The 1,143,832-nt window shown below is 41.0% G+C and overlaps 80 protein-coding genes, 3 long non-coding RNA genes and 4 other non-coding genes across 202 annotated transcripts; 49 read left to right on the forward strand and 38 right to left on the reverse strand.

The window, feature by feature from the left end:
• Positions 1 to 33,363: 33,363 nt before the first annotated feature.
• Positions 33,364 to 36,041, reverse strand: Pngl (N-glycanase Pngl). The gene is made up of 7 exons (XM_002059298.4): positions 35,458 to 36,041; positions 35,288 to 35,403; positions 34,397 to 35,232; positions 34,234 to 34,318; positions 34,063 to 34,159; positions 33,887 to 34,006; positions 33,364 to 33,824 (listed from the first exon to the last, which is right to left on the reverse strand). The coding sequence occupies exons 1-7, from the start codon at positions 35,816 to 35,818 to the stop codon at positions 33,547 to 33,549; spliced, it is 1,893 nt and encodes a 630-aa protein (XP_002059334.1). The 5' UTR covers positions 35,819 to 36,041; the 3' UTR covers positions 33,364 to 33,546.
• Positions 36,042 to 36,133: 92 nt separating this feature from the next.
• Act42A (Actin 42A) lies at positions 36,134 to 38,239 on the forward strand. The gene is made up of 2 exons (XM_002059299.4): positions 36,134 to 36,292; positions 36,423 to 38,239. Exon 2 carries the CDS (start codon positions 36,449 to 36,451, stop codon positions 37,577 to 37,579), a length of 1,131 nt encoding a protein of 376 aa, XP_002059335.1. The 5' UTR covers positions 36,134 to 36,292; positions 36,423 to 36,448; the 3' UTR covers positions 37,580 to 38,239.
• A 7,610-nt stretch (positions 38,240 to 45,849) lies between these two features.
• Src42A (Tyrosine-protein kinase Src42A) lies at positions 45,850 to 93,628 on the reverse strand. Of its 5 annotated transcripts, none has more exons than XM_002059300.4 (10): positions 92,511 to 93,628; positions 86,062 to 86,156; positions 50,783 to 50,904; positions 50,580 to 50,664; positions 50,431 to 50,509; positions 48,995 to 49,163; positions 48,267 to 48,425; positions 47,960 to 48,137; positions 47,719 to 47,885; positions 45,850 to 47,651 (listed from the first exon to the last, which is right to left on the reverse strand). In XM_002059300.4, the coding sequence occupies exons 1-10, from the start codon at positions 92,817 to 92,819 to the stop codon at positions 47,443 to 47,445; spliced, it is 1,572 nt and encodes a 523-aa protein (XP_002059336.1). In that variant the 5' UTR covers positions 92,820 to 93,628; the 3' UTR covers positions 45,850 to 47,442. The 5 variants fall into 5 exon arrangements, with proteins under 5 accessions (XP_002059336.1, XP_070066454.1, XP_070066453.1 ...); XM_070210353.1 differs by lacking the exons at positions 86,062 to 86,156; positions 92,511 to 93,628 and adding exons at positions 64,203 to 68,394; positions 77,714 to 78,214 and having other exon boundaries at positions 47,960 to 48,128; XM_070210352.1 differs by lacking the exons at positions 86,062 to 86,156; positions 92,511 to 93,628 and adding exons at positions 64,203 to 68,394; positions 77,714 to 78,212.
• Positions 93,629 to 93,965: 337 nt separating this feature from the next.
• On the forward strand, positions 93,966 to 99,577 carry mle (dosage compensation regulator mle). Of its 2 annotated transcripts, XM_032436787.2 has the most exons (5): positions 93,966 to 94,175; positions 94,254 to 94,770; positions 95,864 to 96,182; positions 96,235 to 96,931; positions 96,998 to 99,577. In XM_032436787.2, exons 1-5 carry the CDS (start codon positions 94,100 to 94,102, stop codon positions 99,475 to 99,477), a joined length of 4,089 nt encoding a protein of 1,362 aa, XP_032292678.1. In that variant the 5' UTR covers positions 93,966 to 94,099; the 3' UTR covers positions 99,478 to 99,577. The 2 variants fall into 2 exon arrangements, with proteins under 2 accessions (XP_032292678.1, XP_032292679.1); XM_032436788.2 differs by lacking the exons at positions 93,966 to 94,175; positions 94,254 to 94,770 and adding an exon at positions 95,636 to 95,801.
• Positions 99,578 to 100,546: 969 nt separating this feature from the next.
• BubR1 (Bub1-related kinase) lies at positions 100,547 to 106,458 on the forward strand. The gene is made up of 5 exons (XM_002059303.4): positions 100,547 to 100,988; positions 101,043 to 101,432; positions 101,490 to 104,942; positions 104,999 to 105,246; positions 105,673 to 106,458. Exons 1-5 carry the CDS (start codon positions 100,668 to 100,670, stop codon positions 106,124 to 106,126), a joined length of 4,866 nt encoding a protein of 1,621 aa, XP_002059339.2. The 5' UTR covers positions 100,547 to 100,667; the 3' UTR covers positions 106,127 to 106,458.
• Positions 106,459 to 109,273: 2,815 nt separating this feature from the next.
• Positions 109,274 to 112,443, forward strand: LOC6635866 (putative inorganic phosphate cotransporter). Its single transcript, XM_002059304.4, has 4 exons — positions 109,274 to 109,482; positions 110,594 to 110,730; positions 110,795 to 111,868; positions 111,943 to 112,443. The coding sequence occupies exons 1-4, from the start codon at positions 109,458 to 109,460 to the stop codon at positions 112,150 to 112,152; spliced, it is 1,446 nt and encodes a 481-aa protein (XP_002059340.1). The 5' UTR covers positions 109,274 to 109,457; the 3' UTR covers positions 112,153 to 112,443.
• Positions 112,444 to 138,810: 26,367 nt separating this feature from the next.
• LOC6635867 (mucin-2) lies at positions 138,811 to 188,560 on the reverse strand. Of its 3 annotated transcripts, XM_070210015.1 has the most exons (4): positions 188,022 to 188,560; positions 176,820 to 176,872; positions 148,583 to 149,109; positions 138,811 to 145,586 (listed from the first exon to the last, which is right to left on the reverse strand). In XM_070210015.1, exons 3-4 carry the CDS (start codon positions 148,858 to 148,860, stop codon positions 139,121 to 139,123), a joined length of 6,744 nt encoding a protein of 2,247 aa, XP_070066116.1. In that variant the 5' UTR covers positions 148,861 to 149,109; positions 176,820 to 176,872; positions 188,022 to 188,560; the 3' UTR covers positions 138,811 to 139,120. The 3 variants fall into 3 exon arrangements, with proteins under 3 accessions (XP_070066116.1, XP_070066117.1, XP_032292352.1); XM_070210016.1 differs by lacking the exon at positions 176,820 to 176,872 and having other exon boundaries at positions 188,380 to 188,560; XM_032436461.2 differs by lacking the exon at positions 176,820 to 176,872.
• On the reverse strand, positions 164,691 to 165,867 carry eIF3f2 (eukaryotic translation initiation factor 3 subunit f2). Its single transcript, XM_002059307.4, has one exon. It carries the CDS (start codon positions 165,646 to 165,648, stop codon positions 164,776 to 164,778), a length of 873 nt encoding a protein of 290 aa, XP_002059343.1. The 5' UTR covers positions 165,649 to 165,867; the 3' UTR covers positions 164,691 to 164,775.
• Positions 188,561 to 197,619: 9,059 nt separating the features above from the next.
• Positions 197,620 to 198,661, reverse strand: LOC116650944 (uncharacterized). The gene is made up of 2 exons (XR_004303955.2): positions 198,503 to 198,661; positions 197,620 to 198,442 (listed from the first exon to the last, which is right to left on the reverse strand). It is a non-coding gene; the product is annotated as an uncharacterized lncRNA (long non-coding RNA).
• A 5,635-nt stretch (positions 198,662 to 204,296) lies between these two features.
• Positions 204,297 to 207,024, forward strand: LOC116650859 (ankyrin repeat and KH domain-containing protein mask). Its single transcript, XM_032435735.2, is given in 3 exon segments — positions 204,297 to 204,376; positions 204,378 to 204,417; positions 206,965 to 207,024. Coding segments are annotated over 3 exon segments (180 nt in total).
• Positions 207,025 to 211,169: 4,145 nt separating this feature from the next.
• LOC116650965 (uncharacterized) lies at positions 211,170 to 230,790 on the forward strand. Of its 2 annotated transcripts, none has more exons than XR_004303976.2 (3): positions 211,170 to 211,632; positions 229,999 to 230,151; positions 230,228 to 230,790. It is a non-coding gene; the product is annotated as an uncharacterized lncRNA (long non-coding RNA). The 2 variants fall into 2 exon arrangements; XR_004303975.2 differs by lacking the exon at positions 211,170 to 211,632 and adding an exon at positions 227,800 to 227,940.
• On the reverse strand, positions 225,505 to 318,218 carry dpr12 (defective proboscis extension response 12). Of its 4 annotated transcripts, none has more exons than XM_002059308.4 (10): positions 317,140 to 318,218; positions 259,826 to 259,863; positions 238,232 to 239,344; positions 231,609 to 231,733; positions 230,799 to 230,873; positions 229,343 to 229,510; positions 227,790 to 227,924; positions 226,904 to 227,117; positions 226,347 to 226,458; positions 225,505 to 226,241 (listed from the first exon to the last, which is right to left on the reverse strand). In XM_002059308.4, the coding sequence occupies exons 3-10, from the start codon at positions 238,347 to 238,349 to the stop codon at positions 226,223 to 226,225; spliced, it is 966 nt and encodes a 321-aa protein (XP_002059344.1). In that variant the 5' UTR covers positions 238,350 to 239,344; positions 259,826 to 259,863; positions 317,140 to 318,218; the 3' UTR covers positions 225,505 to 226,222. The 4 variants fall into 4 exon arrangements, with proteins under 4 accessions (XP_002059344.1, XP_015024240.1, XP_032292207.1 ...); XM_015168754.3 differs by having other exon boundaries at positions 230,784 to 230,873; positions 317,140 to 318,217; XM_032436316.2 differs by having other exon boundaries at positions 230,784 to 230,873; positions 317,116 to 318,217.
• Positions 318,219 to 326,330: 8,112 nt separating this feature from the next.
• Positions 326,331 to 327,726, forward strand: Or42b (Odorant receptor 42b). Its single transcript, XM_002059309.3, has 3 exons — positions 326,331 to 327,118; positions 327,177 to 327,537; positions 327,599 to 327,726. Exons 1-3 carry the CDS (start codon positions 326,352 to 326,354, stop codon positions 327,671 to 327,673), a joined length of 1,203 nt encoding a protein of 400 aa, XP_002059345.1. The 5' UTR covers positions 326,331 to 326,351; the 3' UTR covers positions 327,674 to 327,726.
• A 450-nt stretch (positions 327,727 to 328,176) lies between these two features.
• Positions 328,177 to 329,559, reverse strand: LOC6635873 (odorant receptor 42a). Its single transcript, XM_002059310.3, has 3 exons — positions 328,784 to 329,559; positions 328,356 to 328,713; positions 328,177 to 328,294 (listed from the first exon to the last, which is right to left on the reverse strand). Exons 1-3 carry the CDS (start codon positions 329,557 to 329,559, stop codon positions 328,190 to 328,192), a joined length of 1,239 nt encoding a protein of 412 aa, XP_002059346.1. The 3' UTR covers positions 328,177 to 328,189.
• Positions 329,560 to 332,928: 3,369 nt separating this feature from the next.
• Positions 332,929 to 334,003, forward strand: Tsp42A (Tetraspanin 42A). The gene has a single exon (XM_002059311.4). The coding sequence runs from the start codon at positions 333,228 to 333,230 to the stop codon at positions 333,975 to 333,977; it is 750 nt and encodes a 249-aa protein (XP_002059347.1). The 5' UTR covers positions 332,929 to 333,227; the 3' UTR covers positions 333,978 to 334,003.
• Positions 334,004 to 348,546: 14,543 nt separating this feature from the next.
• Positions 348,547 to 350,220, reverse strand: LOC6635875 (alpha-amylase B). The gene is made up of 2 exons (XM_002059312.4): positions 349,992 to 350,220; positions 348,547 to 349,932 (listed from the first exon to the last, which is right to left on the reverse strand). The coding sequence occupies exons 1-2, from the start codon at positions 350,166 to 350,168 to the stop codon at positions 348,625 to 348,627; spliced, it is 1,485 nt and encodes a 494-aa protein (XP_002059348.1). The 5' UTR covers positions 350,169 to 350,220; the 3' UTR covers positions 348,547 to 348,624.
• A 23,271-nt stretch (positions 350,221 to 373,491) lies between these two features.
• Positions 373,492 to 382,048, forward strand: ZnT41F (Zinc transporter 41F). 6 transcript variants are annotated; one of them, XM_070209819.1, is made up of 11 exons: positions 373,492 to 373,620; positions 376,363 to 376,966; positions 377,959 to 378,096; positions 378,200 to 378,362; positions 378,526 to 378,679; positions 379,612 to 379,851; positions 381,027 to 381,129; positions 381,202 to 381,371; positions 381,459 to 381,529; positions 381,597 to 381,702; positions 381,759 to 382,048. In XM_070209819.1, exons 2-11 carry the CDS (start codon positions 376,619 to 376,621, stop codon positions 381,796 to 381,798), a joined length of 1,533 nt encoding a protein of 510 aa, XP_070065920.1. In that variant the 5' UTR covers positions 373,492 to 373,620; positions 376,363 to 376,618; the 3' UTR covers positions 381,799 to 382,048. The 6 variants fall into 6 exon arrangements, with proteins under 6 accessions (XP_070065920.1, XP_015024294.1, XP_015024295.1 ...); XM_015168808.3 differs by having other exon boundaries at positions 373,494 to 374,119; XM_015168809.3 differs by having other exon boundaries at positions 373,494 to 373,999.
• A 3,437-nt stretch (positions 382,049 to 385,485) lies between these two features.
• On the reverse strand, positions 385,486 to 452,501 carry Gp210 (nucleoporin 210). 2 transcript variants are annotated; one of them, XM_002059314.4, is made up of 19 exons: positions 452,278 to 452,501; positions 451,122 to 452,196; positions 449,688 to 451,067; positions 448,874 to 449,624; positions 448,502 to 448,819; positions 447,889 to 448,020; positions 447,567 to 447,766; positions 447,156 to 447,419; positions 446,023 to 446,148; positions 445,567 to 445,672; positions 397,873 to 397,994; positions 397,716 to 397,814; positions 397,415 to 397,648; positions 397,186 to 397,332; positions 392,895 to 393,047; positions 389,837 to 389,969; positions 388,063 to 388,113; positions 386,322 to 386,402; positions 385,486 to 386,250 (listed from the first exon to the last, which is right to left on the reverse strand). In XM_002059314.4, exons 1-19 carry the CDS (start codon positions 452,430 to 452,432, stop codon positions 386,135 to 386,137), a joined length of 5,643 nt encoding a protein of 1,880 aa, XP_002059350.3. In that variant the 5' UTR covers positions 452,433 to 452,501; the 3' UTR covers positions 385,486 to 386,134. The 2 variants fall into 2 exon arrangements, with proteins under 2 accessions (XP_002059350.3, XP_032292195.1); XM_032436304.2 differs by having other exon boundaries at positions 445,567 to 445,675.
• A 163-nt stretch (positions 452,502 to 452,664) lies between these two features.
• LOC6635878 (hydroxysteroid dehydrogenase-like protein 2) lies at positions 452,665 to 454,296 on the reverse strand. The gene is made up of 5 exons (XM_002059315.4): positions 454,164 to 454,296; positions 453,786 to 453,882; positions 453,568 to 453,731; positions 453,265 to 453,478; positions 452,665 to 453,205 (listed from the first exon to the last, which is right to left on the reverse strand). The coding sequence occupies exons 2-5, from the start codon at positions 453,797 to 453,799 to the stop codon at positions 452,737 to 452,739; spliced, it is 861 nt and encodes a 286-aa protein (XP_002059351.2). The 5' UTR covers positions 453,800 to 453,882; positions 454,164 to 454,296; the 3' UTR covers positions 452,665 to 452,736.
• On the reverse strand, positions 453,897 to 457,776 carry LOC26530473 (hydroxysteroid dehydrogenase-like protein 2). Of its 2 annotated transcripts, XM_015168884.3 has the most exons (5): positions 457,668 to 457,776; positions 455,033 to 455,189; positions 454,816 to 454,979; positions 454,549 to 454,762; positions 453,901 to 454,492 (listed from the first exon to the last, which is right to left on the reverse strand). In XM_015168884.3, exons 2-5 carry the CDS (start codon positions 455,044 to 455,046, stop codon positions 454,024 to 454,026), a joined length of 861 nt encoding a protein of 286 aa, XP_015024370.1. In that variant the 5' UTR covers positions 455,047 to 455,189; positions 457,668 to 457,776; the 3' UTR covers positions 453,901 to 454,023. The 2 variants fall into 2 exon arrangements, with proteins under 2 accessions (XP_070065936.1, XP_015024370.1); XM_070209835.1 differs by lacking the exons at positions 455,033 to 455,189; positions 457,668 to 457,776 and having other exon boundaries at positions 453,897 to 454,492; positions 454,549 to 454,773; positions 454,816 to 454,916.
• On the forward strand, positions 455,257 to 456,773 carry rnh1 (ribonuclease H1). Its single transcript, XM_015168894.3, has 4 exons — positions 455,257 to 455,734; positions 455,791 to 456,059; positions 456,111 to 456,381; positions 456,447 to 456,773. The coding sequence occupies exons 1-4, from the start codon at positions 455,354 to 455,356 to the stop codon at positions 456,546 to 456,548; spliced, it is 1,023 nt and encodes a 340-aa protein (XP_015024380.1). The 5' UTR covers positions 455,257 to 455,353; the 3' UTR covers positions 456,549 to 456,773.
• On the forward strand, positions 456,901 to 458,652 carry PIG-X (Phosphatidylinositol glycan anchor biosynthesis class X). The gene is made up of 4 exons (XM_002059316.4): positions 456,901 to 457,114; positions 457,172 to 457,304; positions 457,707 to 457,855; positions 457,911 to 458,652. Exons 1-4 carry the CDS (start codon positions 456,984 to 456,986, stop codon positions 458,305 to 458,307), a joined length of 810 nt encoding a protein of 269 aa, XP_002059352.2. The 5' UTR covers positions 456,901 to 456,983; the 3' UTR covers positions 458,308 to 458,652.
• Positions 458,653 to 459,120: 468 nt separating this feature from the next.
• On the reverse strand, positions 459,121 to 462,455 carry MFS12 (Major Facilitator Superfamily Transporter 12). Of its 2 annotated transcripts, none has more exons than XM_002059317.4 (4): positions 462,304 to 462,455; positions 460,856 to 461,065; positions 460,163 to 460,617; positions 459,121 to 459,897 (listed from the first exon to the last, which is right to left on the reverse strand). In XM_002059317.4, the coding sequence occupies exons 1-4, from the start codon at positions 462,338 to 462,340 to the stop codon at positions 459,163 to 459,165; spliced, it is 1,437 nt and encodes a 478-aa protein (XP_002059353.1). In that variant the 5' UTR covers positions 462,341 to 462,455; the 3' UTR covers positions 459,121 to 459,162. The 2 variants fall into 2 exon arrangements, with proteins under 2 accessions (XP_002059353.1, XP_015024238.1); XM_015168752.3 differs by lacking the exon at positions 462,304 to 462,455 and adding an exon at positions 461,132 to 461,367.
• A 670-nt stretch (positions 462,456 to 463,125) lies between these two features.
• Kdm4A (Lysine demethylase 4A) lies at positions 463,126 to 465,513 on the forward strand. The gene is made up of 3 exons (XM_002059318.4): positions 463,126 to 463,506; positions 463,566 to 464,432; positions 464,499 to 465,513. The coding sequence occupies exons 1-3, from the start codon at positions 463,256 to 463,258 to the stop codon at positions 464,884 to 464,886; spliced, it is 1,506 nt and encodes a 501-aa protein (XP_002059354.1). The 5' UTR covers positions 463,126 to 463,255; the 3' UTR covers positions 464,887 to 465,513.
• Positions 465,514 to 465,541: 28 nt separating this feature from the next.
• Cul1 (cullin 1) lies at positions 465,542 to 470,046 on the reverse strand. Of its 2 annotated transcripts, none has more exons than XM_015168750.3 (4): positions 469,887 to 470,046; positions 467,790 to 468,919; positions 466,561 to 467,604; positions 465,542 to 466,488 (listed from the first exon to the last, which is right to left on the reverse strand). In XM_015168750.3, the coding sequence occupies exons 2-4, from the start codon at positions 468,663 to 468,665 to the stop codon at positions 466,087 to 466,089; spliced, it is 2,322 nt and encodes a 773-aa protein (XP_015024236.1). In that variant the 5' UTR covers positions 468,666 to 468,919; positions 469,887 to 470,046; the 3' UTR covers positions 465,542 to 466,086. The 2 variants fall into 2 exon arrangements, with proteins under 2 accessions (XP_015024236.1, XP_070065918.1); XM_070209817.1 differs by lacking the exon at positions 469,887 to 470,046 and adding an exon at positions 469,651 to 469,767.
• Positions 470,047 to 470,143: 97 nt separating this feature from the next.
• On the forward strand, positions 470,144 to 471,698 carry LOC6635883 (uncharacterized). Its single transcript, XM_032436317.2, has 3 exons — positions 470,144 to 470,237; positions 470,297 to 470,724; positions 471,057 to 471,698. The coding sequence occupies exons 2-3, from the start codon at positions 470,297 to 470,299 to the stop codon at positions 471,214 to 471,216; spliced, it is 588 nt and encodes a 195-aa protein (XP_032292208.1). The 5' UTR covers positions 470,144 to 470,237; the 3' UTR covers positions 471,217 to 471,698.
• A 397-nt stretch (positions 471,699 to 472,095) lies between these two features.
• Positions 472,096 to 566,868, reverse strand: LOC6635884 (uncharacterized). 2 transcript variants are annotated; one of them, XM_032436305.2, is made up of 5 exons: positions 566,540 to 566,868; positions 564,959 to 566,107; positions 488,015 to 488,528; positions 481,633 to 483,523; positions 472,096 to 472,393 (listed from the first exon to the last, which is right to left on the reverse strand). In XM_032436305.2, exons 3-5 carry the CDS (start codon positions 488,470 to 488,472, stop codon positions 472,190 to 472,192), a joined length of 2,553 nt encoding a protein of 850 aa, XP_032292196.1. In that variant the 5' UTR covers positions 488,473 to 488,528; positions 564,959 to 566,107; positions 566,540 to 566,868; the 3' UTR covers positions 472,096 to 472,189. The 2 variants fall into 2 exon arrangements, with proteins under 2 accessions (XP_032292196.1, XP_002059357.1); XM_002059321.4 differs by lacking the exons at positions 564,959 to 566,107; positions 566,540 to 566,868 and adding an exon at positions 501,781 to 501,935.
• Dgk (diacyl glycerol kinase 1) lies at positions 505,971 to 567,957 on the forward strand. Of its 3 annotated transcripts, none has more exons than XM_070209816.1 (21): positions 505,971 to 506,466; positions 511,317 to 511,418; positions 538,509 to 538,590; positions 540,519 to 540,601; positions 546,417 to 546,615; positions 546,810 to 546,989; positions 547,752 to 547,937; positions 551,984 to 552,109; positions 552,196 to 552,320; positions 554,620 to 554,728; positions 555,078 to 555,209; positions 555,398 to 555,609; positions 557,449 to 557,580; positions 557,799 to 557,994; positions 558,060 to 558,146; positions 558,214 to 558,386; positions 559,326 to 560,372; positions 566,866 to 567,021; positions 567,089 to 567,317; positions 567,381 to 567,562; positions 567,817 to 567,957. In XM_070209816.1, the coding sequence occupies exons 3-21, from the start codon at positions 538,515 to 538,517 to the stop codon at positions 567,904 to 567,906; spliced, it is 3,720 nt and encodes a 1,239-aa protein (XP_070065917.1). In that variant the 5' UTR covers positions 505,971 to 506,466; positions 511,317 to 511,418; positions 538,509 to 538,514; the 3' UTR covers positions 567,907 to 567,957. The 3 variants fall into 3 exon arrangements, with proteins under 3 accessions (XP_070065917.1, XP_002059359.3, XP_015024297.2); XM_002059323.4 differs by having other exon boundaries at positions 505,972 to 506,466; positions 558,214 to 558,428; XM_015168811.3 differs by having other exon boundaries at positions 505,972 to 506,466; positions 557,829 to 557,994; positions 558,214 to 558,428.
• Positions 567,958 to 570,495: 2,538 nt separating this feature from the next.
• On the reverse strand, positions 570,496 to 573,367 carry Atg10 (Autophagy-related 10). 3 transcript variants are annotated; one of them, XM_015168746.3, is made up of 4 exons: positions 573,229 to 573,367; positions 571,358 to 571,467; positions 571,162 to 571,306; positions 570,496 to 571,091 (listed from the first exon to the last, which is right to left on the reverse strand). In XM_015168746.3, exons 2-4 carry the CDS (start codon positions 571,454 to 571,456, stop codon positions 570,811 to 570,813), a joined length of 525 nt encoding a protein of 174 aa, XP_015024232.1. In that variant the 5' UTR covers positions 571,457 to 571,467; positions 573,229 to 573,367; the 3' UTR covers positions 570,496 to 570,810. The 3 variants fall into 3 exon arrangements, with proteins under 3 accessions (XP_015024232.1, XP_015024233.1, XP_032292209.1); XM_015168747.3 differs by lacking the exon at positions 573,229 to 573,367 and adding an exon at positions 572,843 to 572,984; XM_032436318.2 differs by lacking the exon at positions 573,229 to 573,367 and adding an exon at positions 572,832 to 572,972.
• LOC6635921 (tRNA (adenine(37)-N6)-methyltransferase) lies at positions 571,549 to 573,158 on the reverse strand. The gene is made up of 4 exons (XM_002059325.4): positions 573,065 to 573,158; positions 572,843 to 572,984; positions 572,303 to 572,777; positions 571,549 to 572,235 (listed from the first exon to the last, which is right to left on the reverse strand). The coding sequence occupies exons 1-4, from the start codon at positions 573,124 to 573,126 to the stop codon at positions 571,754 to 571,756; spliced, it is 1,161 nt and encodes a 386-aa protein (XP_002059361.2). The 5' UTR covers positions 573,127 to 573,158; the 3' UTR covers positions 571,549 to 571,753.
• Positions 573,331 to 574,514, forward strand: LOC6635922 (proteasome subunit alpha type-6). Its single transcript, XM_002059326.4, has 4 exons — positions 573,331 to 573,472; positions 573,539 to 573,638; positions 573,703 to 573,879; positions 573,941 to 574,514. Exons 2-4 carry the CDS (start codon positions 573,563 to 573,565, stop codon positions 574,420 to 574,422), a joined length of 735 nt encoding a protein of 244 aa, XP_002059362.1. The 5' UTR covers positions 573,331 to 573,472; positions 573,539 to 573,562; the 3' UTR covers positions 574,423 to 574,514.
• Positions 574,515 to 574,518: 4 nt separating this feature from the next.
• Positions 574,519 to 576,337, reverse strand: LOC6635923 (deoxyribodipyrimidine photo-lyase). Its single transcript, XM_032436306.2, has 2 exons — positions 576,211 to 576,337; positions 574,519 to 576,154 (listed from the first exon to the last, which is right to left on the reverse strand). The coding sequence occupies exons 1-2, from the start codon at positions 576,267 to 576,269 to the stop codon at positions 574,555 to 574,557; spliced, it is 1,659 nt and encodes a 552-aa protein (XP_032292197.1). The 5' UTR covers positions 576,270 to 576,337; the 3' UTR covers positions 574,519 to 574,554.
• A 127-nt stretch (positions 576,338 to 576,464) lies between these two features.
• Syx6 (Syntaxin 6) lies at positions 576,465 to 579,034 on the reverse strand. 2 transcript variants are annotated; one of them, XM_015168745.3, is made up of 4 exons: positions 578,886 to 579,034; positions 577,706 to 577,863; positions 576,950 to 577,615; positions 576,465 to 576,873 (listed from the first exon to the last, which is right to left on the reverse strand). In XM_015168745.3, exons 3-4 carry the CDS (start codon positions 577,515 to 577,517, stop codon positions 576,797 to 576,799), a joined length of 645 nt encoding a protein of 214 aa, XP_015024231.1. In that variant the 5' UTR covers positions 577,518 to 577,615; positions 577,706 to 577,863; positions 578,886 to 579,034; the 3' UTR covers positions 576,465 to 576,796. The 2 variants fall into 2 exon arrangements, with proteins under 2 accessions (XP_015024231.1, XP_002059364.1); XM_002059328.4 differs by lacking the exon at positions 578,886 to 579,034 and adding an exon at positions 577,973 to 578,783.
• Positions 579,035 to 579,163: 129 nt separating this feature from the next.
• On the forward strand, positions 579,164 to 581,479 carry LOC6635925 (phospholipid scramblase 3). Of its 6 annotated transcripts, XM_002059329.4 has the most exons (6): positions 579,164 to 579,296; positions 579,641 to 579,688; positions 579,746 to 579,874; positions 580,189 to 580,580; positions 580,640 to 580,783; positions 580,845 to 580,967. In XM_002059329.4, exons 1-6 carry the CDS (start codon positions 579,212 to 579,214, stop codon positions 580,872 to 580,874), a joined length of 828 nt encoding a protein of 275 aa, XP_002059365.1. In that variant the 5' UTR covers positions 579,164 to 579,211; the 3' UTR covers positions 580,875 to 580,967. The 6 variants fall into 6 exon arrangements, with proteins under 6 accessions (XP_002059365.1, XP_070065933.1, XP_070065931.1 ...); XM_070209832.1 differs by having other exon boundaries at positions 580,640 to 581,479; XM_070209830.1 differs by having other exon boundaries at positions 579,641 to 579,874; positions 580,640 to 581,479.
• An 885-nt stretch (positions 581,480 to 582,364) lies between these two features.
• Positions 582,365 to 631,127, reverse strand: shn (schnurri). Of its 8 annotated transcripts, none has more exons than XM_070209807.1 (8): positions 629,766 to 631,127; positions 609,325 to 609,381; positions 589,796 to 591,405; positions 588,730 to 589,536; positions 588,530 to 588,655; positions 585,201 to 588,460; positions 584,910 to 585,136; positions 582,365 to 584,615 (listed from the first exon to the last, which is right to left on the reverse strand). In XM_070209807.1, exons 1-8 carry the CDS (start codon positions 629,794 to 629,796, stop codon positions 582,499 to 582,501), a joined length of 8,235 nt encoding a protein of 2,744 aa, XP_070065908.1. In that variant the 5' UTR covers positions 629,797 to 631,127; the 3' UTR covers positions 582,365 to 582,498. The 8 variants fall into 8 exon arrangements, with proteins under 8 accessions (XP_070065908.1, XP_070065909.1, XP_070065911.1 ...); XM_070209808.1 differs by lacking the exons at positions 609,325 to 609,381; positions 629,766 to 631,127 and adding exons at positions 592,603 to 592,717; positions 592,797 to 592,972; XM_070209810.1 differs by lacking the exons at positions 609,325 to 609,381; positions 629,766 to 631,127 and adding exons at positions 592,530 to 592,717; positions 592,797 to 592,972.
• On the forward strand, positions 595,304 to 687,034 carry LOC6635932 (G-protein coupled receptor dmsr-1). 6 transcript variants are annotated; one of them, XM_015168817.3, is made up of 9 exons: positions 595,304 to 595,440; positions 634,471 to 634,804; positions 662,221 to 662,303; positions 682,212 to 682,510; positions 684,410 to 684,581; positions 684,647 to 684,773; positions 684,925 to 685,119; positions 685,190 to 685,372; positions 686,328 to 687,034. In XM_015168817.3, exons 4-9 carry the CDS (start codon positions 682,277 to 682,279, stop codon positions 686,647 to 686,649), a joined length of 1,233 nt encoding a protein of 410 aa, XP_015024303.1. In that variant the 5' UTR covers positions 595,304 to 595,440; positions 634,471 to 634,804; positions 662,221 to 662,303; positions 682,212 to 682,276; the 3' UTR covers positions 686,650 to 687,034. The 6 variants fall into 6 exon arrangements, with proteins under 6 accessions (XP_015024303.1, XP_070065924.1, XP_070065928.1 ...); XM_070209825.1 differs by lacking the exon at positions 595,304 to 595,440 and adding an exon at positions 632,777 to 632,818; XM_070209824.1 differs by lacking the exon at positions 595,304 to 595,440 and adding an exon at positions 632,926 to 632,982.
• LOC6635928 (uncharacterized) lies at positions 666,575 to 667,041 on the reverse strand. The gene is made up of 2 exons (XM_002059332.4): positions 666,875 to 667,041; positions 666,575 to 666,799 (listed from the first exon to the last, which is right to left on the reverse strand). The coding sequence occupies exons 1-2, from the start codon at positions 666,984 to 666,986 to the stop codon at positions 666,702 to 666,704; spliced, it is 210 nt and encodes a 69-aa protein (XP_002059368.1). The 5' UTR covers positions 666,987 to 667,041; the 3' UTR covers positions 666,575 to 666,701.
• Positions 672,985 to 675,081, forward strand: LOC6635930 (zinc finger protein 35). Its single transcript, XM_002059333.4, has 2 exons — positions 672,985 to 673,439; positions 673,513 to 675,081. The coding sequence occupies exons 1-2, from the start codon at positions 673,248 to 673,250 to the stop codon at positions 674,971 to 674,973; spliced, it is 1,653 nt and encodes a 550-aa protein (XP_002059369.1). The 5' UTR covers positions 672,985 to 673,247; the 3' UTR covers positions 674,974 to 675,081.
• On the reverse strand, positions 676,715 to 677,797 carry LOC6635931 (uncharacterized). Its single transcript, XM_002059334.4, has 2 exons — positions 677,694 to 677,797; positions 676,715 to 677,299 (listed from the first exon to the last, which is right to left on the reverse strand). The coding sequence occupies exons 1-2, from the start codon at positions 677,703 to 677,705 to the stop codon at positions 677,003 to 677,005; spliced, it is 309 nt and encodes a 102-aa protein (XP_002059370.3). The 5' UTR covers positions 677,706 to 677,797; the 3' UTR covers positions 676,715 to 677,002.
• Positions 687,035 to 687,080: 46 nt separating the features above from the next.
• BBS4 (Bardet-Biedl syndrome 4) lies at positions 687,081 to 691,377 on the reverse strand. Of its 4 annotated transcripts, none has more exons than XM_002059336.4 (10): positions 691,224 to 691,373; positions 691,021 to 691,160; positions 690,845 to 690,957; positions 690,489 to 690,779; positions 689,539 to 689,695; positions 689,344 to 689,466; positions 689,159 to 689,243; positions 688,414 to 688,500; positions 688,141 to 688,355; positions 687,097 to 687,757 (listed from the first exon to the last, which is right to left on the reverse strand). In XM_002059336.4, the coding sequence occupies exons 1-10, from the start codon at positions 691,300 to 691,302 to the stop codon at positions 687,599 to 687,601; spliced, it is 1,449 nt and encodes a 482-aa protein (XP_002059372.1). In that variant the 5' UTR covers positions 691,303 to 691,373; the 3' UTR covers positions 687,097 to 687,598. The 4 variants fall into 4 exon arrangements, 3 of the variants coding, with proteins under 3 accessions (XP_070065922.1, XP_002059372.1, XP_070065923.1); XR_004303973.2 differs by having other exon boundaries at positions 687,649 to 687,757; positions 687,838 to 688,355; positions 691,224 to 691,376; XM_070209821.1 differs by lacking the exons at positions 688,141 to 688,355; positions 688,414 to 688,500 and having other exon boundaries at positions 687,081 to 687,757; positions 691,224 to 691,377.
• Positions 691,378 to 698,040: 6,663 nt separating this feature from the next.
• Zasp52 (Z band alternatively spliced PDZ-motif protein 52) lies at positions 698,041 to 758,814 on the forward strand. 8 transcript variants are annotated; one of them, XM_015168823.3, is made up of 17 exons: positions 698,043 to 698,193; positions 698,454 to 698,866; positions 714,063 to 714,220; positions 736,067 to 736,218; positions 736,286 to 736,442; positions 737,685 to 737,821; positions 738,698 to 738,792; positions 740,356 to 740,767; positions 741,561 to 741,755; positions 742,646 to 742,748; positions 745,159 to 746,238; positions 746,422 to 746,587; positions 747,158 to 747,391; positions 756,030 to 756,156; positions 757,400 to 757,583; positions 757,646 to 757,885; positions 757,959 to 758,814. In XM_015168823.3, the coding sequence occupies exons 3-17, from the start codon at positions 714,110 to 714,112 to the stop codon at positions 758,034 to 758,036; spliced, it is 3,471 nt and encodes a 1,156-aa protein (XP_015024309.1). In that variant the 5' UTR covers positions 698,043 to 698,193; positions 698,454 to 698,866; positions 714,063 to 714,109; the 3' UTR covers positions 758,037 to 758,814. The 8 variants fall into 8 exon arrangements, with proteins under 8 accessions (XP_070065915.1, XP_070065916.1, XP_015024305.1 ...); XM_015168819.3 differs by lacking the exons at positions 747,158 to 747,391; positions 756,030 to 756,156 and adding an exon at positions 756,371 to 757,286 and having other exon boundaries at positions 698,042 to 698,193; XM_015168826.3 differs by lacking the exon at positions 747,158 to 747,391.
• Positions 758,815 to 776,523: 17,709 nt separating this feature from the next.
• LOC6635935 (probable serine/threonine-protein kinase DDB_G0282963) lies at positions 776,524 to 828,466 on the reverse strand. 3 transcript variants are annotated; one of them, XM_015168741.3, is made up of 7 exons: positions 828,010 to 828,461; positions 820,781 to 821,572; positions 815,992 to 818,078; positions 784,667 to 784,851; positions 781,989 to 782,214; positions 781,048 to 781,140; positions 776,524 to 778,005 (listed from the first exon to the last, which is right to left on the reverse strand). In XM_015168741.3, exons 2-7 carry the CDS (start codon positions 821,489 to 821,491, stop codon positions 777,513 to 777,515), a joined length of 3,795 nt encoding a protein of 1,264 aa, XP_015024227.1. In that variant the 5' UTR covers positions 821,492 to 821,572; positions 828,010 to 828,461; the 3' UTR covers positions 776,524 to 777,512. The 3 variants fall into 3 exon arrangements, with proteins under 3 accessions (XP_015024227.1, XP_002059374.2, XP_070065884.1); XM_002059338.4 differs by lacking the exon at positions 828,010 to 828,461 and adding an exon at positions 822,003 to 822,020; XM_070209783.1 differs by lacking the exons at positions 776,524 to 778,005; positions 781,048 to 781,140; positions 781,989 to 782,214; positions 784,667 to 784,851 and adding an exon at positions 801,154 to 801,399 and having other exon boundaries at positions 828,010 to 828,466.
• A 10,653-nt stretch (positions 828,467 to 839,119) lies between these two features.
• LOC26531875 (uncharacterized) lies at positions 839,120 to 840,265 on the forward strand. Its single transcript, XR_011417005.1, has 4 exons — positions 839,120 to 839,329; positions 839,385 to 839,491; positions 839,556 to 839,637; positions 839,706 to 840,265. It is a non-coding gene; the product is annotated as an uncharacterized protein (transcript).
• A 748-nt stretch (positions 840,266 to 841,013) lies between these two features.
• LOC26530758 (uncharacterized) lies at positions 841,014 to 843,376 on the forward strand. The gene is made up of 7 exons (XR_011417003.1): positions 841,014 to 841,028; positions 841,088 to 841,491; positions 841,551 to 841,651; positions 841,721 to 842,953; positions 843,017 to 843,117; positions 843,191 to 843,272; positions 843,339 to 843,376. It is a non-coding gene; the product is annotated as an uncharacterized protein (transcript).
• A 47,875-nt stretch (positions 843,377 to 891,251) lies between these two features.
• oys (lysophospholipid acyltransferase 6) lies at positions 891,252 to 904,455 on the reverse strand. 3 transcript variants are annotated; one of them, XM_015168740.3, is made up of 8 exons: positions 903,906 to 904,455; positions 894,130 to 894,353; positions 893,897 to 894,065; positions 893,654 to 893,824; positions 893,081 to 893,428; positions 892,663 to 892,995; positions 892,329 to 892,596; positions 891,984 to 892,233 (listed from the first exon to the last, which is right to left on the reverse strand). In XM_015168740.3, the coding sequence occupies exons 1-8, from the start codon at positions 903,999 to 904,001 to the stop codon at positions 892,133 to 892,135; spliced, it is 1,710 nt and encodes a 569-aa protein (XP_015024226.1). In that variant the 5' UTR covers positions 904,002 to 904,455; the 3' UTR covers positions 891,984 to 892,132. The 3 variants fall into 3 exon arrangements, with proteins under 3 accessions (XP_002059375.1, XP_015024226.1, XP_032291554.1); XM_032435663.2 differs by having other exon boundaries at positions 891,984 to 892,236; XM_002059339.4 differs by having other exon boundaries at positions 891,252 to 892,596.
• On the reverse strand, positions 896,913 to 899,687 carry LOC26530992 (uncharacterized). Its single transcript, XM_015168893.3, has 2 exons — positions 899,598 to 899,687; positions 896,913 to 899,528 (listed from the first exon to the last, which is right to left on the reverse strand). Exons 1-2 carry the CDS (start codon positions 899,605 to 899,607, stop codon positions 897,025 to 897,027), a joined length of 2,514 nt encoding a protein of 837 aa, XP_015024379.2. The 5' UTR covers positions 899,608 to 899,687; the 3' UTR covers positions 896,913 to 897,024.
• A 512-nt stretch (positions 904,456 to 904,967) lies between the features above and the next one.
• On the forward strand, positions 904,968 to 907,837 carry LOC6635937 (mesoderm induction early response protein 1). 3 transcript variants are annotated; one of them, XM_070209570.1, is made up of 4 exons: positions 904,970 to 905,193; positions 905,265 to 906,054; positions 906,138 to 906,739; positions 907,008 to 907,837. In XM_070209570.1, the coding sequence occupies exons 2-4, from the start codon at positions 905,373 to 905,375 to the stop codon at positions 907,482 to 907,484; spliced, it is 1,761 nt and encodes a 586-aa protein (XP_070065671.1). In that variant the 5' UTR covers positions 904,970 to 905,193; positions 905,265 to 905,372; the 3' UTR covers positions 907,485 to 907,837. The 3 variants fall into 3 exon arrangements, with proteins under 3 accessions (XP_015024320.2, XP_070065671.1, XP_070065672.1); XM_070209571.1 differs by having other exon boundaries at positions 905,289 to 906,054; XM_015168834.3 differs by having other exon boundaries at positions 904,968 to 906,054; positions 906,944 to 907,149.
• Positions 907,838 to 908,591: 754 nt separating this feature from the next.
• Coop (Corepressor of Pangolin) lies at positions 908,592 to 911,550 on the forward strand. Its single transcript, XM_002059341.4, has 2 exons — positions 908,592 to 909,723; positions 910,565 to 911,550. The coding sequence occupies exons 1-2, from the start codon at positions 909,501 to 909,503 to the stop codon at positions 911,383 to 911,385; spliced, it is 1,044 nt and encodes a 347-aa protein (XP_002059377.1). The 5' UTR covers positions 908,592 to 909,500; the 3' UTR covers positions 911,386 to 911,550.
• Positions 911,551 to 912,681: 1,131 nt separating this feature from the next.
• Positions 912,682 to 923,278, forward strand: wech (tripartite motif containing 71 protein wech). 2 transcript variants are annotated; one of them, XM_002059342.4, is made up of 5 exons: positions 912,682 to 912,883; positions 916,201 to 916,528; positions 916,591 to 918,487; positions 918,552 to 918,704; positions 918,777 to 923,278. In XM_002059342.4, exons 2-5 carry the CDS (start codon positions 916,281 to 916,283, stop codon positions 918,945 to 918,947), a joined length of 2,469 nt encoding a protein of 822 aa, XP_002059378.1. In that variant the 5' UTR covers positions 912,682 to 912,883; positions 916,201 to 916,280; the 3' UTR covers positions 918,948 to 923,278. The 2 variants fall into 2 exon arrangements, with proteins under 2 accessions (XP_002059378.1, XP_032291551.1); XM_032435660.2 differs by lacking the exon at positions 912,682 to 912,883 and adding an exon at positions 913,430 to 913,812.
• Positions 923,279 to 928,085: 4,807 nt separating this feature from the next.
• On the forward strand, positions 928,086 to 936,829 carry Aldh-III (Aldehyde dehydrogenase type III). 10 transcript variants are annotated; one of them, XR_004303906.2, is made up of 13 exons: positions 928,086 to 928,103; positions 929,253 to 929,329; positions 929,765 to 929,823; positions 932,609 to 932,789; positions 932,852 to 933,073; positions 933,135 to 933,298; positions 933,354 to 933,584; positions 933,652 to 933,849; positions 935,088 to 935,203; positions 935,737 to 935,872; positions 935,940 to 936,099; positions 936,273 to 936,386; positions 936,659 to 936,829. XR_004303906.2 is itself a non-coding variant. In XM_032436014.2 (12 exons), exons 2-12 carry the CDS (start codon positions 929,312 to 929,314, stop codon positions 936,674 to 936,676), a joined length of 1,494 nt encoding a protein of 497 aa, XP_032291905.1. In that variant the 5' UTR covers positions 928,086 to 928,103; positions 929,253 to 929,311; the 3' UTR covers positions 936,677 to 936,829. The 10 variants fall into 10 exon arrangements, 8 of the variants coding, with proteins under 8 accessions (XP_032291905.1, XP_032291901.1, XP_032291904.1 ...); XR_011416820.1 differs by having other exon boundaries at positions 935,940 to 936,090; XM_032436014.2 differs by lacking the exon at positions 936,273 to 936,386 and having other exon boundaries at positions 935,940 to 936,090.
• A 135-nt stretch (positions 936,830 to 936,964) lies between these two features.
• Positions 936,965 to 938,615, forward strand: p47 (NSFL1 cofactor p47). The gene is made up of 5 exons (XM_002059344.4): positions 936,965 to 937,180; positions 937,253 to 937,470; positions 937,527 to 937,955; positions 938,016 to 938,363; positions 938,421 to 938,615. The coding sequence occupies exons 1-5, from the start codon at positions 937,079 to 937,081 to the stop codon at positions 938,551 to 938,553; spliced, it is 1,230 nt and encodes a 409-aa protein (XP_002059380.1). The 5' UTR covers positions 936,965 to 937,078; the 3' UTR covers positions 938,554 to 938,615.
• A 78-nt stretch (positions 938,616 to 938,693) lies between these two features.
• LOC6635792 (uncharacterized) lies at positions 938,694 to 940,342 on the reverse strand. Its single transcript, XM_002059345.4, has 2 exons — positions 940,014 to 940,342; positions 938,694 to 939,958 (listed from the first exon to the last, which is right to left on the reverse strand). The coding sequence occupies exons 1-2, from the start codon at positions 940,277 to 940,279 to the stop codon at positions 938,860 to 938,862; spliced, it is 1,365 nt and encodes a 454-aa protein (XP_002059381.1). The 5' UTR covers positions 940,280 to 940,342; the 3' UTR covers positions 938,694 to 938,859.
• A 228-nt stretch (positions 940,343 to 940,570) lies between these two features.
• On the forward strand, positions 940,571 to 945,032 carry LOC6635793 (superkiller complex protein 3). Its single transcript, XM_002059346.4, has 12 exons — positions 940,571 to 940,748; positions 940,813 to 941,024; positions 941,084 to 941,276; positions 941,334 to 942,010; positions 942,068 to 942,482; positions 942,545 to 942,727; positions 942,788 to 942,972; positions 943,031 to 943,792; positions 943,855 to 944,286; positions 944,353 to 944,527; positions 944,593 to 944,780; positions 944,839 to 945,032. Exons 1-12 carry the CDS (start codon positions 940,647 to 940,649, stop codon positions 944,993 to 944,995), a joined length of 3,681 nt encoding a protein of 1,226 aa, XP_002059382.2. The 5' UTR covers positions 940,571 to 940,646; the 3' UTR covers positions 944,996 to 945,032.
• Positions 945,033 to 945,074: 42 nt separating this feature from the next.
• Positions 945,075 to 945,165, reverse strand: TRNAY-GUA (transfer RNA tyrosine (anticodon GUA)). Its single transcript is given in 2 exon segments — positions 945,075 to 945,110; positions 945,129 to 945,165. It is a non-coding gene; the product is annotated as a tRNA-Tyr (tRNA).
• Positions 945,163 to 948,887, forward strand: Vang (Strabismus domain-containing protein Vang). Its single transcript, XM_002059347.4, has 2 exons — positions 945,163 to 946,059; positions 946,194 to 948,887. The coding sequence occupies exons 1-2, from the start codon at positions 945,804 to 945,806 to the stop codon at positions 947,696 to 947,698; spliced, it is 1,761 nt and encodes a 586-aa protein (XP_002059383.3). The 5' UTR covers positions 945,163 to 945,803; the 3' UTR covers positions 947,699 to 948,887.
• A 591-nt stretch (positions 948,888 to 949,478) lies between these two features.
• Pgm2a (phosphoglucomutase 2) lies at positions 949,479 to 952,439 on the reverse strand. 2 transcript variants are annotated; one of them, XM_002059348.4, is made up of 5 exons: positions 952,343 to 952,439; positions 951,662 to 951,830; positions 951,504 to 951,605; positions 951,161 to 951,437; positions 949,479 to 951,102 (listed from the first exon to the last, which is right to left on the reverse strand). In XM_002059348.4, the coding sequence occupies exons 2-5, from the start codon at positions 951,808 to 951,810 to the stop codon at positions 949,759 to 949,761; spliced, it is 1,872 nt and encodes a 623-aa protein (XP_002059384.2). In that variant the 5' UTR covers positions 951,811 to 951,830; positions 952,343 to 952,439; the 3' UTR covers positions 949,479 to 949,758. The 2 variants fall into 2 exon arrangements, with proteins under 2 accessions (XP_002059384.2, XP_070065683.1); XM_070209582.1 differs by lacking the exon at positions 952,343 to 952,439 and adding an exon at positions 952,300 to 952,321.
• Positions 952,440 to 952,689: 250 nt separating this feature from the next.
• tsu (40S ribosomal protein S12 homolog tsunagi) lies at positions 952,690 to 953,481 on the forward strand. Its single transcript, XM_002059349.4, has 2 exons — positions 952,690 to 952,869; positions 952,956 to 953,481. The coding sequence occupies exons 1-2, from the start codon at positions 952,809 to 952,811 to the stop codon at positions 953,390 to 953,392; spliced, it is 498 nt and encodes a 165-aa protein (XP_002059385.1). The 5' UTR covers positions 952,690 to 952,808; the 3' UTR covers positions 953,393 to 953,481.
• Positions 953,441 to 955,840, reverse strand: Mys45A (SDA1 domain containing protein Mys45A). Its single transcript, XM_002059350.4, has 3 exons — positions 955,300 to 955,840; positions 955,074 to 955,235; positions 953,441 to 955,019 (listed from the first exon to the last, which is right to left on the reverse strand). The coding sequence occupies exons 1-3, from the start codon at positions 955,771 to 955,773 to the stop codon at positions 953,499 to 953,501; spliced, it is 2,157 nt and encodes a 718-aa protein (XP_002059386.1). The 5' UTR covers positions 955,774 to 955,840; the 3' UTR covers positions 953,441 to 953,498.
• Positions 955,841 to 956,202: 362 nt separating this feature from the next.
• Positions 956,203 to 958,115, forward strand: Phax (phosphorylated adaptor for RNA export). Its single transcript, XM_032436015.2, has 5 exons — positions 956,203 to 956,359; positions 956,420 to 957,203; positions 957,264 to 957,355; positions 957,416 to 957,692; positions 957,760 to 958,115. Exons 1-5 carry the CDS (start codon positions 956,213 to 956,215, stop codon positions 957,957 to 957,959), a joined length of 1,500 nt encoding a protein of 499 aa, XP_032291906.2. The 5' UTR covers positions 956,203 to 956,212; the 3' UTR covers positions 957,960 to 958,115.
• An 87-nt stretch (positions 958,116 to 958,202) lies between these two features.
• Positions 958,203 to 961,473, forward strand: Cyp6u1 (Cytochrome P450 6u1). 3 transcript variants are annotated; one of them, XM_002059353.4, is made up of 3 exons: positions 958,203 to 958,320; positions 959,526 to 960,772; positions 960,834 to 961,473. In XM_002059353.4, exons 2-3 carry the CDS (start codon positions 959,734 to 959,736, stop codon positions 961,253 to 961,255), a joined length of 1,461 nt encoding a protein of 486 aa, XP_002059389.3. In that variant the 5' UTR covers positions 958,203 to 958,320; positions 959,526 to 959,733; the 3' UTR covers positions 961,256 to 961,473. The 3 variants fall into 3 exon arrangements, with proteins under 3 accessions (XP_002059389.3, XP_070065686.1, XP_070065685.1); XM_070209585.1 differs by lacking the exon at positions 958,203 to 958,320 and adding an exon at positions 958,398 to 958,534; XM_070209584.1 differs by lacking the exon at positions 958,203 to 958,320 and adding an exon at positions 959,332 to 959,461.
• Ufsp1 (UFM1 specific peptidase 1) lies at positions 958,241 to 959,270 on the forward strand. The gene is made up of 3 exons (XM_032436016.2): positions 958,241 to 958,320; positions 958,398 to 958,986; positions 959,055 to 959,270. Exons 2-3 carry the CDS (start codon positions 958,399 to 958,401, stop codon positions 959,178 to 959,180), a joined length of 714 nt encoding a protein of 237 aa, XP_032291907.1. The 5' UTR covers positions 958,241 to 958,320; position 958,398; the 3' UTR covers positions 959,181 to 959,270.
• A 173-nt stretch (positions 961,474 to 961,646) lies between the features above and the next one.
• Positions 961,647 to 1,009,651, forward strand: mim (missing-in-metastasis). Of its 30 annotated transcripts, XM_032436702.2 has the most exons (20): positions 961,647 to 962,648; positions 973,216 to 973,595; positions 990,367 to 990,428; positions 991,762 to 991,835; positions 994,399 to 994,856; positions 994,916 to 995,173; positions 995,727 to 995,807; positions 995,915 to 996,262; positions 996,373 to 996,387; positions 996,564 to 996,678; positions 997,387 to 998,244; positions 998,922 to 1,000,607; positions 1,001,444 to 1,001,562; positions 1,001,776 to 1,002,048; positions 1,002,180 to 1,002,401; positions 1,002,718 to 1,003,039; positions 1,003,409 to 1,004,257; positions 1,005,327 to 1,005,478; positions 1,005,577 to 1,005,682; positions 1,005,927 to 1,006,047. In XM_032436702.2, the coding sequence occupies exons 2-19, from the start codon at positions 973,524 to 973,526 to the stop codon at positions 1,005,679 to 1,005,681; spliced, it is 6,069 nt and encodes a 2,022-aa protein (XP_032292593.1). In that variant the 5' UTR covers positions 961,647 to 962,648; positions 973,216 to 973,523; the 3' UTR covers position 1,005,682; positions 1,005,927 to 1,006,047. The 30 variants fall into 30 exon arrangements, with proteins under 30 accessions (XP_032292593.1, XP_032292592.1, XP_032292602.1 ...); XM_032436701.2 differs by lacking the exon at positions 1,005,577 to 1,005,682 and having other exon boundaries at positions 1,005,927 to 1,009,651; XM_032436711.2 differs by lacking the exon at positions 1,005,577 to 1,005,682 and having other exon boundaries at positions 998,922 to 999,809; positions 1,005,927 to 1,009,651.
• On the reverse strand, positions 977,681 to 979,654 carry ppk25 (pickpocket 25). The gene is made up of 6 exons (XM_002059354.4): positions 979,155 to 979,654; positions 978,803 to 979,099; positions 978,626 to 978,722; positions 978,380 to 978,571; positions 978,084 to 978,308; positions 977,681 to 978,025 (listed from the first exon to the last, which is right to left on the reverse strand). Exons 1-6 carry the CDS (start codon positions 979,496 to 979,498, stop codon positions 977,762 to 977,764), a joined length of 1,419 nt encoding a protein of 472 aa, XP_002059390.1. The 5' UTR covers positions 979,499 to 979,654; the 3' UTR covers positions 977,681 to 977,761.
• TRNAK-CUU (transfer RNA lysine (anticodon CUU)) lies at positions 980,140 to 980,212 on the forward strand. The gene has a single exon. It is a non-coding gene; the product is annotated as a tRNA-Lys (tRNA).
• CheB42b (Chemosensory protein B 42b) lies at positions 982,280 to 983,278 on the forward strand. Its single transcript, XM_002059355.4, has 3 exons — positions 982,280 to 982,566; positions 982,636 to 982,812; positions 982,867 to 983,278. Exons 1-3 carry the CDS (start codon positions 982,321 to 982,323, stop codon positions 983,041 to 983,043), a joined length of 600 nt encoding a protein of 199 aa, XP_002059391.1. The 5' UTR covers positions 982,280 to 982,320; the 3' UTR covers positions 983,044 to 983,278.
• Positions 1,007,791 to 1,009,699, reverse strand: LOC6635951 (deoxyribonuclease TATDN1). Its single transcript, XM_002059357.4, has 4 exons — positions 1,009,604 to 1,009,699; positions 1,009,369 to 1,009,548; positions 1,008,707 to 1,009,313; positions 1,007,791 to 1,007,988 (listed from the first exon to the last, which is right to left on the reverse strand). The coding sequence occupies exons 1-4, from the start codon at positions 1,009,644 to 1,009,646 to the stop codon at positions 1,007,883 to 1,007,885; spliced, it is 936 nt and encodes a 311-aa protein (XP_002059393.2). The 5' UTR covers positions 1,009,647 to 1,009,699; the 3' UTR covers positions 1,007,791 to 1,007,882.
• A 950-nt stretch (positions 1,009,700 to 1,010,649) lies between these two features.
• LOC6635952 (GTP-binding protein Di-Ras2) lies at positions 1,010,650 to 1,052,587 on the reverse strand. 2 transcript variants are annotated; one of them, XM_002059358.4, is made up of 7 exons: positions 1,052,268 to 1,052,587; positions 1,031,499 to 1,032,057; positions 1,026,842 to 1,027,009; positions 1,026,364 to 1,026,473; positions 1,021,037 to 1,021,227; positions 1,013,914 to 1,014,025; positions 1,010,650 to 1,013,021 (listed from the first exon to the last, which is right to left on the reverse strand). In XM_002059358.4, the coding sequence occupies exons 2-7, from the start codon at positions 1,031,661 to 1,031,663 to the stop codon at positions 1,012,946 to 1,012,948; spliced, it is 822 nt and encodes a 273-aa protein (XP_002059394.1). In that variant the 5' UTR covers positions 1,031,664 to 1,032,057; positions 1,052,268 to 1,052,587; the 3' UTR covers positions 1,010,650 to 1,012,945. The 2 variants fall into 2 exon arrangements, with proteins under 2 accessions (XP_002059394.1, XP_032292092.1); XM_032436201.2 differs by having other exon boundaries at positions 1,052,048 to 1,052,587.
• On the forward strand, positions 1,021,224 to 1,044,584 carry LOC116650941 (uncharacterized). Of its 2 annotated transcripts, none has more exons than XR_004303951.2 (6): positions 1,021,224 to 1,024,144; positions 1,037,391 to 1,037,554; positions 1,038,052 to 1,038,218; positions 1,042,446 to 1,043,016; positions 1,043,840 to 1,044,337; positions 1,044,414 to 1,044,584. It is a non-coding gene; the product is annotated as an uncharacterized lncRNA (long non-coding RNA). The 2 variants fall into 2 exon arrangements; XR_004303950.2 differs by having other exon boundaries at positions 1,023,938 to 1,024,144; positions 1,043,851 to 1,044,337.
• An 8,701-nt stretch (positions 1,052,588 to 1,061,288) lies between the features above and the next one.
• On the reverse strand, positions 1,061,289 to 1,063,487 carry LOC6635953 (serine protease inhibitor 42Dd). Its single transcript, XM_015168739.3, has 4 exons — positions 1,063,344 to 1,063,487; positions 1,061,933 to 1,062,827; positions 1,061,730 to 1,061,871; positions 1,061,289 to 1,061,664 (listed from the first exon to the last, which is right to left on the reverse strand). Exons 2-4 carry the CDS (start codon positions 1,062,803 to 1,062,805, stop codon positions 1,061,456 to 1,061,458), a joined length of 1,224 nt encoding a protein of 407 aa, XP_015024225.1. The 5' UTR covers positions 1,062,806 to 1,062,827; positions 1,063,344 to 1,063,487; the 3' UTR covers positions 1,061,289 to 1,061,455.
• A 416-nt stretch (positions 1,063,488 to 1,063,903) lies between these two features.
• On the forward strand, positions 1,063,904 to 1,068,214 carry LOC6635954 (alaserpin). Of its 8 annotated transcripts, none has more exons than XM_070210275.1 (5): positions 1,063,904 to 1,064,052; positions 1,064,648 to 1,065,627; positions 1,065,695 to 1,065,836; positions 1,065,974 to 1,066,178; positions 1,068,024 to 1,068,214. In XM_070210275.1, the coding sequence occupies exons 1-4, from the start codon at positions 1,064,028 to 1,064,030 to the stop codon at positions 1,066,147 to 1,066,149; spliced, it is 1,323 nt and encodes a 440-aa protein (XP_070066376.1). In that variant the 5' UTR covers positions 1,063,904 to 1,064,027; the 3' UTR covers positions 1,066,150 to 1,066,178; positions 1,068,024 to 1,068,214. The 8 variants fall into 8 exon arrangements, with proteins under 8 accessions (XP_070066376.1, XP_070066377.1, XP_015024344.1 ...); XM_070210276.1 differs by lacking the exon at positions 1,068,024 to 1,068,214 and adding an exon at positions 1,067,390 to 1,067,600; XM_015168858.3 differs by lacking the exons at positions 1,065,974 to 1,066,178; positions 1,068,024 to 1,068,214 and adding an exon at positions 1,067,390 to 1,067,600.
• A 230-nt stretch (positions 1,068,215 to 1,068,444) lies between these two features.
• On the forward strand, positions 1,068,445 to 1,072,416 carry LOC6635955 (nose resistant to fluoxetine protein 6). The gene is made up of 10 exons (XM_002059361.4): positions 1,068,445 to 1,069,192; positions 1,069,252 to 1,069,529; positions 1,069,591 to 1,069,756; positions 1,070,146 to 1,070,298; positions 1,070,354 to 1,070,895; positions 1,071,332 to 1,071,411; positions 1,071,468 to 1,071,581; positions 1,071,635 to 1,071,981; positions 1,072,036 to 1,072,178; positions 1,072,229 to 1,072,416. The coding sequence occupies exons 1-10, from the start codon at positions 1,069,108 to 1,069,110 to the stop codon at positions 1,072,409 to 1,072,411; spliced, it is 2,091 nt and encodes a 696-aa protein (XP_002059397.2). The 5' UTR covers positions 1,068,445 to 1,069,107; the 3' UTR covers positions 1,072,412 to 1,072,416.
• Positions 1,072,417 to 1,079,770: 7,354 nt separating this feature from the next.
• Positions 1,079,771 to 1,085,075, forward strand: coro (protein coronin). Of its 2 annotated transcripts, none has more exons than XM_032436344.2 (6): positions 1,079,771 to 1,079,968; positions 1,081,894 to 1,082,160; positions 1,082,215 to 1,082,628; positions 1,082,687 to 1,082,980; positions 1,083,715 to 1,083,912; positions 1,083,971 to 1,085,075. In XM_032436344.2, the coding sequence occupies exons 1-6, from the start codon at positions 1,079,771 to 1,079,773 to the stop codon at positions 1,084,241 to 1,084,243; spliced, it is 1,644 nt and encodes a 547-aa protein (XP_032292235.1). In that variant the 3' UTR covers positions 1,084,244 to 1,085,075. The 2 variants fall into 2 exon arrangements, with proteins under 2 accessions (XP_032292235.1, XP_032292236.1); XM_032436345.2 differs by having other exon boundaries at positions 1,083,736 to 1,083,912.
• Positions 1,085,076 to 1,085,366: 291 nt separating this feature from the next.
• LOC6635957 (zinc finger protein 239) lies at positions 1,085,367 to 1,086,365 on the forward strand. Its single transcript, XM_002059363.4, has 2 exons — positions 1,085,367 to 1,085,655; positions 1,085,709 to 1,086,365. Exons 1-2 carry the CDS (start codon positions 1,085,468 to 1,085,470, stop codon positions 1,086,187 to 1,086,189), a joined length of 669 nt encoding a protein of 222 aa, XP_002059399.1. The 5' UTR covers positions 1,085,367 to 1,085,467; the 3' UTR covers positions 1,086,190 to 1,086,365.
• Positions 1,086,366 to 1,086,543: 178 nt separating this feature from the next.
• Positions 1,086,544 to 1,093,180, forward strand: LOC6635971 (solute carrier family 25 member 32). Its single transcript, XM_002059364.4, has 5 exons — positions 1,086,544 to 1,087,471; positions 1,090,551 to 1,090,704; positions 1,090,781 to 1,091,135; positions 1,091,335 to 1,091,480; positions 1,092,504 to 1,093,180. The coding sequence occupies exons 1-5, from the start codon at positions 1,087,321 to 1,087,323 to the stop codon at positions 1,092,667 to 1,092,669; spliced, it is 972 nt and encodes a 323-aa protein (XP_002059400.2). The 5' UTR covers positions 1,086,544 to 1,087,320; the 3' UTR covers positions 1,092,670 to 1,093,180.
• A 201-nt stretch (positions 1,093,181 to 1,093,381) lies between these two features.
• On the forward strand, positions 1,093,382 to 1,103,188 carry Rab32 (RAS oncogene family member Rab32). Of its 2 annotated transcripts, none has more exons than XM_015168862.3 (4): positions 1,093,382 to 1,094,699; positions 1,101,725 to 1,102,120; positions 1,102,188 to 1,102,331; positions 1,102,398 to 1,103,188. In XM_015168862.3, exons 1-4 carry the CDS (start codon positions 1,094,166 to 1,094,168, stop codon positions 1,102,503 to 1,102,505), a joined length of 1,182 nt encoding a protein of 393 aa, XP_015024348.1. In that variant the 5' UTR covers positions 1,093,382 to 1,094,165; the 3' UTR covers positions 1,102,506 to 1,103,188. The 2 variants fall into 2 exon arrangements, with proteins under 2 accessions (XP_015024348.1, XP_002059401.2); XM_002059365.4 differs by lacking the exon at positions 1,093,382 to 1,094,699 and adding an exon at positions 1,099,898 to 1,101,484.
• Positions 1,103,189 to 1,103,645: 457 nt separating this feature from the next.
• On the forward strand, positions 1,103,646 to 1,113,308 carry Rme-8 (receptor mediated endocytosis 8). 3 transcript variants are annotated; one of them, XM_015168863.3, is made up of 20 exons: positions 1,103,646 to 1,103,785; positions 1,104,094 to 1,104,341; positions 1,104,408 to 1,104,548; positions 1,104,617 to 1,104,761; positions 1,105,150 to 1,105,351; positions 1,105,414 to 1,105,918; positions 1,105,979 to 1,106,157; positions 1,106,347 to 1,106,554; positions 1,106,616 to 1,107,026; positions 1,107,085 to 1,107,426; positions 1,107,507 to 1,107,715; positions 1,107,777 to 1,107,945; positions 1,108,004 to 1,108,771; positions 1,108,839 to 1,109,529; positions 1,109,595 to 1,110,801; positions 1,110,873 to 1,111,395; positions 1,111,458 to 1,112,327; positions 1,112,386 to 1,112,508; positions 1,112,571 to 1,112,829; positions 1,113,053 to 1,113,308. In XM_015168863.3, exons 2-20 carry the CDS (start codon positions 1,104,150 to 1,104,152, stop codon positions 1,113,166 to 1,113,168), a joined length of 7,260 nt encoding a protein of 2,419 aa, XP_015024349.1. In that variant the 5' UTR covers positions 1,103,646 to 1,103,785; positions 1,104,094 to 1,104,149; the 3' UTR covers positions 1,113,169 to 1,113,308. The 3 variants fall into 3 exon arrangements, with proteins under 3 accessions (XP_015024349.1, XP_002059402.2, XP_032292632.1); XM_002059366.4 differs by having other exon boundaries at positions 1,105,153 to 1,105,351; XM_032436741.2 differs by lacking the exon at positions 1,103,646 to 1,103,785 and having other exon boundaries at positions 1,104,079 to 1,104,341.
• A 7-nt stretch (positions 1,113,309 to 1,113,315) lies between these two features.
• Rad51D (Rad51 recombinase D) lies at positions 1,113,316 to 1,115,608 on the reverse strand. Of its 2 annotated transcripts, XM_002059368.4 has the most exons (4): positions 1,115,315 to 1,115,608; positions 1,114,722 to 1,115,257; positions 1,114,346 to 1,114,646; positions 1,113,316 to 1,113,820 (listed from the first exon to the last, which is right to left on the reverse strand). In XM_002059368.4, exons 1-3 carry the CDS (start codon positions 1,115,581 to 1,115,583, stop codon positions 1,114,393 to 1,114,395), a joined length of 1,059 nt encoding a protein of 352 aa, XP_002059404.1. In that variant the 5' UTR covers positions 1,115,584 to 1,115,608; the 3' UTR covers positions 1,113,316 to 1,113,820; positions 1,114,346 to 1,114,392. The 2 variants fall into 2 exon arrangements, with proteins under 2 accessions (XP_002059404.1, XP_070066661.1); XM_070210560.1 differs by lacking the exon at positions 1,113,316 to 1,113,820 and having other exon boundaries at positions 1,113,883 to 1,114,646.
• On the forward strand, positions 1,113,747 to 1,114,698 carry LOC6635974 (uncharacterized). Its single transcript, XM_002059367.4, has 2 exons — positions 1,113,747 to 1,113,878; positions 1,113,934 to 1,114,698. The coding sequence occupies exons 1-2, from the start codon at positions 1,113,784 to 1,113,786 to the stop codon at positions 1,114,388 to 1,114,390; spliced, it is 552 nt and encodes a 183-aa protein (XP_002059403.1). The 5' UTR covers positions 1,113,747 to 1,113,783; the 3' UTR covers positions 1,114,391 to 1,114,698.
• Positions 1,115,609 to 1,116,139: 531 nt separating the features above from the next.
• LOC6635976 (probable peptidoglycan muropeptide transporter SLC46) lies at positions 1,116,140 to 1,119,302 on the forward strand. Its single transcript, XM_002059369.4, has 8 exons — positions 1,116,140 to 1,116,462; positions 1,116,522 to 1,116,782; positions 1,116,918 to 1,117,107; positions 1,117,167 to 1,117,462; positions 1,117,643 to 1,117,788; positions 1,117,859 to 1,118,048; positions 1,118,466 to 1,118,622; positions 1,118,698 to 1,119,302. The coding sequence occupies exons 1-8, from the start codon at positions 1,116,201 to 1,116,203 to the stop codon at positions 1,118,753 to 1,118,755; spliced, it is 1,560 nt and encodes a 519-aa protein (XP_002059405.1). The 5' UTR covers positions 1,116,140 to 1,116,200; the 3' UTR covers positions 1,118,756 to 1,119,302.
• Positions 1,119,303 to 1,119,995: 693 nt separating this feature from the next.
• Positions 1,119,996 to 1,124,593, forward strand: LOC6635977 (probable peptidoglycan muropeptide transporter SLC46). Its single transcript, XM_032436742.2, has 10 exons — positions 1,119,996 to 1,120,683; positions 1,120,745 to 1,120,854; positions 1,121,261 to 1,121,411; positions 1,121,474 to 1,121,657; positions 1,121,841 to 1,122,430; positions 1,123,559 to 1,123,695; positions 1,123,755 to 1,123,944; positions 1,124,019 to 1,124,066; positions 1,124,127 to 1,124,235; positions 1,124,303 to 1,124,593. Exons 1-10 carry the CDS (start codon positions 1,120,557 to 1,120,559, stop codon positions 1,124,358 to 1,124,360), a joined length of 1,704 nt encoding a protein of 567 aa, XP_032292633.1. The 5' UTR covers positions 1,119,996 to 1,120,556; the 3' UTR covers positions 1,124,361 to 1,124,593.
• A 518-nt stretch (positions 1,124,594 to 1,125,111) lies between these two features.
• Positions 1,125,112 to 1,128,276, reverse strand: LOC116650891 (probable peptidoglycan muropeptide transporter SLC46). The gene is made up of 7 exons (XM_032435869.2): positions 1,127,710 to 1,128,276; positions 1,127,532 to 1,127,644; positions 1,126,667 to 1,126,817; positions 1,126,417 to 1,126,600; positions 1,125,712 to 1,126,361; positions 1,125,492 to 1,125,648; positions 1,125,112 to 1,125,428 (listed from the first exon to the last, which is right to left on the reverse strand). Exons 1-7 carry the CDS (start codon positions 1,127,909 to 1,127,911, stop codon positions 1,125,365 to 1,125,367), a joined length of 1,521 nt encoding a protein of 506 aa, XP_032291760.1. The 5' UTR covers positions 1,127,912 to 1,128,276; the 3' UTR covers positions 1,125,112 to 1,125,364.
• A 176-nt stretch (positions 1,128,277 to 1,128,452) lies between these two features.
• On the reverse strand, positions 1,128,453 to 1,129,686 carry Prp38 (pre-mRNA processing factor 38). Its single transcript, XM_032435870.2, has one exon. It carries the CDS (start codon positions 1,129,618 to 1,129,620, stop codon positions 1,128,526 to 1,128,528), a length of 1,095 nt encoding a protein of 364 aa, XP_032291761.1. The 5' UTR covers positions 1,129,621 to 1,129,686; the 3' UTR covers positions 1,128,453 to 1,128,525.
• Positions 1,129,687 to 1,129,784: 98 nt separating this feature from the next.
• On the forward strand, positions 1,129,785 to 1,131,483 carry shrb (charged multivesicular body protein shrub). Its single transcript, XM_002059373.4, has 4 exons — positions 1,129,785 to 1,130,089; positions 1,130,557 to 1,130,734; positions 1,130,804 to 1,131,093; positions 1,131,159 to 1,131,483. The coding sequence occupies exons 1-4, from the start codon at positions 1,129,912 to 1,129,914 to the stop codon at positions 1,131,197 to 1,131,199; spliced, it is 687 nt and encodes a 228-aa protein (XP_002059409.1). The 5' UTR covers positions 1,129,785 to 1,129,911; the 3' UTR covers positions 1,131,200 to 1,131,483.
• Positions 1,131,484 to 1,131,605: 122 nt separating this feature from the next.
• Positions 1,131,606 to 1,133,172, forward strand: LOC26531467 (uncharacterized). The gene is made up of 2 exons (XM_015168895.3): positions 1,131,606 to 1,132,549; positions 1,132,625 to 1,133,172. Exons 1-2 carry the CDS (start codon positions 1,132,514 to 1,132,516, stop codon positions 1,132,976 to 1,132,978), a joined length of 390 nt encoding a protein of 129 aa, XP_015024381.1. The 5' UTR covers positions 1,131,606 to 1,132,513; the 3' UTR covers positions 1,132,979 to 1,133,172.
• LOC6635886 (U6 snRNA-associated Sm-like protein LSm6) lies at positions 1,132,981 to 1,133,450 on the reverse strand. Its single transcript, XM_002059375.4, has 2 exons — positions 1,133,260 to 1,133,450; positions 1,132,981 to 1,133,190 (listed from the first exon to the last, which is right to left on the reverse strand). The coding sequence occupies exons 1-2, from the start codon at positions 1,133,348 to 1,133,350 to the stop codon at positions 1,133,042 to 1,133,044; spliced, it is 240 nt and encodes a 79-aa protein (XP_002059411.1). The 5' UTR covers positions 1,133,351 to 1,133,450; the 3' UTR covers positions 1,132,981 to 1,133,041.
• Positions 1,133,451 to 1,133,735: 285 nt separating this feature from the next.
• LOC116651023 (uncharacterized) lies at positions 1,133,736 to 1,134,939 on the reverse strand. Its single transcript, XM_032436596.2, has 3 exons — positions 1,134,779 to 1,134,939; positions 1,134,048 to 1,134,133; positions 1,133,736 to 1,133,987 (listed from the first exon to the last, which is right to left on the reverse strand). The coding sequence occupies exons 1-3, from the start codon at positions 1,134,806 to 1,134,808 to the stop codon at positions 1,133,870 to 1,133,872; spliced, it is 234 nt and encodes a 77-aa protein (XP_032292487.1). The 5' UTR covers positions 1,134,809 to 1,134,939; the 3' UTR covers positions 1,133,736 to 1,133,869.
• Positions 1,134,940 to 1,136,384: 1,445 nt separating this feature from the next.
• LOC6635885 (uncharacterized) lies at positions 1,136,385 to 1,137,771 on the forward strand. Its single transcript, XM_002059374.4, has 3 exons — positions 1,136,385 to 1,136,543; positions 1,137,064 to 1,137,228; positions 1,137,294 to 1,137,771. Exons 1-3 carry the CDS (start codon positions 1,136,505 to 1,136,507, stop codon positions 1,137,441 to 1,137,443), a joined length of 354 nt encoding a protein of 117 aa, XP_002059410.2. The 5' UTR covers positions 1,136,385 to 1,136,504; the 3' UTR covers positions 1,137,444 to 1,137,771.
• The last annotated feature ends 6,061 nt before the right edge of the window (positions 1,137,772 to 1,143,832 follow it).

Raw genomic sequence — 1,143,832 nt, forward strand, 5'->3', positions numbered from 1 at the left:
AAGGGAGGGCTACTCGGGGAGGTCCGTAGAATCCGCCAAGATCGACGGCGAAGTTATGTCGCTTTGAAACGTCATATCTCCATGAGTTTTTTAGATCGGCGGAGCTATGTCGCTTCAAAACGACATAACTCCGCCGCTGATCATGGCGAGATTATGACGTTCTGCATTTTTTTTTATGTGAACAGCTCGAAAGTAAGCAATGCTTTGCGTTACTTCTATGTCACACAACCACACGCATTTTTTGGAAAAACTTTAAATGGTCATATCTCGGCCAAATAAAGCCCGATTACGGTCAAAGAGGGATGGGCTACTCGGGCAGGTCCATAGAAACCGCCAAGATAAACGGCGAAGTTATGTCGTTTTGAAACGTCATATCTCCATGATTTTTTTAGGTCGGCGGAGCTATGTCGCTTCAAAACGACATAACTCCGCCGCTGATCATGGCGAGATTATGACGTTCTGCATTTTTTTTTATGTGAACAGCTCGAAAGTAAGCAATGCTTTGCGTTACTTCTATGTCACACAACCACACGCATTTTTTGGAAAAACTTTAAATGGTCATATCTCGGCCAAATAAAGCCCGATTACGGTCAAAGAGGGATGGGCTACTCGGGGAGGTCCATAGAAACGGCCAAGTTCAACGGCGACGTTATGTCGCTTTGAAACGTCATATCTCCATGATTTTTTTAGGTCGGCGGAGTTATGTCGCTTTAAAACGACAAACCTACCCCGAAAACTTTAAATGGCTATATCTCGGCCAAATAAAGCCCGATAGGGGTCAAAAAGGGACGGGCTACTCGGGGAAGTCCATAGAAACCGCCAAGATCGACGGCGAAGTTATGTCGCTTTGAAACGTCATATCTCCATGATTTTTTATAGATCGGCGGAGTTATATCGCTTCAAAACAACATAACTACCCCGAAAACTTTAAATCGCTATATCTCGGCCAAATAAAGCCCGATAGGGGCCAAAAAGGGAGGGGCTACTCGGGGAGGTCCGTAGAATCCGCCAAGATCGACGGCGAAGTTATGTCGCTTTGAAACGTCATATCTCCATGATTTTTTTAGATCGGCGGAACTATGTCGCTTCAAAACGACATAACTCCGCCGCTGATCATGGCGAGATTATGACGTTCTGCATTTTTTTTTATGTGAACAGCTCGAAAGTAAGCAATGCTTTGCGTTACTTCTATGTCACACAACCACACGCATTTTTTGGAAAAACTTTAAATGGTCATATCTCGGCCAAATAAAGCCCGATTACGGTCAAAAAGGGATGGGCTACTCGGGGAGGTCCATAGAAACCGCCAAGATCAACGGCGAAGTAATGTCGTTTTGAAACGTCATATCTCCATGATTTTTATAGATCGGCGGAGCTATGTCGCTTCAAAACGACATAACTCCGCCGCTGATCATGGCGAGTTTATGACGTTTTGCATTTTTTTTTATGTGAACAGCTCGAAAGTAAGCAATGCTTTGCGTTACTTCTATGTCACACAACCACACGCATTTTTTGGAAAAACTTTAAATGGTCATATCTCGGCCAAATAAAGCCCGATTACGGTCAAAGAGGGATGGGCTACTCGGGGAGGTCCATAGAAACGGCCAAGTTCAACGGCGACGTTATGTCGCTTTGAAATGTCATATCTCCATGATTTTTTTAGGTCGGCGGAGTTATGTCGCTTTAAAACGACAAACCTACCCCGAAAACTTTAAATGGCTATATCTCGGCCAAATAAAGCCCGATAGGGGTCAAAAAGGGACGGGCTACTCGGGGAAGTCCATAGAAACCGCCAAGATCGACGGCGAAGTTATGTCGCTTTGAAACGTCATATCTCCATGATTTTTTATAGATCGGCGGAGTTACATCGCTTCAAAACAACATAACTACCCCGAAAACTTTAAATCGCTATATCTCGGCCAAATAAAGCCCGATAGGGGCCAAAAAGGGAGGGGCTACTCGGGGAGGTCCGTAGAATCCGCCAAGATCGACGGCGAAGTTATGTCGCTTTGAAACGTCATATCTCCATGATTTTTTTAGATCGGCGGAGCTATGTCGCTTCAAAACGACATAACTCCGCCGCTGATCATGGCGAGATTATGACGTTCTGCATTTTTTTTTATGTGAACAGCTCGAAAGTAAGCAATGCTTTGCGTTACTTCTATGTCACACAACCACACGCATTTTTTGGAAAAACTTTAAATGGTCATATCTCGGCCAAATAAAGCCCGATTACGGTCAAAAAGGGATGGGCTACTCGGGGAGGTCCATAGAAACCGCCAAGATCAACGGCGAAGTTATGTCGCTTTGAAACGTCATATCTCCATGATTTTTTTAGATCGGCGGAGCTATGTCGCTTCAAAACGACATAACTACTCCGAAAACTTTAATTGGTTATATCTCGGCCAAATGAAGCTCGATAGTGGCCAAAAACGGAGGGGCTACTCGGGGAGGTCCGTAGAATCCGCCAAGATCGACGGCGAAGTTATGTCGCTTTGAAACGTCATATCTCCATGATTTTTTTAGATCGGCGGAGTTATGTCGCTTTAAAACGACATAACTACCCCGAAAACTTTAAATGGCTATATCTCGGCCAAATAAAGCCCGATAGGGGCCAAAAAGGGATGGGCTACTCGGGGAGTGGCTACTCGGGGAGGTCCGTAGAATCCGCCAAGATCGACGGCGAAGTTATGTCGCTTTGAAACGTCATATCTCCATGATTTTTTTAGATCGGCGGAGCTATGTCGCTTCAAAACGACATAACTCCGCCGCTGATCATGGCGAGATTATGACGTTCTGCATTTTTTTTTTTGTGAACAGCTCGAAAGTAAGCAATGCTGTACGTTACTTCTATGTCACACAACCACACGCATTTTTTGGAAAAACTTTAAATGGTCATATCTCGGCCAAATAAAGCCCGATTACGGTCAAAAAGGGATGGGCTACTCGGGGAGGTCCATAGAAACCGCCAAGATCAACGGCGAAGTTATGTCGCTTTGAAACGTCATATCTCCATGATTTTTTTAGATCGGCGAAGCTATGTCGCTTCAAAACGACATAACTACTCCGAAAACTTTAATTGGTTATATCTCGGCCAAATGAAGCTCGATAGTGGCCAAAAAGGGAGGGGCTACTCGGGGAGGTCCGTAGAATCCGCCAAGATCGACGGCGAAGTTATGTCGCTTTGAAACGTCATATCTCCATGATTTTTTTAGATCGGCGGAGCTATGTCGCTTCAAAACGACAAAACTCCGCCGCTGATCATGGCGAGATTATGTCGTTCTGCATTTTTATTTTATGTGACCAGCTCGAAAGTATGCAATGCTTTGCGTTACTTTTATGTCACACAACCACACGAATATTTTGGAAAAGCTTTAAATGGTCATATCTCGGCCAAATAAAGCCCGATTACGGTCAAAAAGGGATGGGCTACTCGGGGAGGTCCATAGAAACCGCCAAGATCAACGGCGAAGTTATGTCGTTTTGAAACGTCATATCTCCATGATTTTTTTAGATCGGCGGAGCTATGTCGCTTCAAAACGACATAACTACCCCGAAAACTTTAAATGGCTATATCTCGGCCAAATAAAACCCGATAGGGGCCAAAAACCGATGGGCTACTCGGGGAGGTCCGTAGTATCCGCCAAGATCGACGGCGAAGTTATGTCGCTTTGAAACGTCATATCTCCATGATTTTTTTAGATCGGCGGAGCTATGTCGCTTCAAAACGACATAACTACTCCGAAAACTTTAATTGGTTATATCTCGGCCAAATAAAGCCTGATAGGGGCCAAAAAGGGAGGGGCTACTCGGGTAGGTCCGTAGTATCCGCCAAGATCGACGGCGAAGTTATGTCGCTTTGAAACGTCATATCTCCATGATTTTTTTAGATCGGCGGAGTTATGTCGCTTTAAAACCACATAACAACCCCGAAAACTTTATATGGCTATATCTCGGCCAAATAAAACCCGATAGGGGCCAAAAACCGATGGGCTACTCGGGGAGGTCCGTAGTATCCGCCAAGATCGACGGCGAAGTTATGTCGCTTTGAAATGTCATATCTCCATGATTTTTTTAGATCGGCGGAGCTATGTCGCTTCAAAACGACATAACTCCGCCGCTGATCATGGCGAGATTATGTCCTTCTGCATTATTATTTTATGTGACCAGCTCGAAAGTATGCAATACTTTGCGTTACTTTTATGTCACACAACCACACGAATATTTTGGAAAAGCTTTAAATGGTCATATCTCGGCCAAATAAAGCCCGATTACGGTCAAAAAGGGATGGGCTACTCGGGGAGGTCCATAGAAACCGCCAAGATAAACGGCGAAGTTATGTCGTTTTGAAACGTCATATCTCCATGATTTTTTTAGGTCGGCGGAGCTATGTCGCTTCAAAACGACATAACTCCGCCGCTGATCATGGCGAGATTATGACGTTCTGCATTTTTTTTTATGTGAACAGCTCGAAAGTAAGCAATGCTTTGCGTTACTTCTATGTCACACAACCACACGAATTTTTTGGAAAAACTTTAAATGGTCATATCTCGGCCAAATAAAGCCCGATTACGGTCAAAAAGGGATGGGCTACTCGGGGAGGTCCATAGAAACCGCCAAGATCAACGGCGAAGTTATGTCGTTTTGAAACGTCATATCTCCATGATTTTTTTAGATCGGCGGAGCTATGTCGCTTCAAAACGACATAACTACCCCGAAAACTTTAAATGGCTATATCTCGGCCAAATAAAGCCTGATAGGGGCCAAAAAGGGAGGGGCTACTCGGGTAGGTCCATAGAATCCGCCAAGATCGACGGCGAAGTTATGTCGCTTTGAAACGTCATATCTCCATGATTTTTTTAGATCGGCGGAGCTATGTCGCTTCAAAACGACAAAACTCCGCCGCTGATCATGGCGAGATTATGTCGTTCTGCATTTTTATTTTATGTGACCAGCTCGAAAGTATGCAATGCTTTGCGTTACTTTTATGTCACACAACCACACGAATATTTTGGAAAAGCTTTAAATGGTCATATCTCGGCCAAATAAAGCCCGATTACGGTCAAAGAGGGATGGGCTACTCGGGGAGGTCCATAGAAACCGCCAAGATCAACGGCGAAGTTATGTCGTTTTGAAACGTCATATCTCCATGATTTTTTTAGATCGGCGGAGCTATGTCGCTTCAAAACGACATAACTCCGCCGCTGATCATGGCGAGATTATGACGTTCTGCATTTTTTTTTATGTGAACAGCTCGAAAGTAAGCAATGCTTTGCGTTACTATTATGTCACACAACCACACGAATTTTTTGGAAAAACTTTAACTGGTCATATCTCGGCCAAATAAAGCCCGATTACGGTCAAAAAGGGATGGGCTACTCGGGGAGGTCCATAGAAACGGCCAAGTTCAACGGCGACGTTATGTCGCTTTGAAACGTCATATCTCCATGATTTTTTTAGATCGGCGGAGCTATGTCGTTCATAACGACATAACTACCCCGAAAACTTTAAATGGCTATATCTCTGCCAAATAAAGCCCGATAGGGGTCAAAAAGGGATGGGCTACTCGGGGAGGTCCATAGAAACCGCCAAGATCGACGGCGAAGTTATGTCGCCTTGAAACGTCATATCTCCATGATTTTTTTAGGTCGGCGGAGTTATGTCGCTTTAAAACGACAAACCTACCCCGAAAACTTTAAATGGCTATATCTCGGCCAAATAAAGCCCGATAGGGGTCAAAAAGGGATGGGCTACTCGGGGAAGTCCATAGAAACCGCCAAGATCGACGGCGAAGTTATGTCGCTTTGAAACGTCATATCTCCATGATTTTTTATAGATCGGTGGAGTTATATCGCTTCAAAACAACATAACTACCCCGAAAACTTTAAATCGCTATATCTCGGCCAAATAAAGCCCGATAGGGGCCAAAAACGGAGGGGCTACTCGGGGAGGTCCGTAGAATCCGCCAAGATCGACGGCGAAGTTATGTCGCTTTGAAACGTCATATCTCCATGATTATTAGGTCGGCGGAGTTATGCCGCTTTAAAACGACACAACTACCCCAAAAACGTTAAATGGTTCTATCTCGGCCAAATAAAGCCCGATAGGGGCCAAAAAGGGAGGGGCTACTCGGGGAGGTCCGTAGAATCCACCAAGATCGACGGCGAAGTTATGTCGCTTTGAAACGTCATATCTCCATGATTTTTTTAGATCGGCGGAGTTATGTCGCTTCAAAACAACATAACTACCCCGAAAATTTTAAATCGCTATATCTCGGCCAAATAAAGCCCGATAGGGGCCAAAAACGGAGGGGCTACTCGGGGAGGTCCGTAGAATCCGCCAAGATCGACGGCGAAGTTATGTCGCTTTAAAACGTCATATCTCCATGATTTGTTTAGATCGGCGGAGTTATGTCGCTTTAAAACGACATAACTACCCCGAAAACTTTAAATGGCTATATCTCGGCCAAATAAAACCCGATAGGGGCCAAAAAGGGATGGGCTACTCGGGGAGGTCCATAGAAACCGCCCAGATCAACGGCGAAGTTATGTCGCTTTGAAACGTCATATCTCCATGATTTTTTTAGATCGGCGGAGCTATGTTGCTTCAAAACGACGTAACTAACCCGAAAACTTTAAATGGCTATATCTCGGCCAAATAAAGCCCGATAGGGGCCCAAAAAGTGTGGGGCTACTCGGGGAGCTCCGTAAAATCCGCCAAGATCGACGGCGAAGTTATGTCGCTTTGAAACGTCATATCTCCATGCTTTTTTTAAATCGGCGGAGCTATGTCGCTTCAAAACGACATAACTACCCCGAAAACTTTAAATGGCTATATCCCGGCCAAATAAAACCCGATAAGGGCCAAAAGGGGATGGGCTACTCGGGGAGGTCCGTAGAATCCGCCAAGATCGACGGCGAAGTTATGTCGCTTTGAAACGTCATATCTCCATGATTTGTTTGGATCGGCGGAGTTATGTCGCTTTAAAACGACATAACTACCCCGAAAACTTTAAATGGCTATATCTCGGCCAAATAAAGCCCGATAGGGGCCAAAAAGGGATGGGCTACTCGGGGAGGTCCATAGAATCCGCCGAGATCGACGCCGAAGTTATGTCGCTTTGAAACGTCATATCTCCATGATTTTTTAGATCGGCGGAGCTATGTCGCTTCAAAACGACATAACTATCCCGAAAACTTTAAATGGCTATATCTCGGCCAAATAAAACCCGATAGGGGCCAAAAAGGGAGGGGCTACTCGGGGAGGTCCGTAGAATCCGCCAAGATCGACGGCGAAGATATGTCGCTTTGAAACGTCATATCTCCATGATTATTTTAGATCGGCGGAGTTATGTCGCTTTAAAACGACATTACTACCCCGAAAACTTTAAATGGCTATATCTCGGCCAAATAAAGCCCGATAGGGTCCAAAAAGGGAGGGGCCAAAAAGGGAGGGGCTACTCGAGGAGGTCCGTAGAATCCGCCAAGATCGACGGCGAAGTTACGTCACTTTGAAACGTCATATCTCCATGATTTTTTTAGATCGGCGAGATTATGTCGTTCTGCATTTTTTTTTTTATGTGAACAGCTCGAAAGTAAGCAATGCTTTGCATTACTATTATGTCAGACAACCACAAGAATTTTTTGGAAAAACGTTAAATGGTCATATCTCGGCCAAATAAAGCCCGATTACGGTCAAAGAGGGCTGGGCTACTCGTGGAGGTCCATAGAAACCGCCAATATCAACGACGAAGTTATGTCGCTTTGAAACGTCATATCTCCATGATTTTTTTAGATCGGCGGAGCTATGTCGCTTCATAACGATATAACTACCCCGAAAACTTTAAATGGCTATATCTCGGCCAAATAAAACCCGATAGGGGTTAAAAAGAGATAGGCTACTCGGGGAGGTCCATAGAAACCGCCAAGATCGACGGCGATGTTATGTCGCTTTGAAACGTCATATCTCCATGATTTTTTTAGATCGGCGGAGCTATGTCGCTTCATAACGACATAACTACCCCGAAAACTTTAAATGGCTATATCTCGGCCAAATAAAGCCCGATAGGGTCCAAAAAGGGAGGGGCCAAAAAGGGAGAGTTATGTCGCTTTAAAACGACATAATTACCCCGAAAACTTTAAATGGCTATATCTCGGCCAAATAAAACCCGATAGGGGCCAAAAAGGGATGGGCTACTCGGGGAGGTCCGTAGAATCCGCCAAGATCGACGGCGAAGTTATGTCGCTTTGAAACGTCATACCTCCATGATTTTTTTAGATCGGCGGAGCTATGTCGCTTTAAAACGACATTACTACCCCGAAAACTTTAAATGGCTATATCTCGGCCAAATAAAGCCCGATAGGGGCCAAAAAGGGAGGGGCTACTCGGGGAGGTCCGTAGAATCCGCCAAGATCGACGGCGAAGTTATGTCGCTTTGAAACGTCATATCTCCATGATTTTTTTAGATCGGCGGAGCTATGTCGCTTCAAAACGACATAACTCCGCCGCTGATCATGGCGAGATTATGTCGTTCTGCATTTTTTTTTATGTGAACAGCTCGAAAGTAAGCAATGCTTTGCGTTACTTCTATGTCACACAACCACATGAATTTTTTGGCAAAACTTTAAATGGTCATATCTCGGCCAAATAAAGCCCGATTACGGTCAAAGAAGGATGGGCTACTCGTGGAGGTACATAGAAACCGCCAATATCAACGACGAAGTTATGTCGCTTTGAAACGTCATATCTCCATGATTTTTTTAGATCGGCGGAGCTATGTCGCTTCATAACGATATAACTACCCAGAAAACTTTAAATGGCTATATCTCGGCCAAATAAAGCCCGTAAGGGGTCAAAAATGGGTGGGCTACTCGGGGAGGTCCATAGAAACCGACAAGATCGACGGCGAAGTTATGTCGCTTTGAAACGTCATATCTCCATGATTTTTTTTTCGATCGGCGGAGTTATGTCGCTTTAAAACGACATAACTACCCCGAAAACTTTAAATGGCTATATCTCGGCCAAATAAAACCCGATAGGGGTTAAAAAGGGATAGGCTTCTCGGGGAGGTCCATAGAAACCGCCAAGATCGACGGCGATGTTATGCCGCTTTGAAACGTCATATCTCCATGATTTTTTTAGATCGGCGGAGCTATGTCGCTTCATAACGACATAACTACCCCGAAAACTTTAAATGGCTATATCTCGGTCAAATAAAGCCCGATAGGGTCCAAAAAGGGAGGGGCCAAAAAGGGAGGGGCTACTCGGGGAGGTCCATAGAAACCGCCAAGATCGACGGCGAAGTTATGTCGCTTTGAAACGTCATATCTCCATGATTTTTTTAGATCGGCGGAGCTATGTCGCTTCAAAACGACATAACTATCCCGAAAACTTCAAATGGCTATATCTCGGCTAAATAAAACCCGATAGGGGCCAAAAAGGGAGGGGCTACTCGGGGAGGTCCGTAGAATCCGCCAAGATCGACGGCGAAGTTATGTGGCTTTGAAACGTCATATCTCCATGATTTTTTTAGATCGGCGGAGCTTTGTCGCTTCAAAACGACATAACTCCGCCGCTGATCATGGCGAGATTATGTCGTTCTGCACTTTTTTTTATGTGAACAGCTCGAAAGTAAGCAATGCTTTGCGTTACTTCTATGTCACACAGCCACACGAATTTTTTGGCAAAACTTTAAATGGTCATATCTCGGCCAAATAAAGCCCGATTACGGTCAAAGAGGGATGGGCTACTCGTGGAGGTCCATAGAAACCGCCAATATCAACGACGAAGTTATGTCGCTTTGAAACGTCATATCTCCATGATTTTTTTAGATCGGCGGAGTTATGTCGCTATATCTCGTCCAAATAAAGCCCGATAGGGGCCAAAAAGGGAGGGGCTACTCGGGGAGGTCCGTAGAATCCGCCAAGATCGACGGCGAAGTTATGTCGCTTTGAAACGTCATATCTCCATGATTTTTTTTTTTCGATCGGCGGAGTTATGTCGCTTTAAAACGACATAACTACCCCGAAAACTTTAAATGGCTATATCTCGGTCAAATAAAACCCGATAGGGGTTAAAAAGGGATAGGCTACTCGGGGAGGTCCATAGAAACCGCCAAGATCGACGGCGATGTTATGTCGCTTTGAAACGTCATATCTCCATGACTTTTTTAGATCGGCGGAGTTATGTCGCTTTAAAACGACATAATTACCCCGAAAACTTTAAATGGATATATCTCGGCCAAATAAAACCCGATAGGGGCCAAAAAGGGATGGGCTACTCGGGGAGGTCCGTAGAATCCGCCAAGATCGACGGCGAAGTTATGTCGCTTTGAAACGTCATACCTCCATGATTTTTTTAGATCGGCGGAGCTATGTCGCTTTAAAACGACATTACTACCCCGAAAACTTTAAATGGCTATATCTCGGCCAAATAAAGCCCGTAAGGGGTCAAAAAGGGGTGGGCTACTCGGGGAGGTCCATAGAAACCGCCAAGATCGACGGCGAAGTTATGTCGCTTTGAAACGTCATAACTACCCCGAAAACTTTAAATGGCTATATCTCGGCCATATAAAGCCCGATAGGGTCCAAAAAGGGAGGGGCCAAAAAGGGAGGGGCTACTCGGGGAGGTCCATAGAAACCGCCAAGATCGACGGCGAAGTTATGTCGCTTTGAAACGTCATATCTCCATGATTTTTTTAGATCGGCGGAGTTATGTCGCTTTAAAACGACATAACTACCCCGAAAACATTAAATGGCTATATCTCGGCCCAATAAAACCCGATAGGGGCCAAAAAGGGAGGGGCTACTCGGGGAGGTCCGTAGAATCCGCCATGATCAGCGGCGGAGTTATGTCGTTTTGAAGCGAAATAGCTCCGCCGATCTAAAAAAATCATGGAGATATGACGTTTCAAAGCGACATAACTTCGCCGTCGATCTTGGCGGATTCTACGGACCTCGCCGAGTAGCCCCTCCCTTTTTGGCCCCTATCGGGCTTTATTTGGCCGAGATATAGCCATTTAAAGTTTTCGGGGTAGTTATGTCGTTTTAAAGCGACATAACTCTGCCGATCTAAAAAAATCATGGAGATATGACGTTTTAAAGCGACATAACTTCGCCGTCGATCTTGGCGGATTCTACGGACCTCCCCGAGTAGCCCCTCCCTTTTTGGCCCCTATCGGGCTTTATTTGGCCGAGATATAGCCATTTAAAGTTTTCGGGGTAGTTATGTTGTTTTAAAGCGACATAACTCCGCCGATCTAAAATAATCATGGAGATATGACGTTTCAAAGCGACATAACTTCGCCGTCGATCTTGGCGGATTCTACGTACCTCCCCGAGTAGCCCCTCCCTTTTTGGCCCCTATCGGGCTATATTTGGCCGAGATATAGCCATTTAAAGTTTTCGGGGTAGTTATGTCGTTTTGAAGCGACATAGCTCCGCCGATCTAAAAAAATCATGGAGATATGACGTTTCAAAGCGACATAACTTCGCCGTCGATCTTGGCGGTTTCTATGGACCTCCCCGAGTAGCCCATCCCTTTTTGTCCCCTATCGGGCTTTATTTGGCCGAGATATAGCCATTTAAAGTATCCGTGGTAGTTATGTCGTTTTGAAGCGACATAGCTCCGCCGACCAAAAAAAATCATGGAGATATGACATTTCAAAGCGACATAACTTCGCCGTTGATCTTGGCGATTTCTATGGACCTCCCCGAGTAGCCCATCCCTTTTTGACCGTAATCGGGCTTTATTTGGCCGAGATATGACCATTTAAAGTTTTTCCAAAAAATTCGTGTGGTTGTGTGACATAATAGTAACGTAAAGCATTGCTTACTTTCGAGATGTTCACATAAAAAAAATGCAGAACTACATAATCTCGCCATGATCAGCGGCGGAGTTATGTCGTTTTGAAGCGACATAGCTCCGCCGATCTAAAAAAATCATGGAGATGTGACGTTTCAAAGCGACATAGCTTCGCTGTCGATCTTGACGGATTCTACGGACCTCCCCGAGTAGCCCCTCCCTTTTTGGCCCCTATCGGGCTTTATTTGGCCGAGATATAGCCATTTAAAGTTTTCGGGGTAGTTATGTCGTTTTAAAGCGACATAACTCCGCCGATCTAAAAAAATCATGGAGATATGACGTTTCAAAGCGACATAACTTCGCCGTCGATCTTGGCGATTTCTATGGACCTCCCCGAGAAGCCCATCCCTTTTTGGCCCCTATCGGCCTTTATTTGGCCGAGATATAGCCATTTAAAGTTTTCGGGGTAGTTATGTCCTTTTGAAGCGACATAGCTCCGCCGATCTAAAAAAATCATGGAGATATGACGTTTCAAAGTGACATAACTTCGCCCTCGATCTTGGCGGATTCTACGGACCTCCCCGAGTAGCCCCTCCCTTTTTGGCCCCTATCGGGCTTTATTTGGCCGAGATATGACCATTTAAAGTTTTTCCAAAAAATTCGTGTGGTTGTGTGACATAAAAGTAACGCAAAGCATTGCTTACTTTCGAGCTGTTCACATAAAAAAAAATGCAGAACGACATAATCTCGCCATGATCAGCGGCGGAGTTATGTCGTTTTGAAGCGACATAGCTCCGCCGATCTAAAAAAATCATGGAGATATGACGTTTCAAAGCGACATAACTTCGCCGTCGATCTTGGCGGATTCTACGGACCTCCCCGAGTAGCCCCTCCCCGAGTAGCCCATCCCTTTTTGGCTCCTATCGGGCTTTATTTGGCCGAGATATAGCCATTTAAAGTTTCCGGGGTAGTTATGTCGTTTAAATTTAAACTATTCGGGGTAGCTATGTCGTTTTAAAGCGACATAACTCCGCCGATCTAAAAAAATCATGGAGATATGACGTTTCAAAGCGATATAACTTCGCCGTCGATCTTGGCGAATTCAACGGACCTCCCCGAGGAGCCCCTCCCTTTTTGGCCCCTATCGGGCTTTATTTGGCCGAGATATAGCCATTTAAAGTTTTCGGGGTAGTTATGTCGTTTTAAAGCGACATAACTCCGCCGATCTAAAAAAATCATGGAGATATGACGTTTTAAAGCGACATAACCTCGCCGTCGATCTTGGCGGATTCTACGGACCTCCCCGAGTAGCCCATCCCTTTTTGGCCCCAATCGGGCTTTATTTGGCCGAGATATGACCATTTAAAGTTTTTCCAAAAAATTCGTGTGGTTGTGTGACATAAAAGTAACGCAAAGCATTGCTTACTTTCGAGCTGTTCACATAAAAAAAAATGCAGAACGACATAATCTCGCCGTGATCAGCGGCGGAGTTATGTCGTTTTGAAGCGACATAGCTCCGCCGATCTAAAAAAATCATGGAGATATGACGTTTCAAAGCGACATAACTTCGCCGTCGATATTGGCGGATTCTACGGACCTCCCCGAGTAGCCCCTCCTTTTTTGGCCCCAATCCCTTTTTGTTGGCCGAGATATAGCCATTTAAAGTTTCCGTGGTAGTTATGTCGTTTTGAAGCGACATAGCTCGGCCGATCTAAAAAAATCATGGAGATATGACATTTCAAAGCGACATAACTTCGCCGTCGATCTTGGCGGTTTCTACGGACCTCTCCGGGTATGCCCCTCCCCGAGTAGCCCCTCCCTTTTTGGCCACTGTCGGGCTTTATTTGGCCGAGATATAGCCATTTAAAGTTTTCGGGGTAGTTATGTCGTTTTGAAGCGACATAGCTCCGCCGATCTAAAAAAATCATGGAGATATGACGTTTCAAAGCGACATAACTTCGCCGTCGATCTTGGCATTTTCTATGGACCTCCCCGAGTAGCCCATCCCTTTTTGGCTCCTATCGGGCTTTATTTGACCGAGATATAGCCATTTAAAGTTTCCGGGGTAGTTATGTCGTTTAAATTTAAACTTTTCGGGGTAGCTATGTCGTTTTAAAGCGACATAACTCCGCCGATCTAAAAAAATCATGGAGATATGACGTTTCAAAGCGATATAACTTCGCCGTCGATCTTGGCGGATTCAACGGACCTCCCCGAGCAGCCCATCCCTTTTTGGCCCCTATCGGGCTTTATTTGGCCGAGATATACCCATTTAAAGTTTTCGGGGTAGTTATGTCGTTTTAAAGCGACATAACTCCGCCGATCTAAAAAAATCATGGAGATATGACGTTTCAAAGCGACATAACGTCGCCGTTGATCTTGGCGGTTTCTATGGACCTCCCCGAGTAGCCCATCCCTTTTTGGCCCCTATCGGGCTTTATTTGGCCGAGATATAGCCATTTAAAGTTTTCGGGGTAGTTATGTCGTTTTGAAGCGACATAGCTCCGCCGATCTAAAAAAATCATAGAGATATGACGTTTTAAAGCGACATAACGTCGCCGTCGATCTTAGCGGTTTCTATGGACCTCCCCGAGTAGCCCATCCCTTTTTGTTCCCTATCGGGCTTTATTTGGCCGAGATATAGCCATTTAAAGTTTTCGGGGTAGTTATGTCGTTTTGAAGCGACATAGCTCCGCCGATCTAAAAAAATCATAGAAATATGACGTTTCAAAGCGACATAACTTCGCCGTCGATCTTGGCGGATTCTACGGACCTCCCCGAGTAGCCCCTCCCTTTTTGGCCCCTATCGGGCTTTATTTGGCCGAGATATAGCCATTTAAAGTTTTCGGGGTAGTTATGTCGTTTTGAAGCGACATAGCTCCGCCGATCTAAAAAAATCATAGAAATATGACGTTTCAAAGCGACATAACTTCGCCGTCGATCTTGGCGGATTCTACGGACCTCCCCGAGTAGCCCCTCCCTTTTTGGCCCCTATCGGGCTTTATTTGGCCGAGATATAGCCATTTAAAGTTTTCGGGGTAGTTATGTCGTTTTGAAGCGACATAGCTCCGCCGATCTACAAAAATCATGGAGATATGACATTTCAAAGCGACATAACTTCGCCGTTGATCTTGGCGGTTTCTATGGACCTCCCCGAGTAGCCCATCCCTTTTTGACCGTAATCGGGCTTTATTTGGCCGAGATATGACCATTTAAAGTTTTTCCAAAAAATTCGTGTGGTTGTGTGACATAAAAGTAACGCAAAGCATTGCTTACTTTCGAGCTGTTCACATAAAAAAAAATGCAGAACGACATAATCTCGCCATGATCAGCGGCGGAGTTATGTCGTTTTGAAGCGACATAGCTCCGCCGATCTAAAAAAATCATGGAGATATGACGTTTCAAAGCGACATAACTTCGCCGTCGATATTGGCGGATTCTACGGACCTCCCCGAGTAGCCCCTCCTTTTTTGGCCCCTATCGGGCTTTATTTGGCCGAGATATAGCCATTTAAAGTTTTCGGGGTAGTTATGTCGTTTTAAAGCGACATAACTCCGCCGATCTAAAAAAATCATGGAGATATGACGTTTTAAAGCGACATAGCTTCGCCGTCGATCTTGGCGGATTCTACGGACCTCCCCGGGTAGCCCCTCCCTTTTTGGCCCCTATCGGGCTTTATTTGGCCGAGATATAGCCATTTAAAGTTTTCGGGGTAGTTATGTCGTTTTAAAGCGACATAGTTCCGCCGATCTAAAAAAATCATGGAGATATGACGTTTCAAAGCGACATAACTTCGCCGTCGATCTTGGCGATTTCTATGGACCTCCCCGAGTAGCCCATCCCTTTTTGGCCCCTATCGGGCTTTATTTGGCCGAGATATAGCCATTTAAAGTTTTCGGGGTAGTTATGTCGTTTTAAAGCGACATAGCTCCGCCGATCTAAAATAATCATGGAGATATGACGTTTCAAAGCGACATAACTTCGCCGTCGATCGTGGCGGATTCTACGGACCTCCCCGAGTAGCCCCTCCCTTTTTGGCCCCTATCGGGCTTTATTTGGCCGAGATATAGCCATTTAAAGTTTTCGGGGTAGTTATGTCGTTTTGAAGCGTCATAGCTCCGCCGATCTAAAAAAATCATGGAGATATGACGTTTCAAAGCGACATAACTTCGCCGTCGATCTTGGCGGTTTCTATGGACCTCCCCGAGTAGCCCATCCCTTTTTGGCCCCTATCGGGCTTTATTTGGCCGAGATATAGCCATTTAAAGTTTCCGTGGTAGTTATGTCATTTTGAAGCGACATAACTCCGCCGATCTAAAAAAAATCATGGAGATATGACGTTTCAAAGCGACATAACGTCGCCGCGTATCTTGGCGGTTTCTATGGACCTCCCCGAGTAGCCCATCCCTTTTTGACCGTAATCGGGCTTTATTTAGCCGAGATATAGCCATTTAAAGTTTTCGTGGTAGTTATGTCGTTTTGAAGCGACAAAACTCCGCCGATCTAAAAAAATCATGGAGATATGACGTTTCAAAGCGACATAACGTCGCCGTTGATCTTGGCGGTTTCTATGGACCTCCCCGAGTAGCCCATCCCTTTTTGGCCCCTATCGGGCTTTATTTGGCCGAGATATAGCCATTTAAAGTTTTCGGGGTAGTTATGTCGTTTTAAAGCGACATAGCTCCGCCGATCTAAAATAATCATGGAGATATGACGTTTCAAGGCGACATAACTTCGCCGTCGATCGTGGCGGATTCTGCGGACCTCCCCGAGTAGCCCCTCCCTTTTTGGCCCCTATCGGGCTTTATTTGGCCGAGATATAGCCATTTAAAGTTTTCGGGGTAGTTATGTCGTTTTAAAGCGACATAGCTCCGCCGATCTAAAATAATCATGGAGATATGACGTTTCAAAGCGACATAACTTCGCCGTCGATCGGGCGGATTCTACGGACCTCACCGGGTAGCCCCTCCCTTTTTGGCCCCTATCGGGCTTTATTTGGCCGAGATATAGCCATTTAAAGTTTTCGGGGTAGTTATGTCGTTTTAAAGCGACATAGCTCCGCCGATCTAAAAAAATCATGGAGATATGACGTTTCAAAGCGACATAACTTCGCCGTCGATCTTGGCGATTTCTATGGACCTCCCCGAGTAGCCCATCCCTTTTTGGCCCCTATCGGGCTTTATTTGGCCGAGATATAGCCATTTAAAGTTTTCGGGGTAGTTATGTCGTTTTAAAGCGACATAGCTCCGCCGATCTAAAATAATCATGGAGATATGACGTTTCAAAGCGACATAACTTCGCCGTCGATCGTGGGGGATTCTACGGACCTCCCCGAGTAGCCCCTCCCTTTTTGGCCCCTATCGGGCTTTATTTGGCCGAGATATAGCCATTTAAAGTTTTCGGGGTAGTTATGTCGTTTTGAAGCGACATAGCTCCGCCGATCTAAAAAAATCATGGAGATATGACGTTTCAAAGCGACATAACGTCGCCGCGTATCTTGGCGGTTTCTATGGACCTCCCCGAGTAGCCCATCCCTTTTTGACCGTAATCGGGCTTTATTTAGCCGAGATATAGCCATTTAAAGTTTCCGTGGTAGTTATGTCATTTTGAAGCTACATAACTCCGCCGATCTAAAAAAAATCATGGAGATATGACGTTTCAAAGCGACATAACGTCGCCGCGTATCTTGGCGGTTTCTATGGACCTCCCCGAGTAGCCCATCCCTTTTTGACCGTAATCGGGCTTTATTTAGCCGAGATATAGCCATTTAAAGTTTTCGTGGTAGTTATGTCGTTTTGAAGCGACAAAACTCCGCCGATCTAAAAAAATCATGGAGATATGACGTTTCAAAGCGACATAACGTCGCCGTTGATCTTGGCGGTTTCTATGGACCTCCCCGAGTAGCCCATCCCTTTTTGGCCCCTATCGGGCTTTATTTGGCCGAGATATAGCCATTTAAAGTTTTCGGGGTAGTTATGTCGTTTTAAAGCGACATAGCTCCGCCGATCTAAAATAATCATGGAGATATGACGTTTCAAGGCGACATAACTTCGCCGTCGATCGTGGCGGATTCTGCGGACCTCCCCGAGTAGCCCCTCCCTTTTTGGCCCCTATCGGGCTTTATTTGGCCGAGATATAGCCATTTAAAGTTTTCGGGGTAGTTATGCCGTCTTAAAGCGACATAGCTCCGCCGATCTAAAATAATCATGGAGATATGACGTTTCAAAGCGACATAACTTCGCCGTCGATCGTGGCGGATTCTGCGGACCCCTCCGAGTAGCCCCTCCCTTTTTGGCCCCTATCGGGCTTTATTTGGCCGAGATATAGCCATTTAAAGTTTCCGTGGTAGTTATGTCGTTTTGAAGCGACTAAACTCCGCCGATCTAAAAAAATCATGGAGATATGACGTTTCAAAGCGACATAACGTCTCCGTTGATCTTAGCGGTTACTATGGACCTCCCCGAGTAGCCCATCCCTTTTTGACCATAATCGGGCTTTATTTGGCCGAGATATGACCATTTAAAGTTTTTCCAAAAAATTCGTGTGGTTGTGTGACATAATAGTAACGCAAAGCATTGCTTACTTTCGAGCTGTTCACATAAAAAAAAATGCAGAACGACATAATCTCGCCATGATCAGCGGCGGAGTTATGTCGTTTTGAAGCGACATAGCTCCGCCGATCTAAAAAAATCATGGAGATATGACGTTTCAAAGCGACATAACTTCGCCGTCGATCTTGGCGGATTCTACGGACCTCCCCGAGTAGCCCCTCCCTTTTTGGCCCCTATCGGGCTTTATTTGGCCGAGATATAGCCATTTAAAGTTTTCGGGGTAGTCATGTCGTTTTAAAGCGACATAGCTCCGCCGATCTAAAATAATCATGGAGATATGACGTTTCAAAGCGACATAACTTCGCCGTCGATCGTGGCGGATTCTGCGGACCTCCCCGAGTAGCCCATCCCTTTTTGGCTCCTATCGGGCTTTATTTGGCCGAGATATAGCCATTTAAAGTTTCCGTGGTAGTTATGTCGTTTTGAAGCGACAAAACTCCGCCGATCTAAAAAAATCATGGAGATATGACGTTTCAAAGCGACATAACGTCGCCGTTGATCTTGGCGGTTTCTATGTACCTCCCCGAGTAGCCCATCCCTTTTTGACCGTAATCGGGCTTTATTTGGCCGAGATATGACCATTTAAAGTTTTTCCAAAAAATTCGTGTGGTTGTGTGACATAATAGTAACGCAAAGCATTGCTTACTTTCGAGCTGTTCACATAAAAAAAATGCAGAACGACATAATCTCGCCATGATCAGCGGCGGAGTTATGTCGTTTTGAAGCGACATAGCTCCGCCGATCTAAAAAAATCATGGAGATATGATGTTTCAAAGCGACATAACTTCGCCGTCGATATTGGCGGTTTCTATGGACCTCCCCGAGTAGCCCATCCCTTTTTGGCCACTATCGGGCTTTATTTGGCCGAGATATAGCCATTTAAAGTTTTCGGGGTAGTTATGTCGTTTTGAAGCGACATAGCTCCGCCGATCTAAAAAAATCATGGAGATATGACGTTTCAAAGCGACATAACGTCGCCGTTGATCTTGGCGGTTTCTATGGACCTCCCCGAGTAGCCCATCCTTTTTTGACCGTAATCGGGCTTTATTTGGCCGAGATATGACAATTTAAAGTTTTTCCAAAAAATTCGAGTGGTTGTGTGACATAATAGTAACGCAAAGCATTGCTTACTTTCGAGCTGTTCACATAAAAAAAAATGCAGAACGACATAATCTCGCCATGATCAGCGGCGGAGTTATGTCGTTTTGAAGCGACATAGCTCCGCCGATCTAAAATAATCATGGAGATATGACGTTTCAAAGCGACATAACTTCGCCGTCGATCGTGGCGGATTCTACGGACCTCCCCGAGTAGCCCCTCCCTTTTCGGCCCCTATCGGGCTTTATTTGGCCGAGATATAGCCATTTAAAGTTTTCGGGGTAGCTATGTCGTTTTAAAGCGACATAGCTCCGCCGATCTAAAATAATCATGGAGATATGACGTTTCAAAGCGACATAACTTCGCCGTCGATCGTGGCGGATTCTGCGGACCTCCCCGAGTAGCCCATCCCTTTTTGGCTCCTATCGGGCTTTATTTGGCCGAGATATAGCCATTTAAAGTTTCCGTGGTAGTTATGTCGTTTTGAAGCGACAAAACTCCGCCGATCTAAAAAAATCATGGAGATATGACGTTTCAAAGCGACATATTGTCGCCGTTGATCTTGGCGGTTTCTATGGACCTCCCCGAGTAGCCCATCCCTTTTTGACCGTAATCGGGCTTTATTTGGCCGAGATATAGCCATTTAAAGTTTTCGGGGTAGTTATGTCGTTTTGAAGCGACATAGCTCCGCCGATCTAAAAAAATCATGGAGATATGACGTTTCAAAGCGACATAACGTCGCCGTTGATCTTGGCGGCCCTTTTTGGCCCCTATCGGGCTTTATTTGGCCGAGATATAGCCATTTAAAGTTTTCGGGGTAGTTATGTCGTTTTGAAGCGACATAGCTCCGCCGATCTAAAAAAATCATGGAGATATGACGTTTCAAAGCGACATAACGTCGCCGTTGATCTTGGCGGTTTCTATGGACCTCCCCGAGTAGCCCATCCCTTTTTGACTGTAATCGGGCTATATTTGGCCGAGATATGACCATTTAAAGTTTTTCTAAAAAATTCGTGTGGTTGTGTGACATAATAGTAACGCGAAGCATTGCTCACTTTCGAGCTGTTCACATAAAAAAAAATGCGGAACGACATAATCTCGCCATGATCAGCGGCGGAGTTATGTCGTTTTGAAACGACATAGCTTCGCCGATCTAAAAAAATCATGGAGATATGACGTTTCAAAGCGACATAACTTCGCCGTCGATCTTGGCGGATTCTACGGACCCCTCCGAGTAGCCACTCCCTTTTTGGCCCCTATCGGGCTTTATTTGGCCGAGATATGACCATTTAAAGTTTTTCCAAAAAATTCGTGTGGTTGTGTGACATAATAGTAACGCAAAGCATTGCTTACTTTCGAGCTGTTCACATAAAAAAAAATGCAGAACGACATAATCTCGCCATGATCAGCGGCGGAGTTATGTCGTTTTGAAGCGACATAGCTCCGCCGATCTAAAAAAATCATGGAGATATGATGTTTCAAAGCGACATAACTTCGCCGTCGATATTGGCGGTTTCTATGGACCTCCCCGAGTAGCCCATCCCTTTTTGGCCACTATCGGGCTTTATTTGGCCGAGATATAGCCATTTAAAGTTTTCGGGGTAGTTATGTCGTTTTGAAGCGACATAGCTCCGCCGATCTAAAAAAATCATGGAGATATGACGTTTCAAAGCGACATAACGTCGCCGTTGATCTTGGCGGTTTCTATGGACCTCCCCGAGTAGCCCATCCTTTTTTGACCGTAATCGGGCTTTATTTGGCCGAGATATGACAATTTAAAGTTTTTCCAAAAAATTCGTGTGGTTGTGTGACATAATAGTAACGCAAAGCATTGCTTACTTTCGAGCTGTTCACATAAAAAAAAATGCAGAACGACATAATCTCGCCATGATCAGCGGCGGAGTTATGTCGTTTTGAAGCGACATAGCTCCGCCGATCTAAAATAATCATGGAGATATGACGTTTCAAAGCGACATAACTTCGCCGTCGATCGTGGCGGATTCTACGGACCTCCCCGAGTAGCCCCTCCCTTTTTGGCCCCTATCGGGCTTTATTTGGCCGAGATATAGCCATTTAAAGTTTTCGGGGTAGCTATGTCGTTTTAAAGCGACATAGCTCCGCCGATCTAAAATAATCATGGAGATATGACGTTTCAAAGCGACATAACTTCGCCGTCGATCGTGGCGGATTCTGCGGACCTCCCCGAGTAGCCCATCCCTTTTTGGCTCCTATCGGGCTTTATTTGGCCGAGATATAGCCATTTAAAGTTTCCGTGGTAGTTATGTCGTTTTGAAGCGACAAAACTCCGCCGATCTAAAAAAATCATGGAGATATGACGTTTCAAAGCGACATAACGTCGCCGTTGATCTTGGCGGTTTCTATGGACCTCCCCGAGTAGCCCATCCCTTTTTGACCGTAATCGGGCTTTATTTGGCCGAGATATAGCCATTTAAAGTTTTCGGGGTAGTTATGTCGTTTTGAAGCGACATAGCTCCGCCGATCTAAAAAAATCATGGAGATATGACGTTTCAAAGCGACATAACGTCGCCGTTGATCTTGGCGGTTTCTATGGACCTCCCCGAGTAGCCCATCCTTTTTTGACCGTAATCGGGCTTTATTTGGCCGAGATATGACAATTTAAAGTTTTTCCAAAAAATTCGTGTGGTTGTGTGACATAATAGTAACGCAAAGCATTGCTTACTTTCGAGCTGTTCACATAAAAAAAATGCAGAACGACATAATCTCGCCATGATCAGCGGCGGAGTTATGTCGTTTTGAAACGACATAGCTTCGCCGATCTAAAAAAATCATGGAGATATGACGTTTCAAAGCGACATAACTTCGCCGTCGATCTTGGCGGATTCTACGGACCTCCCCGAGTAGCCCCTCCCTTTTTGGCCCCTATCGGGCTTTATTTGGCCGAGATATAGCCATTTAAAGTTTTCGGGGTAGTTATGTCGTTTTAAAGCGACATAGCTCCGCCGATCTAAAATAATCATGGAGATATGACGTTTCAAAGCGACATAACTTCGCCGTCGATCGTGGCGGATTCTACGGACCTCCCCGAGTAGCCCCTCCCTTTTTGGCCCCTATCGGGCTTTATTTGGCCGAGATATAGCCATTTAAAGTTTTCGGAGTAGTTATGTCGTTTTGGAGCGACATAGCTCCGCCGATCTAAAAAAATCATGGAGATATGACGTTTCAAAGCAACATAACGTCACTGTTGATCTTGGCGGTTTCTATGGACCTCCCCGAGTAGCCCCTCCCTTTTTGACGCCTATCGGGCTTTATTTGGCCGAGATATAGCCATTTTAAGTTTTCGGGGAAGTTATGTCGTTTTAAAGCGACACAACTCCGCCGATCTAAAAAAATCATGGAGTTATGACGTTTCAAAGCGACATAACTTCGCCGTCGATCTTGGCGGTTTCTACGGACCTCCCCGAGTAGCCCCTCCCTTTTTGGCCCCTATCGGGCTTTATTTGGCCGAGATAAAGCCATTTAAAGTTTTCGGGGTAGTTATATCGTTATGAAGCGACATTGCTCCGCCGATCTAAAAAAATTATGGAGATATGACGTTTCAAAGCGACATAACGTCGCCCTTGATCTTGGCGGTTTCTATGGACCTCCCCAAGTAGCCCCTCCCTTTTTGGCCCCTATCGGGCTTTATTTGGCCGAGATATAAGCTTTTAAAGTTTTCGGGGTAGTTATGTCGTTTTAAAGCGACATAGCTCCGCCGATCTAAAATAATCATGGAGATATGACGTTTCAAAGCGACATAACTTCGCCGTCGATCTTGGCGGATTCTACGCAACCCCCGAGTAGCCCCTCCCTTCTTGGCCCCTATCGGGCTTGATTTGGCCGAGATATAGCTATTTAAAGTTTCCGGGGTAGTTATGTCGTTTTGAAGCGACATAGCTCTGCCGATCTAAAAAAATCATGGAGATAAGACGTTTCAAAGCGACATAACGTCGCCGTTGATCTTGGCGGTTTCTATGGACCTCCCCGAGTAGCCCCTCCGTTTTTGGCCCCTATCGGGCTTTATTTGGCCGAGATATAGCGATTTAAAGTTTTCGGGGTAGTTATGTTGTTTTGAAGCGATATAACTCCACCGATCTATAAAAAATCATGGAGATATGACGTTTCAAAGCGACATAACTTCGCCGTCGATCTTGGCGGATTCTACGGACCTCCCCGAGTATCCCCTCCCTTTTTGGCCCCTATCGGGCTTTATTTGGCCGAGATATAGCCATTTAAAGTTTTCGGGGTAGTTATGTCGTTTTAAAGCGACATAGCTCCGCCGATCTAAAATAATCATGGAGATATGACGTTTCAAAGCGACATAACTTCGCCGTCGATCTTGGCGGATTCTACGGACCTCCCCGAGTATCCCCTCCCTTTTTGGCCCCTATCGGGCTTTATTTGGCCGAGATATAGCCATTTAAAGTTTTCGGGGTAGTTATGTCGTTTTAAAGCGACATAGCTCCGCCGATCTAAAATAATCATGGAGATATGACGTTTCAAAGCGACATAACTTCGCCGTCGATCTTGGCGGATTCTACGGACCTCCCCGAGTATCCCCTCCCTTTTTGGCCCCTATCGGGCTTTATTTGGCCGAGATATAGCCATTTAAAGTTTTCGGGGTAGTTATGTCGTTTTAAAGCGACATAGCTCCGCCGATCTAAAATAATCATGGAGATATGACGTTTCAAAGCGACATAACTTCGCCGTCGATCGTGGGGGATTCTACGGACCTCCCCGAGTAGCCCCTCCCTTTTTGGCTCCTATCGGGCTTTATTTGGCCGAGATATAGCCATTTAAAGTTTTCGGGGTAGTTATGTCGTTTTAAAGCGACATAGCTCCGCCGATCTAAAAAAATCATGGAGATATGACGTTTCAAAGCGACATAACTTCGCCGTCGATCTTGGCGATTTCTATGGACCTCCCCGAGTAGCCCATCCCTTTTTGGCCCCTATCGGGCTTTATTTGGCCGAGATATAGCCATTTAAAGTTTTCGGGGTAGTTATGTCGTTTTAAAGCGACATAGCTCCGCCGATCTAAAAAAATCATGGAGATATGACGTTTCAAAGCGACATAACGTCGCCGTTGATCTTGGCGGATTCTATGGACCTCCCCGAGTAGCCCCTCCCTTTTTGGCCCCTATCGGGCTTTATTTGGCCGAGATATAGCCATTTAAAGTTTTCGGGGTAGTTATGTCGTTTTAAAGCGACATAGCTCCGCCGATCTAAAAAAATCATGGAGATATGACGTTTCAAAGCGACATAACTTCGCCGTCGATCTTGGCGGATTCTACGGACCTCCCCGAGTATCCCCTCCCTTTTTGGCCCCTATCGGGCTTTATTTGGCCGAGATATAGCCATTTAAAGTTTTCGGGGTAGTTATGTCGTTTTAAAGCGACATAGCTCCGCCGATCTAAAATAATCATGGAGATATGACGTTTCAAAGCGACATAACTTCGCCGTCGATCTTGGCGGATTCTACGGACCTCCCCGAGTGGCCCCTCCCTTTTTGGCCCCTATCGGGCTTTATTTGGCCGAGATATAGCCATTTAAAGTTTTCGGGGTAGTTATGTCGTTTTAAAGCGACATAGCTCCGCCGATCTAAAAAAATCATGGAGATATGACGTTTCAAAGCGACATAACTTCGCCGTCGATCTTGGCGATTTCTATGGACCTCCCCGAGTAGCCCATCCCTTTTTGACCCCTATCGGGCTTTTTTTGGCCGAGATATAGTCATTTAAAGTTTCCGGGGTAGTTATGTCGTTTTGAAGCGACATAGCTCCGCCGATCTAAAAAAATCATGGAGATATGACGTTTCAAAGCGACATAACGTCGCCGTTGATCTTGGCGGATTCTATGGACCTCCCCGAGTAGCCCCTCCCTTTTTGGCCCCTATCGGGCTTTATTTGGCCGAGATATAACCATTTAAAGTTTTGGGGGTAGTTATGTCGTTTTAAAGCGACATAGCTCGACCGATCTAAAAAAATCATGGAGATAAGACGTTTCAAAGCGATATAACGTCGCCGTTGATCTTGGCGGTTTCTATGGACCTCCCCGAGTAGCCCATCCCTTTTTGACCGTAATCGGGCTTTATTTGGCCGAGATATGACCATTTAAAGTTTTTCCAAAAAATTCGTGTGGTTGTGTGACATAATAGTAACGCAAAGCATTGCTTACTTTCGAGCTGTTCACATAAAAATAAAATCCAGAACGACATAATCTCGCCATGATCAGCGGCGGAGTTATGTCGTTTTGAAGCGACATAGCTCCGCCGATCTAAAAAAATCATGGAGATATGACGTTTTAAAGCGACATAACTTCGCCGTCGATCTTGGCGGATTCTACGGACCTCCCCGAGTAGCCCCTCCCTTTTTGGCCCCTATCGGGCTTTATTTGTCCGAGATATAGCCATTTAAAGTTTTCGGGGTAGTTATATCGTTTTAAAGCGACATAACTCCGCCGATCTAAAAAAATCATGGAGATATGACATTTCAAAGCGACATAACTTCGCCGTCGATCTTGGCGGATTCTACGGACCTCCCCGAGAAGCCCCTCCCTTTTTGGCCACTGTCGGGCTTTATTTGGCCGAGATATAGCCATTTAAAGTTTTCGGGGTAGTTATGTCGTTTTGAAGCGACATAGCTCCGCCGATCTAAAAAAATCATGGAGATAAGACGTTTCAAAGCGACATAGATATAGCCATTTAAAGTTTTCGGGGTAGTTATGTCGTTTTAAAGCGACATAACGTCGCCGATCTAAAAAATTCATGGAGATATCACGTTTCAAAGCGACATAACTTCGCCGTCGATCTTGGCGGATTCTACGGACCTCCCCGAGTAGCCCCTCCCTTTTTGGCCCCTAACGGGCTGTATTTGGCCGAGATATAGCCATTTAAAGTTTTCGGGGTAGTTATGTCGTTTCAAAGCGACATCACTTCGCCGTCGATCTTGGCGGATTCTACGGAGCCCCCGAGTAGCCCCTCCCTTTTTGGCCCCTATCGGGCTTTATTTGGCCGAGATATAGCCATTTAAAGTTTTCGGGGTAGTTATGTCGTTTTGAAGCGATATAGCTCCGCCGATCTAAAAAAATCATGGTGATATGACGTTTCAAAGCGACATAACTTCGCCGTTGATCTTGGCGGATTCTACGGACCTCCCCGAGTAGCCCCTCCCTTTTTGGCCCCTATCGGGCTTTATTTGGCCGAGATATAGCCATTTAAAGTTTTCGGGGTAGTTATGTCGTTTTGAAGCGACATAGCTCCGCCGATCTATAAAAATCATGGAGATAAGACGTTTCAAAGCGACATAGATATAGCCATTTAAAGTTTTCGGGGTAGTTATGTCGTTTTAAAGCGACATAACTCCGCCGATCTAAAAAATTCATGGAGATATCACGTTTCAAAGCGACATAACTTCGCCGTCGATCTTGGCGGATTCTACGGACCTCCCCGAGTAGCCCCTCCCTTTTTGGCCCCTATCGGGCTTTATTTGGCCGAGATATAGCCATTTAAAGTTTTTGGGGTAGTTATGTCGTTTTAAAGCGACATAACTCCGCCGATCTAAAAAAATCATGGAGATATGACGTTTCAAAGCGACATAACTTCGCCGTCGATCTTGGCGGATTCTACGGACCTCCCCGAGTAGCCCCTCCCTTTTTGGCCACTGTCGGGCTTTATTTGGCCGAGATATAGCCATTTAAAGTTTTCGGGGTAGTTATGTCGTTTTAAAGCGACATAACTCCGCCGATCTAATAAAATCATGGAGATATGACGTTTCAAAGCGACATAACTTCGCCGTCGATCTTGGCGGATTCTACGGACCTCCCCGAGTAGCCCCTCCCTTTTTGGCCCTTATCGGGCATTTTTTGGCCAAAATATAGCCATTTAAAGTTTTCGGGGTAGTTATGTCGTTTTAAAGCGACATAACTCCGCCGATCTAAAAAAAATCATGGAGATATGACGTTTCAAAGCGACATAACTTCGCCGTCGATCTTGGCGGATTCTACGGACCTCCCCGAGTAGCCCCTCCCTTTTTGGCCACTGTCGGGCTTTATTTGGCCGAGATATAGCCATTTAAAGTTTTCGGGGTAGTTATGTCGTTTTGGAGCGACATAGCTCCGCCGATCTAAAAAAATCATGGAGATATGACGTTTCAAAGCAACATAACGTCACTGTTGATCTTGGCGGTTTCTATGGACCTCCCCGAGTAGCCCGTCCCTTTTTGACCCCTATCGGGCTTTATTTGGCCGAGATATAGCCATTTTAAGTTTTCGGGGAAGTTATGTCGTTTTAAAGCGACATAGCTCCGCCGATCTAAAATAATCATGGAGATATGACGTTTCAAAGCGACATAACTTCGCCGTCGATCTTGGCGGATTCTACGGAACCCCCGAGTAGCCCCTCCCTTCTTGGCGCCTATCGGGCTTGATTTGGCCGAGATATAGCCATTTAAAGTTTCCGGGGTAATTATGTCGTTTTGAAGCGACATAGCTCCGCCGATCTAAAAAAATCATGGAGATAAGACGTTTCAAAGCGACATAACGTCGCCGTTGATCTTGGCGGTTTCTATGGACCTCCCCGAGTAGCCCATCCCTTTTTGACCGTAATCGGGCTTTATTTGACCGAGATATGACCATTTAAAGTTTTTCCAAAAAATTCGGGTGGTTGTGTGAAATTATAGTAACGCAAAGCATTGCTTACTTTCGAGCTGTTCACATAAAAAAAAATGCAGAACGACATAATCTCGCCATGATCAGCGGCGGAGTTATGTCATTTTGAAGCGACATAGCTCCGCCGATCTAAAAAAATCATGGAGATATGACGTTTCAAAGCGACATAACTTCGCCGTCGATCTTGGCGGATTCTACGGACCTCCCCGAGTATCGCCTCCCTTTTTGGCCCCTATCGGGCTTTATTTGGCCGAGATATAGCCATTTAAAGTTTTCGGGGTAGTTATGTCGTTTTAAAGCGACATAGCTCCGCCGATCTAAAATAATCATGGAGATATGACGTTTCAAAGCGACATAACTTCGCCGTCGATCTTGGCGGATTCTACGGACCTCCCCGAGTGGCCCCTCCCTTTTTGGCCCCTATCGGGCTTTATTTGGCCGAGATATAGCCATTTAAAGTTTTCGGGGTAGTTATGTCGTTTTAAAGCGACATAGCTCCGCCGATCTAAAAAAATCATGGAGATATGACGTTTCAAAGCGACATAACTTCGCCGTCGATCTTGGCGATTTCTATGGACCTCCCCGAGTAGCCCATCCCTTTTTGACCCCTATCGGGCTTTATTTGGCCGAGATATAGTCATTTAAAGTTTCCGGGGTAGTTATGTCGTTTTGAAGCGACATAGCTCCGCCGATCTAAAAAAATTATGGAGATATGACGTTTCAAAGCGACATAACGTCGCCGTTGATCTTGGCGGTTTCTATGGACCTCCCCGAGTAGCCCCTCCCTTTTTGGCCCCTATCGGGCTTTATTTGGCCGAGATATAGCCATTTAAAGTTTCGGGGGTAGTTATGTCGTTTTGAAGCGACATAGCTCGGCCGATCTAAAAAAATCATGGAGATAAGACGTTTCAAAGCGATATAACGTCGCCGTTGATCTTGGCGGTTTCTATGGACCTCCCCGAGTAGCCCCTCCCTTTTTGACCGTAATCGGGCTTTATTTGGCCGAGATATGACCATTTAAAGATTTTCCAAAAAATTCGTGTGGTTGTGTGACATAATAGTAACGCAAAGCATTGCTTACTTTCGAGCTGTTCACATAAAAAAAAAAATGCAGAACGACATAATCTCGCCATGATCTGCTGCGGAGTTATGTCGTTTTGAAGCGACATAGCTTCTAAAAAAATCATGCAGATATGACGTTTCAAAGCGACATAACTTCGCCGTCGATCTTGGCGGATTCTACGGACCTCCCCGAGTAGCCCCTCCCTTTTTGGCCCCTATCGGGCTTTTTTTGTCCGAGATATAGCCATTTAAAGTTTTCGGGGTAGTTATGTCGTTTTAAAGCGACATAACTCCGCCGATCTAATAAAATCATAGAGATATGACGTTTCAAAGCGACATAACTTCGCCGTCGATCTTGGCGGATTCTACGGACCTCCCCGAGTAGCCCCTCCCTTTTTGGCCAATGTCGGACTTTATTTGGCCAAGATATAGCCATTTAAAGTTTTCGGGGTAGTTATGTCGTTTTAAAGCGACATAACTCCGCCGATCTAAAAAAATCATGGAGATATGACGTTTCAAAGCGACATAACTTCGCCGTCGATCTTGGCGGATTCTACGGACCTCCCCGAGTAGCCCCTCCCTTTTTGGCCCCTATAGGGCTTTTTTTGGCCAAAGTATAGCCATTTAAAGTTTTTAAAGTTTCAAAGCGACATAACTTCGCCGTCGATCTTGGCGGTTTCTATGGACCTCCCCGAGTAGCCCATCCCTTTTTGACCCCTATCGGGCTTTATTTGGCCGAGATATAGCCATTTAAAGTTTTCGGGGTAGTTATGTCGTTTTAAAGCGACATAACACCGCCGATCTAAAAAAATCATGGAGATATGACGTTTCAAAGCGACATAACTTCGCCGTCGATCTTGGCGGTTTCTATGGACCTCCCCGAGTAGTCCATCCCCTTTTGACCCCTATCGGGCTTTATTTGGCCGAGATATAGCCATTTAAAGTTTTCGGGGTAGTTAAGTCGTTTTGAAGCGACATAGCTCCGCCGATCTAAAAAAATCATGGAGATATGACGTTTCAAAGCGACATAACTTCGCCGTCGATCTTGGCGGATTCTACGGACCTGCCCGAGTAGCCCCTCCCTTTTTGGCCCCTATCGGGCTTTATTTGGCCGAGATATAGCATTTAAAGTTTCCGGGGTAGTTATGTCGTTTTGAAACGAAATAGCTCCGCCGATCTAAAAAAATCATGGATATATGACGTTTCAAAGCGACATAACGTCGCCGTTGATCTTGGCGGTTTCTATGGACCTCCCCGAGTAGCCCATCCCTTTTTGACAGTAATCGGGCTTTATTTGGCCGAGATATGACCATTTAAAGTTTTTCCAAAAAATTCGTGTGGTTGTGTGACATAATAGTAACGCAAAGCATTGCTTACTTTCGAGCTGTTCACATAAAAAACAAGTAAGAGGTTCTAGGGTATACCCTGAACCTTCTTCTTCCAACATCAAATGCATATATATATTCTATTTTAGAAGCTATATGTCAAGTTTGGTGACTAGCTATTATTTACCAAAATTGCCCAAAAAACAGGATATCGATATCGATGTTTATCGATTGCTTGGAAACGGAGTAAGTTATCGATTATCGGAAACAAACTCGATCTGCGCGGGAACTAGGAGCATTTAAATCTATAATTTTAAGTCTCTAGCTCTTATAGGTTCTGAGATCCTTGCGTTCATACATACGGACGGACGGACGGACGGACAGACAGACGGACATGGCTAGATTGACTTGGCTATTGATGCTGATCAAGAATATATATACTTTATGGGGTCGGAGATGCTTCCTTCTGCCTGTTACATACATTTGGATTTCGCACAAATACAATATACCCTTATACCCATTTTTAATGGGTTCAGGGTATAAAAATGCAGAACGACATAATCTCGCCATGATCAGCGGCGGAGTTATGTCGTTTTGAAGCGACATAGCTCCGCCGATCTAAAAAAATCATGGAGATATGACGTTTCAACGCGACATAACTTCGCCGTTGCTCTTGGCGTTTTCTGTGAACCTCCCCGAGTAGCCCATCGCTCTTTGACCGTAATCGGGCTTTATTTGGCCAAGATATGACCAGTCTCAGATCTCAGCTCGTTGCATTCGGACGTGCGCGCTTGACAAGTTAGTTTCGCAAGTGATCAACACAATCTCTTTACCTCTTATCTCTTTGTGCTCTTCTTGCACTATTTTTGGCCACTGCTTGCGGTGGCGGCAGCTTATTGCGGTACTTTACCTAAGATAAGCCAGACTTAAACGGTGCTTAGTTTGCCCCTCGCCCTGCGCGCTGCGCAAGCGAGAGGTTGGTTCCGTTAATTCTCATCTTTTGATCTGGAAAAGTGGACGACAATTGCATTATTTGACTCTAAATAATAACAATTGACGGTATGGACAATAACTCATGGAATCAGTCGCTACCTAGAGGAGATGAGAAAAGCAGCAAGGGTCAGCCCTGAAACTCTACGCTCTCAAATCCTCGGTAGCGTAGCATCCATGTCTGCAGAAAACAACAGCTTATTGTCAAATCGGGTGATAACTGGGCCGACAGTAACAACAAGCTTTGATACCAGCGTTACCTGCACTATCTCTATGTCGCAAGCAAGTTTGACATCTACATCTACGTATACTGTAGCGGCAACTGTGGGGCCTAACATTTCCTCGACTACGTCACTTGACAACACATTGGGTGAAATCTTGTCAGCAGCAACTCGTAAGACGAAGTGCTCGTTTCAAGACCGCGGCCTGCCTGCTAGTAAAAAACATAAAGGAATTATAAACACTTCTAAATCTATACAGAAAGCTAAGCCGAAGCCCGCTGAGCTGCACAAGGAAGTAGCCAAAGACACGGCATCCACCTCGACTGCAGCAGCACTGAGTAAAAACCGTTTTGCAGCTCTGGACGAAGAAGCGGACAACATGATGGAGCAAGGATTGTCAGAAAGCGATTCTGACGACGAAGATGAAGCTCGTGCTGTTGGCAACGGAAACAAACAATCCTCAAAAACGCTCTCAAAGCCTCCAGCAATATGTGTACCACAAGTCAACAATCCCTCAGGCATGGAACAAGCACTAGACTCGTGCGTGGGTGCCAACAACTATAGCATTCGCACCTTTAAGTTCGGCGTATCACGGATATACACCGCAAACTCTGACGCTTTCCGAGCAGCTGTAAGACATTTGACAAAACTTAACTGTCAATTCTGGCACGATCAACTTAGGGAGGAAAAGCCTTACAGGGTTGTCGTCAAGGGCGTTAATGCCAACGTCCCCAAACCACAAATTGCGCAAGCTTTTACTGACCAGGGTTACGAAACTCTCAATATATATTGCCCATGAAAGGCAGATTGGCGTAACGTTCAGGTCAACGAGACAGACGATGAAGCGACGATCAACTACAAGACTAGGCAAAATCAATTTTTTGTCAATCTAAAACAAGGACCCAATGTGTCTAATGCTTTGAAAATTACACAACTCGGCAGATACAGAGTCTCAGTGGAGCGTGCTCCTCGCAAAAAAGAAGTTCTACAATGCCTGAGATGCCACATCTTCGGTCATTCCAAAAATTATTGCCTTCGGGACCCAATCCGTGGCAAATGCGCTGGCTCTCATATGACTGGTTCTCTGCTTTGCACGAGTGAAAATTTCCTGTGCGTCAATTGCGGTGGTGATCACGCGTCGACCGACAAAGACTGCCCCGTCAGGATTAAGAAAAGCAAAAAAATGAAACCGATCCCAAGGCTCTCTGCTACTGGCAACACTGCCAGGCCAAAATATAACCAAGGCCCTTCACGTCAAATTTGCGTTGAAATCTACTCACCCAGCCGCTCCTCCGGGCGCCCCGTTTGGGTATGAAATTTTTGAAAGACAAAAATTTTAGTTCGTCTACTTGCTGGTCATTTCTGTTCGCCTGGACCCTTAGCCGAATTTTCGACAAAATCCGACGCCCCCGGTAGCCACAGCTGTTTACAGAGGTCTGTTAAGTAACAGCTGTCTAAAGGAAAAGCATACATACATATATTTATATTTTTCACCAGGACTATAAACCAAGGATATATGTGTTATCTAGGAGCCATCGGGGTTTTTTTTTGTAAAACTTTCATCAGTATATCTTGGGCAAATTAGGACTTATATTAGATGATTTCAAAAATACATAACATTCTTAAGTCGGACTTAATTTATTCTAATAACTTCCACATTTGTCTTTTAAAAATCCTTTTAATAACATCATCTACAATGGGAAAGCTTGAGGTAGGTCGGGTATATTTACAAATTAATTGGTAATTGTTCGCGTTAATGCAATACTAGTTGCAACTCAAACGGATATTCCCTTGAGTTAAGGCTCTGTCTGAAGAGTTGCGTATGCTGCCAATTCACGCCACTCAACTTGGCCACAATCTGGAATTCACTGGCGTTTTCGATGCAATTATTGCCATCACTGGTTTCCATGCTCACATTAATTTTGCCCTCGCCAAAGGTTTTCGTTTCGAATATGAGTTTATATGATTTAACTTTAAGATTTGATTTGCTCAAATTAAATTTCCAAATTATTTCAGCGCTGTCCGTGTCCTCTGTAAACATATATTTGTTTTAAGCTATACAATTGGGATAGCTTGTTATATCAAGAGCCTACCTAGGCGCGCCAAATAGGCCATTTTCCAATCCTGCTCTACTTTGCGAAATATGTTATTCGATGAGAATTGCGCACTTTGCCAGGTCTTGTAGGTTTCGAGTATGTCTAAACGGTCGCCATCTATAAAAAGAAAGCAATGGGTCATCAGTAGATTTGATAAGAAATTGCTAACAAACCTTTGATATATCGCTCGTACGTATCGCTTGCGCAACAGTAGCGTAGATTGAGCTGACGTCGCTCCAGCTCGCGTTCATTTGGCGTAAATACGAATATCTGCAATTAAATAATGACACAGATCGTGTGTTTAAATAGGCAAAGACAATTAACGACAACAGCTGCTGACTTACGTTGGTGAATGTGTGCTCGCCACGCGACTGTCGCCACGACAAGCTGCCCGAGCTTCTACCCTTCAGCTCGCTCTCAGTTGGCTTGCTGCGCAGTTTAAATAGAATACGTAAAGAGCAGATTTAACTACAACAACAAGGGCAATTATTGAATTTTAATGCATACCGTTCCACGGTCATTGCAAGGACCTCGCACATGTAGCGTTGGCTGAGGAATTTTTTGCGTTCGGCGCTAGAGTATTGTTGGCGCTTGGCCCTAATCACATTCAGCGTTTCGATTAGCTCCTTCTCGGAGCACAGCCTGCGCAGCTGCAATATTTGTCGATGATTGTTGGTATAGCGCCAGGTCACGTCCTGTGCATCGTCCCGCGAATAGGCAAATATATAATCAATTTTGCGCTTCCAGCCATGCTGATACATGAGCGGTGAGTTGACTACATTTTCCGATGGATCCACGTGCAGCCAGCGCATTTGCGTCTCCGAAAACACCTCGGTCCATACATGATCGAAATGGGAGTGCACTAGGCGTGCATCATAGTCCAGACACCGGCACAGGAATGTAAAGCAATTGGCAAACTCGCCGCAGCGCCCCTTTCGGGTTACCAATAGCTGCGTAATGTCATTGTAGCGATGGAATTTGGTCTCCTGGCCACAGCAAACGGTGACCTCGACGCGCACATCACCCTCGGTTTGTGTGCGACGCAGTTTACCGTCTTCACTACCGCACACTTGGCAAGGTATATTATTGACCCACTCGAAGAACTGCGTTTTGAACCAATCGACTAGCTCAACTAGCAGCAGATCGCGTATACAAGGCTCCTTCTCCTGGCACTGACCAGATGCAATCAGTTCCTGCATGGCAAGTAGCTTGCTGCTGGCGTTCATTGTTAGCTCATCGACGGGGATGAGACTGCGTCCGCTGGCCAGCAACGCCTCATCCTCATACTGCATGACCGCATCGCTGTAGAGCTCCAGGGATTGCAGAAATCGATTGGGCGTGCGCTTAAAATGCAAATTCTAATTACTGAATGCACTTATGTCAGCTTCGTAGACTAACCAGCATGCGTGGAAAGGCAATGCGTTGTCTGTAGGGCACTGAAGGCTGTATATATAGGGGCGTGGTACATGTGGTGGCCATTTCTGCTCGTGATGTTGCATGGGATTTAATTGGACCTAGACATGATAAGTTAAGCTTAATTTTGAAGTAACATAATTAATTTTACTCACTTTTTGGCAATGAGCCGTTTAGCCAGGCCTCGCGCCGCTCATTTAATACGTCTCTGTACTTTTGTATCTGCAGCAGCGGCACTTCGCTGGGCAGAGTGTACACATTGGAGCTTGGCGAGCGTTTAAACCCGATTGCATCGAGCAGTCGCTCGCTGCCCTTCAGCGAGAGCAGCTTTTCCTTGATCGCTTTGTTCTCCAGGTTTATGGTGCGAAACTTGAGGTTATTTGGCTGACTCAGCACATTCTCGAGCAGGACAAGCAGTATGCGCGCTGCCTCTAGATATTTCTGTTGCTGCTGCTCTGTGGTTGTTGTTGGCTGTGGCTCAATCAACTTTACGCACTCCAAGTTAATGTCGACCATGACTGATAAATGCGCGGCTATCAAATGAGTCGCAATGGCGCTATCGTCGGGTGGGTGGTCTTATGGTGGTTGGCTGGCTGGCTAGACTAGAGATGTGCGATGGTTATGTAAATATATCGTAAGCGCCTGCGTATTAACTTAATTTACTTTCTAAACAACCAAATTTATTGCACATTTGAACCAATGACAAACAAGAAACGCCAAGAACAAGCACTTAGCGGCTTGAGCAGCTGCTGTGTCTTATTGCTTATCGATATACACATCGTTATTTAGGCATTTTCTGATTTAGGTATTTTTTCAGTATTTTTAAAAAGAGTGGCAGCGCCGTGCGCTCGGCAAATTTCAACCACTTTTGAAAAAAGTAGGCGTCGTTTCAATTGTGAAGCGTCAGTCATTGTGCAAAGTTTGCGCAGCGGTAAATTCAGAGAATCTGAAACAAAAAAACTTCATTCGTCTCTTATATTTCCTTAAAAGGTAATAAATTCAGTCTTTCTTTGTGCGTGTCCGACTCGAGTCTCAGCTCAAGTCTGGGCTGCGACGGCAGTCGTAGGCCGTTTGCCGATACGAGTGTACATATTTGGTTCGTCTTTTTCTTCAATTGCAGAAGCCAAAACCAATCCAAATAGCAAAATGTGTGACGAAGAGGTTGCCGCTTTGGTTGTCGATAACGGTTCCGGCATGTGCAAAGCCGGCTTTGCCGGTGATGACGCACCACGCGCCGTTTTTCCATCAATTGTCGGCCGTCCGCGCCATCAGGGCGTGATGGTCGGCATGGGTCAGAAGGACTCGTATGTGGGTGATGAGGCGCAGTCCAAGCGTGGCATCTTGACTCTTAAATACCCCATTGAGCACGGCATCGTGACCAATTGGGATGACATGGAGAAGATCTGGCATCACACATTCTACAATGAGCTGCGCGTGGCTCCCGAGGAGCATCCCGTGCTGCTGACCGAGGCTCCACTAAATCCCAAGGCCAATCGCGAGAAGATGACTCAGATTATGTTCGAGACCTTCAATACTCCAGCCATGTATGTGGCCATTCAGGCTGTGTTGTCCTTGTACGCCTCCGGTCGTACCACTGGCATCGTTTTGGATTCTGGCGACGGTGTCACCCACACCGTGCCCATCTATGAGGGCTATGCCCTGCCACACGCCATTTTGCGTCTGGATTTGGCCGGTCGCGATTTGACCGACTATCTGATGAAGATCCTAACCGAGCGTGGCTACTCGTTCACCACCACCGCTGAGCGTGAAATTGTGCGCGACATCAAGGAGAAGCTGTGCTATGTCGCTCTAGACTTTGAGCAGGAGATGGCCACCGCCGCCTCTAGCTCATCGTTGGAGAAATCCTATGAGCTGCCTGACGGACAGGTCATCACCATTGGCAACGAGCGTTTCCGTTGTCCCGAGTCACTTTTCCAGCCCTCGTTCCTGGGCATGGAGGCATGCGGTATTCACGAGACTACCTACAATTCGATCATGAAGTGTGATGTTGATATCCGCAAGGATCTGTATGCCAACACTGTCTTGTCCGGTGGCACCACCATGTATCCAGGCATTGCCGATCGCATGCAGAAGGAGATTACGGCTCTGGCTCCGTCCACCATGAAGATTAAGATTGTGGCGCCACCAGAGCGTAAATATTCCGTCTGGATCGGTGGCTCTATTTTGGCCTCCCTATCTACATTCCAGCAGATGTGGATTTCCAAGCAGGAGTACGACGAGTCCGGCCCATCCATTGTTCACCGCAAATGCTTCTAAGCAGCATAAAGAACAACAACAACAGCAACATCAAAAACAAACACACTGTGGCTGACGTTGGGCGTGGTCCTGTCTGTGTACGCTGCGCCTCATACACACACAAAAAACATTGCATTTGATTTCCTCTTTCATATAAGGGATAGGTTAGAGAACAAAGGAGAGAATTGCCGGGCGGCAGACAGACGCACACAGACAGGACATATGCACCAGCACCAGAAACAGGAACAGCAAAAACAAAGAGAAACTACATTTTTTTATAACAATTTTATACGAACTCATACCATATAACCGCACACATACACACGTCCACCCACACCCACACACATACACACATAGTCACACACACATATTACACATAAGAAATTAGCATATTTTTGTGTTCTATCGAAATTCACGAGTTCATACGCACATTGGTATTATTATAAAAATATATATATGCATATATGTATGTATTATTCATATTCGGCATTAAACATTAAACATTCTCAAGCATCCCTACATATATTATTATGTATTACACATACTCAAAAATACCCAAAAAAAAAATAAATAAATAAAAATAAAAACAAACAAAAAGAAAATTAAACTAAAAAGCATTTGTAACCGCTGCGAAAATAAGAAACATCAATAAAAAGCGTTGAAGAACTGAATATGGCTAAACGACTTTTCATATTGTTTTGTGTATTATTACATATTAAGCGGGCATTTTGTATATGACTAAGACATAAGTTAATGCAAATGAGATTTGTCAGCGCGCGGGCGTCTGTCGATAAGGCGGCGGCTTACTAATGCCCCAAAGATGTTCGATTTCAACCCAAAAATAAACAAAAGCTCAGTTCGCAGGAAGTGTTTGGATTAACAAATGATATACTTAACTACACATATTATTGTTCTTATTCTTTGTAGCTGCTGTTGCTGCATATGCGGGGCATGATTCGCCGCGGCTTATCAGCGTGACGAACCGCCCAGCCGATCCCCCACCCACCCCTGATTGATTGGCAGCACAAAAAATAAAAACAAAAAATAAACAGCTGTGGTCGACACAGCCGTTTACCTTAAAAGGCAACAATTACAGTCTAGCTAAACATATATGTACCTGCACATGTCTGTCTGTACAATTGTAGAATCATGTGTTCCTCTTTTTTAGCAGCAAATGTGCCGAGTTTATGCCCGAATTAATCGACAAGACAAAAGTAAGCGATTGTCGGCGGCGTGCTGCTCGACTGACTCAGCGGCAAACATTGGAAAACGGAATCGTCATCAATTGGCAATTGTTTTGTGTGTGCCAGTTCTAGTGAGTGTATTTGTTTGCCTGCTTGACCACAATGTCAGGGTAGCGCGACGGAGCGGGGCGTGGTGCGGTGCGGTTTGCCAGACGACATTTTAGGCAGGGCTTTCAATGTGTTTTTTTGTTTTGTTTTGTTTTAGTTCAGAAACTCGCATTGACCAAAAATTCAATCAACTATTATTGACCAGTTCGGGACCTCACACACGCCCATATGTGGAAGATCAAAAGCGGTGGCCTTTAAAAAAAATTGTATATATATATAGTGACATATCCATAGTCGCACCCACCCTTTAACATATCTTAGCACATAAGCATAAGCACAATTATAAACATTTCTAATATTGTAAACAAAGAGCCTGGTGATAACATCGACATTGGTCAAGATCAAACTGTCCCCCTTTGGTAGACATAAACAATTCACCCTAAATATCACGCCACTGTCAATGTTCCCATCAGAGTACTATCCCACGCATAATTGCTGACGCAGCTCAAACTTCACTCAATTTTGACTCAAACTCTCTCAAAGCGAAGTTTGCTAAGCGACCGCAACAGTTAGATAAATCAGTTCATATTCGGGAAGCAAATCTGAATGTACTCAACAAAAGTAGCCGTTAAGTGAAAATAATAAATTGAAATATATTTTTTTATAGTAACCTAACGTGTAAAACTTAATTGGCGCAGCCGGTAGGATACGTCGGGAAAAATTAAAGATCGCTAAAGGATAATTAATTCCCAGATCTAACGCACAATCGCGACCGAAAGTGTTGTCGGAGTGTAATAAAAATTTTCTCGAATACGTATCCGCACAAGAACCTTCGGGTCATTAGTAGCTTAATAATATTGACCCTTTGGGCAATAAAGCTACTACAGTTAATAACGACTGGCTTTGCATATCGTTTGATCCCTGCAATACGTTATTACTGAGTCTTTTTAAGACACACACACAAAAAAAAAAAAAAACATTTACACAATAATCCATCACAAACTTTAACTTAAAATAAAAGTGCAAAATCAAAGAACAATAAAGTTCAAACCTACAAACTCAAAACTATTCAAAAAAAAGTGTATTACACCAAGATGACAATGGAATTATCAGAACAACACCTCAACCAGGCCCTTTCACAACTTAGACAGGTGCCAAGCTTTGACGGATCAACGGATCAACTAAACGCCTTCATTAAAAGGATAGATTACATCCTACACCTGTATCCAACCCGAGATGTTAGACAACATAGCATCTTATACGGAGCCATCGAATTGCAAGTCACAGGAGATGCTCAGAGAATATCACAAAGGACAGCAGCCAACACTTGGCAGGAGCTGAGAAACGCATTGATTGAAGAATACAAAGTGCAGACACCATTTGAAGAACTCCTTCGACGCTTATACAACACGAATTACCAAGGAAACGTCCGTAAGTTCATCGAGGAGCTCGAGAATAAATCTTTTGTTATTTTAAATAAGTTAGCACTAGAAAATATACCTAGCAATACAACCCTTTATACAAATGCTATGAATAACACAATCAAAGATGTTATTACAAAAAAATTACCAGATAGGCTTTTCATGATGTTAGCCAGACACGACATTACGTCGACACAAAAACTAAAGCAAGTAGCTCAAAGAGAGGGATTATATGAAAATAGCGTTACTGAAAAACCTAAAAATAATAATGTTCAGGGAAATCCAAATAACAATCGTAGGAACATGGGAAATTATCAGCAAAATGCTAACCCAACCACCATTTCAAGTGGCTATTCCAACACGAATCAGAGTTATCACGCACAAAATAAACAGCATAATAAGTCCGAAGACAATCAGAAAGCTCACCACGAGTTCCAACAGAAATTAAGTCAAGGTAGATACCAAAATCCCTTAAACTACCAAAATCAGTCCCATTCACGCTTGAATGCACCAAACCCTCCGACTAAACGTCAAAGAGATAGTAACAGTGGGCAGATGAAAATGGATACATCCGAAAATTTTCATCAGCAAGCCTCGGAACAAACAGAAGAAATCCATTCATAAAATTGATTATGAATGACGAAGTTCTAAAATGTGTCATCGACACAGGTTCAACCATAAATCTAATGAAAACAAACCGCTTAAATTTTCCAGTTTACAACGAAACATTAAAGGTTCACACCATAAATGGTGTTATTGAATTAAAACAAAGTATACGATTAGGAGCAAGCAAAATTTGTCCGAGCAAACAAAAATTCTATATTCACGACTTCTCAGAGCATTATGATGTTCTGATTGGGAGAGAATACCTTGAGGCATGTCAAGCAAAAATAGACTATGCACAAGGATCCGTAACCTTAGGAGAATTTAACTTTTGTTTTAGATATAATGACGAAGAGGTCGAAGAGGACATGACCGCACAAGAGTGCCTTGATCCACCCTCAACAGAGGACAGACCATTTAACTTCGCTATTAATAATGAATTAATAGAAAACAATGAGTTTAGGCTAGAGCACCTAAACTCAGAAGAAAAAGAAAAAATAAAAAAAGTTTTACATGAATTTCGTGATATCCAGTACCATGAAGGTGACAATTTGACTTTCACTAGTACAATTAAACACAAAATTCTAACGAAACATGAGGACCCAATTTACAAGCGTCCATACAAATATCCTCAAATATACGATGAGGAAGTAAATAAACAAATAAGCGATATGATAAAACAAAATATCATACGTAAATCCAAATCCCCTTACTGCTCACCAGTAATAATCGTTCCAAAGAAAAACGATGCATCTGGAAAGCAAAAATTCCGGTTAGTCATAGATTACCGCAATCTCAATGAACTAACTATTAATGATAAATACCCTATCCCGATCATGGATGAAATATTAGACAAACTTGGAAAATGTCAATATTTCACAACCATTGATCTAGCCAAAGGCTTCCACCAAATCCAAATGGATCCTGGTTCAATACCCAAGACCGCATTTTCGACTAAACATGGCCATTACGAGTACACTCGCATGCCATTTGGTCTTAAGAATGCACCTGCAACGTTCCAACGTTGTATGAACAATCTCTTAGAAGATTTAATTTTTAAAGATTGTCTGGTCTACTTAGACGACATTATTATTTTTTCCACTTCATTGGAGGAACACATTTTGTCGCTACAAAAGGTATTTAAGAAGCTTAGAGAAGCTAACTTAAAACTACAGTTGGATAAATGCGAGTTTATGAGAAAAGAAACTGAATTTCTCGGTCACATCATCACAACTGAGGGTATAAAACCAAATCCCAACAAGATACAAGCAATTGTCAAATTCCCAATTCCAAAAACCCCAAAAGAAATTAAATCATTTCTAGGATTATGTGGTTTCTATAGGAAATTTATACCAAATTTCGCTAATATAGTAAAACCATTAACACTTAAATTAAAAAAGGGAGCAAAAATCAATATAAAAGACAGAGACTACGAGCTAGCGTTTGAAAAGCTAAAAGTACTCATAACATCCGACCCAATTTTAATATACCCTAACTTCGAAAAACCATTTTCATTAACTACAGACGCGAGTAATATGGCAATAGGGGCCGTCCTTTCGCAAGAGCATAAGCCTATATGCTATGCAAGTAGAACTCTCAACGAGCATGAGTTAAATTATTCAACGATTGAAAAAGAATTATTAGCAATCGTTTGGGCCACTAAATACTTTAGGTCCTATCTCTTTGGTCGACAATTTCAAATCCTTAGTGATCACAGACCACTCGTCTGGTTAAATAATATGAAAGAACCTAACATGAAATTACAAAGGTGGAAGATCAAGCTAAATGAGTTTGATTTCCAAATTAAATACGTCCCAGGAAAAGAAAATTATGTGGCAGATGCTCTGTCCAGAATTCAATTAAACGAAAACTTCTTAGGCGAAGATACAATTAGCACAAGAGCAACAATACATAGTGCTCAAGAAGACAACAGTAACCATTTACAAATCACAGAAAGACCACTTAATTATTATAATCGACAAATAGAATTTGAAAAAGGAACCGAGAACGAAACAAAAGTTACGAATTACTTTCACAAAACCAACATAAAAATTACGTACAAAGACATGACTAATACGCATGCCAAAGAATTAATAAAAGAATACTTATGCACAAAGAAAAGTGTGCTATACTTCCACAACGAAGCAGATTTTCCAATTTTTCAAGAAGCCTACTTAGAAATAATAAGTCCGAATAATTCAACAAAGGCAATGAAAACTAGTACAAAATTAATAGACCTTCAAACATACGCAGAATTCAAAGAATTAATATTAAAAAAGCACAAAGAATTATTACATCCAGGAATTGAAAAAACTATCAATTGGTTCAAAGAAACCCACTATTTCCCAGATTATCAAAATCTAATTCAAAATCTAATAAATGAATGTGAGATTTGCAACATCGCAAAAACAGAACACAGAGATACAAAATTAACTTTCGAAATAACTCCGGAAATCGCTAATATCCGAGAAAAATATGTAATGGATTTTTACATAGTAGGAGATAAACAATTTTTATCTTGCATTGATATCTATTCAAAATTTGCATCATTAATAGAAATAAAAAGTAGAGACTGGCTAGAAACCAAACGAGCTATATTACAAGTGTTCAACCAAATGGGTAAACCCATCGAAATAAAGGCAGACAAAGACTCAGCTTTTATGTGCACAGCTTTACAATTATGGCTAAAATCAGAAGCAGTAAATATTAATATAACCACTAGTAAAAACGGTATATCCGACGTAGAACGATTTCATAAGACAGTTAACGAAAAACTAAGAATCATTAACAGCGACTCAGACGTCGAAAATAAACTTACAAAATTTGAAACTATACTCTACACGTACAATCATAAAACAAAGCACAAAACGACTAACAGAACACCAGCGGACATATTCATATATGCAGGTACACCAGAGTATGACACTCAAGCTAATAAAGAAAAACTAATAAATAACCTCAACAAAAACCGAAGAAACTTTTAACAATTTAATTGAACAAAGTAAAGAATTCAATAACCTTATACAAATCGAATACCTAGTAGAAAAATTAAACAGAGAAATAAACGGCTTAAAAATAGCCAAACGCAGCAAAAGAGGTTTAGTTAACATAGTAGGAACAGCATATAAATACTTATTTGGAACATTAGATCAAGAAGACAAAGCAGAAATTGAACAAAAAATAAGCAACTTAGCAGAAAACAGCGTTCAGGTTAACGAATTAAATTACATAATAGAAGCTATAAACAAAGGAATAGAAATCATGAACGAACTAGATCAAGAGAAACAAAAAGGAAAGAAATTAGATATCCTTATATTTAACTTACAACACTTTACAGAATATATAGAAGACATTGAGATGGGAATGCAGCTCACAAGATTAGGAATTTTTAACCCAAAATTACTAAAACATGACTATTTGTTGCATGTTAATTCTGAGAAATTGTTGAATACAAAAACTTCCACTTGGTTTAAATCAGATACAAACGAAATACTGATAATATCCCATATTCCTCGAGAAATAATAAAAAGCCCGGTATTCGAAATAATTCCATACCCGGATGAAAATAATAATATTTTGACAGAAATAGCTCATGAAAAATATTTTACCCAAGATAAAAAAGTTTATAGCAGAGAAACAAAAAAATTAATTAATAATGAATGTTTAACAGGAATTTTAAACCAAATAACATCAGAATGTAGTTATACTAAAATTTTGCAAAATTTTCAAATCAACTACATAGAACCAAATATAATTTTAACTTGGAATTTACCAAAAACTATATTAAACCATAATTGTATAAATAACGAAATAACAATAGAAGGAAACAATATAATAAAAATCTTTAATTGTTCATTGCAAATTAATGAAATTTCAATTTCAAACAATATGTTAGATTATACTCAAAGCATTTACGTAAGCAATGATGTTATAAAATTAGAACCACTTTCGTTTGTACAAACGAAACAAATTATAAATGCACATACAAAATTTAACAATGTATTCCAGATAATTACAATAACCATATTTGTAATCATATTAATAAGTTTAACACTGTATTTGACATATAAGTTCAAAAGCATACCTAAGAAATTAATTATAAAATATAAAAAACCCAAAGTAGAAGAAACACCTACAATAATAGGAGATATACCAATTGTAAAAGAAGAAAATGTTACACTATATCCAAACTTAAACACCTGAGGACAGGCACTTTTCTAATGGTTGGGGGAGTGACATATCCATAGTCGCACCCACCCTTTAACATATCTTAGCACATAAGCATAAGCACAATTATAAACATTTCTAATATTGTAAACAAAGAGCCTGGTGATAACATCGACATTGGTCAAGATCAAACTGTCCCCCTTTGGTAGACATAAACAATTCACCCTAAATATCACGCCACTGTCAATGTTCCCATCAGAGTACTATCCCACGCATAATTGCTGACGCAGCTCAAACTTCACTCAATTTTGACTCAAACTCTCTCAAAGCGAAGTTTGCTAAGCGACCGCAACAGTTAGATAAATCAGTTCATATTCGGGAAGCAAATCTGAATGTACTCAACAAAAGTAGCCGTTAAGTGAAAATAATAAATTGAAATATATTTTTTTATAGTAACCTAACGTGTAAAACTTAATTATATATATATATATATATATGCATATATATAGACAGCCATATATATATGCGTCTATGTTTATATATGCTCGCTTTATTATATCATCGAAATTGTCAATTTCTTGCGTATATATTTCACAATTTATAGTTCAAAAGTTGTTACATATACGCATATGATTTGATCAAACTTATTATATTGCAATCGTTATACATGTATATTGTTTAAACACATATATATTTTTTTAAAGACAGTTTTCTAGTTACAATTAAGTTGTGACAGTTCTGCATAAATTGTTTAAAAAAAAAAAAAATCGGTTTGTTGAATAATTCGATTTGAGTACAGTTTGAAAAAGTTTTCTACTTATTTGTTTTTTGATTACAGTTGCTTTTGTTAATGTTTATATACTTTGTGCATTGTAGGTAGAAGCAAAACGCATAGTGGCAAATCATTTGAATACATACTAGATAAGAAAACATAAGTACTAGGGTTAGCATTATAAAATCAGCCTTCAATTCATGCTTTCTTGTTTAAGATATATACGTAGTATAGGTATTTAACTTAGTTGGGCTCGAAATTTATTGTAAGTATAAGCAGGTTATTGCACTTCAGTCAAAAGACAAATAAAAACAAAAGTGTGTTATCAATAATCAAAATAATACTCACCAATATAAAAACATGAGCTACAAAAACTGAAAAATCAAAATTGAAACCTTAGCAATGACTATTTTGGTTGTTTTTTCTTGTTTATATAAATTAAGATAATAAATTTTTATTTTGATGTTTTTGTTCACTAAATGTACATGAATTCGTGTTTGAATGCGTTTAATTTAATGGTTAAAAATTACAATTAAAATGTATAACATTAATAATATGGAGTTTACTTTATTGCATTGCATTATTAATTACTTTTAATCGTTTTACATTTACTTTCTTTTTTCATTTTTGTTTTTTGTTTTGCTTTTTACGATTATACGATAAAGATAAAGCATATATGTCGTTGATTATGTTGAGTGTGTGTGCGTGTGTGTGTGTGTGTGTGTGTGTATGTGTGTGTATGTGTGTATATGTGTGTGTTTGTAAGGTAAGACACGTAATGTTTTTAACTAAAAGCATAAATATATAAGTATTTAAATATCGTTTATAATGGCTAAATAACTAAAAAGAACAAATATGCATATAAAGATCCTATAAAAAACTGTGACTTTATGCGTTTCGTATATATATATATATATATATATGTGAACTATATGTATATGTATGCGTGCGCCATATGATTAGTAATACATCTGTTATATAGATATATGCACTTTATATAAATCAGCGTTCTAGAATAGCGCTCGATTGAATAAATCATGACGATATATGTTACATACACAGCTATATAAATGTACATGCGTTTTATGAAACAAAAGAAGTGTTTTGAAATCAAAAATACAAATATTAATACACATACATATAATTTTTTATATATATATATATAAATATGTATATATATCTATTTATATATATATATACTTTCATTCTTAGCACACTGCAATCCGCCTGCCCTAAACACTAAAATCCTCCTGCCTTAAACGCTAATAACATGTAATTCCTATATATTTATATATGTTTGTATATATATATAGATATCTCAATATATATATATATATATTGATATCTAGACGTACACTCAGCTCTTGGTGGAGCGTGGGATTACATATTTGCCTTTCCTTTGTTTCTTTATGATGCCATAGAAAATGTGTGCAAAACTGAAATAAGTAATTAAATAAGAATTGTCCGTTTTGGGTTGCTGTTTTACGGCGCACGTTTGCTTTATGTTTCGTTCTTCTTCTTGTTGTTGTTGCTGTTGTTGGTCTGCTCCGCTTGGCTGGCTGCAGCGCCGGGCGCCACTCTGTTGCAGCCAGTTTGCCAATGTTTGGCAGCGGGCGCATAAAGCATTTATCAGTAGGCCTGCGCCTCCTTATAGTCACTCTGATCGGATGTATAGAAGTCCTCGAGCTTCCATTGCAAGGTTTCGAATGTGGGTCTGCGCATCGGATCCTTGTGCCAGCACTCCAGCATAATCTCGTACAGACGCTGTTCACAATTGGGCGGCATGGGCATACGATAGCCGTGCTCCACCTGGGTTAATACTTCGGCATTGGTCATGCCTAACAAAAGGGGAGGGAATAGACGAATTTAAGTATTGAAAATATAAATTGATTATATTTTATCCACCTGGATAGGGTATGCGTCCGTAGGTGACCAGTTCGGTGAGTAAAATGCCAAAGCTCCACACATCCGATTTAATTGAGAATTTACTATAATTGGCCGCCTCTGGCGCTGTCCATTTAATGGGGAAGCGTGCGCCCACGCGTGCCTCGTATTCATCCTCCTTGATTAGTCTTGATGATGGCAAATAAAATTTGATTAGATTCAAATTACAATTGAAATTTAATTTTGAATTCGTTGTAGTTACCGTGCCAAACCGAAATCGGCAATCTTTACGATATTCCCATCGCCAACGAGAACATTACGCGCCGCCAAATCTCTGTGTATATAGTTCTGCGATTCCAAATAGGCCATGCCAGCGGCTATTTGGGCAGCCATATCGATCAGCGTTTGCATTTTGATGCTACGACATTTGCCTGCAATTGCTAAAAGATATTAAAAACACATACATCAGAACTATTTAATGACACGATGGATTGATAAAGCGTTTGTCGAGAGGCGTTCATGAATCAAATGCTGTGTTAGTCAATTTTGTGACCCATATCCCGACATACCTTGCAGATATTCCAATAGGGAACCATGCTTCATGAGCTCTGTTATAATATAGATGGGCTCTTCGACGGTGCAGACCGCATATAGCTGTATGAGCTTGGTGTGGCGTAGTTTCTTCATTATTTGAGCCTCGGCCAAGAAGTCCTTGGGATCCATTGTGCCTGCAAGTCGGAATTTGAGAAATGTTATAAGCTAGATAAAATGTTCTTTAAAAGCAGTTTTCACATTAAGGTGCTAGCAGAAGGAAGCTAAGAACAAGTTCAAAAAAATGTTCTTTTATACACTGTATCCAATGGAAATGGTTTTTTGCAAATGTATGTAACAGGCAGAAGGAAGCATCTGCGACCCTATAAATGATATATATTCTTGATCAGCATTAATAACTAAGTCAACCTAGCCATGTCCCTCTGTCTGTCTATCTATCTGTCTATCGTAGATCCTTCTAGTTCCCGATAATCGATAATTTGCTCCATTTTCAAGAAATCGATAAAAAGCGATTTCCCATTTAAATTTTATAGCATATTTGGATCATATTTGGATCAAGACAAAATAAGATATATACATTTTTAATTAGAGAAGAAAAAAATTAGGTATTTAAGAAAATATGAAGATTTTGATTCAAATTCGAAGGTCACTATTTCAATATTTAATTCCGGTATGAAAATCGGATAGGAAAGTTTCCCATTTGAATTTTTGGGTATATTTCGATCAAGAATCTCATTTGACTTACCCGACTTGAGGGTTTTGATAGCCACGGGCGTTGTATTATTCCATAGTCCCTCCCAGACGTCTCCAAACTGTCCGGAGCCCAGTTTGCGTACGAATTTTAACGAAGTTCTGTCGATTTCCCATTGATCGCGTGTTCGATGCGATAGGCCCTCGGTGACAGGTTTTTCAATCTGCGATAGAGTACAAATTCATTAGTTTTACAAACATAAATAAATGCTATATATTTGTAGGAGCTAATTGTTTAGATATGGTGTGTGCTTTTGGGCTCGTTTCAATGAAGGTGCCAATTGAGAATCGGTTGTAAATGTGGCATATATTTAGGCATTATATACAAAATATGATTTTTAGTCGTATTGAAGAGCGAAGGAGTTGCTAAAAGAGCAATTTATGTTGTAATTTGGCTGCTGTTATTGTTATAATTGTGTGTTGGCCTTTAGCCAAAGTCAAAGTGCATTTAATCAAATGTTTGCATTGTTTAAGCCGAACACGCTGACTCACGGGGCGTTGTAAATTTGAAAGTGCATTACTTGAAATTGTTTGCATGCCCTTCGCAGAGTTTTGTGTTTTTTTTTTTTGCATTTTTGTTTTGTTTTCTGCATAAATTAGACACGCGATTTGGCAGTTGCACCAAATACAAAGCTCATATATGTACACTCGATGAAGCAAGATAATATACACAAAGTATATAAATTATACTAAAGTTAATTATATTTATAAGTAGAGTCTGGCGTAAGCTTGAAAATGCCTACAACAAATTAGACAAAGTTTTTAGGCAAGGATTGCGCAGCTGCAAGCGTAAGGGTGTTTATTTACAATTGCCAGCTTATAAGTCTCAACTGGTTTTAGTGCAGACTTTTATAACTGACTTAAAAATTGTTATATCCATATAAATATCTTAAATTGATTGAAATTATGATCCCAAAATTAACTGGCATTAATTTTGAATAATTTGTTTTGGGATTTTTTCTTTTGCATTTAATTGCACTTTGTACTTTGGCTATTCATGAATTAAATAAAATGAATGGGTTTTTTTTGGTATAAATTTTGGCGTGATGGTGTTTTTTTTTTTGGCTGTGGCAAAGAAACACACACGCATACGCACACACACATTAACGTTTATGTTTAAGTACAAAATCCTACCTCAAAAATACCCGTAAATGTATTTGTCTTTTATTTGTTAGTATTTTTTTCATAATATCGTTAGTATATTAATTAAAGGAAAAAATACAACAAAAAAAAATATTTTAAAATCGTTTCCGTTAAGTTTTTATGTAAATAATGAGAAATCATAATGAAAATGTTAAATGTAAAATGTCATGTTAATGTTAGCAAAACGTAATCTTAGATGAATGTTATGTGCATGTTAAAATGCATGTACGAATAAACAAAAGCTAATACCATGAATATACGGCATAATACGGAATACTTATGGCTTACCTGTACACACGGTTTGCAGAGATTGACGCACAGGCCATCCGAATCCTTGGAATAGTGCTCGACAAGCTCTTGTAGCGTTCTGTTTAAAGTTAAATATAGACGAGAGTAAATTAGCGGAGGGGGGATTAAAAGCGTATTTGTAAACTAACCTGAATGTTGTGCGTCTGGCAATGAAGAAGCCGCCCTCATCCAATTGTCTGATGCGGTAATGTTTAACTGTATCGCCATCGCGAACTGCAAATTAGACATACATATGTATGTATATATATATATATATATTTTTCGTTATAGTATATGCATTGTAATTCAAAGAGTAGAATGGCATTACGCATGCCATTTATAGCCCACCCACCTGATAGCGAGTAGTCATTGTGACGGCTCTCGGAATCGCGTATTAAAAATGCGCCGTGCTCGTTCTCCGGCAGTAGCAATTTTTTCTCAGCCTCAATGCGTTTGATTTTGCGGAAGTACCAACTGCAATCACAATTAAAATACAAAAGGAAATTGTCGTTAGCGAAATATATTTATATGTAAATGCACACATAAAATCAAGTTAAAAGCTAGTCGTAAAATTGTAGGTTTTATTAAGGAAACTGCTAAAGCGAGGCTATAACAACAAATTTCATATCAATGCAGTTCGGGCACAGAAGGAGGCACGTGCGTGGGTGTTGCCTCTCTCCCCGCCCCCTCACACACCTCTGCCACAACCCAGCTGCACCTGGATTGAGTAATTTACTGGGCTTTAGCTACTGTATCAGCTTTGTGGAACGTGTTTTATTCTATTTTTAATATTCAGATGTATTTCATAGCGTAATTTTTAACTGCGTTTTTGTTTTTTTCCGGCGTGTAATTAAATTATTATGCAATTAGTTTAATCTGAAACGTGCACAATTTATTTAAATTATCTTCCTTTTTTGTCAATTATTAACCACTTTTTTGTTGTTTTAAATTATTGCAAATGTTTTGTAATTTATGCAACAATTTTATACTATGCACCACTTGCTTTTTTTCACTCAGTTTTTTTTTTCTTTCTTAGCGACAAATTTATTTTATTTATGCATTTAGCGAGCATTTTAAATTCAACTTTAATTGCGCTTCCGAATCTAAAATTGCGGAAATTGCTTGAAGTTTTTTCTTATTTTATTTTTTTCTTTCAGTTTTTAATATTTATGTGAAGTGTTACCGCGATTTGTGTGTGCCATTATCTAGTTGGATTTATCTGAAAATTAAGCTGAATTGTTGAGAGTTCCATTTGCCTTAAAAAATATTGATTAATTTATGGCACTCGAATGAACTATAAAATTCTTAAGTTATATGAAATGATATTTTTAACTATCAACAGCACAAGTACTACAAGAAATTAAGCGGCTTTGCCTGGTTTAATTAATTAATGCTGATGATGCAAGTGGTAAAGAAATTGTTTGTATAATTCCAGCTCAGTTCAGAGTTATGCAAAGCTTTTAAAGCTCGCAACACACGTATATTTATGGCTAATTACTTCTGGATTTGAACCAGCGACCTGACACTTGCTAGTTCAACAGTCAGACCTCTAAGGCACACAATATTTCCACGTGACGCTTGACTGCTTTATTGTTGATTGTTTTTCCAAGAACTTCGTCCACCGTTTCCCAACTTTTTTTGCTGGAATTTTTTTAAAACTCCATCCTATAGAACTCTCTTCTCTCTTCTCAGATCTCAGATCGTTTTTTTAGGTGAAAATCCCCTTTAAACACTTAACAGTCTCATGATAAATACACCAAAGTGTCAAATAACATGATTGTATTTGTTAAAAGTAGCTGTCAAATGTATCTTGTCTGGCATTAACATTGACCTTAATAAACTAGCTGCTATTGTGATTGAGTTTATTTCTCTTCACCACTCTCTCTCTCTCTCTTTTTATCTCTATTTGCCTTTTATGCTGTTTCATCGGGCAACTGTAGATACAATTAAAAAAATGATTTTTGTTATATAATCGAACCGTAACGAAACCAATTCACATTTTTGAAGTTCGTGACAACAGAGTGTTAAAGAGATGACAAAATCTTGGATCAAAATGTGCCATATCATAAAAATGCATGTAAAATGTGTTGTAAAAATATAATACACACATATACTCATGCATATATGCACAAAAAATATGTATCTGACAGTTGCATTACAATAATTGACACACACATTTGCATATGTATAGGTATATATAACACATTGTAGATGAGTCAACTTTTATGTGGGTTATGTGTAGAAACGAAGCCATTTGCGATCTTTTGTCTAAACATTGAATTGCGGTTGTATTTTTTGTATGCGTCCCTCTCGGTTTCGCTGCCCAGCAGCAGATGTTGGCGTCAATGCGATAAAGAAAACTCATCAGCAGCAGCAGCAGCAGCAGAAAGCATTTTCCGGACGTACAAAACTTTTCATTTCAATGGATGCGACAGCCACAAACAACGACACAGACTTCGGCAACTGGTAAGGGGAGTGTTGAGTCTTAAAACGTGGCGAAAACAAAAAGTGAAAATAAAAATTTTGTGCACAAGGACATGCTCACATGTGCACACAAATACCAAGGCAACAGGCTCTTGTGCATGCACAGAAATAACCAAATAGCCTGGAATGCCCCAAGTAACACAAAAGCATTTGCATAAAAGAGAACTTCCAACTCCAGTCTCTGGCACCCGGGGAACGTGCGAAGTGCGATCAGGTGTGTGGGCAGCCTGGCCTAGCTTTAACTGCCAGGGAAGAAGTAGTGCACGGGTGTGATATACCAAAAGGATAGCCTATAAAATAGGTGGCAACACTTAATTAATAGTGATTGAGTCGCGAGTTTAATGAAGCTGAGAGTCAGTCAGTATATCAGAGTGATGTCTCGGCCAGATAAAGCTCGATCCTGGCCGATGAAAGGGGTATATTACACCGAAATTGGATTTAAAGGGTTGAGTAGAACTTTTCTTGGTTTTTAAGAACTTCTCGAGCTGTTGCTATAAAAAGAGCTTGGTAATTGAAACTGTAAGACTTTTGAGCTAGCCATATATACCCTTTGAGTAGGCACAGTTACGTGGTATAGAAACATGCACAGCAACTGGCAAGACAGAATGGGATGCGATTCTAGATGGGCTTCATGGAGCACAAGCACCGCTCGCAAATGGCATTTGTCAGTTCTATTGAATTTCACTTTGGCTTAGAATGCAAACAGCCTGGCGGAGTTGGAGGCAGAAGGCAGATAGAGTGCTGGGAACGAGTCGAGTGCGTGTTTTTATTCCATTTTTTGCTGTTGTTGTATTTTCTGCTATTGCCTGGAGCAATTTAGTTAGCTGGAATTCAACGGGCAAAACTGCAAGTAATCTGATTGCGCAAAAGCCATTTAAAGCTATCATTAAAAGAACTTGCGGACCTGAGCTCGCATTCGCATTCGGACTCGGACTCGATTTCAACTCGACGCAACTCTTAACTTGGCTGGCACTTTTAATTGGCTGTCTGCTGCGTTAGGGGAGTCTTATTATGCTCGTTCACAAAGTGAAGATTGGGTATACTGGTTGTTTGCCAGGTGCTCATTCGTGCGTTCGTATAAACTTGAGAATATATACGAATAAATGGCCATGTCCATTAGAAGAAAGGGTTCAATCTATATCTTACATAGCTTTAAAGCTGGAACTATCAAGTCTTAAATGCAGAAGGTCTCAAAGTTCGTACTGTAAAGATTCACAGCTGGAGATACTCCCCTTGAGATTAATTCAAACAACCAGGAGGAAGGATCAAATAAATCTATATATCTTAGCTATTTGGGCAGTTAGTCTGTTTAATTTATAATAGGTATTAGGCAGTCGGTTAGACCCGTTTGCAGAATTTATATGTGTTAACTTCTTCCCATTGCTGTTGCTGCTTTCTTGATTACACATGCTGCGGAGTTGTCATCGGGCAAACGGTTGTCTGCCATTGCCAACATCATCAACGAGCGCTTTTGCAACAAAGGCAATTTGCCCGTCAACGGGCAGCAGGATGACAGGCAGCAGCTCCTTGTGAATGAATGTTGACTCTCAAGTGCAAGCACTTTGATTGGTCAATCAATCAACTCATTATTAATGTGCATATGCCAGTTTGGAGCACGTGTCTATTATGCCAATGAGCATTTATTAGACGCCATTAAGGCGCATACATTTTGCTTTAGCACCATCCAGTTAACCTGGCCATAGCATTTAGCCTATTTATAGACCACATCGATAGCTGGCCATTTAAAATGAGTGTGTGTTTGTGTCAATTTGTGTGTGCCTGCATGACTTTCATAAATATGCAACACTTTAATTACACACTGTTTGGCTGGATGCACATACGCATCCTTTTGGCCCGTTGCAGCTGCCATGGTGCTTCTCTTTTTCTGGTTAGGCGGTTAATGTGAAACGAAACCACAAACCGTCGCAACACAGCACCACCGCTGGCTATAGACGACATAAAGCTAAGCTGCGGCATTGGAATTCGAGACTTTTGCAATTCAATAGACTCTAGACACGCAGAACTTGGTTATGGGAAACTATTGCAGGCAAAAAAAATATTGGTAACTTGGGAAAAATGTTTTGGAATTCAGGAAAAACTTCCGTTTTCATATAGTATAGCTTAGAAGTAGTTAACAGACTGCTAAAGGTGATTATATGTGAGTATACGAGAGTATTTATGAGTACAAACATATGAGAGTACTTCCAAGCATTTTCGAGTACATAAAGTATGCGCAAGTACTTCCGAGTACTTGCGAGTACTCATTTAAGAATAATTTCTGATAATTACGATTTCTTACTAAGCGTATTAACGAGTAATTGCGAGCATTTACGAGTACTCATCAGAACTAAAAGACCTTTACGAGTATAATCAAGCATTTAAGATTATGGTCAAAATTTATTTTAGTTTCATATGTTTCTTCTTATGCCTAGTACCAGGTACTCACAAGCAGCACAATTTTTTGCGAGTGTACGCAGACGATGCGTGCATATGAGAGTAGTTATAAGTACGTGAGAGTATTTATGAGTAAATAGACAACATATCTCGTGCCTTGTTATGTGCTCAACTGCCAATTGTAATAAGTTCTGCTCGACCAGACATATCAATATCAATATATTATGTTCATGTAGAAGCAACACCCTGATTACACGGCAAATAAACGCAGCGGCCTAACATGAAAAATTGTTCTAGAAAAAGCGTAGCGATATTTATAGATGTGGTTGGTCTCCCTGTCTGTCTATGGAGAGCTGCCTGGCTGCACAAAGCCAAAGCCAAAATCAAATGCGTTGCGACTGCGCAGCCTTTTACTACAACAACAACAACATACACACTTAGCTTGTGGCGACTGGGGCGCAACTATTTTTAAACAACGCAAGCGCAACGTAATGTCTAAAAATATACACACCAGTTGATGTTGCAGTTGCCGTTGTTGTTATTGTTGTTGTTGCGGCTGCAACAGCGAGCCAAAGATACTTGCTACATGTTTTGGCTTTTTGTTAACTTTATTATACTCTCGCAGAGGGTATTATAACTTTGTCACGAAGTCTGTAGCACACAGAAGGTGGCTTCATAAGTTTATATATATATCCATGATTAGTCTTTTTAGTTAATATATCACATTCGGCCGGATCAGACTGCTTTATCATTTAGCTCTATACACAGACAAGGGCTTTGCAAGGACCATTCAAATAATAAATCCCACATCTCTCTTCATATATCTACAAAGCTGTAAGCCATATTTCTCAAGTAAAGTGTATTTAAGCTTCATTCTTTCTTGTTGTTTATATTCCACACATATATTTTTTCTACAATTTTTCTACGTCAGCCATGGCTTAGTGGCGAGTTTTTGGCCATGGTTAGTGGAACGATGCGACTCTGTTGGCGGCTGTTGCTGCTTTTGCCACTTGCAACTTGCTTTGGGGCAACACGTTTGGCTTGTTTTGGCTGTTAACTTAATTGCAGGCGCTGCATTTTATGCACAAACAAGGCGCTTCGACATGCACATTTGAGTTAAAATTAGATTAGATGCAACAAGCTGGCCAAAATAGTTGCCAAGTGCTTGGCTAGTTGTTGCATAGTTGATGCTGTGTCCGGTCTGCACTTTGCACATGTGCAGTGTTTACAGCGGTGGCCAAAAAAATAGGAATAGTCAGGTTTGAATTGATATATAATATAATAATTAATTATATTACTATTATTATTTTGTTATTTAGGCACAATTTAATATAGCTGAGTAATATATCATTAATACATGTATATTCTTTTCACCTGTTCGAGTTCGTTTGTTTGCGATTGTAGCTTGATATATGGAGGCGGTTAGTGTAGAGGGGGGAGGGTCTCATATTTTTCTACTGGATCTGCTCCAATTTGCCTGGCCAACACTTGACGTGCTCACTGGAATCCCAGTGACTGACACAGGGGTGTGTGTGTGGGTATGTTGTTGATGTTGTTTTCACCGTGCCCAATTCTAGACAATTGAGGCACAAATTGTGCCACTAACTAACTCTGGCAGTAACAATAACAACAACAAGAAAAACAACAAACAACCAATCCAAGCAACGGGTTCCGACGTTCCACTGTCAATTGTTAAACGGCTGGCCCAATTGCCAATTGGCAGCGGTAGTCGCTTAATTGCATTGGGTTTTGGGTTGGATTTATTGAAGCAGGTCATGATGTTGCTGCTGCTGTTGTTGTTGTTGCATTGTTTGTGCAATTAGCCATGCATTATAAGCCATATACAGAAATATATATATATGTATATATATATATAAAGATATATGTATGCATATGCACATGTAATTTGCGTTTTCAGTTAGCGCTCGTCTGGCAAACAAGTTTTTTTTATGTTTTAATTTTTTTTTTTGCTTTGTTGTTGTTAAGAAACGTCACGCATGATTCAGAGGCTGTGAATTACCTCAGAAGAGTTTAACTCTGACACTACGTAAGTGACTGGGCTCAGCTGTTGTGTGTGTGTGTGTGTGTATGTGTGTGTGTGATTGGGCCGGACCAAGCGTACAAGCTGTTAATTTAGCTGAATTTTAACAGAAAAAACAAAACTTTTCCTCGAGCACGAGGCCAATTTGTTTATTATCTTTGAATTTGTCCATATATGTTCGATCAGCTTTAATTCCTGATTTGATTTTTCACTTGTTTCTGTGCATATTAATTGGAGTATGCGGCATGTAGTTTTTTTTTTCGCGGGCAACTGTCACTTTCTCTATAATTGTTGTCTTGGTCATGTTTTGATTTTATTTATATTTACTTGCTGTTGTTTTTGCTTGTTCCGATAGCCGACGCCTGTCCACATGCATGTTTTTATTTTAAAATATTTTTAATTAAAAACATTTATAAAACCCGAACGCACCGCGAAATAAACAACAAACAGTACGTGCAATATACTGTCAACAGGCCAATTAAGCGGCCTGTGCAACGCGGCGTATGCGTAATATCAGAATAAGGCTTTAAAACAATTAAAAATATAGTAAAAAAAATTTTAAAAAATATCTATCAATGTACCTAAATAAACTTAGCATATAATACTTAGCCAAATTTGATTTTGATTTTGTTTTTCACAGCGCTTATCAAGCTCAAACTTACCTGAAAAAAAATGGTAAAAAAAATGCAATTAGTTATCGTTAAAATGCATTAAAAATTGTTAATAATTATAAATATTTAAAATATCTACGACTGGCAGCACTTTTGACACGCTACATTTGTAGGTGAAACAATGCAAATAAGAAAGCGAAATGAATAATTTATTTATGCATCTATTGCGTTTATTGCGGCGCGCACTTGTCTTGGCCAAGACACTCACAATAAAATGTGCATATTGATATTTGTTTCAGCTGTGGAATAAATGAATGAACTTGCCACAGACTCAACTGGCCCGAACAGCTATGCAAATAGCCAGCAAAAGCAACTTCCAATTGGACTTGAAATTGCCCGTCATGCTGGGCAAATAGTGCAGTTAGTTGTAAAATGCATATTTAATTAGGGCAAATACGTGATGCAGTGGTCGGGGGGAAAGCTGAATATGGTTCATTAAGGTCGTATATATGTATATATATATATGCCCAAGCTATGTCTTTTTAATAATATTAACACATATATGTTAGATACCATATACTTGACTGTGTTCTTATGGCTGTTTTTTTTTTTTATAGAATAACTATGCCGAATTGTAAATACCCTTGATTAAAAAAGTTTCTTCATATAATATATGTACGTAGGACTAGCAGATTGATTGAAGAGTATCCCTGCTCTTTACGGGAGGTGTCAGTTTCTAACATGTTGACAGTTCCAATTTTATTTTTTAAAGTTTCTTCAACATATGACTCTACTTATGTAAGCGTTGTTTGGGCAGTTGCTGCTTAAATGAAAAAAAAAATAACTTGATTTTTTTATAAAACTATAATCGGAAAACTTGTATTCTTGAACATAGACCAAAAAAAGCGAGATACGAAATGCTGATAGAGCCACAATTGAAATTTCATTTCCTGGCTGCATTTAAACGTTAGCTGGCTGCCAATCACAAGAGCTGGAACTGGACACAGCACGCACCACAAATGACAGTTGTGGACCACAATGGGAGCAAAGTGTCTATTTATAAAACCAAACCAAACCAAATCACAAAGACACACACAACATAATTGTTGCTGGCGCCAATTGAGGAGCAGCCGAAGCTGGTTGAATAAGCCTTGCGGCTAAGTAAAAGAGGAAAAAAATGGAATAATAATAAGAAAACTGGCCAATGGCCAATGCTGTTTAGCTAGTTATTGTTAGCTGCAGAGCAGCACTTAACCAGTAGCAACAGCAGCAATTGCCAGCGGCAACAGTTGCCGGCGTTTATTTAATTGTTGTTTGCCAGCCAGAGTCTGTGTAGCCGGGCATCCTGTACTGTGGCTGTGGCTGCTGCCTAACACGACTGGCAAACGACATTTATTTATTTTAGTAGCACGTATAAGGCAATAGGCAGGGCGTGGCTACAGCCTATTGCAGTTCGTGCGAAACAAATTTGAAATCAATGCAGAGACGGATGGACGAACAACGCCCGGCTATACTTAATGGCAACAAAATTGCCAGCAGAGCCTGCTGGAACTCTGACTAAAAATAGCCAAGTTGCAGCCAACTATCCAACTAGCATTTACCAGTTGCCAGCCTCTGCCTGTTGCATGCCGCCTATATGTCCCGGGCCGGGCCACAATTTTATGCAGAAATAATTTGTTAATGCCAGGCTTTCGATTTTGCGGCAGTGCAGCTAATGCCTGCTAATGCGACGGACAAACATTTTTGTTGTTGGTTATTTTTTTTTTCGTTTTTGTTAAGAATCTGCTCAGCAATGTAGCCCGGCTAGCAGGTTGCACGTTGCCATTTTAGCAGTGAAAATGTGCAAATAGAAACGGCCACAGGCCATAAAATGCATTGTAAGTAAAAGGCCAGCGCCAGAGTCAAAGTCGGAGTCGGAGTCAGAGCCAGCGCCAAGAAAATTATCAAGTTCCGGCAACGGGCAGCGTTTGCTGACCATTTTCTCAGGCGTTCTGAAAAATGCGCTTTCCAGATAACATCACTTAGCAAAAAACACAAAAAAAAAAACCAAGCTATAAAATGGCCAGCTTCGGTATGCCGAGCGATTAATGCCGTTCTTGAATTGCATTCATATGAAAACTTTGTTGTATATATAGGAGATATATATAATGCAAAGTAGGCTTCTTTAATATGGTAAAGCGTAGGGTTTCGATTAAATCTTAAGAGCATGCTAAAAATCAAAAATCCAAGATTGGTCAAAATAACTTGGTCTGATAGTTATAGGGATACAGTGTCCTGATCTAGCATATAGCCTGTAATTTGTTTAAGCCTTTCTATGATAGCTATATAATATAATGGTTTCGATCCGGCCAATTCCGACACACTATGATTTCAATATGATATAGTCGTCTGCATTACACAGACGTATCGAGTCAAAGATTTGTAACATTTTTACAAAGAAGAGACGGACGGACATGGTTATATCAACTCGACTTTTAATACTAATCAAGAGTATATAACTTTGAGTAGTCGCAGATATCTCCTCCTATAATGCATGCACACATTTGTTGACAAAATTAAGATACCCTTTATTATAGGTTATACAAGTGCTGTCTGCTTATAGTACACGGGCGACACCACCACCCCCTCAAGAAATCTATATTACCTTTTTTCTACCAGCACGCAAATGTAATTTAACCTTGACAATTTGGCTAGCAAATTATGGCTAGCTAAAATATTTTTTTTTTTATTAAGCAATTTGTGTATCTATTTAAAATCAACTGCAGCCGGATTTTAAGCTATATACTGCTGAATTCAGAGCCAAGCTGCATGCAGTTCAATGTCAATTGCATTGTCTAAGCCTGTGTTTTGATAGAAAGGTAAAACAGAAATCATGAGTTTATTATTGTATCTATGCATAGTATATACATGGAGGGGGTCTGAGTTTATTGTTCACAATTGTATACAATGGGATTTTGGTTGCATTGAGGGTGTTTAATTGTCCAGATACCCTGTAAATGTGTTTAAGAGCATATATGTGTATTGAAAGTATATTCTAGAAGCTGAGAACTAAACAAATGTTTGAACTTTTCGACTACAGTCAGCCATATTCGTATATAACGGTATATGGGAAGCCGATTGTTTATAAAATTAATGTGTGATACAATACTAATTTATTTGTTCATTTGATTATTCAAATAAACTTATAATCTAGTTTACAACTTCCTTCTACTTTACAACTTGCTTGTAGAATGCTTGCTCGTCAATCGTTAGCTGGAGGTTAACAAAGTTTTTGCTTACTTCCAAATGTTAAGAACTTTATTTAAGATGTACTAATATCTTTGGATCAATTTCAGGAAAAATTAAAAAATATAAGGAAGTATCCGTGTTTCGTTTTTGGACCCGCTTTATATCTAATTATTTTTTCTTGAAGTTTAGCATTGGAATATAGATTTCTACCCAGTGTTTAACTCTCCTCGTGCATGTCCAGCTTGACTAACCCATATAATTTCCACGACAATTGTCGTGAAGATAAAAATCCCATCTCAAATTATAGTAATTATTAAATGTATCGCAGTTGCGAGTTCGATAGCTTATTCACAATTGGGCAGTGGGTCCGAAGTACGAATTTATCGTTATGGCAACGCTTGAGTGCAATTCGAAATGAATTGTCAAGTATTTCGAGTGTACACACGCCTTATAAATTGAATTAATCACGTGATGCATACGTTGCATTTGCTGCGCTCTTATATAATAATCCGATCAAAAGCAAAAGCAAACGTTGAAAGCTAATGATGAGCATTTGGCCCAGTGGGCGTTACAATTCCAATGCTTAGTTGGGCGGCTCGACTAAGCCACACACGTACACACAAACACACACACACACACATATACACACACAAGACCAACCACACCCATGCCATTTGCAGTCACTGCAAATTAACAGTTCGACATATAGAAGACACATGGAGAAATGTACAATATATATAGTCGGTTCCGGCAGGGTTTGATACGATATACGTATATATACTCAAGTTGTCACATCGTCTCGCACATCGTTGCCCAATGCACTCTTTTTAGCAACTTCTAATGTGCTTTTAATTTGCGACCACCAAGTAAATATCATTTTAGACTTGTCCATGTGGGTGGCAAAACTCATTTGGGCAATTGGGCAACCAAAATATGCGCTTGCAATGGCAAACAGTTTATGACGAACAAAATAAGAAGTTATTTTGAAGGTTGCCAAGGTTAAATGAACCAAATTTACGAGATTGCCCTACAATCATAAGCTATATTTAGTTGTTCATTCATAAATCGATATATATCGATTTAAGCCGTGACACTTGAAATAAATCTTGAGCTACAGACAAAAAATTTGATAATAATATTCTTGTAGAGTGCCTTTGGGTTAGCCGAAAATATGCAAAATTTTATTGTATAGAGCCACATTTGGCAGGCATCTCATGGCAATGAACAATATATAATATTTGGACCATAATAATAAAAATTGTTCGAGATTAAAGTTAACTACTTTTCGCGAAACTGGCCATTCCGTATATTATTATAAATATTTTAAATTATGATATTAAAATATCATAAAATTTTGCTCAAGCCATTATTGCAGATAGCTGCACAAACAAGCATAAATCTACTCGAGTCGTCAAGCAAATTAAATTCAAGTCAACTTCAAGGCCAAAATGCATTTCAAATTGGTTCAGTCCCGCAATTTGCATATCAATACGAAATTGTACAAACATTTTGTACTTGTTTCGGGCCACACGTGCTGAGCCACTCGAGCAAAAAGCCCGAAAGCTCCCCAAAATGAGACAAGCGCCAGACAAGCAGCGGCAAACAACTTCAAACCTGGTGATAAACTCAAAAAAAAAAAAAGAGACACAACAAAAAATAAAATAAATGAAAAATAAAAACCAAAAATCCAACAAAAAAAAAAAAAAACAAAGTTTGAAATGTGTCGAGCCATGTTTGTTTAGCGCTTAATTAAAGCATGTCTCGAAAACGGTCACGACTTTTTTTTTTTCTACTCCAAATCATTTCGGGGCATGGCAACAGTTAAAAACAAAACGGTACCACAAATACCCGAAGGTATAATGAGGAGTAGCTGCTCTGCGGGCCACGTACCTGACTGATTTTTGATAGTCAAATAATTGGCAGGTTAATAACATAAAGACGTGACATTGTCGGTGATTACAACATGGAAGCGAAAGATCGCTACAAAACAAAGAGAGAGAGAGAGAGAGAGAGAGAGAGAGAGAGAGAGAGAGAGAGAAAAAACCGTGTGGGAACAAGACACACTGGCATAGTTATTTGGCAGAAGCTGTTTTATTATAAAAAAATATTTACCAGGCACTTTACCACCAACTTGTAAACAAACACAATACACTAGAACGTCTCCGAACTTGGGTGTGTATTGCGTATGTGTGACGTTTTTATTTTTATTATTTTTTTTTTTTTTTGTATTTGTCATACATGAACAATTATTTTGAATTTCAATTATTGCTTGGTTTTTTTCTCCTTCTCTATTTTTCAATGGTCAAGTGCCTTGGTATTGCTAATAGCATTCTGATTAGTCACCCTTTGGTTTATTTTTTATTTATATTTTTTCAAGATTTTCTACAGAATGAAAGTCATGGCATGTACTGTAAATTTTTACATACGTTTTTGGCCTACACATTTGCGGTATGAAAACAGAAAATAATAATAAAAAAAATACCTGACAGCTGTGTCTGGATCTAACACAATTAGTATGGTGCCCCGAAATGGGTGTGACGCCTATTGTGCACCATAAATCCCACAAGTGCAAATGCACTAAGCATGACGTCATTTGGGAAGTTTTATGCGCTTGCAGAGTTTGAATTTCAGAAGAAAAAAATGCATTTAAGATTTTCTCAGAGTTGTCTAGAAAATTAGAGTAAATTTTGTGTATGGGAAAATTGTAGAAGAATTTAGTCTAAGATACATTAAGAGTTTTGCTTTGATTTGCCAGCAACTGGCGATACTCTTAATTCTTAAAATATATATCTCTCAATTTTTTATATACGTTTTTTTTTTTTTGCCAGCCGTTTGTACTTTCCAAGTGCCATAAAAAAGCAGCTGAATGAAATGGTAAATGGGAAGGCAAAGTCTATAAAGCCAAAAAAATAGTATAAAATGTTATTGTCAATAGTCTTATCATAAGTTAATGAATATAAACTGTGTGTGTGTGTGTGTGTGCGGGGCGGAGCGGGAAGGCTCTGGAAACTTACGATTTTTCATTTAAAAATTCACCACGCGTAAATTCCGAAAGTCGACGCGATTTGCCTTTCTTGACAGTCAACGTTGTTAGCTGTGTTGTTGTTGTCGTTGTTGTAGTTTTCGTGTTAGACTTGGCCGCCGCATCGGCACAGCCGGAGCTTAAATTTATGCACGTATGCGAGCAGGCGGCGGGAAGTGAGCGGCACTTCTCAATGACAGACAATCCATGAGACGACGGCGGCGGCGGCGGCGGTGGGGGCGGGCTGACTATTGTGGGCGTTGGGCAAGTGCAATGGCTATGGCTATGGCCGGGCCGATGGCTGAGCTCGTCGAGCATGTGGCATGTGCATTTGAGCAGCGTTTGATTCGACCAGCGACGTTGCGGCTGTTTGGGCGCCGCCAGACAATTGTCCAGCGAGTGCTTCTTCATCAGCGGCGGCAGCAACTGTTGCTGCTGCTGTTGTTGCTGCAGGCATTTGTGCTGCTTGAGACTGCGACGCGGGCGTGGCGGCGACGGCGTGGCTGGTGGCGAAATGGCCACGGACATGGATATGGCATCCAAGGAATTGGATTTCGTCAGCGCCATCTGACAGTCGGCATCGCTGCCCGAGCTATTGCTGCTGCCGCAGCTGGTGCTATTGCTACCCGCGCATCGCTGCTGCGCTATAATGCGCGTGTACAGCTCCTCGGAGTCCAGCGGCAGCAGCAGATTGCTAACGCCCACGCGACGCTTGGCCTGGCTGCGCTTAGCCAGCAGCTGTTGCTGTTGTTGCTGCTGCTGCTGTTCGCTGCTGTTGTCATTGCTGGCGGCATCCTGTGGCGTTTGGCTGCTGACTGATTTGTTGTAGCTTAGAATATTCGACAAGCGTCGCATTTTACTGCACTTCGTGTCGGCCGCAGCAACAACATTGCTGCTGTCGGCGGCATGTTGCTGCTGTTGCAGCTGCTGCTGTTCGTCCACATGGCTAACCACGAAACGCGTTGTAGCAGCAACTGGTTTCGGGTTGGCTGCCTCCTCGCTGGTTTCCAATTTCTCTCCTTGTAGGATGTCATAAATTGTGCCATATTTGTGCGTGACATGCGTGCCCAAATTTGTGGCAGCGTCTGTTGATGCATCCTGTTGCAGCAATTGCTGCTGTTGCTGCTGCTGCTGTTGTTTCAGCTTTTGCTCTTGACGTTCTTTTTCGCGCTTTTCCTGCTGCTTTTGTATTATATCATATATCACATCATTTGATTTATGCATTTGCAGCGCCGTTGTTGTTGTTGCTGCTGCTGTGCACGTTGCTGCCGTGTCGCGTTCTAGTATGGAGCTGAGACTCTTGCGCTGCCATTTGTCGGCGCTGCCTGTGGTCAGCGAGTTGCTGCCGTGCATGGGCGTTGCTTTGCGATGCAGTATCTCATAGATGGTGCCATAGGTCATGTATTTGTCGTACTTCTGATAAGTAAACTGATAGATATCGTTCTTGCGCTGTATTATGTCATAGATAGTGCCATAGATGAGCTTATCATAGATTTTAAAATTACGCTTATAGCTGGCACTGGAGCTGACGCTGGAGCTACAGCTGTCTTTCCTGCTCGCCATTTTGGCATACGATTGCAACTGTTGCTGCTGTTGATGTTGCTCTGGAGCTGCCAGCTCAATTTGCCCAGTCTTTGGCTCTTTGGCTGTCGAGTTGCGACGCGGCAGAAAGTAGGAGGCAAAACTTTTGCGCTGTCTCGAATTCTGACGTTTAAGCGGCGATGTTGCTGCTGCTGCTGATGTTATTGTTGCTGCTGTTGCTGTTGCTGTGGGTGTGTCCAGCTGACATTCCAGCGCTTGCTGCTCCATGTCGCTGTTGTTGGCATCGATTTCGCGCACAAGCCGCTTGAACTCCTCGTACGATGTGCGTCGCTTGTGCGCCTTGGCCCGCTGCTCCTTGGCCGCCAACTGTTGATCAAGTATTTGCGATAGAAAATCGGAATTCTTGCGCATTGCTTCTGTGGTGGCGGCGGCGGTGGCAACGGTTGCTGTTGCCGTTGCTGTTTTTGTTGTTAAATCGTCGCCGGTATCCATTTCATCCGCAAACTCGTTTGCGCAATCCGGTTTGCTGTTGTTGTTGTTGTTTGTGGTTTCTTGTTCTGATATTGAGGCGAGCATTGTCAACACGCTGTTATTGCTGTTTGTTATAGTTGTTGTAGTTGTTGTTGCTGTTGTTGCTGTTGTTGCTGATGTTGCTGTTGTTGCTGTTGTTGCTGCTGCTGCTGCTGGCGTTGCGTCATCTGCCGCCACGGGCATGGCCGCCGCCGCTGCCAGCTCAACACTTGCAACCACTTGTTGCTGCTGTTGCTCCTGCATGGCACCGAAGCGTCGCCTTGTGAGCCGCGCCAGCGCTTCCGGCTGCGTCACCTCAGCGAACATGGCTTTGAACTCTTCATAGGATTTGCGGCGATTGCGCGACTGCGTCAGGCATTCCTTGTAGTTGCGTCGCGCGATCTTCTCACCGCCGGCAGCAGCAACAGCCGCCGCGGCAGCCAACGCGTCCAATTTGTTCTGCATCTCCATAAAGCCCGAGTCCAGTGAGCTGACCGTGCAGGTGGAATCAAAGCTAGTCTTCCGACTGGAACTATTCGAACCCGGCGAGTTTGGCTTGGGCGGCGTCGGCGGCGGCGTCACCAGCAGCGTTGATAGCAGCCCGGCCACATCGTTGGGCGCACAGAGCAGATCCACTTGTTGTTGCTTATCACAGTTGTTGGTAGTTGTTGTTGTTGTTGCTGCAGTTGTTGCTGTTGCTGCTGCTGCAGTTGTTGCAGTTGCTGCCGCTGCATTGGCTAAGCTGGCAGTTTGTGGTTCAATGGGTTCATCATCCTCAAAACTGATTAGATCTTGAACCGTTGTGGGACTCGAATGGCTGGGCTCCTCTGGCACAGCAGCTAACATGATGTTGTTTGTGCCGTTGTTGCTGTTGTTGTTAGTATTGTTGCTGTTGTTGTTGTTCTTTTCATAGTTTTGAATGCTTGCGTCACGCTTTTTGCTCACAATCGCATAAACCGGCGTTCCGCTGCGCAGCTGCTGCGTTGTTGACAGCGCCGCTGTCACCGTTAAACTGGCGCTCGCGCTAGCTTCTGCTGCTGCCGTCGCCGGGCGACTATCACTGGGAGTCGCCGTCGTCGTTGTCGCCGTCGTCGTTGTTGTTGTTGCTGGCACGCCCACGCTCGTGGTAGTGTAACTGCTGCGATTATGAAAGATTTTCACACTGTGCATGGGTAATTTGCCATGATGACGACGCTCATTGGGCCGATTACGTGCAATGCCCATTGAGATGGTCGCCAGCTGTTTGTGACGCAGCTGTTGCTGACGTCGCGCATATTTGCTGGCAATGTTGCACACAGGATTCACATTCAATTCCGGCGCCAGTTCATTGAACTGCGGCGGCTCCGTGCTGCTGCCACTTCCATTATTGCAGTGCCGCAGGAAGCGCTGCAGTCGCCGGCTGCCACAGGTGCCGTTATGATCCGCACGCTGCTCGTTCATGCACTTGGCGCAGCACAGAAACTCGTACAGAATCTCTTGGCCCGGCTCCGAGCTTGGCGGTGAATTGGGCGGCGTTAATGTTGAATATTTTGGTTCCAACAGAAATTCCAATTGTGCCGCCGCGGCAGCAATGGCCGCCGGTGTGCACTGGCCATGGCCACTGCCCATCGTTGTTGTTTTTGTTGTGGAATTTGTTGCCGTTGCTGTTGTTGTTGTTGTTGTTGTGACATTGCCTGTGCTCTTATTATTGCTAACCGGCATCAGTATATATGTGTTCTTAGTATTCTTGGCGGGCTCCATGTGGCTTCTGTCCGCATCGGGCGTTTGCTTGCCAGCCAGTATGGAGCTCTCGATACTGAGGCCGCTGTCGAGCAGCATAAATGTGCCATCCGAGGGCAGTATAAGACGTCCCTCAGCCGCCGCATTGACCAGTTCCCGCAAAGCATTTACCTGCTTCTCGGTCACATTGCCCTGCAGCTGTATGCCGTGCAGGGCAAACGCAGTTGGTTTGTTGTTCACCGAATTTGGATCGGTGCACCACACCACCGGCATGGTGGTCATCCTGATGGGAATGGGAATGTGCACAACGCGTCTAATATTAACCACAACAATGAAAATGACAATAGTTCAATGTACGCTTTTGTCAATCTCCGCTGGGTGGAGAGTGTGTGAGCGAGCGAACAGGCAATAAACTGTTAGAAAGAGAAAAAATAAAGCACTTCAATATAAAAAAAACACTTGTTTTTTCGTGTTCAACTTTCTCGCTGCGCTTGAACTTTGCTGTTTTACCTTCAGCTGTTTCGTACTGTGGTTGGGCTTTTACTTATTTACACATTGTTTTCCGTTTTCAGTTTTCCATTTTTCTGCCTTTTTTCGAATTCTTCTAGAAGTTTTTATGCAAATATCCAACGCAAAGTAAGACATTATGCATATTCATAGGTAAAAGCTTAAATGCAACGCCTTAAGATATGTAACAGAAACCTAGAGTCGCAGAGGAGAATACCCTCCAAATAGACTAAGCCCATTAAATCGATATCAACTTCCCAACTCAATCAATTGTTCTACAAGAAGACTTTTTGGGTAGGGTTTGATTTGACATTCAAAAAAACTTTTCAAACTCTTTCAAAATGTATACAACATTGAATATACCTCACTGAGTGAAGGGTATGCAAATTGCTTGGCTAATATGCCAGTTTATTGCGCATTTTGTGGCTTGCAAAAACTGTTGATAAAATCAACTACAAAATAATATCGAACACACGCGCCAAAATCCGTTGGGCTTTTGTTCCGATTTAAAACGACGTCGATAGTTTTTTTTTTTTCGAAACATTTTCGTTTTAATACCCAAGTTTTGTAGTGCATACAACTCAATTCCTAGCGAGAGACAACCTTGAAAAACAAAAACAATTGCAGTGAATGCACGAGAGATAAACGAGTACATTTCATAGTTTATGACAAAAGTTTTGTATCTATTTTGTATTTTATTTGCTTGTTTTGTATTTTTTTTTTTTTTTTTTTTTTTTTTTTTTTTTTTTTTTATATTTTGTTTATTAAGAAATCTGGTATCCTGTTACTCTATGTTAGCAACTTTTATCAGAGTGACATAATTACTTAGCTTAGCGATGATTGTGGTTTTACAATTAGTTATACAATTAGGTTAACAGATTACAGAAACATATTTTGGTGTAATTAACGAAGCTTGTCACCTATACATAACGATCGATTAGGTCGGTTGGGTAGGTCCTCTTCAGTCGCCTTCTTCTTCGCCTCCTTAGCAGGCTCCTCGCCAGGATGTTTGGATGGTTGTGGAGCTTTGTTGAGTAGCTCGCTGCTTGCCTGTTGACTATGTCGCCCACCATTGGAACCTTGAGGTCCTTGGCGATGTCGCGTGTGCGAATATACCATTCGGCTCCAGTTATTTTGCGCAGGGTTTTGGCCTGAATGATGCGAATTTTGTTCAGGTGTGTTTTTGCAGCTATACCGTAAACTTGAAGCCCGTAACGCCACACTGGGGCAAGGATTACCTTGTAGATTAGGACCTTGTTTCGGAGCGAGAGTTTGTTTTTGGAGTTGAGGAGCCAGCTCATTCGCCTTATCTTAGATTTGATGTTGCTCGTTACTGCAGAGACGTGCTTACTAAATGTAAGTCGTCTGTCGAGAGTGACACCTAGGTACTTGTGTTGACGATATTGCTCTAGAAGCTCACCATGAAGAAAAAGTCCGGGGCATGAGTCCTTGCGTAGAGTGTGGGTAACCGTGGCGCACTTTCCAGGGTTCACTGCGATGTTCCATCTACAAGCCCAGTTTTCAAATCGCTTGAGGTATTCCTGCAAGAGGTCAGTTGCCACGTACACACATTTGTTTTTTGCAAGGATTGCCGTGTCGTCAGCAAACGTGGCCACCAGAAGGTCCTGCCGATCATTCCGTCTGCTTGCATTTGCTGTGGGCATGTCATGTGTAAACAGGCTATATAGCGTGGGACCCAAGACGCTGCCTTGTGGAACGCCCGCTTTTATGCGTTTGGTTTGAGAGGCTACTCCATCCTGCACCACTTGAAAGGTTCTCTCAGTTAGGAAGCTCGCAATGGTGCTAAATAGCTGCGGATTCAATTTGTCCTTTATCTTAGAGAGGAGTCCTGCGTGCCACACCCGGTCGAAGGCTTCTTGGATGTCAAGGTATGCTGCCACCACATACTCTTTCCTGTGAAAGCCGTCCAAAATATAATTTGTGACCCGATGTAGTTGCTCAGGGGTACCGTGTTTGAGTCGAAACCCAAACTGGAACTTCGGGATCAAGCGTTTTATTTCCGGGGTATCCAGGACCCTTCTGAGGATGCACCTTTCCAGAATCTTACCAAAGGCAGGCAGGAGGCTGATGGGGCGATAGGATCCCAGTTGATTAGGGGGCTTTCCGCTCTTGTGCAACATGATTATATGTGCCTTCTTCCAAGCCACTGGAAAGTAACCTAGCCGAAGAGCTGCATTAAAAATGGCGACGAGAAAAAGCACCGCCTTGTATGGCAGTAGCTTGATTGTCTGGTTGTCCAACCGATCTTCCCCAGGGGCTTTGCTGCTTTTTAATCTCTTCATCTCCTGTTTTGTATTTTGGTTTACGTTTTGTCGTTTTTGTTCGACCTGGCATAAATTAAAAACAAAAATTCAAATGTTTGTGTCGTGTGGATGCCATTCAAAAATGATGGCGCTCAGTCAATTTTGGATAATTTTATGGGATTTGCATGTGTTGGATGTGCTATGAAACGAGTAAGTTTTTAGTGAATGACCCAAAATTGACAATTTTCTCACTATTATAAATTTTAGTCATTCGAGTAGAATTTTCAAATACAAGAAATATTAAACAGAATCGAGTGTAGCGAACATTTTATGTTGTCTGTGATGGATAATTCAGTTTAAGATAACATAAAATATTGAGGAACATAAAAGTATTAGTGTAAAAGTATTACAAGATTTACTCTCGACTACATAATTAACAGAAAAGAGCTGCATTTGCTGAGTAAAGCATAGATATGTTACAGAAAGAAAACTACATATGTATTCTTACAGCTTAAGTTCCAGCTTATTTCACATGGTCGAACAGATTTTTGCCAAAAGGTAAAATAAGCTTCGTTTTGCCCAAGAATTTTTCCAGTCAGGAAAAAAAAATATGTTTTCAACCGAAATGCTTTTTATAAACATATAAATTTTCAAATTCCAGCTAATATATTGTAAATAACTTTTAGCACATGTTATGTTATGGCAATTAGTTAAAGATAAATAATATATAAAGAGAAAAATTGCCAGTTGAAAGATGTCGCAAAGACTGCGTTCTGGTGTTTGATTCCGCGAACGCGAAATATGCAAGCAGCTGAGCAAACAAGTTTTATATTTTTGGTTTATTGGTGTTCTTAAGAGCTGGCCATATTTAGCAGTAAGCAAATATAATACTGTGATTTATGTCTGAAGCTTTATGATTGATGTCAAGTGACAAATTAATGGAAAATTTCTAGTTTCGCAACGGGTGGGTGCAGCTTTGAGCTTGAAATAATTGGTAACAATTGTGTCAGAGACGCAAGTTAAGTCCAAGCCAATAACCACAACAGCAACAGCAAAAGATCTGAAGGTGGGCTTCATTAGCTGACCAATGAACTTTTTTGATTTTGCCATGCCGTGTAAGTGCACAAGAGTACGCACATGCGAGCGTGTATGTAAATAAGTGTGACTTCAAGGCTGCAGTGCCGCAAATGGAAATGGAAACAACTTGGACTTGGCAGCAGTCGCAGAGCAGTTCAAGTTTACGGTGAGTGACTGACTGACTGACTGACTGATAACTTGCCGACAAAGCAAACAAACTAGCAGCCAGGGGGGGAACACATTGGCCACATGGGCCGGCAACTTGGGCACTTGAGACGAAAACGATTTAGAGGGCAGCTCTCCAGGCATATGCAACGAAGTGAACATCCTGGGAGACAGACTGGAGACAAATGGCTTTGGTTACACATATCGCTAACCCTCCAAAGACAATAAACAGAGACTGCGGATCATAAAAACAGCAGCAACAGAAGCAACAGCATCAGCAAATGTCAATGTCAGGCCACAAAGAAACCGAAAACAGCAAACAATACAACAACAAAATAAATAAAACAAGACAATAAAAAAAAAAATTCAGCAAAAAACTGCATCAAGGCGTCACAATACTTTTTGTTTTTTTTTTTTCTTTAATATTTGCATTTAGCCATAAATTGAGAATCATTTTGCGTCCATTAACAGCATTTGATAGGCGCTTAACAGCTGAAAGTTTTGCTCTGATTTGTTTTGCATATAACAAAACACTACAAATTGTATTTTAGAATGCCGAAGATCTAAGTACACTAGCCCACATATTGCTATCTACATAGCTATCTACCTAAATTATATTTATACGCAATCAATCTTAATTCATTTTGAAAAATAATTCAATTATGTCTTATCTAACTTTATAATTTATTTCTGTTATAAGTTTCTACAGCTAAGATGACCGAATTTGATATTAGTTTTCTATACGTTTCATTAGTTAAGTTTCTGGCACATCTTGACTGTGATCATCCAAATGCCTAATAGAACTGATCCGCTCTCTAAGTTCTTAGATAATTTTTAGCATTCTAAAAAGCTGTAACTTTATGCTTAAGTAACAAACAGTTATGGCATATTTAACAAATTATACAAAGGCATTAATAGTCTTTAAATCATTAATTCTACTCTTCAGTTTCCTTCTACAAGTTGATATATGCTCTGATTTATATTCCTTACAGATTAATAAATATATTTTTGTATTGATTTTCCAATTGGGAAATTTAATGTTCAGTGTTTAACAACTTGACAATTCTATCAATTAAAATTGATCGATTTGTTCAATTATCGATAGAAGATAAATTCAATTTTTGAAGAAGTTAAGTTAATTTTATCTGTTAAGCGGGTTGTTTAGTTATCGGTAGAAGAAATCCATTTTTGAAATAACTGAAGTTGGTCGATTTATCGACTTAAATATATCGAGTAATCGTTTTGGTAACTTATCGATAGAAGAACTTAAGGTCCACCTCCAAATCAAGTTCACTGTTTAGGTATACCAAATAAATATATTATTCTACTTCACTTTCTCTTTAATGTTTAAACTTTTAAAAGTTATTGATTACTGCTGAAAGTGCAATAAAGAACTGGCTGCCCAGCGCATACTTTATTAAAATATTGTGATCACATGAGTACTGTTTCCCATAAACAGCTGTGCTTAAAAAAAAAAATAACAAGAAAAACAACAAGATATAACAATATTCTATATAATATTAATAAAGCACGCACAAACCTGTCGAACCAGACCCCCCAGACGAAAGTCTGTGTGTGCCGATAAGACAAGGTGTGCGAGTGTGTGTGCATGTGTATTAATTAGCTGGATATTGTCACAAGAACTAGTCAAGCTTTGTTTAAAAAAAAAAAAAAACAGCAAACTCACAGTTATGCACTTTGGGCTCAATTAGCGCAAAATATATGTATAAAAGAAACAAATATATATTGGAAGGCTAACATTCGCCGCGAGAGCTGTGAGTATGCAAAATGTCCGTTAATAGATGTTTAATAAGCGATTTGTTTCTAGGTTTTTGCTACCATTTGTCAATGGAATGCCATAGCTTTGCATTAGAGCCAGCAAGGTTAGCAGCGGAAGGCCTTAAGGGACATACACCCCCCACCCCCTAGGAAGGTCTTAAAGACTGACCTATGCTAACCGAATGCGAAATGTGTTACAAAATGTCCAAGTGTAGGCGGAGGCGGGTGTTGGACTGTGGGCCTTAAAGCGCGTGCCAAGAAAACTGAAACAAGACCAACATAATAGCCAGCCATAATGAGTGAAGTGTTTGGCTATCGTTGTTGTTGTTGCTGGAGCTGCTGCTCAAAGGTAACAATTGCACTCAAAAGTACTACGACCCAATTTGAACCGGTTTGTTTTTTACCATTTCAGCTCATTGTCTTTTGTCTCTCTGTGTGTGTCTGTGTGTGAGCCAAGTTAAGAGTCTAGCGTTTGCCGTTTGTTGGCAACTTTGTTGCCAAGCATTTGTTGCCAAGCAAATTATGAAACCCAACCTGAACACGCCCCAGACGAAATTATTGATAATCAACTAATTTAACTCACAAAGACAAACAGCAACCTATTCATACTGAAAAACCAAATACTTTCTCCACAGCAAAAAAAATAATATATAAACATTCGTTTTTAGTATCTTCCAGCTTCCAAATTCATGTGCAAATTGTTACTAAGTTTAAAATGGCAAAAAAAAAACTCAGGCAAAAAAAACACACAAACCAACACACAAATGAGTTTGGCTTTGATTTGGGTCATTGCACAATGGTAACGAGAGCGTCGACTAAATTTAGTGGCGCCAAATAACTTTGGCCACGCGCAGCGAGTTCACCAGCCCCCAAAGAGCACATCCCACAAAAAAGAAGGAGATACAAAACAAGTGAGTGCTTTAGTTAGGCGTGCCCGACTGGCAGATGCCCTATACCCAAGCCGAGCTGCTGCTTCAAGGTTGGAGATATTCAAGAAGTGAAAGATTCTTAAGCTGTGCTTATCATGCAAGAACCTTTATACAAAGTTTGGTGTATTTAGCTCTTATAATCTTCAATTAATGCTTAGAAAACCAAGACTCATAATCAATATTTAACGATATTTTGAAAATGAGTAAAAATTGTGAACTCGTTCCAGTTAAAAAGAATATAAATTAAAAATCTTTTGATTGAATGGATTCTAAAAGCGATACACTCACACTCACTCATATCTAGATGGACAGACAGAGCCTTTATTGGATGTACTGCCCATTATACCCTTAATAAAAACCTTCAATAGGTTCAGGGTATGGGTATAAAAAACCCACAAAATTTTGGCATCCTCGGATGTAATTACTGTAAATGGCCTGGAAGCCATTTTAGCTAGAGCTAAATGAAGAAAAAAAAAGCAACTACTTGAAAACAGAAGGAAAAAAATCGAAAGCTGAGCAAAGTTCAGGCTTTGTATTAAATAAAAGTGAAGCTCCTTCGACAACCAGTTTCGAGTTTGAGTTGTTTTCAAGCATAAAATACCCAAATGTATATTTATTGGTGTTGAATTCCAAGAAGTAAACGTCATTGTGGGAAATTTCCAGCGCTCAAAATTCGCACAAATTTTTCAAAAGAAGGCAATTAGCCCGCCTTTTAAGCTGATTATCTGCAAGTGAATGCATAGATGAATAGTTAAAAGAAGCCCAACATTAAGCTATTTAGTATATATTCCGTCATTTTTTAGTTCTCTTTAAAATCAACCATATACAAAATGTCAATTCCAAAATACTTCTTCTTGTTTATCTCGACCTCATTGTAATAATAACTTCTGGTCGAATTTATTGTGCTTGTCATGCCTTAAGCTGAAAACCTTATATACTACATAACATTTGTTGTTTCACAGATAAAAACAGAATGAAAAAAAAAAAAAACATTGCAAAATGTCAACAACAAAACAATTGAACTGCTTTTTTACTCGCCTTGTTTTGTTCTGTAAAACTCTTTTTTTCTTATTATTTTTATTTTCTGTTGTACCCTTTCTGCCCTTTTGTAAGCAATTTTCATGTATTTTCAAGTAAAATACATATGTATATATAGTATATGTACACGTATGTATCTGTATCTTTATCGGTTTCTGCTGACGACCGTCGGCTGACTGACGACCGCATGAGTCACGGACAGGAAATTTACGGCCCAAAGAGAAGAGACAACAGCAGCAGCTGAAGCAGCAGCAGCAACAGCCACACGCCAACTGTGACGCAAAGTGGCTGAGAAAACAGCCAAAGATAGTGTAAGGAGCGTGTGGGAACATGCAGCAGACACTGTAGAAAATCAAACAAATCAAAGGTGTGTGTGGCGTCAGATAGAAAACTCGACTCGGCTGTACCCTCAATGAAAGATTTAGTTGCGGAATTTAAGCCCAAGTTAAATATATTCATATTAAATAAATAATATGATCGAAAGTATATTTAAAAGACAAATTATTAGCCTTTCCTCTTCAACATAGCTAGGCACAGCGATTGGCAAAACAATTAAGGATATGGCAAAAAAGGAAATGGAAAGGATGAACTTCTTACGTGGACCAAGGACAAGGTAAAAAGAGAGTGAGAGAGATAGAAAGAAAGAAAAAAAGAGAGAGTAGACTATAGAGAGTAGGAGAAAGGAGTAACACAGGGAGTGTCTAAAGTGAATATATTAAATGAAAAAAGAAATATTAGAGTAGAACAAATAAAATTATTTATTTATTTTCCCATTCCAAGTAATCAATTTGGATAATCGAAGAGCAGCTATATACATTAACTATCCGTTTAACTCAAAAATCATATATATATGCATGCAGCTTTTTAAATCAAAAAAACTCTACAGAATTCAAGTTTCTAGCCTCGTAAAACCATAGTTTCCAAGTAAAAATATCTATTATAATATAAGGTGTACTTTTTTTTAATTTATAAAAACAAAACATTTGAATGCCATAAAGCGTTCGTCATGTCGCTTGAATGGCGATAAGAGAAACGCGCTTAAATGACGTCCAAGAATTATAAAAGACAACTATATATAATATATATAGAGAAAAACCAACAAGACATGGAAACAGAGTTGTGGAGCCCGCTGCAAGCTATACCAACATGCCATTATATATATATACATATATATACATCTGGGTATTTGCAAAATAGTGCAATTTGTTCAAGTCACGTAAGTTCAGAAATTGATATGGCGCAGGTTGCAGCGGCAGAAATACATACATATAAAAAAAACTACACCAATTCGAAAAGTCGAGCAAAGTATATGCAACAACAGGTAACTCTGACGCTGCCCCCTCCCCCCTACTAGGTGTTTTATTTATATCGCCAGTTAAGAGTTTTATATTTTTGTATATACCAATTTTTTGCAGGCAACCAACTGCTGCAAAAACAGTCGCAAAATATGCACATTTAAGCACATAGACCCAGATAAGGGGATTAGGGATGTTTTTGCAAAAAGTGCTATAGACCTATTGACAGAATTCTAGCATTACGTAAAGGTAAAAAAAAAAAAAACTAAACAGAAGACAGAAAAAATTAAAAAACTCAACAGGCAATTCAACGGTAAATGCGTGTGTTGTGTGACATGTAAAAATTCTTATGAAATTCATTCATTGAAATTCTAAAGGCTACAAAAAGATATATCGGTACATATAGGTGTGTATATGTATGCGTATTTGTATTTGCATCTTAAGATTATATAGCATTAAAAAAAAAAGCACAGCACGAAACAGCAAAGAAAATAGAAAGTTCTGCGCCAGCGCGCAACTTGACAAAGCGGCAAAACAGATAACAACAACAACAACAAGAATAACAACAACAGCAAACGAACAAACAACAATAAACATGCCGCCGAGTGTGTTGCTTGTTGCTGTTGTTGCTTTTGCCACTTTGTTAACTTTTTATGCGCTTCAATTCTCGATCTCTACCTTTCGTAGTTTGTTGTAGCAACATGTAGCTAAGCTATGAAATGTTGCCAAGACGCCAGCGCTGCTGCTCCATATCACAGTGTAAATGCACTTTAACACACACACACACGCGCGTACACACACCGAGAGAAAGAGACACGAATCTACGTACGTACGTTGTTTGGAGCCACTGTTGAACAAAGAAAAACAGTCGCTGCTAAATGTAAGCCAACATGCCGCGCGCGCCCTCTCGTGCAACAAGTATATATATTATCAATTGTGTTGCCAGCGATTTTCAAATGTCCAAATTGTGTCTACAAAATGTTGCAGAAAACATAAAACACGCGACTAAATACACAATAAGTAATTGAGGCTGGCGTTTGAAATTTAATTTCCTATATAAATATATAAATTTTATGCTTCATATATAATAAACACACGATATTTCTTATTATTATTTTATTATTTTTTTTTTTTGTTAATTTTTGCCACCTTCCGTGTTACGTCCGTTTTGTGCACCGCTTCGCAGACAACTGATACGTTTATGAAATTTTTATAGAAAGGTTTTAAAGCGCACGAAACGACGCTACGGCGGTAAGTCTTACACTCACACACACACACACACACACACACACGCAGCGGCGGCAGCAGCAGCATACGTGTGTATGTGTTTATGTGCGCTTCGAGCGCAATTGGAGCCCAGCTTTTGGCTTTGTATGCGTGAGCTTCGCGCTCTTTGGTGGCGTCTCTTATACGCTGCTTTGACAAGAAGTTGCCCGCAATGGTAAGATCTCACTCAGTGCACTCTAAAACAACAACAACAGCTGATATCCGATTTGCGTGCTCTTCTAATACAGAAGAGAGACAACAGCAGCTTACGAATAAGCTGTCTCTTTTTGTTTTTTTTTTTTTACTGTCCATTTTGAGGCTCTCTTAACAGGTGCTGACAAGATAAATGAGTTTACTTTATTTTACAATTACCTGTGTAATTAGTCATAAAGTGCGTTGATTGTAAAGATCAGTTTAATATAATTAAATTGCTGCTTATTGTTGTTTGACATTTTGTCAAGTAACTCGCAATTTTTCTTCTTTTTTTTAAATATATAAAAACATACAAAAATACGCAACACTGAAATTGAAATTATGCGCTTTAAATGCCAACTGTTGAGTTCTTGTGAACGCTATTGAACTCGTAATTGTTAAAGAATGCTAAAAACAAAAACATGATTGTGCTTAGGCCGTCTCAGGCATATTAATCGATACACGTTTTCAGGCGAAAATTTATGATAACACAAGTTCTGGCTGCAAGTGCATGCGACAACCGTAATAAATTGATATAATTAAATATAGTTAAATATAGAATAAATGCATATGTATCGGAAATGTAATGAGTCAGCGATGTTAGTTACCCGTTCAATTAAATACGTGTCGCCAAAAGTGATCCAGATTTTTAATTAATCGTGTTTTTAATGAATTTTACTTACCTAGAAAAGAAACAAAAAGAAGAATTATTAGTTAAGAGGATCCGATCAATAAACAATATAAATTAGTTCGTTTGAACTAAAATTATTAGTAAACTATCCAATATATATGATAGAAAATCGAATATGAATCGATTACTAATTGATCTCAAAACCTTTTGACATATATATTGTTTTTTAGTACTGTCGCTTGCTTTTTAATCGCAACAATAGATTATACACCAATCAAATTATCGGCACTCCGATTGCAAACATCGATTGTATATTGAAAGCTTTTGATAGTATCGACAATCGGGTGGATAAGTAATGATGATATGCCTTGATTTTACAGCAATTACTTTGCATTTTTTAAAATGTCCAAAATATCGATAATATCACGTCTATCGGGTGACAAAACTAGTAATTCAATATCGATAGGTTTTTACTTGTCTCGAAATAGAAGAGTGCTAAGATCATGTAAAATACTTAAAAATATCGATAGTATCGTGGTTGCAATTGACTGACGAAATTATTAATTCATAATAGTATCGATAATTTTCCCAGCTATCGATAAATGCAAAAATGAACTAGTTCACAAAAGTTAAATCAATGTCTTATTAGTTTTCTTAGATGTGTCTATAGAAATTTTAGTTTTCTTTTGGATTAGTTAGTCAATAACTAAATATCCCCCATAATAAACCGAGTAACAAGTGGGCATAAAACGTTAGCTACTAGATACTCGTAGTTTTATGACGCATATGCTATAAATTAATCGCTCGTATAACTACAGTTGGTTGACGCAGGTCTATTGCCCGCCATAATTATCGGAACGCGTGTAAAGGCCATCAGGAAAGCAATAAAAAGCGAATTAACTGCCAAAACTGAATGCAAATTCTGGACAAAAAAAAGTACAAAATTAAAGCCTTCAAATTGATTAACAAAGTGCATTCGTAACTGTAATACGAAACTCTTGACAAATTAAGACAGCTCAATTGCAATCAATTTGGCGACTGTCAGTCGAAAATCTTAGTTTATGCATTAAAAGCTTATAAAATTGTTAAGTTAATCTATTAATTAGCTCCGTTGGCGACATTTTATTTGGCAATTTCCTAACTTCCTGTGACATATTTCCACAAAAGTCGATTGGAAGCCCACTTAAAAGTTTGGCATTGCGAATCATTTAAATTGCTATGTTTGAGAAAATATTTATAAATATTATGCATAAAACATTATTTGTGACCTCCTCGGAGAGCATTGCCCGCGTATCTTCTGGCAAAATATTTAAACAATTGTTTGTTGTTTTTTTCCCCTCACAGTTTTTGCTGTTGTATTCTATTAAGTTGTTGTTAACATGCCACATATAATTGAACAGTTCGTCATCAACGTTTTCGAATACAAAACAGCCCAACATGAATCGAAAGAAACAAAATTGAATTAAAACGTATTTATTTATATACATAGTATAGCTTGTTGGTATATAAAAAATATGAAGAAAAAAAGGCAGACACGCAATCCATAATCAAGCCAAGCAACAACAAAAACAACAATCTCCCAACAGTTCGATGACATTTTGTTTCATGTTCAATAACAAAAACAATTGTAATAGACGCAAAATTGTAAACAAATCAATCGAACATCAAAAATCATTTATGTAACTATTTATTTATGATATTTAACGTAAATATTGGCCAATAAATAAAAGCAAACAGATTGCGTGTTAAGTCTAGATCTAGATAGCTGCCATAAAAAGATTTAAGACAGACTTAAGAATTTACATACTGGCTGCCATTTTCCCTTTTTATTTTAAAGAATTCGTTCATTTAAATTGCATCAACTATTTCTTAACACCAATATATTATGGTTTAGTCATCTCTATACTTTGTTATATTATTTATATTGTTATTTCCTTCGTAAGTATCCTTTGACTTGTATTCCGAATTTCCCTTTTATATATATCCTTTTGCCTATAAATGATACTATTTACCATATACATATATATATATACTATATATATACTATATACCATATATATATATTCACAATATTGTAACAATAAATCACGGCAATAATGAGTAATGTTTACAAAAATCGTATTGAGAGCATTTAGGCAGCTAATTAGCAGCTCTCCATGCGAGATGTGTGTACAAAAAATCGAGTAGGCTAAATGCTCTAGACCCAGTGAACGCGATTCGAACTGATATTTTTAAACTTAGCCCCTCAATTGTCACATGTAGCGCAAAAGGCAAAAGCGTATGTAGTTCGATCGGAACTAAATAATTAAATAAAGCCATTAATATGCACATGAGAGTTGAGTGCCACTGACATTGAAATTTGGCTAAAATAAAATGAATAAAACTAAAAACAAAATTTCGCTTCGACAATTTCAAAGCAACTAAAGCGAAAAAAAAATAATCAAAAAAAAAAATGAGTAAAAAAAAACAGAAGCCGCGTCTGGCGTCGCCTTCCGTGTCGGAAGATGAGGTTCGTTAACAAACATATTAAATGTATATATAGATATGTATATATACAAAATAAAAGTGCAAGCACGCATCAATTGGATCGTCTAAGGCAGCTATCAAGTGGATAGCAACAAAAAGAAAACAACAACAACAATAGCAGTTGTTAATTGTAGATTTGAATTTAAACTTGCACTTGCGTAAGTTTCGCATTTGAATTGAAACGTTTGCCGCCTATTAAAACGATAAAAATATCGAATTTTATCGATTGCTTGGAAACTGGATTATCGATAACTTATTGGAATTTCAGTACTAAGAGGACCTTTGACATACAGAAGGACAGACAGCTGGTCAGACAAACATTATACCCTGTTTACCCTTTGCAAATGGGTTCAGTGTATAACAGATACTCTATAGACAACTTTTCTATTGTTGAGATTTATGCGCCATAATAATTCTATATGTTTTTTTGGGTTTGTGGGTGGCGCTAATTTGCAAGCAGGTTCAATGTGCCATAGAACTTCCGATTTGATTTATTTTTTTGGTGTTTTCGGATGCGCCTTCTACGCATTGGGCTCATTAGCAGTCAGACGAGACGGCGTATTATTAGCGATTTATGTGGCTAGATAATGGACATTTGTGATTTTACGGCCCAAACGCTTAGCCAATTGCCAAATAGTTTGCAATTCGCGCAGTTTTTCCCATCAACGGAAGTCACCAAAAAAAAAATAAATAAATAAAAAACGACAAAAAAAACGAAAGCGCCGAACTACCAGGTATTTCCCCCAAAAAATATATATATGTATTTATAAATGACAAGAGGCAATGAAAATTCACGGGAATTTTAACATGTTTTAACCTCGTCTCCGCGCTGTCAACTCTTGAAATCGCTGACGTCATTTGCAGTTTAATGTGCCTCTTCCCTCCCGTCCCCCACCCTTTTTATGTAGTGCTCCCTCCAGCTGTGTGTGACCTACATAGGTTACACTTGTGTCGGGTCTGCAGCAGAGCCGGTTGAGGAGCTACTATCAGGTCATCTATCGTTATCGAATGCATACGAATTGCTGCCAATTGGCTGTTGACATGTGAACCTGCTTTGAGACCACACCCTCTACCCTTTAGTCGAGTGGTCGTTATGAATATAGTATGCGGCATGCAATAGCCTATCGAGATGAGGCTATAATGCGCTGAAACCATACTAAAAATATACCTTGCCGAATTCAAAATAAGACACCTTATCGAGTACTTTATGCTGTCTACTCCATATAGATTTATCTATTTCTTTCTCTGTCCAAACTTCTTAAATTGCCTCACTGTCATTGTCTTTATCTTTCTGTCTCTGTCTCACTCTTTGTCCTACTCTACCAATTTGTTTGCCAATTCTCTTTTGTCCCACATCCTTAAACGTTTCTTCAACTGTGCTGCTTTCAGCCTCTTATAGTCCCGTGTTCCTTTCATCAAATCTTTTCTGTGCCACATTCTTTAACATTTTGTACATACATCTTGTTCAATTTTTCAACTGTGCTTCATTCAGTTAGTTTTATAGTTTCATGTTATACTTATACTTCATACTAAAGCTTCTTGGCTTTATAATGGACAAATAAACACACATTTTAAAACAGAAAACACTATTATATTAAAACAAAAATCCCCAATGAAAATCATTTAAGTGTTTCTTGAGTTAAACGTTTCCAGAAAGAAATAAACACTTTCTTTTATGAGTTATAAATAATGAAATTTAAGCCCAAATTTATGCATTAATTAAAGCGCAGCTTAGCTTTTACCCAATTTCCTGGTGCTGCTTTTGCAATAGATTTTCAAATGCAGCCAATTAATATGCACAGACCCAGTTTTCTTAAAAAAAAGTCTCGTGACCAGGCGGAAGTACACATTTGCATAAAGATGACCCCCCTCGAAAAAGAAACTGATCAAAGAAATTCAAGTTAACGAGTGCTTAAAAGGAAGGTTTAAATTATGCAATGACAATGACCAACAAAATATGAGCAGAAATAAGAGGCACACTTCTCAGAAGCTGCAAGGCACTTAATGTAAATTTGCTAAAAAAAAAAAAAATTTACAAAAACTGGGTAAAGAAATGAAATTGTGCAGCCTGTTTAAGGAGAAGAAAGCTTTGGATGCTGCCGCTTACAGTTAAATGCAATTTATTGCACGGCAAATAAATACAAGAAATTGCCAGACTTAATGCTGAGTTATGCATACAATTAAATGGATAACAAGAGGCAGGCAATGGGCAACAAAACAGCCCAAAACGGGCCACAATTCGCCGCAATTAGGCCAAAATAATATGGCCAACAAACTTTGAGCTTAGCTGGCCTTGAAAAATGCTTTGGAAATGTCACATGAAATGCAAAAGTCGCAAAAATTTCCATTACAAATATAAACAATGGGCGTGGCATTAAGGGCATTGCCTGATTAAAAATAAAATACAAATGAAAATAAAAACAAAACATTGTTAAATACTTGTTGACCAAAATGCTGCTTGTCAATTCAACTGGCTCAGAGGGAGAGGGAGAGAGAAGGGGGGTGGAGTGGGGTCGGGGGTAGGTGTTTGCCTCTGGGCACCGATTTACCGTTATGCACAACAACGCGCTGAGATAAATTTAATTAATGACGATTTTTGTGGTTGTATTTTAGTTCGATTTACCGGTTTTTGAACTTTTCCCTACGCCCAGACGCAGACGGCCATTTATTAAAATATATATGTATATATATATCTCTCCCTCTCTATATATCTCGCTCTTTCTTTATATTATGTATAGCTCTCTCTTTCACTAAATTTATGCAGCTCTCTTTAATTTCATTTCGTTTTCGGTTTTTTCGTATTGCATTTCTCTGCCTTGCACTGGGCTGGGAAAAGGAATGTGTGTCAGAGAAGGAAAAAGGCTCTACCTTTAACCTTCACACACCCCCCCCCCCCCTTCATCCTTCATAAATAAAGAGCTAAAATCAGTTACAAATAACAAATTTGGGTCAAGTCTATGAGTTATTTTTTTTGTCTTACAGCCATTTACACTTGACACTGACACGCGTTCGGTTTTATTGTCAACGTGTTTAAATGGCAAACAGAACATTTACTTAAATCAATATGAGCGGGAGGAAGCATAAATAAAAGTACTAAAAATAATAAATATGTTAATAGTCGAACGGCTGTAATCGGAAACTCTGTTTACAATTTGGCTAAAAACAATTGATATGTAACTGGCTGCCTGTTCGTTCACAAAAAGGTTGCTCATCAATTCTTAATTGCTTTGCCGAAATGCTAATTATTGCGAGGGCTGCTCAATAGATATTGGAAACTAATTAAGTTATTCAAAACCACACAGATGGACACGAACAGATCGACTCGATATATACCTATGCTTTCTTTTTCCTGTTACACACATTAGCACAAAACAAATATTATCACTTCCACCCATTTGCAATGCCTTCAGGTTATAAACAAGTAAAAGGTTCTAGTCGGGAGCTCCCTGAACCCTCTTCTTCCAACATCAAATGCATATATATATTCCATTTTAGAAGTTATATGCCAAGTTTAGTGACTCTAGCTCTTATTATTTACCAAAATTGCCCAAAAAACAGGATATCGATATTGATTGTTATCGATTGCTTGGAAACGGAGTAAGTTATCGATTATCGGAAACAAACTAGATCTGCGCAGGCACTAGGAGCACCTACATTTAAAATTTCATCGAAAGATCATCGAAAGATCATCGAAAAAGCTTTGATTTTCGCACCGACCTCGATTTTGAAAAAAAAAAACGTGGTGTTACCCCTTGCCGTTTTGTCGATTTGGGTCAAAATTTTGGATTTCCTTTTTTTGATGCCAATCGATAGAACTGATCCTTACGAGTCAAAAATGGTATAAAATTTCAAAATCGGACATTATTTGGCGGAAATATTCCAAAAAATCATCAAAAATGTTGAATTTACGAACGAATCGGTTTTTTGTCAACAACATTTTTCAACCCATCGATGAATAATTTGTTTGAATGCCAATTGGTGATAGGGATCCGTACGCATTCAAAAAGGTATAACCTTTTAAAATCAAACATTATTTGCCCGAGATATTAAAAAAAAATCATCGAAAAAGTTTCGATTTTCTCACCGACCTCTATTTTGAAAAATAATGTAACCCCTTGCCATTTTGTCTTCCTTCTGCCTGTTACATACATTTGGATTTTGCACAAATACAATATCCCTTATACCCTGCTGCTCAGCGACGTGGGCAAAGAAATTGCTGCATACTTTTGGGCAGCGCGTGGATTTAGCAGAGACCCAAACCACATATAGATGGGAGCGTGCACAGGTTGATTTGGGATTAAATTAAATTTATGCAGATTTATTTGCATAAATATTTGCGTTACTTATGCCTTTAAATATTGTTTTAATACTTATTGTTTAATTAACAGTCTGTTTATTATTTGTTACTTACGGTTCTGCCTCGATAGACTTCAATTTGGCCACATAATTGGATGGTATGTATCCCTCTTGACGCGTCTTCTTGCTACGCGCCAGCCACCAGTCACCCTGTAAATGAGTAATAATACGTCAATAAAATTAAATAAGCTACAGATAAATACTTAAACCAAATTATAAATACCATATAATGTAGGGAGAAAAAAAGGCACAAGATAAGGCTACTCGTTGAGTAGCTGGTTATCAAGGGAATTGGCTTTAATACAAATGTGCCAAATGCGTCAAACATGCATTGTGCTTATACGTATAGTCGCCAGACATGGGAAATAAACTCAAGTGACTCACCAATTAAAATTAGTTAATAACTAAAACTGAGCTATGGACTGTAGTTTACTTTATGTAGATTTATTATTAATAAACCACAAAGATAAATAAGTTAAATATATTTGTTAGAGAAACAATACGAATTGTATATAGATTTATTATTTATAAGCCATAAAGTTTGATGTAGAGTTAAGTGAATTTAATATGCCAACGTTTAAGCAAAGTTTGACATAAATTTAAGAGAAATGTGCATTTGCCTCATTCGTAAATTTATTAAAAATAGAATTAGCTGGAGAATAACGATACATATAATTTAATATAATAAGTAATAATAATAATCCAACACATTTAAATATTGGTTAAATATATATTTATATTAAAATTGGGTCTTTGTTTAAGCTTAAGTCAGAAATACTATGCAAGTAAACGTATTTGATTTATTTTGCTAAAAAGCTTAACAATTTTGTGATTAATTAGGAAACAACTTTTCTAGCTGCCAGGTGGTTGTTTTGATTGGCGTTGTTGTTGTGATTGTTGCATTCGAACAACACAACATTTCACACAAAAGCTTAAACTATAATTAATTTAGCTGTCGTCAAGGAGTAAAATAAAAAAGCGAATGCGAATTTCGAATGAATTAAGATTCGTACAATTTCATTTCGCTGTCTGAAAACTCGCTAATACGAAACGTGTTTCGCAGTCTTTTATTGCTTGCCAGCCACTATGGAGAGCTATGCATATATATACCATATATGCCATATGATTTTGGAGGCAATACTCCGTCGGCATAGTCGCTGGCCATACGCAGTAGTTGGACACAGAGTTCATATTTGTCTGGGCGGGTAATAAAAGTTTTACTCGATTGTTGTTCGACTATCAATTTGCAGTGGGCGATGACGGGCCCAGCTGTTTGGGGCTACAGCAAAAATCGCGCACTCACGCAACCAGTCAGCAGCAAATAACAGCGTAAAACAACAACAACAACAACAACGGCGAGGAGGCAGACACGCCAAGCCACGGTTTTTTCTGTTTGCAATACCCTGTAAAGAGCGCGTGCAGCGAGCATATACCAATTGGCAGCCGAAATGCGGAAGTGTTACTTTTAAGCGTGCTAAGATTGAGATGAACTCCAATTTATGATGCCTGGCTTAGCATACTTTGTTTACAAATTAAAAATGAGCACATATGTTTTTTCTGTTTGCATGAGGAAACGAACTTCGCATACAACATGTCAAGAGTATTGCGCAAACCATTTCCTGTGCATTTTATTTCACAGCGAAATTGGCGTTAAATTGATTAAATTTCAACAAATATTCTCTATAAATTATATAATTATATTTTCAAATTTAATTTGTGTTCGTATTTATTTAAAAAATTTTCTCTATCTTTGTTTTTTAATTTCAATATCAATTGTTATTTTTTTTATTCAGAATTTATATTTAATTTTAACTTAAAATTTTGCTTTTCTCAGCTTTTCCAGCGTAACTTAGTTAACTTCATTCTTTAAACTTGGTTAACAGAAACTTGATATTTTAGCTCAACTTAATTTACAGGGTATCCTCTAGCCGTACCCAGTGCTTTGCTCACTTTTGTTTACTTGCTTTACTGTTTTTCAGTCTGCAATTTTTATTACATATTGTGCTTTATATTCGTGCAATTTACCATTCACGCATTGGATGCGCTTCGTTAAAAAAAATAAAACAAAAAATAACGAAAAAGTTGTTGAAAAAACGAAAATTAAATTAAAAACTTTATACAATCGGTTGTTGTTTGTTGTTTGTTGTTATTTATTATTTCTTTTGCTTGGTTTTGCTTACGCGCTTTCCATGTCTGGCTCGGGTCTTTTGTTAAAGACCAACAACATTAACAACTTTAACCGAAACTCGCTTTTGCCAAATTTGTGCATGGCTTTGGCTTAGATAAAAGAGGGCAAAACAGAAACAGTTAGCTATTCAGAGGGTTTTGGACAAAAACTAGTTTATTTTAGCAAAATTAAGAACAATAATTTGCAATTGATTTTGTGTATGCCAAGCGATATCTTCTCCTATCTGATAGACAATAACCATCGACTGCCATCCCCCGCCCCCACCCTTGGCTGTTCGACCCGTCGCCATGCTCCCAGCTCCCAGAGTCAAGTGCCTTTTGCTATCATTAGCCTGGTACACGATAAACTCTGTGGAAAGGTCAATGAACACAGCACACACATACACACATAGCGCACAGTTTTAAGGTTCATTGTTTATTTGTTGTTTACTTTGATTTTTTTTTACTCTCTCGCTCCCTCTCTTTGGCGCTTAGGTTTCTTTGCTTTACAAGTGCATTTCATAATCGGTTGCTGTTGCCTTTTGGTAGCTACTGTAAGCATATACAACACACATACATATATATATATATTTATATTTATATATATATATATATATATATTGTGAATATATATACACACAAATCTACCAATCTGTGTTTATGTACGCCTTGATTCCAATGAAAATTAAAGTGATTTTATTCTTAGATACGCTTTGAAAGTGAAATGCCCGTCAGTTTAGCTTTTGTTGTCACCTTATGAAAAAATTTCGGATTTTAGTTTTATATGAATGATTTCTGTTCTAGTTAGGTACAAGAATTTTAAAGCTTAGCATAGCTCGAAGATAAGAAATTGACCGAAATGCAGACATTCACTTGGTTATACAGTTGGTAGAAAATGCTCAAAATGATTTTAACTTCGTCCAATAACTTTTTTATCCTTCGAGATGTACCTTTTTTAGCCAGTTATCTAAAAAATACTCTAGTTTCATTCCAATCTGTCGAGATTAAAGTGTAGGTATAATTTGATTAAGGTTAGAACAAGTATCTAAGACCTCCAGCGGAACTATAAGATATATTTCTTAAGTTATCTAAGACCCTAACAATGTTGCATTGCCTTGGCTTGCGCTTGGCAATATTTTATCAGTTTTTATGTTCTCTAGCTCTAAAAGTTGACACATAATCTAGAACTTTTCTATAGAGCTAAAAGCCCATACATAAGCCCAGACTAAGAGACTGCAAAGGCAAACAAAAACAAGTTGTCAGCGTGTAATCTCTCTCTTTCTCGCTCACTCCCTCACTTTCACACTCTGCTCTTCTCACTCTCTCTCTCTCTCTCTCTCTCTCTCTCTCTCTCTCTCTCTCTCTCTCTCTCTCTCTCTCTCTCTCTCTCTCTCTCTTTCTATAGTTGACTATCCTTAAAGGGTTTCACTTAGCTTCCTGTCGAGCCCAAAAGCGATTTCTTTGCTGAACAATATGAAAGCGACTCATTTTTTTTTTTCTTTCAGTCTTTTCTTCTTGCACACGCAAAGAATGTGCAATATGCAAGCGACAAAACTGCACAAATGTGTGTGTGCGTGCTTGTGTGTGTGTGCGAATGAGTGTACGTTTCTGAGCGAGATGAGTGTGTGCTGTGTGCATGTTGTGCGTGTGTGTGTCTTCTGTGTTGGGTGTTTATGCGCTGCTTCTCTGCCAAATGACAATGCACTGAAGAAGAAAAAGAAGAGACGACGGCGGCGACAAAAAACGAGGCGGCGTCACACCCATAAAATATTTTAACATACTATTTTGATTTCTATGCATGACGTTGAGCTGCCCGAAGTTGTTGTTAAGTTAAAAAAGTTTACAAAAGGAAGCCGGGCAGCTTTTTGCACACCCTGCATTACAAATGGGCGCAAAAGGGGTTTAATGAAGTTATAAATATGTATACAATGGGCGGAAGTAAGCAGTTAATATACCAAACGCTAAACAAGTTCTTAATAATCGATTTTATAGTTAATAGATATTAAGAATGTTTCATTTTTGGCCACCTCCCCCCACCACCACTCCTCCCACTGTTAGCAATGCAGAATTCAATCAGATAGATGCTAACGACAGCCCGGCGCTGGTTACAGGGTATCTTCTAGTCGTCCCATTCCGACTGAGTTTGATTGTTGCTGTACTGCAAGCAATTGTTGCTGCTGTTGCAGTTGTACGTTAATTAAACGCAACCGGAAACAACAGCGAGAGCTGCTGGCTGATTACTCTACTTGTCAGGGGGAGACCGGAGACAGGAGTGAGCGAGCGAGCGAGTGAGCAAGAGTTGGCATCAGTAGAAATCTTGATGCGTTCAATTAGCAGGGCTACCAAAAAATTGCAGCACATTTTATCAGCCAACCCCGCTTGGCCCATCCATTGTAAGTGAGTGAGCGCAACTGTTGGCCGTCAGCCAAAGGTGGACGTCATGCCTTTAGGCGCCGCCACTTGTCTGAGCAGTCAGCGAGGCGACCAGGCGCGGTCGCAATTGGCCAACTGCCCTGCCCCGCCCCGGGCACCCGCCTCCTTAAGGTGGTCATGGCTGGGTGTGCTGACGTAAACGCTTTAAATATGCATGCCATAATATTTATCTGTGCAAGAGTTGAATGCGCCTCATGACACAATATAAAGGCATCTGAAATCCAAACGATAATGGACGGAAGGGTGGGTGGGTGGTGTCTAACCTCCACATGGCTAATCATAGAATATGCCACCAAAAATATGTCAACAGCAGCTAGCGACAGTCTGATCTCGTTTTTTGTATTTTACTCAAGTGGAGCTGCTGCAGTTGTTGCTTTTAATTATAAACCAATGGCAAAAACAAACAGAAATTAAACTTTAGAGCGGCTTGTCGATAATTGTATGCCCTTTCTGAGATACTTCTTTATAGTTTATGATATTGATTATATATGAAAAAACTGACTTGACTCGTGATCAACACATAAAAGAAAGTCTTAGGAGCTGAGAAGTTGAGAGAGAGAGTGGGAGAGCAATGAAGACAGAGAGAGGGAGAGTAAAATAGAAAAAGAGACAAGTCCGAGAAGGACCCAAAGAGGGATATCTTTCTCGGACCTTTCTCTCTCGCTCTTTATTTCTCACTTTCTCTCTCTCATAGAAAGCTATGCATCCTTCATCTCCACTGAGAATAACTTGCTCGTAGCTCTCTCTTTCTCTCTCTCTCCCATAAATAGCTCTGCAAAAAGTTGTAACTCAGTTCTCTTTCTTCAGCAAATGTTGCTGCACATTGAACTCATCATACCCTTCAGTAAGGGTATATGCATACTAAAAATAAAAACCAGCCAGCTACGAAAACTGCGAGGCGGGCGTGTGCATACAAAGTGCAGTCCGTATTTCGAGTTGGAGTTTGAGTTTTGTTGGCGGCTGGTTTTAAGAGTTGCTGTTTCAAGTGGCGAGTGGCAAGTGGCAAGTGGCGGCAGAGTTGGCCGCAATTACAGCGTCTGGTTTTGTGCCAGCTCTCGGAAAAAAAAAATACCAAAAGCAAATGACATTGAAACAAACAGCGTAGGAAAATGCAAAACAAAAGAAGAAGAAAAAACATAGTAAAAAGTTGCAAATTATAGCTGAAATCGTTTTTGGCTAACTGCCGCATGACGCATGGCTTAAAATTGTGGATAGTAGAGAAAATACAGTAATTTAAGAAGTGAAAATGAAACCACAAACTGTGCTAGGTAAATAAATAACAAAATAAGCTTGAGGAAGTTTCTTAAAGCTGGAAATGCAGCGCAGAAATATGATTATAGATTTATAGTAGAAACTGAATTTTGTAAACAATTAAAAAGTTTTTGATAATAGATAATTATCGGGAAATATAAAAAAGAAACATAAAACCCGTTTAAAATAAGGCAAAAAAATAAGGTCTGATAATAAAATGGCTTTGGCTACATAACATCCTAAAATATTCATTATTGTACAGGCGAATTATACACAACTGTTGATAACATATCAAATTATCGAACTAACAGGTTGAGAGTTATCGATTAGTCGTTACAACAACCATTTGTGACGTCAAAGCAAGTATATACAAAAAAAATCATGATTAAACATGAAATTGCATGCAACGCCGTCCGATTCAGCTTCAATGAATCGAATAATTAAGGCTTTCACGAATTTTTAAATGCATTTGTAATTTATGCATAGCTGCGAAAAAGGCTGAGCGCAACCAATTGGATGAATGTTATTAACGTTTTGTTTTTTTTTTTTTTTATTAATATTCGTTCGATAAGATATTTAACTGTTATCAGCAGGCGTGCTGTCTCTCTCTTTCGCTCTCGGTTAACATTGCTGGAACCGTTATGATTCACTTACCTGTGTGTCATTCAGTATCTCCAGGTGCTCACCCTTGCGGAAGCTCAAGTCCTCGTCTGTGCGCGCATCGTAGTCGTAGAGGGCGACAAATATTTTGGCATTCGCATTGGCTGCATCGCTTTCGGGTATCTGCGGCACCGGACGTATCTGCTCCGCCGGCTGTCCGGGCATGGGCATGGCAATTTGCGGCACGCCCACACCGACGCCGACCACACCAATGCTGGCGCCGGGATCATCCAGCGGATTGCGTACATCGCCAGCATGTGGTTTATCGTTGTCCGGTTTTTGTGTGCGTAGACAATTGCCCATTGTGTGATTTAGGTGGGGGGTAGAAGATTCGCTGAAGATGCGGCCAAATAACGGACGCTCAGTGCGTAAGTTCTGACGTATTAAATGCAATGAATGGAAGCCAAGTTGTTTTTACTGTTGCAGTTGTGGAGTAACTGTTACTTTCACTCACACACAGACGTGCACGCAGCTGAATGCACGCCAATTACAATTCAATTGCACTCGTTTGTTTATACTGAGGACGACAAGCACACACACACGCATGCAAACGCCAACACACACACACACAAGTTCACAATTCGTTGTTGTTGTTGCTTATTTGCTCACTCGCGATCAACATGGGGTGTTGGCACTTATCTCTCTCGCTCTTCTGCTGCCTATGTTTGTTGCGCGTTGAACCTAGCGCCGCGTCAGTTAGTTAATTTATTTATTTTGGCTTATTGTGGGTGTTGCAATTTATTGTTACACGCACTGCCACTATTTATGGCTATTATAATTTATTGCAGCACTCTCTAACTAAATTAAATGCTTACACACACACAAGCTCGGCGTATGTATTTTTCTGATTTTTTGCATGTATGTGTGTATATGTTGTATGTGTGATGCTGATGGTCAAACAACAAGACGAACGCGACCATTAAAAAAACAATTCAAAAACACTGATTAACTATTAAAACACATGCACACATTATTATTCTAATCTTTTTGATCACTTATTGCATTTCTTTTACATTTTTAAGTTATTTAATTTACGAGTTTCAGCTGCAGCGAAAATGGCTCCCCGAAAACCTGCGCGACAGACGATAGCGCTGCTAAAGCATCGATACGTGTGTGCCCGTCAGAGGCTTGCACAGCGACTAATATCGAAATGCATCAAAATTTGTATCGATGTCTTAAAATCGAATAATGTTAACCAACATTATGTTGAGTTACGATAGTTAAAAGCTGTAAGCAATATTAGCGTGCCTTTTCACAGATGCTCAAGCAATCGAACATATAATATTTTAAATATTGTTTTATAAAAAAAAAAGCATCAATAAAACTAACAATTTTATAATTTTATGAATATTAATGCCTTTGCAAAATGCAAACTCTTATGGGGGCTAACAGAAAATACTCGATGAACGAACGTGTTGTGTTCATTTAGTTCAGTGATTCATCTGAGCGAGCCGCTTACGAACCATTAAATAAAACACTATTTCCAGAAAATTTATTCTACTTTTGGTGAGCGTTCGATACGGAAGCGAAGCTCTCCAATTAATTTGGAAGTTTTTTTTCATTGAATCATATATTTGCACAAAATGGATATAAAATCGTTTTTATTTTCATATTGTGCCAAAAATCAAACCGAGCCCAAGTTCGAAGTGCGCCCAACGGGTAAGTGCAATGCACGGTCACAATAGCCGGTAGCATATTTTTCTGTTTTGATTTCGTTAAGGAATATCGATTTTTTAGGACCAAAGCACCGCCAGCGTTTTCTGTGCGAAGTGCGCGTGGATCAGTGTCCATATGTGGCCGTGGGCAACTCTACCAATAAAAAGGACGCCGAGAAGAATGCCTCGCGCGACTATGTCAACTATCTGGTGCGCGTCGGCAAACTAAACGCCAAAGATGTGCCAGCGGATACGACTGGATCAGCTTCGGCAGGTGGTGCTGAGGCAGGCGGTGGCGGCGGCGGACGTATCACAGGTGGCCAGCAGCGACGCTTCTTTGGCGATGCATCGCGGGGGCCACAGGATCTGGGCGAGGCCTATCGTCCGCTGAATCATGACGGTGGACGCGACCGCTTCAGCATTATCGATCATGTCCAGGAGCAAAAGGACATGAACGAGGCCGAATCGATTGACGTGAACGCGGCCATACACGGCAACTGGACCATAGAGAACGCCAAGGATCGCTTGAATATATATAAACAATCGAACAACATACGCGACGATTACAAATATACGCCCGTGGGCCCGGATCATGCTAGGTACGTAGCCGGCACGCCTGACAGCCAGCTTCTTGGCTGCGCTTCTCTATGATTTAGTTTTGGTTTCTTTTATTTTTTTTCTGTATGGCAAGCTGCGCACTGGATTTAGCGTTTGCTCTGGCCTAAATCTGGAGCGCAGCTCGTAAGTTATGAGTTATCGACTGCTGTGCGCAATTCGTGAACAAAACAAAACATGAAAGATATACCGCAAGTAAATGCACGGAAGCATAAAGAGACAGTAAACGCTCGATAAGGTGCACACAGTGAAAAGCATTAAAATCTTTCATATTAGGCAGCTTTTGTATTTTCAGTTAAAAGTAGTCTATAATCATTTTGTGGTTTAGTTTTAACGACAAAGACGAATTAGCTTCGGTTTGCCGAAGCTTAAATACCCTTTCAGATGTATATGTGCATATATTATATATATATATATATATATATTATATGGTATTCCGATGTTCATTATAAAACAATGCCATTCAAGAATTTGATTTTAAGATCCCTTTTACTGTGGCAGCTTTATGTTATAGTACTTCGATCCGATCGACTGCGTTATGTGCCTGTCCAAATTGTAACAAGCTTTAACAGAATATCTCTATGGGATAACTAGAGACTTTATTATGATCTCATCTGCAGGGGTATAACAAGTTTGTTGGCTTTCGCAGCGTTGAAATGATTTAACAACATTTGTCACTTTCTTTTTTCACTTGTTTTCTTATATATATATTTAGTGTAGTTTTTGTATTTTGAAAGAGTGTTGCGTCTATCGAGCGTGTCCTGTACATAAATACAAACGCGACATGCTGCTAGGCTTTCAGAGCGACTTGGCACAACAGATACAAAAGTAAAGACGGGGCGCGTTGCATATATATAAAGACATATGTATGTATATGTATTTATATTGATTTGAGATTGAGTTGTAATATACATGCGCATTGTGGCTCTGAAAGCTCCGGCAAACCGTTTGAAAGAGGGACAGTTCCAATCAATTGCGCACAGCATGTTGAGTTTTCGATGTCTTGACCGATATGGTAAGTGTGGAAAGGTTGTGCACGAAGCATTAACAATTAAATTGTCTATCGCACTCAACCAGGAGCTTCATGGCGGAGCTGTCCATATTTGTGCCGGCCCTGAAACGCAAGGTGACCGCACGTGAGACCGGCTCCAACAAGAAATCGGCCAGCAAGTCGTGCGCCCTGTCGCTGGTGCGTCAGCTATTCCATCTAAAGGTAATCGAAGCCTTTAGTGGCACACTCAAAAAGAAGAAGGACGAGCAACTGAAGCCGTATCCGGTTAAGCTAGATCCACAGCTCATTGATAGCGTGGACGAGGTAATCAAGGAGCTGGAGTTGCCCGTGGTTAATCCGCGCAACATCAAAGTGGAGCCCGATGCCGCGCCCATGTCGCTGATTGTAAGTGCTGCCGGCATTATTCACGCAGCTCTAATAATCTTTCTTATTGTAGGTTGCTACGAATCGCTTGGACACCAGCCAGGAGATCGAGACGCGCACACGCCAGGAGAATATTGCCGTGATACCCTGGACACCGCCGCAACCCAACTGGAATGCCTGGCATGCTTGCAACATCGATGAGGGCGAACTGGCCACCGCCGCAGTGGATGATCTGTCCATTGAATATGAGCGTCAGTTGTGTGAGCGTCGCCAGAATAATCCCGAGTACCGTCAGTTTCTGGAGTTTCGCGATAAGTTGCCCATTGCAGCCATGCGCTCGGAAATCATGACCGCCATCAACGAGAATCCGGTAGTCATTATACGCGGCAACACCGGCTGCGGCAAGACCACACAGATCGCCCAGTATATACTCGATGATTATATTACCTCGGGCCAGGGCGGCTATGCCAATATTTATGTGACCCAACCGCGTCGCATATCGGCCATTTCTGTCGCTGAGCGTGTCGCACGCGAACGTTGCGAGCAACTGGGCGATACTGTTGGCTATTCGGTGCGCTTTGAATCCGTCTTTCCACGTCCATATGGCGCCATACTCTTCTGCACGGTCGGCGTCTTGTTGCGAAAACTGGAGGCGGGTTTACGCGGCATATCGCACATTATTGTCGACGAGATACACGAGCGCGATGTGAACAGTGACTTTTTGTTGGTCATTCTACGCGACATGGTCGCCACCTATCCGGACTTGCACAGTATGCTAAAGATGGATTTCTTGTTCTTAATCCTTGTGCTCATTTTATATCGCAATTTTTTTCTAGTTATTTTGATGTCCGCTACGATTGATACAACTCTCTTTTCAAAATACTTTGGGGACTGTCCCGTGCTGGAGGTGCCTGGACGCGCCTTCCCGGTGCAGCAATTCTTTTTGGAGGACATCATACAAATGACTGGCTTTGTGCCCTCGGCGGAGTCGCGTCGCAAGCGCAAAGAGGCCGATGATGAGGAGCAACTGTTGCTCAGCGACAATCTGGAGGAGGGCGAGCAGAATCTAAATAAAGTGTGCGAGGATAAGTACTCGCTGCAGACACGCAATGCGATGGCCATGCTGTCCGAATCGGATGTCAGCTTTGAGCTGCTTGAATCGCTATTGCTGCATATCAAATCGAAAAACATTCCCGGCGCCATTCTGGTTTTTCTGCCCGGCTGGAATCTGATCTTTGCTTTGATGAAGTTCCTGCAAAGCTCAAACAATTTTGGTGACCCACAACAATATCGCATCTTACCTTGCCACTCGCAGATACCCCGCGATGATCAACGCAGGGTCTTCGAGCCGGTGCCGGATGGCATCACCAAGATCATATTGTCCACAAACATTGCCGAGACTTCGATAACTATTGATGATATTGTCTTTGTTGTGGACATATGCAAGGCGCGTATGAAACTCTTCACGTCCCACAACAATTTGACCAGCTATGCGACTGTCTGGGCCAGCAAAACCAATTTGGAGCAGCGCAAGGGTCGAGCCGGCCGTGTACGTCCCGGTTTTTGCTTTACGCTCTGCTCCCGCGCACGTTTCGCCCAGCTGGAGGAGAACTTGACGCCGGAAATGTTCCGCACACCGTTGCATGAGATTGCGCTAACCGTGAAGCTATTGCGCCTCGGCGCCATACATCATTTTCTGTCCAAGGCATTGGAGCCGCCGCCAGTGGATGCTGTCATCGAGGCGGAGGTGCTGTTGCGCGATATGCGCTGCCTGGATGCCAATGATGAGTTGACGCCATTGGGCCGCCTGCTGGCACGTTTGCCCGTCGAGCCGCGTCTGGGCAAGATGTTGGTGCTGGGCGCGGTGTTTGGTTGCGCTGATCTGGTGGCCAGCATGGCCTCCTATTCAAGCACCTTCTCGGAGGTGTTCGCCTTGGACATTGGACAGCGCCGTTTGGCCAATCATCAGAAGGCTCTGAGCGGTCGCAAATGCTCCGATCATGTGGCCATGATTGTCGCCTCACAGATGTGGCAGAGTGCCAAGAAGCGCGGCGAGCACGAGGAGGCACGTGTCTGCGACTGGAAGGGTCTGCAGATGTCCACAATGAATGTAATGTTTGATGCCAAGCTCCAGCTGCTCGATCTGCTGCAGCAGGCCGGCTTTCCGGAGGAGTGCATGTTGCCACACCACGTGAATGCCAATGCGGATGATCCCGAGCTGGATATATCCCTCGCTCTGCTCTGTTTGGGTCTCTATCCCAACATTTGCGTGCACAAGGAGAAGCGCAAGGTCCTGACTACCGAATCGAAGGCTGCCCTGCTGCACAAGACCTCGGTAAACTGCAGCAATCTGGCCGTGACCTTCCCCTATCCGTTCTTTGTCTTTGGCGAGAAGATACGCACACGCGCCGTCTCCTGCAAGCAATTGTCCATGGTGGCGCCGCTGCAGGTGATGATCTTTGGTTCGCGCAAAATCGATCTGGCGGCCAATGGCCTGGTGCGCGTGGATAACTGGCTCAACTTCGAAATGGATCCGGAGCATGCGGCCAAAATTGGTGCACTTAAACCGGCCCTGGAGGATCTGATTACCATTGCCTGTGACAATCCCAGCAATGTACTCCAGCTAGATGAACCCTACGCCAGGCTGGTGCGTGTGATCAGGGAACTTTGCGTCCAGAATGCCGGCGACTATGAGCTTCAGCGTGAATGCGGCGTGTTGCCCCACATGTCGCGCAACGTTGCCAGCGGCAGCAGCACCGGCGGCGGACCAGCTAAGCGTGGGCGCTACGACAGTGGTCCTGGTTACGGTGGCAGAAGCGGAGGCTATGGCGGTGGCGGTGGTGGTCGCCGTTATGGTGGCGGCGGAGGCTATGGCAACCGTGGAGGAGGCTTCAATAATGGTGGCGAAGGCGGTTTTAATAGTGGAGGAGGCGGCGTCGGTGGCTTTAATGATGGAAACGGTGGTGGCTTCAATAGAGGAGGAGGCGGCGGCGGCGGCGATGGCTACAATAATGGAGGAGGTGACGGCGGCTACAATGAAGGAGGCGATGGCTACACTAATGGAGGAGGCTTCGGCGGCTTTAACAATGGAGGCGGCGGCTTTAACAATGGAGGCGGCGGCTTTAACTCTGGAGGCGGCGGCTATAACTCTGGAGGCGGCGGCTATAACTCTGGAGGCGGCGGCTATAACTCTGGAGGCGGCGGCTTTAACTCTGGAGGCGGCGGCTTTAACTCTGGAGGAGCAGGCTTTGGCGGCGGCAACAACTTTCAAAGTGAGGGCGCCAACTGGGGCGCCTTTTCCAATCGTCGCTTTTAAATATTTTAATATTAAACCTAACCTATGCTATGCATTATATTTATGTCTGATTACAATTAAAATATAAATATCTACGATCCATAATCGTATTCGAATACAACGCACAGAGTTTGCTGTGATTAATATGATTGTTATAACACAATTATGTAGATTATAAATAATTTATAAAGTACTTTAACAATTAATTTTATATAAATTATGTATTATAGTACTCCAGCTGGCACTCGATGCTGCAGAAGTACTTGGCCAACGGTTGCTCCTCGCTGATGTGCGCCGCATTGAGGCATGTGTGGCACCAGCGTTTGCGCTTGATGCTGGCCAACAGCTCGTCCGGCGTTAGTGCATATTCATCCTTGGGGCTGTGGGTCTGGCCTTGCGCTTGGTGGACGCTCAGCTCCCAGTCCCAACGCTTGTCTAGCTTCCAAATGCGAGTTAGTTCGTCCAGAATCTGGGGACCATGTAGTTTTGCCGGTTGTTCGTGGAGTAATTTGCGCAGCTTCTTCGTTGCGCATTTAAAGCGTTCGTAGTTTTTGGTATATTTCTGTTCCATATCAATTAAATGTTTGACATGAAAGGTTTGTGTGGATTTTGTTGCTGTTTTTATGGCAGTGTTCTCGTTTTTTATTGTAGTTTTGTTTTTCAGGCGCTCCGCTGGAAAGTCGAAGGGTATAGTTTCATCAGAGTCTTCGTCTGAGCTAATATATACAATGCTGGACATTGCTAAAGATTTATAATAAATCACGAATTTGCCGTTATGTTTGAACAAGGGCTGCCCAATATATGACCAGGGCTGCAGCTAAATGCTTAGTCCAGGCGCATGAATCCTTTTCTATTTTTTTCCTTAAACTAATTCTTAATCGTTCATTTATTTATTGTTAACATTTTCAATTTGTTTTACTTATTTTGATTATCAGCTATTTTGAATTTTAAAATCCTTTAAATTTTGAAACCCAACAGCCAATTTAACAGCTTAGCAACTCTGTCGGGTTGAATAACTGTTGCAGCGTACCATGCTTATTATTTTGAACTAATTCTATCGATATGTTTTCGATTATTTGCGCCGCCATTCAATTAAAATAAGCGTCGTTTGCTTTTTTTGTGCGCGCGGTTTTCTGTTGCATTTTGGTTGTACTATCTGAATTGTTTTACATTGTCTACTGTATATTCTAGTTAAGTATTGTCGAAAAACGATGGATTTCGATAATGCTAAGGAGAACATACAGCCCCTGGCAAGTGGGCGCAATGTCAGCCTGCTGCAGGCATCGCTTTGCCAGGACGCCTCCCAGGAGCTGAACGCGCAGCGCAAGCAGCTGGAGCTGGACATCAAGAACTACACTGGCGACGATCCGCTGGAGCCATGGTATGCCTATATATGCTGGATTGAGCAAAGCTATCCGGCGGGCGGAAGCAATTCCGGCCTGCAAAAGGTCATGCACAAATGTCTGACCCGCTTCGAGCAGGACGAGCGCTACAAACAAGATCCACGCCTGATCAAGTTGTTTATCAAATTTGTAAGTCTGAGACTTGGGTTATTGATAAAATCTTATAGATTCTCTGTCTGACAGATGGGCAGCCAGGGCGATCAGATTGAGTGTTATCAGCAGATGTACAACAGCGGCATTGGCACCATGCTGGCTGATTTCTATATAGCCTGGGCCTACAGCTACGACCTGAGCGGCAATATGCGCAAAGCCAACGAGATCTTTCGCCTGGGCGTTGATTGTCGCGCCGAGCCGCTGGAGGAGCTCAAGGAGGCGCAACAGCATTTTGGCTACACGGTCGCTCAGCGCATGCTCTACAGCGAGGGCGAGGAGACAACTGCTGTCACACAGGAGCTCAATGATCGCCGCTTGGCGTTGCGTTCGCTACACGGCCAGAAACGTAAGAATACGCTCACCGTCGGCAGCGTGCGCACGGGCGCGGCTATCCGGAGTAACATGCCCGGCGTGGTACACGTGAGTTTCAGAAGAAAAACAAAAATAAAAAACAAACTAAACTCCTTTTCATTCCAGAACGTTGGAGCCAGCACCAGTCGGGCGGGTCGCAATGCCAACCGTCAGCTAGAGGTGTTCAACGATGAGAACGCGGATCTCAATGTGCCGCCACCGCCGCCGATCGCTGAGCCAGAGACGCCGGCAGACGCTAAATCCAGTCTGCGTTCCATAATCGATGCAGCACGCCAGCAGGAGAATCTCAAAGAACCCATAGCCTGGAGCAAGCCTCACAAGCATGGCAAAATCTTTGCCTCGACGGCCGCACATGATCCGGCCTTTCCCATACACGTGGACGAGAAGGCGCTGCCGCCGATTGTTGATCCCGATGGCAATATGCTAAAGCCCTTCAAATATCCACCCAACTTTAAGCCGAAAAATACATCACAGGAGCCTTGGGTAACTCCGGTAACCATTGAGGATGAGCCGGACACCAATACGCTGCCCTGCTACAACAAATGCATGCTCTATCCACGTCCCAATATGGAGTTCTCGCCCGAGGAGTATCGTGCTTATTGCTGGTTCAGGCGTCGCAACGAACAGCATCCGTATGTGCTGCGCAACGAGGCCTGGTGGGGTAATGGTGCTGCTTTTGGCGTGCGTCGTTATCCAAACTTTGCCAGCATATCGAAGCCGCAGGCACGGGACGAGCTGGATGCATATTACAAGCCGCCGGCGGTGCCGTCTCTAGCTACATTGCTGGACAAGGTCTACAATGATGAGGAGCAGCAGGAGTATCAGCTGGAGGAGCTGCTTGTAGCTAAATGGCGCCAGAAACTTATTACACAGCGCGGCGTCATGGACATGGAGGAGACGGTCTGCCTGCCGGGCGAGCAAATGCCGCGACGCAAGAGTTTCTTTCCCAATCTTCAGCCGGGCTCGAGCAGGAAGTCGATTATGCCGCGCATATCCTGTGTCATGGAGGAAGACGAGGATAGGGAGTCAGAGGAAGAGCAGTTGAAGCAGCAGCAGCAGGTTGAGAAGCCAAAGACACCTGAGCCTCTTGTCATGAAAATATGGGAAGATCCAGCCGCAGAAGTCTTGCCCCCAATTCCAACTGAAAGTGTGGTTCCAACTCCGATTCCCACCCCAATCCCAGCTATAGCTGTAACATCTCCCCCCGGGGATAAATTTGTGATGCCTGCCCCGCCCACACGCAAAATTGAAATATTCGAAGATGATGCGATGCCGCCGCCGCCGCCGGCTGCAGTGAAGCCAGCGCCCAGCGTTTTCTTTGATGCAGATGAGACGTGTTCCACGCAAATGTTCAACATATTCATTAAATCGCAGGCGGTGAGCACGCCCAAAGCGCCACAGAAACAGGCGCCGGCACGACAATTCGGCACCCTACTCAAGGAGATGCCACAGCCGCCGACAGCAGCAGCGCCAGCTGCCCCATTGCCGCCCGCGAGCGAGGAGCCAGCCGAGCCGGAAGCGGCGGTCGCAGCCGCTGGCCAGACAGTATCGCCCATGCTGCGCAAACAGCTGTCGACCATACTGGAGACATCGGAGCATGGTGTAGGCGCCACAAATGGCACCACCAAATCTACACTGACCAGCACCACATCGACCACATCCAATACGAACAGCACATCGCCCAGCTTGCAGGCGACAGCCTTTGTGCTGAGCAGCACGCCGGGACCGACTCGGCTGCAGCGACAAATGGTTAGCGAGCTGTCCGTAGTGGGCGAGGAGCCGACGGCGGCTGGTAATTTCCAGCGCTTGGAGCTCTGGGAGCCGAATGCGCCCAGTGTGCCGCTGCTGAAATCGCTGCGTTTTCAGGAGGACAAAACAGAAACGGTGCCCAAGCCATTGATGGCCTGTTACCAGGAGGACAAAACGGAAACGTTGCCCAAGCTGCCGCTTACGTTGCCGGACATGGCGAATGCATCGAAGCTGCTGCTGCAGCCGTCGGTGCCGCAGTTGCCGACGGAATACGACGATGACGATGACTTGTGCGGACTGTTTGCCAAGACGCCGCCGAAGACAAAGGCATTCGGCTCGCCGCTCTACGCGGAAAGCTCGAAGCGCATGTGCGAGCAGCGCACGCCCGAAATGTTCAGCAAATCCATGAAGCATGTGGAGCCCGCCAAGAGGAGCTCCTTTGAGGTCTTTAAGGAGGAGAGCTATGCGCTGTCGGGTCTTAAGCCTAGCAGCAAGGCGACGAGCAGCGTCAACAAACTGGCCGAATCCCTTATGGCGGATCTCTCCTTTGTGCCGGAGACGCAACAGCCAACGGCTTTGAGGGATGGAAAAAGTCAAGCGGCGGCACAAAAGAAATTTGAGATCTTTCTGGATGAGAGCATGCCGCCGCCGCCGGTGGTGCCGCCCATGATGAACTGCACCCTGGCCGAAACGCAATCGGAAACGATTGGCCCGGCGCATTTGACGGCTTCCTTTATGAAGGATCTGAGCAGCTGTCCCCTGCCGCTGCCTGTGCCCGTTAAGAGTCCAGCGACGGTAGCTCAACAGAATTTCGAAATCTTTTTGGATGAATCCTTACCAAACATGCCGCCGCCGCCGCCGCTGGCGCTTGACCCAATGGACTGCACATTGCCCGAAACGCAGCCACAAGGCGCTGCTGTGCTGGATCACTTGGAGACGATCGGACCGGCACATCTTACCGCTTCCTTTATGAAGGATTGCACAGAGTTGAGCAAGTGCCCCTCGCCACCAAGCACGTCCGGCAATCGCTCCACAACGAAAACAGCAACAAAGAGCACAACAAAGCTCAAGTTTCTGCAGGATTTGGAAAAATCCAGCACACAGACGGAGTCCAACAAAGCTGCCAATGATTACTTTGAGCTAAATGCCGCCACCGAAATGTTTGCCAGCAACATTAGCATGATCAAGAACTCGACGCTGCTGCCCGAGACGAGCAAGCGCAGTAAGTCGCCCCCAAAGCAGCCAGCTCCAGTTGCAGCAGCAGCTCCTGTGCCTTCTCCAACTCCAGTCGTTAGCCAGCCCGTACCGCTTATTGTTCTGGACGAGCCTGAAGACGATGAACGCAGCATTTATTACAAGGCCACGCCGCTGACACCCAAGCAATCGAACCATTCCTGGCGAGAGTTGAGTATTGGCACGACGTCCAAGGAGGAATTTCGGCATCGCAAGGCGAGCTTTGATGAATCCGTGCTGAATAGCACGCTGGCCAGCGGCAATGTGAATCCCTTCAGTGTGGACATCATCAATTCACTGCTAGACCATTTGGAGTTCTCGATGTACATCGAAAAGCTGCCCAATTGCCAGCTGATGGGTCATGTGAAGCGCGTCGCGCCGCAATCCACGCTGCAAGTGAACGGCGAGCAGTTCGAGGTGCACAAAATAATTGGCAAGGGCGCCTATGGTTCCGTATTTAGCGGCATTCACTGCAAATCGGGCAAAAAGGTTGCCTTCAAACAGGAGAAACCCACCAATTACTGGGAGTACTATATCTGTCTGGAGGTGCATTCTCGTCTGAAAAATGATAACATGGTATTTTCTACTAACAAGATATTTCCCATTTAGATTCTAACTAAAGTTCATTGTAGATTCCCGCCTATATGAACATTGATTATGCTCTGGTGGGCAACAACAGCAGCGTCTATATATCGGAGCTCTCGGATTATGGCTCGCTCATCACCGTCTGCAATAAGTACAAGAAACATACAAGCAAAAATATGGACGAGCATGTTGTGATGCATCTGTGCTGTCAACTGTTGGATATTGTTGATCATTTGCATGCACTGGAGATCATTCATGCGGACATCAAGGCGGATAATTTTCTGCTCATGCGACCGTAAGTACTGCCTGGTGTCTTTTACGCCCGATCTTTCATTTCTATTGATATATAATCAACACATTATCATCAAGGATTATGGAATCTGAAACCTATTCGTAAATCTATATCTGAGTTATTTAAGAGTGAATATTTTGAATTTAAGCACGAAGGGTCTCGTCGGGCACACTCGATTGGATCATCATCCTTCATGTGTACCTAATAAAAAGACGAGTCCAATCCAAACTCTAAATTGCTGCAGCTCTCAATATATATATATATATATATATATATATATATTTATAAATGTTACAAAGCTGTTCCCAAACATCTATAAATCCGCTTTACAGTAATATAATTTAATATAGTCGTAGCCACTAAAATTTGTGACAGAGAAAGAATTGAATTTACAAATTGCTTTTCCTATTTTCCGTCTTCTGTTTACAGCTTGAGCGTGCAGGCAAATGAGCTTAGTGTGCAGTTGATTGACTTTGGTGTGGCGATTGACACCAAACTTTTTCCGCCCAATCAGACGTTCGACTATGTGCACAATGAGGATGCCTTCAAATGCATCGAGATGCGCACACAGCGCCGCTGGACATATCAATTGGATTTGTTCGGTTTGGTTGGTGTGATGCATGTGCTGCTCTTTGGACGTTATATGGAGGTAGCACAACGACAGCCAAGCGGCATATGGATGCCAAAGACGGCATTTCCACGCTATTTCAGTCGCCAGACATGGGAGTCCATATTCCGTACGCTGCTCAATGTGCGCGACTGTCGCAGCATGCCCAATTTACAGCAGCTGCGTACGCTGCTAAAATCTGAGCTCGCTGAGAAGGAGAAATATGTGGAGGCGGCCATAACCAAGTTTAATATGATAATGCAAAGGAACCATTAGGGGAAGGCGAAGGCTGCCCGCGTTTCTTTTATATCTATAAGTATATATGTTTAAATTTTAGTTTAATTATTAAAAATGTAATTCAAATATGTTCGTATTTTTTTTTTCTCAACTTTTGGAACTGTCATGCAGGACATTGCCATATTATTTGCACACTAATATTTTTGGCATTTTTAAAAATGTTGGTATATATATTGTAAAAACTACTCAAAAATACCAACATGTACCACAAGAATTGTGTTAGTCCGTTAAGACTAGATTAGGGCAATTCAATTAGATGCGTCTGGTAAATTTGTTTTGTGTTTAATAAATATATTTATTTGCTAAGCGTATATCCTTTTACAATAATTGAAAGATCCTTTAAATAACCACAATTGAACGCTTTGTGCCGTTAGAGTCGCGGTTGTTTTACAATTTTGCGCATATAAACAAAATAATTTCAACCCAATTAAGTGGTTTTACATAAATTTTACAATGCGGCAGCGTACCGAGCATTAACTGAAGCGCAGCAATAACAGCCGAACCAATGTACCCGCCCCTGGTTGCCTTGTTCTCCCCTACCGACTGACCACCTACTCAATTCGAGTGCAATGCAATTTTTGGTTGAATCAAATAATTTGGGTTATAGCACTGGCATTTTGTGGATGTGGCGCCATTTGCATTTACAGGCATTCGTCGTTTCAGCCAGTTGGCAGAAGTATATATACGCATACATACATACGCACACATACATATACAGATATTTGGACACTAACCGCTGCTATATACGTTTCCGGCTATGTCGGAGCTGTTGTCGTCGTCGTTGCGTGCGCGTCGCAATTGGGCCTGTGGTTATGTGTTGTGTGCATATGCACAGCATATAAATCAAAGTCAAAACAGCTAGACATGATTCACAAATGATCAAAACAGACGAGCGACGGTCTGGCAATGCCGCCAGCCGTCCGCAATCCGCCACCGCCCCAACGCCCCGTCAACCGAACAACCAGCCAAGCCATATGAAAGTCTTATAAATCAACTCCTGGGTGTTGTGTTTGCACGGTGGCTGCTGTTAGCCATGGCCAGAACAATTGCATGCGGTTGACTTTTTGACTGCAACTGCTAAGTTAGCACAAAATTTTGCGTGCCGCGCGTTGGCACTGCGAGTAGTTTGTCAAAAATCTTGATTAGCCAAACCAAAATTCTGCGAGGCCGTTGCGTATACGTATGTTTGTATGTATGTAAGAAAACTACCTTATACATGTGTGTGTGTGTGTATGCACCAGGGTTGCCAGCCGGTTTCATACTGAGCCGGGATTTTTTTTGTAGACCTGCCGCCATTATATTAATATGCCTAGTATGCACGGAAAATTACCTGTTGTGTGTGTACGTATGGCTGCCAGCTGGTTTATACTGATCCAGTTGGAAGCTGGGTTTTTGTGGCTTGCAGCTCTGATTTTAGGATTAGGCTATAAAATATTATATATATGCATATTCATATAGGGGACATATATAGATTTTCTGGCAAATTTAAAGCAGCTGCTGCTCTAAGTCTGCCTTGGAGTTTTATTTACCAAGCAATTGTTGTGGTTTTATTTGCACACACACAGGCACACACTTATGCAGCCTGGGTCTCACATGGACATACATGATTTATGCAAATTGAAAATGACCTTAGACCCTGACACACACACACACACACACACATATATATATATATATAAACATATACAGATACGGCATGAACACTGTCCATTTACCATGTCATGCCTGTTGTACATGCATGAGCACATACATACACATGCATATACTCTATATGTGTGAGTTTTTCGGCTCCTGTTGACTTGATTGTGGCAACTGCTTGCCGCTCAGCTGCTGCTCGGACCACATCTCCATCCACATGCACATCCACATCCACAGCTTCCACAGCCATTTGCAGTTGCACAGCTTAGCAGCCGGGCCAGTAAACCCCTTAAGAATGGACGGTTGGGCAGGGAGGGTGGCTGTGTGTGTGTGTGTGTGTGTGTGTGGCTGGGGAGGGGTTCTATAGTCGCCATCATGCATTTTGCATCATCAAGCATTTTTGCGCCATTATTTCATGAAATTCACATTTATTTTGCAGCTGCTCTGGGCTAAAAGCGCGCCCCTTGCCCAACAACATGAAAAACTCAACATTGGCCATATGTATTTTTGCCTGTTCAATGTTTTGTGTTATATGGCTTTTAAGAAGAAAAATACGAGAGATTAGAGAAGCTGCTTTGTTGGCGAGACCAACATACATATAAGTACATATATTGCTTGCTTTGGCAGTCTCTCATAGTGCTTAGATTAAACGGAGTTTTTCTATGAAAAATACGAATTTAGAAAATAGAAATTAAATATAAAATATGGGCACTTTGTGGGTGCTGTCTATAAATAATAATTGCTGTAGCTCTAAAAATATAATCGTAGCTTTAGAAATATTCCCTTAATTAGCAACTGGCTTTAATTGTTTTGCCTTTTTGTTTATTATAATTTGAGATTTGTAACAATATATATTGTATATTGAATTGTAGAATAGACCAACGAAATTTACTCTGCTCCTATTATATTATCAAAATCAACATTGGGCGAGGGGAGAATCGGTTGCAAACAGATTTTTAGGGATATGTTGGGTATATCGGGTAGGGTATTAAAATTAAATATATTCTTAATATACTTAATCTTTGAGGATATTGAAGCTTCGGCATTGTTATAGGGAGAATAGAGTTTTGGGGTTATATAAGGCATATCTATTTGTGGATTCACTTTCGATAATTTGCAATTATTACCTAACAAGAGATGCTATCAAACTTGTTTGCCATACTGCCAGTCACTAAAAATAATCATATGCTAGCCTTAAATGCTATACTATATAATATCGTAAAGTAGTAAAATGCAATGGCTTGTAAAAAGTCGTCAGGCCTATAGCTTTGGCATTTGGCACTCGTATATGCAGGCAGGGCAATTAAATGCCGGTGCGGTTATCGTTCGGTTAATCAGAGGCATGATAAAACATATATTAAGGCACAACGGCTGTGAACCGAGTTAAAGCCAGTCAGTACGTCTAATTGCACTAATAAATGTCTAGCACTTGTAGTTTTTATGGAATTCCATGCAAACATATATTCGAGGCGGAGCATTCAAAAATGCGCCAGACGTATTTCAGTTATTGACACGCGTGGACGTTTCGTGTTTTGTCGACTGTCTCTGGCTGTAAACGGGAAGCCAGTTTTTTTTTTATATTTATATACATATGTGTGTTCATGTATAAAACAATAAAATATAATCGTTAAAATTAAGTTAGTGTCGCGTATCGTGTAATACATTTGTCTAAATGAGCGTGGCCATTGAAAATACAGGTGAATATCTTTGCGTGTGCCTAAAGGATTTGTTAGGTCAAGTGTAAAGAATCACAAAAGATTGTGCCCTTTAAAATGCAATTTGAAGTGCTCTACATGCCACATTAACAACGTATTTTATTATTTATATAACAAATAATACTCAAATGAAATAAATTTATATTTAATGTGTGTTAAAAGTGTGATGAAACCAAATATAAAATAATTGTATATCATTTAAAACAATGCATAAATTATGTATAATTCAAAATTGACTTGTTAAAGTGTTTCACGAATTAACAAGCTGGTTAATAACTAAATTTAATGGCTGTCTGGCTTATTGACTAATCTAAGCCAGTTAGAAAGAATATGTTATTAAGTGTCGTTATTCATCCAAGTGTAAGAAAACGCCCACAAATTGGCTTTATCGATTCTCAAACATTTGTTTATAATATTAATTAACAAGTATTTGAGTATTCAAAACTTGAATATTTTTTCTGCGCCTCTTAAATAAAAATAAACTAAATAAACATATGCTCAGCTTAACAAATGACATCAGCAAAGTATATTATATATACATTTTTTTTCTCACGATTATACATGGGAAGACAAGTTCTTAATTTACGCCAAATATTTTCTTAATATTGTTTCCATAAATGTTTATCATTAATTGCAGTGCTGTTGAACTTATTGCCGTTGATTTTTCTATTGATTTGTGACCCACTAAAAAGGCTAAGAATGTTAATGCCCCACAAACAAGTCGAGCTGGCCTCATTTAAACAAGCTCGATATCAGTATACAAATTTTTTTTGCATGTATTTCCAAATGCTGCATAATAAACAAGTTAAAGGTGTTTTAGTCAGGAGGTGTGCTCGACTAGGGAATGCCCTGTAACTCCCACTATTAACATCATTTGAATATTTGTTGAAATTTTTTTGATAGCCAATAGAAATATTTAGAATATATATAAAAGACATGTTTCTCAATAACTAAGAAAACAAAGCTGTGCTCATAATATTATATTTATACTATATAGCCCAACATAACCTACCCCAATCTTTCCGGTCTTGCGGCCCATATCTATTGCACATATTGCGTATTATTAATAAACTTGTCGATTCCCCTCTGTAAGGCCCATTTATTGGCATACGACATCTACAGGCAGCGCTGCTCTTCTTTGCGATTGTCGTCAATTACATAGCCCGGCTCAATGTCAGCGTGGCCGTTGTGGCCATGACGGATGCCGCGACCTCCAATCCAGACTTTCCGGTATTTAAAACATTGCTTTAATTAAAATTCTAGTGGAGTTGGCTAAACTCATGTCTGCTTGCAGGAATACAACTGGTCGGAGGCGCAGAGATCCTACATACTGTCGAGCTTTTATTGGGGCTACATAATTACCCAGTTTCCGGCTGGGTTTCTGGTGCGTCGCTTTGGCGCCAAGCTGGTGCTCTTTATACCCACATGCGCCACAGCCGTGCTGAGCGCACTGACGCCCTACTGCATCGGCTGGGGTGGCTGGGTGGCATTTAGTGTGCTGCGCATTGTGATGGGGCTGTTCCAGGGCCTAATTTTTCCGTGCATACACGAGCATCTGGCCAAATGGTCACCGCCCAAGGATCGGAATCGTTTAGGCGTCTTTGCCTACTCCGGCGCCGATTGTGGTTCCGTTCTGGCCATGGCTGTTAGTGGCCTGATTGCCAACAGCTCGCTGGGCTGGCCGGGCATATCGTATGTCTCGGCCGGACTGTGCGGTATCTGGTGTGTTATCTGGCTGCTGCTGGGCGCCAACAATGCGCCCAGCTCTCGTTTGGTGGGACTCGATGAGCGTTTGTATATCGAACGTTCCATGAAGCGCAATGATGGCTTCCATGACCAAAAGATACCCATACCGTGGCTTGCGATTTGGACCTCGGTGCCCTTCTATGCTCTGCTGATAGTACGCAGCGCCCAGGGCTGGGCGAACTCCACAATGCAGCTGCAGACGCCGGCCTATATGCATGGCGTACTCGAGATGGATATCAAGAGCAATGCCTTGTTCTCAGCGCTGCCGTTCCTGGCCATGTGGTGCATGTCCTATGTCTATCTGGTGTTTGCAGATATCGCCATGTCCCGCCAATGGATGTCGTTGACCACGTTGCGCAAGTCCATCAATACGATATCCTATTGGGGTCCGGCTGCGGCGCTGATTGGCATCGGTTTCCTCGACAAAAGCCAAACGGGCCTGGCCATTGCGCTGATGACAATTAATGCGGGCCTCAATGCCGGCTCCGGCATTGGCAGCATTCTAACCATCATCGACATGTCGCCCAATCATTCCGGCATGCTAATGGCCATTGTCAACGGCGTGGGCAACATTTTTCCGCTGCTAACGCCGCTGCTGGTGGGCGTCATTGTCACCGACCCCGTAAGTCGAACCAACACATGCCGCCAGACAACTATTGTTAATGCCTTTTGTTTTGGTTAAATCTCCTGTTGCAGGGTTCGCGCAGCCAGTGGCAAATCGTGTTCGCCTTGACGGCCATTGTCTTTTTCTTTGGCAACTTGGTGTACATCATTTGGGGCACCACCGACCAGCAGCCCTGGGATGCGGTCGATTTCCTTGGGCCGCGTGATGCCGAGCACCAGCCGCAGTCGCAGCTGTCACTGGAGCAGGCGAAAAGCAAGTTGAAAAGCGATAAGGATATCTAAGTTTATATTAACTTCGATATCAAGCAGATATACAAGCAGAAGATAAGCTGTGAACTTAAACTAAGTTAAGAATTAAGCAACAAATTAATATGCCGCGTGGCACGCGGCGTATGCGCAATACATACATTACGTATACGTAGATATATATAGAAGAAATATATATATATATATATTTGGCATGGACCAAAACTTGTCTTGGCCGCAAAATGTGGTTAAGCGTTGATTAAACCGAATTGTAGTCACTTTTGCGGACAACAGCGTTGATTTTTAATTAAAAATTCTTTAAACGTTTTTGCCAGCATTTTAATTTCTTGTTTGCGCGCATTTTTCTAGCGTCTTCCAATTCTGCTGCTACTGCTGCTGCCGTTTGGACTACCGCAAAATGTAATAGAAAATTCTTACTACTATTTCTGCTTTGAATGAATTCATTTTCTATTTTTGGTATTTTGAGCCACACGCATTTGCATGGCCAGCAGACTTTCACTCACTCAATGCCAAAAATAATACAAAAAAAAGGAGAAAAAATGAAAGAAATTCAAAAAAAAAAAAAGGAAAAGCCCGAAACTTTGCACACAAATCAGAAAAATGGACACTTGGCGGAATTTATGCACGAACGCGTGCGCACAGTACGTTTCTGCGTCCGGGAATTGTTTGCCAGCAGCCATTGGACATGGCCAAAAGCAGCAGCAGCAGCTCCAACAAGGCCAAGCCGCAGCGCCAGACCCCAGCGGCTTACAGCCAGCGTGCGGCAAGTGGCATGTGGCGGCTGTTTTCCCCTTTTTTTTTTTGCTTCCCGAGCTTAAAAACCATGCCGAAACCGAAACGAAACCAAAACGAACATGTTTTTCAATTAAAAACGTTGAGCGGCGCACAGAAATTCATTTGAATTGCCCACAGCGGACAGCCAAAGACAACTCATAAATGACCACTTCCATTCACGCACACAGGCACACACACTCACACATACACACACATTTACATGCACGTATTAACACTAGTCAGCCAGAAATACAAAAACAGCAAACGAATTTGTTCTGATCTAATGCAGGTGTCGCAGTTCAAACCCTTCATCTAAGCATGGGTTCCATATTCTATATTCTATGTTCTGTAACTCGTAAAAAATTTTAATTTACATCAATATTATAACTTAATATAGATTATATCTTTTATTCAATTAAGTACCAAGATAATCTAAATGTTGAAATACGAATCAAAGGCATATAAACAGTTTAAATCCACAAGAGTGTCGTGTGCAGAGTCAACAGATATTTAATACACATATTTCGGTAAATAGTTTTTGGCAAATAATTGCGAGCCGAATGCATTCAATGGATATTTTCGAAATGAGTTGCAATTCATATTAATGAGATGACCGCAAGAGCTGCAATTGGGACTTCGGTTGATTTGGGCCCAAAGAGGAAGGGTCAAAGTGACTGTGGCTAGCAAATTGTTAGTTGATTATCAACATAATTATTTGCATTTGCAAAGTCTATTTGCACATGTGCCAAAGTCAAGTTGCCACAAACTGAGGCAGCATTGCCAAATGGTGGTCCATATTGATGCTAGTAATTCGATATACTCGTCGCAATTATGAGTATTCGCACTCCCACTTGTAATCGCTCTGCCACTCGTATTTGAGTTACTATTATAAAGTGAGACGCATTTCAGCAGGGCGTAAATTTGCAAATTATAATTGAGGCAACATCAGCAGCTGCTGCAGCAACAACAATGGACGAAAACAGCACCGAAGATGGTTTCATTGTCTGTTTGCCAGGGGTAAGAGTCGGTTGCAGAGTCAGCTTCGAGATGATCCCGTGACATGACACGAACTTGAATGGAACTATATTTTTTTTACATTATTATTATTATTATAATTGTCATTATTTATATTGGTAATTTTGTAATTATTATTATAATTTAGATTATTGTTACTATTTTTATAATTATTATTATTATCATTTTTAATAAGGTTATAGTTATTAATGATATTTTCATTATTATTATAAATCTATTATCGTATAATATAATAATTATATTCAAATTATTTTTGATACTTAGTCGATAATTTTATATAGTGTCCCTTGTGTTCGTGACACGACACGCGCAGAGCTCAAAGTCAGCATCAGATCAGGGTCTCATCAGTGTTGAAACTGCCACAGGGACACACTCTTAAACACACACACTCTGACACACACACGCACACACATCACGTAAAGCAAGTGCCGTCAAGCACAGCAATTGCTGGAAATTTAATTTATGCCCGGCGCTTTCAATTGAAGTACGGCCCGTCGAGCAACAATAGCTGGAAATTAACAGGCACAAAAGCGACCGGGCGCTGCCCGGCCTGATCTCTTGTTGTGGCTCTTGTTGCGCTGCTGCATAGGTCGAGACATCTACACTCTGGTGCTGGTGCTGCTGTTGCAGCTCGGCTCCGGCTCCGGGCTCTAATCAATGGCATGCGTTGTCCAATGGCCGGCAAATAAGTATGCCGCTGTTTTCCTTTCTTTCACGTTTTGGGCGCTTAATTAATATTGCATAAGCGCAGGCGCTGGCTCTGGACAAGGACTTGCGGCAGCTGTTGTCCTTTGCCGCTTGCACTGTCCATAATTGTGAGTACGCGACACGCCGCACGTTTGTCTCTCTCTCTCTCTCCCCACCCACATGAACGAATTAATGCAGTGCGTTTCTCTTGTGTGTGTGTTCTTCAATATTTATGATGTACCCATGATTTAAGTCATTTTTTGCAATTCAGTGCAATCGGCATATATTAATGCAAATGCCAATGGTCGGCGGTAAATTGTGGTCTATTGTGCAAGTACGTTTCGCAGCGTCTTCTGCTTACAAGTACTTCAATGCGGCATCGTTATCGAGAATTAAAGACTCTCAATGTGCTTAAGCGACAGTTGCTAGTCTTTAGTTTGATGTAAAGATATTGGACTTTTTAAAAATGTATTAGTGAATAGCGAATGCATATAAAACTGGAGAAATGCGGCTGTATAAGGTTCGCGTAAGTGATATGAAGCTGCGCATACTCAAAAGTACTCATGATTTATGTACTTACATTCAATTGTATAGACTGTTATTAATATTACTCTTTTTACTTGCGAATACTTTCTTATGAAGCTTTCTTATGTTTAAGGCACTTTATCTTTTATATTTTTCTCCTATAAACATGAGTACTACTAGTACTCATACTCATTTTGCCAAACTATTCAAAAGTACACTTTTACGAAGTATATTATTGACATTATATAAACGTTTTAATCATTAATCCTCAAATTCGAATTATTTTCATATTAAGTACAAGTACTACTCATACTCATTCTGGCAAAGTACTCACACGTACTCTTTAGAAAACAAACTTATGAGTGGAAAAAAGCAAAGATGTTTCATTGACTCTAATATTTCTGTTGCTACTCATTGGCTTTTTGACAAACTACTCAAAAGTACGCTTTTAAGAAGCATACTTCTTTTCTGAGTTCTGCTCATACTCTTTGTAACAAAGTACTCAAAAGAACGCTTTAACTTGTGGACAAGCTTACTTTAAGTTACATACATATAATTTTGAATATTCATTTATTTTTTTTTTTCAAATATGATATATTTAAAGAATAAATGGCTGATATTTTCGTGATTATTTTGTACATTCGGTTTTGTTTTTTAATCAATGTAGGCCATGCCATATCTGCACCTTCATTTCTATTTGCATTTTCACCTGCCTTACACTTTAACAGCCTCTGTGTCTTGCCAGGCTTGACCTTCTTTCCGAAGCTGTGGCACCTGCCGCATACGTTTTAAATAAATGAAGTGCAGATCAGGACGATGCGAGCAACAGTAGCAGCAGCAGCAGCAACAATGGCAACAATGTGGCGCCGCATTATATTGTTAATGCGATGACTACACAATTCTGTCGACTTGTCCTTTGCCAAAGCAAAAAAAAAAACAAAAAAAAAAAAAAACGAATCGTTTCAAAGTGCAAGCCAACAAAATGCGATGCCAAATGGCGGCAGAGCGCTGTGCAAAAGAGTTTTTAGAATTCATTGAATTTTAAAACATAACAATAAAGCACTCAACATTTACCATGTGCCAAACGAAGCCAAAGGTAAAGAACAGGCACAGACACACACACACACACACACACACACGCAAACAGTTGGGCACACAGATACATATATGTATATAGTTGTGTGTGCATGTATATGGAGCGAAATGTATCTGAGCGTGTTTATTTTAGCTTTAGCCAAGTTTGCTCAACGAGCTTGAAAATAGTTCACTGCAAAATGCAGTAAAGTTTTTCGCGCTGCTAAAAAGGAAAATCACATTTCGTAATGAAACGCAGCTGTTGCAGCAACTGTGGCAGAGCGCGGCATCTGCGTGCAACTGATTTGCAATTCATTGCCATATGCCAGCTGGAGTTTGCCAGCTTTCAATTTGTACGCATTTAAAATCCACAGTTAAGGCATTAACAGCTGATCAAGCACTGCCATCTATATACAAAATAAAATACAAATACATACATATATATGTATATATATATATGCTCGATTGCAGCTCCCACCCACCCGACGAAAGTTTCTCACTCGACAAGCCCCACACACACGATTGCGGGCCCCAAAATACGTTTACAGCAATAAACGTGTTGATTTATTGATTTTGCACGTCGCATAATTTACTTTGCCTGGATGACAGCATGAAAAAACTTACAACAACAACAACACCTGCACTGGCAACACCAATGCCAACAAGCAAACCAAAAGAAATCCTGTGCTCCTGTTTATTTCTCAGCCATGCACGTACGGGCATTCATTGTATTCTTTACTTTTTATTCACATGTGGTAAGGGCATATTAGTTGTGTAATAGCGTATGTAACGCATTCAAGTAAACACTGTACTTTTCCTATAAAGTATATGTAATTAGCCAAAGAACGTATCATATAGTTCCAATAGAAACAATGTATTAAGAACGCTTTGGCAAAGAGCTTTTAAGCGGAGAGTGGACATTTTCTCTGATGCGCAATTTCTTTGTCGACTCTTGGCTCTTTTTACTCGTTGATGCTTTTGATCCCGTTGTAGCTGTTGCAGCCTGCATCCGAGAGCTAGCAAGCAAAGTAAAAGTTGTGAGAGGGAGAGGTTATTGAAATGTCCACTGCACTCACGCCATTGGTCGTTACGCTTTTGATCCCGTTACCTTAGCTCTGCATAAAGATTAAAGCGCTTTTGGGCATCGGAGCGTGGAAGCAATTTAGTTAGTGCGCGTCTGTCCTGTTGATCGGTTATCTGCGCTGCGCGTGTGCATTAAATAATTTTTTCGCCAAGTAAAATAAACAAGTTGTGTTAAATCAGTTTAGCTCGTGCTACATGTGTTCGTAAAATGCCGCGTGCGTAACTTGCATTCGTTTCCCTCTGTTTAAGAAATTGGTATAATACGCGCATTCAATTTTTGCTGTTCCGTTTTTTCACCTAACGCAAAAAGGCGCGCATTTGACAGAGAGCGAGAATGAGAGAGCGCAAAGAGAGCAGCATAAAGCTTAAGCTTAAGCGGGTAAGCGTGCTCATGCATTAATATATTATATGTGTGTAAGTGTACATATATATGCTTAAGTTAACTACAATACAGTTTGAAATTAATTCTCTCTCATTTTGTACACTTACAAAGGGTATAGTTATATTGTTACAAAATGTAGGACGTTAAGAAGAAGGTATGTTTCGCAAAGTGTATATGGATTATTGATCAGTATCAACAGTCGTGTCAATAAAGGCGTGTCCAGCTACCTTATTAGGCTCCCAATATTGTAATATACATGCATGTTACTATTTATATGTCAGTAAGCGTATTTAAGCTTCGGCCAGTCACATATAGCAATTGCTTACTATTCTTTTTCGCTTCTCGCCATTGCCGGCTCGTAGTGTCTGCCTGATTGTCATCTCGTTGCCTTGTTGTACGTTGCAGTTGCCACTTTTTTGCACCTATCTCTATCTGATGGCTGCAGCAGCAACCAGCAGCAGCAACAACAACAACAACAACAAGAACAACCCACAAGCAGTCAGCCAGGCAGCAGACGCCATGTCGTGCGCCATTTTTAAGTTGTTTCTTGAAACGGAAACGAAAGCGGTTTTCATATGCATGTGCGCGCACACTAATGCAAACACAAGTAACACACGTGCGAGTGTGTGTATGTGTATGTGTGTGTGTGTGCAGCTCCATGCCCTAGCATCGTTAAGCGGCTCTCTGTGTGTATGTGTGTGTGCACCTTGTAGGTGCCGACAATATGAAATAGGGCTGTAGTTGGAGCAGATTTCTTGCTGGCTTTGCCCCGAAACGTATGCCAAATACTTGCGACAGTGAGCTGGCTAAGTATGCGCCCAGCAAATGTGACAATGCCAGCTTGTTAAGCACTTTCTGGAGTTAACGTTTCAAACAGGTCTTAATTTTGAATGAAATTTATGTACCTTAAAATATTATTTTTTCCATTCACATTTTTAAATTTGAGGTTAGGTTTGGTATAGTGAATGCGTGTTTTTGATAACATGATCTATAAACTCTGTATATTATAACTAATTTTACTAAACAAAATAACACAATTATTTTTTTAAATATATTTTTTTTTTTTAAATAATAAGTGCAGAATTGCACATTTTGTTTCTTTAAGTCATATTTTTAATTCCCTTGCGCATTGTATTATATTTTCTTTGACACAAGTTACAGTGCGCATTGTGCTACGCTTGATTGTTTATTGTAGAGCCCCGTGCCGCTGCATATATTGCCACGCCCCTTGACCTTGCTTAATCTATGTTCCTCTCTCGCTCTCTGTGCGAGCATGTTAAATAAATTTGCATATTTTAGTTCATCGTTAGTTTGGCAAAAGCTCAATTTTCTATGCAAAAATTCAACACTGATGACAAAAACTGAACGAATTACAATGCAACAAAAAGGGAAAAGAAAAGCTGAAAATTGAGAAAAACGAGGAAAACAAGCAAAAGAAGCAGCAGCCAGCGAAAGGCAACAAAAGACAATTTCGCATTGTGACTGCGCAGTTTAAAACGTTTTGCATGTGTTGCTCTTGTTATTGCTGTTGTTGTTGTTGCATTCGGGAATGCGAGCTACAACTCCAGAACTAAGGGGGTGGGGGGGGGGGGGTTGCGGCAGGGTCTACGGGGTCCTAGGGCTGTGCACATGCTAATGAGGCATTTGTTATGCTGCATATTTGCACTGCGCTTGCGTTTTTTTGTCGCTACTCTAGTTTTTTTTTTCTATTCCCCTCTCAGATTTTCGCCCCTATGAATGATTTGCAGCAGAGACAGGCTGGCTGGCTAGTAGAAAAAAAAGTAGGGGCAAAAGAGGATGTAGAGAACTCACATGCTGTCAGCGTTTCGTTTGATTTATAAAGCCGCATTCTGACCATTTTTTTTTCTTTCGTAGTTTGTGTTTGTTTTAAATGGGATATTTCGGTGCTCAAATCTAAGCTTTGGCATTGCGCGCTTTGTTTGCCACCAAGTTGTCGTTGTTGTTGTTGTTGTTGTTGTTAATGTTGTTGCTGTTGTTGTTGCAGTTGTTACTTTAATGACACATTTAAGCGCAACCGCAGCCCGTAACAACAGCGAGGTATGGCCGGAATAACAGAGCGAGTGTAAGTGTGTGCGTGTGTTTGAGTGTGGGTAAGGCTTGCATGTGTGCATTTTATATAGTGCTGTGTGTGTTTGTGTGTGTGTGTGTGTGTGTGTGCGGCTTGTTCGCAGCGCCCGCCGCGAGTTGTTGCCGTTGCCGTTGCCGTTGCTGCTGTCGTTTGTTGTTGCTATGGCCCAAAACTGTTGGTTAAAATGCCGAGACACACGCTTGCGCGAAATTTTATGATAGTATTTTGGTGTAATGGCGTACCGCAGTGTAGCAGCAGCAGCAGCAACAGCAGCAGCAACAACAGCAGCTGCTGCTGTAGCTACAACCACGGCATTGCCTGTATGTGTAATCTAGTGTTGAAATATGGTTTTAAGGTAGATTCAAGGCAATTTACCATATTGGCCGCAATACAATTTCCGCTCAGCAGCAGCAGAGGCAGCAGAGGCAGCGGCAGCAACTGCAACAACAACTGCCGCATAAAGCCACATAAATAGCCAACAGCAACAACATTTACAATAACAACAACAGCAACAAGAACAACCACAGCAAAAGGCAGAACACGAGCAGCTGCAATACCAGCGACATGTGTATTTAAATTTGCTGCGGCTTATGTTATTTGTCGCCGTTGGATAAATGTTGTTATTATTTTGGATCAGCTGCTGCAATAACAACAACAGCAACAACAACAACAACAATCTCGCATGCTTCAGTTATATAACACTTAATACCATAAGTCCTGCGGCTAATTTAAGGTCGCATTTAAATGAAGTTAAGAACCCTCCTACAATAATAATAATATAAACAAAATACAAAAACATTTTAAATGCCTGCATCAGGCAGGCATATTTTAAATTAAATATATTCGTATTTCTAGCATCTGCATTATACATAGATAGTCATAATATTCTATAAGACTATGTATTTATATGATTATGATTATACAAATGCTTTATTTGCATGTCGTTGTAGAGTTTAGAATAATTCATGACAAATTAAAGTATATATATATTTGAGATCATCCTCAAATGACGAGTTTATATAGCTATGCCGCTTGTCCATCTGTCCGTTTTTCTAGTCCTCCAGCCTTAAGGCTATTTTCTTGAAACTTTGCAAAGCTTCGTCTTTCTGTTGCAGGCGGAACATATGCTAAAAACCGGCAGGATCGAGCTACTATATCATTTAGCTGTCATAGGAACAATCGGTCGAAAAGTCGATACTTGTGTGAGAAACTTATTTGCTTATCGAAATATTTTAATCAAACTTGGCAATTATTAGTTATCGGGAGCGGAGCTCTATATCATATAACTACAATAGGAATGGCCGCTCAAAAAGTAGGTGCGTGTAAAAGAAACTCTTTTGTTTATCAGGAGCCTTACTATGTTCCTTTAATAAATGCAAAATCTTATCAAAATCGGAGCACTATACTAGCTTCCACATCAGGATATCTTGACTAAAGTCCACATTTATTATTTTAACTACTTATATCGTTGTCATAGTAACGATCGGGCGGACATTGAAAATTCCCAAAACACAATCCCGGCTTGTCGTGAGGCATTATCAAACATAAACCTGCAGTAAACCATATTATTGATAAGGTCAATCATTTTATGCACTTGCGTGCCCTTTTAGCCCAGCCTTCTTAAAACTGGCACATGTCTGGTTAAATGCCTTCAAGTTTTTTGCCAATAACCTTACAGAACTGACGACAATGACGCTAAGCGCCACCAAAAAAAGAAAAAAGGCAGAAAAAAGCAGGAGAAATGCCTAAAAAAGGATGCAAAGGGTTTGTTTTGGGGGCAGAGCTGTGGAAAATCTTGACACTTACTGCGCCTTGACTGCCAATTCATTTGAGCGTGCTTTTGCATTATTGCCACACGCCGCAGTGCCCCGTGGCCCCCCTACTCCCCTGCAGCATAACGAGTGCGCAGAGGCAGCTGCAAGCCACAACTAGATTTTTTTCGGTTGCCGCCGCCGACTAGGCAATTTGTTTGTCATTGCAAGTGCATTGCAAGTGTATGTGTGTGTGTGTGTGTTTGTTGGGGTGTATATGTATATGCTCGAAATTTTCCTTTGGCTGCCACGTTCTGTCTGCCACAGCAGGGCCAGCCCGGGCTCCTGAGCCAATCGTCAGCGTGCTCCACACACTAGGCCCGGACAGTTGCCCTGGACGGACGGACTTTAGATTTATGCGCTTGCCAAGCTGCAAGCAAGCAAGCGGACAGCAATTAATTTGCATTCTGGTAATTAATTTTGCATTGCTCTAGTCGCTCGGGTTTTTTCCGTTTTCTTTTTCTTCATCTTTTTTTCTAGACACGCTTTTTCTGCTGTCTGCGCTCGCTTGTCATTTGACAAATTGCTGATTGCATTTTAAAGGGCAACGGCCTTAAAGCCAATCAACTGCGTTTAGTGATTGCCACCCATTCCACCCTTGGCAAATCCCCCTCCCACCCAAGGCACCTCTTAAGTGCTTACCTGTTGCTGTTGCTCAAATCAAAGCAGCAGGTGCCATTAATTATGCACTTATCCAACTTTTGGCCTGCTAACAACTAAGACAACTGGCTGTGGTAGTCACGCCAGACCCTCCCTCCCTCTCCACAGCCAAGCAGCACCCTTCTGGCTCCAGCGAATGTTTGCATTGTCATTTACAAGCTGCACACAGCAATTGAAATTGTCAGCGTTTAACGCAAATGGCGCGCCAAATACAATGCAATGCATACAATGCGAGTACATGGAGACCTTCCCCTCCCCTCTTACCGTCTCTTACTGTGTGGTTGGGGGCATGCCCCATTTCAAGTGCACTTTGCGTGCCCAGTTCCACTCGCGCCTTATTATGGCGGCTAAAAGACAATTGTTGCAGCGCATCTCTAGCTACCTCTCGCTGTCTCTTGCTGCCAGCTGTTGCCAGGCTGCGTGCTCGGCATCTTGTTTATGTGCTCTTGTTGCTGCCACAGGGGCATGTTCAGCTTGTGAAAATGCATGCTATGCTTTGAATAATTTGTGAGGAATTGCTTGCATATATTTCCCGGAATTTGTTGAGCTCTTCTCTACTTATTTACCTATTTAAAATTTTATTTTACCTTTTCTTTATTTGTGGTATTTATAAAACTTGATAATAAAATCGTAGAAAAATATCTTATCAATGTTGGATAAGCTATATTAAACAGTGTTAATAGAACTTGTGTAAATGCGAGATCAAATCTCGAAATATATGATTCTTAGTTCGATTAGGTTCGAACGCATTAACATGTGGACGGTTTTTTTATTTCCGATTTCTTTTTAAGGCTTTTGCAGTGTTTTCTCATGCTTACACAAGAATTTTTTAACACTGGTTGCCCTAATGTCGCATATACAATACTGCTTACGATATTTTCTGTGATTCTATTATCGATTTTATTTGCGATTTTTGTAAAAATAAAAAAAAAGACAACATAGAAAAAGTTCCCAAAATCTCTATTTCCGTAAATAACAAAGCGGTCCTAATACGCTTAAAGTTTCTTCTAAGTTGGATTTATTAAACAATGTTCAAAAATATCTACACGCACGACGAAATCCATGTAGTTCGACAGCTGCTGCTTAAGTATAATCACCAAAGAGGTATCTTCTAGTCGATCATATCTACTGCACTAAGGCTTCTTGCTGTTGTGGGCAGCACAGAAATGCACTTGCCGCATCGTCGTTTGCCGTCCGAGGCAACTTGGCAGCTGTCTTGGCTGGCAGTTCATAAAGCCTTTGTCAGCAGCTGCAAACATGAACTCATTTCGATAAAGTGCGGCTGTATGTGTGAGTGTGTGGTGGTGTGGTGGGTGTCGGTGGGTGGACGTGTGCGTGTCAATGCAGTTCATTATTTTGCTCATTTCCCCTTAATGACAATATCAATTGCCATTTTACGCCATTGTCTTGCAATTCTATTGTCTCAGTTGGTATACATTTTATTTGATTTTCAATTACGTTTAATTAATTAAGTGTAAAAGCTTTGACTTACACACACTCACACACATACACAGTTGAAGCAGGACTCTATGACAACATGGTCCCCTTGTCCGGCGAGGACGCAAATGGGGCGTGTATAAATTGTTAAATGTTTTGTAAGGATCAGCGAGGCTCATTTAAGTTGAACGAGCCACGTCGAGAGTACACGCATACATATGCACATAAATATTAAGTTAACGCATGTAATTAAAAATAATTAGAAGCGACCAGTCTGCCCAGATCAAAGACAAAAAATCAAAAGAGTTGTCTGTTTCATGCCACAAATTATGATTTGAGATGGAGTTAAAAAAATGTCATAGTATGTGGTCCACTTGAATAATTTATGCAGTTTAAATTGGCTTTTGGCTGTGCGGAAAAATTAGCATTGCGCCCGCAAACTGAAGATAAACCTAAAATCTACACTGGTGCAACCCATGAATGCCCTGTAAAGGCAATGAAGAGAGGGTTCTTATTAGTTATGCATAGAGCAAATCTCATGTATGTATATATTGTAAAACAATTTTTGTAGCATACTTTTTGACGTGAAATTTCATTAAAGCATTTACAATTATTTAAAAAATTGCTAAATGCTCACAAATAATGAAATAAATTGATTTTAAATAAAATGTGTAGGCGATAGATTTTACTATCGATAATATCAAAGTAACGATATCGTATAGTGCACAATCGATAACTTACTTAGTGAAAAAGACTTTAAATCGGTTGTTTTTAAATATACCCCTGTGCAATTGCAGAGTGAAAATCAAATTTGTTTTGCTCAGTGTAATGCATACCAAAAAAAAAAAAATAAAATAAGAGAACAAAATGGACTAAAAAAGGAATGACACTCAAAAAGTTGTGCGTCGTTGGTTACTTGACAAATTTCTGGGGAAATATCCTATCCAGGGCCTCTCCCATATATGTGTGTGCCCCATTGGCCCAAACGCTCCCCCGCCTGGCAACTACTTTATGCAAGTCGCGTCCTTCGGCAATGCATCGCAAGTTAATTTAAGTTTATTTTCAACAGTTTTTATACACTACCAATGGTATACTAAATTTGGCATGAGATGAGTGAAGCATAGCAGGATGTATCCCTGACCACGTATAGATAGATATACATGTATTCTTGATCAGAATTGCAAGGCAGCTGTAAATAGACGTATGTATGAAAGTTGGTAGCTTTTTGAGTTTTTATTCTGCTTAGGCATCGGATAATGATAGAATACGGTTTATAAATATCTAAAAGCCCGACCGGCAATAAAGTTTATAAATGAAAGGTCAGCCAGGTAATGAAATATGCCACACAACAACTAAGTGCAGGGTATTTAGGCATCGTTGTGGCATAGATAATTTTCGTTTTTTTACTTGTTTTAATTCTGATGCTGTTGTTGCTTTATGTATAACCCTTGCAGCATGGGCACAGTAATAAATTCATTACAAAATTGTCGCTCTATAAAAAGATAAACAAATGCTAAAGCACAACGCTCGCAAGTGGGAGGGGCAGAGGGCTGAGGCTGTGAACGGGTTGGGGAAGGGGATAAGGTGTGGTGGGGAAATGTTGACTGAAAAACATTTTTATGCGCTTGCAAACGGGAAGTCAAAACTTTGGCGCAACGGGAAAATGCACTCAAAAATAAAAAGGCAACAACAGCATCAACAACACGAGTAGCGAGAAGAAGACGAAAATTGCAAATTTTCGGAAAATTCGCACAAAATGAGTGTGCAGAAATAATTTTAAAAGTTATGCTATTTGTATTGCCTGGCTGAAGTCGCCGGCAACGTCAACGTACAATTTGCCATGGAGTTAATGTTATTTATGAATCATTTTCAGTTCATACACTTACATAAGTAATTTATGGTATTTATCTTAAAGCTGCCCAAGCTGCAGCACAAGCAAATGCCAGCGATTGTGCGTGGCTTTGGTCAGATGCTCAGGGATAAAGAAGGCCATGAATACCTTTATAACTGATCTGGGAAAAAGAAAATGTGTAGCAATAAATACTACCAGAAAAAGATGTTTGAAATGAAGGTAAATAAAAATGAACTTGGAAGTAATGATGGTGTACGGAAATTTCACCTACATGTGTGGAAAAATCGCTCATTTAAGATCTTTGCTCAAATTAATTTGCGGAGTGTTTTAATGAATACGTGTTTCGTCGATTTGGGAAATGTCACCCGCAACAGTTGTAAATTGGCGGAAAACGGTTGTATGAACGTTTTTTTGTTTACCGTCTAATCGGCTTTGAGCTCATTTTCAACAATCGTCGAGAGAATTTATGTTAGATGTGCCAAGGGCAAGGCATACCCGCAGGAATATTATGTTTTTTGTATATGATTTTAGATATTTATATTCTCTTCATTGAATTAATTTTTCCAATTCTTTATATATATTTTTCAGGTAATGCAAAAAGGAAGTGTGTGAAAGTGTGCTTTTATATATATATATTTTTTTTATTTTTTTTATAGCTGTTTAACTGTGTTTCCTATTTTGGGATAAAATATTTAATAATTTGTATGAAAGAAAAAGTACGAATGAACATGTGTTTGTGTGTTTTCTGTTTTGTGATAAATGCAAAAAAAGCTATTGAAAATTAACGATAAGTAGGTAAGTACATCAATTTATTAATTAATTAAATTGGAAAACTATACATTTATATAAAATTTAAAATTGCTGCTGAATTTGCAATAGAATAGTTGGTCTACTAAATCTAGCAACATTGTTCGTGAATTATTTTAAATGTTTAACATATTACAATTGAATATATAATATATGCATACACATTTATGTTGCGTATAGAAATTACTCTTCCATGCGCAAGTCGAATTGCGCATCGAAAGACGAATTTCAACGGAAAATTCAACATTTAATTTAAAAGAAGTGAACACTTGTTCAAGAGTGCAGTCCACAGTTGAACTTTACAGCGCTTTTGCGAAAGCAATGAGAAAAATTTGTCTTTGACTAAACCAGCATAAAACTCTACACGTATGGCTTAACATTTTAGACCGCCTTTTAAGCCACGTTCGTTTTAAGCTGCACAGAAAACGGAAATAAAAAACTCCCGCTCGGAAAATAAGAAAAAGCATAAATACGCTAGAAGAAGACAAAAGCAGCAAAAAAAAAAAAAAAAATGAATAAATAAAGAAAAAAGCTCGCATATGCTACGAATATAATCACATACATTAAGCTAGAAACACAGAAAAGGATTCGCAGCACTTTTTATTTATTTATTATACCCTGTACCCTTTGAAAATTGCAAAAAGGGAGTATTTATTTTGTGGAAATGTGTGAAACAGGTTGTTTTTGGTCTGCATCAATGGTCGAATCGATCTAGACATGTCCGTCTGTCTCTTTGTCTGTCTATCTATCTGTCCATCTGTCAATTGATCTATCTTATCTGTCCGTTCATCTATGTAAACTGCTGTCTGTACAGCTGCCTGACCATCTGTGTGTCCACATGTATGAACGCGTCAACCTCAGAGCCTATAAGCCCTGGAGAGGACTATTGAACGATAATCGATAACTACCTCGGTCCCAAGCAACAAATAAATATCAATATCGAAATACTGTTATTCGAGAAAATGTTTTAGCTATATAAAGGTCGATAATCTTTCCTTTTATATTTAAAGCCAGGTCCACCTCTAGCATTTGGTATTGGAAGCAGAAGGTTCAGGGCATCCCCTAGTCGAGCACACGAGCATAGCACTCTTAGTTAGTTATTTCTTGCATTTGTTATGAAGTGACTAAATGTTGTCCAAATGCTCGACTTGTGTAGGGCAACTCTGCTGCCTTGGATTGAAGTTGACGGCGCAGTTAAATATTAATTCGTTAAATACGTTTAACAACTCGAGAGCCCGGCAACTGGCGAATCAAAGAGTTGCTTTTGGAGTACACAGTTTCTCACAGCCAGTTGGGCAGCCAAACAATCGGCTGTCTTTTAATTATGCAACTTTATTTGAAATGCATACAGCCGCATCTAATGTGCACAGCCAGCCCCCAGACAGCGTGCCCTACCCCATTGTCCATAATTATTGTGTTTGTTTTTGTTGTTCTTGCACTCATTCTCTGTACAACTAGACGTATACTTAACGTGCTGCACGCTGCACAGCGCCACAATTCGTTTATAGAAAATATGCCAACGGCTCTATTATGACTTCTTCAAAAATTCACAGTCTGTTGCTTGACGCAAAATGGAAGAAGCGTTTTTATATTGCACACACACACACACACACACATGATACAACCACACACACATACACACATTAGACACACACACACGCGCATTTTTCACTCCGTTTTTTTCTCTCTCCAGTTTTGAGTTCGTTTTTTGTGTTTGTGGCAAACCGTAGCCAAGTTTGCACTGCAATTATGATTGCTGCAAGCCGCCTCGCTGCACGCCCCTCCCCATACCCCCCTCCCCCAAACACACTTGCCTTCTGGCCAGCCTAGCCCCTAGCCCCCCCTTGTGCTGTCTCCGCCTTTTTGCGGCCGTTTATATGCCTTCTTCGCTCATTTAATGTATTTCGCTAGTATTTTTTTTCTTTCGCCTTTTTGTCTTGCAGTTGCTGCTGTTTTTTTTTTTCGGCTTGGCCGCCGCCGACGCCATCGTCGCTGTTGCAGCGCTTTTGTTTTTTAGCCGGAAGTTGCTCAAGTGTTAATAATTTCATTATTTCCGCTACGCTGCACTCCATACACACACATCCGCACACACACGTGGGCACATATGTGTATGTTACAGCTGCGGCTTGCAGGCTTTGCTCTTTCGACTTCAGACATTGCCCGGCTCAGTTTCACATACCCTATTTTTAGACTCAGCACGATTTGGTATCTCATTTTTGTGTGTGTTCCAAGTGCATGTAAGTAAATTTAATTGAGTTCAATTCAAGTCGGATCTCGAACCATCGCAAAGCCAGCATTAAATTTAATATAAATTTTTTAGATTTTATTCCTAATTAAGAAATATATATGCAAGATATTAAACTAAATTTAACTTAAATTTAGTATTTATCATTATAAAAAATATTTATTATTATTTTTATTTAGATTAAGTTATGAAATATATCCATAAAATATTCAACAGATTTGAAATTCATTATTTATAAATTTTATTTTCGTGACAAGAGAGTTTTTAAAAATTTACTGCTGAAAATATTTTGTCTGCTTAAACCAACAAAGGTTTTTCCTTTTTAAAACATTTTAGAGCATCAAAACTTCGTAGTATTTTCGATATTTCAGCTTTTTTTCCCTGTTTTGTACATGGAAAGGCCAGAAAACTGCTGCATGTGTAATTTTTACGCTTTTTCGTGTATGTCCTAGGCGGCATCTAGTTTTTTGTAGCCTCCATTTATTTTCTTTTATTTTATTTTGGTTTTGTTTTTGATTTTCTTATGTGGAAAAAATGTAATTACATGCGCCAAAGTAGTTGCGCGGCTAGAGCTGGGGTTGGTCTAAGCACGGCAACAACAACAACAACAAAAGTTGTCGAAAGACAAGCGAAGCAAAGAAATGTATGCTTTACATCAAAGGATATAATTTAAGGGTCTTAAATAAATTAATACGCCGCTTCGTTTAAATTTCAAACTTTTTTAATCTGACTGCGCCGTCTGTTTTTAAGTGTGTGGAAGTGTGTGTGTCTGTGTGAGTGTGTGTGTGTGTGTGTGTGTGTGTGTGTGTGTGTGTGTGTGTGTGTGTGTGTGTGTGTGTGTGTTTGAAGGCAGATAACAGCCGACCGTTTTGGTTGGGCTTGAGGCTAAAGGACATAGTTAACGTATTTTTTGGGGCACATGTCAAAGGCGCCGGTTAAAAAGTTTTTCGACTAGTTACAAATTAGTTTTACTTGTTGGGCTTTATTTCTAGGCATTCCAACTATGATAAGCTTTTTGGCAGCGCAACTAACGAGAACTCTAAATGATAAGTCATCGGCAAAGCCAGCTAAAAATCCAAACCCAAAATCTAGTAAAAGGATAATTGCCTCAATTTGATAATTCGACAAGTCTCCGGCAAATACTTGTGATGTTTATTTAAGTGTGCATTTTTACGACTGCATTCTAGAGCTTTTCAGATGTCATAATCATGCTTAAATGGGATTAATTTAAGTGCATTCTATTTATATAGGAGTTCAATTTGTAGACTTTTGATTTTTAAACTTAAATGCAGAGTTAAGCTAATCAAAATGCATTTAAGCACCAACTTAGCTTAAAATATATTTACAAATATTTACAAAAAATGGGACTCTCAGTTAAGTTATAATGACAATTTAATCCAATTCGTGTCAGAATTGTTCGCTAAGAATTGAAAGGAAAAGCGCATAGAGCTTAAATCAGATGGGGAGAACATAATTTTCCATTTTGCTGCATGCTAAATTTATGTGCAACCAAAATGATTTTCACTTGCAGCCACGCTCCCACCCCCACACAGAACAATATGTCATGCAATGTTTTGAAATGCATGATTTTTATGTTTGGGGCCGCAGGACTGCTGCGATGCTTACTGTGCAGTTAAAACTACCATATGAACATGATGAATTCATAAATATAAATAAACCTTACATTCCGTATGCAATCATGCGTATTTGTTGTTGCTGCGGCCATTGTGAAAAATGGCATGTGGTTGACCCAGGGCCAGGCCAGGACCCGGACCAAGCTAGGCTAGGCCAGGCACAGGACTTAGCCCGCGATTACTCTCTGGTTGCGGTAGTAGCGGGTGGTTGGGGAGTCAGGGCCTGGGCCTGGGCCTGGACTTGGGCATCAAAAGCAAACGAAGCAATCAAAATAATGGCGGCAAATGCATACAATGAAAATAATTGCCGGTAATCCTTGGCAACTAATTTGTGCACGGCTCGTTGCTGTTGGCATTGCTGTGGTTGTTTTTCTTGTTATTGTTGTTGTTGTTGTTGTTGTTGTTGCTGCTGCTGCTGCTTATAACAAACGTGCGTTGTTTTAGCGCCAGTTTTCATTATTTATGAAAGCTTATTTGGCATGAAAACAACGCGAGTCGTTACAGCCCGAGCTGCCACAGCACACACACACACACCCACCCTTACACCCTCCCCACACAAGCCAAACACACACACACACATTAAACTTGCAGGTTAGTGTATATTTATTTATATGTGCTGTCCGTGTTTACATTGCCTATGTGTGTGTGTGTGTGAGTGCGTTTGATTAAATTCGTATTTATTTTATAGACCCACAATTTGGCGCAAATAAAGCTCAGGTTTTGCTTCATGCTACTCACAATATGCTGGCTAAAATTTATTAAATGCTCCACTTTCTTATTATTACTTATTTCAATTAGCCTATATTATGTTGACATAGTCTGGATTGTGTAAACACAAATTTTGTGCTGCATATTTTTAGGGGCTAACATGTTTGCATGAGGGATTTCTAGTGGAAGGTTCCCTTCTGGCTGAAGGGAGTTAAAGCTTGTTAAATTTATGTTAAAAATGTCAAGCAATAAAATATAATAATTATTAAACAAAATGATGATGAAATTTACGCTAAGCGTTAACGGGTTTAGGTTTTGGGAACTTCACAGATAATCATTTATCAGGCCATATTGGAATTTTTCAAAAGACTAAAATACAGTCGATTCACGCTAGATGTAAACAAAACACAACTCTAATTTCTTATATTAACCAAATAAAGATTGATATATATATATAATTAAATATTGCATAGTTTGTGGTATGTGTATGCATATTTATAATATAGAATACAATAATATATATTAATAATATATAATATATCTAATATACCTGATACTAACTTTGAATTCATGCACCTGCTACCAAAAACTATTTTTAACCATATTCCCTTTTGAAAGCATCTGATTTCGTGGCATAATTGGACATAATTTACACTACGAATAACTTTTGTAAATTGCATTTAAAGCTATTTCTGCCTCAACATTATGCAACTGGCCCCAGGCTTGAATAAAAACAGCTGCATTTAATTACTTTCATTAGTGGAAACTTTTACCAATTCGGGATTATACTTTAATAGGCATCTAATTAAATTTGTATGCTCATATGACTTTTAAATTGCCTGCATGCTGTTCCTGTTGCTGTAGCTGTCGTCGGGCATGTTAAATTTAATTACTAAATATGTGTCGCATAAAACAAGTTGCCAAAGAGTTGCAAATGAAAATCCTTTGGCAACAGTGACAACAACAACAGGAAGAACAACAACAATTTGACAACCGCAGCGACTACAAGCGACTAATTTTAAATGCAGGCGTTGAAACATCGGGCACACACACAAAAAGGAGCAGTTAACAGTTTGCCAAAAAAAAACAAAAAAATTAAATCAGAATTTGCGGTCCAGTGTAAAACATGCAAGGCACACCCACACTCAAAACACACACACTCCCTCAAAAACTCACACACATACATATATGAGGACAGCAGCAACATTGAAACTCATGTAAGAAAGCAACAGTTGCAGCTTACTCGAATCTAATATGCCCTGTATCCGATTTTATAAGTAGAAGTTATAAGAAATAGGGAACAGAGTAAAGAAAGCAGGAATAACGACTGACAATGTGACCTCAGAAGACGCTTGAACTTAAATATATACTTATATATTACATATGGAAAAGAAAATGAAGAAAATGTCCCCCTTTTCAATTTAAAAAGCATTTGGCAACTTAAATATAATGAAAGCACTATACTTTTCTATTTTGTGTCTTGTGTCGTATATGCCCTACAACAGTGTCTGTTCACGTGGCATAAACATTTATAAACACTCGATACAAAAACGAAGAGAACGCAGATAACAAAAACTTGTTTAGCAACCATATTGGGTGTGCGGCAGTGTTTGCTGCTTTCCCCGTTTGTTGTTGTTGTTTGTTGTTTGCTTTGTTTTTGCTGTTATTGTTGTTGCTGTTTGTTGTTTCGTTCGTTGTTTTATCGTTTGGCAACGCCGACGGCTGTCCACACACAGAAGCAGGCGGCAGCCTGCCGACAGTCGCATGGACTCTCTGGACTCGCACTGCCCCAGAAGGTCCTGGACTAGGACACATTGTCGGCGCCATGCCGAGCGGCTGACCAAAACTGTTTGTGTGTGTGTGTGAGTGTGCTAGAGTGTATGTGTGTGCTAGTGTGTGTGTGTGTTTGGCTCATGGGCTGCATTCATGCTGAGCCGTGTCTAGCGTTTTCTTGTGGCCAGCTTTTGTCGCCATTTTGGCCGCTGGCTAGTGGCAATATTTATGGCTTGCCAGCTGGACCGTCGTCCCCCCCATTCGCCCTTTAAATGATTTCAATTCTAGTTTAAAGTCGTGCCAGCTCTCGTTTTAGTCAGTTCCCAAAACCACAAAACCAAATACATAATTCTTGAAATATATAACATAAATTTTCCACAACTTGCCTGCTGCTGCTGCATCTGCTTGGGAAAACCTCGAGCTGTACTTTTACTTTTCGCGCTCAAATTAATCCTTGGAGTGTTGCTTGCTTTTGCGTTTTGCATTTCGCTTTTCGCCTCCTCAAATTATCGTTCCCCAGTTGTATAGACAATTGTGCCCAAGTCTCTTAACTACTTGGCGAGAAAATTGCATTGTTCCCAACATTCCCTCCCCTCCCTTCCCAGCCAGCAACTGAGATTTCAGCAGTTGCATGCACAATGTCAGCCATTAATTGATAAACCAGGCAAATCCTATCAATGCCTTATTTAGCTAAATGAAAATTATAAAATTATTGCAAATATTTTGCTGCCGGCAAATGGAATCGATTATTGTGGTTTGTAAATTATTTGGTAATATTTGCGCTTGATTGCGCAAGGCGGTTTGATTGACACATCCTGGCCGCAATCAAATTTCAGTCTATTGAAATGTTGGCTGGCCCAAGGCCATGTGTAGTTATTAAATGGATTTATGTAATTAAGAAAATGCCACATAAATGTCTCCAAGCCTCTCTCAGCGCTGATGCTTATGCTGTTCAAAATTCGAGCCGAAGTATATTTGTTTATACTCTTAAAATTTAAATATACATGCCTAAAAATATAAATATTTTAACACAAAACTATTTTCTCTCTCATTTGTGGCTCATATTTATTCTGTGTAACTGGGCATGGCTAATTTACAGGGCATCAGCATATCAATCACACTCACTTTATGTTTGGCAATTGACAGCAATAAAATTATGTTCTTTATATTGCTAATAAGGCCTGAAGAAGCCACAATTAATTGGTTTTCCAGTCAAATCAAGGGAATCGCAAATTTAACCTCAAGGCTTTTGCACAACAAATTTAATTAAAAGAAAAAATTGCAATTGCTTTCAGCTAGCGAAGATTATAGTCGAGGTATCACTTAAAAGTTAATTTATTTTATTTGCTTAGCGAATAATTGAAAGCTAAAAGCTTTTACTAGTAAATAATTATATGCAATTTATTTGCATTTTCTGACAGAGTTTTTAGTTTTGTTCATTTATAGTGTGTTTTTTTTATTACTTCACAACACTTATGCCTTTAGATATTTATTTCTCACAGATTCAAATCATATTTAAGACTGTTTTATACATTTACAACAAACACCACTTTTACAAAGCTATTTTTTTTTTTGCTTTAAAGCTCGCTATTCTTGGCAATTTATGCTTGAAAACACTGATTTTTCGTATTTTTATATTTTGTATTACTTTACAACACTGCTTTAGCTTAAGGTTTTATTTGTCTTAATTTAAAGTCATATTTATTTTTTGTCTTGGACCCAATATCTTTTAATACATTTAAATATATGTAAGCATCTATTAACATAATTGTAAATATTGTTCTTGCTGCTGCTGCTGCTGCTCGTGGCTAAGTAATTAAGCCAAGTTGACAAACGTGGCCCGCAAATGTGTCTCCAATGTGTGATTAGCACATAACTTTACCTAATACCTAAGCATATAGGACTATATAAAGTACATACCGAATATTTGCTTTCGCTGCTACTGCTGCGACTGCTGCTACTGCAGTGGAAATGCCAATAAAAGTCAATTACATGCTTGCAATTTGCTAATGTAAATTAATTAGCAGCTGTAACCCCAGAGTCGGTTGCTGCGGTGACTAGTTCATTAAGCGTCAAAGTTTTTTCTCTCATTTTGGGTTTATTTTTTGTTGCTACTGGTAAAAGTTGCAGCTGCTAAAAAAAGTTGTGTACGCGCATATTGAATTTAGTTTTGCAAAAATAATGAGGGTGAAAAAAAAAAGGAAATAACAACTCATTAGCGCTGGTCAAAGGTAAAAACACCAAAATTACATCAAGTATACAACACGTGGGTGCGCCAAATGAAATGCAAATAACATTAGCAACAGGGCAGCAACAAATCATTGTGTCCAAAAGGGTTGAAGATATAAACAACATTGTTGTTGTAGTTGTTGCTGCTATTGTTGTCGCTCGCTTTAAGTGACACTTGCGTAATTTCGACAGGTGCTAAGAAAGTAAAGACAACACTTTACACAAAGCGCTGAGGGAAAACAAAGGAAAAGCAGCAGCAGCAGCAGCAACAGCGGAAAAGCCGAAAACGTAAACCGAAACCCTGCCAACTACAAAGGCGACAGCAGCAAAAACGGAAAAAAGGAAAAGTTCGTGGAACAACAATTACAATGAAAGCTGGCTTGTGGGTTGAGTCTGGGCGGACATTGTGCAGCTGTCGCATTGTTCCAACACCGGCACCAAAAAAATACTTTTCTTATTACACAATACAATAGCAATAACAATAACAATAATAACAATAACAATAATAATAATAGTAGTAGTAACAAGCGTGTTGCACAATGACAGATTTGTCTTCCGTTTTTCTTCTCGTCCAGACGCAACACGTGCGGATATAAATTGTGACTTGGCTACAACGGAAATAGTTGCTGTAAGCAGCAGCAGCAGCAGCAGCTACCAACAACTGACAGCATTACAAATTTTGCAAATTAGTTGCACTTTAGTATTATTTAGTGCATAAAACGTCGTGGCTCGCAGCTGCATGACAAATTAGCAGCATAATAAAGTGCTTCACTGTGGTATTTATTATATGAAAAATACGCAACATTTCTGCGTTTTTGGTTAACATGAAAAACGCGCAAAACAACAAATTTTATGTGGAAGCATGTTTGAGGCTAGCAAATACCCTGTAGCTGGCTTTGAAGAAGTTTAACCAAGACTCCTGCTTATACATAATCTTATGCTTGAATTTATTGTTTTAGGCTTTTATAACAATTGCATGCAAGTTTTGTCGGGTTATAGGGTACAAAATTATACTACACAGATAAAGCTTAATCGTCAGGTATAAGCATTCGGAATTCGATCGAGTATGTAGGCAGATTGTGGGTTTACATTTGTAGCACTTCTTTTGGTGCATAACCAGTTACATTACCCTGTTTTATACCCACTTACTGCTTTTAATACCCCTTTTAAAACCCCTTTTCATAACCCTCTGTGTAATTATTTTTCAGAATGTATACATTCTTGCATTTCCCCTTGATAAGACTGTTAGAAACTTTGTTTTAAACCCATGAATTACTCTTAAAAACCTCTACATATACCACTTTTAGACACGTCTGCCCTATTCGATGCGCTTTTTACAACCCAATTGTGTCTCTTCATGGTCTCACAGATCTTGCCTTCTTTGTGATACATTCCATCTCACATTCCCTGTTCGACATCTTGTTGCTTTTATTGCTCTTTCAAACCTTTTTCGGACCCTTTCTGCATACGTTTGCCTTATTTCAAACATTTTCACAGCCCCTTATGTCCCCTTAGAGGCTTGGAGATGTAAGCTTTTACCTGATCTGTTGCATATCTAAGGTCATTCCTTTTGGAGCAGCCTCTGAGACTTTTGAAACCTCTTCCAACGATACATTTACCCTATTATATTATACCCCATTGCTCTGATTACAGGATATGAAAATACGAAACAGGCTTGTGTGCAGATTTGAAAAGTCAGCTTCATTTCTGTTCCTATTGCTGTGTTGCAAGGCAGACACAATTGCTGCGCATTGGCACTACACCGAGTGTGTGTGTGTGTGTGCTAGTGTGTGTTGCATACTATATACACATAGACATACACTCAGTTCGTGGCAATCCGCAGTCGTTAGCTGTGAGTCGTTTTGCTTTTTTCTAGTGAGTTGTTGTTGTTTTAGCTGTTGTTGTTGTTGTGTGTTTTCTGCGTTTTTTGCGTTAGCTACAGTTGGCTGCCTGGCAATTGTTTGGCCCAAAAGTATGCTACTTGTTTCAGTGATTTCGCGCACACACAGAATCACACACACACATACACACGTGGTAGCTGCAAAAACCGCATAAAGCTAAAAAAAAAGAGTAGAGACGACAACGACATGCAAGTGAACAACCGTCCGCAGTTGTCGACGTCGGAGTTGCCAACGCAACCGCAATACAACAACAACAACGGCAACAACAACTAGAACAACAACAACAACAACAACAACAGCTGCAACATTATTAATAACAACAACACCAACATCAGGAAACGTAGCAGCAAAGTCGTGTATACAAAAGTTTGACAAACTTTCAGGCAGTCAGTTCATGCCCACACGTCCACGCCCAAAACAAACGCCCACAGACACCACACAAACACAGACACACACTCTCGCAAAGCCGTTCAGATTTCATTATAAGCATCGTTTATATGTATTCTTGTTAAATATTAATTAAAATATCTTTATTTGTTGCCTTTTTTCTTGGTATTCGTGTTTTGCTTTTTGTGCCTGTTAATTTTCTGTCGCACTATTCTATACACTATCGGGGGTAGAAAAAACTTGAACCCACTTCAATCTTGTTATTGTTATTGGTATTATTTATAAATGTTTCTTGACTGTAGCTCTTGTGGTTAATGTAACCTATGCTGAGACATTTAATGGATACCCTAGCCTGGAATTTGTACTCTGAACGTGATTATTTGGCTTCCGTTTAGACTATGCAGTGTTACTGGACTTTAGATTGGTTAGGGTTTCACTTTTTAGTCGAATTTACAGCATTGCAAAACACGGGTAATTTTTTTTTTATGTGCTTTCTAGTTCCTCTTTAGAGCCAGTTGCGGTTATATAAGCCTACCTCGTAAGATGGGTTCGTTCCGAATCGCATAGTAGTGTTCAACACTGTTAGCGATGTTAGTATGAACTTAATCATCATTTCTCCTTTCTACTTGCATATTTGCTTTATTTTTTTATTTTTATACCATTTCAACTTCAGCCTACTGCTTACATTCTATATATATGCATTGGCCTACCTTATGCCTCTTTGGGCAGCGTTGCACAACACTGGTAACAGTTGTTTTGCAATATATGTATGTCCCCTTATCCCACTATATGTCGTTCTGGTGTACTTTTGGCTGCTAACATAAATTACTTAAAGAGTTTTAAAAAGCTTCGGCACACATCCTTGTTCAGCCTACCCCCACATTTATAAACCTTATTGCATTGCACTGCCCAACACTGGCGAATTGTCTCTTAGCAGTGAATTTACATTATCTGTTGCCGCTTTAAAGGACATGCAAACTTCGGCGTGCTGTGCCTCAATTTTTTGTCGTCTCCTTATATGCTGGCCTGCCTGTCATATGCTTTGTTTGACAGCATTGCACAGCACTGGCACAAAAAGTGCGACACGAACACTTCCGGTTTACGTTACAAGCTTTGGAATTAAACCGCAAGTAGCTGGGCAACAGCGTTGTCTGCTTTTGTGCTGAAATTGTGTTTGCGAATCAATTTGAAATATTTGTGAGGTTGTTTTTTATGTATTTGTTTTATATATTCATTTATGTATTTATTTTGATTTTTAAGCTTACATAATAGCATACATAACTTTTAGTTTTGCGTATTGTTTAAGTTTATTTTACTAAATTACATTTTGTGTTCGTTTTCGTGTTGTTGCTGTTGTTGTTGTTGTTGCCAAAACATGATTGCATTTGCATTCGCATTTTGCAGCCAATTCGCTTAACTTTATTTTGCTGTTTAAGGCATGTATAAAAATAATAATGCAAATGAAATAAATGCAAGCCCAAACAAGAAAAAATGGAAAACAATTGAAAATAATTTTACAGCAAACTGCAAACATTTGCTGGGAAAAAAATGTTTATATTATATTTGAATATGCTGCGTGCATAGAAAAAAATGCATGTTATTTCTGTATAGTATTTTTTGTGGTATTTTTTGTAGTATTTTCCTTATTTTTTTGCTGCACATCAATCTCGTATCGTGCGGGACGCGGGATTAAGGCACAGCAATTGGCATTAATCATAAAATTAACTTAATTGCAGGCATTTCAATTCACTATTTAATTGCTTTGACCGCATGGGCGTGTCCCTTTTTCGGGTGGGCGTGTCAAAGTGGGCATTAACAATTTTTTTTTATATATTATTTTTGTATGTATCTGTCGGTATTTTAGCTTACTAAGGGGCTGGGGCTTGGGTTTCATGGCAACAGGCGCGGATTGAAGCGGCCCATGAAGAGTATCATGCCCGTCGGATTGTGGCGCACAAAATAGAGGAAGGGCTTATCGAAGCGCAGCCGCGGAGCATCTGGCACACGCGCCTGACGGGGACGCAAGGGCAGCGGCAGCTCCAAGTACTTGGGATCGAGCAGATCATCGTAGAAGCCGCGACCCAGAGCGGACTCCTGCACCAGCGAACCGAAGTCCACAATTGCCTCGGACGAATCGTAGGCATCATCATCTGTGGCATCCACATCCTTGTTGCGTTTGCGCAATGGCGGCGCCGGATACATTTCGACATGATGATGATCGGAGATCTTCTCCTCGCCGCAAGTGCTGAACGTATTGATCTGTATCATGTCCGAGAGGAAAATGTCCCGATTGCCAGCGCCCGTCAGGCCGCGCAGATCGGCAAAGTCCGACTTGAACAGACCCTTCAAGCCCATCTTCTGCAGACCCAGCGAGGCATTGACAAACGAGCGATGTGAAAAACGCGGCAGCTGTACTTCCATGCCCTGCCGATCCATCAGAGAGGTCAACAAGTTGCTCCATGCATTGCCCTGGCCAAATGCCAGCTCGACCAGATTGCGCTCCAGACGATCCAGATTGTCGGTGGGCGATACCGAGCTCTGATGTCCAGGCATCACGTATATGGTGCTCACCGTGTCCTGAATGCGTCCAAAGGCCACCACCGTGGCATCCAGCTTGGGTTCATAGCCGGCAGTAAAGCCGGAGCGATAGAGGACCGCGGGTATGGGCACCAGGCGACGCTGACGCACCGTAGGATGCACCTGGAAGAACATCTCGCCATCGCGATCCGTTGTCGAGCCGCGCGAGCAATCGGTCTGGAAGAGATTCGCCGACACCGTGGCCAGCGGACCATTTACCCAAACGCTATTCGTGCGCAAATACTCGAGAACCTTGCCCATTGTGTGCCGCTTGACTAGCAAGTTGGTACGACGACGCACAATATCGTTGACCACATGGAAGTTGACCTCCTCCACATGGCCGCCATAAAGCTGTTGCGTCTTTTCCTTGAAGAAGGGCAATATTTTGCCATTAGCCCGATCGCTGAAGATTTCGCGCACAAAGGCGGCTGTGGCGATGTCGCTCTCCATGGACTGCTCCACGGAGTTGGTTATGTTTCGGAATATCAGATGCGGATTAAAGCTAACCATATCGTCTAGCTTGAGTATTTCGTTCATTTCGCCCGATGTGCTGCCGCGTGCGCCCAGGAACACCATGGACAGCATTGAGGTCAAAGCAAATGGTGAGATGACCAAGCTTCTGGCTGAGCTAATCTTCTCCGAGGTGATGGCCTTCCAGTAGCTAAACGCCAGCTCATTACACAGCCGGGCAAACGAGAGCACATCCTCGTCCAGTCGCGCCGTAGAAGCCTCCAAGCCCTGCGAACTCTGCGGACTTGGCTCCAGTTTGACGGGCGGACGTGTTGCCTGCGTGGAGGCGGCCATCAGATTGGTCAGCGAGGCGGGACGTTGCATCGGACGCTGGCCTAGGTTGTTAGTGTTGGCATTGTAGGGCAGCACCTTGGGCGGCTGTGGCTCCAGCTGATTGTAGCCACCGAGCAGTGAGGGCTGCACATAGTACGAAACGGGTTTCAGCGTGTGCAGGCGCTTGGTTGTGGTGCTGATGGTTGGGCTGCTGGTGGTGCTGGTAATAGTTGTGGGCTTGGGCGTGGTCGTGCTGCTGGTCGTTGTAGCCGCCTTTTCGGTTGTGCTGCTGCTGGGCAGAAGCATGGGCAGCTGATAATCGGTCTGATCCTCGTCATCCTCCTCGTCCGCTTGCTGATTGCCATAGCTGGCCAGGGGCAAAGTGAGATGGTAGTTCGTCTGTGGCTCCGGTTCTTGTTCCAGCGACTGTTCCTGTTCCACCTTGTAGATCTGCTGCCCCTGTTGCTGCTGCTGCTCCACGGATTGGTTAGGGGTGCTCTTATCCTCCGTACTGTCCAAATGCTGCGGCCTCACCACACTGGCCGTCGTCTCGCCCAGCTTCACATAAGGATCCTCATCGTCCAGCGTATATTGCTGTGCACTTGTGGTATCCTCCTCTGTTAGCGTGGCTGTCAACTCATCGGATATATCCTCCAGTGCCTCCTCATTTAGGTCCATGGTGCGCACTGTGCTCAGTTCGAGCTTTTCCGTGACCTGTTCGGAGCTGAGCGACATGTCCGATTCGGATGAGACGACGGACATATCACCGGGTATTTCCGTGGCCAGCTCGCCTCTGTTTGTTGTCGACTGCTCCTGCTGTTGCTGCTGCCCGCTCTTCTCCTTATCTTCCTCCTGCTCCTCTACTGCAGCAGGCTGTGTGCTGTACTGCGGCTGGAGTTGTGCAGCATTTGTGGCGCTATCCTCGACACTTTGCATCGGCTCCTCCTCCATCACCTCCTCTGTTTTTGCATCCTCTTCGCTTTTCTCTGTTTGCTGTTGTTCCTTCTCGCTGGATGTTTGCTCTTGTGTGTCCTGGTAAACATTTGTTGACCCAGCTGCTGTTGTTGTTGTTGTTGCTGCTGTTGCCAGCTCCTCGACTGCCGGCACCTGCTCGGTGGTGTCTGCCTCCAACTGTTCTGTTGTGGCTTCCGCTTGGATTTGCTCGTTGTAACCATTTGTCAACATTTCGGGCATTTGCTCCTCGCTATCGCGCTCCGGCGCGTCTGGCTTTTCGTCGTGCAGCTGCTCCACGCCTGACACCGTTGTCACCTCTTCAGGCAAGCTGGTCTCCTTGCTGCTCTCCTCCGCCTGCTGCACTTGCTCAGTCGTTGCTGCTGTTGCTGCTTCCGTGGTGTCTGTTATCGGCATTGTTGTTGCCTCCAGCTGCTGTTCCTTCTGCTGTTCTTCGAGCTGCTGCTGCTGCTTCTCCTCCTGCTGCTGATGTTCTTCTTCGTGCTTTTCTTCCTGATTCTCCGCCTGCTGCTGCGTGTCCGTTTGCTTCTGCTTCTCCGCCTGTTGCTGCTCTTTCGTATTATTCTCATCAATTACTTCCTGTTTGTCTGCTGCTTCGGCTGGTTTAAGGAGCTCTATTCTCTCCGAGTCGAACAGTTGCTGTTCATCATCATCCTCGTCCTGCTGTTGCTGCGCATAAATTTGCGATAGCGACAACACGGGCAACCGCCATGTGCTGCTCTCCATCAGAGCAGGCCCTGGTGCTGGCGTATTGATGTACTCAGCTTCCTGTTTGCTGTGCTCCTCTTGGCTGGGTCGCACAGTTGTGATTTCCTGCTCCGTCGCCAGCTTCGTCGGCTCCTCCGTTGTGCTTGGCCTTGGCGGCAACAGAAATGATGTATTCAGCTGGGCAAAGTTGGTCAAACGATGAGAGTCATCAGCCGGCTTGTATGTTTCATCATCTTGTGTGATTTGCTGTATAACATCGGACATGAGGAACTGCAGCTCATCCTTGGTCTCGTTCGAGTTCATATAGATGTCGGAGACAAGTGTATTGCTGCCATCCACCAGGGTGGAGGCAACCGTGGCTGCCTGAGTCTGGAAATTGCCCATGGAGATTTGATCGGTTGGCTTTAGCACCTCCAGATTGAGTTGCTGCACCAGATTGGCTATCATGGGCGTTACCTCAGTGCTATCCTCCTCATCGGCATTGGTGGTGCTGGTGGTGCGGTCCGTGACTGGCAAACGTGCCGCAGAAATTTCGGTGGTTGTCTCCTCGTTGGTCTCGGGCTGCTCGGTCAGCTCGGCGACCACAGCCTCGGGCACATCCGCATACAGGGGCTCGAATTTGACCACATGATTGGCTTCAGCTGCGGGCTTGTCTGTGGTTGCCGCCTCCATCTCACTCTCGTCGTATGCCGCCATGGGCGTGGTCAGCAAGAATTGCATATGACTGGGCAGCTCTGTTGTCTCCGGCTCCGGGTTGGCTGTGGACAGCAGCGGCTGCGCCGGTGCCTGGTTGGTTGTAAAGTATTGCGGTCTTGCGGTTATTAGCACAATCGGCGTTTGCTCCTCCTGCCCTGCTCCAACCTCCATGCTACTCAGCGTGGTTTGCTGCTCGTTGGACTCTTCCTTGTCTTCATTCGTACTCGTCCCCTCTTCATCCAGCATGGTGGCCAGCGTGCTGCCGCCATAGTGCGCGGTTAGCGGCTTCGGCGTAGTCGCAGCTGTTGTGCTTATTCTGGGCGCTGCGGTTGTTGTTGTTGTCGTGGTGGTGCTGGTGGTTGTTGTTGAGGTTGTGGTACTGCTACTGATGGACACTTTCTTGTTGTTGGCCAACGTTTCCATCTGCTCCTTGCTGTCCGCACTGTCGTATTTGACAGGAGCCGCATTGTCATTCTTTTTATCGCCAGCCAACAGATCCTGTGTCAGGCTCTGCACAATCTGATCCATGGAGAGCATTTGCACCGCCGACAATTGTGCTGCCTGGTGTGGTGGTGGTGCGCTTTGTTGCAGCTGTTGTTGCAACACGGCCAGCGATGGCAACGGCAGCGGCGTCTTCTTCAGCTGCGTCTTATCCGCCTCGATCGTCTCCTGCACAGCCACAATTGTGGGCAAATTCTCGGTGGCCTCCGCATCGTAGCTGGGCACGGGATACACGGGCGCATGTGTGGTGCTGGTGGTTGTTGTTGTGCTCTTAACTGGATTGGCATTGATGTGGCCATAGATGTCGGCCAGCTTGCTAGCCTCAGTGGTTGCTGCGCTGTGCACAGGCTTGCCGTGTATTTTCTGGTGATGCAGCGTTGTGGGTCGCTTGCTAGTGGTGCTGGCATGCGCGGGCTTGCCATGCAGCTTCTCATAATGCAGTGTGGGTGGCCGCCTGCTGCTGGTGCTGCTGCTTGGCGCAGCTGTCGTTGAGGTTGCAGCTGTCGTTGTGGTTGCAGCTGTCGTGGTGGTTCTGGGCGCCACTGTAGTTGTGGTTGTTGTCGTTGCAGCGGGCTTGTGATGCACGGGCTCGTGTTGCACGGGCTTGTGGTGCACGGGCTCCTGTTGCTCGGACTCGTGTGGTGCTGCACTTTCCGCTGATTCATGCTGTGGTGCAGTTGGCTCAGTTGCAACTGTTGTTGTTGAGCTGATGGAGGGCGGCAGGGTAGTTGTAGTCGTCGTTGTGCTAGTGCTCGTTGTGGGCTTGGGCTTCTTTTGCGGCCGATGCGGACGCGCTGGCTTCACTGTGCTAACCTCCTGCTGCTGTGGTGCAGTGGCTGCAGCTGCCTGTTCAGGGACTTGGTGGTGCTGATGTTGTTGTGGTTTAGGCTTGGTGGTTGGCTTGCGTTTTGGTTTGCTGGGCTTGCTGCTGCTGCCACCGTTGTTGCCCGTGTGCCCAGGTGTGCGAGTGGGCTTGCGCTTCTTCTTCTTGGGCGTGGTCGAGACAGGCGCTTGAGTGGTTGTCGTTGTCTCTGGTGCTGCTGTTGTGGTCTCAGCGGGTGCATTTGCTGGGGGTGCTGATGTGGTTGTGGTTGTGGTTGTGGTGGTGGAGGTGGTGCTGGTGGTGCTGGTTGTTGGCTTCTTCTTTACCTTTTGCTTGCCGCCAGTCGGTTGAGTGGTGCTGCTCGTGCTGCCGCTGGGTTTCTTCACGCGATGTGGTTGTGTGGGTTTGCGGTGCACATTGCCCGGCTTTTTGGCCAGCTGATGCTGCTGCTCAGTGGTGGTGTTCGAGGCACTGGGCGTGTGTACTATCTCCTGATTGTTGTAGAAGACGCGTCGAGTGGTTGTCTCTGGCCTGGCGGTGGTGCTGGGCAGTTTCTGGTAAATGGGCTCCATGTGTGCGATATCAAAGTCGTGCATATTGGCAGCTGCCTGCTGATACTGCTGTATGCCCGTGTAGACGGACTCCAATGGATCCAAATCCTCCTGCACCACTTGCGGTGTCATCTCGGTGGTGCTGGTGCTCGGCTTGCGTCGGTTGCCCGGTTTGCGCTTGGCAGGCTTTGGCTTCTTTGTCGCTCGCTGTGTGGTGGGCGCGGCTCGTGTTGAAGTGTCTAGCACCTCCGATTCGGGTGTCATCACAATTTGCTGGGGCTTCTGTTGGGGGAATATATCGCCGCCCGTATTGCCAAAGATGGCTGGCAATATCAGCGACCAGGAGGAGGAAACGTCAGGTGTGTCCAGCACGGGCAACAGCTCGCCAGAGCTGTTCTTCGAGGAGCTGCTGGCCACCTCCTTGTTGAGCACATTCTGCACACTATCCACAATATCCTGCACCTTCTTTTCCGGCTCGTGCTCCAGCAGCGGAGCTGTGTGTATTATCGAGGGTCCCTCGCCGTCGCCATTGGCCACAATGCTCTGGATTTCCTGCATGGTCATCAGACGCTTCACTAGCTCGCCATGCTCATCGAACGTATAGAACTCATAGCGATCGGGATTCAGCAGATCTATGGGACTGGCCACCTGCAGCGAGGGCTGCGGCTTGGGCACCTTCTGGCCCAGGGCATCCGTAAATTGCGGCTCATTTCCGTCGAGCACCACGGACACCGAGGAAACCAAGCTGCCGAGTAAGAAAAAAAAAAGCATATGTTATCGAGTGCCGGAGTGACAGTGATTAATGGCAAATAAATGTGATAAAGTTGGAAATCTCAAAGTCATACTGCATACTTTGCGGCGCCTTCGCTGGTATTTTAATGGAAATTGAATGCAGCCTGCAATCGCAGCACCAAAGTCACACAGTCACGCTCGAACCCAACCCAACCCAATCCCATCCAAATGCCTGCTGCATTTGCATTCGCATTCGCCTAGCTGGCAGTTAGTTAACATAGCTACACGTTGTTGTATACGGACAGATACCAGCCAGCAGCTGCATACTTTGTATAGATAGACTCTCGTATGGCACATCATTAACATTTAAGCACGTGAGTCGCGCGTGCTTCGTCATATGCAGCTGTTGCTGCATTTTTATATACATATGTCTATTTGTATGTCATATATCTGTCCAACTGTCTGGCTGCCAGTTCTGCTGTGATAAATATCTATGCAGCTAAAAATCACGTCGAGACTGGCATATAATTGATTACATGCAAAAGCTCACTAATTTTAAGCACGTGAGCTTAAATTTTATATGTTGTGCGGTGCTGAGAATATATATAGGATATATTAGGAACAGTTTGTGCATCACGGCCACGTCTTACAGTTTGATTTAACGTGCTGGTTCAAACCAAAAGCTTTACATTCCTAGCAGTTTGAAGTATTATTAATTAACTAATTTTCTGCTAGCGTGTGTATATATATTTCATTAATTCAACCACGAAGTTGCCCTATATCTATGCCTACCATTTTGTTCTACATATTGTATGCCTTTGCCTTCCCTTCAGGCAAAGTTATTAATGACAATGCAAATCCCTTTAAAAAAATATATATTTACATATATATTTATTTATAATTATATATATATACATAATTAATGTATATGCTTTTGACAGGCTGATTAAAATAAGCTAAAATTAAAACGGGCCTCTTCATGTGCTTAAAAAACAGGATGATTATGATTTAAATTGAATTTAATACATTTTTAGCTTCAATAAGCATATTAAAATAATGTCTCAATGGGATAAATATGCACATTTAAAAATTATATTTATGACATAAAAATAGTATTTATAAAATTAAGATGAAAACTTTTTTTCAAATGTGAAATTATAAAAAACAAAGGATTAAATAAATTTAAATGCGCATAATTATTGTATTTCAAATAAAAATGAAAGGAAAACTTAATTTTTTTAAAGACCATAATTAATGTAATTATTCAATAAAAAAATTCTCTGCCATTTAATAAAACTCCATACGCTCCTTTTAAATTAAAAGTTGTTTTTCAATGGTTATTTTTTTTTGTCATGGTTGAATTTCAATTTTTGTTAATGACAAACGGCAGGAAATTGCCAATGAAATGAAACACAAATGTTTCGCATTTTATTTATATATTGTGGAAACAAAACGATAAACCGCCGTGTCGATTGATGCATAACACAAGAGACGCTCGGATATCTGGCTGTATTATAAAGGGCGCCACCAACAGGCGTATTATCATTATTATTATTATAATGAAAGACCCGCAGCGGCAGCTGCTCGTTATCATTATCATGCCGAGCACTGTCGGCCATATGCCGAGAAGTCTGTGAATTTGTTTATGCGCCGGAATTAATATGAAACGACTCGAGAATCCCGCACTCAACAGAACAGGAGCAGAAGAAAATCGGCAACAAAAATATTAATTTTCATGAAAATTTCTACCCCGAACAGCTGTGCTTAAGGGTTGCGCGACTTAACCAAGCCCCAAACATTAACGAGTTTGAATAAGTGTGCTCTGGTCGGGTGTGCACGACTGGGAAAAGCCCTAAAGACAGCTTCTGTTACAAATAAATATTCCAGCTTTTCTCTCTACATACATACAACTGGGAAATGCCCTACGGACAGCGCCAAGCTGCCGTAACAAATAATATAGATTTTTTTCCTCTGCATATTGTCCTATACAATATATAAGAAAATACTCTTGAGTAACTTTGGTATTTATAGTCCGACCTATATGAACTTTTTATGTCTTAAATATGGCAAACCAAGATGTGTGTATACCAAAGTGCAAGGCTCTACACCAAAAAATACGGTATATTTTTTCAAATTTTAGGTAAATTGGGGAAGGTATCGGAAATGTGAATTATTTGCATGCTTTATATACTATACCATGGGATATATACCAAGTCAAGCTTTTATAACTTGCGAGCTAGGCTTCAAATACTGTGCTTCACAATCGATATTTATAGATATTTTTGTGAAAATTATTTATCGATTCATTCATTGATCGACATTTTGTATTTAGTATTTATCGATATTTCAATAGACATATATGGATATTTTAGTCGATAATTTGTTATAAATATTTAAAGATTTTTTGATCGATATTTTATAATCAATATTTTTTGATATTTTGTAACCGAACCAAGTTTGTGCTGCCTTTGGCATGAAGCATGACAAACAAAGCCCAAACGAACGAAGAGTGCGCCGGAAAAGCCAACTGATTAGCATTGATTTGAAGTTAATGAGCACTCAATTTGTGCCAAGCTTTTTGTTGTTTTGCTTTGTTTTTTTAATTTACATTTTTGATTTTGTTGTTTTTTTCTTCTTAAATGCTGCGCCGCTAGGTATGCCACGTGTTTTATTGTTGTGGGGTCGGCGCAGACCGCCCGTCAAGTGGCGCCTGTTGAGCAAATTAATTAAAATACTAAGGCATTTGCCAACTGACCACGCCCTCCAGCCCTAACAACAAAAGGGAAATTCTATTTCAATTAGTGGCAAAAATTGCAAAAAGCTGTGCAAACAAAGACTTTGCCTAACAACGACAACAACAACAACAAAAACAACAAACGCAAACAAAGGCAGCGCTGGCCTAAAGTGGAATAGGTTTGGGTGGCTTGGGTTGTTTGGGTGGTTTGCCTCTCTGCTGTGTAAAAAAAAAGCACGCACATCACCAAGTTCTGTGTGTCTGCGTGCACTCACCTGGAACCGATGACTTTCTTTGATGCCACCTCAGCTGTGGTTGAGGCCGCGCCGTTGCTGGCAGGATGCGTCTCCTGCTTTGGCACAGACGCCTCATACACAATGGCCGGCTGCATGGCACTGGGAGCTGGCTCATGGTTGTGGCTGGACGTGCTCGATGTAGTCAGATAGGTGTAGATTGGCTGCTTCGACTGTGTGTTGCTGTTGATGTTGGGATAGGCCGCAGCGACGGCGGCGCCCAGCGTCAGGCAGAGCAGCCCTAACAGCTGTAAACGCATTGTGTCCTAGTCCCTAGTCCCTGGTCCTTAGTCCCTAGTTCTTTTCGTCCACACTCAGCTTTTTCTCTTCCTCTCTTTCTCTCCCTCGCTCTCTCTCTCTCTCTCTCTCTCTCTCTATCTGTGTTGATTTTAACTGCGCGTTTGTTTTTGTTTGAGCTTCAGCTTAAGTAAAAAACTTGCTTCTGTGACCTTTCGCCGTTTAATGTTGAGCGCTGGGTGAATGTTGCGTAAACATGAAGCGTGGCAAAGCTGTAAAAATAAAATGAAAACAATGAAAAACTAATTAATGCAATGTACGTGAAAATGCCCCAGTTAGATGGACAGTAAGAAAAAATATATATATTGTATAAAAATCCGCGCTGAAAGTTTTTATTTGCCATAAAGCGAACTACAATTTACAAATAGATTCTTTGTATATTTGTAGCCTAAATATAAACAATTTCTTAAATTTTTAATAAACAAACACACTGTAATTTAATTAATTTAATTTAACAGATAATTTAATTCTTTTATTTATAAGTTTAAACTATGTCTTTAGTACTTGCTTCTGTTATTGAAATTCGTGTGCGGCTTTAATGTGGCATGGCAGGAGGCGCCTGTAGCAGGCTTTTAGACTGTCATAATCAGGTTGCACAGCCAATTGCCTAGCCACCTGAACCCCAAAGCCGCAGCACGCTAATGCGCCTGTAATTATGCTAATAATAACGAGCAGCCACAGGAGCGTGTACCTGTGTGTGTTGCATAGCTTAAAATGCCTTTGGAGATGCAGCTGCAGCCAACGCGACGTCTTTGCAGCTTAAGCATGTTTTCAACTCCCTTCAACTTCCTCGACACCACTCTCTTCAGCACCCCCCTCCTTCATTCCCTGGCTCTTCAGCTGAAGTGCACGGCAATTTGGGCATAAGTTGGCTAGCATATGCATATGCACACATCTATTTGCAACTTGATGCAGCAGCTGTTGCACTTTACAGGCCCTTATTACAGGGCACGCTTTAATCTTGTCTTTAATCATTCCAGCATTCAGGTGGGGCCGGCATTTGGCCATGTTATTATACGCATTAAGCTTAGTTCAGCTGTCAGACCTTATCATTTGCACAAATCTCCAGCTGACAGCAAACTTTTCACATGCCAAATATAAATACTTTGTTGGTAAAAGTATTTCTACACCCTACAAAAATTCCTAATTGGGCGAGCATATTATTTTCACATAGAGGCAACTTGCATACGAGCGTGTTATTGACTACAATCGATAGACATCGAACCATCATGCCCCAATGTGCATGTTAATTCGATACATATAGCTTGTTGCATAGATCGATAAATATTCAAATCGATCACAGACTTAAAAATCGTCTTAGAATAAAATGTTCTATTGCTTTTCGATAACAAATGCAGTCATACCCCTTGTGCACCGAAAACTTTTACAGGCTAACGGAGAGTTGTATATTTCGGGTATTGTTTTTGGGTACAAGTTTTTGGGTGTTGTTTTTAGGTTGTGTCGGAAAGCTTTCGTGTGTTGGTGATAGCAAAATGAATTGTCAATGGCGCGACAAGCGCAAAACAACAATATGTTAATAAGCGCCAATGCTAACAAGAACAACAACAATAACAACAACAACAGCAACAGCAACAACAACTCTAGCAACAACAATGACAATAGCAATAATATGGCTAAAGAACGCGCTGACAACTTAAAGCCTTTGCTGTCAAAATGTTAACATATAGCCAGGACACACATGTGTGTGTGTGTGCGTGTGTGTGTGTGTGTGCGTGTGTGTATGTGCAATGAACCCCAAAACTTTTGCTAAAGCACGTACACCCATATATGTGTGTTTATATATCCATATATAGCATACTATAAACAGGCTAAACCATTTTTGTCCAATGCGAAAAAAATCGCGCATAAATATCGAGGCGGGCCATAAAAATATGTTGTGCATGTGTGTGTATTGGTGTGTGTTTATGGCTAAACTGTGGGCAAATTAACATAAATTGTGCGTAAAATATTTCAACACATTTGTGAGAAATGCTTTAGGCAGCTACTGCTGCTGCTGCTTTTCCTCGGGCATTTCCACAGGACATCAACGCGCGGACAAAGAGGGCAGCCGAGGGTTGGGCTGTTGGGGCTGCTTGGCTATAACTTGACAATTGATTTGTAACGGTAAATTACGAAATGTCAGCATTCTGAAGTTTACAACTCGAAACGAACCTGACATTGAAAATGTAAATGAAATGCAAGAAACGAAAAATAGCTGCTGCCTCTGTATGTGAGAACCGAGGGCGGGGCAGTCCGAGTTCTGAGGGTTAGTTAGCTGTGGGCAGCAGCATTGAAGACCGACTCTGCTTGGCATTGTCTGCATGACAATGACGCTGAGTGACATGACAAGTGGACGACATACAGACGTCATACGGACACAGACACAGTCCCGAATGTAACAAAACCGGAGCAAACACTAGAAGAAAGTGCGGTCGTTCAGGGTTTGGTTTAAGGGCACAAACGAGAGCACAAGATTGAAGCTGACAGCTGTAGGGACAAGGGATACACACACACACACACACACACACCAGCACACTTTGTGCTCGTTTGTTTAAACAAATCAGCCAGACATTTACATACTTTATATATAGATATATGCACTTGCCCTACACGCACGCACACACACACAAGCCGCAAATACTTTTGGGCATACAATAAATCAAACCGAGAAAACGACAGAGGCACAATGCAAAAAGGTGTATTTAGACGAAATGACATTTTCGGCCATGTGTCTGACAGATTTTGTTAAGCACTTGAGGCTTTATTTTGATGCCGCGTGGGTAGTTCGAAGAGTTATCCAAACAATTTGCTAAGCGAATACGAAAATTGGCTCATGGAAGGGGATTTTCTTTTTGTGTTTAGAGTAAATGCTTCTTTCTCATATTTTTCTATTTTTGTTAAGCTCCAGAGTTTATACTAGAGAATTAGCCAGCCTTAGGCTGGCTGAAATTTTCTTAGCTTCTGGGTTGTTCTTTTGAGAAATTATGCCTTGAAACTAGGATAATATCAATGAATTGTAATATATAATAAGGCAAAGAGAAATATTGTTTACCCGTAGGAGACACAATAGATCAAGACCAAGCCCAGGCCAAGCCCAGGGCAAACCCAGGCCAAACGCAGGCCCTGTCAATAATAATATATAATAATATTTGAGCAGCATATTTATAGAACTTCTAGCCAGTTTCTATACTCTACAGAAATCAATTCCAAAACGCTGCTGATCCAAACATTTCAAGAAGTCCCAGCATATAATTATAATTAAGTTATCAAAGTTCGAATCCGAAATTCCTTTTCTTTTTCAAAAATTTATCCTCAAACTAACCTGCGTGCCCTAATCTTATGATTGTCAACTGATTGAGCTGTGTATTTCTCATAAAATGTTTCATACCAGCAAACCTATTCCGTTTCAGCTAAGAAAGACATATATATACTGAGACCAAAGCCCCAAAATAAAACTTGATAAATGAAAAGCCTATCTAATATGTGTTGTACAAATGCCAATTAAACGAACTATGTCTAAAATGAATACTCCAACAGGTGTGCTCATTGGCTGCTTAAGACATTTGGCCAAGAGTCCACTTGCGTCCACCTGAAAACAAAGAACAAACCAAACAATTTTCATGTTGCGTGTGCTCGCAATACAAAAGAAATTGCTTTTTGGGGCTAACCCAAAACTAAACAAAGGCAAAACAAGCAACAATCAATTGGGCCACTTACACACACCACACACACACACACACACCACACACGCACACTCACTTTAGAGAGTGTGTGTGTGTGTGCTCTGCAAAGTTTGAAACAGTTTTGCGATGCGTTGACTGGTTTTGACCAGCGAAAATGTGTCACGTTTCTTTTGTGGAAAATTAAGATTATTCTCGCTCCCCCCACATTAACTTATTTTGGGGCTTGTTTTTGGCTTGTTGGACATTGGTTTTCTTACGTGAGTTTATTGAATTTGTTTCTTGAACTTCGTGTTCTTGAATCAGTCCTTGTTTGCGGCTGCAAACTTAAAGCAAATTACATTAGATTTTTATTTCAGCCAAAAAAAAGTGATTCACAAATCGTTTGCCGCTCTGGTGCTCAGCTTTAAGGGTCTAAAATCACAGACGGTACAAAATACACTCGTAATTCACACATTGGCAGCCAGTCGACTCTGTAAGCGCTGTCCCCCTCCGCCCCCACCAATGCGCGCCGCACCCAATGCAATTGAGTCTCAGTAACATATAAGCAAGCTGTTGAGTATGTTTCTTGGCATTTTTTCTCAGCTTTTTGTATTACCCTGTGCTCAGGCAGTGTGCGAAGTGAGGCATGCTAAAGTTGAAGAAATTTGGAATACGTCCTTTTGAGTACTACTCATACTTATAATAATAATACTCAGTATCAGAATTACTTTTACACGCTGATAGCTGGTAGTACTAATTTCGGCTGAAGAGATTTGCAATGCATACTTTTGAGTACTACTTCTACATATACTCGCCGACAACTCAGAAGCGGAATCACTCTTTTCGGCGCTTTACCTATGCAAAGAGTACATTTGAGTACTAGTCATACTTTTGCACTTACACGCTAACTACAAAGTATCGGAATTTTTCTTTAGGGTCTTTATTTATGTAGAGCGACTTTTACCGGCTGACTAGCCAGTATCGAAAGTACTCATGTATTATCTTTACTTATGTTAAAAGATTTGCAATGAGTACACTTAAGTACTACTCACACTTATACACGTTCACGCTCACTACTTCGTATAGGCAATACTCATTTAGGCTCTTTACTTAGGTAGACAGATTTGCAATGAATACTATTGAGTACTATTCAGAATTCTACTCGCTGACTACACAATTGCAGAACATCTGCTAGTCGTGCACACGCACAACTTACTCGTTATTTTCTTTTGCTACAGTCAGGAAACGCAGCCAAGTGTTAGCCGACATTTACACGCTGCTGCTGCTGCTGTTACTGCTACTTCTGCTGCTGTTGTTGTTGTTGTTGTTACTGCTGTTGCTGCGCTGCTTCCGGTTGGAGCTGTTTTTTCTTTGCATGTGTCTAAGAAGGCGAAGCTAAAGGCAACAGAACTTGAAAACCAATGGCTTCTAGAACTGCTGCCACTGCTACTGCTGCTGCCATTTCTACTGCTACTGCTGCTACGGCTGCTGCCTGTGGGTCGCAGTGGTGCGCGCACTTTCGCACTTTTACGCTCTCGTGGGCCTCGAGTGTGGATTGGCGCTCGCTACACTAACAAAAGTTTATCGCTTTGTTTCCGTTTCCGTTACGCTGCCGTTGCGTTACGTATACGCCGTGTGCCTGGCGGGCTGCCGGGGTGCCTTTCTGGCTAGCTCCCTAAAGCGTAACCTCCAGACGCTCATAAGATGTAATTTCAGCGCTTTGTGCGGGACGGCTGCGGCTCCGACTCCGGCACTGGCTTCGGGTACTGTGCACAGTTTTACCTAAGTTAGCTCGACGAAGCCAAAGTTTTTCCACAGAACATTTGATTTTATTTATTTATTTCGATTTGTGTGCTTTTATTTTGGCCAACTTGTTGTTGTTGCTCTTGTAGCCGCTCCTGCTGCGTTTTGGCCTACGTAACAATTTCCTTCCTATCGCTGCCTACGCTCACGCCACAAGCAGGCGTCTGTGTGCCTTCCCTTGCCTTTGCCACATGCCCCGTGCCCCCTGCCCGGTTCCCAATACCACATGCCCTATGCCCTATGCCCCATGCCTTGTGCTAATGTGCATTTCATTTTCCGTTTTGCCACTGCCACACTCAATTCGTTGGCCATTTCTGGTCTTGTCTTGGCCCAGTCAACAGTTTTCTTCTGTGCTGTGTATGACATATATTGTTTTGCAAAGATTTCTTTCTATCGTTTTTCCTTTTGGGTTCCTTTGGTTTCCTTGGCGCCTCAGGAGCCACTTAATTTCCAACTTACATTCCAATCACGTGCATATCTATGCCAATCTTTATTTTGCTTCTGCAACTTTTAAGCTCGTTTCCCGTTTACACGCCCACAGCCCACAACCCACAGTCCACATTGCACAGAGTGCTTGTCTATTATTTCTATGTAGACGCACATGCTCTATACGATTTTTGTGGGTCTTTGCCCTTTGTTGCACATCATATTTAAGCGCTTAGAAGGGGTCCTTTAATTTGGTCATAAAATGTGTGACGTGAGGGTAAAGTTCCTTGAATCTATGGATTATGCGTCTAGTTGATATTGGCTTATTTCTCTGTTCTTTTGTCATAATGTTCTATTCGAACTGGGCTCCCTTGGGAGCTATACAGCTGAACCTTGGTAGTTTTAGCTTCAGGATGATATATTTAAGGGATCAAGTATAGTATAGGCTTATTATATCATTGTCACTGGAATATTTGGTCCCAAATTAGGTTTTAGTTGGAAAAACCTTATTATTTTTGCTATGTCTTGCCAAGAATAGTATTTGGATCAAAATATATATCAAATTTTCTTACTCACGTCCGAATAATTGATACGATAAAGCCCAATATATCGATACGTACTGCTTAATGTTCTATCGTAACTGAGCTCTGTTGGAAGTTATACAGATGGAACTTGGTATAGAATTTAGTTTTAGCTACAGCAAGATATAAATAAAAATCCAAAAATCCTTATTATATCGTATAGTTATCATAGGAAACAGTTGTATATTGTTACATTTTTGCTTGAAAACCCTTTGGATTCTAAAGATACTCAGCTATATGCAGCCTATCTCCATTTCCTATGTTAGTTCATAATTTAATAACTATATCGTTTAGAAAAAATAGTTCAAACTCTTTGAGACTGCATGTTATCTAAACTTATTTGAATTGATTCTTACTCACATTGTGAAACATTTCTTATTTATAAGCTAGAGTAGAGTAACTGCGGCTAGGCGGCGTTTAAAATTTCTCTGTATATGAGCTGCCATTTTTCATATTCCGCTTCCTTATTTTTTTCTCCTTTTTTTTTGCTGTCTGTGAAGCCATATTATTGTTTTGCGCGTCAACACGGCGCACGTGAAGCATGTCTATTATAATATCTATCACTTTTTCTGGCATTTATATGTTTCTCTTTTTGGCATTTGCGCGAATATCTTATATGTATATATGTTTTTGTGTGAGTCTGTGTGTGGAAATGTTGTAGGCGTCCTTGCCAATTGCTGAGCTGGCTTGGTAGCACGGCCAGCTCGGGCCAAGTTGGCAGGCCCTGATTCTCGTTTGGCTGCGGTCAGACTCATAATTTTGCATGAACTGCCGCTTGGCTTGCACTGACACCTGAAACTGTGGCCACAAAATGCGCCACACACGCATACACACATACATAAATTCTCACGGACTTTATGCTTAGTTTCTTCAAGTTTGTTTTGGCCCAAAGTGTGTTGAGAGTTGGTCGCATTGATCCAAACACGTTTTGAGCTGAGCCAGAAGGGGGAGCAGGCGTTGACAGAGGGGGGCGTGGCCCAAGTCCAACTGTTGAAAATTATGAGCACAGCGCGTGCTGGGGATTAAAACACGTGGCAAGAACTTTGCACACACATATATATATACTATATATATATATATATATATATATATATAACATCTTTTGACATTAATTAGCAAAATGTTGCGATGTCTTCGAGCGGCAGCGGCAGCGCCACTGTGCCGTATACGTGATCTGTGCGGCAAGTTGGGCACATTGCAACACGCATTAAGCTGCTGCATGCAGCTTTTTGATTGCCATCATTTGTCAAAATGGCGCGTGCGCTGCTCATTTGCATTTGCAAATGCAAACCCTTTTTGCCCTTTGGCGTTTCATGCTGCCTGTTGCCCTGCATTTTGATTTGGCACACATTCGCGCCGCATTCAATATTAACGCAGCTTTAATTAATTACAGCACCAGCTGCAATCGGGGTTGCAGAGCAAAAAAAAATAATAAATTAATAAATCGCTTCAAATTAAGTAAAAATGCAAACAGAGACCCGCCCGAGCTGCGACTGTTGCGTCATGTGGCATTCGCGCGCCTCGCATTGATAATGGCTTAAATATAACGACAAACAGCAAATGTCAACGGCAACTGCAAATGCAACATTGCCATGGGCATCGAGCAGCCGGAGGACGCGCACTTAATCCATTATGCAATCGCGGCCATTATCACTTCTGTAATATATTTATTGTACTCGTAAAAATATTAAAAAACAAAAAAAAAGGCCAACAGCAATTGCAGCGTTGACAACTACAATGCTGCTTTACGCTGAGAGAAAATAGAGATATACAAAGTAAAAATGGTTCCTTTAAATGTCCTATATCGACACAGGTCAAAATTTCCCACTGTCATAACTCTTTCAAAAATTAACCGATTTTCAAAGGGCGTGGCTTTTTGTTCATGGTTTGAGCTCTTTATAAATTTGGCATCAAAATCCGGGAACATTATTTTTACTCCAAATTCATGTAAAAATGGTAACCTCAAATATCCAATATAGACATAGGTCAAAATTTACTACACCTGTAACTCGGTCAAATTTCATCCGATTTTGTTAAAGTTTGTTTTTTTGTTCATATTTCGACTCCCAAATCAATTTGGCATCAAAATCTGGGAACATTAATTTCACTCCAAATTCATGTAAAAATGGGACCCTCAAATATCCAATATAGACATAGGTCAAAATTTCCCACACCTGTTACTCGGTGAAAAATTAACCGATTTTCAAAGGGCTTGGCTTTTTATTCATGGTTTGAGCTCCTTATAAATTTGGCATCAAAATCCGGAAACATTATTTTTACTCAAAATTCATGTAACATTGGTAACCTCAAATATCCAATATAGACATAGGTCAAAATTTACTACACCTGTAACTCGGTCAAATTTCATTCGATTTTGTTAAAGTTTGTTTTTTTGTTCATATTTCGACTCCCAAATCAATTTGGCATCAAAATATGGGAACATTAATTTCACTCCAAATTCATGTAAAAATGGGACCCTCAAATATCCAATATAGACATAGGTCAAAATTTCCCACACCTGTAACTCGGTCAAAAATTAACCGATTTTCAAAGGGCGTGGCTTTTTATTCATGGTTTGAGCTCCTTATAAATTTGGCATCAAAATCCGGGAACATTAGATTTACTCCAAATTCATGTAAAAATGGTACCTCAAATATCCAATATTGACATAGGTCAAAATATTCCCCACCTGTAACTCGGTCAAATTTCATCCGATTTTCTTAAAGTTTGGTTTTTTGTTCATATTTCGACTCCTTAATCAATTTGGCATCAAAATCTGGGAACCTTCAATTTACTCCAAATTCATGTAACATTGGTAACCTCAAATATCCATTATAGACATAGGTGTAAATTTCGCACACCTGTAACTCGGTCAAATTTCATCCGATTTTCTTAAAGTTTGTTTTTTTGTTCATATTTCGACTCCCAAATCAATTTGTCATCAAAATCCGGGAACATTAATTTTACTCCAAATTCATGTATAAATGGTACCCTCAAATAGCTAACATAGACATAGGTCAAAATTTCCTACACCTGTAACTCGGTCAAATTTTATCCGATTTTGTTAAAGTTTGTTTTTTTGTTCATATTTCGACTCCCCAATTAATTTGGCATCAAAATCCGGAAACATTATTTTTACTCCAAATTCATGTAAAAATGGTACCCTCAAACATCCAATATAGACATAAGTAAAATTTCCCACAGTCATAACTCGCTCAAAAATTAACCGATTTTTAAAGGGCGTGGCTTTTTATTCATGGTTTGAGCTCCTTATAAATTTGGCATCTAAATCCAGAAACATTAATTTTACTCAAAATTCATGTGAAAATGGTAACCTCAAATATCCAATATAGACATAGGTCAAAATTTCCTACGCCTGTAACTCGGTCAAATTTCATCCGATTTTGTTAAAGTTTGTTTTTTTGTTCATATTTCGACTCCCAAATTAATTTGCCATCAAAATCCGGAAACATTATTTTTACTCAAAATTCATGTAAAAATGGTAACCTCAAATATCCAATATAGACATAGGTGTAAATTTCGCACACCTGTAACTCGGTCAAATTTCATCCGATTTTCTTAAAGTTTGTTTTTTTGTTCATATTTCGACTCCCAAATCAATTTGGCATCAAAATCTGGGAACATTAATTTTACTCCAAATTCATGTAAAAATGGGACCCTTAAATATCCAATATAGACATAGGTCAAAATTTCCCACACCTGTAACTCGGTGAAAAATTAAACGATTTTCAAAGGGCGTGGCTTTTTATTCATGGTTTGAGCTCCTTATAAATTTGGCATCAAAATCCGGGAACATTAGATTTACTCCAAATTCATGTAAAAATGGTACCTCAAATATCCAATATTGACATAGGTCAAAATATTCCCCACCTGTAACTCGGTCAAATTTCATCCGATTTTCTTAAAGTTTGGTTTTTTGTTCATATTTCGACTCCCAAATCAATTTGGCATCAAAATCTGGGAACATTAATTTTACTCCAAATTCATGTAAAAATGGGACCCTCAAATATCCAATATAGACATAGGTCAAAATTTCCCACACCTGTAACTCGGTCAAAAATTAACCGATTTTCAAAGGGCGTGGCTTTTTATTCATGGTTTGAGCTCCTTATAAATTTGGCATCAAAATCCGGGAACATTAGATTTACTCCAAATTCATGTAAAAATGGTACCCTCAAATATCCAATACAGACATAAGTCAAAATTTCCCATACCTGTATCACGGTCAAAAATTAACCGATTTTCAAAGGGCGTAGCTTTTTATTCATGGTTTGAGCTCCTTATAAATTTGGCATCAAAATCCGGAAACATTATTTTTACTCAAAATTCATGTAACATTGGTAACCTCAAATATCCAATATAGACATAGGTCAAAATTTACTACACCTGTAACTCGGTCAAATTTCATCCGATTTTGTTAAAGTTTGTTTTTTTGTTCATATTTCGACTCCCAAATCAATTTGGCATTAAAATATGGGAACATTAATTTCACTCCAAATTCATGTAAAAATGGGACCCTCAAATATCCAATATAGACATAGGTCAAAATTTCCCACACCTGTAACTCGGTCAAAAATTAACCGATTTTCAAAGGGCGTGGCTTTTTATTCATGGTTTGAGCTCCTTATAAATTTGGCATCAAAATCCGGGAACATTAGATTTACTCCAAATTCATGTAAAAATGGTACCTCAAATATCCAATATTGACATAGGTCAAAATATTCCCCACCTGTAACTCGGTCAAATTTCATCCGATTTTCTTAAAGTTTGTTTTTTTGTTCATATTTCGACTCCCAAATCAATTTGTCATCAAAATCCGGGAACATTAATTTTACTCCAAATTCATGTAACATTGGTAACCTCAAATATCCAATATAGACATAGGTCAAAATTTACTACACCTGTAACTCGGTCAAATTTCATCCGATTTTGTTAAAGTTTGTTTTTTGTTCATATTTCGACTCCCAAATCAATTTGGCATCAAAATCTGGGAACATTAATTTTACTCCAAATTCATGTAAAAATGGGACCCTTAAATATCCAATATAGACATAGGTCAAAATTTCCCACACCTGTAACTCGGTCAAAAATTAACCGATTTTCAAGGGGCGTGGCTTTTTGTTCATGGTTTGAGCTCCTTATAAATTTGGCATCAAAATCCGGGAACATTATTTTTACTCAAAATTCATGTAACATTGGTAACCTCAAATATCCAATATAGACATAGGTCAAAATTTACTACACCTGTAACTCGGTCAAATTTCATCCGATTTTGTTAAAGTTTGTTTTTTTGTTCATATTTCGACTCCCAAATCAATTTGGCATCAAAATCTGGGAACATTAGATTTACTCCAAATTCATGTAAAAATGGTACCCTCAAATATCCAATACAGACATGTCAAAATTTCCCACACCTGTAACTCGGTCAAAAATTAACCGATTTTCAAAGGGCTTGGCTTTTTATTCATGGTTTGAGCTCCTTATAAATTTGGCATCAAAATCCGGGAACATTAGATTTACTCCAAGTTCATGTACAAATGGTACCCTCAAATATCCAATATAGACATAGGTCAAAATTTCCCACACCTGTAACTCGGTCAAAAATTAACCGATTTTCAAAGGGCGTGGCTTTTTATTCATGGTTTGAGCTCCTTATAAATTTGGCATCAAAATCCGGGAACATTAGATTTACTCCAAATTCATGTAAAAATGGTACCTCAAATATCCAATATTGACATAGGTCAAAATATTCCCCACCTGTAACTCGGTCAAATTTCATCCGATTTTCTTAAAGTTTGGTTTTTTGTTCATATTTCGACTCCCAAATCAATATGGCTTCAAAATCTGGGAACATTAATTTTACTCCAAATTCATGTAAAAATGGGACCCTCAAATATCCAATATAGACATAGGTCAAAATTTCCCACACCTGTAACTCGGTCAAAAATTAACCGATTTTCAAAGGGCGTGGCTTTTTATTCATGGTTTGAGCTCCTTATAAATTTGGCATCAAAATCCGGGAACATTAGATTTACTCCAAATTCATGTAAAAATGGTACCCTCAAATATCCAATACAGACATAAGTCAAAATTTCCCATACCTGTATCACGGTCAAAAATTAACCGATTTTCAAAGGGCGTAGCTTTTTATTCATGGTTTGAGCTCCTTATAAATTTGGCATCAAAATCCGTAAACATTATTTTTACTCAAAATTCATGTAAAAATGGTAACCTCAAATATCCAATATAGACATAGGTCAAAATTTCCTACACCTGTAACTCGGTCAATTTTCATCCGATTTTGTTAAAGTTTGTTTTTTTGTTCATATTTCGACTCCCAAATCAATTTGGCATCAAAATCTGGGAACATTAATTTTACTCCAAATTCATGTAAAAATGGGACCCTTAAATATCCAATATAGACATAGGTCAAAATTTCCCACACCTGTAACTCGGTGAAAAATTAACCGATTTTCAAAGGGCTTGGCTTTTTATTCATGGTTTGAGCTCCTTATAAATTTGGCATCAAAATCCGGAAACATTATTTTTACTCAAAATTCATGTAACATTGGTAACCTCAAATATCCAATATAGACATAGGTCAAAATTTACTACACCTGTAACTCGGTCAAATTTCATCCGATTTTGTTAAAGTTTGTTTTTTTGTTCATATTTCGACTCCCAAATCAATTTGGCATCAAAGTCCGGGAACATTAGATTTACTCCAAATTCATGTAAAAATGGGACCCTCAAATATCCAATATAGACATAGGTCAAAATTTCCCACACCTGTAACTCGGTCAAAAATTAACCGATTTTCAAAGGGCGTGGCTTTTTATTCATGGTTTGAGCTCCTTATAAATTTGGCATCAAAGTCCGGGAACATTAATTTTGCTCCAAATTCATGTAAAAATGGTACCCTCAAATAGCTAACATAGACATAGGTCAGAATTTCCTACACCTGTAACTCGGTCAAATTTCATCCGATTTTGTTAAAGTTTGTTTTTTTGTTCATAGTTCGACTCCCAAATCAATTTGGCATCAAAATCTGGGAACATTAATTTTACTCCAAATTCATGTTAAAATGGGACCCTCAAATATCCAATATAGACATAAGTAAAATTTCCCACACCTGTAACACGGTCAAAAATTTACCGATTTTCAAAGGACGTGGCTTTTTATTCATGGTTTTAGCTCCTTATAAATTTAGCATCAAAATCCGGGAACATTAGAATTACTCCAAATTCATGTAAAAATGGTACCCTCAAATATCCAATACAGACATAGGTCAAAATTTCCCACATCTGTAACACGGTCAAAAATTAACCGATTTTCAAAGGACGTGGCTTTTTATTCATGGTTTTAGCTCCTTATAAATTTGGCATCAAAATCCGGGAACATTAGATTTACTCCAAATTCATGTAAAAATGGTACCCTCAAATATCCAATACAGACATAAGTCAAAATTTTCCATACCTGTATCACGGTCAAAAATTAACCGATTTTCAAAGGGCGTAGCTTTTTATTCATGGTTTGAGCTCCTTATAAATTTGGCATCAAAATCCGTAAACATTATTTTTACTCAAAATTCATGTAAAAATGGTAACCTCAAATATCCAATATAGACATAGGTCAAAATTTCCTACACCTGTAACTCGGTCAATTTTCATCCGATTTTGTTAAAGTTTGTTTTTTTGTTCATATTTCGACTCCCAAATCAATTTGGCATCAAAATCTGGGAACATTAATTTTACTCCAAATTCATGTAAAAATGGGACCCTTAAATATCCAATATAGACATAGGTCAAAATTTCCCACACCTGTAACTCGGTGAAAAATTAACCGATTTTCAAAGGGCGTGGCTTTTTATTCATGGTTTGAGCTCCTTATAAATTTGGCATCAAAATCCGGGAACATTAGATTTACTCCAAGTTCATGTACAAATGGTACCCTCAAATATCCAATATAGACATAGGTCAAAATTTCCCACACCTGTAACTCGGTCAAAAATTAACCGATTTTCAAAGGGCGGGGCTTTTTATTCATGGTTTGAGCTCCTTATAAATTTGGCATCAAAATCCGGGAACATTAGATTTACTCCAAATTCATGTAAAAATGGTACCCTCAAATATCCATTATAGACATAGGTCAAAATTTCCCACACCTGTAACTCGGTCAAAAATTAACCGATTTTCTTAAAGTTTGTTTTTTTGTTCATTTTTCGACTCCCAAATCAATTTGGAATCAAAATCCGGGAACATTAATTTTACTCCAAATTCATGTAAAAATGGTACCCTCAAATAGCTAACATAGACATAGGCTAAAATTTCCTACACCTGTAACTCGGTCAAATTTCATCCGATTTTGTTAGTTTGTTTTTTTGTTCATATTTCGACTCCCAAATCAATTTGGCATCAAAATCTGGGAACATTAGATTTACTCCAAATTCATGTAAAAATGGTACCCTCAAATATCCAATACAGACATGTCAAAATTTCCCACACCTGTAACTCGGTGAAAAATTAACCGATTTTCAAAGGGCGTGGCTTTTTATTCATGGTTTGAGCTCCTTATAAATTTGGCATCAAAATCCGGGAACATTAGATTTACTCCAAGTTCATGTACAAATGGTACCCTCAAATATCCAATATAGACATAGGTCAAAATTTCCCACACCTGTAACTCGGTCAAAAATTAACCGATTTTCAAAGGGCGGGGCTTTTTATTCATGGTTTGAGCTCCTTATAAATTTGGCATCAAGATCCGGGAACATTAGATTTACTCCAAATTCATGTAAGAATGGCACCCTCAAATATCCAATATTGACATAGGTCAAAATTTCCCACACCTGTAACTCGGTGAAAAATGAACCGATTTTCAAAGGGCGTGGCTTTTTATTCATGGTTTGAGCTCTTTATAAATTTGGCATCAAAATCCGGGAACATTAGATATACTCCAAATTCATGTAAAAATGGTACCTCAAATATTCAATATATACATAGGTAAAAATTTCCCACACCTGTAACTCGGTCAAATTTCACCCGATTTTGTTAAAGTTTGGTTTTTTGTTCATATTTCGACTCCTTTATCAATTTGGCAATAAAATCTGGGAACATTATTTTTAATCAAAATTCATGTTATAATGGTACCCTCAAATATCCTATGTAGGCATAGGTCAAAAGTTCCCACACCCAAAACTCGTTCATTCATCAAAATATATACCCGATAGTATATATATACATATATACAGAATGCATACTAAAAGCGCCTCAAGAAAATCGATTTCTTTATGCGCTCCTGTGTGTTATTATTAGCCAACCCGTTGTCAATCGTTTATTGAGAATCGTATTTGTGGGATAATCAAGGGATAATCAGTATAGGATGTTTAGTGGTCGGGCAGATAGGACAGCTTTTCGCTGAGCTCCATCTGGGTCTTGATCATGGTGGACAGTGTAATGCTCATGAGCATGTTGCGGACATTCGCATTGAACATGAGACGAAAACTCTCCGCGTCGAGAAGCGGCACCGAGGTCAGAGCATCGTGCAGAGCACGTCCTATGCTGTTGTCCGGCCGACGCTTGCGGGCCAGGACATCGTTGATGTAGCGCATCACCAGCTCTAGCTTTTGCTCTAGTTCACGTGTCGCCTCCATCACGTGCACCAGCTCGGGCAGCATGCGGCCCAGCTGCTTGGTAGGATGCAGCGCCTGCTTCTGCATCAGCCGTAGCGCCACCGACTCATCCCCATCCGTGTTCAGCTTGAGCAGCGGCAGCAACGTGAACAGCAGCCCGCGCGTACCGCCCGGCACGCCCATCGTGACGCCGCAATAGAGCCGTGTGCTCAGATGTCCGCCGCGCAGCGTTGTGTCCACCAGCAGATGCAGCGGTTGCACATCTCCGCATTCGCGCGAATAGTAGGCATGCAATGCGGCCGCCGAGCGGGACAAGGATTTGCCTGTGCTATACCAGCCGATGATCTTCTCCTGCGGATAGGTGATCTGATTCAGTTCGAACATCTCGCTGGCGTACTGTGTGTCCAGCTTGAACTGCTCCATTTCGCCGATCTGCTGCTCCTTGTGCTGCACCGTATAGCTGTTGGTTATCTCGATGATGTCGTTGCATCTGTCGCGCCGTCCCAAAAGTGTGCCCACAGCCATTTTGGCCGTTTTGGGACGACGCTCATAGGCGGCAATAATCTGGAACAGCACCAACGGCTGCAGGCGCACCTTGGTCTGCAGCTTATAGTTCGAGATCGACATTTTTGGAACGTGTTTTGCCGTTTTAATTGTGTGAGAAATGCAAAAGTCAGAATTGAAAGTTCGAAACAGCTGCGTGAAGTTGGCTGCAATTAAAACAAGGCCAGTGCTGCGTATTGCGTGTGTGGGGCAGTGCTGTAAAAGCTGTGCTCAGTGCAGTTAATTAGTTAGAGTGGACAGGGATTAAGGTATGATATTTAGCTAAAATGTTTATGACAAAAATTTCTACCAGTGTAAGAGTCTATTCAAAGCCCAACCAACTTAAATTGCCTCTAAAGTCTCAACTTTGCTTAAGTTTATGAAATTTTCAAACAAAACGCCCATTTGCAGTGCTCAACATCGATAAAAATCGATTACCCAGATGCATGGCTATCTACGAACACCTAACAAAACGCTTGAAAGTGTCAAAAACATTTCTCCGCCCGTCTCCCTCCTCTCTCTCCCCCCCATTCACTCTTTCTTTCTGTGGCATTGTTGTAAATTTGGTTACTAACAAGCATATCCTTTATGTCTCATGCACGGCCCGTCGACCCGACCTCCACTTCCACTTCCACTTGAACGAACGGCCTTTTGCGCTTGACCGCCTCCGTCCGGGTTGCGACATATGGAAATGCCATAAAAAAGAAATACATATACATATATGTATACACATATATAGGCAAATGGTATGGGAAAAAAATTAGGAAATTCCTGGCAAACACTTTGATTTTGCCTTGACAAAAATGTGCACAACAGCAAAGTTTTCAATTTATAATCAAAACAAGTGAGACACAGGCACACGGACACATGGCGAATGTCCAGGACTAGCTGATTAGTACGCTGACCCTAACAAAAAGTTTTTTCCATTTTTTATGCGAGTTCGCCAAGTGATAATTCGGGCATATTTATTGTACTACTTATAGAAAATTGGACGGGTAAATAGATCAAATATGAACTCCTCTGTAAGTTGACTGAAAAATTATCTTGGCCACGCCTACTTGTTCGTACTCTATTGAAGCTAGGAATGGAAATTATGTGTATACTACATCAAAAATGAACTCTTCTAAAAGATGGCTTGAAAATAATTATGTGCAGGCCTCCTCTTGCCCCCTCAATTCGGGATAATATATACATTCTAAAGTTTCGAAGGCGAAGCTAACAAAATATGCACGAATATGTTAATATATGAACTCTATAAGTTGAATTTCGACTTTAGACGGTCCTGTTTGCAGCTGGAGTAACCAAATTCTGGGAGAAGATCATATCAGACCTTCTCTATAAGTTGATTCATAACTTATTCGACCACGCACTCACTTGCCTCCTCAAATTGGGCAGCGCTAGAGGCATCAAATGTGGGATAAGTTTCTCCAAAGATCGATCCAAGAATGTGTGTGCCACACCCGTCATGGCTTTTTTAAATCGATAATATCTAAATAATCTACAATTCTAAAGCTAATCTAATCAAATCTAGAATAAAGAACACAGTTGAGCTGCTCTTAAGCTCAAGCCTTATATCGATCTTAAAAATCGATAACACTTTGAAACACAATTTGAAACTTTAATCGAACTATGCAAGAGTATTGTGCAGTCGTAGCGACCCGTCCGTAAACGCTTTTTGCTTGATTCTTATTGTTGTTGTTTGCCCTGGGCCTTGGCCAAGGGCATGTGTTCATTCATTCAATCATCATGCATTCATGCATTCACTCCAGCTAGCCCAAGCTAGTAAAAAAAGTATATATAAAAAACTGTTAAAAAAAAGGGGATTTTGAAAGGTGCGCAAAATCCTTTTTACGTATTCAGCAAACAGCGGCGACGGCGACGGCGACGTCGTGTCCTTTTATGGTTAAATGCGTTTCTTTGGTAAGAGTTAGTGGCCAAATGTGTGCGTGTGTGTGTGAAAGGATTAGGTATTCCAGCATTTTTATGATTATACTCATCCTCTTAGCAGGGCTCTGCGCTGACGCCTCTGAATGATGGCCATAATGCGGACACGCGCGCGACCCAACAACATCCTTTGAGTTATGACTAGCACAATTTCTCTTCAGCTTTATCAGCTGGGTGTGTCGGAGTGTGTGTGCGGGTGTTTGTGTGTGTTATGTTCCTTGTGTTCTCTAAATTAGATTCCACTAAGCGTCCTCCTCTTAGCCCATAGGCACACAACGACATGTTCGCTGATTAGCCACTAGCTCATTATTTAGCGGTTAGTTTAGCCTTTTTTTTTGGCCGTGACTCAGCTAGTGCATTAGTCATGTTAATTAGGCGTATGGCCGGCGCTTATCATAATGTGTGTAATTAAGTACATTAGAGACGCACACAAGTTGTGCTCAAATCTACATTAAATTGCATTTTCAATTTTTTATTGTACATTTCTGCAACAACAACAACAACAACTACAACGACAACAACAACCTCAGCTCTGAGAGCATCATCATTTGGCCGTAAAAAAATATGCTACACTTGGCCCAGCGGCAGTTTTGTATGATTGTACAGTACACGCTGCCACAGAGCGAACGGCAGCAGCAGCAGCAGTTTCTGCAAGTGGCGTCTATTAAACATGAGAGCATACACACACACACACACACACACACTGGCACACACACACAATTGTAGATAAAGTGAAAGGCAGGTGCGGATGCGGGCACTGCTTCCTGTAAAATACTCCTCCTAAGGCCCTTTGAATTTTGTCATGGAATATGTAACGGCCTGTGAAAGAAGTCTCTGTCTATTTGTTCCTGCTTCTGCAATCTGATGTCTCAGTTATAAACCCAACGTCGTCAAACTATACGTAATTCCAACTGTCTATTGCAGAATATGTCGAAAAATGTACAAGCATTACGGATAAGACAACTATAACTTTTATGCTTATAAAAATTATAGTTTTTGCACCAAAAACTTGTTTTCTTTTTTTAATCTTGACCCAACTCGACAATTATTTATCGCAATGTGCGCCATATCTTATCTATATTGAATAGTTGTTCTAGGGAAGATCATTCGAAAGCTTTATATTCTCTATTAAAAAAAATTAAGCTACTATATAATATAGCATAGCATAACAGAGAATTGGTCACAAATTAAATTTCAAAGGCGTACATTTTCTCCTTATCAAAATATTATCACCTAATTCGGGAAATACAAAATTTTACATCTGCTAGCCCGTCTCAAAGCGAACTTCTTAAGAAACAGAGGTCGAAAAGAAGTTTTTAAGAACAGGGCATTCAGTGTTCGGCGTGCCGTTTAAAGCAGCTCCCTCAATGCTTTATTTTTGTTTTTCACTTACATGAAGGCAGCTGCTGGAGGGAGCTGTTCGCAGAGCGCTATCAAGACAGCAAACAAAACCAATGCAGAGGAGCATAACACAAGGCAGCCCAGGCAGCCGGGCAGCCAGGCAGAATCATCGCATTCTGGCCAAAACCCAGCTCCTGGCCCCGCCCCCACTTCTGCAGTACCGCAACCCCAGCTCTGTCCCAGCAAGCCAAAGCGAGCGTGTTAACAGTCAGCAGCTTTAGAGCCAAAGGCGAAAAAGGTATGTGCGAACATTTTTCATGTGAATCTGCAGCGAATATCATCGCCTGGGCTTAGCATTTTGGCCAGGTTGGCGCTCTGGCCAAGTGGTGGCCCGGCCATGTGGCCGTTAAACGCGTGCCGGCAGATAAGTTTCTATTTGCTGTCACAATTGTCGTTGGCCAACTACTGGTGACAAATACCCAGCGGGGATATTTGCCACACCCCCGCCTTTCACTACTGCGCATATCATTTGAGCCACAGAGATAAGCGCCAGAGAAACGCAGCCAAAATGTGCGAACATTTATGTAGATTTCAACCATGGCCTAATGATGGCTTTAAACGCAGCCTTAAATTGTAGAGGACAAAGATTAGCCTCGCCATTTTTTTTGTTCTGAAGCTCGATTCGGTCTAAGCAAAAGTTGCAGTGTACTTCTATAATAATATGTGCATGTGCGAGCGAGCTCTACTTGCAAGAATACAGAAGTATAAGAGAAAAAGTACCTTATATATGAGTACGAGCGAGCAAGAACTTGCTAAGCTTAGCCTGTAATATTTGATGTAAAGGAGAAATAAGGGCGAAAGTGATAATGCGCCCGCCGACATGTGTGGGACCGAGACGAGCTGCACTGCTTGCAGGAATCAAAGAGAAGGAAGAGTATTCAGTGTAGAGTGCTTGCGGTAAATGACCTTATGAATGTGTGTGTATGCACGCAAGTACGTTGGTAGTTGCATATGCATATGTGGGCATGTATGTCGGCATGTATGTATATGCGTACATAAGTATGTATGCATATATGTCTATATGTAAGTATATGCGCAATGAATCAAAAAATTCGAAGCCAACATATTGAAGTTTCCTTATCAGCATTAGAACTGTAATTGGTTTACTTTTAATGTTAGATGCTTCGCAGCGAAAAGGAGATAAAATAATTAGTAATTTACGAAACTAGTTAATAGCAGTGCTTAAATTATCTTTGAGATCAATGGTATTTGAGTCACTATTTTTTTTTTAAAGCAGTTTGTATGTATCTCTCTATGCATGTATGTATGTATCTATGTCTATATATGCATTTAATGGTCTTTAAATACTTAGTATAGCAATTGAGAAGCGCTGCAAGTCATGTGTTGTCTTTTAATTAGCTGTGAACAAAGTTTTCCATTTGGCGCTGTTTTTGATCGATTAACTCTGTCTTCACCGCAAGCGTTGCCAGATCATTAAAAGTTTTCATAGAAAATATGTATGAAGGGGTATAGAGGATTGGTACAAATGTATGTAACAGACAGCAGAAGTCCACGCAGAAACCATTTAATATATATAAATATATATAATCTTGATTAGAATCTGCAGCTGAATTGAATATATTTGCATAAGAGTGGGAGATTTGAGATTTTGAACATGGTGGCAGGGTATTTAAAAGTCGTACACTTTGGCTTGTTTTTTCAACTAGTTCGTGAACCGTTTTGGCAGCAGGAGCCGCAGTTGCTGCTGCTGACTCGCCCGTGCTGCTGCTGTGCTGCTGCTGCTGTTGACCCGCATTGACATTGCCGTTTAGTTGGCCAACTTGGCCACGCCCACACGGCCCACCCACTCATAATTTAGTGCTCGCTGTTGAGTTTCAGTTTCGTGAAAGCTGCTTTACCTATTTAGCATAATTTTTGTTATATTCAGTTGCTGTTGCTGACGGTTGCCTCTGCTGCTGTCGCTGCCGCTGCCGCTGCCTTTGCTGCTGCCGCTGCAACATTGGACGTCAGCAACAGCTGCCCGTGTCCTTTAGCCTGCGGCACAATTTTGGCCACTTTTGTGCAGCTCTTTGGACATTAGCCCGCTGTTTAACATTTTACGTGCAGGTGAAGCGCTTTTTTCTCTTCTTCTTAAACCTTTTTTTTTTTTGCATTTGCAGTTTTGCATGCCAAATTTGTGAATAGAAAATGGCAGTACACACGCACACACACACACACAGATGCACTTTGTGAGATGGCTGCTGTTGACACAGTTAAACTCTCGCCATTTATTATGCGAATTTATTGCGGCTGACAAGATGCAGTTTTGCATTTGAGCCAAAATGTCTTGATAACTTAATTAAGGCAGCTGTGCGTGTGTCTGTCTGGCTTTTTGTGTGTGTGTGTGTGTGTGTGTGTACAAGTTGATGAGGCTCACATGTACACACCCACACACACACACACACAGTTATATAGAAACACACGCGCTGTTAGGCACACACGCAACGCATTTTCGCACTCGCGTAAATTACCAAATAAGCGACGTGCGAATTCGCACTAGTGTGTGTACGTGTGTGTGTGTGAGTGTGTGAATGTGTGAGTGTGGTTGCACACACACTCACTTACACACACACATGGATACTCGTGTATGTGCGCCAGGCAAATGTCCGCCAGAGCTGCGTGCAAAGTTTACCTTTGGTTTTTGGTGCAAATTTGATTTGGTTGCGCCTCTGAGGAAACTTTAACTTGCATTTTCAGGCTGCTGCCTGCCAGATTTTTGGGCATGTGTGTGTGTGCACGCGCGTGTGTGTGTGTGTGTGCGCATACATATGTAGTTAATTTGCGCTACAATGCACCCTTGCTGCTGCTTGGGCGGTGCTGCTGCCTCTGCTGCTGTTGGTCTAAAAACTGACACACGCATACACAAACACATGTGTAATAGAGAGTGTAGATGTGTGTGTGTGTGTGTGTGTGTGTGTGGCAGTGTGTATGCGCCACTAAGTGTCGCAAAGAGCTGGTGTGCCACCGCTAACAGCTACTAAAAACTCAATTACCAGTCAACTCATTTTCCAGCACACACCCACACATACACACACACACACACACACATCCGCACACACAATTAACCACACACTCACATACACACACTGGAGCGTGTACCTGTGCACTGAGTGTAAATTGAATTCTTGCCTAACAAATCTAAAGTATTTAAGTACTATTAAGTACAGTTAGTTTCTCTGCTATTTACTCATTGTAGGCAATTGCAGTTGGAATATTAATACATATTTATTTTTTCATATATTTTTATTTTTTTAATTGATTGAATTGAATATATATACTTTATTGGGTTACAGATACTTCCTTCTGTCTGTTATATACATTGGCACGAAAACTTTATACCCTCCTTACCTATATTCAATGTTTACGTGGAATACAAATATTTAAAATTTAATTTATCTTAATTATTAACAAGCTTTAATGCATTCTTTTAACTCAAATTTATAGAATTGTATTGTATATGATGTTAACAAGATTTGAGTTCAAACATATTTTGCGTAAATTCTTAATTTTTGAATATATGAAAATGATAAAAGAGAAATATTTGTGTTAAACTACGCCCCACTCAGCTTCAGTCAGTGACTACTGTGGGCAGACTGAAAACTTTGCAGCCCGAACGCATAATGAATGTGCAGGACATGAGAGACAAGGGTGGACTGTGGCCGGGCAAGGGGTTGGGGGGTGTCAGGCAAAAGTAGCTGCAGCAGCACCAGCAGCAGCTGACACAATTTCACCTTTGGCTTGCGCTGCTTGTAACTAATTGGAAATTAGCGCCGCCCACTTTTTGGGCACAGCCACGCCCACCGCGCACTCACACACTGAAAAATTATGTGCATGTGGTATTAAAATATATGTTGGCTAAACTTTTCTAAAGTAATATGCGCCCAAGGCGAATGTGCGATTGCAATACGAAATTCATGCGGGCCAAAGTTTCTGGCTCGAAATTCAAAGAGAAGCGCTTTAAATCGCTATTAAAACGCGCACCGGACTCTCTCTGTGTGTGTGTGTGTGTGTGTGCGAGTGCGCCCTCTCGCCCAGTAGTCGATTGCAAATTGCTGCAAGCATATTTTGGCCAACATTTTGGGCGCACATTAATTTATGCAAATAGTTGAAAAATATTAATGGCCGCCCGGCAGCTGCTGGCGTGTGAGGCCCAGCCGGAAGGACCTCGACGAGGTCCTTGTGCAAAGTTCAAACTGTAAATTGAACACGGCAACAGCAGCAGCAACAGTTAACACTCCCTGCTCGAAATGTGGGCATGGTCTGTGCGGGGCGACATTTGAATTAAATATTTATATCTTTAAAAAAGTTAAACAATTTCCGTAACATTATGGCGCATAAAAGCCAATGAGCAAAAACTCAGCGCCAACTGTCGAACGCAAAACTAAATGTCAAGCACAACACACACACACACACACACATATATGTATATATATATACATATATAGGCAAACAAAATGGCCGCACAAGAAATAAACTTATGGCACACTTCCGCCAATAGTCAAACATTTTATTTCATTTCATTCCATTCGAATTCGCTTTACATACCCAGTGCAAATGGTCAAAAGCACTTTTCCGACTATGAAAATTAAAATGAAACACAACGGAAATGCTACAGAAATCAGCCAACTGCCATCAACTTTTCCAGCTAGCTACAAAAAGCAACAACAACAACAACAAGAGCAAAACATAAAAATAAATACAACTTTCGGCATTTGCTTCGACTCTTTGTATTGTTGTATTGTTGTTGCCAACGCGCCTGCTAAATCAAGTAAAAAATGCTCCTTTTTGTTGTTGCGGCGACTGCGGAAAATGGGCATTTCCCGTCAAATGGTTGCCCCCAGCACAGAGCAAGAAAAAAATATAGAATATATATACAGGCTGAGCGATGAATGGTCAATAACAAGGCCAACACTAATAGCTTCATTAGCCAAAAACACATACACTCACACGCGCACACGCATCAAGCAGGGTAAGTGTGTAGTTATGTGTTTTAATACCCTGTACATAAGGCTGCAAAAGGGTATTTCAGTTGTCTAAGTGTGTGTATAACAGGACTTATGCTCAGCTCAAGTTTATAATATTTATAATCACAGTCCTGAAACTCAGCTTAATAAAAAGCTTACTCACTACAGGGTATTTACTAGTACGAATACATAAAACAAATTAAGAGCAGCTTAAGAACTAATAAAGAAGATGCCTTATAGCGCCTACAGGGTATTTTCTAGTCCAGATCTAGCTAAGAACCCGAAAATCAATTAAAAAAGTTCGACAAGCTCGTATATATCGCGTACAGGGTATTATCTAGTCTAGTATTTAACTCTTAACTAAGAGGAAGCTCATTTAGGTTGTGTACAGGCTATTTTCTAGTCAAAAACTGGCTAAGAAACCAAAAATATATCAACAACAGCTTAGAAACTTAAAAGGACGTTTTTTTATATCGCCTACAGGGTATTTTCTAGTCAAGATCTAATTTACTTGCTACAGAAGCTCAAAAGGATATAAGAAACTCATTTATAGTTTCCAGTCCAGCAATTATTGCTGCTGTTTTATTTTTCGGCTTTTATAATTGCAAGTGTTTTTTTATTCCCAAAAACTGTTTTCTGCGCTTTTTTGCTATTGCCTGCTGTTGGCCTGCAGGGCATCTTTCAGTCGAGTGAGCCTGTTTCCATCTTTTTTTCTGCTTGCTTACTTGCACACTTTTATTTATTTTGTTTGTCCATCAACAAATGTAAATCTAACAGTTCGTTAGTAAAATTCCCATTTATGCGAACATCCCTTTATTTTTCTGTTTTGCCCATACTCGATTTTTGTACACAATGTCAATATGCCCGATTGCAACCGCAAATGCTAAAATATGCATACAAAATTCTACTGATTTGTTGAATTAACTGTTGCATGCAACAAACCCACGCCATATGAAACGAAATATTTTCGAGTATATGCAAAAATTTGATTAAAAATCGCAAAATATTTTATGAACTGCATGAGCTTTTCCCCATTAACCAATGAGTACTTATAGCATACATGAGTACCGTTATTACGAGTACTCAAATATGCCGTAATCATGTATCGGCATGTAAAATTTGGTGTTGATTATGGCTAATAAGAATCGAGCTATCTAATTGGGCCCACTCGAGCTGGCAAACGTATTTTCCAACACTGCAAATTGTTGCTGCACGCGTATCATTTACGCATTGTCTTTGTTGAGCTGCAAAAAGAAACAAAGTAACACATTTTGGTCCAGTGTGTTTTTACTCCTATATTAAAGAGCTCTGTTACCAATTTCCAATATCAAAATCACATCCATAAATTGACGAATGACAGACAACAATTTTGGTGTATTTATTTTTTGGCTCTTACTGCCTGGCTTCCACATCAAAGTAATGGGAACAAAAAACCCAACTAAGAACTTGGCTGACGAGAGTGAACGACTAAACAAATTCCCTCCAAAATTGACTTGAAACTTGGAACTTACTTTAAACCAAAGCAAAACTAGAAAGTTTCTTAAAATTCATGTTATCGCTTATCGACTTTAATGCTTATCGATAAATTCATCGAATGATGAATGCGTAGGGTATTTGAATAACTCCTTACCGAAAAGAGGGTATACACCGTTAATTTTCAACCAGATCGAAGAGTCTACTTAGTTAGAAGGTTGCGTTAGATAGCTTCTGACTGTCTCTTTTTTTTTTTTTACAGGGTATACGAAATGACATGTGCTCGCTGTCGCATTGAGTACTCAGCATTTAGTACTCAACATTTAGTACTCAGTATTCATAGTACTCGGTACAGTGTGTTCTCATCGGCTTAAGAGCTCAATGAGCGAATATTGTTTGATTTTGTTCAACATTTCGTTTGGCATTGTTCGTGTTGTTGTAATATAGAGTTTTTCTGTTCCGTGTATATATGTAGTTGTAGTTTTTTTCTCTTCATGTATTTGATATGCATTTGGTGCACGGGGCGTGGCACTCGTTTTTTGCTCACTGATATTTGCAAATAATTTTGCTGGCCAAAATTCTGCCCGTTGCTTTTCAATAAAAATGGGTTTTGGCAACATGCTGTCTACTGGAAATAGAATATTGGCAAAGCCGCAGGCTCCAAAAACTACACGGAGTACATATATCTGTATATATATATATATATACCGATATGTAGAGCCAATTATCTGAGAATCGGTTGCCCAAAAGCTTTGATGAAAAACCGAGTGTAACTAAAAACTATGAATTGAGTAGGTCGAGTTGCAGGAACACAAAAGCTGCAGAGCATTTAATATTCGTCATGGACAATAATTGTCTATTTAAATGCAATTTCGGCAAATATCTCACATTTGGCAAACATTTGAGCTTGACTAAAGCCAAAAATGCCAAAAATAATTACAACCAATGTGAGACTGGGCCAAATAATAATAATCAACCATGGTCAATAATTATAAACAAGTAACGTTTTTAGATCAGCCCAGCATAGATGTTTATTATATCGAAACATGCATAAAATGAGAGCTTGTTCTTGAAAATTCTGAATATATGTGTTTGTATTTTGTAAAATATTAATTAAGTTAATGGCTACAATAGAGTTTAAAAGTAATTAATTAATGTTTCTCAGAGAAGTCAATTTTAAGTGACGTCACTTTTAGCTCTTGCCCTCTCACACGCACAAATTTCCTTTGGAGAATGCTATGCATATCATTGGGTCACAATAGATTTCAATAGTAATCAAGGTCTCTCAGTGAACCTCTACTTTGACGTGCTTAAATGACGTAATTTCTTGCTTTCGCTTGGCTTGCTCATGCGAGTGTTATCGATAGCGCGGGATCAGTGTGACCGGCACGAACAAGGAATGGAATACCCACAAATTACACCCCCCCACCCCCTCCACCATTCAATTCTTAAAAGCATACAGTTTCTACATACCGTGTGTAGCTAATTAATTAGCAGAACAAACATTTCAATGTTAAATCGTGCATCTGCAAACAAAAAGAAAGAGAAATGTAATTTCCATAAGTACAAAACGTAAAGTGTGCAGTGTGAGTTATTAAAGTGTAGCGAATTTACGACAAGCAACATAAAATGAGTTGCAGCAGCAAGTGTCAAGCGGCTGACCGCGGCCCCTTCAATAAATTTAAAGGCAATTAACTGTGAATTGCGACACTTTCGCAATCAAAAATTTAATCAATAGAAAAGTGAAAAGTGTCTTGTGAAAATGCGAGTGTCGGCCCCGGCTAATTGAAGTTCAATCAAAAAAATGACCAAAGCTAATGATGACATTTCAACTGGCCAAAAAAGATGGACAACGGCAAATAAAAAATAAACCCTACAAAAAACGTAGCAGACGAAATGGGAAGGAAAAAACAACACAAGAGGTAGGCGTTTGCCGGCAGCAATTTAGCTAAAATGAAAGCGTCAAATGTATTATTTAAAATTCCGGCCGGGTGAGCGTGCAAAAAAAAGAAGCGAATTAAAAGCCAAAAAGTATAAGGAAAAAAAAAAACACGAAATATAAAAAAAGACACGGACTACAAGAATTGAAACGCGCAAATTGTGCGCGTAGCAGCGTGATTCGTCTGAAGAGTGTTGTGGGGGAGAAGAAGAGAGGGCAGTGTAGAGAGAGTAAGAGATTGATTTCATGTCAGAAAGCAGAGAAGAAAGAACAGTTAACTTTGGACACGCTGATGATTAAATACCCTTTCAAGGTTGAAAGCTTTTTATGCCAAGATTTTATTGGTAAGCACTCGTTTTAAATGACGTTCACAGCTAAGTCGACTCGCATGTCGTTACGGATCATGTATATATTTATGTATATATATGTGTAGACATATATCTCTCTGCTATGCGTTACATATATCGTGACAAAAATAAAAATACCCGCAGCAGGGGTATGCAAAAGAAGATTGCAGAGAGAAGAGCAACAAAAAATAACTGCCAGTTGGTAACAGTAACTGTTTTTGTTGTTGTTGCTGTTGCTGTTAAAGTTGTTGCTGTTGCTGTTAATGTTGTTGCTGTTGTTGTTTTAACCGAACATCGACAGATTTTTGGGGCTAAGAACATGGTCCGCACGGCAAACACTAAACACGCCAAACAAGCAGCTGCTGCTGCTGCTGCTGCTGCTGCTGCTGTTGAGCGAATGTGGGTCACCTGAATGCGTAGCTTTCAATTTTTATAACGTTAACGAAAAAACACGAGAAGAAAAAAAAAAAAACGTGAAGAACAGAATCAACAGCATTAAAGCTGTTGTTGTTCTTGTTGTTGTTGCTGCGCATTGTTGGCTCTCTTAATTTACACTTTAAGCTGATTTGGCTGAAGATCAGCTTTGTGCTTAAGAAATCGCTTCTATACAAAATTGATTGAGTGATAAAAGCTAATCAGCAGCAGCAGTCGCAGCGCCAGTAAAAGCCAGTTACTGCAACTGACTGGCTTGCATCATTGTGTATCGCGCCTAGTAATTGCCGCACTTCAGACACTCTCAAGCACGCACACACACACACACACACGCACAGTTCGAAGCGCGTCAAAATACACTAGACAACACAACAAGCACAAGCACACTTCAGCTGTCCGCGCGGGGCTGTGATGCGGTGCGAGTGCGAGTGCGAGTCAAGTGCGCAAAGCGGACTAAATAAAGTGCTATAAAAACAAACACACACACACACTGGCACAGACAAATATGCCAATAGACTATTGATACGCTTTTTTTTTTCTTGTCGAACTATCTATCAAGCATTTTTCTATTGATATTCTACGGCAGCAAAAATGAAAGTTGCTTGGCTGGAAATAAATAACAAGAAGGCGAAGTAGAAGAAGAAGAAGAGTTCAGTCTGAATACACTCATAAATTGTGTTGAAGAGATTTTCATGTATTGGTCACGCAGTAGCCGCAGACACTAGCCGGAGGCTGTTTCCACTCGGTCATCTTCAGGTGAAAAGAAGTTAATGCCAAAAAAAAAACCAAATAAAAAATAAAAAATTATAAAAAAAAATTTGCAATATCATGCGATTGTCGCAGGCGTTATTTGGCTAAAGTGAGAGCAAAATGATGGTCAGTCTGGAGACGTACATGTGTGCGTATGTGTGTGTGTGTGTGTGTGTGTGTGTGTGTGTGTGTGTGTGGTGCTAATGAAGGCAGCCGCTGACAACCCACTGACACTTTGACCGATTTTTAGCATACTAAATATAGTAATTTTGTCATTATGGTTGATTATGCGCCTTTCGCTGTCGAGTCATTCAATTTCACAGATACAGATACACAGCTGTAGATACAAGATACAGCTACATCTGGCATGTGAATAGATATAACTGGCCCGTTGCGTGCTCATTTCTTAGCTGCATTCCTCACACCTTTTGTCTGGCTTTAATTAGTTTGGTTCTTGTTGTTGTTTTTTTTTTTAATTTTCCCCCCGTTAAAAGCGTGTGAAATTCACAAAAATACTCAAACTACTCATAACCCTATTTTTATGAGTAGTGCAAAGTACGCGAAAAAAAAAGAAAAAAAATAGATTGAATGAAAAACCATCAATGGGAAAAGTTCTGTGACCCATTTAAGCGCAGCAATTTAGCGCCAAGTTCTTGCACCTATTCTGAAATTAAACTCATTTGACCCATTTAATGGGCGGGGCGAGTTAGCGCTACGTTCTTATACCTATTGTCAAATTGAACAGAACTGGTTTGCTTTTGACTTTTTGATTTTCAGTTTTCTTAATATATTTGTATTTTTTTTTTTGTACTTTCTGGTGCTAAGCATATGCTAATGGCTGGCTGTTGCTCTTTGGTATTGCGGTCAAAGTTATTAACTAAAGTGGCATTTGGCTCTGGCTCTGGCTCTGGCTCTGCTAGAACTGTAAATAAGCCAATGAGCATGTGTATGAGTGAATGAATGATTGAATGATTGACCAACTGACCGAATGAATGCTGCAGCTCTTGCTTGGGCCGCCTGCTAGCATGCATAACGCAATTGGGTTTGACCAACAACTTGGCCCAATTTGTTGCTCATTAGGCGGAAAACTTAATGCACAGCAATCATGGCCAAAAGTTAAAGAAGAAGCAGCAGCAACAGTGGCAGCCGCAGTGGCAGTAACGCAATACGCACATTACTCATGCGTATAATTGAGCCATCACCGTGCGACCTTTGTGGCTAATGCTACCAATTTTTTTTTTTTTTTTTGGCTCTGTCATAAATAGAGCATTAATTGGGCCATGTGCATCGAATATGGCGAACGGCGTCCACTTAATTTGAGAGCCAATGTGCCGCAACGCATTTACACAAAAGTTGGACTGGCCATAAATATGTTACAAGAGTTTTACATTTAGGATTTATACTCTTTCTTTTTATGAGCCAAAGTTTTCAATGCACTGTTCAGAAAGGTGAAGAGCGGCATATTTGTTGGCTGTGATTTCTATATCCATGCGAATTCTGAAATACTATTTAAATTTGAGACTTTAACTTGAATGCATATTCTTAGAGATTCTGATTGTGAGATTCACACTTTGCGTTCTTATTACAGTCTGAGAGTCGTTGTATTTACTAAACAGTTTTTAAAGCACAATATCAACTGCCTCTCTCTTATGCTCGAGCTCAGAATATATGCCCCGAAGTCACAGTTTTAAGGTAATTGCATTATTTTTACAGTCTGAGAGCCACTGCGCATTTGGCCTACAGTCCGAGAGTCATCAGATCTCTAAGCAAGTAGACTCTGCTCTTCTCTCTTGATTAAGTCCATAATTTAACCGCAAATAGAGCATTGTGCTGTGCATTACACTCGCCTGCAAGTTTCTTATTTGCTTTTTTTTGTTATTATTAATTTTTAGAGCTTTCATAGAAAAGGTTTGTTTGTGTGTTTTTGTGTGGTTTTTGTTGTACCAAGACTTTTGCTGCTGCTGCATACTTTGCAGCGCACACTTTGCGGCTTTCAGGGCACGCCCCCTACAACCGTTGCAGCCCCTTTTAAGCTGCAATAAATCATAATTTGCTACTTTTTCTAATGGATTATGGACAGCACTCGGCGTTTAGCTTGGCATATTGTTGCCGCCGGACATGTACGGAAAAGTGCTCTCAAGTGCCGATTGGGCCATGAATTTCATGATGCTCATCTTGAAGATGTTGACGACGTAGTTGATGATGAAGATGATGATGATGTTGATGCATGTTGCAAAGCATTTTGAATATGTTTACACACACACACACACACACACACACGCAGACCACGGTTAAATGCACATTTTGTGGCAGCTGCAAATTAATCAGACAGCATTTATGTTATCTGTGACTTGCAGCCTCTGAAATTGTTAATTAATGTGCAGAAAAATAATGATTATTACCACTTATTAAATGAGTATCTTTTTGGCGAGTCAATATATTTATCAACAACAATAGCAACAACAATGTGGCAAATCAATTACAATGATTAATTGTTATAAGCGCTGAAAATTCAATTTGTTTATTATGCTGCTGACCCTTTTGATGGATTGTGAAAGTGATTGCATAAAATTCCAGAAAAATATATTAAAAAACGAGTTTTTACTTATATATAAAATGTCTGGCGGCAGCATATTGTTAAAGTTGTTATTATTATTGTATTATTTGAAGCACCGCATTTTGCACATGTGCCACAAAATAAATATCCATATGTAATGCCAGCTACCAATACAATTGTTATCAATTAAAAATTAAAAATCAAATGTGGCGAACGGACAGAAAGAAGCAAATGCAAGCGCTCCATAATGCGCTTAAATGCGGCTTAATAACATTATTTAGTGTGCCATAATTGATGTTGTTTTTTTTTTCAATTGAAGGTCATAGGCCGAGCAATGTAAAGACAAGGTCCCGAAATGTTAAACAATAAAAGCAGCAGCTGCAGCTGGCTTATAACTTGTGTTGTGGTGAGCATGGGGCAAATGTTTTTCGCTCGGGCTTAGCATACAATTCCCCAATGACCTATTACCCCTTTTTCGGGCAACTCTGACAGCCAACTGGCAAATGTGTCAAGAGTTCAAAGTCACAACAAAAACGACAACTGACCCCTTGTCTCGGTGTGTTCATGTATTCTGCCACGCATTTGTTTGTTTCAAATAAGGGTGAAGTCTTAAGTATTTGATAGTAGCACTAGCATAATAATATGAATTATTAATGTACATATATGTATATAATAATATTTAAAAAATTCGCCTGACAACTGAGAACGTGGGCATTAAACACATTAACAATAACTTTGTGAAAGATATGAAACTATGTAGTTTGAGTTCAAATTTATAGAAAAATTGCTATTTTATGTGTCTAAAGTTTTAGTATTTGTATTTATAACATTCTAATTATTAATTCAATTTGCTGATATTATAAATGTATTATAATTTGAGCGTCCTTTTATGTGTCTAAAGTTTTACCATCTGCATTAAAATCATTCTAGTTTCTTGTATATATTTACATATATATGCTCAAAGCTCGTATACGTATTTTTATTGCGTATACGCCCTGTAGAGCAGTACACTTTTTGACTCTTCGTCTTTGGGCCAAAAGCATTGCTGGCCAGGCACGCGAATAGAAAATTTCAGCTAAAAGAACAGCGTCTCAGTTTCGTGTCTTGCGAGGCCAAATGCAATATATAAATTAAATTAAAAATTCCACAGAAGCAAACCGGCTGCAGCTGCATGCAAAAATTTTAGCTGGACGCATAAAAAAGGCAACAAACAGAAAAAATAGAAAAAAATAGAAAAAAATAGAAAAAATCAAAAATAAAACAAAGAAAAAATCTTTATTAATAAATGTGCAATGAACAAAGTAAAATATTTCACTCCCATGATTTCACAACGTATTTGTTTTTGTTTTTTTTTTTTTTCTGCATTTTGGTTGCAAACTATTTGAGCTTTTCGCGTCGTCTCAAAGTTCCCATGACATGTGGCACGTTGACTGACTTCTTCTGTGTCTGTGTATGTTGGTGTGTGTGTGTGTGTGTGTGTGTGTGGGTGTATGTGTGCTCGTGTGTCGTGCTTCCCAGCTGCCAGCCAACATGGCCACAAGTCAACGTCAGGCTGCAGTTGGTGAGCCGGCTTTGGCTTTGGTTGTTTTGAGTTTTCTGCTTGGCGTCTTCGCTTCCCTTTCCTCCCGCCACCCGCCGTCGAAAACTATGTACCCGAGCACATCAAAAACTTAGATGCTTTCAAATTAACCTGTGTGCCCCAAAAACTGTGCAACCAACATACTTTCATTGCTGCCACTGACGTGCAACACGGCAAAAATGTTGTGCTGCAATCTGCTCGCAGCAGCGGCTGCCCGTTTTTGATGGCCAACTAGATTTTTGATTAAATTATGCAAACCGAGAGTTTTTTACATTTAAAAAAGTTTGTATTTCAATCACTCTAGATGCAAAAAATAATAAAATTGATCGATTTTAGCCACTGATTGGGTTGATTCGAGCCAACAGCATGGTTCGAATTCAAGCCAAAAGTGAAACGTCCCTTTCTTAGACGCTTGATAATCTGTGGGTTACTGTTTGCTGGCTAGCTAGAGGATTTGAACCAGCTACTTTTTATCGGAGCTGCTATTTTTAAGAAAAATTGAAACTTTGTATTTTACTTGTAGACCCTCTGCTTGCATTGCCTTTGGTTATAGGCAGTAGTTAGGTGATTTGAACTAGCAACTTTTTTAAGCTGATGTTTTTCTTTTAAGGAAAATTGAAATAGTGTTTTACTTGTCAGTTTGTAAGGCTTTTGTCTAAGAGCATTCCTTGTGTGATTTGAACCGGCGCCCATTCTTTTGAGCTAGTTTTTATGTCCAAGCAAGCAAATTGAAATAGAATATTGTTTACGTTTTAGTTTTGTTCTTTCTTATCTCTTACTTGCGATATTGCATTTGTTTTAGCTGCAGACTTTCGAATCTCAGTGAGTCTCTGGGGCTGAGACGATGAGTTAAGACATTGTTCATTGCATAAGCAGCTGATAAACTGGCACATAACAAACTTATGGCAAATGTGCACGCTATGCAGCCGCTTGCCATTAAAAGCTGCTGCATTTTAATTAATCAAGTTAACAAACAGCAGCAGCAACTGCCATGTTCATCTGTCAACAACAATGCGCGCCACAAATTAATTACATGGCACTCAGCACGGGCAGCGGGTGGTAAACCCAAAAAGCCAACATCCAAAACCATAAAACCCCAAAACCCCCAGACCACGTACACCCCAAAAAGGCTGCCAGTGTGCATCAGCATTGTTCAATGCGAGTGGCTGAGCTTGGTTTGCATATGCGAGGCGTGCGATTGCAAAATTAGATTTTGCCTAATTATGGCATTGGAAATGCAACAATACTTGAAGAAATTGCTAGCGAGACGACAGCAAATAAACAGCCAAATAAACAGCTAAAGCGACAGCCATAACTCTGGCGGAGCAAAACTTTTGCAAGCTAAAAAACTAAAAACAAAAATAGAACTTGCCACAGTGGAGCCCAGTTAAAAGTTGCTCTAACACGCGGCAAAGACGCTTCAGCGTCTGAATTCTGCTTTGATTCGGAGCTGGGAGATGGGAGCTGGGAGCTGGGAGCTCGGAGATGGGAGCTGGGAAGCAGCTTGCACTTTATAATAATTAAATAATTTTCGCCAATTATATAGCCAGAGCTACATAGCTATCCAAATGGGCCGGGCTCTCGCGCTCTGCCACGGTCTTTATCTCAATCTGTAGCACTATTCAAGTGAGTGTGTGTGTGTGAGTGTGTATGTGTGTGTGTGTGTGTGTGCAACACTAATGAATAGAATTGCGTTTAATTAACAAAAAGAAAATTGTTGCCTGCCTGTCGAAGTTGTTGCAAAACTTGCTCCATTTGCCTGCACAGAGACAGCAGCAGACACAACAAGTAAGAGAGCTCTAGTTGGGCATGCCCTATGTGCTGATACCCCCTATGCAGCGTTATAAAAACATCTTCTATACATACACACATACTGTATGCAGCAGCTGTGCATGTTCTATAATAACTTCGGAATTTGTTGTCGGATCTTATGAAATTGCCAGAAAAAGCCCAAGGCATGATATTATTTTAGTTAAGAATTAGATTCAGAAAGGGAAACTATATTCAAAAGTGAAATATTTTGGATCTGTTCGAGTTCTATGAAAACCAACCTTCATTCAAAATTGGAGACATGCTCAAAAACCTAAACCTCTACAAAAACCAAGCTATCCTTCTACTTAGCCCACGTGCAGGGTATAGCAACAACTTGCTGCATGCTGCAGCACAATATTTAACTTGGCTCAGATAATGGCAGTTGGCAACACAAAGAAAACAGCAGAAAACGTTCATATTAAAACTGGGCCTAGCTCCATATCCACAGAGACTGTCATTCTCTCGTTTGCGGCAAAATGCAATCTATATTCATTTCATTTGTTTATAAATTATACGCAAAATTTCTGATTATTTTTGCGAAAACTACTTTTTGACAGTTGTGCTGAATGCATAAAAGACTACCAGAAAATGCGCTTGGCTGAAAGTTTTTATATCAGTATTTCATATGTGCTATTATTCTAGTTGATATATTTGAATGATATTGGCTTTGCTCAATAAAAGGCTCAGTTAGTATACCCTCCACGTATTTAAAGCGGGTATATGAAGAAGGGCAACTACAGTCAGGCCAAAGATTGATAGGCAGGACTGGCCTGAGTCTTTATAAAGCTGTGATCTAGCAACTCCAAGAAGTCGCAAATAAATAGTAAAACTTTCTGGAAATTTAATTTGTCTGCCGGCAAATAACTTTCACTATATCGACATATATCGATTTGTTGCGCAAGTTTGACGGTGGATATCGCTGGGTTAAAGGGACATCATGGCGACCTTTCGATTTAATAAATATTTTATAAAAGGCCTTGTACCATCTAAATAAATAAATATTTACTTTTTAAAAATTTTACTTTTCAAATCAATTCCAATACTTCACATCAAGTACAACAAATTTAATTCCAATCTTGATTCTTAAATGATAACTTTATGCGCCGAAAATTATAAAAATGTTGGAAGCTAATAACAGAAGTTATTGGTGAATGGAAATTGTAGAAAAAATGTGCTCATTACAGGGTATCTGTTGCTTCTAGTCTGGCATTCCACGGCCATGCACAATTGTGCTTCGGCCCCTCTGTATTTGCCTTGCTCTCACAGTTATTATGGCATAGTCTTTATATATTTGGCTCACATGGAATATTATCCAACAATTCTGTAAATTTCATAAGCTTCGAGTAGCTCAACAGCATATTTCCATAAATTAAAAGAAGAAAAAGAAAAGATATATATAAGCATCAGCATTGGCTGATTTGTGGCGATAGGACAACTGCATTCCCTGTAGAGTTGGCTCTAAACTTTGACCTATTCCCAACTGGTTATTATGTCATGCACCGCTGAGCACAAAGATTTTGCAGCGTGGTCAAATGGCATTTGACTGAGAAATTTATTTGCCTGGCCAAGCCTCGAAACAACAGCTGTGATAACTGGCACGTTTTGGCCATAATCAAACACAGCTTGAGGTGGGCAAAAAATATGTATAAAAAGATACTCGTGCGAGTGCTCAAATTACAGATGAGCCGCTATGTTGCGGTCTTTACGGGTGTGCGAGTGTGTGTGTGTGTGTGTGCGAGTGTTTGTGTGCTTGTCGTTTGACTTGATTAAGGCGCTGCAAATTGACTGACTATCTGTCTGGCAATTATTAACTGCAACAGCGGCCAAAAAGGAAGTGGGCTGGCAAGGCAAGCAGAACGCATCTATAATATCACAGCAGCAGCAACTGCAACATTTAAGCAGTAGCTGCTGGTGCAGTGGCAGTGGCTGTGGCAGAATTGCAATTTCTTCTTATTTGCTGAGCTGTGGCAAAACTATGAGCACGTCGTTGCCTTATTTATTTAACCGCAACAACAACCGCAATAAGAACAACGGCAACGCCAGCAACAACTGGCAACTGGCAACTGCAACTGGCAACTGCACTAATCTCGGTGGCAGGCAAAACGTAAAATGCTATTTAGAAAGTAACTCAAAGTCTGTAGATACATTTGCCAGCAGGCGCTGTCAGCTTAAGTTTGTTACTCCAGCTAAGCATAATACCCCAGCAGACAGACAGACAAACAGACAGAGGGACAATTGGACAGACGGACGGAGTAGAGGATTTGCCTGTTAATGCTTGCATAAATATTGCGCATTGTTTTCTGCTTTTATAATAACGTCTATTTTTTGGCCAAAAGAACAGCAGCAGCAACAACAACAACAACATAATGGAATATTATGGCCAAAGCGAAGCTAGTTTATGTTTGAGTGGCTGCCTGGGATTTGGGCTTTGGCTAGTTAGTTGGCCAAGTTCTTAGTAGGTTCATTAAAAATCATACAAAAGCCGTTTTAGGAACCTGCAACAGCTCTCAGCCCAAGTACACCGCACCGCACCTCACATCACCTCGCTCTGCCTATGCCCTAGCCCTTCCTCTCTCCTCTCTCTATCTACTCTACAGTTCTTGGCTCTGCTTGACTGTTTGCTTATGTTTGGCTCTGTAAACTTGACCAAATGTAGCTGAGGCATTTTAACTTGTTTTCATGTTACATGTCTTCCGCTCTATGTGTGCGTGTGTGTGCTGCGTGTGTGTGTGTGTGTGTTACTTGTTTCTGCTGCTGCTGCCGCACTTGTTTTTTTACGCTCGGTTGCTTGTTCTTTGTTTTGCTCCTTTTCTTTAATTAAAGACAAGTTTTCATTTCATTCTTTTCACCTGTGCGCCGCGCTCTGTTTTTGGGCCTTTAACTATTTCAGCATGAGGCCAGAAAGCTCCCACATTGTTGCCCAAAACAAAAATGTTGCGGCAACTGTTGCTGCAGTTTATTTGAAAATAAATATGCCATCAGCAACAGATGCATCAGCAGCATTAAAAAAGGATATTACATACACACACACACACACACACAACAATTGAAGGCTTGTAAATATTTGTTTAGTAATCCGCTTTGTTGACACACGGACTCGGACTCGAATTCGGAGTTGGACTCGGACCTGGGGCCAAGGCTTGACTTGCATTTATGTGCTCCGGACTCTGGCTCGGGACTTGTGGTCTAGATTTGGCCGCTCAGCTGACTTGTTGCCACAGTTTAAGCAAAGTTAATCCTGGCTAAATGCGAAGCTTACCTGTTGACGCGGCGCGCTTCGTGGCCAGCAGCAGTAGCTGCGGCAGTGGCAGTGGCGATGCCTGTGGCAGTTACAGCAACGTGTTAGAGCGGAAATTCATAAAATAAAAAAGCGAGCAAATCCATAAACAACAATAAAATTGAGCGACTACAACAACAAGTTGTTAAAGTGACTCGCGCGAGCTGCAATCAGCAACTTCTGTTTTTATTTATTTATACTATTTTTTTAAAAAATTTATTTTTCTTTTTTAGATGCGATTAAACAATTTGTTTTCCTTTTTTATTTATTATCTTTTTTATTCAATTTGCCGATTTGGGTTTTTTTTCTTAATTAAGAAAATCGTTTTATATTCACGCACATTTTGCTTGATGGGCAACAGTTGCATCCTTTTTTGCTTTTTTTCGCCCAAATATTGTTTACGTCTTGTTTTCGATTTGTTTATTTTTTATATCGTTTCTTGGGTTTGGGTTGCTTTAAAAAACAAAGTTCCGTTACAACGTACCAAACGCTTGCAGCGCACAAAGCGTACTGAATGCGGTCTTGGCGCTTCCAAAAGACTTTTAAGCATGCTGGCAAGAAAGTCCAAGAAGTTCAAGCCAAGAAAGAAAAGTTGGAAGCTCCACGAGTCAAAAGAGACGCAATACAACAACAACACACACACACACAGAAACTCGCGCGCGAGCACACACAAATGGTCAAGATGATCATCATGATGATGATCATGTCGATGATGATCATGACGACGTCGTGTAACCGGCAGACCTCGAAGAGCGTGAGACGGAGAGAGAGAGAGCGCGATACTCTTAAGAAATTGTTAGCCGGCTGCGCATGCGCAACAAGCTGCTCGACGCGCGCTCTTAGCTAAGAGCTCAGGTGTTGGAAGCCGCTTTGGCTAATTCTTTTGGGCCAGGCAGATGCGCTGTAGTGTTGCAAAGAATCAAACGAAAGAAGAGTTGACAGTTAAAAAAACCGCAGGTTGAATACCCTAACAAACGTTCAGCGAGTGTTTTATACAACATTCTGATCCAAGTCAAAGACTTTTCGTTGATCTTAACCTATTCAGGTAAACATATATTTTGGTTTTTACATAAGCCTCATTGGAAAATTTATATTTGCTGCAGATGTCTTAAGAACCACACGAGTTTGTTAGACAAGATCTTGAAGGAATATCTGCCATGAGCTCAGCATGGTCAAGAGTTGTATATATTTCTTGGCTCATAGCAAAGTTTGTACTTGCTGCAGATATTTCAAAAACCACACGAGTTTCCTAGACAAGAACTCGCTGACTTGACAGTAAACTAAGCATGCAGCCCAAGTTTAATCTCACAGAGAGGTGGTTCCTATTTTACCTATAAGCCCAAAGTAATTGTTACACGTTTCGTGACAATATCATAATACCCTGTATAAAAAGTGTACTGTGGTGAGTTGCCCAATTGCATTGTCAATGTTAACTAATGATGCTGATGCCACAGAATAAACAGCAACTAATGAACTAAACGCGAGTCGCAGTCTAAAAACAAATTAATTAGCAGCGGGCTATGAAGCATGTTGCAACTTGCAGCGCGACGAACTTTGACATACAACAAAAAAAGAAGAAGAAAGGCAAAAAAAAAAAAATAAATAAAAACTGTAGCTTAAATATCAACAGCATTAAGCACACATTGAGCAATTGGCAACTGGCGAGTCTGGCCAATTGAGAAATGAAAGCACACGCTGGTTACACACACATAATTGGGCCCGGGAGAAATCTAGAACCCGGCGGCAGCAATCGGTAAAGCAATTGAAACAGCGCTCCGTAGCACTTTCTTTGCCATTTTCAATTTAATGCATAGTTACAGGAAGAAAACACTTGCCAATGCACAGCCACACACACACTCCACACAGACGGACATTGTCGTGTAGCTTATAGATACATTTCATTTCATTGCATTGCAAATGATGCTTGTTCTTTGCGGCTTGTGTGTGTGTGTGTGCGTTCGTATATGTATGTGCTTTCAGTATTTGTTGTATTTGTATTTGCGTCGACAATCGAGCCCATGTGCTTGAGCTGCTGGCACGTTCCTGTCTCTGGCAATGGCAACAAGGATGTGCAGATACATATACAAATATCTGTGAGATACATTTAGAAAATACTACATGGCTTTGGCTTAAATTACTGCCAACTTAAGCGCATCTGCGGTAAATTCAATTAAACAATTTAGCATTGCTGTTGATTTTGTTACCCAGTTTCAGACAGCAGACGTCTCCGCCTTCCCCTCTCCCCCCTTCCTCTTCATCCAACGTTTACAGCTGATGTAAATAAGCAACATTTAGCAGATTGCTGCAACTTTTGCTGTGCGTCTATATGTCTGTGTGTGTGCCGGTGTGAGTGTGTGTGTGTTTTGTTTTGGCATTTGCTAAACATGAAGTGTTATGCAAATATTTGTGTATCACATTTATTTTTTATATCCTTGCTTTAATTTGACTTTGTTTAAATTGGGGATTTCCCGGGCTTGGATACTTTACACATCATTTTCACATAGATATATTAATATTTATCGTTTAGTTAATGCCATATCTTTTTATTTAGACAATTCCTGGGCCAACAGCTGCCCGCTATTTCCTTGCCAAAATAATTTTTGCACAGCTGCTCTTAATTAAATGGATAAACCTTTAAGGAAAAAACGGCTCAGGTAAATAGCAACTCATATACCTTTGTGTATAAGTAAATAAATATATAGATATGTATTCACATTGAATAAAAGACTCTGTTGAAATTCTGCACGTTTCGCTCTCGTCTTCTGCTCTTAAAGTCCACACATGACTGAAAAATGCATGCTCACTAATTACAGTTGACAAACGTGTTGCCACAAAGTGTGGCAGCAACAACAGCAACAGATTTAGATTGTATTTACATGCAACGTCCTTGTGACCCACTGTCAAAATAAGTCGCAAACAGATAAAACTTGGGAAAGCAAATTTATGGCAAATTTCTGTTGCCACCCAAACACCAAAATTAAATGAATTCCCAAAATGGAGCTGTGCACTCGAACAATGAATACTCTATAGAACACACTTGAAGAAGAAATGAAAAGAAGTCAAGAAATGAAAAAGAAGTCTGTGCATATGCACTATATATATATGAATGAAAATAAATAAAAAATAAACAAAATATAACTTATGAGGTTCTGTTCATACAAACTAGGAATATTGATGTTTTTCATTTTTCTGATCTGAAGCCAGCCAAATAAAGATTTAAATATAGTATGTTCGCTAAAAACAGCATTCAAATTATCACAAATAATTAAGTTAGTCTCTTTTTTTTTTGCTTAAAAATGTGATAGACAATTTATTTATTTTGGTTTTTTTCTGCTTAAAACGATACCCTCGTCAATTTTCTAGCTTCATTTAATTAACAAACGAGCAGTTTTTCATTCCAAAATATATCCATAAATCATATTAATGCAGTTAACAGAACTAACTGATTTGCATAGGGCATAAAAAACAAACTGTGCCATTTGGCAATATTACTCAATTAATTTATCATTTATCAAGTGGTTATTGCCAAAACGACAACAACAGCAACTCGAATGCAGCAGCAGCCACAACAACAACAACCACACACAATGCTGACAGTGGCAGGCGGCACAGTTGCCATTCAAATGCCGCGTCGAGTGTCCACAACGGTCAGCGACGACAGGCAATGCCAGCAACTGTTGCTGTTGTTGTTGCAACTGTTGCTGCAGTAACTGCTGCTGCGGCGCCTTTGCTGCTGGTCCGGTGTCAATTTGGTTGCCTGTTATTCTCGCGCAACTTTTGTAACATGCATTTTTAAGGCGAGCTTCTGGCTGCCGGGGGTGTTGCGGATGAGATGGGGTGTCTGGCATGTGGTAGGTGGGATAGACAGATGAACAGACCCATTACGCCCATATTGCTGGCCATTTGGGCAGCAATGTGCTGCTCGTTGTTGCCCATTACCTCGAGCAATTGTTGTTGCTGCCTACTGCTTGCTGCTGCTGTTGGCGCGCGAATTTTGACATTTTCAATTGTCATTTGGCTGTTTGCTGGTTTTGACTGTTGATTTTGCAGTTAATTTTTCATTTTGACATTTCCATTTGTCAATAATAACATGTTGACCCGCCGCTTGCCCAATATCTGCTGCTCATTCGTGTTGCATCCCGATGCGCTGCTGCCAATGTTGCCAATGTGGCCCGATAATTGGATTTTTGGCCAAAAGTGCTGTGGCACGTAATGGGATGTGCGTTTAATATGTGAACTGTTCACGTGTTGTTTGTTCTTGTTCTTGTTGTTCTTGTTGTTGCAACAACTGAGTTGGGTTTTAGATAATGTGTGGCATGCCCACGCCCACGCCCAAACCCAACGCCAGGCAGGCAGTGACATTTCAATTACGCACCGTTGCAGTCACCGTTATAGATAGACAATGCAACTGCTGACTGCAAATAGTTGGCTGTTCACTGTTGACTGTTGACTGCTCACTGCTCACTGTTGACTGCTGACGGTGCAGCTTTAGTTTATTATACAACGGCAACTTCTAAGAAAACGCAGAACAGCCTGGTCAGCATTATCAGTCGAGGCTGTGGCAGGTCACATCTGCCGGCCAGCATTATCGGGACACACAGCACCCACATGCTAATGAGACGCACATGCCGAGAGAGAGAGAGAGAGAGAGTAGGAGAGAAGGGGAGAGCGTAGTGCGGGGCACAAAAGGTTTAGGCCTGGTCAGTCAGTTATGCCTCATGCATGAATCGGCTCAAGTTAAATGCTGGTTAAACAGACAACAGCAGCAACATGATCGATGCTTGTTGAATGGATTTAATTTGCTGAAAGAATACGCGTTGAAGTAGAAGGTGAAATGCACTTGTATCAAACACCATAAAAGACGAGTGTGAGGGAGAGCAAGAGTGGGTAGAGGGGGGTTGCAAGTTGAAGTCTGGCAATCTGGTTAACAATCTCCGCCTAAGGCAGCTGCTCAAGCGGGCAACAGTTGCTGCTGTTGCTGCTGCTGCTGCTGTTGTTGTTGTTGTTGCACTTGCGCCGCTGTTGTTACAGTAAACTACTGAGACAACGACCGCCACTTGCCATTGACAGTTGAAAAATGAAATGATGCTGCGCCTGCGCAGCGGCAGACCGTTCTAAGTGGCTGCAGTTGCTGATGTTGTTGCTGCTGTTGTTGCTGTTGTTGTTGTCTGCACAAAGAAAGACAGTTACAGTTAAATAAGCAAAAGTTTCCAACTGTCCCGCTTCGTGTGCATGTGACTCGATTTCTTTGGGATGCCTGAAGACTACAGCAGCAGCAGCAGCACCAACAGTAACAACGAGAACAGACAACAGCAGCAACAACAACAACAACACTTGCAGCAACCAATTCCCAAAGACCCAAAGACTTCCAACACCCGACTTGGCCACATGCGAGCACGCATTTTACCGTTTGAGCAGCGCTCATGCAACTGTGCGTGTTTGGGCCGGGCCTTAAACATTCTCACATGGGCCTGTCTGCAGCCTGTTGTTCTTGCAACTGGCTCTTGTGGCTGTTGCTGTTGTTGCCGCATGCTTAACCGCAATCTGTGAGTGCAGCAGAACAGAAAGAAATATGCTAACGTATCATAAGCACAAATGCGCAACAATTGTCGGCTGCGTTCTTGTTGTTGTTGTTGTTGTTGTACAACACTCTCAGTGAGATGGCACGCAAAAGTGTGTCATGAGAAGGCAACATTTGCCAGCTCATGAGGCATTTAACACTTCTGATTAAGCTGATGCTCTCAGGCGCAAGAACTAATATTCTCTTGTTCAACTGTTGGGTATATATCACATGTCAAAGAACTTGAGTGTCAGATAAGTGAAGATTATTATTTAATATTACTTATCAACTATTATTGTGTACTAATTTGTCTGTTCTTTTGTGTTATTTCATTCATATTTTTTATATATCTATTAATTAAAATGCAGTTCTTCTCTATATTTCATTTCCTATATAATTATTTATGTGTTCAAATAGAATTTTTAACATTTCGAACTTCATGTAAAATCTTCTCTGCAGATTCCATCTGCATTCGCGAAGTTATATACCTACAAATCTATTTAACATTTTCACTAATCGCATATTAATCCGTGCAAAGCTAGGCCATTACTTAATCATTTCCAACAGAAACCATTCAAAATATATATTTATGTATTTAGAGTATTTGCATAGCAGTCGGTTCAACTCATCTCGACTATTGACTGGCACATATTTCTACATGCCATTGTGTGTGCAATAATTTGATTTATCACCCGGCATTGGCTTTGTAAACATTTTATGCATTTAGCGCTGAAAATTTATTGGCAGCAGCAGCGACAACAACAACAGCGACAACAACATCAATGACAGGCTGCAACCATGCAATTGTCAACGTTATGCCAATAATTGTATTGATCAACAACTGAAATAACAATAACAGCAGCAACATCTATAACAGCGAAATCTAAACAAATAATAGGGCTGAGTTATATGCGAAACATAATGGTCAATAACCTTTCGACCAATAAATCAAATGTTGGCGTTCGGTTTAACTATAAATTAAATACCAGAAAGTCAACGAGTGCTGCTTTAGGCCCTGTTTCTGTAGCCAGCTTTTCGAGATAATCATAGGCAATAACAACAACCACGACGACAACGACAGCGGCCATAAAAACCAACAACTAAAATAATCACTCGTAAATGCCTAGTGACAATAAAATTGATGATAAACCAAATCAACAGAACAGCAATTGGAACCCAATAGAAAAGCACAGCGCCCCGAAAAGAATCGAATCTCAGCCAAACCCAAACCAAAACGAAACGAAATAATGCAAAACGAATTTGCGTTTCGCCTCGTTTTTTTTATATTTTTAGTGCCTGTGTCGCCTCTTAGGCTGTAATTCTGGCTAATACCCTGTAATGAGGGCTTAAGCTTGGTATATTTAATATTTTTTAACAAAGGCATACTTCAGTAAATTAAAAATAACTAAAAAGTGAAAAAAGTTGCGAATTTTTAGCTCTTTTAGTGTCTTTTCTCTTCTTTTGTCTTTTGCTGTTTTAATAGGTTATGGGTAGTCTGGTTCAAGAAATGATTGTGCTTATCGATACTATTGGGTCGCTTACAGGTTGTTGGCATCGATAGCGATAGTTCCGTTTTTGAGTTCCTATCGATAGCGATTGTGAAGCTTTTAAATTCCTTAAATTCTTAAAGAAACTTTTGCGTATGTAAGAGTTGAAATCTTAACTAATTCAAAAAAAGAACGATTTTATCGATTATCTAATAATATTATAATAGAAAAAGATAATAAAATGATTATAAAATCGATAGACTAAACCGATAAAAGCATTTTAATTGCTTATCGTAATATTTGTAAGTATTATCGATTGCAGTTAAAGATTTTTTAAAATATTTATAATATTATATAAAGGTTAATATATAATTTTGTAGAATTGATTGTTAGAGCAGAAATAATAGAAACTAAATAAATTACAATCAAAAACATATTATCGATAGCTGTTAATTGCTTTTAAACTGCCGCTAGAGGGTACTTAAGACTCCGGCAACTTTTATATATTAGCTGCTATTGCCTTTTAACTTGGCTAGCATCCAAGTAACCAATTGTTGTCGTTGTTGTTGTTGTTGTTCTTGTTTTTGTGTATTATGCTACTTGAACGTTAAATGAAATTAAGCTGACGTTCAGCTTGATTGGTTCTCTAGAGGCCAAGCAATGTCGGTTCACAATTGACTTTGTCTTTTTCACTTAATCATTTATAGTACCAACTGAAAATCGAATACAAACATACACACTCACAAACACGCACACACATAGGCACGAGGCAGCCCCCTAATCAAGCTGCTTCTAATGACACTGCAAGTTCTATAAAAGCCGCAACGCCCTCCCCGCCTCTTTTCCCGGTACACAAACACACACAGATAAACACAGTGAGACTCAAATCAACTGCAATTATGCTGAAAACTCAAAACTGTACTTAATTTTCAATTTTCAATGGTAATCAATTTTGTAATTGAAGATTCGGTTAGAGGTCTGCCATAGCTTTTCCAGCTGCCGAGCTGGAGGCTGCACGTTTACGACAATTGTCCCTCGAGTGGCCGCATCAGAACTTCATTCAATGGCCAAATGGTAGACAGTACAGTGAATACACTAAATACTGAATACTGTGTACTGTATACTGTATTCTGTACACTGAATGCTCAGCACTGGACCAACGAACACACTGAGTGCTCAGCATATTTTGTTGTCGTCGACTTTATACTCTCAGGGAGGGTCTTATAATATATTGTTGTGAAATGTGTAATGCATGGAAGAAGACGGTTACGAAGGTATGAAGTATATATATTCTTGATCATTTTGAGCAGTCGGGCTAAAATAGTCATATCTATCCGACTGTTTTTCTCTGTATCTGAAAGTTATCCCCAATATAGATATGTCTATCTGACCGCGTCTCTGTCTGTTTGTCAGTCTTAAAGCTATCCCCAAAATATGGACATTTCTATCTGTCCGTCTGTCTTTGAGTGTAAGATTTATCTCCGATAAAGCTATGTCTATCTGTCCGTCTGACTGTCTGTCTCTTAGCTTCCTCATGAAACGTTGCATAGGTTCGAAGTTCGAAGTTCTTGATTGAAAAAGAAAAGACTCAACATTTATTAGTTTAAATATGTTAAGTAAATAGAAACAAAATCCCATTAAGATCGGTTCAGTATATTATATAGTTGACATTGGATACATCGGACTATATAAAGATCTTGATTGAAAGTTTTCTATGTACCAAAATAACTTGATCAAACACAACATTTATAAGTTTAGCTGTGCTTATTCTATAGAAGCAAAAATCCATTAAGATCGGTACACTATATCATATAGTTGCCATAGAAACAAATCTCCTCGAAATGAAGTTCTTGTAAAACCTTTGTTTATGTTTTTCCAGATACCTTGAGATAAATGTCTGGAAGGGTATTAAAAAGTCGGTGTGCCTACGCTAGTTCTGTTCATGTTGTTGCTGTGCTTGGGCTGTTCGCTTTCCCTGGCCCTCGTCTCGTCAACAGTTTTGTGCTTTTAATTCTTATTTAAAATTGCATGCTCATCTCTTAAGTGGGCATGCTGCATTTAATTTTATTTATTCATGTTTCTTTCTCTATACTATAGAGTATATATATAAATGTATTTTTTTGAGTTCTTAAAAGCCAAGCGGCTTTGCTGTCGCAGCCGTTCGCTTGGACATTTTCCGTTGCTGTTGCTGTTCTTGTTGCTGTTTGCCTTTTCCAAGAGGGAAAATATGCTTCTATTAGTTTTTCCTCTGTGCGCCGCGGCGACTGCAACGCTTGACTGCGCCCCAGGGCTATTATTTAATTATTTTGTCAATGTGTACTTTTTTTTTATTATTTTTTTGCGCTCTCTGTTTTTTTTTTTTTTCGACCTCAAAAAGAGAAGCAACTGCAGTCAGAGCTCTTGGGCTCTTGGCTTATACAGGCATGGCACTTATATTGTGCTGCTTTTTATTTTTACTACATTTTTTATGCATTTGTTTTTTTCTTCTCTTTTTATTCCTATTGATTTTATGCTCAACATTGTTGCGTTTCAATTCGATTTGCTCTGGTCTGTTTATTTCTGCCTTTTTTCTATTTTATTAATTTAGGATACTTTGGCTTTAATCGCCGCCAAATCTGCCACCTCTTGAATAGATATCGGGCTTTTATTTATCTTTTTTTAACAATTCTTTTCAATAGAAGACACACATATAAAGTTAATTATTGTTCAGGCACATATAATTCATTTCTTTGCCAGGCTTTTGGGCTCTTTTATGCTTGGTTTTCTTTATTTTCATGCCGTGTTTTTGTTTGTTTTTTTTTGTGCCACCGAAAAATAGTTTGACAAAGAAAGTGCGCGAAAAAAAAAACATAATAAATAATGTGCTAAGAAAAGACGCTAACAATAGCGCCTAGAAAAATGCCTTCCATGTGTCTGAGTGTGTGTGTTGGCTTGTGTGTGACTGTGTGTGTGTGTGTGCCTCCATTGGGACTGCCAGTTGCTGCTAGAGCCGTGTGCATAGAAAAAGCCAAGAGTGGAAAAAGTTTATTCTGGTCAAACTGCTTCCGTCTGCGGAATTGACCTAGAAAAGACAAAATTAATAAAAAATCGCACAAAACAACAAATAAACCAAATCCATGAGTAGCAGGCAACGTCGACGTCGACGGCGACGGCACCGGAGCTTAAAGTGTCAGCGAGCAATAACAAAGTAATCAGAATTAAAGCACAAAGCCAACCACGAAGAGCGAATGCTCTAAGAACTTTCAAATCCGGGTACTTAAAGGCAAGTCTGCAGGGCCAAATATACAATTTTAGCTTGCGGTTCAAACCAAAGTGATTCTCAGGGTTCGGTTCACGGTTCTATGCAATATCTAAGCCTATGAAGTCAGGTTTGGCTTTGAGCCCGAACTTTACATATGTCTTGCAATTTATCAAACCTTTTTAATTAAATGTTTTAAATATGGTTTGGTTCAGTTGTAGGCTTATTTATTAATCTTCTAAATATTCCGGCTTAAGCTGCGGCTAATGGTAAATTAGATATTGCATGTTCTTGTGCACAAATATATTTAAAATATTCAAAAATTTTACAAATTACTTTTTTGCTGACAAAAATCGCTTTGTTTACTCCAAAATGCGTATTTAAATTATTGTAAATCAAAAGATTGGTATACAAGTATTTAAGACTCATTCTTTAATACGCTTTGCTGCAGAGCCACACGGAAATTAAATAGCAATAAAGAAAAAAATGTTAAAGAAATGTTGAATATAGAAGTAGCTACAGAATGAGCGGCCCAAAAAAATAAAAAACAACAACAACGACAGAAACCGAAAACAACACAAAAGAATCTAAACCGCACGAAAGCTGGCAGCCAAGAGCGCAGGCTAGTTTGAATGCCCTGTTCCGCATGAACGGACAGGGTATATTGGTTAAATATTAAACGTACGCGAAAGCCAATTTGGTGGAATGACTTAAGAGTGCCACGCCCACTGCCACGCCTGCTAGAAAGACTGACTGTGTATTACAAATAATTGAATAGATTGAAATGCTAAAATAAATGAGTACAGTGGTGGTCGTATAAATGGGCACACGTTTTTATTAAATGGGTATCTTGTTATTATTATTAATAACGGTTTTTCAAGTAAAGGCTATAATTACAAACTATTCATATAAAATTTTTAAATAGCGCTGTCAGTAAGTAGAAACTTATTCTACAGGTCATGACAATGCTACAACCATAGACAAGCTTACGATTTGAACAAGCATCCTTTTTGTGCTGTTGCCTGAACTGCATAGCTTAGTTATCGAGAACTTTATTTCACTAGCAAGTTGATATGTTTAAGGTAAGAGACCAAGACTTTTCGCTGCCCAAATTAAATTGGGCAACGTTTAGTTCATCCCATAGCGATAGATTTGCCAATTTTCCATTTCTGGGCACATATTAATAGTCTTCATGTCTAGAAAGTTAAGACTCTTACCCATTTAAAGTGCGAGAAAAGGTTGTGATCGTTTAGGCTCTAAAGCCTGAGGGCATAGAGTATTTTGCAGTCGGGCGCTTAGCTGCTGGCGTTCTAGCCAAATATTGTCGCCGGCCTGCGAATTTTGTTACTGTTAAATAAATCTTCTTCAGTTAAGTTTTATGTCTTCATGCGGCTTTAATGAAGCCAGCGTCGTGCCGCGTCGCGTCGTGTCGTGTCGTGTGGTGTTGCTGCCGTTCTCCAAGTTGGCCAAGTTGGACAAACTGGACAAATCGGACAGGTGACTTTGCCGCAGGCTGTTGACATGGCGCGCGCGTTTTTTTTTTTTCATTAAATTTCGGCATTATGAAAATGTTGTTGCTGCCGCTACTGCGAGTGAATGTACGGCCATGTAATTATGTTTTCATTTGGGCAGCAAAACTCCAACTTAATAGGCTGGCATAGAACTACTTTCGTTTTGTTGAAGTTTGATTTTGATGGAGCAGCACTTATAAAGAACTTTTCGTAAACACACACACATACAGATGGGCAGGCAGGCAGGCAGGCATTTATTTTGCACGTTGCGTGTGGGCACACGACACCAAATAAAGATTCCAATTCAAGTTGGCAGCCTCATAAATTGTCAATATTGCCATTTGCCGTTTGCCATTTGCCCCTGTTGTTGTTGTTGTTGTAGTTCTTCTTTCGTTGTTGTTGCTCGTTCTTTGTTGCTGTTGCTTTCCACTTTGGCACTGATTTGATTTTTGTCTGACCATTGACTTTTTCCCAGCAACGCCTGCGCCTTCGGCTTGGCCGCCTCCTTTGCCTGCTTTTCTTTATGGCCAAACTGTATTTTTGGCCAAAATGTCACTTTTTTATTGTCTTTTTATGAGCGCAGCGTGTCGCTGGCCTGGCCTGGCCCTCACAGCCAGTTGTTAAACGTGCGCCGCAACTTTCGATTAACGAAAATTATTTCACTACATTAGTGTCTCAGTGTGTGTGTGTGTGTGTGTACTCATGTGTGTGTGTTTGCCTAGGGCCTGCAATAATTGGGATTTCCTTTTTATATTTGCTTATTTTCCTTTTTTATGACACGGCTCTTCCCGAATGGTGAGATTGTTTAGTTCTTTAATGCAGCTTGTGTATGCTTAACAAATGGGACTTGTTTTAGTCTTATTTTTTGCTAGTTCTTTAAGGTTAATAAACTTTTGACAGGGGAGCTTCAAACTATATTAGACGATATTCTCTAAATTTATATATGTATCTACAGGGTTTTCTGATCGATCTGAGAGTCTGTTCGCAATCAGATTTTCTCTCTACCCCTCTTGCTCGCTCTATTACCTCCTTGCTGTATCGCTCTCTCTTTCTCCTCTGTCACTCCCTCTCCCTCTGTCTCTGTCTATCTCTTACTCTCGTACTCTCTCACTCTTTCTCTCTCCCCCCGCAGAAAGCTGCGTCTCTTTTATTTCCTCTTTCTAGCTGTCCTTAAACGTTTTACTGGCTGTTTTTTAAAAGAGGTATGTGCACTTGCCTTTGAATAAATGACCAGCTTAATTCTCGTTAGTTCTTCTGACAATTTTAGCTGGGTTTCTCATAGTCAAGCGAAAAATTGGCCTGCAACTTATTTCGCTTTAGTATTGTATGCGGTTGTTTTCTAAGTCAAATGCGTTGGGCATTTCAATTGCAGCTTTTGATAAATGGCCAGCAACTGAACGTCTGCGCTTTCATCGCTTAAGCCACAGTACATTTGACGACCGTGGGTGAAAACCACCAAAAAATGGCATTCAGCTTTCGCCCATTTCAGTTAAAATCCACCGCACAAAAGCCAAATGTTGTGTCTGTGTGTGTGTGTGTGTGTGTGTGTTTGTGTGTGTGTATGTTGACTTGTAAAGAAGCGATGAGTCACAGTACCTTTGGGCTTTAAGCCACAAAACACTTTTCTAGCGCAAGGTCAGCTGCACACCAGTTGTTCTCGCACTCGCACACACACACACACGCACGCACACTCATAACTAACGTTCGCTTTTGGGAAGCTCAGTTCCGTTGTCTGTCTCTGTGTGTGTGTGTGGCAGTTGCTTTGCTTCAGCGACACAAATTACGTGCCCAGCGCGCTTGTCATGCCCGTTTCAACTTGCCGCATGCAAAAGCTGAAGTTGTAAGTCACTCGACGTTCATTATTCTGCCAAGTGCCACGCCCACCCAACCGCCCCCCTTTCGCACCGGTTGCCACAAATTTTCACGCCTCTGCCGCTGTTGCAGCTCATTTTACTTTTCGGCAACAGCAACAGCAGCAACAATTGGCCCAGTCCACAGATTTTCAGTGTCTAAAGACTCGGTCTACAATTGTTAGCATCAGACGCATGCGCATGCGTCTCACGTAGCCGCCGCAGTCGGTCCCACTCCCTCCCCCCCCCCCCCCTCGCCTTCCTTTCTCTGCCTGCTGCTGTAAACTTTCTGTGAAAGTTCTGTGGCTGTGACTGCATAAATCTTCCACATTTTTCTTGGCATTGTCTGGCGCGTAGATACAATCGAGTTGTACACATATTTTTGTTACTTTATTTGTATTTATTTATTTATTTTTTGACTAGTTAGCGACCGCTGTTGGCAATTTTCCCACAGCTCGCGCATTGTTCTAAAAATGCCTCGCATAATTATGATCATAATCAACGCAATGAAATACATTTTGATAATAATGAAAAGAGTTCTCGCAACGATTAACAACACTCAAAAGCTGTGACGCGTTTTGCACACTACTTTCACAGGCGCAAAATAACTTTATAAAAAAATATAATCTTTTATTGTTGTCGAGTCATAAAATTAATTATGAATTATTAAAATGCATTTATTTGTTTGCGGTCAGCATTCTTTTGGCCACTTACAAGCTGTCGAAAGTAAAATCGAAAAATATTTTTTTGCCAGCTTTAGCGCGTACACTCGTGTGTGTCTCTTGTCTATTTATTGCTGCCATACATCTTTATGGCTAATTTATTTGTTTTATAACAATTTTGGGCTTAGCTGGATGCTGGCTTCACGCATCTGCAACTGCTGCTGCTGCTGCTGCGACTCACATAATGTTAATGCCGCATTATGAACGCCTTTGTCGTCACATTAAAACAAGCATAACAACTACGTGACTAATTATGTTGATATCAAACATGTTTATACACACATTTATACACACACACACACACACATATTTTTTCTTTCTCTGCTTTTTCTCTCTCCCCCTCTGTGTGTGTATGTGCGTAAAAGAAAGTGAAATTAATGTTAAGTGCGCGTATAACATGTTCAGTTTTGTCAGGGCTTTGTCCATACATATACATAAATATTATATATATATTATATTTCTTTTGCCAACGTTTGTTGTTGGTTCTGCAAATGCTTTGGCAACGTGTTTTGCATTTTTATTCGAATATAAATTAACAGCCTGCTGTGAAAACTAGACTCTAGATAAAGCTAGCTAAACTTTCGGTTAAGCTACTTTAGAATTGGGGCAAGACTATCTAAATAATGAAAGTAATTTATATATTTTTATATATTTCACATATATATATCCAATATCTTAGACTCTTCTTATTGATTTGTTTTAATCTACCTAAAATCTTATTGATTTAATAGGTCACTGTAGCCTCATCAGCCTCTATCAGTATTTACAATGATGGGATATTTAGTTGTATGGGTCGCAAGGAGTGTAACGTTCAGGGGCGTCATTTTGTGATGCGGTCATCCCAAGATCTTAACGACCGCATTCGAATGCCGAAGCAGCTTGTCTGCACATATTTCAGAAAAATACTCTCTACTCTATATACAAGCTAACAGCTGGCTGTCTTAGCACCGCCTTTAGATAAACCCAACTGCATGCATTTGTGTATATGTAACCCCAAACCGTTGCAGTTCATTGACCCTCGGCTGCTGCTGCCGATGTGGTCAATTTCAAGCCTGCGAGCATGCCAAAGTCTGCAATTGCATAGAGCTTTCCTTTTCTATATGTCGCCCCAGTCAATTTATTGCCCAATTTTTGTTTTGGAACCCAGTCAAATGAAAGTGATAAATTTTGTGTGCTACGCAGTGAGAATTTTCACCATAAGCAAAAAAACCAAAACACAGTGAAACATAAATAAAAAAAAAGGAAAAACAAGCGAGCTGCACATTAAAAAATAGTTGCACGTAATTTAGTACGCGACAACAAAAGCAGCAAAAGCAACTGCTACCTGAAAGGCAAATGCGACCAGCTAATAAAAAGAAAAGTGGAAAAAAAAATTTTGTTTTAAATAATACTTAATGCAAATGCGCTGCTTTTTCTGTTGCTTCTTCTGCTGCGCCTTGATGAGAAAGAAACTGAAAGTGCATAATTAATTAATTGTAATTTTAGATAATTTCGCTCGACTCATAAAAAATGCGAAACATGCGCCCAACTCATTTTTTGCTTCACGTTTTTAAGCGTCATTTAAAATGTATTTAATATGAGAAAACACTTGGCCAAAGTGTGCTGGCCGGTCGGTCAGTCGTCAGTCGGGGCGTATGCGTGATTAATTATGCGTGTAAGTGTGTGTGAGTATTTTTGGCTAAAAATACGCTAGCACAAGTGTTAGATTGCATAAAAATCGTATATTTCAAGCTGTCAAAGGCAATTTAAGCTGAAAACCAAACAGACACGCACACATGCATAACGCTATTGCACAGCCCCTACCAGCCCCCCCCCCCCCCCACACACACACACACACTCACACACACCCACACACGCTTAATACAACAACAGCACAGCTATAACAACTGATGTGCGGTTTTGGTTTCATGGCTTACGGTTTTGATTGCTGCCATCGCTCAATTGATTTTCCACTAATGCCATCGATTGGTACAAACTGAAATAAAAGCGAAATGCAAAGTATTAAAAAAAGTCGCACACACACACTCGCACACTAAATCTTAAACATCAAAATAAACAATTTTTGATGCGGCATTATTTGACATGAAATTGAAACGCATCGTGAAAAAAGGATATCTACACTCATTTTATGCAGACCAAATTAAATGGGATTAATTGCGGCTCAGCTTCATTTGGCAGTGTATTAAATAGTCTGCAATGGGAGGTTTTATTTTATTATTTTTGATCTGTTCATCAAGGCGAAAAGTGAAAAGCAGCAAAGTCACCCGCAAGCAGATTAAATGAATACAAAAAGAACTGTTATAAAACAGAGCTGCTAAAAACTGTGTGCCCTGATTGACTGACTGATTGAGTGATTGACTGATTGAGGATCAACCCACAGACTATAGTTAGGCTTTGTGATCTAAGTGCTAGGCTTTTGGAAAAGCTGCAATCGAGTGTGTGGAGTAAAAGCGGGAAATAACTATAATTTTCCGCTTCAAAAGCATTTTCGGATATTTTGTAAGAATTCCATCTTTTATTTTATTTTGGCGAACGTTTTACGCTTTTCGAATAATCCATAAATATGAATGTACTCGAACAAACCCGGATAATACCCGTCGGTGGTTTATATATATGTATACCAAAAGATAACTATTGTAATTTAGAGAGCTGTCTAGATTGTTTTCCGTTTGTTTAAATTGATAAGCCACACTGAACATAAATCTTTTCAGCTGCCTCACCTTGAGGGCGCTTTTTGTTTGTTTGGCTTTTTTTTGTAGTTATGTGGCCTACGTCCAATTACACGAGACTGTGTATATGTGTGTGTGTGTGTGTGTGTGTGTGCATGTGTGTCAAGTCTGTGGCTGCCAACGCCCACATATTTGCCGACACTCGCTGGTCCATTTTGTGGGCGTGGCCAGCCCGTGCTGCCGCCTCCCAGCTCGCCGCTCAAAGCACATAAATGTCAAACGCAAAAACCATAATAATTCATTTGACTGCAAAATCCCGACTGCATTTGATATATGCAGTACACTGCGCATAGATACTTGATGCTCGGCCAACTAAAACACACACCCAAACTCTTTCGAGGTAAGCCTAGCCGCGTTGTGCGAGAGCCTGTTTAGGGGAAATAAGTATAATTTCCAAGAGGTAGGCTTCTTACTTGGAATCTATGGTGCATATTTAAACCCTGAACCAAAATGAGTTAAAATGGGTATGTGACATGGAGGCGGAAGCATCTTTGAAACCATGTGAATAGCCGAGTCGATCTTGATGTGCATCTCAATCTTTCTAAGCCTTTAACTGTCCATAATTCCGATAACGGATAAATTGTCCCGTTTTCAAGCAATCGATACAAATTGACATCGAAACCAGTTTTTTTCAGCAAATCTATAATTTCTCTAAAATATATGGAGTTCAAGTATGTTTTATTTTATAGCTACCTTCCGCTTGCCAACTGCCGACTAGAGCGCTCTTACTTGTTTTGAGCTGTATTAGCAGCATAATCCTCTCAGAACACTTATCAATCCTTGAAGCAGTTCAAGCTTAACATTTGTCTCATAATCTATCTTAGCTGCATTTTAGCTGGCCAACTCCTCTTGTCCACTTTCCCTGTTAGGGTATAATAACTTATTTATCTGTCCTAGGATATTTTATTTTGGCCATTTAACTGCATTTCACATCGTTATTAAATACCACATTTAAAAAGAAATTCATTTGCATAGATTGTTAAAGTTTTTAATATTTAATAACGTAAATTTCATTGTGCATTTGTGAATTTTATAACAGACGGAAGTGTCTAATGAATGTTGAATGTCTATTTGCCAATATAAATAAATATTTAATGTGAAATGAAAATGAAAATGTGTAAAATATATTTGGCAAAAAATTTGCCTGCAAAATGCAGTCAAATAAAATAAATAAATGCACTTGTTTATTTATAAATTTATTATAACCATTTATATATTTATTTTGCTGTGCGCTTAACCAGCATGTACTACCTTTGCCTGGCTAATTAGCCGTTAGTCAACACTGAAAAAACCGCACACAAACGTGCACGGTGTTGAAAAATGAACGCGATAAGAAAAGAACCGAAAGAAAGCAGAAAAATCTGCGCTAATTTGAAACTTGAAATCACAACTAATGAAGATTTAAGCAGCTGCAGCTGCGGCTAACGAATGTGTCTGCTGGGTTGAGGGGGAGCGAGAGGGGTGGGAAGGGGGTTGCTGCTGCGGCTCAGCTGCAAATCTCAAATGAAAACAAAACGCAACAGAAACAGCGTCCAAGGAGGCAGCTCACAAAGGCAAACAGCGCCCGTGGCAAATGCATTATTAATAAATGAAAACGCTGCGCGTGTAGATTGCACTTTATGCATGCATGTGTGTGTGCGAGTGTGTGTGTGCCCCACTGAACGTGCAGTTCATGGACAATGCCAGCTTGAATAAGATGTCCTTTGTTGTCTCTCTGTTTGTGTGTGTGTGTTTGTATGCGCGCGGACATCAGCTTGTGCGTCGTTGCTTTTCCGGTGTGAATTAGCGTCGAGTGCCACATGCAATTTCCTGTTGTTGTAAATTGCAGCAGCAGCAACAGCGGCAACAGCAGCAGCAGCAGCAGCAGCAGCAGCAACAGCAGCAGTAGCTGCGTTTCTTGTGCTGTCTTTAATTGCTGCACCATGGCGCTGTTTTATGGCGGGCCACGCTTTAAATTTGAACACACTTAGCACACACACTCAGCGGTCGCTGTTGTTTTTGTTGTTGTTGCTGTTGTATCAGCATTCAATTTGCTTGGTTTTTAGCAACGGCAACGGCAGCGGCAGCACAAAGCTCAACTAGCTGCGGAAATTTGCTCAGTTACTTTTGTGCAATCCCCAAATCCCAGTTCAATTTTATCTATGTATCTATCTGAAACTACTTGGCAAATAGCTTCAGCTAGTTGCGGTCCTGCCTCTGGCGCGTTGCACTGTTTGTATTTGTATCTGTAGCTGTTAGCTGTAGCTGTAGCTGTAGCTGTATCTGTAGCTGTTAGCTGTAACTGTAACTGTGTGCAGCTTCAATGAAATTGTTGACGTAAATGGACAACAAAGCCCGGCACTCAGCTGCATTTTTCTTTTCTATTTTTTTTTTTTTTATAACCTTATTACAGCGGGCATTCTTATTTTGACATGTGTTCTGTAACCTAAAAAGCTAGACATTAGCGATCGCATGAGGTGCATTTCTTGATCAGTTTGAGCTGCCGTGTCGGTAAAGATATGTCCTTCGGTGCAAGATAGACTCCAGTCTAAGAGACTGGTTCTTAGGTTCAGGCCAGTTAAAGGTTTTGCCAAGAAACTTTGAAGGCAATTACATATGTCAGAATCTTTCAAATCTGATCAATATATCATATGACTGCCATGAGAACTCTAACATATGTTAGATTTACTTGTGATTAATGAGCTTTCTTTTATATGAAAAAATGTTTTTTTTCCAGATTTAAAAGGAAAATCTGTTCAAGAATACGTTTTTTTTTATGTTAACTTTTCATCTTTAGCAAAAACATTCAGCTCATGCTTGCAAGAGTATTTAAGCGACGATGTGCCGCATTTAATCGCTCTATTTTTGTCTTCTGCTTCCCTGCTAGCATTGGACCTGCCCTACCCGCTTCCACCCATTGGCCAATCCGCCCACTCGGGCCGCCTGTTGTCGCCGCTGCACGAAAATGCATGGTTCGTTTAATAGCATCGGGCTGAAATTCATGTTTATTGCATTTTGCATGCTGGCAAATAAACGCCTGCCCACTTTGATCGCACAAGTGTATATATATATATATATGTATATATATATATATATTTGCTATATGTATGCTACATAAATATGTATATAGAGAAAAGGCAGCCAGTCGAAGCAATTCAAAAGCCAGCCGCTTGCTTAATTTTTGATTTGATTTTTTTTTGCGCTGCATTTTTTCTTTGATTTTCCTTTTATTTCTGGTGCCCCCTTTTCGCTCCCTTTTTGACCCTTTTTTGTATGCCTCCCCCAAAGAGTTTTGCTGACCACAAAGCCGCAGAGCTGCAGCTGCCTTGAAATGTACCTTTGCCTGGGCAAACATACTTGATTGGCTGCTGCTGGACGTGCGACCTCAACGCTATGGCAATGGCACGTAATTAGTGCATGCTATATGCCTTTCGCACACACACACACACAGACACACACACACTGATATGTGCACAGATTAATGCCAAGTTACTTGAGAGGCCTGCTGAGGGAACCCCTTTTTTTTATTTAGTTATGTGACCAGACCGCATGCAAATATCTTCAGCAGCAGAAGCAGTTAGGCAGGTATTAGGTGTACGCTGCGTATACGCAATATACAGCAGGCAATACACAGTCGACTGTCAATTAAGTCTGCCGGCAACTGGCAACTGGTAACTGTCTATTGCAGCTTTCAGTGGCAATCGATTTGTATCCTTGTTCTTTATCCTGCAACCAATTTGCTCAGTTACAAGCAAGCCATTTGCGTGTGCAACTACCTCCGTTTGCTCAATCTTGGCTCATCGTCATCATCATCATCATTCTTTGGATGTGCATCGAATGCACATTTCAAGCGCATCCCCAGGGACAAAATGATTCACAAAGCGAACATTTCTCGCACAGTTTCGCTTTATCCAACCACACACAGAGCAAGAGGGAGAGTTAGAGTGAGCTCTGGGCAAGATAATAAGATGCCTGCTTTTGTGCCTGTGCAGGCAGGCCAGTTCATTTTTATTTAACATTCGTTGCATTTCTCAGCAGTTCACTAGACTCGCAGTTCACAATCATATCTTTCATCTGTTCAGCCGATAGAATGCCAAAAGCAGCGAGCTTTGTGACATAAACGCTCTGCTCACTGATATGTGAAATGTAGCTGGGCATAAAATTCCGTGCTGGTTATTTAGCCACTTTTCAGCCAGTTTTGACCGATAAACTGGTCGTTAAGTCCAACTACCGATTCTAGGTTTAGGAAGCATCTTAACATTGTGTTTAATGCATTGCCCGAAGACCTTGGTCGTTCTAACTTCATTACAGTCTGATTTTGTTAGCATCACTTTCAGTTTTCTTGTTTGATTGAGTGCTCCAAGTGCATTGATGACTGCTCCATTTGAACAACAAAGTTGCGGCAGTTCTTAACTGAATATCATTTTAAAGACTGAGAAAGTTAAAGTCACAAAGATATTGGCCAAGGCAAGTTTACTTCACATTAGCCAGGTTCTTGATAGGATATTGCTTAGGAACTTTATACTCTCTTAATGGATATTTATTATATCTGTTTTTTTTTTTATATTTTGAATATTTCAATATTTTCAAGAAGTTTCTTATATTCTAAAGCAGATTTTTATATTTTCGTGAGATTTTAATTTTTTGCCTGAGAGAATTGAGTATTAGCTAGTTGCCATGAGACAGTTGCTGAACAACAAGCCTTCAAGCTTGAGTAAAAATTTGGCAACATAATTTTTGGTCAAAATTTAATGTGAATAAGGAACCCTTGAATATCCTATACAGACAAAGGTCAAAATATTCCACTCCCATAACTCGGTCAAAACTAAACCAATTTTTATAAGCTTTAGCTTTTTTTATGGTTTGGCCAATAAATCGAAATAAATTTGGCATCTAAATCTGGCAACCTTATTTTTAGTCAAATTTCATGTAAAAATAATAGCCCCAGGGCCCGGAGTATACCCACTAGTATATAATATAGAGAGATAGTGATAGAAATTAACTTGCTTCTTATTTAAATTATTTTCTAAATAAAAAGTGACAATTCTTCAATTTCCCCCTTTATTTGACTACATTAAAGTACTTTGAAGTGCTTTCAATGATTCATATGCAACCGTCTTTTATATTTGCTATTCACATTTATTTTCAAGTAAATGAGATTATTTGAAATAGATTTCAATGGGCCCCTCAATGATTCCATATAACGCATGTGCCTTATAAGCTAAGAGTTGCAGTTGGTGCAAATGTTATGCATTACTCTGGGCCGTATATGTCTCTGTTTGGCCTTAAATAGGCTTCAAACAGAGTGCTTGCAAGTAGATTCTGATCCCATTAAGTGGCCGGCAAGTATTGTATGTGATCAAAGGCTGCACAGGTCAGGTTGATGGATGTACATTATATGTACGCATGCACTTAATGTACAGCTGCACAGCGACGCGGCAAGGCGGGGAAATTGCCTGTCTGGGGTTTTACTTGCAGTAATTTAAACACGGCACATTGATGCCGCAATTACGCATTTTAATTTTCATTTACAACTGAGGAAAGGCAACTGTTTTCTTTGTGTCTTTGCCATGCACAATGTCGATAATACCAATACACACATATATGTATTTATATATATATATATATATATATATAGAAATATATATATATATCTCACATGTGCTCAAAGGATATGAAGCGCGTTTCATGTGGCAAGTGGGGACACACCTCAAAGCCTCGCAAGTCGTTGGCAGCTGGCAATTAAAAATGTTCTTTGCTGTATGTCAAGTCCAACTTATTTCAGATTGTTATCCAGCGACAACAACAGGATCGTAAAATATGGTTAACATGGGAATTTCAATGGATATAAAGCGGCACTTTTTTGATGACTCCGTATTTTATGTCTATTCTAATTTGGGAGTTTTATGACTTGGGGACTTGGGTATCAAAATGCGCTTAATCAAGGAAATGGCCAGCTAAAAAAGAGGAAAAAAAAAAACATAAAAGTCAAAGCATTAATCAAATTCTGAATTGATAAATGTGTAACAACTCATTTGAACAGAAACTTGGCAGCAAGAATAGTTGAAGTTATGCGAATAGTTGAAAGTTAAACTTTTATTTCTGTGCATAAACTGGCGCATTTGTCAGCTAATTTATAAAATCGAATTAAAAGAGAAAGCACAACGGAGAGGGATCGAGAGATAGAGAGGAGAGCTAGATGCAGCTGGCGTCGATAAATTCATTCTTTTGCCAAGAAATAACTCAATAAAAGGCATTGAATGACAAGAACTTGGCAAACTTTAAGATAAGTATAAATGCCCTTAGATTTCAAGACAATAAATTAATAGGGGCATTGCAAAAAGGGCCAGCAGAAAGAGACGAAAGATGAGCAGAGCAGAGTAAGTGTAGAGCAGCCGAAGCCTGGCAAAAGCGCAGCAAGGAATTTAATTTCGAGCGTTGTCATTAAAGGAAATGCACAAACGAAACGAAAAGGAGCAGCAATGCAGCAAATGCAGCGGAGTGTGGGGGAGACTGAGTGAGTAAAAGAGAAAGAGAGAGAGAGAGAGAGATAGAGAGAGAGAGCAGAGATGAGTACGCGTCGTGCTTTGCTTCGTGGCACGTTCTCTAAAGCTAGGCTTTAAATATTCTTTTTGGGCTTAACTTTTGACATAAATTCACTTCATAGTTTCCATTCTTCAACTAAGAATCATAAACATGACTTTTTCAATTTTTAAGACGAAGAAGAGTCGAAATGTATGAAAATAAGAATATTCGAGTGAAATAGTAATCAATTGAAAATGAGATCATCTTTTATATCTGTCGCAGGGCTAAGCACACAAAAATAGGCTTTGGTTGTTCTAGCTTTATATCCTTTTAATTGCTTAAAATTCTCAAGTAGTTATTGGGGCGGGTTGACGGCAAGGCCTCACAAATCTAGCTTCGGTAGCAAAGTTAGCTCATGATAGAACCTTGGAGGTTCTTAAAATTGCTAAACAGAAAACCTGCTCTGTGAGCTTTTATACCCTGTTTTTGTAGTTGTTGCTGTTGATTTTTTTCGAACTATTTAAAAAACCCAGATAATACCATTTATTTTATTTCTGAAAAACAATCGAGTCATATTCCACCCGTGCTTTGATATATTTCATATTTTCGTGCTCGTATTTTTTTTAGCCAGCCCGCGACTCGCTCTAGCTGAAAACTTGTATTATGCACTTAACAGCTAACAAAGATTTTGCACTCATATTCAATGGAGTTGAACAAGCAAATAAATTTCGTTGTTGCCAACGAAAAAGCATTCAATCAGCTTCGCTCGGCCAACAGTCGGGCCGAAATATGTATGTGGGTGGGTGTCAAGAGTGAGCAGTTAAAAGTCAAATGGCGCACACGAGCCATAACAATGAGCAGCTGCTGCCTCCAGCCCACCGCTTTTTCGCTCCTCCATGTCCTTTGGGGACATTACACACAAAATCGCTTGTAATCAATCAGCAGCAAATTAAATTTCCAAGCGCCCGGTCGAGTCAGATTAAGTATGAAATTGTCCGCCGCAGTGCACTCAACTGGGGCTGCAGCTAGCTCTCCGTCTGTGTGTGTCTTTCTGTGTGTATGTGTGTGTATATTTGTGTGTGTGTGTGTCATATACAATTGTTATCTAGCGCTCTATTTGTGCGTTGCGTACATCCAAATGCCATAGAGCAGCTCGCTTCATTTAGCGCATCTAAATTCAGCTTGGAAATTAATAACTTTAGCCAAACGTGCCTCACACCCTCTCTACCCCCCGCCCCTTCTCTTCACTCTCCTCGCTGTGGCAACACTGACAGCCATTTCTCAGAGCTTACATAGACGTCGCCATGGCGGCCATCATCATTCGGGTCTGCGGCGCTGAGGCGCGCTCAAGTGTGTGCGTGAGTTAAAAAATTTTTATTGCATACATTTGAGCAGTCAGCATAATTTCTCACTTTTGCGTGAAGTTTATTAGGCGTCGGCACGCACCAAACCCACCAGAACAAAAAAAAAAGGAAAGACAAGAAAAGCAAAATAATGTCCTTAGTCAACACTGGCAGCGTGTAACTCAATTTTGATAAATTTCATGCGACATGTGCCCATTGATGTGGCTATTTTTGTGTGCTAACTGGTATGTCATCTTAATATCAAAAATCTTACTAAAACAAACGGCCAAGTCTTTGGCGAAATTCCCATTTTGAGTCTGGGCATATTTGGGAAGAATTTCCATAAATAGATTTTAATTAAAAGTTGGCGTGGGCTCTTTAGATGCTTGACCACTTTGAACTTGCGGGCTTTCAATTTAATGTTAGGAAATATTTCGTATTATATCATAATTATAAGTTAAAGTGTAAGCTATAACTGTTATATTGTGTGGTATTATATTCTGTTACAATTTGAATTTTAGAGGGGTCCCATATACTGTTTTATACTGTCTTATATAGTGGTTGTATCCTGCTTATATAAAGTGCTATATTATCTTCGATAGTGTGAATATAGTGTATTAAATTGTGGTTTTTAGTGGAGTTCCGTTGAGTTACATACTAGTCTGATATTGAGATAATTGTAGTGCTGTTATGTATTATATGTATTATATTGTGATACTTGGTGTTGGTTTACTATGTCATTCTGGTGTCATATTGTGTTACACTATTTTATACATTGCTGTTTTATTGTATTCTATTGTGGGCTTATATATTGTTATATTGTGGCTTATAGTGAAGTTTCATTAGCTATATACTAAGTAGTTTTATATTTTGTCAAACCGTACAATCTGATGGTGCTAAAGTGTATTGTTTTGTGTGTTATACTATAGTAGTTTGCTATTGTGGTATACTATGTTATTGTAAGCTGTTATATTGTATTCTCAATTAGGGGTATATTGTGTTAGACTGTGGGATATAGTTTTATGCAAAGTATTTTGTTCTGTTGTGTAATACTGTGTGATATTGTGTTATAATGTGCTCTCATATTATCTTTTGAAAACGTTAAAAAAACATGTAGTTAAAATTAATGCTCTCTCAACACTTTGTTTTATCAGATAGAGCTAATTCCCCCAAATATATTAAAAAGTCAACGTCATTTCATTTTGCTTGCCAGAAACAGACTTTGGTTAACTAGATTTGAACATAATTTGTAAAGCATTCTCAGAGCTGTCTCTTGGCCAATTTGAACCACAAGCTCGGTCACAATTTTAGGGGGTTTTATGTGATTTGCTGTGTGTTGTCGGCTCCTAAGAGGCTGCTGCTGCTACTAAGCGCTTAATATTCTAGCATAAACAGTTTATTTTAATGCTTTCTGTGGACACGCCCACACGCACATTAATAAACTGGCGAACTGGGTTTGTGGACATTCAAAACCACCTTAGAGACAAGTCAGAGATGATGAATTGTGCTGATGATTCATTTGGGAGCATACTTTTTGGCTTTTCTTTTTGCAGTTGCCTTCATCTAGTTGCCTTTCTTTTAAATGCCTTTTTGTTTAGTATTTTATTTTGTTTTGCGTTTTTTTGTTTTTTGTTTTTAGCTGTCAGTCGGCGCCCAGTTCCGTTTATTGGGTAATTAGTCTAATTAACGCGAAGTCTTTCAAAGGCTACCAAAATGAACCTAAACTCATGTTACGCACTCCGCTAATTAAACTTTGTACAAGTGCTTTTATGTTTATTTTTTGGCATTAGTCAATGAAATCCGCAGCTGTATTTTAAAGTAAAAAAAAAACCTTCCCAGCCTCTAATTGTGTATAGATTTGTACTAAGCATTATGTGATTTTAAGGGAGTAACCTTTGACATTTGAAGTATTATCAACAGCGAGAACTGTTGCAAATTGCCCGCTGATCTTTATGAGGCATATAAAAGTCGGCACCTGATTTCTTTGGAAATACTTGGGCATTCGATCCAGAGCCTCAGTTGAAGTTGGGGTCTATATGGCAGCTGGAACAATGCAGAAAACTAATAAAACTTTGTTTGCAGTCACACATACACACACAGTGGGGCATAAAAGCAAGTACTTGCTTGCCTGGCTATAGGGTAGTTTTAAGTGCAACTTAAACTCCAACTCGACACTAAATCAAAAGTTAAAGAAAGCAGCTCAATGTCCAGGGCCAGTTGCCTCGTTCAGCAATTGCTGCAGTCGGTACGTGAGAAAGTGGTATCAAGGATTTATGCACTCGACGCATGCCAACGCACACAGACACAGACAGAGACATAGAAACAGAGAGAGAATGAGAAAAACACACAGGTAACAGCGGAAGTTCGTGGCCCATAATGCCTCAAATCTGAATTATGCGGCAAAATGCAAAGAAAACTGGCAAAGGCCAAAGGACATTGCGGCGGGGCACAGTCAGCAGTCGGCAGTTGGCAGTTGGCAGTCAGGAGTTAGTCGTTTGGTCGGGCAAGCAATGGAAATGACATGCGGACATCCGACATAGGTCAGAAATCAGCATGCTAAGCACTGTGGCGCCAGCTAGCGGCGTCCGTTAGGAACTATCTACCCAGTGCTAACCGTTTGGACAGTTTAAGCCTTGTCCACCCCACCGCGCACTCTGCCATCAACTTTATCAATTATGCAAATGGCAAATTTAACACCTCAACTACGTGCCACATACGAGCGAGTTGCTGCCACATGCAGGATTGACCCCCCTCCCGCCTCTTGGCGACCATAAATCTTCGACTCCAGCGACCGGCAAAAGCCGCTGCAATGAATTTCCAACTACTTTGGCGTTCGCGAATTTCTTTTCTTTTTTTTTTTTCATTTTGAGTGCTGCTGTTTAATTTTACGCCGCCCTGAAGTCCGGATATCACGGCAAAGTGGATTTTTCCGTCAAACATAAAAGCAAAGTTCACATTTGTAATTAAGGTGCTGGGTGGGGCGTGGGTCGTGAGGCGTGGCAAGTGCAGTATTTTATGCGCAAATGAAACACAAATGCCCAGCGGCCTATTAATTTAAATGCAAAAACGCAAAAATGCGCAAAAAAAATACATGGAGCAACAACAACTTTGGCAGCCGTGGCTCAAACGCAGAGCAACACACAAAATATTTGAATACCCTGTTTGCTAGCGACAGATGGTGCTTACCTGCAGTGTCTAAAAAGGGTATAATTATGTGCAACATTAATATATACGAACATTCATGTCGCAAATTTCGGTTTGTTCAGTAGCTAGTACTAGATTTGAAGAAATATTTCTGGGCCTTTCCAAAAGCGCCCACTTATTTCTAGTTAAGTTTACTTAACTTTTTTGCCTAGAAATGTCAATGATAAATTCAAATGTAGCATATGATTCTCTTGTTAAAATTTAATATAATTTGGTCATGATATGTGAAACGTATTGAAGGAAACATCTCCGACTCCATAAAGTACCAGCATCAACAGCCAAGCTGATATATAGACCAGTCTATCTGTCCGTCTGCCCGTTTGTGCGTCTGTCTGTTAACTTGCCTGCCAGTCAAGCTATCGTCTTAGGACTCTGCATATCGGAAATAGCCGGATCGGATGACTAGACCATATAGCTGCCATAGAAACGTTTGGTTAAAGTGAAGATTCTTGTTGTTTTCTATTTTTGTTTTGTTTTCTATAATTGTTTTTTAGTTAATATTGACGATCAATGCCTGAAACTTTCCCTGAGACCTTACTCAGATTTCTATGCGCACTTAGCTATGGCTCAAAAATATGCTGGCCACGTTCTTAAGAATGTATCCTAAATAAATGAGTAGTTGCCAACACTGGAAAGAGAGTATCTTACAGTCGGCTGCTTGTGACTGTCCTTGCTTAGTTTTTTATATGTTTCATAATTCTTTAATGTTTTGCTTGCACAAGCATAGTCCCCACCTATACATATGCGCGTCTATATGTATATATATATGAATGTATATGTTATATCACATATATATATGTATATATAAGAGCAAAACCTTATCTTGGCAAATGACAGACTCCGATTCCGACGCCGACTCTGACTCCGGCTCCGGCTCCGACTCGAAATTTGCCGTCAGCTGCTGCTGCGCTCAGCATAAAATGCCTTTGCTTATAATATTAAAATAGCCGGAAGCGGAAATACGAAACGCCAATGCATGTGTGTGCGAGCATGCCGGCGTGTGTATGTGTTTTTGCATATTTGATTTTGTGTGAGAGAGAGAGAGAGAGAGAGAGAGAGAGAGAGAGAGCAGGAGCTGAGCCCCTTGCATGTCACAAAGCATTTGATAAAAGTTGCATGCAATCGCCGTGGGCTGCTTGGACTGCATCCACCACTCAGCTGCCAAGCTAGCCACTTGCACACACACAACACATTTACATCACACAACGCACACACACACATAATCGGTGTTATTGTTGTTTATTTGCACGTACTGTAACAAATTATAAGTGCCGCATGTCGAAGCCTTCCTGTCGTGTGCGGGCAGCTGGCTCAAATGCTGGTAGCTTGTTTGCATAACAAACACGTGCACAGCCGGAAAACTCGACAGCAACAAAAAAGAAAAAAAAAAACTGAAAAATGCACTAAAAATAAGAAAAGCCTGTTTGTTTTTTATAATGAGCACAAGTTGGCACTCCGGGCACCCGTGTGCAGGTTCAATGACTGCAAATTGGTCAGCGCCAGACGGGAAGCTTGCGATTTAGCCCTTTTACGGCCAGCAGCCTTTATTGGCCGTTTTGAATGGAGCCTAAGCTGGGCTGGCTTTCAGGGCTCGGCAAGGTCATTACAAATGTCAAACTAAAGGCCAGAATGCTAAGCGCTGCTCTCTGACATTGATGTTGAGCGCGTCAATTATCTGCCACGACGACATGCAATCTGCAAATGTATATGTTGTGCACTCACACTTACACACACACACACACCCGTACACACACGCACACCCTGGAGACGCTCATTAGTTGGAGACATGTCATGGCGTGTGCTTGTGTGTGTGTGCGATTCGGTTTTCCGCCGCATATTCCCAATGTGATGTACCTACAATATCCTGTTCATTAAAATTAATGACTTCGATTTAACCTGCATGCATGCAAATATATCCAGCTATATACACATATATTTATATATGCATATGTCACACACACACACATTCAAGGCTGCTGCTCTGAACTTAACTCTAATGAGAATTGGATATTAGGTAACAGATATATGCATAAATGCATCCGTTGCACTCAAATAGATCGCATTACCGTCTAAAGGGAGCGCCTCGAAGTATGCAAAGCTATTTGAAATTGCCTGCAATTGCTTTTAGCTTAATTGTTTATACTAATAATGACTAATCGAGCCAAATATTTATGCATTCGAAATGTGTAAATAAAGGTTAAATTTTTGATTGAATAATTAGCAAAAGCTACAAAACCTTGGAGTGATTCGGTTCAAGGCTCCGAGCTTAAAGTTCATCGCAGCCTTGAGCCTCGATTTTAACTGGAACATTCATTCGTCGAATTTTAATATCAGTGTTCAAGAGTACGATTAATTTTGTTGGAGCCTTCAGCTGCGACCCGTGAACCGAACTACAAAACTACAACTAGAAAAAATTATGATGCGGTTCAGACAAGGGTTCAACTGTCCTCGTTATCCAATTAATCCGATTTATTCGTTGGCTCATGGCAAATAAATAATGGGAATTCCAAATTGAAATTAGTAGAATTCAAAACCTCGAAGTTGAGCCGAACTATTCCTGTTTGAAACACCTATCCTTTGGGTTCCTGAACCTGCGCCCGCCACATTCTCGGATTTCGGTTTGAGCCTAGGTCCGTAGCCTTTCAGAGCCTTTCCGTAGCCTTTCAGCTAAGGTTTCTTTGGATAACTGTTTCGGTTCAAATTTCATTCAATACTATCCGGCCTGCATCTTTGAGTCGGATGTCTAGAAAAGACATAGACACACAAATACCCTATTCCCCATCGCTCTCCCCTTCTCGCCTGCAGCCAAGCAAAACGCAAACATATTAAGCTCAGCTCGTAAAAATTAATTAAGTCCTTCAGCTCTGCCGAGGCAAAAATGATTAAATTTATAATATATTTTTTTATTTTTTCATTTGTTTTTCTGCTTAAAAGTTTTTTTTTATCGAATTAAAGAATACTCTTAGCTTTCACTTTTAGCAGCAGCGAAAGCGGCAGCACATATGGCCAACTTTTTTAATTATGCTTGGAAAATAAAAATTATACTTCTACTTTTGCACATTTTTTTCGACCTTCAGCGTGCCTTCAAGTGCTACTTGTTGTGTCCGACTGTGCGTGCGCGCGCGCTTGTATTTGGGTGTGTGTGTATGTATGAATGTGTGTGTGTGTTTGCTTGTGTTTTAGTTGCAGTGTGTGCGCATTTCGTTAGAGTGAATTACAGGGACGTGCTGATGCACTCGCTTTTCAGTTACCCACGAGCCATTGATGATAACTTTTTTCAGCACTTGCGCTCAATACACAAATGTGCTATAAAATATGTGCAAAAATATTTCTTCAGCGGTTCGCTCGGCGGGGGCAACCACGTAAATGGCTTTTGGCTTTATTTTATGGCGTGCAGCTGTAGTTATTGCTGTTGTTGTTGTTGGCCTTTCCCCTCGCTGTTATTGTTATTGTTTTGCCTTTTGCCAATGCCCTGCACGGTTGCATCATCAATTATGCTTATCAAAGCGCTGTGTGTTGGGGGGGCTAAAACTTTTGCCGCTGACCAACAAGGCTGCTCGACCCCACCTTGAACCGCAACAACCACACGCCTTCCGCCTGCCCAAGCGCCAATGGGCAGCGACTGGGGCAGCGAGTGCAACTGATTTGAGTGCACTCGACAGGTAATAAATATGAAGTGCTAAACACGAGATACGCGCATTTTTCTGCCGCAAAACTTTTGCCACACACATACACACACACACACTGCGCTCAACATTGTAGCATATTGCAGTAAAAATATATTAAAACACAACAACAAGAAGTATCACCTGTCTGCGGCACACCGAGTATAGAATACTCTTGTATATATTTGACTTTTGAAATTCTTGGAGGTTTAGTAAAGCTCGCAATTGCTGAGTTTAATTAAGAATGTCTTGAAAGACAACAAATTTTCCATACTGAAATTCCTTTAAATCCAGATTCTTTCAATAAAGCTATGTGATATGGTTCTCCGATGCTGAAAAGATTAGGCTTATATGTATGAAGCGAGTTTTGTCAAAATATCTTGTAAAGAAAAGTCACTTATCCACGAACTTTAGCTATATGATATCATGTTGGACCCCGACCGAATTCGACATATGTACATATGCACTGTAGTGCTTTAGAAAGTCGGATTAATCCAAGTTAATACGAAAATTGCCTGAAAGACTAGTTTGAATAGACGAATAGCAGAACATGTCTGCTTATATATTAATAATAATATATTAAAATATATATATATATATATAGTTTATAACATATCCTTTTTTACCTAACATATATTACAACGAAAGTAAAATACCCTCAGCAAGAGTATATACAAAAAAAAAACAAAGCTTTTAAACAATTGCCGCTGTCTCAGCAGTGGAAGGAGCAGGTGGTTGATGTTTTCCAATCAATTACCGCAAATGTGCAGCACGGCGTTCGGGCCACGCCCACGTGGCATAGATTTCCACAAATGCACAATAATTTCTGGCAGGCCAGAATACATGACAGCGACAGCGACAGCTTAATGCCATCTACAGCGCACTTGAGCGTATACTGTTGGCAGCCACTGTTTGTCTGTCCACGTAGCGTATGCGCAATGCGCGCTATTTGAATGATTGTTTTGCATACTGTTTGCTTTAACCTCGTAGCACCCGCCTCGCAGCCCCCTTGCCTTGCCCTCACATACATGCTGTGTGTTGATTACAGTTATTGCAAGTTATTTGCAATTTATTGTATGCACTTTTGGCATTTGAACTTTGATTGATGCGGCCCAAACAAAATGGCAATTGAATTCGAATGTTACGATTTGACAGACACATGCAAGAATAATGTAGGTTTTCACTTTGATTGCCATGCAGCTAAAATTGCAGCTGAAGCTGACTTGCAGGCAGTTGACAGTCAAAGTAAACCAAGCAGCTTGGCTTGGCCTGCTTGAAGCCAGCTGAAGGTCATTTTGCTATGGCCATATACTGCTCGAACAGTTTAGGGGCTTAAGAAGTAGCCTCGAGTTGGGATTCGCTTATTCCCAATTCAAAATGTCCACCAGCAGCCAATTAGCCAGGTTCTTATGAACTGAGTTCAGAAGTGCCCGCAGTTCTTGGCCTTTTACTCTAAGCGCACTTCTTAGACATTAGTTCGAATCTAATTAAATATAACCGACAGTAAATAAAATACGTAATTTGAAAGAAAATTGGTAAATAATCAAGAAGTATTTTATTTATTTATTCACATGTAGAATAGTTTAGTTAAAACTATAGCTAATTTAAGAAAACTATAGCACTGGCTGAGACCTTTGACTTTGTACAGTATTTAAGTGTAAATTTATCAATATTACAATATTACAATATCTAAAATTAGAGTGAACTTTGGTTAAAAGTATAGAGACAACTCTTAGACACAGTAGCACGGTGAGCACCCGCCTCTCATATGTTAGACTCCCTTCTGCATTATTATAATTTATTACGTTCCACGGCTTGAGCATCAAAATACCATATATTAAATATTTCAAACGTTCACCTAAAAGCATTTCTGTTAGTTGTCTGAAAATATTTGCATAATTTCTCATCTGATTAACGAATATTATCCAAAATTTACTAAAGTGTAAACATTTGCCAAAAACAATTTGTTTCTTCGCCCCAAATATTGAACAAAATTTTAGCACTGCTTTAGCTTATGTCAAAAATTCGAACATAAAATTATTTGTATTTTTTTTTCAATATAACAATCATTTTATAATGATTTTTGACGCTTGCTTTCTCTCGCTCCTTCCTCTATGTAATATCATTAAAGTTAATGCCGTAGAAAATTCGATTATTTACAATTTTAGCACTGCGCGTAAAATTGCAATCGAACGTTTCGGGCTTTCAACAACGTGGCTATTAAAAATGGTGCGCACCAGTGTTAGTTTATGTGAAATTATTTAGCTTAAGTATTGCCTAAAAATTAGTCATCACGTTTATTTGTCAGTTATTGGCGTGTGTTCACATGCTGAAGTTAACGTGCCCAAAAGTTTTTAATCAAAACAGCAAAACGAAAATAGAAAATGGAAAATCGAAAATAGAAAACGGGCCAAAGTTTTCAATCTCTCTCAAATGTCGAAGTATTTTTCGACACACTCAACTGGGGGCTGTCAACAGCCAATTTTGCACATTTCCAGTTGCGAGGGGGAGATGGAGAGTGAGGAGGGGAGAGAGTGAGTGAGGACGATTGTGAGTGGAATTATAGCTTTATAGGAATTGCCGATGGTCGCATACACTACCTTTGACTGTTATATTTACAAGCGTGGCTCGAGCTGATTCTTTAAACATATCAAGCGTCCTTCAAAATTGGACTTCTCTTCATAAATTTCTTACCATTAAATATTTCTATTTGTAGATTTATCCTATGGAAGCTATGTTAAGACAGATCCATTTTTTTGTATATTGCCTCACTAGCTTTCTGCAGCAACTGTATCAACTTTATGCATTATATATCCACGGAAACCCCAGTTCAGCTAGACTTCTCTATATCAAAAGAATCTACAAGTCTTCTCTTCAAAAGATCACAGACATCGTTTTGCAATTAAAACGCCATTTTGGTAGCGTATAAGTGGAAAGTTTTTCGCCCGTGCAGAGGCCGCTGTATGTCCAGGTTCCAGGCCCTAGTGTGTGTGTAGTTCCCGTTGAAATTTCTCCTTTACTTTTGCAGTTCAATGTTTTACTTTTATGCTGTTTGCAGCCCGCTGCTGCTGCTGCTGCTGCTGCTGCTGCTACTACTGGTGCCGCGCCCCACTTGCCACATGGAAAATTTACTCGGGGTTCATTTGATTTGCCCGAAAACTTTGGTGGCCACAAAAGTTTTAGCTCTCGGTTCTTGGCAGTGCCGGCGTTCAATGCATTTGATTTTGTGCGCACTGCCAAAGTTTTTGCCTTAAAGAATTGCGAATTGAATGTTTGTGAGTGTGTCTGTGTGTATGTTGGTCTTGTGTGCGTTGGTGTATGTGTGCTTGAGTGCAACATGTTTGCTGCCGAAATGAACGGCGGCGCGTTGAATAAAATGTTGACAGGAAGCAAACTGCAAAACTGCCAAGTGCCAAGGCTTACAAAGAACGTCCAAATATAATTGGTGCGCAGTTGAAAAATGCTCGCTATAAGTATGTGTGCGTGTGCGGGCTTGTGGGCGTGTGTGTGGTTGTGTTGTGCCAACAATGGCGTCCAATTATAGCGCGAGACGTGCCACAATGGCCAACGATTTGATGTTATTTGAGTGCTACAAGCGCCTTTGGCTGATTGATTGGCTTTGGCCAAAAGTTGTTGCCTACTTTAAGGCGACGCCCCAGCTAGCTGCCCCTCCTCCCGCTTCACCCTCAACTAAGCAAAACACTTGCATATTTGTAGTTATTATTTAAATTACATTTATTTTCTCATGATAATCACTTGTGTTTTGTTTTTGTTTTTATATTTATATTTTAGTTGAATGCATTTTGCTTATGGTTTATCAATGCAAACAATTGTATGGCTATTTTTCGTTTGTTTTATTCTTATGCTGGTCTTACAGTTGTTCTTGTGTGAGCCAGGGGCAAGTTTAAAGATTTAATCGTATTTTTTTTAGTTTTTATTTCATTAAATTCATATTCATCAAAGTTTGTTGTAAAGTTGAAATTTTACATTGAAACTTTTAAAATGATTTTCTTGCATGATTTCTATTTTTTCTCTTTTTTTTAGTTTTGTTTTTATTAATGTTTTTCTTTTTTTTTTTGTTACCGAATACAGTACACACTTATTATTAATTTCTGACTTTATGTTGTCTTGCTTGCGCTTGCCCATTATTTAGTCAATGGCTATTAGCGGCCATATGCTTTAATTAAAATATTTACAGTGGGGAATATGCATAACAATGGAAACCAAACGATATTATTTTTAATGCTCTTTTCTTTTTTTTCATTTATATTTTATATTTGCATTCATATCAACTAAAATCAAAGAGTGCTGGCTTTAAATGTGGGACTTTAGGCATACACAGACAAACACGCACACATCGAGCAAAATGACATTTGGTATTAAAATGGGATTTCCGTAATATGCCATGATTTCGGTTTATGTTCTTGCTTTGCTTTTATTGTTTTTTAAATATTATTATATTAATTTTTGCGCATTTTGCGCTCTTTTTTTTTGCACTAATGAATCTATTCAAAACTCATGAAATTTGTAAGATTTGTTTATTATGTTATTAGTATATTTGTTATGCTTTATGTGGCAATGAATGTGTTTGTGTTTCTTTTTTCCCGTTTAATGTAATGCTTCTGTATTTTATATTTTATTTATTTTAAATTTTTGCTTAAATTGTACAACACACAAATATGTTTTCATATATTTATTAAATGTGATTCGTTTTTTTCTAGTTTTCTTTTTGTATGCTGCGCAAAAAAACAGTCCGAGAGAATTGTACATATTTGATTACGTAGATGTTGGTTTTAATCTTCAGGTTTTTTCTTTTAATCTTTTTTTATGTAAATTTATTTTTAATGAGAAAGCGTAGAAAGTAATTATGAAATGTAGCATACTCTATACTAGCTGCTGGTGTGCTATGGCTTAACTATCAATTTTGTTGATTTTCTCATGTTACTAGGGATTTATTTTTTGTGTTTGTTTTTTTTTTTAAATGAATTTCCTATTCTTTTTATTTACTTTAGTTTTTAATACTATTTAGTTGAAGCAGCAACATCTAAAGTTAGCCTCTTCGTGCTTCTGATTGCTGTTCAATATGCTATATACTACATCCGAGCTATAGTTTGTTTGTCTGTTGTGCAAATCGTTTTGGTTTTGACATTTTCAATTGTTGCAATTCTTTTTGGCTGTGCAATTAATTACAATTTTGACTCTGACAGCTGTGCCAAGCTCTGTACCTGCCCCTACCGTCCCTCCCTCTTTCTGTCCCATTTGTTCACGTGCTGTTTTCAAGTTTACAACAATGCCGGATTTTATATTTTTGTTTGTTCAGTCATTTTGTGTGTTGTTCGTGTTGTTGTTGCTGTAATTTATGTATTTTCCACTTTTATTTACACTCGAAATAAAATAAATAATATATATTTGCGTTTGGTTTTCCTGTGTTGTTTTTTGTTTGTTGCCTTGCCATTAGCAATACAATTTATTTTATTTACAAACTTAATAATGCAATTAATTATTGTAGTTTTTCTTTTTATAATTTGTTTTTTTTTATTTTTAATTTTTATTCTTTATGTCTATGCCTTGGTTTTCAGTTAGTAATTAGTAACAGTAATAATAATAATAACGCTTGGTATGTTTGTGTATTTTGTATATATATATATATATATATATATATATATATATTTATTTATGGACTGAAATTGGCTACTTATGCAAAATGGTTTTCTTTTTTGTTTTAGTTTTTCTTAATGATATAAATATGTATGTCATTTGCATATGCATATAGCTATATATAGTTCTAAAGTGGGATTCATGCAGTTTTCAACTGCTGAAGACCAGTTAAATCAAAATCAAATTGCAATTTGCCGCTGATTGCTTTTGGCAAAACTAAAAAATAACCAAAAGATAACTGCAAACAATTAAATTCACATCTGAACTGAAATTGTATTTAATAAACTTTAACAATTACTTTAACTTACACATACATACACATATATAATTAATAAAAAACTTGTTAAACATACTGTACACAATTTTGTTAAATGATTATCCAACTTAACTTACGCATAGCTAAATTTGCTTGATGTTTTTCTTCTTCTTCTTCTTCTACTTGTGTGTGTTTGTTTTTCAAGATGATTTTTACACAGCAATGTATCCTTTTGTTTCTTCAATGGTACTTAGCTTATGATTTACGCTAGTTTTTTGGTTTTTTGTTTTTGTTTTTTTTTTGGTATATTTGTTATTGTTGTTGTTGTTAAGTTCTAACAATGAAATAGCTTAAATAGGATTTTCATACTTTACTATGTATATATTTATATTATTTATATTTGTATATTCCATTTTGTTTTTTTCGCGCTATATTTCTGTGTGGTATTGTAGGTGCTTAGGTCAAGAAAATGCGTCTGCAGCAGGAAATTAAGAAAAACAATATGCGCAATGAGTTTTACAATAAAAGATTACGCTGCGTTGCGTACAAGCGACTTTTGGGGGACGTGGCTAATACTCACCTAACAACGACCGTATTTAGCAGCAGACAGGGCGCCAGCATCGACCTAAATATGTGCGTGATGCGATCGGCCGAGGAAGTCTTACGCCTCGAGATGGCCGCCATGTTGTCGCCTGCAATAGACAGGATTTATATACATTTGTATGGGATATATCTGTATATACATATAAATGTACATATATATAAATAGAATTACTTGGCGACAGATACGCTGAATTTTCATTAACATTTTAATAAGCTGCAGGCGCTGCGCACAATTTGCATATTTTCATTTACACTTCTTATCGAGGATACGCTGCGCTTTCGCGATGGCTATTTAAATGCTAAAATCACAAGAAATTCAATTTGGCCGCGAGGCAGTCATGCAAATTGCATGCAACTGTTACGTGCAACAATCTGTGCATATTCCCCTTTCTTAGCCGTTTCTCTCTCTCTTGGCAATTTGCACGCTAACGCTTAGAGCTGAGCAGCTGCCTGGCCCGGAGCATCAGAAGTAGCAGCTGTTGTTAAATCTATGCTCAGGTTTCAGCTTAGCTGGCGCTCATCTGTGATTCTCACCTTTTGATACAAAGACATAAATGCTAGCTGGCTCGGTGTTGCTGGCGGAGCAGGTGTAGTTGCCGGAATCGGTGATTTGGGGCTCGCGTATGATAAGACGGCTCTGGGTGCGGGGACCCGGTGTCGTCTCAATGGATATGTCCCGCCTGGAGTCATAGTAGTTGATGAGACGATCGTTTTTCTGCCAGTACACGTACTGCGGTGGTGTTGGACTCTGTGCGCAAAGAGAAAATACATAGCAAATGCTTGAGAATATATGTAATATTAAGTATACGCACGCGTTACATGTGTACATATTACGCATACTTAATTTTTTGATTGACTAAAACTATTAAAAAGAGCAGAGAATAAGTATAAATAAATGACTAGTAAATTCTAAGTATACGCACGAGTGCATATATTTCGCATACACCACGTGTGCTGCGTAAACGAATGAGAAAAGACTTAATCGTTTAATATTGGCTAAGAGTAAGAGCATTGATAACTAATGACATTTTTAAAAACATACACATTTAATGAATCGTCACTAGATTTTGATTCCCACCTAAAATTTATCATACGTTTTACTATACTGTTACTTAAATCTCTCTAAATTGTATTAACAGTTATGTAATTTATTCATCATAGTTTACGATTGGTTTTTTTTTTTATTTTTAAATATATATATTTATATTGCATAAACTCAAAATTAATCGTTACTAGTTAGCGATACCAAAAACAAAGATCTGGATCGTTTTGCAGCACTTATCAAAAACTCTCAAAATAGTTTTGAGTCTGAATCGATTTATCGCATCATACAATTGCTATCGAATATTTAATTTCTTCTCATTTCTTTATGTAATTCCGATTTTTGTTTGTGTATTCTTTTGTGACTTTTCGTACTTACCTTCTCAATAATGCAAACCAAATTGATTGTTGAGCCCATATCGACATGCAGTTCACCGGAGCCAAGTATAAATGCCTCGGGCACAACCACTTGAAGATTCACAAAGTGCGAAATGATGCCAGTCGGTGTGGAGACCTATACGATGGAAAAAGTGAGCTACAAGTTTGAATTTGATTCGCATACGCTTAAGCATTCGATGTAATCAACTCGAATGTTAATGCATCAGTAGATACTGAGCCACGGCATCACTCAAGTAGTCAGTCATTCATCCACTCAGTCAAGCAGTCAATCAGTCAGTCAGTCACTCAGTCAGTCAGTGTGCGCATTAGGTTTGTATTACGACACAAGTTTCCTTAACCTCTTGCTGCTGTGCCCGAAACTGGCCCAGTGAAACGTTTTGAGTGCAAGAAATGTTGCACTCATTGAAATGCAAATCAAACAATTTCAATTTGGCACGCAAAATGAAACAAAAACGAGCATTTTCTATATAAGTGGAAAAGTGCTGGCGCTTTCCTGCAACACACGCTGCATACGAAAAATAACCGTTGGCTCGAGACGGGCAGCCGGGCGAACACCAATTGCACTGCAATGCAAAAGGAAAAATAATCATTCCGGCATATTTGCATGCAGCGCTCGTTGAGCGCCCCAAAACTGAACCGGCTGCCCCGTCTCTGACAGACTGCCAGACTGGAGGACTGTGGCATGTGGACTCTATCTCTGTGCCTGCCTCTCACACACACTCTAGCTCTCTTTTGCTCTCATATTGAACCTGCATGCAAACAATTTTTGAAATTGAAGCAACGTTTCAGGCATTTCCCGCTGCCCGTTGCCCGCTGTCTCCAAGCAGCAGCACTTGTGCGGCTGCTGCACAAACAGACTTACTGTCAAGTGTCCATTTCAGGCGTTTCCCCAAAACTTTGTTGCTTTTCGGTTAGTTGTCTCTCGACTCGACTCAACTCGACTCGACTCTCTTACAATGTTTTCCCTATCCTTTTTTTTTGGCTCTGACAAAACACGCCTCTTGCCATATCCGCATGACTTTCGGCTTTGTCTGCTGGCTTACTTTTGCATTACTTTGAATGCATACACACATTGGGTGTGTGCGTGAGTGCAAGTCACTGGCTAAATTTGTCAATGTCCAGTTTATCTGGCAGCCGCAGCGTCTGCGCTTGACAGCCACATGGTTTCGGCTGTGCCCGGCCAAAAGCCTGTCAACGTCATGTACATGCGAACACGTATGCGAATGCGAATGCGGATGCGCAGACGCCCAGCAGGTTGGCTTAAATCGAAGCTGTTAAAAAAAATGCTGCATTTGCATATTACAATTAAATCAGGCGCCGTATAAAAATCGACAGTGATGTGGAAATCAACGTAAACCAAAAAGGGCCAACAAGTAAAAATTGTATGTACCAAAAGCCCAAAAACCTCAATATTGCGTATACGACACCGCCTCCCCCCTGTAACCGAAGTGGAGCATATGCAAATGCACTTTAGTTCATTTCAACTGCATTGCATGCATAAAATATATGAAATTCCAGCATTTCCCCACTCACCTGGCACTCGTACATGCCGTGATCCCGGCGCTGCACAAACTTTATCTGCAGCGTCCACATGTTGGAGCCGGGCGTGTGGAGTATCGCGAAACGTTCATCATTTGTATAGAGCTGGGCGCCCGAGGATAATATGTGCCAGTCCCGGCGCCGTATCCAAGATATTTGATTCTGTTAACAAAGAAACAAAAAGTTTAATATAAAGCAAACCTATATACACATACACACATGCACATTATTGAATGCCACGTTAATTGGATAAGCGCTCGAAAGTAGGCAACCGAAAATTTAAAATTCCAACCACGCTACACTCGCATGCAATTACATATTGTCGCCATTTTATAACTGTGTTTATAAAAAACTCTATAAATAGCTCTGCCTGTGTGTTTGAGCCGCAGCTTTGGCCTATTTATAAAACGAATTTAATAGTAATAACTTGCAAGCAACAATAGGTTGTCTTTTGTGTTTTTTAATGGCATTTTGATACGACTTTAACGCAAACAGATCAAAATGTAAAGGAAATAAGTTAAAGCATATTTATAATTATTTACAACCACAACACATTAAATATATTTATATCTACATCATTTGCAAGAGGAAATGTTTAAAAAGTAACTGGCCAAATAAAAGTTTTAACAGTGGGTTTATTTTTATTTCAGATAAGCCAAAAGCCAAACGCATTTCAAATGCCATTTTTGTGTCGGCATCAGACAGCTCTCTCCGCTGTGTGTTAAAAATGTCGCTTGGCCAAAACAATTGTTGATCCCCTGGGCAAATACAGCTGACAGCCAATGCAGCCGACGACAGCTTAGGTAAGATCTACTCTGCTTAAAACTTATTGCTATTGTCTGAAATTGTATAATTTTAAGTTTATATTTATTTTCCTAGCTTAAATCGTTTTGCTCTGCATCAACTTCTTTGGCTCATTGCCCCGTGTCTTGGGCTTTGATTAATTGATATTTTAGCAATTGTGGGATCGTCTGTGGCATTGCGTTCCATTCTTTTGTGTTGCGTGTCACATTTGGCCATTTAATTGCTTGTTAGCAAACGTTGAATGGCAAACAAAGTGTACACAATGTCATGGCAAACGTTTTCTGGCTTTCAGCTGCAAATTAAACTCGTATTTGTATTTCGTGCTCAACTGCCAAACAAATTGGACATTTGCGTGCCCGATTTCACGACGACATAAAATACAAATAAGCAGGCAAAATAGAAAAAACCAAAAACAAAAAATAAAAAATAAAAAAAAAAAAAACTGAAAGCCATATAATTAAAAACTACAAAAATGCAGCGCAATTTGCAAGCGAAGCTTAAATTTAATTTTTGTTTTTGCTTTTGTTGGCGTGCGGCGTGGCATGCATAAAATGACTTTAGCTTTTGAGTACTAGGCTAGGCGTGCTAGGATTGGGTAAGCCGCGGCACAATTAGAAAGACAAAAACAAACCCAATTTACACCCACTCGATCCACGCCGGAGACCTTGCAGACGAGAAAGGCGGTGCCACCCAGCTGAACGGTCGTATTATGCGCCATCAGCTGTGGGAGAAAGAAATGCAGAGTGGGGAGAGGGAGAGAGAGAAAAAAATACAAGACAAAAAGTTAAAAGTTCATTTTTTATGTGTTGTCTGTAATATAAAAGGTAGATGGATAGCCAGACAGAGTGCGGCCCATTACAAAGAATGCCATGAAAAAAACGAACCACGTCGCAAAATTAGTCAGCAGAACAAAGCAGCATATACTACACATATATATACATATATAAGTATATGTGGTTATATATATAGGGATATGCTCGATCTGAGCGCTGTCTAATTATATAGGTTGAGTGGCGTGGCCTTTTTGGATAATTGGATAGACGTACCGCGGGTGCGCGAATGTAATATAAATAAGCACTAAAGATTAATTAGACTTGGCTTGGTCTTCATGTTGTATGGTAATTAGCATTATCCTGGCCAAACTATTTGCATGTCCTTCGTGCCTTGTCGTATTTCGTAGCCATCAAATTAACATATTGATCAACACTGGCCAGCTGGCAATTGTCCTTGCTCTACGTGGTCTCGACTTGCAGATGTACAAGTGCCACTTGCAGCACGAACTAGCTGCAGCTGTAGCCGCCGTTAGCTTTGAAGTCAATTCAATTTGAATTTAAAACACACTTCGTTGCACTTCATCGATGTCCGATGTCCTTGCAATTGGGCTAACTGTTTGAGCATTCGCTCTGTCCGTCTGTCTGTCTGTCCGTCTGTCCAGTTCATTCAATTTTCGACTTACCTCGCTGTCCTCGAACATGGGACTGTCGCTGGAGTCGAGATTATTATCCAATTTTGAGTCGGCATTTATACCATTGCGCGTCCATAGCTTCTTCCAATCGTTATCTGTGAGTATTGACTTTTGGTCTGAAATCAAAATGGGAAACAAAGCGTTGGACAAGAGACTAACAAATACGCCAAGTCAAAAGTGAAATCAAAAATAGCGTTTAAGGGCGTCTTCAAAACTTAACTTCAGTTTGGCAATCAGCAAAAATATATTTATATATAACTTTTTTATTGCGCACTGCAATTGCCAGCGAAAATCTACTCCTGTCCCCTTCACCATCTGCTCTTTCTGCGCGTCTTGAAAAATCAGTTACAACTGTTGAAATAATCAAGCATTTGATTGACATAGAAAAACTCAGCGTGTTATTTACGACTATTGCCTCGACATGGCATTTATTGATTGCCCTTAACGCTTCTCCCTGTTTTTGTCACACGCAAACACACACACACATGCTCACTTCATGAAGGGGGCACAAATCGCTTCCTATTGTCCTTGTTTAATTTGTGTTTATTTTCGTAGCACGCAATGCTGCTATATCTAAATGTAATTACATTAAGTTTGTGGCCAACTTGAAAAATTGATTATTAGCTGGAAGTTATTAAGTTTACAGACCAATTATCTTGTGTGCTGCTCAGTAGAAAAAAAGACTGCGGAGATTTGATTAATTCTTACTTGGCAACCAGAAAAATCTTTTACTACTGAATTGCAACTCGTGAGGCACTGCGCATTTTTAAAAGAGAAAGAGATAGTGAAGGAAATATATAATATATGTCTGATAAATACATTTCAATTGCGAAAACGAATATTAAAGGCCTCCTGCTATTATTTAAACTTTAGGGAAATCGCATAAAAAGGCTCATATTTGTTAAACATGGATATTTCTTAGATTAAACAGCTATATATTTCTCTATAAATGTCTTAAATGTATAATATCTCCCTTTTTTCGTGCAACTTGTTATTTTCAAGAATTTCCGCTGAATTTCTTTGCATATCACACGACGATGACCTGCAACTCTTTTTTTATTCTTCTTATTCATTTAATCAGTTAAATAGCTGCTTAATTTTGTCACAAGCCCTAATATTTGGCGCGTCATACTCCGCCACACTTTATGGTAAATAAAATCGATTAAAATGAAAGCAAATACCGATTAATCCAATTAGTCTGCACAAACAAAGTTACTTTAAACAATGAGGCAAAGTCTGGCCAGGGTCTTGACCTAAACTGCGGTAGTTAATAGATCAAATAGTCGTCACCAAAAACATAAGCCGAAATCTACGTAGAATTACTTTCCATAGTTGTTAATGCTTGTAAGTACTATATTGGGCTACTTGCAGCTAATAATAAGCTATTTATGTAAATAAGAAATTCTAGATTCGAAGAAATGCGTAGCAGAAAGAGTAGAAAATAACTTTGTCAACAGTTTGGTTGTATAGCTGACCTTTGGATGAGCCGCATAAGTGAGGGCAATATGACCCAAAGTTGTGGGCTTATACAACCGACTTGTTAAGCCCAGGAAGTTTCTTTGACCCTAATACGAATATAATTAGTTTATAAGTTATAGAGTTGTAGCAACCGATAGGAACAACGGACAATTTTACAGAATTTAAAATTTACAATTTTACAATGCTGCCTGGCAGACACAGACAATTATTAGAATGCAATTTATTAAGTATACGCCCCTGCTAATTTGAATCTGAGTAAGTGCAACTATAATTTTCATCAAGTTTGGTGTTTACTTTAATTAGGAAACTTTGATTGCCCTGGCAACCCGGACTGTGAGTGGCTGACCCGTGGCCAAATTAAATTTCCGCCACGCTGAACCACAGCCAAGTCGAGTCCCTTTGCTCCTTGATGTAGCATTTTTTAATGGGTTGCGTGCTCAAGCAGCTGGAATATGACTAACCAACGAGAGGTGAGCTGGGGGCTGGGGGTTGGGAGCTGCTTGTTGATAGGCGCGGCTTCAATATAAACTCAGCGCTGTAAAAGGGAATTTAATCAATCAATCAGCGGTGCGTAGTGCAGGAAAAACTTTTAAGCAGCCGGCGCACACGTGAACATTTAACCTTGGCCTGCTACACCCAACCATCTGCAATTGGTTGTGCGTGAAAAAGAGGCAATGCGCAGTGCCTCACTCCCCAATGCCGCGCCCCTCGCCCCCTATTTACCTACTGTCTGCCTCGCTGTAAGCTATAAAATACAGCGTAGCCAGCTCGCACTTTTATTGCCTCGTAAATTTTTATAGTTCATACTTTGGGCAAAACCAGCTACACATATCTATACACTTGTATTTCTCTGTATCTGTGTGTGTGTGTGTGTGTGTGTAAGTGCGTCTTATGCTTTGCACTTGTATTTGTTATTGAATTTGTATTCGTTTCGTTCTCGCATTTGTCGAGTACATGCGCATTGTCCATGCTGTAATTTATGCGCCCGTTTTGCTGCCAATGACGTCAAAGCTTCATTTAAGTCTCGCTGCTGCATTGAGTTTAAATTTTTCGTACATACCATATTTATTTGGCGTTGAGCACATTAAAACTCGACAGACAATAGCAATGCGCCATTAATAACAACAAACATGCCAGAGGGGGACGGCAACGACGAGGACGAGCGCTTTATGACAGGGTCAGGTCGATTTCTGTGGTCAACAGCAAAAACACTTCGCTCAAGTCAACATATATTCAGCTGAGGAGCCAAAGGAATATAAGTCTGAAAATTCTTTATCTTTGCATTTGTATGCATGACAGCACAAACACACGCACACGAACACACACACGACAGCCACACACATGCACACTGACAAGCCGAAATATATTGCGCATGTTAAGAGGAATGTAAATGCTCAGACACAAATACAAATACAAGCAGCAAAAGCCACCGCTAGCCCAGTCCCCAGCATCGTCTAAGGTCAAGTGCCAGTCGCACTACGAGTCTAGTGTGTGTGCGTGTGTGTGTGTACGCGCTATAATAGTAAAAAAACACGCACTGCTAATAAAATGGCTAAGAGTCGCGTATTTCAGCGCGTCGCTGCTTTCTTTAGCAGCTTTCTTTGCCTTTCTCCGACCGATACGTGCGCATGTCAGCCGCCTGCGGTTTAGGCGTGTGAATTATATAATGCCTGAAAATAGGCAACTGTAATATAACTTGGAGCAAAAAGCAAAATAGAAATGGCGAACGCCTTCGTCCAATGGCCACCCACAAACCGGATGTCCTGCAGAAATATAGCACAAGCTGCAGAAATACCCAGAAAAACTTTTGTGAATAGAGTCCAACTGAACGAAAGGCAAATGCCCTGTAGTTAGTTAAGTTGGTTAGTTAGTGCTCATACCTTAAACATAAATCTACCTTTTTATATAAATATAAATGATAATAAGCAAATATTTTCTTTTGCTTTTGCTATTTATATAAAATATGCTTTTTGATTAAATTTCATGGCACATACCGTTTGCTGTCTGTTATCTATCTATTTTATAAACCCTTGCTTGTTTTGCAGGGTATACAAATTATGTAATTTCTTTGCCTTTCTTACAATAATAAATAATATAACAATTTTTTGTATATTTTGTTGCAATTGTCTTTGGCATGCAGATCGAATTGATTTGTGCAATGTAAACCCTTTGCTGATTTGCTCAACTTTTGCAGGGTAAACCAAAGAATATGTAAAAGTCGCTTTTAGCTTTTTCATACCATTTCCTGTTAGCTTTTTTTTTTTGGGTGGGCAACTGAAAAGCGATAAATAATGAAGTCAGCAAGTGCGACTGGCGTGGCTTGCATGTTTATTATTAATAATAAATATTTCTTGTCAATCCTGCGAGCGTTTAAGTTCTATGGCACCAAAGCACGATACATGCCCCTTGTTGTTATTGTTGTGCGCACTTTTCATGTTTCTAAAATGATTATTTATCTGTCTTTTACTTGGCTCCAAAACACACACATACACACACACACACAGATATACATACCGAGCGAGGCAAGCAGCATGGCGTATGCGTAATATTTTAATGCGCTGTCAATATGTTGGCGCTGTCTGCCGCCAGTTAAGCCCGAAAGCTGCTTAACTCAACGCTCCTTGGCCAAAGTGCTTAGCAGTTTTTAAGCTGCCTGACAGCCTCCTGGCTGCCACCTGCCACTTGCTGCCTGCTGCTGCCAGCCACCTGCTGTGGCTGCCTAAACCTGAGCTCTGTAACCCCTCTAAGCCAAAGATCGCGCGTCTAGCGTTACAAATGCCTTCAGCTTAATATGAAAACCACTAAGAAAATTTGCAAAATAGCTGAAATTGTACAGCGCATTAGAAGAGCATCCAAAGGCAAAACTCATTTGCACTTGAAACATGAGCGCGAGTGTAAACAAATGGCAAAGGGCGGATGGAGCGAGAGCAAAAAAAAAAGGAAAACATTGCAAAAGTAAGCTGTGTAGGTGTGTGTGGAGTGTGAAGTGTGCGTGTGTGAAGCTGCCCTGTCGACCTTGACGCAGGCAAATTGCCGGAGCCAAGCAGACAGACAGAACGTGTAGGCGTGGGGCCTGAAGAGAAAGTGTGTTTGTAGAAGACAGAAGCTGACACGTGTATTTCTGCCGCTGCTTCTTCTTCTGCTGATGTTGCCTGCCTGTCAGCTAAAAGTGCTAAGCTGACTTTCCTGGGTTTGGCAGCAAGCGTATATAACTTATATATAGTATATATTTATTTATATATATTCAATGTGTGCAGTGCGAACTGTAGGGCTTCACAGAAAGCCGGCTTCAATATTTGCCGAGTAGTTGCTGAGAAGTTGTTTGGCTTTTCTTTTGAAATACGAAAAAAATAAATAAAATGTCTGACAGTTGTGAGGAGCATTTTCCGCTGTTCGGGCTTGTGAATTATTTGCATATTTTCCATTTTCATTTTCATTTGTTTTTGGGCCACTTTAAAACAAAACAAAAACAAACTCTCTTGTCATTTGCTTTGGCTGAGTTTGGGCTTTTTGTGCATAGATTTCAAAGCCACAAGGCGTGGCAATAAATTTTCAATTTTTGCGCTGTCACACAAGCTAGCCCCATCCCACGCCCGGAGGCGGCGTAATGAGCGCACCGCGAGCCGATAAGGTGTCGCCATTGCTTTGTTACGCTTCATAATTTATGCGTAACGCGTTTTGGCAAAAACCAAAACGAAAAAAGAAACAAAAAAAGAAGCGACTAAAAAAGCCTCTCAAGAAGGCCTTAAAAATGGGCAAACAAAGCGCAACGCGCATGCCGCATGGGGGCAGGCTTTTAGGTCAAAACCAAAGCCACAAGGGCAACAGTAACAGTTACAGTAACAGCAACAAAAAGTGAAAGCGGCAACAAGAACAAGAACAACAACAACAAAGGGCGAGTCGCCCTTAACGCTAATCTCTCCCCTGTGTATTTTTCATTATCGTTATTATTTGTGAATGTAACGTGTTGGCCATAACTTAGAGCGGCTAACGATGCGTATACGTGATGCCGCGCATACACACTTGAACTTAGACACACACACACATACACGCGCATAGATTGGGGCTGGGGTGCGGCATGCTTTTAGGCGGCCGCGTTCGTTTAAACCAAATTAGCAAAAGGTCAAAAAGTGCCGCGAGCTGCGCGTCGTGTCCTGCGTTCTGCGCTGAGCGCTGAGCTGTGAGCTTGATGAAAAATTAATAATTGTTTGCCAAGCAATTGCCGACGACGACGACTTTAAAATGTTTACCTGTGCACTCGCCGTGCGACCAGGGCCGAACATTTAGGCAAACTGTAAACTGAAACTGCGTCCCACTCGACCTGCTCTAGGCCACGCCTACGAAGGGCCAGCCAACATTTCACAACATTTACCAAATTGAATGACAAACATTCAACTCGTCGCATTCAAGCGCGTATTTTTGGAGCTTGGCTCATCGTCGCTTTTGGCCCATTAATGAAAATATTTGGGCAAAAAGTTTCTAGCCGCAGGTGCATACTTAGCGCTGGAATTTAATGCGCTCCACTCTCACGGCCTAATAAAATTTGCTAGCATAATAAATCCGTAAATTGGCAAAGTTTGCCTAGCCGTCTAGGATTAGGCGTTTAATTGCATGGGGCAAGGGGCGAGGCCCTAGAAAACAGTATATTTAGCTCTGTGCGCAGAGTGGGTTTTATGCAAATACTAAAATAAACTGCTGCATACTTTGAGATGCCGCGCGAAAATTTCATTTAAATTCAATTGTCAGGCCACTAAAACCCGACTCTGTTTTAACTGTTTGGCGCAAATTGCTATTGCATTAATTAAATAGCGAATTTAAATACTTTACGGCAAGTAAATTAAGAGTATATTGGTTTTGCGCTATATCGTATGTTTTTGTCCGTCTGCTAGTCTAAAGGCAGACTTTCCAGTCTTTCTGTTGGGAATATTTCCTCATGCATAACTAAAAAAAGCTATAGAACCCAGCAACAACTGAAAACCTTTTCCAAAGATCAGTTCGGTAAAGTTAAAAATGTAAATACATTTTAAGCTGCATTTAGCTGAACTGTTGAGTCGGTAACAACCGCCTGACTGCAATACTCTGTATTGTTGTTTTTTCTGATTTGTTTCGTTTTGTTTTATTTTGTGGCAACTTACCTGGCTCGAGCGTGGTGGCCAGCAGCAGCGTGGGCAGGCAGAGCAATAGTATGCGCAGTTCCATTAAATGCAGCGGCAAACGCAGCAGCCGCAAACTCAGCAGCCCTGGTGGCAACATTTGTGGCCAGACGAGACTTCTGCTCAACAAAACGCACGCGCTTCGCTTAACGTATTGTCGGCGTGTGGCAGCTACAGCACAGCTGCGGCAACTTGGCTGGCTGGCGTCTTTAACTGTGACTAAACCGCACAATGGCACATCGATGCCATGCGTAGCTGTTGTTGTTCTTCTTGTAGTTGTTGTTGTTGATGTTGCTCGCTTATTAGGGTTAATGGCTTTTTGAATGAACGCGCTGTTTCCTTTCAGCACTGGCAACACAACTTTACGCACATATGTCTGCTGCTTGCTGTTGTTCTTGTTGTTGTTGTGGCTCTTGTCTGAGCTGATGCGCTGATAAATGATGCTTCTGCTGCTTCTGTTGCTACTTCGATGCAGTCCTTTTGCCACTTCCTGCTTGTTTTTTTTCCACTATTTTCTATTTCCTTGCGCCGCTTTGTTGTCGCTTGTCAATGCGTTGCCTGTGTTGTCCTGTTGCCAGTTGTTGTTCGGATTCCACCCACAGTGACAACGCGCAACACCTAACCCTGCTATACTCTTTTTGCCTCGCTTGTTGTTTGTATGTATCAAATTTGCAGCTTGTTGTTTGGCTCCTTTCTTTACTATAAGTTGGCTAGTTTGCTGCTCCTTTGGTTGGGCTGCTTGGTTGGGGCAAAACTTGCATGTTCTCCATCATTTTTCATGTCACTGCGCATTAGCACATTAAGCCACGAGCATGTTATTCTTGTTGCTGCTATTGTGTTGCACAGAAAAAAATTAACACTCGCTTTTTATGAAATTACATTCAATTTGCTGTAGCTACTGTTGTTATTGTTGTTTTTCTTTTGCTCTTCCAAGAATAACAACAAAAATCACGCGTCAAGCTGATGATGAATCGCTTTTAATGTAATATCTTTTCCCACTAGCAACTTTTTCGTTCTTCCCCTGGGGGAATTGTCAGTTGCTGGCGCTGCTCTCTTAATAAGTTCTGCTTGAATCATGTAGTTAGTCGACGCATTCTGCAAATCAGAAATATAGAAAAAGAAGTTCAAACAAGCAGATCATAAATGCAGTCGTAGTAATATAGAAAACGAGACAACTTAAGTATTTAGACCTGGCCTAAGGCCTGGTCTAAATACATGTTACTGCTTTGTGGTTGGAAAAACATTAAAAAGAGGGAACATTTTTAAATATTATAGTTATACCCCATTTAGTCTCACTCTTGAGATTATTTCTTAAGTGTAATATAATTGGCTCTTTCGTTGTGCATAATAGCAAATTCATAAGGCAAATGTTGAGATTGATGTTGTATTTTATTTTTTATTAAAAAAATTATAGTACATAGATTGGTCAATGTAAAAGCAAAATAAATCAACAGAAACAATTGTCAATTAAAATCCAGTCGGCATCAAAATCGGTTTTATTTTTGTTTAACCAAGTTATAAAAGTTTGAATTCAGCTTGCATAAATCCCATTGTCGGAGCTAGTCAGTAAGGCTGCTGTAGCTATTGTTGTTGTTGTTTTTTTCCCCATCAGCTTAAAATCAATGTACATTTTTAAAATCGCATAATTTGGATTCAGTGTAAGCTGCCAATTAATCCAATTAGAATGTGACTACAGAAATGCGACTGCGGCACTTTCCAATTGATTGTTTGTTTTTTTTTTTTTGTGTTTTTGGTACTTATTGAAGCGGTTTTATTTCAGTTGCATTAAATTGGGATTGCCTGCTGTTCTATAGAGAGTATTTTGTATTGTAATTTGCCCGCTTCCGCTGTGCCTTACAATTGCCTTAATTGTGTGTATACAAAAAAGCAAAAACTCTAAGGTTCTACTGCGCCCACTGATTTGCATGCAGAATGAAATTTATTTATTGTGCCAGCAAATTTGCCACATTATTTATAGGTCAACAGGAGGCAACTCTACCCGCTACTTGCTACAGTTTATGCAAAACTGGCCACAGCCCCGAGTAATGAATGGCTACAAGATTGTCTGGGGCACCGCGAGCTGCTGCTTCTTGAGATGCTGGAAAAGATTCTTGATGTTGCCGCGACGCTAGTTCACTTTTTCCTTCCCTCCTCTCTCTCTCTCCCTCTGTTATAATTCATATGCCCTTACAGAGGGTATTTTTATTTAATAATGCGAAGTGTGTAACGCATAGAAGGTGGCTTCTTTGAATCAACAAAGTATATATATATATTCCTGATCAGTATTCGTCTGCTTTTTTCTATGAAAAACTAATCTCGCAGTCTTAAAGGTTCGTCTTTCTGTCGCAGGCTATATCGAATAAGCCAGATCATAACTCTTTAACCTATAGCTCCCATTGAAAGAGTGTTTGTGAAGATTTCTGAACGATACGTGCTTTATCATTCTCGTCACTTGACTGTAAAAAAGCCAACAATTTGTCTAGAAGAGTATTTAATCTGCGGCGATACTTTCAAGTTACTTTTTGTTTGTTTATTTGTTTGCACGTACGGCTGACTTTGGTATCTTTTTTTCTGTATTTGTATTTTTATGTTAAAAGGCATAAAAATAAAATTTGGCAATTTGGTCAGAAAGTTTTTGAAGCAACTCATAATTTTTACTGCTTTTTATGCTTTTTTTCTATATATATTTTTATCTAACACATATCCCAGAGCACAAATTGAAGTCCCCGAACGCTGTCATGTTTTCAAGTGTATATATACGAATATGTATGTATATATAGATATACATGTTTATGCGCATACAGGGCCGGACTAAGGCATATAAAGCTAATGAATTTGCAAGTCCGTAAATTAAAATTGAAATTTAGCCACAGAATCGCCAAAGCGGCCGCTACTCATTTTAATTACAATACAATGTAACTATGTGTGCGCATGTGTGTGTGTAAAAGTATGCTGGTATATTTAATTAAGCGCGTCCATGGCAACTTATTTGCAACAAACATTAGCAAATGTCATGTGGCATGAATTTATGACACACTCGTGTGCAATTCATTTAAATTGATAAGAGCAGCTGATGTTTGCCTGCCCTTCAAGTGTCTGTGTGTATGTGAGGGGAGGGGATGCTATTTATTGTTGTTTGTTTCTTTTGCTACTTTTGCTATTTTTTGTATTAAATGCAGCAGTTTAGAGTAATTCGCCAGCAAATGTCATGCAAGTGGAATGCTATTTTATGTGCCAATGTCTGCCACGCGCTCTCTTGCCCGCCCTCTCTCTCTCTCTCTTTCCCTCCCTCTATGCAACACCAATATGCACTTAAATGCAGTCACGTACACACACAGAGAGAGAGAGCGAGAGAGAGAGAGAGAGAGAGAGAGAGAGAGAGAGAGGAGAGAGAGAGAGAGGAGAGAGAGAGAGAGAGAGAGAGAGAGAGAGAGAGAGAGAGAGAGAGAGAGAGAGAGAGAGAGAGAGAGAGAGAGAGAGAGAGAGAGAGAAAGAGAGAGGGAGAGAGAGAGAGAGAGAGCAAACGTACATATTATTATCTTGACACAATGGTGCCATAAAACTTAAAGACCCCCACAGCAGTTGCTGCCGCCTGCCCGCATGCCTTGTTCTTTCGCTCACGCCAACAAGGGCAAATGCTCGCCCCGCTGACTGAAGTGTGGGCAGAGGGGAACTGGGCCCGGGCACAGCGCTGTGAAGGACATGCCATTTGCCGCCCACTAACCCCCCTGCCACAATCATCAGCCCAGTCTCCGTTTGTGTTCCTACTGCTGCTGCTGCTGCTTGTGCTTTCTTTTCATAGAACTCGCACTCGCATATGCACATTTGTTTGGATTTTGCTGGCAGGCGATAGGGGTGAAGTAGGGGTCTTGGTTCGTTCATGTCCTGCTGCAAGCGCCTCGGGGCGCGTTGGAGGTTATATGGAAATTGTAATAAGTTGAAAACCAAAAAGCTGATGTCATGAGGTTAGTTGCTGTGGCTCAAGTTTCAAGCGACAATCATGTGCTTTTCTTTTGTATACTTGTTATTGTTGTTTTTCGTTTAGTGCTGCTGCTGCTTCTTCTTCTTCTTGTTGCTGCTGTTGTTGTTGTTGCTGCTGTTGTATGTTGACCTCATACTTCATTTTGTAGCTTTTGTTTGTCATGGCATGCGTTTGTTGTTGTTCTTGTTATTATTATTGTTGTTGCATAATGCACTGAGTCTGGGCCCCGATGTCGTTGCCGCTGTCGGAAATGTAACGGCATGCCACATGACACACACAGACAGGCATACACCCCTGACACACTCGCTCGTACACACTAAGACAGTCATAAATATTTCATATGCAACTGCTGTGCCGTATTATTGTTGACAGTAATTGAGAGAGAGACCGTAGTAAATTATTTAAATGTTTATTTGGGGATTTGCAGCTAAAGCGCACATAAAGAAAACGTAATGCTGGCGACTGGCAACTGTAGCTAGACCACAGTGCCTATGATGGATGTCCGATTGCATTGGGGAGTCGTTAGCCAAACAAGCGATTTGTTTATATTTATTACACCAGCAAATGCCGCCGTTATCGACTGCAAATAATTGCGACACATTTGCAAAAAGCTTAACATTTGGTAAAACGTGTTTGAGTCTCTTTTTTTTATGTGATATTTTTTTTTTGTTTATCAGATTGAGACACCCGCAGGCGTTGGCTTTTTAATTAGTGCGCCTAATTTAAGCGATTTAATTTGCCGGTCAAAATATTAGATAACCATGGAGCATTATGCATATAGAGCAGGAGTTAGGGAGGGTGGAGCAAGGGATTCTGCCTGTCATTAGCCGTAAGTTGAATGCATTTCAATTGCAGGCAGAAAGCAAAATGCAGCGAAACAATTGGAAATAGCCCATAAATATGCACGGGCATATAACAATGTCCATTTTGTGGCCTTTATTGTGGATGCAACAAACAAGCCACCGCCCCCCCCCCCCCCCCTGCCTCCTCCCTCCTCCTTCCTACAAACCCGCCGCACTGCAGCTGTAAATGGAAATTGCGCGTAACGCATTTTGATTGCACTTGAGTGCCAGCATAAAAATGCGCATTATATAAATTCGCCCTTAAAGTGCTGACCAGTTGTTGTTGCTGTAGTTGTAGTTGTAATGGGCTTGTATCTACATACGTGTAAGCGCCAGTTTGTATATAAATATATATATGTGTGTATGTGTGTGTGTGTTTGTGTGTCCGCGGATTTGCCTCTCGCCTGCCTGCTTGCACGTACGTAATTGTTTTGCGCACATTTCCGTTTCCGCTGCATTTCACTTGAATGACTTTAATTTACGCTATTTTTATTTACAGTCTTGTGGCCTCTCGCCCCTTCAAGCTGCATAATTGAGCAATTGTGTTGTTGTCCAGCCCAACAAATTGCCATGCATTTTGCATTAAGCAAAGTAAGATATTAAATAGATTTTCCAATAAAAAAAGGCGGGTGATATTTGTATGTTTATTGTTAAAAATTGCTGAGGGCTTTTAAAAAAGTATGAGAAAAATTTCAAACAATTTATAAGATATTTCTTCCACAGTTTTTCTATCGAACCGGTTCAAACGCGTAATTTAAATTTATGTTTTACTAGGAAAGTAAACATTTCTTTTAAGATTCAATTTGTTTTGTTTTTGTCATCGCTGGAATCGTTCAGTACCTTGATTGTTTTTAAAAATTTTAATATAGCTGAAACAGTGTTTGAGCCGAAAAGAGCAAGAACAGACACCTATTAAAATTGAAACTTGCAGCTGCTTGCAGCTTTTTTCAGCTTTATTTCATTAGCAGTACACAATTTGTGGGCCTTTGAGCCGTGCTAAGTATACGCAGCGTATGCGGCCTAAGCTGCTTAAAACGGTCTGCTTACACGCACATCTAGTTTGCGTGTGTTTGTGTGTGCGTGACCTGTTTGCCTGTCTGGCTGGCGGGCTGCAATGAATCCTTGCCACGTTGTTAGCAACGCACAAAGAGCAGCAGTAGCAGCAGCAACAGCTGAAGAAAAAAGTGATTCAAGAAACTTGCAAGTTGCAAAAGTTTTTCAATTTAAGCCAGTGCCAGGCGCCCCGCAGACACAAGCTCGGCTCGTGTTGCATGCTGCCTGTGTGTATACGCGTGTGTGTGCGTCTCTTGTTAATTTACTACTAAAAAGCACAATGGCAATTTTTTGGTCTGGCATTTGAATTATTTCGTGTCATTGCCTGCCGGCGCGACGTTTACGTTACGTTGAACTTGGCGCAAGTCTTGAAGCATAAAAAAATTGTGGCGTGCTCGGTTTTAATTTCTGCTTCTAGATATGTGTAAGCACCTTGTAGTCAGGGCCTTGCTTGGTATGGTCCCAAGTGTCAACAGCTCATTTAGTTTGCACTTTTGGCCAAAACTATTTTGCCAAATATTTCAGACCTCATTTGGCACAGCTCAGCTACTGTTATTGCCAGTGTCTCCCTGTGTGTGTGTATGCGTGTGTATGTGTTAAGTGAAATGGTGGCAGTTATAATAAAAATAAAAAGCATTTTCGGTGTTTATTTAAGTTTCCAAATTGTACAAATTTTCGTAAATTGTTTTGTGCTGGGCCACGTTTGTTACAGCCACAATGAAAGTTTTACACACATTCAGGTATATCAATGTGTGGGTGTGCATGTATGCCTGTCTGTGTGTGTGTGTGTGCGCGCAATATTTACCCCCTGAGCTCCCGCTTCTCCTGGTTTTTTTTTTTTTTGTTTTTCGTGACTGCAGCAAAGTTTTAGTTTGGCAATTTTGCTTTTCCGTTCGTTTCGTTTGATATTTTTCTTTTTCCCAATTTTTCTTTTTCAGCTACTTGTTTTTTTGTATGTATTTTTTTTTTGTTTCTGCTCGTTTTGTGCTTTGTTAGTTCCGTTTCCGCCTCGCACCACCCGCCTGCACATAGCTGCGTACAACGCGCGCACGCTGCTCCATTTAGCTAGTTGGGTCGCTGGGTGGCGACTCGTTTTTATTTCATGTGGTGTTGTCAACTTATTTCAAGATTCGGTGATTTATTTTCTAAACAATTAAAGAAAAACAAAACAGCGGACAACAGTGTACGTTACCCACAAGCACGCAAGAGAGAGAGAGAGAGAGAGAGACAGAGTAAGAGAGGGGCGCGGGTGAGATACGTGAATGTGGCACATAGAAAGTGGTGTAGCTTTATGAATTTTTCAGTTGAATTATTTACAGGAAAACGCAGGATAACAGTTTGCCGTTGCGCCAGTTGTGCCACCGAAAATTCGCACAACCCAACAACAAATTTTTGTCCAAAACTTGCAACTGCAACATGAAAAATGTTTGCTAAATGGCAGCACATTTATGCGTAGCCACTGCAGTGCGGCGCAGTGCAAGGTTTACCAAAAATAAAACTAAAACTCTAAAAGTAGAAATATTATAAAAATATGTCACCTGGATTACAGGTAAACAAAACAATATTTGCAGCTGTTGATTTTTGTGCAACATTTGAGTAAAACAAAATAAAAACAAACGATATGAAAGCTGAGTTGCGCTTAAAACTTAAGCTAGCTTAAGGCGCATTTTAAAGGATATTCTGTTACACGTAAAAGCCTTAGCTTGTGGCTCTTAACTGAGTTAGCAAAGCTAGGATGACTAATATTGAGCGACGCCCGTTTTTTCATTGTTAAATTGTATCTCAAAAAATTTAATTGTTATTACTTATCTTCGTAACAAGGGAAAACGTATTATAAAAACGTATTATGGTATTATAAAACTTTTAATTCAACTTAAAATCCTTTGGCTCTAATCTAAATGAATATGGACAGCCTGACAAATATTGCGCGACGCCAGTGTCTGATTCTCTAAAGGATATTTTAAGAAAGCTATTTAGTTCCATTCTCTTGTCCAGCATGCCTAATATAATGCGACGGCACTGTTACTTATGGAAAATTAATTTCGCTTTTTGCCGCTCGCACATTTTTTGTCGCTTTACTCAACTAGCACATAAATCGTGGCAGGTATTTCATTAAACTAGCGTCAGGTGTTTTCGCTGCGCATCGCTGCTCATAAATAGACACACCCAAACACACACACACATGCGCACACATACGCAGGCACATACGCACACGCACAAGCACCTCACGTATATTCACCTATAAAGTCATGTAATCGTCTTCATAATTCCGCCAAGACAAACCATCCAGCTAGTATAATATTTAACACGACGCTGTGATCAATAAAACACAGCAGCGAGCGCATATTACACACACACACTAGCACACACCTATACAGACACAAATACGTAACACAATCGCGCGGTACACTTTTTGCTGCACTACTTCAAGAAAAACTACTGAAATTATGCGCATTTATCAAAGCAGCAGCATGCTGGGTGTGGCGGCTGAAAGGGTACTGGGTTTACGGGGGTGGGGGTGGTGGTTGTTGGTGTGTGTGTGTGTGTGTGCGGCAAGGAGGAACTGCGACAACAGAAACTGGTGCAAGTAAACGGCACACTCTGCACTACAAGCGCAATTACATGCACACATACACACAGGAAAGTGCATGTAATTTTGTGTCAGAAATTGCAAACTTCACACAGTTACATGCCTACATATGTGTGTATATGAGTGTACACATATATACATAAAGAGGAAGGCGCTGGAGCTGAAGTTACAACTGCCGAGTCCCGATCTGAGTAAGAAGAAGAAGAAGCCGCGTAATTCTCGCGTGGTAAATAAATCAGCCGCTGCACATTGCACAATTGTTGCGAGTCACCGACGCGTATACTTGATATTTCTGATTTCCCTTCTTTTTTTTTCTTAGCATTTGCACGAAATAATCTCTAGCTGTCAGAGTATGTGTGTGTGTGTAGCGGCATGGTTTATGGAAATTGTCGCCACGGCGTATATGCGTCTCATAAATGCATGAAATTAATTTCCATTTTCATTTCCTTTAGCCCGCCCCGCGGCGTCTGAGTCGTCCCGCCCGTGTGCATATTTTGATTGATTGTTTTCACTTTGCGGTAAAAGCTTTGGGCCAAGTTTTTGGGCGCTCGCACAGTAAGCTGAGTCACAGCTGCCAGAGAAATGCATTTGAATTTACAATGTGTCAGGCCTGGCAGCACCATTAATATGCCAACCAGTGTGTGTGCCAGTGTGCGTGCGTGCGTGTGTGCGTGTGCATGTGTGAAGCGCCTAAATTATGCTACGGTCTTTGGCCTTTCGGCCCTTGTATTTATGACAACTGAGGCCAAAAGTTTGCCAATGCATAAATATATTTTCACACGCCCAAGCTTCGAGATAATAATGCTCAGAATTTACGATAAAGGCCCGCCGGATTTCTTTCTTTCTCTCCTTTTTTTTATTTTTTGCCTGTTTTCAAGGACAATACGCAGGCGGCCAGCGCATAATGTGAACCGGTTGCCATTAAAAAGGGTCCAGCCAGGCGACCCCTGTTGGCCCGCAGCTGCCGCTAAAGTGGCCACAAAGGTTGATCCGGCGCGCAAATGTTTCTCTTTCGTTTTCGATTAAGCGCCGGAAGTCCGTGGCAGTTGACTGTGGCCGTGCCCGTGGCAGGAACGCCGCCGCTTCCGAACCAAAACGCTGTGCGTGGTGGACATCATTGCCACCATTAAGCCCTAATGACCGTAATAAATAATAATTTATTTCACCTGCAGGCCAGAGCCAAGAAACAGCCGCAGTCCCGCTTGCCAATTGCATGCATGTGGATTTGGAGTGCTCGTGCCTTTCCTCACCCACACCCCCGCCTATATGCCCTAAAAACAAAAGGTTATTGTTGCATACGGCATTATTAATTGTTTTTTGTTAGCCGCCGGACAGCGTCGTCGTTGTCTGGGTTTAAGTGGCATTTTTATAGCCGCAGAGCTGCCAAATACGTGCCGGGATTTGCCAAGAGGCTGCCCATAAACCCGGTCAAGAAGTAAGAGAAACAAAATCTTCGCCAAAAGCTCGCTCGTTTAGATAAACTTAACTTAAGGCGGCTTCCGACCGCGCTCTCCTTTTTAGGTAATTACCCAAAGAACAAAACAAAAAAAAAACAACAACTTTTGGGTCGAATGTTAGCTGCGGCTTTGGCATTGGTCTAATGCATGCTTATTAAAATTTTTGCTGTCATTAAAATGACCGGAAATTGGCCAAAAGCGGACTGAGGGCTGCGGGCAGTGGAGCCGCGTCGCGGGGCAGGGGCTGGCCACCTTGTTGCGTGCAGGTGTTGAGCCGTTTGGGACATTTAATTGCATGCCTCGGCCGTGCCCTAGCCTTTGGCAAATTAAATTTGATGGCTATTTGACATGAGCAAATCATTTAATAAGCCGCCGGCCATTTAACTCTGGTGCGAAATCAATAAATGGGTGAAATTAAAAAAGCCAACCACAACGATTCGCTTGCTTTAAGCTGTTTTCCCGCGTTTAAGCCAACTACCAAGTCTCCTATAAACCACAGTAATTGTCAATTTGAGCATAAAATTGAGTTTAAATGAACTGAAATGCACTGAAGGTACTGAAATCAGAAGATACGTGGTTTTATGCCCTGAGATAATTGAAAATGCATAAGCAAGTAACAGGCCGAGGGAGACATAAATAAAAATAAAAAGAATATATATATGATTCTTGATCTTGTCTGATTCTATGTCTATCCACCAGAGTCTACGCCTCGAAATTGACAAGCACAACCTATGGATGCATTAATTAAATAAAATTAAAATATCAAAGCTTATCATATTGCTCGATATACGTTTACAGCCAGAACTGTTAAAATATTAAAGTTGTATAGGGAGAAGTAGTTACCATAAAAATAATTTAGTTTTCCTTACCAAAGAGCAGAAAGTTAAAACTCGAGGAATTCTCACACACTCTGCCCCCCCCGCCCAGTAGCCAACACATCTCAAGCCAAATTCATAATACCCTATGCAAGTCCATAGGAAAAAATTGCAGCAGCAGCAGAACAAAATTATTTTGGTTTAAAAAAATTGGCCAGCTAGTCGTCTGGTTTGGCTTTAGTCTGGTTTGGTTTGGTTTTAGCTCGAGCTAACGAAAAAAAGTAAAATCAATAGAGGAGTCCGTTGCCAACAATGGGGCAACATATGCGACCGCTTGCAATAAACATGGGCGTGAAAACCACAAAATTTTATGCAAACTCATAAAATGATTTTTACAGCGCGCACTCTGAAATATGCCCCGAGGCTATTGTTATTGTTATTGTTGTTGCTCTTGATATTGTTGTTGTTGGTGGCAGCTTACACACAGACAAGCGCAATACAGGCCCATAGATGTGGCACATAAAACTCCAAACAAAAACTGCAGTAAAACATGGCCCAGAGACGAGTCCTCTTTAGGCTAGCTAGGTTTGAGGTTTTTTTTCGCTCTGGGTTTCTGTTTAAGTTTGGGGTTTTAGCGCCCCGTGGCATCAATATTTTCTCTAAGGCGATTTCCGTGCCGGCCAAACAACAAGCAAAACAACGACAACAACAACGGCAGCTAACGATTTTCATACATTTTTGTGTGCTGCGAATTCGCCAAAACCAAAAACCGTTTCGAGATGGCAGCCAAAATCAGTGGAAGACCAATAAAGTGGCCTCCATATGCAATGCGGCTGAACTGAACTGAAGCTGTAGCCTGACCTGCGCCACCCAAAATAATAGAAATCGAAGTGCCGTGTGTGGTGTGTGTGTGTTTTAGTTTATGCATATATATGTGTGTATGTGCGTGTCTATGTGTGTGCACATTTGTGCTGCTGCAAAAGTTTTGCCCAGCATTTTAGCTGACCTCAAAGGATTTGCGGAAGAGTCGACCGACCGACCGAGCCAGGCTAACAGGCGAACGTTGTATTGCGGTCTATTGAACTAATATTGGAGGACACATGTGTAGCTTGAGGATTCGATTTGGAGTCGGATTTAGCTTTGCCAATAGCCGGCGTATGTAAAGTGCTCCCCAAGCGACACAAATTTGTGCATTTTATGATGGGCTTTATCTATGCCTGGCCTTTCTCTCTCTCTCTCTATTTCTGTCTCTCCCTCAATGCGTGTGCGAGTGTGTGTGTGCTTTAGGCCTTCAGGGCGTGGCCGTAGCAAAGAACTTCGTATTGGAATGTGGAGCAGAATTAGGCCTCGAAGCTACACGTGGCCACAGCCTGTGTAAGGGCAGGCTAATTGTTGCCAGCAAAGCTGAGAGTCATTTGCAGAGATAGGAAAACGGCAGAATATAAAATAAATGTTAAAGCTATATCAAACGTTTATCGTCGGGTTGCCGTTGCGTAAATATCCTTACAGATTCTTAACAGATATGCGCTGTATATAATTAAAGTTTCACTCAATTTCTGTAGACAGAAGTGCTTCACTAGGAGATACTCAGTACCTAGCCAATAAACATCAAGTTTGAGCTCATTTCATCATTCGGATTTGGTATGACTAGATCGACTCAGATTATCATGAGAACTGGGTGATTCCCTCTATCTCTTTCATATAGGGTATTGTGAAACTAAAACATTTTCCGTTGATTTTTGCCATAGGTAACAACTACACCTGCTTAATCAAGTCTTACCACAGCACAGTTTTCGCCCCAGATTCAGCACAAATAAGTATTTCACTTTGAGAGCCTTTCAGTTCTATGCATTCCAAGGCAACGCAAGCCAAATTCAGGCCAACTCTAGCCAAAGCAATATGTAGCATTACATTTGGTTGCCTCTGAGAGATTAATCAGATTCAAGAGATTCATTTGCTAACATTTCGAATAGCTTTCAGTCGGAATAAACACACAAAGTTCTCGCTGGTGACCATCAAAGCAATTTGTGGCGCACACATCAAACACAGCTGTGTATGTGTGTGGCTGGCTGCTTGACTTGTCTATGTGGCTCTGCAACGCCTACCAGGGCACAGTTGTTGCCCCGACTGCCAGTTGAGTGTCTGTTTATTAGAGTTGTCATTGAATTTTGTGTGAAGTGTTTATGCAGAACTTTGAAGTTCAAATGCGGCAGCGGTGGCTGCTCTTCAGCGACACATGTGTGGCGAATGCGCGAAACAATGCGAAAACCAACTGACAAATATTTGCATTCGATTGATTGACTGTCAAGTGGCCGCACGGCCGCAGACATAGACGCAGCCATTTGCATGCGTAACAAGTTCAAGCCAAATGAAAACCAAAAGCTTCAAAAGGGTCTAAACAAAAAAAAGAGGAGGAAAATAAAACAAAAATCAAGTGAGTTGAAACGTTGCGTATACGACGCGTGTGACGCAATTCCCAAGCTGGCCATAAGCAAGTAGGCGGGCGTAAGAGTGGGCGGGGCAGCTGCTTGAAATGGGCTGTGGCGTTGCCTTGGCATGCTGCGATGTGGTGCTAAAATTAAGCAAATCCCAGCTAAGCAATTCTTACAAGCATGCAAGCATTTATGAGACAAGGGTAGGGTTGAGTGTGTGTGTGTGAGTAGGTGTGTGTGTGTGTGGAAAGGGGGGGGGGGGGTGTATGTGTGTGCTCGTCTGCATGGTGCATGCATGCCAAAGTTCATTAAACTGCTGCTGTTCACCCGCATAGCCTCGCATACATTTCAATTACCCTCACCTGCGCGCAATTCAGCTCAAGGAATTCAGAGCAGCAGAAGCAGCGCCAGCTTCTCAAGTGCCACACACACTCTCACACCGACAGACACACACGCGCTCAATGCAAACTTTCAAATTGCTTTTAGTCTGCATTGGAATGCGCGCGCTGTCAATGCGTCCTTTAAGGATTCGCATTTAACACAAATTTATAATTATTGTATGACAATAAAACAGCTTTCAACTATTTCGCAAATAGTTGGACCCAGTTTTGCCCTGGCAGCTGACATTAACAGCACATGCAATTGGCATATAAATGAGAACTTGAGCTAAGGGTAGAACAACTCCATTTTCCAATTTCAGTTGCCAGCTGCGGAAAAACTTAAACTCCATTTTCATTTTCATTTACATGCTTATTACAAATGCAACATGCTCATATTGGTTGTCTGCGAGGGGACTAGCTGGCAAGATTGTGGGGTAAGAGGGTCGGAAGGGGGCGGGCTAGAAAAAGGGGCAAAAATATTACGTTTCTGCTCGTCATTGCCGCAACATTATTTTCTTGAGTTAATTGCGACTGGGATCATCATGAGTACAATGGCAGACAAACACACAAGGCAGAGCGCGAGGCACAAAGCAAGAGTTTCATTTAAAAAATAATGAGTTTTCCGGCAAGGGCGCATGCAAAACAGCGCACGGCAGCAGCAGCATGGGGGGAAAGCGAGGTGGAGGGGCACAGGCGGGTCTCACTATGACACAGTCGAAAAAAATTAACTTTTGCTTTAATTATAAAGCTGACAAAACGCTCGGGAGCAGCGCATGCAAATTGTGAATGCGTTAAGCGGATGCGGCGCTGCTGATGAGAAAGAGCGAAAGGTGGGCAGGAAGATTAAGGGGCTGGCGGTTAACTATAGCAAAAGTCAGGCCAGGCACTCACTTAGAGCTTATACGTTGCCCCCCGCCCCCGCAAACATGCTTAGTAACTGACAGCCAGGGACGTAGTCGGAGTAGTGGGTGCCCCTCGGTCCGAAAGGGACAAAAGGCACCAAAAGCGAGCACTTGAGCCCGCCGAAAATCCGTAATGCCAGAGCCAAAGAGTCTACAAAAGTCATTTTCAAGCGGCGCACATCATGATAAACTCCAAGGGTCAGGCCTTAAAGTAGCCCCCGGGACCAGGAGGACCGTCAACAACAACAAAAAAGAAGACAAAAAGAAACAAGCCCAAGTTACGCATACGCCCCGCTGACCTTTGAATATTTTAATTAATTATGAGGCCGCAGTGCCAAGCTGCTGAGCCAACCCAGCCAAGAGTGTAAAATAAAAGTAAAAACCGAGTGTTATTATTCAAATGCAAGGCAAAAGTGAAATGCAAAAATATTAAATATATATACAATATGCAAAAAAAGGGATAAATATATACATATATATGTACTTAGTGCAAACAATCAGCTAAAAAACTGCTCGACCTGCCAGCTATAAAAAGCATGCAGGCTGCAGCTTTGCTGTGCGATATAAATTAATATAACAAATGACTTAGATGAATGTGCGAGTGAATGAATGAATGAATGAGTAAATGAATAAGTGTGTGAGTATATGAATTACATGAGTGTGCTAGTCAAACAAAAATATGCACACTACAAAAATTTGTTGCTTGTCATGAAAAAAACGAACAGCAGAAATTGGCACAAGCTGTGCTGTGCTGTATATTTGTGTGTGTATTGTATGTGTGTGTAAGTGTATTGTTTGTGTTTTGAGTATCCTTTTCAGCTCTCAGCTACGCAGCATGATGCAGCCAAAAATGCCAAAAATTGCGCAACTATCATAAACGGAAATAATCACAAGTCAGTTGTGTTTATACTGCGGAAATTAAATATGTTTTCTTTTTTATGTGCTCTTTTATTTGTGTGTGTGCTTGTTGTATTTAGTTTGATTTTTATTTTTGTTTTATTTTTATTGGCAAATGCGAGTGCTGATTTTGGGCAGCATTTAAATGGCAATTGCTTTCTGCTTGCTTTGGCATTTAAGCTGCGGCTTATTTGCCAATTCAAATGCTTCGCTCGTTTTATGAGCTTTTCAATGTAATTGTGTCACATTATGCACACACTCACACACACACAAACACATTTATGCAGATATAGTTATTTGCTTGCCATAAATACTGTGGAGGGCAATAAACGAATTGCCATTTCATTTGCAGTTCAACTTTGTTGCGCCCTTCTAATGCCCATTTAGCATATGTGTTACAGCTGCCTGCCTGCGTGAGTGTGTGTGTGTGTATTTGTAAATTTATCTTTTTGTGCATCGTAAATCTTGTTGCCTTTTCAGCATTTTGCACAAAATTTATTTCCTTATTAAAACTTTTTTATTTGATTTAATTCGGGCGCATGTTCAGTGCCTCCACCTTCTGTTACAGGTTCAGCTCTTTCCCGATTCCAATTGCGACGCTTTGCATATGTGCTAGGTAAATGCACACACAAACCCATACACTCGCACATACGCTCAAATTGTGATAAATGTAACGAGTCTTTGAGCTGGTATTTGTAAGGCGTCTACCCTTTGCTCAAAGTCAAATAGTTTTTCGAAAAAGCATTCAACTTTATCGTGCGTTTCCTGGGAAATTAACATGCCCGCCCATATGCGCAGCCCTCGCACTCAGCCCTTTGCAGTGTGTGTCTTTGCTTTGGTTCGTTTACCTCATCGTCAGCACACACACACACATACACGGACACTGCTATAAAAATATCGTTTCTGAACTTTACCCTCTCCATCTCTTTCTCTATCCCTTGCTCCACAAGCTCCCCATTATATTTGTGTGCGGGCGAACGCACTAAACTTTTATTTTAGATTAAGTCAATTTGCCCCAGCCCCAAAAAGTATTTTTCATTTGCCTGACTGGCCTTTTTATTAACAAGCTCGTTGGCTAGCCCGGAAAAGCTGCGCATCAAACTATCCACGTGGCACCTGCCTTTTTCGGCCATTATTACGTATACGTATACGCAATGTGATCTGGTCTCGACGGTGTAATCGACAAAGTTAAATTTCGCACTTTTGCAGCCAACTTTTTGCTATTTTTTTTTTTTTTTGTTACTCTGACTTTGATTTGGCCCAGCCGCATATTAACAGTGTCTGCTTTTGGCCTTTTCTCTCGCTCTGCGTGGTGTGTCTTCCGCCCGAGAGTCATTTTGTAGCAAGCGGCAAGTTTAAAGCACTTGCCATAAATTATGTTCGTTGCTGTCGGCACAGCCCTTTTCGAGCTGATTGCCTGATTTATCCGCTGTCTTTAGGCTAAAGACTTTATTGGAAAAGTTTGATTGGCCACCGCTGCTGCTGCTGCACCACGCCCCACAGCTTCACGCCCCTCACTGCGATAGCTTCATATTCCTGCATACAATTTAAAAAAATAACAACAACAAAAAAAACTCAAAATTGATTGACGTCGACGGCGGCTCGTTTGCCATAAATCAAAAATGCACATGCCAAAAAATACGCAATTTTTGAAGTGTTTAAAAATTAATGGAGTTGCTTCAAGTGAACTCAATCAATAACCGATATGCCCCATTGCAGCGCGTACCAAAAAAAAAAAACAGGTGACATTTAATATACACACAATAGAACATACACATAATATATGTGTGTGTGTTTTACTATGTCAAACTTGACAAAGTGCACTGCGTTTGCAGTTAGTAATTGCATTTTTAATGATAACTTTCTTTTATTATCTTTACCAATAAAATACCTTTAAGGCCTATCGATATTATAAACGGCGGTCATGAACAACAGGTCAAAATTGTCACAATTTGAACATAAAATACTTTAAAGAAACAAATAAATTTATAATTATTATGCGTGTTTTATCTTAGGTTCAAAGTTTGCCAATTAATTAAAAAAAAGCCAAATAAATTAATTGAGGCCCATTGGTTATGTGTTATCTACAAATAAAATAATGAAGGCAGCCCTGGCATATTTCAGCAAGGACATTAAGTCGTCGGTCCTTATCCGATGCTCATTATTTTGTTTTTCCTTCCGCACAAATTTAATCAGCGTAACAAATAAAAGGTGTGTAAGTGTTTGTGTATATAAATATATATGAGTGTGTGTGTGCAGAAGCGCAAGAAATTGGTTTATTAAAAATGCTTTTAAGCATCGTTATCGAAACGCTGATAAAATAAATACAACATAAAGTGCGAACATACCCCGGCACTCGTAAATAAAAATGGGAATAAAAAAATATAAATACAAGAACGAAATGATGAAGGCGCGCTGCAATGAGCAGGTTGGGCAGGTACCGGTGGCACTGGCATTGTTGAATTTATTATCTGTTGCATAAATCAACGTTTTAATTATGTGGCAACCAGGCAGGCAGGCAGGCAGTCAGGAAAAGTACATAAAAATGTTAATTACCTGCAGACAAGAGGTACGTGCGAGAGAGAGAGAGAGAGAGAGAGAGAAAAAGAGATAGAGTGGAGATCTTAAGTTTCAAGTTCTTGCACTTCTCAAAATGGGCGGTTAACAAACGCGACGCTCCTTTAATTAGATAAGAGACAAAAAAAAAAGAAATTAAATAAAAAACCAACTCGAATGTTGTCTGAGAAGCCAGCCCCAGCAGATTAAGCGGCAGCTTTGCTATTAAATCTTTTTAATTCTGGCACAATTATCAACACCGGCTGGCATATGGCAATTGAATGTCCGCCTCTCACTTTTGCTTCTTTTGGGGCGTGCCAACCGGCTGTACCGTGGCTGTTTTTCGGGTGCCTTATGGGCGCTTGCGGTTGCCAGGCAACCACACGGCAAGTAGGCTGTGTTTATTTGTGCTTTTGTTTGTTTATGCTCCTCTTGTTGCTAATGATTGCCGCCTCATGACCCCGCCTGCTATCCAAATCTTTGTATGTGTGCGTGTGTATGTGTGGCAGTTAGTATGTAGATTTTGTGCTATGCCGTGTGGCTTTTATATGAGATTTGCAAATTGCCTTTTATAATACTTAATACGCCATAACATCCTGCTGCCGCTCCTGCTGCTCCTGACCCTGCCCTGTTTGTACACTCTCACAGTTCCAGTGCTTTTATTTTATGCTTTTTACAGTGCTTTTATTGCTTAATACGGCTAAGCAAATACTCTGAGCACAAATTGTCGCCTTGGCCCAGGCGCAGCTGCAGCGAATGCCTTGCCCCGGGCCATTTTGTAATAGAGGAAACTGTTTAATGGCATTTTTGTGTGGCACTTTTCGCTTGTCGTCAGATAGTGTCCTGCCTAATGTGTCCTTAATATATTATAATACGCAATTAACGTGCGCTTTAATGACATGTTCGCTTGGCATATACATATATACCTATTTATTAGGTTCTCATAAATATAACATAAATCATACGCACCGTGTGCCGCACATAAATCAACATGAATGTCACAACTAATCTTAACCCCTGCCTCTGAATACCCTACACTTCACATCCTTTTCTGAGTCAAATATATGAGTTATCACATTAACACGGCTGAACGCCTGGCCATATGCGACTTCAAGTGCTCAAACACTGCCCTTTGCCTTTGGCTTGCACTTGATTGAAGTTCTGTGACCAGTGTATTTCAGGCCTGTGCGTTACTTGCCCTGTAGTTGACACATTAATACAAGCAAGACTTTTAGATTTATGGCACGCAACCCAAAGAACAAAATGAACAACAGCAAAAAGTTGCTGCCCAAACTAAACAAAGTCATATAAATAATAGGCCAGCGACAGCTGCCGCCTGCTGAGACCGCACACCCAATTGCTTTATCAGCCCTATCAATACCAAATTGCACTCACTTAAAATATATGCGGCCAGTTCGCACCGCCCAAACTTATTAAATTTGTTATTAGACCCGGGGACAAAAAGCAAAAAATAAGATATATATTTATAAAAGTCTAGAGACTGTTCGAGCTTGATTATCCCGACAAATTGAGGTTCTATGACCGCCTTTTGCTTAATGCCAAACTCAAGCTAATGTGCACTCATTAGAGCCAGGCGATACTGTCCCTTTTTACACTCTATATACCCTGTAGACATTAAAAAGTTTAAAAAGTGAGAGTATATTGGTGTGGCAACAGATTAGTGCGGCAGCTCAAGGCAAATATAACAAACATTTTAGAAATATCGATTAAACTAAAAAAGCTCGATAAAAATTGATCTGATTATTTAAAAGTATATCGATAAATATCGATCGAGTCAATTTTGGGATTTTTAGAAATAACATATTTGGAGACTCAGATCAAACATACTTTGATGCGGTGCATATATAAATCTGGTTCGATCAAAATCGATCAGCAAGACAATTTATTGATGATTTTGATGAGGTGTATTGGTATTTGGGATTTCATATATCATAAACAGTATATCAAGCAGTTGAGTTAAATTCTGTTTTCAACACGTTCCCGAAAATCAATAAATATCGATTGCAACATCAATTTTTCCCAGGATATCTGCATTTCGAGCCATGTCGAGGACTGACTTTGTTTTGTTTTGTTTTCTGCTGCATTCCCTCACGTTCTGCGTGGGGGGACATCAAGCACATAAAAATAAAAATAGAAATAAAAATAAATTTAAAAGCAGACAGCAAATTATGCAGCGATGCGTATAATTAATCTGTTGGCATTAATTGCTGGAAGGGCTGTAGAAAAACCGCAAAGCGTTCGGCGTCAAATGAAAAGAAAGCCTGAAATTATTTTAACGCGCCGAGCGGGAGACAAACTAACCCAGCCAAGCTTAGCCTCATCCAAAGCCCCAGAGCCACCCCTTTCGGCTAGCCCCTGGGGCTACACTCCACTGAAATGTCATTTGGGGGCCAGTGAAGCGTGGCAACCAAATATAAATCTGCGGCAAGGAGAACGCGGCTTATTGAGAGATCAGGCTACAGGCTGGAGGCGAGCGATTGGCCCAACTAAATTTGCGCCTTAAATGCGCTTTTAAAGCTGTTGGCCGCCAACTGATGAAGTGCCGGCCGACAGACTGACAGCCCGTCGGTCGTTGTGTGTGTAATTAATTGCTGACCAAGTTGAGCAGCGCAACACATTGGGCCAGGTGTCTGCGCTGGCAGGCAGGTGTGCAGGCGGGTCAGTCGTGGCACCGCCTGATACTGGGGCTGAGGCTTGGCAAGAAAAACGACTGCACAATTTATAAAAGTCAACACTTGAGCACGTTTTAGCAGTTGAGAATACAAACGCCAACGCCGCAACCGGCACGGCAGCAGCAGCAGCAGCACCTGGGCAGAGGCTCAGCTCACTTCATTTTATTATCAAGCATAGTTCTGCACGTAATTGTTTTGACGTCACTTTTGCAAATTGTCCTTTTTGTTATTGTTTCTTAGAGCCACGCCAGGGCCACGTCATGAACTGGTAAACGCGCGGTCGTTCTTGTTGTTCTTGCTTATGCTCGTTCACCAAGTGAAGGAAAAGATATATCGCTTTCTTTCAATGCTTGGATATGATTATTGTCGGCACTAACTAAGCTACAGACTTGAAATTTTAAATATATACACTGTGTCGACTGGGGCACGGCATGTTAGGAAACTGTACAAGAGTTTAAAACTAAATATCTTGAATACTTTTAGGGTACTTGAATGGCGAATGAACAGTAAGCTGTAGAACTGTTCTAAAGATCGTTAGAAAAATCGATCAGAAAATTCGACAACTCATAAAATATCTTTACATATAGCTGTTATTTACTCTGAGCGAGAATTTAGCAATCGATTGCTCCCGTTAGCAACACTCTTACCTGTTTTACGTTCAACTAGTTCATTAACCAGAGTTACTGCAATTAATTGTTAAATGCCAGAGCTAATGACAGACAAACACACGCAAATACACACACTCACACAAACACTTAGTTTTGGTGGCGCTGCAAATGAGCGCACAGCACGCGCAAGCGACCACCTGGCGTATGCGTAATGTGGCAAACAATTTGTCGCGAAACCGCCAACAGATTCAATTAAGAGCTATCTGGCATAGTCAATCATGATTTAGCGTCAGTTTCGATCCGAAACACCTTAAATTTCAGCTCGGCTTAGATGCCGCCAATTGCAAATAGTTCAGATATTTTACTCACCCCACGCGCGACTGTGGCTGCCTACGGGTGTAAAATGGCTGCAAATAAAAGAATTGTGAAGAACAAAATTAGTAATTTTTCAAAGCAAACTTGCAACTTCAGCGTGCAACAAAGTTCAAAACGGAGACTATGTTGACTTCTTGTACCAGTTGAAAGGATTAAATAAAGATACTTCGTAATTGTAGTAAAAGTAGCTATATAAGATAATGAGAATGGTATTGAGATATAGATATATAGAATATAGAATGCGTTCTTTCCGGGATTTTATATGCCTCTGAATCTGGGAAATAAAATTTAAGCGAGTTAGATTTTAAAATATTTAATAAAATTCTTTATTAAGAATGGGTGTGGCGAACCATTTATATTCATATTAATGCATTATCAAACTGATTTTCTCTCTCTTCTCCTTGCTGCCATATTGTTTTAGCCACACTATATTGCAGAGATAGGCACAGCATAAGCCTAAAATTCCTTTCTTCATATGCTTATAGGGCATATAAAAAAGCGCCGCTTGCTATTAATAGCTGTTTGCTGTTTGTTGTGTCTGCCGCCAGGCGCCTGTGCTGCGCCTTTGCATGCTAAACAAATAAGGGGAACGCACACACAGACACACACACCCGCAGACACCCACACACATAAACACACCACCACACACACACACCCACCATAACTTGTAGACACCCGCACACATGTAGACACGCATCAATTGACATTGAACTAAGCGTAGGACAAGACAGCAGCTCGCTGATTGCCGCCTGCTGACTCAGCAATAGCAACAATAAAAACAACAACAACAAATACAACAACGGCATCTACATCCGCATCAGCATCAGAACGCATGCTATTGACACTACAGACTAAAATCTGAATCTGAATCTAAAGCCGAATCTGAATCAGAATCTGTTTGGTACGCCCTTTGCGGCCCTTTGGGCTTAAGTGCAATCAATGCGGACAAAGTCAGCGTCTAAATCAGCGTCATGCCTTCACCGCCAAGTTAGCATCATCATTATTACCACTATCATCATGATGATGATGGAGGCATTTGAATGAAGTTTTCAGCATTGTCATCGAAATGTGGCCGGTTCTGCGACTAAAGCGTTAATCCCGAGCAAAATGCGCACCGCACGCGCCTTTAATTAAATATGAGCGCTTTTCAGCGAGTGTTTCAATTAATTATTGGCAAATGTTCTAGGCAAGAATAAAATGCAAAGCAAATAAATAGAAATATAAAGCAAAGTGTGTGAAAAACAAAATGGAAATAAATTAATTATGCTCGCCCGTCTGGGCACGCTCTGGGAAGTTGGAGCGACAAGCCTTTAGCAAATAATTAAAAAGGGACGAGCCAGCCAAATCTGAAAAAGTAATTATTTGGACCAGTCCCCCTCTGCCCTTCCAGCCGCCGTGCCCTGCAAAAGCCAAACTTTTGCAGCGAATTAAAATTAATGAAAATAAATTTTCCAAATTGTTTTAGCAACCCCTTCATGTTCTATTTTTTTTCCTGCCGTTGAGCCTCTACAGTTGACTCTTGAGAATGATTCAAGTGTAATAAAGCAAAGCGAAGGACGAAGGGTCCTACTGCTCGTCAGAACCAGAGCCACAGTCAGAGCACTGCCAATTGAGTCTGAGTGTGTTCGGTTGGGTTAGGTTGGGGTTCGCTTCGGGCTGGGGGCACCGACTTGGCACATGAAAACACTTAAGAAATTTAGTTCTTGTTCTCAATCTTGTATTTGAGGTCGTTTCTGGGCTCAGGCAGGCGTTGGGTTCAAATATTGTTGCCGCGGCTGCCTGACCTTTTACTTCATTGCCAATTTATGCTGTTTGTTTGTAATTTTTTGCTTAACTTGGTTTTTTTTTAGATTCTTCGGTCCTTTGTAAACTGTTTGCTGGCAATCTTCAAGCTCATTTGCAAACGTATTAAATTAATTAAATATTCGATTAGGCAGCACTTGAAAGCAATATAAAAATTCGCAAATCCATTAATAAAACGCGACGAATTTTGTTTGTCCATTTTTAATGCCTAAGAAAACAATATGCTGGAGTGGAAGCCTGCTCCTGACTCTGCTCCTGTGATATAATTAGCTGCTGCTGCGGATTAGCAAACCCCAGAACTGAGCACATATACATATGTGTGCAAGCTGTGTTGAGTGTGTGTGTTTAGTTGTTTCCTTTTTCATGAACTTTTAATGCTTCTTTGCCAAAAACTCGCTGCCATTTGTTTATTTAATTAAGCGCATTAAATGGGCAAAGCGTAGGGCGATTCGATTAACTACACGCTGTCTTGCTTGTCACTGTTTTGCTTTTGCGTGTGTGTGTGTGTGTGTCTGTGTGCCTGTGTCTGTCCATATGTTAACACACACATATGTGCATAATTAACGCCTCCCTCCCATTGCCTGTTGACGCTGTCTTCACCATATTGTTGGTGTTGTCCTTTATTTTTTTTTCGGGGTTCTACTGCAGCATATGTTCGGGTCCAAGATTTTTTGGCTGGGTTGTCATTTAAAACGCCTAATTAGCTGTAGTATCATTGTCATGAAATTATTGGAGCGTGCGAGCAGCACGGAGCCCCACCACCAGAGCACGAAGTGCTTATTATGCCCAGCTGCAGACAAATTTAATTTATTCAAAATAAGACACACACACGCAGACACTCTCGCATTGTCCTTGCCAAACTTTTGACCACACACACAGACCCAAAAAGGGTCTCTGTGTGTGTGTGTGTGTGTGTGTGTGTACTCGTGGCATACCATGGGGTTTCAGCTTCTACTTTTCTCGCATGAGCACACTTTTGAGTATATTGTTATTTAAAAAAGGAGCAACCCGTAACAGATCCTTGACCATTCGTATCAGCGGCATGCTCAATTTAATTTGAATTGCGACAAGCAGCACCCCGCAGCCCGAAGCCACGAACCGCCCCCTAGTCTGTTCTATGTGTGTATGTATGCGGTTATTTTATTTATGCCCAGCCACGCCCACGGCCACATCGTAGCCCATGTTAAATGTCAGCTAAGGATAACTCTGTGTGTGCTGTGAGGTTTTTGGCATTTTGGCCATAAATTAGTGCACTTCCTGCATGAATTTTGGACAGCAACGAATTATTATGGGCTAGTCCTACACTAAATGCCGCTTCTCCCGTTCTCGACCGTTCTCAAGTTTATTGAACTTTATGAGCTCGGATTACGGAGACAGACCCCAGACTGGATTTGTCTGTCTAATTTATGTGCCCGACGTGTGACTGACAAGTTTATGTTTTCATTTTTTGGCCTCATAAATATTAGCAATACTTTCAGATTTCTTAAAAATGAGCGCCACTGAACTGGGTTATAAATTGTACGTGACTGGACTTTAAGGCTTTCACTTGTCTCCCGCTCGCTCACGCTCTCTCTCTCTCTCCCTCTCTCTCTCTCTCTCTCTCTCTTTCTCTCTCTTTCTCTTGGCATACCTTTGCTAAATTATGAGCGGCTAAAACCTGGCTAGCTATTCAAATGCCAGGCAAAATTAAAAATTAGCGCGCACCGTTACACGCCCACTCACCGTCTATGTGTGTGTGTGTGTGTGTGCGTTATTTATAGTTATGTAATCAGCGTGAAGCTAAGTTCACATTTTATGCTTGTTTTTGTCTCGCTTTGAAAATTGTTTGTAATGGCATTATGAACACTTCGCTGCCCGTGGCCAGGGCCCGAGCTGAACCACACGGCGTATGTTCAACATCGATTCTCTACGAGTGTATGTTGTGTTTGTGTGTGTGTTTTGCTTAAATTTGTGTTTATTTTACAGCAATTTTTTGTGCGCCATATTTGCTTTACTTACAGCCATTAAATGAATTAATGTGTGGTGGTCTCATGCGCTCCTGCTTCTTTTTATTTTTCTGTTTCTATTTCACTTTATAGAGCCTGCATACCCCCCCTCTCATTCACCCTTCGCTCACAACTAGAGGCGGAACGAGGCGTTGGGTGCAATTGGAGCCGCTTCTCTGAGTTGTGTTTTATAAAGTTTTTTTGTCCAAACATTCAGACAACAGCGAAAAAAACAAAGCTAGAGTTAAGTAAAAAGCGTAAATGTGAACAAGAGTGTGCGATTGTGTGTGTGAGTGCGCGAGTGAGTTTGTGTTTCTGTTCTTTACTTCAATATACTTTATTTCACAGCATTCTGTTTGTAAAGTGCAAGGCTTTCAGCTCCAAGGTCTTAAAGCGAGGGTCGAGCGAATGCTTGGGGCAATTGAATTTGCCGGGGTTTTACTTTTGTCATACGCTATAGACATAAAAATGGCTGAAAAAACCAGTGTGTGTAATAAGTTTTGCTTTGTATTTATGCACCTAAACGACAGCAACTGTGAGTCTACCTGCCTATAAATTTAAAGTTATTTATTTTTGATTTAAATTCGTTATAAGTTATGGATGGATAGATAAGCAGAAATACGGATAGATATAAAGATAAATAAATAGATGGATGAATAAATAGACGGATCGATGCACATATATGTTGATATGTAGATAGATAAATATATAGATTGATGGATAGATATGTATAATAATATTGGCCACATCTCTTAGTTAGCTCCGTTTGCAGGATAACACGAAGTCGTTCATTTTGGCCCAGCACCATCGGGTTTTAGTTGTTTTTTGCTTTCTGGCCAAGCACTTTGGCAACATTTATCGTTGCCGGCTGCCAAGTTGCTTTGCTCATTGTGCCGGAATGACCAATTTTTGTGATTTTCAATTAAGTTAACTGGCCAAGCCAGAGAGTGAGAAGGGAGAGAGAGAAAGGGCAACCAAAGAGCTGGCTGCTGTCAGGCTCAGTGTATTTTTGTAACAGTTTAAACAGCTGCCGGCTACAGTTGCAGCATACCCGTAGCCAATCCCAATCATGCCGCAGCCAAAGCTGATGTCCGGTGGCAGCCACATTTCTTCTTCGCCTTTTTTTTGCGGCTAGCCGAGCGCTCGGCACCATTAGCTTGGAAATTTATCTACATGCACTTGACAGGTGGTCGGCAACGGCTTGATTTAGTTTGTGCTCTGAGATGGGGCAGCTGCCGGCGGCCGCCTGCCACATTAAATTGGAGCGCAACAAATGTCGGCGGCACTTGATGTGCGCCGTGGAGCCAGAGGCCGAGACAGGAGTGCAACTGCAGTATGTAGCATATCCATAGCTTACGGCCAATTTGGCCGCCACGCCCCCCGCTCTGTGATCAGCTAAGTGCCGTAGCCAAGCCAAGACGAGCCACGGCTAAATTGGCTTAAATTCAATAAGTTAATGTTGGCCACGTTCGTGTTCGAGAGCTGATTGACAGGGCTGCAGCTCTGACCGCCGACGTGTCCACTTGTCAGTTGCACTTAATTTCATTTTGCATGTGGCATGTGGCATTTGGCTTTCTACCTTTTGCTCGGCTTCTCTTCTTTCTTTTCGTGGACTGCCATCAGCTTTGATTACATTAAGCATTAAAATGTGGCTACAGTTAACTACATAGTTGCTTGCCGATAAAGTTGACTGGGTAATAATTTCTTGGTAGTCGACGCAATCGTAAAAAAGCCCAGGTTCCACTTCATTTGCCACAAGCGGCAACAAATAAAATCGACTTCAAATGCCATTTGTCCTTGTCAGCACACAATTTACGATTGACAAACGATGTGCGACATACCCCTCCTCTCCCCGGAGCTACCCTCACGGCAGCCTAGCGAAATGAAGCAATGTTCACAATTGTAATTCAATGCCAGTTGCTGGAACATAACAAATGAGCGCGGGCTCTGCAACAGCAGCGGGAGCAGCAACAGTCGTTGGCCATCAAAAATAATACAAATTATGCGAGTAGCGCTCAGCAACAGGAGACGCACTCAGTGCGTGGGCCGGGGTTGGGTGTAGGGGCGAGTTGGCGCCCTATGTTAAGGGCTGCATAATTCATGCCATCCAGACAGACAAACAGACACTTGTGCATCAATTCATCAGCAGCTATGCCACACGTAAATCGCTTTGACACACGTGAATATGGGTCGGGGAATCGGGGCGGGGGATTGAGGCAGGTTTTGGGCGCTGCGAGCAGGTTGTGAAGGGCGAATAGCAAAGAAACCCTTTTAAGCTGTCAAGTGGCGTTTTTGTTACCAGCCGCGTCTAATGAACGATGACACTGATTCACACTGGAGGAGTTGCATGCAGCAGCAGCCACACACTTGCGCGCACACACACACACACAGAGAAAAGTGTCGCCACATCTGTCTGGGGCGTCTCTGCTGTGCAGTCTTCTGCTTGTTTTCATACTCAATTAGCCTTGACAGTGATTAATATTGACTGTAATTTCATTAAATCGCCTTTTGATATGACCAGCACAGCAAGTTGTCGGCCTCTGGGTCTGGTCCAGCCACGCCCCGTGGCCGTCATGACATAATTTCGTTACAATTTTGGGCCCCTCTCTGATATTTTGTGAGGTCGTTAAATGCGCGCATGTGTGCCCGCCATGGAGATATATGGCAGTTACTTTGGTTAAAAACCACTTCGACTTTTGGCCTGTGGTCAACATTAATTCGGCTCAATTGAGCGCTCTTTTGTTGGTCTTTAAATCTTTATTAATGAGGCGGCTTAATTGCTGAAAAATGGGTGGGGCCCATGAAAGCCGAAACTTTTGTTTAAATTTGTGCAAAAAAGTAAATACCTAATATCTTAAATATTTTCTTTAAAAATGTATAGATATTGTACATAGAAATGGATATGGACTGATAGATTGACTGACTGATAGTCTGTTTGGTAGTAAACGCCAAGCCCTAAGGAAGTTTTGGCTGATTCTATTCACTGCAAATTTTTCAGGATATCTGTACACATTTATTAAAGACATATTCTACTCTTCTCCCTTAGAGCTCAAAAGTTAATTCGGCGTAAGGTTAAGTTCACCTGGATTTAACTTTTGCTAAAATACCCACTCAACGCCGGGTAATAACCGCTAGTATTCACTTATTTACATTTCATAGAAGTTACCTGTGCAAACATTAATTTATCGGGCTTTAATTCTGAGAATCGATGAAAAAAAAATTAAAATTAATTGGCTTGTTCCTTTGCTGAGATTCTCCAAACGGTTGCAAATTGTCTTGCCGCATCGCTGGTGCCGCACGAGGCATTCCACATGCCTAATGGGCGCGCTGAGTGCGATATTATAACTTCGACCTGGCGGCATATTTGTGCTTGTTAGCTGTCAAAATAATTGACATAAAGTGGCATGTGTCTTCGCAGTTGTTATTTACGAGCTTTTCCCAGCATAACAAACGAATGCCGCACACGCTCATACACACTCACAATGGCACGCCCACAACTATAAATAAATGACGAAGGTGCCGACGCGCCTCCTAGTGAAGGGACTGGCATTTTTTTGTGGCACCTTTTCGGCTTAAGCTTTATTTATCTACACACTCACATTCGCACACAAACGCACACACATAAGCGCGTACTCGCTTTTGTACAATTTATTTGGGGCTCATATTAATGTCCGTAAAGCAGCAATTGAAATATGTTGCATACTTGGGGGCGCATGCATAATAAAACAACACGCATAAAATATAGACTAATTTGCGAATACGAACAATTTGTGGCACGCCTAAATAATGCAGTCGGGCTAAACCCATCTTAAATCCACTAAATATATATCCCCATATATATACACAACATATTTGTGTCTTAACATGAATTATGAATTCACACTGGCCGAAATATTAATGAAATTGCTCGCAGCTGTTAAATATTTAGGCAGCCGTTGCGTAGCAGGTCAAAAATATGTGCTCCTAATTTTCATTATGCGCGAACGAATGAAGAAACTAAAGACAGGCGACAGCCGTCTGCTTGGCTGGCTTTTCTGAAATTCACACGGTTCAATGTCATCGGCAATTTTGAGCTCATCCAAAATTTAGCGTCAGAGGCAACGCCAAAAGATGCCAAAAATTTCGGGACGCAGAATTCAGTTAATGGGCATAAGTGTGGCAACAGGCGCTGGCAAACGACAACCGAATGAAGTTAAACGTGCGCACAGCATGCAAGAGGCTCTTACTACGCACGCACAGACACGTACGCACACACACACACACTTATTTAAGTACATGTGTTTGCTAGGGTCCTATTCGTGTTTGTGGAAACTTAGTGCACTTTGAGAAAAATATAAAAATCTGTCTTTAGCTCGATTCTGATTTGAATAATCGATTAACGTTTTTGTATATAAATTCCAAACAGCTGAAAGTTACATAACAATTAAATTAACCTTATAAATATATACATAATTAAATAATCTATACATGTACATTTTTAATGAAAAGCATATAAAATATATATTGCTAAAAAACAAATTGGGGAAACCAATAAAAATCCATATAAATCTCCTGTATCAGCTAGATATTTCCTTTCAAGGAACAGCCTAAATTCTGAAACAATTCTGACAAAAATTCATCCAGGCATGACATAGGAATCCTTTGCGCTGACGTAACGCCATTTAGCAAAGGCTTAGGATAGGATCTGGTGCCATGATAATAGGATAGAAAACAACACCTGTCATTGAAACTGTGCTGAAGGACCAAAACCCGCCCACCTTTTTTCTCTAAGTGTAGTAAGCCGACCAGCTGCCATGTGCTCGCACTTTGGCGGCTTCATTTTTTGGTGCTTACACATAGTGTGCCATACGCTTGTTCCTTTGAATGGTTTCTTTCGGGCAACTCGGGGGTATTATTAATAAGTACAACGTTGCGTATACGTGACATTTACGGAAATTTGATTGAAAAATATCGAACATACTTTTGCGCCACTTGCTCTCTGTTTTGCCGCACAACATTTTCATATGATACGTAAAAGAAAAACGCGCTACGATATGGCAAATCTCTCTCAAAGCAGACACGCCTGCCGCCTGGCAAAGCCAAAGGATGCCATCAGTCACGTATAGCCAGAGAGTAGAGAGGAGCTGCTGCTGCTGTCGTGTTATGTCATATTTCAGGACACACCTTCTGTCCTTGTATTAACAAATATCATTGATATGTGCGGGTGTGTGTGTGTGTGTGAAATTACGTGCGCCCAATGTATGCCCAAAATAAAGGGTTCGCTCTCAACTGGAACTCACAGTCGCAGGCACAGGCCTCATCACATCAATGTCAGCTGGCGGCGACAGTGGCTTTTGTTTGGCCAACAAGCGAAACGCGCGAGCTCGCTGCGTGCTGACAGTTCACAGATTTGCAGCAGTAGTTGACATTGATTCATCAAAAATTAATCGAATTCTCGAATGCCAGCAGCAGGGGCCAACCCTACCCGACCAACTGTCAACTGTCACGCATGACAGTTGCTATGCGTGCATGCGTGTGTGTGCGTGGATGTATGTGTGTGCGTGTGACACCTGAACCGAGGCAACGCTCTGCTAGAATTCATCCATTCCATAATCCGTTTAAACAACAATTCGTTGTGGAATTGACAGCGAATGCACGAACATTCCAGCAGCAACAGACCAGACACCGACTTAAACAGCTGCTGTGGCTGCTGCTCTATTATCGAGAGAGGGTGAGAGGGAGAAGTAGCGGTAGGGGGCAGGACACTTTGATTATTGTACGTATGCATTTAATTGCGCGTCATTTGTGCAACAATGTTGCAATGTTGCTTGCCGCTGCTGACAGCTGGCCTGTTGCCGGTGTCCGTTTGGCCCGACATTGTGACAGCTGCTTTTGCTCCAGTTTAAATTGTAGCTTTGTAATTTCACATTTAGAAAAATGAAAGAATTCATGACCCTGACAAGCCCCTGGGCCAAATCCGCACATGTTGCGAATTTATTGCGCTTGCGCTGCCAGCATGGCTTTCAATACCAATGCAACGGTTGCTTTTAAAGGCTTGAAATGAGCTCAAACTGTCAGCTGCAGACATTGATAACCGCAAAGTGTTGTATAAACAATAAGCAGCACATCATAAACCGGGCAACCAACCACTAAGCTCTCTCGCTCTATCTGGCCACAAATTAGCTGGCACAGACCGGGCGCGTAAGCTTCATGCTCTATTTATTGCCAAATTGCCAAAGTTTACAGCGCACACCTCTATTTATCTCACGGCTAAAGAAACGGAGAATGTGTCCGTGTGTGCGTGTGTGTGTGCGTTGATAAGGTGTGTCCTTGAGCTCGTAAATATTTGTCAAGCTCATTCTCGCATCGCCTAGGCGGCTCACATGGCGTATGAGTGTTGCACGTCGCCAGGCGCTCATAAATTTTTGTCATAAATCCTTCACACTTTTTGGCTGCCACTGAGCGCGGCTCAGCAGGTGAGAGAGGTGGGCCAGGTAAGCTAGCTAGGGGAGGAGTGGGGGTAGGGTTGGCAGCACCGCAAATGAGCTGTCAGGGCTAACAGTCGTTTTTGTGTCGGATTTATGCGCATGCAAAACTTTTGACAACCATTTTGACCAAAAGGGAAGCGAGACAGAGGCAAAAGTGTGTATCTGTGTATCTGTGTGTGTATTGTCCTTTGGCTAGAGACCCATCATCCTTTGCGTGTGTCAATAAATGAAGCGTGATTGATTACGTGGTAAAGTTTTCTGGTCAAATTCCAGGCAATGTTTATGACAGCAAAAGAGCTCCAAAGAGCTTTGGCCAGAATACAATTTTTAGGCAGACGCCAGGTGGGCAGCGTGTGACGGGTTTTTTTTTTCTTTTTGCTAACGTTTATTGTTTGAATTTCGTGTATCTCTTTTTTGCTTTTATTTTTTTTGTGCTTGCGCCGGCTATTGTGGCTGCGCCGCCCCCTTGCCCGTCCCCCGTAGTTCGCACCCTCAATCATTTGCTGCCGGCCGCGCCTGTCAAAATATTTTGTCAGCCATTTTTATGCAAATGAAATAAATTTTGCATAAAAAGTCAAACATCAACAGAGATTTATGACTTGTTGAAACTTTGGTATAATTTCATAAATATTTAAACCTTTTCCTGTGCCGCTTTTCAGCACACAGCACAATATACGTACATATATTACACAAAAAAAGGGGATCATTATGGTTATGATTACGTGCAAATATTTGCGCTTATTACACAGCCCGACAGCACAACAGAATTGTAATGACGTCTAGCCCAGCCAGTCGATCCTGCCCCCTCCCATATCTAATGTGGGTGCCCTAATTAATGGTCAACAAATCCACTAAAAGCGGCTTACAATTTCCGTCCGATCCGCTGAACCGTCATAACGTTATTAATTCACTCTAATTAAGAGAACTACATTCATGTGCTGCCTTTTAATTATTGAATCAGCTGCCGAATTGTATCAATTAATATATTGGTGGCCAAAATTACAAACTAACGGTAATCATCAGTATTGCATGTGACCTTTTGTTGCTCTGGTCTCACTTTAATAAGTATAGAGGCGTGCGTTAAGCAATTGCAACTGTCGAAATTGAAGACAATTGCAGTGCATAACTAGAGAACTTCAATAAGTGTACATGAGCTTACTTAAAGCTTATATTGTATTTTAAAATGGATTCTTAAGCCCATTTACCAGCTTTTTGGTCACACTGCTCTTTTTTTTTTTAACTTTTGCCAATGGCTGAATATTCCTTAAGCCAGTTATTAAATTGATCCCAGGAGCATAATAATCTGCCACGCATTACTATTAGAGACCCTTTTTACTTAGAACCCACATTTTTTAAAAGCTATTTTCTTTTATTTTTTTAATCGGCAAACATAATAAAGCACTTTTGTATTATTGATTCTCAATGCGAAACCAATTCTTGGAACTCTTTGGTATTGACAGCGCTTCAGTTTCTCGAGGCAACGAAACATTTGTGTAATTCGTAGCATTTTCCCAAGCAAAAACCCGATTAAGAACTGCAGATAAAATGTTAGCTTTAGCTTTGACTTATCCTAATGGCTTGGCAATGGTTTGCATACGGTCAAACTCGACTTATTAAATCAATTTTAAATCAGTTTGCTATAAATGCCATGTGTGCATTGAAGTTTTAAAAGCAAAGGGTATAATGTGCCTCTGCAAATGTATGTAATACGCATACGTCCATCCTTATATCTTTCGCGTCTATTTGAATGCATGGATCTCAGAGACTAGACACCAGCTGGAGACTTAATTTTATAACAGCCATACGAAAACGATAAAATTTTTTAGCGATATCTTGTTTTTAAACATATCTAAACGATTATAAGAGCTCGGACGCCTGTAGGCCTTCGTATTGTACGCACAGACCCAGAATAGAGGAGGAAGCCAAAGTAAATAAAAGCAGCTGGCTACAGGGTATATCCCAGTCGACCATTTTAATTACCTTCACAACGGTTTGTTCAAAGCCATTTAAGCCTTATTAAAGCCAATTGCCGTGCATACAGAGCGTGTGCGCGCATTGATTTAAATATTAAGTAGCTGGTAGTCACAGACACGTGTGTGTTGGTGTGTGTGCGTGTGTTTGTGTGTGTGTGTGTGTAACTACTCTGATAGTCACTTCAATTAATGAGCGCGTCGCTAATTGCAGACGGGCCAAAGGCATGCAATAACTCAATTGCAGGCTGGCCAACAGCGCGACTATTTGCCATGCTGCACAATTAGAACACGCCAAGGACATGCGACACACCAGCAATAACAACAAACACAGGAACAATACGAGTGGCAACTGCGACACGCATTTAAGCTGCCGCAGCTGTTGCCCCGATAAGCGGCACGTAAGTTGGCCACGAAGCGGCCGCGCTTATCGCTTGCAACATTTCAAGTTAATTTATTTTGCGACTTTGATCCTGCCCCCCCCCCCTCCCCTCCCCTCTCGCCATGCTCCTGTTCCTGTTCCGGCAGGCAAATAAGTTTTCATATAAATTGCGTTTGCTTGAGCGACAGGCAGCTAAAAGAAGAAGCAGAATAAGCAGCAGCCGCTCGAGATGTGACAAACAAAATTTATCAGTTCCAATAAATTGCGTAACTTGTGATTCCAAAATATTTGCAGAAAACTGTCAGCTTGGCCCCAAAAATCCGAAGCACTTGAGCAGAAAGGACGCGCACACACATGTGTGTCTGTGTGTGTGTGTGTGTGTGTTTATAGCAATAGCTGACGAGTGTTTACAAATAAGCAAAACTCGCTGAGCACTGAGTTCGTGGCGGAGACGTGGGGAAGGGGCGGCAGACAACGGCTGGTCAGAGCTTAGCTGGCTGACAAGTGATTACACGATTGCCGCTTAGCTTCTGGGGGTGGCCAGGACAACCGCAGGCAAAGTTACTCCACGAATGCCAAGAATACGGCTCCACAACAGTAGTTGTTGTCGTTGTTGTTGCTGTTGCTCTGGTGCCTCTTGCCTGACAGGAGACGTCAAGATAAGCGACAGAGCAACTAAGACAACAACATGTTGGATATATATTTTTGGATGGGCAACGGCTCTACGCCAAGTTATTTGAAATACACTTATTTATTAACTGTTGGAAAATGAATATAAATAAAATCAAATGGCACGCTGTGTGCTCCGTCTTTGTTGGCAATTATCAAACTGTTTACAGATTGGGCTGACAAACAAAACAAAGCCAACTTATAAACACGACAAACTACGAGAACAAATTTGAGAAATGTCACGGAATAAAGCCTGAAGGCTGAATAAAAGTTAGAATTAAAGTGAGTTTACGCGAAGAAGTTTTCATGTAATTTCAAAAGGGTTAACACTTAATTAATTCTCTTAAATGTTATTTAATATTATATGTATGCCCCGTACACAAACGGGAGAAGGGTATATTGGTTTCGGCTTATTAGTTAGTTTGACTATCCCTAAAAATATCATTTTGTTCCCATTTTGAGACTTATAATCGCGTATAATCGCAACAGAGCAGAGTCAAAATGTTTTAACCACGTCTTTTATGGAGCTTTTTTATCAGAATAATAGGTGGTTCCTTCGATCCTTCTATTTTATGTGGAGTGTGCTGGATTTAAAAATATTCTCTTCCACAAAAATATAAACTATAGGCAATTCAATTATTGTTATTATTGTTATCTTTTTTATTATAACTGTTATTTTTTTTTAATTTAATTTGAATAATGTTACTCTTATTATATACTTTTATTCTTATTATCTTATTATTAATAAGAATATCTATATAATGTTTATTATTATCATTTTCGTTTAGCTTATTATTCTTATTATAAATATTATTATTGTTTTAGGCTCTCATTTTAATTATATAAAATTGATTTAACAGCGCTTTCCTTTGCTTTTAGTAGCAAAACTAATTTCTAATTTAAAATCTTTTAAGCGCTGCTTTTAGAACTGTTTCCGTCCTACGCCATCAAATTGTTTGCACAGCTTAAATGCGTGTGTGCCATTGTGTGTGTGTTTGTGTGCGAGTATTTGTGCCATTTGCCATTGGCAGCCATTGCGCTCGCTGCTTATGCTACAAATACAAATAAGCAGAGAATGCAGCAAACGGCACGACAAGCAGATATCCTATGCCAGCAGCTGAGCTGCCGTAAGTCCAGTTCATTAAGGAGCTGGATATATGCTGACTGTCATAGCTGATCAAGAATATATACGTATGGAGAATTTAATATAGGCTCGCAAAAAGAGGGTTTCTAGCTATCTAAAACCATACTTGCTTTTTTATGCTGCTTTTATTGCTGCAGGGTATAATAAGCAGCACTTGCAGTAGTCCTTGCCAATGTCAAGTTGCCACACCCCCCCCCTGCCCCCCGCCCCCACTCCCTGGGCCCCTCTGAGCCAGCGCCCTGGGTTACTCACTTCATTCCTTTTGGCCCTGTGGCAGTGCGCTTTGTAGCTGTTGAGATTTTATAGCTTGCATTTGTTTCACGCTCACTCGACGTCAACGGCATTGACACACATACAAGCAAACAAACACAAATGCCAACATTTGTGTTACACTCAAACACAGACACACACACACACACACACACACTCTTGCGCTCATATGTGCATTCAATTTACGATGCGCTGCAAATGAAATTTTGTTTGTTCGTTTGTCGACATTTTGAACTTTCGCTTTGGCCCCGTTTCTGTTGTACAGTGTTGGTTTGTGCGCCGTGTGCTATGTTGTGCACTGTAGTGTAGTGTTGCACTGCAATTTGCGCTACATTTTGTTCGGTATTTGCAATCTTCTGCATTATTGTTATGATGGCTCAAACGGGCGCTAATGCAATTTTATGGCTCGCCAGCGAACCAGCAGCAGAACGTACAAACTTATGGCAAATTGTTTATGCCAGAGATTGCTTCATTAATTTGCACTTAGCTTAAATATGTGCGTGTGTATGCCACCAGAAGCGAATCGCAGTTAAAGCAAAGCGAGAACACAATTAGAGAAGCAGCAGACTGTGTTAATCCCATCTCTCTCTCTCTCTCTCTCTCTCTCTCTCTTTCTCTCTCTCTCTCTCTCTCTCTCTCTCTCTCTCTCTCTCTCTCTCGCTCGCTCTCGCTCATTCCCGCCTGAGTGAAAGCAAAGCTAACAGCAATTAGAGCAGCATTAGGCGGCAAGTGCTTGTAATCTATGTATGTCTGAAGGATTGCGAAGCGAGAAGAGACTGATAAGCGTGGCAAAGTTAAGTCAAATACAAGCACTGGCTCTTAGTTTAGCTCTCCGCTTGATTTCTAACTTAGTTGCTCCTCGCTGACTTCTCTCTTGACAGCTCAAATGGCACGCTTATTGGCGACTTCTTGCTAGGTTTCTTGCTTATCTTTTTTTACAGCTAATTTGCCTCTGCCTCTATCACATTTTGGTCAGCTTTTCGTCGAGTTTTTTATAATAAGCTCTTTTTCAATTTCTTTAAGTTTCTCTCCTACTTTCTCTTACAGTTTCTCTCTCAGCTTCTTCCTGAGCTTCTGTGAGCTTCAAGCCTGACTTTTCGCATAATTTTTAGATAGGTTTGTTTTCTCTGGTACTCTCTATAACATTTGATTTTCTCTTTAACTTAGCATCGTCGAGGGCTTACTCTCTAGCTTATCCTTTCACGAAGCTTATCGCTTTTTCTTCTCTACCATATTTATGCTCAGCTGTTTTACTTTGCTTGGCTTCTAGCTTGTCCTTTTACTCTGGATACTAAGTCCTCTCGGTTCAAGCTTAGCTGTGCTTCTTGCGGCAACCTTTGCTTTAATGCTCACGGATTTTGCCATAAAACAAAGTACAAGATGGAGCACTCAAGGCAAATGCCATATAATATTAACTGATCTGCTTGACCAAATGTAAGTGTAGAAAGTCATGAATAAATTTCAATAAGTAAATGCACGAAATGGTCGCTTGTATTTTAAGTATTTTATTTATCATATTTTATGCGCTGCGACTCTGGGTCTGTGACGCTTTATGCCAACTTTGTTTGCAGTTTAACGGCCGCAGCGCTTTAATTTATTGCAGCACGTCTTCACGTTGGCCCTGAGTGTCGTTCGCCATCATTTTGAGTGGCAACAAAATGCTCGACGTTGCCAGGCCAGCAGCGTGAAACGTGAAGGGAAAAGCAAGCCAGCGGGACGCGAACAGCGAACAGCATAATTGATGCCAATGTCAAACTCAAGCCTCCGAACCAAGGCTCACTACGCAGCTCAGTTGCTGTCTATTTTGCACTTGATGTATGCGTCCGGGCTACGTAATAGAGATGTGGATTCACCCCCCCCTCCCCTTGGTGTTTGTCTCCTGGCGCCGCTTGTCACTGGCAGCCGGATGTATCTTATTGCCATTTGCATGGCATTAATCGCATCATTTGTGGAAAGTATGTTTCCCACTGTTTAACCCGCTTCAACTGGCAAATGGCAAAACGCAAATTCAATTAAAGCTGCGGCACCAGCTGCTGTTTTTGTTGTTCTTCCTCTTGTGGTTGTTGTTGTTGTTGTTGTTGTTGCATGTCAGTGTCAACCGCAAAAGATGTTGATAAATTAAGTGCGCTGCAAGGCAGGCCATTAGTTAAGCCGAGGGCGTTAGCCGTAGGCTAAAAAGTTCGGCCCATGCCGCCGCAGTTGCCTTGTTGGCGACACCTGCTGTGTGTCCCTGCCCATGTGTGTGTGCTTTGGTTATTTATTTTTTTGGCTTTTCCCAAATGTAAGCTAGGCAACTAGAAGCAAAAATAATTGCCTGCCCCAAACAAATGAGTAGCAGCAGGAATTGGCGATTAAATAAGGGCATATGTGGGCATGACCTTGCTACCGGCCACATGCCCCATCATAACAATAAATATAATGACAACAATCATGTGAGAGGCGCCCCAGATAAATATTTGTTAGCATTTGACGAAACAAAACTTTGAATTTCTGCGCTCGCTAAACGCCCAATTTATTTATTTATGCCGCACAAAGAAAATGGAAACAAAAAGACAAAAAAAAAAGAAAAACGAAAAGTTTATCAAATATGCAAATGGCATTGGGCAGGGGGCTGGTGACAGAAATTAAGCATCATAAAAATAACACACAGCCAAAACCAGAAACGAACGAAAAAAAACTTGACATGCGACAAGCGGCAGCACGCGCACGCCATCTAGCGACGGCAAGATGCGTGTGCGAGCCAAAATTCCAGAAATATATATATGTATATATATATAAATATATATAAAGAAAATAAGTCGGCACCAGGCTGTGCCTGCGCAGGCATATCGACACCCGCCCACACACAATCGCCCTGTCTCGGGGTCGCACCGAAATTGATCAAAGGAATGCGTGTGGCATGCGGCACGGCTGCCTCCCGTCTTGCTACTTGCTGCTGCAGCAGCTATGTGGCATATTCTCAGCTATCCAATGGCTGTGCGCTGTGGCCGCCTGTGTATTAGACGGAAATAAAATTTAAAGCTGACTTTAAAACTCCACAGCCGCAGCCACTCACGTGCCACCTGTCCCAGGGCAGGTTCAATAAATGTACATATATATTATATATATATATAAATAAATATGGGTATACATGTATAGGTAGCAAAGCCTTGGGCTCTGGCACTCGCATAATCAATGCCACACAAATTATTTCCCAGCCAGTTCAGCAAAATTTTCAAATCAAAACAAACACGTAGCGCAAACTCAAAGAAAATGCTCGCTTCATGCGACCGCAAAGAGTTTTTTATACCCTACGCCCGTTGGGTCAAAAGGGTATAATACTTATGCGAAAATGCTGCGATCCCATAAATTATATATATTTTTGCTCCGGGCGACGAGACTTGTATATTTATTCTCGTTTTTCGATTACTCCTCCAGTTTCATAACGATGATAAATATAGATTTCAAGAAATGCTTTAAGCTTTACTCACAAATTTAAAGAAAATTTACACACGTCTTTGTATCTAAATATTCCTATTGGAGAATATTTCACATTTTCTCCTTACTTTCTTCCCCAAAATCTGAAAAATTCTGTGCTTAGCATAGAGGTCTGCGTTGTAGTATATACACACATAAATTTAAATCTAGCTATAATCTTCATGACGTTACATATAAAGAGAGTGGAGCTAAGAGAGGAAAAAGCACAGCTAATCTATGCATTAAAAAAAGCTGAAATATTTGTAAACAAAGCTGTGCTTAGGGTATCTCCTAGTCTGGCAACGCCCATCTTAAGCACTCTTGCGTGTTTCTTCTTCTGCTTTATGTGCGCCTGCGGCTATTTTTTATTTTATTGAAAAATTTTTAGACTTTATATAAAGAAGAAGCAGAACAAAGCAGCTGCTGCTGCCGCTTGGAATTCAATTTTAGCTGAAAATATTTTGCGAAATATTTGGGACGCTCCCCTTGGCACATTTTCAATATTTTAGCTGTCAAAGTCAAGCAAGCAAATAAGCAAATAGGTGCTAGAGAGCAGCATTAGGCATGAGGAAAATTAAATACGTGTGTAAAAGTAATTGAGAAGCTAATGTGTGGGTTGCGCACTGAGCCGAACATTACCTAAATCTGATTAAACTAAATCAGAAAATTAATGGAAGATAAACAGAAACTTTTCTACTATCTTAGTGCAAAATGATATCGACGAAATTACCTAGAAATTAAAGTAATCTTCAAATTAAAATTGATTGTTATTAGAGTCCGTTATACAAATATGTTTGCCATAATCTTGAAAAAATCCGAAACTAGCTTGGCTAATAGGCTAACCAACACAGATAAGACTCGTGATGACCAAGAAAATAAATATATATCACTATATTCCTTTTATTCCAAGCATTTTGTAATAAAAGTTAAGAATATTTCCTTGGCAAAGGAGATTTGTGTGTGTGTGTGTGTGTGCATGTGTGTGTGTGTGTGCGCTTGCATTAAGAATTAAAATCTGATTCAATATAATGGACGCACTCAAATGTAGGACAATTGCTATTAAATCAAAGGACATTATCTCATTTAATGCGCACAGAGCATAAAATCTCATTGCGGAATATCAATAAATGACACTTGATGTGCTGCTGGTCGGACTTCTTCTTTTATTACTGCAATGACAGCAACCTGTAACAGTATAAAAAAAATAAATTCGACGCAGCCAAATAATAATATAAAAAAACCACGCACAGCGTAAATTGCTTAATAAGCAACGCAGCTGTCAAACAAAAAATGTGAGCGACAAGCAAAATGGGCACCAAAATCGCGGCCATCAAAAGTAATGGTCCGACTCTCATGGAGCGCTATCAATTTCTAGTTGAGTGATCTAAGCAGCCGAAGTGCTCACCGAAAATGCCAAATGCCATCAACAATGAGAATGTACCAAATATATATGTACATAAACATATATATTTTTATACATAAAAATAAAGCGCAGCTGTGTGGCCAGCGGCAAACAGACGCAGCACCACTTAAAATGACCAAAAATCAAGGTGAAACGAATTTATTTCTGCTGCAGGCAGGCAGCAAATTAATTTTTGGTTGCTTCGCCTCCGGGTCCGGCGTCGGCTCCGGCTCCGACTCTAGCCAACGCTCCATGATCTTGATGGGCCGCCAGGACTTTTGTATTATCGCCAACGCAATTTGCGCCTCATGGAAATTGAATGGCAGCAGCTACGCAACGCACGACTCGCCTCCACCACCCTACACCAGCCACTCCCCACTCCTGTTTCGGCTCCTTTATGTGTCCGCAAATTGCAGCTGCTGCCTCGGGTTTTGACAATAATCAAAATACAAACGGCAAACAACAACAACTTTGACAGCCGAGCGTGTAGGCGGTATAGGGGGTGTAGCGGATGTGGGGAGGGGCTTCTAGGGGCTAGTCTAGCGTGGCAAAGTGAAAACTGTTGCCTTAAACTGGAAGCCCTGTCAGCTTGTTCTCGCCCACATAGAACGGCGTCTCATACTAATTGCTTTCAATTTAATGAAAATTTTAATAGAAAAGCGCTTTGGTTGCCAAAAATTTTCGTCCTAGCTGGTTATTGTTGCTGTTGTTGTACGCTCGTTTTGCCGCTTGCCACTTGGAATTGCACGCCTGCCGTAGCTGCCGGGCCTGCGAGGCTCGAGTACTAAGCTGTTGTCGTCGTCGTGGCGTGCATAAAATATATAAAAGACGCCAGTACACACACATGGAAACTTAGTATGTGAAAGAAAACGGTGAAGTGGGAAAGACAGGGAGGAAGCGAGCGTAATAGAGAGCTGAACGAATATCAACAACAATTGCACCAAAACAATTTGCACTTAATATTGTGCATGAAATTTATTTGGCACACACAAATATAGAGACATTAAAACACACACGCCGAAAAACTTGATAATCAAAAAGTTTACATTTTGTGGCATGTGCAACTGCATTTCATTTAAGTTTTGTATTTGCATTTTGTGCACAAAGTTTTTGGGCTCTGCCAAAATGCCTTAAAGCAGACAAAGGACGAACAACTAAGCAAAGGACTCCGGCTGCGGCGCTTACTTATGTCGCTCGATTGTCACCGAGCACACACACATCCAGACACACACACAAGCTCGCAACCTCCAGTTGCTGCGCTTTAGCGAGCTGGAAAAGCGTTTGCGAAAATGCTTGCGAATTGAATCAATCTATGCAGGCCTTGCCAGCTGAAATGTCAGCTGGAAGAGCGAAAAGTTTGTCCAGCTGCCAGAGAGTACGTGCAGCCTGGTATTACGTTGCAATGGGGCGGAGAAGGACTGTTCCGAAATTGTGCAAGCGAATGTAACAGGTGGAAGGAAACGGAAATGATCGAAAAGTAAGCACAAAAGTTATTCAAGAAACAAACTTTTGCACAGCGCATCAAAGGTAAATATTGTAGACATCTGGCATGTTACATCTGCCTACAGGGGATCTCCCAGTCGACAACACGCCCTTAAAGAATCGCTTCCTATTTAAATATCAAATTGCACTTCATTCTCTAAATGCTGACTACTTCTATGCTGCTCCCAAATGAAAAATAACTCACTTTAACAAAAAAAAAAAACACTTGACTACACTTACTACTCACAAAACAATGGCATACTCTTGCGTTGCACTTATTAATATTAATTTATTTTACTACATCCAGAATATCAGGGAACAACTGCATCGATAAAGCATAATGGAACAGGTAAGACACTTTTTACTGCGTGCTTTCTTCCCAGCACGTGACCAATTACGGCAAATCTACAAGCTTAAGTGGCCGTAGCGAAAACGATGAAACAGCATTACGTCGTTGTACACAACTATTTAAGGAAACCAAGTTTCTGCCCACAGAAGCACTTAAATAATTAAAATGTACCAGTGAATAGAGTCAAATATTTAGATAAACTAAATGTAAAATAATAATGAAATTAGGCTTTAAATGAATCTGTAGATTTGTAAGAATATGCTAAGTGAATAAAAATAAAATAAATAAATAAATTGATCATTAAAGTTTTTCAAAAAAGTTTGTGGACATACTTATTAGTAAAGAAAGTATTTCACACTTTCAAGCTGTCCGCATAGCTTAAGTCTATTAGAATAACAGTTCTTTTGGGGCGCGGATAAAATAAGCCCTTCACAATAAGCATGTGGCAGCAACTTTAATTAAATACTAAAATGGAAATATCGCCGCTAAATACAGTCTGATTTCGGAATGATATACTCGTACGGATCCCGACCATCGATTGCCACCCAAAAATCCGCATTCCAAGAGATGACCCAAAATGATCGAAAATACAGTGTTTCTGACGGTATTCTAGTTAAAACTGGACTTGTCCACGATTCAAACGCGACTAGTCTTTCCAAGATCAGACTTTATTTAGCCAAAATACGACCAATTAAAAAAAATCGAAAAAATGCCGTTATAAATTTAAAGTTTTTTCGTTTTTTGCCATAATTTGGCTAATTGTCCGATTTTCGAAAGATAGACCTTTTTGAACTGAGATATGACCATTTAAAGTTTTCCAAAAAAATTCGTGTGGTTGTGGACACGGTATTCACGACATAATCTCGCCATGATCAACCGCGAAGTTGAGTCGCTTTGAAACGTCATATCTCCGCCGATCTAAAAAAATCATGGAGATATGACGTTTCAAAGCGACATAACTTCGCCGTTGATCTTGCCGGTTTCTATGGACCTCCCCGAGTAGCCCTTCCCTCTTTGACCGTAATCGGGCTTTATTTGGCCGAGATATGACCATTTAAAGTTTTTCCAAAAAATTCGTGTGGTTGTGTGACATAAAAGTAACGCAAAGCATTGCATACTTTCGAGCTGTTCACATAAAATAAAAATGCAGAACGACATAATCTCGCTATGATCAGCGGCGGAGTTATGTCGTTTTGAAGCGACATAGCTCCGCCGATCTAAAAAAATCATAAAGATATGACGTTTCAAAGCGAAATAACTTCGCCGTCGATCTTGGCGGATTCTACGGACCTCCCCGAGTAGCCCCTCCCTCTTTGGCCCCTATCAGGCTTTATTTGGCCGAGATATAGCCATTTAAAGTTTTCGGCGTAGTTATGTCGTTTTGAAGCGACATAGCTCCGCCGATCTAAAAAAATCATGGAGATATGACGTTTCAAAGCGAAATAACTTCGCCGTCGATCTTGGCGGATTCTACGGACCTCCCCGAGTAGCCCCTCCCTCTTTGGCCCCTATCAAGCTTTATTTGGCCGAGATATAGCCATTTAAAGTTTTCGGCGTAGTTATGTCGTTTTGAAGCGACATAGCTCCGCCGATCTAAAAAAATCATGGAGATATGACGTTTCAAAGCGACATAACTTCGCCGTTGATCTTGGCGGATTCTACGGACCTCCCCGAGTAGCCCCTCCCTTTTTGGCCCCTATCGGGCTTTATTTGGCCGAGATATAGAGATTTAAAGTTTTTCCAAAATATTCGTGTGGTTGTGTGACATAGAAGTAACGCAAAGCATTGCTTACTTTCGAGCTGTTCACATAAAAAATAAATGCAGAACGTCATAATCTCGCCATGATCACCGGCGGAGTTATGTCGTTTTGAAGCGACATAGCTCCGCCGATCTAAACAAATCATGGAGATATGACGTTTCAAAGCGACATAACTTCACCTTCGATCTTGGCGAGTAGCCCCTCCCTTTTTGGCCCCTATCGGGCTTTATTTGGCCGAGATATAGCCATTTAAAGTTTTCGGGGTAGTTATGTCGATTTGAAGCGACATAGCTCCGCCGATCTATAAAAATCATGGAGATATGACGTTTCAAAGCGAAATAAATTCGCCGTTGATCTTGGCGGTTTCTATGCACCTCCCCGAGTAGCCCATCCCTCTTTGACCGTAATCGGGCTTTATTTGGCCGAGATATAGCCATTTAAAGTTTTTCCAAAATATTCGTGTGGTTGTGTGACATAGAAGTAACGCAAAGCATTGCATACTTTCGAGCTGTTCACATAAAATAAAAATGCAGAACGACATAATCTCGCCATGATCAGCGGCGGAGTTATGTCGTTTTGAAGCGACATAGCTCCGCCGATCTAAAAAAATCATGGACATATGACGTTTCAAAGCGACATAACTTCACCGTCGATCTTGGCGGATTCTACGGACCTCCCCGAGTAGCCCTTCCCTTTTTGGCCCCTATCAGGCGTTATTTGGCCGAAATATAGCCATTTAAAGTTTTCGGGGTAGTTATGTCGTTTTGAAGCGACATATCTCCGCCGATCTAAAAAAAATCATGGAGATATGACATTTCAAAGCGACATAACTTCGCCGTTGATCATGGCGGTTTCTATGGACCTCCCCGAGTAGCCCATCCCTCTTTGACCGTAATCGGGCTTTATTTGGCCGAGATATAGCCATTTAAAGTTTTTCCAAAATATTCGTGTGGTTGTGTGACATAGAAGTAACGCAAAGCATTGCTTACTTTCGAGCTGTTCACATAAAAAATAAATGCAGAACGTCATAATCTCGCCATGATCAGCGGCGTAGTTATGTCGTTTTGAAGCGACATAGCTCCGCCGATCTAAAAAAATCATGGACATATGACGTTTCAAAGCGACATAACTTCACCGTCGATCTTGGCGGATTCTACGGACCTCCCCGAGTAGCCCTTCCCTTTTTGGCCCCTATCAGGCGTTATTTGGCCGAAATATAGCCATTTAAAGTTTTCGGGGTAGTTATGTCGTTTTGAAGCGACATAGCTCCGCCGATCTAAAAAAATCATGGAGATATGACGTTTCAAAGCGACATAACTTCGCCGTCGATCTTGGCGGATTCTGCGGACCTCCCCGAGTAGCCCCTCCCTTTATGGCACCTATCGGGCTTTATTTGGCCGAGATATAGCCATTTAAAGTTTTCGGGGTAGTTATGTCGGTTTAAAGAGAAAAACTTCGCCGATCTAAAAAGTCATGGAGATATGACGTTTCAAAGCGACATAACTTCGCCGTCGATCTTGGCGGATTCTACGGACCTCCCCGAGTAGCCCCTCCCTTTTTGGACCCTATCGGGCTTTATTTGGCCGAGATATAGCCTTTTAAAGTTTTCGGGGTAGTTATGTCGTTTTGAAGCGACATAGCTCCGCCGATCTAAAAAAATCATGGATATATGACGTTTCAAAGCGACATAACTTCGCCGTCGATCTTGGCGGATTCTACGGACCTCCCCGAGTAGCCATTCCCTTTTTGGCCCCTATCGGGCGTTATTTGGCCGAGATATAGCCATTTAAAGTTTTCGGGGTAGTTATGTCGTTTTGAAGCGACATAGCTCCGCCGATCTATAAAAATCATGGATATATGACGTTTCAAAGCGAGATAACTTCGCCGTCGATCTTGGCAGATTCTTCGGACCTTCCCGCGTAGCCCCTCCCCTTTTGGCCCCTATCGAGCTTTATTTGGCCGAGGTATAGCAATTTAAAGTTGTCGGGATAGTTATGTCGTTTTAAAGCTACATAGCTCCGCCGATCTAAAAAAATCATGGAGATATGACGTTTCAAAGCGACATAACTTCGCCGTCGATCTTGGCGGATTCTACGGACCTCCCCGAGTAGCCCGTCCCTTTTTGGCCCCTATCGGGCTTAATTTGGCCGAGATATAGCCATTTAAAGTTTTCGGGGTAGTTATGTCGTTTTGAAGCGACATAGCTCCGCCGATCTAAAAAAATCATGGTGATATGACATTTCAAAGCGACATAACTTCGCCGTCGATCTTGGCAGATTCTACGGACCTCCCCGAGTAGCCCCTCCCTTTATCGCCCCTATCGGGCTTTATTTGGCCGAGATATAGCCATTTAAAGTTTTCGGGGTAGTTATGTCGGTTTAAAGCGAAAAACTTCGCCGATCTAAAAAGTCATGGAGATATGACGTTTCAAAGCGACATAACTTCGCCGTTGATCTTGGCGGATTCTACGGACCTCCCCGAGTAGCCCCTCCGATCTAAAAAGTCATGGAGATATGACGTTTCAAAGCGACATGACTTCGCCGTCGATCTTGGCGGATTCTACGGACCTCCCCGAGTAGCCCCTCCCTTTTTGGCCCCTATCGGGCTTAATTTGGCCGAGATATAGCCATTTAAAGTTTTCGGGGTAGTTATGTCGTTTTGAAGCGACATAGCTCCGCCGATCTAAAATATGGAGATATGACGTTTCAAAGCGACATAACTTCGCCGTCGATCTTGGCGAATTCTACGGACCTCCCCGAGTAGCCCCTCCCTTTTTGGCCCCTATCGGGCTTCATTTGGCCGAGATATAGCCATTTAAAGTTTTCGGTGTAGTTATGTCGGTTTAAAGCGAAAAAGTTCGCCGATCTAAAAAAGTCATGGAGATATGACGTTTCAAAGCGACATAACTTCGCCGTCGATCTTGGCGGATTCTACGGACCTCCCCGAGTAGCCCCTCCCCTTTTGGCCCCTATCGGGCTTTATTTGGCCGAGATATAGCCATTTAAAGTTGTCGGGATAGTTATGTCGCTTTAAAGCTACATAGCTCCGCCGATCTAAAAAAATCATGGAGATATGACGTTTCAAAGCGACATAACATCGCCGTCGATCTTGGCGGATTCTACGAACCTCCCCGAGTAGCCCCTCCCTTTTTGGCCCCTATCGGGCTTTATTTGGCCGAGATATAGCCATTTAAAGTTTTCGGGGTAGTTATGTCGTTTTGAAGCAACATAGCTCCGCCGATCTATGAAAATCATGGATTTATGACGTTTCAAAGCGAGATTACTTCGCCGTCGATCTTGGCGGATTCTACGGACCTCCCCGAGTAGCCCCTCCCCTTTTGGCCCCTATCGGGCTTTATTTGGCCGATATATAGCCATTTAAGGTTGTCGGGGTAGTTATGTCGTTTTAAAGCGACATAACTCCGCCGATCTAAATAAATCATGGACATATGACGTTTCAAAGCGACATAACTTCGCCGTCGATCTTGGCGGATTCTACGGACCTCCCCGAGTTGCCCCTCCCTTTTTGGCTCCTATCGGGCTTCATTTGGCCGAGATATGGCCATTTAAAGTTTTTTCAAAATATTCGTTTCGTTGTGTGACATAGAAGTAACGCAAAGCATTGCTAACTTTCGAGCCGTTCACATAAAAAATAAATGCAGAACGTCATAATCTCGCCATGATCAGCGGCGGAGTTATGTCGTTTTGAAGCGACATAGCTCCGCCGATTTAAAAAAATCATGGAGATATGACGTTTCAAAGCGACATAACTTCGCCGTTGATCTTGACGGATTCTACGGACCTCCCCGAGTAGCCCATCCCTTTTTGGCCCCTATCAGGCTCTATTTGGCCGATATATAGCCATTTAAAGTTTTCGGGGTAGTTATGTCGTTTTAAAGCGACATAACTCCGCCGATCTAAAAAAATCATGGAGATATGACGTTTCAAAGCGACATAACTTCGCCGTTGATCTTGACGGATTCTACGGACCTCCCCGAGTAGCCCATCCCTTTTTGGCCCCTATCAGGCTCTATTTGGCCGATATATAGCCATTTAAAGTTTTCGGGGTAGTTATGTCGTTTTGAAGCGACATAGCTCCGCCGAGGTAAAAAAATCATGGAGATATGACGTTTCAAAGCGACATAACTTCGCCGTCGATCATGGCGAGATTATGTCGTTCTGCATTTTTATTTCATGTGAACAGCTCGAAAGTATGCAATGCTTTGCGTAACTCTTATGTCACACAACCACACGAATTTTTTGTTCTGTCGTTTTAAAGCGACATAACTCCGCCGATCTAAAAAAATCATGGAGATATGACGTTTCAAAGCGACATAACTTAGCCGTCGATCCTGACGGATTCTACGGACCTCCCCGAGTAGCCCCTCCCTTTTTGGCCCCTATCAGGCTCTATTTGGCCGAGATATAGCCATTTAAAGTTTTCGGGGTAGTTATGTCGTTTTGAAGCGACATAGCTCCGCCGATCTAAAAAAATCATGGAGTTATGACGTTTCAAAGCGACATAACTTCGCCGTCGATCTTGGCGACCTCCCCGAGTAGCCCCTCCCTTTTTGGCCCCTATCGGGCTTCATTTGGCCGAGATATAGCCATTTAAAGTTTTCGGGGTAGTTATGTCGTTTTGAAGCGACATAGCTCCGCCGATCTAAAAAAATTATGGAGATATGACGTTTCAAAGCGAAATAACTTCGCCGTCGATCTTGGCGGATTCTACGGACCTCCCCGAGTAGCCCCTCCCTTTTTGGCCACTATCGGGCTTCATTTGGCCGAGATATAGCCATTTAAAGTTTTCGGGGTAGTTATGTCGTTTTAAAGCGACATAGCTCCGCCGATCTAAAAAAATCATGGAGATATGACGTTTCAAAGCGACATAACTTCGCCGTTGATTTTGGGGGTTTCTACGGACCTCCCCGAGTAGCCCCTCCCTTTTTGGCCCCTATCGGGCTTCATTTGGCCGAGATATACCCATTTAAAGTTTTGGGGTAGTTATGTCGTTTTGAAGCGACATAGCTCCGCCGATCTAAAAAAAATCATGGAGATATGACGTTTCAAAGCGACATAACTTCGCCGTCGATCTTGGCGATTTCTATGGACCTCCCCGAGTAGCCCATCCCTTTTTGACCCCTATCGGGCTTTAATTGGCCGAGATATAGCCATTTAAAGTTTTCGGGGTAGTTATGTCGTTACGAAGCGACATAGCTCCGCCGATCTAAAATATGGAGATATGACGTTTCAAAGCGACATAACTTCACCGTTGATCTTGGCGGTTTCTATGGACCTCCCCGAGTAGCCCATCCCTTTTTGACCGTAATCGGGTTTTATTTGGCCGAGATATGATCATTTAAAGTTTTTCCAAAAAATTCGTGTGGCTGCGTGACATAAAAGTAACGCAAAGCATTGCATACTTCCGAGCTGTTCACATAAAAAAAAAAAGGAGAACGACATAATCTCGCCATGATCAGCGGCGGAGTTATGTCGTTTTGAAGCGACATAGCTCCGCCGATCTAAAAAAATAATGGAGATATGACATTTCAAAGCGACATAACTTCGCCTCCGATCTTGGCGGTTTCTATGGACCTCCCCGAGTAGCCCATCCCTTTTTGACCGTAATCGGGCTTTATTTGGCCGAGATATGACCATTTAAAGTTTTTCCAAAAAATTCGTGTGGTTGTGTGACATAAAAGTAACGCAAAGCATTGCTTACTTTCGAGCTGTTCACATAAAATAAAAATGCAGAACGACATAATCGCGCAATGATCAGCGGCGGAGTTATGTCGTTTTAAAGCGACATATCTCCAACGCTCTACAAAAATCATGGAGATATGACGTTTTAAAGCGACATAACTTCGCCGTTGATCTTGGCGGTTTCTATGGACCTCCCCGAGTAGCCCCTCCCTTTTTGACCGTAATCGGCCTTTATTTGGCCGAGATTTGACCACTTAAAGTTTTTCCAAAAAATTCGTGTGGTTGTGTGACATCAAAGTAACGCAAAGCATTGCATACTTTCGAGCTGCTCAAATAAAAAAAAATGCAGAACGAAATAATCTCGCCATGATCATCGGCGGAGTTATGTCGTTTTGAAGCGACATAGCTCCGCCGATCTAAAAAAATCATGGAGATATGACATTTCAAAGCGACATAACTTCGCCGTTTATTTGGCGGTTTCTATGGACCTCCCCGAGTAGCCCATCCCTTTTTGACCGTAATCGGGCTTTATTTGGCCGAGATATAGCCATTTAAAGTTTTCGGGGTAGTTATGTCGTTTTGAAGCGACATATCTCCAACGCTCTACAAAAATCATGGAGATATGACGTTTTAAAGCGACATAACTTCGCCGTTGATCTTGGCGGTTTCTATGGACCTCCCCGAGTAGCCCCTCCCTTTTTGACCGTATCTGGCTTTATTTGGCCGCGATATGACCATTTAAAGTTTTTCCAAAAAATTCGTGTGGTTGTCTGACATAAAAGTAACGCAAAGCATTGCATACTTTCGAGCTGTTCAAATAAAAAAAAAATGCAGAACGACATAATCTCGCCATGATCATCGGCGGAGTTATGTCGTTTTAAAGCGACATAGCTCCGCCGATTTAAAAAAATCATGGAGATATGACGTTTCAAAGCGACATAACTTCGCCGTCGATCTTGGCGGATTCTACGGACCTCCCCGAGTAGCCCCTCCCTTTTTGGTACCTATCGGGCTTTATTTGGCCGAGATATAGCCATTTAAAGTTGTCGGGGTAGTTATGTCGATTTGAAGCGACATAACTCCGCCGATCTAAAAAAATCATGGAGATATGACGTTTCAAAGCGACATAACTTCGCCGTCGATCTTGGCGGATTCTACGGACCTCCCCGAGTAGCCCCTCCCTTTTTGGCCCCTATCGGGCTTTATTTGGCCGAGATATAGCCTTTTAAAGTTGTCGGGGTAGTTATGTCGTTTTAAAGCAACATAACTCCGCCGATCTTAAAAGATCCTGGAGATATGACGTTTCAAAGCGACATAACTTCGCCGTCGATCTTGGCGGATTCTACGGACCTCCCCGAGTAGCCCCTCCCTTTTTGGCCCCTATCAGGCTTTATTTGGCCGAGATATGACCATTTAAAGTTTTTCCAAAAAATTTGTGTGGTTGTGTGACATAAAAGTAACGCAAAGCATTGCTTACTTTCGAGCTGTTCACATAAAATAAAAATGCAGAACGACATAATCGCGCAATGATAATCGGCGGAGTTATGTCGTTTTAAAGCGTCATAGCTCCGCCGATCTAAAAAAAATCATGGAGATATGACGTTTCAAAGCGACATAACTTCGCCGTCGATCTTGGTGGAGTCTACGGACCTCCCCGAGTAGCCCCTCCCTTTTTGGCCCCTATTGGGCTTCATTTGGCCGAGATATAGGCATTTAAAGTTTTCGGGGTAGTTATGTCGTTTTGAAGCGACATAGCTCCGCCGATCTAAAAAAATAATGGAGATATGACATTTCAAAGCGACATAACTTCGCCTCCGATCTTGGCGGTTTCTATGGACCTCCCCGAGTAGCCCATCCCTTTTTGACCGTAATCGGGCTTTATTTGGCCGAGATATGACCATTTAAAGTTTTTCCAAAAAATTCGTGTGGTTGTGTGACATAAAAGTAACGCAAAGCATTGCTTACTTTCGAGCTGTTCACATAAAATAAAAATGCAGAACGACATAATCTCGCCATGATAATCGGCGGAGTTATGTCGTTTTAAAGCGACATAGCTCCGCCGATCTAAAAAAATCATGGATATGACGTTTCAAAGCGACATAACTTCGCCGTTGATTTTGGCGGTTTCTATGGACCTCCCCGAGTAGCCCCTCCCTTTTTGACCGTAATCGGGCTTTATTTGGCCGAGATTTGACCACTTAAAGTTTTTCCAAAAAATTCGTGTGGTTGTGTGACATCAAAGTAACGCAAAGCATTGCATACTTTCGAGCTGCTCAAATAAAAAAAAAATGCAGAACGACATAATCTCGCCATGATCATCGGCGGAGTTATGTCGTTTTGAAGCGACATAGCTCCGCCGATCTAAAAAAATCATGGAGATATGACATTTCAAAGCGACATAACTTCGCCTCCGATCTTGGCGGTTTCTATGGACCTCCCCGAGTAGCCCCTCCCTTTTTGACCGTAATCGGGCTTTTTTTGGCCGAGATATAGCCATTTAAAGTTTTCGGGGTAGTTATGTCGTTTTGAAGCGACATATCTCCAACGCTCTACAAAAATCATGGAGATATGACGTTTTAAAGCGACATAACTTCGCCGTTGATCTTGGCGGTTTCTATGGACCTCCCCGAGTAGCCCCTCCCTTTTTGACCGTATCTGGCTTTATTTGGCCGAGATATAGGCATTTAAAGTTTTCGGGGTAGTTATGTCGTTTTGAAGCGACATAGCTCCGCCGATCTAAAAAAATCATGTAGATATGACGTTTCAAAGCGACATAACTTCGCCGTTGATTTTGGCGGTTTTTACGGACCTCCCCGAGTAGCCCCTCCCTTTTTGGCCCCTATCGGGCTTCATTTGGCCGAGATATAGCCATTTAAAGTTTTCGGGGTAGTTAGTCGTTTTGAAGCGACATAGCTCCGCCGATCTAAAAAAATAATGGAGATATGACGTTTTAAAGCGACATAACTTCGCCGTTGATCTTGGCGAGTAGCCCCTCCCTTTTTGGCCCCTATCGGGCTTTATTTGGCCGAGATATAGCCATTTAAAGTTTTCGGGGTAGTTATGTCGATTTGAAGCGACATAGCTCCGCCGATCTATAAAAATCATGGAGATATGACGTTTCAAAGCGAAATAAATTCGCCGTTGATCTTGGCGGTTTCTATGCACCTCCCCGAGTAGCCCATCCCTCTTTGACCGTAATCGGGCTTTATTTGGCCGAGATATAGCCATTTAAAGTTTTTCCAAAATATTCGTGTGGTTGTGTAACATAAAAGTAACGCAAAGCATTGCTTACTTTCGAGCTGTTCACATAAAATAAAAATGCAGAACGACATAATCTCGCCATGATCATCGGCGGAGTTATGTCGTTTTGAAGCGACATAGCTCCGCCGATGTCGTTTTAAAGCGACATATCTCCAACGCTCTACAAAAATCATGGAGATATGACGTTTTAAAGCGACATAACTTCGCCGTTGATCTTGGCGGTTTCTATGGACCTCCCCGAGTAGCCCCTCCCTTTTTGACCGTAATCGGGCTTTATTTGGCCGAGATTTGACCACTTAAAGTTTTTCCAAAAAATTCGTGTGGTTGTGTGACATCAAAGTAACGCAAAGCATTGCATACTTTCGAGCTGCTCAAATAAAAAAAAATGCAGAACGAAATAATCTCGCCATGATCATCGGCGGAGTTATGTCGTTTTGAAGCGACATAGCTCCGCCGATGTCGTTTTAAAGCGACATATCTCCAACGCTCTACAAAAATCATGGAGATATGACGTTTTAAAGCGACATAACTTCGCCGTTGATCTTGGCGGTTTCTATGGACCTCCCCGAGTAGCCCCTCCCTTTTTGACCGTAATCGTGCTTTATTTGGCCGAGATTTGACCACTTAAAGTTTTTCCAAAAAATTCGTGTGGTTGTGTGACATCAAAGTAACGCAAAGCATTGCATACTTTCGAGCTGCTCAAATAAAAAAAAATGCAGAACGAAATAATCGCGCCATGATCATCGGCGGAGTTATGTCGTTTTGAAGCGACATAGCTCCGCCGATCTAAAAAATCATGGAGATATGACATTTCAAAGCGACATAACTTCGCCGTTGATTTTGGCGGTTTCTATGGACCTCCCCGAGTAGCCCCTCCCTTTTTGGCCCCTATCGGGCTTTATTTGGCCGAGATATAGGCATTTAAAGTAAAGACATAACTTCGCCGTTGATTTTGGCGGTTTTTACGGACCTCCCCGAGTAGCCCCTCCCTTTTTGGCCCCTATCGGGCTTCATTTGGCCGAGATATAGCCATTTAAAGTTTTCGGGGTAGTTAGTCGTTTTGAAGCGACATAGCTCCGCCGATCTAAAAAAATAATGGAGATATGACGTTTTAAAGCGACATAACTTCGCCGTTGATCTTGGCGGTTTCTATGGACCTCCCCGAGTAGCCCCTCCCTTTTTGACCGTATCTGGCTTTATTTGGCCGAGATATGACCATTTAAAGTTTTTCCAAAAAATTCGTGTGGTTGTGTGACATAAAAGTAACGCAAAGCATTGCATACTTTCGAGCTGTTCAAATAAAAAAAAATGCAGAACGACATAATCTCGCCATGATCATCGGCGGAGTTATGTCGTTTTAAAGCGACATAGCTCCGCCGATTTAAAAAAATCATGGAGATATGACGTTTCAAAGCGACATAACTTCGCCGTCGATCTTGGCGGATTCTACGGACCTCCCCGAGTAGCCCCTCCCTTTTTGGTACCTATCGGGCTTTATTTGGCCGAGATATAGCCATATAAAGTTGTCGGGGTAGTTATGTCGATTTGAAGCGACATAACTCCGCCGATCTAAAAAAATCATGGAGATATGACGTTTCAAAGCGACATAACTTCGCCGTCGATCTTGGCGGATTCTACGGACCTCCCCGAGTAGCCCCTCCCTTTTTGGCCCCTATCGGGCTTTATTTGGCCGAGATATAGCCTTTTAAAGTTGTCGGGGTAGTTATGTCGTTTTAAAGCGACATAACTCCGCCGATCTAAAAAAATCGTGGAGATATGACGTTTTAAAGCGACATAACTTCGCCGTCGATCTTGGCGGATTCTACGGACCTCCCCGAGTAGCCCCTCCCTTTTTGGCCCCTATCGGGCTTCATTTGGCCGAGATATAGCCATTTAAAGTTTTCGGGGTAGTTATGTCGTTTTGAAGCGACATAGCTCCGCCGATCTAAAAAAATTATGGAGATATGACGTTTCAAAGCGACATAACTTCGCCGTCGATCTTGGCGGATTCTACGGACCTCCCCGAGTAGCCCCTCCCTTTTTGGCCACTATCGGGCTTCATTTGGCCGAGATATAGCCATTTAAAGTTTTCGGGGTAGTTATGTCGTTTTAAAGCGACATAGCTCCGCCGATCTAAAAAAATCATGGAGATATGACGTTTCAAAGCGACATAACTTCGCCGTTGATTTTGGGGGTTTCTACGGACCTCCCCGAGTAGCCCCTCCCTTTTTGGCCCCTATCGGGCTTCATTTGGCCGAGATATAGCCATTTAAAGTTTTCGGGGTAGTTATGTCGTTTTGAAGCGACATAGCTCCGCCGATCTAAAAAAATTATGGAGATATGACGTTTCAAAGCGACATAACTTCGCCGTCGATCTTGGCGGATTCTACGGACCTCCCCGAGTAGCCCCTCCCTTTTTGGCCACTATCGGGCTTCATTTGGCCGAGATATAGCCATTTAAAGTTTTCGGGGTAGTTATGTCGTTTTAAAGCGACATAGCTCCGCCGATCTAAAAAAATCATGGAGATATGACGTTTCAAAGCGACATAACTTCGCTGTTGATCTTGGCGGTTTCTATGGACCTCCCCGAGTAGCCCCTCCCTTTTTGACCGTATCTGGCTTTATTTGGCCGAGATATGACCATTTAAAGTTTTTCCAAAAAATTCGTGTGGTTGTGTGACATAAAAGTAACGCAAAGCATTGCATACTTTCGAGCTGTTCAAATAAAAAAAAAATGCAGAACGACATAATCTCGCCATGATAATCGGCGGAGTTATGTCGTTTTAAAGGGACATAGCTCCGCCGATCTAAAAAAAATCATGGAGATATGACGTTTCAAAGCGACATAACTTCGCCGTCGATCTTGGTGGAGTCTACGGACCTCCCCGAGTAGCCCCTCCCTTTTTGGCCCATATCGGGCTTCATTTGGCCGAGATATAGGCATTTAAAGTTTTTCCAAAAAATTCGTGTGGTTGTGTGACATAAAAGTAACGCAAAGCATTGCTTACTTTCGAGCTGTTCACATAAAATAAAAATGCAGAACGACATAATCTCGCCATGATAATCGGCGGAGTTATGTCGTTTTAAAGCGACATAGCTCCGCCGATCTAAAAAAATCATGGATATGACGTTCCAAAGCGACATAACTTCGCCATTGATTTTGGCGGTTTCTATGGACCTCCCCGAGTAGCCCCTCCCTTTTTGACCGTAATCGGGCTTTATTTGGCCGAGATTTGACCACTTAAAGTTTTTCCAAAAAATTCGTGTGGTTGTGTGACATCAAAGTAACGCAAAGCATTGCATACTTTCGAGCTGCGCAAATAAAAAAAAAATGCAGAACGACATAATCTCGCCATGATAATCGGCGGAGTTATGTCGTTTTAAAGCGACATAGCTCCGCCGATCTAAAAAAAATCATGGAGATATGACGTTTCAAAGCGACATAACTTCGCCGTCGATCTTGGTGGAGTCTACGGACTTCCCCGAGTCGCCCCTCCCTTTTTGGCCCCTATCGGGCTTCATTTGGCCGTGATATAGGCATTTAAAGTTTTCGGGGTAGTTATGTCGTTTTGAAGCGACATAGCTCCGCCGATCTAAAAAAATAATGGAGATATGACATTTCAAAGCGACATAACTTCGCCTCCGATCTTGGCGGTTTCTATGGACCTCCCCGAGTAGCCCATCCCTTTTTGACCGTAATCGGGCTTTATTTGGCCGAGATATGACCATTTAAAGTTTTTCCAAAAAATTCGTGTGGTTGTGTGACATAAAAGTAACGCAAAGCATTGCATACTTTCGAGCTGTTCAAATAAAAAAAAATGCAGAACGACATAATCTCGCCATGATCATCGGCGGAGTTATGTCGTTTTAAAGCGACATAGCTCCGCCGATTTAAAAAAATCATGGAGATATGACGTTTCAAAGCGACATAACTTCGCCGTCGATCTTGGCGGATTCTACGGACCTCCCCGAGTAGCCCCTCCCTTTTTGGCCCCTATCGGGCTTTATTTGGCCGAGATATAGCCTTTTAAAGTTGTCGGGGTAGTTATGTCGTTTTAAAGCGACATAACTCCGCCGATCTAAAAAAATCCTGGAGATATGACGTTTCAAAGCGACATAACTTCGCTGTTGATCTTGGCGGTTTCTATGGACCTCCCCGAGTAGCCCCTCCCTTTTTGACCGTATCTGGCTTTATTTGGCCGAGATATGACCATTTAAAGTTTTTCCAAAAAATTCGTGTGGTTGTGTGACATAAAAGTAACGCAAAGCATTGCATACTTTCGAGCTGTTCAAATAAAAAAAAAATGCAGAACGACATAATCTCGCCATGATCATCGGCGGAGTTATGTCGTTTTAAAGCGACATAGCTCCGCCGATTTAAAAAAATCATGGATATGACGTTTCAAAGCGACATAACTTCGCCGTTGATCTTGGCGGTTTCTATGGACCTCCCCGAGTAGCCCCTCCCTTTTTGACCGTATCTGGCTTTATTTGGCCGAGATATGACCATTTAAAGTTTTTCCAAAAAATTCGTGTGGTTGTGTGACATAAAAGTAACGCAAAGCATTGCATACTTTCGAGCTGTTCAAATAAAAAAAAAATGCAGAACGACATAATCTCGCCATGATCATCGGCGGAGTTATGTCGTTTTAAAGCGACATAGCTCCGCCGATTTAAAAAAATCATGGATATATGACGTTTCAAAGCGACATAACTTCGCCGTCGATCTTGGCGGATTCTACGGACCTCCCCGAGTAGCCCCTCCCTTTTTGGTACCTATCAGGCTTTATTTGGCCGAGATATAGCCATTTAAAGTTTTCGGGGTAGTTATGTCGTTTTGAAGCGACATATCTCCAACGCTCTACAAAAATCATGGAGATATGACGTTTTAAGGAGACATAACTTCGCTGTTGATCTTGGCGATTTCTATGGACCTCCCCGAGTAGCCCCTCCCTTTTTGACCGTATCTGGCTTTATTTGGCCGAGATTTGACCATTTAAAGTTTTTCCAAAAAATTCGTGTGGTTGTGTGACATAAAAGTAACACAAAGCATTGCATACTTTCGAGCTGTTCAAATAAAAAAAAATGCAGAACGACATAATCTCGCCATGATAATCGGCGGAGTTATGTCGTTTTAAAGCGACATAGCTCCGCCGATCTAAAAAAAATCATGGAGATATGACGTTTCAAAGCGACATAACTTCGCCGTCGATCTTGGTGGAGTCTACGGACCTCCCCGAGTAGCCCCTCCCTTTTTGGCCCCTATCGGGCTTCATTTGGCCGAGATATAGGCATTTAAAGTTTTCGGGGTAGTTATGTCGTTTTGAAGCGACATAGCTCCGCCGATCTAAAAAAATCATGGAGATATGACATTTCAAAGCGACATTACTTCGCCTCCGATCTTGGCGGTTTCTATGGACCTCCCCGAGTAGCCCATCCCTTTTTGACCGTAATCGGGCTTTATTTGGCCGAGATATGACCATTTAAAGTTTTTCCAAAAAATTCGTGTGGTTGTGTGACATAAAAGTAACGCAAAGCATTGCTTACTTTCGAGCTGTTCACATAAAATAAAAATGCAGAACGACATAATCTCGCCATGATAATCGGCGGAGTTATGTCGTTTTAAAGCGACATAGCTCCGCCGATCTAAAAAAATCATGGATATGACGTTTCAAAGCGACATAACTTCGCCGTTGATTTTGGCGGTTTCTATGGACCTCCCCGAGTAGCCCCTCCCTTTTTGACCTTAATCGGGCTTTATTTGGCCGAGATTTGACCACTTAAAGTTTTTCCAAAAAATTCGTGTGGTTGTGTGACATCAAAGTAACGCAAAGCATTGCATACTTTCGAGCTGCTCAAATAAAAAAAAAATGCAGAACGACATAATCTCGCCATGATCATCGGCGGAGTTATGTCGTTTTGAAGCGACATAGCTCCGCCGATCTAAAAAAATCATGGAGATATGACGTTTCAAAGCGACATAACTTCGCCGTCGATCTTGGCGGATTCTACGGACCTCTCCGAGTAGCCCCTCCCTTTTTGGCCCCTATCGGGCTTTATTTGGCCGAGATATAGTCATTTAAAGTTTTCGGGGTAGTTATGTCGTTTTAAAGCGACATAGCTCCGCCGATCTAAAAAAAATCATGGAGATATGACGTTTCAAAGCGACATAACTTCGCCGTCTTGGTGGAGTCTACGGACCTCCCCGAGTAGCCCCTCCCTTTTTGGCCCCTATCGGGCTTCATTTGGCCGAGATATAGGCATTTAAAGTTTTCGGGGTAGTTATGTCGTTTTGAAGCGACATAGCTCCGCCGATCTAAAAAAATCATGGAGTTATGACGTTTCAAAGCGACATAACTTCGCCGTTGGTCTTGGCGGTTTCTATGGACCTCCTCGGGTATCCCATCCCTTTTTGGTCGTAATCTGGCTTTATTTGGCCGAGATATGACCATTTAAAGTTTTCCAAAAAAGTTCGAATGGTTTGTGGACATATTAGTAAAAGAAAATATTGCATACTTTCAAGCTGTTTTACAGGCCTAATTTCTATTGCATACTTTCATTGTCGCCGTTAACTACAGCTACCGTTAAATAGCTGCTGCAGGTCATTAAAGTGGAAGGGTCAGGCTGAAAGAAAAAGCATACATGTTCTTGACCATATCTTTTTGAACTTTAGGTTCACCAGGACTATATTCATGGTATGGTAAGACCAGGAATATATGGGTCAACTAGGAACCATTAAGAAAGGGCTGTAAAAAGAAGCATACATATTTCTGGAACACTGCTTTCTGAACTTTAGGTTCACCAGGACTATATTCATGATATGGTAAAGCCCAAGAATATATAAGTCGACTAGGAACCATAGAGGAGTTTTTGCATGCTGCAGGGATTTTTTTGCTCCTGCTCTCGTTTTTAATGTCAAACAAATTTAATGTTATTTCATTTATTAAATAAAATTTAAAAGCAAATAGATTATATTTTATGTTAACGGCTCTGCTATTCGTATCTCGTATCTTAGTATCAGAGGATATCTTGGTAGGGCTCTGGTATCCTTAATGACTCGTAACGGTTTGATCTGGCGCAATTCTGGAGCAGCTGTTGACTTTATCTAGTTGAGTTTGCCACGAGAGTCGACAGGATAACGCATTCAAATGTATAGCAGTTCAATTTCAGCTTTTTCCTTGGCTAACTAAATAAAAAATACATTAAATAAAAATATAACATTGAAATAACATAAAAGCGTGGGAACTTAAATCTAATAAAGCAATAAACAACATATTTAATTTAAAATTAATCTTGCTTTGTTACTAATTTATTTTCAAAACCCTCCAGATATTGCCTGCCAGGTGTGGCTAGAGCTCTGCAAAGTCGTCAAAAAATGGCCAAAAATCTCATTGCCCAATCTGCTAATGAAGACAAAGTAGCAACAACAACAACAATCGGGCACTGATACAACATTGTGATTTGTTATTGCATCGCGGCCATATAATTTATGATGAGACTGGGGGCTAGGGCAAATTGTCAACCATATTTCCTGGCCATGGCTCATTCGCGCTTCGATGAGGCCAATAAACAATGACGAATCACTTATAAATTGTTGCCATATTTCTGGCGCGAAATATTTACTATGCGTCTCCCCCCGCTACCCAGTGCCTTCCCCGCCTGCCCACGGCGTGGCAAGTGTGAAAATTGAAATTTATGTTGCTGCCGTTGTTGTTGCAACGGTTGTTGCTACTTGTGTTGCTTGTGACTTGTCGCTTAACGGGCTACGCCTCTATAACGGCCACGTCCACATTGGCACTGTGCCTTATTGTGGTTGTTTATTTACGAACATTAACAAAATAAATGACATGCAAATAACAAAGAATGAAAAACAAGAAATCAAAAATAAATGTGAAAGCCATAGTAAAGCCAAAGACAGTCAAAAAAAGCAAAAGAAGGATGAGCTCGTTTTGACTAGCCGCAGCATAGATACCCTTTAAAATAGCTGTCATAATAATTTGTTAAATATGATTAATCTGTTATATGGATACCCAACATGAATTAATTTTCAAAAGAAGGAATCTATTTCTAATATTTCCAAAGAACAACATAAAAGGCACAAGAAAATTAAAATGCCACAAAATTAAGTGTATATGAAAAAGAGAGTAAGTAAAAATAGACAAATTTGTTGCGCTGGCAGCCAGGAAGAATGCTTAGCGACCTGCCGGAGGAAGACAACTGGAAATGGTTGGGGTAAATTACTAATGGTATTGGCAACGCTTGGCGACGGCCGGGTAGGGTGGGTGGGGGGATTGGTTCTGGACAAATGCTAAACGCAATTCATTCTCAAGAATAGCAAGCAGAAAAATAAGAAGAAGTTGGAGAAATTGGCTGTCGAGATATTTTTAATTTTGCAGCCAAATGAGTCGCGATTCTTGTTTAATTTTGTGTTGATTGGTTTTTCCACTTTTCGCTTTGGCTCAGTCCGTCCGTCCGTCAGTCGGTCAACGATTTTGCTTCATTTCTTATTGACTTGGCCAAATATTGATGTTGGTCACGTAATTAAGAACAAGTTTATTAATCGCGGCGACCGTCGACCTGGCTAATTAAGTTCAAATTGGCCGCACAATTCGAATTGTGTTTAAATGGAATTTTTCATCTTCTTTTTATATTCTTTTCCTCAAGCAGCTTTCAATTACCAGCAATGACGTCACAAAAGCACGTGCAAATTAGGCAACTGCCAAAAATGAAAGAACCCTTGCCACAGCCTCAACACGCAAAGTGAGAGTGCGGCAACTGTTTGAGCGCGGGTGGCATGTTTTGCTGTGTAGGAGCCTCGGCCTGGGCCAGGGCTTGGGGCACGCTTGCTGCTCAATGTTGCCGTTTGGCATTTGGCTTTGTGGTAAACGTGTTGAAAGCCTCAGTCGCTGCTGTTGACAGCAGGCGGAGCGTCTGCGGGCAAAACATTTTCAAAATTTCATAATAATTATAATTTTGTGTGTATATTTGCATGTTTTGCCACGCCGAGACGCCTGACTGTCGCAGCAAACGAAAGGGTTTTTGGGCTAGATGTTGTGCCTAAAGGGGCGGGCAGCTGTGACTGTGGTAGCTGTGCATCGAGCAGGTCACAAAAAAAGTTGCGTTGGGTAAAAAGTTGAGAGCCTTTCATGAAATATTTGTGACAGCATGCGGTTCAGGTGGCCCCGCCCACATGCCCCGCACATAACCGAATTTAAGTCTAAGGCCAGATCATTTTCGCTTTGCTGCCGGCTGCTTTTCTACAACCTAAACATCATTAAGCTGCATGTACAACAATTTTAATAAAAATTAAAACAATTTAAGCTGGTGCGGTGCGCATTTTCTGCTCGACAAGCTCAATAATTGTATAAAACACACACGCACACACATACACCCACGCACATATTGCTTTACTTATGTTCAGATTTTTGGCATAATTAAAATTACAACAAAGCAGAAAAGCACACAAACGCAGTCTTAACTATGATATCCAGTTGCTCAAGGATATAAATTTAATATTCATGCGCGCTTAAGCAGCAAAAGCATCTGCTCAATTTAATTAGAGTCTTGCACAGCTCCATGAATGTATATATATATGTATATATATATATATACTTTATATATGCAAATTTAAATTTAAATTTAAATTTAAATTTAAGTAGCGTGCGTTTGACCAGGCAGCAAGGCATAAGCTGCAATTTATGCCAGCTGCTTTGTAAACAAAATAACCAACTGGACACATGCTTTGCCCGCCTGATATATGTTTTAATAACAACAAACTGCTTTAAAGTTACAAAAAAATAAAAACAATATCCAGCAGTATAATATGTTGAATAGCGTTCATTCTGGGTCTAAGATAACATTTAATCGCACTGTTGTGCGGGCCGCTTAAATATGCAACACTTTAAAGCTCTTAAGGGATATGCCCAGGACAGCTGCAAGCTTGTAAGTGTGAGTCAATGTGCCTGCACAATATTGTGATAATTTTTCAATGAAACTTGAGTCTATTATTTACAGCATAGGATGTATTATAACATATTGCTAGCTATGCTTGCTTAAGATACCAGCAGAGACTAAAATTAAACCGCTTTCATAGCTGAAAATTAAGATACCAGAGTTGGTTTCAAGCATAAGAAGCTTATGCTTGAGCTCCAATTACTTTTTTTTACTGTCTCTATCTAACTAATCCATTAAATATTTTGGCCGCCATTCAAGTCACATGCACTTTACTTGAGCGCACATTTCCGATGCATCTGCCCCCTCCAACGACAACAGCAGTCAGCAATAACATATCCAATTGTTTTCCTTGTTTACTGATTGCTGAACATTCTGGCATTATCAAACACTGGCTCAGCTGGCAGCTTCTCGGCCCCGCCCACGCGAATGCATTAAAGTTCGATCTGTTAAATCGCTTTTCTCCCAGGGCTCTTATGTATTCGACTGTGAGTGTGTGTGTGTGTGTGTGTGTGTGAGTGAGTGAGTGAGTGAGTGAGTGAGTGAGTGAGTGTGTGTGTGTATGTGTGTTGCAAGTGCAGCTTTTGATACTTTGCAACACTGCAATTGACATTTTGTCAAAGGGCAGTACAATGGGTTATTGCCGTCCAGCAATGCCGGAGCACATGTAAGTATGGAACTACCATTGTATCGCTCGCATCTCTATCTCTCTGCTGCGAGCAGTTATTTCTACTACTATTTTTTTCTCCTACCTGTTTTTTTTTAATGCTGCACAATAAATTGAAAAGAAAGCAAGCGTAAAACACAAAATACAACAATAACAGCAGAGGCAACATTGTAGGCAATGTCAAGGCGACTATCAGTTGTAGACAGTCGTAAAAGGGGAGAGCATACAATGCCTTTCGCTATAAAACAATAATACCATGCTAACACACACACACACACATATATATATATAGATATATGCAGCCATAGGAAATTTCGAGTCGCGCATTTGGCATTGCTTTATGTGGGCAGCTGCGATTGAAAAATTTCGCTCGCTTTGTTTCGTTTAGCGCACAGCTCATTTTTATACCCTATGCCCAATACAAATGTGTTGAGATGGCATACAAGCAGCAGTAATTTGCCTCACACGCTGTCTGTAACCCCTTATACGCTGACATCTACTATTGAAGAGTATGCTTCTTATGGAACATTATGCACTTCGATTTTCTAAAGCTCAGCTCTTTTAATACTTTCAATATTCCCACACACATTTCTTTTAAAGTAGAGGGCATCTGCCAGTCGTTCATTCCGTACGTTTGGATACTTTTGTGTGTGCGGACCCAAGCCCTGTCAATACTGGTATTCGCAGTACTTTTCATTCAATTTTCAAACATCTTTACGAATTGTTAGTTGCCAGTCAACCCAGCCCCAAGCCACGCCCTTTATTACCCGCACACACACAAACTCACACATGCACATGCTGGCCGTGTTTAATGTCACGTATTTGATCAGAAAATTAAGGATCAAAAAGGCATTTGTGTAAGCATCTGAAAATGTTGTGATTTATTGCGCCAAAGCGTTCTGCAAGTAAGTTCTCTGGTCGCCGAATATCCGACAGGACATGCACCAGTAGACGCTTACGTGTGTTTGAGTGTGTGTGCGTATGTGTATGTGTGTGTGTGAGTGTGTTTGTCAGCCTGCCTGTCCTTATGATGTACGACTCTAAGCAGCTGCCGTCTTGAGCTCTTTGCTTGCCGCCTGTTTAGTTTAAAAACTGGGACGTGTACAATTTAATTTAATCTTTGGATTTTCTTTTGTGCATGCCACCACTTGCTCAACTCCTCTATCTCCCCTCTCTTTCCCTTACCCAGCCTGTCTCTATTTCTCTTTCAATTTCGGGCAGCACATACATTTTTCACATGACTTGAACACAACAAAACGGAGTCCACACAAACTAAGCACAGCACTAAAAATATATTTTATCTTAACAAATCTTTTGATACCTTTTTATTGCTCTCATTTGATAGTCAATAAAATGATACACGCTATAAATTCAAAAAAGAGTTATAAATATATGAAATTTTTATAGTTTTACAGAGAATTTTTTAAGTGTCTCTTAAGCTGTGTCTCTTTTAAAAAAATTTAGATGTGTTCTTTCATTTATTACTATTTAGAAAATACTTGCTTTATTCAAACTTTTAGCTCGAATGTGTGTTTGAATATATTTCATAGTATAACATAACTTTCTGAACCCGTACGAATCGGAATAGTCGTATAGACATATCATTCTATACTCAGACTTAAAATGCCCGAGATGTAATCAGTTCATATTACAATATAAATTGACATTGGAATATCTACGGTAAGTACATGCAATTATAGAATTTTATACGTTCTTGGACTCGTTTGTATCTGAACAAACAAATTAAGTATATTTGTCGAAAACTTGGTAGGGGCTTACATAAAAATTTATTCGAATTCGAAATCTAATATATTGGATACCAATCTTTTAGAACATTCACGAATCTAAGAGAATATATCTTCAAAAATAAAAATTCATTTAGCTGATTTCAAGTTAAATTGTATAAATGATTTACTCATCTTTACCGTAGGAAATAATTAAATTCACCCGTTCGACCTTGAACTGCCATTTTCCCCATTCTTTCTAAATTGGGAAACATTTCTCAAAATAATTACTTACTCTTGCTCAAATACACACATATACACTAAGCCAGCTTTGGTCAACAATGTCAACTTACCTGTAAATATAAAAAGGATTTCAATTAGCTCAAAGATCGTTCATTAATGTAAAAGTCATTAGAGTTAGCACTTGTCAAAATAACAATTAGAAAATAAATTTGACAAAAAAGGACAAAGGCTGGCAACGATGAAAACTCAATTTAATTTGCTGAAAGCTATTGCTTTCCGGGCACGTGCAACAAATTCGAAATGAGACACGTTGATACAGTGAACAACAGCAGTAGCAATGGCAGCTGCTGATGGCTAAATTTAATAAATACAACACGTATTCGATATGAACCTGCATATATATATATATATATATATATATATATATATACATATGCCATATATATCGAGCACAAATATAGTTTATAGCTGAGCTTATTAAAAGCGTCTGTCATCGCGCATACGCCACGTACGCCTGTCAGCGCTCACAGCTACTGTCCATAATATTACAGATATATAAATTATTTTACTTTGCTATCTGAACTGTTGATGTATTTAGTGAAATGTAATTGCAACAGCCGCGCAATAATTGCTGTTCATGCTAATTGAAAATCAATATGAAAATTATTTGTTTTCCTCCCCAATTTTATTTCACCCTTCTTTTTTTTGTTTTATTTTATTTTCTGGCATGTTAATTGCTTGTTGCTGCGTTCCATTGATACAACTTTTAATTTCTACTAACCTTCTGCGGTTGGCAGCAATCTGGGATTACCTGCTGAGAGCCAAAAAAAAAGAAACTAGTTGAAATAGTTTAATTGTTATGTTGTGCAACTGGCGCTAATTGGGCTTAAACTAGCAGTCAAATTTAATTAAATCTATAGTTATTTACCTCACAAATAAATTGTACATGTATTTGCTTGGTTTTGAAATAGTTCAGCTGTCAATTATGTTACGGGAACTGCAGTCGGCGGCATTGTTTAGGGTATAGAATCAATTAAGGAAGTCAAAGCTTAGTCAACTAAGTTTAATGATAATAAAAATATACCCTGTTAAGAAACGATTTACTGAAGGTATACCGACTCATTTGAAGGGCGTGTTGTTTGAACCAGCGACTTTCCGTTTGTTGCTGCGATTCTCACAGCTATGCACGTTAAAAGTGACTCGATCTTATATGGCTGTGTTGTTACTTATATTTTTATTATATGTTCGACCAGCATATTTTTCCAATCCGAGATCAAAATCCCGCCTCATCTCTCAAATTCGAATCAATTTAAAACTTTCAGTCAATATTTCAGCTTCGCAGCAGTAACTTCTTTATATATTAAGAATAAATATATGTTATTGAGTCTTTTAATGATATATTTATTTACTAGCATTATGCCAGGGCAACGTTGATAGAACTAGTAACATTACAAAATTCAAATTGGTTTCGCTTTGCATTTGGTTCATGTTCTCGGATTTAGCTAACAATGTGCTACACATAATCGAGTTACGCACCAAAATGATGTTGTATTTTGTAATAATTTTAGCCTAGATTGCATATTATGCACATTATGATTTCTCTGACCACATTTTGTTGGGGGCGCACGAGCCGAATCGCGTTGACGCCATAATATCTATATACATAACACACAGATATGAGGCGTATACTTAATCTGCGCAACGGCCAAAGCTGGGCAAGCGCCACAAAAGCGCCAGCGGTTATTTTTGCTCTTTATGTCAAATGAAGCGTGCAAATGCGGCAAACGCCCCGTCCCTGCCCCCCTTCATCCATTTGACCCCGCCCAACGCGACCGAGACAGGGAAAACAGGGCGCACATTAAATGCGCAGCCGAAAAACATGCGCTGCAGGCACTTGCCAAGGACTAGGCCAGGGAAAGGACAGGGAAAGGACTGGGGCCAGGACAGCGCCAGGATATTCATGCATCGTGGAATAAGTTTGTGAGTGTGTGTGTGTGTGTACGTTTGTGTGTGTGTGTGTGTGTGTGTGTGTGAGCGTAACAAGTGACCACGCGGCAAAGGGCCTCCGCTGATAGTCATCAGAGCTGCGTGGCAAATCGATAAACGAAATAAAAGCGCCAAATAAAATATATATATTTGTATATCATAGCGCTTCGTAAATACGTCTAGATTCAGATACATATATACAAGGGAATAAAATGTAAACTGAATTCAGTTTGGGGTGGGGCGCCAGCTTTTGTGCTGTCAATTTCCGACTCATTTGCCAGCATCTAAATGTAAAATTAATTTACGTCCGCTTCGAGCAGCTGCCTGCCCGTCTCACCACTCGCTCTACAGACCCCCCACACACACACACACTACACCGCGCTGTGTGGTTAATTAATTAGACGCACGTGACGTCATTTGCAAGCGATATTGGGCTTTTCAATTTTGCATTTGATTTGCAATTGTCTGTTGTTTTTGTTGTGGCCGGCTAGCTAAAAATTGATGGTCCGCAAAAATATAATAAGATCATAAATCACAATTTTGCAGCGCAGTGTTTAATAAGCAAATAATGCGGCTGAGCTAGCTCGTGTGTATGTGTGTGTTTGTGTGTGCGTGTATATATATGTGTTCTATATTTTTATTTATGCAACATGAATTGCGCATAATAAATGCACAAGCATTGACAGGACACGTGTCCTGCTGTGTGCTCTGCTACTGCTGGTGTTGTTTATGCGCTGGTTTAGCATGCACTGCGGGCGTTCGGTCAGGGCGCCGTCAGCTCATAATCGAATTAGTTGCAATAAAGCACAAAATTAATTTCCGCACACTGAGCGTTGAAAAGCAGGCAACACACTCGAGTTCCGTAAATACGGCATGATTTATGTGGAATGCAAAATGTCGCTTCCAACCCACCCAACCGAACTGACCGTTGAATATTTAACTGAGATATTCTTTTTATTTTTACAGCACAGGCCTAGCCGCCCACACTGGGTCCACTCTAATGGCAATCAGTTGGGCTTGAAAGCGAAAGAGAGATAATAAAATGATGGCATAAAGAATGCAGCATAAAGGGATAACAGCATAAGCACATGATATACGTTTTTATCTTGAATGAAGTAATGCCCGGCAAATAAGACTACAAGGACGACCAGCACAATATAGGCAGCTGCCCAGGCAGACAGTCAGGCAGAGAGACAGAGAGTCAGAACGCCAGGCAAACAAACCGCTGCAAGATAAAACCGATTGCCAGGCGATACGAGCTGCAAATAAATACACACCCAAACACAAAGCTGTTGTCGTCTTGCGGTCTGCGCTAGACCAAAACAATGTTGGCCTGTACTGGGCCCAGCTTGTGGCATAGGATATAGCTGCAGCAGCAGAAACAGCTACACATACGTTTAAAGTTGGCGCAGGCGAAGACGAACGCAAACAAATTCAATTTCCTTGCCCCAGCACTGCAGCACGTCGATGCTTTTGTCTAAGTGGACGTGCGTGCGTATGGGTGTGTGTGTGTGTTTTAGCCAGACTCGCTCACTGTGCATTATGTGGCAAAGCGTATTTATGCCAAAAAGCCTTGGCATGCCTCGCTTCTACACTCAGCAGCAACTTAATGCCAAAGCTAACGGCTCGCCGGGCATATTTCCATAGCATACTTTCAGTCAGCAGTTGGCAACTGGGATATAGCAAATCCCCGGCAACAGGCAACAGCAGCTCCAATAGCTCGGTTTTTATTTCTTTGCTGGCAAACTATACGAAATTGCTTGAAATATGCCTTCAACTACAGTTCAATTCACAGCATAACGAACTGCAGCTGAATTGTGTTGATGTTTTTATAAGGCACACACACGCTCACACACACAAATACAACTAGTGCTGAGCCTTGTAGCCCTATCGTCAGCAGGCACACAAATGTATTGCCGACAGTAGCCATAATGTTTTCTATTGCCTCAGCTTAAGAGCCAAAGCCCAGCGGGCATATTTTTTAAGCCTTTTGTGTATTCCAGTGTATGCGTGTGTGTGCGTGTGTATCGATCAGCATGCTTCATCAGATACTAAGATACCCAAACACTTAGACAGTTAGTCATTCACTGCAGAGATAGAGTTGTAGTTTAAGAGACAGAGAGAGAGGGGGAGCGGGAGAGACGCCGCTGGCAATAACACACTTTAAAATCCACCAGGCGGTAGTTAAAAACTTTTTGGCCAAAGGGCTCGCCTTTTGAGAGCCAGCCATACAAATCCCACCAGCCCCAAAGTGCTATTACTGAAATTGAAGACATCTATAAGTTCTGCAACCAGCTTTCATTTCGCTTTTCTTTACTTTACCGCCAGCGTTTCGCCCATTTCTCGGGCTGTGCTCATATGTGCGCACTGTTTGTCAGTCGCTGTCAGTGGCCGCCACTTGCTCTCAGCGACGCTTTTATGGTAATGAGCTCACATTACAAGCGACAGCGGCAGAAATGGCGAAAAAGCAAAGAAACATTCTGACATGACGCCCTTTTGATAGACGCAAAAAGTGTCAAAGCGGGCTGTTTGACATGTTCACAGATAACTCGAGTAACTCCAAACTGAGCTAAGCTTTAAGCACCTAGCCTGGTAACCAGCGCGAGGTGCCCTTTACCTCGCTTTTTTCAATTTCCATATGCTTTTAATGTTTCTTGACTTGGCGCTCGCTTTAATACTTGCGCTTTTAGCACCAGGTAAAGCAACTTTACTTAAACACACTCTTCCTATCTGACTTTTAAACTGAATATCCTAAAAATAAACTAGCTTAATTTGAATATTTTCTGAACATGCTAAAAACATTCGCAAGTTTCTTCCAGCTTCGAATTCCTATTCCGAAAATGGAATATCCCCAAAATAACTCGTTCGTATTCTTTTTACCTTATTGAATATTTCACGGAATGTTCGCAGAAAGGGTGTGGAAATGTTTCCATAAACATATGCAAAACACATTTATCGACCTGTTTGGCCGAAATGTCTTGCAGCATTTCATTTAAGTGCCCTTCACATATTCAAGGCAATTAATAATTTATCGAATACACCTCGCATACGCAGGAATTTTCCGAAAAGTTTCTCATGCTTTCAGCTTTCAACTTTCTTGCTTTTTTTTCTCTTCACATTTTCCAGCCTTATCGCATAACAGAAAATGAAAGGCAGCATCCGGCGCATAAGGAGTCATCCGCTTTAAGGCGCTGCAGCGTTCAAATGTTTATTTCCGTAATTTAAGTTGAGCATCTTTTATTTTTCGTTACGCGTTGTTAAATTCCTGAATTGGGTAGGGTGTCAGTGTGTGTGTGTGTGTGTGTGTGTGTGTGTGTGTGTGAGACTGTGTGTTTGTGCAGATGTCGTGGCATGCACTTTCCTTTGAAATAACACAGCTGAGCGAGTCTGTCCCTCTCTCTCACTGTGTGTGTGTGCACCCTGAGTCTGTGTTGTCCTCGACTGGCTCATTCAAAGGCCAGCTTGACACGCCCACACACTGCCGCCCACGTGTACCTGGGCCAATTGTCAAGTGGCTGCTTTCTAGTTACGTTCCTCAACATTTCATTGCGTCTCCTACACAACCATTTCTGGCAATGTGTGTGTGTGTCTTTTGTGGTGACGCGTCGCATCGCGTCGGGCCTCGTTATATGCCACTCCCCTCCCCCTCTCCACTACCTCCTGCTCATCCTTTGTTATAAATGTAAAATCTTGATGTTGTGCTCATTTTGGCTGGGCATTGTTTTTATTATTGTTGGCACTTACACGTTTTATTTGTGCGCCTCGCAACAACTTGATCCTTGTGGCAAAGGACCTTGAACCCCGAGCCAGCAGCCCGCTAACGAGTTACAGCTAGGCCCATAAAAATGTGGGTGTGCCTGAGAGTATGTGTGTGTGTGTGTGAGTGTGCAAATATTTCATATTTATTTTACGTACTTTTTGCGAGTGCTCATAAAACTCGCGCAATGTGAATGTATGTGTGCGTTTGTAGGTGCGCGCGAGTGTGTGCCTAAAATTACGCATGATTTACTTTGTGAATCTTAATTGAATTTGGTCAAAAAAGAATTCAATAAAAACTTTAAATGCATTTGGTGCTTTGAAAAATGGCAGCTATTCAATAATTTAATTAAATGCGCGCGATAATTGTTGTCGAGTGTCACTTGGACATGTGCTCTAGCGTAAATATCAATTGAACATTCAAATTTAAATGCGTAAAATTCGCATTTGCTTGTTGTTGTTGTTGTCGTTGTATTTTATGCAAAACAGTGTTGAAAAAAAAACTAGCACACAAATCGCAAATACGCACGAGTAAGCAGCAAAAGCCATAAGCTATACTATAATGATCAGCTATATGTGTGTCTGTGAGAGAGAAAAGAGAGCGCTTTATGTGTGTGCGCATTGGAATAACAATATTACAAAAAACCAAAACAAAATCAGTGTCAATCAGAGCGCACATGGCATAGGCTTATATACATATACATATATATATATATATATATATATATATAAGATATATATACCATATTTATAGACAGCTTTATAAGCACATGCTTCAGTGAACTGGATGCTGCAAACAACAATTTAGCGGCGCATTTGTATGTAAAGCAATGGGAGACAACAATAGGAAAATACAATGTTGACCAAACAAAAAAAGAAAAGCAACGAAAAATAGATGGAAAAGCCAGCTAAGAGCAGCGAAAGGAGACAATTTGAGTTGTGTCTCTCGTTTGTTCTGCTTTGGTAAAAATGGTTTCAATAAAAATACAAAGTAAACCAAATGCAAAGGCAAGGAACACAAAAATAATAGAAACAACAAAACGAGGAAGTAGCAGTGTGTGTATGTGTGTGTGTGTTTATACATGGGGTAATTCTTAGTTAACGAGCAAGCAAAAACGTATTCACGCTTTGCTTAATCCCCAGGGAACACACGCGGCCCGCACAATATGTGTATGCATGTTTGTGTGTGTGTCCGTGTGTGTGCCTAGAACAATGCATTGCCGCTCTATGACCATACAATTTAAGTCCTAATTGTGGGCAATTACTTTTTGCTCGGCTAATAAAAACGTTAGAGATATTTGCGTATTTTAACTAATGATTTTCTGCTTAAACGCAAAGCGCGACACCAGCCGCAGGCCACGTAAATGCCGCCTAAATAAACAAAGCCTAGGGTTTTACTGTGCCTCTCTGTGTGTTGGCATGAGCGTCAGTGTGTGTGTGAATGTTTGTGTGTGACGTGTGTGTGTGTGTGTGTGTGTGTTAAAGGTAAGCACCAAAGTTGCCCTGTTGTTTCTATTTTCATGTCTGTCACAGCTTTTAATGACTTTGCTCACACACATACACGCACACATATTATGTATATTGCGTATTCGCCCCTTAATGGTTAAGTCCTTTGGCACACACTCACACACACGGCACACGCACACCTTGTTAGTCGGACCGCATTGACACACTTATTAATAATTCATTTTGTGCTAATAGAATGTTCGGATTTCAAGGTATAACAGACACAAACACATGTACAGAATGTATATGCACCATCCCGACACCCACCCCCCCAAAAACACCCTTTGCTACGTGTTCTAAGCCAAATAAATCAGTAGCCCTAGACAGAATACTCTCAGCTTTTGGTGCTCGTCGCTCAGCTCTTGGCACTTGGCTCTTAACATAATTAGTTGATAGTCAATAATTAAGCACAGTTCGAAAACAAAATATGTTTGTCAAACTGGCTTACATAACGTTAACAGAAGCCGCAACCCCTGGCGACCTTTGCGATCTGTGCCTCACCTGAGCTTCATTGATTACCTGATGCACATGAGCCGGATTGGGCGCGGGCGTAGGCAGATTTTATAATACTGTTAGCCAGTTAACAAGGCCATATCTACAAAATTTTAATGCTAGTACTGGATGTATATATATCTACAACTAAAATAGTAGCTATTGAGTTTTCACTCTTTTTGAGAGTCAAAGGTAGGTATAGGAAGGTCTGCGTCTGAATCTGCAGCTGCATTTGGATCTGTATCTGCATTTGTATCTTTCACAGAGTCTGTATCTGAATCTGTATCCGCATCTGTGTCTACACATGCATCTGCATCTGTATCTGCATTTGTATCTTTATCTGCTACATCATTATCAGCTACATTTTTATCTGTATGCAGCTCTGGATCTGTATCCTTATTTATTATCTTTATTTATTGCAGGCTTCATCTGCAAATTAATCTACATTCATAAAAACTATCTTTTTCCTTATTTGCAGCTACAACTGTAGCTTTTTATGTACATTAAGCTAGCTGAACCTTGGAGCAAAATGTATCTCCCTTTGATATCTGCGTATCTAGGTTTACGCTCATAAGTATCTTGCTTTTTGTGTGTCAGTTTCGCGTCTTCGTCTTTGATTATGCAAAGTCGTCATTAGACGCTTAATTTGTTAAGCGCACTCAAAACGCCTTGTAAATTTAATTAGCTCATTATTCTATAAATGTTTATGGCCCATAGTTGAAATTTATTTCGTTTCAGGCCAAAATACGGCACAGTCATTAAAATTACTACAAGCTCTTTCTCGTTCCCTCGCTTCCATTTGCAGACTGTGTAAATTTGCTTAACATTTTCTTACTCTGCTCGGCTAAATGGCAAGTGCGTTGCGCATTAAGTATACGCCCCCTATTACCAACGGGCAGCTACATTTATGCCCAGCATATAAAATCAAATGATTTACGCTGAGCAAACTTCACTTCAATATTATATGCTAACTTTCAAATTTTACGCTCGATAGCATTCAGAATAAGAAGAGCAACTGCACCGAATAGCATATACCCTAAAATATGCTAGATGTTAGCTATGAAATCGAATCAGTTCAGATGAGTATGTAAATATTTTAATATATTTTTTATTAAATTTCTTATTATATAATAATCTTTAAGACTCTCTAAGTTTTGTTTTCAAGGCTTAACAAAACTAAATTTTCAATTGATTTTTGATGTAGAAATCTAAGGGCATAGAGAAATGAAACGCACAGCAGCCAATCAAATGGAAAAGCATTCAAGAGGTTGCGATAAATATCTAACCTAAGAGCCTGCACAATGTGGCCAGCAGCCCACAGGCAGGACGGGTAAGACGGGCCAGAACAAAGCCAGGCTGCAGGCAATGCAGACAACGCAACAATAGCTGTGCCACTGTGGGGGCAAGTGCAGGGGTTCATTGGAGTGCAGAAGATAAGCCCGGGGCAACAGCTGGGCCGAAAGCCGGCCAAAATAAATGGAAATTAAAAGTTGGCAATCACAACAAAAAGCGACAATAGACGCCAAAAGCTATGCATATGAAATAGAAATGGGGGCCAGGCGCAGGGGCAAAATGGAGAAAATTTCCATGTCTGTGCAGACAGATCTCAAAGTCCGCACACATATGGTTAGTATAATAACTGGTTGTACGTGCAAACAGTGTATCGGGCCGAGGCAAGTTGAGAAGCGTTTGTTAACATGACATCATCGTGAAATAAGCGGGACACAGTCTAATGAATAAAAATGAATTTAAAAAAGGAAAACAAAAGCTGAGCGAGCGAAGAGAGAGATAGAGACAATAAAATATGCGGCGGTATAGGCAGACGGAACGCAGCAGGCTGCCAGCCAGTCTACGCAGCAGCTATGATATAGCTATATCCCAGAGTCCTGTCAGGCAGTCAGCCAAGTACGCGCGCATACCCACACACATACACTCTGACAGAGTCAAGTTTTCCATTTTCATGTTTTTCTTTTACTTGCCGGTGCAGGCCAACTTGGCTGTCCTGTCTTCATAATCCTTTATTTAAATATTGTTTGCTTTTTATTTGCCATTGTTATTATGCTTGTAGATATTTTGCATAAATAACTAGACAGGACCAACACACAAACACACACGTACACACACACACACCGACTCACACACACACATCCAATCAAATCAAGACAACATTCTCAATCTGAGGCTGTGGCAAAAAGTGCTGCTGTTTGCTTTTTACAGTACGCCCGCCTTTAAAAATTATATTCACCCAGCAGATGTTTAGCCAGCCAACCAGCCCAGCCAGTTGACATTTTGACTTTATGCGCAACGTGGCATATGCGTAATATATGTATAACGCATATTGCGCATACGCCCCATCGGGCGCCTTCACTCATTAGCAATTACATGTGCGCCTTGTGGAACACAGCGCTCGCTGCCAACTGAAATTTATGTCAACGTCCAGACAGGAACAACAACAAGCAGCAAACCGAAAACAACAACAACAACAGCGACAACAACTGACAACTTGGCCCAAAGGCGCCGCCTTATTTAGCATGTAAACGCATATTCTCCAGGTAGCTGAGTTGTCATTGACGTCGACGTCGTGCGTTTTCAATGAAAGGTTGCTGTTAAAATGGGCTCGCTAAATGCCTGACAGTCGAGCCAGCCGTTGACATAGCCAGGCATCTTGTCAAGTCAGCCGAGCCTCGCCCCGTTTTGTGTGTGCCCCTCGCTATGTTGTGCGTGTGCGTGCGCGCTTTTAAATATCAAATTCACATTAATTTTGACATCGAAGCGGAAATATATTTAATTGCTTTCAGCCGCAGTGCCACCTTGTCATTTTCAACTCTCAGGACACACATGTACACACATACTTGCTCGCCGATATTCTCACATACACACACATAGACAGAAGGCGACCGCTGATGTCTCACGTATTCTGCAGCGACATTCACCATTAGCGTCGTATCTCCAAAGGCCCTGCGCAAATATTTGGCTTTTCCTAGCAATTTTCCCGTGTTTTTATTTTGTCATTTCATTAAGAAGCCGCCGTCGTAGATATTTCTGGCATGCCATCACACACACAGACACACACTCGCCCCTTCGCTGCCACTGCCACGCCCCTAAATAGCGCTTAGTCGTGCGACTGTTTTTGCGTTAAGTTGCCAATAATCGGCATATCCTTGTTTATGGCACGTTCCACACAAAATAATCAGACGGCAAAGCAAATGTTGCCGATTTTGATTAACTTAAGGGAAACTTACTTCATTTTCAGAATTTTAAGCACCGGAAATTCGTTCAAACGAACCAATTTGTTGGGTACATTTATGAGCTCAAATCGTGCATAAATTATATTATTAAACGTATTTAGCCGTTTAAGCCCATCAAAATTAATGAGACACATTTTGTCAGCTAAGTTGCAATTAAATTGGCACACGACATATACCAAATCTTATATTTAAATGAGCTGGTTACCCAGACGACGAATGATAAAAACTCCTGGGGCTGAAACAAGTAGAGAGGCCCTTCAATTCGGAAGTCAGCACATTAATGCATACGAAGTGTGCCATAATTTTTAAATTGTTCTCACTTTCTTTCAGCTCTTGACTGTCTGCTGTATTAAGGCATAAGAATTGAGCCTTAACTGTTATTAATAATTTTAAATTAATTCTCGATGAATTTGACATAAAATTGAGGGAAAAAGAGGCTCATTAAATTCCTTCTCGCTTTTTTTTCAGCTTTTGACTGCCTGCTGTATTTAGACACAAAAACTAAGCCTTGATTGTTTTTGCAAAAAATATTTGAATCTAGCTTCAAATCAAGTGGAAGAAGAGCTAAAGCAGTTGACTTTATTGACTCTGCTATTGCCGCTGGCTGGGAACATAAACAATATAGAATTTCCGTTTGATTTTTTAGTGTATGAGTCAAACGAAAGGTAAATGAGTCTAATCCAGTTTAAGAATCTTGTATGCTATGCTATTAAATTTGTTCGCAAACACAAGAAAAATAGGAACATTTAACAATTTAAAACCGAATAACTATGTTGCGAATAAAAAATAAAGAGCCGTTGGCAATAACAATTCATAATGTGAACCAAACAAATTTGTACTTTCCTATTTCTTCTGGTAATATACATATACGTTTATAGATAAAATCTGACAATTATTTTGTCTTTAGGACAGTAAGTTGTTAAATATTTAAATTCTAATTCAAGACTTTTACAACTTTAACAACCTCTTAAGAGGCAACAATAAATTAAACACAAAATAATAAATCAAGTTACATAGCGACAAATACAGACAATTAATTAGAAGAAAATCTATTTTTTACCCAAAGGGATATTCGCGATACAAATATATAAAAGATATCAAATGAGGTGGAATAACTGTGTAGTGAGAATAAAACTCTGCATAACAACTTATATGATGAAGCTTGATCTAGATACAAATACGAATTAATTCTCTTTAGAAGAGACAACATTTTTTGTGCGATATAATCAGCTTCAGATGTAGCGCATATAATTTTCATCTGGCCATAAAAATAAATGATAATAAACGATATGCTAAGCTTTCCGCCAGCGCGTTTTCTGTCATATATAACTCACGTATTTATGCGACCGTAAATGTACAAATGCCGTAAAATGTGAAAAGTGCAAATGGGGAATATGGCACGATATGGATATTCGGGAGGGGAAAATATGTATGTTTGCAGCAGTGACAGGCCGCATAACACTGCGTTTGCCGCTGGCCATAAACTAACTAAATGTCAAACTTTCAAATCCGTGGATGAGCAGCTGAGCAAGTCCAACCAACGGGATGAGGCGAGGTAGGGCAGAGCAAAGAAGAGCAGTGAAAGCTAAGGTAAATGTAAAAGTCTTACATTTTACAGGTGTCAAAAACTCACATGCTAGAAGCCGTTGCTAACTGACTGCCAACTGCTGACTGCTGACTGCTGACTCCTGCGGCTGAAAATGTGGCAGCTGCTGCGGCAGTTGAAATGCACTCAAGCCTCCAGAACTTTGGGGATACACAGATGGAGGCACACACACGCGACAGATTTGTATTTATCTGCTTAGCATCCTTTAGACTTTTATGCTTGTGACACGTTTGTGTTGCGACTTCTTTTATTTTTCTGCTCTTTTTTTTTTTGTATGTTCGCCTGCTTAGCGCGACTTTTATCTGCTGTTCACGCGGCAACTTTGTCACACGGCATTGACACCTGCGCTTATCGGTCATGCATTTAACACACACTCACACTTACGCACACACACACTCGCGATTTGGGTCAAAGTGCTAACAGAAAGCAACAATGCAGCTGCAGCACATGGCAGTTACCGCTTTTGGTTCGTTCGTTTCCCCGGCTGCTGATGCTGCTGCTGCTTCCGTTTCCGGTGCCTGGCACTTTCACTTTTTTTTATACTATTCTTCTTCTTTTTTCTGTTGTTATATTCTGTTGCCGCTGCCAGCTTTTTAGTTGCGTTCACAGTTGCGCTGACAATTTGCTGTGCAACATTTTAAGCTGCTGCGTGTGACACACAGGGAGACGTACACACACACAGACGGCGTACTTAACGCCTTGATGCTGCCTTTCACTTGCACAGTAATTTTTCACGTTTTCAAGGATAAACAAGGATATGCGTCACACGTACACACAAACACGCGCGCCGCGTTTTGTAACTTTTATTTTTTTTTGTATTGAACTTTTGGCGGCTCTTTTGAAAATTTTGGTACGCCTGCCAAATATAAAATCTCATTCGTATATTTGCCGCCGGCAAAGGCTTTTATATATGCTCTTGCCGTTTGTTACTACAATTGTTGTTGTTGCAGCTGCTGTTGCTTGATATTTGATTGCTGTGCGTTTCCTTAGACTTTTGAGGCTGCGTGCGTGGCTGCCGTGACGTGTACAGCTAACGACGAGTATGCGAAGTGAACTGAAAAGGACACTCTGGCCACGGCTAACGAGGCAGGACATCGACTACGACGGTGCACGCCCGTGTTATTTGTGGCACAAGCCAAGCGGCAGCGGCAGCGTCTAGTCTTCGTGTCTGTCTGACAGCTGGAAAGTCGCTGAGCAGCCGGGCATGCGCATTGATAGAGCGAGAGACAACGAGAGAGAACGAGCGATTCTCTCTGGCTTTCCAGGACTTGCAGGTCAGTTATGCGTTTACGTTTTCATTTTCATTTGACAGCTGAAAGCGTGCCACACACAGATACAACTTCCAGTGCGCAGCGCAAGAGCGCGGCAGATTTAAGAGAAAGCGAATGCTCCTAGGGCGCTCTTAAGCTAGCCAAATACTTGGTTAAGTGTGTCAGAATTTTAAAATGCGTTTACTTAGCTAATGTCACGTGCTTATTGCATTACCAATTTAATTAAGCCAAGCAGCTAGACAGCCTGACTGCAACTGCAGCAGCGGCAGCAACAAGGAGCAGCAAGAACCTACGCACAATTAAAGAAGGACATTAATGACAACATTCGTAGCAGCCAAACCGCAGCGGTTGTTGGCTTGGCAACCCCTGGCCTGGGCCCTGCCTGGACAGACCCCTTGACGGCAAATCAGTGCTCAAAAGAAATTGATCCTGTAATGCGGCTATGGCAGGCAGGCTGGCTGGCTGGCTGGCAGCGGCACGCACCGGGTCGGGAACAGAGCCGCAACTAGCAGCTAAACTTTTGCGGTGACCGGGCCCAAACGTGAAGTTAACTTGCAACGCAGCAGAGCAACCCGCTCAACCCCGTCCCAGCCCCCTCAGCAAACGCCCACCACAACCCACAGAGCTGACAACGACAACGACAACTATCGCTCGGGCAACATCCGGCTAAGTGCGTGGCACGACGCCGGGTCGAAGGGGCTACGCAAAACTAAGGAGATTGCAACCGCAGAGAAAGTGTAGAGCCATGGTTGAGGTTGGGGGGCTGCAAAACGTTTGCCCACATGCCGCTTGTCGTTTTCCATTAGTGTGGCGACCAACCTCAATGATTTCTTACTTACAGCGCGCAATTTGTAAGTTTGAGTGTGCGCGCACATCACACACACACACACACACACACACACACACACACGCACACACAGAGACAGATACACAGAGCCGCATAATCGTAGTCGTATTGGTTTTCGAATACCGTCGGTTGTCGTGCAGGCAGCGTGCCACACAAGTTGGCCAATGCGTTTGCGACTGAGGTCGCGCGCGTGTGTGTGTACGTGTGCGTGTGTGTGTGTAGTTGGGCAAAAACTTCAGGAAATTGCTTTTGCATGAGCGCTTTGGCGGCTGGCAACCGCAGCGAAGTAGTCGGTAAAAAGGAAGCTGCGGCGATTGCAAAAGACGCACAAAAATGTATTAAAAAAAATGTGGAGGAAACTTGCAACACAAGCGGACATCATTAGGTGCATGACGTCGGGGGCGGGGGCGCTGCTGCTGATAATGTGCCTGCCAATTTGCCAGTCACTCAAAATGCATTTACATTTTACTGAATTTTTTTGAAATTTAATCAGCAACGGCTGCTCAATAAATAATGCAAACAGCCAATCAAACACAAACAAATGCTCAGATACTAATCACACACACACACACAAAGAGAGAGAGAGAGAGAGAGAGAGAGAGAGAGAGAGAGATGGGGAGGAACACACAGATGCAGCTACAGATACTGAGCTGGCACAGCTTTTGGTTTTTTCTACAGGTTTTTTGTTTTTTTTTTTTTTGTTGTTGCTGTGCGATTGTTGGCTTGCATGTTTGCCAGCCATTCAGTCAACGGTCAATATGCTCGAATCGCATTCATACACTTTGACCTCGTTTAACTTTTGTCGTCAGCCACGTTCGAAATGATTTCGTGTCTGCCTGTAGAAGCAGCCCTCAGTCCCGCCAGCCCTCTCCCCTGTCGAGCAGCCAGCAATGCCCACGCCGACGCCCACGCTGTAGACCCCATTCGACACTATCGGAGTGTAATGTTTTGTTGTAGCTGAAATGTAGTTTTTCTTTTCAATTGAAATATGTTGCCTACTTTTTTACAGCCAAGCAAAAGCAACAAAAAACTGCTGAAAGCAATTGTGTACAAACGTGTTAGTGGACAGGAAACAAACTGTCAGCCCTTAGGCGCGGGCCTGGTCCAACCCAGCCTGGTCATACTTTTATATATTTACCTTTTTTTTGCTATTGTTTTCATTACATTTCATGCAAAAAACTTGTGCATTAATTGAAATAAATTTATGGCAATGCAGGTAGCAGATCAAAGATTAGCTCAAGCTTAGAAATTTCAAAAAGACATTTGCTTATCCCTTTTTAAGTTAAAAGTTTTATGTGAATCCAAGAGCTTTAAGCAATGCTTAATTCGACTTATATGTGAAGTAGCAAAATTTGCTATATTTGTTAATTTACTGATAGGATAATTCATACAACAATTTATATAGCAGCATAAATATAATGCTGAAATAAATATGGAAAAGAGACCAATTAGCTTTAAAGTCGGTAAAGTCTCCACAAACTTGTGTCAAGTGAAATTTCTAACATATATTTACGTACAAATAAAACATGATATTTAACAAAACAAAAAAGTTGACCTCAAGATTTAAGTGCAGAATTAAGCAAGAGATTGAAACACAAATTGGTTGAGATTTAGTAAAGATATTGTCACCTTATGCCATAATTTGAACTATGACCCTTGGATATATAAGGAATTGGTACGTATCAAGCTAAAATTATCAGCTGCATGTGGAGAAAAACAAATAATAACTCTAACGCAGAACTTGAATAGAATCAAAAACATAAACGAAAAGCTAAATCGCAAAGAAATAGTTTAACTTTTGGGAAAGTTACGACAGAGACAAATTTTGACATTTGGCACAATATGAATGTTTGTATAAAATATGCACAGAAAACTCAGTTTCGAAACTTAAATGCAGCAATAATAAAGACGACAAACCGAACTCAAAAAGCCATACCACAAGGAAATCGGTTGGATTATTGCACACCCTGACTCAAGACCAAGAGGGATTCTCTTTAAAACTTGAAGCCAATATTTATGCAAGCATTTCGCCGACATGGGGCTTTGTAAGGGCTTAGCTGGAAAACAAACTACAGCTGACTAGAAAACAAAATGTCTGAAATGCGCAAACAGCGAAGGGAGCACAAAATAATATCTATAAATTAAAAATAAAGTTTTCAAATTAAAGCATATTGTCTTAATCTTTCAGTAGGCACATATTTATGCTTGATATATATTTATTTCGTCAATTTAATGACTTTTGTCTAATAAGAGAAGATGTATTTTAATATTGGAGTACGCACATAATTATGGCAGATGTACATATATTCATTTCGTCAATTCAAAGACATTTGTCTAATTAACGAACATGTATTCGAAGAAACGAACTTGTATTTGTACTACTATGGCTGCCTTTGTAAACATAATCACTCCCCATGTTTTGATAAACCGCACAAAATAAATCACACGTTCAGGTTACATGGTTAGCATCGTATTTGAATCAAAGACGTTTAAATGAAAACATTGTCAGCTGTTTTGAAGCAAAGATGAGTGCATAATAATAGATCAGTTATAATATTAGCAGACTTATGTGTTTTGTTTTGTGTACAAAACAGTCAATTAATACGATTAAACAATTATTTATGGCCACAAAGTGTGGCATTGTGTGCACCCCTCTGTGCAGTTCACCATGTGAACTTAAACAAGCTGAAATCTATTGACAGCTTAAAACAATGCATTTGAAATGCTTTTCATGTAGATATCACATGCTCGTATTTACAGGGCATATGCGACAGACAGAACTATAAACATGGACTTGGTTGTGTGTTGTTCGTTGCGCGCATAATGTGGGCCTATTAAATCAATTTTGGTTGTTGCTCTTTTGTGCCACTCCACTGACTGACTGCCCGATTGATTGAGTGACTGATTGACTGACAAACTGATTGACAGACTGACTGGCTGGTAACATTTATGAGTAGCCTCGGCGTCTCATACGGACTAAGCATGCAATATTTGCGCAGCGCCCAGGGGCCAAATCTGTGCCAGGCTGAGGTGTGCATACACATACATACACATTACAAACACACAAATGTACAGGTGTGTGTGTGTGTGTTTGTGTGCGCCTTTAATAACTTACAAAATTGTTATGAACTTCAAATAGGCGCGGCGGTTGTGCAAATATTGACACTGCGCAACAAATTATCTGATTACATTTGGGTCAAGTCATTTTTTGTTACACTAAATATGCATGTGTGTAACAAACACACACATACACGGGGAAAGACAAATACACGCATACGTGCACTTGTGGCGCACAGAGACAAAAATTAATTAAAACTTTGTGTGTTGTCTAGCATAATGTTGTGTGAGTGTGTGTCTTGTTTTGTTTTATTTTTTGATGCTTTTGTTTTTATACATATGTTTATGAGCGCGACCTTGTAGCCAAGTTAACAATTTGGGCCACTCGCTGTCGCAATGTTTACAAATGATAATGGCATTTATGACCCTGCGCTACACTCACAGCTGTAGCTACATGTGTATGTGTTTGAGTGTGTGTGTGTGTGTGTGTGTGTGTGTGTGTGTGTGTGTGCGTGTCTGCGTGCTTGTGTGTACTTCAGGGTTGCCAGCTGCTTTTGGGAATTTTGTTCATCACCATTTTATTTGCGGCACTCACACGCACACACACACACAGCTCAGGGCAGCAGCTCACCAAAGTGCATTTTGTATGATTTTTTTCCATTTTATTTTAATTTTTTTCCGTTTAGCAGAAAAAATACAAAAATTAATTTAATGGTTGGCTGGAAAATTATTCTAAGCATTTTATGCTACACACACACATACATAAATTTAGTATTATGTAACGTTTTATTTTAACCTAATGATTCGTTTTTTATCTTTTTTGCACGCTCATGATTTTGAATAATTCGCTGCAGCAGCAATTGGGCCCTGGCTGGCACTTCGAGCATGCCTTAAAAATAAAACAAAACTGTGCTTTCATTGAGTATATTTAGCGAGGGAATGAGCAGCACCTAGGACAGACACATTGCCTCAAGCATTATTTCAGTTGATGAAAATCGCACAGAAAGGTGGTTCAGATAAGAGAGAAAGTGAGACACAGACTGAGCGAGACAGTAAAGGGTAAAGTTAAGTGAAATTTCATTAAAATAAATTATTATTAAAAAACAGTTAAATTAACTGTGAATATTCTAGACTTTCTTAGAACCATGAAAATCGCATAGAAAGGCGGTTTATGAATATCGCATAGAAAGTCAGTTTAGATGAGAGATTCAGAGAGAAAGTAAATGAATAATTATTAAGAAATATGTAAAGCGGAACTCCCCATATTGTAGACTTACTTACTTCTTCTACTGACAATATTTGTACATATACCCAATTGTATTCAATGCAGGATATAAATAAAAAATATGTCCATTAGCTATTCGCGCGCTCGTATGGTAAACACGATTTATGAAAGTGCAGCTAACTAGTTACATGTTCGCAAACAACTGATAGTAGTAGTTAAAATTTTGGGTATTTTAAAAAAAATTGGCATTTTCATTTTGATAATTAAAAATAAATGCAACTTTTGGGTTGCTTACAAGCTCATGTTATGTATATATATAGTTTTATAAATTGAAAATTTATGAAGCAACGGCTGCAGAAAAGTTTCGCTCGAACTAAATTACATATTAAAATATAATAGATAGATATTAAAATATAATAAGATAAAATACTTGACTAAAGTAAGCTATTTGCTAACGATAAACAAAATGTGCAGTCAAATGAATTAAACAAATATATAATCAAGTTGTATGTAGATATATGCATGTGCCTTATAGCCCAGTCGAAGGCTGGCAGACCACGTTGTTAACTCCATTAATTTGCAGCATATCAAAAACAGATTGACACTACCTTCTGAGTGTGTGCCTGCGAGTGTGTGTGAGTGCGGCTGGGAACTCAACAGATACATTGAACGACATATACTCTCTGTGTGACAGTATTCGTGTCGTCAGAAGTTTCCAGGACCAGCAGCCATCTGAGTGTGGGGAAAGGGGGAAAGTGCGCATGTGTGTGTGTGTGTGTGTGTGTAAGCAACTGCAAACATGTTCACACAGCTGCGCACTGTGGCATTAATTTCCGTTAATTAAAATAAATACGTCAAGCGATAATAAATGACTCGCTGATGTTATTAAATGCACATACCACGAATCCTGGCAGCCAGTATAAAAGGCACAACTGACACGCGCCGACTGCAATTAGTTGAGCGAACCAGCGACATCTTTAAAGTGTTTCGAGCATAGCTTGAGGCTCGCTTTTCCCTGTAAGCTATGCCCCCCAAACGCGCCGTGGCGTGTGCGCTACATTAAATGGCTTAATTGATACGATTCTGAATGGAATTCCTGGTCGGGCATATTGGCTGACCAGCAGGCTTTATTATGTTGCATAAATTCTGGAAGATGTCGGCACGTAAGCCACGCTGTCAGCCAACATATGAGTGCGAAGCACACCTCTGGGTAGGGCAAATAAACAAATATGTTGTGGCCCAAAACAGGTGCCAGCTGCTGCTTACCTGCAGCTAAAAGTATCCAAGTGTGAGCTGTACAATGGCAAACAAAAGATTATCCTTGCCCTTACTTCACACGCTGCCTTTGGACATAACACACTTGCTTTTGTACACAACACAGCACGCACACACACACACACACACACACACACACACACACACACACACACACACACACACAAAGAGCACACATGCGTTTACTTGTAGCCAGGCAGCTGGCTTCTGTTGCTTCTATTGAAACGTTGAAGTAATGAAAAAAAATGTCAACTTGTGCAGAGCACAGACACAGCATCAGCAGCAGCAGAAAAAGGAGCAATAGCAGTAGCAGTAGCAGTTGCTGTAGCAGACAGTAGGAGACGCACAACAAAAGCGACAGCGACACCGACAACAAAACATGTGTCAAACGCCAGACATTCTGAGGAATATTAATAACACTCAGCGAACATATTTTTCATTAAAGCTCCCCTGTAATGTCAGGCAGCAGATATACAAAGATGCACACACACACACACACACACACACACGCGCAAAACAAATGCCACTCGGAGTGGCTTTAAAGCTGATTATGCAAAATATCTTGTCTTATTTGGCATCAAATTTAATAATTGCAATTGAACTTGAAGGCCGACCCCTGCGCCTTGAACTTGGCTGCGATTAGCGGACATTTAAGAACAAAAAAACATTCTTGGTTTTGTTGTTGTTGTTGTCGACAAGCAATTCCCCCTAGCACAGGCCAACTTGTGCATATTAGATCGACTGCTAACGCTAACAAAGAAGGCGGTGCGAAAAACACATACCAAGAACGTCAAGACTTTCACATACTCTATGCCCAGTTTGGGCAGCGCTCGTTTAAGCTTAAATTCATCAGCAAGCGCTTACAGTGATCACTCGAGAGAAAGACCTGCCAGCAAGAACTGCCAAAATTGCCCAGAAAATAAACTCGACAACTTTAAATAACAAATTCTGAGTCCATTTTTTTAGCTTAGCTCTTGCATGCAGACAGCCCGATAAAACGAACAATCATATCACCCGCAACCCATACACCCTACTGCTCCTTCCCAAATAGAGTATAAAAAGAACACAAGTTTATGGGCCGCACATGCAAATAACTTAAGGTGCGCGGCGCACCTGCCAAGCGACAGCTTAAATTGAAAACTTATTAGCCGCAATTTAGATGCATATCCAAAAAAAAAAAAAAAACAAGTAAAATAAAAACAAAAAACAAAACGACGGCACACGCTGCGTATGTGCACTTTCCTTGGTTGACTTTGTGTGCGGGGGGCCGCATCATTAATGCAGGCCGGAAAGTCAACATGTGGAAATATGCGAAAATTGCGAGGCGCTGTACTCAACGCTCACTCTGTTAATTAAACATAACGGAGCAGAGCGATAAATTCGCAAGTGAATAATTAAAAACAAAAGCGCGGAGCTGCTTGAAAACTTGTTGACAAACTTTGCCACTGAATTGAAAACTTGCCCAAAATGGCGACAGCCCATCGGCCCATCTGGTGCTATATAAACCGTCGGCCCCGGCTGCCCAGCACATTCGCCAGAAACACAATATCGCTGTCAACACAGGATGCTCTTCAAGCTGATCAAACCGGCGCCGCTTACGGAACAGGTGCGCTCACGGGATGGCTGCATCTACTTGTATCGCGCGATGAAGTTCATTGGCTGGCGACCGCCCAAGGCGGGGCCGCAGCGCTATTTGTATTTCTTCTGGACGCTGAATACATTCCTGTGGTCCACCATCTATTTGCCGCTGGGCTTTCTGGGCAGCTATATGACAATGATCAAGCTGTTCACGCCGGGCCAGTTTCTCACCTCGCTGCAGGTGTGCATCAATGCGTATGGCTCCTCGGTGAAGGTGGCCGTCACCTACACAAAGCTATCACGTCTGATCAAGGCCAAGGATTTGCTGGACAAGCTGGATTCGCGCTGCACTAAACTGGAGGAGCGCGAGAAAATCCATCTGGTTGTGTCGCGTGCCAATCTAGTATTTGCCATCTACACATTTGTCTACTGTGTCTATGCGGGTTCCACGTATCTGACCGCCGTGCTGAGTGGTCGTCCGCCCTGGCAGATATACAATCCCCTCATAGACTGGCACAAGAATACCCTCAATCTGTGGATTGTCTCGACTCTCGAGTATGTTATCATGTCGGGCGCCGTGCTGCAAGATCAGCTGTCAGATGCCTATCCAATCATATACGCGCTCCTCCTGCGCACTCACCTGGACATACTCAGGGAGCGCATACGCAAGCTGCGCACCGACAACACCATGACCGAGGATGAGCACTATGAGGCCTTGGTCAAGTGCGTCATAGATCACAAGATGATACTCGAGTAAGAAGCTGAGCTAGCAAACCTCTCTTTATTTTATTCACCTTCCACCCTTCGGAAGTTACTGCGCCCTCATACGTCCTGTGATCTCGGGCACGATTTTCACTCAGTTCCTGCTGATTGGCCTCGTTCTTGGGCTCACCCTGATTAATGTGTTCTTCTTCTCGGACTCTCTACCAACGGCCATTGCCTCGTTCATTTTTGTCATCACCACGTTGCTGCAGACGTTCCCCTTCTGCTACCTCTGCAATCTGATTATTGACGACTGCGAAGCCCTGGCGCACGCCTTATTTCAGAGTAATTGGATAGATTCCGGTTCAAGATACCAGTCGACCCTATTGTATTTTCTACACAATGTGCAGCAGCCCATCGTTTTCATAGCCGGCGGCATCTTGCCGATATCAATGAGCAGCAACATCAGCGTAAGTGATGTCAATGACAATGGCATATTTTCATTTATTTGTATAATTTTTTTTTTAATAGGTTGCTAAATTTGCCTTTTCGGTCATAACCATCACGAAGCAAATGAATATTGCAGATAAATTTAAAACTGAATAACTTTTCGTCTGCAGACAGGTGAAATATTAATTTATATAACTGTTATACGCAGCTTTAACAAATGTTATACGAACAATTTACTCTAGTGTTAGTTATTTTGTATTCACTAAGTAGTGTTGATTAATTAGTAGCAGTTTTGGTAAATACATTATTAAAAATCACACAATTATCAGAGTATTCAATAGTTAAAATAAGGACATATAGCCGGATAAATGTGTAGACAAATACAAATACATAGCTCAAAGCAGCTTTGATATTGTGAAGTGTGTAGCAGTGTTGGTTAACCCATTTCTTTAAAACTCTGTGTTGAAATAAATGAATGTTGCTATTACTACATAGAAGTGTTGGTTAAGTGGTATAATTTCTTGGTAGTGTTGATAAACGTCCACTTTTAACTACTATTACTTAGTAGTTTTGATTAACGCCCACATTTATGGAAATACTACATTACAAAAATAAAGCAAGCTGTCAAGATTCTTGATCAGATATCTTAATGGATCCATTTAGCAATCATTTTTATATTGGCGCTGCTTCATGTTCAAATTTCGTTGATTTTGACAATTTCTCAGCTATATTCATTTGTTTAACCAGCGTAAAAACAGAGAAGGAGAATTTCATGGCCTATGAAGAACTTAACAGGTAAAACATTCAAATCAGGCTACTTTTTTTAAAGTTTACTTACGGTCAGATTTGTGGCCACAGAAATGCTGAATATGTTGCCGGCCATGAAAACAATGGGCTTCTGTAGAGTCTGCAAAAACTGCAGAACTATTTTCTTATAAAACCTATCCTGTTCGATCCAATTGGATTCGAATAGAGCATCCGCCAGCTGGTAGCAGTCATCCGTTAGATAGTTACAGAGTATGCAGAAGGGCGTTGTCTCCAGCATAATACAGCACATAAAGGAAAAAGCCGCGATGCGTGAGCCGAAATTGGCGAACATCACAATATTGATAATCGTAAAGCCCAGCACCATGCCCACAACCAAAAACTGGACAAAAATGGTGCCGCCAACCAGGGGACGCAACACGTCACAATAGCTGCAAAGTGTGCAAAGAAGCACATGAGTGACAAAATGTCCCAAAAGAAAATTAAAGAACTTGGGCCCACCTCAGGATCACCTGGTGATGCTTAATGCAATCGATGAGTTTTTTGTAGCGCTGCTCTGGCTTCTCCTCTGGGTCCTTGCCCAGCCGACGAAGCCGTTCCCTGAAGATGGCCATGTGAGCGCGCAGTGGCAGCATATAATTGACGGGATAACAATCCACACAGACATCCTGAAAGCAGGCGCCCAACATGGCAAAGTATTCCAGACCGGACTGCAGCCAGAACTGCCAACGGCTGGCGCGCCAATCCAGCCAAGGATAATAGTTTTGAAAGGATGGCACACCCATGAGGGCAGCGACCACAGCTGTGCTTGTCGCATACACCACATAGACGGTCATGTACACAAAGAAGATGCGATTGCTGCGGGCAGTAGCACAATGTGATCGGGCACGTTCGCTGGACACCAGCAACCGTTTGTCCAGCTCATCGAGAATGGCGTTGGCCTGATCGAAACGCTTGACCAGCGACCAGACAATAAGCACCTTGGCCGAGCAGGACCAGGCATTAAACGCCACCTGCAACGAGGTGAGAAACTCACCCGGCGAGAACTCAGACAGATGACTGATGTAGCCGGTTAGAAAGCCAATGGGCTGGTAAAATGTGGAGCTTAGATTCAGCGCAAACGACCACAGGCAATAGATGGCAAAGAATCTTCGAGGCGGCGTCCGTATGCCCATTAGAAAAATGCAGCGCAGTAAATAGAGCGTTGCCTTGCGCGATTCAGCCGGCGCAGAGTCCGGCGCCATGTACATGCTGGGAAAGATGCGTTGCAGCAGCATGTTGGAGCAACTATAGCTAACTGTCGTCTGCCTGGCAGCTCTAGACTGGCTATTTATATGGCATTCGCTAGCCGCGCGAATCCTATGATTATAAACTCATCAATGGCCGGGCCGTGAAAAATTCATGGCCAACACTTTTAAATCAATTAGCGCATATCTTGGCATCAGCTGCAGGAACTGTCGCTGCGCTGCCAACCTTAGTAGCTGGCTGGCAGCTTTGGCTATGCCCAACCTGCTGCGCGTCACGTAACTCTTTGCAAAGTGTTAAAGCTCACAATATCCTATAAATAATTGATGAGTGTCGGGCCGCTGGGCCTGGGCCAAGCTGACTGCGGCCCACAAAATGCAATTTTTCTTTGCAATATTGTAATTAAATAACAGTTAAATACAACAGCAAGTAGAAACAACAACAAAAACAAATAAAAGAAGCGTTAAAACATGTTTTAAGCAACGTCAAACGCGACAAAGTTCAAATTTAAACAATGACATCCATTTAATTGCATTAAAAGCAATACACATTGAAATGCAACCAAAAAATAGCAATATATAAAAATACATATTTACATTCAAAGGGAAAAAAATGAATATGCTTAATTGTCAACTCAATTCACATGCCCTCACCCAGCGCCATTAACTATTGGATAATATGCTTGCATAATTATGAGAAAAAAATTAAATAAAAACAAACTTAAAAGCGGATCATGACACTCCAGGCTGGTATATATATTAAATTGTAACTTTTGAAAAATTGTTCACTATATTAAAAAAAATAATTAAATTTAAAAAAATTCGATGAAATTATAAACGTTATAAACCATGACCCATCTAGCTTTTAATTAATATAATTAAATTTCTTTAGTTACTATTGAAAAAATGAAACTAATGCTTTTAGTTTATTTTATTAGACTTAATAAACACTTTACGGAAGCGGAAGCACTTTATTCAATTTTATTACGTATCACTCCATAAAGCAATGTTTCGATTTAAGGTTTGAACCACCTACCTGTCCTTGAACTCCTGCTTAAACACTCAAAAAAGTATATTATAAGACAAGCTTTTGAATTGTGTGGTGCTTTAATAATAATTCCCAATTTAACAACTTTTTTTAGCTAACGCATACTCTTTATGGAAAGAGTATGAATACAAAAAAGTTTTGGTTAATATGCCACTGGCATTACATGCACGTAATAAAAGTATGCTTTTTATTTGTTTTAAATATTTAAACAACGCATCTTTAGATTAATTAACGCATTGCTTCGGGGCACACATTTCAGATTAATTGCATTTAAATTCAATTAATTAAAGCTGATATAGTTATGTGCAGTATTTTTAATGAATTGCTATAAAACATATATGTAGATATGTATATATATGTAGATAAAGATAGCAGTATTAATTACAGTATTTAAATACATAATAAATAATGAAAAAGAAAGAGGGCTCTAGTAAGGATCTAGTAAGGACTCGGAGATACCCTAAGCCGTCTAATACTAAAGATACTTGATCAATATATAATCTTCTAGAAGCAACATGTCAAATTTGGTGAGTCTAGCCCTCAATATCTAAAGGACTTGCTCAAAAAACACATTTTCCATATCGATTTTTATCGATTGCTTGGAAGCGGGGCAAGCTATCGATTATTGGAAAGAAACTTTTACTGTGCGGGAACTAGCCGGACATACGTTCAAGTCTCTAGCTTCTTTAGGCGGACGGACAGGCAGGCGAACCTGGCTAAATCGACTCAGCCATTGATGCCGATCAGGAATATATATACTTTATGGGATCTTATAATTGCATAAATACACTAAATCCCCTCTCAATGAGTTCAGGGTACAAAGACATTATACCCCTTTTTACCAATTTTTAGGGCTCAGGGCTCTTTAAAACGAAATCAGACACAAATCAAAACCATCGCTACAAGGCCCTTAAAGGCGCATTTTTTATGCACCCAAATGCTTTAAATGCAACAATTCCCTAAATGCAATGGTCCCCGCTATAAGGTTGATATCTGAATGGCATAATTCTCTTTCCTCGGTGACTTTTCGCTCCTTCCGCTGCTTCCGCACCTTCCGCAGCGACGTTCATTGTTTTCTCTGCTGACATTTTGGCAAGCGGAAGTGTTGGTGCGCCCCTTTTTGTGTTGCTTTCAGTTTGAAATGTTTTAAATTAGCCAACGACTGGCAGGCGACTGACTAGTCGGAATCAGATAGTGGAGCGTATGCGTGTATGGCCATTTTAACGTATTATTCTAACATCTTGTTGGCAACTTTAATTTTAGGTCTCGAATTTAAAGTGCTTAATTAAAAAGTTTGCCGTTCGGGTCTAACACCTTTTCGGTACTTGGTCAGAATATGCCACAGTTTCTTAATTAAATGTACAAAATGCAGCTGTGTCCGTTGCCAAGCCCAATAACAATACGTTTTTGGGCTTCATTTGCCATCGAAGACCTGTAGACCCAATCGAGGACTACACCTGTCACTGGCATGAATTGGGGTTTATTTTTGCTGAGCCATTTAAAGAGTCTAGCAAATGATTTTACGGTGAAGTTGCAGAAGTTAAGAGTTGAAAAATCTTTAAAATCTTCAAAATCGCAAAAATCATAATTAAAACTATAAGTATATAAGTATATCAAAATAATAATAATAATAGAGAATAAGTAGAACACAATAATAAAATTTAAAAATTATTAAAAATAATAGAATCTGAAATAATTAGAACATTAATAATAATAATAAGAACCATACCATTTATATTAATAGTAATTATAATCATAAAAATAACATTATGATAATAAAGAAATAATGGAAATTTTAAAAATAATTTTATAAAACTATAATAATAATATACGTCAAAAACTGTAATAACAAAAATAATAATCAGCATCTGTTGACAATTTTACCAGAGCATCTTTAAAGAGATGCCCCTTAGTGGATTTTGACATGCGACAATTGAGCGACAGCAAAATTAAACAAAATACAAAAAAAAATTAACAAGTATTTGCTACCAGTTTAAGCTGCGGCTTTAATTGAATTATTTACAGAACAAGAACTTGAATTTGAGTGCAGAAAGCCAGAAAATAATTGCGTAAAATGCGCGTGTTAAGTATGTCAACAAGGCACGCCTCTTGCAAACGAATACAGGGTATCATACTGGCAAATGCATTGCGAACTGCTCGACTTGTGTTATGCTGCTTGGTGTCAGGGAGGGGCGTGTGTAGCTGGGAGTGGTGAGGGGTGTAGGTGCGGTTCATGAGCAATCAACATCAAGTTGGCTGATGCGCAAATATTTAATTTCAGTTGGCTGTTATTCTAGCTGTGACTGCTTCTGGTTTCTCTTTTTATTTCAGCCTTGACAGGGCAGACAGGCGGACAGGACGGAACGGGGCGCAACAGGTGGAGCATTTTATTGCCCCAAAAAACAAACTCATTTGCACTTGAAACCTCAGGAACAAGTCTGAAGCGAGGCCCAAAGGAGAGACAGACACAGCGAAATGTTGATATTTGCCAGCCGCTTTGGAAGCTCAAATCAACAGTTGGCTTTGGGGTCAACTTCACAAAAAGCAACTCGTTTTCGACATCAAAGTAAATAAACACTGCATCACATTTCAGTCAGCCAGAGCCCAGCCACATAATAGAATATAATATATCATTTATAATAAAGCGGATGGCATGGCAAATCTGCTGGGCTGGGGCTGCTCCGTATCGCCGGGCCTTGTCATTGAGATCAACATTTTATTGCTGGCGGTGGGCGGCATCTTTCTGATCGATCTGTACAATCATGTACTGTGGCGCCAGCTGAAGCACGTGAACATGTCCATATGCCTGATGGGTCTATCACAGCGCGTCTCCCTGATACGCGGAGTCTCTCTGGCTGTATATTTGCTGACCGCCATCCTGGGCATACGCATGTCCAAGCGCCCGACAGTATTTAAGTTTGCCGGCTACTTAATTATGAGCTTTCTGAATCTGCTCTTTATGCTCACTATTGCGATCTCGCGATATCGGTATGGAAGCGATTTTCAATATTTTACGAATATGATGCTGTACGATCTGTGGAATAGGGATCTGATTGAGCCAATGGAGGCGCAATTCGATTGTTGCGGCATGCATGGCCAGATCGATTATCTTGTCGACAATCGGACCTGGTCGAAGGCCGCCTGCTGTGAGCTGCCCTTCTGCACGGGCTGTCAGAATATGTTCCACGATTATTTACAAAATATTGAAATGGAAATCGCACGCGATAATATTGCGCTATTTACATTTCAAATAATTGGCATGTTATTCATGATTATACATTATACGAGCGGCGTACTTGTCGACGATCTGTATGAGTCGGAGTCTTCCGAATACGATGAGGAAGAGGAGGTGCCCAATCGAATAAGCGTGGAACTAAGTAAATTGAAGACCAGATACGTATAATAAACTTCGGCATTTGCAATATGAAATTCAGCTGTTGAGTTCTGGGCCTGGCTATTAGTTGCTTTATTAACGACCTTTGGCCCTGCTTTGGCCAATTGAACTTTAATTCAATGTTCTTGCCACGACCTGGCTGCCACGCCCTCCGTCTCTCTCTCACTCTGCTCTGCGTGTTGCGCCTCATTAATCGTACTTGGGCCCCGCCAACCGCTTCTTCGCTCGTCGCGTATAATGGACGCACTTAATTAGCTTTCAAAATAAAATGCGCCCCTCGATATATATATATATTTTAATGGCTTCGACTTAAGCTGCGATTATTGACTGCGAGCCAAGTTGAACAAACGATTATGGTTACGTTTAGGGATTTAGTTAAGATTCATTTATTTTCAAGATCTTACGAATTGCGCGGCAAATATGTTGCACCACGGTGCGTATGATTAATGCCGGCCGCGGTAAACGCTTCATTTGGCACGCCCATTAGGAACTTTAATAGACTTGTTATGGCATAAAGACTCGAAACTTTTAAATGCCATCAGAACTGAGTGCACTGTCTACTGCTGCTGCAGCTGCTGCAGCTGACTCATCTACTGTTGGCTGTAAGTGCTATAAAAATACAAGTACGAGTATTTTCATAAAATGAAATTTTCATGAACTGCAGCTCGGCTCTACCAATCTATCTCTCTCTCTCTCGCTCGCTCGCTCGCTCGCTCGCTCTCTCTCTCTCTCTCTCTGTCTCTCTCTATTGCTCTATCTTTAAGGGAAATAGTTTCTGCAACTTGCTTTGTCATTTTACAGCAAGTGCAGACTCAGATTCATTCAGCCACCCGCCCGTTTGGGCTGGGTTCGGTGGCTCAGTTTTTCGTTCCGCTGCATCCGTAGCGGTTTGTCTAAAGGAAGCGCCGCCAAAAAATAAACAGCCAAAAAGGATGCGAAATGTAACGGAAGTGCGCGAAATTTTTGCACATTTTTGAGAAGTGTCTCCATCTACTTACTGCAGCAGCAACAGCAGTTGTTGTTGATGATGTTGTGGGCAAGTCTGTGCGGGTGGCTTAGCGGGGCCGGCCTGGCGCAACTTTATGACATTTTAATGATGTCGACATTTATGACAGTTGGCTTGAAGATTTCGCAATGCTTTGACAGTTGGCCTTTTGGTAACGGATCGCAGCAACAAAACGCACTCGTTAAACGCCGCTTGGCAGCAGCCCACCCAGGCCGCAAATTGAAAGCCAAGTATAAATCGAATTTCACATTTTGTGTTTGACAAGTGCAGCAGTTAAAAGTTGAATAACTAATTCCGATGAATGCGCCCTTTACTTTTTCTTATTTCTATTAAATCACAAATATATTGGTAAATGTGAACAGGCAGCTTAAAGTTATCAAAGTTATATAGGAAGTCTTTATAGTCACAGGAACTTAAGCCAAGTCTTGTCCAATAAAGAAGCATATTTTTAAGCGCATAATAAGCTAAGGTTTGTTGATATTACATATTCGTTATGGATTTGAATTGCAATAATACAATTTAATCACAATTCTCAGCCGATTAAACCTATGTGAGCTGGCTGTTATAGAAGCTGGCTGTTTGTCCTTCATATTGGATACAATTGAGCTTTAAATTGTCCTAAATATTAGATTCCGTGTTGATTTACATAGAGTTCACAGATTGAAAGTTTCAGCAAAACAAATTTTTATCCATACAAAAACTCGATTTCCCATTAATTATTCCTATATTCATCTTTATGATATAGGTGTACAATACTTATAATATTTTGCCTATTATGTATGGAGCTTAGGATAAAAAATCAATGCCATGTTTGGGCGACATTTCTTGAAAAACAAAAAAAATACTGTTTCGATCCGATCGACTCCAGTATTGTAGAAAAACTAGAATCTATAAAGGCACTTAGGTCTTGAGTATAACGTTCAGTTGGCTATACTGTCCACCTGATCCTATTAAACAGTACTTAATTGTTTGGCTCGAAAAAAAAAAACACTTTCAGTGCGCAGCGTATTTCATGTACATATATTACTACCCTTTGCTAGGATATACAAATAGGTTTAATATAACCATAGTCTGATATGTGGCTCTGGCGAGCTGTTGAAATTAATTTTGAACAGTTTGTAAATCACACACGCCCCCACCCAACAGACTGGCCCGCCCGCACACACACACACACATACACCTGTACACACAGAGAAACGACGAGGTTGATTTGTAGCCCGTCGTTGTGGTTGCTTACCTGTTTGTTTACCTGGCAAAAGGGTCAGACATTCTGTGCCCGGCGCTCAGATTGCGAATGGATTCGCCAGGCAAATATTGTGACATAAATCAATCAGCCAGCCAGGCAAACAGCATGCAAAACATGACATTTATTAAAATTCGTATAAATTCAGTACACGAAAAATGTTATGAATCGCTTGAGCGAACGGGCAATACCGATTCTATGAATTCCACACCAAATAGACAAAGTTAATGCGAAAAAAACTGGGGTTTTAATTAAATACAGCCACACGCTGACAGCTGTGAATGAGAAAAATATGTTTGTGCAGCGAAATATATTTGTATGTACATACAACAAAATATATAACTCTTTGAAATGCGCTAAAACTTTAAGTTTTTGCATGGGAAACAAACAACTTTCAAGGTCAACCAAAGGGTGTGGGTCGGGGGTCTAATGAGCTATATATGTACTCGATAAATGCGCCAAATGACAAATGCTTTTTTGTCCTGCGCTGTGCCTTTAATTAAGTTTTGTCACGCAAAATTGACACACCAGACGACAAAGTTTTCCTGACTTTGTGCATTTGCATACATTTTTTTTTTCATTCTATTCTATTTTCGTCTGCGTTGAATTATATATACAAGGAGGGCAATAATTATTGCAGTGCAACTACAGCAACAACAAGTTGAAATAATTTTTTTTTTTGCAGTAAAATACAACTTAATTGTGCAACTTTTCACATAAATAAAACAGCTAACAATGTGGTGTGATAAAGGTAAACAACCAAAACAACAACTGCAAAAAAGGTCATCAAAAGCCAACTTTTTACTCTTGGCTGACAACAAATAAAAAAAACATAAAGTTATCGCATCTTAAGTTGAGAGGCTTTTACCTCGAAGGCTGCAACAACGCATTCACGAGCTCATTTATTATGATTTTGAATGCTCTGCGAGCAATAACAAATTTTCTACAAAGAAAAAATATATGTATATATGTTTATTTTTGAAATGATTTACATGGCCCAATAAAAGAAAGCAGAGACAGCAAAGTAATATATAATAAAGAAAGTAATGCTCAGTAAAAGAAAGAAGCTCTAACACTCTACAAAAAATTCGAGAAAAAAATATATTTTGTTGTCAGCACGAGTTAAAATTCCCTTTTCGCCAATATCTGCTACTAATAACTATAAATATAATATAATTATATGCTTGATATGCCTTTTTAAATGCTTTAAATAATAATAGCTGAAAGCTACGTTAGGGCATCTAAGTAAATCCTCATGTAATACCAAGCACTTTGTCAGCTTTTTGTTGAGCGTAAAAGCAAAGTTCGGCATCGGAGCGAGGGTAAAAGTCGATTAGATGTTAAGATATGCATGTGCGTTTTGTCAAATGTATTATCAGCATACACACACATAGACATGCACAACAAATTATACAGCTGACTGGGCGTAGCAGGCAGCGAGCTGCTAATACATCGCGGCAGCAGCAGACGGGGATCTAGAGAAAATTAAATTAGGCAGATGTTCGATTGAAATGTGTAAGCAATTTTTGATTGCTTAGCTTCGTATCGATTATAAATATAATAATCGCAAGTATATAAATATATAATACGGGTATTGCCCGGCCTTGCCCGTGGCTTGTATAAAATAAATGTTCTCAAAAAGCTTTCAAAATTATTTAGAAACTGATCGGATGGTTAACAAACAACCTCCATAGAAACGTTTTTCGCGAATTTACCATTGTTGCGGGTGGAATTACCCAAATCGTTGAAACACGTATTCATTAAGCTCTTATGTAGAGCTCTGAAAATAAGTTTAAAACAATTCGGGCGACACTTAAAACTGCGCCCAAAAACTCTTTAAATCGCATTTCTACAAGAAGAATTTTGAATTCTATTCTACAAGATTGAATTTGAATTTTGCGAAAAATGTGAAACGTCTCAATGAATTTTCATATAGAAAATGAATTTAAGCGCGAAACGTCATCCATAAATCTTTGACCCCCATTTCCACAAAGGAAGAATACATTTTTAGAAAAGTGTGAAACAACCCTCAAATAAATTTGAACAAAGATTTTTGAAATTGAGTTCAAGGCCGATCGGATGGGAAACAAAAAAGTTTCATACAAACGTTTTTCGCGAATTTTCCATAGTTGCGGGTGGAAAAACCCCGTCTTAAGGTGTACCTTTATCATATAAGGTAACTATAGTGAAAGTTTCAGCTTCCTAGCTCTTACGGCTTGGGCTGTGGATTGATCACCAATCAGTCAGTCAGTCTTTCAGTCAGTTAATCAGGACAAACAGTTTTATATATAGGGATAAGAATATTAACTAAGCAAATTGGACTTGAACAAGCTTTAAATCGATAAATGAATCTTAGCCTATTATTGTTGCCCTGCTCTGCAGCTCAACGGCCTGTTTTTACAACTTGCTAATTCCATTTCGAGTTAAACAGTAAATATATAAAATGCAAACGCTAAAAACTTGAACATGTCGCAAACGTCAAATGATTGCCCTGCCTGCCTGTCACCTGGGGCGTCAAACGTGGCGTATGCGCAACATTTGCATAAACAAGCATTTAAGCGTTTGCGATGCTCTTTCGCAACGGACGAAGGTTTTGGCAACTTGCATGTGTGCATGTGTATGTGTGTATCTGTATTTGGCCGGGAATTTGTCAAGTTTTACTTGAGGTTTATTCGAACCGAGACCACATAAAGTTAAATTAAGTAGAGGAAGGCATTTTCTGGGCTCAAGATTCTTTTGTTTTTTTTTTTTTTGTATGTCGTTTTCAATTACACTTAAGCTTTAAGTGCTTGAAATTTGTTGTTGTAGCTGCAGCTCTTCATAATTTTATAAGGCAGCATTTTTAGCCGCCGCTGGGATACTTGCCACATGCTGCAAATATTTTGTCATGTGCGACTCTCCACAGAGTTTCTGTTTGGGCACCCTGCGGAGCGTATTCAAAGTATATAGACCCACTTTCACATCGTTCGAAACGTGGCTGGCATTTAAATGGCATAAAAACTCCTCCCCCTTTGCTGTCTTGTTGCAAAGTTCTGCATTTGTTGTGCCACTTTCTTTTTTTTTTTGGGTGGGATTGCGCCTTCAGTTCATCTAGCGCTTAATTTAGTTTCGAGTTCTTGTTGCCGACTGTCTGGCCGAGCAATTTATCAGCAGACGTGCTAGTTTAGCTTTTACTTTCATTCATTTTTGTTATTATATTTTGCTTTGGCTAACTACATTTTAAGCTGCGCAGCATTTGGCAAAGCCACTTAACTTGTCTGCCGTGCCGCAGCCATAAGCCATTAGGTGCAAATCAATTTCGACTTACACACAAACAAACACAAGCAAAGCTTGCGAATCTTGCGTTAATTTATGCCCCGTACTGGCCTTTAACCCGCCGTCCGTTGACCGTTTGTCAGCTGCGGCTTTGAACACAAATCTCGCACACAAATCACAAATTGAACACTTGATTAAACGTTAAGCATTGGACTTAAATGGCCTCAGCTTTCTATATAAACGAGTGCGGTTGGCATTAATTATCCACATGCCACTTTGCATTGGCTGATTGATTGACTGATTGATGGATTGGCGGCCAGCGCACATTCCACCAGGCATGCTTGTAAGCCAACAAAATCAAAAGAAAATGTTTTCAATTCCAAATTGTCTATTGCCAACAAAATGTGGGCAAAAAACGGAAAACTACAAAAATGCGCTTATTTATAATGCAGTGCATATATTATATTTCTGCACCGCCTAAACAAATATTTACATTGTCAGGCTGCAGGTGCGGATACGGACTAGGACCCAGACCCGGACCCGGACTCGGCCCATTCTCCACCCGCCGGCTGGTTGTGTTGACAACGCTGCCAAAAACGAGCGCAACGAGCGTAATAATAAAACAAAATACATATCCTCTGCACCGTGAAATGCAATAAACGAGCAATTCAGAATACACTCACCTACACACACCAGCACACATTCCTGCATAACAACCTGCAGCAGCATGTCTTCCACAACTGTCCAAAATATGAATGTCAACTGTCAGCAGCAAAAAAAGGAGAAACAAAAAAAGCGAAACAAATGAATAGAAATATTATTTTGTCGCCTGGGGCCAACTATGCCACAATTTAGAACAGGTATTTGGTATACCAAAGGCATTCAATATGAAATTAAAACTATTTTCTTTTTACACAGCTCGAACAGGTTGTGTGGGAGCGAAATGAATCTACATATATTTCGAAATAGTTCACTACTTTGACAACGCTTGCTCTGCAGCGCTTATGGGAAATCAAGATGTACATCGAAACCCCTTTATCGAAATTGTGATTATCAATTTAAACTTTGTTTTTTCATTGGATCGGACCACAAGTCCTAGCCCTTCATTTATTAGTTGAGATGTGCGCTTATATATAAACAAACTCCTTTCAATATCGCACTTATATAGTACATACCGCTATAGGAAGAATCGGTCAAAAAGTTGTTTCTTTTTTGTAGTGAATTAATAAAAACAACAGAAGCAGTAAACACTACATCAACAACTTATTTTATAAAATTGAGCTGCCCCAATTAGTTATTTTTATGTTGAGAGCAAAGGAATAATATTTAAATCCTTCGTCCGACAATTTAATTTTAGTGATTTCAAAGCAGTTAAAGCATATGTTATAACCATAACAATTAACTACAACTACACTTCTTTAGGAAAAAAAGAAACGCACACATAGCTGGGGTCTTAAACCTGTTGTCCTGTTGACAGGCAATTTGGCTATGAACAAACAGCAAACAAATCGACAAACAATTTCAAGTGTGCAAATGCTAAACACAAAATGCTTAACTTGACCAATAAAAAGTAAATGGCGAACACGCACACACAAGGACGAGCACACACACGCACACACTTACAAATACACAACACCACAAGCTGGCCGCAAGTTAAACACAAATACACACACACACAAGCACAAGCACACACACATAGTCTGAATGAATGGCAATGGCTTTTGCTGAAAGCGGGTCGACAAAAGAATAAAAGGACGAATCAGTCGGAAGCCAGCGGCAGCAGCAGCAGCGGTCCAGCCAAGCTATTTGCATAGCACTTAAAATAGAAAGTAACACTGCAAAAAAAAAAAAAAAATTAAAAGAAAAAAAGAAACTAAAGGAAAGGAAAAAATCGGTAAAGGTAAAACGGATGTGCAAATCTGCTGCAGTGGCAGATGCTGAGTGATAATTCGACATGAGGCTCGTGTGTACGGGCGCTGGTAATTGACATTGTTGGGCGACAGACAGCTGGCACAGAATGGGCCCAAATGGGCCTGCTTTATCGGGCAGCATCAACGGCAATGCAGCAGTCGAATCTCCGCCACAGGATGTGCCCTAATACACACACACACAAAAACTGTTCAAGATGTGACAATGACATTTGCAGCCAAAAGTGTTTGTCAATGGGAATGCAGCTAACACAGCCCAGTGCTCTGCCATGCCCCTCTCCCTCCCTCTTAAAGCAAACATCTCTCAATCGAGAACGAGCCGACCTCACAAATGGACTGCCGGCCAGAGACACGACTGACCTAATTGCCTGAAGGGCCATCACTGCAACACCTGGCGTATGCGTAATTTGTCAGCTACGCATTGCCTTCGGCCCGCACTCAGCCCCCGGCGCAGTTAAGTGTAATTTAACAGCTGCAGTAGTAACAGCAACAACAACTAATTAACTTTAACAACAGTCAACTAAAAGCGACAACAACGTAAATCAAGCAAAAAGTTTTACAACCTATTTTCAGTGTCAGCTTTGAAATGCATTTCACATTACGAATTTATCGGTTGCGCTGTCGGCACGAATGTGCTTTGAAATTGTACGCCCAGCTCGGGCAGAACTCAAAAACAGGCTCAGCAGCTGTCAGTCCAGAGTTTCCACAGCCGTTTAATTGGGCATTTGTATTATGCACTCACAACGGCAAATGATGCCGAGGAGTGTTGCCAGTGTAGCCAGTGTTGCCAGCTGCTGTCACCTTGAGGCGCGCCTCAGTAATTAGCGGTTTGATTTTGGCCAACAGCGACAAAAGCCCATTCACAAATGCAATCACAATCCACATGTCATTGGCCATGCATAGAGGCAATTACTCACACACACCCACTCACACTCGCTTACACACCCACACTTAAGCACTTCTAACTGAACGCTCACAAACAATGGCTTGCATTTTTAAGTGGCAGTTAAAATTCAGCTGTCAAAGTCAAAGATCTTTGTTGTGCCAGCAGACGACAATCATTAACCCTGACAATGCACTTGGGTGGGTTTGCGTTACTCGTAGATACCCTGTACATACAGCTAAAGTGCCTTGACACACATTGTAACTTATTTACACACTAGCAGATACCCACTCATGATTACCCACATACGATACGATATTCATTTACTTACTCATGCGTGGTCTTAACTGATCAACTGTTAGATACCCTATAAGTGCGACTTAAGTGCCTTAACACACATTCATACATATTAGTACACATGGTAGGCACACACACAGCCAGCAAAAAGGACCCAGATGAGATTGATGAATAAGTAGATACCCTATAGGCTGCTCTGAGGCGATCGAGCACCCAATCCCGCTAGACATTGCACATCAAATTTATAATTTATCAAGTTAGTATGTAGTCGCGCTTACCCAACTGTTAAGTACGCCGCACACACTGTTGAAGTGCCTTATTTATGCTCCCGCATGCAGACATCAAATAGTAGAGATTGATGGAGTATAAGATGTCCTGTAACCAGCTCTGAATTGCCCTAAAATACATTCCCTTTTTACAACGCACATAAAATGCAATCGAGCTTGAGATATAATATGGTGTTTTAATTTGTCGATAGTTGCACGAATTTTTTCTAAAAATCTGCGAAACGTAGCCTCTGAGATCATATAGACAGATGACTAGGCATACCTGGCCAGTCTTTATACTTTACAGGGTATATATACTTACATACACAAAGGAGCATCTTTCTGACAGTGAATTATATAATTTCACATATTTTAAAAATTTTCAATTGTTACAGGGTATAATTAGAAATATTTTAGTAAAATTGTGAAAACTGAATTGTAAATGTCAGACAGTTTTGTTAACAAATTCCCATATCTCTTTGTATGTGTGTGTGTGTGAATGTTTGTAAAATATTTCAGTTGCATTTTGCAGCCGTTGCGTTTGTGCTCGCTTTCTGTTGCATACTTTCGAGCGCACTTATTTATTTTCACGTAACGCATACGCCGTACGCCAGCTAGTATGTGAGTGTGAGTTAGAGCTGATGATTCTCGTTTTTGAAAAGAACGCATGCTGTGTCCACGCTGTATATTATTCCGTCTGGCACACACACACGCACACACACACACACGCACACACACACACACAATTGTTGTGGTTATTTTTTTGTTTTTTGTTTTTTTTTTCATTTTGCGTAAAATACGCGGCACGCCTTGATGTACGAGTATCGCTAGCTGCAGTTTTGGGCTTGCAGTTGCAGTTGGAATTGGAGTTGTTGCTGGGCAATATCTGCATTTTATACACGCTGTAGTTGCTGCTGCTTCTTCTTTTTGCTCTTTCGTCAGCTTCCGCTCGTCGGCGGCGGCATCCGCCATCATCATTGCTGCCATTTTGTGCGCACTGACCCGCTTTTTGCGCTTTTCCCATTACGTTTTGGTTTTGCTATTTCGCCTCTTTATACACTGTTTAACAAAGCGTAGCTGAGTATATGGCTATACGAAAGATTTGTCTGTTTTGCAGTCGCAATTTCTATATACTCCGTATATATTGCACCCACCTATCGTCTATCTTAGAGCTTATGATCAAGCAGAGACATTTCTTGTCATTTTGCTTAACTTCATAGTGCGCTGTGTACAGAGTATTGCACAGTCGCTTATATCCGGCTGCCACGTTTCCAACTTGTTTATTTTGTTTGTCTTCGTATTTGGTTTTATTTTTCGCCCTCTTGCTTACTTATTTATAGTATAACTGTTTCATTGTTGGCTCCCGGGCATGAACTATCTGTGTTTATATGTGTGTGTTGTGTCAGTGTATGGCCAGTGTTTGCACAGGGTGCACGAAATCAGTTGTGCCATGTAGTTTTCATGTTAAACGCGCTCAAAATTAATGGTCACACATAGACAGACACACACACAGACACTGCACACACCAAACACATTGCGCACACACACACACACGCTCTTTTGGTAGTTTAGAAATAGAAACGAACGTTATCGTTACAAATGTGCTTTCCGCTGCCTGTCAGCGTGGCTACAATTCGCGGCCGCGTCCTGACTGCCGAGAGTCGTCCGTCGCTTCTTCGCCTTGTTTCTCGTTGATTTTGATGTTGTCCTGCTGCACGCGGCGTGGACCATGCCTCAGCTATCCCAGCCCCGCTTCCTCTCTACTCTTGCTCGTATCTCTGCCTGTTCACATGCATTTAATATTTGCCTGCAGCTAAATCAAATTGTTTTTCTGCTTCATTTTTTTCTTCTTGCCGCTGCGCACAGTTTATTCGCGTATTTTTTTAATGTTATTTCTGTTATTTTTGTTGTGTTCTTTTTTTTTGTAGTTTTTTGGGTTCTGCTTTGCCCACAGTTGGCCGCATAAAAAATTGAAGATAAATGTCGGTAAATGTAATTTTTAAAAGCTCTAATATACTGCGTCCATTTACGCTACGCTCGCTATTTGTTCTGTCCGTGGACAGAATAAGAATTTTGATTGCATGCGGCAACAATTTGTGGCGCAAATTATCTATTTTTTAGCCATCAAGCAATTAAAAACCATAAATTTATCAATCTGTTAATAATGGGGGAGAGTAATATAATAGTAGAGCCAATATTTGAGAAGAACTTTTCAATTATTTTGTAAATTGTATTCTTCATTTAACATTTTTTATTTATATTTTGATAATTGGGCAGATGCCATAAAGTTGAATATCAATCTTCAAGACTAATAACTTTCATATATGATTCAATTTTGCAAAAAGTTGGGCCCCCCTTCTCGACCCTTTCACTCGTTTAATAAGAAATATACGAGTTTTGCCAGTGGCAGCGACCGCATTAGCAACGTCCAACGGGGCATTAATATTTAAAAGTCAGCTTTGAAACTTGTTTGACAGGCTGTCAGGACATGTTTACCAGTAAAGGGTAGCAATGTTATCCAACTGACGTCAAATTGAAAGCATGTGCGGAGCGAGCGCATATGTTCACACACACACACACACACACACACACACATACAAGCACACATGACAGACAGTTCTTGAGAATTTAGATTTAAAAAAAAAAAAAGAAATGGAAAACATAAAAATAAATAAACGTAGGGTGCTTGCAGTCAGAAGCAGCCGACTGCGCAGATACTGTAGTTGCCTGATTAGCAGGGCGTTCAGTGGGCGTGGCATATCTATTTTTGCTCTGCTATTTTAAGGCGATGCGCAGTTGTCCTTGGCAGACTGTTGTATTATGATTGAAATTTGCAAATTGTAGGTTGTCTTCACATATTGTTGATAAGCATGATTGCTTGTGGGCGTGGCAGGGGCATCTATGCATTAGCACTAATTTATATATATATATATACAACAGTTCGTGATACTTTGAATTCGACAGAGATGCGGACAGCACTAGTTGCACATACAACCTTTTAAGACGTATGCAAACAGAGTATAGAAAGTACTTGGAAATTGTGCACTAAGTCGTTGGGAATACTGTAAAGCGCTGAAAAGCGAATAGTAAATATTCAATATAAGCACGTTTCGGCTATTTTCGAGCACTCAGCCAGCCGCCAGCCGCCAACCAAGCCAAGTGAGGCGCGCATTTAAGGAAGGCGTAGCTAGGTTCGAACGCTGTCGGCCTTAAGGACACTTTGCACGTGTGCGCCGCCATTTGCAATGCCTGACAATGGCCGCCAAGCACATCAGCAGCCAAAACATCAACAACAACAACAACAACAAAGAGAACGATGAGAACAACGACAACCGCAACAAACAAGCATCTCGCATCATATTTTGATATTTTGCATAAATACAACCCAGGCGCTCCTTGCGCTCGCCTTTGTCAGCAATTTTAAATTAATTTTATTTTTTATATGCCTGACTGTATATATATATATATATGTACGTTTGTATATTTGTATAGTATGCCGACAAGTTTGGCCCTGGCCCCGTCATCAAGTCAGGAACGTCCCCCATAAGAAAGGAACCGCAATCTAGACATGCTACGACTTTTTATACACAATGTTTGATGCGACTTGTGCTTTTTCTGAATACACTGGCAGTGAGGAGTATTACAATTTGGTCATGAAATGTGTAGCAGATAAAGAGTATAGATATATTCCCGATTAATATTAAAAGCTGAGTCGATATAGCCGTGTCCGTCTGTCTTTCTGGAATAAAACTTAGTAATAGCAGTAATGGTCTCGGAATAAGCTATAGTGGTCGGACCACTATAGTAAGAATCTTTCGAGATAACCTTTATATTATTCAAAATAAAAATAAACCTAACTTCAGCCAAGATGAGCTTTACCAAACGTCTCGCATATCTCTTAAGACGTTTCCCACCTCCTTCCAGTATTTTATAGCTTTTATTGATAAGCCATAAATTTATCAGGGTATTTAATCTTCGGCATGCCGCAGCTAGACGTTCTTTCTGCTTTATTTTTTTTTGTGCTGTCGCCTTATGCAGATGGATTTGCTTTGGTACACACATGAAACACACACTCACACACACGTCAGACACACCCACTTGCTAAATCACAATCTTTGCCAGGCAGCATATGAAAATTGCGTCTTGTGTAATAAAAAGTCGAGTTTATCTGCGCTGCGTTCGCTCAGAAAAACTGATTTACTTTGCAATTTTATGACTTTATTAAGAATTATGCGCTGTTTTGTATATATATTTACAATACACAGAACACACACGCACAGGAAGTTAGAGCAGTAGCAGGAAACTCTCGCACACACACACAAAATGCAAGCCAAGTTGACTGTGTGCATACATTACCCAAAGTCCTGGCTGGTGTCCTGGCTATATGCTGCTACTGCTCCTGCTACGGCGGCTACTGTTGCTTGACTCACTTGACCTCTAGCAAATGACATGAAAATCCTTTGATAGAGCGTTGCACACACATTCATTCATATCAAGCCAAGCCATGGACACAACTTATGAGTGCATATATATATATATATATTCTGTTTTTTTTTTTAAGCAACAAAATTGCACAAGGACTCGCAGCACTCCTGTTGTATGCCAGATGCTGCTACCATTTGGTCTATAGATTTAAATGCAAGCTATGTGGCATGCACTTGGCATAACCCAAGCACAAAATTTGCAACAAATAACCTGCGTCTGCTCATTGTGAATGTCTAGTCAGAGGGAGAGAGAGTGAACGAGAAAAGGGGAGAGTGTAAGAGAGCAAGCGTATGGGTTGAGCTGACAAATGATAATGTTGTGCGATATGTTTGGCATGTAAGTTGCCGGATAATGGTACGTATTTATGTGCATGTTTTTATGGCCACTCATCGCGTAAATCAGCATTAGAAAACTGCCGCTGAGTGCTGACACTTCTCCTCTTTTTTTCTTATTTTTTATCCATGAATTGGCTTAATTCGTTGATTTTACACTTGGGAACAGCAATATCAGCAGCAATAGCTGTTGTCGCCTTTGACCTTTTCCGTGGCCTTCACTGACACCTGCGTTTGTCAGCTACCTAATAGTATTTTATCAATGTTGCCCCATCTAGCACTGTGTATTGTGCCATTTAATTAGTTTTGTCTACCCTTTAAATATAGCTAAAATAGGGTAAGGGGCTGAGTGAAAGGCACTAAGGGACATTTAAATATATTAATTTGATATCGAGAAGTTGAAATACTGCGTGTAGCAGTGTTGCAAAACGAACTGTAACGGAAACATTCAGCTTCGACTGTCGATAGATATAATAGTATGAGAAATTAGGGGCTTTAAGAAGAGTATAATAATATCATATTCAAAAAATTCCAAGATAATATCAATAATTGTACAAAATATAAGGGGCTTTGAGAAGGCATTTATCTAATGACTTCAAAAACATTTTTACGACAATAAATAAAAAAGCAGTAATTTTTATAAAATGTATTTAAAGGCCAAACTTACCGAGGCACAGGATATCTGTCAATCGAGAGCGTTGTTTAAATGCACTTGTTTTTTTTTTGTTTGTTTATTTAGAATCCAAATTTGGCACACTTGTAGTCACATAGATGCGGTATTATGCTTTTGTGATAAGAAACTTTGGCGAGGACACTTGGCCAAGGATTTTCCACTCGATGAAAATTGAGAGATTTGTGAGCGGTAAAATTGAAAGTCGGTTGCTTTTATGTTCGCCGAAATAAAATATATGTATACGTATATAATCTCATTGTGTTGAAAAGTGGTAAAGGAGATATTGGCCTACAATTTGGCATTGACATGGATGGCAACGACGCCATCCTCCTCGGAGCTGCCAATATAAATATTGGCGCGTCCATCAGAGCCAACGGTGATGGTTTTGCCGGTGCAGCCGGAACCGCTCTTTGTGCCGGAAATGACATCGCAATAGGTGCCGGCGGACAGGCCAGTCTGCAGCGAGCTATTCAGATCATAGTTGTCATTATTGAAGGCAACAAAGCCCTGGCTGCCGCGGCTGAACGAGATCTGATTGCTGCCATTATCCCACCAGTTCTGCAGCTGGGCATCGCCGACGGCATTCCTGAAGGCAACCATATTGTAGATCTGGCGCCAACGATGCTCGCACACCCAGCCGCCGCTGCAGGAGTTGTCGCTGTTGAATTGTGGCGAGGCAATGTTGTGGCCATCGGTGGTCGGTGGTCCCTGGTCGGTGTCATCGAAGGCAAAGGAGGACATGATGCGTGGCGTGCCAAAGGGATGGGCCAACATGAAGGCGGAGGCCATCTTGTACTGCTTGGGCACCTTGTAGGTGAGCACATCGGCACCGCCGGCACCATGACCGCGCTGGTTATCGTGATTATCGACAAAGACAAGGGAGCGATCGGAGGCGGCAAATCCCCAGGAGGTGCCCCAATTGGTCAGATAGCGCAGCTGATCCTTGCCGCGGAACACCTTGCCAATGGAATCGGAGTGACGGAATTCAGTGATGGCGCCCAGGCCGGTGTACTCGGACTTGGAGATGGCCTCGCCGCCCAAATCGATGACCTCCTGGAAGATATATGGCTTGGCGCCCGAGCTGAAGCCATGATTAGTATTCAAATTGTTCAGACGTCCATAGATGGCCTCCAAATCGCCGGGCCACATATGCTTGGCGGCATCCACACGGAATCCGGCAACGCCCAGATCCGTCAAATGGTTCAAGAAGTCGACAATCTTGTCACGCACCCAGGAATTGCCCTGGTTGAGATCGCGCAGACCAACCAGCTCACAGTTACGTACATTGGTGGGATCCGCATAGTTGGTAATGGCACAGGTGGGATTAAAGTCCAGCGAGGAGAAGGGCACGGCCGGGAAGCTTTTGGAGCTGGGATCGGCATTGCTGCCGCCAGTGCCAGTGGTGCCACCATTGGCGGCCATGTGATTGAACACCACATCCACATAGGTGCGTACGCCGACATTATTGCAACGCCTCACCATATTGGCGAACTGCTCCTCATTGCCGGAGCGAGTGTTCAGCTTGTAGGAGATGGGCTGATAACGCTCCCACCATGGCCGATTGCCAATTACAGCGTTCTCATTGACAGGCGAGACCTGAGCGGGGGGATTGGCATTGAAACTAATGTGCTGGCAATGGCTATAATTTGGCTCACCTGCAGACCGGCATAGCCGTAGGGGCCCAGGAAGTTCTCACACTCCGCCGCAATATCGTCCCATTTCCACTCGAACAGATGGACCATGCCGTTGCGTCCGCTCTGGTAGTTGGTGGCAAACTGGGCATGGGACAACGCCAGGAGGGCTAGACAAGCCAGGCCCTTGATCAGAAACATGTTGCTGCTGTTGCTTTGTACTCAAATGGAAACCCGTTCCACACTGAATCGAATGTAGACGCCGCAGGGCCTTTTATACGCAACACACCTGCAAGTGGGGGAAACACTCATCACAAGAACTTGGTAGCTCGTAATTGGTCAATAGGTTTTGCGTGGAATTGTTAAATGATTTGTGACGCAAATTCTTCGCTTATCACAATGTCAAATTTTGTTTAAGGGGGAGCAGAGACGCCGCACAGTGGGGTCTAGCGCGGCGTGCAGTGTGTTAGATTAGATATGCGACACGAGCGGGTTGCCAGTGTTGCCAGCTATCGCATAGCTCAAGCTTAATTTATGATACTAGCATTTTATTTTAACAAAAATGATTAGATAATTATAAATTTAATGCCTATAGGGGATCTTTAAAACAAAATGAATAAACAATATAGTATATCACTTATATCTTCCTGAACTTAAGTACCTAAGCCTCAGGCTTAACAATCAAGCATTGCCACTTCTTGGGAAAAGTGCTCTACCTTGCCTCTTTGTGGTAAGAAAAGTTCTCTACCTTGCCTCTTGGGAAAAGTTCTCTACCTTGCCTCTTTGTGGTAAGAAAAAAAACTTTATTTTTTTAAAGTTTTTTTTTTTTTTTAATTTTAGTGGTCATGAAGATCTTTATTTTCTTACAGTGTTGCCTTTTTTGTATTCCTGTTAATTTTGTGAGCTTGTAAATGCCGCAGACAAGGATTTATTTATCAACTTTTATAAAAAAAAACATTAATTCTTGAGCATGAAGCAGAACATTTATCGCCTTTTTTCTGTACAACACAAAAGGTGGCAACTCTATATATCAGTTGATACCGTAGTAAACGCATTTTATCCGCTAAATTTGATTAGTCCGTTTCCGCTAGAATTTCGAATGCCAATTCTATAGTTAGTTAGTTAAAACACTTTAATTGGTTTCTAAGGTCATTTTCACGCTGTCTTACAATGGGCCAGTGTTGGTAATCGAGTGTGTTGGCATATCGATAGCCAAACGATAGTCAGGCAAAAAAGCTGCAAAATACCTTAATTTAGCCACAAGGTTAGCTAATTTCATATATTAAATCACACCTTATAGTAGCTAATTTGGCAACACTGGTTGGCGTGTGCTTCACGTGAGCTTATCGGCTGCCGATTGGAATTGTCAGATTCGCATAACGCTTAGACACAAGATGGCCAATAAACTATTAGCTGGTAAACAGCGGATAACACAGATTCAAGGTAATTCGTCATTGGGAGAACCCGAAATGCAGACAGTATTTGCGTTGACAGGTTCTCCAGATAAAGATAGACAGCGAACGATTGAGGGGGGGCCTCACAAATTATATAGCATACAAATCGGCTGATTTACAGCCTGAGCTGGCACTGATTTCTGTTTATATATATTTAGACAGATATGACTATGTTTTTCTACGGTTCATCATAAATTTGTAGCTCTACTTAGCACACGGGTACAAAACATTTGCAGCTTATCAGCGCGCACTTTGTACGTTAACTACGCCAGCTACAGTACTTGCAAAAAAAATGCGTATTTGTTATATTTTTAAATTGTTTCCCGATAATCTAAACAAATTATTTTTAGCGATGTGCATTTGCATTGCGGGGGGGGAATCGCAATCACGCTCTTCCGGCGTGTTATGCTTGATCTTGAGATTAGAGTATTGAGATAGAAATCGTTGAAGATTAGAAGTGTGTTTTAAAAAGCACCATAAACTGCAATCAAAAAGCGCAATTAATTTGATTCTCAAGTGTTTCATAAATTGGCCACGTGCTATAAATGAATTTCATTATATATTGAGTCAAACTTTTGCAAGTTGCAATAAGTCATGTAGAATGTGTTTGTGTTTTCGAATTATGATCGCACAGCTGTTACGCCTTAGATAATATAAAATATAATATCCAAGAACAACCACATACCAAATTTTGTCGCTGTAGGCCATACAGTCTCTGAGGTTTACTATATGGACAAGACTGTTGAGGATTTAAATAATATGTACTTATATTAAATATGATATGATATATATATTTTAATATTGCAATGCAGCTCCCAGAATTAACTAAAAATTGTTCAGTTTCAGCTCACAGCCTATAATCATACCCCGTTCTCCTTCAATTCCAGGGTATGCAAATTGCAACAATTGGATTGCCACTTGAGCTGCAATTTGTGCGATTGTCGAGCATACGCAAGCAGCACTGTCTAAATTGTAACAAATACTTGAATTAATTATAATTTTTATCTCGAAAGCTCAAGCGAAATGCAATGTACGGCAATTGGAGTGGAAAATGTTTGATAAGTTTTCAATTAAATTAAAACAAAGCACTAAAAATTTAATTGTTTTTATTTACAAAAGTGAAACAGTTTCGAGTGCCATGGGACAGATAAGAAATACATGTTATGTGCGGCATATATGTATTGCATATGGTGTATGGATATTTGTGTGTAATCTATATGGGCGGCAGTTTCTTAGAACAATTTTTGCATTGTCAGTTGGCAAACAATGAAGTCAACTTGACGTATTTACGACTGAATAAATTTCTTGTTAGCCAATGTAAAAACCTAAAACAAGCTTTTTGCTAAGGCTATATCCGAGCATCAGCTGCATATAAGTGTGACTGTGTGTGTGAGAGAGAGAAAGTATATGTGTGTGTGTACACAATCAAATTATATAAGCCAGTGCAGCAACGGTGCAAAAAATGACACTTGTACTGGGGCATATTGATTTGGCAGAGGCTAAGCAAATTTACATATGCATAACGGGCCAGAAGAGGAGGGGCGAGGGGACAGACAAGCTGTCTAAAAGTCAAGTAACTGTATAAATATTTACTTTAAAGTAGGTATACGCAAAGGTGTACGTCGCCCCAGTACAGAATTGTGAGCATTTCCGCACATTACACCTGAAGTTGGTGAAACTTTGTAGCTGCCAAAAACTTTGCGGGCCAAAGAAATATGCCATCTTACAGTCTGGCCCAGTGTGTCGGTTTGTCTGCCTATCTGTCCAACTGTCTATCTGTCTAACTCTGGCAAGCCAATTTGAATTGTAAGCAAATCCCGGATATGGCAAAGTTCTGCAAAACGGAAACGTTTGCTGCAATTTCAATGCCAAAATGCCAGCAACCAAAACTGAATTGAGCCCAAAAAAATATATATATAGGTGCGCTCCCTTGACAAACCCAACTGCAATCTATAAGTGCAACCACAAGCGGCAGACTTTTGAAATATAGTTTAGATAAGTAAGCTTAAAACTTTACAATGCCAAGCCCAAACACCCCACACAGAGATTGAGACAAAAAATGAGAGAGAGAGGGCGAGAGAGTGAGAGGGAGGGAGAGAGAGCAGCAGCAGCATGTGCGAAAAATTAATTTCCATTTAAATTAAACTTATGAAATTGAACAAAAGTTGTTGATTTTTCACAGTAGCTGTGCGTGTGTCTGACAGTTGATGAAACAATGCAAACTTACTTATTATTATTGCGATTATTGCAATGAAATTGAAACATGCTTTCGACTACAGCATTAATGCCCTACGTTATATGGAAATTATGAGTATAAGCCGTGGCTGTATCAGTGAACTGAGACTCAGAGTGTGTTTGTATGAAACGCCACGAAAAGTGCCCATTCTCAGAAAGATGAGTTCAGCAAAAGGTTTCGCTGAAAACCGAAAAAAACTCCGAGAGTCGAACCAATAACTTCTCTTTGGGCTACATTTTTACATCTATTAACCCAAGCATGGAAATGGGCGTGGTTTTTCATATATTTTGTTTTCAATTTTATTTATTAATAAAACCCATGTTCAAGGTATTTTCGTAAGAGCGACGAAAATGCAACACACAAGATTACGCATAGTACTCATTAACGATAAGAAATACTCAAAAATAAAAGTACGCATTTCGAACGAATGATAAACGACTGTTTCTGCATAATTTTATTGTGCAAGCGAAAGAGTTTATTTTCGAGAGCGTGGTCTGCATGTAAGACACAGAACAGTTAATTCGCCCACTGCAGCAGTTGTTTTTTTTTGTTTTTATTTTTCTCATTACTTGCAGGTGCCAAATGAATTACTGACGAGTCAAGTGAATACAAAAAATGAAGAAGAAGCTGCAGTGGCAGCGGCAACGGCAGCAGTGGGAGTAGATGATATGTGTGGCAGACAACACGAAGTGTGTGTCATAAACCCGTTTACATGCAGCACTTAACTGCAAACCATCGACAGAGGGCAACATATGCTATGCGAGTGTGTGTGTGTGTGTGCGCGTTATTTGTCGCCTGTCAGCCACGTAATGCGTTTTACGTAACTAAGTTACATTTTCCATTTTGATTGCAATATGCTAAGCATTCTGTAACAACACACTCACACACTGACACACACACACACACACACACAGTGCCACATATACATACACACACAATGCGTGCTGCTAAGTGTGTTTACCGTTTAACACGTTGCGCAATTTTATGGCATACTTTCAGGGCGGCGCTGCGCTCAGCTCAGTCTTAACTGAATTTGTCATGGCAAAGCCAACGGCTTAAAGTCCTTTAATAACATAAATTTGCCAGCACAGCTAATAAAATATAATACACTGCCAGCCCCAGTCTGGCGTCCGAGGGACTACAACAAAGCAGCCGCTGCCGCAGCGAACGCTCTTCTTATACCCTGTAAACTATGAAAAGTGCAGTGGAGTGGATGCAAGTGGATGCACGCAGCAACAGTTGAATGTGTATAGAAATCATAAAGAGTAGACACAGGCTCTATAAGCACAAAAAAATATATAATAGTCTAGAAGCCATTTTTTTTTTGCATAGCTCAGCTCTTTCCAAATGCGTCCGGCTTGAAGATATATACATGCCCAATTACATTATGTGTCACAACATCCTTTTCAATGCGTTCCGCTGAAAGACATATATAACTCAAAATAAAACCTATTCACAGGGTATATGGCAGACACATCTATTCGTTTTAACTGACAGCATTGTTAGCACAAAAAAAGTGACCAAATGAAATGCAAGCAGCGGCTAATAAAAACCAACTTTGCCGCTGCAGCAACGACTTTGACTTTTCGCTTCCTTTTTAGTGTCACACGAAAATAAAACTGAGAATAACGAGCCAGTTGAAAGCGACTGGACAGAGTTGGAGGCCGTATACGGGCCATGCCCCCGTGGCCAAACGTGGGCAAACGCCAACGCCCGCGCACAGTTGCACAATGAAATGTAGTTGAAAATTATGAAAATTATCTGCCACGCCATTTTTATGCCAGAAACTTTGCATCTAAATGTCCATAAAAGCGGAAGCGTCGCATCGCGTCGCGTCGCGTCGCCAAATGGCAAAAAGAACGAGCGCAGTGAAATATAAAAAATAATATGGCAACGCCAGCGCCATATACATATATACGTCTACGTGTGAGCATTTGGTGGGCGTGGCTGCTGGACTAAGAGACTGTCGGTTGCCTTGCAGACGGCATGTCATCATTATAATAGAAATTAAGTGCAGACCCAGTTCCATTCGCAGTTGCAGCAGCAACAGCAGCAGCATCCACAAAGTACTTGAGAGTGCGCGGCTCCCATTGCAGCATTTGCTGCTCTTGTAATGGGTAATAGAATTAAAAATTACTTGGACGCATGCCACGGCGAAAGCCAAAGGCAACGACAACGACAACGGCGAAAGCCAAACAATAGTCGGACGAGTCATTAAAAACAAAGAGCCAAAGCCAGCGCCAAGTTCTGGTCGGTGTGTCTGGTCTTTAAGCCGATTGCATTTGCCATTCCATTCGCATTCGCATTCTTTAATTCAACCCAACAAATTTACGAGCATAGCAGACAAGAGAGCGGGGCGCGTGTGTGTATTATTTTTCATGCTTAAAAGCAGAGAAAAAATTCAATTTTGTGCAAAAACTCGAACCAAAAACATTTTTATATGGTATATCGATAATGTCTATTACTTTTTTATGATTGTGCAGACTATTAAATTACAGAGGGTACTATAATTTCGTCATGAAAGCAGACCTATTTGATACCCTAAAAATATACCAAACACTATTAATATTGAGCTACGAACCTCTCGATCACATGTTTGCAAAGCCACAGACCATAAATAAGGGTATTTAAACCTCGTTGAGCTAATTTAATTTAAATTCGTTCACCCTACTCTGGATTAAATGCCCATAATCTTGCACAAAGTAATAATAATATCATGTACAACAAAAAACAGTATGGAGTACGTAATATGAATAATAAATTAAAACACATCACATACAAAAAAATCTTAAATTAAATTCGTGTGGGCAATACCGATTTTTGCATTAATGTCCCATAACGTTTAACAATAACAATCCCTCACGGTCTCCTGCCTAATAAACGATTACATCTGCGCCTAAAAGTATGCAACACGCCATTTGAAAGGTTTTTCAGTGTTGCAATTTTTGTACGCACACACATTCATACTCCCTAGACACATACTCATACAAATGCGATTCCATTTGACAGATGATTTTCCACATTTCACATTCAGCTGCATTTTACACTTCTTTATTTTTCTTATTTTCATTTCATTTTCATTTAATTTTTTTTATAATTTTCTGTTCATCCATTTTGCACAAATTGTATATGGAATTTATTCAAAATAAATTTTAAAAGGCATTTTGTTTATATGGCATTAAAATGTGAAAAGGACCGCAAAGCAAATGCAAAAGTTCGCATAAAAAATGTACAATTATATTGTGCACAATTCTATAGCTGACAACACAATACACTACAATGCTTTGAGTATAAAATGGGCAGAACAAAAAAGAAATTACCTCACTCATGGCACCTTATTATGATATAGAATGCAGATTATACGACTGGAATATACCCTGTAGAGTCTCGGCAGTTGTAGACATAAAATATAGTGAATTGGATCAGAATTCGTAATTTGTTCTGTTATATGCAGATTTCACACTACTTTGAGCGAATTTCCTCCAATTTTGAGTGAATTTCCTCTTTTTCATTTTTCAATATCTTATGAATTTTCCTCTTAAGGAAATAGTGTTAGTTAACATAAGCCACAAGACTAAAAAGCCTTCTTCAATGTTGTTAGTCGCCAAATAACAGTGTTAATTATATTTTCCGCCACAAACTATGGCTGCAATTTCGTAATACTCTTAGTATTGAAAGTGCATTTAAGGAATTCAGAGCGAATAAAGAGTTGTCCGACCTGTGTGACCACAGCAATGAAAGGTGGTTAGCCACACACGCATACGAGTGCATATACAGGGGGATAGTGAGAGAGAGAGAGAGAGAGAGAGAGAGAGAGGGTAGTTGGGTAGCAGAGCGAGACGCACTCAGGCAGCGTCGTCGTCATCAGCGTTGATGACCATAAAACCTGGTCGAAAAGCCCAAAATGTGGGAAATAACTGCGAAAAATTGTATTTACGCACAGAAAACAGCAAATTGAAATTTGAGGTGAGCCCCGTTTGCTTACTACATTCGGCTCAGTGTTGGTAAGCGGCCAAATGTACAGCTGGCCAGATTTTGCCAGTTTTGAGTGAAGTGCGTGTAATTGAAAATATGGCTGTTGCACATTGCTGAAAACATTACGCCTTCATCCGAAAAGACAATGTGCCAATTGCACTGCTCCAGGGCCGCTGATTTAATAGTTGCTGGTCGGGGCGTAAGCCCCAACTTTAGCTGTGCGCTGTTTTTATATAGCCCGCATTTATGGGCAATAGTTGTGCAGCCGTAAGCATTCAATTTGTCTTAATATCTGAGCCAATTGCATGTCATAAGTTCAATTGTGCTGCCCGAAAAAATGAAACTGCAGCCGCTGGCTGACAAAGGCAATAAGCCAAAAGAAAAGCAGGACTAGTCAAAGCGTTTCACTCGAGTGGAACCGACTACATAATACTCCTGACTTATTAAGAAATCTATTTCGATTTGCCCTGCTGACCTAAGTACATGAAATATTGTTAACTCTAGCTCTCAAAGAGCGGGACATTTAGAGTTCCATCAATATTTACGTTTCCCGCGTATATATCCCAAAAGTTCCTAGTCTTTAGCTTCCTCAGATGAACAACCGAACCTTGCACGAAATATATGTATACTCTTTTTCAGCCTTTGAAGGAGTATATAAATGAAGAGGGATCGGAAAAAAGATGAAATTTTTAAAGATATAGTTAAGGATTTCCGCCAACATACACGCACATTCAGCGGGCCTAATTATACCAAATATCAATTCTCTAGCTTGCTCAGCACACAAAACCAATATACTCTTTTTCAGCTTGTGAAGGAGTACACAAATGAAGAGGGGGCAAAAAAAAAACAATAGCAGATCGGAAAATCGTGAAATTGAGCGTCTGACATTCCTCTTGCTCTCTCTCACTCTCCTTTTCTTTCTCTCGCTCTCTGCTTTTGTCGCAGCAGGACAATCAATTTTATGGCAAAGCGAAAAACAAGGACAGCAGCGCGTTATGAGCATCAAATAAACATAAAGCCACGCTCGTTGGCCGATTTAGGTTTATGGGTCACACAGTCACATCAGCTAGTTACGGGCTTTATCTATTGATAGACTCGTTGCGGGACACTCTTTTTACTTTTTTCCGGCTGCTCCCGCTGACACGTGGCCGCCATTTTCAATTTATGGCGCACTATTTCGGACACGGATTTACTTTAGGGTCCTGTCAAAGCGGCGACATGCATTACGATAAATAAATCAAATCAAATCAAATGAATTTTGATTTGTGTCCCTCTGTGTGTGTGTCGGTAAATTGTGACTAAAAATAAGAAACATAAATGTAATTTCCTGCAAGTGCTTTTAATGTAGGCCACAACAAAAAAGACTATGAGATTTATGTGAAGCAAGCTTTGTGGCGTCAATGAAATTACCTTGCATTTTATCAATTTTCGATTATGAATCATTTCCGGTTCTTGAACCGCTGTCAATTGGATTTGAATGAAGTTTGCATAAAACTAACTAAGCTTGGAAATATTTCGGCTCAACAGATAAATGTGTAAAGCAGAAAAAAGCGTGAGATAAATGCAAAGCATTCAACAGGGTGAGGAAAATAATAATGAATACAAAGCTGAAGCAAAGTTCCGAAGGGAAGCCAGTTTTAGCTAGCTACAAGCTTCAAAGATTTTTATAATTAATTATTCCAAAAGCTCAACTTGCCGTAAATCTATAAAAATTCGCGTAAGCTCCTCAGATCTTTAAGATAGACGACAACTCTTGATTTATTGCAATTATTATCATAATTTGTTAGTCAGAAAACTAATCTTGAACAAGCATAACTCAATACCACCCAAACAGAAAATCATTTAAATATTTGTATCTCTTGTTAAACTCTTGCACAATTCATTATTCAAGTGTAAACGTTTAAGGCTCCGTCGATAATAATCGAAAAATCCAAATGATTTTCATGCAGTCAGACAAAAACACAATAAAAAATTAAGAGCTTAAAAGAAAGAAAAGAATCTTTTTAGCTGCAGATTGGCAGTGAACCCCACAATGGAGCACAAGCACTGGGAAATGCACACTGAATGATAACTAAAAGCTAAAAACGAGAAACTGAAGCCGATTGTGCAGACAGCTGATGAGCATTTATCAGCATTTTTTAGTTACAGACTCGGCAAATGTTTGAGTCGAGGGGCAATTCGAATTAACACACACAGAGCTTTAGTGCCTTTATGAATGGCAGGCGGGGTGAAGTGGTAGATGGGTGATGGGGGAGGGGTAGTGCTATCAATGTCTGTGTAAAGTAAAATTACTTGATTTTAATGAAATGCATTTTGCAATGGCCAGAAAAACTTTGTTGCAATAAACTCCGATTAAGGACTGTCTGTATGCAAATCACCAAAAATTCTCCAAGCTGTGCAAAACGAATTATCAAGAGGGGAGTGGGCGGCAGGAGTGTGCGTGTGTGTGGAGTGGGTGTTTACTGAGACCATGAATGGGCAAGTGTTATGCACACTCATATGCCAACTGGCAATCACTAACCGCCGACTCATTATACCCTGTAATCAGAAAGTAACAACTGAGGGTTATATACCCTGAAGATAACTAAAAAGGGTATATTAAACACAATGAATATGACTAAAGAGGGAATGAAAAATACCCTGAATATGACTCAAAAGGATAGGAAAACAGCATTAAACCCATAATCTATATGCATAATATATATGTTGTTGATCAGACAGACAAGCTGGATCAGAGCTTTAAGCATATTCATTCATGTTCGACAAAATGAAAATTTAAATATATACCCGTAGCTCCTCTCATTTCTGCAATATCGAAAAATATCGATTTTGAAAAATGATATTTCAATCATAGCTCAAAGTATAAAAGAATTACATTCTCCAAAAATTGATTGTAGGTTCCTGTAGAATATATACACTTAAAGAATAGTTTGTTTTTCTTAAACATCATCCAATTCTTCTTCCTTTGTTCGCACATACCCGCTTTTACTTTGTTTTTAAGAGAATTGGTCAACACATACACAGGAGCTGAGGCAGCCAGACAGTGGGGCAGCTGCAGAATGTGGCACAGGCAGCCGCCGGGCAACGCTTTATGAATAAACCATGAGCGTCAACGCCAGTTAGCAAAAACAACATCAAGAACAGGCAGCGGTTGCAGGCAGCAAAAAGTGAGGCAGCTGCAGATGCAGCTGCAACACATGGCCAGAGAGAGAGCCTACCATGTGCATCAGCAGGAGCGCATCGGGCGCAGGTGCTTAGCATATTTTGCACCGTTGGCGACTGTGGCACGTAATGGGCTGTCTCTCTGTGTGTGTGTGTGTGTGTGTGTGCATATATGTGTGTGCGACTAAAAGTCTTAATTATTTCAAAAGGTAATGCGCATACGCCATGTGCAGCAGCATGGTCACTGCGAGCGAATGCCGAGCTTTAACAGTTGCCCCAAAAAGTTGAAGATGCATGTGGCAAGCGGAAAGCAATTGCACGCATGACTGCCACACACAGCACTCAGATTATGTGCGTGTTACATAAAAACTAATATAAAGCATATCGTCTAGGAGCGAGTGGCGAGTGGCGAGTGGCTGTGGCGGGTGTTGCATGCATTTTAAGCAGCTGCACTTGCAACAGTTGCAGCTTATCAGCCACTGGCACAAAGTAAACAGAGTGCACAAAAATGAATTTCGGCTGCTGCTTATCCGCTTGCCACATGCCACATGCGGCATGCAGTCAGTGGCCGCATGAATAGCATTCGACTTGAAATTTCTCTACGAAATTTGAACACAAATTAAAATTAAATGCTCAATCGACAGCGGCGGCAGCAGCCAGAGCTGCAATAACTGGCGTTTTGTTGATGCCTCAACTTTTGCCAAACAGTTTTGCCTGAACACTCATACGCCGTGTGGGCCGCACTTGTAACTGCCGCCAGCAAATACACAAATGCGGCCAATTTTCAAGTCTACGCGCCATTCAACTTGCCACGTGCTGCACAACAACAACAACAACAGAAGCAAAAAAAAAACTTGATCGTTAGCAGGAAATTTCTGCAAAAAACTTTGCTGCTGCCCGAACTTTGCGCAGTCTTTTTATGCGCCGTTATAGTTTATCGTTAAAAAGTTGAGCCAGCGCCTCTCTAAAAACAAACCAGAACAAAAGAAGGATGTCAAATTTTGTGTTCACGAATATCAAATGCTCTTTCGTGTTTCGTGTTAATTTGAACATATTTGTTTTACAAAATCCCAATATATTTCTAGTGATTCAAAAATGTTTTCTTATAAATTGATTTAACATTGCTCTTTTTAAATGTCTCTACTGACATTTTGTAGACTCAGAAATATCAACAATTTTTTTTAAATTTTGTTGCCATTTTTCTTTTACAAAGAGAACGTAGTCGAATTGTGATTTATTTATATATGCTCACAGTTTTTTCAATAAATTGAAAATGTCGGATTGTTGTCGGATTGTTCCGATCAAATACCAAATATATAGTGTATATATATATATATATATATATATATATAAAAGTGTATATAGTGTATGTATATAAATACATTTTTCTTGGGTTGCATTACTCTGCCTTAAAGCGTGTCATTATTCGCCACAAAACTAAAATAGCCTCCTTTGTATAGGGCAGAACCAGAAATATAAAAGTTGCATTGGGATTTATGCAATAGCCGCTTCAAGTCTCGCCCAATTCCCTCGCCACCGCAACTCTCTCGCCCATTCGACGTCGTCATGCTCCACTTTTTGTCTTGCCTGGAAGGTGAGTAGCCAATACTTGTACTTTTCAAAAGCTGTTGATGACGTGGTTGATCCACCTCCAAGCCCAAACCCAACTTACCCCCCCGCCCTAGCCAACCTCTTTAGCATATTTTGGTCTTGGTTTTGCCATTCAAAACTTGTATACAAAATTCTTCCAATGCGCCGTGCTGAAGTGTTAATAATGCACTTTTGCCAAGAGATGAAAGTTGTGGCAGCAGCTGAGTGGAAGGTGGGAGCAGGTAGGAGAAAGCAGGAGGAGGGGGGCAACACGCACAGTTTTAGTTTTATGAGCCTACTTTAGTGGGCACTGTCTGGCACAACGACCTGTAGTCGACCTTGGTAAGGAAACGTTGTCGTGCATTAATTTCGAATAGATTGAAGATTGAAGCACCTACTAACTGTTGTGCGTGTGCAATTTATAAGAACGTGCTTCACTCGCACCTTAAGACGCACATACACCAACATACACCCATACACCTGCTATCATTCATTCGAGCGTTTTCAGTGCTCTGTCTGAGCCAGCTTTTAGCTAGAGTCTACGTCTAGCGTCAGCTGCAGGCAACTAAAGATTTCTTACACTCACACACACACACACACACACCTGCACACACACACCTTGGCATTTATCTGTGCCAGGAAAACGTTTAATTAAGTCACTTGAATGCGCAGCCAGTTGCTGTGGCATTTATTCTCAATGATGTTGCTAATGTTGATGACGATGATGGCTGCCATCAAAATGTGGGCTGCGTTTGGGTTTTGGGGCCTGATGTCAACCGAAACCCCACCAAATGTGTGTCAACTGTGTGTGAGTGTGTGTGCGTGTGTGTGTGTGTGTGTGTGCCGTTTTGTTTGTTTGCACTGCCTGGTTACCTGGTGACCTTATCAAGCATGCCAACTTCTCACATTTCCACGCACAGATATTTCAAAGTGCGCATTGTGATTTTTATGTGTACTCATTTATGTAAGTACTAGTATCTGTGTGTATGTGTTTCTCTCTGTGTGTTTCTCTATTCATTTAGATGAAGCATGAAATCGGTTTAGTGGTAAATATAAACCAAGCTCAGATAGCTTCAAAGGCACAAAAACAATTTGATAGATGCTCCAATTAAAATGTATGGCCTTTGAAAATCAAATTACAGTTAAACCCCCCCCCCCCCCCCCTCGTAAAAAAATATAACAATAATAATCAATAAAATGTATGTATATAAATATCGAAATGTAAATCGATTGAATCAGTTTCCAAGAATTACCAAAAACTTCTGTTTTCCAGCTTTTGAAGCTTCTTACACTACGGCCAAAACCTAAAAACCAGAGAAATTTTGCCTGATTCAGATACTTAATTGATCCAGAAGTCAAACCATGAACAAATAGCCAAACCTTAAAAATATCGGCGAAGTGGGAAATTTCGACCGTCTATATGGGATATTTGAGGGTACAATTTTTAAATGAATTTTGAATAAATTAATTTTTAGTAAATAAGCCTCCTTTGTGGCAAGTATTAGGCAGACCTGTGTGAACGTTGTTTTTTCTGTTAGTTTAGTTTATAACTTTAAAAACTAAATAGTAATTTAAATAATATATATTTTATAATTACTTCAAACAATATAAACTAAATGTACGTTTTAAACAAACAGCTGGCTTTGTGAATTCTTTTCAAAATTATATTTTCAGCAAAAAGAAAGGTTCATTGTTTTCTGGAATTAACTAATTCAGTTCTGTTTTCAGTTTTCAATGGCACTGCAGTTGTTCCTTTATCTAATCAACACAAGCGTTATGTGTGTGTGTGTGCGGGTATATTTGTGTGAGTGTGTGTGTGTGTGTGCTTTTATAATGTTTACTAGCGTACATAAGTGTATTATATATTATTTAATGCCCATTGCTGTGACCTGTTTCGCAGTGGCAACCACAAAAAGACAAGGCAACCGCATGGAAGCACATAAGTAAAATGCTTTTTGTGGTCAACTATGCTCATGTGTGGTTGTTGTTGTTAAATTTGTTGTTGTTGTTGTTGTTGTTGTTGTTGTCGTCGTTGAAGTCATGGTTGTTGCTGAGGTTTAACATTATTTATGCTAGACACCGATAATTCCCATGATTAATGCGCAACTTGCAGTTTGCAATGTTTGTAATTAGTGCAGGCAAATGTTTAGATAAGCTACCCCTCTCTCCTCTCTCCCATCACTCAGTGTTTGTTTAGTTTATTTATTTTTTGCTATGCGCCATTTATTTGCAGCACCGGCTTGGTCTCAGCGTACACTCAAATATGCTTAAGCCAACAACAATGCGGTCCGTGCAAATAGAGCCGACCAGCACAAATACATGTTTAGATACTGTTACATAATTAAACAACAACTGACATTTGAGTAAATACAAACAAACACGTATTGTGCGGAGTTCACCCCACCAAATAAAAGGGAAGACAAACTATCTGGAAAGACAGATTTATTCAGCTAATCAAAGTTTGAATACCCTAAAAAGACATTTGGCTTGTAGTCAACAGCTTTTCTTTTGGACTCTTTCAGCCTAGACAAATATCTTTGGAGTGTGGTAAACTTTTTTTTTCCGGGTTTTTTCCGTTCTTGTACGAATCGACCGAATAGACCGAAACGACAGAATCAACGGAATTGAAAATGGAATCTTTAAAGCAAAACAGACATGTTTTTCCATAGTTCAATGCGCCGTGCTGAAGTGTTAATAATGCACTTTTGCCAAGAGATGAAAGTTGTGGCAGCAGCTGAGTGGAAGGTGGGAGCAGGTAGGAGAAAGCAGGAGGAGGGGGGCAACACGCACAGTTTTAGTTTTATGAGCCTACTTTAGTGGGCACTGTCTGGCACAACGACCTGTAGTCGACCTTGGTAAGGAAACGTTGTCGTGCATTAATTTCGAATAGATTGAAGATTGAAGCACCTACTAACTGTTGTGCGTGTGCAATTTATAAGAACGTGCTTCACTCGCACCTTAAGACGCACATACACCAACATACACCCATACACCTGCTATCATTCATTCGAGCGTTTTCAGTGCTCTGTCTGAGCCAGCTTTTAGCTAGAGTCTACGTCTAGCGTCAGCTGCAGGCAACTAAAGATTTCTTACACTCACACACACACACACACACCTGCACACACACACCTTGGCATTTATCTGTGCCAGGAAAACGTTTAATTAAGTCACTTGAATGCGCAGCCAGTTGCTGTGGCATTTATTCTCAATGATGTTGCTAATGTTGATGACGATGATGGCTGCCATCAAAATGTGGGCTGCGTTTGGGTTTTGGGGCCTGATGTCAACCGAAACCCCACCAAATGTGTGTCAACTGTGTGTGAGTGTGTGTGAGTGTGTGTGCGTGTGTGTGTGTGTGTGTGTGCCGTTTTGTTTGTTTGCACTGCCTGGTTACCTGGTGACCTTATCAAGCATGCCAACTTCTCACATTTCCACGCACAGATATTTCAAAGTGCGCATTGTGATTTTTATGTGTACTCATTTATGTAAGTACTAGTATCTGTGTGTATGTGTTTCTCTCTGTGTGTTTCTCTATTCATTTAGATGAAGCATGAAATCGGTTTAGTGGTAAATATAAACCAAGCTCAGATAGCTTCAAAGGCACAAAAACAATTTGATAGATGCTCCAATTAAAATGTATGGCCTTTGAAAATCAAATTACAGTTAAACCCCCCCCCCCCCCCCCCCCTCGTAAAAAAATATAACAATAATAATCAATAAAATGTATGTATATAAATATCGAAATGTAAATCGATTGAATCAGTTTCCAAGAATTACCAAAAACTTCTGTTTTCCAGCTTTTGAAGCTTCTTACACTACGGCCAAAACCTAAAAACCAGAGAAATTTTGCCTGATTCAGATACTTAATTGATCCAGAAGTCAAACCATGAACAAATAGCCAAACCTTAAAAATATCGGCGAAGTGGGAAATTTCGACCGTCTATATGGGATATTTGAGGGTACAATTTTTAAATGAATTTTGAATAAATTAATTTTTAGTAAATAAGCCTCCTTTGTGGCAAGTATTAGGCAGACCTGTGTGAACGTTGTTTTTTCTGTTAGTTTAGTTTATAACTTTAAAAACTAAATAGTAATTTAAATAATATATATTTTATAATTACTTCAAACAATATAAACTAAATGTACGTTTTAAACAAACAGCTGGCTTTGTGAATTCTTTTCAAAATTATATTTTCAGCAAAAAGAAAGGTTCATTGTTTTCTGGAATTAACTAATTCAGTTCTGTTTTCAGTTTTCAATGGCACTGCAGTTGTTCCTTTATCTAATCAACACAAGCGTTATGTGTGTGTGTGTGCGGGTATATTTGTGTGAGTGTGTGTGTGTGTGTGCTTTTATAATGTTTACTAGCGTACATAAGTGTATTATATATTATTTAATGCCCATTGCTGTGACCTGTTTCGCAGTGGCAACCACAAAAAGACAAGGCAACCGCATGGAAGCACATAAGTAAAATGCTTTTTGTGGTCAACTATGCTCATGTGTGGTTGTTGTTGTTAAATTTGTTGTTGTTGTTGTTGTTGTTGTTGTTGTCGTCGTTGAAGTCATGGTTGTTGCTGAGGTTTAACATTATTTATGCTAGACACCGATAATTCCCATGATTAATGCGCAACTTGCAGTTTGCAATGTTTGTAATTAGTGCAGGCAAATGTTTAGATAAGCTACCCCTCTCTCCTCTCTCCCATCACTCAGTGTTTGTTTAGTTTATTTATTTTTTGCTATGCGCCATTTATTTGCAGCACCGGCTTGGTCTCAGCGTACACTCAAATATGCTTAAGCCAACAACAATGCGGTCCGTGCAAATAGAGCCGACCAGCACAAATACATGTTTAGATACTGTTACATAATTAAACAACAACTGACATTTGAGTAAATACAAACAAACACGTATTGTGCGGAGTTCACCCCACCAAATAAAAGGGAAGACAAACTATCTGGAAAGACAGATTTATTCAGCTAATCAAAGTTTGAATACCCTAAAAAGACATTTGGCTTGTAGTCAACAGCTTTTCTTTTGGACTCTTTCAGCCTAGACAAATATCTTTGGAGTGTGGTAAACTTTTTTTTTCCGGGTTTTTTCCGTTCTTGTACGAATCGACCGAATAGACCGAAACGACAGAATCAACGGAATTGAAAATGGAATCTTTAAAGCAAAACAGACATGTTTTTCCATAGAACCATAAGATATGGAAATCCAATTTGGCTCAGATATCAGCAACATATAAAAACTAGTAAATGCACAGTTCGGTTGTGTTGAGAAAAAACAAGTCACACAATATCCAAGTCTGTAGCCGAAGAGACAATCAATTAATTGTTTAAGCTGATCCAGCTCGTGTATATAGATATATATGCATATGTATCTCTATGTACACTATTTTTCATGTCGGGGTTTCGGGAAATTCAAGCTAAATTTCAAAGATCTTTGCTTAAATTAATTTGGGCATGTTTCACACTTTTTTAAAAATCCATTTCTCTTTGGTGGAAGTGGGGGACAAAGACTTGGTGGCTGACGTTTCGTGCTCAAATTCATTTCCAAAGATCTATATGAAAAATCATTTGAGTCGTGTTTCACACTTTTCGCATGAACCAAACTTCATCGTTTGAAATGCGACTCAAAGATTTTTTATGCGATTTGTTCCGATCACTGTCTAAATCGTTCTCAATTGTCTTTGAGAACATTTATTTTATACTTGCCACAGACAAGCCCGGGCCCTCTGGCAGGGCATACAAATATGTGTAATGTTAGCCAACACCAACTACATGTGTCAACTGCTGTCAACACAGCGTCTCAAGTGGCTACGGACCGACCGCGTATGGGCGGGGCGGTGGCCAATGGTCAGCACTTAATGTATTTACTGCCCTTAGGGCTAGCATACATTAGTTGTTTGTTTTTATTGAATTTAATGTGCTGACCGCCTGCAATTATTCCAAAAAAAAAAAAAAAAAAAAAAAAAAATAGATAGCATTGTTCGGTTTTCAATTAAATAGAACTTTTAGTGTCGCAAAACCGCGGACATAATTTGTTGTTGCCGACATTCGGTTGCAGCAATTAGATTTGCATTTGCATACGCACACATATAAAAGGCAACTCCTCCCTCCTCACCAACCCCCTCTCTCTACAGAAACGAACTGTGTTTTAAAGTGTTTAATGAATTCACTTTGAACGGCGGGCCGAAAAAACCAAATAACACACGAAGCCAAAAATAGCAACGGGGGCGTGCCAGAGCCAACAAGTCAATTTGTCAATTTTAAAACAAACTACAACAAAAACAAAAAAACCAAATAAATAAAACAAACAAGATTGTATTGTCGGGCATGCCTGACTAGTGGGTACCCCTTAACCAGCGCCAGGTTGACCTCAGAAACATTCTTGGTTCCTCTTACACAAACATATATAAAAAGACACGCAACCGGAGCGGTATGTCAAGCCTGTGGATACCCTATACTCTCACTAGTTGAACTTATAGCTAGCTTCCTCTTAAGCACGCACTGCGTTTGCTGAGATTTCTCTTAAACGTTAAGCTGCGAAGGAAATACTTTTAACCTTTAAATAGAGGCTACCAGACAGCGAAAGGTTTTGAGCCCTAGATATTAATATTATTTGGTGTATGTAACTCTTATTACTTTTGAGTTATGCTTAATTAACCAATTCTTAAAGTCTACTTATATCCTTATGATATACGTGCCTGTGTACTTCACATTTTAGGGCTCTAACTTTCGTAGATTTCGAGATGGACAAACAGTTGCACATGGCTAGATCCACTCAGCTCAAGAATATATATATATACAGCATCCCTCTGCCTTGCACAAATTCAATATACCCCATTTAGCCATTTCCAATGGTCTTACAGTAAATAAAAAAGCAGCCATCGACAGCGACCCGCTGTGAGAGCTGTGCACAACAATAACAACAGCGCAAATATGTGAGGTGTAAAAAAAAAATGTATATATGAGGGTGTGTGTGTGTGGAAAATGCTCGCTGAGCTTATGAATCTGTGTGCGTATTGCTGTGTGTGTGTGGGCTCACAATGTGCAATATTCAGCGTGCCAAAAGCCGCTCTCACAAACAACAATCAGGCAGCAGGCGGCAGGCAACGCGACATTCAGTCAGCCGTGCGGCATAGTCCTCGCCGTCGTCTACGGAGTTGCGTTCGAGTGGCGCTTCCGTCGAAAACAAAATCAAAGTTAAGCACTCAATTTTCAATTAAGCTCACAAAATGCACACGAACGCACCACTCACCCATACACGGACACACACACTCGCCAAAAACAGCACAAAGCTAAGGTGTGACGTCCTCATACAACCAACGCTGAGCTTCGAAAAATGTAAAAAAAAAAAAAGGAGAGAATGTGAAAATAAAATGGTTTGGTGTCAATGAAACACTCACGTAGTACCAGCCACAGCACCACCCCCCCGCAACACCCCCGCCCCTACAGCTCCTTAGGCTTGCCCTATCGAACGCGGATATATCAAGTTTGTGATGTCATTAGAGAGCACTTGATGTGATAAAAGCAATGGAAAAAGAGGAAGAGTGCAACAAAGATGAAGATAGCCAACTAAAGCTCGACTAGCAAACACCCTGCAGAAAGGGTTTACATTTCTTTTTGAGATGCCTTTGAATTAATTGACAAAAATAATTATAAATAGCCTTGCAAGATTTAGATCAACTTAAGCTGCAACTAGAAACTATATACCTTATAGATATATTATTAATGAAAGGAATAAGAATTACTAGACAAAAATACCTACCATTACTGATTCGAGTATTTATATACTCTATAGAGTCTAAGCAATACATCTGGAAACACTAAGAAAATAATACTGGAAAATATATTGGGAATATTTCTGCACATTTTTTTCTATTTTAGAATTCAACATACTGATATTTTGTCTCATCAATTTTAATGATCGCAACGCAGCAAAGGACATTTTGGAACAATGTCTTGAGCAGCCGCTGAAGTAAGCCGATTTAAGTTATATATATGTTTATTCAGATAATTCGCCCTTATCTAATATATTATATTGTATTAAAGAGCATTCAGATTTCGTGCTCCTGACTATGCCTCGGGTTAGGGTATCCCTTATTTCCTGGAAGGCAGTAATCAGCAGACACACACACACACACACACAACACACGCAGACATTTAAGCACACACACATATACAAAGACACTTACACACACACACACTCGCTGACAAAGGCGCTGCCCGAGCGCAACGCAGTCATTGAAATGCTCAAGGCTCACTTTGTATTAAATTCACTTTGCCTGTCACCTGCCAGTGCAGACCCTGCCTACCACCCCACCGCCCCGTCCCCCTTTTGCCCACTGGTCATCACCCTCTAGTCTTTTTAGTCCTGCTATCTGGCTGCTCGTCTAGTGACGGCCGAGTTACCTTTAGTGTCTGGGCATGGCCAATGCATGACACACGCACACACGCAGGGAGGACACAGGCACCCCCCTTCCCCTAACGCCCTTTACGGATATCTTTTGCCAGCTTTCTTTTTTCACTTTCGCTACCTTTCTCACACTCTATGTGAAGTAGCTTCTTGATTTCGTTCGTTATGCGGCTCGATGATGGTTCCGTTTGCTTTGCTGTAATCGTTACCGTGTGTGTGCAAGTTTGTGTGTGCTCGTATGTGTGTGTATGTGTGACTTTCCCTACGCACTCTGCAGGATACAAGGCGCTGGCTACCTCGTTCTGGGTTAAGTGGCAAGTCAGGCCTTCAATGTTATTTGTTTGACTTTCTAATTACGCGTGTCTGTGTGCGTGTGTGTTCGCGCGTGTAAGCGATTAGATTCAGAAGTAAAATGTTTAATGTTTAATCTGTGCTGCATGTTTGTCAGTTAACGTTAACCTGCTGAGAGCACAAAAACACAAATTGTTGCTTAGCAATCAGTGGGAAACGCCCACGCACACACACACACACACACACACGCACAGTGGCAGCAAAAAGTCAGACACCAAAACAAACGCAATCAACAACATCATCATCAGCGGCAAATGCGGCGTCAATAGTTCGGAGGCAGATACAGCTCAGAGATGTCTGCGATTATTCAAAATGGGTGGCAACGCTGCCAAGCACACACACACACACACACCCTCACACAACACACACGCACACGCACATATTTAAGTTGCCTTCAGGCAGACAGACAGGCGTCGTACACGAGGGCGTATACGCAATGCGCTTGTTTACAGTATTGGGTGTGCCACAGAAATAAAAAGGAACTAAGCAAACATTCCAGGAAAATTTAATTTATACTTATTTTCTATTTATTTTTCTCAAAAAAAAAAAAAAAAGGAAAAGGAAATAAAAAATAAATTTCACTCGCGGTCCAAGGTGTAACGCAGAGCAACAAACGCGCAACTAAACAAGTAGCTGGCATACATGCGGCATGCGGCATGCGGCAAGTGGCATGCAGCCTGTGTAAGGGGAGAGCGGCGCAACTTCCGCTTGTACATTTCATGCTTGCTGGCAACAATTTCATCCTGGCAATAAGTAGCCATTTTCAAGTTCTGCAATTGGCTGCCTGTAACTTAATACGAATTTCCACTTTTTATATATATATATGTATATGTATATACACATATACACACGCACACATATCTGTATCTATGGCTGACATCGGTGTTTAAGCTGTGTGTGGAAACATGCCCTTAGATATCCCTTAGATATTAATTGAAATCTTATCGTTTTGGGGCATTTTAGACATGAAGCGTAAACGTTTGCCGTAAGTAGCATCATTTATGGCTTAGGGAAACCGTTTGAGAAACGCAATTCGTGGAATTTGCCAATGAAAATATCTATTTCAACTGCGCAAGACATGAAAATCGCTTAAAAGAAGATTTACGTGAATGGGCGGTAACGGTATAAGTGCTAGATGAATAAAAAAAAGCATCTACTTATATATGTCAATCTACATATAGACAGATTCATCCCAGAACTTGACTGCCCTAAACACACACATTTATTATTACAACTGTTAATAAAAAAGAACAGAATAATACCGAAAACAGAAATATCCGTAAGCCTTACTTGAACAGCACAAAGAGAAGTTGACTGGGAAATGGAGAGAGGACTGCAGGAGTGCTCACATGTTGAGTGAAAGAAAGAAAGAGAGAGAGACTCGAGGGTTAAAATTGCCGTTATGGGGGTTGTGGTACGCCTGGCTAAAAACCCATTACGATCATGTCACTCATTTTTCCCGTTATCTTACAGCCTTCGCTTTGTTATTCATTTTTCTATGAAGTTCATTTGAAAGTTTTTTTCTGTTTATAACGCATTAAAATACATTCAATTTGTATGTATGTATGTCAATGTGTAAGTATATGCAAATAATATTGATTCAGGCCTTGCAAGGCGTCCAAGGGCCCTTTAAATGCCCTATATCCAATTTATCACTCATTAGCTACAATTTATCGCAGCCAACCGTCATTCTATAAGAATTTATATGTACATCATATGTATGTATGTATATTTTATAGTTGCTTATGTATGTACTGGAAAAACGTAACACACATGAAATGTGGCAATGCGCAATGCAATACGTATATGTATGTGTGTGGTTAGCACTCTCTTGCCTTGTGTGATATTGAAGACTAAAACATTTGTTAATTAATAAAGAACTCAATTGCACACTTTGATAATGATTAATAGTTGAGCATATTTACCGATCTCTACTTATATATGCACAAACTAACAACAACAATGGTGCAAAAAAACAAACACTTTATTTACAAATGTCGAATGCAAACTGCGCGAGGCGACTGATCTTCATTAACAGCGGCGACCCTCAAATTGAGTGAGAGCTTAAAAGCACTCAATTGGAAGAAAACAACACTCACATGTGCTGAGCGTGATGAAGGCTCTGGGATGGGTAAATACATACGTAATCAGCGCCAGCTGCAAGATGACGTATTCACAAATATACATACTTACATTTTTACACACGTATTTGTGGCACCCGGCGCTCACGCTCACGCTCGCACTCACACTCTCTCTCGCTGCTCGCTGTTCGCCCTTTCTCTTTTACTCGTGCGCCTTGGCTGTCGTTCTGTGGCTTTGCCGCTGCCGCCGTCAGTTGAAGTTCATGCGTCGCTGGCGACGAGCGCGTCTGCAACGGTGACAACAAAAGCGCCGTACAAAAAAAAAAACCCACGCCTCGCTAATGATCGCGACAACACGCAAACGCGTAAATCTAATAATATTGCAAAAGTATTCAATAAAAGTATATCGCCAAAGGCGATAATAAGCGTCAAGGAAAACACGGAGAAAAATATAATAACAATAACAAATACATGAAAAGGAACACAATTAAATAACTTACCAAAATAAAATAAAAAAAAAATATACAGCGAATTCACGCCGTGACAAATTTTACACTATAAATGAAAAGCTATTAAAATCGCATTTCCTGATAAAAAAAAAACACATACACACAGAAATAAAAACAATCATAATAATGGTACATTAAAAAACACGTCATTAACGGTGTAAGCACGCGGCGAAACTATACGAAGTACAGAAACAAAAACACAACATAAACAAAAGCAATGTAAATAACTGTGTAAATTGAACCAAAATCACGTGAGAGGTGCGAACTGAGCGGCGCAAACAACTCAATTTACATATTGCTTTTTATCTCTACTACTCGTTGCTCCAGCTGATAACGGCTTAATCGCCCGCTCGTTCATTTGCTCAAGAGAGCTGCACTGTAAGCTCTCTGCTTATGTTAAGCGCATTCTCTCACTCATGCGTTCTCGTTCAACCGGCTTCACGTGCTGCATGCAGCAGCCGGCTAAAGCGCAGCTTCTAAACACAAATCATAACAACAGCAGCAACAGCAACAACAACAACAGCAGCAAACTAGTTCGAAAAATATCGATAGAGCGGCTCATCAACAACAACAAAAACAGAGGCAAAACAAAAACAAAACCTGTTGAGAAGGTCAATGTACAGGCATAACGGCGCAATTGCAATGCAAAGCTGTTGTTGTTGTTTTTGCTTTAGTAATAACCCGCATTAATTAATGATTCAGTAATTCGTAGAAGCATATAAAAAATTGATTGCACACTTCAAATTTAAATCGTTTTATTTTTTAAAAGTAAATAAAACGCGCACAATGCCTAAATTTAGCTGAGACTCTAAAACAAAAGACGTCAATGCAAGACGACGCAAGAATCCCCCTAATGCAATGCCATAAATAAACTGTTTTAAATGGAAAGCGAATGAAAAGCGATTGGAAATGAAATCACAACAAGAGCAACTTAGTCAATTGCCCCCCATCACACACATACACACACACACACACACACCCGACAAATCGAAGGCAACATTTCGCTGTCAACAATAAATTCTTTTCAAATCAGTTTCCTACAACCAGGGGGAGGGGCAGGGAGGACTACCCAAAGTGTGCCAAGCGCACGTACATTTTATCAATACTCAGCGGGCATTAGCTGCTCAAAAGTATCTATATATACATACATATATCTGTAGAGATACGCTTACGTTTAGTCTGTTATATTTTATTGCGCTGACAGCTCATTAAAGAGTTCGGCGACAGCAATTTTCAAGAGTGTTTAAGCTTTTCCGCGCCTTTTCTTTATGTTTAATACACCCGTCTTCGTTTCAATTACCTATAGATCTTACAGTTCGTCTTATCAGCCGTTTATCTAATCTCGAACTTTTCGTTTATCACACGTAAAATTTCCTCAAAAGTCGCCCACTGATTGAAACTGATCGAATCGAGTGCTAATTGTTGCTCAGTAGCTGCCAGAATACGTTCCGAATCAGTGCTCTAGTAAGTGGTTCTCTGCTGTTTGACAAGTTAATCATAGCTCGTCGTCGGCAAGAAGGCAGCTCCATGGGAATTGTAGCGCTTATCGCAACCGAGTTCGAGTTCCAAGTACCCCAAGCGACACACACACACAAACACAGACACACACACACGCGCGCGCGTAATAAATGCGATAAATATGTATAAACATATAAAGCGACATAACTATTATGGTTGATTACACGAGAGCCAGAGGCTCATTAATTCTCCATTGTTGGCAAATAATTTTGGAAAATTCAAAATTATGGTCTATTTGTGCTCTTCATATTTTTGTGATTTAACTTAATAATTCTCATTTGATTTTCTTTAATTTTAAAAATAATTATTGGCCTCTCACAGCTTATTAAAATATACAGACCAATTTCTGTTTTAGCTTATATATATTGTTTTTTTTTTTTCATTTAGAGATTATAAATGCGATCAAAAGCTCAACACGTTTGTTATGTCTTTTAAGATTATTTCCTTTAAAAAAAAAAATCTTTAAGATCATGGCTTTTTAGGCAAACGGATTAAATAAATTCCTAAGAGCACAAAGCGTATGTTTTTTATATGTATACACTGCCCCCAATAGCGAATAGAGCATATTAGCTGCATGTATGTCGACTCACTAGAAAATATAATGGAGAATATATAACAGAGTCTACACATAAACTATGTAAAAAGTCTATTTATAGAGTCTATATATGGACTATATATGTATGTTGCCTATATACATATATATGGAGTACTTTGCGAATCCTTCAAAAATTTTCAGCTAAAACAACTCGAGAACTATTTGCAGCAGCTTTAATTTTTTTGATCTCTTAATACTTTCAACATATAACTTAATTAAAAATTTATTTTGTGGGCCCTTGTAATAAACAAAACTCCTATACGAGATTAATAAGAGTTGTTTAAAAGCTGGCAACAGAATATCTAGCAGTCGTCTTTGACTGCAAACATTTTGGCACATTCTCGAATAGAACTGAGAAACGGAAAAGCATTCATAAACAAAGTAATCACACTCCACATAAACAAAGTAAACTCAAAACAAAAAAAAACAAAAAACAAACAAATACGCACACATATAATCAAATGCACATACATTTACAGAGAACAACGTATATTTGAACAATTTACAGATACGATATATATATAAACACGCAGCCAAACACGCGACTCGCTGAAGCAGCCTATGCCGTTCGCCGGAGTACCCCTAATGACAATAATGATGTGCAGGATGACAATGTACTATAGCTGGAGGATGACAAGCGCCCACTAATTATGATAAATGCCACGTAGATAAGCGATCCGAAAGCACAAAGAACCAAAAGCTCAAATCAAATACACATACACGCACACCATAAACTCGAAGAAAACAGAAAAAAAAAAAAGAAAATGTCAAAATATCAAAAACTCGACAACGCGCTGGCACCCACAATGCACGATGATGATTACGATGAGAGTTTCTCACTTTACGCCGATGATAATCAACAGCAACAGCAGCTGCAACAGCTGCAGCACAATACTGACAGCAACCATTTAAGACTGAACAGCACTCATATGCCAAATGGTAATCCCAAATACCACAACAACAACAACAACAACAACAATAACAACAACAGCAACAACAACAACATGGATTCATTGAGAAGAGCAAGAGCTGATGCTTCGGAGCTGGAGGAGCACACCTGGGAGGTTCCACTGTTGCGCAGCGGCAGCAGCAATAATAGTCGCACCAATTTGGCAAGTGTTCAAAATAAGCTAATATATCTATTAACTTTCGCTTGGCAGAGAATTTGTAACTTTCAAATTACAGCTTAAATCTATTAACTATCGCCTGGCAGAGACATTGGCGATACTGTAGACAGATTATTGCCTATAGCTATATCTCCTAGAAACATACACTCCGTTTAAGTAAAATATTTAATGGTAGTGTAAATTTACCAATCTATATCCCCCTTCGCAAGCGAGCTTGTGGGCATATCCCTACTATTTGCATGTAATAAACAGCAAAAAAAAAAAAAAAACAGTTGTCACATCATTTTTATATATTATTGTAAGAGTAATTTATTGCCTATCGCTTTTCTACCTTCCAAGCGAAACACTTGCCTAAGCCCTAGAACTGTAGCGAGGCACATATAAAGACTATTTTAAGTGCAACTGTAATAATCGATTGATTATCCTTCGCTTTATTAGCCATCCAGAAATATCTTTCCAGTTATCGCAAATGTAACTCACAAGCGATACGCTTTTTTAACTAACAGGCGAAATGATTTTACGTACTACTTCACCATAAAAAATGGTTAAGCAAGAGCAAATGTAGGCATCTTATTATATTTTAAATGCAATCCAATTTCTCTGCCCACAACTCAAAGCTCTACATAACCTCAAATTTCATATTTAAACGCAAAACTCAAAGTATTATTGTCGGGTAATATATATGCTATGCATATATATAAACAATATCAGCGCCGTTAAGCGACCGCAAACGAAGTCTTGGCATTTATATTTGCCGCAATAAGAAACGCTCTGGGCATAAATATCTATAAACTCCACATAACCTCAAATTGTTCAATTAAAGTACTTATTAAGGGCGCTCCGGCGTGTGCCATGAAAATTGCATGCGCCTTGCATGTGGCAGCCATTTATATGCACACACACATACACACACACACACATACACACACATACGGGTTGACATATTTATAAGGCAATTATTACCGTTATGTTTGCAGCACTTGGAACCGAGCGCCGACACTTTTGTCGCCTGCCACAGCGGGCAGCCGGGCTTTGGCGCGAACCTTAAAAGCAAATCGGCGCAGGAGGCGAAATTTAAAATTCTGCTTGCAATTTCGCTCTGTTGCATATTCATGGTAAGCACACACAAACACACACACACACACACACACACACATGCCAGATTTAATTATGATAAATTTCAACTATGTATATATATGTATTTCGGTCGACTGGCAGATCATTGAATTCCTTGGCGGTTATATAGCCGGCAGTCTGGCCATTATGGCCGATGCCGCGCATTTGGCATCTGATTGCATTAGTTTTGTCATCGGGCTGGTGGCCATCTGGCTGGGCGGACGGCCGCCGGACTCACGCATGTCCTTTGGCTACAAACGCTTCGGTAAGTAGCCAATTATGGCCCGACACTATGCTAATGAGTGTGCAACCACTTATAAGGGCCCACTCTTTGGCACAGTAATTGCAATTAAATCCGACTTTTTGTAGATGTTAGTTAGCGCCTAGTCTATTATTTAACCATGTCCCTGTTATTTTCGCTTTCGCAGAGGTCCTCGGTGCCTTGGCCTCCATTCTGGGCATTTGGCTGCTGACAGCGATGCTCGTTATTGTTGCCATCGATCGCATCTACTCACAGAACTTTGAACTCGATGTCAATGTCATGATGTGCATATCGGCCATTGGCATTGCCATTAATATCATGTAAGTAGTTCAATTTATATCAACCTTACTAAAATAAATAAACCAAAAATCAATTTGCACAAAAATTCGAAATTCATTTCGCATAGATATACCAAAGCTTTCATTCATATTTCGATTATATAAGTGGATTTAAAAATGAATGACCCAGATCCTTATAAACTAGTCGAAAGTCGAAATGCCAAAAAAAAAATTGAATACCAACGCTTTTTACGCATTTTCCCAAAGTTTAAGTGGATTTCAAAGCTTTTCAATGATACGTGTAAATTAGTTAAGAACTGACTGCCTAAAAAGATATAAACCACATCTTTTCACGCACTTTCCAAACATGTATGAGAATTTCACAGATGGATAAAGCACGTCTAGCTTTTCAATAAAGCCTCGTCCACATACCAAAACTTTGCCTTACAAAACTTACAGAAATATACATTGATTTTCAATATGAACCAACAAAAAAGTGTCATGAATCACACTTTCGCTAATTATTCTCACTTCTAAGTGAAATTACAAATAATAGAATATATCAGGTTTAAATATTTGCAAAGGCACAAATTAATTAATTTAATGTTAAACAACAACAAAATTATTCTAAGGAAAACTGCTAAAAAATTGCAATTAAAATATTTTCACCTGTATTTCACATGGGTGGATTTCCCAAAATCAGTAAGCCATGTGATAAATAAAGCAAATTGTACTTATTTGAAGAAAAAAAGTGTTCTAAGTGAACTCATGAAAATCAGTCAGCTGTAAGAGCTTTAAATATTTGCACATGCAAAAGTTAATTACTTTAGTGTTAAAGTAGTCGTATATTATGGAGCTAGTGAGGCCCAACCAGCGTAGCTGATCTCTGTAATATTGCAATTTGTCACAGTTGAAATGATTTTCATGCACTTTTAATTAAATATAAATATCAAATGTTTTTCGGTCCCCCGCAGCATGATGTTCGTATTGCATGGCACCTGGTTTATGGGCCCCAATGGCCATGGGCATGGCCACAGCCACAGCCACAGTCATAGCCATAGCCATAGCCATAGCCATAGTCACAGTCATGGACACAGTCATGGATATGGACATGAACATGGGCTGGGCCACGCCCAGCCAATAACAATCAGCGCCAGCGACGAGCCTCATAATGTAGTTATAACAAACGGCTTAAAGCCAATCCAACAAAACGGGTAGGTGTGTGTGTGTAGAAACATATGTATATACCATAATTTATATACTCAAATATATCTGAATCTGTATAGTATATATGTGTATATTATATGTGCATATATTTAGCTTCATATATTGATTCAAATGGCCTGTTGCAATTTTGTGGCCTGCGGTTGAAGCGCTCATGAATTTGTTGTCAAACAAGAGCAAAAATTAATTTTAAAAAAAAATCACGTGGTGGGTAAAAGCGACTAATAGATGCCCCGTAACAGATGCTCTCAAAGGATTTTTTTATATTTATCGTACTATAGAAAGTAGAAGTAGATGAACGTAGATATGAAGCTGAGCTGGTAAAGCAGCTTTTCTATAATTTCTCTTTAAATTAATTTAATTTATTTTTATTCAATTTGAGGTAATTCTGAATTCAATGCAATCATGTAGAGGGTATAAAGTAAATAATAAGATAGATCAGTAAAATTAAAGCAAAGCAATAGAGTACAGTAGAAAGGAAGTTTGTAGAGGATAGAAATCAGTATGGAGTAAGAGTAAAGAGTTGAGCGAAAAACTAATAGCTGAGAAAAAAGAGGAAGAGAGAACTTTAGAATGGGAGAAATTGGTGTAGAGTACAGAAAACACAGTGCGATTAAAACCAATTCCGTTCTAATTAATATTTACACATATTTTAACTGCAGAATTTGTTCTATAAATTCTCTTTAACTGTCTCCCACTCTCTCTCTTTCTCCCTTCCCCTCTGCGCAGCAAGAATTTGTCCTATTAAACATCTGTCCCCAACGAAGGTTATCAAAAGATTTCCCTACTGCATTAATATAGCCAGCACAGATATTGTTTTATGTTCGACTGCCTTTCTAGCCCTTGCTACCAAGTACAGGGTATACCAACAAGAACAACAACTCCATCAACAACAACAGGAAGCGCACAGCAGCTGCTGACTGCAGGCAATTGTTTGTTTGATTACATTTAATTGGAATTTAATTTAGTTGCATGTGCAGAAAGAGAGAGAGAGAGAGAGAGAGAGAGAGAGAGAGGGAGCAAGCGAAAGCTGCATTAGTTATGCCTGATTTGCTGTTATTAATTTGTGCCCCTCAAAATACCTAAAGTTAATATTTGGTTTATATTTACCCCCCATACACTCTTACCCTCCCCTTCCTCCCACTCCACCATCGTGTCCAACCAGCACGGAACGCAATCTGAATCTGCGCGCAGCGATGATTCATGTGATTGGGGATCTGGTGCAGAGCATTGGCGTCTTTCTGGCGGCTATTCTAATCAAATTCTATGTGAGTCGGCTGAGCCTAGTCTAGCAAGAGGTCAAGACCCAAGTCAATTAATCGACTAATTCAATTTTGCAGCCCAGCGCCAAGTACGTGGATCCATTGTGCACGTTGCTCTTCTCGGTAATTGTGATTATGACCACGGTGCAGCTGTTCCGGGAATCTGTCTCCATACTCTTAGATGCGGTGCCGCGCAGCGTCTGTCTGGCGACGCTGCAGCGCGACCTGGCCAGCATTGAGGGTGTCAAGTGAGTGTGGGTCAATGAACCCGACAGACCCAACTATTTAACTACGCTTTTAATTTATGCCCCCAATACTCCATGCCATTTAAACAGATCGGTGCATCATCTAAATGTCTGGCAGCATACGAGCGAACACAATGTGCTGATGGCTCATCTAGTTGTGGGTAAGACACGCACATGAATATCATTATATATATGTATATATGTATTTATTTATATCTTATCGGACAGACCTGCTGAGCGACTCGAATATGGTGCTGGAGCTGGCAACGCAATTGGCCTGCGGCAGCAAGTACAACATCAAACATGCGACCATACAAATCGAACGTTTGACTGAGTAATTCAATTATGAAATTAGCAAATAGCTTAATTAAGTTCTATTATTACCTCTAGACATAAGCGACTACAAAAACAACACCAATATATGTACTGAGCGACCAAAGTCTGTGTGCTGCAGCATTATCAAATGGCACCATTTTATGTGATTATATTTGTATTTGTTATAAGAGCCACGCCCGCGTCTTACCCTAAAATATTTCAAATTGATTTTATGATATTTAGATAAAACGTAATTTTTATGATTTTAAGTTTAATTACTTTATGCCCTAGGCCCAAGAGTTGAGCTAGTATACAAATTGTTTCAAATATTAAGTATACGTAATAAAAATATAACCTTTAAAAGAGCCACAAGTTTTTAAACTTTAGCAAATCTTCAAGGTCTTTAATTAACAACAATTTTTCACGCATTTTCCGAATGTGTAAGTGGATTCGCAAAAACGCTGAAGATTAATATATTAAAAAGAGATTGATTAAAGATACCAACAGTGTGCTTTAAAAAATTTTAATTTTGATTAATAACTAAAAAGTTTTAATGAATAAATTACTTAACATTTTTTCAAATGTTTTCTAGCTGTATATCACGCGTGTACGTGGGTTCTTTGAAAATGTGCAAAGCAAGCGTTTAAAAAATATTAAGTATACGTAATAAGAAATATGCGACATTTTTTGTTTCGATTTTGAGAAATTGCCAGCGCCTACCCAATTTTAATTGCTTATCAAACAAGCAAGAAGCCCTGCAAAGCGCCAACCCATCAAAAATAATTAGAATTTCAATTAGCTGAAGACAATGTAAACATTTTAGTTGTAAAAATCTGCAGGAAAGTCTAAATACATATATATATGCATGCATGTATGTGTGTACAAATTAATTAGAATTCGCAGCATCAGCAAGAGATTTCGCCAAATAAGCTGCGCCATCTTTCGTTAGCAAAAACGCCGTGCACAGTGGTAATTGATGTCTTTATCTTACGCTTCCCATTTTAATTAGAGAGTCACTTTAGAAGAAGCCCAGCCCTCCGCCACCGCACTCAGTAAAAGATGCATTGGGTAAGAAATAAAAAGCCATTTGCAAAATAAAAGGTGAACTGAATTTACATCAAAGCTGATTTGTTATCAGCGCGCGGTGCGTATACTTAATATTTAAGCTGGCCAGCGTATTGTACGTATTATTAAGCACAGTGAGTGGCAAAAGTATATGCAAAGTTGTATATACATGAGTCATGAGAAATGTGTTGAAAAAAGAGCTCAAGAAACGGAATTTTTAATGAAAATAAGAGAGCAATAATATAATAAATAAAAATGCAATATAGTAGACGAAATTACCCGGCGTCTCGCTGGTTACATGAATATATGTATATGGCAGCAGTTGTCACAGATTTTGTAATTATATGTATGCATACTTTTGGCTAGCAGAGTACATTTATACATATACCTAATAATAATATTTTGATGTGCTTAGGGCCCGATTTGCTCAATGAATATTTATTTAGAAGCGTGTTACAAACGAGCGCCTGCAATTGACTTGCATTTATGCATGGGTGTACTATATGCTGATTATACATAATTATTTTTATACTGCTAATTGTTGTTTTAATAATTCATTTCCCAGCTGAAGCACACACACACACAGACAGACACATTCACACGCAGCAGTTGTCGCATATTTGGCATAATTCATATTTTGGACAAACACACAAATCCGATTAGAATATCGCATCTCAATACATTCGGACACTCTCATGCCGCAGCCGGGATTCAATGAACCGGAAATGAGCAAATCAAGCATGGCTGCCACGTACACACACACTCACACACACACACCCACACAGGCATGCATAGTGCCATATAATGTTAACACATGAATGAAGTCGAAGTCTAAGCATCTTAATCAGTCCACACACACACACACACATTCGGCTGCCTAGTTTGAATGATGCCTGTGCATTTGTCAGCCCTTAAGCCGCTTCAAATTGAACAAAACTGCCCGATCCTTGAGCCCTTTTTGCTCCTTTGGGGGCTGCAAAAACACAGTTCAATACGCTCGGACACGATTAAGTTATTTATAATTTATGAAGCTGAGCGTAAAATAAATAAAATACATATATACATATATATATTTATATATTGTTGTATATATAACAAGCTATATTTAGCACGCCGAATTTTAAGTACTCTTGTAGGATTATGGCTTTCGGGTTTTCGGCATGTTAGTGAACGTAACTTGAAAAAGCCGAAAAGATTTCCTTTCAAAGACGCATTCTTTGACGAAATATTTTTATAAAGCTCGATGATATAATTGTTTAATGTACATAAGGCTTGGTTCTTATAAGCTTTTAAATGCATAGTTTGCAGAAGATATTTAGTATTATGTATAAGTTGTTCATACAATAACTCAATTTATATAGTGGTCTCATGTTAATGAAATTCGGCATATAAAAATTAGCATAGTAAAATATATTAATGCCGAGTTGAATCAAGAACTTGGCTATTGATACAGATCTATATATACATATTTTATTTTAACGTTTTTTGAATCATGTCAAAATGTATAATACCCTCTGTAATGAAGTTAAAAAGTCAAATCGAAATGGAAATTTCCATTTCACTGCCAAGGAAATTGCGTTAAAATGATGAAGCTGAAGTGTGTGGCAGGCAGAAAATGCTCAGCTACACACACACACACACGCACACACATATATATATATATACATACACATATATATTGTTAAGGCTTATCCGCACACATGTTAAATTACCGCCAACTGACCGGACCAGGCACGACCATATAAAGTTTAATAAATCAAACCATTCGGAATTGCGCATTAAATATGCAAAAATATCGAACAGGGGCTCAACTAATTTAATTGCTGACCCAATTGCCTGCTGCAGAAGCGCACTTTTGTGTGGCGAGCACAAAAAAGTGGAAAAACTAATTAATAACCGTAAGAACAACAAATGTAAGTTATCAATGGCAGGGGCTGGGTGAGCTGGGCGAACACACTTTCAAGTGCGCCAAGTGCCGAGTACTTGCCCATTTTTTCAAGTGGGCGTGGCGCTGGGGGTGGGGGGAATCACACTTGAAATGCGCAAATGTAAAATTAATGGCATACTTGACTTGATGCTTTTCTAATTAGAAATGCATATAACAAAAATCGTAGCATACATTTCAGCTGCAGCTCAGCTCTAAAAAGCGCTTAAAACTGAGCACTCGTCTACTCAGCTGCCACTTAACACTTCGCCCAAGCAGATACACACACACACACAGAAACACATACAAATACAGCAGTGAAGAATCAGCTAAAGTAATTGAAGTGGCTTTGCACGTGCGCTGCAGCCACTCGCTGAGGAGTTCAGCTAAAGCGAAATCCATCGCGCACAGCAAACTCAACAGAAATTATCTGATTGGGGCTGCTAGAGATGGACGCCAGCTAGAAATGAGCGCGTGACACGAAATGTACACGAAGATTATACTAAGGGCACGACCATATATTATCAGCAAGTATTTCTGATATTTACTTTTTTATCCTAATGTTAAATATAACTTTATATATATTCGGATTGCAAACTTGCATACACATTGTAAACCATGGGAAAAAGTATAAGGTAACGAGAATAAGCACATATATAAATATCATTAAGTATTTTTGGTACTATTTTTTTGTTTAGCATTTTTGGTATTTTAAAACGTCAAAAATGTGCATTGTAAAACTACTATTTTTTTGTTTAGCATTTTTGGTATTTTAAAACGTCAAAAATGTGCATTGCAAAAATATCATAGACATAAGTGTATACAAATCGACATTTAAGCCAATTTGCTCAAATTAGTATTTATTTGTTTATTTTATCCTTATTACAAAACAGTTTTACCTAGTATTTAATATTAAACATGTTGGCAATGATATTCAAAAGCTTTAGCAAAAGGTTTAATAAATAAGATTTTGAGCTGAATCAAATGCATTCAATCAGCAGCTCCTGAAAATTGAAAAATTCTCTCAATACTAACTTTTATTTAATAGCTAAAAAGCTTACAATCCGAGCATTTGTCTTAAATAAGTTATGTACATGTAAAAAACCAGAACAATTGCAAACCTTGCGTGTAACATATTAGTTTATTTTTAACTGCATTCTTTAAGGATTAAGGAAAAGCCGAACTCAAAATTGAAATATGTAATTAAGCGCAAGTAAATTTATCAAATTCAACTCAAAAAACTAATTTAAATGATTTCAATTTAGATTGTCAAAAACAAAAGTTTAAGTGTCCAGTTTTTAAGAGTCAAAGAAATTATCAACACACCCCCAACCTACACACTTTGGCAGTACACTAGATGATATAATTAACCTGAGTTTATCTCTTTCTTTTGTCGTAATTTAACTTAGCAGCTAGTCTAGGAAATCAGTTCGGCAGCACAGCCAAAAATGCAACTAATAACCTAATTGTAACGTCGCAAAATGTCTGATCTATTTGGCGTGTTCAGCTGCGGAACGCCATAGATATAAGACTCGTCCCTAGAGGGAGAACGACCCGCATGTCTTGAATACGAACCATCTGTAAAATATATGCAAATAAATTAGCGAATTAGCGAATGCTTGAGATAGTTAACAGACAAATAAACTGACCACCAATTGAATCATTCCTTGATACATTTTGGGCCGAGCTGTTAGGGGAATATGAAACGCCCTTTCTTTTTTGCTGAAATGCTGCGAAAAGATAAAGATGAAGAAAATTAGAGCACTTCACAAGCAAGTATGTCACACCTTGAAACAATATTAAAGTTAAATTCTGGACTATGTTTCGAGCAGGGCGTAAACGGGCCGCGTTGTGGGCGAGATTCAAACCAGCCCAGGAGACTTTAGTTAAGGTAATTAGTAAAGCGGTCTTGGAGCATGAAAAATGAGCATGAAGGCCAACAAAAACGGCAAACAGCAAACAATTTTGGTAACACAAAACACACACAACAAATAATTTAGCTATTAAAATTAGTGTAAAAATTACGTGCGGACGGCCGCGAAAGAAACGTGGCACGAGATGCGGAAAATTTTGCCTGGCCTGGACACCGTGGGCAACTTGCTGAGCTCGCCAATTGCTCATTAGACGGGCAGGAGCTGGGGCAGCAGCGGACACAAATCTTAAGTAATTAGACTAATTTTGTAATTAAGGTAATTTGACTGCTGGCAAGTTGTGGCCCAATGCTGATAAAATGCTAAAGAAACGCGGCACACGGGCTTATCGTAACAAATAACAACAACAAACCATGAACGAGCGCAAAAACGGACAATTTAAAAGCTACCTGCAACCTTTAAAGTGTATGCTAAACTTCATGTTTAGCTAAAGCTATTTCGGACAGCTACAAATGCAAGGAAAACGATTACAAAACATGAACGGGCGTCAAAACAGATAATTTAAAAGCTACCTGCAAGCTCTTAAGTGCATGTTAACGGTCATGTTAAGACATCATGCAATTTCGGACAGCTACAAATGGATTTTTTGGCAATATAAACAACTATGAAACAATAACGGGCGCAAATTGTGAAATTTACCATTTAAATGTAAGCTTTAAAGTGCATGTTAAGAATCATGTTAAGCCCTAATGTAATTCGGACACCTCATTTTACTACAACTCACATAACAAACTATGAATGAGAGCAAAATCGGAACATTTAGAAGCTACTTGAAAACTTTAAAGTGCATGCTTAAGTACATGACAAGGCTTTAATGTAATATATTGCAAACGGCGACATTTAGCAGTGTGATTTCTGCTTTGACTGAGTTGCTGCTGTGTTGCCAGGATTTTGATTGCGTTTTAAATCCAATTGATTTGCAAAAAGGCATGCGAGCTTGTTATTTATGCCCAGCCAATAGGCTGGATTAGCATGCAGGCTTTGGCAATGGGGTCAGCTGTACACTTGGCCTGCAGAGGAGCAGTAACAGCAAGAGCAGCAGCAGCGGAGTATCGTTAACGAGTATCGAGTATTTATAGCACTCTCAAGTGAATACAATTTGCAATCAGATCACGCCCAACGGAGCCGCCCTGCAGCAAAAAACTAAAGCCGATAGAGACAAACACAGACGGTATAGAAAAAGAAGAAAAATCATACTAAAAACAGGAATATAGTAAGAGCAGAAAAAGCAGCTGAAAAATCAAAGTTTAAGTCATAAATAAGAAATTTTTGTGCCCCCAACTGATGATGATGATAGTGCAAAGACTGCGGCCTGTTATCGCTACCCACAAAACTTTTTGGTATTCATGCACGAAATGACTAAAAACTTAAAACTAATAGAGAGAAGTGTAGCAAAAGTTGTGGCACAGCCTCGGGTGCTGCTGCTGATGCTGCACTCAAAATTATTAATTAAACTTACCCTCGGAGTTGACTTGCGTGACGCCCTGCGTCTGGAAGAAGGATATGTATACTGCAAAGATAGAGAGAGAGTGTGTGAGCGGAAAGAAATAAAATATCCTGCAGGCAATAGATATATATATATATATATATATATATGGAGTATATGTATGATGGTATATGTAGCTTGCAATTAATCAAGTTGCAAGCTACAAGCTGCACGTTGCACGTTGCAAGGCGCTGTTGTTGATGCTTTCTTTTTTTTTTATGCGTGTGTCTACGCAGAGCTTCAGGTGGAGGCCGCGCAGGAGGCCGGGGGCGTGGACCCTAATGCCAAACGAAAAGTTGCTGCTTATCAGTTTTGCGGTTGGCAAGCGAACAAGGTAAACCCTAGTTAAGTTTTGTTTAGCTACAGTTACCTTCACTTCTTCTTTCCTTCATTTTTTGTCTTTTTTTTCTTTATTGGGTGTAAAGTGTTTTCGTACCGATAAGAGGCATCGTGCCACGGCCAAACGCATAGACAACATTGAAAAATGGCAAACACGAGCGCCCAAAAAGCAAAACTTTTGCCACAGCCAGCGGACAGGACTACAGGACAACAGGACACGAGTTCATTCGGTCTGCAGCTGCGTGTAAAAATGCAAGAAACTGGCAAAAGTTTAACGAAGCGTTGTCCTAAAACGCAGCTCCCATGAAGCGTCACTAAAAAGGACTGCGTCAAAGGATAACGCCAAGGACTTAAGCTGCAGCACAGGTAAAAAATGAAAAGAGAAAATAAAACAAACACGAATAACTATTGCTGACACGTCGAAGATTGAATACCCTTTAAGGCAGATGGCTTGGCACAGTTTTTATAGAAGACCTTTATTCGCGCCTGATTTTTTATATAGAAGCTCTATTATATATATTATATTATATATAGGTACATAAGAGAAATGGTAAAGTTGTAGGTATCTTAAAAACTTAACGTTTTCCTTACAAAAATCGATTTCTCGACTAAGTCTTCCTACAGCAGCTATACATATATATGTATATACCTTTATGTATATATATACTGATTCTCTCTACGGCAGCTATATGACATGATATCATATATGATATATGATATATGATATATGATATATGATATATGATATATGATATATGATATATGATATATGATATATGATATATGATATATGATATATGATATATGATATATGATATATGATATATGATATATGATATATGATATATGATATATGATATATGATATATGATATATGATATCATATATCATATATGATATATGATATATGATATATGATATATGATATATGATATATAATCTGATGATATGATATGAATTGAAATTATATGATATATGATATGATATGACATGATATGAGGTGATACACTATGATATGAGGTGATATGATATAGTTTAAATTATGAAATCTGATATGATATGATATACGTTATGAAATCGGAGCTGACATTTCCTCTATGTTACAAATCTCGTAATCAAATTAATATTCCTCGTTTTAAGAGTATACAGTAAAGCAGCTTCTCTGCGCGCTGGGGTTTATTAAAGATTCATGGAATTTGCGATTAACTGCAAACAACAACAACAACGAGAACAACGACAAGAACAACTCGCTCAACACTGTCAGGGTCACAGGAGCAGCACTTATGATTTATGAGCCTTTCGACCGTTTTTTACCTGGCTGCATGATTTATGCACCAATTGAATATATTAATATATGAATTTACTTAGCTTAGACTTAGCATAGCATAGAGAACAAGGGGATACTTACTCCATATCGAGACGATGACAATGAATGTTGTTGTCAGTATAAAGCCCAGATTGTCCATTAGATGCTGGAAGAGCGGTCCGCCCGTTCGGCCCGTGCACTTCTCCACCATGCTGGTGTCAGCCACAATGGGCACCTGTAATGATAATAAGCAAACATAAGGGTTAACATAGCATAGGAGAGATAGAGAGAGCGAGAGAGCGAGAGAGAGAGAGAGAGAGAGAGAGAAAGGGAGAGATTTATGAAGAAACAGCAAATGCGAAAGAGTAGGATACGAGTCGCCAAAAAAAACAAACAATCGTAAAAATCAAAACGAACGCACCAAAATCAATTATAAGCAATGCCAAAAGTTTTGCCAATCGAGCAACTGCAACTGCAGCTGAAATGGCTTTCCTTACTGCAACTGCAACTGCAATTGGGCAATCAATTCACATTCATAGCTGGTACTTGTCATTTCGAATATTTTTCTTAAGCAACTTGCATCCTTAGGCCATGACCGCAAGAGGTTAGCAAGAAATTTAAATTCAGTTGAAAGTAGCTTTTAAGTACAAAGAGTGCCCTAGTTGGATGTGTACGGCTAGGAGATGCCCTGTGACCAAAGCCAAGCTACCCTAACAAAAAGTCTAGCAAGACGCACACAGTCATTTGCTTAACGAGTGGCTGTGCTTCTTCCTTCCTTTCCCCAACTCTATATATGATAGATGATGTCTTGGTTAACTCGGGTATGTATAGCGCGATCTTTTTGAAATTTTCATTGCTTAAATATGGCATAAAATAGTATGCGCATACCAAAGCACAAGAGTCTATCCTTAAGAGTGTGCTTCCAGTTCTAGGGGGAATGGGGGAAGCTATTAAAAAAGGGAAATATTACTAAACTGTATTACTAGGCAAGTGGGTGCATACCAAGTTGGATTTATCTAGCTCGTAGTATTCTCGAGTTATGCTTAAAAACATTCTTTAAATTTAACTTTCAACATTTTTATGACTATGGGAGAAGATGTCGGTGTAAAAAAAGATACGCTACTGTATATGATATTCTTGATCCATATATTGTATAAGAAAGTATAAACATTAAATCTCAAATCTCTAGCTTTTGTAGTCTCCGAGATCGACTTGCTCATATAGACGACTACTGACAAACTCATTTAAATAACTTTTCAATCAACTTTAGCTATTGCTAAAGTCTGAACTACAGTCTCAAAAGTTATTCCACTGCGCAATTAAAAGCGCATTTTATAAGATTTGCGCATTTCGTTTAGCAAATCCAACATTTCAAGCGTTTACAAAGCCGAGCCGCATTCGTGATGGCGGCTTTTGGGGCTAATAAATGAGGATGTGCAGCTTGTGGGACGGCGAACAAGCGATCGACTTATGGAACTGAATTTATTGACATGATGTGCGTGTGTGTCGTTGGATGAACACACCACAGATGACACAATAGCCATAAGACAGGAGAAGCTGGAGCTGAAGCTGGCTGGCACACACATACTTAACGACTTTTCCTTTGTTTATGTGCAGCTGTATGCGAGATAGCGTTTATAGATGAACCCATGGCCAATGGGGAATAAAGCTGCCCGTCTGCCAGCAGAAATTTATGCCATTCGACTGGGGTTGGGGGGGGTTTTTTGGGACCCGTGCTTGGACATGGAATGGAGCTGCCTGAGCAAGATATACGCCATTTTGCTGTTGCCGGACATCTGACCAATTCGGCTGTTGTATATAAACGAAACTTATTTATGCAATTCCGGTTTATATGTACCGCACAATTTGTTGTTGCTGCTGTTGTCGTTGTACTTTTATTTTTTGGCTACTTGCTGCCCTTTTGGCCGCCTTGAATGCAACAACTGCAGCAACTGTCGGCCACAACGTGCACAGGAAGTTAAATTGCGGGCGAGCAGGGGCACAGGAAATGGTGAAAACTTTAGCAACAAATTGATACGCGCCTCCACGTTGCAGCAGGCGCCAGCTCGGCAGCGGGAGGAATTGGGTTGCGTTCGCTATCAGTCTGTTTGCACTATCTAATGGCATCAGGTAACCAATGAAAAATGCCAATGGCAGCGTATTTACATTTGCGCTTACTGCTGCTGCCGCTGCTGCAACGCGCAAAATAAACAAAAATTTGAACGAAATTGAAAATGCAGCCGAATATGTACACAAAATGTTGCATTTGAAATGTTGATTTTTTTCCACCTGTGAAATATTACAGAATAACGTGCCGCAACTGAATAAAAACAACAACAATAACAAACTACAACAAAAATCCAAACAAAAATAAGGGAAGCATTTTTAGTAACTAGTTAGAGTGTTTTAGTCGACAAGCTGTACCCAGCTATTATACCCTGTACACACATGCGCGCCAATTTGTGGATGGACTTTCACTTTTTATTGGCCATAAAACGAATCTTAAGAGGCATTAGTTGGGTTTAAAAACAGCTGATTCCTGATCCGAACAGTGGCGGTGAGCGCATTTCTCAAATAAACAAATTAGTTCTACAATAACTTTCGCTCAATCCCTGGCAAGCTTTCAGGTCTTAAACCTGTGCTTATATGCCAAATTCAATCAAAAATAACAAAAAATATATCTTGGTTTCCTTTTTGTCATATTAAGTACTTAATTGGGTGGCTCTAAAACCATTCAGTCTCAATTATGAAAAAAAAAAGAAGAGGCAGATAATAGAAGAGACACCGAATTTTAATTGGCCAGAAGAAGAACCCAGTAGAGTCGATTTCAACCTTAATAAACTTATAAGTAAATATTACACCAAGCGTAATTCTGCGATTAAATAAAGTAAACGCTGAAATGCTTTTTAATACATGCTTACAGTCTGCACAAAAGAAAATCGCCTACCTTTGCTCAACTAGAGCACAGTCACTTTTACTTTTCAATACATTTACAGGGTATACAAAATTGAAGCCCAATTATGTATATTTTAGTACTCAAATTCTTGGAACATAAAAAATATGACAGTAAATTCAATTTAAAAGCTTGGCAACTAGTTGGCTGACAATTTTCAAGCTAGCCAGTTTTGAAGGCAAAAATAAAATGGGAAAGAAAACCTACCTCAACGCTCTGATTTGTTTCCGGCGAGTGCACCAGCACATAGAAGTGCTCATCCAGTGGAAAATCTTTAAAGAAGCGCACACGATATTTGCTCAAGCCATGCGCATGCTCAATCAATTCAATGGCAAAGTATTTCGAGTCCGAGGGCTTGACCTGCAAGTGATACGAGATAAGATATATGGAAAAAACAATTTAATTAAATTTTGTAACTGAAAATGTTTGTGCTGCTGTTATTATTCAGAAGCTACATAAATGATTTACGATATATGTATATACTTTTTGACAAAGCCAAAAATTGCAGCAAAAGCCGCACAGCACTTGCTGCAAAGGCTCATTAGCAGCAAGAAACAACTGCAATTGATAGCGGGAGTATAAAAGGTTGTAGGTGTGTGTGTTAATGGTTTTGTGTGTGTGTGTGTGTGTGTGTGTTATGTTGCAGCAACGGCAACTGCTTGCAACATTTGCAATTTCCTTGAAACACAAAGAACAATTTTCGAATTAAATGTTCATATTTGGATATGTGTGTGTGTGTGTGCGGCAAAGTCTCAACGTGTTGCAAATTCATTTAATTAAAACCGAAATGCATTTGTGTCACAATACAAGCACACACACACACCACGTCAAGCTGTGTGTTCGTGTGTATTTTTAAGTGTTTGTCAAATATGTTGTTGATTTTTATGCCAGTTGAGGAAAATGGTTGATTTGAAATTGCAATTTTCTCACATTGTCGCCTGACAATCTTCTGATGGCATTTTATTTGCCAAATAGGCAACTGCATACAACAATAGAATATATATATGTATGTATACATATATATATATATATATATACACATCTGCATACATTGAAGCTCAAATATTTTTAACAATATTTTATGGGCAATAATTTTGAAAGCTTGCTAATTGATTAGCTAGTTTGATGCGATTTGCAATTGGTTTTAGTTTCACTAATATTTGCAATTGCCAAAAAAAAGTTCATTAAAAAAAAATACAAATTCCAAATTCAATTGGCACAAATAATTGGCCAAAAATGTGAAACAATTGATGCAATTGGAAGAATGTGTGATTCGAATTAAAACACAGAAAAATCAATAAATAAACCACATAAATAAGCAACTAATTTGCGAAAAAGAGTATCGACTACTTGATGCTCATGAACAAAACATTTTATTAAAATTTGCTTGACAATTTCATAGAATATCATAGATTGAGCTTTTTATTTTAATTTATATTATTTATTAATTTTCCATACTTTCATTTGTTACACATGATAGTCGTACATGCCCTATTAGTCTAGTTGTTTATCATTTATGTTTGCAAAATTAATGCGTACAAATGAAAAACAAGTTATTATTGCAACGGAAGTGCACGGATGTATATTTATATATATATATATATATATATATTGATATATTGATATTTAAGAATCAAGAAGAATGGAAACATGTTGGCTCGACTGAAAGTGAGCCTGTTAGCATTGCAGATAAGTCTGACTTTTACTGCATATACTCTGTAAAACAAAAACTGAAATAATTTGCCAGAATTTAAAGCACATGAGTCATACACGTTTTTGATCCAGACTAAAATAAACTCTAGTTAGAGCCTTGCATTCCAATTTATTTAAATTGTTCTTCCCCGTAAACTCTTTGCCAAATTGTAATCATATTTAAGCTTTAAAGATCAAGAAAATCTTTCTGCTCAGCAGACAGATATACTTAAAGCATGTGAGTCATGCATGTGCCTGAACTAGTTTCAAAAAGCACTAGTTCGACCCTTGTATTTCCCATTTTTTCGTTATTTGTCATTAGTTAGTTAATGCCTGTATTAACATGACCCAAAAGCTGCTACCCTTCAGCTGCAGTCTCTGCTTACAGGGCATTAAAAAACAGATATATCTACAACAATATTAATGTGTAATAATAATACTTGAAAAGGAGAAAAAATATACAACATATACGGCAACATTGTTAATAAACGGAAACACAAGCATATCAACAGCAGCAACAGCAGCAAAAACAATTCATATTAGCCCATTGATAATACACGAAGTGTATTTAATAATTAATTGAAAATTATGCAGACCAATGCACTTTTTAACCAGCGCGACCAAAAAAGGTCGCACATGCAAATTATATACAGTTGTAAGCCTTATGCCCATTAATATGTAAATAAATGTGTATATATATAAATATATAGCACATTATATAAGTAAACGATATGCGGTGCGAGGGCTGTCTGTTGTTAAATGTGAATTTTAATAAAAAATTGCCAAGTGCACTGAAATTGACAGCCGCATAATTTGCCTTTTTGTTGGTCGTCTGCAGCAACTTTAAATGATTAATTGTTGATGAACAACAAGAGAAACAAAATAAATGTGTAATGCACAACGACTTTGGTTAATATACTAACATATTAAAAAAGAAAATATAGTTAGCTACTAAAAATAAGCACTTGGCTACAGAATCTTGGGTAAAATAATCTATTTACATAACACAATTAATGTCTGTAATAATTTATATATAGGAATAAAATACTCTGTATTTTTCAAGAGTTCATGTGTAATGAGTTAACGATAAAGAAGCAAGCAAAGCTGTTCATGCATGAACTTAATTTCTTGCATTCATATGCCATCTATATGCTATAGTATTTCGATTCTGCAGATTACAGCATATGTAATGCCTATTCCAAAATGATAGTAAGTATTAAAGCATATGGACTTATGAGGAACAAAGCTGTCGCCATTAAAGCCATCTATTGCAACGCATAACAAAATGTTAATAGCCGCTACGGTAGTGTATAAAAGTACTACAGGATAAGTTAAGCATTTAAGAGCTTGGCTTGAGTCCTACTTATAATGTTGTAAGCGGCACGAAATGGCAACAACAACAACAACAACAACAAAAACAATGACAATGACAATGACAATGGGGCTGTATCGCATGTTCACTTCACACACACTCGACATTTTGAAGTTCCATTGATGCGATTTGTGATGGCCACGAGTGTGCCCTGTACATGCGCAATTGAATTGAGCAATCGAGTGCTGCATGTCCTGTGCTTGGCTTAAAGTGCCGGCCACAGTTGGCCAGTTGCAATAATACATTGGCCAAGTTTGGTCAAACTGCAAATTTGCAGCTAATGTAAATTATGCGGCATATTTCAAATGCGCCACTTAACTATAATTAGAGCTGCAGCTAATATTTTAGAGTGGAAACGGGGCCAAAGGCACCAGGCAAATAATGCCAGCAGTCTGCAGCTAGCCGGAAACTGAAGTCAAGCAAAATGCTGTCATTTTGCATTTTTCAAAAAAAGTAATAGAAAAAGAAAGCAAATGGAGTAGCGAGACGAACAGCAGCCCTGCGGGTGGACATTGACATTGCGAGGCAGCTGCAACTGCAGCTGCTGTGCCACAAGAAGCCGCAACTACTTGCGGCAGCTCTTGCGGCAATACAACAGCAGCTGCAGCTGAAGCCGCCGCAGCATTGGTAACAATAGTCTGCCTTGGCTGGCTAACTGGCAAGGACAGTCCATAAGAACTTTCAAATTCATGGAATACTCTCAGTCTTTGGACAGAAGCTCGCTCGCACTCTCAACACTTGTCGTACATAATATTGTACTTTAAGAGCTGCCGCCAGTGGCTATGTCAGTGACTGGCAATAGGAGCGTACATTGTAAAGCAATTTCCTGTATTTTATTACCACATAAAATGTGCGTCCTTATGTTCTTGCCACTGCCGCCAGCTTCAGCTTATGATTGTTTCTAAGGCGACCGTATAAATAGGTACAAGTGCAGCTCAAAAGTTTCGACTTTAAGCAAAACGGAAATCCCGGCCAGCACACCGTAAATGAATTTATATATGCGCTTTTAACTCATTAAAATCATGCTTAAGCATATCCAGCTTACGTATGAAAATTGGGTGAGAAACGGACTTCAAAAGCATATTACTCAAACTAATTGCAGTTCTTTTAAAGTTCTAAATAAAGTATTAAAACATGTTATCTTTGTATAGGCAAATCCACAACCACGTGCGGAATATGGATGAAAAGGGTATTTTTCTTTAAAATTTAATATCCACTCCAAAGAGCGGAATTTACGTGAAAACGAACTTTCGTAATTATTCATATTGTAGACAGTATCCTTTAACATTGGCACATCCACAGCCACGTGTGGAAAATGGATGAAAAACAAACTTTGATTTAAAAGGAATATGCTAGGCATAGACAACCCGCACTCTTATAGTTATATTTCCCCCTTGCTGCCCATCAATTTGTACAACATTGAAGCCAACTCACCTGCAGCTTTTGCAGCGCCTTGTCCAGGCCACTTATGTGCAACTCCTGCGATTTCAGATCGTGCACCTGCAGCGATTCGAGCGACACTTTGATGCCCGGCACCATTTTCAGCGACATGGTATCCAGCACGCCATTTGGCATTGCCGCCTGCAATTAAACCCGAAAGCAAATTGTTTTAGCACAAATGGCATTAATTTGTTGTGTACACAGCACTCAACACACAGCTTACCTCCAGTTCGAGGTAGACATTGTTTGTCTTCAATGTGGACAGCAAATCCGTGAAACTGGACGTTAGCAGCAGCTTGCACGCATACTGACTGCTGTTTATGTCGAAAATGGCCTCGACCTGATACAGTTTCAACAACTTTTGACCGAGCTCATTCTTGGCTACCAGGCGACAGGTGAAGGCGTCCACAACGATTTTGTGCATTTGATTTATGCACTTGGATATATTGTGGGCAATCTAGCAATAATTGTGTGTGTAGACATTTAGAGTGAGTTGGCAATTTAACTGCATATCTTTAACTCACCAGATTGCTGAATTTGTCAGTTTGCATGTGATTGCGCAACACTAACTGCGCCGTGTACTCCGAGCCACTGAATATGTCCAGCGATTTGGCAAACACAATCTACAACAAAAAGAGATTTGAGTTATGAGCAACTGAATTGGGCTTCGAGGCCACGTACCGCATCCGATTCGCGCAATTCCAGATCGTATTTGAGGTAACCACCGCGACGCGATTTATCACCACATGTCACCACCACCTTCTCGCCCAGTTTGTGCTGATGGCTCAGCACGCGTGCAATGCCTGTAAACAAATACAAGAGTTGACATCAAAAAGCGTTCAAATAGTAGTTCAAATCAAAAACTAATTACTCAAATTCAATTACAAACTTTCGATTGAACTTTGTTAAAGCGGGTTTCTCAACAAGTTAGTTTCTAAATAAGATTTAACAAACTCTTTCGTGGTTTCAATTCAAATGTAAAAGCTTCGTTAGACAATTATATACAGCTATATCGACACCTCTGTTGCTATTGAACATGAATTAAAATAGACTCCTAGGAAAACCCTATTATTACTATTTATAAATAAAACATAAATAAGGTCTTCTAAAATTGTATTATTGTAAAAACTTATATATATAAATATATTTGAAGACCTTTTTATAAAGGTAAGTAAAAGATTCGTTAAGTTTGTTGAACTCATGAAACAGCCCGCTCGACGCTTCAGCCTTTCAAATTTGTTACACAAAAGCGCAATAATTTCGGCAAATATTGGTTGGAGAATTTTCGTAAAATACTTGAAACAAGAAGCAAGCCCAACCCCAAAAAATGTCTACGCAAAGGCCTAAAATATGCGAGCAATGTCGCTGAGACTGTGCGCCAAGAGAAGTTGCCAAACAAACAACGATATTAATATTTGATGGCATTAAATATGCTTCAATGATTTTTTCCACCTGCAAAGCCCGCCCAGCATGTCAATGCAAATGGTGCGCCGCATTGAATAGTAAATAACAACCCGCTCAGCGAAGCAGAAATACAGTTCAAATACTCTTAAAAAAGGGGAAGAGTAGCTGCCTGAGCATAAGATGTCGTCGGCGATTGCCACTAAATGGGTCAGATGACTACTCAAACGTAGCTAAAAACAAATTAAGCGAGCTCTAGTGGGGAAATATTTGATAAGCACATTCCCTAAACGAAGTGCCAACGTGCCATTAAAAACATTCTAGCTTGCTTCGGCTATGCTTCTACCTCCTATTGCCGCATACAACTTATATGAAGTGCATACTCGATTAACTATGGGTTTTAAAGTCTATATTTATCGATTTTAGAAAATTGAGAAAAAATATCGAAAATTCCAAAAATCAGTTGCTTAAGAAAAATATATAAATCAAATTTCCAGTCTCAATTGCAGTTTTATCGATATTTATCATTATTATATAAACATCATAAGAATAATAAACCCGTTTTGCGCGGGTTTTGAAGAATATATGATGCTAAATTCCTAAATCTAACTTACGCGGTTTTATTGAAATTTAACGATATTATAAAACTGGTAGAGGATATCGTATAAAAATTAACTCATTTCGCGTTGTCTTAGAGCATAAATAATAAAAATTTCCAGTCTGTATCTATTGTTTTTCCTGAGCACGAGAGTTTATTGCTGAGGTCCCACTGGGGCATACGTGAGGTATAAGAATATATTTTGTATTGAGTAAATCAGGCATCTCCACGGTATGGGGCGCACATTTCAATTCGTACCAAAACTGACAGCTTGAGCATTTCTATATACATATATATATAGTGTACATCAAAAGTTGTTACATTGTGCTTTTAACGCTATTGTGCGCTTTTAATTAATTTATGCGACAACATGACATGGCACTCTCCAAAGAGCAGACAGTTATCAGCTACAGTGAATGCATAAAACACGACTGCACATGTGTATGCGTATCCCTATAACTGTATGAACAGAAGTTGACTTTGTTCTTTTGTTAAATTACTGAATATGTTTAAATTAATTTTAAAGCACTGCAGGCTAAATCTGGCTAATTGTTATGGGACGTTTTTTTTTCTGCCTTTTGTTGAAAAGTGCCATGACACAAAACAGCTTTGATTTTCCACTTTTCCTTTTGCACTCAACAGCAGCAGCAGCAGCAGCAACAACAACTAAAACTAATCTGCAGCTGTGAGAAATATTGGCTGTATAAATTGCTTTGGGATTTCTTCTCGGTCGTCACACAATGAAGACAATGGCAATTGAAAATTAAATAACCCAATACAGTTGTATAAATATATGTATATACACTTATATCAATATTTTGACTTATATCAGATATATGCACAGACCTTGAAGAATTCATATATTTTGTAGATTCAAATGATTAACTTATTCTTTATTCTCTATTATTTTGTTAATGGTGAGAAACTATTATTATATAAAAATTATGTTTTATATTAAATTAATAATTATAACACATATTTGGTGGGTTTATTAATATATTCAGATTTAAAGGGCCTTTCTGAAAGATATACTTATTTCAATATCCACGCGATACAAGGTCACACCCTATATGCAGGCCAAGGAGCACAAGTCGAGTGTAAACAACTAACAGATACCCTAGCACGCCCGCATTCTAAACGTTTCCTATTTGCATATATACGCGGCACTAGGACAAACCCTCTATGCATTCCAATTAACTAGCAGATGCCCTAGCATGTTCTACATTATCTTCTAGGCAATAGGTGAAGTTATGTAAGGCTTTAAGCCCTGACTTCGTGTATAAATAATCGACTAAAAAGCATTCTGCATTTCCTGGAATGGTGAATATTCCCTGCATTTACCACTAACAAATCCAGTGGAGAGTAATTGAAAAGGAGAGAGGTTGTATTTATTTCTTTACAACCGCAATGTTGAGTATTTGGTTATGGAAGGGTATGAAGAGCATGCAAAAGGAAGAGACTCCAATATACCCTGTACACAATAAGTAGCTAATCGAAATTATGATTTAAGTGCTGCATTTACAACACAGGAATAACTTGTAAAGCTGTGTGTAGATTCTGAGTACATATATGTTGACTATTGCCTCCTTCACACAATGACACAGATATAATATACTAATATATTGCCTTTAAAAATTTAAGTGCAGGGAATGCAAAAAATTGTTTTTTATAAATATACCATTACTAACTAATATATCCTTTATTAGCACTATAAGTACAGGGTATGCAAAAATATTTTACTATCAGAAAATTAACAAGTGCACACACACACACACACACACGAACATTGCAGTTTCTTGGCTTAACAAACCCGTTTTGAATAGGATTTTGCAAATTTTGAATGCCTTTCGAAAATATGTGTGCAAATTTCTCAGTTTTAGCTGAAAATTGAAAAGCGGATGTTGAGGCCAGGCCAGGAGAAACCTTTTGCTGGCAATTGTTGAGATGCTTAACTTTCGATGCGAACCGGGCAAGGAGCTTATACAGAGTACTTCTCGGTAAGGGGGAGCTGCCTCTGTCAATCTCCATTTGAGCTGTGCCTCTTGCCATAATATTTTCATTTTCCATCAACAACGATAGGCCAAACTTTTGTGTGCCTCAAACCATAGCACAGAGAAAGAGAAGGAGAGCGAGAGCGAGAGAGAGACATGCATATTTTATACATATCTCAAGTCGTGTTTTAGTTCTTAAATTCCCAGTCGAGCCGAGAGACAGTTATGCTAAGTTTGTACTTATTTTTGGAAACACACACGCGCATCACATATTGATATTTGGCAAATACTAGATACTTTATCTTTATGCTCGGTTGCAGCTAGAAGCAGTTAACAACAACAAGCACACACACACACACACATACACACACTCACACACACAAGTTGTCCTGTCTTCTGTGTACTGCCTCTATTTGCCTTATCCTATTGCTAAAGCGCCGCGACGCGACGCGACGCCTCGTGACGTGCAAAGTGTGAAAAATTGTTTTTCTCATACACACTTTTCTTCGCTTCTCCTTTTTTTTTTTGAAGATTGAGTTTTGTGGCAGGCAGCAGGCGGACAGCACTTTATGAATAATGTATTACGCTTAGCTGCGTTGTGTTGTGAATTGCATTAGAAGTTTACTTTTGCAATTGCTCAACACTGGGCGCATGTTGGCTGGCAACAGCATATAAATGTTACTAGTTAGAATCAAAGTCGAGCAGATACTTAATACAATGGCCAAAAACTATGATTTCATTGTCCTTGGATTCCTTTGCTTGCTTATGTTTGATGTTTGTTTTAACTGTTAAGAAGAAGAGCTATCTATGCCAGCTAAAAACTGGAGGATTCCCCTAAATACACCCCCTTACTCGGTTAAGATTCAAACAATTTTAAAAGAGTAAGGCTTTTTGTTCATGGTTTTGCCTCTATAAAAATTTGGCATTCAAATCTGGCAACATCATTTTCGGTCAAAAGTCATGTAAAAGTCTAACCTTAAGAATCCTATATAGACGTACGTCCATATTTCCCACACCCATAAGTCGGTCAAAAATTAACCGATTTTCATGGGGCTTGGCTTTTTATTCATGGTTTTGCCTCTAGAAAAATTTGGCATTTAAATCTGGCAACATCATTTTCGGTCAAAATTTATGTAAAAATTCTAACCCCAAAAGTCCTATATGGACATGGGTCCATATTTCCCACACCCATAACTCGGTCAAAAATCAACCGATTTTCATGGGGCTTGGCTTTTTATTCATGGTTTCGCCTCTGGAAAAATTTGGCATTTAAATCTGGCTACATCATTTTCGGTCAAAATTCATGTAAAAATTCTGACCTTAAGAATCCTATATAGACGTACGTCCATATTTCCCATACCCATAAGTCGGTCAAAAATTAACCGATTTTCATGGGGCTTGGCTTTTTATTCATGGTTTTGCCTCTAGAAAAATTCAGCATTTAAATCTGGCTACATCATTTTCGGTCAAAATTCATGTAAAAATGCTGACCCCAATATCCTTAATGGACATGTGTCCATATTTCCCACACCCATAACTCGGTCAAAAATCTACCGATTTTCATGGGTCTTGGCTTTTTATTCATGGTTTTGCCTCTAGAAAAATTTGGCATTTAAATCTGGCTACATCATTTTCGGTCAAAATTCATGTAAAAATTCTGACCCCACAAATCCTATATGGACAGGGGTCCATATTTCCCACACCCATAACTCGGTCAAAAATCTACCGATTTTCATGGGGCTTGGCTTTTTATTCATGGTTTTGCCTCTAGAAAAATTTGGCATTTAAATCTGGCAACATCATTTTCGGTCAAAATTCATGTAAAAATTCTGACCCCAAAAATCCTTTATGGACATGGGTCCATATTTCCCACACCCATAACTCGGTCAAAAATCTACCGATTTTCATGGGTCTTGGCTTTTTATTCATGGTTTTGCCTCTAGAAAAATTTTGGCATTTAAATCTGGCTACATCATTTTCGGTCAAAATTCATGTACAAATTCTGACCCCAAAAATCCTATATGGACATCCTATATGGTCCATATTTCCCACACCCATAAGTCGGTCAAAAATCAACCGATTTTCATGGGGCTTGGCTTTTTAATTATGGTTTTGCCTCTAGAAAAATTTGGCATTTAAATCTGGCTACATCATTTTGGGTCAAAATTCATTTAAAAATTCTGACCCCAGAAATCCTATATGGACAGGGGTCCATATTTCCCACACCCATAACTCGGTCAAAAATCTACCGATTTTCATGGGGCTTAGCTTTTTATTCATGGTTTTGCCTCTAGAAAAATTTGGCATTTACATCTGGCAACATCATTTTCGGTCAAAATTCATGCAAAAGTCTAACCTCAAAAATCCTATATAGACGTGCGTCCATATTTCCCACACCCATAAGTCGGTCAAAAATCAACCGATTTTCATGGGACTTGGCTTTTTATTCATGGTTTTGCCTCTAGAAAAATTTGGCATTTAAATCTGGCAACATCATTTTCGGTCAAAATTCATGTAAAAATTGTGACCCCAAAAATGCTATATGGACATGGATCCATATTTCCCACACCCATAAGTCGGTCAAAAATCTACCGATTTTCATGGGACTTGGCTTTTTATTCATGGTTTTGCCTCTAGAAAAATTTGGCATTTAAATCTGGCAACATCATTTTCGGTCAAAATTCATGTAAAAATTATGACCCCAAAAATGCTATATGGACATGGATCCATATTTCCCACACCCATAAGTCGGTCAAAAATCAACCGATTTTCATGGGGCTTGGCTTTTTATTCATGGTTTTGCCTCTAGAAAAATTTGGCATTTAAATTTGGCTACATCATTTTCGGTCAAAATTCATGTAATAATTCTGACCCCACAAATCCTATATGGACAGGGGTCCATATTTCCCACACCCATAACTCGGTCAAAAATCTACCGATTTTCATGGGGCTTGGCTTTTTATTCATGGTTTTGCCTCTAGAAAAATTTGGCATTTAAATCTGGCAACATCATTTTCGGTCAAAATTCATGTAAAAATTCTGACCCCAAAAATCCTATATGGACATGGGTCCATATTTCCCACACCCATAACTCGGTCAAAAATCAACCGATTTTCATGGGGCATGGCTTTTTATTCATGGTTTTGCCTCTAGAAAAATTCGGCATTTAGATCTGGCTACATCATTTTCGGTCAAAATTCATGTAAAAATTCTGACCCCAAAAATCCTATATGGACATGGATCCATATTTCTCACACCCATAACTCGGTCAAAAATCAACCGATTTTCATGGGGCTTAGCTTTTTATTCATGGTTTTGCCTCTAGAAAAATTCGGCATTCAAATCTGGCTACATCATTTTCGGTCAAAATTCATGTAAAAATTCTGACCCCAAAAATCTTATATGGACAGGGGTCCATATTTCCCACACCCATAACTCGGTCAAAAATGTACCGATTTTCATGGGGCTTGGCTTTTTATTCATGGTTTTGCCTCTAGAAAAATTTGGCATTTAAATCTGGCAACATCATTTTCGGTCAAAGTTCATGCAAAAGTCTAACCTCAAAAATCCTATATAGACGTGCGTCCATATTTCCCACACCCATAAGTCGGTCAAAAATCAACCGATTTTCATGGGACTTGGCTTTTTATTCATGGTTTTGCCTCTAGAAAAATTTGGCATTTAAATCTGGCTACATCAATTTCGGTCAAAATTCATGTAAAAATTCTGACCCCAAAAATGCTATATGGACATGGATCCATATTTCCCACACCCATAAGTCGGTCAAAAATCAACCGATTTTCATGGGGCTTGGCTTTTTATTCATGGTTTTGCCTCTAGAAAAATTTGGCATTTAAATCTGGCAACATCATTTTCGGACAAAATTCATGTAAAAATTGTGACCCCACAAATCCTATATGGACAGGGGTCCATATTTCCCACACCCATAACTCGGTCAAAAATCTACCGATTTTCATGGGGCTTGGCTTTTTATTCATGGTTTTGCCTCTAGAAAAATTTGGCATTTAAATCTGGCAACATCATTTTCGGTCAAAATTCATGTAAAAATTCTGACCCCAAAAATCCTTTATGGACATGGGTCCATATTTCCCACACCCATAACTCGGTCAAAAATCAACCGATTTTCATGGGGCATGGCTTTTTATTCATGGTTTTGCCTCTAGAAAAATTCGGCATTCAAATCTGGCTACATCATTTTCGGTCAAAATTCATGTAAAAATTCTGACCCCAAAAATCCTATATGGACATCCTATATGGTCCATATTTCCCACACCCATAACTCGGTCAAAAATCTACCGATTTTTATGGGTCTTGGCTTTTTATTCATTGTTTTGCCTCTAGAAAAATTTGGCATTTAAATCTGGCAACATCATTTTCGGTCAAAATTCATGTAAAAATTCTGACCCCAAAAATCCTATATGGACATGGGTCCATATTTCCCACACCCATAAGTCGGTCAAAAATCAACCGATTTTCATGGGGCTTGGCTTTTTATTCATGGTTTTGCCTCTAGAAAAATTTGGCATTTAAATCTGGCTACATCATTTTCGGTCAAAATTCATTTAAAAATTCTGACCCCAAAAATCCTTTATGGACATGGGTCCATATTTCCCACACCCATAACTCGGTCAAAAATCAACCGATTTTCATGGGGCTTGGCTTTTTATTCAGGGTTTTGCCTCTAGAAAATTTTGGCATTTAAATCTGGCAACATCATTTTCGGTCAAAATTCATGTAAAAATTCTGACCCCAAAAATGCAATATGGACATGGGTCCATATTTCCCACACCCATAAGTCGGTCAAAAATCAACCGATTTTCATGGGGCTTGGCTTTTTATTCATGGTTTTGCCTCTAGAAAAATTTGGCATTTAAATCTGGCTACATCATTTTGGGTCAAAATTCATGTAAAAATTCTGACCCCAGAAATCCTATATGGACAGGGGTCCATATTTCCCACACCCATAACTCGGTCAAAAATCTACCGATTTTCATGGGGCTTGGCTTTTTATTCATGGTTTTGCCTCTAGAAAAATTTGGCATTTAAATCTGGCAACATCATTTTCGGTCAAAATTCATGCAAAAGTCTAACCTCAAAAATCCTATATAGACGTGCGTCCATATTTCCCACACCCATAAGTCGGTCAAAAATCAACCGATTTTCATGGGACTTGGCTTTTTATTCATGGCTTTGCCTCTAGAAAAATTTGGCATTTAAATCTGGCAACATCATTTTCGGTCAAAATTCATGTAAAAATTCTGACCCCAAAAATCCTTTATGGACATGGGTCCATATTTCCCACACCCATAACTCGGTCAAAAATCAACCGATTTTCATGGGACTTGGCTTTTTATTCATGGTTTTGCCTCTAGAAAAATTTGGCATTCAAATCTGGCTACATCATTTTCGGTCAAAATTCATGTAAAAATTCTGACCCCAAAAATCCTATATGGACATCCTATATGGTCCATATTTCCCACACCCATAACTCGGTCAAAAATCAACCGATTTTCATGGGGCATGGCTTTTTATTCATGGTTTTGCCTCTAGAAAAATTCGGCATTCAAATCTGGCTACATCATTTTCGGTCAAAATTCATGTACAAATTCTGACCCAAAAATCCTATATGGACATCCTATATGGTCCATATTTCCCACACCCATAACTCGGTCAAAAATCTACCGATTTTCATGGGTCTTGGCTTTTTATTCATTGTTATGCCTCTAGAAAAATTTGGCATTTAAATCTGGCAACATCATTTTCGGTCAATATTCATGTAAAAATTCTGACCCCAAAAATCCTATATGGACATGGGTCCATATTTCCCACACCCATAACTCGGTCAAAAATCAACCGATTTTCATGGGGCTTGGCTTTTTATTCAGGGTTTTGCCTCTAGAAAATTTTGGCATTTAAATCTGGCAACATCATTTTCGGTCAAAATTCATGTAAAAATTCTGACCCCAAAAATGCAATATGGACATGGGTCCATATTTCCCACACCCATAAGTCGGTCAAAAATCAACCGATTTTCATGGGGCTTGGCTTTTTATTCATGGTTTTGCCTCTAGAAAATTTTGGCATTTAAATCTGGCTACATCATTTTGGGTCAAAATTCATGTAAAAATTCTGACCCCAGAAATCCTATATGGACAGGGGTCCATATTTCCCACACCCATAACTCGGTCAACAATCTACCGATTTTCATGGGGCTTGGCTTTTTGTTCATGGTTTTGCCTCTAGAAAAATTTGGCATTTAAATCTGGCAACATCATTTTCGGTCAAAATTCATGCAAAAGTCTAACCTCAAAAATCCTATATAGACGTGCGTCCATATTTCCCACACCCATAAGTCGGTCAAAAATCAACCGATTTTCATGGGACTTGGCTTTTTATTCATGGTTTTGCCTCTAGAAAAATTTGGCATTTAAATCTGGCAACATCATTTTCGGTCAAAATTCATGTAAAAATTGTGACCCCAAAAATGCTATATGGACATGGATCCATATTTCCCACACCCATAAGTCGGTCAAAAATCAACCGATTTTCATGGGACTTGGCTTTTTATTCATGGTTTTGCCTCTAGAAAAATTTGGCATTTAAATCTGGCTACATCATTTTCGGTCAAAATTCAAGTAAAAATTGTGACCCCAAAAATCCTATATAGACGTGCGTCCATATTTCCCACACCCATAAGTCGGTCAAAAATCAACCGATTTTCATGGGACTTGGCTTTTTATTCATGGTTTTGCCTCTAGAAAAATTTGGCATTTAAATCTGGCAACATCATTTTCGGTCAAAATTCATGTAAAAATTGTGACCCCAAAAATGCTATATGGACATGGATCCATATTTCCCACACCCATAAGTCGGTCAAAAATCAACCGATTTTCATGGGACTTGGCTTTTTATTCATGGTTTTGCCTCTAGAAAAATTTGGCATTTAAATCTGGCTACATCATTTTCGGTCAAAATTCAAGTAAAAATTGTGACCCCAAAAATGCTATATGGACATGGATCCATATTTCCCACACCCATAAGTCGGTCAAAAATCAACCGATTTTCATGGGGCTTGGCTTTTTATTCATGGTTTTGCCTCTAGAAAAATTTGGCATTTAAATCTGGCAACATCATTTTCGGTCAAAATTCATGTAAAAATTCTGACCCCAAAAATCCTTTATGGACATGGGTCCATATTTCCCACACCCATAACTCGGTCAAAAATCAACCGATTTTCATGGGACTTGGCTTTTTATTCATGGTTTTGCCTCTAGAAAAATTTGGCATTCAAATCTGGCTACATCATTTTCGGTCAAAATTCATGTAAAAATTCTGACCCCAAAAATCCTATATGGACATCCTATATGGTCCATATTTCCCACACCCATAACTCGGTCAAAAATCAACCGATTTTCCTGGGGCATGGCTTTTTATTCATGGTTTTGCCTCTAGAAAAATTCGGCATTCAAATCTGGCTACATCATTTTCGGTCAAAATTCATGTACAAATTCTGACCCCAAAAATCCTATATGGACATCCTATATGGTCCATATTTCCCACACCCATAACTCGGTCAAAAATCTACCGATTTTCATGGGTCTTGGCTTTTTATTCATTGTTATGCCTCTAGAAAAATTTGGCATTTAAATCTGGCAACATCATTTTCGGTCAATATTCATGTAAAAATTCTGACCCCAAAAATCCTATATGGACATGGGTCCATATTTCCCACACCCATAACTCGGTCAAAAATCAACCGATTTTCATGGGGCTTGGCTTTTTATTCATGGTTTTGCCTCTAGAAAAATTTGGCATTTAAATCTGGCTACATCATTTTGGGTCAAAATTCATGTAAAAATTCTGACCCCAGAAATCCTATATGGACAGGGGTCCATATTTCCCACACCCATAACTCGGTCAACAATCTACCGATTTTCATGGGGCTTGGCTTTTTGTTCATGGTTTTGCCTCTAGAAAAATTTGGCATTTAAATCTGGCAACATCATTTTCGGTCAAAATTCATGCAAAAGTCTAACCTCAAAAATCCTATATAGACGTGCGTCCATATTTCCCACACCCATAAGTCGGTCAAAAATCAACCGATTTTCATGGGACTTGGCTTTTTATTCATGGTTTTGCCTCTAGAAAAATTTGGCATTTAAATCTGGCAACATCATTTTCGGTCAAAATTCATGTAAAAATTGTGACCCCAAAAATGCTATATGGACATGGATCCATATTTCCCACACCCATAAGTCGGTCAAAAATCAACCGATTTTCATGGGACTTGGCTTTTTATTCATGGTTTTGCCTCTAGAAAAATTTGGCATTTAAATCTGGCTACATCATTTTCGGTCAAAATTCAAGTAAAAATTGTGACCCCAAAAATCCTATATAGACGTGCGTCCATATTTCCCACACCCATAAGTCGGTCAAAAATCAACCGATTTTCATGGGACTTGGCTTTTTATTCATGGTTTTGCCTCTAGAAAAATTTGGCATTTAAATCTGGCAACATCATTTTCGGTCAAAATTCATGTAAAAATTGTGACCCCAAAAATGCTATATGGACATGGATCCATATTTCCCACACCCATAAGTCGGTCAAAAATCAACCGATTTTCATGGGACTTGGCTTTTTATTCATGGTTTTGCCTCTAGAAAAATTTGGCATTTAAATCTGGCTACATCATTTTCGGTCAAAATTCAAGTAAAAATTGTGACCCCAAAAATGCTATATGGACATGGATCCATATTTCCCACACCCATAAGTCGGTCAAAAATCAACCGATTTTCATGGGGCTTGGCTTTTTATTCATGGTTTTGCCTCTAGAAAAATTTGGCATTTAAATTTGGCTACATCATTTTCGGTCAAAATTCATGTAATAATTCTGACCCCACAAATCCTATATGGACAGGGGTCCATATTTCCCACACCCATAACTCGGTCAAAAATCTACCGATTTTCATGGGGCTTGGCTTTTTATTCATGGTTTTGCCTCTAGAAAAATTTGGCATTTAAATCTGGCAACATCATTTTCGGTCAAAATTCATGCAAAAGTCTAACCTCAAAAATCCTATATAGACGTGCGTCCATATTTCCCACACCCATAAGTCGGTCAAAAATCAACCGATTTTCATGGGACTTGGCTTTTTATTCATGGTTTTGCCTCTAGAAAAATTTGGCATTTAAATCTGGCAACATCATTTTCGGTCAAAATTCATGTAATAATTCTGACCCCACAAATCCTATATGGACAGGGGTCCATATTTCCCACACCCATAACTCGGTCAAAAATCTACCGATTTTCATGGGGCTTGGCTTTTTATTCATGGTTTTGCCTCTAGAAAAATTTGGCATTTAAATCTGGCAACATCATTTTCGGTCAAAATTCATGTAAAAATTCTGACCCCAAAAATCCTATATGGACATGGGTCCATATTTCCCACACCCATAACTCGGTCAAAAATCTACCGATTTTCATGGGGCATGGCTTTTTATTCATGGTTTTGCCTCTAGAAAAATTCGGCATTTAAATCTGGCTACATCATTTTCGGTCAAAATTCATGTAAAAATTCTGACCCCAAAAATCCTATATGGACATGGATCCATATTTCTCACACCCATAACTCGGTCAAAAATCAACCGATTTTCATGGGGCTTAGCTTTTTATTCATGGTTTTGCCTCTAGAAAAATTCGGCATTCAAATCTGGCTACATCATTTTCGGTCAAAATTCATGTAAAAATTCTGACCCCAAAAATCCTATATGAACAGGGGTCCATATTTCCCACACCCATAACTCGGTCAAAAATCTACCGATTTTCATGGGTCTTGGCTTTTTATTCATGGTTTTGCCTCTAGAAAAATTTGGCATTTAAATCTGGCTACATCATTTTCGGTCAAAATTCATGTAAAAATTGTGACCCCAAAAATGCTATATGGACATGGATCCATATTTCCCACACCCATAAGTCGGTCAAAAATCAACCGATTTTTATGGGGCTTGGCTTTTTATTCATGGTTTTGCCTCTAGAAAAATTTGGCATTTAAATTTGGCTACATCATTTTCGGTCAAAATTCATGTAATAATTCTGACCCCACAAATCCTATATGGACAGGGGTCCATATTTCCCACACCCATAACTCGGTCAAAAATCTACCGATTTTCATGGGGCTTGGCTTTTTATTCATGGTTTTGCCTCTAGAAAAATTTGGCATTTAAATCTGGCAACATCATTTTCGGTCAAAATTCATGTAAAAATTCTGACCCCAAAAATCCTATATGGACATGGGTCCATATTTCCCACACCCATAACTCGGTCAAAAATCAACCGATTTTCATGGGGCATGGCTTTTTATTCATGGTTTTGCCTCTAGAAAAATTCGGCATTTAAATCTGGCTACATCATTTTCGGTCAAAATTCATGTAAAAATTCTGACCCCAAAAATCCTATATGGACATGGATCCATATTTCTCACACCCATAACTCGGTCAAAAATCAACCGATTTCATGGGGCTTAGCTTTTTATTCATGGTTTTGCCTCTAGAAAAATTCGGCATTCAAATCTGGCTACATCATTTTCGGTCAAAATTCATGTAAAAATTCTGCCCCAAAAATCCTATATGAACAGGGGTCCATATTTCCCACACCCATAACTCGGTCAAAAATCTACCGATTTTCATGGGTCTTGGCTTTTTATTCATGGTTTTGCCTCTAGAAAAATTCGGCATTTAAATCTGGCTACATCATTTTCGGTCAAAATTCATGTAAAAATTCTGACCCCACAAATCCTATATGGACAGGGGTCCATATTTCCCACACCCATAACTCGGTCAAAAATCTACCGATTTTCATGGGGCTTGGCTTTTTATTCATGGTTTTGCCTCTAGAAAAATTTGGCATTTAAATCTGGCAACATCATTTTCGGTCAAAATTCATGCAAAAGTCTAACCTCAAAAATCCTATATAGACGTGCGTCCATATTTCCCACACCCATAAGTCGGTCAGAAATCAACCGATTTTCATGGGACTTGGCTTTTTATTCATGGTTTTGCCTCTAGAAAAATTTGGCATTTAAATCTGGCAACATCATTTTCGGTCAAAATTCATGTAAAAATTGTGACCCCAAAAATGCTATATGGACATGGATCCATATTTCCCACACCCATAAGTCGGTCAAAAATCAACCGATTTTCATGGGACTTGGCTTTTTATTCATGGTTTTGCCTCTAGAAAAATTTGGCATTTAAATCTGGCTACATCATTTTCGGTCAAAATTCAAGTAAAAATTGTGACCCCAAAAATCCTATATAGACGTGCGTCCATATTTCCCACACCCATAAGTCGGTCAAAAATCAACCGATTTTCATGGGACTTGGCTTTTTATTCATGGTTTTGCCTCTAGAAAAATTTGGCATTTAAATCTGGCAACATCATTTTCGGTCAAAATTCATGTAAAAATTGTGACCCCAAAAATGCTATATGGACATGGATCCATATTTCCCACACCCATAAGTCGGTCAAAAATCAACCGATTTTCATGGGACTTGGCTTTTTATTCATGGTTTTGCCTCTAGAAAAATTTGGCATTTAAATCTGGCTACATCATTTTCGGTCAAAATTCAAGTAAAAATTGTGACCCCAAAAATGCTATATGGACATGGATCCATATTTCCCACACCCATAAGTCGGTCAAAAATCAACCGATTTTCATGGGGCTTGGCTTTTTATTCATGGTTTTGCCTCTAGAAAAATTTGGCATTTAAATTTGGCTACATCATTTTCGGTCAAAATTCATGTAATAATTCTGACCCCACAAATCCTATATGGACAGGGGTCCATATTTCCCACACCCATAACTCGGTCAAAAATCTACCGATTTTCATGGGGCTTGGCTTTTTATTCATGGTTTTGCCTCTAGAAAAATTTGGCATTTAAATCTGGCAACATCATTTTCGGTCAAAATTCATGCAAAAGTCTAACCTCAAAAATCCTATATAGACGTGCGTCCATATTTCCCACACCCATAAGTCGGTCAAAAATCAACCGATTTTCATGGGACTTGGCTTTTTATTCATGGTTTTGCCTCTAGAAAAATTTGGCATTTAAATCTGGCTACATCATTTTCGGTCAAAATTCATGTAAAAATTGTGACCCCAAAAATGCTATATGGACATGGATCCATATTTCCCACACCCATAAGTCGGTCAAAAATCAACCGATTTTCATGGGACTTGGCTTTTTATTCATGGTTTTGCCTCTAGAAAAATTTGGCATTTAAATCTGGCTACATCATTTTCGGTCAAAATTCATGTAAAAATTGTGACCCCAAAAATGCTATTGGACATGGATCCATATTTCCCACACCCATAAGTCGGTCAAAAATCAACCGATTTTTATGGGGCTTGGCTTTTTATTCATGGTTTTGCCTCTAGAAAAATTTGGCATTTAAATTTGGCTACATCATTTTCGGTCAAAATTCATGTAATAATTCTGACCCCACAAATCCTATATGGACAGGGGTCCATATTTCCCACACCCATAACTCGGTCAAAAATCTACCGATTTTCATGGGGCTTGGCTTTTTATTCATGGTTTTGCCTCTAGAAAAATTTGGCATTTAAATCTGGCAACATCATTTTCGGTCAAAATTCATGTAAAAATTCTGACCCCAAAAATCCTATATGGACATGGGTCCATATTTCCCACACCCATAACTCGGTCAAAAATCTACCGATTTTCATGGGGCATGGCTTTTTATTCATGGTTTTGTCTCTAGAAAAATTCGGCATTTAAATCTGGCTACATCATTTTCGGTCAAAATTCATGTAAAAATTCTGACCCCAAAAATCCTATATGGACATGGATCCATATTTCTCACACCCATAACTCGGTCAAAAATCAACCGATTTTCATGGGGCTTAGCTTTTTATTCATGGTTTTGCCTCTAGAAAAATTCGGCATTCAAATCTGGCTACATCATTTTCGGTCAAAATTCATGTAAAAATTCTGACCCCAAAAATCCTATATGAACAGGGGTCCATATTTCCCACACCCATAACTCGGTCAAAAATCTACCGATTTTCATGGGTCTTGGCTTTTTATTCATGGTTTTGCCTCTAGAAAAATTTGGCATTTAAATCTGGCTACATCATTTTCGGTCAAAATTCATGTAAAAATTGTGACCCCAAAAATGCTATATGGACATGGATCCATATTTCCCACACCCATAAGTCGGTCAAAAATCAACCGATTTTTATGGGGCTTGGCTTTTTATTCATGGTTTTGCCTCTAGAAAAATTTGGCATTTAAATTTGGCTACATCATTTTCGGTCAAAATTCATGTAATAATTCTGACCCCACAAATCCTATATGGACAGGGGTCCATATTTCCCACACCCATAACTCGGTCAAAAATCTACCGATTTTCATGGGGCTTGGCTTTTTATTCATGGTTTTGCCTCTAGAAAAATTTGGCATTTAAATCTGGCAACATCATTTTCGGTCAAAATTCATGTAAAAATTCTGACCCCAAAAATCCTATATGGACATGGGTCCATATTTCCCACACCCATAACTCGGTCAAAAATCAACCGATTTTCATGGGGCATGGCTTTTTATTCATGGTTTTGCCTCTAGAAAAATTCGGCATTTAAATCTGGCTACATCATTTTCGGTCAAAATTCATGTAAAAATTCTGACCCCAAAAATCCTATATGGACATGGATCCATATTTCTCACACCCATAACTCGGTCAAAAATCAACCGATTTCATGGGGCTTAGCTTTTTATTCATGGTTTTGCCTCTAGAAAAATTCGGCATTCAAATCTGGCTACATCATTTTCGGTCAAAATTCATGTAAAAATTCTGCCCCAAAAATCCTATATGAACAGGGGTCCATATTTCCCACACCCATAACTCGGTCAAAAATCTACCGATTTTCATGGGTCTTGGCTTTTTATTCATGGTTTTGCCTCTAGAAAAATTCGGCATTTAAATCTGGCTACATCATTTTCGGTCAAAATTCATGTAAAAATTCTGACCCCACAAATCCTATATGGACAGGGGTCCATATTTCCCACACCCATAACTCGGTCAAAAATCTACCGATTTTCATGGGGCTTGGCTTTTTATTCATGGTTTTGCCTCTAGAAAAATTCGGCATTTAAATCTGGCAACATCATTTTCGGTCAAAATTCATGTAAAAATTCTGACCCCAAAAATCCTATATGGACATGGGTCCATATTTCCCACACCCATAACTCGGTCAAAAATCAACCGATTTTCATGGGGCATGGCTTTTTATTCATGGTTTTGCCTCTAGAAAAATTCGGCATTCAAATCTGGCTACATCATTTTCGGTCAAAATTCATGTAAAAATTCTGACCCCAAAAATCCTATATGGACAGGGGTCCATATTTCCCACACCCATAACTCGGTCAAAAATCTACCGATTTTCATGGGTCTTGGCTTTTTATTCATGGTTTTGCCTCTAGAAAAATTTGGCATTTAAATCTGGCTACATCATTTTCGGTCAAAATTCATGTAAAAATTCTGACCCCAGAAATCCTATATGGACAGGGGTCCATATTTCCCACACCCATAACTCGGTCAAAAATCTACCGATTTTCATGGGGCTTGGCTTTTTATTCATGGTTTTGCCTCTAGAAAAATTTGGCATTTAAATCTGGCTACATCATTTTCGCTCAAAATTCATGTAAAAATTTTGACCCCACAAATCCTATATGGACAGGGGTCCATATTTCCCACACCCATAACTCGGTCAAAAATCTACCGATTTTCATGGGGCTTGGCTTTTTATTCATGGTTTTGCCTCTAGAAAAATTTGGCATTTAAATCTGGCAACATCATTTTCGGTCAAAATTCATCTAAAAATTCTGACCCCAAAAATCCTATATGGACAGGGGTCCATATTTCCCACACCCATAACTCGGTCAAAAATCTACCGATTTTCATGGGGCTTGGCTTTTTATTCATGGTTTTGCCTCTAGAAAAATTTGGCATTTAAATCTGGCAACATCATTTTCGGTCAAAATTCATGTAAAAATTCTGACCCCAAAAATCCTATATGGACATGGGTCCATATTTCCCACACCCATAACTCGGTCAAAAATCAACCGATTTTCATGGGGCATGACTTTTTATTCATGGTTTTGCCTCTAGAAAAATTCGGCATTTAAATCTGGCTACATCATTTTCGGTCAAAATTCATGTAAAAATTCTGACCCCAAAAATCCTATATGGACATGGATCCATATTTCTCACACCCATAACTCGGTCAAAAATCAACCGATTTCATGGGGCTTAGCTTTTTATTCATGGTTTTGCCTCTAGAAAAATTCGGCATTCAAATCTGGCTACATCATTTTCGGTCAAAATTCATGTAAAAATTCTGCCCCAAAAATCCTATATGAACAGGGGTCCATATTTCCCACACCCATAACTCGGTCAAAAATCTACCGATTTTCATGGGTCTTGGCTTTTTATTCATGGTTTTGCCTCTAGAAAAATTCGGCATTTAAATCTGGCTACATCATTTTCGGTCAAAATTCATGTAAAAATTCTGACCCCACAAATCCTATATGGACAGGGGTCCATATTTCCCACACCCATAACTCGGTCAAAAATCTACCGATTTTCATGGGGCTTGGCTTTTTATTCATGGTTTTGCCTCTAGAAAAATTTGGCATTTAAATCTGGCTACATCATTTTCGCTCAAAATTCATGTAAAAATTTTGACCCCACAAATCCTATATGGACAGGGGTCCATATTTCCCACACCCATAACTCGGTCAAAAATCTACCGATTTTCATGGGGCTTGGCTTTTTATTCATGGTTTTGCCTCTAGAAAAATTTGGCATTTAAATCTGGCAACATCATTTTCGGTCAAAATTCATCTAAAAATTCTGACCCCAAAAATCCTATATGGACAGGGGTCCATATTTCCCACACCCATAACTCGGTCAAAAATCTACCGATTTTCATGGGGCTTGGCTTTTTATTCATGGTTTTGCCTCTAGAAAAATTTGGCATTTAAATCTGGCAACATCATTTTCGGTCAAAATTCATGTAAAAATTCTGACCCCAAAAATCCTATATGGACATGGGTCCATATTTCCCACACCCATAACTCGGTCAAAAATCAACCGATTTTCATGGGGCATGACTTTTTATTCATGGTTTTGCCTCTAGAAAAATTCGGCATTTAAATCTGGCTACATCATTTTCGGTCAAAATTCATGTAAAAATTCTGACACCAAAAATCCTATATGGACATGGATCCATATTTCTCACACCCATAACTCGGTCAAAAATCAACCGATTTCATGGGGCTTAGCTTTTTATTCATGGTTTTGCCTCTAGAAAAATTCGGCATTCAAATCTGGCTACATCATTTTCGGTCAAAATTCATGTAAAAATTCTGCCCCAAAAATCCTATATGAACAGGGGTCCATATTTCCCACACCCATAACTCGGTCAAAAATCTACCGATTTTCATGGGTCTTGGCTTTTTATTCATGGTTTTGCCTCTAGAAAAATTCGGCATTTAAATCTGGCTACATCATTTTCGGTCAAAATTCATGTAAAAATTCTGACCCCACAAATCCTATATGGACAGGGGTCCATATTTCCCACACCCATAACTCGGTCAAAAATCTACCGATTTTCATGGGGCTTGGCTTTTTATTCATGGTTTTGCCTCTAGAAAAATTCGGCATTCAAATCTGGCTACATCATTTTCGGTCAAAATTCATGTAAAAATTCTGCCCCAAAAATCCTATATGAACAGGGGTCCATATTTCCCACACCCATAACTCGGTCAAAAATCTACCGATTTTCATGGGTCTTGGCTTTTTATTCATGGTTTTGCCTCTAGAAAAATTCGGCATTCAAATCTGGCTACATCATTTTCGGTCAAAATTCATGTAAAAATTCTGACCCCAAAAATCCTATATGGACATGGGTCCATATTTCCCACACCCATAACTCGGTAAAAAATCAACCGATTTTCATGGGGCATGGCTTTTTATTCATGGTTTTGCCTCTAGAAAAATTCGGCATTTAAATCTGGCTACATCATTTTCGGTCAAAATTCATCTAAAAATTCTGACCCCAAAAATCCTATATGGACATGGGTCCATATTTCCCACACCCATAACTCGGTCAAAAATCAACCGATTTTCATGGGGCTTAGCTTTTTATTCATGGTTTTGCCTCTAGAAAAATTCGGCATTCAAATCTGGCTACATCATTTTCGGTCAAAATTCATGTAAAAATTCTGACCCCAAAAATCCTATATGGACAGGGGTCCATATTTCCCACACCCATAACTCGGTCAAAAATCTACCGATTTTCATGGGTCTTGGCTTTTTATTCATGCCTTTAGAAAAATTTGGCATTTAAATCTGGCTACATCATTTTCGGTCAAAATTCATGTAAAAATTCTGACCCCAGAAATCCTATATGGACAGGGGTCCATATTTCCCACACCCATAACTCGGTCAAAAATCTACCGATTTTCATGGGGCTTGGCTTTTTATTCATGGTTTTGCCTCTAGAAAAATTTGGCATTTAAATCTGGCTACATCATTTTCGCTCAAAATTCATGTAAAAATTTTGACCCCACAAATCCTATATGGACAGGGGTCCATATTTCCCACACCCATAACTCGGTCAAAAATCTACCGATTTTCATGGGGCTTGGCTTTTTATTCATGGTTTTGCCTCTAGAAAAATTTGGCATTTAAATCTGGCAACATCATTTTCGGTCAAAATTCATCTAAAAATTCTGACCCCAAAAATCCTATATGGACATGGGTCCATATTTCCCACACCCATAACTCGGTCAAAAATCAACCGATTTTCATGGGGCATGGCTTTTTATTCATGGTTTTGCCTCCAGAAAAATTCGGCATTTAAATCTGGCTACAGCATTTTCGGTCAAAATTCATGTACAAATTCTGACCCCAAAAATCCTATATGGAAAGGGGTCCATATTTCCCACACCCATAACTCGGTCAAAAATCTACCGATTTTCATGGGGCTTGGCTTTTTATTCATGGTTTTGCCTCTAGAAAAATTTGGCATTTAAATCTGGCAACATCATTTTCGGTCAAAATTCATGCAAAAGTCTAACCTCAAAAATCCTATATAGACGTGCGTCCATATTTCCCACACCCATAAGTCGGTCAAAAATCAACCGATTTTCATGGGGCATGGCTTTTTATTCATGGTTTTGCCTCTAGAAAAATTCGGCATTTAAATCTGGCTACATCATTTTCGGTCAAGATTCATCTAAAAATTCTGACCCCAAAAATTCTTTATGGACAGGGGTCCATATTTCCCACACCCATAACTCGGTCAAAAATCTACCGATTTTCATGGGTCTTGGCTTTTTATTCATGGTTTTGCCTCTAGAAAAATTTGGCATTTAAATCTGGCTACATCATTTTCGGTCAAAATTCATCTAAAAATTCTGACCCCAAAAATCCTATATGGACATCCTATATGGTCCATATTTCCCACACCCATAACTCGGTCAAAAATCAACCGATTTTCATGGGGCTTAGCTTTTTATTCATGGTTTTGCCTCTAGAAAAATTTGGCATTTAAATCTGGCAACATCATTTTTGGTCAAAATTCATGTAAAAATTCTGACCCCAAAAATCCTATATGGACAGGGGTCCATATTTCCCACACCCATAACTCGGTCAAAAATCTACCGATTTTCATGGGGCTTGGCTTTTTATTCATGATTTTGCCTCTAGAAAAATTTGGCATTTAAATCTGGCAACATCATTTTCGGTCAAAATTCATTTAAAAATTCTGACCCCAAAAATCCTATATGGACAGGGGTCCATATTTCCCACACCCATAACTCGGTCAAAAATCTACCGATTTTCATGGGGCTTGGCTTTTTATTCATGGTTTTGCCTCTAGAAAAATTTGGCATTTAAATCTGGCAACATCATTTTCGGTCAAAATTCATGTAAAAATTCTGACCCCAAAAATCCTATATGGACATGGGTCCATATTTCCCACACCCATAACTCGGTCAAAAATCAACCGATTTTCATGGGGCTTAGCTTTTTATTCATGGTTTTGCCTCTAGAAAAATTCGGCATTCAAATCTGGCTACATCATTTTCGGTCAAAATTCATGTAAAAATTCTGACCCCAAAAATCCTATATGGACAGGGGTCCATATTTCCCACACCCATAACTCGGTCAAAAATCTACCGATTTTCATGGGTCTTGGCTTTTTATTCATGGTTTTGCCTCTAGAAAAATTTGGCATTTAAATCTGGCTACATCATTTTCGGTCAAAATTCATGTAAAAATTCTGACCCCAGAAATCCTATATGGACAGGGGTCCATATTTCCCACACCCATAACTCGGTCAAAAATCTACCGATTTTCATGGGGCTTGGCTTTTTATTCATGGTTTTGCCTCTAGAAAAATTTGGCATTTAAATCTGGCTACATCATTTTCGCTCAAAATTCATGTAAAAATTTTGACCCCACAAATCCTATATGGACAGGGGTCCATATTTCCCACACCCATAACTCGGTCAAAAATCTACCGATTTTCATGGGGCTTGGCTTTTTATTCATGGTTTTGCCTCTAGAAAAATTTGGCATTTAAATCTGGCAACATCATTTTCGGTCAAAATTCATCTAAAAATTCTGACCCCAAAAATCCTATATGGACATGGGTCCATATTTCCCACACCCATAACTCGGTCAAAAATCAACCGATTTTCATGGGGCATGGCTTTTTATTCATGGTTTTGCCTCCAGAAAAATTCGGCATTTAAATCTGGCTACATCATTTTCGGTCAAAATTCATGTACAAATTCTGACCCCAAAAATCCTATATGGACAGGGGTCCATATTTCCCACACCCATAACTCGGTCAAAAATCTACCGATTTTCATGGGGCTTGGCTTTTTATTCATGGTTTTGCCTCTAGAAAAATTTGGCATTTAAATCTGGCTACATCATTTTCGGTCAAAATTCATGTAAAAATTCTGACCCCCGAAATCCTATATGGACAGGGGTCCATATTTCCCAGACCCATAACTCGGTCAAAAATCTACCGATTTTCATGGGGCTTGGCTTTTTATTCATGGTTTTGCCTCTAGAAAAATTTGGCATTTAAATCTGGCTACATCATTTTCGGTCAAAATTCATGTAAAAATTGTGACCCCAAAAATGCTATATGGACATGGATCCATATTTCCCACACCCATAAGTCGGTCAAAAATCAACCGATTTTCATGGGGCTTGGCTTTTTATTCATGGTTTTGCCTCTAGAAAAATTTGGCATTTAAATCTGGCAACATCATTTTCGGTCAAAATTCATGCAAAAGTCTAACCTCAAAAATCCTATATAGACGTGCGTCCATATTTCCCACACCCATAAGTCGGTCAAAAATCAACCGATTTTCATGGGACTTGGCTTTTTATTCATGGTTTTGCCTCTAGAAAAATTTGGCATTTAAATCTGGCTACATCATTTTCGGTCAAAATTCATGTAAAAATTGTGACCCCAAAAATGCTATATGGACATGGATCCATATTTCCCACACCCATAAGTCGGTCAAAAATCAACCGATTTTCATGGGGCTTGGCTTTTTATTCATGGCTTTGCCTCTAGAAAAATTTGGCATTTAAATCTGGCAACATCATTTTCGGTCAAAATTCATGTAAATATTCTGACCCCAAAAATCCTATATGGACATGGGTCCATATTTCCCACACCCATAACTCGGTCAAAAATCAACCGATTTTCATGGGGCTTGGCTTTTTATTCATGGTTTTGCCTCCAGAAAAATTCGGCATTTAAATCTGGCTACATCATTTTCGGTCAAAATTCATGTACAAATTCTGACCCCAAAAATCTTATATGGACAGGGGTCCATATTTCCCACACCCATAACTCGGTCAAAAATCTACCGATTTTCATGGGGCTTGGCTTTTTATTCATGGTTTTGCCTCTAGAAAAATTTGGCATTTAAATCTGGCTACATCATTTTCGGTCAAAATTCATGTAAAAATTCTGACCCCAGAAATCCTATATGGACAGGGGTCCATATTTCCCACACCCATAACTCGGTCAAAAATCTACCGATTTTCATGGGGCTTGGCTTTTTATTCATGGTTTTGCCTCTAGAAAAATTTGGCATTTAAATCTGGCAACATCATTTTCGGTCAAAATTCATGCAAAAGTCTAACCTCAAAAATCCTATATAGACGTGCGTCCATATTTCCCACACCCATAAGTCGGTCAAAAATCAACCGATTTTCATGGGACTTGGCTTTTTATTCATGGTTTTGCCTCTAGAAAAATTTGGCATTTAAATCTGGCTACATCAATTTCGGTCAAAATTCATGTAAAAATTCTGACCCCAAAAATCCTATATGGACATGGGTCCATATTTCCCACACCCATAACTCGGTCAAAAATCAACCGATTTTCATGGGGCATGGCTTTTTATTCATGGTTTTGCCTCTAGAAAAATTCGGCATTTAAATCTGGCTACATCATTTTCGCTCAAAATTCATGTAAAAATTTTGACCCCACAAATCCTATATGGACAGGGGTCCATATTTCCCACACCCATAACTCGGTCAAAAATCTACCGATTTTCATGGGGCTTGGCTTTTTATTCATGGTTTTGCCTCTAGAAAAATTTGGCATTTAAATCTGGCAACATCATTTTCGGTCAAAATTCATCTAAAAATTCTGACCCCAAAAATCCTATATGGACATGGGTCCATATTTCCCACACCCATAACTCGGTCAAAAATCAACCGATTTTCATGGGGCATGGCTTTTTATTCATGGTTTTGCCTCCAGAAAAATTCGGCATTTAAATCTGGCTACATCATTTTCGGTCAAAATTCATGTAAAAATTCTGACCCCAAAAATCCTATATGGACAGGGGTCCATATTTCCCACACCCATAACTCGGTCAAAAATCTACCGATTTTCATGGGGCTTGGCTTTTTATTCAGGGTTTTGCCTCTAGAAAATTTTGGCATTTAAATCTGGCAACATCATTTTCGGTCAAAATTCATGTAAAAATTCTGACCCCAAAAATGCAATATGGACATGGGTCCATATTTCCCACACCCATAAGTCGGTCAAAAATCAACCGATTTTCATGGGGCTTGGCTTTTTATTCATGGTTTTGCCTCTAGAAAAATTTGGCATTTAAATCTGGCTACATCATTTTGGGTCAAAATTCATGTAAAAATTCTGACCCCAGAAATCCTATATGGACAGGGGTCAATATTTCCCACACCCATAACTCGGTCAACAATCTACCGATTTTCATGGGGCTTGGCTTTTTGTTCATGGTTTTGCCTCTAGAAAAATTTGGCATTTAAATCTGGCAACATCATTTTCGGTCAAAATTCATGCAAAAGTCTAACCTCAAAAATCCTATATAGACGTGCGTCCATATTTCCCACACCCATAAGTCGGTCAAAAATCAACCGATTTTCATGGGACTTGGCTTTTTATTCATGGTTTTGCCTCTAGAAAAATTTGGCATTTAAATCTGGCAACATCATTTTCGGTCAAAATTCATGTAAAAATTGTGACCCCAAAAATCTTATATGGACGGGGGTCCATATTTCCCACACCCATAACTCGGTCAAAAATCTACCGATTTTCATGGGGCTTGGCTTTTTATTCATGGTTTTGCCTCTAGAAAAATTTGGCATTTAAATCTGGCTACATCATTTTCGGTCAAAATTCATGTAAAAATTCTGACCCCAGAAATCCTATATGGACAGGGGTCCATATTTCCCACACCCATAACTCGGTCAAAAATCTACCGATTTTCATGGGGCTTGGCTTTTTATTCATGGTTTTGCCTCTAGAAAAATTTGGCATTTAAATCTGGCAACATCATTTTCGGTCAAAATTCATGCAAAAGTCTAACCTCAAAAATCCTATATAGACGTGCGTCCATATTTCCCACACCCATAAGTCGGTCAAAAATCAACCGATTTTCATGGGACTTGGCTTTTTATTCATGGTTTTGCCTCTAGAAAAATTTGGCATTTAAATCTGGCTACATCAATTTCGGTCAAAATTCATGTAAAAATTCTGACCCCAAAAATCCTATATGGACATGGGTCCATATTTCCCACACCCATAACTCGGTCAAAAATCAACCGATTTTCATGGGGCATGGCTTTTTATTCATGGTTTTGCCTCTAGAAAAATTCGGCATTTAAATCTGGCTACATCATTTTCGCTCAAAATTCATGTAAAAATTTTGACCCCACAAATCCTATATGGACAGGGGTCCATATTTCCCACACCCATAACTCGGTCAAAAATCTACCGATTTTCATGGGGCTTGGCTTTTTATTCATGGTTTTGCCTCTAGAAAAATTTGGCATTAAAATCTGGCAACATCATTTTCGGTCAAAATTCATGTAAAAATTCTGACCCCAAAAATGCAATATGGACATGGGTCCATATTTCCCACACCCATAAGTCGGTCAAAAATCAACCGATTTTCATGGGGCTTGGCTTTTTATTCATGGTTTTGCCTCTAGAAAAATTTGGCATTTAAATCTGGCTACATCATTTTGGGTCAAAATTCATGTAAAAATTGTGACCCCAAAAATCTTATATGGACGGGGGTCCATATTTCCCACACCCATAACTCGGTCAAAAATCTACCGATTTTCATGGGGCTTGGCTTTTTATTCATGGTTTTGCCTCTAGAAAAATTTGGCATTTAAATCTGGCTACATCATTTTCGGTCAAAATTCATGTAAAAATTCTGACCCCAGAAATCCTATATGGACAGGGGTCCATATTTCCCACACCCATAACTCGGTCAAAAATCTACCGATTTTCATGGGGCTTGGCTTTTTATTCATGGTTTTGCCTCTAGAAAAATTTGGCATTTAAATCTGGCAACATCATTTTCGGTCAAAATTCATGCAAAAGTCTAACCTCAAAAATCCTATATAGACGTGCGTCCATATTTCCCACACCCATAAGTCGGTCAAAAATCAACCGATTTTCATGGGACTTGGCTTTTTATTCATGGTTTTGCCTCTAGAAAAATTTGGCATTTAAATCTGGCTACATCAATTTCGGTCAAAATTCATGTAAAAATTCTGACCCCAAAAATCCTATATGGACATGGGTCCATATTTCCCACACCCATAACTCGGTCAAAAATCAACCGATTTTCATGGGGCATGGCTTTTTATTCATGGTTTTGCCTCTAGAAAAATTCGGCATTTAAATCTGGCTACATCATTTTCGCTCAAAATTCATGTAAAAATTTTGACCCCACAAATCCTATATGGACAGGGGTCCATATTTCCCACACCCATAACTCGGTCAAAAATCTACCGATTTTCATGGGGCTTGGCTTTTTATTCATGGTTTTGCCTCTAGAAAAATTTGGCATTAAAATCTGGCAACATCATTTTCGGTCAAAATTCATCTAAAAATTCTGACCCCAAAAATCCTATATGGACATGGGTCCATATTTCCCACACCCATAACTCGGTCAAAAATCAACCGATTTTCATGGGGCATGGCTTTTTATTCATGGTTTTGCCTCCAGAAAAATTCGGCATTTAAATCTGGCTACATCATTTTCGGTCAAAATTCATGTACAAATTCTGACCCCAAAAATCCTATATGGACAGGGGTCCATATTTCCCACACCCATAACTCGGTCAAAAATCTACCGATTTTCATGGGGCTTGGCTTTTTATTCAGGGTTTTGCCTCTAGAAAATTTTGGCATTTAAATCTGGCAACATCATTTTCGGTCAAAATTCATGTAAAAATTCTGACCCCAAAAATGCAATATGGACATGGGTCCATATTTCCCACACCCATAAGTCGGTCAAAAATCAACCGATTTTCATGGGGCTTGGCTTTTTATTCATGGTTTTGCCTCTAGAAAAATTTGGCATTTAAATCTGGCTACATCATTTTGGGTCAAAATTCATGTAAAAATTCTGACCCCAGAAATCCTATATGGACAGGGGTCCATATTTCCCACACCCATAACTCGGTCAACAATCTACCGATTTTCATGGGGCTTGGCTTTTTGTTCATGGTTTTGCCTCTAGAAAAATTTGGCATTTAAATCTGGCAACATCATTTTCGGTCAAAATTCATGCAAAAGTCTAACCTCAAAAATCCTATATAGACGTGCGTCCATATTTCCCACACCCATAAGTCGGTCAAAAATCAACCGATTTTCATGGGACTTGGCTTTTTATTCATGGTTTTGCCTCTAGAAAAATTTGGCATTTAAATCTGGCAACATCATTTTCGGTCAAAATTCATGTAAAAATTGTGACCCCAAAAATGCTATATGGACATGGATCCATATTTCCCACACCCATAAGTCGGTCAAAAATCAACCGATTTTCATGGGACTTGGCTTTTTATTCATGGTTTTGCCTCTAGAAAAATTTGGCATTTAAATCTGGCTACATCATTTTCGGTCAAAATTCAAGTAAAAATTGTGACCCCAAAAATGCTATATGGACATGGATCCATATTTCCCACACCCATAAGTCGGTCAAAAATCAACCGATTTTCATGGGGCTTGGCTTTTTATTCATGGTTTTGCCTCTAGAAAAATTTGGCATTTAAATTTGGCTACATCATTTTCGGTCAAAATTCATGTAATAATTCTGACCCCACAAATCCTATATGGACAGGGGTCCATATTTCCCACACCCATAACTCGGTCAAAAATCTACCGATTTTCATGGGGCTTGGCCTTTTATTCATGGTTTTGCCTCTAGAAAAATTTGGCATTTAAATCTGGCAACATCATTTTCGGTCAAAATTCATGCAAAAGTCTAACCTCAAAAATCCTATATAGACGTGCGTCCATATTTCCCACACCCATAAGTCGGTCAAAAATCAACCGATTTTCATGGGACTTGGCTTTTTATTCATGGTTTTGCCTCTAGAAAAATTTGGCATTTAAATCTGGCAACATCATTTTCGGTCAAAATTCATGTAAAAATTGTGACCCCAAAAATGCTATATGGACATGGATCCATATTTCCCACACCCATAAGTCGGTCAAAAATCAACCGATTTTCATGTGACTTGGCTTTTTATTCATGGTTTTGCCTCTAGAAAAATTTGGCATTTAAATCTGGCTACATCATTTTCGGTCAAAATTCATGTAAAAATTGTGACCCCAAAAATGCTATTGGACATGGATCCATATTTCCCACACCCATAAGTCGGTCAAAAATCAACCGATTTTTATGGGGCTTGGCTTTTTATTCATGGTTTTGCCTCTAGAAAAATTTGGCATTTAAATTTGGCTACATCATTTTCGGTAAAAATTCATGTAATAATTCTGACCCCACAAATCCTATATGGACAGGGGTCCATATTTCCCACACCCATAACTCGGTCAAAAATCTACCGATTTTCATGGGGCTTGGCTTTTTATTCATGGTTTTGCCTCTAGAAAAATTTGGCATTTAAATCTGGCAACATCATTTTCGGTCAAAATTCATGTAAAAATTCTGACCCCAAAAATCCTATATGGACATGGGTCCATATTTCCCACACCCATAACTCGGTCAAAAATCAACCGATTTTCATGGGGCATGGCTTTTTATTCATGGTTTTGCCTCTAGAAAAATTCGGCATTTAAATCTGGCTACATCATTTTCGGTCAAAATTCATGTAAAAATTCTGACCCCAAAAATCCTATATGGACATGGATCCATATTTCTCACACCCATAACTCGGTCAAAAATCAACCGATTTTCATGGGGCTTAGCTTTTTATTCATGGTTTTGCCTCTAGAAAAATTCCGCATTCAAATCTGGCTACATCATTTTCGGTCAAAATTCATGTAAAAATTCTGACCCCAAAAATCCTATATGAACAGGGGTCCATATTTCCCACACCCATAACTCGGTCAAAAATCTACCGATTTTCATGGGTCTTGGCTTTTTATTCATGGTTTTGCCTCTAGAAAAATTTGGCATTTAAATCTGGCTACATCATTTTCGGTCAAAATTCATGTAAAAATTGTGACCCCAAAAATGCTATATGGACATGGATCCATATTTCCCACACCCATAAGTCGGTCAAAAATCAACCGATTTTTATGGGGCTTGGCTTTTTATTCATGGTTTTGCCTCTAGAAAAATTTGGCATTTAAATTTGGCTACATCATTTTCGGTCAAAATTCATGTAATAATTCTGACCCCACAAATCCTATATGGACAGGGGTCCATATTTCCCACACCCATAACTCGGTCAAAAATCTACCGATTTTCATGGGGCTTGGCTTTTTATTCATGGTTTTGCCTCTAGAAAAATTTGGCATTTAAATCTGGCAACATCATTTTCGGTCAAAATTCATGCAAAAGTCTAACCTCAAAAATCCTATATAGACGTGCGTCCATATTTCCCACACCCATAAGTCGGTCAAAAATCAACCGATTTTCATGGGACTTGGCTTTTTATTCATGGTTTTGCCTCTAGAAAAATTTGGCATTTAAATCTGGCAACATCATTTTCGGTCAAAATTCATGTAAAAATTGTGACCCCAAAAATGCTATATGGACATGGATCCATATTTCCCACACCCATAAGTCGGTCAAAAATCAACCGATTTTCATGTGACTTGGCTTTTTATTCATGGTTTTGCCTCTAGAAAAATTTGGCATTTAAATCTGGCTACATCATTTTCGGTCAAAATTCATGTAAAAATTGTGACCCCAAAAATGCTATTGGACATGGATCCATATTTCCCACACCCATAAGTCGGTCAAAAATCAACCGATTTTTATGGGGCTTGGCTTTTTATTCATGGTTTTGCCTCTAGAAAAATTTGGCATTTAAATTTGGCTACATCATTTTCGGTAAAAATTCATGTAATAATTCTGACCCCACAAATCCTATATGGACAGGGGTCCATATTTCCCACACCCATAACTCGGTCAAAAATCTACCGATTTTCATGGGGCTTGGCTTTTTATTCATGGTTTTGCCTCTAGAAAAATTTGGCATTTAAATCTGGCAACATCATTTTCGGTCAAAATTCATGTAAAAATTCTGACCCCAAAAATCCTATATGGACATGGGTCCATATTTCCCACACCCATAACTCGGTCAAAAATCAACCGATTTTCATGGGGCATGGCTTTTTATTCATGGTTTTGCCTCTAGAAAAATTCGGCATTTAAATCTGGCTACATCATTTTCGGTCAAAATTCATGTAAAAATTCTGACCCCAAAAATCCTATATGGACATGGATCCATATTTCTCACACCCATAACTCGGTCAAAAATCAACCGATTTTCATGGGGCTTAGCTTTTTATTCATGGTTTTGCCTCTAGAAAAATTCCGCATTCAAATCTGGCTACATCATTTTCGGTCAAAATTCATGTAAAAATTCTGACCCCAAAAATCCTATATGAACAGGGGTCCATATTTCCCACACCCATAACTCGGTCAAAAATCTACCGATTTTCATGGGTCTTGGCTTTTTATTCATGGTTTTGCCTCTAGAAAAATTTGGCATTTAAATCTGGCTACATCATTTTCGGTCAAAATTCATGTAAAAATTGTGACCCCAAAAATGCTATATGGACATGGATCCATATTTCCCACACCCATAAGTCGGTCAAAAATCAACCGATTTTTATGGGGCTTGGCTTTTTATTCATGGTTTTGCCTCTAGAAAAATTTGGCATTTAAATTTGGCTACATCATTTTCGGTCAAAATTCATGTAATAATTCTGACCCCACAAATCCTATATGGACAGGGGTCCATATTTCCCACACCCATAACTCGGTCAAAAATCTACCGATTTTCATGGGGCTTGGCTTTTTATTCATGGTTTTGCCTCTAGAAAAATTTGGCATTTAAATCTGGCAACATCATTTTCGGTCAAAATTCATGTAAAAATTCTGACCCCAAAAATCCTATATGGACATGGGTCCATATTTCCCACACCCATAACTCGGTCAAAAATCAACCGATTTTCATGGGGCATGGCTTTTTATTCATGGTCTTGACTCTAGAAAAATTCGGCATTTAAATCTGGCTACATCATTTTCGGTCAAAATTCATGTAAAAATTCTGACCCCAAAAATCCTATATGGACATGGATCCATATTTCTCACACCCATAACTCGGTCAAAAATCAACCGATTTCATGGGGCTTAGCTTTTTATTCATGGTTTTGCCTCTAGAAAAATTCGGCATTCAAATCTGGCTACATCATTTTCGGTCAAAATTCATGTAAAAATTCTGCCCCAAAAATCCTATATGAACAGGGGTCCATATTTCCCACACCCATAACTCGGTCAAAAATCTACCGATTTTCATGGGTCTTGGCTTTTTATTCATGGTTTTGCCTCTAGAAAAATTCGGCATTTAAATCTGGCTACATCATTTTCGGTCAAAATTCATGTAAAAATTCTGACCCCACAAATCCTATATGGACAGGGGTCCTTATTTCCCACACCCATAACTCGGTCAAAAATCTACCGATTTTCATGGGGCTTGGCTTTTTATTCATGGTTTTGCCTCTAGAAAAATTCGGCATTTAAATCTGGCAACATCATTTTCGGTCAAAATTCATGTAAAAATTCTGACCCCAAAAATCCTATATGGACATGGGTCCATATTTCCCACACCCATAACTCGGTCAAAAATCAACCGATTTTCATGGGGCATGGCTTTTTATTCATGGTTTTGCCTCTAGAAAAATTCGGCATTTAAATCTGGCTACATCATTTTCGGTCAAAATTCATCTAAAAATTCTGACCCCAAAAATCCTATATGGACATGGGTCCATATTTCCCACACCCATAACTCGGTCAAAAATCAACCGATTTTCATGGGGCTTAGCTTTTTATTCATGGTTTTGCCTCTAGAAAAATTCGGCATTCAAATCTGGCTACATCATTTTCGGTCAAAATTCATGTAAAAATTCGGACCCCAAAAATCCTATATGGACAGGGGTCCATATTTCCCACACCCATAACTCGGTCAAAAATCTACCGATTTTCATGGGTCTTGGCTTTTTATTCATGCCTTTAGAAAAATTTGGCATTTAAATCTGGCTACATCATTTTCGGTCAAAATTCATGTAAAAATTCTGACCCCAGAAATCCTATATGGACAGGGGTCCATATTTCCCACACCCATAACTCGGTCAAAAATCTACCGATTTTCATGGGGCTTGGCTTTTTATTCATGGTTTTGCCTCTAGAAAAATTTGGCATTTAAATCTGGCTACATCATTTTCGCTCAAAATTCATGTAAAAATTTTGACCCCACAAATCCTATATGGACAGGGGTCCATATTTCCCACACCCATAACTCGGTCAAAAATCTACCGATTTTCATGGGGCTTGGCTTTTTATTCATGGTTTTGCCTCTAGAAAAATTTGGCATTTAAATCTGGCAACATCATTTTCGGTCAAAATTCATCTAAAAATTCTGACCCCAAAAATCCTATATGGACATGGGTCCATATTTCCCACACCCATAACTCGGTCAAAAATCAACCGATTTTCATGGGGCTTGGCTTTTTATTCATGGTTTTGCCTCCAGAAAAATTTGGCATTTAAATCTGGCAACATCATTTTCGGTCAAAATTCATGCAAAAGTCTAACCTCAAAAATCCTATATAGACGTGCGTCCATATTTCCCACACCCATAAGTCGGTCAAAAATCAACCGATTTTCATGGGACTTGGCTTTTTATTCATGGTTTTGCCTCTAGAAAAATTTGGCATTTAAATCTGGCTACATCAATTTCGGTCAAAATTCATGTAAAAATTCTGACCCCAAAAATCCTATATGGACATGGGTCCATATTTCCCACACCCATAACTCGGTCAAAAATCAACCGATTTTCATGGAGCATGGCTTTTTATTCATGGTTTTGCCTCTAGAAAAATTCGGCATTTAAATCTGGCTACATCATTTTCGCTCAAAATTCATGTAAAAATTTTGACCCCACAAATCCTATATGGACAGGGGTCCATATTTCCCACACCCATAACTCGGTCAAAAATCTACCGATTTTCATGGGGCTTGGCTTTTTATTCATGGTTTTGCCTCTAGAAAAATTTGGCATTTAAATCTGGCAACATCGTTTTCGGTCAAAATTCATCTAAAAATTCTGACCCCAAAAATCCTATATGGACATGGGTCCATATTTCCCACACCCATAACTCGGTCAAAAATCAACCGATTTTCATGGGGCATGGCTTTTTATTCATGGTTTTGCCTCCAGAAAAATTCGGCATTTAAATCTGGCTACATCATTTTCGGTCAAAATTCATGTACAAATTCTGACCCCAAAAATCCTATATGGACAGGGGTCCATATTTCCCACACCCATAACTCGGTCAAAAATCTACCGATTTTCATGGGGCTTGGCTTTTTATTCAGGGTTTTGCCTCTAGAAAATTTTGGCATTTAAATCTGGCAACATCATTTTCGGTCAAAATTCATGTAAAAATTCTGACCCCAAAAATGCAATATGGACATGGGTCCATATTTCCCACACCCATAAGTCGGTCAAAAATCAACCGATTTTCATGGGGCTTGGCTTTTTATTCATGGTTTTGCCTCTAGAAAAATTTGGCATTTAAATCTGGCTACATCATTTTGGGTCAAAATTCATGTAAAAATTCTGACCCCAGAAATCCTATATGGACAGGGGTCCATATTTCCCACACCCATAACTCGGTCAACAATCTACCGATTTTCATGGGGCTTGGCTTTTTGTTCATGGTTTTGCCTCTAGAAAAATTTGGCATTTAAATCTGGCAACATCATTTTCGGTCAAAATTCATGCAAAAGTCTAACCTCAAAAATCCTATATAGACGTGCGTCCATATTTCCCACACCCATAAGTCGGTCAAAAATCAACCGATTTTCATGGGACTTGGCTTTTTATTCATGGTTTTGCCTCTAGAAAAATTTGGCATTTAAATCTGGCAACATCATTTTCGGTCAAAATTCATGTAAAAATTGTGACCCCAAAAATGCTATATGGACATGGATCCATATTTCCCACACCCATAAGTCGGTCAAAAATCAACCGATTTTCATGGGACTTGGCTTTTTATTCATGGTTTTGCCTCTAGAAAAATTTGGCATTTAAATCTGGCTACATCATTTTCGGTCAAAATTCAAGTAAAAATTGTGACCCCAAAAATGCTATATGGACATGGATCCATATTTCCCACACCCATAAGTCGGTCAAAAATCAACCGATTTTCATGGGGCTTGGCTTTTTATTCATGGTTTTGCCTCTAGAAAAATTTGGCATTTAAATTTGGCTACATCATTTTCGGTCAAAATTCATGTAATAATTCTGACCCCACAAATCCTATATGGACAGGGGTCCATATTTCCCACACCCATAACTCGGTCAAAAATCTACCGATTTTCATGGGGCTTGGCTTTTTATTCATGGTTTTGCCTCTAGAAAAATTTGGCATTTAAATCTGGCAACATCATTTTCGGTCAAAATTCATGCAAAAGTCTAACCTCAAAAATCCTATATAGACGTGCGTCCATATTTCCCACACCCATAAGTCGGTCAAAAATCAACCGATTTTCATGGGACTTGGCCTTTTATTCATGGTTTTGCCTCTAGAAAAATTTGGCATTTAAATCTGGCAACATCATTTTCGGTCAAAATTCATGTAAAAATTGTGACCCCAAAAATGCTATATGGACATGGATCCATATTTCCCACACCCATAAGTCGGTCAAAAATCAACCGATTTTCATGGGACTTGGCTTTTTATTCATGGTTTTGCCTCTAGAAAAATTTGGCATTTAAATCTGGCTACATCATTTTCGGTCAAAATTCATGTAAAAATTGTGACCCCAAAAATGCTATTGGACATGGATCCATATTTCCCACACCCATAAGTCGGTCAAAAATCAACCGATTTTTATGGGGCTTGGCTTTTTATTCATGGTTTTGCCTCTAGAAAAATTTGGCATTTAAATTTGGCTACATCATTTTCGGTCAAAATTCATGTAATAATTCTGACCCCACAAATCCTATATGGACAGGGGTCCATATTTCCCACACCCATAACTCGGTCAAAAATCTACCGATTTTCATGGGGCTTGGCTTTTTATTCATGGTTTTGCCTCTAGAAAAATTTGGCATTTAAATCTGGCAACATCATTTTCGGTCAAAATTCATGTAAAAATTCTGACCCCAAAAATCCTATATGGACATGGGTCCATATTTCCCACACCCATAACTCGGTCAAAAATCAACCGATTTTCATGGGGCATGGCTTTTTATTCATGGTTTTGCCTCTAGAAAAATTCGGCATTTAAATCTGGCTACATCATTTTCGGTCAAAATTCATGTAAAAATTCTGACCCCAAAAATCCTATATGGACATGGATCCATATTTCTCACACCCATAACTCGGTCAAAAATCAACCGATTTTCATGGGGGTTAGCTTTTTATTCATGGTTTTGCCTCTAGAAAAATTCGGCATTCAAATCTGGCTACATCATTTTCGGTCAAAATTCATGTAAAAATTCTGACCCCAAAAATCCTATATGAACAGGGGTCCATATTTCCCACACCCATAACTCGGTCAAAAATCTACCGATTTTCATGGGTCTTGGCTTTTTATTCATGGTTTTGCCTCTAGAAAAATTTGGCATTTAAATCTGGCTACATCATTTTCGGTCAAAATTCATGTAAAAATTGTGACCCCAAAAATGCTATATGGACATGGATCCATATTTCCCACACCCATAAGTCGGTCAAAAATCAACCGATTTTTATGGGGCTTGGCTTTTTATTCATGGTTTTGCCTCTAGAAAAATTTGGCATTTAAATTTGGCTACATCATTTTCGGTCAAAATTCATGTAATAATTCTGACCCCACAAATCCTATATGGACAGGGGTCCATATTTCCCACACCCATAACTCGGTCAAAAATCTACCGATTTTCATGGGGCTTGGCTTTTTATTCATGGTTTTGCCTCTAGAAAAATTTGGCATTTAAATCTGGCAACATCATTTTCGGTCAAAATTCATGTAAAAATTCTGACCCCAAAAATCCTATATGGACATGGGTCCATATTTCCCACACCCATAACTCGGTCAAAAATCAACCGATTTTCATGGGGCATGGCTTTTTATTCATGGTTTTGCCTCTAGAAAAATTCGGCATTTAAATCTGGCTACATCATTTTCGGTCAAAATTCATGTAAAAATTCTGACCCCACAAATCCTATATGGACAGGGGTCCATATTTCCCACACCCATAACTCGGTCAAAAATCTACCGATTTTCATGGGGCTTGGCTTTTTATTCATGGTTTTGCCTCTAGAAAAATTCGGCATTTAAATCTGGCAACATCATTTTCGGTCAAAATTCATGTAAAAATTCTGACCCCAAAAATCCTATATGGACATGGGTCCATATTTCCCACACCCATAACTCGGTCAAAAATCAACCGATTTTCATGGGGCATGGCTTTTTATTCATGGTTTTGCCTCTAGAAAAATTCGGCATTTAAATCTGGCTACATCATTTTCGGTCAAAATTCATCTAAAAATTCTGACCCCAAAAATCCTATATGGACATGGGTCCATATTTCCCACACCCATAACTCGGTCAAAAATCAACCGATTTTCATGGGGCTTGGCTTTTTATTCATGGTTTTGCCTCTAGAAAAATTTGGCATTTAAATCTGGCAACATCATTTTCGGTCAAAATTCATCTAAAAATTCTGACCCCAAAAATCCTATATGGACATGGGTCCATATTTCCCACACCCATAACTCGGTCAAAAATCAACCGATTTTCATGGGGCATGGCTTTTTATTCATGGTTTTGCCTCCAGAAAAATTCGGCATTTAAATCTGGCTACATCATTTTCGGTCAAAATTCATGTACAAATTCTGACCCCAAAAATCCTATATGGACAGGGGTCCATATTTCCCACACCCATAACTCGGTCAAAAATCTACCGATTTTCATGGGGCTTGGCTTTTTATTCATGGTTTTGCCTCTAGAAAAATTTGGCATTTAAATCTGGCAACATCATTTTCGGTCAAAATTCATGCAAAAGTCTAACCTCAAAAATCCTATATAGACGTGCGTCCATATTTCCCACACCCATAAGTCGGTCAAAAATCAACCGATTTTCATGGGGCATGGCTTTTTATTCATGGTTTTGCCTCTAGAAAAATTCGGCATTTAAATCTGGCTACATCATTTTCGGTCAAGATTCATCTAAAAATTCTGACCCCAAAAATCCTATATGGACATGGGTCCATATTTCCCACACCCATAACTCGGTCAAAAATCAACCGATTTTCATGGGGCTTAGCTTTTTATTCTTGGTTTTGCCTCTAGAAAAATTCGGCATTCAAATCTGGCTACATCATTTTCGGTCAAAATTCATGTAAAAATTCTGACCCCAAAAATCCTATATGGACAGGGGTCCATATTTCCCACACCCATAACTCGGTCAAAAATCTACCGATTTTCATGGGTCTTGGCTTTTTATTCATGGTTTTGCCTCTAGAAAAATTTGGCATTTAAATCTGGCTACATCATTTTCGGTCAAAATTCATCTAAAAATTCTGACCCCAAAAATCCTATATGGACATCCTATATGGTCCATATTTCCCACACCCATAACTCGGTCAAAAATCAACCGATTTTCATGGGGCTTAGCTTTTTATTCATGGTTTTGCCTCTAGAAAAATTTGGCATTTAAATCTGGCAACATCATTTTTGGTCAAAATTCATGTAAAAATTCTGACCCCAAAAATCCTATATGGACAGGGGTCCATATTTCCCACACCCATAACTCGGTCAAAAATCTACCGATTTTCATGGGGCTTGGCTTTTTATTCATGATTTTGCCTCTAGAAAAATTTGGTATTTAAATCTGGCAACATCATTTTCGGTCAAAATTCATGTAAAAATTCTGACCCCAAAAATCCTATATGGACAGGGGTCCATATTTCCCACACCCATAACTCGGTCAAAAATCAACCGATTTTCATGGGGCTTGGCTTTTTATTCATGGTTTTGCCTCTAGAAAAATTTGGCATTTAAATCTGGCAACATCATTTTCGGTCAAAATTCATGTAAAAATTCTGACCCCAAAAATCCTATATGGACATGGGTCCATATTTCCCACACCCATAACTCGGTCAAAAATCAACCGATTTTCATGGGGCTTAGCTTTTTATTCATGGTTTTGCCTCTAGAAAAATTCGGCATTCAAATCTGGCTACATCATTTTCGGTCAAAATTCATGTAAAAATTCTGACCCCAAAAATCCTATATGGACAGGGGTCCATATTTCCCACACCCATAACTCGGTCAAAAATCTACCGATTTTCATGGGGCTTGGCTTTTTATTCATGGTTTTGCCTCTAGAAAAATTTGGCATTTAAATCTGGCAACATCATTTTCGGTCAAAATTCATGCAAAAGTCTAACCTCAAAAATCCTATATAGACGTGCGTCCATATTTCCCACACCCATAAGTCGGTCAAAAATCAACCGATTTTCATGGGGCATGGCTTTTTATTCATGGTTTTGCCTCTAGAAAAATTCGGCATTTAAATCTGGCTACATTATTTTCGGTCAAGATTCATCTAAAAATTCTGACCCCAAAAATCCTATATGGACATGGGTCCATATTTCCCACACCCATAACTCGGTCAAAAATCAACCGATTTTCATGGGGCTTAGCTTTTTATTCATGGTTTTGCCTCTAGAAAAATTCGGCATTCAAATCTGGCTACATCATTTTCGGTCAAAATTCATGTAAAAATTCTGACCCCAAAAATCCTATATGGACAGGGGTCCATATTTCCCACACCCATAACTCGGTCAAAAATCTACCGATTTTCATGGGTCTTGGCTTTTTATTCATGGTTTTGCCTCTAGAAAAATTTGGCATTTAAATCTGGCTACATCATTTTCGGTCAAAATTCATCTAAAAATTCTGACCCCAAAAATCCTATATGGACATCCTATATGGTCCATATTTCCCACACCCATAACTCGGTCAAAAATCAACCGATTTTCATGGGGCTTAGCTTTTTATTCATGGTTTTGCCTCTAGAAAAATTTGGCATTTAAATCTGGCAACATCATTTTTGGTCAAAATTCATGTAAAAATTCTGACCCCAAAAATCCTATATGGACAGGGGTCCATATTTCCCACACCCATAACTCGGTCAAAAATCTACCGATTTTCATGGGGCTTGGCTTTTTATTCATGATTTTGCCTCTAGAAAAATTTGGCATTTAAATCTGGCAACATCATTTTCGGTCAAAATTCATGTAAAAATTCTGACCCCAAAAATCCTATATGGACAGGGGTCCATATTTCCCACACCCATAACTCGGTCAAAAATCTACCGATTTTCATGGGGCTTGGCTTTTTATTCATGGTTTTGCCTCTAGAAAAATTTGGCATTTAAATCTGGCAACATCATTTTCGGTCAAAATTCATGTAAAAATTCTGACCCCAAAAATCCTATATGGACATGGGTCCATATTTCCCACACCCATAACTCGGTCAAAAATCAACCGATTTTCATGGGGCTTAGCTTTTTATTCATGGTTTTGCCTCTAGAAAAATTCGGCATTCAAATCTGGCTACATCATTTTCGGTCAAAATTCATGTAAAAATTCTGACCCCAAAAATCCTATATGGACAGGGGTCCATATTTCCCACACCCATAACTCGGTCAAAAATCTACCGATTTTCATGGGTCTTCGCTTTTTATTCATGGTTTTGCCTCTAGAAAAATTTGGCATTTAAATCTGGCTACATCATTTTCGGTCAAAATTCATGTAAAAATTCTGACCCCAGAAATCCTATATGGACAGGGGTCCATATTTCCCACACCCATAACTCGGTCAAAAATCTACCGATTTTCATGGGGCTTGGCTTTTTATTCATGGTTTTGCCTCTAGAAAAATTTGGCATTTAAATCTGGCTACATCATTTTCGCTCAAAATTCATGTAAAAATTCTGACCCCAAAAATCCTATATGGACATGGGTCCATATTTCCCACACCCATAACTCGGTCAAAAATCAACCGATTTTCATGGGGCTTAGCTTTTTATTCATGGTTTTGCCTCTAGAAAAATTCGGCATTCAAATCTGGCTACATCATTTTCGGTCAAAATTCATGTAAAAATTCTGACCCCAAAAATCCTATATGGACAGGGGTCCATATTTCCCACACCCATAACTCGGTCAAAAATCTACCGATTTTCATGGGGCTTGGCTTTTTATTCATGGTTTTGCCTCTAGAAAAATTTGGCATTTAAATCTGGCAACCATTTTCGGTCAAAATTCATGCAAAAGTCTAACCTCAAAAATCCTATATAGACGTGCGTCCATATTTCCCACACCCATAAGTCGGTCAAAAATCAACCGATTTTCATGGGGCATGGCTTTTTATTCATGGTTTTGCCTCTAGAAAAATTCGGCATTTAAATCTGGCTACATCATTTTCGGTCAAGATTCATCTAAAAATTCTGACCCCAAAAATCCTATATGGACATGGGTCCATATTTCCCACACCCATAACTCGGTCAAAAATCAACCGATTTTCATGGGGCTTAGCTTTTTATTCATGGTTTTGCCTCTAGAAAAATTCGGCATTCAAATCTGGCTACATCATTTTCGGTCAAAATTCATGTAAAAATTCTGACCCCAAAAATCCTATATGGACAGGGGTCCATATTTCCCACACCCATAACTCGGTCAAAAATCTACCGATTTTCATGGGTCTTGGCTTTTTATTCATGGTTTTGCCTCTAGAAAAATTTGGCATTTAAATCTGGCTACATCATTTTCGGTCAAAATTCATCTAAAAATTCTGACCCCAAAAATCCTATATGGACATCCTATATGGTCCATATTTCCCACACCCATAACTCGGTCAAAAATCAACCGATTTTCATGGGGCTTAGCTTTTTATTCATGGTTTTGCCTCTAGAAAAATTTGGCATTTAAATCTGGCAACATCATTTTTGGTCAAAATTCATGTAAAAATTCTGACCCCAAAAATCCTATATGGACAGGGGTCCATATTTCCCACACCCATAACTCGGTCAAAAATCTACCGATTTTCATGGGGCTTGGCTTTTTATTCATGATTTTGCCTCTAGAAAAATTTGGCATTTAAATCTGGCAACATCATTTTCGGTCAAAATTCATGTAAAAATTCTGACCCCAAAAATCCTATATGGACAGGGGTCCATATTTCCCACACCCATAACTCGGTCAAAAATCTACCGATTTTCATGGGGCTTGGCTTTTTATTCATGGTTTTGCCTCTAGAAAAATTTGGCATTTAAATCTGGCAACATCATTTTCGGTCAAAATTCATGTAAAAATTCTGACCCCAAAAATCCTATATGGACATGGGTCCATATTTCCCACACCCATAACTCGGTCAAAAATCAACCGATTTTCATGGGGCTTAGCTTTTTATTCATGGTTTTGCCTCTAGAAAAATTCGGCATTCAAATCTGGCTACATCATTTTCGGTCAAAATTCATGTAAAAATTCTGACCCCAAAAATCCTATATGGACAGGGGTCCATATTTCCCACACCCATAACTCGGTCAAAAATCTACCGATTTTCATGGGTCTTGGCTTTTTATTCATGGTTTTGCCTCTAGAAAAATTTGGCATTTAAATCTGGCTACATCATTTTCGGTCAAAATTCATGTAAAAATTCTGACCCCAGAAATCCTATATGGACAGGGGTCCATATTTCCCACACCCATAACTCGGTCAAAAATCTACCGATTTTCATGGGGCTTGGCTTTTTATTCATGGTTTTGCCTCTAGAAAAATTTGGCATTTAAATCTGGCTACATCATTTTCGCTCAAAATTCATGTAAAAATTTTGACCCCACAAATCCTATATGGACAGGGGTCCATATTTCCCACACCCATAACTCGGTCAAAAATCTACCGATTTTCATGGGGCTTGGCTTTTTATTCATGGTTTTGCCTCTAGAAAAATTTGGCATTTAAATCTGGCAACATCATTTTCGGTCAAAATTCATCTAAAAATTCTGACCCCAAAAATCCTATATGGACATGGGTCCATATTTCCCACACCCATAACTCGGTCAAAAATCAACCGATTTTCATAGGGCATGGCTTTTTATTCATGGTTTTGCCTCCAGAAAAATTCGGCATTTAAATCTGGCTACATCATTTTCGGTCAAAATTCATGTACAAATTCTGACCCCAAAAATCCTATATGGACAGGGGTCCATATTTCCCACACCCATAACTCGGTCAAAAATCTACCGATTTTCATGGGGCTTGGCTTTTTATTCATGGTTTTGCCTCTAGAAAAATTTGGCATTTAAATCTGGCTACATCATTTTCGGTCAAAATTCATGTAAAAATTCTGACCCCCGAAATCCTATATGGACAGGGGTCCATATTTCCCACACCCATAACTCGGTCAAAAATCTACCGATTTTCATGGGGCTTGGCTTTTTATTCATGGTTTTGCCTCTAGAAAAATTTGGCATTTAAATCTGGCTACATCATTTTCGGTCAAAATTCATGTAAAAATTGTGACCCCAAAAATGCTATATGGACATGGATCCATATTTCCCACACCCATAAGTCGGTCAAAAATCAACCGATTTTCATGGGGCTTGGCTTTTTATTCATGGTTTTGCCTCTAGAAAAATTTGGCATTTAAATCTGGCAACATCATTTTCGGTCAAAATTCATGCAAAAGTCTAACCTCAAAAATCCTATATAGACGTGCGTCCATATTTCCCACACCCATAAGTCGGTCAAAAATCAACCGATTTTCATGGGACTTGGCTTTTTATTCATGGTTTTGCCTCTAGAAAAATTTGGCATTTAAATCTGGCTACATCATTTTCGGTCAAAATTCATGTAAAAATTGTGACCCCAAAAATGCTATATGGACATGGATCCATATTTCCCACACCCATAAGTCGGTCAAAAATCAACCGATTTTCATGGGGCTTGGCTTTTTATTCATGGTTTTGCCTCTAGAAAAATTTGGCATTTAAATCTGGCAACATCATTTTCGGTCAAAATTCATGTAAATATTCTGACCCCAAAAATCCTATATGGACATGGGTCCATATTTCCCACACCCATAACTCGGTCAAAAATCAACCGATTTTCATGGGGCTTGGCTTTTTATTCATGGTTTTGCCTCCAGAAAAATTCGGCATTTAAATCTGGCTACATCATTTTCGGTCAAAATTCATGTACAAATTCTGACCCCAAAAATCTTATATGGACAGGGGTCCATATTTCCCACACCCATAACTCGGTCAAAAATCTACCGATTTTCATGGGGCTTGGCTTTTTATTCATGGTTTTGCCTCCAGAAAAATTCGGCATTTAAATCTGGCTACATCATTTTCGGTCAAAATTCATGTACAAATTCTGACCCCAAAAATCTTATATGGACATGGGTCCATATTTCCCACACCCATAACTCGGTCAAAAATCAACCGATTTTCATGGGGCTTGGCTTTTTATTCATGGTTTTGCCTCTAGAAAAATTTGGCATTTAAATCTGGCTACATCATTTTCGGTCAAAATTCATGTAAAAATTCTGACCCCAGAAATCCTATATGGACAGGGGTCCATATTTCCCACACCCATAACTCGGTCAAAAATCTACCGATTTTCATGGGGCTTGGCTTTTTATTCATGGTTTTGCCTCTAGAAAAATTTGGCATTTAAATCTGGCAACATCATTTTGGTCAAAATTCATGCAAAAGTCTAACCTCAAAAATCCTATATAGACGTGCGTCCATATTTCCCACACCCATAAGTCGGTCAAAAATCAACCGATTTTCATGGGACTTGGCTTTTTATTCATGGTTTTGCCTCTAGAAAAATTTGGCATTTAAATCTGGCTACATCAATTTCGGTCAAAATTCATGTAAAAATTCTGACCCCAAAAATCCTATATGGACATGGGTCCATATTTCCCACACCCATAACTCGGTCAAAAATCAACCGATTTTCATGGGGCATGGCTTTTTATTCATGGTTTTGCCTCTAGAAAAATTTGGCATTTAAATCTGGCTACATCATTTTCGGTCAAAATTCATGTAATAATTCTGACCCCAAAAATCCTTTATGGACATGGGTCCATATTTCCCACACCCATAACTCGGTCAAAAATCAACCGATTTTCATTGGGCATGGCTTTTTATTCATGGTTTTGCCTCTAGAAAAATTCGGCATTTAAATCTGGCTACATCATTTTCGGTCAAAATTCATGTAAAATTCTGACCCCAAAAATCCTATATGGACATGGGTCCATATTTCCCACACCCATAACTCGGTCAAAACTCTACTGATTTTCATAAGGTTTGGCTCTTTGTTTTTGTTTTAACCACTGAATCAATTTGTCATCTAAATCTGAGTTCAATGGTTTATAAAAAAGAAAAAGGTATGTTTCCAATTTGAAGAAGAAGAGAAGAAGCTATCTGAGCAATCTACCAAATTCGATCTTTTACTATGTACGAGTCTTTTTCATGTATCAGCTTTGATTGAAGCTGCCTTTATTATGCTCCACTCCACTCCATTTAAAAAGTCTAAACGGCATGCACTGGCCTGTTTAAATAAAAGAATGACAAAGTTTTTGCAAAAATGTTCAACTTAACTAATATTTACTGTACTTGTACGCGTGACAATGTTTGTTTAACACTTTACGCTCCACTCAAAGGCTCAGGGGGCACACACACACACACACACACACATAAGTCCATACAACATTTGTAAATATTTTTGCTACTGCACTACAAATAAAACATAAGAAAAACCGTATAAAATAGGTAGGAAAAACGATGGAAAGCTTTTGCACTTGGAAAATCCGTTACAGCATGAAAATCTATTGAGCACTCAAAACTTTGGCAAAAGGTAATTAATTCAGAAATTATAGCCCCAATAGTTGAACCAGTTTCTGCTGTTGTTGTTGCTTGTCAATTATTGGATTGTTTACAAAGCAGCCAAAAAATAAGCCTAATTGGGTTATCAATAAATCGTACGGAAAATATAGGCCAATTTATTGGAAGCTTTGCTTCAACAAGCTATCTGCTTGTGTGTGTGTTTGTGTGAATTGAATGTTGTGTTGAATTTGTAAAATGCAACCCATAAATTAGCATCGAAATAAATGCAAGCTGTGAGTTGTTTGGACAGGGAATTAGCACCCAAACTATGCAGGATTTGCAAATTATAGTGAAAACAAATTAAAATAATCGATTTAATGATGAATACAAAAAAGATAATCAAGACTAGCTAGTAGCATATAATTAATAATTGAAGCTAGAAGATACGCTGTAACCAGGAGCTAAGTATATCTATAAATATAAAAGACTTTCTCCTAACTGAATGACTGGCGATTAACGCTGAGCTTAATTCAAAGAGCTAAGTTGTTATTGTTCTCGAAAAGAGCTATTAAATTGGAACTACAAGTATCAAAGTTTGTATGAAACAAACGTGACAATATTAGGCTGTGTGACTTACTTGTGACTTAGCGTCGAACCAGTAAGCGAGAGCTCGCTGGCTCAAATTCAGCATTAATTGTTAATTTACATATTTGCTTATTTAGCAAAATGATTATCAAAAGCAAAGACAAAAGCTGATAAAATTAAATACATTTAAAAAATGAAGGAAATGGAAAATTTATCCGAATAGGGGAAATTCCCTGGTCACAAATACATGCACAAAATATATTTAAGCTCTTTGAAATTGTGATTTTGGCAAAGCGAATTTAGATAGTTAATGATCCATGCCTTACTCCAGGTCTGTTAAATCTAAATCTAAATAAATGCATGAGAAATATTTGAAACATTTCCTTGAATTTATGATGTTTACGAAAAGGTTTTATATAGCTTACGATATCTCCTGTATTCTAGGAATATAATATATACGCTGTATATTAGTTAAAGCAAGAGTGACGCCGGGTGACTTGCTCTATTTATAATTACATAAGAAATATATAAACCATTTGCTTGAAATTATGATAATTCCTGATCTATTCCTTATGCTAGGTCTGTTAAAACCCAGGTAATGCCGGCTAATTATCTCTGCCGGACAATTACCTCAAAGAAATATGCATAAGAAATAGTTAAGTCATTTCTTTGAAATTCTGATTATCCAAAACGTTTTTAGATCGCTAATAAATTAAACCTTATGCTCGGTCTGTTGAAAAGTGCGCTGTAACCTTGATTGCAAGCGACTCACCTGTGTTTTTATTAATCGTTACCATCTGCTCATTGGAGCTGCTCCAAATCGATGACAGTGTTAGCGGTGAATCGAAGCAAATGATGTCACCCACAGAGAAAATTGTCTGCTGGCGTTGCGTTGAGTGGGTGGTGACGGGGCGGACATTTGTGGTTTCGTTTTATTTGCCGTATTTGGTGTGTTGACAAATCCCGTAAAATAGTGACGCAGTTTGCGAATGTTAAAATAGTTATTCGATGGACACATGCGAAAAAAATAGAGTGGGAAAGGAAAAGGCCAAAGCAAATTGATTTATGAGCAACGAGAAATCAAATCAAAAAACCGTAAAATATACCCTGTATATCAGGCATCAAATATCGCATACTTAACTAACTTTGCAGCTTGTTGCAAGCTGTCAGAGCAACAAGCCGACATGTATAGATATATATATATATAGTTACACATATATAAACTCACCCTGGTGGGGTATATAAGCTGCGACTCGGCCACAGACAGCTTGATGTAATCCTCAGCATGCTTAACTCCGGTTGAATCCTTTAAACTGATGGCAATCATGTTGCTTGTCTCGCGTTGCAAATTCAACTGTGAAAAGGAAAAAAAAAATAACATCCATTCAAAATATATCTAGCCAGCCGTCGGGTTAATTGGGTTAGGTGCATTTCTCTTTGCTGGTACATTTGGAGTTTAATGCATGTTTTTGTTGCAGCTTGAAGAGTTTTGTGCCTGTGGTCGACGGTCGCAATTTTTAAGAGCCAAAAGCTGCAGCATGTGCGACAACGCATCGTTGCATTTTTATGTGGTGACATCAACGTGCCACAGTCCAGTAAAATAAGGAACAAAAATAACAAACAAAAAAAGGGGAAGAGGGGGGGGGGGGGGGGGGGGATTGTCGAAGACGAATGTTAAATACCCTGGCAGAGACCTGTGAGGATATTTTTTATACAAAAGAAATTGCATAAAAAACCTTTAAAAAAAAATCCCTTAAGTGTTAATACAAAATCGGAATTTTCATATGATTATTCCTATATGATAACTTATCCAATCCGCCTGAGCTTGATATATATACAGACTGCACAAGTGTTAAGCAGCTGCAATAAGTTTCATTAAAAAATCCCAGCTGTATGCTGAGTTCAGTTAGACCCTGATTTCAAAGACCTAACTCACGCCAATTCTTCTCTTTTAATGTGCCGCAAAATTCGCGACAAACTTGAAATGCCCGTCTGGCTAGGGTATAATAAAACGAAAATAGTGTTGGCCAAGCCAGGCGACGTGCCGTGCGGCCGAACGCTGAGATTTTTTTCTGGTTCTATTTTTTTTTTACGGCAGAAGTGGGAGAGTTGAAATAGCGGAGCTCAGGTGGCAAGGCAGGTGCTTTGTGAGTGCATTAAAATGCAGAGGTTTTGTTGTTAGCAGGCGCACAAAACAGAAATTGAAATAACTTGCTCAAAGTTTAAGGTTCACATTTACATATAAACGAGTCGCAGATGTTAGAATTGAAGCATATATATATATATATATATATACGCTATATAAGAGTTCACGACTAAAATAGATGACAGTCAAAATGTTGCAAAGTGTTCGATGCTCACCGCAATTGTCAGATTATTGCCAATCTGTGCATCGACCACATCCTTGGTGGCCAAATCGTAGCGCAGACCGTTCACATCCTCAATATTGTGGGAGAACTCGTTGCCGAGATTGTCGTGCAGCGAGACTTTAAATATAAAATTCATGCCGCGTGGTATTTTATGCTCCAGCTGTTTCAATTTGATGTCCGGCTGCAAAGTCACCAAAATGTATTGCACATTCTTCACTTCAATGCCAATGGGCAGTGTTTGGTCGACGGTCTTAGCCTGGCAAAGGGAGAAAACAAAAAAAAAATAGTAAGTATATATATATATCACAATATGTATCAAATCAAATGCAATTGGCAGGAGGTAAGCCGATTTAAGGCACAATCCAAAACAAATCCAAGCACACACGGACACACTGGGACTCACAATTATCAGATCACGGCCGAGGGTATCCTTTGTGTGGACAACACCATCTGGCGTGACAGCAACAATTCCGCTGCTCTGGGCATCCAACTTATAGACCGCATCATCCATATTACATTTCAACTGAAGCGTACTGCGTGGCGCCGCCAAAATCCAGTCCATTGTTATCGGCTTTGGTGCGTGCAGCTCCAGTGTTTTGAAAACTGTGGCGATAACAATTTCAATTTGCGGTTCAGTTCGGTTCGTTTCGGTTCTCTTGATACGAGCAACACCCAACAACTAGTCCAAATGGGCTTGTGGTCTATTGGGCCACTTAAATACTTACCAATTAGCTCGACGCTCGACGCTGGCAGCTTGACGCCATCCGGCAAATGAACAGAGGCCGTAATGGTAACCTTGCCGGGATTGAGTGCGCGTATACGCACAGAAATTAAATCGCTACTTTGGTACTCTATGCCTGAAACGGGGGGAAGAAGACGTACGAATTAGTGAGAGCAACGAACAAATGGATTGTGTGTGAGGTGGAAAATGTTTATACATAAATTATATATACCAGCTACATTAACTTGGATATGCCCAAAATTAACTTATCTGAATTTATTCACCCTTTTTTAAGCCTTAATGTGGTCAAACAACCAACCTTTTTTTTTTTTGGTTCTAGGGATCAGCTAAGATTTTTATTATAGTTTCTAAACTTTGCAACATCACCAGGTTCTGCATAAATTTTAATACCATTATATGCCCAGTTGATTTAAGACGACTTGAACACATGTTTGTTCCGTATCTGTTCCTGCACTGGAACTCAACCATGCAAGCTCATCGGAGAACTGTTTGTTATGAGTGCACTTGGTGGGCATTGAGCTGAAATCTCTGCGCAACAATGCGGTATCTGTGCACGCTTTAATTACTACGTAAATACTCTAGAATATACAACTCACCCGCTGCTGTAAACACGTTAAAGATCTCAACAACATCCGCCTGATTAACTGTCCAGCTAATGCGCATATTCTCTAGAGTGCCAAGCACCATGGGCGACAGATCCGGTTGACCCCACAGCGTGGCAGGCATGACGGCACCGGCGCGTATGCGCACGAGGGGCGTGCGGAGTTGCACGGCAGTCAGGGCAACGACACGCACCTCCACTGTATCCTCCGAGACGATCTCATCCTTGCCATTAATGGGATTCTTGAGCAGGCAGCGGCCAGTTATCCGGGTAAAGCCCAGCTTATGTGCAGTGACAATAGCAGAGCTCATGGCTGTAAGAAGAAAGATTAATACGAATTCTTTAGAAGATATCGATGCCAACTTACTGGCCACATGCTGTTGCTGGACGCTGTAGACTATGTTTGTGTTGGGCTGCGGCCCGCCTTGGTAGAAGATTTGTATGCTGGAACCAACGACGAGCGTTGAATTGCGTGGATAAAGCCGGATGGGCGCAAAGACCTGCACATTGAGCGGCTCACTAGATACCTGACGCTCGCCCTTGCCCGACTGAAACACGATCTTTGTCTCGCCAATGTTGTTGCCCGTTATGCTGTAGCGTATTTCGCCCACACCCAAATTATGTTGCTCATCCAGCCTCACGCTCAGTACGGTGGTATCAAAGACCAGTTCGGACAGCTGATAGACGCTCAGCATATCGGAATCAATGTGCAACAGATTGTCATTCGTGTCGAACAGACGCACAATGGCCTCAATGGAATTGGTGCGCTCGACGCGATCCAAAGCGAGCACACTTATTGACCCGATGCCCACGACTGAGATGGACAAATGTGCGGGCTCGTTCATCAGGCAGCGATCCGTTAGCTCCAGTCGCACATGTCCCAAACGCAATGGGGTCAACACCAGCTGCTGCAGATTTTCATCATGGGTAACTTGCACAATGCCCTGCTCGGAGAGCTCCAGCTGAAAGAAGCCGCTTCCCTGGGCGATGGGTATGCGTTCGCTGTGCGAAGGCGCCAAATAAATGCTGACATGATCTGTTGGCAACAGCGTGCTATTCACCGTATGGAAGCGTATCTCATTCTCAATCACAGGCTTGGTTGCCTCACCCGTCTTCAGCTGTAAGGCCAATTGCATACATTAATTGTAATTATATTTATATGAATATATTTGTATACCCACATTCTTGACACCAAATGGAGGACGCTCTGCGTGTATGCCCTGCTGAGCGAGCAGCTTATCGTTGTAGTGGGCAACTGTGCCCTTGATGCGAAAGTTGGGCGCCACTTCGCTTAGGGTCAGAACAAGCACATCTCGGGCGGGCAGACGCACGCCATGATAGAGTTCCACTTCGGGCAGCTGCTGGTGGGGTATGCTGTCGGTTTGATAGCGTTCATCGCCCGCGGCAAACTCCCATTCGAGCCACAACGAGCTGATGTTCATAAGCTTGCGATTCTTGACATCCTGCACCTCGATTTCAATATTAAACTTGTTCTCCTCCTCTTTGAGATACAGCAGCGAGGAACGCAGCTCCACGGGACAAGATTGGCGCAGCTGCTGACGTGCATAGAGCTTGAGGAAGCGCGGACGAACGCAGTGCACTTTGGTGGTCACCTCGGCATGGTAGGCGGCAAAGCTGGGCGTGGCCAGCGTATTGTGAACACGATACGTAAACTCCGTCTTGCCCAGCTCACGGCACAGCACAGTGAAAGCCGTTAGAGCATTCTGCGTATCGAACTCTATTTCGGAGACTTTAATAATTTTGCCATCATATTTGGTTTCCTTGGTGAGTTCCGCCTCAAGCGTAAAGATGCGTTGCGGTCCATGCGCATAGATAACATTACGTGAAGCGCCAATGGGCAGGATTATCTCGTTCTCAAGCGGATTGAGCACAGACAGCGGTTCGTATACATGCAAATCGACAGAGTCCTGCAAGACCTTGTCCTGGAAGCTATAGGAAATGCGCAACAAGGTGCTACCCACGGCGGTGCTGCGTAGGCGCAACACATGGCATGCCTCCGGCGCGAGTTGTTCCTGTGTGTCGGCCACAGGCCCATTTTCCAGCTGTAATATCTGATGCGAAAAGTCCAGCTGGAAATGCAAATTGTCGCATTTCGTGTAAGGCACATAGCTGCCATTCACATGCGCATAGACGGCCACATGAAGGTGCACATAATCCCTGAGCGCTGTCTCGAAGTTGAATTGCTTAATCTCTAGGCGCTTTGGTGGCAAAAAGTAGATCTGTGCTTGGCGTGAAACCTTCTGGTTCTTGGTCAACGCGACACGCACTGTGGTATGCGCAGCTAGCTGAACGCCGGCATCAATTAGCTCCTGGGATACGCCGGGCATGCGCACATCACGTATTTCCGTTGTGGCCAGGCCCTGGCCATCGATTTGCAGCACCTGCGGATTGCCCGAGTACCACATATAGTTGTAATCGCCGCCAATTGCGTAAAATTGGAATTTTTGCGGCTTCACAGTGTTTGGATCGTAGGGCAGAATCACTTTGGTGGGCCGCAAAACGAGCTCCTCAAAGACTTGCATCTCTGCCTGCACCGAGAGCTGCAAGAAGTCTTCAATTAGTAGGCCATCATTAACATATAAACCTATACTTACGTCCTTGTAGGAGCCATAAACTTGTGTGGAACCCTGCCTGATCGCCTCGCCGTACAGCCGGCTGCCATTGCGCGTCTTCTTCAGAATCGTAAACAAGGATTCATCCAGCTCGGAGCCGATGTTGTAGCGTGTGCCCAGGGTTATCTTTTGCCCATCACTGGCAAACAGATCCAGGGCAACCTCGTGACGTTCGCCTTTTACCGTAATCCAGTTATTGTGCGGCAGCAGACTTATGCCCAGCTTCTGGGGCTCCGCCACGGTCAATAAAGCGCTGGGTCCTTTCGGCTTGTCGGACGCACTGTCGCCCTGCTGCGGCATATTGCGATCCCGCAGAAAGACTTGGGTGCGTCCCAAACGTGAACCTGTGACGCTGCTGCTCTTCAGGTAGGCAATATTCTCATCCTCGACCTCGAGAAAGTACTGACGATTTGCAGTTATATCATGCAATCTGTCCATTTTGAGCTGAAGAATGCGAAAGGTGATGGTATCGCCCGCCATGATGGTCACCTCAGATGGCTCAATAATGATGTTGGCCAACACACTGATGTACACCTCAATGGGCGGCACATGCCTGTACTCCGGCTGCGGCATGCTGACAGCCACCTTGGAGGTGCCCGTATTGATGCCCTCCAGCAAGATCATGTAGCCCTTAACTCCAGCCGCTTCGAATTTCTCCAGTGCCGGCGGCACCACATGAAACGGACTGTCCGAGAAGGTGAGAAAACGCAGAGCAGGCGGCATATTACTGCTCGAAGCGGATATATCCCAATTGAACTCAATGCCCTCCAGCGTAAAGAACTCATTGCCCTGGGAATCGAATGCGTGCAGCTCGAAAGTGGCTGGCGCCTCCTCCAGATACAGTTGCCGCGTGGCTGTGCGCACATTTAGGCGGTCAATCGTATCGACTATCACATCGCAGCGGAGCGTCGCGCCGGTGGCCACCTCCTCGGCGAATACAATTGCCGTATTGCGGCGTTTTTCACGTGTCTGTACGGTAACAATTGCCTGGCTGGCGCACTCGCTGAATCCACTGTAAACGGGAGTAACACTTATCAAATCCTGACGCGATGAAGTCCTGAAAATGTAGGCAAAAAATTCATCAACCAATTGCAATTTTAGGTTATAAAAACCGGCGCAGGTTTCCCGGCAGACGCACCATTTGTAGCAGTTGGGATCGACAACTTCCAGCGTGAAATTGATGGATTTGTCTTGAAATATGGGCAGCAGAACGCGCGGATGATTTAATTTCGCCGATTCAACCACATTTTTTGACACAAAAATCAGTAAAAACAAATAAAATTCGCTTCTCATTTTGGCACATGTAGGCGTCCCTCTATGTTCTTGCGTTGTTTGTTAGCGAACTTGTTCAACTGAACTGGTCAGCCACTAGTGGTTTCTGCCGTCAGCCAGGGCCGATTAATGTATCGATATTTATAGCGAATGTACGCAGAGCGCGAAAAATACTGACACAATTTCATCGGTATTTTCTGCTTATCGATATACCGATATCGGTATGCTGCCAACTTTTGGCGCCAAGCTAAAATTAAATGTTCACTGATTTTTTAATTATTAGGCATTTCGCTCAACATAACAGTATTACGGTAACCATTTACAATCACAACTTTGCAAATGGACCTTCATCGTCTAAAAAGACATCCAATTGCAATTTGTGCATGTTTTCGGGGTGGCACGCATACTTGCTAAAATCTTTAACACCCACATCCAATAAAACCTCATCGTCAATAAAGAAATTGCCCGTGTATTCCTTGGCGTCGCGACAAACTATGGCATATGCTGCATCTGCCATAACCTCCGGCTTGCGAGCATACAACGCACCCTCCGAGCCCTGCAACATTTCCACAGCCGCCGTATTAACAGTTGTCCGTGGCCACAGAGCGTTGACGGCCACGCCCCGATCCCGGAACTCCTCGGACATGCCCAGCACACACATAGACATGCCATATTTGGCAATGGTGTAGGCGGTGTGATTAGAGAACCAATGGGGCTTCATGTTCAGTGGGGGCGATAAATTCAGGATGTGCGGATTATCGCTTTTCAGCAGATAAGGTAAACAAGTTTTCGAACTGTGGAATTTAAGTAATCATTAATGGTTTTTTCTGGGCAAGTTAAAGGGTTCACTTACACGAGGAACGTGCCCCTTGTGTTTATGTTTTGCATCAGATCATAACGCTTCATGTCCGTCTCCAGCGTTGGAGTAATGGAAATGGCGCTCGCATTGTTTATCACAATATCTATGCCTCCGAATTTGGCAACAGCTGCTTCCACAGCCTGTTGGACCTGTTTCTCGTCGCGGACGTCAACAATACAGGGCAAAGCTTTGCCACCTGCCCTTTCGACTGCGAGTAAATATCAAGATAACAATCAGATTATGTTAGGCCATGTACTAGTACAAACTCCAACTGGGATACAAAGTGCATTTACGTACTTTCCTCTGCGGCCGTGTAGATAGTGCCAGGTAATTTTGGATGTGGCTCAGCTGTTTTGGCGGCAATAACAATATTTGCGCCATCGCGCGCTGCTTTCAAAGCAATCGCCTTGCCAATGCCACGAGATGCGCCCGTAATGAACAGCGTTTTACCCTGTAATTTTCTATTTACTTTTTATTTGCCATTTGTTTATTACTCTTTAATTTTACTGTCTTACCCAGTGTTTCTCATTGTTATTGCTGGCAAATTCTGCTAATCTAAAGAGCGCTGATGTCCAGCGTGACCAAATCTTGTTGGCAATAATATGCCCTTTTCTGTTATCAAATTGACCAAATACCATTTTGAATTATACCAAAACATTTAAAATTCAAAATATATGGTCGCATTTGAAAACTGATTTAAACTATAAAATTGATTTATTTAAATTACCCATCAAATGATTGGCAAACCGACCATTACAACTTTGCTAATGGACCTTCATCTTCCATGAACAAAGCTAATTTTAACTTGTGCATATTTTCTGGTTGACAGGCATATTGTCCAAAAACTTTAAGCCCCACGTCCAATAAAACCTCATCGTCAATAAAAAAGTTACCTGTATATGCCTTGGAGTCTCGACAAATTATTGCATATGCTGCATCTGCCATGATCTCTGCGTGGCGAGAATACAATTCACCCTCTGGACCATACAGCATATCAATCGCTGCAGTATGAATCTTCGTCCGTGGCCACAGAGCATTAACGGCCACGCCCCGATCCCGGAACTCCTCGGCCATGCCCAGCACACACATAGACATGCCATATTTGGCAATGGCGTAGGCGGTGTGATTGGAGAACCAGAGGGGCTTCATGTTCAGCGGAGGGCATAAGTTCAAGATGTGCGGATTATCGCTCTTCATCAGATAAGGTAAACACGCTTTGGAACTGTGGAAGTTAAATTGTTAAATGTAGACTTAGGCCCTGATAAATGATGCGCTTACACCAGAAACGTGCCCCTCGTGTTTATATTCTGCATCAGATCATAACGCTTCATATCCGTCTTCAGTGTCGAGCTTTTTGAAATGGCGCTTGCATTATTTATCACAATATCTATGCCTCCGAAATATGCAGCTGCTGCCTCAACCGCGCGTCGGACCTGTTGCTCATTGCGAACGTCCACAGTACAGGGTAGCGCTTGGCCACCCGCCCTAACCACTGTTAAAGTCCTGATATATTGTTGTATATTCTTTTAAATTGCATATACTTACCCTCCTCGGCGGCCGTGTAGATAGTGCCGGATAGTTTTGGATGTGGCTCAGCTGTTTTGGCGGCAATAACAATATTTGCGCCATCGCGGGCCGCTTTCAAAGCAATCGCCTTGCCAATGCCACGAGATGCGCTCGTAATGAAGAGCGTTTTACCCTGTAACTTTCTAATATACTTCTATATTTACTTAGCTTATTTTCTAAGTCTATGAATTCTTACCCAGTGTTTGCCATTGTTAACAGTCCTCGGCTGGAGTGCAGTGTGGCCAAGTTGGTGTATTTAACAGATGCATGACACTAACAGCGTTGGTGTAAAGTTTTACAGCCGATAGCAACTTGTTGCAGCTAAGAGATGATGAACAGTGTCACAGTGGCAACTAGGTCAGTCACAAGACAAAAAAGTATAGAAATCAAAAATTCATCAACTTTCAAATTCATCTGACAACTAATTTGAACCTACACTTGAAAATAGTAAAACAAACACGATAGTTTAACCATCTGGCAAGGCTTGTGCAACACTTTCCAACACTTAAGGCGCATAATGTTTGGGCTGCTGCGTTCGCAACTCCTGTATAATGTGAGCATATTAAAACGAAGAATGGCCTACTATGCAGTTGCAAAGGGACGACAGGTTGGCATTTATGATAACTGGGCGCAATGTCAGCAGCAGGTAAACGGCTTCAAGGGAGCCATTTACAAGAAGTTCAACACGCGCCAAGAGGCGGAGCAATTTATAAATCCAGCTGGCGCCACAGCCAATTACGCACCAGATGAAGTGGCTGTGGCTCTCGGACAAAGGCAGCCGCCGCCAGCCAGTTGGGCACCTCGTCAGGAGTATGAGCAGAAGCGGCATGAAGCAAAGCCCAAAGATTTTTGGCCGGAAGATGTTGTCGAATCACAAGAGGTCACGGACGAAGATCTGGTAAATAGGTGACGCAGCAGCTGAGTTCCTTTAATACTAATATCTATGCTCTTCAGGAAGGAGTCATGCATGAGGTGGAGGGATTTCCTACACAGTCGAGCAGTCGCAAACGCAAGGTACAAAGTAATAATTCTGGTACTTACAAAATTCCGAGGCACATGTCCAATGCGGACGAACCTGTTGCACTCAAACAGATCGGAGCATTTGAGTTTACATTGAATGCCGAAGGCTATGTGATTGTATATACGGACGGATCATGCCTCGGCAATGGACGAAAGGATGCATGCGCCGGCTTCGGCGTCTATTTTGGCGACAATCATCAATTGTAAGTGTAGAGCTAAGCGAGGCTTATTTTCCACTCAATGCTTCCTTTTAGAAACGCTGCGAAACCCGTGCTGGGTCGGGTGACCAACAATGTGGGCGAGATACAGGCTGCCATATATGCAATTAAAACAGCATTGGATTTGGGCATTAAAAAGCTCAGCATCAACACAGATTCGCAGTTTTTGATCAATTCAATAACGAAATGGGTGCCAGGCTGGAAGAAGCGCGGTTGGTGTTTACCCAATATGGAACCTGTTAAGAATGTGGTTGATTTCAAAGAATTGGATGAGCTGCTGCAAAGCAAGGAAATTAAAGTAAATTGGGTGCGTTCTATTAACTATTTTCACTATTTACCATACCTCAATTAATGCTGGTTTCTCTTTTAAAGAACTACGTCGAGGCGCATAAAGGCATTAAGGGCAATGAAATGGCCGATAAACTGGCACGACAGGGCTCGCAGTTATACAAAGAATTAAATTGCAAAAATTAAAAGACTATAAAGAATTGAATTAGATTTAAAATTAAGTTAATCTACTTATAGTTAACGCGCGGAATATTTCCCTTAAGTTGGCAACACATGCAAAACTTGACAATTCGCGCTTAAGAAAGTTGGCAACACTGGCTGCTATATGTTTGGATTACAGCAGCGAAATAATGAACAAGTTTTGCACTTATTTTAAGAAAACATAATAAAATGTTTAACAACAAAATGTAACACTTCATTTCATTACAATTAAATTACAGAAATGTATGGAATTTTCCGATTTGGGTTTTTTAATTTCAAATTGCGCGCCAATTTTTTATGCTAGGTTGCCGGCCAATTAAAATTGACATTTTGTGTTAAAGCAAGCTGGCAACTCTGCGTCCTATGCATTTGGCTGTGATAAATAAATTAAAAATTTTGCACTTTTTCTAATTTATAACCATGAAATGTTTCAAATATGCAACGTTTGTTGCATTTAATGTGATTGCCGCGTTGCTGTTAAGCGGAGTATGCTGTTTTTTACAGCAGCAACCCACGATTCGCATTGAAATGGACGAAGCCGGCATGCACAGGTTTATATATGACCTAAATGTTATTTAAAGTGTTTAATTAATATGATTTGCAAATAGAAAACTAAAGTACACCGTGCAGTTTGATAACACATTCGCGAACTCGAATTGTGTGTATATGCTGGCCCAACCTTTGCCTGCAGCCGTTTATGTCAGCACCGACGAGCTGGACGGCCTCCAACGCTTGAAAATGGTGAGCACCCGACTAGCAGATACCCTGTACCGGGCACACAGCTGACACTACAAAACATAAACCAACTACCATGCACTTTTCTCGTATGCCTACTCCATGGAATATGCATTCTCGACTAACCTCGAAGCTTATTGTCCGATCTTTAGGGGAACTTCCAGAGCTTAAATATAGTATTGAAATGTGTGTGGCTATACCAGAGGCAGTAGGCGAGTGCAACAAGAGAAGGAAAGCCTCTAAGGTAGATACGTTCTATAGGTCAACTTGGCTGGATGGACTAGGCTTTCGATGCTGATCAAGAATATATATACTTTATGGGGTCGGAGAAGTCTACTATTGCATGTTATATAGGCTTTATATAAATACCTTTAACAACAGACATAATTTCATCTTGTTGCTTCGCAGCTGGATGCAGTGTATCCGAAATTCGTGGATGTTGAAATCATCACCGAAAAGGCTGAACCGTTTTCGGTGCTGTTACGTGGAACGCCTAAGATTACGGATACCTTAACGTTGCCCATTCATTTCCGCTATCACGCCGCGAGCCGTAACTAGTAAGTCGTCTATATATGTATAAACATTGATATAATAATTCCATTCGCTGTGCAGCACCTCGGCCACGGTCGTATTAGGCGCACTCCAACTTTATCTGAGCTGTCCAATGGGCGATAAGGAACTCATTGACACTGAATTATTAGATGGACCCGATAAGTTCTACTGCCTTGGCGAGCATAAAACCGATTTTGAAGAGCAATCCAAACAGTTGACAGCCGATAATTGCAACTGGCGGCGAGTTAAGGCGGACTTCCAAACGGAGCGACCGCTGCACGCCGAGATACCTGTGGGCGATGCCAATGACTATATATTTGTTCTCTATGCCACAATTGCCCTTACCTGGACGGCGTCCATTTGGACCATACTGAGCACTCGGTCGGTAGCTCGTCGCATCAATGAAGAACTAACCGAGCAGCATTTGCAGATGCAGCTAGAGGACAAAGTTAATTAACAGCGATTCCATTATATTACAAAAGGATCCCGGCGTGAAATAATTCGTAAAATAAGATTCCAGCGATAAACACCTCGCCAGACTAGAGTTTATGCCATATTTGTATATAATTTGGGCTCGTGCCGTCGTAGAGATAAACCCGAGCGTAGTTCAACTGGAAGGCGGGTCCAATAAATGCCGGTAAATGCTGATTCCACAGACAAGGCCTTATGCTGCTTAAGCATTTTGTGATTTCCCATTGTATACGTTTATATGTGTATTCTGAGTACATTAAACTTTGGATGCTTTACACTAGGTTTATGAAATAAATGTTAAGCAGCGCATGCAAAAATGTTTTTAAACTTATCTGTCTATACTGCGCATCTAGAAGTTAATTTTCCTTCCGCTGAAGAACTGCCAGGTTATGGCATTGTTTTTCTGCAATTGCATTGTTTGTGTCAAGTTGTTATCTAGCCGAGGCTTCCTTTTAAATAGCTTTCAACTTAATTTGCTGGTAATCTGCTTTTATAATCAATTGTGCCAATGCCGAATCCCCTATTCTCTTAGAAATACTTATCAGATCGATTTTACGGTTGTTTTCTGGCCTTACACTCAATCAGCCTATGAGGACTTTCACTTTGTTATTGTTTTTAAAAAATTACCCGGCGTTGCCGGGTTGGAAGAACTAATATCTAAAATGCAACTGGTACCAAAATCGTATGCGAGATTTGCGCTTAATTCAGAATTTAAAAATGCCGATGCATTTGAACCGGCGACTTTTCAACTGTTAGTCCAACGGTCGGCGACCTATCACAAAATGAATTTATGCTAAACTTAACTTAAACTTATTTAATTACAACTTTCTATGGCTACAACTCAAAACCGATCCTCTTTGCTGTCTATCGGGGCTATGGTTCTGGAATCCACATGTAAGTTGTTGCGTAGGGTCGTTGTGCTGGACACGCTGGGCGGGTCGTTCCAGGGCTGCACCGTGGCCTTGCCCAGAAGCACGAAGAGCGCATTGCATAGCAGGTAGATGCCACCGGTGATAAAGAAAACTATCCGCCATTGGGTAGGATCCTCCTCATCCGTCAGAATGGCGCCCACTACCAAAGGCGCCACAATAGATGTCACTCCGGCCAAGCCATTTGTGACGCCCATCATGGGACCAGCAAAGTTTGGCGACAAGTCCATGTGATTGACGAGGTATCCGCAAAAGCAGGCGGCATTGATGCCCACGGCCAGGGTGAGCAGGACAATGGCACCGGTCTTCTCGTCGGCGGTCATGTAGCCCAGCCCAATTAGGCAGCCCATGGGCACCCACTGGCCAATTGAGTTGAACAGCTTACGTGCCGTGGTTACCGTAATGCTGCCACGATTGATAAGCAGATCGGAAATGGGACTGACCACAAAGCACAGCACACCCATGGCAAAGTAGGGCAAGGAGGAGAGCAGCGCATTGGACTTGACATTCAGTTTGAGTACCTTGCTCATATAGGTTGGCATCTCCGTGAGCAGCGTGTAGAAGCCCCAGGTGAAGCCGCAATGGGCGGCCAGCAGACCATAGAAGGCCGACGAACTGAAGATGGACATCCAAGGCACAGGCAAGGACTGCAGTATATTGATCGCAACAGTTACATACAATTATCATTAGCTAGGAACTGTCAGCCCTGCATCGAGTCAATCACATTTCGGATACACGAACAATTATGTCGTTTGAGCAAGTTCGAGTTGCAGTTGCATTGCCCGTTAGCTCGAACATGTTGCTGGCTCGACGAACTCGAACTTTGTTTGAACGTTGAGTGAATGTTTTTGTTCGATACTCGTCTGAATTAACCGATTCTAGGGCTCAACTAGGAACATGAATGGCACTCACCTGACCGCTGTTATTGCTGCCCGTCAGACTTTCGATGTACTCGCGTTCGATTTTGCTGATGTTGCGTGATGTGGCCGGCTCGTTGGCGCCCTGCCACAGAAAGAGCAGCGCCCAGGCCAGGCTCAGACCACCGGAAATGTAAAAGAGTCCCGGCCAGCCCATGCTGGACTCAAATATGTCACCGCTGCTAACTAGAATGACCGCCGTGCCAAACTGTGCGCCCGAATAGATGCCAGTCGTGAGAAAGCCACGCTCGGTGCGCGGCACCCATTTGGACAATAGCGTGTGCACACATGGATAAACACTGCCCTGGACCAGGCCGGTCAGCACGCGCAGCACACAGATATTGATCCAGCCACCCTCGGCGGCCAGGGGATGAAAGAAGCACAGGATGCCGCCCGCAGCTGTGGCCAAGCTAATCACATATTTGGCGCCAAAACGTTTCGCCAACAAGCCTGTAAATTCAGATCGAAGATGAGTGTGACTGAGCCCCATGCATCTATCAAATTGTCAAAGCTTTAACTAGTTGGGAATTACAAGAGAGTTGTGTAAACCTCACACGTCTATCATTAGCAGATTGTCAAAGCTTTAACTGGTTGGGAATCACAAGAGTCTAGTTGCGTGTGCCTCACCCGGGGATAACAACTCGCGTTCGCGTCTTATAACTAATTGTTGGCTAATTGATTTTCTCACCTGACGGCACCTGGGAGAGCACGTAGCCCCAAAAGAAGCTGCTCAGAATTAGGGACTTCTCGGCTAGATCCCAATCGTAATACGGAGCACCCGCCGTCAATTGAGTCATGGGCACAATCGCAGCGGAGATGTTTACACGCTGAAAGTAATTGATCATCATGCCCACGAACAGCAGAATCGCCTGGCCGTGACGTGCGCCCACTCTGCTGGCTGTAAAGATAACGAAAATACGATAAACAAAATCTATATACTATATATTTAGCCAAAGAGTTTAACCAGCTAAGTAGCTCAGCTGTGCGCCAATCAGGAGCGGAGTCCTTTCGCTAGCTCTGAGATAGACCATGTTGCGGCGACTCGATGCTTCGGTTTATGAATGCAAATATTTGCGTTATTTGTTCAATTATATTCTAGGATTATTTGCACATGCATTTAAACGCTGCCCAGATAGTAAACGAGACGCTTATTTACTTATTTTTTTTTTTGTCTTTTTAACAAGTATTGTGTCATTATCATTAACACATGCCAATGCGAAATGCAAAAGGCGAAACCCGTCTCAATGGAAAAGTTTAACGGCGCCAGTGGAGCGCACAAAGGGGGGCCTAAATTGCGGTACAGTTACATATTACAAATATAACCTCAAAATAAAAATGAAAATGAACTTAAGCAAATGTTTTAATACTGGGCAAACTGGGCGCTAATCAGAGAGTAAATATTTGGTTATGATACGTTTATCATCGCTATTCAAAAACGAATCACTTATCTTTGTGGCGATGTCAGATTTATGAGATTTATAGCATTTATTAAAACGTTACGCGCATTTACAAATACTCTGAAATACAGCCCAGATAATATCTAGACGCGTTGGGTATATTGTGCAGGTCTGGCCAGCCGAGACTCTTATAAAACTCTCAGCTATTGTCTCTCTATTTGTATATTTATAATCCAAAACTGATAGTCAATGCAATATGCGACAATTTGCCAGCAAATTTTCCGTGTTGTCGGGCCTCGAGTAGCCCGCACTCCAGCGTATCAATAACCTCTTCGAGCTGATTGCAAAAGCTCTTCGGAGGAGCAACTCCGCCGAGTGCTAGATTAACTAACTATCTATAAAATTAAATTTAGAGGGAACAAATTTTACTGATATCAATATGCATGTATAAGTCGTTTTCTAATCAATTAGAAGCTGTCTCAAGTAGTTCACAACTAAAAAACTTGAAATCAAGAGATATCAATTAGAAAGTGTCTTAAGAAAATTCTCTTGTTTAAAATAAACATATATAAATTTCAATTTATCGGCTTTCTAATCGATGCAAATGTTGCTTGAATAATTCACTTGCATAGTTTTCATTCAAAATAATTTTTTTTAAAGGGCAATGTCTCTTAAATACCTCACCTATTAAGTTTACATTCACAAATCAGAAACTGGAAATCAACAAAAGTCTACATACGTTTTATTGGCTTGTCCGCGTTGCTATCGAAACCCATGGCTGAGATTGATTTAAAAAGTTTTTGGAAATTTATAATCGTAATTGTATTTTGTTCTTTAACTCTTGTAGGAAGTTCTTCGGTTCGCTCGCGTTGTTGATCGGCGACTAAAACGTGAAGTGCCTTCAACTGTGGCTTTTATACCGGCTGCAAGAATCCATTTGCTCTGATTATCTGCGGTGCTGGCCGATTTTGAGATAGCCGCCAGTTGTTGGCCTTTAATGTTAGTCATTATCGTGTTTGGCGTCAGTCGTAAAAACAATAAAGCACTGACAAATAATTTGCCATTTATCTAATTAGTAATATAGTTTAAATATATTGCATTTGTTTTGTTACGCATGTGGGACAGACATAAACATAAATATATAATATACTGAATTTAATTGATGTATTATCCGCAAATTCTCTTATCAATTTTTTAGTATGCACACACAGTAAATTTGGTATTGTAACGTCTGGTCTTATCTTGAGAGTAACTCAGAAAGATTCCTGTAGTTATCTATATATTTCCGTAGAAGAGCGTCATTAAAGCGCGACAGATTTAATCAACTAGGGAAGTCGCAAATCTAAATCCCTAAATTCTAGGTAAACCAACAACAAAATGCATACGCATCATAAAAATGCATTCAAATGTTTGTAAAATGAATAATTTCGTTAAAATTATATTCAAATTAACTAAGCAAGCGTTGGCTTCATATTCATGTTTCTAGAGCGCAACGTTTTTTTAAATTTAAATATATATATATATATATATATAAATCTGCGCATTTGAATTCACAGCAAGAGCGGAACGTTTATTTTGGGTCGCTAACCAACACTCGAAGCGCATTGTTCAGCACTAGAGCTCGTCGTAAAAGTGCCAAACGCACTTTGCCAACACTTTTTTATTTGTTTTGTGTTAAATTTGTTTTAAATATGTCGTCTACTCGTTTATCATTTGGCGACGATGACCAACACAATATGCCCCGTATTATGACCTTTCGCCCCAGCTATGAGGAGTTCATCAACTTTGCCGGCTACATAGAGTACATGGAATCACGTGGAGCACATAAGGCTGGCTTGGTTAAAATCATTCCACCCAAGGAATGGATACCGCGGCGTTCAGGTTATGATATTGAGAATATAAACATGACAATACCGGCACCGATCTGTCAGGTCGTAACTGGGTAAGCGAAGTGCATATACAATTTGGGTTACTGTTGGCTGATCCCTCTTGGTTATCCAGCGCCCACGGCGTTTATCAGCAAATCAATATACAACAACGCCGCCAGATGACACTGCGCCAGTTCATGGAGAAGGCCAACTCGGAGCTGCATCAGACGCCGCGTCACTTTGACTATGACGATCTGGAGCGCAAATACTGGAAGAACATAACGTACATATCGCCGCTGTATGCGGCCGATGTTAAGGGCACGTTGAGCGACGAGGACCTGAACGTGTGGAATATCGGACGACTGGACACTATACTGAATCTGGTCAATACAGATTATGGCATCGAAATAGATGGCGTGAATACGGCGTACTTGTACTTCGGCATGTGGAAGAGCTCGTTTGCCTGGCACACCGAAGACATGGACTTGTATTCCATAAATTATCTGCATTTCGGTGCCCCAAAGACCTGGTATGCCATTCCGCCCATCTATGGCAGGCGCTTGGAAAAGCTGGCCAACGAGACCTTTGTGGAGAACTATCAGGAGTGCAATGCATATCTGCGACACAAGATGACCATGATTAGTCCGAAGGTGTTGCGTCAGCATAATATACCATTCAATAAGATCACACAGGAGGCGGGCGAGATAATGATCACATTTCCGTTTGGCTATCATGCCGGCTTTAATCATGGCTTCAACGGTGCCGAGTCCACAAACTTCGCCTCCAAACGCTGGATTGAGTATGGCAAGCGAGCGAGCATTTGCAAATGTCGCAGTGATATGGTTAAAATCTCCATGGAAACATTTGTGCGACACTTTCAGCCGGAGCGCTACGAGAACTGGCTGAAGGGCGAGGACTACGGTTGCCATCCCGAGGAGCCGGGCAAGATATGCGCAGCCGCACCGCCCACCATCAACGAATATCAAGTCACACAGGAAAGGTCGGTTAAATATGTCAATTGCTTATTCTTAAATTACCTTCTTTTTTGTTGAATACTCCAATCCAGCTCGCAAGCAGCCAAATCGAAATCGACGAATCCACAGAAACGTGGCTGCTCCTTGGCCGAGGTCAATAATGGCCATTCGGATGCAGACGATGACAAGATGAGCGTGAGCAGCCGCAGCAGCGCCAATCTAAAGCAAGCTGTAGTCAAGCTTCGCAAACTGCCAACAGTTGTGCCAACCGCCGAGTCGGCGCCAGTCGAAGCAGCCACCGAACCTGATACCAAAAAGAAATACGACTTCAATTCAATTGCGGTGGTGCGCGTTAAACGGATGTGGAATGCTCTGCCCTGCACGGAGCCAGGCACGAATTTACTCACCAACGGCGTCGTGAAGAACACAAAACGGATGCGCTTTCAGACAAAGGTTCTAACGCTCGAGGACGAGGATTAGCAGCTGCTGCTGACCGGGCAGCAACTCTTCTCCGTAAACGATTTGACGATCTCTGTTGTTGGTAGTTTTATAAGACCGCGCAATCAAAGAAATACATATACATATATATATATATTAATAATATTCACATAGATATACTATATATTATAAATAAGTACCTAACAAAGGGGCACAGCTAAATGTGCTCAGCTGCACTAGTTAAATTAACGTTTATATATAAGTAGCTTTGCAAAAACGACGAAAGCTGCCATCAAAATAGAGGCAAAGACAAAATGTACTTTCCGAATAATATGTTTACGAAGAGCAAAGTCTGCAAAAGCCCATGTAATTGGGATGGGCTTCTAAGTTTAATACTGTGTGGGGCCTGCTCTAGGCTAGTTTGATTTATATTTTGTATTTTATTTTTCCACTTTTAACACTGGCTTCCCTCAAAGTCAATAAATTTATATTGTTTGTCGAGTATTGAATATGTGTACACATTTAAGTAGGTTTTTGTTTAACTTGAAACACGCAGCCGTCGTCGAGTTTGCAAATTACCGATTTACATTTCACAAAAAAAAAAAAAACAGTAGGTGTCCCAACGTTTCGATATCACTGTGAAATTGTTGAATACAAAGGCTAAGGAAAGCCGGCTTAAACGTACCGTTTAATTAACTGCTTCAACTTATATATTTCGTTTCGTTTTTGTTACTTTTTTTTTTTGTTTTTGTTTTTTGAACTTAACATTTTTTGTCTTTTCCGTAATGTAATATATGAAAAAATTATAAAACAGCAATAAACTAAGTAAAACTCATTATTATAAATGATTCAAGAAGCTACATGAATTATTTTTTTTTTATCTGTGCTTGCACAATTCCATGTTGGAATTTTAATCCTTTACTCCTGTTGCCTTTGAGAGAGGACGATGATCATGACAATGGGGGGGGACTTGCAAAATGAATTAAATGTTGCTTTGATTGTTGGTTGTGAAATATGCGCGCATTCTAAATGCGTTAAGCATGTAGCTAATTCGACAATCATTAGATGAGGGGTATAGGCGGGGGGTACAGATCTTAATTGTTGATTACTTATACAGGGATGTGGGTGGGTGGAGGTGTGGAAATTGGCAGGCTCTAATTGATATCTGACTTGATATCTTCTTCTAGTGGCTGGCAAAATATATAATTTTGGAACGATATTTATATATATATAAACATGAACTTAGGCTAGATAGCTATAGGTGTCTTTGTGTCCCTCCATGCGCTCCAGATACTCCTTCTCAATCAATATATCGATGCACTTCTTAATGACCGGCACATTGGGCTTAAACCGTGTCGACAGCTGATTGAGCACCTCAGAGATGAGATTAGTGTGATTGAGACGCTTGCGCATCTTCATGATGCGTACGATCGCCGCCTGAATCAACAGCTTGCGATCCTCCTCAATGTGTTTGGTGACAGTCTCCTGCTCAACTTTAAGCTCAGTCTTCAACGGATGATTGATGTTAATGCGACGCTTCTTGCTCTTATAATCCAAAAACAATTCCACAGTTGAGTCGGATGTGAGGGCATTCTCGCTATCGCTGGACGTCAGCACTTTGGCCTTGAGCAGTATTTGCAATACCTAAAGAAAAAACGAGCACATAAAATGCATGTCATTAATAACATAGTTTCTGCTCCAATTTATGTTGCTCACCTGTATCAAATTCTCTAGCTGGGATTGCGTATTATCACGCAGTTGTTGCACTGTAAAGCTGAGCTGATCATTAAACTGCAACAGCACCGACATTTGGAACGTGCTCACTTGCAGTGTGTAGACGACATTGCTGCGATTCACGTTCATTATTAATTCGCCCTTGCATTTGTGATACAGCCAATTCAGTTTGCGGCCCGAATGTCGAGCTGAGTAGAAAATGGTAAACTGTTGAACGGATCGCTCCAGTTCCGAGGGTAGCAGAAAATTGTTGTTCTGCGTGAAGGGCCAGGCGTTTGTTGAGAGCACCTCGATGCCGAAGTCAATTTCGGATGTTATATTTTGGGTCTTCAGGTACTCCTTGAAATTTGAATTCAAGTCCTTGGACAGACCAATGTCCTGGAACATACGCTGCAGCTTAACAGTGTATTCATAACCGCAGGTCTGCTTCAGCTTGGAGATCATCATTGCCTCGGCATCATCAGACGCCGATGTATGACTGACTAAACGCTTTGCCAGCATATTTGAGTAGTACTTCTGGAAGACATCCTTATCCTCAATATATTTGAAGACGACCATCACCTGATTCAAATTATCCTCTAGCTCCTTGTCCTCCGGATTCTTTGATGATTTCTTGAGCAACAGATCGCAATATTTGGCCAACAATTCGGGCGATTTGCCGGCATTGTTTGGCCGCGTCACCACATTGGAATTTATAAATTTACCGCACGCCTTGTCCAACGAGGCCACAAATCCATTGTCATTATCGAATGCGGTCAAAACGAGCGCATTGTACTTTTTGTGTGTATCAAGTATGGTTTGTACATAGGTTTTTGGATCGTTTGCCGCATCGCTGGTACAGCATTTCTCGATGGCTTCTGTGCCCTGTTGCAGTATGTGATTCTCGAGTATTTTCTTCAATTGGTCCAGATTTTTGGGCGAGAGCGCAACCAATGAATACATGCGCTTCAGATCCTCATTTCTGTCGGCATTCAACAGGTTCTGGAACTCCGTATGGAATAATCTCAAATGCTTCTCAATCAGTACCTGAATGCGATGCGTACGAATAGAATTACAGAATTAAAAAAGTTTTTATGGAAGTAATTCCACTTGGAGCACTGTGAAAGCTTCATAGAAGGAAGAAACGATGCCTGTTGATTCATCGTCAGCTTCCTTTTCCACGAAACCTTTCACTACGTTAGCTCCCAATTCTTAATTGAATTGCTGCTTACCTGTTCGCAGGTCGATTTGAGGACATCCGCCGTTGTCTCGTGCAGATAAGACAGGGCATTTTTCGAGTTGCGTCCACGGACGCGCTGTTTCTCTTCCTCTAGACGGGTTTCGACATGCTTCAAGTACTCTGTCACCGTGTAGGCGGATAGGAACGCATCGGACTCCTTCTCGTAGAAATCGTAGGTGTCGGCTATGAATTTCACTTCAAAATTATCTTTATAGACCGATAGCTTTCGTTCGTTGACATCGGTGTCGTCCTCATTGAAACTCAACTCGACGTAGCACTCAATAACATCGCGGACTAGTGCACGATTTATTAGCTTGCCGTGGCGCTCCTCCTCAATGGACTTGAGTATCGCCTTGGTCACCGGCTCGTTGAGCACTTCGAACAGATGCCCCTTCCAGGCGACCAGGGCCAGACGATAGATCTTATAGATGCCCTTCTGGCCCTCCTCGCACTCACGTTTCACCCAATTGCGATTCAGGTAATTGCAAATGCCATCCAGGACAGTGCTGGAGAACTGATACGATTTCCACTGCTTCGTATAGCGCGAGAGCAGCACCTCCTCGCCCCTTATTGACTGGAACGTGGTCAGCAATTCATTCAGATAGTCCTCCAGGAATTCCTCGAGCCGATCGTACAGTTTCTTGCCCACCAGCTGAGCACCGCCTGCCTTGCCGCTGCTGCGTCCGCTCGGTGCTGCGCTGACACTCGTGCAATAGTCATAGACGTGCGTGTAGAACCTCATATACTGATTACGTGTTAGCGATTTTTCATGCCGGAATATTTGCAATATACCCTCCACCAGCTCCTTCCAGATGTCATCCAAATTGACCGGCCTCTGTGTGGCCTGCGAATTGCTCGAACGATTCATTTTGGCAGCCGGTGGCAAATCACGTTTGCCTTCCACCCGATCTGGTTGCTGTGGCCGGTGGTGTTGCTGCTGCTGCTGCTCCTGTTGTTGTTGCTGTGAAAGGACGACAACTTGCGCGGGCGACTGGGACGTGGGCTGGCTGTCCTGGTTGCGTCGTTTGGCTGCTAATCTTGTCTTGGGTGTTTTGGTCGGAATTTTGGCAAATCAAGTGTAACAATTTATGGGGAAGATATAAAATATGTATTTTTTTCAATCTGCAAATATACACAACATCAATTAGCTATAGTAGGCCGCGAAGATTAAATACAAAATAAATATTGCCGATTTACGATTTACGACCGACTATATTGAATCGAAGATTTCGAATCTCTATTGGCTTAACTCCAGAGTACTCCTTCACACTCGTATATAAATAAACGCATTCGCTATCCTGCTCTGACGCGCAATTACCAACACTTAAAAACAACAACATTTCACTTAATGAGAATCGCAAAGGAAAACAGTTAACTGAGACACCCACACCAAGGCACACATACGATTTATATGGTCGGAACAGCATACCAGTTTCACTTATTCTGGTTGGCATAGGGTATAACAACAAACACACACACAAACACATACATATGATTTCGTGTGTGTGTGTGTGCGAGTGCATCCATAACTAAAACTTCCTGCGCGAGGCGCATTGAATATGAATATGTAATTCGATATGCAAAGTTCGAAATTGCAATTGATTCGAAACTAGAAAAATATGTAGTAACAAGCAAAAAATAATCATAAATACCCTTGCAGCGCTATCACATACATACATACATGTGTGTTTTAGTATTCGACAAAACGCAGGCAATTTGTGTATGTGTGCATGGGCATATTATAACTTCCTGTTAAAATAAACACACACTTACACACACACACACACATACACGCGCATAGGCACACAAAACGTACGTAAATGGTCTAATAAAACATGTTTTATTGCACCAACCTTAGCAAATAGGTTTATTACAAGGCCGTTTTTATGTTTTCAAGCACAAAGGTTTTTTTTCTTTGTAAAAATAAAAACTGTCTAACATTTTCACTGGCTTTTTATTTGTGGCGTCGTGATTTCCCTTTTGGAGCACACGTACTTTTTTTCACCTTTTGTTCGCCATTTTCACAGCACTGGCACTGACATATAGCTTGCGAATCTTATCAGAGCGACGAGTTTTAACATCAATTTACCTGTTTCCAGATGTTGTTTAATGCTACGCGTGTATTTTAATGCAATTTTCAGTACTTTTTAACTGTAATTTAACTAATTTGACGATTTTTTTACCGTTTGTACAAATCACTCTTTCCAACTAAAAAGAAGCTCAGCGTTGCCAGATCGCGCTGTACATGACAGAGTGGATTTCATTAATATGGCAGCACCGCTCGACAAAAGTTGACAGCTCCACAAAATTATATCGATAATAAGACATTATTGCATCCCTTAACACATAAGAAAAGCCATCGATAACAAAATTGACTTTCTGGCAGCCCTAGTTAGTGTAAATAAATAAAAAATAGAACAGAGCAACAAAATTTGAATACGTCAGAAATAATAGCTTACTGTTTGTCGCTTCATTGTTTTAAATTACGAATATTTATAGATGGAGCATGTCTCACAGAATTGGCACTTATTGGCGCTGGTACTGTTACTGACGTTGTTTTTATCGCACCATGACCAAAGCGACGCAGCGGCACCGAACGCAACTAGCACAAATGCCAACACAGATCCGCGAAGGACCGTAAAAAAGGATCAGGCTCCACCACTGCCGCCGGCACAAGATACTGCCGTGCAACAGACATCGGCAGAGTCTTCAGTCCCAGAAAAGGTAGTCGTCATAAGTGAAAAATCCCAGCAGGCGGCGGCACAACATGAGCATCCAACAGGCGTGCTGCCCGAAGAGGATGTGCACATTGAGCATTCCAATATGAATGACAACACAGATTTTCCGGATACATACGCAGCTGTCTTCTATATACTGGTGGGCATTACAAGCTCGGCCATTTTGGTGCTGGTTGTACGTGTCTATCGGTAAGTCGAGTGTGGCGTTTGAACGTTCCTAATCAGCTGCTACGATCGGTTCGTTAAGCGCGGTTTGCAGATAACGGTCGAGCCAGTGTTGCCAATTCAGCTATTTGCTAGCTTTATTTGGCTATTTTTAGTATTCAGCCAGCCGTAGCAGATTTAGCTTGAGCCAGAGTTTATGCCCAGAAAGCTCATTCAGCTTCTTTTAGCTGTTTTTAACATCGGATCCAGCTATTTCTGAATTCTGCAGTTGGCAACACTGGTGCACAGCAATGTTCCGTTAATTTTACACAAACAAAGCCCGTGACTTTTTATACCATTTTCGCTTTTCATTACAGTCTGCGCTTATCGCGTGCTGAGCGCAAATACGGCGTGCAAGGGGATCGCGCCAATCAGGAGCTGACACCACTGCCCATGGCCATTGAGGATGTGAATAGCGACGAGGAGGAGGATCACACGCTGTTCGAGGTGAATCGGCAGAGCATACGCATATTATGAAATCCAAACAAGATCAGGCCAAAGGTCCATTTGGGATACAGCAGCACGATTCTCATTTAAGGAATTTGCCTTCTCGATTGCTTACTGTGTATCAATTGTAATTGTAATTTTTTCTAGTGTATCGTAGTTACTAACAATGCCTAACAGTTGAATTGCCTTATACGGTAACATAAGAATTTTGTGCATTTTCTCAAAAAACAAAACAAAAACAGTTGAAGTTCAAGTTTAACGAAAAAATAAAAAAACAAAAATAACATTTGTGATACCAAAAGATATGTACTATGTAAGAAGTTGCAATTAATGCATACGATAAATGCTTTGAACTTATTTTCTACACATTCATACCTAAAACATGCAAGCACTAACACATGTTGTGTGCGTGTGTGTGTGTGTGTGTATTGTCTATGATATATGTATATGTATATGTATAACGTGAATAACGGTTAAACAAATAAATGTGTGTGTATTTGAGAAACGTATAAGCCCGTTTTTTCGGTTCTTTTTTTTTTAGTATGCATATTTTCATTGATATTGCTTTATTTATCGACGCACACAAACACTTTTACACACTATAAGGTCATTGTACAGTACTCTCTTACGACTAATACAATCAGCATTTATGATGGACATGATTTATCATGATTTTTAGACAAACACAAAACTTCACTTTTCACTTAACAGCTAAGATCACAAAAATAATTTATTAACAATACTGCGGCTGCGGCTGCCGAAAACAGGCACAACAAGCATGTTGCCCCTCCGATTATAGTGTATACTAGTGACGAATAAACTAGATCTAATACTAGAAATTAGTTATTATCTTAATGCCCCTACGATTCGTTGCAGTTATTATGTAGCTGTTACTGTTGGATCTAAGAATTACTACGGCACTTTAATTTTGTTCTAGTTTTTGTTTTGTTTTTTTTTTGTTGTTCTTTTTTGCTTATATTCAGTTTTATATGGTACTCCTTGGCTAAATCATGCTGCCAAACATGCGTTTGCCGCGCGTTAAAACCAAACTGACAACCATCACGGTCAGTAGAAAGAATACCAGACTTAGAAATGTGGTGATGAGGCGACATCTTTGGCGGAACTTCTTCTCCTTTTCCATTTTGAGGCGCAGCTGCTCGGCGCGCGGCAAGTCGAGCGTAAAATCCGATTCGGGTCTGGATGATGGCTGTGCATGCAATTATAAAAACATTTAAGTATATATACATACAATAATATACAGAAATATGTATTTAGCTGAGCTGTGTTTACATTTATTTAAAATAACATACATATTTGTAAAAGTTGGCAACATTGGCCCATAACATAAGAGAGATCCACCGTTAGAATGAACGTGTGTGTTTGTGCATGCAAGCATATGCGAGTGTGACGTCACTATCTAACTACAGTGGGGAGGCAGTAAACCCACTATACTTCTTTTATGTACATATATAACACATTTTTTGTTAACTCATTAATATGTGGCGTTAGCTTGGCGCTCTTTATGTAAATCGATTATGCACATGTTAACCATATTGTTAGGTCAGGTAGCCAAGACGCAGTCGCAAACGACGATTGTGAAGATAAAGATAAACCATCATCAATCCAAGATGGCCCTCAGTGACCGCTGTAGCTGACGATTGCTTTGACATTGATGATGATGATGATGATGATTATCGTAGTCGCTGCATTGATCTGATTTAAATTGTATGGCAACTATTTTAAGCTAAGGCTTTATTTGTAGACTTAAATTATTTGTTAAGCTAGGCAACATCTTATTTGACATAAATCATATCATATGTTTTGCATATTATTCACGTAACTTTTTGCAATAGCTGCAAGGCGTGGCACACACCGAGCAGGCGAGGAGAGAGAGAGAGAAAGAGAGAGAGAGATAAAAAGGGCGCAACGCACAACAATTTGACCCACTAAGCGGCCGTTGTTGTTGTTTTCTTTTGCGCATCTTCTTATTTTTTGCTGTTGCCGGTTTTGAATTTTAGCGACACAACCTTGAAATCTGTTAAAAAATTTACACATGCGCCTGCATGTGAGTGTGTTTATGTACATTTGCAATCGTTTACTATGTAAATGTAACAGGTTTGTTGATTCTCACAAAACATGTAAAGTATTATGCAATCTTAAAATTTTAAAAATATATATATTTATAAATCTTGGTATTTAAATACCCACTATCACACCCACACGCATTTTTCAACCGGATGCTAAATTTGTGACCAAAAATTCTATAATAGCTCAATAATAATAATAATCACAGTTTTGGGATTTGCAAAAAGCCGCACATATCAAATTTCAATCATATTGGCAAGTGAAAGTTGCGCATATGCAATATAGTCATTAAAAGGGCATTCAATTTTGAGTGTTCACACACTCACGCATATTTATACATACATATGTATGTAGGAGTAACATTAGGGTGTGTGTAAGTGTGCCCATAAATGCCTGTTGAACAATTCGCATTTTTGCACTTCATTGTCAGGCCTTATTTATAATTTTTTTTTTTTGCGCGCATTGTCTGCGTTTTCGGTGATCAGTTATGTATGTGCCCGCACCCGTGCCCGATTATTACGTTCGTCAATGCTTGCTGCATTCAGACAAACAGACACTCATTTGTACATATGTATGTGTGTATGCACATACATACACAAGCATAACATTACATGTGAGATATGAAATGAGAAATTAAAATGAAAACAACTTTGCGGTATCTGCGTTTGCCTTCCGGCTTCTTTTTGCTGCTTCTTTGCGCATCCACCTTCAGCCACGCGCTGTTTGTGAGTTTGTGTTTTATTTCTTTTGTGCTTTTACATATGTATGCGTTTGCCGCCGCCTGAGGTCGCTGTTGCCTTTTGTTGTTGTCGTTGTTTTAGTTGTTATTGCCGCTGTTTATCAGTCAAAGTACTTTGAGAAGACGACGTAATCGAAGCGCCAATGTTGACGGGAAAATTACCGCATTCAATTTCTGTGCGTGTGTGTGTATTCGTTTATAACGGTTTTATTGGCCTGGCAAGTAAATCAAGGGAATATGCACTTACTGATGCATGCATGTATGCTATAAATTCATATATATGTTTATGATTGGAGGGCAATCGGAAGGCCTATGCATAGAATGTGTTTGCCACAGCCATACATACAGACATACATGCATACATTCATGTATGTATATGTGGATGGCGCAAAATTGAATAAATGGCGCGAAAACCTATGAATGTCCAAATAATGAGTTGCAGCAGAGAGAAAGAGGGGTAGAGAGACAACATCAGAACGCGCCTATTTTTATTTGAACATGCAGAATAGTAAAGTGCGTATTAACTCAAAACGAATGAGAGAAAGAGAGAGAGAGGGAGTGAAAGAGAGAGCGCTCTCACTGCAATACGAATATCGGTAATAGTAAATAGTGCAGTTACTCTTCAAGCAACCTTCGTGTGGGAAGCTATTCAAGACAGCTTATTGGACCCCGCCCTAGTGCCATGAATGTGACGTAGCTAATTTGCAAATGATGCCACACACACGCAAAGGCACAGGCACAGAGGCACATCGCAATAAATTATGAATATTGGACGAGAGTATAGTTAATATTGATTCGTTTAACATATGCAAGAGCTCTAAAAATATGCATGTACATAATCTTTCATCGTGTGTACACGCACACGCACACGCACACATACATGTACATACATATAAAAACTAAGGTATATATTGTGAACTGAAGCTGTAAATTCCCCAAAACTTAGCCTTGGAATAAATTGAACAGCGCCCATTTTATTTGCAAATGTTTTGCAATAGACATCAAGTTCAAAAGAAAATCCATACAGATATGAATTTAGTGGCTGGCATTTTAATTTGCAACACACGTTTTTCACTGACATTGAAACCACTAATAAATATATACATACATACTATTTTTCGACTGGAAGTTGGCCAAGTTTAAATGTCGCTATTACTGCATAAAGTTGAAAAATCGCTTGAAGTGAAAACTAATTTTAACACGTACGCGCGGCTAGTACTTAAATGCATATATTAATCAAGTATGTAGACACCATACACATATACATTCATATAATAATATGGTTTATATTACGGGCATCTCTGTGGGAAATCCATGTGCATAACTAGCCCAATATTTATACCCTAGCATAGGGTATTTTGATTTTGTTATGTAGGTCAGAGCGAATGGTTTTTCCTTATTCTTCTTGTTTTCCAAGATTTTTCACCAAATTCAGCAATTACAAGCTTCACAATCATCTCTGCATATCTGCCAACCCGTAAGGGTATTAAATCTACTTTCTCTCTTATTTTAATTTATTAACAGCCGCATTCACATTCGTTTTTATGTCAAACTTTAGTTAGTTTTAATTTAGTTGTTGGAAAATTTGAGATCGTTTTCGAGCCAACGTTCAGGGAAAATTGCGACACTTACAAAAGTGACATTACCCATTTTTGTATGGATAATCTGCACGGTTGGAAGCTTAAAAGTGAACTGACTTTTTGGACAGCAACTCTTAACCGAACTAAAGACAATGCAATAATAATTTGCACAGATAGAGAAATTAACGTTTTTGTGTAAATTAAACTCAAGTGTGGCAATAAGTCAGGTATGCGCAGAGATTTTCACAGGCATAGATATGTATCGTAAATATAATAGGGTGTGAATAGACCAAGTATATATATTAACTAATAAATATATATATATTCATACTAGATAATTAGGCAATTGTGCAACAGGTGCTCGAATTTTTCTACACATTTTCTGTGCTTTGGGTGAGGGGGCAGAGAGGGGGGTATTTTCATTCAATTTTTTTGCGGGCAGCATTGAAAACGCATTCAACGGTAACTAACTCGAGACAACAACGAAATGTTGCACACACAAGAAAAGCCGCAACATGAAAAGCAGCCGAGCGCCGGAAAAGCCAAAACAAGCAATTGAACATTGAGGTATCTGATGGAAGGTGCGAGGAGCGGGAGAGGGCGGCGGGCAGGTGTTGGTCAGGTGTCTGTTAAAACGGTAGCGACAGCCGCTCGAATGTTGTCAGTGTGTCAGTGAGTCAATCAACTGGCACGCAGGCGAACAGTTCACACAAGTAAAAGGAATACGCGTGGGCGTGGCACATTGCAAAACCATTGCCAAATGGCCGTTGGTCAGTTAATTAGTTGAGCATTCACAGCCCCATGTTGCACGTGGCGTATGAGTAATCAGCTGCAAACCGGAGCTGCCGAAAATAAATGTAAGTGTGGGTGGGGGTGTCAGTCACCTGGCAACAGCTTCCGTGGTGGTCAATGCGCTGCTGGCCATGATAGGCCCCTTGCGCTTATATAAGCCACAAAAGCTGCCCCGTGGCATATCTTCAACTCGGGGCAGTCCAAAGCGATGCGCAGCTCGAAACCTGAACGAATAATTGGCAAGAAGTAGTTGTTTCGAATGTGAAGAATAGCTAAAAGTAGCTAAATTAGCTTGCTGAGCATTTGAATCGAGTTTCAGGTTTCAGGTTTATGAACTGAACTTAAATACAGGGCGCCAGTTCGAATCTTAAGAGTAGCTAAATTGACTATGAAAGCATTTGAATTAATTTTTAGAACAACTAAATTAACTGTCTGAGCGTTTAAATCGATTTTGCTTTCAATTTTACGAACTGAACTTAAATGCGAGTCGCTGGTTCGAACTCGTAATTCATTCGGCTGGCAGTTGGGCATCTAAGCTGCAAATTTTTTGCTCGCCTTTAGCTGCTTAACTAGCCAAACGACCCTCGCATAGCCGCTGGCCGGGGAACTGTGTACTTCAACTTACTCGCCTTTGTGGCTCTGGCCTGACGACAATTCCCCACGTCCATTTGTGTCGTTTTGGCTTGCTCTTGGCCAAATGGAAATTGCCAAAAAAAAAAAAAAATAAGAAAAAAATAAACAAAAAACCAAGTTTCGGTTTCGATTTCTGTTTTTGATGGGTGGCTGCAGCGATTGCAACACTTTGTGGCAGCCACGGCTAAATAGTAAAAACTGCAGCGGCAGCTACTTTGTGTGTGAGCGAGTGTGCTAGTGTGTGTGTGTGTGTGTGACCAGATCTCGCCTCAAATTTTGCTTTTCGTTTGCGTTTTCGTTTTCATTTTGGCATTCATGACAGCAAACAAGTTATTCGCCGGCCAATTTGCCGTGGGACGAGTTTCGTCTGCGGGGCAGAGCCAACCGCGTGGCAAGTCGGCTCAAAGGGGTGAAGGAGGGGGGGGGGAAAGGGGTGCAGCTACACTCATTATGGCCAGCCTGTTTGCTCAGCATCCTTCTTGTGGAAACGTCCTTAAAGGTCATTCGAATTGTAGGGCAACAAAATGCGGGCTGCGGCACCGGTTTCTCGTTGCGCTCTCTGCCACTTGTTGCACTCTACCTTGTTGTGTTGTTGTTGTTGTTGTTGTTGCTTGCGCCTTTTTTATCTGGACCGCAATCAATGGCGGTCAGTTGGTCAGCCAGATAAGCAGCTAGCAGAGCTACCTGTTCGCCAAGATGCTGCAGGCCTTTGCTGCATGTCTTAACGGAATTTTAAGGTTAACCAGTACACTTTTTATGCCCTGTACCCGTTGAAAATGATTGTAAAAAAGAGTATTTTGGTTTTGTACAAATGTTTGTAAGAGAGAGAGAGGGAGGGAGGGAGACATCTCCGAGAAGTCATGTCCGTTTCGCTGTCCTTGTCGATCTGGATCTGTTTGGAATGTATTTTTCTTCTATTGCTTGTGGGATTAAAATTATTTCAAATCATTGATAGCTCTCTTTGTTTCTCTATAGATATTGACAGCCATCGAAGTTTAGATAGGGTTTCTTGACCATATCTCTGGGATTATAAAAGCTTAAGCCATCTTGTTTGGAATGTAGGCGCTCGTTAAGTATTTGGACCAAATGCATTATATTTATTAATTATTATATACGCCTAAAAGAAAGTACAGGGCATTTGCTAGTCGGGACCTCACAAATTAAACATTTGGTTGGCTTTTCCTTTTGCATTTACTGTTTGATTTGTATTAAAGTGCGGTTGCAAGTAACCCGCAGCAAAAAGCAAAACTTCAAGTTCAAATCCCAATCGTGAACGTGCATACTGACTAGTAAATAGGTACAATATATATATATATATGCGCATACATAGGTAAATGTATGTGTGTGTTTATATAGATGTGTATCTGCAGTTAAGAGTGTGCTTTCAGTTAAGGTGAATAAACCGAAGTCGTGCGCTTACCAATTTCTGTTGCCAAGCTGAGTCAACAGAAAATTAAAATAAAATGAAATGAAAAAAAATTGAAACTGTTTTGCATTGGCATTGAAAGTGAAAACTCATTTAGATTCTCTATGCATTGGCCGGCCCAGAGACCCAAACAAGGCCCACGAAATAAGCTCGATTAGTCCAGCGGATGTTGCTTAATTCACTATTTTGCTGTTGAGTGCAATATTTGTATACAGTATAAGGTTCTATTTGCCAAACACTCTACAAATGTGGTCGGTAATTAAATTATTTTTGTTTTTCTTTGTTTTTTTGGCCCACATGACACAAGAAACCGAATGGGATTTGTTAAGCGGGCGTCTCAAGTGCCCAGGTGCAAGAACTTAACTTAGTGTTAAAGTGGACATGCCCCACATTTAATGAGCTTGCGAAGGGTATTATGAATAGTAGAAGGTTTCCCATTAATTATATATGTGTATACTCTTAAGAAATATTTTAAATTTTGTATAATAAGCGCGTGGTACAGAGTATCTATTAGATGAGCAACCTCGATTGGAGAACACTTGCATAGAATAGGACACAAAGAGCCCATAAGGGGGGAGATTGAATTATGAGTGTGTTGTGAGGTGCAGTACAGAGTATCTACTAGTCGAGCAGTCTCGATTGGCGCGCACTTACAAAATGCGAGACACTGCGTACTCATAAAGTATATATATAGTATTGGGAGAGACTTCAAATGTTGCATAAAATGTGTGCGTGTATGTGGAGTGGTGTAGTACAGAGTATGTATTAGTCGAGCAGAGTCGATTGGAAAACACTAGTACAGAGTATCTACTAGGCGAGCAGCATGGATTCAAGTGTATATATATGCTTGGGCGAGACTTTAGCTATTGAATAAGTGTGTGTGTGTGTATGTATGTGTGTCTTACAGGGTATCCACTAGTCGAGCAGTTCGATTGGAGCGCACACCCATACAGAAGGATACCATAAAGTAAACACATATATACTCTTAGGCGACACTTCAAGTATTGAATTATAAATGTTACAGGGTAACCACTAGTCGATCACGTTTTTTTTTTGCTAATTTGTGTTTAAGATTAGGCCCTGCAACTGCATAATTTTCGTTAGTTTTGCTGACCTGAAGACTTGTGGCAACAACAATGCAACTGCTTGATGTAATTGCTAAGATTCTGATCTTAATGATATGCCGAGCACCTTGTGCGGCAGCTCTGAACAGTAGCATGAACGCCTCCGCCGCCTTCTCTTTCGTCTGTTCCCCCTTCTTATCGATTGTGGCACGCACATCATTAATCATAATGCCAATACACGAGTGCGCTACCAAATTGAACATTGGCCATGAATGCGATAATATCGCATATCGCCTGCCGCATAATAAACCCCCATCAGAAATTCAGCAAACGGTTGTGCATATGTGTGTGTCAGAGTGTGTGAGTGTATTTAACAATAATAATAGTGATGGCGTCAATGCTGGTGACGTCCGGTGGTGACTGGCGACGATGGCGCTGGCAACGCATCCGCTGCTGCTGCTGCTGCTGCTGCTGCAGCTGCCACACGGAGGCAGCTCACGAAGCTGCCGTTGCCGCTGCAGCTACTTGTTGGTCACATTGCGGCCAAGGATAAAATTAATAAAAGTTTGCACGAACATCTCGACGGCAATTGGCTTGAGCCGAAATCGATGCCATTTAAATTGGCAAATTAATGAGCTGCCGTTGATGCACTCGCTGCACACACGAAAAATTCCACTGAATTACGCCCTCGACCGTGCTGTCAATTTTTTGATAAGTTCATGTGACCCAAAAAAAAAAAACAAAAAAAAAAAATACAGTTGCCCAGACTTGACCCAGAGATTTGTGTTTAGTGGCATTTAGCCAAGAGCATTAATCATACGCCTAGTTGGCCAAAGCTAACGCCCAGTAGCCCGCACAAAGAAAACCAACTGCAAGTTAAGCTTCGAGTTTGACCCATATTAAGTAATTCAGTTAATGCTGTAATTAATTAATTAATTGCCAAATGGCTTAAATAATTTGATTTAAAAATGTCGTTCACTTTCGAGAGCTTAGTCCATAGTTTTACAACAATTGACAATTGATTTTACTGAACTTTTTGGTAGGTATAATAAAATGTTGGTTTTTTTTTTTAAATAAATATTGGATGTTTGATGACCTTGTCAATATTTAGTTGACGGCTAAGTCAACTCGAGGTCTAGGTTTCAACTTTAAACAAACAAGTTGTTCTTTTCTATTAGTGCTAATGGGCTAATGGAAAGGAACAACTTGTTTGCGTTAATGCAAAACCTAGACCTCGAGCACGCTTAACTATCAACTTTTATATAAACATAATGAGCAATAAACAAGAATATATAAAAATATTAAAAATTTGTCTGTCAATAATCAATAATCTCTCAGCTCTGTCATCAGCTGACTTTGCCTCTTTCTAAGCTTTAACTTGTTGAGAATTGCAAGCGTCAAGCAACTGAAAAAGTTACAGACTGCATTTTCTAAACATTACACAAATTAACACGTAAGAGGTTCTAGTCGGGAGCTCCCGACTAGGGGATACCCTGAACCCTCTTCTTCCAACATTAAATGCATATATATATATTTTATTTTAGAAGCTATATGTCAAGTTTGGTGACTCAAACTCTTATTATTTACCAGAATTGTCCAAAAACAGGATATCGATGTCGATTTTTATCGATTGCTTGGAAACGAAGTAAGTTATCGATTATCGGAAACAAACTCGATCTGCGCGGGAACTAGGAGCATCTACATCTAAAATTCAAGTCTCTAGCTCTAATAGGTTTTGAGATCCTTGCGTTCATACATACGGACGGACGGACGGACGGACGGACGGACAGACAGACGGACATGGCTAGATCGACTCGGCTATTGATGCTGATCAAGAATATATATAAGGGACTTGCCGTGCTCTTAGTTTGAGTTCTCTACCCTTTCAATCTTGAAGGTTCCCTGTTTCAACTATTTTCGCCTGAAGGATCGATTTGTTAACCTGGTTCCCTTCATTGGTTTGATTTAATAGCCCGGCTTTTAATTTTAGCTATATGGGAATTTCGGGTTTGAACCTTTTTTTTTGGCTTAAATACTTAAAACTCTGCCTTATTACCAACTGTTCCTGCACTATACCAATTGCATTAGGCATAATTGCAGAGTATCCCTTGCACCGCATATACTTACATAGGAGAGCGTCGGATGTGCGCTGCTGATGACCAGTTCGCCGCCGCTGTGGCGTTGCTTGCCCAGCAGCGATTGATGCAGTCGATTGGTGCCGTAGTACATCTCCCAGATGCTCGGCTTTTTGCGATGCCATTCGGCTGTGTTGTCGATCTTGTCGAGACCGTTGCCCAGCCGCGATCTGGTGTTCTCCACGCTGAGCACGGGCTTGTGGAAGGTTAGATTGCGTTGCATTTGGGTGACCATGGTTGTTGTTGTTGTCGTTGCCTTCAGTTCCAGCGGTGGTGTGGGCGTGGGCGTGATTGTCGGTGTGGGCGTCTCCATGGTTGTAGGCGTGGCACTGCGCGATAACGTCATGGTCTCAATATAGCACTCGGCGACGGGAAACACCTCGGTGATGGATTTGCGTTTCATCTTAAAGTTCGGATCGCTGGCACAGCGTATGCTCATGATCTGTTCGCGCACGTTTAGCGGCCGACCGCAGGCGGAGATTAGGACGCCGTCGCGCACCGACTCGTAGGCATTCAGTTGCAGCTCACCTGCAAAGCTGCGCCTGCGCTCAAGCGCATTCTGCAGCCGCACCACATGCTGCTGGCGGCCCAGACCGCTGCAGAGCTGGCGCAGCTCCAGCTCGCTGTGCTGGTTCATGCGCTGCAGATAGGACTCCAGCTCGTCCTTGAGCGTTTGTATCATGCCCTCCAGCTCCTGCGGTATGTCTGTTGTGGGCGTGGGCGCCAGCAGGCGTATCTTGTCGCGCACATCCTCCAGCAGCTCGCGTGTGCTCTGAAAGTGCAGCTGATCTTCATAGCGTTTCGCATGGGCATGGGCCGATGATTCGTTGTCCACACGATAGGCATCCTCCGGGCAGGAGTTTATGTATTTGGCACACTTGTAATTGTTCTCCTCGAGCTGCTCGTCGCTCAAAAAACTCGGATTATCAATGCCTGCCAGCAGCAGCTGTTGCCGCTGTCGGCGTGGCTGTTGTTGCTGCTGTTGCTGTTGTTGCTGCTGCTGCTGCTGCTTGGGTTGCAGCAGAAATGCATCCAAATCGATGTCGAGCAGTGAGTCATCCAGCTGCTCCAGTTGCCGCTGTTGCCGCTGTGTGGCATAGCCTTCCATAATTGTGGGCAGCTGGTTGTAGGCGCGCAGCTTCTCGCCAATATCCATTGTGGCGCATGCTGCGGCAGCTGGCGCTTGCTGCGCATAGAGGCTGGGCAAGGTTTTCAAATGACGATCCAGATTCTCAATGCTTGTCTCCAGGATGCGCAGCTTGTCGCTGTAGTGCGGCTGCTCCTGCTGCTGCTGCTGCTGCTGGCTGTTGCCCACGGCTATTTGCTCCGTTTTATCCGCCGCTTGGTCGGCTGCCAGGCCCGTAGACATAGCATCTTGCATGTCCAAATGCTGACTAATCGCCGTCGTCTCTTTCTCATGGCCCGTCACTTTCGTTGGCAGCTGCAGCTGTGGCCGTTTGCTCTTGCTCTTCTCTTTATCGCTGGCTTCTAGGATATCTATGACCGGTTCGCAGTAGATGTGCTCGTCCAGCGAGTATGTGGAGCACACATGAGAGCTATAGTAACCGGACGAGCCGCTTTTATCGGTCGAATAGTGTGAGCCGCTTGCAGCTACTGCCGCAGTTGGTGTTGCTACCACAGCTGCCCCTGCTACTAATGCTGTTTTTGTTGTTGCTGCTGTGTTGGTGCCCAGGCCGGAGTCCGTAGTATGTGTGCTGCTGGCATTGGATGCCGTGGAGCGTTTCTTGTTGGCCACCACACTTGGCTTGATATCGTTCGGTCTGGTCACAGATGCAACCGTTTGGCTCTCAAGAGCAGCCGAGCCATTCGCGTGGATCATTGAGAGCGACGTTGTCAATGGCATTGAAGTCGTCGCATTGCCGCTGGACAAGGAGAAACATGGAAGAGAGCACAGTGTGAGAAAAATCATTGAGAAAACTCCAAAACACATATAAAATAAACACAAAACTCTGCTGAAAGGGAAACCGCGCGCAATGAAAGTGGTTTTGTGGCAAGCATGTTGTATGTGGGTTAGTAGTTTTCTTTACGACATGTTATTGTTGTTGCAGCAGCAGCAGCAGCTGGTTTCGCTCTCGATTTGCCGCCGTTTTTTGTTAGTTTGTTTGTTTGTGGCAGTCGCAGCTGTCAAATCAATAAATCTTCCAGTTGGACGCAACTTATTTAATGCTTGTTTAATGTGCCTGGAATTCTTGAACGGGGGTGCTCGGTTCGAGCTAGACCAGAGCATAAATTGTTAACATTTTAACGCATTTTTAAGTGCTGCCTAACAGGCGCACACACACACGTACACACACGCACACACACATATATATATATGGAAAAAAAGCAAACATTTAAAATTCAACATCAAAATTCAATTCCGAATCAAAAGAAACTCGTTCTAAACAGGATTTCAGCTTGAGTAACTGTTGCAATTGGTTTTTATTATAATTTTTTTTTTTTTGGATTTTTTGGCATGAGTTTCTTTAATTTTGAGCAGTTAGGTAGATGAAGCGGCGGCTAGTTTGTTAAATTCTAGTTTAATGTTTGCTTACTGAGACCAGGCGAGAGGTTCGAGCCGGCAACCTTTTTCTGAAGCAGCCTAAGGAAGTGTCTCACTAGACAGCAAGCTACCAAGCTTAGGAGTTCCATATATATCTTAAATCGGGTTGTTATAGATATATATAGATATAGTGCATAAAACCTATGCTGATGCCCTTAAAGTTTCAGTGGTTAGAACCAGCATCTTTCTTGTGAAGGTACCTAATGCAGCTGGGGACTGTAAGGAGCTATCCATAGCTCGAATTATGCTTGATAATTCGGTTAATACTTATTTTGTAATTGTTCTGTAAATAATTAAAGTATATAAAACTCATGGTAATCCCGTTTTAATTTCGGGGATTCGAACCATCATCCTTCTGGTTGAAGTATGTAAGTAAGCCAGCTGGGGACTGTAAAAAGTTATATATGTCTTCAGAAACTATCAGGAACAAGCTATAGCTCGAATGTTAGTTGATATTGTTCAGTGAATATTCAAAGTATATAAAACTCATGTCACATAATGGCATGGTTCGAACCAGCATTCTTCCTGTTAGGCAGCTAGAAACTATAAGGAGTGCAAATATTTATAGTATATAAAACTCATGCTTAATGCCCTTTCAGTTTTGGTAACTGGCTCACTTTAGTGGCTAGGTTTACAAGTTGACATGCATTCGTTGGCCCAGAGGCGCTGTTGTTGTGTGTGTATTAATTTAAGAACCGTTTTGTGTGCCTAACTTTGGGCACTGGGTCAGCGGCAACCTGAAGCGGTGGAGCGCTGTGAAAAATCGCTGGAAAATTGCGTAATAACGGTCTTCGTGTCGCTGCTTGTCGCCGTTCTTATATAGCAACTGTGACACTAAAATTGATAAGTTGCGTTCGGATCGGATCGGTTTGGTTCGGGTACGGACTTGGACTTGGGCTTGGTTTTCATTTTTTGGGGGGAGGGGCGGAGCTGCTGGAGGCTATGCAACGGTTATTAAGACCAGCTTGTTTATCGATGCGTTTAGCTTGGTTTTTCTAGTATTTTATTTTAGTTTTATTTATTTATTTTTTTTTTTTATTTTTGGCTTGATATGTAATCGACAAGGTTAACGTTCCATCGCGGCTTAGAGCATGAAATATTTTGCAATATTTGCGTATTTATTTGTGAGCCGTGTTAATTAAAATGTTCAGCCTCGTTTGCATGTCGGAACACGGGGCCGTTAGCTCAGTAACTAGAAAAGGTGCGAGAGTGTATGTGTGTGTGTGTGTGTGTCCGCTAATTATTGTTGACTTGGCTGCCAAAACAAATTACACTTTGGTCCAACTGGCTCTTGGCTTAGTTTTCAGCTTACCCAACGTCCTTCTGTCGAACCAGCTAACTGTACCCAACCACATATATATATGTATATACTAACTACGTCTGGTTAATAAATCAATCAAACTAATCGCGTTTCTATTGCGGGCGATTATTTTTGAATATATTTCGCACATGCTTAGCTAGTAAAGATTGCCTAAATGAGGCATTGACCCTGGCATAGCTACGCCCCGTACAATACTGAATACAAATTAACGCATCGGGCGCAACTAATGCCAGCTATATAACAGTCAAATTGACCGTCGAACTAACTGCATAACATGTGTCCAATATTATGGGAAGGTTACAGTTTATGCAATCAAAATTTCGATAGGAAGAGCAGCTACTGAAAAAACCTTCTACTTTTCTTGCTTAATATGCACACAGAGCAGGGCAATGGGAAAGGCAACACAGACAAGGCATGAAATTCCCATAGAGCCATAAACAAGATATCAAGTTTATATGCTCTGTTTAACGTATGCATGGTATGTGCCTTAATTGCATTAACCTTGGCTGCCATTGAAAGGAAGGGTTTCTGAATGCGAAATCACATTTGAGCCATGAGCCATGGGCTCTGAGCTCTGAGCCTGTTGCATGCATTCAAAATAACTCAAAATTGATTTTGGCTACTTTGTTGTTTTAGTTATATACAGTTTTTTGAATATTATATTATTAGCTAGTTTGTAATGCACTTGCTAGATCAGCTTTAGTAGTCGATTTGACTTATATCTATGTAAGTCTGTTTGTTTCTATGAAAAGAAGTCTCTTAGCTTTGAATTGAGTATATTGTAAATTTGTCCTTAACTGAATCTGATCCCTACATCATACTACCTTCCCCCAATACTCTAAACTTAAAAAAATATAGCTCAGTTTGAAAGGTAGACCCTTGCTTTTTGGTATATGCACATTTCAGCATACCACATTCAAGCCCTAAAAAATGCTTAATGATCGGACAATAAGCACCGAAGTTATTTGAGACTGCTTTCCCATAGCATGGAGCTAAGAAGAACCCCAGCCGACTATGCATATGTGTATGTGTGTTGCTATATGTATGTATAAGAGAAGGCGAGCATGTGTGTAACGGCAGCTGGACAGAGTTCAGGGTATCTGCTAGTCGTGCACACCCGTTAGGTGAATAGAAAAACAAAAACTATTTACAATAAATTGCACGATTTGATGGCACACATGTAAATATTTATATGCTGCTTGCTTTTCGCTTGCACATGCATGCATGAATGTACATATGCACGTTTAGTTATGTATGTAGAAATAATTCAAACCAAAACTGGCTGTGACCTCCAGCAGAGGAGCAGCAGCAGCGGCAGCAGCGGCAGCAGCAGCGGCAGCAGCAGTAGGCTGCCTCATATGTGGCTTCTTTAATTTCAATAAATAAACGTAATTGTTGCAGCTGGCTGCAGTTGCATTCATTGTTGTTGTTGCTGTTGACCGACGCGACGTCAAGTGTTTGGCAAGTCAAGTGGCTTCTGCTGTCGCTGAAAAGAGGTGAAGGCTGACGACAGGCGCCAAAAACCGCATTGCAACGTGCCACATGCAACTTGAACTTCGCTTCATTTACATGGCTGCTGTTGCAAGCTTAAAACTAAGCTGTCAGCTGCAGTTGCAGATGCGGGCAGCATACCTGGCGTATGCGTAATATTTGTGTGGCCCTTTGAAATGGCTCTGTTTAAGTGTGTTAAATTTAAGCATTTGATTTCCACAATAGCCAGTTTTTAATCAGCTTAATGCCGCGCTAATTGCCCTGGCATAACATAATTAAATTGCGTTTCAGATTTGTCGAGAGCTTGGGCGCGTAATGACTGTGCTGCGACCACAGCAAAAAGGGCCACTCGACGGCTGTTGGCCGTGAGGCGAAGGTCAGCGCAGCTCTTGGCCAGCTGCTGCCCGTTGCTGCACATTTGATGCTGTTGCAAGCCAAAACAAAACAAAATAAAACAAAAAAAAAAAACAAAGCAAAACAAAAGAGTTTACGGCTTGCAACCACTTCCTGCAAACAAGCGTTGGTGTATGCCAAGGCGCAAGGGCTTAGCTTTAAAATGTTAAGTCCAAAAAGGGAAATATTTATAATTTTTGTGTGCTTACAAGTGCCTACAGAGCAGGATCTTATACATATAAGTTGACGACATACAATAATGAGCTTGTTCTGCGTATATTTAAAAAAATGTGCACTTTACGTGTCTACCATTTGTAGTTAATGAAGAGCTTGTCGTTCTGATTAAGAATTATTCGATGACTCGCAGAACTATTTTACGGTTCGGAGATAATTCCTTATGTATAAGAGCAAAAGACAGGATAACATTCTTTAACTTCTGCTCTATGCATTGTCAATGAGTTTAGTATTATTTAGTATTAGTATTAGTATTAAGAGATATGGTTCGATCTATCTATTTTGTTTTAAGTTGCAGTTCATTAAAAGAATAATAAATAAAAATTCTGTAATTGAACCGGCTTGGTTCTATAGCTTGCTGTCAAGACTTACCTCTGATATGGATACTTCAGCATGGCGCGTGGCAGCAAAAAGTTATCATTTGTTGGCCCAGCAGCGAGGGCAACGCCACCAAGCTCCTGAGTAGCTCCGGCTCCTCCAGTGTTATGGCCCGCCGTTGCACCTGCTCCATCCGCAGCTGATTTCTGGCCAAAGAAGGCGCCCAGCCTGTGCAGATAGGCGAACTTGGTGTGGCTGCCGCTGCTGTTGCTCTCGTTGGCCACCGAATAACGTCCGCTGCTGGCGCGACTGTGTCTGCCCCCGGGCAGACCGTCGTCCTCGTCCTCCTCGTCGTAGGGCAGCACCTCGATTGCATCGAAGTCGTACGAATTGAAATAGGCCTGTTCCCGTGTACGCTTCACCTGGGCCGCCTCCGTGACATGATCGGCTGATATGTCCGCGGCGGTTTTCTTGCTCGTTGCCGTTGCCGGCGAACTTTTGCAAATGGGCATGGTCAAAGCACACACAAACACATTCAGCTCCCAAACGGGCTACGGATCAGTCTTGACTGCAAAGATTTAGATTCGAAAATTAGAAAATTGTAATTATAAATATAAAATAAAATGGATGAACCAACAAATGTTTAAACTTTCAGTTTTTAAAGCTTTCTTAGCTAAAATTGCAACAAAATTTAAAAAGAATATTGTATTTTCCGAAAGATTTTCAAGTTTAAGAACAGTTAAAAGCAAAAAAATAGCTTTATTTTTGGCACACATTTGTGATTTGTTTACTGCGAGGTTCTATTAAAAATGGTTTTTGCTGGGCGACAGCTTATGGCAGGCACTGTGCCTGCTGCTGCTGTTGGCACATGGCGGTGCATTAATTAGCAGTTGCTGAGGCAACACGAACCGACCCCAAAAAAAAAAGGTCTGCCGCCCCCCACTTGCCGCCAATTGCATAATGCAGCCCACGTCCTAAGCATATTTATGGCCAAAATGTTGCGCGTCTGGCAAATTGTTCGGTTGATAACTGACTACACTGAAAATCTCTGACTGACCCACGATGAGCATGTATTTTCCGGCAATCGCAACTGCCATATTCCACAGTCATTTCGGCACATAATTCGAAAATTGAAAATTCACGAGCCAAGTGCTAGCGATTTATGTAAAAGCCAGCCCCAACTGCCCAACTACCCAACTACCCAACTACCCAACTGCACGGCTTCCCAGCTGTGTGGCTGTCTGTTGTCTGACTGATGGCTATATACTTATATGATAGACAGTTAGATTTGCAGATAAGTGCGCCGAGAGGCTAACACGTAATGCAGACACAGCGCGCTGACAGCTTCATCATTTCTCTAGAGGATCGAGCAAGGGAGCCCTGATGATTTGTGCGGTAATCGGAGGCGGCAGGTTCACATATTTTTCTCACATTCCCAGCCAAAGAGCTCGCAACAAGTTGCCAACTTTCTTTTGCTTGAGTTCGAGTTCTACAACTTTATTCGCTTTGTGCTTAGAATTAGTTGGGCCTCAAGTTCCTATGCAAACATCTTCGATAAAATTATGTATATATATTTGTGATCTAGTATAAACAAATTTGGAATTTACGACCTTCGACACATAAGTAAGCCATACCTTAGCATTATCGTGCTACCATATCTTATGTCTCTATGGGATAGATAAAATCGATCGAAATGAGTTTTTGTGTGCCCAACTTTTCTGTAATTCAAGATATCGTCCGTAAGCAAAGCAATAACTGTTAAGCGAAAGGGTATTTGGATTCGGCACGCTCAATGTGCTCGTTCTTTCTTGTTAAATGCCTCATTTGATTTCTTTCTGTGGCAGCTGTGTCCGCTGCAACCGCACACTTAATGATAGCAATAATTGCAAATTAATCATCGGTCGTGTTACCATATGACGACGATGCCACCGATGCCGATGCACATTTGTGCCATGGTCAACGCTCGTTGGAAACTCAAGTCAAGTTTTTTTTTTTTCTAGTTCTCTTTGGTGACAACTCAAAGTTACAGCAGTTGCCAGTTGGCAGGTGAAAAACCAAAAGAAACAACTAAAGCAAAAACAACCAAGGGAAACTAGAAAATGTACGTGAAAGATATGTGTGCAGGCGAAGTACCGACAAGTAAATACCCTAGTCTACAGCAAATAAATACCCGGTGAGTTTTGCATTAGTAAAACCAAATTCCAACTACTTTCTAGTCAGGTTCGTCTAAACGCCATTTGCTAGGGTATAAAAGTAGTTGCCAATGTTTTGTTGCCTTTGCAATGGGAGCAGCAAGTCAGTCGGCCTAATGTAATTTAGGTTTCGACCTGGACTTGGACCTGAAAGAGCGTCACATCCATCTTCATTTGAGGGCCCCTTATTGATGGGCAGTCTGTGAAGCATGCCGCAGTTCTTTAACCTCACGAGCCTGGCAAATGACAGACAACAGAAAATATGCAAATATTGCATAAATTTATTACTTAATATAAGCTATATATAAATTGTTGTGAACGTCGGGCAAACAAATGCCAAAAGTGTGCCGTCATGTGGCTTGCTGTATCTCTTCGAAAATTGATTTTTGTCTTATTCGCATCATGAACGAACAATTAAGAGGCTCAAGCTGCTCCGGCAGCTACTTGAAGCACACAGAACTATGTTTAGCCAGAGACGTGAGGATTTTTATTTATAGTACAATTTTCGGCGACAGCCCGCGGCAGCTTTTGATATTTCATTTGGATGATGAGTCAATTGCTGCGCAAACAGAGACATCATTCGATGGAGGCACACGTCAAACTCTGTGGCCCATAATAAGTAACAAGCGTGCAAACTACTCAATTTCCGAATGTGCCCTCTTCCTCCTCAACTTGACTTTTAGTTTTGATATGCATTGAATTTATCGAGCAGGCAGCAATAGCCGGCGGCGGCGGCCTAAAACAAAAGACTTGGGCGACAAACTTGTCGTCGATCAGCGAAACAAAGCGACTAACCAAACAAGACTCAATCTACATGCATACAAAAAAAAAACAAAAAAAAAAAACGGGCGGCAATCACAATAGATATACTATTTATCTATATCTACTTTACACTCGGCATTGCAAAACGATGTCGCAAACAAAACCACAAAAAAGCTAAAACAAAAACAGCAGCAACAGCAAAATAAATATAACGCCTTATCTTCAAACGCACATTGGGGCAAAGTGGCTCAAGTAATAGAAAAGAAATATTTGCTTTGATATATGATAGATGTGTGTTATATATTTAAATCTATTTGTACTAGAAATCGAACCTCAACCAAAGAAACTACCTCAAAAACAACCGAAGCAAAACACAAAATATCTTTTTCGAGAATTGTTCGGTTCCAAATAAAAAGCTTGTCCATTTAATCAAAAACGTCAACTTTAACGCCAGGAGGAAAACCTAAATTTAGCCATGTGGCAAAACAGGTTCACGAACCGCGAAAAGCTGGTTCGAACCACCGAAATTGCTTTTCGCAAAATTAAGTTTAAGTTGAAGACTGTGGAAAACAAATTACGAACGGAGTGTAAGGGTAGGAAGCTGGCTTAAACCGCGTATCAAACTCTACAGGAAGCGTTTATTATAAGTTTATGAAGAACTATTTAACGCACAGAAGGAGACATAATCAAAATCGCACCCCAGAATGATTGTGCGAAAAGTAGCTTCTTATATAGCAAGCTATATGTTTATAGATCACTTAATATCTGATCTGTGACACTATGCGTAGCGCACAGTTTTTGCTAATGTTAATGTTAGGCAAGGCAAAGCAGGCTGCAAATTGAAAGACAATAAGCTATCTTTGTAGCGTGTTGTTGTTATGGCATCTTGCCACTTGCTATTGTTGCAGGCATTTCAAACGCTGCAAGCCGCCTGAAGACGCAACATTGTCCCAACGCCTTGTTAAACAAAAAAAAAAACTTCAGCTCAACACTATTGCAGGCCCGCCCCTAGGCAGACGCCAAAGAAAAGGTCAAAGATGTTCACAAAACTAGGAAGAGGTGTGGGGTGGGTTAAAGGGGGGGGGGGGGCATTATGCAAGGGGTTTTGACTCATGAATGGGTTTTCAAATCTAAAAGAAATATTATCAAAGTGCAGATGTTAAATGGTCGAAACACGGCGCTCATGCTGATGATGTGGGAATTGGTGGCAACTTTACGGCCCGTTGCACCCACAATTTGACGGCACACTCGCCGCAGACGACGCCGTTGTCATTGAGGTGTTCCGAATGGCCGTTATTAGTGCGCACAAAACCTTTAATTAGTCGGGCAATGTAAGAGCCAAAGCGACATTTTGCAATGCCCGATTGCGACAAGAGACACAAGAGACCCAAGCGCGGCCACATTTTGCAATTAATGCGGCTGAACTCCGCTAATGCCATATTATTATGAGCAAGCAAGTGTGTGCGAGCGTGTGCCAGTGTGTGTGCCTGATAAAAACTCAGTGGGTTAATGTTAATTGCAGGCACACTATTCGCGCTTTTTGTACGCCTAATTGCATGGCTTTGGCGGCGATGTGGAAAGCGCGCGCCTTTTGCTTTTCCACGAATAATAAAACGGCAAACAAATATAAGTCGGCTTTTCAATCCAAAAATCGTTAGCGATTTAGTTCTTGGCAGCTCCATATTCAGCTTGCCCCAAATTGTGGCTGACAATATAGATGCTTGTTCCATTGTGGCCAAACACGACAAACACTACAAAATATGAGTAGCTAGGCCAAGTGCCACTTGTCAGCAGGCTCTGAGCATGTTGGAACAGCAAAAAATAACTAGAAAAATAAAACTAGACACAACCCCGCATTTATGTCCTCATGCACTTTAGTGGCACTTGGCCAGAGCAACAGCCAGAGCAAGTGCTGCAAATACGCACTAAATGCAACTGCAGGTCCTCTTTTTTCTCATCTTTTTAATCTTAACTCAAGCGCACTACAAAAAGCAGATGTAGCCGCATGTGTATCTGTATCTGTAACTGTATCTGTGTGAGCTAAGCTGCGAATGCTTTGCATTGCGGCTAAAAAAAATGTGCATGTTATGAATATGAGACATTTTTGCTTTTCACTAATTCCGTTTTTATATACACTAAACCCATTAAAAATGGGAACATAGGGCATTATGTAGCTATGCAAATTTCCTTAAAGGATACAACGGGACGACAAGCTAAGTCGATCAAGCCAAATCTATCTGCATGTCATATAACTTCGTAAAATAGTAGCAAGAGCATTGGCAAACCTTTAATATTTATTCTCTTGTATCACACACAGAACAAGATTATAATTTTTTGTTCAACATCTAGTCCCGTTTTTAATAATTGCGATAAATCTAGATTTATAAGACATGTTTAAAAGCATCACTCGAAAAATATATAAGCTGGATACACCAAACTTGTTAGACTAAGAATATTTTACTTTTTGGCTACATCCCCCTACTTCTTTTCATATTATATAAATCATTAAATTTTGAAGGTAAAGTCTCGGTATATGCACACTTTTGTGTGCCTTATTGTCCTGAAAATTTCATGCAGATCGGACAATAGACTCAGAAGTTACTCCAGAGTGCAGTTCCCGAAAATAGTATGCGACTGTAGAAGGCAGCCGAGGGTATCTTCTGGTCGGACACGCTCTAACATTTTTTTGATTATAAATCCGCGCGCAATTTCTGAATGGATTTTTTTATTCTAACTCTGTAATTTCCTTCGAAATTGTGCGCAGCTTTCGAAAAGAGACTTTATATAATATATAAGCTGTAGCTTTTCATGTGCGAGAGCCTTACATGAGTAGATTATCATAGCAGGCAAATCAAAAGGAAAAAAAATTAAAATAATGTGCGAAAGTTGTGAAAAGCAGTCTGGTCACACTGGATAAAGGCGTTTTGCTTGTCGTCGCCTGGTTATAAATCAACTGGATATGTGGTCCGCTCTTGAAATGCATGTCTAATTAGCTGGAGATAAAAATATACATATACATTCATATACATGTTTATAAAAGTGTGCACACCCAAGCACACACACACACACACACACACACACACCGTAGACAAATCCATTCCAATGTCTGGCCATTCTATTTTTGGGCGAGTGCTTCTGCTTTTTGGTGGAGTGTTATTGATGGCCAACAGCATCTGGCCACAAGGTTAGTTTCGGATTGGAACGCATCGTTCTTCAAACAAGACAATCTCTGGTTACAGCAAATACGAAACGAAGCATTATGAGAATTTGGCAGCATATTGTTGCTGATGTGGAAGTGAGGCTGGTCACACTTCAAAGTCAGGCAGCGACTCAAGGGCAAGGTTCCGTTTGGGCTTTGCATAATTTTTCAACTCCGTCTACATATTGTCCACAGTTCTAGTGAAGCCCCACTCATAACTGCACATGACACACACTCATAGACACGCACACACACACTCACACGTTTCCAATGCTGCCCCCGGGGCCATTTACATAATCTTCGACTTTGACGCTGGGCTCGTTTCTGAGCGTGGCTGCCTGTTGCGATTTATTGGCTGCCAGTTCGGGCCTTAGTTGATTGCCAGCCTCCGCTGGCTCTTGGCCATATTTATAACCTGCACTTAATAAAGCTCGTTTAATTTTATAACTTATTTACACGTATCTTTGGCTATTTTTATTTTTATGGCAACTCCAAACTAACTTAATAGCCAAGCGCTAAATAATTAAATAAATCATATATTAATAATCGCGCTAGTAAAGCGCATTATTTAAGGGCCTTCAGCTAATTAAAAGCACATATAAAATGGGAAAAATCCGCGTATTACGCAAATATGCTGTTACATCCATTAGATATGCGATTTATCTTTATGTAATTAGCATCAAACATACGCGTTCTTATGATGTCTATTTGTAAAAGGCAGAATTCTCGGGTATTTTCATTAGCGCTTGGAATAGTTTATATTTCTTTTATGGTCTATTAATGGTAAACACTTGTGCCCGCACGGCTCATCTATTTATACTCATAACAAAATGATAAAAAAATACATTAATGAATTCATAACAATATGTTGAAAGCAAGTTCAAGCTGAGAGTGACCAGGCTTAGAGATACCTAGTTGATAAAATTTAGAAATAACATTGGATATACTAAGCAAATCAAAGCATGCAGGCTTATGAGAATTGCAAAGAAAGGCGCCATTTGAAAAAAGGCGTAAAAATCCAGAAAGTTTTACTTAGGTTTATGAAAATCGCATAGAAGGGCGATATTTGGAAAAGGTAGGACGGAGAAAGTGTAAGAAAGCGGATGAATAGAGAAAGAGTTAAGGCAGCAGACGGGGCAGAGTGGGAAAGAAAGAATGGAAGTGAGAGAATGTGCGTGAGAGAGAGGGATGTAGAGATAATAGTCTGACATACCCACTTGTTATATGCAGAGGGTATACAAATTTGAACTTGAAACGTAGATAATAAAGGCGCCCTTTGAAATGAGCCAAACAAAAAAAATATACAAAATATATATCACTTGACGTTGTAAATGAGAAGAGAGTGGAACAACAGCAAAGAATTGTCGAGCGAGCATCCGCTGTAGGAAAACAAAACAAAAACACAAAAAACCATAAAATAGACTTATGATTAAGAAGACAATCCAACTGTCTCGGTTTTGAATATAGATTTCTCCATAGATCCGAGTGCTCTATATGCCTGAGTGTGCTCGTATAATCGTTTATTCGTATCGTTCAGAGCCAAGGTCAATATCAGTGGCGAAGTCAACGACGGCACTCGTCGCTCCAAATGCAAAAGTCTCTGGCAACAGCAGAAATCCACACGCACACATCGGCACATCACATTTGACATTTAATTTTCGGTTCATCTCATGACTCAATGGCCCAGCTGGAGCCAAAGACCTCAAATGAGACCCCCCTGTCTGAAAGGCCGCAAGATTAAAGAGCGCCGATTGCTGCAGCAGCAAGTGCTACGAGTATACGATATTCGGTAATCGTTATTCGGTAGCAACAGGTGTAATTTATTGTCTGGCTTTTGGGCATTGTTGGGCCTGAACTTGAAATTGTGTAATGCCCCACAGAGCAACAGCAATAGTTGGTCAACAAAAGGGCACAAAGCCGGCCGGAAATCCGCGTTTTTGGGTCAAGCAGCGGGCGCTACTTATTAATTGACACGAAAATCATCATCTCTATTTATAAGAAATTGTTTGTTTTGACTTTGTGATTTAGTTATTAATGATTACATGATGACGATTCATGCGTTGTGGGAAATTTCGACCGCAAGTGTGAAAAAGTACATACACCTTTCGGTAAAACCTGTGTGTCTAAGATTAGGCGAGCAAACTCTCGGTCTTTAAACTTGATTGCCAAAGAGCCTTATAGAAATATATGTGAGAAATTGTTTCGCTCGTTTCGCAAAATCCAGCCTTTTTAGGTGAAATCATATTTATATGCATATATTGATTTTTATTTTGTCTAAAGTTATATCTTTATATATAGAAATATCTGCACTTGCGCCATTTGAAACTAATCCCAATCAGATACAGTCCATCAAGTTCGGCTGCCAATTAGTGAAACTTTTGTTTTCGTTTTCAAATGAATTTGCTTTATGCATATCTTAGGCGGGAACCCCCTCTCCCTACACACACACAAACACACACACACGTGTCCAGCCCAACGTGTCTGAGTTAACAACAAACTGCAAAAGTAACTCTAGGCTCTGTTCATGCAGAGTTTATACCCTATATCAAACGGGTATATGGGCACATCTTGCTTTTCACATGTGTCTTAATTAAATTACATTTTTATAAGCTTGCGATTCCTTTGTTGTAGGGTTGTATGTGCTTTAAGGGTATATATAATAGTGGGAAAAGGGTATTCTGTTAGTCGAGTAAGTTTCTGTCGAATAATCGAACAGCAATAATCAACAAGAGTGCAACATTTGCATGCAGCGCGTGTTGCCTTTGTCCGTGGCTTGTCATTTTGTGGTCTATTGATGCTGCACACACACTCAGACACACTCACACACACACACGCACACACACACAACAGCACTCACACCAGATTGACAGTAGTTATATTTACATTGTGATCTTTTGTCTTTGGCTGTCGTCCACATGCTAATGTCATTGTAAAACTGGTTTAATGCCGCATTTAAATGTTTTCATCGTATTTATTGTAGCTTTTCATGCCAATTTGTGCGTCCGATTGGGCTTTTTATGATGAAAATTAGCTGCATACTCATGCATATTAGTGGGTTTCTGGTTCAAGTCTATGTCCCATTGAGGCATTGTCTCTGTGAACAATTAAAGCCCAATTTAAATCAATCGAAAGTTGATATATATCTATATCGATGTCACGGATGAACCCCCCTATCCCTCCCCTGCCCACCCGCCTGAACTTGAGCAATGGTAATTCAATTAAATATATGTTTATATTCGTCTGAACACGGGTGAGCTGGGAACTGACTACGGACTGCGAGAAGTTGTTAAAGCACTTCAATTCTGGTTTTAGCATAAAAGTTGGACAATTTCACAGTTAATTAGTCGACGCGAGTCTCAATTTATTGCGTCTGTTTTTTTTTTGGGCGCCTTCTTAGCTGGGGCTTATTTCATTCAACACCGAGACTATCGATCAGCTTGGCATACATTAAATAATTAAATGGCACAACATGCTATTTAAGAGCCCATTTGTCAACCAGTTGCTGAAAAATCGAAACTATTAAGAAAAACAAAATCTATATCAAATATCAACAGAACTTCAAATGCAAAAACTAGTTTATCTGTGTCGTGTCCAGCCCAATTCATTAGCCAAATATTATAATTTATATGCGCAGATGATAAAGTGTTTCAACTTTGGAGGCAACCCTCGTCTTAGAATTAACACTGTGATCACATTTTGCATTATTTATTCATATGTCTAAATACCATATAATACTTAGTTTTTGGTTAAGAAGAAACGTGTTTCGATTCTTTGTGCTTATCATCAGACTGAGTTGACTTTTTGTATATTTCTTAAATTTATTTCTGTTAAGGCGTCTCTTGATGTGTTTGTTTCGCTTTTTGTATATTTTTTTAAAGTATTTAAATGTTTTTTCATTGTTTTTTTTTTTTTTTTTTGTTTTTTGGTGTAGCCAATTCCGGTTCGACGACCCTTTCACTTATTAGAGCGGAGCGAATTCCACAAGTTCACAAATAATTGAATTAAGATCTGATTTGGCATATATATGCATATATATATATATGTAATTGATTCAGCTGGTATCAGCTGCAAACCAATTGCCATATTCGAAATTCAAGAGCCACGCATCGTTAAGCAAATAAATACAATTGATTAAATAAATAAAACATGCAACAAATACGAGCTACGAATATTGAACATCGGCACATTTCAAACAATGCAAATCTGGTCTTTTTTATGCCCTCTACTCATTGAAAATGGGCAAAAGGGTTTCGTTTTTTTGTGCCAATGCATTAAAAAGCCAGAATATCACTTCTCCGCCCCTTTTAGGTATCTATGCTAGCCATGTCCGAGGTCTGTCGGTATGAACGCCACGATATCACAATATACAAGAGCTAGAGGCTAGATAAATTAAACGAAGAGCCTCCTAGTGCTCACGCAGTAAAATTTTGTTTCAGTTAATCGATAACTTACCCCGCTTCCAAGCAATCGATAAAAATCGATATAAACAAAAAGGTACAGGGTATTCCCTAGTCGGGCACTCCGGATTAAAGCATATTTTTTGCATTTGGCATTGTACTTCGATTTGGGTTTCGGCTACTCCCGACTTTGCATGTTCAAGTAGCTGCATGCGAGGGTCAACTATTAACTAATAAATATATATTAATTGGCTGGCAGCGTTAACGAGTGACATCACACTCGATAATTGGCAAGGGTATCTAGGCATCGGCTTGCCAGATGTTAGGCCTACTTGCCTGTTAGCATAAATTCTTCTGTGGAATCATGAAAGTGGATATGGCCTTTCGACATACTTGATCTCCTTTTTAAGAATAGAAAATTCGCTTTTTAATTACATTACAAACTGCTTGCGTCATCTGGCTCATCGCTAGTCGTTGACTATAAATAGTCAGCGCTTAAATATATCTTGGAGCTCACAATAAATTTATAATCGACTAATTGTGGGTGTTGATGCGCGTTGAATGAGGCAACAAGCTGGCAATGACTGGCCACCAAACGTGTTAAGTTATTTAATTTTGTTTAAATATTTTACAAATATTAAAAAAAAAAAAACAACAACATATAAATATTCGCATTTAATTATGCGGTTTTAGCACTAATCGAATTATGTTAACAAATATGCAAATTGCAATATTGGCAAAGTGCAAACGTAACAGAAACCGCTGTAACCACAATTGCTAATTGCGGTTACTTTTTTTTTTTTGTTACCAAGATGCGGGTGTAAAAGTAACCAGGTCCTAAAAAGTGCCAGTGCATAAAACGGGGGTTGCTTCACGTGTTTTACATGCCCACTATTTTTCGGGTTTGAATTGTGAATCGAACCAGCGACTTCACTTATGTAAAACCCTGTTTATAAAAACAAGCCTAAAGGCAGGCAGTTTATTCTTACTGTTAACCGAACTAGCGACTTCTCTATTTACGGTTCGAATTGTGAAACGAACTAGTGACTCCTTGTTTTTTGTTCGATTTATAAATCAAGCCAGCGACTTCTCTTTTCTTTCTAGCTGCCACGAAATGTGGCAACAGCTGGCGCACTTGTATGCTTTTTGAGGCCAACGCCCACAACAGCTGCTCGCAACAGCAACAACAACAACAAACTATCCCAAGTATCTTGCGGAGCGGAGGAACACATGTGAAACATATGACAAAATATCTGTGAGAGATGAAAAGAAAGACAGCAAAACCTATCTAACTTGCACTTTTGCATATATCAAATGATTTTGGACTGTTTTTGTTTGTTTTTTTTTTCTGTTAGTTTTCAGCTTTGTTTACGCCCACGTTTTATGGCTTTTTGATTATGTTAAAATGTATAGAAAGAGCTTAAAAAAAGCACAAATTAGAGTTTATCTACATATGACTAAATTTATAATGCTCGTGTTCTGTCAATGTGTCGATAGACATCCAACTTTATGCGTATATGGGTTAGATAATAAATGGATTCAATTTGCATACATGATGCTAGAGAGGGGGGCGCCCCTCCCTCTCCAGGTCTTTCTCTCGATTTTGGTTATGTTTAGAATTGGGATTTCTGTTTCGATGTCGATTTATGTGCATAGTGCAATTAGCTAAATGCCCAGAAAAAATCAACATAATCAATCGTATATTATGTCATTTCAGATAGGTTTGTCTAATGAACTCTGGCAGATAATTTGACAATTTTCAGCAAACATTATCATTAATCAATTTGGTTAATTTGTTTGCAAATGCAAACATGGCTGTATGCGCGCGAAACGGGGCAGGGCGGGGCGGGGCGTTGCCTTTTACAACATTTTATGCCTGCTCATTAAATTCAGGATGGCATTATCCTGTTTTATGCGAGTGCTTTTTGTATTGTTTTTTTTTTATTCTAAATTTATTTTTTTGCGTAATTCCATGCCTTATCTAATTCATGCAAATTTCGTATCTGTTTAATGGCGCAATAAATGGCTAAAAAAAAAAAAAGCTCCATGCGGATTTGCGGCCAACTAATTTGGTTATTTCTGCCGTAATTAGTTTATGTTAATTGGCTTTTGTTGCTGGCAACCTTTTAAAATTAAATTAAATGCGCTGCTGTTAAATTCAGTTGCGGTTGCATAAAGTCTTGCAGTTGCAAACGTACAATTTGTTTCTTTCAATTTTTTAAAAAACAATTTTTTGTTTTTTTGCGCAAAGCAAACTTGTTCAAAAGTCAAATGGCCAAACAAGAAATTGTTTTATATTATTGTTAATACTTTTAAGCTGCATAATTGTTTGTTCTCTTGAAATTTTTATGTCCGTTTGTCTTAAATACGCTTGTAGAGATGGTATTTTAATTTTATGAGGAAATGTGTGACGCATAGAAGAAGACAACTCCGATGATCTGTATATACAAAGGCGTCTGCATAGCCAGATCTGTCTGTTTGTCCAAATAATATAGTTGACCTACATTTGCATTTGGGATATTTCAGAGGTATCTTATCAACAGAGGACTATATACTATACTATTTACTAGTCTTCTATATACTATGCTATATCCTACTATTATACTTCTAGATTCTACTACTACTATATCATATGGCTTAATAGGCAGAATCTCTCCAAAAAAGCTTTGCTTTTCCAGATTTTTATACTCAGATATTATAATCTACAAAGCACTCTCCACTACTCGCACTTAAAGGGTATTTCAACTTCGACCTGCCGAAGTTAACAGTTCTTTCAGGTTTTCTGTTTTTGCATATTTTCGGCTTATTTCAAAAACAAAACAAAAGCTCAAACATTGCACAGCCCGCGAAACAGAAACCTGGGCTGGTTGGGGAGGGAAGGGGTAGTGGGGGAAATGAAGATGCGCAAAGCGCACGCCAAAAAAAAAAAAAAGAAGCGAAAAAAAAAACCGAACTTATGCAATTTCTTTTCTGTTTGTTTTCAATTTCTGCTGCTGCGCTTTGGCTTTTGTTTCTTTTCTCTTCGTGTAAAACACACGCCAGCGAATTTAATGCACATTTTAATTTATTTTTTATCTTCTTCACATTTTCCATACATAATTTTCACAGTTTGGCACAGAGCTCACGAAATTGTGTCAGGCGGGCACTTTATTTATTTTTTTTTTCAAATTTTTTTTTAAATGCCTAAATAAATATTTGTTGCCTGATAACAGCGGCAGTCAATGTTGCTGTTGTTGTTGTTGTAACTGTTGTTGTTGTTATGGTATGCACCTTATTTACGTAGTGTTGGCTGGATGCTGCTGCAGCAGCACTTGATGCGGATGCTGATGCGTGTTTTTGGGCCCAAGCTTTGAATATCGTGTCTGCCTCTTCGCGCAGCAACCGATCGACCGACGCGAACGACTGGCAGAAAGAAACTGAAAACTAAAACTGAAGACAAGAGCAAGACAAGAGCCACCGGGCCCCACGCTATGCGCGCCGTTAGCTTGCTGCGCTGCCGCTGCTGCTGCTGCTGCGGCTGCTGTCAGTGTTGTCAGCTGCGTTTTTTTCCCGCAACAACTAGCTTTTTTCAAGCGACGCATCAGTTGTGCTGCCTACTTTTGGGCCCAAGTGTAATAGTAAGAAAAAATGTAAGTTTCTATTTTTGAGGATTTGACATACGCCTTTCGCAGCCTTAGCCAGTTTTATGTGTCTGACAATCGTAAAAAGCAGCACGAGCAACTAGTTTGAACTCTGCTGCCAGCTTTTGCAGCGGTAGTTGCTGCCACTTTTAAAGGGCGTCTAAAAGCATGCTTTAAAAATGATGACGGTGCGTCTCGCCATATAACGGCAGCGCACAGTCGCGGCCATAAAAAGCGGCTGCCATTAAATGTGCGCCAGCCATAGACAAAATAGAGGAGGACACAGCATCATATCAAAGTGTGTTTGCGGCGGCAGCATTGACGTCATTTAATTATGATTACGGTAAACGGGAAACGGAAGGGAGCATTAAATGCAACGGGTATCCTGCATAAAATGCACGTAATAGCGCGTAAAAATGAAACAAAAAAAAATAACGAGGGGTTATTTATAAATGGGCAACATTATAAGCGTTTGGCTAAGTGATTTTCCAGCTTTGCGCTGACCCCATAAAACGATTAAAAGCTTATGCAGCTGTGTGTCCTTTATGACATTCATGCAGAAAATTAAAAAAAAAAAATCTTTACACGCGCCGTAAATTCAATTAGTCGATTCGCCGACTGTCAGATGTCAGCGGCAATGTATTTGCATTGACCTTTGCGCTCGCTATTCAGGTGAGCAATAGGTCATACGCACAAACAAAAAACCGACTAAGCTTCACTCGATGCGCGTCTGCTTATGTCATCGTCATCATCGTTCTCAGCGTCAACTTGATCATGTTCATTATTATCATTGCGAGTATGTGTGTGTGTGTGTGTGTGTGTGTGTAAGAGTGTGGGTGTGTGTGTGCTGTATGGCTTCCTGAGCCTGCAACAGAAACGTTAAATATAAAATCCTATTTATTTGCCAATTTTACAATCGAGTGCACAGCCAACGACAGACGACAGTGACGTCAGCGCGCCAAGGCGCCAAGCCAGAAGCCAAAAACTATTCACACCAACGACAGCCCATGCCCTTTGTGACTCTCTCTGTGTGTGTGTGAGAAGCAAACGCATAATTTCATTACCAAAGCTCGACGTTTGTTTTCAATGATGTCATATGGTCGGTCCTTTAGCCGGAAGTGCCAAGTTTTTGTGGCCAAAATGACGCGCAAGCGCACACACAAAATGGCTGCCATTGAATGCAGTTTCCGCTCTTCGTTTGTGACGTCATGACTCTCTTAAAATGTGGCTTTGACTCGAGGCGCAGAACTTCAGAGTCACAACTCTTGCATTGCACGCTTTCGGTGCGATAACAAAGCGCAGCTGTTTTGATACCCTGTAATTAAGTGTAGCTAGGGGACATCATTATCTATTGTTTAAATCAACTTTAGTTAATTTAAATGTCTTCAATTTATTGAGAATGTTTTTGCTTGAACATAGCTGGCATATTTTTGCTGCTGGGTATCAAATCGTTCATCATTTGGCTGCTCGAGCTGCTACGCTTGTTATGATGGGCCTTTACTGCTTCATTTGGCACGGTTTTTGTGCTGTTGCCCGCTGGGCACATGGGTAAATAAATATTTATCTTAAAGTGTGCCGCTTGTTTCGCAGAATCCTCGAATGGCCCGCACTTGGGTAGGCTCTTCATTTGGCTTGGCTCTTGGCTATTGGCCTTTCCATTCTCGACTCTCGACTCTTGTTGATTTTGCTTTTATTGTCGCCTTGGAAGCTGTCGTAACTGTCTGACAGGACATTAACCCCGCGTACGAGTGCCCTGCTCTGATTGAAGTATTGAATTACATGGCCGACATAACAACAATAGCAACAAAACAAATTTTGCGACAAATTTGCCGTAATTTATTGTGTATTATCTTTGTATTTGTATTGCGGCAAGTGGTACGCCCAAAAAGGGTAGACAAATGCCACATTATGCAAACATTTTCTTTTTCATTCACCCATTTACCATTTGCCATTTCCACAGGACTGTGGCCATTAGTCGAAAGCCAAATAAACAAATCAAAGGACCTCACAGGCCTGTAACTCGATTGACATTGACGCAAATGTAAAATAAATCAAATACGAAACTTTTTTTTTGTCTCTTGAATATTTTGTTGTTTTTGGATTTTTGTGTTGGGGCCATTTGGAGAGCAGCCTGGCCCATCAGTGCGGCGGCTGCATAACAAATTTATCGCCGGAAGTGATTTTCGCTGAAATCCAATCAATAAAAAATTATGCTGCTGCTAAAAATAAAGCCAGAAACAGTAACAGCATTTTTGGCGGCACAACATGGCGACTGCCTAAAAGTAGGCAACGATAAAATTATAGCACCCTATGTGCGTCTGTGTGTGTGTGTGTGTGTGTGTGTGTGTATGTATGGAAGCACATCTGAAGTGAAGCAGGAATCTGTTGTTAAGCGCTAAAAAATACAAAAAGTGCCCGCAAATTTATGAGGCGAATCTCTCGCCCTTTCTCCCCCTCCTTATCTCTAGGGAATTTTGTGGGAGAAACGCCGTCTGTTGGCGTTGTTTTTATCTCAATACGTGCGACTGGCTTTAGATTCAACAATTTTCAAGTTCATATTGCTTAATTTATGTTTCATATGCTCGAATTCTATGTAATGCGCCGTTTATTAGCATAAAGCCTTAATAATACCCTATTATAGTCAAAAGCCTAACTATTACCGAATTATAAACGCAAATACGATTACGTGCGGCAAATGATTTTCGAGTCCAGGCAACTTTTCAACTGGGCTTAACTTTAACTGCTGCAGTTAAATGTAAATTAGTTTTGCTTTGGCTTTTGGTTTCCCCACCCCCAAGCCCAGCTTATGAAATTCAATTATTGCCACTTGGCCAAACAAATTGTTAAGTAAATGGATAAAATCACTATGGGAAAACACAATTCAAAGCTGTTTATATTAAGAGTTCGTACTGAGCTAGACTACAAGCTGTAAGAGGTGGGAAGCGCAAATAGGTAAAGGGCTGGAAAATTCGACCTTGAAGGGGGGGAAAATAGTGTTCAATGTAAGAACATAAAAGTGGAAATGGCTAAGGCGTCGAACAGGTGGCTGGTTCAAAGACACCATACAACGCCCGGTAATTTCTTGTAGCTGTCAATTAAATTGAAAAACAAAATGTCAGCTGATGAGCCTCTTCGTTAATTGGTGAAAAGTGCTTTCCATCAAAATATACAATAGTTTTATTTATTCCTAATTTAACTTTCAAGTGCAATAAATATAAATAGAATATTATATTTGATATGGCAACAGCTGAGAGCCGGAAGCCGAGGGCCAAGCGCTGGAATGCTAAAGTTCAAGTAATACGCCATTTTAGATAAATCAACAGCAAAAAGCACAATGTAAACGAGGCGAAGCGCAGACAAACAAAAGAACACAAGCAGTGGCAGCGGCAGCAACAGCAACAAGACAGAAGAAAGCGAGAATATGAAGAGCCACAACAATAAGAACAGCAATGGGGCTTGCGGCTAAGCGTGCTATGTAAAGTGAGTGAGAGCGAGCGAGACAGAGACTGCAAAATATGTAAATAAACAAGGCAGCACAAGTCAAAGCCAGAGGCGCAAAAGGTTGCCTGCTAATTTATGGCCACAACACACACACACATACTCCACACACACGCACAGCCACGCATACGCTTAAAAACGAAACGAAAAACTGTTCAGCACGTGCAATTTGGCAAATGAGCATTGGCCGTGACGTCACATCGCGCACCGCTGATAACAGTGCATGCGGCGAGCGGCGCTCTTAAATAAACGCGCTGCCAACATAAGAGAGCGCGAGCATGCAAGAGAGCAATGCCAGCGGCCATATAAAAAGGCGCGCACACTGCAGAAGCGCCTCAGTTCTTCAGTGGAATTGCCGGTGTTAGCAAGCGGCAAAAAAAAAAAAAAATAACAGAGCTTGCAAAGCTTTTCTACTACAACAACTAAACGCCATGCACAATATGTACCAAAAGTTAATAATATTGCTAATAGCATAAAAAGCCAAACGCATATATTTTTTTAATAATTATAAAAAAACAACAAACAACAATAACAGCCAATGTGCTTAAAGTGTGTGAAAATGTGAAAAACTAAAAAAAAAAAACATAGTTAACTTAATTTATTTAGTACATAAACATTACAAAATTTACACGCATTGCAACTATAAAAAAGCTGTGAGACAATTGCTAACAAACATATTGAACTGCGCAGCAAAATATGCTAAGAATCAAAGCATCAAAATTGACAACAATTTGCAAAAGAGCGGCGCCAAGCGCCCAGAAAAGCGACACAATTATAATTTAAATAACAACAATAGCAACAACAATAACAACAGCAACAACAACGACAACAACAACAGGTAAGAGACACAGGGAGTACAGGTTTTCCGGGAAATATGTTAATTTCAGATGTAAATAAAAAAGAGCATGCAATAAACAAACACACGCACACACACCTTTAAATATACTACATATTTCACACGCACTCTCACTAGCGCACACCTCAAAGCGTCTTTCGCAAGCGCAAAAAGATATAAGCAAAATAAACAAGAATCATTCAACATGAAGGCGGCAAAGAAAAGCCAATGTACGCTGTTCCAATGATGACATAAAAAATGAGCACAGCTCCATGAAGAGAACCGAAAACATCGGGTAAAAATAAAAATATATAAAACATTGAAATTGAAATGTAAATAAATATAAAAAAAAAAGGAATACAAGCTCGTTAATAGTACAACACGCTGCAGATGCGACAGACATTCAATTTGAATGTGGAATTTAAACGGGCTGCACTCCGCTTGATAGACACATAAAAAACCAATCTGTTTTGCTGATTTTAACCGCAACTGTATTTGTTTATTCATAAATAGGTCTCGAAATTATTTGCAAAGGTCTTAGCACAAATTCACAAATTCATTGTGAAGCTGCAAATGTGTTTATGAAAATTTCTTTAAGTTTAATTTCTTCTAGAATATGGCTTAATTGTTGGCCATCTCGAAAGAAAAATGGGCTAAAACATTTTAATCACATTTCTGTTCAAATATCCATGTCTCCACTTGTAGATTTAGTTTTTTTCCAAGGGCAGGAAATGCAATGCATCTAAGTCTTAGCTTAAGTTCGAAGCAATGTAAGTTGGCCCGCGTAAAGCCGGGCAATTCTCAACAGTCATGTTTTTATAGCTGTGATTATATGATGATTAGTGAATTGCCTGGCGACAAACACTCGAAATACATTTTGTGTATTTTTGGAACAATACGACAAACAACTAATTTGCCATTTTTCCCCTGTCTTTCGAGCAAAGTCAAAGATAAATAAAAATTTAATTGAAAAATACAAGCAGAACGCGTAGATCAAGCGGCTAAATGGCAATTATAGCGAGCGAGAGACAGAGAGAGAGAGAGAGGTAGCGAGAGTGAAAGACAGAGTGATAGCTAAACCAATTGATTGGAATTATTGCTGAACTAATAATCATGAATGTTTTATTACGCATGTTTAATTGTACACACAATAAAAATAACGCATCAAGCAATTATTTAATACTCATTTAAGTCTTTTATGATCTCTAGCGCAAATAGATGCATATAAATATATTTATATGTATATGTACATATGTATATATCTTTATACATCCGCGCATTACGTATACGCCCCGTGGCGTACGGGCGCTAGAAGAAAATGGAAAGCAATCAGTTAATAAGCCCCAATTATTGTTATTCCATTGAAATTTAGTTAAATCTTTTAAACAGCCAAATAAACACACAAAATGAATAGAAAGAAATTATTACAAAAATTGATTTCATTCGCAGAATTTTCCATTTCCATCGAGCTTGCACTTGAATTTGAGCAGCAACAAATGCCAGGCACGTTTATACGTGTACATATTGTTGCATTAAAGGTGTCATGTTTAATCAAGTTTTTCTTTCTGGCGCTGCTGTCAGCAGACTGACGACAGCGACTGTGATTCAATTATTTCGCTTCAGCTTGTGCCCAGACTCTTATCACATGTGCATAATTTGATTTTGTGCAAGCATTTTTGGGTTCGCCTCCCTTTTTCCCTCTCTCTTTTTTTAAGCAAGATTTGTTGTTGTTTTTTTTGCCGACTTTTCCGCACTTGAGCTGCTGTCATTTAAGGCACACACAAATTAGTTTCCGCTGGGTCTTTACAATCTTCATCTGTGCGTCTCTCAGAAAAAAAAACTCTCTGACGCTGTCGCTGTTGTTGTTATTGTTGTCATTGTTGCCATTGTTGTTGTTGTTGATTTTATCTGTGCCCGTTGTTGTTTTTGTTGTTGTTGTCTAATTTGCGATAAACTGACACAAGATTGCAGCTACTTTATTCAAATTATGTGATAAGCCGCAACGTCGCGCAACGCAGCGCAGCGCAGCCCCGCAAAGCAAACAAAAAATGTGAATACAACAACAACAACAAAAAACACACACAAACAAAAAAGAAGAAAAAAAAAACATGCTTTATAAAAATGTGACACGCAGCCGAAATGCCAACTAAACGCTGGGCGTGGCACTGATTGCGCCCACTCGCATATAAGCTACAAAGTTGCCCATTTTTTGGCCTTCTCAGCTGCGGCTGACTTTGGCTTGTATGCGACTTGGCCTCCAAAATTTTTTCACTCGAAATCTGTTTTTCCCCTTACTTTTTTTTTGTTTTGTTTGCGGCTTCGCTGATTAGAACCTGATAATTTGGCCAGCGATAGAGCGGGTGTGTGTGTGGGGCGAGAGCATAAAGCATATTCCCAAACACGTCCGAGTGACAACTAACGAGCATTTGATGCGGGCATCCCGTCTTATCTAACTGTCTGCACGCTTTACGCCCATCCGTGCCGGAGAATCATTTGATCAGCGTGAAAAACTGACTACGGAAGGACCAAAAAAGTAAGTGAGAGTCGACCTAGAGATACGCTGAACTCCGCGACAGAGCTGAAGAACTTTCTTTCTATATAAGAAAAGTATTCTCGTTAAGCTCCGGTATTCATAGTCCGATCTTTATTAAAATCTGTAACGCTTAAATAAAGCAAAAAAAAAAAAAAAACAAAGCGCAAAGCTCTTGCTTAGGGAGTGAGATTTTTACTTTTCTAATTTAGAGGGAATTGATGAAGGTAAAAAAAGTGATATATATATAGTCTGGATATTATATACAAGAATCTACAGACTGTGTCTAGCTTTTAAATTATTCGAGTTATGCTTAAAGAAAAACACGTCTCAAAATCGATCAAAATTAAACGATATATCGAAATTCTTTTGGCTCTTATCAATAATATAACTTTATAAAAAAGGAGGGAAGGCAGGATGGAATGACATAAGGAAGGAGTGACAGAAAAACAGACTTGGCTCAATCTATTTGGCTGTAAGTGCTGATCAAGAATTTATATATATTCGATATGGAAGCAGAGCAGCCTCCCTCTTGCCCACAACCAATATACCCCCTTTTACACATTTTTCGTGTCCTCGACATTAAGAAGCACGAAATCAATCCACGTCGTGTGTGCCCACTTTTATTTTGTTGTTGTTTTTGTTGGCCCCGCCCCAGAAGTGGGCGTGCGCGCATAGCACTGATAGGGCCACTTTAAAAAGGCAACATTACGTATACGCAGCGTTGTCTGGCATTTCATAAATATTCCAGTAAGTGCTCGGATGGGTTTTTCATATACTGGCGAGCAACTTGATTAAATTGCCATATATTTAAGTTGTTCGGCGGCGAACGCACTCCGGGGACGGCACAGGCAAAACAATTTTAAACTTTTAAAATTAAATAAATAAATGGATATTTGGGAGGTGCTGAAGCTTAGATACCCTAGCAGGCAGCATACAGAGTGCTAATAATAAAAACTAACTTATCATGCGATTCAGGAATTCAGGATTTGGGTGTCTTATGGGCTCGACATTGTCTACTGCAAGGCACTGCACATTGAGCCTCATTAAATATAATACGCCCGCCCTGTTGGCGCATAACAAAAGGCAAATTATTTTAAGAGTAAACTTTTCTAACACACACTCTCGCACACACACATGCGTGAAAATTGCACCTGGTTGGCCACTTTGCAGCTCCTGTTTGGACAGCTTTGCAGCATGACAAACACATGTTTCGAGTGCCTGAAACAAACTGAACTGGGAATGGGGAAAAGTTGATGCTGCCACAGCAGCTGTATCCAAATGCATGTTACATGTTGCACGTTGCACGTCGGGCGAAGCACAAAGCGTTTGACATTCTTTGCACTTGTACTTAACTTTCTTCGGGCTTGTTAGGGCCAAGCACTTTGTTGGCCCTGTCAAGTTGAACAACAAAGGCTCTGGCGATTGCTTTGGGAATTTAAATATTTATGTTTAATATTTAATGTAGTCAAACAATTTAAAGCGTTTCAACAATTAGGTAACATATAATTCAGGCAACGCACTTGAATCAATTAATTAACTATATAAAATATGAAAGAGTTTCTTCTTGCAGGAATGAAAAACTCGACCTGCTAGTGAGACAAAACAGGGCTCAAATCTGCCTGTTTTGGGTCTCTAATAAGCAGCAGGTGGCCGGTTCAAATTCAGTTGCAATATTCTGTTCACATATTCGTTTATTCACCTAGGCATTGAATAACATATAAAATATAATATAAAATGTAGCCACAATTCGCACTTGTCAATCGTTCGTAAGAACCGGGCAAAGCTGGGTAATTTGCTACAGCTTATTAATTATCCTTAATCGATTCATTATTGCACAAAATGCGCTTTAAGTGCGGCATTTCATTTTCAACCCACCAGATATTAACCATAGAAATTCTTTTGCTAATCTTCTTCTATTAAAGAATAGTCTTATCTGAGCATGCATTTCCCGTTGTTTGACTTAAAAATTAAATTTAGTACACACTATATGTGATAAGGCTATGTAAAATGGTCTTAAAGGCTTATAACTTTGACATGGCCCGTTTAACAGACAGACTTGCCGCAGCAAGTACATAACCTTTGAACTCCTTTGTTGTGGCTTAGATGGAGCTAAACTTTTTATGCGCACTGTCACGAAAAGTTTTCAACTGCTTTGCCACAAAACATAGCATTTATTTCTTCTATTATTTTTTGTGAATCTTCAAATGAGCCCGTCCCTTTGTTTATTGTTTTTATTTACCTCATAAACATTGAGCAAGTCGCCGGCTGAAAAGAATCTATATTTATATCTAAATATATTATATTTTATATTTTTTTGCAGAATGAAGAAGTAGAAGCCGAGCGAATACTTTTCTACGACTTCTGCCGCTTGGTAAATCTTTAAATTGCCCACCATAAAGAAAGGGGAACGAAAATTAAGCAGGTATGTAAACAGTTAGTACAAATACAGAATTCATCATGTTCATAAAACGTAAATAGCTGGCGGGTCAAAGGGCACTACGAGAATGTGTGACTGGCTGTTGAAATTTCGGTCGGGCCCAAACTTAACCCCGGGGCCAGCACGTACTAAGCCGCACACACACACATAAATACATATACTACAAATATAAATTAATATACATAAACATATATTTATATATATATATATATATATATATATATAGAAATATATATATTTATATATTTCGTAGCCAGGAGCCGAGCAACTCGTAAATTATTTGCGCGCGTGTTGAACAAAATGTTGAATAAATAAATGTGGCATGTTTGGGTTGTGGCCATAAAAAATGGGAACGCGAAATGTTGTATAAATGATTAAACTCCGTTTTGTTGCCACTTCTACAACTATTAGCATAATCATGTGTGCAAGTGTGTGCGTGTACTGTTTTACGACACATATAGCAATATCCGAGGGGGAAGGCAGGTATAAAAAAAAAACACCATTAAAGCTGGCCATAAAACAATTTATCAAAATTTGTGACATTAACTACCAGGGCCGCAGCGAGGCACACATCACTCAAGGCATCCAAACAGGATATAGACATTTGCGTGTGTGTGTGCGTGTGTGTGTATGCCACATGGACATGCTCATTAGGCGTTAATATGTCACGAACACACACGCACGCAGACACCGACAACACACGCAGAACTATTATGAATGAAAATGCAAATAGTTAAAGCAGATATTTTAGTGTCATAATTATCTGGGTATTACTAAGTCCTAGAACATAACGGCATAGAAAGCATAGAAAGATACCCTGTAAATAATGCAACAGGCCCAGCTTTAAGATTTCCAAGACAACCTCTTTTTGGTCCACAAAGTGTATGTAATCGGTATTATAATATTTGCATATGCCATATCGAATCACCATATCATATAACTGCCATTTGAACGATCGGTCAAAAATTAGGTTCTTGTATACCAAGATATTTACTTCTAAATATCTTCAAGGGTATTAAGTACTCTTTTTTTGTTATAATATTTAAATACATCGAAACATCCTTTCTATGCAATTGTTTCTTGTGTGAATATTGTAATGAAAATAGTACGCGACAAGCAACAAAAAGAAACAACAACAAAAGCTACAACAATATGAAAAACAAATAAAACGGTCTGTGCCATTTGTTGCAAATAGTTCCTTCTATTGGACAGCCATTGATGACGCCATCTGTGGCTGCCTTCTGTTGTCCAACATATAGAGTACAGTGTCTATTGTCCGCCGTCCATTGTCCGGTTTTACGAGTCCTGTGCGCCATGTTAATGAGATGCAAATAAGGTTCACCCACGCACCATTTACGATATGCATATATGGACATACCCTTGTGCCCCGGCCCTCGCGTACTGCCATTTCTACATACACTTTCGCATATTTGCGCTTTACGACAGTGTGTGTGCGTGTGTGTGCGCGATTATTTGGCCTGTCGTTCTGGATATGTGTGCCAAGGAGTTCAGCGCCTTTTGTCCCGCTTTGAAATGGCATTTGTTTTGGTATTTGCTCTTGCCATACCACAGCGACACACACGTGTGTCAAATCTGCCAGTCAAAGTCAAAGTTGCCTTTCTTTTTTTTCTACAAGTGTGCGTGCGTGTGTGTGTGCTGCACACTCCAATTAAGCGACAAAATGTTGCTCAGCTCCAACATTTTGTCATGTTTGGTTGATTTATTCGAATTTTTACGCCGTGCGGTGCCTGTAACTCGAGTGTACACGTCTGTCAGTAAAAACAAATACTGTGTGTACACACACTTACACACACTCACACATACTCGCATTCCTATCATCGCATTACGTATACGCAGTGGACACTTGAGCCGGGTTAGGCCTAAGCCTTTCGCGTGCGACGAACAAAAAAAACTAATTGCCTACTTTCGTGTGGCTGTGCGTTGAATATGGAAGAAATCTTTCATGGTATTGAGCCCGTAGCTTGACAAAAAAAAAATATGAGTGCACGACCCAATTTGAGCGCTCTACGTGGACTCTACTTCATGTCAATAAACACACATAGACACACACTCGCTTACCACGAATAAAAGCACTCGCAGCGAAAAAAAATAAAGACTGCGCTACTCTAGCGTAGCCGACTTACAGATACCCTGTGCTTACAACTGAAAAAGCCACAAAAGAGTGCGCTAGTCGAGCGTAAACTAACGACTAACAGATACCCTTTGTAGGCAGGTTTCAACCTTAGTCGAAAATAAGGAATATCCTGTCTATACTACAAATTCCTCCAAGATTTGTTGCCTTTGGCACAGTTAGTTTCCAAAAAAATTTACGTATTTACGTGATGTTGTTCTTGTTGAGCGTAAGGGACAAGAAGATACTTCGGGTATATTACACAACTTCCAATATATAAAATCTGGTGTTTGTAGCTCCTATAATCTCAAATATATGCTTAAAAGAACCTGCGCTTCAATATTTATATCTATATTTACCGATATCGGAAACAAAGAAAGCGGCACAAACAGACAATCGATCGATACATTTTGTCCAGGTTGGAAGCGACCTGTCCTCTACACAATTTTAATGGGTTCAGCTTATCACAACGCCCACAATAAATATTACCAAAATAATAACAAAAATAATCAGTGGCCAGAGACAAATCCGTTTGAACATCTCTCGCAGCATCTTGTGCTGACGTTGTTGTAACATTTCATTGGCCAATTTCGTTGCGGTTTTTCCAGCTGCTCAAAACAAGCTCTGACGTCAGAGACTGCTCTGGCGATGAGTGCTACATGCTGGCCACGATATGCCATATAGAAACTATAACTGTGTGTACATGTGCCTGCGTACATGTGTGCGTGTGTATTTGTGTGTGCGGGCTTGCTTGCTCGTGTGTATTTTGGGGGGCAGCCGAGTGCTTTTTCTATTTCAGTTTGTTATTGTTGTTGGACTGGAGCATCGCTGCAAGCCGAATCGATTTCGATTTGCCACACAACTTACTTAGTTTATCTACAGTTGCCGCCACCAACCTCCACGTCCTGTATGGCCCCGGGCTACCAATTGAATCGACGCCATTTCTCATGGCTAATGATCTTCATCGACCATTCTCAAGTGCACTCTGCACAGCATCCGGTAGGCGCCATGCATTCGAGATTTTCATGATTTCTCGCAAATCTTCCGTATACCACTTTTCCGGACCCAAGTAAATATCTGCAGCAAATGGCAAACAATTAACAATTTGCTGCACAGCACCAGATTTATGTTTAATTCAATGCACCAATTATAACTGAAAACTAATACCAATGTTTTGCAGTAATTGAACTAGCATGAAGGCTCGAATGCCAGGCTTTAGTATAAACACAGTTATGGACTTACCCCAAGGACAACGCTGAACCTGTTTATTATTATTAATGCCAAGCCTTTATACATTTTCAATTAATTAAGAGGAAAAGTAGCTGACTGGACAGGCCCCCGCCTGTCGAGTATTTCTACTCTATATTCTATTCTAATCTCAAATATTCTATATAGACATGGGTCAAAATTTCCCACATCCATAACTCGGTCAAAACTCAACCGATTTTCATGGGGCTTGGTTTTTTATTCATGGTTTTGCCTCTAGAAAAATTTTGCATTTAAATCTGGCATCATCAATTTCGGTCAAAATTCATGTAAAAATTCTGACCCCAAAAATCCTATATGGACATGGGTCCATATTTCCCACACCCATAACTCGGTCAAAAATCAACCGATTTTCATGGGGTTTGGTTCTTTATTCATGGTTTTGCCTCTAGAAAAATTTTGCATTTAAGTCTGGCATCATCATTTTCGGTCAAAATTCATGTACAAATTCTGACCCCAAAAATCCTATATGGACATGGGTCCATATTTCCCACACCCATAACACGGTCAAAAATCTACCAATTTTAATTGGGCTTGGCTTTTTATTCATGGTTTTCCCTCTAAAAAAATTTGGAATGTAAATCTGGCAACATCATTTTCGATCAAAATTCATGTAAAAATTCTAACCTCAAGAATCCTATATAGACGTGGGTCCATATTTCCCACACCCATAACTCGGTCAAAAACCAACCGATTTTAATTGGGCTTGGCTTTTTATTCATGGTTTTGCCTCTAGAAAAATTTGGCATGTAAATCTGGCAACATCATTTTCGATCAAAATTCATGTAAAAATTCTAACCTCAAGAATCCTATATAGACGTGGGTCCATATTTCCCACACCCATAACTCGGTCAAAAACCAACCGATTTTAATTGGGCTTGGCTTTTTATTCATGGTTTTGCCTCTAGAAAAATTTGGCATTTAAATCTGGCAACATCATTTTCGGTCAAAATTCATGTAAAAACTCTGAGCCCAAAAATCCTATATGGACATGGGTCCATATTTTCCACACCCATAACTCGGTCAAAAATCAACCGATTTTCATGGGGCTTGGCTTTTTATTCATGGTTTTGCCTCTAGAAAAATTTTGCATTTAAATCTGGCATCATCATTTTCGGTCAAAATTCATGTAAAAATTCTGACCTCAAGAATCCTATATGGACATGGGTCCATATTTCCCACACCCATAACTCGGTCAAAAATCAACCGATTTTCTTGGGGCTTGGCTTTTTATTCATGGTTTTGCCTCTAGAAAAATTTTGCATTTAAATCTGGCATCATCATTTTCGGTCAAAATTCATGTAAAAATGTTGACCCCAAAAATCCTATATGGACATGGGTCCATATTTCCCACACCCATAACTCGGTCAAAAATCAACCGATTTTCATGGGGCTTGGCTTTTTATTCATGGTTTTGCCTCTAGAAAAATTTTGCATTTAAATCTGGCATCATCATTTTCGGTCAAAATTCATGTAAAAATTCTGACCCCAAAAATCCTATATGGACATGGGTCCATATTTCCCACACCCATAACTCGGTCAAAAATCAACCGATTTTCTTGGGGCTTGGCTTTTTATTCATGGTTTTGCCTCTAGAAAAATTTTGCATTTAAATCTGGCATCATAATTTTCGGTCAAAATTCATGTAAAAATTCTGACCCCAAAAATCCTATATGGACATGGGTCCATATTTCCCACACCCATAACTCGGTCAGAAATCAACCGATTTTCTTGGGGCTTGGCTTTTTATTCATGGTTTTGCCTCTAGAAAAATTTGTCATGTAAATCTGACAACATCATATTCGGTCAAAATTCATGTAAAAACTCGGAGCCCAAAAATCCTATATGGACATGGGTCCATATTTCCCACACCCATAACTCGGTCAAAAATCAACCGATTTTCATGGGGCTTGGCTTTTTATTCATGGTTTTGCCTCTAGAAAAATTTTGCATTTAAATCTGGCATCATCATTTTCGGTCAAAATTCATGTAAAAATTCTGACCCCAAAAATCCTATATGGACATGGGTCCATATTTCCCACACCCATAACTCGGTCAAAAATCAACCGATTTTCTTGGGGCTTGGCTTTTTATTCATGGTTTTGCCTCTAGAAAAATTTTGCATTTAAATCTGGCATCATCATTTTCGGTCAAAATTCATGTAAAAATTTTGACCCAAAAATCCTATATGGACATGGGTCCATATTTCCCACACCCATAACTCGGTCAAAAATCTACCGATTTTAATTGGGCTTGGCTTATTATTCATGGTTTTCCCTCTAGAAAAATTTGGCATGTAAATCTGACAACATCATTTTCGGTCAAAATTCATGTAAAAACTCTGAGCCCAAAAATCCTATATGGACATGGGTCCATATTTCCCACACCCATAACTCGGTCAAAAATCAACCGATTTTCATGGGGCTTGGCTTTTTATTCATGGTTTTGCCTCTAGAAAAATTTTGCATTTAAATCTGGCATCATCATTTTCGGTCAAAATTCATGTAAAAATTCTGACCCCAAAAATCCTATATGGACATGGGTCCATATTTCCCACACCCATAACTCGGTCAAAAATCAACCGATTTTCTTGGGGCTTGGCTTTTTATTCATGGTTTTGCCTCTAGAAAAATTTTGCATTTAAATCTGGCATCATAATTTTCGGTCAAAATTCATGTAAAAATTTTGACCCGAAAAATCCTATATGGACATGGGTCCATATTTCCCACACCCATAACTCGGTCAAAAATCTACCGATTTTAATTGGGCTTGGCTTTTTATTCATGGTTTTCCCTCTAGAAAAATTTGGCATGTAAATCTGACAACATCATTTTCGGTCAAAATTTATGTAAAAATTCTGACCCCAAAATTCCTATATGGACATGGGTCCATATTTCCCACACCCATAACTCGGTCAAAAATCAACCGATTTTCATTGGGCTTGGCTTTTTATTCATGGTTTTGCCTCTAGAAAAATTTTGCACTTAAATCTGGCATCATCATTTTCGGTCAAAATTCATGTAAAAATTCTGACCCCAAAAATCCTATATGGACATGGGTCCATATTTCCCACACCCATAACTCGGTCAAAAATCAACCGATTTTCTTGGGGCTTGGCTTTTTATTCATGGTTTTGCCTCTAGAAAAATTTGTCATGTAAATCTGACAACATCATATTCGGTCAAAATTCATGTAAAAACTCTGAGCCCAAAAATCCTATATGGACATGGGTCCATATTTCCCACACCCATAACTCGGTCAAAAATCAACCGATTTTCATGGGGCTTGGCTTTTTATTCATGGTTTTGCCTCTAGAAAAATTTTGCATTTAAATCTGGCATCATCATTTTCGGTCAAAATTCATGTAAAAATTTTGACCCCAAAAATCCTATATGGACATGGGTCCATATTTCCCACACCCATAACTCGGTCAAAAATCTACCGATTTTAATTGGGCTTGGCTTTTTATTCATGGTTTTCCCTCTAAAAAAATTTTGCATTTAAATCTGGCATCATCATTTTCGGTCAAAATTCATGTAAAAATTCTGACCCCAAAAATCCTATATGGACATGGGTCCATATTTCCCACACCCATAACTCGGTCAAAAATCAACCGATTTTCTTGGGGCTTGGCTTTTTATTCATGGTTTTGCCTCTAGAAAAATTTGTCATGTAAATCTGACAACATCATATTCGGTCAAAATTCATGTAAAAACTCTGAGCCCAAAAATCCTATATGGACATGGGTCCATATTTCCCACACCCATAACTCGGTCAAAAATCAACCGATTTTCATGGGGCTTGGCTTTTTATTCATGGTTTTGCCTCTAGAAAAATTTTGCATTTAAATCTGGCATCATCATTTTCGGTCAAAATTCATGTAAAAATTTTGACCCCAAAAATCCTATATGGACATGGGTCCATATTTCCCACACCCATAACTCGGTCAAAAATCTACCGATTTTAATTGGGCTTGGCTTTTTATTCATGGTTTTCCCTCTAAAAAAATTTTGCATTTAAATCTGGCATCATCATTTTCGGTCAAAATTCATGTAAAAATTCTAACCTCAAGAATCCTATATGGACATGGGTCCATATTTCCCACACCCATAACTCGGTCAAAAATCAACCGATTTTCTTGGGGCTTGGCTTTTTATTCATGGTTTTGCCTCTAGAAAAATTTTGCATTTAAATCTGGCATCATCATTTTCGGTCAAAATTCATGTAAAAATGTTGACCCCAAAAATCCTATATGGACATGGGTCCATATTTCCCACACCCATAACTCGGTCAAAAATCAACCGATTTTCATGGGGCTTGGCTTTTTATTCATGGTTTTGCCTCTAGAAAAATTTGGCATTTAAATCTGGCATCATCATTTTCGGTCAAAATTCATGTAAAAATTCTGACCCCAAAAATCCTATATGGACATGGGTCCATATTTCCCACACCCATAACTCGGTCAAAAATCAACCGATTTTCTTGGGGCTTGGCTTTTTATTCATGGTTTTGCCTCTAGAAAAATTTTGCATTTAAATCTGGCATCATCATTTTCGGTCAAAATTCATGTAAAAATTCTGACCCCAAAAATCCTATATGGACATGGGTCCATATTTCCCACACCCATAACTCGGTCAAAAATCTACCGATTTTAATTGGGCTTGGCTTTTTATTCATGGTTTTCCCTCTAGAAAAATTTGGCATGTAAATCTGACAACATCATTTTCGGTCAAAATTCATGTAAAAACTCTGAGCCCAAAAATCCTATATGGACATGGGTCCATATTTCCCACACCCATAACTCGGTCAAAAATCAACCGATTTTCATGGGGCTTGGCTTTTTATTCATGGTTTTGCCTCTAGAAAAATGTTGCATTTAAATCTGGCATCATCATTTTCGGTCAAAATTCATGTAAAAATTCTGACCCCAAAAATCCTATATAGACGTGGGCCCATATTTCCCACACCCATAACTCGGTCAAAAATCAACCGATTTTCATGGGGCTTGGCTTTTTATTCATGGTTTTGCCTCTAGAAAAATTTTGCATTTAAATCTGGCATCATCATTTTCGGTCAAAATTCATGTAAAAATTTTGACCCCAAAAATCCTATATGGACATGGGTCCATATTTCCCACACCCATAACTCGGTCAAAAATCAACCGATTTTCATGGGGCTTGGCTTTTTATTCATGGTTTTGCCTCTAGAAAAATTTTGCATTTAAATCTGGCATCATCATTTTCGGTCAAAATTCATGTAAAAATTCAGACCCCAAAAATCCTATATGGACATGGGTCCATATTTCCCACACCCATAACTCGGTCAAAAATCAACCGATTTTCTTGGGGCTTGGCTTTTTATTCATGGTTTTGCCTCTAGAAAAATTTTGCATTTAAATCTGGCATCATCATTTTCGGTCAAAATTCATGTAAAAATTTTGACCCGAAAAATCCTATATGGACATGGGTCCATATTTCCCACACCCATAACTCGGTCAAAAATCTACCGATTTTAATTGGGCTTGGCTTTTTATTCATGGCTTTCCCTCTAGAAAAATTTGGCATGTAAATCTGACAACATCATTTTCGGTCAAAATTCATGTAAAAATTCTGACCCCAAAATTCCTATATGGACATGGGTCCATATTTCCCACACCCATAACTCGGTCAAAAATCAACCGATTTTCATTGGGCTTGGCTTTTTATTCATGGATTTGCCTCTAGAAATATTTTGCACTTAAATCTGGCATCATCATTTTCGGTCAAAATTCATGTAAAAATTCTGACCCCAAAAATCCTATATGGACATGGGTCCATATTTCCCACACCCATAACTCGGTCAAAAATCAACCGATTTTCTTGGGGCTTGGCTTTTTATTCATGGTTTTGCCTCTAGAAAAATTTGTCATGTAAATCTGACAACATCATATTCGGTCAAAATTCATGTAAAAACTCTGAGCCCAAAAATCTTATATGGACATGGGTCCATATTTCCCACACCCATAACTCGGTCAAAAATCAACCGATTTTCATGGGGCTTGGCTTTTTATTCATGGTTTTGCCTTTAGAAAAATTTTGCATTTAAATCTGGCATCATCATTTTCGGTCAAAATTCATGTAAAAATTCTGACCCCAAAAATCCTATATGGACATGGGTCCATATTTCCCACACCCATAACTCGGTCAAAAATCAACCGATTTTCTTGGGGCTTGGCTTTTTATTCATGGTTTTGCCTCTAGAAAAATTTTGCATTTAAATCTGGCATCATCATTTTCGGTCAAAATTCATGTAAAAATTTTGACCCCAAAAATCCTATATGGACATGGGTCCATATTTCCCACACCCATAACTCGGTCAAAAATCTACCGATTTTAATTGGGCTTGGCTTTTTATTCATGGTTTTCCCTCTAAAAAAATTTTGCATTTAAATCTGGCATCATCATTTTCGGTCAAAATTCATGTAAAAATTCTAACCTCAAGAATCCTATATGGACATGGGTCCATATTTCCCACACCCATAACTCGGTCAAAAATCAACCGATTTTCTTGGGGTTGGCTTTTTATTCATGGTTTTGCCTCTAGAAAAATTTTGCATTTAAATCTGGCATCATCATTTTCGGTCAAAATTCATGTAAAAATTCTGACCCCAAAAATCCTATATGGACATGGGTCCATATTTCCCACACCCATAACTCGGTCAAAAATCTACCGATTTTAATTGGGCTTGGCTTTTTATTCATGGTTTTCCCTCTAGAAAAATTTGGCATGTAAATCTGACAACATCATTTTCGGTCAAAATTCATGTAAAAACTCTGAGCCCAAAAATCCTATATGGACATGGGTCCATATTTCCCACACCCATAACTCGGTCAAAAATCAACCAATTTTCATGGGGCTTGGCTTTTTATTCATGGTTTTGCCTCTAGAAAAATTTTGCATTTAAATCTGGCATCATCATTTTCGGTCAAAATTCATGTAAAAATTCTGACCCCAAAAATCCTATATAGACGTGGGCCCATATTTCCCACACCCATAACTCGGTCAAAAATCAACCGATTTTCATGGGGCTTGGCTTTTTATTCATGGTTTTGCCTCTAGAAAAATTTTGCATTTAAATCTGGCATCTTCATTTTCGGTCAAAATTCATGTAAAAATTTTGACCCCAAAAATCCTATATGGACATGGGTCCATATTTCCCACACCCATAACTCGGTCAAAAATCTACCGATTTTAATTGGGCTTGGCTTTTTATTCATGGTTTTCCCTCTAGAAAAATTTTGCATTTAAATCTGGCATCATCATTTTCGGTCAAAATTCATGTAAAAATTCTAACCTCAAGAATCCTATATGGACATGGGTCCATATTTCCCACACCCATAACTCGGTCAAAAATCAACCGATTTTCTTGGGGCTTGGCTTTTTATTCATGGTTTTGCCTCTAGAAAAATTTTGCATTTAAATCTGGCATCATCATTTTCGGTCAAAATTCATGTAAAAATTCTGACCCCAAAAATCCTATATGGACATGGGTCCATATTTCCCACACCCATAACTCGGTCAAAAATCTACCGATTTTAATTGGACTTGGCTTTTTATTCATGGTTTTCCCTCTAGAAAAATTTGGCATTTAAATCTGGCATCATCATTTTCGGTCAAAATTCATGTAAAAATTCTGACCCCAAAAATCCTATATGGACATGGGTCCATATTTCCCACACCCATAACTCGGTCAAAAATCAACCGATTTTCTTGGGGCTTGGCTTTTTATTCATGGTTTTGCCTCTAGAAAAATTTGTCATGTAAATCTGACAACATCATATTCGGTCAAAATTCATGTAAAAATTCTGAGCCCAAAAATCCTATATGGACATGGGTCCATATTTCCCACACCCATAACTCGGTCAAAAGTCAACCGATTTTCATGGGGCTTGGCTTTTTATTCATGGTTTTGCCTCTAGAAAAAATTTGCATTTAAATCTGGCATCATCATTTTCGGTCAAAATTCATGTAAAAATTCTGACCCCAAAAATCCTATATGGACATGGGTCCTGTTTCCCACACCCATAACTCGGTCAAAAATCAACCGATTTTCTTGGGGCTTGGCTTTTTATTCATGGTTTTGCCTCTAGAAAAATTTTGCATTTAAATCTGGCATCATCATTTTCGGTCAAAATTCATGTAAAAATTTTGACCCCAAAAATCCTATATGGACATGGGTCCATATTTCCCACACCCATAACTCGGTCAAAAATCTACCGATTTTAATTGGGCTTGCCTTTTTATTCATGGTTTTCCCTCTAAAAAAATTTTGCATTTAAATCTGGCATCATCATTTTCGGTCAAAATTCATGTAAAAATTCTAACCTCAAGAATCCTATATGGACATGGGTCCATATTTCCTACACCCATAACTCGGTCAAAAATCAACCGATTTTCTTGGGGCTTGGCTTTTTATTCATGGTTTTGCCTCTAGAAAAATTTTGCATTTAAATCTGGCATCATCATTTTCGGTCAAAATTCATGTAAAAATTCTGACCCCAAAAATCCTATATGGACATGTGTTAAAATAGTGACAATAAGCTGTTAAGCTTCTTTATAATCTGGCAACATTGTATCAGCACAGTACTCATTCTGTAATTGAGTACTTGTTCAGATTTTTGTACTCATGCTTTCAAGTTTCCATTAAACATTTAACCGAACCACTACGTGTGTTTTCTTTATGTGCATCTTAGGCACACTAGAAATTTCCCAACATTGGTTATGGGCCCAGGTCTCGTTGTTTTCGGTTAAATAAGTACACAAAGTGTCTATGGTTTTGAAAGCTTCCTTTTGTTAAATTTTTAAAAAAGTTTATTTCGTGCGAAGAATAACGTGGTGAAATTGTCAAAATGAACATGTCGCATCAAATAGAAAAACTTGGTGAGGACAATTATGACGTATGGCATATGGCCATGAAAAGTGTCTTGGTGGTGGCGGACCTATGGAATGTTGTGTGTGGAAAATATGTTAAGCCAGAAGGAAATGGTGAGGATATCGAAAAATGGGTTAGTGTCGACCAAAAAGCGATGGCTTACATAATTTTAAATCTGAAGCCAACACAGTTGATGCATATCAAGTCATGCCCAACATCTGCAGCTGTATGGAAAAAACTAAAGGAAATTCATGTCTCAGTTGGACCGATTAGGAAGGTCCAATTATATCAAAAATTAATACGTTTCAATATGCAGCAGGGTGACGATGTAGTCGCATATGTCAATTCATTTGTTGAGACAATTGAAAAGTTGGCAGAATTAGACATCAAACTCAATGACGAGTTGCAGGTCATCATGTTTTTGAGCAGTCTACCAGACACATGGGAAAATTTTGTAATAGCGATTGAGACACGCGATGAGCTGCCCAAATTCGAAGTCGTCAAGGTTAAAATGTTAGAAGAGGCCACGCGAAAGCAAGAAAGAGCTAGCAGAGACGGCATAGGGACACCAGAAGCAGTGTATACACACAAACATAATGGACCGCGGGACAACAACAGTGTCGAAAGCAAAGGCAGAAAGAATAGCAGTAAGCAGCCATTCCGAGGCAAATGTTTTAATTGCGAAAAAGAAGGGCATCGAGCGAGCGATTGCCGAAATAAAAAGAAGGATGATAAAAAGAGCCAAAAGGACGAAAAGTCTCTATGCTTAATGCACACGTGTGTCAAGGAGAAGCAAAAGAGTTTTTGGTGCGTTGACAGTGGTGCAACATCGCACATGTGCTGCGACCGCAGCATGTTCCTTACGTATGCTGATAAAAAGACGTCGATAATGTTGGCCGCAAATAAGTTTATCGATTCACCCGGCAGTGGCAGTGTTGAGTTGCACTGCAATAGAATAAAATTAAAGCTGCAAAATGTTTTATATGTCCCTGACTTAAGCATGAATTTTTTATCAGTAAGTGCTGCAGCAAAGTTTGAGAATTCTACCATATTTGAAGGGAAAATTGCGCTGATAAAAGACAAAGAAGGCAACGAGATAATAAGGGCAAGACACGAAAATGGTTTGTATGTTTACAAACATAGTCTTGATCAGGTTCATATGCTAAATAGTTCTGATTCATCTTCCATAAAATGGCACAATAGATTTGGCCACCTGAATTTTAAGGATTTGAAATTGCTTAATGATAAGCAACTGGTGCGTGGTATGAAAGTTGAAAATGTACAATTAGAAATAAATTGCGATACATGTAATAAAGCAAAAATTTGTGCATTGCCATTCCCACAGAAAGCGAATCGTGTCTCAAAGCAAGTACTGGACTTAGTACATACAGACGTATGTGGTCCGATGAATGTTAAGTCGCTTGCAGGCAATCGATATTTCGTAACTTTTATTGATGACTACTCACGCAAGATATTTGTTTACCTTATGCACTCAAAAAGCCAAGTTTTTGAAAAGTTTAAAATGTTTAAAACTTTTGTAGAATGCCAAACAGGAAATAAAATAAAGGCTGTGCGCAGCGACAATGGAACAGAGTATGTGAATAAGCAATTCACTGAATTTTTGATCGAGTGCGGTATAAAGAGGCAATTAACAGTTCCTTACACTCCGCAGCAAAATGGTGTGGCCGAACGTGCTAATCGGACCATCGTTGAAATGGCAAAAAGTCTTCTAATTCATTCAAAGCTTGAAGAATTTTTGTGGGCAGAGGCTGTTGCAACAGCAGTTTATTTGCGCAACAGATGTCCCACAAAAGCATTAGATGGAAGCACACCATTTGAGGTATGGAAGGATCGCAAGCCATCAGTACAGCACTTGAGAGTATTTGGCTCGCGGGCATTTGCACTCGACAAAGTCAGAAAAAGCAAGTTCCAAGCAAAGGGCAAGGAGTACATTTTTGTTGGTTACTCCTTTACAGCAAAGGCATATCGCCTATATGATCGCGAGAAGCGAACAGTTATTGAAAGAAGGGATGTCAAATTCATTGAAGGTGAGTTTGACATAGCAACAACTGATGCATGCAGTATTTCAGACAGAAACACCTTCACGACGTACATTATCCCGTTTGAGTCAAATCATGAGGTTGCAAAAAACCACCCAGAGCAACCTGCCGAGGTGCAAGAGTACAACAGTGACTCAAATGAAGAAGAAGAGGAGGATTTTGTGAGCGCAAGCGATCCAGGAGAAGATGGCAACGATGACGACAATGACCAAGTAGCGCTGCCACAAGTTGAAGCTGTAGTAAAACATGGGCGTGGCAGGCCAAAAATTATACGTACAGGTCAGCCAGGCAGGCCCAGAAAGCAGTACCAATTGATCAATAGTCTTAATCAGATTGAAGACATTGAAACTCCGCAGTCAGTTGCAGAAGCATTACATGGCCAAAATGCGCAGGATTGGGAAAAGTCTATGCAAATAGAGTACGACGCTTTACAAGCAAATGAGACATGGTCAGTGTGTGAGCTACCTCCTGGACAAAAGGCCATTGGTTCAAAATGGGTTTACCGAATCAAGAGAGATAAAGATGGTAATATTGAAAAATTTAAGTCTCGACTAGTTGCACAAGGTTGTGGTCAACAATTTGGTGTCAATTACTGGGAAACGTTTTCTCCCGTAATTCGATATGAAACCATTCGCATGTTATTCGCAATAGCTGCCGAAAAAGAGCTGTATATGCATCAAGTCGACATTTCAAACGCATACTTAAATAGTAAGCTTAATGAAACTGTGTACATGAAACAGCCGCCGAATTTTATTGACAAGCAGCATCCAAATAAAGTCCTCAAACTAGAAAAGGCACTTTACGGGCTTAAACAATCCGGACGAGTTTGGAACAATACGCTCGATGAGGTATTGAGAGGCATGGATTTTAAAAGATGCAAAAATGAAGCATGCTTATACGTCAAGCAAAAGCAACAACAATTCAGCTACATCGCTGTCTACGTCGACGATTTAATCATAGTGTGTCCCAGCGAAGAAGACATAGCCGTGATTAAGAAGAAGATTGCATCAAATTTTAAAATGCACGATGGAGGCCCCATTAGCTATTTCCTAGGCATGGAAATCCAACGCGACGGCGATCGAGGTTCCGTTTCGCTGTGCCAGAAGACGCACATTCAAGGCCTATTGGACAAGTATGGCATGAGCAATTGCCGTCCAGTAAGCACACCTCTTGACCCAGGTTTTCAAGTGGACTGCAACGACGATACTTGTGTAAAGGTAAATATAACGCAATATCAGTCATTAATTGGTTCGCTTATATACTTAGCAGTTTTGAGCCGACCAGACATTTTGCATGCTGTAAACAAATTATCACAAAGAAATGCTAATCCTCATGGAGAACACCAGTCTGCAGCAAAGCACATTCTAAGATATCTTGCGGGTACAAAGAATATGAAATTAGTATACCGTAAAAATGGCAAACCACTAAAAGGCTATGCAGATGCAGATTGGGGCAACGATCGGCTGGACAGGAGATCCTATAGTGGCTACGCATTTTTCCTGGCAGGCAGTGCGTTCTCTTGGACTTCATCAAAGCAAAGCGTTGTCGCATTGAGCAGCACTGAAGCAGAATATATTTCTTTGTCCATGGCTGCCAAAGAAGCAGTTTATCTACGCAGGCTACTTAGTGAGATGGGATGGTCAAAGGATACAGAGCCGTTGACTATATGTGGCGACAACCTAAGCGCGCAACATATTGCGCAAAATCCAGTCCATCATAAGCGCACTAAGCACATAGACATAAGGTATCATTTTATACGTGAAAAGGTACAATGTAATGATATTGCATTAGAATACGTACCTACAAATAATAATGTTGCAGATATACTAACAAAATGTTTAAGTAAGCAAAAGCACGTAGGCTTTGTAAAAACACTTGGATTGAATTAAATTTGTTATTTTGCAACTGATTATAATTAGCTTAAGAAGAAGTGTTAAAATAGTGACAATAAGCTGTTAAGCTTCTTTATAATCTGGCAACATTGTATCAGCACAGTACTCATTCTGTAATTGAGTACTTGTTCAGATTTTTGTACTCATGCTTTCAAGTTTCCATTAAACATTTAACCGAACCACTACGTGTGTTTTCTTTATGTGCATCTTAGGCACACTAGAAATTTCCCAACAACATGGGTCCATATTTCCCACACCCATAACTCGGTCAAAAATCTACCGATTTTAATTGGGCTTGGCTTTTTATTCATGGTTTTCCCTCTAGAAAAATTTGGCATGTAAATCTGACAACATCATTTTCGGTCAAAATTCATGTAAAAACTCTGAGCCCAAAAATCCTATATGGACATGGGTCCATATTTCCCACACCCATAACTCGGTCAAAAATCAACCGATTTTCATGGGGCTTGGCTTTTTATTCATGGTTTTGCCTCTAGAAAAATTTTGCATTTAAATCTGGCATCATCATTTTCGGTCAAAATTCATGTAAAAATTCTGACCCCAAAAATCCTATATAGACGTGGGCCCATATTTCCCACACCCATAACTCGGTCAAAAATCAACCGATTTTCATGGGGCTTGGCTTTTTATTCATGGTTTTGCCTCTAGAAAAATTTTGCATTTAAATCTGGCATCATCATTTTCGGTCAAAATTCATGTAAAAATTTTGACCCCAAAAATCCTATATGGACATGGGTCCATATTTCCCACACCCATAACTCGGTCAAAAATCTACCGATTTTAATTGGGCTTGGCTTTTTATTCATGGTTTTCCCTCTAGAAAAATTTTGCATTTAAATCTGGCATCATCATTTTCGGTCAAAATTCATGTAAAAATTCTAACCTCAAGAATCCTATATGGACATGGGTCCATATTTCCCACACCCATAACTCGGTCAAAAATCAACCGATTTTCTTGGGGCTTGGCTTTTTATTCATGGTTTTGCCTCTAGAAAAATTTTGCATTTAAATCTGGCATCATCATTTTCGGTCAAAATTCATGTAAAAATTCTGACCCCAAAAATCCTATATGGACATGGGTCCATATTTCCCACACCCATAACTCGGTCAAAAATCTACCGATTTTAATTGGGCTTGGCTTTTTATTCATGGTTTTCCCTCTAGAAAAATTTGGCATGTAAATCTGACAACATCATTTTCGGTCAAAATTCATGTAAAAACTCTGAGCCCAAAAATCCTATATAGACGTGGGCCCATATTTCTCACACCCATAACTCGGTCAAAAATCAACCGATTTTCATGGGGCTTGGCTTTTTATTCATGGTTTTGCCTCTAGAAAAATTTTGCATTTAAATCTGGCATCATCATTTTCGGTCAAAATTCATGTAAAAATTCTGACCCCAAAAATCCTATATAGACGTGGGCCCATATTTCCCACACCCATAACTCGGTCAAAAATCAACCGATTTCATGGGGCTTGGCTTTTTATTCATGGTTTTGCCTCTAGAAAAATTTTGCATTTAAATCTGGCATCATCATTTTCGGTCAAATTTCATGTAAAAATGTTGACCCCAAAAATCCTATATGGACATGGGTCCATATTTCCCACACCCATAACTCGGTCAAAAATCAACCGATTTTCATGGGGCTTGGCTTTTTATTCATGGTTTTGCCTCTAGAAAAATTTTGCATTTAAATCTGGCATCATCATTTTCGGTCAAAATTCATGTAAAAATTCTGACCCCAAAAATCCTATAGAGACGTGGGCCCATATTTCCCAGACCCATAACTCGGCCAAAAATCAACCGATATTCATGGGGCTTGGCTTTTTATTCATGGTTTTGCCTCTAGAAAAATTTTGCATTTAAATCTGACAACTTCATTTTAGGTCAAAATTCATGTAAAAACTCTGAGCCCAAAAATCCTATATGGACATGGGTCCATATTTCCCACACCCATAACTCGGTCAAAAATCAACCGATTTTCATGGGGCTTGGTTTTTTATTCATGGTTTTGCCTCTAGAAAAATTTTGCATTTAAATCTGGCATCATCATTTTCGGTCAAAATTCATGTAAAAATTCTGACCCCAAAAATCCTATATGGACATGGGTCCATATTTCCCACACCCATAACTCGGTCAAAAATCTACCGCTTTTAATTGGGCTTGGCTTTTTATTCATGGTTTTGCCTCTAGAAAAATTTTGCATTTAAATCTGACAACATTATTTTCGGTCAAAATTCATGTAAAAACTCTGAGCCCAAAAATCCTATATGGACATGGGTCCATATTTCCCACACCCATAACTCGGTCAAAAATCAACCGATTTTCATGGAGCTAGGCTTTTTATTCATGGTTTTGCCTCTAGAAAAATTTTGCATTTAAATCTGGCATCATCATTTTCCGTCAAAATTCATGTAAAAATTCTGACCCCAAAAATCCTATATGGACATGGGTCCATATTTCCCACACCCATAACTCGGTCAAAAATCAACCGATTTTCATGGGGCTTGGCTTTTTATTCATGGTTTTGCCTCTAGAAAAATTTGGCATTTAAATTTGGCGACATCGTGTTCGGTCAAATTTCATGTAAAAATTCTGACCCCAAAAATCCTATATGGAAATGGGTATATATTTCCCACACCCATAACTCGGTCAAAAATCAACCGATTTTCATGGGGCTTGTCTTTTTATTCATAGTTTTGCCTCTAGAAAAATTTGGCATTTAAATCTGGCAACATCATTTTCGGTCAAATTTCATGTAAAATTTCTAACCTCAAAAATCCTATATAGACGTGGGTCCATGTTTCCCACACCCAGAACTCGGTCAAAAATCAACCGCTTTTAATTGGGCTTGGCTTTTTATTCATGGTTTTGCCTCTAGAAAAATTTTGCATTTAAATCTGACAACATCATTTTCGGTCAAAATTCATGTAAAAATTCTGACCCCAAAAATCCTATATGGACATGGGTCCATATTTCCCACACCCATAACTCGGTCAAAAATCTACCGCTTTTAATTGGGCTTGGCTTTTTATTCATGGTTTTGCCTCTAGAAAAATTTTGCATTTAAATCTGACAACATCATTTTCGGTCAAAATTCATGTAAAAACTCTGAGCCCAAAAATCCTATATGGACATGGGTCCATATTTCCCACACCCATAACTCGGTCAAAAATCAACCGATTTTCATGGGGCTAGGCTTTTTATTCATGGTTTTGCCTCTAGAAAAATTTTGCATTTAAATCTGGCATCATAATTTTCGGTCAAAATTCATGTAAAAATTTTGACCCCAAAAATCCTATATGGACATGGGTCCATATTTCCCACACCCATAACTCGGTCAAAAATCTACCGATTTTAATTGGGCTTGGCTTTTTATTCATGGTTTTGCCTCTAGAAAAATTTTGCATTTAAATCTGGCTTCATCATTTTCGGTCAAAATTCATGTAAAAATTCTGACCCCAAAAATCCTAATTGGACGTGGGTCCATATTTCCCACACCCATAACTAGGCCAACTCTAGGTCAATTTGACATAGCAACAATTTTCTTGTTCAAAACATTTCTTTCAAATTTGTAACTTGAATCCCAGATGGTTCATATTAGTTACATAAGAGTTACTTCACTATATTAATAACTATTCACTTGGTGAAGATCAGAAGGCACTAATCGATTCCAGCGCAAAAATTAAAAAAAAACATTTAAGGTGATTTATTGAACATTTCTACGTGTAAAGCTTGGCTGTGCCTGTGAAGGGTTACATGCGGGTGAATCGAATAGATTGTTGTTCTTTTTTTCTATCGATTGAAATTCGCGCCCTTCTCTCCACACTTGACAGCATTCGTTTAATGACTGTGACTGACACAGCTGCTGCCGCTGCTGCTGCTGCTGCTGCCTGTTGCTGGCAGGTGTTTTGGCAAATGCCTAAGGTTAGCCATAAGATCATTTTGTATTTTTATATGCGCCAACTGATGCGGCTGCCGCTCGATTTATTTCGCTGTCCAGTCAGTTCGACTGTCTGTCTGCCCATCTGTCTGTCCCGCTTTCTGAGTATGTGTGTGAGTGTGTGTGTGTATGTGTGTGTGTGTTTGTTTGTTTATCTATTTTTATAACGCGCACTCGGGCCATCGAAAAGTCTTCTTCCAGTTTAGATGCCCGCCACGCTTTCTGTTTATCGAAGACAAAACTGTTTTTATTGTTTAAAAGTTATTTTCAGTAGTACACGTATACGCGCATAAATAAACCAACACACGAACACACACACACACTCGCACGGCAAAGCTGCTGGCATCAATTTTCATTGGAAACTGTCCGCCGTCGATCAAAGTGAAAAGTGAAAAGTCAAAAGGCAACCGCAAAGGCTTCATGAAAATTTCACACCCAAGCGGAAATGTGTTTTAGCACATCGTCTGCTGCGTCGGCTCTTTTTTTTCGTTGGGTCCCATTTCCCTAGTTTCAGGCCGAGGCAATTCGCCGGTTTGTCCAGTTTACACAACGAATGCCAATTTTGCATTCGCTTCCGTTCTGAGTCGGAATTTGTTTTCAAACCGTTTGCTATTTTTGCCCAAGCATTCATTAGCTATTCAAGGCATGTACTTGAAGGTTGTTATTGTCCAAATACAATTAAAGACCCTGCCCCGCCCTGGCTGCCCAGTCAACGGGCCTGCAACTGTTCAGCTTAGACGCCTAATTAACAACAATTAACCGAGTCCATTCAAGAAGCGCGTCTCTTGAATGGCAACTTTAACATTGCCAAGTGCACTTCCTGCTGCCGTTAAAAATAGCACAAATTCCACTAATTTTTTCGCTCTTTTTTTATTTTATTCGAAAAAAAAAAAACAACAATAGAAGCCCCCACCAAAAGCAAACAAAGGCAAATTGAGCGAAGTTTTGCACATCTCAGTTGCCATTTTTTTTTTTTTGCTCCATTCATTGTTTGCCTTTTTATTTGTATTCAGCGCACAGAGCAGAACATGCAGATGGGTATATTGAAATTGTACTTGGACACTTTAAGACGAGGCTGTGAAATTGAACCCAATAACGTGGAAGACCTTTGGCATAAATCTAAATAGCAGCTCTTGCTGATTAATACAGCTTAAGGGTATTAAAAGCACGAGTAGATGCTACTAAAACAATATACGCTGTAAACAAAAGAGCGTCAGAAGGAAGGGCCATGTGAGAGCCTCTACCTAGCGAGTATTTACAATTTCGGAGAGAAGAGGTAAAGGTATGCAAAGAGTGAAATATTCCGAAACTATGTATGCCATACGAGGGATTCGCTAGCTTTTATAAGCTGCGAGTTATGCTTAGAACAGGATAAAGATTTTTATCGCTTTTAGGGGAATGGGTCAAGTTATCGATGATTTTGATTGATCGGAGCGGGAATATGAAGAGTTTGCAAGTCGTATAACCTCTAAAATTGATTAATTTCTACAGACGGACGGGCGGATGGACAGAAGGAAGGAAAGATAGACGGAAGTAAGGATAGGTGGAAGGAGAGACAGACGGACAGATATGTCTTAATATACTCGGCTGTTGATGGATGGACAAATGTAGGGAAGGCAGAAGGGACAGTCGGACGGATGGACTGATGCGCGGAGAGACAGAAGGAAGGCAAGACAGACAGGAGGGTGGGGCACTCGGACAGACGAACGGACAAACAGGCAGACTTGGATCAATCAACTCGGCTGTGGATGGACAGACAAATCGACGGATGGAAGGAGGCGTAGACGGATGGAGGAACAGACAGACAGAGACTTGGCTAACTCCACTCGGACGTTGATTCTGATCAGGAATATACATGCTTTATATAGCAAAATATGCTTCCTTCTGGCTGTAACATAAATTTCCACACAATTATCCTTACCATTCTCAATGAGTGCGGGGTGCAGAGTAGTATATTCTTGCTGTTCCATGTGGGATTCGATTTTTGTCAAAGTTTAAAGGTGATTGATTCCGAGTTTCAGAGAACTCACCCTGTGAATAGAGTATGGAGCTGTCGAATACGCCCGACTGCAACGTTTTACTGCTCATTCTCAGTCGTTGGTTTTTGTTTTTCTTTTGTCTTTTTTTCTAGTCTTTCTCTATTTTCCGTTCGCCAAACTGCTTTTGGCTGTTGACATTTTCATGGCTGAAGCGTCGATGTCCCGGCACTTAGGGAAAAATCTACGCGCAAATCCCATTTATATTTAATTTTTCATTTTGAAAAACTTGCTTGCGCCGTCATACTTGCTGCACTTGATCCTCGTAAAGACAGGACGTGACATTACATGCCAGCACCGACAATGGCGACAGGCGGCAGACGCCGAACGGACGGACAGACGGGCAGACGGTTTGGCGGAGCTGAAGAATGACGTTGGAGCAAAACTGCATGGACAACGGCATCGGATATGAACAATAAATTTGATTCAATTGCTCTTGAGCACTCGGTCGCTGGCTGCTGAGAGTGTCCCAGGCTCTTTGTCTGCCCGGGCGGCTCTGTCGTTTTGTCTGCCTCTCGAGCTTTGTCCTTCTATCTGCCCTGTGTCGCCATCTGATTGTGCATGACCAGCGTGTTCAATAAAGCAGCTAAGCTGAAGCGCAATAACAGTGACAATGCGCCTTTTGCGCCCGCTGCTTTGCCAGGGCTTCTTTCAGCTCCTGCTGCTAATCCCACGTCCTGCCAGCGCTTCGTCCTGTTGCCAGTACTGACAAGCGGAAGCGAGGCAGCACTAAAAGACACAAAGATATGCGCTGCTTTAAACACGTTTCCTGCGGTTATTCGCCATTTGCTAGAGAGCGCAACATAGACTCTCTCATAGACTCATAGACAACACAATTGCAACATTCTGCCATCTCCATAGCCAGTTTTAATTGCCGTAGACTGTTATTTCAGTTACTCATTTTTCTTGTCTTTTTTTTTTGGAGCAACTTGCGTCTTGTTTATTTAGTGCTCCGACATCCGCCAAACAAAAAGCGGCTGGCCCGCCCCCTGGCGCGTGTCATGGCCATTTGCTGAAGGCGTCAACCGCAGTGCGAGATCCAGATCCACAGCCAGGAACCACACCCAGAGCCAGCTTAACTGACAGTTTATGGCTGAGTTTAAGCCGTTTAACAGCGTGCTATACCACATGCAAAGCCCGAAAGTGCAGCAACAAAACATATGAGCAGCACATGAACATGCCAAAAGTTCTGTGTGCGTGTGTGTGTGTGTGAAAAATACGTGGCATAAATCCATGATATATTGTCATTTGCTTAACCATGCAGCCAGCCGGAAGATGATGCCCCTGCTCCCATGCCCCTTGCCCCTTGCCCCTTGCCCCCAAAGGGGCCAAACCCCAAATACACTTTGGCTCCTGTGCACTCAGCTAAAAGAAAATCAAATGTATGTGACGCTTATGCTTATACACATCTATTCATATATACACATATATATACACAAGCTGATAAACAATAATGTCAATTTCATAAATGCAAATACATGCTCGCATGTTAAGCAAATATTTCGCAATGTGGGAATGTAGAAAACGCAACAAACTCAAATGGGAAAAGCATGTGTACACTGAGCGAAAAAATCGGATATGAAAACGCATTCAGCAGAATGTACATAATCTTTTCTAATTGGTAGCCAAAATACCATGTTAAATATTTCAACAGAAGGCAGTCTGTTTAAGGGCTAAGGAAATATCCTATAATACATTCGAACAAAAGGCAGCAGATAGAAGATAGCCTGTTTAGACCTCATAGTAATCGGATAGATTTCACGATATACCCTGCTATATATTGAGAAGGCAGGTATGCCTATAATTAGATAATGGCACAGCATCACCTAGTCGAGCATTTTCTCACCTGCCTGCAGCTGGAATTCCTGTTGCTATTTTCTAGTTGGCGCTACTTAATAATTTATTGAGATGTTTTTTGCCGCTTGACAGCAATTGATTCGCAATGAATAATTCAATGTCGATTTGGAAATATTTTGCATTTCAGCACATGATCCACAGGAAAGGCAGCAACGAAAAAATTTAAATAATTCAATATTAAATACTATGCCAAATAACACATTTTTTATCCAAGACTCCAGAGTCAAAAGTTGATCGAATTGAACTAAATCAATTTATTCATGGCCAACAATTATGGCATACAAATTTAAAAGTGTTTGAATTAGAGTTGAAATACGTTTATATTTATGTTTAATATAAATAAATAAATTCATTGAATTCTGGGGCTAGTTAACAATGTCAATAGCATTTGATTGAATTCTGTTTTATTTTCGAGCTGTGTTTGCTTTTGATTTGCATTGAAATTGACAACTTTTAACTGCAGGCAGCTTGCGTGAAATAAAAAAAAAACCTATATGCCCATTTTTTGCAATATTTTGTAGCAGTTTTTAAGGGCACAATTTGACAAAATAAATTGTTATTGATGCGGCCAAATGGGCTCGCAGCTCAATCACAGACCGCAGAGCATGAAACGCAGCCGCAAAGTCCAAAAGTCATTAAATTCGCAATATGCTCGCGTTTTATTCTGTGCCATTTCATTGTTTTTATTGGGTCAAAAAGTATGGAAAAAGAGATGGCTTTTAATATTTGTCTTATTTTATATAAACATTTGCTGCATGAATATTTATTTCTTAGTTTCGAACATTTCAAAGGTTAGCTCACATTTAAGAGCTGAAAAAACATTTGAAATTTGAGGCATAAAATATGTTTGCTGTGTTGGACATTTATGTGTTTAGATTTAATGGCCATTTTCTTTGGGCTAGAACAATGAGAGCAGCAAGTTTTTTTATTTTATTTTATTTTTTTTTTTGTGCATGCAATACATTTTTATCAAACAAAAAGTCAAAACTGGGACTGGCGAGGGGCGGGGACTGGGGCGAGACGGACAGCTCGTAAAAAGGACAAACACAGTGAAAGCCATTTTCATTTCATTTTCCATGTTGCCGCTGCCGCTGTCTCTGATGCTTATTGTATGCGAATTACATGCTCAGAATGGCGAATACAACGCATAATCTAATAATATTTTATGGCCAATGGGCCTGTAATGGCCAGAGCATAGCAGCTCGCACCACTTGAAGGTCCGTTGAACTGTCACGACGATCAATAAACGAAAGTGAGTGTAGCTTTCTGAGCGTCAAGTTTGGGGTTCAAGCACCCGAGAGTCGAGTAGCAGGAAGAAGATGGCATACAAATTTTATTGAACATGGAAAATCTGTGCTATTTGTATGCTAGATTTTTCACACAATGCGTTTCATTTGCTGCGTCAGCCAATTGCTTTCCCCTCTCCCCTGCCCAGCCCAGCCACCCCCTGCTGAGTGCACTGAACATTAACGCCGCAATTAAGGCGCGTTATTGTTGCGCATACGCCACGTATGCCGCCTGGCAATGGTTTATTTATTGGTTTTAATGCAGCAGTTTTATTAGCATTTTCATTAGTTGGCAACGTTGTAAAAACTTTGAAATACGTCAGACAGAGGCAGCAGCAGCCGAGGCACTACTGACTCGCCCCCGCCCCCAAGCCCCCACTCTCCAGGGAAAGCCAAGTGAGCTGTGAATAATGACTATTGTCATTATTGAGTGCATGTGTGTGTGCCTGTGTGTCAGTGCAGCTTGCCGGGTCGCTATGCTAACGCATTTAAGTGCCTGTTAAACATTGTTTTCTCTTTGTTTTTTTTTTTTTTATTGTCTATTGAGTGTACGCATTAGAGCAGCGCGAAATGAGACGTGACAAAGACAAAAACCCCAAACCTGATGATAATTCAGTCAATCAGTTGATACAATTTATATTTTTGTTATGTTTTGTTTTTGGAATAGTGGCCTAAATATAAATGCGCCACAGTTGTTGTTTCGGACACAAAAGCTTTATAAAAATATTTGTGAAATGAATAAATGCCAGAAAGACCGAAGAGTACAAAAATAAACGCTGCGTCCAAAAATTGAGAGCAGACAAAATACAAATGCAAATAAATATACAAAATTAAATAAATAAAATGATATTTATATATATATATAAATATATATATTTATATTTGCCGTGGAAGTCCAGTTAACACCTGTCCAAGGGCTGTGTATGTGTGTGTGTGTGTGACACACAAATACAAATGCCGTAAGACAAATAACATCTGCCCAAGCTGAAAGGCAGCGGTGCATCATGACGCCACAGTCATGACGAGCGCCAGGCAAAATCCAGAGAAGAAGGGGTAGAGTCTAAAGTGGGGTAGGCAGGTCATTGATTAACGTGCGTCTATCAGAGCCAAGCATAATTATTATTAAGCTAATAATCATCAGCGGGATGATGACGTGTCAAACACACGCGGGCTACACTGCGAGAAAAAAGGGGCAGGGGAAGGTTGTACATTAACTGGGTTTTTAGCACCGAAGAGGTTTTGCTGTGCTAATGGGCCTTGTTTTCTAGTGTAGTGACGTCCATTGGGGATTGTCTAAAAATACAAACGAGTTGGCAAGTGCTTGTGTGTGTTTGTTGTGCTAACACTTTTCAGCAGTTAGCCGCGACACACACACAAATTTGATTGGCTAGCAAAAGGGGGCACGTCCCAAGCGAAACAGACACACTCACACTCACACACACACACACACACTAACACGCATACACTCTAACATATATATACTCTCACACATCGTCTGTGCGAGTAAATAATTTCGCATTTGCCCAGCGCAAAATTCAATAAATTATGCCACACATTCCGCATTATTGTAAGACTCGCTCTGTTGTTTGTTGTTGTTATTATTCTTTTTGTTGTTGTTTTTCGCCAGCAGCGTATTACAATTTGTCACTATTTTTATTGCATACTTTCAGGCAAACATGAATATTGGCATTGCACACAAATGGGATAAATTATCGCCACGCGAGTTTTTGCAGCTGCAGGAATTGGCGTCATGTAAGTGCAACCTCCACCTAACCACATATTAATACCAATGCAAATAATAATATATTCAGATAGATTTATATATTTAAAATATGCGCTTTTGCCAATTTGCGCACAAATTTTATTTGCGGAAATTGATTGGACGCAAATTAAGATCTTAAATTGAATGCAACTGCTATATCTCCATATACAAAACGGTTTGTCCTGATTGACTGATTGAGGAATCGACTAACTGACTGATTGAGTGACTGATTGAGTGACTGATTGCCTGTCTGGCTGACTGGCTGTCTGATTATTGATGAACGCACAGCCCCAGCCGTAAGAGTCAGAAAGCTTAAATTGCCCTCGCTGTCTTTTGGGTTGGGAGAGGGTAATAAACGGTCGGATTTCGGATGAGTGGGGAGGTTGAGCTGTATGGATACATATTAGACATGACGCTCAAATCTATTACAAATGTTTCATTTCTATGATTGCCTTTTTAATTTGTCATTATTTTGAATAAAAAATGAATTGATATTGTATTTAAAAGAAGAAGGGAACTGGTTTAACATTTGAATGTAAATTTCCCATTTGTTTGGTTTTTTTGCAGCTTTTCAATAGCTTTTTATCACACGTAGTTGAACTTCAACCGCAGCTTAATTAAAAGCTCTGCCAGCATATACATTTCCTTAATATTGAAGTCATATTTTAGCTTAATATATTGAGTTGGGCGTATCGTTAGCCGCTTGTTTATTTCCATTCTATACAAATAGCTGCAATTTAAATCGCATTGCCACAAGCTGCAACCTGCAACCGCAGGAGTCAGGTAATGCTCTGTGGCCTTGGAAAGCACAAATGCTGCTTCTGCTGATGATGCCTGGATGGAAATGCGTGTGTACTCAGCTTAAATGCTTGCCATCTTTCGGCTACAGCTTTTGAGATGCTTTGGTGTTGTGTCTGCTTGGGTAATCCAGCGCATTTTCCTCGCACAGGCTACATTTCGGATAAAGTAACTGGAATTTTGTGGCGAACAAAATGCTAAGGCTCTGCGCAAAGCCGCTTGACGTTCCACAAAGTAGTTACCTTTATTCTGGGTTTGCTGAGCAGCCTTTGAGCTGCATATTGCACTAGATAGAGAGTTGGCTTTCGGAGATAAACCGCTTACAGAACAACTTGTCAACATTTTGCTTCTGCTAATGTCAAGACAGTGGCTGCAATTGCTGCCAATTTCAGCTGCCAGTGAGTGTGATTAAAAGAATTTTCAGCAGCAATAACAATCGAGAGACTGTCAATTCCAGGCGAACTCTGGCTCTGCCTGCCACTTGCAACTTGCCACACACACAGAGTGCTCTTCTATGTGTGGCATCCGAAACGCAGTGTCAACGACAGCTGCGTTGCGTTGCATGTAGTATTCAAGTGCAGCTCGAGGAGCGGCAGGCACAGTGGCCCAGCTGTTGTTGAATCATTCATTAGGTTAATAAAAGAAAAACCTTACAGCTGCAGCAATTTGGGGCACCAGGCAGCCAGCTGTCATGTGTTGCAAGTGCTGAACATTTGCTTGTGGCTTGCCCACGCAGTAAAAGCGACTTTGTTTCCATTAGTTAATTATACCTGGGCGCTGGCTGCACAACTCAACTCGACTCAACTGCAGTCGGCAACTGTGTGTCTCACCTGCGCGTAACCTGTGCCACAAGCCACACTCCACTTGCCCTTTGGCCCACTTGAGGCGTCAATTAAACTGGCGCCACTGTGGCAATTGACGTAGCACCCAGCTGCAGCTGTAATGCCTGCAAAACCCACTCACAAACTAGCGAAAACTCAAAACACATAGTTTAGGAATCGAGCAACTTTTCAAATAAACTAATATATGCTTGCATGCTATTTACACGGCATTTACATGCTGAGCAGCTGTTTCGAGCCAATTTACAAGTTCTACATAATTTATATTTCTCTTTTCGCAGATTCCACCCGCAAGCTGCAGGATGTGCTCCAGGAGTTTTGTGCGCCCAGCTCAACGGCCACGCCCAAATGCATACCGGACGGGGTAAGCGGCTAACTAAATTTAATTTCTCTTTAATTGGAATATGCTCTCGTAAATTTAATGTGCCAGTTAGTAACAATTTTTCAATTAATTGAAACGGAGACCGAACTGCCGAGCAGCGTGTTCCGCGAACCGTGACCCGCGTCAAGGCAGTGCCAGTGTTGACAGCTGTCGCTACAAAAAGTTAGGCTAGTGTTTAAAAAAGCGAAAATAATAGCTGAATTAAATAAACACGGTGGTTATGGAACTAACTGCACAGTGTTGTAAAACAGCTAAATAAATTAAAAGCTAACAAGTTGAACACAAAAAGCCAAAATTGCAAGCAGCTGCCAATTTCAACAGTTGAAGTTAGCCATATTCAGCTATAAAACAGCTGAATGGGCAGCACTGCAACGCAGTGTTGGGCAACAAGACACGTCAAGGTCGCCACTGCGCTTGCAACGATTAGGGCTTAGGGTTGCCCAACCTGCTACACAACAAAGCAACATCTAGCTAAGCCTGAGACAGTGTCTAAGCCCACCGTTTGCCTGCGCATTTTCCAGGCAGCTTGGGGCTCCATTGTAAGCTGATGAAAGGCAAGTCAGAGCAAGCCAACTCGAATCACACTTAGGCACACACACACACACACACACGTGCGCACGCAGACATGCACACTCAACAAACTGACAAGGATGCGGGTCAGGCTGCTGTTGCTGCTGTGTCTATGGCAGCATAGTCTGCTTTATGTATCGCATTTTGTAGAGAGTGAAAGATTGAAAGTAAATCTTCTTATACATACAATAAATCACAGACATTTTTCAAGTTTACGCCTCAATGCCAAATTGAAATTGAGCAGCAGCAGCAAATCGGACGCCCCGACTCCATGAATTGCCGCCCGCCGCTTACCGCACAGGTTGCCCAGCAAACATGAGACGTGTGGACGTGGGCTTATAGTAAATTAAATTGAAAATACACGCAACTCCATCAGGAGACATACCGAGAAAGAGACAGAGAGCAAGCGAGTGACAGAGAGAAAGAGCGACAGTTTTGTTAGTGAACAGATTTGGTAGGAAACAGAATCCTGAGACATCACAAACATGCCAAACCCAAATTAATAATCAAGCTGGCAACAACTTAACGGGGGCAACATGTGACAAGAAATAGATGCACACACACACAAACACATGTGCAAGGACAATGTCAGTGGCTACGGAATGTTGATTTCCGTTTAAGCTTAGTACACGACTTAAGCTGTATTATGGAGTCTCAGTTCTATACGCCTCAAGGATCTCAACTGTCACACAGAGAAAAGAAAGCATATGATGCGCATATACAAGTTTATAGGGTATAGGGTATTCGAGTTTAATCATGTAAAATGTAACACGCATAAAATGAGACACAGTTAAGCCCTTCTATCTATATACATTAGTTTGTGACTAATTGATTAGTAAAAGTTCTACTGCAGCTTGTTTCTCCGTCAAACTAACAAGCGTTAAGTTGTCTAAGCCGAACTTATAAATAACTTATGAGAAAACTCGCATCAATGCTTTTAAAAGGCATAGTTAAACAGTTGTACAATATACAGGGTATTTCAGCTTTGAGCTTTTTCATCTCAATATCAAAAAAGGAAATACGGATCCGAGCAAGCGCGTAACGATTGTAAAGCGAAACAACTGTGGTTGCTGGCTTGTGGTCGGTTTGGTAAAAGATATAACAATTAATTCGTAAAAGTATTCTAGTGTAAGGCTCAATCGATCAACAGAAAACACACCCACACACGCATTGCAATCAATGTCAACAGGGTGTGTACTGTTTGAATTGAGTGCAAGTATTGGGATTGCAATTTGTTGTTAAATCTATTCAGCCATGCTCATTTAACCCCACTACAAATGCAAATACACACACACACACACAACTGTGATATAGTTGTTGCTGGTGTTTGTATCTCTTAGCAATGTAATGGAATGAAAAACAAGTAAAAGTCGTTCCCTTGTCGGGTGGGTCAGACCGTAGGGCAAGCTTTCATGAAAAACTTTGGTGCTTATACTCCGATCAGGGCTTTAATATAGCACTTCGGTTCTTATACTCCGATCAGGGCTTAAATATGGCAAATAACTGTGCCAAAAGTGTAAGGCTCTTCGCTTAAACATAAGACTATTTCATTAAATATCTGTATGTAATCTCCGAGAATCTACAGACCATGTTTGGTAGATAAATGGCTAAAAAAATCTTCGAGTTGGACTTAAAATATTAAATAAAATAAAAAAAATAAAATTCTACTTTTATCGTTAACAAGCAAATAGAAGAGGATATGGAAAATAACTGGAAAAAATCCCTTGCTGCTCACAAACATATTTAATGAGATCGAATGCCTTCAAAAATGTACCGAAGAAAGGAATATGGAAAAAATTGTGTACATATGTAGAAGAAAAGTAATTTATCTATACAAAAGATTGTACCCTTTTACAGGCCGTTAAACATGACATTTTTGATTATGCTTAAGGAAGGGACTTCGCTGTGGTGCAGCGCCCAATCCCACCCAGAGTCTATGGGAAACCTATTAAGCCGTACCTTATCTCTGCCTGTAACAAACGTTTGCACATAAGCATTATACCCTTTTTGCGCATTGGCAATGGGTTCAGGGTATAAAAAAGTATAATTAAGTTTACCATGTCCCACAAACACACCCACACACAGACACACATACACTCACAGACACTCGGAGCTGCTGCAAGCAATTTCATGGCAACCGAATATTTTTTGATGCTCTTAGTTAATTCACTTTGATATTGAACACGTTGACAGTGTACGCATTTACCATTTTGTACACTCTCCAACCAATGTTTGGTTTTTGACACACACATACATGTGTTTCTGGCTTTTTTTTTCAGCTTCGTCTGATAGTCGTTACTGTAAATATTTTAGTAAATGGAATGAATTGAAGTGACATGTTGTGTTTCGGCTTCCGTTTGTGCTGGTTACGTGCCAGCCGGTGCCAGCGAAAAATAGGAAAGTACTCTATATTTTATGCACCCTATCGGCAAGAGCAAGTCGAGTGTAGCCGGTTTATGGTGGTACTGCTGTATATATATATATGGGAAGCCTGGGTGGAAATAAAAGAGCATTTGGCTTAGAGATGGCTTACGCTTTAAATTGAAGCAGTCACTATAAAAAGTCACATATACGTATATATAACCCTCGAGACTGTCTCCACCAATACACATACATATATATAATTTATTTCCTATTAAAAGCTGCTTACTTGTCGCCTAGTCGCCACGCAATGGTGCGCTTGAGGTTCTGTTTTTAGCCCCAGCGCCTGTCTGCAACAACTTTCAGCTACGACACTTCAATTAAGTTAATTAAAAGCAGCTGCTGGAAACTGTTGAAGTGACTCGTCTTCAGCTCTCGCAGCGATTGGCTTTGCCGATTGAATTATGCTTGACAAAATGCTCTACATTTTACAATTAACCGACGGCCAACGCATTCTGGTTAAGAATCTGCGACGAACTTGAAACTTTGCCCTTGCCAATTCTCATAATTTATTGGCTCAGCATTGTTTTGTCTTAATTATACGATTTTGCTGCGCTGTGCTTAATTGTTAACCGAGCTGCTTGTGTGGAGACAAATTTACATGACTCTGTTTGTTGCCGGTTTGTTGGCTTAAGCCACGCGCATATCCCCTCAGCTGTTAAGCTGTTCTTAACTTGAACTAAGCGCAAGGCGACTTAACTATTGTTTATTATTTCGGTTGAGTAATTCTCTGTAGTCACATTGCGCACATATGCTAAGTTCCTGTCATGCTAAGGCCTGAATGTCAGCTGCATAAGCACGCATACACCTAAGCACGCATGCAGACACATGCGTTGCATGCACATGCACATGCGCTGCATGCACACACACATGTGCTGCATGCACAACATTGCAGTACACATACAGCAGTTGGGCCAATAGTTAATTATTTGGCCTTAAATGTGATTTGCTACGCTTTGGCCTTGGCAGCGGCAACGCTGCGTATGCATAATTTACGCATTGACTTTCAACCCGAAAAGTATGCAATACATGAGTGAATGCGTGGCGCAGATTATGTGCCCGTTGCCGTTGCCGGGCTGCTCAAGTGTGATAAACAGGGCTAAATGGTCCAAAAGTGCGACATGCTCGTGTGATTATCAGCGCCCAGGCATGTGATTGTGTCTGTGTGTGTGTGTGTTTGTTCGTGACTGTAATGGATATCACGCATACGCACTGTGCGCCGCCAATATGCATGAATATTTATTCATTAAACCGCGCGCTCACGCATAGCGACGCACACATGCACACACACACACATGCACACAACTGCTGACACCAACATTAAGCTAGGGGCTCGAGCGGAGTTTTAGGCTTTCAGCAAGCGTAGACTGAAGAGGCCGCTGCTGCTGCTGCTGCTGCTTTCGCACGCGTATCTCGTTGCTTGCTAAATAAATTTTGTTAACGCAATTCGCGTGCCGTTATTATAGTGCCAGCCAAGTGTATGTGTATGTGTGTACATTATGCCTTTACTCTGGCTGCTTGCTGCGTGCTTTGCTGGCCCACACTTTAAGCCATTTGGCCAGGCACTTTTGTTTTTGCTTTGGCCAGCGTATAAATTTCCATTTGCCTGTATTCTGTTTCATTAGGGCATGGGCCCCCCAGTGGTATGGACTGGCCAGGACATAGAGAGCCAAGTTAAACTCAAACCCCCGGCACATTCTTAATGTGGTCGGCTGTCATATATTTTGTTTTATGCTCGAAATTTAAAACCAACCACAGCAAGCGCCGCACTGGGCTGCAGTAGATTGTGTGTGCGGCTCATTAAAATGATGATAATAATAATAATGTTGCGTTTCTCTAAAGCGTTACATCGCATACACTATATGCTCATGGGGAATGGACGAGGATATTAGCTGTATAAACACTTAGAGCTATGAATATGTTAGAGCAAATAAACCGGCGTTGCACGGCTCGAATTACTGATCTCTGATCTCTAAGCTTCGTGCTCAGTATGCCAAAGTTATCCACATTTATTTTATGTTTCTCTTACATTTTATTCCAGTTATTGTCAATTTCTGTTGAATTTGAACCAGCAACCTCTCGCTTGCTGGTTCGACGCTCAGCCAGAGATCCGTAAATGTCTCAATTTTCAAATAAGTTCAGATTTGTATGGATATAGAGCATTCCCTCGCCGTCTACTAATTATCAAAGGCTTCACGCTTCATTCGCTCATTTTCCAATTAGTGGTTGCTGCCCGGGCACTGGACACGCGTTATGTCTTGTTGCATAATGTCTCGTCCTTGATTAAGTGGTAACCGTAACCGGTTGCTGGGCAGCGAGTAGGAGCGAGAGACCCACATTTATGTTTACACAATACTGTTCTCTGTGCATCTGGACAGAACGGTGTGTCTATCAATGTCATCATATCAATGCGTCCATCAATGTCGTTGCGTCATTGTATTGACAGTGCGTAGCTACACGTGCTGTTGGCATATAATTCGCCAAGGACTTATGGCTCCAATGTCGCACACTTCCCCACACAAGCGCCATTGTGGCATGTTTTGTGCATTCATAAAAAACTTTTCCAGATCCTCAGAGGCCATTTACAGTCACGTACAACGCGAGCCGCCCGAAATCACTGAGAATTATATAACAGTTTTCTGTGCGTGTGTAAATCAGATGAAATACATATGAAATAATTATAAATTCCGGCAGCAAACTCCGCAGAGCCCAATTTAAAGTCGGACTTTATTTATTTTCATTTTTTTTTTTTCCTTTGACTTTAACCGAAATTTAACGTTCTGGCCTTTTTGCTATTTTTGTGCAGGACATTGACTTTGATGGCTTTCGACGGTTTTTGGATGCGTTCCTCGACTGCGAAACGCCGCTGGATCTGGCAAAGCATTTGTTTGTGTCCTTCCTTAAGCCGAACGTCACCCAGGCTCAGCTGCATGGCAAGGCGCTCAATCAAATGGCAGCCATTAGCAGCACGGCCGCCTGTGCGCCTGTCACGTCCCATACGAAGGGTAAGCCCACCACCCCCTTCTCCCACACTCCACCATCTCTCCCCTACCGCATTGCTATAGCCATATCCATATCCATTGCCCGGCACATGGACATGGACTGTGGACATGGCGCACCAGACTCTGTTTAATAATTGCAACACATTTCTCACTGGCACTCGTGGCCTGCTCCACGGGCCGGTTTCCGTTGTAATTAGGCTCCATACCGAATATCAACAGCATTGCTGAACTGATGCCGCAATGCAGCATTGGCGTCGGCGGCGTCGGCGATGGCCCGGCCCAGGCACGCACCAGCTTTGTGGACAAAATCCATGGTATTACGGATAAGTTACAGCACTCACTTGGCGGCCATTTGACGCACGATCCCAGCAAGACCGGTAAGTTAGAGTGTGTTGTCTGAGCATTCCACAATAATTATTCACCACTATTTCGCTCTATAATTTGTGGTTTTTCTTTAATATATTTTAAAAATTTGCGTTTGATTCGCACTATGGAATGCATGTGTTTAGCTATCTAATTCCAAATATTTAATCACCCTAATTGCAAAAATTATTTTGTGGCTTTGCTTGATAAAATTTCATTGAAATCAAATGCAAAGTGCATGTATTTAACTGTCCAATTCCTGAAATCCTAATCACCGCAATTTCAGCATTTTTTCTGTAGGTTTTCTTAAAATTTCCTTGAATTTGCCTTGTGGAATGCATGTGTTTAGTTATTTAATTCCACAAACCATATTAACTCCAATTACGCCATTTATTTTGTGGCTGTGCAAAATGCATGTATTTAATTATTCAATTTCCGAAATCCTATTGCAGCATTTGATTAATTATTTTTCTTAATTGAATTGAAAGAACTGGAACAAAATTGAAATCCCATAGTTGAATGCATGTGCCAAACTACTCAATTCCAGAAATCATATTCACCAAAATTTCAACATTTATTTTTTGGTTTTTTCTTGAGTGAAAGTTCCTTGAGTTCGCCTTGTACAATCCGATTGTTAAATTATCTAATTCCGCAAATCGAATTCACCGTAATTCCGCCATTTGTTTTGTATTTTAAAGAAATGGATGACTAGAATTTATTTGAACTTTTTAATTGTGTGCTGCTTCTTCTTTACGTTTCTTGTGTGTGCTTTACAGGCAGCGTGCATCCCATGCTAACGGTTACGCCCAGCCCGCTGGCCAGTGGCCCGAGCATGTTCCAAGGCAGTAACGCGGCCCGCCGCTCCGTGGACTCCAGCCCCTCGCACTCGCAGACGAACCACTCGCAAATGTCGCGCAATTCGTCGAAGAAGAGCAACAATTCCGTTAATTGCAAAATTGATAGTGAGTATTAATTAGATTCCGAGTCGACTCGTTGAGAGAGCAGGGGGGGGGGGCTGCAGGGGAGGGGCGATATGAGGAAATTACAATGGGCCAATGGCCCAACCCCGTTTTGGGCTGCAGTTTGAGTTTGACTTTCAATTAGACGCCCATTGTGCAGCCCCGTCCAGAGGCAAGTCAACTGCAATTAGCCAACTTGCCACACGATGTGGGCGTAGCTGCTCAATAGAGCTAAGTATATATACACATATATATATATACAGACAAATATACATATTTACATAGATGTACATATGCCGTTTGCGCCTTGAGAATTTCAATTGCAGTTGTGCGAGCATTTGCAACTGTCAGCATTGCGCCTGTCGCTTGCCAACTGATTGCCTTGGCGACAGACAGACAGACAGACGGACGGACAGGCGGACAGACAGCAGACAGACTGACAGAGCGACATCACGACAACCAATTCAGATGCAAAATTGCCTGGAATTTGCCACACAGCACGCGCATAATAAATGAGTGGCTCGGGTGCAAAGGGCAAGTGCAACACGCGCTGCGGGGGGGGGGGGGGGCAGATACATAATGCCAGACACTGTGGATTGTCCAATTAGCAACTGCCCCTGCGCCCACCCAATTCCTCTACTTACTTGAACTCAACCCAAAACTTTGGGCGCACTCACTAATTAGCTGTAGGAGCTAAGCATAAATCCGCTAAGCTAATTCACAAGTGCAAAAGTTCATAAATTGTGTAAAAATGGCAAATACCGTAACTGAAAAGTGAAAAGGCACAACGACAACAAGGTCTAAAGGCAAAGGTCTAAAGGAAACGCAACCGGAAGCGGAAGTGCCGGGCATAGAAAAACAAGCGGAAATGCTCAAATGATGACTGCCTTATCACAAAATACCCTGTAAGAGCTATTCATTAAACGAAGTGCAGACCATTTGCCGATTTAGTATGGTTAGAGGTGCATACCACATGGGAAAATGCAAAATTACAGGGTATATTAGGTAAGCTGGCCGCTTTCTAGACACGTGATACGATCTAATAGCTATTCGTTACTTGAAATGTATTCATGTTTCCAATTGGTAATTGGTCTTGCAATTATTAATTGGTCCGCATGCCTAAACGAGATATTATAGGGTATGCAAGGAAATATGGTGTCGTTGTCACGAGACACCCTTTAAGAGCTATTCATTATAACAAATTCGTGCACACTTCCAAGTTAGTTTAGTTGGTTTTGCATGCCACATGCCCAAACGAGCATTTGACAGGGTATAAAAGGTAAGCAACAGCAGCTTAAGCAGAGGCAAACAAGGCCATTGTCTCAGATCAAGTCGTAAATCAACGCCCAATTAGAACATTTTTGCATTTTCCACGAAGTGCGCTGCGCCAATGCGTAAAATTAACATTCATTGCCGCGCGCGCACACTCACACACACACACTCATAAAGCAGCCTAAAAGTATGCTGCGAAAAGTTATTTGTCTGGCTTGGGTTGGTGCAGCTTCTGTGCTTTGCTGCCACTGCTTCTTCTTTTTCAGTGGCCATTCCCCATTCGCTATTCGCCATTTGCTTTCATTCATTTCGCTTCGTTTGAAATGTGCACGAATGATTAATGAACGTAAATTTCATTTCGTATTTTTTTCGTTTTTCCTTCCTTTTCTCACATATTTTTTTTGTATTTCATTTTTTTTTTTGTTTCCTTTGTTTCGCGCTGCCGTTTTGTTCGGGCCTGTCGTTTCACGCATTTTAGCAGCAATTGTGGGGCATTTTTTCTGGTCCTTTGTCCTGTTCGGCTAAAGGCAAATAACAAATAATGAGAGCACAGTACCAGGCTCTTCTTTATTTTTTTTTTTTTGTGTGGGACACATTGCTATTAGCATTATATATTAAGTAAGTAAAACATGGAATAGGCTTCCTGTGTGTGTGCGAGCGTGTGTGTATGGGTGCTGTAAGCGCTAATTGGATTAGTTTTGCTTTGGTTTTCCTTTTTAGATGCGGGGGCACTTTATATAGATATAGATATATTCTTGGATATTATTTCGCTGGGACCTTAGCAAATTGCATTAGTTGAACAAAATGCATTGCCATTGATCACGTATACATATACATATATTAATATATAGTATATGTGTATGTCCACTTCCCGCCTGTGGACATCTTACGTCTACCTGAACTTTTTTGAACTCTTTGAAGATGGGTCTTTAGGGCCGATCGAATGGTCAACAATAAAGTTTCATTCGCATTTTTTCCACACTTGTGGGTGGAAATTTCTAAACGTGATTTTGCAACAAACCAACAAACGAGAGGTGACCAGTTCTACTGCAATGCTCTCATATATATTCATTGCCGCTTGTTTCTTTGACCCGGATGGTTATTTTCTTCATCTATGCATATACATATATTTATTTATAGCAAATATATAAGTGGTGTTCATAATTTAGGCATTTATCAAGCTCAAACTGTTTGCCCTAGCTAAAGACAATAGCCGCTCGAGGGTGTGTGCGTGCGTCTCATTTAGTTATTGATATCCAAAATGTAAATATTATCCAATGTTTTAGCTGCAGTCGACGCACATATCTATATATATATATATATTAATTTATTGGCAACTAGTCGCTATATTCATAGAAATGTAAACATAATTAGCTGAAATGGCGGCACAATAAGAGGACCCCCTCACGACAGCGCCAGCATAATACAATTAAGTAGAATGTGAGCCAACACGCTTAGAAATGCCTTAAGCCAATTAACAGGACTCAAAGTATTCGTATTACTTATGAGTATCTCCTGCTAATGTATCAGCTGTTAAATTAGTTAAGTATTTAAAGCAAGCAGAAGAAAAAAATAACAAAAATTAGGAAAAAATTGTGAAAGCTGAGATGTTTCAAAGATGTCTTTGGGTTGCTGTGAAAATCGATATTAATGTCATTAGCAACATTCTCTAGAGGAGCACTCAAAAATAAATGAATACTAAACAAATTCTCTGGAATTGGGGGCAGCTATATGCGAGTGTGTGTGTGTGTGTGTATGTGCGAGTGTGTGGAGGTTTTCGTTATGATGAACAAAGTTTGGGTCATAGGATCACATTAATGAGAGTTGGATGAAAATTTTGATTGGGTTTGTTTCTGGCGAACTGGCGTTAAATTGCAAAATTGCCAAATGAAAAAAAATGTTATTCCAACCACGCGCACTGCCTGTCTCTGCCTTCTCCTACTCTCCCTCTCTCACTTTCTGGCTCGCTTTGTGTCGCAAGTTTATTAAAAGCAAAATGGCAAAGTTGAAAAGCTCTTGGGTCAAATTGTGGCAATCAACATTAAGCATAATGAGTGTCAAAGTGAAAAGCAAACAAGGACCAACTTTACGCAGGCAGCTGTCAATTGCAGCTGCAACGATACCATGATACCATGCAACAATAGCCAACGGCAGCAACAATAAACAGCCCGGCACTCAATCAATGACAACTGCAACAGCAGCAACAGCAACTGCAACAACAACAACAGCAACTGCAACAGCAACTGCTCATCACACTGTAAAATCGCAGTGAACATAGCTGAGAAAGCACATGAAAGCTTTCAGTGCGAATATTGCCGGCAACTTATTACGCTTATTACTACACTCAATCAGAGCGGCAATACACGAAAAAAATGATAGATGCTTCGGTTCGAACCAGCTTCCTGCCTTGAGAAGAAAGAAAGTTTAGGGTATCCCCTAGTCGGGAACTTTCACTTGTTTCCTGCGAAAAATTATTGCCGCCGATATTCTCATAGAGAAGTTGCAAACTAAAAGCAATAACCATCCAATATATATATATATATATAGTTGGGGTCCAAGGGGTCGAGTCTTCATTAATCTGTTTTTATGAGCGTTCTTTAAAGTAACATGGCACAGTTCGGATTTCGGTTGTTTTAAGGTTCACTTCACGAAAAAAAAACTTAAAGTGGAAATCCGGCCTGAAGCCGGAAACTTGAATTATTAATTATATCAGCTTGGGCTTTTCAGGAGTTCAAGAATGCACTTTAATCTTGAACACATTGCTCGCTTACTTGCAGCTGACATTAAGCTGCTGACACGAAAACTCTCGCACTTTGATCCTTTGACACTTAAGGTCCCGCTGAAGGATGTCGTTTGCTATTTATCACTGCTTGAGGCCGGCCGGCCGGAGGACAAGCTCGAATGTAAGTGAAATTGTGGCGCAGCATGCACTTACCCTCCTTTTGTTCCATTCATTCCGTTCACTCTCTCAATCATTTATTCACAACAGTCATGTTCCGGCTATACGATACGGACAGTAATGGCGTACTGGACACCGCCGAAATGGATGCCATTGTTAATCAGATGATGGCCGTTGCCGAATATCTCGGCTGGGATGTCAGTGAGCTGCGTCCGGTGAGTGTTCAAGTTGACATACACAATTTTTAAGTGCAGCTTAAACGCTTCAGCATTTAACAATCATTACTACAATCAATGCCTGAACAATTCGGCTTATTATACACACAAAAGTACAAGAGGTCAATCATCAATCGCAGTGATTGCTTCTCTCAATAACCGATAGTACTGTGGCTTTCCAATACTTTTCCAATTACTTACGAGCATTTTGGTGCCGGAAGGCGAACGAAAAGCACTCGAAATTAATTTCATTTTATTGTCTTACGATTTCGAGTACCTAGTCATTCGTTCATTCGTCTCAACCGCTAGCTGAACAGACTTAATAGTTTCCACAAAAACAAATGGAAAAAGTAAAAAACCATGGCAACAACAAGTTGGGTCATAATAGTCGAGGCGAGTCGAGTCGAGTCGAGTCAAGTCGAAACGGCCGACTATCATATGCCCGTGTGTCCTTGTGCACATTCCATTTATATCTAGTTGAGGGCGCATAAGACATGGTAAAAATGAAATAGCTTGAAGTAATCGCTCAACTTGTCGAAGAACTTAAAAAACGAGGACAAAGAAGAAAAAATGTTGGTAGCCATTTGGCGACCACAAATAAAGTCAAAGCGTCACAAAACTCAATTAACAAAATACCCCCGGGCCATGAAGGCGACGACCAGCACGGGTTGGGGAACAAGGGGAGCGGGCCACGCTACGGATAAGGCAGCATTTCCATTTCCATGATGAGTTTATGGATACAGCTAAACTGCGCGTGAGGGAGCTACATACTTTAAATTCTAAGCAGATACAGAAAATATTTTAATCAAAATTCTTTTGTCCCCCTCCCCGCACTCTTGGTGGGTGCGTTGGTTAACAAAAATGAAAAAGAGTTGGCCCAGACACAGCCACAACTGGAAACAGAAATAATCAAAACCCTTAATGAATTGCATAATTCTGAAATTTATTTCCGGTTAAAAACAGCAAACGAAAGTCCAAAAAATGTAAGGGATGCCTCATAAATTCTGTAGCCTTATGAATTTCAAAAAAGGCGAATGGTACAAAACAAGAAAAACTTGTACAAATACGAATTTAACTCTGCCAGCATTTTCCGTTGGAGCAACGAGACAAACAGGACATTAAAGTGATTGGCCGCATTACGAATGCTACCGGATATTGAACATTTCTCTCGGCGCAGTGAATTGATTCCTGGAAAAGCTCCCCTTTGATTTCGCATTGAGGGAAAAGCAAAGCCAAGCAAACCTAATATATACAGAAGCAATTGGCAATTCCCATTAAAAACTTACAGAACAAATACTTAAGGCGCTCGTTTGCCCTGCAGCAATGCCCGAATGGCTGGCCTAGCTTGCGTCCATTGAATCACATTGAAAAGCAGACCTCCTTGTTAATCAAGCATTTTTTGTTTTTTTTACAAGCCCTGAATTCTTTGATGAGCCCATATAGCTGCAGTTGCGCAATATTTCCCTTGCAATTTAACACCCTATTTGATTATCAAGCACAAAAGTATGCAATAAAATGTACGCATTTTACATCCTATTGCAAGTGTTGCTTTAATTCCTGAATTCCTAACCCGAAAGTATGCAGTGAAATTGGTATCTTTACTTGTTGCTACTATATATTTATGCGGGTGATTTACCGAAACAATACACGCAGCTCTGCCCAGTACTAATAAAAAAAAAACATCAACAAATATTTTCTTAATTTAACCAAGGTTATTTCGAGTAACATACATAAAAGTGTAAGCTCAACTTTATGTGCCACAATAAAAGAGTCAATTTGCAAATAGTCATGGCCAGTCAGAGACGGACAAAACCTAAATGCTATGGCACTGCAAGATGGCGACACTTTAATATCCGGTGATTTGTGTAGGGTCAACTCAAGTGTACTATTGATATCGCGCATACGCCGCATTGCACAATTATTGTCTGCAGTGCATTTTATCGTATTATGGTAGAGATATGATATATGTTCGCAGGCAACAGAAAAGCACTTACAGAATTCTAAGAAAAACCACAATATACGAACATACGCAAAATTCGTGGTCATACATTTTATGCGTACTTTTGAGCAGACAATCGTATTTGGGTAACGGGCTGCTGGCTTTCCACGAACACAGCCTGCAGCTGCAGCCAAAGTCAAAAGGCGAAAGTCAGAGGCGCTTCCAGGTAAAATCACCTGGGTTAAATTACCTCAGCACTCTCCGCTTTGGCGGCCACAGAACGTCAATCAGAAAGTCTTACAGGCGGTTCTACCCAAAGCCATTTTAAACACGCTCTACACAATCTTTTTTACCTTACAGATACTGCAAGATATGATGGTTGAAATTGACTATGACGCCGACGGCACGGTGTCCTTGGATGAGTGGCAACGTGGCGGCATGACAACCATACCGCTTCTCGTCCTACTCGGTGAGTGTGAACTACTACAGCCAAGTGGCTGTGAAGCTTTCAATGCATTTACCGCCTCACTGCCTCAATTCCTGTCTGTCTGTCTGTCAGTCTGTCGCCTTTCTGCCTGCATTGGCTGACTCAATAATCAAGTCATTTGCACCAGGTACACACAGTCAAAAAATAGAGAAAAAAAAATGGGTAGAAAGAAAAAAAGCTAGGGAAAATATAAGTAAGCGTGGGCATTTTTGCATGCTGCACGTATGCAAGAGTGCCAAGCTCTGTGTTTTATGCTAGCTCCAATGATATATCAACTCTATAACCCCCTTACTTGCTCGTCTCTTCCCCATTCTCTGTCTGTGCATTGCAGGCGTCGACAGCACCACACTCAAGGAGGATGGCATACACGTGTGGCGCCTGAAGCACTTTAGCAAGCCGGCGTACTGCAATCTCTGCCTAAATATGTTAGTCGGTCTTGGCAAGAAAGGACTCTGCTGTGTCCGTAAGTATCGAGCGTGTAAATAAATGGCTGCTCTTGATGCCATCAGCCGTATCGGAAATTACATTTATATGCTTATCTTTTAATATCAAAAGTCATCAGAAGCTAATAATATGGTTTCTCACTCTGTTGCATATATTCTTTTTTTAATTAAATATTATATTTCTATTTCAATTATCTGGTGTGTTTAGTTTGCAAGTACACCGTGCATGAGCGATGTGTGCAACATGCGCCTGCCTCTTGCATCACCACCTACGTGAAATCGAAGAAGCCGAAATGCGGCGCAGATCTGTTGCATCATTGGGTCGAGGGCAACTGCTACGGTCGCTGCTCCAAGTGCCGCAAACGCATTAAGGCATACCATGGCATCACAGGACTCACCTGTCGCTGGTGTCATATGATGGTAAGTCTCAAGCACATGAATATCATGCACAGATAAGCAATTACTTGCAAGTATTTGCTCATTATGTAAAAATATGTGAAACGTTGAAACGTTGAAAAATATGTGATATTAATCCCTAGCATTTTAACATACTTCACTTAACCAGGGTGTAGTTTCTTCTAGTTTTAGTTTGTAATACTTTGGACTGAAAGTGTATCGAGTCGAATCAAAGTTGCATTTCACATATTTAAAATAAGTGAAAAAAGTAAAGTAAAATTGTTGGCATTTTTATCGGATGGGACGACACCAAGTGTTGCTGCTGGCATTTTTATACTTCAAAGCATTTATTTAACAAGACAGTTACCGACTCGAGAGACTGCGACATTCCAGTGTGTGCACAAGCCCGGCATTTTTGTCTCCCAATACCGAGTATTTCAATTATTTTGATCAACACAAGCCACAGCGACTGCCACTCAGTGCCAGGTCTCTGTCGATAGCTGCTATTTGTTTTGACACAAGCAAGAACTTGTTAAGCGGATGTGATTTTAACCAGCACACACATTTGCAGCTGTAAATTTGGGTTGCACTCGGTTCAGTTTTTGGCATCGTTACGTCTGGCGAATTGTCACGTCTCAAAGAAATTATGCTGCTGCATGCCACAGCACCCGTGGCTGTGCCACACACACACACACACAGCAGCTTTATCGACGCCTCGTGTTCTGCCAGTGGCAGAAACAACTTTGTCTAGACTCGACTTTGACAAGTGCAGCCGTCGAGATAATTCTGAATTCGTTATCTCAGCAGCAGAAACAACAGCAATAGATGCTGCAAGCTCCAAGAAACTTTGCACTCAAATGCTGCAATTGTAAATATTTCGTAAGCTAAATGTTGCCAGCAGCGGCAACAGTCAATAATTGCCGAGCAGTGCCACAAACTTGCCACAAGAGCTTGCACCAGATTTCTCTCCCTCTCCATCTCTCTATCCTGCTTTCTCTGATAACATCAGGAATGCTTTTCGTATTTGCATTCGCATTTTGCCAGCATTTAGTGTGCAACGTGTGGCATCAAACTTCATACGTGCCACAAAAATTATGTTGCTCACTTTAATGACTATGGCACCAGAAAATGAGAAGTAGCTAGTCTTCGAAATATATGAGAAACCAAATTAAAAAAAAAAAGAAAAAAAAAAACAAGAAAGTAGAGATATCTTTGACACGCCGCAAATTTTATAACTTTGCAGATATTTGCCTGTTGTGGATATGTGAGAATAGTTAAGCTAATAAATACTGAATCGGATGAAAATATTTTGGAAAACAAAAATGTTATAATAGAAGAACCTACTTTTCGACCGACTGTTCCTATGGCAGGTATACGATATAGTGGTCCCAACCACTAGGATAGGATCTACTGCGTGCAACAGAAAGACGGCCCCATGCAAAGCTTCAAGAAGATAAGACTTAGAGACTAGACGGAAAGAATATTCCCTTCGATGCGCTACACATTTCAGTAATACCCTCTATAAAGGTATATCCAAATGAGCAGCACAAAAAAACGCGCTTTAATCTCATTTAACAGTTTTTTTTTGGGGGCAGGCGCTAACAAACTTTTAATCGGATTCAATTAAAGCGCTTAAGCGAGCGTACGTTGGGCTCGTCAAATAAATACGTATACGCCCGGCCTGCCCGGCCAGCTCAGGCCGCGAAGTATAAATTGAATTAAAGAGCGCCAAGTTTTTATGAGTCAGATTTTTAGGCTTTAGGTCTTTGGTTAATTTGATAGAAAAGCTCTTAAACTCTGCTCTTTCATATCTCCCTCTCTCTCTCTCTCTCTCTCTTTCTCTCACTGCCTCGCCTTCTGTAGCTGCATAATCGCTGCGCCTCGTCCGTGAAGAAGGAGTGCACACTGGGCGAATATGCGGAACTGATTGTGCCACCGACTGCCATCTGTCCCGCCGTCTTGGATCGCCAGCGTTCAGTTAATCAGGCGCACAAAGTGAGTTGGATATCTGTGTATAAATTGAATTGTGACGCAACTATCCATCCAATTAATTGGCAAAATTCTACTTATCCATTTCCAAATTCAAATACGCACGCCGCTTGCTGTAACTTGTATTTGCTTGTCCCTGCTACCAAACCATGAAAACAAACACACACCCTGCCCATCAAAATTGACCCAATTGCAACAAAAAAACGAAACAAAACCTTCTATAGAAATCACATATGCATCATCATCATCACCAGGCAACGCATTTTCAAATAACGCCGCCGGATGAGCTGAGCTGCCCGCTGCTGGTGTTTGTCAATCCGAAGAGCGGAGGTCGCCAAGGCGATCGTATATTGCGCAAGTTTCAATATATGCTCAATCCCAGGCAGGTGTACGATCTGTCCAAGGGTGGGCCCAAGGAAGGTGCGTTGAGCGTCTTATTTTTGCTCACGATTTCGCATTAAATGCAAATTCTTTATTTTTGGCAGGACTTACGCTCTTTAAGGACCTGCCCAACTTCAAAGTCATCTGCTGCGGCGGCGACGGCACCGTTGGCTGGGTGCTCGAGGCCATGGGTAAGCAATGCCATGCAGCAACAAAATCTAAATGCCAGTAAATTTTATAACCATGCCACATCCACAGATACCATCGAGCTGGCCACACAGCCCGCCATTGGGGTAATACCTTTAGGAACTGGCAACGATTTGGCCCGTTGCCTGCGCTGGGGCGGCGGCTATGAAGGCGAAAATATACCCAAACTAATGGACAAGATTAAACGCGCCTCCACCGTAATGCTGGATCGATGGAGCATCGAGGTAACCAACACGCCATTAACAGTTGAAGAGCTGCGCCCAAAGGTGAGCGATTCGCGTAGAAAATTAAGAACTAATTATAACTGCTGCAAGGTAGTTGTTTTTTGTATGAGACTTTAAGCTAGCTAAAGAAATTTTATGCTTCATACATATACGATTGATTAACTGACAACTAGTAGTGCAAACCCTAAAAAGAAGTCACTGGTTCAACTAACGGCTTGAACAAAGTTCATGCCGATTGAAAAATTTACAAGCAGGGCTTCATACCTGAAAACGTCGCTAACTGAATTCACGCTTTGAACTGATTCCGTGCCCAACTGACAGCTGGTTCAATTAACACTTCGAATCAACTTCCTTGCATGCAACTGACAAATTGACAACCAGGACTGCAAAATCAAAAAAGTGAGTCGCTAGTTCGACTCACGATTCGCCCAGACTCTTCGCCTTAAGAACCATTAATAAACCTAATAAAAGTCGCTGCTTCGAATCACAGTACGAACTGATTCCCTGCCTTTTGCACAACTGATAAACTGGTAACTAGGGCAATAAACCCGAAAAGAAATCCGTGGTTCAATTTAAAACCAGGGCTGAAAATCCCAAAGAAAAGTCGATAGTTCGATTCATGCAATAAACCTTCCAAAACATTCATTTAACAAAACAATTCAAGTGAAAACTAAACAGGGAATCCGTTTGCGAATGGGTTCGCCTCAGATACGTTTGGCAGCCCTATTGTGTAGTTAAAAGGAAAAGTTGCCAAGCAGACCGAGGCACAGCCAGAAAAATGCAATTATCGTGCAAAGTTTTCGTAGCCTGTAGTTTGAACCATCGTGTTTGCGGTTTGGGCCAGCCCAGTCGAGTTGAAACCGAAAACCGATTACGCACAAACCAATTTTAGCTGCAGCCTGACTAACTGTGTGTGCGTGTGTGTTCGACTATTCGCAGGTAACGCTGCACTCAAACATGCAGAAGGTGATTGAATTGTCGCAAAGCGTTGTGGTCGACAAATCGCTGATCGAACGTTTCGAGGAAATCCAGCGGCAAAACCTCATGAGCAGCAGTTGCAGTGCCGACAACATGTCAGCTGGCAAACAGGCGGCGCCAACTGCGGCTGCGTCTGCCACATCGATTATGATGGCCACAACGACAACAACGAGGACAGAATACTCGCAGGATATGACAAGGACTCTGGCAAAGGGACACGAACAAGGGAGTGCAGTTGCAGCTGGAGCTGAAACTGGCGAGCGCACCAGCACAACCACCAAGAGCATTTCAATGTCCACATTCGAAACGCGACGCATGCAGAAAACATTAACTGCCACAATGAGCGGCAGCAGCAGCAGCAGCGGGGCCAGCAACACGAGCAGCTCAAGTGGCAGCATCAACACCACCAACCAGCCAGAGCTGGCTGCCACAACGTGTCACAGCCAGCCGGAGGTGGCCAGCGTGCAACTGCCGCTAACCCGAACAGACGCAACTGAGAAGCAATCGCTCGAGACGCTGCTGCTGCAGCACAAGCAACAGCAGCTAAAGTTGGCAGCGGAAACAGCAGCAGCTGCTGCAGCAGTTGCGGAGGCGGCAACGGAAGCTGTCGCATTTGAGCACAATCAAAGCGATGAGCATAATAGTCAGAGCAATAAGCGGCAGTGCAACAACGTTAAGCAGCAAATTACATTGTCGTTGAATTTGTCCGACAGCAGCAGCAACAGCAACAGCAACAACAACAACAACAACAACGATGAGCAACAGCAACAGGACATGCAACGTCAAGTTCCCAGCACGCCACAAACACCCAACACACCCATTACACCCACAACACCCTCAGCAGCAACAGCAGCAACAGCAGCAACGGCAACAACACCCACAACAACTACAGCAATCGGCGCAATGCACAGCAGCAGCAACATGCCACAAAAGCCCATCAAAGTGCAATCGGACAAGGACTGCACCGTGCCCTATAACATTATCAACAATTATTTCTCCGTTGGCGTGGTGAGTACAATTTAGCCCGACACAAGCCCCGTTCAGGCTTCCTGTTTTGTGCGCTTGTAAATCAGTCAACAATTCTGTTAGAGCCGCATTTAGTGCGGCGGCTAATGTCCTGTCATGAACAGATCTCGTTGCAGTGTCAGAGAACAGCACGACAGCAAATACAACTGGGCATTGCCTGTTTATTGTATACCCTTGCTGAGAAAGTCGTACAGTATGAGTTCTCGAAGTTCTCGAACAAGATGTACAATCTGTCGATAGTGAATAGGTTTATAAGAAAGGACCTTTATCTGAATAAATATATAAAGATATAACTTTTTGGCAAAGGGTATTCAAACTGCGGCTATGCGCTCAAAACTGTACTTCATTGTTTTTCCAGCATTTTCATTGTTGAAGGGCAAATTGTCACTGAACAAGAACTTTGCATTTGACAGAGCGCATTTAGTTTTTTTTTTTCTTTTTGATTCTGCATTCAAGGGATTTTGAATGCTTTATTTGGGATTTCGCTTGTTTAAGCATAACCCAAAGACTTTCACATTATTAAAGCAGCTAAGATCCGCTCAATTATGCTGATTCAACAACTTTATATAATCCGCCGAAAAAATCACAAAGAGAATAAACAGAGAAACTCAGCTCTCAAATAAAGGCAATATAGTCTCCTCAATAATTCATATAGTTATTCATTTACTTAATCATTTATTCAGCATTTCTGAAGTGGCGCACATTTTCGCCCTCTGTGGTGTCGGGGCAAATGCAGCACACAAATGAAAGGTTGGAAAAGCGCAGCTCTTTCTAATGCAAATTTCCGCGCGAATCGCTTGGAGTAAAACTTAAAAGCCGCGCGGTTGAAATGAAACGAAACCCAACTCAAACAATGGCGCTGCAATAAAGCAAGCATAGAACTAGAGAAATTGTGTTAGTCTAACGCATACCCTATAGCTATTTTAGTAGCCCAATTCACCTAACGAAACATACGCCTCTTATGCGCCCTGTTTACAGGGTATAACAAATCGCGCCAGGCAACAAAAATTTCCATATTCTCAACCAGGCGGGTTAGACCCAATTGCAAAAGTGTTTCACAAACACATGCAAAGTGCCCAATTGCGAATGTGGCCAAAGTTGATTGCCAAACACACACACAGAGAGAGAGAGAGAGAGAGCAGAAACACCAAATAGCTGGCGAGTTAAGCACACAATCACAATCAGAGGCTCATTTGCATCATAAATGCATCGATGCATTTGGGACTCGCACAGCACAACAATCATTAGCACACGTACCAAACTCAAAGGACTCTAAATGCGAACACGTTAGCCACGAGCCCAAATATTGGGCTAAAGGTCTAATGCTGGTTAGGGTTGCAGTCCTCACTAAATGAGCTGACCAAGTGACTTAATCAATCAGCCAACTGCAAAGAAAAGCGCTGGTTCGAATCCTAGACTAGTGTATGTATTGTGTATTAGTGTGTCGCCAAAAGTTGATAGTTTCTAGCAATGTCTTATACTACAACTTCTAGGTAAGGTTTCTACATTATTCAGATAACTAACAAGAGAAAACGCTGATTCAAATCCCAGCCCAATGTAGTAGCATAGACAAAGGCCCACATATTTTTAAATAGGTTAGGTGGATAGCTTTTAGGCTTAATACATAGCTATCGCATTTTCTTGGTAAAATTTTTATGGCATTCAGTTAACTGACAAGAAAAAATGCTGGTTCGAATCCCAAACTAGTGCACAGAAGCGCAGCAATGAATAAGCCAACTGCCTTCGTAACCATACTTTATCAATATGTGCTATATTGCAATTTCTAGGTAAAGGTTTTTGTAGCATTTAGTAACAGGCAAGGGAAAATGCTGGTTCAAATCGCAGGCTAGTGTATGGATGTGTTGTATTATCTAATTCAAGAGCCAAGTAGCCAATTTTCTTAAACAAATTAAATTCTAGCTTAAGTTTCTGTGAAAACAACTGAAAAGGGAATATGCTGGTTCAAAAATCAGGCTAATGTTGGGGATACCTATATATATTTTCTAAGCCCATGGCCAAAGCTTCAAGGTTTTCTAACAAAGATTAGTTGAAATCCCAAGCGTAGTATTGTTTTACGCGAAGGAAGGTTCAATTATGAAAGTAAGGTGGATAGTTTACAGCTAAGAAGCAAGAACAGCTCACAACCCGGAGATCTAAATGAGACAGTTCAGATTGATTTGTAATTGTTAAGTATACGTAAAAGTCATAGCATGAGACTAGAAAATAGTTACAGAATAATTCTAAGATTATCTCATTTTTCTACTACTTTGCTGCAATACTGCAGAAATCCATTGTAGTAGAATAATAGTCTATAAACATACAAGGCCCAACGGAGCTCCATTTGGAGCCTAATGACTACAAACGGTAAATTCTAAGGGTCAGTTGTGACCATTAACAGATGCGCCAGCTATGCACTATTTAAATTAATGAGCGACAGTCCGAAGGCACTTGCTCTAATTACAATTGCCGACAACTGTTCCTTAAAGAGGGACAACAGGCAACATATTGCGCCCCAGGGACAATTTGACAGAGGCTGCCCCAAAAATAAAACACGCCCAACACAACACACACACGGCAAGGCAATAAATTCAAATGAGTGCGAGAATCTGTATCAGATGGCGAAAGGATGTAACTCGCCAACTTTTATTTTGGCTAAAGGCTTTTGAATAATTTAACACGAACCGGAGATGAAGATAGTCTGTGCCAGGTTCCGGGACCGAAAGTGGAAATCAAAGGCGCCATTTCTTTTTTTTTTTTTGGGAGGGCGAAATGTGTGCGACTAAGTAGCTGGCAAAGATTTAATGCGGTCATAAAGAAAGGTTAAGTGGCAAATTCGCAGGCAGCCGACCAGGACAGGACAGAACAGGTCCTGTGAAAAACCACGAAAAAAAAAGCCAAGCGAAATGGGAAAACGGGTGGGCGACAAAATACTATAGAAATGGCAACTACTAAAACGGATATGTTGTACAAATCAGCAAGGCGCAATGCGAATCGTGTCCTGCGTCTAATCAAAATGGAAACACGCCCACAAGGGAGCATGCCACTTGGCAGGGTTCACACCGAGCCGAGGTCCTGCGATAGTGTTTACTGATTTTATTTGTGTGTGTGTGTGTGTAGGGGGGGGGCGTGTGTGTATTTTGTAATGCTGCACCATTTGTCAAGTGCGGCTAAAGTTGAAATCCTTTTTGCGCAAACATTTCAGCACACTGCGCACCCCTCCCTTTGCCCACTAACCCCCTCCCTCTCCCAACCCCCCCACAGACGTAACTGAATATCAGCCTAATACACAATTGCAGGCCATGCGATTAAGATTCCCGAAAAAAAAACGTAGAAGAGAAAATCCTTGCCTAAATAAAAATACTACAAAAAGATGCCATCAAATGTTGTGTCTGCTGTTGTGCGTGTGTGTGTGGGTGTGTGTGTGTGGGTGTGTGTGTGTGGGTGTCTGTCGCTGTATGTGGCTTTTAGTTTATTTATGACCTGATGTGCGTATGTTTAAACTGTGGGTGTCTACAGCAAACTGTCGACGATTTTGTTGTTATGTTTATATATCCTTTGAAATAGATTCATGCGAGGGGCATGCATGGCAAGCGAAATTGGAAGAAATTGAGACATTCATAGACTAAGACTCGGCCCAGTTCTTACTAATTGACAGAATATATCGTTGAATATAATTAAAATTCAGTTACTGCTGCTAATCTCTTTTTATTTAATGTAATTTGCCCTAACCCCGTAGAGGAACTCTAATGAGTCCTTCATCTATTCAGGTCCATGTCTACAGGGTATTCTTATGTCTCTTGTTCCCCTTTACAGAACCTGCATGAGTGCATGTCAGATAGGTCTTTCGCCTAATTTCAAACTTTATGGGTTCGATAAGTCCTAAGAAGCGGCTGCTATCGAAATCGGCAAACCTTCTACCTTACTTTTCCCTACAATCTCGGTCTATGGTGTTTTCAGTTCCTGCTTTTCCGAAATCCTGACTAGCTACAAAGGCGGAGTACCTTGAAGTATATAAAACTGTTTATACTTTTTTACACGAAAAATAGTACCCTCAAATATCCTATATAGATATAGTTTAAAATTGCTTAACCCCATAACTCGTGTGTAAATTTTAAATTAATTGTGAAAATCAATTTGGCATCTAAATCTGGCAACATTATTTTCAAATCGGTCCCAAACCATAATATTATATTAAAAGTGTTTCACACTTTTCGGAAAATCCACTACTTCTTGTGGAAAATGGAGGTCAGAGATTTGCTGGTTGAACTTTCAGGTTTAGATACATTTCCCAAGGATCTTTATGAAAAATTATTTAAGTCGCGTTTAAACTTATTTGCAAAAATTTACGTAAAATATAAGTTAAGACGTTGATTTCAAGATAGTACGGGTGGATTGGTATTTAAAACGGGCGGGAAATGGGTGAAAAAGTCATATCAACAATTGGAAGCACAAAATATGCCACGAGTAGGGCCGAAAACTACCCACCAACTATATATAGATTAATAGCTTGAATGGACTCGTAAATACGTGCATTCTTAATTTTAAATAATAATTGGCTTGGCACTTACAGGGTATTCCGCTAGTCGTTTCCTTTACGTTCTATTGTATTGTTATTATTGTGCGTGTCGTTGCCGCTGGGATTTCGCTTGTCGGCTTCATTTTGCACTGCCTCCGCTTGGCCAATCCGTTTGGCACTCACGCGGCATGTCTCCGCCCTGGGCCTAGCATCTCAAGGAGTCTCAAACTTGTCATATGTGCGCATGTATGCCATATGATATGCTGGCTCAAGTGCCAAGCAGTTGGCCCGCTTTTCCAGCTTAAAGCTTGAGTGAACTGTGGGCGGCAGACGGGCGGGTGTGGGCCGCGGGTAATGCGGCATGAAAAAGTATTTCACACTGACGCTTTGGTTTAACGTCAACAATTGACGTTAAGCGCGAACTTGTGCGTTGTTGATGAAAATGCCAACGAGAAGCAACAGCAACAGCAGCATGGGGCAAGTTGAGTGTTTGTGCGGCGGGGTCGTCGAGGCAGTGGGGCGAGCGGGTCAAGGGGCGAAATTGTGTGCGTTGCGCTTTTAGCCCGAATACGGGAAGCTCAAAATTCCAGGCAACAGAAGCCTCCTCTTGTTATATACTCGCATTTTTATGGCATTAAATGTGCCTTTTATGCGTGCCCCGATAAAGCTGTCTCTGTCACTTTCCCTCCTCTCTCTTCGTATCACAGCATTGTGTCCTTAAGGTGCCATTTTATATGACAGGTACTTCTGGCCAACAAATTTCATAGCCCACATACGGCACACGTCCATTGTGAAGTTGTCAAGCCGTTTGTGTCGGGCTAACAGGCCAATAAGTCGTTGTCAGCTAATTATTTAGGGCCTTATGCATTGGCATTAGCAACTGCATTAGCATCAGCATTAGCATTAGCATCAATATCATTATCATTTTAAGGTAGTTGACACTTTGGGTCGTCTTTTAAATTAAAAGCTTTCCTCTGCCCATCTGCACCTCGCTCGCTGCTTGATAATTCAATTTGCGCCTGGGCTGTAATTAATCTTATTTACTTTGTGCGAGCGACAACCACAATTTAGACGAAAATGCCAAAGTGGGTAGCAGACCACATGCATGGTTTCCACTCCTCCGCCTCTCCGCTCCTGCTCCCTTGCTTGCTTCTCCTCCTAGGTTTACCTTTTGGCGTGCTGACGTGCATAATAAATGCGCCTACAAATGTGCAACGTGTCGTATGAGCAACCAAACTGGGACAGCCGCCCCTGTCACCTGCCACCTGCCACCTTCCCACATTGCTTACTAGAGAGGAGCGCGTGCTTAGTTTTGCGGCACGACAAACTTGTGCTTTTTTCGTGAGAGTCCAAGCCTCAACTGATAAGCACGATATATAAAGGCAAGATAAAGCACGAAAGGACATGATGATGCACGAGAGATAACGGATTATATCTGAATATACCAGATCACGTTTTATCGATATCACGAACTAACGATCTATAAATTGACCGAAATCCAATCAAATGGGTTGTTAAATCAAGTGTCTCGACAAAAAGCTTAAGAATCTGTGCGTGCTCGTGCCTTTTTTTTCGGTGCATGTTGCGTGCTCGTGCCTCGATAACTAAGCACGCGCCCATCTCTATTACTTACCTCTTGGCCAACTCCTGACGCCGCCATCAACAGCTCCAGCTATTTCACTTGCTAGCCGAATATGCATAAAAATTAAAATGCTGCCAGGAGCTTCGTGTCCTCCTATCTGTAGATGGGGCGTGATTCACATGGCTGATGACATCACGGTCGAGATAGGGCCAATTTGTCGCTATATACGTATATACATCGCACTCTATACATATTTGCCTCTGCATATCACATGTAGCTCTGTGCACAAAGTCAAGGTTTCGCTACGTGACCAAAAATGCAATTCGTTTAAAAATTTCTGCAAGCACTGATTGAGTTGATTATTTTGCCAACCGCAGGATGCCGCCATTTGTGTCAAGTTTCATTTGGAGCGCGAGAAAAATCCGCATAAATTCAACAGCCGCATGAAGAATAAACTTTGGTATTTCGAATATGCAACGTCCGAGACATTTGCCGCCTCCTGCAAGAACCTGCACGAGAATATCGAGATTGTGGTAAGTGTCCCATTGAATTAGGCAAACAAAATTATGCAAGAAACTTACCAATTTGCTTGCGTTGCAGTGCGATGGCGTTGCCTTGGACCTGGCCAATGGGCCGCACTTACAGGGCGTCGCCCTGCTCAATATACCCTATACACATGGCGGCTCCAACTTGTGGGGCGAGCACTTGTCCCAGAAGCGCATACGCAAGAGTGCGGGACCATTTGGCAAGAGTAAGAAGCTCAAGTCCAGCGATAAGGAGTTTTCAGCGACCAGCTTTAATTCGGTGGATCTATCCGTGGCCATACAGGGTATGTGAGGGTATTCCAAAGACTTGGCTACAGATAGAACAACAGAGTATTTCATCTCGACAGATTTTGGGGATCGTCTGATCGAGGTAATTGGCCTAGAGAATTGCCTGCACATGGGTCAAGTGCGAACGGGTCTGCGTGCTTCCGGTCGCCGATTGGCTCAGTGCAGCGAGGTCATCATCAAGACCAAGAAAACATTTCCCATGCAAATCGACGGCGAGCCCTGGATGCAAATGCCATGCACGGTGAGTAGATACATTCATTTGCATCAAACTTGAATATTGAGTATCCAGCTAAGCTGTGTTTGAACGAGTCACCAGTAACATCAGCAACATGTTCGAGCAAACATGTTGTGGCTAATGCAACTGCAACTCGAACGCCGCTTGAGTCTTGACTCGTTCGAACGACACATTTGTTTGGGTATTTGAAAAGCGTTTGGGTTCACTCGATGGGGGCCTAAAATATTCAATATTGATATATAATTTATATTTTTATATAGATAAAGGTTACGCACAAGAATCAAGTTCCTATGTTGATGGCGCCGCGTTCGGAGAAAGGACGTGGATTTTTCAATATGCTCTGCAGCTGATTCAGGCGCAGCGCATCGAGCGACTTCATTGGCCGGCGACAGGTCTTGGAGTCAGCCGATGAGCTGGAAGATGATTATCGTATTGTAACCAGAAGCACCACCGTCCATAATTTACCTTAGCAAGCATAAGTAGCTAAAAAGTGTTATCCCACAGGCTTATACAACCAGTTCGCTTAGTTTTAAATAGAATCTATAGTAGCCAGTTTTGTCAGTTCAGCTAAATTATAGCTAAATTTGGTTCTTTTAAGTTGTGAGCCAAAAACATTTGAAATTTTTAGCTGATATTAGCTGTTTTTTTTTTTTACTATTTTTGCAGAGCAAACAAATTCAGCTATGTTTTTGTTGCTATTTTTAACACTGGATTGAGCTACTTTTTGTCACTGACAACACTGGCAATTAACAAATATGTTAGTAATTGTGTATAAGACGAGTTCGAGTGAGTTATAGAGCTTTATAAATAATTTTTAATAGTCAAAATATACTACTACGTATGCCGAGTACTATAAAAGTCATAAAAATCATACATTCCAGGTTGTTCAGTTGCTATATATACATGTATATATTTGTATATATGTATACATATGCGCAGCTAGTTTGTATATAGCGTATATATATAGTTATATTTAAGTATAAAAAATCTCAGAGTTATGCATCAGTGTTAACCATGTGAAAGCTTTAGATGTACTATATAGGGTGGTACATGTATTTATTAGACACTGTAAGGACACACACACACATTTAGACACACCCACACACACAACTTGTCCAATAATGCAACTAAAATGAGACCAAACATTGTAGTGCGAATTTTAAAAATAGTGCACAATTCTACACACGAATAAATATATATATATATATATATATATATATATATATATGGATATATATATAAACATTTACATATACATATATTTACAATAAAATCCGTCGACATTTGAATGTAAATGCTGCGTGCTGTGTGTTAACAAATTAGAGTTTTTATTTATGTAAAAGGAGGAAAACGAATTTATTTCTTTTAAAAAAAAAGCACCCACACATATTGAAACATATCATTGGCTACATTTTTTAAATTTTTTGGAATGAGATTTAATTAGTATATTGGGCTAAAGTTTGGTTTAATTTGAACACACAGCACCCGCATTAGGCTAGCAAATATTTATATAACATATGTTATTTATTTATTATATATTGTAAATAGTAAAAATGTAACTTGATATACAAAATATCAATGAAATGGTGCAGCTTTAAATGAATTTTGATAAAGAACAAAACAAAAAATACAATACATAAAATGAGATACAACCAAGTACGAACAAATGCTAAATGTGTATATTTAATATAGTCCTATAATAATACGCAGGCATTTGCCAGACACAGATACTCAGACAAAACAACAAAAATACAGAACGAACTAGAATCGAATCAATATCTGAGCCGAATCTTTAAAACTTTAGTAAGTATACTCAATAGACCCTCATCGGATTATATACATATACAATATAGTTAAACATTAACTGGAAGCTCTGTAGTACGTGCAACATATATAAATATATATGCATGTAAGTTGCAACCTATCTAATATATCACATAGAGTTCTATATAAACTAGTATGTACTATTAAGATAGAATAGAATGAATATTGAATTGATATTAATGAAGCATTCCTTGCAGGCATATTATAAGCATGCTCTAAACGAGCCCTAAACTATTGAATATTTAAATATAAAAAATATTATGCTGATATATACACATAGTACCTATTTGTTTACTAACTATACAAGAGCATGAAAATACTCAGTTGTTGTATTAAGCCTATATATTCAAATTGAAATGTTGATGTCGAAGCTATATTCGGTGTCATCAGGTGTTGGCTTTATGTTAGACTAGTCTAGGGATCAGAATCGAAAATAATTAAAAAGTCAACTAAATAAAAAACTAATTGCGAATTTTCTGACGCTAAATAAACATGTATGTGCATCAATTGTAATGCATACTAAATAATCGTTTTGATTTCAATTACAAGCAAAGCAAATATATATATATATATACATATACAAAATGCATATAAATCCATTTAATTTTTTGCAAATAACATTTTCGATGCGAATCGTAGCGCCCACAAAACTGTGTATTCGTTTCCAAATGGAAACGAATAGCTTTCTTGTGTCTTGGCGTCGGGTTGCAAATGCCACACAGTAGCCAGTTAACATTAATTATAAATGAAATGAATATCTACTACTATTAGGTATAAATAAACGAAACAAACTAAATAAAATTCAAATTAAATACAGTCTAAACAATAAGATACATAACTATGTACTATATAGAACCACAGACTAAAGTGTATTTATTTACATAAAATAAGCTAAACTTAACAAAATAACACTCATCATATAATAAATATGAAAGTATATATGAAATAGAATTAGCCGGAATAGCAAATAAATAAACTTACTAACCAAAAAAGCCAAAAATGAATAAATAAACTTATTAAAAAGCATGCATGTTAGTTGTCTTAAAATTAGTTTAAAATAAGTACTTTTCAAAATTGCCCCCCTTTGATGTATATAAAAATACTTATTGTACTCGTATTGTTTATACTTTTATTGTAGTTTATTCATAAATGTGCCATTATGCAGCTTCAAGTGCTTAAACATTAAATAACTTAGGTATTTCGATTCGGTTGAAAACTTGCCTCCGCTTTTTCTGGCTTATTATAATAAACCCCAAATTGGTTTACAATTGTGCCAAGGCTCTTGAAATACATTTATATATATACATATATATATATATATATCTGATTAGAATAGAGAACTAAGAATCATAACCATCTATGTAAGCCACGCCTGTAATCAGTGTTTAAAACAAGCCAATAATAAATACAATCTATCTGTATAGATGTTATTAATCAATGCTTCTTTCGTTTTCTTCAATATATAAGCCGTAGGCATTAGCCAAACTTAACTTAACATACGGACCGTATATACTTATAAAGGTTAGTACAAGATTTCTACTCTGTTTGCCGAATTGGGCTAAAATCTCGCAGGTTCGGCAAGGATGCAGTGCCATGAATGGGCGAAACAGCACCGGATGCTCCATTTGCGTTAGCATTTCGTATAGATCGGTACGCGATGCGTCTGGCATAAATACACTCCAAGTGGCCTCTAAATCCAAGAGGCGACCGTCTACGAAATAACTTATAATAATTGCTTAAAACTGACGTAAAAGCCAAATGGCATATGAGCTATAAGTTACCTGATCTATGTGCTTGAAAGTAGAGCATTGGCACCTGATAGGAAACGCTGTATACGATGTGATATTCCACATTAATCAGCTCATCGTTCGCTTTGCATTTGATCTTTTGCGTGTATTTCAGAAAACTGTTGGGCTCTTCGTCATCCTAGAAGAAGAAAAATTAGTTAAGTGGAATTTGAGATTGAGCAGCACTCACTTTTTTATACAATTGCCAGCTATCGTTTAATTGCTGTGAGATGTCCAGAAATTGTTTGGCCTGGCTTAGAAACTCTGGCCAAGTGAGTGTAGCGTTCATGTTGTGTTGTGCTAGTAAAGAAAAAGAAAGAAAATATGAGTTAGGAATAGCACAATATACAATATACTTAGACTAGCTGAATATAAACACAGTTGTTATCTTTACATAATAAGCACATACATATATATATATTATAATAAGTAATCGACAAATCGAAACTGTTCACATTTTAAAGCTCCTCAACGTGGAACACTTAAGGTTAAACACATAATTAACTTCACTACAAAGCAGTTAAGCGCAACCAACAGAATGCAGTTTTTAAAACCTATGATAAGATGAGGAGAGGCATTCTCTCCATTAAGAATTGCGTGGCTCCGCCTCCAATGCGGCCACCTGAATATTCTCATTGCGTCGTACTTGGACAACAGTCACTGTGCCAGCTTTGTCGTCAAACTTGCAAGTGACCGTGACCTCGCTTAGCTGGAAGGTGAATATTTGTGAGCCGTATTTTGTGCGCAAATATACAGAGCGTGGATCCGCCTCCAATATGTCCACAATGCATTGCTTATGCACCTGCAGCTCCAACAGCTGAGCCTCGGCATGCTCGTTAAAGCAAACGGTCAGCCGGTGACCGGCCACCACCCAATTGGGCACACGCACTGCGCTGGGCAACGGTGGTGCTGACGGCGTTGGCTGTATGCCTAATCCATCCGCGTGTATAGTGCTGGCGGTATAGCCAGCGGCGCCATATAATTCGAGATCCGATTCTTCGCCGTCCGGCTCCTGTCGCGAATCATAAAAGTCGGCGCTATTTTCATTCGGCATAGCAGAAGTACGACCTTTTAGGATGGACACAAATGGAATCAATGCAAAGAGAATCCGTGTAAAAGCCATCCAAACACGCACCTGGGTCGACGCTTAGAGCTGGCGCATCATAATATGGTATATACGGTTTGATATCCAGTACAGGCGTGCCATCTACCATATCAGTGCCAAAGAAGCTTATGGTGGCGCCGTCAATCTTCTCAATTTCCACCAGCGATAGCCCAATGGGACAGGGCCGATGCGGGGAACGTGTAGAGAACACTCCGATTCGCTCCCCACCCAAACGTGGAGGGGCAACTTTTGCCTTCGGATGTGCGTTGTTGCGATGGAAGTGATAGATGAGCCACATGTGCGAGAAGTCGGTTAGGCCTTCCAGGGAGTGTTCCGGATTGGTAAAGACGCCATCGTTGAGCTGTATGAGGCTACGAAGTCGACTGCCCACGCTCGATTGGCGGGGCACGGCGCGCTTCTCTGGAAACGCGCTGCGTATGATGCCGATGGGCTTAAAATTGGTCACATCCTCACGACCGTTCACATTGATATCATTGCTGTCGTTCTGGATGGTTTCACTTACGGTTAATATTGTTTGCTTAGATCCCCACCCACTCACCTGGCACGCACCTGCAAAATGAGCGATTCCGGTTTGTCCTTGCCCTTGGCATTTATGTTGCTGGCGCAGCCTTCGCAGCGAAAATCCTGCAGCAGCCGGTTTATTGTTTCAATGTCCTTGCGCTGCACATGCTGCAAGTTGCGCACTTGCTGTCTGCACATGGAATCGAATTCAAGGTACATAAAAATAACTTTGAACTTGAACTTCAGCAATATGCAAAGATTTCATTGTACCTCAAATTATTAATCTCGTTCCGCGCAATAGTTAATTGATTTTTCAGATCATCCTCGTGCATGTTCGTAATGCGAAAACACCGAACCGAATATGCTTACACTTAATTTAACATTAAAACATGTGCTTAATATTAATTGTTTCATTTCTATTCGCACATATTTACCTGTTCCTTTTTAAGCTGCCATTCGCTTTACCGCAAATTTATAGCCAGTCAACTCTGCATGCCTATCGATTTATTTGGTTGCCATTCACACAAAACCAGAAACGATAACACATCAAGTATTGTGCGATAAATCGATATGTTTGATCCAGCCCTAGCCAACAATGACTTTATAAATTTCATCTGCGAGCAAAGCTGAAAACCAAGCACACTTCAAGTTGTAGGTTTGAAATTAAATAGAAAAAAGGTGAGTACGGCTACGAAAGTTAATTGAATAGTTTATCAAAAGCCTCTTTTTTGCACTTGTGCACAGTCAAATTATAAAAAATACAAGAAAATGTCTCGCGGAAGTTCAGCCGGTTTCGATAGACACATTACAATCTTTTCGCCCGAGGGACGCCTCTACCAAGTGGGTAAGTTATGCGGAAAATAGTGCATTAATTTAATATCCCCATTAAATAATACCCCATTATTTAGAGTATGCATTCAAGGCCATCGATCAGGAGAACATCACCACCGTGGCTTTGAAGAGCGGCGACTGTGCCGTTGTGGCCACCCAGAAGAAGGTGACCGAGAAGAATATTGTGCCCGAGACTGTGACACATTTATTTGGCATCACCAAGCAAATTGGTTGCGTTATGACCGGACGCATTGGTAAGGCCAACATTTGAATGCATTATCAGTGTGGAAAATGTTCAATAATTACCTTTTGCAGCGGACTCACGATCGCAGGTGCAAAAGGCACGCTATGAAGCAGCCAATTTCCGTTACAAATACGGCTACGAGATGCCCGTGGATGTGCTCTGCCGTCGCATCGCCGACATCAATCAGGTGTACACGCAAAATGCCGAGATGCGTCCGCTGGGCTGCAGCATGGTGCTGATCTCCTATGACGACGAACTGGGTCCGTGTGTCTACAAAACCGATCCGGCCGGCTACTATTGCGGTTTCCGTGCCTGTTCGGTGGGTGCCAAAATGATTGACGCCAACAGCTTTCTGGAAAAGAAATACAAGAATAATTTATCCGAGGAGAAGACCATTCAATTGGCAATCACTTGTCTCTCCACCGTGTTGGCAGTTGACTTTAGGCAGAACGGCATCGAAATCGGTGTTGTCAGCAAGTCGAATCCCCAGTTCCGCATACTCGACGAGAAGGAGATCGAGGATCATCTAAACAAAATTGCTGAAAAGGATTGAACGCGCAGCGTTTGACCCTCTAGATCTTATATCGAACTATTTTATACATTAAATGGAATGTGGAAAACATAAGAAAACAAAAACAACCAAAAGGCATTTTCTCATTTACCAACTGACGCATTGTAATTAGCTTTAATTCTCCTTCTTCTGGTGCACCTTTCCGCCATAGCGCATCACAAAGGCGTTAATATCAAACTTGCGCTTACAGCCCTGATAGTTCATGTAGCGTATCTTGCCAAAGATGTCGCGCTCCTTCCAGCCTTGGTCGTGAACACCGCCTATGGACCACATGCAGCCCACATAGCCATTGGGATCGCGTCCGTCCAGGCTGTACTTGTCGTTCAGCAGTATGCTGTATTCCAATGCCAGCTCTGGCGTTTCCGTCCACTCCAATATCTTTTTGGCCCAGTACATGCGCAGAAATCCATGCATTTTGCCCTCCTTCACCAGCTGCAGCTGTGCCGAGTTCCACAGGTCGTCGTAGGTGCGCGCTTGCTCCAATTCCTCGAGCGTATAGCACGGACTGCGCTTATCCTTGCGATGCGCCTGCAGCGTTTGATATGCCCAGTCGTGCAGACCCTTCAGGCTATCGTAGTGCTCGTTGTAGTAGCAAAAGTTGTCGGCCAGCTCGCGACGGACAATCGCCTCCTCGCAGAAGGCATCCGCCGATGCCTTGTGCATGGCACTGTAACGCTGCACCTCCAGAATGCAGCGCTGTGCCGATATCTGACCGAAGTGCAGCCAGGGCGAGAGTCCGGACAGTGCATCCGCCGTGGGATCATTGCGCTTCTCATTGAAATGTCGCAAACGGCGCGTACAAAACTCGTACAGCTGGCGGCAGCCAGCCGTATAGCCGGGCTTGGCCCAGTCCACCGCATCCACGGTCTTGTCGCAGGACAACAGCGCGTAGGCAGCTGTCCAATCAGTAGATTCTTTAGCCTGCCCCTTGCCATGCGGATGCCTGATGACGGGCGGAAACTCACTAAGAAATTCGCCCAATTTCGAGTTGATTTTGTTGCGTATGGTGCGCGCTGCATACTCCTGCTTCTCGGAGGTCACCCACAGCGGCACAATGTTGTGTGCATCCACTTGGGTGAGCGGCACATGGCCCGGCAAGGCCTTGACCACATCCGCGACCCATTGACGCGGCAGCCGCAAGGGCGCAAAGTCGCAGATCACGGCGCCAATGTCCTCGGCAGTCACGAATTCCGGCAAACGCTCCGCAGCCGGACCCAGCAGCAGCTGGAAGGAGATGTTCAGCTCATGACACTGCTGCTCCACTTCCTGCAGGCCGCCCAGCATAAACTTGTAGTGTCGCAAGGTGGCATTTAGAAACTTGGGCACCAGACAGAAGACCACCGTCAGCGGCAGCTCCAGCTTCAGCGCCAGACGCTGAGCAAACAGCAGCGCCCAATTGTCCTGCACGCGCGCATCGCGTGACATCCAATAGAGGACGCCGCCCTTGGACTGCTCCTTCACATCGCTAACTGTACTTAGGACGCGCACACGTTTCTTTTTAAAGGCGAAATCGTGTACATCTCTGGCGGCCGCAATGCGTTGCGCTTGCATGTGGCTGAGAAATTGCTCAAAGTTGTTGTAGCTTGGCTTGGTCTTTTTTTCCGTGGCTATTGTAACTGTTGTTTCCTCATCGCTGCCGCTGCTTTCGTTCTTTTTGGGCTTCTTCTTGGCGCCGCCTGCTGCGCTGCTGTTTTTGTTGCGCTTCATGTGTAGTCTAAATACAAAATACTAATTAAAATAAATGCAATTATTTATTATTTAGACACTTGCGTTTGAGCGAGAGCACGAAAGCCGCCAAGCGAAACAAATTTATATTTCACAATTTGCATTACGCCTTGTGTTTTCAGTATATTTGCTGCTTCGTGTATCTGGTCACACTTTTTGCCCCATAAGCCAAATTGCCGTTAACCGCACTAACAGAGTGTAACAGCAGCTTAACATTGCCAATACAACAGTTATAAATAACAAATATAACTGTCTTTGAATGATTTATATATATTTACTCAACTGCATACAGGTATTCATTTGTTTAAATAACTCTCTTGATATACAGATATATTCTTTCCCATACATATAAATTGTACCATTTAGCAAGTGTTACATCTAGCCTATGCCGGAAATTACGCATGATTCGGTTTGTCTTTGGAAATACGTTTACATTAGACTCGATTTGATGATGATTTTAGTTAATAAATGTTTAAACGTGTATATACAGCTAAGAAAATTGTTTGTTGTCTGGCTAATAAAATATATATAAAATATGGAATTTCACTTAAAATTTGAAATTTATACTTATTTCAAAGATAAACCTAATCAATTTACACTACACACAATCAAACGAAGCGCAACAAATAAATTACAAAATAATAAACAAAACTATCACAAACAATAACAGTACACAAAGTATAAGAATGGCGGCCCATTGACGCTTATCTGCAATAGAATTAAAAAAAAAAAACACACACACAGATAAGTATGAATTTTAGTTAGTTTAGATAGGTAATATTACCGTTATTCATGTGTAAAACTTTGGCAACTTTTTTCATTGTTGTGTCCAGCTTGGATTCGGTTGTGTCGAACTCATTCCCGAAATCATCCAACATGACCGCCTGCTCGTCCAATTCGACGCCAATCTGACGCGAAACAGTCTTAAGAGTGCCAATGGAATCACTTATCATATCCAGCTGCTCGTCCTGACCCTGTATCATGCGCTGCTGTATGGACACCGTCTCGCCCACATACCGATGCCCCGGACTGTCCAGACTGCCGCCATAATGGCTGGGACTATCGATGTCCAGAGCGTTCTCCAGCTTGGAGTATTTGGTGCCACTGTGCCGGGTCGCGGCTGCCGCTGCTGCTGCGGCAGACATGGTGCCAGCTATGGTATTGGCCACCGACTGCGGATTGGGGCAATCAACCAGATAGGCGCGATCGTTGTGCGATGTATGATATTCGTTGGCCTGGCTGTGATTCTGGCTGTGATTGAGACTGTGATTCCGTGTTTCGTTCTCGAGCAATGGCTGATGTGCGGTTATGTCTCTGTCCCTGTTCCGGTTCAGGCTCATCTTATCCTTCATCTGCTTGACCTCATCGCGTGTGTTGTCTATGAAATGTCGCCGGCTGGATAGTTCACGATTATCAATGCGAAACTTTGTGGGATTCTTTTCAACAATGCGTGCTATAAAGAATTGGAAAAAGTTAAGGATTGGCTGGCAATGGCAACAAATGTGTGTATCGAATTGTGTTTAGTTTTGCAAAAGGATATTGATGGCGTCCTCCAGATCCTCTAAGTCCCATTCAATGCTGCGCAGCGAATTACGCAGCTCCGTTGTGGTCCATTCAACCTCGGCGCCTCCGTTCTCGCCCAGCTCACGCCAACGCAAATAGAGTCCGCGTGTTTTGTTCAGCGCTTTGAAAACCTCGCTATAAAGACAAAAAGAGGGAGCAGGGAGCAGGGAGCAGGGGGTGGTTGGGTGGGTGTACAGGGTTGCATCAGAATATGTTGGCGCTGCAAGTGCAATAAAATGCATACTCCTTGACAACAAAAAACGGATCCTCCAGAGACATGACCCCACGCTCTGTCACGTATTTACTTTCGTTCAAATGGAATTATTTTTACTGTCTTCCGTAACGGTACTTGACTTCTTTTATACTCATAGGTTTGTTTTTTTTTTCTGTGCCCCACTCACACAGCGAGCCACAACCCCCGCGAATTTGTTTTTGGGTGGGGGGAAGGGTAAATAATGCAAGTTAGCAAAATATATGAGAGTTTGCGAATGCTGCTTCGTTTTTCTTTTTCTGCTTTTGTTGGTTTTCCAGACGTAAATATAAAGGATTGTGTGCTGGCACGAAATTCAGTAACAACTTTGAACTAATCTACAGCTACTTTTATTGGAAGTTTATTTTTCAAAAGCACGTTTATTGATTATTGCACATTGCCGTCTTATCTTGTTGTCAGCGGAGGGGGCGGGTGTATGCGACAGACCGCGTACGCGGCCAGGCTATTGCGATAGCCAGAAGTAAACTGACGTGACGCTGCCTCCGGAGCGTAAAAGGAGTCTAAAGGTGAAGGCATTTGTTTATGCCGCTCCAGCGTCTGCGCAGTGCTCAATCGCCCTCGGGCACGCAATTGCGATAACAGCCCCCACGCAGCAACAACAACTAAGGAAGCCGCAATCTTGCATATTGTTTATTAACTATTTGAGCTTTTCAAGCATAACAAATACCAATTATTCTGCTTCTTTGCTAGTTCAAATGAACTTAGATTTAACTGTAAGTTAAGTTTGCGCACTCTCTTGATGACGTTCGCGCTCTCTTTGTTTTTTGCTCTCTGCCAGTCAGGCTTGAAGAGCAGCAGCAGCAGCCCGTTTGTTGTTTGTGTTTGATTCATTTAACAACTGCTGCTTTAATTTCAACTTTTCACTTTAAGCGCCATATAAACTCACCTACTGCACGTTGCCACCTCATCAATTACGGTTTTAATGCACAAACAGTACGAGTTAAAAGCAAAGTTTGTCTTTTTATCCAAAAATTAACACCTTTTAGTTACAGCTGTGCTCGGATATTGTTGTGGCCACTCGTCTCTTTAATGCGTAATGTTAACGCAAAAATGAGCAACGCAGCCCAACTTGACGAGATGCAGATTCGTTCCTTTTGTTTGGGTATTTTAATGCGATTAAAATTTGGTCACACAGTTGTCCGTTGATCTGTTTTGTATTGCAAGCGTTTGAAAAAAAACTGCGTACCTGTTTTAACAAAAAAATTAACTAAAATGCTGCAAAATGATGCGGTGCGCACCTTACAATATGACAGTGAAATACGCGTGGCTCAAACTACCAATGAAGCCGAACCTCGAGGTAAACTCTAGCCCAATATATTGAAATTCCGACAAAAAACTCACATGAATCATGACAAACGGTTAATGTTTTTTTTAGTAACTGATAATTATTCCAGTGGTATAGGTGTTGCTGTAAACGACACAACTGGATTAATTGCCAGAGGGTGGTGTGGCGAGGTGTGTGTCATACGTCCATATCCATATCTTATCAGCAGCTGTTCTGCTGTTTTGGTTTTATGGCCGTCGTTTGTCGATTCGCCCTATCAAGTGCCTTTGTTAGCCATCCAATTGACCAAGTGATCGATTTTAAGAAAACATTGTACCGAAAACAGATTAGAAATTTTGCTTTTGTTCTGCTTGCAGTTTATGACGCCCAAATCAGCATAACTGCCCAGCCGCGACCAACATCAGGTAAGTTGCTCCAGATTATATTAAGACACCAATTGATAAGCGTTAATTCGTTCACAGAAGCTCCGCGCATTCCATTGCCCATTTCTACGGTCGCCGGCAGTCGCACCTTTATACCCCTGGCCGGCTATGATTGCCTTGCGGACTTGCCCTCTGTGCATATTGAGCAGACTTTCGAGCTGAATGATTGTGCGTACGAGATCCGGAGGTTTGGTCTAGAGCCCAGCATCGTGTCAACTGAAACGCGTCACGTATACTCGAGCTAATATTTCGGTCGAGCGAGTCAAGCCTCAAAACGTTTCGACTCGAGCTGTTCGAGTTGCAGTTGCATTCAAACACGTTGCTCGAACTTGTTGCTCAGCTCGCTATCCGTAAGCTCGAGTCTGTCTCTTTTCGGCTGAGTCAATTGAGTGTTCATCTTTGATTCTAGCCGATGACCCGACGCTGGACTCTGGCTTAAACTCATATACATTATTCATAAGCGTTAATTTAAAAATTTGCAGCACTCACGGCTGTTTCCTCGGAGAATCGTTATGTGGTTCGCTCGCCGCTGGGTGATGCCATCTTTGCCGCCTCCGAGAGCTCCACAGGCAGGAATCGCATGATTTGGGGCGCTGCTCGGCCATTTCAGATGCATCTGCTAGACAAAACGCATCAGGAAGCGCTGGTATTCCGCAAGAAGCTGGCAGTCGGGGCAATATGTTGCCAGCCCAAGAATCTGGAGATATGGATACCGCCGGGCAATGTGCTGGGTCGCGTGGTGCAATCGCCAACCTTCACACAGCCGGAGTTTTACATTGAGGACGGCAACACGCATCAGCCGGTCTTCTGTGTGGAAGGACCCGCCAATTCCGGCTTCTGCTGCTACTGCCTGCCCAAAGAGTGCTACTTTAAGGTGAGCTCGAACTACGCATTTATTTCGAGCTGCTAATCTTATAAATATGCCCACAACAGATTCACTCCGGCGGCGACCTACGCGCCTCCATAGACCACAAATGGTTGGCCAGCAAATCGCAGTACACGACAAACATTTACTTCAGCGATGCCCGGCTGACGGCCAAGGAGCGTGCCCTGATTCTGGGCTCCGCATTTCTGCTGGTGAGCTGCATCCAAGCTAATCACATAAACTCGAAAACTAAACTATGCCCCAATCTTTCAGGAATATATGTACTTTCAGAAGCGCTTTTAGGACTGGGCGTACAAATTAAAGAACAACTACGAAATTTAATTTTCACATTGATCTTTTTTTTTGTTTTTATTATTTTTTGTGTCATTTTCTTTTTTTGTGGTTTGTTTGTAAAGTTTTCATGCTCAGTTTTTTTTTTGTTTGTTTGTTGATATATTTTACAATAATGTAATAAATCACTTCATTTTTGTGTTTGTTAAACATACATATACATTCACACATATATATATATATATATACCATATAATATATATAAATATATATACTTTGCTATACTTGTAGCCATTTTGTACAATAATTTTCATTAATTTCTATAAACTTTATGTGCATGTGTGTGTGTTGGTGTGTTGGTGTGTGTGTTTAGCTAGCCTACAAAACTTAATGTTTATATGACAACATAATCTTTATCTATAGTTAGTTTTCTTTTTTTGTAATTTTATTTGATTTTCAATTTGCTTTCGCTAATTAAATATACATATACACACACACATATATATATATATATATATAATTAATTAATTAAAACAAACAATTGAAAAGAGTCTCGTGGTCTCGTTTTTTTTTTCTTTTTTTCTTTGTTGTTAATCTAAAAAAATTAAAACATAAACCTAATAATAGGGTGTACGCAAATCCAATGCAGAGAACAAACTTCAAAATTAGGAAGAACTACGTGATTTAATGGGAAAACGGGTTCGGCTTGGGTTCGGTCGGAGGGGAGGAGGAGTTTGGTCTGGTGGGCGTGGGCTAAGCCTTATAAATTATTAACTAATATTTACACACAAAAAAAAAATCATCTTTTTTTTTTTGTTGTTGTTTATAGATACGACTCACAGCACTTCAGGAGTTTTGTATTTGTTTTTGTTTGTTTCTGTTTTAAGCATTTCGAAAAAGAAATTATAGATCTTCATATATACGCATATATATATATATATATATATACATATATATACGTATATGTATTTGTTTTGTGTGTGTGCTTGTGTATATATATATATATATATATATATATTAACTAGGACTATATATACTAGAATATAAGTATATATAGATATATGTATAGACGAGTTTGAACAACTTTTCGTAGCTGAGAGTTGACAATAAACTAAACTAAATACTTAAGTTGCAAGCAACTGTTGCTTTATACGATTTATAGTATATGTATATTGTACATATGCTTGACTTGCCCACACACACACACACACACACACACACACACACACACCTGCACACCTGTTGTGAGTAGTTATAGCCCATAGATAAGTGTTTGCCAGTTATCAACATTATTTTGATTGACAGCTTTTCAAGCAGCTCGTTGGCTTTGCCACCTGCTACACCTGGGGTTAAGGTCAGTTGCTGCAAGTGTAGCCAGTCGAGTGTGTGTGCGTGCGTGTGTGTGTGTAGAGTTTACTTTGTTGTGTGCCCAAATGCGATATGCTTAGACATTTGATATGCGCTCGTTGATGTTTTGGTCATTGCCGCATCCACGGCTGCTGTTCGTAGCTTGTTGCTGTGGCTGGGCTTGGGTCCGGTTTGGATTTGGATTTGGATTTGGATTTGTTGGCCATAATTGGTAGGCCTGGTAGTGATGGGGCCACACTCAGGTGGGCTGCAGCATGTACATGTACTGTCAGTTGCTGGCCGTCGCCACCGGCAGCGACAATTCGTTTGTATTGCTTCGCGGTCGCTTCTCGATGCTGTTGCTGCCGCCGGTCGTCTCGAGGGGATTGTCGCTCTCGTCGCCGTTGCTGCTGAAGCTGCTGCCGGGCAGACGACGCTTGAGGCTGTGCCCGTGGCTGAGGCCGTTGGTGAGCGTCTCATCCTCGGACATGGAGCTGGCGCGCTTGGGCGTATTGCCCGCGCTGTCGTTGTCCAGTGAGGCGATGGCCGAGGCTGCGGCACTGTTTGCCGCACTGAAGCCATCCTCGCTGGCGCTGTCCTGGCCGGCGGCTGGCGTGTCCGTGGCCAGCTGCAGCATGCCCGAGGGCGTTGTATAGCCGCTGAGCTTATTCGGATCCTTTTCGAGCAGCTTCTGTGCAAGCAACTTGAGCGATATTAGCGAATTCTCGCAGTCGCTGGTATCGATCTCGGTCAGGCTGATGCCGGCGCGTTCGATCTCCGCATAGGTGCCAAACGGCAGCTTCTGCAGGCACTCCAGCTTCTGGACGTGCGTCTTGGAGCGCAAATGCTTTGCCAGATGGCCGTGTATGCGAAACGCGATCTTGCAATCGGTGCACTCGAACGGACGCGGGTTCGAGGTGGTCGGCACACCAAACGTGGACGTCATCATCACCTTGTTCTTGTGCGCCTCGGAGCGTTCGTGCTTCTGCAGATGACCCTGCGTGCGGAACGAGATGCTGCACGGCTCGCACTTGAACTTGCGCTCCATATAGTGTATGTTCATGTGCAGGGTAAGCTGATGCTGTCGCTGGAACGTCTTGCTGCATATGATGCACGTGGGCCGCGCATCGCTTGCAATCGGTGGCGGTGGCGGCGGCACCACACGGCCGGGATAGCTGCCAGGCGCGGGCGCGGGCGCGGGCGCGGCAGCAGCTGCAGCTGCAGCAGTACCGGGAGCACCTGCAGCAGGGATGGATTGCAGTTCGGCGGCGCTGCTCGTTGTTGGCGTCGCCTTAAATCCCTCCTCGCCGACAATGACAGTGCGCGCGGATGCTGTGCCTCCTGTCAGGCTACTGTTGCTGTTGCTTAGCACGCCGCTGAAATCTGTGGCATCCGGCTGCTGCACTGCAGCAGGCAGATTGGCGTTGTGCGGCGTTGGCGGCTGCGACATGGCCACTTCCGTGCTGGCTTTGGCGACGGGCGCAGCGGCAGGAAGTGCTATGGCTGGCTTCTCGCGCTCCAACTGTGCCTCGGATGGCTCGCTCTCCTCGGGCAGCTGCAGTGGAGCCACGGCTGACGGCTCGGGCTTCACCTGCACCTCCTGCACCTCGTGCACCTCAATGCTGGGCACATCCGTGATGCTGATGGCCGGCTTCGGCAGGCTGCCGCCGACGCTGCTGCTGACAATGGGCGTGCCGGCAGAGCTGCTGCTGCTGCTGGTGGTGCAGGTGCTGGTGCAGGTGCTGATGCTAGTCATTACCAGGTAACTGCGACTGAACTGGCTCTGCTTCATTTTAGCATGCTGTAGCGCCTGCTCCTTGATGTAGGTCTGCAGCAGCAGATCGTCGCCTTCACTGTCGCGCTTTGCCTGCTCCTCCATTTCGGCGGAGATGCGCACCTTGTCGGACACCGAAATGAGCGTCTTCATGAAGCCGCTTTCGTTGTTGCCGGCACCAAAGATCACATCGCGCATTTGCTGTGCCTGCGATTTGGGCAGCGTCTGCTCTGACGGCTGGGCGGGAGCGGAAGCAGCGGGAGCAGCAGGTAGCATGTGTTGCATGGAACGCGGCTTGGTCAGATCCATGGGCGCGCTGCTTTCGTCGTTGGGCACGTCACGTTTCGGCTTGGACTCCTCCGGATTGGAGTAATACTGTTCCTGCTTCTGGTAGTCGAACGGCGGCTTCGGCGAGGTAAACGAGCACACCTGACGCTTTGGCTGCGAACCGCCCGCGGCGCTGCCCGCCGATGAGCCAATGCTGTTCGCCGGACTGGCCGCCGGACCGGGCGCCTCCGGCAGCTGTGCGGGATAGGGCGATACGCTCTGCGGTATGGGCGGTGTCATGGACAGCGAGAGCAGGCCGCGCGCCGCCTCGTGCTCCTTCATGCGCGACTTCGACTCATCGGTGTCTGCAATACAATTAAAAGTGAGTCTCTCTGTGAGGAGGATATGGATGTATATATAAGAGCTCTGTCGATTTAAGCCTTGACTCAAGCTTTTGGATATTGAACTCAAATAAAATACTCATCGAACCCAAGTCAAGTTCAAGTTCGACTCAGCAACATGTTCGAGCTTGAATGCAACTACAACTCAAACAGCTCGAACCCAACTGTTGTGAGTCCTGAACGCTCGAACTAAGCAAAGGTTTGAGCGTTTCGTTTGACTCGACGTAGAGCTCTTGTATATAAATTGATGGAACTTACCGCTGCTCTCGGATTCGTTGTCGCTGTAATCATCGGAATCGGACTCGCCGGCCATGGATGAGGTGCGTCCGCCAGCGGATGTTGACGACTGCTGATCGAACTCCACATCGACATCGAGGAATTCACCATCGGCGGGCATGGGACCCGGATTGATGCCCAGTTCGATGCATTTCTTGAAATGCGTCTTCGACTGCATGTGCTTGGTCAGATTGCCCTTGGTCTTGAAGCTGTCGCATTAAGTATTTATATTAAAAACTGAGAGCTTCAATAGGATGTTGTAGGTGTGCTTACCTGAAATTGCAGTGGCTGCAGGTGAACGGACGCACGTCCGTGTGTGTGCGTATGTGCTTCTTGAGCATGGAGGGTTTCTTGCAGCGAATGCCGCACTCGGAGCACACATAACGACCGCGTCCACGTCCGCGTATGTATGTGTAATCCTCATGCGATTCATAGCCACCGACAAGCAGTTGACCCGACTCCAGCTTCTTGGCGGCGGCGGCGGCGGCCGCGGCATCCTCCTCGCTAGCCTTGGCCGCCACATTCGCCTCACTGAGCGCTCCGATCGAGGTTGGCGGCTGCTTTGGCTGATGCTGATAGAACTTGTTCTGGCTATTGATTGCCGTCGAGCAGCTGCTGATCGTCTGCTGTGAGCTGACCAGGGCGTAGTGCAGCTTGCCGGCGCCTGTGCCTGCCATCGACATGGTCGAGCCGTAGCCGAGCATTTTCTGTCTGGAATCGTAGAGGGCCATCACCTGTCTGGGCTTGAAGCCCAACGGATGCGGCTGATTCTCCTCGCACACCTGCCACACACTGTACATGGACAGCTTGTGCATGCCGGCGACATACGACGGCTGCGGACAGTTGACAGTACAGTAAAACATCTTCGTGCTGGACTTAAGACCCAGATACGTGTAGGCGTGCCCGTTCAAATAAAGCTGCACGCACGACTTCGAGGGACGCGGCGTTTCGGGCGAGATCAGGGGCAGGGTATTCGCTGTCGGCGTGATGCCATGATGACGCTTGGGCGTAAAGGTGCCCGGCTTGAGCGGCAGGCTGGTGGGTCGCAGGAATTTCGACTTGGCCGAGCTGGGCGTGCCAGCAGTTGCTGCTGCTGTTGCAGATGTTGCTGCAGATGTTGCTGCAGATGTTGCTGCCTCCTCGGGCGTGTCGACGTGCAGCGGCGCCAGCGCCTCCTGCGTCTTGTGCACATTATCGAAATTGAAGTGTCGCACCTCCTGGGCCAGCTGCTGCTCCTTTACGTTGTCGGCCATGCGCAGAAAATTGAAGGGCGCCTTCTTCACATCCACAGCAGCAACTGTTGCTGCCGTCTTGTTGATGTTGTTGATGTTGTTGCTGCTGCTGTTGCTGTTGTTGCTGTTGTTGTTGCTGCTCCATTGCAGTGCCTGACGCTGCGCGGGCGTCGGCGGCTGGCGACTGAACTCGCTGGGTAAATTCTGCACGCCGCCGAACGGCGACAGCGCCTTGAGCGGCGCGTCCAGCAGCAGAGGATTGGAATTGGGACTCGGCTGCTTGCGATTGGGACTGCGTCCGCGCGGTTGCAGGTGCAGCTGCTGCGGCGGCGGCGGCAGCAATGACAGGCTGCCCGGGCCCGGTATGCCGGGCACATACGGTATGGACTTGTGGGCATCAACAACATGGTTGCTGCTGCTGCTGCTGCTCATCGGCGGCAGCGTGAGAGGATTGAAGGCAGTTATCGAGCTGATGGGCGGAAACTGAAAATGTTGCGGCGTGTTGTTGTTGTAGTTGTTGTTGTTGCTGTTGCTGCTGCTGCTGCTGGCGAGCAGATAGCCATTGTTGGGCACGGGCAGCGGCAATTTACGCTCCTTGGTCTCGCTGAGGCGCGGCGACATCTCCTGGAAGCTGCCGCCCGACAGCAACGGGGTGCGTATCATTTTGGGACTCTTGTCCAGCTCGGGGCACTCGGAGATGGGTATCATGCTGCCGCCGGACGAGGTGAAGCGACGCAAACGCTCCTCCTTGCCACCGCCAAAGGCGCCTGCCAAAGGAAGCTCCTGATTGCCGCCCAGGAACAGCTGCACGCCCGCAGGCAATGCGAACGCCTTGCCGCTCAAACTGCTCGCGATGGCAATATCGCTCAGCTTGGGCCGCTTCGCTGGCGGCGATTCAATGATGATGTTCTCCAGCCGATCCTCGTGCATTTTGGTGATGACCACCTGGGCATCCGGTGCTTTGCGTGGTGCCGCATAGTCCACCAGCGGGGTCTTGCCCAGAAGCGGGCCGGGCGAGGGCAGCGGTGCGTCCACAAAGCGCAGCGAGACGCCGCCGCTGCCGCTGGCATCGATGCTGGGCGGGATTATGACAGCTGCTGCTGCAACTGTTGCTGGCGGGTTATTGCTGGTGCTGCTGACTGCAGCTGCAATTGTTGTTGCAGTAGCTGTCGAGGTGCGCGCTGGCGACTGTGCCGCACTAAGCCGACTGAGCACTACGGTGCTGGGCTTGATCTTGAGCTGCGACCAGGCGAGCTTGGCCAGACTGAGCGGATTCTTTGAGTTGGCCATGTCGCACATGAGCTCCGGCAGGCTAAGCGACTTTGAGTTGGAGCGAAAGTATTTCCGGCTGGGCGATGAGGCCGGACTGATTGTCGCACTGCTGTTCGCGTCCTGGCAATAGGTGCTATTGTGGTGCTTCAGCTCGTCCGCGCTGCGGAACTCATTGGCGCAGATGGGGCAGGAGTAGACGGCATCGTCGCCCTCGCCAATGGGCACGGCCAGGCCGCGCGCATTCAGCAACAGATTCTTGATAATTGAATTGTTTGGCGCCGGCGCAGCTGCTGTTGCTGTGCTCTTCGGCACGGCAGCAACAGTTGTTGCTGCTGCTGCTGTTGTTGCTGCTGCTGTTGTTGCTGCTGGTTTTGTGGGTATGGCTAGCTTCGTTTTGGCGGACAGATTAAGCGGCTGGGCGTGATTGAGCTGCTGCTGCTGCTGCTCCAGCTTGGGCACGGGCGTTGCCGGATCCTGACGATATTGCAACGTTTGCAGTGGCAACGGCGACGGCGGCGGCGGCAATTGTTGCAGCTTCACATTCGCCGTGGGCGTTGCTGGCAGCGTGGGAGTGGCTTTAATTCCTGGATAGGCGCTGCCGCTGCCGCTGCTGCTGCTGCTGCGCTTCAGCAGTCCATTGACACTCTCCAGCTGCAACAGTTGCTGCTGTTGCATGTACATTTGGTATTGTTGCTGCTGTTGCAGCTGTTGTTGCAGCTGCTGCTGCTGCTGTTGCTGTTGCTGCTGTTGCTGCTTGAGCACTATGGCCTGCGCCAGATTCACCTTCGTCTCGCCCAGCTGCTGACTGTTGTTGCCTGTCTGATTGCTGTTGCTGTTGGCCGCCTGATTGCTGCTGCTGTTGTTGTTGCTGGCGCTGCTGTTGTTGTTGTTGTTGCTCGCATTATTAAAGCTGCGCGAACGACTCAGCTGCTTGGGATACTTCTTCTGCAGCAGTATCTCCTTGTTTTCGACTATGGCCTCGTTCTGTGAGATCAGCTTCGAGATGTGCTCCTGCACCTTTTCCACATTCTAAAAAATAGGCCACAATAAAAGCAGATTAAGGCATTTTTTGGGCATATGCAATTTAGATTTACGCACCACTTGCATGCCGCCGCTGCCGCTGGCAAAGCTGCCCAGATTGGCTGTGGGCGTGGGCGTGGGCGTGGCTGGCGCTGCTGTTGTCGCTACAATGGCAGCCGCCTGCTGACTACTGGAGCGCACCAGCTGGATGAGAGAGAAGGGATGAGAGGGGCTTGTTAAACAGGTGAAACTCATGGAAAAACTCTTGATAAGCTCACCTGCTGCTGCTGCTGCGGAGGCGGCGGCGGCGTCTGCTGTGGCTGTTGCTGCTGCTGCTGGGGCGCCTTCAGCAGCGGCGAGTGTTGCTGCTGCTGGTGCTGCTGCTGTTGATGGTGTTGCTGCTGCTGCTGCTGGAACTGTTGATGTTGGTGCTGCTGCAGCTGAAAGTGCTGCTGGAACTGCAGGGCGAGCGTATGCTGATGTATTGCAGCTGCAGTCGGATTATAATACTGCGGCTGTCCCATATAATAGACGCCCGAGGGCAGCGGCGGCGGCGGCACCAGCGCGGGCAGCACAACGGGATTAGCAGGATTTGCGGCAGCCATCAGCAGCGATTGCTGCTGCTGTTGTTGATGTTGCTGCTGTTGCTGCTGTTGTTGCTGCTGCTGAAGCTGTCGCTGCAGCTGCACCTGATGCGAGTTGATGTGATTGTTGAGCTTCAGCTGAGTGCTCAGCGAGAGCGTGGGATGCACCAGCGTTGGCTGCGGCGCCGGCAGCTTCTGTTGTTGCTGCTGTTGTTGCTGCTGCTCTTTGCTGCTGCCGGGCGCATAGAGCGCTGCATTGTGAAACTTGGGCTTGTACGGCTTGTAGTCAATCGACTGGCGATGCTGCGCCGTCGCCGAGTGCAGCGTGTCGGCTGTGGCGGGCGGCAGTGTTCCAGCGGCGGGCGAGCCCAGCGGCAACTGTTGCATGTGCTGCGGCAGCGGCGGCTGTTGCAAGTACGCGCTCTTTGCGGCGGACAGCGTGGATGGCGAAGGCGTCGGCGAGGCCATGGGCTCATCATATGGCGAATCCGCGCGGCTCAGCTGCAAAGAGCAGATTATTATCAATTTATCTATGTTAAACAACTTATATAAAATAGAGCTCTGTTAAGCTAACAGCTTTCTAACTAACATGCTGTTAATTAATATATTAAACTTGGCTTTCATGCTGTTACTTAACATAGCAACCCAAATATGATTTTAACTTAGCTTTCAGCTCCTCATTTACCCAAGAAGAGCTCTCTAACTAACATACTGTTAATTAACATAGCATCCCAATTAACATTTCTATTAGAACACTTACGACTTCGACGCTCAGCAGCTCGGAGCTACTGTTACTCAGCTCCCCGTCGCCATCCTGATCGGAGAGTCCATCCGCCTCGTGGGCGGGCACATCGAAGCCGCGCATGCGCGCCGCATGGGAACGGGAACGGCAGTGCTTGTAGAGATTGCTCTTCGTTTTGAAGGCAATGCCGCAGGTCTCGCACGGATACGGCCGCTCATTGGTGTGGGCACGTATGTGCTTCTGCAGCACCGAGGGTTTTGCACAGTTCAGATTGCAATACGGGCAAACATAACGACCCATTTTCTCGGCCAGACCAGTTGCTGTTGCTGCTGTTGAAGGTGTGGCAGTTGCTGCTGTTGTGGCTGTTGTTGCTGTTGTTGTTGGTTGCGTCTGTTGTTGATGCTGTGCGAATGTTGCTGGCGACAGTGTCGCATTGCTGGCATAGTTGCTGTTGTTGCTGATGTTGCTGCTGTTGCTGAGCGGTGTCCGTGTTCTGGGCGCACCGGCAACAGCAATATTTTTACTGCTGCTGCTGTTGCTGTTGTTGTTGTTGTGGTTGTTGTTGCTCTCCTCATGGCTGTTGTTGTTGTTGTTGGCATTTACGAAATTGGCACTGAATTCATTGCTGGCCGGCAGCAAAGGCCCCGCCTGCTGCTGCTGCGACGACTGTTGCTGCTGCTGCTGCTGCTGCTGCTGCTGTGTCACATGTCCATTGTAGAGCGGCGGCGGCGGCGACAACGAGCTGTTGGATGAGAGCGATGTGGTGCGCACCGCATCGCCCGTTTCCGGTTCGGTGGTGCTGGCCAGACGCTTAAACTTTTTGTGCAAATAGCGCAAATTGTTTGAAGTTTTCCAGTCGCCAGCTGCTGCTGCTGCTGCTGCTGTTGCTGCTGTGGCCGCATCATCGCTGCTGCTGTTGTTGTTGTTGTTGTTGTTGCTGCTGCTGATGTTGCTGCTGCTGATGTTGCTGTTGTTGGTTGTTGTGGCCACGCTCGTTGCGCTGCTTGCCACATGCTGTAGCGTCATTTTGCTATCACTTACATTCGCTTTATCTCTAGCCTTAAACTCATAATTATTCTCACTAATACTATTATCACTGTGGTGGTTGTTGTTGTTGTTGTTGTTGCTGCTGTTGCTGCTGCTGCTGCTGTCGGCGAATTTAGCTGGCAACTCGCTTAGTTTATTATCTCGCGTGCTCTTGTTGTCAATTGCTGCTGCTGTTGCTGCTGCTGTTGCTGCTGCTGTTGCTGCTGTTGTTGTTGTTGTTGTTGTTGTTGCTGCTGTTGCTTTGCTGTTAAGTTTGTTGATGTTTGATTTGAGTGTTGCAGTTGTTGTTGTTGCTGCTGTGGCAGCAACTATGCTGCTGCTGCGATATGTTTGCTTCTTAGTTGTTGCCGCTGCTGCTGCTGCTGCGGCCGCTGCTGCTGCTGTTGCACGTCGCGTGCTGCTCACTTTGTTGTTGTTGCTATTGTTGTTGTTGTTGTTGTTGTTGTTTTTGTATTGTTTGCTCGCTGTCTTGTAATGTTTCGCTGTATTTGTTGCTGTTGCCGCTGTTGTTGTTGTTGTTGTTGCACTTTCCATAGTATCATCAAATTTGCTCGCCTGCGATGTGTTGGCCGCGGGCTCATCTGAAAGAAATACAAATCAAATTTAATTTCAAGTAAAGCTAAAATATAAAATTGCTAGTTTGTGCAGTTGTGTGATTGATTGATTGATTCATTAACTGATTGACTTATCGTACAGCTCAAATCGTTGCTGTACTGTTATTAACAGTATGTTAACTTTGGCTGCTGTTATATAAGCATTAACAGTAGAGTAACATTAACAGCAGAGCGAGATAACATTTTGACTTGATTGACTCCCAAAATGATTGATGATCAACACACAACCCAAACCATAAGAGCTAGGCTGCTGAATTTTTGACAGAGTTGTCTTTATGATGTATCGATTATCGATTTTTGAAGTGAGGTAAATTGACGGCACATTTAAATATATAAAGCACCTAGCAGGCAGCTACTTTCTGAAACCAAATGTCCTGGTCTTGACTACTCACTGTAAAATATTAATGTGCATGCATTGAAGCTGACCACACGCCGCACTAATACACATTAACAATTACTAATTGAACGCTAAATCTTATCAGAGCGCAGCCTGTGCTGATAAAAGCGTTTGGGCAAAGTTTGCGACTGGTTAAAATGCAAAAAATATGCTTAAATGTTTGAGAAATATGCTCGATATTTGTATAAAATATGATATTAACAAGTCTTAAGCGATAAATAAACATTTTATCAACTTTCTATTTCGCATGCCCCCTGCCTTAGTCAGCGCAAAACTCACCTGTTGCGGCAGCAAAGCAGAAAATGAAAACCACAACGAAAACCATCCCAAAATAAAAACAACAACAACAACAACATGAGCGAAAATAAGCGAAGTGAAGTGCGCTGATTGTTGTTGGGTGTCGCCCTATCAGTTCTATATATACCCTACACACGCACACACATACACACACACACACACACACACACATATATATATGTATACTCTATATGAATAATTAGTAAATCGAGTCGCGACTCGCGCGTTAATTGACTTTTAGCTATAGTCTCGACTCATAGTATATATGTATGTATATATATTTTAGTTCAACTTGTGTTTAGTTGTCTTTATCAACCAGTTTATAAATAAAAAAAATAAATAATAATACAAAAATTGCCCAAAAATTCCATTGATAATGCCCGGTTGTTCTTATCACCTCTTTTCCATTGTTGTTGTTGCTGTTGTTGTTGTCGCTTACGCTGTGGATTCACCTGCGTCGCATTACTCACACATTCAGACAAACTGCCCGATAGCTGGCACTTGTAAAATAAATATCTGGTCCTGCCGCCGCCGCCGCCCCCTTTAGCCAACACGTAGACGCAGAGTCGACGTCTTTGACGTCAGCTGTCGTAGGCAATTAAACCGTTTTTAATGTCATACGGAAGAGATTAGTGGTATCGTTTGAGATGTACTCGCTACTCACGCTGTGGCGCCGTTAAAGCATCGAGTAAACATCAATTACATAACCTCACAGAACAGCATTCACAATTGCCGGCCGTCAAACGGTCGCCCGCCCGCCTACTGTGACTGTCTGTAAATTTGTGTGGCGCCAAAAGGAAGTTTCCACAAGTGCGAGCATATATTAAAGGGAATTTCTGCATTGCAAACAATCTAAGCACATAAATATATACTCAAATACTTAATGTATGTATGTATGTGTGTGTGTGTGTGAATGGGAAGCTTGTTGTGCTTGATTATCATATTACAGTTATGCAATATGTGTAAATATATGAATAATTGACGATTAATAGCTCAAATAAAGTATTTTTCATAGAATTTCAATACACTTTAATAGTAAATACACAAACAAAGAGTTCAGCGATAAGCGTAATCAACGAAAAAAAAATAAAAAATACTTGAGAGCCTCACACAAGTTTTAGTTTTAGTTTCTATATTTACTTTAAAAGAAAACAGCAAAAATAAATAACAAATATTTAAATAACTTTACTATCACGACTTTGACTTTATTTACCGATTCGTAGTCGTTGTTGGTTTTTATTATTAGGAATTTAGCTTTAAAGTTTAGGTTGTCTAGATGGACGCACATACACAGCGCATATGGCGATTAAATATATATATTTAGATATATAATACGTATTTGCATGTGCAATTGCCTCTGCTGCTGTCGTATTTCCTTAAGCACTTCGTGTTCCAAAGTGCAATTCGTAAGTAAATAGCGGATTATCAAGTGGAAAGAATACGCCTGGTCACACTCTGATGATAGGCTGAACGACGCGAAACAAGGCGGCCGCACGTCATACGAGATCTCTTTTGCATGCACTCCCTGATTGACAACCTCTCACTCACGCGCGCCCCCTTAAAACGCACACACACACACACAAACACAAGAGCGCGCGCGGTGCCACCCACATGACATAGTGTGCAATAAGTACAAGGTACGCTCAATACGGCGCCACAGTCTGTCTGTCTGCTTAATAATTGCAGTAGTACGTCATTTGCAGCTGCAAACATCGTGTACGAAAATAAAAAAAAGTACAACCCGAGCTTGGCCATTTGCCACTTAACAGTGCTCAATAATTTATTAGCGGCCCACATGTGTACTCGCAGCAATGTACTCAGTACTCAATGTATGTAAATACTCGGCGCGAATCGTGGCGGTTAAAAGACGTAAAATTCGCGGAAATGATACGGAATTCCGATGAAGCCCGAATGTCTGATAAAAAAAGAAGGCGAAGAAAGGAAATGACAACTAAAGCACAGCAATGAGCACACACGCACGCACGCACAAACAAACACAAGTAACTTGCATTGAATATGAATAGTGCAATATCGCGAAACTCGTCGTACCTGTGACTCAGTCGCGCTCTCTTGCTCTTGCACTTTTTGCTCGCGCTCTAATTGGCAAAATCTCGATAGTCACAATTATCGATAAGTATGGCAACAATATCAGTTTAGGTGTCAAAGAATTGGGAATTAAAATCAAAAATATGACAACAAAAATGCGTTAAGGCGCTCGCGACAACGAACCAGCGACCAGCAAGCATGAAACAGTTAAAGACAACTAGACGAAGCAAGCTGAAAAATTCATTCAAAGAGCAGTGCCCAAGTGGCAAAAGCAACAGCGGCAGCTACAACAACGCCAACAACAACAAAAACCAGACAAATCACTGTGTGTGCGAGAGTGTGCAAAAGAAAACGAAGAAGCGACGCAACGCGACGCGACTAACTGGCGAAAGAGCAGCGAGAAAACAAAAGCACACACACACACACACACACACACAAACACACACATGCAAGACTCGAAAGCCCAAAGACAGGCAGCAGCGTGTAGAAATGAGTAAAAACCGTACAATAATCAAAAAATTGAGCGCGCCAGGAAAAGGCACAGCCAGCAAAGCAGAAGCAGAGAGGGGGAGAGCGACAGCAAAACGTCAACGTCGCCGCATACCGCAATATTCGCGCACTCGCCGCCGTCCGCCCCGCACACTGTTGCAATTGTCAATCAAAAGTAAGCACAGGGTCGCCTGACGCTGCCGCCGCCGCCGCCGTCGTTGCTGTTGAGAAAATGATCAAATCAAGCAAAAACGTAGCCCCCAACAACAACAACAAAAACAGGTGACGTGAAGTGGGGGAACACAACACGACGGCTGTCGCCAGCCTGTACCCGCGCTATTGTTGATTACGTACACACAAACACACACCCATGAAAACATGCATAAACACGCGCACGCACACACTCACAAACCCCCAGCAATAAATGTGTACATATGCGAATTTTTGCTGACTAAGGAAGGTCTGGGGAGCACCAGCAGCAGCAGCAGCAGCAGCAACGATAACAACAAAAGCATTTAAAACGTAGAAGCACAGCACAAAACGTAGCAGTGAAAAAAAAGTGATAATAAAATAATAATTGCTACACACGCATACATTTGTATGTACATGTGTATGTATGTATGTGCGATGTGATGCGATCGGCTGAGAGCGGGAGCGCCAAATGCCTAGAGTTGCCGCAGCTGTCTACACACGAACGAAAGAGGCTCTTCTCTTTGCACGCCAAGCCATTACACACGAGTGGAGCACGAGCAACCATGTGGCGACGTATGCATGTGAGTATTTAGCCTGTTTTCAATACTAGCCCCCCACAAATACAACTGCATGCAGTATTGTATGTGTGCGTGTGTGCACACAAGCAACATGACTAATCCAAACAACTTGACAACACTGTCGCCGACGCCGCGCCGCCGAAGCCGCTGGCGTCGCTGTGGCCGCGCGCTGACGCTGACGCTGCCTGTGCGCTTTGCTTTTGTGTATTATATTGAGTCAATTCACAAGAAACGAGGAAACCCGCCATCGTTGTCGTTGTTGTTGTTGCTGTTGTTGCTTGAATTTGTTTATATTTTTGTGCGAGAGTGTGTGGGCATGTGTGCGCTTCTGTGGTGTTTGTGCAAGTGTGCGTGTGTGTGTGTGTGTGTGTGTGTCTGTGTGTCAGTCAGGCTGTTGTGTGTAGCATGAATCAAGCTGAAAAATTTTAATAATTTTGCTCGTTTTGTTGTTGCCGGACTGCAAACGGGTTTAGCTTGTTGAATGTGCGCCTGTGTATATATATGTGTGTGTGTGTTTCTATGTTTGTGTGTGTTAGTGAGTGAGTTCATTGCTGGGCCTGGTCTGGCTGGGGCCTGCTACTTGTTTTCAGCGACACAGACGATAATATGATGACACCAATACAAATGCAAGTGGCCACTTGGAGCTTTCTAGAGCGCTTGATAAGCAATTTTCTGTTGTTGTTGCTGTTATTTTTTTTTTGCTCACTCTCTTCTGCTGCCTGCTGTTAGTCGCTGCGTCTCTGTCTCTGCCTGCCATTCGATGTGCTCTATGACGTACGCGCTGTTGTTGTTATTGTTGTTGTTGTTGCCGAGTCCCCCACCCGGCAACACTTGAGCGTTTGTCGGAAATCAAATTAATGCGATTAAGCAGCGCTAACGATCGTCGCTCTTCTTCATCGTTGCTTCCTCTTGCATTTACCACAAAAGGCAAAGGAATTACATGTGTATGCGTGTAGTTATGTACACACACACACACACACACACATGCCTAACAGAGTTGCCAGTTGCGCTTTTTTTCCGTCAAATCTGGCTATAAAAACCGGCGTTGTGCAGAATCTTTGGCTATTTTTTGAGTGTATTTTGTAAATAAATACTAAAAGTTTCTTTTTAGACTGACATACTTTTTTATGTGACCTTCATTCTAGCTCCTTTTTTTCCATAACTCGAGTATGCAACCCTTGCTGATTATTTGGTTGATTGGCTGCCAGTTTTTTCACTTCGCATTTTTGTTTACTTTGGCAGGGGTTTCCAGTAGCTGGCGCATAGAATAAACAAATCTCGTTGAAAATACACATGAAATTCGCACTAATTTGCTGATAAAAGTAATAAGAATCAGCAATACGTATAATTTTACCATGAGCTGGCGAATTTTTCCAGCTAACTGATAGTAAAAACGTTTCTTCGAACAGTTTTGTTTTTTATTTGTATTTTTTTTGGGCAACTTATCGAGTGTGTTCTTGGACAAGAGTTGAAAAGGTGAAGGTACGTTTCGAATTGATCGTTATTTAAGATAAGATACGGTCACACTGGCATGCATTTATCATGTGACTAGAGTTGCAGCCCTGTTAGCAACAAGATGCTTTCTTATCGGAAAGAACTTACGATATTTAAATTGATCTTTATAAATTGAAATGGAATTCAATTAATTAACAACTATGCTGGACGGCATGCTCGGATCGATTTCACATGACTAAGCGCACATATATACACACATACATACATATATATATATATAAATATATGTATATTTGGGTAACTAGAAATTGGCAAGAGTTTTGTTGAAATTCATTTTTCTAGCGCGGAAATTCCCAAATGCTTGACGTCAAGACAAATATTTGTAAAAATCTAGGCGAAATTTTCACCAAGAAAAAAAGCTGGCCAGTGCCAAGGTTTCAATTGAAACACAAATACATTTCGATATATGCACATACATACATATATGTATGTATTTAGATTTAATATGTTTATACTATAAAGTCGTCTGATTTTTGGCACTGCACTTTGAGTTTCTAGTATAGATCTTGTGTGTATACACATATGAAATGGCTGCAGTTCTTAAATTTTGCATGGAACATTTAACAAAAGATAGCCGTATAAATTTGAATGAAATCGGAAATAAAGCTAGAAATGCAAAATTTTTATATATATTATATATTTAAAGAAAATGTGTATAATTCATGAAAAGCCTTTAAAAAAAAAAAAACCATTTAATAGCGAAGTTCAAACGCCAAGAGATTATACGACGTATACGTGTAGTATTCAAAATAAACAGAGAATAAATAGAGAACCAGACGATAAAAATAGCATAATATATGCGAGATACTGTGCCAAAAAGTGTTAAATAATTGCCAGCCAACATATTGTTTACAGACAAAACAATTTGAGCAAAAAATAAAAAAAACCAAACACGCAAATATGTTCGATTCGATTACTAAAGATATATATGTATATATATATAGATAGATATATTTGCTGATCTATGAGCTTGTGTCTGTGTGTTCACATTTAGCTTTTGCTTTTCATTTGATTTCGGGTTTTCTCTGTTTTCATTTACACTCTCCGCATTTATTTTTAAATGCCCAACTACGTAAGACGACATTCAAGTGTTTTTATTTAGCCAGTACGCAATTTCGTATAGATCTATGATGGGTCCACAACTAGATAATTATAGATGTGTGTATTTGGCATTTTAGTTAGCACGTTTTGGCCTGGCATTTCGTGATTGTCTTATGACAGCCGCTTCTTATATATGCACATATATACAGTGATGACCATTAAATCGGACTAATTTATCTCCAAATTTATTCAGATGCAAATTTAAAGATTCGTTTTTATTGATCATAAGAGGAATACACGGGAATTCAGGCATTCATAACATTCTAGGACTACGTAATCGTTGTCCATTTTAGCGTGTTTTCACTGTACTTTGCCGCCGTAAGAACATTCATTTTTGTTATATGCCCAATTTTCGCATTAATGTCACAGGGTTAAAAACTTGGTATTAAATCATTTATAAATATTTTGGTCAAAGTCATTTTCGGTCAAATCAAAAGCAAATATAATTGCAAAAGCTGTAAATAATATATATAAAAATATATATATATATTTAAATTTTAACATTTCTCAAATCGTGCATTCAAGCGCAAAAATCTTCTGAGGACAGACATAAAAATAATAATAATATACGAAATTCTTCTTTTATTTATTTATTTTTGTTTCGTTTCTCTCAATTTTAATATATATTTTTTTTTGGCAACCGAAGGACGGAAATGCTTAAAATATTGTGTGTGTGTGTGTGTGTGTGTGTGTGTGTGTGGTTTTTGCATATTAGCAAAAATTAAAAAAAAAAAAACCAAAATGAGCAAAAAAAAAAAGAAAAACAAATAAACAAATCAAACGCGAAATGTGACACATGTAAAATACCCTTTTCTTAAGCTTAAACGGCAATTAATTTGAATATGATTAGAATTTAATGAGGGTATTCCCTTGAATTTAAATAACTTTTCACCCTGCTCTTAGCTCGATGTAAATCTCCAGAAATACCCTAGACAATTGTCCAACGCCTTGACAAAGTCGCCTGAGCTGCAGTTAGGGTATAATTATGATATTTGTTAAATTAAAAACGCTTACGTAGCGTGCACAAAATGCTTGCCAAACGGGTATTTTTTTTTTTTTGCTTTTCTTTTATTTTTGTCTTTTTCGCTAGCTGCTTCCCGCTTTTGGGGCAAAAAGGGGGGCGGCGACGACTAAAGCGTAAAACAAACAGAAATCTATAGTTAATGGATATGGCTATGTGATTTGTGGCTGTGTGTGTGTGCGTGTGTGTGTTTGTGGCTGGCGATGCGCACGCTTGAATAAACAGTTAAAATCGTTTGTCTCTGTGTATGTGTGTGTGTGTGTGTGCGTGTCTTTTTTAACGCAAATAATCAACGTCTGGCTGTTGGAATTTTGCGCCCACGCAGCGCTTCGAGCATCTGTAAATGTATCTGTATCTGTTGCCATTTATCATGGGCGCATCTCGCATCTGTGTGTTGTCAAGGTCAGGGGTTGCCTAAGCCCAGGCCCAAGCCCATAAAAACATGTGTCGTAACATTCGTAGCAGGGCATTCCTCACTAACACACACTCACACACACATACGCACGCACGCACACAGATAGACGGGCCATAACTGTTGCACACTTAATTGTTCCCACAACACTTGGGCATCCCTCGCTCTCTCCCTCTACCACGCTCTCTTTCACTCTGGCTTTGCTGGGATGAGTGTGCCCAGATAAAAACACCCCACAGCGCTGCCTTTTGTTGTGCTCTTAAGTGGATTTCCACCTTTCGTCTCATTGTTTAGCTGCTTTGTTCTATGCCGTTTGCCTGCCCTTTGCTGTGTCAATGACGTTGCAAGCCTTTTGTCTCGCTCGCGCTCGCTGACGTCGTCTGCGTTGTCGTCGTCGTCGTCGTCGCTGTCGCTGTTGTTGACGGCAGGTATCCTGGCGCCGGCTTAATTTACGTTTAGTTCGTCGTCGCCTCGCAAGCAGGTACAGAGCGAGAGCGAGAGCGAGAGAGCGTGTGTGAGTGAGAGAGGGAGAGCACGTTGAGAGAGCGCAGCGTATTTAGTTCAAGTCCAATGTGTTCCTTATTGCTGCAACGTGAAATTGAGCGCACAGCATGACACATGCTCATGCATTTACACGCATTGCCTCTCTCTCTCTCTGTCTCTCCCTCTTTCTAGCCTGGTGCTACTCACCCTGAGCACATTTGTCTTTATTGTTGTTGTTGTTGTTGCTTGAACTCAGCAGAAGAAGAAGAGGAGTAGGAGGAAGAAGAAGAGTAGTAAGATAAGCAGACCTCAAAATCACGACGACCAACGCCACAAAACAACTACAACTAATACAGCGGGGGTTGCCCTGTTTATTGTTGTTGTTGTAGTTGTTGTTATTATAGTTTTTGTTGTTGTTGCTGTTCTTTTTGTGGCGCGCTACAAAACGTCGCTGCCGCTGTCGCCGCCGTCTCTGCCGCGTTGCTTTGGCTTTGACTTTTGTTTATTTTGAATTTTCACTGAATTTCTTGGAATTCCTGCACTCACACTCAGTTATTACGATTTGTTTTTGTTTTTGCTTTTAATTTTCTAATTAAATAAATATTAATGCGCGCACACACACACACACACACATGTATGTACTATGCTACGCATACACACAGAGCCAGACGACTTTTGCACTTTGTATTTTGGTTATTCGATTTATTTAGCATATTTTATGATATTCATTTTCGTAGCTCAGCTTAAATACTCAACTACTCAAACTTTAACTCAATTGAATAACTCACTTTGCCATTGCTGCCGCTGCCGCTCTGATCTAATTTGATTAATTCAAAACTTGTTGGGTACGCACTGGCACTTGCACTCGCATTTGCAGTCGAACTCGTACTCTCGCCTACACGTTTGCCCGTTGCCGCAGCCGTTGTCGTTGTCGTTGTCGTGGTTTGTTTCTTATTATTGCTATTTGTTTATGTTTCACTATTCATGCCTGCGTCTATCGCGTTATTCGTTTTTATTTTATTTGATTTATTTTTTTTCTTTTCTTTTCGCTACGCTGCGCTGCGCTACGTTCTGTTCCGTTCCGTTCCGGGCAGGCCAACTTAACAGCACGACGTTCGATCTTCGAATGTTCGATCAACTGTTGCTACTGTTGTTGTTGCTGCTGCCGCTGCCTGTCGACGTCATCGTGTGTGCGAGCGGCTGCGGTTAGATTTACAGAGCGCCCAAACGCTCAGCTCTGCTTGTGCAGATAAATGCCTGAGGGTGTGTGTGTGAGTAATTTATGGGTATGCTCGCAAAGCGCACAATTGAAACCATTTAAATGCCTTTGCTAAATATGTGTTGCATTAGCTAATGCCATATTTTGGCCTGCACCAATGCTGAACCGGCCCTGTGTTCTGGTTCGTACAAACATATGTACTCTGCTCGCCGACAACAACAACGGCGACAGCAAGAACAACAACTAAAGCTAGTCAGCAAGTGCCAAGTCGTCGGCTGTTGCCCGTCGTGCCTGCTGTGTGTGTGTGCGTGTATATGCGTCTATGCTTGTGTGTGTGTGTGTGTGCATGCTCTGCTTGTTGCTCAGGGAAGCCCCAAAACACCCCGCGCGCAAATTTTTCTATTGTTGTTTTTAGCATGAGCAAAAGCGAATACAAGAACTCGCTGCTTGGGGCTGTTGCTTAAATGAGCGAGCGCCGTCGCCGCGTTCTTGGCTTATTAGATCAATTGACTTTGTTTTTGTTTTGTTTTATTTTTTTTGTATTTTTTTTTTTAGTGCGCCATTTTCTGCTGTGTCGTTGAAGGCGTCGAGGCCGCAGGCGTTGGTCAGGGGGGAGGGCGACTACATTTTTGCTGGTCTTGCGCCTGTACAGTTTTTGCGTTAATTTATATCAGATTTAAATATTTTTTTTTGGCGCTTGCCAATTTGTTTTTGTTGGATGAACATGCGATTTTGTTGTTGATTGATATTTTATTGGGTATGTACATATGTGTGTGAGGGTTGAGTATTGCGGCGAATAGCTGACTTTAGAAGAGGTTTCTCAAGTGCTGATTAAGATTTTATAATCGTTATCAACGTGGGTTATGTAGTTAAATATGTTATCGGGTTATCGATAAACGCAACATGCCCTTGGCTTGCCTTTGGGCAGCCATAATCGCAAATAGCTGCCGATTAGAGATGGTCTAATCGATTAATCGATTTCCGATAACATTTGTTAGAGTACTGCAATTCGCTTGACAACAACAAGTAGCAAGTCCCGTTCAGTCTAGAGGTCCAAATACCAACGCAAATCGAACGGAAGCGTATCGATAAGACGTCCTATCGGGAATGCACATCAGCAAGCGCACAAACAGAAATAGTTTTAATGTGCATACATATGTAAACATAGGTATGTATGTATGTACATGCATATATACACATATTTAGACAGTTGACGTACGATAAGGCTCTCGACAGCAACAACCGTTGATGATATCACAAAAAAGGTAAACAATCTAATCAATAAACACAAAGCCATGACGAGCCGCGTCTACGCACAGCACACATACACACATACATATGTACATACAGGCATACATGTATGCCTATCTGCTTGTAATGTGAGCAATCGCATAGTCGAATAGGCCGATCGCCCCTCGCTGCGCCCGCTCTCGTACGTACACGCGACGATTGATTACAGGCAATAAAACGTCTTTCGAACCGATTGACTTAAAAATAAACACAGACAAACACACACATGCCGAACAATTAACACAGCTGTGTGTGTGTGTGTGCGTGTGTGTGGGAGAGAGGGGAGAGAGAGCGCAGCAGCGACTGCCTTTGCAATAGGCACAAGTGGCCCCAAAACTGCACCGTTGACGACGTCTTATTCATTCACGCATTGAGTAATCGATATACACACACACACACACAGACGAGTAAGCGCCAAATGAAACCATTAAGCGCAACATAAAACAGCCGTCGAACGCGAGAGAGAGAGAGCGTGAGCGTGAGCGTGAGCGCAAAACGAGAGACGAAAGATGGAAGATGGGAGACATTGCAACCAGAAGCTACATACGGTTCGGCCAGTGCCGCCAAAGTGGCGGCTACAGCGCAGACGGACAAGCAAAGCACAAACAATCAGTGGAGCCAAAAGCAACAACAACAACAACAACAACAGCGACGTCGACGACGACGACGACGACGTGATCATGTCTGGACAGTTCAGCAATGCTGGCGACGTTGTCGGCTCCAACTTTGTTATTATTAACGCTCGTGCACATGCCCCTCAAACAACTGCCCACGATTTGAATGTTGTTGTTGTTGTTGTTGTTGTTGCTCGGACAGGTTTGAACTCGGTTTGTCGAAGTTGCCGCTTGCGTCGATATTAAACGTAATCAATAGAGTTAACTTCTTTAATTGAGCAGAAACGTCGTGAAACGCACGACGAAAGCGAGGCGACAATCAAAACTAATTGAAAGGCAAAAATGCACTAGGCGAGAGGGTGACAGAGCGGTAGAGAGAGAGAGAGAGAGAGAGAGAGAGAGAGAGAGAGACAGTGGGAGTGCAGGGCGTGCAGAGAGTGTCGCCACTTAAGTGTGACCAAAGTTTGCTGTAAACACACATACATCTATACGCATGTGTGTGTATGTGTGTGTGTACGCATGATGACCTGTTGAGCTCTGAGCATTGAGCATTTGTTCTCGCCCCTCGGCTCATCGGGTGTGACTGGCCAAAAGTTTGAGCGGATGTCAAAGAGCTTTTGACAGGCTAAAGTTGAGGCTGCGTTACGCCTAATCAAGCTCAAATACAACAAAGGCAAATGCATAATCATGTCTTGGCTCATTGGGCATTGCATAGTTTAGGGCGTTCTCGGTTGATTAAATAAGGGATATGCTTAAAAAACTACGGCATTTTTTGCTTGAGAAAGCTGCCTTAACCTTTATTTGTATACCCATTGCAAATGTGTAAGCAAGGGGTATGCAAGACTTGTGCAAAAGTATGTAACAGACAGCAGAATGGGCTTGGAATGGGGCATCTTTTATGACTCTGACCACGGCTATGCGTCAGCACCTAGAAAAGTTTGGACCTGAGTCAACATTGATCAACCTCTAGGCAAAAGTTTAGTCAAATGGACAAAGTACGCGCCCAAAAAATGTGGACATACGAGATAAAACTGGAGACACAAAGTCAAAGTCGACGCTCGTTTCGAACAGGCCACTAAAGTGGGCTATTATAATATGTTGATTGCTCATTTGTTGACACGCAACGTTTGCCGTGTGTCTATTTTAAGACACAATCACAAAAAAAAACGAAACAAAAACTGGAAAAAATGATTTACCGCAGCGCATACCAGCTAAAGATACCCTGTAGCGCACTATAAAATGCCTACTCTAGCTGCACAAGGAGATAAGCTGGCGTAAAACAGTCTTAAATTAAGTATGAGCTGCAGAGAAAAGCTTGAATTAAGTACAAAATACTTATTTTAAAGGAATTTACATGCTTGAAATAAGCGTAATACCTCAAGCACAGAATGGTATTTCATCATTTGAGCATCGATTTTTGAGGAATTAAGCAAAAAGTTCTTAAAATAAGTAATTTCGATCTTAGTTTAATACATTTTTAAACTTTGTAATTTAGGCAAATTTTGTTTTTAAAAAGATTATGGCGGAAAATTGTTGATTTTGAGAAAGTTTCTTTACTGTAAAAACACAGTTACTTTGGTCGTGTATACCCCTTGCGCTACAGGGTATAAGCCGTGTCAATTTCGGTTAATATTTGCACAATTCAACCAACCAAAAACAACAACAATTCTCAATATCTGCATGTATATGTGGAGATATATGTATTTCTCTCGTCTATGAATGACGATGGCTGCCCGACCATAAAACTAGTTAAAGCAACAACAACAACAGCAACAACAACAACAACAACAACAACGGCAATCGCTAAGTGCGCGCACGTCATGAGCATTTGCATATTTGTATTTTGTATTTCGCATATTGTAGATAGATACGTGAAATGTATCTACAGTCATGGCGATTGAACATTGGCAGCTGACTGCGACTGCGACCGGGGCTGGGGCTGGGACTGGGTCTGGTTCTGGTGCTGGTGCTGGTGCTGGGGCCGTGCTCGACTGCCAATAGCAACAAGATTTTTCGAACATACGCAGTCTGACAGACAAAGAGTCGAACTGACTGACACACACAGCATTTTGCGACTGCGTGAAAAACGTACTGAAAACCACATTATTTCTCAGTTGTTGGCAAATTTTTAAGTTAATGTATTCAAATTGTTCCAATTTTGCTGCACCTATAGTGGGAATATGTTAAAACCCCTCCTAAGTTTTCACTTTCAGCACAGAAGATAACTATTGTGAACAATGCATATTTCTAGCATTCACGGTTTCGTCTGTGCATAGCTCTTCAATCAGTCTGCCTATCAATCAACCAGATGGAGTTTGCCAAAGCCTCGTTTAACTGACTGACTGACTGACTAGCCCATTGATATCATATATGTCATATTAGGTGACTTACAGCTTTCTAGCACTTAAGGCTTGAGCTGTATGCTGTTCATCAATCATTTGAGCTCGTCAATCAGATTGAAAACGTGATTTATGTGCTGTATTCGCGAGCTTAACTCTTCATAATCATACAAAAGTTAAACACTTTGTAATATACAGCTCTCCAGCTCTTAAAGCTTGAGCTGTGCGTTCTTGTTCAATCAGTCAAGCTCGTCAATCAGATTGAAAACATGATGTAATGTGTTCGAAATGCATCGGGCTGTTAGAAAATGCGCAAAATTAAGAATCTAAAACACATTTACCATGTGCTGGCCTCCCTGAGCGTAAGTGTGTGTGTGTGTGTATCTCTCAAGTGTGTGTGTGTGTGTGTGTGTGTGTGTGTGTTTGCGTTTGCCCTGGCGTCGCACTGTGTTGTCTATTGCTCGATTATAATTCTCTGGCACTCTGTTGTTCGGTGTCTCTGTCAGATTGTTGTTGCGGCCAGGCATCAGCGCAGCGCATGAGTTCATTGTGTCATGCTGTTGTGTGTGTGTGAGTGTGTGTGTGAGTGTGTGTGTGAGTGTGTGTGTGTGTCTGTGTTTGTGGGGTTATGTGTGATGTGGACTCGCCTTGGCCGCTGCTGCTGTTGATTGGGAATCGCCAGTTGGGCGACTGTGAAAGAGCTTTGCGAGGCACGCAGATACTTTTATACAGACGCACACACAGACACACACACACACACACACATGCACATTCCTGCCACTTCTTGTTGTATGAATTTGGTTTTATATTAAGCAGTCGAGCAGCTCGACGATCGCAGACTTGCGACGCCAATGAAAATATGCTGTGAATGTTCAGCTGCCGCTGATTGTCTTCGCAAACGTATCTGTATCTGCATCTGCATCTGCATCTGTATCTGTATGTGCTCTGAATGTATCTGCAGCTTTGCGGCGAGCGTATTTGCATTGCGGCAGCTGTTGCGGCATGCTATCAGATAGTTTCGCATTGCCCCAGACAGCAGCGAGACAGCTTTAATGACTTGCCTCAATGGATTTACGCTGCGTTTTACCTGCAACGGCAACAATGCCAGCACCTCAGACTGGTTGGCATCATTAAACTGACAGATTTAGCGGGTAAAACCCATAAAATCATCAATAGAAACGCGCACGCAGGCAGCTAAGCGCCAACAGATACTTGACATTTGGGCGCAGGGAAAATGGGAAAAACGGCCAAAGGGAAAAGGGAAAACTAAAGCCACTTGACTGCATGCAAGGAACCGAGCCGAGCTGGCCATTAAACGTTGGCTTAGCGCAGTACCCGGACTGGCAGGTCCCGGACTGGCACGTCCCGGGCTGGCAGGTCCCGGGCTGGCACGTCCTGGTCTGGCAGGTAGCCTGCCGCGATCCTCAATTGCTTCTGCGGAAAATCCCGGCCGTGTCATTGGCCATGGCCATCTCGAGCTCGAGTGCGTGGGCTTAAGGCACAAATGTTATTGCAATCGAATATCCTTGCACCTTGGGCAACGCTCATCCTAATTAGATTTGAAGTGTTCTCGGAACAATAATTAAATCAATTTACGAAATGGCCAGAATAACGCAAAGCGGTGTCGGATGTGTACACAGCAACAAATCTAGTTTGTGCTTAAATAATGGGACAGTTTATCTAAATGCAATAAATTAAACAGAAAATTACGGAAGTTCTTAGGGGTGGAAATAATTGAGGTAGAAAAAAAAAAAACATTATTATTTGTTTGAATATAATAAAAAAAAACATTTAATTGACTTTGAATAATAAGCTCAATAAATGGAGCTTTCTTTTGTGGCGTCATATTTTAGAAATTTCAAATTGTTTTAATACGAAGATTTAAAACCCTTCCCGACCCTCCCGACCCTGCCCTCATCAATGAAAAAAGTTAATGCCGAATATAGTTAAGATATCTTGGAAAAACCCAAAAAATTGTTGCATACAGCAACTTAATTTTCCACCGATTGTTCCTATGCCTGCTATATGATATAGTTGTCCGATATTGATAGAATTTCTGCATTCCGAGTTTAATGATTATATATATATATATATATATATATAAGACCCAAATTGAGCGTTTTTTCAAATTTTTCTTATTTAAACATTTTTCTTACAGTGCAATACAATTAGTTTGCAAATGTTTCCCAGAAAATCCATGCTAAATTTGATTTTCCATTCGCACAAATTTTGCATTTTAATTATTGAACTTTATCGCAGGTGCGATTGTTGCCCTTTTGGGCCAATTTCAATTGAATTGCCCCGTGGCCCGTAATACCTATGTGTATGTGTGTATCTGTGTGTGTGTGTGTATAGGCTTATAAAATCGCTGAGCACCATATCATATCTACGTCACGTAGCCGGCTATCAGCTAATTTGATAATGAAAGTGAAATGGCAAACGCAGCTGGCAAAAAATATAAATAAATAACGCTCGGGCGAATAAAAAAAAGTTCGTAAGACTCTGCTAGCTGAATATATGTATATATGTATATATATATATATATATATGTATGTATGGCTGGCAACTTATAGAGTATGGCATGCTTATGCCATAATCTCTTGTTGAAACGTATTAAATTCTTTAGAAGTGTTGTGTATATGATTCTTTTTTTTTTCCCTTCCACAAGCAACGCATATTGTTATTACTTTATTTGTTGTGCGTGTGTGTGTGTGTGTGTGTGTGTGTGCGTGTGTGTGTACTTCTATCATGAATCACGCCATTCGGCTTTTTATCAACCAAAACGAAGACTTCTATTTTATGCTCACACACATGCACACATATTTATTTATACTTTTTTTTTTATCAATATTGCCGAGCATTGACATATATATAGTATATATATAGCGTATAAATGGGCGCTCGTCTATATGTGTAATTGCCTGGTGCTTGTCAGGCCCCATAATAACTGTATTAAACGGCATTACCCATTAAATAACTGGCACAGCGGAAGACCCCAGAGACGAGGGGGCACACAACATTTTTGGTTTGGGGGTGAATTTCAATTTCGTTGCGACTGATAACACGAACAAGACAACAAAACCCCAAAACAGACAGACAAATCGACAGAACCAACACGAAGGTCAACTTTATAAATACAACAGATAAATGTACACGAGTACATAGACAGATATATATATATATATATATATCTGTATATATGTCTATAGAGCTCTTTAGAGGTGTCGTGACACTATCCAAAGCTAAGTTAAGTGTGCTCGATGCGTGTTTCAATTTCTTTGTGCATTTCAAATGGGCTAACGAGCAAATATTGAGCGGCTTTGTCTGGCCAAAAACGCTTTTAAATGCAATTTGAAATCGATTTCTTTTCGTTTTCCTTTCGAAATAGTGTAGAGCTTTAGAAGTCTTTGTCTGTTTTTGTATCATCTGTTTTGCGAATTCCACCTGCAGGGGTGAAAATTCGAATCGAAACTTCTGTATGCTGTTTTCCGACGGCGTGGATTTGCCGAAAAGTGTGGAACACGTCTCTAATGAGTTTTCACCAAGATCCTTAGAATACAGATTGTGGCGAATGAGTTGGTAATAAAAAATAAACGAAGTTTAAAGCGCATTTTCACCCATTCAAGGGGATTTTCTCTTTAGTTTTCACTTGCATTACAAAGCGAAACATGCGTAAAGAGTTCAGCTTGCAGTTAAAGCTGTACACTGCTCATCAATCAGTCAATCAATCAATCAAACTGTCAGGAAAAACGTAAACTATATGGGTTTCAACTCGTTCCTGACATTATCTGCGATAGCGACAACTTGACAATGATATAAATCAATCACGCAACCGATGATAAGGCATATATAAATATAAAAAAAATATGAAATACGAAAATTCGCCAACTTACCCTTCAGTTTGTCGCGCGACGTTTCCAAATTACTTTTACGCGAATTCACCGTGGATTCTGCAAGAGAAAAACGGATGGATTTGAAATTAATAACAATTTATTTATGAAAATTCCTTTTAATTGAATTTGTGTTAATTTATTTTGATTTATTTGCGATCCATGCGAATGGTATTCAATACGTATTTCGTTTGCTTGAAGCCAAAAGAAATTCTGTTTAATCTATTATTTATTTTACTAAATGTCGAGGCCCCCACGCATTGACACTGACATTTCACTCAGTGACGTCAAGTGTGTGTGTGTGTGTGTGCTGGTGTGTGTTTGTGGCGGCTGCAAACACCCACACACATATTTACGCTCAATAGAGTAATAACAACATGGGGGAAAAAGGAAAATTGACTGGGAAAAGTGTTGCCATTTTTCCATGGCCATCAAAGCAATATACGAACAAATCTAGCTATAATATAACTATTTACACACACATATATAAATATATAAATATATCTATATATATATATATATCTATATCTATATTTATGCCAGTTTATTTATCTTCTTCTTTTTCTAAATTTTGTGAAATGTTTACAGGCGAATTTTTGCGCTGTTTGCTAATTTTAAACGTGTGCCTTGTGCCCCGCACAACACAGTCACAGTCAGCTGCATAAGTATGCGTACACTTCGCATTTGAATTTCTGCGAAACAAACTTTTTCTGTCTGCGGCAAACGCATAGACGAATGTTAAATGTTCTATAAATAAATACAAACGCGGCGCTCGCAATTTGTGGCGAAATTCCCAATGATGCCACCAAAAAAAAAAAACGCATTTTAACATTGTGTAGCCGACGATTAAATACCCTTCAAGTTGTAGTTTATTCGGTTTTTTTGATATTATTCTATTAATATTGGCAGCATTTTGCGCTTGTTTTGTAATATTTTATGGAGAACTTTTAGCTGTGCCAAGTTTGGTAAGATTTCCGACTGATTAAAACAAAATTATATAGTTGTTCGATCCAAATCTTATAGTCCATTTGTTGCATATTGAATGACAAAATGTGAATACCCGCTGCTGCTGGAATATCGAAAAACTAAAAATAAATCAACACAAACATATTATGATAAAGAGCTTGAATCGACTAGGCGAGCATTTTATAGAGTGTATAGGGTATTCATAATATTTTTATAAAGATGGAGAAGGAAGGGGCAGGGGTAGGGGAAGAAGGTGGCCCAGTCAATGCGAATGACGCACTCTTGAATGTTGTTCATCATCTTTTTTGGCACATTCCACTGTCTCATTCTCGAATCTTGGGCCGGGTCGCATCATTTCGCTTGATTGGCTCTGTGTTGCCTGCGCAGTTTGCCTTTTGCACAGTGTTTGTGATAAGCAATATGCGTGTGTGTGTGTGTGTGTGTGTGTGTGTGTGTGCGTAATTACAAAATACAGCGCGATTAATACGCCGCTTATCAGCGAACACAAACTGAATTATTGTCTCGCGCCGTTAGCTTTCAGTTGTAAAGCACTCATGAATGCCTGTACTAGTATTCACACACACACTCGCACTCACACACTCGCACACGCACTTTAATCGCATTGAGCTGCACTTTGAACGCCGTCGCTGATAAGCCGCAACTTTAAATAAAAAATAGCTGGCAACGCCTCAAAGTATGCCACGCTTCGGCAGCACGTGGAGCGAGTTTAAGCGAATTAAAGTTGCCCTGCAAATAAATGGCCATTAAGCATACATATTTACATTCGCTCAGTTAGTTTATCTAAATGTATTGAAGCGCACGCAATAATTGCTTTCATGACGTCACATACCTATATGCAGCGCAAAGCTGAGCTCATGCTCTCTCACACACACACACACAGACACACAAACGCATGCTAATTGTTTTTTTTTTTTTTAACATTTGCGGCGACAATTAGCAAAGGCCGAATATGTAGAAGAAGCAGCAGCGAAAAGAACGTAACAATAAGCGGCTTCCCCAGCACACGTTCACACTCGCGCACACACACTCACTCACTCACACACACACGAATTTAAACTGGTTGCGACGTAACCAGTTTGAAACTAAAGCAAAAGAAATGAGGCCCCAGAGCAAAGCGCATGAGCTGCTGCTGATGACGACGGCGACGGCGACGGCAACGGCGACGTCGACGGCTTTGCCAATATCCAGTCATGTTATAGTCGTCGCTCTTCTTCTGGTCATTTTTAAAGCCTCTCCCATGCTGCTGCTGCTTCTTCTTATGCCATGTAAGCTCATTTTGTGTGTGTGTGTGTGTGTGTGTGTATGTGTGCTTTGATGCGCATGTTTCCGCTTTCGTTGGGCTGTCCCAGTGTCCAGTTGCGGCGAGAGACGCCAACAAGTCGCCGGGTCATAAACAAGTGCGGCAGGTGGTAAGGCAGCCGCAGCAGCAGAGGCCAAAGCAGCGGCAGCGTGTGCGAGTGGCTCCTTGCTGCTTCCTCTTCTTATTCGACTTCTCATGCTCGTTGGATGATGCGTGCGCAAATCGCGGTCGCGTTTTATGCTACCTGCGTTAACAAGTTCTCGTTCTTCTCGTGTTCGCCTGCTTCCTTGCCTTTTGCTTCTGCATTGCGCTGTGGCCCGCAGCAGCAGCGCAGCAGCCAGCTGTCTTGCTCAGTCGCCTTGCCATAAATGCTGTGTGCCTGGTCGCTGCTTTAATTTGCATGCAGGCTCTTCTCGGCTTGTAGATATTTTTCGCTCTGCCTTGGGCATACCCTGTCATCGAGAGGTGCGCAAGTAAAGTAGACTATGTGTGTACACTTTATCTAAACAATGACTAATTAGATGAATATGTCTCATGCGTGACTCAATGCGCATGAAGATGCAGTCATAGATATTATTAACAGCTCTGTTAATTCCACTTAACATTCCTAATGTGAATTGCATGTCATACAGGTATATTATGTAAGTGTATTTACATAGTTGCAAATAAACGCTGCTGACACACTGCAGTCGCAGTCGCTGCTGCTGCCTGTCATGAGTCACGCATTGAAATGACCCGCCCCCTGTCCGCCCACAAAAGTTCAGCACTGAAAATCGCTTTAAATGCCATTTAACCAACTGACCGAGTGCGGGTGAAAATCCACTCGAGAGTCGCAGTTAAAACAAACATATTAAAAATCTGCTAAAACAATAACAAAGGGCGGCAGAGCAGAGGCGCAGTCGAAGAGGCAGCGTTTCAATAGTTGATTTCCATTTCATTTACATGCTGTTGCGGTCACTCTCTCTTTCTCCCGTTCGCCCCCCCTCGCTCTCTCACAGTGTCTCTCTGCTCGCTCAATTTAATCGGCTTGTTGCCTGTGACGTATGACAAGCGCAAAGCAGCCGCAGCAAATGATATATGCGAAACAGCACAAAAAACCAAATGAAATGAAACGTAAAGCGACAGCAATAACAACAACAACAACGACAACAACAACAAAAGAAAGAGACAACAACAATAATAACAAGCAATAACATTTTTGCATATGCGCCTGTTGATTGCGTAATTAAAGTGCTCGACTTTATGGCGATTGCTCCGGTTATTGTTGTTGTTGTTGTTCTTGTTATTTATATTTTCATTCTTTCTGTACATACATAAATAGCAAAATATTTACTTAATATTAAACGCAATATTCTCTGGTCTGCCGCTTGGAATTTGTAATAATGCCAAACACAATCAAATATCGCTGAGCAAAAGTATATAAAAAAATAAAAATAATAAAAATAGAAAAAATAAAAATGCATGAGCTACATTTTTATTTTTATTCTCCTTTTTTTTTAGCGGCTGCCAATTTCTGCAGCTGCTTGCACATTTAATTAAAATAAAAATAAAAAGCCAAACAAATGTATGCGCATGCAAACGGGCGGAACAGAACGGGGGCTGGGGCTGGGTGCGCGGGCTCGAAATCCAGTTACGTTTACAGCTGCTGCCGCAACAGACGGAATCGGAATTGCAGCCAAGACCCACGTGAGACTCCGCGAACAATGCGAGGAATGTGGCAAAGTGCGTGGGACTCGTAAAGCCCACAATTAAATTGCTGCACAACTGTTTAGTCAAATGTAGCACAAACGGGGGGCAAGTGGAACAGAAGAAAAACAATAACGCGTCGTTAAATCTATTTTCATAACCAAGCCACAAATAAGATTAGAAATGGCTGATATCAAAATTGCAAATTGTGAAATTCTAGGCGGTTCCACACACACACACACAGCCATATCTGCTATTGAACTTTATTAATCGTTTTAGTTCAACTAAGTTTACAGCTGATACTAAAAATTAATCATCAGCAGAAATTATTCCACTTCGAATCTGTTAATCCCGCTCGAAAAAACCATTAAGTTGTCATTTCTTCACAGTTAAATCTCAGTCTTAAAATAAGATTTCAATTTCAGCATTCCTAACCCTAAAATTCTCAAATTTCCCCACGGCTTCCGCTTGCCAAAAAAGTCCCACAATATGCGTGGGAATTTTATGAGTTGGTAATTTACAAGTCTTCGCGCTAAAAGTTAAAGCCGTTTAATTAGCATTAGGAATAGCAAGAAAATATGGAGAATAGTTCTGTACAATACAGAATCAAACCTAAATGATTAACCCATGTGACTACGTGCATACATACAAACATACATATTTATGTAAATGATGAGCAAATACAGTTAACGAGAATGAGATAAGCTTTCGCACACAAACACACACACACACACACACACTCAAAGCTTAACAGCGACTGAGCATTCGCATGCACACATATGTTAATATGCTTGTGTGTGAGTGCGCAATTGGCTGTCCAAATCTGGTTCTGCTTATTATTTGTTCACACGACAAATGCAAAGAATGAGCGCATGTAAAATGCCAAAACGGCTGACAACGCACAACGCAATTATGAAAAGTTATTCACTTTTATGCTTAATTTCCTTTGAATTATAAGTTGCTCACACTCGCGTGCTCTCTCTCTCGAATTCGCGCGCTCTCTCTCTCTCGCTTGCGGACGCTCTTAATTTGGCTTTCAATTTTGTTCTGACGTTCAATCGACAGTAACAGCAGCCGAGGCAGCAGCAGCAGCAGCAGCAGCAGCAGAGGGAATTCCCTGTCGCTCTCTTACACTCTCACAATTAGACACTTGCATACTCTCACACCCGCTGACACTCCCGCTCGCATGCCTTATCGCTCACTCAAGCTGTGAGTGTGACTCGTTCGGCATCTGTTTGTTTTTCAGCTTTGAAGCTTTATTACACGCACATTGTGTTTGTTGTTGTTGTTTTTATTGTATTTGTTTTGCGTTTCATTTGACGATTATCATTTGCTGTGACTTGCTTTGTGTGGTTTTCGTTATTGTTGTTGTTGTTCAGTTAATTGCTGTGCATTTGCTTCGACTACTTGCGCTGTGTATTTCGATTGTTTGCCTCGTTTAGATAAGATTTCACGCCTATTTCATATTTCACATCTACACACACACACACACATTCATACATTTAACTGTTATTTGCCTTGCCTATTAGCAAAAATAGTTCAAGTTCAAAATGTGTCTTTGCGAAACTCTAGTACTTGGAAAAACTGCAAACTAGATTGATGTCGCATTCAATTAATTGAACTTAAAGCTCACCGCGAACAGACTTAATGCGAAAGCTTTTTTGCAACAAGATCCTTTGAGCTTATTCTTGAAATTATAAGAAAATTTAAATTGAAAAGAAAAGGCTAATAAATTTCAAGTGCTTTAAGCTTCGAGTTACTTTATTGTTTTGGGAAAAATGAAAGTTCAACTTACATTAAAAAGCTCCACAAACGATAGGCCATACGTAAATTGTACTTGAATATGCAATTTAACTTAAAGCTCGACTTTAATCGAGCACAACTTAATATTAATTAGTAAACTCTACTAACGAAAAGCTCCTTGGATGTACATTTTCCTGAGACCTTACGAAAAGAAGTTAAGTCCCGAATAGCTCAAGTTCTTAGATTACCTTGGCGGTGCTTAACTCTATTTAGAAAAGCTTCAAATTCGATTCGTTGTATCGCACAAATGCAATTAATTTAACTTAAAGCTCGAAGTCGCCATCTGCCACACTCTCTGCAGCTTAAATGTTATTTCCCCCCGCACTTGTCAAGACATTGTGCTTTTCTTGGGGCTTATCACAAGCTGCCCATCGTCATTTTGGCCGTCTTTGCTTTCCACCTTGCCCAACGGCCAGTTTACACTGAAATTTATAGCATGCTACGTTCTGGTCAAGAGATTTATTTTTCGATCTGCGTTAACATAAATTACAGCACAGCAAACAAAAAAAAAAAAAAAAAAAATAAAAAATAGCAGAAAAATAAAAAAAAGAAAACGAAAAGGAAAAATAATCGCAGACCTTGCAGAGACTCCTGCGCGCTGCGTGCCTTTTTTGGCCAAGCACAACAATGTATCTGTATCTGTAACTGTGCGCGTATCCGTATCTGTGCGTGTGTGCATATGTGTATCTGTGCGAGCAGCCAATGGGACAGACAATTTCATTTCATTTATATTTTATGCGTTGCTTTTCTGTGTTCGTTTCCTTTCAGTGCGCAAAAGATACACACGCGTTGCTGTTGCTGCTCAAAATGGGCAAAAACGTATCTGTTGCTCCATCCTGTGGCAACAGCTGCTGCCAACTTTTGTGTTCTCAGCCAAAAGGCGCAAAATAAGAGCCGTCCGTCCGTTCGTCCGTCCGTCTGTCTGTCTGTCCCGAGCCCGACAACGACGACGACGACGACAATCCTCAATCAACTGCTCTGCGCAGCGTCTTGTATCTTGTATCTCACAGATACGCATAGCACTTGTGACTTGCGCTTGTGCTGGGACTTTGCTTTATTTGTGCTTCGCTTTTGCATTTCATTTGGCAATGCTCGGCGCTGCTCTTCGCTGTGCCGTGGCATTTGTATCTGTATCTCGTAGATGCGTTCACGACAAACGTTCTATAAACAGAAGTTTTTCGTAGACGTTGGCGCCTCGGACTCAGACGTGCTTTTGCGCTACAGCATGCTACGTGCCGCATTCACAACGTGACTTCCTTCAATCTATGGCCCACAAAAGTGGTCTAGCCAGCGGCGTGGGCCAGAGGGGGTGCGGTGGGCTTAACTGTTGCCTCTTTATATAGAAAACGTAGTTAAACCCAGCACAGTTAATGGTTAACTATTTTCAACTATTTCCGCAATTTGCAGCATTTTTGCTGTTAAAGTTAACAGCTGTTAGTGATTTAACAGGCAATGTTATTGCCTGTTGCTGTTAACTCTGTTAACTTGGTTTTTTGTTTAATTTAGCCATATTTTTAGAGCTATATGCTTGACATTCAAACCGAAATTGAGTCAAGTATCGCCCCCTCTCAATTGGTCTTTAGTTGAAGTTAAGTAGCCTGCGTAGCTCAGTGGCAAGCTGCATGCCTGACAAACGCAATGGAAGCCCCTAACATTTCTTTTTTTACTCTTTATATTGTTTTTTCTTTTTTAAATATCCTTCGGTAAACTAAATCAAATCAACTGCCTGGTTTGGCCTTATTAAACAGCCGCCGGCAATGTCATAAACTTGCCATTGGCAACAGCATTTGTATCGCTGCAACTGAGGAGAACAAGAAAAACGCTTCACTTTGAAAAGGCCGCCGACTGCAGACATCGAGACGACGACTTGCATCGACAGTTGGCCAAGTCCGAGGCGGAGCTAAGCTACGGGGTAGCTGCCTCAGCTGGGTCTTTAACCCGAGACGCGAGCTGCGCTTGGATCTGCCTTATCCTTGTTGCAACCATCGAGCCGGTTCAAACCTGTCCGCAGTGCCTACGCTTGAAGAAGTCATCTAGACATTTGTGCTAAAAATTCTTGTATTAAGTATTATGTACTTAATTCAAGACCTTTTCTTGGTCAAGCGGGCTTTATAATTTACTTAATTTGGAGAAGATGTCTAGAAATTCTTATTTTAAGTATGCCAGTTCTTGAACAAATAATTTTTTACTTAAATCAAGACATTTTTATGTGTGCCAATAAGTTTATTATGCCTAATTCCAGACCTGTTTTTGGTCAAGCGTGATTCACACTTAATGTTAGATGTAAAAGTAAGAAGCACAAAAAAAGAAGTAAAGAAATTGGGGGAAAAAAAAGAAGTTCTCTTCGAATTACGAAAGTCGTGTTTTCGCTCAGTGTACCTTTTGGTTCTGGGCCCTGTTTATTGTTTTGCGCTTTTAGGCGTCGAGTGTTTGGCCCTAGCTGCGCGCCAGTTCCATTGGCTAGGCTCAAACAGCCAGGCCAAGTGGACTACCTGACGCGTTAACCCTGTCTTTGTATCTGTATCTTATGTTATGTATTGCTTTGTGTCTGTATTTGTGCGTCTTGCTGTCTGTGTGCGCTGGCAACACTTGAGGCACACGAAGTGCCTCTGCAACATATTCATATTTATGATACCCTTGTGCACACACATACACACACATAAACACACACATGCACACCTGAATAGAAGTGAGGCTGAGCTCTCCTTTGCTTTGTTGAACCTGTTTTTGGCCCTTTTTATTTTCGTCTTGGTTTTTGTTTGTATGCTGGCTTTTGGGCCACTTAACTTTTTATCAGAAATCACTTTGCCCATTCCGCGAAATTGCTATAAATATGTATAAACATCTAAGTACATATATACTTTTATATATATATGTGTATAAACATATAGAATGCGGTGCAGGAAGCAGCTTCGAGTGTGGCTAAAGCCCACGATAAAGATGCGCCAACGTATGCTGAGCACTTTATGTACACAAATGTCTTTTACTTTGCTCCCGTGCTGCTTATTATGGCTTACGCAGAGCTTAAGGCCAACAGGTGTCTCACTCAAAACTGTCTGAGGGTATTAAATTTGGAATATTTCGTAGGTTTTGCTGCAGGTTTGCAGAAGATTTTGGTGAATCTTATGATTGTGCAAGAGAATTTAACATTTAGTCTGTTTACAGTGTGCTGTTAAGCTGGATCACTGCTAATAACAGCTGATGGGCATACTATGTAAATCACTGTTAATAAAATAACAGCTGTTAGGCAGGATAAGTAAATTAATGTTAATGAAATAACAGCTGTTAGGCAGTCAATGTAAATTATTGTTAATAACATTATAGCTGTTAGGCATAATATGTAAATTGTTGATGGGTCGCATCGTTTTATACTCCATCCTTTCATTTTCCTCGACTTTTCTCACATTTTTCCCAATGAAGCTGCATTTGACAAATGCAAAATCACAAAGTTTTCCATCAATCGTTTTCTCCTGTTTTCCATTATTGCAAGTGGAATTCACCCTCTTACACTCAAACGTTGATCTTCAACCAGTCAATCAGTCAATCAGTCAATCACGTTAAATAGTTTTATATACATCGAAGTTAACTAGTTTTTCACTAAACCTTTTTTCAATTTGGCAAATTCAATTATGTCGAAGATCTAATTGCATCGATTTCTTAATCGATTTAAGCGCTGTCTAGCTTTTAATTATTTTATCTGCCTGCTGTACATTTCAATACGAATCTGTAGTTAACCTGGGCACACACTCACACACACACACACACACACACACACACACTGTGAGTTGATTGATTGAAGTGAATGATAGCACAGCTTGAAATTCAATTAAATGCCAATTGAACAATTTCTTTTACGTTTAAAAAATACTCTAAACGTTTTGCGGGAGCGCGGGCTGGGGCTTACCTTCCCAAAAAATAGTATAGATATGTATATATATATATGCTGGGAGACGAGAAGTGTCGTCCATTTGCTCGTAATGCTCGGCACCGGGCCACGAATTCAATTGATATGAGCTGATAATTTATTGATTTCTTTTAATCAGAGACAGGCAAATGAAAATTCTTAGAAATTTGCGCGATAAATTCAAGTGGTTTCAGGCCAACTTTGTGTTAATGTGTGCCTGTGTGTGTGTGTGTGTGTGTGTGTGTGTGTGGACTGTTACTCACCCAGCTATAGAGCCAAAAGATGTTATAAAACTTGTTTGGGGAGGTGCAACTCGTACGATAGAAACGTATTTCACGGCAGGTGAATCATCGACAACAATGGAAACTCGACTCTCAGACAGCAAAGCGAACCGGAGACAACAGCTTTTATTTTTTGTTTTCTTTAATCATAGTTGGGGTAGGGAGAGCTACCAAGTGGGGGAGGGTGGGTGCGCGGTCAGCGCTGGGACTGTCATTCAAAATGATGTTGTGCCAATATTTGATTTGCCAACATTCACCAGGCTTGAGTCTCTGTGTGTGTGTGTGTGTGTGTGTGTGGGTGAGGCAGCTCTAAAATCATTTTTTTATGACAATTTTGACAGGCACAGAGGGGAATTAGTCGAAGTAGGGCCAGGGGAATCGGGCACGGGGGGTGCAGCACAAATGGAAACAGGTTAAACTGCCATTTGGCGCTAGAATTGTGCTAGGTATTTGTTAAACTTGGCCGAGAGCAAAGACGCGCTGGTCAAGCGTAATTTAGTGGAACATGGGTGTAGCCAAAGGGGAGAAGGGGGTGGGGGGGGGGGGTTGATAAATCAAATTTGATTAGCTATGTGGCCTGGATTTAAAATGCATGGCTCTGGGTAAATTGTATTGCACAGTTTTTTTATTTTAGGCTTATATTGAAGAATCAAACCTCAATTGAAGCGCAGGGGCGTAGTCAGAGGGGGTTAGGCAAAAAATTGAATGAATATTCGTTGAGAATTAGGTATTTTATTTCTTTTTCAAACTTTAGCATTTCAACATTCGAGCCACAAGTGTAGCGCAGGGGCGTAGCCAAGAGGGTTTCAGGCAGAGCTCTGCTATAAAATGGTTTTATCTTTACAACGTAGATAATTCAATCTTGTTCTATTGTTTGCCTTAACTTTTGTATATTTATATTTACTTTTCTAATGAGCCCTCCCCATTTACTAAGCACGACTACAGCCATGGCCATTCATTTGGAGCCCAGTTCACAGCGCGTGTTTGTCTCTCGATGTTTCAGTTTTTCTTCTTCTTCTTCTGTTGAGTTGGTTTTTCGGTTTTATTTTTATTTATTTATTCTTTCGTGAGCTTCCCCCATATTTTGGATTCAGCAACAGGCCTAAACGATGGCCAAAACCGGAATGACGTGATGCCAACGTTTTTATTTTATTTATTTTTTTTTTTTATTTGTGTTTGTATATGTATTTTATATTTGATATTTTGTGTTGTGCTCTGCTTTGGTTTGCTTTTGCACCGCTTGCTGTCGTCGTTGTCGCCGTTGTGCCTAGAAGTCGATTTTCTTTGTGGCTATGCATATCAGCTTATAGTGTTCGTATACCCTGCTTAAAGGGTATGTTCCTTATGTCATTCAATGTGCCATATTTCATATTCCATAAGCCATATACAAATATCTCTTCCAATTGTCATGATATTGATAAATATCGATTTGGTATGTACATATTTAAGATTCTCTTCCCCCGCTTAACCTAAATTTGGAAGAAACACCAGTTTTCAAGGCATCTTTAGTATACACAAAGTACACAAAGATCGGACTCTATACACCGACGTTAAGCAAAATTGGTTTTCTTTTAAACAGGCAGCTGCAGAGGGCAGAAGAAGCTGGCTTCAGGGTATCTACTGGTCATGTGTCCCCTAGTTCATGCTTGCTTCTTCTTTTTTTGTTGTTTTTTGATTGCTATTCAACACGTTTTCGATTTTCGTGAGCTGCTGCAAACAAACAAAGTCCAAGTACAAAACAAAAATGCTTAAGAAAATAAAACCGAAATGAATATCAATAAAAAACACACACATACCAAATTCTATTCGAGAGTTTTGGGTCCGCATAACACTTGAGACCAGCGAGTGACGCCACACCCACACACACACACACATATATATATACACCCACCAGCCCACATACATACACAGTGTAAACAACTCAACACCCGAGTGTTTGTTGTCGTTGTTGTGATTGTTTCCTTTGTTCATTTTGTTGTCGTTTTTGCCATTTTATTTAGAAATTGATACGAGAAATGGTTAATTTTTGCAGTTTGGGTCTATGAAATTGTGTTTATTTGCTCAGCTGTTTTGTATACGCAGCGAATTACACTTTTGGCAGACGGGCATTTGTTCAAAATTATAGAGTATGCAAGATATATGCATCCCTTGCTGCATAGGGTGTTTAATTATCGTCTGTTTCATATTCTCGATCAATAGGCATTAGAAATAATTTTTTTATAGAATTCACTTCGTGTGCTGTTTAAGTAACTGATTGATTGATTGATTGAATGACCGAATGTTAATAAAAGCACAGGGCCAATCGTAGGAACCAGAAAGTTGAATTGTTTATGCAGTCATGACCCATTTTTGAAGCAAGAAAGAGTTAGACCAATTTTTAGGCAAATGCTTCCTAGTTGATTGACTGACTGATTGATTGATTGAGCATTGAGGTTCTTCTGCGTTTAGCAGTTGCTAGCTCTTGTGATGCAATAATTAAACAGCTGTTGAGATTTAATTAAACTCCTCATGACTGATTGATTGATTGTCTGACTGATCGTAATCGCCAGAAATCTAAAATGTTTTACAGTAGCTACCTTTTGTGGCGCAATTGAAAACTGAGCTGAAAACTGGGCTTGAAACATTCGTTCCACTTCATACCCTGTTTTGAAGAGCTTTTAGTTAATTTATTAGACACGTGTTTCACACTTTTTGGCAAATCCAGCAACCCGAGCGTAAAACTTTGATTATAGCCAAAGTTTTCTACGATTGACTTAAAATAAACTTGCAAAGCTTTAAATAAAGCTGGTTAGAAAACCTCCTGGTATTTATTTGTACATATTTATAAAGATGTCAAAGCACAGACGTCAGCAGAATATCTGTCTTTGATGAATGTCTGCAGTTGTTTGCAACGCAAATCTCAAAGAGAGGTAGCGAGAGAGGGAGAGAGAGGGGGCGAGAGGGAGGCTGGGCGAATGGGATGCAGAGCTTGTTATCAGTTGAATAATTGAACTACGTAATTCCGAAATACGCACACACAAGCATATTGATTTGTATTTATGTTGAATGCGATTTGAAGTAGCTGGCGTTGAATTCGAAATGTATTTTGTGGGGCGCCGCTGACCGCATTCAGCATTGAACTATTCCGGTGAAAGGTTATCGATGACAGCACACACAAATAAATAGATTGAATTTCAACGTGCAGATACATTACGTAGCTCAGCATGGGAGGCAATTAATAAGAAATGAATTTCAAGCTGATTTTCAATTAGCCTGAAAGGCGCTGCACTTAATCACGATATAAGTATCTAGATATATATGTATATACATATATATATATAAATAATACCGCTTTTTGGTTTGTTTGTGGCCTGAACAACTAATCCGCGCCCAAAGCTGTGGCAAATGCTCCAAAACAAAGCCTAGTCAAGCTCTTAACGCCGCAAACTATGAGCTGGGGTGGGCTTTGCTTAAAATATGTTGGCAATTTTTTAAAAATTATGCGCCTCAATTACAAAAGAAATATTTTGCTAGCAGCAGCTGCTTCAACAACACAACACAACAACACCAACAAAAAGGCAAAAAAAAAAAAACCCCCCCCAAAGCCCGACCGTGTTCGGGCGCAAAAACACGTACAAAATGCTCCAAAATGCCACTTGCCCAGTTACAGATACGTAGATACGCAGATACGCAGATATGTAGATACTTAGATACGTAGATACGCAGATACTTAGCTACGCATACACTTAGATACGCAGCTATGACCCGCCGCACATTCAGATACACGAACGAATTCCGGCACGTCCTTAGGCAACAAAAAATGTTGTATTCGGTTATCCTTCTTGCCACACACTGCGGCACACACACGCACCCACACACACACACACACACAGGCAGAAGGCAAATGGCCTTTCACGGTCGTTGCCGTTGCCTCTGCTTTGGCTGTTGAACAACTTTTGCCCAGCAACAGGAGGGGCGTTTGGGCGGAGCGGGGCCTTTGACTGCGTAGAGGCTTCCCACCCCCTTCATATCCCCTTTACACGCCCTCTCCACTCCTCAACTGGTCCACTCATTTGGGTTAAACTTTCTATGCCCTGTGGCTAACACAGACTGTAACGGGATATGCTCAGCTTAAAAAGAGGCTACAAAGTAAAGATGCATTTTTGGAATTACTTTTTGTTGCGTGACACGAGCACGCACATAACTGGTTTGTCTGTTTGAAGAGTCGTGCGTGTTCGTGTCACGCACGAAAACAGGACACATGCCCAGCTCAGCGGAGCCGTGCCTGTTTGTGATACGCAAGAGGCCTATTTTCCTTGTTAGGAACCAATAATGAGAGAGCAGGAAAATTACATGATAGAAAATAGAAAACCGTAAATAAATATACAGGGTATCAGTTAGTTGGTCAGCTAGTTGTTGCACTTGTTTGTGGCTTTCATTGTTGCTGTGGGCTGTGGGTGTTGGTTAACTTGGTTTTCATGGCTCGAGCTTGCTGCGGTGACTGCCTGTCGAACAGCGTCATCGTCATTATCATTATTATCATCAACATCAACCCCAACACCACCATCATCATCATCATCATCATCATGATTGTGGGGCGTTGTTGTTGTTGTTGCATGCTTCGTGCTGACATCGTCAGAAAAGAAAAAAAAAAAAAAAACTCAACGTGCACCCGCAAAGGCAAATAAAACTTTATCATTTGGGGAAGCCCTGCGCTTTCATAGACTTGCCTCTGTGTGTGTGTGTGTGGGTGTGTGTGTGTGTGTAGAGAGAGGGTGAGTGTATGTACTTATATATAAACGCACACACACACACGCACACGCACACTCGTTTACACTTGTATTTTAACACGCTTTGTTGCTTGTTTTTCCGTTTTCGCATGCTGCCAACATTTTCCTTAATTTCTTTTCGGCTGCTTTTATTTTATTTTGTATTTTATTTTTGTTTATTTTGTTGTTGCTGTGTTTTATTTTGTTTTGCAGGTTGCTCTTCACTCAGGTATGGGGTTTTATTTTGGCTTATTGCCGGAGCTGATTTTGTTTTTTGTACATGTTTTTTTTTCCACTTTCGGCTTGACTGCCATGACCTTTTTTTCTTTCTGTTTGGACTGCTCTTGCCTGTACATTTTCTGGGCGTGGCTGCTTACAACAGTTGCTTAAAGACAGGAATTTGAGAGCATCAGCGGGTGTGTGTGCAGTAAGGGAGTGGGCGTAGGGGGGCCTGGGGTTGTTGGGCTTGTTTATGAGCAGGACATGCCACGGAACGAGTTTTAGTTAAGTTCTTCCGAGTAGCTTTTTATTGGGCTAATGCACTTTTTTTTGAGATTATTTAACGAGTTCGCTAACCTTTTTATTATCGAATGCTGCGCATTTGTCGAAAACTTATCGATTTTGTTTTAAGGAAGTAGTTGATAAAAACTAATCGACAGTTATCGATGAAATACCGAATGCTTGACTTATCGTCTAAAATGTTTGCTTATCATTTATGTATAGAATAATGCATATTTATTGATAACTTATCGATTGTTTTATCGATTAATGTTCTCTAAATTTTTTAATATAAAAGTATCCATATTTATCGAAAAAATATAGATCTTAATCTTTTGAAATATTGTGTATTCATTGAATCGAATCAACTTTCAAATGTAATTGAATTCTTAACGATCAAGTTTTGGCTATTTATCGATATATTTTGAAATTTTTAACTTATCGATTGTGTTTAAAATATTATTGTTTCTACTTTGTTGTACAGTTGCTTAAATTTGATCGATTTTGTATCGATAAGTTATCTAATTTTGGTTTTTAAAGGTTATCGATTGCTTTATTACGCTGTATCCTTTAGTTATTAATTAGTTATCGAGTATTTGAGAAACATTCTACTTATTATCAAATGATTGACCTCAACTTATTGTATTGTTTGTGCGTTGAGTGGTTTTAGCTGCACTGATTTGCAGCTGCATCGATTAGTTATCGAATAATTATCTATTTTGTGCTGCGCACTTGTACGTCTGCCCTATTAGATCATCCAATTGGATGTGTGGCAACCCTAAAAGTGAGCAGTTCGCACAGCTTGTGCCCCATCAGTCAACTGCCCATTGAGGCATACACATGACCACACCTAGACCCAGTTGCCAGCTGTCAGTTACCAGTTACGGTTACCAGTTACGGCTAACAGTTACAGTTATGCTTAAGGGGACTTTAAAGAAGACAAAAACCACCCCCGAATCAGTGTCTAGGGCGGCGGGGAGGGAGTTAGGGGCGTAAGCTGGATAAACTATGCATAAAGTGAATCACACGAAAAACTAAAAGCCCTTTTACTTGAAGCGGAATGCGAACCAAAAGTTGCCAAAGGAAACGCTAAACAAAGAGCCAGAAAATGTGCTAGAAAAGGTAACAACAACAACAACAACAACAACAACTCGAAGAAGAAGAAGAAATGTAATAAAAACAAAGAGCTGTACATAAGGCATTGCGAATGAGGCGAACAGACGCCCAAGAGTCGAGCAAGTTGTCCCCCCCTTTGCCCTGCCTTTCCACCCCCCCTCTTTTGACTGTTTGCCGAGCAAAACATAAATTATCAGCACAATGGGCAACAGTCAAGGCAAGGGCAGAGACACTGGCAGAGGCAACAGCGCAAAGGAATGCCAAATGACAATAACAAAAAGGGGCGTAGCAAGGAGGAGGGAGGGTACTTGGGTGTAAGCCACGTGAAGAGCGGGCAGTAGCAAGGGGGCGGGGCAGTAGCATGCCCGGACCAAAGTCTATTTTAATTTTGACGTAGTTAGTGACACAGAACGTAGGCCAAAACAAATGCGATAAATGGCAACAACGGCAGCAACATTTTGCACGACCCGAAGATACCCTGTAAGCAGTTGCTAGCTATAACAAAAATGCAAGGTAGAATAAATTTTGTATTAACCGCGCGATAAGCATTTAATTGATGGTACCTAAGCAGAAATCTAGGCTGACTGACCAGCAGATACCCTGTTCACAGAAGTGTCGCATAAATATTTTATTATTTAAGTAATTCATTTATGCATTATACCCCATTTTAAGCACACTTTCATTGAGTACAGGGCATAAAAAGCAAAGATTATAACAGAAACAGAATAAGCATAGCCACAGGCAGAGAGACAGAGGCACAGGCAGCTTAAGTGTCCACGTTCGCTTTGAACATGTTGCGCCTGCTGCTGCCGCTGCGTATCTAACAGATACAAGATACAAAAACACAGAGCTAGACGGAGCTGTGGCTGTGCTCAGACCCAATGACTCAGACTCAGATTCAAATACAGATTTCAGACTCTGGCAACAGTTGTGGCAAGAGTGGCGCGTGGGCATCGAGGAATAAGAATGCTGCCGCCGCCTCATGCCACAAGCGGCAGCCACAGCCCGACTGTGGGGGCCGCTATAAAGTATCTGAAATTGTTGCACGGCAACTTTGTTAGACTGCTTACCGGGTACATCAGCTACAGCTTGAAGCTGAATACACCTAGAATATGAAATGTAAAGTTTTATGGAATGTATCTATGTATCTTTCTTATTACATGTAGATACTTATATAGCTCAAATGTATCTGTGAATACTTTGTATGCCCGTTAATGTATCTGTAGATACTTTTTGACTCATGCATGTATTATGTACTTTAAAAGTATCTGTAGATACTTGTGAAGTCCAAGTGAATCTGCTATGAATGTATTTACAGATATCTACAGATCTATCTAAAGATACATTAATGGTCCAAATACATATATATATATGATTTTAAAAGTATCTACAGATATAACTACAGCCCAAATGTATCGCCATGTTTTATATACTCTAACTGTATCTGCAGATACTTTTAAAGCTCAAATGTATCTATATATGAGTTTTATTCCAAGTATATGTATCTGTAGATACTTTTGTAGCCCAAACGTATCTGTTGTCACTTCTAAGCTTCTTGGAAATATGATGGTAATAGGGCTTAATACACTTACAAAGTAGTGTATAGGCCATTCGGTTTGGCCCAAAATTCTAATTTCAATTCTTGTTAATAAGTTCAAACTGTGGCTAACAAGTATGAGTAACAAGTAACACGGCAACGGCCACATTCAGGCTTGAGTGTTGTCTGTCTAACAGACTGAGTTAGCCCCACACACACACACACACACACACACCACAGAGAGACACACATACACACACACACACACCGCAACAGTTTCTGTTGTTGCGCCCTCAAGTGACGCCAAAGTATCTGCGCGTTGTGGGCTGCGCGTTCGCTCAAGCGCTTGTGTTTGTATCTTTGTATCTATGCCTGTGTATGTGTGTGTTGGTGTTGGTGTTGGTGTGTGTGTGTGTGTTTGTGTGTGGGTGAGCGCCAAAAGTTCATGACGCTGTGGCAAGCTTGATTTTCAGGCCATTACATTGGGGCTCATCCTCGTGTCGAGCTGCTTTTCGTTTTAATTTTTTGTTTTGCTTTTTGTTTTTGCTTTTTGTCGTTTCTCTTTTTGAAAGCGCTTCGCAGCTGCAACACAGCGCTGACTGTGTGTGTGTGTGTGTGTGTGTGTTTGTTTGGCTTTTGTGTGCGCTTGGGGATTACGTAAGGGAATCCCCAACATTTGCAGCGCAGTCGACGCTAGCAACTAAAAAAAAAAAAGAGAAGGAAAAACAACATGATAAAACGTAGCGGAGCTGAACTGCGTCAGAGTCAGTTGCATGTTTTATGCATGAACTGTGTTTGCGCGCTCTCGCCCCACCCACCCTCAGCTGCCAGTGCCCCACCCGCCCTCGCTGCACTCTTTCTCGCCCCCCTCTAGGCCCCACTCACCTCTCTGCTTCTGCCTCTGCCTTGAAAAGCAGCGCACAGCATAGCGCAAAAAAGAAAACGCAAATAAAGTATCTTATAGATACTCGCATGGCGAGCGGGGGGCGCGGCTGGCGTTGGGGGCGTTGACTGCTGTGTAACAAGTGCGCGCTTGTTTGAGTTTCAAGTATAACCATTGCTGCAACCGCCCGCCCCGTCCCGCCCCGCAAACGCCCACTGCAAGCGACCCCCTGCAGTTTGTTACATTTTCCTTTTTCTTCTCTCTTATTTTTTTTTTAAATGTTTTTTATTTTTTTTTTGCACAGTTTGCAATCTGCAAAATATTTTACTTTGTCGTAGAACTTTTGCCTACTTCACAGGGGGGGCGGGGTAGGGTGGGTGCTGTGGGGTATTTCGTTTCGAGGGGGCGACTTGTACATATTGTTTGCGTGAGTTTAAAGCGCGGCCAAAAAGTAATCTTTTAGCTGTAATTGAAAATGACTGATTCGCATTCTCGCTCTCTCTCTCTCTCTCTCTCTCTCTCTCTCTCTCTCTCTCTCTCACCCTTATTCATCTATTTATCTAGCTATATCATTCTTTCCTTTACGCCTACAATGATGGCCTGTTGTCTGCTTTTCTTGTTGCGTTTGTCCTTGCGCTACCCTGTAAGAGCAGCCAGACACAGAGAGTTGTTTGCGACTCGAAAGGCAATAAGATCAGTGTTAACAGTGTTACCCGGCTTTACATGGACAGCGCACAATGGTTTATATCTCTCTCATTATCATAAAAATGTGTGTGCAAGTGAATTAAAGGTCAATTGACTTAAGAAACAATTTTCCAGGACAGTGTTTCAACAATTTACCAACTGTACGACAGAAATCGTTAACTAGTTTTCATTTTTATGCCCAAAAATTTAACAGACTAGATATTTAATAAGAGTGAGAAGTGCTGCGCACTTAAGAGGCAAATTGCTCGTTCGAACTGTTGTTCAGCAAACAGTGAATCAGTCAGTCAGTCAGTCGGTCAATCAATTTTAAGTATTATCCTAGAGCAAGAAGTACAGGGTATTTAATAATGGACTACTATAGCCCATCAATCAGCCGAGATATTGGTAATTCATTCAGTCAAGATATTTAGATCGAATGCTTATAAAGTGCGTAGTATCTTATGGTATACCCTCTCTCTCTCTCTCTCTCTCTCTCTGTGAAGTCATATGGTTTGTTCGAACTATTGATCATCAATCAGTCAGTCAATCAGTCAGTCGATTTACTTAGATATTTTGCAAAGTACGTGGTATTTCCTCAGTCAATCACTTAGTATCTTTTGGTTTAATCTTGATCTCATTTTAGGGCTTGTTAGTGGGAATTACAGGGTATTTAATAGACAACTTTTTTCCTCAACTACCCATTTACACAGCCAAGTACAAGCACACACACACACATACACTCACACACATGCACAGCTACAGCGTACAAAAGTGGCCTTGAGCCCAAGTATCAAGTTATGAAGTAAACGCCTGTCAACAGGCATATCTGAAAAAAAAAAGGATATTGTGTGGGAATGTGCGTGTGTGTGTGCACGTATCTTGTATTTTCAATTGTTGCAATATGCATATACTTATTGCGAAGACTGTATGTTTGTCGAGTTCAATTGAAATCAGGCTTTTGTGCATAATTCCTGGCCTGAACGGGAGCAATTGGGTTAACTGTAATTTTGTACTTACTGCCACGTCCGCTGCCCTTGCGTCGCGCCATCTTGTACGTGTGTGTCCTGGTTGAGTGTATCCTTTCGATGCTTTACTGCTGCCTCACTGTGGCTCTATGGCCAGCTACATGGGGGCCCAGTTGCTGCTCGGACTTGGGACTTGATTGATGGGCTATCGGGCTCTCGACGCGCCTGCCACGCCCACCGTTGGCTTGGGCTTGTTGTGCCAGTGTGTGTAAGGCAATGTAAATGTCCTTGCCACCGCGCCCTCAGTGTCCTTGTGCCCCAAATGGCCACGTCGCGCACTGTGCAACGTCTCAGGCGGGGCGACGCAACGGGAGTCGATACGACTTGCGACTCGTTTTGTGGCCTGGTTCCGTTCTCCTTCGTCTCGTATGGAGTGTGACTGTGTATATATATGTTTTTCCTATATTCATATATATATATATATATATAAGCAGCTATAGCCTAGACAAATAGACGGGCCATGTGTGTTTGTGTGTGTGTTGGGCTATGATGACGTGTCTGTTGCTTGCTTGGCTTTTGGCTGCCCGCAATTTGCATAAAATGGCAACATTTTCAACATTTATTTATTTGATTTCGATTTCATTTCTAGTGTATATATATATGCACATCTATATATATATATTTTTTTCCTATATATATGCGTGTAAAATACTCCAAAATTTCCCAAAAGTTTGTTTTACTTTTCTGGTTTTGTTGTTTTGTTTTGTTTTCTTTGTTTCTGTGGTCGTTTCTTTTGATATGATTTTTGCGCTTTTGTTGATTAAATTGTGGCCAAAATTAACCACAAGCCACGTGGGCTTTTTTTCTGCTTCTTCTTCAATAGCTGCTTCACCTTCTTCCTCTGCTTGTTTTTTTGTGTTTTTGTTTTTGTTTGTTTGTTTGTTGTCGTAGGCCGCGTTTTACCGTTAAGCCGCGCGCGTGCGACAGAGACAGAAGGCGTGCAGCATGACGAATTATCAAGCAGCAAATAGTTGTGTTTTGTTTTTGTCTACTATTTATTTATTTTTTTTCTTGGATTTGCTTCTGTTTTGAGTTTTCGTCGGCAACACGTTGCGTATACGCAACCACACGCACAATGTTTAATATTTTGTTTAACAATTGAACTTAATTCACAGATTTTACATGCAATTCAACTACTTTAATATATATGTATATATTTAATATATATATATATATGTATTTGTTATCAACTTTCATGTACGTGTGTGTGACACTTTCAATATGGCTTGCGTGTGTGTGTGTGTGTGTGTGTGTGTGTGTGTTTGATTTCTATTAATATAACTGAAATATATTCGCTGCTGCTCTACGAAATGTGTGCGAAGCGCGCGAAAACGAGAGGCGTGCGTCGACTTCGGCGTTCACGAACAAACAAGAGGCGATGTTAACACAAAATGAGCGCTGTTAACAGTTAAATGCTTCGTCTGCGGCACGAGCCGAACGAACGCGCACGCACGCACACACACACACATCCAAGCGCACGCGAGAGAGATAGAGAGGGAGCGCGCTCAGCAAATAACCTGCTTTGCGCTCTCTTACGCTCTCTTCGTTTGCTGCTTTCAATTGATTTTGCTTTCAATTTGAATGCGCTTGTTTTCAATCGTTTTGACTTTTTGTTTACCTTTTTTTTCGTTGCCATGTTTTTTGTTGTGCGCATGTTTTTTTTCTCTTTGAGTGTCTTTTGGTAAGAGCAAATTTAAGAGCACGCAATTCGCTGTGCACTCTTTGCTTTAGCCAGCGGCTTTAGTTTAGTGAGTTAATCTTAATTGTTGTTTATGTTTAAATTTGGTGCATTTAAAGCTAGTGTTTGGTTGCGTCTCTTTAGTTTTTATTTATTTCAATTGAATTAAATTCTTATATCGCTTTGCAGTTAGTTTTCAAGCAATTTTCAATTGCATACTTTTAGGCGCTACCAAATTTCAATCTTCAGATAATGCTAATTTGAGGGTCTGAAGCGTAAACAGCTCATGTTTAAACTTAATAAAAATATATGGAGGTATGTAAAATCTCGAAAACACCAAGTTTGGATAGTAGGATATCTTGGGGTATATATACATTGCGAATATTTCAAATATCGGATATCTGCTCTTCTCAAATTGTAAAGAAAATAGAGTTTTTAGAAGTACTGTCTAGAGGGTATCTGCTAGTCGGGCACTCCCAACTTAAGCAAGACAAATAATGTATATAATGAAATGGATTTATGAGTCGAGGACACTTTTGCGCCGTACACTGACTTTTGGGCATTCAATTTCCTTAAGCTACACCTAAGAAAATATTTATCATCAAGATAAAGCTCATGTTAGCGCAATGTCAAACGTGTGCGTGTTAAGCACGCCCCTGTCAGGCTCTAATGCGCACAATTGGAGCACTATTTTTTTTTTGCTCCGGCTAATCAAGTGTGGGCTATTCATAAGTATTTGCGTTGTGGGAGTACGCGAGTGTTGGCGGGACACACAAAAGGCGTGGCAAGCCCATTTTGGCATTTCATGTGTGGCAAAGATAGTAGCCACCCACACCCACTCTATCTGATCGATTGCAAATGGAGCTGATGGGTTTTTGAGCACTGGGGCTTTACGCACACAGTCCAATCCGAAAAGCCATCAATGAATGTGGCAGCAGCTGTTTTTTGTTTACGTGTGTGTGCGACAGACGCAGGCGCCATTTTGCCGGCTATTGGCGCGCTTCCAGTTTTCCAGTTTCGCAACTGGAAGTCCGAAGGGGAAAATTCGAACTGTGAAATTGGCGCCAAATGTTTCGCCAGCTTCGCAGTCGGCCAATAACAGCGCGCGCGAAAGGTGCGGCAAATTAAACGCGGATAGATTTTGAAATAATTTCCATTCAATTCAATAGAAAAAAAAAAAAACAGAGTGTCAAAGTGATAACACATAAAATTAGCTTGTCTTTTAATTTATGAATAAATATAAAAATATATAAACTTAATTTAAAGATTCTTAAAATTTTGCTATTTCTTAAAATTATAAAAAAATTTTAATTTATGCAAATATTTATGGATTCTATGCGCATAAAAATAAATTGCCATTTAGAAATGTAATTCTCTTTAATTTTTAAGTGCGTGGCTTCTTTTCAATTGTCATGTGTGTTAGTTAAATTTTAAATAATTGTTTGTCAAGTCATAAAACATTTTGCTTAAATGTAGAGCTTAGTTAAATTTATAAATTGATGCGCTGGCATTGTCTTATAATCCAGAAAAGGTTCGTTTTAGTTACATTTTCGGTTGGTGATTTGTGTTTTTCCGCATGTGTTAAATCGAGCCTAGACATATTTTGCAATTTTCTTTTGACATATTTCAGTTTGTTTTGTGTACAACAAAGATTGGTTTAAATTGAGAGAAGGCAGAACTGCAAATCCGCCCAAAAATATAGTTCACTGTTCAATTGTAAAGTTTGTACCGAGTTTTTGCCTTTGGTTTGTCATATTTTTGTAAATTCTTAACAAAACAATTTCACTTCCAATTGGAATTTGCCCGTTCATAAGGCAGGCCATAGTTGAGCTCTAGCCAAAATTGACAGCTGCAAAATAGGTTTAGATAAATCCAAATAGCTATGTCTCGAGGCTGAGTTCTTATCAAAATTTGTTCCGAATCAAAACCAATATTTTTCCGTTCGGGCAACTTATTTGCCTAAAGTTTCGATTCATATTAATAAAATTGGCCTAAAATTAGCATCTGCAAAATATGTTTAATTAAATTCAATTTGTGTTTGTTTATCTTCAAAAGTTAATTAATTTTATACAAAACATTTATGAACTAATGAAGTATTTTTGGGCAACCTATTTGTTTAGGGCTCGTTTCGTGTTAAAACGGGAAAGTGAGAATAATTGTTTGCAAGCCGAAGTTTTAATACCCTTGCACCCATTTACCCTATGCAGGTATGTGAGTATAGTGAAGCTCGAAAATGTTGAACAGAAAAAAAAATTTCGACCGATCGTTCCTATGGCAGTTGTATGATATAGGGTTTGATGGGAGAGTACGAGAAACTATTAGATGCCGAGTTTGAATAAGTTAGCTGGGATTTGGAATATATGTAAGGTGAATAGTGACTGTTATAAACTCAGATTTTGATCAAGATATCTTGATAAACCAAATAGTTTTTTATTCAAGAACCAGCAATCGTTCCTATGGCATTCCATTCCGATCTATGTACTGCCTACAATAGTCGGATATATCCAAAGTTTTTGATGCTAATCTAGAATATATATACTTTATGAGTTTAGGAGCTGTCTTCTGCTATGCGTTGCACATTTCATGACAAACTTTTAATATCCTCTGTAAGGGTATAAACAAGTAAATAAAAAGTACTTTCCAGCCTGGTTTTAAAAGCAACTAAATCGATTCGTCGTTGAAAAAAAGGGCTCGCACTTTATCTAATTGTTTCGTTGCCTATCAGAGAATAAATTAATATTATTTATTTAAATAATTGAATTATGTATTCTGTTTGAAGCTCGACTAATTGCATTTAATCCACCTTTGCTAACGCTCTTAATTGTTGTTGTACAATTTTGTAATTAGCATGATATTCTTTATGTTTAATGCATTCAATTTATGTCAATTGTGTATTTGTTTGAAATATATTTCTTTTTATTAATTAAAAATAGACAATTGAATGCTTTAATTGCTGTGTTGTAAATAAAGCATAATATAGCAGACAGAATGTAATTCGTTGGCCTCTTTTATATTGCAGCACTTAATGTTGTGCCTGATAAATGGAACTACAAAACCAGGCAACGGACAGACAACCCAATCCCTCGATTCTCAACTCTCTGCGCCAGGTGGGGCGAGGCGGGGGCCGCTCTTCGGGCTGTAAATTAAACGCCAAAGTCAATACTTAATTGCTCTGCTGGCCGTAAACATTATTGTTTATGTACGTGCGAGTGTGAGTGTAAACAAATATTGCGCAAAAATACTCGCAACAGAGCGAAGAAGAAGCAGCAACAATTTCGACTCTTTCAACGAATTCCAAACGCTGGCTAGAATAATATATCTATAAAAATACATATAAAAGTATCTAACCATAGGTGAGTACCATTTTAGCTAGGTTTATTAAGCAATACACACACACACACACACACGCGCACACTCTCGCACACACACACACACACACGTATTTATAGAGAACGGAAACAATAATATTGCGCATACGCAACATTGTACCCCGTCGGCGCACAGAAGTTAAGCCTCCCCATCGGCCATCTACTCTTGCTTCTTTTGTTTATGATATATTTATATTTTATTTCTCACTGCTTAATACCTGATTTGCTGGCCCAAATCGCAGCATAATATACTCGTCCCGGTCGTTGTCCGGCAGCAGTCACTGATTTATGAAAAGTGCTCGGATGAATTATGGGCTCTTTGCTGTGCAGGCAGGTGTACATAATGCGGGCGGCAGCGCCCGTAAAGGTCACCTGAGAGTTGGCATTAAGTACACATAAAACTCGTATGGAATGCAGGCATAACCCAAAAAGCAATTCAAGAGGTGTCCAGCAACCCAAACTTAAGACTTTAAGCTATCGATTTGGCTATTTGTTTAGCTGTGAAGAAAGTTTAACAAGACAAAAGAGGAAAGAAGGGGCTACTGACTATCAGATACCCTATGGACTTAACGATTTAGCAACTGCGAATGGGATATTTGTGATATATTAAGTACATTCAGTTTCGATTTGGAACGAAGCTAACATACAGTTGCCTCTTGCAATCCTGCCTGAGACAGCTATGAAATAGTAATCCAATGCAGTCGAGTCCGATTGAAATGCTAACAGGCATGTCATAAGCTTCTAAAACGAATCGGGAATATATATACTCATATATATATATATATATACCTAATAAAATCGCCGTGATTTTTTTGTATGCATTCTTCTATTCATCATACCCTCGCTACACTTGTTGGCCAATGCTTGACAAGAATTAAAGCAAACTTTGCCAATTGATAACTCAATGTCGTATTCTAATTGGAATGCACATATGTCCCATTGTTTTTGTCCAACTAGATGTGGTCCATTGCCTGCTGTTCATGGACCACAACTTGAGCTATATGAAAACTCATGTGTGTGCTAGTGTGTGTGCCGGATGCGTTAATCCTGGCTAAAGTAAATCCTGGCCGGGAAAACCACGAATGTGAAGCACTTGAAGCTCTTTAGCGTGGCCAGCTGCGGTTGTCTTGGCTAAGTCTTGAAGGGGGCTTTTCCTTGGAATTTCGACACACATATTTCAAGTGTGCGTGGGCTTGAGTGTGTGTGTGTGTGTGTGTGTGTGTGTGTGTGTGTGTGTGTGTGTGTGTGTGTGCGTGTGTGAGCGTGTATGTTTTGGGCAACAACTTGTCGAGCTAAAGTTTTATTTATGAAGCTGAAGCTGACGCTGACATCAAAGACATACACAAAAAAAAAAAAAAAAAACAAATCTAAATCTAAATGAAAAACAAAAAAAAAAATCGAAAAATAAATAAGTACCTCGCCAGGCCGAAGCCTCAATACTCTATTTAGACAAATGACTGACAGCCGTTGCGGATATGTTCAGATTCATGCCGACGCTTCTAATTGCTTGAGGTGCTGAGGATATTTTGATAGATAGCAGATTTTTGTAAACAAAAACTTATTTTACGACAGATATATATAAAGATATATGGCCAGATATATACGATATATTTGTATACCTAAGAGGCAGAGCGAAATGAACAATTTCCAGGTTTGATCCAGATTTCTGGGCATAACCAAAAAGTTGCACCCAAAATTCCAACCAATAATCTGCAGGGCAACTATACGATATAGTCCTCTCATGTCTGCGATGGATAGAGTATAACAACGGGAAAAAATGAAAAATTTACGAAACTGTGAGCAGATTCCTAGCGCAATCTGTAGATGTGTAAATATTTGCGACCCTAGGCGTAGGCCATGGAGACAATGGCGTCAGAGGCGCCAACTGACATGTGTCAAAGGTCGGAGGCTGGTGAGAGGGAGAGATGTGTGTGTGTGTGTGTGTGTGTGTGTGTTTGGCACACCCAGCTGGACACTTTTTAATATGGCAAACAAGAGCGCTGCGTGCGTCGTTTTATTAAAAAAAAAACTGAGCGAGCTGCCGCATAAAAAAATCAAATAAAATAGAATATAAAAAAAAAAAAGCATCGAGAGGGTCCAGCGTGGTCGACAGGTCCTGCAGGACCTGCAGTTCATTATGCCAAATTGCTATGGTAATCTATATTAAATATTTTTTAGCTAACAGCTGTTGGCTGCTTACACCACCCCACCCCACCCCCTACCGCCATCCCCTTTGGCAACACGCCCCTGCTCCAATTTGGACACGAGGCCTTATTTATGCGGCTTTATTATGCCCAATTTATGGGCTATGCATGTCAGCTAATTAGCTGTCGAAGACATTCCTGGCTGATTGGTAATACGCTTAACTTTCACACACATACACACACACACACTTATACACAATCTGGCAACAGGTTTGATCGTAGCCCATTTTCTGCATATTGACAAGTTCCTCGTTATCGCCGTTTGGCAGCTGTTGTTTGCATCTCTTGATAATTCAAATTAATGAATATACATCCAACTGCCAACTGCGAACTGTAATTAAGTGAGTAAAATTGCCTCCCCCAAAAGCCAGAACCATTTAAAATATATATTGCTTCCCACAGTAAACAGAATGTTTTGGCTTCTTTTTAATTAATTTTTAGTTGGATTTGGATGCAATCAACAAATTGCATTCACATGGTTTTACAAAGTCAATTTTGATTGCCCAAAAAATATATGTGAGCATTTACACCACAAGAATCTCATCGAACATAGGTTCAAATTTCCCACACCTAGAACTTGGTTAAAACTCAATCAAATTTTGCGACGCTTGACTTTTGGTGCATGAATTGGCATATTAATCTGGCAACATCATTTTTGGTCAAAATTTCATGTACAAATTCTATCTTCATATATCCTATATAGACATGGGTCCATATTTCCCACACCCATAACTCGGACAAAAATCTACCGATTTTAATGGGGCTTGGCTTTTTATTCATGTTTTTGCCTCTAGAGTTACATCCGTAACTCGGTCAAAATTCTTCCGATTCTCATGGGGCTTGGCTTTTTATTCATGTTTTTGCCTCTAGAAAAATTTGGCATTTAAATCTGGCAACATCATTTTTGGTCGAAATTCATGTCAATATTCTATCCTCAAAAATCCTATATAAACATGGGTCCAAATTTCCCACATCCGTAACTCGGTCAAAATTCTTCCGATTCTCATGGGGCTTGGCTTTTTATTCATGTTTTTGCCTCTAGAAAAATTTGGCATTTAAATCTGGCAACATCATTTTTGGTCCAAATTCATGTAAAAATTCTAACCTCTAAACTCCTATATAGACATGGGTCCAAATTTCCCACATCCGTAACTCCGTCAAAATTCTACCGATTTTCATGGGGTTTGGTTTTTTATTGATGGTTTTGCCTCTAGAAAAATTTGGCATTTAAATCTGGCAACATCAATTTTGGTCCAAATTCATGTAAAATTCTAACCTCATTATTCCTATATAGACATGGGTCCAAATTTCCCACATCCGTAACTCGGTCAAAATTCTACCGATTTTCATGGGGTTTGGTTTTTTATTGATGGTTTTGCCTCTAGAAAAATTTGGCATTTAAATCTGGCAACATCAGATTTGGTCCAAATTCATTAAAAAATTCTAACCTCTAAAATCCTATATAGACATGGGTCAAAATTTCCCACATCCGTAACTCGATCAAAATTCTACCGATTTTCATGGGGCTTGGTTTTTTAATCATGGTTTTGCCTCTAGAAAAATTTGGCATTTAAATCTGGCAACATCATTTTTGGTCAAAATTCATGTCAATATTCTATCCTCAAAAATCCTATATAGACATGGGTCCAAATTTCCCACATCCGTAACTCGGTCAAAATTCTTCCGATTCTCATGGGGCTTGGCTTTTTATTCATGTTTTTGCCTCTAGAAAAATTTGGCATTTAAATCTGGCAACATCATTTTTGGTCCAACTTCATGTAAAAATTCTAACCTCTAAAATCGTATATAGACATGGGTCCAAATTTCCCACATCCGTAACTCGGTCAAAATTCTTCCGATTCTCATGGGGCTTGGCTTTTTATTCATGTTTTTGCCTCTAGAAAAATTTGGCATTTAAATCTGGCAACATCATTTTTGGTCCAAATTCATGTAAAAATTCTAACCTCTAAAATCCTATATAGACATGGGTCCAAATTTCCCACATCCGTAACTCGGTCAAAATTCTACCGATTTTCATGGGGTTTGGTTTTTTATTGATGGTTTTGCCTCTAGAAAAATTTGGCATTTAAATCTGGCAACATCAATTTTGGTCCAAATTCATGTAAAAATTCTAACCTCATTATTCCTATATAGACATGGGTCCAAATTTCCCACATCCGTAACTCGCTCAAAATTCTTCCGATTTTGATGGGGTTTGGTTTTTTATTGATGGTTTTGCCTCTAGAAAAATTTGGCATTTAAATCTGGCAACATCATATTTGGTCCAAATTCATTAAAAAATTCTAACCTCTAAAATCCTATATAGACATGGGTCAAAATTTCCCACATCCGTAACTCGATCAAAATTCTACCGATTTTCATGGGACTTGGTTTTTTATTCATGGTTTTGCCTCTAAAAAAATTTGGCATTTAAATCTGGCAACATCATTTTTGGTCCAAATTCATGTCAATATTCTGTCCTCAAAAATCCTATATAGACATGGGTCCAAATTTCCCACATCCGTAACCAGGTCAAAACTCTACTGATTTTAATGGGGCTTGGTTTTTTATTCATGGTTTTGCCTCTAGAAAAATTTGGCATTTAAAACTGCCAACATCATTTTGGGTCAAAATTTCATGTAAAAATTCTAACCTCATTATTCCTATATAGACATGGGTCAAAATTTTCCACATCCGTTACTCGGTCAAAACTCTACCGATTTTCATGGGGCTTGGTTTTTTATTCATGGTTTTGCCTCTAGAAAAATTTGGCATTTAAATCTAGCAACATCATTTTTGGTCAAAATTTCATGTAAAAATTCTAACCTCATTATTCCTATATAGACATGGGTTAAACTTTTCCACATTCGTAACTCGGTCAAAACTCTACCCATTTTCATGGGGCTTGGTTTTTTATTCATGTTTTTGCCTCTAGAAAAATTTGGCATTTAAATCTAGCAACATCATTTTTGGTCAAAATTCATGTCAATATTCTATCCTCAAAAATCCTATATAGACATGGGTCCAAATTTCCCACATCCGTAACTCGGTCAAAATTCTTCCGATTCTCATGGGGCTTGGCTTTTTATTCATGTTTTTGCCTCTAGAAAAATTTGGCATTTAAATCTGGCAACATCATTTTTGGTCCAACTTCATGTAAAAATTCTAACCTCTAAAATCGTATATAGACATGGGTCCAAATTTCCCACATCCGTAACTCGGTCAATATTCTTCCGATTCTCATGGGGCTTGGCTTTTTATTCATGTTTTTACCTCTAGAAAAATTTGGCATTTAAATCTGGCAACATCATTTTTGGTCCAAATTCATGTAAAAATTCTAACCTCTAAAATCCTATATAGACATGGGTCCAAATTTCCCACATCCGTAACTCGGTCAAAATTCTACCGATTTTCATGGGGTTTGGTTTTTTATTGATGGTTTTGCCTCTAGAAAAATTTGGCATTTAAATCTGGCAACATCAATTTTGGTCCAAATTCATGTAAAAATTCTAACCTCTAAAATCCTATATAGACATGGGTCCAAATTTCCCACATCCGTAACTCGCTCAAAATTCTTCCGATTTTCATGGGGTTTGGTTTTTTATTGATGGTTTTGCCTCTAGAAAAATTTGGCATTTAAATCTGGCAACATCATATTTGGTCCAAATTCATTAAAAAATTCTAACCTCTAAAATCCTATATAGACATGGGTCCAAATTTCCCACATCCGTAACTCGGTCAAAATTCTTCCGATTCTCATGGGGCTTGGTTTTTTATTCATGTTTTTGCCTCTGGAAAAATTTGGCATTTAAATCTGGCAACATCATTTTTGGTCCAAATTCATGTCAATATTCTGTCCTCAAAAATCCTATATAGACATGGGTCCAAATTTCCCACATCCGTAACCAGGTCAAAACTCTACTGATTTTAATGGGGCTTGGTTTTTTATTCATGGTTTTGCCTCTAGAAAAATTTGGCATTTAAAACTGCCAACATCATTTTGGGTCAAAATTTCATGTAAAAATTCTAACCTCATTATTCCTATATAGACATGGGTCAAAATTTTCCACATCCGTTACTCGGTCAAAACTCTACCGATTTTCATGGGGCTTGGTTTTTTATTCATGGTTTTGCCTCTAGAAAAATTTGGCATTTAAATCTAGCAACATCATTTTCGGTCAAAATTTCATGTAAAAATTCTAACCTCATTATTCCTATATAGACATGGGTTAAACTTTTCCACATTCGTAACCCGGTCAAAACTCTACCGATTTTTATGGGGCTTGGTTTTTTATTCATGTTTTTGCCTCTAGAAAAATTTGGCATTTAAATCTAGCAACATCATTTTTGGTCAAAATTCATGTAAAAATTCTAACCTCATTATTCCTATATAGACATGGGTCAAAATTTTCCACATCCGTAAATCGGTCAAAATTCTACCGATTTTCATGGGGCTTGGTTTTTTATTCATGGTTTTGCCTCTAGAAAAACTTGGCATTTAAATCTGGCAACATCATTTTTGGTCCAACTTCATGTAAAAATTCTAACCTCTAAAATCCTATATAGACATGGGTCCAAATTTCCCACATCCGTAACTCGGTCAAAATTCTTCCGATTCTCATGGGGCTTGGCTTTTTATTCATGTTTTTGCCTCTAGAAAAATTTGGCATTTAAATCTGGCAACATCATTTTTGGTCCAAATTCATGTAAAAATTCTAACCTCTAAAATCCTATATAGACATGGGTCCAAATTTCCCACATCCGTAACTCGGTCAAAATTCTACCGATTTTCATGGGGTTTGGTTTTTTATTGATGGTTTTGCCTCTAGAAAAATTTGGCATTTAAATCTGGCAACATCAATTTTGGTCCAAATTCATGTAAAATTCTAACCTCATTATTCCTATATAGACATGGGTCCAAATTTCCCACATCCGTAACTCGGTCAAAATTCTTCCGATTTTCATGGGGTTTGGTTTTTTATTGATGGTTTTGCCTCTAGAAAAATTTGGCATTTAAATCTGGCAACATCATATTTGGTCCAAATTCATTAAAAAATTCTAACCTCTAAAATCCTATATAGACATGGGTCCAAATTTCCCACATCCGTAACTCGGTCAAAATTCTTCCGATTCTCATGGGGCTTGGCTTTTTATTCATGTTTTTGCCTCTAGAAAAATTTGGCATTTAAATCTGGCAACATCATTTTTGGTCAAAATTCATGTAAAAATTCTAACCTCTAAAATCCTATATAGACATGGGTCCAAATTTCCCACATCCGTAACTCGGTCAAAATTCTTCCGATTCTCATGGGGCTTGGCTTTTTATTCATGTTTTTGCCTCTAGAAAAATTTGGCATTTAAATCTGGCAACATCATTTTTGGTCCAAATTCATGTAAAAATTCTAACCTCTAAAATCCTATATAGACATGGGTCCAAATTTCCCACATCCGTAACTCGGTCAAAATTCTACCGATTTTCATGGGGTTTGGTTTTTTATTGATGGTTTTGCCTCTAGAAAAATTTGGCATTTAAATCTGGCAACATCAATTTTGGTCCAAATTCATGTAAAATTCTAACCTCATTATTCCTATATAGACATGGGTCCAAATTTCCCACATCCGTAACTCGGTCAAAATTCTTCCGATTTTCATGGGGTTTGGTTTTTTATTGATGGTTTTGCCTCTAGAAAAATTTGGCATTTAAATCTGGCAACATCATTTTTGGTCCAAATTCATGTAAAAATTCTAACCTCTAAAATCCTATATAGACATGGGTCCAAATTTCCCACATCCGTAACTCGATCAAAATTCTACCGATTTTCATGGGGCTTGGTTTTTTAATCATGGTTTTGCCTCTAGAAAAATTTGGCATTTAAATCTGGCAACATCATTTTTGGTCAAAATTCATGTCTATTCTATCCTCAAAAATCCTATATAGACATGGGTCCAAATTTCCCACATCCGTAACTCGGTCAAAATTCTTCCGATTCTCATGGGGCTTGGCTTTTTATTCATGTTTTTGCCTCTAGAAAAATTTGGCATTTAAATCTGGCAACATCATTTTTTGGTCAAAATTCATGTAAAAATTCTAACCTCAAAAATCCTATATAGACATGGGTGAAAATTTCCCACATCCGTAACTAGGTCAAAACTCTACTGATTTTAATGGGGCTTGGTTTTTTATTCATGGTTTTGCCTCTAGAAAAATTTGGCATTTAAATCTGGCAACATCATTTTTGGTCAAAATTCATGTAAAAATTCTAACCTCTAAAATCCTATATAGACATGGGTCCAAATTTCCCACATCCGTAACTCGGTCAAAATTCTACCGATTTTCATGGGGTTTGGTTTTTTATTGATGGTGTTGCCTCTAGAAAAATTTGGCATTTAAATCTGGCAACATAATTTTTGGTAAAAATTCATGTCAATTTTCTATCCTCAAAAATCCCATATAGACATGGGTCCAAATTTCCCACATCCCTAACTCGGTCAAAATTCTTCCGATTTTCATGGGGCTTGGTTTTTTATTCATGTTTTTGCCTCCAGAAAAATTTGGCATTTAAATCTGGCAACATCATTTTTGGTCAAAATTTATGTAAAAATTTTAACCTCTAAAATCCCATATAGACATGGGTCCAAATTTCCCACATCCGTAACTCGGTCAAAATGTTATCGATTTTCATGGGTCTTGGCTTTTTATTCATGGTTTTGCCCCTAGAAAAATTTTGGCATTTAAATGTGTCAGCATCATTTTCGGTTAAAATTTCTTGTAAACATTCTAACCTCATACATCCTATATATACATGGTTCAAAACTTCCCACATCCGTAACTCGGTAAAACTCTACCAAGTTTCGTGGGGCTTGGCTTTTTATTCTTGGTTGGTCTCTGGATTTGTAATTTAAGTCTGGCATCATAATTGTTAGATAAAATTCATGTGAATATGTTAACCGTAATAATCATATATGGACATATGTAGGTCTAAATTGCCCACACTCAAGACTCTGACAAAATTCAATCTGCAATTAAATAGTAGAATGAAAAAAATCCATAGAGTCGAGTCCAAATTTCCCACTTTTATTTATTGAAAAGCGCAACCTATTTTCTCAATGTCATATTCCTATTTCGTACAGAGTACGGCGTATTTGCTAGTTGTGTATACTCTTCGCACCTGTTTGTGTTAATCGGTAGCAGCATCTCAATAGTCACGTATTTATTTACGTCTAAATTTCCTTGGTCTCAAATATCCAATTTATTAGAATACTTCTTATCGGATTACGTCAATTCGTGCAGCGTAATTTTACGACACTTGAAAGCAGTTACCGAAGAGGGGCGTAGAATCGGGCAAGCGGGTAAGAGGGCGTGGTAGAAAGGGTAAAGGTTCCGCTGTTGTGGGCTAGGTTCGTTGTCCCGACACAGACAGATTCATTTGCTCTAATTAGCCAAATTCTGTTTGCTTGTTCTCTTTGTGTTATATTTTTTGTTTGCTGTCATTTTTTTTTCTGCCCCAATATCTTTATAGAAAACAAATAATGAATGTGAATAATGTTTTGCAAGCACCCGAAGACTGCATTGTGTTTCACGAGACACTCAACAATAAGCACGAAAAGCTGTTGCCGTCTTTTCCTTATGGAATATTGCATTATTAATTTTAATTAAAAAGCGCGTGGCTTTAATTCGTGCCGGAGAGCCGCTCCGAGCATATCTTATTTGGGTGCCGACGCGTGTTGATGCTTTGCAACAGGCCCGTAAATACACAAACAAATAATAAACAATATTGTAGAGGTCGCCAGCAGATGTCTTTCCATATCTGACTGTGCTCAACCCTACACTCAGAGAAAAAAAGAGTTGTTTAGTCACAGTTGAGTATAAAATTGTTTAAAGTCATAATTTCTGAAACTTAAAATGTGATTCTTTTGTCAAATGGTCGAAAAGCTCGATGGCTATATTAATATTTATCGATTTTATAGCGTATTTTCGAAGAATTCGAACATATCTTGCTTTTTATAATATTGTGGAACGAAATAGACTTCAAGTTTCGACTTCAAAAAGACGTTTATTTCTCAGTGTATTCTTCTTCTGACACACACGCACGCCCACACGCACGCCCTCACGCACGCCTACACACACCTACACACACACCTACACTCATTCTTTTGCCCCTTTTAACTTGTATTTGTGCTTCGGGCTGTCTGAGTTTATCGCCATGGACCACTTGGCCATGTTTCACTTAGTGGCAGCAAAGTTTGCTTTTTGCTCTTCAATAAATAACCGACAACCTATTTTGCGTGCCCCTGTTGGGAACGTGAGTTTATGTAAATGCTTGCCGATTTCCCGTTGTTTGCTTTTCAAGCATGAAAAACCTGGCGAAGAAAAAATTACCAAAAAAAAAAGCTGTGCAAAACAATGTACCGAAAAATTCAATTGCTGGTGTCCGGCTTTGAAGGCTGAAATTTCCTTTTTTATATGCTTTTCTTTCAGTTTATATATAATTTTTTATTTTAACTTTTGTAGCTTCATTACAAACTGCGAATTCGATTTCGGTTTATTTTCATTTTGTTGTACGTTGTCGGCCTTCGTTTTTGGTATTTTATTGCTGCGTGGTCGCATTCATTAGCAATAAGTGTCTGTAAATTGCGTTCGTTGATATATAGCCCCCAATAAATTTATCAATTAGCGCTGAAACATAATAATTTAACGAATTCCACTGATACTGTTACATTCTGGACTAGGATATCCTGTGTTAGGTACACATATATTTGCGAACGGTTTTGACAGAGTAATGCACTTAAATACATTAAATTTATATTTGAAAATTAGCTTAGGTTCGTATTGGCCAGGACTTTTTCGAAATTCCGTCCTCATTTTTACACACTTGGTATATTGAGCTAACTAGCGGAAAAAATCATGTGTCTAGCTGTAACGATTTGAGCTATGCGGCATTCAGTCAGACAGTCAAGCAGTCAATCACGACAAACAGCTTTTTTTAGTTTATGTATTTCATCTATGAGGAACATTTTTTCAAATGAGGCACTCAACTTTGTGTTGAACACCAGTCGGTCTATCAATCAGTTAGTCATTCAGTTAGTCGATCAGTTTAATATAAATTGATGTATATGAATATTGTTCCGAGTGAGGCAGTCAACTTTACGTTGATCAGTCTGTCATTCAGCACAAACAGTTCCATATAATCTTTCAGTTGGTCATTCAGCCATTCAGTCAATCAGTTTAATATAAATTGATGTATTTGAACATTATTCCGAGCGAGCCACTCAACTTAAAGACCATTCATTTATTTCAATCTGATGGCACTGCAAATTTCTGAAGTGCGCTCAAATGGGCATTAGAGGCTATCAAATGACTTGGCAAAACTGAATTTAAAGTCATGTCCAAGTGCTTGACCACAACGCAACGCAACGCAACGCAAGGACATTAATGTTTGTGTTAGTCATTAGTCAGCGCGAAGCGCTCTAAGAGAAATGGACTTGTGACACGAGCAGTCATTTGATTGAGCTCATGCTGGCGGACGGCTCGTCAGGGCGTAGGTCAAGGACATTTAAAAATTAATGCATCCGATGACAAAAAGCGTCTCAAATGTGCCCCAATGACAGAAGTTGATCGCCAAATTACGCATACGCCGCATGTGCCAGCTGCTTGACGATGATTCGCTCGCAACCCACATCAATTTGCGATTGTCAATGCTCATTAGCATAGGCTCCAAGGGGTCGAGAGGGGGCAGAGAGAGAGAGAGTGAGAGTTATTGACAAAGAGCACAGTCGCCTGCCGCAACCCTTGGGGCTATACTTTTTTTTTTATTAAGTGAGCAAAACATGTGTCTAGCAAACAGGCCCAACTAATTCGTAAGGACACTCGGTCGACAATTTTTATGCGCTAGTTTGAATATGTGTTTCATTTCACATAAATGCAGACGTGCCCAAAATTTCAAATGGCGCCTTAAAAGCAAGGCAAAATACAAAATATGAGAGTACTTTATTTCGAAGTGGCCGACTAATAGATACCCAGTACACAGCTACCTTTACAAAGATTCTAGTTTCCTTTTACACGTGCATGAACTAAATATGCATGCCGCTTGCTGCGACAGTATTTCTTCTTTAGGGAATATATATGACATATTTTTATGTGTAAGTACTCAAGCCCAAGGCTGTACCTCCAAAAATGGATTCTATCACAATTTTGGGTGGTGTAGGGAAAGATCTTAAAAACGTGAAATAATCTGTATTTGTGTATGCCATACTTGAGGATGCATTATAGCTCCTATAAGAACTGAGATATGCTCAAAAAACAGGATTGAGATAACAATTATTATCGCTATCATTAATCGATAATCGATGATTTTATTTAAGCTTGATCTGCACAGGCAATGGGAGTAGCTACGTTTCAAATTTTGTAACTCTTAAACACAGACAGAAGGGTAGAGGGACAGACTCAATCGACTCGGCTGTATGAGCTGATCAAGATAGTATATACCCTTTACCGGGTCGAAGGTGCCATCGATGTCTGTTAGATGCCATTGCAAGAAAGCCATTATACCCTCTTTAAACATATTCAATGTGTTTTCCGGGTACAAAAAAAAGGGACCAGCATGGAAACTGTCAGTTTGTGGCGAGCATTTTCATTTGGCAGGCATAGCAGCAATAAGTGGTTCCCTGACCAACAGGCTGCTCTTTTCAGCAGGCCAACGAAGCGAAAAGTGCCGCCTTCCCCCCTTCACCCGGCAGCCCCTTTTTCGGTCACAAGTTAAATGTGCTCGCTTTAAGGATCAGTGGAAAATCAATTTGATATATGGATGGATGGCACGTGCCAGAGCAGAAGGCTCCACTCGGGCATTCTAATTGCGGTGCGCGACCTGCGTGCCCTGCCTGGCCAAACTTAGTCCGCTGTTGTCGCCTTCGCAATGAAGACAAATTGTAGCAGGCGCATGTTGAAAAAAAAAAACCTAGAAAATATGCTTAAATATTGCTCAGAGCCAGAGGCAAGACAAATGAATACTTTCCGATTTACAATTGAATTTTGCGGCTTTCTACACAGACGAGAATTGTTTGCATTGAAACGTCGAGTGTAATTGATTTGACTGCGGCTCCAGCACGCACAAACGAAACCAAAATGCGTAGTTGGCTCTATGGATTTACGTGGAATTTAATTATGATGGAGCCGTTGTCATTGCTAAGCCCTCATATGCAGAGTGAAAATCCATTTGGCTTATTACAAACCCGACAGCAGCAGCACCAGCAGCAGCAGCAGCATTACGAATCAATCCGTGAGTTTTGCTTTGTAAGCAGCTTGGGGTAAAGCAGCGAGTCCCCCGAGGTTGCCCGAAGCTAAAGCCGGACTTTCGCTGGAAGAGTAAACTACAATAGTAAAAATGCTGACAACGGGACAGTAAGAGGCGTGTTTTGGCCCACCCAAGGAGCGAGGGCGGTTTTTGTACTTAGACGACTTGTGGGATGTTGAATATATATATTACCTTTTGGATATTTTGAAAAACTGAAACTTCTTAGAAGAAAAATAACAATCTAAACGTTAGCATTAAAGTTATTTAAAGGTGAACAACTTCAGAAGCTCAATCAAAGCAAATGGTTTCAACAATTGAATTGTGTTTAAAGGGTATCTTTTAGTCATCTCTAGCGTGCTGTTAAGTTGAATTTGTGTGTCTAAATCGCAACTAGTCAATTATACCCTCGGCTGTTAGCGTCTGACTGTTGCACGCTTGCTAAGGACAGCAACAATCAGGACAGGAACAGTGATATCGTCCTGGTAATCCAACGGCTTACGGCAACCATTAAAGCCAACCTTGTATCTGTCTATTCGCATACGGTAAAAGCAGCCGTAACCAATGCTGAACTGGACAACATTCTAACCGGTTGCGGTTGCCGCTCATCCTGTTGTTTCTGTTGTTCCTGTTTTTCGTCCTTTGGTGTAGTTCGAGTTGCGCTTTGGTCCGTCCCAAACACGCACCTGTTTCCCTTGTGGCACATTGTTGTTTATGCTCTTGCTGCGGCTATTATAATTATTTAGCGAAGGACACCATCTGTTTGAAGATATCGGAAAATGCAAAAGCTGGAGACTAGAAATTTAAAATATTTATTATTCCAAACCATTTGCATATATCGATAGAAGGAAGGAGCAGACCTCAAATATATATTGTACTAAGCCAATATCTCCTGCCATTTTCAAAATATCGATAAATATATATTTTGGACTTTGATTTTAAGGCATAACTTAAAGATTTTCAGAGGTAGATACAGCAAACTTGGAATATAGGCTCGCGTTTTGTGTATGTAGATTATAAATATTTAATTTCTTCAAAAACTCCTTCAATTTTGCTTTAATTGGAAAAACAACTTACTTTTAGAGGTATCTAAACACTTTTGTGAGGCATATTTAAGAACTGAAACTTTCACTAAGATCCGACTATAAACAGAGAAGTTTATCAGGAACGCATATTCCATATATAGAGTGGGAGGATGAAGCACAACTTGCGGCGTGTGTGTGTGAGTGTGAGCGTATTTGTGCGTGTATGTGCCTTTGTGATTGTATGTGTAGAAGGAAGCTAGAATGTTTGTCAGGACAGCATATCTTCCCTTCTGGCACTCCGACTTGTTTTTTTAATGACCATTGGCTGTATTTGGGTGTAGTGGATGGGTCAGGCTGTAGCTCTGCTATTTTTTCTGGTGCTTATTAAAGTGTATTTGACCGCTCAAAGTCAAATATGTGTTTAGTTTGCTTTCAAAAGAAAACAAATATTTGGCTTGCTTTTAATTATGTTGGGCTACAACATTTTTTTGCATGTCATTGCCAGTTGGAGATCTAATCTAGGGTAAATAAAACCAAAACTATGTACAAGTCCTGTTTACTCTATGCGTGTGTTTGTGTGGGGATGGGGCTAATGGTCTTATATAATGTGCCATTGTTATTGACAATTATTTCTGTGGTTTACTTGAGCCCGCGTTGCCCTCTGCTGCCCCATTGCCAATTGACAGCGATTAATATGCCGCACAGCTGTAGGCATATGCCCCCCAGTTGCTTGGCACCAAATCGAAACGAATGCCAAAGTAAAATTCAATTAATTTTACAGTGATCCCAATAAAGCGTGCCACACTGCCGCTGGGCTCTACCCTCTGCGTGTCTGAATTAATCAAAAATTGTTTTGCCCACAGCGACATCCGGTAGTTCTGTTAGCTTGTGTGAAATTTCGCACTTCAGATATGCTGTGCCTATCGCTGCGGCCCTTGATAAGGGTCAACGCGTACAGCTAGTTCAAGAGTTTCAATAGGGGTGGAAACTTTTTTAAATAACCTTTTCCTAAAGACTGCTTTAAGTTTGTGTAATAAGAATCCTTGCACATTTAATTCACTTGGGCTTTTATGAGCTTTCATAGTTTTTTCTTGCAAAGGCTTCTATACTGTTATTAGAGGGAAAGTAAAAGCAAATTAAACTTAACTTTAGGTGATATTATCTATTAATTTGAGCTTTCATAAGCTTTGTAAGGTGGAAGCGGATCAACTTTAAAGCAGCTCTATAGAATTTTCTGAATAAAGATATATAACAATCTATATAATACTTAGTATATATATTCTGAATATGTAATTAATAGTTCAATATTTCAATAATATTTATTTGATTTACATTTGTAGAGCTTTCATGATATTTTAAGTTTGTTTAATTATAATTTGAAGAGCTTTCAAGAGCTAGCAGAGATTAAATGAGAGAAGGGACATCTTTGAAAAAGCCCATGGAAAAGTTATAAAAAAGATATATATAAAAAACTTGTATGATATTGATTCCGATATGTTTTCATTAAATTAAATTTATTTCTCATTGAAACTTTTACAATTTGCAGAGCTTTCATGAGCTTTATAGATTTAAAGTGTGGGAATTTAGTGTGAAGTAGCCACAAAGCGCTTAAAGCTGACTGTCACAAGAGCTTGTTACAGCTGCAGATACCCCAACCTACACAAAATACACTGCGTTTTATGAAACGTCTGAGGCCAAAAGCCAAATGTCAACTTTGTCAATTTGTTAGCCAAGTTTAGGAACTTGAACTTGACTGCACATTTTGGCGCTTGTCCTTTTTCCATTTGCCAAGTTGCTGCGGGCAAACTCATTAGAACTTTAATAATTTGTATCTTTAGCTATTAATTAAGTAAATAAGAAAAAAGTTGTAACAGCATATTTAATGGACGCATGCTGCCTGCCACATGCCACATGCCAAATGCCACTTACCACTTAGTAGCTTTTGGTTATTTATTATTCGCTCAAAATGTAAAATCACCCAAAAGTTTTATACACGTGCCCCTTGGCAAGCGTCTGCCAAAATTAAAATTAATGCAAGAAGATACGCTTATATATTTCAAAAAGATTTTTCTTGCTGAATTTATAGAAAATGTTGTGGTTAATTCAGAAAATTGGAATTTTCTTGTTTAATTGCGCCGAATTCGAATATGTTTATGACGCCAACTGTGACAGCCAAATAAATAATAATAAATGTAAATATATGCGAATATACATCTTAATTGGAGGCACATCGGTGGGAGAGAAGGGAGAGCGAGAGAGAGAGAGAGAGAGCGTAAGAGAGCGAGAGAGAGAGGGAGAGCTAACAGAGAGAGCAATAAAAAATTATATTGGCTCAATGGACCGAGGAATTAATTTTTCATCAATTCACAATTTGATGCAACACAAGAATGTGAAAAATGTACAAAAAATTCTATTTGTAAACAGATCAATTTTTGTTTGAATATTCGCAATTTATATGCACACACACACTGATATATAAATATATATGTATACATATTTCTTAAAAATATGTACACACGTTCATTTTAATATGCGTATAAATAAACTTTGAATATTGTTCTACAAGTTTTAAACATTGTTGTGCTGTGGACTGTTACAACTTTTTAAGCTACACATATTTATTCAGAATGTTTTCCGGCATAAATGGATGACGGCAGTACGTGCTATCCATGTGCTACACTCAAAAAAAAAATAAGGGAAAATACATAAATGCAAATGTGAAAAAAAACTGAAGTGATGCCATAAATAAATATAGGGAAAAGCGAACTTTACTTTATCGCTTGCATTTATCACCTGTTTAAAGCTTTGAAGGGGCCTAAGGCATTTGCCATACTTAAGATTATAGCAAAGTTTGCGGAGGATAGAATCGGACGCTTTATGGAGGCGAAAATAGAAGAGTCAGTGATGAGAAGATACAGAGAAGAGACAGAGGAGAGACTGAGAAGAGACTGAAGCCCAGAAGAGTTGATTTCAAACATAATTAACTTATTAATAAATACTAGGTCCAGCATAGTTCTACGATTAATAGAAGAAGGAAGTTTAATCACCAGAAGTCTACAGGAATATGACGATAAATGCAATTTGAAATACAATAATTCTATATTTCTACATGCAACAGATTAATTCCGGAACTGCCAGCTTAATATACTTATTGATACGAAAACCATTTACCATACCTGAGTCTTATTGCCTTAAAGCATATTTTTTAGAAATTTGGACTGTATGAAAATATTTACTGTTATATATATTTTCCTAAAAAAGTCCATACTTTTAGGTTTGTTTTTTGCGTTCTATCAATAATGACTAAAAATATTTGGCTCGTTGAATTTATTTTCTGAATTTATTCGAGTGCACGTAAAATAGGCCATGGAGCGAGAAATGTGATTTACAACAAGCATCATAAATATTGTAATATAAATGTTTGGCACATGTTGCGGTTACTTTAAAAACTCGCATGTACATTCATTAAATCTCAGCTCAAACTTTTAGTCCTAATGCGATTTGAAAATGTGGAAATTCATTTCGTGAAACTATGTTAAGCTGGCCACTTGGCTTTTAGATTGTGCCTCAGCCATCCGACTTGATTCATTATGCATTCGGCTGCAGAAGGCAGACAGAAAGAAGCCTTGAAAAATCTCGCCCAACAACAATCTGGCCTGCTTATAATTTATACCCTAAACCCATTTAAGATGGGTAAAAAGGGGTATGATGTATTTGTGCAAATGAATGTAACAGGCAAAAGAAAGCATCTCCGACCCAATGAAGCCGTATCAAACTAGACATGCCCGTTAGTCTTTTCGTCCATACGTATGTATGAATGAAAGGATCTCAGACCTTAGTTCCTCCCAGTGCTCGCTAAGTTTGAGTTTGCTTTTGATAGTCGTTAGCTTGCTCCATTTCCAATCGATATAGAAATTCTGTTTTTTTCTTAACCGAATCTCTTATGCTTTAAGAGCTAGAGGCTTTTAGAATGGGATATAAAACAAGTACCATTTTATAGCTGTTGCACAGAAGAGTCTTCAGGGTATCCCCTAGTTGGTAACTCCATTCTAGAGCCTCTTTCTGCTTATTGCAGCAGCAGTCTGGGGAAGACAACACCTCAAATAAGCAAAAAAGGTAAAAGCGGCGCTAAGCCAGAAAAGCTCACAGCAGATGAATACTTGAAACTAAAGAAATGAAACAAAATTAAAAGGCTACAGCCCCGCTTGATGTTGATTACGTTCATGTTGAAGGTGGGTGTAGTCAAGTTTTTTTTTAACTTTTATTTTAGAAAAAATGCAAATTATAAGGGAAGCACACTTTTACATCAGATTATTCGCGCTCGTCAAAACAGTTTTCCGTATTCCCGGCCTGTCAGCAATTCCTCACGCACACACTCACACACACATGCCATTTGCATAATTTTCAATGAAAGCCAGCAAAGTAGGCGCCGTGGGCTGGGTTATCGCCGAAGCTCTTTTGTTTATTCATGCGGTTGTTCACTTACTTATTTACCAGAGAGAAATTTTTCAAAAGGAAACCCAGCAAAGCGCAGCAATTCCATTGCTTTAATTCTTATTATTGTTATGAGATAGCAAAAACAAAATGTTTGCCGTTTAGCTTAGATTAAACGGACGTGGAATGGAGTCTACGACAGCTGTTGTTAAATTGCATCCTGATTGGCGTGCCACTTGAAGTCCGTATTTTGCGACCTGAATTCCAAGAAAGGAAAACAATTTAGTTAATATTTTAATCTGGCGCCGACACATTAAATATTTTACCAGCGGGCATTGCGCAGCTTGGCCTCTGGCAAGTTTTTCACTTGGTCGGAAGTCCACTTGCCTACCGTGGCAATATTCAAATTTGCAGGTACTACCTTCAAGCCCCGAGGTGTGGATGGAGAAGATTTTCTAAAAAGTATGAAGCCAGACTTCCATGAACTTTAACAAACTAGTTGGAAACTAAAGCTGTAGTCAATCGATTAAATAATGAAAAAGTAACTTGTAAAAGTTCTCCACCCATTTGACACTTTTAATCTCCAACTACTCACTTAAATTATTAAAGGTAACTACTTAGCTTAAATGATGTCGTTGCCGAGCTGCTACCGCTTGCGTTGTGCGCTCAATCAATCGGTCTGTCAATGCGTTAGAAGTTTTTTCTAAAACCGCGCCTGGCTGTTCGATTATGCCATATATGCCAACTACTGTGAAAAATATAGCTTTCTATCTCTCACGGCGTACAAATAGATTTCCAAACCCCATTCAACTGATCAGTTACGTCATAAGAGCTAAAATACTGTGAGAAACGTAAAGTTTCGCTTACATCCGTCACTCGCTTGTGTTGATCGTCAAACAGTCAGTTAGTCAATCAATCAAGGTAGATACTTTATAAAGATGGCAACGACTCTTAAAGTGTATAATTTCCTGAGGCTTGCAGTCATTGGTGGATGGTGCTTAATTAAATTACTTACCTTTGACTTTGGCTGGCTTGTTATCAACGCCTCTCGCTGAGCCTCAGCTCGGTTTAATGCCCAGGTACACGAAGATAAAGTTGGTCATTCTTATTAATCCATTTAAATAAAAGTTGACAGACAAACACAATGTGCCCAGGCTCAAGCTGCTGACATTCGAGTCGAGTCAACGAACGGCAAATGCGAGGAACAAGAGTAATTAATTGAAGCTGGCATTGCTCAAAATGCGTTTGCTTAATTGAGTTTTGGTCTGCAGTTGGCCATTTCCCACTTTCCATTTGCCATTTGCATTTGAATGCTGCAATTAAAACAACGCACCTAATTAAACATAATCGTAGTAACTGAAGTGTAAGTTGTGCGATATGCATAAGCTCTGAGAAGCACATCAGCTCTGATGTACAGCACACAATAAAGCTGTCAGCTGTCAAAGCCATAAAAGTCTGCCCCAAGCTCGGCTACCTTTGCACTTATTATGCTTTACTTATCAAATTTTTGGACATAATTAACTGATAGGCGTTTTGTTGTAGCCCATCTTAAGAGTTTAGTCTGTCATTCTTATCTTAAATAATACTCTTGCGATGAGTTTGCTTCTTTTGTTGGAAATCTTCTAACGCATTGAGGGCGACAGCTACGGCAATTATATAAGGACTAAATATTCTTGAACAGTTTTAATAGCATCTCCGCGGTAACTGAGGAATATACATACATCTTGTTTAATATAAACAGTGTTGAGTAAGTTTCAAACATATTCCATAGAGAATATATATTCTTTTTAAGTATTAACAGTGTTCAGTAAGACATTTTTAGTGCAAGTTGTATATACATTGTCTTTTAACTATGATCGATTAACGATAACATATAGCTCTCAAGGCAATCATCGGTTGTAAATTCAGTTAAAAGACAGTTTTTGTTTTTGAAGATAGAACATATCCTTTCTATACGCTGCCTATATATACTATGAATCGGACTACTATATCATACAGCTCTCTAAGTAGAATTGATTCACAACTCATTTGTGTTTTATCTACTTAAACTTTAAATTCTTTAAGATATCTTTACTTCTTCAAACTCTTCTGCTCTTCCAGGTTCAAAAAGCATATAAAGTTCATGATATTATATAAGTAAAATCTGATTAGTTTTAAGTAACTTTGTTTTACATACATTCTATAAATAATATGTATCGAATATTTTTTAAAAACTTTAATTTATTAAGTGGTAATCAGGACTCAGAATGCTCTATAATGCGCTTAGTATCCTATGTTAAGTATCGCCAGGTGAATCAATTGTAATCGATCTAAAGGTATTCAGTTCCGTTCATTAAATGCTTACAGCCTAAAGCTATGCTAAGTTAATGGGGTTAGATGGCAGTTTCACCATCTGGCAGTGTAATAAGTTCATCTATCAGCTAGGCGAATATATTAAAATATTCAGATGATGACAGTGCCAAATGGCGTTCCGGTTAGATTGTTACTGCGTAACAGGATGTGTCAAATTATTGCTAACGGTAAAACCTGGTCGAACAACCTTCAATTTGCATAAATTAAAACGTTATAAATGAACGTTAAATGAATTGGCATTTGCCACACGCCACTCGCCGCATGCCACACGGTCATATTAGACAGAGAGAATGGGAAATTACGTCGCAGCCTGTGGCGCTCAAGCTGTCCGCGTTCCTCTGGCTTCGACGGATTGTAAACCCATTGAAATCCGGACCCGTGCTCGTCTACGTCGTTTTATTATTTATTGCGTAGTCGCATTGAATGCTTCGCCGCGAATCAGTTTTCATCGTCATCGGGCTTAAATTAAGCCCATTGTTTAAGGCAATTCGTGGTGTTGTATTCGTAACAATTGTGCAACCCATTATGATTTTGCCTACACTTAGCCAAATAATATGAAACTGGCATAAGAAATATGTCTTGGTCCTAATATTGGAACATTTGTTTAATTAATTTTAGAAAAGAAAAACCTTTTTTCTGAAAAAAAAGGCCTTATAAGAAAGATCTCTGAAGTACTAAAGTGATATATATAGCTGATTTCAGATGTTCAAAGCTCGAAATAGATACCTTTATTGTTTGAGTGTACATTGTTTTATTGCTGCAATTGGAAATTCAATGCCATAATTGAAATGCACTGAACTCATTTCGCGTCTCAATTATCAGATATAACGAGCTGAGCAATTAACTCTTCTGTTTGTAAGTCGAAAGGTTTAATTTTCATAATTGCACTCACAACATTGGCCTGCCCAAGGCAAACAGACCGACGCGAAGGACTACCCTTAAATGCGTTTGACATTAAATAAACAGGACAGCAGCAGTATGGACAGCAGCTGCTGGACATTGGGCATGTCCGAGCAAGTGTCCTGTGCATTGCTTGATGAATGAGCTCGACAAGACGCAATACCGAATCGAAAGCAAAAAAACAAAAAATTAAAGAAAAGCACAGAAAAAATACTCAAAAAATATGATATGTTGTGTTCGTTGGACAGGCTTAATGATACATGTCGAGCTGGTCGCCCGAGTGACGCCGGGACAACTGTCCGTGGCCGCAACTGGCCACACTGGAGCGTGACACCCTGTGATTTATGGGTCGGCGAAATTTTCGACTGTGGTTTCGATTGTCACCACGGGCAGTCAGCATGCCAAACCCCAAATTTTTGTTTGACACTGACAGCAAGTGAGTGGGCGTTGGGCGCGCCTATCCCAGCAGATACCCTGTAAAAGCCTTAAACCGTTTTCAATTTTAAAATTAGTTGAAGATTTTAAGAAATTGTCTTTTAGATGGTGCAGATGGCATTCAATGGTATATATATATCAAATTTTTAAGACTGTCTCTTAGAACTTCTTTAAGTTAAGCAAGTGGCTAAAGAAGGCGTCAAGATATATAACTTTCAGATGGTTAAGATCGCTTAAAACGCATTTCCTTTGTGAAAGTAGTTGATGAAGGTATAAAAAAAATGAATGTTTTGGCAATATGAGAGAAGTTGTCGAAAAGAAATCAATAAATTGCATCGCTGCTTTTTGGTCTTAAGTCTTCTAGCCTGTTTTACAGAGTATTACTCTCTCTATCTTTTTTTCTAGTACCATCAAATTTGTAAGCGGAATAAATATTGATATGATTAACACTTATAGGCAACATAGTCGACATTCCTTACACACGATGTTTACTACAAACAGAATATGCCCCTTTGCTAGCTGTGGGCATGGGGTTGGCAATGCAAACAAATCACCAATCACAAATAATATTGTTTTTATCCGAGTGTGTGTGTATATTCGTTTTCTTTTGCTCTGGTGTGATATTTAATATTGTCGCCCACACACAGACACACATGTTAACAAATTTGTTTACGACTAGCTTCTCATCAGTCTTCTTGTCGCATTCCTCTTAATAACCGCCCTAAGCTAACATATTGAATAACTTTCGAGGCAATCATTTTTTTTTTTTTTTTTGAGCATGTAAGCAACAAATTGGAAAAAGAACACACTGTTCCAACAAAAATCCCTTCTAGTTGAGGTATTTCATTTCATTTCAGATATAGTTCAAGCGTTCGTTTGAATTTGCTTTTTAAATTTTCTAAAATTTGCTGATGCAACAGGCGGCCAGCCAACTGTGCGTATACTTAATTTTGAGCAAGATCTTATCCCACAATTATGTGCAAATCGAGCGTATCATTGGACCAAAGTGCTTGCCTCTTTGTTGCGAACTGAAAGTTGACTCGGAATCTGGCCTGTTCGAGCATAGCTTGCGCATAAAATCGAATCATTAGTTCACAAAGCGCAGTTCATCAAAATGCAAACAAGCAGAAAAACATGTCAAAATGTTGAAGTCGGCTGCAACCGACTGTTTAATACACTTTAAACGCAAAAAGTACTGATAACATGGCCATTCTTAAGTCCAATTTAAGTAGTTTACATTAAAATTGTTGCTAATATGAGTAAATGCTCAAAGTTCATACGAATAGCTTGCTGAATATTGCCTGAAGCCCATATACTCTTTTCAGTTTTTGAATGCGTGTATAACAATCTAATTCTGATAGATACCCCTTTAAAAGTAAGAGAAGGGTTATACACATGCGTTGCATTTATTTAGCACTTTTCTAGCATAAAATTGAATACGAATCGAATTTTAAGTTTAGTTTTGTCATTGCCAAGAATCAAAGATAAATCGAAATCGCTTTGCTGTAGCTTTAGTTTCGTAATTGCCAAGAATGATGGATAAATCGTTGAACTTAACCTCTTTCTTTTCATACGACTCGAAAGCATGAAACTAAGTAAATGCTTTTGTAGGTTTAGTTTTGTTATTCCCAAGCATGAAGGCTTCAATGTTTTAGTTACCCTTAATTATTTTTTAAGGGATAACCCATAGTCGTTATCAATTCGCTCGTATTTGCATGCGCATACAGACCCGTTGGCACTCGAAACGTTTCGTGTCCTTGTTGCCAGCTGAATGAATATGAAATATGCACGCTGATCCCCGACCTTGGGGCGTCTCTCCCTCTCCCCCTCTCTTTATCTTTCCTTCTCTCTCTGGCTGCTGCTGTTGAATGAATATTATCTAGATGCGAATATGATGTGATTATGTTAATAAGATGCCGCCTTTACGCTCTTAATGACTTTGGCAATAATAATGTCTGGGCCATGGCTGTGCAGCAGTCAAGTACCAACTGCGCGCACCCATTATCCCAACTAAGAGCTACTTAAACCATGAGACAGATTCATACCAGCTCAGTTCAGTTCAGCTCAGTTCAGTTCACTTCAGTTCGACTCTGTTCTGTTTTGTGAGTGTCGCATTGTCGCCTCGGAGTGCGTATAATTGTTATGATTTTGCTATTTATTTGCTCACAAGTGCTCGTACACTCAGAATATTTTCATTTATCAAAATTTGCGAATCATTTAATGAGAAAATATGAAAAGAAAATATGGTCAAATGTGGTCTTAAAATCAGTGTTGCAAACACGACAAATGTTTGCGCTGGGTCAGTTCCTTGGCTTAAGTCTCCATTCGTGAACTTTGCTTAACGCATCTGTGAAGCTTAAGAATTTTTCGAAAATTTCCTAGTGCAACAAATTTGTGAGTTTGCGGAAAATATAATGTTGAAATTCCAGACTATAATGGGTTCAATTCAAAAGTAGTTCAAAGAAATGGGTATCGTTTAGTCTAGTCCAGGGCTTCAATGCTAGATTAGATAAAACTCACTCCATGTTAGGGCACCTAAAACCAATTATTCCTTCGGAACTATTTTATGGCCAAATATGATTCGTAAAAGGCAATTTATTTTTCTAGGTGTAGCACTTTGTTAAAGTGTGTCCGCTCGCTAAGGCTGTTGATGAGCTGGCCATCATAAAGCTGAATGTTGCTGACATTGTGCTGACGTTTAGGTTCTCGTTGGGAACTGGTCAGAGGATTTGGGTAACGCCACATTTGTCAAAGGTCGCCGAATGACCCCTGCCTTTTATGGAGCTCATCCATTTGATTTGCGCGCCTAAGTAGACAGCATTTTGTCTGCCATTCGAATCAAATACCGGAAAAAAACTCTTTCCGAAGATGCCATAAAATGTTGCTACGGCTGCCGGTTGCTGCCGGCTGCCGGTTGCTTGCTGGGTTTTGCCACAACAAGGCTTAAGTGAAATGAAAACCAATGTACCGTGGACGCGCGCGCACACACACACACATATATATATATACACAAACACTTACACCGCATCCTGCGGTATCCCTGAGAGCAATCTGCTTTTATGCTTACCTAGAATTTTCGATATTCGTTGCTTGCTTTAATGGGTGCCAACTTTTCCATTAGCAAAGTTAATGCAACACGCAACCGGTTATAACTTGAGCGACTTGAATCGCTAATCTCTTACACACAAGTACACACACGCACTCTAATCCACACGCAATAAAACACACACACACACACACACGCACGCATTGGCCAGTAAGTGTTCCCTTTTCTCAGCTTGCGCTGATTGACTTTTTGTAGCATACTTTTTTGGGCTGCTTTGCAAAAGTTAATTTAAGTCTTTTGCTCGCTCTTGAAATTCCTTGTATCACTGCATAATGAATAAATTATTGTAAATACCATCTCCGTCCTACAAGCTTTGGTTATTATATTTATTATTATTTTTTTTTTTGTTTGTTTTTTTTTTTTTTTTTAATTTGTCAACAAAGTAAACAAACATTTAATTTGGTGGCATCCTTATGACCGCCTAAAATTTTGTTTGGCTTCCAACTGATTTGATTAAGATCATAATTTATATTTAACCAACTTTAAGGGAGTCGGGGAAGCGGCTAGAAACTTGTCTACAAATAAACTGCAGGCAACATTCAAGGTTTCACTTGCTTCCTTCATATTTTATTCGATTTATTTGGTGGGCATGCTTAAAGTATGCTTAGAATAAAGTCGAATATCTATATTCTGGATAGGTTCATATCTGTACATTTGTATATGTATACGTAAACCATTTTTATTCCAATATTAACTACGCCTTAGAATATCGAAAAGTTTTAAAAAGTAAAAAAATGTTCTAAGGGTCAATGTTTTATAATCAAGCAAAATTTATATGGTGTTATCGGTTTGTGTTCATATCATATGAAAGAGAAACATGTATATTATATTATGGATTAATTTGTATATTGTATAATCGATAAAAATGGATATTAAATTAAATATAGTGTCGATATTTTACAATCGATTATACAGTTATCGATATTATAAAATCAATAAATATATATTTTGGATAGTCGACAAATATCGATATTCTTTAGATTATGTAAATTCGATTAAAATCATACATTTATATTCGATAAATATCGATAACTTATAATCGGTATTAATCGATATCCAGCCCCATTTCATTAGCTACGTCTTAACCTGTCGATAATTCTCAATGTATAAAATGGATATTCATATCGGCAATTACAAATATCGTTACGCTTACGATTTGTAACCCCTAAAAAGTCAATAAATTCTTGTTGTGCCAGGGTATATTCTAGCCGGGCACTATCGACTGGTAATAAGTTTGAATTTTAAATCATAAATAAATCTCATGGGCCCATAGCTTAATGCGAACTGTAATTAATTAAATGAATTAAACCGACTGTTTGTTAACATCAATATTTGCATCTGATATAAATAATAAAATGAAAAAAAAAAGCAGGCTGACAACCGGGCAATCGCAAATACAGCATTATTATTATAATTATTGAAGATATTACATATGCGTTAATGTAAACAGACGTCAGTAATGCTTATAGTATAAGTCTTAAAAATATGCGATTATACTTGATAGGCTTTTATGTATTTCTACAGGGTATCAACGCGTAATACACTTTTATTTCAGTGTGTGTGTGGATTGTTTTTCGATATGTTTGTAATTTGTCATTAGCTCTTTAAGGGTTCAATTTGATCATGTCGTTATTTTCTGTTTTGTTTATTTATTTAGATTTTTAGCACTTTTTGCTGGCGCCAGTTATTTGCATAATTAAAGCCGTCGTTCAGATAGTGAAATAAGATAACGAGCTACAGGTAAGTCAGTCTATTTATAATGGAGCGATTTGCCATTTGCATTGCAAATTAACATATATTTGATTTTTCGAGCTGTTAACAAATTTATACGCCTCGCACATGCGAGAAATGTGGCCGGGTTTTGGTTATATTTTTGAAATAAACATTCCATTGGGAATTTCTAAGCGATACAGGTTGTTTGGGACAGATTATTTCGAGCTGCCAACAAACAGATGACAACATGTGGGAGAGCAATAAAAACAGCGACGATAGTCGTAAAATTAACTATTTCTATGCACATAAAACAAACTAAGTAGCTACGACTAAAGTGCCAGAGCAAATTTAATGACACTCCCCGTTTGTATAGACTCGAGTATGTTGTAAACAAACTAATCAAACCTGATGCGAATGACTGCACATTAAGTACATTCAGTTCTATGAGCATTGCACTTGTCCTCTCTCGAGATCTTGTGAAATGTCGTCATGGTTTATACACATATATTGACTATTAAGACCCATTGATTGAGCCTACTCAATTTGTCTTTATTAGACTTACAAACTAGCCATCTAACTTTTATAGGGTTACACTCGAACGAAAATGACGTTTGCTTTCTGACATTTCAAGTACAGTTCGCTCTTGAATATTGCTAAAGTAAATGAAGGAGTGAAATAAGTAAATGGAATGAGCAGAAAGTACTTAAAGCAAGAATCTTCAGACAGTAAAATCGATTTCTGACATCAAGTAGTGTATTTAGGTCGGAATTCAGCTAAATTTCTTGCAAAGGGATTTCACTGTCAGCTAAAGACATTTATACTAGCTTTTATATCCGTTTTTATTCGATTTGGCCACAACATTTTTCGATTTTTCGCTGAGTGTAGCATCGCAATATGCTTATCCAGTTTCTGTTCAGCAGCCCTTGTCTAAACTCTTCCTATCATAGAGGATGAGATTTGTTCGCTATGCCCTTATTATACGCTGTACTCAATAAAGAGTAGCTGTCTTTGTACATTTGTATGGAACAGGCAAAAGGAGGCTTCTGCGAGTCCTTATGGTACATATATTTTTGATCAACATGACGAGCAGAGTAAATTGATTCTGTATCTACGCGTCGATAGCAGCAGGCTTAAAATTTGAAATATGTATTCTCCTAGTTATGACGTATTTTTTTACTATTTGTTGATATCTTTCGACATTTCACTAAGAGTGGACTATAAATATATAAATAGCGTGGGGAAGGAGAGGCACATTCGCTGCGTGCATTTGTGTGTAATGATTGTGCTTATACAGAATGAAGCTAGAATTTATGCAACGAGAGCTTGCCACGAATTATTACTTGTTTTATCTGGATAACCGTGTTGCGTGTAAATGACAAACCTCTTTGTTCGATAATTCTGTAGATACAATTGTCTGGTAAACCGAGAGTTGTGCAATAATTAAGATGCGTCGCCGAACACAGGACAATGCTGCGCTGGAAGTTACGTCAATTTATGTGCTTGTTTTAGACAGCGTTGCTGTTGGCTGTGGAACGTAGTTGTTGTTGCTGTTGCTGTTGCTGTTGTATCTGCAATGGCCATAAAGTGTATCAGCTCGGGTCTCATACGATATGCACACGTGCCATAGTGTGTGGCTCATGCAATTTGTGCCACTTGACTGGGCTGGAGGTCGTTTGGAGGGTTGGGGTGAGGATCCCTGCCGACAATTTCAATATGTGCAGCTCATGTCAAGCCGAAAATCTTTTTATTGCTGCAAGTCATAAATATGCATGTGGGTAGCGTTTGGGGGGCTTTCATATTGATGAGCATCTAGACAGCTTCAAGCGATAGCGAGCTATCAGCATGTTCTAAGTGCATTTCGGCCCCTGTCCTCTCGACTCACACGCCACACCGCCCCCTATAATAATTTGCCCCCTGGCAGTGAAGGTCAAATTGAGCTGTAGTTAGTTGGATTTACGTCAAGAGCTGCGCAAACACTCTCCGATAAAATGGCGAAACGGAATGCCGGGAAAAAGTTTAGCTCGACCAGCCAATCTGTCTATCAAAAAGCGCATTTGCCAGTCTCACATCAATGAATCTGGCGGATCTGCCTTACAAACTTTCAAATTGTCCACAAAAGTTCACCACTCAAATTGTGTGCATTCAAAAAATGACTTTCTACACATTCGGAAGGGTGTGAGTGTGTGTGTGTGTGGCAGTTGCATATGCTGCACAAGTACACTCAGAGAAATGAGGGAACTTAACTTACTTACGAATCGTTGTCCGAAATTAAAAACTAAATTCGTATTAGCTTAAAGTCAGCCATATAAAAACTAATTTTATTTCAAGAAGGGCTTTAACTCAGGTTTTCAAACAGACATATATTATCTAAGTACTGAAATAACTAGATTTTAATAATAAAATACGAAATGTTGTCAAAATTAGGCAATGATCAAAGTTTCTTAAATTAAAAACCAAGATGTTGCTTCGAGCAGTTATTGGATTTAAGTTTTTATTTGAATTAAAAAAATGGCAATATTCAATTGAGATCAAAATGACATAAATTAAATCAAATTCTTATTTAATGAAGTTTCTAATTTGAAAATCTAAATACTGAAATCAGTTAAACTAAGAATTGGTACGTAAATATTGTAAATATTAAGTTAAGATATGAAAAACCAAATTCTTGTTTCAAAACATAATTTAAGACACTTATCTAGTTATTTGAAGCAAGAACTTAAGAACATTTAAGAACTCAACATATTTGCAATTTAGACTAACAAAACGCTTCAAACTCGTTTCTTATTATATTAGACGTATATTTTTTTGCTGAGTGTATGTTCTTTCCGTTTATTATGTTCGACATATTTTTTATTTAGCCAAGCTCAAGAGCTACTCTCTTCGAGTTTTATAAAACTACGGCAAGTGGCAACAAACTTTAAATAATATTTTCATCCGCTTTCAAGCTAAGCAGCTGTAGCTGCAAAAGGATGTCTTTCCAGGATATGCGAAAATGCTAACTGGCACACAAACACACAAACTTGAGTATAGAAATATTGCTAAGAGGACGAAAATAACCATGACAGCAAATGTTTACACATGTATCTTGGCTTGCTCTATAACTTTAAAGCAGAAGTTAAATAGCATCTCGAAATGTAACAAACTCTTTCAAAGAAGCAAGAACCGGGAACTAAAGTCTGGTTGTTAAATATTTAAGTGCTATAGCTGAATAGCTTATGAATATATTCCCTGCAGGCTCAAGTAGAAAAGTGTAGCACAATTTGAGCTTATATTCTAAACAGACTTGAGTATTTACTATACGAAGAAGATGAATGGCATCAAGAAATGAAATTTCACTGTATAGTGAATAGTTTATGAATATATTCTGTACAGACTTGGATAAAAAGGTTAGCATGATTTGTGCCTATATGTTAATGCCTTAGGTAAATGCTTGTAACTATATTCATCGCTACATATATGAATGCTATATAAATAAATAGCTTATGAATATATTCTGTACAGATTTGCATTTTCCCACATATGGACAGAACACGTATATGTGCAAGGAATCAGGGAAGCCACTCAATTGCTGTCAAAGGTTTAAAATGTTTCCGTGATATGTGCTGCTTACAGTTCTCGGTTCCTTGAATCCTTTAGTGAATCGCTGCCGGAGGGTTGTTTGGTAGAGTTGCCATAGTTTCGCACATTTCGCATTTGCAGGACAGCAACTAATTGGCATTCACTTGAATGGACAATTATATTTGTGTTTTGAGTTGTAATAATAACCAATTGGATTGCTACACTGTGCAGCACAATTGTGAACACGGGCGGGAAAATATGTATTCTAGTTATTTATTTATTTTTTTTTTCGAAATTTGTTTATGAATTCATATCTAAACAAAACTAAAATGTTTTGAGTTAATGGATTCGGGTTATACCCATAATCAGCATATGGTATTTAATAAACATAAATTCCAGCACTCAAACAATGAACTTGTTTGGCCTCTCTCGCAGGAGGGAACAAGTTGTGCTGAAATACCCAAATGCCCGAAGAGAAGAAGAAGACACCCATCAAACAATTCTTGTTTAATTGTGTGTCGTAATTGGATAATTAAAAAATCCATAAATTCATATAGGCTTAATGGATTTTGATACTTTTTGTCGGTTCATTAATTTAAATACTATTTCATTTCATTTTTTTTTTAAGCTAATCGCATTATAAACGGGTGTGAAATGCTAAATGAAATATTGCACTTTGTTGTTTATCTTTGATCTTTGTATTTTTAATGCGACTATGAAATAGAAAGAACTTTTTTTTTCTTTTTTTTTTTTTTTTTTTTTTTTTAATATTTTTATTTTTGTATTCTTGTCGAACTAATAACTAAATGCAATAGGCATAAAACACAGCAAATGGTGGTCAACGGCTTGGCTTGCGCTCAGGTACTTTTAAAATTGGCGGGGCACAAAGGTGTTGGGATCGATGAGCGTGGCCACCTCCCAGGGATACACCTGCGAGGGTCCGGGAAAGCGACTGTTGTAGGCGTCTGCAAAGTGCAAAGGACATGATGGACAGGTTAGCTGAAGAGTACGACACTTAATAATTGTGACCCGAAACTTACCTATTATCTTGTTGATCGCCGTCTGTGCGTCCAGTAGTTGTGCTGGAGCTGCATTGGCCAGGATTAGGCAAACGGCTGCGAATACCAAAACAATTGCAAAAGGTTTCGACATTTTTGGGTATGCTTGTTGCTGTTGATGCTTCGTTGGGACTTGTGCCAAGTATAATTAGCCAAGTCGCCGCAGCCGCTATTTATATCAAGTTGAGGCCGAGAGAAAGATGCCGCCAAGCGTCGGCCATGAATGGGAAAGCCAAAAGCCGCAGCTCACAGCTGTTCGGAATTGATTTCTTGTTTCAAGACGCTACAATTCATTTCGATGGCGTCTACGCAAATATGCGGGATCTGCTCCGATATATAATCCTCCCGCCCGCCACGCTCAACAAAAAATAAGAAGATAAAAACAATAAAAAAAAAAAAAAAACAAGAAAACGAGTTTCGCTAAAGAACAAACGTGCTCTGGGAATATCCAATAGCATAGAAAGTAAACAAATCGTGCGACAGAGCATTATATTAAAATATTTCTACAAATATTTGTTTGTTTTTTTATAATATTAATTTATATGGATTTGTTGCTACATCTTTTCAATTATGTACACAACATATTTTTTCGGTTTATTTTTTTCTTGTCTTTGGGGCATATTGGAGCCTTTGCATAAGACTATTTTTCGGTTCATTGTACGAAATGCCGACGTTATTCGGTTATTCGGTTATTCTTTTTGTTTTGTTCTGGATTTTTGCGGTTTGGTTTTTCCCGCCGCCAGCTTTTTATTTGATGTCCGGCGCCGCGTCGAGATCAAAGACCAAAAATCGTTTGATATTGCGATTTTGTCGCCTTTTGTTGTGGATGCTGAATTCATAAATAAACCGGTTCGCTTAAAGAAAGTAAAAACTTTTGTCGCTGCGTTTCATCTATTAATAAAATATATTCTAATTCCTATTGGTTCGAACTAACAGAGAAAATGTCAAAGGTCGACCAAAGGGCTTAGCATGATATAAACACAATCTTTTTATATGATGTTGTTTATAATATTGCTTTTTTTTCATAACAAAAAGGTATTCTTCTTTATACCCAATATATTATATTTTATTTTTGTTTTTTAATAACATGATACTGTTTTTATGTCCCCCAGTGTATATACCCAGCGCATTGTATCAGTTTAAAGGAAACCAAACTCTCGGGCTGTTGGCTTTTAAAGGTCCTTCAGGCAGCTAAAAGTGGTAACAGCTGCAGGGCGACAAGCTGCCAACTACATATATATATATATATGTGTGTGTGTGTGTGTGAGTGTGTGTGTGTGTCTTTTGTGTGTGTTTTGGTTTTTGTGTGCAGATCCAACTGTTTGCGAAATCCATACGCTTTTAGGCATATTTGACACGCTCGCTTAAACATGCGCCGAAGTTTGATTGGAATTTGCGTTTTTAGCATATGCCTCCACCCAGCCCTCTCCTTCTGTTTGTGGGCTCCATCAAAGACATTGTCTTCAATATAATGTGCGTTATGCTAATACAGACACGTGCCGGCTTGACTAAATTGTCAGCATCCTAATTGATTGAGACAAATGCGAGACGAGCTCTGACGACAGCACAGATGAGCTCCCGTTCCCAGATTCCACTCCCTCTCATTTTCTTCTTCTTGTACTTGTTGCTGTGGATGTTGTTCATGGGAATCGTGTCTTGGTCTGACATATGGGCCCGTGGTTTATGAATTGTTCATCGAGTACGCGCGTCTAATGAGGCAGTCGTGCAGTGAAATAAAGCTGCTTATCGCACTGTTTATTAGCCGGCAGTTATACAATCTAACCCCGCTCGCAGCCCGCAATACGCGTATCCTTCCGCTTCTCGTGAAGCACCTAGCATACTTGACAGAGCCAATATTAATAATGAACATCAACGAATTCCCAGGCATTACTTGCACACACATATGTGTGTGTGCTGGATTAGATTAGGCGAAAGCAGCTTCAAAAGTTACGGAATCGATGTGAGATAAATGATGGCTACATTAAAGCTTAATCGAAATATAATTTATTCTTTAATTAATTAAAAATGCTTAACTCATAAAAACCATGAAATGTATTAAATGCGAACTGTATCCGGTTCTTGCATTTAAAACACTCAAAATTAATTGTGAATAATAAAAGATAAAATAAACAAGCACTAATATTGCAATTTTGCGGCGACTCAGATATCAAAAGCCTTTCGGCTTGTGATGTCACGTTTACAAAGCAGAGAACTGCCGAATTGATGGCCAAATCAAAGGAATGCTTTGGTATAAATTCTCAAGCTCTTACGTGTCTATCAGAAAAAACTCTTTTGTATGTATATAATTACAGTAGGAGCTGCCCTCGGGCTGTGTAGATAATTTGTGCTGTGTACAAATTTAGTAAAGCACAAAATATTTGTGCTTGGGGTCGTATAAAGAATACACACACTCTCACACATACACTCACACACACACACACATAAACAATAACAGCAACAATGAAAGCCTAACACAATAGGGACAAAGGCAGCAGCTGAGCATAAACATATTACCCCGAGGGTATTTTCAAATTATACGCTTATAAAAAATTGCCTGTTGATGGCGCTGCTCTTTATATTTTTTGTATTTTTTTTTTTTTTGTTATTTTTATTTACTTTTTTTATGTATGCATTTGTAACTGAGGAGCACGGGGCGTATGCGCAACGTGCGGGCGAACCCCCGCAAAGGATTATGTGTGGAGTCAAGTAATTTGTAGAATGAATATAAAGCTCTGCCTATTTACATACGATCATTATTGCGGTGCTCTAGACTTGATTGATGTGGCATTAATTAGCCTTAGCCACGCGCTAAGCACAACATTTTGTAAACTCTGTAAACTGTAATTAAAAGCGTGTGCGTACATAAGATTAATTATTATTCACCCTTCCAAATAAAAAAATGAAAGCAAATATATGTGGCATGTACATTTAAAATAACATAATGCTGTTGGGCACTTAATTATACGCATATTTCAAGAGATATCGATTCATTTGGGTGACAGCATATGAATTGCACGAATGAATGCTTGAATGAATTCAGTTCCAAAATGAGTTCGGCTTTTTCAATCGAATGAATAGCAAATGTTGCACACTTTGTGGCGTTCTCAATGCCTTTGTGCTATGCGTGTTGATTTGTGCTAGAGCTGACTAAAGCCTCACACTCGTGTCTAGTCACTTACACCCATTCACACACCCACCACATACACAACACACACCCATTCATACACCGCACACACAACACAACACACGTGTGTATTTTATTACCTGACACACACAAATTATTTTGTCAAGCTGCTTGAAGTCATCTTCGCAGATAGATTTCCGCCGCTATGTGAAAATTTGATTTATTATCTTTTCGTTTATATATTGTATTTCTCTAACCAACAAGAGTGTGTGGAGAATGGTCGACTAGAACATACCCTGGGCATTTAAAATGCAATACAGGAAAGATATTTGACATATTGAGCCTTTAATTATTGATGACAACTGCAGCATTTCGATATATATCGTTTTGCTAATAAAATAGGAACGTTATCGATCGTTTTGAGCATCTACGTTCTAGACGGATATCGATATATATCGTTTTGCTAAAATACAGGGTAGTTATCGATCATTTTGAGCATTTAATTTTTAGCCGAGCTTAGAATGATAATCAATTTATAGAATCATCTATGCGTAAGTCTGCCACCTTCCATCTGCCTCATACGCTTGCACTAAACCATTATACCTGCCCTGCTTTAATATTTACAGGGTATACACATTTTTCTACTTTTGTATTTAGCAGTTGCCAGTTGCTAAATGATGCTATGCAAAGGTTTTGTAGCCGTATGCTACAGCTACGTTTTCTCATCGAAACTTTCGTCTTTCAGCCGAGACACGTATTTCAGCTACAAAAATATTTATCTTTCAAGCACATTCGGCATCAGATAGACAAACGGGCGCAGATATAAATATATTGACAGCAGCAAAGCCGCCTAAATCGGTCAAGATAATGTCAAATTGGATACTTAAACGCTTGAGCTACCGCTCAAGTGTCGAGCACCTATTTTGAATGCGTAATGCGGGTTTAATTTTAGTTGGAGAAAGGGATCAAAATGAGTAAAACATAATCCCTTTGGCCTTTTGCGTGTTGCCGCACATCACGAATAACACTTTAAACTTTATGACTGTGAGCGAGTGTGCAAATTATCACGTCTTGTTTACATATTGTTTCAAATTATTGCAATAAAAAATAACAACGAACACGCATCTAAATGAGAATATGCTTAAGCAGTTGAAATTTATTTTGATATTTTGTAGAGTTTGACACAGTTTTATTGTTCTGTTTAGTACATTAGTACATTCATCAAATTCATGAACTTTTAACCAATCTTTTTTGGCGATATATATTTCATATTTGTCAACAAACAGTCAAATAATGTGTGTGCAAAGTTTCGTTTTCAAACTCCATTCATATCTTAAATGTATTGCTGTTTCTACTTATTTATAGTTTCCGATATGTCATCTACTATGAATTATTGTCTCAGTGTAATGCTGCAATTGCAACTAATAATTCTTGGGCGCTTGTTTGTCAAGCGCTATAAGTGCTGCAGTTGTTTTCGGACTGAAAAAGCCAATTAAATTCAATTATTTGCTGTCTTTTTGTGCTGCCAGGTTCGAGGTAAACAATAAATTACTTGATACACGATTAAATAGGGGCAGTTGTAGGAAGCGTGTGTGTGCTATACTATATGGAGGTACATTGTTATTTAAGCTAGTTTAAATCGCAAACTCAAAGCGCAATTTATGTTGCTGCAAAAAGTCCTTGGTATTTACACCTAAAGCAACAAGGATAGAGGATGAGGTATCGGTTTCATTGCTGCTCCAAAGAACTGACGCATAAGCCTCCGACATGGTAACATATGCTGGTGTTTGTCTTCTGGATGGCTTGCTGCCTCGCTGGTGGATGCGTGGTGTTGGGTGGTTGGGTGGTTGGGTGGCTGGATGAATGAGTGGGTTGATGGGGTGGCAGCTCATGCATAATTAATCATGTTGTGTCGCCGATGTCTTGTGCGTTCAGGGAATGCGCTTGTCAGTTGACATGGTCGCGCTTTTTTATCACTGCCAGAGGAAGCGTGCTACGCTATATTTATCTAGTTACGACCTGTTCCAATTCTTGTCCCAGTCCTTGTCTGCTGTCGCCGTTCCTTTCCCTGCTCCTGTGCCAATCCCAATCATCGTTTGCTATCTTCAGAAACAGAAATCTCACGACACGTTTCCCAGCGGGCCAACCCAGTTCGTCTTCATGTTAATGTCGAGTAGGCGCCGAGCACGTTTTCCTGCGATAATTGTTGACGTATATCACAAGAAAGAAAAAATACACATTTATATATAAAATATATATAGGAATGTAAAAAATCCGTATGTTTTGGGGACCTGTTAACGCAAATTGCCTTCAAATGGCTCCTGAATGTTGATGTGGCAACTTTAACATTATTTCGCCTGACAGTATAAACAATTTTCTTGTTTTTTTTATTCGTGGCAGCACTTTGGTCTTCGAGTTCGCATAATTGAAATAAATATGTCGCCCATGTTGTGTGGATCGCACTGGATTTTTATTTATTTATTTATTTTTTTTTTTGGTTTACGCACTTGACGACGAATGGGCTCATTTTATTGTTGTGGGGGTACTTCTTTCTAGCTATTATAATAGCTGCGTAAAAGCATTGTCATGGAATTTGATTTTCACTGAAAAACATTTTATAGATATACTTTTGGATGAATGCATGGATAGCTTTGTATATTCCAAGTTGGGGGCTAAGTGCTTTTAATTGGTTGAAATTCGAATTCAAAACAGAACGGAAATTCTTTTTAAAAAAGTGATGCAAATGGGCAAATGCCATATGCTGAGCACGTGTACTCGTTTTCGTTTAATGCTACCAAAATATCTGCCAAAATACACATTGAGTAATTCATTAAAATATTCGCTACGTTTTTCATTTCAAATTCGTACTCATTTTGGCGCGCTCGTGTCGCAACATGCGTCGCTATCGGCCTATCGATATTTAATTGACATGCGCACAGGCATCGATGCCAAAAACAGCTGTGCGCTGCGTGTATGTACTCATACAATATGGCGTTGTTTTGTAAAAACTAATAAATGTTTGGGCCTTTTTGCTTGAAACAGTGTTAAGTTGTGTAATTAGAGAGCGAGCTATAAACATTATAACGATTGCGTCAGACCCCAAAGGAGAAAGTGTATATAGAAAACTGTAAAGTGGACCGTGAAAATAAAGAAAACAAATTTGCTTGTCGAACTGTTTGTGGGGGCCGGCGTAAATATTGAGGCGCCAAAAAGCAGAAAACAAAATACGAAATGGAAGAGGAAATAACGCCTGCGGCGACCACAAATGGAGTGGCTGAGAATGGAGAGGACGTGGAGACGGAGCCCCAGCCGCAGCCGCAGCCGCAGCCGGAGGTGGTGTCTGCCACAAATGCGTGGGCGGCCAGCAGCGCCATTGTTGAGGAAGAGGAAGCAGAGGCGAACACTGTTGTGTACATGGCAGAGGTGCGCAGAAGGGGGAGGGGGGTGTGTGTGTAAGATAAATCACAAGAGTAAAAACATGCTTAACATTTTCTAGGGTAATGCGGCGGCGCATGTCGAACCACAGACATCGGTGGTAGCAGCAGAGGAGCACGAGGAAGAGGAGGAGGTGGATGGCGAGGAGGAAATGGGTGAAGTCGAATATCTAGAAGACGAAATGGCTGACGATGAGTGCGATGACGAGCGGGAGTTAACAGAAGTAGAAGAGGACGCATCAGCGGCGGTCAATAATAAAGAAGACGAACCAACAGCTGTTGCACCATCAGCTGCTGCAGAAAGTGCACCAAGTGAGACAGCTGAAGAGCCTGTAGAAGACTCGGTAGACGAAGCTATCGAAGAGTCTGTAGACGATTCTGTCGAAGAAGCTGTGGAAGAACTGGTTGAGGCAGAGGATGAGGGAGAAATCATAACAGGTGATGATGCTCAGCCAGATCCAACAGAAGAGGCGAATGCCAGCGCACGCTCTGGAGCACAAGCCCAGGTGGAGCCCGTGGATGAAACACAGTGCCGTGTCTGCACCACCAAGGACCAGCTGGTCAGTCTCTTCACCAAGACCAGCGAAGGCAGCACGCCCGCCGACATGTTGCTGCTCCTTTGTCCCAGTGTATCGATAGCGCCTAAGGACTTTATGCCGCAGTTTATATGCAACGGCTGCCTGGAGAGTCTCACAATTGCCATAAAGCTGCGACAGCAGCTAGAAACCACCGAGCGGGAACTGCGCAAGCGCTTGTCACGCAGCAAGAACAAAGTGCGTCGGCCGCGTGGCTATGTGGTCATAGATGCACCCGTCTCCGACTCGGCAAGCGAAGAGGACGAGGAGGAGCTTAACGATGATGTTGAGTTTAAGGTCTCCGATGTTGCGGGCTCCACAAGCGGCGACAGCGACTCTGCCGACACGGACATCAGTGAAAAACGCAAGCCGGGCAGACGACGTGGCCGCAAGAAGGGCACAAAACGCTCGGCGGGCGCCAACAGTCAAGAAGAGGAGAACCACAAAAGGCGCAGTCTCCAAACGTCACCCGCCGCCTCGCAGGGACCCTTCGAGTGCGACCAGTGTGACTTAAGCTTTCCACGCAAGCAATCCTATGTGATGCATCGCAAGATGCACGACTCTCGCCATGAATTCCATTGTCAGATATGCAACAAAAAATTCAAGGTGCGTGGCGCCTACAAGACGCACATGGAGCGTCACGCGGCGGAGCGCGCCCAGTTCCGTTGCGAGCTCTGCGCCCAGATATTCCGGCTGCGCGCCGAGCTCAAGCGGCACATGGCCCTCAGCCATGATGAGCATGGCATCATCTACGAGTGCAAGCGTTGTCAGCGCACGTTCCTCACACAGACGCGCCTACAGCGCCATCAGAGCACCAATTGCAATCGCCATTCGGAGACGAAAGTCAAGCGCCAAGCCATGGAAGGTCATCCCAGCCAGGGACGGGATCTGTTCAAGTCGGTGGCACCCCTGACGACAACCTACTGGAGCGACAGTTTCTCCGACTAAGCTTCGGCTCCGTTCTGAATCAAATTTTCAATAAGTCTACAGCTTAGTTCAGACACAAATGCAGTGCATGTAGAGTTAAATACAAATATAAATGTACCACACCTACTATTCAAGATATAATTCGCGCGTGTGTGTGTGTGTGTGTGATTTATACCCTATAATTTTGTCAGGACATGCGTATCGCTTCAAAGGACAAATCTTCAACCCTATAAAGTGTATGCTTGACCAGTTCCAGTTCGACTTTATCTGGCAGTCGTTCGCTTCGGATTATTGTATCATATGGCGGAAGGCAAAGGAAATGAATTATTTTTATGAAAAACTTGTTTTCGCAATCATATGTTGACATATGTTTATACTTATCGCTTCTATAGGAACGAGCAGTCAAAAAGTGAGTTTTCTTTACTTTAACTTTCTTTTTGAAACTTACGTTACTAACTCTAGTTTTTGTTTTAGTATTTAGTATATTGACCAATCTAACGAGCATCGAATAACTATATCCTATGGATCCCATTTGAACAGATACAATTATGACATTTTTATACCCTTGCAGAGGATATTTTTTATTTTGGTCTCGAAATTTGTAACGTATAGAAGGTGACATATCCGGACCTATAAACTATATATACATTCTTGAACAGTATCAACAGCCGATTCTGTCCTTGTCTGTCACTTTTAAAGCTATCGTCATGAAACTTTGCATAATTTCCACATATAACATAATCGCAAACGTTTTCCGTTGAATTTTTACATAAAAAATTTAAACTAAGCGCATCCAGTTGCAAGCGATTGGATAAGCTTTTTACTGCTTTATATGGATTTTTCCAACTAAGCCCTAATTACATTATATGTTCAGTTTATGTTGTTGTGGCAGATGTCTAAAACTGTATTGAATCAACTAGAATATATACGAGCTTATTTATTCTTATTGAACAGATTAAGTACATTTGATCAAGGGTAGAGAGTTGACTAGCTCGTAAATTGGCATTAAGCCCCGATTTGAAGCTGCAAAATGAAAAGTTAAACGCCAATGCACACGAAGCTCGTTAAACGCTGCATTGGGGCATAATAATAATAATAATAACAATAATGTTGTTGCATAATGTGCGTAATCATAATGTTAACTTAATGTTTGTCCTGCGCCATAAGGGCTTAACTGCCAGGATTATGTGCTCCAAGTTGTGACAATTGTGCGCCTGCAGCTGGCAAAAAAGAATTGTGGCAGTGGCAAAAGATGCTGTTGCGGTTCAAATTGGTTGCCAGGAAGAGGGCTGCGGCAAAGACTGCGCTTAACTGCTGCACTTACACGTACTTTCAACCCCAAACACTCAGAGAAAAACTAGGTACTAGGTACTACTAGTACAGGCGTTTGCACTTTTACCAAATATCAAAAACAAATGAAAATAAAATTGTAAAATGTGTTAGTTGTGGACAGAAAGACTCAAGGGCTGTACCTGGTTCTAGCCGTGAACCGAACCAGTTCAAAATACTTGCAACAAGAACTTTCACACGTGAAATAAGCGTGAAACATTTTCAGTGGAAGTATAATTTGCATAGTCTGTTGATTGATGAAGCAAAAATGTCTTCAAATATGACTTGCTCTCAGCTTAGGTATTTGAAAACCCACCAAATATGTATTTGGGTTTAGAAGGAAATGCATGCTGATTTCTCTGAGTGTAGTGGCAAGTTGGCGGCCCAGCTTACCCTTAAGTTGGCGCAAAGTTGTAACTGAAGATATCGTTTGTTTAAATGCAGAAGAAAACTTTTTGTACATTTTTATTTACAAGAGCAAATGATAAACGTTAAAAGCTGCGTGGGTGCTGTGAAGGGGGGCGGTAGTAGTACACAATTTTCTAGGAATTCATGTTGTAACCGGGTGGAAACGAATGGAAAAGTTTTCCCTTGGGTTTTTCTTTTTTCTGGAATTTTTTTGTTGTTTTACTTTTGCCGCTTTTGCACGTCTTGACTGTTTGTTGTTGACTCCAGCTGTTATTGCTGTTGCTGCTGCTGCTCCGGTTGCTCTGGCGACTGCTCAGAAATGATGGATGGAGTGGTAGGTGGGCAGGTGATAGGAGACCGACGACACAGGATGGTGCGCAATGAGTGGTGCGTGGGAAATGAGCGGTGCATGCGAAATCAATGGCGCATGATGAACGATGGTTGGTGCGGCAACGTAATGCGAATGGGTTAGAATGGGGGCGTGGTAGCCCAGACCCAGTGCCAAGCCACGCTTGGCCTTGACCGACGACTCAGAGTCCTGTTGCTGTTGCTGCTCCTCGGCAACGGGTGCGGCCAGGATGCAAGCAGCGCCAGCAATCAGCAATATTAACTGTACAATCCAATTTGCATTGTTTTATTTTATTTGGTTTTTCCATTTGCAGCAAACAGCAGAATAGCATGCAACAAAAAATTATAGAAATATTTAAATGAAAATAGATTTTTAGCTGTCAGTCAGCGCAGCAGCAAAGCTTATAAATGAGGCTGGCAAAAATTTGTTTTTGGGCTTTACAAATTACAAGCTGAAGGCTCATTTATTATATTTTTAATATGTTCTTATTTACAAAATATTTACCAACAATTTTGCCAGCTCTCTTAAATATAAATTTAACAAGTCAACATTTTAGTTTGCGTTCTATTTAAGCTTTTCACTCTATTTAAACTTTTTGCTTGACTTTAATATTTTCTCAACTTAAAGCTCTAAAGTTGCATCGGGTTCAACTTACAGTGAATTTCATAGTGATAAAGTATTTTCTTTATTTACTAGGCTTTACGCACTGCACTGCACTGTGTCTAAATTTGAACTAACGATATTTGCAGCCAGAATCTGTTTATTTATACAATTTTTGTTGGTCGGCTAGAGACTCACTCACAACTAAGTCAAACGCACTCATTAGGCAAAAAGTATTTAGGCAGCAGCAAAAATAGGAAAAATCATATAAGAATACGAGAGTGAGAGACACGCACATTGGCTGTAAGTAAGTAAATGCCCACATCAAGTCCAAATTGTATCAAACAAGTTGTGTGTGCGTGTGTATGTTGTGTGTGCCTGGTCATGTGCTCTGACAATCGACGGACATTCTGTCAGCTACATAAATTGTATACAGCTTGGTTTTTTTTTTTTCAATCGGAAAAACTATTCGGCTTACAGCACAAGTCACTCATGTTGAGTGTTGACTGGACTCGATACGCATAAAATTATTTGTAATGTATACGGATCATGTAGTTTTACTTATTAATTGGTTCACAGAAGTACACTAGCTCTTTTTTTATATGAAAATTAAATGAATAATTGATCAAATGTCAAAGATGAAAACACATTTTTTTGGAGTATGCGCTTTTAAAGCAATTGTAAGCTGGATTAAGCGTAACCAGTGAAGCTCTCTTAAAGCTGCAAGCTCCTGAATTTGTTTTTAGATTGTTTTATCTGAATTTATTGTGAGTTTTAATTGGACAAGTTTCATAACATAGGATCTGAATTTTGAGCTTCAATACTTATAAATGTTTCAGGCAGGAGATTTGGGATTTTATGTTTCACATTTAATCCAGCTTAAAGCTTAGGAATTTATTGAAAGCTTAGGTTAAAATTATATGAAATGCATGTGTATTGAATGCATATCGAAGTAATATATTGTAGATAGCTTTGATTTGTCTACCTACATTTATTTTATTAACTGCATTTAAAGCTTTAAGCTGGATTTATTGTAACGTATAAATAAATTAAAGCTCCCCTTAAAGCTCTGCTGAAATTGAATGTCTTTGTCGCTTGTGTCTAATCTTGACTTGTAATGCTTTTTTAAAATCTAAAAATTATCAAAACATAAAATCTGAATGTCTATGGCTTAAGCGGAATATATCATGCAGGCAGTGGCAAATTGCCATACAAACATTGTATTTATTTTGTCTTTTATGTAAAGCAGGCAGCATTGCAATTTGTTTGGCCTGTGGAACGGCAGTCAAACGTAGAAGCACTTGATAAATTTGGCCAATAAATTTTTATTCAATTCCATTTCTGGCTCTAATCTGTGCAATTTGCAAAGCCATTTGCCCCGGCCAGGCCAGGCAACAGGCAACAGGCAGCAACAAATGGTTTTTTACTCAGTTGGCGAACGCAAATTGAATTCCAAACTGCGTTTACCTAGTGGCAATTGTCTCAAGTAATACCCATGGACAACTACAAGAGATAGTATTCGTATATTTAGATGTTTAATAGAACATAAAGTCTGTTGTCTAAGTTCTCATTTTGAGCGAAATTACATTTTAATGGGCCGCGAGCGCGCTGAAGGATCGTTAAGGCAATTGGCGCTGCGGGAAACTGCTGCTGCTGGGCGGAGGGAAATGCGAGCTTCTGTTTGATAAGGCTGCGTGCCTGGGACACACACTCTGGTTATGGTTTATGCTGCAATAAAAAAACACACACAGTATGTCTCTCTGTGTGTGAGCTTGTGCGTAACGGAACATTAATTAACAGCACAACAGCTAATGGCAGCAAAAAATCCGTATGGCGTTTATCTAAAGCTGTCAGTTGGCGCCATTTGCTTGTGTGTGTGCGTGTGTGTGTGTCTCCCACTGTGCTCGTGTTGCGTTACGCCACCTGCTTTTCCATTTCCCGCAGGAATTTCCCGCGACCTGCTTAGCACAAAAACTTTGCACTCTGTTTTGGAGGACACAAAAAAGCAAATTGAATAAATTATTGTTTTTCTTGCAGAACTAGTCGCATAAATCTTCTAATGCGTAAAACATCTATAATTACTTGTCTATACAGCTGAAGCCCAACTCTAGTTTTCTTTACACTTAGAGAAAAACTTTCGAAGTATGGATAATTAAATGAAACAGAAAAGATACTATATCATTTAAATGAGAGAGAAGTAGTATAAGTTGATCACGAAGATGATTAAGTATATCTCTATATGTACTTTTTGTTCTGACAGACTGAAATTCGTACTGTAGTTACCTTATGTGATGGATATGCACGCCAGGACGTGGGTTTGGGAAAGTCCACCATTCATTTGAGGGCTAAAATATCCATTCCTTTTCGTATGCATGTATATATCTAGAGTCTAATAACACTTTGGCATAGATCCTTCCAATATTGCTAGTTTTCAATAGATAATCAAATTTGTATTTAAACTAACTTGTACAAAAAGCTTATTTCACTTTTAAAATAGCTTGAGTAAATGGAAATTACGAGCTATACAATATAGACATTAAATGCATAATAGTCCTGAATTGTTGTGTGATTAAACTATGCTTTAACCGCATGCAAGAAGATAAACTTCGACATTGCATTTATTTGATTTGTATACTTTTTTAAATGCTGAAATACTGTTATTTTAATGTGGCACAAAAGTTGTTTTACCATACATAAATAAATTCGCCTTGAATGTAGAAAAACTCAGCAGTTGGCTTTAATATGCGTTCTTGTTTTATATTTGTATTTTACGAACAGACAGATGCGTATTTTGGTCGTTGGGGCAAACAAGAATATTGCAAACATTGTTTCATAAATAATAATTGTTGCGCAAGACAATAAACGGCGCAATTTCTGAAATGTTCCTAACGCCAAAGCGGTTGTTGTTGCTGTTGTTATTGACGTCTGACATATCCATCAAAATCAAATAATTGACAACTGGCAAAGACTCTAAAGTTGGAGCAGGCCCAGTTTGTGCGGCTGTTTTGTGTGGTGTGTGTGGCAATCGGTGAACAGACGAGGGCAGTTACTCAAAAACAAAAAATTTGAATTGCAATTGCGAAACGGCGAACAGGATTTGATGTGAGGCTGAAGCCAATGCTGTAGCTGGAGCTGAAGCTGGACTCGGACTCGAACCCATTAGCCAAATGCAACACCTTCGTTGACATGTTGAACATTGGGGCGAGACTTTGATTTGCCAACTCACAAACTTGACTGATTTACGATGTCGCAAATATGTTTATCGGCCCCAAAAGAAACACAGATGCAAACATATACATACATAAATATACATATAGAAAAGTTGTATCTATATCGTTAGCCAATTAACTGCTACGCCCAGCTACTCGCAACTGCACTGTGACAGGTGTGCTCCGTTTAATTATACGCTAGCCGCGGGTCTCTTCAACTATGTCAGTCGGTGTGTAGACACATTTGCTGACAGACATTTCGCATCGGGCTGGACTCTCAGCCGTGAGAGCAATCTAATTTATTTGACTGCAAGCATATTTAAGCTTCGGTGTTTTCTCATGGTCTCTAATTTTCATTTGCCACATTAAATTTTCGATCAATTATCGTTTGAATTATGTTGGCCAGTTTGGCCAGACGGCTGCTGCTGTTGATGTTGCCTTCAATGTGGTTTGACATTTGTAAAATTGATATGGCCTGCTTTTAGAAATAAAGAGCAGAGTTTACAGACCGCTTGACAATTACACAATTTGCAAAAAAGGCATCTGCCTTGCTGGCAAAGAGGCAGCAACTGTCTCTTGCTAATGAAATGCAGGCTTTTTTCTTCTCCGGCTAAGCCCTTTATGTCACTCTGGGATTCCCGTTTCATTATGGGCTTTGCCTTTATAACTGTCATGTATTAGTTTTCCCGTTGCGAATGCAGATAGAGCGGCAGATATACAGAAACATTTACAGATACATATAAATATGCATATACAGATACAGATACAGATAAATATACAGATACAGATACAGATACAGATAAATATACAGACACAGATACATATACATATACAGTTACAGTTACACAGATGCACAGATGCACAGATACACAGATACAGATACTCGTATCCCTCTTTATACTAGATGCTTTTTATATACCCTGCACACAAACGATAAAAATGGGTATAATGGTTCTGTATAAATTTATGTAACATTCTGAAAAAGGCATCTTACACCTTATCAAGACTTGAAGATTTTAAGAAATTCGAAAAAATATAAAAAATCAATTTATTTATATACTTGTAGAAGTAAATGTGTTGGGAATAGGGTAGTACCTAGTCGTGCACACTTAACAGTTATTTGTTTTTTTTTTTTTTTGTGACAATGTGTTTGATTTGGGGCCCGAATACTCTACGCGATAATTGTGTCCCTTGTGGCCAGCTTTTTCCTTTGTTATGCTGTGATTTGTTGTTTATTTGGAATAATGTATCTGACAAATGCACACCTTATTAGCTTAATTAAGATACTATGGGGCTAAGCACGAATAGCGCTTCGAAAGTAAGCCAGTCAATTGATTTACTGAAGGTTTTTTCTTGTATTTCAGTGGTGGTCAGCATGATTTAAAGAGAGACAAATTTCAAGCACAGCAAAAGATTTTGAGTGGAAAACATGCAGGAGACAAACATGGCTCAGCGACAGAGGGAACCACATGTGGCGCTGAACGAGACGCTGCTCAAGGATCTGGAGATCACGAGCAGCGACATACAGGACTTTGTGAAGCTGCTCTTCGATTTCCAGAAGAAGAATCACTCGCAGCAGGACGAGTGCCAGGGCTATTGCCAAGGTGAAATCTACAACTGGCTGCGGGCGTACAATGGCATCCATGGCTATGTCTCGCTTTTGGTGAGTCCTGCAGGGATAACTGGGGTTGCCAGGGCACGCGCGCTCATTAGCAACGTTTTTTTTTTTTTTTTTTTTTTGTTTGTTTTGGCAACTGCGACAGCCCCGGTGCTAATTATCTTGATGTCGCCGTGTCGCCCGCCAAGACATTTTTCACATTCAGTGGAAATAAATGAAAGCCTTGTCACAATGTCAAGGAATGTAAACCCTTTAGATTGCGAAGCGGGAAAGCGAAAGTGAAAGGGCTTTTCTTTTGTCCGCTGATGAATTTGTCTGTGCGGGGGCTTCCCACAAGTCCCCTCCCCCTTCCCCACCCACGCAGAACGTTAAGTTTTGGAAATAACCTTTTTTGTGGCCAGCGCAAATAGATTAAATGAATTTGTGTGTTTACATAATTCATAAGATGTTGGCCAAAACAAGAGTCCCACAGCATTAACAGCATTAAATAAGCTGTAAAAGGTTTGACCAATTTGTTTCCTTTAAACCCTTCAAATGACATTAAATGCGGCAAAATATGAAACACAAAATTTAATTATTTATGCACAAAAGCATACGCAAATTTATATTAGAAAATGTTGTATTTTTCTGCTCTTTTCTGGTCAAGTCACAGAACAATATTAAATATCAAAGTTGTGCATTAAATTTTTAATTAGTTCCAACAAAGGCAAATTCCAAGCAATGTGCTGCAACAGTGGGTAAATAACGTACTTTTGTAACATTTTCGGTCGAGAATAAAGCAACACACAAACATTCATACATACGTGTATGTATGTATGTATGTATGTATGTATGTATATGTGTATGTATGACAAAAGGGCTTCTAGCTTTCGCGTCCATGCTAATAATGGGAGAGCAAAAAGTCTCATATGCGGTCGAATCGTGCGCATGAATAAAACATTGACCAAACTGACCTGATAGGGTTTTTGCTTGCAAGGGACTACGTGTGTGTGTGTGTGCGTGTGTGTGTGTGTTTTTGCATTTGTGTGGTGTGAGGCTTCCATCAGCTTAGCGCTTTCAGTCTGTTCAGCTCAGCTCAGCAGAGCTTTGTTTTGTTTTGGCATTTGTTTATTGTTATCTTTTGTTATATCCTGCGCTGCTTGAATTTTTGTAAAACGGTATATTACAGTTATGCACAAATATGTAACAACTAGAAAAAGTCATCTGCAACACCAAATAGCACATTCCTAATCAAGACACAGTGGAAAATCGACTTCAACGTTAAGAGCCAGAGATAGTACAGTTGTTTCTTAAGATGTTTATCTATTTTCTCGATAACTCCACCCAATTTTTGGCAAAATCGATTATTTTCTGTTTTTTTTTTTTTCGATTATTATCGATTTTAAGACTTAATTTCTTGAATTTATCTCCGGCATTATATTGGTATAGACTTATCTATCAGATTTATACTGATGTTTCTGACGTTAATCCTAGAAACTATAAGGGCTCGAACTAGAGACTGTGTCAAATGCAAAAGAATTTTATCTATTTTTCTACAAGTTCGATAATTAACGATTTTAAGTTCTGTATTCTATCAGCATGTAGAAAGATTTCGATCTTAGAAATATTATAATAATATATAAACCTACAATTATCGAGCTGTATTATCGTTTTCGGGGATTATGGGAGGTAGGCATACCAAACAAAAGTTCTCTTCTAGTGTATGCAGATGGGAAATAATTCATATTTTTTGATATCTAAACACATTTGCCTGTTACCTGCACCAAGAGTATTATAATATTCGAATAATTAACTTAGATGTTATTTATAAAAACATTATAATCGATTAATTGATTACTTAAGCGGAGCTAGGACCAGGGTATATTGTAGTCGAGCATTTTCAACTTGAGCATTTCACTTACTTATTTTCCATTTGTATTTTCGTTATCCCTTGGAACCTAACAGATTTGCATATTTGGCACAATTGCCAATATATTAAATATAATGGTGCTGACCAGAAGGGAAATGGCGAAGGCGCCCATTAACAACATATTGAAATGGCTGGCGGTGGCGGATATGTTTGTCATGCTGGAGTATATACCCTATACGACATATCAGTACATCTACATGAAGCCAGGTAAGAATTTGCTACAACTTTAACACGTATATACATAAATTTATAAATCCAAAATTGTCTTGCAGGCGAAAAGGACTTGAGCTACGCTTGGGCTGTCTATTTGCTGGTCCATATGCACTTTACTCAGATCCTGCACACAATCTCGATTGGTTTGACCGTGACGTTGGCTGTCTGGCGATATGTGGCAATCAGGTGAGTGCCACATGACGCTGACAACCTTGGACCCCCTGGACACTTATTGCTCTTGCTAACTGAATAACACGGCGGCAATGTGGCTTCATTTTCTCTCTCTTTCTCTGTTTTTGTTTTATAGCAAACTATTTCCATATTTCCATTTCCACAGACATCCGAACGGCAGCTGTGCCAATTTTCTGCTCGCACATTCCAGAGAGGCGATCCTCTTTCCCTTCATCATCTCGCCCATTGTCTGCCTGCCCACATACTTTGTGTTCAAGGTGCGCGAGACTCTCGAGGTGGATACCAGAGAGCATGAAGTTATGTACCACGTGTACTTTGACGTCGATTCTATGCTGTTCAGGTAAGCTGGCCAGGCTGATTGCCTTAGCTGATACCCTGTACAATTTTCTCTCTCTCTCTCTGCTCTCTAGATTCAACTTTTGGATACATTCCGTGATCATCAAGCTGCTGCCCTGTTGCATTCTGACTGTCATTAGCCTTGTGCTAATGCATGTCCTGTGCGAGGCCTCACGGCGTCGCCTCAAGCTCAAGGACTACGACAATCCCACCAAGTACGCTATTCAGCTAAATCTGAACGAGACCAAGTCCAGGCGGTGAGTGCAACTCTTAATTTTTCCAATTTTCATATATTATCATCATCATCATCATTTTAACGGCATTTCATTGGTTTTCTGAACTGTTTGTTTCATCTTTTGGGTTGAACTTTATTATTTTACCATCCCAAATTTTGTTATTTAAGTACATCATCTTCTATATGATTTCCATAGCAAGGGAATTTGGGAATTAACTTTTTATTTATAATTAGCATCATTTAAAAAAAGTTGCATCCTTTTGTGAACTTTTTTAGCCAGTTCTTGGTTCATATTTCAAGGTTGTTTCATCTTTTGGGATAAATGTCATATCATGTATTGTTTTACATAATCTTTCATCTTATTCATGGCCATCTTCTTGTTCATGATTTTGTTTATTTAATCTTTTGATATTAATTTCATTTCAAAATCTTTGTTAGGTCCTAATTCACCGTTTGAAATAAATTCAAATTGATTTTGTTTCATTCCATTGTTCCACTTCATTATTCTTTGCAAATTGTTTCTTCCGTTTCATTATCGGGGTTTTCTCATCATTTACACCAAATTTTCATCGTTTTCCATAGTTTCATTCTAGAGTTTTATTCCATTGTTGCATTCGCCTAATTTTCAATTGATTAATCCATTATTTCATATAATTGTTTTTCGCTTTCACTATTTCTTTCGTTTTCTATCGATTGTCGTTCATCTTTTGGAAAAAATTTCATTTAATTTCCATTAATACTCCTTTGTTCTGTTCCATCATCATCACTGTGAATAAATTTCAGTGGATTTCTGTCACTTAATCCATTGTTTCATTCCTTTGTTTCTTTTCACAAATTCTTCTGTTTCTTATCGTCTTTCGTTCATCTTTTGGAATAAATTTCATTTGATATTCATCAATGATTTCATTCCATTGTTCCATTCCATTGTTTCTTGCGTGATTTAACCTGATTTGCAAATATGCCTTCTGACCCTGCAGACCGCCCCGCTGTGATCGACGCAACGATCGCACCACTCTGCTGCTGGTGGCCGTTCTGATACTGTTCCTGGTCACGGAATTTCCGCAGGGTCTGCTCGGTTTGCTGTCGGGCGTGCTGGAGAAGTGCTTCTTTGCCCATTGCTATCCGCCATTCGGGGAGCTGATGGATCTGCTGGCGCTAATAAATGCGGCTGTGGGCTTTGTGCTTTATGGCCTCATGTCGAAACAGTTTCGCACCACCTTCAGATCTCTGTTCTTCAAAAGGCACTTCGGCAGCAGCGAGATGACACGCCTCACCCGGGTAACCACCACCTGTGTCTAGAAGCGAATGCCAAGGCGTCGAACACGTCCGACGACAACTCCGACGGAGGCCGAGACGTGCTTCGGGGCTGACTAGGAAGATGGGTGAAAGAAAAAGTTTAAAGTGGTGTGTGGGCAGCTCAAAGAGATGCCTCTTGAATTTCTAAAAAAAAAATAGTAAACTTTCAAAAAGTTGAACTGATGAAACTGTGTGTGCCGGATAAGGGTATACCAAACTGTGACCTCTATGCAGTTGAGCCGACATTTTTGTAGGGTATTAAGTGCCATTTCCATTTAGCAGACACATAAAACGAGAGATTTCAAATGAATTTTGCAGTGGTTTATGAATTAGAATTTACTTTGTAACTGTTCCTTAGGCTTACCGAACATATACTATATAAATATACGAATATATATATAAATAGATTATATATATAAAGTATATGAATTTATTTAAATGTAAACTGATCTATTTACGATTAATATGTCATCTGAGATATGCGAGGAACGCCAGCGTTTATTAACATTAATTAACTACTTAGGAGTTGAATACCAATTTTTATGCACACATGAAATTTATATTAAAAAAGGAAAACAAATTAAATTAAATTATAAAAAAAAAAAACATTTATTTAAAGTACGAAAAAGAATTTGCGTCAAGCGAAGTTTGAGTCAGTGAGCCCCTGATCTTGATTGTTCGCTTGTCCATTTGAACTTTTCTATTTAGTGTTAAGCAGTATAAATAATGATTTATTATTATTATTAATATAAAAGTATATATTTAAATGTAAGTAAATTATAGTATTTAAGGCACGCAGCTAATGCATATTCATTGGCTTCTTCAATTTGTTTTTACGCCGCGCGAGCCAAAACTGATTTTTAATTGAGTTTGAACAAGTTCCAATAAATGTTCGATGTGAGTTAATTAGCTTTTATAGCTATTGTTGTTTATTCTGCTCAGTTCTCGCATTTCAGTTCTCGCTGACCACGGCATTCACTTCCAGCGGCAGCTCCTCTTCCTTGCCAGACGCATCCTCCTCTCGCATCGAGTCCTCACCATCGCCCAGTATACCCTGGCCGTGCGTTGAGATGCGCAACAGGGACTTCAATTTGGTGGCCTGAAATTTGAACTGCCAAAGAGAAGAGAAACTAGTTCAGGTTGCTCGACTAAAATATACCCTATAATCCTAATTTCGACAAACACACTCACATGCACTCACACACTTATTTGCCTTGACTACCGAATTTGTATTCCAATTAAAAGTTCTCCATCGATATGCTGCATTTTCGGGCTTTCATTTGGTTAGATTTAATCAAATTTTGCCGAATTTCAATTTGCACTTTGAAAAGCTACAAAAATGCGGCAGTTGAGGGTAGTTTGATTGTTCAAATATTTGTGGCTTCCCTTCATTTTTTTCTTTTTTTTTTTTTTTTTTGTTATGCTGGCTGGCTTAGGCTAATCGGTTGACACGGCGAGGAGCCATTGAGCGCGCTGATAGACTACGCGACTTACTTCGGTGGGCAGCAGCAGATCCTGGGCGTGACTCATGAAACGGTTGTAGTGCTCGGCGGCCAGGGCCAGGCGTCCAGTTTCGTAGCAGAAGAGCGCAAAGTTGAGGAACACCAAAGGATGCCGCTGGCCACCCTGTTGTTGTCCACTGGCCAGACTGCAGGCACGCTCGAGAGCCACAAAAGCGTTCTCCAAGTCCTCCAGTTTGCGTAAGCACACTAGAGGGGATCAGGATATTCGAATTAGGCCACATGGCACACGCGGGGCAACACTTACGGCCCAGCAGCATGTAGCACTCGGCGTTGTCCTTGCGCAGGTTTATGGCAGCGGCCAGCGTATGAAAGGCGCTCGCATATTGCTCCGCTGTTTCACGGTCAGAAGGTCGGGTCGTTGGATAAACATTAAGTGGTAAATAGAAAACAATAACAACACATAATGCTTAGCAATAACAACAAAGAATTCTATAGACCTAGACGGCTCCGTGAATTCTTAAAACCTGCCCATTTTTTGTTTTTTTTTATTTTTTTTTTCTTTACGTATTTTTGTTTTCAACAATTTTATGAAAAGCCTGTCCCAGCGCCCATTCCCTTGATGATTCTTTTTTATTATGCACTCTTTCCGCCAGCTGTAGACATGGACTTTTATTATTGTTCGGTCGCGGGATAAGTGCTTTTTGGCGGCAGAGGTCCAGAGGTTGGCTTTAAAATTACACGTAATAAAGAGCAGAAAGGAAAGTCTTCTGAAGTGCACAACTGGCAGTAATCATTTACTTTATCAATTATATTAATTTTTTTTTACTTAAACCAGATAGTGGCTATTATAGTCTGCATCAAATTGGGTATTTCATTAGGATTCGAACCCGCTTCCCTCATTGTTGAATAGCCACAGAGATTGGCAACACAGAAAATTGGATGACTCTTATATTTACTTCTATATGCTATTTACTATGTGTGCAAGGCTGTATCTATGTATGTATGTATGTATGTATGTGTGTATGTATGCATGTACGGACTTTACTTACAGGCAATATAAATGAGACTCAGATTGTAGAGCGCATTGTAGTTGAGGGGCGATATCCAAACTGATTTCCTTAGCGATGAAACCGCCTGCAAGCGATTTTGAAAACAATTAACAGAATACTCAATACCGTGCTACCTCGCTAACAGCAACAGCAACAACAACAAGAATAAACAACAAGCTGCTCACCGCGATGAACTTTTGCTTCTTGAAAAAGCAAAGGCCAATATTGTTCCAGAGTTCGGCAATTTCCGGCTCAGTGTCTGCGATTTGGCTGTATTTGCTTAAGGCGGCATCCACATCGTTGCGGGACTGTCAATTCAAAAACCCAAAGCCCCAAATATTTTCACTCTGCCCCAACTCTAGCTACGGACGCCCACTTACCTGTAAAATGGCACCCAGGGCGAGCAGACCTTTCGGCGCACAGTTCCGCTCAATGTTGACGATTTCCGCCAAACGATCGAATGCCTTTTGAGTCTCGTTGATTTTCAAGTACAACACGCTGATTTCAGTCAGGACTTCGGCATTCTCGGGCGTTAGGCTGCAAGGGGTTAAGAGCGAGGCAAGTTTGGAAACTTTACAGATAACAAATTTGAGATAATTCAGCTTAAATCTACATTCCAGAGTCAACATTACCGGAGAAAAATCAAAAAATCATGAAAATTTCTTAAACTGAATTTTCTCCAACACAATACGTAGCTTAAGACAGTTCGTACTTAATAAAACGTTCTTAAAACCAGCTTGGATTAAAGTTTTTTTAAAACTTAATTCCAGTTTTCGAGCTTATAAGCTCAAATACAATACTCAAAGAAATTGTATGCCTAAATAGAAACCTTAGCGAAATCTTGCCTCTTAATTAAATTATTATAAATATACATTTTTTAAGGTTTTACACGAGTTTTCCATACTTGAATTAAGACATTTCTAATCTAAGCAAAACAGATTCAAAAGCCAGCTTTAGTCGAAGTTTTCCTATCTAAATCCTTATTTCAAGAAGAGTTAAAAGAGTTTTTTTTTTCTTAAATTAAATGAAACCTTTGGCAAAGCTAGCTTTAGTCGAAGTTCCTTATTGATGAAATTTATGTTTCAAAACCTTTTTTTAAGCTTCTGAATTCAAATACAATACTAATTATGTATCCGAAATGGAAACGTTGTCAACCTCTAAACTGGAATTCCATATCGCGAACTTTTTAAAGTTTCTTAACTCAAATACAATACTTAAATTAAGAAATTCCCTTGTTTTAGTTTTTCTGTTGTTAGGGGCACTTTTAAAATCAAGTTTCTTTTAGACTTAATTAAAGATAAGAAACAAGTTTTTATAGATTTATACTGACTGCAAGCAGGTCTCGAGCACATCGATGGCCTTCTGGTAGTCCTTGTCCTTGCGATAGAGCTCGGCCAGGCGGACATAGCTCTCCAGTTTCTTGCCCGCCTGCACGGCCAGCTCAAAGTAGCCCCTGGCCTCGTGCTGCTGCTGGCGGGCGATCTCCAGCTGGGGCTGTGTGGCCGCCGAGCGATAGAGCAGCTCGCCCAGATAGTGATAGATCTCGTGATCCTTGCGTGGACTCTGCTGCTCCGCCTCGCGGAACACGCTCAGCGCCTGTCCAAAACGGCCCATGCTGTAGCTGTCAGAGGGGTTTGGGAGACTTACTCTATGGACAGAAAAATCGATAACCACAATTGGACTTACAGTGTGCGTCCGATTTCCTTGTACGTCTCGATGTTGTGCGTGTTGAGCTCGGCGGCCTTTTGTAGGTTGCGCAACGCCTCAATGTTATTGCCATCTTCGCGCTCAATTAAACCCTGCGCAGGAAATCAGAGCTCAATCAATTAGAAATAATGCGCCGCACCGCGCCGCACACTCACCTGCACAAAGTACAGATATTCCGCATTCAAATGGCGATTCAGTTCACGTGCGATGAGCCGGCGACAATGCTCGAATTGGCGGCGTGTGAAATAGATGTGGAGCAGCCAGTCGATATTGGCATCTGCTGGCATTTTGGGTGCTAATTGTTGCAGCCAGAGCAGAAGTCAGAACTAAACTAAACTAAAACTCAACTCTAACCCACCTGGCTTTACCACCTCCAGCGAGGGCAGCTCGATGAGTGCTCCGTTGCAGTTGATCTGTTCGCTGCCTGCTTCGTACATGAAGTTGACCTTTCCCTGCTTTTCGGCTGCTGTGGGGGAGGAAAAAATTTACAAATAAAAAGCTCTTTCCTGGAACTTGGCACGAACTGGGTTTGTTGTGCCAGCCGGCGGTTGCCATGGCTAACCAATTGCTTGGGGTTGCCACATTACCAAATAACTCAGCCTTCGGGTGGATATTATACGTACGCAGAAACCAATCAACATGTTTTCAAAGGTTATCATGCTCGTCTGGTAAATGTCAGTAAGAGCCAGCATCCACTTATATTTGTCCATCTGTGATAGAATTTTATCTATATATATATATAACTGACAGATTGGTGATCAACCTGAAGCCCATTTCGTAAGAGCTAGAAAGCTGAAATTTTCATCGTAGTTATCTATTAATACGATGTAGCACGTGAGGGTTGGGTGGTTTCAGGGGTGGGTGGTTTCCACCCACATGTCAGGAAAATGGCGAAAAGCGCGTGAATGAAAGTTTTTGGTTTACCATCCGATCTGTTTCTGTATTCTATAACTCCATAACTCGGTTAAAACTAATCCGATTTGAAGAGGATTGGTTATTTGTTCATGGTTTGAACTTCAGATCAATTTGGCATCTAAATCTGGCAACATTATTTCTGGTTTCTGGTTTCTATTTTTTATAGAGATAGGTCAAAATTTTCCTTCCCCTGTTTGTGTGTGTGTGTATTTGTATGTGTGTATAGAAGAAATCTAGAATGCTTGCAACTGGACACAGTGTATCTCCCTAGTCGGTTACTCCCAACCAGAGCGCTCTTAAATGTCATATACGCATCGCTTACATTTGATACCATTTCTGACCCCAGTTGAAGCCCCTTTGGGTGAGTCGAATGAATTAACCTGACAAATTAATTAATGCACGTGTTTGCGTGTTACCAAAATCGTCTTTGGGCCGGGCTTAAAAGGCGTTTAAGCAAATGCCACGTTGCGAATTTTTAATTAGTGTCCAACTGAAATCCGAGACCAATTGAAATGCAATAAAAACAACCTATAAATGTTGCAGGCAAGGTAAAATAATTGACGATCAAATTGCAATTGACTAAACGGACAAATCAACAAATAACAACAAGAGTGTCGCGAGTCGAGTGTGCCCGACTGTCAGATGCCCTGTTGCCATAAAGAATAGTAAAACCGTGGACTGGCAATTGATAATTGTCGGCTCACACAAATTTGGATGAGTTATTGATCATTTGTAACAGATTTAATTTAAAGCTAATGCATATCATGCCATATTTCAAAAGCAAAGGCTACACATCGATATATATCGGTTGAGATGAAATTTGATTATTTAGCAATATTTTTAAGTCGGTTTTAATACGAAATTATGGTATATTTCGAGGAATATTCATCTCAAACTATTTCTGATAAAAGGACATCGATATTTATCGGTTAGGATGACATTCTATAAGTTATCGATCATTTAAAATAGATTAAGATACGAAACTTGACTATATTTCTCTTTCCAAAACATATTCTTTATGGACTCGACGATGTCTCGACTGATATATACCCTACTTTACCCATTTGTATTAGTTACAGGGTATCAAAAACAAAAGTCACAAGTGTAAACAAGTTTTAATGAAGCTTACCAAAAAAAAAAAAAAACGTCCCCGTTGCCCCGCCCAGCTAAAAGAGAGATGAGAGCGAGAGAGAGAGATACCTACACTTACTTCTTTTCCCTCTCGCTCTGGCTGTTCCTCTCCTCCTCATCCCTCTCCCGCTCTACTTCAACTCTTGATCAGGTGTAATCACTCAATTCAATTGACACCGCGTCAGGTGAGAAACAAGTCTTGTTTGCCGCTCCGTTTGCTCACCATTTGCGGCTCCACGCATGTGATCGTGAGCTACATTCATAATGTGCCTAACCAGCGTCCAAATCCGTAGCGAAAAACGCATTAATGCATTTCAAATATATCGCACAAGATCACAAGCTTTGGCTTTGGCTTCAGCGTTGACTTCGGCTTTAGCTTAATTGCGGCCCCTATCAAAGTGGCTTTTAGCTAAAAGCAAAAAATATGTTTAAATTTCCAAATCCATTTGTTGCCGCTTGTTGTCAGCTGTCCAAAACTGGCAAATCGCGGACGTGACTTGACTTCTGTTTAATGCGAGGAAATCAAAGTGCTAGCCAAATTTAATAGATATAACCGTTGTCAATGGGCTTTAGCCTTAAATGGCTTGAATTCATCCATCCGGGTTGACCCGAAAATCCACTTCTTACTTATCCTTACAGTGAAAGCACTGCAAAGCAAACAACTAGGCAACTCCCCTCCGATATGGAGTATAGTGAAACATATAATATTCAAGGTGCATAAAGGCGCATAAAAAAGCACGGATTTCCCTTCATGAACCCAGTTTTCGCTTAATGAACTTTGTTTATTTAAAATCCATGATATTCTTGACTTTTGTTATTTGCTCACACACATTTTTCTGAGCAACATACGTAAAAATAAACTGTGTTTGTTCGCCTAAAGCGAGTGTGTCCTGTGTTTACGAATATTTCCCAAAAATACAACAATTTGCAAGGCACTTCAAACTGTGGCCGATGTAACCGACGGCATAATTTTAGGATTATTGCACTGCTTGCTGCACTGCATGTAAGGTGTAAAGCTTGGCTAACTAGTAGAGCGGGTGTACAACACAGCTAAGCCAGCTAGATTTGCAGTGTCACTGCTAGCTGGCGCCATCTATGTTTTATTTATGCCGCAATTTGTTATCCAATTCGGCGCCAATTTTGAAAATGTGCTGGAAAACAATTATAAATAATTATGTGAAAAAAACTTAATATCTTAAGCTTAAGTTGATTCAATTCTTTTGTTTTGTCGCGCTTTGAAACACTTGTTAATTGCTTCCTGTTTGCCGTGTGTGCTTTTTCTTATGTTATTTAATTGTAAAACAAGGGCGAGCCGACAATTTTTGCAGTGCAGGGGGCGGGCTGTGCTGCTGGCAGGTTGCAATTACGCGCATGCCAACAACAAGAACAGCAGGGACGACGCATGCGTGACATTTTTGAGATATTTGTGGGTCGTTTTCCTTTTTAGCCACGCTCGGAACACAGGACGGACACAAAGCCAAACAAAATAGCTGCTAAATGATTTACAGGCCGTTAGCCCGTTTACCGCGTTGCCATTAGCTCGATTCCCGCGACTGGATCTGGGTCTGAGACGCGCCACTTTTTGTTTCTCAATGAAGTGAGGATCGCGGGAGGGTTGCCTGGAGGGGGGGGGGGGGGTTTGGTGTGGCAACTTTCAAGTGCTGGTCAACAGGCAGCAGCGAAAAAAAAGAAGGGGGGCAGCAAGTGGGTTGGGCAAAGGTTTAGGTTTAGGTACGGGCAGGGGCAGGGACTAGAGGCAGGGGCAGGTGAGGCAACAGGCAACCGGTTTATGCAACTGCGCAGTTTCTGTCTGAGTTTTGGCTGCAATGTTTGTAGCTGCTTCTTTTTCGCCTGCTTTTTTTCGCTTATTTTTGGGGCGCTAAAAAGGAAAATCAGCCCAAGTTCCAGCAAGAATCAGAGAGACGCCTGTTGCTGTCGCTGTCGCTGCTCTTGTTGTTGTCGTTATTGTTGTTGTAGCCGTCACCCAGATTATCAGGGAAACTGGAGTAACCAGTTTTTGCGTGCTGCCTCTGCTGCCGCTGTGTGGCATGCAACCTAAATATAGAATTATATGCCATGTACCACACAATATCTGGCGTTGCGGCAAGCAACAATTCCGAGATATATATGCATATACATGCCTATAATTTTTATTGTTTATGTGGAGCAGCAAAAACAAAAGCAACAAGAACAACAACAAATGCCAATGCAAGCGCAGCCCCCAAGTCTGGCCAAGTCGCAAAAACACAAACGAATAAACAAATAAAATAAACGAAAAAAAAAAGAAATGGCAAAAATAAACAAATATATAGGTATATTGAGCCAGAGACATGAAGACTTACACTTTTATTAAATGTAACAAAAATTTGTATATGAAAAAAAAAATTACGTGTTTAGAATTTGTGTTTGGCGCGTTTTGTGTTTGCATTTTTATCTTATCAGCCAACACACACACACACACATACACAGGCACAACATACATGCACACCTACTCTCTCTTTGCGCGTGCATTTTCACCTTTCGCTTACCTGTTGATTTGTGGCTCTCGCAAGAGCTGCTGCTGCCATGCTCTCTGCTATGTGTTTGTGTGTGTGTATTTCTCTGCCTGGCAGTGACTTTAACGCTGAGATCTGTTGCCTTCGCCTTCGCCTTTGCCATTCGTTTAAAAGCAACGATCGCGCGCGGTTGTCTTTTGAGTCGGCAGCGGCTTTTCAAATATTTCACGTACTTTAATTTCAGAACCTTTTCAAAAACAAAAAAAAACAAAACTGTGAGTGCAGCTCTGTGCATGTGTGCGTGTGTGTGTGTGTGTGCTACTTTTAAATTTTCATAAACATTTAGTAAAAAACACTTTAACAGGCTTTTGGATCGCAATGAAACCGGCTTCATTGGGAGCAAATGCGAGCCGCTGCGTGATTCATAAAGATCTCGCGCGGCCTCAGCTTAGGCCGCAGCCTGTTTTTGTTGACTCACACAGCTTGCAAATATCAAAAAACAAAAATGAAATAAAACTTAATAATAATTGATGTGTGCGATTTTGACGTAACTAAAGAAAACAGCGCAAAATGTGCACAAAAAAAGCAAAAGTGCAAAAGCGGCTACTAAAAAGCTGTTAAACTACAAGATAAAAAAAAAAGAGAAACAGAAATTATATTAAATTGTTTAACTGTTGTCATCTCTCGCCAAACCGTAAAACGAGGCAGTTTAATTAGCTGCTTATCTGAAAACATTTGGAACTTTTAATTATACACGGAAAGTTTAAAGATCTGCAGCCAAAAGACAAAAATAAAACCAAAAACAATTCCATTTCATATGATAGTATTATTGCTTTATCGCATGTAATATTCCGCTGCTTCTAGTACTTACTTTTTTTGGCACAAATATTTTTGTTATTTGATTGAATTACGCCGCGATTTGTTGTCTTTTTGTGCGTGTTTTCAATGAACACAAGGGGTATATTTGTTGTGTGCATATGCATGTGACAGGCAGCAGGATAACTTGATCAAACCATGTCGGTCTATGTGAAAGCTAGAGACTTGAGATATACTCTATTGTAACAAAAAAAAAAACTATTATTGATTTTGGGGTTTTAGTTATTTAAACTTAACTCGAGGATTTTAAGAATATATAAATTGACAATGTTTCATTTTTTGAAAACCTCTTCCAGTTTCTACCCAAAATTAAAAGAAACTCATGCTTGCGCTTTGGCACGTTTGAGTATCATCTTTAAGCGCTGAAAGCTTCATAAAGATTGGACTATAAACAGCTTTGTAAATCAGAAGAAGGTATTCTTTGTATATGGTGAGGGATGAACGGAAGAATGTGTGTGAGTTTCTATGTGTGTGTAGATAGTTAGAATGTTTGTAATGGCAGGGTATCTCCTTAGTCGAGCACACCCCACCTCACCTCTACTTGTTTTTTGGGTTATATTTTGTTTTTGACTTTTTAGTTATTGTTTTCACAGTGTGCAAAACATGATTTAATTAAAAAGCTGAAATTGTTTTTTCTGGCCCAACGCAGCTGAGTTTATTAAACTATTTGCCGTATTTGTTTATTTATTTATTTTCACTTTGCATTTGCATTTCGTTGTTGCTTAAATCGCTAGAGCTTTTTGTGCCGCAAATATAAAGCATAATATAAATATTTTTCATTTATGCATTTTTTGTGGCTTCTTCGGCAGCATGAAATGAATTATTTTTTAAGTTGCCTGGGCAACATTTGATATTGCGCCGGAATTATGATTGTTATTTTGTATTTAAATTGAATTACATACGAGAAATGCCTGCCAAATAAAGTGGCTCGAGTGCTTAAACTGATTTCAAATGTAGTTCCCCCCCACCCTCACAAAAGATGCGAGCTCTTCAGCTATTACCAAAGATTTAATTAAGGCAACTGCCTGATAGGGCTGGAAACAGAACTCTCTGACGATATGATGTCATATGTTTTTTGTTTTGCACATAACACAATATTTGCGCTTGTCTAAAAGATAATCTAAAAGAATTTTTCGCCTGGAATCTTATGATTTATATATATATATATATATATAGCTTATCATTTGTTCACATTTTGTAGATTTGCCGCATGCTGAAAAATTAAAATGCGAAAGCACCTGAAATCCATTCGAAACATCAAACAGACTTTTGCTGCTGCCCAATAATGAAAACAAAATACAAACAATTAGCAAAATAACAAAATACACAGACACATATATAATCAAAAATATAACTAGATGTATATATTGTACACAATACACTGAGAATAAAACTCAGACAGACATTGGCAGCCGCCGCCGAGTTTGTAGCTTTTCTGTGTCGTTCTCTCAGGTAGGGGGGGCAAGAGGCCGCTGTGGCGGCGCGAGGCGGGGCGGGGCTTGGCTGTAGCTGGCAACGTCTGCCACGCTATACGAGTATTACGTACATATATAGCGGCCATATAGTTGAGCAAAAAAATAACAAAAAAAAAAAAAAAAAGAAAAAGAAGAAAACTTGCGCGGCCCCAAAATGCAGGCAGCGGCGACGTGAACGCCAGCGTTGACGTCGACGCCGACGGCGGCAGCGACGCAGCTGCCACTTGCTTGAAAAGATTTTTAGTTCGAAAAACATTTCACACAGCAAAAAGTTTCGGTTTCGGTTTTGGTTTCGGTTTTTGCTTTAGTTGAGAGAAAATCGTCGCTTAGTTAACGTCGCCCCAAAAGAAAAGCACAAAAAAACGCACCTCGAACAGATCGCAAATAAATTAATAATAAAAAAAAAGTCAATCAATTAGCGAATTCATCAGCCAAAGTGTGTATATAGAAAACAGACATATACAATCAAAATATATTTATATATATACTAGCCATAAATATACTCCATAAGTGTAGAAAAATAAAACGCAGAGCACATAAAATGCGCAACTGACATCATCAGCAATAATACGATAATATTATCAATAACAATACAACAAATGCCTGTGTTATCAATAAACAAATAAATATCCTAATCAAACTCTACCCTCTCTTTCTGACATACATTCTCTCTCTCTCTCTCTCTTTCTTTTTTAGGGCCTAACTAGTGTTGTGTTTATAAAATTTTGTGTAAAATTTCTGTGCATGGTTTCTGAAGGTTAAACCGAAAAATCGAATATCCGACAGCAACAAAATTATATATATATATATATATACATATACATATATATACATAAATTTGTATATAAGCAAATCCCTTACGAAACAACAACAAAATCTAGTGTACAACAATTAACCAACAGTTTCGAATTGTTCAAGAAACAACAACATCTACATTTACAACAACAACAACAACAAAAGCAGCAACAAACATTTTCTGGACACGAACTAGAAAATTTAGTACGTCGCATCAGTTTTTGGCCAGCGCTCAGATACAGATACATCTGCGGCCAGCAGCAGCAGAAATCAGATAAAATATATTCAACAAAAATTTTTAGAAACTTTTCAAGGTGAGTTTATTTTTAGTATATTCGAAATGGCTGCGCGGATTTCTTTCCGAATTTTTCACTGTATGGGTTTTTCTAAATTTTTGCGCTCTGCACGGGTTCTCTAGCCAGATACAGATACAATATCTGGCAGATACATATCGCGCGCTGACAGCTTACGAAATGTCTCTGCCAAATGCATTCATTGTACACGTTCTCTCTTCTGGCCATAAATTCGTTGGCATTTTGCTTTTGTAATATGAATATTATCTAATATATACATTTATATATTAGCTAAATAGGCGCCAAGCGAGTTATTAATGTATCTCTAGGTCAGCCTGAAATGTATCTGTATCTTTTGTGCGGCTGCAGACGGTCTGATTTTTTTGAATATATATTCAAATGGATTCGTCTGCTTCTATTTGACTGTACTCTTTCTGTCGATTCGCTTGGCTGTGCGACGGCAATTGCGCTTTTCTTTGCTTTCGAGTTCTTTTTTTCTGCTTGATCTATTTTCAGCCCAGCAGTCAGTCGGACCGACCCCCTGCCTCCCCTTACCCTCCTCTTTGCCCACATTGCGTATACGCATTGCGCATTGTCGCTGCCTTAGCCACAATACGTAATACCCATTTTCCATTTTCAATTTCCATTTGCCATTTGCCATTTACCATTTACCATTTTCCATTTACCGTTTGCCAAAGACCCATCAGAAATGTGATGTAACGCTGACGCCCCCCGCAGTCCACCCTGCGTCTCCGTTTCCTCTCCGTTTCTGTCTTATACAATGTTTATATTTGCCATATTTAAAGAAAAATATATATCTTTCACCCACGTCAATATTTTTTGCCCTGGCATTTTTCCCAGTTTTTACCTCTACTAGTAGCTAGTTTTTTATGTGCCACAGTAAAGCTTCGGTTTAATGAACTCCGCTGATAACTAAGGTATATAGCATTAATCATTAATCACTTCTTGTTTATAGCTGTCCATCATGCTGATCCATTGAAATTTGATAAGAAACAGTCACAACTTTTAGTAGAACTTTGAGCGCTGTTGCAATGATTCAATGGGAAATCGAATTGTCGATAAGAATTTCATATATTTACGACGGCGTCATTCATTTTGCCACTTGAGTTATTCAAGAGTCATTCGCATAGCCCATGAACAAGTGTTGAGCTCTATTAAACCAGAAGCAATTAGTGTGCGCCACTCGGATACTGTTTCCTGCCACTATCTGGGAAGTTCAAAGGAGTGGAGGGAGGGAGGCAGGGATACTCAAACTGGGAATGGAAATTGAAATGGCAATGGGCATGTGAATGAGCTGCTTTGTATGGGCTTCACTTCGGGGCGTATGTATATTTTTATCAGTTGCCTGTAATTAATTAGGAAGACACAGACACAGACGCAGACGAAGACGACATCAGCTCTGGGCAGCACTTGAAATTGCAATAAAATCTACTCTGCAAATCAAGTCATAAATTAAACGGCAGGCGACTGTCACCGACACCGTGGCGGAAGGGTGACGGGGAGTGGGGTCTGGAGTTGCTTGCTTGGGGCTCCGCCTAATGAGTGCAGCATAAAGCGCCACGCAGCGCTCATTAGAATCGTATTTATGCAGGCGATGAATGACCAACTGATTTAGCCCCACTACCTGCACAGCCACGCCCCATACCAGACGCCCCACACCCCATAGAGCCACCATTCGACATGCAATGCAATCCTCGATCCGTGCAGCTTTCAGTTTGTGCGTGACAATATTTCATGGCTTGAAGTGTACAGAAAAATAAAATACAAAAATTAAATTAAATTCTAGAAAAATGTAACACGATCCAAATAATTATTGCGAATATGCATGAATACCTGAATGAGTGCTGAATGAATACTCGGCGGCTGGGGGCAAAAGAACGCAAACATTTTGCAAGAATTTAACCTTCATGAGCTGTCACGGTAGATTGCCTCTCAGTACTATGCTGATTGGCTCTCTCTCTCTCTCTCTCTCTCTCTCTCTCTCTTTCTCTCTCTTCTTGGCTCTTTATCCCACTCTCTCTTCTTGCCCAGCTAATGTGCTGATGAGTGCATATTTCATTTTGGTTGGCTGTGCACTCTTCAGGCCGTCTCGTGTGTCATTCAGAACAGCCAGAACAATGCAAACAACATCAAAAAGACCATAATTAAATAACACTTTAGTGCATGCAGAAGAGGTTGTCGTGTGCGGAGGTCGGAAAGGGGTGGTTTTGTTAACTATATACAGGGTATCAAGTTGCTTAAATAATAATATATATTTAACAATAATGCTACGCTTTAGAAGACAAATGCCTTTAGGCAAATGCTTCTAATTTTTACAAGTATTTTTTATTTAAATTAAGTACAAGTTGTCTTAAACCAGGAATGAACTGTTGTAAATAACTTTTTGTTAAAGGGCTCTGGGTCTCAAAATAAAGAAAATGGTTCCATAAAGAATGATTAGGCCTATTTCAAGCATGCACATTCTACTTAATTCAAGTGCTTTCTTTCTTCACTTTAAAAATGCAAGTGATTTATGCTGAAAATATACCATATGAATTCAATCGCTATTAATCTAGAATTTAGAAAGGTGTTTTCTTTCGTTGAATGCAGGATATATGCATATTAATTTATTTGTTTTACGGATCCGGTCCATCTCGAAAGCAATCAGACTCGAACTGGGTTATTCACTTTCTCATACGCAACTCCCATCAAATTGGGTTAAACTGGCGGCACACTTTCGCAAAGCTCGCAATCGAGAGTGGCGCCGGACTGGACTGATGGGCCAAGGGGAAATCGGACTGCGGGCTGCGGGCAGCGGGTAGACTGAGACGTGGGCTTACACAACTTGGAGCCCGCAATTTGACTAAGCACGTCGCACCGTCGCAATTATATAACAATCACAATGCGTTAAAAATAAACGCCCACAATAATCGCAAAAAAAAAAACAAAAAATCGTCGTTACGTTGAAGAAGTGCAGATAAAGTTGGGTACCACAGAAACACCGCACCGCAGCTCCACCGTACTACTGCACAGCGGGCTGCACCACAAACGTGACTGGCAGACAGTTTTTGTCTCAACCGCAAAAGTCTCGACGAGCTTGGGTTAAGTGTCAGTCGCGCTCAGTCTGGTCGGCTGATTGACTGATTGACGGACTGACGGTGGGTAAAACCCGCATAAGCAGCCCCGATTGCTGTTGAACAATTAACAATAGTAATAACAATTATAAAACAATAAAATATATTTTGTTTGCCTTGCAGCGTGTTCATAAATCAAAAAATGACCGAGATTGGATAAGGTGTCAGTTGCAGTATCTAATGATTGATTCTATTGCTATTGACTTATTTATGCTTTAAATGCTATTGATTTTTGATTAACTGATTGATTGACTAAGGGCAAGACCAACTGATTGACTGACTGAATGATTGCTTGATTGACAGGCTGATTGACTATCTTTCTTAATGCTTGGCCATATTGCTAAATAACTGACTGACTTATTAGTTGACTGAAGGAAAGACAGACTGATTGACTGACTGATTATCTGACTGATTATTAAATTATTAACTAATATATTCTCTGATTTTCACATTAACTGATTTGTTGATTTGTTATTTAATAAACTGACTAGTAGACTGTATGACTGACTGACTGATTGACCGACGGACTGTCTGTTTATTTGATTGACTGTCTGACGTACACGCCGTAACAAACTAAATGCATAAACAGCCCAGATTGCTGTCGAACAATTAACAAGCGCTATAAAAATGATAAAAGAATAAAATATTATTATGTTTGCTGTGCGGCATGTGCTCATTAATCAGAACGTGATTTTAATGCTACCAAAATCTATTTTCGACCGCACATCTTATCTGATTTTGTGGAATGGCCATTGATGCATGCCTTCCGTATAACCTATTAAAAGAAAATAATGATTATTTAGATATATGTATATGTATCGCTGGGCATATGAAATAACATAGCTGTTGGCGACCTTTGGTATTTCTTTTGTTTGCCGTTTCTTCACCGTGGCCTTCAGCGGGTTTTACTTATTGTTGAGCAATTTTTATTTTTTGTACAAGATTTCAATTTATTTTTACTCTTAACATCTATTTCAATAGACTATTCGCGCAGACGTCAATGCCAAAGTCACATATCAAATTTGATTGTCACATTTTTGTCGGTTCAGCTCGTGCTGACAGCCAGGCGAAAGTGAAAGAGAAAAATCTCAATGAAAAACTTACTGGCCGAGCAGAGGCTCTGCAATTTGTCCTTACCCTTGGCAGTGAACGGGAGGGGGAAGGAGGGGTCTTGAGGCACAGAAGGCCGCAGCGGAAATTAGGCGCAACGTTTGCAGACAGTCGGCGAGCTTGTGTTTAGCAAAGCTTTCTATATATACTCAATATTGTTGTATATATATATATCGCTCATAATTTATTATAAAATGTGCCAGGGAAAATATCTTTCAATGAAAAGTAAAATACTATATACACATCTCTGTAGTAGACTATGCTGGGCGCACAAAAATAAATTATAATTTGCACACGACTTGCCAAAAAAGCAAGACACGAAATAACTGGGAGCCAGAGCTAAGATCGCGTAGGCGTTGAACGGATAACAACGGCAGCTGCGAATTCCATATGAATAATTGGGATCGAATAAGTCCACTCGACAGATATCATAAATTTCGAAACGAAATTCTCTCGCAAGCCCATTGACTAGCTAGTTTGAAATGCATTTTGGCAGCTTGCAGCTCACAGCTCGCAGCTCGGATTACCTTGCCACAAATACTACAAATGAGAAAAGTGACACAGACAACAGCCGCCTTTGACACTTGAAATAGTTTTTGGCTGAAAAATATGTTTTTAAGCAGGCCGAACAGCACAGCGGAGACCAAACAAGCAGCAACAACATTGTTGCAGCAACAACAGCATTGCCACATGCTGGTTGGGGGTGGAGTAGGGGTTCAGCTGGCACATTTTGACACTTGTCGCCGTCCATTAAACAAACTGACAAATTGGAAGTGTTGCCAGCCTCGACCAGACATCAAGAACAATACACAATGTTTGCTGCAACAGCTAGACAAGTAGATAAACTGTGCGCGACTGCGTCCATACCCTGTACGGAGCTTTGAGTGGAATATAGTAAAAGGAAATATTTAAAGCTAAATATAAAATTATTCATAGCAAAAGCCAGACATTTTTATTTACGAATTTGCTAAAGCATTTTTACAAAGCTTGATTTACACTTAAAATTTTATGATAAATTTCTTATTTTAATCTATATCTCGAATTTTATTGTTCTTGTGTTAAACACACAATTTATCTCTCTTTAACTATTGTTCTGCAGCTATCTCCTCTTAAATTCCAATGCTCGAGGAGATTCGAAATATAGCAAAGAGAGATAAGTTGAAGAGATATATTGAATTGAAACAACAAAGCCAAGGCCTATAGCCGGATAATCAAAAATCGTATATAAAAGTTGACATCATTTTTAACTAGAAAAAGTCTTTTGAAACATTTTAAAATTCCGTTTCCAACCTAAGCGCATAAAGGTGTAGTTGAGGGAATTGGAATCCCGGCCTCAAACAGGTTCGCTTTCGACCCTGCCAATTCACGAGTAACTATAAATAAAACAAGCGAATGTTATTTGATATTTGATAAAGAGATTTCTAGCTGATTAATTTGTTGGCATCTGCAAGATACTTGTGAACTTACGAGACGCACAGATGTGCCCTGTGGCAGTCTGTGCTCTGTTTAGATGCGGGATGCGGCATGCGGCATGGTTAACAAATTCATTTAAGTGTTTTCACTGTTGCCATTACAAATTTGCCAGAGCCGCCGTTTTGCCGTTTTGCCGTGTGTAAAATCCAGCACTTTGTCAACTTAATTGCAGCACTTTGTAAACTGTCAGAGCACATCTACAACGAGCCGAGCTGCAGGCAGAGACGCAGAGGCTGAATGACTTGGCTAGGACACCCACGCGAAGGCATTGTCATTGCCTGTGGCCAGGCCAATTTTTGGGTGGCAACAAGTGTTACTTTGCCTGCAGCCTGTTGCGATAAATCGAATGGAGGTCAACTAGAAATTGTCCAATTTTGATTGAGAATTATGGCTGTGGCAAGTGGGCAGCATTCGCTAAGCAGGCCTTTGGCATGGGTTGGTTCACAATCTGGCGCCTGTCACCTCCCAGTCGAGCCCTGGACCTTAACTGCCAGCAGTAGCCAGTGGCAGTTGGACACAGCTTGCAGTTGAAATCAATTAGCTGCGGCACGGGCTGTCAACTGTCTTCGAGCAGACAGTTCGAGCCGGATTCGAGCCGCAGCCCATTTGCATACTATATGCAATTGCATTTCGGTTAATCGCATTTTGTGTGTTTGGCCATTAAAGCCACAAATTATGCACAAAAGGTAATTAAAAATAGTTTTAATTTAATTGCATTTTGTGTTTGTTTAATCAAATGGCAAAATGCATTCGCCTGAGCCCACGATTATCGCTGTCTGCTTAATCAGACCCAAACTCCAGGCAATTTTTTAGTTGGCGACTTCTGCTGTGGAGCATTAAATGTATTTAAGTGTTGCCCTCAATTAGGAATATGTTCTTTATTTTAAGAATAAAAAACTCTGAACTCTTTCCTTTTTTAACTAAACTATGTTTTTTTTCCATTTTTTATATTAAGAAGAATGACAAATAAACAAATACAAGTGTTTCCGCTGCCGTCTATGCCCTTGTAGAGAGTTAGTTTATATACAGAATATCCCATTCAAAAGGAAGCTTTTGTAAAAAGTTACTAACTTGTACGCTTTGCGCTGATTTCCAAACTGTCATTCAGTCCCGATAAAGTCTTTAATATGTATGTGTATATATATATATATTTATGTAGATTTAGTTCAACCGGATATAGAACAGTGTTGACAATGTTGCAATATTGTGTTGCAAATATAAACAAGAGTTTGATAAGCATATTAAATGCTAATTATACAAACATAAAAAGAGCTCAAATGTGTTTAAAAAAACTGTTTCAACAAAATGAAATAGTTGGCGCGCGGCTAATTAAATAAATGCGCTGATAATTACGCTTTATTAGCTCAAAGAACTAATATGGAATTAACTATTTCAGTGACAGATTCTATAAATGCATTAATTTTGTTTTCTTTTTTTCTTCATTTGACATTGTTTAATGCTGTGGTTTAAGCATTGACATCAAGTTTAATTTATGGGATTTGTATTTTGATTGTTTTATATTATATTTAATTACATTTTGCGAGCAGTCGCGCAGCGCTTTTTTTATTGAATTGTAAATAATGACAAAACACAACTCGCAATAGCGACTATATATATATGCACATATATAAAAAAATATATATAAAAATGTATATATATTTGTATGCAGATATAGTATATGATTCAGCTTAATGCATTAACTTATCGCCTGCGTAGGCAGTGACCGATTTGCAAACAAACAGCAACAAAAAATAATAAATAATTTAAAATTAAACAGTTGCTGAACAAAGAAAGAACAAACAGAACGTCATAAACAATTTCACGGTTCGCTTTATATTTAAGTTCCTTTTTTTTTCAATATTTTTCGATCGCTTGTTTTAGTTAATAAATGTATTGATGCTTGCATATTTAAAGAGTAATGCAGATTGTTTTTAAAATGCATTTTAGCAGCCAATCGAGAGAGCTCATAAACAATTTACTAACGCTGTTCGGCTTAAATTTGAAAATCATTTGCAATGCGTAGAAATTTTGCAATTCAATATTTTAATTTGAGCGTACAGAAAATGAATCAATTTTGAGTCCACTTTGCACTGACAGGTCTGGGATAAAAATGCGATTCCCATTTGATGCTATATATAATTATAATGCCTCGCTATGGTCGCATTAATTATATGCAATCAAAATACGCATAAACTTAATTCGAGTGTGCCTGCATGTGTGTGTGTGGATGTGTGGGTGTGTTTATCAATTTACATATTGCAGGCGTATGCAAAATTTCTGCAATTATAGATGGCAAATTGCAAACGCTATTTTTTGATCATTTTATTACAACAACAATTTTTATGCAAAATTATATTTATGATAAAAACTATATATGTATGTATATATATTTATATGTATTTCTGCACAACACAAAGACAAAGTTTTGGCCTTGGTTAAAGTTCAATCGTAGTTATTATCAGATAAACTGACCAAAGTTCTTGCAATTCTCTCGAGTGCATTAAAAACTGTTGAGTAAATTGTAATCATTGCAGTTTCAAAGGGCAGACATGGATTACATTGTGGTAATGAACTTATCACACGCCTGTCTGCCTCTGAGTGTGCTGACAGAGGCCAGGACTCAGCCAGCAAATAAGTAGTAGGTGTGCGGCAGGGAAGGGGAATGTGTCGCCCACCTGTGCAGCATTTGTTGGCGAGGATTGTGACAAGTCAAGGCGAAGTCAGCGCATGGCCATTGCCCAGACTGTCAAGGCATAGGGGCGTAGAGTGGGGCAGGGCAAATAACTTGCTGGATAAGTAGCTAAGCAAAACTTTGAATGATACACAAAGAGAGCTCCGGGAATGTCTGGCCAAAAGACGGATAGACGCTATGTCTGTCAAATTGGCGCATTCTCAATGTCACTTGCATTCTTTTGGCATCGCATTTGGACGTGTTTGCCCTGGCTGCGCAGTTGACAGAGCACTTGAAAGCGCCAAGAAGCAAAATATATTCACACACGCACGCACACTAAAACAACAGCAAGTGTCACTTTTGTCAGCTCTTAAATGTGTCTGTGTGCCAGGCAAAATATGAGCGCGCATCAAGAAAAAAAAAAAAGTAGAAAAATAAATGCCAAGCCAAACATTACGTATACGCCGCATGCAGCGCGCAGCTAAAAACTGAAAGCGAAAAAAAAGAAAACAACAACAACAACTTTTCGAATACTCAAGTGTTTTGATGCACTGACAGATGCAGAATGCAGGGTAGTGTGTGTGCGTGTGTGTTTGTGTGTGTGTGTTGTTATTGCTGCTGAGTGAAAAAGTTTTGCGTTTTTCGCAGCGCTTGATAAGCGCCGCACACAGCAAAAAGTCGTCGAGCCGTTGAGTTACGCCCATTTAGCACGCGCATTGCATTAGACAGACTGAAGAGCAACAGCCAGGCAGTCAGGCAGCCGCAGGAGAGGCAGGAGCAGCAGCTAGAGCCATGTCCTGGCCCGTGGATCACGCACACACACATGACGTCACGTTCATGTCACGTCACGTCGCATCAGCGAATGCCTTTGCAATGGACCAAAAAAACAAACAAAAAAAAGCACATTCTAAAGCAAACTAAAAATCACTCGACTCTCGGCACCAACTTCAGATTCACTCTAGCCAAAGTTTAGTTTGAGCGCGTCAGAGAAAAAAAAAACCAGCTGAAAAAAATAAACGGCTAAAAAAGTTGGCGGGCAAAAAACGCAGCCGCACAGTTTGAAGTGTACGTGAAATTTGCATAAATGCGAAATCAACGCGTTCTCGCTTCTTGGCGACTGACTGGCCCCCGGGACTAAAGAGAGCCCAATACGAGACACACACACACACACACACACACACACTCGCACACACATACATGCGTATGGTGTGTGCCATTTTGCATGGCTTGTTATTTCATGACAGCCTCGTTGGCTGCATTTTGTTCCTAATTTCCCCTCCTGGCAGTTCAGTGGGTGAATGTCGCCGCGTTGACGCGCCAGACGGCAGCCCCAGAGCCACACAACAAACTTCACTTTTGTTTGGCCCAAAAAGCCAACAAAACAACAGCAACAACAACAAGCTGCAGCAAGTAGCAGCAGCAGCAACAACAAATAAACTAAATAAACTCTCAAGTAGTTTCAGCTGCTTCTTGGGGCTCGGCCACTTGACGTGCCCGTTGCATGCAACTAACACATACCCCAAACTCATCCAGTTCCAGTTGCAGTTGCATTCGCCGCTGCCCCAGCCATTGCCGCTGGTTGCTCCCAGATCTCGTTTGGCTGCCACTCTCCAATGGTAGCTTCTGGCTCTGCCTTGCGTGTTGCCACAGGCTCGAGTGGCTTTTAATGAGCTGTTGCATATGCAGTTTATTAATGTGTTGAAAATCCCCCAACAACAACAAAATGCCCACTGTGTATTTGTTGTTGTTGTTATTATTGTTGTTGCTGTGGCATGCCAGCCAAAAGTTTGTCTAACTTTGAATTTGTTTGTGCCCATAAAAAATTCAAGAAAACCTCTTCCAGTTGCACCACTTGCAATTAGTAGCCTCATTAAAGACGAATAACGTGTAATGTGTTCACTTTCTATTTATTTTTTTTAGTCTTATTTTTATTTTTTTTTAATACTTTGCATAAATTTTTAATGCATTTATCACATTTTGCTTGATTTAAATAATTATTTGATTGATTGTTGAGCGCTGACTTGGTCAATCGCTGTTGTCGTTGGCTTTGCGCTGTTCGTAATAATACCTATAAATAAATACCAATACCTTAACAGCTGCTAGCCGATTGTAAGCTTAACTGTTTCAGTTCGGATTTCCAATATACTCTATGAACTAGATTCGAACCTTAAACCAAGTCAAAAATAATAGCGAAACTTAAATATGAATCAAAGCATCGCCAATTTTGCTATCAGCCCTGCAGACCTGTTAAATGCATCTACATATCTATCAGTTATGTGTATCTGTATATCCATCTATCTCTCTATCTATATATATATATATATTTATATATCTATCTATTATAAGTCTCGCTCTATCCATCTGCCTGTCCCTCTATCTATTTATTTATCTATCTACATACATGTATATAATATAATGTATTTATTTTTCCAATCCGTCTTGTCTATGCTGTCCTATTGTATCCATATATACATATACCCACTGATCCATATATGTGTAGGTATTTCTATATCTATATCTATGTTTATGATTGGCACTAAATCGCAACGGTATTTCGGCAAAAATAGCCTCCAACTTCAGAGTCCAAGTTATCTCTCACTGCCCAAATCTAATCATTGAATCGAACAGAAAAAAGAAAACGAATCAAAAAAACAAGCACAAAAAATGGAAAAAGAAACGAAAAGCCGCAGCTAAACATGTTTGAATTTTGGCCTTAGCAAGACATCGGGCTACCCTGTATTCAAATGGTTTCTTAATAATAAATGGTTTTGCTGCCAACAGGCAAAATCTATTAAAGTGTATGGAAATGTGTATGGCCCAGCTGGTCGGGCCGTTGTTTGGAGGGTATCACAAATTGTGCTTCATTATTTACAAAGATTTTGAGCAGCGTGCGAAATCCCCAAACCGAATTGCCGTATCCAGTTGCCAGTTGCCGGTTGCCGGCTGCCGGCTGCCAGTTTTCAGTTGTCCCCACCCGCTGACCCTACCGCATGACATCATCAGCGTTAAAAGAGGCAACGATCCGCGGTGGCCAGTGGATGCTTCAGTTGGTTTTTGGTTTTTGGTTTTCGGTTGAGTTTCTGAGGTTTCGGGCTGATTGCGTTGGCTTCTACACTTTGCTTGGCTTCTCATTGTTGTTGTTGTTGTTGTTGTGGCTGCTCGATTAGGGGCCGGTCGGTCATTTGCTTTATGCGGGTCAACAAAATGCGAGATGGAACGGACCATTGGACGATTGAACGATTGAACGATTGGATCATTGGAGTAGTTGGTCAAACCTAAGCCAAAAGTGCTAATGGCACAAAATGTGTGCGTCAGAAATCAATTCGATGCTTGTTTGGTTTTCGCTTTTATTTCGAGCTGTTGCCGTATTTTCATTCGATTTCCCCTACGGCGATTCGGCTTAAATGTTTGGCTTTCTGTTCTGTTTTTTTTTTGTTTTAAATATTTTTACATGCGGCGTAAAAGCCACGCCCAAAAATTATGTGCACACACAAACATGCCGTAATGCCATAAATCACCCAAACTACCGAATGCAAATTGATTTGTTGCTTTCCGTGAATCAAATGAAATGAATTGCAACGGCTGCTTGTGCCACAAGGGGGGCCTGGCCAGGCTGCAGGAGCGGACTTGGTAGAGCTTGCAAAGAGAAGATCAAATATAATCTTCAGATTAGTTCTGGCAACTCAGCTTGAATTGCTTTCCCTACTAATTGGGCATGTTTTGCTTTAGTTACATTCAGATTTGTTTGTTTGTTTTTTAACCTGGCAATTGGCAATCCGCTCCTGGTCAATATCAATACCAATACCCACGTTCCCAACGTCAACAGCAATAATAACACCAGCAACTGCGACACCCGGTCGCAATTGCCATGCAAAATTCAGCAGGCACAGCATGACGAATGGCAGACCCCCGCACTCCCTTAACCCCTCGCTCCGTCTTGCCACTCCCCTGGCTCTTGACTGCATATAAATAAATTTTAATTTGCCAATTGTGTGTAAAACTTATTAGCGATAAGTTTGTTGCAGCCACAAGCTGTCACATATCCACAGCAAAAGCTACAAATACAGCTACAGATACGGTTGTATCTACATATGGGCACAGAGCTTTCTGCTTGTTTATTTTGCAAAATGTCTGGTTTGTTTCGTTATGTGAGGAAATAAGATACGTGGTATCCGTGCCTGCTCGCCGCTCGTAAGCCGGCATTTGATTATTAGTCATAAAGCTGCAATGGATTGGGGTTAAGTTTATTAATGATATCTGTAAACGCTGCTAGGTTCGCCCAGTTGACAGGTTAAAGCCGACAGCAAGGAAGTCGACATATTTGTCGCCCAAGTGCGGATAAAGTTATCAATAATAATGTATTATTGCTTCTACAACTATAACGAGCTAAATAGGGAGAGTTATATGTAAATGTTGTGGTATACAAAAATACATTATGTCATTTATTCCAGTGTTCCGTTGCTCTATTGATTCACATTCCACTGTTCAATATTCGTTAGCTACTGACTTATATGTATTTAAGGGGAGTGTCTTGAAGAGTTGATTTTACATGTTTTGGTATAAAACATAACATTCCTCCACATATTCCTGTGTTACATTATTCCATTGGTGAATATTCCACTGTTCCATATTCCGTAGCTCCAAGCCTTAAATGGAGAATGTTAAAGAAAGAGTGCAGTTTGTAAATGTTTTCGTATGAATAATAATATTCTTTCACATGTCCCCATGTTCCATTTGTGTACTATTCAGTATTCCACTGTTTCATAGCTTAGCTCCTGGGCTAAATATACTTAAAGGGAGTAGCTCAAAGAGTATTGTTGATTAGTGTTCTGATATATACTTTGACATTCTTCCACATATTCCACTGCTCCATTTAGCCGCTGGCTAATTTTCCGAGTCCATTTTCCACTGTTCCATATTTCTGAAGCTCTTGGCTAATGCTCTAAACAGTTGTTGAGCTGGCTATTAGCATCCACATACATATTACAGACCTATGCATATGTTTGGGGCGAGACCATTAAACCTCAATTCTAATGCCAGTAATTAGCCAGCACACACATTTACACTCGCACACACACACACACACAGACAGACACAGGTGTGTACGCGTACTCGTAGCTGGTTGGAATCTCAGGATTCACTCAGGTGGCGTTTATGTTTGCACACTTTCCGTTTTGCGGCGCGTTTATTCAGTGCCAGTGTTTGGGGCACTTGGCGCAGCTCTTTTTGGCTTTTCACATTTATTTAATATTTTAATTAAATTATTTCATGTGCATGTGCATACGTTGCCGTGCCGCCTAATGGGGCAACTTCACATGGCGGCGGCATAACATTTACATGCAAATGCTGCCGTATTATGGGCCAACTCAAGGCCCCCCTCTCAGGGAGGGAGGGCTCCCTCTTTCCCTACCTGTCTCTGGTTCTCTATACATGCTGTGGACTTGAGGATCGAGCTGGTGCTATTACCACCCGCACTTAACGTTAATTAAACTGCTGTGTGTGCTAAAATGTGTCTCTGTTTCTCTCTATCTGTGTGTGTGTGTGTATGTGTCTGTGTGTGTTGGTTTGTGTGTGGCATATCCTGCAAGTGGCCGTAGACTCGTTGCCGTGTCCTTGTCCTTTGTAGCTGGCAGCTGCTGTCGTTTTAATAGCTTAATGTAGTTACTTCCACTTTGAGTGTCTTCCTTCCATGCTGCACTGAGCTGGGCATGGGTAACCATGGGGCTGGGCTGGCCTGGCCTCGGCTAGGTTGGTGGGCGTCTTTGCTAATAAAAAACACAACACTCAGCAAAATTGTTATGCAGCAAACTAAATCAACAGACACACTCCAACACTGGCACACACACATACGCTGTGCAAATTACAACGCAGCCATGACGACTATAACCAGGAAAAAAGCCATGTAAGCCACACTTACATACAACTGGGCCCCCGGATCCATGTGCACTCAATGCGTGCACTTTTTGCACACACTGTGTGTGTATGTGTGTGCACATAGTGGCATTCAGTGTGTGCACACGCTGAAGAAAAAAGGCGATATCTAACAAAGTTTAGCTCGTTTTATGTTTTATGCCCATGCTCAGCTAAAGGCTGTGGGGTATATTGGCTTGTACTTGAAAAGCATTTAAGCCATATATATATTAATTAAATTTTATTAATCTATTATATACGAAATGGAATACCGATATCTTTGTCAGTATGATATTATCTATAAATATCGATTGTTAGACATAATGCCTTAAGCATAATAATATTAGATAGTAGATTTGAATTGGAAAATTAAAAAAAAGGTTTATCCATAATCTGCCTATTTATTACAATAAAAAGGTAGAGTATTTGCTAGTGTACTATTCAAGTCCTGTTCTGTTGCTGCTGCCTAACATCAGCCGAAAGTATGTTGGCAGTTTGGCACTGGAGAAGCTTCTTCTTTTTTTATTTCGCATGCGAGAATGCGCTGGCAGCTGCAGCTGCCGCAGAGATCAAAACTGGCCAAATAGGAATAGGACTAGAGATAGAGAGTGTGCGAGAGCGAGAGAGAGAGAGAGCCAGGACTTGGGACAGGAATTGTGTGGCATGGCAGTCGGGATTAGCATGTTGTATGCATGCCTGAATAATGTCTTTATTAGTGTGTGGCACGTGGGAGCTGCCTGTGTTTCGGACTGTGTTTCTTACATATTTTGCGCTTTTGTTTTCAGCTATTTTGTTGATCTTTTTTTGCTTTTTGTATTTATATTAATTAGTCGGCTACGTGATATCAAGTATACGCCATTTGTTTCCGTTGTTGCATTGCATCTACTTATAACTGACTTTTGTCTTGCTCCATTTACAGCTCCCCCCGCATCCCCTCAGCAAATTCCGGCTTAGTGCAATAGGAAAATGGCCCAACCACAATTGCTGCAAATCAAATTGTCACGTTTCGATGCCCAGCCCTGGGGATTTCGCCTGCAGGGCGGTGTGGACTTTGCCCAGCCGCTGTTAGTGCAAAAGGTAAGTGCCACGCCCACACTGGGCTCGACAAGTGGGCAGATTCAATTATCAGTGCTCAGATTTGCTTTTAATTTTAACTGTGTTGCCAATCGGAATATTTTCGTGGGTCGAAATTGACCAGCGAAAAAAACAAAAGAGATATTGGGGGAAAAAACTATATATATTAGCTTGGCAGTTAATTTATTTATGCATTTAAATGCGGATTTCTTTTTTGTTGTTATTTGTTTTTTGTTATAAATAAATTTGTAGCGATTTGTTTTTTTTTTTTCGCGCGCGGGATTTTGCGCACGGTACGCGAAAACTTTTACCCACCATTTTCCAACAACATTTCCTTTGCTGCCATTTTGGATATTTTATGTGCACACACACACACACACACCCACACATACATATATATATATATATATATATATATATACAGATAGCGCGCGTGTATATGTCTTCTTGTGTACAAATTGTTCAACATTTATAAATTATTTCTAATAATTTTACATTTCTGGTGACACGCACTCAAATTCAACCAAATCATTTGGAATATGTATTTTTTAGTAGTTTAATGCTTCCAACGCGTATGTATGTGAGTGTGTGTGTGTGTGTGTATAAGTGTGTACACACTTGTATAGGATTAATAACTTTATCTATATTTATATATGCTACATATTGACATATGTATACACCCATAAGCTTTATGGCTTTATGGGGGGCTGTTAATGTTGTTTGCCTTGCAAAAAATGTATGCGAGATATGATTTTTTATTTGGAAAACTGTGAAATAGAGATATGAATATGAGTTATGTGCCAGAGAGATTATGTTTATGGCCTTTGCAACTAGGCCAGGCCACAGATGGAGCATTAAATTTGAATACCTTGTACAGCTTTAATTCAATTAATTTGCCAAACATTTGTGGCTGACAGTTATTTAACTTAAAGCAGTGCCAGTTTGATGAATTTTAAAAATAGTAGCAGGGAGAGATAGAGAGAGAGGGAAAGCTTTAAGTGGCATCACTTGTTGGCAGCCAATTCAATTTAGTTGGTTCAAAGCTCGGGAAAAGCTGCATTTCAGCTACTCGAAACTAATAAAGTATTTCAGTTTTTTGGAATTTGATTAGAGCCAATCTCACGCTCTTTTGACTTTGAAGTGAGTGCATTTGATGCCATGTTGTCAATCGAATGACTCGCATTCGGCACTCAGGCATGTCTGTCGAGTGGACACATGAATCATTGCCTCGCACTGACCCCTCGAACTGTGACAAACTGTTGCCGGTTACGCTGTGAATATGGTTTCGAGTGTATTCAGGGCTGGTTGTGAATCAGCGCAGCACAGATAAGAGTTCGACTCATGCACATATTTATAGATAGGCGTGTGTCAAGCGACTGTCAGCTCAATGTCAACATTTTTTATATTGATGGCATATTGTACAAATTGTTCTTCATAAATTGGATGGCTTTAATTAATGTTTAATGTTTCGATGCGACTAGAAAAATGTCTGAATTTAAGAATTTATTCTAGTTCAATATTATTGTTTATCTAGCAGCCGCAACAATAACAACAACAAGCTTTGGTAATTGTTTGAGCGTAACAGCATTTGCGAATGCGTGTAAATATTTTATTATGCCACACGGAATTTATTTCGTTGACATTTTCAAACGGCACCAAAAGCACCAAAAACAACAAATTTCTGTTTACTTTGGCATTACAAATTAGTTCAGCTGCTAATGGGCCGAAGAGTGGTCGTGGGTGTGCCAAAGGCGGCCGCTGGGGGCGTGGCAATACTATAGAAAAGCGCAATATCTATTTAAACAGCCGTTTCGTTGGGCTGATTTATGTCAATGCTATGCGACCGTCTCTCGGTCTATTTAAAACGCGATTCCAATTTCAAAAATGCTCAAGTGCGATATTTTTGCCAGTTTTTTGTAAAATATATAAATATATATTTTGAATGCCCGCCGATTTGTTGGACCGTGTCTGCTGCGTACTGTTTGCATATATATTAATTGCTCTTTAAATCAATTAATTGGTTGCAATGCATAAAATGTTGTCCCTGCGTCAATTAGTGCATAAAAATAATGACAATCCATGTTGACGTCAATTAGGAGCGCCATCAAACTGGCCAACAAACAATGTTTTCCGGCTAGCCAACACACATTACAACAACAACAACAACAACAACTACAACTACAACAACAAGGCGACCACAGAGTAAAAGCCATTAGCAGTTAGTAGCTTTTATTTGGCCAATTTAGCGGGCAGAGTGCAATGCGAAAAAAAATATCCAAAACTTAAACGTGAATTGTATTTATGTGATGGACCACGGGATATGCTAGAGTTGATTGCAGAAAAGTATAGGTTGGAGTAAGCATAACCACAGTAGGTGAAGCTATTTATAATGTTAGATGGATAGTTTAATTATTGTTAAAAATGTACTTAATTGTGCTAAAAAGGCTAGACAATAACAACGTAAGGGTTCATATAACTTGCAAGATAATAAAACGAAAAGTAGAAAGAAGAAAATATCAATAGAACTCAAATCAGGTATTAATATTTAATATAAGAACTATTAAAGTATTTATGTGCGACTCAGATTGTAGTTAAAAACCCAACTGTCGCCTAGTCGCATACAACCTCTGCGTTGTCTTTAGCCCAGGGTGTTCGCTTGCAAATTTGTTGTTATTTATGCCAAAATCACGCAACATAAATTCCACAACAACGCGAAATGTTTGTGTGCTGATATTAAACAAAAAAATAAAAAAGAAAAAAAGAAGAGAAACGAGTATTAATAATTTAACTAGGAAAACAAACTGCTTTTGATGCAGAGATTTGAGTGCAGTCCCCAAACTCCAAGCAGCGGTTCTGCCAGATTTCTCTAGAACCCCCTTCCTCTAATTTTTATTGAAAAGCTCTTTGCTTTATTTGTTTGTCTGCAAAAAAGGTGTCTGAGCCCGGGCTGAGCTGCCTGTTTGCTGTCTCTGGACCTCTCTAAGTCTCTGCCGAGTCGGGAATCTTGACTGCAGCCGTCAGCTGTATGGCTTGGCGCCTTTTGAACACTTCAAGCTCAATTGAACTTAGAATGGGCCCTACTTGAGGCAGCTGCAGCAACAGCAGCTGTTGCAAGTGCGTTAAAACTTTGCTGCCACGTCAAGGTGTGCCTGACGTGGCACGTAATGAGCCCGCGTTGCCAGGATACGCACGCTGATGAGTCTGGTGTGGATGTGGATGCGGCTGATGATTCCGCATCGAGTCGCAGCTGAGCAGAAAGTGAGCATTACCACTCGGGACCCAACATAATGTCAGCTAGACAACAAAATCTGAGCACCGTCAACTGGTGTGTGCGCGTATTTATATGTGTGTGCGTGGGGAGGACTCTTAAAAAAGGGCCAACAAAGTGACGGGCTGCTCATTAAGTAAAATCAACTGAAACTGACCGCTGATGGAGGAGCATAAAAATAAGCTACTCAGCTGCTTAAATCGGATTAATTTATGCTTTCGCGCTCTAGGTGTGTGTGTGTGTGTATGTTTAAGTGTGTAGCACGTCGAACGCCAAATGAAGTCCTTGTTGTTGCGGCTACTGAAGGACCTGCCAGGTTGCTTTTTTTTGTCGTATGCGTTTTTCGTTTTCTTTAGTTTTCATTGTTTTCTGGTTAAGCTTTATGCTGCCGGCTTTTCGCAACACACACACACACACCGACAAACACAGGCCACAGGCAGACTCTCTCACATATTGCCACGTTTATATTTCATTATCAAGTGCAGGGTCGGTTGGTCAGAAGAAAAAAAGAGAACGTCACACAAAAGGCCAAAGCCAACGGGCCAAAATAAAAGCGAAAGCCAAACCAAACCAAACCAGACCAGACCAAGCCTGGCCAAGGGTCCAGAGTCCACAGTCAAGAGCAGCTCAACGCGCTTTGGTTGACTTCATCTGTACAAATAATGGAGCCAAATAAGTAATACAAAGAGCGTAAATTCGGTTTAGTACAAATTTCCTGGCCAACGACTGCCCGCCAAAAAAAATATATGCAAAAAAAAAAAGCAAATGAAATAAAATTGGTAAAACCAAATTTCAACGAGCTTCAACTGAAAGGATGCAGCCTCGGCTATTAGCCAACTTAAAGTCTAGACATGCCCTGCTCTTGCCTGGCCTGGTCTGGCCTGGCCTGGCCTGGCCTGGCTACTAACAAGCTAGCGTCGGCATCCAAGGCAACCGACGAGCAGTTCCTATTCCTCCTTTACTCTACGCTGCGCCCTCCTGCCACATGTGCCATCGTGTCTCCCATTCCGAATTTATATTCATTCAACTCTGCGTTTGCTGCATGCAAATCTGTTTTGCGTGTTTTTGTTTGTTTTTCGCACAAGTCGCCGTGTTTGCCCCTTGCCCCGACGCCCCGGCCAGAGCCATTAATTATTTGACTCCTGTCTGGCTGCATTTTCGTCTGCTTCGGTGTTTGTCTTTGTCTCCAACTATGAAAATTCATAATTTTCAACCACGCTTTGTATGCCCTGCGTCAAGCGAACAAATAAAAGGAAGCTCAACAACTAAACAAAGTTTGATGCATGCCCTGACTTTAGTCTGATAACATAAAAATGTTAACAAGAACTATTTAAAGTGAGACAAAAATATTAAAGAGAATGTTGACTGCGCTTGCAGCACCTCAATAGGGGTTTTTTTCCCCCACGTAAACAATTGAAAGGTGATTAAATTGGTAAAGTTAAAGTTTGTAGTGAGCAATTTTCTGCAGGGTATTTAAGAGTCGTATGCTTTTGTTTTTAAACTTAGCTTGAGTTTGTTTTTCTGTTCACACCACGTCTATGTGACTGTGATTTATGAATAATTCTCCCCGCTTCGACTGCTTGAAATAATAAACAAAAAAACAGGGTATAATAATTATGCAATCCACCCAAAACAAAATTTTGGCTTTATGTAATTGAATCTGCGTTCAAAGCGCGGCGGTTGCTCTGGCAACAATACTGAATAAAATAGAGTTGATTTTGATTGAACTTGTGCATTTCTTCGGCTTTGTGTGTGTTTGTGTGTCTGAAAGTCAGCGACCACAAACGACCACGTGCCACCGCAATGCGCCACACGACGCAATGCGCAATGTCAAGACTTGCGGTTGCTCTCAATTTAGTTGGACATTTTATTAATTGCACAACAACAAATTATGTAATCGGCATAGAACCTGACACCCATTGTTCAATCAATTGTAAATCAGTTCTCACAAACCACACACACACACACACAACACACACAGACACACACACACAAGACTTTGCTTTTGGCTATAAAATTTGCTTAGTTGTTGCAAATTTGTGCTGTGGTTTTTTTGGTTTTTAGACAGCAGTCATGACAAATCCCAAATGGCAAGTTGCACGTGGCACATGGCACGATACTCTGTCCTCAAATCCGTAGACACAATATTAAGTGCTTGAAGCTGACCACAAAATTGTGCTTATGTTGGCCCCCAAGTGCAAAGTGGACTGAAAGTGTTTCTGGGCAATTGATAATTGGCCCGTCTCTGGTTCAAGTTCAGTTGCAGGCTCGTTTCGGATGCATTGAAGAGCTGGGCGCATCAATTCAATTGGCATTGAAGCGTTAATTGATTCAAGAGCAGGTGATGCTGATGGTGATGATGATTCGTACATTGCTGGACAGCCAATGGACGCAATGGCTTCCACTTCCCGTGATTCATCAGCCCAGCTGTCAGCGGCCACTTGCAAAGGTGTAATTGATAAAGTTAAGGCCGGGAGAGAAGAAGGATAACCCAACACCATGACCAGGAAGTGCCAGCGTATATAGATCCCAGCTGCAGACATTGATTAAGTGTCTCTGCGTGGCATTTGATTTTTTATCAATTTTTACCGGTTGCCGCTTTAAACTTGCTGCCTCTGCTGCCACTGCAATTGCATTTAAAACGTGTGGGAAATTGATTCAACAATTCCATCAGCTCCACTGCGAGCCATAAACGTTGCCTGGTTTCCGTTTCCGCCCACAGCCAGCGAGCAAGGCAGAGCGAGCCAACCGACGAGCGGACTACACGTCCGTTTTGTTTTCTGCCAGCAATGAGCATGGCGTTCTATGGAGATGAGCACAGGTCGTATCGTGACACGAGCTTGTAATACGACTCTGACGTTTCATTAGAGATGAGAACGGGAAGGATAACTCGTTCTCGTCACATCTGATTCCGATTCCCATCCGATCGTGAGTCGTGACATCAAAGAGTTTAAGCTGTTGATAAATACCTTGATATATTTTCATAAAAAGACTCTTGAAATAAGTTCAAAATATCAGGCGTTTGTGCCTTTAAAATAGTTTCCATTAAAAAAATTAGTATTTCCGATCTTTCTTGAAATTCCTCTGCTATTGGGAACTCCTATGGGATTCGCGACACGATCCCATCTCTAACTGAAGGCTTTCTTGAACTCATCTCTAACTCATCTCTCTCGCGAGCACAGAAAGGCAAGTCTATGGCCAAGTCGAAGTGGCACTCAGACTCACACGCGTACTCATACTTATACTCATACTTATACTCATACTTGTATTCGTATCGCTATCCAATTGCACTTCATTGCACAATTGCTGCGGGCTGCCAGACTTCAGTTCAGGATTCTCGAGCACGTCTTATTTAGATTTATCCCAGCTGCCACGCTTCACTTGAGTTGTCCATATCAACTCTCTGTCTCACTCTGACGCGCTTTATCTCCCTCTCTGTCTCTATCTCTGTTTAATACGTTATTGAATATTTTGTGGCCTGTGCCGGATATCGTACTAATATCTGTGGCATTTCTCTTTCCGCACTTCCCGGACTCCTCAGCTGTGGCCCACATGCAAAAGTCACATAAATTTTTGGGTGTATGTGTGTGTGTCCTCACCTAATCCTTGTGCTTCGCATATTTTTCTCAATTGTTAGCTTAGACTGGCTGCTACTGCACTTACACATAAGGAAATATCCAGTTGCTTCTACTGCTTGGGCTCCTTTTGGCTGTTCTGCTCCTTGAGCTGCTGCCTCAGCTTCGTCTTTTGCGCATTCTTCGCTATCTGCAGCCGTTTGTTGTCCTTGCTTTTAAGTTGCATGTCAGTGCACATAAATCCCTCGGTGGAAAATGCTTGCTTCAGTGCGCCCAAAATACACACACATGCACACACGCACACTCGCACAGCTGCACGCTTGAGTTACGAGCGCTGATAGCAGCAGCTACAGCAACATCCGAGGGGGGAGACTGGGTTCTGCGCGGCAGGATTGGCAAAATTATTGGCCAAGCTCAACTCAACCTTAACTCGCTGCATTATTATGTGTGTGTGTGTGAGTGTGCCATAAATATTTATAAGTTCTAAGCGTAAAATGCGCACACACCGAAAAACCAGCTAACTGCAAACGTTTTGTAAACGTTAAAGCGCTTAACTTGGCCGAGAGTCCCCCAACCAGAACTGGCCAGAGAGATGCACAGACAGACAGACAGACACTTTCCAGCGTCCAGCTGAGTTCTCCATTAGTCAGCTAATGGCAGCAGAGTTTGTTCTTCTTCTACCTGATAAATGATTCAGTTTCTGTTTCAATTCCCTCTACCTGGCGGTTAATCGTATATTGTCTTTTGTCTCTCGGCCCGTCAAAATTGATTCAAAGTTCGTGGTAACCATCGATGAGTCATGCCCCAAAAATGGGACATGAAATTGTGTAAAGTTGTTCAACGTTTTTGTTACATAAATCCAACATATGAGCTGCTAATTTGTGGTTAATTTTAAAGACAAGCCAAGCCAGGGCTGCAAAGCTAAACAAAAAAATGATCACTGATTCGGTTCACGGTTCATACGAACTTTGTGCTTTAGCTTCGTTTGAAGCCATGTTTTACATGCATTTTAATCGAACAAGGCGAGTTGGCGCACTGTATAACAATTAAGAATTTGTTTGGCTACAGATTTTCGCTTGTATCTTTTACAATAAATCGAAATTTCGAGCTGGAACCGGTTCGGTTCCTGCCTAGCTGGCAGGCTTGATTGAATCCAGTTTTTTAAGAGTACTCTTGATATCTGCTTTTATTTTCCAATTGATCTCATTGCATTTGTGCGCTGATTTAATTGTTGCTTAGTGAATTTTCGCAGTCTCGGAAACACAGCTAACAACGGTAACTAAGCGGAAACGGAAATTGTGCGCACGCTTATCGCAATGTGTGTGTGTGTGTGTGTGCGTGTGTGTGTTGTGGCCTGTGGCTGCGTGTGCTTAAAGGATATTTTCAGCGCAAATTGCGTGCAGCGGCGTAATCGAAATAAATTATGAGCCCAACTTACGATGCGGCCAATGCCGGAGCCGGAGCCAGGGCCGGAGCTGATAGCAACTCCTGTGGGGCATTATGTGGATATCCGGCTTTAAGCCAGTGCCCCGTGCGGACAGCACGGACAGCTTTTAGTGCCTTAGCGTGTGCTTGACCCTGAGCCCTGAGCCACAGCCGTGAGCGCAGAGAGTCCTTGTGGCCGGACAGGAAACTTTATGCGAACAGGAAACTTACAGCTGCTGTTTGTTTATTTGTTCTGTTTGTTGATGGCCTGCGGCATACGGTTTAGGTTTCCACTTTTACTTTGTCTCAGGCCCAGGCCAAAGGATTAAGCTGCCAAATTAGTCTGCCGGGCAATTAGCGGACAATTGGACCAGCAGCGATTAAGTATTCAATGTCATTTTTTAAACGATTACCAAATATAAGTATATAAAGCTTGCAGCTTTTGGCTTTCAAATGTGCGTAATGAATTTTACTTCGAGAATAAATCACGCTACAAGCTTTCATGTGTTTCAATAGCTTAATTTATTTCCCTTTAATTAATTTGACTAGCAATTATTTGACCCTCTTGACAGCAAAGCATAAGTATTCAACAATTTTTAAATTTAAATATTATTTTTCGGCTTCGTAAATAAATCTCGCGGAAGGCTTTCATATGCTTTCAAATGCTCTAATTAATCAGTTTACTTATATGTCGATATATACAAATAGTAACTATTTGGCTCGAGTCAATGATACAGTTATTATTGTGTATGTTTGGGCCAGCGTGTGGGACATGTATCTGTAATAAACATTATTATTCCCATTCATATTTTATTTCACAATTTTTTATGGCAGTTTGCCGGGCCAGCGGGCACGTATTAGTTATAACGATATGTCATTGATTCTCAGTTAGCGCAGACACCGACACAGACACAGACGCCAGGCAAAGTCGTTTTCCCCTTGACAGTCATTATGATGAGGCTCCCCTGTCCTGCAGCTCGTCCTTGTCCTGGTGCTGCTCCATGTCCTCGACGTCCTCGTTTTCGTTGTCGTTCTCGTTGTCGTTGTCGTCGTCAAGCGCCTTTGGGCCATGATATATTATGGCCTGTCGCCTGTCTTGTTTATTTGCGTTATTTAGCAAAACGTGGCAACAGCAGTTGCCGCTGGTGTTGTTCTTGTTGTTGGGGCTTGGCGCATTTTTTTTATTGTTATGACGCATATTTTGTAACGCCGGAAATTGAGATATTTTTTTTTTGTATTTTCCTTCATTCTTTTTTTTTGTGATTTATTGTATTGGCCTCAGTCGCATGCATTTCAAATTGATTGAATATTTAGCAAAATGTCTTTTGGCATTGCCTTCTAAATTGTTTACTGGCAGCGTGGATGTCTTTTTCCGAATTTTTACAGCTCCGTCGTCAATCGATTTTGGCAGTTACCAAAGCAAAAAAAAAAAGTCAATTTCGTTAATCAACACGAACGACTTAATCCAAATTGAATGAACTCGACGCCAAAGCGGATCAGCAGGGTTTATTTCTTTTTCTATTTTTTTTTTATTATTTCGGAAAAAAGAAAAACAGGAAAACGCTGCCAAAAAGAAAACATCAACGTAAATTTACACATTTTTCGCATTTTTGCGCCCCGAAACATTCGCCAATAGCTGGCGGAGAGATGACTACGCAGTCAAATCGGCTCAAGGCTCAGGTGAACTCCACTCCGCTACGGAGTGGAGGACCTAAAAGGCCCAAAAAGCGAAAATTGAAAAACGCAGCAGCAGCTGCCAGGGCCATAATAAAGCCTAAGCCCAGAGTCCAAAAAGAGGGAGAAAATAAAAAGAAGCAAAATCAAGCCAACCCGTGCGAGTGACTCAATCGAGACTATCGAAGGGCGAGTGTGTGTGTGCGTATGTGTGAATGTGTGTGTGTGTGTGCAGGGGCGTGTCAGTTGCCACGGCCAGAGCTCAGCCACGCTTGAGGTGATAATGTAATAAGCACTTTTTATGACCCGACAGGATTTAGACCTAAAAATTCCATCCACACATAACGGACCTCAACTTCCTCATGCCGCATGCCGCATGCCGCATGCCCCGCACTGTGTTCGGCCGCTGCAAAAGTTGGCAGCTTCATGTTCGAGGCAAGTCCATAGCAAATTCCAAATGTTTTCGGCTCTTTTTGTATTTTTTGTGCGTCGCAAGGATTTAGATTTAGCCCGGCAGTTGTTTCTGGCCTTCTGAGCATATTGTTTTGGTCAGCAGCCAGCTTGGGACAATGCCCACAGCTAATTGGTGGCATGCAACGTTGACAACATTCAACAGTGGGCAGGAAATCAACAAATATGGCTGCTAAAATGTGCTTAGAATATAATGTACTTGAAGTTTAATTCGGTATGCCGAAGATGAAATACCCTTACTGATACACATTTAATACCGACGAACTGTTTTTATAGCAATATGAAATGATTAGGCTGAAGAATACTAAATCTTTTAACTGAAAAAAAAATAAATTTGTAAGTGAATCCGATTCTAAAATGATAATGATAAAGTTAAAAAAACGGATATTATTAGGATTTTATTTGTATGTAGAAAACATGGTAAACTCAAATGCCAAGCTTAATCATTTTTTATTTTTCCTATGGCAACGATATGCTTGATACTGCCTGCAAAAAAAGAAAGGACTTTGCAAAGTCTCTTGACGGGAACCCCATCAGAGACATGTACTTAACTTTGATAAAAATCAAGCACACATCTATAATTAATTTTATCGGATGCATCTCTTTTTAAAAGTTACACATTTCGCCACAAAATTTTAATACAGTCGACAAGGTTATAAAAATGTTTTAAAATCATTTTATGCTCTGTTCCTGTTGTCAATAAAAAGGCTCTTAAATGATTAAGGTCTGTCGGGGCGAAGGGCCATTAATATAAAAAATTAAAAAAAAAAACATAGAGGAAAAAGTAAAATTACCCTGCCATGTTATTTGCCATTCAAAAAAAAACCTGACTGGGGGATGGGCAGGGAGCTGGAACAGCAGTCCACAGGGCAGCCTTGAGTGCGCGCATCAAATTGAAAAATGTCAATGATAGAGAATGGAAAATCACAGAACAAGGGTCAGGGCAGCGGCATTGCGATTGAAAATATTCAAGGGAATGGGACAAATGGGAAAGAGGACGTCAGGTAGCAGGCGGTGGGCATTAAGGTAAACCGTGCCTGGTCCTCGTCGTCGTCGTCGTCGTCGTCGTCGTCTTGGTCGTCGTAGTTCTCGTTGCATTGACAATCGACAAATGAGAAGAGATAATGCACAACATTAATCTTGCTACCAGCAATTTGTCAGCCAGCTGAAACTGGACTGGGCTGGAGGTTTGCTTTGAAGGATGCCAAATGCAGTTCGAATATTGTGGCCAGCAAATGGAGCAGCAGCAGCTGGAGCCAAAGCTGCACCAGAAACTGGAGCTGGTTCTGCACTTGAGCTGCGGCTCTCTGCTGTCCATGTCCATGTCTCTTCTAAACGTTGCTTTCATCAATTAATTTACAATTTGCCAGCCATTCGCATTTTCACATTTCCACAAGGACTACGCTAGCTCCTAGATTCATTGATGGTCAGCACATGGGCTTGGCATACTTTTTTTTCTTTTACCTTCTTTTCTTTTTACTGCCCCAGTAATGGGCTTGTCCTTGCCGCCTGCTTCCTGCCGCCCGCATCCTGCCCGCTGCATCCTTTGGCTGTGTCGTAAATTGCATTGGTTGCCAACTTGTTGAAAGGCTGAGTGTGTGCGAGTGTAGAAACTTAAATGCTTTTCTGTGTTTTGCCAGCGCCATTTTGCACTCGCCTACAAAACTGCGCTGCGCGTGGACACTGGCGAGCGGCGTCAACGTTTAATGCTCGCAATTTAGCTTTTAATTAGATCCGCAAATTTGTTTTCGATACTCATTTTGTGCGTTCGCTCGTGCGGCACACACAAATTCAAGTGTTGGTTTGCCTCTGAACCCTTAACGAGGGGCGGTGTCGGGGTCGGCACCTTTGCCTCTGGCGGAATTAGAGTGCTTACGGTTTTTCATTTTAATTGTATTTTTCTTTTGCTGCTGTTTCTTTTTCTTTTTCTTTTTTTTTTTTTTTTGTATTTTGCTCGAGTTGATTTATTTATTTCTATTTGGTGTATTTTATTTTTACCAAAAGCCGTGCAGAGAGCAATTGCGGTCGCCGCTGCCCCTCCTCGCTCCTCCGCCTCGCTCTAGACCAGCCCAGCCCAGTTTCTACCCCTACTAACACCCCTCGCTCTGCTGTCTGTGTGCGATGCTCTAGTTTTCTATTTTTGCTGTCCGCCGTAATGGGGACCTTAATCACGTAATGATTTTGAGTGAGTGAGCGGCGAGCGGGTGTCCGATTCTTGGCCAACATTGTTTTTACTCGTTTCATTGTTGTTGTTATTGTTCCTGCTGCTGTTGTTGTTCCTGTTGCTTCTGCTGTGCTTCTTCATTTTGTAGCAGCAATTTTACAATTGGCACAAATCTAGCGCTCAACGCTAATGGGTAAATTTGTTGTAGCGCTAATTGAAATTGCATTTCTTAAAGTTAAATATTTAATTGAGAGCCGAAATCATTAAGTGTTCCTCTCTCTGTATAAAAGACTCTAAAAGACACTTGATTTGAAGATGAGATACATTTGAACAACAGTTGAGCAAGGATTTGTCTGGCAAAGAGCACAAAACTTGAGCAAAATAAGAATAGGTTAAGGGAGCAGAAGAGTTTAAGTTGAGTTACGCGATCATTATTTCTTGCCAGAGCATTCACTAAGACTTCAGTTCAAAGAAGCTTACAAGCAAACCATTAATTACAAAAAAAAAAAAAAATAATAACAATGAGTAGGTCGCAGGGTGTTTCAACTACTTTAAGTAGCTTCAATTTCTCATTCATGAATATACCTTACCATCGACTCTAGGATTTCAAGCCTGCCTAAGCTCTAACTGGTTGAGAATTGCAAGCTTCAAGCAACAAAAAGAACTAAAAATAGTCCAAACCATTTTCATTCCTTCACACAAAGTATAGTTTAAGAAATCGATTTAGTTCTGTCAAAGAAATGAAAAATGAAATTTAAATGCGGCATAAAAAATAATTAAGATTTTGCGCTTCGCTTTAAGCTCACTTTTTTTGTCATGCCACATGCCCCGTCATCAGCTTGCATTTCTGTTTTCCAAGTGTTGCTGCCACATTTTGTTGCTTAGCCAAGCAAATTTTATTATGCCCTCCGCATTGTTGTTGATCGGTTTTTGGTATCGGCGAGCGGGCTCTTTGTCTTTCATGTGGAGTCCCAGGAGTGGCGCGTCGGGCGAAACAATTGCAGTTCCCTCTTCACATTGACAATGGCACAATGTGTCTGTCTGTCCCCAATGACGACAACGAGCCAAAGAGTCCAAGTCAAAATGCCGCCGCAGCTCGCCAATTCTGCTTAGAATGCGGCACACGAAGCGTCGTCAAATCCTAATTGCATTTGTCTGATTGCAGCTCCTGATGACTGCAATGGCCAGAGTGCAGCCGCATTTGTATCTATATAGCCGCATTTGTATCTGTATCTGTAGTTGTATCTGTATCTGCTGCTGATTCATTAAAGAGACAAATGAGTGTGGAATGTGAGTGGTGGTTGAGTGGAAGGAGGGTGAGGGGAACGGCCTATTGGCTTATGACAGCGAACATGTAAATGCCATTTACAGCTCTTGTTGCCGCTGGGGCATTGTCTTGTCAGCGGCTGATATCAGGCGTAGGAGGATTTGCTCGTCTTTGCCTCAATTGAAATTCCATTTAATGTAATTTGAGTGCCATCATTCATGTCGCTCTGTCTGTCTGTCTGTCCGTCACACTCAGATAACAGACGGGCAGCAGAACCCGCCTGGTTTTTGGCTCGCAGCGGAGTCTGTGAGAGTGCAGCTGAGATTGCGTTTACACGATTTCATGGCTGTCAGAATTTCGTTTACACGCGCTGCCCTGCCCGTTGATTGATGGATTCTTTAATGCTGCTGGTGGTGGTGGTGGTTTTTGGCCAGGTCCAGCTCTCCATCTAATATACATGCACATATGTATATCAACTAATGAAGCAGTAAAATAATTTTCACAGCAAATGAAAACATCAAACAGAAGAGAATTTGTGCGTATGGAGAACGGGTGGATAGGAAGTTGGAAGGGGTCTAGCGGCAGGCAACCGACATTTCCTGCTGCTTTTGACTAGGAGTTTATTTTAGCTAAAAGAACCGCGGGCCCGACCCAATTGCTGGCCCACTGACACAGTAAATCCATGACAAACAAAATAAACAAACAAACGAACGAACAATGCATGTGCCCAGACATAAGTTGCAGTTACAAATGCGTTGCAGTTGCAGGTTGCATGTTGCAGATACTTTGTTGTTTGCCGGGATTCACATTTCGACACGTACAAAACGACTGCAGCGTGCGGATGGATTTCTCTGTGTCTTTTCCAGACCTCTGGGCACGCAAATGTAAACAACCAGCCACATGTTGGACGAGTGTGTGTGTGTGTGTGTGAGTGGAAAAACTCGGCTGCGCCAGGTAGGCGGCGTTAGGTTTTCCAACTGTCCGACACGCACATGTTCCAGCACTAATTGCTTTAGTTTGCCAACTTTACTTGCGAGTATTTCCCACATCCTCTCACCTAATCACCTAATTCTGCGAATAGACCTGTTCACATGTGCCCAGCTAATAGCCCAAATGTATTCGAATTGTTATATTTTTTTTTCGAGTAAAGGGTGTAATCATTAAAAAACCTCTTACATACCATGCAACTGGATATCTCATCCCATTTTGCGCAGGATATTCTAGAATGTTTTTATGCCCTAGGGTACATGTATGTGGCAGGCAGACACAGGCCGACCAAATTTAATATACATACATTCTAGATCAGCCGAGTTCGAGTAGTATAAGAGCTATAGACTTTAAATTTAATATACATATGCTCTTATACCACACGCAAAATAAATTAAAATATTTGCTCAATATGTTGTGCATTATCGATATATCGATCAATATGTTCAGGCATAGCTCGAAGAATGGGATGTCTTTCTGCCATAAATTTAATATGCATGTAGTTCTCTATTCCATGCAGCTCAAGAATATTAAACATTGCGAATATCTACGTCCACACTCCACATTCTAGAACACTCTCACTCTTGTTTGGGCATCAAGTTGTATAATCTTGTGCTTGCTTGTTTCAGGCTTCATTAGAAGAGGCAAAATAATAATAATAATTTATGCATGCTTTTGACACAATACACAAAGGGTAAACTGGGCACTGGGGGCCGGCCCATGGCCCAGACCAGACCGCATGCGTTGTCAGCGAGAACGTCAGCGACGACGACACTAATTAAAAATTTTTGGCCAACCCTCTGAGGCGAGTTGACGAGTGAAATTGAAAAGCTGGCGGTGGGTGGCCCGCGGGCTGGCCCGTCAAAAATCCGTCTAATTCCCAAAATAAAGCTGCACACGCCTTTCAACCTCTCAGTTCAGACCGCGAACCGCGCGACATAGGAAGAGCTCGACCTTGTCCGCGAAGGGCGAAACATTCAAAAACACCACCCATTGATGATATTGTTAATGGAAAAAATCTCAACATCCTTTCAAAGCAGTCAGCACACACACACACACACACACACACACTCGCAAACACACACACAAACGCACGCACACACAAAACAATGGCGAGTAATTTGACGAAATTTACATTCCTTAATTAATCTTGTTTGCGTTGCGGCAGTTGCCTGTTGTTGACGCACTACGCATGCCACGCCCTCAGCTCCGGCCCGCCCCTGGTGAATTGTATAGGTATGCGAGTGTGTGTGTGTGTCTGTATTTTTGCAGTCAGCCTGGCGCTTTGGCAATATTTACCACCTGCGCAGCAGTACGGGCAACTAACACCCCTCCCGCAGAGGAAACTCTAATGACTTTCCATGCAGCAGATGCTGGGGGGCATCGGGGCATGGCATGACAGGGGCTTAGTCTAGGGCTTGGGCTGGCATCGTAGCATCCTGGCGTTTGTCACTTTAGCGCGTCTTGTGTCTTATTAACCCATATCCTGCTGGTATCCGGTGTCGGCAAGCATTCTGCCTAATGAACCCTTTCTGCCAGCAGCACATTACGTGTGCCTGGGTCTGTGTCAGATGCCAGGTGCCAGGAACGCGATTTCTTAACTCGACCCTCGACACGATTTGACTCGACTTGGTTTAATCAAGAAATTTAATGCGCTGCGACATGTGACAATTATTGAAATTTTAGTTGCAATTGTGAACACGAGGCAAACTAATCGCAACGTGAACGCCATTTGAGCCGAGCTTTAGTTAAATTAAAGCGACTCGGCAATTGCTGCTTCAAGCTGTGCAGGAGTCTGTACACTGAGCGAAAAATATGTTCATTTCTCTTATTTTTTGAAGAAAGCAAATAATAAATGAATGTCAATGAAATAACTTACATTTACTTAAATATTATCAGATGAAATCTAACCAAGCAAGCACTTGCTTGACTCAATTTAGTTGTAAATTTTGTTGCACTTCATTTCTCACAGTGCATTCGGTAATCCATTCCGTTTCCTCAGCCACATCTCACAATTATTTGTGATCAGCTTGCAGCCCGATCAGCCCGTAGCAGCTGTCATTTTTCAGCAGCTCTCGCGAATGAGTGTATTCATACGTATTCGAAGGTGTTGCCACACACATGCACAGCTGTCAGCTAACCATGGATTGCACACTGTGCCACCAAAAACCCGATGCCGGAGCTGTTGATAATGCCCCAAAGATAAATGAGCTGCCGTTGCAGTTGCTCTCTGGCCTCACTCTGGCAGGAGGAGCTGCCCACGCAGGGAATAGACATGAGACAGGCTGCCCGCTGGGCAGATCCAGTCACTGGCCAGTCACTGTCCGTCTCCCCCTCTTCCTGCCCTGCCTCTAGCTCTCATTCATTAGCTGCGCACAAATTTCCGCTCGCATTGGCCACAATAATTTCATTGTGCAAAGTTTTTCCATTACTAGTTATGAATATGCAACATTTATATAAATTGCCACGTTTGTTGTGCGCGCCCGTGTGTGTGTGTGTTTGTGTGTGTAACTGCGTCTGTCATTTCAGCCAAAAAAAAAAAAAATAGATATGAATAAAAAACAAAAATAAAAGCAACTGGCAACTTGTCCGCTCGCCCTGCGAGCGCTTTGTGGCACGTTGATTGCAATCATAATTTATAAATGTTGCTGACAGTTTGCGTGCTCCACAATGTTGTTGTTGTTCCTCTTGTTGTTGTTGTGGTTTTTGTAGCAGTTGCAGTTGCAGTTGTTGTTGTAGCTATGTCAAAGCAGCCAGAATTGAACTTTGGGCGCCTGTTCCGCTTAATGGTTGCTGCTACAACGATTGCTGTTGCTGCTGAGTGCTCCCCCTTTTTTTTGGCCAATAAATAAATAATTCCTGTGACGCTTGGAACTTTCGGGTCAGCTGTTGAGTCCTGCTCGGCCAGCGAAGAAAAAACGTGTCCAAAATGTTGGCAATTGGATGGCATGCAGCCAGGCCAAGGCGAAATGCGAGAGTACCGTCTGTGATTATTGAATATGAATACTCTTCGAGTGTTGCGCGTTAACAACGCCCCCCCCCCCCCTCCCCCAGCTCTCTCCTTCGTATCTGGAGACGCCTCTGAAATGAACTAGTTAAAAGAGCTGGTTAAGCTGCAGCTGATATGGAGCACGGCCCGAAGGAGTTGCCAACATTGTATTTACTTTGCCGCATTAACAGCTCGCTGAATTTGATTGTTTTGCTTGGTCAGCGCAATTTTATTATGGACCCTTGGGGTCGCAAAGGGCGTGGTCTACGGAGCGGATCGCGGCTGAGTCCTCTTCATTTGCCAAGTTTGCAAGTGCAATGATTTTTTTTGTATTTATTTTTCTTTTTTTTTGCTGCCAGATTGGTCAAGTGCTGCGGCCAACATTTGCTGTTGTGACGGAAAACCAACCGCAGCGGCTTTGGGTGATTTAGAGCTGGCAACAAGAGACTGAACGGGATGTGGGTAGTGGGAAGTGGGCAGGGAGAGAAAGGGGCGTATGAGTGATGGCCATGCATATTCATATACATTGAGATTCATTGTATTTGCGCTGCATTTCCGCAGTATTTCGTATCCCAAGCATTTTATCTCGGGCGCAGCTCTTCAGCGTAGCTCGTTCTACTTACGAGCATTCCGGGTTCTGTTTTTTATGGCACACAGACGGCAGAAGAGGGGTCGCAAAAGGCGGTAAATGGGGTAGGAGAGTAAAGATAAACAATGCAAGCGTTTGGCCAAAAACTATGCTCGCCTGGCAAATGGAGTTTGTGCATGTTCGTCGTGTTGCCTTTAAACTGATTTATTTTCAATTAAACAACTTCATAACTTGGCAAGTCTTGTGCCTTGCCTTTTGTTTGGCCTTAATTTACGCCACAAATTCAATTTATTTTAGATACACCTAATCCACAAAAGCAAACTTGATTTATCAACATAAATATTTTGCATGCTGCACACACACACACACACTGTGTATTTATGTGTGTGTGCGTGTGTGTGTGGTTTTCAGGCAGCAAAATGTGCTGCTTCTCGTCTTCCACCTTGTCAAGCAACTGAAGTGAGTGTTAAAGGATATGTTCGGCTTATGCAAGTGTATGTAATTGACAAAAGTGGGCGTGGCTTGGCAGCTAGTATGACCATTCGGTTGGATTGCTGCACAGCCGAGCAGAGCATCTGGCAGTCGTGCTAAATGAATCTCAATTTGAATGCACTTGAACGGATTAGTTGACTTGATTACGAGCATTTTGCTGTCCGGCCATTAAATTTAATTTGTTATTTGCATTTACAGGGCTGTCTATTGTCTTGAAGCACTTTAAATTCTAGAAATTTGCTGTGACAGCAGTAATGGAAATGCTCGGAGCCCCAGGACACGATCTGAGCTGAGCTGGGTTGGGCGCTGTGCATATTTATAATTCCAAGTGCTCTGCACAGCCAAATGCTAAATACATGCCACGACAAATGCTAAAATAATGCAGTTAAAATATTTTCACAGCATTTGCTGCTAAATGAAAATGAAAATGTCGGCCGAGTGTGTTTTATACTTATCAGCAGCTGAAGCGGAAGCAGGAGGTGCGGCTGGACAACGCCTGACAGCCTGGGGGTAGGTCCACGGGACCCGGTCTGCCTGGCTGCCGAGCTGCCTGTCCTGGCCCGTATAAATCATCATTTGCCCAAACGTGGCTACACATGTAATGCGCTCAGAGGGGCGCATAATGTGTCCTGGCTGGCCTCCAAATGGCAGCAGGTCGTCCAGGCCTGGGGACTGTGGGAACTGGAGCACAAGAGCTGGGACACAACTGATATTAATGCTCGACATGTTGGGGCCAAGTTTTATGGTAATTCACTTGGCCTGCCCTAACCTCGCCATCGCCGACCGCCAACACACTCATAAGTCATGGGAAAACAAATGCCTTGTCAATTGGCGGCTGGCCACAAATGCTATAAAGCTGACAAATGTCTAACAAGCGCACCACCAAACCACAAAACAGACACAGTAACCCAGCCAGAGAGAGCCATAGAAACAGCCGACCAGACAGCCGAGCAAACATTTTTGGGCGGGGCGCATGTTGATCGCAGGTACTCATAAAACTGTGCAAATGTCAATATTCCAAAGCCACACAAAACACACACACACACAGACACAGTCACACTCAATCCAAATCCAAGCGCACTTTTGTGACATGCAATTTGCTGGCGAACAGAAAAAAACTTCGGACACAGATAGAGCTTCCACGCACTTGTATACCCTATAAAACATTGATAATATTCTATAGACATAGAGATATACAACAAAAGATATAAATAAAAAAATAATTGAATTTTCCGAAGCCCCATCTACTTACGATTCGAAAAGAAGCGTCAACAACAGCTTTGACTTCCTAGCTTTTGCTTGGGCAGGCAGTCAATCAGTCACAGATAGAGTTTTTTTGTTGTTTTGATAGAGTTGTTTTGCACCAATAATATTTCAACGAAACTTTTCAATATATATAAATGATTTGAACCAACGCTTTTTCTTTTTAAGGTTTCATATTTGTGAAATGTTGGTTCAAGCAGTCCAGTATGCGCAGTACGCTCCATTTGAAAGGGGTAGAACTTGTGTCAAGCCAATAAAAACAAAATGCGAGGCAGCGCATACTTTGATTCCCCCTCCTACCCTCTCTACCTGTCTCTCTTTCTCTCTCTCTCTCTTTCCATCCATGTCTCGTTGTTGCTGTCTCTGTCTTATTTGTCGCTGACTGCAAAACACCTCAGCGTCCGACCAATTTTCAATTTTCGACAAGAAAATGAACATGTCAACAGCAAAAATTGAGAGCAACGCGCGATTTTGCTTGAATTTTTGGGGCCTGTCGTTTGCCCGCTCGGTTGGCTCTGGCTCTGGTTTTGGTTGAGGTTTTGGGTTGGAGTTTCGGTTGGGGCTTGAGGTTGGGTTCGGGTTGTGCTTCAGGTTTTGGCATTGGTTTGTTGGGGCGCCACATTTTTAGCAACTTTGTAAATATTACAAAATTTAGGTGTCTCGCTTGGCGAACATGCCAATGAAATATTTATGCAGTCAACCACACACGCGTGTGTGTGTGTCTATGTGGTTGTGTGTGCTGCTTTTTGTGTAAATATAAACCGGCCGCATTCGACAGTCGAGAGTTGAGAGCTGAGAGTCGACTGACTGGGCTGCCGGGGCTGGTAGTCGGATAAACAGACAATTTGCCAAAGTGGATACGTGCAGGGCGCGCATAATTTTCGGCCGTACACCTGAGCCTAGCCACGTGGCAGGCTCAGAGTGGGGTATAGTGCGGTATGTGGCATGCGGCATAAGACACGAGCGTAGACCTAAGCCAAGTGCAACAGGAGCCGCAATTTAGCCTGCGCCGCATGTTTGAGGTTTGTTTTAAGCTTGATTAAAGCGAAGCAGCTTTAATTAAGCCGAAGTAGTGGAATTTAAGGCGTGGCAGTTTTGTTTTGTTTGCTTAGTACAAGCCCTGCGCCTAGTTGCTGCGCCTGCCCCTCTCCCTGCCTCTCTGTCTATGCGCATACATGAGAAATGGCCACGAATTGCAGCGTCTGTTGTGTGGAACTTTTGCGATTTTAATCGTCGGTAAATTTATGGCTTTTGGTGCGCACAATTTCCCAGCAGACGCGGCGGCAAATAAATAAATGAAAACCAGGCGCAAAAACAACGCCTATAAACTAAACTTGTTGTTGCTGTTGTTGCTGGGGAAAATCTGAAAAGGGAAAATGGGAACACAGCTTGCGTGGCCACAACGGAACTGGCGTTTTCGGCCGGCGCTTCATAATTCCAGCGGGCAGTACAAAATAAATTCATTTACTTTTGGCTCCGGCTGCATTTCGTTAGACGTTTTTTATGGCTCGCCTTTGGATTGATTTATGCGCGAGGTAGCAATTGAATTGCACTCGAGCTGCTGATGACAACTTTTGATTTGAGACAACAACTGAGTGATTGATTGATTGATTGACTGACTGATTGATTGTTAGTGAGCAACTGTGACTTATTTTCTATTCATTTCTGCTCTTGCCCCTTTGCAGGTCAACTCGGGCAGCCTTTCGGAGCAGGCTGGCCTGCAGCCGGGCGACGCAGTCATCAAGATCAACGACGTTGATGTCTTCAATTTTCGTCACAAGGATGCCCAGGACATTGTGGTGCGCTCGGGCAACAATTTTGTCATCACAGTGCAGCGGTAAGTGTTCAGTGCCAGCAAAGTGTTGCCAATGTCAACTCTATTATCCCTCTAACCTGACATACAGCGGCGGCTCCACCTGGCGCCCACATGTGACGCCCACCGGCAACCTGCCCCAGGCCAATTCGCCCTATTTGCAGACAGTGACGAAAACTTCTCTGGCTCATCATCAACCGGACAGCCAGCACATTGGTTGTGGCTACAACAACTCGGCGCGTCCATTTGTAAGTCAACTAATTTGAAATCATACACGCACACACAGAGGGAGAAAGGAAGAGAGAGAGAGCTGGCAAAATGTGTAGCATACATTTGTGGGCAAAAGGCATCATTTATAAAATTTATAAACTCTCAACGTGTTGGCCAAAACTTAAAATGTTGCAGGTTTGTAGGTTGTAGCGGGTTGGGAATTAGACCTTTGACGCAGCTGTTAGAGATGGACGAGTTCGTGCTTTTGGCACGAAATAGCCACGAGGGGATTCAGGCCTCAGATAAAGTTAGAGCAAATCTTGGCCAATATTTGAACAAAGCAGCAACATTTCCATATACCTGTTAATAAAATTTCTACCAAGAGAGATGGAGTTGTTAAAAAAAATGTCTAGACAAGAAAGTCTAGAGTTTGTCTGTCGCAAAAATCTATATAAATGTAGTTTATAAAAAACTCCTAAAAAAAATTAACTTGAACTATTTTGCAAGTGCATGTTTTGTGCTCGTGTCGAGCTGTAGCTCGATAATAAGTCCCATGCTCAGTCCTTATATTTAGCGTTAGCTTAAATGCGCCCACACATACATACACACACACACACACACACACACACACACACAGACAATTACAAGTGACGTGCTGATGACCAATGATGTTGATAGTTAGTCTCCTGGGAAAGAGCTGCTGTCACAATCCCTGTGCGTGTGCTTGTGTGTGTGTGTATCTCATTGTTGTGCTCTGTGGGTTTTCATATTCATTCATTTTATTTTCGGGTGGAGTCGGAACTTGTCTGTTTTATATGGGTTGACAACATTTGCATTTATATGTCTGTCTCTCCGTCCCCCTGTCTGTCAGACTGTTTGTGCGTAGTTTTGAAAAGTGTCAGAATGAGTAATGAATATGAGTGCTAGGATTATTTGCTGGCAAGAATTAATGTGCAAAGGGCTCACATTCACACACCCACACACACACACCCACCCATACACCCACACACACATACATGTGCCATGCATAATAATATCAATGACTCTCATTCTGAGTGTGTGTGTGTGTGATATGCATACATTTGCGTACATTTTATTGTTATGAATTTGTATTATTATAATTTTGTGTGACAGCACAGTGAGCACCCGTAAATAGCAACAGCAACAGCAACCAAAACTGAAACAGAAACCGAAACAGAAATTGATTTTCCATTATTCATTCACACATTTTCATCTTTTATATTTATATTTGTGTTTGTGTTTACTTCAACTTGGAATAGGCCAACGGTGGCGGCGATGGCGGCGTGAAGAGCATCGTCAATAAACAATACAACACCCCGGTTGGCATTTACAGCGATGAATCTATTGCGGAAACACTCTCCGCCCAGGCGGAGGTTTTGGCTGGCGGTGTGCTCGGGTAAGTTATTCAACAGTGGGCCCTCCTTAAGTGAAAAAAAAGAAAACAACTAAATATATGAAAAAGAAAAGAGCAACAGCCAAAAAAAAAACATGAGTAGCTAGGAGGTGTGGCCAACTAGGCAATACTCTATTCAATTAATGATTAAACCAGACGAAAAGAGTCCCATTGGTGACTCGCAGACCGTAAGCAGCAATGACTGTAAAACTGTTCAATTGAAGTCAGTAGAAGAATTTAGACATAATTTCCACCGCATCAAGTAGGCTTGGGCCGCAAAGGCTTAACATAATCTTGCACTATATACTACATTTTTGTTTTTCTTAATTTTGTAAACAGAGTATAGGAACAACTGTCTGGAATGGTGGGCCGCAAGTGCCGTGACAGGCGAATGCCACAAAACTTTTACTTTAAAATTTGTTTTGCTTATTTTCGCGCTGGTCTTCTGGCTTCTTTTTATTGCTGCTGCGCCAGATACTGCGCCTAAGCGGCTAAAACTGTGTGCAATGCCGCCAAATGATAGCCCCAGTCCCGCCACGCCCCTTCCAGAGTCGGGCTGTTGGCCAAAAGTGTTTTCACTGTTTTGCCAGTTGTCGAGTTGGGGCTCTTTTTACAACAAATGTACGCGTGGGACTTGCAAGCTTTTTGCACTTAATTTCTTTAGGGGATCTTTTTTGTTTTGTTTTTTTCTTGGTATTTTTATTTTATTTTGAGCGGCCTTTGCGGTGGCCAACGCAGCGTATGCGCAACAATGTTGGCCGCACTCATTTATCACAGCATACTTTTGCGCGCCGCGCGCTTTGTGCGCTTGCAGCCGAAAGTATGCAATGGAAAAGTGTGTTAACTACTCTCTCATTCCCGCCCTCTCTTTTTTTTTAGTGTCAACTTTAAGAAGAACGAAAAGGAATACCAGGCCGATCGCTCGGAGGTGCTGAAGTTCCTGCGCGAGGAGGAAACAGGTGGATCAACTCCAGGTAATGCAGCCAACTATGAACTGGCTCGTTTGCTCCTGCTACTAAACGAGGGCGCCAATCCGTTTGTGAGCGACACTCTCGCCGATTAATTTGGGCGAACTTGTGTTAGGGTCTTTAAGTGTAATATTACGCATCCGCCATGTACTCAGTAGGGCAGGCTGCCAGCTGAGCACATTGTCTCTCTCTCTCTCCCTCTCTTGGTTTACAAATACACTTATAAGTAGGCAGCCAGATTACAGCAGCGTTTTCATTTTTTAAAACACACAGCAGAGACCTTGAACTGAGTTTATCTTAGAGAACTATCACTGTAGGGCATAGAAATATTTTATTAGTCAGCCGTGAGCGTTTTTGGTTGGTTTTATTTTGTATTTACTTGTATTTAATATTTATGCTTTGTTTTATTTTCTGTATTGTCTTTGTTTTATGTGCTTAGATAAAGAAATGGATTTTCGTTTTCTCTATGTCAAATCGAATTTCTAAAGCAGCCCACACAACATTTACCAAACAAATACATCTCTTTTCCACTCTCTTCCCCAACTTCTTCCATAATTATGCCATAAAGATTAAAAAACATATATTTAGTTTGTAGGTATAGTATTATAAATAGTTCTTCAGCAACTGCACATGGAACTGCAAAGTGGCTAACAATTTGGAAAAATCTCTTTAAATTGAATATTCAATTGTGTGTTAGGGCTTGCATACAATACCTTTTTCGGTCTATGTCTAACTCATGTTTGTATTTCGACTCTTTTTCATACACGCACACATACAACCAAAAACCAACAACCAATACAAAATGGCTGCTCATCAAACACTGTTAACAGCATTCAACAATAACAACAACAACTATGAGCATGATGCACCACAGCATCAGCAGCAACATCATCAACAACAGCAGCAGCAATACCAACAACAACAACAACATCAACACCAACACTATCCACAACAACAACAACAATCAAACGCCACCCGGCACGTTAACGCCCCCGTCAATTCACCAAAGCCCCCGAGCACCGGCGGACTGCCAACTGGGCAAAACATTTGCACCGAATGCGAACGTCTCATTACGTAAGTGGGCCACAAAACCAAACCAAAAACTAAAGTGCATTTGTGTAACAACAAGAACATTAACATTAACATTAACATTACACTCTCATTAACATTAGCGCTCTAATTAACATAAACATAGCCTGCAACTCTTTGTTGAATAACTTAATGTAATTTTAAGTGTTGCTGAGCTGAGTGCGTGTTCTTCTTTGTGTATGTCACTTTAGAAGCAACATTAACACAATAACATATCAAGACAGGTCTCTAATTAACATTGCCTGCAACTCATAGGTAACTAATTTCACGTTATTTAAAGTATAGCTGAGTTGAGTGCGAGCTTTTCTAGTTTAGGTTTTAACAGGTCTAGGGTGTCCTGGGGCAGTACTAGTGTTATCCTGAGGGCGTCCTACACGCACACACACACATATAAATATTACTTGCAACTAACTTGTCAAAGGCTTTGTGAACTGATTGAACTTTTGTGCTGTCAACCACATGGCGATAATTCCGCTACAGAGCCGCACAGCCCAGCCAACTTCTACTGGACGCAGAGCCACGCGATTGGCGGCAACGAGCGACGCACGCCGCTGCCCCACAGCCAAATGCAGGCGCAGTCGCAGTCGCAGGCAGGACGCCAGGATGAGCGCATCGGCACCAATTTACAGCAAAATACGCTGGCGCCGGCGGCCACGCACAGGCCCAGTCTGCCGGTTGCGAAGCCCCATCAGGCCGAAGAGGAGCAGCTGCAGCAGCAGGAGCAGGCCGATCCGCGCATCATTGTTATGCCCATATGCCCGGCGCTGCAGGGGCCCGACTACAAGGCGGATATGGATGCGGCTGCAGCGGCATTGGCCAGCGATGCTGGTGGTGTGCGTCCTTTGTCCGCCAGCGGACATCCGGCATGTCAATTGTGCGGCGTGGGCATTGTGTAAGGATTTGTGTTCCATGTTCAATGATAATTCATGCCTCTGTGTCTCTCAATGTGTGTGTGTGCGCGTGTGTGTGTGTGTCTCGTGTGTCTGCGCACGCATTTTAATTTGCTTTTATTTCGAAGTCAATTGTTGAAATTTATGCAGTACACATGATTATTATGCAGACGCCTCCAACACCTGCGACTGCGGCACTGAGCTCCAGCTCATGGGAATATCATCATCATTTGTATTAATTTGTATGCCAATTTAATTGGCTGCCATTGACGACTCATGAGCTTAATTCGATAATTCATTATGTAGATTTAACATATTTTATTTTACTTTATTACCATTTTAAATTTTTTTTACCTTACCTTTTGCTGACTAACAGTTGCGTGCTTTAAGCCATCTACTAATGTGAATACGCTAAATACGTTTCCATACGTTATCTTCATATTGAACATAGTCAAAGCGGACAATTGTTCAATTAATTTTCATTCATTGTGGACTAATATCTGGCATCCTCTTACAACATTTACAAATCGGTCAATCGCTTATCGAGTTTTCCATAAGCTTTAATATAAATATTTATTGCTTACCAAAAGACAGCATCCTCTAATTGGAATATGCAAACTACATTTTAATTTCTAACCAAGTTTCCATTTACTAACGGGATTATGCCACATTCATTTTGTCTAATTATCGATAACATACACAAAGCTCTGAAAATCGTTTATCGATTTCCGGATAGATTTTCAGGATGGATTTGTTAACTATAAGCTTACAATATATTTTCTCTGCCCCATTTAGCGGCGTGTTTGTGCGCATCAAGGACAAGAATCTGCACGTTGAGTGCTTCAAGTGCGCCACTTGTGGCACCTCTCTGAAGAACCAGGGCTACTACAACTTCAACAACAAGCTCTATTGCGACATCCATGCCAAGCTGGCTGCCCAGCAGCATCCACCAGCCGGCACCGAGGGCTATGTGCCAGTGCCCATTAAGCCGTAAGTACACGCTAAATACTTTCTCAAAATACCCTGTAAATGTAGAGCATCAAAGAACCCCGAATACCCAGTCAAAATACTCTGTAAATGCAGCTCAACCTGGGGTTAGCAAGAAATTAAGAATCAAAGTAACAAGTGTTAGACTTTTGGTCCGACTTTGTGTTCTTCTTTATTTATTTTTGTATTTACTCTTGTCTGCTGTACAATTGGTCGGGTCGATCAAATGAATATAAAAAAAAAAATATATGAATATAAATGTGAATGCGAATGTAAATATGAATATGAATTTATGCAATATAAATATATGCATATTTTTGCGTATGCCAAAACACGTTTGACATTTCGATGGGGCAGCCGAACGGATATCGCGGCATTGTTTGCTTGGAAACCCTGAATGCAGCAGTCCAACCCCTCCCCCCCCTAAGCCCCCAGCCCCCTTTGTCCATACAGTTGCCAATTGAATGGCACTTTTTGCATCTGCTGTGGACATGAAAACTTTGACAACTGATTTTCGCTGACGTTTTCAGCAGCAGCAAATTTTTATTAAATGCAATTGCAGCCAAACTGCTGGTGGCGTGTAGCGAAGGGAGGGGGAGAGGGGGTGGGAGCGTAGCTGTCAGAGGTGTGGGGCTAGTCAACGAAAAAAAACACAAATATATATATGTTATATTCGTTAGGCTGACAAACGTTCGTGCATGTCAATTGGGGGCTTGGGATTTATTTGAATTTTGGCCAAATGGCAAATCGCACTTAATTAAAGGACTCATGCGGGTCACTCTCCTGAGTGACGGGGGGAGGGGGGGTGTCAATTAGAGAGGGGTAGTGCAGCCAATTGGAGCGCATTGCATGACAATTATTTCGTGTTAATCATGTCATATTCTCTGCCGCAGGAACACCAAGCTGAGCGCCAATACCATCTCCTCGGCCTTGAGCTCCCACGGCTATGGCAGCAATGGCTACTCGAATGGCAATGCCACGCCTACACCGGCACCGGTAAGTAAAAGTCATGCTAAACTTGTTAACTGTTCTCTCCGTGTGTGTTGTGCCCCAGCGTGGTAAAAACAATCTTGTCAGACACTCACACACACACACACACCCACACACACACACTCGCACACACACAAATGCATAAAGTAAATGGCTTGAGCCAAGTAAAAAATGGGGCGACGGGAAAAAAAGTTTTGTGACCCCAAAGACGCACCTGAAGCTCGCTTGTTCTTATTTTTCTACTGCTGCTTGTTTTTTTTTTATCCATCGTCTGCTGGCTGCTCGGCTTCATCTTGTTTTTACAATCAATTTTATCATATTGCTGGCAAAATGTTTGCATAAATTTTCGCTTGCGGCAGACATCCATATGCTAAAATGTTAAAAATCATTTGGCCAGAAAGAAAAATGCAATGCAATGCAGAAAGTTTCAAGGCGAGCGTAAAGAAAAATCGAGCGAGAAGAAAATCGACTTTCAAGCATTTTCATGCAATTTTACCAAAGACGTTGGCCCCCTCCCGCGCCCCTCTTCAGCCCCCTCTTCTTCTTCTTCCACAACTACTTCTACTTCTAGCCTTTGTTTTTGTTTACTTTTCTTATTCTGGCAAAAGCGATAAAAACGACAAAATGGAAAAGTTTATGCATTTGTGTGTTATGCTTGAGTTTTCACTTGAGCAGAAGTGAGTCGGCCTGTGTCTGTGTGCGTGTGTGTGTGTGCGTGCGTGTGTGTAAGCCTGCTAATTCGTTTGTTTCTTGCCTGCATGCAATTATTATTATGTTTATTATGTTTACTCTTTCCCATCGAGAGCTCTTTTTAATTGTATGTTTCTAACCTGCTTTTGATTCAGTATGTAATTGGGCTGTGTGCGACGGATTAATCTTATGAAAGCTACCGTAGAGAAGCTTAAGCTTTAGCTAGGGTAAATTATATATAGGGTATATTCGACTACCAGCTGATGGACTAGCTTGCAATACATTCCAAGAAATAACTGTACGAATTCGGTATAAAGATCGAGATACTAGCAAAATTTTTTCACACTTAAAACATTATTTTTGTTTCAAGAACTGATTTAATACTGAAGTCAAATGCAAAAGTTTATTTCAGAAGTTTCTATTAACTATTTTACGCTCATTGTAAAGACTTTTTCTACTTCATTTATCATATTAGTTGATTATTTAGAATATGCAAATGAATTGACATTAATTTATGCTAGAATTTAATTGACAAATTTTTCGCCGAGTGTAGCAACAGGTACCACGCAATGTGGCACAAAAATTGTCAATTGAAATTAGGACTGCGATGCGATACGATGCGATGCGCATCGCCCGCAAGTCTCGACTTTTTTTTTATAAATAGAAAGTCAACTAGTTGCGATATTCAGTAATCTTGAGCAGGCGTGTGGATTCGGCTCAGATATTCGAGTATGCATCACAATTGGCTACAAACAACTGGCAAATGGCAACTGGCAATTGGAAGCGCAGCCAAAGTTCTCGCAGTTTTTTGGCTACGGCCAGCGCATTTCTGCGAAATGTGCAATGCCTGCTAAATGGCCAAATAGTCGAATTGTCGAATGGTCGAATGGCTAAGTGCTAAATTTATACCTTGTGCCGAGCGTTGCACATTTTTTTACTTATTTCAATTACAATTTTATTTTTGTGGCTTTTTGTGTTTATGCTAGGGCTATAAAAAACCCCACACAGCTGCACAGAACCGCAGCTGCGGCAGCCACAGCTCATCTTCTTGGCCGAATTTGCGTTCAGTTTGCCTCTTCGACTCGTGTCCGCGGCACGCAGGCAGCTCGCATGCTGCAGAGTGCAGTGTTCAAAATCGCCAAAACGAATATTTAAGTGCTTAAAAAATACATAAAATACAAAAAGGGAGCGAACGAAAACTCAACGCGTAGTATCTTTTTCCGAATAGTTCATCATTTAATTCGAGTGCAAAGTAAAGAGAGTTTTCTTTTTCCATTGGAAATTCGCAACAGAAGTAGTTGCTGCTTCTTGAGTGTTGCATAATGTGTGAAAACTATATTTTTTATTCTTTATTGGAATACGCTTTGGATTATTTAACACACACAATCTTGACACATTACAGGAGCTAGCTTTAGCCAGACAATTGACCTTGACCTATTAGTTATTTTTAGTGCACACATTGCTCATACGCCACGTTGACATGCAGCCAAACACACACACTTTTAAACACACACTATTTTAAACACAATCACTTTTACATACACACACACATAGTTTAAAGCCTCTCAGAAATTTCGCTCTGCATTTTAATTAACTGCCTTTATTAACTGTGCATCAATTTACATGCCTCCCACCCGCTAACCGCTGTTGCTCATGTGCGTGACGTCCGCCCGCCCGCCTGCCTGCCTGCCCCGCCCATTAACACGCGCTCGTATTAACACATTAGTCCGAGCCAATGCCAGAGCCTGACTGCAGCATCAGCAGCAGCAGCGAGCTGCCCCTGCCGCCGCCACCCTCTCCCACACAGCTGTTGCAATACGAAGCCGAGGAGCTGCTGCTGTTGCCCCAAAACCAACAACATCAGCACCCGACACAAGGCTCAGCCAACCCACTTGCCGCCCAGCCACACCCAAACCCAGATCCACAGCAGCAGCAGCAGCAGCAACAGGCCAGCAAACACACACGCAGCCTCTCATCAATTTCGAGCGGCTCCTCGCAAACATCCTCGTCGGGTGTGGGCGGCTGTGCTCAGTTGAGCCCCAGCCTGGTGGCATCCAGCGCCTCGACGCTGTCCCTGGACATGGAGCACTCGCCGCAGCATTCGCGCCAAGCCTCTGGCTCCTGCACGTCGCTGGATGTGGGCAGTGTTGTGCAGTGTCCCGTTGATAATTATACAATGTCAATGCCATCGCCACCGCCGCCGCCGCCACCAGCGCCCGCACTCACACCGCTGAGGTCCACACAGAATGAGAATGACATGAATACGCAGAATAAGAGCCATAATGCGTATAATCAGCTGCTGAAGCAGTATGCCAATAAGCTGCAGCAGCAACACCCAAACAGCAACAACACAAACACAACAGCAACAGCAACAGAAACAACAACAAACAGACACAACAACACGGCCAAGCCATTCGCAGGCACAACAACAACAGCAACAGCAACAACTGGGCAACTGCAGCCACATGTCGCCGCGCTGACGGCAACACTAGCTAATCAATTGAAATTTAATTCACATCAGGCAACAACAACTGCAGCAGCAGCAGCACCTACAGCTAACAGTAATCCAGCGCAGTCTGAAATAATGTCCGCCCACGTGGCGGATGAGCAATCGGCAGCCATTTACAGCAGCTACAACAACAACAACATTAACAACAACAACATGGGCGACTCCGCTGCGTGCACAGGTCCGTGCATGCAGACATCCGCGAACGGCTCGGATCAGCCGTTCGAGTATGTCACCTTGACCGGAAATGTGATACGCAGCGTGCAGCCGCCTGGTAAGGGCGCCGGCGCCAGTTATCGGGTAAGTAGGCGCCCGCGACCGCGCTCGCCCTTGCCCCAGCTCGCAGCTAGCCCCTAGCCAGCTCCTCTCTAATACAAACTGTTTAATGTTCTTTGTTAACAATGCCTGCACTCGAGTTAATACATATTAAATCCTCAAATCTCATCATTTCCCTGTCTCTCTCTCTCTCTCTCTCTCTGCCAGGTCAACCAGGGATATGCGCGCCCCTACGGCGCCTCTCAGCCGCCAGCGGCAGCGCCCAAGTCGCCGGTGCCGGTATCCTCGTACCCACCGCAGCAGCAGCAGCAATCGCCACGCCCCGCTGGCAATCCCTATGCCACCTTGCCGCGCTCCAATGTTGGTCAACAAGGTAAGACGATGACAGCTGACGATGAGTACGAGACACTGTCTCAGTCAGAAGGTGAATGGGTTTAGTCTTGTTACAGTTACAGTTACAGATACAGAAACAGATAGAAGAAGAAAAAACACTCATAAAACTATTAAGTGTGGGCGTGTGATATACAATCTATAAACTCTTTATATATAATATTTATTCTGCGAGTTTTAGCTGCTTGTTTTGTTTAGTTTTTCTTTTTGTTTTTGTTTAGAGCGGGGATCCACTGGCAGCTCTAGTATTAAATGTATAAATTGATCTGTTGTTAAGTTAAACACATGATATATCAAAAGTTTTTTAATGCAAATAAATTTAACTCGAAAACCAAATGAAGCGACCAACTAACATACAAACAAACAAACCTTCCCTCGCCTGCTTAAATAATCGAAACTAATCGAAATGCAAAGAAACAATTTGGCAAAAGTGCAAAAACGAAATCGACCCAAAAATGTTTTCTATTTAATTTTTACTTTTTTCGTCTACCCCAAAATCGTTGCAAGAGTCTTGAGTTTGTGTATATATTTATATGTATGTGTCTATGTATAGGTCGTACTGTGCAAAGGTACAATAGTGTCAACAGACAACAACAACAACAGCAACAACAACATCAATACCAACACCATCAACACCAGCAGCAACAGCAACAAAAGCAACAATATAGAAACTCATACCCAATTGGATCGAGCAATAAATATGCCACCCTGCCTAACTATAACACTCAGACCCAGTCCTACAACAACAACAACAACAAACACATCTATAACAATAATTACAATCGAGGTAAACAGCAATTGTTGCTCGTGCAACAACAGCAGCAACAGCCTGCAGCAGCAGCAGCAGCCTCTTGGCACTTGCAACGCGTAGTTTTTGTTCGTTAACCTATTTTTGTTGCTGTTGAGTTACTTGAGTTGTTTGACACATGCCATACACACACGAAAATTCACATGCAACTGGCTGTAGCTGATCGTAGAAAGCAATTTGAGAGAGTTAATCACACGTAGAAGAAAATAATACATGCAACATGCACGTTGACAGAACCAATTGCTGATAGGTAAAAGCATTTCAAGTAAATAAGTTATAATACGGCCAGACGGGAAATTAAAACGGACAACAATGACGCCTGCACGGGATGGGGTATGTTCCATGTGTGAGTGCGTGTGTGTGTGTGTTAACATTTTCAATGCCAATGCAATTGCAGTTGCAGTTGCTGTTGGCAGTGAATGTTGCCCGCTTCCGGCACATTTCATGGCACTGAAAGCCAAACCCAAACCGAAACCCAAACGTTCGTTACGTATACGTAATGCTGCAAAACGAAACAATTCCTGTACACACACACTCACACACACACACACACACACACACACACAGTAATATAAATGATATAAAATGTATTTCGGTTCGGCATTGCAACGTTGCAATATCTGCGGTCGCCCCCCGATTCTCTCCATCTCTGCACATACAAAACTTTAAATGCATGGCAAATATGTGCAGGGTATGCGCAGCATATCAAAAGACACTGACTGTAAGCAGTCAGCGCACAGTCGCCATTAATCAACTTCGAGTTTTCTTGATTAAAAAAAGCTTAGTTCAAATATTACTAAAAGTCATCTCTATTTACTTGATTCAAGAATTTGTTCACTTATTCAAAGCGCGTTTAGAGTTAAGCGGAATTTCAGCATGAATTAAATTTAATTCAAGAAGTTTAATGCTGTTTCTGAGATTAGCTAATCTAAAATTACACTTTTTTCAAGAACTCTTGGCTTGATGCGATCAATTTCTTCTCTTTGTATAAAGCGTGCCTGTAAAGTACGATTTATACTCTATTTAAAAATATTTAGCTGAAATTCGGTATAATTTCTATTTGCATAGGTTTTTCTAAAATCAATTACACTTTTTTCAAGAATTGTTAACTTAATTTAATGAGTTGACAATTGGTGTGTACCGCTAATTTTGGCGCTCACTGTGCCCGCGGTTCTGCTTCTTTTACGCCGTCGTTCGCGTTGGCTTCACACCAATTTTAACCATTTTTCTTTATATACATACATATGGAAGTGTGTTTGCATGCAAAGTCAATACATATATGTTGGTATATGTGCGTGTGTGTGTGTGTGTGTGTGTTTGTATATCAATTACGCGTCTGTATTGTTGTTGGCTGTCATAACGGAAATGAATTAACAGCAAATATGGCGCACAGCAGTTGCAACAACAACAATCGTAATGGTAACAATGCAATTTATGAGCCAATTTTTTCTTCGTCTTCATGCAATTAAAAATGCAATTATTACATGCCAAAAGAAGCAACCAGCTTCCCACGCCCCATTTCCCCCCGCCGCTCAGCACCGCCCGCATTAATCAAAGCAAGTGCTGAATTCCACCTTTGAGGCCAAAAGTTCGTGCGTCAGAAATCAAAATCAATCTCCCAATCATAGCGAGAATCACGCACAACCGCAGCCATTATTTGAGTTTGTTTTCTGCGGGAGCAGCGATGGTGGGAGGGGGCATACCCCCACAGGGCGGCTTTAAGGGCTTTGGTCTTTGGCTTGTTTTTGCTTGGTTTGGCGGCATGCCGCCAGCCGCAGCTGCCAAAAGCCGTCGAAACACACATAAAAACAAATCCAGTTAGCAAATGCCACAAATAGGAGATGGGCGGCAGGGCTGCAAAAAAAATGTGCTGGCAAACAAATGTTTGTGCTACACACATTTCGACACGCACGCACACCCACATACACACGACGCACAACAATGTAAACGAAGGCAGATAAATTACCAGTCATTATTATCCAAACAGGCTGACATCCTGTGTTGCCTGCTTTGTGCTCTATTGATGTCTGTCCACCTCTTCCGCTCTCTCTCTCTCTCTCTCCCTCTCCTGCTCTTTCTGTCTCTCTCTCTCGGCTGGCAGCGTGCCGGGCGTCCATGCATCAAATGCCTCAAATTCCTTCAAGTCGCAGTTGGAGTGGGCTTTGCTTCGTCTTGGGCTTTGTGATTTATTGTATGCATTTTGTCTAGTGGGAAACTATTGTTCTAAATTTATCTGAAAATGCTTTCGGGCTTGTATTAACAATAACAAAACAAAAAACAGCAAAAAAAAGACATTGTATTTTGATGAACATTTCTGGTTTTTCTTCTGGCTTCTTTTAGGTTACCAATATTCCTATTAGAAAAACTTAAACAATTACTAAAGGGCAAAGTTTTCGGCAAAGCTGGTGAATTTTTGGAAATTCTTTTTGGAAATTTTGTTTACAACAAAAAATCAACCAAATTCTTAACACAAAATTTTTTCTTAATCGTACTCTCTATTTATATACTTCATATTAACAGAAAACCTGAAACCTATACTCAATTTTAAACGAATTCTCAATAAATTGCGGCGTCATGCCCAGAAAAAAAATTGATGAGTATCTGTATATGCATATGTATTATACTTAGTATATGTATTATTTTCTACATAATTGATTTATGTACGCTAAACGCTTTGCGCCTAACCGCTCTCTTAAACAAATCGATAAATACATATCAACAAATACAGGAATATGTATCTATATAATATACTCTTTATTCTGTATTTTATACTCTCTACTAATAGAATGGGCTGCCCGAGAATTCGCCAAAATTTGCACAACTTTGCATGCTTTTTGCCTTCACATACATAAGTTGATGTATTTTAATATACCAAGAAACTTTCTTTGGGGCTGGCCTCTCATTATTATTATTGCGACTTTTCCGAAACTTTTCGCTTTCTGTTATTGTTTTTGTCCGTCTGCTGTGGACAGTTTATTTTCTTCTGATATGATAAAATATTTGCTATATACGCGACTTTCTCATCCTATGTCTCTTTTTTATTGTACATGTGTGTGTTCGTGTGTGTGTGTCTGCCATTTTCAATTTCTGCAAAATTACAGGCAATATGAAATTATGCATAATAAAAGCCAATGACTACCTGTCGTCGCCATTTTGGCTCTGCACAGACGTGGGCCCCATAAAAAATGGAAGTAAATACTTGTGCACACACACGCACGTATTGCTGTCTAGCACACACAGACACAAGATGCGTGCGTGTGCGTGTGTTTATTGTTGCGCCATGAAAATGGCCTGAAAATAAGAAATGAAAAATTTATTTGCCCGCGCACATGGCGCGTAAAACATACTGCAATATTGTCAACTCGTGCCGCGCCTGTCGCGCATTCTCATTTATATTATTATATTTTTTCTGCCCTCAAAATATTGCAAGCGATATTTTGTTTATGTTTTTACACGACAACAGATTGTTACACTATATATATTATTGTTTTCGCGTTTTTTTGATTGCATTAACTCAGTTATGAAAGATTTGTAGCTAGACAGAATTAACCGGCATCGCCGGGTCAAAAACAAACACTTAAATTTATTATAAATGTGTTATTCGTCAACAAATATAAAAATTTAAATTTGCACTTAATTTGAACTAGAGCCACACGCAGGCTCATGACGTCTCCTTACTGTTTTATTTATTTATTAAATCGTCGACAATTATTAATTATTCAATATATCAAAGTATCAAAATTAAGTGCTAAAAGCCTAAATAGAATGAATATACAATTTTGATATATGTTATTTTTATTATTACATTTTATTTATTGACACTCTGTCTTAAGACAATTAGTAAATTTAGTTAGCTATAATTAAAATTAACAGGAATAGAAAGTTTCCAGTGAAGCCTATTATTATATTTGATATATTTAGCGTAATATTATTTCTCGATCAAATTAGCTCAGTCTCAGCCAGTTCCATTTCATATACGCTTCTCGAAAGTCCAACACACACACACACACACCTTCAGTTTTTAAAATAACACTAATTGGAACACATTTAAACTGTTTTGGTATTATGTAAGGAGTTGCCGCTTAGCTGTTCAGCTGCTTGTTAAGCAGCTTGGCGAAATTGTCGTGACTGGTTGCAGGGTCTGGCACTTGTAGTTAGTTTAGCCCTCCGCCCGCTTAGTTTTGTTGTTTTGTTGTTTGCGCCGCCTTTTGACATCTCGTCTTTGCCACCGCCACCATCTCCACCTTTGACTTCCCTTCTGCCTCTGCCTCTGCCTGAGCTTCAGCCAACGCCAACGCCTTCACCTTCGGCTTTGCCTCTGCCGCCGCTTTGCACAGTGCCAACGACTAACAAGCGTATGAATTTTATTTCTTTCTGCTCTTATATTTGCCCATTGCCACCTGCCACCCGCCACCTGCCCCATGACCCGTGCCCCACATGCAAAACTAACCAACAATCTGCAAAACCGCACACAAACGCGTTACCCCAAACCCGACCACAACCGACCCTCGTTCAGAATTGGAGGAGGAAGGCTTGCAGCCGCAGTTTGAGGAGGAATGCTATGAGGTGGACGTTGAGGTCGCCTTGGCCGCCAGTCGACGCTCCCACGGCTCAAGCTTCTCCTGGCCACCGCCACAGGACGAGGGCCACGCGGCGCCAACAGCTGCGCCGCTTTACATAGCGCCGCCCGAGACGCAGCATGTGGTGGTGGCAAATCCTGTGCAGGAGGTGCCACCGCTGCCGCCGGGCAGTGCTACCTCGCGACTCGATCCGCAGCCGCAAGTGCAGCAGAAGTCTCAACAGGCGCAGCAGTTGCAGCCGGCGCAGGCTCCTCAGTGGCAGAGCTACTCGGCGCCACAGTTGACCAATCAACTGGTGCAGCAGGCCCAACTCGAACAGGAATCGAGCTCGGACAGCTACACCTCGACATCGACAACGACAACAAATACCTCGGAGGAGTATCAGCGCATGTATGCCGCCCAGCTGCAGGCCTATCAGATGCAGCAGGCCTTCGAGCATTCCGGCTCCGAGCTGGACTATCAGCTGTACTATGGCAGCGCACAGGATGTGCAGGAGTCTGCATCGGGCCGGCGAAGCGCACAGGAATGCGTAGACTCGCTCTCAGCACCGCTGAGCACCTACAAGCTGATCGATATGGTAAGGGAGGTGACGCCCAGTCCAGTTCCGGCGGCAGCGACAGCGCCCGCACCTGCTGGACGCCACGTAGCGTTCAACGATGAGCCCGAAATCAAGGAGCTGCCCCAGCTGCACACAGAGCTGGAGACGATACCTGAGTCGGCCACGGAGGCCGAGCAGGCAGCCGCTGTGACAGCCTGGGTAGACGACGACGGGCAGGCTGATGATCGGGAGGGCCTGATCATCGATCACCGCTGCCAGATCCTTGAGAGCGAGCGCATGTTTCAGCCAACGCCAGAGATTAACTTTGAAATAGCGCCCGTGCGCCAACGTCCGGCGCCCTCCAAGATACCCAATCCCATGCCCAAAGAGTGGATCAATCCCATGATTCGAGTGCTTACCACAGCACCGGAAGTGCCCTTCCATCTGGTCGAGTGTCCGTTCCCCAAGCCCTGCGATGATGATTTCGAGGCAGCTGCGGCTGCGGCTGCGGCTGCCGACGCAGCTGAACAGACAGCAGTCGTCGTCCCTCCTGCTCCATCTACTGTTGCCGCTAGCCTACCGACTGCTCCCTCGGACAGCTATGGCTCAGAGATTCTGCGCGAGTCTCCACCACGCGGCACTCGGTTCAGTCAAGCAATGGCAACGGCGCCCGAATTTCCGGTGCGCTTTGCCCCACCCGCCACGGAGGGTGTGCCGCTGCCCGAGGAGACCGTGCCATATATGCCACCGCCCATGGACATGAAACCCTATCTGCGCGAAGATTACCGTCCCAAAAGTCCGTTTGTGAGCGCCCTTACTACCGCACCCGAGCGTCCGTTCGAGGGACACTTCGATCGGGACGTGCCCATCCATTTGATAGACCTACCCACACCCAAGGAGCACCTGACAATGGGCGATGCGTTGTGCACGGCGCCCGATCGCGGCTACACCCCACTGAATCCCGAGAACGCGACGCAGCGCATTGACGAGGAGCAGAAGCAGCAGGAACTAAAAAAATATGAATTTCAGGTGCTCGACCATGAGGAGGAACTGGGGATCCAGCCGCAGCCGCCAGAGTCTGTCGAATACTACAGAACGGAGCCGCAGCAGCAGCGCAAATCGTCAGCATTTGCGGCAATGCAAGCATTCCAGCCGTCTCGCGAACCGCTTTCCTCCTCCAATCCCAACACAGTTACAAACACGCCGCGCGCCTCTATTGCCTCCCTGTCCAAAGAACAGACCGATCTTGAGTACCAAAAGTACTGCAAGGCGCAGCAGCGCAATCAAAAGCGACTCGACTACTACCACAAAAAAGAAGAGGAGCTCCAGAGCCAGCAACACTCTCACAACCAGACACAGATGATCCATCAACTGAAACAGCAACAACATCAACAACAGCAACAACACATTGAGACTAACTCGTCTAACTTGAACTCGAACTCGAACTCGAACTCGCTTGTTACCGCTTCCAATGCGACTGCTTCCTCTAACTCCTCTTCCACAGTCCAACAGTCCACCAACAGCACCAGCACCAGCACCAGCACCGCCAACTCCAACTCCAAATCAGCTTACGTCGCCAAAGTAGAGACCCATGCGCAGGTCCAGGCCAGCAGCCGATCCACCTTTTCAGCCACAACCGCCTCCAACCTGACAGCTGTAAATACCGCTTATAGTAAATTCGATGCCCACGAGCTAATCGAGGAAACCGCCGACGAGCTCGAGCACTCAGAGGTTTTATTCCCGCCACCGTCCCCGCTCAGCCATCTCAAGGGCAAAGCCGTACAGTCCGGCCTGCATAAGGCGGACACCATACCCAAATATCAGCGCAACTGGACAGTGCTGCCCACTCAGAGTCCCATACGCACACCGGAACCACAAGAGCTGCGCGACAATGTCCCGCTTGCTTTCGTAGATGCACCCAAGGCACAAGCGCCCAGCACCGAGACTGTACATAGACCCATTGCCAAGGTTTCAACGGGGGGTACGACTGGGCCGGCGCCAACAGCTGCCCGTGGCTCAATTGCTTCCCAGGGCAAGCCAATGGTGCAGCCGTCGGTGCCCATCATCATTGAGGATCGTTCGGGTCCAGTAACTATGGCTTTTCAATCACTAGATGAGTACGAGCGGCCCGACCAGTCGCTGACACCCACGCGGCCCTACACGCCCTCCTCGGTCTCGTCGATGATCAACAAGCCGGCACCGATAATACCCTTCTACCAGACGACCGAGAAGCTCTGCTTCGACGAGTGCCCAGCGACGCATGCGCGCGACTATGATCAGGGCGCTGCCTCACCTTTTCCGGATCGCGCACGCTCCCCGGCGCCCGGCCCGCCACCCAATCCACTCTCGGCCATACGGGCGCCACGCATGAAAGAGCCGGACTCAACGCTACTCCCAGTCGCCGCCGGGCCACGCCTGCAGGCGGGCTCCATAACGACCGGCCAGAGTTATCAGGGCCAGCTGCTGGCACACTCGGAGCTCAGCACGCAGTCAGGTAGCCAAAGCTACAGCCAGCAGCCGGAAACGCTCACCGAACGGAAGATTGGCAATCTCAGCGTACAGCAGCGGGAGCAATCGTCGCTGCTGCAGCAGCAGCAGCAGTCCCAGCTGCAGAGTCAGACCAAGACCCAAATAGGCAACACCCAGATCGAGCGCAGACGCAAAGTGACCGAGGAGTTCGAGCGCACCCAGAGCGCGAAGACCATCGAGATACGCACCGGCTCCCACTCGCAGTCCCAAGCGCCATCACAAGTTCAGCTGCAGTCACAGTCTCAAGTGCAGTCTCAGGCTCAATCGGAGTCGACGGAACGTCGTCAATCCTATGGTCGCACGGGCTATGTGGCCAATCAGGCGCGTCGCCTGTCTGGCCTGGAGCAGGAGATTAGCAGCCTGACCAGCCAGTCGCAGGCCATCAGCGCCAGGGCTTCCACACTGGGCGAGAGCACCTTTCCCCAGCTACGCTCGCCCACCTTTGAGGATAGGTTTCCCCTAAAACCGACGGCAGCTGAAGCCATGACGCCCAACTATGCGGCTGGACTGGTCGCAGCCAATAAGCTGCTGGGTCCACCGCCTGGATTCAAGCAGCAGCAACAGCAGCAGTCCGCCTTCAAGTCCACGTCCGCGTCGGTCTCCAATTCGCAGCAGCAGCTGCGCTCTCATGCCAACAGCTCATCGCTCGCCTCAGCCTCAGCAATTACATCCGCATCTACATCATCATCAGCATCAGCATCAAGGTCGGCGCAAGCCAGTCTAACCAAAGCTTCTGCTATTACTACCACGACTAATAATCAAGCCTGCGCCGCCTACAGGGGCGCAGCAGCAGCTGCAGCCACTGGCAGCAGCCTAAGCGCTGCGCTGGCCAAGCTGCCAAATAAAAATGCTTCTAATGCAGCTCAGACTGCGCCAAAGCCAACAATTGCCGCCGCCGCTGCTCCGCCCGCGCCAGCTAGTTTTCCGCCCAATATATGTGACTTGAACTCTAATGTTGATGGTTCCACAGGTGCTGGCGGCAAGAGCGGTGCCTTTGGTGCCACATCGGCACCGAAACGTGGACGCGGCATTCTCAACAAGGCCGCCGGACCGGGGGTGCGCATCCCGCTGTGCAACAGCTGCAATGTGCAGATCAGGTGAACAGTTCCCAACAATACGAAGTTTCTCCAGTTTATGTTGTTCGTTCTCGTTCTCGCAGCTCGCATGTTTGCCCCAATTATCTCCAGTTTAATTAAATCTAATTTAATCTAAGCTTATCTAATAACTTATTAATTCTGCGCATGTTTCAAGCTCTAACCCCCTAAAACTTGTTTGTTGTTTTTCGTTCTCGTTTTCGTTTCATTGTTGCAGCGATCCCTTCGCTAGCCTCCAAGCCCAATAACACGCATGCTTATCCAAATGCCACGCTGCCACGCCCACAGAGAGCAACTGACCAGGCGCCAACGACAGGAGATGCGACTGCGGATGCCGATGCCGATGCCGATGCCACGGCAATGTTGGCCGACTCCATTGGCAAGATCAACATGGGCGAGCAGACGCACGCCTTTATGCAGGAGGCCGGCAAAATCATATCTAACATGTTGGAGGCGCGCCTCGCCAGCAATAGCAGTGCCACGCCCTCGCACAGTGGCAGCACGCTGAGCCTACGCAGCAACAGCAGCTCCAATCTGACCAAGAGTCCCATGATTGTGCGCAAGCGCCTGGATCTGGACGACTTCAAGCACATTGATCCCACGCAGCCGGTGGCCCTCCAGTCCGTTGTGGCTGTGCTGCCCCAGCCGCCCCAACCGCCGCAGCCTTTACTAAAGCAGCTGCCGAGTGAGCCCGGCAAGCAGCAGGCGCAGCCGCAGGTGGCGCGTGTGGAGCAGACGCTGCAGGCCGAGCTGCCCGCACAGCATCCCATGAGTAAGATACTCGACATATGTGATAGTGGCAAGTCGACGACGTCAACAATGAGCCAGGCGCAGCAGGCGCCGGAGCCGGTGGCCTTTAGAAATAATCTAAGACGCACGGGCGCCACACATGCCGCCGATCGGCGCTCCTACATAGAGCCCAAGCAGAGTCTGCCTAATAACAATAACAACAACAACAATGAGAAGGATAACAGTTCGGCAAATGCGCCCAGTTTCAGCGTTTGTGTCCGGGCGCTGGGTCCACAGAGCGATGACCAGGCGCCCATGTCTGAGGAGAACGAGAAGGCCGTAAGTCAGTTGCTCAAGGATGGCAAGCGTCCAGTCTGCTGTCAGTGCAACAAGGAGATTACATCGTAAGTAGCCTTGCCTGCACCTGCTCCTGCACCTGCACCTGCCTACTCGTCGTCCGCCTTTGCGTTCTCATTTGATCCCTTTTACTGAATCATGCTGTTGTGTACTTTTTCAGGGGTCCCTTCATTACGGCTTTGGGCCGCATCTGGTGTCCGGATCACTTCATTTGCGTGAACGGCAACTGCCGTCGTCCGCTGCAGGACATTGGCTTCGTTGAGGAGAAAGGCGATCTCTACTGCGAGTACTGTTTCGAGAAGTATCTGGCGCCCACCTGCAGCAAGTGCGCTGGCAAGATCAAGGTAATTGCCAACTCCGCACTCAATTTGAAAAAAACGCACACACTTACAAATCCTTTTTTTAGGGCGATTGCTTAAATGCCATTGGCAAGCACTTCCATCCCGAGTGCTTTACGTGCGGCCAGTGCGGCAAGATCTTTGGCAACACGCCCTTCTTCCTGGAGGACGGCAATGCGTACTGCGAGGCCGATTGGAACGAACTGTTCACCACCAAGTGCTTCGCTTGCGGCTTCCCCGTCGAAGCCGGCGACAGATGGGTGGAGGCACTCAATCACAACTATCATAGCCAATGCTTCAACTGCACTGTGAGTATCTCTGTCCGCAGACTCAAAAACGGATCCATTTTGAAACCCAATTCTAATCGATATTCCTGAACAGTTCTGCAAACAAAACCTGGAGGGTCAGAGCTTCTACAACAAGGGCGGTCGTCCCTTCTGCAAGAATCATGCGCGCTAAGGTCGGAACAGATCTTTAACAGCTCGACTTTGGACTTCAGGGATCACGCACACTAACAACTACACCAACAACAAGGACAACAACAACAACAACAGCAACTCTATTTACTTGCAACAACAGTTCTTAAATAAGCCCCAAGCGTAACAGTGAGCTGTTCGCATAGCTTTTTATTGCAATTATCAAAGTAAATGATGCCCAACCATTATACTTAATTTCCTTTTAATTTGTTTTTTGAACTGTTAACCTAATTTTAAATGAACGGAAATGAAAACTGCAAACGACACGAAATCGAATTAGATATCACAGTAGCAGACTATATATCCCCATATATATATATATATATATATATCCGACACACACACAAACTATGTTTATATTATTTATTCATCATATCATAATCGAATTATATACGAGAACCACACCTATTATGCTTATTATATATATGTATGTATTTCACAAAAGTTATTTAATTCCGATGCTGTTGACAAACCAACTAACAAACCGCGCGAAAGGATTTCAAATCGATATAAGAAATATATATCCATCAACCGAATCCGCAGCTAATCGGAGCGTAGCCACCTCTACGCAGCTTGACAGCACTTAATTCGCGAAATACCATATCTAATTCGTTGCGACCATAAATTATTAAGCCACAAATTTAATTTAAATTATACCTTTTAAATGTATGTTGTAACCCGATTCGATAGTATCTGCAATTGTTTGTGATTTGTAGAAAATCAGTTAATTAATAAATTTCGAAATCTTTTTCGCGTTTCAATTCGCTGAGTTTTTTAACCTTCGGAAAACGAGTTGAAAGAGGTATATCATTCCGAAATCGGACGGAATTTAGCCGAGCTATTTCCATTTTAATATTTGATCAATGTTGCTGCAATGTGCTTGTGTATTGGGCTATTTTTATGGGCGGATCAAAAGTACTAGGCTACTAGGCTAAAGCGTATTTTGCGTGCAATGCTTTGTTTTACTAATATGTCCACAACCACACGAACTTCTTTGGAAAACTTTAAGTGACTATATCTCGGCCAAATAAAGCCCGATAGAGGGCAGATTGGGAGGGGATACTCACGGAGGTCCGTAGAATCCGCCAAGATCGACGGCGAAGTTATGTCGCTTTAAAACGTCATATCTCAATGATTTTTTTAGATAGTCGGAAATATGTCGCTTCAAAACGACATAACCACCTCGAAAACTTTAAATGGCTATATCTCGGCCAAATAAAGCCCGATAGGAGCCAAAAAGGGAGGGGTTAGTCGGGGAGGTCCGTAGAATCCGCCAAGATCGACGGCGAAGCTATGTCGCTTTGAAATGAATTTTTTAGATCGGCGGAGATATATCGCTTTAAAACGTCATATCTCCATGATTTTTTTAGATCGGCGAAGTTATGTCGCTTTGAAACGTCATATCTCCATGATTTTTTTAGATAAGCGGAGTTATGTCGCTTCAAAACGACATAACTCCGCCGCTGATCATGGCGAGATTATGTCGTTCTGCATTTTTTTTAATGTGAACAGCTCGAAAGTATGCAATGCTTTGCGTTACTTCTATGTCACACAACCACACGAATTTTTTGGAAAAACTTTAAATGGCTATATCTCGGCCAAATAAAGCCCGATTACGGTCAAAAAGGGATGGGATACTCGGGGAGGTCCGTAGAGTCCGCCAAGATCGACGGCGAAACTATGTCGCTTTGAAACGTCAAATCTCCATGATTTTTTTAGATCGGCGGAGTTATGTCGCTTCAAAACGACATAACTACCCCGAAAACTTTAAATGGCTATATCTCGGCCAAATAAAGCCCGATTACGGTCAAAAAGGGATGGGATACTCGGGGAGGTCCATAGAAACCGCCAAGATCTATGGCGAAGTTATGTCGCTTTGAAACGTCATATCTGCATGATTTTTTTTTTTCGGCGGAGTTATGTCGCTTCAAAACGACATAACTCCGCCGCTGATCATGGCGAGATTATGTCGTTCTGCATTTTTTTTTATGTGAACAGCTCGAAAGTATGCAATGCTTTGCGTTACTTCTATGTCACACAACCACACGAATTTTTTGGAAAAACTTTAAATGGTCATATCTCGGCCAAATAAAGCCAGATAAAGGCCAAAAAGGGAGGGTCTACTCGGGGAGGTCCGTAGAATCCGCCCAGATCGACGCCGAAGGTATATCGCTTTGAAATGAATTTTTTAGAACGGCGGAGATATGTCGCTTTAAAACGTCATATCTCCATGATTTTTTTAGATCGGCGAAGTTATGTCGCTTCAAACGTCATATCTCCATGATTTTTTTAGATCGGCGGAGTTATGTCGCTTCAGAACAACATAACTACCCCGAAAACTTTAAATGGTCATATCTCGGCCAAATAAAGCCCGATAGGGGTCAAAAAGGGAGGGGCTACTCGGGGAGGTCCGTAGAATCCGCCAAGATCGACGGCGAAGTTATGTCGGTTTGAAACGTCATATCTGCATGATTTTTTTTGGTTCGGCGGAGTTATGTCGCTTCAAAACGACATAACTCCGCCGCTGATCATGGCGAGATTATGTCGTTCTGCATTTTTTTTTATGTGAACAGCTCGAAAGTATGCAATGCTTTGCGTTACTTCTATGCCACACACCCACACGAATTTTATGGAAAAACTTTAAATGGTCATATCTCGGCCAAATAAAGCCCGGTAACGGTCAAAAAGGGATGGGCTACTTGGGGAGGTCCATAGAATCCGCCAAGATCGACGGCGAAGTTATGTCGCTTTGAAGCGTCATATCTCCATGATTTTTTTAGATCGGCGGAGTTATGTCGCTTCAAAACGACATAACTACCCCGAAAACTTTATATGGTCATATTTCGGCCAAATAAAGCCCGAAAGGGGCCAAAAAGGGAGGGGCTACTCGATGAGGTCCGTAGAATCCGCCAAGATCGACGGCGAAGCTATGTCGCTTTGAAAAGTCATATATCCATGATTTTTTTAGATCGGCGGAGTTATGTCGCTTTAAAACGACATAACAACCCCGAAAACTTTAAGTGGCTATATCTCGGCCAAATAAAGCCCGATATGGGCCAAAAAGGGAGGGGCTACTCGGGGAGGTCCGTAGAGTCCGCCAAGATCGCCGGCGAAGCTATGTCGCTTTGAAAAGTCATATATCCATGATTTTTTTTGGTTCGGCGGAGTTATGTCGCTTCAAAACGACATAACTCCGCCGCTGATCATGGCGAGATTATGTCGTTCCGCATTTTTTTTTATGTGAACAGCTCGAAAGTATGCAATGCTTTGCGTTACTTCTATGTCACACAACCACACGAATTTTTTGGAAAAACTTTAAATGGTCATATCTCCGCCAAATAAAGCCCGATAAGGGCCAAAAAGGGAGGGGCTACTCGGGGAGGTCCGTAGAATCCGCCAAGATCGACGGCGAAGGTATGTCGCTTTGAAATGAATTTTTTAGATCGGCGGAGATATGTCGCTTTAAAACGTCAGATCTCCATGATTTTTTTAGATCGGCGAAGTTATGTCGCTTTGAAACGTCATATCTCCATGATTTTTTTAGATCGGCGGAGTTATGTCGCTTCAGAACAACATAACTACCCCGAAAACTTAAAATGGTCATATCTCGGCCAAATAAAGCCCGATAGGGGCCAAAAAGGGAGGGGCTACTCGATGAGGTCCGTAGAATCCGCCAAGATCGACGGCGAAGTTATGTCGCTTTGAAACGTCATATCTCCATGATTTTTTTAGATCGGCGGAGTTATGTCGCTTCAAAATGACATAACTACCCCGAAAGCTTTAAACGGCTATATCTCGGCCAAATAAAGCCTGATAGAGGCCAAAAAGGGAGGGGCTACTCGGGGAGGTCCGTAGAATCCGCCAAGATCGACGGCGAAGTTATGTCGCTTTGAAACGTCATATCTCCATGATTAATTTAGATCGGCGGAGTTATGTCGTTTCAAAACGACATAACTACCCCGAAAACTTTAAATGCTCATATCTCGGCCAAATAAAGCCCGATTATTGTCAAAAAGGGAGGGGCTAGTCGGACAGGTCCGTAGAATCCGTCAAGATCGACGGCGAAGTTATGTCGTTTTGAAACGGCATATCTCCTTAATATTTTTAGATCGGCGGAGTTATGTCGCTTCAAAACGACATAACTACCCCGAAAACTTTAAATGGCTATATCTCGGCCAAATAAAGCCCGATAGGGGCAAAAAAGGGAGGGGCTACTCGGCGAGGTCCGTAGAATCCGCCAAGATCGACGGCGAAGTTATGTCGTTTTGAAACGGCATATCTCCTTAATATTTTTAGATCGGCGGAGTTATGTCGCTTCAAAACGACATAACTACCCCGAAAACTTTAAATGGCTATATCTCGGCCAAATAAAGCCCGATAGGGGCAAAAAAGGGAGGGGCTACTCGGCGAGGTCCGTAGAATCCGCCAAGATCGACGGTGAGGTTATGTCGCTTTGAAACGTCATATCTCCATGATTTTTTTAGATCGGCGGAGTTATGTCGCTTCAAAACGACATTACTACCCCGAAAACTTTAAATGGCTATATCTCGGCCAAATAAAGCCCGATAGGGGCCAAAAAGGGAGGGGCTACTCGGCGAAGTCCGTAGAATCCGCAAAGATTGACGGCGAAGTTATGTCGCTTTGAAACGTCATACCTCCATGATTTTTTTAGATCGGCGGAGTTATGTCGCTTCAAAACGACATAACTCCGCCGCTGATCATGGCGAAATTATGTCGTTCTGCATTTTTCTTTATGTGAACAGCTCGAAAGTATGCAAAGCTTTGCGTTACTTCTATGTCACACAACCACACGAATTTTTTGGAAAAACTTTAAATGTTCATATCTCGGCCAAATAAAGCCCGATTATGGTCAAAAAGGGATGGGATACTCGGGGAGGTTCATAGAAACCACCAAGATCTATGGCGAAGTTATGTCGCTTTGAAACGTCATATCTCCATGATTTTTTTAGATTGGCGGACTTATGTCGCTTCAAAACGACATAACTACCCCGTAAACTTTAAATGGCTATATCTCGGCCAAATAAAGCCCGATAGGGGCCAAAAAGGGAGGGGCTACTCGGCGAAGTCCGTAGAATCCGCAAAGATTGACGGCGAAGTTATGTCGCTTTAAAACGTCATACCTCCATGATTTTTTTAGATCGGCGGAGTTATGTCGCTTCAAAACGACATAACTCCGCCGCTGATCATGGCGAGATTATGTCGTTCTGCATTTTTCTTTATGTGAACAGCTCGAAAGTATGCAAAGCTTTGCGTTACTTCTATGTCACACAACCACACGAATTTTTTGGAAAAACTTTAAATGTTCATATCTCGGCCAAATAAAGCCCGATTATGGTCAAAAAGGGATGGGATACTCGGGGAGGTTCATAGAAACCACCAAGATCTATGGCGAAGTTATGTCGCTTTGAAACGTCATATCTCCATGATTTTTTTAGATTGGCGGACTTATGTCTCTTCAAAACGACATAGCTACCCCGAAAACTTTAAATGGTCATATCTCGGCCAAATAAAGCCCGATTATGGTCAAAAAGGGATGGGATACTCGGGGAGGTTCATAGAAACCACCAAGATCTATGGCGAAGTTATGTCGCTTTGAAACGTCATATCTCCATGATTTTTTTAGATCGGCGGAGTTATTTCGCTTCAAAACGATATAACTACCCCGTAAACTTTAAATGGTCATATCTCGGCCAAATAAAGCCCGATAGGGGCCAAAAAGGGAGGGGCCACTCGGGGAGGTCCGTAGATTCCGCCAAGATCGACGGCGAAGTTATGTCGCTTTGAAACGTCATATCTCCATGATTTTTTTAGATCAGCGGAGTTATGTCGCTTCAAAACGACATGACTACCCCGAAAACTTTAAATGGCTATATCTCAGCCAAATAAAGCCCGATAGGGGCCAAAAAGGGAGGGGCTACTCGGGGAGGTCCGTAGAATCCGCCAAGATCAACAGCGACGTTATGTCGCTTTGAAACGTCATATCTCCATGATTTTTTTAGATCGGCGGAGTTATGTCGCTTCAAAACGACATGACTACCCCGAAAACTTTAAGTGGCTATATCTCGGCCAAATAAAGCCCGATAGGGGCCAAAAAGGGAGGGGCTACTCGGGGGGGTCCGTAGAATCCGCCAAGATCGACATAACTACCCCGAAAACTTTAAGTGGCTATATCTCGGCCAAATAAAGCCCGATAGGGGCCAAAAAGGGAGGAGCTACTCGGGGAGGTCCGTAGAATCCGCCAAGATCGACGGCGAAGTTATGTCGCTTTGAAACGTCATATCTCCATGATTTTTTTAGTTTGGCGGAGTTATGTCGCTTCAAAACGACATAACTCCGCCGCTGATATGGCGAGATTATGTCGTTCTGCATTTTTCTTATGTGAACAGCTCGAAAGTATGCAATGCTTTGCGTTACTTCTATGTCACACAACCACACGAATTTTTTGGAAAAACTTTAAATGTTCATATCTCGGCCAAATAAAGCCCGGTAGGGGCCAAAAAGGGCGGGGCCCTAGGGGCGGAGTTATGTCGCTTCAGAACGACATAACTACCCCGAAAACTTTAAATGGCTATATCTCGGCCAAATAAAGCCCGATAGGGGCCAAAAAGGGAGGGGCTACTCGGGGAGGTCCGTAGAATCCGCCAAGATCGACGGCGAAGTTATGTCGCTTTGAAACGTCATATCTCCATGATTTTTTTAGATCGGCGGAGTTATGTCGCTTCAAAACGACATAACTACCCCGAAAACTTTAAGTGCTCATATCTCGGCCAAATAAAGGCCGATAGGGGCCAAAAAGGGAGGGGCTACTCGGGGAGGTCCGTAGAATCCGCCAAGATCGACGGCGAAGTTATGTCGCTTTGAAACGTCATATCTCCATGATTTTTTAGATCGGCGGAGTTATGTCGCTTCAAAATGACATAACTACCCCGAAAACTTTAAATGGCTATATCTCGGCCAAATAAAGCCCGATAGGGGCCAAAAAGGGAGGGGCTACTCGGGGAGGTCCGTAGAATCCGCCAAGATCGCCGGCGAAGTTATGTCGGTTTGAAACGTCATATCTCCATGATTTTTTTAGATCGGCGGATTTATGTCGCTTCAAAACGACATAACTACCCCGAAAACTTTAAATGGCTATATCTCGGCCAAATAAAGCCCGATAGGGGCCAAAAAGGGATGGCTACTCGGGGAGGTCCGTAGAATCCGCCAAGATCGACGGCGAAGTTATGTCGCTTTGAAACGTCATATCTCCCAAATTTTTTTAGATCGGCGGAGTTATGTCGCTTCATAACGACATAACTCCGCCGCTGATCATGGCGAGATTATGTCGTTCTGCATTTTTCTTATGTGAACAGCTCGAAAGTATGCAATGCTTTGCGTTACTTCTATGTCACACAACCACACGAATTTTTTGGAAAAACTTTAAATGTTCATATCTCGGCCAAATAAAGCCCGATTATGGTCAAAAAGGGATGGGATACTCGGGGAGGTCCATAGAAACCGCCAAGATCCATGGCGAAGTTATGTCGCTTTGAAACGTCATATCTCCATGATTTTTTTAGATCGGCGAAGTTATGTCGCTTCAAAACGACATAACTACCCCGAAAACTTTAAATGGCTATATCTCGGCCAAATAAAGCCCGATAGGGGCCAAAAAGGGAGGGGCTACTCGGGGAGGTCCGTAGAATCCGCCAAGATCGACGGCGAAGTTATGTCGCTTTGAAACGTCATATCTCCATGATTTTTTTAGATCGGCGGAGTTATGTCGCTTCAAAACGACAAAACTACCCCGAAAACTTGAAATGGCCATATCTCGGCCAAATAAAGCCCGATAGGGGCCAAAAAGGGAGGGGCTACTCGGGGAGGTCCGTAGAATCCGCCAAGATCAACAGCGACGTTATGTCGCTTTGAAACGTCATATCTCCATGATTTTTTTAGATCGGCGGAGTTATGTCGCTTCAAAACGACATGACTACCCCGAAAACTTTAAGTGGCTATATCTCGGCCAAATAAAGCCCGATAGGGGCCAAAAAGGGAGGGGCTACTCGGGGGGGTCCGTAGAATCCGCCAAGATCGACATAACTACCCCGAAAACTTTAAGTGGCTATATCTCGGCCAAATAAAGCCCGATAGGGGCCAAAAAGGGAGGAGCTACTCGGGGAGGTCCGTAGAATCCGCCAAGATCGACGGCGAAGTTATGTCGCTTTGAAACGTCATATCTCCATGATTTTTTTAGTTTGGCGGAGTTATGTCGCTTCAAAACGACATAACTACCCCGAAAACTTTAAGTGCTCATATCTCGGCCAAATAAAGGCCGATAGGGGCCAAAAAGGGAGGGGCTACTCGGGGAGGTCCGTAGAATCCGCCAAGATCGACGGCGAAGTTATGTCGCTTTGAAACGTCATATCTCCATGATTTTTTAGATCGGCGGAGTTATGTCGCTTCAAAATGACATAACTACCCCGAAAACTTTAAATGGCTATATCTCGGCCAAATAAAGCCCGATAGGGGCCAAAAAGGGAGGGGCTACTCGGGGAGGTCCGTAGAATCCGCCAAGATCGCCGGCGAAGTTATGTCGGTTTGAAACGTCATATCTCCATGATTTTTTTAGATCGGCGGATTTATGTCGCTTCAAAACGACATAACTACCCCGAAAACTTTAAATGGCTATATCTCGGCCAAATAAAGCCCGATAGGGGCCAAAAAGGGATGGCTACTCGGGGAGGTCCGTAGAATCCGCCAAGATCGACGGCGAAGTTATGTCGCTTTGAAACGTCATATCTCCCAAATTTTTTTAGATCGGCGGAGTTATGTCGCTTCATAACGACATAACTCCGCCGCTGATCATGGCGAGATTATGTCGTTCTGCATTTTTCTTATGTGAACAGCTCGAAAGTATGCAATGCTTTGCGTTACTTCTATGTCACACAACCACACGAATTTTTTGGAAAAACTTTAAATGTTCATATCTCGGCCAAATAAAGCCCGATTATGGTCAAAAAGGGATGGGATACTCGGGGAGGTCCATAGAAACCGCCAAGATCTATGGCGAAGTTATGTCGCTTTGAAACGTCATATCTCCATTATTTTTTTAGATCGGCGAAGTTATGTCGCTTCAAAACGACATAACTACCCCGAAAACTTTAAATGGCTATATCTCGGCCAAATAAAGCCCGATAGGGGCCAAAAAGGGAGGGGCTACTCGGGGAGGTCCGTAGAATCCGCCAAGATCGACGGCGAAGTTATGTCGCTTTGAAACGTCATATCTCCATGATTTTTTTAGATCGGCGGAGTTATGTCGCTTCAAAACGACAAAACTACCCCGAAAACTTGAAATGGCCATATCTCGGCCAAATAAAGCCCGATAGGGGCCAAAAAGGGAGGGGCTACTCGGGGAGGTCCGTAGAATCCGCCAAGATCGACGGCGAAGTTATGTCGCTTTGAAACGTCATATCTCCATGATTTTTTTAGATCGGTGGAGTAATGTCGCTTCAAAACGACATAACTACTCCGAAAACTTTAAATGGCTATATCTCGGCCAAATAAAGCCCGATAGGGGCCAAAAAGGGAGGGGCTACTCGGGGAGGTCCGTAGAATCCGCTAAGATCGACGGCGAAGTTATGTCGCTTTGAAACGTTATATCTCCATGATTTTTTTAGATCGGCGGAGTTATGTCGCTTCAAAACGACATAACTCCGCTGCTGATCATGGCGAGATTATGTCGTTCTGCATTTTTTTTAAGTGAACAGCTCGAAAGTATGCAATGCTTTGCGTTACTTCTATGTCACACAACCACACGAATTTTTTGGAAAAACTTTAAATGTTCATAACTCGGTCAAATAAAGCCCGAATATGGTCAAAAAGGGATGGGATACTCGGGGAGGTCCATAGAAACCGCCAAGATCCATGGCGAAGTTATGTCGCTTTGAAACGTCATATCTCCATGATTTTTTAGACGGCGGAGTTATGTCGCTTCAAAACGACATAACTACCCCGAAAACTTTAAATGGCTATATTTCGGCCAAATAAAGCCCGATAGGGGCCAAAAAGGGAGGGGCCACTTGGGGAGGTCCGTAGAATCCGCCAAGATCGACGGCGAAGTTATGTCGCTTTGAAACGTCCTATCTCCATGATTTTTTTAGATCGGCGGAGTTACGTCGCTTCAAAGCGACATTACTACCCCGAAAACTTTAAATGGCTATATCTCGGCCAAATAAAGCACGATAGGGGCCAAAAGGGAGGGGCTACTCGGGGAGGTCCGTAGAATCCGGCAAGAACGACGGCGAAGTTATGTCGCTTTGAAACGTCATATCTCCATGATTTTTTTAGATCGGCGGAGTTATGTCGCTTCAAAACGACATAACTACCCCGAAAACTTTAAATGGCTATATCTCGGCCAAATAAAGCCCGATAGGGGCCAAAAAGGGAGGGGATACTCGGGGAGGTCCGTAAAATCCGCCAAGATCGACGGCGAAGTTATGTCGCTTTGAAACGTTATATCTCCATGATTTTTTTAGATCGGCGGAGTTATGTCGCTTCAAAACGACATAACTACCCCGAAAACTTTAAATGGCTATATCTCGGCCAAATAAAGCCCGACAGGGGCCAAAAAGGGAGGGGCTAGTCGGGGAAGTCCGTAGAATCCGCCAAGATCGACGGCGAAGTTATGTCGCTTTGAAACGTCATATCTCAATGATTTTTTTAGATCGGCGGAGTTATGTCGCTTCAAAGCGACATAACTACCCCGAAAACTTTAAATGGCTATATCTCGGCCAAATAAAGCACGATAGGGGCCAAAAGGGAGGGGCTACTCGGGGAGGTCCGTAGAATCCGGCAAGATCGACGGCGAAGTTATGTCGCTTTGAAACGTCATATCTCCATGATTTTTTTAGATCGGCGGAGTTATGTCGCTTCAAAACGACATAACTACCCCGAAAACTTTAAATGGATATATCTCGGCCAAATAAAGCCCGACAGGGGCCAAAAAGGGAGGGTCTAGTCGGGGAGGTCCGTAGAATCCGCCAAGATCGACGGCGAAGTTATGTCGCTTTGAAACGTCATATCTCCATGAATTTTTTAGATCGGCGGAGTTATGTCGCTTCAAAACGACATAACTACCCCGAAAACTTTAAATGGCTATATCTCGGCCAAATAAAGCCCGATAGGGGTCAAAAAGGGATGGGATACTCGGGGAGGTCCATAGAAACCGCCAAGATCGACGGCGAAGTTATGTCGCTTTGAAACGTCATATCTCCATGATTTTTTAGATCGGCGGAGTTATGTCGCTTCAAAACGACATAACTACCCCGAAAACTTTAAATGGTAATATCTCGGCCAAACAAAGCCCGATAGGGGCCAAAAAGGGAGGGGCTACTCGGGGAGGGGCTACTCGGGGAGGTCCGTAGAATCCGGCAAGATCGACGGCGAAGTTATGTCGCTTTGAAACGTCATATCTCCATGATTTTTTTAGATCGGCAGAGTTATGTCGCTTCAAAACGACATAACTACCCCGGAAACTTTAAATGGCTATATCTCGGCCAAATAAAGCCCGATAGGGGCCAAAAAGGGAGGGGCTACTCGGGGAGGTCCGTAGAATCCGCCAAAATCGACTTCGAAGTTATGTCGCTTTGAAACGTCATATCTCCATGATTTTTTTAGATCGGCGGAGTTGTGTCGCTTCAAAACGACATAACTACCCCGAAAACTTTAAATGGCTATATCTCGGCCAAATAAAGCCCGATAGGGGCCAAAAAGGGAGGGGCTACTCGGGGAGGTCCGTAGAATCCGCCAGGATCGACGGCGAAGTTATGTCGCTTTGAAACGTCATATCTCCATGATTTTTTAGATCGGCGGAGTTATGTCGCTTCAAAACGACATAACTACCCCGAAAACTTTAAATGGTAATATCTCGGCCAAATAAAGCCCGATAGGGGCCAAAAAGGGAGGGGCTAGTCGGGGAGGTCCGTAGAATCCGCCAAGATCGACGGCGAAGTTATGTCGCTTTGAAATGTCATATCTCCATGATTTTTTTAGATCGGCGGAGTTATGTCGCTTCAAAACGACATAACTACCCCGAAAACTTTAAATGGCTATATCTCGGCCAAATAAAGCCCGATAGGGGCCAAAAAGGGAGGGGCTACTCGGGGAGGTCCGTAGAATCCGGCAAGATCGACGGCGAAGTTATGTCGCTTTGAAACGTCATATCTCCATGATTTTTTTAGATCGTCGGAGTTATGTCGCTTCAAAACGACATAACTACCCCGAAAACTTTAAATGGCTATATCTCGACCAAATAAAGCCCGATAGGGGCCAAAAAGGGAGGGGCTACTCGGGGAGGTCCGTAGAATCCGGCAAGATCGACGGCGAAGTTATGTCGCTTTGAAACGTCATATCTCCATGATTTTTTAGATCGGCGGAGTTATGTCGCTTCAAAACGACATAACTACCCCGAAAACTTTAAATGGTAATATCTCGGCCAAATAAAGCCCGATAGGGGCCAAAAAGGGAGGGGCTACTCGGGGAGGTCCGTAGAATCCGCCAAGATCGACGGCGAAGTTATATCTCGGCCAAATAAAGCCCGATAGGGGCCAAAAAGGGAGGGGCTACTCGGGGAGGTCCGTAGAATCCGCCAAGATCGACGGCGAAGTTATGTCGCTTTGAAACGTCATATCTCCATGATTTTTTTAGATCGGCGGAGTTATGTCGCTTCAAAACGACATAACTACCCCGAAAACTTTAAATGGCTATATCTCGGCCAAATAAAGCCCGATAGGGGCCAAAAAGGGAGGGGCTACTCGGGGAGGTCCGTAGAATCCGCCAAGATCGACGGCGAAGTTATGTCGCTTTGAAACGTCATATCTCCATGATTTTTTAGATCGGCGGAGTTATGTCGCTTCAAAACGACATAACTACCCCGAAAACTTTAAATGGTAATATCTCGGCCAAATAAAGCCCGATAGGGGCCAAAAAGGGATGGGCTACTCGGGGAGGGGTTACTCGGGGAGGTCCGTAGAATCCGGCAAGATCGACGGCGAAGTTATGTCGCTTTGAAACGTCATATCTCCATGATTTTTTTAGATCGGCAGAGTTATGTCGCTTCAAAACGACATAACTACCCCGGAAACTTTAAATGGCTATATCTCGGCCAAATAAAGCCCGATAGGGACCAAAAAGGGAGGGGTTACTCGGGGAGGTCCTTAGAATCCGGCAAGATCGACGGCGAAGTTATGTCGCTTTGAAACGTCATATCTCCATGATTTTTTTAGATTGGCGGAGTTATGTCGCTTCAAAACGACATAACTCCGCTGCTGATCATGGCGAGATTATGTCGTTCTGCATTTTTTTTATGTGAACAGCTCGAAAGTATGCAATGCTTTGCGTTACTTCTATGTCACACAACCACACGAATTTTTTGGAAAAACTTTAAATGTAAATATCTCGACCAAATAAAGCCCGATTATGGTCAAAAAGGGATGGGATACTCGGGGAGGTCCATAGAAACCGCCAAGATCGACGGCAAAGTTATGTCGCTTTGAAACGTCATATCTCCATGATTTTTTTAGATCGGCGGAGTTATGTCGCTTCAAAACGACATAACTACCCCGAAAACTTTAAATGGCTATATCTCGGCCAAATAAAACCCGATAGGGGCCAAAAAGGGAGGGGCTACTCGGGGAGGTCCGTAGAATCCGCCAAGATCGACGGCGAAGTTATGTCGCTTTGAAACGTCATATCTCCATGATTTTTTTAGATCGGCGGAGTTATGTCGCTTCAAAACGACATAACTACCCCGAAAACTTTAAATGGCTATATCTCGGCCAAATAAAGCCCGATAGGGGTCAAAAAGGGATGGGATACTCGGGGAGGTCCATAGAAACCGCCAAGATCGACGGCGAAGTTATGTCGCTTTGAAACGTCATATCTCCATGATTTTTTTAGATTGGCGGAGTTATGTCGCTTCAAAACGACATAACTCCGCCGCTGATCATGGCGAGATTATGTCGTTCTGCATTTTTTTTTATGTGAACAGCTCGAAAGTATGCAATGCTTTGCGTTACTTCTATGTCACACAACCACACGAATTTTTTGGAAAAACTTTAAATGTTCATATCTCGGCCAAATAAAGCCCGATTATGGTCAAAAAGGGATGGGATACTCGGGGAGGTCCATAGAAACCGCCAAGATCGACGGCGAAGTTATGTCGCTTTGAAACGTCATATCTCCATGATTTTTTTAGATCGGCGGAGTTATGTCGCTTCAAAACGACATAACTACCCCGAAAACTTTAAATGGCTATATCTCGGCCAAATAAAGCCCGATAGGGGCCAAAAAGGGAGGGGCTACTCGGGGAGGTCCGTAGAATCCGCCAAGATCGACGGCGAAGTTATATCTCGGCCAAATAAAGCCCGATAGGGGCCAAAAAGGGAGGGGCTACTCGGGGAGGTCCGTAGAATCCGCCAAGATCGACGGCGAAGTTATGTCGCTTTGAAACGTCATATCTCCATGATTTTTTTAGATCGGCGGAGTTATGTCGCTTCAAAACGACATAACTACCCCGAAAACTTTAAATGGCTATATCTCGGCCAAATAAATCCCGATAGGGGTCAAAAAGGGATGGAATACTCTGGGAGGTCCATAGAAACCGCCAAGATCGACGGCGAAGTTATGTCGCTTTGAAACGTCATATCTCCATGATTTTTTTAGATCGGCAGAGTTATGTCGCTTCAAAACGACATAACTACCCCGGAAACTTTAAATGGCTATATCTCGGCCAAATAAAGCCCGATAGGGGCCAAAAAGGGAGGGGCTACTCGGGGAGGTCCGTAGAATCCGCCAAAATCGACTTCGAAGTTATGTCGCTTTGAAACGTCATATCTCCATGATTTTTTAGATCGGCGGAGTTATGTCGCTTCAAAACGACATAACTACCCCGAAAACTTTAAATGGTAATATCTCGGCCAAATAAAGCCCGATAGGGGCCAAAAAGGGATGGGCTACTCGGGGAGGTCCGTAGAATCCGCCAAGATCGACGGCGAAGTTATGTCGCTTTGAAACGTCATATCTCCATGATTTTTTAGATCGGCGGAGTTATGTCGCTTCAAAACGACATAACTCCGCCGCTGATCATGGCGAGATTATGTCGTTCTGCATTATTTTTTATGTGAACAGCTCGAAAGTATGCAATGCTTTGCGTTACTTCTATGTCACACAACCACACGAATTTTTTGGAAAAACTTTAAATGTTCATATCTCGGCCAAATAAAGCCCGATTATGGTCAAAAAGGGATGGGATACTCGGGAGGTCCATAGAAATCGCCAAGATCGACGGCGAAGTTATGTCGCTTTGAAACGTCATATCTCCATGATTTTTTAGATCGGCGGAGTTATGTCGCTTCAAAACGACATAACTACCCCGAAAACTTTAAATGGTAATATCTCGGCCAAATAAAGCCCGATAGGGGCCAAAAAGGGAGGGGCTAGTCGGGGAGGTCCGTAGAATCCGCCAAGATCGACGGCGAAGTTATGTCGCTTTGAAATGTCATATCTCCATGATTTTTTTAGATCGGCGGAGTTATGTCGCTTCAAAACGACATAACTACCCCGAAAACTTTAAATGGCTATATCTCGGCCAAATAAAGCCCGATAGGGGCCAAAAAGGGAGGGGCTACTCGGGGAGGTCCGTAGAATCCGGTAAGATCGACGGCGAAGTTATGTCGCTTTGAAACGTCATATCTCCATGATTTTTTTAGATCGTCGGAGCTATGTCGCTTCAAAACGACATAACTACCCCGAAAACTTTAAATGGCTATATCTCGACCAAATAAAGCCCGATAGGGGCCAAAAAGGGAGGGGCTACTCGGGGAGGTCCGTAGAATCCGGCAAGATCGACGGCGAAGTTATGTCGCTTTGAAACGTCATATCTCCATGATTTTTTTAGATCGGCGGAGTTATGTTGCTTCAAAACGACATAACTACCCCGAAAACTTTAAATGGCTATATCTCGGCCAAATAAAGCCCGATAGGGGCCAAAAAGGGAGGGGCTACTCGGGGAGGTCCGTAGAATCCGCCAAGATCGACGGCGAAGTTATATCTCGGCCAAATAAAGCCCGATAGGGGCCAAAAAGGGAGGGGCTACTCGGGGAGGTCCGTAGAATCCGCCAAGATCGACGGCGAAGTTATATCTCGGCCAAATAAAGCCCGATAGGGGCCAAAAAGGGAGGGGCTACTCGGGGAGGTCCGTAGAATCCGGTAAGATCGACGGCGAAGTTATGTCGCTTTGAAACGTCATATCTCCATGATTTTTTTAGATCGTCGGAGCTATGTCGCTTCAAAACGACATAACTATCCCGAAAACTTTAAATGGCTATATCTCGGCCAAATAAATCCCGATAGGGGTCAAAAAGGGATGGAATACTCTGGGAGGTCCATAGAAACCGCCAAGATCGACGGCGAAGTTATGTCGCTTTGAAACGTCATATCTCCATGATTTTTTTAGATCGGCAGAGTTATGTCGCTTCAAAACGACATAACTACCCCGGAAACTTTAAATGGCTATATCTCGACCAAATAAAGCCCGATAGGGGCCAAAAAGGGAGGGGCTACTCGGGGAGGTCCGTAGAATCCGCCAAGATCGACGGCGAAGTTATGTCGCTTTGAAACGTCATATCTCCATGATTTTTTTAGATCGGCGGAGTTATGTCGCTTCAAAACGACATAACTCCGCCGCTGATCATGGCGAGATTATGTCGTTCTGCATTATTTTTTATGTGAACAGCTCGAAAGTATGCAATGCTTTGCGTAACTTCTATGTCACACAACCACACGAATTTTTTGGAAAAACTTTAAATGTTCATATCTCGGCCAAATAAAGCCCGATTATGGTCAAAAAGGGATGGGATACTCGGGAGGTCCATAGAAACCGCCAAGATCGACGGCGAAGTTATGTCGCTTTGAAACGTCATATCTCCATGATTTTTTTAGATCGGCGGAGTTATGTCGCTTCAAAACGACATAACTACCCCGAAAACTTTAAATGGTAATATCTCGGCCAAATAAAGCCCGATAGGGGCCAAAAAGGGAGGGGCTACTCGGGGAGGTCCGTAGAATCCGCCAAGATCGACGGCGAAGTTATATCTCGACCAAATAAAGCCCGATAGGGGCCAAAAAGGGAGGGGCTACTCGGGGAGGTCCGTAGAATCTGCCAAGATCGACGGCGAAGTTATGTCGCTTTGAAACGTCATATCTCCATGATTTTTTTAGATCGGTGGAGTAATGTCGCTTCAAAACGACATAACTACCCCGAAAACTTTAAATGGCTATATTTCGGTCAAATAAAGTCCGATAGGGGCCAAAAAGGGAGGGGCCACTTGGGGAGGTCCGTAGAATCCGCCAAGATCGACGGCGAAGTTATGTCGCTTTGAAACGTCATATCTCCATGATTTTTTTAGATCGGCGGAGTTATGTCGCTTCAAAACGACATAACTACCCCGAAAACTTTAAATAGCTATATCTCGGCCAAATGAAGCCCGATAGGGGCCAAAAAGGGAGGGGCCACTTGGGGAGGTCCGTAGAATCCGCCAAGATCGACGGCGAAGTTATGTCGCTTTGGAACGTCATATCTCCATGATTTTTGTAGATCGGCGGAGTTATGTCGCTTCAAAACGACATAACTACCCCGAAAACTTTAAATAGCTATATCTCGGCCAAATGAAGCCCGATAGACGGCAGATTGGGAGGGGATACTCACGGAGGTCCGTAGAATGGAATGCCATCAAGGTTTTTCGATTTCCGAAAAAAGCCATTTATCTGACTGATATGCCAATCGATAGCAGAGATCAGCACGAGTTCAAAAAGGTCTATCTTTCGGAAATCGGACCATTATTAGACAAATTATGGCAAAAAAACGAAAGAAACTTCAAAGTTGTAACGGCATATTTTCGACGTCAGCACGAAACTATGCAATATAATGCTTTACTACTAAAATTCTACTAAAATCAATTAGCTGAAAACGCCCGACCTGCGTGGTAGACTGGATACATGGAATAAGAAATACGTATGTTTTTTGAAAAACTCTAAATGGCTATATCTCGTCATTCACTCAATTTCATTCACGACAATCCTGTGTTATTTCGACAGCCAAGAACAATTTCATGCTCAACCAAGCTTAGTTGTTTTCATTTGGCATTTTCCGAGGCGATTTTCATGGCATTTTCCTCGCATATCGCTGGCCAATGGAATAAGGTGTCAATTTTTGTTCGCTCCGCATTTTTGCGTGCTGGGTGTTAATCGCTGGACCACTTACCGTGCCTATAAGGGCCGCAGGGCCAATACAAGTTTACGCTAGATTAAGCAGGATATATGGTTATGTGTGCGCGCGTGTGTGTGTGTGAGCGAGGGTGGGGGACACGCCTTTTTGTTGCTGAGCGCTGGCAGGCGGAAAGGAAAAACAGTTTGCGGCTTTTGTGGCATTTTTCAACATTACATTTTTGCAGATGTTTTGCTTTTTAGTTTATTTTAGCCTTGCACATAAAACAGAGGACCTTAAAGTTGGATTTAAATATTTCTATATATTTATATATATAGCATATATATATAGTATTTATTTGCTAACTGTATTGTACTTATGCACGATCTGTATCAGTATTTAATATTGATAACATACGCAACTGCAACTGCGCTACAATTTATTTGTAAGTAGTTTATCTTTAGGGTTTTCTTCTCTTTATTTAATTTTATATTATAATATATTTTATTTTTATTTGTTTGAAACGCATTCAGAAATCAGTTTCAGTTTCCGTTTGATTCGTTATTCGAAAATGCGCGCAAAATTTGTCACCGTAGCGTTCCGTTGCGAATTTACATCAGAGTTTTTCACATACATCCATATATATAGTATATTGGGTTGGGAGAGAATCTACATTTAATGCATGCTTGAAATGCACTCGAAGTTGTTATTTACAAAATTGTGTTAATTTTTTTAAAACTTTTTTTTGGGGATAGTTTCGTTTTTGGAATATTTTAATACTTTTACGATAGTTCGTAATAGATACGCAGCGCATTTCAGATGCTTACAAAAATAAATTCAACACATTCAAGTACAACAAACATATATATCTTACTGTCTAAATGCCGCATATCGGTATATATGGTATATATCAAAGATGCATGAACTATATTTAGGGTTTAGTTAATATATATTTATATCAATATATTCATTTAGGAGCAGAGTTTTTAGTTTTTCGTATCGTACAAATAAATACCTTTGGGTTAACGAGTGTGTTTAAGATTAACGAACAAACCAACATAAAAAAAAAAAAATATTAATAATGCGTAGACGAAAAGAAAAACTCAAGCACTGGAGAAAAGCTGTTGCGACTTTTCAAATGAAGCGCCTTCTTATCCGCTTGATTTCAGTTTCGGTTACAGTTTCGCTGGGGCAGGGCTACAAGTGGGCCAATATATCGATCTGGTCGATGGCTGACTGAGATGATGTTGGCACCTGGCCCTGTGCCTGAGCCCTTCCACCTGACTGCACGTTGAGGCCGCCGCCGCTGTTGGCCTGGGATATGGTCACAATGGTTACCAGGTCTTTGGCCTTGGTCGCCGTCGTCGTCGACGTCGGACTCTCCTGGCTTTGGCTGCGATTCCTGGACTCGATTTCGACAATGGCCGAGGTGAGCAATGTGTTGGACTGCAGCGCACTGTAGTCGGGCAATTGCTCCGGCGATAACTCTGGCAGATCCTCATTGGCTAGCAGCCGGCCCGAAGGCGCTGTCTCAATGGTCCGTTCGCAGCTGGCCAGCGTCAGCGAGGCGGGCGTCGCATTCCGGCTGCGATAACTCGGCGGCAGGCTGTACTCGGAGCCGCCCACGCTGCTGCTAATGGTGCCTCCACCACCACCGCCTATGCCCGAGCGTAGTGTGGTCAGCGGTGCCCTGCAATCGTAGGAAACAAAGTATATTAGTTGGGCTTTCAGTAAGTTATAGATTGAGACTAAAGCTGGAGTCAGACTTGGGCAACTTGGTCTGTCAGAACAGATTTTTAATTCTGATAAATAAAGTATAATTTAATTATATAGAGTCCGACTCTGAGTCTGCTCGATTCTATTGGCCAAATAATCTGTCTGTCAGACAGGCCATAACCTTAGATTGAGTTGTGAGTTGCAGGAAAACAAATGCATGCATTATTTGCGCAGCGGCTGACATGAGACAAAGTCAATGCACAAATTTGCATGTGGCAGTCGAAGTATCTAGATACATTTCTGTGTATCTAGCAGATGAATGAAAGACCGTTCGGTGTGCAGACGACTTGCTCAATTTAAATAACAAAAGGCGTTCGGCCAATTGTTGCCAGTCGCTGCATTGCTCGGACTACCCAAATTCAACAGAATTCACACTTCAGTCAACAGGAGAAGCCAAGCCGACAACAAAGACAACGAATTATAGACATGGAAAATTGGTCGGTCGGCTTTTAGCAAAAATTCAAATTTTCAAAATTGTATAAAGCAATTTGGAGTATGTAAAATTGCATTTAATTGTTGCCGACAAAGATTCAATGCGAAAGGAAATGCGAAATACTTGAATACTAAGTAAGCAGCAAGGACGAAAACTTTACTCTCTCTCTCTCTCTCTCTCTTTCTATCTATCTATCTCTATATTTCTGTGCTGGCATAACAGGCAATTTTCACAGGCAGTCGACTCCTCTTGGGCCTCGTCTTTGTTTGTTTAATTGACTTGGCTAACAGCTTCGCCAGGCAATTGTTTGCCTTCTCTATGCTGGCCCTAATCCTTGCCAGGCCCGGCTGCCTGTCGCAGATTGCCTTTTAACACACGCCTGCTTGTTATGCAACAGAGCATCACTTCAAGTATGTCCGTGTGTGTGCGCGCGTGTGTGTGCGCGTGTGTGTAAATATTTTGCAAAATTTCACAGATTTCTTTGTTAGTTCTTACATCATATTTGAATATGTCATCACGCACACGCGCACACACACACACACGCACACTCACTCACAGAAACCGGGCCTGTCCAAAAGTATGCTCTGATTCCCTGCCACACACATTTTGCATAAGTTTTTGCTTTTTGACATACTTCTTTGTCACTTTCTGCACCCTCTACGAGGCTCTATGCAGCGGGCATATTAACATAGCAGACATACGACTGGCGCTAGAAATCTGCTCTTTCTATTTCAGAATTTCACTTTTGTTAACTTTAGAATAAAATTCTTATTTCAAGAACCTTTGCACTAGATGTAAATGTCAAATGACAAGACTTAATACATAACGAAATAAAATGAATTGTGCTTTTATCGAGAACATTTTACGCCTATTTCAAGCATGTAAATTCTTTACAGCAAAGTTGTCTTTAAAGAATATTTTGCTTAATTTAAGAATATTAAGGTTTAAAATCAATTTAGAAACACGGCAAAGATTCTATTCCTTTCAAATATGAACATGCAAATGCTTGTAATAAATATTTTGAGCTCAAACCAAGTATACTTTTTTAAAGAAATATCATACTTAATTTAAGTATATTTTATGGAAGTAATATTCATACTTTATTAAAGTTTATTTGGTCGAATTGAGTTCAAAATGATAAGCACAGCACGACAAGAAAATTCTTCAAGTAAATACTTGAATTAAGAAAGACGTTTTACATGAACTTCAGTTTTATTCTTACTTTAAGTAATATATAGTTATAAAACGTCTTCAGCACATGATTTTTTAGCTACTTTTGGGACAATAAAAAGGAGTCAAGTAAAATGTGTCGTATCTGAAAGTCTTTCATAGCCCTTACATCTCGCATTCTCAATTGTTTTCCACTTCTTTTGCTTTTCCTGGCCAGCTAAGCTGCTTATGTGTATTACTCAGCCATCTTCTTCTTCTTGCTGTTGTTCTTATTGTTGTCCCTTCATTTCCATTATTGGACATAAATATTTAAGTGCATGTGGCCTTGTGCGTCATTAAAAGCAAATTAATTTGCCATAAATTTGCATTTGTCTGTTGAATACATCCATGAGTACTCACAAGTACTCAACACTCAGAACTCGCACTCGTTTTTTCGGGCAGTGTTTAGCAGCGCGTGAATTTACGGCTTTGGTCGCAACTCAATATTTTTGTGCGGCAATAAAAAGTAAACTTTTCTAATTAGCAGCCATTATGCGATCAAAGCGGCAATTATCCTGCCGAGTCAGAGTCCTATACTCTCTCTTTCTCGCTCTCTCTCTCTCTCTCTCTCTCTCTCTCTCAATCTCTGTCTCCCTGCCTCTCTTCTCGCTTCTCATTGCTTTGGCGCCCCATTTTGTTGTCGTTGTCGGCGTCATTTCAATTGTTTCAATTTGCTCCTTGCTTGCCCCCCCACCATCTCTTTCTTTCTAGTCTAGTCTGCCCTATTTCTCTTCTGCTGCTTGGAGTGCTCGGCAATTGGATTGTAGCGCATTTAAATTGTTTGCCATTTTGGGCACCCGTTTGAAGTAGTCGCTCGGCGCTCAATTCAATTAAGTTGCAAATTCCTCACTGACGCCCACTCGAAATCAAGCAAAAATCATTTGTGCCAACAACAACAACAGCAACAGCAGCAACAAATAAAACCATTGACAGGCTTCTAAAGTTTCTGGCTTAAAAAATGGCCAAAAGTTTTTGTGGGCCAACCCCAAGCAATGTGTCAAATGTTGTTGCTGCTGTTGCTTTTGGCGCCCACCGAAAACCGCACAAAGCCAAACCGCTGACGCTTCAGCTGATGCTGCAACACCAACCACCCGCTCCTATCCTCTGTTCCCGGCACCACACTCGGCCGCAAGCAACCCTCACGCGTTCCTATTCCGACCTCGAACTGTGCGTTGTAAACATTTTGTGGTTGCAGCGCCAAACTTTACAAATAACTCACGAGGGGTGTCGAACACGCGGCAAATTCCCAAATGAGCCGGGGGCGTAGCAAGGGCGGGGGTGTGGGTTAGTGGGGAAATGGAAGCGAACACTTACCTGAGCAAGCTGCCGGCATGAGATCGATAGGTGGGCGGCGGTGAATTGCCACGCACCACCCCGTTCTGGCGATCGCGGTCCAAAAGCAAAAGTCTGAAAAAAAAAAACATATAAAACATGGATTAAATTGAAATTAAATTAATAATAAAAAATAACAGAAGTAGAGGGGCAAGAAGTTAAACTGAACAGTTTGGCGCATGTTCTTCTTAAGCCCCTCACTAAAAAATACAGTTCCTGAATAACTTCGCTGTTTATTGTCCGATCTTAAAGAAATTTTCAGGGATTCAATATAATATACAAATGTGTATGAATACCAATGCCCAAGTCTAAGCCCCTCAAAGTGACCTTTCTTCTAGTTTTCTTTATTTTCTTCTTTTCAAAGGGAGATATTGTAAATGTGAAATATTGTGGGTCTCTCTTTATTTTGCTCTCTTTCATTTGCAACATCCTAAATTTGTTAGCTTTGACCTCGATATATGATAAATGTCATTAAAATGCAGACAGTTGTTGATTTACTACGAGTTTTTGCACAATAGAAAGAGCTACTTTAACAATTTCAAACCTTTAACTGTTATAGTCTCCGAGATCGATCATAGAGACAGCAAAACAGACAGGCAGACGGATAAACGGACAGATCTGGCCAGATCGATGTGGCTGGTTCAAGAATATGTGTATATGCTTTATGGCTTCAGATATGCTTTATGGCTTGACTGTTATACACACTCGCACGAGCCACTCACATTCTGTTTTGCACAATTTCAATGAGTTCAGGGTTCGGGTTGCAAAAATAAAACAAGAGACCAGGACATTTTCAGGCAGTGCATAATTACATAATGCAATTAATTGCGCAAGGACATGCAAACGGATGCGGTTAGCCGAGCATGTCTGCCGTTGTCCGCACACACACACACACACCCCACCCCCTATTCACCCATACTCACCTCAGACGATACTCCTGCATGCTGGCCTGGTAGGAGGGCGGCGGCGGGCGGTGCTGAAACTCCGGATAGAGCAGTCCGTGGGGCGCGCCGCCGCCACGGGTGCACGGACGTCGGCCACAGCGGGCCAAATCGACGGTGGTGCCCAGCCCAAGGCAACTTTGGCCGCCACCGGGCGCTGTCATCCGCCAAGCGGCGCCGCTGACAGTGACCAGCACAACACCGACTCCTGCAGAGAAACGCACACAGAGAGAAAAAGTTGAGTTAGTTGGCAAAGCAATGCAAAAAAAAAACATGACTCAAAATAAGCGTCCAATTAAGTGTACGCCAATTTAATTAGACGTCAAACGCGCTGCGTGGGCGTGGCGCGCAATTACCAGCCCACTTATAATAAAGTGAGGGGGTGGGAGGGGGAGTGGGCGGTGGTGGGTTGAGCTGCAGTGGTCAATCTTCAGCCAGTGGGGGCACAGCGTCCACTTTCACTTTTTTGCCAACCGCTGCAAATCGAGAGGCTTTTCCTTTTGACAAGCGACAGCTGCATGTGGCGCGGCCTGCGGCCACTGGAGCGTGACATGACCAAGTCACCCCACCCCCCCCTCACCGCTCTTCCATCCTCCTCCACAAAGTGCAAGACAAATCACGGTCTGAGCCTAAAGCTGCGACCGGTAGCTGATTAAGGCCCACAGATAAATAGAGGTAGGCATCTTTTTTATTAGACAAAATTGTTGTCGTTTTGCCGTTGTTGTTGTTGTTGTCGCACATTTTCATGAGCAATTTGCGCTTCAAAAAAGCTGAACGTAAAAATAAAAAAGCGACTGCAATTTGTGCGTTTGTTATGAGCGTGACAAGTCGTCTGTATGCCAGGGGCAGGGGCTGTCTCCATTGGAGGCGACATGTGTGTCTGTGTGTGTGTGTGTGTGCAGTTAGTTGTTGCCTCCGCCTTGATTGCCATTAAATTATGTAAAACTTTGCGTTACAAGTCAACAATTTTTGGTAATTGCCGACAGAAAATGGCGCAATGTCACGCTTCGAGTGGCCCCAACTAAAATGAGCGAACCGGCAATTGATTAGAGCCCCGCATACATAAGTAATGCCCACAGACCCAGACCCAGACCCAGACCCAGACCCCGAGCCAGATCGAGAGACGGCGCGTAGTTGGAACTTGGCCCCGCTTTCTTGTTACGTGAGCTGCGCGAAAAGCGAATGAGAACCCAATGAGTGACTCATGAGTGTGTGTGCCCAAAACTCGTATGATTCAATCACAAGTGCGTTGCAAACTACTCAGCCAAATGGCATTAAATTCTACACAATTTAAGTTGAGTTTGAAGAAAAACCATTCTAAGCTTTGAGAGCGAGCGAAAGCTGTAAAGTTGCATTCGATTCGATTCACATGCAAACAGGAGAACCTATTTATATGATGTATATATATACATATATATATATTTTAGGATTCCTTTAGCAAAATCAGCTTAATGGCTTGAAGGTCTAATCCCAAATCACTTCTGGACTTCCTCATTCGCTTTACACAGCTTGGATAGGTTTCACCTGGTTAATCGGATCTAAGAGGGTAAGTTTGTCATGAAATGTGTAACTCGTTGAAAATACATCTCCGATCACCTGAAGTATATATATTCCAGATCAGCATCAACAGCCGAGTTGACATAGCCATAACCTTCTCTCCATCCGTTCGTCTCTCTGTTTCTATGCAAACTAATATCTCAGGTTTAAATCTATTCTTCTGAAACTTTGCATAGGAAATTCCTTTCTATTGCCGGATCGCACCACTGTATCATATATGTATGTTAGCTGTCATTTCAGTAAACCTAAAGCAACCTCGACATTTATTACGCTTCCTTTATTAGTTTTCTCCTTATATATATGCACAATCCCATCAACATCGGAGTACTATATCGAGTAGCTGCCATAGGAAAACTTTACTTCAACGACATATCTGCAAGTGCATAAACAGAAACAATCAAAAAAAAAACCACAGCCACATTTATTTGCAATTAAAATACTTGACTCTTACGTATCTCTGGCATTTTGTTTGGCAGCTTGAAAATATATTATTTTCTACTCATTTTAAAATGCAATTGTGCTTAAGTTCTTAAGAGCAGTTTACTTTTACAATCTAGCCCACACTTCATGTTTAAACATAGATCTCGGCGTATTTACCACAGATCTGTCTGGAGGATAGGCCACCCACACAAACACACAATGCCAATATTTATTTACCAACTATCTGGGGCTGATAAAACTTGTAGCCGGAACTAAATGCTCTCTCTCTCTCTCTCTCTATCTATCTACCTCTCTCTGCCAATATTGACACATTTTGTGTCTTTACAAAATTTGTTTGTTCTTCGAACTGGGTCAGGCAGAGACGCGCCCATTACAAAAGGGCAACAGAAAAAACCCAAAGCCTGTTATAATTGTAGAAATTGCTGTGTGAGGCAACAGCAACAACAACGACAACAACAAATGCACAGACAAGAGACATTAACAATAACAGCAAAAGCAACAACAACAAATTGTGTAAACATCGCGAAAAGGCAACATTTTAATGCCATTTTTGTGTGACCCCATCGAACAATTGTTCGACTCGTGCTTATATGGACTATAAACGAGTGTGCACACACACTGCTTCACTGTGATGTAATCGACTTGAGATACTCTCTACTTACCAATCATTAGCAGCGCGGCGGTCAGATGCGAATTTGGCGGTCCAGCGAGACCCGTGGCGCCCAGCGCAGCGCCGCCGAGGGCGCAGGCCACGCCCCCGAGCGCAACAACAGCAATGAGAGCGCGCAGCGGCGGTCCAGCAAACCATTGGCCACAACAGCCCTTGCCGGAACGCTCCGAGGGGGATCTGCAAATAATCAAGAATTTCTTTTGTTAGTTTTTCAGCTGCAGCTGGTGGCACAAATTTTTGGTATAACAATTTTCCGGAGCGCATTTTAACCGAGTGTGCAGGTGGGCCAGCAGCAGATGAATGGACAGGGTCAGGAACAGAGACAGGGACAGGGTCAGAACCAACGCAACTGGCAGCTGTTTTGTTTCGTGGCGCGTGCAAATTGGTTGTGGCAAGGACAACGTCGGCGGAGGCAACAAAAGCGCAGCGCGAAGACACTGCGAGCTGCGAGACACAATTGTTGTAATGTTTTTGATTTATGAGCTGAAAGACCAAAATTTGCGCACCGAACACAATAAAACAGGCAAAGGAGACGACCAGACGATGACGACGACGACGACAATGAGGATGAGTATGACGTTCAGGATATGAATGAGCGGGAGGATGCGGATGCGGATGGCCAACAGCGTAGAATATTTTGCGCATTTGCCATTTGGCGAAACAGGGAGAAAAAAAGGCAGCAAGGACAATTTATGTGACGCAGACGCTGCAGGAACAGCACCAAAGACAACGCTGCACAGTGGGTTAGAAGCGCTTGAAAAATAATGAAAAATATCTATTGAATAAATAAAAGCCTTCGGCAAACAGATACCGCTGCACAGTGGCCTAGAAGTGGTGAAAATTTGTGTATATTTAATTATAAAAAAATATATATAACAATATAATTCGGCAATATACAATTTAAAGATACAAGAACGTAAGCTATGCCTGTTTACTTTATATAAATCAGCACTGCAAAGCGGACTAATGACGCTTAAAGCATGTTAAGAAAATATCTACTAATAAAAATAAAACCTTAGTAGAGAAGTTGCTGAAGCAATTTCTAGATGCTGCCTATTTATAAAATGTACTATTAATATACCCTTATTGCACTGGGGAAATGGTGGAAATTATAAAATGAAGATCATCAGATAGTTTTATATAAAGCGCTGCACAGTGGACTAGAACTGCTTCAAAATTTTCGAATTAAATATTCTACACATAAAACCTAGATAAAAAAGTCTTGAGGCATACAAATCAACTTGTTCACATATTATATTTAAATATTCGTCAAGGTTAGGCGCACTTTGTGACACTGTGCAACAAAAGGACGACAATGACGACGTGTGTGCGTAAATTCATTAGGACACAGATACAGACTTCGACTGCGACTCAGACACAAACGCAGACCCAGACATTGAAGTGGCAATGGCAGGAGGCAGAGATTCGTTTAAGGATACGTACCAAGGCAGCATTTTCTTTATGGCCACAGACGCTCGTTGACAACCCCTTTTTAAGGAGTTGGGCGAGATGTATGGGGGGGGGCAGCCTCTGAGCTCGGGGCTTGCCAAACAATTAGACGCCGAAATATTTATAGGCAAGCAGCTGCGACCCGTGACCCCCAACTCCCAAAGAAAGTCTCTTCTCACGCCCCTCCTCCCGCAAGCAGTGTCCAATGGGACGTTGCCCACTTTTGTGTCATCGAAGCAATTTAAGCAAACCGAATGATAAATTGTTGGAAAATTACGTGCATAAAAAGGCAACCGGCAATGGCCGGAAATTTATGTTTAATAATTTGATGTTGTCGCCCGAGGATTTCGAGGATTTTTTTATGATGCGCCATTAAATGTACACAATACCTCGTCCAAGTAAAAGGGGTTAAGTTCACCCGGAGGCCTCGCCCTGTCGCCAACTCGGCCTATCTGTGAGCCATGCGTTTGACTGTGGCGAGAACCGCGTTTCATCAGCTGCCGTCATGTCATGCCATGATAAATAAGATCTTCTTAGCGCATCCATCGCTCATCAGACGCCCAGGCGAGGAAATGAGTGCGCAAAATGTCAGAGCAAAAGGTAAAATCAGCCAAAAGCATATGAAAACAAGACCAAAATTCAGTCAGTTGTCAGTTCTCACGTCTTCAACAAAACCAGCTTTATCATTGCTATTGTTGAAGCATTAAATAGAATAAAACAATAATGATAAAAAAAAAGTCAAAGAACTTGTACTTTTTCTTTTGTTAAATGCGCATCAAACCAGCTTTTCCCAAGTCTAACTTTATCTTCTTATTTTTGTCGCGTACATTTTTAAAAATTTAGTTTTATACCCCGCAATTATAAAAAGCGGGATTGTAGCTCGATATGCAGCATATCGCACACAGAAATATTTTAGCTCCTTTTCGACAGCAGCCTCCAATTTTCGAAAATTTCGATAGTTATCGACTCTCAGATCCATTTTGAAGCCTTGTAAACATTCGAACTGGTAGCAGAACCAGATATGCAGCTTAATTTGATCAGAACTCAATTTTCAACATTAATACGTTACATTACCAAAAAATCAATAAATATCTATTCTTTGATTTGTTTTCATAACATGTATGAATGGAAAATAGGACTATAGCTAAAAATGCGTCTCTTGTAATTAGAAGTAATTTATTTTCTTTGAATTTTTTTTTAAATTAATATCGATTTTCGTGAGCATATCGCCTTAATAACAACTGCTGGGATTATAAATTTGTTTTTAGCCACTTATAAAGCACTCGACTTTGGCTATTTATGAAGACTTGAATTATTTCTTGCTGAAAAGTTTATAACAATTGGATAATAAACGCAAAAGTTATTGTAGAATGAAAATATGTCCTATTTATTTTAATTGTTTTTTTTTTCTCTTTGTAGGCAAAGCTGAAGCTCAAGTTGTATTTAGAAATCTATTAGTTAGCCATTTTATAGCCAAGCAATTTGAGTTTTAGCTTTTACCGCCAATTGAGTTTTCGCTAAAAACAAAATTGCGTTTTGGGGCCGCGCAATAAATAAAACCGAACTTGATGCAGGCTTTGCTGCCATTTAGTGCTTTGATTAGCGCATACGCTAAAAAATCTTTATGTTTATAATTGGCAGAAGGGTTTTTTTTTCGAATTTTGGCGGCCTTTACGAGCGCGCATATGCAAAATACATAAAAAGTGGCATTTGCAATGAATCGAATGAAATTTTTAATCAATCTCTTGCTTGGAAAAGTGCTTATCGAGACGAACTCTGGCGCTTGTTGGGAAAACTATAAAATTGCTTAATCAATTGAAAATTGCGCAGTCGCCTGTAAATGTCACGTTTGCTCGCCGGAAAAGCCGCCATTTCAACGAAAACAACAAAAGGACGGAAAAATAAAACAAAACAAAATGAAAGTTTTCATTTTATTTTATTTAACGGTGCAAAAACTGTGTCAATGCTGGCAAATTACAATTACAAATTGCAATTAATTAATTAAAAAAAAAAAAATTAAATTGAAATGCAGTTCGATGTAAATGTTAATGCAGATTGACTGGCGGACTGAACGACTGACTGCCCGACAGCTGCTCTTTGATATACTTGTTCGTAAAGCTCGCTTACAAATAAAGCTGACTGATTGACTGACTGAATGACTGACTGAATTACTGGCTGACTGACTCTCCGACTGTCCGACAGCTGCCTTTTGATATACTTGTTCGCTCTAAGCTGACCCTGAACTACTTTGCGGCTTATAAGTAGCAACCATATATATCGTATAAATACATATATATCTATCGTATATATATACGATATATTGAGCTGTGCTTTTATGGCCAACAACAAATGCGCAATAAGTCGATTGCACAACGTAAGTTTCACCCGCAATTAGCTACTGTTCGGTTGTCATTTTAATTGAATCTTCCAATTCTAAAGCTGCATTTAGTTCTAGCTCATTTACGGCTGTATCTGTATCTCAAAGTGCAGTATCTTTAAGTACCAAAACGTAGCTGTTGCCTGTTGTTCAGCTAATTTGATGTTAATCAATCATCAATGTTGCCTTTGTTGTTGCTTTTGTTGCGGCTTCTTTGAGTTGCGTGTTTGCATAGACTGGGGGGTCGTTGCCACCTCGACGTTGGGGCCTGTCTTTACAAATTCTCAACTGAGAAAATCATTCACAAATGTGCCTAGAACTTGGCGGCATGGCGGGCCAGGGGGCCATAGAATTATGCAAAAGCGAAACCGAAGCTGTGGGAAACGTGCAGTGTGCAGAGCAATCGACGAGACTTTGCCACGTCAAAGCAAATGATTTGACATGAGTTCCCATAAAGATATTCAAATACATTTCCGCTAGATCTGAGCAGAATGAAAATTGAATTTGGTTTCCTCTTCAATGACAATTGTCGAAACTCATGACCGCAGCACAGAAATCTTTAAGCCCAAATCAGCAACTGGCAACTGGCAACTAATTAACACGTCTGAAAGCAAAAGTGGCCTGGAAAACAAAAAATGGTGGAAAAACTGAGAAAACACAGTAATGAAAACTTTGCCAGACACACGAAATGGCAAGAGCCAGATGGGTGAGGGGGCCGGCTGGGGTGGGGTTGGGTGGTTCAGCAATGAGGTGCAAACAGAAACTAATTAAATAACGCCAAAAAAGGAATTCGCGCACAGAAAACGAAATGTTTTTTGTTTTAAGTAAATAAATTAGCATAAATATTTTATTTATTTGCTGTATGCTTTCATCTTCATTTCGTGCCTCTACCCCCTACCTTTCCCTCTCTCTTTCTCTCTGTCTGTCTATCCGTCTGTTACGAATGCACTTTTCTCTCTTGCGCAATGGTAATGGCATAAAATTAAAGAAATGCAGCAAATGTAATCGAATACTCTTACACTGAGAGAATAAAAAGCGGAATTCTATACTAAAGTCAAGCAAATATTTTATTCAAACATGATGACTTATTTTAAGATCCTTTTTCAAGATGGAAATTCCTAAGTACTTGACTCAAGAAGAGTATTCAATTTATGAATAGTTCATCCTGCATTTATAATAGAATTAAAATAAGTTCAAGATATCTTAAACTGAAATCATAATTTTTATTTCAGGAAAGTTTCAATTAAGTTGCAAGTAATTAATCTATTACTTTAATAAAGTGCTCAATTAAAGAAAAGTTATATTTGCTCCTAGAAACGGGTTTACTGAAGGACAAAACTTTTTTATTGATACACAATGAATCAACTTGAACTTGAAAACTTGAAAATAAAATGCATTAAAAACGTTTTGTGATTATATAAAGCAGATTATTTATGTACATAATACAAGTGCGATTCTTACCAAGAAAAATGCACTTTAAACTTAAACGGGAACTGAGAATAATCTTTTTCTCTGAGTGCACCACATGTACCCAGTTGCAGCGGCTGTAATTAGTAGAAATATTGCTTAAGCTAATAACATTGGCACATTTTCATAAACAACAATAACAATAAGTAGACGAATAGCGAGAACAAAGAGCATGGAGAATAGCAAATTAAATAATGATTTTTCACAAACCAAACTTCAGCCCACAGATGAATAGATGAATGGATGAATGGCTGGCACGGATAGACGGTTCGTTTGGTTTGCTTGGACTGTTTGGCTGGCTACAAATCAAGTTTTGGGCCGCTGACAAAGCGTTTTGGGGTTTTGTTTCGCTTTTGTTTGCCTGAACCCAGGCCAGCTCCAGAGTGGGAAACGAATTCGTTGCCAGAGCGTGCTGAGCCGAGCTGAGTTGGGTTTAGCATTAGATCGCTTCACTAAATGTAAGTGGGCGCTTATAGCGCGCCAAAAAAAAAAAACCGACAAAAAAAACAAAAAAAATAACCCCAAAAAGCCATTTTCAACTTTCAATCAAAGCTGCCCGCTGCCGCCCCCCGCAAAGCCCCCAAAAACCGATGCCATAATTACAGAGCGCTTTTCAACTTTACCGCAGAGTTCTGATTTGTAATGGAGTTTTTTTTTTTTGTTTGTTTGTGGACTTTTATAATTTGGCATGAAATTAAGGCACCTTGATTTCTATTTCTGTGTTATATTTGTAACTAAGTGAGCCAAGCGAATTTTCGGCTGCTTTTTTAGCTAATGGAGAAAAAAAAACACCGACACAGAATACTCGCAGTCAAAAAAGTTGGGCTTAAATTCGATGAGGTGTACATTTTAGAAGCTCTTTAAAAATTAGGTTCTTATATTTCTGATGTTGTATCATTACCAAAAAGTGTGGTCTTTAAATAAGAGCATAAAAGGCAGCAGGAAACCAGACAAGACATAAGGCACAGCTCAGGTGTTCTATTAAATTTCATGACACTGCGACAGCTTTGAAAACATCAAAGTGCTGCGAGAGACAGGGAGAGAGAAATGTGAGCGAAAGAGAGTGGGAGAGAGAGGGAGAGTGGGAGCGAGAGAGAATAATACCTGAATACCCATCTGTAAATGTTGGTAAGTATCTGTCCAGAGCTCTGCTGACTACTTATAAGTACTCTCTCCCTCTCTCCCTCTCTCTATCTCTCCCTCTCTCTCTCTCTCTTACTCTCTACTGGTTCTGGTGCTTTTGTGTCTTTGTCTGGGTTAACATAAAATGAAAACCAGTAGCAGTTTGGGGGGGGGGGGAGCCGCATTTGTGTCTCAGAACATGACATTCACCCAGCATTAAAATCGCACTCGCTGTCGCACTTGTTTTTGTTATTGTTCCTGTTGTTGCATATAAAAATGAAAGCAAGCCAGACGGCCATAAAATAAGAAGAAGAAGTAGAAGCAGTTGTATCGCAAGCAAAAGAGACAAAGTCACGTTGACTTTTGTGTATTTAAAGAGCGGGTTGAGATATTAGAGTAAAAGTAACAATTTCACACATAGCCCAGAACACAGAAACTTCTGACCTACTAACTGGAGACGCCAATCTTGCCGAGCGCGTCAACGTCAACATTAGAGGGGGCAGGTGGGGGCGGAGAGCCGAACTTGGCCAACGTTTATTTTCGCCAAGTAAACTGAAAACGCTTTGACGCTTGACTGACGCCAAAGCCGAGTGTCTAGAGTCGAGTTTCAGAGTTTAGTTTAGTTCAGTTGAGTTCGGTTCCAGTTCCAGTTAAAATTGCAGCTTGCGCCTGCCTCGGTGCCTTTACGCCTCACAGTTTAGATTAAAGTGCCGGTGGGCGTAACACACGAACACGACTCTGGCAGGCAGACAGACTGACAGGCAGGCGGAGATACAGTCGGACAGACAAGCAGAGGGTTAGAGGCACAGACAGCACAAAGTTGAGTTGTTAAGCTATTGTTGCCGCTGCGCTAAACGCTTTAAATCGAGTGACAGTTGCTTAACTTTGCACTTAAAGCTCAATTTAACTAAGTGTTCGCAAGCTTAAAGCTTCTTTTTAAATTTAATAGCAATCATAGTTTGAGTATGCAAAAAGTTTGGATAAGTTTAAATCTCAGCTTCGGCTTATTTTAGCTCAACAGTTGTGCGTAATGCTTAAGGCTTATATAAATTGACCTTAGGCACTCTAGTGAAGAAATTTAAACTTTATTTAAGAACGTTTTTCAGCTGTAACAGTTGCACTAAGTTCCTAAAGCTTCTTAAAGCATGCGAAAATTAAGTATGTGGACACTTAAAGCTCGTTAGCGTAGCTTTTCGCTGCTTTGTTTAAAATTCTTCTTTGATGTTCCAAATAAATTAACATAAGAATGCATCCAAGCAATGGGACTTTTATCAAGTCAAATCTCAACTTAAACAACTTTTACTTGAAAAGTTACGCTTTAAGATCAACTAGATTCAGTATGCGAACATTAAAAGCTCTTTAGTCAAGCTTAAATTAGTTACATTGTATTTAATGCAAATGCAAGCAAATAATACGAGTTTAGCGAGTTTAATCTCATCTAAGACTACTTTCAGCTGGTGTCATGCGACTTTAACCGTTGCCAGTTGGCAACGAAAGCTGCCGCAAAGTCTCGAATTCTCTATTCACACACAGGCCAACACATTGTCTAGCTATCTGCTGGCATTGTCGTGAACTGGCTCGTAAGTGAGCTTAATGCCCGCGTAAAAGATTATATGGCAAAGTTGGCGCTGTCCATCGCAGCCATCGATTCAATCGGGCTATAAATGCGGACAAAGTTTGCCGGCAGCGAACGCGTTTATTGCCAATTTTTGAATGCATAAAACGCAATCATTGCAACTGCCAACAAATGCCGCCCACACACACAGACAAACACACGCAGAAGGAACAAAGACTGGCAAAGTGGAATGCGGGAGGAACATGTTGGCGTATATAGGGCAGCATGCCAAGTGTAAAGTGTGGCACTGCAGACTTGGCGACTGCTGGCAGCCAGCTGGCGCGCCCCCTCGCATATATAAATATATACGCATATAGATGCATTATACTATATTTATGTGTACACTTAGAGAAAACTCAAATAAATTTGATAGTTTTCTGGGATTTAAGAAGAATAATTGCTAAGTAATTAATGTATAAATGGAGGTTGCTTTAAAAAAAGACTAATTTAGCTGGCTTTAAAAAGAATACTTTTTAAGAAATTAATGTATAAATGGAACTTGCTTTAAGTAGAAATTAGTTGTCATATACACAAATTGGTTTACTTATGCTTTCATCTGCCTGTTTTACATTAAATCCCTTTTACTCAGTTTAGAAGTGTTCAGGAGTCACATAAATTAAACAACAATTTCTATGAAAATTGTCCTGTTTTCCTCTGAGTGTTATTTCACATATCTATATATTTACATATATATATATTTATTTATTTTCGTATACATAAATGTCACCCACACACAATGCGACCGGGCACCCAAGTGCCCAACATTATGAGCAGCAATGGGACTGCAATTGGGCTTTCGACTGGCTGACAACATCAGCGGTAACAACAACAACAACAACAACAGCAACAAGAACAACTTGAGAGCTGCACTGCATTGGGCTTGAGGCATTTCTAATTTCAGATCCGTTTCTAATTTCTGGCTTTCATGTGGCACAGCCAGTGATGGCAGCGTTGGCTGCCAAGCATCCGGGTTGGCAATTACTTTAACATGTTGCCAATGCGACAGCAGCAGCAGCTACCACGGACTCACTCAGCATTCGAAAGAACCGCAGCCAATGTGGCGCGCACACACACACACACACACACACCGTAACACACACTCATACACCCAAGCATGAAACGCGCTTAAGTGGCTACGTCATTAGGCTCCACTGCTGGCCGCTGTCATGTTGCATGCGACACACAGTGGCTGCCAGCAGACATGTATCTGTATCTGCATCTGTAAATGTATCTGCAGCTAAGTGTGAGTAAGCGCGCGCGCGCATGTGTGTGCGTGTGTGTGTGTGTGTGTGTGTATGCACATAAATTAAATTCTTAAATTGCTCGTTAGCTCATCATGAGGTTGGGATATTCATTCATGCAGTTGTCGTCGTCGTTGTCGCTGTCGTTGTCGTTTCTCTCGCAGCTCGCTGTTTCTATGATGGGCAACAATAACAATAATCATGCCAACAACAACAGCAACAACAACAACAACAGCAGCAACAACAACAAGGCTCTTGGCCATTATGTAGGTCATTTCAATTTGTTGTTGCTGTCGCTGTTTGTCGCTTCAGCGGCTGCCTTTGTTTCGCTTTTCGCTGGATCGTTCCACAGCGCCATATAGACACCCAGTCACCCCCCCCTCCTCCCTCATAGATAGCCCCCTTGCTCCACAAGCTAGTCTGTTGCGTAGAGATTTCACTTGGATTCTATGCGCTTTTAATATCGCGCGTTGGCATCTTCAAGTGATTTAATTTAGCACCAAATGGATTTTCTGTGGCATTCTCTTTTGGGGCATGCTTAAAATACTTATTCACGCTTGTGGCACACACTCACACACACACAGTCAGGGCTATCATAATTTAGCAATATACAGCGTAATTTAGTATTATTTAAATACTTGATGCGAGCACTCAAGTCTTTCGTTTGAAGTAGCACAAAGAATAAATAAGATTACGACACGCTTTGTCATAAATAAGCGCTAAATAATAGTGTGATAAATATGATAAAAAAAAATATGTATATAGATGTACTTTATAGACATGCAGAAAGCGGTTAAAGTCAAGCGTAACGGCTGCGTCGAACCAGCCAGCGGGCGGTCGCCAGTTCAAATACAGCAGCAACTTTCGATTTTTATTAACATTTATTCATTTTCTCATTATTCAGAAAGTAAATATAATCTATATATAAATGGATTTATATAAATAAAGTTGCGTGTAACAATTTGGTGCTCAGATTCCAACTTCGTTTGTCCAGCAGCTGCCCTCACAGCTGTGGGATGTGGTTCCTTTGTTATATTTTGTTAATCATCGATGTCCCGATTGGACTTGATTTAAGTTCTTTATGACACAACAAAAGCTGTCGATTGTTACAAAAAAAAAATGGGTATAGCTCTGATATACCCAGATATGGCGCATTATACAAAGAAAACGGCAACTTCTCAGTTTGATTAATGTCCATGAGTAATGCCTGAGCTTTGAGTAAATAATGAACTGTCTTTGTCGCAATTTAAGCAGAATATTTGTGCTAGTTAACAAAGCTGTTAAAAATAAATAGCTACATCCTTTGATATTAATTATTTGTCCAACTAATTATAGCATATAAACAATTTTTTAAAAGTCCGTTTATTTTTATTTTGGCTGCAATTTTTGTAAAGAATTTTGTAATTTGTCGAGTATTTCATAAACCTTCGTGTTGTGTCTGGCCGGCGCTTAAGTAATTATTTAATTTGACTTTGTTGTTGTCGTTAAATATGTTTATGACACCTGCTGAACTGCGGCATGGGATTTCACAAAGTGTGAAACACACGCACAAATATGCCCCTCAAAGGGCAAGGCAGTTGTGAGTTGCGAGTTGGGAAAGAGGGAGGGTGAAAGTGTTGCCATATTTGCGGACACATTTATCAGATACAACACACAACAGCGAACGGCTTAATGACAGGAAAACACAAGCAACAGAGACAGCAGATGGTAAACAGCAGGACAGTCAGTGTAGAGGAGTTCGCATAAAGTCTTTAGTGTGTCGGGAAAATTAATTGCATGGCACGCAAAAAGAAAAGCCACAAGAGGAAAAACGTTCGTGTGCACAAGATTATTATATATATATATAAATTTTTTTTTTGTTGTTGTTTTGATATTTGTGCCATGTAATTGCAGCTAAATGCATTCGCTTTCAGCCTCAGACCCATTACAAGACCCAGTCCCAGTCCGAGTCAGCGTCCAAGTCCAAGTCGTGCCTATTAACCCCATTCGCTGCCTCGTCTTTCATTGTGGCAGGCACTTATAGACACACTTAGACTCCGGCAGCGGCATCTCCAATTAAAGCAAATAATTCAATTCAGAATCTACAAATTGAATTTGCAATAAGCCCAAGCGAGGCATAAAAAATACTATTAAAAAGTCCCAAGTTAACTGAGAGAAACTCAACACACAAAACCAATCTAACAGCGAACAATTCAAATTATGCAAAAAACTTGGTTGGCACAGCGCAATTTATTGCGGAATTTGCCCAGCAAAAAGAACGCGCAACAGGATCGACTCGACAACCAGATACTTAGTACACAATAACGAATCGTTTCTGAGAGAATAAATGAAGAGAGTGATCCGTCTCTCTCTCTCTCTCTCTCTCTCTCTAGAACTAATCAGTTAGTTGGGAGAGTGAGAGGCAGAGGGTGAGAATTTAAACAAGAATAACTGCATAAATTGTCTCAAACTCTCCTTTCCAACAGCAACTTTGCCTTTACTGCTCAATTACAGGGTATTACAACTATTTAGTTAGGCACAAAGAAGACGAGAGAATTTAAGCAAGAAAGTACTTTATCTCTTTCTTTTTCTCTCTGTCTTCTCCCCTGCCTTTCTTCAATTAGATACAAAGAACTTAAGCAGGAATAGTTGGTTAAATTCTTTATATCTTTCTCACTCTCCAGATGATGCCACCTAACAGCTAGATTACAGGGTATTTTAGGTGTTTATTCAGTGCATATAAAAGTAGTGCGAAACCATTTAAGCACGGATATTTCATAAAATTTGCTTAAAATCTTCTCACATTCGTAATAATTAACTTCAAGCCATCTATAGCTATTTTACAGGGTATTTTATAAATTCAGATTAATTTTTAAGCTTCTTTAGCTTTATTAATTACTTATGCTAAATACAATTATTCTTGCCTCATCTACTCTCTTGCTAATTGAACGCCTTCAAATGGCAAACAACCCTTCGCAGCTGCATTACAGGGTATTCAAAACTATTTAGACAGGCAGCCAGGTCTCAACTTGGCTATTTTTACTTCTTCTGCACGAAGGTCAACCCGAAATGGCCAATAAAATGAAATTCCAGCGCTTTGCCAATAAAAATGCAACCAATTTGAAATTGTTGACAAATCGATGGATGGGCGCGCGCGTGGGCGGGCAGGGGGGTTTGTGCTTGGGATGGGTCAAAGGGCAGCAAATAAAGTTTGCAGCCCGTCATTGTTCTAAAAGTGCTTTAGTAGTTCTGTGGGCGTGGCAGCGTGACTGCCACTAACTGCAAATGTTATGCGTAACGAAAAGAACGGAAATTGTTCGACTTGCGACGGATTTTTTTTTTAGCTTCTTTCTTTCGAGTGCCAATTGAGTTTATTCCCATTTTTTTGGTATGATTCCTCCTCCTCCTATTTTTATTTTCATTTTTTTGATGCGGCGGATTTGGCGTTTGTTTTTACGACACTCGAGCGTGGGAGTGGCAGCAGAAGAAGAAGAAGGAGATGGAGATGGAGAAGTTGAAGACGAAGGCGTCCTGCCATGTAAAGCGACATTTGCGCTGAGTTTCTTTTGGCGTTTCTCTCTGGCTTGAGCTACCCGTTCGCTAGGTGAACAAAAAAGGGTATATTGGTTTTGTCAAAGGTTTGTCTAGCAGTTCATTTGCTAGGATGTAAAATGAATAAATAAATTATTAAGTATATTTAAGAGTAGCATTAAGAAAATAAAAACAATGCCATAAGCTAGCTCAGGAATTGAAATTCGGAATATATATTAGTGCATATTTGCAATTGTGAAGCCACGCCCACTGTGGGCAGACACAAGGAATATCGATAGTTACCACAGTCTTACAGCTAAATTTATCAGATTTTTCCTGGTATACCCCAAAAGACCCCCGCTTAAGATAAGCCCACGCCCAGCTCAGCACCCTTAAAGCACCCCCACCTTAATCTTTCGCAGCTTTCGAGCTAGTTGAAATAAAATTGGACTGAGAACAACAACTGCATTTACTATATGCATTTTAAGCAAGACGAGTATTACGCAGTCGGTTCTGCCCGTTTGCAACTTTCTTACTCGTGGCTGTTGTTGGTTTTTTTTTTGCTTGCTGCCGGAAATTGCTGCCATCGATAGCTGGCCAGAGCCGGCTACGCCCACAGTCAATCCTCATGCCCCGCAGCCAGCCGCAGCGGCCAGTGCAGACGACACTTTGGCAATTTATTTCGATTGCGATTCCTTCGTCGTCTCGGAACTTGCTACGGTTTGTCCTTTTCGCTTGTCCCTACTGCTCCTGGCGCCTGCTGCGCGATTTGCATAAGCGCCAGTCAGTCAGCCATGAAAATGACACAGCCCAAAAAAAAAAATAAAAACAGAAAATACCTCGGGAGAGCCAGCGAAAAAATAGAATAAAAAAAAAAAAGAAAAGATTAAGACCAAATACAAATCAGTGCATAATTTTTCTATTAAACATTTTCCACTGGGCAGTTGGTTGGGCGGGGTGGGTGGGTGCTGGAGGTGATAGGTAGGTGTCCACCTGCGCCCATTTGGTAGCTAGGTCACGTCGCACTTGCCACGTGCTACGTGCCGCATCCTGTCGCAGGACACGTTTCATTTGCCGCTCAGTTTTCAATCTGTGCGCGTTTTATTTTCAATTTTTCGGCCTCCCCTCGACTTTTCGGCTCGACTTTAATTTAATAGCAATGCTTAGATGCGCCAGCTCTGTCCCAGCAAGTGTTGCCATAGCTGCAAGCTTGCCCTCAACACCCCCTACATCCAGCCACAGCAGGCAGCCCTGGCCCTGCGTCAGCCCTGGCTCCCTCCATATGCAAATTGGAATTTTTGGTGCGCGAAAGTCGCGCCAAATGAAAAGCAAAAGTCGATTGAAATGAAATACACGACAGAAATTAAATGGAATACGTGGGACAAAATGTGTGAGCGCATTGTTATTGTTGCTGTTGTTGTTGTTGTTGTTGTTGTTGTTGTTGCTGTGTCTGCCTTTTTTATATAGTAGTAGTATATCATACATATTCAATAGCAGCAAAATGCAAATTTGCAAATCTCTAAAATGGAAAGTGACAAGCGAAAACGTCAGACGAACCAAAAAAAATGTATATACATAGAAGTTGGGCCGGAGCGGGTGTGTCGGGCTGCGGGGCGACGGTGTTGGGTACAACTTTTGCTTTCGAGAATCATCAAAATGCGAATCGTACGAATGCATAAGTATAAACACATATATGCATAGATTTAACGCTGCGAAATTTGAGCTGACAACGGAAAACGCTTTGAATTGCGCGAATTTGATATTCGAAATGGCAACTGGAAAGCGCTTTAAGCCCAATTTAAACAAATAACATAAAATAAATAAATTATTTGCCAACATTTAATTCGATTGGGTGTGTCCAAAAAGGGAAAAGCCTTTGAGAAGCAGCACAATGTGCTTAGAAAGCTCCTAGAAGCTTGAAGTGTGATTCATTGTCTTAATTATAAATATTTACATAAATGTTTGAATATTTAGAAGAATTTCACACCAATTAAGCTACTGCTTTAACTGCCTTACAATCAGCTCCTGCAAGCTTCAAAATTGATTAATTGTATTAATGACAGGAATCGTTAAGAAGTCGTTTAATTTTATTTTATACTTTTCTTTCATGTATTCTGCAATAAACTATTCAAATATATTTGTGTGCTAGTTCAGAAAAGCTCCTGCTATAGATCTCAGGAAATAAAGTAACAGGAGAATCAGCTTACAAAGCTCCTAATTTATCAAATGTATTTACAAATATTTAAATATATTTGTGTGCTACTTTAGAAAAACTCAGAAAAAACGCAGCAGCAGCTCAATGAGCCTTCAAAGCTGCTGAAAGTTTTGAGTATGTTTAATTGTATGCAACACATATTAGAATTTAATTTAATTAAATTGAATACATAATTATAATAATTAGATATATTTGTATGCTGATTAAGAAATCAATTGAAGCTTAAAAGAAATCAATTTCCACAACAAAACCAACTGAATTCGAACCTCGAGCTGCACTGCGCTAAGTTTAACAGCAAAGCGTTGAAATGGTTTACCGTTTCAGCAATAAAATCCAAATTGAAAATCAAATAAATTCGACAAACATGCACTTTTCAGAGCACTTGATCAGCAATAAGCATGCATATTCATAAATTAGACACAAAAGAGTTGAATATAGAAGGCAAACAGTGGTGGGAAAGAGAAACAAACAAAATGGCCAGCTCAAATGTGGCCAAAATGGTTTGGGCCACGGCGTGTCGATGATATCGAGTATCAAGTGCTGGCCATAAACAACTTGACCTTGTGCACGTAGTTAGCCAATGGCAACCGGCAACTGCCAACTGGCAACTGGCTGCTTTTCCATTTGGGCCAGAGTCGGAGTCGCAGTCGAAGCCATGTCCAATGCTCATCGATTACCCGCTTCACGTTCACACGTTCACGTTTTTGGCTGGGTTCACGCTTGGAAATGGCTTTTGCGTCCGCCTCATATAAATGTGGCTAATTTTGCGCAATTCACAATGGATTGTTGTGACTCTGCGACTCTGGTGACCGGCAACCAGTGATATTTCGTGTAGCATTCACGTTGCCAAGCGACCGGCCTGATTGAAATGCCTCCGAGTCGATGCCTCTGACTCTCGGCTGACTTGGTTTTATTTCTGGCCGGGCCAAAAAGAGAAGTCAATTTGTGGCTAGCTCGTGAGTCAGCTAAAGTTGCAGCTCAAAGGTCTCTCTCTCTCTCTCCCTTTCGCTTGCGCTCTATCTCGCTCGACCCGGCCAAAAATCTGTAAGTGCTTTCAGCACGCAATTCAGCTATTGGCAATTGGCGCTCATATTTCTTGCTTTATCTTGTCGAATGTCTGGTGTGAAAATTGCAATTAGTATTGTTTCTTTTCGTATACCCTACGAGAGAGTATATGCCATAGAAAAAATATCAGCAGACGAGCTTGCATAGTCTGCCAGTCGGCGATGAAAATTGTCGTATAAGCCACAAGAGTATTTCATCTTCGGCGTTTCATCTTGTCGAGTTTTTGCCCAGAATTATTAGTTAGTTATTGGCCAAATTGGTTTTCAGTTCTTACAGCTACAGTTTTTACTTCATAATGTATATATATATCGATACATATCTATATATATATATATATATATGCTCATTATAAATGTGGGACAAGGTGCGCGGCGGTTGGGGGCCGCCCTCATCATTAAAGCAGAGCATACGCCCCTTTATTATGCTCGTTTAATATTATTATGCTTTTTTGTATGTATTTTTTACTTTTTATAATTTTGCTGTTGCTGTGTGCAGCTTTTAAAATGCGTTTGCCAACGCAAATGGCTTTCATCACACTCAACAGCATAAATACCTGAGATTGGCATATGCCAGAGATCATTAAATGTTCGCCGGTGCATTAATGTTAATGCTTCATTAAAGACTGAAACACACACACACACTCACAGACAGGAGCTGTACATACCTGAAATGAGAGCAAACACAAAAATAAAATGGTTTTAATAAAATTTCTATAATTATAATTCAGTTAATATAAAGTCATCATAAATTACCGAAGCATTTAAACTAATTGTAATTGAAATTTATTTTATAATCGCACATAAATATATGTGTTAATCTTTATATTTGAAACTGTTTGTCCTGACTGACTGATTGACTGATTGACTGACTGACGAGCTGATTAGTTATCAACGCATGCATGTATGAACACTTAGTTTCCTTTCCAATGAGCTACAAATTGAAATGAAAACACATTGCTTTACTATGCGATTCTCATAAATTCAAGTCAGCTTTTCATGCTTTGATTATATTAAGATCGTTATATGATATTAACTACATTATCACCTTATACTTCGCATCACGTCTTTTCGTTTTCTCTCTCTCTCTCTCTCTCTCTCATTCTCCATCTCTTCCCTTCTCCCTTCTTACTCTCTGTCCCCCTATATATATCTCTCCCTCTTCCCTTTTTATATCTCATATCTTTCTCTCTCTCTTTCTCTTATCTCTCTCTCCCTTCTCTTCCTCTCTATCCCTTTTCTCTTCCTCTCCCTCTTCTCTTTTTCCCTTCTCTTTGTCTCTTTTCTTTTTTTCACTCTCTCAATATATTACTCTTTCTCTCTCCTGCGCTCAACTTATTTCTTATGTTATCGTGCCTGGGCACTTCCTATAAAGAATAACTACGTTTTAAAAGCAAGGGCATACTAAAATTATGCGAAATATTTGCGGGTATTAAAAGCATTTATTCTTCAAAATGTATATATTAAAATACTATAAACATTTTTTAATTTAAATGCCGGCGGTTCAATAAACGACCTTTAGGGCATTTAAAAAATGTTAACTTCGGTAAATAAGTAACTCGCGAATTTAAAAAGTGGCAAAACTTTAATATAAAAATGTAGCAAGATGTTTGTTTACGTCTGACAGAGTTTTCCTATTAAATTGTTCAGTGTATTTATAACACATGGCAAGGCAATTACGAACGCCCCTTTTGCTAACTATTCAAAATTGGCAGCCTGATGATGTTGTTGTTGCTGTCGTTGTTGTTGTTGTTAATGTTGCTAATGTGCAAACGAACTCAATTACGCAGATAAAATACAGTCGCAACCACCACGAGCAACAAGACCAGTCATAAAGCGCAAAACTGATTGAGAGTTACAAAGAGATAGCTAAATCTCTATGTGTGTGTGTGTGTGTGTGTGTGTGCTAAGGGACATCACGCCAGAGCACATTAAAGGAAATTGACGCGGAAACGAAGCGAATAAAAACTACCCAAGCTAAACAAGAAGAAGACGCAGAAGTCGATGGAGGTCCAGTCAGCAATAGCAACAGCAACAAGCAATTTCTGCACACACACACACACACACACACGTACTGATAAGGACACATATACACATAGCTATTGCTCACTTCATTACGCATAATTTCCTGTGTTTCTTCTGCTTACAGCAGAGAAAGGGAGCGGGAGTAAGCGAGATAGAAACACAGACGCGCTGCCTCCCAATGCCAGTTCCAGTTCCAGTTCCAATTTCAGTTCTATTTTGGGGTTGGCCTCTGGTCATACGATTATTCTGTGCCTTATCGTTGCCATGGTTTTTAGCGCTAAACGAGAGCTGAGTGCGGGATATATATGCTTTATGGCATAGGGTATTTGGGTAGATGTGGGCATGGTCATGGTCACGAACCCGTCTCGAACCCGTCTCGAACCGAGGGTGTCTGTTGTCGGGCAGGGGTATCTGAAAATTATATGCCGATTGCAGTTGGCCGATAAGCGCGTTGCGAGAATTATGAGCCATGCGGGTGATATGCGTCCAGCAGTTGGTCTGACCAGGGTCCATAAGGCGTGCCGCATGTTGATGCCAGCAGAAATTGCGAAAAGCCAAGGTTGCCAGCTGCTGGCAATGAATTGCACTGCAATTGCGTGTGTGCGTATGTGAGTGAGTCGAAGCGCGGCAGGGGGGCTAAGCTGGGGTGGGGGGTCTGGGATCTGGGGTCCGAGTATGGGGTTAGTTTAGCTCTTGGCGGCATCGGCAACAACTAACCGCAGCTGCTACGCGAGATTTGCAAGCAGAAAAAAAAGAGAATCAACAACAAGAAAACGAAGAAGATGAAGATGTAGAACACTGCGATACAGTCAAGGCTGCTCGACTAGTAGATGACCTGTACTCAGCTATAAGCTAACGTAACATTAGACGTTTCGTACCAAGTGCCTTACCCGCAATATACATCATATATACACTATACGCCCTATATGCAGCAAATGCTACAGGGTATATGCAGCAACAAGAAATATAAAAAACAAATAACAAATAACCACAGGGTAGACACAAAATACAGACCTATAAAATAGAAACGCCTTCTTCTGCCTGCCACACACTTTGGCTTAGTCGTAGTATACCCTATATATCCCATTACACTATATGGCATGAACACAGGGTATATGCAAAATAAAAAACATAACACATTGTCCTAGTCGCACTGTAGCCTCTGTGCCTATATACCCTGTACAACCCACATACAATGCCTACAGGGTATATGCAAACTAAAAAATAAAAACTAAAAAACAGAAAACTGTTTACAGCGCTGTGGTTCGCCTTGAGTGGAAGCCCAAAGGCGGGTGCGAAAAACTCCACGCAAGTGTGCGTTTAATAGTCTTGCGGTTTGGCGGCTTCAGGGCGGATGGCGGGCTGATTTGGTTGGAGCGTGATAAGGGGTGGGGGCGGTGGTCTTTCTGGGAATAAGACTGCGACTATACAGCTCCTTAACTTGCAAAGTACACAAAACCCAACTGACACACACACGCACAACAAAGTGGAGCGACGCTGACAAAGATGACGACGTTTAGCTAGAGCAAGATCTGTGGAGTAGAAGGAGAAAGTTTCTATGTGGCTGAGCTGAGAGTTGAGAGTGTTGTGTGTTGTTGTGCGGTTAGTTGTTGTTGTTGTTGTTGCTGTTGTTGTTGCTGTTGCTGTTGCTGCTGTGTTTGCTTTGGCTTTTCTTTGTTTCACTTCCACTTGTCTATTACTTTTGCTGCTTCTTTTGTTTCGCAGCTGATTTTTCTACGCTCTTAGTTATTATAGCAAATTATTTGTTTTGACTTTAGTTTTTGCCGTCAACGTCAACTTTGTTGTTGCTGCTGCTTTTGCTGCTGCTGCTGAGCTGCTTCCCAGCTGCTTCAAATTACCGCCCTTTGTTTTCGTTTTTCCGTGCGGTTGCCGGGCGACGTATCTCATTTTTTACAATGCTTTGCGTCGTAACTTTTGTTTTTCGTATTTTGAATTTCGCATTTTGTATTTGGCATCTAGCTACAAATTAGCTAGCCCGCGATTTATGAAAGTGGTTTGGCTGGGGCGCTCTCTAATTATAAACCATTGTGCCCGAACCCTTAATCCATATTTATACTAGGAACATTTTGACAGCAATTATTGAGTGCGCGCGGCTGCTGTTTATGACAGGGCCAAAACGAGCCATGGGAAGGCCACAATATCCAGCCCAAAACATGGCATGGGCAACCAAAATGTGTCAAGACCATTAAAATTGGAAGAGGAAGAAAAGCTGCAGAGCCTGTACAGCTCTTAAATAATCCAAAAGTATTTCCTGCTTGAGTAAAAATTAAGCAGCAACAGCAGCAAGCGCAAAGGACTACGAGTCTAGCTTCTAGGGCATGCGAAATTACGCATACGCCACGTGGCAGGCAGCCAAAAGGTAATGTAACTGTTGCAGTAGGAGACTGCCCAGCTATTATATCATATAAAAATATTCCCTGCTCAAGTTAAAATCAAGCTGCAACAGATGCAAGCCCAAAGGAACCCGAGTCTAGCTCCCATTTTTAACAGGGCATGCGAAATTACGCATACGCCACGTGGCAGGCAGCCAAAAGACAAATGTAACTGGGTAACTGTTACTGTAACTGTTACAGTAAATTTGGCTGTAACTGAATAATTGTCTCTGTTTATGTTTCTGATTTCTCTCTCTCTCTGTGTGTGTGTGTGTGGGCGAAGCTGCGACATGTGTGTGTGTGTGTAGTCGCAATTATGAGCAATCTACACGTAAAATTTTATGAAAACACAAACAAGAGCTGTAGAAAGAAGAAGAAGCAGCAGCAGCAGCAGCAAAAGCTCAAAAAGTATAGCAATAAATTTTGCATTTTATTTGTGCGCCGGATTACACGAAATGCGACAAAGGATGCGAGGATGCGAGCACAGTAGATACGCCCACCCGTTGATACCTTGGAATCTCTTGGTTGTTGTTAATGTTTTAATTAATTTGCAAAATAAACGCGCTTTGGCATTTGTTTTGAGCGTATCTCCCGCACAGATTACCAAAGTTCCACAGCTGTAAAAACTCTAAAGCCAAACAATAACACGAGTGTTTCGCTTGTTCCGGCCAAAAGGCGGGGGCGGCTACGGCGGGACAATCTGGTGGCTGGGGGCGTGGCAGCTATTCAGCTGCGCGCAACTGAATATCTGCAGTCGTATCTGTGTGTGTGTGTGTGTGTGTGTGTGTGCAAAACAGATTTCGAGCAGACAGCGTACAAATAAGCTTTTGCAACAACTTTGATGCTGCCCGCAACAAAAACAACTGCGAACGAACAAGAGGGCCCGGCAGGTCACGACTATAAGATACCCTGCAGCTACAAACAAGGCAAGGCAAGCACAAGGCTGTTCCTAGCTAAATGTGTTTTATATCATATTGGGGGGAAACTTGGAGAGGTATCCAAAATGTGAAACATTCCTTATACATATAGACTAAACGTTAACCTAAATATAAGGTTGCAAGAGTCTAGCTCTTAGAACATTCTTAAGATCGATATTTATCGCTATTAAAAAATTAAGAGATATAGTTTTATCTAAATTTAGTGTACAAACAATCTACATGTACAAATAGTTCAAAGAATATTTGAAAAAGCATGTCTTGAAATCGATATTTATCGATTATAAGATGTAGTTTTATCCAATATTGGTTTGAATGAGACGATGTTTCTGCCTGCCTGTTCCAAACAATATACCCTTTCTGTAAGGGGTATCAAAAACTCATTTCACTTTAAATTGAAATCAGGCGAAGAGGTCACATACAGGCAACAAGCGATGCCTTACCACAACACCCCCCACCCACGCCCCCTCCATCCAGCACTTACGCTAGTTGATTTTTTGACTCGTCTTTTTTTTTTTGTTGCTCGCGCATTTTGCGGTTGACAGTTGACACAGTGCAGGGCAGTGCAGTAGAGCTGCCAACTCGGCAACTCCAGACTGAAACAGTTCCTCTTCCACAAATCTGCGCCTGCCCTGTCCCTGCTCCTGCCCCCCTCGCTGCCTACGACTGTGTCAGCAATTCTCTGGCAATTGGTTTTTGGTAAATTTTACAATGTTTAAGCTAAAATGTGGCCATTAAAATGCGCTTTTGGCGCGTCGCTTTTAGCTGCTGCTGCTGCGTTTTTTCGTGGCTTTCACAGGGCTTTTCCGGGCTTTTCACAGCGCTCATTACACTTGCGCATTTTATATGGCAAATTGGTATTGGTTTTTAAATATTTAAGTATTTCATTTGTTGTTTGGCGTTAATTGCAGTTAAGCCAGACTACAAAATTAGCTCAAACAAAATCTCTTACAGCAAGCAAATAAATTCAACTTTCAAACAAATGTGAACGAACTCAACTTTGAAATAAGCTTTAACTGCAGCGCGTACTTGAGTGTTAAATCATTTTAATGCCTAGTTGATTGCCTTGACATCAACTCGAATACAACTAAGCGAAAAAATTGTGTTTACCAAAATGTAGCCAAGTTATATCAATGTAAAGGATAAGACAATATACAAATGCGGGAAAATTACGCCTGAAAATGAATTGCACTTTTGCTGAGCTTATTGCTTATTAAGCTTGTTTAAATGTGAAATACGTGTGGAAATTGCATATGAAATCGAAACAAATGCAGCTCAAAGCGAAAAATAGCTATAAAATTAAAGATACATGATATGTATATACTATTCGAAGAGCTATATATCATATTTTGTGATTCTAGCTTTTAAAACCTTCTTGATTTGCTCAAAAAACAGAATTTCGAAAGTTAGAAAATGAAAGTACATTAAAAATGTAACCTTATCAAATAAAACTATACTTAAATGCATAAGCAATCAAACCTTTACTAAAAGACAAAAATCATAGCTAGACTCTTCTTTTCCATCTGTGGAAGACAAGCACCTTAGTTTCCAGTCTTAGTTGTAATATCTTCTCGCTGAAATTGCCTACTCCACCACGCTTAAAGCTTTCTAATGCCAGTTTTAGGTATTGTTTTCTTAAAGCATAGTTACACAATTCTTGAAGATTTCCACAGCATTCGTACGCCGTGCATTGTTTGACTTGTAAACAAAATCTATGCATAGGATGGATTTTAACTAATATTTCAAATGATTTAAGCAGCTGTTGCCGCAACGCATCAATTCAAATAATGCCCACCTACTCTCGGCACCGAAAGACGAAAGCCGTAAGTTACAAATCAATATACAAAATAACAGAAAAACTTTCACCCTAAAATGTGGCAGCCACAAAAGGAAACAGAGTCCGAAACTGGTTCGCCAATATTTCTCATATTACCTCATGCCATTCAAAACCTAACAGGGGCTCAAGCAGAGAGGGGAGGGGGGGGAGGGGAGGGTAGGGGGCAGTCTAAAGACTTCATTATGAACTGAAATTAAAAACCGTAATCAATGCTGGATGCATAATGAAAAAGTCCAAATTAAAAAAAAAAAAAAAACTGATTAATGTGCATTAAAAATGCAATCTACGAAAATGAAAACAATTTATTTGAAACAGCCAGAAAAAAAAAGTAAAAAATCAAAGCAAATGAGTTTTTAGTTCATCAAAAATAATTCCACTCATTTATTTTTTCTTTAATTTTTGCCAGCTTAATTTGGTGTTGAAGTGAAATGCGCGACGCCCACATCTGAAATCGAAAAGTGCCCAAAAATGCGGGTCAAGAGGTTTTCTACAAAGTATTCAAAGAAATAATTGACATTAATCAGCCAAAGATATGCCACAGATTATCGTAAACTTTATCAAAAATCTTTATAGAAATTGAAATATTTCTTGCGGCTGATATTTACAATTTTAATAACATCTAAAATCTTTATTTGATTAAGCATGGCTTTTGAAAATATTGATGTCGTTTAAAAAAATATATTTATTCAATTCTCTTGCAAGTCAACAAACTGGCTGCACGGCCATGCCCACAAACCAATGCCGCACGTCCAGTTTTTTGGGTTCAGTTCAATGCACAAATGCAAAAAGCCGCAACCAAAAAAATAAAAAAAATATGTGAGGGTATACAATAGCGGCCAGAAGAAAAAGAAGAAGCAGCAGCAGCAGCAGCAGGAGAATGGCAACAAACAGAGTCTCCGCTTGCTTAGCCCATAACATAAATTATGGACTTTTGTTCAAAAAACCGCAGCCCTCAAAAATCAATAAAAATAAAATGCAAAATAAAATCAAATGAAAAGAAAAATACACTGAGAAAAATAATGGGAGGGGAGGGAGGTATGTTTACATGCATATAAACATTTCATTTATTTGCATACACACATTTATTTATTTATATGTGCTTATTTACAAATTATGCTCATCGGCTGTGGAGCACAAGACAGAACCCAGCCATGGGGCTGGGTCCTATTGTATTTTATATAAAAAACAATAAACAAAAAAAACAACAATAATAATTCTCGTAATTCTCATTTGTTTGCGAGCGGCTTTTGTGCGAAATGTCTGATGCCAGAGACTTCACAATGAGACTTTGGGCTTTGTTCTCTCTCTCTCTCTCTCTCTCTCTGACCAAGTGGCATTGAACTGCGTTTGGCCCAAACCGAGTACGGTCTAAAAGAAGAAGAAGAGGAAGACGAAAAAAAAAGAGAAAGAGCCCGCAAACGTTGCCAAGTCTCGAATTTTCACAGCGCTCAAGGCCAGTGCCAAAGCAGTTAAGAAACTTATTAAAGCCAAATTCGAAAACGTCGCTAATTGCCCTGCCCCAAAGAAACAAGTTTCTAATTTCTTGAATTTAAGATTTGCGGCCAAATTGGGGTTTGGGTCTGTGTGTCAATCGGCGAGACACAAATCCCAAATACCAAATACCAAATCCCACATCCAAATCCAAATTCGAATTGCAATTGATTGAGGCGAATTCAATAAGCCAATGCAACAGTTTGTCAAAGAGTTGTCTGCCCTTTGGCATTGGCCCTCGACTAGGCACACGTTCAACTCTCTGTCTCCCTCTCTGTCGCTCCCTCTCTCTTTCTATGAGTCTCTCTTTGCTACCTTTTCTCTCTCTCTCTCTCTCTGTTGGCAACTTGTTTCCGAGTCGTGTTTCGCTGCGTTTTCTATTTGCTGCTGCTGCATTTTGCCGGCTCATTGCAGCTTGGCCCGAATGCATTTTCTATACAAACAAACTGCAAAGCAACAACAACTAAAACAACAACAACAACAACAACAGCAGCTAGCCGCAATTTGGTTTTCTGCTTAAGGCAGCCACTGTGCACAGTGGTACCTGCCTATGCAAGCCAGCTAACATTTCTGCATGAATGAGATGTATTTAAGGCAAAATAAATTAAAAATAAGCACAAGAGAAAAAAAAAAACAGAAATTGTTTGTCTACGCTATAAAATAAATAAATGGATATGAAATTGTTTATTAATATTTAACTCTCATTCATTTTCCACTTCTTTATTTATTTTCATTTGTAGACAAAACCAAATTAAGGAGAGATATTAAAATAGAAATTTGGTGCTAAAATTGAACCGGCGACTTCTCGCTTGTTGCGCCGACGCTTGAATACATACATAAGCCATGCATTCTTATGACGCCAAGCTTATGTACTTAAATGGTTTTGCTGAGTTTGAACCAGCGATTACTCGCTTTTTAGTTGGACACCTGAACAGCTAACACGTGACGTCACGTTTACAAATTTAACTAGTTCTTATTGATTTTTCTATGCAAACCTTGACCTCTGCTTTTGCCCATTTGCAGATCAAATTCAGCTAATATTTTTGTTAGATATTATTTATTTTAGTAGCTTTCAGCCCAGTGTGGCATATTTTTGGTGACGTTGTCGTCTGCATTGGTTCTGCACTTGGACAACGACAACAATTTTGCTTTATTGGCTTTATTGACTTTTGTTAAGTTCTCGTCTCGTCTCGCTTCGCTACGTATCTTTTTGGCTTTGGCAGCGAGTATCTGTGGGATGCGGTTGCCAGTCTCTAGTGCCAAAGCGGACAAGTTATTTAGCCGTTTTATTTCTACTGCTACAGCGACTGCTGCTGCTGCTGCTGCTGTTGTGGTTGTTGTGGCTGTTGTGGCTGTTGTGGCTGTGTTTGTTCTCTTATAAAAATAAATAAACCCAACACCGCCAAATCAGTGAAAGAGCGGGCGGTGGTGCACTCCAGACTGAGCCACGAGGCTGGCCAGGACTACAGACAACAAAAAAAAAAAAAAAACTGGAAAGTTGTTTGGGCAGTTGCTGGCCGAGTGCTTAGCGGCAGCTAGGCAAAGACCATGATTGGATTTGATAGATGCATATACATATATATGTATATATATATATAGATATATCTATATCCATAAAGAAAATCGCTCAATTGTGCAACTGGCTGCGTGGCAGGTAATACAAAGTTAGCTGTAAATGTGATCTAGCTAGACGAAAAACTGTGTCAACTGAGGCAGCAGCAGCAGCAGCAGCAGGAGATGCGTGCCACCATATGTTGCAAGCAAGCAAAACTGGATGCTAAAGTGCCAGATACAACCAAGCGACAGCTACAAGCAGCACACAGATACACACACACACACACACACACTCACACACACACAGACAACAGATCGAGGTTCTGCAACTCGAAACTTGGTTTTGGTTTTCCGTTTGTTGTTGTTGTCTCGGGGTGAAATCTGGTTTTCAGTTGACTTTTAGCTGGCAGCTTAAAGTTGTTTTATTTTATTTATTTTTTTCTCTCCTTAGCGCTTTTGCATTTGCATTTTGTGTTGAATCATCCATCGATGCCAGGCGCGTATCTTGCAGATACTTTTTATTTATTTTTCTGTTTTTTTTTTTTTTTTGGGTCTTTGGACTCGCAAATTTGACACTCACTTACGGCAACCGGTTTCGGTTTCGGTTTAGCAGTTCAGTGTCAGGCGCCATTGAAACGCAAACGCGAACGCAATTAGCCAAAAGTGCCATAATTAATATGAAAGACACGCATCTAATGATGATCCTAAATGAATTACGCATTTGATTTACGAGCCGGCTTTAAGCCAAAATTTATGATAACATGGCCAAAAAAGCACTTAAGTGTTCGAGCGCTACGTTTTTAACCTCAAGATACAAAATGCGAAAGTGAAAGTGGCCGAAAACTTGCACTCCAAACACACACACACACACACACACACACACACGCTCGAACAGCTGTCTGTCCTCAATTCAGGCAGCAGCTCAAACTCTGTCTAAGTACATATGTAACTGTATCTGTATCTGTATCTGTATCTTTAGCTGGCTTTGTCTTTGTATCTGCATCTGTATCTGTATCTGCATCTGCATTTGTATCTGTATCTGTGTCTGTTAAAGTGATTTTTATTGCTGGGCACACTGTGTTTTCTTTGCTCTTTTGTTTCGCATGCTTCAAAATCAAAATTAAATCCTATGAAAACAAGAGTGTGCCCCCGGATACCCGACTAAAAGATGCCCTGTATCGGAATGTAAAGAATTTATATTGATAAAAATCATATATGAACACACACAAGCGCTTCATCTCTTTTTCTCAATCCCTACACTCTTCGAAAAATCTTTTCTGAAATCAGAATGCACAAAATAAACATTCATAGAAACTTTCTTTCCTCTGTACAATCTTTGAAAAATCTATTCACAAAAAACTTCTGTGTTTATTCTGCAATTGTTATGAAATCTTTAGGACGGCAAGATTTATATTTAATTGTGAATATAAGTATATAAAAACTCTAAAGTCTAGATATTCAGATAGACGTACTAGGCTAAATATCAGCAGCTCCTTGTTTGTCGCCAATATATGTAAACTGTATGAGCTTGAAAAAACCTTCTTCCGCTTAGAAACAAGGGTATATTACCTTTTTAAGCATTCTCAGTAGCTACAGGGTATGCAAAACACAACAAGCCAACGTTTTATATGTAGCTGCTGCGGTGTTCGGGCAACGTGAGTTCAGCATCACGTTTCCTTTTTATTGCCTGCTGTTTTATTTTCTTATTTTATTTTTATTAAGTATCACAGTTGTTGTTTTCCAGTTTTCATTTGGGGCTGTTGTAATTTTTGTTGTTGTTATTTAATGATTTAAAGATTATGCACGCTCTGCCGGCCACACGGCCAAGCGGACAAACGGACAATCGGACCAATGTCTGCCCTTTTACAAAGCTCCACAAACTTCAGTTTTCAGCTCCTGACGGCCCCTGACACAACTTTCGCTTTTTTACACCTTTACTGGCCTTTTTTCTCGCTGCCACAGAAAAAAAAAGGTAAATCTGAGAGAGAGATATAAAAAAAAAAAATGGTGTAAGAGCATGTTAATTTGAAGCGAAGGTTGAAGGCGTTAAAATTGCAGATAAAAGTCGCGGTTTGCCGGCTTCAGATCCGTTTTGTTTGGCCAGAGATTTTCGTTTGGCTGTCGGAGGCTGAGAGTAGAGTATTTTAAGCTGTAACACTTAATGCGGCATAAGTGAAAAATGATTTAAGGTAAATAATTCATGAGCTGCTTTTCAAATTCAACGAGAGCCGATTTGGCGTTGCTTGTTTTCAGCAAAAACTTTGACAAAGAGTCGCAAACTAATTGGCAAGTATCCTGTAAAAACCAGCCAGGAGCAGGGAGTATCGATACTAGTTGTGAAATCATGTTCTCTACAGTCCGTATACTCCCATTCGCACTAGCTAAACAGGGCATCCGAATGCATCTCTTGGTCATACGAGCGCAAATTGTATTCACAAATCATCTCGAATGACGCACAACAACAATTCGCTCGTATAAACAATTTAACCTATTTTTAATGCACTTCAACTCATAAATATGTGCAATTATTAAGGCTCAGAGACACGCCTCAGAGTCTAAATGCGTTTGACGATCAATAAACAATTTGGCCCGACAAAGTATTGCAATTATACAATAGATAAAGCAAAATTATAAATTCAGCAACACGATTTGTTCTTGACTCAACTGGAAACTCGTCAAATGTCAAACGTGCAAATGGGTTTGCGATATCTCCATAATAAACTAAGTAATGGGAGACAACAAGTCTCAAGTCCGGCGCATCCAGCCAAATACAGAGATACAGATACAGCCGGAGAAAATACAGATACAGATACAGGTACAGGTACAGATACATTTACAGATACAGATGCAAAATTTGTGCAGTCGTGTGAAAAACTGGTTATGCGATTCTCGAGCAACGATAGATAAATGTTTATAGTAATAAATGCGTGGGAAAAATACTAAAAACCATATAAAGCAGCTTTATGGCATATATCTAAATCTAGCTCTCTTTCTCTATCTCTCTCTCTCTCTCTCTTTGTTTTTTCTCGGACTAACAAGTACAATAAAAATCGCCAGTCAGCGCATAGTGAGAACAAAAGCCGCACAACAAAGCACACACACACACACACACACACACACGAAAAGCACTTACACACACTTTTGGTACCTGGGCAAAACTGTGATTTAAGATCTGCAATTAGAGATAAACCAAAACTCATTATAATCAAAATGAGTTATAGAAAGGACGGCGAGACAGAGACAAAAAAACAGCGTACACTGCGATAAAATATTGCCAAACAATTTAAAACGATTTTTTTTTTATACAAAAAAAAAACCTAAAGTTGAGAAAAGTTAAGTTAAAACCAAAATTGAAAACTAAGAAAAAACAAAAATGAAAGGCAAGCTGCAGCGAACCTGGGTCTACTGTTTGTCAGTGAGGCGCCTGGTTACTGAGCCATTCAAGGGATGAAGAGAGGTTGAGAGAGATAGTGATAGAGAGAGAGAGATAGTGATAGAGAGAGAGAGAGAGTGCGATAGAGAGACCACATTAACAGGAAAGAAGAATTTTAGTTCTAAATGAAGCAATCTAGAGTTAATCTCAATCAATTGTAAATCTGAATTTCCGCCCAAAACTCAACTTTAATATTGAGCTAAACTTTTTCTTGCCGTGTAACAGGCATACAAAAAAAAAAACACAGAAAATAATAATTATGGCCACGTGAACTCTTGACAACAACTTGTAAATTGGAGCTCATGTTTTTGTTTTCTATTTCTTGGAAACGCTGTCAACTCTCCAAGATTAATTTAACACCAACGAAAAAATTTTTGATGACCTGGGTCGCTTCTAGGCCGGCGACTAGCCTGGGCCGCAGAGAGTCAAATCAAGCAAGAAATTTGTTACCGACATTAAAATTACCATCATTATAATGTCTGTTGTCCGATGTCTGTTGTCTGCCTGCCTGGTCCCAGTCTGTGGACGGCGTCTAACACGAAGCAGGAAGACGCATGGCCGGCAAAACGGTAAGCGGCAAGTGGCAGCAAATGCTGCACAAAAAGGCAAAAAGCGATGTGCGGTAATAGAAAATGTCGAAATAGACATGAGCAACAGCCACAGCAACAACAACAATAATAACAATGAGAGCTGCAAAAGCGGAGGCAAAACTAAAAGCAAACATGAAACATGATAGAGTATGCTATTAAACGGCAACACACATGCAATACCCTGTAATTTGATGACTAGTTACAAATATAAACTAAATATTGATAGCTCAACAATAACGAAATATATGCCACGTAAAGCAATACCCTGTAATTTGATGCTAAGCTAAATATCATTGATATGAACAATTGTTGAAAGCTCAAAGCAAATAATAAGCTGAACTATGGCTATAATTAAATATTATTTACGCTACATAACGTATTATAAGTCACGTAGCGTAACGTATCGCGCGACACATAACGTATCATTTTATGGATAATACGAATCATATATAGATTATCCGAACTACAAGTCAGTGAATAAATTATTGTAGATCAAATTAACATAACAAGCATCACGTCACAGACATCACGTAAAGTGCGTCGTTTAACGTTGATCACGTAACGTAACTTAACGATATTATAACATTTTTTAAGTGGCTTACTTAATTAAGCTTTGCTATAAATGAAAATAAATAGTTCGAGCAATTTTTGGAGGTTTTTGCCTGTCGCTAGATCTAACGTAAACAATCTTCATAAATTATTACGTAACGTTACGTAAAGTAAATAGTTACATAACGTATTAAATCAAATAACAGCCAAAGCTTATGCAAATTGTCGCTCTCAAACTGGCACATACAGCCCCATTCAGCAGTTTCTACAGGGTATATGGCTGAAACACGAGCGCTTGAATGGAAATGAAAATGGGCTTTACAGTGATCGATGATGCCAGAGGTGAGAGTTGACGGTGAAGCTGAAACTGACGGACAGCAAATAGACAAAGAGCTGGAACTGGAACTGGCACTGAAACTGGAATTGGAATATGTAGACGATATTGGAACTCACCTGCGCATGATGGGCAGCGGCAAGGTGAAGCGTCCATCACTCATCAGCGGTGCGGTGCCCGGCAGCGGCACCGTCGATATAACCGGTGTCATCAGTGGCAGGGGTAGCGGCACGGGCGCCTGCGGCGGCGGCGGCGGTGGCGGTGGCAGTGGCGGTCCGGCTGCCTGGGGCGGGGGCGGGGGCGGTCCGCCGGCGGGCAGGGCACTGTACGGCGGCGGGTAGTGGCTGTGGCTGTGCAGAATGTCCGGCAACAATGCCCGTGCCAGGCCCAAAGTAGCCGGATGCGGATGCGGATGATGCAAGTGGGGCGGTGGATGCAGCGGCGGCGCGTGTTGCCGACGTGCATGGTGAGGGGGCAACTGTTGCTGCTGCTGCAGCTGCAGCTGCTGCTGCTGTTGCTGGCGGCGTTCGCGACGTTCGCGTCGACGTTGCTCGCGTGTGCGCAACTGTTGCTGCTGCTGCTGCTGCTGCTGTGCCTGCAACTGTTGCTGCGAGCAGTTGCCGTTGCTTAGGTCATCCGTTTGGCATTCGGTAGAGGTGAAAGTGCGTGGGGGCGTTGCATTCACATTGATTACTTTGACACTGTTATCAACACTGGACACATTCACATGATTATTAATACAATTATTATTATTATTTATATTATTAATATTATTATTATTATTGTGGCTGATGCTGTTGCTCACACTGGCACTTGCAACATGTTGCACATCCACTTGCGTATTTTGATTATTATTTATATTATTATTTAACTTATTTTGTACACTTGCACTAAACACTTTGGTTGCTGGCACACAATTATTAATTGCAACAATGCTGCTCTTGTTGTTGTTGTTGTTGCTGTTGCTGCTGTTGTTGTTGTTGTTGTTGGGGGTGTTGCTGTTGCTGTAATTGCAATTTACAACACAAACGACATTGTTGTTGTCTTGCGTTGCAGTTGCACTTGCAGTTGTTGTTGTTGTTGTTGTTGTTACTGTGGCTGTGCTTGCGGGCGAGGCGACACAAACCTGCTGATTACCGTTATTAGTACCGTTATTGTTGCTGCTGCTGCTGCTGCTGCTGCTGCCGTTGTTCACTTGTATCGTCAGACTTGGCTGACGCTGACAGGACTTTGCTGCCGCGGGCAATATTGCAATGTTGCTGATGCTTTTGGCATTGTTGCTGCTGTCCCTGTCCGTCTTGTTGCTGCTGAGAAAAATGCTGCTGCTGCTGCTGCTGCCAACTGCTGTTGCAGTTTGTGTTGCTGCCGTTGCTGTTGGCGGCGGCGTCGGCTCTGCAGCCACATTCAGACGCATCGTATCGCTATCGTTATCGATATCGTTATCGTTTGGCGCCTGGCTCAGGCGATGCTCGAAGAGACTTTCACTCGCGCGAAATTCGGCATACAAGCGTTCGAGTTCTGCCAAACATTTGTTGGGCCGCAGCACGTCGCTGCTGCTGCTACTGCTGCTACACGAGTTGTTGTTGTTGTAGCGCCCCCGCGACAACCACGACGTCAATGTTTGAATGTTGTTGTTGTTGTTGTTGTTATTCGTATTGTAACTGCCGATTTTACGCACATCTGTTGTGTACGCGCCGAACGTACTGGAGAGACTGATCGCTGCCGAGCGAAACTTGCTTGAACCACCACTAAACGGTGACGCCGACGTCGCTGCTGCTGCTCTCTCAGCTGCTGACGCGTGCTCTCTTCGACTGCGACTGCGACTGAGAGTTAGATTGGGTGCTGCTGCTGCTGCTGCACAGGAAACAGGTTGATTGACCTGCACTCCAGCTGCGACTGCGACTTCGGCTTCGACTGCGACTGCGACTGCATTTGCGCCTGTTTCCTCGTTTGCTCTGGTTGTTGTTGTTGCTGCTGCTGCAGTTTTCGTTGTTGCCATTTCTTGCTCATCGTCAACGTCATTGCCTTTGTCGCTGTCTTCTTTGTCGCCGTTTTCATTGATAATGCAATTCGCTCTGCTGCTGTCGCTTTGATTTTCTGCACTTTGTTGTGATCTTGCATTCGTCTCTGTTGGCTTTTGCTTTTGACTTGTTACCGTTGTTGCCGTTTCTGTGTCGTTTATCGCTGGCGTGTATAATGCGCAGTTCTGCAAGAGCCACAAAGAGATAGAGAGAGCAAGGGAGCGAGAGAAAACGTCAGCTTTGCATTAGTCAAATGACAAGATTTAAGTTTCAAGCGCTAATTAATGTTAATTGCTGGGAGATTAGACAGTGGCCAAAAAAAAAAAAAGGTGACAGCGGCCACACAGGGCCAAGTAAGGACGTCGACTGGCAGGCAACCAGCAGGCGCATAAATGTGCGCCTAATTGAATTAATTAAGCCAACGCATAAACATAAAATCGTCACAAGTTGTTGTTGTTGCTGTTGCTGCTGCTGCTATTCCTGCCTGGCGTCTGCATGTTTGCTGATAAAGTTATTGCTGTTGTTGTTGAGGCTGCATGACTTACTCTCACTCTGACGCTCGCCCGCTCAATCCCTCTCTCATACTAATGTGCACACAGACATCAGGCTTAGCATTAGAGATGAGCGCCTGGCGTGCCTTTTGGCGTGACATATCGAGCTCGAAAATGCCTTCACTTTGGTTTACATATTAAAAGCTCTGCTCTGCTGCTTTTTATGGCAATATATATAAATATTATATATCAGTCGCTCATCTCTAATCAGTGCACAGTACCGACCCTCCCCTTTAGACCATATAACTGTTAGTGCCTGCCTGTGCGTGTGTGTGTGGGTTCTAATTATGTTACGCTGTGTTACTTGCATTAATTACGTCACAGAAATATAATGTGATTTACTGTTAGCTCTATTGCTGCTGCTGCTGCTGCTGCTGACTTATTGTTCTTGGTGTTGCTGCTGGCTGTGTCATTGTTGCTGTTGTTTTTGTTGTTGTTGTTGCTTTGCTGTTCATTCTTGTGCAATAGAGATTGCTGCTAGTTGCAATCAACACAGAGACCGCCCGCCCCAAAAATGACCCCAAACTCCAATCTAACGGTCTCTGACTGCAAGCCAACTTCATAATACATAAATGTTTTGTCATGTTTTCTTTTTTTTTTTTTGTCCACATGGGTAATTTTAGAGGTTATGTGGGGCATTATGTTATAATTATGTGGCACAGTCATCGTCATAGGCTAAAGCCCCAAGGGTTTAATTAATGTTTTCTGCTCTCAGAACCGGTCTTAAAGTAGTCAGTTCTTTTTTTAAGTGTTGCAAATCGCAAACAAAGCGAGTATAGAAATGGACTACCCCTTGGCTTCTGCATTGTCCGTCGATTACAACCCCTAAATAACTACCTCTAACTATCCTGTCAATTATGGCGGCAACCCTGCACTACACATCGAATATTGCAAGGGGGCATATGGCACACAATACACTCAGCGAAAAGGTTTAAACTAAGAATTTGCATACTCTCTCCTAATTACAGAATTTCAGATTTGAGAAATATATTTTTAATAAGATTTTTGCGTAGGGAATAAGTTTTTCTGATACAATTTATTATATATATATTTCGGTATGCTTTTCTCTGAGTGCATATAAGCTATATAATTTACTTAAATACGTTCACAGTTTTTCGCTTTGTTCTCTGTTCATTGCTTTGTGGTCAATTTTCCATTTCGCTGACGCAACAACGTAAACAACAACAACAAATTATGATAGGAGTCGAGAGATATAAATTTTAAATGCATATTTACGAGTCTATTGTAGACGCTCGTCCCACTGGCAACATAACGGAGCGACCCGCACGCAACGCACAGCCCGCACTCTACGCCCCCGCACCCCTCACTCCTCCCTACACCCTCTCTGCAACCGATATCGATACCAATTACGCTGGCAATGTCGATGCTGATGCTAGGCGACATCTGGAGCTCTCTTATCGAAGTCGCGGGGCGGCGGCACTCAAGGGCCTAAGTGAAACATTAGCTCTTATCGGAGCGCAGTAGCTGTCAATGGGGGGTCGATAATGGAGACCCCCCACCGCACCCCTCCACCATTCACTCACATCAGCCTTGACATCAAATTTGATGGCGCCACATTTGGAGTCCAAGTGCGTGGAGTGCGAGGGCTATTGCGCCACCAAGGTGACAATTTTATGAGGCGCCGCGCAGACACCAGCGCTGTGTACATATATATATGCTATGTACATAAATCGATAATACAGATAATACCCATTATTATAGGGTGTAGCGGAAAGAACAGTTAAATGACCCTGATTTGATTCAAATAACAACTGACAATGAGGATCCGGGTTCGAGGCCCTAATGCGTAAAAGAATAACATGAAAAAAGACCCTTAGAAATGTTTTTTTCTTATGTTTTTCTTATGTTTATCTTCCCATTGATTGACTAAAGATGCCTAATAATATAGATGATAAGGGGATAGGGGATATATAAGAACAATTTGGAGGCTTGTAATTGCAGATACCTTGAAAAATTGTACCCATAATTCAATCGATTCTTCTCTATGCCGTATGTAAAAATTCGTAAATGCCAGGGAGGCTCTTCGTAACAGAAGTTAATTCTTAGTCGAGCATCTATATGATATAGTGGTCCGATCTAACCGAAATAAATAATACAGAAAGCCTTGAAAACTGTTGCTTAGCAACAGACGGACAAGCACGGACATATATTCAAGATCAGCAATATATATCTGTATATACACTTCATGAGGTCGAAGTTGTCTCCTGCTTTGCTTGAATTTCTTGCGTAATTCCTTTTCATTATATAAGCTTCCCGTTTTTCTCTGCCCCTCCACAAACATTTATCGATATGTATCGAAAGCAACCTTTACTTACCTGCGATATATAATCGTCTGTGAAGGAGCGCACCAAACGCTCAGCGGGAACATTTGCCGTTAGTTTGGGTTGATCATCATCATTATCATCATTGTCATCATCATCATCGTCATCGTGTTTAGTTGTTGTTGCTGGGGATCGTTGCGATCTATCACATTGTAGATTGTTCGGCTGGACGGGAGCCAAGCTTGCCCTGGCCGCGCCCACGCCGGAGACGCTCGCCTCGTAGAGGGATTCGTACGAGGGCGGCTCCTTGATGGCCGTGGCCGCCGAGGAACACCATTGGGTGAGTGTGTGCGCCGGACTGCCATAGTAGCTTGGATATGAGTAGCGATTCCGGCTCCGGCTCGTCTTGCCCGCCTCAAAGGCGCAACTAAAACTGGGAAAAGGCACGGGAAGAGCAACGACTCCTGCTGCGGCTGCAGGTGGTGCTATCGGTGTCAGTGGGGTCAGTGGTGCTAAATGGCTCAGGGCAGACCTGCTGCAGCTCCCGCTCGTCTCGTAGCTGCTGTGTGATTTGCGTAGCTTGCGATTGAGCCGCTCATCGTCGTCCTCCTCATCCGAGGAGCTGGCCGTGGGCGTGCTGCGCTCATAGGGCGTCCAGAGCATTGAGGAGAGCGCCGCCTCAACGTCCGGCGGCCGCAGCTGGCGATGATGCGAGGGCGTCTCCGTTGCCCCATGGCTGGGCGTGTTCCGTTCCGACATGGACATGTCTGCTGTCTGGACATCGCTTACAGTTTAGGCTACTTGCGACGGGCGGTGTCTGTTGGCCGCATGCTGAGCCCGAAGCCCCTGCAAGTGATAAAATCAAACGGTATGAGAAAAGTCTAACTGTAAATTGCGAAAAACTTTAACCTAAGCGAATTTCTGACAAATTAAACGCTCAGCCCCAACTTTGTACGGCCGTGCCCTTTTATTTTCCAATTTGATAAATTGCGATTAAAGCATTTAAAAATGCCGAAAAAAAAACAGGAAAATGCATAAAAGAAAAATGAAAACTGTTAAGCAAAACGAAACGAAATACGCCAAAAGACACGAAACATGGAAAACAAGCTTCCGTTTTGTGGCCAAAATATATGCAGAAAAGTTTGCGACGCAAAACTTTTTGGCAGCCTCTCTAGGCCCGTGGGCGATGCCCCTAACCCCGCATCGTCCCCCGCTCCCTTTCCCAACAAAAAAAACTTTGCCACACACACACACACACACACACACACACACATACGTAAATAGTTGGTATATAGGCTGCGTCTCATTCGGTTATTCGCATTAGAGAGAGAAACTCTTTCAGCCAAGTTTAAAGTTGACTGCCAATTTCTGGATACTGAATTGGGTATTCTAGCCCAGGCTGGCTGCGTGCTGGATTCTTTGGTCCCGGTGGGAGGAGGAGGAGGTGGGCGAAAAACTGGCACAGAAAATGGCTTAACAGCCATCGGACTAAACGGGCAGACATTGAAACGGAAATGGTTGCCCATAGACGTCACTTGAAGCCATTGGGTGCCGTTCCAGCTGCTCTTCTAGCTCCGATTGTTGTCCTTGTTGTTGCCTGCCATTCATGCAGCAGCAGCAGCAGCGGCAGCAACAGCAGCAGCAACGGCAGTTACTGCAGCAACAGTAATAGCAGAGGCGGCAGCAACATTCACTGCACAACGTTTATGCGGCGCATTTCATGATCATTTTTGAAGCACAGCTCGAAAAACCCGACCTAGCTGGTTAGATTCATTTCAGCGATACGAATTTTTGAATAACACGAAAAATACATATAAAAATGTTAAATATTTTTCCGTCAAAAAGTGTTTAAGAGATGCTCAACAAATATTAAAAATAAATGAATAAAAAAAAGTTTGTAGATTTAAATTTAGGATGTGTCAATATTGTTCTTTCTGTCTCTCTCTCTCTTTATATTTTATGCTTCACTCTTCATCACAGTCTTTCTCTCTCTTTCTATTTCACTTTCCGTCTTTAAATCTCTCTCTCTCTCTCTCTATCTCTCTCTCTCTCTCTATCTCTCTCTCTCTCTCTCTCTCTCTATCTCTATCTCTATCTCTATCTATCTCTATCTCTATCTCTATCTCACTTCATTCTCTCTCTTGTTATCTATGTCCCTCACTCTCTCTCTCTCTCTCTCTCTCTCTCTCTCTCTCTCTCTCTCTTTCTCTCTCTTTCTCTCACTTTATGTCCCTCTCTCTATCTAGCTGTCACCCACTCTCTTTCATTCTATTTAACTGTATCTCTCTATCTTTCTCTCCCTCTTTTCACTCTCGCTAATTCCCTATTTTCCCTCTCGCGTTCTGTCTATCTATTTCGCTCTCTATCTCTTTATTTTCGTCTCTTTCTCTTTGTCTCTCAATTTCACTTTTACTTCATCTCTCTTTATTTGACTATCTTTGTATTCCTCTATTTCTTTCTCTCTCTCGGTCTCTAGCTCGCTAGTTTATTCTATCTCTGTTTTCTCCCTCAAAAAACGTTAATATTTAAACTTGGACCGGGCAAAGCCGGGTAACAACTGCTTATTAATTATTAAAAACTTGTGGCAATACATAAAATCCTCAAATTTTAAAAGTCCAAGTCCCAAACAAGGCAACATTTCATTTAAATTAGATTCCTCAAATTGACAACTAACATTTTAAGTCCATTTTACTTTTAAGTCCAGGAAAGTTTATATATTAAAACCTCATTCAAAAAAAGTTGTTATCTAAGCACAAAGTCTGAAAGTTAAAAGAAAATGTAAGACTAAAAGTAAGAGTCTCTATACTCTATGCCAAGTGGAAGCCACATTGGCGTGCCATATAAAGATAATTAGCGCATCAGGATAATGTGATTGAACTTTCCGAAAGATTAAGTTCCCGGCACTTATCATGTGAAGGGCCAGCGTGAAAACCTGGCTCTTGGCCGAGGCTCTGGGACTAAAGTTTTATGTGTTGCATATCCTGAGGCGCTTTGCTGCTCTAATTTATTTATTTTTTTTTTCACTTCCGCAGTTTTTTGTGCTTCTTGGTATTTGGAGTTTGCCGCCATTGAGGCCGATGTTTTTGTTATGCTTAAATAAAGATTTGTGTTAGTGTGTTTTATTCTGTTTCTGTGGTTCGGCAATTGTTGCTCTTGTTGTTGCAATTGTTATCGTTGTTGCTGTTGTTGTTGCTCACCAAGTTTATGTGCATTGCTGGCCTTCATTGTTGTCATTGCCATTGTTGTCGGTTGGCCAAAATGAAGAAAGGCGCCCAGCGAAAGGCAGCACAAAAGACGGCCCCACGTTCAAAGCCAGCACACAAATTAATATGTGCAACAATTGTGTGTGTGTGTGTTTGAGTGTGTGTGTGTGTGTGTGTGTGTTTGAGTGTGTGTATAAGACTTGTTATATGCATGTTACCTACTTTTGTGAGCTTTTAATTAACAACAAGTTTGCGCCTCGCACAATGCAAACAAAGTGTCGAAAGCCTTGAAATTTTCACAATTTTCCATGCGGCATTTTCTTTGTGCCATTTATAGCAGCAAATGCGAAAACTTATGGAAAAAAAAAACGTAATCTTATATATTGCAATAGCAAATAATGCCCGGCATTGCCTGGGTTTTAGTTGAAGCTTAAGACATGCGCGCCTGGGATTGATTATTTTAATTTATTTAATTAACTTGGGGATTAGATTGGGTTTGACGTAAATTAAATGAAGAACAAACTTGGATTATGCCCACACTCAGAGAAAAGATAAGCCAAAAGAAAACTTAGTGGAAAAGTTGTCTGAATAGAATTGAGCTCGAAATTTCTTAAGCTGAGAACTAAAATTTCTGATTATTTATATTTTTAATTCATTTAATTAGCTGATGCAATTATTATTAAGAATTAACTTGGATTATGCCATGAAGGAAACTAAGTAATTAGAAACGCTGTCAAAATCGAAACAAGCTCGAAATAACTTACAATAAGAATTAAAATGAATATTAATATCTTTGCTTATGCCGAAAGTATCAAAATATAAAGTCAAAAACATAAATATAGTACTGAGAGAAAAGACCTAGAGCTTTGTGGTAAAATACGGCCAAGTTTAAAGTTTCTTAAACCAAGCATAAAGTGCTTAATTGCAGAAGTCTCTCTTAAAAGACGCTTTAGTTCTAAGCACTTTATTCAAGAAACTGTTTTCTTTGAGAGAGTTATATATTAGTTTATGACTCGTATGTCGAACTTAAACCAAGCTCTTTTATGCTTCATTCAAGAGTTCAAAAACATAATGAATTTTATGCATGTTACTCAAGCAATTCGCTGAGTGTCTTGTAAATATTTAAACAAGAAGTGGCCCAAATTACATGAAGCCACGTTGGCTTTTATTTAAGGGAAGCATATCGTTCTTTAGAAATAGAACACTCCCGACTCCATCATATTCAGGTGCTCACAATTCACGGGGCTGTCAGAAAGATTTCAGCGCATTTTAAAGAAAATTCCATAAAAGATTTTCTTCAACAAGCGCCGCAATTTGGCGCGGAAAACAGCTACGAGCGAAATTAATGCTGTAAATCATAAAAGCAAATAAATAGAAAAAAGAAAAAGTCGGAAAAATAAAAAGCAAATCAAATACAACAAATATTTCGAGGCAAAGTTCTGGCACAGGAAAACTGTCTGGAGAAAAACTCCACGTGCTGTGCAAATGTCACGCAAATGAGCAAAAAAAAAAAAAATTGTGTAGCTGCTGCGCGGAAAATTCAATTATTTACGTAAATATATTTTACTGAGCGCAAGCATTTTTGCATTATATATATATTTTTTTTTTATTTTCTATTTCTATTTGTATTTTATCTTTTTTATATTTATTTATTTGACTAGACGTGCGTTTGTCAATCGGACGGGGGCGACGGCCGTGTCCAGGGCTCAAACTTTTTTCCGCTCGGGAATTCAGCTATGGGAAAAGTTGTTGCCAGGCGTTGCCATTGACAGCGTTTGTGCCACATTCAGCTGGCAAATTGCTGCCAGTATGTTTGTAATGCAAACAAACTTTATCTAATTAAAGGAACACGTGTTCCACCCACGACGCTGGGATGCCCTATGCTCCAGCTGCTCCCGCTTGAACGACATCTTCAACGTCATCTCCATCTCCATCTCCATCTCCATCTCCATCTACATCTCCATCTCGACATCTTCATCTTGTGAGCTGCTTTGCATTGATGACGCCCTCGAAATGCCTTTTGATGTCCTTCCCCAACTGCTGCCGTTGCTGCCGCTCCTGCTCCTTATTTTGCATTTGCCAACTCGACATATTCACAGTACGAGTTCCTGTTCCTGTTTCCTCTGTGCCAAAGTGCTTTGCCCTGCCCTCTAGGCCTGTCATCTATCCTAACTCAATCGTGAGCTCTCTAGTCGCCCGTCAATAGCTGTCAAGTCGGAGCGTCTGCGTCTGGTTTGGGTTCTGAGATCTGTGAGTGTCGCGTGTCGAGTGCCTTTTGAGTTGTTTGTCAATATGTAGACCATTATTCAATCAATATATTGACACACATTTCGTTTCGCCATCCCACCCCCTCTGCCTCGTGCCTTGTGCCTCAAGGCAGCCAAGTGACGCTCTCCCCAGCCCCGCCGCAAAAGCCGGCCAAGTGCTAATCGCAAACAAAGTAGTTTTTGCTTGAGTTCCATTTCGATTTCGTTCTTTATTTTTACCACCCCTCCCACTCCACTAGCTGAGCTCGACCCCAATTTTATGGCTCGGGGCTGTCTTCGATTGATTCCTTCAATGCTTTGACACACTTCCATATGGCGGCTGTCGGGCCCCAGGGACCTTCATTTCCGCTTAACTATTGTGCGTGGCGTCTAGGCCGAGTGCCATTTGCCTGCCCCGCCCACCGACCACCTCAGCCCAACCTTTAAATTGAATTTGTAGCCCTCTTTTATTTCCATCTTTCCTTTTACTTTACTTTTATTTTATTTTGTTCCGTACTTTGCCGTTTCGTGTGTTTTTTTAATTTAATTCCATGCTTTTTGCTTGAACCACTTGAAAACTTTTTATTTTTTTTTTTGGTGTAACTAAGCGCAAGGCCGTGGAAATGTGGGCAACGCTTTTCGAGCCAGAACTCAATCGAAAAATCAACATTGGCCAAAAGCACGGCCATCAGTCATCAGCTAAAAGCGTTTAAGCCATTTAGACTTTGTTTACTTGCGGCAAGATCATCTCAGTTAACGTTCTGCCTCTGACAGATGCCTGGAAATAGACTCTGCTGACAGATTTTAACCCAGACCAAGGATTAGTCTAAACAATTATACTTGGGGGTGTCACGGATCAAATGCGCCTAGCAGCACAACTATTTATTTTAAAAAATATACATATATATCGCTTCCGGTCGACTGTTCCTATGTAAATATATAGTTGTCTCTTTTTGATAAGAACTATAAATGCTCGTGACTGTTGAGTTGTTTATCGACAGCTTGGATAATAGAGGAGATATTCGATAGAAAACTAAAATTTGAACCGATAACTCCTATGGTTAATATATGATATAGTAGAAAGATATTGATAGGATTTTGTGCTAATTTGAAGAGCAGCCTTTTATTGCCAAGTTTCATCATGAATTTTTCGAGCAGCAAACAAGTTTTTCATACAAAAACTCCTTTTACCTCAGATATCTCCTGTAGCAATATCACTTCGGTCCAATAGATTGATACCTATTTATAAAATTCTTAGAGCTGAGCGACGAACCTAAGCCCGGTTTTTATCAACAAAGCTTTATGCTCTAGTTTGCATAGAAACACATAAAGGAAAGTCAAATGCACCCAAATCGAAAATATATATATATATATATTAATTTTTTTGAAATACTTTGACTATCATAAACCAGGTTATAAAACCGAAAGCTAATTATTTGAAGTCGCAAAAGTTTCTGTATAAGTCTTAGAATAAATCCAACAAGTACTCCAAGTGAAAATACAATTAAAATTTAAATTTAAACGATTTAAAAATTTGTGATTCATGCAATATGATAGCAGAGCAAGCGCCCAAATAGGAAAATATATTGAGTTATAGAAAAACATGTGTGTCGGATTTCTAAGCAGCTGGACACTAAGCCTTCAGCTTAACGCAATATTCAATTAAACTTTTGCCAGTTGCCGGCTTTTTTTGGGGCAAAATCTGTCGGCTTCAATTAACTAACTATATAAACAAGCTGCCAAGCTGGCCAAAGGTGGCAAAAGGTGGCCAGCGGAAAGACAGTTAAGTGCTGTTGCTGCAGCTTGCCCCCGGCCACAGCTCAATTAAACTTACCTCAAAATGCAGTCCAGGCCGGCAAAGGACTTTAAGTCTCGCGAGAGCTTGCAGCAGCAAAAAAAAAACCAAAAAAAAAAACTTTGTTTTGTTTTGTATTCTTTTCCTTTGGTGGCCGCTGCTGCTGCTAACTTTCACTCACTGCCGCAGTTGCCGTGTGGCAGCTGCAGTTGCAGTCTTAATTATGCTAAAAGCAGGCAACAAAAACTGATTATTTACACGGTACGCGGTCTAGCGTGCTGTCAATGTCAAAGCCATTACGTGTGGCAAGTGGCAAGCCGATACACACACACACACACTTTCTCTCCTACACGCACAACAAGTTGATAATATTTGGCTTACGCGACGTATGCGTAATCTCACGCGTTTAACGCATAAATTTGTGGCAGGAAGCGATTTCGCAAAAAATCATATTTAGCTGGGCTTGACAAATTGCGGCACGTGGTAGCTGCTGCAGCGACGCGTACGAACTGACTGCCAAAGCTGGCCAAACAGAATGCGAACTTGACTTTAATGGAAAGCCGAAAAACAGAATTCAACAGAACCGACGCACATTTTGGTGAGTCGGCGCATTGTGTTGCACGTGCAACGACAGCGCCTTCCAGTCACCGACTTCATGTGTGTGTGTGTGTGTGTGTGTGTGTTCGTGTGTCTGCGTGTGTGTTGGTGTGTGGCCAAATGTTTGTTTACATTTTGCACAGCAGCAGCAGCAGAATGTGGCAGCAGCAGCATGTGGCAGCCGCATCTGGCAAGTCGTGTGCTGGCCATCCATTTTTGTTTTGCCTACTTTCGAGCGGGCAAATGTGAATTATGACTTTGCAATCTATGTGCAACTTTTGTGAGCTGCCTATCGAAATGCCTAAGACTCGACATCAATTCGACTTTCAGTTGGGCTTAAAGACGAGCTCAGCCGAGGCCCACATTTGTGGATGCTGATGTGCTACGGCTGCAGCTGTCTGTCTGCAGTTTAGCTGCAAAATTGAGCAACAAGCTTGTTAAAAATACGTGCAGAATATTAAACAGAGACCGCAAAGCACACACACACAAACACCCACACAGATGCTGCTGCTGCTGCTGCAACTTGAACATGCCACAACGCCTCATACATATTTATAGAGTTCTTAGGGCTCGACTGATGCCATGAATATTCTCACTAATTTGCTGCCAATTGAATTTGACTTTGCATATTGTTTAACTCAGTTTTGAACCGCATGCCTGAACCGGTTCACAAGTGGTTTACCTCAGTACTTGAGCCAAGTGACTAAATCGAAATCAAATCTGGTTTGGTTTCCATTAAAACCTCTTGGCAAACATCGCATCACAAATAATTCAGCTTTAACCAGTCTTAAACCCCTTTTAAAACCCAGTCTTAAGCCCCTGCTTTAAAATAATATGCACCAATGAGAACACAATCCAAGTACTAATTGTAGTATTTCATAGGTAGACAATTTTACAATTGTCACACAGCTTGAACTAATTAAGATGCAATGAAGAAAATATAAATTAATATTTCAAACTGTTTTAAACCCATTTTAAAGCCGCATGCAAACAATTACAAAAACAAGTATTTACGGCACATGTACACTATTACAATATTACACTATCATTATTATTAAATATATTTTCCTAGTCAGTGAATAGATTCAAACAATTCAGATTCTATTTAATAGTTAATACTTATTTATGGCGTATCAAAAATGTTTAAAACCTGTTTCAAACCACCTTTGATTATAGCTTTGCAACGATTACAATACAAGTTTGTAAGCTCTAATTGTAAAATTCCATATTCCATTAACAGATTGAACTTACATAGATTCAACGGGAACTATATAAATAAATGTCCAAAACCCGCTTCAAAGCTCAGCCAAGCAGCTACAAGAAATTCCGATTTTATTGTAAAAAAGTGTTTTAAATCTTCTTTAAACCACTTTTTTACTACTGATTTTCAGCAGTCATATAACGAGTATTTAATTAAATTGTTATGTATCCTTAAGCGTTATAGTTAAGGACATTTTCTTTATCAGAAGTAATTTAAAGCAGTTCTGCTTTATTATTAAAGCAAACTTGTAGTCTTTTCTTATATTTTAAAGCCCATTTGAAGCCCATTTCAAAGCGCTATTCAAGTATTTGAGTTCTATTTATGGTTACATTTTCAACATCTAAGTAAATTTTCTTGAACAAATATGTAAAAGGATTTCAGTTTAACTACTAAAACAAATTTGTATTCTTTTCAAAACCCTTTGAAATTTGTTTTATGCCCATTTCAAACTGCTTTTCAATAGTCGCATTCCGCTTATTTAGGCTTTGTTGAATGTTGCGAGATTAAGTTGAGTAGATTTTCTATTTAAAACTACTTTAATTCCTTGACCACTTAACACATTATCTTACACACACACATATATATATATATATATATATATATATACGTACACCTTGTACACTTTCATTGCAGTTGTTAAACAAATTGAAGTCGGCATAGCAAATTTTTATTGGCAAAACTTTTTTAATTATCATTAATGAACATGAAGTGCGCGCTGTGTGGCATGTGCTGACCGAGGAGCCAGCAGCAACAACAACAACAACAACAAACAACTGCAACAACGACAACTTTCGCATTGCAATTATTTTAATGTTCAATGATGTTGCAGCTTGGCAGCCATCGCAATGATTTATTGCCTGGCAGCTCGCTGAAGTTCCCAGTTTGAGTTTGGCTTTGAATTGAGTTTTAGGTTTCAGTACGGATACGAGTTCGAGTTCGAGTTTGGGCTCGGTCTCGGTCTCGGTCTCGGTCTCAGTCTCGGCCCAGGCGTCTTATGCCCAGGCGCACGCCATTCATTGTGTGAAAGTTGGCAGCACTGGCAATTAGACAGTGTCGGGGTCAGAGGCGGCGGGCTAGAGGCCAGGCAGATAGTCCATGAAACGGCGTTTATGTCTAATGCATTATAATGGCCATGCCACAGAGAAGTGCTTACGTTCAAGTTTTATGGGCTTGGCGTGAGGGATTTGCTGCTGCTTTTCGAGTTCATAAATGTGGCGAAATTGCAATTAGTAAACTGATTGAAAGTTTTGACTGTCTGAGGCAATACCTGACAATAAGCATTCGATTAAAGAAATGTGCGGATATCAATATGGGCTAACATACTTTAAGGGACTATAAATTATGCGAGCACAGCAATTTTCCATGATTTATGCCTGCTACAAAACAATTTGCGGCACGAACCACACGCCCCAAACTACGAATAGGCAATTGTAATGCATAAAACACATCGATATCATATCATTTTAATATATGTATACAGAGAGAGGCCTAAGCGCAGGGCAAACAGGCACGCATGAATACCTACACGAAAGACACACACGCACACCCTATCTATAAAGGCCACACAATTGCACTGCACTTGCCGCAAAAAAAAACCCATTTTCCATTTCGTTTTTGCAACCCCGTACTTGTGATAGAACCAGAAACAGGCCGAGAACCCAAACCCCAAAAAAGTAGACGGCGCCCGAGCAGGGACCTGGCAAACAGGACCCAGAGCATTTATGACATATGCGCGCAGAACTGAGGCGGCGGCGGCGGCAGGGGCGTGGCAGGACGGTGGCACGCGTTTTCTAGCAGCAGCAGCTAAAAAAAAAAAGAGTATTTTATTTTATTTTTTTGGTTTTAAGCGATTTCGCTTGCGTGTGGCAACCACAACGCGGCGACGGCAACAGCCGCTACAGGCCAGGCTTCGGGCCATGTTTTCGCCTTTGTTGCCACATTGCCCCACGTAAATGACTGTATCTGAATTCGCAGCTACGCAACCCCACACACACACACGCACACAGAGTACCAGCTACATATATGTTCACCTTCAGCCTCTTTTATGGTGCTTGCAGCGCGAAGGTAAATGGCGCGACGGCAGCCGTAAAATTTGGGGGCGGGCTGGGCGGCAGAAAATGAAAGCCAAGAATTGCAATAAAACATAAAATTGCTGACTTCCAATTCGTTTGCCATTTGGGTTTCGGTTTCCCTTTTTTTTTTTTGTTGTTGCTGCTTTGCCCGTGTTTTTCCTTGAGTTTTGCTCAAATGTCTGGGGCATTGTATGGGAGTGTATGTGTGTGTGTGTGTGTGTTAGTGTGTGTGCGGTGTTGTGCGTGCTGCTGTCGGCTGTGTCAGGGCCAAGCTGCGACCGCGTTTCTTTTTTATATTTTATTAGGTTTTATTTGATTTACACTTGTTTTCCGCCTGCGAGCTGCTAGTAAGTGTGAGTATGTGTGTGTGTGTGTGTGTGTGTGTGTTGGGGGCGTGTCATGTTGGGCGTAAGTGAGCACTTGCTGGCAATCTATGTGAGCAAGTGCAGCGCTTTGTCATCTCAACGGGCGACTGCAAAATCACTTGACTTTGATCTATGCAATGCAGAAAGTGGAAGAAGAAGAACTTTGATTTCAAGAAAAGTTGTCAGCTATATTCAATTTAATCATTTTCGTTTGATTAAGTGTTGTTCAACGCCTTGCAGACACAACCAGTGTTCAAAGGTTTTAAAGCGTGCAAGCGTCAGTTTTATAAAAATTACACAGCAAAAAATTGCGCTTAAATTCTTAGCAGAACTTTTATCAAACTGTGCATCTCAGCTGAAGCGCAGAACAATTACTTTTCCATTTGATTAACATACTATATGAGTACTTGCATACCAAGTTTTAGCTAAGCAGCTTTAATAATCCTCGAGTTATGCCTAAATTTCTTTAAGTCGACAATTAACGATGCTATGAAAATGGTAGGAGATATTGACATAACTATCATAGACTCTTTTGACCAATGGTGTAGGATAATATATATATAGGTTTATGTTTTTTTTTAATTTGAACATTTTTACACATTTTCAAAGAATTCAGGGTACAAAAACTATGATATGATAGGATGAAATATAGGACTCGAACTGGTTGTGTTTCTGTTCCACTACACTCTCACTCTAAGACTGAATAGGAAGTTAAAATCTTTAGTGCGCTGAGAGAGGGAGAGAAAAAGGGGAAGAGAGAGAGAGATAGTTCGAGTTCTATATTTTATCATATTATATCAATAGCGGGAGCATTCAAATGGAGATAAGGGCCAAATTGTGAGCCGAGTTATTGTTCACTTTCCAATTCCGATTCAATTCCGAACATTTCTTAAATTTAAAGCCATACAAATCCTTTATGCTTTTATACTGTGTAATAACCTGACGCTTGTGCGAAGACTTTACGATCCATTTGCAGTTTTCCACAGCCAGAATTAAATGCAGTTCGCTGCGCAAAGCTAAAGTACAATTAATTAAGCACCGACTGCAGGAGGGCAAAGGATTTTAATTAAAATTTTGTCGAAGCAGCACAAGTGTCTATCTTTCTCGCACTCTCTCTCTCTCTCTCTCTCTCTCTCTCTCTCTCTGTCTCTCTCGCTCACTCTCGCCAGCTGCTGCACTCTCGTTTCATTATTTCATTTTATGCCTGAGCTGCAATTGTAAGGCTTTCAATTTAAGCCGAAAATTGGTAATTGCCAATATTGGCCAAATTGCCACTGGCCCAAAGGATTCAGGGACTCTCATTTATTGGCCCAGCTGAATTTAGCTGTATATTCAAATGGCTTTCCATACTCTACTCTCGGGTTATGCTTGCTTCTCTGGCATCACCTTGACACACTGAGCAAGCCGAAAGTGGTGCTTTCCCCACCTGCCGTATTTTGTTTTGGCTAAGCAAGCGAGATAAGCTTTATTAGTTTATGCACACTTCACTCCGGATACAAATGCATATAAAAAGCAGCTCATCAAAGTCACCCTCTCTCTCTCTCTCTCCCTCTCTTTCTCTCTATCTGTGTGTGTATTGCTCTGAGAAATTGTAAAGCCTTTTGGCCCCGGGGCACTGTTGCCGAACTAGTTTGTTGGCCGAGGTGTTAATGAGTGCGATAAGCTCTAGATTAAAATATACATAATTTAACATGTTTGCCCACTTGCTTTGAACTTTGTGGCTTTCAAATGCTTCAATCCTGTGCGGTGCACCAAGTGTTCGCAGCGACAGTCTCGGGCCTCGGCCATTCAATAACAATAAATTCAGCCAACATATGTTTGCCCTAAAGCACAAAGGCCCCAATGCCCCAAGGCAACAACAACAACAATAGCAACAACAACAACAACTAACTTACGACCCAAGAAGTTGCAACAACAATTTCAACTAGCTTCGATCCGCACTTTTGTTGAAATCGATTTATTTGAAAAGGATATTAAAATTCAACTAGCACCTTGTCAGAGTCTAATTGGAGTCGAACAACAATTGCCGAAAAATATGCTGAGGGAGAAGCTCGACTTGCAAATACCCTGAAACAGGTGAAAGAGAGAAAGTTCTTTTTATATTGAACAACTTCTATATTAGTTCAAAGTATGGAAAAATATTTAGAAGTTTATCGTTTATCGATAACAAATCGACTGCTCTGCAAAGCTTGAATATGGATTAAATGTGTAAAGCTAAATATCTGGATAAACGGGAACTCAAGTAGCTTTAAAGGAAAAGTTTTACAAATGATTTTTCAGTATTGAGATATCATAATCTACCTGTAATTTGAGATTTATCGAAATGTGAACACTTATCGATGTTGAACTATACATAAATTTCATAAACTGCCTGAAAGACTTGACTTATACCCTCTTCTTGCTCTTTTACTGTCTGAGACACGTTTAAATAGGCGGACAGACAAAGAGACAGACAGCTAGACAGTCGGACGAATAAGAGATATACCTGGATTTACGTACCTTCTCTCTTTGCACCCCAAATGCAAATAACGAAAAACTAGATGAAAATTGCAAACAGGTTTGCAAAACAATTGAAATTTATCGATTTACTAATCGATAATTGACTTTCCATGTGTATGGCTAAATGTTATTATAATTTAAATGCTTGCTCATATACCCTTTCACACCCTGGATGTGTGTGAGTGTGTGTTCACCTTTAAGCTCAGCGCCAGCACAAACAGTAGCCCTAAAGACAAAAACACCTTCACACGTCACACACACAGATATAGGAAGACACGACAGGGCACGGTGGGATTAAGGTCACAGCTATAAAACATGCAAAGCACTGGCGAGCTGGAGACTGCAAACCTCGCAACGTAGTCCATCACACACACACACACACGCACACAAAGTCTGTTGTGCCTGGCCGGCCAGCCAGACGTGGCAGACGCGCCAGGAGCCGACGACACGAGCTGCTGCTGCCAGCTAACCTGGTCAGTTGGAGTTTTTTATTAGTTTTGCATACGGGCTCTCGCATATAAACAGTAGCCGCAAAAATTATGCACTCAAATTGAGACACTTGGAAAATAGCACGCAACAATGTCAAGTGAGAGAGCAACAAGAAAAATTTATTTTAAATTTTAAACATATTTTCTCTGCATTTGTCGAACTTACAAAAATTTTCGAATGATTAAAGCCGAAGGAAAATAAACAAATAATTAAAGTGAAGCTTCGTCAAATCGTTCTCTAAGAAATTCCCAAGTTAGAAATTATCCTCAGCCCCTCCTTTAAGTTTCCTTAGATCTTAAAAAACTACTTTTATGTGGTTTGGGCTGTGCAGTTATCATCAATCAATCAGTCAGTCAGTCAGTCAATCAGATATGCCAATCACACCTAGTTTGTTTCCGATATTTTAGGATCTATCAATCACATATGCAATTGGACTATCAATCAGAAGCCAGCCCTATACAATTGACCGCGACTGTGGTCGTGACTGTTTTGTGGCAGACATAAGTTTACTGCACACTCAATTGGGTTGTTCTATTCGGACTCGAATTTGCCTTTGGCTGGCTGGTTAGCTGGGTGACTCTTTGGCTACGGCTTTGGCCTGCCACTTGGCTCTGGCTTCTCGCGCTGCGCCCATAAATATGCAACACTTTAATGTTCCATTCGTTCCGTACGTTCGGCTCGGTTCGGTTCATCCTGGCAACGTTTGATGTTTTTGCAAGCAACATATTTTAGACGGACACGGACATACTTTCATTCCCTTGTCATTTGCGGTCGCTCTGGTTTCCGGTTTACACACACACACACACACACACACACACACACACACAAGCAGATGCATATGAAAGTGTGCGTGTTTAGGTTGTTTGGCTTGTCTGTGTTGTCCATTTTGATCCCCATGTTAATAATATAAATGATGATTTATGGCTCTCGGAGGCGGGCAGCGCTTGTCAGTGGCTCCACATGGGTTCAGAGGGGCCTGCCAAGCAGACGAAGACGATTCAAGCAAATCGGTCATTCAATTATTGATCAAGTTAAAGACACATAAAGCCACACATTCAACTTAATTAGCAATTATGCTTATTTATGCAGCAGCATTTACTTGAAAGCCACACGAAAGTGAAATAATATATAAGTCTACTTAAAGCTGGATGGCAAACGCTTTTGTTTATTTGCATTCGCTTTGATTATTTATGCATGCGACTGAGACACAGACCCAGACAAATAGCCGAAATTGTTTTGAAGCAAGACAATCAAAACAAGAGCACAACAGCCCGTCACAGCCACGAGGGGAGGGGCAGAGCAGAAGAAGAGGAGGACAGCCAAGACACAGGCAAAACAACACCCACTTTCCGCCTACCCTAGGCCAGGCTGCAATGGCAGCAAATATTTCAGGCATTTGCCGGCACATTAAAATCGAATTTTGCAAAGGAAAACAACATAAAAAACAAACGAAGTCAACTTTGCATAGGTTAGAGCCTGGCATTGTGGGGCGCATAAAAAAGCCGCAGGGCTTCGGTTTTGTGACCCACACAGCGGTAATCGCAGGCGCCCCCCTGTCCGTCCCGCCACCATCCCCGCCCCATTTTGCCAAAAATTTATGCAAACGAATTAAATTGGCAGACCGACTGACTGACTGACTAGCTGGCAGGAAGCCAGCAGGGCTGGCAGTCGAGGCAGGAAGCCAGGACATCATGCTGATTGCACGCGCGCCACGGCAAAATATAATTATATTTTTAAATTTAAACATTAAATATTTACACACCCATACGCATACCTTTACAGGTATTTTATGGCACATAAAGCAATTTATGTGTATCATTTTTGCGTGCTTCACAAAAGTCAAGCGCCAGCCCATAAAGGCACAACTTCAGCAATTAACCAACACTGGCCACGAAATGCCTAAACTTTCAAAACGAGTTGGTATTTTCAAGAGAGAGAGATAGAGAGCGACAAAGACACACCAAAAATGACTAACAAGAAATTGCTATAACGATCATAATTCATGATTTCACTCGGGTATTCAAAAGTCAGCCCAGAAAGGCGAACAACAAGAGGTCGTAGAACGCCGGCAAGCATTTATCATTGTTCCAGTTGAGTGTGAAATGGAACGCGGAGAATGGAAACCGGGATGGGAATTGGAATGGTGAAGAAATTGAAAAAGGAAAAGCAACATACATCCAAAGGCAACAATTTAAAATATCCACTAAAAATAAGTTAGATATATAAAAAAATATGTCTTACAAATTAGTCACTAGCATCAGTGCTTATTGGAGTCAGTGCTGAAAAGTGTCAGTGTTGGATACTCTCTTATGCGTGCTTCGCAGCAGTGTTGATAAGCGCCAAGTAAATTTGCAGACAAACAAACTATTAGATGACCCATTTACCCATATATATATGACAAACATAACAAATGTGTCACGTGGCAGGCGTAGAGAAAGGAGTGGAGAGAGGAGTTTAGAACGGGGTTCGGTTAGGTTTCAGTTAAACAGTCAATTGCCAGCTTGTGGGTGAGACTTTAAAAACCAAAACAAAATTAATAATTGAAAGCATTTGCTGTTGTTGAAAGCCCCACCCACTTATTCATACTCTCATACATTCTCTTTCACTCTCCTTCTCTCTCTTCCCCTCTTTGTCAGCCTATAAGTCGTACTCTGTTCTGTGCATCTCGCTCACGCTTCCTGTTGCCGTCTCTGTTGCCAGTTTTCATTGTTGCCAACACGAAAATATCCTTAGGCCAATGCATTTGATTGTGCCGTCCAATGTTGCCGTTGTAAGTGCCACAGACAAACACACTCACACACACACATGTGTCGCTGTTTTGACTTCCTGGGGAATTGCTGCCTGTAGCTCCAGTCGCGCCCGTGTTCCCCATTTACATGTGGCTGGGCCCCAACACGGTTATTGCATTAAGCAAAAGTTCTAGCCTAGATTTGAATATGCCTCCCTGCCCCCACCCGACTGGGGCCTGAGACTCATCCCAATAGTCCACGGTTCGCAGGTTCCACCTCCAGTCAACACAACACCACCATCCTCTTCCCCACTACACGCGCATCGTCTACGTCTGTATTTTCGACATCGCGTTCGCCTTTGTCTCGGTCTTTCTGGACTTTCTGCTTAAACATTCAGCATTCATTATATCCCCTCTGCGCGCTGTCGCCGCTGCCTTCGCTCAAGTTTCCGGCCCACATACCCAACTGAGCTGCTGCATATTTAATAAAGTTTCAGTTAATTTTCGTCAGTCGCATTATTTTGTGGCACATGCGTGTTAACAATTTATTCTGCCCCAAATTCATCTTTTAATGCCCCGTATCTTTTAAAAATTTCCTGTTCCGTTTCTCCCCCTGATCTCGGAAGCCTTAGACTTGATATCTGAAATATATATTTCGATTACATCGATAAATTTCGATGTTAGGACTTGGTTTTCTAAGCATAACTCAAAAGTCTTAAAAGCTTAATGCACCAAATTTGAAGTGTAAATTCTCTTACAGTAAATACAAATCGAGACTATTTTACTTTTAATAATTGAACAAAATTCATTTTTAACGCTAGAGCTCAGCTCTTTGGGTTTAAAACATTTTTCTACGCCTTGGAAATGTCATAATGATAGGACTATAAACGCCAAAAAAATTGAAGAACACATAGCTTAGAGGTTAGCTGGGAGATGAAGCTAGCTCGCCGTTGAGTACAGGACATCTGTTAGTCTGGCACTCTTGTTTCATATAATTGGTTTAACCATTTTCATTTGATTCAGGGTATACTTTAGCTCGTCTTTTACTTTCTTTTGTAATTTTTTGTTCAATAATTTGAAATATTTTCAAAATTTAAGCAGGCGTTGACAATTCCATATTTAATGTCAATTTTTGTTTACGTTCACAAAACACAAACTTTTAAGGTAAACAAGTCGTTTACACTTTAAACTTTTCCAAAAATTTACAGTTGAAAATTAAATATGTGTTACTGCCCCGAGGATTGTTTCGACGACTGCTGTTGCTCGCTATGGAGCAAGGCGTACTTCTTCAGCATATGGACTCTTATACATGGAATCATTTTTACAATAGCAATGCTTGGTTATATAGGTAAATATTGGCATGTATATTTCAGCTGTGCAAATTGATCATAGAAACCTTGAAGCATATTTGTATGCTGAAGATATTTTTCTTTATATCGGCGCTGGCCTCTTAATAATTGCCCTCGTGCACTTAATTGCTGGAATACTCTTGTTAGTGGGCTTTTTGAAGGTAAGCTCGTATTGTCGAAGTCATCTGAATGCCCCTTAACTAACATATGATTTTTTTTATGTAGAACAAACGTACTATGTTTTTGGTTGGCATCATTTTAAGCTCCATATTACCATTTGTGTTTGTGGGATTAATTTACCTACCAAGCAAGTTATAGAAAAAGTTACCAAAAATTAGACACCTATTTATTATATTTAATTTGTCTTGCTTGCAGTTATACAAGTCATCTTCATTATCATAGCATGCAGATATTATAAAATGAAAATGTAAAGAAGCACTAAAGAACACCAATCCGATTGCGAGAAGCTGACAAGAGGTCAAATGTTCACGTTTAGATTTTGATTGTGGACCATTTAAATGTGATTAAAATGCATTTTGAAAAAAAAAGGAAAAAAGCCTAGCAAATGGGCCAAACAGAAGTATCGAGATTTTAAACAAAACAAATAAATGTGGTATATGGTCGTATGGAATTATGCGTATATGTCGTATGAACGTATATTGTAAGTAAAGCCAACTGGACGAAAACCGGGATAAATGTGAAGACGCAGCAACAGTTAAGAAAGTATTGAGCGTCAACAGAACAAGCAGATGTTTATATGCTGATGAGTATGCAGGGCGTATGTTGTAAGTAAGGTCGTCCACAAAGACGAGATTCGGGAAGAACTTCAAGACGCGGCAACAGTTAAAGAACTATTCAGATACCCAGATTTTACGCAGAACATATAGATGTGTATATTATCATGATTATGAAATAAATTACTTTCAGCAAGGGAACAGATATTTCGTAACGTTTTCATAAATCGAAACCATCTCGCTCGACTGGGAGATGCCCTGTTTTCAACATCGAGCTGTCAGTTACAAGGATTTCGACTTGTTTCAGTACAAATATACACAAAAATATACTCTTGGCCCCGCATAAATGGCAAATGCATCCATCCTCATCCTATTCTCATCGTATTTCTGTTTTTACGCGGTTTTGATTTAACACGGTTTGAAAATAAAAAAAAAAAGAAAATTACATTTGTGTTTCCACGATTTTAAGCCATTTAGCACGATTCAAAATCTTTTGTCAAGTTCAATTTTTGTGAAATACGTTCATATGTTAAATTTAGGTGAAATTTTAGTAAAGAAATTTGTTTTTCCGACATTACATGAAATTTAATTTTAACGTACTAAGCTAAAAGTTCAGCCAAAAAATATTTTATACTCCTTCACTTATTTATATATTTTTTGCAATATTTTTACCTTTAAAATTGAATCACCTGTTTTTTAGTTTTTCAACTGTTTTAATATAATAAACATATTCATGAAAAATCCTTGTTTTTTACTAATTTTTAATACGTTTTAGATATAAGGAGCCTATAACATATTTCTGGAGCCAATCTACCGTGTAAAAACAGAATTGGATGTAGATACAAGGGCACAGAGAAGTTATCCGAAGAGAGAATATATATATATATATATAACCGGCCGGATGGGACTACTATATCATATAGCTGCCATAGGACAGATCTGTTGAAAATCAGGTTTTTGTTTGGTAAAATGTTCTATATTTTCGAAGATGTTTTATATCAAACTCAGCTTCAATATTCTCAGATATTTGCAATAGTGAAACGTATTAAATCTTCAGCGTGCCAAAGTTTCTTATACAATTGTAAGTGAACTGAGAGATTCAAATCAACTACTGTCAAAAAAACTAAACTGTGTTCAGAGCATACAAATCTCAATCTTCCTGTAGGCGTTGACAATTCCATCTTTCTTTCGTATCCCTATTAATTTTTTTAACATTAAACATATATAGCATATATATTTTGTATCCGCATTCATTTTTTAAACATTAAGCATATTACTTAGACAAATACGAAATCTAATAGAAATGTGCTGCTCCAATGATTGTCTCGAAAAAGTCTGTTGTTCGCTGGAGGTCAAGGCGCTGTTCTTCAGCATTTGGACTATCGTACATGGAGTAATTTTTTTTGGAGCATCAATTTACTTTTTTGGTAAGTTGCAATCGTTTCAGCTTTACAAAATGTGAACACAAAACTCTAAACAAAAATAGTTGCTGCAATTAATTGTCCACTATATGGGGCCATTCTGGCATTGATAGGCGCCATGGTGCATCTAGCAGGTGGACTATGCTTGTTATTTGGCTATGGGGCTGTAAGTTGCTCATTTAAACATTTATGTGTGCCTATTTTATTATTTTAATTTGTTTCCTTCTTTGCATAGGACATGAGACCCTTGTTTTTGGCTGGCATCATTCTGAGCTCCATAATTCCCTATATATTATTGCCATCTATTTACCTACCAGTCATTCAAATAATCTTTACTATTACATCATGCATATATTATAAAAAAGAGATGCCAAAATAATACCGGACTATGATGATACCGGTTTATGATTTCGATTGCTGATCCAGAATCAATTCAAACAATTACAAATTTATTTGAAAGCAAATGGAAATTGATGACAAAAATGCAATGGGAAAATTTAGTTCTTATAGATAATTGGAATCGAATTCCTATTTCTATAGAAACTTAATCTTAGGCGGAAAGTAATCTATAGGACACTTTTTACAAAACTTTATACCATAGCTTTTTATAGTTGATTTTCAGGCATCTCCTAGTCCTAATTATGTTTATATTCTAATAGATATTCAAAATTGTTGTAGTACGTAAACAAAATTCCAGTTAATTACCAGGCCTGCTCAATTATATTCATGTAGTTGACACAAAATTTTTGAATGACATTATAAGCTGTCAAAGTCGTTGATGTAAACCAATAAATTATAAAGTTGTTATTGTAACTGTTGTGTATCAATATCATATCTAATTGAACACTTCTCATATACCAATGCTTAAACATTCGCCAAACATTCAAATTTTGTGTATAAGATATGTGAAACCACATAAAAAAATGGAGACTGGCTTGCAGTCTCAGAGGCCCGACTGAAAAGTCTATTAATCGATAAAAGTCAAATAGGGGCGGTATCGATAAAATAGACATGTTATCAGGATTATTTTGACTATGCGAGAATCCACTTCTTAGATTTGCTGTCGCTGGATTTTTTAGACGCAAAAAAAAACGCATATAAAATCGATATTTATCGATATAAAAGTAGCGATGTATGCCACTTTTTACAGGGTACCAAACATACTGAAGGTAGAACTTTGGCTCGAGTTTTAACAAAAGTAAAAGCAAAATGTCGGAGAGGAGTTTGGGTTCAGGGCATTAAAACCTCAGTTTCCCTGTAGGCGTTGACAATTCAATCTTTTATCCATATCCATTTTTGTCTTTTTAAAATTTCGTATATAACACTAAAAAAAATAATTGAAAAATGTGCTGCTCCAATGATTGTCTTGAAAACGGCTGTTGCCCGCTGGATACCAAGGCGCTCTTTTTTGGCATTTGGACTCTAACACATGGAATCTTTTTTTTGGTACTCTCAATTTATTATTTTAGTAAGTAGTCACCAAAACAAATACTATCTACAAGAAATCTGAATACAAACTCTGATCAAATAGTTGATCCAACTGATTGTCCTTTATATGCGGCCATTATCTCATTTATGTTGGCGTTAGTGCACACAGTCGCGGGAATATTACTGATACTTGGCTATTGGAAAGTAAGTGGAGCTCATTTAAATATTTATATGTGTGCTATATTCTTGGCTTTAATTTTGTTTCCTTTCTGCATAGAACAAAGGGTGTCCTTTTTTGTGCGGCATATTTATGAGCTCCATAATTCCCTATTTGTGCCTGCTGACTATTTACCTACCAGGCAGGTTTTAGCAAAAGCTGCAAGAATTAACAACTTATTAATTATATCAACCCTGTCTGCTTACAGTCATTCAAATAATCTTCACTCTAACATCATGCATGTATTATAGAAAAGAGATGGAAACAAAAGCCCCGGCAAAATAATACCAGACTGAAGCTCAAGGTTTGAGAATTCGGTTGCTGATCTGGATAAAATCAAATAATTAATTCCTAGAATTTTTATGGAAGATCCATTTTTAATCGGAAAGTATTCAATAGGAAATGGTTTTAGAAAATTTTAAAAATGCTTTACTGCTAGTCCTGACTATGATTATATTCTAAATACATAAATGTCCAAAATTGTAACTCCCTTTTATAAGCGGCCCTCTTAAATTATATTAATGTATTTGACACAAAATTTTTTAATGAAATGAAAAGCTGACAATGTCGTTGACATAAACAAGTAAACTATGAAGTTGTTATTGTAGTTGTTGTTGTTGTCGTTGCTGTCGTTCTTGTTGTTGTTGCAACACAAAATCGCATTGAACACTTTGCAACGAAACGTGCTCTTTGGGGAAAACGTGTGGAAACAACAACGAATAGCGACAAAACGAAACAATGAAATTTGAAAAGCGAAAAACGAAAACAATGTCAAACACATCAAAGTCAGAGCTGGCGAAGGATTTTCATGCATCCACACTCATACCAATGCGAAATGGCAGCCAAATCAACTGAAAAATCACACAAAATACAGTCGGTAATTCCCTAGGCCTAGATACCCTGTTTCGAAAACATAAAACATCCGAAATATGAGTAAAAATACGAGGAACTAAATAGCAAAGTTGGCGACTCTGGCCTACAGTCTCGAAGGCATCACTGAAATGTCTATTAATCGATATATATCGGGAAAAATTCAAGTGGAGAAGGTATTGAGAAAAAATATATATGTATGTATGGGGATTATTCTGAAACTGTCGACTATGCGAGAAACCACTTACCCAATTTTCTGTCGCTGTATTTTATATTCTAAAAGACGCTCAAAAACCTAATTATACATCGATATTTATCGATATCAGAGTATCGATAACATTCGTATAAGGCGTTAAGCAACTATGCCAATTTTTACAGGGTACCAAATGAAGAAGACGAAGCCCGCGAAATGCCAGCAAGTGGCAAACATACTAAAAGGCAGACGTCGACGTGCAAGGGGGGATAGGGAGGATTTTGGCTCGAGTATTGGCAAAAGTAAAAGCAAAATGGCGGAAAAAAGTGCAGTTGTTGCAACACAAAGACAACAAAAAAATGGAAAACGATGTCAAATGCAAATTGACAGCTTTCAATATCAATTCCAAAACAATCGCAGCACACGCGAGTCAAAGTGGGCGAGTGGGCGAGGGCGGGGGCAAGTCAGGAAGACAGGTAGAGGAAAATCAATTTGATGGCCATGTCAACTGCACAGGCAAATGAAACAAAGTTAAAATACACAATGCTGGCTTTAAATGCAAAATGAAATGAGAAGGTGAACAGGTGAACAGAGCGAGCAGGTGAGCAGGTGAGTCTTTGGAAAATGTTTTGTAACTCTATGCAATATGCAATCAAATTGGGTTGACAGAGGTTAAATTAATTAAATCTGATTTATGCATCGAATGTGGCATCCAGTGCCAGCCACTGGCCAAGTGAATGCTTTTGATGTGGTCTTCACCTTGGCCAGCGCGTGTGTGTGTGCGTGTGTGTGGTTGAGTACATTTTGCAAATTAGACTTGCGGTGCCTAGCTGAGATTTACCTTTGGTTCAGCTTTTAGCTTGCAGCTTTGCCCCCTCGTTTGTCGCCGTTTGTTAATGACACAAGCATTGCCGCAGAGTATGAGGCATTTTGCATAAATTAACTTTGCCAGCTAATGGGCAGAGTGCGACACCCTCGCCCAGCTGTAATCGCAACGCAATTAACTTGCCCCACATGCCGCATGCCACAAGAAATGCAAAGTCTGTGGCAGGAAATCGCATTATCTAAATCAACTGGGATCCCAGCTGCACGTCGACTTCGGGCAAACATATCGAACTGAAGTCGAGCCCACAATACACACACTTTCACATGGACCACATATATATATATATATATATATAAATATATATACATATATCTGTGAGGTATATAAAAAGCACATATAAATTATCTAAGGACCGATAAAATGCAGCTCAGCGAGCAAATTATAAAACGAACAGCAGCAAAAACCCGAAGGGGCATCAATTCCGCGCATAAATTTTAATGCCCCGACCCGTTCCGCCCCACGGCCAGCACCCAGCCAATGCATTCGCATTTCTTTTTTCTCTTATCGGAAAATTTCATGTAAGACCGAACGCAACTGAGGCCAAGAACCTTAACAATGGGCATATGGCAACGTTATGACAAGCGGCATGGCTGCGGCGAGCATGCACGACCAACAGATGACCTGTAATTAGCAAAATACCTAGCGAAGTGCAAGGCACAAGACTTGTAATTACCAAACAGTTGAAGCAGTTAATATACCCTGTTTGCGTACGAGCACGGGGTATGCCGATTGACAATGGGATAGATTCACGACTAACAGTTGACCTGTAATTATCAAAATATACATTGATAAGCAAGGCACAAGACTTGCGCTTATAATTCCCAAAGAGTTTGATCGTCTCCCAAATATACCCTCAGTGCGCTCTAGCACAGGGTAAACAAATTATGTACACAGAGCTAAGCAAGAGAAACGCAACGTATTGATTTTGCCTAGAATTCGACCAGTGATCCACCGCACCAGAACCGCTTGGGGACGTGGCCAATCCTTGGCCAAAGGAAACGGAGAAAGGCAGCGAGCCGTGGATTTGTAATTACGGGATTAGTCCTTCAATGGCAATGAGATTGGCAGTTTTTATGATTTGCAATGCCAACCAGGCGACAGGCTAATAGTTGCCCCTCCCCACCCACCCCCACCACTCCAGATAGCCACGAGACCTGTTTGCCTGTACGGGGGGGGTCAGGGGTTGAGGGTTGGCACGCGGCAACAGCAACAAGAGCAAATAAATTCAAGCAGCCACAAGAAATTATAAGTTGCTCGTCAATTTGTTAGCAAATCGCTTAAACAAATCTTCAAAAGAAACATACACAAACCAAATCAAATGGGCTGCAGTTTTGTTAGGAAAACAAACTAGAAAATATAGAGAAAAATTAAAAGGCAACACCTCCACCTCCACCCTACACAACCACGCTGTGTCAAAGCCAACGCAATGCTGCTTTCCGTTCGAGTGCTTTGCGGGCTCTAAAGCCACGCAGTCGCCCAGCCATAACGAATATGGGCGTGGCAGCGGGAGTAGGTGGGTGGGGGTATGGGGTGTGGGGAGTGGCAGAGCTGCGCGCTGTCTGAGCTGACTTTGGAGGAGGCTGCCATAGACGACTTCCGCTTGCCGCATAGAAAATTTTAAGATTTTGTGGTGCGTATGCCACAATGTTGTTGTTGCTGTTGTTGTTGTTATTGTTATTCTACTCGACTCTTGTTATTCTTATAATTGTGCATATGACCCTGTTTAATACAGTTCGCTGCACAATTATGCGTTGCGTCTATTGTTTAACTTTTTTCTTGCCTTTGCCCTAGCCTTGTGACTTTTAAGCCGCATTTGAATTATGGCTGCAAGACGCGGGATTTGGATGGAGGGGATCGCTTAGCGTGTTTATTGTAGCGGGAGATTGGGAGCTACAAACTCTGCGTTGATTAGACTAAATCAAATGGCAATACACAGCAAAAACAAACGCTGCTGTTTTAAAGCAATTATATAAATGAACATCAAATGAATTGAAAATTCAACTAAAAATACTAACAACTCACATTCGCCGGCATTGCGCACTCATACTAAGCTTTATCGAGCCAAACCTTAGAAACCTTGACCAAGAATCATGTTGCCAGATTTTGATGCCAAGTTGATCTAGGGGTCGAACCATGAACAAAACGCCAAACCACATGAAAATCGGATGTGATTTGACCGAGTTATGGGGGTGGTAAATTTTGACCCATGTCTATATAGGATATTTGAGGACTTGAGGGTACAATTTTAACATGAATTTCGACCAAGAATCATGCTGCCAGATTTAGATGCCAAGCTGACCTAGAATGCCAAACTTAGTGTTTACTTTCGTTTCAAAGCTAACCACTGTGAATGATAGCCACGATTTGGGCTGCGCTTCATACATCAATCAATCAGAAAGAGAAACCCCCGTTTTTTACGTATACATAAACTTGTTAATATAAAGATTAAAGCAATAGTATTGTAAAAACTGTTAAGTAATTAAATAATTTGTGTTGCTGGCAAATTGGAAAAGTGAAAAGTTGTTCGTGTACTAAATTGGCATTTTGTGTGTTTGGTGGAATGTTGTTTAGCTGCAAAACAATTTGTTAATTGACAGCTTAAAATTTAGCTGCCTAAATTGACAGTCGAGTTAAGGATCATTGGTGAAATGACAATTGATGGCCAAATAAACGACAATTAATTGGCATTGATGGAGCAGAGGCTGCGGCCGAGCGGATAACAGCAGCTGCCTGTGGACTAAATATGTGCCTAGCAATTTGCCAAATTACTTTGCGGCTATAAATCAAAGCATCAAAACTTGTACAGGCCCCCGCCCCCTCCACCATCCCCTTCGCTCAGCTATTAGAGGGAACTAAGTAACTAACTGAGAGAGCAGCGATCCATCTGTGGCAAGCTGTCAAACTGCTGAGGCAGAAACTTACGACACCTCATTAAATATGCGGCACAGAAGTTGCCGCAAGCAGCTGCCAGTTGATAGCCTCCTGGCGTTCAGGTGGGGCGAGAGCCTTTTCAATTTGGCCAACTCAGCGGATATTGTTTACTCATTTTTTTTTTTTTTTTGTTTGGCGCTTTTTTGTTTTGTCTTCTTTTTAATCTCGTAAGTGTATGTGTCAACGTTTCTCACTTGGTTTGTTTATTTGTTTGTTTGGTTTACGCACACTCCAAGCGCTACCCAACCCACACAGCCCCCTGGAAAGAGTCAATGTCGAGTCAATAAAGCACGGAAATTGCCAACAAAAGACCCACAGAAACAACAACAGCAACATTAAGAACTGAGCTTGGGCCCAAGCTCATTTGTGCTGGTTTTTTTCTCATCATATTCTATTATTCATTCCAATTTGTGCGTGTGTGTGAAAGTGAATCCTTCAAAGGTATATTTTTCATCACAGCTCCTGACCACCCACGCCCCGCTCCACAGTCCACCCACAAAGGTCACCGAAAGTTTTTGCCTGACCGAGCTTTTGGCTTGGCACTCGTTTATTAGATTGTCCTGCGGCCCGAGCACATCAAAAAACTTGCCAACGGCTGTTTTTGACAAGTCCCCGCACCGCAGCCAACCCCAGCCCGTCCCACCCCCTCACGCCGCTTACCCTCACAAACTGAAGTGCCGTCAGTTTTGGGCAGGAGCGTGTCATAAACATGACAAAGTTGTTGTTGTTTTTTTTTTTTTCTCTTTTTGCTCTAGTTGGTGTTCATTATGATAAAAGTTTCTTTTGGGACAAAAACTTATTGCCATCGATGCTGCTGTCGCTCTGCAGCTCATCAAAGTTGTATTGATTATGTTAGTTAAAGTGGGTTTATTAAGAAATTAAGCAATCAATGCAGTAAAAATTAATAGGTAAATATGTGCTTCGAAAGCTTTGCGAAGCTTTAAATGAGCGCGCTCAAAACTTTTTATGGTTACTTTCGAAATTGTAAGTTAAGTATTTATTTAATAACTTGAAGCTGAAAGCTCTTTTAATCGAAAAAATGTATATGTTAAGGCTTTCCTGTATATAATTCTTGAAACTTAAACTGAAACTCTTGACTTTTTAAAGCTCGAGCTCTGTCTTAAGTAAATAAACTTAAGCTGACATTAAGCTAAAAGCTTTACTGCTGTGTCAAATATGAAAGCTCTTTTGTATTATTTTCCTTTTCACAGCTTAACTTTTTGTTAAACTTGTCTTATTAAAGCTTATGAAAGCTTTCTTGCATCTACTCTAAGGTCTTAAGCATTCATCCGCTAATTATTCAGTTTGATAGAAATGGTATGATCTTTCTTATGTAAACAATGAATTGTGCCCAATTAATACACTTAATCCGATTTAAAGCCCAAAGCTCTTATTTTCCAATACTAAGCTGTCATTAATTAATTGCTTGTAACAGCCAAAAGACAAACTATTGTTGGATAATTGAATATTTGCGCTGAATTAAGCTCAATGGCACTTGGTCCGTATATCTATATATATTTATAGTAAATTATGACAACGACTCTTACATCGATTGCTTTTCAGACAGAATAATTCGCCGAGCGAATATTGAGTTGACTTTTTTTGTGCCGAGTCTTGTGGAAAATTGTCGGTTAGCCCGTGTTGCTGGTCACGTTAAGCGTCAAGCGGGAAATGTAAGCCATGTTTGGCCACGTTCCGTAGTATTGTCGCTAATTGAAATGCAAATATTGATGAGTGTTAAGCAAACGAGCGACGCGCTAATTTGCACAATTTTCGTTTTGTCGCGCGCCGCATAATGCGCCGCAAAGTATGCCATAAAATGCAGTGCAGGCAGCTGCTGCTGCTGCTGCTGCTGCTGCAGATGCTGCTGTTGCTGCAACAGCAAATTTGTGAGTCAAGTCGATGCCAGTGCAACACCAGACCGCCCCCCATTCAACCGCTTCCCACCACCCTTCAGCCAAATGCTGGCAGACAAATTGCAGACTGGCAACTGGCAGCTGGCAGCAGGCAGGCAGCAGAGGCTGGCGGCTAAATGCTGCCAAAGCAGACTCAGCAGAATTTCAAATTTATTCAAATCAACTCGTTGAGCGAAGGGGCAATTGCGTCAGTTGTGGGCGTGTCAGTCAGGCTCTTCTTCCTGTATTGGTGTGTGCCGAGCAATGAGCAACTGAATGAATGATTCAATTAGGCATCAAATATTTACAGCAGACGTTTAAATATTGCGAGAGACTCGATACGCCTCGACTTTGGCTTTGGCTTTGGCTTTGGCTTCCTGCAAGGGGTTTGGTTCTATGCTGGGCTTGATTTGAGTGCCATTAGATTTGCATTGGGGCTCCAGCTGCGACTCGTGAGCAACTGCCGGCAAAACTTATCTAATTGGCCCCTCAAGTACATTTTGTGCGCAATATAGAAACATAGAAAGTCAATTGCACTCAGAATGGCCGCAGCCTAAATACCCTAGCAAATGCAAACACATGTTTTTATATTGCAATTCTCACCGCGAAAGTTAAATGATATAATAAAATATGTTATACTATAGTCAGTGAGATTTAGCTTGAGTGAGGTTTGTTTTACGTATCTTGAAAAATGAAAGGTTATTCATAGCTTCATATTGTTGAGACTTTGTTTAACCTTTGAGAGCAAAGTGAACCTGTAAAATTGCTGAGTTAAGTTTAAATAAAAGTACTCATACATATAGAATAAAACAGAAAACAGAGGTTTGACTGGCTTGGAAATGCGACCCCCGAAATGACAAAATTTAAATACTCTCTGCAAGCTTAAATGATAATAATAAAGTTGAGAATATAAAGAGCTTGAACAGAAATCAAATAGCTCAGATAACTACCTTAAATGTGCAAGCTTAAATTCTCAAGAGACACGGTGAGCTTCAGAGAGACAGAAACAAAGAGAGAGGGAGAAAGGGCGTGTGGCAGAGTGCAAATCTAGCGCAATGTGACGAGTGCACAGAACACAATGCGAGTTATAAATAAATAAATAAATAACTCTGGCATTGTTTCGCTAGAAATGCAAAATCTAAATCCGACGCCCAATCCCCAAACCCCAAAAAACCCCTCTCCAACCCCGCCGCCGACCCACCAAAATCCGCAACCCGCAGCCAATGTGAACTGCCAATAGTTTTCCTTCAGATTTATGAGTTTTGCCAGGGCAAATAGTTTCTCTCTCTATGTGTGTGTGTGTGTATGCACAATTTCAATAGTTTGATTACAAAAGTTTTTCAATTGAACATTTTTTGCATTTTTACATGCAACTTGGCAATTTGTGCTGCTAGCTGCAGCCAGGTGAACTCAGGGCATGTGGCACACGGCGTATACGCATTATTTTAAGCAAAAATTCTTTAAATTTAGTTATTAAATTAAATGCAAATCAGTGCGGCACACATATAATAGAGTTTCGCTTTATTTACAAGTTTTATTCGCCGTCGCATGCAGCGTGTTGCAGCAACAGAATTCTCATCGCTTCTGCTGCCAAGTTGTCGCCGTCGCACTTCAAAAATATTTTCATAATTTTTATCACGATTGTAATTCTCGCCCAAAAGTTTTGCATTCAAAAAGTTTTGTATTCGGCCAACTTTGCTGCTGCATGAGAGGGGGGCGTGGCCGGGAATGAAAAACTTTTCATGCTGACAATGAGCTCACAACAGATTTCAGAGTTAATTTCCAGTTTTGGGCGCGCGCAACTTTTCTCGACAATAACAATAACAATTTCGAGTGTGAGTTCACATTGCACGCACTGTTAATAAGCCTAATTATTTTGCAGTGAAACGCCAGATAAATGATATAACAGCCCCAGTTCTCTCAAGTGATTCACCTAATTGGCGCAAAGCGAATTTCAGCCAAAATCTTCAGACATTTAGCAGTTTGTTACAAATGTAAAAAGCACTTTAAGTCTAATGGTGGGGCTGCTGGTGGTGCTGGTGGTGGTGCTGCTGGTGGTTCGGCTGCTTATCAATGTCAGGCCAAAATGGATCTTGTTGACAGTCAAACAATGCCATTAATCAAGCTCTCTCAAGGTGCACTTGCTGGGCTACTGTCCCAAGACATGTCACCATTTACTTCTTATTTTAAGCAACAACATCTGAAGATACATGCCTTAGCTGAGCTTTAAGATACTCAGCAAAAACAACATGATTTCAAAGAATGTAGTCAGCTTTCAAAACGAAAAAGAGCTTTAAGCGAGCTTTCAGAAACACACTATTAGACCTTATCCTAACCTTGCGACACAAAAGATCTAAGCAATCAGCTTCGTACACTCCCCTAAAACTTAAGGTAAACTTAAAGTTCTGCATTTAGAGTTAAATTATATCCAATAAAATCTTAAAACTTAATCTGATATGAAAGATAAAAAAACAGCTAGAAAAGCTCGCTTTCATAAACACAGTATTAGACCTTAACGACTTTTAGTCTAACTTACCGCTAAAAAATATCTAAGCAATCAGCCAAAAAAAAGGCTTATAAATGCTAGAGAAAAGCCTAATGCTCTGCCTATCAAATTCTATTTAATTTACTTTATTGTTAAAGCTTAACTAGCTTTAAAGTAACAGTAAAAGTTAAATGTAATAAAGCTTTACCAGCCGCTATGAAAAGTTAACAGCTTAGGCCAAGCTTAATTAAACACAATATCGATCAATAATCGACTAGAGCTTAAAGCTCAACTAATTGAATTCAATATTAGCCACTTAAGTCTTAAAGCTCAGCAAGCTTAGTAGCTTAACATATATCAAAAAAGCTTGCAAGCAACCTATATTGTCTCCTCAGTGCATATGCAACCCCATCGATGCCAAATGCGAGGTATTACACAGCGTTAAATTCCCAAGTCAAGCTGTGCTCATGTCACACACACACACGCACACCCTGTTGGCGCACTGTGCCGAGCATTGCCACACCCACATGCCACAGCCGCCCACAGCCCATATGTAGCGACACGGCGACAGTTTTTGCAGTCAGCCAGTGTCGAAAGAAACAAAAAGAAAACCTGCTTGCACAAAACACAACGCTCGGCCATGTGCTGACAGCGATAAATTCTAATGCCGGGGTCGTCAGGGTGCCACGCCTACAGAGTGTGGGCGTTGCCTGGACGAAAGCTGACCAAAAGGGACCGAAGCATGAAAAATGCTCGCTTCCGGCTTTTTCCGACAAAATGCGAATGAAAGAAAGAAGGAAGTTAACTCTGGTATTTCTGGGTTTGTTTGCTGAGGAAATATTTTTAGCACGTGTTTGCCTACTTTTTTTTTTTTTGGTCAATCTCTATTGCCAGCCCCCTTCCCTTCCTGCGCCCACCAGAGGCAACCACATTTGTCACTTTAAATGCAATTTGACTTGTGCCCAATGCGCATAAGTTTTCCTGCTACCAGCAATTTGTCGTGTCTTGTTTTGGCCGTGGGGAGCACAAACAAAGAAGGAACAAAAAATAAGCGAAGACTAAAAGACAAAAGCAGAATAAAACGTGTGGCATACATTTGGGAGCGCCTCACAAAATCAATTTTAAAGCGCTGCCAAGTCAAGTCGAGTAAATATTTATTGCCCATCGAGTGGCAATTGCTTTTGCGGCCGCCGAATTCAATATGCATGCCAGATACGTGGCCATAGTCGCATCTAAGGCAATTATTTTTGGCGAAACAATTGCCAAATCTCTTCAATCTTTTTGGCAGCTAATGAGCAGCTGCAGCTGCAGTCAACTGTTAAAAGCAGACAGGAGAATTTGCATCAATTATCTACAAGAGCAGCGCCCAGCCCAAACGCGTCGCCAAAAAGTTGCCAGTCCTGTGTGGCCGGGCTTAAAATTTTGTTTAAATGTGCACCAATGAGGGCTTCATTAGTCTGCAGTTCAGTTCAGTTGTTCGAGATGTTGTTGCTCCTTTTGTTGTTGTTGTTGCTTTGGCGTGCAATGAGCCGGAAATGTCTTCATTATGATTGCATATGGCACCCCGTCTGCAGAGGCAGGGCGAAAAGCGGAAGCGGCAGCACACGAAAATTTCTTTGTTGTTGTAGTTTATACCCTGTACCCAATTACAATGCGTAAGCGAGGGCATTTTGCAAGTAAGGAAGCGATGAAACAGACAGCAGGAGACTTCTTCTATTCATATATTCCTAATCACGAGCTGAGTGGGCTCTAGCTGAGTCGGTCTGTGTGTCTTTAAGAGACAACAAAATTGTAATTTTTAGATTGATTGTTAACAAAATATATGTTCTTATATTATCCTATTAATTATCTTCTTGCATGTAGGCATGTATGCATGTATGCATGTAAGCATTTATGCATGTATGCGTGCATGTGTCCATGTATACATGTATGCATGCATGTATGCATGTAAGCATGTACGCATGTAGGTATGTATGCATGTGGGCATGCATGTATGTGTATGTATGTGCTTACGTATGTGTGTATGCATGCAAGTGTGTATGTATATATGTACGTATATATATGTGTGTGTATATGGGTGAGTGTATGTATATATGTAAGCTGTATATATGTAGGCATATATTCATATTTGTATATATGTATGAATATGCGCGTGCTTGTGATGAAAAGCTGTGCCGCAAATTAAAATAAATGCTCTACTACGCGATTCTCATGAATTCAAGTAAGGTCTCAGCAAGGAGAAGTCTTCTTCAGTAAAGGAGGAGGCGGCGCTTAAACAAAGAGGAGGCGGCTTCATCAAGAAGAAAGCGGTTACAATCAGGAATGGGAAGGCGGCGGCTTTAATAATAAGCAGGCGGCTTCCAAAAAGGTAGGAGATGGCAGTTGGGATAATGGAGGAGACAGCAGCTGTAACATACATATGCATATTAATGTATGTGTATGAATGTTCGTGTATGTGTCGTTTACGTATGCAAATGAAGAATGTTTGTGTGTATGTTTGCTAAAAACACAGGGTATTTCCAAAGCGTGCACACACGACTTGAGAAACTTACTTGCTCTTAGCCTGCCTTTTCTACTGTACAGTCTGCTCGCTGTTGTTGTTTTTGATGTTGTTGTAGTCAGCAGTGCGTACGAGCGTGGTAATTTACTCACATGTACACAATCTCGGTCCAGCTATTGGCACATCCCCTCTGCCCCCCTCCCAACCTCTCTCTCCTCGCCCTGCTCTGCTCTGGCTGCTCGTGCCACGGTTCGTATGAGTGATGGCTGAATTCATATCAACTGACAGTTTATTTACACAAACGCCATCATTACCAACGCCTGCAACGCCCGTCTAGCCACGGGGCTAAATCAAACACACGCACAGACACACACCCCCTCACACACACACACACACACACACACACACACACACACACACACACACACACACACACATACACACACCCTCTCACACACACGCACACACAAATTATCGCTGGCAAGCGTGTTATATGAAAAATTGACTGTGATTTATGCAATTATGTTAACAAAATATTTACTTGGCCACAAAACTGATTGGCTAAGACACATTTGGGCACAGCCTGCGAGCGTTGCGGCTGCCTTAAATGCGGCCCATATTAAAAATACATTAGACCCGTGGCCATAAATGGTAAATTAATGAATAGCATACGACTCGCTAGAATTTTGGGAATAATTTAAAGGCTATTCAACGGAGCATTGTTGCTGCCAATGATAGCGTAACTTTAAAACTTTTACGGAGATGACATGGGTTGAGGCATTTAAACGCGCAAATTTATATATAAATATATATGTATATAAAAAATAAATTATAATTTTATTACAAAACGGATGCGAAAAACTTTTGCCATTTCCCAAAGCGCTGCAAAAGTAACAAGTTTTTCGGGCATTCGCTGTTTGTGCCCCCAAAAAGTGTTGGCCAGCTGGTTGGCTGGCTGGATACGGGTTCTGATTGTGGCCGAGCTTCAGGTTGAGGTTTGTATGGTGTTTGGGCCAGAGCTCATTACCTTATTGCGTTTGGCCACCAACTGGGCCACGCCTACTGGGGGCGGCTTGTTTGTGGCACAGATGAACGGAAATGGTGAAACTTTTAATTGAAACCATAAATTTAGCTCGTGGTTTTCTATGCCAACGGAATTTGTCGTGCGGCGTTGCCTACTTAGCGGCATCAGACCACCCGACCCTGTCGAACCAAACATTTCTTATGACTGCAACCCCCCGCAACGCCAACCCTCTCTTCCTCCCATAAAATAGCATATAGCAGAGTAAAGTGCAATTAGCGCCGAGCATGGATTGCACTTTTGACCAAGGGGCCAACAAGTTGGCCAGGTAAGTTGCTAAACTTTCACATAATGAGCCGCCATGCCATACGCACACTGAGAGAAAATGTACCTAAACCAAACCCAGAATTCCAATTTAATATTAAAACAAATCGAGCCCTACCATATACTAAAACAGTTACAAGCCCGAGTCATAACTGTCTAAAGAAAAAGTTTGTTTAAAAAAGAAAATGAATAAGGAAACCAAGACGCCAAACCTTAAGGTTAGGAATTGGTTCCAATCGTAAACCGAACCAGGGATAAATTGTTGTTGATTTGCATCGCATATACTTAATTTTGGAAGTACTTTGATTGGGCACATTTTAAGGCTACTTTTTCTTCGAGTGCACACACATACACAATGTGTAATAGTTTGAAGGGTTTTTGGGGCACACTCGTAGCCACTTGGAGCATTGGGTATTTATGTCAGGCAACTGTCGTTGCACACGCGCTGCCGGAAATGACGAATGATTAAAATGGGCGTGCCATAATTTCCTGCTCGACTGATGTGTGGCAACAGGAAATTGCAGCCGACAGCAGAAACCGTCGACAAACATCGCATATAATACTTGCTTATGCCCAGTTTCACAACTTCACAGTTCGCCACTTGCCAGTTGCCAGTTGCCAGCTGCTTGTTGCCACTTAATTGAATTTCCAATCAAGCTTGCCAATCGAAAACCGAGTCCATTCGCTTGGCCAGCCACTTTGCTGCGTGCCAAGCAAGTAAGATTCATGACGGCAGGCTCCTTTTTAAAAAAAAAATTCAATTTCCTCCATTTAAATGGCTTTGCAGAGCTCGAACATTCACAACTGCTGGCACATTTTGTTGCCAATTGCCAATTGCTCATTGTATCGATGAAGCCACCCAAACATCAACAAATTGAAATTGTTCTGTTTCGCATGCAATACGAATAAGTTACTTCCACCCACAAACTATTTCAAGCAATAAGCCAAATCCTCTCAATTGAAGGCGTTTACCAGTTCCCTAATGGAAAAATAATGTTCTTAATTTAACCTGCACTACAAAATGGAAATAAGGTAAGCTACTTTCATTAGCACTGTTCTTGATGTTTTTTAAATTTATAAACGCAATCGAAAAGCTTTTGTAACTTTTTCAAAACTTACGCGATTTTCGTGATAAATAACTTTTTACTATTGGTTCGATGTCTTGTTTATATTGGCATCTAAATATTTTGTTGACATTTTTGGTTAAGACTTATATAAGAAACTTCTTTATCCCAAATATTCCCATGAGGAACTTATTCCCTCGCTCTACACTAACATAACTATGGCAAAACAACCGATTTTCATCAAGACTGACTTTTTATTCTTGGCTTAACCTTAACTTTAATAGGAAATTCGAATTAGAAAACATTATATTGTCAATTACCCTGGCCCATCTAGAATGTAACCCTAAATAAACCCATGGATGCTGATTCTAAGTCTTAAACCTTCAAATATTGTGTCAAATTCTTAAATGATTAGAAATCGCTCGGTTCAAAAAAGTTGTTGACCAAAAACCGATTTGTTTGTAAAATACACCTTTTTTAATGATTTTTTGTAATATCTCGGTCAAAAATTGTCAGATTTTGAAATTTTATACCATTTTCGACTCTTGAGGATCAGTACTATCGATTGGCATCAAAAGGGTGAAAATCTAAATTTTGACCCAAATCGTCAAGGGGTTACATCACGTTTTTTTTTTCAAAATCGGGGTCGGTTCGAAAATCGAATCTTTCTTGAAGATTTTTTTTAATATCTCGGGCAAATAACGTCTAATGTTTAAATGTTATACCTTTTTTAAATCGTACGGATCCCTACTATCAAATGGCATTCAAACAAATTACAAATCGGTCGGTTCAAAAAAGTTGTTGACCCAAAACCGATTCGTTTGTAAAGTACACCTTTTTTAATGATTTTTTGTAATATCTCGGTCAAAAATTGTCAGATTTTGAAATTTTATACCATTTTCGACTCTTGAGGATCAGTACTATCGATTGGCATCAAAAGGGTAAAAATCTAAATTTTGACCCAAATCGTCAAAATGCCAAGGGGTTACATCAGGTTTTTTTTCAAAATCGGGGTCGGTTCGAAAATCGAATCTTTCTTGAAGATTTTTTTTAATATCTCGGGCAAAGAACGTCTGATTTCTTAATGTTATACCTTTTTTAATTCGTACGGATCCCTACTATCAAATGGCAATCAAATAAATTACAAATCTGTCGGTTCAAAAAAGTTGTTGACCAAAAACCGATTCGTTTGTAAAGTACACCTTTTTTAATGATTTTTTGTAATATCTCGGTCAAAAATTGTCAGATTTTGAAATTTTATACCATTTTCGACTCTTGAGGATCAGTACTATCGATTGGCATCAAAAGGGTAAAAATCTAAATTTTGACCCAAATCGTCAAAATGGCAAGGGGTTACATCAGGTTTTTTTTCAAAATCGGGGTCGGTTCGAAAATCGAATCTTTCTTGAAGATTTTTTTTAATATCTGGGGCAAATAACGTCTGATTTTTTTATGTTATACCTATTTTAATTCGTACGGATCCCTACTATCAAATGGCAATCAAACAAATTACAAATCGGTCGGTTCAAAAAAGTTGTTGACCAAAAACCGATTCGTTTGTAAAGTACACCTTTTTTAATGATTTTTTGTAATATCTCAGTCAAAAATTGTCAGATTTTGAAATTTTATACCATTTTCGACTCTTGAGGATCAGTACTATCGATTGGCATCAAAAGGGTAAAAATCTAAATTTTGACCCAAATCGTCAAAATGCCAAGGGGTTACATCAGGTTTTTTTTTCAAAATCGGGGTCGGTTCGAAAATCGAATCTTTCTTCAAGATTTTTTTTAATATCTGGGGCAAATAACGTCTGATTTTTTTATGTTATACCTTTTTTAATTCGTACGGATCCCTACTATCAAATGGCAATCAAACAAATTACAAATCGGTCGGTTCAAAAAAGTTGTTGACCAAAAACCGATTCGTTTGTAAAGTACACCTTTTTTAATGATTTTTTGTAATATCTCGGTCAAAAATTGTCAGATTTTGAAATTTTATACCATTTTCGACTCTTGAGGATCAGTACTATCGATTGGCATAAAAGGGTAAAAATCTAAATTTTGACCCAAATCGTCAAAATGGCAAGGGGTTACATCACGTTTTTTTTTCAAAATCGGGGTCGGTTCGAAAATCGAATCTTTCTTGAAGATTTTTTTTTAATATCTCGGGCAAATAACGTCTAATGTTTAAATGTTATACCTTTTTTAAATCGTACGGATCCCTACTATCAAATGGCATTCAAACAAATTACAAATCGGTCGGTTCAAAAAAGTTGTTGACCCAAAACCGATTCGTTTGTAAAGTACACCTTTTTTAATGATTTTTTGTAATATCTCAGTCGAAAATTGTCAGATTTTGAAATTTTATACCATTTTCGACTCTTGAGGATTAGTACTATCGATTGGCATCAAAAGGGTAAAAATCTAAAATTTGACCCTAATCGTCAAAATGGCAAGGGGTTAGGTTTTTTTTTCAAAGTCGGGGTCGGTTCGAAAATCGAATCTTTCTTAAAGATTTTTTTTAATATCTCGGGCAAAGTACGTCTAATGTTTTACTGTTATACCTTTTTTAAATCGTACGGATCCCTACTGTCAAATGGCATTCAAACAAATTACAAATCGGTCGGTTCAAAAAAGTTGTTGACCAAAAACCGATTCGTTTGTAAAGTACACCTTTTTTAATGATTTTTTGTAATATCTCGGTCAAAAATTGTCAGATTTTGAAATTTTATACCATTTTCGACTCTTGAGGATCAGTACTATCGATTGGCATCAAAAGGGTAAAAATCTAAATTTTGACCCAAATCGTCAAAATGCCAAGGGGTTACATCAGGTTTTTTTTTCAAAATCGGGGTCGGTTCGAAAATCGAATCTTTCTTGAAGATTTTTTTTTAATATCTCGGGCAAAGAACGTCTGATTTCTTAATGTTATACCTTTTTAAATTCGTACGGATCCCTACTATCATATGGCAATCAAATAAATTACAAATCGGTCGGTTCAAAAAAGTTGTTGACCAAAAACCGATTCGTTTGTAAAGTACACCTTTTTTAATGATTTTTTGTAATATCTCGGTCAAAAATTGTCAGATTTTGAAATTTTATACCATTTTCGACTCTTGAGGATCAGTACTATCGATTGGCATCAAAAGGGTAAAAATCTAAATTTTGACCCAAATCGTCAAAATGCCAAGGGCTTACATCAGGTTTTTTTTCAAAATCGGGGTCGGTTCGAAAATCGAATCTTTCTTGAAGATTTTTTTTTAATATCTCGGGCAAAGAACGTCTGATTTTTTAATGTTATACCTTTTTTAAATCGTACGGATCCCTACCATCAAATGGCAATCAAACAAATTACAAATCGGTCGGTTCAAAAAAGTTGTTGACCAAAAACCGATTCGTTTGTAAAGTACAACTTTTTTAATGATTTTTTGTAATATCTCGGTCAAAAATTGTCAGATTTTGACATTTTATACCATTTTCGACTCTTGAGGATCAGTACTATCGATTGGCATCAAAAGGGTAAAAATCTAAATTTTGACCCAAATCGTCAAAATGACAAGGGGTTACATCAGGTTTTTTTTCAAAATCGGGGTCGGTTCGAAAATCGAATCTTTCTTGAAGATTTTTTTTAATATCTGGGGAAAATAACGTCTGATTTTTTTATGTTATACCTTTTTTAATTCGTACGGATCCCTACTATCAAATGGCAATCAAACAAATTACAAATCGGTCGGTTCAAAAAAGTTGTTGACCAAAAACCGATTCGTTTGTAAAGTACACCTTTTTTAATGATTTTTTGTAATATCTCGGTCAAAAATTGTCAGATTTTGAAATTTTATACCATTTTCGACTCTTGAGGATCAGTACTATCGATTGGCATCAAAAGGGTAAAAATCTAAATTTTGACCCAAATCGTCAAAATGGCAAGGGGTTACATCAGGTTTTTTTTTCAAAATCGGGGTCGGTTCGAAAACCGAATCTTTCTTGAAGATTTTTTTTAATATCTGGGGCAAATAACGTCTGATTTTTTTATGTTATACCTTTTTTAATTCGTACGGATCCCTACTATCAAATGGCAATCAAATAAACAACAAATCGGTCGGTTCAAAAAAGTTGTTGACCAAAAACCGATTCGTTTGTAAAGTACACCTTTTTTAATGATTTTTTGTAATATCTCGGTCAAAAATTGTCAGATTTTGAAATTTTATACCATTTTCGACTCTTGAGGATCAGTACTATCGATTGGCATCAAAAGGGTAAAAATCTAAATTTTGACCCAAATCGTCAAAATGCCAAGGGGTTACATCAGGTTTTTTTTCAAAATCGGGGTCGGTTCGAAAATCGAATCTTTCTTGAAGATTTTTTTTAATATCTCGGGCAAAGTACGTCTAATGTTTTACTGTTATACCTTTTTTAAATCGTACGGATCCCTACTGTCAAATGGCATTCAAACAAATTACAAATCGGTCGGTTCAAAAAAGTTGTTGACCAAAAACCGATTTGTTTGTAAAGTACACCTTTTTTAATGATTTTTTGTAATATCTCGGTCAAAAATTGTCAGATTTTGAAATTTTATACCATTTTCGACTCTTGAGGATCAGTACTATCGATTGGCATCAAAAGGGTAAAAATCTAAATTTTGACCCAAATCGTCAAAATGCCAAGGGGTTACATCAGGTTTTTTTTTCAAAATCGGGGTCGGTTCGAAAATCGAATCTTTCTTGAAGATTTTTTTTAATATCTCGGGCAAAGAACGTCTGATTTCTTAATGTTATACCTTTTTAAATTCGTACGGATCCCTACTATCATATGGCAATCAAATAAATTACAAATCGGTCGGTTCAAAAAAGTTGTTGACCAAAAACCGATTCGTTTGTAAAGTACACCTTTTTTAATGATTTTTTGTAATATCTCGGTCAAAAATTGTCAGATTTTGAAATTTTATACCATTTTCGACTCTTGAGGATCAGTACTATCGATTGGCATCAAAAGGGTAAAAATCTAAATTTTGACCCAAATCGTCAAAATGCCAAGGGGTTACATCAGGTTTTTTTTCAAAATCGGGGTCGGTTCGAAAATCGAATCTTTCTTGAAGATTTTTTTTTAATATCTCGGGCAAAGAACGTCTAATTTTTTATGTTATACCTTTTTTAAATCGTACGGATCCCTACCATCAAATGGCAATCAAACAAATTACAAATCGGTCGGTTCAAAAAAGTTGTTGACCAAAAACCGATTCGTTTGTAAAGTACACCTTTTTTAATGATTTTTTGTAATATCTCGGTCAAAAATTGTCAGATTTTGAAATTTTATACCATTTTCGACTCTTGAGGATCAGTACTATCGATTGGCATCAAAAGGGTAAAAATCTAAATTTTGACCCAAATCGTCAAAATGACAAGGGGTTACATCAGGTTTTTTTTCAAAATCGGGGTCGGTTCGAAAATCGAATCTTTCTTGAAGATTTTTTTTAATATCTGGGGAAAATAACGTCTGATTTTTTTATGTTATACCTTTTTTAATTCGTACGGATCCCTACTATCAAATGGCAATCAAACAAATTACAAATCGGTCGGTTCAAAAAAGTTGTTGACCAAAAACCGATTCGTTTGTAAAGTACACCTTTTTTAATGATTTTTTGTAATATCTCGGTCAAAAATTGTCAGATTTTGAAACTTTATACCATATTCGACTCTTGAGGATCAGTACTATCGATTGGCATCAAAAGGGTAAAAATCAAAATTTTGACCCAAATCGTCAAAATGGCAAGGGGTTACATCACGTTTTTTTTTCAAAATCGGGGTCGGTTCGAAAACCGAATCTTTCTTGAAGATTTTTTTTAATATCTGGGGCAAATAACGTCTGATTTTTTTATGTTATACCTTTTTTAATTCGTACGGATCCCTACTATCAAATGGCAATCAAATAAACAACAAATCGGTCGGTTCAAAAAAGTTGTTGACCAAAAACCGATTCGTTTGTAAAGTACACCTTTTTTAATGATTTTTTGTAATATCTCGGTCAAAAATTGTCAGATTTTGAAATTTTATACCATTTTCGACTCTTGAGGATCAGTACTATCGATTGGCATCAAAAGGGTAAAAATCTAAATTTTGACTCAAATCGTCAAAATGGCAAGGGGTTACATCACGTTTTTTTTTCAAAATCGGGGTCGGTTCGAAAATCGAATCTTTCTTGAAGATTTTTTTTTAATATCTCGGGCAAATAACGTCTAATGTTTAAATGTTATACCTTTTTTAAATCGTACGGATCCCTACTATCATATGGCAATCAAACAAATTACAAATCGGTCGGTTCAAATTTTAATGATTTTTTGTAATATCTCGGTCAAAAATTGTCAGATTTTGAAATTTTATACCATTTTCGACTCTTGAGGATCAGTACTATCGATTGGCATCAAAAGGGTAAAAATCTAAATTTTGACCCAAATCGTCAAAATGCCAAGGGGTTACATTAGGTTTTTTTTCAAAATCGGGGTCTGTTCGAAAATCGAATCTTTCTTGAAGATTTTTTTTTAATATCTCGGGCAAAGAACGTCTGATTTTTTAATGTTATACCTTTTTTAAATCGTACGGATCCCTACCATCAAATGGCAATCAAACAAATTACAAATCGGTCGGTTCAAAAAACTTGTTGACCAAAAACCGATTCGTTTGTAAAGTACACCTTTTTTAATGATTTTTTGTAATATCTCGGTCAAAAATTGTCAGATTTTGAAATTTTATACCATTTTCGACTCTTGAGGATCAGTACTATCGATTGGCATCAAAAGGGTGAAAATCTAAATTTTGACCCAAATCGTCAAAATGACAAGGGGTTACATCAGGTTTTTTTTCAAAATCGGGGTCGGTTCGAAAATCGAATCTTTCTTGAAGATTTTTTTTAATATCTTGGGCAAATAACGTCTGATTTTTTTATGTTATACCTTTTTTAATTCGTACGGATCCCTACTATCAAATGGCAATCAAACAAATTACAAATCGGTCGGTTCAAAATAGTTGTTGACCCAAAACCGATTCGTTTGTAAAGTACACCTTTTTTAATGATTTTTTGTAATATCTCGGTCAAAAATTGTCAGATTTTGAAATTTTATACCATTTTCGACTCTTGAGGATCAGTACTATCGATTGGCATCAAAATGGTAAAAATCTAAATTTTGACCCCAATCGTCAAAATGGCAAGGGGTTACATCACGTTTTTTTTCAAAATCGGGGTCGGTTCGAAAATCGAATCTTTCTTGAAGATTTTTTTTTAATATCTCGGGCAAATAACGTCTAATGTTTAAATGTTATACCTTTTTAAATCGTACGGATCCCTACTATCATATGGCAATCAAACAAATTACAAATCGGTCGGTTCAAATTTTAATGATTTTTTGTAATATCTCGGTCAAAAATTGTCAGATTTTGAAATTTTATACCATTTTCGACTCTTGAGGATCAGTACTATCGATTGGCATCAAAAGGGTAAAAATCTAAATTTTGACCCAAATCGTCAAAATGCCAAGGGGTTACATCAGGTTTTTTTTCAAAATCGGGGTCGGTTCGAAAATCGAATCCTTCTTGAAGATTTTTTTTAATATCTCGGGCAAAGAACGTCTGATTTCTTAATGTTATACCTTTTTAAATTCGTACGGATCCCTACTATCATATGGCAATCAAATAAATTACAAATCGGTCGGTTCAAAAAAGTTGTTGACCAAAAACCGATTCGTTTGTAAAGTACACCTTTTTTAATGATTTTTTGTAATATCTCGGTCAAAAATTGTCAGATTTTGAAATTTTATACCATTTTCGACTCTTGAGGATCAGTACTATCGATTGGCATCAAAAGGGTAAAAATCTAAATTTTGACCCAAATCGTCAAAATGACAAGGGGTTACATCAGGTTTTTTTTCAAAATCGGGGTCGGTTCGAAAATCGAATCTTTCTTGAAGATTTTTTTTAATATCTGGGGAAAATAACGTCTGATTTTTTTATGTTATACCTTTTTTAATTCGTACGGATCCCTACTATCAAATGGCAATCAAACAAATTACAAATCGGTCGGTTCAAAAAAGTTGTTGACCAAAAACCGATTCGTTTGTAAAGTACACCTTTTTTAATGATTTTTTGTAATATCTCGGTCAAAAATTGTCAGATTTTGAAATTTTATACCATTTTCGACTCTTGAGGATCAGTACTATCGATTGGCATCAAAAGGGTAAAAATCAAAATTTTGACCCAAATCGTCAAAATGGCAAGGGGTTACATCACGTTTTTTTTTCAAAATCGGGGTCGGTTCGAAAACCGAATCTTTCTTGAAGATTTTTTTTAATATCTGGGGCAAATAACGTCTGATTTTTTTATGTTATACCTTTTTTAATTCGTACGGATCCCTACTATCAAATGGCAATCAAATAAACAACAAATCGGTCGGTTCAAAAAAGTTGTTGACCAAAAACCGATTCGTTTGTAAAGTACACCTTTTTTAATGATTTTTTGTAATATCTCGGTCAAAAATTGTCAGATTTTGAAATTTTATACCATTTTCGACTCTTGAGGATCAGTACTATCGATTGGCATCAAAAGGGTAAAAATCTAAATTTTGACTCAAATCGTCAAAATGGCAAGGGGTTACATCACGTTTTTTTTTCAAAATCGGGGTCGGTTCGAAAATCGAATCTTTCTTGAAGATTTTTTTTTAATATCTCGGGCAAATAACGTCTAATGTTTAAATGTTATACCTTTTTTAAATCGTACGGATCCCTACTATCATATGGCAATCAAACAAATTACAAATCGGTCGGTTCAAATTTTAATGATTTTTTGTAATATCTCGGTCAAAAATTGTCAGATTTTGAAATTTTATACCATTTTCGACTCTTGAGGATCAGTACTATCGATTGGCATCAAAAGGGTAAAAATCTAAATTTTGACCCAAATCGTCAAAATGCCAAGGGGTTACATTAGGTTTTTTTTCAAAATCGGGGTCTGTTCGAAAATCGAATCTTTCTTGAAGATTTTTTTTTAATATCTCGGGCAAAGAACGTCTGATTTTTTAATGTTATACCTTTTTTAAATCGTACGGATCCCTACCATCAAATGGCAATCAAACAAATTACAAATCGGTCGGTTCAAAAAACTTGTTGACCAAAAACCGATTCGTTTGTAAAGTACACCTTTTTTAATGATTTTTTGTAATATCTCGGTCAAAAATTGTCAGATTTTGAAATTTTATACCATTTTCGACTCTTGAGGATCAGTACTATCGATTGGCATCAAAAGGGTGAAAATCTAAATTTTGACCCAAATCGTCAAAATGACAAGGGGTTACATCAGGTTTTTTTTCAAAATCGGGGTCGGTTCGAAAATCGAATCTTTCTTGAAGATTTTTTTTAATATCTTGGGCAAATAACGTCTGATTTTTTTATGTTATACCTTTTTTAATTCGTACGGATCCCTACTATCAAATGGCAATCAAACAAATTACAAATCGGTCGGTTCAAAATAGTTGTTGACCCAAAACCGATTCGTTTGTAAAGTACACCTTTTTTAATGATTTTTTGTAATATCTCGGTCAAAAATTGTCAGATTTTGAAATTTTATACCATTTTCGACTCTTGAGGATCAGTACTATCGATTGGCATCAAAATGGTAAAAATCTAAATTTTGACCCCAATCGTCAAAATGGCAAGGGGTTACATCACGTTTTTTTTCAAAATCGGGGTCGGTTCGAAAATCGAATCTTTCTTGAAGATTTTTTTTTAATATCTCGGGCAAATAACGTCTAATGTTTAAATGTTATACCTTTTTAAATCGTACGGATCCCTACTATCATATGGCAATCAAACAAATTACAAATCGGTCGGTTCAAATTTTAATGATTTTTTGTAATATCTCGGTCAAAAATTGTCAGATTTTGAAATTTTATACCATTTTCGACTCTTGAGGATCAGTACTATCGATTGGCATCAAAAGGGTAAAAATCTAAATTTTGACCCAAATCGTCAAAATGCCAAGGGGTTACATCAGGTTTTTTTTCAAAATCGGGGTCGGTTCGAAAATCGAATCCTTCTTGAAGATTTTTTTTAATATCTCGGGCAAAGAACGTCTGATTTCTTAATGTTATACCTTTTTAAATTCGTACGGATCCCTACTATCATATGGCAATCAAATAAATTACAAATCGGTCGGTTCAAAAAAGTTGTTGACCAAAAACCGATTCGTTTGTAAAGTACACCTTTTTTAATGATTTTTTGTAATATCTCGGTCAAAAATTGTCAGATTTTGAAATTTTATACCATTTTCGACTCTTGAGGATCAGTACTATCGATTGGCATCAAAAGGGTAAAAATCTAAATTTTTACCCAAATCGTCAAAATGCCAAGGGGTTACATCAGGTTTTTTTTCAAAACCGGGGTCTGTTCGAAAATCGAATCTTTCTTGAAGATTTTTTTTTAATATCTCGGGCAAAGAACGTCTGATTTTTTAATGTTATACCTTTTTTAAATCGTACGGATCCCTACTATCAAATGGCAATCAAACAAATTACAAATCGGTCGGTTCAAAAAAGTTGTTGACCAAAAACCGATTCGTTTGTAAAGTACACCTTTTTTAATGATTTTTTGTAATATCTCGGTCAAAAATTGTCAGATTTTGAAATTTTATACCATTTTCGACTCTTGAGGATCAGTACTATCGATTGGCATCAAAAGGGTAAAAATCTAAATTTTGACCCAAATCGTCAAAATGACAAGGGGTTACATCAGGTTTTTTTTCAAAATCGGGGTCGGTTCGAAAATCGAATCTTTCTTGAAGATTTTTTTTTAATATCTGTGGCAAATAACGTCTGATTTTTTTATGTTATACCTTTTTTAATTCGTACGGATCCCTACTATCAAATGGCAATCAAACAAATTACAAATCGGTCGGTTCAAAAAAGTTGTTGACCAAAAACCGATTCGTTTGTAAAGTACACCTTTTTTAATGATTTTTTGTAATATCTCGGTCAAAAATTGTCAGATTTTGAAATTTTATACCATTTTCGACTCTTGAGGATCAGTACTATCGATTGGCATCAAAAGGGTAAAAATCTAAATTTTGACCCAAATCGTCAAAATGGCAAGGGGTTACATCAGGTTTTTTTTCAAAATCGGGGTCGGTTCGAAAATCGAATCTTTCTTGAAGATTTTTTTTAATATCTCGGGCAAAGAACGTCTGATTTCTTAATGTTATCCCTTTTTTAATTCGTACGGATCCCTACTATCAAATGGCAATCAAATAAATTACAAATCGGTCGGTTCAAAAAAGTTGTTGACCAAAAACCGATTCGTTACTATAGTACACCTTCTTTAATGATTTTTTGTAATATCTCGGTCAAAAATTGTCAGATTTTGAAATTTTATACCATTTTCGACTCTTGAGGATCAGTACTATCGATTGGCATCAAAAGGGTAAAAATCTAAATTTTGACCCAAATCGTCAAGATGGCAAGGGGTTACATCAGGTTTTTTTTTCAAAATCGGGGTCGGTTCGAAAATCGAATCTTTCTTGAAGATTTTTTTTAATATCTGGGGCAAATAACGTCTGATTTTTTTATGTTATACCTTTTTTAATTCGTACGGATCCCTACTATCAAATGGCAATCAAACAAATTACAAATCGGTCGGTACAAAAAAATTGTTGACCAAAAACCGATTCGTTTGTAAAGTACACCTTTTTTAATGATTTTTTGTAATATCTCGGTCAAAAATTGTCAGATTTTGAAACTTTATACCATATTCGACTCTTGAGGATCAGTACTATCGATTGGCATCAAAAGGGTAAAAATCTAAATTTTGACCCAAATCGTCAAAATGGCAAGGGGTTACATCACGTTTTTTTTTCAAAATCGGGGTCGGTTCGAAAATCGAATCTTTCTTGAAGATTTTTTTTTAATATCTCGGGCAAATAACGTCTAATGTTTAAATGTTATACCTTTTTTAAATCGTACGGATCCCTACTATCATATGGCAATCAAACAAATTACAAATCGGTCGGTTCAAATTTTAATGATTTTTTGTAATATCTCGGTCAAAAATTGTCAGATTTTGAAATTGTATACCATTTTCGACTCTTGAGGATCAGTACTATCGATTGGCATCAAAAGGGTAAAAATCTAAATTTTGACCCAAATCGTCAAAATGCCAAGGGGTTACATCAGGTTTTTTTTCAAAATCGGGGTCGGTTCGAAAATCGAATCTTTCTTGAAGATTTTTTTTAATATCTCGGGCAAAGAACGTCTGATTTCTTAATGTTATCCCTTTTTTAATTCGTACGGATCCCTACTATCAAATGGCAATCAAATAAATTACAAATCGGTCGGTTCAAAAAAGTTGTTGACCAAAAACCGATTCGTTACTATAGTACACCTTCTTTAATGATTTTTTGTAATATCTCGGTCAAAAATTGTCAGATTTTGAAATTTTATACCATTTTCGACTCTTGAGGATCAGTACTATCGATTGGCATCAAAAGGGTAAAAATCTAAATTTTGACCCAAATCGTCAAGATGGCAAGGGGTTACATCAGGTTTTTTTTTCAAAATCGGGGTCGGTTCGAAAATCGAATCTTTCTTGAAGATTTTTTTTAATATCTGGGGCAAATAACGTCTGATTTTTTTATGTTATACCTTTTTTAATTCGTACGGATCCCTACTATCAAATGGCAATCAAACAAATTACAAATCGGTCGGTACAAAAAAATTGTTGACCAAAAACCGATTCGTTTGTAAAGTACACCTTTTTTAATGATTTTTTGTAATATCTCGGTCAAAAATTGTCAGATTTTGAAACTTTATACCATATTCGACTCTTGAGGATCAGTACTATCGATTGGCATCAAAAGGGTAAAAATCTAAATTTTGACCCAAATCGTCAAAATGGCAAGGGGTTACATCACGTTTTTTTTTCAAAATCGGGGTCGGTTCGAAAATCGAATCTTTCTTGAAGATTTTTTTTTAATATCTCGGGCAAATAACGTCTAATGTTTAAATGTTATACCTTTTTTAAATCGTACGGATCCCTACTATCATATGGCAATCAAACAAATTACAAATCGGTCGGTTCAAATTTTAATGATTTTTTGTAATATCTCGGTCAAAAATTGTCAGATTTTGAAATTGTATACCATTTTCGACTCTTGAGGATCAGTACTATCGATTGGCATCAAAAGGGTAAAAATCTAAATTTTGACCCAAATCGTCAAAATGCCAAGGGGTTACATCAGGTTTTTTTTCAAAATCGGGGTCGGTTCGAAAATCGAATCTTTCTTGAAGATTTTTTTTAATATCTCGGGCAAAGAACGTCTGATTTCTTAATGTTATCCCTTTTTTAATTCGTACGGATCCCAACTATCAAATGGCAATCAAATAAATTACAAATCGGTCGGTTCAAAAAAGTTGTTGACCAAAAACCGATTCGTTACTATAGTACACCTTCTTTAATGATTTTTTGTAATATCTCGGTCAAAAATTGTCAGATTTTGAAATTTTATACCATTTTCGACTCTTGAGGATCAGTACTATCGATTGGCATCAAAAGGGTAAAAATCTAAATTTTGACCCAAATCGTCAAGATGGCAAGGGGTTACATCAGGTTTTTTTTTCAAAATCGGGGTCGGTTCGAAAATCGAATCTTTCTTGAAGATTTTTTTTAATATCTGGCGCAAATAACGTCTGATTTCTTAATGTTATACCTTTTTTAATTCGTACGGATCCCTACTATCAAATAAATTACAAATCTGTCGGTTCAAAAAAGTTGTTGACCAAAAACCGATTCGTTACTAAAGTACACCTTTTTTAATGATTTTTTGTAATATCTCGGTCAAAAATTGTCAGATTTTGAAATTTTATACCATTTTCGACTCTTGAGGATCAGTACTATCGATTGGCATCAAAAGGGTAAAAATCTAAATTTTTACCCAAATCGTCAAAATGGCAAGGGGTTACATCAAGTTTTTTTTTCAAAATCGGGGTCTGTTCGAAAATTGAATCTTTCTTGAAGATTTTTTTTAATATCTCGGGCAAAGTACGTCTAATGTTTTACTGTTATACCTTTTTTAAATCGTACGGATCCCTACTATCAAATGGCATTCAAACAAATTACAAATCGGTCGGTTCAAAAAAGTTGTTGACCAAAAACCGATTCGTTTGTAAAGTACACCTTTTTTAATGATTTTTTGTAATATCTCGGTCAAAAATTGTCAGATTTTGAAATTTTATACCATTTTCGACTCTTGAGGATCAGTACTATCGATTGGCATCAAAAGGGTAAAAATCTAAATTTTGACCCAAATCGTCAAAATGGCAAGGGGTTACATCACGTTTTTTTTTTCAAAATCGGGGTCGGTTCGAAAATCGAATCTTTCTTGAAGATTTTTTTTAATATCTCGGGCAAATAACGTCTAATGTTTAAATGTTTTACCTTTTTTAAATCGTACGGATCCCTACTATCAAATGGCATTCAAACAAATTACAAATCGGTCGGTTCAAAAAAGTTGTTGACCCAAAACCGATTCGTTTGTAAAGTACACCTTTTTTAATGATTTTTTGTAATATTTCGTCAAAAATTGTCAGATTTTGAAATTTTATACCATTTTCGACTCTTGAGGATCAGTACTATCGATTGGCATCAAAAGGGTAAAAATCTAAATTTTGACCCAAATCGTCAAAATGCCAAGGGGTTACATCACGTTTTTTTTTTTTCAAAATCGGGGTCGGTTCGAAAATCGAATCTTTCTTGAAGATTTTTTTTAATATCTCGGGCAAATAACGTCTAATGTTTAAATGTTATACCTTTTTTAATTCGTACGGATCCCTACTATCAAATGGCAATCAAATAAATTACAAATCGGTCGGTTCAAAATAGTTGTTGACCAAAAACCAATTCGTTTGTAAAGTACACCTTTTTTAATGATTTTTTGTAATATCTCGGTAAAAAATTGTCAGATTTTGAAATTTTATACCATTTTCGACTCTTGAGGATCAGTACTATCGATTGGCATCAAAAGGGTAAAAATCTAAATTTTGACCCAAGTCGTCAAAATGGCAAGGGGTTACATCACGTTTTTTTTTCAAAATCGGGGTCGGTTCGAAAATCGAATCTTTCTTCAAGATTTTTTTTTAATATCTCGGGCAAATAACGTCTAATGTTTAAATGGTATTCCTTTTTTAAATCGTACGGATCCCTACTATCAAATGGCATTCAAACAAATTACAAATCGGTCGGTTCAAAAAAGTTGTTGACCCAAAACCGATTCGTTTGTAAAGTACACCTTTTTTAATGATTTTTTGTAATATCTCAGTCGAAAATTGTCAGATTTTGAAATTTTATACCATTTTCGACTCTTGAGGATCAGTACTATCGATTGGCATCAAAAGGGTAAAAATCTAAATTTTGACCCAAATTGTCAAAATGGCAAGGGGTTACATCAGGTTTTTTTTCAAAATCGGGGTCGGTTCGAAAATCGAATCTTTCTTCAAGATTTTTTTTAATATCTCGGGCAAAGAACGTCTGATTTCTTAATGTTATACCTTTTTTAATTCGTACGGATCCCTACTATCATATGGCAATCAAATAAATTACAAATCGGTCGGTTCAAAAAAGTTGTTGACCAAAAACCGATTCGTTTGTAAAGTACACCTTTTTTAATGATTTTTTGTAATATCTCGGTCAAAAATTGTCAGATTTTGAAATTTTATACCATTTTCGACTCTTGAGGATCAGTACTATCGATTGGCATCAAAAGGGTAAAAATCTAAATTTTGACCCAAATCGTCAAAATGGCAAGGGGTTACATCACGTTTTTTTTTCAAAATCGGGGTCGGTTCGAAAATCGAATCTTTCTTGAAGATTTTTTTTAATATATCGGGCAAAGTACGTCTAATGTTTTACTGTTATACCTTTTTTAAATCGTACGGATCCCTACCATCAAATGGCAATCAAACAAATTACAAATCGGTCGGTTCAAAAAAGTTGTTGACCAAAAACCGATTCGTTTGTAAAGTACACCTTTTTTAATGATTTTTTGTAATATCTCGGTCAAAAATTGTCAGATTTTGAAATTTTATACCATTTTCGACTCTTGAGGATCAGTACTATCGATTGGCATCAAAAGGGTAAAAATCTAAATTTTGACCCAAATCGTCAAAATGCCAAGGGGCTACATCAGGTTTTTTTTCAAAATCGGGGTCTGTTCGAAAATCGAATCTTTCTTGAAGATATTTTTGAATTTCTCGGGCAAAGAACGTCTGATTTTTTAATGTTATACCTTTTTTAATTACAAAACCGATTCGTTTGTAAAGTACACCTGTTTTGATGATTTATTTCGTGCGGTCCACATAATACGCTTGATCCTATTAGAGTAGCTCTTCTACTGCATACTTTTAGGCCGCCCATAAAAATAACAGGGTATATATTCGCGCGACATATCGTTTCAAAACGACATAATATCGCCATGATCAAAGAGATATGTGGCGCAGGTACGTCGTTTCAAAACGACATAATGACATATTCTTCATGGCTTGAAATCTGTTTGAAGTCGGCGTTTAAATTTGAAAACAGCATTTTTGCTTAAACTTAATCTAAGAATTCAACCCCAAGCAATTCCACGCAAAGATGAGTTCAAATTTTTTGGGCAAACATAACCCAACTGTGTTTACACTTCATCAAACCAAAAGTGAATTTAAGCCAAGTATTTGGAAATAATAAACAATGTTTTTTTGTGCTCAGGTTGATGTACACATGAATTTGGCAGCTAAATTTGTTTTATTTAAAATTTTAAATTGGTCGAAAAATGCAAGAGAAATGAAGAATAAATAAATTCAAAATTAAATAAATACGACATGCAGGAAAAAATGGTTGAATATTGTCGCAATTGAAACCAAAACGAGAAAGCAAGTCGAAGACTTAATACCCTTTATCTAATTCCTTTTTGCAGCTATGTGCAAATTTAAATACTGAGTTTCATAAAAATATTTTGCAAAACAGTATATTTTGTCGTATGAGAACTGACTTATCGAGCGATCGTTCCTAGGAAAATTATATCATATTTAAGAATAAAGTTTCTATGTAGGGAGCATAGTGAAACTTACAAATACAAAGTTTGATACTTGTAAGATATTTGATAAGCAAAAAAGTTGTCTAAAAAAGGATATACTTTTCAACCGATTTTCCGACTGCCGCTATATGATATAGTGGTCCGATTCGACCGCTTCGACCTATGAAAAGTTTCAATACGATTTCCTTAAAAGAGAAGAGATAAGTTTGCAAAAAAACAAAGGGACGGACAGAGGGAGTTGACTACATCAACTCGGCCGTTGATACTGATCTAGAACATATGTATTGTAAGGGGTCGGAGATGTTTCCTTCCATGCGTCACACATTTGATGACAAAACTCTTATGGCCTCTAGAAGGAATGGTATAAAAATAACTGCAATGAATATATAGTTTCACTTGAGTTTTGATTAAATGCGCTGCCACAAAGTATGCAACATGTTTTGTGTGCGCCGAGAACTCTCACTCGTATATCAATGGCAAATCGGGACACAAAAATGAATATTTGCCATAAAAATATTTGGGTCTTGCTAATATTTCAAATGTAAAAAGCCCCTCCCCCGCCCCCCATCATGTAGGTTGCCATGATATTTTCTGTGCCACTTTTGATATTGATTTTATTTGGCATAAATTCGACGTGTGGTGCTCATTTTTTATTTTTTCTTACCAGAGATCCGCTTGGTTTGTTTTTTTTTTTTTTGTAACCCACTGTAGCCAATGGCAATATTTTCAATTTGCTAAATGGCGCAGTCAGCCAACCGAAATGCCACATATACCATATATGCCCACAAATATATATATATCTGTACCTATATAAATAGGTATGTTGTAAGCATATATGCCATTTAGGACATCAGATACGGGATGTGTGTGTGTGTGTGTGTGCCTGTGTGCCATGCGGAAGAAACCACAGCAGGCATTTTAATAATTCTAATGCGAGGTTTTTGAGCTGAATGAATGGTCTGTTCATACACATTGTGGGTTGTTTTTGTGGGCTGTGCCTCGACATGGAATACGTGCCACAGATTCGACAGCAATTCTATTGATAATCAATAATTCCCAGCAGCATGCAGTGATATGCGGCTTTCATTAGACGATGCCAGCGGAAACAAAAAAAAAAAAACAAGGAAGTCGACTTTCACGCGTCCAAAATCAAATGATTTATGGCGGACAATGACTATGCCAATAATAACAATAGCAACGGCAGCAATAACAACACAGACTCTGTAGCTGAGTGTGCGCTTGTTTACTTCCGGCGGAAGCAGACACCGAACATGGCGGCGCCGCAAATATATGAGTATAAAACCGCAAACAGATCGGAGCAACATGCTAGCCCATTATCATAGTCTTCATAATGAGCTTCACTTGGCGTTGCTGATGGCGCGAAAAAGTAGACAAGTTCTGCGAGCAGACATAAGCACACAAAAAGCGAGGGTCGTTCTTAAAAAGTTGTAATTTACTTAACATAGTAATGTTAGTTGACTCAACAGAGTTATTGTTATGTTAACTAACAGAGAAGAAGCATTTCAAAGCCGAGCAGCTGGCTCATGTCCTTAGAAAAGGTCGCTTTCTTTTAAAGAAAGCTCTTCAAAATACGTAATACAATTGGGCTTTAACCGGATTTCATTTTAAACGCAACATAAATTCAACAGAACAAGGTTAACAGGGTGTAGTTAACAGTGTTATTGCTATGTTAGCTAACAGAACTCAAGTAACATGTGAGCGACGATCAGCTGACTCACGTCCGTTAGGAAGGGTCTGTAAGTAATCAGAGACATCGAATAAAGATAGCTCTTAAAAATACGTAATATCACTTGGCTTTGAGCTGATTTATTACGTTACAGACACGTTTTCTAAAGAAACGCAAATAAATATAATCTTTTGATTGGAGAAATATGACAAACTCATCTTAAATAAAAACACAAAAAACTTTTAAAATGCGATCATATAAAAACGACAACCTTTTCCCCATTTTCCAGCGTGGCAATAGAAATATTCCCAAGCTGAATACACTAAATTAGACTTTAAACTAAAATCTCGATGGTTCTCAACACTATCCTGACCTTCTAAGCAGCCCTCGTCATAATCATTTAGAGCACACAAAGTGAAGGAGCAGTCATTTTGTTTATATGTTTGAGTGCTCGATGATTTAGTGCGGTAAACGCTTAAAATTTAATGCGCATAATTTATACGTTATTACGAACACTTCATTTTAGGCTTTGCGGGCCCCGTCACACCCGCGACCGTGCTGTGCACACACAACTCGAAGATTTTTGGCAATAAATTCGTTTGGCAAACGGCGAAAAAGGGATAAGGAAAAAATATATATATAGAGAGAGAAGCAGAAACGAGCGGGCGAAACTTTTGTTGCTTAAGTAAACTTGAAAAGTTTTCGAGACATAAAAGTTTCTTGTGAAAGTCACACGAAAGTTGAATGCAATAAATCTGAACGCCGCTGCTGCAGCAACCCGAAAAAAGTGCAATCCGTTGGCTCTTCGGGCCAAATCCGTTAAACCCGCTACCAAAATCAAGCAAAAAAAAAAAACACACACACACATACGTTAAACTTTCAACGCGCTTTCATGGCTGATAAATGGCCAGCCGGATCACAAAATACAAGCACCGATTCGTGATGCCATCTAAAATACGTAACGCTCTCCAACAGCTCTGCCCAAACAGCAGCAGCTGCATTGCGGATGCTCTTGACCAACACTTGAAATTCAAATGCGAGAGTTATAGATAGAAGAGCATACACTCGACGAAAAATACGCTAACTAGGATTTAAATTCATAAAATTGTTCCAAGCTGTTTAAATAAAAATTGAAACTGGTTTTACAGCACTGGACTGTAAATAATGAGTGAAATGAATTTAACAACACTGGAATACAGACAAACACGCATTCATACAAAAGTTACAGTGACGAGGGCAAATAGAAAGAACAATATTAAAATGACATTTTGACACTTTATCCTTCGCGGAACTAAAGACTTATTATTTAATTGTAGTCAGTCAATATAGGTCAAACTTGTTTTAAATACTCTAAAGATAGAAAAATACTATATATCAAAAAAGCTTGAATAAGAAAATACCTTGATCAAGAATTTCGTGAAAAATGAACTCATTTCATCTTGATTCCCGCTTTCTGCTCTCAGTGTATATGCACGTATTTAAGTATTGTGAGCACCCTTTGAGTGAGTGCACAGCTTAAACTGAGCTAATTGAACAGCAAGTTGCAGTCGCAGTTGCAGTTGCAGTTCCAAGATGGCAACCGGGTCAATTGCCTTCAGGTAAATTAAAGTGCCAAGAGTCGGAAGCAGCTCAGCTCAGCTCAGGCAGCGTGAAATCACAAGTGAACAGCGCGCAATACGCAATCGACTACAATATACCCTTACTCAAATATAACCATGCCTTAAATAGACAAAAATGCACTTAAATTTCATGGGCCCTTACCAGCAAGGCTCTCGGCTGCGTTCCTGGCTCCACAAATTGCAGACACATGTTGGAGCATTCGCGTGTTCCAAATACAATGCTAAGTAGGTTAACATCATTATTTAATTAACTGCCACGATCACGCACTGCTACATAAACATTTATGCTAGCCTATTATTCAAATTGCGCATTAATTATAGCTAGTAAAAATAACTTTTGCTTTTTTGCTTTTAATTAGCACAATAATTCGATCACAACTTATCGAAAATATCGCTACTTAACAGCTCCAGCTGAGCTTAACAGGGAACTTTAACAGCAAGTACATTGCGCGTAAACAGCATCGATTGCGCGCAAAAAGTATCGATATTGCAAAACAACATATGGCATTGCACAATAAGAACAACAACTGCAGGCAAGCTGCCGTGGCACAAAGAATCTCTTCGGCTGCCGCAGTTGCTACGTCACAAATATAACCGTTAACATAGATAGATTTCAGAGTCTTCTACTGTATAAGTGGCAACAAAGATGCATTAAGAGGTACTTACCAAAGCACATACATTTGTGAAATGCTATGTAGAATGCGTTTCTTCGGCAGTAAACACTTGCAAACAATACATTGCTGCTTGCGAGTAATATATGTTTCCACACTATATTTAATCTTACACACATTTGTTTATTTTATTTTATTCAACCGCACTAAACGCAGACGCCGCACAACTCTGTATAAGAGATGGTGCATAGAAACGATAGCGCATATCGATAAGTCAGCGCTCGTGACAATCATACAATTATCGATGATTCTTAACATTGTTTACATATTTATATTATGAATATGCATGCCCCTTGCATGTTTTTGGGTGCGGGTATTTGAGTGTGAAGATTGTAAGTGACTTGAATGCTTATTAAAAGTTTAGTTAGTTCTGCTTAAACTCTGGCAGTTCTGCTTGGTAACTGAGAAACGTGTGCGTATGTGTTAATGCTAATAATACGAACTTTTCCAACTGTCAAGTTTTTATGCACACCCTGCAAATGTTTAGTGCAAGGTGCTTCTGTGTGGACTGAAGGCTAGGAATATAGTAAAGAAAAGCTCTAAGACATATATTTTGCTCAATTTGATGCTAGAGCCTACATTTCCACTGATCGAGCTACCCCCAAGTTAGACTTAATTATCGATATATTCTGAACTCACAGTTTCAAAGTCACATGTTACAGTTTGAGAGGCAGCTGCCCCATTGATAATTTCAAGAGATTGCAATTGCCACAGCTTTTTTACACTGTAAACAGAGTGTTGTGTGGTCGGCTACACCCGACTGCAAGTTTTCTATTTAAAGTTGGGCGCGTTGTCAGCTCAGGTTAGCTAAAGGCAGCTGCAGCCTGTGTAGTTAACCTAGTTAGGGCCGGCACACCAAATATAATTTGGCTGATGGAGCGCTTAAATGTCCTTGTGCCACATGCACAAAAAAAAAAGAAAAAGAAAATGGTGGGAAATGAAAGAAAAGCCATCTTATTTTTGCGCAATTTCATGTGCCAGCCCGTCTGTCTCTCTGTCCGTCTGTCTGTCTGTCTGTCTGTCTGTCTGTCTGTCTGTTTGCCTGCTTGGCTTTTCCACGATGGCTGCTTTTTCATTATCAAGCTGCGCAGCTTAATTGCAATGAAAGCGCAGTTTCCTGGCCCACAATTTGCCGTTGCCATGAAATATGCAACATTATGACCGCAGCGCTGGAGCAGCCTTTTCAAGCTGCCACAACGCCAGCCCTTAATCACATGAACGACACGAGGGGCACACATAAACTGAATCTGTGCATGAGGCCCAGGTGAGTGAATGCAATTGCATAAAGGCGGCCAGCCGGAGCTCGAGTCTCAGTTGCCGACTGGAGCCTGTCCATTTTGAATGGATTGCTGTGCATATATCATAAAAATGCTCGCATATATGCGCTTGATTATTATTATTATTATTATTATTACTATTATTGATGTTACCCGGCACGTTGGGCATTCATTTCAGGTAACTTTAAGCGGCGACAAAAAGTGTTGCCTAGTTTTGAGCGCGTTGGCTCAAGGCAACTTTAAGCGGCGACAAAAACTGTTGCCTACTTTCGAGCGCCGCCTCAAGTTGCAGCTCCTTCGGCTGCAATTAGCCCGATATTGTGCAAGCTTTTTGCAAAAGTTAAACATGCTCACAAATTGCAATTAGCTGCCGGCTTGCTAAGTTTAACAACTTAATGCTCAAGTTGGCTAATTAATTTGCTCGGCACATGCACATATTTTCTTCTATTTTTTGCTGTGTGACTCGCTCAACGAATTTAATTGAATGCATTGCACAAGCTATTTAATATTAACAATTGTAATTGTTGTTTTTTATTGTTGCAGTAGCCAGTTGGAGGGGGGGGGGCGTGGTCGAGAGTGTGCATTGATAATATTTGTGGTGAAAGTAGTTTTTCGCTGCGCTTTAATTGCAAAAGTTTTTCAATTTTAATTAAAACATTTTACTTAATGCAAAATGCAGTCGAATTTATACACAATGTGCAGCATTCGCACCGCAACAACAGCGACAGCGACAACAACAACAGAACCACAACGAAAGTTTCTCCAGGCCAGCAGCAAAACTGCCAAAAACTAACGTGAAACTCGCACGCTCTCTCTCCCTCTCTCTCTCTCCCTTGTCACACTCTCTAACGCTCTCTCTTATCTTCATCTTGTTTGTAATATTCGAGCTTATATTTGCTGGTACATCACTAATACGCCCCATCGCCCGCTAACTTCCTTCCGCTATCGCGGTCTTCCTGTGTCTTTCTCTCTCTCTCTCCCTCTCTCTTTTTATCTGGCTTGATATCACATAGTTTTTTGTACACTTCTCTCTCTCACTGAACCACTTATATTATTAATTTGCTTGTACATCACTCATACGCCTCGTCATCCTCTCTTTCTATCTCTCTCTTTTACTCTCCCTCACTAACACCTTCGTCTCCTCACTCTCTGCCTCTCTTGTTATCTGCATTTTGCTAGTTATATCTCAGATTTTAATAGCTAAACTTCCTCCTTCCGCCTAATTTTATTTTTTATTTGTGCCACATTCAAAGTTGTTGGCCCAGTGCGGGGCTTATGCGATTTATGCCACAACAAGACAAATAGTTCTGTGTAATTTGCCTGCTTGTCAAACCGAATCGCATATGTCAAATGTCAAATGCTTTGCGGATTTTATTCTCCCATTTTTTTTTTTGTTCTTTTTCGTTTTTCGCCTTCGACAGGCAAAGTTTTTGCAACAATAAATTACTATTACAATGACAATTTTTACCCACACACACACACACACACACACATACAGCGCAGCGAGCATTTTTTTATGCCTGACGTTTGGCTACGTTTCCGCTTTTGCTGCCGCTTGTTTTAGCACTGACTGGCGTTTGAGCTGTGCTAAGCATTTAAGTTCAAGTCAAATATGTGCAAGATTTGCACCAGATTACTTGATTAATGATGTGACTCGAATACCCCTCTTCCAATCCTCCCCTCTTACATCTGGGCAACGCAAACATTTCGCTGCTGATCAATATTTAAGCTCTTGAAGCCGCCAACAGAACATTAACAAGCGCTCAAATTTGTCACAGTTGTTAAGCATTTGGCTTATTAAATCATTCTATAATCTGAGACAAACTAAATTTTTTAGTTAATAAAATTTAATTAATTTTATATTAAATAATCCGAAAAATCTATGTGCTTCCATTAACTAAATAAATTCTTTATCTAACTCAGCAGAAGAAACGTAGCTATGGAAATAAGAATGTCGGGGTGCATGCATGTATATATGTATGTATGTATGTATGTATGTATATATGTATGTATGTGTATATGTACATATGCATGTATGTATGTATGTATGTATGTAAGTATGTATGTATACATGTATGTATGTCTTTATGTATGTATGTATTTATGTATGTATGTATGTGTGTATGTATGTATGTATGTATGTATGTATGTATGAATGTATGTATGTATGTATGTATGTATGTATGTATGTATGTATGTATGTATGTATGTATGTAAGTATGTATGTATGTATTTATGTAAGTATGTAAGTATGATTGCATGTTTGTATGTACTTGTAAATAACAACGTATTTATATATTATGTATGTATGTTTGCGTGTGTGTCGGTGTGTATGTGCATATGTATATTTTCGAAGTATAAATGTATGTATGTATGCATGTGTATTTATGTGTGTTTATATGTTTGTTTCTATGTACGCATGTATGAATGTATAGATCTTTGAATGCAGTAGTATGTTTGTATGTATATATATTGTATGTAAGAATGTATGTATGTAATGAATGTATATGTGTATACATAATGTATGCAATAACAAATGTAAACGAATGTATGCTTGTGTGTTGCAGCGCTGAAAATAAAAAACACGTATACTCGACTAAGGCCCTTCTACGCGATTCTCATGAATTCAAGTAAGTCTCATAGTCATCACTTCACTGCACGAGGAGGAGGCGACAGCCTTAGTGTTGAAGGAAGCGGCTTCAACTATGGAGGAGACGGCAGCTATACCAAAGGAGGATGCATCGGCCTCACTATAGGAGGTGGCAGCAGCTTACGCACAGGCGGAGACGGTAGCTTGAGAAAAGGAGGAAGCGGCGGCTTTCATACTGGAGGAGCCAGCAGGAGGAGACGGCAGCTTCAACTTTGGAGGAGGCCGATTCAACTTCGAAGGAAACTGCGGCTTAAATATCAGAGGAGGTGGCTGCTTGTAGAAGACGGCAGCTTCAGCAAAGGAGGGTGCGGCTTAAGCAATGAAGGACGCGATGGCTATGGCTCTGGCGGAGGAGGCGTCGTCTATTTTAAAACGGGTACGTAAAATAGCATAACTATTTCTTATTATTTTTAAAATCAACGTAAAAGCTATTACAATCGAATGAGTGCATAATCCATTTAAGTATGTTAAACTTAAAACGAAACAGACTTCTACATATTGCCCTTCTACGCGATTCTCACTTATTTAAGTAAGGTCAAAACTCAACCGATTTTCAAAGTGTTTAACTCTTTTTTCTTGGTTTGGCCTCTAGATCAATTTGGCATACAAATCTGGCAACATTATTCTTGCTGCCAGAGTCGAAGATGTCTGCAATGCAAAACAAAAATAAAGCTCGAGTGATTGACTGACTGAGCGACTGACGGACTGAGAGACTGACTGACTGCAGGAGCGACCGACTGGCTGTCTGGGCAGCTGGCTGGCATTAACACTTGAATCCTTGACTTGGCTGCAGAGCTGGCAGCAGGCAGCAGCAGCTGCAGCAGACCGAGCTCCAGACACATCGACTCACGCTAGACTGAGCAAAAGAAAATATTGTTGCCGCTGTCCAGTGCCAACCACCACAACCCCCTGACCACGTTTCCTTGGAGAAAGCCTGTCTCGGACTCTTTGGGTTTTCGCTTTGTTTTTAATCAGTCAAATTGTTGCCGCCGCCGCCAACTAATTAAGTAGTTGTGGGCGTGGCCCGTGTTATATTTGCTAATTAAATGGATTTTGCCGATGTTTCTTGATTTCATTTATTAATTGCCACGCCCCCTTGCCATAGACATTTACAAAGTCCGTTGGAAGTTTGCGTCAGCTTTTATTTACGCAAACCGAAACATATTAAAAATTTACGGCTCGTTTACTGCGATTTGTTCAATTAAGTCGATACGTTTCCTGTCTCCCTCGAGAAACTTGACTGCCAACTTGAGCTGAGTTTTGGATTGGGTTTTCCAGTGGGGGGAGGGACCCCCTCCCACTCTCTCGCCTGCCACTTTTAATTTTCTTCAAGTTTATTTGCCCGCTCGCCTGTGATTGCTGCTTCATCCACAAGCGCCAACATCCTTGGCCTCTGCCCCAGTCCCACTACTGCTCCCGCTCCTGCCCGACTCTTCTTTTTTTAATTTTTATTGAATTGGCTCTTGGCACTGCTTAGACTTTGAGTTGAAATTAAACGAGCGTGGTTTATGCTTGGAGCTGCTCAAGTGCCACCGATTGTGAGACGGAGTGAAATTTAATCAAGTTTGCCGTCAGTGCACCACCCCCGCCACCCGCCCCACGCCCTCGCCTCACCAGTCAGCCGCAGCAAAGGGTTGCACGTGCAACACCAGGGGGCTGGCAAAGGGCTGGCTGCACATGAAACAAAGAAAACAAGTCTCAAGTGGCCGGCCATTGTGAAAACTTTGCCCGTACCACCCACCTGCCCCCATCTGCGCCAAGACACGCCCCCGCACTCGCATTTAAAATCAGAGCCTCGCACCGAATGCCATTTGCATGTTTCCAATTAAAGCGCATTGGATTAGCTGCTGTCAGGTGGGAGCGAACTAATTGTGAGCCAGCTCCATTGAAATGGCGCTGACATTTAACCAAGTGCTTCGCCTGCCTCTGCTGTTGCATCAATAGTGGCAGGTCGAAGTCGGCGACCACGAAATTGCGCGTAACTTGGCATAATATTGACCAATATGGCAAATTGCGTATACGCCAAGTTGCACAACAATGAACACACATGCAGCAGAGTGCACTCAGCTACAACAAACAGCGAACTGACTCCGCAACCGCACAACGGACCGCAAATATGCAAACAGGCAACGGCAGCAAATTGGCGCCCGAGCAGGGACTCTCACGCGCGGCGCAAGCTGAAGCTGTGCACATCAACGTAATAATTGTAATAATACGAATGCTGACACTTGCGGCCAATGCAAACAACGAGCACAACAAGCAACAGCAACAAGCGACAACAACAACAATAACAACAAGAGTCCAGCATGAAGACGAGCGCGTGCGTGTCACGATGCGAATGGAAGCAACTGTACTGAGCACAAGTATCGATACCTTATCGATAAGCTCGCTTATATTTACGGTATTTGCGATTTTGAATCATATTTGAATCCGATTCGAATTCTATTAAAAGAAAACATATTTGCTTAGCGAACAAAGAGGTTGCGAGTTCAAATCTTAGGCTGGAAGAGCTTTATTAATATTAATATTTAATAATTCTCTGAAATAATAGGCAAACTGTATTAATCCTTTTTTATTTAAATTTCTTGTTGAATATATAAGTTAATTTAGATTTTTCAACACGACACGCGCCCATCTCTAGTGTAAAGTGCAGTCAATGCGCCCAAATGTATGCAGCACTAGAACCAACAACAAGGACAACAACGGAGACAACAACAAGGACAACAACAGAGCCTACAACAAGGACAACAACAAGGACATCAACATGAACGCTGGCCTCTGTGGCTTAAGGTCGCTCAACCTCAACCTAAGCAAGACATCAGGCAACAGATAATGCTCTTGAGCTGATGACGATAATCACGATAATGATGGCAATCATGATGATGACGTTGATGATAATGATTACGATGATAGCGCTGCGGACAATGATGCAGCTGCTCGGGCACAAACTTGAAATGAATTTGCATAAACTTTTAGCACGGCCAACAAACACGAGAATACCCCAAGACAAGAGCGAATCGACGAGGCACCTTTCAAAAGTTGAGACAATCAAAAAAATTTCAAACCAAAAATTTAATTAATAGGAAGAATTTGAATATGGAATTTTAATTGTTGCCACATTTTGTATAGAAAAAATTGCCCATTTTCTTACCTGAAAACGTAAGCTGAAAATTTAAAAATAATTTTTTATTGGGAATTCGACTCGCCGAGCAACCCTCGCACATGCATACACTATTTTTTGGCAAATGCCAAGATGCCCAACTTAGCTGAAGCAGGCCTCAGCCCACACTTCTGGCAGCTGCTTGTCGTAAATTGAAATATGCTCAGGTGAAGCAGCTGGGCAGGTGGGTAAAAGGGTATATACAAAAGCTGGCAACGTTCACGATGATTTTTGACAAGGGTTAGAACCAGCGGACCGCCTTGTCTTGACTCTGCCCAGCCCTTGTCTTCTGCTGGCAAAATGACTTTATTTGCAATATGGAAATATTTTTCATTATGCCGGAGCGAGTGCCTCAGCCAGTCTCTCTTGGCCTGTTCCCGGATCTCTGTGCAGCATGTCAATCGGTGTCACTCAGCAGCCAATTCTCTGCACCACCGCCGCACCACATCGCCCCCAACTGCCCTGGCTTGCGGTATATGTTGAGCTTGTCTTGACATATTTTATGGCAATATTTTTGATATGCCATGCTAGACACATCATGTGTGTGCTCGTGTGTGTGTGTGTGTGTGTGTGTGCCCACTTACATGGCAATTTCGCAAACAAATCATATTTTAAATAGAAATAACACACATAAACTTTAAAGAGCTTTGCCTGAGCACCAGATAATTAAGACTCAATATAAAGTTCTTAAAAATTGCCAGTCTTCATTTTGATTTAAGAGTTTCTTTGATTAAGTTTATATGAAACTTGGAATTTGTAGCTTTAAAAATTGCTTAGCATACAAATTTTGTTCTTAGTTATTGTGTTTTGTTTTTTGTTCGCCTCAACCTTGCACTAGATTAATTATTATTATATATTAATTTATATATGCATATGATCTGCTAAAGGACCTTTGCAAAGGACTTCATCTGGTATTGCATATTGCAGCAGCTGTGTGCTCTTCGTACCTCGAATATTTGCGCAATGCAAAGCATTAATATCTCTGGCCATATGCCACACATTGGGGCACATAGAATGCGCACTTGACTCTGTAATGTTTGCTGTGGGTGATGATGACTCTATCGGTGCATCAAACTGGGGCTCACAGGAACAGTGGGCGGTGGGGCGGCGGGGCGGTGGGCGGTGGGCGGTGGGCGGTGCCCATTGATAGATGTGTGTCGAGTGGCAGCAAAAGAGAGCGAAAGTTGAAGAAGTTGTGCAAACAATTTCGCCAGCTGCTCTCGTTTCTGGCTGAATGCGCATTTATCCGCCTGCGAATTGATGGGAATTAACTTTAAAGTAGCACCTGGCACAATATCACAGTCAAATAATAAGCTATAATCGACCTGGTCCGCTCTAACCAAGTGCCCATCTTTGGCATTATTTATTCTTGAATATCTTTTGCACTTATTGATATATCGATGTCGTGATTGATGTCGATAATTATCGATTGAGTGCCTTAATTGATAGACTAAGCAAATAAAAACCTAGGCTGAATTTCGATATATATCGATATACACTGATATATATGAGTGTATTTATTATGACATGCACATACTCTATATGATCAAAGAAAAATGTAGGCATACACATACATTATATGATCAAACTAATCTAATCTGCGAATCGATATTTATCGATTTATAAGCAATTGAGTGTATTTATCGACCACACTTAACGCATCCACATACTTTATATGCTCAACTCTAGGATATATGAACTAACTAAAAACTAGACATTATTAATCGATATTTTTCGATATTTATCGATATGCGAAAAATTGGGTTCAAGTTGATAAACATTATATCATAGAAGAAATTTGAAATATTTTCAATTCCCTTTTCATTTTTCCACCAGCTTTTACAAAACCCATAATTTTCTTCAGCTTTTACAGTCTCTTTAATAACTCTGATCCATAAAATAAAAGCTTTATGGATTTGGAGAAGCCTTCTACTGCCTGTTTCATACAAAAGGGCACAACCTTCAGCTACCCTATCTTAGACATGCTTAATGGGTAAAGTCTACAATAAATTCCAATTGAATTGGAACTTGGTTGGGGGGACGGAATTAAAGTAAGTAAGGAAATGCTGTGGGTTTGGGTCTAAAGAATTCTTGGTGCGAATTCCGGTGTTTTTTTTATGGCAAGCGATTTTTACATTTTTTTTTTTTTTGTATGCCAATTGCCAGGCACGGACAACAATTACGCGCATTATCCTTGGGAGTCGAGTTAAAGATGCAGACGCAGACGACCATGGAAATAGAGATGGGCGGCAGGGGGGGTGGGTGTGGGGACGGGTCAGAAGATGGAGCCGGAGTCGAGTGATAACACGGCATTTGCTTAAACAAGCATAAATGCGAGCTGCTTAAAAATGGAGAAGGAAGCAGGAAAGTTCGCTGCCATTTTAATTTGGCTAAGTACCGCCAGTGACAGGGAGAGAGAGAGAGAGACAGAGAGAGAGAGGGAGAAAGAGAGAGAGAGACAGCAAGGCGCATACCTTTGCTGGTCAAAAAATACAAAAATATAAGTAAGGAAAGCAAAAATAAAAAACCCTAATTTAATTTTAACTTTGCTGGCGTCTGGGTAGCCAACCTAAACCCCTTCAACCCCCCATCCACCTACCCCTTTGTGTTTGATTCTGTTGTCAGCGTCTTTTGGCGCTTTATGCTTGTGGCACACTTTCCGCATCGCATTAGCCAGCCACCCGCCCCGCACCGACCCACACAGCCTCCCTTCCCCCACCCGCTACCCTCTACTGGCAAAAAAAAAAAACTGAGCTGAGGCGAAAGAGTAAAAGTAAAATATTTGCTCGGCCATTGCAAGTGAGCAGCGCTGATTGCGGCACTAAAATGTAACGAGTTCCTTGTGCGACGATAAGATTTCGTGCTTGAGCATCAAACCAGCCCCCGCTCCCCCTCCGCCATCGGCTCCCTTGGCCAGCGGCAATCCCCTTGACCCATCCGCGATTTAATCACAGTGAAGTTTGCCCATTTGCCGCTGGCCGTTTTATTCTCTTCTTTTATGCCTTATACCCATTAACAATGTCTAAAAAGGGTACAACAAAGTTGCGTTAAGGCATAAAGTGGACATCCAGAGGCAGCTGTAACGCCATAAACCATATATATATATCAGATATTCTTGATTAGGTTGTCTACAGAGTCAGCGAGAGCATCATCGTGTTTCTCTCTCTCTTTCTCTCTCTGTCTCTTTCTAACCTTTAACTTTTATCTCTCTCTCTCTCTCTCTCTGGCTTTCTCTCTCTCTCTCTCTCTCTCTCTCCTGTCTATGATGCTCTTTCTCTCTTTCCAACAATCTAACTTGCTCGCTGGTTTTTATCTCTTTCTCTCGCTCTCTTATTAACCCGTTCTCTCTAACCTAATAATCGCCTTTCTATGCGATTTTCAAAGTTGAAAGTAAGCCTAACAGATTCCATATTTAACTAAATATTACATTTCTAGTCGAACATACCCAACTGGCCTGAGTCGCATTTCTAGCAGCAGGTAAGTCTATCTTATGACCAAAGTTTGTAAGTAGCTTTAAGGCAGTTGGCACCTACGCCCCCAGTTAGCCTGGGCCTGACAATCGACAGCAATTTGCCAAGGTTCCCAACCCCCCGCACCAGACATTTAGACGCAGCAGCCAAGCCAAAGCGCCGTCGATGACCAAATTCGTATTCACAAAGCATCCGATAAGCATAACAGTTGTCGTCAAGTGAGCGTCGTGCCGCCGGCGCACACCTTACCCAGCGGTTGGCAGCACAACTGGAGTTGGCTCTAGCAGCTGGAGGAGTTGGGGCGGCAACAAATCGTCGCCAGCTGCCAGCGACAATAAAACGTTTTACAATGTAACTAAGGCGACGACATGCCGCTGCCGTAGACGTGAATCTCGGTGTGGCAGAGGAAGCCGCCCCTTTGGCTTTGGTCTGACGGCGGTCTGCTTGAAATTGAGCGCAACCTCTCACATGTGGCAATAATGTGCGAATCGCTTGCCCCATGTGCAACAAAGTTAATAATTGTTTATTGCCACAGCGACAGCTGCGATATTTTGAGACCGAAAGATGTCTGGAGCAGGTAAGGCCCACATTAAGCAAGGCTATAGCCGATTTATCTTATAATTGAATAAGCCAAAGTAAAGCTAACATAAATATAACCAGTAAACCCACAGCCAAGGAAAAAAAGCTAAAACACCGGCCAAAAATTGTACTGATAAAAAAACCGCCAAAAATATAGCTAAATCAGCTAACACAGCCAAAAGACAAACGAAGGCAGCGGGCCAAAGCTCCGACTCCAAAGCTTAAAACGTATCGATAGTTCCGATAGTTTTGCTGCACACCAAAGTATCGTGCTTAAGTGATTAATCGATATTATCGATTTCTATCGATTACTCGAGCGCGGTCAAGTTTAACCGTTTGAAATTTTTATTTCACTGCAAATTGGATTTCATTCCAAATAAAACCAAGCAAAGTTACATACGCATACACAATTTAATTTATTTCATTTTCTTGGTGTTTTATTCTTGTTTTCTTCACATTTACCTACTGAACTTTTGAGTACGTATATTTAAAGGCATATTCATGCATTTATTTAGCTTGTGCATTTCTTGTGTCCCGAGGAACGTCAACAATTCAAACAAATGTGCGCTGCTTTTGTTATTATTGTTTCTCTTTAATCGTGTGGATTTTATTACTATAAATATACAAAATATACATATATATGTATATATACTTACATATATATATACGCGTGTGATGGTTATATGTTCTTTTCTTTCTTTTTTTTTAATAAACAATAAATGGTTTAAACAAACTACATTTATAGTAGGAGTAAATTGTGCTTAAGCTACAAAAAGGAGCTGGAGTTGGTTTTCAAATTGAAATATAAACATACAAAATTCCAGCCAACATTGCCGGGGAAGTAGAGGAGTACAAAGATCATAAATGTGGCTAAATGCTCAGCCTCGTCTTTCGTACACACACATGCATACATACACAATTCTGGAGAGAGAAATATATATATATATATATATATATATATATATATATATGACAATAATATCGAACCGATATAAAATTATTCTTATTAAATAAGTTGAACTACGCGTGTTTCGTTTGTTTTCTCGTTTCATATTTTGTTTTTAGTGTATTCAATTTTCAAATAGCTTTCAGTCTAAAGTTGAGTTTTGGTTGAGTTTAACGTGATATTTACCAGCATTTACTTTTGTTTTTGTTGAGGATATTTCTTGGTGCCATTTGCAGTTTGCGTTCGTTAATATGTTTCAAAGTTAGCCGGCCTGCATAATTGGACTTTTACATACATAGACTATATGGTAAACATGTAAACAAATTGTACATATTGGAAGAATTCTTAAATACATACAAAAGTGTATCGACGTTCTTAACAAACAACGAAATACAAACATGCATGCATTACGTTTAACAACAAATTATACATCACACATCTAGAATTTAATATATAGTACATAAATGTTGCTCAATACGTATTTACAGTCGCTCACAATAATATGCATACGCATGAGTTTGTGTGAATCGTTCGATAACAAGACTGCAAAACCGGTTCGAACCCGGAATTCCGATTTCTAATCAAACCATGAATCGAACTTGAAAGCGAATCAGCTGAAGAACAGCCGAGTCTATGCCCGAACCGAACGTTATATTATTACCAAGTAAATTTAATTACAATAAATGAACTAATGTCAATAATAAAAATATACAAATATAAAAGATTTAGTGTATAATAAATTGCACGATTCTATTGTAAGAATCTGAATCCAAGCTCGGAAGTTAGTTTGCAGCCTCGTTCGATATACGCTTCTCCAATTGCATTTATTTAATTATCTATTATATTTTGGCTATTTTGTTTTTTTTTCTTTCTTTTTTTTTATCAAAATTGTGCATGGTATAAAAAATCATACAATTTGTAAACTCTACTTATTGGAATTTATATATGTATAAACAAATAAAATTGCAACTGAAACATGTTTGGAAAATGTTTGTTTCATGTTTTGTTGCTTTGTTCCGTTTTGCAGTTTTGTGTGCGTGTGCGTTTGAGTGTGTGTGCGTGTGAGTGTGAGTGTGTGTGTGTGTTTAAGCTGTTAGCCCACAGCACCTGGTTCTCCGTGTCATTTCCCTGCCAAACCTCTCATCCACATCAATCCCAGCCGTGTCTCAATTGTCCAGTTGTTGTTGCAGCTGCCTTTTCATTCTCTTTTGGTTTCTACCGGCCACTCCGCTCCCGCTCCGACTTTCTATTTGGCATGCCCATTGCTCAGCACCGCAGGCAATACGTTCGCCTGCTGCACCACCGCATTGATAACATCGATCTCCTTCTTCAGAAAGGCACCGCTGTTCTCCTCCTCAGACAGTGGGCCGCCCGTGGAGCTGTTGGAGCCGATGTTGTTGTCATGTTGGCCATGTGCGGCGGATATGTTGCGCTTGCGCAGACCAGCTGCAGCGGCGTCCACCAGATTGGCGGCACCGCTACTGACTGTGCCGGCGGCTAGCTTTAGTTTGGGAAACTCAATGTCGCGCATCAGATCGTTCTTGAACTCAACGATGCCGCTGACAGTTTCGGTGACAGTCTTATCAATAAATTCCTCAATATTTTTGGTTTCCGCTTCGATCTTCTCCTTCAGCTTGCTGGACAACTGATCCATTTCGCACTGATCGTGCGGCACGCTAACCGCGTCGCGAGCGCTTGTTTCCTGTGGATGTGGCTTGGGGCTCAGGGTTTGCTTCTGCTGTTTGTGCTGATGATAATGTTGCTGCTGCGGCGGCTGCTGCTGTGGGCGTGGTTGGAGTATTTTATTATTCTGTGGCTGACTCGGCTTGTGTTGTTGTTGTTGTTGCTGTTGCTGTGTCAATGTGTCATTACGTTTAGCGGGCTCATTGAGGACCGCCTGCTCCTCCTCAACATTGAGATCGTGCGTGTTGTTCTCCACAGCCAACGGATCGGCAGCAGCTGCTGTTGCTGCTGCTGTTGTTCCAGTTGCAATATCGCTTATATTAGCCGGAAGATTCGTGCCGGCGGCACTTCTGTTCGGACGCTGCTCGCCGCGTATGAATCGTGGTAAAATAAATATGGTCACTAAAGAAATAATATGAAGGCACAAATAAAATCTCAGGTACAATTTGATGCTGCCCTGCAATAACGAAAAGCAACAACAGGTTAATAAAAGTACAAGCGTAATAATCGGTCAACAACTAACCATAAATTCAAGCAGAACAAATGGGAATGTGGTGTAGCCCATCACGATGCGTGTGGTGATGATGGTAAGAATGTCGTAGAACATGCGCGTGAATTGTGTGCTCTGGAAGCGATAGCGGAGCATGCGACGCGCTGTCCGCGCCGCTGTTACCATTAAGGCACCCGTGGCAAAGGTCAAATAGTAGCCAGGATAGAAGCCATGCCAAACGGCGCTCAAGGCGAACGTCAACAATGTGCCATACTGCTTGGGCACACGCTCATAGACGAGTGTACGGAGCCAGCGATTCGTGCCGCAGTTCCAATTGTTGATGGCATCGCGCATATTCGAGGCAAACTGTAAGTGGACAGAGTATCAATAAATATATATCATTTGTGCCTGCTCTCAAATATAAGTTGAGCGTAATTGAAGCTCCGCTTACCTCAAATGACAGCACATTTATGTTGGATATTAGATCCCATTTGGCATTGCCATCCTTGTCGTAGCCGGTGAAACCCAAGCCCGAATTATTGCATATGGCATCGGCGAGTAGCCAGGCATGATAATACTTAAAGCGTATACAGGTGGTTGCCATCATGGCATACCAGAACTTATAGGGTATGCTTGTGTCATTGATAAAGTCATCCTCTTTCATATTCTTGACTGGATAGATTTTGACAAACTTCATAAATATGAAGGCGCACACCATGCTGCCGAGCACCTTGCGTATCACGGTTTTCGTTGGCGACGGCTCCACCACCAGCTCCGACTTGCCATTGTCCAGACTGGCCTGAAAAGCAATGCAAAGCAAGAACAGAATCGAGAGTCAATTTCAAGTGTAATGAGAGAGCTGCAAATTGAAATTGATGAGTCAGACGGCAGACAACAACGACCAGACCAGAGCAGATGGCAGACAGTGGCCCGCCCCCCCGACGCCGTTGGGCTTGGCTAATGCAATCACTGCAGCCACATAATCATTGCAGAGACTGTGCGCACATCTGTGTGGTCCACTTACATTGCTCGCCGGACGCTTCAACAGATTGTAGCCCTCCACAAACTCAATGTAGTCCTTGTAAAAGACCAACGGTCCGGCCATAAGGCTCTGAAAGTGCCACACATACGAGAAATACTCCAATGCGGATGGCATTTTTCTAATCGCATGATATTGCTGCGCCCTTGTCAAGTCCTGCGGCAATGAGACAAATGAAAGGCATTAGCATTCGATTGCACTTTAGAAATCAATCAATCAATCGCTCACCTCATCCTGGCGCACAAAGCCGTCGTGTATGCTAAATGCCAGGCTGGTCACCTTCTGCGTGATGATCATCAGCGGCCCGGTTATGTCCAGTGCATAGGAACCGTAATCGTAGATCTGACGCATCAGGTGCACACACAACAGGTAGCCCATGGCCACCAGCAAGACGCTTCTGCAAAAGAAACAACAGCTGAGTTTTAAACACTTCGTTGGAAGGCATCATTCCCGCCACCCACCTCTGCACAATGCGCGGATCCTGGGTGCGTATCACGATATAGCATAAGGCCGGCAAACCGGCTATGTGTATGGCCTGCTGGCCAAAGCAAAAGTAGCCAAAGGCCAGGCCCAAGGACATGGCGAAAGCGTGTCGCACCTCATAGGAGACCTTCGATGGATGCAGCCACGAGCGGAAGAGCGAGGCCAGGAAGAGTGCCGATATTTGGCAGACTAAAAAGTTCACCTGCAAATAAAAAAAACAAGAATATTAGATAAAAATATTTAAGAAAACATTTGATTAAGAAATTTACTGAATGATTGTCAGGACAACCTGCAGGAAGAAATATTGTAGAAGCTTAGCTGAGTTTAAAAAATACTGATTGATTGATTGATTGACGGACTAGCTACTGATTGATGGCCAACGCGCAATAAAGTAGATAAAGGATAAATTAAGATAAAGGAGGAGGAAATATATGGCATATTTTATGAGCATACTAGAGAACAAAACTACTGATTGATCGAATGATTGACAGACTAACTGGCTGATTGATGATCAACGCACAGCACAACTGGAAAAGAAGAGATGTATTCAATAGGCTGACAATTGTTTGATTGACAGACTGTCTGACTGACTTATCAAGCCCAGGAGTGGAAAATTGTCGGCAGCTCATTTTCAAAGATTCTTGTGAAAATTCATTGGCAAAGGTATTTCACGCAACTGTAAAAGTTTAAACAAAAAATACTGACTGATTGAAAGGCTAATTAACTGATTATTGACTAGCGGAAAAAGCCATAAAAGCTAGAAAGAACTAAAAACTTAAATGAAATTTTATATATTTTACTTTTCATTCAATGTGCTACGAACTCTTTTTTGTAGGTCTATGAAAATTCATTGGAAATCAATATATCCCAAGGCGATACCTTAATCGATTTGAATACTAATCAAATATACTATGACCGGCTATTTAAGATATCTTACAAGTTCTACGACATACTATATATTTAATAGGCTAATACTAGACACAGAGCCCATAACTTGTTTTGTTGTGTAATTCGGCCGCATTGAAGCGTTTACAATTGCGGCTACAAATGCCACATATATATATATGTATGTATGTATATAGGTATATTAGATATATAGTGTACGGTTGACGCACATTGCTCTTGAACATTATCGGAAATCGGGTATCACGCGATCTGATCAATGTACAGCTGCAGAGCTTGATGACTGACCGTGGCCTTGGCCATCGTTTGACATATTCTATGCAAATGTTGCACAGTTCTCTAATTTATATTTCTATGTCGGCCAGATGTGCGTTTTCTATATAGTATATAGATATATGTATATGTACACTGACAATTGCAAGTGCTCGAATTTCTGTAGCGTGCACCTTGCCAACAGTCGACGTCTGGCGTTCAAATAGGGTCTAATTAAAATAGATTGCTAATTTATGGACTCTATAAAAAATTACACGACTTTTTAAACATGAATTGTCGAATGATGGGAAGACGGAAGAATTTTAAATTCTAAGTTATGCTGAATCGAAGATTGAATGTGTAGAAAACAAAAAACAGCTCAGCCATAAGAAGGAAAACAACGTTACGTTACGAATGTCACGTAACGGATGTTCAATAACGGATATTACGTAACGGATGTCGTATAACGGATATTACGTAACGGATGTCACATAACGGATGTCACGTTACGGATGTCACGTTACGGATATTACGTAACGGATATTGCGTAACGGACATCAAGAAACGTTTTATATTTATTTCGTTACGAAAGGGAAATTTTTTCAGAAATGTTTTCAAAGTTTTTCGGAGTTTTATTTTTACATATAAATATTACGTATCACGTAAGGTGGACCGTAGATATAAAATAGTGTTGATAGGGACTGAAAGACTGAACGGCTCCCCTATAGAGCGATCGATAAAGAAATTGTTATCGCTCATACTCATTTCTTTGCGTTCGTTTCGATATCATTCTGTGAGTGCTGCTGATAGCGTAAGGCCCCGACAAATAAGCCCATTAACAATTATGCATCACAAATTTGGGGGCACAGTGATATTTCATTGTCAAGGCTTGGCCATTCTTTAAGCCCCACACCCACCGGCCCAGTGTTAAGCCTTTCAAGGCGGATGTGCTTTTGTTATCAGCCGGCGACTGTCAAACTAAACCTTATCTTTTAGCTATTATTGTCTGCCACAGTCGAAATTAGTGCGAATAATATATAAGTATGTTAATGTACGCTTATCAATCACAGAATGCATAATCAGTGGAATATGAACTCATTTCAAGTATTTACAGCGACAGAACAAAGAAATTAGCAATCAATGCCGCAAGTTAATACGTTGCTATTTATAAGAAAACAAAGCAATTTGTAAATATATAAATATATATATTTAAAATGAATGAATGACTTTTCTTAGTGGAATTTAACAGCTATAAAAATCAAACTCGGAATTTCGTTGTTCATAAAAATATAAATATATATCATTTAAGTTATTCTAGCAAAAGAATAAAAAGCAAAAGTGAGTTAATACTTATAACAGATAACCTTGAGGGGGTTATCGTTCAGTTCAGAAATAAATGGGACAAGCATATTGTATAAAGCACTGATAATAATAATCGATAAGTTCTGTGTATCTGAACCACTTGAGCATTCGAGCTTGGATCAAGGAACTACTTCAAATGAAACGAGTGAACCACTTGGCGAACGAATGATCCGAACACGAATAAAAAGGAGTTCCATTTAAACTAGTGTATACATTTGGAACTAGTTCCAAAAACGTGAGGAAATATATGTATAAGCTGCGATTTATTTGAATTGATTCACATTTAGGCTAGGTGTGTTATATAGTCAGTTAACGGAGAGATTTGCCTTGGTCTGTCTGCGCGACTCTATCGTTGCTTAATTACGCTGCGCGGCACAGTTAAGGACCAGGTTGCGACGGCGACATTTGCCTGCCTCGATATCGAACCAGCTGCCCGCCTTGCAGCGGCGCACCACGCGGACACCGCCGTTGCACTGGTAGAACCGGCGACAATGCTTCGAGTCCTGCAGGAAAACGCCGTCGGCTCTGTTCTGACAGTCGTCGCTGGAGGAGCTGATGAGACTTAGCAGACGATTGACAATAGGTTTTTTAACTTCTTTTGCAACTTCTTCTTCACAGGGTGTGGTGGTTGGTGGAGCACACGGTGTGGTAGTAGGTGGCTCACAGGGAGTTGTCGGTGGAGGGTCTGTCTCACACGGAGTTGTCGGTGGAGGGTCTGTCTCACACGGAGTTGTCGGCGGAGGGTCTGTCTCACACGGAGTGGTCGGTGGTGGATCAGTCTCACAGGGAGTTGTTGTGGGTATTGCCGGTGGTGATGCACATGGTGCTGTTGTAGTTGGACGACGACAGGGTTGCTTTGTTGTAGTTATAGTTTCACTTGGCGTCGTTGCGGGTGGTGCACTTATTGTCGTCGTTGTTGTAGGTGGTGGTGGTGGTGCGCTTGTTATTGGCGTTGTTGTAGGTGGTGGTGCTGTTTCAGAAGGAGTTGTTATGGGTGGAGATGGGGCGCTTGTTGTTGTGGGTGGTGGTGGTGCTGTTTCACAAGGTGGTGTTGTGGGTGGAGGTGGTCCGCTTGTTGCTGTCGTTGTTGTAGGTTGTGGTGTTGGTGCGCTTGTTGTTGGCGTTGTTGTAGGTGGTGGTGCTGTTTCAGAAGGAGTTGTTATGGGTGGAGATGGGGCGCTTGTTGTTGTTGTGGGTGGTGGTGGTGCGCTTGTTGTTGTCGTTGTAGGTGGTGGTGCTGTTTCACAGGAAGTTGTTGTGGGTGGAGGTGGTGCGCTTGTTGCTGTCGTTGTTGTAGGTGGTGGTGGTGGTGCGCTTGTTATTGGCGTTGTTGTAGGTGGTGGTGCTGTTTCAGAAGGAGTTGTTATGGGTGGAGATGGGGCGCTTGTTGTTGTTGTGGGTGGTGGTGGTGCGCTTGTTGTTGTAGGTGGTGGTGCTGTTTCACAAGGAGGTGTTGTGGGTGGAGGCGGTGCGCTTGTTGCTGTCGTTGTTGTAGGTGGTGGTGGTGGTGCGCTTGTTGTTGGCGTTGTTGTAGGTGGTGGTGCTGTTTCACAAGGAGTTGTTATGGGTGGAGATGGGCCGCTTGTTGTTGTGGGTGGTGGTGGTGCTGTTTCACAAGGAGGTGTTGTGGGTGGAGGTGGTGCGCTTGTTGCTGTCGTTGTTGTAGGTGGTGGTGGTGGTGCGCTTGTTGTTGGGGTTGTTGTAGGTGGTGGTGCTGTTTCAGAAGGAGTTGTTATGGGTGGAGGTGGCGCGCTTGTTGTTGTTGTGGGTGGTGGTGGTGCGCTTGTTGTTGTCGTTGTAGGTGGTGGTGCTGTTTCACAGGAAGTTGTTGTGGGTGGAGGTGGTGCGCTTGTTGCTGTCGTTGTTGTAGGTGGTGGTGGTGGTGCGCTTGTTATTGGCGTTGTTGTAGGTGGTGGTGCTGTTTCAGAAGGAGTTGTTATGGGTGGAGATGGGGAGCTTGTTGTTGTTGTGGGTGGTGGTGGTGCGCTTGTTGTTGTAGGTGGTGGTGCTGTTTCACAAGGAGGTGTTGTGGGTGGAGGCGGTGCGCTTGTTGCTGTCGTTGTTGTAGGTGGTGGTGGTGGTGCGCTTGTTGTTGGGGTTGTTGTAGGTGGTGGTGCTGTTTCACAAGGAGTTGTTATGGGTGGAGATGGGGCGCTTGTTGTTGTTGTGGGTGGTGTTGGTGCGCTTGTTGTTGTCGTTGTAGGTGGTGGTGCCGTTTCACAGGAAGTTGTTGTGGGTGGAGGTGGTGCGCTTGTTGCTGTCGTTGTTGTAGGTGGTGGTGGTGGTGCGCTTGTTGTAGGCGTTGTTGTAGGTGGTGGTGCTGTTTCAGAAGGAGTTGTTATGGGTGGAGATGGGGCGCTTGTTGTTGTTGTGGGTGGTGTTGGTGCGCTTGTTGCTGTCGTTGTTGTAGGTGGAGGTGCTGTCTCACAAGGAGTTGTTGGTGGTGGTGTTGCTGGTGGGGCACATGTTGTTGTGATAGGCGGCGAGGGCGGTGGCTCTATATCACACGGAGCCTTTGGCGTGGTTGTCTCGCATGGGGGAGGTGTTGTTGAGCAGGGCTCGTGCTCACCTGCATCCAAATCAAGAGCAACGCGCAGCGCCAAGCCTCTTAGATTGATGCAGTGGACCAAACTGGCCGATTTACAGGACTGGCTTGCCTCGTCATAGTACTGTCCCAGGCGACAGGAGTGATGCACCGCTCTGCCGCGCGTGCAGACATAATAGCCGGCACACCTGGCTGGATCAGTTAGAAGGGCACCATTGGCCAGGTTATTGCAACTGGGCCGCAGTCTTTGGTCGGCACCCGTGGGGGCTACGGCAACTGCGGCAATTGTCACTAAGCCCACAAGTAGAACGTTTACTGGAAAAGGACATGCGTAAGGGCGTGAGCAGCTGCGGGGGCGGCTATGCGGGAAAAAGTATCACTTACAAGAATTCATCTAAGACTCTGCTCTGCTCGAAAGGATAACTCACTGAAGTGTGTTACTTTATCGCTTCCGAACTTAATTGTTGCAGCCGGAGCTACAGAACTCTCTTTTATACCCAATGCCCATTTGTTTGGACAGCTTCAACTCAAGTGCTTTACCAAACAATTTGGCTAATTGGGCGCAGAAAAATGTTAACCATATTGACAAGACAATTTAAATGTAGATAATGAAACTACATTTGCATGTATCTCTGAACACTTCTGTGCTTACAACTGACGCTTCCCAATTGCCTACAGATGGTGTCCAATGAATAAGCTGGTCATTTTAAGATTGCTTCGATTAACAAAAGGTATTTATCGAAGAACAGACGCTTGTTAGGCAACCTGACAACCCTTCGACTCCAGACCTCTGTTGATTTAATTTCATCACATATTCTCACATTTTGTCAACGTGGCCTGATATAGGCACTATTTGTGCGTCATAAAGATAAGTTCTACGCAATTGACGTATTCAGATAGGCCACACGGTTGTGATTTCCCAAGCTTGCAATAGGAATTTGTACTTTTTGGTTTGTGTTTTTTTTTCTTTTGCCGGACCATGTCATCTGCCCAACAGAGCGCAAGCAGAGCTATCCATCAATCTTGTTTCGGGAATCTGCAATGTTGAAATGTTGTTGCAAATGCACACAACGAATGTTGATCAACCAGTTTTACACCGAAACCCAAGTTAGTATCCACAAGAAACAAGCGCACAAGCGTGTTCAATAAAACTAAGCAAAGCCAACTAAAAGACCAACCAAAGGGAACACAACTTTATAGATGAAAGTAATGTTCATTCAAATGCGCATTCAATAATCAACAAACCTAAGCATAGCATAGTATAAATGTCTGCTGGAAAGACAAGTACACGGAAGGAAGTTGACTGTCAGTTGGTTGAGCTAAGCCAAGGCCTTTGTTTAAAGGAGAGGGCCCTCGGAGCCATGCGCGGAGGGACGGCGGCTAGAAGCTTACATCACACGAGGTGCTCTCGCTGCCGGGTTAGACCCAAAAACAGGTCTCTCTATACATGTGCTCAAGGTAAGATGATTGAAGTGAGCATGGAATTGCGCTGAAGCAAGCAGTCGGTGCGGCGAGTAGCGAATCAAGTGCTAAATACGGCCACATTGACAATAGTTGGAAAATATAATATATATATAAATGTAAATAAATAAAAATACATAAATATTAAGCTCGAGAAATGCCGGTTTAGCATATTTTTAAAAAGCGCCCTACTACGCGATTCTCATGAATTAAAGTAAGTATAACGCTAGTAAGGTTAATTGATTGGTCGTGACTATAAAATAACAATATTGCTCATCTCAGCTCGGCTCATTCTTGGCCCATTCACTTTCATTGCTTTGTTCAAACGAACTTTGCGGGAAATTAAAGCTCTTTTGATGCAATTTCAAGCTTAGAATCTGTTCTAGCCGTTGCCAATAAAACGCATCAATCAATTACTTGGCGTGTTAATGACTTCTTGTTGTTGCTGTTGGTGCACCGCAGAACAAAACAGAATAAATAAATATAATGAAAGCAAGTCGTAAATCATTTAATTAAATTCGGCACCCCCCCGGGTTTGTGCTTTGCCACACGCAATGGACTTTGTGAGAGGCGGGCAAAAAATAAATAAAAAATCGCCAAATATCAGCATACGAAAATGTGGCGTGATGACTATAAATAAATACAAAACAATAAAACCAACAGCAAATATTCTTTACGTGTACGTGTGATAAAAAAAAAAAAATTTAAACACTTTTTGGGTACACACACGTAGATAAGAGGAAGAGAGCAGAGCTTGTAAGTCCATGAACTCGTTACACTTTCGATTCTCGATACTTGTTGGTGATGACACTATCGACAACACGAAAAGTAAATAATTTACCGGTGCGCTAGGTTATTAAAACAAAATCCAATTTACATAAGGCAAACAAAATATTTACTAATTATGAGTGGCGCCATATGGCAGCAACAGTTGGCGATTGGCAATCGCCGGCAAGGCGCAAATAACAAACAAGTTCAAGCTGTATACAAAGCTCAAGGTCACACAAATATTAAATTCATTTAATTTATGCATATTCACACGAACAGAGAAATGGCAACTGAGAGAATTTCCGTTATTGCCATTGTTAACGGCCGCTCTCACTCGTGCGCGCGCGCGCTCTCTTCTATTGAAACGCAACTGGTTGGTACGCATCTCCACAATATACAGCTGTTGCGCACGTGAACTAGTTCAGGTTCAGGTTAAGGTTCAATACTTTTGCTGCGCACTTGCCTTTGCATTTCAGTGCGACGCACAAATGAACAACGCAAAAGTGAAGAGAGAATAAGCGTGGGTGTTCTAAAGTTCTAAAGAGCGCAAGCTTGCCGGCTGTTAGCTGGTTTTGCTGGTTCGTTAATTAACACTGCTCATAAAAATATTTATTTCAGTGCAACAATTGCCCAATTTGCAGTATGTGTGTGTGTGTGTGTGTGTGTGTGTGTTTATTTGCGTGCTGCGATTTGGCCTTCCGCGCCAGTTATATAGAAAAACTTAAATAGTTGACCAAATATTTTTGGTGCTAATGATAAAACTGGTAAACAGCGATTTTTCGATTACACCAGACAGCGCCAAAGCACGTCACGCCACATCGGACCACCCACACACAAACACACACACACACACATGCATACACATATACACGCGCGCGCATACAAAGAGAAACAACGACCTTCCTGCGAAATGAAATGTGTCACACGTAAAACAAATATAGTAAAAATTGCGAGTGAGCCAATTAATTGTTTATAGCGCGTTTCAAGAAACTGAAACACCCTGTGCCCGTGAGCCAAGTCTACGGCTACGTACATACACATATCTGAGTCATTCACTCTCTCAGCTGTTGCTCATCTTTGTTTACAAACAAAAACGTTTAAAATTTGAATATTTTTATGCAAAAGTAAATACAAAACAAAACAAAAAACGAAAGAACGCAACAAACCGTGTATGCTCTCACATTTTACTTGAATCGGACGGCTGACGACATACGGGATTAGATCATCAAAAAAAAAGATGTTAGCCAATTGTCAGTAGCTGCACACAAGCACACGTGCTCGCATTAGATTAGCGGCCTGCTAAGCGCCACTCGAAACGGATTTAACAACCTTCTGTGAGTGTAAGCCGAGCTCATAAGTACGTACGTACACACATACATACATATCTATATCTAGTTAATCACATTCTCTTTGCTCTCTTTCCATATTGCGTTCTCGTTCTCACGGTTTCATTTATGCAAATGCGAAACGCGCGCGCTTCTGTGTGTGTGCGAGAGAGAGAGCGAGAGAAAGAGAGAGCGTTAGTTAAACGTGTCGCTATTGCAGTCTCAGCTGTTTAGTCAATTGGCTGTGCTTCTTCAAGTGTTGTGATTAATTTGCAACGAAATCATTCAATTACACAATTTTATTAACTGATGCACAATTTAAAAATACACGTGCCAACTAATCAACTAATAATAGCTGCCTATATCAAATTGTAAAAATAAAAAACAAACATTTACTTGTATTAGAGGTGGGCATATGTCAGATATTTACAATACTTTAACACGAACGTTAGACTTGTCATGTTAAGAAGAGTTACGTGCTCGTGTCACGTAAGAAAGCACGAAACGCGTCCAGCTCTAATTTATATGCACATTAATTGCGTGTGTATATGATTTCACAACACAAACAATCGACAGAGGTTAATGACAGCGTGATAGAGCGCAATACGCGAAAGTAGAACAGAAAAGGTAAACAGCAAATCAAATGTTTTGCTAAACAGCCAATTAGAACACAGCCAAATTCTCTGTGTGTTTATATTTGTGTGCATTGGCGGCGATTTGAATGACAGTTGAAAGCGCAAAATGAACTCGATTAACGGTACATCAGCTGTCAAAAACTTTATGCAATGCTCAACACATTGACATGCTGTTGCGGGGGGGGGGGGGGGGGGGGGGGGGGCCATTTAACCTCAAAATCAAAATATGCAGCCGGCGTTTAGCCTTCACTTCAAAACATTTGACAGGGCCAAAGCACAGGGTGAGACAATCCTGGTCGTTCGGGTCTAACAATTGTGGCCCATGGAACAATGTGGATATACTGGTTTGTTCCATGTAAAAAGCGAAGATGTTGCATTACAAAATATTTATGTGTATGTGTATAGAAGTACACACACACACACACACACGCACGCACACTGGCTACTGTATGGTTTGAGAGTCAGGGGTGGTAGGGGGGACAAGAAAAGAAAAAAAAACTTACCAAATCAACAGACAGCCCGACCGCATCGGCCAGCCAGGTAAACATGCGGCTGCCATCGTACAAATCATTCTCAATAAACTTGGGCGATTCGAGCATTTTGGCTTATTTCTTGTTGTTCTTTTGCAGCGTTGTCCTCGTTAAAGCTTCATTTGAACAATTACAGACAATTTAGCGCGTGGTTTGTTCACAAAGGAAACGCCGCTGCGTTCTTCAAACTAAAATCCGGACACTTTATGAATATATTTCACAAAAAGAACAAACCCAAACGTTTGGGCGTTATTTTGAACTGCGTTTTGTGCTTTTTTTTGTTGTTAATTTACTAAAATTTTGTGCAATAATTTTTGGGAAGTGTTGCTCTGTATATGTATTTATTTTGTAATCGCACGATGCGTGCGTCAAAATGGCCGTTCTCTTTCCGTTGAGTTTCGTATTCGCGTGCTTGCCTCCGACACGATTGAAAGAGAGAATGAAACTGCGAGCAAGTTCTGTTTCAAATGAATTCGATGCCGAAATAAAAAAAATAATGTACACACATATGTTTGTACTTGTATATGTGAGTAGTCGAACTTAAGCCTAATGATTGAATGAAAAAGTACTCGATTTGAGTAAGGGCATGTGCAACTACGATTTTTTATATCGTGTGTGTGCACAGTTATATACATTACATGGGCCACAATATTGTGCCAGCCATAACATTTAGCCGCACTGTTATTAACAGCAAGCACGGTTCTTGTTCTGAAAAAGTATTGCTATTCTTTTATTTATTTTATGCAAGAACCAAATTGTGTTTATACAATTGTATGCTTGAAGCGAAAAATATGTGTTTTACGAAAATTAATTCTAATTGACGGCTGCTTTAAAGGACTCAAAATAGAATTTGAATTTAACCGCAACAGACTGTTGCTTAACAACAGGGCCTTAACACAGCACTTGTTGAGAACAGCTGTTAAGTATTTCTAAGAGTTAACGATGTATCGAATCTTTATATATGAACATCAATATCGATTAATAATGGGCAGCTGAAATAACAGTCGATATTCCTGTTAGTAGTTTTCAGATATCATATATTTTGTGTTCTCCTAGAGGACAAAGAAGCAGCCAACATAGAATAGAGCTCGTGCGTGGTCTACTAATTCGCTTGAGGCATTCGATAGCAAGAAAAAGCTAACAGCTGTTCGGTTAAGACAATGTTATTTGTGTGGCAGTTACTAAAAGCAAATGCTAGTTTCAATTTCAAACGTGTATGAATTTTCTGTGTGAATTAGATGATTAATAGATATGGTTTCTTGTAAGTAATCTGCGCTCTGTGCCAATTTTCGTCATCTGATTTTATTTTCGAAACCGAGTGTGCGACAGCAGTTCGCGCTGTTAATAACATTTCAGGAAAATGTTAACTTTTTTGGGGTGCCCACATTCGTTAGTGCTCAATCGAGTAACAACTAAGCAAGAAGAACAAACAAACTTGCAATGGCGGGACGCGAACTAACAATAACGCCAACAAAACGGGAGCGCCGCAAATCCCCGGCTACGGGATTTGGCGCGGACAGCAGCAGCAGCAGTGCACAACAGCAACCGCCGCCCATGTCGCCCGGGTCTTCCATTGCGGACACCACATTCGAGCCAACAATTGATATGATGGTAAATGATTTTGACGACGAGGCCACATTGAACGAGGAGGAGGCGCTCGCCGATCTGGAGGCACACAATGCCGAGGACGAGATAGCCACGTTGCGCGAGGAAAGCGAAATGCCCATCGAGCTGCTGCTGGCCAAATACAGCAGCATGACAAATATGGAGCCGGCGCCCGTCGCCCGCCCCAGCAGCAGCACCAGCAGCAGCTCGAGGCGACGGCGTGCGCCCAAGCGACAGCTACCGGAAGACGAAGCCGCCGGCGCCGCCGCCGAAGAGCCGCCAGCTGGCACTGAGCCGCTGTCACATACAGTCGCACCAGGAAGTCCTCTGCTGGATTATGCAAGCCTAACGCCACAGTTCCACGATGCCGGCATGGATGCGGATCAAGTGCCCGGCGTTTTGCCGCCAGAGCTTACAAAGAAACCGCATCGCTCGCATTTACTTGACCTGTATCCCGAGGAGTCCTTTGAGACCGGGGCACAGCACGCCATGGGCACGGTGGAGGATGTGGAAAGCTGTACGTGCACATACTTTATATTGACATCCTTCATTTGACGGATTGTAGTAGCACTCATATATATATATATATTCTTTCTTTAGTTACGCCGCTGCAGACGCTTCTTGAGGAGGTGGAGGCAGCGGAGGAGGAGGAGGAGGACAGCGACACCGATTCGGACGATGCGAGAAAAATAATTATGGTCGGACCGAACTATCAAGCTGAAATACCCGAGGGCCTATCGCAATATGGCGACATACTGCCCTACGAGAACGAGGATCAGTTGATTTGGGAGCCGAGCCAGGTCAGCGAGCGTGCCGTCGAGGATTATCTGGCCAAAATACAAGAGACGCGCTCGGTGAGCAGCACAGAAGCCGAAGGCGCCGCCGCAGCCGATCCCACTGAACGGGCCGAGCTCGAAGAGCTGCCAGCGGTAGCAACGCCACCCGAAGCTCCAGCTCCAGTTGCTGCTGCGGCCGGGACGCCTGCCGGCTCGGACATGGAGTCGGTGGTCAAGGACAACGAACAGGCGCTGCATCTGCTCGTCCAGTGCGGCTATGACTTCAAGGAGGCGCTGCGTCGCAAGCGCATGAATGTGCTGCCGCTCAGCGACACGATGAGCAGCTGGTCGGAGGAGGAGTGCCAGAAATTCGAGGAGGGCATACAAAAGTTTGGCAAGGACTTCTATCAGATACGACAGAATCAGGTAAACTATGCGACAACGCACAGTGGAACGCACACATGAGCCTCTCGAGAGCCGAAAATTAAAAGATTTTAACTATTCAAACCTAACCTAATTCTCAAATATATCGATTACAATGTATCGATAAATTAGAGACTGTCTCATTGATCATTTTGGATCCTTGTTCGAAATCTAAACTAGAATTTGTTTTCGATTTTTGCCCACCAGACGAACCACTGTGCTAGGCCACAAAACACACTTAAATGATGATCCCATGTGTGTGTCCTTTCAGGTGCGCACTAGAACCATGCGCGAACTGGTTCAGTTCTATTACCTGTGGAAGAAGAGCGAACGACGTGATCAGAGCTTCGCCCTAAACGATACAATTGATCACATGGATGTATTTATCAACGAAGCTGGAAATGGAAATGGAAACGGAAATGGAAATGGTAATGGAAACGGAAATGGCAGCTGCTCATCGCTAGCCAGCAGCTGCAGCAGCAGCAATGGCCACAGCAACGGAAATGCCGCCATGGAGCTTCCACTGGACAAGGATGCAGCTCTCGAAGCAGCAGCAGTAGCTGCGGCGGCAGCGGCGGCGTCGGCATCGGCATCCCCAAGAAAATCCACAACGAAAAACTACTCGATTATGACCGGCGGGAATGGAGCAGCTGCAGCAACAGCTGCTGGCAGTCGCAAGCGCGGCGTCTCCTTTGCCCTCGACGAGGACAACATGGAGCAGGAGCAGGGATTAGAAAGCTTAAGCTAAAGCCAATTGGCCAAAAATCTGGGGGCAAAACAGCAGAGCATTTGAGCCATAAATGCGCAGGCGCTTCCGACTCAACGATGGCTGCTGCAAAAAATAGGGCGTGGCATTCAACAAAATCAACATTCATTATGTAAACATACCTACAATATATATATATATATATGTATACATATGTATATATATATTATGTGTGTACAGTGAAAGCTCTCTTGAGCGTACGCAGACGGTTCCAGTTAAATTGTCCTCCTTAGTGTTAAATATACATGCATGTATATATATATATGTACGTGTTTATAGTGTGCAGTATGTGTAGAATATGTATCGTTTCATTAATATATGTATATGTTTCTGAAGTCTACCTCTCGTATAAAACTCAGTATTATTCAATATAATTTGTCCAATACTCCAAATCGTTAAAGAGAGCTGCATTTTTGGCAGTGTTCAACAACAGCTCAATGAAACCATATTTGTTTTTCATAAACAAAAAAGAGAGCAGTTTGAGTCGAGCAATATAAACTGCGTATGTGTGTGTGTGTGTGTGTTTGTTTTTAGTGTTGAAAAGCTCAGCCATACGGCGTACGTGAGAGACTTTCGCCTGGCTTGGACTGAAGTCAGCTGATTTTTGCTTATCCGTAATACGTGTGTTTATTCACAGTTATATACCTATATCAACTGTAGAGCATATTGCAGCTGGTCGAACTCCTTGAGCTGCTTAAAAGGATCAAATGTCAAGCGCAGAGCTGTTGCCATTTTGTCAGATAAAATAAACGCCCCAGACAATTCTCATATTCGCCTTTGCTTGCATTTTCGCAAACTCACACACACACACACACATACTACACATATATGCACAGGCAGCGGCACGTACACACGAGCATAGAGAACTTAATGGGAGATAGCAGTAAAAAGCAGGGCCAGGCCCAGACGAGCGACGATCGTGCAAAACGAAGTTTTCAGTTGGGGCTTGATTTTCTACTGGTATCGATACCACATACACATGCACATGCAATTTGTATACACACACACACACACACACACAGAGAGAGCTACAGTTACGTGTGTATCAGCTCCTCTGTTCGTTTTACGTTGGCTTCACTGGCGTAGCGTGAACATTTTACGTTTAGGTTCGCTCCATGCCACACAGAGCTCCACAGTCAACCAGCGGACCGTAGTGAAGAAAAAATCCAGTTTTGTTTAAAAATAAACAAAGCGCAACAACTGGGCACGCTACAGTCCTCAGCGTACAGCATATCTGTGTATTGGTGTGTTGGGGTCTGTCAAACAGTTCAGCTAGGACACGCTAGACCCAAGCTAAATGTAGCTGCAAAAAAAGCTAAAGTCTAGCTGCCGATTAAATACACACATATGTACATATGTATGTATGTATGTATGTATTTGTTAAGTAGTTAGTCGCACGAGCTAGGGCAGAGCATTTGCGATTCGTTACGGCCCGAAGCTGAAACAGAGTTAACAACCGTAAAGCGTAGAGGAGACATAGCGCAACAGCCCGTCAGGCGGGCAGCGGAAGCTTAACATCCGGATAATAGTCGCTTGTGCAGCAGCGCGTCGGCCGGTGAGTTCTTCTTCTTGTTGTTTAGAGCAAAGCCTGTCTGCCTGAGCCCTGCCTACGCTCTCCAGCTCACTCGCTCTCCCTCTCTGGCTCCCTCTCCCTCGCTCCCACTCTCTCTCTCTCGCACAGTCTGTCTCTCTATCTCTGTTGATTTGTTCGCTTTTCGTTGCGCCTTCGCCGCAGCCAAAAGGCACGTAAACTGGTTGCGTCGTCGTCGTCGCCGTCGTCGTTGTCTTCGCCGTTGTTGCCCGTACGCCGTTGTCGTCGTCGTGGTCGGCGTGGCGTGCCCGTAGTTTTTTTTTTTTTTTTTTTTTTTTTGTTGTCTGTTTTCTGTGCTGCGCTCTTTTAGTCTTGGTGTAGCGCTTGAGCTGCGCGAGTCGGACCTTTACACGGATCAAGCAACAACCTCAGCCGTCATCATAGTCATCATCGTCATCATCATCATCATGAGCATGGAGCTGGCCTACAATGCGTCATCGGCGTCTACCTCGCCGCCCGTCTCCTTTGGCTTCACCAACACCGCCAAGCTGCCCATCGAGACGGTGAAGCGTCTCATTGCCGCCGTTTCACGTCGTCCAGTGCTCTGGTTGCGAAACAATGCGAGCGGCCAAAAGCGCAGCGATATTACGCCAATTTGGTTTGATGTCGGGAAGGATGTTAATTTGCCAGGTGAGTGCCAGCAGCAGCTGCAGCTGTCTGATTGTAAGCCGTATAAGCCATATGCATGTAAAATGCACAAGTGTGTACACATAGCATGAGCTTTGCTTGTGTGTGTGTGTGTGTGTGTGCATGTGCACAGTGCGCATTCAATAAGACGAATCCATGCACGCCTAAGTTAGCTTAAAGCTCACGCTTAGCACAAAAACATACGCTTCTGTTATTGAACATGTAGCATATGCCGTGCGCATTCAATAAGACGAACTCATACACAGTCAGCTTAAAGCTTACGCTTAGCATGTAAAGCTTAGTTCGGCGAGCTTTTAAATAAACATGGGCCTTAAAAGCACATTTCTTATTTTGTGATTATTATTCATTGCCTGAAATCCGTTTACAAGAACGTATGATCTGTAAGCTTTAAGCTCAGCCCAAAAGAACAAAGCTCGATTTGCTTAGCTTTTGTGCATAGTTTCGAGATATATATCTATTTTAAAACTGAATAGCAAAAGTCTATTCACATTCTACGTATAGTAAAAACCTGTAAAGCTTAAAGCTCAAAATAATCATGTAAAGCTCAACTTGCAAAGCTTTAAACTCTTCTTTCTAAATATATAGGCATTTTAAGAAAATGAAGCTTACTTGAACACTTTTGCATATTAGAATTCGCACCTAAATTTCGTTCTTCAGAAGCGTTCGGCTTAGCGTGTACACACTGTATGTGCATTACGAGGCATTGCGGTTTTCTTGTGGCCACAAAGCACAGCTCGACATGCCATTTTGATCAGACATCTGTGCATTCGCACCGAATACAGCAATTGATCGTCTTCCTCTTGTTCCTTCTCGCTGCCCGCAGCTGACGTGTGCCGTGTGAAGTGGGGACACCTGCGCGACAATTTCCGCAAGGTGTACATACGAAACAATCTGTCGAACGAGTCGCCCTCCTCGTGGCGCTTCTACAATGATATGCGCTTCATGGAGCATGCGGTCCATGAGAACATCTTGAGGCAGGCGCGCACGCGCGGCAACAGCAAGAAGCATCCGCCGGGACATTGGACGGAGAACAACAATCTGATACTGGACGATGGCAGTAAATATGATGAGCCCATTGTGGCCACCGAGCCCATCTGTGAGCTGAGCGATAGCTACGACTCGGAGCTGCATCAGCCCAGTTTCTCGGACATCAGCTCGTTCTTTGAGGACCGGGACTGCAAGCGGGTGAAGCTGGAGCTGAGCAACGGCGATGCGCATAGCCAGCGGGATGAGGAGCTCAACGATGATGATTTCGATGAGGACGCCGCGTCCGAGAACGAAGAGGAGCACCATAAACATGGCACACCCGATCCCAGCGTCTTTACCATCGAAGTGCTGGACGATGATGAGGAAATGGCGCAGCCCATGTCCAAACAGAAATCAAGCCTGTCCAATGGCAGCATCAAAAGCGAGGCGGATGTGAAGCCACAATCGCAGCCGGGCTCCAACAATTTGCCCTTCAAGTACATCAGCATGGATGCGTCTACCAATACGGAACCAAATGGCGCCGATGCGCTGGACGATGCGGATCGCATGTTTCTGCTCAGCCTGATGCCATTCCTGCAGCGCTTGGATGAGCGTCGCAAGCTGCGCGTCCGCCAGAAACTGCAAAACGTTCTGATTGAGGAACTGGAGTTTGGCTGATGGATCGCCGCACCGATATATGCCTAGTTATACGATATAAATATAGTACATTATAAGCCTAGCTTACAGTATTAAAATACATAAGTATGCGACTGAAATCACACACAAACACACATTACATAGAATGTAATCAGTTAAATAAAATACAGTACAGTACAGTAAAAACTCTACTAATGAACAGCTGCTCTGGGCAATGCTTTTTAATCTCAATATTTAACTCTAGATAATGCCAGAAGCTCTTTTGCACGTTTGCCAACACTGTCTTATACCGGTCAAGAAGCCGTTCCTTGGATTTCGATTTAAAATAAAATGGCTGCCGAAATTCCTAAAACAATCGAACATTTTCAACACTTGTTAATCAAAGCATAAATTAATTTATGTGTGTGTGTGTGTGTACACACTATTTACATATGTATGCATATGTATGTGTAAAATAGGGACATCTCTTTCAAGCATCTTCATAACAAAACAACTCGAGCTGTAAAAAAAAAAATTATAGAGCTTTTACTGTACATATAAATATGTATGTATGTATGTATGAACATATGTATGTAGCTGTTGAACACGAAAAACCACGCATAGTGTAATTAGTTTTGTAAAGGACGCCTGGCACGTTTACCTGTACTATGGGCTGCGCACCTGCGCTCTACCTGAGCCTGTCTGAAATTCCATGAACCCGCCGGTCGTAGATGCTGCTGATGCGCTGGCCAACAGCCGAAATGGTTTCAATTGAATTTCGAAGCCAGCGATCACGAAATTTTTGTCAGTGCAAGGCAAGAGATGAAAACAAGTTCCTTAAGGGTGTTGTTTCTGGCGACAACAACAACAACAAATCGAGCTGGCGGGCAGCGCAACAACAACGACAACAAATGCGCGCCACCACCGGCCATATTTTCGCGCCACCGCCACATGCGCCGTTAATGTGCTCGCTCTCTCACGCTCTTTTACATTGGCTCTCTTTGTGTGTCAGCACAATCAAAGAGATGGCCAGGCGACATATGAATGCTCTATAAATGTACATGCTATAGGGATTTGCCTTGTTTCTAACAGATAATTAAATTGGGTTAGTTTGTATGCTAAGCCCATCACATGATAACGAACAGTGTCTTTGGCTAAAAACGAATAACAGATGCTAAACTGTTAGTTAACAGAGTCGCTGGCAAAACGCACGAGCAAGCGTCATATGCGCGAGCACAAGAAAGTGTGCAATAACAAAAAAATAACAAGCCAAAGGGGCAGCAGAAGCGTTGTCGGCGCATGAACGTGCATCCAGTTTCATGTTTAAATGCGTGCGTGAAGGTTGAATATTTGGAGAGTGCAAAAAGGAGCCCTGGTCCCCCAGCGTAGCAAAACCACGAGAAGTGGGTCAAAATTATTCGAAAAACACTAAGCAAAACAACGCACTAGTCATGAATGGTTAAAAGCATAGCCACACACGCACACAAATACGCGCGCGTCAAATATATAAAACACGCACAGCTTACAACACTGTTTCAAAGTATGTTTATAATTTAGATATATGTAAAAAGTGCATGTTATTGATAGCGAGCAGGGAGCATTTCGAATGCATTTCTTTGCCGCATAAGTGAAAATAAATAGAAGATAAAAGCAAGCGCACACACTCACGCGCACACCCATGCACATTTAATTGTAAAATGTGCGCGTGCATGTGAACAATACATACAACGCATATGTAGTATACCCATGCGATAGGGAGAGAGAGCGAGCGCAATTCAGTGAGTGAATGAGTGCGAGAGAGCGCCAGCAGCACGGCAAAATCCCAAAGAGCGAGCCCAACATTGGAGCGCGCGCGCACGCAAACATCAAAATCAAAAACTGACTGTGAGATACATTTGGGTTTATTTTATTTTTTGTTTAGCTACATAGATGATGAGCAAGCGCAGCAATAACAACAGCAACAACAACAACAACAGAACAGAAGAAGCAACACTCATACAAAAACACACACACACACATTTACACAGATACATTCGTATATATGTACATGAGCGAGGAGGCATGATTATTATGTTGTGTTTTTAGTCGAATGTATCTTTTAGTCGGGCAAAGGAATACACGAATGTCGGAGTCGAAACGGCCACAAACGTATTACGCATGAGATCTCTTGGTCTTTGCTGGTACTACATACTATAAAAGAATCTCGCATTTTCGAAACGCACGATAAAAAATTGAAATCAAATAAATTCTAAACGTAAATCAATAAACTTATACGCCAAATAATCAAAAAGAACATTGCAAAAAAACACACAAATATACGAAAGACGAAAAACAAACTAAACGGTTAAGTTAAATATATTTAAAACAACAACAACAACAACAACGATATTTTCTGCGAGGCGACGCCACTTTTGACATCCCATTGAAAGTGTGCAGTTGCGAGCGGCTTGCATGAGGCTGCTAAAAAAGGTGTGTAGCAAAAAAAAAAAATAAAAAAAAAATTCATTAACGAACAACGAAACAAAAACAAAAATGGGGGAAGAAGTGAAGAACGGTTTTAGCCAGTGTTAAACAATAATTCGCTGAAAGTGCGGCCAATTATTGATTGGGTGACCAAAATGTTGAAGATTTTGCAATTATATATTGAGATTTTTTATGCCGTTTGTATGTATCGCGCGCGCACACACACATACACACACACACACACACGCACACATGCATATATGTATACCACCTAGAAACTTGTATAAATACAACCCTCATCCCTTGCCGTTTTTGCGTCTTTGCTTGCACGTACTCCAAACACACACACACACATGCATACATATGTATACGGTTTGTGTGTGTGTGTGTGTATACAAATGCAAAAGGACTTTAACTTCTTGGTTCGTGTTCTTCTTTTTTTTTTTTTCAACAACGTTTTGAGACACAGACTGTTTCAATAGAAATGTTCAAGGGTGACAAGGGTAGTTTCTGCACAGTGTCTACACGGCCCAAAATCTGGAAGTGCATCGTTTCAGAGGCGTTGCACACGTACATATATACATACATACATACACATGTATAGGTAAGGGAAAAGAGAGAGAGAGAGAGGGAGAGGGAGAGCAAGGTAGAGATGGATAGATTTTTCTGACCAAAAGACTTATTTTGTTTTGAAACTAGATTATTCTGGACTCCTCACAGATACAGTAAAGCCACAATAAAGAGAAATGAAATGTTGTTATTGCAGTTCATTTCTGGTCAATTGTGAACTTAATCATTTACCGGATTCATTTTATGCTTTCGTTCAGTTAAGTAGTTCATTTCGATGAACCGTTCAGTTGATGTTATTCAGAACGAAAGAAACAGTTCACAATAGTCAGCGTTCACTGTGGCAAGTTCCAAGCCAGCAGCAGTTATTTGAATTAATTAGCTTTGAACACAAAAGTTAAATGATAAACAAGTTCTCAAAAGGTTTTTTCTTTGAGTGTAGCCTGTGTCTGACGCGCTCGCTGCGCTTGTTGTTGTTTCTGTTGTTTCTGTTGTTGTTGTTATTGTGAGAGGGGATGAAAGTCGGTCGGCCGTTTGGGCGTATGTCGCTCCATCTTGAAGATGGCAACGAGCACAACAACCAGTTTGTTGTTGTTGTTGTTTTTTTTTTTTAGCATAGCCCAAACGCATTCGAGGTAACACTAATTCAGCCAGAACCTGCGACCGTGGGGGTTGGGGCCATGGGGGTGGTTTAGCGTTATCTAGAATGTCCTATAAATAGACATTTTCTGGTGCGTAGTTTTTCAAATTTGTGGGTCACAGAACCCTTCCAAGTACAGCCAGCCCGAAATGAATGGAAAATGCATCAAAAAATCTAATTTAACTAATTTTTTTTTTTCAATTGTTTATAAAACATTCATTTGGGGTTTTTTATAATAATAATAGGGGTAAATTGAAGAAAATTTTCTCTTAATTTTTTTGTATACATTATATTTTTATTTCCACCAATATTATTTTCATATATTATAAAATCTATTCAAAAAACATTCAATGGGTTTTTTTTTCAAGTGTAACTTGAAGAAAGTTTGGTTTAAATTATATTTTTATATATTATCTTTTAGTTTTTATTTAAATATATTAATTATGTTATTTCAAAGATCTTGTTCGCTTGGCGGAAGCTTAATCCATTTCTTGATTACCTTTAAAACCCTAAAATTAATTTAGAAATCGTTCCTTTATTTGGCAAAGGGAAATACTTGCTACATTTTCCATTTTCTGGAATACGAAAGAATAGATATTTTGCAGAACGCATTCTGCGTTAGCTTGTTTTATCGATAGACATTGCGCCATTTTATAGAAGATCCTTCTGGGGAATCCGTGTCATAAATTTAAAGCGTAAATGCTGCGTGCCAAATTCCAAGATGAGCCCGAGTCTGAGTCTGAGCCTGAGCCTGTGCCTGAGGTTATTTGCCTGAAACAAATTTGACCTGCTGCGGCATCTGCCGGGGCTAGAGATTCGGGTCGTCTGGCGTTTTCCTAAGGGATCAGCGAGCGCAGCGAACAAAAGACGAGTTTTCCCCGAGACATTTTCCGCTACCTACTCAAAAGAAATGCAGCTGCCGACAGGAATCTAGCCCCGACTGCAATTTGGACTACTTAATGCACGGCGGATGCGTGTGCATAAGTTAGTTAGCTGCCAGCACGGCGTCTGTCAACCTCGCGTCAGCCTTGTCTCAGCCTAAAATTGACTCTGGCGCGTTCCAAACGCAGCTACCAAATAATAAATAATAATTCGAATATTATTAATAAGCAGCCTGCTCCGGAGACGTCATTTGCTCATCTTGATTGATTGATCTCTCTCTCTCTTCGTATACAAATAATTTGCAGCTTGAGAGTGTCTCGTTGACTGCCAAGGGCCACGCCTACAACGCCGCTGAAACGCTCGTGATCTCAATACTCAACTTCTTATGATGGAACTCTTGTCAAACAATCAGGTTCCGCAACAAATGTCCAGCAGTAATGCGACCAGCGCTGCCGCCGCCGCCGCCGCCGCCGCCGCCACCGGCGGAGCCAATGCCAACGTTGGCAGCGGCAGCGGCAGCATCAGCAGCAATGCCAGCAACTCCTCGGAGCGACTGCTGGCCGGCATACTGGAATCATTTCCCGCCTGGGATCTCAATGTCGGCCTGCTGCCCAACGTAGGCCAAGCCAACGGGTAAGCATTTAACACAATCACAAAAGTTGCTCTGCTAATAACGTTTTCTACCACGCCATCAGCTCGCCGCCACGCACTGATTTCTTTATTAACAATTTTCTGGGCGGCCTGGAAACACACGGTGACTTCAGCATGGTGGGCGCGATTGGCAGCGGCGCCACGCGCCATTCAAAAATGTCACCGGAATCGTCAAACAACTCGAGCATCAGCTGCGGCTGGTGCGAGGTGAGCGCCTCGATACGCTGCCTGGAGTGCAACGAGTTCATGTGCAACGATTGCCTGCGCGAGCATCGCAACAGTCCCTTGTCCTCGAATCATTCGATTGTCTCGCTGCCGACACCGATTGGCGCCTCACCCACCGGCGGCAGCTCGGCGAATGCCCAAACGCCGGCGAGCAGCAATTTCATTTGCGACATTCACAACGAGATGCTGCGCTATGTGTGCGATTATTGCCGGAAGCTGGTGTGCCAGTTTTGTACGCTGCACGAGCACAAGGAGCACAGCTATGCGTCCATACAGAACTTTATGGTTGGCTCCAAGGAGAAGCTCGAGGGCGCCATCGAGAGCAGCCAGGTGGGCACGCGCTGCATCAAGAGCAGCATCGATAAGGCGCTTGCCTTTATACGTCTCATCGAACGCAATTGCAGCGAGCTGAGCGATAATATACGCAAGGCGTTCCGTCAGTTCATCATTGCCATCGAGGATCGGGAGCGCTTTCTGCTCGACTTTGTCGAGAAGCTGCGTCAGCGTCGTCTCGCCATACTGCACGATCAGATGGCGGGCCTCAAGTCCGCCCTGGCCGGTCTCTCGGAGACCTCCGATATGCTTAGCAAGGTGGCGGACAATGCGTGCAGCATGGACCAGATCGAGATAGCCATGAAGCTGACCAATGGCCAGCGTCAGATGGAACAGTTTGCGGGCATCTACAAGGATCTGCAGCCCAAGCAGGAGGTGTTCGCCTTTGCGCCACCCGACTACAGCCTGCTGCAGGACATACGCAACCAGGGCGGCGTCATTTTGGTGGATGACAAGAACATGCCCATTGTGTCCAGCAGCAATGGCATTGTCGCAGCCAGCAATGTGGTCAGCGCGCCCGCCAACAACATCGACATGGCCTTCGGCCTGAACAGCATGGCCAGCACGGCCGGACCCCTGAGCGTCGCCTCGACAACGGTGCGGCGTCCGCTGCTGCGCGACAATAGCTTTCGCATACCCTCGCCCATCATGCAGCCGCCGCGCGGTGGCAGCGCCTGCGGCATGTCCAGCGCTGCACTCGACTGGGAGCTGAACGGACTGCGCAGTTCGCCCGGCCTGCACTTCAGTGCGCCGCGCACAACGCAGGCCATACCCGGCTGCATGGATCTGGTTAAGGTGCGCAATTCGAATGCACTGTCGCTGTCCTTTGCCACCGAGGGCCATGAGGACGGCCAGGTGAGCCGGCCCTGGGGCCTGTGTGTCGATAAAATGGGGCATGTTCTAGTCTCGGACAGGCGCAACAATCGTGTGCAGGTCTTCAATCCGGATGGCTCGCTCAAGTTCAAGTTCGGTCGCAAGGGCGTGGGCAATGGCGAATTCGATCTGCCCGCCGGCATCTGTGTGGACGTTGATAATCGCATCATTGTTGTCGACAAGGATAATCATCGCGTTCAGATATTCACCGCAAGCGGCGTCTTTCTGCTCAAGTTTGGCAGCTACGGCAAGGAGTACGGCCAGTTCCAATATCCCTGGGATGTTGCCGTCAATTCGCGCCGTCAAATTGTCGTCACAGATTCGCGCAATCATCGCATACAACAATTCGATTCCGAGGGACGCTTCATACGTCAGATCGTCTTCGATAATCATGGCCAGACGAAGGGCATTGCCTCGCCGCGCGGCGTCTGCTACACGCCCACGGGCAACATAATTGTGTCCGACTTTGACAACCATTGCCTCTATCTGATCGATCCGGACATCAATGATGTAAGCTAAACCAAATATCTCTGCCTGCCAGCAGCTAATCCTTAACGATCTCTTGGCTTTTCAGATACTGTCTGTCAAGGGCCATGAGGGCTCCGGCTTCCATGAGTTCAATCGGCCCTCGGGCCTGTGCTGCGATGACGAGGGTCGCATTATAGTCGCCGATTCAAAGAATCAACGTATACTCGTCTTTAATCAGAATCTAGACTTTATGTGGGATGTAAGTACACAGCGTGTCGCTTGCTTAGATCCAAGACTGACTCTCTCTTGTTTTTTTTTTTTTGTTAATCAGATCGAGGTGCGTCCATCGATAAATCCGCTAATGCCGCCGACGTTGGATGAAAAGGATCGCACCTGCGATGTGGCTTTGATGCCGGATGGACGCATTGTATTCCTCATAGAGCTGTCGCCGGACTCCAAGGAAGGGTCTAACCCTTACAAGCGGTTTGTGCACGTATTCTAAATTAGCTTATAAACTTAAAACAAAAAACGAAAACAAAAACAAAAGAAAGAAAAAACGGACAACAGATCAAAGAGACAGACGACGTTTTTTTTAGACCATTTACAAGCAAAGCAAATCCAAAACAAAAACACAAAAAAAACAAAAAACGGCATTAAAATTAGTAAAAATTTTTAGCATAAGTGCTACAACGATTACCTCGATAATGCTTAAGAGTTATTAAACACGGTTACGATTTGGTAATTTACACACAACAAACAAACAAACACATACACACACACACAAACACAATCTTATATATATATATTTAGCGAATATACAAGAAACAAGCAACAACAAGCAAGATTTAACTAAACTAAAGCAAAATACCAACAAAAAAAAAAGCGCGTTCTGTAGAATTTTAGGCTCGAGAACCTAACCTAGAAAAAACACAAAGTGAACCTAACCTAGAAAAAAACGAAGTGAACCTAACCTAGAAAAAGCAAAGTGAACATAACCTAGAAAAAAGTGAAAAAAAAAACCAACTCAAACTGAAAGAAAAGAAAACTCGTCTTTTATACACAGCAGAGTAGGTCCGGAAGAGCAGCACACAATAAGTACTAGATGAAAATATTGAAAATACCTGTTAGTTAGACTGAGCGGGGGGGCAGTTAAATCTAGCTAGGCGTTGGGTTCGAGCGAGATACATATGTGGTATGGGATTTGTTTATGTTAAATTCGATATGTGCTATCATTTTACTGACGAGTTACTCAATAATTTCGCCAAGTGCTTTTTACATATACACATGCCAATATTTTTCACTTTCGTTCCGTTTTGGTTGCTTTTCAATTTTAATTGTGTAAAGGATTTATTATTATTATTATTATTTTTTTTTTAAATATTGTTTATTATAATTAATTTCTTATAATTGAGACTGAGCAAGTGAGTATGAAACTTTGTAAAAGGTAAAGAATACGAAAAACAAAAAAAAAAAACTTAAAACTAAAAACTAAACACATATAAATGGTAATTATAAATATTAAACAAATGAAAACCCGCTGACTTTTGGTTGAACTCTTAACGAAGACTGATTAAACAAAAACGGCAATTTCGGAGCCAATTGAACACCATATATGGTGAGGCCAAAAAACAAAAATTGCAATGACATTGATAACGTAACGTAACTTAAAACATAGCTTAACGATACATATACTAAATACGATATATATACTATATATATATATGTATATGTATATATATATATATGTGCAGCATAGAACTCAGCAAATAAAAACAGTCACACATCAATTCATAATATGGGGGCAAAGCTTAAACCGAGTTTAACTGAAACACACACACACACACACTCCAACACACACACCAACACACGCACATCTAACCGCACACTGCATCACCTAGAGAAACATTTTATTTATAATTATTCTCATTACTTTTATTACTATTATTATAACTATATTATGTACAAGATTTAGCAAAAAAAAAACCAGAGAGAGAGGAGAATCTTATCATAATTTTTCGACTTGAATGTGTTCATTAGCATTTAGTAGAGATCTTAAAATCTAGCGTGGCATAGTTAAAACTAAAATTGAGCAACATATGGAAAAAAAAAAGAACCCGAGCAATATGCGCGTATTGAATACATATTTAGGTGACATGTTCCTCGCAAGAAATATTAAAAAAAAAAAAAAAAATACACTACAATACAATATATCTTAGCCGAATTTTTGACAGCCAGTCAGCTGTTTTGACCGACAGTTAAAAGTAACAACAACTGACTTAACGTAGACTGGTAAAAAGAAAAAACAGAAGAAAAAAAAAATCATGTATTAGCCAACTAGTTGTGTTTTTTTTCTATATATATATATATTCTTAATTATTTAATTTCGTTTCAATGTCAAGTCTCGTATTTGTTGTGCTTAACTCGAACGTAAAATTAGAGTTTTGAGCTAAAACTCCTTCCATGTCTAAAAAAGCAACACGCATTAAATGCGCAAAACTAAAAACAACAACAAAAACAATTAAATCAAATACAATATATGTATATATGTGTATAGCATATATATGTATAAAGATATCTGTATAATAGCCCGTAGTTATATACAAACAAGTCGTACTTAGTGTTAAAATGACCGCAAAACAAATGTATCGTAAAACTTAAGAGCTAATGTTTCTTTATTTTTTATTTAAAGGCAAGCTACACACACACACATATGTGTATATATATATATGTATGTGTGTGTATATGATTTCTTGTAATTGCCATAAACTCATTCACACACACACACACACTTATATACCTTAAAGCGCCGTTCATTTTTTGTGATTTCTGGTCCGAAACCAGATCAAAACATTTCCTCAAATTTTGCAAACCAAAAAGAAAACCATACAAAAAAACAAAATATATATATATGCATATATATATATATATCTATATATATCATATATGAGACATATGAGAAATGCCATATTTTACTAATATTTCTACATGTGTGAGATTTACTAAAAATAATATAAAAAAAAAAATGAAGCAAATACTAAAATCATTACAAATGAGCGCCGTTTTCTAAAAGCCACAGTTCTGAAATTGTGTAAAAAATATTAAAAAAAAATAATATATAAATAAATAAACCAAGATTGAGATTTAAGTACTACCGAATGCCATAATTAAAAATAAAAAGCATTTAACACACACACACACACAGACAAACATATGAATGTATATGTAAAGTTTAAAGTTTATTAATATGTATGTTAAATACAAACTGAAAGTCATGAATACTGAACAATTTGCCAAAGGCTTAAGAATCAAAAACAAAATGAAAAAAAAATATATAAGAAAAATCAATTTAGAATCATGAATATCATACACACACACACACACACACAGCTACGTATTAAAAAATAGTTAATTAAACATTTACATACCAAAAAATTCAATGCAAGCAGGTATTTTTTTTTAATTTCAAATACACATACATACACACATACATAGACACATACATGCATATATATATATAAAGAGAAAAAATCCCAAAAGAAAAAAAACGCAGAAGAAGAAACAACATATAACTAAATGCTCATAAACAAGTAGCTTAATTAACGAGAACTAAAACGAATCCAAAACTTAAATCAGGTATTCAATTTTTTGTCATACTTACATATATATATGTATATATATATGTATTTAGTTATAAGCCAACAAAACTAAATGACTAACACAACTATGAAATGAACGTGAAAATAATTTTCCCAAAAAAAAAAAAGTACGAAAAAAAAAAATCTATTTATAAATGAAATTTTGATAACATGTCGATTAACGATGCAAAAGAAAAATAACTGAATTCTTATATCAAAATACAATTTTGAGTAAAATTTTCTATGACAAGAATTCACGAAACACGAATTAAAAACCCAACTACATGCATACATGCATGCATGCATGCGTGCATGCATACATACACACATGCATATACGTACATGCATTTGTGTGTATGTATTGAACACAAAACCGTTTAGCATTTAATATACATACATGCATATATTGATTCCATTTCATTTTGGGCAAATACGTACATACACATACATACTTATACATTTAAACATAGGCATGCGTACATACATACATACATACTAACATACATTTATGTAATAATTATGGAGCAATTGAGTACAAAACGAGTACAAATTTAAATAATAAGCATTGAAAACAAGATCAGAATTATAACAAAAAAAAAACACGCACTAAAAAAATACAAAAAAAAAAAACAAAAATATTCAAAAATCAAGAAAAATAAAAAAAATAAAAAAAAGAAGAAACCCCTAAAAAAATATTCGTAGGCCAGCTACTGGTTTCGCATATACATATATAGCTATAATGAATACTACATATAGGCATCTATACATACATACATACATTTATATACACACTTACATATATATACATCTAGTGTATCAAAATAGTCTAACTGCGAATTGTATATTTGTAACAGACACAGACTCAAATGCTTGGTTCATCTAATGGCGACTTAAATGCTGAACAAATTGTATTCAAACTACTTACATAAATACATACGATAGTGACATACGTACATATATATAAAAAATATATATATATATAAATTCTTACTACTACGTACGCAACTACACATACATAAATAGTGCATAACTAATTACTATATACTCTGTACGAAGGAAATTACCAAAACAAAACCAAAACAAAGAGCATGACGAGAGCAGTGTTGCCAAAGCGTCATTTGTCAGCCGCCGGAGACAGTTGGCGTTTGGCAACACTGTTTGAAACTCTCCTATGATTTGCATTTCATCAAATTCACAATTTTGGCATCAATTTAGATACATAGGCGAAACAAATATTCATCAATTTACATATATATATATATATATATAAATATATATTTACATAGCAGAAGCATTGTACTAGGTACACACAAGTATTACATTACAATACATATATACATACATGATAAGTACATTAATTAAATTAAATAACATTCAATTGAGATGGACTACATCCAGGCGACAAATTATAACAATAACGAGTTGCAGTTAAAAATTGTAATTGTGTAATAGTGTGGAAAGCAACAAAAAACAAACAACAACAAAAAATTCTACAATACTTAAATTGTAATTTTTCTATATACATGCATACCATAATAATATATATATTTATATATATATATTATATATATGTATATATATATATTGATGTGGGACAAGAATAAGAGTATATTTTATACGATAAACAAATTTTATAACATATTTAAATAATAAATTATACACTAATAAAATAATTTCGATGTTTTACTAAATTTAATTCAATTTAATATTACTTTTTTTCTTTATAAGCTCTTCAGGGACCTGAAAGAGAAAACACTTTTCGGTAAAAAATCGCTTAACGAAATTTCAAATTGTCATATTTTGCTCAAAACTCAACCGATTTCCACGGGGAATACCTTTTTGTTTTTAGTTTAGCCTCTATTTTGCTTTGGCTTTTTAATTAAATAACAAAATTTTTGGTCGAAACTTGTCTAAAAAAGTATTTTTGTGGGGTGTTCCAAAATTTGAAATTATCATAACTTGGTTCAAACTTCCCCGATTTTGAATGAGAACTGACTTCGTTCATGGTTGGAGCTCTAGTTTGACTTGACATTTCAATTTGTTGTCAAATTTTGGATATATTATTCTAACTTATACCATCCAAGATTCTGAGTCCACGTTTTAGACTTCATTGAACTTCGTCATATTTTGAATGATTCTTCAAGGAAAACCTGTTCGATTTTAATGTGCAACTTTTTATTAATGTAAACTTAGTATTTCTCGAGTTATGAGTTTGCCTAAGGTTATGCTATGAAAATCTGAAGAGTTAAGAGCTCAAACTCTGTAAATAAAGAAATCATATTCGAAAGACAGCTTGGATTATATTCTTTGAGCTATTCTGTAAATGTATTTTATACATGCTGATGAGTTAATCATATAATTCTTTAATTATTTTAACATTTAAGCATATAGTCTTGGGCATTAAAATGATATAAAGTATATGGACAGACCTGGCGATAATATTGTCGGTAATTGCAGCTCGCGAGTAGATTGCTTTATTTTTTATGTCCGACTCGCAATTAACCAGAGCTTTGGCATCGCGTGACTTTTGGGCCAAATTAACAAATATGAACGTGGCTAATGGCATAATCTTTATCACGTAGCACATATTAACGAAAGACCAGTCACAATTAGATTTGTTTAGTTAAATGTACTACAAGCATATTATTAAAGTAATTAGACGGCGATCAACTTGTCACTGAGTCGCGTTGTTTGACAATCTATATGCGGGTCCAAGTCTGATCTTCATGGTCAGGGTCCGCTGTCGGTCCGAGTAGATACTTTGAAAATAAAAAAAAATATATATTAAAATTTTAAGCGTCTTTCAATAACTGGTTCGCCCGCAGTCAACAGCTGTTGGGGGAAAAGTAAACAAATCATCTATACGAGATCTTTTGCTAGTTTATTCAGAGGCGACGCAGAGCTCAATTAGCATTAACCTTTGCTGACTGGGCGGTTTTTCGAATACCCTTTCCTAATATTTAATTTATTTAAATATCCTATACATTAAGCATAAAAGTGCTTAAAACCAGGCTCATTGTGCTTTTGTATATTCTTAAATTAATTTTCAAAATTGAATTTGGGCTTCATTTTATTTTTGTATTATCTTAAATTAAGTTAAACTTAATTTTTACAATTGAATATGAGTTTTATTTTGCTTTTTAATTTTTCTTAAATTAAGTTAAGCTTTACTTTCTTAAATGTAGAAGCAACTTTTGTTTTTTAATATTCTTAAATTAAGTCAAACATAATTTTCTACCACAAGAATTTGCATAATTCAATCGCAATGGAAATATACAAATTCTTGATTTAAGACATTTTGGACGGAATTTTGTTCTTAAAATAAGATACGATTTGTATCTAAGCTTTAAAAATGCAAAACTTGAACTTGATTTTGATTATGTTCGGGCAAGTCGATGAAAATATATTTATCTAAGGGTATTTAGTTTTCGAGCTGCTCAAACAATTTTTTAAATTTTTTATTTATTTAATTTTTTTTTGTTAATGTTAATGTGCAAAGTTTGTTAAAAGTAGCCGAGCGCCCGCCTCATCAATCACGCAAGCTAGTTAGTTTTTTTTTTGGCAGAATATCTGTTTTTTTTTTTTTAAGCTTTTAATTGCGTAAAGTCTTGCCCAAATTAAAATGCATTTCAAAATCAGGTGGTCTTGTTAATGATTTCTGATTACACCAATTAGACAAAATTTAACTGGAATAACACCATAACTCGGAGCTAAAAAAACAACTACAAAAATTGACAAAATTGAAAACAAAAAGTATATAAAAAAAAAAAAAAAACTAGCCAAACCCGAGCCTAACGCAAAGCGTAAGCCGCCCGTCTGGCCGGATTTGTAGCCGCAGACGTGTTTCGAACGTTGGCCCGTTCGTCAGGTGAATCTATTCCAATTAACTGTACGACGAACAGGCGCACATAATATCCATACTTTGTGTAAATTGCGCTGCGCTTTCAGAGTCGGGATTCGAGTCTCACAGTTTCGGTTTCGATTTCGGTTTCGGTTTGAGTATTGATGCGTGCCACAAAGATTTCAGTATATGTATTTTAATGGGTATTTGGTTTCGTCAGGCGGCGACAGGTTGTGCATACAAATCGAGCGAAGGCGCTGCCCAACCTCGACTTGTAATTAAATCAAACTCGTAAGCCAAAGCATAGCGCTCCGGCGACCAGCCGCCAGTGGACACCAGCTCCATCAGCGCCGGGAGACAGCTCAGTACACAATTGGCCTTTGGCTGGTATTAGCGGGCGTTCGGATTTTGTCGCCAGCCGCACGATAAGCGTTTAATAAATTAATGCGAACACAAAAATAAAACACACACACGCGCTGCCTGCCCCTACACAGTGAAAAATATTGGTGTCATTCAAAATTTAAGTGCAAAACCTATCGTAAAAGTTAAATATAAACAGAACAAAATTTGAAAAGTGGATAATTAAAATATAATCAAGAACTGCATTGAACCTGGGTCCTCTCGTTAACCAGGAAAGCGCCCTGCCATCAAGCTAAGCGCGCACTTACCGCTCGTGGTCTTTAATGAAAGAGAGCGAGAGAGTAAGGGAGAGAGCGGTGAGAGTTCATTTAAATCGAGTGAAGGCCGTAAAATTGTGAATGACGCGATTTTGAGTGCAATTTCACTAGAATTACAATTAAAATCGAATTGAAAAGTAGATAGTTAAAAAAAAACGTTTATCCATTAAAAACTTGAAACTGCATTGAACCTGGGTCCTCTCATTTGCCAGAAGAGCGCACTAAGTATGGCTGATCTTCAATTTAAGGAGAGAGAGAGAGAGAGAGTGTATGTAAGAAAGAGAAAGAGCAAGCAAGAGCTCATTGAAATCGAGTGAAGGCTGGAGCCGTAAAATTGTGAATGATGCGATTTCTGAGTGCAATTTCGATAGAACTACAATTAAAAGCATTTTGTATTTGCTGTATTTTTTTTTTATTGTGTAATACGTTAATGACTTAACTATTAAACGCGGTGAGATGCTGGCCTGAAAGTGAAACCAAAGCAACAATAAGCCGTAACCAGTCTAGTAATTGTATTTGTTATTGAACCGAACGCCGTAAACGTGACCCAGTGTCGTCGACCCGCAATGCCAAGTGGGAATGAATGGAAAAGCGCTTGTAATGCACGTCACTCGGCGCCAATTGTGTCAATATACACATATGTATATGTGTATATATGTATATACATATGCATTAAGTGTTATGTAAAGTGTGTGTACAGCCAAAATGGGCCGAGCGAGGGCCTTGAAACTGTTTAGGATGGGGTGCTAATAAATCTTATATGTCAAGTGCAGAGCTTTTGCATACGGTTCGGACTTCAGATTGCCGGGCAATAATTGATATATGAAACGTGTTAATTGTTCTTTTTCGCAACGATTAAAATAATTAGGCAGTTAATTATTTAAAAACTAAAATAAAAAGTTGCCAGCTGGCAGTCCTCGTTGCATTTTGCACAATTAAAAAACCCAACATATGTGACTGCATATTAATTTCCCAGTGAAATGGTGCTAAACTGTCATAAGTAGCTACCCTATGTGTGAAGGGTAGCTTGGTTTTATGGTGCATTGCAGCAAATACTCTAAATACTTAACTCATAAATCGCTTGGCACGTCTTTAAGCCTTTTTAAATTTAATCTAAACTAGCTTTTGCTTTAGGTATTTAGTTATGCAACATATTCGATTAAATAATCGTATTGCCCTACATATTACAGGGTATACTGAGGAGAACTGCAGCTAGCAAATAATTTTGTATATACTTAATTTTCACTTTAGTTGCAACTGAGCCGCGACTGCGTTTGCTTTGCAAGCCTAACAATTAAAGCTTATAATAATAGTTAAAAATAAAAACTAAAAAATTGTCAACATGTCGGACAATTATCCACAACAAACACAGTCAATACCCATTATTTATGTGAGCGACAAAAACACAAAACAAGGTAAGCCTGTAATTATTAACAACTATTCTCTACAACTCTATTAATATTATTATTTAGATGCAGGCGATGGAACGACTGTCATTAATATTGGTAAGTTAGCCCCTAGATAACTTATATTTATATATATATATATTGCTGTTGGCCGATTTGTGCCATCATGCTGACTGTGGCTATTCGCTGGCGGCCAATCATCATTAGTGGGCAATATTTGGAGGTGCAGGTCAGCTGCAGCTGGGGGGAATTATATTAAACAAGTGTTCAGATGGCATAGCATGTGTGTTATAATACCTATATACATGTGTATATTTATATAGGTTTTCCACTGATTGTATCAATTACCATAAAGATTAGACGCACAGTTGTTGCGCTTGTTGCTTTTATCAGTTTATAAACTACAAATATATATATAAATATGTTTGCTGCGATTAGCAAGACTTGACAACGCCAGCGTAGAACTGCGTGTAGCAGAATATTTCATTCAGTATCAATCGGCATTTGTGCTGTGACACTTGTTTTGCTGAGGTAAAGATTTTATTTTTTATATGCGCGATTTAAATAATATACTTTATTATTGCATAACAGATCTTCATATATATACATATATCCCTTTAAAACACTTAAGAATCAACTTACAACCCGGCTCATTCAAATTTTCTAATTTTAGCTTAGCCAAAAAAAAACGTTACAAACTATCGGAGTGCGTCGATAACAGACCGGCAATAATCGCATTTCGATACTTGGTACTCAGTACTCAGTACTCGATAACTGCTTTCGGCTCTAAATCGTTCATTCGCAACAGCTGTTTAGTTCACTCGGTCCGATTTGTATTTGTTGTGGGGCATTTTAAGCGAGGTTGGCATGCGGTGTTTGCTTTTCGAAACGGGTTTAAGAATTGAATACGATTAAGGCAGAGCACAGCGGCTGATTTAGTCAACTGCTCGCCATTTCAATTTCAATCTTCTCGTCGTCGTGAACGTCGTCGGTTGTGTTTTTGTCTGCTATTTGTGCGTTGCGCGTACATTTATTGTCAATTAATCGCTCGCTTTTACGCCCCATTGCCACAGCTTCTGCGGTTAGCCTGTGTCTTTGTGCCCCGCCAACAAAAAAAAGAACAGTAAAAGTAAATAAATATATATATGTAATTATAAAAAGTGAATGTGCAAGTCAGCCCCCATTGAGACGGAGTAAACAAAGTTTTTTATTCTTGTTTGTGTGTGTGTTTCTTCTTTTATTCCGCAGAAGCAGAAAGCGAAAACGCCGCGCCCGCACCCGCAACCGCTCCTGCACAGCCTGATATAATGGCAAATTTCGATGATGTGAGTGTTGTACTCGATGCCAGTTGCCAGTTGCCAGTTGCCAGTTGCCAGTTGCCAGTTGCAACGGCAAAAGCAAATAAACAAAATTAGTTATGTAGTATGTGCCGCATGCAATTTAATGCGAGCACCACAACAACCAAAAGCGACAAGGAGAGCAATAATAATAACAATAACAACAATTATTAACGAACATTTGTGCACGTAACAAACATTAAGCCTTCTATTCGTTTGATTTTATTTGATTTTTGTCGTTTTCATTCGTTTTTGTTTTCGTTTTCGTTATCTTCCTATATACATACATGCATATGCGCTCATGTTCGTGCATCTGTATTTGTGTGTGTTGCATGTAACTCCACAACTCGACCTGATCATTGCGAATGTGCAAAACCAACAACAACAACAACAACAACAACAATTGCGATGAACAACAAACAGACACTGCAGCGCGCCCGTCTCGCCTTCGCCAGCGGCAAGACCAGGAACGTAAGCTTTCGGTAAGTAACTGTAACCAAAGCTGGCTTCGGCCAAAGCCCAAAACAAGCAACAGCAGCTGAGGCTGTTTAAATTTAATTATTATTATTTTTTAGTTAGTACTTGTAGTAAGCAGGTCGTCATGTACTGTAAATTACAAGCCTTGTCGCAACGCTGGCGGCGTCTTTAAAAAAGTAACACAATTCGTTACCACATGCAAACATTTGTATAGATGTAGTTAAAAAAAAATAACATGATGGCATGCGTACACACATGCACTCAGATATATCTGTAGTTCATTTTGGGATCACAGTACAAACACGCCAAGTAGCAAAAAGAGCTTTTGAACTCGTTCACTTGAACTTTGTGTCTTCTCTGGAGCTCGGGCGTTGCTCTGATAAGAAATGTAGATAGCTATTTATATAGCAAGACTGAAGTCTAAAAAATGTTTACATATGGAATTTAGAACAAGAGTCGGCGGGAGTGCACACATTGTAGGCACCCTGCATCACATTTCTGTGAATCGATTATTATCAGTATACAATTATTCATGTTTTTAGTGTACCCATATATTAAAAGGGAAAAATAGCATATTGAAACATTTGTACTCACTTTTAGCACTTTCTTTTGCAGTACATTTACACATATGCATATGTATGTGCTTATACTTAGACTCTAGTGTTAAACGGGCCACGCTCTTTGATCCTCTCTTCTTTTTGTTTGTGTTTTAGTACTTTCTCGAACTAAATTCCGACCAGCTAGAATAATTACTTTAATAGCCCGCATTTAGACATGACAATACATACAGTTATTTGGAGAGATGTGGTATGTACATATATATATATATAAAACACGCACACAGACAAGCGCCAAATTTGATATGTTAATAAACAAAGACCAGGTATATACGAAAAAAAAAAAAAAATACAAAGTGTGAAACGGAAGTGCGGAATAATCTTTGGCCCCCCGCGCCAAGGTTGATAGCCATTTAGTTTCATGATCTTTTTCTTGTTCAAATAAACTCTGAGGAAACGTGTCGAGTTCTGCGTTAATTTTTGTTGCTTTTCGCCATCTTCTTTCATAGAAGCGCATAGAAAACATCTAAGCTTAAATACAAACGTAGATAAATATATATATATATATAAATACATACTTTGTCGCCCAAAGCCAAAACGTTGCTTCGTATTTATAAATTGAATATCAAGAGTTAATGCCACATGGCGATAATTGCTTCATTTATATGCGGGACGATAATTTATATATATAATTACTATAATTTGCCTAATGCACGTCATATCGCACAATCAAGTGCAGCTACAATTGCACCTGAATTTGACCCTGTTTTTACCAATCAGAACACTTGTTTTGATTGATTGCCCGACTGATTGACGGACTGACCGACTGATTGACTGATTGAGAAACAGCTGAAACGCTAGGAATTAGACACGTTTTTTACACTTTTCGGATAATCCACTCCTCCCAGTGGAATTGGGGATCAAAGATTCGCACTCGAAATTCTCTCCGTTCAGACATTGCGGACAATCCGTCAGAAAATGCTGGATGGGATCAGATATTCGATCTTCAGCTCTCTTACGAGGAACTTTATGAATCCACATTGCATGTTTCATGCATTTGAAACAATCCGCTCCTTCCAGTGGAATTGGGGATCAAAGATTCGCACTCGATATCCTCTCCGTTCAAACATTCCGGACAATCCGTCAGAGAGTGGTGGATGGGATCAGATATTCGATCTTTAGCTCTTCTACGAGGAACTTTATGAATCCACATTGAATGTTTCATGCATTTCGGACAATCCGCTCTTTCCAGTGGAATTGGGACTCAAACTCCTCTTCGCTCAAGCATTTCAGACAATCCACCCATCCTGAATGGAATTGGGAATCAAAGATTCCAGCTTAAACTCCTTTTCGAGGATCTTTATGAATCCACACGTTTCGGAAATTCCACCAGCTTTACGCATACTTTCCCAACAAAATCGGGTAATACCAGCTGCTACACACACACACACACACACACACACACAATTAACATCTGTATTATGTAGAACACATTTATGTTGCTAGCCTCTGAAACTTTATTATCGTTTTTTTTTTTTTAAAGATCAGCAGCAGGTAATGCGCCGGTAGGTCGACCGGTTTTACAGTTCTAACCAGATTTCAGTTAAATATATGTACATATATATTCTGTATGTTGGCCAGCGAGCAGCTGATGTCGCTTTGTTGCGTCATATGCGAAACGTAGAATCATTTTCAAAACCAAATTCTGTATAATTTATTAACAAATCGGTTTCGTTTATCGATTAGCATTGACCTTCATCATCATATTACTCAGCATAAACGACGACGCTGATCTAAGGTATTTGCTATTCGAGTACTTGTTATTGTTATTGCTACTTTTCGCAAGTTCGTTAATTGCACATAACTTAGCCGATATTAAAGATCAAACACCGAAAAAATAGTTGGCTGTATTATAATGTGATCCCTTGTTCTATAAGCTTGTCGTGCTGACAGCTGGCTTGTAATAATTGTATACCCTGTAATCATTTCGAATGGGTCAATTGCAACTTATTAATCCTTTAGCCTCGGGATTTCACATAGATCCTAAGTTAAACACAGAAGTTCTTAAAGAATGACCGAAAAATATTTGTCATATATTTAACAAATTGTATAAAAGTAATTGATTTGTTTATTTATTTCGAGTTTTATCCGGAGTTATTCAGGCTACAGGGTATCCAGTAGTCGTTCTACTTGCTCTCCTAATGTAATATCTCAATTATCTATCGTTAATTAGACGCAAGCAATTGGAAAATCTACTGCGCTGCTATGAGGAGCATGAGAACGAGATTATCAGCGCCCTGGAGGCTGATTTGCGACGACCCAAACAGGAGAGTCTAATTGTGGAAACGGAATTCATGAAGAACGACATCAAGCACATACTCTATCATCTGAACGACTGGGTCAAGCCGGAAAAGGTGCGTACTCTACAGTACTCCACAAGAAATATATAAAAACGAATCTGATTAATTTCTTGCAGCCGGACAAATCGTTTGTCAATATGCTGGACGATGTGCACATCTATAATGATCCCTTTGGCGTTGTCCTGGTAATTGGCGCCTGGAACTATCCGCTGCAGCTGCTGCTGGTGCCCGTTGCCGCTGCCATTGCTGCCGGCAATTGTGTTGTGCTCAAGCCCAGCGAAATCGCCGGCAATTGCGCCAAGTTCATTGCGGAGACAATACCCAAATATCTGGATAATGTGCGTACATGAAACATAAATTCGAATGTAGTTTATTTTATTTTAATTTATCTAAAACCAGGATTGTTATCCCGTCGTCTGCGGCGGACCCAGCGAGACGGCCGACTTGTTGAACCAACGCTTCGATTATATATTCTACACGGGCTCGACGCGCGTGGGCAAAATTGTGCACGCGGCGGCCAACAAGAATTTAACGCCCACAACCCTGGAGCTGGGCGGCAAGAGGTGAGCTGCTTCCATATAAATGAATAAATTGTGGATTAACTTATTATTATTGCAGCCCCTGTTATATTGACAAGTCGGTGGAGCTGCGCACAGCTGTCAAGCGCATACTATGGGGCAAGCTGATCAACTGTGGCCAGACATGCATTGCACCCGACTACATACTCTGCTCCAAGGAGATGGAGCAGAAGTTCATAGCCGAGGCCAGGGAGGTGCTCAAGGAGTGGTACGGCGACAATATACAAAGCAGCCCGGATCTGAGTCGTGTGATCAACCAAAACAATTTCCAGTAACTGAACGCCTGCTCTCTTATATATAAATTGTATTTGTAATTTGCTTTTGCTTGTCCGTTTCAGGCGTCTGTTGGGTCTGATGAAGTCCGGTCGCGTTGCCGTGGGCGGCAAATACGATGCCAGCGAGCGTTTCATAGAGCCCACAATTTTAGTTGATGTCAAGCCAGACGATCCCATCATGGAGGAGGAAATCTTTGGCCCCATCTTGCCCATTTACACAGTTGAGAATGCCTACGATGCGATCAAGTTCATCAATGCCAGGTATGTCTGTTCGTTGCGCCAAGCTCAAATCGTGTTTAAATCTGAATATATATTCACATTCAAATTTCATCTCGCCTATCATTGTCCTCGACCATCTATCCAAAACACACAAACCCCCACACACACACACGATTTTTTCCGTTTGTCCCCTGCGAAAATGGATTCGTTTATAATTTGATAATAATGCCAACACATGTTCCATGTCTGCTTGAATTTTGCGTTGAAACAATCCACACAAAATTAGAGAAAATCCGCTCGTCCTGTATATTTTCACATCGGAAACAGAGGTTCTCGATCTGTTCGTGAATGGCACACAATCGGGCGGAATGTGCGTCAATGACACGATAATGCATTATGCCGGTAAGATCCTGAAAAAGAAAAATCAAACTATCTAAATCGATGCTATGCGACTTCAACTTTGGCTGCGGTTAAATATATGTATATATATATATATCTATATATATGTATATGTATCTATATAGTTTATGCATCTGCCCTTTAACTACTTGAACTAAGCGTAGTGCCTGCAACAACAATTTGTACATTAAGGTTTCGGTTGCCACCCCCCCCCCCGTTTTTCAACCTTTTGCCCGCCCTCTGTTTGCCTGTGCCTAGTTTTGTTTTAAGTTTGCTAAATATTTGTAAGTAAATTGTTGTAAAAAATCTGGTGACGGTCCGTATTAAAAATGTAATTTCATCTCTTTTAGCGTTGTGTGCCAACAGCAAACCCCCTGATACCTGTGTATATTAATGTCGCCCCTAATCCCTTATATGTATATATAAAAAAGTTTGTAGCACTACAATCCTGCACTTTTGACTGAGGCTTCCTTAGACTTCGTGTTGGCAAGTCTGATCTTTGAGTAGATTAAACGCAGCCAGGCAAAAGTGACCCAAATGGCGCCGTGACTTAACTGCCTGAGCGTCGGACTGACAAGCGGACAGTCGCCGGCTCAAAGCTAGCAGCAATCATGACTTATTATGAAGAAAGCTATCACATAAGGAGTGTAGAGAACTCGAGCTGCTTATAAACCTAGCTGAATTCGATTCGATATTTCTCAACTTATAATATATGCGCACACTAAGTCATTCGATTTTGTAATTCATCAAACACTCATGCTCTCCAGACTGTTCCAGTATGTGTTTTAGTTAATTAGTATTAGCATGTTTAGTATCATATTTTTGTAGCCTATCTGTATTTGTATCTTAATTGTTTTGTACTTCCTTTCCGCTTAAAATAGAGAAAAACCACTTGTACTCTACGTGTTCTCGAACTCTAGTAAATTGATCAAAGAGTTCAAGAATAATACAACAAGCGGCGGATTCTGCAGCAACGAAACAATAATGCACGTCGGAGGTATATATGTACAAAAAAAAATATATATATAGAAATTTAGTTTTTAATTGAAACTGAAATTGACATTTAATTTAGAGTCGTGTTTATGCAATTTGAATGTAGCACAAAATCGTTGAATGTTGACTTGTCGCTCAGCTCGAAATTATCTAAATTGCAGCAGTTTTGTATGCACATATTTATATATTTGCCATAGGAAAAACCAAACCGAGACACAAATACCCTGCCAAGGCACACACAAGTACACACACACACACACACTTGCACACACAACGCCTAGGAAAAGTTTTTATTAACAAACTGCTTGTCGGAATTGGTTTGAAATTGTTTATTTAATTGGCTTTTGATTTTATTACGAAATGCTTGCTTGTGAATTAATTAAGCAATTTGTTAAGTGCGAATATTTAATTAACAACCGGGTGATTGGCTGTGCAAATATAACTAAATAATATTGCAATGCTGCGGCTAACATAATTATAATCCATTTATATTTGCTTGGCATTGATATATAACATTTGGGGATTTCCCTTTAACAGTTGATACCCTGCCTTTTGGCGGCGTCGGCATGAGCGGCATGGGCAGCTATCATGGCAAATATGGATTCGATACCTTCACGCACAAGAAGTCGTGCCTGGGCAAGAACCTGGCCATGCTGGGCGAAAAGATGGCATCGTAAGTGGCATATTATATGCATGTATACATATATTTTTAATTCGATTTTATATTCTATCATATATAGGGCACGCTATCCGCCGTATTCGGATCGGAAGAGTTCGCTGCTTTCGTTCCTGTTGCGCAAACGCCGCCCGCTCCCCAATTTGTATCTGTCACACATATTTGCCGCTGGTCTTGGCATTGGGCTCACATTCTTGATGAACTATTATCTGCAGGTAAGAAAGGTATATTGTGCAGCCGAGGCATTTGTTTGTGCCAATATTAATCAATGTGATTATTTTACATGCATATCATACGTATTTCATCGGGCCAACTACACCAAATCCCAATCATATGCACCACACACGCATATTTGCATAAATTCCAATTCATGCCCAACCTACGTCCAACTTTTTAGGGCAAGCTGTTGTCGCGCTAGAACCCATTAAATCTATGGGTCGGACTTGAGCCGTAACACACCATGAGCCAGTGGACTTTTGTCATTTATACTATATTTGGATTCGCATTCGCAGTAAATGCACAAGCATTTAGTATTAATTAATTTGTTTTAACGGGCTTTGTGCTTTGTACTAACTAGTATATTAAGTATTAAGTATCAATTTTGCATTTAATTACAAAACAAAAAACTTGATATACATAAAACATGCATCCTTTAACCCCTTTACAATGTAAATAACCAATTCAATATGATTGAACACTTGTAAAACATAACATAACACGTATATATTTTCTCTTATTTAATTGTTTTTATTTACAATTCAATGAATCGATTTATATTTTCAGAAATCAGAATCAAACTAAATATGAGCATGTACTTTTGTACTTTTAATACGCGAAACGGTGGGTGATGTAATGCTATTGGATACTCCGCTTTATACTAGTTATTGTTATTTAGTTGCTATTTAAATAAACACAAAAATAAATGTTAAAAAAAATATATATATATATCTTTAAGTCACTCGTTACATTTATTTCAAATGCGCGCCCAACAGTGTTGCCATATTGCGGCGGGCGATAACATCGATTTGAAGCAACCATGCGTTTTGGCATTTTAAGCATATTTATTAAAATGTGTATAGGGGCACACTGGCGCCAATATTAATTTTTAGAGTCACACTGAATTTTTGTCTATCATTATCCGTTCACTTGGCTTTTATAATTTATTTTGTTTTGGACAGAATACCGTATAAAAACATCAACAAAATGGCCGCTCGCGGCGATCTAATTGCACAATTCATTGAAATCACTGGCAGCGATGAAAATGTTGCTCGTTTCTATCTGTCCAGCTGCGACTGGGACATTGAGGTAAATTTAATAGGAACCCATTAACAAAGAAAGGTCAAAACATGAAATGAAAATTTTATATAAAACCTAAAGCAAGCACTTGGCAACTACTGGAGCACGCAATCGGACCTACCAGCTATTCGCACACTAGTGGGACAGTCAGAAAACCCGACACCGGCACCGGTAACAACTTCAAGTGCTGCCGCCGCCAGCGCCAGCGCTGGCCCCGCCGCCGCCGCAACGGCAACAGCCGCTAAAGCTGTGCCGGCGGCAACTAGTGCTCCACCAAAGGCTTCAAGTGCTAAACCAAAGTAAGCAATCTGGTTAGTTTGTGTGTGTTGTTTTGTGACCTATTCTTGGTATTTAGGTTCGCCACGCTCAGCGACATGTCCAAGCAGTCGTCCAGCGATGATGAGCATCAAGCCTTTTATGCCGGCGGCTCTGATCGTTCGGGCCAGCAAGTCTTGGGACCGGCAAAGCGTAAAAACTTTCGCGAACAACTAACCGATATGATGCGCTCCGCTCAGGAGCAGAACATTGCCGAAGTGGGCGTCGGTCCGTCGACCAGCGCCACGGCAAACGTTAGCGGCGGCAATGTTTGGGGTCAGGGCATGCGTCTGGGCATGACCAACAATGATCACACGTCAGTGGGCGCCAGTCGCCCAGCACAGCCAGCGGAAAACAAGCCGGTTGTGGTGCTTAAGCTCTGGAGCCAAGGCTTCTCCATTGACGGCGGCGAGCTGCGTCACTATGATGATCCGCAAAACAAGGAGTTTCTGGAGACGGTGATGCGTGGGTAAGCCGCAGGCATTTGATACTTAAAAAAAAAGCACGAGTTTTCACATTGTTTACTCAGGGAAATTCCACAGGAACTGTTGGAAATGGGACGCATGGTAAATGTCGATGTGGAGGATCACAGACAGGAGGACTTCAAGCGTCAAGCAGTGCCACAAACCTTCAAAGGTTCTGGCCAGAAACTGGGCAGTCCCGTAGGCAACATTGTGACCAACAAAGAACCAGCCGCTGCGGCTACCCTCGCCCCTGCCGATGTGGCCAACCAGGAGGCCAGTGCACGTGATGCCATTAATTTGAATGCTGAAGCTCCATCAACCACACTCCAAATTCGTTTGGCAGACGGCTCGCGCCTGGCGGCTCAATTCAATTTGACGCACACCGTCTCGGACATACGTCGTTTTATACAAAAGTAATTGGATTCATTCCGTTTCTGTTGGCAATCATTAAATCGCTTGATTTCTTGCAGCGCACGTCCTCAGTACTCGAACAGCAATTTCGTGCTGGTATCATCGTTCCCAACACGTGAGCTAAGCGATGACAGTTCCACAATTGAGAAGGCTGGCCTTAAGAATGCTGCGCTAATGCAACGCCTTAAATAAACTGTTCACTGTTGAGATAAAAGATACAACAAGAAATGAATAATAATAATAATACAAATGGATATGGTGCATTCAAATTGCAATACAACCCATTAACAAAATTACAACTACAACATTCACAAAATACTTTGTATTGCCAATACGATGTTTTATAATTGTCTATTTATTATATGTACACAATATAAAATTGAATCGTGTCCATTGGAGAATTGTCGTGGCAAATGCGTTATTTCGCTTTATGGCAGTCAATTTAAAATCTCAAGCTTATGCTAACTAGTGTGCTACTTAGACTAGGCGTATTACTATTCAAATGAGTAAATCGACCTCATTGCGCAGATCATTGATGTGATCCATCAGATCCGCGCGCACCCCATTGCGCCAGTCGTGCAGCCCGTCTGCGCCCACCTGCTGACAGTCGACATAGCGATGCGCCAAGCCGCTGGATAAGGGCAGCTCAACGGTTGTTGCTGTTGGCAGCAAGAGCTGCGCCGCCGGCAGCTCCAAGCGGTGAAGCAGCAATTTGTTGGGCGACTTCAGCTCGGGATCGTATTGCACATTATCGACAAGCAACTTTTTGCGCTCATCAAAGCAAACAGCAAAGGTGGCCAGCTCGAAATGGGGTGTTGCCGTGGCATGAACGCGCAGCAGCTGCTGCACGGTGCCCTTGGCCAGTTGGCTAGCGAAGCGTGCGTTCGGATACACCAGCTCGTTCGGTGTGAGCAGCATGGTGAAGCTGGCATAGTTCACATTGCGCAGCAGGCAATCCGTCTGAAGCAGCTGTCGTATGCGTGCGGCGGTGGCGCTTGTTTGCAGAAACGGAAAATTGAAGGGCAATGCATATAAGTGCATGTTGGTGCGATCCAGTAGGCGCACGACCTGTTCCGGCAGCTCGTCGTAGTTGTAGACCAAAAAGTGCTCCACGCCCAGCGCCTGATGAAACAGAAAGAACTGCAGCATGGCATCCACATTGCGTGCAAATCGCGTGCTCTGATCAAAGCTGACCAAGTCCACGCAAATGGTAGCCGGCAAGCGCACCTGGCCGCTGGCAACGGACGCTGCTGCTGTAGTGGCTTTTGCAGCTGCCTTAGCATCTGCTTTGGCAGTCGCCGGTTTGAGGTGGCGCAGGCGCAGTTTAACCTGTCGCTTGATGGGCGACGTCGTATCGCTAAATAAAACATACTGCGGCTGGCCGAAATTGCGGCTCACTTGACAGAAGAAATTGTAGTTGGTGAATGTGCTGGCCTTGTCGTCGACCACGCCCTCGGCGGCATCGCGTTGAAAGCGAAACTTGCCCTGGACACTGCGTCCGCCCACGTCGAAGCTGCAGCGAAAATCGACAACAGCTCCCTTTTTGCCAACAACAATAATGTGTGCCTCTCCACCGACGACCAGCTCATTTTGTTTCCTAAACAATGCGTAATTCAATTTAGAATATCATTATATCAGACAGTTTACTGTACCAGTACGCGGAGTAGGCATAGAAGGAGTCACCAATGAGCTGCCAAACCGGCAGCGGCTTGGAGAATGCCGATTTGGACAAATGCTGCAGATCTTCGGCTGCTGTGCCGTTCTGTAGGCGTCGCAGGACGGCTGCATCATTGCGGCCAAAGAAGTTGACATACTTTAACACATATTTAAGGCGATTGTTTTCGCTCTTGTACATCAAAAGGACGCCAATGCTGAAACAGGATATCAGCAGCAGCGCCAATTGCTGATACTTTCGCATTTTTTGTCGCCTTTTTCAACTCTAAACGGGAAATGTCCCGTATGACAAGCAGCGTACAGTGTTGCCCTATCGTGCGATTTAATATACATCGAGATTACAACAATTTCTGCTCACGTTTGCAACGGTCAAGGAAAAACAAAGAAATAGTTTAATTTGATTATTCATGTTTTACATTAATTATAGAAATTACACAGAATATCATATGCTCATATTCCATTTGAAAAATGTACTCGATATGCTGTCAGGGTATCTGCTAACCGGCTGAGCGTAATGTGTTCTGCTTCTTATGGGCAAATATTGTTCTCGTAGGGTCACACTGACTTTACCACCTCTCTTGAAATAAGCTCAAATAAAATTTTTTTTTTTTATGATTTCCACAATGAGCGCCAAGGAATCAAAAGCCCTCATCAAGGACATACGAGAAACAATAAAGCTGGCCAAATACGGAGACGCCATACACAAATGCCAAGTGACGACAAATTCAAATATGAGTTCTCTTCGTTTTCATTTTGCTGATGTGACGTTCATTTCAGCGACTGCTCAAAAGCGACCCAAAGAATCATATGGGCTACCTGTTACTCGGCGCCGCCTACCAGTACGTGGACAAGTCCGAGGCGGCCAAATATCTGCGCAAATCCATCGAGTACACAGACGGACCGCCCACAGTCGCCCTGCAGGGCCTGGCAAATTGCGCGCCAACTGCGGAGCTGCCTCAGATTTATGATCAACTTGTGGATTTAGTGCCGTAAATGCAGCCTGGACCAAAGCTAAACAACATCTCTGATATACGATTCATAATTATAGTGAAAAGTGCTTGGACTATTACGAAAAGATCTTTGCACTGGCCTCGGATGCGGCATTGTCCAAGGTCTGTTTGGGCATATTCAAAAAGCGAGCTGAAAATCCGAATGACAGCAATTTCAATAAGATTCTGGAATATCTCGGCAGAATATGGTTTGCCAGCGAAATGGAGATATCAACTGCTGAGAGCGAGCTTGTAAGTAGAATCCTTCTTGCTCGACAAGTTATTAAATTCTCATTTATTTTGTGATAGTACAAAATGAGCATGGAACATCTCGTGACTGCCGCAGATGCAGATCTAAAGGGCATGGTATATAAACGCTATCTGAGGTGGCTCTACAAGCAGCGGGACTTTGTGTCCTGCATACGCAACGCCTGCAACATGACCGTGTCGCATCCGCGTGATGTCTACGGCTACGAGTGGATATGCAAGACCTATTGCGAGAACCATGATCGGGCGCACAGCGAGGCCTGGCAACGGGAACTGCCCCTAGCTATACATACATACGCCGAGCAGCTGCTGGCACTGAACCCCAACTCAAATTTGGCATTGCTTGTCAAGGCATTGGATCTGTTTACCCAGGAGCAGTATATTCAGGCACGTCAGTTGGCGCTGCAAGCGCTTGAATGCCAGCCTGGCTACAGGGTGGCCCAACAATTGCTGGCGCGCATCCATATGAAATTGGGTGCACACAGAATGGCGCTGCTGCTGTGGCAGGAGCTGGGCGAAGAGCACGAAGAGTATGCGCAGTGTCTGTCATACGGGAAAGATGCCAAACAGCTGCAAGAAGCCGTCAGGCTTCTTAAGGACAGCCCATCTAAAGACGAACTAAATGTCAAGGCATTGGCGCGCTGCTATTTCAAGCTAGGCGAAACGCAGCAGCTGCACAGTTTGCCCTTGGATGCGGTCACACGCGCGGAATATCTATTGTAAGCTATATAGTTCCCACGAGACGTTATGCTTTAATATGTCTATGTTTTTTGTAGAACACCCACCGAAGCGCTGCAAGCTATGGCCAGCAACGAGTCTTTTGAGGCGCAACTCTTGTGTGGCAAGCTGCACATGCAGCTGCAGCACTATGCCGAGGCACTCAACTGCATGCTGAAGGCCGCACGACTGCAGCCGCACATTGCCGAGTGCTTTGAGCATTTGGCCCGTTTGTATCAGGCGAATGGCGACATTTCACGCGCTCGCAAATGCTACGAGAAGTGCGTCAGTCTCAATGCCTTGGCCGAACAGGCTGTAGATGCCCTCAGCTGCATCTATCAGCAGCTGGGCGAGGAGGAGCTAAATGAAGCACTTCTGCTGAATACCCTACGTCACATGAGCAACGACGCGGATGGCATTCGGTTTCAGTACAAACTGGGCTTGCACTTTTTGCAAGTCAAGAAACTAGATAACGTAAGTCTAAGTACTTTAGTTTTTAACTAAATACACATCTTTCTATTGCACATTTCTTTTAGGCGATTCAATACTTTCGCATTGTCATTAAGCACGATTTTAAATGCATGGCCTATTGGGAATCCCTGGGCGATGCTTATGCGGCACGCGGCTCCTACAATTCCAGCATACGTGTCTTTCAAAAAATACTCGAGCTTTCGCCCAACAACTGCTATGCGAAACTCCAAATAGGTGTCATCAAGACGGTTATTATAGTGGGAATATTGAATGCAATACCTTTATGTTAATATATTATTTCCTTTCAGACGATTCGCATGTATCCCGAGGCAATTGCCGACTTCGATGAGCTTCTCAGAGAGCATCCGGATTATCTGCCGGCCTTAAAAGGCGCTGCCGAGGCGCATATCGGCCTGGCCCACAACCTAAAAACTCAGAATCTTTATGGGCGGGCCAAGGATCATTTCCAGCTGGCTCTTGGACACTTGCAAAGGTCTCACTGATAACAGATATATCTTATATCAGCTGACCCACATTTTGCATCTTCACAGCGCCTTCTTGGACACCAAGGCTCAGGGCATGGTTTGGTTGTGGCGCCTCACGGCCAGCGTCTTGGTGCAGACATCGCAGTTGCCCCAGTCTCTGGCCAATTTGGATGTGGCTGGTAGTTTGGCCAAGCGCGAAGAGGAAATCGCTTACCTGTCACGCAAGGATCTATTGCAGCTGGCGCAAAGATTTTATCTGTGCGCCTTGAAGCTAAAGCAAAACACATATTTGTGGTACGAATTGGCTTTGTGCAGCTACTACAGCGCCGTCTATATGCCAGAGGATGCAAAGGCTCATCTGGAGACCGCCACCAAGGTGTGCAAAATGGCCATCAAGGAGTGCCCCAATCGCTGGCACAACTGGAATCTTTTGGGCGTTGTCAATATGCACGCCGCCAACGAGAATCTGCCTGTGGCGCAGCATTGTTTCATTCAGGCAGTTGTGCTGGATCGAAAATCCTACACGGCCTGGACAAATCTGGGTGTGCTGTACATCAAGCTGAACGATATACGATTGGCCAACGAAGCCTTTAAGCGTGCCCAACAATCAAGTCCCGTCTATCCAAACGCCTGGATTGGACAGGCCCTGGTGGCCGAAATAATTGGTGAGCGAGAGGAGGCATTTGATCTCTTTCGACATTGCCAGCAATTCGGCTATCATCCGGAGGCAGCACTAGGCTATGCACACTGGGTGTGCCATGAACTTTCCAATCCGCATGCCAAGAAACATATCCATGCGGATGTCTATGCCTTGGATGCCATAAATTGGTTTGTTAGATTCATTTAATTTTCGCGATTTCATTAAGTGTCCTCTGTTTCGTTGTTTCTAGGTATGTTCAAAATGAGGAGGCGGAGGCCAGCGTTTCGTCGCTAACTATTCAGGGATTCTTGTGCGCACGCCTGAAACTGTACCAACAGGCAATCAATGCATATAAACGGGCCTGCAAAGAGTCGGAGCCGGGTGATGATCGTGACAAGCTATATACCAACCTGGGCTATCTTTACTTGAAGCTGGGCCAGCCTGGGCAGGCTGTTAGCGCCTTAAACACGGTGGCCCATGCCACATTTAAGCCCATTATTGGTTTGGCCTTAGCCTATTATCGCTCTGGTCAGCTGCAAGAGTCGTACTCGATCTATAACTCGGTGCTCAGCAGCGTTGTTGGACAGAATGATGAAAAGGCAGCAACTATTTTGGTGGCAATGGCCTCCATGGTCTATGCCTATCAGGGCGAAACGGATACCAAAACATTGCTATATCAATGGTAATCAAATCAAATTAGCCTAAAATCGTGGCCAAAGCTAATCAACTTGTATTTCCTTCATCATAGCATACTACTCAAAGACGTGCCAATCCAGGCATTGTTCTCGGCCTGTGCCCTGGGTGTACTGCATCGGGACAACGAGCTGATTCAGATTATCATGTCTGAGCTGAGGGCTTACCACTTCAACGAGACGCACTGCGCAGATGTGGCCTACCTCACGGCCCACAACTGCTTAATCAATGTAAGCTATGCGGATTAGTTTTAACCATATCACATATTACATTAAATTTCTATTACTCTGCTCAGGAGGGTCCCCGCCAGGCTCTTAACTACCTGCAAAAACGTGTACGCATGTTTCCTCACAACGCTGCCCTGCGCAAGATCTTTGTCAAGTTTCTGCTTGACTATTTCCATGAGGATTCCGCCTACCAACGGGCCATAGCAAATATGGCTTTGATTGCCCTCAAATTGGGCCACTCCAACATGGGCGACAGGTATGCTATTTCGCACTTACACGTATATCACTTTGTTAACTATTCTTTTTTGTTTTAGCATTAAAGCCAGCGAGCAGTCAGAAACGACCATCCTTGCCAGTCGCGCTCTGGAGCCTGTGGACAAGGAGCATTCTCTAAAACTCATTCAATGCGCCATACGCATGAATCCAATCAATCAGCAAGCAAGGCAATTGCTTGCCAGCATAACTGCGTGATAGCCCGAAAACTAATTAAAAATTAAGAACAATAAAATAGTTTATTTTCTTAATTAAAAGGAAAGAGAAAAAGTAAAAATCCTTCGAGCCGGAGTCGAACCAGCGACCTGTGGATGTCTACAAGAATTTCTCACTACAGTCCATCGCTCTACCAACTGAGCTATCGAAGGCGCGTATCAGTCGCGCACCCAATAGCATTCACTTAATGACAGCAAAAACCCAACATTTTCCGACCGAAAGGTGTTGCAAAACACCAAAAAGCTTTCTTGTGTATGTGTGTGAAAAACGCAGTATTTTTTTATTGTTAGTGTGGTGACACTGGCCGCCATTCTTTCTGGTCGGGGTTGATGCAAAACCATAGTGAAATAAAAGCAGTAAAATGTGTATTAAATAGTGAAAAATATCAATGAAAGCAACATGCAAATGTAGTTAAAAAGTGTTAATACGCTGCCTGCCTTGTTAGTTAGAGAAATTCGTGTGAAACGTTTTGCAAAGCTTTGCTGCAACCAGTGCATCAGAGGGAACGGCGTCTACTTGCAGCAGCGACAGCGACTCCGACTCCACCCTGCGCACCGCTTGCACCGAAATACCTATGTATGTGCTGCACACACATTCAAACGAAACACATATGCACATGTATATATACATGAACAAAAAAAACCTGCTGCCGTCGGCCGTAATTACAGTTAGACACTAAAATAGCAACACGGTCAGTTAATTAGGGTACAAAGCGCGAGTTCAGGTGGCGACGGCGACGGCGACAGCGACTGGAACGACGCCCACGCACGCTTCCAATTGCAATTTTGCAATGGAAAACGAATCCGTCAAATCGGAACACAGTGGACGCTCGCGACGCTCTCGCAATCACAATAACAACAGCAGCAGCGCCGGCGGCGGCGGTGGAGGAGGAGGTAACGTTGGTGGAGGTGGCGGTGGCGGTGGCACCGTAAATAACGGATATCACAGGGATCGTTCGCGTCACTCGCATCGCAGCACCCACTCATCCAAGTCGGGCAAGGGACGCGGCGACATGGCGCCCTATCAGACCAGTGTAAATATGACGGGTAAGCAGACGCAGAGGGGGGGGGCCTGTTCTGGATACCGGAACAATCCACGGATTCAAAATGGATTTCGTTTGAATCTAGAGAACGGGTCCCAAATATGCCTTAGTAACAACTCACAGGTAAATCCCTTTCAGGCGACGAGTCACGTGACGGCCAGGAGGTGATCGAAGTGCAAATTCTGCCGCAAGATGAGAACTGGGGTGAGAATACGACTGCCGTGACGGGCAACACATCGGAGCAGAGCATATCCATGGAGGACATCAATAATATGTGGCATCGCGAGAACGACAAGGGCTTCGGCTTTGCCTGTCGACGCTACGTGGAGTCCACATTCTATTTTCTGCTCGGCTGTGCCGCATTCTTCTCACCCGTTGCCATGGTTGTGATGCCGTACATTGGCTTCTTTCCATCGGCCTTCGATCATCCGGAATTGACGCAAACGGTGCGCACCCAGCTGCTCGCCTGCAGCGAGCAGTGCAAGGGACAACTGGTCTCGCTGGCCGCCCGCCTCCTGCTGCTGGCCATCGGCCTGTGGGCTCTGTTTATGCGCCGCACAACGGCCAGCATGCCGCGCATCTTTCTCTATCGCGCCATTGTACTGCTGCTGGTCACCATTTGCACCTTCGCTTATTGGCTCTTCTACATTGTTCAGGTCACGAACGGCGCCAAGATTGTGGTCGAAACCGGCGGCGATGCTGTTGACTATAAATCGCTCGTAGGCTATGCCACAAACTTTGTGGACACGCTGCTCTTTATACACTATGTGGCCGTGGTGCTGCTGGAGCTGCGCCATCAGCAGCCGTGCTACTATATCAAGATCATACGCTCGCCGGACGGCGTCTCGCGCTCCTATATGCTGGGCCAGCTGAGCATACAGCGCGCCGCAGTCTGGGTGCTGCAGCACTACTATGTTGACTTTCCCATCTTCAATCCGTATCTGGAACGCATACCCATTTCCATATCGAAGTCGCAGCGCAACAAAATCTCAAATAGCTTCAAGTATTACGAAGTGGACGGCGTCAGCAACTCGCAGCAGCAGAGTCAGAGTCGCGCCGTGCTGGCGGCGAATGCGCGTCGCCGGGACTCCTCGCACAATGAACGCTTCTACGAGGAGCACGAGTACGAGCGTCGCGTCAAGAAGCGACGTGCACGTCTCATTACCGCCGCCGAGGAGGCCTTCACCCATATCAAGCGCATACACAACGAGCCAGCGCCAGCGTTGCCGCTGGATCCGCAGGAGGCGGCGCAGGCCGTATTTCCATCGATGGCCCGGGCATTGCAGAAATATTTGCGTGTCACGCGACAGCAGCCGCGGCATACATTCGAGAGCATACTGAAGCATCTGGCGCACTGCCTGAAGCACGATCTGTCGCCGCGCGCCTTTCTCGAGCCCTATCTGACCGAGTCGCCGGTGATGCAGAGCGAAAAGGAGCGCCGCTGGGTGCAATCGTGGTCGCTGATCTGCGATGATATCGTCTCGCGACCCATTGGCAACGAATGCACCTTCCAGCTGATACAGAACGATGTCTCGCTGATGGTCACCGTGCACAAGCTGCCGCATTTCAATTTGGCCGAGGAGGTGGTCGATCCCAAGAGCAACAAATTTGTGCTCAAGCTCAACTCGGAGACGTCCGTATGACAGCATCATCAGAGAACGCCGCCGCCCATGGTCACGCCCACGCACAGCAATCAAACGCAATCCTCGTATTTGCATGTCTTTGTCTGAGAAGCTACCTAAGTGGGATTTTAAAGGTTTTTATAAATTCTACCTTATTTTGGTCCGATCGAAAATAGAGGCAGAAACAAACATGAGCCGGCCAACGCCGGGCAATGCTCGCTAGTATTTTATATGATTAGATTAAACTTTTAAGCAGCTGCTCCTGCTCCTAAAACCCATAGAGGGATGAACCTATTTTAATTCGGAGTTTTTCCTTAAGATTCATTTCGAAAAACTCACTTCAGGAGTTGACCATGCTCAAGCCCAGTGAAATACATAAAAATATCCTAAGCTAACGCACACATATCACACGTCCCTTGAAAATGACAAAATACAAAACTGACTTACAAGTTCCCAAAGTATTAATCTTAGGTAATCGAAAGAACGTAAAACTCAAAACAACTTTCGAATGCAGCTTCAATTTGTGTACTGCCCTTTTCGTTTATTTTATAGAGAATATCAGCTAAGTTAATATAAAATCGATTCCCATTTTGGCCAGCTGTAAGGTTGTGGGTCTAAGGACTTGCGCCAAGAGTGTGTCCCAGAATTGGTATGCAACACTCTGGGCGCGATTCGGCCAAGATTTTTCTAAGGTTTTTGCAACTCAAACCCAAACTACTGCGACTCGACATATCTATAGAGATATAGCAGATATATATATAGAGAGAGAGAGAGAGCTCTCCTGTAACTCGAATGTAACTTGTGACAAATACATAACTTAAGCAAGAGACTGCATTAATGCATTTTATATACACTCAAATCTCCGACTTATATATATATATATATTTGTACTAACTACCTAATCGGTGCATAGCAACAGACTAGAGCACACACTAGGCACGAAAATTGATAAGCTAAAGTAAACATTTTATTATAAATGATAATGATAAGTACTTACATACCCCCTACATACATCTATATATATATATATATATATATTTATTGTAGCGACAACTTTGCCTAGTTTTGCCCACTTTTTATTTCATTTTCTAGCCAAATGCTTTTTACCAGCACCCTTTTTTTTACTCGCTCGATCCATGTGAAGCTATTTATGGCCTATTTATAGATTAACGCACACTCCAGCTGTATTAATAAACGGGAAATAAATCTCTGCGACGGCTTTTGTTCAAATTAATTGTTTACATAAACAAGCATTTCTTGAGAGTTTGAGTCGCATCTGTATCTGTTCGTATGCGTCATGGATGTGTATTATGTGACAAGGGCTATCGAAATCCGTTCAATATGCAAGTGACGCAGAGAGAGTCGAGTTTTTAACGATTGCCCACTCAAGTCAATTATGCGTGATAAGGCTTGAGGCCTGAGACAAGAGCAAGCAGACCGAAGATTGTATACCCTATCTTCTATACATCCCAAGGGATATACATTTTATTTATGTCCAATAGGCTATACAAGCTTCGGCCTGCTGATTCTTCTCTAAAGCCTTCGGGCTTACAATTTTCAAGCGAGTCGATTTGTTTGAGCGTCGAGCTAGCCGGCAAGAAGTCGCCGGCTCAAATTTAGCAAAAAAAAAAACTTCATTTACGAGCGTTAAAAGAGTTTACCTCAAACAAATATATATTCATATGAGCAAAGGTAATTCGTTTTATGACACAATCGTAATACCCTCCGGCAGGGTATAAAGTAGGAAATCTGATTTCAATTTATGATAGTTTGAATTGGTTTCGAATAGAGATTGATTCGATTTGTGTTTGTGCTAGTTGGAAATGTTTATTATGCATAAATATTGTGCTTATATATGGTACTATATTTAAACATGTCTATTAGCATTTGCTTTAGTATAGTATAAATATCAGTTAGTGACTAAATGCAACAGCTACATAAATGTGTATTTGGTTTTGTAGAGTGTTCCAAGTGCTGCTCCTCTGAAGACAACTGGGAGAGAGGGAGAGAGGGAGAATTCATACACAAGCGTATTGAATGTGCGTAGTCAAATTCGGTTTATATAATTAAAGGGTATTCATTCAGTCGGCGGACTTGCGCTGCAGCTGATTCTTTTCGGGCTCGTAGAACTCATTGACAAGCGCCTCTTCCATGTCTTGGAGCGTTTGGGTGAGCTGCTCCCAGCCCTTATCGGCCGGTTTGCCGCACATCTCGGCATAGTATTTCATTTTGGGCTCCGTGCCGCTGGTGCGCAGCGTGATAACCACGCCGTTCTTGAACGTAAACGTTATCATCTGGGAGCTGGAGCTGACCGGCAGCGTGGCCTTCTTGTCCGCCGCGCTGCTGTCATAGCCCGTGGTCAGGTCGCGCACGTGCTCGATTTCGTATTTGCCATTGAGTATGCTCGGCGGATAGGTGTTCGCCTGGCCATTGTTGAATGTGCGCAGCCGGTTGAAGATCTGTTTGATCTTTAGCTGATCGGAGCAGATGACATAGGAACAGATGCTCGTGTGGTAGCCGTAGATCTTGTATATCTCCGACAATTTCTGTTGCAGTGTCATGCCCTTCTCGTGGTGCAAATAACGTGCCATTGTGGCGACATGGGCCGCAGCGCTGACGCCATCCTTGTCGGGCACATTTGTGGAGATCATAAAGCCGATGGCCTCCTCGAAGGCAAACAGTACCGTTCTGCCAGCCAGCTCCGCCTCGATGGCCTTGTTGGCCATCCATTTGAAGCCCGTCAGAGTTTCGTAGAAGATGAAACCCTCAATGGCCGCCATTGATTTCAATATCTTCGAGCTGACCGTGCTGGCAATCATCACGCACTTGGACATATCTGCATTTGGATGGCGCATCTTATGCATCTCTAGTGCCCACCAGCCGAGCAATGCGCCCAGTTCATTGCCGTTGAATAGCTTAAACTTCGTATTGCTTTCATCAAATTCGGCAACTGCCAAACGATCGGCATCCGGATCGTTGGCCAATATGATATTACATTTCTGGTCCGTTGCTGTTTTAATGGCCAGATCCAGGGATGTCTTGCCCTCCTCTGGATTGGGCATAGGGGTCGTTGGGAATTCCGGATCGGGCTCAACCTGCTGAACAACAGGCACAACTGGCCGCAGATTAACCTGCTCAATGGCCTTCGCCACATACGCGTAGCCAATGCCATGCATGGCCGTGTACGCGAAGCTCAAATCACACGTCGCATTGGCTTTTAAAAGTGAGTCCGGAATTGTCTTTAGCAAAGCATCGTAATAGGCAGGCTCGACCTGTTCGTAGGGATCGCTGAGGTACGCGTTGGACCACAAGGTTGCCTCGTCGATTGCCCAATAATTCTCCGCTGGTTCCAGATTTTTAAGTATGGCCTTGTGTATGCCCGCATCGTGCGGGGAAATAATCTGGGCGCCGTTCGTCCAATAAACCTGCAAATAATCTATGCATAAACCTTCAAACGACTCGAATTGAGTGCAGTTTCCATACCTTGTAGCCGTTGTCCTTCTTGGGATTGTGCGATGCAGTCACCTGCACGCCCGCCAAACAGTTCAGCTTCTTGATGGCGAATGGCACAAAGGGCGTGGCCGCGTAACGCTTAAATAGATAAACGCGAAAGTTGTTCTTCAAGAAGACAAGGGCCGACAATTCGGCAAAACGCTTGCTATTATGTCGCGCATCGTAGCCAAAGACAATGCCACGTTTCGACCAGGACGACTTGTCCGCATACTGCTCCTTTAGATAAGCACAGAGTCCTTGGGCGGTTCTGGGGGGAAAACCGAAAAAAATAAATCACTTGTAATCGGAGACTTGCTCTTCAATGGAAACTCACTGCACAACAACCAAGTCGTTCATGGAATCGAAACCCGCTCGCATTTCAGCACGTAGCCCGGCCGTGCCGAATGCAATCCGGTTGAGGAGACGCAACTTGAGCCTGTCGAAAGATTGCACTTGGATTATTTGTTTATATTGAGCATATGCATTACGTACGTGCCCCAATCTTTGGCCTCGATCAGCTTTAAAATTTCTTTCTTCGTTTTCAAATTTCCATCCCATTTTACCCACTTCTCTATGAGATCATCCAATTCCGTTTCGCCTGAGAGCGTCATGTTTTTAAGTTCATTTATCTCCTGGGCCATTGGGAACTATGTTGAAAAATCTAGAAAAATATTAAAAAAAAAAACGCTAGAAGCATTAAAAATGTTTATTATTATTAGAGCATATCCTTAAAAACAACTAGCAAACGTTTTAAAGAGAACTTCCTCAACTTATCCTGTACTCGAACCAGGATTCCTCTCACTAGTTCACTGAGACAACTCTTCTATCTAGGACATGCACCCTGTATTTATTCCAGTTTTTTTTTTAGTACGTTACAAATAAGTACAAAATTCCTACGGGACACCGCAAGACACAGCAAGGACGTGCATTTAGCAACGTTAAAAGAAAAAACATAATTCTTTAACCACACACACACACACACACACACACGCACGCACGCACATATATTAAAGAAGAGATGAGTAATTGCAGCCGTCGTCCGATGTTTTTCTCTCTTAATTGATGGCAACAGCAGCTGTTAACGACACACACCCCTATCTATAGTGCCAAATCACATTGAATGTACGCACATATGCTTATACGTATTTATTTATGAATTGCGGCTTATCTCACCCGGTAGTTGGTTTTTTAATGAAGACCCCGCACGAAGCCTCGAACTTGCTAGGGAACAACAACAAATCGCACTAATGAGACCGTGAATTTCAAACCAGCAAATCGTAAAAAGTACAAATTAATCCATAAAATACCAACTGGATATTGAAAAAATACCATCTTAACTAAAAGTCGCAAAACAAATGTTTATTTTTAAATTTGCAAAAGTAATTTATTTTTTGGCAGATTTTATAGTTTTTTGTGTGAGCTTTTAATTATAATTCTTATATATTTGGTTTTTAAATTATTATTTAAATACCAACTGAGATCTAGTTCAGTTCACGGAACCGCTGTATTTAGTTCATTGAAGTTTTGCCATAGAACGCCGAAGAAAAAAAAAAACAACTACAACACGCGGAGAAAACAGCTTAAAATATTTAAGAAAAATATCAATAAATTCGTAATTGTTAGTCAAAAAGTAGAGAAAATGGCTGATGTGCTAGATATCGACAATGCCGAAGAGTTTGAAGTGGATGAGGATGGCGACCGTAAGTATTTGCCAAGCCGGCTAATAATGCTGCTCTAATAACTCACACCCACACACACACACACCTACCCACACGCACACGCATAGAGGGCATTGTGCGCTTAAAGGAAAAGGCCAAGCACCGCAAGGGACGCGGTTTCGGCAGCGACAGCAACACACGCGAGGCAATACACAGTTATGAGAGGGTGCGGAATGAGGACGACGACGAACTGGAGCCAGGGCCGCAGCGTTCGGTCGAGGGCTGGATATTGTTTGTCACCTCCATACACGAGGAGGCGCAGGAGGATGAAATCCAGGAGAAGTTTTGCGATTATGGCGAGATCAAGAACATTCACTTGAACCTGGATCGGCGCACAGGCTTCTCCAAGGGCTACGCACTGGTCGAGTATGAGACGCACAAGCAGGCGCTTGCCGCCAAGGAGGCGCTCCATGGCGCCGATATAATGGGCCAAACGATTCAAGTGGATTGGTGCTTCGTGAAGGGACCGAAGCGCGTCAAGAAATCGGAAAAGCGTCGCAGATAGGAAATTTGAATATATATCTAACTCTTAAACTAGCATAAAACCAACGAATACAAATGGAAAATAAATTTTATTGCAGTGGCAATGCGAAAGGCGGGTTTGCCCGCGGCTACTTCATCTTCTTCTGGTGCAGCAAGTGCTTGCGCATGGCCAGCTGCTTGTCGCGGAAACTCTTCTTGACCTTGGAGCGCGCCTTGTGCCGCAGCATGCCAAAGTTCTTCGTCTTGCGCTTCTCCCGATTCGTCTTGGAGCAGTTCTCATTGACACGTCCGTCCTTCCAGCCGAAACGCTCGCGATCCTGACGACCCGCCTGCACCGTCTCGAGGCGCGACTCCTTGTCGTGCTTGCGCTTCTTGTAGATCATCTCAATGCTGTTCAGCTTGACAAACTCGGCGCGATCCTGCTCCAAGGGCCGCTTGCGGGCACTTGTTACCGTCTTCTTCAGATTGGCGGCATTGATGCGCTTGAAGTCCTCGTCCGTGAAGATGCGCGTCAGCGCCAATTCCTGCGCAGCTTCCTTCTGGTTAAGCAACTTTATGTTTGCCTTCTCCTTTTTGTTCGCCTTGGGCGACGTTTCGTCGCCCTCGCTTGCAACGCCCTCATCAGACTCCTCTGCATCGACGTCCTCCTCTGCGTCATTGTCGTCGTCATCATCCACTTCGTCCTCTTCACTGTCACTGCCTTCCTCCTCCTCGTCATCATCGTCGCCACTTTGCGCTGGACCCTCGCCATCGCTGTGCGCCACGTTCACCCACTCGCCATCATTGGAGTCCGTGTCATCGTCATCGCTGCCTATGTCTATGGTCTTAGAATTCTTGAGCAGAGCCTCGGCACCAAGCACCGTATCCTGGACATCGCGTTCGCCATAGGCGCGAACCTTGCGCTCCGCCTGCGCCTCTGTCTGGCGACCGCGATCCTTTTTGTGTAGCAGCTTTGGCAGCTGTTCGCGATAGAGCGTGATGAGTGAGCGTGCGGCCATCATTACAGACTTCTCCTTGTACGTCTTATACATGGCCAGATCCTGCAGCAGATCCTCGCCCATGGCCAGCGGACAGCGCATGCATATTTCGCGCGTGGCATTCAAGCCAATGGCCATGACATCGCTCGAGTTGCGTTCCGTGATGAAATTATTCGCAATGGTCTTCAGTATGGGCTCGATGATGTCACCGGGCACCAGCTCGTGGGATGCCTGCGCCGCGAACTGCAGAACGCGCGTCACCTGGCGCTGATGCGGCTGCATGAAGCGCGTGATATACGGATAAAAGCCGAAGAGGAACAGCTCGTGTATGCCAATCAGACGGGAGATGACGTCCAGATGCATTAACTTGACCTCGAAGCGCTCGTTGCTCGACTGCAGCTGCTTGAACAGACCCTCGGCCATGCCCTGCGGATTGTGGATCAGGTGGATGGCCGAGAAATTGAAGGCGGGCGCGTTCTTCTTTTTCTTTTGCGCCTTCACGGCCTGCTTCTTGATCTGCTGCAGCTGCTTCTGGCGCTTCTTGGTCTTCTTGTTGACACGATTCGCCATGAGCGCGCCCTTCAGGTCCACCTCGGGCTCGCTGTCCGAATCGGTGGCAGCTTCATCCTCATCGTCGTGGCCCAGAAAGAATTTCAGCGATGTGACCAGCACCTAAAATGGCATAGATATGGATTACAGAGAAGCAAGTTTGACTTTGCCACAAACCTTGGTGATGGGCGAGAAGCAGCCGACGCTGGCGATGACATTAACCGACTTGGCATCGTTCCAGATGTTCTTCTTGTAGAGCTCGATCATAATGTCGGCCGACATTTTGGCAGCCTTTGGATTGGCGTCCTTCAGCATGCCGTACATGAAATTCTGCAGGCTCTGTAAAGATAATTTTTAGTGATAAAATGTGGAGCAAGTGCAGCAACAGGTGGCCCCCACTTACCGAATTGAGCTTCATGTCCTTGTGCTTGGCATTCATGTTCTTGATGTCGTTGACAATGTGCGTCTGCAAGAACGTGCGCAGATTTTTGTCCTGGCAGCGCAGCAGCTGGAAGAACAGCTCCAGTATGTCCAAGGCAGGGACAAGATTTTTATTGCGCAGCAGAATTAAAGCCTTGACAAAACAATTTCGCATTGCTGGATCCAGGACGGTGGCGCTGCTTCTCAGCAGATCGGTCAGGTGCTTGGGAAACTGCTGGCACACGTGCGGATAGCATTGTGCCACCTGGGCAATAAACATTATGATCTCGTCCAGCGATTTGTTTTCCTCGCCCGGATTCAGGGCGAAGATCTCGAGCAGACTTAGGAAATGCTCGTATTGTGTGTGAAACTCATCGCTGTAGGATTCGGGATCACGTTTGATGAGATTTTGCAACTGCGGAAGATTATCCGGCAGTTGATTGTTGGGTCGCACCATAGTAAGACGTAAATTTTACGTCTTGAAAGTGCGTTCAACAATTAATAAAAGAATGCACGTGTCTTCTTCTTCTTCTTACTGCATGAACAGTGCTGCCACCCTGTTTCGTTTGACGCGTTCCCACTTGAAAAACATTGTGCAAACAGCTGATTGAATGTTAAGTCAATAATTTCATATATAATTTGCAAATATGATAAGGTTTAGAGAGGGCAATTTAAATTCAAACATTGCGACACATATATATATCTTGTTGTTTTCGATAAAATCTTCAAAACGCGGCTGCAGTGACAACGTTTTCCAACACAGCAGCAAAGGAAGTAATAACAAAAAAAAAAGGATTTAAAGTTTCTAAAGTTGCTTTAAAGCACGCAAATGCTTATCTCGATAGTAGAAAAAGAAAGGGCACATATTATGACAAAAGTTTGGTTTTATTTCAAAAATGATAACTTGCTCTGTTATCGGAACCAGTGAAAACAGCTCGTTTTTTGCTATCGTTTTCCAACACAGTTGCCGCAGTAGAATTAATTTTTTCTGCAAGATGATGGACCTGCAGTCCAACGACGACATCGATTTAGAGGATGGAGAGGTAAATAAGCTCACCAAATAGCTACATAACAGATAGTCAATAATGCGTACCGCACTCCAGTTGTCAGCTAGCGGCGACGATGAAATCTATACGCCGCTGCAGCGACCGGCACCGGCGCCCACAAACGCACCTGCTGCTGCTGCTGTTGCAATGGGCGCCGCGGAGAGCGTTGCAAGTCCGCTTGCCACATGCCATCAGATACAAAGTGCCCTCGACGATGAGTCGCAGTCGAACAGCGAATCCTCATCGGGCGAATCCTCTGAGGAGGGCTGCATCAAGAAGCTGCGCACCGACTCTCTTTCGTCGGGCAAAAAGCGTAAAAAGTGCATCAGACGCACGGTCATGGTACGTGTGCCGCCGCCGCCAGAGACCACGGACGCTGAGCCAAATCGGGCGCGTTTCAAGAAATACAACATCTGGACGGCCGCCCTGCAGGAGGAGGCGCTCAGCGAGAATATGCGCGGCTGCGATGTCACGCGCAACAGCAGCGATCGCAACGTTGAGAACTATGATTTCTCGCTGAGATACCGGCTCAATGGGGAGAACAACCTGAAGCGTCGTCTGTCCAATTCCTCGGATGAGGGCAGCTCACATCCAGCCCATAAGAGGGGACGTCAGTCCGCACGGCCGGACATGGAGGGTCAGCGCGAGCGGCATCATGTAAAAAACCGTCTGGGCCAGCGCTCACGCTCGCGACGTGGTCATTCGTCCACGAGCGGCTCGTCGGACAACTCGAGCGAGCCGCGTCATATACTCGATCTGAACGATACGTCCGGGCGCGATCCGAGCGATGTGGCCAGAGAAATGGCCAACAAGCTTTACGAGGAGAAGGACGAACTCTTAGGTGGGCGACCAGAACTGACCACGAAAGATCGTATTCTAATTTAAGAATTATGTTTTGCAGTGCGCGTTATCCAGGTGCTTGGCATAGATGTGCCGCTCGAGCTCTACAAAGAAACCCAGCGCATCGAAGCCGACGGCGGCATGATGATCAACGTGAGTTAATTTCCCAATCCAATCTTAACTAAATGATATTCATATTATTTTCATTTTTAGAATGGCAGACGTCGACGTACTCCGGGTGGCGTATTTCTGTTTCTGCTCAAGCATCATGATAAAATAACGCCAGCGCAGCAAAAGTCAATTTTTAGCGAGGATCGCCAAAATGCGAATAAATCTCGCAAGCAGATCGAGACGTTGATACGCGATCGCAAGGTCGAGGAGTTGAAGAAACGTTTGAGCGAAAAGAGCACCGAATTGCCTTCATTAAATACGCGCAAGGAACTCTATATGCAAGGCGCTGAGTCAATTGCACAGACTCTGCCTGGCAATTGTATGTACAAAATATGCATATGGTGAAATATGAGAAATTCATTTAAAAACTTCCTTTTTTCTCATAGTATCCAATCCGCCACCTTCGCCTGTTGGCCAGGAACAGAGCAGTCCAGAATATAAGACACACGAGATAAATATTAATGTCGTGGACAATGCCGATCTGCCCTCGACTTCGAAAGCTGCCTCGGCAGCAGGCCTTAAGGAGTTGATCAGCTATGACGATGATATTCTGGATGTTAGTTGTGGCAAAATGGATCTATTTTAAACGAGAAAGGAACGCATAGCGTTATCAAGCAGTCGGCCATTTGTATGTATATATTGAATAATATATATATATATATATATATGTGAGTGGCGCGTAAATTTTACATCTATATAGTTAGAAACATATTTGTACATCTAAATAAATGCATAGCTATTACGGTTTTTTTTTGTAAGCGTACAATGTCGGCAGTTTAAAATTGGCGCCCAAACTGACCACAGGTCATCGATGTAAATGTTATCGATACTTTCGTGAAGTGCATAATGCAGCTATCGAAACACGACGAATCGTTATCGGGCCAATAGGCATAGACGAGCAGATGATTTCCAAATTTCTAAATTTAATTGTTGCAACGTAGCAAAAGGTAAATATCGCAACTATAAATAAATGTATAAATATAGAAAGGGCATGCTATGCTAATTTGAGCGTGTAAACAACAAGAATGACAACAACCTGTGAATGTGCGCCGAGTGTTGAGCAAAACAAAACGCAGCTCGTTGAAATTGTGGCCAAATCGTACGCATACGAGCTGCTCGAGGATGTGCACCTGGCACTGCCACCGCCCGACAACAGGACAGGTGAGAGCATTTATACGCGCGGCCACTTCAAGTATTTCCACTACGGCTGCGATGGCCACTCGGACGCGGGCTGGGGCTGCGGCTATCGCACTCTGCAAACGGCCATTTCTTGGATCATAAACAGGCGCAACGAAGCGGAGCGGAACGTGCCCTCGATACGGGAGATTCAACGCATGCTGGTCAGCATTGGGGACAAGCCGTCCAGTTTTGTTGGCTCACGCGATTGGATTGGCACAATGGAGGAGTTTTATGTGATTGATGCCATGTTTGAGATACCCTGTAAATTTGTGCACGTGCAGCAATTGAACAGCGAGCAGCTCTTCACCCAAATACGTGCTTATTTTGAGGATTATGGCGGTCTTATAGCCATGGGTGGATTAAGCGACATGGCCTCCAAGGCCATTGCGGGCATACATCTCAGCCCATTGGCGGGCGTCTCGCTGCTGATTGTGGTGAGTTTCAGAAATTGACCTCAGCTTGATCTGGGCGACAGCTAACATTTACTCTTCTGACCCCATAGGATCCGCACTTTTCGGGCGTGCCCAGCTCCAAGCTGCAGCTAATTGACAAGGGCTACGTGCGCTGGATGCACATAACGGAGTTCGAAAAGAGCGCGTACAATCTCTGCTTTATACTGCAAAAATAAGCTAAAAGAGATTGTGAAGGGCAACAGAAACAGTGTTGCCAATTTAACTAGAGTGGCCAGAGCAATAAAATATGAATGTACACAACACTATACGAGCATTGTTTGCAGTGTTGTCAACGCAGCTCTTTTCAGAGGTAGTCGGAGACAGTTAAAATGTTAAATAGATTTTGCCTATAATTTAATTCGATACCTTTGCTTTATAAATATGGTAAACGGAAAACAAATAATTATTCGTTAAAGCTGTAGCTTAGCTACAAATTCAGCGGAAATACTGCTAAAATGTCAGCACTAATCAAATTATCTATGCAGAGAGTTTTTACAGTTATGTTTTCTCTTCTCTTTTAGCGCGCGTTATGGCCAGGAATCGAGTCGATTGATAAGCGCATATTTAACAGTTATTCCATGACGATGGCGCTGATAAGCCAGCGACACTGAACGTTTACAAATTAATTAACCAAACGACGGCGCAAAGCCTAAAAACGAACAAACAGCAAACGTAAAGCGGATCGAAGAAAATTGGAGCAGCTGCTGCCCCCCACACCCCGGCCTGGATATGCTGCAGCGTGTACTGTGGAGCGCCTTGGGCGCCATGGCGCTCTTCTATGCCCTGGTCCGCTTCAGCCTGGGCTATTGGAAGCGGCGGGGCATACTGCACGCCAAGCCTAAGTTTCTGTGGGGCAACCTGAAAGATGTGCTGGCCGGCAAGCGGCATGTGCAACAGGTGCTGCACTGCATCTACGAGAGCTACAAGGGACGTGCACCCTTCATTGGCTGCTATGCGCTGATCAAACCGTTTGTCCTGGTGCTGGATCTGGAGCTGGTGCGTCATATACTGGACAGCGATGCGGGCTACTTCACCAGCCGTGGTCTCTATCACAATGTGTCCGGCGAGCCGTTGTCCGGCAATCTGCTGCAGCTGGACGGGCACAGTTGGCGCTGGCTGCACGCCCAATCCCGCACGGTCTTCACGGCGAGCAATCTGCAAAAGCTGCTGCCGCGACTGCTGCAAGTCAGCAATAGGCTGCAGCGCGGCCTGGGCGAGGCACATCTCCAGCAACTGAACGTGAGCCAATTGGTGGATAGCTACAATGTGCAGGCCATTGCCACGCTCGCCTACGGCCTGAATCCCCACGAGCTGCCGCCGGAGTTTGGCCAGATGACGCGCAGCTATTGGAGCAACTGGAGTCTGTGGCGTGCCTATTTGGCGCTGGAGCTGCCGCTCCTGGCGCGTCTGCTGCGGCACAAAAGCTACGCGCAGCTGGCCACGGACTACTTCTTCAAGCTTGTGCTGGAGCAACTGCAGCAGCAGCGCCGTAGGGATCGACAGCCGCTGCAGAGCTTTCTGCAATTGTACTCCGCCACGGAAGAGACCTTGACGGATGCACAGATTGCCGCACAGGCATTTGGTTTCGTGCTGGCTGGGCTGCAGCCGCTGAACGCCAGCCTGGCCTTCTGCCTCTATGAGCTGGCGCTGCATCCGGAGCTGCAGCAGCGCGTACGTGCAGAGATTAGGGCAATGCTGCAGCGGCATGAGGGAGCACTGACCGCGGAAGGCCTGCAGCAGCTGACCTACACGAAGCAGGTGCTGAATGGTGCGTATGCGGGGGAGACTCCCAACTGGGGCCAACTCATCAGCTTAATCCCAACTTACAGAAACGCTTCGCCTGCACACGCCGTATCCGTTTTTGCTGCGCCGCGCTACCAGGGAATTCGAGCTGCCCAAGTCCGTGTTTGTCATAGCCCGTGGCAACAATGTGCTTATACCCATCGCAGCTATACATCGTGATCCGGCCATCTATCCGGAACCCGAACGCTTCGATCCGGATCGCTTTGAGGCGGCGGCAGTGCATGCACGGACGTCTATATCATTTCTGCCCTTTGGCGAGGGATTGCGCGGCTGCATGGCCAAGCAGCTAGCCCAGCAGCAGCTCCTGGTCGGCCTGGTCGCTCTGCTGCAGCAGCACAGCTATGCGCCCTGTGCGGAGACCCAGATACCCATCCAATATGACAATCGCAAATTGTTGCTAATGCCCAAAACGGATATCAAACTGAGCGTGGAGCGGTTGGATAGCTAAGAGGCAGACGGGGTTTCGGCTTCGCTTTATAATTATAGTTTGTTGCTTTTGTGTGTACAAAACGCTTTGTTTTTTTTTATATATTTTTGTATTTGCGCTAGACTTGTGTGATAATGCTGACGTATACCTTAAATGATTAGATGTAAGCCTGTGGGGTTGACCTGCAACAGTAACAAAAGAATGAACAAATAAATACCTTAATTGTTGTCACGTAATAATACAGAGTGTTAAAGTGTAATTAAGTTATTTAATTTGTTCATTTCTAGTTTTAAATTTAACCACCGATCGACGCAGTCACGTGAAGTTGGCTGCGCACGCAAATTTGAGCTGCTAGCAATCGATGTATCGTATAGAATGCGTGCCCATTTAGCGCTGTCCAACACTGCAATGTTAATCGGCAGTCAGAAGCAAAAACAACGCCGAGCGAGTCAGACGTGCGGCAAACGGTGCGCGCAATTTAAAGTGTAATTTGTTAAATAATTAAAAGCTATTTGATAACATAATGCACGAATATGTCGCCACTCGTGCGCGTGAATAAAACAGCGTTTGTGTAAACGAATTGGATTGATTGGGCGTTTCGGTAAATGCACTTCCAGCAGCTCGGGCTGTTGTTTTTTTTTTCTATTTCTACGCGAAGTGTGCGTCCAATTGAATTAAATAACGAAAATGCAAAGCGTAACTGACAGGAGCAGCATTGAAATCGAAACGGCGGCAGGCTAAATTGAAAGTAAAGTACGCAAAAAAATTAACTGTTAAACGGCGAAGGCAACGGCACTTTACTGTTGTTTGCTTAGGATAGCAGAAAACAGTGCAAAAATAGAAAAAGAGGAAAGGAAGAATATAGTAAAAAAAACAAGCCGAAAAGTGTGTACATATTTAAATTTTTAGTGAATAATTTTATGCAACACGCATGCACACGTCTGTCTCTCTGTGTGTGTGTGTGTGCTTGTCTGTGATTGTGTTTGTGTGCGTTTGTGTACAACAAGAATAACAACAAAAACTGTGCAAGGATCAACGACAACGCCGCCGTCGCAGTCGCCGTCAGGGTAGTTTGTTTGAACAAAGCCCAAAGCCAAACGAGGAGACGGGTGGAGAGAGACGCGTGCTCTCTTCTCTTTTGTGCGCTTTTGCCGCCTGGAATGTGCTGCAGCCCAACAAACGAAAACAACTGCAAGAGCAATTGCAGGAACAACAACGACAGCGGGCGACCGTAACGAGCACACACTCTCAGTTACACACACACACACACACACACACTCAGACCGGGTGCCGGCTGAAAGGGGGAGGAAACGCTGTTTAATTGTTTGCAGGATTCTTTTGAAGCGCCCGCTGCTGTTGGTGCTGCTGCTGCAGCTGGAAGTTGACTGCATTTGGGCAAATAGATTCAAGAACCGTGAGTATCCTTCAAATGTGCTGCTTCTTACACTTGCTATTGTTCTTGCCGCGTTTCTCACCCTCCTTCATTCATCCTCCCTCTCACGGTCCCTCTTACGTTCGAGTGTGCTAATTATGAAAATGTAATTAGTTTAAGTGTTGTACAATAACACAAAAGCTGACAGACAACAGCTTCCAGCTTCAAATAAGCACAGATTCCAAGGTCTTCCAGTGCCAATTCCAGTCAGCGCAAGCCATGAAAACTCCTTTCATTGCCAGCCAACAACAACAGTAACAGCTACAGCAACATTAACAGAAACAACAAGAACAGTAATTTTGTGCTCCCTTTTTGAAGTTGTCGCGCTATTTGCGCAAGTGCAGGCACTCGCCATCAGATGTGCGCGCGTGTCGTGACACGAATTCATCGTGCGTGCACGTACACATGACAGCATCAATTTATGGCTGATAAAAATGTACTTAATAAAATTACAAAATTATTATAAGTGAATGTTCACTTTTTTATAGCTGTCCGAAATTTAACAAATTTAGTTTAATGCTGCATACTTTGCATATTTGTCATTTGCTGTCACAGCGCACAATTTGCCGCTGGCTCATCTCTAATGCTGCCCTTCCTGCCGCTTCCCCTGCATCTATTGCTGTTTGTTGTGTTTGTTTTGCACCGTTTTGCATCATTTTTAGCACAAACATTTTGCATTATGTGTGGGCTACTTATTAACTTTTGTTGTTGTTGCTTTCTTTTATTTTTTTTGTTTTGGTTTTATCGCTGGGGAGCAACAACAACTATGTTGGGGGAATAATCATAACGCGTTGGCGGGCCCCCCTCCACAGCATCCGGAGGGGTTCATTGACTTTGTTTAGCTATTATATTCGTATCCAAATCCAATCAGTTTTTCTAGGCTTCCATTTTTTGTTGAGTTTTTTTTTCTTTGTTTTGGTTGTTCACCTTTTTTGGGGGTTAAATAATTATGTGAAATATGGGGTTGGTTTTTGTTGTTGTCGTTATTCTCCAACTGGTTTTCATGATGTCTCCATTTTGCAGTGGAAATCGCAGCGTGTGTGCCGTAATCAGAGCAGGAACCGGAGCAGCACGTTGCCACCAGTCGACGCAAATGTCTAACTGTCTAACTGTAAATGTTGTTTAATTAGAATTTCAGTTTGTTATGATTACAGTTGTTGTTGTTGTTGTTGTTGTTGCGGCGTTGCCTTATCGCACGTTTATTTAAAATTTCATGACGCCTTTGTGGGCGTGCCCCGCCAGTCAATGCATTTGCCTTTTGCATACCTTTCAAACGACTTTGATACGAGCTGCGACTGATAAGAGAACACTCATTAACATGCGCATTGTACAGTGAAAGCTCGCTTAACGAACAGACTCCAGATCTGTATTTTACTGTATTTACTGCGTTCTAAAGGAGATTTATTTAAACAAATGCCAAAAGCGGGAATGTTTGCAATTGTAGAACAGTTTGCTTATTTGTTTATTTCAAGAAATTCTATCTTAAACTTGCACTATTTCGTATCTCTCTAAGTTTCATGTTCCGTTAGAATGCAATACCTTCTAGAGTTTTTTTTTTTCTTTTTGTAATCATCTGATATGCTTGGAATTTTTTCTGCTAGGGTATATGTGTGTGTGTGTGTGTGTGTGTGTGTGTTTGTATCTGCACTTGGCACATTTTCTTTGTGCCTATCTGATGCCTCTTGCCTGCAACTGGCAAATGTGTAACCTAATCCCAAAAAGCAAAAAAAAAAAAACCATTCAACTGCTGCTGCACCTGTGCAGAGAGAGAGAGAGAGAGATGGGGGCAGGTGGGCGGGGCTGTTGAGCTACCAACAGCTGGCGGCAACGAAATAACTTGGTTTTTGGCTGCTTTTTAGCTGCTTTTCTGGCTGTCTTTTCACGTAGCATGTTTATGGCCAGCCGCCTGCGGCTGTATCAACAAGCAAACAAAACTGCATCAAAATACACGAGAGTACATAAAAGAAAAGGAACATATTTATTTAACTCTATCGCTGGATAAGCTTGCGTTCTTCTTCTGACCAGCCAAACAATTGCAGCAGCAGCAGCAGCAACAGCAACAACAACAACAACAACAACAACAACAGCAACAACAATAACAACAACAACAACAACAACAACTATGTAAACTTGTGTGCAACTTTTTGGTGTTTACTTTGCTCAGTCGCCTACCTTTTGCTTTGAGCCATGTAATTTTTAATTATGCTTTTGGGCAATAGAAGACAGAAGACGGCGTCTATCTATAAAACAAGTAAGAGCTAAATTTGATGCGCCTGGCCGGCGTTTAAATACCCTAACATCAAAGGTCTAACTATAAAAATGACCAAGTTTTTTTTTTGAGAATTTCTTTTATGAGATTGTCTTTATATAAGAATGTCTTTCATGTTGATGTTTGTCGATTTCGATTATCTAACATATAGGATATTAATTCGAAGCGAGATTGAAACAGGGGAAATTGTTTTGCAAAATCTGGCACTAGATCCCAGAATATAAATATATATGTATATAGACTTTAAAGGTACCTCTGTGCGTTACATATTGGATGACAAAATGCTAATGCCCTTTGCTAGGCCATATAATATTTATATATAATGGTCGATAGTCTGGCCGAGCCTGTTTGGTGTTTGCATACGCCAACGCATCGTTGTGTTTGTTGTTGTTGTTGTTTTAGTTGTTTTAGTTGTTGTTGGCAAACAGCTGGGGCAACTGCTGGGAACGTTTGCAAGATGCAGACACACTCTTGAAAGTTATAAACTGGCCTCTTTGAGCCAAAAGTGATTGCATGAATGAATGCATTTGTTTTGCATCTTGAACCCGCCGTTTTTCTTCTTTTTGTTGTTTCTGCTGTCTGACACCCACGCGCCCAAACATATTCGATTTCGATTTCATTTTGTTCGCCTGGGTGTTGATTTGAGTGCATGAATGAATATCCATGAGCATATACTACACACATATTAAAGGAGAGGCGTAAGCCATATATCTTTCTTATATATGTATATATTATGGCTACCCACGGCGCAGCAGCTGCTGCTGTTTTTCGGGCTGTCTTTTGTTAGCTTTGCTAATCGCCTGCCCCACACACTTTTGGGCCAATCAACAGCTCAGAAGTTCATTAAAAAAAGTTTCCATTTTTTTTTTGTCGCACGTCAAAAGTTGAGAGAGCGCGTACTCTAATGGATTTTAAGCGAGTTCTGATTAGGTGAAAAAATGTCGGTCTTTATTTAAAAATGAACAAACTTTGAATCTGCATCGAGCCGGGATCTGTTCGTTGAACCGAGCTGGCGCCTTGCAACTGAGCTACTCGTGCCATTAGCTTAAAGGCAGATAAACTTCTTGTGATAAATGTAAAATAAGCACTTAAATTGAGGAATGGGTGAAGGTTAAGCATTATATTGTAATATTGACCTTATTTTCAAACCTGATTTCCAGTTGAGTCAATATTTTGCGCTGTGTAGTCATATTTTGTTTGGTTTAAAAGCAATCAAAAAGAATCAAGTGCGGCTTGTACGCATGGATTAATTATTAATTAAATGCCAGCGAATTAGTTAAGCTTGCCACAAGTCTGCCCCCGTCTGTGGCAGCTCCTCCACTTGGCCACAAGCCGCATGAGAGCCATTAAGCGATTATTTGCACTGCCAAGACAGATTTTCAGCTAACGAGCGCAGACAAAAAGCAAACAGAACAGTGAAAACTGACATGTTTTGTCTACAAAGTTGCCATGGATATCGTATATATATATATATATATTCCCTGTGTATATATATTTCCCTGTATATAAGAAAAGAAATCTTTTCTGGCGGCTTAGAAAAGCGCCGGAGCGAGCCGGCAAAGCGGCGACTGAAAATAACAAACTTGAACTACAAAGAAAAAAAAAAAAACATAACAAAACAAAAGAAAATACAAAATAACAACATGTGCCGGCTAGCGGTACTTTTGTTTATCATTAACGAGTGTTGACTGTGGCGCAGACTTTGTTGTGATAAAAGGCGGGCTGTGGCCAGGCAAAAACCCAAAGCCAAAGTTGGCTTTAATATTGCCAAAAAAAAAAAAAAAACGAACTTCAATTAGTGTTTGCTTAAAACATGCCAGCAGGCGGATATTCTAATGAAGAACGCTTCGCTTTAGCGCTAATGTTTCTTTGTTTTTTTTTTTTTTTTACATTTCTGCCAAAGTGGTTAACAAAATGGCAACCCACAGAGGGTATTCGTTTCTATAATGAATATTGGCCCACTTAAAATTATCTTTATGGGGCAACTACTTGGAAATGAACAGCAAAAATCGCCAGAATGCTTATTCAACGGGTAATTGGACACAAAACTTGAACACCAGAAGAGCTGAAGAGTAAATTTCTAACCGATATATGTTCGATAAATATCGATTTTGCACTTCCATAAAGCACACACACTGAAAAGAAGAAGAGTTAGAGGCAACATCCCTTTCAAGCAGAAAATCATGTTATAACTATATTTATCGACTATGTATATCGATAACTTATCGATAAAAGTTTATTAATTCATATGCTTTGAAATTATCCATTTCACTGAAAATTAAAAGAACCAGAAACAACTTCTATATAAATCCAAAGCCTTTTTATAAGAACGGCAACTAATGCTTTCAATAAGCTAATCAACTATGTTTATCGATAACTTATCGATACAAGTTTATTAGGTTTTTAAAAAGTAATGCACATTTGTTGCTTAATTTATGCTTTTGCTTTGTTTCAACTGGAAACTGATTTAAACAAATATATTATTCCTGGTTATTTTTTTTTTTGAGTAAAAATCGATTCAGTGCGTTAATAGTTTCCAAGTATGCGTCTCAAAAGTCTATAAATAAGATTTATTTTTTTACTATATATACACACACACACACATATTTATATCTGTTTGTGTACACACATTTTCCCACTCGTGTTTTGGCCATGTTTTCAATGTGTAATCATATAATTTTATGCCCGATTAAACAGCAGAACGCTCTAATGTGCCGAAAGTTTATTTCCAGAGCGGCAGAGAGAGAGAGAGAGAGTGGGAGAGCGGTTTAGGCCAAAAGGAAAACACGGAGACACACACACACACACACAATTTGGACAGGTTGTTTACATAAAATGTGGGCGTTGTTGTTGCCATTGCGAAATGTTGTGTTCTGTTGTGTTTTGTTCTACTTTTGAGCTGTTACATTGGGCCATGCAGTTCTTTTTCCTCCTCCTTCTGATAGCTTGCGATCGATAATCGATTGCAACAACGAGATGCGCCGAAAATCGAAGTCGTGTTGACATTGTTCTTGATTAGATAACGAAACATTCGCTTACCAACTCACATGCCCAGAGATATGGCAAAAAAAAAAGTAGATTGTGTGAGTTACAGCAAAAAAAAAAAAAATGGTTGTGTTTAGTTCAATTAGCTCTAAATGGATTTTTCTCTTCTGCTTTTAATGAGCTGCGAAAAGTTTGAAATCGTGTTCACATAAATTTCGCTGCATTGCCCAACACTATCAATGGCATTTCATGTGTGTGTGTGTGTGTGTGTGTGTGTGCGTGCCATTTCGTTTATCCAATTGCTAAATATTATTTATAGAAATTTGGGTTAATGACGTCGGCACAGAGCAGAGCACACACAGATGCCGCTCTCAGCGCGATGTGCCGCATAGAAAATGCAGCGCATAGATGCACAGATACATAGATACGCGCTTATAGATACATAGATACGAGCATAAAGATACATTCGTGGGCATGTGCTTCAGCTTGATTTTGATTTCATATAAAAGAGACTCTAGATTATCATCAACAGCATCAATGATGAGTTCTTTTCGCTTTTTAAATGCATTTTCTAAAATGAAAACACACCCGATGTCAGCGCTTTCCACAGCAATAACAACAAACGTTGACAACCTACGCTCCCCCTCTTGGCCCTGTGCAACCCATGTTTCACAGTGGGCGGGCGGTGGAGCGAGGGCAGGGGGTGGGGACTGTCTCATTGTTGACCACAGCTGTTGTTGCTGTTGCTTTACGGTGAAAGTGTAAAGTCATGATGCGCGCCGTTCAATTTGCCATCCGTATATCGTTTACCTTGTGGCTGCAGCGACACATTCACATTTACATTCACAATGGCCCCTCCTTGCCATCACCCCAACCCCCCCTTTAACCTCCGCCCCTTGGCTGGATAAGCCCATAAATCAGCTGCAGCTAAAGCACTGAGAAGTATTGTCGCAATGGGCTGTAAACATGTTTGTTTAACCGAATGCCTCAGTGCTATGGAGGGTTTTAGTGCTGTGCTGTTAAACTTAAGCATATTTCAAGATATTTGTATACTCCCAGCCGGATGGGCCATGTGATGGGGCTGTCTCAGAGCATAACACTAGATTAGAATGTCAAATGTGTGCATGGATGTGCATAGATGAAGAAGATACGAGTAATTAATATGAAATCATTTATACAAAATGAAATGAGTGCAACAGAAAATGTTAAAGAAATGCTATAAACCGCACGCTGTTGAGGAGACGCTGTTATGATGCTGATGCTGTTAAAGTAATGTTAATATTATGTAGTGAAGCTAACGCTGTTAAATATACTTGGAAATTGATACTTGATGATTACAAAAGAATGCGGTGTAAAGGACGCTGTAAAATGCTGTTTATGTGCTGTTTAACTGACGCTGTTAACAGTATGCTGTTAAAGTGATGCTGTTAAGAGAGCGCTCTTAATAATTATTTGTTCCTATTATGCTGTTAACAATATGCTGTTAAAGTGACACTGTTATTTTCATTTCAAAATTCAATAGAACTGGGCATATGCTCTTGCATTGAGCTCGCCCTGCCAGCAGTACGTTCGCTCAAGATTTAGCCACACTTATCAAATGGCTTTTCCCCTTTTTAAGTCTGCGCAAGTGTTGCCCTGGCACGATGTCGATAACATTTCAACTCTCGCCACGCATTCACGCATAATTACAGGCAGCCTAAAGAAAGAAACAGGCACTGCAGCTAAGCTGTGCGTGTGCGCACATCTTGGGGGCGCAATTAGGAATAGTCTCTATGGGCAGCCCCTTGATAGAGTCTCTCTGCAGACGAACTCTGTCAAGTCACTTCCTGTAATAGAAACCAAATTGAACGTGCGGCATGCAACTAAACGTGTACACAAATCTATTTGCCGTATCAGGCACAGCCCTTGGATCGCAACAACAGCAACAACAACAACAGCAACGGCAGCAGCTTCCGCCGCAACAGATGCAAATCTCGGGGCGCCAATGGAAACCGCATTGGGACGTTGACTTCGCAGCGCAGACAGCAGCCGCAGCAGCAGCAGATCAAACGTAAATAGGGCGGAAAATTATGCGTAGATAGTTGAAACAAAAACGCATTCACAATAGCAAGAAATACAAGCAAGAGCACTCGACTAGCAGCTACCCTGTACTCAGAAACGGGGTGGGTATAAACAAATTTGATTGATCTCTTAACTGTACGAGAAATAAATGCTTAAAAGCCTCGATTCAAATTAGAAATTTATCGATATTAACATAATACCGGAAAGTTATCGATAAATGAAAGTGTAATCAAATGTGGGCTAGACTTTGCATCCAGCTGCCTGTTAATAGATACCCTTGTGGCTACACTTTGCCTCTATTCGCTTGTTACATACACAACTGGCATATACCCCTTTTTGGGTAGGGTATCTGTAGGGTATAATAACAAGCAACTTGACATTTGTGCTTTGATGCGGGTTCGTTTCGCATTGAACTCGACGACTCGTTGCCTCTCCAACCCCCTTTTCCATTGTGTTGTTTGTCGGCTCGGCCGGCTTTGGCTTAAACGGTTTCCCGCTTGCAAAATTGTCGTTTTCCTGTTTGGAGCTGTTTTTTTTGTTTTTAATGCACGATTTGGTAATTTGCTGGCTACTGGCCAAGAATCTGGGCCTGAAACTCGCAGTAGATCACATCACGTTTGCGCTAAGTCTGACCTCGCTCTCTCTCTCTCTCTCTCTCTCGCTCTCTTCCTCTCTTCAGACCGGTCTACCTTGCAATTATCCAACCTTTGTTGTTGTTGTTGTTGTTCCTGCTGCTCATCTTTGTTTGCCTTCGCTTGGCCCTTTGACAGCTCTGCCCTTTAGCCTCAATCTGGAGCCCCTTTAACCAATTTTTGTATGGCTTGCGGTTGAGTGTTTTCTATCTCATTTCGAAAGGGGCTTCCGCTAGAAACCCGACTTAAGATGGAGCACAATTTGCATGTCTGCATAGAGGATATTGATTGTAAAGTGAAGCTCAAGATATTGAATTTAATTATGAAATTGAATTAAACCAACATATTTTAATGTCACATCGAGAAACTGAAGGCCATATCGGGCCTATTTAATGGTCAATCTTGAGGCTGTGGCTGAAGTGTTGCCGCCTGATTATGACACTGACAGCAACTGTCAGCGCGGTTCTGGCGGCAATTACAAACAACAAAAGATGCAGATACATGCGGCAGATACAGATACACAGATACGCACTCACAAAAGATACAAGCGTCATAGGCACATAGAAAAATATATATATATATATATGAAACACAATGCACAATGCACAAATGATAAATGCAAACAACAAAAGCGCGACAACAACAACGTAAATAAAAAGAGGAAGAAAAGTGGAAGAGTGCCAACAACAAAAGCTGTTGAGATTGCCTGGAGAACGTGACTCTCTCTGTGTGTGTGTGTGTGTGTGTGCGAGTGTGTGTGCTTGGAAAAGCGCAGTGAAAAGCATTGAGAACAAGTTGAAGAAAACGCGCAGCTGCTGCCACAGCCAGCGCGTCGCTTGGGCAGTGTAAATGACCTCTCAAGATAAAGTTGTTGCTAACACAAACACTCGCAATGGCGGCAAAGTTGTTCTTGTTGCTGTTGTTGTTGTTCCTCTTCCAGTTGTTGTTGTTGTTGTCGCTGTGCGCGCTGCTGCTGTCCGCCGACTTGCAATTTCCGCAAGTGCGGAAATAACTTTTTGCCCAACTAATACAAATACTAAAAATATTGAATCATTAGCCAAACAAGATAATATATTGTTATCTGTGCAAAATCAATGTGGCTGCCAAATAGTCAACTATTCCTGAATCTATAAAGTTTGGAATTGGATTTATAGTCATGTTATTAGCTGGAAAATTGTCAAAGATATTAAAAGCTATGAAGAAAGAAGCCTTTTATTAGCCAGAGTAATGACTCATAGACACAATTTGCTTGCTAGCTTTGCTAACTATTTAAATAATTAATAAGCAATTCGTAAATGTTGCACTATTAGCCAAAAAAAAAAAAGGGTATCGTCATATAAGGGTATTCACAGTGTCTGCTAATTTGCTAGCTTGGAAACCTTTTCCCTCAAAAGCAATAAGACTTATAACTAAAATGTCTTGTGTTGCGCTCAAGGCTTGGCTTTGGGTTTCGGCTTCGGCTTCAGTTCATTTGGTTATCCATGAATTTGAGTAGGCTGCTTTCGAAACGCCAAACTGAAGAACTGTGCTGGCACGTACAGCGTTCGAATGGAAATTGGAAAATGGGGAAACATTCAAATGGGTCAACTCGTGTTGCACCAAACCAACGAGTTGCTAATGGCTTTATTTATATGCTCATAGCTCGTAACTCCCCAACTCGTAACTCATAAACTGCAAAACAAGACGTTGCTGCGCCGCTTCCTGTCCGCTGACTTTGGCTGTACACACACACACACACACACACACTTGCTCGCTGACATATCAATTAACAATTAGCAATTGCATTAACGCAATTAGCCTGCAATGATTAAAGCTCTTCGAAGCACTTGTCGGGCCACGCACATAACATATAAATCACAACTCGCTGATATCATTATTTGGGTCACATTGCAGGGCTTTCATTACGCGCCCCCCCCCCCCCCCCCCCCCCCCCCCCCTCCCCACCCATGGTGCCCCTCCGATCTTGCCGCGTCGATTTATAAATAAGTGCCAGCTATTTCTATTGCGCCTACGCATTGCCCAAAAAAAACAAAACCACAAGCTACATTCACCCCCCTGCCCGTCTCTCGCTCCCTACGTATAAGGCGCTAGAAAAAGCTTATTAATAAGCATAATTAAGCATAATAATTTTGTTTTGAAATATGCGCTAGTTTTCATTATATTATTTACGAGCACATTATTACATCGCCCAAGACAAATTTCGAAAATTTATGTTACATCGTGTTGCATGTGGCACATGAGTTTTTATGCCACATATGGCACATATGCATTCATATATATATATATAAATATAGATATATATATTGAGTTGCTCAGCACAAGTCGGAAGTGTGGCGACTGCGCTCGTGCATGATTCATTCACGAGATGCTGATAATAAGGTTGGGTCTGAGGGCTTTAATGGAATAAAGGAATATAAGAGTAGATGGTTTAGTTCTATGAGACAGTAACTTTTAGTAACTAGTTGAAGACCTCTTTATCAATAGATAAGCAGATGGGATGGTATAATTCTCATCTGTAATGAAAGGTTCTATTTAAAAGAGAACTTTATTTATTTTCTTCCATATATTCCTTAATAAAACCCACCTAAACACTTCTTTACAGGCGCTGCCAAAGCTCTGGTTGGAAGTGAGCCGAATGTGAACCGAAAAAAAAATGTCGATAAAACGCAAAAATAATAAGCTAAGAGAGAAATTCATTTTCTTGGTCTTGCCGGCCATCGAGAAGTGAAAAGCAAAGCAATCCGCAAAGTTAAAAAAACCTAAAAAAAAAAAAAAAAAAAAAAAAAAAAAAAAAAAAAAAACGCTGCGCGAACTCAAAAGCTAACGAAAACGAATTCGATCGATTTGCATTGACACATTTAGTTTGAAATAGGACCCGCAAATAATCCGGAGACGAAGACAAAAACGGAAATGGATCTCAGTCTTGAACGCGACAGCTCTGCGCTGGGCAGTTTGTTCCAACAGATCATAAATGACATGAAGGTAAGTGATTGATAATTTATTGAATTTGTCGCTTATTTTACGGAAGTTAAAAACTATTAGCTGGAAATACAATTAGCGGAAATGTTAGCTAAGTTTACTCACGAAGAGCTGGCTGCTGGCTTTTCCAGCGTCAGTTCCAGTTCTAGTTCCAGTTCCAGTGAAATTAAACGTTTCGTTCTGGTTTTATTTTATAGAAATGCAACAAGACACGTGTCAAAATCGCATGCAATTGCGACAGTTGTCGCAGCTGTGTCTCGTTGCTTGAGACCTATCGAATAACAAAAAAAAGAAAACGTAAATCACACCAAAAGGTCATTTTCGCTGCAATTGAAAAATCGCTCCGCGACGACGCATTGTCTGAGTTTGAGTGTGTCAAGAACTCCCATGCTGGGTTTTCTGCTCTAACAAAGTAAACAAAAACCCCAGCAGAAATAATTAAAGCCAAGGTCAGAGCAATGTTAAGAATGTGTGTGTGTGTGTGTGTGTGTGTGTGCAAAAATAAACAAAAGTTTTTAGATAAACAATTTGGGTTTGTTACCGATGCGAAAACTGTTGCGATAAAAGATATATAACATGCAAGACTCAAGGCTTCGCACATAAATATATTTCAGAAATTGTCTAATTGATTTTTTCTGCTGCCTCTCGCTCGCTTGTTCTGTGCCAAAAATGTTCCAATTAATCTAAGCGAAAAGGCACATTTCAATTCAATAAAAAAAAAAATTAGATACGTTTGCTTTTATCATTAATTGATTTTAATACTCTACAAATCAAGCTCTAATGGGCATATGGATAATTAAAAGCTAGAAGTTATAGGAAATATATTGTGTTCTAAACTTGGGCGCTAAGTGAAAATATTGTTTAAGAACATTCAATAAGATACGCTTCTATTTCTTTAACACCAGCCAGAATTATGCTCATCAAACAGGGTATTTCGCAAGTTGAGCACAGTGCATCTAAGTATTTAATTGCAGTGTATCAATAATTTATAGCAATCATGACGCCATACGCGTTCAACTGCCTTCAGACATAAATACATAAATGTTGGGCTATTATCCGAGCTTTCAATTAACGCAATACAAGTATATACATATGTATTATATACATATTCCATTAATCGTTTTGCCAATTAAAAGTTCTTCAAACTAGTTCTGGCCCTTCATGTTCATATTCATGTTTAATGCATTGGCGCCAGTTTGGCTTTGGCCCAAATCCAAGTGGGCTCTCATCCAGCCTAAGCTCTGTTGGCAGCCTAATCCTCTCGAGATGCACAGATCATGACTAATTTATGGCTGTGCATAAGTTAATACCTGTGCTTAGTGTATATTTGGTGTTTGCTTTCGTTTCTATTTTTGGGGCTGAAGAAAAATTTCCATGTGCTGGCCGCAGCTTCCGCCATTTTAGCCCATTTCCGACTTGGCCCGTCGACAGGTGTTGTACATTTTGTACATTTCGACGCCTTGTCAGCTGCTTCGCCTGGCTATAAAATAAAAATAAGAGAAAAAAGTTAAACTCCGGTGGCAAAAGATAAAAGTGCGCCGCCTCTTGCTATTTATAATGCCGGCCTCTGAGCGTGCCACCTTGGAACATACCCGGGCACGGGCACAGGTAGAGATACACACACAGATACAGATACAGATACAGGCCGAGGCGCAGACAGCTGTCAGGAATTGTGGATGCGGGCGGTTGCATTTTGTATTTATGAAATTTTTGGAAATGTGGCCACGCAATTGTGCAGAAGTTCGTTGTACGCTAGCTAGGTTTTAGCTGTTTTCCAGCCAGTTGTTGCTGATTGGCCCGAGTGCGAATTAGAGCAGAAACATGCCTTGAAGCATGTGCAGCATCTAATGTTGTGTGTGTTTTTGTGTGCTTAGCCACAGCTGCTGCTGCTGCTGCTGCTGCGCTTCGTTACTTGGCAATTGTCTGGCAAACTTAATACCCTGTACCCATAGAAAATGTGTAGAAGAGTGTATATGGCAGCTGTGCTAATGTATGTAACAGGCAAGTGCACTGTCAACATTTTAAAGATGACCAAATCTCGCAATGGAGCCAGCTTTGAGGTTTGGTTAATCTTTGGTTAATCCAATTTGCCAATGAAATGTGAAGTGTGAAAATGTAACATTTTGAAGTATAGTGGAATCAGTCTATAATACTTTCGTCCGAACTAGCCATGTTCGATTTTATCGACATTTTTTTATCGATAATCCCAAGCGATGTCGATTTAAAACCTTAGACTTGTTAGAATTGTCTGAGTTAAAGACAAAGACATGTTTTTGTATAGTATAAAGCAAGCATATATTATTTTTTAAACCCTTCTCTAACTCTCTTTAAATGTGGGTTACAGCCCTGGTTAAAGGTTTTGGCATATGCACACATTAGAATATAATCTTGTAGCCTTAAAATGTTCATTACGATTGGATAATACATAGAAAATTGATTGAAGAATACAATTTTTCACAGTGTAGCCACATGCTAGAGCACTCCTACTACTTGTTGTTGTCTAGCCGGTAAGAGATTGAGGCCTTCGGTTTGGGCTGAAATGCCAATGCAAATGTCAGCTCTAGGTGTTTGCTGGGCATCTTTGAACAGACGTGGCTAACTAAACCGTCTAAACTTAACTTCAATTCCAATTTCCTAGTGACTAAAATTAGTATTTAGCTGTTGTTGTTGCTGTTGCTTAATTGCTTCGCTGCGTTTGCCTTCGCCCGCTTTAGTTTAGTGTCTGTGCATATACATGTGTGTGCATATATATTTAGCAAAGATCTTAAATGCCAGCAGACCAGAACAAATTTATGCCCCCGATGCGAGAGCGTCTGGAAGTGCACGTATACGAATACGAATACGAATTCGTTAAATATTAAATAAAATATCTACTAACGGCATTCGCAACTAGCTGCAATTAAATGCGGCTAATTTCAATTAGATTGCAAAGTCACAGTCCGAGTCCAAAGTTTACCAGCTGCCCAGCTATTCCACATTGTTGCTGTTGCTTTTTTTTTTTTTTTTTTTAATTTTAAGCAAGTGGTGCTCTTTAAAAGGTTGTTCACTCTTACGGCGCGTCTCGCACGGCTGACTGCCAACAGCAACTTACGCTGAGTGGAAATCCGTGAATCTGTCATTCTGTCAGTCGCTCAGTTAGTCAAATTGTCGCATTTGGATGACACTCGCTGAATGTGTAACACAATAGAGCTCTAAATGCGCAATTTCAGCCGCAAGGCGTCCATAATAACTATACCCTGTGGCAAACGAAATCGCTGCAATGGGCATAAAATACCCTTGGCTATATATGTAACAGACGAAGGCATGTTAAGGATCTTATTAGGTAAATTACCTAGCTTATGCAGATTAATTCTACTATGATCTGGGATATTGGTTTATCTTTGATTCACCTAAATATACTTATTATAAGAAATGGCATACTTCAAGTAAATATAAAGCCCTTATCTTATTTGAGTTTGATATAATATAACAATGATAATTGATTGCCTACTCTTACTTCTACATTTCCATATTTCTCATATTAGAAGAAATTAGAATGTGTTATTTGCGTTAGTTTGAAAAAGTCGCTCCCGTCTATGCATTAGCTTGAAGTGCTATCATATTTGAACCGGCGACCTCTCGTTTGCTAGTTCGACGCTCAAACACCTAATTTCAGAATGTGGCTGCCTTGTTGATGCTATTCATCCAAAGTAAAACCTATACCATTTACTTGTGGATTGAATTCTCTACAAGCCTTTCCTAATGTTTCGGAAAGGTTCAGTTAAGATTTTAATCTTAAGGCTCTCATGGATTGGGTGACACTTCAGTCTGTCAGTTAGGAAAATAGCTTCTCTATATAGACATATGTATAGGTATATATAGGTAGACCATTCACAGGGCATCTGCAAGTTCATCATTTTTCTTTTGCTTGCCGCAAAAGTGAAATTCGCTTAAAGCGACGCTTTCTTTGCCCGTTGGCACTTTTCTGGCTTCCTTTTCTTGCCGACCCTCTCTCAGCTCTTTTGGGCATAACAATTGCTGTCGAGTGCGTCTTAAGGTTTTTATTGTTACACACACACATACACACATGCACATTAGGCCCATTAATGTCGAGAAAATATATGTTTTTTTTTTGCTTTAATAAAAACCAAATGATGAAAAGCTGTAGCATTTCCCAGCAACACTTTTGCCTAGGCAATTTTGATGGGCGCGGTTTTGTCTTGCTGTAGTTTCGGTCGTCGTTTGCACTTGACAACCAGATAGTAGAGAATTACATAGGTTATTCCATAGATAGTCATAAAGCTGGCGCCCAGAAACAGGCCAATGGCGCCCCCAAACGACATGATCAGCTGATCCGTGCTGAATACAACGCGTCGCTTCATGCCCATCTTGGGCGATTCCTGCTGAATGATGATGGTGCGCTCGAAGTTCGCGCCAGCATATTGAGTGCCGCCCTAAAAGTAAGGAGAACTTTTCTAGGGATCATTGACATACTCTATGCTACAAACTTACCCCACTCTGGCCGAGCTCCTCGGCCACAATGAAGCTGTTCTCCTTGCATAGGGGCAGGCAGTCGCAGGTCCTTTCCAGCCAATTGCTGCGCGCCAGGCACAGCATTCCCTTCACAGAGCAGATAGCCTTTTTGGGTCCGGCGGCATAGAAGAAGGGCTTGCATTTGCACAGATCCAGCGCCACATTGATGCGGCACTCCAGACGACACAGACTGGGATGATAGGGCTACCCATTGATGGGTCATAAAATCGATTTTATAATATATCACAGGATTTTCTTCAGTTTTGGTCTCTTACACTATAGTACTTGAGATTGTTCTCCTCGATGTAGCGACACTTGCGATAGGCGACGGGCACATTGCGCACTTCGTCCTCTGCCGATATCGAGCTGAGCAGCACCTTCAGCAAATAGGAGGTCTCGTTGCCCGTATCTATGCTCACCGTGCGTCGATCCTTCGGCATCATCACCTCGTTCACATCGTGCATAAACTAAGCATATGCCACTCAAGATTTGTATACAATTGCAAGCTACCTGCCACTTACCAGATGTACATGTGTGCCAGGCACAGCTGGTTTGATTGTGGTCTGGCAATTGGCAAAGGCATTGCATAGACGCACAGGCGGCACTTGGAGTTTTACGCTGTTGATTAATGGAAAGTTAGAATATATGGCTATTCGATTTCGTGGCATATTTATATAGATATATATTCGCGTACTCACTTTGAGCCGTAGGGATTGCCGAATTTCACCAGCTGGGAGGTTGTCTGGCACAGGCCCATTTCGGTGAGAGTGGGCGCCAATTCGGGCAAACTCTGGTTGGCAGCGGGTAAAACTCGGTGCAGAATATTAAACAATAGTTCAACAAAATTGATATTCTCCAGCGTTGTGTCGTTCTCATAGGGCGCCAAGGTCTCCAGGTTATTGTAGTGCAAGCGATTCACCACGAGCAGAAATTTGCGATAATAATTGATCCTCTCGTCTTCGTCTTCTGTCGAGCCAGATCCTATATTCCAGGTGCTGTCAATTTTTGTTCAAAGTCAAATCCTTTATCCCAAACGGTGCACATACTCACTTGTGGACCAGGTCGCCTGATATCTTTGCGTCCATGGTGACAAACTGGGTGCAGAGAGTGACCCCCATGAAGGGAAATGAGCGCAGCGCAAAGAGATATTCGTACTCGTAGACAATGGGATTATCGCGAAAGCGTTGCCACTGCGAGAGGCAGCTGCCGATGGCATAATAAGCGGCTGCCACGATCATTGCCAGCCAGAAGATGCGCTCGATCCAGTGCAGATCTTTGCGCGCCACATAGGGCATGCCATGTATGGCCGATTCCTTGGACAACTGCATCCACCAATCGTGCTCCTCGCCGTGCTCCGGGCTCGACTCTTTTCTCTCCTCGGTGTGACTTACCATGTTGTACTGAATGTGCTCGCATGCGACGCACTGGCTTTTAAATGGCCTCCAGCCGAGTCCTGTAAATGATGAGCTCGACTAATTACCGAGCTGTTTTTATATTTAATAATCATCCTTAATGGTATTCTCCTGTTGCTTTCATTCTTTCGACATGCATTTTCCATTAGCCTGCCAAAGAGAAAAAGGAAAATGTTAACTATAACTTACATTAGACCATGGATTAAAATTTAAATACATATAAGAACATTTTTTAAAACTTATTAAATATAGAGGTCAAATCATAACTACAAAGAAATCGGTTTAAATGAACATCTATTTACATATGAACAATGCATGTTGTGAATACAAATTTTGTGGCTTATTAATTAGATAATTTTCATGCAAATGCCCAAATTTGTTTCACACTCAATTCATTAGTTTATTAATTAACCAAAAATAGAAACCAGTTCGAAGTAAAATTTGTGCCACATTTCCAGCACAAGGCTGAGGCGGCCTATGAATAAAAGAAAAAACCGGCTATGAAATTTTTGTTTATGAAAATCCAACAAGAAAAGCTCCAAAATAAATAGGTGTGAATTTTAATTTATTGCTCGTGAACTGTTTGCACTGCTTGTTAGTACTTTGACGCAAGGCGAACAAGTGCCCGGCTAGCTCAGTCGGTAGAGCATGAGACTCTTAATCTCAGGGTCGTGGGTTCGAGCCCCACGTTGGGCGAGCATTAACATTTTTTGTTGCTTCGTTTTTTTTTTTGAAATTTTTCAAATAGTTTTCCTCAACATTTGTCAGCTGCTTTGAATAATTTTGGGTATTAAATCGAACATGTCGCACAGTGTGTGGGAGCCTTGTACACAAGTGGATATATGTATAAATTGGACTATGTCTAATAAGTATTTATTTATAGCGCTGAACCTGAACAGTGGCAGCAGCAACAACAACAAAGTATCCATAAGCACAGCGCTGACGCAATACTCAGTCATTTTTATGACAACATCTCGTTTTTCTCCGATTGCTTGAAAATGGCTAAAAGCCGCATTCAAGGCCACAACTTGCCTGGCTCTGTGAAATGGCACAGTGCACAGTTTGTATTTGTGTTGAGTTTATAGAAAAAGTCACTTATTGTCGGCTGTGTCGCTTGGCTTTTGTATTGGCCCCACTCAAAGAGAGTGCACAGGAAGTGCGCAGGATGTGAGCCCAACCAGGCAATGCCAACTGGGAAACTGGTACAAGGCTATGGCCATGATGTGCCGGTTCCTCTCGAGCTTCCGAAAGTGCGTTTGTTGTGCGATTGGAACTAATGTATAAAGCAAAAATTAAATCGTTCCATATTCATAATAACTTGGTCTGTAAACAGTTCCATTAGCCTGAACCCTAAACCGAAGCTCAAACCTTTACCCAAGATATGATTTACTTCAAAATGTATTATTATATATCCCATGGTAAAACACAGCGAGCCTCGCCCAGTCGAAAATCTGTAAATTATATGCTCAATTTAAAATTGGAAAAAATATATTTAACCAGAGTTTGAACCATAATGTGAAATAAATGGTTCGAATCATTTTACGAACGACCGACAATTTTGATGGGGTTTAACAGTCAAGTTTGATCTCATAAACGGATTGAATCACATACCGTTCTTCAGGTCTTAAGTGAATATCACATGTTAAGAGATCTTTTGTTCGTTTGACACTCGAAGAAATTAAAGTATGTGAACTACATGACGCTAGTCTCGACGGATCCAGACAATGATCCCCCGCAGATTGTAATCTGAGGCATGCGAAAAGTGTTTCCTCTTCAGGCGCCACAAACAATGCCATGCAGTGGCTGGAGGAGAGAAGTCGCCGTCGTCGTTATATTAATTACTTTGCATTATTGTTTAAAGCAAACTGCGGGCAATTGTGGCTGTCGTTGTGGATTTTGCTGCTGTGAGTAGAGGAGACTGTCGTTTAGCCTGGCATTTTGACATGATGTGCATTTGAAATAGTGTGGCGTGATTGAAATGCGATTGAAACTGGGGCTGCATGAGAAGAGGAGAGATGGCAAGGGAGTGGAGGATACGCTAGCGAGGCCTCAGCATACTCTATAGAAGTGTATTTCCATCGGTACATCGACATGACGCAAAATAAGCTGCAATTAATTAAAAATGTTTATGAAATTGCGCACGAGAGCAACAGAAATGTTAAGATAGACCAGAGATAAACACTCGGCTCGTGTGTATTACGTGTGGGTGTGGGTTTGTCGTCTACACGCCCAATTATATGCATAAGACGTCTGGCTGGAGGGTTTGTTTGCATTTGCTAAATATATTCCAATCAGAATTCAATGTCAGGCGAAAGTTCAAGCAATATCAGACATATCAGTCTGATGAGTGGCATATAATAAAGATTTTGCGAGGGTTGAGTTTAATAATATTTATTGTATACCAAAGGAAATTACCCGGCATCGTCCGGATTAGAGAACATGAATTCCTCTTGAACTTGAACCGGCGACCTCTCGCATGCTAGTTCTACGCACATATAAATTGTTATTGATTTTTTCAATATAATATTTGCAATATAAAGAACAAACCTCGCATCTCGCTCAATTGGAACGACCTTTGTAGCGTTCATCTTAATCTAGTGTAACTAGTTTGTCGTGTTCGGGGCTCGTCGATCGTATCGGGAATTATGTTAATTCGCAACAAGTTACATTGTAAAAAACATGACTGATTAGCCCCATTACAATGTGCCGCTAATTAGCCGAAGAATTAAAGCCCTGTTTGGATTCCATATAAAAATGGTCAAGTAAAACAAGATGACAGTGCATCGTGTTGCAAGTTTTCGAAAATGTGGTCCGCATTGTTGCTGTTGTTTTCGAGCCAAATTGTGTGCTGTGTCCTGGCGGCTGATTACGAGATGATTATTGATGATCCGGATATATTCTCGAATTGCAAAGAACCACCGCCGGGCGCCGGAAACATACACAGCCTGTTGAACATGGACGAGCTGGAGCTCACTCTCGATGGGGATACCATACACATTGAGGGCAATGCGACAACTGTTTGGGACATACAGCCGGGTGATCGCGTAGCGGTAACAAGAAAATAGAAACCAATTCAATATCTAGGCTTGCCTTACTTAAGAACGCAATAATTATGCTAGGCTACCGCGCGGCTGATGCAATTGGATCGCGGCGTCTGGCAGCCGACGGTGTTCAGCATTGCCACGCAGGACTTTTGCGACATTATGTATGACAAGGATCAGTATTGGTACAAATATTGGACCAGATATGTTAAGAATGCGTCGGTCATGGAAAAGAAATGTGTTCATCATAAGGGCGTAAGTTGTCTTCGTTCATCTTTAGATTGGGCGCTGATTCTCTTCATTTTGCAGGCCAAATTGATACATGAGCCGTTCGATCTGAAAATGGTATTTACTAATATCCGTGGCGCCTCGCTGCAGGGACGCTACAAGGTTGTCGTCATCTTGGAGGCCTTTGATGACGATAGGAATGTAAAGCGACCCAAGAGCATTTGTCTGGAGATAATAGGTGATTGTGAGAAGCTATGAAAATATTTGTATGAATTGGAAGGCAATGCGAATTCGACTTTATGTAACGAAAACTTATTCTTAATAATACAACTGTAGTTTAATTAGAATCGCTAGCAAAAAGTCAAAAAAGCTTTAAATGGAACCTAAAGAACTCTCTTTGCATGGCTTCCCTTAAGAATCAGACGCAGGTCAAGTTAAATCGACTTTTTTTTTAAGTCGAATGGGTCTGCCGCATGTTTAAATTAAACAAAATTTTCGATGAGCCCTCCTCTGCGATTCTCATAAATTCTAGTGGGCCCTCATATTTTGGTGATTTTTTAGTTCTGTGTAAATATGTAGTGTGTGTGTGTGTGTGTAAATGTGTGTATAAAAACATCATTCTCCCTCACACGCTCTATCTTCCTTTCTCTCTCTGTCTCATTAATTGTTCTCTCCCTCGTTACTCTCTCTTTCTCTCTCTCTCTCTCTCTCTCTCTATCTCTCTCTCTCTATCTCTCTCTCTCTCTCTCTCTCTCTCTCTCTCTCTCTCTCTCTCTCTCTCTCTCTCTCTCTCTCTCTCTCTCTCTCTCTCTCCTTCTCTCTCTCTCCTTCTCTCTCTCCTTCTCTCTCTCTCCTTCTCTCTTTCTCTCTCCTCTTCTCTCTCTCTCTCTCTCTCTTCTCTCTCTCTCTCTCTCTCTCTCTCTCTCTCTCAATCTCTCTCTCTCTCTCTCTCTCTCATTACTCTCTCTCTCTCTCTCATTACACTCCCCTCTTTCTATTTCTCTACCTCTCATTAAACTCTCTCTCCCTCATTATGCTCTCTCACTATCTGACTCTCTACTCCATACATTTATATTAAAGCCTCGCTTTCTGCTGATGTCATACTCCTTATTTATTTAATTTTTACAAGTACAGGGTATGATAATGGCCTATCTTTAATCCCCTATTTGATTCTGTGGCTGCGGCACGCGCTGATGTCAACAGACATTCAACTGTCATTCGAGATTGGCCTTTGTTGGTTGTGCCTGTGCGAGTGTGTGTGTGTGTGTGTGTGTAGAGTTCTTCAAGCGTTTCGTTAATGCCGCATGTTGCAAGCCGCAGTCACAGTTTTGTGTTACATGGTTACACACAGTGCCTGCTACTTGTATTCCGCCCGCTGGCATGTGGCAATGCGATCGCCAATTGTATTTGTAATCGCATTTATATTGAAATGGACGCAACTGGCAACTGGCATATGCAAATGTACGGCTGTCAGTTATTAAATTACTTGATGAATGATATAAATCGTGGCGTCTATTCTCAACTACTTGCCTCACGATTGCCAATTGGCTGGGCAGCATTTGATATTTAGTGCCGATTCATTGCTGATTGTCGAAACGATATGCCCTAAACAAAACTTTCATTCGCCAAAAGGAGTTATTATTCAGCAGCAGCAGCAGGAGGCACAGCATCAGAAACGCCTTCATCTTGCAACACTTTCATTTCAAATTTCTTGTTACACTGTGCAACATATATAGTATATATATACAGTATATATATATGTACATTTTAGCAACTTTCTAAAAACAAATCTGGCCAAAAAGGTGCAAATTAGTGGCGCACGACTTTGTGCAGCAGGCGGCAGAAATGATTGCCCCAGGCCAAACCATACAACGTATATAGAAAATCAATTGGTAGAACCTCGCGATGGCCTTTAGTCATAAACGCGGCTGCCGCTGCTCGCTTAGCATATTGTCTACCCTCCTCATCTTCCCTTTTCCCACCAAAAAAAAAGTTGCTAACCCAAAAAAAAAAGCGCTATGTAGGACGTGGCAGCAACTGAACCCGTTTGGCCGGCCAGCTACCCGGCCTGCCATCTCCCAGCTAAACCGCTCTAACTAAGATTCACAAGCTCGGGAAGCACAAAATTATCAAACAACAGCAACTGCAACAACAACAACAACAACAACTGCTGCTGCTGCTGCTGCTGCAACAACAACAACAACAACAACTGCTGCTGCTGCTGCTGCTGCAACAACAACTGCAACAACGTTGAAATTATGTTGCATGAATGGCTGTGAACCAGCTGAGCTGTGGCAACTTGGCGAGGCAGCGTTTTAAACTCGTGTAGGATGTTTGTAGGCTATTGGAAAGATCAAGAGTTTATAATGTGATTGTGTGTATCTGTGAGAACCTTTCCAGTTTGCCGCTGCCTGTGGCAGTGGCTGCGACTGTGACTGTTGTTGCAACGCCTCTCTCGCTGCCGTTGCTTGGCATAAATTGTGGGTTTTTAGGTGTCTCGCACAGTTGCAGTTAAATAGATACATACACTCAGAGAAAAAAAGCGACACACTTCAATCTAGTTAAACCAGATATGAGTTTATTCATTCATCATTAAATTAGTATGAGAACTAAGACGAAACTTGTTAGTTATGTTATAGTAGTAGTTATAGTTATTATTATTTTTCTCTCAGTGTACTCGTAGTACCAGCTCTCACAGATACGCGCGATACGCGAGATATGTTGCACATTTCACAGCAGCAGCTGCCTACAGCTTGCAGCCAAACTGGAAAGTGTTGGCTTTTGCACTCGTCACACACACACACACACTCACACTCATACTCAGACACACACACACACACACCTGCTCATATCTATTTTGTTTTTGAGGCCAGCTAAATGGGCAAGCTCTGCGCTTCGCTTTAATTCGAACCTTTGCCTCAATTTGTTGCACGGAGCTAGAGCCCAGATTAGGCCTCTAAGTACGCATATTTGGCTCTAATAACACCTCGCTCTCAGCGAACGCTTCATTCATGAGCTCTCAAAAACTCGAGGCGTTGCAAATGTTTTGACATGCGATCTTAAGGCGCAGAGAAGCCCGAAATAAACGCCCACAACTCCATCATTTTGGCCATAATGCTCGTAATGACAGCCTTGCGTGTGCCGCACAGTCTCTCTCGCTCTTTTCCTCTCTCTTTCTCTCTCTCCTTTTCTGTCTCTCTCTCTGTGTTGACCGGGCTCTGTACACAAAATATTTTCATTCATAAAATGCCGACAAGTCCGAGGCACGTCAACATAACGAGCGATGCCCACGCATTGAGCCAAAGACGCTTATCGAGTTGTTGTCGAGTTGTTGTCACCGAAACGATTTGTATAACATTCTAATACTCTTTCTCACTTTAATATTGAAAAATGTGGTAAATCTGGTATCTAAGTCACATGTCTTCAAGGGTATTTGGTGTTCGGCTTGTTATTGTTGTTTATCGCAAAAATTGCATGTAGGCTGCTTTCTGTGCCACGCTTTGTCAATCATACGGAAATTGTGTTTGATTTAACGATTTTTCAGCTTAATATGCAGTATTTTATATATTTGTTTTGTTTCTATTTTTTGGAAATATTGTTTAGCATTTTGCCTTGGGCTTTCAATCTGCCATTAATACATATATTATAATACTCAAATCTTTGCTGTATTTGCATAGCCTACGCGCGTTTAATGGGCGGACAACAGAATATCAAGAATTTGTATCAATTATAATAAGAATTAACCCTGAGCCAATTGTTAACTTTTTGATCAGCATACAAATGCTTACAATTGGTTTGGGCTTAATTTTGTTTAAATATAATTAGTTTCAATTTCAAATCATGTTGTCATTCTGTAAATACGTTAACATACTATCGATTGCGGTAGGTCAAGCGATCAATCGGCCACATGGCTGGGAGCACAAAATGCGCAACATGCCAAATAAGGCGCATCACAGACAGTCTGTCGTGCCGGTGGCCATTGACTGACAATCACACAGCCCGGCGTGCCTGTCCCATGGCTGTCCCAGTGCCAAAGATCTACCGCCGCCAACTTCTTCGTCGTCGTGTTATGAATTATAAACCTTATAAACCTTTGTCGTCGTCAGTTGATGTCTACCGGCTTTATTATCGTTGCGATACCACTTTGGTGCCCATTACGTAGAGGCCGCCACAAAGGCAAAGCCAAAGCAAACAAAAGTGAGCATACCCTGTAAGTGCAATCAAAATGGGTATCTGCATTAGATTAATTTACAAGCTTGGTAAAGATATTTGATAGCAAATGCTTAATACAAAATGCAGTGCGAGCTTTTCTTTTTCCTCGATATCTGTGCCCATATTAAAAATATCAATAAATTTCTTTTCCTTCGATATTTTTCCCTTTTAATTCATTCGTGTGTGTGTTTTCTGTATATTTAGAAGGTTTTAATGTTTCTAAAGGGTATCACGTAGTCGGTCAGCCTTACCTATAGAAAGAGAGAGAGAGAGAGCGAGAGAGAGAGGTAGACTGTGTTTGAGTAAAATAAATGCTTTTGCAGAAATAACCGAAATCGATTTCCGTTCAATTTTGTTGCACCTCTTTCGTGCGGCTCAATGCACTCGTCGTTCGACTGCGTCACCTTTTTATGCAACGCCGTACCCCCTCACCCCCCTGCATCACCCGCTGTCTACCCCTTGACAGCTTTTGTTTGCATTTTGGGCTTTTTTTTTAGCTTTGTTGTAAATGGATTTTGCCGATTGGCATTTGCGCGAGCCTTTTATTGTGCTTATTTTTGGGCTTGAATGCAAAACTCAAAATCGAAAGCGAAATTCAAATTGCATTTATTTTTTGCTTGGGCTTATTTCTTTCTTTCCGGCGATTTGTGGAGTTTTGCCAAAAAGGGCCGCAGCGCGATGCTGCAACACTTGACTGGCCATTAAATTGAGGCATTGACAGGGCCCGTTGTCATCATTCGATTCAGTGCTCGATTTCAATGTCAATTTGCTGAGCGTAATTGAAACTGAGCGACAAAAACGAGAGCAATAAAATAAGCCATAACGACTTTTTAGTTGGCTGTGCGTGTGTTTGAGTGTTTACTGTAGTTGCATGGCTTTCATGGCCCGAAACCAGTTTTCACTTTTTATTGACCATTTGGCGCTTCTTTACTTACGTTTTATTCTCAAATTATGTGTAAATCTTTAACTGCTTTTTATGGTGTGTGTGCACAATTTGCAGCCGTTTTGTCTTTTATGGCCTGACAATGAAACCAGTAAAAAACCAAGCACAACAACAGCGAGAAGAACTCCTGCTGCGCCATGTCGTTTTGACCATATTTCGCACAGAGCCAACATTTTGCTATTGTGAGAATCGCTTAGCTGGCCAATTGCTGGTCGTTGGCCCAAAGCTCAAATCACTTTCGTTCTGCTTACCTGTTGAGTCAAGCCAGCAACAACAACAACAACAACAACAACAAAATAGCAAAATACAAATAAGTAGCAGGGCGCAAAAGAAACTAAAGTTTATTAAGCACACCCCAGGCATCGAGCCCTTCGACTAAATGGCTTCAATTAAGTTCCACAGTCAAGGCTGAGGCGAAGCAGGTGCTAATTGCTGTCGCCTATGCTGTCACCTCATGAATAGAGTTAACAACCAAGTCTCTGTGCGTCAGTCTTTAAAAGAAAAGCCTTGAAGAAAATGTTAAATCTTAACAAATTAGTTGTAGCTTTGGCGATATTACAATAATTCCACCCAGTGGAATTGATATATCTGATGTATTGTCGAGAAATATTGAAAAAACCAAAACAATTTGGATACTCCAAGAGCAAGAGAACTAAAATATGTGAGCGTAGTTCCGGACCCGTTTAAAGGTATAAAAGGTAGAGTATAATGCATATTTGGCTCCCAGAAGTAACCTTAAGTATACAATCTCTATATATTTAACTGTAAACACATGGTTTTGAGCAATTCCACTCGCACGTGTGGAAAATTCGGGAAAAACGTTTGCATCCTAACGGCTTTTAACCCAATCTCTAAGATCTTTGAGGGGGGATATTTGCCATCGGCAAATATTCTATATAGACATGGGGGGAAAATTTGCCACTCGCATAACTCGGTCAAAGCTCAACCGATTTTCATAAGGTTTGTCTTTTCGTTCATGATTCGATCTAGATCTGATCTAGATCAATTTGACATCTTAATCTGGCAAAATGATAAGTAAAATATCTTATATAGGTCGATATTTCTCATGTAGTTTCTCATAGATTTGTATCTATCCTATATATAGTTTATGTCAATTCCTGATGAAAAGAATTCACATATTTTCAACAATACGTTTGTCTTTTGCAACTTTGCTTCAATTGAGTTTTAAATTTAAACTTTGCGCTGATTGATAACAGCGCAAAATGCAGCCAATTGACTTGATCAGTTTTATTGTGTTAAATTGTTTGGCTCGAACATATTTTTGATCAGATTTAATGAAATGCACAGACAACAAAAGTCGCAACTCAATCAGATTAAACACAACATGAACTTTAGTCAGAGCCTCATGCAAACATTTTTCATGTCAATAACTTTATAATGTATTTTCGCTGATGCCTAAAACTTTTTACAAGCCTAATTCGCGCAGCCTGAAAATGTTCAAACTAATTGGCAGGAGCAGCAAAAAAAACGAGCTGCAAAGTTTTCCAAGCCTTGTTGACAGCCAACATTTAGAAGCGGCATAAATAACATTAGGGACATGTCTTTAATCCTGCAAATGTACGCGAGGTTGACTTTAATTTTAATTTGCTCAAAGTTATAAATGTTAATCGAATAAAATTAACTTATAATTTCGGCCAATCAAATTTGGCACTTTAAAACCTATTGTATTATTGCAAATAAATGTGTCCATGTTGTAGACATTTGCCTTTTTTATACCCTGCGCCGGTTTAAAAGGGACGAAAGGGTATATTCTTTTTGGGCATACGTGTGTAACGGATAGAGTGAAGCATCTCCTCTCTTTTAAAGAACATATATATTCTTGATCAGAACGAAAAGGTGAATCGTTTTCCATATAAGCTAAATATTTGAAATGTTTTATATAGACATGTTCTCTTGTAACATACGCAGTAGAAATTCTTGCTTCTGTTCGATGTCTCCTCCGATATATATCGATTTGCAGACTTGGTTTTTTAAGCATAGCTTGAAGAGCATAAGAGCTAGTTAAGTCAAATTTGTTATATAGTTGATAATAATATATCAGGCAACTGACATGCACAGCTGTTATTGGTGTGCAGGGTATTTAATAGTCGACTAGTCGTGGTCAACTTTGCTGGCAACCTTTTCTATTTACGATTGACCCACACGTACGCACAATTTGTCATGGCTGTTGCGTGTGTGCGTGTGTGTGATTTGGTTTTCATTTCAAGACTTTATTTGGGATGCCTAATAAAAAAAAAAAGAGTCGTTCGCCTTTGATCAGCTGTTTATTGCATACTAAAAGGCATATTTGCCGAGCTTCAATTGAATTCTGTAGCCTTTGGCTGTTTTAATACGAATCCCAAATCGATTTGGTTCAATATTTCTTTAACCTCTTATATACATTTTTTTTTTATTCTTTTTTGCAGAACACATCGCCACTGTGGGAGGACTTTGTGGCCAAGGCGAGTAAACTCCACACATGCCTGCGGTAAGTTGCCTGAGGAAATTGTGGGTTCAGGTTAAGCAAATTTTCACAATCGTTTCACGATTGCGAAACTTTGCAAACAGGGAAAACTAGAAAAAAGAATACAAACAAATAAGAAATCGTATGCATAAACATAATTTGAACTATTTGAAAGTACTCGTAAACTGTTTAGGTTTTTTATGCCTGGCATTTCCTCTCACAGTCTATTATTGTTTTTTTTTATTTATTTTTTTTTTTGTCCATTTGCCTGGTTTCGCGTTTTGTTTATAGTTTTGTTTTGTGTTTTCTTTAACGCTCAGACTTGGCCCCAATTTGTGACGCCAGCGGCGGCAGTGTCTGGCATATGCAATACTACTTATATACACATATTTAGCTTATGTATATAGCATACAACTTGCATTAATCATGCGCTCAAATCAAGCTAAAGAGTCTGTTGTCTTTGGCAGCGCAAAAAGAAATTCTGCGCCAAGTGTTTTGCCCAATGCGCTTGACACACATACGCACCGTTGCCCGACCAAGTCCCTGGCCGGGCCAGGCCAGACCAGACCCGACACGACACAACCGGCCCAGCATCTTCATCATCATCATCAGCTGCTTGGGTGCAGTCGCTCTTTGGACTGTCCCTCTGTCCGACTGTCCGTCCGACTGTCGTCTGGCCTGCCTCTGCCATTTTCAATTGAAATGTCGCCCACGGCCAATAAAGTTTGTTGCAAAGTTTATTAGATTTGTAGCCGCCGCACTATAATCAATGGCATCTTTTCAGTCAGTACTTTAGCATGTTGTTTCTCTTTATATACCCTATAATTTGTTGTAACTGAGGCAAATGGGTATAATGTAGTTTAGCGTATGTATGTGACGGACAACCATTTTTAAATTTATATCTATACGCGATCAAGTTTTATTAAAAATAAATATGTATAACATCGATAAGCATCGATTGAGTATATCGATAAATATCGATTTTTTGTTATAGTTTATTTATCTTACGCTGATCAAGTTTGATTAATTATGATCGATAACTATGTTCACAATATCGATATTTATCGTTTGATTCTGTCGCTAAATATCGTTTAATGTTATAGATAAATATCGATTTTCAGCTAAAGTGCATTAGAAATTATACTAGATATTCATATTTGACATTTAGGTTATCTCTTATGCATAAGATTTTGCTTAGAAGTACAGCCTTATATATTGGTTACTTAAATGTAATCTGCATTTTTGCAATATATATCTGTTAACAGGGTATTTGCTAGTCGTTTAGCTAAGCACTCTCAGTTGTTACAACTATATAATCTCTGTGTGTATTTTGTTTGCTTTTCTTCTATGTTTTTAGCGCTGCGATTCAGGCAATTGCCGCCTATTTGGATGCCTTCCAAAAGATCGCCGATGCGGCCACCAATTCCAGAGGTAAGTTCAAAAGTCGTAAACATAAAAACCTGACCAACCTGAGCCCCCCTCTAATTGCCCACAATTTTGGTTTGCAAACGATCTCTTTGCCTGGCCTGGTATGTACATTAGGTACATTGGGTACATTGAGTACTTCCATCTATTATTTATGCGTATTGCCGAGAGTCGAACGGCGACAACGACGTCAACGTCGGTCATCGATCTGATTTCACGCCCGTTCTGTTTTGCTTTGGGTCTGTTTGGCCGGTGCTCACGCATTTTCAGTTTTGCTATTTATATTTATTTATTGGCTGCCTCTCGATGGGCGCTTCACGCTCCGAGCTCTGATTATGCAATGTTGCTCACCTGGGCGGCCACAACAGCAACAACAACCAGAACAACAAGAACAGCAATCGGGAACGGGAACGGGAAGCGACAGCCACTTCGTTATTTTCTTTGATTTCTACTCTGTCTTTACTGTGGGCAGTAATAGAACAGACAACTTGAACTGAGATCAAAGACCACAGACAACATGTATTTAGGTGGCATTCAAGTAGTTGAAGTTGACATTTCGTTAGTTACGGTTAGTTGGGATGATTCCAAGTTGGAATGAGATAATCACAATACTACACTGAAATGTCTTTTTGGACGTGGCTTTTTATAGAGAACATGCAGCGCCACCTATCGCACATTTTAGGCAGCCCATAGCGATAGGGAGCAGACATTTTTGGCTTTAATCAGCAATAGTAAAGGAAATAGGAATATTTAATTAAATAATAAATACTAAACTTTGGAAATCTATTTTCTTTATAAGAAGGATATGTGTAAGAAGAGCTGAGAATCTTAATCTTAAAAGGGTTCTGCTATTTCCACAACTCCCCCAGAAAACAAACAATTGCTCTCTTAAATCTAATTAAGTACAGTCTCTTTTTGAATTTGCGTTTTTGTGCTGTGCATATAATCAAATATTTCTGCTGACCAATCCTAGCCCAAGGGCATTTCGAGCTTCCAAAAGTCCTTGCCTACGAGTGCCTACCGTAGTGGATTTATATTGTCCTCATTCAAGCGGTTTTTCAACAGCTTTACTTGCTGTCATTCCATTTATTATGAATTCTTTTTAAAATTTATAATGAATACTTGCATTTTTATATGTATAATTATTATATTAAAGATTTAATAATTTGATAAAATCTGTTGATTGAACTGTTTGTTCGTGAAAAACGTTGTGAATTGTAACGTAATTGTAATCGAATACAATATGCATTCAAAATTATATTAAATATGCATTTTTGTGCTCGCAATTCCCAATGCGATTCATTATTTATCTCTACATGTTGGAACTACTTTTCTCTTTCTCTCTCTCTATGTCTCTCTTTATCTCTTTCTCTCTCGTTTCCCCTGTGTATCTCATGTGTCTCATTTGCATATATTGATCCAGTCTGCTTGCACTTTCCCTGCAAGTCCAACATGCACATGAATCCTCATACGACCCGTCTTACCACCCACACATCCATTCATTTATCCAGCCATGAAAAGAGGACTCCGCATTGGCCACCCTTTTTGGTGTCTGAAGGTGTACTTTGCTCTTACTAAATGGTTTCATTAGTATTAGTGGTTACTTGGCTTAGTAGGCTGCCTATTGGGTTCGTCTGGGCTCGGTCAAGCAGAGCCCAGGACAAGTGTCAATTGTCCTTTGCGCACTTAATGGGGCCCACAAAAAAAAGGCGGCCCGCACACGAGGGTGAAACTCAATAATTTGCACATGCTTTTGCCTTCCAGCGAGGGGTGGTTGACGGGATTGCCGAGTGGGGGGGAGGCGATTCTGGCATAATATTTAGTTGGTATCTTTGTATACCCTATGCTTATGTATATATGGGGTATACGCTAGTGCAGGCAGAGTAATTTTGTTATGGCAATAATAAATAAAGTTAAGAAATATGAATTTGACCCAGCGTCCCTTCCAGTCAATCAGAGAGAACAGACTATTTTGAAATAAATATGGATCATGACGAGCTTGGTATCTGCTAGTCGAGCAGCTGCAATTCATACTTTTGATTCAATTAACTTGGATTTGGGAGCGTCCATAAAGTGGCTTATGAGGGATTTGCCTTAGTTTCATTTTGATGGAGTACTTGGACTTGGGCTAATGGGAAAGCAAGCAGAAATCAATAGGATAATAGCAAATGGGGCGCGGCAGCAAAGACATCTTTCGCTGCGATAATTAAATTTGGCACAGCTTGAAGAATAGTTTGGAGGAGCGTGCATAGATTATTGGCCATGTGCTCATGTCAAAAGCCTGATAGGCAGCTGCCTGCCCAAAGCGTAGCAGTAGCTGGCATAATGGGCACACACGAGACCGGTTGTTGACCGACTTCCCAGTCGGATGCCGTGCGGCATGCAACGCCCAAACAGGCAGACAGCTAGACGATCAGACATCCAGACGGCATGGCATGCGATGTGCAATGGTTAATCGGTATGGGTATGAGAATGGGAATGGCCATGGACACGACAGCTACAATAGCTAACATTTCCGTTCAGTTCAGCATCATGTAATTGAACGTGTCATCTCTTGCTGTTACTGCAGGTGCATCCAAGGAGATTGGCACCGCTTTGACGCGGGTCTGCCTGCGCCACAAGGCGGTCGAGACGCGCCTGAAGACGTTCACGAGCGCCATTATGGATTGCCTGGTGCAGCCGCTGCAGGACAAGATCGAGGACTGGAAGCGCACAGTGGCCACCATTGACAAGGATCATGCCAAAGAGTACAAGCGCTGCCGCAGCGAGCTTAAAAAGCGCTCCAGCGACACCCTGCGGCTGCAGAAGAAGGCGCGCAAGGGCCAGACGGACAACAGCCTGCAATCGTTGATGGACTCGCACATGCAGGACGTGACGCTGCGTCGCGCCGAGCTCGAAGAGGTCGAGAAGAAGTCGCTGCGTGCCGCCATGGTCGAGGAGCGGCTGCGCTTCTGTAGCTTTGTGCACATGCTGCAGCCGGTGGTGCACGAGGAATGCGAAGTCATGTCCGAGCTGGGCCATCTGCAGGTGAGTGCGCAAACCGTCAACAGTTTGAACCAACCTTTTTAACACTTCTGCACTTTTAGGAGGCCATGGAGTCCATTGCACTGGTCACCAAGGAGCCGAGTGTGCTGCCTCAGGCCTCGGAGGAGCTCATACACGATGCCAAGGCCAGCATTAATCTATATCCCGAGTCACCGGGCGGCGGCTCTGGCTCCCAGGGTGGCGGCTGCTCCAATTCGCTCGGTTCACGCAAGAGCTCCGTCTGCTCCATTAGCAGCATGAACAGCAGCGGCTCCAGCAACTCGCCGGGTCATCATCACTATCAGCGCTCGCTGTCGCAGGTGCGAATCCCCCGATCGACTACACTATGCAACAAAATTGGCTTTTAAACAATTGGTCACTCGCTTTCGGAGCATGTAAAAATTGATAACTATTGATTGTCAATTCTTATTTAAAGCTCACATATAAAGCGTACTCCTTTGTTAATTTTTGTAAATTTCGAAACAATTTTCTACGTAAAGCTCAGTGTCAAATATCTTGACTAATCTTGCCCATTATCAAAGCATGTTGCTAACTTAATTGTTATTAACTTATGTGTGACTAATTGTTGGCAATTATATTAAGTGCCTTTCTCTCTGATATTTCAGCTAAATATTATCATTGATAAAGAAAATTAATAATAATCATTTTGTCGCGATATTCGTCACGCATTTAAAGCTGTGCCCAAATTAACAAATCGAGTGACCAATTCTTTAAGTTTATAAATATTTAATTATTTATTATTTTTGATGTATAGCCTCTTTGTGTGTGCATTGCCTGTCGCCTGTTGTCATTGTGTGTTACTATGCGTTCTCATCATTTATGTCTTTTGTGTTTTTTTTTTTTGTTTTTTAGTTTGTAACGCCCGCAATTCGCTTGAAACCTGGTGAATCCAGTGATAGTGGCTTTTGCTCATCGCCAGCGCTAACAACACAGGTTTTCATTTTAATTTAATTTAATTTAATTTACTTAATGTGATTTTGTGCAATTATATTTGTTTGAGGTTTGCCTGCCATTTAACTAATTACAACCATTTTCCGCAGGCATCGACTGCAACAAATCAGACGCATGCCGTCTCCACTTGGCCGCCACATTCCCAGGACGTTGTGGACACATTGCCGCCGACTGCCGATCGTCCGCACACGATTTCCACAACCTACGAGAAGGGCCATCAGCGTCCGCCGCTAACTGTTTACACGTTCCAGAATCCCGAGACCATACACGAGTCCAGCAGCAGCGGCAGCCTCATAGCCGGTGCTCCCGGTCCCACTGCATCTGCTCCCGGTGCTGCGGCTCTGCCCAACAGCAGCTCCTCCTCCGCCTCGGGCCAAACCACGCCGGCGCCACAGAAATCCCCAGCCGCCTCGCTCAGTCGTCCGCCGTTGCCAGTTGTAAGTATTGGCTGACAGTTTTTTCTTTGTTGAATCTCTAGACCTTAAGTTGTTTCTTGTTATCGTTTGCTGTGGCAACAATCAAATCAAACACACACAACTCTATTTAGAAGCCGGCACATGTGGTAAGTGGCAGCAGAGAGTAGACAACCATTGCGCGCTCATTTGCATGCGCTAATCCCTGCCCGCTCAACCGCTCACGAATAGTTACCGACCGTCTCTAAGCGCCTCATCTTTGATAGCCTCACATATATTTAAATATATATACCCTTCCTAATGTCCTTTTGTTCATCAATTGCAGCGCTGCTCGTCGCTGGAACGCCCGCTGTCGGCGCAGAGCAATCATCGCCAGAACAGTGGACAGAACTTGCTGCAGCGCCAGTGCCCCTCACCGATACCGGCTCATATCACGAAAGGTACGCGAAGGGAATTACAATTTCCACTACTCTTTTAATACCCTAACTGACTATTTGTGGATATGTATTAACAAAACTTTCATACAGCTGTCCGTATATTTGTCTGCCTTTTTCTATCTTTATAGTTGTAGAACAAAAGCCAAACAACATCCTTTCCAAATCAGACTAATAGTATATCAATATAAAGGACTTGCAGTCCTCGCTAAATGAAAATCCCAGATTCGAACACCTGGCGATGTATAAATGTAAGCTTGTCTAAGGCGGAGGCCTTTGTTTCGAGTGCTATTTCAAGTTAATTTGAATAGTTATCTTAAAGGTGACTCTACACACCAAGCCCAAAGCCTAGAGATCGAACCCTGCTTGAGTTCGAACACAACCAAAATAGTCGAACAGTTCGAGTCAAACATTTTCAGTGCTGACTCGTTTGACGTAAATAGTTGGTCGAGTATTTGAAACGCATTTCGGTTCAAGTTAATAATAATAACACAATATCCATATGTCTTCTAAGGGTATTTCAACTTCGGCACGCCGAAGGCAACTATATTTTATTTGTTGGTTTTTTATGTTGTTTCTTTGTGTAAACGCCTTAATGCCTAATCCATTGCGTCTTTACTAATCAATCCATGTACTCGTTACTGTGCTGCTCTCTCTCCCAACACCAAACACTATGCGCATGCTTTGTCCAACGTTCATGTTAATGTCACACAGAGCTGTCCGCCGCACATCATGCACAGCAACAGCAGCAACAGCAAACACAGCAGCAACAAACCACGCCCACCTATGTTAATATGTCCGAACTGGCGGCTATGAAACTAACCAACCAGCAGCAACAGCAGCAATCACAGCAGCAATCGCAACAGCAGCAGCAACAAAAGCCAGCAACACCTTTGTTGCAGCAGCAGAGCAGCATTGATTCGATATGTTCGCAGCACTCGAATGACTCGTCGACAGGCTCGCTACAGCAGCAACTGTTGCAGCATCAGCAGCAGCAGCAATCGCACATGAATCATCAGCCAACAGGATTAGGCACACGCTCCCATTCCATATCCTCGTCGGTGTCCTCGAACACGGCCTCCTCGTTGCACTCGCATCCATCCATTGACTCGGCTGCTGCTGCTTCGCTGGTGGGCACAGCTGGTGGTGGTGGTAGTTGCCACACTAATACCAATACCAATACAAGCACCACAACGCCATCCAGCGGCTGTTCAACGCCACAGAATCACTATTCACCACTGTTAACCAACTCACCCACGTCCACTGCCGCAGGTACACCCAGCGGCGGCAGCATTGCCAGCGGCCTCGGCTTTGTCTATCAGATCAGCTCACCGACGCCGCCCGTCTCCGCCAGCGAAGTGCTCAAGATCACCGAACCGTCGCCGCCGGCTGCAGCTGTCCAAGATTCCGGCGATACCGATGAACGTTCGCGTGCCTCCGTTTTGCAGAAGGCCTCCATGTTTGAGAAGCAGGCAGCCGCTGCCGCTGCACCAGCGCCTGTGCCTGTGCCGCCAGTTGCCTCCAGTGGCCGGCGTTCCGAGGAGCTGCGCGCGGTGGAACAACAGGAAATGGGTAAGTCACAGCCGCTGCACACATATACACACATACACACACAGTTCACAGTTTAAAACTCCAGCTAGAGCCCGGCATCAGTTGATTGTTTTGCATCAAACTCGAATACTCAATCGAATGAACCGAAAATCGACTGACTCGAACATGCTTGAGCTCGAAAACATCCGAATCGAACCAAATCTAGTTACGAACAAGTTCGATCGAACGTGACTTTCTTTTTGTCTGCAACTCGAACTGCTCGAGTCAAATGTTAATGTTAATGGAGTATTCAAAATGCACTTCGGTTGACTCGTTGCCAGGCTCTAGCTCAAGCAGAAAAACTGCGTGCGCACAGTTCTGAAATCCGAATCCCGAATCTTTGCCCCCGATACTTGTTTGAATCCCGACCACCTTTTTGCCCACGCCCTTGTTTATTTAAGAGTATCGTGATTTAACATATTTAAAATGTTTTCTTTTTCTGTTTTTGTTTTTTTTTTCCCCCACCAATTTCTCTTTTGTTTTTGGTTGTGTTTCCTACACACACACACACACACACACATACGCGCACCAACAAAACACTCGTTAAAATTCGCGTTTTTTTTTTAAACACTTGTACAATATTTGCACCACACAACAACAACAACCACAACGACTCCAACAACAACAACTTCAACAACCTGAACAAATTGAATATTTAGACAAATCTTTCGAAGATTCGATACAAGCATTAAATAATTTAATTGGCGAATTAGACTCCTTTCAACGTGAGATCGATGAGGGCAAGGGCAAGCAGCACAGCAGCAACAACATCAACAACAACAACAACAACAGTAGCAGCAGCAACAGCAGCAACGAGAACAACAACAGCAACGATCTGCTAATGTTGCCTAGCAACAACATCGACTGCTGTGCGATCAGCAATCAAACAAATTCAAGCGGCTGCGGCACAGACATCTCGGACACCACCTCCGAGGAGCTGGGCGGCGGCATCGATGGCCAATTGGCCGCGGAACGACGGCATCAGCAATTGAATGCCTCGGACTCGGAGCTGAGTCGCTGTTATGTGAGCGAGACGAGCTCGCTGACCGGCGGCATATTGGCCGGCGGCTATGAGAATCCGACATTCGCGCACTTTGCCAATCGGGAAGAGCAGCCGGATACAGGTCGCAGCCACTTTGCCAGCGACAGCGTCTCGCTGACCGCCTCGGACAGCGTGTGCGTGGGCCAGCCGCGGCACGCCTATGTGGACACGTGCAGCGACGACGGCAGCGCCGTGGTCGTCATCTACGATCACCAGATACCCAATACGCCGGACATTGAGTTTGTGAAACAGAACTCGGAAATTGTGCTATTGCGCACCAAAGATCCGCAGCAATTGAAGCTGCACGAGATGCGTGAACTGCAACAGCTGCCGGACAATCTGACGGGCTCACCAGAGTCGCCGGATGGCAGCTCGGCGGGCGCCAGTCTACAGAAGCCAGCGGCAACGGCAACCGTGGCGCCCGCCAAGCAGCGACTCTCCTCGTTTCGCGCCTCCAGCGAGCAGCAGCTTCAGCTGCTCGGACGCGCCAGCAGTCCGCACAGAGGTACGGAAAAGATTAGGGTTAGCCCAGAGCAGCAGCAGCAGCAGCAGCAGCAGCAGCAATTAGCGAGTGATACAGCAGCAACAGTTGCTGGTGCGTTGCGGCGCAAGCTGCCGCCAAAGCCGATTAGCCTCAGCATATTCAATGGGCCCGTGCCCGAGCCGGGCAACACCATTAAGCCAGTGATACCTAGAAAGTTTGACTTTAAGGCTGACTTAGATGAAAAAATACGCAAGCAGAAACTAAAAGTGCAGCAGCAATTGCAGCAGCAGCAGCAGCAACAGCAACAACCACACTCACCACAGTCGCCCCAAACAACAACAACTACAAGCACAACAACAACAACAACAACAACAGCAACAGCAAACTGTAATGTCACTAATATACCTGCTGTTTTTGCATCCGCATGCGCATCGAACAACTCAAATCATAGAATGCCAAACCACACAGCAGCAACATCTAATCATGCGCCATACAAAACGCCCAACACAGCAACAACAACAACAACATCAGCATCAACATCACCTGGGGCCAAGTTGTCATTGCCATTATCATCATCATCATCAGCATCATCATCATCTGCATCTGCATCATTGTCATTATCATCATTATCCGCCCCAGCAGCAGCAACAGCAGCATCGCCACCTCAGCCGCCCAATGTGCCCGCCAAACCCGCACCACCACCGCCCAATTCATATGCGTGCTCCACTGTCAATGCCAATGCCAATGCCAATGCCAATGCCAACAATCCCCATGCTACTGTCAAGCCATGCATAACGCCCAGGCCGGCATCGTTGTCGGGTTCGTTTGGATTTTTTGATTTATTTTTTGGTTTTTCAGTTCTTTACGATTTAACCATGAACTTGATTTCTTAGCTGCGGCTTTTCTCATCACTTCTTTTGGCTTTGGTTATTGTTCGTTTGTTTTTGTTGTTTCTAATTTGTTAATGTTTGTCTTTAAAATGACTGTGGAAGGTCTTAATCCCCCCTCCAACCTAATCATTATCACTCACAGCACCATATTTACACACACTTTTATATATATATCAGGGCTATAAATGGGTTCGAACCCACTGGTACTTGAATCTTGAGCTGCAACAGTTGCTCAGTTGAGTTGAAAAGCGGTTCAAGCATGAATCAAACATGCATGCAACGAATCTCAGGGGTTCGAACTGCTCGCAACCAATGGCTCGAACTTCGAACTCTCTTTGCAGGTTTGAAGCCCTAATATATATATATATATAAATATATATAGCTCATGTACACAAACAACTGCACGTTACTGCAACTAATTGCAACACTGCTTAACACTAATACAAACATCGAAAATATCGAAAATATCGTAACTAGCGCAACTATCGCAGGGAATGTATATATAATTCTTGTACTCGTCATATTATGTGTACGATTTTTATTCATCGAAAGATGTATTTCATTTTGGCAAAGGGTTAGAAATTGCAATCTATAAAAAGTGTATCTAACATTCGACTTAATTTTGTGTGGCTTCAGCATATCAAAATAGACTTCTAACTGGTATAAATCTTATGTGGTGTGTATTGTGGTCTCACTGTGCCTAACTTGAATTAACTAAGAAATGTTTATTTTATATAAAATAACATGTTTTTAATAATTTCACAGGAGGAGTAGGAGCAGGAGGTGGCTCAACGCGCATCGCACGGCGTGCTTCCATTAACCAGGCCAAGCCGCCGCCGCCAGTGCGGCGCAGCTCGTCGGTGACGCCCAGTCCCAATAATGGGGTAAGTTCAGGCTATGCTTGAAGTTATATTTAATCATTAATTACGCTAATTCGATTAAGTTAAGTCTTAAGTCTTAAGTTAAGCTTAGCGTGAGTGATCGATCGTGCCAGCAGAGACACTGTGCCACAGCAGAGACACTTTTCCTTTAACGCTTCAGTTGATTTTCATTTCTCACTTATGATTTCGTTTGCGTTATATTATGCGTGAATGCAGCTGCAACTGCAACAGCAACAGCAGCAGTACGGCAACAACTCATGCGAGCACCTGCCACCGCCGCCCGCTTACCTACTGGAAGCGTACTCCACATCGCCCACACCTCCGCCGCCGGCCTCCATGCCCAGCTCGGCGCTCAAGGTGTCGGAGACGGTGCGTGCCTTGGCAGCCATGCGGCATCAGCCTGCCTCGCCCGTTGCGCTGCGACGCATCCAACAGCAGCAGCAACTGCAGCAGCAACATCCTTCACAGCAGCAACATCCTTCACAGCAGGTGTGTGCACTTTTCTTGGCTTGGACTTTTTGCTTTTCTCTTCTGTTTTACTATGATTTTCTTTACATTTTCATTTCCGTTTCAATTTGCTTTGCCTTCACACACACACACACACACGCACACACACATAGCTCGTGCACAAGCCTATTCCTAGCATTGAAGCTGACTATGAAGCTTACTATAATAGCTATATGGAGCTGCATGCCTATGCTCAAGCCACGCCATCCAACCAGCCGCAGCAGCAGCAACAACGCTTCATGCAGCAGCAACATCTTCATCAGCAACATCATCAGCAGCAGCAACAGCTGCCTCCAACGCCGCCTCCATATCAGGCACCACCTCAGTTAGATGCCGTAAGTGCAAGCTCTTCGCTAACCAAAACGGGAGTCGCTGCATAGTTTATGAACAGCTCACTAATTCCTTTAATCCGTCTGCTTAGTTTAGTTTAGTTGTAACAAATCCTAACTTAGCTTATCATGCATAACTAGACATATCATGTACACAGTGAAAGTTGGCCGAAGCGAACAGCCAGAGACATTCTAGCTTGCGTCTTGCTGCTCGCTCCAGGCTGTCCAGCATTTAGCTTTGTTTTTTAATTAATTTATTGCTTCTATTGTTTTCTTTTTTCTTCATGCTCACACATACACACACACACACACGCGCGCACAGTCGTACCGCACCTCATCGCCTGGCGCCGGCGGCGGCATCTACGCGCAGCCCAAATTGGTTAGCAACATGTCCAGCTTTCGCAGCAGCAGCCCCAGCCCGAACGGGCATGCGCACCCACTGCCGCCCACACAGCCCAAGGCGAATCCGAACCTAATCGCACAGCTCAATGCACGACTCAACAGCAAACAGCAGCAACAGCAACAGCAGCAGCAACAGCAGCAACATGTTGCCGAGGGCATTTACGGCAACGCGAGCAGCGAGTCCATCTACCTGCGCAGCGGTTTGTCCATGACACAGCAGCAGCAGCAGCAACACCACGACGGTAAATTTGAACATAAGCTGACACAGCAGCAACATAGAATTTACGCTAGTTTTGGCACCTCATCTGCAACATCATCATCTATGTCAGCAACAGCGGCAGCAGCAGCTGCAACATTGTGCTCAAGCAATGGGGCAGCAGCTGTTGCAGGCGTTTTGACATCCACAACCGCATCTTCCAGTACATTCAATGCTTTGCCACACTTTCCGCTCTCCTCATCCACATCATCGTTGCTCTCTAAAGTCAGTTCATTTTCAAATTCATCAACAACAACAACAACAATGACAGCCAACAACATTCAATCGCCGGCAAGCGGCAACAGCAAAGATTTTGTTGCCAACTATACAAATTCGTTTATAAAAAATTCAACAGCTGCGCAAACAGCAAACATGCGACAACAGCAACAGCAACAGTTGCAGCAGCAGCAGCAGCAGCAGCAACAACAACATTATACTTGCCCACCGCCGCTTGAGGATCCGCCACCGCCGCCCATTTATTCAGCGACCATGCCCAAAAAAATGGCACGCGCACATGTTGCACACGGCAACAGCAGCAGCAGCAGCAATCATGTAATGGGCGCCTATGCTGCAGCTGCAAACAGCGCTACGCTGCCCAAAAATATATTGCAACAGCAGCGTTTACAGCAGCAACAGCAGCGCTTGCAGCAGCAGCAACAGTATCAACAGCCCACAGGCATTGGCGTTGGCAATGGACATGCTAGTCAGCGACCAGCAATGCCGCTGCCCCAGCAACAACAACAACAACAACAACAACAGCAGCAGCAGCAGCGACAGCCACCAATACCGTCGCGTCATTCCAGCGTGCAGCAAAAGATATTCGTTTCGACGAATCCGTTTATACAGACCACAGCTGTCAAGTTTCATACGCCATCGTCCTCGGTGCACTCAACGCCCGCTGCGTCGCCCACCTGCGGCTCGCCCGCGGCAACGGCAACCTTTGCCAGCATTTATGGCACAACGGGACGTGGCGGCAGCGCACAGCAATACCAGCAACAGCAGCAACATCTGCAACAACAACAACAGCAGCAACATCTGCAACAGCAGCAACAGCATTATTATCGCGATGTTGCTGGCAGCAACAGCAATGGCGGCGGTGTTTACTATGCTGCCCACAACAATGCCCATGGCCACGCCCATGCCCATGGGCATGGGCACGCCCATTCGCACGCCCACATGCCTCATGTCCAGGCACATCATTCAAGTGAGCGCGCGTTTGATTTGACTTGATTTGATTGCAGCGCAGTTTATTTTTTGTTGTTTTTTTTTTTTATTGACTTTCGAATCGTTTTCTTTGGCGAATTGCATGTTGCTTTTGTTGTGTTTGTGTTTTGTTTGAATTCAATTTGGAGTTTTGAAGTTGAATTACATTTAAATATGATGTACCAGCGCGTGTTGACAATCAATCAGCGTGGAAATGGACAGCAGAACAACAAGATTTATATATCTAACAACCAATATTATATATGCATATATATCACTTAACTCATCTCATTTCTTTCACATTGACCCGACTTTCACATCAATTTTATATATTCGCATCTCACTGCACTAAACTTTTGATAAGAACATGTCAGCTCTTTCTAAACGTTTGCCTATTTCATAACTTAATCACAAAATTTTGAAGATATTACAGAAACCATAAAACTTGAATATTTTCTTGATCAGTAAGCACAACCGATTCGATATAGTGTGTCTGTCTGTTTCGATGTGATCTAAAACCTCCTTCTAATCTATGACATTCTGTCGGAATTGGCAGAATCAGGCATATATATCATATAACTTTCCTATGATTACGTTCTTTTTTGTTTATTCAGATATCTTTTACAAGCTTGGCATATATAAGCTTTACATATGATCAGAATCTTATAAAATTCAGAACAATATATCAAGAAATCTCAACCAAAATTGGATTCCAGTTTTATATTAAACCCAGATTACCATATCCTATAGTTCTATGGAAAGAATTGCTCCCGAGAAACTCTGCACTCTTATGAGGCTTCCAATTCTGACTTCATATTTGCAAAATATTAGGCACTATTTTTGCAAGGTTATTTAAATTTCGGCTTGCCGATGTTAGCATTGTCTCTTTCGATTATATATATTTATATATTTTGTTTATAATTTGCATTGTTTTTATTAATTTGTTTAAAGCATTTCACGCTTGTCGTCACTTTGTGCTGCCATTTTTTAACGTTTATCAAACATTTCTGCTTCTCTCTCTTCTTTTTTTGTCAACCATCAATCAACCGATCAATCGCATCAATCACTAGACTATGCCACAAGCACCAATATCGAAAAGACTGGCAGCATACGTGCCAAGACCAAGGCTGAATTTCTCGAGAATCTCAATGCAAAGCTGGCCAAACAGGGCATGTCCGGCCGTGCATTTGCCGTGCGAAATCTGATCAATAGCAAGGCTTTGGTAAGTTGGCTTTAGACACACATATACGACACCTGCTCCATACCTCACTCTATATATACATATATATATGGTCATTTACTGTACTATTTGGCTGGTAGATGTACCAAAATCCACAAAATCTAGCCCGACCCAGTGCACAATATCGTAGACCACCCGACTATCCCAACACCAACCCCAACCGCTCTTGTGATGAACAGTGTTAAGGTATTTTTTTTTTGTTTACTTGTGTTTTGTGTTCTGTTTTCGTTCTTGTCTAATACCCCGGCCCCGAAACGCTGAGCATTAACTACATATAGTTCTTTCTATATGTTCAGGCTTTGATTATAGATAGATCCATGAATAAATTGCATATCTATATAGCTTTTCTCTGTATACGCAAGATAGTACCATGATTGTATTATATATATATGCACTTTATAGCTAATTGTTGTTCCTTTTACGCTTGCAGCCGGATCCGCGCATTTGTCACGAGTCGCTAATGGATCAAATAAAGCGGGGGGCGACTTTGAAGCGCAATCAAAAGATCAACGATCGCAGCGCGCCCAAAATACATTAATCTATTAATGTTTCAATTAAACTAGAATGCGAATATTATTTATTTTTATGAGGCGGCGTCGCCTGCTCGATTGCAGGCTTACGCAGAGTTTAGTTTGAAACTAAGAAACTCGAGTAAATACAATATAACTAAACACACACACACACGTACTCACACATATGATAAAAGATATATGATAACTGATAAATACGCGTATACAATATATATATATATACATAAATTAACAGCTATAAACACATAAATATAATTAATTCGAAAGAAAGGGGTTCTTCAAAAATCTCTAGTTACAAATTTGATTCAAATTGGCATTTCTCTTAATTTCCTATAAACATATATACCTAAACATATATATACTACACATCTATTCAGATTTATGAAAGTTATGCTTTTTGTTAAGTTAACAAAAAAAAAAAAAAAACTGGAAGACAATTGAAGTTGAATGTTGTATGAAAAGTTTCATGGATTATTTATAATTTAAACTCGAATTTATTGTTAGTTGAATTTAGTTTTGTCGCGCTTTTAATTAATATTATTTATAATTTCCTCTTGTTTGTGTAAATACCTATAATTTAACTAATACAACCAACTAATATGACGCCCAATAAATGAAATTGTCGTATCTATATATACTTACACATTATATATTATATATTATATACCTTTTGTTCTTGATTTCTTATATTATCTATCCGGCAAATGCGAGTCAATTTTAAGGGTCTGAGCATATTGAAAAACAAACTTTTACAACTACACATAAATATAAATAGCTATAGATGCTATAAACTTGATCTTAAGTACACGCCTAATTAGATAATATAAAGTTTTATCTGGTGGGGATTCACTTGGGATCCTTTTACATTTACGTAGTGTGCTATATATATTTATATATACATATGAACGGGTTCATATCAAACGAGCATTAAGCTATAACATTTCTATTGGACTGAATCTTTTATTGTGCTACAAAACAAATCTGTCATTTAAAATGCAAAACTAATCGGGTAGACTAGAGAGACAGCTGTTCTTGAATTAAACTACAAATCTAGTATACAAATATCATTTGACTTCATATCAGTTACGAAACTACATCAAGAAAATAGCTACATAGAACATACTTTATTAACAGTTTTAAAGCCCGTTTTATAAAAAGAGTATTTGGTTCGAAACATATGCTAACAGAATATACATTCTATATATACGTAGTAATCCTTATTAGGCAACTTGTTGATAGCATTTACATACTATACGGAAAAATGTATGATCTAATAATTGACATATACATACTTATATGCTCGGAAGAAGTTCTATGGCTAGTTAACAGACTTTTTAAATATTTACAAAATATTTTGTATATACGCTTTTTAAGGCTTTTCAATTGTAATCGATAACAATATATATACTTATATATATCAACTATATAAATGATATTTGGCATGAACTTTTGCGAAGCGTCTCTCGTAACCAAAACAAAAAAAAAAAGGGCAATAACTAAGCTACAAAAACTCCACTAGTCTTTAATGCATACAAACATACATATATCTACATATATTTTAAATTTGGGGCATACATACATATATATTTTTGGCGATCATCTCTACTATATAGTATATATACACACACATACATACTCAGACAAAAGAAAAAAGTTAATTAACAAAACAATTATTTACAAATCTAAATGTTAATCTTAATGTGTTTCTGTGTGTTTTAATGCTATGACAGTAACAAAAAAAAAAAAGGATCAAGTTGTAATGCGTATTTTTGAATTCATTTGCATTTAGGACACGAGCAACAATAATACAATACAATAAATGTAAAAGCATGAAATGTACAAGTTCCACTCCAATTTTATTTCGAGCCGCTAAAGAACAAGTCCAACGTGTTTTGATAGTAAAGCTCAGCCAGCTGCTCCTTGGGCTGCTGTTTGATGCCCGCAATTGCCTCCAAGACTTGACTGAAATGTTGCGAGACTCAATTTAGTTAAGATTAATACTCTCTTTAAGATAGACCATGCATCGAACGTAGTCCATTTCGAATACATTAATTATTATTATGGTCGTCTTGAACCCATTAAAAATGGGTATAAGGCTATATATTGTATTTGTGCAAAATCCAAATGTATGCAACAGGCAGGAGGAAGCATCTCCGACCCCATAAAGAATATATATTCTTGATCAGCATTGATAGCCGAGTCGATCTAACCATGTCCGTTTGTCCGTCCGTCCGTATGTATGAACGCAAGGAACTTAGAACATATAAGAGCTATAGACTATGAAATTTTAGACGTAGGTGCTTCTAGTGCTTGCGCAGATCGAGTTTGTTTCCGATAATCGATAACTTACTCAGTTTCCAAGCAATCGATAAAAATCGATAGACAATTTTGGTAAATAATAAGAGATAGAGTCCCCAAACTTGACATATAGCTTCTAAAGGGTTCAGGGTATACTCGGGATAACCCGACTAGAACCTCTTACTTGTTTCAGCTCGAGCTGTTCGATTTGCTTTTGAGCTCGAACATGTTGGCTCGATCAACTCGAACTTTGTTTGTCTCAATGAGTTCGAGCTTGTTGCATTATTTATTCAAACACCGTTTCGCTCGTTAATCGAAAGTTCATGAATTAGTGAATTAATAATAATGAATTAACCTAAGCAGGTCTCTACTCTAGACTTACCCAATCTGACATGGCTCGTTGCGTCCATCGATCAAAGTCTGCGCGGTCCACTTCTCTTTCTTCTTGACAGTGGGAAACTTTGTGGTTACATGTTTGTGACTCGCATGCGTGGGCCGTATGCCACACCAGGGGCAATCCGTCTCGAGCATAATGCGGTCATTGGGCAGCTGTTGCACCACCTCCAGATTCTCGGCCGTCTTCAGCGAGCAGCCGTTCAATCCTATGTAGAGACCACCAAAGGCCAATATGTTCTTGGCCTCGTGCAGTGTGCCGGTAAAACTATGCACCACACCGCCACCGCAAGCCTTGAGCTGGTCTCGATTGCGCTCCAATATGTCCATGAAATCCTTGTGAGCATTTCGCATGTGCAGGAAGAGCGGCAATCGAAATTCCGCCGCCAGGCTGAGCTGTTTCTCAAAGTACTGCAGCTGTGTTTCCTTCGCACAAAAGTGCAGGCGATCATAGTCCAGTCCGCATTCGCCCACAGCGATTACCTTCTCCGGATTCGCTTTGATTCTGGAGCGCAACTCGCTGTAGTACTGCTCCGGATCGGGCAGGAACTCACCGCAGCGTGTGGGATGTGCGCCCACGGTTGTGTACAGGCGCTCTGCAATGTAGATTTATAAAGATTTTGCTTTCTATTTGACCGTAGCTCAACTTGCCATCCTTGGCAGTCAGCTGCAGCGCTTCGTCCACATCCTTTACACAACCCGATGTAATAATTAGCTTCTGCAAGCCGTGCTGCCAGGCGCGTTCCAAAACTATGTCCAAGTCTGCCGGATGTTTCGTTGAGCCGCCATAACAGCCCCGAAACATGGGATCCGTGAGATTGGCGCCAATGTCTGTGAACGGTTTAGCTTTTCATATAAAATAATTTTTTTTTTAATTATTATTTACCAATGTATTTTAAGGCCATTCTCAAATATTTTGTTGCACGCATTAAAATGCGCTAAAAAATCCCAAATGCCGGCGTATCAGCTGTTAGCGCTGGTGTTTCCGGTACAGCAGTGCAGCAAACGTCGGTAGATGGCGCACTTGCGGTTATTGAGGACTACACTTTGAACAAACGCCACTAGGTGGCGCAGCTGCTGGCTTTGGCGGTTATTTGAAAGTTGGAAATAGTTTGGTTTTCTTGAAATTATTTTTTTAAAAGTGAACATTCGGGTGAACTGTCGCTCACTCTGTTCGCACTCTTCCTCTACACCTCTGCCTTACTTGTTAATGCCCATTTTGGGGAAATCAAATTATCAAATTCAGAGAAAATTGCATTTGAAATTGTGCATAATTTCAACTAATTGGATCGCTGGCAAAGCTGTTTATTGTGTGTGGCACAAATGCACACAAATATTTAGGTCTAAATACGTATTTGGTGTGGGTTGCAAAATGGCATCGCAGCTGGCAAATTTCGCATGCAATGTCCTGTGAATAAATCACAGCTTTTGGCGCGTTTAGCTACCCATTTGGCATTCAAAGTTCAATTGATTTAAATGCATTGGCATTTACATTTAGCATAGCGTGCATTGTGGAATTTACTGGAAATGCAATTTATAATTTGAATAAAATTCCATTAGTTACTTTTAATGGATACTGCGGTCGCTTCACTGCCGACACCCCCACAATTGTGTGAACAGAAGGAATGGATCCTTTAATTGATTTAGAGCCAGCAATAGATGTGTCCGCGGCTGACAGAGGCAAAGGCAAATGCAACTAAACATAATATAAAGGTAATTTGTTATGTGCTGCAATCAGACGTTAATCAATATGTGGCTGATCAGACCTTGTTGCCAGCTTCTGTAACTAATTAAAGCGATTGACATTAAAATTTAATTAGACTCTTTTACCGTGCGTCATTTATAATTGAGTCAAACTGAAAGCAATACATTTGTTAAGAATAGTTTCTGATATATGCATATAAATATATATAAATAAATAAAAGAGTTGAATTTCTGTAGTTTAATGGACACATTTAGTAAATTTATTTGCTTTCTGTTGATATTTTAAAATTAAGTACAATTTCTTTGCATTTTGCATATGTGTAGATATTTTTGAGTAACTGTAACTCGGCATTGATTTTGTTGGGCTTTCTAGTTATTTTCAATTTATTAATTTATTTATTTTTTGTTTGTTTTAATATGAACAATCGAATTACGTACACAAATATATATTTCAAAATTTTGATTTGAATGTTTAACAAAACCTATAGCTAAGTAAACTTTGCGCAACAACAATTTCTAGATATATATAGATATACATATATCTGACAGTTATATTACTATGCAGATATATATATATATATATATATGTATATAACTTGCCCGTGATATTTCCTAGCTTATTTAACCAGATGCCTTCTCTCTCTTGCACAGATTTGTTGCAATTAACTACATTTAATAACAATGTATAAACAATTTAGTAGTACTTATTAAATAAATCGTGCTTATGCTAAGGATACATTTAACTGGACGTCAGCCTCAACTCCAGCCAAAGGGCATATAACATTTGCCAGGCCAGCCGTAACCCCGTTTGTAATCTCTATTTGACTATTGAGTAAATCATTAGCTTTAAATATTATTTTCATCACAATTCACTTTGCATCTGCCGTATTTATGTTGGTTCATTTACAAATCCCTTAAAAGCATTTACCAAACTCTTGCAACGTTTAACAAATAATTCTTATTCGTGTTAAGCACATGAAAAACTCTGAATCAAATATACATATATATGTATATATATATTTTTTATAATTTCAAACTGTTTAAAAAACATTTATTGATTCTGACGTTAGCCTAGTAAATATATAACATCTAATGCTCTAATATTTAATGCAAAAATTCATATTAGTTTTTCTTCTTTATTTATTTGATTGGCTCCTAATTTTGGCAATTAGCATGCACCCTGTATTATCCTTGAATATGTTTTTTGAATATTATGCGCAAATCACGCTTAACTGCAATTGAGAGAAATGCAAAAAAGAGAAAATAATAATAATAATAATAATAAAACATCACAAACAATGCGCTGCATATTTATATGTACGCCCGGCAATATTAATTAGCAGCTCACTTTGCATAATAAATTGTTGTGCAGCATTTCTCTGCCTTTGAAGAAGTGTAAAAAAGAGTTAACTGCAAAATGCCATAAATTGCTCAAACATTTTCCTGGCTTTTCGCTCGTACTCAAACAAGGTCAGCTTTTGTGGGCCGCGAGCAAAATAACTTGCCGCATAACAAATACATATATTTTTTTTCCCAATTTTATATTATTATTTTTTGTTTTTTTTTTTTTTTTTTTCATTTTTTCATCTACATAAACTACACGGATTTGTACCTAGGACAATTAATTAGTTGCATTTGCTTAAACATTTGAATACACTGTATTTAAATTGTTAATAACATTTACTTATGTCTAGCTTAATACTAGCCCGAACCGAAAACATGATTAACTTAGCCTAATTTGCTGTCATCAAAGGAACTACAAGATTTATTCTTCAAATTTGTCGTACAATTCATATACCAAATTCCCTCAAAAACAAATTGCTATTTAAATTTGTGAACAAATAAGAAAATGTCATGACAATAAGCTGCCCGAAATTTAGTACAGCCTAGCAAAGGGAATTCAACTAAACCTGGTCCCCTTGGGACTTGTGATTTAATTTAATCCCAACTAAATAGACTTGCTGACGATTGAGTTTAGTTCATATTCAAAGCAAGGATATATAGTTATCGTTAAGTTATCGGCGTATAAAAATGATTTCAAATAAAACTGGTCCCCTTAAACCATTCAAATATTGAATCTCAACTAAATAGAATGCCGGACAGTTGAGCAAAGTTCGTACTTATAGCTGTAAACAACAATATAGTTATCGATAAGTTGTCGATAAACCATCGATGAGTTATCGCTAACTCATCATTGAGTTATCGTTAAGTCATCGATGTGGTATCGATGAGTAATCGATAAGTAATCAAGCTGGGATTTATAGAATATCGATATATCATCGATGATTTATCGATAAGTAATCAAGCTGCGTCTTGATATCGAGAATATCTAGACGTTTACCCTTACATCATACATCTTAATTGCAATTGAGCAACTTTTGTAAATTATTCAATTTAATCAAAATAATTAGCTCTGTTGAGTGTACACGATTTCATGTAGCAGACATTCATTATTATCATAATTATTAATAATATTATTTGTATTATTATTAAATTAAAAATGACCCACCACAGTTTTGGCAATTTACTGCAAATTACAGTCGTCGGATGCGTTGTTGATTTGCTGCTTGGTCTTGCGTGATGCACGGCGTATGAGCGATCTATAAATAAACCGCAAACAATTGTGTGTGCACGTTGTGTATGTGTGAGTGTGTGTGTGTGTACGGTGTGTGTGCGTGTGCGTCAGGTGAGTGAATATTCGCAGAAATGTGTTGTATACTTAATTCTAGCATGAATGGAGCTCAAAATATTTGTGCACACAATTTTTGCATTTCTATCAATAATATTATATTTCATTGAATTTAAAAAATTGCCACGAATTTAACCACTTTCTACATTTTAGAAAATTATTATTTTTGTTTAGACAGCTCTAACCCAATAAAATATTTGGCTAAATTGTTAGAAAAATTTAAACAAAATAAAAATTTGTCGAATTCATTAAAGAAATTGTAGTTAAATTAAATTTGTTAAAATTTAGAAAAATATTTTCCTGAATTTCAAAAAATTACCATAAAATAAACATTTGTCGAAATTTGGCAAAAATTTTTGTGCCAAATTTAAAAAAAATTTGTCTGAATCTAGGAAAATATTTTACTGAATTTTAGAATAATTATCATAAAACGAAAATTGTTCGGAATTTAAAAACATATTTTCGATCAATTTTAGTACATTTAAATTTTAGTTTGAGCTTTTCTAAATTAAAATAATAATATTTTTATTGTTCTAAAATTTGAGAAAAAAAGCAAAGTACAAGGCCTACAGCTGGTTCTATGGTTTATCTCACTTGAAAACGAAAGTTCTTAAAGCTTTTTAATCAATTAATTTAAAGCATAAAGACAATGATTCGTCCCGAACTTAGATCAAGGCATATAGTTGTGAGATTTGATTAGAGAAAGTTGTGGTCTTTGAAAAAGAGCTCCCAGTCTCAGCCTGGCTACAATGTATTCAGGTTTGCGGCGAAATGTATTCATTTGTATTAATTTATTTGCCCACCTGGAACGTGGCTTTAGTTTGGCCTCGGCGCTGGTGCTGGCCACATCGACGGCATCCACGAGACTCGACTTCTTGTCGCCGCTCACCGAGGGGCTGTTCATGCGGTTTTTGTCTGCAAAAGTTGAGTTGTTAACATTTATGTATTATATTGTTTGTCAATATGCAATTAACAAAAGTTGGCCAATTAAAACATTTTCAAATGCATTGATTCACGCCTGGCGAGCTGTGTCTGCCGCAAATTCCAGGAATTGTAATGCAAATAAATGTGAAACACGAAAATCCAATTTCCAGTTAACGATTGCAATGCGCGCATGCGACTGCCACAGCAGGTGCCACAGCGACTGCAATGCCTGCCCAATTATTAACGCAGCTGCCTTTGCCAGCGCTGTGGCAACAATGGCGCAAAGTGCCAGTTGCCAAGTGCCCAAACCGCCTTGCTCCGCACTTGCAGCCCTGTTGCATGCAACATAATTATCTTATGCGAGCTGCTTCAAACTGTATTCACAGCAGGGCACAATTCCCAGAACTTCAGCTCGATTAGCCGCACTCGACTGCAACTGGCTTAAAGGCGCCTCACTTAATTATTTTTCACGTAACACACGTTTACTAAAGGATGCTGCTATGGCAATCACAGGAAAAAGCATCAAATAATTAGATTAAATAGTCTGGCTGAGATTTATAGTTGCCCAGTTTGAAGTAAAAGAATGAACTGCTTTTGAATAAGCTTCTGGACGTGTGGCTTGGAATTGAAAGTAAACTTTATTTCGCACCGATTGTTCCTTCAGCAGCTGACACATAAAGAAGAGTAGTTAGAATCGGAAAGCAGGCTTAGTTTGATTGAGAAAGAGCTGCTACGAAAAAGTGTTGTAGACATGTGAATTGATTGTAAATTTTCTTTCCGACTGAGTTTTTCTATAGAAGACGGTTAACATGAATAGTTCCAATCGTAAAGCTCGTAATTTGCTAGAGAACGATTTTTTTCGACTGATCGATCATATAATAGTGTATTTCCAGTATTAAAGCAGGATTGTTTTTAATTGAAAAAGAGTTGCTATCAAAAATGGGCTTAAAATTGATACTGAGCGCTGAGTTTGTATAAAATGTCGGGTCGATCTGAGCACAAGGCAGCAGTTCGACCTTCGACTTTGTGTCTGTTTAAAAAAAAAACCATAATATTTTGACAAACTTTAGCTAGAGCTTACAAATGCTCTCTCTGAGAAATAACTTGTGACCAATTTCCCATAAACTTTTATGCTCTACTTGAACAAAAGGTCGCCAAGCTGCAAGCTGACAATGTCCAAGTCGAATATCTATTGTCCTCGCATATATAAACCGTTTCTGTGTCTAGTTTAACGAGCGTAACAACCTTTCAAGTTTCCATTGCTGTGAGCGTCGTTTTCTTGGAAAAACGGATGAAAACCCAGAGAGAGCAAGAGCTGCCCTGATTAGATTAGATTAGATTAGATTACGTTGCGCATATTGATGGCTTACTGATTTGATGGATTTAAAGCGATTCGGGAACCGAACAAAAGCTGAAATCTAGCATAATGATGATTTATGCAACAGCCACAAGCCGAACCTAATTGATAAAGAAAATGTGAAATTAAACAGCAGCAGGAACTTGCGCTTAAAGCGTTTTATGGAAATCTCCCAAAGACTCAACTTTTTGTTAAACTGTCTCAAAGGGGGTTTCCGCAGCTATTGGCAAAACCCAAGGGAATCGTGTTAAATATATAAATATATATATATATCAAATAATTCCTAAACTGTGCTACGCTAAGGCACTTCATCTAATATGCATGAGTGTGCGTGTGTGTGTGTGTGTGTGCGTGTGTGTGTGTACGTGGTGTCAACTGCAAACAAAATGGCTGCCGACGCCATTGTTGCCGCTGTCGCTGACACAAAGCGCGCGAAAAATGCCTCAAAAATGCTAGAATCATGAGAAATCGAGTCTGTGTAACCAACAAACACACACACACACACACACACACACGCACACACACTCAGACAAAAGCTGTGTGTTGCTTTTCTGGCTTATTACACTGCACACACACACACACACACACACACACACACACAGACACACATGTAAGCCCCACTCGCACAATTTGCTGGCATAGAGCATAAAAAATTGTTGAAATAAATGCCGAGCAGTACGCAGTACCAGGTCTCTAACCGGAGTCCCCAGTCCCCCCGTTCCCCATTGCCCCGTTCCCCTCGCTATAATTGTGCATATGCGGCTGTATTTGTGGCGCGAGGCAAACGGAAATTTAAATTACATTTTTATTTTCATAAAGTTATGCTGTGAGGGTTGCAAAATTTACTTGTGAGGTTTGTTATCAATGGCAAAACAAGAAATGTGATTGACGGATTGACTGACTGATTGGTTGATGGATTACTTGATGATCAACGCACAGAGTACTGGCATACTGAGAAGTGACATATCCTGAAGTCTGACTGAGTGATTGATTGACTGGTTGATAGACTGATTGATTGATGATTAACCCACATTGACTGATTGACTGAATGATAAGGTGACTGATTGATGTTCAACGCCAAGACATAGCTAAAGGGGAATTTTAAATTATGACTAATTGACTAACTAATTTTTTGATTGATTGACAGATTGATGATCAATGCATAGTCCAAATAGTCAGAGATAAAATACTAGAATGTGTTTTAAAAGAAAAATACTAAATTCTGACTGATTGATAATCAACTCCCAGACATAACCATAGGGGCTAGAATGTTGGAATGTGTAGCAAATGAAACATGTTAAATTTTGACTGAGTGATTGACTGACTGATTGAAGCACTGATTGATGATCAACACACATGCATCATACAACCGTTTCTATGTTCAGAGAATATTGAGACAAAAAAATTGAAAATTCCTACCTCTTAGCTGAAAAGTTTGTGGAAATATACATGTGCTTAGAAGGGTATCATATGAGCGGCTTTTCACTGACAATTTTTCCTTTATGTTTGCGTCTTATTTATTTTTCCGGTTTCCGTTCGGCATGCAAATGGCTGAAAGCATTAGCAGCGCACGCTGGCTGTTAAGATTTTTGTTAAATAACATTTGGCCTAGCCGAGATGCAAATACAGGCGGCAACTGGGGCATGCGGCAACTGTGGCATGCGGCATGTAGCATGTGGCATGTGGCATGTGGCATGTGGCATGCTGCTAAAGTTTCAATTGAGTTACGGTTACAGTTGACTGCCTGCAAATAAAACTGCTTGCGGTTGCGACGGCACCCAACCGCACAGCTCAAGCCACATAACGTTGCCCGGAGTTTTGGGGCGGCGACCTAGAGGTAGACGTGGGCGCGTCTTTTGCTGGGCTGGGTCCGTAATAGACATGTGCGACAGTCCGCTGGCAAGTGCTGTGCCTGAGCTCAGCCTACGCTCCCAGACATTTTTTATGCGACAGCACCCACACACAAGCACGCACAGGCACACAACTAACACACCTCAAATCAGAATGCGTGCGATTTGTTTTTGCATATGTCACATTGTGTGGCTGTTTTTTAAGGCAATTACATGTTCTATCCTGTTCACAAGCTAACAGAGAGTATATTGGTTCTATGTCATATTATACTAATGTCATATATTACTCAAGTCCACCATTAATATATATATTTCCCATGTTTTAGTGTAAATGTATATACATGACATTCAAAGTTTTAAGGTCACTGAGTTAAAGTTTTAGAGTTGTTTCTATTTACCAAGATTGAAGTTTGAAAGTCACATGGGGAATACAGAGTTATATTCTATTAAAGTTTTAAAGTCACTTGGTAAAAGTTTTAGAGTCATTTCCAGTTATTGGGGATTACAGTATGAGAATCATTCTGTTTTACTCTAGTGAACGTTTGAAAGTCATTGGGTTACAGTTTGAGAGTCGGTTCTCTTTACCACGGTGGAATTTTGAGTCTTTTGGGTAGCTAGATTCCTGTTAGATTCAATTAAATTTACTAAGCTGACAGTTTGAAAGTGATTGGGATATAGTTTTAGAGTCGTTCACAGTTACTGAGACGACAGTTTAAAAGTCAATGTCTTTTTAGATTTAAATATACTTATTAAATTGACAGTTTTACGGACACTGCATATTACAGTTTTAGAGTCCCCAACTCCAGAATCAAGACAGCAATATTTGCACTATTTCGCAGCTGTTTTTTTTTTTTTTTTTAACAGGGTATGGCACAGTCGGTGACACTCGAGAGCAACTTTTGTTTGTAGTTGTTGCTTTTTGCGAGCTGTCTTGGCCTCAATTCGCGTGATTAACTGCTCAGACTTTTTTTTAGTGGCGCAGGACTGGGATTTAATATGCCCCCCAGCCCCTGGCTGGGTGTCGTGTGTGTGTGTGTGTAGGGGATGTGTTTGAGGGGGGGGGGATGGGTGTGACTTGTGTACATGCTTAGTGCCATCGATGCTGACGTTTCTTTGTCAATTGAGCTGTCACAAGTATTTGCTGCTATTTGACATTTGACCTTCAGCATTCACACACAAAAACACACACACGCACACACACACACACACACACACACACAGCGCGTTTGTTGTGCTGTCAGCGGCAGTTGTCTTTGTCTGCTTGGACAATGTTCGTCCCTATTTGACCGCAAATAATTTACAAATTTGCGGCTCACATGTAATATGTTTGCGAAATACAAATACAAATTGTATAGTCGCCTTTTAGACACGCACACATTTACATACACACACACACACACACACACGTACACACGCGCGCACACTGGAGAGCCTCATTAGAGCTTTAAATTGCATTTAATTTCGAGTCTGTTTGCTGGCGGCCAACTTTGCACTTCATTTAAATGACTTTTGCGAAACTAACCAAAAAAAAAAAATATATGTTATCAAATGCCGCCAGCAAACAATTAAATTATTGGCCAGCAGCAGCTGAGTGTGGGCCAAGTGGGCGGATTGGCCAAGGGCCAAGGAAATTATATTAATTATATTTTGAGCCCAGGCGCGTGGCTCACTTTGGTAACATTCATTAACTGTGTATTTATATTGTGAAAAGGCGCGGCTGCAAAAAGAACCAAAAATCGAGAACTTCTTGTCTAACACATACACACACACACACACACACACATAAAAGAGAGTACACGCACAAGAAGTTTTTAATGAGATATAATGGAAATTAAATACTTTTAGGGCCAATTAGCAGGTGTAGCTATGTACATAATTAATTTGCGTACAGTTTAACACTGAACTCACTTTTTTTTTATATTTAGATAATCTGATTAACAGGCCAAAAGCGCCTGACATGAGAACTCAGCGCGCTTATTATGCATTATTTAATTGAAATTGTTTACACAACACAAAATATAACTATTTGACTTTAAAGTAATTTGGTTTGAAAGCATTTTTATTTACAAAACTCGTTTGGCAGAATTTTTTTTTTTGAATATGTAAATGCCAGGCTAAAGCCATAAAAAAATCTGAATTTTTGATATATTTTCTTTTTGTGGCTTTCCTTCACAATTTTAAATTTTTTACACAGCACGAAAAAAAACTATTTGACTTTAAAGTAATTAAGTATAAAAATACTTTTATTTAAAATATATATTTGCAGTATTTTTTTTAACATGAAATCCCAAGTTGAAGCATGAAAATCTGCATTTTTGATATATTTTCATTTTGTGACTTTCCCTCAAATTTTAAATTGTTAACACAGCACAACAAATTTAAACATTTGAATTTAAAGTAATTATGTATAAAAATACTTTTATTTAAAAGATATCTTGCAATTTTTTTATATGTAGAAATCTCAATTTGAAGTCATGAAAAACTGAAATTTTGATACATTTTCTTTTTGTGGCTTTCCCTCAAATAATGTTGTGTACACAATTTGGAGTCGGTTTTTCTATTGCCCTGCCGCACGATATATAAATAATGGAAAAAAGGGGTTTGCCCTTTCCTTTTTTTTTTGCTTTGTTTTGTTGTGTCTTGCTTTTATGTGTGCGTTGCCAAAAAATGTTTTAACAATTAATTTGGGTCAAATACAGAGGAAGGCGCCGGAATGTTAATTACACTCAATTAGCCAAATTGTTGGCAATTTGTCAATTTGTCAATGTTGCGCAAACACACGGCAAGAAATACAATTTTCTTTCTAATTAGCAGCCGATTTCGTGCCTAACAAGAGGCAGGTGCCATGGAAATAAAAGCTGCATTTCAATTATAATCACCTGGATTAAAGCACAAATGTATTTACTTTTATATGCATATTAAATTCCAGTATCGTTTACTGCGATTGCTCTTATTATTAATGAGCTGGTGGATTAAAAGAACGCCTCATATACTCGGGCATATTATTTTGCGCAATAATTGCATTTGCTTTCAGCGCATTCGCATTTTAATTTCGCATTAATTACAACTTTGATTACGGCCGCATTTTTAATCCATTTAATACCGTAATTGTTTACGACAGCTTAACGCGCCTCAGATTCAGATTTAAGATACATGCACGTGTATCTATAAGATACAGCCCGTCCGCCACATTGATGCGGCGCTGCTTTTATTTTGCAATCAAATGGCAAATTGATATTTGCAACTGCAACACAAACTGACAGACAGACAGGAGAGACACAAAGGCATTTTCTCGGGCTAGCTGGAAATAATTTCCGTTGTCAGTTACCGGGCTTGATGAAAGTTGCAGCAGCTGCCAGTTCTTATGCCCAGTACCGCTCGATACTGGTCAAACGGGGTAACATGTCTCTTGACCAAATGTACGCTACAGGCAGAAGCTGGCAGAACGCTAAAGCTTTCATAAAAATCGGAACTTAAGCACCGAAGTTACTCAAACAGAATCACGTGCGTTCGTCTGTTGCACAACAGCTTTAACTAATTGCTAAATATTTCATACAAGCTCCGAAGTTAGTCAAGAATTTGGATCAAGAATCAAAGCGCAGCTCGCGGCCTGCAGACACGTGTGTTTGTGGCTAGAAGGCTAGCATGATTATGAGGACAGCTCTGAGCTGTTCTTAGGGTATTTCCTAGTTGGTCATTCCCATCTGAAGCAAGCTTGTTCACACAATTTGACAGTGGCTTATTTTTTGTGCAATCAAGAAGCGCTTTACAAATTCCTTCTGTGCTACTACTCACTGCGACTGGACGATGCGCTGACGTAGGCCGAGGAGCGGCGCTTAAAGCCGCTGGGCGCCGGTTCGACGCTGGCGGCGCCCGGGCCGACGCTGCTGCTGCTGGCGGGCAGGAAGCGGGACAGGGAGAGCAGGGTCTTGAACAGTTCGGTCACGTTGGTGTCCTCCTTGGCCGAGCACTCGACCACCTTGGCCCTGTGAATAAAAAGCGAGAAGAGTAGAACGTTCAGTGCCAGAAACTATGCATAAAGTTTGGGGCCAGCGGGTTGTTGCTGCATAAATTACGTATACGTAATGTGCACGCTGCGTATACGTAATGTGCACAACCCGAAAATAATGACGCACATTTGCATGACATGGCAACTTTTTGGGCCGCACAAAAACACGGCCAAAAAAAAAAAATCACAATGTTAGGCAAATTCGCACAAAAGCCACAAAAAAGGTAACACAAATGCAAACAAATGCACAACTTGAAATGCTAAAGCCCTTTTGGCCCTAGAGCACAACAGCTGCAAAAGCTGATAAAACTGAGCTATACCCTTCACCCTAGTCAGAAAATGTTATTGAACCAACTATGCCTTGGTTGAACCATTCTAGAGTACTTTCCAGTGGAGGCATACACTTTACAGGGTATTCTATTAGGAGTCTTTCCTACTTATTATCAAATCTCTTATTCCTAACTGACCTCAGTCGTGAGTCGCGAGTCGGTTTGGACCAGCCACGTGAGAAATAAACAGTTCCAAATTTTCTAGTAAATAAACCGAAACCAAAGCATAAACTATATACTCCATAGCCCTACTCTATCTACCCTATCTATCTACCCGCTGGTTACAGGGTATGACAAGTGCAACAAAAATATTCAATTCACAACATGCTCGTGGCGCACATCAACAAAGCTGACAGCGCTTTTTGCGGATAAAGGCATCGAATGAAAGCACACGCCGACAGCCGAAAAAGGCACTTGGGTGGTTTTGGCGGCTGCAAAAACAAGCTGCCAGCGGCAAACAGCGTTTAAATGGCTAAATTAGTCGTATCATGAATTTAGCCAGCGTTGCGGCGAGCTGCTCAATTGCCTTCTCGCTGTCAACGGAAGGAAGGGTGTCAAATGGCGGCGGAAAACTTAGATTTTTCGAGTATCTGGCGGAATGTATTCGAAATGCGGCAGGCTCAAAAACTGACAAGTTTCTAGCTTGCTAGCTTTTTTTCCTTTCAAGCTGGGCTGTGTGAAGTGTTAGCTAGTTACAGTTACTGTAAGCTGAGTGTGACCACATTTTTAAAAGAAAATTAAATATTACTTTTTGGCAAAAATCAGATTAACTACTAAGTTGCTAGCTTTTACTTTTAGCTGGAGTAGTTTTTGTTTTAAATTGATAGCAGAGTGTGACCGCGTTTTTCAAAACCAACTACTTGCAACTACAAAAAACTGAATGTGACCGTATTTTTAAAACAATTTGTGCACGTTTCTTTGTAGGAGAGCCACCTCTTAGAAACTTAAAGCAAAGTGTGACCGCACTCTTTAAACAAATTATAATGAAAATATAAGCAATTGCAGACAAAAAAACTTCAGCCACTTGCAGATACTGTTTACCGCATTTTATAAAATTAAATAACATATGCAAATCATATTAGCTGCTAACATGCTATCTTTTTCGTGTTTAACAAACCTGGCAGATACTTAAAAAAAAAAGCAGAGTGTGACCGCATTTATTAATATGAAAATGCCAATTTTGTTGAATATCTGGCAACGCTAAAGCTAGCACAGATTTGAAAAGCTCTGTCGAGGCTTAAAGTCTTGTTGCTTATAAAAAGAGAAAACTTTTTTTTTTTATACCTTCCCTTAAAGAGCTGACCTAATGCAGGGCTTGCAAAAAATATGAATTGTTAATGCAGCGCATGCAATAACAATAAATCAAACAGTGTTAGCTACATGAATTGTTTATATTGAAAAGCCAGCGAACTGGCAAAAACGTTTTATGTTTATGTTTGGCAAAATAAACTACTTATGCAATTGCGAATTGCGAATTGTGGCAGGGCAGGTGCGCGAGAGCGTTTAACCGCAGACAGACACGCGCCAACAAATTGCAACCATGTTGCACATGCAACATGCCAGCGCTGCAACATGTTAAGGGCCACAAACACCAAAAACCCAAGCTGCCAGCCAGAACCGCAGAGGCCGCAACAAAAAAGTGCACAGGCTGGCACGTGAAGTGCAAATGTGCGATGAACAGTGGCAGCAGGGCTCGAATCAGCAGCAGCAGCAGCAGCAGAGGCGAAAAGTTCAAGGTGCGTTTCAGCCGCATCATCAATCTGCTTAAATGTTTAATCCAACAGAGATTTGTATATATTTACATATATTTATATACATGCAGCACTGGGAGAAAAAACCGAGCAAGTTCGAGCTCAAACCAAGCAGAAATGTTATCCAAATTCAAGTTTCTTCAGCGGAGATAGAAATTCTTTTAAGAAATTTCTCTTAGCGGGAATTGCACAACTAATTTTTTAATGAAGTCTGATGAAGTCTTCAAAATGAAGCCTTGTTTCAAATTTGTTCAGTTCGAGTTCGAGTTGCCCACAAGTAATTGAATCAATCAAACATATATGTTCGATTGTGTTCGATCTCGAACATGTTGCTGAGTAAGCTGTTGGAGTAACAGATCGAACTTTCCTTACATAACTCGAGTTTGTTGCATCGCTTAGCTTATCAAATAGTTCGAGTCGTTTGAGTTTGATATACATGTAAATATGTGAAGTACAGCGCTCGATCAAACTTTGAATTATTTTATTTCACTCAAGCCTCAAGTCGAAACTTTGCTTTTCTCTGAGTGTTGGTTGTATATGTGTGAGTTCTGCGCTTGCTGCTTGTGTCTGTGCTTTTTATGTGTGTGTATATATATACATATTTTTGTTTAAATAAGTTTACACACGCTTGCTTAAACCGCCGCACGAGCCGGTCACGCCTTGTGCCTGGCCCGCGCTGCCCCGGCCCGTTCGGTTGCCTGCGGCGCTTAAAATTATGGTTAAGTGCGGCCAACACATTGCCCAGATCCAGAAACGGAGTTACCTGCCTCGGCACTCTCCACATTCATTCCCCACACCTGACACCCGTGCGCCTGTAAGTGATTTTTATGGACGTGCAGTTTATTAAGGACACAATTAGGTGTGCGTGTGTGTGTGTGCGTCGTCTGTTCATAAGGGCGTATAAATAAGCAAAGTGCGGAAGTTAATTTTAAATCGGGTTGAGCTGCGGCGTCAAGTTTAACAGCAAGGTTCTGCACGAATTGCTGGCAGCGGCGCCGTCACGCAAATTGAGCTTGTTGTAATGTTTCTTTTTTAAGACTCTAACATAAACACATTAAAAACATGTTAAAACCTGGCAACTGGCAGTGTAAAAGCAGCTCTCTCTTTCTCTTTCTCTCTCTATCCCTTTCTCTCATAGATGCACTTTGCACATAATCAATATACTCTCTTTCACTTGATGAACAGGGTATTGAAATTTTTTCCACACGCGTCGTCTTAACTCTAGTTAAGCTGTGATCAAATTTTAAGTGTCTGACATAGTTGCCAGACTTTTGAGAGCTTTTCGAACTTAGCTCTGAAAAGTTCAATAAAACAGATTTTACCTTTAGAACCGAAAAATCACATTTTTGAGGTTGCCAGACTTTCGAAATCTTCGTGAGCTAAGCTCATTTATGTTTAGAATCGATAAATAAGAATTGTAGAGTTGCCAGAATTTTAATATCTGCTTAAGCTATGCTCTTTATATAAGAGTTTGGCTTCAATGTCGTCAAATTTAGAACACTAAACAGTGAAAGAATTTTGATATATTTTCGGGCCTAGCTTTGATCAATGTTTTCACTGACATTTTGACTTTACAGCCAGACTAGCTAGTGACAGAGTTGCCAGACTGTTTATATTTTTAGAATATGTATTTTTGAGAAAACTGCAGCACAGAGTTGTCAAAGAGAGCCGTCTGACAGTCTGACTCTTTCTTATACTCACAGCTGCTAGAGCAGTCAGAAGGCCGAACATGTAGCATGTGAGGCATTCATCGCATACCTTAATACCCTGTAAAAACAGCGTTTAGCTAGAGACTTCATTAAATACGAAATTTACTTGGCTTGGAAGACTTCCTGTTTAAGCATTGCATGAATACGCAGCTTTGAACCGCAGCAAATTGTGCAAAGGACCCAATTTAAATGGCATTTGAATGCAGCCTTGTCTTCGTTTAGGAGCTGCTTAGCATGCAAGGCGCAATGCACGCCGAGTCGAGTGCATTGAACGTCCTTGCCGGATGAGGAATATCAATTCAAATTGGTCAGAGACAGACAACAGCTGAGTGGCAATTAGGGTGCATACTGTATACTATAATATATTAGGGGGACGAACGGGGACAATTGGCAATTTTCGCTGCTTGTTTTCGCACCATTGCAACGAGTTTTGCCAGCCAAATGGCCAACTGATTTTGGTAGCTGCTGTCACCAGCCACACCCTCCATATCCCCCCAACCCCACTCATCGGCTGGTTGGTGGGCGGGGGGGTAGTCACGCTTTTTGTCGCTTAATTTCATTTGTTGCATTTAATTGCGTTTGTCGGCAACTGCTGTGGCCCACATTTGTTTTTAGCCACCAGAAATTTATTGCACATTTTTATTGCGCTTTTTGCTGGCCATTACTTAGGACCAAAGTGTCAGAGAGTTAAGCGACTAAAGAGATACTCTGCTTAAATAAATACTTTATTATTTATTCTTAAATATGTTCCCTGTTAAAGATTCGATGATTATTTAAGCACTTAAGCTTGATAATCAAATTATTATTTCTATGAGAAGCGCAGAGAAAGGCGCACAAAAAGTAAAATATTCATGGATTGTCTAATATATGAGTATTAATATGGGTTTTTCTTGCTCCTTATAATTTATTCTAAAATAAAGTCTGCTTAAGATCCGATTAATATTTTAGAACCTTAAGTTGATAATATAATATAATTTCATTTGAGAAGCGCAGAGAAAGGCGCTCAAAAAGGACAAATTAGTCAAGGCTTATCTACTATATGAGTCACCTTAAAGCTGTTGCGACTGCCTGTTGCAAATGCCTGGCAACATTCATTTACAGGGTAAATAAATGGCTATTTTGCGGCTTTTGTTCCGCTTTTCATTTTAGTTTTTCATTGCACAACTTTGGCCATTTGCTCGCACTTGGCCTAATTGCAGCTACAGCTGTTGTTGCAGCATTTAAATGAACTGGCATTTGCATTTTGTTGCTATTCAAAGGGATAATTAAAGCAATATCAGTGACATTGGCATTGAGTGGACCAGCGTGGGCGTGTGAAACTCACCTGAGGCGTGGCAATTCGCAAAAGACCCAATCTGTGACCTCCTCCTGCCGCACCTCCCGGTGGGTGGTTGCCAAGTCGGCCTTGTTGCCAGCAATAACAATGGGTATATCCTGCAAATAGAGATAAAGAATAAGTCCCGGGCGCTGGGCTAAGCTGCTGCCACAAAAGAGACTCGGCTATAATTGACACGCACAATGCCAGCGCCAGGCAAAAGAAAAACAACAACAACAACTTGCCCGAAAGACTTTTGGCCAAGTTCTTAAACTTGTTTTTTTTTTGGGTTATTTTCCTATTTTATTTCTGTTGTACTTTTAATTGCTTTGGGGCATTGAAATTGGGTTACATGAGGGATTCATTTTTGCTTTCTTCATATTTTGCACATATTTTATGCCTGCTTCGCGCTAATTGCATGCAAAATGCAAAGGCAGGGAATGGATGAGTAGAGGGGGATGGGTGGCTTCAGGGATTTGCAGCTCACCTGAAAGTCGGCGCGCTGTTCGCGAATCTCCTCGAAGCATTGCTTGACACACTGAAAGCTGGGCGCCGATGTTGTTGCATACACCAGCATGAAGGCGTGGGCCGTTGCGATGGAGAGGCGTCGCATGGCGGGGAATTGCATGTCGCCGGATGTGTCCAAAATGTCCACCTGTGAACGACAACAACAAGTTAAGGCTTACAAAGCAGCCGCATTTAATTAAATGCGCGCTTCAAACAAACGCAAAGCGCCTAAAATGTGTTACGCGGCGTATGCGTGATTTTTTCGAAAAGTGTCACGCATACGCCACGTTGTGCGCGGTTAAACATTTTTAATATGCAGCATTAACAGCTACCACAAGCTGGCCCAGAAGCACATTTTTGCCAAAGGCAAAATTTAATTTTAAAACCAAATTCCACTCAACTGCATTTAATTGCTTTTTCGTCTATGACATAAATTGATTTCTAGCACTCCAATTGCAAATAAAACTGACATGAACTGTAATTGATACTAAATTGATTATAAAACTGCACCAGAAATTGAATTTGTCCAAAAACTCGTTCAGCCGTAGCTTTAATAATAAAAACGTTATACCGTAAGCCCATTTTCCATTTGGCAGCAGCAACATTTCATATGTGTCTCAAATGGAGACAGCTTTAAAAACAACTGCAAATATTTCGAAATTGTGTGTGTGTTTTGTTGCCTTTGATGCCCTATGCAATGGGGTACTAATGTGACTGCGATAAATGGCACAAGAATAGTTATGCACATCTTCTTCCAAGTCTTGGATTTATCTCTTATTTGAGTCAGAGCTTAAAATCTATATCTCGCAGCTAACTGGAACTATAGTTACATATATTTGAATACCTTTTAATCAAATTCAAGTGGCATTTTTGTCGCAAGTGTATTTAAACTTCGACTTTGTTTATCTTGCACACACAAACTCGCAAAAATATAGTCTAGTTAAAATATTTTTGTATGATATGTATTGAGAGCATTTGCGCATATTCAAAGCCCAATTTGCATGCTCAAAATAAACAAGCTGCATTTTGTGGGCTTATCTTATTTTATTTGAGACTTAAAGCGGCTTTGGCACCGGCACATAAAAATGGTAATAAAAAATGGTATTAAGCAAATCGGCCAACTGTCAACTAATTTTGAATTTGAGAATTGAAAGTGGGCTGAGCACGGGTCATGCTCGCCTGATGCCAGCTAATCCCAAGCGCCGGCATCTGTTATACGCATATTAATAGACTATTGTCTGCCAGACAGACGGACAGTGGGACAGACGGGCGGGCAATGTCAAAAGCATATGCCAAAGCCGAGCATTTAGCGACTGCGGTTAAAGGCGACATCGAGTAGACACAACCAGGACACGGACACGGACACGGACAAAAACACGGATCCAGAGCTCGTCCATTGTCTGCCTGGCGGCCATTGTTCGACAATTTGCAGCGCATTGTTGCAGCAGTCGCTGGCCAAAAGTAAGTTTATTATAAAATGCGCGAAAATGGCGACGTGCGACAACAATGGGGCCAAAACATGTTCCAGCTGCGCTGGCAACGAATTGCCATTAAGGCCGCGCTGTTTGTGGCCACAAATGTTAAACGCTCAACAACAACAACATTCTGTTTAACATGGCCCTAATGTGCCGATTCGTGTTCGTAACTACTTTTCGCATTCGAAGCCAAGTTGATTGCTCGCAGCTGCTGCGACAATTTAAACTGCGCAGACCACGCGCCGTATGCGTAATAAAACTGGAAGTCTATGGGAAAGGCATGAAGTAAAGGGGGTGTTTAGTCCGTTTGTGCCTATGCAAAAGATGGGTTGCGGGATATATATATACGTGATTTGAATCAATATATGACTCGTCTTAATGTGCGCCTGTTCCCAATGCTGGAGGTTGAAATAGAGGCTATGTTGGAGTTGTGCCTTCTTGATCAGAATCAATAGAGAGGTTGTTTTAAGAAGGTCAGTCTGTCTGTCTGTCATACATAGTCATACATATTCTAAATCACAATATATATATTTATATATTCTTAATCAGAATCAACAGACAAGTCGCTATAATCATGTCTGTCTGCCTGTCTGTCTTTCTGTCCATTTCTAAGGATATGTCCATTAGATAGCATGGTAAAGCTGTAGCTTGAAATATAGATTACAATTTAGTTGTGGCATACAAAAAAGGCGCCACATATATATATTATTTGATCATAATAACACTCGTCAGTTCTCTCTCTTGTTATCTGTTCGTATATGCAGCGAGGCTCAGCAAGAGCGTAGCCTCAGGTCTAGGGTATGCAGAGCGCCTTATAAGGCTAAACACAAGCCGCACAACAGGGTATCTTAACGTCTGTCAATCTGAGGCATGTTCGCTTGTTTTAGCAACTGCCTTAAAGCCACACAGATCTGGCCGCCTGCGGCTGTGAAAATTCAATCAAATGCGTCGCATTCGGGCATTCGACTTTTAACTAACAACAACAGAAAGTTAGTTGCACGACCACACCCACAGCCCCGTTCCCGGGTCCCGGCGTTAAAATGAAATTAATTAAAACAAAAATCCTGACGCTGATGATATTGTCGATGATGCCCGCACGAAGGGTGTCAATGTCGCCCTCAACGCAGTTTAGTCAACATCAATCGCCATGGCAACTGGCAAAGAGTGGGTGGAGGGGTGAGGGGGTCAGGGTATGGGTGGCCGTACTGCAGCAGCAACACCTATTAATCAAGTTTTTGTTACAACTTTTGCGGCAAGTCGCTCGGCGTTAACGTGGGGCCAACTTGCGAGGCAGCAAATAATCAGCTCTTACGGCAAGCCCGAATGATGTTGCCATCACAGAGGGCGTGAGGGCTTCAGGGTAGGTGGGCGTGGGCAGGCAGCCAACCCATTCTGCACACAATATGCATAACATGGTGTGTACGTGTCTCAAATTTTGCAGCAGCCACAGTTTTTGAGGCGTAGCGTGTAAATTTGATTAATGAGTTCGCCAGCATTGAGCTGCCAGTTGTCGGCTTGTCTAAGCTCGAGCTAAGCTCCAGCCAGACTCGAGCATGTGGCCGCAGGCCAAACTATGTGTATTAACCCATCTCTACTTTACTTTACATGCGCTCAATTTGCTTGGGAGCCGCAGTCTTTCAATTTAAATATTTAATGCATGCCGCATATACCTAGTATTGAAATTGAGCCCCTTCTCTAGCTAGATATCCAAGTGCTTTAACTGGCTTCTAACTGAAACGATTTAAGGGGACCTAAAGCTGGCTGTACTCGATTCATGCTGTATTTAAAGCTGTTCAGAATACTTTTGGCCATAGCTTCATGTATATAAGTTTTAACCCCATTCCAAATAGTCTTGGGCTCAAATTGAAAACTTCCATAACTTTCTCTAAGCTCAACTTTATTTTATTTCTTGTATAGAGCTTTTGCCTTTGCTTATGTTTTCGCCTCATTATTAATTCTTTAATTCAAATTGACAGCACAACATTAAGTCCATTTTCATGAAAGAAAGGCTTATTCTACTTTCAACCTGACTTGGGCTCAAGTTTTAAGCTTCCATAATATTGTCTCAGCTGAATCGATTTTCTGGATAAATAAATTTTTGCTTATGGCTTAACTCAATTAATTCGGCAAACTTTAAATTGGCATTTAAATTTTATATGGCTTATATATATAGCTTATATTATATGCGGCCTATTGCCACAGTTTGGTTTATTTTATTTATTTTTTTTTTTTGCATATTTTGCGGCAGCTCAGTTGCATGCAACTTATATGCAGGCCGCACTTGGCAGCTCTTTGACTACAATTTTGATTTAATTAGTGGCTCAGCTCAAATTGTTTGGCAGCAGACACAAACCACACACACACACACGCACACATACACTCGCACACACACACACAGAGAGACATTTACTGCAACTCGAGTGCACTCAGCGAGCAACAATTGAAAGTCAGCAGACAATAAAATGCAGTTTAAATGTCCCGGAAGTCGCCTAAGCTAACAGCAATAGAAATAAAAATAAAGTGAAACAAGTCAGAAATAACCTTTAGCTGCGGCAAGCCGAAGCTTGAATACCCTTTAATGCATGCGTATTACATATTTGCAGACATGCGAGTCGAATAGCTGAGCTTAACTTAAGCAGGAAGTTTATTGTTTGCCTAAGGTATCTATATGCTATAACAGTCCGATCTGGCCAAGTGCAACATATGTGCAACATATAAGCGACATACTTGAATCATATATGCAGCATATGTGCAGCATATGTGCAGCATATATGCAACATATGTACATGCAACATATATGCGAAATAAGTATGCATTAAATAGACCAAGAATTAGATAAAGTTGACTAAAACTAGCATTAAAGGCATAAACTAAATGTACTCTGCTCGTGATACTGATCACGAATGTATATAAATATATATATGTACACAAATATGTATATGAAAACCCATTTAATGCCAAAATGAAGATACCCTTTATGGCTATAAAAACCAACAACTAAAACGTTTACTTTGTTAACTGTGTTGCATGCAGCATCAATTGCTGCCACAATTGGTGGCAAGCATGTTAACACACACACACACACACATAGACACTCTCCCATACAATTGCCATTGTAGCTGCACTTGCCACTAAAAGCTTGCCCCATGGTATTGCACTCACCTTTAGCGTGACGCCGCCGAGGTCATATTCGCGATTGTATAGATCCTCGACGGTGGCGCGGTATTTGTCCGTATAGCTCTTGAATAGGAAACGCTTCACAATGGAGCTCTTGCCGACGCCCGCGCCGCCCAGCAGCACGAGTCGTATGCGTTCCAGATCCGCCATGTTGTTGTCCTTCTTTTACTTTTGCAGCTGCGGTGTTTGACTACTTCCGGTTTACAAATCGCTTGCAGTTAAATAAATTGTACAAGTTGATCCTTTGTTCGAGCTGAGAAATCTCAATTTTCTTTCGCTTTCAATTGCGCTGCCTTTTTTCTTTGTTCTAAATTCTAGAATTCACTTCAACTTGAATTTCGGCATTATCTAGATATATATATACTTAAATCTATATATATGTTTGTATATATGTATGCAGCACTTGACTTGAGCTCCAGCTGGAGCTGCAGCTGGGGCTGTTCTCACTTCCGCTATCAATTTGTTCTTTCAGCTCATTGGCAGCACTGGAAAACAGCTTAAGCTTCCGCCAGCAGCAACTTCGACTTCCGTTTCCGCCGTAGCCCTGCAAACAAAGGCGAAAAATATTGTAAAATCAAAGTTAAAGTTTTTTTTTTTTTTTTTTGCCGTTCAACTACAAGTCCGCGGGGCATTGTGCAATATTATTTTTGTGCTTATGTTTGTGTTTCTGCGGGCCTCTGTTTATTATTCTATGATAATTGCTAAATTGCAATAACAAGATTTTTGAGCCCAGCTGTTAACCTGTACACGTTGACTATGCACGAGCCTTTGCATATTCCCATTTGCCACACAAATTGCCATAAACTACAAGCAATATGTGAGCATGTGTGTGTGTGTGTGTGTGTGTGTGTGTGTGTGTGTGTGTGTGTGTGTGCGTGCTTCGACTGTATCAATGTAATCATAATCTGTGCACGTGCTACCATGAATATGCTCGCAAACATTGAGCCAAAGGGATGCAGCTGCATTCGCAGATCTGTTCAACTTATCGATTGCCAGCACAAATACGTAGCACGACTTGGCAATACCCTGGCTTGGAACAAGGCTCTGACTATGCGAATCAACTGGGCTGTGGAAAATTAGCTGCACAAATCGTGTCGAGCTTTCTTTTAGCATACAACTTGGCATACCTTTATCAAAGTCTTCACTTATTACAGGGCATAATCACACAACGTCATTGGACATAAGCACACACTCGCACACACACACACACACACACCTGGCTGCACACGAATGCCAGAGAAATAGAGTAGCAAAAATGTATGTAGGCAAAACGAAAGGTATTGCAAATAAACCCTCTGAAAGCAAACGCTTTGTGCATCGGAAGCTAAGAAGCCCTCAGCTGAATTGCACTCTCTCTCTCTCTCTCTCTCTCTATCTCGCTCTCTATCCCTCCTCCCTCACTCTTTCTCTCACTCTGTCGGACTGTCTGTTTGTGTATTGCAATTCACATGCTAAGTGCAGCAGCCAATTGAATTTGCCATTAAAGCAGCTGCCTTAAAGCAATTCCCAACTGTGTGCACCTGAGAGCCTTAAGTTAACAGCCTGTCGAGCAGCAGCAGCAGCTGCTGTCTAATTGCAACTGCAACGTGATCTAATTAAGTTACCTGGCAAATGCAATTTGCTGACATCAGCTGACAGCAGCAGCCGCTGACAGTTTCGATTATGCATGTGTTAATTACTCGCGAAAAAAACAAAACTAGAAATAGCAATAGAACTAAAAATAAGAGTGTATGCAAATGTGCAAACAAACACCTCAGAGGTGTTAGCCAGGTTAGCCAATTGAGGAGAATTGAAAATAGTTTAGCCAAATGTCGAGCAGAGGCTGCGAGTCGCAACTTTAACTGCAGCTGGATGCAAGCCGTGTATCTGCATTGGAGCAGCTTTGTTGTGTCCTCACGAGGTAACCGAGGCGCCAGTTACCTGGTTACCTGGCAAATTACAAGAGCTTTACATGTGCATATGCAAATTGTGGACGCTCGTTTAGCATTGTATTTATGAGAGTCATGCTGCAGCGCAAACATAAGCATTCCCAGAGTGTGTGTGTGTGTTGCCCCTTTTCATTAACAATCGGCGGGGTATATTGGTTAGCAAGAGCAGAGTTCCAGTTCTAAGCTCCAGGTACTTTAATGATATATTTAAAAGGGTCCCTGAATTCAAAACAAAGGCATTCCCAGAGAGTGTGAAACCACTTTTCAATAACAATGGGCAGGGTATTAGGATTGTAAGCCCCATAAAGACGGACGAAAGATTTGCGTTGTAGTTGATATTGCACTAAAAATAACAGCATAAGTGTATTCCGTGATCAGCAAAAGGATCAGCTTAGTTGTGAGCCAGTCACCGTGACTGATAAATATCGTGATCGCTCAATCTTCGACCATCTGGCAGCTCTGGCATGCGCCTAGCTGAAGGGTAACTGAAAGTCAAGCACACTCAATGTCCGCATGCTAATTTGTTTTATTTGGCTTTCGTTTTTTTTTTGTTTAGTCAAAAGTTGTTATGGAAATACGGCGCCCCGGCTATAAATGCATTTGAGGCTGCAAATCTGCTTCAGCTGCTGCTTTAATTATTATCCTGCAGCACGTACGTAAAGTGTTTTTCAAAATAAATAGAATATTTCAAGTAGTTCAAAATTTAACTGGCATCAAATGGACTTGCGAAAGCGTTGGCTGTATAATTCCAATTGCCAACAACAAAGTTATGGAAACCATATGCAGCACATATTAAAACATAACTTATAAGTTTTCTGTGACTTAAAGTTTGGTTTAATAATGCTTTTGGTTAAATAATCTTTTCTAAATAGTTTCAAATTATACTATTTAAAGCTTGCTCTAATTCCCTATAAGAAAATTTGTCTCAGCAACACAGCAAGTGCTGCCAAGTTAACAAACAATATATATTTCCCAAGGGAAATTTTTATTTAAATTGTAACTGCTGCCTGATCTGCATTAATAAGTATATTGTGCAGCATACTCTTGGGCTGGGCAATAAATGAGCTGAGACTATTAGACCTAACAAATCAGTGCATACTTTTGTGCGTAGCTGAAAGACATGTGCCTCATACTAATTCATATAAATTCAACAAACAAACACTAATAATATATAAATTTTTGATTGTAATTATTTTTATAATAGTTGTTGACTCTGCGACAAATAATTAAAATTTGCTTTCAATGTGTTTTATGGCTGAAAATCGCCTTCAAAGAGAAAAACTCTTGTAAGAATTAATTCAATTTACCGCAGTCCGACAGAGAGAGAGGCAGACAGAGACAGAGAGCAAAAGTTGAGCGCAACCTTTGCCATGTTTTTCTATATAAAATTTTAATTAAATCTACTAGGCCTACGCAAGCCATACACACACACACACCCACACACACACACCCACACACACACACACACAGCTAACAAGACACCAGCTGTGCAACAACAAGAACAACAACAACTGAAACAAGATGAACAATTGTGAATTCTTGAAGTGAACTTTGCATTGTTGTCATCGCCCGCCTCGCTTTACATTTTAAAGCAACTCAAGACTGGAAACTTGAATTCATTTTTGCTTTTTTTTTGTTGCAAAAGATTTCACAGAAAAACAAAACAACCCAAAAAAAAAAAAAGAATAGGGGAAAATAAAAGAAAAATATGGCTGTTGTTGACATTTCTTTTGAATGGGCGTGGGGCATAAATATTTTTTTATATTCTCCCGCCCGGGATGCTCCTAAAAACTTTTGCGATGCGTGTAATTTTTGTTGTGCTGTGTTTGTTTTGACTGCCGCCTGCTCGGGCAACTGTGCAATAACAAATGTTAGGGTTTTCCTTCGAATTTTCCCCTTTTTTTATTTTTCATATGCAATCAATTTTTGTATTTTGTTATTTTGTTATTTTGCCTGTTAGCTTGGGCATATGTTTAGGTGAAATTGAACACAGGTTGCGAACAGGTTTTATTGATAGAAAGAAGAGCTTCTTAAAGATTACAATGCCGACATGGCTTCAACACGAAGCTGCCATTCAAAATGTCATCAAAAGCACATTTGTAAAATAAGCAGCTAGTATGTGGCTATTGATCGACCCGACTACGCCATACTCTGCTCACAATTCCAATCACAGCCGAGCAGTGGCTTCACAAAGACTCTTAGAGTCTTAAGATAAGTTCAATTTCATTCAAACTGGGATTTTTGAAAAGCGCATCGAATACAACTATTTGAGTCGAACGATTCAAGCTGTTTGAGCTGGTTGCGTTCGAGCTCGAACATGTTGCTGACTCGAACGAATATCTATATGCGATATTCGTAAGCTCAAGTCCTCGGTTTTTGATCGAGTGAATAACTTACTTGACCATTTTTGAATAGACAAACGCACGGCAAGACTTGAAGGACAGCAAAACCTATATTCTCTCTTACACTGTCTGAAATAGGGTATAAGAAGAAGTGGCGCAATAATGGGGCTGCACTCAACGCTGCTTTGTGTGCAACACTCGTAATGCCAACGCAGAGCACGATAAAAACCAAGCACTGACGCTTAACAAACACACAGACACACACACACACACACACACAAAGCAGCACGCACACACACAATCACTCACACGCAGGGATTAGAGAGCGAACGCATGTGAGATTGTCATACATGTGAGCCTGTCGCCCGTCGCCCGTCGCATGCCAAAAGCCTGGACTCTGACTTATGAAGCCAGCAACAGCTGACAGCAACTGCTCCGCAAATAACGCAGCTCGTTGTTCTACTTCACACACACACACACACACACGAACACACACACGTGCATACTTGCCCCTCTCTGCAGCACATGTGAAATTGTTGGCCAGCAAATTTATAAATATTCATTAGCCTATTGGAACGCAGGGGCCGCTGCTCGGCCAGCTGCTCGGAATGTAGTTTATTAAAATACCTCAAATAACGCTGGGCCATCAAATTGGAAGCTGGCAGCTGACAGAGTTGCCAACTTTCACAAAACACTAGCTAAATCGAGTGTTGGAAAAAGCTGCCAAATAATTCTCCCGAGTAACTAGAAAAAAGTTAAATAGGCAGCACTGCCAATGGCTAAGCGCCGTAGCTGCAACGATAAAGCGGGGTTTTGTGTTTTTTTTTTTTTAATGTGTTATATATTTAAAATATAAGCAGCCATATTAAGCTAGAAAATAGCCAAATGGGCAGCACTGCCAACGGTCAAGAGCCGAAGCTGAAGCTGACGCCGAAAACGGAATCGGAGTCGAATTCGAAGCCGCAGACCACAAAAAAAATAAAGCATGCTAAAAAAAAAAGATGGCAACATTGTGCGACTCTGTGTGTGTGTGTGTGTCCGTCTGTGTGTGTGTGTGGTGTCTAGTGTGTGTGGTTTAGATGCGCGCATACTTCCGCTTGATCGCACTCTGGCTGCCATTTGGGGGCAACATTGTTGCGGGCTGATAACTGGGCCCAAACCTTTTGGCCCATCAAGCGCTGACAAGTGCGAGCTTCATTCTTCTTCCCCGTTTTGATTTTTTTTTGTGGCAGCGTCAGCTTATTTGTGGCTTAAATCAGAACTGGAACTGAGAAGTAACTGGAATCGCTTGCATTACAATATATCAGCATGTATTTATGGCCGAAACGAGCAGTTCTTTTGGCCAAGCAGCAGGCTTTTTGGTAAATTGCGTATGGCATAAATGATGTATAGACTACCAGATACCCTGTACAGCAATTTATGTTAGGCATTTTCACTTGTCTGTTAATTAAATCATGTTATTTCAAGTATTTCATACGAAGGTAAGTATTTTGTGTGTGTGTGTGAGTGGATGTGGGTGTGTGTGTGTGTGTGTGGGTGTGTTAGTGTGTGTGTGCATTTATGTATATATGTATGCATTCATGCTTTTTTTCTAAAAACAACCGCAGACCAAGCAAGCTGCAGATTTAAATAAAACAAATTTCTACCAAGTGCTGTCCTCCTCGATTCTCAAAAATTCAAGTAGGCCCTGCTGAAATTCAACAAGGCAGGAAACGTTGGCTCCAACGGCCGCTGGAGGAGCAACTAGAGGCGGAGGAGCATGAGGAGGCGGGTAAGTGGATATGTATGTAGATGTAGATGTATGTATGTATGTAGATGTATGTATGTATGTAGATGTATGTATGTATGTAGATGTATGTATGTATGTAGATGTATGTATGTATGTAGATGTATGTATGTATGTAGATGTATGTATGTATGTAGATGTATGTATGTATGTAGATGTATGTATGTATGTAGATGTATGTATGTATGTATGTATGTATGTATGTATGTATGTATGTATGTATGTATGTATGTATGTATGTATACATGTATACATGTATGTATGTATGTATGTATGTGTGTGTGTATGTATGTATGTATGTATGTATGCATGCATGCATGCATGCATGTAGCATGTATGCATGTTTGCATGCCTGTATGTATGTATGTGTGTATGTTCGAGTACATGCATGCATATATGCAAAATAAACATGCATACAAATATGTGGCAACATAAACATATATGCAAACTTAAAACTTTAGCTTTGAATTTCATTTCTACAGAGGAAGCTTGGATTCTGCGGAAAGTGTAAAACACAGCTCAAATTATTTTGCATATACAAAGATGCTTGGAAATGAAATTGACGGATGTATTTTCCACAAACTGCGATACAGTCATCAGATGAATTTTGTCAACGATTATCGAAATTGTTTTTGAAGCTGATCGGCTGGTAAGTGAATATTTGTATACAACCGTTTTTTTACTAATTTCCAAAACTCTGTAACACATATTCATAAGATTCTTATTTTTATTATCCACTGTTGCGGGTGGAATTTCCCAAGTCTCTGTAAGATTATTATTTAGAGCTTTTCAAATAAGTTAAATGCACATCGGACAAAACATAATATAGATGACAAATTGATCTAGTGGCCAGCCATGAGAAAAGACCTAACTATAGTGCATAGCGGATGAGTTTTGACCGAGTTATGGGGATAGATATTATGATTTCTTTTATTGTTATAAATTATTAAAAGCAACTGTGCAAAGCCAAAAAGTAATTGCTTGTGGCGCTTCCCATTACAGTTAGAACCAGCATGCTGGCTTAGAATTCGCCGCTTAAAGCTGATTTTCCGCATCCTTGAGCACAGTTTTCAATTCACATATTTTCAAATTTGATTTAAATTTGTAAGTTTATAGCTGCCCGCTGTACTGAAAATATTCGCAGGCCTTGAATATACTCATATACAAGACGCGGGCTACATTTTTTTGGCTAGTCCAACACTGGCAGCTATTGAATATGGTTAGATGAATGCAATCTCTCCCTCTCTCGCTCTCTTCCATCTCTCTATTTGCATCTCTTCAGCCATTCGGGCTCCGATTCACTCGCATAACTCGCCCAGTTTGGACTGCAGAGTAAAGAATTATTTGTTCGAAATAGTTTGCTTTGCTGAGATATGTGAAAATGGGTTTGCGTTTGATCTAAAGCTGAACCAAAATATATTTTTAAGCTAACAAACTGAAATTGGCCAAGCCATAGACGTATCAGGCGGCAGCTCGAATCGGGCCGGTCAGCCGCTTAAGCTCATCCAATTGCAGCTACAGGGTAATAATTAGTTCGATTTCTGGCCATTTAATTAAAGTGTGTGTGTGTGTGTGTGTGTGTTTTTGCTGATGGATGGCCCCGTGCGGCTTTGCGGCGCTTAAATCATAAAAGCCGCTTTTATGTTGCATACAAACAGGCGCTGCTTCCATATGGCTGAAAAGTATGCAAAGCTTTGGCCCCAAATTAAGTGCAATTAATTCGGAACGCTTAATGGAGTCAGAACCACAGCAATAAACAAATTATTTTATGACCTTAGCCAGGCCACAGCACTGTGTGTGTGCGTGTGCGTGTGTCTAGTTTGTTGTAGCTCAACTAAGTTGTGGCTGCTGGGCTTAATGATTACAAACTGGCGTCAGACGGTGACTAAAAACAGGGCCAAAAAGCGATGCCGTTAAACTGTTAACGGCTGCTCTCCATGACAGATACACACACTGAGACGGGAGGGGGTGTGGCATCTGGCCAAAACGCGCAGCACCTGGCCCCCGAACATTAAAGCCTTTTTCTGGTTCAATGGTGTGCAGAAAATGGGTCACTAACTGTTACTTATTTATACCAATCAGAGAAAATTGCCGACGAGCATGAGTATATGAGGGCGTGGCACAGTAGGGGTGGGGAGGGCGGATTTTGAAGGGAGGGCGTGGACTCTGCTGCCGGCATTTCGCTTTTATCTTAGCTGGCTTAAGTGTTATTAAAAACTTTGTTGAGGTACCTAAATTTAGCAGCAGCAAAGTTGCACAGCGAGAGCGGGGGAGGGAGGGAGAGGGAGACTGAGAGGGAGAGAGTAGCTCTTGGCCTGGTCGGCAGCCAGCACTTGGCCAACACTTGGGTGCTGCAGTGCTGCTGCTGCTTCTTCTGGGAGTGCTCATTATGCAGCTGCTGCTCCACTTGAAGCGACTTGCCCCAGCGATTTGTTTTTGGCCAAGTTGAATTGACGCAGCGCGCGTCTAATATGGTCCGCCATTTGGCTAATTGGAGTGCAATTGTTTTAATTAAATTTGCTGCGAATGTGGCCATAGATCAGCAGATGCCAGCGATGCCATCAAATGGACAAGCAGGGCGAGGGCGTGCACGACCTGCAGATACCCTAAACCCAAGCAATGAGCCAAATTTGATGAATTTCCAATCTACGAGAACCTACATACCATATTTGATGAGAGCTTGATTCACATATATATATATGCACATATAAATATATTCCCGTCTGTTACAAACATTGCCTATAAGTCAGCATACCCACTCTGCAGGCACCCTTTTGTTGAGGGCATGCGAAAAAAGGGATACGACAGAGAAATTTGTTGCTTTGACTTTGCGGTCCGCAGATCTAATAAATTTGATTGCAAACTGAAGCGTAAATGCCAACAACACGGGCTGCTGCTGCTGCTGCAAAAGAAAAGGTCAGCAAACTTCGCGGGCTGCCAGCTAAAACGGGGCGTGGCCAGCATGGAAATTAACGCAAGAAGTTAATCGGGCGCACAATCCAGTTGCAGCTGCAAGTTGTTAACACTTTGCCACGACATCAGACTCCGGGCGGCTTGAGTTGCACGTCCCGGCAGGTCAGTCCACGGCACGACGCAATGACGACATCGATTGTCAACATCTGCGGCTGGCTGTGCCACAAATTAAACACAAACACAAGCCAGGGCAGAGGCAGCGGAGGAGGCGGAGGCAAGGGCTACGGCAAAGGCAGCGTCACGTACCGAGAAGACATTCTCATTTTGTGTCTCTTGGTCCAAGCGAGATGCATGCATACCATCATCATCATCATCAACATCATCATCATCATCATCATCATCATCATCATTGTCAACATGGTCATAATACTCATAGCTTGCCATTGCACTCGACATGTGCCCTTTGCTGATGCCACACGTACTCCAAAAGCCAGCGAACAGCTCGACAAGCCGCAACTTCTTTACAACACTGGCTCAATTGGCCAGTCTCTCTCTGTGTGTGTGTGTGTCTGTGTGTGTGTATTTGTCCGCCATGTAGGTTAATCGCATACACAAAGCAATGTGAGTGCGCCGAGTTTTTACGCCAAGCATTGCACTTTCCCACAATTTTGGCCCATTTATATGCCACATGTGTGTGTGTGTGTGTGTGTGTGTGTGTGTGTGTGTGTGTAACTTGCAATTTTGGCAACTCATGTGTGTTTGCTGAGTGTATTTGTGTATTTGTGTCAAGTGCAATAAAAATTGATCAGCTCTCGATTCACTTTGTGCAAAGGAAGAAAAAAACAGAATTCGAAACTTGAAATAAATGTAAATACGAAGCATGACGAAAGCTGCCTGACATGACACTCATAATCATGGCATGCATGACAACATATACAATGCATGCACATGTAATTGCATATATAAATGAGTGTGTGTGTGTGTGTGTGTGCTTTTGTAATTTTGCTTTGTGCTAAAAAAAAAAAGAGCACACAAATGGCAACACTTGAATTACTCGAAATAAATTTGATTAATTGAAATAAATGTAAACATGCTGCATGACAAATGCTGCATGACATGACACTCATAAATTTGCATGCATTTATCAAAGTAAACAGCTCGAGTGTGCACACACACACACACACACGCACACATATAAACAATGCACATGTGGCTGTGCGTGTGTGTGTGTGCTTGATGTAACAGAAACTGCGTTAAAAATTGCATTTGATAACATTGCAAAGGACGCAGTGAAGCGAAAACAGAAAGAAAATATTATATTTTTTGGTTGGGCGAAGAGTAAATACCCTAAGGACAATTTTTCCATGAATAAGATAAATAATATACTGGTCTTAGATGTTCCTTAAGCTGTCAAGTTATGAAATAGGGTAGAACGTTTTTTCCAACATAAATTCTATTTTCGAGTGACAGTTCCTAAAGTGAGACGAATGTAGAAAAGGCTTTATTGAGTTAAGTCCAATCAGATCGATTCCGACTTATAAACTATTTGCAACAAAAATATGCATCTCATACGAATCAGGTATGTCTGTCGGTATATATGTCGTGACAAAAATGATTATATAATTATCATACCCTCAGTGAGCTTGTGAGAATGTTGCAAATTTGCTAGCTAATTATTTCTTGGAACTGTGTGCATGGGAAATGATCTGAGAGAGAAAACGGAAAAGCCATACAAAGGCATAAATCAGTTGCGGGCGAATGCCAAGAAAACCTTGTACAAAGCTGAAGAAATAAACGAATATTTATATAAAAAATACACATTAAGCGAGCGAGCTGTGTGTCTGTGTGTGTGTGTGTGTGTGTGTGTGTATTTGGTAGACAATAATTACAATTCATCATAATTTGTGTGTGTCATTCATTTATTCATGGATTCTATTTCTATTCTATTTACATGGGTATTAAGCGGAAAATTCATTAGCCTACTTCAAAGATTGTAATGTGGCATGCCAAAAGATGTACGCATTGTTGTTGGTTTAATTTTTCCATCATTTTCCGGGGGCGAAATTTCGAAATTTCAATTTAAATGAAAAACCTGCATTGTCAAAGAAATGCGTAGCAGCCCGAGTGCGTCGACTCGCCTTTGTTGAACTTAAATGGCAAATATCTGACGGATAAATTGAGCTTATTTATCAAAGTTTTAATTAAAAACTTCATAGCAGCAGTCTCTAAATTGCTAAGTGTGTAATTACAACTGCCACGACAGCAACAGCAGCAACAACAACAACAACAACAACAACAACAAGTGGCAAAAATCTGCACACCTCAAGGCAGCAGTTGAAGACGAACGAGAGCTGCAGAATACCTTAATGTCATCAGCTTACGAAACGGAAGCGGAAGCAGTTCCCTGCGCCCTAATGTATGCAACAAATAAAATTCACACAAAATTGAATTAGACTTAATAAACCAGAATACCAAAGCACCAGCTGGAGGCAGCTGGATGTATGGATGTATGCCTTTGCCCGCTTCTCCCTGCTGTAAGTATCATAAAAGTGGACAAAAAAAAGCTACAATTCCCTTAGAGAAATGTCTAACATTTTGCTATCTAGTTATTTGATTTATTCACAATAGAATTTTTTGAATATTCATAGAATTTCGGGAATTTTAATTACTTCAGCATTCTTTTGCTTAAATTAAATCTATTTTAGTTTGATATTTTGTAGCCCTAAGTCCTTAAATAACAAGAAATGCCAGAATATTATCAGACTAACAGTAGACTAACAAGAGTAGCAGAGGCTTAACAGAAGTATAACAGCAGAGCAACAACAGTCTATCAACAGAATAACAACATACTTACAGACGAGCAGAAGCAGTACAATAGCAAAATAACATACGTATACCATACGAATAACAGAAGACAAGTATTACTATAACAGCAGAAGTACAGCATGCTAACAGAGAAGCTTCAGCAGCATAACATAAGTATAAGAGCACAATAACAGCAGTATAACAGCAGACGAAGAAAAGAGCAGCAGATCAGTAGACAAAGAGACAGTATAGAAATAATCCTTTAGTAGAGCAGTCGCCGCGGTAAATCGTGTCTTTGTTGGCTTGTGAAAAAGTATTTAATATTCTGCTACGACTTGAAAACCTCCCATAATTCACGACCTTAAAGCTAATGTTGAACAAACACAGCAGAATTGAATGGCTTAAGTGTGGCCAGCTCATTGAATAGATAAGCATTATTTATGCACTGAGATACAGTGTATCAATCTAAGTTTTGTCTCTTGGTGCTTTATTCTAAGTTAAAAAAAAATACCAAAAAATAAAGGAGGACAAACTCGTTTTAAGAAAATGCAGAATTTTTGCAGCGGAATTGCCGGGCACTGGCCCATTAAACACAAAAGTCGCAAATAAATATAAAAATGGCGCTGCAAGACGAAGTACTACTAGACGTAATAGAGAAGCGCACAGAAATTCATAAAGCGCGCAGCGCGCTTTACGCGTGACTGAATTTAACGGTGCTCTGCGGAGGCAGCAACAAAAAGGAACAGGCAACAAACACCCAGAAAGAAAAAGTACAACACAAAAAAAAAAAAAAAATGGCAAGAAAATCACAAACAACATTCCAAGCATTACAAAGGCCACGCACAGCAACAACGCAGAACAACTCGCAACGGACGGCGGACGGATAAGATGAGACCAGAGACATAAACAGAAACAGAAACAGAAACGGGAACAGTTACAGAAATGGGAATGGGCACAGAAATGGGAACGGGAACAGAAGAGTGCAACCAGCGGCAAAATTAACGAAATTGGCAAAGTTCTTTTGAATCCTACACTTTTCGGCACACAAAAGTAAGTACGCTCTCAAACATATAAGATTATAATATATATAATATTATTATGAAAAATCTATTGATTTCTCCGTCAGTTTGATTGCATCAAGGTTCTCACAAATCTGTATGCTGTACTCAACATTCGTTGGAAATGGCAATCTTTATGCCATATGGAAATGAACGAGTTCTTCGCAACTCAAGGGGAATTTTCCGGAGAAATGTTCGAGTAAGTGAGCTTTTATTTATTAAAGATCCGAATATTACCGGCATTTGGGTTGGCATAAATCTCAAAAAATACGATTTGCTTGGGGATAATCACAATCTCTTCAGTTTATGTAGTAGAAAAAGTAAAGGAAATTTATTAAGTAGGCAATATAGAAATTACAATCCCCTTGCCCAAAATGCATATTCTTGGACTTGGAATACAAAATGAAAGTTCCTTCGGACTCAACGGGAATATTCTTGGAAGTATTCAAAACTGATAGGTTGCCGGAAATATGCAGGTTATTGGCATAAATCTAGTTTGGGATATTAGCATGGACTTCAAATTCTTTTGATTTGATTGGAATAAGCAGATTTTCTTTTGAACTGCAGCGAAATTTTCCTAGAAATATTCAAGTGTGCTTTCATCTAGCTAATAATAATATTAACGACTTGAAGGACATTATATAGTATATCACAGATAATACCCTGTAGCTGTCACTTGATTGGGCTGTGGGGGATTTTAAATGCAAGCAAATACCCTGTAAATGCATGATATATACAAAATAACATGTGCACAGGCAGGATATATATTAAACGAATTTCCTTGAACAAACTGTTGAAATGAAAAGCGTTGGGAAAATTTCTCAAAGTGCAGACCGGAAAAGAGCAACAGCCGGGGGCGTTGACAGGGCGCCACGCAAATAGACAGACGGACGGACGGACGGACGGACGGACGGACGGACAGCGAGTCCTGTAACAGGACGAGCAAACAGTTGGCCGCAACAACAAGGACAACAACAACAAGGACAACAACAACTGAGGACAAAGTAAAAGCAAAGTCGCTGTCGCGCTTCGAGCAAGAGATATATATAAAATAAATTGCGAAATGCCAACAAATAAAAAAAAATGAAATAAGTGAGGGCATAAAAAACGCCTATGCCAGCCAGCTGAACCCTGGCTTCGCCTCGACCACCTCCCCGCCCACCTCGCCGTGACCCGAGTTTATCGAGTAAAACAGAGCCAAGACGATTATAAAGAGATTTTTGTCCGTCTGTCTTTCTCCGGAAACCTGGCCTCAGCTCTGATGAGCCGCTGATGACAGTCATCACAATCACAATCACAAACACGATTATGATTATATTATAGTAATCGTTAGCATCAATGCGACGGCAGTTGTTCTTATGCTTATCCTCTTGCCGTTCAAGCAGCTACAGATTGTCACTTCATCCTGGCCATTCGATGGAGACGTTTTTTTTTCTCTTTTTCTCCTGCCTGTTGTTTGGGGCCAATTTGAACGTGAATTCAATATGAAAACGCAAAAGCATTTGCAAATATTGAAACAGCACGGCACATGCATTTAAATCTCATTTGTATTTCCGCACGAGGCAGCCTCTGATTAGGTCATTTGATGCACAGAATTTAGATAAGTTCAAGTATTTGCTTTGATTCGCGGCTAGAGGGTAACTCCATGGCGAGCAGACTCCTTCCAGATCCCAAAAAGCCTACTTTGATTACAGCTTGCAAGGGCTGCCGAAACATTTGCTATTTGGGTTTGAACCAACGCTGACATCTTTTTCCAACACTATTAAGCAGTGTTCAGTAAGCTTGGCAGATTTAAGGCTTAGCTGCATTTGCAGTCTTCCTTCATTATTATATATATTCCTGAACACTCTGTAAGTGTATTGAAATATTCGTCATTTTATTTGTTTTATTCTTTTTTTTTATTTATTATTCAAACGCAATCACGAACGGCTTAAGCATGAGGCTCAGACAAGACTTGAACTCTTTGACAATATTTGAAATTGACTTTCGGAACTCGAGAGTCGTTCAATGGGCCATAAATAACTGCAAACGGCTGCAAAATGCCCAAAACGATTTGTTTGCCATTCAAGCCAAAGACTTGGCCAACTCTCAGCCAAACCGGGCCACGTTTCAAAGAGAGTTTCATTAACGGACGGGCTGCTTAAATAAGGCCGCGAAATTCGTTGCCTACTTTCGAGCGCTTCAGTTTGTTATTAGAAAAGTGCAAAAAGTGGCAAGAAAAAAACTTTTAGAATTTCATTCAACCACTTTGCATGGCGGATATGCGAACTTATTGATTGTGCTGGCAATTCCAGCCAAAAAAAAAATTGAGAAAAATAAAAAAAAAAAGCTGCGTTAAAAAAAATGAAAGAAAATCGCAGCACGCGGCGGTATGAGCTCTCTGTGTTTGGCAGCGGAAGTTAAGCACAGATTGCCAATAGCTAAACAACAACAACAACAGCAACAACAGCAACAAAGGCAACAAGTTAGTGTATGCTAGTCGAGCGTGCGCGACTAAGCAATACCCTGTACCCAGCTGCCGCTGTGCTTAGGCGTAGTTAAAAAAAAAAAACTACTTCAAAATGCATTCTTCAATAACTTTGTTTATTGTACGAGTATTTTTACAGGGTATCTAAAATGAGGTAGTTAATTATGGGTAATTTTATATAGTATATTAAATTTAGGGTATTATATATATAATTTATTATAGTTAAATAATCAGATAACACCTTCATTAGCACAGCTGCAATATGCCCTTTACAACTATTTCCAATGATTACAGGGTATTTTGTATGTGTGTGCTATGTCTGGTTGACTGGCTTACCGTAGCATATGGTGCGCTTTGCATAGTTCTTCCTGTTAATGCCAGAGTTGTGACTGACCGACTTGTAAATACCCTGTAATGAGCAGTCAGCTTGGCCATGTGGCAAACACTGTCACCAGTCGAAAATGCCCACTTTACACTCTATAAAAAAAAAATGGCCCAACCAAAGTTTGGCCGCAACATCACAAAATGCGACAAACAACAGAACGTAACGCGGGGGGGGGGCGGCGGTCTGTTAAAGCCAAGTTAGTTGGCCAGCACGGCCATGTCATCATCTACTGCCACTGCTGCTGCCACAGCTACTGCTGCTGCTGGCAGCAGGCAGTCAGGCGTGAGCCGGCAGTTCAGTTGGCCAATGCTTCCTTATTAAAACTGCCAATAGAAAAGGACATGCGACTGCCGCCAGATGCGAGTGGACAGTTTTGTGGCAAGGGCAGTGTCTGCCACAGTGCATTGTGCAGCATGCAAGAGAGAGAGAGAGCAAGCCTATACACTGTTCCCCAGGCGATATAGAGCATATGGCTTTGTCAAGTATATATAGATAATATCTATGATTGTCGAACTTGCTCGAAAGATGTTAACACATCAAATCTGGGCCAAAATTGCAGCCAAACAGTTTGTTAGTCTGACAGTTTGACAGCCACTTACAGTTTGACAGTTTTCGAGTTAGCAAGCAGCTTGCATTTGCAACAGCTTGCAACGTAATTGTTTTGCTTGTCCTTATACAGAGTATCGCTCGGTCGTTAACACTCGAACGGCATTTTCTTGGCGATTTTAGTTTTGATTTTCCACTTGATGGAGTGCAAATAGCCGAGCATCGCCCTGTGCAACGTGGCGTATTATCAAATTATAAACGTTTCGTGTTGCAAATGCATTTTGAATGAGCAGCGCGCAGCGCGTCCCGTTAATTAGGTTGCAAGCCTGTCAGCTGCACTTCCAAGCACTTTCAACATTATCTCAATATCTCTCTCCCTCTCTCTCTGTGTGTGTGTGTGTGCGTTTCCTGTTTCAAATTGAAAAACACGCATCTTTTTTGCGCAATTACACAAATTGTCCTCATGCATTTGGGGCATACATAATTTATATGCTCTCCCTCTCTCTCTCTCCCTCTCTCTCTCTCTCTCTCGCTCTCTCTCTCTTAACTATGCCCATTAAATTATCAAGTTGAAAGACGTGCTTCAAACCACTTTTTGCCAGTTGCCCCTCCCTCTCTCTCTCCCTCTCATTCTCTCTCTCGCTTTCTCTCTCTTTCCAAGTGGACATTTGTCGCCAAGTTGAAATTGCTTTTAATAAAATACAATTTCTGTTTGCTTTTGGCTTGGCCCACATTCCAGGCATGTGCCTGAGCAGGCTCAAAGTGAACATTATGTAGTCATTAAGTGCCATCAAAAGGCGCGCACACACACTCACACACTCGCACACACACATACACTTGTTGACAAATCTCGTGGGCACACTGTAAATTTCAATAAACTGTTGGCTTAGAAACAAAAGAAAAAGCTTAAAAGTGTGCCTGGCCATTAGATGAACACACACACACACACACACACACACACACACACACACATACCTTCACACACGCGCTCACTCAAAATGTAAACTCAAGCTATGAAATGTTTGTGGCATTTTAATCAATGCCTGGTTAGGGCAAATGCGACCACAAAAGCGCTCAGGCAACAGCCTCTCTCGGTATGTGTGCGTGCGTGTCCGTGTGTTTTGTTTGAGATTTCAATGAAGCCATCGGCTGAGCGGCTGGGCAGCACTGCGCGGCCTGAGTGCGGCCAAGAGCCTGCCGACAAGTGCTGCCCAAAAAAGAACAAAAAACTATTTAAGTAAGTGGAAATGGGCGCATTAGGGCGTGCACACATAAGAGACCCCACAGAGGGTGTGTGTGTGTGTGTGTGTGTGTGTGGCCTGAGATTCTGTCTAGCATTTAAACGGTTGAGCGCGTCGCCCCATTGACAGACTAAAGTGGGCGGCCCTTGTTGAACCTTTTATGTGCTTTTAATTCGCATGAAAAAGAAATGTAATAAAAAAGAAAATAATATGGTGAACTGTGAGCTGAACATTTTTGATTGTATTTTCATCATGCGCGCTTTTCCGTTTTCACTTTTTCCCTTTCAATTTGCACTTTGCATAAGCATTGCATGGCTTTCCTTTTTTATTTTACCTGCAGCCCGGCAACCACGCGGCGTATGCGTAATATGCAAATGGTGAGCGAAACGTAAAGCTCATTTGCAGCTGGCATATTCTATAGGGTATTTGGCTGTGACTCAGCGGGCGTGATTCATTAATAAACCGAAGCCCTTTCGGGGGGCCAGCTTCATTAGCTGCATTAGAAGCTGGCCAAGCTGCCAAGTGCAATTAATTACCAGCTTCAGGCGTCAGGTTGCGGAAATGTGTCCATGGACTGGCCACAATAAAATGTCCAGCAGTCGAGCACAGGCTTTATCAATTCCGAGTGGATGCCACAAATATAATTAATGGCACACATAGCACACACACACGGACACACACACACACAGTTGTCCTTTGTCTGAGACAAATGAGGTCGTGGTCGCATTTTTAATAACTGCCAATGACAACTTTAATGCTAGTCCAAATTAAATTTTGTATACGAGTCGAGCAGCTGCTCTTGGCCGGATATACATAAAGCTAACTAAGTGCCGCATTCGAGGCATCTCCGGTCTAGACTCGATTATCACTGGGAAATTCTTTAGCTTCTGCCCGCTGTGCAACTGGCAGGCGCCAAAGGAGCAGCTGCTCGCCCAGCGCCTGCCAACGAGATGCGTACTCAAAGATATAAAAAACAAGAAATATATATGCATAAAAAAAACGAGAGCAGCAGCCGCTGTCAAGTGCAGCCTACTGCGTTATACACTGTAAAAAGATAGGCATAGCTATTTATAAGAGATCGTAAAGTCTTGTGAAACTTGGCTAATTTATAGCCAAGCTCACATCCAGATATACAGTCTTGTGATTTCTTAGGCAAAAATACCAAGTGATCAAAAAGCCAATTGAAGTGCAGCATCCTTTTCAGTAGATGGCGCTTTTGTTATCAAATGTAAACAAACGAAAACTGGCAGAAAATACTAGGCGAAACTGCTATAAAAAGGCTGGTCACACCGAGCAAGTCTACTTTATGCAGCTGTAAATTCATTTGTTGCCATTTGCTGAGCGTATGCAAAAGTGGGCGTGGCAGCGCTTGACTACGACAAATACCATCAGGCGAATTCGATGATGATGTTGAGGGGCGTGGCAAAAAGCAGCATACCTTCATATGTTTTAACAATGAAAAAGGACTTTCAGGCAGGCAGGCAGGCAGGCAAATAGGCAGCACATTAAAACTAATATAATCTCAGTCACTTCGTAAACAGAGTATGAAAATGGAAGAATATCAGCCAGCGGCAGGCGTGCCACATGCTAAGCTATGTGTGTATGCACGTGTGTGTGTGTGTGTGTGCGAATGTGCTTGTTATTCCCCATTTGCAGTTGGCAGCAGAACGTTTAATCTACCATAAACACATGACTGGGTATTTATGAGTATGCGTGTGCGTGTGTGCGTGTGTGGGGGGAGTGTGGCTCGACAGGTGAGTGTCTTGGCTAAGCTGTTGTGATTTTTTTTTTTTGTTGTCCCTTGCCTTTTCTTTCGTTTTGTTTTTTTTTTTCTGCTTCTTCTTCTGGCACACATTGTGAACGGGCGCTCAGTCAATAAGTTGAAAGAAAAGCCAGTCGAGTTCTGCTTGGGGCTCAATTTAAAGCTGGGCTAAATCCGTGTAGCTGACTTTGACTTTATTCATGGCATTCATTATTCATAATTCATCATTCATAATATTTGCAGAGCAAACAAATTGTGCGAATTATTGACTTTCCATCGAATGGGAAAACAATTAGAGGAAGGCATAATAATTCTTAAAGGGGAAATTTTCATATGTTTCAGATTTTAAAGGGAATTTATAGGTTGTTTTTTTTTTTTTATAAGTAATCTAATTTATAAGGCGGCTAAAATTATTCAGAAAACTCAACTTTTATTTACACAAAATATAAACTCCTTGAGTAGAAAGCAAGAAAATGAACGCCAAGTTAATTTGCAATTGCCAGAATATGAAATATGCAATTCTAGATAAAATGGTTTCAGGGGCTTAGAAAGGAAGTCTGAGTCCAAGTTCTGAGAGCCCCTCAAGGCGCTGGAAACATCTGCGCAGCATTATCCATTGTATGCCATTAAAATAGCTCTTCTTTGACAAATAACTACATCCTTTAATAGAAACCTCTCAGCTCGTGTGCAGCATTCAAATCCGATTATAGAAACGGCAATGTGAATGTTAAGGCACATAAATACAGCAAATGCGTGTTATTCTATTTTCTTTTTTTTTTCATATTTATTTGACAATTTTAGAATTTATTGTTGACTTGAAAACATGCTACAAGGCCTGAGGCACTACCAATCCGACAAAAAAAAAAAAATAAAAGAACTTGAGACTCCCTTTTTCTTTGTTGGGTTGAAGCGGGACACGGGTTAGGAGGTTAGGGGCTTAGGGGGGTTTGCCATGTGCGAGCATAATAAAAATGCATAACGTGGCGCTGTAGCTGTATATGAACGCCCCCTGGCGGCAGCTGGCACAGGGGAGAGCGAGCAGCATTGGGAACAGCAGCGGGAACAGAAGGGCGTGTACAGCAGGGGAGCATTGGGAACAGCAGCATTCGATTTTCGAGTGGGAAAACGAAAATAAAAAGGCAAAAAACTTGTGCCGGCTACAAATTTAATGCGCTTACGATAAATTTTCATTAGGCATTTGAAGCGGATTTGCGGGCAGAGCGGCGAGGAGCAGGACCAGGACCAGGACAGAGGCCAATTGAAAACACAATTTGAATTAAGTGTCCTTAAAAACGCTTCACCTGGCCACTTGCAGGACGTGCTGGGCTTTGCGATTGTTCTCTTTCTCGTTGCTGTTGTTGTTGTTGTTGTTGTTGTTGTTGTTGTTTATGCTCTAATGCGCTCGTAAAATGCACGGCAGCTCACGGCCAGGCTCAGACACACACGCACACACGCACACACACATTGTTTTTCGTCGCTTAGTAGGTCAAAGAGATTTAGTTATTTCGTGCGGCGGCTTACCTGGCGTATACTTAATCACCAAAGCTGTAAAACACAATAACTGTAACGGTAACTGTAACGGTAACTGTAACGGTAACTGAAACGGTAACTGTGGCCGCCGGCGCCGCCAAAGGCGAAAGGTCAACTGCGCGCTGGCACGTGAGATTGATTAAGCAGCTGATTTATTGCCACGGACACACATATACACCTATATATCTGTCTGTCTGTATGTATGTGTTGAGAGGCGCGTAGTCTAGCCTAGACACACACTGGCTAGCCGCACAAATAGGCTTGTCTATACCTTTGTGGCATGCAGCAGGCGAAGCGCGCGCGTTGCGTGCAGGTTGTCAACTGTTCTGTGGACTGGTTGGCGTGTTGCTTTTATAAAGCCGCCAAACGGTTTGCCGCACAGCATTCAAAACACAACATGTTGCAGGCACCGCTTGCAACGAAAACAAAACTTCCAGTCGCTGCCGGCGCAGGCGCCAGCGTGGCGCACGTTTTTATGGCAAAGTCGGGACATGCACCAAACATTGTGCTGCATATGCGTAGCCAGCGCCATGTGTCTTGGCTTAAGCCGGGACCTGCACCAGAGCTTCTAGTTACACGCTGAATCCGCTGCACGGCAGCATTTGCCTCGGCTAAAGCCGGTACTTACACCAGAGCTTTTGCTCGTATTTATGGCACATCTGGGCTTGTCTTGGCTAAAGCCAGGACTTGCACCAGTGTTTTGTGTTTAACTTCCATTAGTTGGCCTCCCCTCGCTTGAAATGTCGGTATGTCGAACATGTTTGCAACACTTGCTACCAATTGCGTTGCCAAACTGTCTTTGGCCCGTTTGACAGCTCAATTTGGCCAAGTTGCGTGTGTCTCGGAAAATGCGTTTTGTGGCTGCATTTCCCGAGGCTACATTGTCATGCCATGTTATTAAACGAATCTTCCATTGGCTAAGATAGTTTTTGAATCTAGCAAAGCATATTCCCATAAAAATGATTCCATTGCTTTTCTTAAAATTTCAAATTAATTTTATTTTGAATATTTTAATTACCACGTAAAACTAAATTAAGACAGCTATAAATTAATACACCCCTTTTATGGCAGCCAAGTTTCACTACAATACCATAAACTCTTGCGAGAATCACATTACCCGACCATTTCCCACTCTCGTGCGTGGATTAGAATTGAACAAAGCGTACGCAAATCTCGACTAAAATAGGGTATATGCGAAATTCTTGTGAATCGCAATCTAAAATCTAAACTGACCACACTTGTATTTGTTAAATTACATTTTACAATGAGTTTTGTTATTAATGCAAAAAGCCGGAAACCAGGCAAACAACTGCCAGTAAATTGAGCTAACCTCAGACTCAAAACAAAGCACACACACACACACACACACACACACACACACACACACACACACTCACACAGATGCAAGTAATTTGAGCTGCTGACAAGGCTGGACAGGCTCTTGATGCGTAGCCTGGCAACAATTTGGCTCGGCTTTTCTCAGGCAGGTTGCTGCTGGGAACAGCTTACCCCCCTCCCCCCTGGCGTCTGATCTGGTGCGTAACTCCTTCCTGGCAAATATTGTGCGAGTAGCCGCAATGCCGAATGTCGAATGTCGAATACGGAGTGAAAGATAGTAACTGATGATAGGCTTACAATTAGCTGCGAATGGGCCACTCGAATGGACGGCACCTGTCAACGTTGGCTCAAATTCGTATCGAACGGAATTTCATTACAATTTTGTGGCTTTGGCCAATATTGACAGACGCCGAGTACTTGTTAAGGAAATGTTAATAGGGCGACGCGCAACAACTGATCAAATAAATTCAACTAAAAGCCACAAGCCGAATAATCAAATATATTTTGTTGCAGAGATTGAGCATGAACTGACTCCAGCTGAAGGGCTGTTAGCCCCGAATGGAACCGAACCAGTTCGCAAATGGAACTTCCATTAAATTTATAAGACGAACCTAACCTAAAAAGAAGCCAGTTCCCCAAATAACATGCGAACCACAAACTGAACCACTGGTTCCGGCACAGAGTTGGTTCCAATCGTGAACCAATAAGCCTATAATCAGTTCGAACCAGTTCGAATTCAAAATTTCAATTTAATTCTTAAAGTGAACCCAACCTAAAAAGGAACCACTCTCCGAATCATTGATTCAGCTGCACGAACCGAACCAAAGGGCAAGGAGCTGGTTCGCCGCATGAACCGATAAACCGATCATTCCAGCCCTGGTTTAAAATCATGCATTTAGTAAAAACTATGTATTCCGCATCGATTAACCAAGGTTCAATATTTAAAGTGTTGACAACATTTTGCACTTTGCATGGCCCAAAAAAGGGCCAACAGGAGCACCAACCCACTCCCCCGACCCTCTACCTGTAGCCCGTCCGTTTGCATTGATGCCAACAACTTTCAGCTAACATGTCCAAGTTTTTCATTAACCTGACTCGGCCAGATACGCACACTGGCAGCTGTCTATGAGCGGGCGGAGCGTTAACTTGTTTTCTCCGAACTCCCACACATAGTTTGCCCTTTTTTTTATCTAATACCCCGCAGCTATTAAATGGCTAAGAGGAGCTTGTGCCAAATAATTGGTCAGGTTTTTTGATAGATCTGTGAAAGAAAGTTAAGCTTGGCTAAGCACAGCATTTCCCCAAAGAAATACTTAATTTAAGTTTTGTCTAAATGAATCTTAAATTGCAAAAAAAGTTCTTGAATTCAATGCAATTTGCTTTGCTTTTTCTCGCAAGACAGGGTATCTGTTGGTCAGGCATTCTCGTCTCGACGACTCGGACTCGTTTTGTTTTTAATGATGATTTTGCGTTACACTGCACACCCCCGCCCCCCCCTCCCCTTCCCTCCCTCACAGTACAACGACAGCAGTGAAGCGTTCTCGGATAGCGTCAGGCACCCGGACACGCATTTTGTTATCATTTTTGCGGTAGTTTACAGTGTGTGTGTGTGTGTGTGTGTGTGTGTGTGTGTCGGGCGAAAGGCCATGAAAAGTTTTGGGCATTTTGCCTCCTCAATACGTATTTCAATTTGCTTTCTGTTGTTGTCTTTTTTTCCTTTTTTTTTTGTTTTTATCCATGCACTTTGAACTGTGCCTGACATTTAGCCAGAAGAACGCACACAGCCGCAAAAAAAAAAAAAAAACAAAGAATAAAAAAAAAAAAGAGTGCCCAGCTCCATCCATTAAATGAGCTTGTTGACAACGCAACTATTTGGTTATGTGCTTTTCTGTTGTTTTTTTTTTTTTTTGTTTTCTCTTTATGGTCACATGGATTTTGATTTAGTTTTGCCAGAGTCAAATGTGAAAATTGTGATAAATGTGATTGCGAAATGCTTGCGGGAAACTTTTAAAATTAAATGCCAATTGCAATATGCAAACAAATCTGCAAAAAGCGACGCTGCCAAGGCAACCAAAAAGCTATCAAAAATAAGCAAGCACACACACACACACAGGAACACACACAGGCACACACACAGATGCACGCACACGCACAGCAGATTTAGGTGGAAACTGTTTGCCAGGCAAGGCGCAAAGGTGCGCATGACATAATTCCTTAATTACCAAAGTTGTCATATGCACCTGAAAGCTAACATAACTGAACCTCTGTTCACCTCTTTTTCCTCCTTCACCTCTCTGTCTTCTTCTGCTACTTCTTCTTATTGCTGGTTACATTGCAAAATGTAACTGGCACGTGAACAATTGCGCCTAGCTCTGCTCTCGCTCGAAATACATGAAATAACTGTACAGCCAAGCAGAGAGAGAGAGAGAGAGAGAGAGTGGAAGGCAAGTTCTGTACTCTACATATGCAGTGTGTCCATGGATTTAATATGCAGCTGACATGGTAGTTAATCGAAAAGCACACAAAGAACACTTTGAGTGCGAGACAAAAAAAAAAACTTGAAGCATATGTATGTGTATGTGCTTACAACTTGCATATGTGTGTATAAGAGAGTGAATGTATAAGACACAGTAGCAGACAAATATTGCTTGTCAATGAAAACACAATTAATGCTCGTTACGTGTGCTCGATCAAAACTGAAGCGGCTTTCGTTTCATGCATTGAGCCAAAAAGGGAAAGTGGAAGGAAGGCTGTTTGTAGAGAAATAGCAGATTATAACGGATTTGGGCTAAGCGGCTGACTAGGTTTATATATGTCTGCGTGCTTACACGCATTTAATATGCATCGTAAGTTAATACTTACACAGCAAGCAATTAAATTGGAGTCCTTTTTCTAATGGTGTCAGATATCAATCATTTTTCGATTCTACTTCACTTTAACTCATTTTAGTTTGAGCAGAAATATAATATCGCTTCACTCACACTCTCTCAATTTGCATGCCATCTCTGTCCCACTCTCACTCAGGCTAAGGGGCTGGCTCAGTGACAAGGAATTCGCCTAACAAAACGAAAGTTCTCAGGTTCAATGCCTATTCACGTTTCATAAGTAAACTCTTTTTTTATTCGGCTTTTCTATTCTTTAGATGATTTAAATTTAAATGTTTGCAATTTTAACGCACTTGAAAGTTTCTTAATTGGCCAGCGGGCCAGCCAATGTGGGCAAATGTTGTCAAGGGGCTGTCAATGCCAACTGCAGCTGGAGCAGCTGCCATATCAATATGCCTGTTGGGGCGGCAGCAATAGCTCAACCTTTCAATACAGTTACCTTGTACAGTGTCTGCAATTGGCAGGCTGCCGCCTTGAGCCGTGAAATTTCTTATTTGCAGCTGGTTGTGCATCGCATTGCATTTCCTTCCGTTGCCGCTGCCGTTTCCGTTTCCGTTTGCCGCTGCGGTTTGTGCCGTCATTTCAATTTCAATTTGCTGACGTGAAAACGTGAAACGCAAAATGGTTGCCCGTGACAACCGGAGAAGTTAGACGCGTACATTTCTCTCCCTGGTGCACAGTGCCACCAATTAGTGTCGTTTCGGTCTGCCGCAGCGGGCGGCTAGCCCTGGCGTTAGACCAGACCTTCAAAATCGCACAAAATGTCAAAATTAAACGCAACAAAACGCGGCCTTAATTAAAATCCTTTATATGAGCACAAATGTGCACTAATTGCTGCAATTGTTGCTCTTATTCGCTGCATCTGATTTAATAACAATTCATTTTAATTATGGAAAAGCCTCTCAAATAGAACCAGCTAAACTTGTCGAACGCAAACAATTGAACTCTGTATAAACGTGGGCAGCTCCAAAAGTAACCAATTCACTTACCGATTCACCAATCAATTCACTTACCAATTCCCCAACTCATTCACCAACCCATTCAGTAACCAATTCACCAATCAATTCACCAACTCACTTACCAACCCATTCAGCAACCAATTCACCAATCAATTCACCAACTCACTTACCAACCCATTCAGCAACCAATTCACCAACCAATTCACCAACCAATTCACCAACTCACTTACCAACCCATTCACCAACCAATTCACCAATCAATTCACCAACTTACCATTCACCAACCTCTCCACCAACTTTCATCGTCTTGACGTCTTCTAACCGACGGATGTTAGAACTGTTTAGTTTCTCCAACAACCTGCCACTTTTAAAACCCACCTCGTAGCTAATCTCAACATTTGTCAAATTAAACTAAGAGCTGTTTGTGATATGCAAATATGTGCAAATGCACAAGTAAATTCTTGTTGCCCGTCTGCCTGTACATGCGTTGCCCCATAAAGTAGGCAACAGCAAAAAGCACTATCCGACAAGACAACTGTATTTGATCAATGCCAGTGCTTGGCCCACTCTAAAACCTACACAAAACCAAGCAAGAGCGATACCCTATCGTCCTTTGATACTACGGACTATATCAAATGTATATACTCCAAAATTAGAGCCTTTAACAAATAGACAAACACCATAAATGGACAGAGAGCTATGCTGACTATGCTGCTTATGTTGATCACGAATAATATGTATGTTACGTACATATCTGATGGGTTCACAGAAGACCTCTTCTATGTGATTCTCATTTTCTGTCAAACTTACTATGCACTTCACAAGGCTACTAAAAAATGCTGATTGAAGCCAATTGGCCGCCGTGGCTGCCGATTTTTTTCCCCAAAATGTTGGTGAATGTGTGTGTGTGTGTGTGTGTGCGGGCATATATACATAGTGTGTGTGTGTGTGTGTGTGTGTGTGTGTGTAGTGTGTGCCTTGTGCATTGGCCACTTAACGCTGGCATTCAAATTTGGCCAGTGCAACTCGCAGTTATTTTGCTGGTCGTCTCTGTCGTGGATTGATGGCTGCAGTAGCTTTGATTTATGGCCAGCTAGTTGCCAGGACACGTGAGAACGATGAGCGAGAGCTGGTCCATCGGGACTGATGATGGCCAGGGCAGTGCCAAACTAACGCTGCCCCAGCCCCAGCTCCCAGCTGCCAGTTCGGGACGTAACACACAAAGCCTCAGTTGTCACTGTGCCAACTGCAACAAAAGGCTTTCATTGTGCAACTAAAACCAATCAAAGCAGCTTCTTCCTGCTCCTCTTTATGCTGTTTCTGTTGTGTTGCAATTTACGAGCTGCACTTGACATTGAATGCAGCCCAAGACGCAGCCGAGTGCAGCCATTTATTAGCTTCCACTTGGTTAGCCCACAGATGTTTATTAGGTCAGCGGCGGCAACTATTTTGACACTTGGCGAAATAAACAGGTATGTTGCACTTAAATCAAGCTAGCAATTTCCTAAACTAGGTTACAAAGTAATTCTTAAGGCTACTTTTCAATGGGGTGACATTCTCTAAAAGAAACCCAAAGCTCTAAACAAGAAGTTCGTACTTTCATAACGAATGAAGAAGCGAATAAAGTCTAGAAATTATATACATTAATTATATGAATATTCAGAACTAGCTTATTCTTCTCTATAATACCGATAAATATCGATGCACCAAACTAGTAGGTAGTTAGGATTTCCTATTCTCCCAGATTGGATATATTTTGTGTACACTAGGCAGAACGGGCTTATCATAATTTTCGATAGATTTTCACATGAATATCGATATATATCGATTTTGAGACATGCTTTTCTAAGCATAACCCTAAGAGGCTAGGTAAATCTATATATTTGTTTGTAGGTTCTTCAATCGATTCAAAACTTAACTTTACTTAATTCTCGTTTGCTCAGTCCTAAATTTGCCTGTTTTTCTCCGAGTGTGCCTGTAGTTCTTTGTTGCTGTTGTGGCCCAGGAACTTGTGAAACTTTATTCGCAGCTCTCAATAAATGTCTCAAGGCGTCGCTTGCATCAACCAAATGCTGTAAAATTTCTCCAACTTTTAAGTTTTCAGCAGTGCATTGATTTCATTTAAGGTTCTTTTCAGTCGCCCAGTTCTATGACTCTGGGCTTAACAAGGCAACTGGCAGCCAGCTGAAATCTGTCATCCTTTCGCAGCCGTTGACTTCCTGCTGGAGGCGTTTGCTTTCGGGCTTCAATCGGCTTTCGAGCATAACCCATTAGTGGGCGCAGTTGCTCCGGCTCAAGGTACTCAGCGCTCTGATATGTTTGGGGCCAAATGCGATTAACGTTTTTCAATTTAAGCTGCCCGGCTATCCGGCCCTTTGTTTCCTTTCAGTTAATAGCCGACCTGGCGCCGAGGCCTGCCAAAATCAGCTTCTGCCCTGATGTTGGCCAAGGCTGCGATGCGATTGTGCTGCCCTCGAGCCTGGGCCAAGCTTTTCATGTGTTTGCTACCCTTGGGCTCTTTCTATAGTCTATTGATTTGCATACCAAATTTAAAGCAAGTTGTTGTGCTTCTTCCTTAATTACTTGCCGCTGGGAACTAATCTATTCTAGATGAACTTCCTTTTGTAAACCATCTCTTATGAACTTTTCTGGTCTTCCAAAGCCCAAAACCTCTATTAACTACAAAAAAAAAGTTTAGTTTCTTTAATATTTGGTTCTCTTCAAACTGGAACTGGTCCGAAATTTGACAAAAATGTATATTTATCAACTTGGATACAATCTTATCTCCATAGCGTGTTAATCGATATTTATCGAGTTAGTTATCGATAATTTTAAATTCATCTTAGGCTATCTGCGTATCGTACGCATCGATATTTATCGATTAATCGATTTTTATTCGCTTCAAATGTTTCTACATTTAATGTAAGTTTTTATAAATTCTTTAAAAGCAACAAAGAGCATTTATTTAAGAGTATATACTTACGCTCCCTTCCTCATAGCTCTCCCTTACATATTAATTCTCACTCTTTTATTTGTAATGCTTCCTCTTGTTTCTCATGACCTCAGATGATGTCACTTGGTGACATTATTTTTCGAAAAACAATTCCGAGTGTGAATACCCAACAGCTATTGTCTAATTATTCAAATAAAGTACATAAAAAACAATAGCAGATAGTATAATTGTTGAGGTAAATCCCAGCTTATATGGAAAAAACTTACATATATATAAAATAACAAATACGCCACAGCTCTAAATGGCCAGGCACAAGAACCAATTCTGTTTTGGCCAACAGCTTGGCGGACAGCTTTGTGGAGAACATGGTCCGGCGATGGGAGCATTCGCTTCTCCCAGAATCGACCATATAAAAGAAATTGAACTGCGATTTATCAATAACCGATTGCAGAGAAAGTCAACGCTAATCTCTGGGGTTTTTGTTTTATATCGAAAGCGAAGCAATTCCTGGTCGACTCTTATCGGCGCAACAATAAACTATTTTTATAAACAAAGCATGACCAGCGTTTCGATAGTAAAATTATAGTGAATCGTCATAAATAATCATATGCGAATGACACGATTTTCACTCTTAAGCAAACAGCAATTAGACTACGTGCGTAAGCTCTGAGAAATTACTTTAAACAATTCCACACACAAGAGTGGAAAATAGGTGAAAAGTGCTTGCAAGTTCAGTTCGCTGCAAACCTTATTAATATCCAATTCCACGCACAAAAGTGGAAAATCGGTGAAAAGTGTTAAAGAACTTCATTTTGTATATTATTGGAAGATTATGTCGTGCACTGTAATCCCCTTAGTAAGACTAAAGTTTAGTTAGTTTAAATAGATATTTCAATCAAAATAGTTGTTTAATACATTTAAGTTTAGAGATGCCTAATTAAGGAAAGACAAACACACACACACACACACACACACTAGACAACACTGGACAACTCCAGTTAACACTAGACAACACTGGACAACTCCAGTTGGCACTAGTGAACACTAGTTAACACTCATTTCTTCGACATGCATTCGCATGGAATCGCTGCACGCGGGCGCTGGGCTGGACATGATGAACTCCTTCTTTTGGGGCGACACAAAGCGACCGGCGAAGAAGACGGCTCTGCTGTTGCGTATGAAGAACATGAACGGATGATCCACCTTGAACGTTTTCTTATGCATGTTCAGGCTCATGGGCACAACCTTCAGAACTGGAAAAAGGCGTAGGGGAAGGGCGTGAATAAGGATGATTATATGTACTCCATGAGGCACCTACATGTGACCGCGGCTGCCTCGGAGCCCGCCTCGTTGACATCGATGTAGCCGCGATGCTTGGCCGCGGAGATTTTCTGTCCAGCTGCCTCCTCGAAGAGTCGACTCAAATTGGCCGTATCGCCGAACAGCTCCGAGATGCCTAGCTGTATGAGAAGCGCATGAGTTTGCCTGCTAATGCCTCGCATTTAATTAGCCTAATCCCACCTGCTGTAGCGTATCCTTCAGATCCAAGTCGTACTCAATGCTGAACTTGGGCAAAGCCAACTCCACGTCTTCCGTGCGCATGTGCTGGTCAATGTTGACCAGGCTGAGATTGGCCATTCGACGCTCCAGCTCCTGCAGGCCGCATATCTTGTTGGGCAGCAGAATGAGCAGGCTAATGTCCGAGTCCTCGTAGGGCAGGGCGACGGCTCTGGCACTTAGCTCCGGCAGCTCGGCGTATTTGAACTTATCCTCCTGGTACATCATGTCCACGGTGACGCGCTTGTTCTGCTCCAGATAGAAGTCATCGGGCATTGTGGACTCGGGCATGAAGGGCTTCTGGAACAAGCCCTTGAAGTAGAGCGCATTTATCAGGATAGCGCTCGTTTCGGCATTCACCGCATCCGGCTGCAGCAGATCCCGTATTTTGTTCTCCGTCGCCTGCTCCACGAAGGCGTTAATCTGTTGCGTGGCTTTGGTCGCGTCTGCAAAATTCAATGCCACCGGCTGGGAGTGAAAGTAATCGTCGGCTAATTCCTTGAATTCGTGCTGCAATTTCAGCTTGTGGTTGACAAAGAGACGATTCACGGTTTTCAGTGTCATCTTGTTGCCGTAGTTGCACAGCTGCGTCCAGAAGCCGTGATAGCTTTTGGCGATCTCCTGCCGGTCGCCGGGTCCCAGCTTCAGACCCGTGCGCAGCTCATTCTCGGTTCTGCCCGCCGCGCCCACAAAGACGAGCATCAGGGATGTTTGCACCGAAATGGGCGAGATAATTGCATTGGTGCCCGGTATACAACTCGGACTGGCGCCGTTCCTGGTGGCCACATCGTACAGCTCCCTGGCAAAGTCATTGTAAGTATCCTGACACACGCTCATATTCTGCAGCACAGAACGAGAACTGTAGCAAATGAAACGGGATTTTCATCAGGTATAGCAGATATTTCAAAGCAACTAAATAAAAAATCGAGCTCCAGCTCCAAATGGGTTAAATTCTTCCCACTAGCTAATTGGCAGAGGGGACGAAGTCCACATGTACCGGGTTCGACTCCGCGTGGAGTAACTCCTTAAAAATACTTTAATTTTTATTCAGACACTGCTGATATTTAAAAGCAGATAAATCAGTGGAGAGTATCAAAAATCGACTTAGTCAAAAATATGACAGTTTGACGTTTGGCGCGCAGGAAGAGAGCTCAGCTCGTATTCGGGGGGTAACGGGTTCGACTCCACGCGAAGTCACTGGCTTAAAACTGATTTTACTTTTATTTTTTAATATGCACTTGTTGAAAGTCGACCATAAATCACAGTCAAAAGTAGCTTTATATCAGCTGGTATTTAAAGATTAAAGTGGAAATGCTTGAAAATCTTGACAAGTTATTGAAAGTGTCATATGAAATGTGATAATAACAAAACCAACCGATTTAACCGAATGTATGAACCAGACTAACACCTGGAGTGAGTCAGTCCGCAAGAATGCTCAGTTATAAGAGATAAGATAAATAATTCATAGACTCTGAGTGATTGTGAAGAAGAGTATTTGTGAAGAGCAGACCGCGTGGCTTCTTCGAGCTGCTTCTAACCGTAAATTCGCAATGCTGCAAATATATCACGTACAGTCATATATAAATGTAAACTATTAACGGTTTTAATTCTAGAAGTTTCAGCAATTTATGGCTGTGTTTGGCTGCCAAAGAGAGCTGCCAGGTGGCAGGCTCTCTTCGAGCAAGAAGAGAGCAATATTTCAGGCTGATAAGGTGTTCTCATTTATTTTGATATCACCCTGTTTCCTTTATGGGGCAACCAAAAGATAATATTGAACAAAACTTTTGCTGAATATTATTTTTAATTTTACTAGTTGAGGCTTATCATACTTTTCTAAGCACAAATATGTATTTATATATTTTTATTTACTGTGCGGCTCAAGATTTCCACTCACAACTGCTGATAAGCCGAGCAGCAAAAGCAAATCAAAATTTTGAACAAATTGTCTGTCAGTTTGAATCGCACTTTTGTCGTGGCTGTTCGCAAGCTAGTCTAACGGTTGTTCATTTGTTATAAATTATACAGTTGTGCTGATAAATACCAAAAATTAGCAAGCAAAATGCAGCGCCTTTTGCAATTAGACGGTAAGCAACAAAACAATCAACAGCTGATAAGCGCCCCCACCCATTAAAAAGCAAAAGAGTGGGCGTTAAAGAGTGCCAGTGAGCGAGAGAGCGAGAGATCTGACTTATGCATGCGTGGGCACACTTAAGAGCGCGTTGCGCACACAAAATCAAAGAGAGAGAGAGCGACAGTATAGAGAGCACACCAGTTAAGTGGATATGCGACTGCTGACGCACGCATACATGTGCATGTGGTTGGCGTGTAAAAACAACTGCGCAGCGAGCGCCAGCATTCAGTTGACGTTCAGCCGCCCGTGCAAGCAGAACAGAGCGCCGTTTAATGCGCACTGCGACCGAAAAGAAAGCCAAATAATACAAATAAAAATAAAAACATTGGAGAAAGCCGACAACAACAAGCATAAACAACGCATTCGATACACGCGCCTAGTTTGAACAACTAACAAGACGGCTAAACAACGCAACAATCTGATTTTCATCCGACGAGGTGACTCATTCTCAACGGGAATTACATAAATTTATGAAATCATTCACAGTTTTTTTTTTTTTCTTATATTATGCCATTCTATACTAATACAAACACATTTACCCAATACAGTCCGTGTGACGCTCTCGCTGCTGCTGCTGCTGCTGCTACTCCAGGCGCCAACGCAACTTGCCCAGCACCACAGCCCGAACCCGAGCCCGATCCCCTCCAGCTCAGACGCCATGGCGAACACTGAGGCAAACAATGTGGCCGAGTTCTCGCGCCGGCTGGCCAACTTCTCTGTGAGCCTGTACGGCAAACTGATCGCACTGAAGCCCAACACAAACGTCGTCTTCTCGCCGTTCTCCATACAGACGTGCGCGGCGATGGCCCGCCTGGGCGCCGTGGGCGACACAGCCGACGAGCTGGACCGTGGCCTCGGCCTGGTGTCCAGCGATGTTGGCAAAATCGCCGAGAGCTTTCATCAGGTGCTCGCCGCCTACGAGAAGAGCTCCATTCTGCGCATTGCCAACAAGCTGTACGTGATGAAGGATTACGAGCTGGCCGACGAATTCAATTCCCTGCTGGCCAAACAGTTTCTCTCGACCGCCGAGAATGTGGATTTTACGCTCAGCGCCCAGGCGGCGGGCACAATCAACAAGTGGGTGGAGCAGCAAACGAACAGCCTGATCAAGGATCTTGTGCCCGCATCTCTTTTGGGAGAACGGACGCGTCTGGTGCTGATCAATGCCATACACTTCAAGGGCAACTGGGTGCATCAGTTTCCGGAGCATGCGACACGCAACGAACGCTTCCATTTGAACGAAGTGGACGGCGTGGATGTGCCCATGATGAATCTAAAGGAACGCTTTCGCTATGCCAATCTGCCCGAACTGGATGCCGCTGCGCTCGAGCTGCCCTACAAGGACTCGGATCTGTCCATGCTTATAGTGTTGCCCAACAGCAAAACAGGCCTGGCACAGCTGGAACAGAAGCTGCGCACCACGCCGCTGGCACAGATCACGGATAAGCTGTACAGCAGCCAGGTGGTGGTCAAGCTGCCCAAGTTCAAGGCCGAGTTCCAGGTGGAGCTGACGCCCGTCTTCCAGCAGGTGAGCATCGAAGCTTCGAAGTTCAAAAGACTTTTGTCTAACCAAACCGAATTCTCTCTGCTCCCAGCTGGGCATGTCGCGTCTGTTCTCGGATAACGCCAACTTCTCCAAGATGCTGAAGTCGCCCGAGTCGCTGAAGGTGTCGGCCATCGTGCACAAGGCCTTCATCGATGTCAACGAGCTGGGCACGGAGGCGGCTGCAGCCACGGGTAAGCCATGTTCAATTCTCTCTGGGATTCATTTTCATCAGGCGCTGCATGCCCATAATTTGTTGTTGTTCTTGTACAATTTGTCTCTCATTCTCTCTCTCTCTCTCTCGGTTTCTCTGTCTGTCTCTCATTGTTAGCCGCCGTCGTGCGCATGAAAAGGAGCCTCATCTCGCTCGAGCAGCCGCTCCAGTTCCATGCCGATCATCCATTCATCTATGTGCTCGCCCATGGGCAGCATCTGCCGCTCTTCATGGGCGCCGTCGTGCGGCTCGAGGGGGCAGCCGCACGGGGCGAGGCACACGACGAGCTTTAGTAACAAAATTTGTAGCACATCTAAAAAGGGTATTCCTCTTCTTTTTTTTTCTGAATAAGTAATAAAAGGCAGAGTTTTATGTATAAGTATTTAAGTGGACGTTGGTTATGGAATTGCTTTAAAGTTTTGGCCTTCATTTGTGACTCATGATTCATTGTTGATTTTTTTGTAGACTCGACTTACTAATACCCTGCATTTGGTCTCGTTTCCCTATCTTCTAATCCTCTACAGCATTTGTGGTCGCGTGTCGTACAATATCGTTCGTACCCCCGCCTCGGCCCGAATATTTCTATGTGAATCGCCCATTTTTCTACTATATTGCCAGTTATCAGGGCGTGGCGCTCTTTGCTGGCAATATGCAAAAGTTCTAGGCAAACGTTCTCAAGCGTTTTATAATAGATACATGTATTTAATTATATATTAAATATATTTTTTTATATTTGTTTATTATATGCACAATTATTGCAATTTTGAGTGCATTATTTAACCTTAACTAATAAATTGATATGGAAAGAACATTTTAATTAAACCTGTTAACCCTTTATACGAATACAGCGAATAGATTTGCATTAAATATTTTTAAGAATCCTTCTCTGCTCTTTAGCTTTGTTTAGGCAACATTTCATCTCTAACGAAGTTAATTCCAGTTGAGCTCATTTCTCGCACTTTTCTAATCATCTGTGCCTGTCTTCCATTCCCTCAGCCATGGTCATCTGCTGTGAAATGCTGTTGATTGAGCCGGAGCCCATACATTTTGATGCAGTACATCCGTTTCTTTATTTTATTAACAATCAGCAGAACGCCACGCTCTTTGCCGGCAAATTGCAAGAGTTTTCGAAGAAATAACACAAAATATAAATTTAATTTTGAATTTGAAGAAAACTATTTGCACGACTTGTTTACAATAAAGTTTCAGAAAAAACTATATATCAAGTTAATAAACCAAATTCCAAGAATTTCTGTATACATGTACACAAACACACATTAATGCACGTCTGCTTTGAATTCTATCAACAGCATTGCAATTGCGATTGTATCGTTTTCTGTGCTGCTATTTTAATTCTTTTCATTTATACTCAATTATTAGTTTGGCTGTTGAGTACCTTCTTTTGCAAAATAATATCTCTGGCTTTGTCTCTCGTTGGTCTTCTATTTCATTAACTGCTTCTCATTTAAGTAATTATTCAGTCCCTGTTCCTGCCACATTTCTAATAATTTGCATTGTCTCCCAATCCTTTAGCCATGCTCATGTACTGCGATTCACTGATGGCTGAGCCGGAACCCATCCGTTTTGCTGCAGTTCATCCATTCCTCTATTTTATTAACACTCAACAGAACGTGACGCTCTTTGCCGGCAAATTGCAACAGTTTTAAGACATACCATAAAAATTAATAACTATCATTTTAGATGATAATCTCATCATGCAAGTCTATAAAAAACACTCATCTAATGTTGTTTCTATCTCATGATCATTGCATTGTTGTGGACTCACTCAGTTTGGACTATTTTTAATCGTGTTTGTTTCGTTCTTGTCTTCCATTATTTGTTTTTTTTTTTTTTATAGCTATGGTCATGTGCTTTGCTTCGATGCCCATGTTCCAGCCGGAGCCCATACGTTTCCATGCCGAGCATCCATTTATTTATTACATTGTCAATAGGCAGGGCGCGGTGCTCTTTGCCGGCAAGCTCTTAAGAGTTTGAAGCCCCGAACTATGCGGGCCACACAAATAGAAACAACATTCTTCTTTAAAGACTGCACGCGATGACAATTTATTGTACTAAACATCTTTTTTCTACTAATCCAGCATGTTGAGTGTAAAAAAATATATATATAAAGATTTATACTTGATGGCATTTTATGGCTTGTCCACAGTTTTTCGCATCATGCCCGTATTGGCATTCCGGCGTAAGAAATTCCTTGCCACACATCCGTTTGCCTACTTTATCAAGTCGCAGAGCGATCTGTTGCTCTTTGCCGGCAAACATTTGGGCTGAAAGACAGATGACAACTATTTTTAAGTCATAAAACATTTAAATGAAATAAACTTACTTTAAATCAATAAACATTAAGCTGTTTATTCTGATTGACTGATTGATTGATTGATTGATTGATTGATGATTCATTCCACTCACATTCAAAGTTCTTTGTGATTATTAAATATGCAAATATAGAAATTTAATTGCTTGAAGTGTATAGATCGGTTTGTTCTGATTGACTGATTGATGATCAACTCCCTGGCTTACGAAACCAAATTTCGGTCAAATTTTAATCTTTGGGTTTTTTATAAAAACTAAAATAGGCCTATGGAAAACTCCTTCCGCTTGAAATATGTAGAACTGTTTGTACGGATTGACTTATTGATTGATTGATGAAAGGTCGAAAGAGTTCCGGAGCTGTATTTTTTATAGTAGTAAGCTTTTATGATGTATGAGAAAACTATGACAGGGTTTTGTAAAATTTCTTTCACGTGTCGAAAATATATGAATTGTTCTGATTGATTGATTGATGTCAATCGGGATGCTTAAACCGTTATTCAAGGTACTTAGCTCTTGTGATGTATGTGAAAATTAAAATCGGATTTTGTAATATTCTTTGCAAAATTTATTTTCAAGCGGATTTTATACAATTCCACCTGCCTGTGCGGAAAATGGGCGAAACACGAATTTCAATTGTGAGGCAAATACTTTGAATAAGTTATGCCTGCTTTTTATATAAATAAATTTGCGCTGTAAAATAGCTTTACTTAATGACAAAGTTTAAACATTTGAAGATTGCACAACGTCCCCAACTCTAGACTTATATGACATCAGATTTTGATTGATTCGCCTGCGACCTTATCGAAATGCATTTACTAAAGCCATTGAAGCGCCGCCTGCTGGCACGCAACTCCACAGTTTAATAAAGTGCAAATGTACATGAAAAAAAGGCGACAGTATATCTTTAAACACGAGTCAAGATGCAGTCGCTGGAATTTGTTTTTCTGCTGCTGCTGCTCACGTTCCCGTCTGGCTGGGCCAACGTGACGTATGCGCGATTTAATTGTGAGTCGAGCAGCTGCCGAGAGCTGGCTAGCTTTAGCTAATCCCGTTCCCGATCTCAGTAACGCTCTACAAGCAAATGCCGCCCTTGCACCAGCTGGATGACTACGATCTGTGCCTGGGGCACAGCACCTACTGCCTGGTCTACGCGGAGCTGGTGCCCAATGCCAGCTCCACGCTCTGGCAGCAGATCGAGCAGCTGTCCCGGGACGAGAAACATCGCTTTAGGCACGATCATCTGTTTGTTGGCGTCTGCCTGGAGCGCTGTCAGCGCGAACTTCACAGCCTCAGCAGGTTTCAGCTACAGCAGCTGTACGAGGGTCGCGTCACGGACACGGAGGTAAGTTGGACATTGAGTTAGTCAAACCAAGATTGGGCTCAACTCTGCCACACTCTGCCAGCTGAGCAGCTACTATGCCCGGGTGCACAAAAGGCCTTCCGATGAGCGCCTGCGCTACGATCATCTGGTCAACAGCTGCCTCAACAAGGAGTTTGCACGCAAATATCAATTGCGACTGCGCAGCAGCATCGAGTACTGCGAACGGGCAGATGAGCCGCTGGAACATGGTAAATAAAAAATGAATATATTTTCAGTGCGAATTTCATACGCTTTCCTGGCCTCACTGAGAAAAATAAGCCTGGCAAGCCTGGCCTCAAATTTATACTAAAAAATGCGCCTCTCTATGCGATTCTCATTAAATCAAGTGGTACAAGCCTGCTTTCATGCTGCTCCTATATGTGTTCTTTTATGTACAATTTATCTCTGCGCTTTGTTTCCTTCTAATTGGTATCTTCTCAGCAAATGATACAAGAAACATGATCGCCTTTCTATGCGATTCTCATGAAATCAAGCAGGACAGGCAGTAATCCGTGCTATGATATGTCTTCTTATAAGAAGTCATGTTGATTTTATCCCAACATTTAATTTCAATTAAATGTACCACTCTCCACTTCAGATGCACTGGACCTGACCGTATATGTGCTGCTCGCTCTGCTCCTGCTGTGCACTGTGTTCTCCTCCTTCTACGACTTTCGCCTGAAGCGGCAGCAGACGCTGCCTGCCAGGGCGCATGGCAATCTGTTTTATCGGCAGCCTCTAAGGACACGTGGTATGTGGCATCCAACAGTTGATCCGCGATGAGTTCTGATCGAATTCCCAAACAGCTGAAAAATATTTGTGCGCCTTTTCGCTGTGCCGCAACTATTATCGTCTCGTGCTGCCCTCGAGCAGCGTTTGCGGCAAGGATTTGCGTTTCTTCGATGCATTCCGTGTGATTGGAGTCTTTGTTGTCGTACTCGGGCACACGCTGATGATCTTTATGTCCGTGCAGCTGCAGAATCCCGAGTTCTTTGAGCAGTTCCTTTACAGATTCGAGACCTCGATATTCCAGAATGGCAACGTCTTCATCCAGATCTTTTTCGTGATGAGCTCCTTTCTGCTCTACGTGAACTTTACGGAGCGCAAGTGGATCAGCAACAGCTCGAGCACTTTCGACTGCATCCGGGTTTACTTCACTGTGTTCCTCAGCAGATATTTGAGGATGTTGCCATCGCTGGCCCTGATCATTCTGTTCAATAGCAGCATCCTGAGCAGACTGGGCGATGGACCCTTCTGGCGGCATCTGACCGAGCCCGAAAGGATATTCTGCCGCGAGACCTGGTGGAAGAACATAATATTCATCAACAACTATATGCTGCAGGAGAGTGTAGGTACTTAGCTATAGGCACGACTAGCAGATACCCTATTCTGCAGGTGAGTGTAGGTACTCAGCTCTAGGCACGACTAGCAGATACCCTAGCCAAATAAAGACCTGCAGGAGAGTGTAGGTACTTAGCTATAGACACGACTAGCAGATACCCTACTCTGCAGGAGAGTGTAGGTACTCAGCTATATACTCAACTAGCAGATACCTTATCCAGCAGGAGAGTGTAGGTACTCAGCTATAGACACGACTAGCAGATACCCTAGCCCAATCAAGACACATAAGTTGAGCGCAAAATCTAAACAAATTTATGCCAATGTTTTCTTCCAACTTAATTCAAGACCTTATTCCATTTTGTAACCTTATGGTCTATCTTTAACTTAAGTGAGAATCTTGCTAAAGTTAAGTAGATTTCTTCTGAGTGTAGTTTTTCTCGCAGTGTGCCCAACAGACCTGGTATATGGCCGCCGATATGCAGCTCTTTGAGCTCTTTCTGATTGTCATCATCCTGACAAAAAAGTGAGTTATCTGGCGAGTATATTGAAGGAACAACAACCTTTAATGCCATCTTGCAGGTATCCCGGACTGACTCGATTTATCTATATTTTGCTGATTATCTCGATATTTGCCGTGCCCGCACTCTTGACCTATTACCTCAAGCTGGACGCCGTCTACCACATGAGACCGGAGTGAGTTTTCGCAGCTGCTTAAACTGCACTCTATTCGGTTTCGTACTCCTCAGAACCTATCGATATTTGTACTTTCGTGATGCGGAGACCTTTTACCAGATATATCCGCCCTTCTATACCAATCTGGGCGGCTACTTTATGGGCTTTATCTGCGGCCATCTTTATCTCAAGCAGCGCTCCAGGCCGGATTCGGGGAGCTTTAAGGTCAAATGGCAGCTGGAGCTGGGCATGTGGCTGCTGGTGCCGGCAGCTCTACTGATACTGTGCTCGGGCTATATATTCATCAGGCACGACTTTGAGAAGCCCTCCGTCTGGCTGGCTCTCTATGCCGGCATCTACAAGAACCTGTGGATTCTGATTTGCGCGGCTTTTGTTAGCTGCATGTGCTATAAAGTGGGCTGTAAGTGGACTCTGTTTGTTTTCAATTTTTATAATTCATTAAGTTATTTCTTAGGGCTGGCCTACGAATTTTGCTCGCTTCCCATTTTCCGGCCTTTGGCGCGCATTTCCTTTCAGGCTTTTCTCTGGCATGTCTTTGTGCTGCGCCTGGTTGCAGGCTACTTTCGGCAGCCCATCTATGTGAACAGCTTCTATTTGGTTAGTTGTTACTTAATTGCATTACTAAATATTAACATATTTATTCTCAGTTTGGAAATGTTCTTTTGGTTTTTGTGCTTACGCAATTGATTGCATTCTTTGCGGCGCTCTTATTTGAATATCCGCTGGCAGAGCTCTTAAAATTGCTGACAGTACATGAGAAAACGGCTGTTGAGCAAAAAGAGACTACAAACAATTTAAATGTATTTCAAATTGAGTTTAATTCCCGTTAATATGTTAACATTCAAACTGAGTTAACAAAAAATTCTAGTATTAAGTCGTTAGGGTGACCAACAGTAAGATAAGGCATGCCAACCATTTAGGTTTTGGTATTTCTTGCGACAAGTTGACAGAGCAGCTGTTGTGTTATTATTTCACTATGCTGAGTTCGGTCACACTGCTTGGTTGTTCAGTTTTGTTTTCTCTCGTCTCGCTCGTCGGCGTTTTGCTACGTTTCGTCTTCTCGTAACCGCAAATTCTGAAACAGTTCACAACAATATAGTGCAAATTTTCAAAAATTTCCCATACTCAATAAAAATCAAGTGCACATGCCCCAGCGTAAATGCTAAAATAAAGTGAGTGTTAATTTGTGTGATTATTATTTGTGTATTTCTGTTGCGGCAACTTTGGCATTTCGATACAAATGTCAATGAATCATTGTGGCATTTTTACTACCAGACATCAAATGGCAGCCATTTGATTGGTTTTATTAATATTATTAAAGTAATTTACTAATAAGCTTACATTTAAATAATGAACGCGCGTATTACAAAATCATTCAAAATCACGGCAAATAAAATAAGTGCGACAATTGTGTTTGTGTATGTGTGTGAGTGTATGTGTGTGTGTGTGTCTGTGAGTGTGTGTGTTGCCCGCGCACTTGTGTACGTATGCGTGTTCAGTGGTGAGCGCAATGCATGTGAAGAGTGCAGCTATAAAATGTTGCCGCATGCGCTCCCGCTCCCACACAGTGTTATATGAGTCGCAACACTCCAAAAAAGGGAATAAAAATGAGAAGCGTCTTGGACAGAGCAACAACAAAAAGACCGAACGCCGAAAAATGTTGCAAAATGAAAGAAAAGCAAACAAAACGAAAGCAAGCAAGGAAAAGATTTCTGCGTTTCTCGCCACACACACGCACACACTCACACAAATATACACATTTAAATTAATTGTTTTTTATTCTTTTGCCTTTAGCTGTAATTTTCGTGTGTGTTTTGCTGCTGCTGCTGCTGCTGTTGCCCTCTCTTTGCGCTCACATTTTCCGGCTAGCTTGTTTATATTGTTCTGGTCAAAGAGTGAGAGCGGCGGTGGGAGAGCGCCAAATTGTTGCTCTGGAAGCAACAAGTCGAAATGCCACATTGTAAAGCAATTGCCGCGCGGGGGTGTCTCAATGCGTGCGCTCAGTTTGGTCAACTATTTATACCCTGTACACCAAATGAGAGTGCGAACTCACGTTTCTGCATATATAAATATATAAATGTGCCAGAAGAGCTTATTAATCAGCATCCAGCAATAGATCTCATTTAATAATTTGAATATATAGTAACTTTCGAGCTGAGCTGCTTACAGGGTATTCACTTAACGCGCACACCCGCCTAGAGCACTTTTAGTTGTTTTAAGCTGTGGGCGCAAGCGATAAGCCGTAATTGAAATATTGTGGCAATTGGCAAGAAACGTGGCTTCAAGTTGGCCAAAGCGTAGAATTACACATTTCCAGCAGAAACACAGGCAGTCTCTTTCGCTTTCTGTGTGCGTGTGCGTGCGTGTGTGTGTGTGTGTGTGTGTGTGTGAAACAAGTGTGAAAAACAAACGACCTCCAGCGGCGCACGTCTGCGTCTGCGTTTGCGTCTGTGGCGCTCTCTTAGAAAGTTTAAGAGCGCGTGCGAGCACGCCCCCCCACGCATAGATGTTGTCGTTGTCGCGTTGTTGTTGTTGTTGTTGCTGTCAGGCGTTGTCCAAAAATGGGTTAAGCAACGGCGGCGAAAAAAGCAAGAAACGCAGCAAACACCAATTAGTGACAAAATATAAATGAAAAACGCATGCAGTATATGCGTGTTAATGTGTGTGTGTGTGCGCAAATATGTATGCAAATTAAGTGACAGTGTACTATGGGCCGAATTGAACACTTTTCGTGGCATAAATAAAAAAAAAAAACCTACCAAGGCGCAATTTTCAGGTCGTGTCGTCTGTTTCTAATATGAAGATTTCTTGCGTACAAATCAAACTCGAAAGAGAAACAAGAAATAACTGCTACTTTTGGTAAAATAACTTTTTGTCTGCGTAACGGGCCAATTTTGCCCACAGTGCAGTGTCCAAAAAAGCAATAGCAACAACAAATGCCGCCAGTCTGACTAAGCGCAAATGTGGCAGAAATAGCAACAAGTAGACGCGAAACGGAGAAGCGTCGTGCAATTAAGACAGCAACAACAACAACACGAAGAAGAAGAAGCAATGTATAGTTAAATTTAGCAGCCGAGTTCCACTTTCACTCGGCGGCGACACCGACACCCACCAAGCCCCCTCTTCGCACTCCCTGCTGTCGTGTTTGTAGTTGCATGTTATTTGAATTGAATGCGTATCGTGATTTTTGCGTTGGCACGAATACGCACGAATAGAAATTAATAAATTCATGTATACGCAATACATAAATAATTAACAAATTTGTTAACTGTTAATCTATTAACTGCAGCAGTGTGACCATTAGAAGTTTTATAAGTTTGGGCTAAGAACTACCAATTGGTATAAATACCAATTTGAGTATTTTGTATTGCCAGTTAAAGTACCAAAAGCACGCGCTCATCTCTAGTGTTGTCAAACGTTTGTGGCAGGGCAGACACTTGCGCGCTTTTTGTCAAGATTAAGTTAATCGCACAGGCAACAGCAGCACCAACAGCAGCAGCAGCAGTTTGATGAACTTAAGTACAACAAGCGAGTCCAATCACGATGACGATGTTTTTGCTGTTGTTGTTGTTGTTGTTTTTGTTGTTGCATGTCATTGGCAATTATAGTAATGCCTAATGACATCATCATGTGCTGCGCCACGAACAGCTGCAGTTGTATTCACAATGTGCAAGCGAAAGTTTCCATCGATGCTCGCTGCCTGATAAGCATGCACTTGCAGCTACAGATGCTTATCAGGCAGCCGCGTCTGGCATCAATGATTCATTTGCCACCTACACACACACACACACACACACATATGCACTATAGTATATTATACTACACAGCAAAAAAATGCTGCGAAAAAGAAACCGTTTTGGTATTTTATACGATTTAAAATTGCACTTAATATTCAATGTCTACTATCTCTCTCTCTCGCTCTCTCGCTCTCAATTTGCATTTGCACTCTTTTACTGCAGACAGTGTATAAGAGTTGCCTGCTTTAAATCCGATCAAAGTTATTTTGCCTTCAATTTTTTACTGTGTAACAAACGCATATTGTATTGTTATTGTTATTGCAATTGTTATTGATGTGTTGCTCATGACACATTCACACCGCCCGTTGTCATCTAATTAGATGTTGGACAGTTTGCGGCTTATAACGGGCCACATTAGCATTGTGCTGCATAGAGCAGCAGCCAATTGGAGCGGTGTGCCCCTTTGCTCCCTGCCACATGCACCCTGCCACTTGGCACTCCATTCATTGACCGCTTCGTTTGTCAGTTTTTGTGTTCGTTTCTTACACTCGATTGCATTGCACAGTGAAAAATTACAACAACGCTTAATTGACGACTGGAACTGTGACTGTAAGGAACTGCCCTGCCCCCCGATCCCGTTCCCAATCCGCTCCCCCTACCCCTCCCATCAGTTAGTGAACGGGGTGCGCTTTGGTTTTTTAGTCACGCCGCCACACAACAGCAAATGTTGTTAGCAATTAGAATTGGCCGCTGAACGTTTCGACAAAGCGTTAAGATTTGCAATCAAGCATTAAGTCAATTTGTGGCCAGTCAACGTCAGCAACGTCGCTGGCGCGTTGCAATCATCAACTGATGAACCGATCAGCGGCTGCATCGTAATGAGAAATGGGCTTTGGAAGCTGTCATAACAGTGCGTGCCATCAGTTAGTTGACCAGCACATTCTTGCGCTCTGCATCATGCACGGTTTGTTGCTTGAATCCCAGCCGATTGTCTAATATCTTCGACTAAATTGGGTTACTAACTATCAGCTCAATCATGCTAATGGCAGTATCCCATTTGGTTCATGGCTTAAACAAACTATTTACATATTCGTTCGAAGACAACTCAATTTCTTGAATATTCTCAAAGCTTGTTACAAAATAAATTAAATAATTATGAAATTGCTGATTAATGTTAGCTGCCTTGGTGATAATAATTGTATATAAATACATTTTATTTGTCTTCAATAATGAAGTTGCAACACATTTTTATATTTAATGACCCTCTAGCTTATCTTATCTAACTATGACAAACTATTTATTTAAGATATATTAAAAAGTAGATAGTGTAACATAGTTCAAGTGAATGTTAACTATTTGCACCCACTGTTATACAGTTGCTGACTCGGATCAGAGCCCGCCACCCGCAGCCGCACCGAAACCCGCATTTTAACAAGTATTTCTACCCCGCGCCGAGTATTATATGTATCAACTTCCGTTATATATATGCATAAATTTATATATATATTTTTTGAATTTATCGCCTGTTTAAGGAATGCGCGAGGCGGCAGGCACAGTGGGGGGAATGTCAAAATTTTCAACATTTGCAATTTGCAATTGTGTTGCCTCAATAAATTGGTCAAAATGCCAAAGATGAGAAGAAGATGAAAAAAAAAATACCAAAAATAAATAGCGAATAAATAAAGACATTAAACACACAAATTACAGCGCACTATGGGTGTGCCAGCGTGTGTGTGTGTGTGTGTGTGTGTGTGTGTGTTTATATGAAAATTGAATTTTAAGCAAGATGATTGAATTTTCTATTAATAAGTTTTGACCTTCAGCAGCTGTGAAATGTATTAAAAATTCTCTAGCGAAGGTGTTCTTGAGGCATATAAACACCATAAATAACACACACACACACACACACTTGTGAATGTATATCTATATCTATATATATATGTATATATAATATGTACATATATATCTATATCTATGGCAATTTCAAGAGTTCTTTTTTGAGTGTCATAATATTAGTTTGTGTTTTAGGCATTTCTGTAGCTGATAAAGTATATCAGCTGCAGCGTCAATGATAATGCCTCGAACTGAAACACACCCACACACACCACACACACACACACACACGCACACACTCCACGACAGAGTGTTACCTTGCAGCCAAAAGAAAATAAATACTTAAATATATATATAAATATATTTATATGTGCATGTTTATGATTTTTAGCAGGTCAATGACAAATTCATTGTGCCCCACAGCATATTACTACATACATATCATATTTGCGCCCAAAAAAAAAAACACTTTTGAGAAAAGTAAGAATTGTTATCTTAAAAGTGCCGAATATTAAATACCTTTACTTAACATGAATTGCATACAAGGACTAAATGTTATTGAATATGCTAAGCGAGCTATGTTAAAGCTATGTTAATAACATTTTGAGCATATTTTGAAAAAAGGAAACTTACGTTTTACTGATTGTTAAGTAAATATGGAAAGAAACTGAGTTTGTAGTTTTTTTATTCGAAAAACTAAAAGTATTATTGAGCTACTTGTAAAGTCGTCCGTTATTGTAGCTCCAAAAAGCTGGTAACTGTTAGACTTATTATGGCCATATTTAAGAAACAAAAAGTTGTTATAACATTTAAATCGATTTTCATGGCAGCTATATAATATAGTAGTCCGATCTGGTCTGCTGTGAAAAAAGTCTGCCTATAGCAAGAAGGGAAGGTCTCTGTGTTTTTATTTTCTATTTTCTAGACCCATCCTCTAAGCGTTACACATTCCAATAAAAATGTATAATACCCTGAGCTAGGGTATGCGAAGAGCGTATTAATAATTTAACAGCCGTCTTGACGTTTTCTTTTTCGGAGTTTTTCACTGATTAAAAACGAAAGCCTCGCGTCGTCTTTTGGCCACATTCGTAAGTGGCAAATGGGGGGCGCGGGCTTGGGCCCAACCCAAAACCCAGAGCTGTGCGAATTTGTTGTTAGTTATTTTTTATTATTTTTTTGTTTTAGTAATTCTTTTTGTCAGATTTTGCGGCCATAATTCACGTGTTGCCAGCCGATTCGTTATTTCAGCGTTATGATGTCATATAAACAGCGCCTCGCAAAGCTACCTGTAAAGGTTGTTCTCGTTGTCGTTGTCGTAGTTGTTGTTGTTTCTCATTAATTTTGATAATTTAACACGTTTGGCTGTGCGGCTGCCAGTAGAAAGCGGCCGGGGTGAAAGTGTTCTAAAAGCGTCGCAAATCAAATTGCAGTCATAACATTTTTGTTTATTTTTCGTTTGGGTTTATGCAACATTTGCAAAACAAACAAAACAATGCCAACGATTTGTATTTTGTTTTGTTTGTTATTTATTTTAGCGCATACATTTCATCAGGTTAAGTCACAGTTAAACGGAGCTGCTTATTGATTGTCGTTTGTTCGACGTAATATGCAAATTTATTAAACAAATCGAGGTTGTGACACGACTTGGCTGCAGTGGCGCTGGACCAGCCAATGCTGAGGGGGGCCCCGAATTAAAATGTAATTTGAATCAACTGCGAATTAGCCAATTATTTGAATATAAACTAGCTTTCAAGCTTAAGCAGCCTGTAAGTAAGAGCTCGGCATTTAACAGAGCTTAAACAGGCACATTTAATGTTGAAAACAGATGATGTTACCGTTTACAGCTGTTAGCTGCAAGCAAGGGTGGTGTTTGCTGGTAAATGTTAAATGTATGTTAATAACAGGGGTTCTTCTACTAAAAGTTGTGGTAAAGAATTATGAGAGGCGGCCAAAGGTGCAAAAGCTAAAGCAGCCTGTAAGAGCTTGACAGTTAACATAGCCTAAATATGTAGATGCAATGATAATAACAGATGGTGTAAATGCTTACAGCTGTTAAATACATGCCAGGATGTTAATAACATTGCAAATTGAAGCTAATAACAGATGATGTTAGCATTTACATTGAATGTGATTGTGTTTGCTGTTAAATGTTAAAAAACATGTTAATAACAGGGGTTCATAGGAGGAGGCCAAAGATGCGAAAGTAGGGCTGAAAGGATCGTTTATGTGAAAAGAGAAACCGAACCATGCTCCAAAACTAACAGCAGCAAATTTATTATTATTACTGTCGCCTTTTGACTGCTTGGAGGATTGTGTCAAAAAAAGGTTGAAACAAATTGAATGGCCCCGAAACAATTCAGTCAACTCTCAACAGTACAACAAACCAACTAACTAGCAAACTAACAAGCCCCTAATCTTGATCTTTACAGGTAAACCGCACAACGACAATTAAATTCAAGAGACCTGCAACGAATCATTTTCCCCCGACAACGCCGACCCAGCTCAACTGAACCCGGGCCAAGCTCATTGTGGAGCAGAGATACTTAGAACGGGGCCAACGACTCAGCCAAAAAAGAGGCAAGAGGCAGAAGCAGAGGCAGAGGAGCCAAGCAGAAGAAGATGTCATTTCGTGTTGTGCGCAGCTCAAAATTTCGTCACGTCTATGGGCAGTCATTAAAGCGGGAACAATGCTACGATAATATACGCGTCTCCAAATCCAGCTGGGATTCCACATTCTGTGCGGTCAATCCAAAGTTTCTGGCCATCATTGTGGAGTCGGCGGGCGGCGGCGCGTTCATTGTATTGCCACACAATAAAGTGAGTACCGGCAGCTCCTCGCCGAGAGGAAATATCCCTATTTTGGTTTCAGTTATATATAGTCGATATATATATATATATATATATATAAACAGGAGGAGTCATTTGTAGTATATTTGTATAGACACAATGGAGCCCCTTTATGGCTATTTATAGGGTATTTGTGGCGGCCATTTGCGGGCCTGTTGCCATGTAAAAAATGACGTCAAGTGTCTTGGCTATTATTGGCAGATTGTCATAATAGGGTATTTAATATTCGATGCCTTTAAACAAAGCCAAATCCCAGCATTATGATTCTATGCAACCAATGTTCCCTCTCTCTCTCTCTCTCGCTCTCCTTCTCTCTCTCTCTCTCTCAACTCTCGGGCGCACTTTGTTTTCTTGGCGCGTTGCCAACATGACGCATCAAATTGTCTAAATTTAACAAAAAAGAAATATATAAAAATTTGAGCATTACAAAAATATAATATTTGAGATATATATCTCTATATATGCATAGATATATATATATATATTTCTTCAATATGTTTGAAAAGTGTTGAGAAAATTGGTGAAATTTATTAATTTCCACAAAAACAAATTTTTTGGCTACGCCAAAATCGAACATCCGCCCAGCTGTCGGCGTGGGCGTGGACATGGCCAATTTGCGTGCGCGCCGCTTTTGGTTTTGGCCAAAACGCTTCTCGGCCAAGTGTTGTCGATTCTAATTGGGCCCAAATTTGTATGCAAAACGCGCAGCCAGCTACCGATTTCTATGTGCCGCAGCTTTCACACGCTCTAAATTTGAATATCTTATGGAACTTAAGCTGCGCGGCAGCCGAATTTGAAGCGTACATCAAATGGGCATGCGCTCTCCATATGTCATTAGATATATTGCTAGGAACTCTCCAGAAAGTTCTTATAGTAATAGAATCCTGCTTCTAAATAAGCTCAATTTGCAGTGACTATCAAATGGCCACGGTCTCCCACATATCATCAATAATATCTATGCTCTAGCAAGTTCCTATAATAAAAGAAACTTATCTCTAAGGTAATAGAACCGTGCCCCTCAATATGTTATCATTAGATATAGCTAGGAATTCTCCAGGAAGCTTCAATGGCAATAGAAACTGACTCATGAATATGCCGAATGCGGAATTTCCATAAATCATTAGATATAGCTACGAATACTCCAGGAAGTTTCTATAATAATAGAACCTAAACAAAGTGCATATATATATTTATAAAATCCATTATCTGCATGTTTATTGGCCAAATAGTTTTGGACTTATTGTGGATTCATTATGGTATAAAATACAGTACACATTCGCTTTTATGCCAACTAATTTGGCATTTAGGTTCTTCATTTATCGTATGCCAATTAAATGTATGTCAATTTTACGATAACTCACACAGATCGATAAATATCGATATCGATAATTGCGAATTTTAGCGCAAAATCTCACAGATTTTAAGAGCTAGATTCAAATTTTGCTGTTTCGATTCTTGCATTATCCCAAATTATCAAGTTTTTATAGGAAACTTAGCTTGAAGGAAACTCAGCTCAAATTGTAGGAAATCGATAATTTATCAAAGCAACTCGACGGCACCTCGGGCAGAGTCATTTTTCTAGCTGAATCAGCCTAAAAGCTGTCTAAACAGACCTCGCAGCCATAAATACTCTATATATATATATATATATATAATAATATATATAATATTAGTTATAGAAATTCTGCGAAGTGAATGCATTGATGTGCAGGTGTTTCGCACGTGTTGCCATTAATTGCCAGCTTCGCCCACCTGCCGCTCCCAGGTGAAGTTTGCCCCATTTGGTTGCCAGCTAATTCTGGCCGGGAATTTCTAAATTTAAAATCGTGCCAGTGTGGTTGGCCTTCGAAATGCTATTTAAAATTTCATATTTGATAACTTGAACTAATTTTCAGGTTGGACGCATTGCGGCGGATCATCCGCTGGTGGGCGGGCACAAAGGTCCGGTGCTGGATATTGCGTGGTGTCCGCACAACGACAATGTGATTGCCTCGGGCTCGGAGGATTGTGTGGTCAAGGTGTGGCAAATACCCGACGGCGGACTGTCGCGCACACTCACCGAACCCGTCGTGGATCTGGTGTTCCATCAGCGTCGCGTCGGCCTGGTGCTCTGGCATCCATCGGCGCTCAACGTCCTGCTCACCGCCGGCTCCGACAATCAGGTAAGCAGCTGGCAATTTAGCACAAGGCCGATAATTGAGCCGAGTCCATTGCAGGTAGTCATCTGGAATGTGGGCACCGGGGAGATCCTTGTGCACATTGACTCACATCCAGATATTGTGTACAGCGCCTGCTTCAACTGGGATGGCTCCAAGCTGGTCACCACGTGCAAGGACAAAAAGATACGCATCTATGATCCACGCAGTGCCGAACTGGAAAGCGAGGCCATGTGCCATGAGGGCTCAAAGGCGACACGCGCCATCTTTCTGCGACATGGCCTCATCTTTACCACCGGCTTCAATCGCAGCTCGGAGCGTCAGTATTCGCTGCGCGCGCCGGACGCACTCAACGAGCCGATTGTCATGGTGGAGCTGGACACATCGAACGGTGTCATGTTCCCGCTCTACGATGCGGACACAAATCTGATCTATCTGTGCGGCAAGGGCGATTCTGTGATTCGTTATTTTGAGGTACGTTTCTCTCTCTTGACTGGATCACTCTGCGACTGATAGATCTGTGCTTCCATAGGTGACGCCGGAGCCTCCGTTTGTGCACTACATCAACACGTTTCAGACGCCGGATCCGCAGCGTGGCATCGGGCTGATGCCGAAGCGAGGCTGTGATGTAACCACCTGCGAAATCGCCAAGTTCTATCGCCTGAACAACAACGGTCTGTGCCAGGTCATATCGATGACGGTGCCGCGCAAATCCGATCTCTTCCAGGAGGATCTCTATCCGGACACCCTGGCCGAAGATGCGGCGATCACGGCCGAGGAATGGATCGCCGGCAAGGATGCCGATCCGTTGACCTTCTCGCTCAAAGTAAGTGGCCCCCGGGCCAACTCTTGCAGTGTCTCTCCCCCTAAACATTTTGGAATACAGCGCTTCCGGCGCTGCGGCATCGTCGTTGCGCCCTGCTTCGGAGCCGCAGTTGCCGCGCAGGAGCGTACATCATCCTACAGGATTGAAGCGTGTGGCGCTCGTGTGCCCCAGATAAAAAGTGTATTCCAATGGCTTTCTGTTTGCTTTTAACGCGTGGCTACCATTTCTGTTGCTTGTCGCTTGCCCCTCTTATCAGCGTTATCCACGTTTGTGTCTCGTCTCGTCTGCTCGCCAGCTTCCTCAGCCACACCCACACACGCACACACACAGGCGGACCCACAGAGTCAGTTTGCACTAACTCCACGCTCCAAACTAGGGGCCTGCATCATTAAACAGACATTCGTTCAAACGAAGTTCGAACAGCTCGGCAGTTTGGCAACATGTTCGAGCTCGAACAGCTCAAATCGGCAACATGTTTGAGCTCGAAGGCAATCGACACGAACTCAGCTCATTTTTTGAACAGCTCGAGTACTCACTCGCTTGACCGAGTATTTGGTCGCCTCGATGCAGGACTCTCGATTTGAGACTCACAACAAACACACGCTCACGCACACGCACATGCACCAATTCACGGCTTACACACGCCCTAACACGCACGCTGCGTGGCGCTTGTTGTTGTGTTCTTTGTTCCTTGTTGTAGCCCAGTGAACAGTGTTTCTAATAAACCTAATCAGGATCGCGTCTCCATTGTACAGGGTGGCTACGTCTCCTCGTCGGGCAACAACTCGCTGTCCGTCAGCAAGAAGGCGAACATACTGAACAAGGCGTCCGCATCGCGAGGTGGCGGCGGCGGCGGCCTGGCCAGTGGCAATCATTCATCCGCGAACAACAACGAGTCCAACGATGGAGGCGCGCCCGCAGCGATATTCTCGGTGAGTTCAGGGACCAGACAGCTTTCTTTAGATGGCCTAATCAAATTGTTTTATTTAGGAAAAGGATCATCGCAACATTTTGGATGAGATACGCAAGCTGAAGGCGATTATTGTCAAACAGGAGAATCGCATACGTGCCCTAGAGGCCAAGGTGAACGCGGCCGCCGGCGATGAAACGGATGCCCGCAATAGCAACAAAAACGGCAGCGGCCAAGCAGCGGCTGCGACATCGGCGGCGGCGGCGGCAGCGGAAAGCAGCCATGCCAGTGAAAGTGCCAATGATCATGCTGCTCCCGCGTCAACGGCGGGCAATGCACACGAAGAGGATTAGTTACCAGCGGGCGACAGACATAAACAGGGAGAGAGCAGGCGAGGTTAACCTAGAGAGAGAGAGAGAAGGAGAGAGAGAGAGAGAGAGAGAGGGGGAGCAGCAGCTCGTCGTTATCGTTTGAATTTCTCTTGAATGGAAAATGTTTATATTTTGTACACGCTAAATGAGAGTTGTCGTCGTCTATGATTATGATTTCGATTATTTATTTTATATAATTTAATATTAGGTCTTTTTACGAGCAAAATGAGTTGCAGATCAACGTCAGAAAACAGCAGAGCAGTTCATACAAACACACACACACACACACACACACACACACACATAAACACACAAAAGAATCCTGCCAAAAAGAAGAATGCAAATAAATAAAAAAATTTAAATATATAGTTAACCTAACGAACTACCTAAAAGTCGCGCCCAAAAGATCGTATCGAAGCAATAAGTCGGAGAAGGAGTCTGTCTGTCCATGCGAGCTGTGTTTTTTTTTTGTGTATCGCAGGAAATGTGAAATTGTTGTAAATGTAACAAGAAAAACAAAAACAAAATCAAAGTATAGACTAAATTGCAATCATCTAAAAGTAATGATATATCCTACCAATTTACATACTTTTCTATACATATACATATACATATTTATATATATATATATACACATAACTGATTACCCCCCTATTGAGGCAATATATTCATGACAATAGCTTTTATAACGATTAGGCATACGCATACCGCCGCCGCTTTCATTAAACAACAAACAAACAAAAAACAACATTTTTCTCGTTCTAACTAATAATAAGTTGTATTTTGTAATAATAAATGAAAGGAAACCAACGAACCAATTTTAAAATATTGTCGATATTGTGTAAATTTTGCAACAAAAACACGATTGTGTCACAAAGTGCTGACTTTAAATAGCTAGAGTCTTGTGTATAAATTTAAACTTGATACAGAATAAATTATATAAAAATGAGATTTTTAAATTTTGAATAAGAGGCAGTTACAAACTGGCCACACTTTATATGTTATATGGCCAGACTGTTCAAATTTAGTTCAAGTAATGCCATTTTAAGAAATCGATTAATTTACCTCTAAAATATCGATATATAATCCAACAAACCAATTTAACATTCACCCGAAATGTCGACACAAAACAGCTGAGAGTAACTCGTTGCATTCTAAGAAAAACAAAAATTTGCTTGTAATTAAAAGAAATGAACAAATTTAATAATGGAAGGTTTGCTGAACCTAGCTTGCATAAAACAGGAGCCGGTCCAGCATGAGGACCATGAAGCTGTCCTGGCAGATATGGCCTGTGGCGCGATAGAAATAGGACCCATAAAAGTGGAGCTCCCAGAGACAGAAAGCCATAAAAATAACATGAAAGTTCAGCGGAAAAAACAGGCGCCGGTTAAGAAGTATGTAAAATCAGTTTAAGCTCCGACATTTTGTAACATTGTTAACTTTGCAGTGCTCAAATCGAATTAAGGCGAGTCTATCCCTGCGCCCAGTGTGCCAGGACCTTTGACAGTGCCTACGAACTGCGGATACATCGACAGATTCACACTGGGAAGCTGCCCTACAAGTGCTCCTATTGTCCTATTAGCTTTGCCCACAAATCCATTTATACGGCGCACATCCGTGGACACAGCAGTGGGGGTCCTTATGTGAAGCAGCCTCAACATGCATGTCATCATTGCGGCAAAACCTTTACGGATAAACCCAATTACGCGGCCCACATGAACATACATTCCAGTTTGCGTCCTTATCGTTGCACCTACTGCCCGAAGGGCTTCCTGCGTAGCTGTGCCCTGAAAAAACATCTTCGCACGCACACGGGCGAACGTCCCTATAAATGCAACCATTGCCCGAAAGCGTTTATCCAGAGCGCTCATCTAAAGTCGCACATACGAACTCATGCGGACGACAGAGCATTCATGTGTGGACAATGAAAGAGTTGAGCCAACGTAATCTTGCCGAGAAATCCCTCAAATGAAGGCACTGCCAGAAACTCTTTGCCCAGGGATTTATTGCCATTGTACACGGTGCATGTGCGCTCACACCTGGGAGAAAGTCCAAGACAGGTTATGTTCATTAAATAAATGATTTAGCTTTAAAATTTTAAAAATATTTCTGTTACTAGCTGAGCCAACCCCTCAAATGCCATTCGCATGCTGAGCCACCCCTCAAATGCCATTCGCATGAAACGGTAACACGTGACTTATTAATATACGCTACTTATCGGTATATCGATATAAATCATTGACACTACAAAAGCCCCACATCGGCTGTTGGGCGAATCATTCGTGTTTTCCTCGTTGTTCGGTTGAGCACACAGCAAGAGCTGACCGTAAGAATAAGCCACAAATTAAATTGTGCACGCGCATTCAAATAGAAAAAGAGAATAAGTCTAGCATTATTTAATCGCCTTCACGTGTATTTTGCAATAGTGAAATAATACAAGCAAGCAGCAGTCCAATCGTGGCATCAAGAGAAATGCATAAGCCATTACATAAGCAGCTTTTTAAAATAATAATCGTTTAATGAAAACGAAGCAGCCGCGTTCGTCACACTTCAGATTGAAATATATTTCGTCAGCCAAAAAACAATTTCTGTGCTAAAGCTGCAGAGTAACTGTAAGAAAATTGAAAAAAACCAAAAAAAAAAAAAACTTGAACTGAACACAGTCCACAGTTGATTTGCCAAAAAGAGAGAGAGAGAGAAAATATGTGCTCGGTAACAAAACAAAGGCAGAAATGTTTAAGTATACGCAGTAGCAGCAGCAGCAGCAGCACCAGCAACAACAGCAACAACAAGAGCAACAGCAACAGCAGCAGACAAAAAAACTCAGCGCCTAGCAACAAGACAAATTCAAAGCGAATTGCGGCCATGTGTAACGAGTTTCTCTGATTTTTCATAGATCAAAAAGCGCAGCTATAGGCCAAAGATTGTAAATAATACAATACATACATACACACACACATATATATAGATATATATACCTAAAAGTAAAAGAGCGAGAGCGAGAGAAAGAGAGAGCGATAACTGTTAATTGAAAGAGCCAAGCGCACAACACAAGAAAGATGAATGCAAACGCAGCTCCTGCGAGCAGCCCACCCAAATTCAATGTATTTGCCCATGTCAAATATGAACATCTGGTTGCCGGCGTCTCTGGCGGCGTTGCGTCCACGCTTATTCTGCATCCATTGGATCTCATCAAAATACGCTTTGCTGGTGAGTACAACAAAGAAACGTTTAATGCCGAACACCCTGTTCGCAAAGATACAAAACGAAGCAATTGTTCAGCACGTGACTGACCCACAGCGCAGCCGGCTTGCGTCCGCTGCGCTGAATTTAGCCAGTGTTGCTCAATTCGAGTTTCTTGCCGTCAAATCTGGCATTTTAAAAGAACATTGATGCACACTTATTAAACGGTTAACATTGCGACTTCTGCCAACTTGCAGAGGGTGTTATACTTTTTTAATGTCATATGTGACTTATTTAGTGCGTAACGAGAATTCACTTTTAATTAAAATAATAACTGGCTTATTTTCTCTCGCCAGAAATAGCTATTTTTTCTTGCTCAACACTGCACTCGACTGCGTTGTTTGTTCTTTCTTCTACCCTACCCTTATCATGTGTTTGCCGCCTGCTCGTTGCAGTTGAAAATTTCCATGGAAAACTTTATGCGTTGCGGAAAACTAGTCTGGAATTCGAATCATGACCAAATAAACAAGCAGCTGCACATTGAGCTGAGAAATGGGTATTTCCTGCGTTTCTTCTTGTTGAGTTGAGTTTTTGCATTAGACTTTTATTTATTGACCTGTTGACAGTTTGCGAAAACAATTTAAGAGTCCTCCAAAATCTGCTGACCGATTATGCTACATTTTCGGCTTATCAACGCTCCAGAATGATAAGCATTATCTGCATTCGTGCGCACGTAGAACCGACTAGAAGCACACGCCCCCTAGAACAATTTTCGGCATATATATTTTATTGAGTTCCATTTAGATATTGGGTTAATGGGCACAGTACAAAGCTCGATAAATTTCTAGATACAGTAAAGGTTCCCTTGGGCGGACACTTTCAGTTCAAAATGGGTGAGATTAAAAATGTAAAGGCTAAAGAAGTTGAACGCCCAAGGACGCGGTTCCTTAGTATAATTCTTACTGTAATTTTATTATTATGACTCAGCATTTCCATTGTTTACATACATATACATATAGTTTTATCAGCGCGCATTCATAGTTGTCCTCGTTTGGATTTGCACGCAAAAATCGAGTACATTGTTATTTCCGTATGTTTCGATTTTTTCAACAATAACAATAACAACAGGAACAACAGGTTATTGTTTTTGTTTTTGATTTTTTTTACATTATTATTAAAGTCTTGTTTTGCCAGTCGAACGCTTTCTACTTAGTTAAAATGTTTAAAAGCGCCAATTGAATGGGTAAATATTTACGGATTTGATTTGAATGTCATGTAAACGGACGAGAACCTTAACAATAATAACATATTAAGTTGTTTATGCGAAAATTTACTAAGAAAAATAGATTATTAGCCCATTACCCAGCTGGCAAAAGCATATGCTGACGGCATCTATTGATCGGAATCTTTATAAATGTATTTGGTTTGCGTGTTTGAATGACGCATCTGGTTGGTTTATGCGCGGGTTCGGGGAAAAAACAAAAGCAAGCGTCAGCAAGTGGCGTAAACGTTTTTATCTTTATAATATTATGATACCCTGTACTCAAGAAAAATAAGCAATGAAGTGTATATTACTTCGCAACAAATATGTGTAACAGGGGCACAGAAATTGTATAAATTAAATCTGATCAACAAAGGGGTATATTAGCTATGGAGCTCACGCAACGATAAATATTGATGTAGTTAATAAAGTCTAGCTGCATACAAATTGGCATTAATTTTGTCCTATAGCATACACTTAACAGCTATATTTTATTATCTAGCTGTTTGCAGGGTATCTACTAGTCTAACACACCCGATTCCTGCACTCAGTCTTGTCGCCTGTTCATTTCTGCGACATCACGTGACCAATGTTGTTGACTGTACATCGAGCATTTTTTAACGGCAATTGTCAGCTTATACAACACTGAAACATTTATCAACATAAACACAAATACACACGTGCATGCATATGTGTGTGTATATGTGTGTATATCTTTATCTACATCGGCGCGTCAAACTGGTTGTCAGTGCAAAACTTCAGTTGTTGTCAAGTGCTGCGTTTTGTTTTTTTTTTTTATTTTTATCGCTGCGAACATGCGAATAATATTCGTGTGCTCGACCAGAGTTCAACATCAGCTGTTCCCATTTCATATATATATATATATATATATGTATATATATTCTCTATATATACTTAGTCAACAACTAATTTATTAGCCAAATATTATTGGAAAAACACCACACGATCATCATGTTACATCAAATGCGCTTGTTTTCGCTTCCAAGTTCGCAACGAGAATAATACAGATTAGTCTGTCCACAAGTTTTGATACCCTGTGCTGAAGGTCAATCCAGAACTGAGCACACCTATAAATAGGCACGGGACGAGCCCCCGTTTCGCTGTTGTCAGGGCAGATCGCAGCAGAAGTCTGCTCAGCTCTGCTCTTGTTATTGCCTTTTTGTTTTTGCCAATAAATAAAAATAAATATAGACACGATTATAGTCTTGTCATGCTATTGCCCGCACGAGCAGCGCAGCTCGGACAGCAGCCTGTTCCCATATTGGACCCTTATCACATCCGTTGCCCCGGCCAATTAGCGCTATCTCTGTTGGCCGCGAAAACAACAACTTGTTGTTATTGCTGCTGCTGCTGCTGCTGCTGCTGCTCTTGTTATTGCCTACTTTTGTCGTTATGCCGGGGCCCGAAATTCACAACTGGGCAGGGCGTGTACAGTACTCCAAAAAGACATGCCAAAAAATCAGCTAAAACAGCTGTTGCATGAATCATTCTCTACTTAACCCAACTTTTAAATGATTTAAAACTGTTTTTCAACGGATACAGAGACTCATTGACTGACTGGTTGCTTTCCAGTTTTAAGCTTTTTGACTTGAATCTTCTTCAAACTCATTTCCGCTTGTGTCTCAAAAATGATTAGAAATTTGATAAAGCAAATACTTGAGCCAGTCAACCAACGCCGGGTAATGCTAGCTAGAAGTATATGCACAAGTGACGCGTGTCTCGTATCTACTTTTAAGTTATACAAGGCTAATGTCTAGACTGTTGAGTAAACATGACATTAAGATTTATCATTTACGAGCCTTGTTTGATTTCTTCCGTTTGCAGTGAACGATGGACGCACAGCGACGGTGCCGCAATACCGTGGATTGGGTAGCGCGTTTACCACCATATTCCGGCAGGAGGGTTTCCGTGGCCTGTACAAGGGCGTAACACCGAACGTCTGGGGCTCCGGCTCCTCGTGGGGTCTCTACTTCATGTTGTAAGTTTTTGCATGCGGATCTGTCCACAATTGAACTTGACTTAATCTCTCTCTCTCTCTCTCTCTCTCCTCGCAGCTACAATACCATCAAGACGTTCATTCAGGGCGGCAATACGACCATGCCCCTGGGTCCCGCCATGCACATGCTGGCCGCCGCCGAATCGGGCGCCCTGACGCTCCTCCTAACGAATCCCATTTGGGTGGTGAAGACGCGTCTGTGCCTGCAGTGCGACACGGCGAGCAGCTCCGAATATCGCGGCATGGTACATGCCCTGTCCGAGATCTACAAGACGGAGGGCGTGCGTGGCCTGTACAGAGGCTTTGTGCCCGGCATGCTGGGCGTCTCGCACGGTGCCATACAGTTCATGACCTACGAGGAGATGAAGAACGCCTACAACGAATACCGCAAGCTGCCCATCGATACCAAACTGGTGTGTATATATAGACGGGGAATGGCATCACATGATCCAAACGCGCGTGCCAGTTGTTGCCATATGGATATACATACGTATATAATTATATCTATGTATATGCATATGATGACGCCCGCGCCATTTGGCAGCTGTTCAATAGTCACATTTTTTAATGAGCCTCTGCTTGACTAAATTGTTGCTTTTCTCACGCCCACAGGCGACCAGCGAGTATCTGGCATTTGCGGCGATATCGAAGCTGATTGCCGCCGCGGCCACATATCCATATCAGGTGGTGCGAGCGCGTCTGCAGGATCATCATCATCGCTATAGCGGCACCTGGGACTGCATCAAACAGACTTGGAGGTACGAACGCATGCGCGGTTTCTATAAGGGACTAGTGCCGTACCTGGTCCACGTAACGCCCAACATTTGCATGGTCATGCTCATTTGGGAGAAGCTGACCAGCTAAGCGTTAGAGTATTACATAGTTAAAAACTAGAAAGTAGCCACAACATTGAATATAAATTACATATTACCTATATATCAACATGAATCTGAACGGAGCAGCAGCAGCAGCAGCAAATGACAAAGCGGATCATAATTTGTATTATTCTTGTAATTATGATTATGATTTTGTTTTAGTTTTACTTATACTTTAACTGCTACTTTCATTTATCATTTAAGTGTTAGTTGTATTTAGCTTTAAGCTAATTCCATAGTTAGACATTAATGCAATTGCAGAATGTATACTATATGTTTGTGTATACTATATGATTCGAGAGGAAACTTGAAAAGTAGCTTGTGCTAAAATATTGAAATTTAATTTCAATAATTTGCACAACACTAGTTTATAGTTTAGTTAAATTATTTATTTGAATTAATTGCAATGTAAATATGTTCTAGTTAGTTAGGCATATACTTAATTTTCGTTTTGGCAAAAAGATTCTTCATAATTTTTGTTTTTTAAAATAACCTTGACATTTAGAGTTACATTTAAAAAATGTGAAACAAACGCATTGTCAACAGAAAAACAGAAAAATTTCAAGAAAACAACCATAAACCAAAAACACAAAAAGAAGTAGTAAAAAATAACTAGAAATCTACACATTAAAATGCCAAGAAACCAAACAAGCGTTTCCATGTCCTCAACACGAGTCTTTTTTATTTCGCCTTCAGCCTGAACCAACCGCCCTGAGGCTATAGTAAGTAGTATATATATATAAATATATATCGATATATACGTATGTGTAAAGTTCTCTCTAATTATGCAGAATCTCTTTGCTAAACTGAAACACAGGTATTTGTCAATTGCAATTGTAAGTAGGTAAGAGATCCTGGTCAACATTTACTTATATATATCCCACACTTGCTTCGTTCTCATTGCAGATTCGAGGGCGCGGTCGGCTTCTACAAGGGTCTCAAGGCGAACCTGATACGCGTGGTGCCCGCCTGCATGATCACGTTCCTGGTTTATGAGAATGTCTCGCATTTCATGTTGGCACAAAAGAAACGCCGGCAGTCGGAGCTGTTGACGGTTAACAATAATAAATGAGCCTGCAATTTTGGGGCTGGTTTTAAAAGTAATACTAAAATGTCTTATGCGCACGAACTGGTATCATTTTAATCAGACGAATATGTTGATCATTGGCTCTATTTTGAAACATTTCTATTAGCTACTTCTGTTTTATATTTATAGCTTGTTTATATTATTTAAGTGTCTTGTTAATTACTATAAAACCCTAACTAGTATTTAGATTCTGTAAGCCTTCTGCTATAATGTACAACTTACGTTTTTGGAAACGATATTCCTACGCAAAAGCATTGTTATATTTAGAAAGTAGCTTAAGTAGACGACGGCAGCAATAGGAATTACATTTAATTTATATATCTGCCAAGTGAGAGTTAGAAGCATCGACTTTAATCCAAAATGCCAGTGAGAACCTCGCATTAAAAATGTGCTTTGCATCTATGCAATGAAAACTAAGTGTAATTTAACAAATGGCTGTTTAGAATATAAATTGTTATAACATCACAATAATAACATTGTTTTACATCAATTTAAAGCCTCTAAGTTCAAACTTGTTAGAGGGTTGCCACACCTCGCATTTACGCTGAGTATATGCTTTTCACTCTATTTTCCTTTAAACGTTAAATTCAAATAACAAACTGGCGCGCAGCAGCGAAACGGTTAGTCGCATAACCGTTTCGACTATGCGACCAACCGTTTCGCTTTTGTCAAGCTTTCACACAGCTTTGCGTTCAGTTCACAATTGAACGCAACGGCGTGCGGACCTGCTGCGCTTGTTTCTGTTTGTTGCTTGTGTAAAGTGAAGCGAGCGTCATTTTTTGCGTGTCTCTTTTGTACGTGTGTGAATTTCATTTTAGTGATATTAAATTAACGCCAAGGAGCAACAAAAACAACAACAACAACAGCGTTAACAATTAAAATAACAATAAAGGCTTATGCAACTGGCGATGTGAATGTTAAATGTTTGTCGCGCTCAATTTAGTGCTCCATTTCTTAGCGCGAAACCAGTTTGCAATTGTTTAGTTAACTTGACATTTGGCGCTGATCAAAAGTGCAGCAATTGCAGCCAAAACGCGAGTTCAATAAACTCCAAGTGCCAGAAAGAGATAACCTTACCAAAATTGTGTGCATTAAAATTGAATACGATTTTGATAAGTGCGCGCCAACACAGCGTACAGCAGCAGAAAGTTCAAGTGCAGGCGCTTTAATTACCGTTTGAGCAAAGTGTGAGGGAGAAAGCAATATATATTTTTTCGACAACCACATGTTGCTGGGCCGTTAGAGTCCGCACGGCAGAATAAACGGCATAACTCAAGTTAAACAAAACAGAGCAGAGCAAACACACAGAGACAGAAAACGCATGTGTGTATGCGTGTGAATGTGTGTGTAGATAAAGCGAGTGCGAATGACCTTGACTAGCGCACACAAACAGAGACAGACAAGTGGAGTGATAAAACAACAATAATTTGTCAAAGTCTAAAGAGCAATAACACATATCCCCCTTTACACCACGCCCCTGCATGGCAGCCGGCGTTATACGCTGCAGCGTTGTCTCATCCTCTGCCGGACGCCGCAACCTCTGCGACTCCCAGACACAACTGAACATCGTCCAATCTAAATCCAAGTCGTACAGTTATCTTAACAGCAGCAGCACCAGCAGCAACAACACCAGTAGCAGCAGTTGTGCCTGCGTGCGTTGCCATATCGCGCACACAAGCTACTGCAAGGACACGTGGCCCGTGGAGCACAAGCATCAGCCGTTAAGCGCCGTCTCTTTGGGTACGCTAAGCGCCAAAGAGTCGCCCCTATTTGCGCGTCGTCAGCTGGCATTCCAATTGGATGCGCAGCAGCCTTCAGACCAATTGGAATCGCAGCAGCAGCCGCAACAGCTGAGCTGCTCCCACTACCCACTGCGCAGCGCGACGCCAGCGTACGCGTCGCAAAAGCCACAAATCGATCTCAGCGCCGTCGAGGCGCTTAACATAGCGGATATGCCTGCGGCACGCATCAACAACATGGATATCAATCGGAATAACGGCTATCTATATAATGGGGTGAGTACAGCACAAAATCTGTTCTGTTCTTCTGTTGGCGCTTATAATTGCGAGGGACGTTCAAGCAGACATTGTACTGCACATTTTCTTATTGGCATTGTGTCGCCTGGCGCCATCTTCTTCAAGCGCAGTGTGACCAGCTTGACTTAATTGCCAAATACATGTATGTAAATTGCAGGCAAGCAATTCGTTTAGTTATGTATTTGTTGAACTGCCCGCGCATTATGCTAATGTTATATAAAACCCATGCAAACAGCCAAAAAAATAACAAATAAATAAATATTACTCGCAACGTCTAAGTTTTGCAATAAAACGCATGTAACTGTGTCGGTTACATAAATATATGTATATATATTAAAGACCCACCTTCCGTACATTTGTTATTCGCAATTGTTAAATATGTATTTGTTCAAAACTTTCATGAATAACAAACAATGAGTAAAAATCACGGTCAACTCGTTGAAAAATAACTGAAAATAGTTTTAGCAACTGGAAATGAAAATTGCAAATGGAACAGTTGCAAACTAAAATAAAACTTAAGTGTGACATTAACGAGAACTGAAAGTTTTTATGGTTGAATGCTGGGAAAACGCGTAGAATTCTAATTAAGGGAACACATTTTATCGCTTTTTTTTTAGAGAGTATTTTAATTGTGCTGTATATATAGTTATTATAAGCAAACTAAATTTATGTAATAAATTAAAATCAACTTTAAGCTACCATATCACATATATCAATCTTATATAGAAACAATCTATTGAAGATTGTCAACAAAATAAGCACAACAATTTGGTAAGGGTATTCATTTTCGGCCAATCTATTTTCTCTCTCACTTTTTTTTTTTTTTTTAATTTGCAAGATCATGTTAAGTCTGTTCAATCTATAAACAAGTAGCTACCGAAGCAAAGGGAAAACATTTGAGGCTTATGTCACAGCGATTTCCACACTGTTAAGAGGAAATGAAATCTAAATTGTTGCCTCATTTGAGACGAAATAAACACAGCGATAAAATTCAGCAGATAGATGCCCGGTGGGGGGGTGGGTGGTTCTGTCACAAATGGCAATCTGGTCGGGCCGAGGCACGTGTTATGGGCAATGGAATTTCACTCTCGATACACGATATACAATATAAACAGTTTAGATATATATATATATGCGTATATATAGGCAAGCCGGTCGAGGTTGCTCGCCCCAGCCAATTGAGGGTCTATGTGTGTGTGTGTGTGGGTGTGTGGGTGTGTCTGGGTAATACTTAAACGATTGCTAGTTAGATATTTATACATTTGCTTTGTCTTAGGGCAACCGACTTGCTCGGCGTCCCACAACATTGACATCAACGCCAAGGGCCACTTTTCCAATCGTTTTCACAATGTCTCACGTCACGTTTTAAGGTCAATTACTGTGAAGCGAGAAGGGTTGGGGGTGGCTAATGAAAGCCCAACAATTAAAATAGTTGGCATTTTAAGTGAATCATCGAATAGGCCTCGTTGCTCGCTGCATTTTTGCCATGTTTTTTTGGCCTGCGGGACAATCTAATCAGTGAGCAGTCATTTTTTTCTTTCTATTTTTTTTTTTTTTTTTGATGACTCGACATTGATAAGAGCTAGATAAGATATCAATTGTGATACGCGACGGTGTATCAAATATGCGCCGCGTGTACAAAATTCATTGAGCAATCGCTCAGAATACCTATTAAATCAGGTTCAAGTCTCTGCAGGATATATCTAAGCTCAAGCAGCCAGTCATTTTGCAAACAATGCAAAACGATATCTGTCTTGTTTGATTTGCTATTTGCGTTGCCTGACGCTTGCAATTCTCAACAGGTTAAATCTTTGGAAAGGCCTTATAAAAATCTTGTTGCTTGTCACTTATTATTTATACTAAAATTAGAAAATATAACATTAATCTCAAGCTAGACAGCTTAATGCATTTATTACTACTCAGTGTAACAATAATTGTATTCTATTTCTATATATTCAACACATTTGGACATAATCTGTCGCGCACTTTGCGCATCGCTTGCCAGCCGCAAGCCTCGAGCCAATGCACTTTGTGGCCAGTTGTTGTTTTTATTGTTATTGTTGTTGTTGTAGCTGCAACTGATAAACAACAACAATCATTGACTCTGATGCGCGCGCATTGAAAAGAGCCACACGCAAGGTGCAGCTACAACTCGTTGGCAATTACCATATCCATTTTATAAAATATCTATCGTGTGAGCACAAAGTGCAGCCAGCCACGGGCAAGGTCACGTTTCAAAACTATCTCACAGATACAGATACAGACAGATATATTAACAGATACAGATACAGATACGGATATAGATACAGATACCTATTCAGATACAGATACAGATACAGATACAGATACAGATACACATACAGATACACATACAGATACACATACAGATACACATACAGATACAGATACACATACACATACAGATACACATACAGATACAGATATAGATACAGATACAGATACAGATACAGATACAGATACAGATACAGATACAGATACAGATACAAAGCTTTAAATTATTTTTATTACAGTTGTTTCCGTAATGAACTTTGATTTTCACTTTACCTTCAACTATTATTTTAATAATTTACAATTTATTTTAATAATAATTATATTTTAGCTATATTTTCTCTACAAAAAGCCAACAAATTTAATCTGAAAAGCCTTTTAAGCATTGCATATTTTTCCAACACTAAACAAAAGTGTTGCATACTTTCGCATACTTGGCTTAAAGTGAATTGCTTTTATAGAAAATTGAATTTTCTCCTGAGTAGTGTTTTCTTTTTTGTGGGCGTGTTTTTTTTTGAATTTGCAACTTGCATAACCAAGCCTACTAATATTACGCCCAGAGGCCAACTGCTGCCGTGCAGCATGCAAAATAATACAAAGTACTCCGAAAGTGTTTCCTACAGCTTGGCGAATCGGGCGGATTCTTTTGGGCTGGAAACTATTTACGTGATTTAGCTGAAATTTGGGAAATAACAAACGACTTGAATACACCTCATGACCTGCTTGCCACAGGCTATCTACGGTTTTGTTTCTCTGGCCTGCCACATTGACGCCCCGGGCGTATCCGTGTGGCTTTTGTCTGGGGAATGGGGTCGTTGGTAATTGCAACGCTTAAGCGAAATGCTTTAAATGCCCGTCAACCCCCTGCCCTGGGCTTCGACCCTTTGTCGATTGCGTGCAAACATTTGCGAGCACAAAAGAATTTCTGGTTTAGTCGAAAGTGAATTTCTAATGCTTTCGGTTTTACGGTGCTCGTAAATGTTATACAATTTTAAGGTGAAACAGCACGTGCCTCTGGAAATTCTTTCAAATCTGTCTAAAGACTAAACACCAGTTAACTAGTTCAGTTAACAAAAGGCGTAAAAAAGGGTTATGCAAACGTGTAAAGCTTTAAAGAGGCTTAAAAGTTGTTGAAAATGTGAGTTGTATAAAGGAATCACATAACCTCATCTACTCGCTCTCTTTCACTCTTTTTCTCTCTTCTCTCTTATCTCTCTCTCTCTCTCTCTCCTATTTATCCCCCTCAATCAAATGTATTTAATGATTTAGCAACACATCCTGCAGCTTAATTTAATCAAAAGTAACGTATATTTCAATTTTGCTGAAGCGCCTTCCTATGCGATTCTCAAAATTTCATGTAGGGCCTGCGCGTTATGCTGTGATTTTAGTCAAGTGTGTTTGTGTATGTGTTGTGTGTATTGTGAGTTTGCTTTTTTTGTGTGTGTAATTTTGTGAGGCATTATAAACTCTCTAACTACTTACTCTCTCTTTCTCTCTCTGTTTCTCCCTCTCTCTCTCTTTTCTCTCTCTCTCTCTTTTCTCTCTCTCTCTGCCTCCCACTATATCGCCTCTCCCTCTCTCTCGCTGTCGTCTCTCTGTCTCTGTCTCTCTCTTCCGTCTCTCTCATTACGCTCGCCACTCTCTTTCTCTCTTTCTCTGTGTGTACTCCCATCCTCTCCTAGTTTTCACACTGCATATTTAGCACTTCTCTGCTCTTTTAATGAATTCAAGTAAAGCCGTCAGATTTTATATTATTTTTAAAAAGTCGACTAGGGGTAACGCAATATTCTAATTGTCTCGCAGTCCCCTTCAAGTGCTCCAGTTGAGCTGTGCATAAACAGTTTTAGCAAATTGGAGCACATTTTGCATATTCCTGCATCGATTATGGAAATGGGAAATGGGAATGAGCAGAGAAAAGTTGTCTCTATTTATTTAAGCATTTCACTTTTAATGAGGAAGCTCTGGAATATGCGTATATTCGACAAGTATAGAATAGAATATGCAAAAAGCGACTTCTCAGACGGAAAACCGCAAAACAGTGTGTGTGACAAGTGCAGGCACAGATCTGGCTATGATATAGCCTCAACATGGTTATATACAGCAGAGACTGCTCCAAATTGAGCGTGTCGCAGCTTTGGGTTACGTGAGATTCGACATGACATCAGGCGGCTTTATCTTCCGCATGCTCTCCCGCTTCCACAGAGCGAGAGGGGTAGAGTACGCCAGTCTAATGCCCGCGTAATTGTATATATGTGCGATATGTCTTTATTGTGGCTTACCACGTTTTGCAATAAACGTAATTCTATATGTACCCAGACCAGGCCAGCTCAACGAGCGAACCACCCACCCAGCTTTGAGATTCTTGAGCGACTCTTTGGACAAATCCTCAGCTGTAAAAGGAAGCCCGCGAAGTGCGTGTCATGCATTTTTGCTGCCTCAATGCGCTTTGTTCTGGTCGGGCCGTCCATGTCCATGTCCACAGTTGGCCCTCACGCCCCATTGGCGCACAGATTCCGCACGGGCCTTGAGCTTAATGTTACACTTGGCGGCTATTTTGGAGCAAATGGAGGCGCATTCATTGCATGCATCTGCAGCTGGTCAAGATGCAAACAAAGCCGCCGGCTTTGTGCCTCGAAAAAAATTGATTGATAAGCGACTGTTCCAAGACTGAGCCGGCGCATGCAGTTCAAGCAGCTGGGCAAGTGCTGCTGCTGCTGCTGTAACTGCTGTTGCCAGTGTTGGTAAGCGTGTTGTTTTTTTGAGCTAGGCTAATCTGTAATCCAAAACCATTTTGGGGGCTTACCACAACCAGGCGAGGGGGGCGTTCGGTTGCCCTCTGAGGCGTTAAACAAATTTATATAAACCCAGACGGCGGCAATGCGAATTTCAGTGCGCGTTCGTTTAATGCTCGTTGCGGTCGCTTAAACCGTTGAGATTCCAGGGTGCTGCAAACGATCTCCAGGAATCTGCCAGACTCGCAGGCTTTGACTTCTGCTCGCTAAGATTCCAATCGAAGCGCTTGTAATATGCAAAACGCTGACAACGAGGCGAGCACAAGCAAAGCGACCAAAGCAGAGGAGCAGCAGCAGCAGGAGGAGCAGGAGCAGTCGCCAACAAAGATCAAAACACGTTCCCGCTTCTCGGCCGCCTTTCGCAGTCTGTCCAATAAAAAGCCGAGTAAGGATTTAGCCAAGCAGCAGAAGCCACGCAGCGCGGAGCAGCTGGCGGAGGATCTGAACAGCAGCGAGAGCGTTCCAAAGAGGCAAAGCCTAACACGCCGCCTGCTGCTGGGCAGCCTCAGGCCCAAGACCAAGGCGCGACCGCATAGCGATGAGCTCAGCCTGAGAAGCAGCAGCGGCAGCAGGGAGAGAGGATTGGGCGGCAATACGCTGCAGATAACCATCAGCGGCAAGAAAGTCGAGACGCTAACCAAAGGCAAAGCCAAGCCGAGCAAAAGCAAAAGCCAACGCACGAGCGCAGTCAGCGAAACGGATTACCTGAACCCGACACCAGCCGAGACGGTAGCAGCAGCAGCAACTGGAGCAACTGCAGCAGCAGCAGCAGCAGCGAGTGTTAAAAGAACGACAACAACGTTGACCACAAAAGACACGACGAGTCGCACGACCAAGCTAATTGTGGCCAAGGTGTCCGCTCAGCAGCAGCAGCTGAAAAAGAAGAGGCAGCAGCAGCTGAGAGAAGCAGCAGAAGCGCCGCAGACAGAGGAGAAAATCGTTATCACGGAGAGCACGCGAGACACGCCGCCGCGCGAACGAGCGCCCGCCAAGCCGAGCCGGGCGAGCGCCTCCAACAATCAGTTAGCCAGCAGCAGCACGGCAGTGCGCATCGCTAGCACCAGCAGCAAGAGCCAGAGCCAGAGCAGCCGCAAGGAGCGGGCATTGATGCAACAGCAGCAGCAGCGCGGACATCGCCTGACAACGGCCAAGCACGCGCTCGAGACGCCAACCAGCCCACAACCCGAGCCCGAGCCCGAACCCGAACCCGAGTCGCCCACAACTCCGCCCCCTCCGTTGCCAGCGGGCTCACCGCCAAAGATCAGTCTGAGCGACGTGGAGCAGCTGGCGGACGCTGTTTCGCTGGCGGAAAGCGCACAGACCACATCCAACCAGGACACAGTCGCCGCCGCTCCCGTGGTGCGCTTTGCCGTTGGCAGCGCCGTACGTTCGCCCGTGGACGCCTATGAGGCTGCCTTGGCCGCCGCCAGCACACAGCAGCCCAGCTCCAGCGAGGAGCCAAGCGATTCGAGTCTGCGCCGGCTCAGCTTCAAGCAGCAGCAGCCACAATTCGCGCTCAGCGATCACGACAGCATTGAGGGCAGGCGGGAAACGTTGCGCTATCAGTCGGTGGCCAGTGAGTACTCCAACGAAGAGGACACCCAATCAGAGGAGGAGCAGCAGCAGCAGTCCAAGCCCATGCCGGCCTTTGGTGATTTGACCATGGATCAGCAAATGGAACCGGTAAGGTCTTGCGCCCAATCACCGTCGCAGTCGCAGTCGCAGTTGTTGTCGCAGTTGCTGCATTTAACAGAAGCCGCACAAGTGCTTGGCCCCCGGGTTTTTTATGGGTCTATTGTCAGGCGACACCTTAACACGACGAAACCCCCCCCCACCCTCCAATCTCTCCCCCTTTTTGTGTCATTCAACTGCAGCTATTCATTCGCACTCACATTCTCTCTCTCTCTGTGTGTCTCTTTGCAGACCATCATGTCGCCGAGCGGCGAGAAACGCGAACATCTGTACAAGATTCTAGTCATCGGGGAGCTGGGCACCGGCAAGACGTCCTTCATCAAGCGCTATGTACATCAGTTCTTTAGCCAGAACTATCGCGCCACCATTGGCGTGGACTTTGCCCTGAAGGTGCTCCACTGGGACGCCAATACGATAGTCCGCCTGCAGCTCTGGGACATTGCCGGACAGGAGCGTTTCGGCAATATGACGCGTGTCTACTACAAGGAGGCCGTTGGCGCCTTCATCGTGTTTGATGTGACGCGCAGCGGCACCTTTGACTGTGTCAGCAAGTGGAAGGAGGATCTGGACTCGAAGGTCCAGCTGCCAGACGGCAGTCCCATACCCTGCATACTGCTGGCCAACAAGGTGAGTGGGCGGCAAGAACAGCTATTCATACGATCGAACTTTAATTCTCCTCCTCCGCCCGTTGCAGTGCGACCAGGAGAAGCAGGGCATTGTCACGCAGCCGGAGCGCATGGACGAGTATGTGCGGGAGAATGGCTTCGCCGGCTGGTTCGAGACCTCCGCCAAGGAGAACATCAACATCGACGAAGCAGCGCGCGCCTTGGTGAACAAGGTGAGTCAAGGGTCTCTCTATAAGGATTCTATATGAAAAGCTTAACTGAATTTCCCGATCCTCCAGATACTCATCAATGACAAACTTATAACTGCCGATGCAAACGATGCTGAGAAATTCAATTTGAGTGCGGCGGATGCGAGCGCCGATGCCAAGAACAAATGCTCCTGCTGACCTGCTGCTCCTCCGATCTGGCCAAGCATTATAGCCATCAATTTGGGCTTTACACACACACACACACACCCACACACACACACACTCACACCAAAGTCTGAGCGCGAACCAGTTCCATGTGCCTGCTTGTGGATATAAAAGATAACGTTAACTATGCTAAGGTTCTTTTGTAAAGTGTGTCTAAGACTTAGACCCCATCATCTTATCATTGTCATCATTTTTCCATCATTTAATCATTTACGCACCTGGCTATACAGTCAAACCATGCGTTAGTGTTCCAACTGGAACAATATATGACGTTCCAGTTGGAACGGGAGCAGTGCGTGCTCATACAAATTATTTACATATATTTTATCACACTATGCACACACACACACACACACCCACATATATCTATATATATACTAGAGCTCAGTTTGAGATAATGCAGCATCATTTGTGTAAAATACGAATCGTCGTCCAATTGTTTTAATTGTTTGTTTTGCTTTGTTACTGTGAGATTTTTATCTTGAATTTTTATACATACATAGACACACACACATACTTGCATACATAAATACATAAACTCTGCCATCTTTATTTGCATTTAGATAAAAGTACGTTTTATGCAACACAGATTACAGCAGAAACACATTTATATCTGCACGCAATCAAATAAACTTTTTAAATCTAGTTAAGTCAAATCCAAATGAGTTTAATTGTTTGAGAAATAAGGTGTGTAAACTCATATATAAGACTTAGCGACCTTACATTTATTATATTATTTGGAGCAGCATTTACATATGCAAATTGAATATACTTTGTTGCGCGCTCAAAGTACTTTATCGATATGTTATCGTGCCATATGCTGTCGATACTTATTTTTGGTAACCCTATGCAAAACACTATGCGATTAATTAATAAATAAGTGGCATTCCTGCAGATGATGCAATCTCAATAGCATGAGGAAAAAACGCGCCTTGCTGCATAAATAATGCTTTGCAAGAACGCTTATAAATTATAAAAGTGATAGGCTGCTCTAGTGGATATTTTTTTATGACTTTTTATTATGAGTCATCGTTAGTCTGCTGTTGGTTACCGATTGCAGCCCTGGTATATTTTAATTAGCATTTTTGGTATTTTTAGCTCTTTTAGGCGTTGGTCACACTGCTTGCGCTGCTCTTGTAAAAAATGCAAATGCAGAAATTGCAAATAACTAAAAACTCTAATAGTAATAGTATCAATCAACAATAATTTGTAAAACTTAAGTGCTAGCAGTTGAAATGCTTTAAATGTTTAAGGTGAGCAAACCAATGGATGCGCAGCAACAGCAAAACACTTAAGCTAATTAGCAACGCCGCTGCTTCTGATTGGAACCAAAGTCGTAGCACTTCGGTGTCGTCGACGTCGCCGTCGCCGTCGCCGTCACGTTTACTCCCCTTTTCTTTGTTGTCGTCGTATGGGCCGCGACCGCCGCTGATAAGTATCCAAGCCCAGGCCAGTTGATTAATCAGCGAAAATTAACATTTTTTGGACAATCAGAGCCATGAATCAGCCGTACAACTTCTTGTCAAACAAACATCTATTTTAATAGGTTTTCCACTTGCAGTCTTGTTATCTAGTTGGTGCACAGTAATTGCAAACAGTTATTATTCTTGCGCGAAGATGTTGCCGCCGCGGGAGCATGTGGATCTGGAGTGCTTCATTGTGACAAAGCACTCGTGGAAGGGTAAATATAAGCGCATACTCTCGATTGGCACGACCGGCATCTCCACCTACAATCCGGACAGATTTGACCTAACCAATCGCTGGACCTACTCGGATATAGTGGCCGCCGCGCCCGCAAAGACCACAAATGTATGTTTATATATAAACATTTATGTAATGCATACTGTTTTCAATTAATTGCTTTTGTGCCCGCAGATACCCAATGAGTTTGTGCTCACCATAAAAAAAGACAAGAAACTGGATACGATTAAACTTTCCTCGGAATATCGCAACGATATACTCAGCTCCATATTGAAATATTACAGGGAATTCGCTGACAAGCCCAAAAATGCTCTCGTAAGCGAATATCTCTTCGATCGTTTGTCGTTTATCTGAAATGAGTTTGTTTCTTTTTAACGTTGCAGCGTTTCAATGCTTATAAATACCATTGGTCGGGCATTAGTTTGCCCACTGTGCTGGAGGTGACGCCCTGCTCCTTGGATCAGCTGGATCCCACCACAAATGATGTGCTGACCAGCTATATGTACAAGGATATTGACGGAATAATAGGTACCTATAGCAAGGCTTGTAGAATCCTGTAGAATCCTGCATCGAGGCAAACCGAAACGGGAACAATTATTTAAGTCGAGCGAGGCAAAAATAAGCTCGAGCAGATCGAGCTCGCCCCAAACTCGACAGCAGAAATGTTTAATGTCTTACTGTTTGCTAAGCTCGTTTATTCGCTCCGAGTTGGATGCAATTGAATTGAGCGATGCAGGGCTCTATAAAATGCCATTCGCATCGGGTTTGCTTTCAGCAAACAATGTTCCAGCCAATGTGCCAATGCTCTGTTGTCCTGTTTCACATTTTAATACGTGTTCGCTTTGTTTTCATTTTTCTGTTCTGTTTGTTTTCGCACTCATCGTTGTGATTTTTCCGTTTACGCGCACGTTTTAAGCAGGCATCTCGGACTATGATAATGGCATCGTGATGGCCTACGGCGGCTTTAGCCGGCTGCACATGTTCAAGGCGCTGAATCATCATGAGATCGTGCAGAATATTGTCCAACGCTCCTCCCAGTTTCTCGGCATCGAAACCAAAATACTCAAGAGTCAAATAACGCGCGAGAAATTCGACCGCCAGCGCTTTGGCAAGTACAGGCAAGTCTTCCCTCCCCTTCCTCCCCCAGCCCCAACAGCATTTAACTATCTATGCCTTACAGCGGTGATCAGTTCCAGACCTCCATGACAGAGTTCACGGTGCAAAAGATAACGCCACGGCATCCGGATCCCGTCAAACGCATACTCTGCCTCACCGAGGTGACGCTGCTGGAGCGCGATCCGCAAACCTATAGCGTCTGCACGCTGCGCCCGCTGGCCGATGTATTTGCGCTGGTGCGCGATAAGGACAATCTGCAGCGTTTTTGCATCGAATACAAGAACGGCATTGTACGTAGCTACAGCACCAACGATCGCGATTCGCTGCTGGCCACTGTGCTGGATGCTGTGCGCTCCAGTGGCAATCAGGATGTGCACATACGCATTGGGAATACGCCGCGGGGCAAGCGCTATGTGCCCCTGAACAGCTCCGTTGACGAGGAGACGGAGGCCAACCTTTTGCGGCTGGTTATCAACAATTTTCATAATCCCATCAAGCGCCATGAGATACTCGAGCGCTTTAATGCCAACGTGCCGCACAGTGGACTCAACTACAGTGTCACCCAGGATGTGAGCCAAATAATAGCCCATTGAGGGATTTCTTGATGAATTAATGCTTGTTTCTTGCAGAGCCTGTTTGCGGAGAACAAGGAGAAGCTTATACTCAGCGCATTGCAGGCCCTGGCACAAAAGGAACTCGACAGTCCCACGGCGCAGCTGACCAACACGGAACTAGAGGCTATATTCCATGCGCTGACGCGTCTCCTGGCCAGCAAAGTAGGCTATGCGGCCTTTACAAATCTGCCGGGGTAAATAGTTATTTCTTGTTACCCGAACCAATTGCATGTCACAGGCAGAAGGAGACATCTTCTTGGATAACGAGCCCAGAACTCTCAACTTATGTATTTACTTTCCAAAACCTACTCTTAGAGATCCATCACAGAGATCATTAGTCAGTCAGAATCGGTTTTATACAGGGCATATTCTGTGTCTTGCAGCTTTCGCGAAATAATCGGCACCAAGGTTGTGGCTGCACTGCGTCGCAAGGACTTGGCCGTCACCTACTCGGCGATTGATATGATCAACTCACTGATGCATTCGGTGAACACGGACCATGACCTTAAGCAGGAGCAGCTAAACAAATCTTCCATATTATCATCGAAATCATTTCTGGAAACCCTGCTCAACATGTGGACAATGCATGTGGTAAGTGGAGTCCCACCCAAACCTAAACCTGATGACTAACTATACATTTCTTTGCCCGCAGAGTCACGGCAGCGGTGCGCTAGTTTTATCCGCCATGCTGGACTTCATGACCTTTGCGTTGTGTGTGCCTTACAGCGAGACGACAGATGGCAAACAGTTTGACATTTTGCTGGAGCTGGTGGCCGAGCGTGGACGCTCGTTATACAAGCTGTTCCAGCATCCATCGCTGGCAATTGTCAAGGGTGCGGGTTTGGTGCTGCGCGCCATCATCGAAGAGGGTGAGCTGCATGTGGCTCAACAAATGCAGGCATTGGCCTTGGATGAGGCGGCGCTCTGTCGCCATCTGCTGGTGGCGCTCTACACGCCCTCCAATGATCCCACATTGATAACACATCGGCAGCTGTCTCGGCACTTGATTGGACTCTGGCTAACGGACAGCGAGGAGGCCATGGAACTATTCAAGCGCATTTTCGTAAGTCTTTTAACTGATTGCGCTTAATTTCTTTATTTAACTTGAGGTCTAATTACAGCCGGCCGGCTTGTTGACCTTCCTGGAGACAGAGGAGAGCGTGCCGGACACGGACGTCGAGGAGGACAAACTAAACTTTCGCGATAATCTCAAATATGCAATACAACATTCCAAGAAAACTCGCAAGAATGTGATAGAGAAGCATTTGCAGGGCATCAAGCACTGGGGCATGAATCTGATTGAGCAACAGGATGGCGCCGCCCAGGCGCTCAAGAATCGTCCAGTGGTGCTGCGCAATCGGCGGCAAAAAAAGAAAACCACCGATGCCATTGTCAACTTGCCCTACTTCTTTTACAATTTCGCCAAAGATCACAGTTTGCCCAACTTGATATGGAATCACAAGGTGAGCAGAGATCTCGATATAGTCGACCGTTTGAGTAATTCAGGTATAAAATTAAATCATATGCTCGTTTATTTAAACAGACGCGCGAGGAACTGCGCATGTGTCTGGAGAATGAGCTGCGTCAGTTCCTCAACGATCGCGACTTGGCTGGCCAGATGATTGTCGCCTGGAACTATCAGGAATTTGAGGTGGGCTATCAATGTCTCGCTGAGGAAATCAAAATTGGCGATTACTATATACGTCTCATACTGGAGAAGGATGACTGGCCGCAGAATCTGGTTAAGGATCCGTACGTCTTGCCCTTCCATCTAAAGTTCTCTCTGCTAATTATTCACCTTTTATGTGGACAGCATTGAGCTCTTTAATGCCTTGTATCGACGCGTGCTGTGCCGGCAGCGGGTCAATGATGATCAGATGACGGTCTTCTCGCTGCAGGCTCTGGCCAAGGTCTATAGACGCTATCACAAGGAGATTGGCAAGTTCAGCGACATGTCCTACATTCTGCAGCTCAGCGATCGCGTAAGACGAAGCGGAAATCTTGGATTAACATTTAAATTGATCAATATTTCCCTTGAAGTGTCTGTCTCCTTCGATGCGTGATGCCCTAATCAATCTAATATCCTGTCTGGTGCTAGAGAAGTCCAATTGCCGTGCTCTGGTGGATCATGTCCAGTGTCTGGTGGATCTGGTTACGTTGGCGCACTTGCACAAGGGCCGCGCCCAATTGAATACCAAAACGAATGTGATCGAGGCGGGTCCCAATATGGCCGCCTATGAGGAAAAGGATTGGTACTACAACATCGAAAAGGACGGTCAGAAGGCAGAGCGCCAGGGACCCATTACCTACTCTGAACTCAAGGATCTCTGGCACAAGGGCCAGATCACGCCTAAGACACGCTGCTGGGCCATCGGCATGGACGGCTGGCGTTCGCTGCAACAGATACCTCAGCTGAAGTGGTGCCTTATAGCCAAGGGCACGCCGCTGTACGATGAGACGGAGCTGGCTTCCAAGATACTCGACATACTGATCAAGTGCACCAGCTTCTTTCCCAGCCGCACACAAAGCGGCGTCGCTGTGCTCATACCCGGGCCCAAGCTGTCGCGCAAACTATCGGAATTTATTTGCCTGCCGCATGTGGTGCAAGTGTGTCTAACGCATGATCCGGGTCTGTTGGAGCGTGTCGCTACGCTGCTCTGCCAAATCATGGAGGACAATCCTGAAATGCCCAAGGTGTACATGACGGGCGTCTTCTATTTTATGCTCATGTACACGGGCAGCAATATCTTGCCTATCACACGTTTCCTGAAGATGACGCACATGAAGCAGGGATTCCGCAGCGAGGAGGTGAGACTGCCGGATCTGTCTGATCTTCCAGCCAAGCCCTGCTCACGATTTTCCTCTCTCGTTGCAGACCTCGCAGTCGGGCATTATGCATCGCAGTATTCTGGGCCAGCTGCTGCCCGAGGCTATGGTGTGCTTCCTGGAGAACTACAGCGCCGAAAAGTTTGCCGAAATCTTTCTGGGCGAGTTCGATACGCCCGAGGTGATTTGGAGCTCAGAGATGCGTCGCTTACTCATCGAAAAGATTGCCGCACACATTGCCGACTTCACGCCGCGTCTGCGTGGCCATACGATGGCCAGATATCCATACCTGGCCATACCTGTGATCAGCTATCCGCAGCTGGAGAACGAGCTCTTCTGTCACATCTACTATTTGCGGCATTTGTGCGACACCAAAAAGTTTCCCAATTGGCCCATCTCGGATCCCGTACAGCTGCTAAAGCACACGCTAGACGCTTGGCGCAAGGAGGTCGAAAAGAAGCCGCCACAGATGACCATTCAACAGGCCTACCAGGATCTGGGCATTGATCTAACCAAGACGCCCAAGCCCGATGAGTCCATGATACGCAAGAGCTACTACAAGCTGGCGCAAATGTATCATCCGGACAAGAATCCCAATGGCCGTGAGATCTTCGAGAAGGTAAATCAGGCCTATGAGTTTCTGTGCTCGCGCTCCGTCTGGAGCTCCGGCGGCCCCGATCCCAATAACATTGTGCTTATCTTGCGCACACAGAGCATACTCTTCGAGCGCTATGCGGACGGTGAGTGGCAAATATTTCTAATTTCCAATTGTAAGCTAATCCCAATCTTATTCATAACCTGGCAGTCCTGCGTCCCTACAAGTACGCCGGTTATCCGCAGCTCATTAAGACAATACGGCTGGAAACGCGCGATGATGAGCTCTTCTCCAAGGAGGCGCAACTATTGACCGCCGCCTCGGAGCTGTGCTATCATACAGTTCACTGCTCGGCTCTGAACGCCGAGGAGCTGCGCCGCGAGGAAGGTATCGAGGCGCTGCTGGAGGCATATTCGCGTTGCGTTTCCATACTGGGCGTGGACTCCAAGCCGGACTCCCTGCACTACCAGGTCATCTCGAATGTGACGCGCTGCTTTGAGGTCGCCTGCAACTTTGAGAAGTGCAAACAGAAGATAATACAGCTACCTCAGCTGCTCTCGGATGTCTGTCGTGTGGTCTACTTCAAGCACACGCTCTCGGTTAGCCTGGTGACCAGCCTGGCGGCCAATAACTATGACCTGCAGTGCAATCTGTCTCGCAATGGTGTGCTCTGGTCGCTGCTGCTCTTCATATTCGAGTATGATTACACGCTGGACGAGAGCGGCGTCGAGGTTAGCGACAAGTCCAACCAGCAGCAATTGGCCAACAATCTGGCCAAAATGGCCGTGCTCGGCTGCATAGCTCTGGCTGGCTACGACATGGAGCTGCGCAACAAGCCCATCACAGGCAACGAATCCAGCTCGCCCGCGTTGGCAGCCAAGCCAGCGCCTGCCATCAAGCCGAAGCCATCGTCATCGTCGTCAACAACCAACTCGGCGTACACGCAAAATGCCCAAAATCCGCTTCAGAGCAAACAGCTGGCCATAACCACGGGCAAGGAGAAGGAGACGGCGGTGCTCACCAAGCAGGATTCCAGCGTCAGCAGCGACACATCCAGCTCCACGCCCACAGACAGCGACCACCAGCAACAGCAGCAGCAGCAGCTGCTGGCCCGCCAAAACGCCATTCAACAGAAGTACATTGTGACGGGCGAGCCGAAGAATACGCTGATCAAGCAGGTGCTGGACCGCCTGCTGACCCGCTATATTGCCAACCAGCTGGCCAGCGTGCGGGACAGCGAGGTGCTCAAGCTGCTGACGGCCAATACGCGCAATCCCTATCTCTTTTGGGACAATGGCACGCGCGCACAGCTCAAGGATTTCCTGGAGCAGCAGCGCCTGGCATCCGCCAAAGAGACACACGAGGATATTGCACAAGTCTACGAGCTGGTAGCCGGCTTCGAGTTCGATGCGCACAAGTGGGTATCCCTAATCCTTATCAAATACTTCAATATATATCAGCTACTTAATTGTGTTTTACCATTGCCAGGGATGAGCTGCAAATTGGTGGCATATTCATACGCATTTACAACGACATGCCCACGCATCCCATTGCTCAGCCCAAGCAGTTCATTATGGATCTGCTGGAGTACTTAAAGCATGCCTATAAGTTTCTGCAATACAAGCGATCACCAGCCCCAGCCCCAGCACCAGCCGCAGTGCCCAAAATGGGCAGCGATGGCATATTGACGCCAACGCTGGCGCCCAATCATCCCCAGCTGCAGCAACAGCAGCAGGAAGGCAAAACTTTCGGCACCTTTGACGAGGTGCTGAATGCCTACAATCGCTCTAAGAGCCGCAAAAAGCTGGAAACGGATGCGCAGGCGGAGCAGCAGCTCTCGCTGCAACAGGCCAAATATGACTATGCCAACGATGGCCAATTGGAGTTGCACATAACCATGGTGCTGCGCGCGCTGATTGCGGTGATCAAGGCAAACGCCGAGGTGGAGATTCAGTGCATTGGAAATTTCGATATGATATTCGGCTTCCTGGCCAACAATATTTTCGCCGATGTAAGTAGGAATATGTTAAGTAGAACTTCTCACAGATATCTAACTGCTCTGACTCCTTGCAGAACTCCAGTGTGAAGGCTGTGGCTCTGGAAGTGGTTGCCCTGGTGTCCCGCAACAAGGAATGCGTCTCGGAGGTGGCTGCCTGCGAGATACTTGGCAACTATTTGGTAGCGCTCAAGGATCCCGAGCTGCGCGCCAGCCAGGTCAAGGTGCTGGAGACTCTGTCCGGCCTGATGAACGTGCAGGAGATGATCAAGGAGGCACAGGCCAAGGGCGCTGTCATCTATTTGCTGGACATGTTCTGCAATTCACGTAATCCGCAAATACGCGAAATGTGCGCCGAAATCTTGGCCAAAATGACAGCGGATCGTCTGAGCGGGCCCAAGGTGCGAATAACCATATCCAAGTTTCTGCCTATGCTTTTCATCGATGCCATGATCGAGTCGCCGCCTACGTCTGTGCAGCTCTTTGAGTCCATACACGAGCATCCGGAGCTGATCTGGAACGACAATACGCGCTCGAATGTATGCGACGCGGTCGCCGAGACGTGCAACAGATTCTATCAGCAGCAAAAGACAAATGCACGCCATTTATGGAAGGATCCCGACATACTGAAGGACATTGTGTCCAACGAGATTGTTGTCGCCGGCGTCTATTTGCGCCTGTTTGTCAGCAATCCTGCCTGGACATTGCGCAAGCCTAAACAATTTCTCTCCGATCTCTTGGACTTTGTGGTCGAGCAAATCAGCAAGAGCACAACGGAGCCGGAGGCATTGGATTTGTCGACGACAGCACTGGTTGAGCTGTTGCGCTCCCAGCCCGTTCTGGCCGACGATATACCCGTGCTGGGCCACATACCCAAGCTGTTTAATCTGCTCTCGGTGCAGCCAAAGAACACGCTATCAGTATTACACCAGCTGTCGCTGTCCGAAGTGGGTTCGGCTTTAAAGTATCTTTAGACTATTCCTGACTCCAATTCCTACATTCCAGTTCTGTGTGGCGGCCATCTCGCAAACGGAGTGCATTGCGCCGCTTAAGCGATGCATGGAACACAACCGGGATTGCATAGAGAAGTCATGTGAAACGCTGAGTCGTCTTTTCAAGCATCAACATGTAAGTATTCAAGGGATAATAAAATCAAATCGTATTCACTTTCGCTTAACCACATCCGACAGGACTCTTTGATCAGTCAGTCGCTTGAGGCGGGTCTTATACCGTTTCTGCTGGGACTACTGGACAGTCGTTTGGAGTTCGTGGACAATGCATCCGCGGTCAAAGCACAAATTGTCGCTGCGCTCAAGGGCATGACACACAATCTGAACTATGGCGATCGTGTCACGCAAATACTGCTCAAGCATCCAGTCTGGGCAGAGTTCAAGGATCAACGGCACGATCTCTTCATAACCGACACCAATATACGCGGCTACTTGACTGGTGGGCATCAAATTATGCACTTTCTATAACTATAGTTGTTGCACCGGTGTAAAACACTCCGAAAATGGACAAGCTGTACTCTTTTCGTTGCTTGGCTCTTAAAATTCTCAACAAGTTAAAGCTTCGAGAGGGGGACAAGGCGCTTGCAATCGTCGTTAACTTACAGACAACAACATGTGCAATTACCTATATATGTAATCCTATATATGTGGTCTGCTTTCAGGCATTAATCCAACGGCGGGCTACCTCACCGCAGGCCCAGCGCAGAGCGTGGAAGTGCTTACCTCACCGCCACCCATTGATCGCGATGATCCGTCGGCACGTCAGACACTTGATTAGCGTCTGCTCATCTACCACAGCCAGACTAAAGTTAAGCACAACTTATGAGTGGTTCCGGCTTTCAAAGCGTACATCTTTTGTTGTTACATGGAGGTGTACTGATTTCCTTTATTGTATTAAATGTTTTGAATATTTTTATACACATCCTGCATTGTGTGTGAAGAGCGGAGGCGTGGCTATCAGCAAACATATTAACAAATTTGTAACAAAGTCTATGGAAACGTTTAATTTTTTATATTTATATAAATTGTATAAATAGTAATTAGCGAATATACATACACACACACACACACACATATATATATATATATACATACCATACATGCATATACACCTTAACTAAAGCATGCATAAAGTGATTAAACGTATGTATTATGAATTAAAACGGACTCATTAAAAATGAAACGAATATGTTCTGAAAATATCTTTTGTAAGCTACTTTGTGTGTGTGTAAAAAGTTTATTATTGTAACTTAATTTTATTTAACATCTTTAAAACAATTTTAAGTATCGCACAGTGCTGTACAGCAGTTTAGTATATTTTCCGTTTGGTATTTTACTTTTTACCATCCGAGCACTGCGGTCACACTGATTATTGTTGATAAAAACGTAAACAATGTCGCTTGTCGCTGATTATAGCGATTCATCTAAATCTGACGCAGAAAGCAGCAGCAATGAGTCCGAAAAAGAACAAACAAACAAGTCAGAAAGGTAATTAAAGAATCTATCAAATTTTAACATATATTTATAAGACGACTAATTGCAGCCCGCCTCCTGCACAGAAACACCCAAAGTTGCCAAGTGCGAGCGCTGCGCTGGACAATGCGGCAGCCAAACGGACCGGTGATGTATTCAGCAATCCATTTCTGGAGGCGGAACTGCATAAAACGGCTTCCTTGGAGCGGCACGTCAAAATGGTGAACAACGATGCACATTTACAGCTCAAAAATGGCCGCAAAATATGCTGGAATTATAGAAAAGGACGCTGCCGTTTTGGCACCAGCTGCCAGTATGCACACGACTCGGATTTAAGCGTGGAAGCCTTAGCTGGTAATGAGACAAAAGTGGAGACAGTAGCGCCTACATTTACGCCGCAATCATCGAGTGGCAACAATAAACGCAAGCGGCCCGGTCTGAGCGACGGCATAGAACCTGGCAAACGCGTGATGAAATCTTACCAGCAACAACACCTGGCCACTGGAGCACGTCGTCCGCCCAACTAAGTTCAAATGACGCCGGCGTCTGTGATGCGCAACAAGCAGCTGCCGTCGCTAATGCCGAAGTTATTATTAAGCACCTTGAGCAGCCGCAGCCCGTCGCCGTCGCAGTGGGACTCATCCGGCAGCTCCAGGACCAAAGTCAGCGTGCAGACCGAGCACCAATAGTCACCCAAGAAGCTGCAGTCCTCTTGTGCATCTGTGCTTTTTTGGGTCGAACCCCCTTCGTTGTCTACATCCTCATCCTCGCCCATGTCGTTGGCTGCGAACAATCACGTAATAGATGTACATATATAAATTTAAACGTTGAAATAGTCTTGCCTAAGGAAATACTTACTCTCATCGTCCGGGGAGAACGTCATGTTGCCTATGATAAAAGCAATGCCGTGCTGTACAGCCAGCTTTCGTATAATCATCGCCAACTCTGTTAGGAATCTACGTCCCTTGTTGCGTCCATAACTGCTGCGATATAAGATGTAACAGGCTGTGAGGGAATCAATGAGGACCACTTTTATGCGCGAGACGGCCTCAAATTTGGCATTGGGACTGGCTAGCTTCTCGAGTAGAGCTGCCAGTGCTGCAATCAAAGATTCAGCTGTGGTTGCTTGCACAACATTAATCGCATCCAAAGATCTGTCTATAGCTGCCTCGCTCAGTTGTTTCCTTTCCAACAAAATCTCCTCCAAGCGTTCGCTATCAAAGTCCAAGTTGGTGTCCACAAACAGCACCTGCTGCTGCTCTCCATATTTGCAAACGAAATTTACAGCCAGTGTGTGTAACAATTCGGTTTTGCCCACATCATTATCGCCGATGAGCTCCCAAACACGGCCTGGACGAAAGGGTTGTCCAATGGAGTCCAGCAATTTGTCTAAGCTGCAAGTAAGTCCAATCTTAATTGACGGTTAAACAAAACCAACTGCTTTCACCCACTCCTCTATGCCTGTTGAGTAGTTTATGGGCTGCGACTGGTAGAGTGTCTTAAACTTAATCCTGCCCACATATAAATTCAACAGTTCCCGCTTAATTTCCTCGGTTGTGTCGCTGGCGAGCGCCAAGATCGTGTGCACATTGTCTGCATCAATAAATTCTTCTGCTGTGCTGATATTTTGCTTTTGCAGCAATTTAATATGATATTCCGAAAGTTGTTTTCCTGTTTTGGTTGCCAGAAGCAAGGATCGCAGCTCCCTCTTGTCTTCCATTTGTTGAAAGTGTGCTCAAGTTAGTTCCTCGGCGATTAGCCTAATTCAAAATCGATAACTTGCATATTTATCGAATTTGGTATTTTATCGCGCGGGCATTTAAGAGTATTAAATTTGCAAAGAATACTAAATAACGGAAAAATATTTGAATTTCATATTCAAAATACGCAATGCTTAAATAAAAAAGTTAACAGAGAAATGTAATTATTGCCCAAAAAGCGCGAAGATTTTATATAAAAATAATAATAATAATGTAAAAAAAAATATTTAAAATATTATAATATTATAGCCAGCTAAAATCCGATCGCTGCTCATGTTTAACTTCATAAGTTAAAGAAATAGTTAAGTTAACAGATTAAAAAATGTTAGTTAAGGGCATTGAAATCAACTAACTTGAGCTAAGATAAGGCACGTTCTATAAGTAAAACACAAGCTTGGTCGTGCGGCATGCTGCTGACTCAACAATATTATTGTGTGTGTGTTTATATACTCACCAGCTTTGTTGTAGTCCTAATGAAAACCCCCACAAATGACGATATTTTATCTGCGAGCTATACCATTTTCGACTCAATCTGAACGGGCGACAATTGGCCGCAAGTCTCAGTTGCAAACTTATTATGGACGAGGCACCGCACGCACATGAGCAGCTCGTCGCAAAATCCAGTCGGCACAGCCATGACCCGGAAACGGGTCTCAGCACTCCCAGCAGCAGTTCCAGTGAGTCCAGCCTCGATAGCCACGACGAATCCATAGTAGCTGCAATGGGCAACGAGCAGAACATGGCGCCAATCGAACCAGCTGCCAATCCATGTGCTCAGCCAAGAACTTTTCTCTTGGAGCCGCTGATTCTAATTCTGCTCTTCGCCTACAATTTCTCATGTGGGTTGCGCAAGATGTCCAGGCTAAACATGTTAAAGCATATTATTCGTATATTTCAGCAACCATATTGAAATCTCAAATTATCTATCAGAGCTGCACGGCGGGGTTTGGTTACCCGGAAGCGGTCTGCAGCCTGTTGGGCACCAAAAACGCCAGCAATGAGACCAAACGTATTGAAGCCGAGGTCCAGCCATATGCGGCGCGCGTATTCCTGACCATCAAGATCGTCGAGTGCATTGTTCCAGCCTTTTGTGGCTTGTTCGTGGGCGCCCTGTCGGATCGTTATGGACGCAAGCCCCTGTTGCTGGCTTCCTATTTGGGTGAGTCTGTCTGTTTGTTATCCCAAAATTGATAAATATCGATCACAGATTATAAAAGCGGCAGAGATGCCTTTTCTTCTCCCTTGTAGGGCCTCTTCACCCTTGTTATGAATTTATTTTCAATCTTTCTTTCAGGCTATGCTCTCCAGTATATACTTTCCGCTTGCATTGCCTATCTGGCCATGCAGCTCAACGGCCTGGTCAGTCCTTGGTTCTATGTGATCACCATAATTCCACTCTCGCTGCTGGGCAGCAGCGTGACTTACTCCGTGGCCGCGGTTTGCTTCATAGGCGACGTCTCCACGGGCAAAATGAGATCCTACAGGTAATAAGCCCTTTACCGGTACATTATATGCATATAAATATGTGTGCTCTGCCAAACAGAATGATCGCCTACGAGCTGTGCATCTATGTGGGCTTGCTGTTGGGCAGCTTTGCCTCTGGCTACGTTTACGAGGCGACTAATGCTTACATCATCTTTGTCATATCGGCCTGTGCCATATTATTTGCCCTATTCCTGGTGGCCGCCCTGCTGCCCGAGAGTCTGACCCAGCGGCAGTTGTCCGAGGGATTTGTGCTGCTGGATTTGTGGCGAAGCAGCGCGAGAACACGCGAGCACAAGGATCGCTCCATACTAGTACTGCTCATGTGTGTTTTGCTGCTGACGGCATTTGTATCTGGTGAGTGAAAAAAGGATTTATCTGGACCGACGACATACGCTCAAACGAAGTTCGAGCTGCTCGAGTTAGCAACATGTTCGAGTTCGAAACGAGCTCGACTTAGCTCGAGCCTCGCATTTTCGGGGCCTTGCGCCTCCAAAAGGGCTCTTGTGGCCCGTAAACCGATTTATTTTATTTCAGATGGCAGCAACTCGGTGTTCTATATGTTTATGCGTGCCAAGTTCCATTGGACGGTGCGCGAGTTTACAAGCTACGAGTCGGTGAGCATTTTGGTGCCAGCCGTGGCTGGTTCCGGCGGCATATTGTTTCTATGGTCGCTGCGCCAGGTGGGATTTACAAATGATATTAATTATATATATACATATCTTAAGATAATATTTGTTGTTGCCATTGCAGTGCAGCAAGTCGGCAATTCTGTGGCTGGCCCTCATCTCGCTGCTGAGTCATGCGGCGAGCAGTCTGATGAAAGCGTTCGCCTTCGTCGACTGGCAAATCTATCTGGCCATTGGCTTGGGCATATTCAAATCTCTGGTGAATCCCATGTGCCGCACCATGATAACTAACCTGTTGCCAGGCGAGGAGCGCGGTGCGTAAATCTATTAAAATTAATCTTTGAGGTACATTTGTGGCTCATCACTCGATCGATTGAAATGTATCTGTTAGCTACATTTGTATCTTTCGTTCGTTTAAAATGTATCTTTTCTTTTCTTCTCTTAAGATCTATCTTTCAGATACATTTGTATCTTTTCTTTGATTCATTTGAAATGTATCTTCGCGCTACATTTGTATCTTTTCTTTCGTTCAGTTATCTTTTCAGTATCTCTTCTTAGATTTGCTTAACTGTATCTTTGAGCTACATTTGTATCTTCTCTTTCGTTCCTCTAAAATGTATCTTTTCTTTCGTTCGTTCGAAATGTATCTTTGAGCTATATTTGTATCATTCTTTTCGTTCGTTTGAAAAGTATCTTTAAGCTACATTTGTATCTTTTCTTTCTCTATTTAGGCAAAGTCTTTGCGATGCTCAGCGTACTGCAAACGCTCTCCCCGTTCGCCTCATCCACACTGTATATAATATTTTACACGCTCACATTGAGCAGTGCGCCGGGCTTGTTCAATCTGATCAGCGCCAATTTATTTGGACTCGCGATTATTTTGCTGCTGTGCGTGTCCAATTTGTTAAAAGATTTATGCAAATATTACTATGCTAAATAATCGTTCTTGTTTATTACTTTCAGCGTTGTCTGGCGCAAGAAAGCCACGCATCCCGCACACTACGAACCCATTTTCAAGTGATATCTCAGCCATAAAACTGATATTAAGCAAAAAAGAAAAGAAAGAGCTTAATTCGCCAGTCATTCGGCAAATTCGCACATCAATTATACAAATTGGCTAATATGCCAAATACAAATATCTATTTACGTATTTGCACATTATAAACAAAACAAAAAAAATAAGCACCAACCAATGTGTGAAGTCTAGCTGTGCACTTCAAGGGGGGTTTTTATTGATCAGCATTTGGTACCATAAAAAAGCGAACACACCGGCAAATAACGTGTGTAATTGCGCTTGCCATTTGCCATATTTTACAATAATTTAAAAAAATTCGAAATATAACTAAACAATTTTCGATTCGACCTCAGCTATGGGTTAATATAACAGCACGCTTCGACGGGCTGCTCCTCTGTTAATTTCCAGGCAACGGCGTGTGCGCAGTCACTTGACAAACTCTTCCAATACACATACATATATATGTATATATATATATGGATGGATGGGCATGAAAACAAATAAATATAAATATAATAAACACAAATAAATAAACTTCCCAGCAGAATGAGTGGTGTTAACTTCATGTTAAATTGAGCGCTAATTTCATTTGCTAATTTTAAATTAGATGTCACATTTTTTTTTATTTTTGCACCCTTGATTTAAAAGAATAATGCGAGCATGTTCGGTTCGACATTTGATTAATTATCTAGATGCTACCCCTAGCACGGCCTGTTTCAGCTACGATTGGACATTTATTTATATAATATGTATGTATATATATTGTTAAAAGCAGTTGTTTTTAATCTAACCAGTCAGCATTAGTCGTTGTTAAATGCCATTTGTTAAGAGTTTTGTTTTCGATGGAACCCTCCTGCGGGCCTTGGCTTTGGCGCGTGCGAACTGCACGAACTGGCAGTAAGAAAACGAAACAAACAAACTGAGGCTTAGCACAGTTTCTGGGCCTAGACAAGCCACAGGTGCTGCAGGTGATAAGGCGGGACGGCGGGGAGTCTCAGCTCAGTCACCGAAAAAAAATCAAAAAAAAAAAAAAAAAACTTATTTAAGCCGTCAACGCAGTGAAATCGAATTTAAACGAATCGGAAACGTTGCCGTCGCCGTATCAAGCTGCTGTTCGGGGTCCAACAACAGACCCAACTATAACTCAATAGTCGGGAACGGAATTTTTCTGACCAACAACAGACATCGGCTTACACGCGATATACAAATATATATACACATATATATATATATATATATATATATACGTGTGCATATATCGAAAATCTACAACTAGAACATTGGATTTTTGATGAACAAGTGTTGTGGAATATTTCTGTGCGGCTTTAGTTTTAGTTCTATTTGACGTGGGTTTTCCTTCCGTTTTTTGTTTTTTGTTTTTTGTTTTACCTTTGTGGCCGCATATATAAACGCTCGGACTTAACGTTAGAGGCTCATTTCGAGAATCCAACTCCAATTGTAAATAATTGTCGCAGTCGAAAAAGGCGCCGGGCTTCATATTAAACGGCCAAGCATCCAGCCCGATATGACAGTTAATGCTTGCATATAAGTGTATAAATGTATATAAGTGCATATATAGCGTATACGTAATTTGAATTAGGCTGTGACGTGCTCATTGTGATAAGTTGCTTTTTGTGTGCGCCTCTTGCCATTGTTTAAAGTTTTGCCAGCAACTAATTAATAAACATATAATGTAACTACGCGGAATTGGCTGAGGTCTTGAATCCGTTGAACTTGCAAACAATATAAAACCAGTATTTGATTCGCGACTTGCGATTAACAATTAGAATTCTTAAAGCTGCTCAAAATGGTCGAAAAAGTCGCGCACATCTTGACACTGAAGCGTCTTCGCAGTTTCCAATGGCATCGCATCTTTCATATGTTCTACATCGAACCGGTCGTCTTTATGCTCTTATTTTCGCTCACATTGTCCAGTAAGTGCCTCGAATTAGCATTATCTGTATGCATTTGCTATTCCGCAGTGTTTTTCCCCAGATACCATCCTGAGGAACCAGATCATCTACCAGACCTGCACGGTGATCTTTCGCTACAATGTCAGCGACTGCAAATTGCTGGATGATAAAAATGCCAGCGCCGAGATAAAGGTTCGCACATCCAAATGCTCTAATCTATAAGACGCGTTAACAATTCATCTAATTACTAGCCAAAAAGTAGTTAAAAATGTAAACAGAGTTAGCCCACATGTGTTTAGCAGGTTCATTTAGCTATTTTTAGCCACAAATTGTAACTGCAAGTTAATTGGGCTTGCATTCAGCTATATTTAGTATTCAGCAAGTTTATTCAGCTACTTACAGCTAGATTTAATATTGAATGCAGCTACAGTTTCTGCTCAGCTAGCAAATTCAGCTATTTTTAGCAAGCTTATTTAGCTACGTTTAGCTTGTTTTAAGAAGCATTCAGCTATAATCTGTGCTCAGCAAGCTAATTCAGCTATTTTTTTGGCAACACTGTCTTTAGGTATATTAGGTACTATATCGTATTATTTTACAGGCAATTGAAACGGAACTGCAGCCATATGTGGCAAATCTATTTCTATCGCGCACGCTGCTGGAGAGCATTGTTCCCGCTTTTTGTGGCCTCTTTATTGGTTCCTGGTCAGATCATTATGGACGCAAGCCGCTGCTCACAGTATCGATGATAGGTACATACCAACTATATACGTATATACTATGTGTGTGCAGTGTAATTGAATAGTCTGTTTAGGTTTTGCCCTCTCGTTTCTGGTCACTTCTGCCATTTGCGAGCTGTCCAGCTATTACGTGATCAATCCCTGGTGGTATATTGCGGCCGCGGTGCCGCATTCTCTGCTCGGCGGCAATTGTGTATTCTCCGTGGCGGCTCTATGCTTCATCTCGGACATCACGGATACCAAGACGCGGCCTTATCGGTAGGTTACAAGTCAGAGAGCTCTGCAAAGAGTTAGCCATAACGCGACACGAACAATTAGCTCGAGCCGTTCGACTCGATCGAACTGTTCAAGCTCGAACATGTTGCAAATGAATTAACCGCTGCAGAGCTCTTTTAAAGGCCCTAGCCTTTGTCCAAGCTAATCCAAAGTCTTTTATCCCAGCATGATCTTCATGGAGTCGCTGTTCTTCATTGGGCTCACAAGCGGCTCGCTGTTGTCCAGTTTCGTTTATGCGGCAACCAATGCGGCCACGACCATTGGCATCTCGGGTTGCATAACCACATTGGGCACATTCTTTGTCATATTCTTTGTGCCGGAGAGCCTGCACATACGGCATGCGCAGGAGGCCGAAGAGGCTGCCGCAACCGCGGCCAGCGGCGAGAAGGAGATGCCCATTACGGCGTCTGATCTGCAGCCGGAATGCATGTCCATCGACTGTCCGCCCATCTTGATGAATCCCGATTTCGAAGCGGAACAGAAGAAACATATACATCAGCTGCCCACACCGGCTACGCCCAACATGACATTCGATGAGGATCTGTTGGCGAAATATGTGGAACAGCTGCCGCCCAAGGTGAAGGCCAGAGCACAAGCCCAGTCCAAGCAGCAGCCGGATGCCAAAAGGGCTGGCCTCTTCAGCTTTTCACACATCCGAGAGATGGTTAACACCTGCACCAAGCCGCGCGAGAATCATGCGCGCGCAATTATTTGGCTAGTCACATTGGCCATGTGCCTGTCCATCTTTGTCTTTGGTAAGTTGAACAGGACTCTTTTGAAAATAGCTAACCAACTGTTGTATATACAGAGAGGAAGTAGAAAGCTTACATTAAATTCCAATTCCAACGAAGCACAGCAATTGAAAGCTAGCTACAGGGTAGCGACTAGTCGGATACAGTAAATAACCTTCTGCTCCTTTTTTGGCCCCTTTCGGGCTTTATTTGGCCGAAATATGACCATTTATAGTTTTCGGGGTAGTTATGTCGTTTAGAAGCGACATAGCTCCGCCGATCTAAATTAATCATGGAGATATGACGTTTCAAAGCGACATAACTCCGCCGTCGATCTTGGCGGATTCTACGGACCTCCCCGAGTAGCCCCTCTCTTTTTGGCCCCTATCGGGCTTTATTTGGCCGAGATATAGCCATTTAAAGTTTTCGGGGTAGTTATGTCGTTTTGAAGCGACATAACTCCGCCGATCTAAAAAAATCATGGAGATATGACGTTTCAAAGCGACATAACTTCGCCGTCGATCTTGGCGGATTCTACGGACCTCCCCGACTAGCCCCTCCCTTTTTGGCCCCTATCAGGCTTTATTTGGCCGAGATATGACCATTTAAAGTTTTGGGGGTAGTTATGTCGTTTTGAAGCGACATAACTCCGCCGATCTAAATTAATCATGGAGGTATGACGTTTCAAAGCGACATAACTTCGCCGTCGATCTTGGCGGATTCTACGGACCTCGCCGAGTAGCTCCTCCCTTTTTGGCCCCTATCGGGCTTTATTTGGCCGAGATATAGTTATTTAAAGTTTTCGGGGTAGTTATGTCGTTTTGAAGCGACATAACTCCGCCGATCTAAATTAATCATGGAGGTATGACGTTTCAAAGCGACATAACTTCGCCGTCGATCTTGGCGGATTCTACGGACCTCCCCGACTAGCCCCTCCCTTTTTGGCCCCTATCAGGCTTTATTTGGCCTAGATATGACCATTTAAAGTTTTCGGGGTAGTTATGTCGTTTTGACATAACTCCGCCGATCTCTATACAGAGAGGAAGTAGAAAGCTTACATTGAATTCCAATTCCAACGAAGCACAGCAATTGAAAGCTGGCTAAAGGGTAGCGACTAGTCGGATACAGTAAATAACCTTCTTCTCTTTTCAGACGGCGTCATGACGGTTATGTATTTGTTTGTGCGCGAAAAGTTCCATTGGTCCGTGCGAGATTACACATTCTACGAGACGGTTAGCCACCTGGTGCCCATGGTGGGTGCACTGATCGGATTTCTGATACTGCGCAAGGTGGGCATTACAATATAGAGTATATGCGGGATGATCTTAGGGGTTAAGTATATTCGCAGATTTTTCGCCTGTCGGTGGTCACACTGGCGATGCTCGCGTTCGCCTCGGAAATACTCAAGAATATGGCCAGGGGCTTTTCGACGCAGCCCTGGCACATGTATCTGTCCGTCGTCTTGGGCGTCTTTCGGTCCATTGGCGGGCCCATGTGCCGCACCATTGTCTCAAATATAGTACCTGCCTCAGATTTGGGTGAGTATTCGATTAATTTGTACGATTTGACGATTTCTAGTTATTTATTGCCTGGCTTTCGTTTTGGTTTGCAGGAAAAATTTTCTCAATTAAAAATGTTTTGCAATCGTTTGCACCTTTCGGTAAGGCCTACAGGTCCAGCTCTTAATTATTGTTAATTAATTTCGATTTCGTGCTTCCAGTGGCCGCACCGCTCTACACGTTCATCTACAAGTGCTCGCTGGGTTATTATCCGGGTCTCTTCAACTTTGTGAGCGCGGGCCTGTATCTCATGTCGTTCATATTTATCGGGTAAGTTGCGCCGATTCTGGGCCGATTTGTGTACGCTTTAATGCTAATTGTTGAAACATTTCTGCAGCTGTGTGCTACGCATTAAGTTTATGCATCAAGAGTACTACGCCAAGGTGCTAAAATAAGACAAACAACCGTTCCGATCTGATCCGCTTATGTAGTACGTCCCATTAGCCTAATATTTATGACTAATTGTATTTAATCGTGTGTGATGTGGTTGCCCAAAGCGCCGTTTCTCTAATAAGAAATAAACTTAACGAGTAGTTTGAAATTTAAAAAACAAATAAACAATGCAAACAGATCCCATTAGTTATGCGGCAAAACTCCGTTCTGATGGTTAATGTGCACATTTACAATATTTATATCGACAGTTCATTTGAATTGTGTGTGTTTAACTGCCAGGGCTGCACATAAACATTATTTAAATCGACAGCTCATTTGAATTGTGTGTGTTTAACTGACAGGGTTGCAAGCTAAACAAAAATTTGTATAAGATTTTGAACTAGCTGTTCGCCCCTTGTGAGCCAGGCTTTGGTTTTATGAAATAATTCAATTTTAAATTGATTGCCCGTTCTACTGAAAATATTGCAAATCATTTAATATTTTCATATAGAAATTGCGGGCCACATTTTAAATGTCTGTTTTCTGACGCGTACAAAGCAGATTTTCATATAGAAATTAAGGCCCAAGCTAATAATGTTTTGGTACTAGTTCTCCTTAACTGGTTCGGGTTATGGTTCGGCATATATAAACCAGTTTGAAGTCTATATAAGGGTTATATCATATATACAAATGAAAATGCAGTTTTTTTTAATTTCATTTTAGTTGCTCCGTATAATTATTGGTGTCATTCTCTATAAATTAAATGTGTATATGTTCAGTTTATAAAAACTCTATATGTATTTACATTGTCAGTTCTGATGGGCAGTTACAAATAGACTGAAAAACAATGTACAATAACAATTACAATTAGGTTTCGAACAAAAAAGATAAATATCATGATAATACTTTACACACTGATATAAAAACTGATTCTATATACTGTACAAAAAACTGTCTAGGCATCACAAATAGCAAGTCGGATATTTAAGGTATTTTAATTGAACTAAGCCAAGCAGAGACGAGATGGTTAGCTGCCTATGACCTTATAGGCGCTGGCACTGCCCATCGACTTCTGTATGCCAAAGATGATGCTGCAGGAAAGACAGATATTTATATTTAAGTAATTGATAATAGATTTCAAGTAGACCACTTACGCCATTAGAATGTAGCACAGAAAGAATAGGCCGGCGCTAATGAAGTTGAATGCGCCCGGATAGTAGGCAACCGTCGCCTTGTAAACAGCCGTATAAATCGGCGCAGCGCCGAGTGGTGAAACCATTTCCATTGATGTGGTCAGAGCAAAGATTTTGCCTGTTAATAATAATCATTAGTCATTAGAGTATCATCCTCAATCCGGCTCTGAAAGCTACTCACCCACATCCGTTGCCGGCGCCACATGAGATAGTATGGCACGACACATGGGTCCCAGGACGCCGCGCATCATGCCCAGCGTCATGCCCAAATACATTTCCCACCAATAGTGCGCGGTGGCGCGCACTGTGCTCTCCAGCACACAGGCGGCCAGGGCGAGCAGCGCCATGCTGATGATGGACACCTTGAGCACGCGACGCAGCACAATCATGCCGGCCACGCTGCCAATTATTTGGATAACAATGCGCGCCGCATTGAACTGGCTGATGTCCTTGATGGTCCAGTCGAACTGTTCGCGCATGAACAGCACATTGACCGTGTTCTCGCCCTCCATGTTGAAGATGGTTATGGTCAGCGCCACCATGGTCAGCCAGATAATGGCCCGATCGTAGTTGGCACGCGGCAGGAAGCAGGTGCGCACGAGATCCTTGACCAGACCGAAGCGAAAGAATTCGCGAACACGTGAACCCCGATGCATATCCTCGTCCGGCAAACTCTCCGGAACAAGGAAGTACACATAGAGCAGGCCCAGGAACATAAAGCCGGCGGCAATGCCAAAGAGTGTGACCGCATCCGTCGCCGCATATATGTAACCGCTGGCCACATTGCCGACCATCATGCCGGTGCACAGCGATGCCTCATTCAGCACCATGCTAAAAATATGCCCGATGATTACGAAGCAGTTGCAAGGGTGGGGATTCAACTCACCGCAAAGCGCGCTTGCGCTCCTTGGCCACATCGGAGATGTAGCAATAAATGCCAGTGATTAAAGCGCAAGCGCCGCCGCTTAAAACGGAGGGCACCGAAGGCAGCAGGTACCACCAGGGACTGATGTTCTGGAACGTGGTCACCTCACCGATGGCAATCAATATCGTAGCGCCGGCCACGTAGCCTGGAAGGTTTAAGTAAACATTAATTGAAAATGCACGGATTTGCCATGTTTATTGTCAACGGCAACCTGTGAAGACTGTCAGCAATATGGGACGTCGTCCAAATTTATCCGACCAGGGTCCAATAAAGAGGCTGACGAAGGCGGGTATTATGCTCTCCAGGAGCGATATGGCCATTGTTATGTCCGCCGAATAGCCCTGAACTTTAATTTCTAGCCTCTGCAAGCGTAAACAATTCGTGAATAACAATTATAGGAACAACTGTTTTGACATGCAACTTAAATGATTCATTGCGTTCCATTAGGCACAGCTACGCCGAAATATCCCTTGATCGATAATTTTCCCGATAAGCCCAACAATTAGTCATGCATTCTTAAATGTTTACTTGCCCGTCATTAGCCCCGCACACCTCCCCCCACCCGTTTAAAACTGGGACAATAGCTTTGTGCCAGATTCCAATATGTCTACAGATGTGTCCGAGCCTTATCTCTCGACGCAAACAATAGATCGTCGAATAGTTGCTTTGATTTGATTTCTTGATGATGCTTTGTGGAGGCAATGAAACACTTTGTATGGCTAATCGCCCGCATGAATAAATTGGAGTATCTGGGTATCTGAATGAATAATAAATTCGCATAACTAACGCCCTTTGAGATAAGAAGAAGAGAATATATATTATTATCGGATCGCCGGAAGTTTAACCCATTCGTACAGTAAGACTCCTTTAATTGACGAATTGCCACATATTTGACTGCCTCAAGGAAGATAAGCTAACTGATCAAGAATATATATAATATGTATAGGATTTTTCTCACATTTCGTTCCGAGTGCACGAAATATAATTACGATGCCATGCTTTAGTAAACATGGGCTTATATCGTATCGTATATCGTATACTATATAAGATAATTTATGGTGTTTAATTAAACTTACTTTTGTAGCTTCCGAACCGCGATCGTTGCCCAGCAGCGGCTCGCAGTCGGTTTCATTGTAGTGCATGATCGTCACACAGGTTTGGTACAGAATTTGATTCTGTAGGACCGCCCCTAAAACACATACAGTGAGCTATCAGTATAACGAACTAATGGGTATTGTCATTTAGTTTACGCACCGATCAAGCTGCGGCCCATGAATATGAGAAACACGGCAGGCTCCAGTATGAACCATTTGGCGGCCAGGGCCGAGTCGTTGTGTCCTGCCAGGGCTGGCGCCTCGGCGTCTGCCTCCGAGCGGGCAGCATCAAGTAGGCGTGGCGCAGCCTCCTCATGCTCAACGTCAGCCACGGAATCGTTTACCAGGGGTGAGGTGCTCATTGTATATTATTGCATCAGCGTGCGCTTTTAAATATTTAATTGTTGTCAATATAACAATACAACAGATGTTCGATTTGTTTAGACAAAGGAACTAGCAAATCATGATGCGTTGTTATTAAAACAAAACAATTCAATTCGTTTATCTCACAGTCTCTGCGCGTCGAGCTCAAATCAGCCACTGACACGGTTCGCGCTCTTTAGAATTTGCGACGTTAACGCTTTCGAAGTGTTTATATGTGTGTGTGGGTGTGTGCGTGAGTAATTTAGCGTAACGAAGCTTGTGCCCTGCTGCGTTTACACTTCAGCCAATACTAGTTAATAATATTATGTTCACTTGTGCACATTAACCCATTCAGCGCTTCACAAACTTTCTAAAAAACAAAGCTTTGCATTCGCAGCAACAGCTGTTTTTGTTTACCATGCCATTTTGAGTAAATCGCTGCTGCTTGGCGCGTAATGTGCCGTTTCCACTTGTCGCGTTTTAGCGTGCTTTATTTTGAACCAGTTTTAGTTCATTTTCAACAGAACCCTCCCAACCTTAGTAAAAACAATTTGTTTTTAGAGCTTTACGTTTTTACTTAAAGGTGTGCAAATAATTAAACTAGGCGCAAATTTTAGTAGCGTCTACGTTCGCGCTCATTGCGTGAATCTCTATCCCGATGCTCATAGCGGCTGCTGCGTTCCCGCTCCCGTTCACGTTCACGCTCACCGTTCCTTTCGCGCTCACCGTTCCGTTCTCGCTCACCATTCCGGTCGCGTTCTCTGTCCCCATGTCGTTCACGTTCTCGTTCCCGCTCGCGATCCCTATCTCGTCTGTCGCGTTCTCCGTCCCGCCTGTTCTCATTGCGTCCAGATTGCCGGCGATCGTAGTCGTCGTTGTAGTTGGTGCTGTGGTTCTGTGTGTCCCGGTTGCGCACACGATTGCGCTGGCGGTCATATTCCTCCAGTTCATCGTAGTAGTCCCTGGAGCGTGCATTGCTGCTCGGTGCACCGCGCCTGTCTCTGTCCCGCTCTCGACTGCGCGATTTCGATTTGGAGCGGCCCCGACGGGGACGTCGCACTGAAGTCGTCGAACTGTTCTTCTGGCGAGTGGACTCCTGGTCCTCAGAGTCTTTGGCCTCATCCTCGCTGGGCACCTCGTCATCCAGATCCTCGTCCAGCACCGACACCTTGGGCTCCAGTTCATTATTCTCCTCCAGTATGGAACGCTTCTGTATGCGCGGCAATATAATGTCACACACACGATCATTGCGCAACAGCTCATCTATATACTCGTCCATATAGACGATCTCGAACTGTCCGGCGCGATTTTGTCGACGCAGCTTCCGATTGTCTATGTAGAGGGGTTCGAGATATTTGTAGCAGTCGATGGCCGCGCCGGTGAGGCGCAAATAGAAGGCGCCCAGAGCGCGTACATATTTGAACTCCTCATTCTTGATGAACTCCACAACAATGTCCTTCTCCGGCTGGATTTGCAGCATTTTCAGTGTGAGGCACAGGAACTGGGTCGGCTTGATGTTGCCGCCGTAGACGCCGCCAACGAAACGCAGCTCCATGGCCTTGTCCACCAGCAGTTCAGCGGTAAGTGCAAAGCATTGCTCCTTCCAGTACTTGGAATCATAGATGCGTGAACGTATGATCTTCTCGATGAGATACTGCGGATTGGTGCCGTGCACGTTTTTCGCCTCTTTAACTGTGCGATTTGCCATAATTCGTAATGTGTTTTGTTTTTAATGCATTACAGCGGACAGCCCTGTTCTGCAATTGGCTCCAGGGTTGGCGAATAAAATGGCTTAACAGCAGGGCTGCATGCTGCCTATCGGTTTCAAATCATATGTGCTATTGGCTGCAGGCTTTTTCGATAACACGATGACGCACACTTCACTGTAGACAAAAACAGCAGACGACGTCTGTGGAAGAACGCAATAGGAAAAACTTAATTTAATAGAGAATTAGTGCTGTGTGCGCGTGTAAAAAGCATAAAAACAACAAAAAACAGGATGAGCTTCTTTGGGAAAATGTTTGGTGCCAAAAAGGAGGTGGCCCCAACGACGGGCGAGGCGATACAGAAGCTGCGCGAGACCGAGAACATGTTGATCAAAAAACAGGAATTTCTCGAGTCCAAAATCGAGGAAGAGTTAAATACAGCACGAAAAAATGCATCCAAAAACAAAAGAGGTAAGTGCTCGATACTAACTAAACATCAGGGATTTCCTACACTGCCACAAATCAGAGATTAAACTTATGACTCATTTTCGGTTGCCTTTTGTTTTTGTTTTTGTTGTTGTTGCATTTAAATAAACATATGTATATAACAATTCCATTGCCACGCCAGTGCTAGAATTTAAAGTAAAAAGTATTCTATATATTTCTTCGCCTTTCTTTATGCGCTCCTACATACAAACATCCGCTGGCTGCCATGGACGCACCCCCGACATATACGCATAATTATGCTAACCATAAGAACGTAATATAAACATTTACTCAATTGCAAAACTCATAGATTCGTATTCTCGTATTGGGCAAGAAAGTCTCGTAACAAAATTTGTCATCGCATCTTTGGATTCATTCGTTTGTTTATTTTAGTTGTCTCGCTCCGTTTATTTGTATTTAATTATTTTATGTCTTCGGCAACGTTTTTGCAGTGGCTCTGCAGGCGCTCAAAAAGAAGAAGCGATTGGAGAAGCAGCTGCAACAAATCGATGGCACCCTCTCCACGATCGAGATGCAGCGCGAGGCTCTGGAGAGCGCCAACACGAATACTGCCGTATTGACCACCATGAAGAACGCCGCGGATGCGCTCAAATCCGCGCACCAGAACATGTGAGTATATCGTATCGCATTTCCCAAAACGGGTATGCCTGACTTGCTGTCTCTTTGTTTGATTTGCAGGGATGTGGACAAGGTGCACGATATGATGGATGACATTGCCGAGCAACAGGATGTGGCGCGCGAAATTTCTGATGCCATTTCGAATCCGGTCGCCTTTGGCGCCGATCTCGATGATGAGGATCTCGAGCGGGAACTCGATGAACTGGAGCAGGAGAACTTTGATAAGGAAATTATTGGCATACCAGAGCCAACGCCCACGTTGCCAGAAGCGCCAACCGAAGATTTGCCCGAGAAGGCCAAGGAAAAGAAAAAGGCAACCGTTGCGTCGGCCACCAAGCCAGAGGATGATGGTGAGTGTGCGGGCTCCGTAAATACCCTGTAAACTGTTTAACCTGTTTGTTGTTGTACATTGCAGATGATCCAGTTATGCAGCAATTGTTGTCTTGGGCCAACTAAAAACACGCTATGAAATCTCCCCCTCCTCCCCACACACACCCACACACACATTGTTTTAATTGCCCGATTAACCCAAGTCAGCTCTTTTGTTGTAATTTTGAATATTCTTTATGATTAACTGAAAACAAAAATTTAAGTTGAAAAGCGCGAAATTTCAATTTGCAAATTATCACGAGCAATAATACGCATTATATATATATTTATAAATAATAGGAATGTGATTTTATAAATAATAAAATAGTCAGGCAACAAGCACACAACAATACGCTACCATTACACGTAAATTCAACAAGTTAACTCTGCATTGTATTCATCTAAATATGTTTTATTTTTTTGCAATCGTTTATTGAGAGCGCGTAGAACAACGATATTCGAAAATAAATTCAAATTGAACGCTTTTTTCAAATGCAGTGTTTTGTGCAGTGCTGCCAATTTAGCTGTTTTTGAGAGGCCGTCAGCCGGAACCAGTTTAAGAGTTTAACGTATTTAGTTATGAATTTGTACCCAAGCTACTTCAGCTTGTTTTAGCTATTTCAAATATTGTATTCAGTTGGGAAAACTGGCTTTGTAGCGTGTGAGGCGAAACAAATGTATTTTGTGCAGTGCTGCCAATTTAGCTGCTTTTGAACTGGTTCTGAGATATCTTCAGCCGGAACCGGTTTAAGAGTTTAGCCGATTTAGCTACTTATCGCAGCACGTTAATTTAGCTTGTTTTAGCTGTATTCAGCTACTCATTTTTTAGCTGCAATTGGCAGCACTGACTTTGTTGTGTGCTGTCAATTTAGCTGTTTTCGAGCTGTTGTCAGCCGGAACCAGTTAAAAGGCTTAACGCATTTAGCTATTTATTCCAAATTTGTACCTAGGATAATTAAGCTAGTTTTAGATATTTAAAATATTTAAATTCAGCTACTTTTTTTTAGCTGAAAGAAGACTGATTTGGGCGGCCGGCAGCAGCTCTTTACGCTTGGACTGGTTATCACAAGCGTCGCTTGGCGTCGAGGGGCGGGGGGCGAGGCCCTTAGCTCATGCGCCATGCATATCAATTAATTAGCCGAGGTGGTGGGCCGTATTGTCTTTTTACATTTTGGCTGGGCGGGCGGTACAGGCGGATTGGGATTGGGTAATATGGCATTGATTACGACAAAAGACAAGAGTGGAAATTATATTGCAAATCGCGCTGACAATCCACACACAACGTGGACAACGCAGAGCCGTGGCCGAATTAATTCAAATTCAGTTGAATGCCGTGCGGGAAAGCGTAAGCTGCTCCAGCTCCCAGGCGGAACATCAATTAGCTAAATCGAAGCGAGTGTCATGTGCAAATACGTCTTAATTGCAGTCGCCCTAATGGTAAGTGGCAATTAGCTCGACGCACTGCGTCCACACCAAGCACCACATTAACATTGGCCTTGTCTTTGGATACAGTGCGTGCTGCAGCTGGGCATGGTGCAGGCCACCTTCGACTTCTCGAACGTGGATCTGGTCAATTTCGAGTACTTCAAGAATCTGGACTCGCCGGAGGCGCATCCGCTGCTGGTGCACTTCCAGAAGAAGAAGGCCGTCCTGGACTATATTGAGCGCCTCTTTCTGGGCAATTCACCCTTCCAGCAGCCCAGCGAAATACCCTTCGATCCGCACTTCGGACGCGCCTGGCGCCCCACGTACGAGCGCAAATTCGGACGACGCGGCGAGCGGCTGATCGCGGCGCTCGGCTCCGGCTACTCGCTGCGCCAGCTGCGCCACTTTGGCGCCATACCCAGGGAATACGGCACGAGCTGAGCTGAGCTTTGACAAACGAGATGTGATTGTTGTATTTATGTAATAAATCTAAGTTAATTAGTTTTACACGCGACGCTTCTGTGTGGATATGTAGAGCACATTGTTGCCGCGGATGAAGGCGTCGCCGTATTTGTTCTTCAGCTGCCCGTTGACGTACTCCTCGGTCTGGTCCAGTGCGATGTTCATGTAGCCATCCAAGCAGGCCAAAACGCCTATAAACATTAATTATTAATCAAGAAATATGTTTTTCCAGCTGCCGGCAAACAATTTGGGTTGCCCACCTCTGTAGTCCACGCCGTTGTTTAGCTTTACGGCCACGGGTCGGCCGTGTATTTGATTAATGAACTGTGACAGTGCCTCCTTGCGTGACATTTTATCTATATTTACAAACAATTAATACGTCCTTTTAATTCAAGTTAATAATATTTAAGAAATGCCTTCTCTTTGTCGCTGGCTTTGGAAATGTGCCATTCACAGCTCAACTGTGCCATTCGCCTATTTAAGCAACACGGCAAAGCAGCGCCGTCTGGTTTTCAATGCTGCCACTTTGGCGCGCACATTGTTTCATTTTGAAATGCGTTTAAGGCAGTGCATCGCCATCTAGTTTTCAATGCATCCACTTTGGCGCGCACATTGTTTCATTTTGAAATGCGTTTAAAGCAGTGCATCGCCATCTAGTTTTCAATGCTCGCACCTTGGCGCGCACATTGTTTCATTTTGAAATGCGTTTAAAGCAACACGGCAAAGCATCGCCATCTAGTTTTCAATGCTGCCACTTTGGCGCGCAAATTGTTTTATTTTAAAATGCGTTTAGTTTAGGTTTTTATAAATTAATTAGTACAATTCATTAAGAATTAAAACAAATAGTTGTTAATGTATATTTAAAGCTGCTTAATGTATGCCCTCCAGAGGTGTATAGGTTTTGTATTGGTATAAATCCGGTCCGCCATAGCCATACAGCAATTTTCCCCTGCCATTCTCATCATAGTACGGATAACGATATTTGGGCCTATTTCAAAGAATTTGTTTATAAATAAGATTTTCATTAGTGTTGAGTGCCATTGCTTACCGTTCAAAGTACTGGAAGTTGGGCGCACGCGGCTGCACCGTAGCGTAGGATGTGTGCGCGACAAATGCAACAATTAGTAAAATGAGCTGAAAAGGCAAGATAATCAGTTTTTGTTTTGCAATTATTGTTAAGTAAAGCCGGCTCATTAGTTCAGTGTGTCAGGCACATAAAAGCTGTAATAAATGCACATGTAATTTGGCCCAACTTTTGCATGAGTTAAAAACGGTTATTGGCCACGATTATGCAATGCAAAGCGACAACAGCAACAACAAGTGGCCAACCTGAGCGCAGCTTTGAGATTATGACACATTTTGTAAGCTCTTCAATTGGTCAACCTACAAGAAAGAGAGAGAGAGAGCGAAAGAGAGCGGAAAAGCCGCAACGATCGTTTGCAGAATTGGGCAATGGGCACATTTCAAGGTCTTTCTCTCTCTCTCTCTCGCTCTCTCTCGCTGGCGAGGGTCGTGCGCTGATTACAAATCACATTGGCGCGACATCAATTCAAAATGTGTCGCTGCGCTGACCAATGAGTGCAAAGCAACAACAACATCAATGCTCATTGTGAATTCCAGCCACATTTTCGTGCAGGCACTTTTCTTTTTGGTGCGACTTTCGCGCAGGCGGCACACGGAAATTGTGTCAGAGCGCGACTATTGCTTTGGCCATGTTAATTGATGGGGTCAACAACAGCGACAAGTGAAATGCACGACGCGCGCTCTCTCAAGACTTACTGGCAGCAGCAGTGTATTTAAATTTGCCATCGCCACAAATTTTGTGAATATCCAAAACAACTGATTGGCTGGGCACGTTTTTCACGCTAACGGTAATTTGTTGCCGCAACGCGCAAACCTGTGTTGTTAACCGCGCGCGTTTTGTTTGGTAACTGAACTCCAGTCTGAAGCCAGCGAGTGTTGCAGAGCGTCCGCTCGAAAGCTTAAAAGCTGCGCGCCAATAAAAGCTCAACCAAAGTCTGCTTGAAATCTTCTTCTGATCTAATACGTGCGCTCTTAACAGCGCTCAATGAAAGTGAAAGTTCTGACACTGTTAAATAACACGGGCTTAAGCAGCTGTTAAGGCGCTTCCTTGAAGGCAGCAACAACAGACGGAAGTTTAATAAAAGCTTTTGACTGCATTTCTAGCGGCAAGCGCAACTAATAGCTCAATTCGCTGACGTGAAGCCAGGCACGTAGCTTTTGCGAGAGAGCCAGAGCGAGAGCGAGGGAGAGAGAGTCTGGGAGAGCGGCGTCGCACAGCTGTTAAAGTGCAGTGCAAAAAGCTGTAACGGAATTGAGGCCAAATTACTAAAGTGTTGTCTTTGGCTCTTTCTGGTTTGCTGTCTCTGCATGATGATCTTGATGATGATGATGATGATGATGATGACGAAGCCATTATGTAACTTCTGCAATGATAATGCGTTCAACCAGTTTGTGTCTTGTCTTTCTTTGTATCTTGTGCTATTTTTTGTTTGTTTGTTTTTAGTTTCTTTCCTCTATGGAAGTCTGGCGCACTTTCTTTGACAGCAACGCGTATTCATACTGTCTTTTATTTGTTTTTCTTTTAAGCCAGGTGCCACTAACCTTTGGCCACAATTTAGTTCCGTCTGCCGTAAACACAAATTTGGTCTGCCATTAAAATGTGCCATTAAAAAGGCACATAAATGCGCGACAATAATTGCTGTAGAGTACTTAAAGTTTTAAACTGAAGGTCGCGCTCAAAGCCAGGGTTCAATGCAGCTCCAATTATGCGGACTTATCTAATTTGTTATATTGTCTTTGCATTCATAAATTGGGCCATAGATAAACAAAGCTTAAATATGCTTTTCTTACCAAACTCAATTTGTTGTTGTTGTTGCTTTTGTTGTGCTTTATTGAATATTTATTTAAGCGCGCTCTCGCTCTCACTCTTGCGTTGTCGCTCTCAGTACTTAACTGTTAGTTAACAGTGTTGCCAGCTGTAGCTAAGAGCTATGTTAAAAATAGCTAGAAATAGCTGAATTAGCTTGCAGGCATATGGTAACATGGCATTTTCAGCCGAAAACTAAACATGGGCAATTAGTAACTTAACATAATATCACTTAACATAACATAACTTAACATAGTCAAATCTGTTAAGAGCATCAATTTTGAAGCAGCACAATTTAGCCAGAAAGTAGCCAAGCTGGCAACCCTGTCTGCCATCCGCATAACGGTGCAACTTCTCGGCGTTTGTTTTGTTTGCCAAACAAGATGTACGAGTATTTCGTTTCGTATCTTTTTCGATATTTCTTCTTTATTTCTTGTTATTCGTGCGATATTTGCGTTGGCGCTTGGCTGCGTTTTATGCAACTGCGCGATTTCTCGGCTTCGGTTTCGGCTTCGGTTTCGGTTTCGGTTTTAGTGATCAATGGTCCAGTGACTCGCACGGGCCGCGCTTCAAGAAATCAAAAATAAACCAAATAAACGCCAAAAGCCACAGAAAATGTTGCAAATGAGATTTTTGTTTGTGTTTTCGTTTGCGGTAAGTGAGAGAGCCGAAATTAATGTGTAAGACAAGTCGCATTTGTGCAAAATATTCAAGCCATGACTCAAGCCCTTGAAAACGAAAGTTAACGCTAGACTGGGATAAATAATGTGGCGCGATATTCAAAAAAAAGTTTCAAGTGCCTTGAGTAGTGTTTACTGGACTTAGCAGGTCATAAAAAATGAAAACAGTCACACCTCGATTAACCTTTTTCAAGTGCAGTAACAGAGTTCGAAGAAGACTTTGTTTTTAAGCCTCGAACTTAAAGCAAATGGGCAACACTGAAATTTTAAGCGTAGCTTCTTCTATTTATCGCGCAGATTAGTTTTGATTCCAGTTATCGATAACTTGCGCCGCTTCGATGATATCGATAAGAATTGATATCGAAATACAGTTTGATTTGATTTAAAGCTCAAATCATGCATCAATCCATTCAATCAGCTTTGATTGATGTGGGATTAGAAAGAGCATACTCTTTCTCTTGATACTCCTTATACTAATACTCTTTCGCTTGCAGTGCACCCTGCTGCTGTTGTACAGCCAGCCGGCTGATGGATTCATTCTGCGTCTCATCAGCGAGACGCTGCAGAACAATGTCGCCGGCGAGCCCATAACCCACGTGCGCACCGATTGGAACTTTGACCCGGAGGCGGCCAAAAAGGCGCGTTCCATTTACTACGAGGTGCGAGTCGCTACACCAGCCATGTAGAGTATCTAATGGAATGTTGTTTTGTTTTTTTTTTCTAGAAAAATGGATATCGCTCTGCGAAATTTATCGAGCGCATAGGCGTAGGCCTGGATGGACGGCACGAGGAGCGGCGGCAGGCGCAGGAGGAGCGCGACTTGGGACGCTTGAATGGCGAGCACTTTATCAACTATCCGGCTGAGATAGCTTAGCTCATAAATTACCAGTTAATTATGCATAAAAGGGCGTAGAGGGGCGAGACAGAAAGAGAGAGAGAGAGAGAGAGAGGAGGGGTAGCATAAATCTTTGTGGCATATCTGGCGCATTGTCATCAGTTTAATTTGCAGCGATTAATTGTCATTAATGTGCTTCACAAGGATTTGCATAATTTGCCAACGTAACACATATGCAACATGCCACATGCCATATGCCGCATGCAACATTCAGCCATGCCTGGCATATTGTTAATGGCCCTCAAGCGGGCTGGGGCTGGGGTGTTGTTATGGTTTTAATAAACGTTATTAGCGACTGCAACTGCAACTGCAACAAATTGCGGCAATTACATTTGGCCAAAGCGAAAGCATCTGCAGCTGCAGCTGCAACTGAGGCATCAGCAAAAGCATCAGCAAAAGCAGCTACTTACTTTCATAATTTCATAATGCGGCGCATAATTGAAGCCAATTTCGCAGCCAGGCTCCAGCTGAGCGAACAATCGGAACAATGCGCGCGAGACGAGGATAACAAATTGCCCAGCGCCAATAAGTAGGCTACAATGAATTGCGAAACAACTGCAGCGGCATTCTGGCAATGGAAATCGCGGTCGGAATTGAGGAGAAAACGTTGGGATTCAATTGTTAAGCAAGTATATTTATTTTATTATTATTATTATATTTTTTATTATCATTATTTTTATTTTTACTAATATTTTGAATGCAGAGTAGCAAAGATTTTGTCTCCATTCAATTTTCATTTCTTGAGGCGGTTGCCCAAAAAAGTTTCTTCTAATAAGGAATTAGATTAGATTCTTCTGCCATTGACCTAACCCAAAGCTATTCAGCTCTAAGTTCATGAGTTCCCCAAAGGAAATTAATATCCGAATTGCGTCTAAAATTATGCAATTAAATAGTTTTTACGACCTTACGTTCGTGTTATTTGGCATTTTACTGGAACAATTTGAATGCAACTTGCATAAATACTTACAAAACTTAGTATTATAAAATTACATTATAATTATGTTATTATCATAAAATTGAAGAAAGAGGCCTATTTAAATTTGTGTGTTTTGCAGTTGAAATCGAAAATGGGAACGCCCTAAAATACTGCAATTTAAATGAATAAATACTAACGCAACTTTTTCGACAGATAAATCTAAGAAATGCGGTATACAATTAAAAGTTAAAACATAAATTTACTGAAATTTCAATAATGTGTGTTGTGCAGCTGATATCGAAAACGGGAACGACCCAAATGAGTGGCTACTTCTGATGAGCCCAACTCGATGTCAACGGAAATGAACTGTGTCGTGCATGCTGCCAAACTGCAGCAGATAAATCAAATTACGCGCTGGTTTTTCCGAGGGGGTGTGGTCGCGAGTGGGCGGAAATGCATAACGGAAATTACATAACAAGTGCGCGAATGGGTGCGAAATGAGGCGCGAGCCCATGCGGCGTATGCGTAATGCAGCGAGCCGCAACGATAACACCATAAAATTGTTTAATAAATTGTTAATGCCGCATTGTAAATAATGCGTCCGATAAGGGCCCGACCGTGGGAATTGCAACAGTTGCGGCCACATTTTGATGACACTAATTTAATACGAAATCAAACAGATAAGAAAAACCTTTTCCCTTTTTTTTTTTTTGTTCTCCTCTCGTATTATTAAAGCCAAATATGTGTAATACAATCATAATATGATATTGGCCCGCGGCACTGAGCCGGAGCCTGATCATTAGCCTTATCGACAGCCACATCAAATGAAATGTTTAATCACGAAAAAAAAGGCAGAGAGTATATATAGAGAAGTTGGCCCTATCGCAGCTGAGGCTTATCACCTGCCTCAATCAATTGTCCCGTTGTTGGGTATTAACTTTCATTTTGCGTCGATTCATTCTGACATCAATTGCTGTGAAAGCGGATTATTTGTCATAAAAAAATAACACACACACAACAAATTGATACAACAAATTTATATAAATGTTGTGTGCTCCACAAGGAGGTGGGGGAGTGGGCTAGGGGGCTGCATTGATTGGTGGGGGGGACCTTTTTTTTGGGTGCATTAATGCTCTCATATCATTAGCCTGTTATTTGAATTGGTTTCGTTTTAATGCATTGATTTATAAAATACACAAAATAAACATACAGTGAACACCCCAATTGTGGAACATTCTATGGGACTAGAATTTTATTGTAGAGATAAACTTTTCGAGACTCGAAATTTGAGATTTTTAACTTACAGTAAAACTTGCATTTAAGGAACATTCTATTTGACTAATTTCAATCAATATCTGTGAACGTACAGTGAATGCTCCCAATATGCAACTGCATTTTGCAGCAAGAAATATCCCTAGAAGGCATAAGCATACTGTAAAAACTCCACTTATGCAACGTTCTATAGGACTCTATTTCTTATACAACTTTAATTTGTATAAGAATTATCCCTAGAACGCACAAACAAACTTTTCTAATGGTAGACGCAATAACTCTGGAACAAATTCGAGATTTATTGCAACCAAAATTGAAAAGTTTGTTGTTTTTTTTTTTTTCTTATAAAAACTATATAAAAAGAAGTCTTAATTAATTGTTTCCTTATTTTCTGAATATTTCTTCAATATATATCTTCTAAGCGAACTTCATTATCTGTAGAGAGTTCGCTCTAGCGGCTATTCACTGTACATGAGCCTCGCTTAGAATAAGCGCATAGTCGCATTTCTAATATGCCTATTGCGCCATTCTAATAATATGGCATCTCGAATCGAAATATTGGCTAGACATCGCATTAGCTCACGCCCATTCAAATCGCATACAAAACGCCCCAAGCCATTGTCCAGTTAGAGGGGTGGGAGGGGTTGGTGGCATGGGTGTATTATGCAAGTGCCTATTAAAAGCATTCTTGGCGATGGATAGGGGCAGGAGGGGGGTCAGATGGGTGCACTGCAGCTGCGTGGTCCAAAGTTGAATTTCTTAATGCATTTCCGTGGCGCAATTGAAGTCAAACTCAAGCGAAGGACGAAGGACTCACTGCAGGCGACTGCTAATGTACAGCAGCAGCAGCTAAACATAATAAAATATCGACTGTAACCGACTGTGCAATACTCTACCAGGCAGCAGCTGTTTAACAGTTGGAGAAGCGACTGCTCTAAAACTGTAAGAGATGCTCAAACTGTGACGTGCCTGTACATAACGAATATATTCCACATATCAAGTCTTTAAAAGCATAACGTTTATATAAATGAATATAGCCCGCCTTTTACATTCCCTAGAGAGTATCAAAACTGTACTGTATGCAAGTGAAGGCAAAAATCAACGTTTCGCTTTTTATGTTGTGCATTAGCCTGCGCACAAAATGTAATTTATAAAATGTAATATAATATCAACAGCATGCACACATACACACACTCACTCACTCCCACTCCGCTCTCTCTCTCTCTCTCTCTCTCTCTCTCTCTCTCGCACTCACAAGTAGAGTGGCGCACAGTCTGGGGCAAAAAAGCCCACAAACAATGCCATAAACACAGCCATAATGTCAACTGGCTTTTGTCCTTGTGACTGAAGCCGGCGACCTGCTGCTGCTGCTGCTGCCCCCTTCGCCCGCTGATTCGACCACAGCCCGCTGCCTGCTGCTGTTGCTACTCCTCCTCTTTCTGCGCTCTTTCTTTGTGCTGCCAACTGCTTTAGCTTTAACTAATGTAAGAGATGTAAGAGAGCCAAAAATAGCTAAAATAGCTTGCTCAGCTTGCGATTGAGCGGCCAGCAAACAGCTGAAACAGCTTGAAATTGCAAATATTTTCGGCTCATTGTCAAATTTAGCTAGCCAGCACTGTTGCGCTTCTCTCTCTTGGCTCTTCATCTCCCCCTGCTTGAGCTTCTCTGCTGGCTGCATTTATTTTATTTCATTAAGATAAGCAAAACTTGCCGCTCTCTCCCTCTCGCTCTGGCTCGCAGCGGGCGCATACCCTTGTGCCGTTTTTTTTGTTATGTGCTTTTTGTTGTTGTTTTTTTTTTTTATTTGAGCATAATTACAATTCTTGCAGTCCAATTTTAATTCTATCATTGCGCCCGCATCTGCCACTGACAGTCATTTAGTTGCTGTTGTTGTTCTGCTTTTTCTGCTTCTGCTTCTGCTTCTGCTCTTTTTTTTGCATTGTTTCGCCCAAGTAATTTGTATTCAAGCAATTAGATTTCACTCACAGAGTCATATTACGTAAATAAATATAAATATATGCATACAGGTCCTTGGATGTCACATTTAGCTGCATGTTAGCTGCTCAATGGCAACATTGGTTCCGTTTTGGTCCTTCCGAGTAGCCTAGTACCAAAAGGCAAATATGCCAGCGTCCTCGACTAATGCATTGCGCAAACTTTGTCGCAGCCAGTTGACTGTTATACCCTGTTTCCTAAGCGAAAGAGGTATATTGGCTTTGCTGGTCGGTAAATTTCACAGTTTCAAAGTCTTTCCTTCAAGGTTTGACAGTCACTTTATCCATAATCAAGTAGATCCAGCCATTTGCTGCGAACAGAGTATTGCGCAGTCGGTTACAGCCGTCACTTGTTTTTATTGTTGATTTCTTGGCTTTGTTAAGCGTATTAGCCATTATGCATGCCATATAGAATATAACATAAAAGGCTTAAACCTCAGCAGGAGGCGGGGCTTCTTCTTTAAGCACATTCATCGATTGATTTAAGGCCATTGCCTGGGCGTAAGTTAAGAAATGCTGGGTACAGTTGGGTTGGGAGTAGCTCGATTTTTTCTCTCTTTTAAAGTGAAGTGTTGAATAATGCTTAAATTTCTGCTTTGCTTTCGAATATCCTAATTTACCCAAATTTTGATTTAAGCAAAAGTCATAAAAGTCTTACTTGAAAAAAGAGTTAATTACTTAAATTGATTAAACTCTCGCTTCCGAGCGAATCGCTTTAATTTTTCTCTCAGCGTACCGCATAAACAAAAATTTTCCTGAAACATTCGAACATTTTATTAGCATGTTCATCATTTGTGTCTCGTCTGGGCGTTGGTTGCCCCACCCCCCTGCAAATAAGGACATTTGATAGCTGGCATATCGGCTGCAAATTATAGTCATCATTTGTGAAGTCCTTGCAACATTTCCGACCCCGCACTTTACCTTTTTGTTGCACTCGAATTCACTTGATTACAAAGTAATTTATTGGAAAAACAGGCGACCAAGCAGAGCAGCAACAACAACAATAACAACAACAACAAAAACTTGCTGAGATTTGTCTGCTCCTTCTGTGCCCGCCCCTCCGCCCCTCCGCCCACCCGTTCCCGTTTATCCACTGTGCATACGAAATGCGGCAAATCCCAAAAATCAACAAACAAATGAAAAGAAAATTCAATAAAATACCTAAAGGCCAAAAAAGAAGCAGCAAAAGAAGTGAAGAGCAAAGAAAAGAGCGCAAACTCTTCTCAAGCAGGGGCGAGCTGATGGAGCGTGAGAAGGGGGGGAGGGTGGCGGCAGGGTTGGGTGGTTGGTGTGGAAAAAAACTTGTGGCGAAAACTAATTACAACCAAGTTGAAATTGCGACTTCCAAGTGGGCGTGTGTTGCGTATACGCCCCGCTTAAGCCAAGTGTGGCTCACTCTCTCTCTCTCTCTCTCTGCCAATCTCTCTCTCCCACTCTCTTTCGTGCTGTTTCTTTTACTTCTTTTTGCACACTGCGTAAGGCGCATTTAATTGCGTATGCGTTGCGTGTCGTTTCAAAGCAAATGCCAAAACTCCCACACGTACTTCGAATTACCGCCCCCGCTACTCTCCCGGCCCCTTCTCTACACATTCGTCTGCTGGCATTTATCAGCACTGGCGCGGCGCTCTCTGTGTCAACAGTTAACTCTACAAAAAAAAAAAAAAAAACTCGAATAAAATTAATTATTTTGTCAGTTGATATGGCAACGTTGTCTGCTCGCACTCCGCCCCCTGTCGCTCACATTTTTCGTGGTGCAGCCCTGCGACACCCGCAAAGCCGCAGCCACAAGGTCGCCACCTGCCAAGTCGGATTGGCATGTTGTGTCAATATAGACGACAGACCAAAGGCTGCCGGGCCGAGTGTGGGCGGCGGCTTAGCTAAGCGGCAGCACGCAAAAAAAAAAAAGAAGAAAATGAAAATGAAAGAAAAAAAAACATAATAAAAAATGAAAGCCATTGGCATCCGCATCCGCATTCGCGTTCGTGTCAACCCCCAGCGTGTTGCCTGCGGTCATGTTATTTTTTGCAATTTGAACATTTCGGGGCTGGCCAATATGAGTGCGAACCAGGAAAACCTGCCACAGGTTCACACACAACTTCAAACTGGCCCAAAAGGGTTTGTCATCCGTGTCTGTGGATTAGTTGGGGTTTTATGCGAAACATCTTTTAAAGTCATTTGAGTTTTAT

This window comes from Drosophila virilis, chromosome 5 (assembly GCF_030788295.1).
Source record: "Drosophila virilis strain 15010-1051.87 chromosome 5, Dvir_AGI_RSII-ME, whole genome shotgun sequence".
NCBI classification, from domain to species: Eukaryota; Metazoa; Arthropoda; class Insecta; order Diptera; family Drosophilidae; genus Drosophila; species Drosophila virilis.

Excerpts from the sequence above, each read along its gene's own strand:
- Coop (XM_002059341.4), top strand. The coding sequence starts at position 909,501 with ATGAGCATGGAGCTGGCCTACAATGCGTCATCGGCGTCTACCTCGCCG. Across the intron at positions 909,724-910,564 it reads GAAGGATGTTAATTTGCCAG|CTGACGTGTGCCGTGTGAAG; the intron begins GTGAGTGCCAGC and ends CGCTGCCCGCAG.
- BubR1 (XM_002059303.4), top strand. The coding sequence starts at position 100,668 with ATGGATTTCGATAATGCTAAGGAGAACATACAGCCCCTGGCAAGTGGG. Across the intron at positions 100,989-101,042 it reads TCAAGTTGTTTATCAAATTT|ATGGGCAGCCAGGGCGATCA; the intron begins GTAAGTCTGAGA and ends TCTGTCTGACAG. Across the intron at positions 104,943-104,998 it reads GTCTGAAAAATGATAACATG|ATTCCCGCCTATATGAACAT; the intron begins GTATTTTCTACT and ends AGTTCATTGTAG.
- Ufsp1 (XM_032436016.2), top strand. The coding sequence starts at position 958,399 with ATGACAACAACCTGTGAATGTGCGCCGAGTGTTGAGCAAAACAAAACG. Across the intron at positions 958,987-959,054 it reads GCGTCTCGCTGCTGATTGTG|GATCCGCACTTTTCGGGCGT; the intron begins GTGAGTTTCAGA and ends CTGACCCCATAG.
- Rab32 (XM_002059365.4), top strand. The coding sequence starts at position 1,100,036 with ATGCAAAACGCTGACAACGAGGCGAGCACAAGCAAAGCGACCAAAGCA. Across the intron at positions 1,102,121-1,102,187 it reads GCATACTGCTGGCCAACAAG|TGCGACCAGGAGAAGCAGGG; the intron begins GTGAGTGGGCGG and ends CGCCCGTTGCAG. Across the intron at positions 1,102,332-1,102,397 it reads CGCGCGCCTTGGTGAACAAG|ATACTCATCAATGACAAACT; the intron begins GTGAGTCAAGGG and ends CCGATCCTCCAG.
- ppk25 (XM_002059354.4), bottom strand. The coding sequence starts at position 979,498 with ATGGTAAGTCACACCGAGGAGAGAAAAGAGTCGAGCCCGGAGCACGGC. Across the intron at positions 978,723-978,802 it reads GGCAATCCCTACGGCTCAAA|CGTAAAACTCCAAGTGCCGC; the intron begins GTGAGTACGCGA and ends ATTAATCAACAG. Across the intron at positions 978,026-978,083 it reads AGGAGCTCGGCCAGAGTGGG|GGCGGCACTCAATATGCTGG; the intron begins GTAAGTTTGTAG and ends CCTTACTTTTAG.
- Gp210 (XM_032436304.2), bottom strand. The coding sequence starts at position 452,432 with ATGAGAAGCGAATTTTATTTGTTTTTACTGATTTTTGTGTCAAAAAAT. Across the intron at positions 447,420-447,566 it reads TCGGCCGTGATCTGATAATT|GCTAAGACCGTCGACCAAAC; the intron begins GTGAGTCCCAGT and ends TCCCTTTGCCAG. Across the intron at positions 397,333-397,414 it reads ATGTCTACCTCGAACTGGAG|GCGGCAATGCCAAATGGCGT; the intron begins GTAAGCTGTGTG and ends GTTTAATTGCAG.
- p47 (XM_002059344.4), top strand. The coding sequence starts at position 937,079 with ATGGCCGCTCGCGGCGATCTAATTGCACAATTCATTGAAATCACTGGC. Across the intron at positions 937,181-937,252 it reads GCTGCGACTGGGACATTGAG|CAAGCACTTGGCAACTACTG; the intron begins GTAAATTTAATA and ends TAAAACCTAAAG. Across the intron at positions 937,956-938,015 it reads CTGGAGACGGTGATGCGTGG|GGAAATTCCACAGGAACTGT; the intron begins GTAAGCCGCAGG and ends TTGTTTACTCAG.
- wech (XM_002059342.4), top strand. The coding sequence starts at position 916,281 with ATGATGGAACTCTTGTCAAACAATCAGGTTCCGCAACAAATGTCCAGC. Across the intron at positions 916,529-916,590 it reads AACGTAGGCCAAGCCAACGG|CTCGCCGCCACGCACTGATT; the intron begins GTAAGCATTTAA and ends CCACGCCATCAG. Across the intron at positions 918,488-918,551 it reads TCGATCCGGACATCAATGAT|ATACTGTCTGTCAAGGGCCA; the intron begins GTAAGCTAAACC and ends TTGGCTTTTCAG.
- LOC6635951 (XM_002059357.4), bottom strand. The coding sequence starts at position 1,009,646 with ATGCGTGCAACAAAATATTTGAGAATGGCCTTAAAATACATTG. Across the intron at positions 1,009,549-1,009,603 it reads AATGGCCTTAAAATACATTG|ACATTGGCGCCAATCTCACG; the intron begins GTAAATAATAAT and ends AACCGTTCACAG. Across the intron at positions 1,007,989-1,008,706 it reads AACGAGCCATGTCAGATTGG|TCAAGTCTTGGAGGCAATTG; the intron begins GTAAGTCTAGAG and ends GCAACATTTCAG.
- LOC6635954 (XM_070210275.1), top strand. The coding sequence starts at position 1,064,028 with ATGCAGCGCCTTTTGCAATTAGACG. Across the intron at positions 1,065,628-1,065,694 it reads TGACGCCCGTCTTCCAGCAG|CTGGGCATGTCGCGTCTGTT; the intron begins GTGAGCATCGAA and ends CTCTGCTCCCAG. Across the intron at positions 1,065,837-1,065,973 it reads GGAGGCGGCTGCAGCCACGG|CCGCCGTCGTGCGCATGAAA; the intron begins GTAAGCCATGTT and ends TCTCATTGTTAG.
- LOC6635866 (XM_002059304.4), top strand. The coding sequence starts at position 109,458 with ATGAGCGTGGCCATTGAAAATACAG. Across the intron at positions 109,483-110,593 it reads CGTGGCCATTGAAAATACAG|GCCCATTTATTGGCATACGA; the intron begins GTGAATATCTTT and ends CCCCTCTGTAAG. Across the intron at positions 111,869-111,942 it reads GCGTCATTGTCACCGACCCC|GGTTCGCGCAGCCAGTGGCA; the intron begins GTAAGTCGAACC and ends CTCCTGTTGCAG.
- Src42A (XM_070210352.1), bottom strand. The coding sequence starts at position 68,263 with ATGACCACCATGCCGGTGGTGTGGTGCACCGATCCAAATTCGGTGAAC. Across the intron at positions 50,905-64,202 it reads GAATTTTTAAATGAAAAATC|TTGGTACTTCCGCAAAATCA; the intron begins GTAAGTTTCCAG and ends TTGTGATTGCAG. Across the intron at positions 47,652-47,718 it reads CGGACGCATACCCTATCCAG|GCATGACCAATGCCGAAGTA; the intron begins GTGGATAAAATA and ends CCCTTTTGTTAG.
- LOC26530473 (XM_015168884.3), bottom strand. Across the intron at positions 454,763-454,815 it reads CTACACGGCCGCCGAGGAGG|TGGTTAGGGCGGGTGGCCAA; the intron begins GTAAGTATATGC and ends GGACTTTAACAG. Across the intron at positions 454,493-454,548 it reads ACGAGGGGCACGTTTCTGGT|TTCCAAAGCGTGTTTACCTT; the intron begins GTAAGCGCATCA and ends TAACTTCCACAG.
- BBS4 (XM_002059336.4), bottom strand. The coding sequence starts at position 691,302 with ATGTACGAAGCAGGCAGCGAACAGATCAACTGCAACGGAGCACTCATC. Across the intron at positions 689,467-689,538 it reads CCCTGGGTGCCATTTTACAG|TCCCGCAACGATGTGGATGC; the intron begins GTAAGTGGGCGT and ends TTGAATTGACAG. Across the intron at positions 689,244-689,343 it reads AGAAGCAAAAGTTCATCGCG|GCGGTTTCATCGCTAAGGAA; the intron begins GTGAGCAGCTTG and ends AATCGCTTGCAG.
- ZnT41F (XM_070209819.1), top strand. The coding sequence starts at position 376,619 with ATGTCAAAATATCAAAAACTCGACAACGCGCTGGCACCCACAATGCAC. Across the intron at positions 378,097-378,199 it reads CGCTCTGTTGCATATTCATG|ATCATTGAATTCCTTGGCGG; the intron begins GTAAGCACACAC and ends GTCGACTGGCAG. Across the intron at positions 381,372-381,458 it reads GCCAGCATTGAGGGTGTCAA|ATCGGTGCATCATCTAAATG; the intron begins GTGAGTGTGGGT and ends CCATTTAAACAG.
- LOC6635952 (XM_002059358.4), bottom strand. The coding sequence starts at position 1,031,663 with ATGGCGGATCTGGAACGCATACGACTCGTGCTGCTGGGCGGCGCGGGC. Across the intron at positions 1,021,228-1,026,363 it reads TGCGAATTGCCACGCCTCAG|GGCCAAGGTGGTCGAGTGCT; the intron begins GTGAGTTTCACA and ends TTTTATTCACAG. Across the intron at positions 1,013,022-1,013,913 it reads AAACTAAAGCCACGTTCCAG|ATCGCTCATACGCCGTGCAT; the intron begins GTGGGCAAATAA and ends GTTTATTTATAG.
- LOC6635878 (XM_002059315.4), bottom strand. Across the intron at positions 453,479-453,567 it reads CTACACGGCCGCAGAGGAAA|TCGAAAGGGCAGGTGGCAAA; the intron begins GTACGTAAATGC and ends ATTTACTCGCAG. Across the intron at positions 453,206-453,264 it reads ACAAGGGGCACGTTCCTCGT|TTCGAAAACTTGTTTACCTT; the intron begins GTAAGTGAACCC and ends TAAATTCCACAG.
- PIG-X (XM_002059316.4), top strand. The coding sequence starts at position 456,984 with ATGAAATGTTTCAAATATGCAACGTTTGTTGCATTTAATGTGATTGCC. Across the intron at positions 457,115-457,171 it reads GACGAAGCCGGCATGCACAG|AAAACTAAAGTACACCGTGC; the intron begins GTTTATATATGA and ends ATTTGCAAATAG. Across the intron at positions 457,305-457,706 it reads GCCTCCAACGCTTGAAAATG|CTGGATGCAGTGTATCCGAA; the intron begins GTGAGCACCCGA and ends GTTGCTTCGCAG.
- CheB42b (XM_002059355.4), top strand. The coding sequence starts at position 982,321 with ATGTGGTCCGCATTGTTGCTGTTGTTTTCGAGCCAAATTGTGTGCTGT. Across the intron at positions 982,567-982,635 it reads AGCCGGGTGATCGCGTAGCG|GCTACCGCGCGGCTGATGCA; the intron begins GTAACAAGAAAA and ends TAATTATGCTAG. Across the intron at positions 982,813-982,866 it reads AATGTGTTCATCATAAGGGC|GCCAAATTGATACATGAGCC; the intron begins GTAAGTTGTCTT and ends TTCATTTTGCAG.
- LOC6635873 (XM_002059310.3), bottom strand. The coding sequence starts at position 329,559 with ATGCTGCTGCAACGCATCTTTCCCAGCATGTACATGGCGCCGGACTCT. Across the intron at positions 328,714-328,783 it reads CATCACCAGGTGATCCTGAG|CTATTGTGACGTGTTGCGTC; the intron begins GTGGGCCCAAGT and ends CACACTTTGCAG. Across the intron at positions 328,295-328,355 it reads CTGTGGCCACAAATCTGACC|GCCATGAAATTCTCCTTCTC; the intron begins GTAAGTAAACTT and ends AGTTCTTCATAG.
- LOC6635793 (XM_002059346.4), top strand. The coding sequence starts at position 940,647 with ATGATTTCCACAATGAGCGCCAAGGAATCAAAAGCCCTCATCAAGGAC. Across the intron at positions 941,277-941,333 it reads CAACTGCTGAGAGCGAGCTT|TACAAAATGAGCATGGAACA; the intron begins GTAAGTAGAATC and ends ATTTTGTGATAG. Across the intron at positions 942,483-942,544 it reads AAGTCAAGAAACTAGATAAC|GCGATTCAATACTTTCGCAT; the intron begins GTAAGTCTAAGT and ends CATTTCTTTTAG.
- Zasp52 (XM_015168819.3), top strand. The coding sequence starts at position 714,110 with ATGGCCCAACCACAATTGCTGCAAATCAAATTGTCACGTTTCGATGCC. Across the intron at positions 741,756-742,645 it reads GTGCCAGTGCCCATTAAGCC|GAACACCAAGCTGAGCGCCA; the intron begins GTAAGTACACGC and ends TCTCTGCCGCAG. Across the intron at positions 742,749-745,158 it reads CCACGCCTACACCGGCACCG|TCCGAGCCAATGCCAGAGCC; the intron begins GTAAGTAAAAGT and ends TTAACACATTAG.
- Rad51D (XM_002059368.4), bottom strand. The coding sequence starts at position 1,115,583 with ATGGAAGACAAGAGGGAGCTGCGATCCTTGCTTCTGGCAACCAAAACA. Across the intron at positions 1,115,258-1,115,314 it reads TACTCAACAGGCATAGAGGA|CTTAGACAAATTGCTGGACT; the intron begins GTGGGTGAAAGC and ends ACTTACTTGCAG. Across the intron at positions 1,114,647-1,114,721 it reads GTTCTCCCCGGACGATGAGA|CCAACGACATGGGCGAGGAT; the intron begins GTAAGTATTTCC and ends GATTGTTCGCAG.
- LOC6635883 (XM_032436317.2), top strand. The coding sequence starts at position 470,297 with ATGGAGCATGTCTCACAGAATTGGCACTTATTGGCGCTGGTACTGTTA. Across the intron at positions 470,725-471,056 it reads CTGGTTGTACGTGTCTATCG|TCTGCGCTTATCGCGTGCTG; the intron begins GTAAGTCGAGTG and ends TTTTCATTACAG.
- Syx6 (XM_002059328.4), bottom strand. The coding sequence starts at position 578,007 with ATGTCTCTGGAGGATCCGTTTTTTGTTGTCAAGGA. Across the intron at positions 577,616-577,705 it reads GGATCTGGAGGACGCCATCA|GCATTGTTGAAAAGAATCCC; the intron begins ATATCCTTTTGC and ends TCTTTATAGCAC. Across the intron at positions 576,874-576,949 it reads AGTTTTACACATGAATAACG|ATAAGCGTCAATGGGCCGCC; the intron begins GTAATATTACCT and ends ATTCTATTGCAG.
- coro (XM_032436344.2), top strand. The coding sequence starts at position 1,079,771 with ATGTCATTTCGTGTTGTGCGCAGCTCAAAATTTCGTCACGTCTATGGG. Across the intron at positions 1,079,969-1,081,893 it reads TTGTATTGCCACACAATAAA|GTTGGACGCATTGCGGCGGA; the intron begins GTGAGTACCGGC and ends ACTAATTTTCAG. Across the intron at positions 1,082,629-1,082,686 it reads CTGTGATTCGTTATTTTGAG|GTGACGCCGGAGCCTCCGTT; the intron begins GTACGTTTCTCT and ends GTGCTTCCATAG.
- Pgm2a (XM_002059348.4), bottom strand. The coding sequence starts at position 951,810 with ATGGCCCAGGAGATAAATGAACTTAAAAACATGACGCTCTCAGGCGAA. Across the intron at positions 951,438-951,503 it reads AACGACTTGGTTGTTGTGCA|AACCGCCCAAGGACTCTGTG; the intron begins GTGAGTTTCCAT and ends TTTTCCCCCCAG. Across the intron at positions 951,103-951,160 it reads AGAAGGACAACGGCTACAAG|GTTTATTGGACGAACGGCGC; the intron begins GTATGGAAACTG and ends GATTATTTGCAG.
- tsu (XM_002059349.4), top strand. The coding sequence starts at position 952,809 with ATGGCTGATGTGCTAGATATCGACAATGCCGAAGAGTTTGAAGTGGAT. Across the intron at positions 952,870-952,955 it reads AGTGGATGAGGATGGCGACC|AGGGCATTGTGCGCTTAAAG; the intron begins GTAAGTATTTGC and ends GCACACGCATAG.
- shrb (XM_002059373.4), top strand. The coding sequence starts at position 1,129,912 with ATGAGCTTCTTTGGGAAAATGTTTGGTGCCAAAAAGGAGGTGGCCCCA. Across the intron at positions 1,130,090-1,130,556 it reads TGCATCCAAAAACAAAAGAG|TGGCTCTGCAGGCGCTCAAA; the intron begins GTAAGTGCTCGA and ends ACGTTTTTGCAG. Across the intron at positions 1,130,735-1,130,803 it reads AAATCCGCGCACCAGAACAT|GGATGTGGACAAGGTGCACG; the intron begins GTGAGTATATCG and ends TTTGATTTGCAG.
- Cul1 (XM_015168750.3), bottom strand. The coding sequence starts at position 468,665 with ATGAATCGTTCGAGCAATTCGCAGGCCACACAGAGGCCGGTCAATTTG. Across the intron at positions 467,605-467,789 it reads TCAAATCGACCTGCGAACAG|GTACTGATTGAGAAGCATTT; the intron begins GTAAGCAGCAAT and ends CATCGCATTCAG. Across the intron at positions 466,489-466,560 it reads AGCTAGAGAATTTGATACAG|GTATTGCAAATACTGCTCAA; the intron begins GTGAGCAACATA and ends TTTTTTCTTTAG.
- LOC6635937 (XM_070209570.1), top strand. The coding sequence starts at position 905,373 with ATGGCGGGACGCGAACTAACAATAACGCCAACAAAACGGGAGCGCCGC. Across the intron at positions 906,055-906,137 it reads GGTGGAGGATGTGGAAAGCT|TTACGCCGCTGCAGACGCTT; the intron begins GTACGTGCACAT and ends TTCTTTCTTTAG. Across the intron at positions 906,740-907,007 it reads ATCAGATACGACAGAATCAG|GTGCGCACTAGAACCATGCG; the intron begins GTAAACTATGCG and ends GTGTCCTTTCAG.
- LOC6635932 (XM_015168817.3), top strand. The coding sequence starts at position 682,277 with ATGCAGGAGACAAACATGGCTCAGCGACAGAGGGAACCACATGTGGCG. Across the intron at positions 684,582-684,646 it reads GTACATCTACATGAAGCCAG|GCGAAAAGGACTTGAGCTAC; the intron begins GTAAGAATTTGC and ends ATTGTCTTGCAG. Across the intron at positions 685,120-685,189 it reads GTCGATTCTATGCTGTTCAG|ATTCAACTTTTGGATACATT; the intron begins GTAAGCTGGCCA and ends TCTGCTCTCTAG.
- Dgk (XM_002059323.4), top strand. The coding sequence starts at position 538,515 with ATGAATATTGGCATTGCACACAAATGGGATAAATTATCGCCACGCGAG. Across the intron at positions 540,602-546,416 it reads CCAAATGCATACCGGACGGG|GACATTGACTTTGATGGCTT; the intron begins GTAAGCGGCTAA and ends ATTTTTGTGCAG. Across the intron at positions 552,110-552,195 it reads GCCGGAGGACAAGCTCGAAT|TCATGTTCCGGCTATACGAT; the intron begins GTAAGTGAAATT and ends TATTCACAACAG.
- Prp38 (XM_032435870.2), bottom strand. The coding sequence starts at position 1,129,620 with ATGGCAAATCGCACAGTTAAAGAGGCGAAAAACGTGCACGGCACCAAT.
- LOC6635884 (XM_032436305.2), bottom strand. The coding sequence starts at position 488,472 with ATGCCCATTTGCAAAAGTTCGCCGGCAACGGCAACGAGCAAGAAAACC. Across the intron at positions 483,524-488,014 it reads CTGAAGTATCCATATCAGAG|CGGCAATGCGACGACTTCAA; the intron begins GTAAGTCTTGAC and ends CTCCTTGTCCAG. Across the intron at positions 472,394-481,632 it reads CACATCCGACGCTCTCCTAT|CCATCATCCAGACCCGAATC; the intron begins GTAAGTATATGC and ends TTGCATGCACAG.
- Mys45A (XM_002059350.4), bottom strand. The coding sequence starts at position 955,773 with ATGGTGCGACCCAACAATCAACTGCCGGATAATCTTCCGCAGTTGCAA. Across the intron at positions 955,236-955,299 it reads AGGACATGAAGCTCAATTCG|AGCCTGCAGAATTTCATGTA; the intron begins GTAAGTGGGGGC and ends TTATCTTTACAG. Across the intron at positions 955,020-955,073 it reads GCTTCTCGCCCATCACCAAG|GTGCTGGTCACATCGCTGAA; the intron begins GTTTGTGGCAAA and ends ATGCCATTTTAG.
- LOC6635971 (XM_002059364.4), top strand. The coding sequence starts at position 1,087,321 with ATGAATGCAAACGCAGCTCCTGCGAGCAGCCCACCCAAATTCAATGTA. Across the intron at positions 1,090,705-1,090,780 it reads TGGGGTCTCTACTTCATGTT|CTACAATACCATCAAGACGT; the intron begins GTAAGTTTTTGC and ends CTCTCCTCGCAG. Across the intron at positions 1,091,481-1,092,503 it reads TGCATCAAACAGACTTGGAG|ATTCGAGGGCGCGGTCGGCT; the intron begins GTACGAACGCAT and ends TTCTCATTGCAG.
- Atg10 (XM_032436318.2), bottom strand. The coding sequence starts at position 572,883 with ATGCCAAGGGCAAGGACAAACCGGAATCGCTCATTTTGCAGGTGCGTG. Across the intron at positions 571,468-572,831 it reads ATTTTGCAGGTGCGTGCCAG|CACAACACAACATGAACGCT; the intron begins GTGAGTGGGTGG and ends TTTCTTTACTAG. Across the intron at positions 571,307-571,357 it reads GCTGGCAATTGTATAAAAAA|GATGACGAAGAGCCCAACAG; the intron begins GTGAGTGCTGCT and ends TTCTTCTTCTAG.
- LOC6635792 (XM_002059345.4), bottom strand. The coding sequence starts at position 940,279 with ATGCGAAAGTATCAGCAATTGGCGCTGCTGCTGATATCCTGTTTCAGC. Across the intron at positions 939,959-940,013 it reads TATGCCTACTCCGCGTACTG|GAAACAAAATGAGCTGGTCG; the intron begins GTACAGTAAACT and ends CGCATTGTTTAG.
- LOC26531467 (XM_015168895.3), top strand. The coding sequence starts at position 1,132,514 with ATGTGCAAATACGTCTTAATTGCAGTCGCCCTAATG. Across the intron at positions 1,132,550-1,132,624 it reads TAATTGCAGTCGCCCTAATG|TGCGTGCTGCAGCTGGGCAT; the intron begins GTAAGTGGCAAT and ends CTTTGGATACAG.
- LOC6635930 (XM_002059333.4), top strand. The coding sequence starts at position 673,248 with ATGGAAGAGGAAATAACGCCTGCGGCGACCACAAATGGAGTGGCTGAG. Across the intron at positions 673,440-673,512 it reads CTGTTGTGTACATGGCAGAG|GGTAATGCGGCGGCGCATGT; the intron begins GTGCGCAGAAGG and ends AACATTTTCTAG.
- Kdm4A (XM_002059318.4), top strand. The coding sequence starts at position 463,256 with ATGTCGTCTACTCGTTTATCATTTGGCGACGATGACCAACACAATATG. Across the intron at positions 463,507-463,565 it reads ATCTGTCAGGTCGTAACTGG|CGCCCACGGCGTTTATCAGC; the intron begins GTAAGCGAAGTG and ends TTGGTTATCCAG. Across the intron at positions 464,433-464,498 it reads TATCAAGTCACACAGGAAAG|CTCGCAAGCAGCCAAATCGA; the intron begins GTCGGTTAAATA and ends ACTCCAATCCAG.
- LOC6635867 (XM_070210016.1), bottom strand. The coding sequence starts at position 148,860 with ATGCGTTTACAGCTGTTAGGGCTGCTCTGCCTGACGCTGGGCGCCGCC. Across the intron at positions 145,587-148,582 it reads AAGAAAGTCATCGGTTCCAG|CTTGGTTTCCTCGGTGTCCG; the intron begins GTGAGTGCACGC and ends CTTACTCGGCAG.
- MFS12 (XM_015168752.3), bottom strand. The coding sequence starts at position 461,198 with ATGGTCTATCTCAGAGCTAGCGAAAGGACTCCGCTCCTGATTGGCGCA. Across the intron at positions 461,066-461,131 it reads ACAGCTGAGCTACTTAGCTG|CCAGCAGAGTGGGCGCACGT; the intron begins GTTAAACTCTTT and ends TTATCTTTACAG. Across the intron at positions 459,898-460,162 it reads GCAGCAATAACAGCGGTCAG|TCCTTGCCTGTGCCTTGGAT; the intron begins GTGAGTGCCATT and ends AATATACTGCAG.
- Rme-8 (XM_015168863.3), top strand. The coding sequence starts at position 1,104,150 with ATGTTGCCGCCGCGGGAGCATGTGGATCTGGAGTGCTTCATTGTGACA. Across the intron at positions 1,108,772-1,108,838 it reads AGGGATTCCGCAGCGAGGAG|ACCTCGCAGTCGGGCATTAT; the intron begins GTGAGACTGCCG and ends CTCTCGTTGCAG. Across the intron at positions 1,112,328-1,112,385 it reads ACCAGCTGTCGCTGTCCGAA|TTCTGTGTGGCGGCCATCTC; the intron begins GTGGGTTCGGCT and ends CCTACATTCCAG.
- eIF3f2 (XM_002059307.4), bottom strand. The coding sequence starts at position 165,648 with ATGTCGATCTCGAACTATAAGCTGCAGACCAAGGTGCGCCTGCAGCCG.
- rnh1 (XM_015168894.3), top strand. The coding sequence starts at position 455,354 with ATGTTTGGGCTGCTGCGTTCGCAACTCCTGTATAATGTGAGCATATTA. Across the intron at positions 456,060-456,110 it reads TTTGGCGACAATCATCAATT|AAACGCTGCGAAACCCGTGC; the intron begins GTAAGTGTAGAG and ends GCTTCCTTTTAG. Across the intron at positions 456,382-456,446 it reads AGGAAATTAAAGTAAATTGG|AACTACGTCGAGGCGCATAA; the intron begins GTGCGTTCTATT and ends TCTCTTTTAAAG.
- Aldh-III (XM_032436010.2), top strand. Across the intron at positions 933,585-933,651 it reads ATCAACCAAAACAATTTCCA|GCGTCTGTTGGGTCTGATGA; the intron begins GTAACTGAACGC and ends TGTCCGTTTCAG. Across the intron at positions 933,850-934,093 it reads ATCAAGTTCATCAATGCCAG|AGAAAATCCGCTCGTCCTGT; the intron begins GTATGTCTGTTC and ends ACACAAAATTAG.
- Vang (XM_002059347.4), top strand. The coding sequence starts at position 945,804 with ATGGAAAACGAATCCGTCAAATCGGAACACAGTGGACGCTCGCGACGC. Across the intron at positions 946,060-946,193 it reads GACCAGTGTAAATATGACGG|GCGACGAGTCACGTGACGGC; the intron begins GTAAGCAGACGC and ends AATCCCTTTCAG.
- LOC6635875 (XM_002059312.4), bottom strand. The coding sequence starts at position 350,168 with ATGTTTCTGATCAAGGGCCTGGCTTGTCTAGCCCTCCTGGCGTTGTCC. Across the intron at positions 349,933-349,991 it reads ACGGCTATGCCGGTCTGCAG|GTCTCGCCTGTCAATGAGAA; the intron begins GTGAGCCAAATT and ends CCCCCCGCTCAG.
- mim (XM_032436701.2), top strand. The coding sequence starts at position 973,524 with ATGGATCTCAGTCTTGAACGCGACAGCTCTGCGCTGGGCAGTTTGTTC. Across the intron at positions 995,808-995,914 it reads CGCCAGCGCTAACAACACAG|GCATCGACTGCAACAAATCA; the intron begins GTTTTCATTTTA and ends CATTTTCCGCAG. Across the intron at positions 1,002,402-1,002,717 it reads CACCACCTCAGTTAGATGCC|TCGTACCGCACCTCATCGCC; the intron begins GTAAGTGCAAGC and ends ACGCGCGCACAG.
- LOC6635935 (XM_015168741.3), bottom strand. The coding sequence starts at position 821,491 with ATGTCCATGTCGGAACGGAACACGCCCAGCCATGGGGCAACGGAGACG. Across the intron at positions 818,079-820,780 it reads CAGACGATTATATATCGCAG|AACTGCGCATTATACACGCC; the intron begins GTAAGTAAAGGT and ends TGGCTCTTGCAG. Across the intron at positions 778,006-781,047 it reads CATGCCGGCAGCTTGCTCAG|GGCACCGCTGACCACACTAC; the intron begins GTAAGTGTTCGC and ends CTACGATTGCAG.
- Tsp42A (XM_002059311.4), top strand. The coding sequence starts at position 333,228 with ATGGCAAATCTGCTGGGCTGGGGCTGCTCCGTATCGCCGGGCCTTGTC.
- LOC6635886 (XM_002059375.4), bottom strand. The coding sequence starts at position 1,133,350 with ATGTCACGCAAGGAGGCACTGTCACAGTTCATTAATCAAATACACGGC. Across the intron at positions 1,133,191-1,133,259 it reads CAACGGCGTGGACTACAGAG|GCGTTTTGGCCTGCTTGGAT; the intron begins GTGGGCAACCCA and ends TAATGTTTATAG.
- LOC6635977 (XM_032436742.2), top strand. The coding sequence starts at position 1,120,557 with ATGGTCGAAAAAGTCGCGCACATCTTGACACTGAAGCGTCTTCGCAGT. Across the intron at positions 1,120,684-1,120,744 it reads ATTTTCGCTCACATTGTCCA|ATACCATCCTGAGGAACCAG; the intron begins GTAAGTGCCTCG and ends GTTTTTCCCCAG. Across the intron at positions 1,121,412-1,121,473 it reads GCTCACAGTATCGATGATAG|GTTTTGCCCTCTCGTTTCTG; the intron begins GTACATACCAAC and ends TAGTCTGTTTAG.
- Pngl (XM_002059298.4), bottom strand. The coding sequence starts at position 35,818 with ATGGTCGACATTAACTTGGAGTGCGTAAAGTTGATTGAGCCACAGCCA. Across the intron at positions 35,404-35,457 it reads AAACGGCTCATTGCCAAAAA|GTCCAATTAAATCCCATGCA; the intron begins GTGAGTAAAATT and ends TATCATGTCTAG. Across the intron at positions 34,007-34,062 it reads GTACGAGCGATATATCAAAG|ATGGCGACCGTTTAGACATA; the intron begins GTTTGTTAGCAA and ends TTCTTTTTATAG.
- dpr12 (XM_070209834.1), bottom strand. The coding sequence starts at position 238,349 with ATGTTGCCACCAGGGCTGCTGAGTTTGCGGCTGCTGCGTTTGCCGCTG. Across the intron at positions 230,874-231,608 it reads CCATGTTCGAGGACAGCGAG|CTGATGGCGCATAATACGAC; the intron begins GTAAGTCGAAAA and ends TTTCTCCCACAG. Across the intron at positions 226,459-226,903 it reads TTATGTCTTTGTATCAAAAG|GCGACAACATGGCGGCCATC; the intron begins GTGAGAATCACA and ends TGTCTATTGCAG.
- shn (XM_070209807.1), bottom strand. The coding sequence starts at position 629,796 with ATGGCGCGACGCAAGGGCAGCGGACGTGGCA. Across the intron at positions 591,406-609,324 it reads GTCGCGCGACAAACTGAAGG|ATGAGCCCGCGGCCAACACA; the intron begins GTAAGTTGGCGA and ends TATTTCTTTCAG. Across the intron at positions 584,616-584,909 it reads CAACGAATCCGAGAGCAGCG|ACACCGATGAGTCGAAGTCG; the intron begins GTAAGTTCCATC and ends ATTGTATTGCAG.
- oys (XM_002059339.4), bottom strand. The coding sequence starts at position 904,001 with ATGCTCGAATCGCCCAAGTTTATTGAGAATGATTTGTACGATGGCAGC. Across the intron at positions 894,066-894,129 it reads GATCCGCGCATTGTGCAGAG|AAGCGTCTTGCTGGTGGCCA; the intron begins GTGGGTGGCGGG and ends TTTCTTTTGCAG. Across the intron at positions 893,825-893,896 it reads GCTTTGTGCGCCAGGATGAG|GACTTGACAAGGGCGCAGCA; the intron begins GTGAGCGATTGA and ends TCATTGCCGCAG.
- LOC6635925 (XM_070209829.1), top strand. The coding sequence starts at position 579,514 with ATGGCCGTCGTTTGTCGATTCGCCCTATCAAGTGCCTTTGTTAGCCAT. Across the intron at positions 579,875-580,188 it reads GACTTTCGAGCTGAATGATT|CACTCACGGCTGTTTCCTCG; the intron begins GTGCGTACGAGA and ends AAAAATTTGCAG. Across the intron at positions 580,581-580,639 it reads CCAAAGAGTGCTACTTTAAG|ATTCACTCCGGCGGCGACCT; the intron begins GTGAGCTCGAAC and ends TGCCCACAACAG.
- LOC6635928 (XM_002059332.4), bottom strand. The coding sequence starts at position 666,986 with ATGTCGAAACCTTTTGCAATTGTTTTGGTATTCGCAGCCGTTTGCCTA. Across the intron at positions 666,800-666,874 it reads GGCGATCAACAAGATAATAG|ACGCCTACAACAGTCGCTTT; the intron begins GTAAGTTTCGGG and ends TGCACTTTGCAG.
- LOC6635921 (XM_002059325.4), bottom strand. The coding sequence starts at position 573,126 with ATGCACGAGGATGATCTGAAAAATCAATTAACTATTGCGCGGAACGAG. Across the intron at positions 572,985-573,064 it reads AACGAGATTAATAATTTGAG|ACAGCAAGTGCGCAACTTGC; the intron begins GTACAATGAAAT and ends TTCCATGTGCAG. Across the intron at positions 572,236-572,302 it reads AGCTCTAAGCGTCGACCCAG|GTCGTACTTCTGCTATGCCG; the intron begins GTGCGTGTTTGG and ends CCATCCTAAAAG.
- Act42A (XM_002059299.4), top strand. The coding sequence starts at position 36,449 with ATGTGTGACGAAGAGGTTGCCGCTTTGGTTGTCGATAACGGTTCCGGC.
- LOC6635922 (XM_002059326.4), top strand. The coding sequence starts at position 573,563 with ATGTCTCGCGGAAGTTCAGCCGGTTTCGATAGACACATTACAATCTTT. Across the intron at positions 573,639-573,702 it reads GGGACGCCTCTACCAAGTGG|AGTATGCATTCAAGGCCATC; the intron begins GTAAGTTATGCG and ends CCCATTATTTAG. Across the intron at positions 573,880-573,940 it reads CGTTATGACCGGACGCATTG|CGGACTCACGATCGCAGGTG; the intron begins GTAAGGCCAACA and ends TACCTTTTGCAG.
- Or42b (XM_002059309.3), top strand. The coding sequence starts at position 326,352 with ATGCTCTTCAAGCTGATCAAACCGGCGCCGCTTACGGAACAGGTGCGC. Across the intron at positions 327,119-327,176 it reads GATCACAAGATGATACTCGA|TTACTGCGCCCTCATACGTC; the intron begins GTAAGAAGCTGA and ends ACCCTTCGGAAG. Across the intron at positions 327,538-327,598 it reads CAATGAGCAGCAACATCAGC|GTTGCTAAATTTGCCTTTTC; the intron begins GTAAGTGATGTC and ends TTTTTTTAATAG.
- Phax (XM_032436015.2), top strand. The coding sequence starts at position 956,213 with ATGATAACTTGCTCTGTTATCGGAACCAGTGAAAACAGCTCGTTTTTT. Across the intron at positions 956,360-956,419 it reads TCGATTTAGAGGATGGAGAG|TTGTCAGCTAGCGGCGACGA; the intron begins GTAAATAAGCTC and ends ACCGCACTCCAG. Across the intron at positions 957,204-957,263 it reads GGAGAAGGACGAACTCTTAG|TGCGCGTTATCCAGGTGCTT; the intron begins GTGGGCGACCAG and ends TATGTTTTGCAG.
- LOC116651023 (XM_032436596.2), bottom strand. The coding sequence starts at position 1,134,808 with ATGGCAAATTTAAATACACTGCTGCTGCCA. Across the intron at positions 1,134,134-1,134,778 it reads TAAATACACTGCTGCTGCCA|CTCATTTTACTAATTGTTGC; the intron begins GTAAGTCTTGAG and ends TTGCCTTTTCAG. Across the intron at positions 1,133,988-1,134,047 it reads AACTTCCAGTACTTTGAACG|GCCCAAATATCGTTATCCGT; the intron begins GTAAGCAATGGC and ends TCTTTGAAATAG.
- LOC116650891 (XM_032435869.2), bottom strand. The coding sequence starts at position 1,127,911 with ATGAGCACCTCACCCCTGGTAAACGATTCCGTGGCTGACGTTGAGCAT. Across the intron at positions 1,126,818-1,127,531 it reads GCGGTTCGGAAGCTACAAAA|AGGCTAGAAATTAAAGTTCA; the intron begins GTAAGTTTAATT and ends TTACGCTTGCAG. Across the intron at positions 1,125,649-1,125,711 it reads GGCGCCGGCAACGGATGTGG|GCAAAATCTTTGCTCTGACC; the intron begins GTGAGTAGCTTT and ends TATTATTAACAG.
- mle (XM_032436787.2), top strand. The coding sequence starts at position 94,100 with ATGGATATAAAATCGTTTTTATTTTCATATTGTGCCAAAAATCAAACC. Across the intron at positions 94,771-95,863 it reads GTGGGCCCGGATCATGCTAG|GAGCTTCATGGCGGAGCTGT; the intron begins GTACGTAGCCGG and ends GCACTCAACCAG. Across the intron at positions 96,183-96,234 it reads CCGCGCCCATGTCGCTGATT|GTTGCTACGAATCGCTTGGA; the intron begins GTAAGTGCTGCC and ends TTCTTATTGTAG.
- LOC6635976 (XM_002059369.4), top strand. The coding sequence starts at position 1,116,201 with ATGGACGAGGCACCGCACGCACATGAGCAGCTCGTCGCAAAATCCAGT. Across the intron at positions 1,116,463-1,116,521 it reads CTTCGCCTACAATTTCTCAT|CAACCATATTGAAATCTCAA; the intron begins GTGGGTTGCGCA and ends CGTATATTTCAG. Across the intron at positions 1,118,623-1,118,697 it reads CTCGCGATTATTTTGCTGCT|CGTTGTCTGGCGCAAGAAAG; the intron begins GTGCGTGTCCAA and ends TATTACTTTCAG.
- Cyp6u1 (XM_002059353.4), top strand. The coding sequence starts at position 959,734 with ATGCTGCAGCGTGTACTGTGGAGCGCCTTGGGCGCCATGGCGCTCTTC. Across the intron at positions 960,773-960,833 it reads CACGAAGCAGGTGCTGAATG|AAACGCTTCGCCTGCACACG; the intron begins GTGCGTATGCGG and ends CCCAACTTACAG.
- LOC6635953 (XM_015168739.3), bottom strand. The coding sequence starts at position 1,062,805 with ATGAGCGTGTGTCAGGATACTTACAATGACTTTGCCAGGGAGCTGTAC. Across the intron at positions 1,061,872-1,061,932 it reads TGAAGGATACGCTACAGCAG|CTAGGCATCTCGGAGCTGTT; the intron begins GTGGGATTAGGC and ends CTTCTCATACAG. Across the intron at positions 1,061,665-1,061,729 it reads CGAGGCAGCCGCGGTCACAT|TTCTGAAGGTTGTGCCCATG; the intron begins GTAGGTGCCTCA and ends GCCTTTTTCCAG.
- LOC6635957 (XM_002059363.4), top strand. The coding sequence starts at position 1,085,468 with ATGGAAGGTTTGCTGAACCTAGCTTGCATAAAACAGGAGCCGGTCCAG. Across the intron at positions 1,085,656-1,085,708 it reads AAACAGGCGCCGGTTAAGAA|TGCTCAAATCGAATTAAGGC; the intron begins GTATGTAAAATC and ends TTAACTTTGCAG.
- LOC6635974 (XM_002059367.4), top strand. The coding sequence starts at position 1,113,784 with ATGTCGCTTGTCGCTGATTATAGCGATTCATCTAAATCTGACGCAGAA. Across the intron at positions 1,113,879-1,113,933 it reads CAAACAAACAAGTCAGAAAG|CCCGCCTCCTGCACAGAAAC; the intron begins GTAATTAAAGAA and ends GACTAATTGCAG.
- LOC6635885 (XM_002059374.4), top strand. The coding sequence starts at position 1,136,505 with ATGTTGCAAATGAGATTTTTGTTTGTGTTTTCGTTTGCG. Across the intron at positions 1,136,544-1,137,063 it reads TGTTTGTGTTTTCGTTTGCG|TGCACCCTGCTGCTGTTGTA; the intron begins GTAAGTGAGAGA and ends TTTCGCTTGCAG. Across the intron at positions 1,137,229-1,137,293 it reads CGCGTTCCATTTACTACGAG|AAAAATGGATATCGCTCTGC; the intron begins GTGCGAGTCGCT and ends TTTTTTTTCTAG.
- LOC6635923 (XM_032436306.2), bottom strand. The coding sequence starts at position 576,269 with ATGCAAATTGTGAAATATAAATTTGTTTCGCTTGGCGGCTTTCGTGCT. Across the intron at positions 576,155-576,210 it reads TTTCGTGCTCTCGCTCAAAC|ACTACACATGAAGCGCAACA; the intron begins GCAAGTGTCTAA and ends TTTTGTATTTAG.
- LOC6635955 (XM_002059361.4), top strand. The coding sequence starts at position 1,069,108 with ATGCAGTCGCTGGAATTTGTTTTTCTGCTGCTGCTGCTCACGTTCCCG. Across the intron at positions 1,069,193-1,069,251 it reads GACGTATGCGCGATTTAATT|TAACGCTCTACAAGCAAATG; the intron begins GTGAGTCGAGCA and ends TCCCGATCTCAG. Across the intron at positions 1,071,982-1,072,035 it reads CATGTGCTATAAAGTGGGCT|GGCTGGCCTACGAATTTTGC; the intron begins GTAAGTGGACTC and ends GTTATTTCTTAG.